Raw genomic sequence first — 1,153,433 nt, 5'->3', positions numbered from 1 at the left:
CCATTCAATAAGATCATGGCTGATCTGTCGCTGCTCAGTTCCACTTTCCCGCCCTCTCCCCATAACCCTTAATCCCCTCTCCTATCAAAAACCCATCAACCCGCGTCTTAAAAATATTTAGCGAGGCAGCCTCCACCACTTCAACGGGCAGAGAATTCCAGAGATTCACCACCCTTTGAGTGAAGAAGTTCCTCCTCAACTCCGTTCTAAACCGCCCCCCTTTTATCTTGAGGCTGTGCCCCCTAGTCCTACTGTCTTTTTTGAGCGGGAAGAGTCTTTCCACCTCTATCCTATCCATCCCATTCATCATCTTATACATCTCAATGAGATCTCCCCTCATTCTTCTAAACTCTAACGAGTACAAGCCCAGTTTATTCAGCCTCTCCTCATAGCTCAACCCCCTCAACTCCGGTATCAGCCTAGTAACTCCTTAAGAGTGGGTGAATTCAATAGCAGATCACAGAATGACAGAAACTGTATGATGCTGAAGAGGCTATTCAGCCCATCAAGGCTGCACTTTTATCTGGCCCCACTCCCCTGCCTTATCTCCATAACCTTGCATATGTTCTCTTTTCAGGTAGCAATCCAATTTTCCTTTGAATAATTCCTCAAATGCTTCTATCACCCTTTCAGGAAATTCATTCCAGACTCCAGACTGGGAGGAATGACATTTTTTGCACATTTCCTCTCGATGGCAATACCTCTCTTCCTGTGACTTGCACGTAATCTATATTTGCCTTATACATGAAAACAAAATCTTCTGATTTTGGGGTGGAGGCTTTCCCTTTTTAATATCCCTGACTTAAGGATGGGACCTTGTGTAACTGCTGGAGTCAGAATAGGAGTGTGGCAGGAGGGCTGCAGATTTTCAGCTGAGGTTTCTTCATTTTGTCTCATAGAGAATCATAAAATCCCTACAGTGCAGAAAGAGGCTATTCAGCCCATTGAGCCTGCACCAACAACAATCCTACCCAGGCCCTATCTCACAATCTGACTATTCACAATAACATCTTCCCTTTTATAGATTCACTATGTTTTCTCATAAATTTGCATCACTGGGCCTCAATTCTCCTCACAGCTACTCTTTACTGTTAGAACTGCCTCCATTTTAAACCAAATATTCATTTTCATTTAACCAACTTGTAACATCCAATAATAGGAGTGCTGTTCTAACACCTCACATTACCTTCAGGAGTCATAAGTAAGCCTGTTGTGATTCCTTTCTCACTTCTAATCTCCAACTTCTTTCACCGCAACTTTTCTCATTCCTCTTTATGCCATCAACATCACTGTGGTCAGCACTTTGTTTGACATTTCATTCCTGTTCCTCTGTAGCTGCAAACGTAGCATCTTACGTACCTTTACTCTTCCCTGCATCTCGTTGGGTTGAAATCAAGAATCATTGCTTCAGTCTCCAATTCCCACAGCCATGAGTCTTTGAAAACCCAACTGGCCTTATCTGATTCATTATTTTCAAATCAGCCTCACCCTTTCTTATTCTGTTGGTGATACTCAGCACTGTTGGTCTCAGACATTCATCCTGGTCACTCAATAAAACAAATCTTGCACTTTTCAGCATAACTATTATAATGGGACATTTATGAACCAATTGTTGCTAGCATTTTCCTACATTACTTAATAATTTCCTGCATGCATTATGATATTAAGGGTGGCACGGTTAAACAGTAGTTATTACTGCTGCCTCATAGCGCCATGGACATGGGTTCAGTTCCTGGCTTGGGTCATTGTCTGTGTGGAGTTTGCATGTTCATTCTGTGCTTGCATGGGTTTCCTCCGGGTATTCCAGCTTCCTCTCAAAGATGTGCGAGTTAGGTGGATTGGTAATGATAAATTGTCCATTTGTGTCATGGAGATTAACAGGGTTAATATATGGGTTTACAGGTATAGGGCCTAGGTGGGATTGTTGTTGGTGCAGGCTTGTTGGACCAAAAGGCCTCCTTCTGCATTGAAGGGATTCAATGATTCTATGACTGAATATCATAAATACATTATTGACAAGTATGTTTATGATGTTGGCACACCCTACACACAAGAATAGTCTTGCTATTTAGTGAATCATTTGATAAGCATGTAGAATTTTATTCCTGACACATGGTCAACTAGTGACTTTAAGTTTGTAACGACACTGATGTCAAACTCAGTGGTTTATTTCTTAGTTTTCTTTAGCTCAGTTGGCTGGACAACTGGTTAGCAGCAGCAAGTGTTCAATTCCCATATCTGATGAGGTTATTCATGAGGGCCTCACTTTGCCTGATGTGCAGTGTTCAGGTTAAGTTGCCACGGTCAAAGGGTTCTGCAGCCTACGGCCATCTGGGACTATGGCGACTCTACCCTTACCTAGTTTTCTTGCTCAATCATTAAGTCTGTGTGAATTTAACTATAATGCAAGTGTCATTATACGATTTGTTTATAGGATATGTCCATTTCCATGTGAAAATGGCATCTAGCTTACCAAAAGTTTGAAAATAGTGTCAGAAATGACTAAGAGAACATTTGGACTATAGCTGAAAATCTGAAGGAGAAAATGTAGTTCTGGTAACCTTTTTTTAAGTGATGGCAACACACTGCTGTTACCTCAATATTAAGAATAAAAGAACTGAAACTTCAACCCTGAGAATTGCAGGCCAACTTTTATGGAAAGAAAATGCATTAATATGAGGTGCTATCAATGGTCTCTTAAAAGACGACAAAGGCCATCGTCACAATCTCTGTAGGGAAACCATAGAATAGAATCATAGAATCCCTATAGTGCTGAAGGAGGCCATCAGCCCATCGAGTCTAAACCAACCACAATCCCACTCAGCCCCTATTCCCACAACCCCACATATTTACCTTGCTAATCTCTCTGAGACTAGCGTCAATTTAGCATAGCCAACCAACCTAACCCTCATATCTTTGGACTGTGGGAGGAAACCAGAGCACCTGGAAGAAACCCATACAGACATGGAGAATGTATAAGCTCCACACAGATAGTGACCCGAGGCTGGAATTGAATCCGGGTTCCTGATGCTGTGAGGTAGCAGTGCTAACTATTGTGTCACCGTGCTGCCTGTAGACGTAAACTGTAAACCAAAGTAACCAAATTTACTGTATGACCCGCAAATTAAGGAATTATTAACAAGAATTCACTTTCTCCTACTTTTACTTTCAACATGAATCAGAAATTACTTATGAATTAACAAGAAAACGAGACTCAACTAAAAAGGTAAATTTCACATTAAATACAACAAAGATATATCTTACATAGCCGCATGCGTTCCCATTGCTTCCCACACAGATGTGGCACTACGTTGACACTTAGTTCCCCAAAAGCTTTTCTTTATTTATGTAGAATAAGCCAAGAGTCCTAGCTAATAAAAGCTTTCACCTTCAAATTTTGCATTTATGATTATCACCTGTAGGACACACTTCTACAAACCTTTGGGTGGCAACACTATGATGATGGAACATCCCAGAGTTCCTTGTCAACCAACCAATAACTCCCAGGTTCACAATTTGGAACTTCTGGGTAAACACCCAGCTCTTCAATTATTCTAAACAAGTCACGCAGCTTTCCACATTTTAGCAGCTTTTGCATTGCCTCCAAAAGCACCTGTTTGACTTTCTGCCGAACAGAACAAGTGATCTCTTCCGAAGACTGATTTGTTTCATCGTCTCATTAGAATTCTGTGTTCCTCTTTTTGTCTCTGTCTGCTTTCTCTTTGTGTCTATATCTGTGCTTTCATCCTTGCACTAGTCTCCTTGTTGCTCTCCTTTACATCTGCACTATCCTTCATGTCTGCACCTTTTGTTTACTGTACCTCTACTTTATGTCTGCACCTCCCCTTTTTGTCTGCACCTCTCCTTTATGTCTGCCAGCCATACAGCTTCTTTCTTATCTTGCTTCCTGTTGGCACTGCTTCCAAGTCAAGGGTTGTCAGATCACATTGGCCAGTGTTGTAGGTAAAAAGATACCTCTAAGACTAGTGGTGAGTGAAAATACAGCAGGTTTATTTCAAAAGCTTTTGGGAGAGACCTAGTACCTAACAGCGGTTCTCCAGGCTTCTCCCCAAATACAAGTTGAGAGCAGATATTTATAGCCCCCCAGCCATGTCCACAATTTCCTCTGCAGGCTCCCAGGCTGTGGCTTGTCCTCCATTGTGGGAACATTGCTGCCTTGGTGGTTTCTTCACGGTCTCAAGGCCGCGATTGTCTCAGCTGCGTTCCTCTTTCCAATCAGCCAATATCACATCACAGCTGTGGTGTGATTGGCTAACATACAAGCCAGCACGAACAAGTTAACTGGCATACAAGGTGACAGGGGCCTGTATAACAATTTTATGTCCATAGGTACCTGTATAGCACATAGTATATCGGTAAGCTCCATTATATTAAACAGAAGTCCATAATATTAAAAGACACAACATAGATACTAGCTGGGTTAGCCATATTCCTGGACACAGTTAGCTGGGAAAATCCAAAGCTTGTGTACAACACAGGGACAGCTGCTTTTCTTATCTGTTTTTGGAAACACAAAAACAAGTCTTACAATACTTTTCACAAATCTCTAAGGATGAGAGGCGACCTGATAGAGGTTCATAAGATATTGAGAGGTATAGATAGGGTGGATTCTCAGAGGCTATTTCCCAGGGCTGAAATGGTCGCTATGAGAGGACACAGGTTTAAGGTGCTGGGGAGTAGGTACAGAGGAGATGTCAGGGGTAAGTTTTTCACTCAGAGGGTGATGAGTGAGTGGAATCAGCTGCCATCGATAGTGGTGGACGTGAACTTGTTGGGGTCTTTTAAGAGACTTCTGGATGAGTACATGGGATTTAATGGGATTGACGGTTATAAATAGGCCTGGTAGCTAGGGATATGGTCGGCACAACTTGTGGGCTGAAGGGCCTGTTTGTGCTGTAGTGTTCTATGTTCTATTACAAAGTTCATTAACCCATTCTCTTCTTCAGCCAGTATTCCTTAATATCCAAGAAAATTGCAATTGATCCCTTTACAATTGATGCAATGCTTAAAAGTCATGTCCTAATATTCTTAAAAACAGCTACAGATTCCACAGACCTTTGAAAGAAATTTAAAATTCTCCTTACTGTACAGCTTCCTTGTCAAAGGTCATCTTGAGATTAAGAATATCAGCATAGATTAGAATTTTGTTTTCTTTATTCATTTTACAGGACATGAGTGTCACTGACTAGGCCTAGCATTTAGTGCCCATCCCTAACTGCCCTCCATTTCAGAGGGCATTTGAGAGTCAACCACATTGCTGTGGGTCTGGAGTCACATGTAGGCCAAACCAGATGAGGACAGCAGATTTCCTTTCCTAAAGGACATTAGTGAACCAGATTGTTTTTTACAACAGTCATTTCATGGTCATCATTCGACTTCTCATTCCAGATTTGTTTTTTATTGAACTCAAATTTCACCATCTGTTGTGGAGGGGATTTGAACCCAGATCCTTGGAACTTGTCTGGGATTATGAGGCCAGTGACAAATACCACTAACCCACTGCCTCTCTAACAGATCATCTACCAGAATAATTTCACAGGAAACTGAATTATCTGAGGCAGGTTACATGTATTATATGATTTATTTGAATTTTCAGAGGGCACTTGATAAAGTTCCAAATGAGAGATTTGTTAAATAAGATTGAGGTCCATGAAATTAATGACAAATTAATTAGGCAAATTAAAAATTGGGTTGGATAGAATACAATTTAATAGAAGTAAAAGGGTGGTGTCAAAAGGAAAAAGTAATTACTGCAATAGTTGCACAGGAGTCCATTTTGGTGCCCTTGCCATATATGTTATTTATAAATTAATCAGAGGAGTGTATTTCTTGTAATATTATAAAATGATTATGGCAAGCCACATATTCAGATAAGCTGTGCATTCAAAATATTCAGTGGACAACTTTTGCTCAAAGTTTTTACATTAGTCACATCTGTAAACTTAAAGAAAACTACTTGAAGAAAACTATCAGCAACATTACTCAAATTCCACTTACTTTAAATTAGTACTTTAAATTAGACACTATGAATGAATGAATAGGTTACTGGAAACAGCTCGGTGACATGTGAATAGAGTAATTATAATAATACACTTAAAATATATCAATAACTCACATAAGGAGCAATTGTAACAATCTGATGGCAGATAAGTGGAGCACTTGCTCATTATTAGATGCTGTTTTCCATTTCCAAGATAATAACCTCAGTGCACATTACACATGGTACTGGAAGGTGCAAAGCTTCAGAATCTAATGCTGAATTGTGACCACAGAGACAATCTGAAATATTTCTCAATCAGCCTTTACTGTGCATTAATAAAGCAGGTCGCACGATGATATAAATATTTATGAACTGGTTCTAGTTCTGTACTTGCCGGGTTACTGAAATATTACTTATTCATCAGTCTAGTTTTCCAGCAGCTGTTTTAATATTAAACACATGTTAATTATTTACAATATTGTTATGACCATGTTATGAAACAACTGTTCTCTTGCTTTAGTTGGAATGTTACAGCTTTGTACGATGGCAAATATCGGTTTGCAGCATGTCTCGGATATAGCATTTCACGGTACATTCACATTTATAATGTGTAATTTAGTTTGCACATACAATTATTTGAAATCCTCCTTCCATCGAAAACTCCCATTTGGGTGCACTATTTTTTGCATAGACTGTTTTCACATCGTACGCTGAGGTGAGGTGACAAAATATACTCTTGTTCACCTCTGGGACTCTGATCTAATTCCAGGCTAGACAGATGGGATTAAAGTCTCCTCGCTCTGTGTGATGAGTGCCAAAGGCCCTTGGTGAAATAGGCTGTTACTTTCAAAGTGAATCTTCCTGCACAGCCAAGATTGGCCCTTGAATGTGGCATCGAGAAGCTCGGTCAGTGCAAACTGATAAACAGCCTCTCTCCATTGCTTAACATACCTACTGGCACTGTATACCAACAATTCTACATTCACTATTTTACATAGCATCTTAAAATGTCCCAGGCTGCTTCAAACATAATTTGATACTGAACCATGTAAGCACCTATGTAGACAGGTGGCCAAAAGCCTGATCAATGAGGCAATTATTAAAGAGTATTCTAAAGGAGGTGAGAGGGAGCAACGTGCAGAGAGGTTTGGAGAGGTTGGAGGACTTCCCAGAGCCAAGGATCTAGGCAGCTTTACAAAGCATTCACTCTGCACTGTTCCTCTATTTTAACTATCTCTTCCATTACATGTAAAAGTGCTACAATGTATTTGAAATACTGGGTAATGTTAACATGCTGTTTATTGGTTTATTTGTGTTTATTGTGCCACTGTTGAACATTTTGCTGTTCTCTGCACTCCCCGCAACTCTGAAGTAGATGTTGAACGACAGAAGGTTATTAAAATCAATGTGCTATCTGCTCCTATGGTCCTGATATGTTTGTAGAACTCTAAATAAAAATGCATAATCACAGGTCCCTACTAAAATCATTGCATTGCATGCAATTTGCTACTAATGGGCAGTGAACTGAGAACCACACTCAGAAGGAGCAAATGGATGTTGGTCTGACAAAGTTGAAATATCACAGGGGCACCATTGTAGTAGGAACATTCTCTGAATGTTAAACCATGTGTATGGTGACTGTCCCTTTAAGGCCAACACAACAGAGTGAGGGTCACATGGCCTGTGTGACAAATTGGGACTTAGAATGTGGAATTACCCCAAGGTTAGAGAAGTTACAAGGCAAAAAGACAGTTTGGGAGCTAGTTACAGCCATGAGACCACTGTACTATACTTATTAATGAATAACTTTTGTGTTAATTAGTAAAGACTGTGAAAGTGCATCTTTACATCTGGTGATATGCATAAATTATCCTGACACTGCCTCTGGCCCCATACCTGTGAGTATCCTGTTTTAGTTGAAGTCGGAAGTCACCACAGTGCCTCTCCTTGGGCAAATAGACACATTTGAATCCTCCATGGAGGACTGGACACAATGCGGGAAATTCTCCGGACCTGCTGCACTGAGCAGGAGATATCAGTGGTGGACTGTGCAGCACTCGTAACTGGCAATCAGCCAATTGCAAGTCTCCCAGGCTATATTTTTTGATGTAATCAGCCTCATACCAGAAATAAGCGCCAGGCTGATTGTAAATGGAAATGCACATTTCCATGTAATTAGCGAGCCTCATATGGTATTCTCCAGGCTTGCTAACGTCTCTCTGCAACTGCCGGAAGAGAGTCAACTGCTGAGGATTAAAGTTGATCTCCCTCAATGGAGACCAGGCATGATCACTTCGCTGGTGGGGACAGAGCCCAATGAGAACACTCAGGAGATCAAGGCAGGGGGGTGCTCCTTGTCAGTGGCCAGCCTGGCACTACCAGCCTGGCACCATGGCACTGCCCACTGGACACACTGGCACTGCACAGTGGGCACTGGTCAATGCCAAGGGGGTGGGGCCAGATGGGGCTGGGCCAACTGGATGAGGAGTCAATCAGTGGTAGGGGGGACAAGCTGAGCACTCTACATTAGGGATCTGTGGAGAGGGAAGGAAGGGGCAATTTCGGAGGGGGTGAATCAGGCCTCAACTTAGGAGCCTGCCGATTGGGGCTGGTCTGGTGGGGGGGGTCAGGTAGACCAGCGATCAATTGGGGGGGGGACGTGGTTTGGGGAGGCCAGTGATCAGGGGGTGCCTAGGAAGCAGTTGGGAAGCTGATGAAGTGGGGGCGGGGGGGGGGCAGTGCGCATGCACCAACCTCCCCACTGACAGATCAGCATATGCAAAGTGGCCCACTGAGCACTATGCTGCTGGCCTCTGCATCGGTTTCAGTCCCTGCCCTCACCCCCCACCCCACCTTACTGGCATGAACCCCCCCCCCACAGTACTCTATGATGCAGAGTGCTGGAGATTCAACAGATTAAATATACCCAAAAAGCAGGCGGGAAATCAAGCTTTTTTGGGAGAATTGCTCTCATCACATCAAATGCCATGGGTATGATTTCAAACAAAACAAAATAGGGGAGGAGGCAAAGAGGGTGCCAGGGTGGCAGTGGTTACCACAACTGCCTCACAGCACCAGGGACCCAGGTTCAATTCCATCTTTGGGTGACTGTCTGTGTGGAGCCTGCATGTTCTCCCAATATCAGTGTGACTTTCCTCTGGTGCTCCAGTTTCCTTCCATACTCCAGAGATGTATAGGCTAGATAGATTGATCATGCTAAGTTGCCACTTAGTGTCAGGGGTTCAGCAGGGTGAATGCGTGGCGTTATGAGGATAGACCCTGGGTGGGTTTGTTGTTAATGCAGCCTCAATGGGACGAATGGCCTCCTTCTGCACTGTAGGGATTTTATGATTCTATGAAAATGCAAAGCAATTCTCCAAAGTTCTTGTGAAACCAAGATATATAATCTCATTCACAAGCATGCCTGACTCCAAATAATTTAGTGAGCTCATGGAGTTAGTAAGGCTCAATTGCAACTGCAATCAACAGCCGTATTACAGAGATTCATATTTAATTCGAGGATGAGAACTCCAGGCTAATCTATTACAACTTACGTTAATAAGTTGAAGCAATGTAGCATCGCATCCAAGGATGACCTTGTCATTAGGGCATATTCCTATAATCATTGTGACATCATGATCTCTCATGATATTTTCTCATTGAGGTTGAAGGTGATGGGATGTAGCTGTAGCTAACTCTAAAGAAACTTTTGAAAAGTATTGGAGAAAATTAAGATTAAAAACAAAATGAAACAATGAATGAAAAAAAACTAGCCAGTTGATTAGAGGCAGACACCTGGAGAAATGATGAGATGCCAATGTGGATTTCAGTGGAAAACAGATGTTTACATGTATAACTGGAGAAAACAATGGGGATTTAGATAGGCTAACTTCAAAATGGAGAGATAAGGAAATTGACACGTATCTGATAATAGCCGATTCCAGTGGGTGGATAACATCAAAGAGAAATAAATGATACAACAGTAGAATCCTAACCAAGGGAAGGAGAGACAGAGCTAATATCAGAACTATAGCAGCTACAGTTCCAGAAGAAGTAGCCATTTTTTTACCTTTGTTGAACCTGTTCTATTTTCCAGACATAGCCAGCTTAACCTGTGTAAAGGAATTATTTGCTGTATTTAGCTCATGAAATTGCCTAATATTGGATGTTGGGAATAATATTGGGAAAAAGAGTGCCTCAGAGTTCAGGTAAAGCAGGTAGGTGGGGACCAAGGGATAGTTTCACATAAAATTAGATGTGTATAATCATCACGGAACTCAAGTGATGTAGGGTATTATAGTCCTTCTTGTCGTGTATATTTTTCTTTCTTTACAAGTTAATAAATATTCTTTATTATTTGGCACACAATGACTGAACTGTTTTCTCACTGGGTTGTACATTGTTCCTCATATAATACCAAAAAAAAATACACTTTTACAAACCAGTATTCCAAGTTACCTTTATGAGTTTTGGGATACTTTTGTATGCAACATCAGCAGGGTTTATAACACTTGATTGTGAGAATTTGTCAGCACATTACTTTTCTTGGAATCTTGTAGCTTGTAAGGTGGTCATAGGCATATCTATCGTACCATACCTATGCAATGGCTTCCTCAAAATATTCCCACCGTCTTCAGATCCATCCACTTCAGGGTCCTCCTCATCCAAAGAAATGTCTCACTCACCAATTTCTCCCTCACATAACAAATTCCCCTTTTGCAGCATAATGTAATGCAGGACACAGAAAACAGTGATGATGTGGGACACTGTGACGTGTGTCGGAAAGCCCCAGCTGACCCATCCAAACATCAGAAACGTATCTTCAAGAAGCTGACTATTTGATCTATCAAGGACGTTGTGGCAGAATATACGGTATTGTGTTTCTATTCAGCAGCACTATGTGGACAGTGAACAGGCATCATCAACCAGGTCTTCTAGGGATAACTCTTGTCCCTGTGGAGCCAGCCCTCTAAGCAGCGAGATCCCTCGAAGAACTGTGGTAGTGAAAACATATAAGAGTCGTGTGAGCTCCTTGGGTATCCAGCACAAACATTTCGTGATCACAAATTAGCTGAACATTCAGAGAGTGAAATCTTTTTAAATTTGTTAATTAGAACGGCTGCTGCCAGAAAAATCTCAAGGCCACATATGCGCAGTCGATGGTGACCAGTATTTGTGGGAAATTTGAGATTGTTGCAAATCCTGCAGCCTGACTTACATCATCTATGTGGAGCTAAACATAAAGGTGAACTTTAGTAAAAAGGGTATCTGGCACCTCCCTTATGCATTTGTGTGTTACCAATTGGGTGATGCCACTAAGGTCATAGAATCATAGAGGTTTACAGCATGGAAGCAGGCCCTTCGGCCCAACTTGTCCATGCCATCTTTTTTTTTAAACCTCTAAGCTAATCCCAATTGTCCACATTTGGCCCATATTCCTCTATATTCATCATACCCATGTAACTATCCAAATGCTTTTTAAAAGACAAAGTTGTACCCGCCTCTAATACTACCTCTGGCAGCTTGTTCCAGACACTCACTACCCTCTGTATGAAAAAATTGCCCCTTTGGACACTTTCGTATATCTCCTTTCTCACCTTAAACCTATGCCCTCTAGTTTTAGACTCCCCTACCGTTGGGAAAAGTTATTGACTATCTAGCTGATCTTTGCCCCTCATTATTTTATAGACTTCTATAAAAGTCTATATAGAACTCCTACGCTGCAGAAAAAAAAGTCCCAGTCTATCCAATCTCTTCTTAAAACTCAATCAATCAAGACCCTGTGGCATCCTAGTAAACCTTTTCTGCACTCTTTCTAGTTTAATAACATCCTTTCTATAATAGGGTGACCAGAATTGCACACAGTATTCCAACTGTGGCCTTATCGATTGTCTTGTGCAACTTCAACAAGACATCCCAACTCCCGTATTCAATTGTTCAGGGCTCTGCAGTGGAACCCTGAACAACACCCTGGCAAAAAAGGTTCAGTGTGGTGGGCTCGTTCAAAGCTACTGGCAATGGAAGCTGTCCAAGCCCTTGCAGCTTTAACTCTTCATGGAGAAGATGGCAAATGTGAGGTATTGTATACCTAGACAAAAAAAGGTGCCTGCAGCATTGTATTTCGCTTATCTCCACATATAAGCAGTATCTTTTATATACCCCTTTCTCACAACACAGATTTTTGTTTATTTTGCTCTTGTTTAGGAGCATCTGGGAATTCCTAGAGCCCCGCTGCCTCTTGTTGGTCAGGCCACTGCTCCACCCAGACCTGCGCCACTAAGCGTCAGGGGTCCCTCTTCTCCTCATTCAAATTACAGTTAGCAACAAGGCTGGGTTGCCTGTAGCCCACATCCTCCACTCTACATTGTATACGTGAATGAATAGATTTGAGACATCATTGAAACTTCCCCTTCATCTCCAAGTTAGAAAGCCTGTGTCAATCCCTTGCCCTTGCCCTCAATCCAGGCACGGCTTCCCCAGGCGACCCTTTGCAGTTGAAGCAATCCTATAGATTTCTACAGGCTGATCCTCCCCGTCAGACATGACTGTACTTTCCCAAAGCGTGTCTGGATCAGGGTGAATGCAGCCATGTTCTAGAACCCTCTGTCAGATCATTCTCAGCTTGCCTCCATCAGCCAGAAGTCACTATCAAAGACCCTAGCCTTTTACTAGTGTCCTGAATTGTGTCTTGTAAGCCACCTTCATTAGAATGAGAACCTTGAGGCCCCTGGTGAACACATAGTCTGTCCAGCACCCATAGCTCTTCAATGTTTTATCCTCCTTTCCTTTCTACGTGTCTCTGTCAGAAACAAATGGCCAATCAAACCATCAAACTTGCTGGATTCTCACATGAATGGGCACCATTAGTAAAGGAGTAACTCTCCTTCAATGTGCATTTGACCCTCAAAACCAGTATTCAGATGGAACCTTGTTCTCTATGGTTTGAGCAGATAATTAATAGATTGTCCCTTCAATCAGCTCAAAATAGTCTGAGCTCCTCCCACAGACCCTGAGATTCCCCCACCCCCTTTGTTTCTTTCAAGCTTGTTTTTCTAATTGTGCCATTACTCAGTAAAGGTGCCCAAGGTGATGCTAAATTTCTTAAGTGCAATCAACAATCTCCCCCGTCACCTGCAAATTTCCTCCCATCCTCCTCCACAGTCATCCCTCCTGTTGCTATCAAGGCTCACGCTATTACATTGACCCCATCACTGGTTACATAGATATTCTTGTTCTGCTGTCTCTTCCCTTGGAAGATGATCGCCCCGTACCTTTTTTTTAAATCTGACTTCTCCCCTTCTCAAGGCCACTTGCACCATTACTTTCTGAGACACCCCTCCCCAAAAAACCATCCAATATCTTGCCCCCACAACTCACCGAATCCAGATGTCCCCCTCAGTGTGACTGTGTTCTCTGCTTCCCATTATCATGCCTCAAACCCCCAGGACCAAATTCCTTAATTGGCTGACCATGTCCTAATTCTGTGCATAGCCATCACTGCCTAGACAGGCTTGTCTCCACTCCAGTCCAGGACAAAAACAAGTGTGCCATGTGGAGGTCTCTATAATGATCCAGAGAGCATGGACTCATTCCCTGGACATTCTCTTAAACATAACCGCTGGACAATATTTCATCCCTCCGTGTACAGTCTGTTAATATTGCCGCCCAAGACAATCTTTCACATTTCCTCTCTGGCCCCACCTCCCCACTCCACTCACCCCAGTATTACGTCTGACTCATGCCTCCTGGCTGGTCATGCCTCTCGAGCCCAGCTTTGTTACAGTTTGTGCCTCAGGCACCTGATATATCTCAGTGACAGTGTGAGAGGAAAGTGAAAGCAATGTTTTCTGACCTCCGAATCACAGGTGAAGTGAACTGCGTCAAGTGCACACACTATTACAAAATGGTAAAACAGAATGTTCCAATTAGCCACTAGTGGAGAACTTAATTTGGAATGGGAAGATGGTCCTGATGAGTTGGCCTTTTAGTGACGATATATGAGATGCTAAGGAATGAAAATGGACTTCCCAACATTTCTCAATGGGAACCTGTCCATTGACTGTCCTTGAAAGTCTGGGAAACAAAATTCCAAACTAGTTTTGGAGCAGCAAGAAATCAGGTTGGAATTTTCTGGTCATTCGCACTGGTGGAATTCTCCAGACTTGCCGGCGGCTCATCCCACTTGCTGATTTCCCGCTAACCTGGGGTGACGTCAGTGGGAATTCCCATTGACAGCGGCAGGACCAGTGAATCCTACCACTGGCAAACAATGTGCCATCTCCCGCCGGGAGGTCGGAGAATCTCGCCCCTGATTTTTCATTCATGGCCAAATTAAGTGCTCTCACCTGTCACAACTCCCATTGCTTGTGGGAGCAGAGAATCACACCCAAAAAGTGTAAGGGAGTGGACAGAGGAGACAGAAGATCACCAATGATTGAAGAAGAGGGAACTTTCTGTGTAACTGGGACATTCAGGATGAGTTTCACCAATAGGGGAAGCTGCTGGCATCTATACAAGTGACAGGTGCAGCAAGACATTTCGAGGCTGTATAATGGCAAATGCAATCTTCACTCGTTTAATCCAGGACTAGCCATAGGGGGTTACTACAGTAACTCTATGTCATTACATTATGTTCTCTTTGGAGAGAGCCACTGCGCTGTTTTCACCATGTCTGAACAAATGGTTCTGCAAGCACAAGCCATTATAGTCCACAAGGCGACAAGAGCTTTCAGCGAGACACAGGAAATGATGTTTCCCAATTACCATCCACAGCTGCTGTGGATCCTGTGTGTGGTACACAGGTGCAGGCTTTGTAACAATGAGCAGCGTATATTAGAGGTGCCGTCAGCACAGCCGACACAATAAAAGGAACACAACGTCTTTTTTTTAATATAATGGGCTTTCTCAGAGAAGCAGCAAATAAAACAAACTCTTTTAATGTTCAGTCCGCAATGAGTTACTATTATTTTCCTTGTGTTAGCATTTCTGTCATAAGATCTATAATTAGAGAAAATATTCTACCAAACAAGAAAAGGGGGGGTGAATGAGTCACTGACTGTATTCTGCTCAAGTGGCAGTGTTAATAAAATGTGCGCATGTTGGCGTATGTGCATGTGTGTGTGAAATGTCATGAATTAATCTGGAGTCCCAGTTGTGCCTTGCCTGTTTTCTGATAAGCACACACAGAAGCTCTGTGAAGTAACCGCTGGTAAAATTATAACCAATCTGAAGAAAACCAAAAAGGAAAGGCAAGTTCAAACTCAAAAGAATCACCCAGCGCTTTGGCTATTCAGTTCTGATTCTTAATAGGCTGTAAATAGTATCCCATTCTGAAGATGTTGTTAGGCTGCAACAGTGTACACAGAGTTTATGGGAATGTGCTCTCAGTCTAATTTCTAACTTGCTAGGTGTCAATTCCTTCTTTAAGAGGCATCAGGGAATTTAAGCCAAAGGCAAAGCATGTCATTTGACACTTAATGCCCTTGCCCCTCAGTGCCAGCTCCAGCTGCATTGGGAAGTCCACAAGGGAGGCAGAGGATGTCACCCCCAGGGTTGCCAGCTCAAGTTTGAGATATTCTGGGCAGCTTTATCATGTAACATCTTGGTTGCATGGCATTTGAGCACTTGACATCAGCAACTGTATTTTTTCAAGGTTGGATGCCCTGTAGTCAATTTGTCTTTACTCGTGGCTTCATGCAGCAGCTGTTGTTTGAGAAGCACCTGGTGAGCACCTCTGAATGGGCGAAGATGGAAAATGGGCAGGAGGGGGACAGATTCGCAGGAAGGAACCCAAAGGTGGGAGAAACTTAGATTCCATCAGTAACTGATGATAACTCACTGAAATTGCACTGATAACTAATACTAAAACTTGTAACATTAAGCCTTCTGTTGCCAAAAAGACACTTAATTCTGTAAAAGTATATTGCAAACAATCTCAAATTCGTTGTTACAGAGTGCGATAAAATTTGATGTTCTTCATACAGCCATCCTCTGAGGTGCCTCAATACAATTTCAATATTGTTGATATTCACGATATACATTCAGGTACACAGCTGAAAGATTCTGCACAGTTTCTAGTCTCGCAGTGTGCAATGACTGAAAGGCATCAGGTCCACACCTTGTTGCAGTCCTGGTACAAATATGACAATACTGCAGCACTTGAACAAATGTGGCATCAAAAAACGATGGTAAAGCTGAAGACAATGAAGACACAGTGTGTTTTGGGGCAAAGTCTCCTGTGGCTGGAGCCATATTTGGCACAAAAGAAAATGGTTGTAGTTGTTGGATGCCAATCATTTCAGCCCAAGGACATGGTGCAGGAGTTCCTCAGGACTACATCCTTGGTTTAAGCATCTTTAACTCTTCATCAATGACCTTCCTTCCAACAGAATCGCAAATCAGAAATGAGGGTGTTTGCATAGTCTTTATCTTCATTTCAGGGCAGCTGGTGGCATAGTGGTAAAGTCACTAGACCAGCAATCCAGAGGGCCAGGCTAATGCTCTGTGGGCACAGGTTCAAATCCCACCATGGTAGCTAGTGGAATTTGAGTTCAATTAATAAAAAAGGTAAAATTGAAAGCTAGACTCAGTCATGGTGAGAATGAAACTATCATTGATTGTTATAAAAACCCATTAGATTCACTAATGCCCCTTTGGAAAAGGAAATCTGCATTCTCATCTGGACAACATGTAACTCCAGACCCACAACAATATGAGTTGACTCTTGAATGCCCCAGAAATGATGTAGCAAGCCAGTCAGTTCAAGGGAAATGAAGGGGTGGGCAAAAAACTGCTGGCCTTGCTAGCGATGCACACATCCCATGAGTTGTTTAAAGCTCTTCAAGTAAGAAGTCTCACAACACCAGGTTAAAGTCCAACAGGTTTATTTGGTAGCACAAGCTTTCAGAGCACTGCCCCTTCATCAGGTGAGTATTTCATGATCCTTCATCACTCATCTGATAAAGGGACAGCACTCTGAAAGCTCATGCTACCAAATAGGCACTCACTTGATGAAGCGGCAGTGCTCCGAAAGCTCGCGCTACCAAATAGGCACTCATTTAATGACAGGGCAGCGCTCCGAAAGCTTGTGCTACCAAATAAACCTGTTGGACATTAACCTGGTGTTGTGAGACTACTTACAGTTCCCATCCCAGTCCAACGCCGGCATCTCCACATCATACTTCAAGTGAGAAGCAGATCATCCTCAACCATGTTTGGACCAATAAGTGGCAGGTAATATACTTGCATATAAGGCGGATTCTCCCAAAGAGATTCTAAGTGTCGAATTTGCTTAAAAGCGAGAGTAAATCACACTGTTTTTCTCAGCAGGAGTTTAAAAAGGAATATCCCACACACTGTGCACTGCAGAATGCCTCAGTGGGGCCTATTCCCAGTGGAGAGGCCAGCATCTCAGCGCTGAATGGGCCACTGCGCATCTGCTGATCTGTCAGCGCATGCACAATGGCTCCTGTCTGCCGGCTTCCCAATTGGTGGCCAGCTGGATCATTGGCCAGCCCTGCAACCTCTACATCGCTGGCCCTCCCAACCCTCCACAACCTATCGCTGGCCCCCCAAACATGCCTGTGCCCAGCCCCGACCTCCACGCGTCCCGGCCCGCCTCAATTTGTCCCCATCAGGCCCAGCCCCATTACGCCTCACCCATTTGGCACTGTCCTATGCTCGGTGGACAATGCCAATTTGCCCCCAGGCATTGGTACTTCACTTGTTGGGCAGTGCCAGGATGCCCAGGCTGGTGCTGCCAAGATGGCGATGCCCATGGGGCAACTGCCCCACTGCCCAACCCTCAGGAGGGCCTTGAATGCCCCGCACCATTTACTCCAGCTGGGCCAGGCCTCTAGCTCCCCTCAAGTGGTGTGATATAGTAAACCCTGTTGGAGTGAAACACTCCTCGTTGGGGGTAGAGGCTAGTGGGCCCAAAGATTTCAGTCCTGGGACCGCTAATGCCATTTAAATTATTTTCTGCAACTCGCTAACAGCGCTGGAAATTCGCCACTCGGAGACAAGCAGAGGCCTGGACGCCCTGTGCGAATGGGCCCCTGCTGGAGTCTCCCAGCCTGCTGAGCTAAAATGTGCACAATCTCTTGACAATGAATGGCATTACCATGACCAAATCTCCCACCCATCCTTGTGTTGTGGGATTACTATTGACCAGAAACCCAAATGGTTTACATAAATACTGTGGCTGTTAGAGCAGGTCAGAGGCTGTGCTTAAATGGCAGGTCACTCAAGTTCAGACCAATGACCCCCCCCCCAACCTAAATTTTCTTTAAATGAATGCCCTGTTAATTTCAATGCAGAGTACCTTTAAATTGCTTTACACAGCTGCACAAGCACGGTATCTTCAAGTGGACAGCATGACACCTTCATGACTAAGTGTGACTGTGCCCTCACAAAGCTTAAAGAGATCATTGCTTTTGACGCCCACAGCCTGTCTATCATCTACAACAGAGGTCTCCAAACTACGGCCTACGGGCCACATCCAGCCCACAGCGGGCCACATCCGGATCGGAGTTTGAAGACCGCTGATCTACAAGGTAGAATTCAGGAGTGTGGTGAATACCAGCAACTCCAAAGTCTTCTACAGAAATATTGAAAGAGTGGTTAAAGTGGGGAGTAGGGACAATTAAGGTCCATAAAGGGGATTTACACACAGAGGCAGGTGGCACGGTGGGGGTGTAAATGAATACTTTGTATTTGTCCTTACCAAGGAAACAGGTGCTACCCCAAGTCATGGTACCAGAGGGTCACTTGCAAAATTCAAAATTGATAAGGAGGAGGATAAACTGGCAACACTTAAAGTTGACAAGGCACTGGGGCCAGGTGAGATGCATCCAAGGATATTGAAGCAATTGAAAGAATGGAAGTTTCAGGGGCACTGGTTATAATCTTTCAGTCTTCCCTAGCTCAGGGAGGTGCCAGAAGCATGGGGAATTGCAAATCTTGTTCAAAAAAATTATAAAGCTCAGACCAGCAATTACGATCAGTCAATTTAACCAGTCAGTCAGTGATGGGGAAGCTTTGAGATACAATTAACAGAGTGGAATTGATAATTGCATGGAAAAATATGGGTTTATTAGGAAGATCAAGCATGGATTTCTTAAGGAAAAATCCTGTTGAACTAACATGTTGGAGTTTTTTGAAGAGATAACAGAGAGTGTTGATGACAGTAATGCCATTGACATGGATTTCCATAAGACATTTGATACAACAAACACATGAGAAAAGTTATAGCTCATGGAATAAACGGGATAGTAGGGTGCTGAACTAACTGAGTAATAGAAAACAACAAGTAGTGATAAATGGATATTTTTCAGGCTGGAGGAAGATTTGTAGTAGTGCTCCCCAGGGGTTAGTGTTGGGAATCTTGCTTTACTTGATATATTAATAGCCTAAATTTTGGTGTGTAGGGGGCAATTTCAAAACTCAGAAGCATTGTAAACTATGAAGAAGACAATGTAGACCTTCAAAAGGATATAGACAAGTTGGTGGAATGGGCAGATTGATGGCAGATGAAGACAGAAAGACGGTACAAAATAAGGTCCAAACTCTAAAGAGTGTGCAGGAGCAAAAGGAGTTGGGTATATCTGTGCATGAGTCATTAAAGGTGATAGGATAGGTAGAGAGAGAAATTAATAAAGCATGGAGTATCCCATGCATAGAGTGACACAGAGTACAAGAGCAAGGAGGTTTTGCTGGACTTGTAAAAGATGTGAGTTAGACTTCAACTCGAGTATAGTATACAGTTCTGGGTGCCACACTATAGGAAGCAGTGAACGCATTGGAGACAGTGCAGAAGAAGTTTATAAAAATGGTTCCAGACTTGTGAAACTTCAGTTATGAAGATGGATTAGAGTAGTTGGGGCTGTTCTCCTTGGAGAGGAGAAAGATCAGAGGAGATTTGACAGAGGTGTTCACAATCATGAGGAGATTGGACAGATGAAAAATGGAGAAACTATTCCCAGTCATTAAATGATCAAGAACAAAAGGGCATAGATTTAGAATGATTTGCCAAAGAAGGAAGAAGGTCTTGTGGCACAGTAGTAATGCCTCTACCTCTGGACTAGAAGTCCCATGCTAAGGCTTGCTAGAAATGGAAGTGATAATCAGCTCGGGAATCCTTCCCAAATGATCCCCCAAAGGGAAAAAAAAACTGTGGAGTGAAGAAACACTTAAAAAACAAACATTATCACACTGCCTGGGAGTGTGGGGGGAGGTAGGTTCAATCATGGTATTCAAGAGGGCATTAGGTGATTATCTGAATAGAAACAATGTGCAGGGGTATGGGGAAAGGGCAGGAGAATGGCCCTGAGTCCCAATGTGCACTTGGAAAGCAGACTTGATAAGCCAAGTGGCTTCCTTCTACACCAAACAATTCTGGGACTCTGTGACCAGCCTGGATGAGTTCAACTCTAACAACAGTCAAGAAGCTCAGTACTGCAAATCAGTTCACTTGATCAGCACCCGAACCAGAACAACTGTGCCACTGTATCTCACAGGTTCAATTCCAGCCTGGGGTCACTGTCTGTATGGAGTTTGCACGTTCTCTCCATGTCTGCGTGGGTTTCCTCTGGGTGCTCCGGTTTCCTCCCAAAGTCCAAAGATGTGCAGGTTAGGTTGATATCCCATGCTAAATTGTCCTAGTGTCATTTGCAGGGTAGACATGTAGGGTTGGGCGAATGGGGCCTGGGTGGGATTGTGGTCAGTGCAGACTCGATGGGCCGAATGTCCTCCTTCTGCACTGTAGGGATTCTATGACCCAAAACATCCAACAGAATTCTGTACTTAACATCTTTGTGGTAGATCCTTCACCACATGGACTGCAGCAGTTCAAGAAGAAGGCTCGTCACTGCCCTCTCAACAGTTTGATTGGCATCCAATCCACCACCTCAAAGATTCATTCTCTCCTGTCACCACCAGAACAAATGGCAGCACTGTGTACCATTTATAAGATGCACTGTAACAACTCACCAAGGATTCTTTGACAGCACTCTACCAATTCAAAAGGCAAGCATAGCAGGTGCATGGAAACATGACCATCTCCACAATCCTGCCCAGTCGCATACTATCCTGAGCTGGAAAAGTATTCACTAGTCAAAATTGTGGAATTCCATCCTTAACAGCATCGCAGGTGTACCATACTACACAGACTGCAGCATATCAAGAAGGCGGCTCACCACCACCTTCTCAAGGGCAATTAGGGACAGCCTTCTGATGCCACTAGCTCAAAAGCTAATTTAAAAAAAACACTGGTCTCATGCCTATTAACCAATCTGTAACTAGCAGCAATCCTCTAAATCCGTTGATATTCAACCTGTAACTACAGCCAAAATTTCCTTGCGCTACTCAAGATGAATTAGGATTTAAGGTGATGACACTTAACATATATTATGCCTTTTTACTCTACTATCTTAGAGATTGACTTGCATTCAGGTCCTACGTAAAGGTATCAACTCTGAACAGAGTTCATCCACTCGCACTTGGAAGATCAGTCAGTGGGGTTTTTTTCTGAGCAGTTTCACACATGCATTGGTACAGTGTAGCTCATTGGTTCTATACATAGTACATACTGGGTGAATGGACATGGAGTAACCATGAATTAACATGTGTTAGCACAGAGCATTTGAGGAACTACAGGGAGTTGGATGGGTGGCCTGAGTTGCATGGAGGTGGCATGAAAGAGGATGGAGGTTCAGGTGTGTGGTGAGGGCTACAGAGCCTAATGGATTTCAATAGAACAGGGACAGCCTCCCTATGACACTTGGCAGCCTCCATGTCTCCTTACGCTGTGCTTCTAGGTCGGCAAATCTGATTCTATCTATCCCTACAGAGTGAAAATCTTAACATTCGAGGCCTTTCTACCAAGGCAAGTCAGGAAATTTCCTGTCTCGATGTGCTTAGCAGAAATCCAGGCCTCTGTCCTTCATCCAGGAAATCCATATCTCATTCCGGGAGACTTCTCAGTTTGTGTTTGCTCACTACACCCAGGTGGTGCATTACAACTCAAACACTAATGAGGAAAATCTCATCCAAGTCACTTCAGGAATATTTTACCCTTGCAATACTTGCCCCTTTAACCATGTTTTTTGGATCATATGCCTCTACCACTGATACAGAGTGCAATTTTGAGAACAGAATGATATTATAAGCCTTCCTCCTATCTAATTATTCTGCCGGCATCTGTTCGGGGTTCTGGGCATGTGTGGGTTTTGGAGGGCTATTTGGTCTGCAAGACAGTGTTCTGCAAACAAGGCCTATTTTACTAATGCTCCTATTTGATAGTTATCACTGTTGTGCTGTTAGTTATTGTTAAACTTTGTTATTTATTTATAAAGAAGTTCATTCTTTAAACAACACATTTGACTACCTCATCTGTGTTCTCAAGTTACCATATTTTTATGGCAATGAGGAGAACATGGCATGTGAATAGAAAATAACGTTTTCCAATGTCCAACATAGCAACACAAGGTTACATTCAGTGAGTAACTGTTTACATCGGGAATATATTTGACAGGATTTCATGCTAGCAGCACCATGGCTGTTCAGGGCAGTGGGAGAATCTGATGAGAGAGTGAGGTCTGAATATACGGTGAGAATGCAGCATTTCTTTTTAGCAAATGGAACAGAAAATGAGGCGAAGCAGCACTCGATTCTCCTGAGTGTGTGTGCGGCGAAGACTTGTAAATTGATGAGGAATCTGGCCATGCCATGAAAATCAGGGAAGATTGCATTAGGAAATTTAATTGCTGTAGTCTAGAATCACCATAATCCACGCCCTTAGTGATTGTTCAAAGATTCAAATTTCATAGCCATGTCAGAATAGCAGGTCAATCAGTAGTTAACTTTGTGGCAGAATTATGCCAGCTTTCAGAAAACTATGATTTTGGGGCAGTTTTAGGAGATATGCTCAGAGATAGGTTGGTCTGTGGCATTAACAAGGGTAACTTGCAGCATCGGTTGTTAAGTAAAATCACACTTTTTTATTATTCATTCATAGGACATGGCCATCGCTGCCTGGCCAGTATTTATTACCTATCCTGAGTTGCCCTGTGAAGGTGGTGGTGATCTGCCTTCTTAATTTATTTCAGTCGCACAAAAGGTTGTTATAGAAGGTTAGGGGGCATGGAGTTGGGAGTAAGGTGTTAGCATGGATAGGGGATTGGCTGTCAAATAGGAGGCAGAGAGTGGGTGTCAATGGGTGCTATTCGGATTGGCGGTTGGTGACTAGTGGAGTGCCCCAGGGATCGGTGCTGGGGCCTCAGATATTTACCATTTATATAGATGATCTGGAGGAGGGAGCCGAGTGTAAGGTGTCGAAATTTGCTGATGACACAAAGGTAAGTGGAACAGCAAATTGTGCGGAGGGTGTGGAGAGTCTGCAGAGGGATCTAGATAGGCTGAGCAAGTGGGCGAGGACCTGGCAGATGGAATACAATATTGGCAAGTGTGAGGTTACCCACTTTGGTAGGAATAATAGTAGGAAGGACTACTACTTACAGGGCGAAAAGCTGCAGCATGCTACGGTGCAGAAGGACCTGGGGGTCCTTGTGCATGAGTCGCAAAAACCCAGCCTGCAGGTGCAGCAGGTGGTCAGGAAGGCAAATGGGATGCTGGCCTTCATAGCGAGGGGGATTGAATATAAAAGTAGGGAGGTCTTGCTGCAACTGTACAGGGCACTGGTGAGGCCGCAGCTGGAGTACTGTGTGCAGTTTTGGTCGCCGCACTTGCGCAAGGATATTTTGGCCTTGGAGGGAGTGCAGAGGAGGTTCACTAGGCTGATACCGGCATTGAGGGGGTTGAGCTATGAGGAGAGGCTGAATAGACTGGGCTTGTACTGGTTAGAGTTTAGAAGGATGAGGGGGGATCTCATTGAGACGTATAAGATGATGAAAGGGATGGATAGGGTAGAGGTGGAGAGGTTCTTCCCGCTCAGAAAGGACAGCAGGACTAGAGGGCACAGCCTCAAGATAAGGGGGGGGGCAGTTTAGAACAGAGTTGAGGAGGAACTTCTTCACTCAAAGGGTGGTGAATCTCTAGAATTCTCTGCCCGTTGAAGTGATGGCGGGTACCTCGCTAAATATATTTAAGACGCGGGTAGATAGGTTTTTGGTAGGCAAGGGGATTAAGCGTTATCGGGAGAAAGCGGGAAAGTGGAACTGAGCCACTTCAGATCAGCCATGATCTTATTGAATGGTGGGGCAGGCTCGAAGGGCTAGATGGCCTACTCCTGCTCCTATTTCTTATGTTCTTATGTTCAGTCCACCTGCTGTGGGTTACCTTTAAAAAAGCTCTGGAATATTTTCAGGGCAAGAAAATGGCTGCCAGCAATACTCGACATATTCTGCAGGCTAATGGTGGTGCCCGTGCTGGGGCACTGCACCAAGTACAGAAAGAAGCTGTAAACAGAACGGTGGAAGCTGTGGAGTGTTGTAGATGTGGAGGGTCACAATATACCGATTATTGCAAGTAATGAATGCTGTTTGTCAACGATGCACAAAAAAGGGCATTTCGTGAAGAATTGCAGGAGTGCGGAGAGCAAGGCAAGGGCTGAGCCCAAACATACTAATTTAAGAAAGCCTCAATCAGTTACACACCACGTGGAAAGCTTGGAGCAAACCAATGCATAACATCATGTTCAATATCAATGAAGAATGAGCAGAGCCTACTTTTGCTACTCTTGTAGCCGATGGTAAACAGATCAAGATAGAGGTGGTCAAAGGAACCTCTGCATCTGTAATTAGCGAGGAGACCTACAAATCAATGTGGAACTCTAACCAAGCTCCAGGCTTCACTCCAGCAGAAATCAAACTTCAGATGTACTTGCTTAGGCATTGGAAGTCCATATTGTGTATAATAGTCAAGAAGCAAGGACATGCCTCCTTGTGGTCAAAGGGAAGGGGCTGAGTTTGCTAGGGCGTGACTGGCTCGGCAAAATTCCATTGAACCAGGCAGAGTTCAAGCACATGAAGATGACCAAGGATGCTGCTAAGATGTATTTGGACACGTTCAACGATGAACTGGATACATTGCATGATACTACTGTAAAGTTTTAAAAGATTCTCAGGCAATCCCTTGCTTATTCAAGCTCAGGACAGTGCGGTATTGCCATGAGAAGGAAAGGGGAGGAGGAGTTGGAACGGCTGCAAAAGCTTGGAATCAATGAGCCTATTCAGTTTAGTCGTTGGACTGCTCCAATCATTCCTGTCATTAAAAATGCTGGTACGGTGCTCATATGTGGTGACTACAAACCCACCATTAATCAGATTTCCAATTTACATATCCATGACTGAGGGTGGAAAATGTGTTTTCAACTCTTGCAGGAGGCATTTTCAATACTGGACATAAGCCAGACCCATCAATAACACTTGCTAGAGGAAGATTCAAAGCAGTGCGTGGCTATCAACACACATAAAGGGTTGTTTAAGTAGAAATATTTGGCTTTTAGTATATCTTCCAGTTTAGCGATCTTTCAAAGGATGATGGACAACCTATCGCAAGGCACTCCTCTAGTTGGATGACATCTTAATTATGGGGAAGATTGAGGAGGAGCACCCAAGTAATCAGGATCAAGTTTTTTAAATGTTTTCAGAGGTGAGACTGTATCTAAAGAGGAACAAATGCATTTTCCAGGTACCAAGTATAGACAAGGCCACAGAATCACTGCACAAAGCTTATCTCCTGCAGAAGGGATAATATGAGACATTAAGGAAGCTCAGGACTCCAGGTATGTGACCAAGTTCAAGTCATTTTTGGATTTAGCAAACTATTATGGGAAGTTCTTGTCAGATCTGTATATAATGTTGGCTCCACCATATCCATGTCTGCACAAAGAAATCAAGTGGAAGTGGGAGTCTGTAGAGAAGAAAGCTTTCAAAGATGTGTAAGTACTGCTACTATTAACTAATCTGCCAATCCCTTTTGAACCAGACAGAAAATTTACCCTGCCATGCAATATCTGGATGGCCAACCATTACTGACAATGATGAGTTGTAACCAAACGTGAAGCATAAGAACGAGTTAAGTGCGCAAGTTGCATGCATCCTATGAGAGCCATTCTCTCCTCCTTGTTGTTCGCAAGTCATGGATGAAATTCATGAGCCTCATCCAGGTGCTTTTATAATGAAAAGTTTAGCCAGATCATTTGTTTGATGGCCTAATATGGATCTGGACTTGGAGAATATGGTAAAATCCTGCTCGGCACGTCGGATCAACCAGAAGATGGCACCACTACCACCACTTCATCCTTAGTATTGGCCTGATAGGCCATGGACCAAACTGCATGTGGACTTTGCAGGACCTTCAATGAACTACATGTTTTTAATTGCCGTAGATGAGCACTCAAAATGGTTGGAAACCCATATCATGAGTAATATTACAGAACCTGTGACAACTGAGAAGCTATGTCAAATTTTTGCAGCTCATGAGCTACCAGATTCGCTTGTTTTGGATTATGGTATCACATTTATAACTGAGTTATTTCAAAACTTCATGCATTAGAATGGTGTATACTGCAGCGTTTCACCCGGTCTTGAATGGTTTGACAGAGAGAGTTGTTCAAACTCTAAGGAAGGGAATGAAGAGGATGGCAGGTGATACTTTGAGTACAAAGCTCTCCAGATTTTTATTCCAGTATCTCACCACAATTCACAACCAGGCTGTCTCCAGTGGAATTGTTGTTAGGTAGAATGCCAAAGTCTCATCCAGATCTACTTCATCCAGATCTCACAGCAAAGGTGGGCAGAAGACAAGACAAGCAAAAGGAGGGACACAACTACCATGCCAAAGAGAGGCAGTTCAAACCAGATGCTCGGTTTTACATGAGGTACCTTGGTAGTAATCAGAGGAATGATTTTAAATTAAAGTGGTCTTGTATCTGGGGTTATGAGACTGAGACACAGCATAGTCGTTCACACATACCAATACCATGTTGATTTATAGCAGGATCTAGTGTCAGGAAAGGTTTTGAGTCAGCAAGAGTTACTGATAACATGTCAGAAAGTAATGCTGCTGTGGATGTTCACCAGGAAGTTATTCCTGAGGTTCAAGGTTTGCCAGTGGATTCTGATGTGGCAGTAGAAGAGAAACGTTCACTTACAGATTCTCAGTCTATTTCTACACCTACAAATTCAGATCCACCAATACAAGTTTCACTAGTGGCATTACATAGAGCATAATGCAACCACAAAGCTCCTGACGGACTTTCATAGAGTTAAGACATCATTTTTGTTTTGGGGTGATAGGGGATTACATTTAAGGGGAGAGAAATGCTACAAAATGTCATTTTGAGTACAAAGTGTTCTTCTAAGCCTTTTTGCATATGTAATTGTTCTACTAGCATCTGTTGAGGGTTCTGAGCATGTATGGGATTTGATGGGCTTTCAGCCTGCAAGAAGGTGTTCTGAAAACAAGACCTGTTTTACTAGTGCTCCTGTTTTCATAGTTATTACTATCATTACTGTTCTGCCAAGTTACTGTTATTGTTAAACTTCGCTACTTATTTATATAAAGATCATTCTTTAAACAACACATCTGACTACCTTATCTATGGTCCTGAGTTACCACAACCACTTGTGAATGAAAGCTCAAGATAAAACACTCAAAGAGGTGAAAATCGTTTCTCTCCCTCTCCCCATCCTTCCCCTCATCTGGCAAGTAGTAGCAATGGAGTACCTTTTAACGTATTTGTGTCTGTTGTGCCTATAACAGATTTTAATGCAGGGACAGAGGTAAACATGTTGGGAAAAATCCATCAGTTCACAAAACATTGAAAGACCAGGAGTTCTCAAAGGTTTGAAAATAAATAAAACTGCCTGTCTCCAAAGAGAAGCATAATAGATTAATTGGATTAATTTGCAATTGCTGCTGAAGAGGGCAATAAAAAAATTGACATCGCAGATGTGTTAATTATGGGATAATTTGGGCATAGTATCTGGAAACACAGGGCCAGGGTTATAAATCTTTCATAAAAAAAATATGACTACAACATATTGCTGCTGCGTGTATGGCAGTTGCTCTTGCTGTAAATTGCCTGGCTCAGTTAAACAATAAAAGGCTGGGCTTGTTTCACCATCTGCTGGTTGTGTAGGTTCAGTTTGTGCACCAGCTGGTTCTATAGGAAGAGGGAAATTATGGCTAATTAATCAGCAGACAGTTTTTATAAGACTGTGTATGGAGAATTATTTGAGCTGCGTTGCAAACGGATCCATGGAATTAATTGCCCAGTTAAATAACCCCTGTGTAAACTATGTTATTAAATAGGCTATCAGCGAGATGGTTCAACTGCACTCACAGTATAGATAGGAGGCAACAGTGCATTCTAGTGGCTGCTATTTTATTAAATACGACAGGGATTACGGACCCCAATTCATAATATGGCGCATGTACTAAAGACCCTGTATACCACTCTCATGGTAAACGGCATAATGGTTAACCAATGAAGTATCAGAGGAAAGTCTGGAACAAGACATTTGTCCCATCCAACTCATTGTCATGTTTATATTGTTGGAACAAATAACAGGTCTGGTGTTTAAGCTCCACATGGGCTTCTTCCCATTCTCCAAATAATTCCATCAACCGATCTTTCCATTGCTTTCTCTCTCATGTATCAGCTAGCTTCCCCTTAAATGCATCAATGCTAGTAACCTCAATTACTTGTGCTAGCAGTTCCACATTCTAACCTCTCTGAGTGAAGAGGTTTCTCATGAATTCCCTATTGAATTTATTTGTGATTTACAATTATGGCCCCCAGTTCTGGTTTTGCCTGCAATTGGAAACATCTTCTCTACATCAAATCTATTAAACTCTTTCATAATCTTGATGAGGTCATCCCTCAGTTTTCTCTTTCCTAGAGCAAAGTGCCCTGGCTGTTCACTCTTTGCTGATAAGTATAACCGTATGATTCAGGTACCATTAGAGTAAATCCTTTTTGAACATTTCTCAGAGCCTTAATTTTTTTTTTACAATATGGAGACCAGAACCATTCACAATACTCCCAGTTAGGTCTAATTAAGGTTATATAGAAGTTTAGCAAAGCTCCTAGGCTTTTCAATTCTATCCCTCTGGAAATGAACTTCAGTCCTATGCTTTTTTAACAGCCTTATTAACCAGTGTCAATGCATTTAGTGATTGGTGTCTCTATAGCCCAGATGCCCTCTATTTTCCATTCCATTTAGACACTTAGACCAGAATTTTCAGGACATTTATAAAAAACTGGGGTCAAGACCATTTCTGGGTTCTGATCGGCTAGTGTCTGATGCCTATATGGTAGCATGATTTCATGGGAGACAACAAATTAACAAGTCACTTCCACATTTGTTGCCTAATTAAGTGGGCAGAACAGCTTCACTGGAAACCTAGTGAGAGAGCCTGCAGCACTGGATGGCCAACAGCCCCCTGAAGATGTTGAGGCTGGTAGTTAAGCATGACGGGTGCCTCAAAAAGGAGGCACTTTTAGACAGTTGCTGAATATCTTTCAAAGAAAGGCCCAGTGCTGTTACAGCCACAGATGTAGAGGGGGGAACCATGGTTGTGGCTGTTTATAGCTCAGTCACTAGAAGATTGAAAGGAAGCTCCACTGACCTGCTGCCCTAGGGCAGAGAGGCTGCTTCCAAGTAGCTGCTGGGCTCCAGACTCAGCAGGGGGTTAACCAATGCTGGGAAGGTTCCATTGGTGTGAGATAATTGTCCCTGACTGGGGCCTTAACTGGATTGATTGGCTGCCCCATCTCCCTGAGTGGGCTGTTGATTCATTGGGAATCCTCGTAGACCATCGCTTCCTACATTTTGCCAGTCAGAGTAAATGCATTGCTATCTTTTTTTCTTCTAGCCAGCTTGCTACCCATTTTGCCACTTGTTCCCTGACAACACAGGGTCTCAGCTTAGTCGTGAGTTTACTGCAATATGCATTATCGAAGGCTGTTTGAAAATCCAAATATATTATAAGACCATAAGATATAGGAGCAGAATTAAGCCATTAGGGCCCATCGAGTCTGCTCTACCATTCAATCATGGCTGATATGAATCTCATACACATTCTCGTGCCTTTTCCCGGTAACCCTTGATCCCCTTATTAATCAAGAACTTATATATCTCTCTCTTAGAGACACTCAATGACCTGGCCTTTACTGTCCCCCATGACAATGAGTTCGGCAGATTCACCACCCTCTGGCTGAAAAAATTTCTCCTCATCTCAGTTTTATAGGATCGTCCCTTCACTCTGAGGTTGTGCCCTCGAGTTTTAGTCTCTCCCACTAGTGGAAACATCCTCTCCATGTCCATTCTATCTAGGCCTCTCAGTATTCTGTAAATTTCAATTAGATCTCCCCCTCATCCTTCTAAACTCCACCAAGTACAGACCCAGGCTCCTCAACCACTCCTTAAATGACATTCCTGGGATCATTCTTGTGAACCTCCTCTGGACCCTCTCCAAGACCAGCACATCCTTCCTTAGGTATTATATCCACTACATAATCCTTGTCCACTCTTCCTGTTTCTTCCCCAAGGATTTTAATAATGTTGATTAAGTATGACCTGCCCTTTTACAATCCAGGCTGACTACACCTTATTACATTTTCTAGTTTTTTTTATTTGATCTTTTTGAGTAAAGATTCCATTATTTATCCAACCAAGAACATCAAGCTAATTGGTTTACAGGTCCCTGGATGTGTTCGATCTCTCTTTTAAATAGAGAAAAAAAGGATATATGGGGCCCGATTTTATCATCAAGTTGCACCATTTTTGGGCATGAAAACTTGGTAAAGTTGGTCGTGAGGCAGATGGTGCGATCTGCGCCCACTTCTGCACGGGTTCCCCCTTTACGAAGGCCCAAAAATTGCCATGATCGCATTTAAGTGGACTTAATGGGCTGCACGCCCAACTTAACTGGTACTTCCCTCTTTACCACTGCATTCGCCCATCCAGAAATGGTGCAAAACAGATATGTTCCATATAAGTCTGATTTGGGCACTCCAGTTAGTGAGGAGATAGATGCCTAGTGTCCAACGGCTCTCTGCTTGAGATTGGTAGGGGAGGGAAGGGAAGGGTCCACTGCCACTCTGTCTATGATCAGTGGGGGTGAAAGGAAGTCTGCTGCCATGCTGCCTGAGATGGGGGGGTGGGGGCGTGGGATGGATTCCACCTCCACTCTGCCTTTGGTCAGTGGGAGTGAAGGGGAGTCTGCTGTCACTCTGCCTGCGACCATTGGAGGGGAAGGAGGGTCCACTGCCACTCTGCCTGTGACCAGTAGAGGAAAAGGGAGCAGGGAGATCCCTCTGTCTGAGATTGTCAGGGGAGGTGAAGGAGGGGGAGGTCTGGATGGCAGGGTTTGAGGGGATAAGGTGGTCAGTAATGTTGGGGAAGTGGAGCAATATCTGTGGAGACCGGGGGGGGAGGTATTATCTGGCCCAAGAGGGATGTGGCAAGGGAGCCAATTTCTATCTTTTTTCTCTATGCATGCACAGTTGGAGGGGTCGATCGGAGCTGCAGGATTTTGGGCATGTTAAGCCCCGCCCACAGGCTTGTGCAGCACATTTTGGAATCGCTGATATTTTTGCAGGCAGAATGGGAATGGGTCTAAAAGTCAAATCTGAAACACTCCCAGTTTCAAGTCTGCCCGGCACTTTGAATCAAAATGATAAAATAGGGCCCATGATGTTCAGGAGAAACTTATTTACAGACAAATTTTTTAAAAATTGTTAATCTTCGTAAAGTACTGGAAGGAGCTTTTCCAAAGCATCTTAAGGATATTGGCAATCTGCCATTTATTGCCCATTTCTATTTGGCTTGGAATAGACTGGCTTTGCTAACTTGTGCAGGAAAAACTAGAGGATGAATTCTCCCATCTGGGACTAAATCCCATAACAGAGCAGAAACATGGAGGGCTTCTACCTGCACGGGTCGGCAGGAAATTACACCATATCTTCTTTTTGAAGCCTTCTTTATTCAACTGGGGGCGTTTTGCGCCTTACTCCATGGCTGAACAGGCCTCCTGACGTATAGTCCGCCATCATGTTCAGGTGCCATATTGAAAAGGCGTCCAATGTTATAGACCCACCATTGAAGAAAAAAGATGACCCTCCTGAAAAAGGAGGTGGATCTCCAGAAACACTGTAAGGCCGGAAAGTGGTTCTCCTCGATGATGCTGAATCTTGAGGGTTCATCTGTAGATGTTCCCCCCATTCACTGCTGTGGTATTCTGGGGTCCATGGTCACGGGCAGCCTCCATTCCAAATTCTGGAGGTAGCTCAGGCATTGTCCATGCAAGGCCCGATATCTGCGCACACAAGTAATCCAAATGTCTTTTGTTTTTCCACTGATGTCACAAAGAATTGGGCATGGGTGGAAAGTTTCAGTCAGGCTTTCATCAGTTTTCTGCCAGCGTCCAGTGGGTATCTCAATCTGGCGCAAGGGAAAGATACCACGAGAAATTCACACCAGTATGAAATCAACTTTTGCACTCCGGCTTAATTCTCCCATCCCCCCAAACCACCATTGAACCTGTCAGTGGTGGTCTCTGCCCTCAGAGTTGACCACGTTGTTTGGATAAGGTCAGTGGAGGTTAAGTGGATAAGAATGAAGGTTACCTTTTCTGAAGGACACATTGATGTGTTACAACATAGAACATTACAGTGCAGTTCAGGCCCTTCAGTGTTCGATGTTGCGCTGACCTGTGAAACCAATCTAAAGCCCATATAACCTACACTATTCCAATATTATCCATATGTTTATCCAATGACCATTTAATTGTCCCTGACATTGTTTGTGTTGAAGGACATCTGGATATTAAAGTTTAAAGTTTATTTACTAGTGTTACAAGTAGGCTTACATTAACACAGTGAAGTTACTGTGACAATCCCCTAGTCGACACACTCTAGTGCCTGTTCAGGTACACTGAGGGAGAATTTAGCATGGCTAATGCACCCAACCATCTTTCAGATTGTGGAAGAAAACTGAAGCACCCGGAGGAAACCCACACGGACACAGGGAGAATGTGCAGACTCCGCCCAAACAATAATCCAAACTGGGAATCGAACCCAGGTCTTTGGTGCTGTGAGGCAGCAGTACTAACCACTGTGCCACAATGCTGGCCTCATCCTCAGTCCAAAGATGTGCAGGTTAGGTGCATTAACCATGCTAAATTGTCACTTAGTGTCCAAGGATTTGAAGGTTAGAGGTATTAGTGGGGTAAATATGTGGGGTTACAGGAATAAGGCCTGAGTGGAATTGTTGTCGATGTAGACTGAATGGCCTCCTTCTGCACTGTAGGGATTCTATGATTCTCGTAGATCAATAAGCTGGGATCATTGGCTCATTACTTAGCAGTTTGTTGGACTCTGCTTTGAGCAGTTCTTCAGTATATTCAGGGTTTTCTCACTGGAACCCCTCTCACTTGGCTTCAATAATAGGTTTCATCACAGTCATGTTAGCCTTGAACCAGTAACACTTTTCCACTCTTGCTTCCAATGTGTGTGCTATTGTAGATGGTGTCTCTATTTAGATTCCATTTCACTTCTGCACTCTGTGTGGGAATGCCAGAGAGCAGCTGTTCAATCAAGTCAAAGAATAGACTCAGAGACCCCATTGAAAGGCTGCCTGTCATGACAGAGCTGCATATGGAACAAAGCTATTGACTCACTTGCCATGGGCAAAGCTCCAGCTGGGATGCTACACTGCCTGAACACATCATGCATAGGAAACCAGCACTCCTGCAGCATCTGCACGATCTTCTCTGTCTCTGCCGGAGGGAAGGAGAGTTGCCCCAGGGAATGCATGATTCAAAGTAGCTCCAACAACGCTGAAGAAAATCGACACCATCTAGGACAAAGCAGCCCACTTGATTGGCTCCCTGTCCACCGACTTAAATACTTATTCCCTCCACCAGTGACGACAATGGCAGCAGTATGTACTATATACAAGATACAATCCAGCAACTCACCAAGCTCCTTTGAGAGTATCTTCCAATACTGCACCCCTACCACCTAAAAGAACAAGGGCACCAGACAATGGGAGGTGACGGCCTAGTGGTATTATCACTAGACTATTAATCCAGAAGCTCAGCTAATGTTCTGGGAACCCAGGTTTGAATCCTACCAAAGCAGTCGATGGAATTTGAATTTGATAAAAAACATCTGGAATTAAAAATCTACTGATGACCATGATACCATTGTCGATTGTCGGAAAAACCCCTCTGGTTCACTAATGTCCTTTAGGGAAGCAAATCTGCTATCCTTACCTGGTCTGGCCTGCATATGACTCTGGAACCACAGCAATGTGGTTGACTCTCAACTGCCTTCTGAACAAGGGTAACTAGGGTGGGTCCACTTACCTGACAAAGGGGCAGTCCGAAAGCTCGTGGCTTTTGCTACCAAATAAACTTGTTGAACTTTAATCTGGCGTTGAGAGACTTCTTACTGTGTTTACCCCAGTCCAATGCTGGCATCACCACATAAATAAATGCTGGCCAGCCAGCAACGCTGGATAAAAAAAAATGAGAATACCACCAGCTGCAAATTCCCTTCCAACCACACACCATCCTTGGAACTATATTGCTGTTCCTTCACTACTGCACACTCCCTTCCCAGCATACTGAAGGTGGACATATGCGGGATAGACTTCAGTGTTCAAGGAGGCATCTCAACCATCTTCTCAAGGGAAATAAGGGATGGGTAGCAAAGACTGGCCATGCTAGTGACAGCCAAACCCCATTAAAGCGAAAAATGCAATGAATAAAAGGGGACCATCACCTTCATCAATCCCACTCAAGCATGTGAGCAAGAGTGGTTTATTTAAGCTACTGGAGAAAGTTGGTTGCCCAGCAAAGCTGTTCAGTGTGGTCACTTCTTACCATGAAATGTGGTTGTCAACTATGAGGGGACAACATCAGAACTCTTTGAGATCTGCCGTGGAGTCAAACATTGTTGTGTTCTGGCACCAACACGCTTTTGGCATATTCTTCTCTTTGCTGCACTCATATCCCTTCAGGGTGAGAGCGTCTACTTATGTCTCAAAACTGATAGAAAGCTGTTCAGCCTTGCTCACCTGTGATCCAAGACAAAGTTGCAGCAAGTCCTCATCAGAGGGACAAAAGCATTCCATCCAAGGAACATATCAGTATGTGCAAAATGGACAGACTCGCTCACATCAATAAAATGTTTGGCTTGATCATCAGCTTTAGGAACACAAATGTCATGGGCCAGGATGTTGCCATACTGCCATTATCAGCATTGACAATGTGACGCTGGAACATGTTGATGTCTTCACATATCTACGCACCACAATCACCAGCCATCTGCCATTTGATGCTGAAATCAACACATTCAGCTATTATGTCCAAGATGAGTAATATAATGTGGAACATCACCAAAACACTAAACTGCAAATCTATCAAGCTTCTGTCCTCATGGTTACGGTGGTGAGACCTGAGCAACATATGCTAGGCAGGAGGAAAGTTTCCACCTTCACTGTCTCAGACATGTACTCAGCATCTCTTGGCAGAGCAAGATCACCAACTCAGAGGTGTGGAGCTAACTAATACATATACTCATCGTTAAGCCAACTTCTGCACTGGCTCAGCCACATTCATCAGATTAATTATTTTAATTAATACCTCACAGCAAACTTCAGAGAGGATGAACTCAAAGGGTTAGTTTATTTGCACAGACCATAAACTTGCCTCCTTCACATTCATACAGCAAAAGAGGGATAGAGAAATAAAGATTTACAGAGCGGAGACCACAGAGAATAGAAACATGGCCGCAATTTTCCCTTAAGTGCTGAATTGATGGGAAAACTGTTGTAAATCCTGACTGTTTTATCAGTTCAGCTTCTCACCTCAATCTCTGTGCACTGCAGAGGTTCCAATCAGGAACCTCATTAAAAATCCAGGGGGGTGGGGCCTATTCGTATCACATCTGACAGTTCTGGAACTCTGCACGTGCACAGTGGTCTGTCAGACACCCTGTTTGCTGGCCAGCTCAATTGCTGGCCAGCCCTGGACCACAGTGCTGCCCCTCCAGCACACCCCATGGCCCAATTGCAATCCCTACTGCAATTCCCAGGCCAGCCCCTCCCCGCTTCTGCCCTCGCATCCTGGAGTACCCTGACATACAGCCCGATCCCTCAGCAGTGATAATCCCCCACCCCCCTGACCCTAGCAGACCCCCCTCCGCTGAGCCTCTCCCCGCTGAACCCCTGGGGTCAGACTCCCCTGCAGAGGGAGCCCCCCCCCCCACCCAGCAGACCACCTCCCCAGCCCAACCCAATTGCTGTCCTCCCTTCATCCCAGGCTGATCCTATCTGCAGAGTGGCAGTGGGACCCCCCAGCCTCACTGAACACCCCTAGGTCCCTCTCACAATAGGCCCCACCCCCCTTGGCAGTGCCAAGGTGCCCTCTTGGCAATGGACACTTTGCCCCTTGGGCAGTGCCAGAAGCACACAGGCTGGAACTGCCAAGGTGCCCGTGCTCATGGGGCACCCCCCCACCATCCAACTCCCTGTGGGCCCCAAATGCCTCCTTCATTCCGGCAGAGTCTCCCGCTAGTTCCGTGAATGTGGGGAGCTAGTCTGAACGCCGCCAGAATGAAGTACTCCATGCAGGCTGGGAGATTCATTCGGGACTTGAAAGGTCCTGATAATGAGCTAATAAACATATTTCAAATACATGCAGAAAAGATTTAAATCACTTGCATGCCGTCCCACCAGTTTCCAGCGAGGTCTGACCAGCGACTGTTCGCTGGCTCTGGGAGATGCGCACATGCAAATCCCTGTTCAAGGCCAGAGAGGCATATCTCCCACCATGACCCACCAAAAAAGTTGCAGGTCGCAATGGGAGAATCGCGCTCATTGTTTCATGTGCTCTCCAGAGCCCAGAATCAAAATCCAATGTGATATTCCTTCACAGTAGTTCCCGGGCTGCTTGTTGTATAATTCACTTTTTTAGCCGTGTTGTCGTTACTTGATGAGGTGGACGTGCAGGGATGAATCAATCTTGTGGGTGATTTCCAGCAAAAGCAGTGTTGGTAAGGGCAAGGTGTTCAACTTGTATCAGAACTCCTTCTCTGTGAGGCTGCTAGTCAGATGATAAAAAAAAGACTGGTTACCTTGCAATCAATTATGGGTTCTACAAGTCAGAGGCCCATGTCTCATGACTCCCACCTCTCCACAGAATATTTGACAAATTAAGTATATCCCTCATCTGGGTCCCTGCAATTGTTGAATGTCTCAACCATTAAAAATTGAAAAGAAGGTTGTGGGGTCCTTTGTCTTGGTAGATGAGAAGATTCCCATTGGCCAGCCTAGGTTAAGAAATGCAGACGGCCTTTGTATAGCTCTCTTTCAATTTGGTCTATGCAGCCTCAGAGGCTTATCAGTGGCTCTTCAGGGATATCGAGGTACGAGTTTCCCAGTACTCCCAGTTAATCTCTTTTGGTTAGGGTCACAATGAGACATTCTAGGTCTTTATCCAATTTGAATTTTTTATGTTAACAATGAGCATATCTCTATATACTTTATAAGAAAAATGTGTAGGATGAGGTCTTAGTCCCTCACACTACAATGGCAAGTTGTGAATTTGAATTCAATGGTGTAGACTCTCCAGTACTTGCAACAGCAGAACTATCAATGGTCACCGCCATTATTCCACTGAAACTGACACTTGTGGCTGGGGAGACTAAAACTAGAAAACACCAACGTACAATGGTCATTCATCAATCCAACAAGAAACTGAAGAGAAACATTCCTACCCATAGAGTTGTGAGAATATGGAACTTGTTCCTACAAGGGTTAGTTGAGGCAAATAGCACAGATGAATTTAAGGGGAAGCAATATGAACGGACGAGGGAGAAAGAGATAGAAGAAAAGTTGATGAAGAGGGGTGGAAGGAGGCATGTGTGGAGCATATTGTGCGGAGGGTGTGAAGAGTCTGCAGAAGGATCTAGATAGACTGGGCAAATGGGCCAGGAACTGGCAAATGGAATTTAATGTTGGCAAGTGCGAGGTGGTCCACTTTGGTAGGAATAATGGTAGGAAGGACTATTACTTACGTGGCGAAAAACTGCAGCAGGCGACGGTGCAGAGGGACCTCGGGGTCCTTGTGCATGAGTCGCAAAAACCCAGCCTGCAGGTGCAGCAGGTGGTCAGGAAGGCGAATGGGATGCTGGCCTTCATAGCGAGGGGGATTGAATATAAAAGTAGGGAGGTCTTGCTGCGGCTGTATAGGGCACTGATGAGGCCGCAGCTGGAGTACTGTGTGCAGTTTTGGTCGCCATACTTACACAAGGATATTTTGGCCTTGGAGGGAGTGCAGAGGAGGTTTACTAGGCTAATACCGGAGTTGAGGGGGTTGAGCTATGAGGAGAGGCTGAATAAACTAGGCTTGTACTCGTTAGAGTTTAGAAGAATGAGGGGAGATCTCATTGAGACATATAAGATGATGAATGGGATGGACAGGATAGAGGTAGAGAGACTCTTCCCGCTCAGAAAGGACAGTAGGACTAGGGGGCACAGCTTCAAGATAAAGGGGGGGGCGGTTTAGAACAGAGTTGAGGAGGAACTTCTTCACTCAAAGGGTGGTGAATCTCTGGAATTCTCTGCCTGTTGAGGTGGTGGAGGCTGCCTCGCTAAGTATTTTTAAGACGCAGGTTGATGGGTTTTTGATAAGCGAGGGGATTAAGGGTTATGGGGAGAGGGCAGGAATGTGGAACTGAGCCACTTCAGATCAGCCATGATCTTGTTGAATGGCGGGGCAGGCTCAAAGGGCTAGATGGCCTAATCCTGCTCCTATTTCTTATGTATGCTCTTATAAACAGCAGTAAAGATAAGCCAGTTAGGCCAACTAACCTGTTCCTATGCTATCAATAATACATACTATGTAATAAATGACAGGAGTTTCTAGAGATTGCACATGTGCAGAATGTGGCTTTGTTAAGGGGAGGTCTTACCTTACGAATCTGGTAGAATTTTTTGAGGTGACAAAAACGGTTGACGAAGGACAAGCCGTTGATGTCGTCTATATGGATTTCAGTAAGGCGTTTGACAAAGTCCCTCACTTTAGGTTGGTAGAAAAGGTTAAGGCTCATGGGATACAGGGACAGGTATCTAGATGGATTGAAAACTGGCTAGGCAACAGGAGACAGAGAGTAGTAGTGGAAGGGTCCTTTTCTAGCTGGAGGTCTGTCACCAGTGGTGTGCCACAGGGCTAAGTACTGGGACCTCTTCTATTTATAATATATAAATGACTTGGAAGAGGGCGTACGTGGTGCGATCAGCAAGTTTGCAGATGACACAAAGATGGCAGGATTGGCAGATAGTGAGGAGGAGTGTCAGGTGACACAGCAGGATATAGATAGGCTAGTATATTGGGCAGATAATTGGCAGATGGAATTTAATCCTGATTAATGCGAGGTGATGCATTTTGGAAGGAATAATGTAGAGGGGAGCTACATGATAAAGGGTAGACCTATTAAGAGTACAGAAATGCAGAGGGACCTGGGAGTGCAAGTGCACAAGTCTCTGAAGGTGGCAACACAGGTGGAGAAGGTTGTGAAGAAAGCTTATAGTATGCTAGCCTTTATAGGAAGGGGTACAGAATACAAGAGCTGGCGTCTAACGCTACAGTTGTACAGAATGTTGGTTAGACCGCATTTGGAGTACTGCGTCCAGTTCTGGTCACCTTACTATCGGAAGGACGTGGAGACCCTGGAGAGAGTGCAGAGGAGGTTTACCAGGATGCTGCCTGGTATGGAAGGACTGGGTTATGAGGAAAGATTGGGTAAACTGGCGCTCTTTTCCTTAGAAAGACGGAGATTAAGGGGGGATCTGATAGATGTGTATAAAATAATGAAGGGTATAGATGGAGTAAACAGTGGCAGGCTTTTTCCTAGATTGGAGACAAATATCACGAGGGGCCATGGGCTTAGGGTGAGGGGGGAGAGGTATAATTTGGATGCTAGAGGAAGGTTTTTCACACAGAGGGTCGTGGGGGTATGGAATGCACTGCCAAGTAAGGTGGTGGAGGCAGGCATGCTGGACTTGTTTAAGGTTTACTTAGATAGATACATGAGCGAAACAGGGATGGAGGGTTATAGGAGACCGTTTTAAATAAGAATCAGGACCTCAGGACATTCCTGGAAATCTAATGTTACATGTGATGTTTTTTCTCTTTTATTCCGCAGGTGCATCGGTCCACCTTGTTGTCTACCGAGTGGCATACACACGGTGGGTCATGCGTGGGCTGCTTTTGGATGTTTCGAGAGTAGCCTAGTACTTTGCGTCGTTTGTGTATGCTTAAAACTGGACCAGCAGATAGGCACCACAACAGCTCAGTGACTATTACTGTTAGCTGTGCAGATACATGGATTTGGGCCAGTGTCTGTGGGAGTTTGCACATTCTCCCTGTGGTTGCGTGGGTTTCCTCCGGGTGCTCTGGTTTCCTCCCACACCCCAAAGATGTGCTCTTAGGCTGACTGGTGTAACAAATTGTCCCTAAATTATTCTCCCCTGAATCTGATTTCCAATGGGGTTACCATAAGCATAGGCGCGGGTCAAGGGTGGAGGAGGAAAAGCACATTGTTAAGATGGCGGCACGGGCTCGTTGGGCCGAAGGGCCTGTTTCCCGTGCTGCGTCGTTCTTTGTTCTTTGTAATTTGGAAATCGAGAATTTGTTGTCACTGATTCTATGCTTCTCAATAATGTGTTGAGGCCCGCTCCCCTCAGCATAGCGCAATAATGGAAATTAATGGGTGAGAACTTCCAATCATAAACTGTTGGTCTTGATCTAAAAATGCTTGACAAAGTTCCACCTCTTTGAATGAAGTGTAATTGTGTTTTTAACAGTGTGCTGATTTTATAGTTAATGCTGAACACCCTTCCTGGCCCTACAAAGTTAATTTTATATTTGTGAAATGTTAAATATTTCCACGTTACTGAAGAAAAATCACAAAATAATAAGATCCTTCGTTCGATGTTTGCTTGTCTTTATTTTAGCTTCTATCTTAATAGAATAAAATCACTTTTATCTCTATCTGGAAATTTCAAATTGGTGGCTGCCTTGCATCTCTTATGACAATTGTTTGCAGCATGGTGATTATATTTAAATTGAATTGAATTAATTTATTAATTCTGCATGCATTGGGATACAGTGAAAAGTATTGTTTCTTGCGAGCTATCCAGACAAAACATACTGTTCATAGAGTACATACAGGAGAAGGGAAGGAGAGAGTGCAGAATGTAGTTTTCAATTAACAATAGGGTAAAGAGAAGGATCGGCTTCATATCTGATAGGACCATTCAAAAGTCTGATAGCAGCAGGGAAGAAGCTGTTCTTGAGTCAGTTGGTATGTGACCTCAGACTTCTGTACCTTTTTCCAATGGAAGAAGATGGGAGAGGGTATGTCCGGGATGCAAAGGGTCCTTGATTATGCTGGCTGCTTTTCTAAGGCAGAAGTATAGACAGAGTCAATGGATGGGAGGTTGGTTTGTGTGATGGACTAGGCCACGTTCACAACTCTTTGTAGTTTCTTGCTGTCTTGGGCAGAGCAGAAGCCATACTAAGCTGTGATACAACCAGAAAGGATGCTTTCTATGGGGCATCTGTAAAAATCAGGGAGAGTCTTGGCGGACATGCAAAATATCCTTAGCATTCTTAGTAAGTAGAGGTATTGGTGGGCTTTCTCAACCATAGCATCAGTGTGTGTGGACCACACAACCCTGCCACAGCAACCTCTGCAAGACATGCCGGATCATCGACATGGATACCATCATCACACGTGAGAATACCATCCACCAGGTACATGGTAAATACTCTTGCAACTCGGCCAACATTGTCTACCTGATACGTTGCAAGAAAGGATGTCCCGAAGCATGGTACACTGGGGAGATCATGCAGACGCTACGACAACGGATGAATGAACATCGCTCGACAATCACCAGGCAAGACTGTTCCCTTCCTGTTGGCGAACACTTCAGTGGTCACGGGCATTCAGCCTCTGACCTTCGGGTAAGCATTCTCCAAGGCGGCCTTCACGACACACGACAGCGCAGAGTCGCTGAACAGAGACTGATAGCCAAGTTCCACACACATGAGGACGGTCTCAACAGGGATCTTGGGTTCATGTCGCACTATCTGTAACCCCCGTGACTTGCCTGGGTTTGCAAAACCTCACTTACTGTACTGTCTGGAGACAATACACATCTCTTTAACCTGTGATCAGTGCTCCTTCCACACACATTGTCAGCCACTTCAGGTCTTGAACAGCAGGTTAGATGTAAGGATTCGCATTCTAATCAGTAATCTCTAAACTGTCTGTGCTTTATATGCTCTGTCTGAGGCCAGAACTCTCCATTCACCTGACGAAGGGACGAACCCCGAAAGCTTGTGAGTCTATTATCAAATAAATCGGTTGGACTAAAATCTGGTGTTGTCAGACTTTTTACTGTGTTTATGCCAGTCCAACGCCGGCATACCCACATCATAATGTAGACAGGGGCATATCCTCCAATACATTTCCGGAAGTCGATGACTATCTCCTTCATTTACTGACATCGAGGGAGAGATATTTGTCAGTGCACCAGTTCACCAGATTCTTTAGCAAAGCCTCACTTTGGCTGATGTAGAGGAAGATGGAGGGCTGATTAGGCATTGGGTCCACTGGCCTCAGTTTTCTCTGGGTCCTTTCCACATTCTGATCTTCACATTCCTGAATCTGCCTGCCTGCAGCAAGTTTCAATATTTAGGCAGGCTGCTTTCTCTCCTTTCCAATTTTGTTGCAGCTTAGGATCCCTTTTAACCCGACTGAACTGTTGAATGTTAAGGGAAATCAGAGGCTGAAACTTTCCAGCTGTTCATGCCCATGGAATCTTCTGGTCCCGCCAACTGTGCAACACCACCGCGGATTTCATGGCGGCGAGGGGCACATTCAACCCCATTGACAATGGTGGGGCCAGAAGATCCCGCAGATGTACAATGTTGGCCACCTCTCAGCATCGTGAAACACGTGGTGCGTTGGGTAGTAAATTCCAGATAGAGTCTCTCTTGTTGGTGCAGTACCATAATATCATCACTAATCCATTGTAAAGAAAAAGGGGCACATTCCTCAGGTTCACTTTTTTTTCACTTTTCCACTACTCTGCATTTCCTCAAAGCATTGTTTATCACACTGGCAGTGAAATAAAATGTCGTGAACAAAAAGGGTTAATTCATAATCTTCCTGTCCTCCAGATTGGCACTAAACCTCCAAGCTTGTTCATGAAAAACTCATTGAAGGTGCAGTGATTTTATTTTGTCAAGATGAATGGTAACAAGCACCAGACAGCCATCTAATATCAACATTGACCCTTGATTGAAACAGCTGCCACATGTCCTCACTGTCTTGTCAGTAGACTGCCACAGTGTGTGGTGCTATAGCACCATCTAGCCCAATTGATAATCTGCAGCTCACCTATCTGCTTCTCACATTGCCTGATCATTGAGCTCCATCTGCTGTAATTCATCCAGATTGCACCCAGACATTCCCAGCAACGGCACAAACGGGAGAACATAGAAAACAGAGATAGGACTTGGCTGTCCGGTCCCGTTGAACCTCAACCATTTTCTTCCCCTGACTCCCACATTGTTTTCTAGAAAACCTCAGTGGCTTCGTCTCCATTATCAGCTAGGGGAGAAAGAGGTCATCCCCAACACTTGCAATAAATTTACTTTTCACTCATTTACATTTATGTTCTCTGAACCTGATTATGTGTTTGAAGTTTGGGCTTACAATTGCTGAATTAAAAATAAGAATAAGTAAGGGAAAGGACAACATTATTATACTATAAGTGATAATTTGAATGATTTCAGTCATTTTAAACCTATTAACATTTCCATACCTCGTTTTCATTAACAAGTTTCATGCGCATTATAGTGTTTCTTTCTTCTTGAACTTGTTTGTTTTACCCATTCCTGACAGAAGATGGATGTGAACTGGTGTCAGACAATTCCTTATCCACACAGACAAGGAAATATCCTTACCCTTATCAGTACAGAGTGACTCAGCAGCTGATGAGTTTCATTCCACCCTGCTTCCTTCAACCTGTTCAGCTTATCCCTCAATACCTTTCGCCCTCTTGTGCTTATGTAACTTTCCAATCAATGCCATCGGCCTCAATTACTCAATATGGTAATGAATCTGGAGGCAAAGAGAATCCTTATCAGATTTATTAACAACCACCTTGCATTTATGGTCCTTAGTTTTGGACTCCCCAGCAAGCTCATATCAGTCATAAAATTCTTACAGTGTAGAAGGAGGCCATTCGACCCATCAGCCAAAATTTTACCGTCTGGCCCGCCATGGAAATCAGAGTGGGCGAGGGGCAGACCACGAAAAGGTCCGTTGACCTCGGGCAGGAGTTTACAGTTTTGGGACAAGCAAGGCTGTAAAATCCTGTCCATAGTGTCTGAACCGACTCTCCGAAGAGCATTTTACCCACACCTACCCATTCATTTACCATGGCTAATCCTGCCTAACATCATTGGATCTCAAACAATGAGGAGGCAGAGTACAGGAATGAGATAGAGAATCTGGTGAACTAGTGAGATGACAATAATCTCTCCCTCAATGGCAACAAAATGAGGGAAATTGTCATCGATTTCAGAGAGCGTTGGGAATGGATATGTCCCTGTCTACATCAACGGGGATGAAGTGAAAATGGTCGCAAGCTTCAAGTTTTTAGGCATCCAGATCACCAACAACCAGTCCTGGTCCCTCCATGTCGACGCTACAGTTAAGAAAACCCACCAACACCTCTACTTTCTCAGAAGACTAAGGAAATCTGGCATGTCCGCAACGACTCTCACTAACTTTTACAGATGCACCATAGAAAGCATACTTTCTGGTCATATCACAGTTTGGTATGGCTCCTGCTCTGCCCAAGACCGCAAGAAACTACAGAGTCGTGAATGATGCCCAGTCCATCACACAAAACAGCCTCTCATCCACTGACTGTGTCTACATTCATCGCTGCCTCGGAAAACCAGCCAGCATAATCAAGGATGCCACGTACCCTGGACATACTGTCTTCCACCTTTCTCTGTTGGGAAAAAGATACAAAAGTCTGAGGTTACGTACCAACTGACTCAAGAACAGCTTCTTCCCTGCTGCCATCAGACTTTTGAATGGACCTACATCACATTAGATTGATCTTTCTCTACATCTTAGCTATGACTGCAACACAAAATTCTGCACTCTCTCCTTTCCTTCTCAATGAACGGTAAGCTTTGTCCGTACAGCACACAAGAAACAATATTTTTCATTGTATGTTAATACATGTGACAATAATAAATCAAATCAAATCAGTTCAAAACACTATGGGGCAATTTAACATGGCCAATGCACCTAACCTGCACATGTTTGAAGTGTGAAAGGAAACTGGAGCACCTGGAGGAAACCCACACAGACATGTGGTGAATTTGCAGACTCCACAGAGACAGTCACCCAAGCCAGAATCAAACTCGGGTCCCTGGTACTGTGAGGCAGCAGTGCTAACCACTCTGCCACCGTGCCGCCCTTATGGAGCATAAACATCGACATAAACTAAATTTGCTAAATGCCTTGCTTCTGTGCTGCAAGTAAGTACTTCTATGTTTGTAGGTCATTTAATATGTATTGCCTGTCCAACCAGGCTATGGCTTGGACAGGGTGCAAACTGTGGATTTCTAGAATGGAATTTGCAGAATGATTTTGTGCCCAGGGAATCTCTTCCTAACTGTTCCCACAAGTTACTTTATAAATGCATTTCCCTCGCTTGTGAATGGTCCTGGGTATTGCTGAGACTAAAGAGATGTGAATGCTTTCTACCATTGCTTTTCTCCCTCTCCTTCATTTCCTTTTAAAGCCTTTTTTGTACGAATCATTGTAAAACACGGAACACTCATTTGCACTACTGCACCAACAAATAATTAATTTTATATCCATTTAATTCCACTCTCAATATTTACATAATTTTCATATTGAAAGAAAATTCTATGTTTCTTCCCAAGATAAAGACAATGGGAGTGACATTTCAGAAAGTAGGGATTAGGTACGTATTAACTCTCTGACTGTGCACAGTCCATGTTTAGGCTTTCTCCCCTACCTTCCTAGAACTCCTCTTGGTTAAATTCTGCAGAATTCTGGCTTTCTTTATAACCCATCTTTCATTCTGTAGCTCTGGCAGGGATGATGGACAGAATGGCCACTTTGGCTTTAAAATTCTACCATTTTAACTTCAGTGAGCAAAGACTTTGAATAACAAACATGCAACTCATTGCAAACACATTTAAAGGTATGAATATATGCTCCCCAGACTTTGCAAGTTCCTCAGTACGGCACAGTGCCTCAGTAATACACGGTCCCTCAGTGCCACACAAGGGCTTGTCGGACATCAGGGCAAAGTTGTACATCAGGACAGTGTGGAGTTCAGACATCGGAAGAGGAGTTGGACATCAGCGGAGAGTTGGACATCAGGGGCAAAAGTTGGATATCAGCAGGGGGAGTCAGATGTCGGGGGTTGTGGTTAGCTGGGAGTGGGCTAGGTTGGGTCATTTGGGAGAAGTGGTCATTTAGGTCGGGGAATTCAAACCAGTTGGGAGTCAGGTTGGTGGGGGGATGGCTCAGGTTGAATGGGGTGGAATCCATTGTGGGTTGGGAGTGGGTAATACCATGAGGGGGGCGGGTGTTTAGTTGGTAGGTAAAGGGGTCAAAGATGTGGGGGTGGCGCATCCCATGCAGAGGTTGGTCTAGGTCTTTTAAATAGTTAAGTTAGAAGTGCTTTTATTATTTTTATCTCTTTCAGAGTAATGAAGAATGTAAAACTGGCACACCCATCCATAGTTAGTGATTTAAATCGCTTTGTCAGATGGTTCCCAGACAAGCGCAATTGTCCAGGGGAAGTTAGCCCTTCTGGACAATTCCCAGGTAAACCCAGAAATATCCAAGAGGAGTGTCCCAGTGCATCTTGGAGTACCTCCCAAATCCAATGCTGGGAGCCAGGAAGTTATAGACCCGATAAGTTCCTTACATTACAGTTGAATCAGATTGTAATTTAAAATTCTTTGTATCAAAGCCATTTTTTTTCTTCACATCTGAAAGAGATTGGTTGTTGCCATTCCTGCTCTCTCTGTTTCTCTCTCTGCAAAATTATCATTTATCTGTTTTAAAGCGGGTGCTTAGCTCCAAAATATATACTTGAAGTTAAAAAGGTTTTGTGCCACAGTGCAGCTCAGCTCAATTCTGAATATGGTCAACCAAATCATAGAATCCCTACAGTACAGAAGGAGGCATTCGGCCCATCAAACCTGCACTGACCACAATCCCACCCCTATTCCAGTAACCCCACATATTTACCTTGCTAATCTGAATGGAGGGTTATGACAAGCGGCGTTCCTCAGAGATCAGTGCTGGGACCTTTGCTGTTTGTATTATATATAAATGATTTGGAGGAAAATGTAACTGGTTTGATTAGTAAGTTTGCAGACGACACAAATGTTGGCGGATTTCCAGATAGCAGTAAGGACCATCAGAGGATACAGCAGGATATAGATCAATTGGAGACTTGGGCAGAGAAATGGCAGATGGAGTTTAATCCGGACAAATATGAGCATTTTGGAAACTCTATCACAGATTGGAAATATACATTAAATGACAGAACTCTTAAGAGTATTGATAGCTAAAGGGATATGGGTGTACAGATACACAGGTCACTGAAAGTGGCAATGCAGGTGGAGAAAACGTGCTTGCCTTCATTGGTGGGGCACTGAGTTTAAAAATTGGCACATTGCAGCTTTATACAACCTTAGTTAGGCCGCACTTGGAATATAGTGTTCAATTCTGGTCACCACACTACCAGAAAGATGTAGAGGCTTTGGAGAGGGTACAGAAAAGATTTACCAGGATGTTGACTGGTATGGAGGGCATTAGCTATGAGGAGAGGTTGGAGAAAATTGGTTTGTTCTCACTGGAATGAGGGAGGTTGAGGGGTGACCTGATAGAAGTCTACAAGATCATGAGAGGCTTGGACAGAGTGGATAGTCAGAAGCCTTTTTTCCAAGATGGAAGAGTCAATTATTAGTGGGCACAGGTTTAAGATGTGAGGGGCAAGGTTTACAGGAGATGTAGCAGGCAGATTTTTCACACAGAGCGTAGTGGAATTCGTTGCAAGGGAGGTAGTGGAAGAGGATACAGTACTGACTTTTAAGGGGCATCCTGACAAATAATATGAATAGGATGGGAATAGAGGGATATGGTCCCTGGAAGGGTATGGGGTTTTAGATAAGGTCGGGCAGCATGGTCAGTGCAGGCTTGGAGGGCTGAAGGGCCTGTTCCTGTGCTGTAATTTTCTTTGTTCTTTGTTCTTTGCAATCCCCCAATACTAGGATCAATTTAGCATGATCAATCCACCTAACCCGCACATCTTTCAGACCATGGGATGAAACCAGAGCACCCGGAGGAAACCCACGCAGACATGGAGAGAACGTGCAAACTGCACACAGAGAGTGACGAAGGCCAAAATCAAACCTGGCACCCTGGTACAGTGAGGCAGCAGCGCTAACCACTGTGCCACTCCAGTGGATCTGCATCAATTGTTGAGAAACACGGCTTCATTTTGTTATGTAACGTGAGGGGTAAAATGCAAGAATGTCTTTGCTCATCTTAGATGTAAATACAGAACTGGAGTGGTTGTTGGCAGCTACTGATTCAGCAACAGTCCCTGCATCTATGTGATTTCGGAAGGGCCAGTTGTGTAGCATTGGAGTTAGGGTTTAGAGTTATTCAATGCCATTGTCATCAATTATGTTGAAAGATAAAGTGCATGTGTTGCGTTGCAAAATAATAGAATAACCTTGGTTACGGCATTTACACATATTCAATTGCACCACAGATTAGGGAATGTGATTATTCTTCTGCGTGTTGTTAATTCAGTGGTGCATTCTTTCCAATTTCTGGGCCAGCTCTTAATGACAAATGCACAATGTCGATCACTAAGTGATAATTATTGCTGATTGCCATTTTATGTTAACTGCCTTGTTGCTAGGCCATGCCATTACTATAGACACCAATGGTAAAAGTAGTCATTGCAAGAATGTTTGCCTTGACTTCAAAAATGAAAATGAAAATCATACAGGAGTCAGAAGAAAGAAATACAAAAAGCAGAAAGCAAATAACCTAAAACATTAAAAAAAAGCAGTGTCTCTTGCTTATGCAATGTGGCTGTGCAAGATGGTCGCCAACACCAGTCTGCACGAAGGCTGGTATGTGCATACGTAGAAAGCCAATAACGTACACACATCAGTTGACCCAGCACATCACCAACTCGTTTCACTTTCTAATTCAGTTATTGCAATACGCTCTTAGTTTGTAGAACCCACAGATTCCACAAATCCATTGTCTGCTCAGTGTATAAATTTATGACACTGCAGAACTAAGTATGATTTTACGAAGTACTGACAGCTACTTTATTTTGATACATGGTACATAATTCTTTAGAGTGAATGAGCTTTGTTCACATTGCACTTGCCGCCCCCACCCCAGAAAGAAGACAGCTGCAAGTCCGACTGCGGATGCATGACATTGGCAGTAAATGCAGCCTTCAAAAAAAGATTGAAACTGAACTGCCAGTGGGTTTGGTGCAAAATAAATGATAGCCCAGTACTTTGTTTCAAGTGGTGGCACAGTGGTTAGCTGTTGGGCTTTAACCTGGTGTTGTAAGACTTCTTACTGTGCTTACTCCAGTCCAACGCCAGCATTTCCACATCATGGCCTCACAGTTCAAGAGACCCAGGTTCAATTCTGGCTTCGGGTCACCGTCTGTGTGAAGTTTGCACATTGTCCCAACTTTAGTAAATATGTGGGGTTAGGGGAATAGGCCCTGGGTGGGATTGTGGTCAGTACAGATTTGATGGACCGAATGGCCTCCTTCTGCACTGTAGGTGTTCTATGATCAGTCTGAAAATCTATCTCAGTGCGTTTCTCTGAATTGCATTAGGTATTACAGAAATCCAGGGGAGGTTGGACAGAAACTGAAGCATGTGAAATAATACAATATTTTATTGAACATGAAGTACTCAAGAAAATGTAATAACCTCATTCTTAATTGTAAGGTTTTTTTTAAAATTATATATAACTTATGAGATATTGGACCAACTATTGTTGGAGCAGGATATCTTGCAACTTTTGATTTCTTTCCTGCATCTTGCAACGGTGTCTGTGTGGGTTTCCTTTGGATGCTCCAGTTTCCTCCCACAGTCTGAAATACGTACTGGTTAGGTGTATTGGCCATGCTAAATTCTCACTCAGTGTACCCAACCATGCAACAGGGTGTGGCAATGGATTTTCACAGTAATTTCATTGCAGTGTTAATATAAGCCTACTTGTGACACTCATAAATAAACTGCAACTTTAGGTAGTCAAGAAGATATACAGCATGCTTGCTTTCATCGGCTAGGGCAAGTCATATTGCAGCTTTATAGAACCTTGGTTAGGTAACCAAGAATATAGTGTTCAATTCTGGTCATCGCACAACCAGAAGGATGTGAAGGCTTTGGAGAGGGTATAGAAAAGATTTACCAGGATGTTGCCTGGTATGGAGAGCATTAGCTACGAGGAGGAGTTGGAGAAATTTTGTTTGTTTTCACAGAGGTTGAAGGGCGACCTGATAGAATAATGACAGGCTAAAGTGGATAGAGTGGATAGTCAGAAGCTTTTTCCCAGGGTGGAAGAGTCAATTACAACAGGGCATAGGTAATAAGGTGCAAGGGGCAAGGTTTAAAGGAAATGTACAATGCAAGTTTTTTTTACGCAGAGGATGGTGAGTGCCTGGAACTCACTGCCAGGGGAGGTAGTGGAAGCAGACACGGTAGTGACTTTTAAAGGGTGTCTTGACAAATATATGAAGAGGATGGGAATAGAGGGATATGGCCCCTGGAAGGGGAGGGGGTTTTAGTTCAGACAGGCAGCATGATCGGTGCAAGCTTGGTGGGTCAAAGGACTTGTTCCTGGGCTGTAATTTTCTTTGCTCTTTGTTGTTCTTCTTCTTTAATCTATAATTTGCATCATAACTTGCTGGAAGTGTGATCTGATAATAGCAAGTACAATGGGGTATAAAGGAATTGAGTGAACCATGGGATCAACATTAAAGAGGTCCAAGAATTGAGAAAGTAACAGTGGAACAACAAATTAAAGTCAAATCAGGTGGAGAAAAAGAAATAACAAGAAGTAGTGAAAAACAATTAAACTTAAAATGTGACATTTTTTGTATCTGCAAGAAGAATTCACAATGTATAGAAATGAAACTTGACAGTTTAAATTATTCTCCTTCTTGCTGGAGAGGTCGATTGGTGTTGGATTAACAACTGTAACATTACTAAAAGGGTACTTACGTTGTTAAGTATAAACTTTCTGCAGTAGGTTTAATGGACAATTAGTGTGCAAAGCCAGCAACTAAATATAAATAGTGGGGAAATTGAAGACAATGCAGCAGTTTGCATGAAGCAAGCATTAGAATGTTGCAAATCAACGATCAAGTTATGGAAATTCACAACTCAAAGCACCTCGTTTCTTCCATGAACTCACTGGCTGATTTATTCATCAATAATAATATGCCTTGAAGCTGTTTTTCTGGGAAGATTTGGCCCGTTGTAGAATTATAATATGCTTTACTCTTAGTGGAGACCATTCAGCTCATTATGCTTGTGCCAGCTCTTTAAAAGAGCAGGTGTGCAGAGTGCAAGGGGGCCCCGTGAAATTCCATGGACAGCCTTCCCATCAGTTTGCTGCCTGCTCCAACCTCGCCACAATTACACAGTGGGACAGATTTTTATGTGGCCACTTATTTACTGCTTAAGGGTCTTTTCCAGCCCAGCCTCAAGTGGGAGTTCGGGGATAGGGAGAAAGCCCGGAAAGTGACCCTGGTCAGGCATCAGCTAGGAAAGTGTAGACGTTTTCAGCACCAGCTTGCTTTCAATAGCGGGTGCCCCTTCCCCCAAAAATGTCTGGACCTTGTATCCCCCCTCCTCCCCCAGTGGCTTCTTTACCAATGCCCCCACAACTTACCGCTGCCCCCCCAACCAACATTCACCCAAGCCTCTAGGCCTCACTTCCCCTCCTCTGAGAATACACACACACTCAGACACACACAGAGTCCTGGTCTTGTGGCAGTAAGACTCCAGGGGCCATTTGCAGTCCCAGTCCTGTCCACTGCATCTTCCTACACTGCTGGGATTTGGGAGCTTGGCACATGTAGTTCTCTGAGTTGGAACATCCTCCCAGGTGAGAGGCAGAATTCCCATCTCCAATAAGTGAGTGCTCTCTGGAGCATTAAGTGGCTGTGGGGCAGCCAGCTTAAGCAGGGATGCATTCGTGGCTCACTCTTTGAATGGCCAGAAAGGGAATCTCACCATCCTAAAAATCTTGGCCCTGAAGGAAAAGATCCCCCACGCAGGATTTTATAGCATCGCTCCTTCCGAAACCTTAAAATCCTGTCCAAGGTCAACAGACCTTCCCAATATCCGTTCCTCATCCGCTCCAATTCCTGTGGCGAGTGGGATGGAAGAATTCCAGCAGATATGCCTTTTTTAAAAAAAACAGACTTCTCAATTTGCCACCTTCAGAGATGCAATTCAGGTCTAGTTTATATTTTGTAAATGTTATATTGAATGAAACATTATACATTTAGAGAAGTCATTTTTTTGAGTACAGCATGTTGAATTTCATCAAATTCTGGTCATGAGGTCTCTTTACTGCTGCACCTCCTATAAACTGTATCTTCTAGCTCGTACCACCTCTCCTCTTTTCCCAATGACTCCCCTGCTGAAACATGCTCCATTTGTCCCTAGAACCTGCACTGATTCCTGAGTTGTTGGAGTCTTACATATATTTCTCACCCTTTTTGTCCTTCACATTGTATTGTCAAAGTCTATATTTGGATAATTTAAGTCTCCCATTGTCACACTTTACATTTCTTGCACCTTTCTGAAATTGGTCTGCAAATTAGTTCCTCTATCTGTTAAGTGGTGCTCTTAATTGTCAAGGCAGTTTCTTAACAGCAAGGTCAACTGTTGAAGTTGGTTCCAACACTTCTCAGGCTGGCCATTAGATGGGGTAACTTTTCACTTAAATACAGTTAAACTGTATTCCCAATGTACTACGGAATGTCAAAAGTGGCTCAGATTGTGACATCAATGCTACTTATTTCTACATAAACTCCATTTACATTGAAGAAAAAGCACAGTGCTGAGACCACTTAAGTATTCAAGTCTTGAAAAGTACAGACAAAATAAATATCAATATGTTTAAAAAAGAATAAACTGCGTTTACATTGCACCTTCATGATGTCACGATTTTTCAAAGTGTTTCATAGCCAATTAACTACCTATTCCACAAGTCAATTGCTTTCCATTAGCAGTAGCACTTGTTATGTGTCCACTGTGAAGAGGGTAAATTGTTACATGGCATTGGTCAGTGGGAAAATAATGTGAAAGAATTTCTATCTGTTAGGCCCAGTAATCATCTAACTTACAAAACCACTACAAACTGTTCCCTAATTTTTTGTAATCGACGGCAACCTCAAGAGCGCTCAGAGGCAGGAAAAGAGTCAGAGGCAGGAAAAGAGAAAATAAAATTTCAGACAGCGCGTTGACAGTAGTACTAGCTGGTCAAAACAAACGGTAGGCTGAAATACCCTAGAAAATGAGCGATAAGGCAGTAGCTGTATAAAAACAACTTTACCTACTGATGCTAGGGAGTCTTTTCCAGCTGCGTGCCTTCACATGTGGTGGGCTGCAATGCTGAGTCCTCAAACTCGGTGGCGGCACAGTGGTGTGATGGTTAGCACAGCACAAAGGACTGTGTTCAAGGACCAGGTTCAGTTCCTGGCTTGGGTCACTGTGTGCGCGGAGTTTGTACATTCTCCCCGCGTTTGTGTAGATTTCCTCCAGGCGCTCCGATTCCTCCCACAGTCCGAAAGACGTGCTGGTTAGGTACATCGGCCATGCTAAATTCTCATTCAGTGTACCCGAACAAGTGCCAGAGTGTGGCGACGAGGGGACTTTCACAGTAACTTCATTGCAGTGTTAATGTAGTCCTACTTGTGACACTAATAAATAAACTTTAAACTTGAGAGAAAAAAACCTGCTTTTGGACAGCCACTACTCAAAAAGGAAAACAAATAACATGATTGTAACCAAGAATAATCAGAATCAAAACTGAAATCTCCTGGTTTTAACTAAGGTTCGTGTTTGCAGGAAGAGAAAATTTTAAACTTACAGTTCCAACCAAGAAAAAAAAGATATTTTTTTTAGAGAAACAACAATAGAAGTAATACACATTAAATTGGAAGAGAAAAGAAATTGGAAGGGAGGAAAAGCTTTAAAAAAAACTGCAACTTAAGAACTGGAAACTGTGATGGCAGGAAAGGGTGGCACGGTGGAACCATTCAATGAGAATGCAGGGTACCAATGAAAAGAGATTTCAATATTACCATGCTGCAAACAGGATACTGGATGAAACTTTCCTGAGTGTAATAGCACACAAAATCTTTACTGTATTACAAAGTCTTGTCCATCTTGCCAAACCTGGCTAAGAACCTTGAAGAACACTACTCACCCAAACCTGTAATTACTGCAGAGAGATTCAGACTTTATTAACAGAGTCTAAAAGAGGGTGCAAATATTCCACAATTTGTAGCCATACCAGTGAAACTAGCAAAGTGCAAGGAGTTTGGTCCTACCCTCAAAGACATTCTGTGAGACAGACTTGCTTGTGGACTTGGAAATGAAACAACTGAAAGTTCTCTAACACTAAAACTTGCTGTTGAGATTGCAATGTCTATGAAATTGGCTACTAAAGATCCTTCTTGAAGTAGAGCTGGCACTAAAATACACAAGATGAATACTGAGAAAAGAAAACCTCTCAATATGTAAGAATGCCATGGGTGTGGCACAGGTGGGGCATTCTCCTCAGGAACATTGGTGTCAAGAAAACAAATGTCACAATTATGGCAAGAAAGCTCACATAACTAAGACATGTGGACCAAACAGAGTTCTCAAACCACGAAGAAGATTAAACACTAGAAAGTACCCAAAAATCCTACAGAATAACCAAAGACAACGTAGATTCCCAGGAAGACACTTTGTCTAGGGAAATCAGATAACTCAAACTCAGTGTATTATCAATGTAAGGTGACACAAAGAGATTTTGGGTCCTTTGAAACTGAATGAGAACAAAATTAAATTGGAAATAGATCCAAGTGCTGCTGTATCTCTGAGCTCTGAAAATGTATATCAACAAAAGCTCAAACAAATACCATTTAAGCCATCTAATACAATACTTACATAGAAGAGATCATTCCAGTGAAGTGTTATATCACTGGTACAAATTGAGACAAATGGTCCATCTGAAAAATTGGCATTACATGTAGCGAAAGGAAATTTTCCTGCACTTTTCAGAAGTGTGGTTAAACAAAAGCAAACTAAGTTGGCAAGCAGTGGACCAATTGGTTGAAGGAAAGAACACAGTACAGAAAAATATAAGGTATTTTAAAATACTTTGGGGGAAATGATAGGAGTCAAAGCACAACTTAAGATAAAACCTGATTGCAGTCCAAAATACTTAAAGGCAAGGACTGTGCCAAATGCTATCAAGCCGAAAGTTGAAATGGTACCTGAAAAGTTAATCAAATATAGAGTGATTGAGTTTGTGATAACGAGCAATTGGGCAACTCCAATTGTCCCTGTCATTATAATAGGTAGTACTATAAGAATTTGCAATGACTTCAAAACACAATAAATCCAGTTCTGCCTGTCAACGAGTACTCCTTACCACTAGTTTAAAGTTTATTTATTAGTGTCACAAGTTGGCTTACATTAACACTGCAATGAAGTTACTATGAAAATTGCCTAGTTGCCACACACTCCAGCCTGTTGAGGTACACTGAAGAAGAATTTAGCTAGGCCAACACACCTAAGCACATCTTTCAGACTGTGAAAGGAAACCGGAGCACCCGATGGAAACCCATGCACACGAGTAGAACATGCAGACTCTGCACAGGAAGTGACTCAAGCTGGGAACTGAACCCGGGTCCCTGGCACTGTGAGGCAGTAGTGCTAACCACTGTGCCACCGTGCCACCCATTAATTGAGAATCTATTTGCTGGATTATCTAGGACTCAACAGTTCAGTGAAATTTCCAAACATACCTCAATTAGAGGCAGCAACTCAGTCTCAACCACAGTTAACAACCATTACGCACAAAGGGTTTTTCTGGTGTAAACAATCAGAATAACATTGACACCTTTTTCCAAAAATCGGTGGATCAAATCCAAAGTGGGCTAAATAGTGTCCAGTGTTGTCTGGACATTCTAATCATGGGCAAAAATGAACAGGAACATTTTAAAAAACTTAGAAGAACACTGGAATACGTAGAGAAGCAGAATCTTTGTGTGAAAAGAAAATGTGAATTTTTCAAGTCATGAATAAACTATTTAGGCCATGTAATTGATAAGGATGGACTCTACAAGGAACCTAAGAAAATGACTGTGATTTTAGATATGCCTGGAGCATGGAATATATCGCAGCTGAGATTGATTTTAGGACTCATCAATTACTGTGGAAAATTTATTCCAAATCTTGTGACCATATTAAAACCACTCCATACATCATTATGTGCAAAGCAACAATGGACTTGGACAAAAGACTGCAAAGAAGCATATAATAAATCCAAAAATATGTCCATGAAATCAGAATCATTTCATTTCAACCCTAATTTAAAAATACAACTTTCATGTGACGCATCACCCTATGGGGTAGATGCCGTTATCTCTCCTATTTTGCCAAATGGAGTTGAAAGGCCAACAGCTTTCATTTCAAGAACACTGACAAACGCTGAACAAAATTAAGCTCAAACTGGATAAGGAAGTCTTGAGTATAACTTTTTGGAATCAAGAAATTTCATCATTACCTGTATGGAAGACGTTTTACCTTGTTCAGAGACCACAGGCTTTTAATCACGATCTGTGGTCCATTCAAAGGAATACTGCCTCTAACTGCAAGTCCTTTGCAGAAATGGTCCCTCATCTTATCAGTGCATGATTACAAGATTAAATACAGAAGATATGAGCAACATGCGAACGCTGCTGCTCTATCATGTCTACCAACTTGGGATAAAGCCCATTCACATGAGAACTATGTGACCATCTTGTACTTTTCCCAGGTTGATAGAGTTCCCATGACAGTCTCTCAAGTGCAAAGATGTATGAGTTCATATCCGGAGATGGGGAAGTTTATGGACATGATCTGGATAAAGAGGAGGAGGAATCCGGAATTCAAGCCATACTGTACAAGGGAAATTGAATTAAATGCAGTACTGTTATGGGGGATCAGAGTGATCATTCCTCCACATACTGGATCAATGTCATGAAGTAAGTCCAGGAGTCATATGTATAAAAGAACTCACAAGGAGCTATTTCTGGTGGCCAGAATTAGACTTACAGGGTAGGACAGTGCCAGTCTTGTGCTAGGTTATGAAATACTCTACCTCTTCAACAATCTCACCCACAGGATTAGCTGAGACAACCTTGGCAAAGAGTACATATTAATTTTGTGGAGTGAATCGAAGAGTATCTGTTCCTTGACCTATGGACGGACATTCCAAATGGCCCAAAATCATGATGATGAAAAGACAATCAAACAACTAGATAAACATTTGCAATACTGAGGTCTCTAGGTCAGCTAGCCTCCACCACACCACACCCATCATCCCCCCCCACCGCCGCCACCCCTGCCAGAAGCAGTTCACTCCAGAGGGATCTACGACAGCTCTCTACTAACATAGAGCTGGCAGCCTGACCCTGCTGGAGTGAAGGGAGGCCATGGAGGCACCCTAGGAGGTCACGGGTAGGGGGTGCCCGGCACCAGCCTGGCAGTGCCAGCCTGTTCCCCTGGCACTGTCCAAGGGGCAAAGTGGTACTGCCGAGGGGGCACCTTGGCACTTCCCACCAGGTATCAGGCAGTACCAAGGGGATTGGAATAGGGTCTATTGTGGGGGGGGAAGAGATCGGTAGCGGTAGGGAGTCCTGCTCCCACTCTGCACGGGATCAGTGGCAGATGGAAGGAGGACAACAATTGGAGCTGGCCATCGGGGTTGGGAGGAGCGGGGTCAGAATAGATTGAAACGGGCTGGGGACGGGGAGAGGCCAGGTTGGCCCAGAAACATCCAGAATCCGGGCAATTGTGTGGTGGGGGAATCCCATAGCCAGTGTTGTGAGTTCACGGGGATAGCCAGCAATCAAGCTGGCCAGCGATCAGGAGGCTGGCAGCACGGAGCTAGTGTGCATCCACCAATCTCCGCTCTGACAGGTCAGCACATGCACAGTGGCCTGCTAAGCGCTATGCTGCCAGTCTCTCCAGTGGTGGGAATTAAGCCCTGCCTATAGATCTTTATCGTGGTTCATGCTAGGGCACTCTTCAGTGCTCAGACTGTGGGAGATACATTTTGAAAATCCCACTAAAAAAAAAACCAGTGTGATTCACTCCAGTTTTTATGTGAATTCGGCACTTAGAAATTTTTGGGGAAAATCCCAGTCGATTTGTTTGACTTTGCAGTGGATCCAATCCAAATTCACCAGACTACCAGGGCTCAAAGAGTTCAGTGATAAATTGAATGTTCAATGTCACAATGATGTTATATTGGTTTGTATACCAGTTGAGATTTGAGGGTGATTTAATGAAAGTGGTAACTTGAGTTGAAATGCATATCAGCGATAGTCTAATTGAGTGGAAGAATAGATTTGAGGGCCTAAATGGTCTACACTTTTTCCTCAGTAACAAAATCATCATTTCTATGCCTGGCCTCAGGTATGTTGCAGTGATGGCACTTTCTTTGTTTCCCCTTATACACTCCAGTGAGTAGTGAACCACATAAACAGTAAAGTCCCAAGTCTTTCCTTTGAGACAGATTATTTTCCACTGGAGGTTGGAAGGATCCTAAAATTAACCTTAGCACATCTGCACTAAGGTCGGGACGCACCTATTTGTTATCACTATATAGTAACCCTATTGGAAGCACACACAATTATGAAGTAAGGACATGATGAAACCCTGTCCATAGTGGTAAACAAGCTGCTAACATTCACCATCATAACCCATATTTGGATCATGGTCACTTGCGCAAAGTGATTCAGGCAATAGACATAGTTTACACCTTCAGATAAGGAGTGTTGGGTGGGGTGGCTGAGGGGGAAGTGCGACATCGCAACTTCTAGTTAAGTAGTGCTTTTAATACAGAAATGTGAGGGATCGCCAAAGACTTGGATTTTAAAAAAGGATCTTAAAGTGAGTGGGAGATGGATGAACAGTGACGTTTGCAAATGAAAATCCAGAGCACGGGGATTAGATAAAGAAACACCTAATGGGTGATGCAAGGATAAAGGCCCAAGTGTCCAAATTCAGAGGAATGGAATGCTGTCTGAGATTGTAAATTTGGAAGAGGAGGGGGAGGGCAAGGCCAATGAAGGGAATGTTGCCATTGTCGATCATCAAGGACAAGGATAACAGGTAAGTAAGATATGGGAGTTTTGCCATCTTGTTTGTCACAAGAATCATAGCAGGCGGGTGTCGGGGGGAACTATGCAAAGGTCCATTGACCTTGGGTGGGATTTTCCGGTTTTGGGGCAAGCGCAGCCAGAAAATCCTGCCCATCATGTGGGATAATATTGGATCAGCTGAAGTGTAAAGAACATGGAGACCGCCCAGAAGAACGTTAAATAAAAGTTTAACCAAAGTAAGGCTTACATTAACACTGTAATGGAGTTACTGTAAAATTCATAAGCGGTGATGAATATTATCTTTATTTGAGATTTGGGCTGTCCTGTTAGAGGAAAGCAATGTTTTTCTATTGTACTCATCCATTAGGTACAAGCACTTGCAGTTGTTTAACATGTTGTAGGTTGAAGGCTATGATGTAAATTATATAGCAATGCAAACTTCAGAAATGATAGCCTAGCTCATTTGGTTGAGATAACTGGTACACTTTCCACAAAAAGACAGTTGCTGAGGATTTCAGCAAGAGTTTGGTTGCAGTAAAGAATAACATATAGAATATTAACGATGAAAAGGCACTAAATGCTTTAGACCTAAATGTCATGTAGTTTAGAGATATGCAGGTAACAGTTTCATGTTTTCTGGGGCTTTGGGTTATCAGCTGTTTTCTCTGAGAAAAGGAACATAAAGTTGCAGAGCAGATCAGAGGTGTCCTCAGCATTCATTTCCTGATATAATTGGCAACTGGCATTATTTTTGTTTTATTCTTTCATGGGACAGGCACGTCACTGAAAAGGCCAAAATTTATTGCCCATCCCTAATTGCCCTGGAGAAGGTGGCAGTGAGTCCCCTTCTTGAAATGCTCCAGTCCATGTGGTGTAGGTACAGCCATAGGGAGATCCAGGATTTTGACCCAGGGACAGTGAAGGCGACAATGTCATTCCAAGTCAAGATAATGCATGGCTTGGTGGGGAACTTTCAACTGGTAGTGTCTCCATGCCTCTGCTATCTTGTTAGGTAGTAAATGTCACAGGTTTGGAAGGCGAGTGCTGAAGGAGTTTTGGCTGCAGTGCATTTTGTACATTGTGCTCTGACTAACTGGTGAATTCCTTTGAAAATGTGTAGGTAAAAGTAGATCTGACTTAAGTAAGCTCAAGTGTTGCAACCTTCATTTTTTCTGTCTGATCCTTGAGACACTCATTTTTACACACTTCAAATTCAAGAGATTTCATTTTCATATAATATTCTCTCTATAATACATTACAATCTCTCGAGTGTGTTGTGAGAATGGTTTAGTATTCCAGAACAAAGACATTGGTGTGATCTTACCGGCCATTCACACCACGCTCCTGTTGCAGCGAGATCGGAGAATTTTCTGCTGGCACAAATAGTGGGAACATTCTGTCCACAGTTTTCATTGGTTCTTAACACATGGAAAAAAAAAATTCTCAATGGGTAACCAATTTGGCTGGTTACTAATTTTAATTTGCACTGTATGTAAGATTTATACAAATACCGCCCAAAGCCAGAACTCCCATTAGAGGAAACTCTTTGCTACACGGAGTTAAATTTTTCCATAGGGCTGCCAGCTGGAGTTTAATTTGTTCCAGGTCCATCCAAAAGTCTCTGTAGTGAGTTTATTCCTTGTACCTCTTCATCACATTCAAGCATCCTTCTGTACACATCATTCGTGCGTAAATGTATGATGGTTGTGACACAAAGTGATAGCATTAAAAAAAAGCCATGAGTTTCCATTTTAAAACATGATTTTATCAATTAGTTTAAAAACAAATGTCACTGTTTAAAAAATACAGCATTTTAAAACTTGTACTCTTTACAAATTGCTTTTCCATTTGAATCTTCCTGCACTTTTTTTTAAATTGCACCACAGGTTATTCCATCTACAGCTCAGTTGTACTCAATAACTTAACATTCTTTAACATCCTCTGGTGAGAGGAACGACAATTCAAACTCATCCATTTTACAAATTAAGTATTAAAAGAATGCCTGTCATTTGGTTGCTGATTTGACTGTATACATTACCAACATTTTCTAGTGTTAATTGTTTGATAAATGAACTTTCCACTGTTAACTGTATATTATTTTATATAATATTTTATGTATGGAAGGGATGGTAGGTTCAAATGCTACTATTGTTGATGTCTTAAACACTATTTCATTGATTGTCAAAATCCTAGACCCTTGAACACTACTTCCAACAATGAAAGAGCGAGGACACATGAATATTTAGCTTTGTAACTCAACAGTGAAACATACTTTTCAAACTATCTGTTCTTGGATGGAAAGGGACTGCATTCTCAAACCTCAGGTCTATAGGGAATGTTGCAATGATGTAAAATGTACTGATGTAATTTTGGTACAGGTTTATCATCTGCATGCGTGATCAATACAAGGTATGTCACTGCCAATACATTTCCCAAGGGTGATCACAGTCAATTCATTCATCTGCTTTCCTTATTGGTGGAAATATTGATCATATCATCAGTGTCTGTAACATATTCTTTGTACATCACAGACCTGGAACAAAAACTAACATTTCTAGTATGTAAATACAAAAGTTTTCTCAGTTTCCAAGGCTCTCACCAATTTTTAAATGGAAGGCATCCTTTCTGAATGTATCACAGCTTGTATGGCTCCCCCTCTGACTAATACCGCAAATAACTACAAAGGGTTGTGAACATAGCCCAGTCCATCACACAAACCAACCTCCCATCCACTGACTCTGTCTACACTTCCTGCTACCTTGGAAAAGCAGCCAGCATAATCAAGGACCCCACACATAAGAACATAACATAAGAACATAAGAAATAGGAGCAGGAGTAGGCCATCTAGCCCTTCGAGCCTGCCCCGCCATTCAATAAGATCATGGCTGATCTGTCGTGGCTCAGTTCCACAGTCCCGCCCTCTCCCCATAACCCTTAATCCCCTCGCTTATCAAAAACCCATCAACCCGCGTCTTAAAAATATTTAGCGAGGCAGCCTCCACCACTTCAACGGGCAGAGAATTCCAGAGATTTACCACCCTTTGAATGAAGAAGTTCCTCCTCAACTCCGTTCTAAACCGCCCCCCCGCCGCCCTTTATCTTGAGGCTGTGCCCCCTAGTCCTACTGTCCTTTCTGAGCGGGAAGAGTCTCTCCACCTCTATCCTATCCATCCCATTCATCATCTTATATGTCTCAATGAGATCTCCCCTCATTCTTCTAAACTCTAATGAGTACAAGCCTAGTTTATTCAGCCTCTCCTCATAGCTCAACCCCCTCAACTCCGGTATCAGCCTAGTAAACCTCCTCTGCACTCCCTCCAAGGCCAAAATATCCTTGCGTATGTGCGGCGACCAAATCTGCACACAGTACTCCAGCTGCGGCCTCACCAGTGCCCTATACAGCTGCAGCAAGACCTCCCTACTTTTATATTCAATCCCCCTCGCTATGAAGGCCAGCATCCCATTAGCCTTCCTGACCACCTGCTGGCTGGGTTTTTGCGACTCATGCACAAGGACCCCGAGGTCCCTCTGCACCGTCGCCTGCTGCAGTTTTTCACCACGCCCTGGATGTACTCTCCTCCACCTTCTTCCATCGGGAAAAAGATACAGAAGTCTAAGAACACATACCAAATGACTCAAGAGCATCTTCTTCCCTGCTGCCAACAGAGTTTTTAATGAACCTATTTTATATTAAGCTGATCTTTTTCTTCACCCTATCTCTAACTGGGACACCATTGCACCCTCTCTATTCCTTCTCCCCTTTGTACTCTATGAACACTATACTTTTGTCTGTCTGGTGCGCAAGAAACAATACTTTTCACTGTATCCCACAACGTGTGACAATAATAAATCAAATTAAATCAAAACACTTGTGGCATATATTTTGTATCATGATAGTTAAGAACGAAACAAGGGCCCTACATTTTGAATGAATAACTTTCCAAAGAATCTCAGAATATCAAAGAGGAATGAGTTTCGTCCCAATAGTCGATACTGGATCTGAAATATATTGTGACAGCCCAATTGAAAGAAGGATTTAAATAAACTTGATATTCTTTGATGCAAAACATAACAACAATGGAGATTTGTTCGAAATTGATAAATCTCCAGACCTTCTCAAGACATTGTCATTCATGAGGTCATCATCCTCACAGATAAAAATCAAAAATATATAGTTCTTCCTCAAAAGATTTTGCTCAACAGATTACACAAGCCACAAAGTGCAAGCACAAAACTGTTAAAAAAAAATTCTCCAAATGTAAACCACAACTATTCTGCGTTGCATGTGTTCAGCAAGAGGTGTTAATAGAAGTTCCAAACTTCTGACAAACTCATGTCAAATTCTGAAACTCTTTATGAATTGATCCGGTAACATTTCAGGAAACAAATGAAAGGCACCACAATCCGCAATGCAAATACTTTTAATTATTAAAGATTCCAAGAACAGTGAGAAATGTCTTCAACACACTGAAGTTTAGGACTTGCATTTTGAAACAACAAAATTATAATATTGACCAATTTAATATGTTAAAATATATATACTTTTAATTTAATAATTAAAAATATATATATTTTAACATATTAAATTGGTCAATATTATAATTTTGTTGTTTCAAAATGGAAGTCCTAAATTTCAGTGTGTTGAAGACATTTCTCACTGTTCTTGGAATCTTACAGCAGCTAATGTTTTCTGTGAAAACTATATTCAAGGGCAGGGGCCCAGGAATAACACCATTCAAGTGTATTAATTTGAAACTCCTTTACTATTTTTGCAGTGCGGGTACTGAAACAAGTATTTGAAACAGGTTAACTGACGCACTAAAATGGCGAGACAGTTTCTGCTAAGACTCTTTAAGCATGAGGACTGGATCTCAACTTTCAGAAATGGGTGGATTAGTGTTAGATTGAAGGTTAACATTTTTTTAAAAATCTGAAGCAGGAACCCAATCTGCTTCAAATCACTAACCTTTTGTTTTAATAATGGCAGGATAAGCGGCAGGTGACAAATTTGCTCAGGTGAAGTGGTTGATCATTCAGGTAACAGGCTGCCTGCCTTCATTTTAACAGTTGTCCTAATTTTAACTCTTATCAGTCAGGTTTTACCAGGAGGCCTGAGAATCATAGAATCCCTACAGTGCAGGAAGAGACTATTCGGCCCATTGAACATTGACAACAATCCCTCCCAGGCTCTATCCCCATAACTCCATATAGTTATCCTGATAATCCTCTGGCACTAAGAGGCAATTTAGAATGGCTAATCCACCTAACCTGCATATCTTTGGAACATGGCGGGAGACTACAGCACTAAGAAGGAACCCATGCAGACACGGGGAGAATGTGCAGACCCCACACAGACAGTCACCCGAGACTGGAATTGAACCCGGGTCCCTGATGCTGTGAGGTAGCAGTGCTAACCATTGTGCCACCAAGGGCTCAATCCATTAGATTAAATGCTTTTACACAACTGCATGTGGGTCAGGAGTATTTATTCCAGATTCACCAAGCCACTCAGCAAATCCTCCATTACTCTGTCTCCCTGCGATTCATCTGCTCCAGCCCAACTCCATCAGAATTCCCACTGACCACTGCTGCATACTACACTCTGTGCCAATCTCTATCACCTTTATACTAGAATTATCTGATCTCTTGCTTACTGCATTGTGCTGCAGGCTTCATCACTCAAAAGGCCTGTCAATCACACTCCCGCAAATGGAATTCACCTCTGGGCTAAAATTAAAGCTTAAGATGCTGGCATTCCGTGATGCAACTTCATGTCTGAGAAAAGTAGTAACAATCAATGTTATACTGCAGAATTTAAACAGTAGCATGGAGTGACACAATACAAGAAATGCTGCAGAATATCCAAGATGGGATCTAAACATTCGAAAATGAACAAGAGTTTTCTCCTTGCCAGATGTGGAAACAATGAGACAATGTTCTAATTATTTGTTAAAATGGAAAACATATTTTAGTTCTGTAGTTACAACAAATCATGTTTCCTGTAGATATCCTTTGGTGGAATGTGTGCTCAAAGTAAGAGATTTGTTCAGGGAGGAGGAAGGATAATTATTATTCTCATTTTTCACACTGATGCTCTCATGATCACTACAATGTATGTCCGATGCCGTTAAAGCCTGTTGTGAACTCCACACATCTCACAGTATCTTTTACTTTGGGTTGCATGATGATTGCTGCAACTACCTCATGTCAAACAAAGAATCAAAAGGAAAGCATCCTAAGCATTGACACTTAAATCTCCTAAGCACTGAAGAAAAATTGGAAAATGAATGCACCATACTGTCAAATTCAACTGTTTCAAACTTAGCATTCACCTAGTGTTTAACAATGGTACAGAAACAGTGTAGGTTATGAAAATCTGGGATAGAATTTTTGTATCACAGCTTTTGCCATTTATCAAAGCTGTCTTGTACAGAACGTATCTGCTATCTCTAAATTGTTTTAACATTGTCCTGGGGCCAAAATCAGCTGTAACATTTGGAATCTACAAGTACATTGCAATTCATTGAATTGAAGATCCAACACAGGCCTCAGAGGTACACTTCAATCACACTTGTCTGGATTCAAACCAAAGTTTCAGCAGTTCCCATTCTAGGCACCATACTTTAAAAAGGATGTCAAGGGCTTCGGGAGGTTGCAGAGGAGATTTACGAGTTTGATACCATGGACGTCGATTATGTGCAGAGACTGGAGAAGCCATGCAGAGAAGATCAAGGGCAACATTAATAAAAGTGTTCGAAAAATGAAGATTGTTATAGTCTTTTCTTATGTACTCTGTTTCCACTCGGAGGCAGGTTAGTAACCAGGGGGTCACAGATTAAAAAATTTTTTTGTTTAATTGTGATGATCTGGGTAATACGGTTAAGAAGGGAGGTAGAAGCAGATTCAATAATAACTAGGGGTATTAGATGTTCACTTGAAAAGGAAATAAACTGCAGACTGTAAGGGTAAGGGAACGGGACTAATTGGATAGCTTCTTCAAAGGGTTTTCATCCATTCATTGTACATCTGTGATTGTAGTCCATACCCGCTGGGCGGAATGTTCCCATCCTGCCTGCCACAGGAATTGCAGCAGGTGGGGGCGGACCATGCAAAGATCTGTTAACCTCAGGCAGGAATTTCCGGCCTTGGAGTGAGCGCGGCCTGAAAATCCTACCCTCTAAGTCTTTTGCCCACGTATATTGCCATTCCTTCATCGTCACTTGGTTAAAATCAGGGAATTCCTTATCCAACAGCATCGTGGGAGTGCCTTGGCAGAAGAATTGCAACAATCTCACCACCACATTCTCATTAGCAACTTGGATATACAAGTCTTGTATGAGTCATGTTCCTGTTTGTGATGACCTTGCAGTCAAGCTAAGCCAAAGGCCGCGAAAGATGGGATTGCGTGACTTCTTTTGTGATTGAAATCACTCCCCTGTCTCAAGGGGGAACAAAAGAAACCTTCCAGACCGACGTTGCATCAGTGCCTTTACTGAAATGAATACAAAAGGGCAGGTTCAAACCAAAAGGGTCATTCAAACACAAAGATATTGGCTAAGTCAAACTCTCAAGTGTCAAATAACAACACAGGATGGCTGACCCTTTTACGGAAAAAGGACTTTGAATGTACATAACTCGCATGATGAGAAGCCATTTTATTTTCACCTCTAAAAATTCAGCAAGAAGCTGCTTGAAGAGAGAGTTCCAATGAAAGACATGGATGTTGCTGTAAGCCAGCCAAGAAGCCAAGGCAACAAACAGCAATCCTTGAAAGTGGGAGACGACTCCCTCCTTCCAATCCGTTTCAACTTTGAGTTCACCTCAGAACCAATCTCCTGGAAATTCAGTTACAAGAAGCTTCGCGGCTTACTAATAATCCTCTGGTTTACAAGATCTTTATGTATTCAATTTCATCTAAGAAAACTACATGCCTGCCACAAAAGAGGGGAGATAATTATAAGTTCTAACTGTACTGTTTTACCTACATCTGTATCTAACCTTTTTTACATTTTTATAGAAGATTTTTCTGCATTTTTACAAATAATGCAACAAATCCTCAAGGATTGGCATAATATGGTGTAATCAATTTCCCACAAATACATACAGAAGAAGACAAGGCAGCCCCAATTCAATTTGTTCAGATTATTCATTGAAAACAGTGCCTCCAAAGATATAAACAATGAAAGGATGTTTCAGAGATTGGGGGAAAACAGGATAAAGCCATGAATGCATGACATAATGGTGCGTGCCTTCGCCTACCATGCACTTCGATTACAGGTTACTGTAACTTATGGAAAGCATTATAAGAGTAATTCAGACACGCAGGGCCTAAGTTTTTGTAGAATCCAGAGCAAAATACTTGCTTAGCTCCGCAGACAACATGACTTTTTTCCACTAAGGAAACCTTAGCACCAAAAAGGACCATTTTATTAAAGATAAAGTTAACATATCTTGGAAAAACTGCCAATGCAACTGATGAAAAGACAACAGGGAGGTACATCAAACATGGCCCCTTTCAGTTTGATCTGTCCCCTTACCTTCCAAGAATGGTTTCTTGGAATAAAGCTATGTCAACCTTCTCCCACTTAAGAAAATATACACTCCTCCCTCCTTTGCTAAGGCAAGTGTCATGCAACCAACAAAACTAAGGAGATCCACCACCAATCGTAAGTGAAAGATATTTTTCTGCACTGCCAATATCAGGATAACTTCTCAAACTCTTGAATGATACTAAACCACCAGGATTTAATTTGGAACAATGCCCAAAGGCAAAGGCAAATAGGAATTGTATTCCTATTTGGCACAATAGGAATACAATAGGATAAAATGTGTGTCGTAAACTTAAAGTAATAGAGATGGTGTGACATTCTTGGCTAAGTCTCCCCTATTCCATCAAAAGAACATGCTGAGGGATGCATTCCATTTAAACAATTGTATTCCCCACACAGTCCAGGATTTTCAAAGTAGCTTCTGCCATTGTGTATTCAGCCAAGGAGAATATAGAATACTGACACAGTTATAGAAAAGGCTGGTCAGCCAAAAATTCTCACGCCATGCATAGATGCATGACAAAGCATATTTCCTCCATTTCCAGCTATACCAGAGGCTCCACTGATACAAAACAATGACTTTGCCCAGGATGTGCGCTCTGTCCGTAGCTTTACAGGAGTCCATCAGAGATTCTATGACCTCTAAGTAACAAAAATACATTTAAAAAAATTACACAACACCAATAGTTCTAAAAGGGTTTTCCTCACCAGCTGTGAAAAACTCGTTGGGCCATACACACAACCTGTTCTCCAAACCATCCACCCACCTCCCCCCTGCAGTGCTGCTTATATCAGTCATAATAAAAATAAAGGATACCATAGAGTCATGGAGTCACAGAGATTTGCAGCAAGGAAACAGGCCCTTCGGCCCAACTTGTCCATGCTACTCTTTTTTTCAAACCCCGAAGCTAATCCCAATTGCCCACATTTGGCCCATATCCCTCTATGCCCATCTTATCCATGTAATTGTCTAAATGCTTTTTAAAAGATAAAATTGTACCTGCCTCTACTACTACCTCTGGCAGCTTGTTCCAGACACTCACCACCCTCTGTGGGAAAGAATGGCCCCTCTGGACACTTCTGTATCTCTTCCCTCTCACCTTAAACCTATGCCCTCTTGTTTTAGACTCCCCTACTTTTGGGAAAAAGTATTGACTATCTAGCTGATCTGTGCCATCTATTATTTTATAGACCTCTATAAGATCATCCCTTGGCCTCCTACACTCCATAGAAAAAAGCCCCAGTCTATCAAGCCTCTCCTTATAACTCAAACTATCAAGTCCTAGTAAATCTTTTCTGCACTCTCTCTAGTTTAATACTATCCTTTCTATAAAAGGGTGACCAGAACTGTACACAGTATTCCAAGTGTGGCCTTACCAATACCTTGTACAATTTCAACTAGACATCCCAACTCCTGTATTCAACATTCTGACCAGTGAAACCAAGCACGCTGAATGCCTTCTTCACCACTCTTCTACCTGTGACTCCACTTTCAAGGAGCTATGAACATTTACCCCTGGATCTCCCCAACGCCCTTCCATACAGTACATATCACCATTATAAATGCAAGGATTATAAGAAGGATAAATACCACACAGCCTGAGTACCATATAACCTACCCAACACACTCCTCAACACTCTTTAAAGGATGTTAAGCTCCTAGGATTCAATTATGACACAGGGCCAGAAGCAATGCAGATAGTTCCCCTATGCCACTTTGCACCCTTAGCATAATGAGGATCTAGCAGGATCAAAGGTTTCTTAAATTTGGAGCAATTAAGGGAACACACTGAGGGATGCATTTCATTACAAACAAATGGAGGTCCCTGGTTTTCAAAGGTTAACGGGTGAAATTGACCTCAATGTTCATATGCTGGATTACCTGTCAACATGATAAATAACATTACAAAATCAAAAAAAGGAGTGTAACAAGGGGTAAAGTCCAGGATTCATGATAACCTCCAGATTATAATTCCAAATTATTGCCATCCATGTGGTTCAGAGACTTAATAAGATTATTGAACAGCCTTAAGGATCCATCAGCTATCACCTCAAAATAACAGGATAAAGCAGGGCAAATGCAGTCAGATAGTTTTCAGACACTTTCCAGCCTCATCAAAGCATCCACGACTGAAAATCTGAAAACACATGATTATTGGCCTCTTTAACAGGATATGACGTTCCCCTTCAGGATTAATACAACCCAACTCAAGTCAAGATTAAGAAAACTTGGGAGCCAGTTCTCAAAACATTTAGCTGGGAGCTTACCCTCAGCTTCTTTTGGAAAGCCAGTCACATAGACACTCCTCTTCTGGCCTGACTCTCCAGATTGAACACGGTATCTAAGAAATACCATTTAGGTGACTTTCTAATGATTGAAAGGGCCTCAACTGAGGAAGCTGCATTCTTGACAATAAGGAATCTTTTCATTGCTTCATCAAGCTTCTTATCGGTACTCTGCAGTTCAGCAATATGTACACTGAAATTCTGTGTCAAAAAGCTGAGTCTGCCGTATGTAACGTTAACTATATTGGCCGTCATCATTCCCAACACCATTGACATCACTAGATCGACAGCCCACTCATTGACCAAATCGCCGTATTGAGGGCTCAGCTCCATCCCGGCTTCAACTGCTTTTTTCCATCGTGGAATTTCGTGACCACTCGACATTTTGTCTTAACCAGAAACCTCCCAGAGACATAATCCTGGAGTGAAAACTCCATACTAAGTGCTTACGGGTCCTGCATCAGGATAAATTAAAGGATTAAATGACGAATAGTGCCAGAGCTCACGGAAACACAGCCATTCCTGTTCTCATATCACATTACCCATTCCTGTGTCTAATCTTCGAGTGAGATGTTGGGCCCAATTTTACCGTCAAGTTGCGCCTGTTTTCGGGCGCAAAAACTTGGTAAAGTGGGGCATGAGGCGAGTAGCACAATCCATGCCTGCCCCCCGCCAGTTCCCCCTTTACCAAGGGTTGAAAATGGCCACCGTCGGGACAATGCCCGAAATGGATGCATTTGTATGCATTTAAATAGACTTAATGGGCGGCACGCCCAAACTTACCGGCACTTCCCTCTGAACTACTGCATTTGCCCGTACAGATTCGGCATGAAACAGACATGCTCGGCAAAGCTCCAATTCAGGTGCTCCAGCTTTTGAGGAGGTAAGTTTGGAGCTTCTGGTGGTGCTTCTGACTCAGATCGGTATGGTGGTGGAGTAGTTGTGGGGGGGGGGGGTTCTGATGGCTCTCTGGTGGCAGGCGGAGGGAGAGGCGGGTCAAATGGCTCTTTGGTGGAGGGGTGGGGGGGGGGGGGGGTCTGCTGCCAGTCTGCATGTGATCGGTGGGGGGGGGGGTGGAAAACAGGGGCCCACTGCCACTGCGTGTGATTGGTGACAGATAAGGGCAGCAGGGGGCTGCGAGGGGTCTGAGTAGTTGGGGGGGGGTGTAAGGGGATAAGGGGGGGGGTCAGTTATGTTGTGGGAGTGGGGAAATGTCTGAGAGAACCAGGGGGAGGCATTATCTGGCCTGGGAGTGATGTGGCAGGGGAGTGTTTTAAAATTTTTTTTTACTACGCACATGCACGATCAGAGCTGCAGTGTTTCAGGCACGTTAAGCACTGTCCACATACTTCTGCAGCATGATTCAGAATCGCTGCTATTTTTCCAGGCAGAGTTTATCTGGGAGCACCTGAGAACAGGTCGAAAAGTCAGATATGGAACACTCCCAGTTTCAAGTCCACCCAGCACTTGGAATTAAAATGGTAAAACAGGGTCCATTGTGTTTGAACATCTGGGGTAAATATGGAATAATGAACAATTGTTATTTTAAAACTCACAAGAAAGCTTGGTGTTGGAATCATTTAAGTGAGACAATCCGTCTCTGGGTAAGAAAACAAAACTCTTACATACTAATATATTGATCACACGCTGTAAAAAGCAACCCATAAATATTGTTCATCCCACTAGTAACACCCATCCCAAGAACTCATTTTTAAAAATGGTCCTTTAACTGACCACAAGGTGATTTTCTCCTGCACTCCCATCAGACTTTCTCTCTTCCTATAAGGATCTAACCAGCCAAGATCAAGAATTTGAGCAGATATTTGCAGCTGTGACCTATGTTCCGTTACTGTGTGTCTCAATGAAGCAGAAAGGTGCTGGGCAGTGGATTAGGAAGACCAGAGTTCCTGCTGAATTTAAAACAATAACTTATTTTTTCTTCCATTTTCCATTGAATAATTGGCCAAATGGACAGGCTAGTTGACTGCTAGGCAGGGAAGCCAGAGATTAATTTTGACAACTAGCATTATATGAAGGAGTTGGGGAATCTACACAGCAAAAATTGACAAGCGAATCCTTGATTTTGAAAATTTCCGGCTCGTCTTTCACTCCATGTAAGATCCAGTTCCCTTTGCCATCTATAATTCTCGACTATCTACATCAGGGTTCATCGGTTATGCTCTCAGTACACTTTCCCTGGATAGTCATGGTTTCAAAGTGGATTTGCTTCCGCTTCAAAGCCAGAGGAATCACCAACTGGTAAATGGGTTGTGTGGATGCTGTGGAGGTGGCCTCTAAAGAAAAATAATCTCATGGTCCTGCACTCAGGCATGGGAAAGCTGCTTTTAATGTTCAGATCAATGTGCGCCTGCCGTAGATACCAGGAGGTGGGACTGAGGTGCTCAGTCTGCTAAGTTTCTGCCCAATTTCAGCACATTGGTGAAAGTAAAAAATTGTTAAGTGTTCCAGCGAACATTTACAACTATGAATACAGTATCTATTACACCATGTTTATTTTGTTAGTACAGGATACTGCTGGTGGTCTTTGCTGGAAAAAATAGTGGCGGTCACGTGACATCAGGTTACAGTCCAACAGGTTTATTTGAAATCACAAGCTTTTGGAGTACTGCTCCTTCATCAGGTGAAGACTTTTTTTTAAACAATTTCTGTGAAATCTGCAATTGTTTTTAAGACTGCTTGCAAAGAACTTAAAAGTTTGCATCAATTGTAAAGGGAACTTTTCCTGTGACCTGACGACCCTTGATGTAGAAGCCATATCAACAGGAAGGAGGTTAAGATATGGAAAAATGTGGCCAGGAACAAAGGAGAGCTAAAAGCAGAGGAGCTGGAGGATGAAGGCACTGATATAGACACAAAGCAACAGAAAGCAAAACATACCAAATCCTTGCGAGCAGGAGGACCAAAACATTCTTAGGAATAGGTCAGATATTCTGTTTGGCAGAAAAGAATTCAAGAGCTCTTGGAGGCAATGTGTGAGGTGGCTAACAAAGGTCTGAAGCCTGGAAAGCTGTGTGAAATGCTTGGAAATGCAGAAGAGCTGGGTGTTTTCCAAACAGTGGCCAAACTGTGAACACAGGTGTTACTGGATAAAAAGGAAGTCTTGAAAATTACACCAACACCAGGGCTGCTTTGACTTGAGGGAGGAAAAAGTTCTGCTTTGCTGATGATAATCGTACCTGTGAAACTTGGAGGTGAAAGCTATTGACAGATAGGACTCCTGACCTACCCAGCATGAAGGAAGAACAAACTCGGTAGCTATGCAATGACATGCATTCTAAAGAGGAATTTTTTGTAGTTGTGTACAACAGATCTTTGAAAGTGAAATTTACCTTTGTATATTAAGTATCATTTGCTTGAATTCATATTAATTTGCATTGGTTTTGATTCATATTAAATGATACAAAGAGTGAAATCTTGTTGGTAATTCTTCATTTGAGGGTAATTTGGTAAATTTGGTTTATGGTTTTCCCATGGAGATCGTAAAATGAGTCATTGAGACTGAAAACAATCTCAAATAACCTGCAATTCACTGTGGCCTACCCTGGTTTAACCACAAAGATCCATGAAGTTTGCAGGTGTGATTGAGTACATTATCTCTACTTATGATATGACTTCCAGGCCACATAGTCAGAGTAGTGCCTTATTCAAAGACACACCAAAGTGCTTTGTGGATGATGTTGGAGGTTGAGAGAAAAAGAGGGAAATAGAAATAAACTGATATGACTGTAATGATAAGCAGAAATTCAATAATCCCAACATCCAGGGAATTGAGCTTGCAAGAAAATAAATTCAAATTGAGCTGTGAACCCCCTTCTGTCTCCATCATTCAAAATTGAAACTCTAGCATGAAGCTGCTGTACAGCTACATCAGACTCCTAATAATTAATCTATTTTAAAATCCCAGATTACAGGTACTGAAGATGAAAATGAAATTGTGGGTATACATTGCCTTTTATGCTTTAAGACATCCTGAAGCACTTTATAACCAATGAAGAATTTTCCAAATATAATCACTGTAGCCAATTTGCTAGAAATGTCCAGCAAACAGCATTAAGATAATTGATCAGTTTTTTTTTAGAAATTGGCTGAGGGATTAATATGGCCAGTACATATGGAGAGTTCACCTGCTCTTCAACATAATGGAATAGGTTCTTTTACATCTGCCCAAAAGGGCAAATAGGGCTACAGTTTAATGTTTAGTCTGAAAACCAGTACACCTCACTCAATGTAGGACACCACTAGCACTGCAAGAAAGAAAAGAAATGTGACAACTGGCGCAATGCTAAGAGGCAAGTTGCAATGTTGAAGCCTATTACAAACTACATCAGGGCTGCCTCCTGAGACTTCTCAAATTGAGATACCAAAATATTAATTTAAGTATTTTCCTATAATATCTTATTGTTGCAAATTGCTACATCTTCTTGTAAAAGGTGACTCTTCTTTGTATTCTTCACAGTGAGTGATGTTGATGATGAGGATAGAGAACATTCTATTGCAAGTATTCACTCTTCTCGGTCAAACATGGAGGAGGAATTCTCAGGTGTAAAATATCACAGGTACAATAGAGAACACGCTGGCAAAATAAGTTTCCAGCAAAGCCAGGAAATAGTAAAAACCCACAAAACAGTTGGATACAGAGTGAAAACACTTTCTACTCAATAGCCCCTGCTTCTCACCATCATCCACAAAAAAAAGGCCATGCATCTTCAGGTGCAATTTGCACAGGAACAACAAATGCAAAGTCCCAAGTTCAGAAGAGGGGATTAAGATTTTGGTACTTAGCATGAATGCTAGCAGTTTTAGTCAGTGATGCTTCATTACTTCAATGGTCACAGGGCATCTCTGGAGGGTTTCAAGTCCTTCTATAATATGAATAAGACATTATTGTTGGAATATATTGCTGTTTATTAATCCAACAAGCCATATTCCTAAAGTGTATCAAATATTAAACTGATGGAACAAAACTAAGTGAGATTGCTACGGTTAATGCTTCAGCGATGTTTTAAGGCTTTGGTCAAGTTTATTCCATTATGTAGGGAAGAGGAGGAAAACAAATTCTGCAATGTTTCCTCATCTTATTTGTTTCTCTTCCGTACCTAGTGATGCACAGTGCAAACTTGCATCTGTTCCTATAGTGAGCTTTTTCTGGAACAGGTTGCTAGCTTGTGGCCAGAGACTTTCAGCTTGAGGGGCGCCACTCTGCATCAAGCATGATCTATCAGGAGTCTTTCCCACCCTTCCATTAGAGTGTTGGATGGATTTTGCAGGTTGAAACTCAATCTGTTGGCTACGTCATGATGGCCAAGGAAGGGTACATTCAAGTCCTGGAATAGGACTCAAACCCAGAACTTCTGGCTCAGAGGCAAGGAAGCAACCCATGCCGCCACAAAACCTCCTTCGCCCCATCTTGTACATGGAAATTAATTTGCCTTCATAAACCCTTATCATTCCTGTAAAAGACCTAGATAAACAAAGAAACACATTTTCAGCTGCAACGAACAAGGCTTTGGGCATTAAATAACATAAATAAATAATTTTAATATATAAAAATTATTGGCAACATCAAGTTTTCTATAATTATAAAATCTATTAGCAAAACCATGCATAACGCTTGTACTTACAAACGGTTTTGATTTTAACAAAGATTTTACAAACAAAACAAAACACTGAATTATTGCAAGTTTGGCAACTTCATATTCAGCACAATCTGTGGAACCATTAGATCTCAATCACTGTATTTGTTTAGTTCCTATCCTTCAATGAAACAATCCGTCACTGCGGATTGTACTGAATGATCATTTTCCCAGTGCAGGCCCCTTTTTATCTTGTATGTGTTCTTCATTTGGCTAAGGTACAATGCTACTTTAAAGGGCTCCAGTTAGCATACCTGCCTTTTTCAGAACAGTCAACCTTTTGTCCCCAAGTTGTGACTTCTCAAGAATGACCACTCCACTTAGAATCCAACCCGAAGGCTCAAAAGTTATCAGATTACAAATCTATAGATTGACATTTGTGACCATGGGTTTAGCTGTTTGCTAAGGAACAGAAAACCAATGGCACAAATGCTTTATGGGTAGAGGGAAAGAATGTCACCTGGTGAGAGAAAAGGTAGTGAGAAAATATGGTAGATTAATTTCAAATAACAATGGGAAACTATAGGTTTTAAAGCAACAGCATTAGTATTTTAACAATCTAGCCCAAAAAAACTTGAACTATTACTCAACTTCAAGACTTCATCAGCAATTCTATGGTAGCTGATGAGAGACCATTTATATATACACATACCAATGTCCAAAAATTCGTGGGACAATTTTATTGCTTTGAGAATAAAATTCTCAATAAGTTGGCAAATGACAGCAATGCCTGCATTCTACAGGCACCCACATGACCCAGTGCAGCAAGAGTACAGTCAATGATAGGTGGCTGTCCAATGCAGGAGCCTTTGTATAGTAAACAAACATATACTTCATTAAACCTTTTCATTCATTAAATCTTCAGTTGGACACTCTTGAGATTAAGACCGCCCAGATACAAACTGGTGGTTCTTTTCTGCATCAATAGTTTTGCTTTTGCACGTCTCACTTCCAAAATACTTCACTTCTGCCGGGTCTCTACTGCTCCTTCTTGGGCTGCTGGCGATTGGGGGCTGGGTTATAGGAGTTGGGCTTCGAGGATGCTGGGCCAAATTGTGTAATACGCTTCTGCCTCTTGACTGCCAGAATCGGCAGCACAAGGACACACAGAATGTGGAAGTGAAAATACATTGACCTTCAAAACAAAGCGAGAGACAGAATTTATTCAGTGTGCATCTTCGACAAAAGAGCCAATTGGCCCCACACAATAACACCATTCAGATTTCACACGGTACAACAATCCTGCAGTTTTACTTACGTACAGCAGATTCCACGTAAGGGGTGTTCTTTGAAAAACTGAAAGGTCAATGCTCCAGCTGAAGTTTCCAGGGTAGCAAAGAAAGAACAGAGGGCTGTAGGGGTTGGGTGGTTAAGTATGTTCAAGGCTGAGATAGACCAATTTTTAATCAGCGAGGGAATTGAGGATAATGGGGGTTAAGTAGAAAAGTGAAATTGAGGATCCATCACAATCTCATTGAATGGCAGAGCAGACTCGCTGGACTCAATGGTCTATTTCTGCTCCCAAACCTTATAGTTAAATTCTTCATTACAACACGATCACACTTGTGGCCAAGATCCTGCAAATGCACCATGCTAGGAGCTACTGAGCTCAAATGATCTTAGCCTCAAGTCAGAAAATCTTAGCCACAAGTAGTAGGTGCTTGCTACAACTGATGCCAAGTTGAAAGAGAGTAAAACAATCCAGTCATGATCTTTGTTGGTAATCATTACCCACTGAACTCTCTTCATTCCCACTGGAAAATGGTAAGCAAGGACAGAATTGGGTTGGTGCTCTATGATTCAATTATCTATTGTCTGAATTTACATTTACCACTTGGCTGAGGAACCAGAGAGTATTAATATCCCATCAATACCTAGATGATAAGAATGTTTCTGTAGACTTCAAATGAACGCTACAAAACAAGAAAAGAGATGCTGGAAAAACTCAGCAGGTTTGCAGCATCTGTAGGGACAGAATGCAGAGTTAATGTTTCAAGTCCATTTGGCTCTTCATCAGAACCAGAAAGGGAGAGAGTGTTAGATATTAAAGAGAGATGGCAGCAAGGTGTAGCAACTTTAGGAACAAATGACAGGTGGCCTGGTGTAGGAAGGGGAAAGAGGGATTGCACTGAGATAATACATGTGTGAGATATTTTAAAAAAGAGTTGAGGAAAGGTCAGAATTGAAAGTTGCTGATCTCAATGTTCAGATCCGAGGACTATAACCTGCCTTATCGGAAGATGAGATGCTGCTCCTCCAGCTTGCATTGAGCTTCACTGTAGCATTGCAGTAAGCCAAGGATGGACATGTGAACAATGAGAGCAAGGTGCTGAAGTAAAATGGCAAGCAACTGGAAGGTTGGGCTCATACCTGTGACTGGGCGAAGGTGCTTCACAAAGAGGTCACCTAGTCTGCATTTAGTTTTCCCAATGTATAGGAGACTGCATTGGGAGCAGCAAATGCGATAAACCAAACTGAAGGAAGTGGCAGTGAAATGTTTGGGATCTTGAACAGTGAGGAGGGAGGAGGTAAAGGGGCAGACATTGCACCTTCTGCAATTGCAAGGAAATGATGAGGAGTTGCGTGAGGGAGGAGAGGCCGAGGGTGTCACAGAGGAAGCAGTCCCTATGAAATGCTGACAAAGAGGGTGAGAAGATGTGGTTCATGGTAGCATCATGCTGGAGTTAGCGTAAATGGCAGAGGATGATCCTTTGAATGCGGAGACTGGTGGGATAGAATGGTTCTGGGAGGAAGGAGAAAGGGTGAAGGCAGAGGTTTGGGAAATAAGAACATAAGAAATAGGAGCAGGAGTAGGCCATCTAGCCCTTTGAGCTTGTCCTGCCATTCAATAAGATCATGGCTGATCTGAAGTGGATCAGTTCCACTTTCCCACTTTCTCCCCTTAACCCTTAATTCCCCTGTCTATCAGAAACCTATCTACCAGTGATTAAATATATTTAGCAAGGTAGCCTCCACCACTTCAACAGGCAGAGAATTCCAGAGATTCACCACCCTTTGAGTGAAGAAGTTCCTCCTCAACTCTGATCTAAACTGCCCTCCCCTTATCTTGAGGCTGTGCCCTCTAGTCCTGCTATCCTTTCTAAGCGGGAAGAATCTCTCTACCTCTACCCTATCCATCCTCTTCATTATCTTATATGTCTCTATAGGATCCCCCCTCATCCTTCTAAACTCCAACGAGTACAGACCCAGTCTATTTAGTCTCTCTTCATAAGCCAACCCCCTCATCTCCGGTATCAGCCTAGTGAACCTCCTCTGCGTTCCCTCCAAGGCCAATATATCCTTGCGCAAGTGTGCTGACCAAAACTGCACACAGTACTCCAGCTGCGGCCTCACCAGTACCCTGTACAGTTGCAGCAAGACCTCCCTACTTTTATATTCTATCCCCCTCGCTATAAAGGCCAACATTCCATTCGCCTTCTTGATCACCTGCTGCACTTGCAGACTGGGCTTTTGCAACTCGTGCACAAGGACCCCCAAGTCCCTCTGCACCGTAGCATGCTGCAGCTTTTCGCCTTTTAAATAATAATCCCGCCTACTATTATTTCTGCCAAAGTGGATAACCCCACACTTGCCAACATTATACTCCATCTGCCAGGTCGTCACCCACTCGCTCAGCCTATCCAGATCTCTCTGCAGACTTTCCACACGCTCCATGCAATTTACTTTTCCACTCATCTTCGTGTCATCAGTAAATTTCATCACCCTACACTCAGCCCCCTCCTCCAGATCACCTATATGAATGGTAAACAGTTGAGGCCCCAGCACCGATCCCTGCGGCACTCCACTAGTCACCAACCGCCAACCAGAATAGCACCCATTGATACCAACTCTTTGCTTCCTATTAGACAGCCAATCCTCGATCCATGCTAACACCTTACCCCCAACTCCGTGCACCCTAACCTTCTGTAGCAACCTTTTGTGAGGCACCTTATCAAACGCCTTTTGGAAATCTAAAAACACCACATCCACCAGTTTTCCTCTGTCTACCGCACTAGTCACATCCTCATAGAAATTCAATAAATTCGTCAAACACGACTTCCCCTTAACAAATCCATGCTGCTTCTGCTCGATCAAACCATTTTTTTCTAGGTGCCTCAGTATTTCTTCTTTGATGACGGATTCTAACATTTTTCCAACTACAGACGTTAAACTAACCGGCCTATAATTCCCTGCCTTTTGTCTGCTACCTTTTTTAAACAGTGGCGTAATATTAGCCATTTTCCAATCTTCCGGCACTTCCCCGGAGTCCAGCGAATTTTGATAAATAATTACTAAGGCATCCGCAATCACCTCTGCCATTTCTTTCAGTACCCTGGGATGTATTCCATCTGGTCCTGGGGGCTTGTCCAACTTCAGTCCCATTAATCTATCAAGCACTACCTCTCTAGTGATAGTAATCACATTTAGGCCCTCATCTTCTACCCTCTTTCTATCTTTAACATCCGGCAAACTATTTGTGTCCTCCTCTGTGAAGACCGAGGCAAAAAACTTATTTAAAGCCTCAGCCATTTCGTTATTACCCACTGCTAAATCCCCCCTCTCATCCTCCAAGGGAAATGGGCCCAAGTCAGATGACTGTCCTGTCAACCGCAGGTGGGGGGAAAATGTTGATTAAGAAAAAACACAGGCATATCAGAAGCACAATTTTTGCAGGTGACATCACCAGAACAAACGTGACAAACTGGGAGGATGTGATGGAGTCCTTATAGAAAGCAGGGTGTGAGGAACTGTTGTTGAGGGAACTGTGGGAGTCAGTGGATTTTTTATGAATATTGGTGGTCAGTCAATCACCAGAAATGAAGGCAAAGTAAATGGTGACACTAGCCCAATATCCTGAGAGAGTCAGGAAATGAGATCCTCATTTCCCAATTTCCCTGCCCCCTCACCAGTGATGTAATGAGGTTCCTGCCCAGAAAGGGTGGGAATTTCATTTCAATAAATTTAAATATTATTAGAGGGCTTCCCAGCCACGTGATTCCTCCCCCCGCCCCCCCGCCCAAATATTCATATTCCAGAGATATGATATCATGCTTGGGCAGTGCCCCCAATACTGCCGTAATGGTGGGGGTGAGGGGGTAGAAGTGTGCTCCTATTGCTATTGCTGCCATGGTGTGGGCAGGACCACCCCAATGATTGTGGGAGGTTGCCTCCATTTCTGTTCGGGGGTGGGGGGAACGATGATCGGGAGTCCTCTAAAGACAGTGGTCCAATCTCTATGGAGTGGATCCTGCTGGCTCTATCACGCCACGTCCTGCCAAAGTGATGACACAAACCACGTCCTCAGGTTTTCTGTGCACTAAGTGCCAGAAAATCTGATCTGAAAACTCAGCTGCACATCTGGAGAGATATACACCGCTTTTCAGTCAGAGCCTGAAATTCTGAAAATTTTGATAACATTCTGCCCAGAGAAGTCAAGGAACGGCAGCAAAATGTCAGAGATGGGTCACGGTGAGGGTGAGAAGGGGACAGAACTTGGAAGCAATATTGATAACAAGTTTCCAGGTCCAGGTGAGAGCATGAAACAGCACTAATAGGGCCCGATTTTACCATCAAGTTGCACCCATTTTTGGGCGCGAAAACTTGGGAAAGCCTGGCGTGAGGTGAGTAGCGTGATCCGCGCCCACCTCCATGCCAGTTCCCCCTTTACCAAGGGTTGAAAATGGATGCCGTCGGGACCGTGCCCAAAACAGGCATGTCATCAATTTAAATGCATGGGCTGCATGCCCAAACTTACCGGCACTTCCCTCTTTACCACTACGCTCACCCATCCAGATTCAGCGCAAAACAGACATGGTCCGCAAAGGTCCAATTCAGGCATTCCAGCTTTTGAGGAGATAAGTTCTGAGCGTCCGGCGGCTCTCTGCGTCATATCAATTGGGGGGAGGTGGGTCAGATCAGTTGGGGTTGGGGAAGGGGATGCAGGAGACCATTAATGTTGTAGGGGTGGGGCAATGTCTGTGGGGACCAAGGGGAGGCATTAACCGGCCCAGGAGCAATGTGGCAGGGGAGCCATTTTTCTACCTTTTTTCACTGCGCATGCACAGTTGGAGGCACCTGTACGTCGGAGCTGTAGTGTTTCAAGCATGTTAAGCCCCACTCACAGACTTCTGCAGCGCAATCCAGAAACACTGCTATTTTTTCAGACAGTGTGTGTATGGGAGCACCTGAGAATGGGTCTAAAAGTTGGATCTGAAAGACCCCCAGTTTTAAGTCTGCCCAAGCACTTAGAACGAAAATGGTAAAATCAGGCCCATAATAGTCATCAATGTGATGGAAAAAGAGCTGTGGGAATGGATCTGCGAGGGGCTAGAACAATGACCGTTCCACACAACCTACAAAAAGACAGGCATAACTGGAGCCCATGCAGGGACCCACAGCTACACCTTTTATTCACAGGAACCACAGAAAATCTACAGTGCGGGAGGTGGCCATCTGGTCCATCGCGTCTGCATTAATTCTCCTCTAGTGCATCCCACCTAGGCCTTCTGCCCTATAGTCATAACCCTACATATTTACCGTGGCTAATCTACCTAACCTACACATCTTCGGACTGAGATACTATAAAACAAAACTGGAGCAAAATACAGATGCAGAAGTTAACCAGAAAATACAAATCTAATTGGAGTTTGGTCCTAAATAATGTTCCAACTCTCAGAGAGTTAAGTTGGGCATCTGCTATGAGGGAACCATATCTGGCCAAAAGTGATCTAAGCTGGAACTGGCTACATACGATTCAGCTGAAACTGATCTGTGGTCAACTTGGGGTCAGTTTTGCTCGCAAAAATTAAAAACTGGCTGCTCTTCAGGTTTTCTGGCTAAAAGATTTGGCATGCAAAAAGCAAGTTATGTACAGAAAGCGATTTTATTTTGTCTGTTGGATTCTTAATTAAGTTAGAAAATAAGTTGGAACACTGCATTCCCTGGGATGTCTGACAATTACATCAAGTCACATCAAAATTAAATATCTCCATGTTCTCCAAGAACTGTTCTCACAAGGAATCTGGCAGGACAGCAGAGCTACCTTGTTTACAAGGTAGAAATGACGATCCACTCAGACTTAGCACTTTTATTTATTTAAGTCAGGGTGCTGTAAGTGGGCAAAGTCACACAGTTGCCTTTGCTGCATGGTTCACAGTTGAAAACGCAAGCAAAAAATCTATTGCTTGTTTCTGAAGCAGATAAATTGCTTACAGCTGTCATGCAGTTTACATTTTCTTGTACAGACTGTAAACAGCTTCCACAGGAGCAACAGTGCTAGTCTACATGCTGCATATAAGGATGTATTACTGCAGTATCATGAATTTCACAATGCCCATCCAAGTCAAACTCCATCTTAAGGTGGATAAGATTTCCCCCTGATAACTATGAGGGCTACTAAGGGAAGGCACTACAGTTTGATGAGGTTTTGTGAACCATCAAGAATGAAACTGTACTGCAGCACAAAGAACGGACCACAGTACAGCACAGAAGCAGGCCCTCTGGCCCATCAAGTCTGTGCTGACGTAGATGCCTCTTTAATCTAATATCTTATTGCCTCTAAATGTTCCATATGCCTCTATTCCACGCTTATTTGTGTCTATCCAGATGCATTCTGAACAGAGGCTTAGTGGTTAGCACCACTGCCTTACAGCGCCAGGGACTCGGGTTTGATTTCCGCCTTGGATCACTGCGTCGCTGTCTATGTGGAGTTTGCACATTCTCCCCATGTCTATGTGGGTTTCTTCCAGGTGCTCCAGTTTCCCCACACAGTCCAAAAGATGTGCAGGTTAGGTGGATAGGCCATTCTAAGTTACCCTTAAATGTCAGAGGGACTAGCCATGTTAAGTACCTGGGATTATGGAGATAGGGCCTGCATGGGATTGTGGTCAGTGCAGAATCAATGCGCTGAATGGCCTCCTTCTGCACCGTTGGATTCTATGATCCCACACTGTTATAGAATCTGCTTCCACCACTTCCTGCGGCAGAGCGTTCCAGTCATTCACCAACATGTGTGAAATACTTGCCCCTTACATCTCTTTTAAGCTTTCTGCCTCTCACTTTCAACCTATGCCCCAGGTAATTTACCCTTCAACCCTGGGAAAGAGATTCTGAATATCCACTCTATCCAAGCTGTCATAATCTTGTAAATCTCTATCAGATTCCCTTCATCCTCCGATGTTCCAATGAAAACAATCCAAGTTTGTTCAACATTGGTGAGGCCGCAGCTGGAGTACTGTGTGCAGTTTTGGGCGCCGCACCTGTGCAAGGATATTTTGGCCCTGGAGGGAGTGCAGAGGAGGTTTACTAGGCTGATACCGGAGTTGAGGGGGTTGAGCTATGAGGAGAGGCTGAATAAACTAGGCTTGTACTCGCTAGAGTTTAGAAGAATGAGGGGAGATCTCATTGAGACGTATAAGATGATGAATGGGATGGATAGGATAGAGGTGGAGAGACTCTTCCCGCTCAAAAAAGACAGTAGGACTAGGGGGCACAGCCTCAAGATAAAGGGGAGGCGGTTTAGAACGGAGTTGAGGAGGAACTTCTTCACTCAAAGGGTGGTGAATCTCTGGAATTCTCTGCCCGTTGAAGTGGTGGAGGCTGCCTCGCTAAATATTTTTAAGAAGCGGGTTGATGGGTTTTTGATAAGAGAGGGGATTAAGGGTTATGGGGAGAGGGCGGGAAAGTGGAACTGAGCCACAACAGATCAGCCATGATCTTATTGAATGGCGGGGCAGGCTCGAAGGGCTAGATGGCCTACTCCTGCTCCTATTTCTTATGTTCTTATGTTCTTATGTTCTTCACTTGTCATATCCTCCATACCAGGCAATATCCTGGTAAATCTTCTCTACACCCTTTCCAGTGGCATTATTTATCGATTCCTACTTGCTCTGGAAAATCGATTTTGCTGTCTCTGGACTAGGGAAAGAAATTGTTGAGTTTGCCTAATTCCCTGGTCGCTATCAAGCTCATATATGGTTATCTGGTGACAGCCTAGGAAAAATAACTGATCAACACTAAATCTTCCGGGGGCAGAGTTGGAGCAATACAATTGGCTACTACACTTTTGAGATTTAAAAAATGGCTGATATTAGATTTGATTTATTATGAACCATCATTCAAAGGGCAATAAATAAGGGTGCTGGCTATTTTTGCAGACAAAAAAGAAAATGCACACCATTTTGATGTGACTTGATGTAAGTGAGGGAATAAAGAAAGAGGGGAAAAAAAAATCACCCGTATAAAACTGTTTGCAGGTACAATTTTTGATCAATTTCAATGCTTTTATTTGCCATCTATCAACAAACACAAAATCAGCAAGTAGGTCCACTTACTTGTAGAACTTGATTGTGGGTTCTATAGCCAGTAGGAGGAAAGGTGTGACTGTATAGCCGAGGGCGAGTTGGGTAGAAACCCAAGTGACAAAATCATAGCCAAGTTTCATCAGCTTGGAAGAAAGGAAGTAATGTCTGAAGTTGCTCCTCATCTAAGCAAACAAGAATAGACTGAGTACAAGATTCAGCAAAACTTAAATTACTTCAAAGTTTATTTGTTAAGAGTACATACTTTCAGAATAGCGACTTAGATTAGTAACTCTTCATGACAGACAAATGGTTGCACAACATAGACAACTCTGGTTCAACATACACCAGAGATTTCATCCCAAGACCTGCTCCAACTGCCCTAGCCTGTCAATCAGCCTTAATTCTCCATTTTCAATGTTTTCATAATATGCGTTCAAAGAAAATGAATTTGGTTTTTTTAAATTTGCGTATGATTTTTCTCCTAGTTCATAGAAATGTCCAGGTGCTCAACCTTTTATTCTCAAAGGCCCCAAGGAAAATCCTTGAGGGATAGTAACTTTAAAATATAGTTATGTTGAACTTTGGAGTACAAGACCATGGAATAAGATCAAACACACACTCATCCGGGGGTGGGGGAGTAATCATTGTAGGTAACAGCTACTTTCTATGTAGCAAAGGAAAACAAACAAAATGAACGTATGTGTCCAACCATTGTAATATCTGTGTGTAATACCACCTGCATAACTAAACCCTGCAGTGCAGAATCCATTTGTGGTTTGCAAGGCGACCAAGCCATCAAACTCATATTTCCCAAGACAGCTTTGTAAACCAATCCTGCTGCAACGAGTCTATTAGTGCCCTTGAAGACAACAAAGCCATCAAACTAAAATTCCCAAGAGTACTTGTATAAACAAACATTACAGTACAGAATGCATTCGTGCCTTTGAAGACAGACAAATGCTTAGGCATCTTTCAAAGCCTGCAAACAGCCAAATAGATGGCTGAAGCTAAACAGATGGATGAGATGTTTCTTAAAGGAGGAATGGAAGCCATGCAAAAAGTTTAAACAATTATCCATTGATCTCATCACTTACAAAGGAATGTGATAAGTATTTGAAAAGAGGCAAAATGAAAAGGACTGACAGTTGGAAAGTGAGTTAAAGAAGACAGAGCCACCAATGGAAGTCAATGATCTCCTTGGCGTTGTTATTTCTATCATTCAATTATAACTCACCACTATGGAGTGATTTAGAAATGTTGGTTCCGAGTTAGATTTAAGGCAACATGCCCAGATAAGTATCCTAAATACTGAGCATGCTGACCTACATTTGATCTCTTGGTTTGGTTCAGTTCGGCCTGTGTCATCAGTTTTGATACATGAGATCCAAGTACAGATCAGTTGTGGCTGAATCTCCCAATTCAGAGTTGTTATTTTCTCACAGAATCTGATCCCAAATCAAAGTCCAGGGAATTAGACAGAGATGGAGATCGTTAAAAGTGTCAAATATTGGGAAGCCTGAAAGCACCCAAAAATAGACATTATACCAATTCCTACAATTTACATTTGATGATCTGTGAATTATTATAAGCAATTATTATTATATGGGTCTTGAATTTTAACAATGTTGCTTTGTTAGTGTGAAGCCATGACTTGCCATTAATGCTGTTCCAGGTGATTTTTCAAAGCTTTATGACAGGTGTCAATAATTCCAAACCACTATGTAGCTTAAGCAAGAGAAGTCATCTTGTGTAAATTTAGTGGAGTTCAATGAGAATCTAACAGGATTGGTGAATCAGCTCCTGAGAGAATTATTTTTTCTAAGTTCCTCCCATCTTTGATTTTTTCTCTTCCCCGCTCTCAATTTCCCCTTCTGTTTGCAGGTAGCTTCTTGGTTCTCAGAACGACTTGCACAAAACCACATACATGCAACAAAATTTGCAGACAACACACGATCAATTGTCATGCAAACAACCCTCCAGGAAAAATATGGAGCCAAAGTTGAAAAGCTGGATTTTTGTGCCAACTCATACTTTAAAACTATGCACGATAACACAATTTCCCAGATATGATTGTAGACATATTCCTGAATGTGCAACTTTAAAATGAAACAATGTGAACCAAATACAATTTTTGTAAAAACTATTCTCTCTCTGCTTGTGCTGTTTTATGGTATCTCGCTGCTCTCTCTTCTCATGCTGTTTTATGGCGTCTTGCTGCTCTCTCTCCTCGTGCTATTTTATAGTGTCTCGCTGTTCTCTCTCTCCATGCTGTTTTATAGTGTCTCACTGCTCTCTCTCTCCTCATGCTGTTTTATGCTGTGTCTCTCTGCTCTCTCTGTCTCCTCATGCTATTTTATGGTGTCTCACCACTCTCTCTCCTTGTCCTGTTTTATGGTGTCTCACCGCTCTCTCTCCTTGTTCTGTTCTATGGTGTGCCATTGCTCTCTCTTTCCTCGTCATAAGGATCAGCAATTCCATCCACCAACCATACAACAATTTGGGGGTTTTTACAAAATGTTTGTAAATTACTTGACTGACTAGTGTCAGGAGGGTTCAATTTGTACACTCAACGAGCAGAGTTAAACACCGACCATGAGCAGCTAGGCCAAATCTATGCAGCTTATGATTTTTTTTGAAGTTGGAATGTCTTTCTAAACTCCAGAGTCTTTACAAAAAGCTACAAGTACTTTTTATTCTTGGTAGGTTTCTACCTCTCTCCCACAACCATGAGAATCTCACATAATATATGAGGGGGCAGGGTTATTCCCTATCTAAAAGCTGCAGATGCCCCTGTGACCATCATCACACCCTCTGCAGCCCAGGTCAGAACTCGCCAGTGCCCATGGACATCATCTATAGGACAGCTCTGCTGAGTTGTGCATTTCATCTCTGAAGCACACAACCCTTGCCCCTTCTTGCAGCTGGGGGACAACAAGCTTCCAATGACAGCTCCTGCTGCATATCCACTGCTCTTCTGAACTGTCTGCTAACTCTGACTTCAGACTGTGAGATCCACATAGCCCTGGACTGCCTGTCATTGTGACTCCTTTCCATTTTGCAGTTGGAATGTCTGTACTCTCTGACTCCTATCTACAAGTCCCTGAACCTAAAAAGGAACTTTGACATTGTTCCCATTTCCAAAAAGGATTATGGACAACAGTGACCTTCAAACACTACTGCAGCCCCAACCTATTTAGTGTTTGTGCAAACCATCGCCAATGTGCCACACTATCAGGCAACCAACCCACAATCTGCAGTCTGCAGGCATCGCCTTTCAGTAATACTATCCCTTAAGCTATCCCTTAGACCCTGTTGTTTGTGAGTTTTACATGCAGCCTTGCCTGAATCCAGCTTCCCTCCCCTTAGTCTTCCTTCTGCCTTCCATTGTTCATCTTCGCCATCCACCTCCTTGAAGTAGGAACCAGCAAACAATGAGTTCATGAAAGTGGCTAACTTAACTATTTCTGTAAGATGTCAGCCAATTACTTTTCAAATTAAAAAATCAGTGAAATGCCTTCTTCAATTTAATGGATACTGAAACTAAGAAATGATGCTTTTACAACCTCCATGCAGATGGATAATATTTACTCACTGCTCTTGCAGCCAGCGTAATAAGGATTGCAGTCGTGAAAGTGAAGTAATACCCAGGGTACACTCCATGCCACAAAGCTGAAAGGATAAATGTTAGAGCTGTAGGGAAGAAGGGGGCCCGATCATAGCAGATACTGAAAAAAAAGGGACAAGATTAAGGGTGAAAAATTTCAACTCTTGCAATATTTCTAATCAGAGCTCATCATTAATAAGATCATCTTTCATCTACCAATTGTCCATAGACAGGAAGTTATCGGAACAGTTTTGAATAAGTTGATTCAAAATAGTATCTATGAACAGATAAATACGTGCAGTACGAATTGGAAGCTATATAATTAATGTTGAATAAGTTTGAATAAGTTGATTCAAAATAGTATCTATAAACAGATAAATATGTGCAGTACGAATTGGAAGCTATATAATTCATGTTCACGACAATCACAATTAATAAATAGGCACTTAAAAATAATGCCTTTCACTCTTCTCAAGGCAACACAAGTGGGCCACAATTAAAATGCAGTCACTAGACAGAATTCTCCCCCAAAAATTCTAAGTGTCAAATTCAGGTGAAGTTGGAGTAATTCACACTTTTTTTCAGTGGGAGTTCAGAAAGAAAATCTCCCTCACTGTGCACTGCAAAAGCCACCAGCGTGAATATCATCAAAAACTTGGGGGCTGATATGTCAGTGCTGAGACCAGCGAATGCACAGTAGCCCTGGGGTGATGGGCTCCCAATTGCTGGCCAGCCCCACGGCCCTCGCAATGCCGGCTCTCTACTCTCCCAAGCCCAATTGCTGGCTTCCCCCAAACCATTCCTGTGCCCACCCTAAACCCTCCTCTCCTGATCTCCAGCTCCCCCCAAGCCACCCTGCTGATTTCTCACCCCCACAATCCTGACCCCCACCCGCAGTCCCGACCTCCTTTTCCCCAATCACTGCCCTCTATCCTTCCCCCACTGATCCCTTTGCAGAGTGGCAGCAGGGCCCCGATCTCCAATGCCCACCAATCACCTCCTAGGCCCCACTCCCATCAGGCCCCACCCCCAAATGCACAGCCCCTTGGCACTGCCTCATTAACAATTGGACATTGGCACTTTGCAGGTCCAGGGGGCACAGGCTGGCACTGCGACAGTACCAATGCCCAACAGGCAACCCCCCCCTCCATCTGACCCTCCTGGGGGGCCCCCATTGCTCCCCTTCACTCCAGGGGGGGTGTCAGGCCATTCGTTCTCCATTATTGGGGAGCTACTCTAAACCCTACTGGAGTGAACCACTCTAGTGGCTTTCAAATCGCATTTAAATGATATGTAAATTATTATTTAAATAGTCTTTGTGACTCCCTGCCGATTTCGGACTTGGATCTGATGCCACCAGAAATCCGGCAATAGGAGATGCTAGTGGGGCACGAACGTGCACGTGAACCCCATGAATCGGCCAATGTGAGAATCTCCTGGCACAGCGGGATGGGAAAATCACGGCCACTGTGTTTATGTAGGCAAACTTGGCAACCAAATTCCATGTAGTCAAGTCTTGCCACAAGCAAATTAAACTAATGACCAAATAACTTGCTTTGGTTGAATGCATTAGAATGCTATGCCTTATTAAAGAATGAGTTTGATATTCAGGGTTCCATTTTCTAATTAAATGCGTTTGCTGAATCCATTGAAACAGGTGACATCTGTGCAATATCAATTCATCAACTCAAACTGTACTAACTGCCAGTACACAAGAAAACCCTATCTCGTTCTAACCTTCTAATAAATATCTGCAAGTGTGCGCATCCTCTCCATTTTACGAAAATGGAGAGGATGCACAGAAATCAACCATCTTTTGCAGGCAGACTTGCAACCTCAGATCTGGGCAAAGACAGTGCTGCCAATGACTGTGAAGGTAATTGTAGTCTTTAAGTTATCCATCAAAATTCTTCCTGTCTGTAGCTGGCGACATCTTTAACATTCCCAGATCACTGTCCTGACCACTGCTGCTTAAGGAAGGTGACTAAGGCTCTTAAGCCTCGGACAACAGAGTACGCTGAGTCCTATCTGACAAGAGAGCAGCAGGTAGGTCATATAAATGGCTTTGATAGGATAGCACATTTCAGCAAGGAGCTGGGCATCACTGACTGCATGTGACTGTGACGAATTGGCCACGCTAAGTTGCCCCTTAGTATCCAAGGTGTGGTGAGGTGCATTGGCCATGATCAATGTTACAGGGTTAGGGTGGGGGATTTAGCCAAGGTAGGGCTCTTTTGGAGGGTTGATGCAGACTCAATGGGCTGAATAGCCTCTTTGGCACTGGAAGGGGTTCTGGTGCCATGTTCAAATGCACAGGTATACCAGAGCAAATTTCACTTTCTGAATGTGCACTTCACAACTCTAAGCTCAGCGTATTGTACAGATGAAGGTCTATGTATCCAGGAGCAGTCACAACGTCTTTGTCCTGCACCAATCCACTGTTCTCACTATTGGAGTCAGCATGTGGTTGTTGAGCGACAAATGCTATTCACTGACTTTCTGGCTCATGTCTCTGGTGAGCACCCCAGCCACACATGGACAATAAACATAGGATGAGAGTCTTTAATGTACATCATCACAAAATTGAACAAAGAATCAATTATGTTAGAGGACACATAATTTACATAGAATTTCAGTCATCACAAATCCTTTTTATTTGCATTGAATCTTGCGCAAGACTATTAATAATAAGCCTGCAATTGACAGCAATTTTGCTTACTTCTTTAGCCAAGCTCCAGTTTGAATGTTCCAACTATCAAGGCACATTTTAAAACTTGTAGCTGTCTGGTAACGAAAAAATATAAGAAGCAGTTAGTAAGTTGAATGCAGGTTTCTTTCAGCACGAAAGGAGACAAAGATTATCTGACAAGATGTTTAGGGTATTAAAGGTATTTCATATTAAGGGTATTTTTCATCTTGTAGATAATACCATGGGTCCACAGTTTAGCTTTCTTTAAAGACAGAGCTTTGACCACCTATAGCTGAGAAAGCCAAAAAGTGTCAGCTTCGGAAAAGCAGCCAGCATATTTAAGGACCCCACGCACCCCAGATATTCTGTCTTCCACTTTCTTCCATCAGGAGAAAGATACAGAAGTCTGAGGTCACGTACCAACTGACTGAACAACAGCTTCTTCCCTGCTGCTATCAGACTCTTGAATGGACCCACCTTGCATTAAGTTGATCTTTTTCTACACCTTACCTATAACTATAACACTACATTCAGCATTCTCTCGTTTCCTTCTCAATGAACAGTATGCTTTGTATAGTACGCAAGAAACAATACTTTTCACTGTATACTAATACATGTGACAATAATAAATCAAATTAAGTTAATTGTTAAAGATTAAGCTGAAACCTCAGCATTTATACAGTTTTTGTTAAATTCCAGAATAGCTAATTAGACCAGGTTGCATTCAGAAGCTTGACAGGGTAGATGCTGAAAGAGTGTTTCCCTTTGTAGTGGAATCTAGAACTGGATGGGGCCATTTTAAAAATAAGGGATCTCCCATTCAAGACTGAGAGAAGGAGAAATTCCTTCTCTCAGAGGGTTATTAGGCTTTAGGATTCTTTTCCCTGAAACCAATGGAGGATGAGTCAATACTCATATGCAAGGCTCAGATAGACAGATTTTGGATCAAAGGATGAGTCAAGGATTATGGGACAGGAGGGTGGTAGGGACAAACAGGAAAGTGGAATTAAGGTCACAGTCAGATTAGCCACAATCTTATTGAATGGCAGAGCATGCTTCTGAAGGGGTCGAATGACCTCCTCCTGCTTCTATATCTTATGACCTTTTCATGAGCATTATTTTTAAAAACACACCTCTGTTGAGATGAGAACAAAGTGAGTAAAGTGAAGTCCACAGATTGACATGAACTCCATAAGGAAAACAATAATCTGGGGTTGCCTAGGTTACAGGGAACAACCAATTCCATTAGTTGCAAGCATATGGTCTAAAGTATTCATTATCGGTCACATTTCACTTTCATTCGCTCCTCCCCTTGCATCTTCAGCAAAGAGGATTTCAACTAATTCTATACTTTTAGTTTAAAATTCTCTTGCAACAAAATCTCAAAGTGAACCCATGTAATGCAAAAAGCTGCCCTTCCCTTTTTATTACTTGAAGTGCCAAGACTCCACCTCCCTCTCTCTAAGCAGTAGTTATTTTCCACGCTGCATTTTTTTCCATTTACCCAATCAATACAAATATCCTAACCACATCTCCTTAAAGAATACTTTGAGAGAATATAAATCTGCACATTTTTAATTTTTTCTCCTCTCCAACAAAAATCTAGTACAGACTGTGGCGTGCACAGAAGATCTAGGGGATAGCTTGACGGCAGTAAGAGACAGTGCTTGTGGGTAACCATGTAATTACTGGAAACGGGCAGAAAATCACAGGCTGTGAGATGTAGTTCATGAGATACTCGACTTGCAAGCACCATTGCCTTTTGATGGCGCCAAAATGTGGAATTACTCCTTTGATTTTGGGCAATAAAAATTGCAATAAAAGGACTTGAGCTCTTTCTACTTTATTTGGAATAGAATTAGCATAATTGAGTCATGTGCTGGCAATGACCAATGCACCATGAAAGCTCGCTTTCTTACAGGTCAATTAAGTAAAAATAGCCACAATGCAGAATTCTTAACTGTTATACATTTCCCTGTTTGAAAGGCATTTAATCTATAGGTAAATGCCCAAATAAAATCCTACAAACTCGACTCCAGCAGTGCATCAACAAGAAGCAGTGACTATTAAACTACAGCGCTAGAAACAGTTTTTTTGTTCAAAAGTGTAAACTCATTTGCATTATTATTCATCAGTCATTTAATGATAGAACATAGAACAGTACAGCACAGTACAGGCCCTTCGGCCCTCGGTGCTGTGCCGAGCTTTGTCTGAAACCAAGATCAAGCGATCCCACTCCCTACCATTCTGGTGTGCTCCACGTATCTATCCAATAACTGCTTGAAAGTTCCTAAAGTGTCCGACTCCACTATCACAGCAGGCAGTTCATTCCACAACCCAACAACTCTCTGACTAAAGAGCACACCTCGGACATCCCTCCTATATCTCCCACCACAAACCTTATAATTATGCCCCCTAGTAACAGCTACATCCATCTGAGGAAATAGTCTCTGCACTTCCACTCTACCTATCCCCCTCATCATCTTATAAACCTATAAGTTACCTCTCATTCTCCTCCGCTCTAAAGAGAAATGCCCCAGCTCCCTCAACCTTTCCTCATAAGGCCTACCCTTCAAACCAGGAAGCATCCTGGTAAATCTCGTCTGCACTCTCTCCAATGCTTCCACATCCTTCTTATAGTAAGGTGACCAGAATTGAACACCATATTCCAAATGTGGTCTCACCAAGGTCCAGTACAGTTGTAGCGTAACCCCACGGCTCTTAAACTCAAACCCTCTGTTAATTTACGCTAACACACTATAGGTCTTCTTCATGGCTCTATCCACTTGAGTGGCAACCTTCAGAAATCTGTGGATATCAACCGCAAGATCTCTCTATTCCTCCACATTCCTCAGAACCCTGCCGTTGACCGTGTAATCCGCATTCAAATTTGTCCTACCAAAATGAATCACTTCGCACATATCAGGGTTAAATTCCGTCTGCTACTTTTCGGCCCAGCTCTGCAGCCTATCAATGTCTCTTTGCAGCCTACTACAGCTCTCCATCTCATCCACCAATCCACCAATCTTGGTGTCATCAGCAAAATTACTGACCCATCCTTCAGTCCCCTCCTCCAATTCATTGATAAAAATCACAAATAGCAGAGGATCCAGCACTAATCCCTGTGGTACGCCGCTGGTAACTGGTCTCCAGTCTGAAAATTTTCCATCCACACCACCCTCTGTCTTCTATGAGATAGCCAGTTACTTATCCAATCGGCCAAATTTCCCTCTATCCCACACCTCCTCACTTTCTTCATGAGCCGACCACGGGGAACCTTATCAAACACCTTACTAAAATCCATGTATATGATATCAACTGCTCTACCTTTATCTAAACTTCGTTACCTCCTCAAAGACTTCAATCGAATTTGTGAGGCAACACTTACTCTTCACGAATCCGTGCTGACTATCCCGAATTAAGTTGCATCTTTACAAATGGCCATAAATCCTGTCCCTCAGCACCTTTTCCATTAACTTACCAACCACTGAAGTAAGATTAACCAGCCTATAATTATTAGGGTCATTCCTATTTCCTTTCTTGAACAGAGGAAGGACATTCACCGCTCTCCGGTCCTCTGGCACTATTCCAGTGGACAGAGAGGAGCCAAAGATCAAAGCCAAAGGCTCTGCAATTTCATCCCTTGCCTCCCAAAGAATCCTAGGATGTATCCCATCTGGCCCAGGGGACTTACTGACCCTCAGGTTTTTCAAAACCTGCTTCAAACCTGATTTAGCAGCCATTATGGGATTTATGTCCACACAGCTAGCGCAGCCACTAAATTGTGGCTCTTGCATGTGAATGATGTGATATGAGAAATTTGATGAACTTCTTCAGTTTGGATAGTAATGAATGCTTGTGAACTATTTGCTGGATGATTAAACATGTTCATGTGCAATTGTCTTTGGAAATTAAGGAAGATTCCATGGACATCCATCAACAATTCATAATCAGTTTATCATAGTAAAGTATACAATAATGCTCTAACAATGAGCCTCCATGCCAATCTCAAAATGATCTAATTTCTAAATGTGATAGTGTAGTTTAGCATTGTGCTGAGCAATGCTATCTCCAGTGCTGTAGTTTAATAGTCACTGCTTCTTATTGATGTACTGCTGGAGTTGAGTTTATAGGATTTTATTTGGGCATTTATCTATAGATTAAATGCCTTTCAAGCAGGGAAATGTATAACAGTTAAGAATTCTGCATTGTGGCTATTTTTAGTTATCCTTAATTGACCTGTAAGAAAGCGAGCTTTCATGGTGCATTGGTCATTGCCAGCATATGACTCATCTCCCTCTACTTGACCAGTACTGCTCGATTGGCAAAGCTCAAGAGCACAGGAGAGTATTAGCATAAAAGTCTTAATGTTAGAATGCCAAATAAAGGCCAAGAAAGTGCTAAGAGTGAGTTGAATCTCGGCTGAACAGAAACAGGAATGTTGCCAATTTGTCTATGAGACTGTAGGGTGAGGGCAGTCATTCACAAAAGTGACACATTACCATGAAGTGCATTTAGGGCTGCAGGTAATTCCCACATTCAAACAACCACCAACACTCACTATCCAAGTCACACAATAATATGGGTCACTCAGACAAAGTACTATAAAGATGTAGATAGAATTGTAACCGATGCATAACCTCACATTCAGAGCAGATAATTAGAGAAAATTAAACTTCTTTTTAAAATAGAGAACATATTATGACCATGTTGAACAGTTACTTTTAATGAAGTATGTATTTGTGTTGTAAAACAGATTACATCAGGCTTGTCCAAACTTTTCACTCGCGGGGCCATATTTGCATATATTACTCACTGAAGGACCGATTAACAGATTTTAGGAAGATTTAGTACAAAATTAAACTGAATTTAAAAAAAAAAATTGAGGTGCTCAGGAAAGAAACAATTACTGAACAGAAGTACAGCAACTTCATCAATAAATTGTTCCATTAAAGAACAGTAAGAAAAATGACCAGATGTGAAAGTCATTGTATATGGGTGCTTGTATGCAAGTGGGTGCATGTGTATGGGCTGGTTTGTGGTGGTGAGAGTGAGTTAGAAACCTGAGGCTACGCGTAAGGCAGATTCACACTCAGCCCCAACTCACTCAGTGTCTCATTCATGCACGCTCATGCACACGATCATATACATGCACACTGTCATACACACGCACATTCAGTCTTACAAACACTCCCACATACAGTCAGACTCTCGCATGCACACACAAACTCAGACACTCACACACACAAGAAACTCAGTCTGTCCTGCATGCACACACTGTCACTCACTCATCCGCGCACACATTTGTCACTCACACCAAAACAGTCACTCGTACACATACACTCCCATACACATATTCAGTCACACACACATACATGCATATGCAGTCACTTGCACACACACAAATACACATACAGTCACATGCACATACACACACCCAGTCACTTGCATACAAATGAAATCATTTGCACACACACATCCATGCAGTCACTTGTGTGCATGCACACATACGCATGTATTCGGTCACTTGCACACACAATCACACGTACACGCTTCCAGTCACACACACACATAATCACTCACCTCCCATATTCACACTCACCACACACACAAACACACACAGTCACTCTCACAGCCACACACACACACACACACACACACACACACACACACACACAGTCACTCTCACTCAGCCCACTCCAACACCCTCAGTCTCTTGCAATCATACACACTTACTCTCACAAACACAATCAAACAGAGACACTCCCTCCCTTCCTCCCGCGCACACGCTCCCTCCCTTCCTCCTGCACACACGCTCCCTCATTCCCATACTCAAACTCACTCAGTCTTGTACACACAGCCACACATAGACAAAATCCTCCCCAGGCCTGCCAAATCTTTGCCCTCCCCCAGCCCACCAATATTTTGCCCTCCACTGGCCACCCTAAATTTCACCCCAAAACTTTGCCTGGGCTATGCACATGCCCAAATTTAGCTCAGCTTCCAGGCTAGGCCTTGAACAAGCCTGGTTGAGATACACCATAATTTTAACTGAACATCTACCGTAAAATAATCAAATTATGTGATGTTAATGATTGGAAAGCATTTCTGTGATCTTTAGCAGCTTAGTATTTACACGCCAAATAACTAATAATGGAATTTTAAAGTAAAGTTGTTAACTGGTCTCTTCTAAAAGTTTCTTAAAATCCAAAATATTGGTATGGCTGTGAAAAAATTATTTTTTTTAAATCGTCTGTTTCAGATTTTACAAATTTGTGTTTTTTGGCTTTTAAGTCTGTTGTAAATTCAAGAAACTTGATGTGTAAGATTTTCTAAATATTTAAGTCAATGGGTGGAAGAACAGTCCAGCGCATGTCCAGATTTCTGATCCACATTACAACTGGATGGAGTGGACCTGTGGTAGCACCAAGTCAATAACCTCTTATTGTCAGTCAATTATTTCTCAAGTAGTGATCTAGCCAACCAAATAAAATGCAAGAAAAGAGACTGACGATGACACAATTACAATAAAGAAGCAAAACTTGGGTTTCATTAGCTCTTGCGCAAGTGAAAGCAGTCGAGGCAATTCTGGGAACAGATGTTGAAAAGAAGTAGAAGTATTGCTCATGCAAGAGCAGATAATGTGATCAGAGTCATTACTACAGCAGAGTTTTGCAATTTTTAGAATCCAATTTTCACAGCAATCTTCCGTTCTGTCATTAAATTATTAACTTTAGCACTGTGAATCCTGCACAAAACAAAGTATTAACCAGACTTAGACTGATGAGAGAAAAGATTCACACACACACACACGCACGCACACACACCTTAGTGACTCAAAATAAATCTTCAACTTTGTTTCTGGTTGGAGCATATAGGTGATTGTGCGGAAAATAATTATGAATAATAGTTTTAGCCCAATTAAAATCTCAGCCATGACAATACAGCAATAAAACCTTCGTTTTCAGAGTCTAGTTTACATATGTGCACTTGAGAATCTCACCTCGATATTCCAGATGTTTAGGTTTGAGATCAAGTCCCATCTTGAGTTCCCATTTTCATCAAGGCCATTGAACCCAAAACCACCTGCATTATTAATTGCATCAGCTAAGAGAGAAAAAGGAAGTGAATAACTAGTTATTGCTTAATTCTATTTCTGAAAGAACCGGTAAAGTGTTTTAGCAATTGTTAGTGCAATCTCTCAGTTCCTAACTTTTGAAGTCACAAGCTAATAATAACGGGAGACAATCCATGAGATTAATTTCGACAGTTGACCACTCAACCACAAAACGTTCAATTCACAGAGAAGCACAATCCACGTAGAATACTGATTGGAACAGTTCCCCAAAAAGGAAAACTGGATGGACTAACCATCACAGATTTTTACATGTTGCATGAATTTTGAAACAATGAAGTTGGTTAAGGTTGATCTTAGGTAACTCTTCACATCATGATAGAACCTATTTATTCATTGCACAGCAGCATTCTTGAGCCAAAGACATACAAGTGCCACAATGTTTCATACCTCAGGAAGTAAGTTTTTATGAAAGGTTGTAACTTTTGAGTGTCCAGTGTAGTTTGATGAAGAGTTGACAAAGATGTCATCACATAGATTTTGACCCTACCTCCTTTAGGTGAGGATAGTTTTTAAGCTGCTGAGAGAAGAGATTTTTCTTTGGAAAATGAACACAAGTCAGTCAGGAAAGCACAAGCCAGTGTTGGAAACAGTACAATGAAGCCATTTAGCTTGTACTCTCAACACTGTGCTGATCAGCTGGCAGACAGCTGGCCTAGAAAGTGAATTTCTGTCCAAAAAGGTAGCAAAGATACATGATTTAGGAATGAAACTGGATGGATTACCCAGCATCGAATTGGACATCAGAACCGACAACGGCACACTCAGCCATTTTGACCCTGCAAAGTCCTCATTATTAACTTATGGGGGCTTGTACCAAAATTGGGAAACAGTCTCACAGACTAGTCAAGCAACTTAGTCATTGGCATCAAATCATACCTTACAGACAATGTCCCAGGCACCACTGTCACCATCCTTCCATATGTCCTGTCCTATCAGCAGGACAGACACACCAGAAGTGGTGGCACAGTGGTATGAGTCAGGATGGATATTACCTCTGGAGCCTATGAAGTCGCATGCCATCAGGTCAAAAATGGGCAAGGATAACTCCTGCTGATTACTACATACCACCCTCCCTCAGCAGATGAATCAGTACTCCTCCATGTTGAATGCCACTTGTGGGATCACTGAAGGTGACTAAAGCACAGAATGAACTCTGGGTGAGGATCTTCAATGTATAACACCAGGAGCGGCTTGGTAGTATCACTACTGACTGAGATAGCTGAATTCTAAGGGACATGGCTGCCAGCCTGGGTCTGCTTCAGGTGGTGAGGGAATGAACAAAAGGAAAAGACATACTTGACCCCATCCTCACCAATCTACCTGTCACAGATGTATCCATCCATGGCAGTATTTGTAGAAGTGATCATCACCTTGTGGAGACAGAGTCCTCTCTTTACATTGAGGGTATCCTCCATTGTGTTGTGTGGCACTACCTTTATGGAATACATCTAGCAATTCAAAATTGGGCATCCCTGATGTGCTCTGGCCACTAGCAGCAAACTTTTATACAAACACAATCTACAACCTCATGGCTTGGCACACCTCACTCTATCATTCCTAGTTCAATGAAGCTACACTTAGGACTACTTGCATGCCAAACTGCATAAGCCATTGAGGTGAACGATCCCAAAACCAAATATTCCCATCCTCAACAATAGAGAAGCCCAGAACATCAGTACAAAAGACAAGGTTGAAGCATCTCCAGCCATTTTCAGCCAGAAGTGGCTGATCTAGCTCAGCTTCCTCCTGAGGTCCCCAACATCAATGATGCCAACTGCAAACAATTCACTTCACTCCATTTCACTGACACCAAAGCTGTATATGACCAACTGTTGTATCAAGGAGCCCTAGCAAAACTGAAAGTCAATGGAAATTGGGGGGAAACTCTCCACTGGTTGGAGTCATTCTTAGTACAAAGGAAGATAGTGCGGTTGTTAGAGGTCAATCATCCCCATCCCAGGACATCACTGCAGGAGTTCCTCAGGGCCAATTGTTGGCTCTAGGTTCGTAGTGCCAACCATCTTCAGCAGCTTTATCAATGATCTTCATCAATCATAAGATCAGAAGTAGCGATGCTTACTGATGCTTGCACAACGTTCAGCATCATTCTCACGTCTTCAGATTGTGAAGTAGTCCATGCCCACATGCAGCATGACCTAGACAACATTCAAGCTTGAGCCGATAAGCGACAGGTAGCATTCATGTCACACAAGTGACAGGCAACGACCATCTCCAACAAGAAAGAATCACTGGAGATTCAAGGTGCTAGCACAGAAATAGATCTGGTGTATTCATTACATCATTAGACTTTGGAATAATGTATTCTTGATTTTTGGTGCTGTCATCCAAACAAGGAACAATGTCCAACATAGTGCCTTGTTTTTCTTCAAACAGTTCCACAGAATGCTTTACATGAATCATCAGAACAAGCAGACAGAGGATGCAACTTTCACCAATGCCTTTACACCTTTCATAAACTTAACTGAATTCTCAAAGCTTCCGTTTTCAATCCCTAGTTCCAAAACTACTGCAGGGGAACTCTCGGATATTAGTCCTTTGCAAATTCATCAATCTTCAATGAAAAATACAAAAGATAAACATTACAAAATACACGAAGAGTTAACAGGATTATGAAACATATGCCTCATGCCATATGCCATATGAAACATTGCCAGGGACCCAGGTTCAATTCTGGCCTAAGGGCATTGGCTGCGTGGAGTTTGCACATCCTCCCCGTGTCGGCAAGGGTTTCTTCCAGGTGTATTGGTTTCCTCCCACAGTCCAAAGATGTCTGGGTTAGGTGGATTGGCCATGCTACATTGACCCCAGTGTCAGGGGGATTAGCAGGATAAATGCATGGGGTTGCAGTAATTGTGACTGTGGGCAGTACAGGCTTGATGGGCCAAATGGCCTCCTTCTGTACTGTAGGGATTCTACGATTCTATGAATATTTTCATGTCTACACTGACTCTGCAAATCATCCTCAATAAATGATATCAGATCTTACTAAGCAAACAGCAATACAGTGGATTTCATATACTTGGATTTTCAAAACAGCCTTTGATAATGTACCACACAATAGGCTTGTGACAAAAATTACAGCATGTATAATTAGTGACCAAATAGCTGAATGGGTAGCAAAATGGCTCAAATAAAACAGATAAAAGAGGTACAGAGTAATTATTGAGATCAGGAACAAAATGGCGGGGCAGGCTCGAAGGGCTGGATGGCCTACTCCTGCTCCTATTTCTTATGTTCTTATGTTCTTATGTAAAAAGGAGAAAACAAGGAATAATGCTAGGACCACTGCTTTTCGTGTAACAATTTGGATTAAGGAACAAGGAACACTGTGAACCAAACTAGGGGCATAGTTAAGGGAAGAAGACATTAGAAAACTTGCAGACTGGTTAATTGATTGGCAAATGCATTTTAACACAGGTAAAGGAGGTGATGATCTCTGGCCAACAAAATAAAAACATTAATATCATGGAAAATAAACACATGTACATACATCATTCACACCAACATCACAGGTCAGCAAAACAATTAAAGATGCGAACAAAGCATTGAGATTTATTCCTAGGTTTACAGAATGCTAAAGTAACAAAGTTATGTTAAACTTGCATAGATCCCTGCTCAGGCTAGACTTGCTTGCTCTCCATGGTCCTTTATAGCCCTTATACCAACTTCACCCCAACCCAAGGCTCATCACTCACCAGATGCAAGGACAATACATGGGTTGTCCTTAAATCTCCTACCATGCCAACTCACCCAGTACCCACCATGGGCAGACCTCAGGACTCACATTGAGAAGTAATACACTTAATTGCCTATTGATAAATTCATTTTTTCAAAAAACTCTTATTGATAAAAACTCATTCAGTACATTTAACTTTTCTAATCCCTTAAAAAACAAGCATTTGTATTCATAGTCCCGCTTCAAAGAGTTTATAACATCTTAGAGCTGTCAATCAAACTGTGACCTGACAGGCAGGCTACTGCGATAACAGGAGGTTGTGAAATCAGTCACAATCACAGGCTTAATTATATAAAATGTAAAATATGGCATTCATATACAGTTAAGAAGGCACAGCAAATAACTTTACCTAAAGTCCAAGCAAAGTAATACTTGGGTCTGGATGCATGAACTGAGATGAAGAGGTAGCAGAGTTTTCTGAAGAAGGAGGCTTCATTTATAAATTTGCCATCCACATTGTAGGAGACAGGGAAGTTCTTCGTAATTACCGTAAACCAAACTACACATACAAAGGTGATGAGCATTTTGTTTGCTACAGCCCTCTAGAAAAATAAAGCAAATCCCACTAAATATATCATGTTTAGATATGTAGATAGACCATAGGATAACAGATAAATTCAAATTATAATGTAATAAGTTAAGAACATAAGAAATAGGAGCAGGGGTAGGCCATCTAGCCCTTCGAGCCTGCCCCGCCATTCAATAAGGTCATGGCTGATCTGTCGTGGCTCAGTTCCACATTCCCGCCCTCTCCCCATAACCTTTAATCCCCTCTCTTATCAAAAACCCATCAACCCGCGTCTTAAGAATATTTAGCGAGGTAGCCTCCACCACTTCAACAGGCAGAGAATTCCAGAGATAATTGAGCAGTTTTATGTCAATACAAGTGTACTCATTTATGATAACTGTCAGGAACTAAGTTTAAAAATGTGCCAAGCATTTATTATTTCATAGCACAGAGCAAAGTTTACTTTTAAATCTATTAAAATGTCAAGAATAAAATCAGTTCAGATGAACGACCATTCATGTGAAACACTGGGCTGGATTTTCACTCTCAAGGGACGTAGCATGTGTGAGTCAGGAAATCACCTCAGGAGAACGTCCCCCAAATGGTGCAACTTGTGCTCTGGAGTTGGGGGTGAAGAATGGATTTGGGTCAGCCACATCCCCTGGATGCAGATCAGTGAGGGGCAAGTCCTGAGGTGGGCTGTTCAAAAGGACCTCGTCGGTTCTCCAGGACTTCATTTGAATTGCTCTGCTGAACGTTAAGTTCTCTAGCCCTCATTCCTCACATCCCATAATTCCTCACCAACTAAACATATATTTATTTTTTACATTTCCCCGCTGACAACATTCTAGCATTTTGTGACGTGTCTGGTGTGTGTCTCGTTTCCGGTGTCAGTGTGTCTGGTGTGTGTCTCGTTTCCGGTGTCAGTGTGTCTGGTGTGTGTCTCGTTTCCGGTGTCAGTGTGTCTGGTGTGTGTCTCGTTTCCGGTGTCAGTGTGTCTGGTGTGTGTCTCGTTTCCGGTGTCAGTGTGTCTGGTGTGTGTCTCGTTTCCGGTGTCAGTGTGTCTGGTGTGTGTCTCGTTTCCGGTGTCAGTGTGTCTGGTGTGTGTCTCGTTTCCGGTGTCAGTATGTCTGGTGTGTGCCTCGTTTCCGGTGTCAGTGTGTCTGGCGTGTGTCTCGTTTCCAGTGTCTGGTGTGTGTATGTGCATGTGTGATGTCTGGTGGCCACTCGTCCGCCCGCCCGTCTGGTGGCCGCTCGTCCGCCCGGTGGCCGCTCGTCCGCCCGCCCGTCTGGTGGCCGCTCGTCCGCCCGCCCGTCTGGTGGCCGCTCGTCCGCCCGCCCGTCTGGTGGCCGCTCGTCCGCCCGCCCGTCTGGTGGCCGCTCGTCCGCCCGCCCGTCTGGTGTCTGTATGTCTCTGTTCATGTCTGTTCACCAGGGCATTAGTTTGTGGAATGCAATATTTTTCACTTAAGCCCAACATCATGTTCAAACACTCGACTCAGGTGAACATCTCTAACTACACCAGCAGTTTTTCCGTTTCTCTCAATCAGTGGAAATACAAGTTAATACCGAGACAGTGTTAAACTGTAAGCCCATATGCACTAAAGACTGAATTGAGACTACCCAAAGTTATTTTGCTTAGGATCCTCACAGCCTACAGATGGAACAATCTTCCACCATGTTAATCTAGGTTGGGTCTGCACCAGAACACCAGATACCTGAAGTAAATGCGGAGTATCTAACCCATTGCACCACCCAGTTCATTTCTCAATTTGGTAATGGTTTTCATCTTTATAAGAACATAAGAAATAGGAGCAGGAGTAGGCCATCTAGCCCTTCGAGCCTGCCCCGCCATTCAATAAGATCATGGCTGATCTGTCGTGGCTCAGTTCCACATTCCCGCCCTCTCCCCATAACCCTTAATCCCCTCTCTTATCAAAAACCCATCAACCCACGTCTTAAAAATATTTAGCGAGGTAGCCTCCACCACTTCAACGGGCAGAGAATTCCAGAGATTCACCACCCTTTGAGAAATTCTTCCTCAACTCCGTTCTAAACTGCCCCCCCCTTTATCTTGAGGCTGTGCCCCCTAGTCCTACTGTCCTTTGAGCGGGAAGAGTCTCTCCACCTCTATCCTATCGATACTCCTTATAGATACTCTCAACAATACATCATGAATACAATTATTGTTATTCAATACATACCAATGGGGATGGATCAGGAAATTTGTTAATGCCTTTGTGCTTCCAATGTTCTTCTCTTAGTTTCATGTCTATATGGTTTCCTTCAATAAAAGCAATATAATCCTTGTAACTGCTGGTAGGCCCAGCCAAAATACCTAGAAAATTCAGGTGATAGCTGCAATACTCTAGTAAAGTAGGTCTTGCACTGTAAATAGGAAAAATGAAAAAGCATTACAATAAGCACAATGACTATTTGTATACACAGTTGTTCAGTCTTCAAGCTAAAAAGGGATGCCAGTCAAGTGTAGTTTCCAAAATTAGCCCATCTGAGATAACAGCCTGACAGCCATGGTTGATATGCGGAGGAGAGCAAAAGACAAAACAAGCAGCATGGGTGGGTGGGTGGGGGAAGAGAGAGAGAGGGAGAGGGGCACACTTACTTGGGCAATTATCCTCATTGCTGGGTAAATGCCAGTGTTGTAACGGTATTGGAACAATTTAGCTGGGGTCATAGCTAGTTTCGGACCATAAATCTTAAGCGTGTAAGCAGGATGTTAGTATGTGGAAAATGGTTACTTAGGCAGGAAGAATAGTAATGCAATATACTATTTAAAGGGAGAGAGGCTGCAAAACTTTGTGGTCCAGAGGGAATTGCACATGAATCACAAAAAGTTGGGATGCAGGTAAGCGAGTGATTAGGAAAGCAAATGGAATATTGATGTTTATTGCAAGGGGAATGGGGAATAAAAATAGGGAATAAAAACAGAAATTCTGGAAAAACTCAACAGGTCTGGCAGTATCTGTGGGGAGAGAAACGAAGCTAATGTTTGGGTATAAGTTTCTCTCTGCCAGATCTGCTGAGCTTTTTAGCGTTTTCTGTTTTATTTCAGATTTCCAGTATTTGCATTATCTTGCTCTTATAAAAGTAGGGAAGTTTTGTTAAAGTTGTACAGGATATTGGTAAGACCACATCTGGAATACTGTACACAATTTTGGTCTCCTTATTTAAGGAAATATAGTAGGAATAATCTTAGGTCCCCAAACAGTAGTTTTATAGTGGCACACAGTATAAACCAAGGAATATTGAAGGCTTGAAAGAAGGGTGCAATAATAATCATGGGTGATTTTAACATTAACATTAACTGGAATAATCAAATTGGCAAGGGTAGTTGAAGAAAAGTTCATTGAATGTATTAGAGATTGTTTTTTGGAGCAATATGTTGTGGAAACAAGCAGGAAGCAGGCTATTGTGGGATTGGTGTTGTATAATGATGAGACATTAATTAATAATCTCAGAGTTCAGGATCCTGTAGAGAAAAGTGACCATAGCATGCTAGAATATCAAATTCAGTTCGAGGGTGAGAAATTGGAGTCGCAAACTAGCTTTCTGAATGTAAACAAAAGAAATTACGTAGGCATGAGGACAGATTTGGCCCTAGTGGATTGGGCAAGGCGGCTAAAATGTAGGACAGTTGATGAACAGGGGCAGTTGTTTAAAAAGATACTCAAGTTCCCCCAACTAAGAGGAGGAAATGTGGTAAGAGGGGGAAAGACTTCCATGACTAAACAAGGAAATTAAGGATAACATGAAGACAAAAACAAAGGAATATCATATTGCAAAGGCCAGTGGCACAATGGAAGATTGGGAACCTTTTAAAGATCAACAAAGGGTCCGTAAAAAAGTAACAATCGAAGCAAAAGTAAACTATGAAAGAAAACTGGGATAAAATATAAAAATGAACAGCAAAAGCTTCTATAAGTATATAAAGAAGAACAGAGTAGCTAAAGTGAATGTTGCTCCCTTGGAACACGTGGCTGGAGAGTTAATAATGGGGAATGCAGAAATAGCTGAGACACCATATCAATATTTTGCCCCAATTTTCAGGGTGGAGGATATGAGTATTATCCCAATAGTAACAGAAAATGCAACTGTTATTGAAAGGGAGAAACTTCGGCCTATCACCAGGGAAAATGTACTGAGCCAACTATTGGAATTGAAGACAGGCCAGTCCCCAGGGTTTGATGACCAACATCCTAGGGTCTTAAAGGAAATGGTGTTGGAGATAGTGGATTCATTGGTGATTCCAAAATTTCCTGGATGCGAGAATGGTTCTGGTGGATTGGAAAAATTCTAATATTTCTCCCTTATTCAAAAAAGGAGGGAGGCAAACTCTTGGAAACTATAGGCCAAATAGTTTATCACCTAATGTTGGGAAATTGTTATAATCCATTACACAGGAAGTAATAACAGAAATTTGGAAAGTCAAAATGCAATTCATCAGGGTCAGCATTATTTTATGAAGGGTAAATCATGTTTGACTAATTTGCTTGAGTTCTTCGCAGATGGTAACAAGCAAGGTGAATAATGGCAATCCTGCAGATGTAGTACAGCTGGACTTCCAAAAGGCATTTAATAAGGAGTCACACAAAAACTTAATAAACAAGGGTGAGTTCACATGGGATTAGGGATAATTTATTGCGTTGGATACAGGATTGGCTATTCAACAGAAAACAAAAGGTCAGGATAAATGGCTCTCTCTCAAGTTGGCAAAATGTGACTAATACGGTGCCACAGGGTTCAGTCCTCCAACCCTATTTATAACCTCTATTAATAACTTGGACACAGGGATAGTAGGTATCATACTCAAACTTACAGATGGCACTAAAAAAGGTGAGATAATGAAATAAGAAATTTACAAATGGATATGAATAGATTGTGAATGAGGCAAAATGTGGCAGATGGAGTTAAACATTGATATGTGTGAGGCTAACCATTTTGATGGAAAAATGGAAAGGCAAATTAACATCTAAAAAGAGAGAAATTTCATCGTGCTTTAGTGCAGGAGAATCTGGATGTTCTCACGCATGAATCACAGGAAACTAGCGTGCAAGTACAGCAGGTAATAAGGAAGGCAAATGGAATTTTGGCATTTATTGTTGAAAGAATAGAATATAAATGTAGTGAAGTGTTGCTGCTATTTACAAGGCACTAATGAGACAACATTTGGAATACTGTGTACAGTTTTGGTCCCCTTGAGGAGGGAAGTGGTTGAATTGGAGGTGGTTCTGAAGAGATTCACTGGACCAATTCCAGAGATGAGGGGCTTGATTTACAAAGAGAAATTGAGCAGTTTAGGCCTATAGTGCCCAGAGTTTAGAAGAATGAGAGGAGGTCTAGTTGAGGTGTACGTGATAAGAGAGATAGACAAAGTAGACGTGGAGAGGATATTTCCTCTTGTCAGACAATCTAGAACAAGAGGTTATAGTTTTAGGATAAGGGGTAGCAGATTTAAAACAGAGATGAGGAGAAATTATTTCTCTCAAAGGGTAAGAGAGTCTGTGGAATTCACTACTCCAGAATGTGGTGGATTTTGGGACTTTGAAAAAATTTAAGGAAGATGTGGATAGCTTTTTAATTAGTAAGGATTTGATGGGCTACAGTGACTGGGCAGGTAAGTGGGGCTGAGGCAGAAATGAGATCAGCCATGATAATATTAAATGGTGGAGCAGGCTTGAGAGGCTAAACTGCCAACTCCTGCTCCTACTTCTTAAGAACTGATTCAAGACTAGTACCGTTCTTAGGTGGCTATCTAATCCATGTTCCTCCCCTCTTCCTTGCCCCCACCCCACTCCATCACACTTTCTACCTCCACATCTGAACTTGCTTAAAAACCATTCTCTACTTCGAACTTCTCTCAGTCCCATGAAAGGTCATTGATCTAAGCTCTACTTCTCTCTCCACAGGGGCTGGTTGGTCTGCTGAGTATTTCCTGCATTTTCTATTTATTTTCCTCATGGTTTTTTTCTCAACCCAGTACTTCAGAGTGGCTTCAGAGGACAAGCAGATACAGGTGATACTCCACCAAGCAACAGGGGATGGTAAAAGAAGGGAAAGTGAAAGGAGAAAGAAGACATGTCAAGCTGGGAGTCAAATCAGCATTTTGCATACTTCCCAACAGGCATAATTATATTATTGGCATAAGCCACAGAGCAGACAGTGGCATGTGTCCCTGCCACACAGGCACAGGAAAAACAAAACTAAAAGTCAGACATTAACGAACTGAGCAAGGAAAGAGTGAAGAATGTAACGACAGAAAACATGATGCAACTTCGCAATGTTTTATTCCAGCCTTTCCCCATGCAAGAAGTCCCCAAGCTCAGCCTGTCCCTTCAAGGAGGGAGGATATTAGTGCTCAAAAACACGAGTCGGGAAGGGAACCAAGAATAAACACATACAGTCAAAAACAGGCTAAAGCTCTCACAACTTTGGTGGCTGTACTGGTGGAGGTCCGTGGATCAATACTTCATCTCTGCCCATCAAAAATAAATGTAGCAAGGTACAGGGGAACCCTTTTTTTTAAAAAAGGGTAAGAGAGAAAATATGAACTGACATTTGCTAAAGTTCCCACTTTCCCTTCTCTCCCTTGATCTCATATCATTTCCCAATTACAAGTGGATGAAACCATCTTGCTCCCAGGCCCAGACATCAATGCCACTTTTTAATAACAGTCATTAAAGTTTGAGATGTGTATTTAGGGTAACGCATTCCTCAATATTCTTCCCAGTGTTCGAAGAAGGGAACTGGAAGTGAGGAAGAAAAAGAAAGCAAGTCATCTCCACTAAACTCACCTAATACTGTAACCTGCTGTGTGGCGAATATTAGGACAAAGTACAATCCACTGCCTATTATTTCCTTCGTAAAATACATGTTTGTGCCTGAATGACTTTTATTTGCATTTTCAAAGTGTATGTGGAACTCTATAACCTCTCCCAACTCAAAATATTTAGGTAAATCACTAATAATAGTGACACATTTGGTTAGAAATGTCCTCTTAAGTCTGCTACTAAATAGGTAAGAAGGAAAGTCAACTGCAGGTCTCCTTATCTTACCTAACAGCAAGACGGCGCTGTTCAGCAGTAAGTTCTTCATCTTTGCGTCCCAGCCCTTTTAAAAATAGAAAAAAAAATCAGTGGACAACATGGGACAAAAAACACATCAGTATCATTAAAAGTGAACTGCTAGCACAGCCATTTATATTCTCCAATATGTTTCGTTTGTACCCCATTAAGAATGATAGAGTCATAGGGGTTTACAGCATGGAAACAGATCCTTGGCCCAACTTGCCCATGGCACCTTTTTTTTAAAACCCCTAAGCTAATCCCAATTGCCTGCATTTGGCCCATATCCTTCTGACACTAAAATATTTATAGATCAAGAGAAACCAGATATCCTTCTGTACCCATCGTACCCACGTAACTATTTAAATGCTTTTTCAAAGACATATTGCGCCTGCCTCTACTACCATCTCTGGCAGCTTGTTCCAGACACTTACCACCCTCTGAAAAAATTGCCCTCTGGCTTCTATCAAGAAGCCAATTTTATATCCATTTAGATAGTTCATCTTGGAGCCCATGAGATTTAACCTTATGCAACAATCTACCCCCATGCGGTATCTTGTCAAAGGTGTGGTACCTTGTCAAACGATGCAGAACTTATACAAATTTCAGAAATGCTAGTCGTCAATATTTAAAACCAATAAAAGTGATCGATACACAGACTATTCCCTACCCTAACTAGAAGCCCTCCTCCCACTACCATGTCCTCGATCTCCTCTCTCCCACATACAAGCCTTCCCCTAGCATTGAAGTATATTCACAGGTTCACTCTGCCAATGAAGTGTAAAAGGAATTGATGAGTGCCTAGTAGACCAAGGTGTGTTGAGCCCTCCAACATACCAAGGTGTCCCTGTCACCTTGGACTTAAAAAGAAAATTGAATGAGAATTATGCCAAAACAGCTCTTTTGCACACAAATAATCATCCATTGGTACACGAGTTTCTGAATCTACCTATTTTGCTTCCAAGATGCATCACTGCATCAAGCTAAACTGTTAAAAATAAAATGTTCCATCAAAGGTTACAGCATGACGCTTCCTTCAAATCCTAAAGATAATCTTTTACTGTAATTTTGGCTATCTGTTCTTGTATCACAATGTTCATCATAATGTTAGCCACAATTACTTATAAACACTGAATAAAAAAGAACTCAAGACAGAAAGTCAAAAAGTGCGCAAGGAAAGAATGAAGAATATAACTATAAGGAACATGAAGACTGAGCTACGGCGTGACAGAACAAGGTTTATTCCCAACAATTTTCCATACAAGGAATCTCAGCTAGTCTCTCTAAAGTGGGGAAGAAGCAATGTCAGAAAATGTGGGTGAAAGGGAATTGATAACCAGAAAAAAAAGACAGGAGGGGAGTGGAAGTAGCAAAAATACACGCAGCCTAAAGAGATTGAGGCCTGAATTTTCACTTCCAAATCGGGAGCACAGTGGTAGGGAAATTACGACTCAGCAGGTGGTGGTTCAGGGTAGTCAGATTTTCATTCTGGATTGGGGTTGGGGTGCTAACAGGAGATTGTCCTACTGCCCCTGGAAACAGTGCAGAGGCATCAACAGATGCTGTAGAGATGGAAATAAGCTGTCTGAAAAGTCAGCCTTGGTGCATCAATACTTTGTCCCAGCTTAAAAAAAGCAAGAAAACAAAATTAAGCTGTATAGTCCTCACCAACCTCCTCCTATGTCTCATCCATGCCACTTCATGCTTCTCTACCCACTCTCATGGCCACTCATAGCCTCCATGCCAACATGACTATCCACCCCATGGCCCTTCAAAACCCCATGCCAACTTAGTGTAAAATCATTCCAACCAATGTTCCCCCATGCACTATCCTTTGCCCTTACATCCTCCATGCCAACTCAGCCAGTATCCATCATGGACAGACTTCAGGAGCCATGCTGAGGTGAAACAAAATAAAGCTCTAAATGTCTGGTGATGACTTTTTAAAACCATTCAATGCATTTTAAATCTCTTCAACTACCTAATCCCTTATGAAAACAAACGTCTGTATTCATAGCCAACAAACGCTTTATAACCACTTGGAGCCTGCAACGAAAATGTGAACTGACAGGCATCCCACTGTGGTAATCATAGGTTGTGAAATCAGTAATCAAGCACAAATTCTGTAACAATACTCCTCTGCCTCATGTCAATAGGCAGATTCAAATATCAAGCACTGTTTTTTTAAAATTACAGACTGTTTTCTTTATAATTAAAGTCAGGAGATTTAAATTATTTGACAGTCCAATGTGCTCACCCACCTTTAGACACATTCTTGTCTATTGTAACATCCCAAAGGGGCTCATCACCGCTCCCAAAAGGCACTTTGGCCTCTCCCAAAGATGTCCTTTGTCACGGATCTGCCTACCAACAGCAGTAGCCAGCATTCAAAGGGGATGATGAGATGCAATCTTTCCCAGTAACAAGATTAGCAGACAGAATCAGTTGTAAGTAACTATCATCAGGAATAAGCTTACCTAGACGACTAGGAAATCATTTATGGTAGGTATACAGGCACGGTTTTTGAGAGTAGAAAATGTGAGAGATGTAGAGGTACCAGGTTATAATTGCCAGCGCCTGTAGAAGCTGACGGGTTAGTTTTAACATCTTAACACTCCGAAGATGTACAAGTTAGGTTGATTGGCCTTGCTAAATTTCCTTTAGTGTCAGGAGGATTAGCAGGGTAAATATGTGAGATTAAGGGGATAGGACCTGGGTGGGGTGGTTGTCAATGCAGGCTTGATGGGCTGAATGGCCTCCTTCTACATTGTAGGGATTCTATGATTCTATTTGCTGTGATGCAGACAGCACCCAATTGTCGTGTTATCTGTTAACTAAATGATTGGAACGTGCATGCTGCTGAGTGGCTACATCTCTCAACAGCAGTGGCCGCAGGTTCTGGTTGAAGGATAACAGAAAGTTTAATAACCTCACATGGTGATCAAGATCAGTGAATGCATCTTCAGTTTCCATATGCTTACAACGAACCACCAGCATTACACACTATTCAATTCATTACACATCATCTTTCACTCACCCACCACAATTTTTTTTAAACACATTTCAAGTTTTACCTCATCCTAACACTTAATTCTGTTGGAAATCTCACACAGTTTGCAAATACTGTCAGCTATTCAACTCCGGTCCAAACATATTGCGAGACACTCACTAACACAACTTCCTGTCTCTTGCAGAAAAAAGGTGGCAAACAACTAGAAGCAGCAATGAAAATGAACTAACCAATAAGGGAGAGTTGTGCCTGCATGTTCTAACCCGCATGGTGCAGGTGGTGCTGGCCATCATTAGAACAGCCATTACTGAGGCAGTGGCCAGCAGTGTGACTGAAATCATTGAAGATGATTCTGATGTTTCTAAAAGCTGTGCAGAATAAAAATTACTTCATTAGTAACCTTTAGCATCGTAAAACTGAAAACTGATACCTGTTCACTGCTAAACATTATCTTTTAAAACCTTGGTGGACATATGAACATATGAATTAGGAGCAGGAGTAGGCCACTCGAGCCTGCTCTGCTATTCAATAAGATCACAGCTGATCCAGCCACAGATGAGAATTTAACCCATGACTTCTGGTATACAAGACCAATGGTTCCCACTTGGCCACCATACCTGATGGCATTAGTAATTCAGATTGTCACCTTTTAACTTGGTCCCTCATTGAAAATAAAAATTACATAGAATTTACAGCCCATCAAAAGGTCATTCAGCCAAAAAGTCATGATGCTGTTTATGCTCCATGCGAGCTTTATGCCCCCTTACTTCATTTCACCCGATTGGCATTGCTTTCTACTTTTTTTTTCATGTGTTTATCAAGATTTCCCTTAAATGCATCTTTGTTTCAAACACTGCTTGTAGTGGTAATTTCCACGTTTGTACCACAATCTGGGTAAAGCAGTTTCTCGTGAATTTTCTATTGCATTTATTTGTGACTATCCTATAGTTCTCGACTCCTAACAAGTGGAAACTTATTGCCATCTATGTTTAATGGCACTGAAACAAAGGGGGAGCAGGAAGATAGAATAATGCAGAAACACCACAGAACGAAGAATGGACTGTTTCATCCTCAGCCATTCCTTTTGTTTCTGAGTTAAAATTCAAATTTGGTCAAGTTCATCAAGCCACACTCGTACTCTGATTCAACCCTCTAAATGAATCAGTATTTCAGGTTGTACCAGTTTTACAACATTTTCTAAAGAGGAACAAAGTCCTCATTTAAAATAAAACTTGTGATTCATAATATATCCACGCAGAGAGCAATATTTCAACTGGTAAATCGTTAAACTGTCTACACTGCAAAAAAAATCCACAAGTCACAAATCAAGGATAAACAATTCCTAGTTCTGCTGTACAACTGTACGTATTGTAATCCAGGAGACTAAATACATAATTTTCTCCCCACATTTTTTTCTGAGAATTCCTTTTACAACAGAAAAAGAAAACATAGATTTGCCACTTCAATAGCAGGAATGAAAAACCATAGTTGGCCAACAATGAAATAAGATCCGACTTTGGGGATCTGTTGCTAGGATCCAAATAGCAAAAAACATAAGTCACAATAATAAAAACATGAGCCAATGAACAAAGTTAGTAAGATCACTTGGCAATTCCAATCAAAAAATAAATTTTAAAACAGGTCTTTCACACTTGTCTCTCAATTTCCTGTATTATGATTTCAAAACCAAAACAAATTTAAAATTCTCATCCTGGTGTTCAGATTTGTCCAGGGCCTCACCCTCCCTCTCTCTGTTACCTCCTCCAGCTCTACAACCCTAGATCATCACTGCACTTCATCAATTAGCCCCTCTTAAGTATCTCCGCTTTTCAGCACTCTACCATTGGCAGCCTTGTCTTCAGCTGCCTATAGGCCTTAAGCTCCAGAATTTCCATGTTCAACCACATTACACCTCGCTCTCTTCCTTAAAACTTACCTCTGACAAAATTTCAGGTCACCTGTTTGAAAAATCAATTAGGCAAATTTTGTTTGGTAACATTTTTTTTACTATGTTGAAGGTGCTATACAAATACAAATTGTTGCTGTATGTCCAGCCACAGAATTGGATAGCCCTGTGCCTACTTTGATCCGAAATGGCCAACTATTCAGTATTGGAAGTAAAAGTTTATTATCGCTGCATTCCTCATAGCTCTTCTTGAATGTTGAACAAAAAACTGAATTGTTGGAAATGCTCAGCAGGTCAGGCAGCATCTGTGAAGAGAAACAGAGTTAACGGTCAGGAGTCTCCTATTGCGAGCTGCGACTTTTCTGGCAAGTCAAGGTGGGAGATGCGCGTCACCGGCCTTGTACCAGGATCTGTGCATGCATCGGGAACGCATGCGCATCTCTCAGAGCTGGCAAATAGTCGCTGGTCAGACCATGCTGGAAACTGGCGGGAAGGCATGCAAGTCATTTGAATCTATTTTTGAAAATACATTTACAACATATTAATCTAATTATTGAAAGTTTTCAGGTCCCGATTGAATCTCCCACCCCGCCAGGAGTACTTCATTCTGGCGAGTTTACACTAGCTCCCCATGTGGGAGACCCTCCCGGAATGAAGGGGGCGGCAATTGGGGCCCCCCCACCGGGGTCAGGCAGTGGAGCCAGAGCCCCTGGGCATGGGCACCCTGGCAGTGCCAGCCTGTGCCCCCGGCACTGCCCAAGGGGGCAAAGTGCCCATGCCCAGAGAGTACCTTGCACTGCCCATCTGGCATCAGGCAGTGCCAAGTAGGCAGGGCCTATTGTGGGCAGGCCTAGGGGTTGATTGGTGGGGGTAGGGAGTCCTGCTGCCACTCTGCAGACAGCATCGGTCTGGGATAGAGGGAGAGCAGCAATTGGGGCAGCTGGGGGTGTGTGGAGATACGGGTGAGAATTTGAATTGGTGAGAGTGTGGAGATTCTGGTGAGAAGCTGAACTGAGAAAACAGTCGGGATTTAGAACAGTTTTACCACCAGTTCAGCACTTTTGGGAAAATCGCGGCCAACATTTCAAATTGAAATGACCATTCATCAGAACCAACTGGTTAACATTACCTCTGTTTCCCTTTCCACAGATGTTGCCTGACCTGCTGAGTATTTTCAGCATTTGTTGTTTTAATTTGATTTTTCCTGCATCCGCAGTATTTGCTTCTATCCTCTTGGACTTCCCTTGATGCAAAGGTTAAAGAAGTGCAAGGTGCTGCTGTAATAGATAATTTAGAAGTTTGCAGGCAGATCAGAACTGACATTATTTAAGGCAGTGGAGGAACAGGAAAGGAAGGTGCAAATGAAAAAAATAGTAGTAAACACGGCTTTGTCAAAGGCAGATCGTGCCTTACGAGCCTGGTTGAGTTCTTTGAAAATGTAACTAAATACACTGACGAAGGAAGAGCAGTAGATGTGATTTATATGGACTTCAGCAAGGCGTTCGATAACGTCCCCCATGCAAGACTTCTTGCGAAAGTGAGAGGGCATGGGATCCAAGGAGCTGTTGCCTTGGGGATCCAGAACTGGCTTGCCCGCAGAAAGCGGAGAGTGGTTGTAGATGGGTCTTTTTCTGCATGGAGATCAATCACCAGTAGAGTGCCCCAGGGATCTGTTCTGGGACCCTTGCTGTTTATAATTTTCATAAATGATCTGGATGAGGAAGTGGAGGGGGTGGGCTGGTAAGTTTGTTGACGACACAAAGGTTGGTGGTGTTGTGGATAGTTTGGAGGGATGTCAGAAGTTGCAGCATAATATTGATAGGATGCAAGGCTGAGCAGAGAAGTGGCAGATGGACTTCAACCCGGATAAACGTGTAGTGGTCCATTTTGGCAGGTCAAATGGGATGAAGGAATATAATATCAAGGGTAAGACTCTTAGCAGTGTAGGGGATCAGAAGGACCTTGGGGTCCGGGTCCATAGGATTCTTAAATTGGCCTCGCAGGTAGAGGACGTGGTTAAGAAACGTATGGTGTACTGGCCTTCATCAATCAAGGGATTGAGTTTAGGAGTCAGGAGATAATGTTGCAGCTTTATAAGACCCTAGTCAGACCTCTCTTGGAAGTCTGTGCTCGGTTCTGGTCGCCTCATTACAGGAAGGGCATGGAAGCTATTGAAAGGGTGCAGAGGAGATTTAAAAGGATGTTGCCTGGCTTGGGCGGCATGCCTTATGAGGATAGGTTGAGGGAGCTCGGTCTTTTCTCCTTAGAGAGACGAAGGATGAGAGGTGACCTGATAGAAGTGTATAAGATGTTGAGAGGTATAGATCGGATGGATTCTCAGAGGCTTTTTCCCAGGGCTGGAATGGTTGCTACGAGAGGACACAGGTTTAAGGTGCTGGGGAGTAGGTACAGAGGAGATGTCTGGGGTAAGTTTTTCACTCAGAGGGTAATGGGTAAGTGGAATCAGCTGCCGTCGGTGGTGGTGGAGGCAAATTCGATAGGGTCTTTTAAGAGACTTCTGGCTGAGTACATGGGACTTAGTAGAATTGGGGGTTATAGGTAAGCCCAGTAGGTAGGGATATCATCGGTGCAACTTGTGGGCCAAAGGGCATGTTTGTGCTGTAGTTTTTCTATGTTCTAAAAAAAATTCCCTGAAAAACTAGAAATGCTCATGCTCCAGAAGTGGAAAAAAAATGAGCCACTGACTGTGACCATCTGGAGTTATGACATGGAATGCACTGCCTGAAAGATTGGTTGGAAGCAGATTCAACATCAACTTCCAAAAGGAGTTGGATATATACTTGAAAAGGATGAATATACAGGCTTAAGTGGGAATGGGACTAACGAGATAGCTACTTCAAACAGCCAGCATAGGTACAATGAACTTAATGGCCTTCTGTGACATACAATTTTATGTGAAGTTGAAAATCATTGGAAGAAAACCATAATCTAACCAACATCTAACCCACCAGTGAACAATGAAGTACAATATTACACATTAGTAGCATCCTACAGAGACCTGGGCAGAAGGTTAGTCAGGGGGAAAGTGGAAACAATTACCAACTATGGCTCAAAATGAAACCCAAAACTAGATGCGCTGAAGGAATACTTATTGTTTCTACATTCTTAAGTTGCCAGTCTATATAAACATTTATGTACAGAGCAGCATCAATACTGAACTGTGAAGCAGCAGTCATTGCCCTCTCCAATAAGAATGGCAAGTAAAAATAGCAAAGTGCTAGAGGTGGGGAGAGGAAGAAGGCAAAACTGCATGTTTATTCTTTCAAAGTATGACATTTTCCCCCTACTAACATCATCTGAGGAAAGTAACAAAAATTTTAACAAAAAGCAGAGCAAAAGCAGGGTGGATTTTCAATGAGCATACAAATTTGTCAGCAGCATCCTAAAGGTGAACCTTGATGTTTGATCTCTTTTCATGAAAACAAGATTGCCCATTACAATAAGCTTATCCTGATGAAACCTTTAAACTAAGAAACACCATGGGCGCAATCTAGTAGCCCCATTAGCCATGGGTGCAAAACCCGTGATGGCCGCTAAATCTTGTGAGCAACTAAAAGCAGGATTTGTGCCAGCAAGATCTCAAATTGAGATCTTCCCCGCTGGTGACATAATCAGGTTCACGAGCAGCAAGACAGCAAACCTCATTTCCATTGATTTAAATAAATTTTAATACAATTAATGGATTTGACACCGTAGCATCCACCCACAACATATTCTTCCACCTGGAGAGTGAAAACCAGTTGTGATGACCACACTGGGGGCACAGAGGTGCTTGTTGGCCCCAAGGGGTGAGGGACAAGGTTGGCATTGCCCCGATACTTGGGGGTGGTCCCAATCTATATGGAGGTTTGGGGTTGAAATGTAACTTGGAGATCGGGACACCCTTTAAAAATTGGCATCTTGATCTCAGAATCATGGCTTTACCGGCATGTTTAGGTCCCTCTCCCCGATCCTACTGCTGGATGTGCAATCCTCAACACTTTGAAATTGTACAGTATTGTTTTATCAGGCAAGAAAAGGCTTCTATGAAGCCTACAAGTTTCACATGGCATTTCTCACCTGATCCAACATGCTGTGCAATTTTGGGAAAATTGTTAAAATTGGGCTCTGATAAAACACAGGGAATTAAATTGGATAGCCCACGAAAACAGCTACAAACATTGTAATGAACTATTATCCCTGCCTCACAAAATAATGAAGGCAGGACACCATCTTGGTAAGGGCTTCTCGTCATCATGATTGCTTGATGCTGCCAGAGCAAATCTTGCTGTTCAGTGGCATCATGCATGGAGCCAAATATCATTACTTGCTAACATACTTAAATCTCACTTGCAACCCTTAAAGGGAAACTGCACCATGCCTGTGGAAGATGTCAACATTAATTGGAATGATACAGAATAAAAAGAACAATGGCTGAGCACAAGACAGACTGTGCACTGCTGTGTGTTGCACTAAGATTAACACACGCTCAGCTGCAGGTAGTCTTTGTTGAACACGCCTCCCCAACAGAACGCAATATAAAAATGCTTAAATCTTGAAATATGGCGAAGGCACTAAGGTTTTGAGACACTGTTCTGGAAGACTTCTTGAAGAAAGTAGATTAAAGGAGAAGAAATATCTTGTATTTGGAGCAGAGACACATAATGAGAAGGTAGTTTCGATTACATAGACTCAAATGTAGCTATATATCAATGATTTAGACTCCAATGTAGGAAAATATGATTAAGTTTGCAAATGATACAAAAATTGATTGTGATTGATAGTGATGAAGAAAGCTGTGGACTGGTGGTCAGGAAAGTGGCCCATTTGGAATGAAATTCAATCCAGAGAAGAATGAGGGAATGCGTTTGCAGAGGGCGAACAATGTAAAGGAATATGTTAGGATATAGAAATTGTAAAAGAAGTGGGGCCTTAAAGGGTATAGAACATAGAACATTACAGCGCAGAACAGGCCCTTCGGCCCACGATGTTGTGCCGACCAATTAAGAAAAAGCAATGACCCTCTAACCTAAACCAATCCCTTTCCATCCATAAACCTATCCACGGACCTCTTAAACGCCCCCAAACTAGGCGCATCTACAACTGCAGCAGGCAGGGCATTCCATTCCCTCACAAACCTCTGGGTAAAGAACCTACCTCTGACATCCGTCCTATAACTACCACCCCTTAATTTAAAGCTATGTCCCCTCCTGCTGGCTTTCTCCATCCGAGGAAAAAGGCTATCACTGTCCACCCTATCTAAACCTCTAATCATCTTGTATGTTTCAATAAGATCTCCTCTTAGCTGCCTTCTTTCCAACGAAAACAATCCCAAATCCCTCAGTCTCTCCTCATAGGACCTTCCCTCCATACCAGGCAACATCCTGGTAAACCTCCTCTGCACCCTCTCCAATGCCTCCACATCCTTCCTATAATGTGGGGACCAGAACTGCACACAATACTCCAAGTGCGGACGCACTAGAGTTTTGTACAGTTGCAACATGACGTTGTGGCTCCTAAATTCAATCCCCCTACCAATAAACGCCAAGACACCGTATGCCTTCCTAACAACCTTATCGACTTGATTTCCAACTTTCAGGGATCTATGCACATATACACCTAGATCCCTCTGTTCGTCAACGCTATTCAGAGTCCTACCGTTAGGCCTATACTCTACACATCTGTTATTCCTGCCAAAGTGAACTACCTCACACTTTTCCGCATTAAACTCCACCCGCCTCCTCTCGGCCCAGCTCTGCAACTTGTCCAAGTCTCTCTGTAAACTATGATACCCCTCTTCACTAACTACCACTCCTCCGACTTTGGTGTCATCAGCAAATTTACTAATCCATCCTTCTATACCCTCATCCAGATCATTTATAAAAATTACAAACAGCAGTGGCCCCAAAACAGATCCCTGAGGCACACCACTTGTAACCGAACTCCATGACAAATACTTTCCATCAACCACCACCCTCTGTCTTCTATCAGCTAGCCAATTCCTGATCCAATTAACTAAATCACCCTCGATCCCATACATCTGCATTTTCTGCAGAAGCCTTCCATGGTGAACCTTATCAAACGCCTTACTAAAGTCCATATATACCACGTCAACTGCCTTACCCCCATCCACCTCTTTGGTCACTTTTTCAAAAAACTCAATAAGGTTAGTAAGGCACGACCTACCCTTCACAAAACCGTGCTATCTCCAATCAATTCATTACTCTCTAAATAACTATAAATCCTATCCCTAATAATTTTTTCTAATACTTTGCCCACAACAGAAGTAAGACTCACCAGTCTATAATTCCCGGGGAAGTCTCTATTCCCCTTCTTAAACAATGGGACAACATTCGCTATCCTCCAGTCTTCTGGCACTATACCTGTGACCAACGACGACCTGAAGATCAGAGCCACAGGCTCTGCAGTCGCCTCTCTTGCCTCCCAGAGAATCCTAGGGTAAATCCCGTCCGGCCCAGGGGACTTATCTATTTTCAAACCCTCAAGAATATCTAGCACATCCTCCTTATCTACTGCAATACTATCCAGTTTACAACCCTGTAACCCAGTGTTCTCCACAACTACATTTATGTCTCCCTGCGTGAATACCGAAGAGAAATATTTGTTCAGTGCCTCTCCAATCTCTTCCGGTTCCACACATAACTTCCCACTGCTGTCTCTGACTGGCCCTAATCTTGCCCTAACCAATCTTCTATTCTTAACATATCTAAAGAAAGCCTTAGGATTCTCCTTAATCCTATCAGCCAAAGTCTTCTCGCGTCTTCTTTTAGCTCTTCTTAACTCCCTCTTTAACTCCCTCCCGGCTAATCTACAGCTTTCCAGTGCACTACTTGAGCCCTCAAGCCTCATCCTGACATAAGCCTCCTTTTTCCTTTTAACCAGCAAATCAACTTTTTTAGTGCACCACGGTTCCCTTGCTCGACCATTTCCTCCTTGCCTGACAGGGACATACTTATCAAGGACTCGCAGTAGCTGCTCCTTGAATAAACTCCATATTTCGGATGTTCCAAGCCCCTGTAGTTTCCTAGTCCAACCTATGCTTCCTAATTCTCTCCTAATAGCCTCATAATTACCCTTACCCCAGCTATAACTACTGCCCCAAGGTTCATGCCTATCCCTTTCCGTCACTAAGGTGAATGTAACCGAATTGTGGTCACTATCACCAAAATGTTCACCAACTTCCAAGTCTAACACCTGGTCTGGCTCATTTCCCAGCACCAAATCCAATATAGCCTCACCTCTAGTTGGCCTATCTACATACTGAGTCAAAAAACCTTCCTGCACGCTTTGTGTAAAAACTGACCCCTCTAACGAGCTAGAGCTATAGCTATTCCAATCAATATTAGTAAAGTTAAAGTCTCCCATAACAATTACCCTATTACTTTCACTCCTGTCCAGGATCGTCTCTGCAATCCTTTCCTCTGCCTCTCTAGAACGTTTAGGAGGCCTATAAAAGACTCCCAACAGGGTGACCTCTCCTCTCCTATTTCTAATCTCAGCCCATACTACCTCAACAGACAAGTCCTCATCAAACTTCTTTTCTGTCACTGTGATACAGTCCTTGACTAATAATGCTACTCCTCCTCCCCTTCTACCTCCTTCTCTACTCCGACTGAAGCATTTGAACCCCGGAACCTGCAACAACCATTCCTGTCCCTGCTCTATCCATGTCTCTGAAATGGCCACAACATCAAAGTTCCAGGTACTGATCCATGCCGCAAGTTCATCCACCTTATTGCGAATACTCCTCGCAATAATATATATGTATGTCCACAGGTTCCTAAAGGCTACAAGGACAAGTGGATAAAGTGGTTAAGGAGGCAGAATAGATACTTTCCTTTGTTAACTGAGACATATAAGAGGTGGGAAGTTATGCTAAGACTGCATTGAAAATTAGTTAGGCCATAGCTAGTGTACTGTGTGCAGCTCTGGTCACTGCATTGAAGGAAGGGTGTAATCACATTAGAGAAAATATGAGAAAGGATATTGCCAAAAATGGATAAATTTGGCTATGAGGAAAGATTGGATTGGCAGAGATTGTTTTCTGGGGGGAGATTTAATTGAGATGTTACAATTATAAGGCACCTAGGGAGAGATCTATTCATGTTAATAGAGAGGTCAACAGGAGATATAGATTTAAAGTAAATGGCTTAGTAACCAGAAAACAGTTGAGGCGCACACCAAAATGAAGTCAGTAAAGAGCCCACTCCCCTCAGGCCCTGGCCCTTGGCAGTGCTCTCTGGTGACATAGCACTGATCCTGGCAGTGACAGTGTCACAATGACACCCTGACAGTGTAGAGTCACAGCCAGCGTGTCACTGTGGCATTGTCATTGCTGGGATGTCACTGCTGCAGTGTCACTGTGTGATAGCAGTGCTTACCACTGTGCCTTTGCTGGGACCTGTACTGATGTCACCTACTGGATTTCCTGCTGCACGGCAGAAGCATAATGGCAGGCCAGAGCATTTAACCTCAAACATGGTGATTAGATTTAAATGAATATTAATAAATATTCACTGTGACACTGTCACTGCCAGGGTGGCAAATAGTATTGCCAGCCTCTTCTATGGCTGAAAGATACGTCAGTGCAGGCTTGCTATTCCAACATGAAGTTGAAGATGACCCACTATGAAAACAAATCGTCAGCCAAAGTCTTTAAAACAAAGAACAACTTGCTTAAAATAAATGATAGGTCGAACCAGCAGCTGCTGACATCAGTAGGCAATTGAGGTCAAAGAGAAAAAAACTGAAGTTAGAAAAGAGGAAGCACTTCATATTTAATTAACCATGAAGGCAACCAAAAGTAAACAGTACTACGATCTGCTATGAAAGAGGCTGGACTTGTCAATCAGGAGGCTAGTTAAAGGTACAGAAGAGTGAAATCGAATGTAAACAAAGCATTTAGGTTTCTCAGCATGGCCAGAGGCTTTAAAGGAAACTGCAGTGTTAAGGAAATGGGCCCAGACTGAACAGATGTGGTGAAAAGAAGAAGCACTTGAGGCTTACTGGAGCGTGAACTGATTGTATTAACAGTAAACTGTTTGATCTGCCCTAGAGCTGTCAATCAAAGCAGTTCAAAGTGGTCAGGCAGCACCAGCAGCTCATTTAGACTACAAAAGGGAACCGTCCTCATGAAACGGACATTTCCTAATAATCAGAGTACTTCAAAGGGGTCTGGTTACACTTGGGCTTCTAAAATCCTTTCTGTAGAATATAGTGCTACTATGTTTTTGAAGACTTCGAGATCTTCAAGGACACGGGTATTATTTGTGACCAGGCCACTTCAAAGGTTTTACAGGACTCACTCAAAAATAAAGGTTTTCAATAGACTGTTATATGAAATCACCATGCTGAGAGTGATCTCCCCATTTCCCAGGGTGAGAAGGGGAAGTCCAGCCACATCCCTGGAAAGATTGCTAAGGTTAACTCCTTCTCCCCAGCCTGAGCCCACTCAACCTCCCAGGTCCTTGAGGGAAAAATCCCTCTGCAGCCGTGGCAATGACAGAGGAGCACAGTATGTGCGGCCTTGCCCTTCCTCAGAATCCAAACCACCTGGTCCACCATGGCAGGACCTGTACTGTTTGTTGCCTGCTGGACTACCCGCTGGGGAGCAGTGGGAACATACTGGGAGTGCAGAGCATCTAGCCTCAAATATGGCAATTAGATTTAAATTAATATTAATGTATATTTATTGGGTTCTCACCAGCTGTGGGCAAGAACCTGATCAGGGCCAGTGAAGTGGGTTGGGAGACTCGCAATGGTTTTTACGCCTGGCGAGAATCCCATATTGGACCTCATGCCCAATCTAATGGGCCATCGCGAATCCTGCCTGCAGCTAATGGATCCAGAATCCAAAGAGCTATAAATGTTTTAAATAATCAGTTAGCAGGGCAATACTGACAAAATATTAACAGACGTTTTCACCTTTGGATGTTGGGATGGAACAATTCAGATTCTAAAAGGTGTAATCCTCAACCGCCTGAATGATTTATTCCTCATTCTTCACTTCCCTTATTTGGTGTCATGGCTGTGTATCTTGAGGGGATGTGAGCAGAGCAGAGCTGATGAGTCAGAAATAATTCATGAATTGCATTTCTGCTAAAGCTAAAGCAGGTGGATTGGATACACAAATGTACAGAAGCAACTGTTCTGGAGTTTAGAAATTCAGGATAGCCAGACATTCTAATGTAAGAGGTTCTGCTGTGCACAGCTTGCAAGAAGTCATCATGCTCTGGTGCCATCGTGAATCAAGTCGAATCAGATACCTGTAATTTGTTTTCAATGTTGGTTGAGAAATACATACCGGTCAGGAGACCAAGGAGAACTCCCGTGCTCTTCTTTTCCACAGACTTGAGGAGGGGGGGGGGAATGATGATGATGATGATGATGATGATGATGATGATGATAGAGAGAGAGAGAGACAGAGAGAGAGACAGGATCTCTGTTTAACATCCCATCCCTGCAGCACTCTGGCTGTACTGCACTTTACTCACGCCTTTGGAATGGGACTTGAACCCACAGCCCAATGAGGCAGTTGACACCATTGTCAAATTCTGCAACAATGGAGTACACAGACAGGATTTAGGCATTCTCTTGTCATTGACATCACATTCAGAATATTTTCAGTTTTGGATGCAGACCTCCCTTGGTCTCAGGACAACCTCATCCCAGGCTAGCAATATCATTATTGCTGTTTTGCACAAGCTCACATCCAAAAAGGGCAGATCCTCATGCAAGTATGGCTGTTGGATGCCACTTGCTTTCATTTCTAGAGGTATACAACATGGGAGAAGGAGGATTCAATTGCCTACAACAGCAGTGGCATCAGACTCAGCTGTAGGTCAGAAAGCCCCATGAGCCTGTCCTACCATTCATCAGATCATGCAAATCTGTACCTCAATTCCGTTTATCTACCTTACCTAACAAACATATCTTGCTCTCGGTTTTGGAATATTGAATTGATCCTTGACCTCAACAGCCCATTGTGTATGACAGCTCCAGGTTTCCACTACGCATTTGTGATTCAATGTTTTCTGAAATCATCTCTGATTAACCCAGTTCTAATTTTAAGGTTACGTCCCCTTGTTCTGGATTCCGTCACCAAATAAAATTGTTTCTCTATATCAAGTCCTTTGATCATTTGAAATTATTTTTTCTTTGTTCATTGGATATGGATATCAGTGGCTAGTCTAGAATTTATTTCCCATCTCAATTATCCTTGAGAAGGTGGCGGTGAGCCACCTTTTTGAACCGTGCAGTCTACGTGGTGCAGATACACCCACTGTGCAGTTAGGAATGTATATCCAGATTTTGACCCAGCAGAGTGAAACAACAGTGATATAATTCCAAGTCAGGATAGTATTTGGTTTGGAGGGGAACTTGCAGGTGGTGGCGTTCCATGCATCTGCTGCCCTGGTCATTCTAGATGGTAGAGGTCATGGGTTTGGAAAGTGCTGTCAAAGAAGCCTTGGTGATTTACTGCAGTGCATCTTGTAGGCAATACACACTGCTGCCACTGTCTGTCAGTGACGGAGGGAGTGAATGTTGAACATGGTTGATCGAGTGCCAATCAAATGGGCTGCGCTTCCCTGGATGGTGTCGAGCTTCTTGACAATTGGAACTGCAAGTGGAGAGTATTCTATGTCTAACTTTTGTTTTATTCTGCACATTCTGCACCCTCTCCATTCCTTCTCGATGTGTGGTATGCTTTGTCTGTACAGTGTGCAAGAAACGGTACTTTTCACTGTTTATTAATACATGCGACAATGATAAATCAAATTAAAACAAAACAGAAAATTGTTACACTGTATCATAATGGTTCAAACAAAATACAATGCCTCATTAGAATTGAATTCATTACAAAATTGAAGCAAACTTAATATCATACTGTTAATTCTCACAATAACTCTGAATTAATTTTCTTAACTAAGGTGGTCCCATAGAATTATAGAATCCCTACAGTGCAAAAGGAAACCATTTGGCCCATCAAACCTGCACCAACAAAATTCCAGCCAGGCCCTATCCCCGTAATACCACGTATTTACCTTGCTAATCCCCCTGACACAAAGAGGCAATTTAGCATGTCCAGTCAACCTAACCCGCACAAATTTGGAGTGTGGGAGCACCCAGAGAAAACCCACGCAGTCAGTCACCTGAGTTCAGAATTGAACACGGGTCATTGGTGCTGTGAGACAGCAGTGCTAACCATTGCTGCCACAAAACCATAAGCACATGGAACATCCTGGTAGCTGCAATTATTGCTGAGTTGCTTTCTCAACCTCAGCTGTAAAATTGACACACAAAAGCTTTTCCAAAGATTTGGATTTTGTCAGTTGGCATCACATCCAAAATCCAGTGGGGAAGAGGCCAAGATTTGCATGCCTTTTCGGTGAGTCATTCAACTGTGAATAAAATTTATCCATAGGTTGAGCCACACTGAACATGACTCCAGGAGTTTTAGGTCAGAACAGATGTTGCTGTGATTAACACAATAAATACTTCAGCATATAACTGTGCCTTAGGTTATTTATAATTAGTGCTTCAAGTGTGTGAAACAAATATTACAAAGGCTCAGCTCTAGAAAAAGCAAAACGTCATAAAATACAAATCAGGGCCAAGGTCATTGAGTCCTTACCATCATGCATCTGAAAGGCAAGGCTGGTGATTTTCTGAGTGACTATCATCAATGGACTAGAAAGAAAAGGAAAATCATTTTAAATGTAAAGAAAGCTGAAATGAACAGTACAAACAGACATTAATTAAACCAGAATATCTGAAACTGCTAGTGCATAGACTATAGCATCCAGAAATCTGGAATTTCAGATATTACTGATAATCACAACCATTTTATTTACAGTCCACAACCTCTGAGCTCCTACAAGGTAAAATTGTAGTGAACTGTATTCCTCATCTACATCAAAACAACTTCCAACACTCACTTCATTAATGTTCCTCAAATGCACATATTGTGGGATTAGAGACCCCAAAATTTCAAGACACTGATGATACCACACAATTACCTTGTGGTAATTGGTAACTGGTGCTTCACTTTTGATATTTCATTCCAGACGAACTGAACAGTTTAATGAAGGCTTTGTCCATTTGCTTTTGCCCAAATATCTGTGTAGTTGCTTGCATCATACCATCTCCATAATTCAAGTTACAGAAGTCTGAGATACAGCGACTGAAAGTTACAGTTTCCACAGCAAAAACACTTTTTGTTGCCAAATTACCTATATGACTCCTTCCCTTCTCTCCAAAGCACCCAACCCACTCCACCACAACCTCCAAAACCCCCAAGACATCTGTTTGTTTTGATAATGTATTTTCTACTTGCAGAGGAATCATCCAAGATTTACACTAAACACCATCTCAGACAAAGTTGGTTCAATTTCTAGATTGATTTATATCATTAAGCCAATGGCCCAATCACTGAACCAAATGGTGTACAAACACTTAGCTACAATCACAAAATTTACAAGAAAGAACTTGTAAAACGAGGAATGTAATATTTGCGCACAAATTCAGGATGCAAGCATTTTTGAACAATTGGCTGTATTAGAAGTGTACAACAGGCTGGTACAACAGGTTTCATTATATAATTGGTCATTCAGGTCTACTTGCTTTAATCCTGCCCACTAGAATGTGCTTTCTTTTACTTTCCACACATGATTAATGACCTCTTACAGGATGATCTGAGGCATTAGAGGCTTGAATTTCGGTAACCTATAATAGGAGGAGGGATGCTGTTGAACTGTAAAGGAAAAGGTCCAAAACCCATTTCCAATCCTTTCACATTTTCTTTTGCATAATTGTACTTTTTGCTTATAAAAGACTGAGCCAAGCTCACTTCTGCAGTGTAGGAAAACAAAATACCACATTATTTTTGTTGGCTTTGATAGTATTACTTCATAAGACTTTCCATCTTACTCACTTTTTATTTAATTGGCCAATCTCTGTATTAGCAGTTGTATCTCTTTTAGTTCTTCATTCATGGGATGTGGGCGTCATTGGCTAGGCCAGCATTTATTGGGCACCTCTAATTGCCCTTGAGAAGTGGAATTCAGAGCATTTTTTTCTCATTTAAAATTAAACAAAGTCTCCAATTAAAATGAAGTAGTTAGTCCTTCCTCTCTTTTTTTCCATCAAGTACAGATATACAGAGGATATTGTTTCCATTTTTAATTGAACTGGCAAGTAAAGTTACAGTAGGGGAGGACAGGTAAGACTGACCCATAAAAAATAAGAATTTGGTTATTTGTCCTTTATCCATTCCTAAAATTTCTTACATTCCAGAAGGCTTCAGATGCATTCAACCCTTTATTTACTGGATGTTCTTCACGTGTATGCTAGGTGCCTGTGAATGAAAAATGAACCCTTCTCTATCTCACTGATTCAAAAACAGAATCCATAAAGGAAACCTGGGTCAGTGGCTGTGATCTGACTTTGAGATAATCTGTTCCAAGCCACGACATGTCAAAGACAATGTTATATTATCTCAACTGATTACCTAACTAAAAACTGAAACCCGATTAATTCTATAAAATGAAATAGTGATATGAAAAAAAGGAGCTTGATTTTCAAAAGTAAGCTTCCAAAAATTCAGAACTATCAGAAAAGAAGTTGATTCAACATTGAGTGTGCAACAACTACATTGCACCAGTTAAATGACATGCTGTGACTGCCCAAGAAAGCTACTGTCTTAATAATTTAATAACATGCATCATGATTTAGCCCTTTTGAGGACTGCAGCCACACTTCAGTATGAAATGATTTCTACTTCATTCAGAAAAAAAGTTACGTATTTATCAAAACACTTGTTCTGTTTTGGGAAACCATAATAAACATTTTACTTTTTTAAAGTACTCAAATGGTATTTAAATTTTTTACAAAACATCTGCTCCACAGATTATAAAAAGTAATATTTTCAATGCTTCACCACAAAAAGAGCGATTGAAACAGAACTGAACAAAATCAACAATCCTTCCTTTTAGTATTGACTGATATGAAATAAAAATATCATACTGTATTTACTGGTTCTGATTGCAATCCACAAAGGGACATGGTAAGCCAAATGGCTTTGTAACTGGATTATATACAGAGAGGTTATAAGTTCAAATTGCACCATAACAAACTGTGAAACTGAATTTAGTAATTCTGATTATTTAAGAGCTTGCAGTGGAAACATCGGCAAGATCTGACCTCGCTCCAAGTCAGACTCAATGATATAAAAGATCATTAAAAAACCAATTGGTTCACGAGTGTCCTTCAGAGATGACATGCCACCACTCCTTAGTCTAACTTGTATATGACTTCAGTCTCACATGATACTTATTTTTGTCGACCTGCAAGGATTGCCCAGCTGTCACCAACAAGAAAATAAATCTATAAATGCACCCCTCCCCCTCAGAGGAACAACTAATGGAAACTCAAACTCTCATAAAGAGATAAAGAGAAAGAGAGAGTTGTATGAAATGTACCGGCAGCAAGGAACAGATCAGATGCTTGAGGAGTATAAAAAGTGCAAGAAGCTACTTAAGAGGGAAATCAGGAGGGCTAAAAGAAGACATGAGGTTGCTTTAGCAGACAGAGTGAAGGAAAATCCAAAGAGCATCTATAGGTATGTAAGGAGCAAAAAGATACTGAGGAATAAAATTGGTCCTCTTGGAGACCAGAGTGGTAGACTGTGTATGGAACCAAAAGAGATGGGGGAAATACTAAATAGGTTTTTTGCACCTGTATATACTGAGGAAACAGGCATGGAGTCCACAGAAATAGGGCAAACAGTTAGGGAGGTCATGGAACCTTTACAGATTAAAAGGGGAGGAGGTGCTGGCTGTCTTGAGGCAAATCAGAGTGGATAAATCCCCAGGACCGGACAGGGTATTCTCACAGACCTCGAGGGAGGCTAGTGTTGAACTTGCAGGGGTCCTGGCAGACATATTTAAAATGACAGTATTCACGGGGGAGATGCTGGATGATTGGAGGGTGGCTCATGTTGTTTCGTTGTTTAAAAGAAGGTTCCAAAAGAAATCGAGAAAATTATAGGCCAGTAAGTTTGACATCAGTGGTGGGCAAGTTATTGGAAGATGTGATAAGGGACAGGATCTACAAATATTTGGATAGACAGGGACTTATTAGGGAGAGTCAATATGGCTTTGTGCGTTTGACCAATCTATTAGAGTTTTTCGAGGAGGTTACCAGGGAAGTGGATGAAGGAAAGGCGGTGGATATTGTCTACCTGGACTTCAGCAAGGCCTTTGACAAGGTCCCTCATGGGAGATTAGTTAGGAAGGTTCAGTCGCTAGGTATACATGGGGATGTAGTAAATTGGATTAGACACTGGCTCAATGGAAGAAGCCAGAGTGTGGTTGTGGAGGATTGCTTCTCTGAGTGGAGGCCTGTGACTAGTGGAGTGCTGCAGGGATTGGTGTTGGGTCCATTGCTGTTTGTCATCTATATCAATGATCTGGATGATAATGTGGTAAATTGGATCAGCAAATTTGCTGATGACACAAAGATTGGAGGTGTAGTGGACAGTGAGGAAAGCTTTCAAAGCTTGCAGAGGGATTTGGACCAACTACAAAAATGGGCTGAAAAATGGCAAATGGAATTTAACGCAGGCAAGTGTGAGGTATTGCACTTTGGAAGGACAAACCAAAGTAGAACGTACAGGGTAAATGGTAGGACTCTGAAGAGTGCAGTTGAACAGAGGAATCTGGGAATACAGGTACAGAATTCCCTAAAAGTGACATCACAGGTGGATAGGGTCGTAAAGAACGCTTTTGATTCATTGGCCTTTATAAATCGGAGTATCGAGTATAAAAGTTGAAGTGTTATGGTAAGGTTATATAAGGCATTGGTGAGGCCGAATTTAGAGTATTGTGCACAGTTTTGGTCACCTAGTTACATGAAGGATGTAAATAAGGTTGAAAGAGTGCAGAAAAGGTTCACAAGGATGTTGCCGGGATTTAAGAAGCTGAGTTACAGTGAGATTGAATAGGTTATGACTTTATTCCCTGGAGGGTAGAAGAATGAGGGGAGATTTGATAGAGGTGTTTAGGATTTTTAAAGTGAATGCAGGCAGGCTTTTTCCACTGAGGCTAGGGCAGAAAGAAAACCAGAGGGCATGAGTTAAGGGTGAAAGGAGAAAAGTTTATTGTGGGGGGGCTTCTTCACGCAGAGAGTGGTGGGAGTGTGGAATGAGCTACTGGATAAAGTGATAAATGCAGGGTCACTTTTAACATTTAAGAAAAACTTGGACGGGTTCGTGGATGAGAGGGGTGTGGAAGGATATGGTCCAAGTGCAGCTCAGTGGGACTAGGCAAAAAGTGGTTCGGCACAGACAAGAAGGGCCAAAAAGCCTGTTTCTGAGCTGTAATTTTCTTCTATGGTTCTATAAATTTGTAAATGTGAGGTGTATTATTAGTATTTGTGTCCACTGGGCACTCAACCTCCTGTGGTCTCTAACAGTCACAGACAGCTCCAATCATACCAGTGAACACAAACTCCCTCTCCAAGGCCACTGAAGCATTCATAACAGCAAGGAATAGAGGAAGGCATCCAAAGCCATCTGTATTCATCAATTTCTGCCTGCAACACTACCCCCACCCTACATTCATCCTGGACCTGTGAACAGATATGTGGTTGATACACAACACCTTCAAGGAAACCAGGGATGGGTAATAAATGTTGCCTTATCAGTGTCATCCAAATCCCAATTTAAAAACATTCAAACTGCCAGTGCTTTGCTCAAGTTTAATTTCACAATTAAAGGGCTTTCTTGTGCAGTGCAGTATGCCATTGAGCAAAGATAAATAAATAATCTGCTCTCACATTCACTCATATGAATCCTGCTGAAGTTACCTCTATCTTCAGCATATTAGCACAAATATATTCCAAAAGTAAAGATTAATGTTGGGTTAGAACGAAATTCGGTAAATGCTCAGTTATCTCACCACCAGTATGGTACAATACACAGCACACCAAGAGTTACTGCAAATGGTATAGCAACAATGAGAAGGATAAATAACTCACCATAATAATCCATTGAGCAGAAAGGAAAAGAAACAGATCACAAGGTCATGTGAAAAATACAACAAGATAGACAATACAGAACAGAAAGCCCAATGATTGAAATGGTGTAAAAATAACGATGGACTCCTCTTTAAAATGATTTTTAAAAAAGTTGCACATTAGCATACACTGAAACAATTATTACTAAATTTTGAAGTACTTCAGATTTCATTTTTTAAAATTACTCAATTGGACAATCAAATTCTTAAGCAAGGCAGATGCAGACACTGTTTGGCAGCTTCAGCAGATACAGCCAGGACTCTCAAATTGTACTTTGAATCCCAGTTTTGGCATTGGCTTCAGCATAGGACGACCCCAAAAAAGAAACAATTTTAGATTTATGGAACATAACAGAACAACATGAAGATATTCCTTTCAACTTTATTCAAACTGGCCTTCTTGCAGGATAGATGCTCTTTAGTCAGAGGTTGACAGTGCTCAGTAGCCTGCCTATTGCTTGGACATATGGTAGATTGAACAGCGATATGACAAAGTGTCACTCCTTTGCACACTACTTGTTGAAAGTAACCTTCAAAAAATCCAATTTTCTAAGACATTTTGTTCATTTAAATATCAATGCAGAGAAGGAAAGGATTTTTCAAAGACCAATGCTTGTTTTTGCTTTGTTACCATTAATTCATGTATGAGCTCTTACAGCTTCGAAAATGAACATTACTGCTAACCCAATTTAAGGTGGAAATAATAAATGAGCACTTTTGATTAAAGCAACACCAAAACAAAACAAATTTAATACCTTCTGAAGAATGTTAAATATCCAATTGCAAGCTATCACTTTAAGAACAATGAATTTAGGATTGATTACATTGAACAACTAAATCCAGCTCCAGAACAAAAAGCCCCATACTTTTAGTACAGGTAGTGTAGAGAATATTGTTGCACCTGGGCCAAGCATGCACCATTTCCTATGTCACCTCAGTTGGTACATCCAACTTCAAGTGTGGAATAGAGAGTAATGTGTTTTGTTCAATCTCAAGGTGTGGGCATCGCTGGAAAAGCTGGCATTTATTGGTCATTGCTTGTTGCCATGTCAAAGAGGTGGTGGTGATCGGTCTTCCCCTTGAAGTATATGATTATAAAACACAAAGTGGATTTTTAAAGCAACTTCAAAGGACAATTAAAAGTCAAATATCATGGTGTGATATGGAATAACATGCGTTGACCAAGCAAGGATGACAGATTTCTTTACCCAAAAGAGGCTTATGAATTAGTTGGATTTTTAATCACAATCTAATAGCTTTGTGCTCACTTCCACCAGTTTATTTCTGTAAGTTTCAAACTGAATTCAAATTCTCAAGCGGGATTCAGATTACAAAGATTCCCAAAATCATAACACACAAATATTATCCCAGGCTTCTCCATCACTATCCCTCAGCGACCTGTCCCACCACTAAAACAGACCTATCAGATGTGCTGCGAGTAATACACAATCCAAAGGGACTGGCCATGGGAGTACTCAACATTAACTCTGGACTCATGGTATCAAGTCAAACCTGATCAGGCAAACCTCCTGCTGATTACCATCTACAACAAAGTGACTACTTCAGTTCTTGAGGAAATGCAGTCCATTTCCTCCCTCCACCATCGGCACCCAGTAGAAACAGCATATACCATCTACAAGATGCACGACAACAACTCTCCAAGGTTCCTTGACAGCATCTTCAAAACACCCAACCTCTTGGAGAACAAGGTAACAGATGCAGGGGAACACATGCAAGACCCTCTAAAGTCACATACCATCCTGACATGGAAAAATACCACAGTTCACTGTTGCAAGGTCAAAATCCTGGAACTCCCTTGCCTATACTTTGCGGGTACACCTGCACCACATGTACTGCAGCAATTCAATAAAGTGGCCACACACCACCTCCTCAAGAACATTTAGGAATGTGAAGTAAATGCTGGCTTTGCCTGTGACACCTGCATCCCATGAAAGAAGAAAAAGGTTCCTGATTTGGTCCTTGATCTCATGCAGGCAGGCAGACAGTAGGGCAAAGACAAGTGGTCACTAGTGTGGATGGGGGAGACGGAAGATGGTTGTAGTTGTTGGAGGCCAATCATCCCAACCGTAGGACATTATTGCAGGGGTTCCTCGGGGTAGTGTCCTTGGTCAAACCATCTGCGATTGCTTCATCAATGACCTTCCCTCCATCATAAAGTCAGAGATTACCAACTTGGATCATATATGAAGTACAGCCATTGGCCTTAAGCAATTGTGAATGGCTGGCGCTGACACTAATCAGTAGTACTTACTAAAAAAAAAATCAGTAATACAGGAAAAGATGGGAAAGATTTGACTGGGAGAGAAAGAAGCCTAGTTCAGCAGAGGTAATGTCACCTCAATCCAACTGAAGTAGCCAAAGGAGTTAGCATTAATTACTTAAATCTGCTTTTCATTTTTGTCCTTATAGCAGCTCAAATATCTCATTAAACATTGTTAAACCAACAGAGAAGGCTCACTGGTAGCACAGCAAACTAAAAAGTAATGCATCGTACATACATGCATGATAACAGCACTAAAGGCATACATCATGACTAAACAAACTTGTTTTTCAAACTAGTCCCTCTCCCTAAATGTTATCTAAAGCCAGAATAGGCTGCAACTTACTCAACGCAGGTTTTTAAATCCTCTCAAGGACTGGCTCTTCAGGGGTATTCATAGAGTTCAATATCAATTTAGCACCCCTTAGAAATTGAATATCCGTGGGCTTTTCTGGTTATATAATATTTCTGATCTAAAAACTGTTCACACTCGCCTATATTGAGTTGAATAAGAAAGAAAACGTTAAACTATAATTTATCATAGATATCTATGAATTTGTCAAACGCAGCAACCCAGGCAGAGTTCAGGTTGCATGAGCGACCTAAACCTTGAACATTATTGACAGAACTGCTGTTTCAGAGGCTATGAGTTAAATTTAAAGTTTTCATCCTTCAAAAATATGGGTTATGCTTAATTCAATGATTTTCACAAATAACTTAGTGTTCATCTAACAAAACATGTTAGGCCAACCTTAAACAGTTCTGTTTTCATGATTCAGCATCCAGTCACTAATAGTTTTTCCCCTTTCTCACACTCTCTTTCAGCCCCTCCACCCCCATTAAAAGCTCGTTCTTTGTTAAAGGCAATAGTTGAAGGTGATCGCTTTTTAATACAAAAAATGTCTTGTTAAACCAAACCAGAAAGAATTCATAAAGTAACCATTTGTAAGAGGATTATTCTCATTCTCATTTCTTCATGAAACAGAAACCTACTGCCAGGTGTTACAGCCTTACTGACTGTCACAGATTTTAAAAATGGTCAATTTGTAGGATTACAGAGGTAGGTGCAGGAACCAGTGTGTGGATGTGTTGCAGCACAAAACAATTTCTCATTCTTGTTTGAAGTGAGATGCATCGTAAAGGCTAAGTGGCTCCAATAAAGGAGATATTGACTGATTGGTCAATCCGCACCATTTGTATAGCCTGTAATCAGACCAAAGCAGGAGCAGTAGAGGCACAGTAACAATTTGCCTCCATTTGACAGAAATAAGGTCTGAGCTACATAGAAAGGCAGATTCCTCCTGATATAGTTGGTCCAATTAACTTTCACTATTCTCAGAAGAGCCTATGACCTGTAAATGATTTTGTTTGATTTTTCAGCAGGAAAATGGGGGTGGGGTTGGATTAAAAAACAGAGGTGACAGATATTTTGCTCTTTCAAAATTTTTTACTGGTTCATGAAAATAAACATTGTACTTAGAAGACATGCTGACATATGAAAGGACAAGAATGTTTTGCTCAACATTAGGACGACAGAGCACAAGAATTGCTCTGCAGCCATGTTTCCTCTCTTTTCTGTTTGCATTAGGCAGCCAACTTGCTGAATTGCATGGTCCCTTTAAGACTGACATGTTTCTGCGCATCTTAAAAGGAACATAACTTGTGTATGGCTTATTTGATTTGTGTGGCATATGCTTTGTGGCCACGCACTTGCGCATCTTGGAAAGAACATTGGGCCTGACTACTGTGGAAAGTGACGGCCCGCAGGAGTTAGACACTTACCTGGTCTTGAAAACTGTGCTGGAACTTCAATCATTGGAGCTGCTTGGGAGTATTGATCTCAAGGGTGTTGAGTATGAGGAAAGGTTGAATAAACTAGGATTGTTTTCACTGGAAAGGCAGAGACTGAGGGGAGACCTGATAGAGGTCTGCAAAATTGTGAGAGGTATAGACAGGATGGATAGTCAGAGGCTTTTTCCCAGGGTGGAAGTATCAATTGCAAGGGAGCACAGGTTCAAGGTGAGAGGAGGAAAGTTTAAGGGAGAAGTATGGGGGAAGATTTTCATGCAGAGTAGTGGATGCCTAGAGGAGGTGGTGGAAGCAGGCACATTAGCAACATTTAAGAGGCATCTGGATGGGTACATGAACAGCAGGGGAATAGATGGGTATTGAGTGAGTCAGGGCAGAAGGTTTTTTAAAAATTTAGTTAGGGCATCATGATCGGCACAGGCTTGAGGATCGAAGGGCCTGTTCCTGTCTTGTACTTTACTTTGTTCTAAGTTAGAAGGAATTTTAATTATTCTAACTTTTCACAGTAACTATTAATGTAACTCTGATGTAACCGTCAGAAGTTAGTTTTTGTATGGTTCCCAATGCAGTGCAATTGCCCAGAGAAAGTTCACACTTTTGGGCAATGCAATGCAAATCCTTAAATATCAAGTTCCAAGAGGGATCTTTAGGGTACCTCCAAATCTGATGCTGGAGAGCTCAGAAGTTACGCCCATTTTCTGCAGGATATATAGAACCATAGTAATCGAGCAAGGAATCTCGCTGCGAGGTATCCACATCCATATAAATAGTGCATTGAGGTTGATGGCACAGATATTAACTGGGCATTTCAATGTGTTAATTATCTCTTTACATTGCATATTGGCTTCTCATGCAAAGTGCGAAACATTCTGATGCTGTGAAATCCACCCAACCTTTACAACGAGGTGCACAATCCACCTCACCAGCAACATTGGAAACAATTGTAAGTGTGAGATTCTTTGAAAATAACAAGTTTTTTTTTATTTCTTGCAAGGAAACTTCCCCACACAACAGCCTGTGATTCATAGAAGGAAATGGCACCCACCACTAAATGTTAAGGTTTTGACACCTGCCACAACTTCTAGAGGAATCCAGTAGAACACACCACAATCACTGTCACTCCACTGTGGCCTTTCAGATGACAACACAGACACTAATACTGCATCAAGCAGTATTGTAATACAATTGGAACAAACTATTTTTCTCCTCAGACTTTGATAACCAGTCACAGGAAAGTACTCTGGAAAGTCAACAGGGAAAACAGAACTTCACAACACCAATTTAGATGACAGAACCTCTGTCCCACAAAAGAAAACATTGGAGTTTGCTGATTTTCAACTTGTTAAAAGTGCCTTGAAATTGTCTCTAAAATACAGAGGTAAAAAGATAATTCCTCATACTTATCCAAGTAAATAATTGCATTCCTTGCCCTCTCAATATCCTCCTTAAGAAAGTTACTTTCAAATTCGAATACTAAATTACAATTAAGAAATGTCTGAAACTGAACTCACCCAGAGAAATCTGTGGTCAACAGTCCATAATTAAAGATATATACTCTGCTAATTTGGCACAGGGTGAGATAGCCCATTGCTGCGACAAATGAATATCTAAAAAACAAGGAAGATAAATGTACACGAATTATCATATTACATACAGAAAAAATATTAAAACATCCTGCATTTTTCTGAACTTTCTCACCTCTCCTGCAAGTACAAATGCTGGTTCTGGTGCACGGAATCCACTAGCAGGGTCACCCTCTGGTAATTCATTCAAATCAGAAAAAAAATTGTCACCGAGCCAATGGAGGAGGCTGAAGGAAAGATCACTTTTAAGGAGGGTATTACAGATGGACAAAAAAGTTAGACCATGAGATCAACCCATGGTCTTTATGACAGAAGGCACAGCTAAGGGTAGAGTAAAGAAAGCAGGAATGCGCAAGAGGTCAGAACAGGAGGCGGATTATACACACCCATTCAAAACAGATGTCACCAGCAGCTGAAATCTTGATTTGATTTTTTCTCTTTCTTAACTCAGGGATGCTGGGATTAATTGAAGGAGCATAAACCATGGGTAGAATGCTGGACCTTCCTGATCTGTATAGCTTAGGGAAGGACTGGGTTGGTGCACAACCCACTGAACCACCAGGTATTAATGTTTTTTGTAAATGTCAGAACATGTAATAATTTTCCTCAGTTTTTATAGTTTCAGTATCACTATTTAACTAACCATTGATTTCAGGCAACCGGTGGCATGGCACAGTAGGGTCAAAGATCATAGAATCTTACAGTGCAGAAGGAGGCCATTCGGCCCATCACGTCTGCACTGACCACCCAGGCCTCATCCTCATAACCTCATCCATTTACCCTAGCTGGTTCTCGTGACACTAAGGAGCAATTGAGAATGGCCAATCCACCAAATCTTTTGAAGACGTCAAGACTAATTTGAATTATTCGGATCAAGTAAGGTTTGGCATTCAGAATAATTAAAGTAATATAGGGAAGGGGGAAGAGGGTAAGTAGCTGCATGAAGGGAGAAAAAATCTAGCGAGAGAGAAAAGAAGGAGGGAGATCAGCGACAAGGGGAGAAAGAAGGTAAAGGAATAGGGAGATACCAAGGAAGAGAGGGAACAAGAGCAATGATAGGGGAGGAGAATAAGAATGGGGCACTGGAGCTGGGTTGGGGAATTGAAGGGGTCAAAGATCAGAAGATTATATTAGGCAGATTACTGTTGATGGAAAATCAATTCAGCTGGTTGGGGGGGGGCGGGGGGTGGGGGGGGGGGGGTGCGCGTGCGTGCGTGGGGAGGAGGAGGAGGACTGGAGATACTACCCAAAGATTGCTGAAGGAGCTGTGATACTTTGCTCCCCTCCCCAAAGCAATGGATGTTGATCTTTAAAATTCATTCCAGGGATATGGCTGGACCAACATTTATTACCCTCCCCTAATTGCCCTTAAAAATGTGGTGAGTCTGCTTTCTTGAACTGCTGCAGTCCATGTAGTGTATGTACACCCACTGTGCTGTTAGGGAGGTACTTCCAGGATATTGACCCAGCAACAGTGAAGGAACGGTGATATATTTCCAAGTCTGGATGCAGAGTGGAATTTGCAAGTTGTGGTCTTCCTGTGTGTCTGCTGCCCTTGTTCTTCTGGATGATGGTGATGGTAGATATGAAAGGTGCTGCCTAAGGAGCCTGGATGAGGTTTTGCAGTGCATCTCGTATAAACGATTCACATTGCTGTCACTGTGTGTTGGTGATGGAGGGAATGTTTGTGGATGGGATGCCAATCAAGCAAGCTGCTTTGGCCTGGATGGTATCAAGCTTCTTGAATGTTGTTGGAGTTGTGCTCATCCAGGCAAGAGTTTATTTCTTCATATTCCTAACTTGTGCCTTGTAGACTGTGGATGGGCTTTGGTGAGCCAGAAGAGCAGCTACTCACAGCAGGATTCCTAGCTTTTGACCTGCTCATGTAGTCACAGCATTTATATAACTAGTTCAGTTTAGGTTTTAGTCAATAGTAACCTCAGAATGTTGATAATGGGGGATTTAACAATGGCATTGCCATTGAATGTCAAGGGGCAATTGTCAGATTTTCTCTTACTGGAGTTGATCATTGTCTGGCACACGTGTGGCTCAAATGTGACTTGCCAGTTGTCAGCCCAAAACTGGAGATTGTCCACGACTTGCTGCATTTGAACATGGATTGCTTCACTATCTGAGGAGTCGTGAATGGTGCTGAACATTAGTGAACATGCTCACTTCTAACCATATGATCTTGTTGCAACATTACCTGAGTGAAGAGGAACGGACGGACGGACAGATGGGGGGGAGGGGGTGGTAGTGGTGGTCATGGGTGGGTGTCAGTGAAGAGGGAAGGAAGTAAAAGGAGATAGTCATATTTTAAATATAATCCATTCCAGCCTCTGACGCAGAGCAAAAACCTCTGGCGGAATTCTCCCAAAGAAATTCTGTGGCAAGTTCGTGTTGTGCCAAGTAGACCACTTAAGATGGCGATTTACAAAGCATGCTGGGATAATTGGTTAAGTGCAGACGACAAGTGTAAAAACTGGAGCAAATTCCACTGGATTTTTCAGCAAAAATCATATAAAAAAAGCAGGAGACGTGGCCTATTCCTGCTGGAGAGGCTGGCAGCACAGCACTGAGCAAGCCACCGCGCGTGCACCGGTCCATCAGCACCAAGATCGGCCCATGCACAGTTGCCCCGCATTGTCGGCCTCCCGATTGCTAGGCAGCCCCACAACATCTGCATCATTGCCCCTCCAAACCCTGCCCCCCATGGTTTGATCACTGGCCTCCCACCCACCCCTGGCACACTTCAATCTTTCCACACTACCCCCCACCCCCCTCTTGCACCCCCCGGCAGTGACGATCAATCCCCCTCCTCGCTGGCAGCTCCGATCTCAATATCTTCTAAACTCATATTAATCAACAACAAAATGTAAATATTGGTTTTCAAACATCAAATTAACAGCCCATTGATAAACATAATGTGAAGGTCCATTGTATAACAGCAATGCCACCATGGAATCTCGTGGCTAGCCAGCATTCACAGCAAGCCTTGAACTTCAGACTGCTTATATAGTCTCACAACTTAGCTTTATGTTAATACAGCACACCAGCTAACACAGTAATCAGTTATCTGGATATTCCTGAAACATCCTTGGAAAAACAATCTCACATCTCACTTAGCTTATCAGTGATGGGATAGATGTGGTCTGAACAGGAGCTTCACATTAATGGGCAATGCAGTCCATTCCTCTTAATGTGAAGTTGCTTAAATGATCATTTAGTCATTTTGATTTGAAACTGTGCAGCAATGTTGAAAATTTCTTGCTTAATTCAAATCATCGATTAGCTTGAACTCCTACCTAGAATGGGTTCCCATTATTGAAATCTACTGCTTATTTCAAATTCATCTTGGTTCAAGCAAGCTAGAGCAACTGACTCATGAGCTATAAAAATACTTGTATTTATATAGTGCTACTCATGACCTCAGGATGTCCCCAAGATACTGTATAGTTAATTAAAAACTTCTTGAGGTGGGATTACTGTTGTAATGTAGGAAACCCACCTTGCTGGAAAAGGTTCATGATTTTGAAGAATTTGCAAGCAATTCTTGTTTCAACATCATGGCCCACCAATTCAGACAGCATCATGATGAAGGCCAATTGACATGTGTGGAACCAAGCAACATTCCCAAAGGGTCAACAACTGGTCAATGAGAAAGGAGCTGACATTTTAACTTTGTGCAAGCCTAACAGATTGGTACTTCTCAAAAAAAAACTTTTCTCAAGTAGAATGCTAATTTTCTTCAATGAAAAATATTCAATTGGGAGATCTACCTATCATAACATGGAAGGAAGAAATCTGGTTTTTCACATTTCATGTGTTAATCCTCTGCCTATGCCCTATAAGAGTTACAACCCTCCACACCCCATTCCCTGCACACAAGATACGTTGGGATCCTGCGCAAGCAGCACTGTGAAAGCGATTGCTGCTCCTCAGAAGGTTCGAGCCTAATCAGTAAATTCTTTCATACACAAACTTGAACACAATGCCTAGCTGCATTCAGGCGCACAACCCTTCGCACTCCTATCAAAAATGATCGATTGTTTATATTTGTAAAGCTGATCGGTTGAACTCATTACTTCATTACCAACTTGTAATGTGGTTATAATATCCTTATCTTTCCCCATTTATCAGTTTTTAATTATTTCTCATCTCTCTATCTTTCCTCTTCCAGATTTACTAATTCTCACCCAATCTTCAAATGAGTCTATCTCCGTCTTGCATTCAACCTACCATCATGTAACCTTACACCCATGTTTTCCAAAATTCTGGGAACTGATGTGGGTACCAACGTAATTATCTAAGTATGATTGTATCAGGCAATTATGAAACAAACTTCTGGAATTCTGTTCTTGAACATGCTAGTGAATTATCTATCACAGCCTTGGTCACTGTCCAGTTTTACACAGGTTGCCATTATATGGCCTCTCACCAATATCCATAGTCTCTCCCCTATTGCTGTAGTATAACTGAGGATGAAGCCCTTACTTTCCCCATTTTTTCAGGCATCCCTGAGGTCTTTCCAAATCTGTTCCTTCTTCAAAAGGCTGACCTCTTCCACTCACCATCTAAACTCATCAACAACTTTGCTGATCATTCCAGGCGAACTTTATTGCCCATTAACATTGCCCAGCCCCAGTTCTCCTGCCGTGTGATAGTGTGATATCAAAATCATTTCTTCTTGATCTTCTTCATGGCCTTCAGACTTATCCCATCTTCTCTGCTATTCTTTCCAATGCTGTTGGTACCAGCACTATAAGGGATATTCATTCAGCTTGCTTTCTTAATTTCAAAAAAAGTCACTAATGTAAAAAAAAATTCCCACCCAACATGAGCAACCATGTATACTACAAAACAGTTGCAGCAATTCCACTAAAGTCAGGCAAAGAAACAGCAGAATTTACACAAATTTGTAGATATGTAGGGCAAATGAAGATGGACCAAAACAGTTGTTATTAAAAGGAGACAAGCAAGACCACTAGAATGAAGCAATCTGGTGAATGTGATAACAGAAGTACAAATGCTGCAGAACAGCCAAAGGAAAAGAGATGAGAATGAAAAGATAAATCAGTGGGTTGTCTTTTGCAGGATCGGTGAGCACAAATATCAAAAATTAAAGTAGAGTTTCACATCAGACACATTGTGCATAGCTTAAGGATTTTAAACTGAGCAACTGATAACCAAAACATTATGGTTATCATACAAGGAGCATGAAACATAATATGTATCGCATCAAAATAATTTAGCATTTTAACTTACCATAACCAAATCAAGTTAAGACAATTTGCAAAGCACATTTGACTGTGTTAACTGCCTTCAACTAAATACTGTGGCAAATTGAAACATGAGCACTCCACATATTATTCAAGTTGTCGTTCAAATTCTACCATTCAAGCCCCAATACATTAACGAAATAGTGCCGAAGATTTATTGCAGTGACAACCATTTTATACTGGAGCAGCAAGTTGTGCCACTCTAAGGCAGTAAATTTCACTAAGTTCTCAATCTCAGCCTCAGTGCAGAATGGAGTTGCTGAGGAGAGAGCTCTGCATTGTGCCACAGGGAGGAGGAATAATATATATATATTTAAAATGTATCCATCTGTCCTGCATAGTGTTCAGTAAGAAAGACACTGACAGAGGCCTAAAGGCAAGTCACAGCACCAATGCCTTCCTTAACAACAGGAGGTTTACGGGGTGGGGTGCAATCTTTCAAACAAATAATCCAACTACAGTCTTTTGCCAAAAATATTACCAGACTTATTTAAAATGGAGGCATTTCCAAAGTGATACCTTTTCTGCAGAAAACATTACACATACTGGGTTCTGTACCTGTGAATGTTTGAGACGTTCGCTGTTATCATAATGCAGTAACACAAAGAAACTTCTATAAAAATGTGCAATGAGTACCTAGAGAAGGAATAGTAAAACAAGGTGGTCAGAAACATGATTTCTAAGCCTAAATAAAAATAGCAGGTCTTCACATTTTAACAACTACTGGCTTTATCTTATAATTTGCATTTAAGAACACATGAACAGGCGCAGGCTTATCAAGACCATTCTGCTGTTCAGTTAGATCATGGTTAATCATTTCTTAAATCATTTACCTACTTAGGCGCCATATTCCTTAAAACCATTACCCACCAAAAATTTATCAGACTTAGTCTTGAATTTTTCAATTGCCATTGGCTCAACAGCGTTTTAGGATTTGTTCTGTACACATGAAAAAAAGCACACACGTAGTCAATTTAGCCCTGTTTCCACGTATCTTCCATGCAAGTAGAGTTCTAACTCTATGTACTAATGTTGTAGCCCTTTATTCCCCTTTCCTTCAAGTACCAATCTGATTTGCTGTTAAAGCGGAGATAACCCATGCTTCAATCATGTAGAGATACAGTATTATACAGCCTTGCATTCCTCTTGTTTTTTTAAATCCCCCATCTCTGTATTAAATCACTTGAATATTGCTGAAAGAAAAGAGACATGCCATCGAAGCTTGTTAACTTGTACTCATCAGAACAGACGCAAGATTGCCACATTTTAAAATGAATATCAATTTGTACTGCATGGAAGAAAAGGAACTGATTGGTAAGACAGCTCTGAATGGTCGAGATGTTTCCACAGCAAATGTATCAGAGGCTTTTGTTTATTCAAAAAAGGTGCAACATCTGAACATATTCTTTTTGCCTGAAGAAAACAGATCCCTGCATTAGAATATATATATATAACTTCCAGCAAGAATAGATTTGTTATATTGCAAACCTGACTGATAATCTAAAATTGCATTAGTGTATTTCATAGCATACTCGGGATTGTTCAGTAAATGCTGCCCAATCATGGAATCATATCTAAGGTTAGACATTATGTTCCAAGTTCTGCAAACACGGATTGGTGGAGTATGCCTATTGTGAACAGCAGGAGGAGTGTCTGATATGATCTGCCAGTCATTGGAACATACAGCCCAAGTACTGGCATCACACCAGCATGGAAATTCATAGACCACATTACTCAGTTGTGTGGTAAGCAGAACATCATTTTTATTTGACAGTAGCATCCAATCAGTTGAATGTATTACTCGCGTTACCACTGCGTAATGACAACGTGAAATGGCTCGCTTCACCTCTGTTCAAATCTCTAAGATGCCTTAACCTTACAGCTTAACTCAAGATAGATTGTGCATTGTTCAGGTCCAAAAATGGTGGCCTTAGGCCCATTCATGATACACGATGAACAATGATCTGGCCAAGGTAGCCATAATCCCACAGGATAGCTTTGATGCATCCTATTTTGGCATCAATGACTCGTGCCCCATTTACAAGATTACTGATAAGGCCAATCTTGTGGGATGCAGCTGAAGGAATCCTAACACATATATACGGACTAGTGAACGTAGGCTTGTGTTAGATTGTAGTACAGAACCCATCAGCAAATTCGTTCAGGAAAGGAATCATGTTATCTGCCCAATTTCAAAGGTGAATATGGGTGCAGAATGGAGTGCCCTAAGGCGTGGAAGGAAATTCTTAAATGCAGCTACAGATTTAAATGTAGCAAACATGTCATCAATATTTTGAAAATATGTAAAGGGTGGGAGGTTTGGAGTTACTCTATAGAAGATGCATTATCAAGGGCTGGCAACATCATTAATTTGGGCATCCATAGTGTCATTAAAGCTGATGCCAGGTATATGGGCCATAAGTACCTGCACTGCCCTTTTTTCCCTGTCCTTGTTGCAAGCCATTCAATCCCAATCCTCACCATGTTCAAATCCTATCCCTAAATTATCTAAGCTGGTTGCTGCTAGATTGAGCTTTGAGAACTTCATCATGACTGTTTGGCCAGATGACAGTTCTTGAGTATCTGAATGGACAAAAACACAAAACTAAGGTTGTGGTGAAGGAGTAGGGAGAGAAAGCAAAGGTGCCTGTTTACACCATCCACAACTTGCAAACCAGAAATGAGGCTGGGATGAGGGCAAAGTGCAACGTGAAAGGAGCATTAGGTATGTGGATTTTTATCATCTTTGATAGTTACAGCCCCACTGCATGTCGAAGCCTCATTTATGAGCAAGTTAATAGCAGCCAATACCATCTCCTTTGAGGTCTTCGACATGCAACCATGGCCATCCCACGACGGTTAACTCTTGCTGCCTCCGCATGTCTACTTATCTGTCCTCCAAGAAAAAGTGGTGCGTGAATGAGTGTGGTGCAATCTGTTAGGGTGGCATGGCTGCCATGTTTCAACAGGTGGCAGTCTGCGCAAGCTGTGAGATGTGGGTGAGAGACTTACAACAGTGCTAAGCATGTCAATGTTAGGTGAAACAAGAATGTTTGCTATGAGTTGTGATTGACAGAAATGATTGGTAGGTGAGTGATGAGAATATAGTGCATTGCTGAAGCTAGCAGTGCAGTTAGCAGGAAATAGCATTTGAAGATGCATTCAATCAACTGTGACCGCTCATTAAGTTCATCAAACTACAGTGGCATCTGATACATGACTCCTGGTACTAAGTGCTCTGGTTACCTTATCCCACTGCTTCTGTAAATTCAAGGGTTTATTGGCCCTCTTATGGACAGATGATATCGAGCCTCCTCTGCGTCGCTGCATCAAGCCCTCCAGTGCAGTTTCAGAGAATCTTTAGAGCAGACTTTCTTCTCATGTTGCACCATAATTTTAAAAATAAACTATCTGCACTCCTCCAGTTGGAACACCCTTAATGGCTGAAATATTTGGCTTCCCCATTTGGTTCACTGATGTCCTTTAGGAAAGGAAATCTGCTGGCCTTCGCTGGTCTGGCCTACATGCAACTTCAGACCCATAGCAACGTGATTGACTCTTAGCTGCTCTCTGAAATGGCTGAGCAAGCCACTCAGTTGAAGAACAATTATGAATAGACAATAAATGCTGGCCCATCCCAAGAAAGAATAATATTTTAAAACTTCATATATTTGCATATTTAGCTGCATCTGCCATCTGTCTGCTTATTCCATCAAAATGTTTCGAACTGTCATGAAGTCCCTTACACTCCTCTTAACTCTATTCTTCTACTTACAAAGACTATTCGCCCCACATGACAACCAAAGACATATGACTAAAGCAATTTGAAACTCAATAATCCTTCTAGAATACAAAACATTGGTGCACTGATTATGTGAGTAGCAATCCTCACCAAACTGAAACTCACCAAGGTTTTATGCAGGAAGTGTTTCACACTGCTTTCAGAGTTTAGTCTGCTGGAAAAAGAAATAGGACAGTCTTGCTTTCTGCCCTCACAATTGTTTGTCTTGGCTTCTTAACTACAAACTTCCTTTATTTTCAAGTCTCGTCTGCCTGAAAGGATAGTAGAGGCAGATTCAATCCTGGCTTTCAAAAACAGCTAGGTTAAGCACCCGAAGGATAATAAATTACAGAGCTATGGGAAAAGAACAGGAGAATGGGACGAGCTAAGTTGCTCTTGGAGAAAGCTGGAACAGGCTCCAAAGACTGAAACATTCTATCAATGAATACAAGGAACAAAAGGTGGAAATGTGCCCCACAGAGAAAAGTTCTAAAATCTGAAGTAATTGGCTCAAGTACAGGCTATCATGGAAAATGTTGTTTAAATGCCTAGGGCTAAAAATTCAACTGCCTCCGAAAATGGGCATGAGACTTGCAAGGGAAGATGATCCCTGCCCATTGAAAGTAAAACAAGCAACATTGTGCAAACTGCTAATTATGATCAAAGTGGCATATAGCCTGGTACTGAACACACTGTTCAATGGTCGCATGTCTCAGCAGAGAGCCCAAGTTCACATGAGGCTAGCACCCTTAAAGGTAAGGTGCACCCAGCTGCAGCAAGGAATGGAAATGGTGAAAGAAGGATTGACGAGCAAGAAGCTTGAAAAAACGTGAAGGAGCATGTCCCAAGGCTCTGAGTCAGCACTGTAGCACTTACTACAGGGATCCAGAGGAAAAGGAAGGTCCTCATCCCTCAGGAGCCAAAGGGCTCCCAGGCAGATGCTAAGAAGGCAGTGAGGAACAGTTAGCCATTCCAATCAATGGAGCCTGATGGGCCAGGATGTTGCGCCACATGTAACATACTTTCCTCTCACAAGACAAAAAGCAGAATTGGAGAGCACACCTTTTAAAAATTGCAGTTCCTAGCTGAGATGGAGGCAAGTGTTCAGACAAAATCTGAGCTGGAGAAGGTTTTCTGATGATGAAGCCCTTCTCTCCCTCTTCCTCCCTCTGAGACTGCTTGTCTTACTTGTTGCCTCTGCACCATCTCCCTCTCAAGCTGTCATACGAATGATCTGCTACTATTGCATCCATCAAAGGAGCAAATGTTTGCCCAGAGTCCTTGCAATCACAAACAACAGTTTGAATATGCACCACTCACTGCAGACTTCCCCAACTGTAACCAATTCTTCAAAGCGCCCACCACTTGCACAAACTGGGAGAAAGTAATCAGCATCTACCTGAAAGTTGATGATAATCCCATTAAATAATGCTGGTGAGAGGGTTCTTTTTGCTGCTGGATGCATGTTTTAGAGAGTAGAATGGTGAGATCCAAATTGGCACTGCAGACATCAAATCAGCAGTAAATGCTTGCTGACATTAAGATCGGTCTAGCCTGCATACTTCCAGGGCATGCTCCATGCTCCTATGCTATCGCCTACACTGAATGAGAGTAGCATAAGTGCAATTTTGATATTAAAACACAACTCATAGACCCAAAGCCACCAATACTACGCAGCCAAAGTAAGGCTCTGGTATTGGTGCTAGCTGCAGGCTACACCTAAACAGATATGCTTTTTGCTCTGGATATGCGCTGGGAGGGTTAAGCTGGGTCGGGTGGAGTTTTATTCCTCTGTTGGGGTGGCTCGGTGGCACAGTGCATAGCACGGCTGCCTCACAGCATCAGGGACCTGGGTTTAATTCCCAGCTTGGGTCACTGTCTGTGCAGAGTTTGCACATTCTCCTAGTGTCGGCATGGGTTTTTCTTCAGGTGCTCCAGTTTCCTCCCACAGTCCAAAGATATGCAGGTTAGGTGGATTGGCCATGCCAAATTGCCCCTTAGTATCAGGGGGACTAGCTAGGGTAAATGCATGGGGTTGTTGGGATGAGGCCTGGGTGGGATTGTGGTCGGTGCAGGCTCAATGGGCCCAGTGGCCTCCTTCTGTACTATAGGGTTCTATGAGTGGCAAGATTTGACTTCCAACGTGTTGTATATCTGCTTACCTCTGTAAAATGTTTCTTTTTTTAAATAGAATCGCTTGTGGGCCAGAAGGAGCAGGAATCCTCCCTGCAGACTCTCAAGCAAAACTTTGACTGTGATTAGTTATCTCCCCACTCTCCCCACTAACACCGTCCCCCCAACCCCACATCACTCTGCCACTAAACCCACAATCCAGAGCTTTCCCTCTTGTTAACCACTCCAACCTACCAACACTCACTTCCCCCTTCTGCTCTGCAATCTCTCCCTCCCCCAAATCTTTTCCAGTCACTGGAGTTGTTCTTGAGTATGGTTGAGCTGTGAGCTTCTGCTCCTGGTTTCCTTAAGACAGTCAATCTGAGTAGTTGCCAAGTGGGAAACAGAATAAAAATAAATCAAAATGTGGTCCTGCTGTTAATCATAACCTCAGATTCACATAATTCCCTATCCGTGTATGAACTCTGCCACCATGACTACTATCCACCTCCCTCCCCCAACCTCAAGTACACTCCCGTGGCATAATGTTTGCAATGTATGGTGAAATTGGTTCATCAGTGTGAAAGCAAAGAAAATAACTTCAAACATTCACTGCTAGTATTAGTATTATTTTGCTATTGTTACCTTCAGGGTCGCTGTTTAAACTGAAGATAATTGATTACCGGTATATCATCTTGATGTTCAAAAACCCCCATCTTCAGCTGGGTTTCCAGAGTTAAATAAAACAACCAATCATAATCATAAAATCAAAGTGGAGCTGGACTAGTTCTGGAAAGGATAAGATTTCTCCCCTTTTTCAAAAAAGCATGCATTACTCGGTTCTTGTTGGTCTCTTTTCTCTATTTAATCTTGCTTTTCCTCCACCTTTGAAAAGGATGCCATTCCTATTGTTCCCAATCAGGAACAGACAAAAGCCTTGTGGAATGTTTGTAAATCTTTTGCTAGCTTTGGATACAAATACTTCAGATTTAACTTTGCATTACATCAAGACATCAGTATATAAAGCATCGTATGGAATAAAATTCTGGAAATCATTGCTTCCAAATTGAAACAGTCACAGATTGTTCCCCATCCAATGCCACTGAGCCCCACAGATTGATCCAGGTTCAATCTGTGGCCCTGGCTTGACTTTGCTCATGTCAACCAGGGTCACAATAGAAACACCATCTTGATGACTGGGCTTCAGAACATAAAACTGAGTGAAGAGTTGCTGCATATGAACATGACCTAATGCCAGATTTGAGAAACACATGCAAGATATCAGGTGAAAGGACAAGTTCATGTTCATCTGCAGTTCCAACCCACGCTCAAAATATCTGCTGACAAGCACTCTTCTGTAAGTGGTGCCTGCTGTCACTTGAATCCATTTGTTTAAATTTTCTTTTGTTTTTGAGTTGTAGATACAAATGATCATAACTTTTACACCTCTTTTGGACATGTCTTTTGTTTCTTTATTTGTCCCATTCCCTTTAGCCTTGCACCATATACCCCTTTGTCGTTTAATCTTCCATGTTTTCCACCTTCTCTGAGACCTTTTTGTTCCCTTTTGTTCCCTTTTGGTACAGAAATATCTAAGGAGATATTAAGACAGGTAACCAAAAACTTGGTCAAAGTAAGTTCAAAAGAATGCCTTGAAGAAGTTTAGGTAGGAAATTTTAGAGCCTGGGGCTTAGTCAGCTGAAGATGTCAACCAGTAGTAGAATGAAATAAATCAGGAATGCAAAGAAGCCTGAATGGATGGAGGGAAGAAATTTGAGGGTTGTAGGCCTGTAGGAGGTTACAGTATAGGGGATGACAATACTCCATGACGGCTCTAAAAAGCATACAAAGACAAAGTTGCTCTGATAAAAGAGAATATTTGGATCTATTCAGGTCATTTATATCGTGAAGGTGGAAAACATGGAAGATTAAACGACAAAGGGGTATATGGTGCAAGGCTAAAGGGAATGGGACAAATAAAGAAACAAAAGACATGTCCAAAAGAGGTGTAAAAGTTATGATCATTTATATCTACAACTCAAAAACAAAAGAAAATTTAAACAAGGAACAAAGCAGGAAACAAAATGTAGGCAGGGTTACAATCCAAAATTCTTAAATTCAACATTGAGTTCAGTACGAGTGAAGTCATTGTAAAGTGCCGAATTCAAACTGTTCCTCAAGGTGCCTGAGTTTCGCTGGAACATTGCAGAGCCCATGGATACTGAGGTACAGAAGGGGAATAGAAAACAACGCCATCATGAAGCTCAAAGCTATGCTTGCAAACAAATTCTGCCATTTAAATCTCCTCTAGACACATTTTTTATTACTTGTTACACCACCACACCCTTTTGTCTTGCACCATTTAGGCTGGAATTCACCCCAAAAAATTCTAAGTGTTGAATGTGTGAGAAAACTGGAGTAATTTGTGCTGCTTTTGGCATATATATCATTACATTTCAGGGGGCAGGACCTATTTCCTCTGAACAGGCTGAAATCGGCATGCTGAGTGGACCACCGTGAATGAGCCAATCTGTCAGTGCCGAGATTGACATGTGCGCAATAACCCCACATTGCCGGCCTCCTGATTGCTGATCAGTTCAATCGCTGGCCAGCCCTGCGACTCCCGCAAAGCTAGCTCTCCATCCCACTCCCAGCGCCCTCCATCCAATGGCCTGATCGTGGACCCCTTACCATTCCTGGTCCCCGCACGCCCCCCCTTGCAGCCCGCTCTGATCTCCACCACTGCCCTCCCCACCCCACCCCACCTTACCCTCCAGCCCCTCCAAAATGTTACTCCCCACCCCAGTGCTGACCTCTAGAGCAGGCCACCCCTAACCAGCTTAACTGCCCCCCTCCCCTTCACAACCTGACCCGATCGTTGGCCTCCCTCCTTCCCCCACTGATCCTGACTGCAGAGTAAAATGGGACACACCCCCACCCCACTGATTGCCCACTAGGCCCTGTCCCCCAGGTTCTGCCTCATTAAGCCCTGTCCCCTTGGCATTGCGCCACGCCCTGTGGTTAGTGTCAAGTGTTTGCAGACATCTTCAGCCTCTCTTTACAACAATCTGAGGTCCCTATCTGCTTCAAGAAGATGATCATCATCCCAGTATCTGAGGAAAACCAAGCAGCATGCCTTAATGACTATCAGCCGGTTGCTTTAACACTCATCATTACGAAGTGCTTCAAAAGGCTGGTCGTGAAACAAATCAATTCTAGTCTCCCAGGCTACCTAGATCCACTACAGTTTGCTGGTTGCCACAGCAGGTCCATAGCAGACGCCAGCTTCCTGGCCCTACCATCAACCCTGGAACACCTAGTCTGACATAGGATACCTATGTCAGACTCCTATTTATTGACTACAACTCAGCTCTCAACACCATTATTCCCACGAAACTCATCTCCAAACTCCGTGGCCTGGGCCTTGGCACCTCCCTCTGTGACTGGATCCTGAACTTCCTAACTCGCAGGCCATAATCAGTATGAATAGGCAACAACACCTCCTCCACGATCATCCTCAACACCCCACAAGGCTTTAAATCATCTCTCTACTGTACTCCTTATACACCTATGCTAAATTCCCCTCCAATTCGATTTTCAACTTTGCTGGCGACACCACCATAGTGGATCGGATCTCAAACAATGATGAGACAACAATGACCAGACGAGTATAGGACTGACATAGAGAATCTGGTGAACTGGTGAGGCAACAATAAATCCCTCCATGTCAACAAAACGAAGGAGATTGTCATCGACTTCAGGAAGCATAGAGGACAACATGCCCCTGTCTACATCAATGAGTATGAAGTAGAAAAGGTCGGGAGCTTCGAGTTTTTAGGTCTCCAAATCACCAATCTGTCCTTATCCTCCTACATCGACACCATAGTTAAGAAAACCCACCAATGCCTATACTTTCTCAGAAGACGAAGGAAATTTGACATGTCAGCTACGATTCCCACCAACTTTTACAGATGCACCATAGAAAGCATTATTTCTGGTTGTATCACAGCTTAGTATGGCTCCTGCTTTGCCCAAGACCGCAAGGAACTACAAAAGGTTGTAAATGTAGCCCAATCCATCACACAAACCAGCCTCCCATCTATTGACTTTGTTTACATTTCCCTGTCTCGGCAAAGCAGCCAACATAATTAAGGATTCCACGCACCCCGGACATTCTCTCTTCCATTGGGAAAAAGATATAAAAGTCTGATGTCACTAACCAACTGACTCAAGAACAGCTTCTTCCCTGCTGCCATCAGACTTTTGAATGGACCTACCTTGCATTAAGTTGATCTTTCTCTCCACCCTAGCTATGACTGTAACACTACATTCTGCACTCTCTCCTTTTCTTCTTTCTGACAATATGTTTGTCTGTACAGCATGCAAGAAACAATACTTTTCACCCTCTTCACTCCAGCAGGGTAGGGCTGCTACTATAAACCTTGTTGGAGTGAAATTCTCTGAGCGGGGTGGCAGAGGCTAATGGGCCCAGAAATTTGTGATTAGTGGGCCCAGGTCTTAATTAATACAGTAATAATATTTAAATAAACCCCTGACAGCGCCAGAAATCTGGCACTGGAAGAGGTGCTTGGAGCCAGATGCCCAGCACGGATTGCATTAATCTGGCCGTGCTGAAATCCTCCGGTCTGCTGCGCTAATAAATTAGTGCAGCGGGATGGGAGGATCGTTCCCTTAATCTCTCCTACCTTCCAGCCTATAACAGACCTTCCCTGATGTTCTTTCACACCACCGCTGCCTCTTACCTCCCCCACTACCATCCCCGATTCTCCTGCCTCCGTACTTGCTCGAAACTGGTCACATTTTTGAATTTTTTGCCACTTTTTACAATCAACAATCTGAAACATTAACGGTTGCCCTCTTCACAGATGCTGCCAAACTCACTGAGTATTTCCAGGGTTTACTGTTTTCACTTCAGATTTCCAGCATCTGCTCCTCCAGTGTTCTGCTCCTCTATTAATCCTGTCGGTTTTTGTTGGAAAGGCCTAACCTCTACTTGGCAATGACCAACAGTAACATAATTAAAATCAGAAATTTGTATGTGCAGAAATCGCTCATTCAGATCCACACCCTATTATACAGAACTGCCAAGAATGGTTCTTCATAAAAAGCTAACGTCAACATTACAGGGAAGCAGCCAATAAATGGCATCATTAGAATCCTGAGACCAGGCCCTTAAAATGACACTAAGATAATACAGATTATATCCATTTCGACAAGTCATTGATAATCTTTGGTTGTTGATCTGGCAACTCCAACATTCTCCCAAGCCTGATAAACCTATGTGCTGGTAAATACAAGCTAAACAGCCTTATTGTTGAGATCACTATTGATACTTTTATTTATTAAAGGATTGAACATATTGCATTCTATATATATGGTTGTTCCCCTTTAAAAGCTAACCATTCTATTCATTTTGCTTGCCTTGAATACATTTTCTTCAGTTGTGTTATCACATTCTCTTTTAAATGTTATGATTAACTCAATTTGAATCATTATCTGTGGCAATCAAACCATGCTCCAACCGCCTGAGAAAAAAGTCCTTCCCCGCCCCTTTATGCTTCCCTACTGCTAATTTCAAATTAATCCTTCTTTAATGATGACTTAATAATCAATAGTATAGTTGCGTGGGGCTGGGTATTCTACCTTGCCTCCTGATCTTGTCAAAATCTCTCTACCAGCTACCAGATGGTCAGATAAAATGATGGAATACTCACTACTCACCTGAATTGATGAAGTAACAATAACTGCATTGACGCAGCACCTTAATGTAGAAAAAAATTCCCAGGATGATACACAGATGCATAATTAGACAAATATCATTACCAAACCAAAGCCATAGGTGACTAAACACGGTCAAAAAAACGGTTTGAAAGCAATTGGGATATGGTAAAATGGAGAGTTATAGTGCGGGAATCCCAGAGCTTGGAGCCCAGAGAGCTGAATGTAAAGGCACCAATGATAACGAGAAAGAATGGAGACGATGAGGCCAGAATTGGAGTATCGCAGAGTTCTCAGGTGGTTGTAGTGTTGAAGAAAATTAGAGTTACGAGATGTAAGGCCACAAAGGATGAGAATTTTAAACTGAAGGTATTGTGGGCACAGAATCAGAAAACACAAGTGATTGGTGAGCGGTATAGAACGTAGACAGCAGAATTTTAATTGAGACAAAGTTCATGAGAAACCGGAGGATGGAATAGTCCAATTCAGAGATGGCAAAGGTATGGAGGGAGAACTTCACCAGATGAAGCAAGAACAAGATGGCTAATGTTAGAGAGGCAGAAGTCAGCTGTCTTTGTGATGGCAAGAGTGTGAAACTGGAAGATCAACTGAGATTCCAAACAGTCTGATTCACTTTTCTGTACCTCTGAAAATTTACAATGTCTGTTAGCATGGGGACTAGGGAGGAAAGTTGTATGGTCACCAGTTTAGCAAGAATGGGGTCAACAGAGCAGGATTTGGGTCCCACAGACAAGATGAGCTTGGAAAAGGCATCAGGGGAACAACAAGATAATACAGAGAAAATGAGCTCAATGTTTGGGGATGGTTTAGCTGAGTGACAAGAGGTGCGTAATACAGACTACTTAAAGAAGAGCTTCAATCTTGGTGACAGAAAGTCAATAGGTTTGCCTATGTTGTTGGAAAAAAGGGTGAAGGTGCAGGAGAGAGGAGTTTAAGTAGAATCAAGAAGCTGGGATTTATCTTTACTCTCCAGAGTGATCCAGCAGTAGTGACTAGCTTTGATAGAGAAGGAGAAGGCCTAATAATTCTTGACATGGCTTAGTTAAATCTGATGGCTAAACTCAAGCGCAACCGCCATGCTCAAGTTTACAGTCCTTGGATTTAAGGAAGCAAAAGGTAGATGTCATACCAGATGATCAGAGTGAGAGAACTAAAGGCTTTATAATGGCATCGATGGCATAACAATGAGGGAATAGTTGAGCAAGGTGACAGCTGAGAAACGTTGTGGCAAATGAAGGTAACATGTTGACAGTTGGGAATTTGGAAGAGCAATTTTAAGTAACTGAGGACAAGAGTTTCTTTCCAAGGATGGATGCCAAGGTAAGTGAGGTTGAAAGCAGTGGGGAGGATGGGTGGTAAGCTATACAAAGGGAGTGTTCAAAGATGGCCTTATATTGAAGCCATTTGAGTACAGGCTGTGTGAAATGGCATTGTTAGAGATGACCACGAGTACGAGTAGGAGAGGTTAAGAGAGGACAGAAGAACAGTAAAATCAAAGTTGGAGAAGGCAAGATGAGTTGAAATAGAAATTAAAATCAGAGGATGAGGCAACGCTCAATGCAAAGGTTGAGGAATGAAAGTTAGGAGGATATCTGAATGTGAACCTCGGGCTGGGGTTTGAGGGGTTGCAGGGAATGAAGAATTTAAAGCAGATGTGAGAGGAGTTCAACAAAGTGAGATGATTGAAGGACAACAATATGCCAGAGGACCATGACGAAGAGAATAAGGCATAACTTGTGGAAAGGACCACAATTCAACCACAAAGATTTGGGCATGGCAGGTGGTAGGAAGTACAGCCAGGCAGGGGAAGCTTCATTAATGGGCAATGTTTAAACACCCATGAATCACATTTCTGTCAAAGCCTCAATGTCGATGCAATCATTCAGATAGGATTGTGAGTGGCATGGGCTCTATTCCCTAGTGGACAGACGTTCCACACACACCTGCAGTGATGGACAGAGAATGGGAGGGGAATTCCATAGCTAACATCACAGCCTGAGGAAAAAAAAATTGACTCTCAATCCTTTCAAAAATTTTAACACTTGCATCAGATCCTTTCAACATTTGTGCATCTGATTCTTTTTAAGTCTAGCTTGTCTGTATTCTCTCATCTCTCATTTAATCTGAAGTAAATTTATGATACATTCTTCCATGACACCAATTTTTTTCCACAATTGGATGCTTGAACTGCACATATGAATCCAAACGTGGCTTAACACATATTTTTCACAAATGTATCACCTCTTTGATTTTGCATTTAATGGATCAAAATATAAAGTCCAGAAAACCACTTGCAATTTTGAATACTTTTCCCACAAATTGTTGAAATTACATAGAATATCAAAGCAGGCATGGGAGAAAGAACAGACAGCATCACAGGATCATAGCAAAGACTCTTATGAAGGGTAAATATCCAAATAACGTTTCCATTCAAAAGACTAGCTTTGAGCCTTCACATCGTAAGGGTGGAATTTATTGACTGTGATTGTCCACTGCTTGGAGAACTGGTACAGACTCCACATCACTTCCCTCCAGGATGTGCGATGCATTTACAAGGTAATCGGCACTTACCTAGACAATGGCAAATGCCAGATTAATTCCGCTTTAAGGTAGAAATCCCAATCCTGAGAGCAACTGGCCAATCAGATGCTGGCAGTACTTCAGTACTAGCTGACTTAATAGGCAGAGGAATCTGTGATGGCTTCCCAGGCAAAGGTGAGTGTGGGCTGGGTGGATGAGAGGGTACATGTGAGGAGGAGGTCGAGGTGGTGTCAGAGGACAGAATCATGGTGACTTTCAGCAGTCCTCCTCCATTCCGATGCTGGATCCCTCGATTATCATCAGGGTGCCTGTGAATGAGGGACCCTTAGTCCTCTTGAAAACCCAATGAGGTTTGGGGCACTTCCCAGGATGGCGAGTTTTCACTTACTGCTGGTTGAATACCAGCAGCGGTGTTTTGAGACCCTTAATTAGTTACTTAAGGACATCAAGGACAAATTACACACCGCCACAAATCTTGAGACTTTGTTCATTGTGGCCGGGGACTTCAATCAGCCCAAGCTCAAGAGCATCCTATCAAGAAATCACCAACATGTCTACTGTTCCACCTGAAGCCCAAACATCCTAGACCACTACTACACAAATATCAAACATGCCTACCGCTCTATCGCTGGCCCACACTTTGGCAAATCAGACCGCAAGGCTGTGCTCCTGCTCCCAGCTTACAAGCAAAGACTGAAACAGGAGAATCCAGTAAAGAAAGTCATGCAGTGTTATCTGAGGAATCAGATGATCTCCTATGGGACTGCTTAGAGTCAGTAGACTGGTCAGTATTTAAAAACACTCCGACCAGCCTGAATGAGTGCACCACTACAGTAATTGACTTCATTAGTAAGCGTAGAAGACCATGTGTCAAAGAAGCAAATCGTGTTTCCCAACTGGAAACCACGGAGGAACAGGGATATCCACTGCTTGTTGAAGCCCAGGTCTGAAGTGTTCAAGTCAGGCGACCTTTATCTATACAAAAAAGCCAGATAGGATATTCAGAGATCTGTCAAAGATGCCAAAAGACAGTACTGGACCAAGCTAAAGAGCCAAGCTAACCACATGGACTCCTGCAAACCATGACAAGGTCTGCAAGTCATATTAGGCTACAAGATGAAGGCATGTAAAATTGCTGGCAACAATGCACCCACCCCTCCCTGATGAGCTCAATGCATTTTATGCCAGTTTTGAGCAAAAGGTCAATGAGAGCACATCCTCCACGCTGGAAGCCTCAGTCACCATTGCAGATGTCAGAGCAGCCTCCTCAAAGGTCAACCTGTGGAAAGTGACTAGCCTGGTTGGGGTACCCAGACGGCGCTCAGAGCTGGGGGTATTCGCAGACATCTTCAACCTCTCTTTACACCAATCTAATGTCCCCATCTGCTTCAAGATGACAACCATCATCCCAGTACCAAAGAAAAGCCCAGCAGCATGCCTTAACGACTATTGTCTGGTGGCTCTGACATCTATCCTCATGAAATGCTTCGAGAGGTTAATCATGGCATGAATCAATTCTGGCCTCCCGGATTGCCTGGATGTACTACAGTTCGCCTATTGCCGCAACAAATCCACAACCATGGATCCATGCCGTCTCCCTGGCCCTGCACTTAACCCTGGAACACTTAGATAACTAAGGCGCCTATGTCAGATCCCTACAGCTCAACCTTCAACACCATTATTCCTAAGAAATGCATCTCCAAATTCTGCGGCCAGGGGCTCAATTCCTCCCTCTGCGACCAGAACTCGAACTTCCTAACCCACAGACCGCAATCAGTAAGGATAGGCAACAACGCCTCTTCCAGGGTTATCCTCAACACCAGTGCCCCACAACGCTGTGGCCTCAGTCCCTCACTGTACTCTTTATACGCCAATGACTTTGTGGCCAAATTCCCCTCCAACTCAATTTTTCAAGTTTGCTGATTGTTTGAGATCTGACTCACTACTATGACGAGATGGAGTACAAGAAAGAGATAGAGAATCTGGTGAATCTGTGTGACAATAATCTCTCCCTCAATGTGAACAAAACGAAGGAGATAATCATTGCCTTCAGGAAGCACAGTGGAGAACACGTCCCTGTCTACATCAATGTAGACGAAGTAGAAATGGTTGAGAGCTTAAAGTTTTTAGGTGTCCAGATCATCAACAACTGTCCTGGTCCTTCTATGCTGACACTATAGTTAAGAAAGCCCAACAATGCCTCTATTTTCTCAGAAGACTAAGGAAATTTGGCATAACCGCTACAACTCTCACCAACTTTTATAGATGCACCATAGAAAGGACAGCTTGATATGACTCCTGCTCTGTACAAAACCACAAGAAACTACAAAGGGTCATGAACAAAGCCCAGTCCATCACGCAAACCAGCCTCCCATCCATTGACACTGCCTTGGAAAAGCCAGCAAAATTAAGGACCCCCGCACCCAAGACATACTTTTTTTCACTTATTCTACCAGGAAAAAGATACAAAAGTCTGAGGACATGCATCAACCAACTCAAGGACAGCTTTCTCCCTGCCACTATCAGACTTTTGAATGGACCGACTTCGTACTAAATTGATCTTTGTTTACACCCTAGCTATGACTATAACATTACAATCTGCACTGTCTCCTTTCCTTTCCTTCTTTATGTACAGTATGCTTTGTCTGTATAGCGTGCAAGAAACAATACTTTTCACTGCATACTAATACAGGTGACAACGATAAATCAAAGCAATTGGTCACCAGGCAGGAAAGATAAACCATATCCTTCTCGCCCGGAGCCTGGTCGGGCAGGGAGTGGGGAAGGCAGCAGGGACCCCACCTTACACCTCCTGCCAAATCAAATGGCTTTTGCCCCCAGTGATACCTTAAAAGAAAGAAACTGCATTTCTATAATGCCTGTCATAACCTCAATACATTATAATATGCTTTAGAGCCAGTGAAGAACTTCTTAAGTGTCCCAATCAGAGGCCGGACAGGATCTCAGCTTAATGCCTCATCAGAATGATGGCATTTCCAGAAATGCAGCACTCCTTCACTACTGTACTGCACGTATCAGCCTGGATTAGAAGCTCAAGTCTTTCGGAGTGGAATTTGAACATATGACATTCTGACTCAGATGCGAGTGTTGCCACTGAGCTACAAATGACATGTATCACAGTATTTTCTACATAGCAGCACTCTTCAAAAAGGACAAAAAGTCACGTTATCACATTAATTATCCTTGAACTTTATCCTTGAACTAAAATCTCAGTTTATTGAGCACCTACCCAAGTACCTGGTACTTAACTGGCTCTGTTTTTGCATCAAAGCATCTTAACTGAATCGAAACGTTACCAGAGGGCAAGAACAAACACACAATGAAACCACATAAACATAAGAACCATGACCAAGAGTAGATAATTCAACCCCACAAGCCTGCTCCGCCACTCAACAGGATCATGACTGATCTCATCTCAGTCTCATCGTCACCTTCCTGCCTGTTCCCCATTATCCTCCATCCTTCTATTAATTAAAAACCTATCTTTCCACTCCTTAAATCTGTTTAGTGTTCCTGTGTCCACTGCATTCTGGGGTAGAGAATTCCACAGATTCATGACCGTTTGAGTGAAGTAATTTTTCCTCATTTCAGTTTTAAATCTGCCACCCCTTAGCCTAAAAGTAGGGCCTCTCCTAGAATGTCCAATAAGGGGAAACATCTGGTCTACATCTACTCTGTCAAACACCTTTAGCAACTTACATATCTCAATTAGATCTTCTCTCATTTTTTAAATTCCAGTGAATATAGACCTAACCTACTGTAGTAAACCTTCTCTGGATCACCTTGAATGTGTTTATGTCCTTCCTCAAGTAAGGGGACAAAAACAGTACTCCAGTTGCAGTCTCACCAATGCCCTATACACTTCCAACAGCACTTACCTACTTTTATATACTAAGATTTAATGTGCCTTCCTTATTACAGGCTGCACTCGTAAGCTATTTTTTTGCAATTTGTGCACAAAGACATCCAAATCCCTCTGCACCACAGCATTTTGAAGTGTCTTTCCATTTAGATAATAAGTTACCTTATTAGACAACTTCTCACTCATACACGTTAAATTCCATCTGACAAATATGATCCACTCACCTATCCATTTTTAAATACCTTATTTCCTCATTGCAACATGCTTTCCCATGTATTTTAGCATTGTCTGCAAATTTGGCTATAGTATATTCTATCCCTGCATCCAAGCCATTAATGTAGATTGTAAATAGTTGGGGCCTGAGGACCTAACCCTGTGGCACATCACTAGCTACAGCTTGCCAACCAGAAAAAGACACATTTATTTCCACACTCTGCTTTCTGTTGGTTACCCAATCCTCTATCCAAGTTAATACATTACCCCCATCATGTAGGATCTTACGTTGCATGCTAACCTTTCATGCAGCACCTTCTCATACGCCTTCTGGAATTCCCAATACAATAATACATCTAAACAACCCAAATCATGTGATTTGCTTGTTCCAAAGAACGCCAGCAAATTTGAAAACACAATTCACACTTCATAAAACCATGTTGACTCTAATGGACTGCATTTTGACTTTTCAAATGTCCCGTTATTGCTTCCTTAAGAATGGGTTCCAAAACTTTCCCAACAACAGATATTAAACTAACTGGCCTAAAGTTCCCTACTTTCTGCCTTTCTCCCTTTTTGAACAGGAGCCTTTACATTAGTCTTTTTCCAATCCACTGGAACCTTTCTAGAATCCATGAAATTTTGAAAACTATAACCGATGCCTCCACCGTCTGTTTCTTTTAAGATCCTAGAATATAGGCCATCAGGCTCTGGGAACCTGTCTGCCTATAATCCTACCTTTACTCTAGTGATAGCGATTGTTTTACATTCCTCCTTTTAAACAATGTCTGCATTACCCTGTTACTGTTGAGATCATTCTAGTGTCCTCCACCATGAAAACTAAGGCAAAATATTGGTTTAGTATATCTGCAATTTCTATGTTCCCCACTTCTATCTCCCAGTCTTGTCCTCTGTTCCTTTTTAAATACTTATGGAATCTTTTGCTATCTATTTTTATAGTTTGAGCTAGATTTCTTTCATAACTTACCTATGCTCTTTTTATTACTTCTTCAATAAACATCTGATCGTCTTAAAAGTTTTCCAATCCTCCAACTTATCAGTGATGTCTGCAATATGGTATGCCTTAGTTTTTGCCTGTATGTTATCTTTCACCTCCTTGCTTAGCCATGGATACATTTTCTCCCTCTTACAATCCTTCTACCTTTCTGGAATATATTTCAGTTGGGAGCAACTGAATATCTTCTTAAATACTACCACTGTTCATCAACTGTTCTACCTTTTGGTCTCTCTATGTAGTCCACTCAGGCCAATTCTGTCCTCATGCTTTAGTTTAACATCAGAACACTAACATGGGACTCATGTTTACTACCCTCAAATTGAATTTTAAATTCAAGCATGCCGTGATCATTCTTCCCAAGAAGATCTTTTCCTACAAGATTAATTAATTCCATTTCATTACACCATACTAAATCCTAAATGGCTAGCCCGCTTGCTGATTGTTTCCTGGACCAATCTCGAATACTCTATGAACTCTCCCTCAAGGCTACCCTTAAGAGTTTGGTATTTTCAGTCTATGAGCATATTAAAATCATGCATAATTATTGTCATACCTTGCTTATAAGCCTTCAGTATTTCCTGGTTTATATTGTGTCCTATTGTAGAATTACTATTAGGAGACCATCAGGGACTTCTTTCCCATTGCTGTTTCTCATTTCTACCCAACTGATTCTACATCTTGATCTCCAGTGCCGAGACCCTTTCTCAATACAGCACTGATCCCTTCCTTTACTAACAAAGCTACACCACCAACTTTTCCTTTCTGTCTATCCTTCTGAAACACAGAAACATAGGAGAAGAAAGCCATTCAGCCCTTCAAGATTGCTCAATCATTCATCATAGCTAATCATCCAAGTCAATTGTTTGTTCCACTTTCCCAGCATAACCTTTGATTATTTTAACCTCAAGAGCTATATGTAACTCCTTCTTGAAAATACACAATATTTTGTCCCAACTGCTTTCTGTTGTAAAGGATTTCACAAACTCACTACTCTCTGGGTGAAGACATTTCTCCTCATCTTAGTCCTATACTGTTTACTCCGTGTCCTTAGACTGTGACTCCTGGTTCTAGACTTCCTGACATTGGGAACATCCTTCTTGACATTTACGCTGTCTAGTCCTGTTAGAATTTTATAGGATCCTATGAGATTCCCCCTTCATTCTTCTGAACTCTAGTGAATATAACCCTAACCAATTCAACCTCTCCTCATACATCGGTCTTGTCATCCCACAAGTCAGTCTGGATAAGGAGGCCAAAACTGCTCACAGTATTCAAGATGTGGTCTCACCAAGGCTCTGCATAAATGCAGCAAGACATCCCTGTTCCTGTACTTGAATCCTCTTGCCACGAAGTCCAACATATCATCTGCTGTGCCTACGTGCTTACCTTCAGCGGCTAGTGTAGAAGGACACCCAGTTTTCACTGTACATTCCCTCTCTTAATTTATAGCCATTCTGAAAATAATCTCCCTTCCTGTATTTACTACCAAAGTGGATAACCTTTTATTTATCCGCATTATACTGCATCTGCCATACATGTGCCCATTCATTCAGTTTGTCCAAATCACGCTAAGCATCTTTGCATCCTCCTCATAGTTCACATTCCTGCCCAGCTATGCGTCATAAAACACTGAGTATCCTTGGATATTCAACTTCCAGACCTGGTCTCGTTATAACCATGTTTCAGCAATTGCCACCGAATCAAACCCTGTTGGCTCTATTTACACTTTTAACTCATTAATTTTATTCCAAATGCTATGTACATTCAGATACAAAGCGTTTAAGTTTGTCCCATTATTAATTTTTGCTATTCTTGTACGATTCCTTGGTGTAATATGACATTCACACACTCTGTAATTCCTTTCATTATCTGGTAACAATTAGCCTCATCATTAACCTGCACTCCTTCCTTCTCTTTATACTTTGATTTTCTAAATCTCCATGCAACTGAACTCCACTTTAGTTTAAAGCCCTAGTTATTCTATTTGCCAGAACGCGAGTCCAGCATGATTCAAGTGGGGCCCGCCCCAACCAAACAGTTCCCTCTTTCTCCAGTATCCCATGACCTCCAACCTATCTCTCCTACACCAATGTTTGAGCCACACAATTACCTCCTTAATCTATTGATCCTATGCCAATTAGCATGCGACTTGGGTAGTAATCAGGAAATTATTTGTGGTTATCCTTTTTAATTCAGCACCTGGTTGCTCATGTTTCCTCTGAAGAATCCCTTTCCTCATTCTGTCTACATTGTTGGTACCTACATGGGTCACAGCAACTGGATCTTTCCCATCACACCCCAAATCCCGCTGCAGCCCAGATGAGATATCCTTAACCTTTAAGGATATGCCCTTAATTAGATGAGTACATTAATGAATTGATACAAGTATGGGAGGTGGGATTGATAGTAATAATAAATTCTAAACATCATTTTTAAACTTACCATCCAAAGCAGAAAATAGCAAGATATATTCCAATCATTGTAATGACCAGATGACGTACAATAGCACCAGCTCTATTGGGAGTAAGGTAGAGGCGAAACCAGAAGGCAGCAAATAGGGCAAACAACTGACACACTGCAAAATTCACCTGCAAAACAAAACAAAAAGCAGCCTGAACCAATGGTGGCCAGATTTTAATTCAAGACACATCTACAGTTGCAACACTGTCTGCTCAGTAACTCAGCTCATAAGCAGAGACTGCTGGAAATCTACGTTTGAAATCAATGATGCAAGCTCAGCAGAGGTCAACAGCTAACAGTTTCATATTTCCTGATCAAACAATCCCAGATAATAATTCACCACATAGCGCTGGCTTTTCACACCTAGGTATGATTCATGGGTTAAGTGGGATACAAGAGTCATCTCCCAGCTAGTTAACAGCTCAGATCAGCCTGACACCAGAAAAAGACATGAAGCAGTGCTGCAGGATGAAATAGAAGCTACAACGTTCTCTTGCATATAAACACATGTGCAGTGTGTGATTGTACATCATATCCACAGGTTCAAACAGAGATCAAGATTCAAACATTTTAATATCTTTAAACAATTTCTGCGATTATAAACCAGTAATTTATCTTTTGTTTCAAATGTGATTTATATTAGATTATTTACAGAATCATTCTGATTATGTCTCAGGGAAGAAGTTGTGGCCTTTAGACTTTATTATTTATCAGTTTTAGATCAAAGGAGAAAAATGTTTCACTGCACTTTTAATTAAATCATCTTACCAAGATCTGTGTTCAAACATTCATCATCAGTACTCTTCAATACTTCTTTTCCAAATTGTGTGTTCTGGCATCTACAGTACTGATGACACTTAGAATAAGCCAAAGTCATGAATCCCACTTTGGTTAAGGAAAAGGACTTTTGCAGAACAGTCATCTCCCATTATCGCAAGAATAAAGCTCATCTTGTATGAACTGACCTTCATGGATGTTGCTCACAAACAAATATTTTTAGAAATCTCTCCCATTCTTAATTTTGTTTTCTTCTCCCCCTCCTCTCTGACTGCATTCTCTGTGTCTCCTTCTAATTATCCCTCTCTGATCAAGTCTTTTTCTCTGGCTGCTGTTAGAACATAGAACATAGAACATTACAGCGCAGAACAGGCCCTTCGGCCCACGATGTTGCGCCGACCAGTTACAAAAACAATGACCCACTAGCCTATACCAATCCCTTTTCGTCCATAAACCTATCCAGAGATCTCTTAAACGCCCCCAAACTAGACGCATTTACAACTGCAGCAGGCAGGGCATTCCAATCCCTCACCACCCGCTGGGTAAAGAACCTACCCCTGACATCCGTCCTGTAGCTACCCCCCCTTAATTTAAAGCCATGCCCCCTCGTGCTAGCTTTCTCCATCCGAGGAAAAAGGCTATCACTATCCACCCTATCTAAACCTCTAATCATCTTATATGTTTCAATAAGATCCCCTCTTAGCCGCCTTCTTTCCAACGAAAACAACCCTAGATCCCTCAGTCTCTCCTCATAGGACCTCCCCACCATACCAGGCAACATCCTAGTAAACCTCCTCTGCACCCTCTCCAACGCCTCCACATCCTTCTTGTAATGCGGGGACCAGAACTGCACACAGTACTCCAAGTGCGGCCGCACTAGAGTAGTGTACAGTTGCAACATTACACTGCGACTCCTAAATTCAATCCCCCTACCAATAAACGCCAAGACACCGTACGCCTTCTTGACAACCTTATCTACTTGATTCCCAACTTTCAGGGATCTACGTACACACACACCTAGATCCCTCTGTTCATCCACACTATTCAAAGTCCTCCCGTTAGCCCTACACTCGACACATCTGTTGCTCCTACCAAAGTGAATTACCTCACACTTCTCCGCATTAAATTCCATCCGCCACCTCTCGGCCCAGCTCTGCAACCTATCTAAGTCTCCCTGCAGACTATGACACCCTTCCTCACAATCTACCACACCTCCAACTTTGGTGTCATCAGCAAATTTACTAATCCACCCAACTATACCCTCATCCAGATCATTAATAAAAATTACAAACAACAGTGGCCCCAAAACAGATCCCTGAGGCACACCACTCGTAACTGCACTCCATGATGAATGTTTACCATCCACCACCACCCTCTGTCTCCTATCTGATAGCCAATTCCTGATCCAACTTCCTAGATTACCCACAATCCCATACATCTGCATTTTCTGCAGAAGCCTACCATGGTGAACCTTATCGAACGCCTTACTAAAATCCATGTATACCACGTCAACTGCCTTACCCCCATCCACCTCTTTGGTCACCTTCTCAAAAAACTCAATAAGGTTAGTAAGGCACGACCTACCCGCTACAAAACCATGCTGACTATTTCTAATCAATTCATTACACTCCAAATAACTATAAATCCTATCCCTAATAATTTTTTCTAAAACCTTGCCCACAACAGAAGTAAGACTCACCGGTCTATAATTCCCGGCAAAGTCTCTGTTCCCCTTCTTAAACAATGGGACAACATTCGCTATCCTCCAATCCTCCGGGACTACACCAGAGACCAATGACGACCTGAAGATCTGAGCCAGAGGCTCTGCAATCACCTCTCTAGCCTCCCAGAGAATCCTAGGGTAGATCCCATCCCATGTTTTCTGCAGGACAATCACTGGGCTGGGCAGACATTTTTTAAATTCACTCTTGAGATGTGGATTTTTCTAACAAGCCGTCCCTAATTGCCTTTAAGAAGTTGGTGTTGAGCCTACTTCTTGAACTGCTGCAGTCTGTGTGGTGAAGATGTTCTTAAAGTGCTTCTGAGTAGGGAGTTCCAGGAGCTTGATCTAGTGACAACGGAGGAAAGGAAAACATGTCCATATCCAAATCCAAAAAAGAGGGTATGGATTTGGGAGGTGCTATTGAAGAAACCTTGGAATTGATGTTGTGAATCCTACAGTATAGAGTATGCGCAGCATCTCATTTTGAAAGGTATATTCAAAGATAGTAGATGGCAGTGTATGAGGAAACATCTGATATATATGAAAAGATTAGAAAGTTCGTGATTTTTTAAAATGTAATTCACTGGTTATAAATTTGATTTTTAAGAGAACATTGTCAGGTCGTTGTAAAGTATGAAATTTGTTTGTTAAATTGTTTTTGAAATCATACTACAAAAGAGAGCTCAAGGATTTGTTTGGATTAGAGTTTGGCAATTTTGCGGAGTATTACTCGAGAATCAAAGTATCTCAACCGATTAGCAAACAGCATTATCACCTGGAAGCAGCTGCCCACAATCCTTTGATTCCCTGTAATCTTGCGTAGTCAGCTCATAATCTGTTTAAGAAGTTTCTGTGATTACAATGTTAAAAGCTGAGTGTTTTTTAAGTTTTTTTTAATAAATAAGCTGTGCCTGAATCACCTGACTTGAGAGTCACTGTGCGAAGCAGGTGAATTGGTGCTTCTTAGAAACACCAGTTAGAACTCTTTAGGGATTGCAACTGACTGGACTAATGGGACTAGACCAAACTCAGAAACCTCTGTATGCTAAATACCAGAGGGCGTGGCAAACCGATAGCACAAACTGTTCAAAGTTAAGTGTGTTATACATATTGGTCTTGGCAATTGAAATGTGAATGCTATATCACACGATCACTGCAATCAGCAATTGTTCCATTCGCAGACAAACAATTAGTTAAATAAATTGATCCTTTAGGTCATATAATAGGAGAAAGTAGCTACAACTGGGCATGACATTATCTAGCATATCATTAGTGGCTTTATCCCTTTCTCATTTCTGTGTTTACAGAATGTTTTATTATTTTTACATTCTTTTAAGACTTCCTTTCTTAATTCACAATTGTTTTCCGACTTCTTTGCTATACTCTTCATACACCCTTTTGTTCCCCTTGCAAGTAAACAGCAACTATTTACACTACTAGTACCAATTAAAAGGTAAGAATAACTAATGCATTAATTTTAGTGTATTGTGCTAATAAAATGACAATGGCAAACTCCAACTATATTAATTATAGAAAAACAGTATCATGTTTGTACGAAGCATAATGCAACAACCATTCAAAACTTCAGCAGAAATATCTACTGCATTCTGAAACAGTAATATATCTCTATTAGAAGAGGCATGTACTTTCTCTAAGTTGTTATTGGCTAGCTGAAACAGAAAAGAAAAAAGGAAAATGCCCAAACTTTGAAATAAAAATGCAGAAGTAAAAGAGTAAGGCAACCCGTTTCAAATAAAACCTAACTTTTAAAATACAGAATCAAAGAGTGAAATTCACACTTCTGGGGAAGAAGTTCCATGGCGGGGAGGGGGAGTGTTGCCCACTGAGGAGGCAGGCATGGAGACACTCCAAATTTTCTGACCCTGATCTCATTAATTACTCAACCGGGTGTTTGCATCATATTCCATGGTGGGACAGGCCTGATGATTCAAAGATCGCAGTCATATCTGGGCACAATGCTGAACTGACTCACTATTGAAGAAGGTGGACCCCCTGTAAATTAAAATGGATCTCTGGATTGGAAAGTGGACCCCCTACAGGACACTGAAATTGGAAGGTCAACCTGTGGTTCCCCCACCCCACCTACTGCTATGCTGTTCTAGGATCCAGGATTGCTGCTGTCAGCCTCCATCCTGAACTCCAGAGGCAGCTCCAGGCATTGGTCAGGTGACTCTCAACATTTGCACAGTTGTTCCAGACGTATGGCATGTTTTCCCACTGGCACCATGGAGAAGGTCAGGCTTTCTTCTATATTCTAATAGCGGGATGCAAATGACTTTCATGCCTACCTCCAATAGGTTTCCCAATCTGCCATGGCGGGCACAAGCTGAAGATTCACACTTCAGCCCTTCGAGCCTGCTCAGCCATTCATTAAGATCATGGATGATCATCAAATATAATATCCTGAACCCCTCTCCCACATCCCCCCCCTATATCTCTTTAGCCGCAAGAGCTATATCTAATTTTGTTTTGAAATCAGACAACATTTTGGGCTCAAGTACTTTCTGTGGAAGTAAATTCCACACATGCACCACTCTCTGAGTGAAGAAATTTCTCCTCATCTCAGTTCTAAAAGGTTTATTCCCTATCCTCAAACTATGATCCCTAGTTCTGGAATCTCCCACGACTGGGAACGTTCTTTCTGACTCTACCCTGTCTATCCCTGTTAGAATTATATAAGTTTCAATAAGATTCCCTCTGACTCTTCTAAACTCCAGTGAACATAATCCTAACTGACTTAGTCTCTCCTCATATGACAGACCTGCCATCCCAGAAACCCGCCTTCATTGTCGTCAGCTCAGGGCACCAAATCTGCACCCAAAGGGTTATGGGGAGAGGGCGGGAAAATGGAACTGAGCCATGACAGATCAGCCATGATCTTACTGAATGGCGGGGCAGGCTCGAAGGGCTAGATGGCCTACTCCTGCTCCTATTTCTTATGTTCTTATGTTAAATCGTTCCTCAGATCAGGGCACCAAATCTGTAGCCAATACTCCAGCTATGGCCTTACCAATGCCCTATACAATTGCATTAAAACATCCCTATTCATGTACTCAAATTCTCTCGCTATGAAAGCCAAAATACCATTAGCCTTTTTTACTGCCTGCTGTACTTTGCGCTTACTTTCAGAGACTGATGCACGAGGACACCAAAGTCTAACTGAGTATTGACCTCTCTTAGTTTACATTGATTCAAGTAAAATCTGTCTTCCTATTATTACTGAAGTGGATAACTTAATTTATCCACATTATGCTGCATCTGCCATGCATACACCCACACACACTGTCCAAATCACACTGAAGCATCTCTGCATCCACCTCACAGTTCACCCTGTTACCCACCAGGTAAGGCAAGGGCCCATAATTACAGGATATCACTGCCGCTGAACTCTTATCCCTTTCATCGCTCATTTACAGACAGTCTCAGGACTCACTTCTGAATCAACAGAAAGTAGCAGTTTTCATAGAACAGGAGGAAGTCTCAAATAACATAGACCTTATGTCCACTCCAGTTACTACATGACTGGCTAATTCACTAATTTTGGTTTCCTCCCCATTTTCTTTGACCATTTGAAAGGCAAACAGCAACATGAAAATACAAATGCTGTGCTTAATCTCATCTCCTTCCCCCATCAGTTTATATAATGAATAACCAGCTCTACTCGAAGGACTAAAATGAGCATCTTTATCTTGGTTTGTAATATCTGAGGAAATGTCTGAATTTTAAAGCAAAATATCCTACAGACCTCATTCTAAATGGATTTATTGATTTAACTGTCAAAATGGAGGAGGGTGGAGAAAAATAGCTATTTGTTATTCACAGCCTCACTTCAACTAGTTATGAGGTTAAATGTAGAAACCGCATCATTTTGCTGAAAGATGATCAAATGAAAACATGAAAAACATTGTTCACAATATCACACTCTGCAACTGCAATCAACTCAACATGACATAGATGCAGCAGAGATCTAGGACAAAAGTTTCATTCCTTCAATGCGTGTGACAGGAAATTCTCCTCTCCTAGGGATTTCCTATCCAGAGTGTCCCAGGACTTTTACCCATCAATGCATAAACCAGCTTCTCAACGCAACATGCTGCACAATTCTTTATGCATCACTATGGAAAATACAAGGAAATATATCCTTGATCAAAGATTTGGAATAAGAATCACAACAGCTCAGGAAGGAGAAAAATACACTGACCATATTCTATGAAATATAGAACGGACTAGTGGAAATTGAAAGAAACAAGTACCAGCTGTCCTCTGGGAATGGTAAAACATGAGTTGCCATCCACACAAACTACAAAGGTTGTAGTGTGCCAATAATCTTTCTTCCCACGGACAATCCCACAATGGAACAAGCTGGCAAAGGAAATAGTCACAACCCCATCACTTGAAATCTTCAAGACTCATCTTTAGATAATTTTCATTTCAGCAGATTATGCCTGGTTTAGTTTGAGCCAGCCATATACACATTGATGGAACACAGATATCAATCTATAGTGCAGACACAACTAAAGCAGAAGCAGATTCATAACTGCTGCTCTGTGAACGTAATTCATCAACTGAACTACATTCATTTTAGTTTTGTTCAACAAAAGAGAAAACATGTTGAATTCAAAATAATGTTTCAAAAACTTTTAAAAAGCAGCCAAGCCTATCTTATATCTGCAAATTCATGCACCAGCAATTGCAAAAAGCTATGCAATTGAGAGAGGTGAAAAAAATAAAGCTTTTGAAAACAAAACACAAATTCTAGTATTGTTGCTTGGAAAGTAGCATACTAGAACATTTGTCAGTATGAAGGATTCTGAATGTGAGTAAGACAGGAACTTGAGTCTAGGGTATATTAGAAAATATTACCATTTAAGAGTTTCCTTTCTTTTATTTTCATAGTTAAGTTCCTTATTTGTTGTGTCCTTCTTTTAAAAAAAGGACACATTTGTTGTTTTTAAATGGTTGACTATACTGTGGGAACACAACATCTCCTCAGCAAGTATTTTAGGGAAAAGGCATTCTTGTTTCTTCCACTCTCCTTGTATTTCCTTTCAGTTTTGGTTTCTGTCCTGTCCATACCACAGGCAGCTATGGCAAACGTCACTGAAGTCTTTCCACAAGTCTTAATGACTTTTTCTCATAGATGACCCATTTACCCTTTGCCATACTCCATCTCATGCATGACTCTCACTTGGTTCCACTCCTACCTGTTCCAATGTAGGCAACACATCTGCTATGACATCCCTCCCACTGATTGATCTTTGAATGCCCTCCATCTTTGGCTTGCTATTTTTCTTTATTGTGATAAAAATCCTGAAGAATCGTCTTTGTGTAGTGTTAAAAATCAAGGCAGACTCTCCAGAGCAGGATGAGAGTGCTGCTTAGCTGGAAATGCCATTTTTCAGGTGAAACCAAGGCCCCATCTGCCTTCTCTCATGAATGTAAAAGATCCCATGACACTATTTCAAGAGCAGGGGAGTTTTACCAGTGTCCCAGTCAATATTCATTCCTTAATAGACATAAGTTCATATTCTGTGGCAGTCTTCTGTCTCATAAGACAATGGTGTGTTTTGGTAGTCAACTCTGCGTTAAGCATCACATGCTATGGCACAGAGCTGCGCTCTGACATGGCAGACTCTGCTGCTTTTTCTGAAAAGGTGGTGTACAATTCTCCCGTCTCTCTGGACCGTATTCCTGGCCATCAGGGATGATCTCCCAGATCTCAGTGTCAGCGACCACTATTTTTTAATCTTGCTTGCAGATATTCTCGTAGCAGAGGTAAGGACACCCAGGAGGTTATGGTCCAGTGGCCAGTTAACCATACAGGTCTTGGGCTAAATAATTGTCCTTCGGCCAATGCTCACACTCCAGGGCTCCTGAGAAGGTGATCTAGGCCTGCCAAAGAGAAACAGTAGTCTACTTTGTATACAGGATTTTTCTTGCAGCTGCTGAACAAAGATGATCATGTCAATTGTAGATCTTCCAGCTCTGAAAACACACTGGCATTTGGGAAAAATACATTCAGTCAGGATTTGCAGTCTGAGAAGGGCAACATTTGGAAATACTTTTCCCATGCTCAGCAGGGAGATGCTTCCACAGTTCTTGCAGCTCTTGGCAGTTTCCCTTGTTCTTGTACAGGGTCACAATTTTGCATCATGCTTATCCTGGGGCACTGGCCCTCCTCCCAGCAGAGACAGAGAAGTTTATACAAATAATAAAGGATAGCTCATTTCCCTTGTTTGATAAGTTCAGGTGGCAAAGTTTCAGCATCTGGAGCCCTGCCCACAGCTAGAAAATCAATAGCATTGCTAAGATCCTCCACTGTGAGTGTGCTATCCAGTTCTTTCATAAGGTAGGTTTTTTACAGTATCTAGTGCCTCCTCAGTGACAGTGCTCTGCCCAATGTACAACTCAAGGTGACGTTCAATCCATTTTTCTAACTGTTTAGTACAGTGATGAATTCCCCTGCCTTTATCTTCAACAGAAATATTTTCCTTGCTGATGAACCTATAAACTTTTTAATCCCTTCATACAGATTCCTAGTTTTCCTTTATTGAAGAACATCTGGATAGTCTGGAAAAGTTGCAGAATAGCCACTGGCGCAGTTCCTAGGGGTCTACTAGCCTTCACTTCAAGCAACTCTTAACACATTCACAATCTTCTTGTAATTCCGATTTCTTTTGTAATTAATGAGAATGGACCACTTCGATCATAGATTCCATCACAGTGATGCGCATGTCAAACCAATCAGAATGTTTCATACATTGACAGTACCGTAGATGGCAATATGTGCTTTATTTTGTGTTTGAACTCTGTGTGAGAATGTTGGAGAATACCTGTTCAATTGTGTAATCCTACCTGGGTAGGTAGCATTGCTGAGGTTGATACAAGGACAGCATTTCTGCTTTGAATGAAACAACCTTCAGGTGTTACATCCTAATCCTGGTGCACACCAGGGAGTGATCTATCATAGTCAGCGCTGTGGTACTGAGTATTGAAAATTCCATTCAGAGAGCCATTCTGGTGATGAGTAGATCCAACTGGTGTCAATGGGCTGTTTTTTGATGCCTCCAGGGCTCTTTGGGAAATAGCATGTTCTGAAAGAAGGTATTAATTACACAAGCTAATTACACAAAGCTCGGGATAGCAGCAAAGCTTAGGTATTCTCTCTCCATTCTCATTTATCTCTTCTAGATCATAGGGCCCGATTCTTGCAAAAAAAATTAAGTATGGATTGGCGAGAAAAAAGGTGTAATGACGATTGTTTTTTCAGTGGGAGTTCAGGCTCGAATCTCCCACACACTGTGCAACGCAGAGGTCATAATCCTGAATCTTATTAAAAGCTCAGGAGTGGGACCTATTCGTGCCGGAGGCTGACAGCTCTAGAACTCTGCACATGCACAGTGGTCCCGATCTGTCAGATGCAGTTTGCTGGCCAGCTCAATTGCAGGCCAGCCCAGGACCTCTGCACTACTGCCCGATCGCAGCCCGCAAAAGCATTCCCATGCCAGTCCTGACACCTCCACCCCCTGTTCCGTCCCGGAGCACTGCAATGACGATCCTCCCCGCCCCCGGGATGCAGACTGGCCCCAGCAGACCACTTTCCCCAGCCCACCCCGATCACTGGTCTCCATCCAGCCTTGACTAATCAAATCTGCAGAGTGGCAGCAAGATCCCAACCAATCACCCCAACAGGCCCCACCATTTGGCACTGCCTGATGTTTGGTGGGCAGAGCAAAGGTACCCTCTGGGATGGGCACTTTGCCCCTTGGGCAGTGCCAGGGGCACAGGCTGGCACTGCCAGGGTGCCCTGCCAAGCAGACACCACTCCCCACATCCCAACCACCTGGAGGGCCCCAATAGCCCCTCCCTTCACTTTGGCAGGGTCTCCCACTGGTGTCCTGAACGAGGGGAGCTACTCTAAACTCTGTCGGAGCGAAATACTGCTGGCGGGGTGGGAGATGCTACTGGGCCCAGAGAATTCTGTGCCAGGTCTCATAATGACATCTGAATAAGACTAAAACTAGATTAAAATCACTTACCTGTCTTCCTGCCGGTTTACAGCGCGGTCCCGGCTGCGCCTGCTCTCCGGCTGCAGGAGACGCGCATGCGTTGGGAACGTACGCCGAATCCTACGAAATGGCCTACATGCGATTTTCCCAACCTCACGTGCCAAAAAGCATGCGCATTGGGATGGGAGAATCAGATCCATAATTTCTGAGGCAGGAGGGCCATATCATAAGAGCCATACCCACTCTTGCATTGAAATCCCCCAGTAGATAACAATGTTCTGACATGCAGATTCTACTGATAGCACCGTCAAATTCATCATAGTACTGGTCTTTTGCCATTGGAGTACAGTGTTAGAGCATGAGCATATATGCTCATGAATGTAATTGGTCCTGTTTGAGTTGAGGGGTGGATGGAGAGAACAGGTGCATTTGTGGGCCTTAGTCTGGCTGGGTGTCCTTTCCGATCATCATCTGGGAAGAGAATCTTGTCATTATCAAATTGGTGTTTGTAGGAGTTTGTTTTGTGTTAATTGACTACCACATTTCCTGTGTTACAACTATGACTACATTAGTCAGTAGGCAAAGCCAGCTTCCAGCACAAGATTTTTAAAAACAACATCAAAGATTACAGAAATTTGATTTGTGTTGAATGCAATTTGCGCTTCAAATTCCTTGATCTTCTATGCTGATTTGGATAATTTTACGAAAGCCAGTTGTGATGATACCATGCCTTTAAGAAATGTATTTATATCATATTTTTTGTGAGGGGCATGTTTAAAACTCAGCTCTGGTTTACCTGGTGTCAATCTGTCTGTAATCCAGCCAGCTCCATGCTGAGAATGTAGGAGATTAATTGATCCTGAATAATGGGATGTTTGTTTTAATCTGAGCTAATACATTTTTGTTTTTTTCCAAGAGGTTTCAGAGTAGGGTTTGATTGGGTCGATTGACTAGAGACAGAGTCATGTGAGGGAGGGGGCAGGGGAGTTAAGCTTACATGGAAAAGCAGGCATTTTCTGCTTGGATTTGAAAGGAGCAAGAGATGTCTTTCTGTCTCTTTCTAGAGGCTGCAGTTTTGGAGCTGTCAGAAAACAGCTGTCTCTCTCCAGGGGTGTTCAAAGGCTCTAGGACTGTTAACAAGTAAAAAACACATAATCCTGTGTTGTTTGCTAACTGATTTTGAAGAGGAATATTTGGGCCTCATTGGAGTTATGTTTCAAATTATAATCATAACCATGACAAATCTTCTGGCAAAAATCAGAATGTGTACTTACGTACAAGTAATATTTTTGAGGGGTTGAAATTCTTATGCACCAGGACCAATGCAGCATGTGGCCCCCAATTAGGAGCACCTATGAATCCTAATCACTACAAGGCATTCTTGTGTTATGCTTTCAAGGTACATCCGTATTTGTCTTCGATTTCTTTGAATACTGTAGTTTAGTCAAATATTGTTTTGATAGTATTGATGACCATCAAGATCAGTGAAACTAACTACAGTGACAGAATTTTAAAAATTGATTCTCATGTAAGTAGAGGAGGATCACTGGGGCCATGTGTAAAAGGTGCAATTTGGTATTTGGACCTAATGGGGCAGAATTTCTGCAGCTTGTACTATGTCAGGAAACAAATCAGAAGCCCCAAGGTATATTATGAAGTTACACTAGACACCAACTACTTTTTTTATGTTAGTATTAATGTGAGGATAAGGTATTTCACTACAGGTGTGATTCTATTGACACATTAGGAAGCTTTTCAAACAAACTTTATTTAACAAAAGTTTAACTATAACGAAATTAATTAGCTTACATTTTACCAATTGAAATACTTAAACGTGACAAGATACAATTCTTCGCTGCTAATCTATATCTATTGGTTCCAATTTAAGCAATATTCCTATCCTTGCCGTTTCCCTGACCAACTCTCCCCCTCACCACTTCTGCTTCCCTGGCCGACTCTACCCCCACCCCACATACTTACTGCTTCCCCACCCGACACTCCCCTCTCGACCACTCTGCAGCCTTTGACACAGAACTACACCATTTACCTCCAACACTTCTCTAAGCTGTCATCCAATTTGGTGGGATTGTTAGCCAGAGAACTGTCATCACTGACTGCTCTTCCTAGTTCCACAGTTAATTCTGGCATCTTCCAAAGAGCTATCCATGTTTTCCTCCTATTTTTCATCCACATGCTATTTCTTGGTGACATCCCTCAACCAAAAGCACAACATTAGTTTTCACAAGTACGTTGGTGGAACCCAGCTCTACCTCATCAGCACCATTCTCAACCCTCCATGGTCTTTGAATTATCAGATTACATATCCAATATCCAGTTCTGAACAAGCAGAAATTTCCTTCAATTAAATATTGGGAAGAGTGAAGCCATCATTTCAGTCACTGTCACAAAGTTCTCTTCCGAGCTACCTACTCCATCTTTCTTTCTTAACAACTGTCAGAGGCTGAACCAAATTTCACAACCTCTGTGTCATCTTTAACCCCGAGGTAAGTTTCAACCACATTTCAATGCCGTCACTGGGAAGCCTATTTTCAGTTCTGTAAAACATCACCATCTCAGCCCCATCCTCAGTTCTTCTGTGACTGAAACTCTCACACAAGCCTTTGTTACCTCTAGACTTGACTATTTCTATTTTTATTCTTTCATGGGATGTAAACAAAGCCAGCATTTGTTGCCCATCCCTAATTGTAATTGGGATAGGTGGTGGTGAGATGCCTTCTTAAACCACTGCAGTTCATCTACTGTCCTTCAGCCAAAGTACTGTTAGGAAGGAAGTTCCAGTTTTTGACCCATAAGGAATGACAATGTAGTTCCAAGTCAGTCAGTCCTAACTAGCACAAAATGCTGTTCCCCCAACAACCCAGCTCGTACTTTAAATCCCTCCATATCCTGGTCCCTCCCTATCTCTGTAATTTCACCCAGTCCTAAAATCTTCCAAAACAACAGCGCTCCTTTAATACTAACTTCATGATCATCCTCAATTTTACCACGCCACTGTGTCTTTAACCTTTGAGGTCCTCAGTAAATTTCTCTGCTTCTCTATCTTGCTTTCCACTTTTAAAACACTCCATTACCAAATGTCACTGACGAAGCTTTTGGTCACTTACATAGACTCTCCTTTTGGGGCTGTGTCATATTTTATTTGACAATGCCTTTATAAAATGTCTTCAGATATTTTATTATGTTGAAAGCATTTTCATTGTTCTTTAATCTCCCACAGTCAACATTCTGAGGAACACCTCTTACCAGAAATTTAACTGCATCAGCCACATCAACACTGTGGCTGGAAGAAGAGATCAGAGGCTGGACATTCTGCAGTGTGTGACTCACCTCCGAAATCCCCATAGCCTTGCCACCATCTACAAGGTGCAAGTCAGGAGTGTGATGGGAATCCTTTCCATTTGTCTGGTCGAGAGCAGCTCCAATGAAACACAAAAGGCTCAGTGCCAATGAGGACAAAGCAGCCTGCTTGATTGGCATCCCATTAACCACCTTAAACATTCATTCCCTCCACCACTGACACACAAGCGACATTAACATGTACATCGCCAACCAGAACCTGGACCACCTCCAGCATGGGTTTTCAATATGGTGCTTGAAAGAACTGCCCTCTTGTGTTATAGAAGTTCCATTGACTCCTCTAACACAACTCCTCTAACATAACAATTAGCTATCAAATTAAACATATGCATTCATTATTTTTGTTTTAGTTAACGTGAAACTTGCTTCTGATGCTGAGCAAAAATTCTGACATGAGGTGACATGGTGGCCCAGTGGTTAGCACTGCTGCCTCACAGCACCAGGGACCCAGGTTCGATTCCAGGGCTAAAATTGTCCCTTGGTGTATAGATTAAGGGGATTAGTGGGGAAAAAATGTGGGATTATGGAGATAGGCCCTAAGTAAAATGTGCTATTGGAGATTTGGTGCAGATTGGCCTCCTTCTGCACTGTAGGAATTCTATAATATTTTCAAAAAGCACAAATGCATATCATGCTCGATGTTCACCCAGATACAGTAATGCTGAAATTAGACTGTCATCTTCCTTGATAGAGTTATATTAAATTAAGCAGATTGTGACTTTACCAACTTCAATGGCAGTGAGATTGAAAACAACAGAATGAGTGAGACCCAACGACGCTAATACCTGCTCCAGTTCTCACTTTTTGCCTATTAGTAACAAATCAAGCAGAATACGCCCACTCAAACTGGGTGCAGTTTCCTTATCAACATGACAGACTGTTCAAGTGATGGTTTCTAGTCCCTTGTGTGGGTATAGTGACTGAAGTGATATTGCACTGAAAGATAAAACTCTCTGGACAGAATTTTCCATCCATTCTCACTATTGGGATCTTCCAGTCCCACCAAAGACGAATCACCACTATGGGTTTCCCAGCAGTGGGGAAGGCATAGAATGGGAAACCCCATTGACAGTGACGGGATCTGAAGATCCCACTGTATGCCGTGGGGCACACAGAAAATCCTGCTCCTAGCCTTGGATACTGTAACAGTTGGGGATCAGGTTTAATTTGTTCATGCAATGGAGATATGAAGCCACTGGCACAACTTGTTCAGGATCCCTAAGGGATTGCAGGCCCCAGTTGAAATGAGTTAATCTGTAAGATTGACAAGAAGCATCATCGACAACAATTCTCAAACCTGCAGTTTTTACAACGACAAGGCAGCACAGATATGGTGACACCATCATGTCCTAAGTTCCCCTTCAGGTTACATACCATTTGTCTTGGAATTATATCACCTTTCCATAATCATTTTTGGGTTGAAATCGTGAAATTTTCAATCTAACAACTTCATGGAACATCTTCACCACATAGACCACTGCAATTCCAGCAATCCCAACGCCACTTACTCCAGAGCAAGTGATAGTGGGGCAAAAAAATACTGTCCTTGCCAGCGACGCCCACATCCCATGAATGAATTAAAACGACATGTCAATCTTCAATGTGGGACAACCTTACTGGAGCCATGCGTACTCTCTCAAGATTACATCAATAAAAAAAAAACTAAAGTGCTGAAGCTAAAATCAAAATATTGCAGGTGCTGGAACCTGAAACAAAAATAGAAAATGCTGGAAAATGTCAGCAGGTCTGATAGCATCTGTGACATTGCTGGAGGGTCAGCAGCGACAAGCCGGAGGGCTGGAGGGTCAGCAGCGACAAGCCGGAGGGCTGGAGGGTCAGCAGCGACAAGCGGGAGGGCTGGAGGGTCGGAGGGTCAGCAGCGACAAGCCGGAGGATCAGCAATGACAAGCTGGAGGATCAGGAATGACAAGCTGGAGGGCTGGAGGATCAGGAATGACAAGCTGGAGGGCTGGAGGATCAGGAATGACAAGCTGGAGGGCTGGAGGGTCAGCAATGACAAGCTGGAGAGCCAGCAACGACAAGCTGGCGGGTTACCGACAAGCTGGAGGGTCAGCAACAACAAGCTGGAGGGTCAGCAATGACAAGTTGGAGGATCAGGGTTGGTGGTGGACGAAGGGTTTTCCTTACCTGGTCCAGCGGCACATTGAAGTGCACACTGAGTGGGTGCAACAACCTGGAGCCAGTAGTTCTGAATGGGATGCTTGGCGATTCTGCCATCCTTCATGATTGTGGCGGTGCCGCCGTGCTGGTGAAGGATCGGGGCAACCGCGGCACCAACTGGACCTGCCGACCGCGCTCGAGCCGCCCACCCCGCGCGCTCACTGACAACCGCTCCCCCTGCCGTCTGCGCGTGCGCCTCACACCCGCGCCCCCGCAGCCCCGCCCAGATAGGGCCGCTCCGACCTCCCATTGGCTGTACCGCCGCCAGGTGGGCGGATTCCCGGGGGCGGTCCGCCCCCCCGCGATTGGCCGGCGGAGCTGTCACTCAGCGAGGTTGGCGCGAGGGGTGGGCCCGGTCTGGGGCGGCTCTCGGTGTCAGTTGGAAGAAACAAAGTTGTTCGGAGCCGGTGGTGGAGAGATGGGCTTGAGCCGCGGCTTAATTCCCAAATAACACACTCTCTAGCATGAAGGTCCGTAACCCAGATGTTAAGTGGCGAAGCGTGTTCGAACAGATGGTTACGGTGGAGGGAGGAGAGGCTCAAGGATCAGTGCTTGGTAACGTCTCCCAGGTTACGGTTCTGGAAAGAGGGATTGGTGCACATAAAACTTTTTCACAAACATTGTCTGTGGCATTACCTGTTGTTGTGTAACCTGCGGTAAACGTGCCTATCCCCAGTTAACTAACTAATTGCATTTTTGGTAACCTTCCAAGAGACAGCTTCAAGTTCACACCCTTCGTGATCTAATCCCGGAGTCACTCCATGTTAATCATTACGCAGATCAAATATATAACTTGCGCAGTTACCACGCTGAATCTTTTTGGTTTACAAATATTTCACACAATGGATTAAATCGCAGGATGTGAATGCTTTAAAAAAAGGCTAAACACTTCTTATCCCGTAGATGCTGTTGCTTTAAAACTTCACACTGAAAAGAGACGGGGTTGAAACTGGTTTTCTCCAAAGACTGGCTGCAGTGGCATGATTGTCATTTATTCAGCGCAAGTCATGCCTTCCTGTGGTTTACACTCACTTGTCACATGGATCACAGAAAATGGTCAGTGACATTGGAGCACAGAACACGGACAGGATTCTCCCCCCAAAATAAATCAATGTTCCCAACGTGCAGGAAAATGGGTGTAAATCCCGTCCTTTTTTTTAAAGCTTACTTATTAGAGCAAATCTCCAACATTGCATCACAAGAGTGCCCCAGCGTGATTCATTCTGGTAAGGGGTGGGAGGAGGCTACTCCCATCTGAGAGGCTGGCAGCGAGGCGCTGAGCGGGCCACTATGCATCTGCTGATCTGTCAGCATAGAGATCAGTGCATGTGCAGTAGCCCCTTCCCCCCGCTGCCAGTCTCCAGATCACTGGCCAGCCCCAATCGCCCTCACTCCCTCCTCCCCTTACCGATCCTTTTGCAGAGTGGCAGTGGGTTCCCGCTTTCCCACCAATTGCCCCACCCCCCCCCTTACCTGGTGCCTAGTGGGCAGTGCCAAGAAACCTGGTGTTGTCAGACTTTTTACTGTGCCAAGATGCCCAGTGGGTGTACCTGAGTGCCAGGCTGACACTGCCCAAGGGGCATCCCCCTTACCTTTGACCTCCTGGGGGTGGGGGGCTTAATGGCTGCAGTTCCCTCCAGCGGCATAGGTTGCCTGTTCCCCGTTTGTGGAGAACGATTGTAAACACTGCTGGAGGAAACCACTCCCAGTGGCGAGGGGAGATGCTAGTGGGCCTGGAGAATTCTGTCCTGGGCCCACGAATCAGGGAAATATCAATTTGAATGATATTTCTATATGGTAATCAGCTCAATGCTAATTTCTGGCACAGAGTTGATTATTATCAGAAAACCTAACTTCAAAAGCGAGTGGAGGCCATGACGCCCAACGGGAATCCTGCAAAATGGTCACTGCTGATGTTTCCCGGCCTGCTGCGTTGCTCAAGCAGGCTGGGAGAATTGCCCCCCAGAAGTTTAAAACCACAGGTTCAGCAAAAAATTCAGTTCAACCAAATAAATAAAACGTCCTTTCTCTGGCTGATTATTTTCATTTCACACAGTGGTTAGCACTGCTACATCACAGCACCGGGGATCTGGGTTTGTTTCTGGCTTTGGGTTACTGTCTGTTGAATTTGCACACTCTGGGTCTGCATGGGTTCCTCTGGTTTCCTTCCACAGTCAAAAGATATGCAGATTGGATAGATTGGCATTGCTAAATTGCCTTTTAGTTGAGTAGGTTAGGTAGATTAGCCATGGTTAATGTGCGGGGAAAGGGCAGAGTGGAGGGTCTGAGTGGGGTGCTCTTTCGTAGAGCCAGTGCAGACTCAATGGGCCAAATGGTGTTTTTCTGCACTGTAAGTGATTTCTAACTATGCTGTTTATCTATCAGTGTTTTCCAACCCATCCTGTGTTACAAAATTTCTGAAGATCCCCTGAACACAAGTATTTTTTCAAAAATTAGTTATTCAATTAAGCATCAATTTATGGTTGTTTTATTTTATTAATGTGAAATTTGTAACAGCTAAGATGGGAGGTATCTTTTGTCAAATACACTTTTAATGTCATAGCCAACGTTCACTCTAGCTTGGTATAATTTTCATTGCAGTAATTGATAAAAATTCAGCTTGGCACACATGTGCTAAATGGGACCAACACTTGTCCACTAAAGAAGTATTGCTGAATTATTTGGAGCCATCACTCCAAAATGTCCCCATTGGTACCTCAGTGAACTTCATTTCAAGGAAGCTGCTTCGTGAAATGTTGGTAGTCTTTTCTGATAGCTTTTATGGGACAGAGGAATGTAGTTTATCTTCAATATTCTTACTAAAGGGCATTTGAAGGCCACTACTATGCAGAAGATAGTTCTGTCATATGTTCTGGAAAATATGTATTGATTGTTTTTTATTCATTCACAGGATGTGGCCATCGCTAGCAAGGCCAGCAGTTATTGCCATCCATATTTGCCCTTAAGAAAGTGATGGCGAATTGCCTTCTTAAACCACTGGAGTCCGTGTGGTGTAGGTACACCCACGGTGGTGTTAGCGAGATTCAGGACTTTCGGTGACAATGAAGTAATGGTGATATAGTTCCAAGTCAAGATGGTGTGTGGCTTGAAGGGGAACTTGCAGGTGGTGTGCCCCTGTGCATCTACTGCTCCTGTCCTGGGTGGTAAAGGTTGCGGGTTTGAATGGTACTGTCAAAGGAACCTTGCTGAGCTGCTGCATGGAGCTTATGGAGCAAGTGAGCATTTGGGTTGGTGGGTGAAATGCCAATTTAGTAGGCTGTTTCATGCTGAATGGTGTCGAGCTTTTTGAGAGTATGTAGAGCTGTGCTGATCCAGGCAACTGGAGAGTATTCTGTCATGCTCCTGACATGTGCCTTGAAGATGGAGGAAAGGCTTTGGGGCATGAATTGCTCACTATTAACTCCCAGCCTTTATCTGGTCTTGTCACCACAATATTTATATCACTTTTCCTGATCAATGGTAATCCCAGGATATTGTTAGTAGGAGAATTCTTCAACGGTAATGCAATTAAATGTCAAATGGAGATGGTTAGATTCTGTCTTGTTGGTGGTATTCATCGCCTGACACTTGTGTGGTACGAATATCACTTGCCACATATAAGTCCAAGCTTTAGTATTGTCCAGGTCCTGCTGCATATGAACAAGGACTGCTTCAGTAACTGAGGCTTCATGAATTGCACTGAACCTTGTGTACTCATCACTGAATATCCCCCTTTCTGATCTTATGATGGAGGGGCGATCATTGGTGAAGCAGTTGAAGATGGACAGGCTTAAGACAGTACCCTGGGGAGCTCCTGCAGCAATGCTCTGGGATTAAAGTGATTGACCTACAACAACCACAGCCATCAACCAAACTACAAAGGTTTGCAAATGTAGCCCACCTCTCATGACAATCAATCTCCCGACCATTGACTCACTCTACATTTTCTGCTGCCTCGGAAAGGCAGCCAGCATAACCAAGGACCCCATGCACCCCAGACGTACTCTTTCACCTGTTGGGAAAAAGATACAAAAGCCTGAGAACACGTACCAACCGACTCAAGAACAGCTTCTTTCCTGCTGCCGTCAGACTTTTGAATGGATCCATTATATATTAAACTGATCTTTCTCTTTTCCCTATCTGTAACCGCAACACTATATTCTGCACCCTCCTTTCCTTCTCCCCTGTGTCTTCTATGAATAGTATACTTTTGTCTATGTAGCGTGCACAAAACAATGCTTTTCACTGCATACTAATATATGTGACAGTAATAAATCAAATTTTCCTTTGTGCTAGGTATGACTCCAACCAGTGGGGAGTTTTTCCCCTTAATCCCACTGATTTCACTTTTGCTAGTGCTACTTGATGCCACATTCATTTGATCAAGTGCTGTGTTGATATCAAGACAGCCACCCTCATGACACCTGTGTTCAGCTCTTTATTCATGTGAAACAAGGCTGTTATGAGGTCATGAGCTGAATGATTCTGGCAAAATACAATTGAGTGTCAGTGAGCTATTGCTATGTAAGTGCCACTTAATAGCACTATTGATGACCCTGTTGGAGCACTGGACCAGAATCCCTAATTACATTAGGAAGCCAGATCAAACCCCAACAATATTTCAATTTTAGCTTAAAGGTGAGGAAAGGATGTTTTACCCAGGAGTAATTCCACTGATAAATTAGGGATCTTTTTTAGGAAAAACAAACTATTACACAGTTTAAGTAGTACTTTAACAAAATGAACAATATTTAGACATAAAAAGAAACAACTCTAATGTCTAACTTATCACTGTTTCAGTTCCAACTTAGCAACATTCTTCTTACAGACTTAAAAATAAATACTAAGTACAGTTAGTAACTATAAATTTTCTTGCCATAATGAGTGTAAACAGTCTTCAAGGTTTCAGAGAGATTTTGATTTTCAGAGCTGCTTGCAGATCTCTGTCTTTACGAGTTTGGTGAAGTCTGAATCATTGAATGGTTTCAAGAAGAAAATAGATATATTTGTTATTTTAAGAAAGGATAAGGGGATATGGGGAACAGGTGGGGAGGTGGATTTGAGATCAAGGAGAGGTCAGCCATGATCTGATTGAATGGCAGAGCAGACTAAAGGGCTGAATTTGTCTACTTCTCCTGATTCCAATGTTCTTTCAATAAATTTCAGCTAGAGCTGAAAGCTGTTTTTCTCAGCTACGTACTTAGTTCCTCCCATTAACTACATTATCACACCACCTGGTCCATCAACCTAATCAAAACCCCAGGGAAATCTTCATCTATAAACCATAATCCATTAGCTCTCCTAACTAAACACAACATAGCTAAAATGAGTAATTATCCCGCTCTCCCAGCATCTGAGCTGCATTCCCTCCAAACATACCAACTTTCTATTTGAAAAAAAAACTGAATTTTAAAACAGTCTTCTTAAACACAAATATGTATAATTGGCCGGGTTGGATTTGTCCTGGTTTTTGTGGAACAGCTTGACTAGGGATGAAGTTAGTTCTGCAGCACAAATTTTCAATACTTGCTAGAATATTGTCAGCGCACATTGCCTTTAAGATTCACAGCCTTCAACTGTTTCCTTTTATTAGGTAGGGGGAATCCAGTTGGCATAAACCTGGCGTCTGTGATGCTGAAGACATCTGAAGGAAGTTGAGGTGGATCATTCACTTGACACTTCTGGCTGAAGATGATTGCAAATCATAGAATCATACGGTGCAGAAGAGGCACTTTGGCCCATCGGGACTATGCCAACATGTGGGAAACACCTGATCTCTCATCTAATTCCATTTATCAGTACTTGGTCCATAGCCTTGAATATTATGATGTGCCAAGAACTCATCCAGGTTCTTCTTAAAGGATGTGAGACAACCCACCTGCACCACATTCCAGACTGTCACCATCCTCTGGTTAAAAGTATTTTTCCTCACATTCGCCCCCTAAACCTCCTGCACCTCACTTTGAACTTGTCCCCTCGTGACAGACCCATCTGCTTCAGCTTTTGTTGTATAAACCAGAAGGATGTGCTACCAGCTGTGGCTTGAAAGGTTATGGCAAAGTCAACAATTTTCCTTGAATGGAAGTCCCCAAACACACCCATATTCACCCCACAAGAACTTGCAGTTCGCTTTTGAATGTATTTTTTCATGTTAGAGAGAATTTCATTCAGCTGATTTATTTCAATGAAAATGTTTAGATGGTAATCCAGTTTAGCCAGTCATCATCTAGCAGCTTGGTAAGTTCAGGTTTTTTATTAGTTAAGAAAATACATATTTCTTCCTTGTGATGAAATGTATGAACAAGCATTCTGCCTCGAGATAGCAATCTCATCTTTGTACGAATGCGCCCACTTCCTCAAAGTGTAGTGATGTACTTGGATGATACAAAAGTGGGGGAGAAGGCACGTTGTAAGGAGGATATATATTCTTTATCAAGAGGTATTGACAGGTTAACTGATTGAGCAGAAAACTGACAAATTTAATGTAGGAAAATATGAAATTGTTCATTTTAGATGAACAATGAGAAGGCTGATTATTATTTAAATAGAGAGAGACTGCAGAAAGCTGTAATACAAGGTGACTTGGGAGTTCGTGAAACCCAGAAAGCTAGCATACAGGTGCAGAAGGTAATAAGGAATGCAAATGGAACACTGGCTTTTATTTCAAGGGGGCTGGAGTATAAAAATAAAGAGGTTCTTTTGCAATTGTTCAAGTTACTGCTGAAGCTGCATTGAGAATACCGAGTACGGTTTTGGTCCCCTTATTTAAGGGAACATGTATTATTATTGGGGGCAGTGCAGAAGAGATTTACGAGGATGATCCCAGGTATGGAAGGACTGGCAATGAGGAAAGATTAAACAAATTGGGTTTATACTCCTTGGAGTTCAAGAGAATGAGAGGTGATATCATTGGAACATATAAGATTCTTAGGGAGTTAAACAAGGTAAATGTTGGAGAATGTTTCTCCTCATGGAAGAGTGTAGGACCAGAGGGCTGAGTTGCAGAATAAAGGGTGCTCATTTAAGATGGATTTGAGGAAGAATTTCTTCTCTCAAAGAGTGGTGAATCTTTGGAATTATTTCCCCCAGTAAACTGTGAAGATCAAGTCTGTGAACATTTTCAAGGCTCAAATCAATAGGTTTTAATCAGTAGAAGATTTTTTTTTCAATTCAGTAGGGAAGTTAAGGTTTACACAGAGAAGGCAGGAAAGTGGACTTAGTGAGTATTAGATTAATCATTATCTTATTAAATGTGGAACAGTCATAAATTGTCTAAACCTGTTCCTATTTTGCTTCTCAGTCTTTTGGCTAAGATCACACCCAGGATGGGGTGCAATGCCTTGCCTTATTAGCTTGGATCTTGTTTGTCTCTCTTGTGGGGACCTTCAATTGAATTTTGAATGTGGTTCTTGGAGCAAGCAAGGAATGGATTTGGGTCTGCCTGGTCCACTCCAAGCATTTGCTAAAAATAAAATTAAATAAAATGTCTTTATTGAGACCACAGTAAAAACATTGTCCAATAACTTTTGCATCAAAGGCTTCTCATGTTTAAATGGTACAAAGTACAGCTGCTTTTAATTTGTGTGCAACATCAGATGCTTTCCAATCATTGCTATAGCCCTATCAGTGCAAATCACAATTGTTCCACTGATTTCTACTGAAGTAATTAAATCACCCAACACTTTAAAAGTATCATCTGACTTTGTTGTTATTTTATTTCCTTATTTCACATTTAACAAACATAGTCAAGTAAATGAGACATTTAGAAATATATGTGGATACATTAAGTTAAATCGCAAAGCCGTTGCCATACAATCATTCAATGTACTGCAGCCCTGTGAGGGTACATCCACAGTCCTGTTAAGAGAAGAGGAACAGGTTTTTGACTTGGTGGCGAGGAATAGTGATACATTTACAAGTCATGATGGTAATTGGTTTCAAGGAGAATTGATGGTGTTCCCATGCATCAGCACCTTTCTCCTTCTATGTGGTGAAGATCACAGGCTTGGAACATGCTGGCAAAAGAAACTTGGCAAGTCGCTGTAATTGTGCTGTCAGTGTGGGCTGGTGGTGGACTGCTTTGTCCACCACCATGGTGTTTAGCTTCTTGAATGATGTTGGGGCTTCGCTGATTCAGACAATGGAAGATATCCATCACACTGCTGACTTGTGCCTTATAGGTAGTGGATAGGCTTTGAACAGTCAAGTGGTGAGTTACTCTGCAGTATTTCCAGCCTTGGACCTACAATGTTTATATAGCTTTTTGGTCAATTTGAATCACACTGGATCCTAATTATTCTAAACTTGCTGCAGGCCCAGAGACCAGCAGGTCTATCTCCACCATAACATCTCCCATCTGCCCCTCCAAAACCACATTACATTTACATTCTATTCATTGATCAAGTTGGTAGATATGTTTTCTAATATAATTCTGAACATACAGAACAGAAAGATACCTGGGTTTGATACTTCACCTACATTAAATTACCACATTTGAACAAAGACATCAGTAGCAATGCTACAAATGGTCTTGAAGTCCCCCTTACCTGGCCTATACTTGCTCCAACTTCTTGTTTTATCTCAATTCAAAGCCCAGGCCAGGTTAAGGCCTTGCTGCAGACCCAGAGACTGGCAAGTTTCTTTCTTCCTCCCCTGACTTCCATCCCCTCCTCCACCCCAAACCCCCAAGTTGGTGAAAGCCAACTTGTGCTCAGTAAAGCTTCCACAAACAGCAGTGTGATAGATATTCTATTTTTTAAAGTGGTGTTAGTTGAGAGATAAATATTCACCATGTTTGAATAGAACTCAGTATTGTACGTTTCTGAAAGTAAATGGCATTGATTTATCACACCTATCTGGGAAGTGGCAAGCATATTGGACAACACTAATCTGTAGAATACAACCAGTAGTGTGAAACTTTCTCTATTCCTTAATTGCAATCAAATAGATTATATGGGGAAATCACCCATCATAAGACTAGGGGCAGTGGCAGGTGTTCCTGTGGCACCTGACCTGTGAACCAGAATAGCGGGATCCTGTAAGAGATTCAGCACTTAGTAGCTTGTTAATTATGGATAAGTGAGTTTCTTTCCAAATCTCCCGGCGTGCCAGCAGCTGATTCATCTACCCGCCCTGAGCTGATGGGTTTGAAGGACCTGGTACCATATTCAAATACCGATCCAACACTTAGCAGCCCAGCTGTCTTCATCAGACCCGCCAACATGTCTAGAACCTGGAGGCAAAAAGATAGCAGCCTGAAGAAGGCAACATCAGCTTTCAGCACCCTTATTCTGGCAGGCCCAACGCATGACATCTACCCCAGGGATTTCTCAAAGAAACATAGAAAATAGGATCACGCCCTTCGAGCCTGCCATTTAGTATTATCATGGCTGATCATCCAGCTTAGTAGCCTGTTCCCACTCTTTCCCCTTGCCCCAAGTACCCGTTGATTGTTCCAAAAGCTATCTAACTCTTGAAAACAGTGCTTTGACCTCAACTGCTTTCTGTGGTAGAGAATTCCACAGGCTCACCACTCTGAATGAAGAAATGTCTCCTCATCTCAATCTTAAATGGTTTAACCTGTAACTCTGAATGACCTGTATTTCTGTACCACCTCACTCCTCCTTCCCCCACTCCACCAAACCATCAAGATCATTCTTCCTGCATTTACCTAGTTGTAGGTAACATGATATCTCTGAAAATGCTAGTGAGTCTGAGTCAAAATACAGTGGTTTTTATTTCAAAACTCTGGCATTTATTCCAGAGTTTTGGGAGAACTGGTTCTTAAAATGGACTACCAGACTTCTCATAGAACACAAACATAAGTGGGCATTTATACATCATGAGCCTGAGTATCAATCACAACACAAATTTCCCATTCCAGCCAGAACTCTGGGTCTTCCTTCCTTGTTTGTGATGCAGCCCCAGATTTAATCACGATTCACAGTCCAGCTGGCAGCTGTAGTCATGACACAGGTTTCAATCTGGTCACAATTCAGAACCCTTCTGCAGCAGTACCGGCATCCTTGTCTTTGAAGTTACTTGTGCGATCGCAGCTGTCCCAGCAGGACCCTTCCTGTTAAAAGCCAGTATCACGATCTGCCATCAGCAGCTGTCAAAAGCTGGTATCTGTGTAACAATATCCAACTATCACAAATAGGTAAGATTACAAAATAACAGCCACGTTAAACTATCTGTCTTTATAAAATGAGAGTTAAAGCATGTAAGACATGAACAAATAACTTGTATTAATGCCAGGAGAAGTATAAGCTGAAGGAGGTCAGCCATTAGGAAGGGTTATGTTTATGACGTACTCTAGGTGCAAAATCCATTAACTCTTTCCGTACTTCACCTGTCTAGTCTTTTTTAGTTTCTGTGACATCTCCCCTTATTTTTCTAAATTCCAGTGAGTATAATTCTAACCGATTCAATCTCTCCTCATACGCCTCGTAATCTTTGCTGCACTCCCTCCACAGCAAGAACATCTTTCCTTAGATAAGGAGACCCAAACTGCACACACTATTCTACGTATAGTTCACCAAGGTCCTGTGTAACTGCAGCAAGAAATCCGTGTCTTTGTACTTGAATCTTCTCACTCGGAAGGCCAGCATACCATTTGCCCCCTTCAATACCTGCTGAACCTGCTTGCTTATTTTCAACGACTGGTCTACCAGGGCACCCAGATTTTGTTGCACATTCCCCTCTCTCATTCAGATAATCTGCTTTCCTGTTTCTGCTAGCAAAGTGGATAACCTCACATTTATACATGTTATGCTGCATCTGCCATGCATTTGCCCACTCAACTTGTCCAAATCACACTGAAGTACCTCTGCATCTTCCCGCACAGTTTTGTGTCATCTGTAAATTTGGAGATAGTACATTCTGTTCCCTCATCTAAACCATCAATATACATTGTGAATAGCAAAGGTCTTAACACTGATCTCTGCAGTATCCAACTAGTCACTGCCTGCCATTTGAAAATGACCCGTTTATTCCTATGCTAAACTTTTGCCTATCCACCGGCATCCCTTTAAGTTAGATCCCCAATCCAACTCGCACCTTTGTTTAAATTTGTTTAGTTTCCTTTGTTTAAATTCAGGACCCTAATCTCAGAATAACTTGCATCACTCTACGTATTGATGAATATTCTCTCATATTATGCTCGCTCATCCCAAGGGGCCTTGCTCAACTAGATTGCCAATTATTCCTTTCTTATTGCACAATACCCAGTCAAGAGTGGTCTGTTCTCCAGTTGGTTCCTCTATGTATTGGTCCAGTAAACCATCCCATACACACTTAAGGAATTCCTCCTCTACGGTATTGTTACTAATATGATTTGCACAATCTACATTCAGGTTAAAGTTACCCATAATTACATTCCTTTATCACGTGCAGCTCTAATTTCTCATCTAATGCCATCCCTAATATCACCACTACAGTTTGCGGATCTATATACAACCACTATGAAAGATTTTTGCCCTTTCGTGTTTCTCAGCTGTACCCATACAGATTTCACATCATCAGAGCTAATATCCTCCTTCACTATTGCATCAATTTTCTCTTTGATCAGCAATACAAACCCACCACCTTTTTCTTTTTGTCTGCCCTTTCCAAATACTGAATATCCCTGAATGTTCAGTTCCCACAATTAGTCGCCCTACAGCCATGTTTCTGGAAAACCTACTATATCATACCTGTTTACGTCTTTTTGCGTGATTAATTAATCCACTTTATGATGAATACTCCACCCATTAAGGAACAAACCTTAAGGCTTGTCTTCCTGTTAACATTCCTTGTCCTGTTCCTGTTATTTTTTCATTGTGGCCCTGTTTGATTCTGGCCCTTGATTTCTCTGCCTATCACTTCCCTTGTTCCTCTTTCTGTCTTTTATTCATGTCCTTATTTTCCCCTCCTCTGTCTCGTTGCATAGGTTCCCATCCCACTGCCATTTTAGTTTAAACCTTCCTCAACCACTCTAGCGAATATTCCCTTTAGGACATCACTCCCTGTCCTGCCCAGCTGCAACCTGTCCTGTTTGTATTGGGTCCCACGTCCCCGAGAACCAGTCCCAAAGATTTGAAATCCTCCCCTTTGCATCATCTGGTATATCCTGCTATTTCTGCTCTGACTAGCAGGTGGCACTGGTAGTAACCCTGAGATCATTATTTCTGAGGTCTTACTTTTGAACTTACTGCTTAACTCCCTATATTCTGCTTTTAGGACCTCATCCCTTTTTTAATCCATGTTATTTGTACCAAGATGTACTACGAGCATAGGATGTTCACCTGCTCTCTCCTGTATCCACTCCGAGACATCCTTAACACTAGCACCAGACACTGGTTTATGGAACCGGGTGGGTGGGGGGGTGGTGACGGTGGGGTGTGGGGTGGAAAGAAGACCCCTGTACTCCCCAACCCCAAGTACAGTACTGATCTAAGTTGGTGACACAGGGAGCTCCATGGGTCCAGCGGCACAATACTGTCCCTGAAGACCAGCTCGGTGTGGAAATTGAGGGCAGGAACGAGTCCACCCTGCAGGCTGGTGTACAACATATAAGGAGTAGTGCAGCAGTATGGCAGGTCGGCTTTGCATGTTGCACTCACCTCAAAGTGTCTGGTAATCTGAAGGCCATCCTGATTTCCCATTGGCATGATGTAAGATTGAAAGGCCTGACGAGATTCTGGTGGGCAGTTGTTTTAATGAGCATTCATGAGATGCCAATGGAATTTGTGCCAACTGCCAGTGGGAAGAGCGGTCTGCCATCAACCCGCCATTGGGAGAACTGTATTTTATGCCAGTAGGTTTCCAACTTTTTGGTTCTCAACAGATTCACCGTGCCTACCCCCCAGCCACCAAACCCGGCGTTGGCCAAGGACAGAAATATGAGAGCAAGGTAGTCATGTGGCAAACACCCCATCATAGTTCTATCTTCTTTCAGTTCTGTGGGAGAGTTACATGCTAGAAATGTTAAAGCTGTTTTTCTCTCCATAGCTGCTGCCAGATCAGTTGAGTATTTCCTGAAATTTCTGTTCTGATTTCAGATTTCCAGCACCTGCAATATTTTGATTTATTTTCTTTCCTTTGTTTGTTGAATAAATTGTAACCAAGGGTATTAAGGGCCCATTCCTCCCCTTGCTTGAGCCAGATCTCCAATATTGCTACACTACCATTGTTCTATGTGGTTACTCATGCCCATAATTCATCAACTTTATTTACTGCACTTGAACTCTAAGTCCACCTTCATCTGTTCAGCATCACCCTGCAACCCACACCTTACCCACTGTGACTATTAATAGGGAATAAGAATATTCTCTTTCATTCTGTACATGCCTGCATTTGCCTTGCTGGTGTATAAGAGCATAAAGATATGCAAAATAGGAGCAGGAGTAGGACATCTGACTGACCCCAGACTGATTCACTATTCAATAAAATCATGGCTGATGATGGCGTTTACTGGTGCTCCCCGCCCCACCATAATCTTTGATCACTGTAAATTAGAAGTCTGTCTAACTTAGCCTTCAATATATTCAATGGTGCAGCCTCCACTGCTCTGTGGGATAGTTTCCAAAGATTAACAACCCTCTGAGAGGAGAACTTGCTCCTCATTTCCATCTTAAATGAGAGATCCCACATTCTGAAATTTAGACTTCCACACAACAGGAAAAATTGTCTCATCGACTAATTCGTCAAGCTGCCCTACAATCTTATATGTTTCAATAAAATGAACGAATTCTTCTAAATTCCAATAAGTAAAAGCTTGACATGCTCAATATTTTGCCATTAGTCAATCCCATTCATGCCAAGAATTTCTTATGTTCTTATGTTCTTATGTTCTAATCAACTTTTTTGAACTGGTTCCAATGCAAGTATATCCCTTCTTAAGTAAAAAAAACAAAACAATCGGTCTCACCAGTGCCCTATACAGTTGTAGCAATACTTTACTTTTACACTCTCTTCCCTTGAAATAAAAGCCAACATTTCATCTTCCTTTTTAATTATTTATTATAATATCTTTGATTCATCTATGAGGACTCCAAGGTCACACTGTACTGTAGCATTCTTTGTCTCTCCCCATTTAAATAATATTTTGCTGCTGCATTCTTACCAAAATGGACAAACTCTCAATTTCCCACATTATACCCATCTGCCAAATTTTTGCTAACTCATTAACCAAGCTATATTCCTCTGGAGATTCTTTGTGGCCTCCTCACAACTTGCTTTCCAACCTATCTTTGAATCATTAACAAATTTGGTTACAATATATTCTGTCCTTTCATTCAAGTAATTAATATAGATTATAAATAATTGAGGCTCCAGCACTAATCTCAGTAGCACCCCACTATTTACATTTAGCATAGTAATTATGTACATAAGAGAAAGTCCTTTGCTTATTTCTCCATGCCTTGTGGTTGCATTTTCCTTCTTGGTTGTTTGTAAGAGTCTGCCATTTTCAATTTCAATGAGCAATATGACTACGAAAAAAAATATTTCTGGTGGTTTCATGTTCAATTTCTCTTGTGTGCATAAAGGAAATGCAAGTTTTTTTCCCACAGGATCCTTCATCTATATGCACCTCTTGTCCCTCAAATTTATAGTTTTCCACCATCACCACCAAAGATTTGCGAGGTTCACTGTTGGCCATGGCTTACAACACTGAGCATGAGACACACTCCTAGGCCTAGGGTGACTTTGAAAGCAGCAAGTGACTTACCCCTGAGGTTTCAAATGACTTTGCTACCCTAAGTTAGTCACCTGAAAATGCTCGATTTATCTTGACTCTTCGCGGTTCGTTTACCAGTTCTCTATCATTGCTAATATTATTACCTCTGAACTTACTTTACATAGTGAGCTTTTATGTGGCACATTATTGAATGCCTTATGGAAATGCAAATACTCTACATCTACTGGTTCCCATTATCATGGTCATTGTTACTTTCTCAAAAAACTTCACTAAATTGGTCAAACATGATTTCCCTTTTATGAAAACATATTAGCTCCGCTGGATTGTATTATGATTTTCTAAATATCCTGCTATTACTTCCAATATAATGGTATCTTTTTTTTGCAATGACAAAAGTTAGACAAACTGGCCTAAACCTTTGTGTTTTCTGTCTCCCTATTTTCTTGAATAGGGTGTTATATTTATGGTTTGCCAATCTGCCAGGAACTTAAGAATCTTGAATATAGGAAGATTACAACAAATATGGCCGCTCTAACTGCAGTTTTTCCTTTTAAGATTTTAGGATACAGGCAATCAGGTTCGGGGGATTTTTCAGACTTTCATTTAATTTGTTTTCCGAGCACTTTTCCATATTGACAATGACTGGTTTAAGTTTCCTTTATTTTTTCTTGGGATGTGACAAAGGTCACATTCCTAATGGCCCATGAACTGAATTGCTTGCTTGGCTATTTCAGAGAGCAGTTAACAGTCAGCCACATTGCTGGAGGTCTGGAGTCATACGTAGGCCAGACTGGATAATGATAGCAGACTTCCATCCCTAAACCAAATAGGTTTTTACAACAACTGACAATGGTTTCATAGTCACCATTTCTGAGACTAGTGTTACTGAATTTAAATCCCATCAGTTGCTGTAGTAGAATTTGAACCTCTGTCCCCAGAGTAATAGACTTGACCCCTGGATTATTGGTTCAGTGACATTACAGCACTATCTCCTAGGTTTCTCCCTCCCTTCTGATCCTTCATTTTGTTATATAATTGGGTTGCCTTGGTGACTTCTACTGTGAAATACTTATTCAGAGTCTCTACCATTTCCTTATTTCTCATTATTAATTCCCAACATTATTCTCTAAGAGATCATTATTCACTTTATATATTCTCTTCACTTTTATCTATTTGTAGAAACTTAGGGTGGAATTTTCTAATTAATCAAGCAATCCCACCACTGTCAACAGGATTTCTTGTTCAATGCCTCTCCCACCACCAGGAAACCCATGCCAGGAGTTGGGCGTAAGCAGGACTAGTAGATCCAGCTGGTGCTAATGGTTGGAAAATTCCGGCATTAATGTCTGATTAGGTAGCTATTGCTAGTTCACCCTCATATTCAAATTTATCCCTCTGCTTTTTTTTGTCATTCTTAAATTTTTCCCACTTTTCTGACCTATCAATTATCTTTGTAGCATTGTATGTCTTTTCTTTTCAATTTGAGTACCATCTTGATCTTTCTTATTTAGTCATGGATGGTTCATTTTTCTTGTAGAGTCTTCCTTTCTCAATGTAATAGATCTTTGCAGATAATTATGAAATATCTCCTTAAATATTTGGCATTGCTTAAATGTCTGCATGCAAAGTTACCTTTTACCTATTTCCCCAGTCTACAGTGTCATCATAAACTTAAATAAAGGCAATTATAAAGTTAAGACACTAGTTTCAGACCAAGGTTTCTGATCTTCAACTGAATGTGAAATTCTATCATATTATGATAGCTCTATCCTAGAGGATCTTTTACCATGAAAACATTGATTAAACTTAGATAAAGGCAAATTACTGCAGATGCTGGAATCTGAAATCAAAAGAGAAAATGCTGGAAAATCTCAGCAGGTCTGGCAGCATGCGTGAGGAGAGAAAAGAACTGATGTTTCAAGTCCACATGACCCTTTGTCAAAGCTATAAGGCATAGAGAGTGGGAGATATTTATACTACAGGATGAAGGAATGAAAGATGAGTCATGGCCACAGAAATGAGGGGAAAAGGCTGCTAATGGCTGTCCATAGAGAGAATAAAGGCGTGAATGGTTGAACAGCAGCGAAGTTGAAATCGGAGGATAAGCTATGATAGATAAAGATTTGGGGGAGGGGGGAATGGGTGGGAGAGAGCTAAAAATTAAGAAAAAAGAGAGGGGAAGCATAGAGAGAGAAAAGATAAGGAAAGGGGGGATAAATTAGGGGGAAAGAGTTGGGGGGAAGAAAAATAAAGAAAGACAATAAAGAAATAAAAGGTAGAGAACAGTTAAAAATTAAATAAATGAAAACAAAGGGATGAGAGGCGGTAGAGCTAATCATCTGAAATTGTTGAATTTGATGCCGAGATTGGAAGGCTGTAAAGTGCCTAGCCAGGAGATGAGATGCTGTTCCTCCAGTTTGTGTTGAGCTTCACTAGAGCATTGCAACAGGCCAAGGACAGAAATGTGGGCATGGGAGCAGGATCGTATGTTAAAATGGTAAGCAACAGGAAGGTCAGGGTCCTGATTGCACACAGACCGAAGGTGCTCATCAAAACAATCACCCAGTCCACGTTTGGTCTCTCCGATATAGAGGAGACCACATTGGGAGCAGTGAATGCAATAGATGAAATTTGAAGAGCTGCAGATGAAATGCTGCTTAACCTGGAATGAGCGTTTTGGACCTTGGATGGTAAGCATGGAAGAGGTAAAGTGGCAAGAGTTACACCTCCTCTGATTGCATGAGAAAGTGCCATGAGTGATGTGAGAGGTGTTGGGTATAGTGGAGGAATGGACTAGGTTATCCCGGAGGGAATGGTCTCTGCGGAATGCTGTCAAAGTGAATGAAGGGAAGATGGTGGTGGCATCACGCTGGAGTTGGCGAAAATGGCAGAGGATTATGCTTTGCATGTCGAGGCTGGTGAGATGAAATGTGAGAACAAGGGGGACTCTATCCTTGTTCTGGGAGGGGATGAGGGTCATGGCACTGGAATGGACCGCACACTGTTAACTGTAAGTGGGAATCCACGGTTGAGGAAATAGAAGCACATATTAGAAGCACCACTTTGGAAAGTGGCATCATTGGAATAAATGCGACAGGGGCAAGGGAGCTGAGAGAAAGGGATGGAGTCCTTACAGGATGTAGGGTGTGAAGAGCTGTAGTCCAGATAGCTGTGGGAGTCAATGGGCTTGTAATGGATATTGGTAGATAATCCATTGCCGGAAGTGGAGACAGAAAGGTCAAGGAACGTATTGTTCGAAGAAACTGCCCCAAATAAACTAAAAGAACTCATCCTCAAAGCTACCTTTGTCAATCTGTATGAAGATTAAAATCACTCACAATTATTAAAGTATCTTTCTCACAAGCCCCATTATTTCCTGATATGTACTCTGTCCTATGTTGCAGCTAGCTAATGTTAGGGAGCCTATATGCAAATGTCCAGAAGTGCTTCACAGCCAGTGTAGTACCTTTGATACCGAAGCAAACAAATTAGTCAATTTTCACATAACTGTGCTGCAAGCACATTATCCGATCACTTGTTCTGTTTCATCTGGTGATCAAGAGGTAATTGTTGATCAAGACACGAGGAGCAATCCCCTGATCCTCTTTGATTTGTGCCATGCGTTGTCTATTGTCCATCCAAGAGGACAGTTCAACATCTTATCTGAAAGATTCAACCTCCATAAATGTGGTACCTTCTGACTAGACAGGAGTTTGAACCTATGACTTCCTGACACAGAGGCAACCTGGCACCTAAGTGCATCTAGCATTCACGTAGCATTATACGTAATAGAGAAAGGTAATCTTTTTGAAGTGCTGTGTGAAATTCTCGTCATCAAATGATGTAAGATAGTAAGTACTCTTAACAGAGTACAAAGACAAACAAAGTGATTGTGAGTATTTGAGAATTTAAGTTATGAACTAAAATTAAGAAACATGGTCTTTTTTCCTTAGTATTTTTGGTAATTTAGCTGAAGTTTTCAAGATTTGAAGAGAAGTGATAAAATTGATCTCAGGAAATTATCCAATTTATTTAAATGCTAAAGAGCAAGGTAAGTATTATGGAAGTTAGGACAGTCATATGAAACTTCTGCAACCAAAAGTAAAACAGTTGCAGCATAAGTTCTAGAGTAGGCTATTAAAACAGGCTGTATCAATGGGCTCATGATATACATGAAACATTAACCTGTTTCTTTGCTTTACAGATTCTGCTCACTATGATACGTATTTAATGCTTTCTGTATTTATTAATGAATTATAAAGTTCCAGAGTCAAATCAAAGGCATTTTACTCCAGGTAAGTTAGAATACAACAAAATATTGTATCATAGCAATGTGAATAGTGCGTGTGAGTTTGAATAATATTGATATCATGATTGTAGCAGCAGCAAAAGCTCGGTAGAAAACGACTAGGATGCTGCATTGTCATGATTGGATAAATTGTGAAATTATTGTTTGACAAGTTTGCAGGCTTAATTTCATTAGAAAGATTTGGACAACAATATTTTGTAAGTCTTTTTTATTGTTTTCATTCCTATTCAATCAAATCAAGTCCAATTCAGAGTCTCAACAAGTTGAGACATTCCCAATCCAAGCTGACAAGACAGAGCTCTCACCTCCTGCCTTGGGCTTGATCTAAATCTGATCCAAGCTGATTGGAGTAGGCATTGCTCCTCCTCCATGGCTTGATCTCATTTGCATCTTAGCCAAAAGGCTGAGATGCCGCTTTTAAAAATTCCTTCAAATGAAGCTAAAATATAACCGAATGACTTCAACCAAGCACAGCATGTCAATACTAAACTTGATCTTAGCCAAAAGGCTGAGAAGTGGTAAGTCTTAAGTTTACAGATCTTGTAGCTTTGTAAAATATTGAGCCCTGATACTTTTTAAAAAAAGGTTACATACCAGAACAGTACAGATTGGTTAAAAAAACCTTTTGAATACGTTTGTTTGAGCCAGTTGTATTTGACAAGTTTTGCATACTTCTTTCCAGGGAGATTCACGGCCTCAATCCTGCTCCTGAGAGCATCATGTTTTAAACAAATGCCTTTTCTTTGGGCAACTTATAGAATCATAGAACCCTACAGCGCAGAAAGAGGCCCTTCAGCCCATCGAGTCTGCACCGACCACAATCCCACCCAGGCCCTATCCCCATATCCCTACATACTTTACCTGCTAATCCTTCTAACCTAAGCATCCTCGTATACTAAGGGGCAATTTTTTAGCATGGCCAATCAACCTAACCCGCACATCTTTGGACTGTGAGAGGAAACCGGAGCACCCAGAGGAAACCCACACAGACACGGGGAGAATGTGCAAACTCCACACAGACAGTGACCCGAGCCGGGAATTGAACCCAGGTTCCTGGAGCTGTGAAGCAACAGTGCTAACCACTGTGCTACCGTGCTGCCCATTATCATTTTGTTTTTGAAATTGAAACTTTATCCCCACCTGAAAACTGGCAATATAAAATACTACATACAGAAAATCCAGTACAGATTTAAACTTTATTTAATAAGAAAAAATGGATCAATCATACAAACATGAATCCATCTAATGGTATTAAAAATTAACATCACAGCAGTGGAATTTAAGCCATTCTGGAGCATAGAAATGAGGACTCCTCTTTTGACCGAACTTCAGGATATTCTCAATTCGTTGAGCTGTTTAATACAAATGTTGGAATAATAAAGTTTTCTATAGTTATGTTACTTTGGTGGTTTTCTAGCTGTGACTCAGAGACTCGAGCACAAAATCCAGCCTGACACTTCAGTGCTGTGCTGAAGGAGTGCTGCACTTTTGGAGGTGCTGTGTATTTAATGAAGCATTAAACCAAGGTCTGACCTTACAGGTAAAAGTCCTCAAGGCATTATTTCAAAGAGGAGTAGGGGAATTCTCCCCAGTGTATCGGCCAATATCTTCCTTCTACCATCAGCACTAAAAATGAATTATCTGGTCATTATCTCATTGCTGCATGCAAATTAGTAGCATATTTCTAACATTACAAGAATGTTTCATCTTTACTTAAATAGTTGTAAAGCACTTTGGGATCCTGAACTTGCTTTATAAATGCAAGATCTTTCTTTCATGAAGACCCTTTTCCACTTCAAAAACTTCTGAAATTTTCACTTTCTTTGAGAGTGATGGCAGTAGCAGATTTCCAAAGCCAGATGAAAAGGAACATAGAACTTAGTGCAGGAGTAGCTTGAGCCTGCTCCATCATTCAATAGGATCATAGCTGATCTGGTTGTGTCTCGATTCCATTTTTTGTTTGTCCTTGCAAAATTCTGTTATCTGTCAAAAAAAATTGCCAAACTCTGACTTAAATAAGCTCAATGACCCAGCCTCCAACTGATCTCTGGGAAGAAGGTTCCACGTACAAATAACCCCTCTGACAGACAATGGGTGTGATCTTATCAGCATGGTGAGGCTGTAAAATGGGGTGAGAGGCAAAAAATTGGGTTCACGCTTGATTTCTTACCTCTCACAACCTTTCTGGCCCCATTTTGTCTCATGACCTTCCCTTAATGAAGCAAGAAGCAGATGATACAGTACGAAAACCCGCCATTATAGCTGGCATGGAAAAGGTTGATTTTCATACCCATACCTGTATTCTGCAATTTAGGAAAAATTCAACCCTGTCTGGTGGTGCAGACTTGTGTTTGTGCTCTCTGTCCCTTTCTGCCAACTCTGGAAGAAGGCGAGGATGAAGTGACAACACAGAACAGAGTCCATTTGGAAGCACCACCCACGAAAAAAAATTGGGAAAAATATTGTCAAGCCTACAAGCCCAAGTTGGAATTATCTGCTGCATTAGTGACAGGCATGCTTGGGGTTGAGTGAACAATATGGTGAAAAAGCCAAAAGTCAATTTAAAGCTGTTGTGAAACCAGTTAGCGACCATCCACTATTCCTGTCAGTAGTGGGCCACCTTTTTTGCCGTCTAATGTGGCAATGTAATTTTAATGCATTGCCATCTCATCACCTTGCCTGTCAACCAGAATCATCATCCCACATCTGATTTACCATCACTTGGCAGGAAAATGCACCGGCACAGAACATGCTGCGACACGGTAGCACAACGGTTAGTACCGCTGCTTCACAGCTCCAGGACCCTGGGTTTGATTCCTGGCTTGATCATTGTCTGTGTGGAGATTGCACGTTCTCCTTGTGTCTGTGTGGGTTTCCTCCCACAGTCTAAAGATGTGCGGGTTGGGTTGATTGGTCATGCTAAAATTGCCCCTTAGTGTCCTGAGATGCATAGGTTAGAAAGATTAGCGGGTAAAATATATAGGGCTATGGGGGTAGGGCCTGGGTAGGATTCTGGTCAGTGCAGACTCAGTGGACCGAATGGCCTCTTTCTGTACTCTAGGGTTTCTATGATTCTATGCCTAGATAAGCGTGTTGTGCAAAAGTTGGGATTTACCTTTAGGGCCTTGCTCAACTCACAGACATCTCAGGAGAGGAAGCCCTACTGTTGCTGGACACTGGAGAAACACATGTGTTTCTCTGTCAAGCAGCTTTTGGAAAGTGGGAGGTCTCCACACATCTACAGTGATTTGGCTGCAGCTTTGGACCTGCTGCAGAAATTAAGAGACTTTGCAATGGAGAGGGTGAACCAAGGTGACGAGTTTGGAAGGGGGAAGGGCAAAGGTCCTAGGGAGGAAGTTGAAGCTGGAAGGGAGGGGTGGGAGGGCTCCAAGGGTCAGGAGATGAGAATGGGAGTCAGGAGGGAATTTGATGGAGGTATGTGTAGCGGAGAGAAGGGTGAAAGAGAGGTTTTGATGTGGGGATGTAGGACTGGCTAAGGGAGGAAATATGTGTGGATGAAGGTGGGTGGGGTGATTTAAGAGTGAAGTGGGGAGGAGATGGGGAAGAAAGAGTGAGGAGAGAGGAATGTCCAGGTGAACGTACAGGGGAGGGGACTGTAAATTCTATGACTGGCCCCTGGGAAGCAACTGAGAGTGGGCATGGAAGAAGGAAACGATGAGAATCAAAGGGAGCCAGTAGTGTGAGCGTACAGTAATTGTGGTCGAAGGGGCAACAAGGGTGGTTGGTGGACTTGAGGGGTGTGTGTAGGAAGGGGTAAGTCATGGAGGTCAATGTGAATAGGATGGTTAGGAAAGTGGGGAACATGCATGTTCACCTGGACATTGGTGAAGAGAAGAGTTCGGGCTGAAGGGTAATAGAGGGGAGACTGAAGGTTATCCCAAGGGGATAACTGAACCACAGTTGAATTTGTCTTCACCACACACTCAGACAAGACATTCCATATCCAGAGCACTTGTTGCATAAAGAGCTTTCCCTTATTTTGCCTCTGGTTCTTTTGTTAATCACCATAGGGTTCTCAATCTTCTGCCACTGGGAATGGATTTTCCCATTTATGCTCTCTAAACCCCTCATGATTTTGAACAAACCTAACAAATCTTCTCTTTTTCTTTTCCAAGGAGAATAGACCCAGCTTTGCCAATCTATCCACATAACTGAAGTCTCTCATCTTCAGAATGATTCTTGTAAATCTTTCTAAAGTCTTCACATCCTTTCCGTTGAGGCTGAACCAGCGTTTTATGAAGATCCTTAACTTATTTGCTTTTGAACTCTGTATGTGCTGTATGTATAAAACACAGGATTCATTATAATTTATTAACTGCTTTCTCAACTTGCTTTTTCACGATTTATGCACGTAAACACCCAGGTCCCTCTCCTCCTGAATTTCCTTCAGAATTGTATCCTTTAGCTTTTGTCACCTCTCTTCATTCTTCAGACCACAATATGTCACTTCACACTTCTCTGCAGTAAATTTCATTTGCCACGTGTCTGCCCATTGAACCAGCCTATCTTAATCTTCTTGAAGTCTATCACTACCCTCCTCATGATTCTTACAAGTTTTGTGTTATCTTCAAATTTTGAAATTGTGCTCTGGGCACCCAGGTTATAATTAAAGTTATAAATATAAACCAAGAAAATGAGTTACCCCTCCACGTAGCAACCCCCAGTCAGAAGAAAATAAAGTTTCCTGTCACTGATGTTTTTAATAGGATTGAATGAAATTCTACTATGCTAAAAACTGTTTCAAAATACCAATTTTGAAATAAATGCCTACTGGCAATAACATTTTTTACTTATAAAGCACAGTTTTACTAACATCTGGGGACTAAAAATATTAATACCTAGGAAAACAATGTAATAGTAAATTTAGAAATTATATAGCCAACAAGTTTTCTTGCATCTCCTGAATCTCAAAATTTCCCACTACAGCACAGTGTGGGGTGAACAAAAATCTAATCATTCTCTGTTGAAAATTAATAATTTATTTTGATTTGATTTATTATTGTCATATGTATTGGTATACAGTGAAAAGCATTGTTTCTTGTGCGCGCTACAGACAAAGCATACCGTTCATAGAGAAGAAAATAAAAGAGTGGAGAATGTAATGTTACAGTCATAGCTAGGGTATAGAGAAAGATCAACTTGATGCAAGGTAAGTTCATTTATAAGTCTGACAGCAGCACAGAAGAAGCTGTTCTTGAGTCGGTTGGTATGTGACCTCGGACTTCTGTATCTTTTTCCTGACGGAAGGAAGTGGAGATTGAGCAGTAATTGACATTTGTAGAAGAGAGTTCCAAATGTCTTTCACCCATTGTATGTAGAAGTGTTTCCTAACTTCATTCCTGAAAGATCTGGCTCTAACTTTTAGATTATGCCACATAATCCTAGACTCCCCAACCAGCGGAAAACCCCATCTGTTTCCCTCAATATTATTGAACACTTCAATTAACCTTTTTTATTCCAGGGAATACAACTCTTGTTTGCATAATCTTGCTTTGTAATTTCACTTTTGAAGTACGGGTATAATTCTGGTAAATCTACACTGCTCTATCTCCAAGATTAATACATCATCCTTTGGCATGGTGTCCAAAACTGTTCACAGTACTCCAGGTGTGATCTAGCCAGGACTTTGTATAGTTGAAGCATGACTTTGTATTTTAGCCCTCTAGATTTAAAGACCAACATACTACCAGCCTTTTTTATTATTTTCTGATTATGACATTGTAATGATCTATGTACCTGGACCCTGAAGCTCCATTTCCACTGTCAGTTGCCTTCCATTCTATGAAATTCAACTTTGGGGACATGGATTAATATTCAATATAATTCCCCGTTTTCTTTTTCAAGTAATAAAGGATGAATATCCACATTGGTATTAAGCACCATTTTCTTTCTGAAAGTGTTTTGTTAATCTTTCTTTCTTTACAAGTCCAGGAACAGGAGTAGGCAATTTGCCACTTTGAACATCTGCCACCGAACAATGGCTGATCTCTATCCTAACTCCATCCACCTGTCATGGCTTCATATTCCTTAATCCTGTTGGCTTGCAAAATCTTTTGCTCTCAGATTTAAAAGTGAGTTGGGCAAGAATCTATTGCCTTTTGCAGGAGGAAGGTTTACAGTTCTACCACCCTTTGTGTTACCCATGGCTCAGTTAGTGGTACTTTTGCCTCTCAGTGAAAGGTTGTGAATTCCCAAGTAGAACTTGAGCAGACTGACAAATTCCAGTGCTGTAATGAGGAAGTGATGGACTAAAGATATTGTTATTTGAATATTTAACTGAGGCCCCATCTGATCTGAAAAGAGGACATAAAATATCCTATGGGACTATTTTGAAGAAAAACAGGTGTTGTCACTGGTGTATCTCTCAATCAACATCACAAAAAACAAATTTTCTGATCAGGAGCATAATGTTTGTGGAAGCTTGCTGTACTCAAATTGGCTACAACAAACAATGATAATTTGGTACAAAATTAACAGTAATTTGAACAAATGTTAACTAGTTAAGGAATGCTAGCAGTGATTTGTTATGCAAAAATCTTATTTAATCTATTTACTTGCGTTTATTGATGAGGTAACAGTCGATGAGGGTAATGTGGTTGATACTGTGTATATAGAATCTTAAAAAGAATTGATAATATGTCACACAAAGGCTTGTCAGCAAAATTGGAACTCATGGAATAAAATCAACATTCGCAGCATGGATATGCAGTTAGTGTTGAGAAATGGGAGTGTAGCAGTCATCATTGTTTTTCATTCTGAAGGAAGGCACATGGAGGAGTGGGATTCCTGAGGGGTTAGTGTTAGACCATTGCTATTCTTGATATATATTCATGACAGAATTTGGTGCATCAGTCATAGTTAGGGTGTAGAGAAAGATCAAGTTTAATGCAAGGTAAGTCCATTCAAAAGTCTGATAGCAGCAGGGAAGAAGAAGAAGCTGTTCTTGAGTTGGTTGGTACCTGACCTCAAACCTTGGTATCTTTTTCCCAATGGAAGAAAATGGGAGAGAGAATGTCCGGGGTGCATGGGGTCCTTAATTATGCTGGCTGCTTTGCTGAGGCAGCGGGAAGTGTAAACAAAGCCAATGGATGGGAAGCTGGTTTGTGTGATGGATTAGGTTACATTCACAACCTTTCATAGTTCCTTGCATTCTTGGGCAGAGCAGGAGCCATACCAAGTTATGATACAACCAGAAAGAATGCTTTCTATGGTGCATCTGTAAATGTTGGTGAGAGTTGTGGCTGATATGCCAAATTTCCTTAGTCTTTTGAGAAAGTAGAGGTGTTGATGGGCTTTCTTAACTACGATGTCAGCATGTGGGGACCAGGACAGGTTGTTGGTGATCTGGACACTTAAAAACTTGAAGCTCTCTACCCTTTCTACTTCATCCCCATTGATGTAGACAGGGTCATGTTCTCCTTTACGCTTCCTGAAGTCGATGACAATCTCCTTTGTTTTGTTGGCATTGAGGAAGAGATTGTTGTTGCTGCCCTTTCACCAGATTCTCATCTCATTCCTGTGCTCTGTCTTGTCATTGTTTGAGATCTGACCCACTGCGGTGGTGTTATCAGCAAACTTGAAAATCGAATTGAAGGGGAATTTGGCCATACAGTCATAGTGTACAAGGAGTATACTAGGGGGCTGAAAACACAGCCTTCTGGGGCACCGGTGTTAAGGATGATTGTGGAGGAGATGTTGTTAATATTAAACTTCAAAAGGGCATAGGCTGTGGAATAGATGGATGAAATTTTAATGCAGAGATGTGCAGAATGATTAATTTTGGTCAGAAGGAGGAGGAGACATTAAAAATAAAGGGCATGATTCTAAAAGGAGTGCAATTGCAGAGGGGTCTGAGTATATATGCGCACAAATCATGACAAGTTGAAAAAGTGGTTAATAAAGCAAATGGGATCTGGGCATAGAGTACAAAAACAAGGCAGTTATATAACTCTGTAACTGGTTTGGCCTCAACTGATGTGTCCAGTTCTAGGTACCACATGTGAAGGCATTAGGGTGCAGAAAAGATTATGAGAATCATTCCACAGATTAGGAAGTTCAGTTACATGGATAGATTGACAAGCTGGGGATGTCTCCTTGGAGGAGAATGTTGAGAGGAGATCTGATAGGAACATTCAAAATCTGGACAGAGTAGATGGGAGAGAAGATTGAGGATCAGAGGACATTGATTTAAGGCAATTGGCAAAAAAAAAGTAACAGCAAGTTGAGAAAAAAAACATTTTTACACACCAAGTAGTTAGGATTTATAATGCATTGTCTGGGAGTATGGTGGAGGTAGATTCAATTGAGGCCTTCAAAATCGAATTAGATGTACAGGGAATAGGTGGGAAATGGGAATTGCTGAGATGGTCCTGCTGAGAGCTGGTATGGACATGACAGAATGGCCTCCTCCTGTTGTGCAAGCATTTTATTTTTCTACTCTTTTTGTGAAGAAGTGATTCCTAATATCTCTCCTGAATGGCCTAGCTTTGATTTTAATGTTATTTCATTTGTCTTTAGACTCCTTCAATAGCACAGGTTTTTTTTGCTATATTGGGTCCTTTCAAAATTCTAAAAATCTCAATGAAATCATCTGCAAATCTTCCAAATTCCAGGGAACACAGGCTAAGTTTATATCACCTCTCCTCCTAAACCACCCCTTGAAGAGACAATCTGGTGAATCTGCACTGCACTCCTTCCACAGCCAATATATTTTTCCTAAAGTGCACTGCCCAGAAATGTGCATCATACTCCAAATGTGGTTTAAATGCAAGGCGACCTACAGGACCTAGAGACCACCCATACTAGTAGTGAGGAGATTTGTCTGATACGTCAGGAACTCAGCAACTTATACAGGGAGATCTGATGATTTGCATAACGTTTTCACATTGCAGTTTATTCATATGATACAAAGAACCTTTCTTCCTTCCCCAAAAAAATTCTGGCAATCACTTTTTCATGGAGATTAACTGTTTTGCATGGAAAGAATTATCAAAAAATTGACCAAGTATTCCAAATTTTATCTTGTTGAAACAATGGTTAAAAATTATATGATGTTTAGATAGGAATTATTAAAAATTAAATAAAATAGGAACCTAGAAAATAGTGGAATGTGCCATTTGGCCTTGTGAGCCTGCTCCACTGCTCAATGAGATAATTGCATCTCAGTGCCATTTTCCCATACTATCTCCATAGTGACTTTGCCTCCACAGCCCTCTGGAATAGAGAATTCCAAAGATTCAACACCCTCTGAGTAAAAAAACATTTCTCATTTTAGTTGTAAATAGCCTGCCTCTTATTCTGTGTCCCCTGGTTCCCGACGTACCATCTAGGGAAAACATCCTTCCTGCATCTACTCTGTCCAATTTTGTATGCTTCAACGTGATGACCTTTCATTCTGAACTCAAGGAAATATGGAAACAGTCTCCTCAATCTCTCCTCATAGGACAATCCTACCACCATTATAAAAATTTTAAAGACATATGAATTGTAGCTAGATATTAGAAAATCATGAAATTTAGGTTGAAATTGTTAATTATATTAATTACAGAAATGAGAATGTCTTAATTAAGTTAAAATCAGGTAAATATAAAAACAGACGTCACTTAAAATGTAAATTATTTAAATTGTGAATCTTAGCTGCAAATTACTAGAATTTTGAATTTTAAATAGATTTAGTAAACTTATTTTTTCAGATAAAAAGTATTAAAACATGAATTTTAAGTACAGTTTTTTAAAGTCATTCATTGATGTGTACTCTACCAGAAGGCAGAGCTGCTGAAACTTTACCCTGAGCAGTTTCCTTAGCGGTGGATTTATGTGTTTAAGTCCTTAATGGTTGAAGTTAAGGATTCTGAAAATTGTGAAATATGTGGACTCTGGAGGTGATGTTGCTGTATTTATTTTCTGCAATGTGCTTCGCCATCTAGTGGCTTGGTCAAACTGTTGTCAATAAGGAGCAGTGACGGAAAGCAGACGTTTCTTTCAGTTATTCTGTACATCCAGAGCGATAATTAAACGAAACAAAAAAGTAATTACGGCCAGAACAGGAGGTGGGTCCGGGCATTGCTGCTGTGGGCTGGCGAGGTGAGCACGTGTCGCAAGATCCAGGGGAAACCCGTCGGGGGGAGGGGAACCTCCTGGAAGGTTGAAGCGTTCCGTAGCGCCATGGTAACCGAGAATTTAGCAACCAATGGGGTCGCTCGCTCGGGAAACCCTCGCGCACTGCTGGCCTGCCAGCCAATGGGAGGCCGAGGGGCCCGGGCGACGCCGGGCGCGTTCCACCAATGGGGAAAGGAGGGACATGCAAATGAGGTTTGAAAAAGCCGCGGGAAATCCGAGTTTCGCGGGAGGCATTACGCGCGTAAAGTGTCTCCCTTCATTCATCGTCAGCTTCCTGGAGCCATTTTCAGAGCTTGGGCTGCTTTAAGGACTTTTAAATCCTTCGCATCTGCCCCTCCCCGCGTTCACTATCTTGTGGTGACTAAACCGAACGGCGACCGGGGTCTGTCTCCTCCCCGGTTCGGGGGATATTTTCTTCTTTTCCTGAGAGAACGAATAAGATTTAAAAAAATAATTCACCGGCACCACAGAGAGAGAGGGGAGAAGTGTGAACGGCGAGAGCGTTCCAAAGTTGCGAGATATGCGGAAAGGAATCCAAGCAGCTCCGGGGAGAGCCTCGGCCGGAGTTGGGGGTTCCCCGGCAGCGAGCGGCCTCTTCGCCGTTTTGTCCGGGCACGGCGGTCGACAGGAGCGGCCAGCGGGGAAGAGCGTCGGTGCCAGCGGCCTCGGTGTCCGGATCTTGTCGCAAGCGGCAGCCGAGGGCTATAGCACTCCCCGCGGCGCGGCCAGCAGGACGGGACTGCCGCCATCTACTCCGGGAAGGACTCCGGTAAATGAGGCGCAATCCAGCCCGACCCCGGGGACGTTTCCCTGCCCCCTCCCCCACCCGGATGGGGGGGGGGGGGGAATGGGTAAAGGGCTGGAGTGGGGGTCGGCACATCATTGCCCCTTTTCATTGTCACCCGTCGGAAGTGTAGCTGCGGACTGGATACTTTTTGAATGTATCAATTCAGGGAGCGTGTGGGGTCAGGGCAGTGACTTTAACCTCGGTGTTTAGAGTCACACTGGTGGCGGATTGCATTTTAATCTTTTCCGGGAGGTGGGGGGGGGGGGGGTAGGGTGTTTACACCCGGGCTTTGGTGTGGGATGTCTCCGAGGAGTTCTCTATTCTCACACGTGTCTCTCTTTCCCCCCCCCCCTCCCCTCACCCAGTTTAGGGGTTTAAATAAACACGCCGCTGGCCCAGTGCTGTGGGGAAAGCAGCCAGCCGCGTGTCTCCAAAGGGCCTAGTGCCTGTGAACCAGGTCCCCGTGTCACTTCGAACACAGGCCTGGCTTTTTCTTTTCTCTCCTTGCCTGGCTTTGCACCGGGCTCGAGTTTGCCATTTTTTTTGCTGCAGCAGCTCCAGTGCTCCTGCCGGTTCAGCCCGGAGGTTGGTTTTCAACCCTTTCCAGCTTTACACACGATATTGTGGGTCTTTCATTTTTGTTGTTGCATTTGAGGAGTTTATAAGAGCAAACAGGACGCAAAATTCAGGTCGTGTAGGGTTAAAAGTCTTCACCAGTTTTTTGTAAAGTTTAAAAAACGCCACGTTAATTTTTCCCCCAGTTTCAGTAAAACCAGGGATCTTCCAACGATGCACACGTCAAAATTTCACACTAGTAAATTTACCAAATTATAATTGAGATAAATATTATGTGCTCCTGTTGCTGCATAACTGTTTTTTTCTACATTAATTGTTGTGAAATACAAGTTTATGCAACAATTGAATAGTCCTTTTCTATAAAACTTGGTACCTCGTTGTGGGGAAAATGTAATTCTTGCATTTCCTGTCTCAATGTTGTAATGAATCCACTTCATACCTTGTACAACCTTCCAAGAAATTAAATAAATTGACTTGAGGCCTAGATAATCTGCAAAGCCTTGGTGGGGGTGGGGTAGGTGGGGATGATTTGAGTAAACTTTAAATAAATTAGAAATGTTTGTCAATTGTAGCCCCTCTCAAACTGAAGCGTCTAAAAATGTGTACTCATTACCCCTTCATAACTTTGTGTTAAAGCATAGGAAACAAAATGGAGTTTTAATTAAGGCATAATTTGGATGCTTATTCATCTGTTATAGTTGGCTAGGTTAGGGTTAAGTTTGGGTAATGCCTAGGTTTAAGCTTGGGTAACTGATTACATTAAATCCTCAGTACCAGTTTGGATAACTGATTACATTAAGTCCTAGGTAACTGATTATATTTTGTACCGCAGCTGGTTCTTTTAAGGATTGTGTTTTTTCTAATAACTTGCTCAACTGTCAAGGTTTGTTAATTGGAAGTAACTCAAATTTGTGTGTTAGCTTGTACAATCCCTTTGCATATCTACCCAACAGTTTTAATTGCAGCCTTTCAAAGAGTTGTATTTTGACTGCCTAGTAATGTAGGATTTTATCTGCAGATTTGGTCACTTTCTTCTGGGCCTAGTATGTCATAAGTCCACAAGTGAACAAAGAACAGTAGAGTACAGGAACAGGGCCTCAGCCCACCAAGCTAATTGTGTTGTTCCACTTGCACCAACCGTCTGTATCTCTCTATGCCCCACCTGTCCATGTGTCTATCCAGATATGTCTTAAATGTCACTAACATATCTGCCTCAACCATTTCACTTGGCAATGCATTCCAGGCTCCTACCACCCTGTGTAAAAAGACCCCCCCCCCCCTTGCACATCTCTACTGAACATTTTCACCCTTGCATTGAACTTGTGCCCCCTTGTAATTGTCATTTCTGCCCTAGGAAAAAGCTTCCAACTGTTCGCCTTGTCTGTGCCCCTCATAATTTTATAAATTTCTATCAGGTTGCTCTTCGGTTGCCATCTTTCCAGGAAGAACGATCCCAGTTTATTCGATTCTCCTCATAGCAAATACTTTCCATACTAAGCAACATCCTGGTAAACTTTTCTGTACTTCCTTCAATGCCACATAGACTTTTGGTGTTATGATGACCAGATTTGGACACAATATTCCAAATATGGCCTAGCCAACATATATAACTAACATAATTTGCCAACTTTTATATTCAGTGACCTGCCGATGAAGGCAAGCCGGCCATACGCTTTCTTCACCATCTTTTCTACCAATGTTGCCACTTTTAAGGATCTGTGGACCTGTACTCCCAGATATGTCTGTCTGTGCTCCTGATGGTTCTGCCATTTATTTTACAGCTCCCACCTGAATTGGATCTACCAAAATGCATCACCTCATACTTGTCCAGACTAAATTCCATCTGCTATCTTTCTGCCCAATTTTCTAGCCTGTCTATATCCTGCTTATCTTCATCCGCAACTCGATATATCCATCTCACACAAGCAACAGAGGTCCCAGTACTGATCCCTGCAGAATACCACTAGTTACAGATCTACATTTAGAGAAACATCCTTCCACTGATACTCTTTGTCTTCAGTGGTCAAGTCAATTGTGAATCCATCTAGCTAGTTCACTCTTGATTCCGTGTGATTTAACCTTTTGCATCAGCTTGCCATAAGGGATCTTATTAAATGCTTTACTAAAGTTCATGTAGATAACATCCACAGCCCTTCCCTCATAATCATTTTTGTCGTTTCCTCAAAAAAAACTCAATCAAATTCGTGAGACATGACCCTCTTCATGCAAAACAATACTGTCTGTCACTAATGAGACCATTCATGTGTGGCACAGTGGTTAGTGCTGCTGCCTCATGGCACCAGGGACCTGGGTTCAATACTGGCCTCAGGCCACTGTCTGTGTGGAGTTTGCACATTCTCCCCATGTCTGTGGGTTTCCTCTGGGTTCTCTGGTTTCCTTCCACAATCCAAAAATGTGTGGGTTAGGTGGATTGACCATGCTAAATTGCACCTTAGTGTCAAGGGGACCAGCTCGGGTAAATACATGGGGATAGAGCCTGGGGGCATTGTGATCGGTGCAAACTCGATGGGTCGAATGGCCTCCTTCTGCACTGTAGGGATTCTATGATTCAGTTCCAAATATGTATCGATCCTATTCCTAAGAATCTTCAACAATTTCACTATCACTGACATTAAGCTCACTGGCCTATAATTACCTGGCTTATCCTTGCTACCTTTCTTAAGTAATGGGACAACATCGGCTATCCTCCAGTCCTCTGGGACCTCACTGGTGGCCAACGAGGCTAGAGGGCCTAGCGATTTCCTTGCTTGTCTCCCTAAGTAATCTGGGATAGATACCATCTGGTGCTGGGAATTTGTCTACCTTAATGCTTGTTAACACATCTAACATTTCCTCTCTTGTAATGGTGGCTCTAGAATGTTTACATATCCCTACAAGACATCATCAGTCAACATGTCTCTCTCCTTTGAGAATACCAATGCAAAGTACCCATTATTGAGTACTTCCTTTGGTTCTAAGCATAATTTCTCTCTGTCTTTGAGTGGACCAACTCTTTCTCTAGCTACCCCTTTGTTCCTAACATATGTATAAAATACCTTGGGATGCTCCTTAATCTTGCCTGCCAAGGACATTTCATGACGCCTTTTTGCCCTCCCAACTCCCTATTTGAGTTATTTTCTACTTTCCCTGTATTCTTTAAGTGCTTCATCTGTTTTTGGTTGCTTAGGCCTTATGTATGCATCCTTTCTCTTTTTGACTAGACATGCAATTTCCATGGTTTCTGGATCCTACCTTTCCTATCCTTTCTTTTCAGACACATGCCTGTCCTGCACTCCAATCAACTGCTCCTTAAGAGTCCCACATGTTTTGCAGCTGTAGCACGTTTGAGCTGGTGAACAGCCAACGTGATGTACTGATGGAGGAAATGTCTGCTGCTTGCGGAACCTAGGCTCAGAGTTGATGAGCTTGAGTTTGAGCTTCAGGTGTCGTGATGATTAGGAGGGGAGAAATTTAACTGACGCATGTTCTAGGTGTTAGTTACAAACCTGGTTAGTTAAAACTAATTTGGTCTCTGGTCAGGAGTAGGAGGTTATGATTGTGAGTGAGGCAGCTTTGAAGATCACTGAGGTCGCATTGGAAGAGATGCTGCTCTTGTACATGTCCAGCAGGTTTGAAGTTGTTTCAGTCTGAGAGAGGGAAAGCGAAGATTGCAGGAAATGAGAGAACACTGACTACAGCTGTGTGGTACAGGGGACCATATGACTTGGGGTAATAAAAGGGAATATTTTAGTAGGAGGCAGTGTAGCCAGGGATAGAAACTGTTCTTTACAGTTGATAACACGAGTCCTGAAGGTGTTGTGTGCCTGGCTAGGATATCTCTGTGCTGGAGAGGATAGATCCAGATGTTACAGTCCATTTTAGGAAGTAGTAACATGGGCAGAATGAAGAAAGAAATTCTACTCTGGGAATATAAACAGCAAGGGACTAAATTTAAAGCTATAAAGATAATAATCACTACATTACTTGAGCCATAAGTAAATTGGAACAGTAAATAAGATCTGAATGTGTAGCTCACAGATTGGTGTGGAAAAAATGGCTTTTGATTCATATGGTATTGGCGCCAGTACTGGAGAAATAGGGTGTTGTACCACTGGGGTGGCCTTCACATGAAGGGTTCTGAAGAATCATATAACTAGGGCAGTAGAGAGGGCTTCAAATTAATTAGTGGGGGGAGGGGGTATATGTGAGGAGAGGTTTCAAAATTTAGTGAAAAGACAAGTCAATAGTTTTTTCTCATTCAGTCAGAAGATGTAAGCATTGCTGGCTTGGTCAGCATTTATTGCTCATCCCTGATAGCCCTTGAGAAGGTGGTGGTGAGCTGCGTTCTTGAACCACTGCACTCCATGTGGTGTAGGTACACCCAAAGTGCTGAGAGACGGAGTTCCAGGACTTTAGTGACATGGTGATATAGTTCCAAGTCAGAATGCTACGTGGCTTGGAGGGGAACGTCAAGTGTTTTCATAACACCATAGAATACCTACAGTGCAGTTGGAGGCCATTTAACCCATTGAATGTACCAACTCTGAAAAAGAATCTTTACCAGAACCCCCCCCCCCCCCCCCCGCCCCGCCCCCAACACATATATTTACTGTGGCTAATCCAACTAACCCACGCATCTTTGGACTGTGGGAGGAAACTGGAGCACCTGGAGGAAACCCATGCAGGTACTGGGAGATTGTGCAAACCCCACCCAGAAAGTCATCCAATGCCAGAATTGTACCTAGGTCTTGATGCTGTGATGCAGCAGTGCTAACCATGTGCCATTCAATGCATCTGCTGCCCTTGTCTTTGTAGGTGGTTGTGGGTTTGGAAGTTGCTGTCTAAGGAACTTCTGGTGAGTTCCTGTAGTGTGTTTTGTGTTCAGGCTTGTTGAACCATTTTGCTGGTGGGGAGGTGGATGTTCACATTTCCATTTCTCCTCACTTGAGGTTGGTGGACAAATTTCAGAAAGATGACGTGTGGCACAAATTTGGACTGAGTTTTAAAGAAAGTGTCTGTGCCAAGCTTACTAAGTCTCTGGGTGCTCGCTCACTCTCCCTCACTCACTGGGTCTATGGTGATGAGAGTGAGAGAGAAATTAAAGACCAGGAGGAAGGCAGACATGTACTCGCATATGTGCATATGTATGTACTCACTTCCATTCACATATACACTCCAACAATAGGAATCCTGTGCTGAGTAGCTTAGCTCCTGACTCCCAAACCTGTCCACCATCAAGTCAGGAGTGTGATAGGATATTATCCACTTGTCTGGATGGGTGCAGCTTCAACAAAACTCGAAGCTTGATGCCATCCAGGGGACAGCTCATTTAATTGGCACCCCATCCACAAACATTTGCACCCTCCATCACGAATGAACAGTCACAGCCATGTGAATCACCTGCAAGGTGCACTGCTGGAATTCTCCAAGATTCTTTGCACAGCACCTTCTGAACCCACTACATCTAGAAGGACAAGGGCAGCAGATGCATGGGAACGTCACCTTGAAGTTTCCATCCGAGCCCCTCCCTATCCTAACTTGGAAATATATCGCCATTCCTTCATTGTTGTCCGGTCAAAATTCTGGAACTCCTTTCCCTACAGCACTGTGGGTGTACCCACACCATATGGACTGTAGTGGTTCAAGTAGATAGCTCATCACCAACATTTCAAGGGCAATTAGGGATGAGCAATAAATGTTGGCCCGGCCTGCAATTCCCGCATTTCATGAATGAATTTGGAAAAACACGTCTGCTCTATCCCCCCTCACTGCCCTCCACACGCACATTGGCATCAAGAGGCCACTTGGCCCCTCAAGCTTGCTTTGCCCTTCAATAAGATCATGGCTAATCTTGTAACTTCAACCCCATGTTTCTGCTTACCCCATAACCTTTTACCGCCTTGCTTATCAAGAATCTAATTAGCTTTGTTTTATTGTTGTCACATGTATTGGTATACAGTGAAGTGTTATTTCTTGTGCACTATACAGACAAAGCCTACCGTACATAGAGAAGGAAAGGAGAGTATGCAGAATGTAGTGTTACAAGTGTAGCTAGGGTATAGAGAAAAATCAACAATTTGAGAAAGATCTATTCACAAGTCTGATGGCAGCAGGGAAGAATCTGCTCTTGACTTGGTTGGCATGTAACCTCAGACTTTTGTATCTTTTTCCCAGTGGAAGAGAGAATGTTCAGGGTGCATGAGGTCCTTGATTATGCTGGTTGCTTTTCCAAGGTAGTGGGAAGTGTTGGCAGAGTCAGTGGATGTGAGGTTGGTTTGCGTGGTGGACGAGGTCCCGTTCACAACCCTTTGTAGTTTTTTGAGGTCTTGGACAGAGCAGGAGCCATACCAACTAGTGATGCAACCAGAAACAATGCTTTCTGTGTTGCATCTGTAAAAGTTGGTGAGAGTTGTGGCAGACATGCCAAATTTCCTTAGCCTCTTGAGAAAGTAGAGGCATTGGTGGGCTTTCTTAACTATAGTGTTGACATTGAGGGACCAAGATATGTTGTTAGTGATCTGTACACCAAAAACTTCAAGCTCTTGACCATTTCCACTTCATACCTGTTGATATAGACAGGGGCATGTCCTCCACTACTCTTCTTAAAGTCGATGACTATCTCCTTCATTTTGTTGACATTGGGAGAGAGATTATTGTTGTCACACCAGTTCACCAGATTCTCTGTCTCTTTCTCCATTTCATCATTGTTTGACATCTGATCCACTGTGGTGGTGTCATCTGCAAACTTGAAAATTGAATTGGAGGGGAATTTGGACACAGTGATTGGTGTGTAAGGAGCCTTATACTACATTAAAAATATAAACACATTCAAAGACTCTGCTTTGAATGAATGAATTTGAAAAAACACATCTGCTCTATCCCCCCTCACTGTCCTCCACACACACATGGCAGGAGGAGGCCACTTGGCCCCTCAAGCTTGCTTTGCCCTTCAATAAGATCATGGCTAACCTTGTAACTTCAACCCTATGTTCCTTTTGAGAAATAGTGTTGCAAAGGCTCATGGTCCTCCAAGAAACCATCTCCTTTTTAAGTGAGTGACCTCTTATTTTTAAACACAGTACTAGTTATAAATTCTCTGATAAGAGAAAGCATCCTAACCACATTCATTCTGGAATACCACTTGATTTTAAAGGTTTTGACCATGTTAGCTCTTAGTCTTCTAAACTCTGGTTGACACAACCTAGATCTCTAATCCTTCCTTGTAAGGCAACCTGCCCTTTCTTGGTATTCGTCTTGTAAAACTTCTCTGAACCGATTCTAATGTATTTACATCTTTCCTTATATAAAGCAGCCGATATTGTACACAATACTCCAGATATGATCTCACTAATGTCCTGCACAAGTGAAGCATAACCACCTACTTTTGTAATGAATTCCCCCCTCAAACAATACCATTTCATGAACTTTCCTAATTGCTTGTAGTCTTTTGTGATTTATGCTCCAGGACACCCAGATCCCTCTGCACCCCAGTGCTTTGCAGTCTCAGCCATTTAGATAAGTAAGCTTCTGTTCTACCTTCAAAAATAAAGTTTCAAATTTGTCCACATTATATTTGCCATATTTTAATTAATCCATCTCTTTGAGCCTCTTTGCATCCTCTTTGCAATTTATTTTCCTACCTATCTTTGTGTCATCAGCAAATCTAACAACCATATCTTCAGTGTCTACATCAAAGTCATTTATATAAATTACAAAAAGTTCTGGCCCCAGCACTGTCCCCTGTAGAACACAACTCATCACGTCCTGCCAATCAGAAAAAAGATTCATTTCCTGTTAACCAATCTTCATTCGTGCTAATATTTCTACACCATGAGCATTTATTTTATGCAATAACTTTTGATGTGGCTCTTTATCAAATGCTGCCTGGAAACAAACAACAGTACATTCACTAGTTCTCCTTTTACTGACATGTGACTCCTTCAAAGAACTTCACTAAATCGGTTACATATGGTTTCCCTTTCACAAAACCACTTTGACTCTGCCTAATTGCCTTGAATTTTTCTAAGTGCCCTGCTCTAACATTAATAATGGCTTCTAACGTTTTCCCATGGTGGGCTAACTGATCTATTGATTCCTGCTTTCTGTCTCCCTGCCTTTTTGAATAATGGAGTTATATTTGCTGTCTTTCAATCTGATGGGACCTTCCCCCGAATCTGGGGACTTTTTTTTTTTGAAAAATAATGCCAATGCCTCAACTATCTCATTAGGCACTTCTTTCAAATCCTTGGGGTGAAGTCCATCTGGACCAGAGAATTTGTTAGCCTGCGCATCCAACAATGTGGTCAATACCACTTCCCTCATGATTGCAAATTTCCTGTGCGTCTCCTTCCCTTCCATTTTCTGATTTACAGATATTTCTTAGATGTTACTTGTGTCCTGTATTGTGAAGACATGCACATAACTGTTTAGTTAATGCTCCACAGCCCTACTTTCCATTATCGATTCCCCGGGCACACTTTTTGGACCTGTGCTCAGTTTATTAACTTTCCTTATTTAAATACCTATAGAAACTTTTGCCATCTGTTTTTATATTACCAGCTACCTTTCACTTGTGTTCTAGCTTTTTCCTCATCAATCTTTTTGTCTTTCTTTGATTTTCTTTCTGTTCTTTTCAATCTCTGACCTGCTGCTTGACTTTGTGGAAAAGAATGCTTTTTCTTTAAGTTTAATTTTGCCTTTAACTTTTTTAGTTACCACAGATGATGGGTCCTCCCCCAGAATGTGTCTATTCTGTGTATTCTGAAATTTCCATTTTAAATGTCTGCCACTGACCATTTGATGCACCTAGTAAGCATATTAGCCTGTTCTCTTTAGCTAGCTCCACTTTCTTGCCTCCACAGTTGCCCTTACTTAATTTTAAAATGTGAGCCTTGGATGCACTCTTCTCTCCCTCAAACTGAATCTAAAGTTCAATTATTATGATCGCCAGTACTTAGAGTTCCTTCACTGAGATTATCAATTAATGCTATTTCCAGGTCTAGCAGGTTGGCTCCAGAATGGCTGTTCTAAGAAATAGTTCGAAAAATGATTCATGAACTCATGTATGCCACCTTTATCTGATTTTTCCAATCTGTACGTAGGTTAAAATCGCCCACGATTATTGCAATACCTTTCTGACAAGCTCCCACTATAATCTTTTATATTCTGTCCAGCTGTGTTAAGGGGCCTGTGCACCATCCCCACAAGTGACTTCTTACCTCATATTTTTCATCTCGATTCAAGCAGCTTCTTACATCCTGGTTTCCTGAACTTGGGTCATCCCTCTCTAATATGCTAATACCTTCATTAGTCAACAGAGCCACCCTTCCACCTGTAAGCATCCTGTCCTTCCTGAGTTTCCTTTGCCCAGTCGACATCATCCTGCAGCCATGTCTCTGTAATGGCTGTCAGGTCACACTATCAGTTAATCTGTTTTGTTTAGAATGCTACATGCATTCAGATAAAGCCTTAAGTTTTGGCCTTTTATTGTTTTTGTAACATCTTCCCTTGTCTGCTGAGTAACTGCCCCTCTTTGTCATGGTGTGTTTATCACTTCCCATTTAGTAGCTATCTCTCTTGCCTTGTCTCTTCGCTTTTTGGGATACCACATTTTCTGAAATTTAATCCCTTGTCCCCACTATTTAGTGTAAAACACTTTCCCTAGTTGTGACGTTTGCTAGAACATCAGCCCCAGCATGGTTCAGATGTAGACTATCCTGACAGTACAGATCCCACTCTTCCCCAGTACTGGTGCCAGATCCCCACACATGGGGACCCACTACTCCCACACTAACTTTTGAGCCACGCTTTTATTTCTCTAATCTTTTTCCTGTGCAAATTTGCATGTTGCGTGCTGCTTAATTTGGTGCCTAGCACTTCATATTGACTGAGGGAGAGAGTTCCCTGACGCTTTGTTTTAGGAAGGGGAAGTCACACTTCTTGGGACGATGGAATGTGACAGCAGCTGAAGCAAGTAAGGGAACCCAGAGGGTGCGAAGATCAGCGTCTGTCATTGTCCAACAAGTTTAAGATTCTTTCAGCTTGTTTGGATGAGAGTGGGGTGCAGGTTGGATGAGCTGACTGACCCTGGCTCTGTGGTGCAGAGTGCCATTCAAGTGGTGGTGGTGGGAGAAAGCACGTAAGAATGCAGTGGTAATAGGGGAACCTTCTTCCTATGTTATTGGTTCCTACATAGGTCGTGACCACTACAAGTTCCCTAGAGCCTTGAGCAGATGCACTGGATAGGGAACAATTATTTGGACTCTTACTCCTCGCAGTGTCAACCCCCCTCAGTATGTTGTCCCCTACTCCCTCTGCATTTTTATATTCTTTCTTCCACCATCGCCACTTGAATGGCATCCTGTACCACAGTGCCATGGTCTGTCAGCTCATCCACCCTGCACCCCACTCTGATCCAAAATGAACCTCAAACCTGTTGGACAATTGCAGATGACCTCAGGATCCTCTTACCTACCTCAGCTGCCATCACATCCTATTGTCCTATGGAGAGTGTGCCACCTCCCCTCCCCAAAACAAAGCATCAGAGAACTCCCTCCCTGATGTGTCACAGTATCCGCAGCTTAATGATCGAGTCAAAGCTCTTCAAGCCGCAGACAGTTATTGCAGATATGCTTCCCCTGGGTAACATTGGTATCCATGAGCTCCACATGCTGAAGCCTTGTCACTGTCCTGCTATACTGAGTTTTAATTATTTTATTCAATTATTCATTTTCTCTTGGATATTTATTAATCTTATCGCAAATTCGAGTACTATTTTAAACCTTTGGAAAATAGACCTTGGCCACTTACTAGATATTCTCCAGATAATCACCCACAACTGGCTTCCTCTCCTGTACTAGCAGAATATAATGCCTGCATAGTGAAGTAGTCAAAACAAAAAGCAAAGAAATGCAACCTGTCGCTTCCTTCCACCACCCCTGCCCCACAAACTTCCTCTTCTCGTCAAACTTCCACACTATTTGAATTTACACAGTGCTTATGTGTGCTTGCTCACACATGTGGAGTTGTGCACATGCACAGATGAGTTAGGGGTTTGCCTAGTAGGGAAAGTGAAGGGCCTACCTTTTGGATGAGCTACATCAGAACTGTGCTAGGATCAGTGTTTTTGTGAGCCAGGTAACTGGGGAAGTAGCCTGGACTTTAAACAGGGTGGGGGTGGGGGAGATCAAGTTTGGGTAGCTGTAGCAAACCAAGAGGTACAGTCAGGGCAGGAGAGCCAAACAGTAATCTGGGAAAACAGAGAGAAAAGGCCTAAGAATACACCAACAGTCAGTTAGAAAGATAACAAAAAGACAAAACTAAAGACGCTGTATCTAAATGCACATAACATTCTTAACAAAGTAAATTAATTGATAGCACAAGTAAATAAATGTGATCTGATAGCCATTACAGAGATGTTACTGCAGATCGACAAGGATTGGTCCCTGAATGTTGAGTGGCATGTGACATTTGAGAAGAATTGGAAGCTAGGTAAAAGTGGGATGTAACATTATTGACCATCAGTGGCACAATGCAGAACAAAATAGACAGGAAGAAATATTGGGTGAAAATTCATATCCACAATAGTCATCTGTGGGATAGCGGACTGTCTTTCTGGCTTGATGGCAGTATCCTGTTGTGGCGAATACCAACTCACGTTGTTATTGTGCAGCAGCAGCAGCATGAAACAGCTGGTTTCACCTATTGCTCAAATTTTTAAGGTGCTTTGTCTTGTATGAATTTCAGTGCCAGTTTGATGCTAATTATGTAGTCCGTATGTACTAAAGACTGGAAAATCATCCTAAATGGCAGGTCCCAGTTGGTACTTGGAAAAACTTGAGGTAAACCGGAGGAGTCAGCATCCTTTTGTGAAAGGGAAATCATGTTTAACCAATTTATTGTCATCCTTTGCAGGAGTAACATGTGCTGTGAATAAATGGGAGTCTGTAGATGTACTGTACTTGCATTTTCAGGCATTATTTGATAAGGTGCCAGCTCAAAGATTAGTGCAGAAAAGAAAATCTCATGGTGTAGGAGTAGTTCATTCAAGTTGATAGAAGATTGGCTGTCTGGTTAAAAAGCAGAAAGTACACAGAAATAGATCTTTTGATGAATAGAGTCCAGCAAGGGTCTATGCTGGGTTCTCAACATTTTGGAATTAATACTGCAATGAAGTTACTGTGAAAATCAGGTACAGATGTCACCTTGAAAGATAGGAAAATATGTTGTAAAGAGGATTTAAGGAGTTTGCAACTGGCAATGTGTGGACTGTATTCAACCCGCCTGTGCCTACAAAGCTCCAAACATTAGATGTTTGGGACGACCTTTGCTAAATAATCCCCAATGTGCTAAAAGTTGTGCTGACAACCAATTTGATTGTCAGCCAGGCTTGCAGTGTGGTGTATTTACCTATACAGGAAGCTCTATGTATTATTAGAGAGGGTCCTGATCTTTGTAGACTGCGTTTACATGTTCTTTCAATGTACCTATTTCAGCTAAACAAAATAATGGCCACCCACTGATTCATTCCCTAGGGCAATGCCTTGATCAATCTCCGTCAAGCTGCCTGGGTGAAATTTGAAATAATGCTTGGCAGTTATTTGTCAGTCATCAACTGGTGCATTCTCCGTGGCAAATATCTTACTGAATGGTAGAGCAGCCTCTCAGGAGCGAATGATCTACTCCTTGTTTGTATATGCATGCACGCATAATGTATCTATCAGTCGGATTGATACGTTCTACAGTAAAATTTGTTGTTTTCCGCTTTATACTGGTGTTCTTGCAATGTGCCCTGATGAGTACAGGACAAAAAGCTTTGATTTTTTTTTCAACCTGTTCTGTACAACCAAGGACAGGAAAGTAGCCCCTCAATTCCAGAAGGGATGGAGACAGGAAATTATTAGCCAGTTGACTTGACTTCTGACATGGTGAAGGTGTAGAATCTGATATTAAGGAGATTATCTCTGGGCTCTTGGAAAAACTTGAGGTAAACCGGAGGAGTCAGCATCCTTTTGTGAAAGGCAAATAATATTTAATCAATTTATTGTCATTTTTTTGCAGGAGTAACATGTGCTATGAATAAACGGGAGCCTGTAGAAGTACTGTACTTGAATTTTCAGGCATTATTTGGTGCCACCTCAAAGATTAGTGCAGAAAAGAAAAACTCATGGTGAAGGAGTAGTACATTCAAATTGATAGAAGATTGGCTGCCTGGTAGAAAGTAGAAGCTATGCAGAAAATGATCTTTTGTCGGAGTCCTGGAAGGGTCTGTGCTGGGTTCTCAACATTTTAGAATTAACGCTGCAATGAAGTTACTGTGAAAATCAGGTACAGATACCACATAGAAAGATAAGAAAGAATGTTGTGAAGAGATATAAGGAGTTTGCAGATAAATGTGAATAGATTGAGTGGCAGATGGAGCATATTGTGGGAAAATATGAAATTGTTCACTTTGGCAGGAAGAATGAAAAAACAGAGTATTACTTAAACAGAATAACTGCAGTACTCCGGGAGGTGTTGGAAGTGGGGTAATGTGAATATTTATAATGTGGAGGGAGAATGATTTTCATTGGGCAGTGGAATCAAAAGTTGTTGTGTGTAGATTGGACATGCAGAATTCAAAATGTAGATCAAGCATTATCTTATTTAATGGCAGAGCAGGCCTGAGGGGCTGAATGGCCTATTTCGTAAGAATGTATGTTCTTATCTACCAAGCAGAAGTCAGGAGTGTGATGCAATATTCACTTGTCTGGATGAGTGCAGCTCCAACGACACTTAAGAAGTTGGTCACCATCCAGAACAATTATCATTAAGCATAACAATGAGTTAACGAGGAAAAGAAAATCAAGCCCACACGATAGCACCAAAGGCATGTAGCTTTTTAAAAATTCTTGTGAAATAATATTGAAAAACCAAAGAAAATTACAAAGATAAGTACCCCAAAATTGCTCATTTGATTGGCAACCCATCCACTATCTTCCACTCCCTCCAACACTGCTGAATGGCTGCAGTATGTACCATCTACGAGATGCATTGCAGCATCTTACAAACTTGTAACTTCTGCCACCCAGAAGGACAATGGGAGCAGTTGCATGGGAACATCCCCACCTGCAAATTCCCCATCACACATCATCTTGACTTGGAACTATATCACCGTTCCTTCATTGTTGCTGTATGTTCTTACACCACATAGACTGCAGCAGTCAAGGCAGCGCAGCACCATTTTCTTGCAGGCATTGATGGTCTGGCCTTGACAGTGAAGCCCACGTCCCATAAAAGAGAAAAAACTAATTCCACTTGCAATACTTGCTGACCCCTTTCAGGTTCTTGGCAGAATGGATTTAATGTATGTGTGCAAGTCTGTTATCTAAATTATGCGTGTACTGTGCAGGTAAATGGGGTAGCCACATTTGCAGACAGCAATAGTTAACAGTTGGTGAGGTTATTTTGTAAGAAGGCTATTATTGACCTCATCATCTTCGAAGTGACATAACACTTAAAATTCACCTGAATCAGCAGACAGGCTTGGGTGACTTCTAACAGTGCCATGGCTGTCGATTATAACCCTAAACTTTGGCTGCACTTGGAAGCAATTGCTAAACACCAATCCTGCACACACTCCCCAGAAAGACCAGTCACATTGACAATTTACCTGGAATCTGGGTCTGAATGCAAGTGAAAATACTTGAACTTAGTTTGCTCCATGGCACAGTGCATCAGTCCTTTCTATACCTGTTCTTATGACTGAGGTAGTTTTATCTTGTTGATAGATTTTAAAGCAGGCTTTTATAGGAACTGTTGTATGCCCCACACATCCATTGGTAACACATCTGTGTAGCATACAAGAATAGGTAAATATTTAATTATCAATTTAGCCATTACGAGATGAAAGCTGCTTCTGAGGTTGGATACTATGCTTTAGGAATTGGCCCAATTGTTTTCAGGTTCTTGCTATGCTCTCAACACCAGTTTTGGGGTACTTATCTTTGTAATATTCTTTGATTTTTCAATATTATTTCACAAGAATTTTTAAAAAGCTACATGCCTTTGGTGCTATTGTGTGAGCTTGATTTTTTTTCTGGTTAGCTCATTTTTAATGCTTAATGGTAAAAACTCCACAAGCTCATGAGTTTTCTTGTATCCATTGTGGCAGCCTTTGATGTGTTTGTTTTATCCTCGATCCATTTGTCTTGGTTTCAAGAATTAAGATGTTTCCGGCTGAACTTCTCTCTCCAAACTCCTGAAATGTTATGGTCCCACGACTGAAATCTTGTATTAAATCTAGTAACTTTGGGGCCAGTCTTTTGGCTTTTTGATTCTCAGAACCTGTGCACTTCAGTATGTAAATTTCAAGTTTTATATTATAATGTTGAATACCAAAGCAGCTGAAAGTATTTTTATTCTGTGGCAGAGGTTCATTCTTTTGATATTTTATGGTTTGTTTTTTTGGAGAAGAATCAATTCCAGGTGGCCATGTGATGCCCTCTAATGCTTGGGGATTGAGTTGACCTTTTATAGAAAGGTTTCAGTATTGAGGTTAAAAAAACCTTTTGGCTACTGTGTTCTTTTACTTCCATTGACCCACATCTCAATTGCTGTTGTGAAATCAAATCATGACCCTAAGAGGGCTACCTTTGTGACAAACCAATTATTTAACAAAAATGTGATTTTTTTTTTCCCTTTATTAGTATGACATCATGTCAGTAGCTCTAAAGTTTTCTCTAATAGATGTGTTTCTGACGTACCCCATGTGTGTGGTGGGAAGTAAAATGTTGGCTCAGCTGACCAGGTGGTGATGATCACTGAGGAATTGGTTGCTCATGTTAGCTCGATGCGTGAAGATCTCCTCCATCTTGTAGATGTCAGGTGGTTGAGTATTAGCAGGCCTTTTCACTGAGGATAAGATTTACACACTTGTATAGTTACTGCTTCTGTTTGGTGGTTAACTTTGGTAATTTGACAGTCCTGTCAATAAGTCCTGGCAAATATCACATTCTGAGTTCAATGTTCGCTTCACTAATCTGTGTGGTTTTTTAAACATATAATCTAGTCCACGTTAATCTTTATGCTCCATGTAGACCTCCCCCAACTCTAATGACCATTCCCATTCCTCTGCTGTATCCCTCTTCTCTGAAAGTCATCAATGTCAGCTGCTTCAACTACTCCCATGTGCGTTGTTACTTTTAGTGGTATGAATTTTTCTACTCCATTTAACTTCTTAACTTGCAATAAATAAGTGGTGTCCTTATTTATCCTGCCAATATGAACTGCCTTCATTTGCTTTAGCTGTCCCTTTACACCATTCTGTATTTGGTGCAATACTCTGCTTCATTAGTTATGCACTTCAATTGGTATCATCTACAAATTTAAACTCCTCAACCTAGCCAATTTGTGTATGTGGTAAACAACAAATCCCAGCACTGAGTGCATGGGATACCATTTTTCACTTTCTGTCAGTGAAATGTTACTTGACTTGTACCCTCTTGTTTTCTGTTTTGTGACAATCTTTTTCATTTTGTTACTTCTGAGTTTCTTTATGTGACGCCTTATCACAGATCTCCTTAAAGTCCAAGGATATTATATCTACTGAATTACGTTTGCCTACCTTCTGTTGCTATTTCGCAAAATTCACACTTAGACTGAAAAAGGTTCATTAGCGTGACATAGCTATCTAAACTGACAATTTTTTATTGCAATTTGTGTTTCCTGGCTCTGTTGTTCTTAATTGAAATATTAATGTTATTCATTTATTGTTGAAATAATTTGATCCATTACAAATTTAGTAAAGACGTACTAACCTGAATTATGTATCTAGACTTGTCTCCCTGCTGGTGGAGGGTCCGGAGTTGAGGGGGTTGAACTATGAGGAGAGGCTGAAGAAACTAGGCTTGTACTCGTTAGAGTTTAGAAGAATGAGGGGAGATCTCATTGAGACACATAAGATGATGAATGGGATGGATAGGATAGAGGTGGAGAGACTCTTCCCGCTTAGAAAGGACAGTAGGAGTAGAGGGCACAGCCTCAAGATAAAGGGGGGCGGTTTAGAATGGAGTTGAGGAGGAACTTCTTCACTCAAAGGGTGGTGAATCTCTGGAATTCTCTGCCCGTTGAAGTGGTGGAGGCTGCCTCGCTAAATATTTTTAAGACGCGGGTTGATAGGTTTTTGATAGGCAAGGGGATTAAGGGTTATGGGGAGAGGGCGGGAAAGTGGAACTGAGACACGACAGATCAGCCATGATCTTATTGAATGGCGGGGCAGGCTCGAGGGGCTAGATGGCCTACTGCTCCTATTTCTTATGTTCTTATGTGAGTCCCTTTAATGGGGAAGTACAATAGGCTGAGTAAGTCTTTTCCAAATCCCCAGTGCTGTTATTGTAACCATCCAGGGAAGGTATGAAGCTCAGTTATTTCATAGCACAGATTGGAATTGCGCTGAAGCATTGAAAGGCAGTGTATGCAGTCTTAAATATTGGTAGCGATGTGGTTTGGATGAGGGAGCAGTTTAACTATTAGCTTCTCTTCTCTTTAGTTGCTCTTCAAGTTGGGACATGCTCTGAAATGGCCATGTTCTAAGTTAATACTAGTTTTTTTTTGCCGTAGTACTTTCCAGATTTGTGCTCATTCACCAAATTGCTCCAACATGTTTCCATCCTTATCACAGCACTAAACTATTCTTTCATGGGACATGAGGTCACCTGCTAGGCCAGCATTTGTTGCCCATCCCTAATTCCCTTGAGAAGGTGGTGTGAACTTTCTCGTTGAACTGCTGCAGTCCACATGGTGTAGATTTACCCACAGTGCTATCACGAATGGAGTTCCAGATTTTGACCCAGAGTCAATGGTGTGTGTGGGTCATAGGGGAACCTGCAAGTGGTGGTGGTCCCATGTGTCTGCTACCCTTGTCCTTCTCGGAGGTAGCGGTCATGGGTTTGGAAGATTCTGTTGGATGAACATTTGGTGAGTTGCTGCAGCGTATCTTTTATATGGTTCACATTGCTCTCACACTGCTAGTAGTGGAGGGAATCAATGTTTAAAGATGGTGGATGGAGTGGTGATCAAGTGGGCTGCTTTGTCATGGACAGTGAGCTTCTTGAGTGCTGCTGCAGCCACACTCTTCCTGACTTGACCCTTGTAGATGGCAGTCAGACTTTAGGGAATCAGGAAGTGAGGCAGTCTTTGCAAAATTTTCAGCCTTTGACCTGCCCTTGTAAACATTATAAAGCTGGTATGGTTCACTTTATGGTCAATGGTAACCTTCAGGATGCTGATGGTGGGGGACTCAGCAGTGGCAGTGCTGTTGAATATCATAGGGAGATGGTTAGATTCACTCCTGTTGAAGATTGATCATGGCCTGGCACTTGTATGATGTGAATCATACTTGCCACTTATCAGCACAAACCTTAAAAGTTGCCAGGTTTTGCTGCGTATGGGAATGGGCTGCTTCAGTATCTGAGGAATCCCGATTATTACCGAACACTACAGTCTTCAGCCAACATCCTGCTTCTGACCTTGCGATGGAGGCAAGCTCGTTGATGAAGCAGCTAAAGATAGGTTGAGCTGAAGAAGTTCTGCAGCAAAATCCTGGGCTGAGATGAAGGGTCTGTAACACCCAAACTCATTGTTCTGTGCTTGCCATTACTCCAACCAGTTGCAGGGTTTGTCCTGTGAATCCTTTTGACTTCAATTTTGCTAGGCTCCTTGATGCCACATTCTGTCAAATGCAGCTTTGATTTCAAGGGCAGTCAGTCATTTTTATCATGCCTCTGGAATTCCATTGTTTTATGCATCACTTAGCTGTCTGAGAATAACTGATGGCGGGAGTAGAGTTAAGTAGTTGAATTGGATCTCTTTGTGTGGACAGTTTCCCACTGGTTGGTTAGGTGCCAGAGTTGTAGCTGTACTGGAAAAGCTTGGGCTAGTGACACAGCTAGTTCTGGAGTACAAGTCTTTAGGGCTATTACGAGAATGTTGTTGGGGGCCCTTAACCTTTACAGTATCCAGTGCTTTCAGCCATTTTTTTGATATCATGTGGATTGAATTGGCTGAAGACTGACATCTATGATGCTCTCCAGCAATGCTTCAGATTTGCCTTTTGCTGGGCTCCCACATCATTTTAATAAGAACATAAGAACATAAGAAATAGGAGCAGGAGTAGGCCATCCAGCCCTTCGAGCCTGCCCTGCCATTCAATAAGATCATGACTGATCTGTCGCTGCTCGTTCCACTTTCCCGCCCTCTCCCCATAACCCTTAATCCCCTCTCCTATCAAAAACCCATCAACCCGCGTCTTAAAAATATTTAGCGAAATATTTTGGAGCTGCCTTCTCTGTTTAGTTGTTTAATTCTCCACCACTAATCAAAACTGAATGTACCAGGGCTGCAGAGCTTCGACCTGATCTGGTTGTGGGATTGCTTTGCTCCGCATTTTGTGTGCTGTTTCTGTTGTTTGACATTATTGTAATCCTGTGTTGTAGCTTCACCAACTTGACCAGGCATATTTAAAAATAGGATATCCTGCTCCTGGTATTCACTGATGCTCTAGGTGATCCAGAGTGGATCCCCAGCTTAGCTGTATTATGAAAGCCAAACTTGCCTTGGTGTTGTGAGCAGAGATTGGGGACTTTACCTCCTGACAGACCTTGGAGCTTTAGTGTGTGTCAGACCAGGAGAAGGTTGCACAGCGCAGTTTTACATTTTCTTATTCTCTGGCCCACTGTGCCTGAGGAAGAAGGAAACCTGGGTCACGTGACTGGGAGTGGAGCAGCATGTGAGAAGAGTCCTAAGCATGGGATAGCGAGAGATCCCAAGAGGGAACAGTAACTGAAAAAGATCCCAGTTCAGTTAGAGAGGAGCAGAGAACTTGACTCCAAACAGGAAAAAGGCTGCAGTTAGCCAAAGGTAGGTGAATCCCTGCTGCGGGTTGTTTGGGTAAAGGTACCCTTCTGGGTTAATAACATTCTGCTCACAGTGGACCAAGATCTGATTGTGCACTCATTGTGCAGAGTGATGTGTTTGACCGCAACTTGATTGTCATTTTCACGTACCTCTTGTTAACCCTGCATAAAGAAAGGCATTATAAATTGTTGTCTTTTGACTGTGTATCATGAAGAATGTTTTAGTTCAAAACCTGGAGAATTCTGCGACCCTATTCTATTAGCAAGTGTCTTGAATTTCAAACTTTGTATGCTTTAAATTTAAAAATTAATGGTCTGTAACCAGCTCTTAACAAAACTTTGGGGGTCTAGTCTAGGATTGTAACGATGCTAATGGCAAATCGAGGCAAATGTTGGTCACACGATGCATTTGAATACAATTCTGCTACTGATGGTCTACAATGCCTCATGGATGCCTAGTATTGAGCCGCTTAATCCAGCTAGTCTATCCAATTTAGTATAGTGCTAATGCCATACAACATAATAAATGGTGTAAAGACTGGACTGCATCTCCACGAGGTCTATCTATGGTCATTCCTCCAGTATTGTTGTGGATAGATGCATGTGTAACAAGTGGACTGGTGACAGCAAGGTCAAGTAGGTTATTTTCTCTTGTAGATTTTTTCACCATCTGCTGTGAACCCAGTCTGGCAAACATGTCCTTCAGGATTCTGTTGGCAGTGGGGCTGCTGAGCCACTCTTGGTGATGGACATTGAAGTCACCCATCCAGATTACATTCTATATTCTTGCTAGCCAAGTGGTGCTCAACAAGGAGCAACATTAATTCTTCATCTGGAGAGGGGTGAGCTGATAATCAGCAGAAGGTTTCCTTGCCAGTGTTTGACCTGATGCCATGAGATTTCATGGTTTGAGTCAATTTTGAGGACCTTTGGGACAACACTGAAGTGTTATACAATCATCTCTGATATATTTGTCCTGTCACTGATGGAGATGTCAAGGATTTTGGTAGTGTACACATGTTATGATTTATCAGTTATGACTCAGGCTCTAAATGGCCTTAACTAAAGTGGTGAATTAATCTCTCTTCTTGCTCCTTGATATCTGCAGTCTCTGACGCAGCCATACTGTGTCTCTTTTCCCTTATCGGCTTGATAAAACTGACTACTAAGTTCTACTCTTAACTGCCTGGTTGTAACCGGAACATCTTCAGTAATAGCTTAAATAAAAACTCTATGTTGGGAATATGCCATATTCTGTATTCAAAATACTTAACAGATGACACCTTTGGAAAGAGAAAGGGAATTACCTTTTCAGGTCGATAACTTTTCCAACATCTTCTGTTTAATTTTGCTTTCTAGCATGAGCAATATTTTGTTCAAGCTTCTCTTCCTATCCTTGCGTCATTATCTCAAATTCCTATTTCACCTGCTTTGTCTTCCTAAAGTACATTGTTGTCGCTTAGTGTGATTACCTGCAGGCATGAAGCCAGTCAGTTTCCATACATGCACTAATGACATAAGGTTCTTCATTGCTATCTTCAAACCCCGCTTGACCATTGTCCTTATTTAACTCCAAGTTTTAGATGAGCTGAATAACGGGACACTAATCCTGTTCTCCTTGGCTCCCATCACAGATATCAAACACTCTTTAGCCGCCACCACAAGTTGAACCAGCTTGCTTGCGTCTTTGGTGTTCTTTACAAATGCAGGCAGAACTTGTAACCTTATTCTCTTCACCACAAGAATCGCTCACTTTCACCTCTGCTTTGCTTGTTTGAACTGCCAAATTTAAGATTTAGGATGCTGTCAGAATTGGATTGCTGCCTTGTAATTGATTCTGGCTTTTCATTTCACTTGCAATGTTTTTCAGCAAATAAAATGTCAAACACTTCTGTCCACCTTCCTAATATCCACTTATTGGGCTTCTCACTTATTTGGTTCTCACTTATTTGTTTCTCTGTCGGCAGTAGTGAAGCGCAGGCACATGATCATAATAACGCAAGGTGATATTTCTTCTGTTCCCCAGAATGTAGTGTCAGATCAGTGGATTCTAATTGTCAAAGGGCTATTCAATTTCCTGGTGGTGCTTTCAAAAGGACAGTAAAATTGTAAGACTATTGATTCTATGGAAGCGAGTTCCAACCGCTACCTGTTTCCTTAGCATTTCAGTTTGCAGCAGTTACTGGATGTATTAAAATTGCTTGCTAGCAGTCATTGGAAAATGAAATTAGTGCAACACGCAATCAGTTTTAGGGTATTCTTTCCCTATTTGTTAGTGTACACAAACTGAGGAATGCATAATAAAAATAGAAAACACTGGAACAACTCAGGCTAGGCAGCATCTGTGTCGTGATAGTGTTAATGTTTTGAGTTTAAACATCTCTTCAGAGCTAGAGAGAGAAATGTGATTGGTTTTATATTGTTGAAGAGGACTGCAAAATACATGTTGTCTGTCTTGACAATGGATGCAATTTTTGAGCCCAGCCGTTTTATAATTAATCAGATCGTGTAGGAGGTATCAACACCAAGGAGTGATTACGTGCAACAATTGTGTTGAGAGATTTTAATGGTACCCTAAATCTTGAACTCAAAACAGGCTGAATTTGTTAACTAATCTTGATTCAAATGGTTGTCTTAGATTCGCTTGAGTGCCTCTAACAACTTGTGTTGTCTATTTTATGGAATGACTTTGTTTTCTTTGTTGGCAATAGCTGCAGACTCTATTTGCAATTTCGTCGTGTTGTAAAATTAATGATTGCGTGCTGTCAGTGCTGTGCAGGAATTTTGAAATTTTATGGCCTATGTGCATATTGTAAAACTGCACTGAATTATGGTGTAACCTTTTATTTTCTCATGGGATATGTGTAACTGGATGGACCAGCTTTGACCATCCTTAAACCATCAGAAGGTGGTTGTAACCTCTCTTCTTGAACCACTGCAGTCCATGTAGTATAGACATACCCACAGTGCTGATGGGGAGGGAGTTCCAGGAATTTGACCCAGCAACATTGAAGGATGACACCTTGATCTAGTTTCAAGTCAGAATGCTTGACTGGTGATAGACCGGTGTGTGTGCATCTATGCCTGTGATTTTTCTTTCTTTCTCTCTTTCTTTCTTTCTCTCTTTCTTTCTTTCTCTCTTTCTTTCTTTCTCTCTTTTTCTTTCTCTCTCTCTTTCTTTCTTTCTCTCTCTCTTTCTTTCTTTCTCTCTCTCTTTCTTTCTTTCTCTCTCTCTTTCTTTCTTTCTCTCTCTCTTTCTTTCTTTCTCTCTCTCTTTCTTTCTTTCTCTCTCTCTCTCTTTCTTTCTCTCTCTCTCTCTTTCTTTCTTTCTCTCTCTCTCTTTCTTTCTTTCTCTCTCTCTTTCTTTCTTTCTCCCTCCCATTCCCCTTTGTCGGATGTGCAGTTGCAGAAAGTGGGTGTCATTGGAGTGCAGCGAAGTGTCTCTTTCATGTGGTAGCAATGTGCAAGTATTGACCATGTCTCAATTGGGATCTCCTCAGCTCTGAACCAAAAAGCTTTGGGTTCTGAAACAGCTCCAGAGTTCAACAAAAAGTACTTGCATTGGAGTGTTGCTTTTCAGATGAGATGTCAGACCAAGCCCCATTTGCTGCCTTAGGTGGGCATGAAAATTGCATGACTTTATTTTTAAAGAGGAACAAGTGAGTTCTGTGTCCTGGCCCACATTTATCCTTTAGTCCACTTTGGGACATGAATTTGTATGTCACCAATGCCAGTTGTGGCCCATGTAGCAATAATGTATTGACTGGATTTAACCAGTCTCCAAGTTTAATAATGTATTTTTAGTTGTTTTCATTTTGTCACATGGACCCTGTGAAACCTGCATATTGGAGTTGGCCAGGACTGGAAGCGAGCTCACTTCTTACACAAGATCACACAGTGAATTTAGAACGTGGTGTAGGGGCTGCATTGATCTTGGGTTTCGGTTACATTGGAATCTGCAAATGCAAACCAATGTGAGATCACTTTGTATCTGAAGTGTGGGTTGCAGACTCCTGAGTCATGCTCGTAGTTAACTTGCATTCAAGTGGCAGTTGCAATGTAACCATACTCTTAACTAGTGATTGTGATTTGCTCTATTCTGATTAGGTGAGGAATTTGTGGGACATTTTTGAAGCGCACTGGCTGTTATACAGACGAATGTGATGGCCAGCTTGTGCAGATCAGGGCCTCCTTGGTGGAGAAATTAAAAAACAGATCCTCCCCACCTTCCCTTGGCCTTATTGGCTCTTAGCACTGCCTCCAGCACCTGGTCATGTGTTGAGCTGATAGAATTGGAATAGTCCAAGCAGGAAAGTCAACTTCGTAACCTACCCTGATTTCTCCAATATTTTGAGAATTTGGTTGTGGATTATATTGTTGCTATTCACTGGATCAACTGCTGTGTGTTGAGTCCATTCAATCTTTAATTTTATTTCTTCTTAATTTCATTACCATTCATATGCCACAAAATTTTTTTTTCCTTCCAGTATGCAATGCTTTATATTTGTCTAGTAGTTTAATTTTTGTTGTTCGCACCATACTCTTTAACTTGACTCCAGTTCACCATGTTTGTACATTTTAATCTGAAGCAAGTTTTTTAAGTTTTTAAATAAATATTTTCTTATCAATTCCCTCTTGTGGCATCCATATACTCTCTCTTTCAAAGCAGATGGCTTTAGGCCAATCTCAAATCTTTGGAACAGTCAGGGGAGATCACTGTTTTTGAAATTTCCTTTTCCCATGGGACATCATCTTGAGTGACGTGTTTGGGAACTGGTTATGTGGGGAAAAGCACGGCAGAAATTTAGATCTTGTTGTCCTGACCAGATAATATATGTTAGCAGCCATTGTCTCTGATATTGAAGTTTGTTCTTCACTTGGACTTGGTGCTATACACTGATCAATTTAATGTCTGCTGTATTGGCAAATAACAGTACAGTTGACAATAATAGCGCATGGATGTCTCATAATTTCCTTCTAAAGAAATGCATGTGACATCTTTGGTTTGTCCCTTTTTCATCAGCAGCAATATAACAGTGATTTGTTGGGAAATGATTTAAACTTTTGTAATGGCTGGTAGTGCGATGCATTGCCTGGGACTTAGTTATTTTTTAGAGTTGCTTTATTTTGTAACTGTGATACAATTAAACAGTTTTTCCTGCTAGGTGGGTAACTTTCAGTCACTTTTGGTTTCTGGATTTATTGCTATCGCTGAACTTTCTATTTTTGTTTTGAAATGTTCTAAAATATTGAGATTTGAGAGAATTTTGGATCTGAGTATTTGAGTGTGTAGGTTTTGTAAAGCTGCATAAACTAGGATTTGAACAGGAATAGACTATTCAGCCCCTTGAGCTTGTTTTATCTATCAGTGAGATCATTGTTGATCTGTGACCTAACTCCACACAACCTACCTTCTGTCAATATCTTTGGATAACAAATTAATGAACAATTGATCAAGCATTGGTTTGCATTTACAGCAGCAAGTTCCAAACTTCAAGTATTCTTTGTGTATGTGAGTAGTTCCAAATTTCACTCCAGACCAGTCTGGCTCTAATTTTTTGGCTGGCTTACTGGACCTAGACTCCCAAGACAGCAGAAAAAATTTCCCCACCTGCCATATTGGTTCCTCATACATTCCAAATTCCAGATGATATGCTGTTAGTTAGTGTAATCTCTCCAGCCAGTTATTCTTCTAAATCTATATTGCACTCCCTCCAAGGTCAGTAAATCTTTCCTAAGCTATCATTGCCCAGAGCTGAACACTGTTCAGACATGAGAATGTTGGGTTGCTGAAAACAAATGGACTATATGAGAGAATGTTCAGACTTGGTAAGCAAATATTTAAGTTACGCTTTACAGCCAAATTTGCTGGGGCTGCTCACGCACACTTATTTTTAAGTGGTACCAGGTACATTACCTGAAATCTGGCAACCTTGGCACTGAGGCCCTGCCAGATTTTGAGTTGGATGGTTCAGGCTGTGGGCAGTTTTGGTCAAGCTGGGCTGGGTTGGATGGGGTCAAGGATTACTTTGTGCGCTGTTCTATTCCATGCTCCAAGTGGCAAAGCCTATAACTAACCTGGAGTCTCACTGCCTTAATGCAGTGCCATGCAAATTGTTTGGGTAACTTGTGATTAAGAATTTTACTTAATTACAATCAGTACATGGAATATTATGAAGTGACCAGTTTTAGGACACTTTGTTGCACTGCTTGTGCTCTCATTTTCTTTCTTTCTCACCAAATCATACAAATATTTTTCTTCCTGGTTACCACTTGCACCCCATCTGTCAGTGGTGAAAATTCTTTGCAAACTTTATTGCTAATGACAGGGGAAAAAAGCATAGAGGGGCCCATTTAAAGGTCAGATTTTCATTACTTGTATCTAAAGGACCCCTGAATTCTATATCCATGGGCTTCCCTTAAGTGCTGTTACTCCAATTGCGGGAACCAAGCGGAAAAGCAAATTAAGACTTGCGTTTAAGTTGCAATTTTAACATGAATTCTGGATGCCTCAAAATGCTTCATGGACTGTTAAATGCTTTTACTGTGTGGGTGCTGTTCTAGGAAAATGTAGAAAATCAATTTGTGCTGCAAAATCTGTATATTTGCAGGACAATACATAGTGGTGTCTAGTTTCAATCCTCTTGATGGGTGTGGTTGAGGTTTTGCAAAGGGTACAATGGATCAAAACAAGACACAGAACTGTGGAAAAGTTACAGTCCAAGTACTTTTTTAAATGAGTTGTGTGTTTGAGCCTCAACTGTTAACTTCGCCAGTGAATTCTAGATGCTCACCACCCTCTGGGTGAAAATGATTTTCCTTGTGTCCCCTCTAATCATTTTACCAATCACCTTAAGTCTATACTCCCTGGTAATTGACCCCTCAGTTAAATAAATCTTTCCTGTCTATCTTGCCCAGGCGCCCTCACAATTTTGTACACCTCAATTAGGTGATCCCCTTAGACTCTGTTCTAACCCTAGTCTAGTCAGTCTCTCCTCATGACCACAATTTTCAAGCCCTGGCCATATTCTTGTAAATCTCTTTGGCATTCTCTCCAGAGTAATTGTGTGCTTGTAATGTGACCAGAGGTGTAAATGAAATTCTGGCCTAACCATTGTTTTATGCAGTTCCATCATTATATCCCTGCTTTTATATTCAATATCTTATCCAATAAAGGCGAGCATTCCATGTTTTGTTGATTACATCGTCCACCTGTCCTACCACTTCATGGACCTGTAGACAGGCATACCAAGATGTTTCACATCCTCAACCCCTCTCAGTATGTTCTTGTTTATTGCTTTGTTTGTCCTCCCCTCACTTTTCCAGATTGAATTCCATTTGCCACTTCTCTGTCCACTCAACTAACGCATCAATCTCATTCTGGGATCAACAGCTCTTCACTATCAACTACATGGCCAATTTTTGTGTTATCTGCAATTTTCCAATCATGCCTCCCACTTTTAAGTCTAAATCATTAATATACAGAGTTAAGGCCTCAACAGTGAGCCCTGTGGAACATCACTAGAAACTGTTTTTCCATTTGCAAAAAAATCCAACAACGACTATCCTTTGTTTCCTATCACTGAGCCAAGTTTGGATGCTATCTTTCCCTGTAGCCCCTGAGGTCTCACTTTTCTGACCAGTCTGCCACATGGAATCTTGTTAGCTGCTGTATTAAAATTCATGTTGACAATTGCCACTGTACTGCCCTCATCAATCCTCTTTGTTACATCCTCAAACAAAACCATGCTGATTATCCTGATCAATCCACATTTTTCTAAATGACAGTTTATTCAGTCTTTCAGAATGTTTTCCAATAAAGACATCTAGTAAGGATTGGAAGATGATCCTTTGGGCATTGGCTATTTTCTCCCTGGCTTCCTTCAACAGCCTGTGATATAATCCATCTGGCCCTGGTGATTTATCCATCTTCAAGGATAGCACTTCCTCTTTCACCAGGCTTATTATTGTTTCTAATATTTCACACTGGAATGTTTTGTATCATCCTTCCCCTTAATGAAAACCAAAACAAAGTGCTCATTGAAAACCCTGCCCCCATCTTCTGCATCAACCCTGAAGTTCCATGTACTTCTCTGGCCCTACCTTTCCTTAGTTATTTTCTTGCTCTTGATGTATTGGTTAATCATTTTAAGGTTTTCTTTGATTTTACTTGAAGGTATTGTCTATGTTAGAATGTTTTTCTTTCCAAGATAGTCTTAAAGAGCTTGTTTCCACAGTTTAGAAAGTATATAGTTTGGAGCAATTTACAAGAGGATGAAAGAACGAGGTTGTGCTTGTGGAAACCGTTTGTTTCATTTTAAATAGATTAGGTCAGAGTCTTGAGCCGTGTAAAGGCAGCCTGATGTTAGATGTTGGGATGTGGTTCTTTTTCTAGAGGACAGTAGAAGAGGTAAGCAATTGAATATGGACCAAAGAGGTCTATTCCTGCCCATAATGATGTTATTCTTTTCACACTTGTGGTAAATTATGATATTTAAGGGATAAATCTTTGCTCAACTTTGCAAGAGAACTCTTTAATTTTAATGTAATAATGCCATGAAATCTTTTTATACTTGCCTGATTTTAACATCAGTGAATGAAGGCTGATGTCCTATAAGGAGTGGGTCACTTAGTTGGAAGCTGAAATGATATGTTAAGGACCTATGGCTGCAATATTGATCAACCTTCCCTTGTAATCTTGAAATGGAATATCTATAAGTGAGCTAATAGGTCACTGTATTCCAAACTTAAATCAATATGGCTGCGGATTTGTACCAAAACGCAAACATAGGAAAATATGAATAACATAAGGGACAGCAAATGCAACTTGTAAAAGAAATTCTGATCTTGGTGTGGTGGAGGAAAGATAAAGCATAATTTTATTTGGAGACAGCCATGTGTTTTGGGAGAAATGGCCAATGTGGCATTTTTCAGGCAGGAGCAACAGGTAAAAACCACTTTCTACAAACTGTCTGGAAAATGTTTTAAAGTATTCTGTGGTGTGTTTTCTCAAACTATCACAGCAAATTTGTTTCGATTAACTCGAGGTTAGTTTATTTCCCATTGAAAACCCTGGGGAGGAGTATTCACAATTTCCTACTCCAGTACACATGCAGTAAGTGGGGGCATGGAAAAGAGTATACAACACTGGATAGTAGCAATACAAGATCCACAAAAATTAATATTAGTTTGCGATTTCCAGAGTCCAATGAGGAACTCTTTCTTGTAGGATGTCGAGTTCAGCTGACTGAAGACCCGAGTTGTAGACTTCTCTTTACAATTGGTGCAGATATCTAAGATGAAGTTGGTACATTGAGACTGGGTCAGTTTTGCAAGTGTTGGTACAAATTCTCCCAGCACGGACAGGATTCATGGAACAGGATGTTGTTTAGACTGGAGCTTTGCTTTTTAGTGTTTGCTAGTTAGGCCAAAGACATTATGTTAAAATTGTCGAAAAGGCTAAAGGCTAGGATCATACGTGAACCACTAATGGGTTAATTGTAGTTTAGTGATCAGTTTGTGTTTCTGGCTAGAATCCATTGCTCCACTTTAGGAGGTAGCAATTAGCATCTCTTCCAGTTCAAAGTTTCGATCTCTCCCTTTTTTGTGATAGTTCAAGTTGAGGAGCCAGTTCATCTGCACTTCTCTACTTTTGTTGATTACAAGGGAGTCTGTACGATGAGGTATGAAATTTCTGCAAGAGGAATGATTTTGTTCTTGTAACTCCTGGTGGTGCCGCCTGGAACAAAGGGGCTGTCCTGTGGTCATATGACTTACAGCAACCGTCTTTTTTGGTTCAGCAGAAAGTCCATTTAAAAATGGCAAAGAATAAAGTTTTTTGGCTTTCTTTTCATGTCATATTTATTTAACAGTTGTCACAACACTGCCAATAAATAAATGCTTCTGCAATTCTTTTTTTCAAAATGTTAACACACAGGCTTAAAATTGCTAAGTTATCTGTTAGCGAGGAGATAATCAATTGATAAAAGCAGTTGAACTTATCTGAAGGATAAAATCTTCATCTATCTGAGCAGTCAAATTAAAATTCATTGTTTACAAACTGGGAAGAGCTGCTTTCATCTGATGTACTTCTGTGTTTGGTATAGGAGAAATACTGTTGGTATCCCTGACCTTGACTTCTTGCCCTGCTTCAACATTTTAATGCAATGATGATGAAGCACTTTTACTACTTCCATCTAGGTCTCCAAGTTTTGGAAATATTGGCATGTTTTAATTTTCAAAGCATTTGAAATATTCTTTGCAGATAACTGGCATTGCTAAGGATGAGTCAGAGGATGCTAAAGTGTGGTGGGTTGTTAAGAATAGTGCACACAGGAAGTGTCAGATCCATGCAGAAACTTTAATATATTCTAGCTGCAGCTTGTGAACTTGCTGCTGATTATTTGCTCTACTACTTTTTGATTCTGTAGTTTAACCGTATGATTTTCACCTTTCAAAACAGATGTATATGATGTGTAACTTTGGGTGTGAAATATTGCAATTAAAAGCTCCAAGTGTGGTTGAAAGTTAGTGCCTGATCACAACACTCATGGAAATATGCACACTGCACAATTCTGTGAAGATGAAGTAACTAGATCCTGATAATTGTAACATCTGCTGTTGGGATTAAAGCTTACCTTTTTGATCAAATGCAAATAGCTTGAACAAATGAAGAGAGGTGAGAAGTGCAGGAGCAGAGAGACTTGGACAGGGAATTCCAGAGCTTAGGACTAGGACAACTGAGGACACTGTCATCATTGGTGGAGTGGTGATAAATTGGGGATGTACAAGAGGCTGAAAATGACATTGTAAAATTTTTGGAGGATTGTAAGGCTCGAGGGGAACATAAATGAGAGGGGTGAAGCTCTGGAGAGGTGAATGATTACTCAGATACGTGCATGTTGCTGCTAGTTTTCTGCCCATCATGCATTGTATATTTGGCAAGTATTGACCTCTCAGTCAAGATGTTCAACATTTGTGATTTATTATCAATGAGGTGCATATGATCTTGACAACACCTGCTCAAGCTTAAAATTATTCCTAGCTTCAGGTTATCCAGGCCTAGAGAAAAAAGCGTTTTGCTTAAAAATAAGATTGATAACTCGCTTCGAATGAGAAGTTAATGTTCTCTCTTGCTTTGTCTGTTCACTTGTTTACCACCCTCCCTCTGCCAAACTGGTATTTGAAGCTTTCTGGGAAATTCTAGTTACTCTTAATTTTAGTATTGAGTGTGTATGTTTTGTAATCTTATAAATGTTGGTGAAATCTGCTTATTCAACATTGGCCATAGTGGCTGATCCCAGAGCCTTCTGCTAGAAGGTCAAGTTTCTTGTGCTTTAATCAACGATTATTCTTAATCCAAAATTGAACTCGTAAGATATTTATTGTTATTGGAGTCGAACCCAGTTGTAATAAATCTGGACTTGGCTGAATTTTTGTTGTCTGCGAAGGAATGCAACATTTTGCTTTACTCATTTCCCATGAGATTGCAATACAGCAACCAGGTTGGACTGAGAGTTTGTAACATGTGCACAAATAGTAAGAACATAAGAACATAAGAACATAAGAAATAGGAGCAGGAGTAGGCCATCTGGCCCTTCGAGCCTGCCCCGCCATTCAATAAGATCATGGCTGATCTGTCGTGGCTCAGTTCCACTTTCCCGCCCTCTCCCCATAACCCTTAATCCCCTCTCTTATCAAAAACCCATCAACCCGCTTCTTAAAAATATTTAGCGAGGCAGCCTCCACCACTTCAACGGGCAGAGAATTCCAGAGATTCACCACCCTTTGAGTGAAGAAGTTCCTCCTCAACTCCGTTCTGAACTGCCCCCCCTTTATCTTGAGGCTGTGCCCCCTAGTCCTACTGTCTTTTTTGAGCGGGAAGAGTCTTTCCACCTCTATCCTTGTACTTCTCAATGCGTTCCTAGAACCTGCAGTTGTAACTCTACTTTGGTTCATGCTCACTTTCTTACTTTTTGGACCCCCAAGCTCTAATAAATGGTACTGTTTAGTAGCCCAGTTCTTAACAATTGACACCATTGAATTTTAATGTGGCTGGAAGTTCTGCAGCTACGTGATAGCTTTGGAATTATTTGAATTTAAGAATGTCGCCATTCAGTTTAAGCATTATCTTACTTTTGGAAACCTAACTCTTTGAAAATGTATGATGGAAAATTATTTTAACCTCCACTTTGAAGTCACTTTCCATTTTGTGTTTACCTTGTGTTTCATTTTTATTCTATATCTGATGTAGTAGGAAACCTTCGGGATGTTTCTGATTTGGGTGCTGGGCACAAATGATGGGTTGATTCATTCTGCTTACTTTTTCAAATCTCCTTTACATGTTGGTACTTTTTTACTACCTGCTTTCCAATTGTACTGATGCATGGAGCTAATAAACCTGTATCTAGCTGCGTTATGACATGTGTTGCCTTTAAAGATAATTGATTTGAGATTAGTTAATTGGAAGTATCATGGTTTATTTTTCATCGCACAGGCAAAAAGGAGACTGGAGTTGGAAGAAAGTGACCATCAGTATCTGGCTGCTGATGTTTGTACTCCAAAAGGGAAAGGAAGTGGTACAATGAGAAGCCCAAATAGTCCAAAAAGTAAGTGTGATCTGATGTACCTTGAGTATTTACACTGAGGCTAGTAGAATAGAGCACAAAAACTTAGTCCCATTAAAGTTAGAGCTTGCTTCTGGTATGGTTGTGGAGTTTCCGGAGACTGCAGGAATTTGCTTTGATTATTTTTAAAAGTTTGAGGTACAATAATAATTTAACTAGTTTGTCCTGCAATTGCCTTAAACTTGGTTTTACCTGTGAACGGAGCACTAATAGACTTGCTGTTCTACTTGTTTCTTGCGATTTGGTTCCAATGTTTTTCCATCAAACAAATTTCAGACATCATCTCATGGTTATTTTGTTTCAGATAACAATAAGAAATAAAAAGTGATTACACTATTATAAACTTGAATCAGTTTAATTCAGAGTTTAGCCAGTTCAAATATAAACCTCTGTTATGAGGTTACTCGTTGTCATGTGGTTTCTCATCTTTCTTTTAAGCTACAGAAAACCATATTACACTGGCACAGAATCCCTACAGTGCAAAAGGAGGCCATTTGGCTCATCAAGTCTGCAGTGACTGTTCAAAACAACATCTTATTCAGGCCCTTAACCCTGTGCATTTATGCTGAACTCTGGCTAATCCACCTTACCTGCACCTCTTAAGATTGTGGGAGGAAGCCCATGCAGACACATGGAGAATGTGCAAACTCCCCGTATACAATGTCCCAAGACCAGAATTGAACCAGGTTCCCTAGTGTTGAGGCAGCAGTGCAAACCATTGCGCAACCATGCTGCCCCAGCATCTTAGACAGTGATTATTTATTGCATCCAAATTCTATTTATTTTTGGAAGCTGAAGATTTGAACTGTTTGGTTAAATACAGCTGCATTTTTCTTTAAGAAGAACTTTTTTAATCTTGGTAAAAATTGTACTTGAGTAGACTAATGTAAGTTGGAACTGTGTGCATCTTATCATTTGGTGTACAATTGGAATACCATCATTACATTTCTGGAAACTTGATGACAGCCCAAACTTGAGTGGTTCTTGAGTGATAAAAATGTTCAGTCTCAACCTAGTTCCAAAATCAAATCCACAGTAGTGTGTGCTGGGAGCACTGCTATTCACAATTTCATGCGAGATAAATACATGAGAAACTATGTAATGCTCTTAGCTGAAGTAAGGTGGAGGAGTCTCGTATGGAACATAAACACTTGACAGAGTAGCTGTACCAAATGGTCTGATTTTCGTGATCTAAATTCTACGTAGGGATTAATAAGGCTGAGTGGTAGTGTAAGAAAGTTTGCATTACACAGTTCTGCAAACAGCAAATTGGATGAATGAACCTATTAACCTAGTCATGTGATTATTGGCTAGGACAAAGTTAACATTTCTCTCCTCAAATCATGTTGTAGGATTTTTTTATGCCCATCTGAAGAAGCAAATGGCTCCATTGTTTAACAGCCCCGTGTGTGTGTGTGTGTGTGTGTGTGTGTGTGTGTGTGTGTGGGGGGGGGGGGTGCGGTGGCTGCGTGGAGGAGGAGGAGGAGGGAATGCAGTTAAGCAGGATGGCACTTTTATGGTTAATGGCTGTGGATTTTTGCAGACTGCTGTTATCTGGAGGAGGGAACCGAGTGTAGGGTGTCGAAATTTGCTGATGACACCAAGATTGGGGGAAAGGCAAATTGTGCGGAGGGTGTGGAGAGTCTGCAGAAGGATCTAGATAGGCTGGGTGAATGGGCCAGGAAATGGCAAATGGAATTTAATGTTGGCAAGTGTGAGGTGGTCCACTTTGGTAGGAAGAATGGTAGGAAGGACTATTACTTACGTGGCAAAAAACTGCAGCAGGCGACGGTGCAGAGGGACCTCGGGGTCCTTGTGCATGAGTCGCAAAAACCCAGCCTGCAGGTGCAGCAGGTGGTCAGGAAGGCGAATGGGATGCTGGCCTTCATAGCGAGGGGGATTGAATATAAAAGTAGGGAGGTCTTGCTGCAGCTGTATAGGGCATTGGTGAGGCCGCAGCTGGAGTACTGTGTGCAGTTTTGGGCGCCGCACCTGCGCAAGGATATTTTGGCCTTGGAGGGAGTGCAGAGGAGGTTTACTAGGCTGATACCGGAGTTGAGGGGGTTGAGCTATGAGGAGAGGCTGAATAAACTAGGCTTGTACTCGTTGGAGTTTAGAAGAATGAGGGGAGATCTCATTGAGACGTATAAGATGATGAATGGGATGGATAGGATAGAGGTGGAAAGACTCTTCCCGCTCAAAAAAGACAGTAGGACTAGGGGGCACAGCCTCAAGATAAAGGGGGGGCAGTTCAGAACGGAGTTGAGGAGGAACTTCTTCACTCAAAGGGTGGTGAATCTCTGGAATTCTCTGCCCGTTGAAGTGGTGGAGGCTGCCTCGCTAAATATTTTTAAGAAGCGGGTTGATGGGTTTTTGATAAGAGAGGGGATTAAGGGTTATGGGGAGAGGGCGGGAAAGTGGAACTGAGCCACGACAGATCAGCCATGATCTTATTGAATGGCGGGGCAGGCTTGAAGGGCCAGATGGCCTACTCCTGCTCCTATTTCTTATGTTCTTATGTTATGACTTGGGAAGTATCGCTGCCCTTAGTATATTGCATTTAACTTCCAGAATGAACATGCTTCATCCAAAAGTGTTTTGAGAAATAAGAAAAATTATCTGAATTTGTTAAATATTTTTGTACCTGGAATGAGCAAAAATGTAACTCAAAATTGTGTAGATAAAAGGGATGGTGTGAACTAATTGTTATAATTGCAAGTTTATTCTAACACCAATCATCTGCTGAATCAAATGTATGGCCTAGTGCCTATTAGTTGATCTCATTTCACAGGTGACATGCAGTGCGTGAATAGTTGTGGTAGGTGCACTGTCATGCCTTGCTCAGGATGAGATGCCTTGCTTAGGGCGAGATGCATTGAAAATTCTCAATGAACCCTTGTGTATTAACCTTTTGTATGTCACATTATTGAATGCCTTCTGAAAATCCAAGTATAGTGCATCTACTGATTTCGCTTTACCCTACTAGTTACGTCCCCAAAATAAGTTGAGTAAATTTTTCAAGTGCTGTTTCCCATGTTGACTTTGCATGATCATACTATGATTTTTGAAGTAATTTGCTAAGACCCCATTAATAATAGATTCTGAAACTTTCCCAATAACTGATGTCAGGTAACAGGCCCGTATTTGATTTCTCTCTCTCCCTCCTTTTTGAACAGTGGATATTAACAAATGTAATACCAATCTGCTGGGATTGTTTTAGAATTTACATGCTCTTTTTGCAACTCATGACCAGTTCATTCTCTCTACAACTACCATCCCTAGAATCCCAGGGTGTAGGTGATCAGGTCCTGAAGATTTGCTAGATTTTAGTGTCAAGTTTCTCCAATACTGCTACTTTGTTGTTAGTAATAAGATTTTCACTTTATATTAGTTGCCAAGTTACACTGTATTTCTGGTATGCAGCTTGTGTCTTCTGTTTAAGTTTATTAAGGAGGCTTACATTAACACTGCAATGAAGTTACTGTGGAAATCCCACAGTCGCCACACTCCAGCGCCTGTTCAGGTACACTGAGGAAGAATTTAGCATGGCCAATGTACCTGATTAGCGCGTCTCTTGGACTGTGGGAGGAAACCAGAGAATGTGGAGGAAACCCATGCAGACATGGGGAGAATATGCAAACTCCACGCAGTGATCCAAGCTGGGAATCAAACCCAGGTCCCTGGCGCTGAGGCAACAGTGCTTGCCACCATGTCACCCACAGTTATAGGTCAGGGTTGTGATTGTTTTCAAAAAATGTCAGATGGTAGAAGTATAAGCTTCCTGTACCCATCATTTGATTGCTGATTTTGAATGGGCAGACATTACAGAAGATCATGTGTGAATGGATTTGTTACTGGTGGGCAACAGTTCTGGTATACCTGAACCTGGTTAAGATGTATACTAGCAGTCTGGATAGTTTTTCATCCGATATGCTTGGCAGCAGGGCACTGTTTGAACAGTTGCTAACATTCTGTAAAATTGAATATGAATAATAAAGAGCATAGCATGTGTCAAAATGCAACTGAGGTTTCAAACCATCCATGGCTTTCTAAGGAAGTTAAGAATAGTTTTCAATTAAAAGAAGAGGCATATAAGAGGTTAAGGTGTTCATTTTTTGATCTATCTTTTGGTTGCTCCTTTGCTGGTTGATAAGATACCCAAACCTCTGACATGCTACTGTTCTTTGCAACATTATAAACTGCCTCTTTTAATTGAAAACTCTTTTTTTAATTTCTTCAGAAAGCCATGGATGGTTTGAAACCTCAGTTGCATTTTGACGCATGTTATACTTTTTTTATTATTCATATTCAATTTTATGGAATGTTAGCAAGTGTTCAAATAATGCCCTGCCCCCATGCATATTGGGTGAGAAACTGTCCAGGTTACTGGTATACATTAAATTGATGTCTGCATCAAACTATCCTGATTTAATAATTGGAAATGTACTGGCATTGTCAGGTCTGTTTTGCTGAAGTTTGAGTTCACGTTCAGTACATCCTGAGAAGAAAATCTGAGCCATTTTCTCAGAAATAACTTCCAACAACCCATCTTCAAAGCTGCTGGCCAGCAGAGAATGTTTTTGATTGATTTGGGAAATTACTTTGGAGAAACCTGACCCCCTCTTGTAACAACGCTAGAAGGTAAGATTATGCATGAATCAATGTTCTGCTGGTCTTCAAACAGATTTGAACCTGGGAATAAGCTTTAAGAACGTCAGTGTGCCACATGAGGTTCTCCAGTTATATGTCAATATTGTGATTTTTTTTTTCCAAGCAATATCAGATGGTAGAAGTATAAACTGTAACTACCATTTGGCTACTCATTTTGAGTGGGCCATCATTATAGAAGATCATGTGAAAATGATGGATTCGATATTGGTGGACAACAGACTTGGTACACCTGAACGTGAAGATGTTAACTCTCCTTGGAACAGGATTTGATTTGAAACGACCTGGTCTTATGGTTACCTTGGCTCTTTGAAAGAATTATCCAATAAGTCCTGCATGTCTGCTCTTTTCCCTCAGCCCTGAATATTTCAAGCATTTATGCAATTCACATTTCAACTTACTGCTGAATCTGCTTCCATCACCCTTTTAGACAGTACATTCCAAATCAAAGAAACCCTACTGTACGAAAGGAGGCCATTCAGCCCATTGGACCTGCACTGACATAAATCTGACCCAGGCCCTATCCCTGTAACCCCATTTATTTATTTGGGTGGGGGGGGTGCATATCAACCCAACCCGTACATCTTTGGAGTGTGGGAGGAAAGCGGAGCACCTGAAGGAAACACATGCAGACATAGGGAAAATATGCATACTCCACACAGTCAGCTGAGGCTGGAATTAAACGCTGACACTGAGGCAGCAGCACTAACCACTGCTATTGTGGTATTCATCGTCACCATATCTTGCTATGTAAAAATGTTTTCCTCGCTACGTCTCTGTTTTGCTAATTACCTTGAACCTATGTCCTTTGATTGCTGGCCTTTCAATCAGTGGAAACCGTTTATCGTTATTTACTACATCAAATTCAAACTCATCAATTTTGAACAACTGTTAAACCTACCCCGAGCTCTCTTTGTGCTGAGAAGAATCCCAGCTTCTCTCATCTCTGCACCTAATCCAAGTGTACCATTCTAGTAAATCTCTGCAACCTCTGCAAGTTCATTCTATCCTTCCTAAGTTGTGATGTCAGAGATGACACACTGCTGCAGTTGAGACCTAACCAGTAATTTAAAAATGTTTAGTATAATTACTTATTCCCCCAGTCTGCCTTTTGAAGGCAATGATTCCATGTGTGCCTTTTTTTGCGCATCCTTATCATCTTGTCCTGCAATTGTTATATATATATTATCGCGCATATATATTATCTCATTTCCCATGTCTCATTTCCTGCATCTCTTTTGAAATTCTATCATTTAATTTATATTGCTTTCCCTCATTCTTCCTTCCAAAATGCATTACTTTATGACAAATTTTATATGCCATGTCTGCCCATTTCACCAGCCTGTAAGGTTTACTACTATTCTCCTCGCTACTTACATTTGCAAGCTTCATGTCACCTCTAAACTTTGAAATTATTTTCTCTCCAAGTCGATAATGCATGTTGAAAAGGACAGTGGTACTAGCAGAAACCTGTGAAGAGCCTCATTTCACATTGCAATAGTGTGAGGTATCAATGAAGCAACAGCTTAAATCATCAAAGGTGATTTATTTAGCACACACAAAGTAGAACTGTATATAGGCACAACAACAAATAGGTTTTTGACAGACAAGGGAATTAAGGGTTATGGGGAGAAAGCAGGAAAGTGAACTGATCCACTTCAGATCAGCCATGATCTTATTGAATGGCGGGGCAGGCTCGAAGGGCTAGATGGCCTACCCCTGCTCCTATTTCTTATGTAACTACAACACGGGTCTTCACTCTTGACTCTTGGGCTCTCGCTGAGGGTCCCTTGCTCCATGGACCTGTGTGCTTTTTCCCCAAAGGCTGAGTTTCATGTGCTTCCATACAATGGGCACCAAGAAGGCCACATGACCTGCAAACTATCGCCTTTCAAAGGAGTCATGCTACCACTTCCCCCTCCCACAAGTTGCTCAGTGCTATACACCTAATAAGATAATAACGGGTTGCTATTTACAACAAGGGCTAAGCTACAAGGGGGTGGGGGGGATGGGGGGGTGGTGGTGGCATGGTACAGCCTTTTACAAAGTCAATCTATCAGGTGACTTCTGAGGTCTGGTGGAACAACTTAGTTCTCTGATAGGTTCTTCCACTAATGGGGTAATGGTGGCGTTTCCAACAGGTCATTGTTTAGAAATTTCGGAAGGTGCACTAGTGCAGATGGTGTCTCCAGTTTTCTTCTAAAACTGGAGAAGAACTTCTCCAGTTTTAGAAGAGGGTTTGCAGCTGCTCTGATCTATCATCATGCCAGCCAGTTGAAACCATCCACTTAACTTTGGACTGGACGGTGTCCCTCTGGGTCCAGTTCTTGATAGGATTCGATGATGCATGCAAGATATCTTTTTTTAAAAAAATTTAAAACTTGGACAATCTGTTGTGGCATTGGGGTAGAGCCACATTCCGAGGGAGTGGGAGACAACTTGGTGTTAGCCAAATCTGAGTTCCCTCCGATGTTAGAGAAACAATTATAGGCGGCCTAAAGCACCCTAACTGAAGCAATAGGTGGAATCGGTTTATTTTGACTTGAATAATTCCAATAATAGTTTGTAATCAATAATGATGGTAAAATGGTGACCATAACCATATTGGTGAATCTTTTTTACTCCGTACGCTACTGTCTGGCCCTTTTTTAAAATAGCGATCATCATCTTTTTGTGTTGGTTAGTGTCTGAAAGCAACAGGATGGTTGGTGCCATCTTCCAGTTTGTGTGAGAGAGGATGGTGCCAGTCCCATAGGACTAAGTATCACAATTTTTAAAATTATCTCTGGGTCAAAGTACTAGTAAATTGGACGATTGTAGAATCAACTTAACCTTTTCACAGGTCTGTTTTTGCAGGTCTTCCCAGTGCCAGCATTGATTTATTTTTAGCAGATTGTGCAGAGGCACTAATACTGTTGTGAAGTTTGGCATGAATCGTTCATAATGGTTGACCATACCCAGAAATGATTTTCATTCTGCGACATCTCAATGTAGGAACGTCTAATTGCTTGCATCCTATCTTCCAAAGAGGGTAAACCTTTGGCACCAACTTTAAATCGCCACAATGTGTCTTCACTGGTCTGAAAGGTGCATTGTTCCTTTTACAGTCTTATACCACCATCTCTAAACTTCTTAAGTACTTCATCCAGCTTGGCCAGATGTTGTCCTTGTGAAATCCCCCACAGCAGGATGTCATCCAAATACACCATGACTTTTTGGGATTTCTTGCAGTTAATTCTCCATTGTTCATTGTTTTTATATATTGAAGTAGTCAGCTCACTTTAACAGCAAAGATAAAAGAATGAAAAGCTTGCTACACAGTGGGTTACTTAACCAGTTCATGGAGTTTTATTAGATTGTGGTTGCTTGCTTGTGGTCCAAAATGGAAGGGAGGAAGTCTCCCAAATGCCTCCGATGTCACCATATAAACATTACGCTACAACACAGATGCATTCATTTACAATACATAACAGTTGGAAAATTCTGCATGTAGATGATATGCCAACAGATAGTTTTATCTACTGAAGTCCCTTGTTTATGTTAATTGTTGCGCATTTCCTGGAATCTTTGTTGTTGGTAGCATGGCTTAAATTGAGCTTTGTATATGTGAGGCCCCCAACTAGCTTTGCAAAAAGATCTATCTTTGGTATTGGGTACCTATCAAGTTGGGTGCTTGGTTTATGAAGTTTGTAATTACCACAGATCTTGACAATGCAATCTGCTTTTAACATGGGAACAATGGGAATCGCCTATTTAGAGAACTGTACTAGCCTTATAACTCCTGATCCCTCCAGTGTTTCAATTCAACTTTGATTTTCTGGTATGGTATATATGGAATTGTCTGAGCTGTGAAATATTTACATGTGGACTTGGGTTTCAGAGAGATTTTGGCCTCAACTCCTTGCATCCAAGCTCACTTTGGAAAAACGTTTTACTTGGACAGAATTTCTTGAAAGGCAGCATTGGTAATTTTTAAGTATTTCCAGCCAACATAGCTTTACCTGCCCCATGAAGTTTGGCTTCTGACGTTTCATGACAGTCGTGGATAATTGGGCAGATTGGTGTTGATACAAAATCAGTGCAGTTATGGTGTCTATCTTTAGTGTTTCCCCTGTATAAGTGGCTAACTTGGCAACTCTACTGCTTACCCTTAAGGGTTGGGGGGCTCCTCATAAGTACTTGTTGGTCTGTTTCCCCACCACTGTGGCAGAAGCCACTGCGTCAACCTCAATGCTTAACGGTCACCTGTTCACCATAAGGACCGTTACAATGTGAGCTGTCTTCCTAAACTTAACCATGTTAACTTATAAATCTCTGATTCTTTTTTAAGTCTTTCGCTACTTTATTCACTGGAGTTGGGTGTTTCTTTTAAACTGGGTGCACTCTGACTCAGCACCGCACTTGAATGTGGCCCTTGTTACAATCGAAGCAACCAAAATCTTTGCAATTGTCCTTGTCCTGGGGTGATCACCCCATATCTGGAATACTCATCAAAATTCCTGGGCTGAGAGCCCATTTTCTTTCTTTCTGTCCATGATCTGTTCAACCTCTTTAGTGCCTGTCACTTGAGGTCATCGTTTGGCAATCATTTGGCAACTGCCAATCAAAGTTGATTCACTTTGTCTTCTTTCACATACGATAGCCTGAAAGCACCCTTTCTGCGCTTTCGGTGGCTTGAGCTAATTCTATTGCTTTGTCCAGAGAGATTTTTGTTTCTGCTGGTAGTTTCCTTTGGATATTCAAGTTGATAATGCCATAAACCATACGATTGCATAACAAGTCACTCAATGAAGAGTCAAATTCATAGTGCTCAGCCATTTGACAAAGTCTCTCAAATGCAAAATTGTCTTCTCTTGGTCCTTGATGGCTGAATTCAATTTGTCACTTTACAATATAATGAAGGCTCTGGGGTTGTAGTGCTCTAACACCATTAACTGGCCAATGACTTTGTATTAGAGACTATGCCGAGGTCAAACTTCTAATGAGTTGAGAATCTGAGGATCACACGCTGTAAGCAAGGTGACTTTTAGTTAGTTTTCCCCAGTGATCTCATTGGCAGTGGGAAAAAATACCAAAGTCTCTCAATGTATTGGTCCCAGTCTTCAATCCCTTGATCAAGTTTTCCTACAGTGGCGTTCTTTATTACTCACTGTTATTGCAGAGACCTCGTCTCTTTCCTTTGCTGGAGATCTCGGATGGCATGCCCTTCTCCCTCTTTAATTATAAAGCTTGTAACTTTAGTCCAATTTGCTCGTTGCCAGTGTAGTAGTGTGAGGTATCAACGAAGAGCCTGCTTAAATCATGGTGATTGATTTTAACACACAAAGTAAAACTTAAATAGGCACAGCAAGTACAACTCGTTCTTTGGATCCTCACATTTTGACTCCTGGGCTCACACTGAATGTCCCTCACTTCCCAGAACACACTCCTCAATGCTTCCCATTGCTCATTTAGTTTCTCTTGCCAAGTGTTTGATTTCGATCCATCAGAAGAGATCTCTTGTTAATGGACTGAAATGAGCTGCCTTCCAGCTGAATATATTTTTACACTTGATTGTGCCTTGTTGATCTGGTAGTGAAATATGCCTCTCCTGTCATGTTGCACAGATGGTGAGAAGGCATTTGGCTGAGTGGAATGGAGTATTTATTTGAGAAATGTCTGCAATTTTTGTTTGGAGTCTGCGTGTTAAATGGATTGTTGCCCTTCACCGTGCACCCACCTGCTGCAGTTGTAGTCAGCCTCGATGACTTCTCAATTTAAACATCCACGGGGAATTTAAGGAGCTCTTTCCGCTTTCCATTTAATTTTAGGTATGAATAGTTAAGAAATTCTTTGTGCTTTAGAGGGTAATTGAAAAGTTAGTCTTATTTGCACATTTGAAAAAGTTGTAATGGCTGTTTTGTTTCCCAAATTAAATATGTCAAACAGCATACCTGGGATTTATTTTCTGCGTGATCATGTGCCAGCATTTGTGTCTATTTTGGTCTGGGATTGTGCTAACATATTTTGAGCCCAATCCTCTACTAAAATCCTCATGATGATTGCATTAAGTTTTACTTTGTTCGGTGTTTAGTGGGCTGAAGCCAGTGACAGATAGTAAACTGTACAAAGGTGGGCGATTCTGCAGTAGGCTGGAGTTTTTTTTGGTTGTGGAGTAGTGGCCCAGAGAGCATGTCTGAAATGCTTTCAGTATTTTTCAATATTAACGTGATATTTTTTAGGCTTGATCCCTTTAGCATCTCCATCATGTCTGTGTTCCTGGTTACTGTTCATTCTGCATCCCTTTTATTAAAAAAATTGAGCTGTGAATTTCAAGATAAATCACGTCAGTGAATATTTTATTCCTTCCATAATATAGCTCCCAGGTCTCCATCAGAGAAGACTCGCTACAACACTTCACTGGTTCCCCTCACAAAGAATGTTGTTCAACTTTTGAGCCAGTCTCCAGATGGAGTGTTGGACTTAAACCGAGCTGCAGAGGTCTTAAACGTGCCAAAGCGCAGGATCTATGACATCACAAATGTGTTGGAGGGTATTCATCTCATTGAGAAGAAATCCAAAAATAATGTTCAATGGATGTAAGTTTGTTTTTTGCAATTTCCATTCCTTAATTTTTCATTCAACTTGGATGTCTGTTCTTCCTTTTAAGTGGAGCATTGCATTAATTTACTGTAATGTGAATACATCAATTATGGGCTATAAACAATCTATCTTATTTTAATTTTCTGTTTCATTCTTTGACAAGTTTACAGTTTGAAATATCCATTCGGTATATAAATTCAATGCAACTTTTAATAAAGTAGTGTGCTTTGTTTCTTGTGATGATTTAAAACCACTGGAACTTATATTATTGTGCTTAGTCAATTTATATTCATTTACTAGCACACTAAAGAGGAAATTTATTTTTTTTTTAGTTAAAGGATAATCCCATTTCCTGTGGGATGACATGTTGCCCTCTGAAATTCCCAAAGCTTTCTGTATGTAAAGCATGTACCTTCATGTCAGTATTTGTCTCTGGCCATTCATGGATAGATACCAGTGATTTTGACTAAAGTCTCCACATCCAAATGGAACATGAAAAATGTGTTTTCTTCATAAACCACAAAGCTATGTCATACCTTTTGCCTTGCCAGATAATCATCTTTTGCTCAGATTCTATATACAAATAGAAATTAAGGTAATCTCTTGGAGGCCAGCTATTCTGTGGCAAATACCTCATCATCTGATGTTCTGAATTCTCTTCACCACCCACAAGACTTGAATCAGGAGCATGGACCACTACAACTCACCTGGATGGGTGTTGCATCAACAACATGCAAGGATTGATGCCACCCAGAAAGTTCAACTTGTTTGTTTGGTGGTGTTATCATAGGACCCTGGCAACCCCAACTGCTGGCATACCTGATTACAGTATGTACAATCTAGAAGATGCATTGCAGCAACTTGCCAGACTTACTTCAGCAACCCTTCTTAACTCTGACGTATCACTAAGAAAGTGAAGAGCAATAATGTTGTGGGAACTGCAACTTGCCCTTCAAATCACAAACCAATTTCACATTTTACTTATTAATTCCTGGTATGTGCGCATCACTAGAAAACTAGCATTCATTGCCTATCCCTAACTGCCTTGAAGGTGGTGGTTTGCTGCTACAATAAATGTGGTTTAGGTACATGTTTAATTACACTGCAGTGAAAGAAGTGTGATACATTTGCAGATCTGGCTGGTCTGTGACTTAGGTGTGACCTTGCAGGTTCTGGCATTCCCATACACCTACTACCCTTGTTCTTTCTGGTAGTAGTGAGACGCGTCAGTGCATCTTACACATGTATTCCTGTTTCTTCATCATTGAGTCTTTTTGGCAGTACCATCCCATACGTGGGAGGGCCTTTCACCACGTTTTCATGGGACGTCAACCCTGTAGCTTTGCCGTGTTATTTGGAGTAAAGTTGTAAGAATCTCAACCATGTTATTTCTCAAGTGCATATTTTGTATAACTGAAACCCTGGCTTGAATACAACATGGAATCTACTCTAGACTAGATAAAGTATGCATCCTATACAGCAATGGTGCCACTTAGTCATTTAGGCAAAGCCAGTGATTGTTGTGCTGTGTACCTGCTTATTCACCATATTGCTGTAAGTGAACTGAATGACGCCTGATTCATGCCCAAGAAATGAGCCTTGATCTTTATGAATATAATACCTTCCACTGCTATGTCCAGACTTCGGCTCGCTGCAACTCTCACTTTTATCCTTTCTGGGTATTCCTGTCTCTGTGGGATTCTACCTTCAAACTCTAGCATGTAAATAGGTTTGGACTTTTGAATGTTTGTTTGATCTTGAACCATCGCCCAATACAGTGATGCGAACAAAAAGACAGTCACAATAATTGTTGAGCAGCAACACAGCTTTGAACCTGTGACCTTCCAGTGTAACACCATTGGCCCAAATGAGTTGAATTCTATAGTTCCTTGCACTAAAAGATTTGTGATTGTGCTGAGCCAGTCCGCTGAAGGGCTATCTGCTTTGAGGCAAACCATGCCATTGTATCAAATGGACTTTATCCAGAGATTTTTTTTCCCTGAAGGATGATGCGTTTGAGTCTTCAAAATGGCTGAGATTGTCTGAATGGGGGTATTCCTCGACTTGTGCTAGAGTCAGATGAAAGAATCGGAAGAGAAAAGGTGTCGCTTTGTAAAAGTGCCCCTTGTTCTGAAACATAAAGTATGCATTTTCCAGTAGTGTTAAAATGATTACATGAGAAAGCTGCTGTCCCTCAGTTGGGTAAAAATGAAGTGTGATCTTTCAACAGCTAACTTTTGTGGTGCCTGTTTCACTTCAACTTTCAACAAAGGGAGCTGGAGAGAGTCTTTTTAATTATTGAACTTTTTGAAGTTTTGTCTTGAGTTGCTGAGCACCATTAATGATGCTGTCTTCCTGCAGGGGTTGCAGCCTGACAGACAATGATGGTATGCTAAAACGATGCCAGGGTTTGAACCGAGAGGTGGCTGAACTTAGCCTGAAAGAGAAGAGGTTGGATGACTTGATCCAGAGCTGCACCTTGGACCTCAAAAAACTAACAGAAGACTCTGAAAACCAAAGATATCCTTTCTGGTGTGCTGTTTGAAGTTTTTAAGGATTTTGATAGAACTGACTCAGGCGTGGTAGGTTTGAATATGTTTGATTTGTGAAGACCAGCAATCTGGTTGTAACAAACTTCTAGACAGATTCGAAGGCCATGTTTCTGAAAGCTTCAAGCCAAGTGAGGACTTAGCATGATTAAGTTTACTCAAGAAGTCCAATTTCAGAACAATTTGTATTTAATTTGCAGAACTTTTCTTCAAAGTCTAACTTGTTGAATTAAAACTGCTAATTTTATTTTTACTGATCTTGTTGTCAGAAAGCTATTTCAATGGTTTTTGTTAGTGTTGCTGCTGGAACTGATAGCAACTACTTGAGTACACACGTGGAGTTAAATGTGGAAATCCAGAATTTCTGTGATTCCATGGTTTCCCCATAGGAGGCAGTCTGTTCCTCGGACTGCAATCAAATAGAAATCACTGAAAGGATGAGAAGTTGCTTGTTTACTTTATTAATCTTGCTGTACAAACTCTTAAAAAAATGTTACACCTTGTTAAATGAGATGTAACTGAGTTTTTAATGATGTACTAAGTCTCTTGTTGCTGTTGAAAAACCCTCTGGCCCTCAAAAGTTGAATTTGCATTTGTGGAATGTCAAATTTCTCAATTATGCTTTCACGTTTTTGTTTCTTGAAAGCTGCTGCTGCCACAATCCTACGTGTAAGGCCCAATCACTTATTTTGTTTGGTGAGGTTTGCCAGTATAGTTGTCTGATTTGCTGTCTAGTAACATTACAATGCAATTGGATGCTTACCTACTAAATGACATCACTGCTCTGAATGGCTAGAGATTCCCTTAACTCGGGACTAGATTTGAACTGACCTTGAACTGCATTATACAAAGACTTTTAGCTAACTTTGCTCGCTGCTGCCTAAATCCTGGGCCATTTGTTTTGTTTTCTACTGAGAATTTGGGTCAGTAACTGTTGTTCCAATGCCTAGTTTATTCTCCTTAACATTCAAAACATTAAATTATGTGACTTATCAGGACATCCGAAAGATCCAGAGTTTCAAAGGCCAGGTGGTAATAGCTGTGAAAGCTCCTCCTGAAACCAGGCTGGAAGTATCTGATCCTTATGATGTAAGTTGAGGCTCGTTGGAGAGAGACAAGGTAGCATGTAATCAGTTATGTTTAACATTGAGTTTTTTTTTAGCTTGTTTGCATATCTGATTGGTCTTGGTAAGAACTCTCTCAACACCAGGTTAAAGTGCAACAGGTTTATTTAGTAGCGCAAGCCACTAGCTTTCAGAGCGCTGCTCCTTCATCAGGTGAGTGGGATTTCAGTTCAAACTCAAATTACAAAATAATGGTTGGAATGCGGGTCTTTACAGGTAATCAAGTCTTAACAGTACAGACAATGTGTGTGGAGAGAGGGTTAAGCACAGGTTAGAGATGTGTATTGTCTCCAGACAGGACAGTTAGTGAGATTTTGCAAGCCCAGGCAAGTCGTGGGGGCTACAGATAGTGTGTCATGAACCCAAGATCCCGATTGAGGCCATCCTCGTGTGTGCGAAACTTGGCTGTCAGTCTCTGCTCAGCGAATCTGCGTTGTCGTGTGTCACGAAGGCTGCCTTGGAGAACGCATACCTGAAAATCAGAAGCCGAATGCCCATGGCCGCTGAAGTATTACCCAACAGGTAGAGAACAGTCTTGCCTGGTGATTGTCAAGCGGTGTTCATTCATCCGTTGTCGTAGTGTCTGCATGGTGTCCCCAGTGTACCATGCCTTGGGACATCCTTTTCTGCAGCGTATTACGTAGACAACTTACCTGATGAAGAAGGAGCGCTCTGAAAGCTAGTGGCTTGTGCTACCAAATAAACCTGCTGGACTTTAACCAGGAGACTTCTTACTGTGTTTACCCCAGTCCAACACCAGCATCTCCACATCATGGTCTTGCTTGCCCAGATCCAAGGGAAACTGATCCTTGTATGTTTCAGACGGGCATTCATAGAATTGTACAAACTCCTACGGTGCAGGAGGAAGCCATTCGGTCCATCAAGTCTGCACCAGCGCCAACAATCCCACCCAGGCCCTATCCCCATTAGCCTGCTAATATATCTAACCTATGCATCCTGGGGCAATTTAGCATGGCCAATCAACCTAACCCCGTACATCTTTGGAGTGTGGGAGGAAAACAGAGCATCCGGAGGAAGCCCACGCAGACACGGGCAGAATGTCTGTGCAGACTTTGCACTGTGACCCAAACTAGGAATCAAATCCAGATTTCCTGGAGCTGTGAGGCAGTAGTGCTAACCACTGCAACCATGCCACCCATTCACTGAAACAAATTTTAAGAGGGCAGTTATAGCTCTGAAAACTGAGTATTTAACTTGTTTTTGTATTTGAGTAAAATAGCTTGTGTTCTCCAAACAACAGCTCCCTATTTTTGTTTGACGTGCCTTGCTATTTTGATTTCCTTTAGAATTTCCAGATACACTTGTTAAGCTCTAGGGGGCCTGTTGAGGTTTACTTGTGTCCAGATGACACTGGAACATCCAGTAGTCCGTTGAAGGCTGCCAGTCAGGAACATTCTTCTAGAAATATTTCCCAGTCACGAATCAAAGGTAAGCCCTAGGCAATTACTAGTTCTGATCTGTGTAAAGCACATATTTCTGTGTCTTGCAATATTTAGTTACATTTAACAGTTTAATAAGGCTGTTGGGAAGATAAAGGCAAGCATAGACCTAGAAGTTATTTCTCACAATAGAACTGAAAAGTAGACAACTTGTGCTAAGTTTATATCAAACCTTGCTTCGACCATTCTTGGCAGTGTTGTCTAAAGTTCTGGTTGCCATATTATGGAAAGGAAATAGAGGCACGCGTCAGGGGTTCAGAAAGATTTTAAACCATGATACCAGAAGTGGAAGGTTATGCCTATCAAGGAAGGATGTACAGGCTGGGGTGTAGGCTAGTCAATGTTTCTTCAGAAGGAACTCTTCAAAATGCAGCTAATGAAAATACAACCAAACTTCAACTTATAAATCAGAGAGAGAGTTTAATAAAGAAACATCATTACTCCAAACTTGGGGCTTCACCCTGGGCCACTCCAAGCTCCTCGCAATTCTACATAGTTCCTTATTTATGGTGAATCAGCTGACTATTACATCACCCTGTAACTGGTTCCATGGCTTACTGGGTCAGCTGACCCACTTGTTCCCATTACATCCAATACAGAGTTGTCACTGGTTACAATCTACCAGTCAGTGCCTTACAATTATGAAATATTTAAATAGAATATGAAGTAGACACTGTTTTCACTTGAAGGAAAAGCAGAACTGGTGACTGTCGCATAAGGTGGTCACCACAAAAAGAAATGTCTTTACCCAGAGAGCAGCGTGTGTTTGAGGTCAATGCATGAGTGCATTGTAGGGGAGGGTAGGTAAGCAGAGGAGGGAGCAGAACATGAGTAGTTCTTTTGATAGCTAGATGAGGAAGGGTGGGAGGAGACTCAAGTGGGACATAAATGCTGCCATGACTCATTGGGCCGAATGGCCTGTCTGCTGTATGTTCTATTAAATAGGTCGTTGTTGCCTTTGAGATAGTTGCTGAACCACTTGGGTCTACGAAAATCTTGGAGTACTTTATCATTTTTCAGTATGATTGTGTCCTCTGGTGCTCAAACCACCAATCAATCCCATTTCCTTTTTCAAAAAAAAAGCAAGGTCAAACTGCTGTGGTGATTCAATATAAACTGCTTTGGCATTTGAAGGCCTTTTGTTTTAAAAAGAGCGATGACATTTGTGAATGTTTGTGTAATGAACTGTGACTCTACTTTTGTATCAGACTCCAGAGTACCAAGCTGTTTGACCAGTGAATTCTCCAGCATAAAAGCTGCGTTGTGCTTTTAACCACTGGAGAGAGCTGCAGTATAGTGTACAGTACTGATCCCCCTCTGGTGGCAGATGTAATTTCTACAGAAGTGAATTCTCATGTTTAAATTTTATTTCATTGATGTTTCAAAACACTTCAGGCCCATGCCCAACAGGTACGTGAAAGTGTTAATGTGCAGTGGCCCCTGTTATTTGTATACTTGCTCATCTGATGAGAACAGGATCAGAATGTTCTGCTGAGGCTCGTTAATGAGGCATTGTGATATTAACAATGCTTGAAGGCGACTTACTGTTGTCCAAGGAACCCGTATCCCAACCATGTTGGTGTGTTCAGGAGAGGAGGGCAAAGGTCAGGTAGTTCACCTTTCCATTCGATTTTCTTTCCCTGTGTCTCCCTTTCCTGAAGAAAGAAACTCAGTTGTTGGGAGAATGTCAGTCAACACATCTCAAATATTAAGGTGTATTTGACCATCTCGTCAGGCCGTTCAAATACTTTGGGGTCCATGTTAAGTCCAATCCTGAGTTATCCCACCTGTGGGTAATTTTAGAGTTGATGGCTGGCAACATTGACTGAATTTCTCCCTCTTTCTCCCCCCCATGCTCCCACCTTTGCATAGCCCCAGATGCCTCAACCACTGTCCTGGCTGTAAAGCAAAGCAATTAATACAGATTGAAAGTGGAATCTGGAACTTCGCTGGTCTATATAGTTTGGAACCTGAGGCAATACCTTCAGCTTGTGAAAGGAGAGTACAGATATGGCCTTTCGATTAAAAAAAAAGGATCCATTTGGCGATTGATAATTATGTTTATGTGGGGCTTGTTTTGTTTGGTGGATTTTGACAGAAGTCATAACTGTTCTTTTCCAAAAGAAGCAAAGATTGGAAGGCAAAACTGTAACTGAATAGTGAACTGCCTTTCAAAGAAAAAGGATTGTTTAGGTTCAATCAGTCAAGGTTTATCCCAATGAAGCTGAAAGGTGGAGGAAAAAAAATCAGAGCTCCTTAGATGATGAATTAAGTTAAGAGTAAGATTAAACAAAAAGGGTATATATGACAGATATCAGGTGGATAATACAGTTGAGAATCAGGCTCGTGAGGACCTATAAAAGCAAATAAGAGAATCAAAGCATACAAGAAAAAAAAACAAAGTCAGAAAAGTCCAATGTGTTTGGCATCATCCGGACAGAGGGAAAACAAAGTTAATGTTTCCAGTCCGCGCGACTCTTCAGAATTTGTGACGGAAAGATGCGTTAGATTATATACTGTACAACAGGGTATGAAATAGTCATTAGTGGGAACTGGGACAGATTGCAAAAAAGATGTCACAAAATCCTAGAATAAGTGACAGATGGCCCAGTGGGGGAAGGGGAGGGAGGGATATTTTTTAGGAACAAAAATTGTTTGGGATTTTTTTTAAAAAAAGGTTAAGATGGAGGAGAGAGGTCAGAATCTAAGGTTGTTAAACTCAATACTTGAGAGCTGTAACATACTTAATTGGAATATAAGTGCTGCTCCTGCAGTTTGAGAAGAGCCTGGGCGTAAACGCAGAAGTGAATCCAGTAATCTTTTAAAAGCACATGGGTAGTAAAAGGAGTGGAGCTAGTTAGGGACTAAAAAGAGATGGTTGTTCAGACATTTGATTTGTTAAACGTTGATGAGGAGATATTGAATAGGCTATGCAGTTTTGGGACTGGATGTGATGCATCGAAGGATACTGCGGGCAGTGAAGCTGGAAATTGCAGAGCCACTGGCCACAATTTTCTGATTATTCTTGGAATCTGTGGGCATAGTGCCAGAGGACTGGAGAATTACAAATATTCATCCTTTTTCAATAAAGGGTATAAGCCCAGCACCTACAGGCCAGTCAGTTTAATTTTGTGGTGGGATACCTTTTTAGATACTGACTTTGGACAAAGTTAATAGTTACTTGGGCAAATATGGATTAATTGAGAAAAACCAACATGGATTTGTTAAGGAAAAATTGAATTCAACTAACTTGGAGTTTTTTTGATGAGGTGACAGAGAAGATTGGGAGCAGTATGGTTGATGCGATGTACACGGATTTCCAAAATGCATTTGATGAGGTTCCCAACATGACATAAGAACATAAGAAATAGGAGCAGGAGTAGGCCATCTAGCCCTTCGAGCCTGCCCCGCCATTCAATAAGATCATGGCTGATCTGTCGCTGCTCAGTTCCACTTTCCCGCCCTCTCCCCATAACCCTTAATCCCCTCTCCTATCAAAAACCCATCAACCCGCGTCTTAAAAATATTTAGCGAGGCAGCCTCCACCACTTCAACGGGCAGAGAATTCCAGAGATTCACCACCCTTTGAGTGAAGAAGTTCCTCCTCAACTCCGTTCTAAACCGCCCCCCTTTTATCTTGAGGCTGTGCCCCCTAGTCCTACTGTCTTTTTTGAGCGGGAAGAGTCTTTCCACCTCTATCCTATCCATCCCATTCATCATCTTATACGTCTCAATGAGATCTCCCCTCATTCTTCTAAACTCTAACGAGTACAAGCCTAGTTTATTCAGCCTCTCCTCATAGCTCAACCCCCTCAACTCCGGTATCAGCCTAGTAAACCTCCTCTGCACTCCCTCCAAGGCCAAAATATCTTTGCGCAGGTGCGGCGCCCAAAAATGCACACAGTACTCCAGTTGCGGCCTCACCAATGCCCTATACAGCTGCAGCAAGACCTCCCTACTTTTATATTCAATCCCCCTCGCTATGAAGGCCAGCATCCCATTCGCCTTCCTGACCACCTGCTGCACCTGCAAGCTGGGTTTTTGCGACTCATGCACAAGGACCCCGAGGTCCCTCTGCACCGTCGCCTGCTGCAGTTTTTCGCCCCGTAAGTAATAGTCCTTCCTACCATTCTTCCTACCAAAGTGGACCACCTCACACTTGCCAACATTAAATTCCATTTGCCATTTCCTGGCCCATTCGCCCAGCCTATCTAGATCCTTCTGCAGACTCTCCACACCCTCCGCACAATTTGCCGTTCTCCCAATCTTGGTGTCATCAGCAAATTTCGACACTCTACACTCGGTTCCCTCCTCCAGATCATCTATATAAATGGTAAAAAGCTGAGGCCCCAGCACTGACCCCTGGGGCACTCCACTAGTCACCATCCGCCAATCCGAATAGCACCCGTTGACCCCCACTCTCTGCCTCCTATTTGACAACCAATCCTCTATCCACGCTAACACCCTACCCCCAACCCCATGTCCCTCGACCTTCTGCAATACCCTCTTGTGAGGCACTTTGTCAAACGCCTTCTGAAAATCTAGAAAGACCACATCCACCGGCTCTCCTCTATCCACCGCCCTAGGCACATCCTCATAGAACTCCAGTAAATTTGTCAGACACGACTTCCCTTTAATGAAACCGTGCTGCGTCTGCTCTATCAAGCAATTCCCTTCAAGATGCCTCGCAATTTCCTCCTTAATGACAGATTCTAACATTTTACCTACCACAGACGTTAAACTAACCGGCCTATAATTCCCCGCCTTTTGCCTGGCACCCTTCTTAAACAACGGCGTAACATTAGCCGTTTTCCAATCATCCGGCACTTCCCCGGAATCCAGCGACGTTTGGAAAATAACCACCAAGGCATCCACTATCACCTCCGCCATTTCTTTCAGAACCCTCGGATGCATTCCATCCGGTCCTGGGGACTTGTCCACATTCAGCCCCTCCAGTCTGTCGAGCACCGCCTTTCTAGTAACAGTAATGTCATTAAGACCCTCCAGTCCTACCACCTTTCCTTCGCTAACACCTGGCAAATTATTCACGTCCTCCTCCGTGAAGACAGAAACAAAAAAGTTATTCAATACCTTAGCCATATCCCCATCCCCTACCACTAGGTCCCCTTTCTCATCCTCTAAAGGACCAACATTCACCCTAGCCAGCCTCTTCCTTTTTATATATTTATAAAAACTCTTGCTATCCTTTTTTATATTAAGCGCTAGCCCAGCTTCATAGTTTCTCCTACTCTTCCTTATCAACTTCTTTGTCAATCTTTGTTGACATTTAAACCTCTCCCAATCCTTTTCTCGCCCACTACTCTTAGCTACTCTAAATTCCTCCGCTTTTAGTTTAACACTTTCCTTCACCTCCTTCGTTATCCACAGCTTATTACCTCTCCTCCTACTATCCTTTTTGACCATCGGAATAAATTTCCGTTGAGCACCAAGAAAGATCTCCTTAAAGATCCTCCACTGCTCCTCAACAGACCCTCCCTCCAACGCGCTCTCCCAGTCCACATTTGCCAATTCTTCTCTCATCCTACCGTACTCCCCTCTATTCAAACAAAGGACGCGTGTCCGGGAACCCACTTTCTCCTCCTCCATCTGCACCAGAAACTCCACCATACAATGATCACTCTCCCCAAGAGGATCCTTCACCACAAGGTCCCTAATTCTACCCGTTTCATTACATAGCACCAGATCCAAGATAGCTCGCTCCCTCGTCGGCTCCAACACACACTGTTCGAGGAAACTATCCCGGCAGCATTCCAAGAACTCTTCCTCGAGCCCCACGTCCAACATGAGTCGATCAATCAGTATGCAGATTGAAATCCCCCATAAGTATGGCCGTCCCATTCCTGCACGCCGCACTTATTTGCACGTTAACAGCCCGCCTATGACTTGAAAGCTTAGTAGAGTTCATAGGTTAGCAGGGACTGCAGCAACATGTGAGTGATCGGAAATAAAGTGGGGATGAATGGTTGTTTCTTGGACTGAGGGTAGGTTTGAAGTAGCATTCTCAGGGAACCCCTGCTCTTCCTGATCAGTTAATGAAGCATACAAGATCCTGGGATAACATTTCCAGGACTCCAGAGAAACAACAGGGAGTAATACTTGAATCACTTTTGGAGGGAGACAATACGGATGGGCCAAGTGGCTACCTATGTGATAATTCTTCCTGTGAAATGGGGTCCCTTACTTTGAAAGATTTTCAGTCCCCTCATGGTAAGATTGCTTGGAGATGAGACATGTGACTTATTAACTCATTTGTTTTCTCTTAACAGATTTTGACTTTTCTAATAGTATTCAACATGGTGACAGCTCAGGTTCACATTTTTCACCTTTAACTTCACTGAACAATCTCCTGCAGCAAACTGAAGATCAGATTTCATTGCCCATGGAAGAGGAAGGACTGTTTGTGAATCTGTCTCCATCGGTTGCTCAGGAAGAGTACATATTGAGCATTGGTGACAAAGCAGGAATCAGTGATCTGTTTGATTGCAATGTTGATGGGCTTTTCCCACTGGACGATTTTTACATGACCAATTAAGTGTTCCTTTTTGAAGTATTGAATATCTGCTGCCAGTGAAGGATCTAGAAACAGAATGTAAGTTTGGAAGCTGGTGGGTGTCGAGGGAAGTCTATCAGTTACAGGAATAGTAATGGAACATTTTGCCAGTTGCGTTGACCCTAATAATCTATGTTGGCTACCAGTGCCTGAGGTGTGTTGTGCTGGTATTTTATATAAATTATGTATTAGCATGAAATGAAACTTCACTATCGATTACCATACCCATCTAAGAATGCAGTTTTTTAGTTGGCATTTGGCATGCACAATGTAAGTATTCACTCTGCAAATTATTTCAAGGCCTGGAAATCTTTCTGACCATAGACATTCAAAGTGAATCGATCAGCAGTGGGAATTCTCTCGAGAGCCTGAGATGTGTAACAGTGTTGCATTTGATCTTGCCTGAGAATAGGTGTGGCTATTCTGACAAACATTGTTTTGCTCAGTGGTCACATTGAATGTGGTGGGATCAGTACGTGTTGATTGGTTTAGTTTTATGTGTTGAAAGTGGAGGGAAAAAGAATCTTGTGAAGAGTGCAAAACAGTTCAAAAATAATTGCAAATATGGTTTCTTTGCAATAAACACATTAAAAAACAAATTCAAATGTCTTTGCAACAACAATCAAGTTAATAACCGCAGCTGGATTTTTCATGCATTTCCATTTCCACCCCTTTTTCCCACTATTGTAAAATAATTTGGGTTAATTCCAGCTGCTGCTTCATACTGTGGGACAGTGATCCTCCACTGCTAATTGCCAGCACTTAGTTTGGGGGGGACATTATTTAACAGTTTACTGTTATTCTATCTCATTGTGAAGTGAGGGGCAACTGGCCTAATGTACGGTCTGGCAACACCCTATTGTGGAAGATGCTGAAGCACAGCGAGTAACACTTCACATATTGAGTTGTTCATTGCTTTTGCATCCTTGGACTAATCTTGACCAGAGATATTTGATTTGTGTTAACCTCTGTCACAACGTTGTACGTTAAATACAGTTGTGTAATTAGCACCACCACCTGTTGAACAGGGGTTCATAGCACAATAATCTTTAATGTCTTAAATGTCTTTAGAGAGATGTTGTGGAGTTGGTCCAAGTGGTAGTGGCTGGAAATGCTACACATGTTAGTGCTATGTTTCTTAAAGATTGATGCAGTTATATGCAGTTAAATTTGTGATCAATAGGGCATGCAAGAATGGCCTGATATAGAACTGAGCCATCAAACCTAATTAGGTGCCTTAGCTTTTGTCCATAGGGCAGCAGTAAAGCTGGCTGAAACATCTTTGGCTAAAGAAGAAAGGAATGTACTTGGGGGTTTCTCCTCCCAATCACCAGCCGATACCAGTTGATGTAAAACGTGTACAAATCCAGGATTGGGAAATCCATTTTAATGTCCCTTTTTGTGATCCAGTAGATGCATTAGCTTGAACCTGAATATGACAGATGCATCAATTAACCTTAATGTGAGTCAGTGCCTTCAGGAAAGAAAACCTTTTGCCATGTTTTGGAATATGCTTCATGTTGTGGATCCTTTATTTAAGTCAATTTTCAAAAAAAAGACATGGTGACTGATGCAATGAGTATGTACTGCTTTTATCTTCGAAATCATCTTGGTCACATCAACTCAGCAAATGCTGCAGGTGTCCTATGCCACTGGTCTGGTGAGTAGGAGAATCGACCAGGGTTCCCGCATCTGATCACTGTCCAATGCTGGAAAGTGTATTAATGTGCACTTTAATGATGAGACTAAATCAAAATTACTTGAGCCCTTAATCTTGATACTTGCCCTTCTTGCGGCAGCTGATTTCCCCCCCTTACTCCCTCTTTCTCTCTCTCTCTCTCTTCTTTCCCCCCCCCCCCGGGATTTGTTTCGCTTTCATTTTGGTGGCGATTAATTTAGAATTATAGCAAGCTTGAGGATTGGTTGCAAAGACTTTTCGAATTGATAGTCTGGTATGAGCATGACATTTGTCCAGGGAATCAGCCTCCACAGGTCTGTTCCATGTGACAATTCTCAATCTCTGTCAAATAGCTCATGAATTCCTTACTTAGCTAGATGTTCAAAACATTCTGAAGGCTTGCAACTTCAGAATAGATTATCCAAAAAAGTGATAAAATGATAGAAACATAACCAATAGTAACATTAATTTTTAAGGAGCATTGAAGAAGCATTGGCAATGAGAGAGGCTTTGAGTTTATAGGTTAATGGAGTGATCGAAGACAGATGGTGTGTCATGACTACCCCTGGATGCAGACCAGAAGTGTTCCCTCAGCCTTCTGGCATTTGTCAGTTTCAATCATATATGGATTCCTACAGATGAAAGCAGAAACATAATTGTACTTCAATAACTGAATTCAGTGTTAGACAGTGAATACATGGACCACTTTCTCATGACGACTGGACTTTACACAACTTGTACAAATGTCACATCCTTCTCCCTGTGCTTTCTTCCACCCCACCCCACATACTTTGTGTTTACCTCACACCATGTTAGTCCAGGCACACACAAGCACGCACCACCAAGCAGCCAGTTGAAGGACGCAAAGGCTTTGTTTTTATTGTGTAGCACGAGTGCAATCTTAATCTACCAATTATTTAAATTCCTCCTTGTGACCATCCAGACTCCCCAACAAGGATGCATCATTGGTCACTTGGCTGAGACTTCACTCCACACTTTCTGAATAGTTGAGTGCTTCAGCACTAAAGCTATTTTCAGATTCTAATTATTTCAGTCCACTGGTGTCTGTGCTTCAGAAGGGGGAAGCCTTTGGTTGCTTGTAGTCTCAGTATGGCAGCTGTGAGCATTTCTGTCTGGCACCTTTTGAATCTGCACATTACAAATTCTGCTGTCGCAATGACCAGTGGTACTCCGGTCCAGCACATTTTCTACATCAATTTTGTTGTGGTTGTGAGACGATGTACTTAGGTGCAGGATACCAATGTTGATTTGTTTCCCCTTTTTTTTTCTGTGAATTGCAAACCACAGAAGGCCCATTTACACATCGACTTCAATAAAATTTAAACTTCACATTTCTGTATAAGCCCATTTTTGATTCCAACACAGTTTTGGAGTTATGAAATGTGTGTAGGACGAGGACTGTGTGTAAAGGAATTGAACAATGCATGTGGTATTGTTTAGTACTGTGCTGGCTCTTGTTAATAAATTATGAAAAAAATGATGTATAATCTATTTAAATAGACTTTGCAATCTTTGGCTGTGTTCATTGTCTTGCCTTTTTGTATAACATGTTTAGGCACCAATGCATTTTCTTGGCTTTTCCAAACTTAAATGGACACTGCCATCAAACTTTGTAAAGACTTGTAAAGGTTTTGTCACCTGCATTTGTAACTAGTTTTTTTTTAAAAAAAAATACTATTTAACCCTAGAGCTGGATGCCTGGTGAAAAGTGTACATAGTGTATATGAGAGAAGTGTGCAAAACACGTTAAACTTGCAAAGTGCCAGCGCAGTTCTAAATTGTGATGGTACCTTTAAAAATGTTAAATTTTTGGGCTGTGTGGGAAAAGCTTCCTTTGAATTTCTAGTGTTTAAACTTGAGTGTAAATAAAATATTTGAATTTAAATGATGTATCAGTTTGTATTGAATCTTGGATTAAATATTTTTCTTTCATCACACTGGGCAAAATGAGCCCAGTGATTCTACGTTGACTTAGAGACAATAATTGCAGGCATATTAACAAGGCCTGAACACCATAAGGCTAAGCAATTCAGTCACCTGAAGCTCAGGCAACGCAGTCCTAAATGCTTCTCTTTCTCAGCTGCACAGTTTATCTTTTGGACTGTTGACTGGCAAATTCCCTTACTAGCCCTGGCCCCTCAATGAATAAAACTTGTGGAAGAAGAGCCATGGGTTATGCCTGATCCATTTTTTTTTTAAGTAGCTCCTCCTGAGAAAGTACATAATGCAGTTTGCAGACCGAAGTTACACTTGTTGCACATTCCATGAAATTCAACATACTTGTTTATCTTCTTTGGGTTATATTTTGGGATGGCTTGGCAGCCATGATGTTTTAAAAGACTTTCGTTTCAGGATGTCACAAAATGCTTTGCAGTTGTTATGGCCACAGGGATGGTCAATAGATCTACCTGTGGGCCTCGTAGAGTATGTGCTCTCCTATTAAGCAAGTGGAAGCTTGCCCAATAGGGTAGAAGCAGCAAGGGGTTTAAAACCAGCTGGCTCCATTATGGCCAGTGGTTGAAGGACTTGAGTCTTGACCTGTACTCTGTACTTTATGCACGTTGTAAATACAGGGTTATGATGATGGAAGACTGGCTTCAGTGAGATTTAAATTGGCGACAAGGAATATAACAAGTTTTCCTTCCTTCTGGATAACTTTTACTGTCAAGACAACTAACTCCAGTAAGGAAAATGCCTCTTTTTTGGTAAATTTGAAGCCTGCGTTGCAAGTGTAGAGGACTAGGCCCAATATGCAGAGGTTTTTCTCAGGCTAACTATTGAAGGGGATGAGAAGCAGAAAGAAGTCTTGTTGATGGTATATGGGATCCCACCCTCCAGTGTAATAAAAAGTCTGACCCATCTGTGTGCTCCTGCCTCCAAAACCTTTTACAAATTGTGTAGGGCTAGGTTAAATGTTATAACCCTGGACGTTCCATAAAACTCTAATGACATTGCTTTAACATAGCAGGGTGAATCCCTGAGGAAATCTGTCACTGTTTTTCTGATGTGAAAATGCTGGCGTTGGACTGGGGTAAGCACAGTAAGAAGTCTCATAACACCAGGTGAAAGTCCAACAGGTTTATTTGACAGCACAAGCTTATGGAGCACTGCGCCTTCATCAGGTGAGTGGGAGTTGTGTTCACAAACAGGGCATATAAAGACACACTCAGTTTACAAAATAATGGTTGGAATGCAAGTCTTTACAGGTAATCCTGTCTTAAAGGTACAGACAATGAGTGGAGAGAGGGCCAAACATAGGTTAAAGTAGTGTGTATTGTCTCCAACCAGGACAGTTGGTGAGATATTGCAAGCCCAGGCACGTCATGGGGGTTACAGATAGTGTGACGTGAACCCAAGATCCCTGTTGAGGCCGTCCTCGTGCAGAACTTGGCTATCAGTCTCTGCTCAGCGATTCTGTGGTGTTGTGTGTCATGAAGGCTGCTTTGGAGAATTCTTACTCAAAGATCAGAGGCTGAATGCCCATGACTGTTGAAGTGCCCCCTGACTGCAAGGGAACACTCCTGCCTGGTGATTGTTGAGCAGTGTTCATTTATCCGTTGTCATAGCTTCTGCATGGTTTCCCCAATGAACCTTGCCTTGGGACATTCTTCCCTGCAGTGTATCAAATAGACAACGTTGGCCGAATTGCAAGAGTACGTACTGTGTTCCTGGTGAATGGTGTTCTCATGCGATATGATTGCATCCATGTCAATGATCCAGCATGTCTTGCAGAAGTTGCTGTGGCAGGGTTGTGTGGTGTTGTGGTCACTTGTTCTCCTGAAGGCTGGGTAATAGTTTGCTGTGGACAATGGTCTGTTAGAGGTTGTGCAGTTGTTTGAAGGCAAGAAGTGGGGGTATGGGGATGGCCTTGGCGAGACGTTAATCTTCTTCAATGACATCTTGAAGGCTCCAAAGAAGATGTCGTCGTTTCTCTGCTCCAGGGAAGTACTGGATGACGAAGGATACTCTGTCCACTGTGTCCTGTGTTTATCTTCTGAGGAGGTTTCTCGCTATGGCATGTTGGAACTGTCGATTGATGAGCCGAGCGCCATATCCTGTTCTTATTGTCTGCACCTTTTAAAACTTGATTATCTGTAAAGACTCGCATTCCAACCGTTATCTTGTAAGCTGAGTTTGTGTCTATATAATCCCTGTTTGTGAACACAACTCCCACTCACCTGATGAAGGGGCAGTGCTTCAAAAGCTTATACTGACAAATAAACGTGTTGGCCTTTAACCTGGTGTTGTGAGACTTCTTACTGTTTTTCTGGCCAGATCACACAAATTAACATTTAGGTAAAAAGGTTTTCCTCATATCACCCCCAAAACCTCCAGCCCCACACCTTTGAACATATGTTCCCATGTGACTGACCCTTCAACTATGGGGAACAGCTGTCTCCTATCCACTCTTCCTATGCTGTTCATGCCCCTCATAATCCTCATACCTTTCTAGTGATAGAAGTTGAAGTTAACACTGCAATGACGTTATTGTGAAAATTCCCTAATGGCCACATTACAGAATCCTACAGTGCAGGAGGAGGTTATTCAGACCATTAAGTCTGCACCAACCAGAATTCCACCCAGGTCCTATCCCCCATAATCCCTTGCATTTACCCTAGCTAGTTCCTTTGACACAGGAGCAATGTAGCATAGCCAATCTACTTAACCCGCACATCTTTGGACTGTGGGAGGAAACCAGAGCACGTGGAGGAAATTCGTGCAGACACTGGGAGAATGTGCAGACTGCTGCACAGACAGTGACCCAAGTCCAGAATCAGATCTGGGTCCCTGTTGCTGAGAGGCAGCAATGCTAACCACTATGCCACCCCAAAATGTTTGTAGTAACTTCATTGCAGTGTTAAAGTCCCCTAATTGTCACACTCTGGTGCCTGTTTGGATACGTTGGCCATGCTAGATTCTCCTTCAACGTACCTAACCAGCACATCTTTTGGACTATGGAAGGAAACTGGAGCAGCCGGAGGAACCCAACACACATGAGGAGAACGTGCAGACTCTACACAGGGAATTGAACCTGGGTCTCTGGCGCAGTGAAGCAGCAGTGCTAACCACTGAACCAGGCCACCAAGCTTGTGAACAATCTTGTTCAGCCTTAGCCAATGCCTGGGAGAAGAGGTGAAGTCAGTGGTTAAGGAAGAAATTTTCTGGCAAGGACTGAAGGAAATAGCTTTGGTCTTGTCAATGTAATTGGGGGAAATATATTCTTTAATACTGGATGTCAAAAAAGCAAGGTGACATTATAGAGAGTGGAGATTTTGAGAGAGAGGGTCTGAGGCAGAGCTGTATATAATCAGTGTACATGTGGAACCTGATGTTTTTTCACATAATGTCACTGAACGATTGGAAATGAGAGAAGGACAGATTCTTAGTGGACACCAGCGAGAACTGGGGATTGGAGGAGACTGAGTCATTGCAGTTCATTCTCTGGCTATAATTAGATGGATGAGAATGGAAGTGAATGAGGCAGTCCCACCCAACTGGACAAGGAGGAGAGATTTTTGAGCAGGATTGTGTAGTCAACTGTGGTAAAACCCAGACTGGTAAGAAGGATGAAGGGGAATGCTATACCATAGTCACAATGACATAAGATGTCATTTGTGAATTTGATATCTGTGACAGAAGTGGAAACTACATGGAGTTGAGCAGGAAGGTGGGTACAAATTTGGGATGTGGCTATATATTCAAGAAGTTTGGAAAGGAAAAGGGCACGTGATGATTTGCAATGATAGAGGGGTCAAGGATAGGACTTTCTGAGGAGGATGATGATAATGCTGATAAGAGGCAAAGGCAATTGAACAGACGGTTTCAAACTTAGTGATAAATCCATGTGCTCCTTGTTCTTATTAGAAGTGAGGGTGGAAGATACCCGAGGAAAGAGGTTGAGGTGGAGAAGAGTAACCAGGGATTATTTTTGCATTTCATAATCTCAGATAATGAATAGGTAAATTTATATGGAGGAAAGGATAGAAAACAATTAGGAGGATAAGGGTCGTTAGAAGTTGAAGTCACTAAGGATGCAAAGTTGTTTGGTGCAAAGTCTCAGGAATGAAAACCGTGAAGCAATATTAATGAGTAATTTGGTGTGCCATTTTATGAGTGATAAGAGGTAAAGGGTAGAACAAAATAGATTCTCAGAAGAGGGGAAGGTGTCAGGAATAGGATAGCGCTTGAACGGTAACTTTAAAGGTAGCTGATCACAACTGTACTCTAGTACACATGTACAGTGCTCCATGAACTCGGCTCATGCATGTCAGATCTCAAAGCATTACATCTGACACCAACTTTTCTGAAATATTTCCACAAAATACCAATCAATTCTAAGAATATACCAATAAATAGGAATGAAAACTTGTCACATGCATATAGGCAGACAGGAAACCAATAGAAAGGATCACTGCATAAAATATATTGTGAAAAATGTTTGTCCCCTTGCTTGATCATTAACCTGAAGAACATAGATTTGAATCAGAGTACTGTACATTAAAAATGAATAGATTGCAACATTCTTTTTACAAATGTTCAAAATTACTTTAAATGAAAATATTGTTGACTTGTGCCTAGTCCAATCTCTGTTACATCAATAGATGCTGTAGATCACCAATTTCTATTACAAATTGTCTAAATTTTGTGTGCATATACATTCCTTGTATTTATGCCATTATATTGCCTCTCTATGTTCTTCCCACCAAAATGCCAGCTATCTGCCCATTCCATCAATTTGTCGACGTCCTTTTGAAGTTCTACAATGAAATTTCTGAGTGTAGTCAAGGCTATGAATATCAGTGTTTTATTAAAGTACCATGGAGAAGCAAGAGTCTGCAGCCCAACCTAGATGCAAGAGAGAGAGAGAACTCTGTACGTGATAAAAATGATGTTCAGAAGAAAGTCCTGTGCTACAACTGCTGTGTTGCCATAACTTGATACGATCCCTGCCACACCAGCTTCAGCATCGTAGAAACATTGAAGTCATATTTCGCAAAAAACACGTACACTTTGAAACGATTAGCTTTGGGGACCAGTAATTGGGGCTAACACTGATTGAACAAATCATGACAGAATTTAAATATACAGAGTGTCCTTTATCTGTTAATGTGTAACATTTTAAGGTATACTTTTGAAAGGAAACTATTGTCATTTCCTGTGAATGACAGTAACTTTATTACAATACCTATGTAGAACAGTGGAGAGCTTTAACTTTTCACTTGATATCGAATCAAAAGTGACCTCACTTGGAAGAACGACAGTGGAAGAAGTGAGATTAGTTTTATTGTTGGTTTAGTTGGCTTTGACTCACTTAATCCCCAAATGGAAATGGAGATCTAACCAGAAGATGTACATTGAAGCTCATAGAGAAGGCATTGCAAACAACTGTTGCACCTCGAGTAACAGGTATGAGAAAAGGGGAAAAAAAACTTTGGAAACTACAAGCAAATGAACAGGACCGAGAAAGGTGAAACAACTTGAATGAACAATGCATGAAGATTGCAGCATTATATATAAAATAAACAGTTAAAAGTGAAAAGATTCAAAGAATAAATGTTTTCCCCCTCGTACCTTAGAACATGTGAATATGGGGAGAACAATATACATAAAGTTTCAAAGTGAAATTTGAGGGTACTGAACAAATGAGTAAGATTTATTTTGGATTTCCAGCAGCTGTAGTTTTTTTTAATATAAATATGCTTGTGTTTTGTTTTATTGCATGATATTTAAGTAGATGTATGGTTAAAAACACAATTTGTTTGCAAATTATATCTTCACTTTCACTTTATTCAAATTTAGGGTTTACAAATTATATTTTATTTATAAGTGAAATTAACTTTTAAAAAATGAAAAACTGGAAAGCTGGAACAAAACAAAAAAGCTGGAAATATACAATAGAGCTGGAACTAATTGTAGTTTAAAAAATGGGAAATGTTTGGGGCAGGATAATTCAATAATTTGGTGTAGGCTTGTGGATTGCAGACGTTTGCCCAGGAATAACTGTTGGAAACAAAATGAAGAAGGAGTTACTATGGTAATTTTAAATTGAGTAATGCTGATTAGCACAGGACAAAGCGAGCCACCAGTCTCTCTCACTCTGCCGGGGGTACTCGGGGTACAGCTCGTGCTCCCGGGCGGTTGGATGCTGTGACGCGGTACACTGTGTCCCGCGCGGGCTGCCGTCCGCGAGCTGGGGGTGAGAGTTCAGCGCGAGGTGAGAAGTCAGCGTGCGCCGAGCTCGAGCACAGCTCCGGCTTCAGTGGAGATTCCGGGCCGCCTGGAGCTGTGGCGCTAACGACAGCGGTATTCGGCATGTTTGAATGTTTATCATAGCCGGGGGAAGGTAGGGCGGGAAGGTGGGACGAGGTGGGGCGGGCGAGGTGGGGGGCAGGGGGCAGGGGGAAGGGGGCAGGGGGAAGGGGAGGGATGGAAGGGGGCGGGGGAGGGATGGAAGGGGGCGGGGGAGGGGAGGGGGGGAGGGGAGGGATGGAAGGGGGCGGGGGAGGGGAGGGGGGGAGGGGAGGGATGGAAGGGGGCGGGGGAGGGGAGGGGGGGAGGGGAGGGATGGAAGGGGGCGGGGGAGGGGAGGGGGCGGGGGAGGGGAGGGGGGGAGGGGAGGGATGGAAGGGGGCGGGGGAGGGGAGGGATGGAAGGGGGCGGGGGCGGGGGGGAGGGGCGGGGGCGGGGGGGGAGGGGAGGGATGGGCGGGGGCGGGGGAGGGGGGGAGGGGAGGGATGGAAGGGGGCGGGGGCGGGGGAGGGGGGGAGGGGAGGGATGGAAGGGGGCGGGGGCGGGGGCGGGGGAGGGATGGAAGGGGGTGGGGGAGGGGGGGAGGGGAGGGATGAAGGGGGCGGGGGCGGGGGAGGGGAGGGATGAAGGGGGCGGGGGCGGGGGAGGGGAGGGATGAAGGGGGCGGGGGAGGGGGGGAGGGGAGGGATGGAAGGGGGCGGGGGCGGGGGAGGGGGGCGGGGGAGGGGGAGGGGGGGAGGGGAGGGATGGAAGGGGGCGGGGGCGGGGGAGGGGGGGAGGGGAGGGATGGAAGGGGGCGGGGGAGGGGAGGGATGGAAGGGGGCGGGGGAGGGGAGGGATGGAAGGGGGCGGGGGGGGGGAGGGGGGGAGGGGAGGGATGGAAGGGGGAGGGGAGGGATGGAGGTGGGGAGGTGGGGGCGGGGGAGGGGGGAGGAGGAGGGGGGAGGAGGTGGAAGGGGGGAGGTGGGGGGTGGGGGTAGGGGGGAGTGGAAGGGGGGAGGTGGGGGTAGGGGGGAGTGGGGGGGAGGTGGGGGGTGGGAGTGGGGGGGAGGTGGGGGGTGGGAGTGGGGGGGAGGTGGGAGGTGGGAGTGGGGGGGTAGGGGGGAGTGGGGGGTGGGGGGGTAGGGGGGAGTGGGGGTAGGGGGGAGTGGGGGTAGGGGGGAGTGGGGGTAGGGGGGAGTGGGGGTGGTGGGGGTGGGGGGGAGGTGGGGGGTGGGGGGGAGGTGGGGGGTGGGGGGAGTGGGGGGTGGGGTTGGGGGAGTGGGGGGTGGGGTTGGGGGGGAGTGGGGGTGGGGGGGGTGGGGGTGGGGGGGTGGGGGTGGGGGGGGTGGGGGTGGGGGGGTGGGGGTGGGGGTGGGGGGGAGGTGGGGGGGGTGGGGGTGGGGTTGGGGGGGAGGTGGGGTTGGGGGGAGGTGGGGGAGGTGGGGTTGGGGGGGAGGTGGGGGAGGTGGGGTTGGGGGGGAGGTGGGGGGGGTGGGGGTGGGGGGAGGAGGGGGGTGGGGGGAGTGGGGTGGAGGAAGGAGGGAGCTGGGGGGAGGAGGGGGGTGGAGGAAGGAGGGAGCTGGGGGGAGGAGGGGGTGGAGGAAGGAGGGAGCTGGGGGGAGGAGGGGGTGGAGGAAGGAGGGAGCTGGGGGGAGGAGGGGGGTGGAGGAAGGAGGGAGCTGGGGGGAGGAGGGGGGTGGAGGAAGGAGGGAGCTGGGGGGAGGAGGGGGGTGGAGGAAGGAGGGAGCTGGGGGGAGGAGGGGGGTGGAGGAAGGAGGGAGCTGGGGGGAGGAGGGGGGTGGAGGAAGGAGGGAGCTGGGGGGTGGAGGAAGGAGGAAGGAGGGAGCTGGGGGGAGGAGGGGGGTGGAGGAAGGAGGGAGCTGGGGGGAGGAGGGAGCTGGGGGGAGGAGGGAGCTGGGGGGAGGAGGGGGGTGGAGGAAGGAGGGAGCTGGGGGGAGGAGGGGGGTGGAGGAAGGAGGGAGCTGGGGGGAGGAGGGGGGTGGAGGAAGGAGGGAGCTGGGGGGTGGAGGAAGGAGGGAGCTGGGGGGTGGAGGGGGGTGGAGGAAGGAGGGAGCTGGGGGGAGGAGGGGGGTGGAGGAAGGAGGGAGCTGGGGGGAGGAGGGGGGTGGAGGAAGGAGGGAGCTGGGGGGAGGAAGGAGGGAGGGAGCGGGGGGGAGGAGGGGGTGGAGGAAGGAGGGAGCGGGGGAGGAGGGGGTGGAGGAAGGAGGGAGCGGGGGGAGGAGGGGGTGGAGGAAGGAGGGAGCTGGGGGGAGGAGGGGGGTGGAGGAAGGAGGGAGCGGGGGGGAGGAGGGGGGTGGAGGAAGGAGGGAGCGGGGGGGAGGAGGGGGGTGGAGGAAGGAGGGAGCGGGGGGGAGGAGGGGGGTGGAGGAAGGAGGGAGCGGGGGGAGGAGGGGGTGGAGGAAGGAGGGGGGGGAGTGGGGGGGAGGAGGGTGGTGGGGGTGAGGAGGGGGGTGAGGGGGGGAGGAGGGAGGGGGAGGAGGAGGAAAGGAGGGAGGGGAGGGGACGAGGGGAGAGGGGAGGAGGAGGAAAGGAGGGAGCGGAGGGGACGAGGGGAGAGGGGAGGAGGGAGGGGGGAGGAGGAGGAAGGGAGGGGGAGGAGGGGGGGAGGGGAGGAGGGAGGGGGGAGGAGGAGGAAGGGAGTGGGGGGAGGAGAGGAGGGAGGAGGAGGAAGGGAGGGGGGAGGAGGAAGGGAGGGGGGGGAGGGGATGAGGGGAGAGGGAGGGGGGAGGGAAGGGGAGGAGGGAGGGGAGGGGAGGAGGGAGGGAGGGGGAGGAGGAAGGGAGGGGGGAGGAGGAAGGGAGGGGGGGAGGGGATGAGGGGAGAGGGAGGGGGGAGGGAAGGGGAGCAGGGAGGGGAGGGGACAAGGGGAGAGGGAGGGGGAGGAGGAAGGGAGGGAGGGGAGGGGAGAGGGAGGGGAGGGGACGAGGGGAGGGGACGAGGGGAGAGGGAGGGGAGGGGACGAGGGGAGAGGGAGGGGAGGGGGAGGAGGAAGGGAGGGAGGGGAGGGGACGAGGGGAGGGGGAGGAGGAAGGGAGGGAGGGGAGGGGACGAGGGGAGAGGGAGGGGAGGGGAGAGGGAGGGGAGGGGACAAGGGGAGAGGGAGGGGGAAGGGAGGGAGGGGAGGGGAGGGGACGAGGGGAGAGGAAGGGGGGGAGGGGTGCCGGGGAGAGGGGTACGCTGTGGTGGGGGAGGAAGGGTGCTGGGAAGGAGAGGGGGAGGGGTGCGGGGGAGGAGGAAGGGGGTGTGTGGGCCGCTGGCGGGCACATGGAATATTGGGGGGGCGTTGTAGTGGAGTGTGGCGGAGGGGGTAACTGGTGAGGCATTTAGGGTGGTACTGTGGAGAGGTATGTACAGGGGTACTACGGAGGCGTGTCAGGGGGCTGCTGGTGAAGGGAGTGTCGAGGGTGCTAGGGAGAGGGTGTTTAGGGGGTTGTTTGGGAGGGTGACACAGATGAAGTGAGGAGGATGGTGCACTGATGAGAGGGGCAATGCTGGCGAGGGTGGGTTGAGGACCAGGCAGATAGGGGGGGTCTGAGTCAAAATAATCTGCAGCCTCAGCCCAGCATCCATTGTGACGCCAGGTTTTATTTCATTTTCCCTATTTGGGATTTAGGGAAAGTGGAGGGGGCTTAACGGTGGGATTTGCAGGGTGGATGGAATGAAGAAGATGGTCTTTGGGGGTGAGTGGAAAAATGGAAGGGGTTTGGAAGGTTTAGAAGGATGGGGAGGGAAAGTTGGGTTTGGAGTTGAGGTGGAAGGAATGAAAGGGAATGGAAGGAGGGAGGTGAAGGTTTCTTCCTAAGGTGCAATTGGAGTGTCAGTAGTGTAATTTAAGTTGTAAACACCACCATCATCCAGGTATATAACCATGTTGACTTGGTTGTCATTTGCAGCTGATGCGGTTACTTAACCCTTTGATTGCCAAGATCTTCATTTGCAGTGACTAAAGTTGCATGATAGGTATCAGTGGGGGGAGTCTTGGGGCGAAGCTGAAATAGCTTGCAGCCTCAGCGTTGCATCCATTGTGACTCCAGATTTTATTTCATTTTCCCTACACGGAAATGTGGATCAGTCTTTAGCTGTTTTGAACCTGTATTCCTTCCATCTTTTTTTGTAGAGAGAAAATACAGCTGACGCAAGCATATACAGTGTGAAGTGCCCTCGATCATCTGGAGTTTCAGCTTTCTTACCCAAAAGATATTAGCAAATGATTTGAAGTTAATTTTGATAATCAGCATTTATTTTAAAAAGTTATATCTATTTTGTGTATTAACTACTGCTTACTCAGATTTGTGCATAGAAGTAACCTGCCAGAAATTAGCGTTTAATATTTATAGTGGAATTACATGGGATTCTTTCTCTTGTAGGTAGATCATGCCGGCTGCTTGTGATTCATTAGTCGAAGACATTGAAGATATTATTTCAGCTCAGGATCCAAAACCTCATGATCAATTGTTTGCAAAAGGAGCATTGTCCCACATGTTAGAAAGAGAAAGAAGCACAAGCAGGATGAGGAGACAGAAGATTTACATGCTGACAGGTGAGTTCCATTTCCATCATTTGTCAAAAGTTGTCGTTCTTGACTGCAGTTCCGTGTTGGAATCCTGGTCAAGTTCCCATCCCTGAGACAGCCCTTATCAAAGTCACAATTACAATTGCCTGTTGTAAACTAACTCTCTCCTTCTCATTATTAGTGACCAGTGTGTAGCTTTTGACATGGCCCTCTTCAAACATCTCGCCTCCCCAGTCCAACTGGGTGGCATTGCCTCACCCAGTACTATTCCTACGTCCGGGTATTGCCAGGGAATCATCCCTTGTATTTTCTCTTCCTGCTCCTGTGTTTCTCTGGATGCTGACAAGGATCTATCCTTGTCCTCCCACTTATTGCCCCTAGGGGACATCATCCAAAAACATAATGCCTACTGACAACCTGTAGCTCTACCTCAACAGTGGCTCTTTGGACTCCTCCACTGTCGCTGATTTGTCACTCCGTTTGTCCAACATTCAGTATTGGATGTGCAGAAATTTCCTCCAATTTAATATTGGGAGGACCGAATGAAGCCACTGCCACAAATCTTGTTTTCTCTTCTTGAGGACAGTCTCAGACTGAACCAAACTGCTTGCAAGTTGGACATCCTATCTGTCCTGACCGGAGATTCCAGCTCCCATAGTCTCAGCATCAGCTAGAATACTGTCTCCCATCCCTATCATCGCTATGTCTGTCAGAGCCTCAGGTGCTGGAACCCCTTTATCTCTGGACTCAATTACTCAAACACTCTTTCACCATCTATAAACTTGAGCTCAACCAAAATCATATTGCCTGTTCCCTAACTCACACCAAGTCCGTCCTTCCTACCTATCATCCCTATGCTGGCTCCTAGTCTAGTAACACCTTTGTATTAACATTCTCATTCTTTGTTTTCAATTCGTTTTATCACTTCATAGAATGATACAGTCTGAAAATATGTTATTTGCCCAGCCAGTCTATGCTTGCATTTATAGTTCACTTGAGTTTTCTCCCACCCTTTCACAATTAACTCTATCAGTTATTCCTTTCTCGGACATAAGGACATGAGAACATAAGAAATAGGAGCAGGAGTAGGCCATCTAGCCCTTTGAGCCTGCCCCGCCATTCAATAAGATCATGGCTGATCTGAAGTGGATCAGTTCCACTTTCCCGCTTTCTCCCCATAACCCTTAATTCCCTTGTCTATCAAAAACCTATCTACCCATGACTTAAATATATTTAGCGAGGTAGCCTCCACCACTTCAACGGGCAGAGAACTCCAGAGATTCACCACCCTTTGAGTGAAGAACTTCCTCCTCAACTGTGATCTAAACTGCCCTCCCCTTATCTTGAGGCTGTGCCCTCTAGTCCTGCTATCCTTTCTAAGCGGGATGAATCTCTCTACCTCTACCCTATCCCTCCCCTTCATTATCTTATACATCCAGATAAGATCCCCCCTCACCCTTCTAAATTCCAACGAGTGCAGACCTAGTCTATTTAGTCTCTCTTCATAGTCCAACCCCCTCATCTCTGGTATCAGCCTAGTGAACCTCCTCTGCACTCCCTCCAAAGCCAATATATCCTTGCGCAAGTGCGCCGACCAAAACTGCACACAGTACTCCAGCTGCGGCCTCACCAGTACCCTGTACAGTTGCAGCAAGACCTCCCTACTTTTATATTCTATCCCCCTTGCTATAAAGGCCAACATTCCATTCGCCTTCTTGATCACCTGCTGCAGACTGGGTTTTTGCGACTCGTGCACAAGGACCCCCAGGTCCCTCTGCACCGTAGCATGCTGCAGCTTTTCGCCTTTTAAATAATAATCCCTCCTACTATTATTTCTGCCAAAGTGGATAACCTCACACTTGCTAACATTATACTCCAGCTGCTAGGTCCTCACTCACTCGCTTAGCTTATCGAGATCCCTCTGCAGACTTTCCACACCCTCCACGCAGTTTGCTTTTCCACTCATCTTCATGTCATCAGCAAATTTCGTCACCCTACACTCAGCCCCCTCCTCCAGATCATCTATATAAATGGTAAATAGCTGAGGCCCCAGCACCGATCCCTGCGGCACTCCACTGGTCACCAACCGCCAACCAGAATAGCACCCCATATAGACATATGCTTACTTACCTTCCCCTCAAATATCTTTACATCACCAACTCCCTGTGCCTTCCTACCTCTGTAATCTCCCTTCTCCATCTCTGCGTTCCTCCGTTTCGGACCCTTTGTATTTGCGCTATTTTCATTGTTCCAGAATCGGCAGCCATGTCTTTAGGTGCAAAGTCATGGAATTTCCCCTCTAAAGTTGCTCCTCTTGAAATGTTAATTGATTGCTGTGGTTGAGAATATATTGGTGGAGGGTATTGATTGATTAAGTATTTTGAGCATGGCCCCTTTTTTAGCGAACTTAATTTGATTATTAGTTAATTAGTTTGTTGGTACATTCAAGAGTTTAAAAGAAATCTTCTGGAACTCTGGTTGTGGGTTAGAGTGTATCTTGCATTCCATAAATAAATCTAGCATTTAATAAAGATTGGCATCTGGTTTCCTACTTCACCATCTGAATTCTGAATGAATTAACATGGTAGGGGATGGTTGTTGCCTAGAGGTGAAGGTTAGAAATGAAGAAAAAGAATTTCGGATAGAAGATTGTAATCTGAGTTACTTTTGTGATGAATAGCCGAAAACAACTGTAACTTGTCAGGGTATGATTACCTATTAGTGTTCTCTGAATCCAAACATTATGACCAGTGAGAAAATGAAGTGGATATGTGGACATAGGTTAAGAATTAGAAAGGAATGTGTGGTCTTGCAATGGTCACATCTTAACAAAAACAAAATCAGAAGCAAAGTGTTATGTGAGCATCATGCTAATCAGTTGGATACTGAGGAGGAAAACTTGGATTGTTTAAGTTTATTGGATGAAATTTCGAGGAAATATGTTCGATTAGATGCCTATGAGACATAGTCCAGTAGATTTTGAAAGGAAATTATTGGGTGGAGGAATCTATCATGGAATTTGACAGACTTTATCAAATATTGCAGAAATTCAATTTGAATATTCTTTATTCAATACTCACATTTAAATTACCGGATTGTGCTAAAGTGTTGCGTATGGAAAGGTTTTTGGCATTCAGTTCTCAGAAAAAAATATCATTTGGATCAAACGTTTGCTGTTTTAAAAATCTACTAGAAAAACAGTCATTTCTAGCAACTTTAATGGTACAAATAGGTCATTCTGTAGTATCACAAAATATTGAAAACTCGATGATTGCAATCATAGAATGCCTACAATGCAGAAAGAGGAGCTTTGGCTCATCGAGTCTGCACCGACCACAATCCCAGCCAAACCACATCCCCTTAACCCCATTTATTTACCCTGCTAATCCCCCTGACACTGGGGCAATTTACCATGGCCAATCAACGTAACCCGCACATCTTTGGACCAGTGAAGGGAACCAGAACACCCGGAGGAAATCCATGCAGGCATGGGGAGAATGTGCAGATAGTGACCCGAGGCAGGAATTGAACCCGGGTCCATGGTGCTATAAGGCAGCATTACTAACTACTGAATCACCGTGCTGACCCGAGGATTGCAATTTTTTGTGATCATTCGGATATGAGGAGGCACAGACATTAGTACAACAGATCAGTTACAGGTAAAAGGAATGAAGATTAAATCATTTTTAGCAGATTTGGCAGACAGAATTGAAGTAGTAATTCCTGAATTGCTGAAGCCCAGAAATGCTCAAGATGTGACTCAGACCATTGTGATGAAGTGCCCGAAGTGGAACAGTGAAGTTTTTGAAGTGATGGATGTTATGATCTTTGGCCAAGATGTCAGTAGGATCTGGTTAGTGACCAATAATGTATTGTTTAAAGTAGACAAAGTTGAAGATTCAAGACACTTACTAAAATAAAACCACCAATTTTGAACAAAAATAAACCTTGTCATGTGAGGTCTTACTATAAACCTTACTACATGACAAGCAGCAGGAATCTCTGTCACACTTGAGTCATGTGTTATACCAATTAAACAATTCTGTCTGCTATCTCTATTTTTTGAAACATCACAGTATGAATCCTTTTCTCTGCATTTGCTGACAAAGTGGCCTGTGGATTTTGTGGGTTGTTTTTGGAATGACGTGAACTCTAGTCAATGAATATGGGAGTTTAGCTTGATACGGCACCAATGTGCTTTCCGTGTAGTCTATATCTTTTGGGATCCTTTAGTTGTTCTGTTAACCCTGATGCGGTCAGTTGTTCTGTTAACCCTGATGCGGTCAGTTGTTCTGTTAACCCTGATGCGGTCAGTTGTTCTGTTAACCCTGATGCGGTCAGTTGTTCTGTTAACCCTGATGCGGTCAGTTGTTCTGTTAACCCTGATGCGGTCAGTTGTGTGTAGAACTTTATTTCCATTAGGTAGGTGAACTTCTGTGACTTGCTTGTCTGGTTTAGACAAATCTGAACCTGAAGGGAAGAGGCTAAGGGACAGATGTTGCAGTTCCTACGCTTGTATGGGGAAGTGCCTTCTGAAGCAAAGTGGATATTGGGAATCATTGAGGTGTGGATTAGTGTGTTGTGAAGGGAATGGATGTTTGGAATGCTGAAAAGGGAAGGGACAGTGTGTTTAATATTGGCATTGTGCTGGAGGTGGCAGAAATAGGAAAGGATGAACTGTCATCTAGAGATTGGTGAAGTAGAGATTGATGGTACAGGGAACCCTTTTGTGGTTTTGAGAGAGAGGAGAAGGGATTGGAGTAGGAATGATGAAAATGGGACAGTTGACAGTCTTGCCAACCAGTTGATTATAAACATTGAGACAAAGTTTTGTCTTTGATCTTATGTTAGTTGATTTCAAAATATTTAGACTATTTGCCATATAATGATAAAAACACTGCACAGATAAGTTTACTTTTCAATCGTTTTTATACTTAGATGCGTCAAAGACTGGTGAATAACATGTTTTCCGTTAAGTCTTATTTGATTGGCTGAAAAATGAAATTTTGATCTGTTTTTAGCGTATCAAAGTGCTTATAAAGTTACTCCCAATTCTTGCAAGTATTGGGAACAAGATTGGGATAGGATTTAGTATCTATCAGTAAGAAGTGAAAAATTAAAGTAACAGTGTAGGAGAAAGGAAAACATGAGATGAACACAGATTATAATGTTAAGCATAGTTAAGTATGTTCATCTCTGATTGTTGTTCGCAGTTTGACACTGAGCTGGAAACAAACAGTGTGGTCCATTGAGAGAGTGGCTCTGAAACCATTGACACTTAGGTTATTTTCAAATCTCCATCCCCTGCATAATTATTATAAATAGTTTGACCTGTCAAGATCAGCAGTATAAATTGCATTTGGAAGTTCCATCTGTTGATTGTGAAAGTCCTGGTCTCAGTGTTAACATCTATATGTCACTACAAATAGAATGTTTCTGATCTGTTTTAGTGTCACTACTGTTTTTTGCGTCAGGTGCTAATGTGATGAAAAGTTGAAACTGTACCAAGTTCTTGAAGTTGGTCATGTGGTAAAATGGTTCAAAATGTTGATCTTAATTGGTTTTTACTGATTTTTTTTTTGTTTGTTCACTCTTTGCAGCGTTATCCCTGGTACACAGAAGATCTGGGTAAAGACTTGGGGCTGTTCACACAACAATTCAGATGGAGAATACATGGCAGGCCAACTGGCTGTTTATGGGTATAAGATTACAGGTAATGTGCATTTCAAATGTATTACGCAATGGTCATTGTACACCTACGTTTTTACTAATGCAACTTACATTTATTAAAATAAGTTATTTTTGTACTGTTATTTTCTTTAAAATTGCTTCAATATGGACCTCAGAACAACATCTCTTCTTGATTCTGTTGTGGAAATTGCTATCTTTTGCAACATTTGTTTTGTAGTTCAACTATTTGTTCCCTGACTTAGTTGATAATAATTTCAACTTCATGAAAATTTGGAATAGCTGTTGAAGTAGCACGCCAGTATAGGAATAAGTTAACTTTTTATTTACCTTTTCTTGACGTAGCTGTTGATTCAGAAGTGCTACAAGCAAACATTAATATTTAAGTTGTCCGCATTCATAATTTTATGATGGAAATTTAATTTTTACTAACTTGCACTTGCTGGAGCGTGTTTGCCAACACTGTATGATTTCAGTATGAGATTAGACTGGCCCAGGGTTGCTTACTTTGGCAGATATAGCATTCCATTTGGAAACTGATCATATTTGAAATTTCGTAAATTCTTGAATGTGTAATAATTGTTTTATTTTCTTAGTACAAAGAGAGATTTTGCACAAAAAATAATACGTTGGAAGAAAGGGAATTATCTATCCTTATACCCATTGGCCGGAATTTTACCACCTCACCAGCCCTGGAATTCTCTGTTGGCCCTGGCTGGGATTTTATGAGCCTCGCCCAAGTGAGGTCATAAAATCCCACCCATTGTGTCCAATCTAACTTGATGTAACTATGCAGTGTATTATAGGCTTTGTGGATTTGTTGTAGATACAATCTTTACATGCTATTTGCAATGGTTTTAAAACGGCAAAGTTATCCTTCAGAAAGGGAACTTCAGCTGTTGTTAAACTGTTAAAAGGCGCTTATTGCTTGCTTCCACTGTCAGGATTGAAGGTGGACCAATTGTATCACTCTAAAAGCAGAAGTGATGTGAATCATACCAATGCGGCATAATTGTCATGTCCACTATAAATGTGTCATGTAATTAATAATTGGTGCAATTTTAAAAGGTAATGTACTAAACATTGGCATTGAAATGCAGTATTGAGAGCTCTTTGCTACCTTCAGCAGCTACCTGAAACCAGTTGAACAAATTTGAGCGATTTGATCAGTGTTTATATTGCTTTCCCTATTCATAAACAAAGGTTAAATACTTGTGTGGAAATTTAATGACAGCTATGGCAGCTCAAATATTTGAGTGCTTGATTTTCAGGAAATCCATGAATTTAGTTTCAAGGTTGACATACTTGCCTTAATTGAGTGGGTTTTATTAGTTATGAGCCAAGCCAGTAGATTGTGCATATGTTTTTTTAAAAAAAAGTAGGCACTGGAATTTATCACTGAATGTTGTTAGTTTACATTCCCAAAAAAGTGCAACAACATTAGGCAACTCATATTTTCCTGTTCGAACAAATGTAAGATCTGCAGTTAGGATCATTTGGAAGGTTTGGGGAGGGGAAAGAGTTTGAGGAGTGGGTTAGGTTCTGTCAGATATTTCTCAGAATAAGACATTATACTCTAAGTTGAAATAGGACCTTCCCTCACTCCAAGCCCTGTTGTTCCCTTCTCCTTAGCCCTCACTGTGAGAGAGGACTTGGGGGAGAGAGACAGGAGAGGGGGTGTTGAATAAGCTGTAGCATAGACAAGTGCAAGCCACGTGGTGAATACTGATTACATATTCTTCACGTAAAACTGTATTGCAGAGTTTTAAGAAAAAGTTGTTGTTAAAGTGCGAAGAGAGGCAACTTAAAATGGGAACTGAAGTGAATTATCCAACTATCTTAGTTATGACGTTTTGTGAGAAGAGTTTATCTTATTATTTTCTTTACATATTTACAGTTAGTACAGCAATGTTCCACAAGGGGGCAGGTAGGGACTCTTAGAGAATTTTGTTTTCAATGAGGTGAACTGGATTGATTCACTCTTATTTTTTCATTTCTCTTCATCATTCCTGGGGAAGTGCCTGACCCAGCTGAGAGAGGTGCAGCATGTCCTCTCTGAACATTGTGAGACTTTGTGTCTTGGTGTCATAGTCAATTTTTAATGCTTGAGCTCTGCCATATACCAGACAATGGTGTGTTGTTGATAGTAGTTGTAAGTTCAACAGCTTAATTAGTATGGCCTTTATGACTTGTAATAGATGTTACATGTAACAACATTGGTGACCAGTTGAAATATTTTCTGATTTACATGTGCTTAATATTCACATTGTGCAACTGTTAAGCATATTTGGACTCTGTTGCCATAAATGAAAATTTATTTCTTTTACCAAATGGACTCCTGTAATATAGCCATTAAATTCAGCTGATATTAATTTTAAAAATGAAATGTAAGTAGTTTCTGATTGGTCTTAAAATTTGGATACCCACTTTTAAACACTGAAAAAGCTCAACACCATTCAAGGCAAAGCAGCTTACATGATTAGCACCCTCTGCCACCTTAAACATTTACACCCTTCAGCAGCAGTACATAGTGGCAGCAGCATGCCCCATCTACAAGTTGCACTGCAGCAACTTGCCATAGCTCCTTTGACAGAACTTTCCAAACTTGTGACTCTACCACCGAGAAGGACATTCCCAGCAGACAAATGAGGACACCATCATTTCTAAATGTGCTCCATGTCACCTCATCCTGATGTAGAACTACATTGCTGTTTCCTTTGTGTTAGGAACATAAGAAGTAAGAGTAGGCTATTTGGCCTCTTGAGCCTGCTCTGCCATTCAGTAAGATCATGACTGATCTTTTTGTGGATTCCGGTTCACTTACCTGTCTGCTCACCATAACTCTTAATTCCTTTACTGTTCAAAAATCTCCCTATCTTTGACTTAAAAACATTTAACGAGGTAGCTTCAACTGCTTCACTAGGCAAGGAATCCCACAGATTCACAACTCTAGATGAAAATGTTCCTCCTCAACTCAGTCCTAAATCTGCTCTCCCTTAATTTTGAGACTATGCCCCCCAGCTTTGGTTTCATCCACCAGTGGAAACAATCTCCCTGCTTCTCTCTTATCTATTCCTTTCATAATTTTATGTTTCTCCATGTTCCACTGGTCGGTGCAACATCGAGGCCAAAGGGCCTGTACTGCGCTGTATGTTCTATATTCTAATACATTACCCATAACACTGTGCACCTTTATTTTATGCAGCAGCCTTTTGTGTAGCACCTTGTCGAATGTCTTCTGGAAATCCAGATAGACTATAATCACTGATTCCCCGTAGTCCACTGCTGTTGTAATGTCCTCAAAGAATTCCACTAAATTAGTTAAACGTGACCTACCTTTCATGAACCCATGCTGTGTCTTCCAATAGGACAATTTCTATCCAGATGTCTTGCTATTCCTTCCTTGATGATGGATGCAAGCATTTTCCCCACGATAGAAGTTAAGCTTACTAGCCTATAGTTACCTGCCTTTTGTCTACCTCCTTTTTTTTAAACAGTGTTGTCACATTTTCTGTTTTCCAATTTGCTGGAACCCCCTCCAGAGTCCAGCGAATTTTGGTAAATTACCAAGAGTACATTTGCTATTTCCCTCGCTGTATTCCATCAGGGCCAGGAGACTCGTCTACCTTTAGCCTCATTAGCTTACCTAAGAATGCTTCTTTAGTGATGATCATCATTTCTAGGTCCTCACCTGTTATAACCACCTTGCCATCAATTTTTGGCATGTTATTTGTGTCTTCCACTGTGAAGATTGACACAAAATACCTGTTCAATGCATCAGCCATTTCCTGTTATTAAATCTCCCAAATCTCCCTTCACATCCACTAAAAGATCACTGTTTACCTTAGTCACTTCTTGTTATATATTTGTAGAAACTTTTGCTATCTTGTATTCTGAGCTTGTTTACTCTCATGATCTATCTTTCTTTTCTTAATAGCATTTTTTTGTGGCTTTCTAGTGATCTTTAAAAATTTCCCAATTATCTAGTTTCCCACTAATCTTTGCCACTTTGTATGCATTTTCTTTCAATTTGATACCCTCCTTTATTTCCTTAGTTATTTCCTCAGATCCATGGCTGATTATCCCTTTTTCTGCAGTCCTTCCTTATCACTGGTATATACCTTTGCTGAGCACTGTGAAAATTTGTTTTGAAAGTCCTCAATTGTCCCACTATAAAGTTTTTGCTCCCAGTCTACTTAACCAACTTCTCCTTCATCCAGTTGTTTTCTTTATTTAAACACAAGACACTAGTATTGAATTTTACCTTCTGAGCTCCATCTGTATTTTAAATTCAACCATATTGTCATCGCTCCTTCCAAGAGGATCCCTAACTCTGAGATCCTTAATTATTCCTGCCACATTACACAGGACCAAATTTAGGATAGCTTGCTCCCTTGTAGGTTCCATTACATAATGTTCGAGGAAACTATCATGGATACGTTATATGTACTCCTCCTCAAGGCTGCCTTGACCAACCTGGTTTGACCAATTGACATGTAGATTGAAGTCATCAGGATAATTGCCATACCATTTTTACATGCACTAGTTATTCCCTTGTTTATTGCCCACCCACTGTGATATTATTGGAATCATAGAAACCCTACAGTGCAGAGAAGGCCATTTGGCTCATCAGATCTGCACCACCCGGGCCCTAACCCCGTAAACCCCATATTTACCTTGCTAGTCCCTCTCATCTGTGCATTCCGGGACACTAAGGGGCAATTTAGAATGGCCAATCAACCACATCTTTGGAATGTGGGAGGAAACCGGAGCACCTGGAAGAAACCCATACAGACATGGGGAGAATGTGCAAACTCCACACAGAGAGTGACCCAAGCCAGGAATCAAACTGTGGTCCCTGGAGCTGTGAGACAGCAGTGCTAATCACTGTGCTGTATTTGGCGGCCTATAGACTACGTCCATCAGAGAGGTTTTCTCTTCACGATTTCTGTTGCTGGGTCAAAATCCTGGAAATCCCTCCTTAACAGTATTGCTGGTATGTTGTATTGACTGCAGCAGTTCAAGAAGACAGCTTGTCACCTGCTTAAGGGAACTTATGATGGGCAATAAATGCTGATCTTCTCTGCAATACTCACATCCCAAGAACAGATGGAAAAAAAAGCTGAGGGTAATTCTCTGATTCGTATGGGTTTAGCAAGACATCCTTGTTTTTGTATTTGGTGTCCCTACAGGTATTTGCAAAACAAAGCGTCACAATAGTTTTTTTAATCTGAGTTGTCAACTTTCTCTCCCACTTCCAAGGATTTGCACCACATGCCTTCACTCTTGAGTTCCCCCTCAAAATAGTTCAATTTTATTTAAATGGTCAGCTCATTTATACAGTATAGATAAATGAATGAATAAATGTCAAAGGCCTTGCTAAAGTCCATGTAGACAACATCAACTGCACTGCCTCATCTTCCTTCTTGGTAAATCCTTTAAAAAACTCAATCAAATTTGTGAGACATGATTTTCCACTCACAAAGCCATGCAGACTGTCCCTAATCAGTCCTTGTGTCTCTAAAAGCCTGTAGATCTTATCTTTCAAAGTACCTTCTCACAATTTACTCACTACAGATGTGAGGCTCAATGGCCTATAGTTCTCAGGTTTTTTCCCCTGCAGCCTTTCTTAAAACAAAGGCACCACGTTTGCCACCCTCCGATCTATAGGCGCCTCACCTGTGACTATCGGTAATTCAAATATCTCTGCTAAGAGACCTGCAATTTCCTCCCTAGCCTCCCACAGTGTCCTGGGGTGCACTTCATCAGGTCCTGCGGATTTATCTACCTTGATGTGTTTTAAGACTTCCGGCACCACTACCTCTGTTATAAGTTCACTCCTTAAGACATCATTATTTATTTCCTCAAATTCCCTAACATCCAGGCTTTTCTCAACAGTGAATACTGATGAGAAATATTCATTCAAGATCTCACCCATGTCTTCTGCACATAGATAACCTTGTTGATCCTTAAGAGATCTTACTCTCTCCCTAGTTACTCTTTTGCCCTTTATGTATTTGTAGAAGCTCTTTGGATTCTCCTTTGCCTTACCTGCCAAAACAATCTCATGATCCATTTTTGCCCTCCTGATTTCTCTTAACTGTACTCCTACACCCTCTATACTCTTCAAGGGATGCACTTGATCCCTGCTGCCTATGCATGCCATGTGCCTCTTTCTTCTTCTTGACCAGGTCCTCAATATTCTGAGTCATCCAGGGTTCCCTACTTCTACTAGCCTTACCCTTCGCTAAGAGGAATGTGCTTAGCCTGAACCCTGGTTAACACACTTTTGAAAGCCTCCCACTTACCAAACGGTCCTTTGCCTTCCCACAGACTCCCTCAATTAACTGTTGAAAGTTCCTGCCTGATACCACCAAAATTGGCCTTGCTCCAATTTAGAATTTTAACTTTCTAGGCCAAACTTAGCATTCTCCAAAGCTATCTTAAAACTAAAGGAATTATGGTCACTGGTTCTAAAGTGATCCTCACGACCACTTCTGTCAGCTGCCCTTCCATATTTCCCAAGAGAAGGTCAAGTTTTGCCCCATCTGTAGTCAGCCACCCACATAATGAATGAAAAATTCCTTCTGGATACACTCAACAAATTTCCCTCCGTCCAAGCCTCTAATATTATGGCTGTCTCAGTCAATGTTGGGAAAGTTAAAATCAATTTTTCTTGGAGCTATTTGTAATCTCCTTACATATTTGCTCCTCAATTTCCCGTTGACTATTTGGGGGCTTATAGAAAACCCTATCAAAGTGATTTCCCCCTTATTTCTCAGTTCAACCCATATAGTCTCAGTGGGCAAACCCTTGGATATATATGATGTTTTCCCTAATCAAAAGTGCAACTCCCCCTCCTCTCTTATCTCCTGTTCTATCTTTCTTGTAGCATCTGTATCCTGGGACATTGAGCTGCCAATCCTGTCCTTCTCTTAGCCACGTTTCAGTAATTGCCAAAATATCCCAGTCCCAGGTACCCATTCCTGCTTTGAGTTCATTTGCCTTGCCCGTCAGGCCTTTTGCATTGAAATAAATGGCGTTTAATCTGGACTTCCCTTACTCTCTGTCGTGCTTTTGCCTGATCTGTCCAGTACTAGGATTACTGACACTGCCTTTACTATTTAATTGGCTCTGTTTAACTTCTGTGCTGTCCTCAACCTTCTCTTCTGCCTCCCTACTGCTTTGGGTCCCCTTTGCCAAACTAGTTTAAACCCTCCCGAGTGGCTCTAGTAAATCTCCCCATCAAGATACTAGTCCCCCTCCAGCTCAGGTGTCCCTCTTGAACAGATCAGCTCTTCCCCAGAAGAGATTCCAATGATCCAAAAATTGAAATCCCTGTCCCCTGCACCAGCTCTCAAGCCACGCGTTCATCTGCCTAATCTTCCTACTCTTACTCTCACTACCACTTGGCTATGGTAGTAGTCCAAAAATTACTGCCTTCGAGGTCCTGTCTAACTCTCTATATTTACACTTTACGATCTCATCCCTTTTCCTACCTTTGTCATTGGTACCAATATGTACAACAATTTCTGGCTGCTCACCCTCTCCTTTAAGAATGTCCTGCAACTGCTCAGAGATGTCCTTGACCCTGGCATCAGAGAGGCAACACATCATCCTGGAATCTTGAATGCAGCCACAGAAACACCTGTCAGTGCCTCTAACTAGTGAGTCCCCTATTACTACTGTTTGTTTGCCCGATCCTGCTCTACAGCAGAACCAGGTGTGGTGCCACAAGCCTATCTGTTGCTGGTATCTTCCCGTGACAGGCTATCCTCCTCAGCAGTATCCAAAATGGTATAACTGAAAGGGGAATAGTCACAGGAGACCCCTGCACTACCTGCCTGCCTCTCCTGGCTGACTGAATCTGTGGTGTGACAACCTCCCTGCGACTAGTATCTATCACACTCTCTACCCCATGGTATGTCCATCTGCTGCTCCAACCGAACAATGTGGTCCATGAGGAGCTGCAGCTGGATACATGTCCTGCAGACAAAGTTGTCAGGGAGACTAGATTGCTCCCTAATTTCCCTAATCTGTCATAAGGAGCATACCACTGCCATACTGCCCTTGTAACCCCCATGACTTGCCATACTGCCCTTGTAACCCCCACGACTTGCCTGGGCTTGCAAAATCTCACTAACCGTCCTGCTGGAGAGAATACACATCTCTTTAACCTGTGCTTAACCCTCTCTGCACTCACATTGTCTGTATCTTTAAGACTCGATTACCTGTGAAGACTTGCACTCCGACCAATATTTTGTAATTTGAGTTTGTCTTTATATGCCCTGCTTGTGAACAGAACCCCTCCTTACCTGATAAAGGAGCAGTGCTCCGAAAGCTAGTGACTTTTGCTACCAAATAAACCTGTTGGACTTTAACCTGGTGTTTTGAGACTTCTTACCGTGCATACTTCCCTTATACAAGCTATAGGATAAAAGAATCTTAACTCACCTTTTTTTTGTTGGAAGCCGTCTTCCGGAGGTTCACCTTCTGATAGCAATGAACTGCACCTATGCAAATTTTACCTGAAACAGCCAATCAGCGTTGTCGCTCTGCTGCCATCACCTGGACTTTTCAGTCAGAAGAACATAGTTCACCACTACTATCTGTCTCCTCTTCCTTTGGCCAGCTACATCCCACTAACCTTCTTCCCACTAGTAAATCCATTGCTTATGGTTTCAATTTCTAACCATTTTCTAATTCTGCTATATTATTACAAATGACAAAATTCTGAGCAAAGTATTTCAGTTAACAATTTGTATGTACTGTATTCTGTACTTCCACTTGCAGCTTTTTTAATTCCTCCGTCTCTTGGTAAGAAGATGGACATGTATTTCAGACATGAGTTATTCTAATTATGAATGCCAGTTTGAGAAATTTATTTTGGTTGGAGTTGCAAATTCACTCGAAATTTTAGCTGATTGCTGCAGGCTTGCTGTTGCCAACAGTAGCTGATTATAAGTAAGCTGAGTGGATTTTTATTACATTGTCATACGTGAGGTTTTAATGATTCATGATGGTGAAAGTTAGTAATTTGAAGTAGATAAAGGAAAGTTTCTTTTTAATCGCGAGTAAGCTTACATTAACATTGCAATGAAGTTACTGTGAAATTCCCCTAGCTGACACAGCCTGGTGCCTGTTCAGATCAATGCACGTCTTTCAGAATGTGGGAGGAAGCCGGTGCACCCGGAGGAAACCCATGAAGACACGGGGAGAACATGCAAACACCACACAGACAGTGATCCAAGCCGGGAATTGAATCTGGTTCCCTGGTGCTGTGAAGCAGCAGTGCTAACCACTATGCTACTGTGCCACTACTGTTAAGTGAACAATACTATTTTGTTGATTCTGGTATTGGTGAATTGGTTACACTGAGAACAGCAGGAAGAACCTGTAATGCTACATTACTAGGCTTATTTTATGATAGCTGTATATGTATATTTTTGAAATGATGTGCTTTTCTGTAACAGCCCTTTTCCACATTTGGAATTCACCAGGACAGTGTTTCTACTTTCTTTAGTTCCAGGAGTCATGGATTTTGCTGTTTACATGTGTGGAATTATCAAAATGCTTTAATCTTGCTTGCGTGTGTTAGATGCACATGCTTCACCCATGATGTATAATGTTGGTTTGCATTGGAAAGTAAAATACGACTATTGGTTATAATGTACTTCACTCTCAGGAAAACCAAATTCTTGGAGCTTCAGAAAAGGGATTTATTACAAACTATTATGATGGGCTGGCCCCTGTGCTCCAACTAGTGGCATACCAGAGAGCACTGACTCAAGAATTGCACAATTATAGTTAGATCCAGTTACAAGAAATTAACATATACCAATCCAAAATGTACATTTGCACAGAGGTAACTTGTGTCCACGCTCAACTATTGATTGGGTTTACATCATGTATAACATGAAGGTGTAACTGTCCAATTGTAACATGCAGATCTACCTAATTGTAATATCACCAAGCGTGTATTCCTTTCTACTTATCTATTAACTTCCAGACACAATTATGGTAGCTATGTTTCTAACCAGTTGTATATCAACATCTGTGTCCCATTATTTCTTGTTAGAACAGATACTGATGAGCTGCAGCTGTGCTTAATTCACTGGAGATCTTGTGTGTATGCTGTGTGACAGAGGCCTCCTTTGTAAGTGGGTTTCATGGTCCTTGACTATCTTCCCCCACCACTAGCCCACGGCTCTTATCCCCTCCCACCACCAGCCTGCCGCTCCTGCTTTTCCTCCCCAACCATCCAGCACTCCTGTCACCCCACTCCCTGCTTCCCTTTCCTCAGGTTTCCCTTACCCACCTCCCAATTCAAGCTTTTCGTTGTGTGCACTGGAGTGCTTGGACTGCAGTTAAGTGTGACAGTGGAGTTTGGTGAATGTGAGAGTTTTAAGGATTAAATTAACTTTCATTCAGGTCGGAAGTTTAGTCTTTCTTTATTTTAGCCATTAACTAAAACCTGATCTTCGAGCTAGAATAAGGTGAGTTTTAGTTGTGGCTTTTAAACAAGGCAGATTGAATTGCACAATTCACAGGCAGAGTTGTGTCTGGAAGTTAATAGATAAGTAGAAAGAAATACATGCTGTGCTGCAGTTGCAACTAGTTAATTACATAATGAGGTTAAATAGGATACTGGAGGCTAGGCTCACTTGACTATAAAAATGGACAACTTAAGGGGCAGCTTGGTCTGCACTGGAATGCTGCTTGCACTCCTGACAGTTGGTAGTTTGGTGGATAAAAGAGTTTGAGGACGGAGCTGGCTTTCTTTTCTAACTTTCCTCAGAAAGAAGAGTGGCAGCCTTGGTCAGTAGGACCTGGTGAGTATTTCTGCTGACCGTAGCATACCCTAAACTAATGGAAGTAAAGGGAATAATTTAAGGGTAAGTCATGACAGGGCAGCTTGACCATGTGGAATGCTTCTCTTGTGCATTATTAAAGTCAGGGGCACTTGCAGTTTTCAGGGTGACCATGTGTGCAGGAAGTGGTCTTTAGCTGCTGTTAGTTGAGATCTGTGTTTCAGAGCTGGAGTTTTGACTGGAATCACTGTAGAGCATCCACAAGGATGAGGTCTTCATTGGTAGCATGTACAGTGAGGTGGTCACACTGCAGGTAAAAAGAGTGCACAGACATTTAGGGAATGGGTGACTGCTAGACACTGGAATGGATTCTGGGGAAGGTGGGACCTGTACAAGCTGAATAGAATACACCCCAGGAGGAATGGGACCAATATCCTTGCAGGGATATTTGCTGGTTCTGTTAGGGAGGGTTTAAATTGGAGTGACAGGGATGTGGGAATCCGATTAGGGAGACACAAAAGAGGGAAACAAAGATTGAAATGAAAGACACAAAAGTGGAAGGCAGAGGAAACCAAGGCAAACAGCAATTAGGGGCCACAGGATAGTAAAACCATGTGTTAAAATGCTAAAAAGACTAGTCTAAAGGCATTGTATTTGAATGTATAAAGCATTTGTTGTACTGTAGATGAATTGATAGTGCAAATTGACATACATGGGCTTGATATCATTGCGACTACAGAGATATGGCTGCAGGGTGACAAGGGATGGGACTTCAACATCCAAGGGTATTCAGTATTTCTGAAGGGCAGACAAAAAAGATAAGGAGGTGGGGTGGCATTGTTAGTTAAGGATGAAATCAGTGTAATAATGTGAAAGGATATTGATTCATAAAATTTAGTTGTAGAATCAACAATAAGAGATGGAAACAGAAAAATATGTTGCTTATGTCTCTCCAAATTCCTTCCAAAATGAATTACCTCAGTTCTCTTCAGTTGAACTTCATCTGCCAGTTGTCTGCCCGATCCACCACCGTCTCTGTCTTTTTGAAATTCAAGAGTAGTATTCCCACAGTTGACAACGTTTTCAGTCTTTGTATCTGCGCATTTTGAAATCATGTTCTGAACACCACAGGTCAGAATCACTGTTGTAATTTAACTTAGGCTTTCAGTTGTAAAGATTGTGTGCATTATGGAAAAGTTGAAAAGAATCTGGATGCCCTTCAAGAGATTATACTTGAGAGCCAAAATGATTAAGTTGAAAAATTGGAATATTTATGGCTGATTACATTTTAGAAAAGGGGTGTTTGGAGCTGATGTATGTTGCTGGACGTGCAAGATTATGACCATGATGCTTAAATTCTTAATGACTGTTTAGAGTTTTCCTTTGAGGCAATTTGCTTTTATGATAGGTTTATTTGAATGAAGCATTTGTTTTTGCACTTCTTTGCTTAACTTTTAGTGTTGAGCAGCTTCATAAATGAGGCTGAATTAAGTTGGAATTATCTCTCAATTGGAGGGAGGCAGGTAAATTTCCTTGCATAACTATTACTTCACACAAGTGATGATGGTGGAGAATAAAGTACAAATTAACATACCGCTATGCAGTGTGTGTGCTCCCTATTGATTAAATATTTTTGTCCTGTGCACAAGGGAGATTGATGGTTTCCTTATCTATCTCTATTGAGCTCTGTTCATGCAGGGGCATGACGTGTTTCAGCTGTTGACAGTCGTTTTGGTCATTAAATGTTGAATATAAGCTTACCTCATCCATTTAGTAAGATTGATCGCGTTTAGTGGCTAAGAAGTCAGATAATACGTCAGCTATTTATGACGTTAAAAACAGAAATGCTTGAGTTACTCAGCCAGACTGACAGCATCCATGGAGAGAGAAACAAGAGTTGACGTTTCATCTCAATGACCTTTCATCAGAACTGGAAAATATTAAAAATGTGACAGGTTTAAAACAAATATAAATTCAGGCAAATGGGTGGGGAGGAGCAGAAAACAAAAGGACTGCATTGGGGTGGAAGACGGGAGAGATTAAATGACAAACTGGAGTGATAATTGGATAAATAAAGGGCAACAGATGCCTCTAGTAGAGGTGTAATTGGGAAAACAATCATTTATCTAAATTTTTGTTATAAATTCTGCTTCATTTTCTCTTTGACGAAAGTGATGGATTTTATGTAGAGGGTTTTCTCTTCTTTAGGAAGCTGTGCCACTATCCAGTGGTTTTCAGTTTTATGTATGGACCCCTGAAAACGTCTTGGGATCTCCTTCAAATATTGACATACTTTCAGAAATCCTGTCCTAACTTCTGAAAAACAATCTCAGCTGCCCAAAGGAAAATGTGTGTACTGTAGAAAACTTTTATGTGCAACAGAAAAAAAACTGATGCCTATTAATTCAACAGAAAATGATACAGAAATATTATCCATTTGGGAGACCCTCGGGCCCCATGTAGATTCCTCCTTGTCATGAAATTTGAGTTTGGAAACCATTTTTCCAATTAACGCAAATGCTTGTAAATGTTTGCTGCCTTTTATAAGTGAATTCTGTGTCCAGCCTAATAAACCAAACCTCTTATGGAAATTAAACATAACACATCAAAAATGATGAGCGCAAGCATAGTGAAATTCAGTGAAATCTTTTTTCAAGTCCGTAAAGATTTTTCGTACTTGAGTTTTAGCTATTAAGCAGTTTATTAAATGTGTTGATTTTGGATTACCTAACAGCTAAAGACTCTTAACTGTTGGGCGCATTAAACTGTGCTGGTTGAATCCAGACCTTAAAAAAACATGCCACAATAGCACTTTTGTACTCCACAAAATGTAGCTGAAAATGGACTCTCTATATGTCAGAATTTTATGTATGTGAACCAGACTGGTAATGTACTCTTTTCTGGTGAATCTCTTGCATGGTTCATGTGAATGGTATATTTTTGTTATTGCATCAGTATTATAGAAAAAATGTAAGCACTGAAACAGGGATGATTCTCACTTGCTTTCATTTGGTTTCTTATGCTTTTGATGCATCATTCCTTATTGTTCTTTGGTAGATTTAACATTTTTAATCAATAACTTTGATTTAATTTACAGTGGAACTGCTGTCTTAAAGTAAGCTAATATACAACGTTTATTTCTTTTAACATCCTTGTAAACTACATAGCTCCCAAAATTGCTTTTTGATATTGTTAGTATTTGAATTCATTTTAAATTAGCATTTTAACTATGGTTGAGAATTTATTTGTAAATGTATATACATTTCCATATTCTTTGGTTCAGTTAAATGTCCATGCACCAGGTCTGATTGCAGGATGACAAACGACTTGTCCTCTCCAAGTGTAGAAGACCAGTTTATGTAATTGAGAATTGTGTATTGCTGGGAAAGAGTTCTAGTAGATTGAATAAAAGGAACCTGCCTTTTTTTAAGGCAGCTTCTAGGTTTCTGGTTGGGGTAACTTCTGAATTTGTGTGATGCCTTTCCTGCATAAATAGTTTGTTCTTGAACAATATCCCAAAGGTCTTTGTTCAGTTTGCCTGCTTCCTATACCTTGGTGCATGATGAGAATATGCCCCAGGGAATGTGCAATAACAAGAATAGATTTAATTAAGAGAATATAACATTATTGTTTCCATATTTAATTGGATGAAATTTCTACTCATCTAGTACTGGATGTTAAATAAGTAGTTAGATAATTTTGCAACATTGAGGAGTTGAGAGAGGTGATGATGAGGTAGAACTGGCTGTCATCAGTTTGCAAGTAAAAACTAATGCTGTGCCTTCGCTTGATGGCAGCATGTAGAAGTGAAATAAGAGGCTAAAAATAGACATGGAGAGGGAAACAAAATCGGCAAGTTACTGATGTGGATCTTGAGTGATGAACCTTGCTGGAAGTCTGCTTCTGTTCTGGCCCTCTAACTTAAGGTAGAAACCCCATTGCACACAAATGAGGTTTCTGCTATACTCCTGGGTGTGAATCAGGTACAGTTGAGAGGGTCTGTGTGATCTTGGATGTCAACAGGTTAAGACTCAGCTGTGGTGGTTTGCATGGTTGAACGGCCTACTGATCATTACAAGGAATTGCATGGAAGGATGAGTGCAACCACATCAGCTCTTCTGCTTTTCAAGCAAATTCAGACAAGATTAAAGTCAAAAAAGAGCTTCCTAAAAAAAAACTGGTGCATTTCAAAGGGAATTTGTTTTTCTTCTCTACTTTCTTTTCTTCCCTATAGAATAGTTTTGTCGAAGTATGTATAAGTTTGGTTTGAAACTTGGAGCTGGATAATTTTTATGTTTTATATGTTATCCAATTTTATTCAGATTGATTTGCTAATGAGAATTTTTAGTTGAAGAACTCAGACAAACACATGATTTAATGTTTTCCCAACTACAGGACTGGGCTGCTGCTTAAATGCTACTGAAATATGGGGTTTGGACCACTGACTTACCGAGCATTTCAACATGAAGACTAGCTGTAACTCCTCCACTCCTAGCTGGCGCTGTTGGCATTTCAGAGCTTTTGGCCATCTGTTAGATTGGCAACTATTTCTTTCTGTCTCTAGGTTCATCTAAAATGCTACGGTTCCTTCCAAGATAAGGGTGAAAATCTCACCTTAAAGAAATTAACACCATTATCATTGCTAAGTTACTGCGTGACAACTGTCAGGAATGGTTAGCCTCACCAGCACCACGTCTCCCTAGCTGGTGACGTTGGTCACTGTGGTTCTGATAAATCCAGCCCATTGTTTTCACTTCAACTTTGTATAATATTTTTCATAAAAGTTGTTTCCTGGATTGTCTAAAACCAATTCTGGACGTTGCTTCTTTTCGGTTTTGGAGAATGATGTGTACTTTTTTTGCAGTGTGTAGTTGGTCACAGAAATCTAGTTTTCACATTTTAGGTAACAAAGATATTTCTATCTCTGAATCACATATTCTGATTAAGGCAGTATTTAGCTTGGGGAACTTGGGTTGTCTGCAAGTGAGGTGAAATTTAGGCCATACGTGAATGAAATTGAACAGCCAAAGCACACTCATCCTGCCACATTAAAAATGGATGTAGGCCACAGGTGCATGATTCTGCTTAGTTTCTGTGCTTTTTGGTGATTAACTTGACAAAATGATGGTATTAGAATCATTGATTTTGTGATCCTGCCCTAAGCACTGCCAATTAAGGCACACCACTCTCTTTGAGGGGAGTTACTTTTGTACTCACAATGTAAGTAAGAATCTACTGACTTTTCAGTTTTTACTTCATATTTTCATCATCCATCTTTCAGGTTACCTACTTTCTTGAACTCTGTTTATGAAAAAAAAAAGCATATGTATTCTACTTCATCTCCAACATCAATAGTTTTGGCACAATTGAGCCAGATTTTAATAGAATACTTTGCTTTTTATAACTCTAAGACATTCCAAAGCACTTCAGTACTCAATTTAAGTACTTTGGAAATGATGTCAATTTGCTAATCTAGTTTGGTCAAATTGATCCAACAAAGTGTGGCATAGATTGGCATGTACACATTATTGCAGAAAGCTTAATTCAAGCTCTGAAAAGGGTGTACAATTCAAATTAATTCTGCTCTTGTACTCTAATTTTTGCCTCCTTGTTAATCTTAGTCATCCTTTGCTGTTCCTTTCATTCAGTCCAATCTTGTGACTTTCCATCTGTTTGAATTTATTTATTAGCGTCACAAGCAGGCTTACATTGACACTGTAATGAAGTCTTTGAAAATGTATATGCGTTTTCTTTAAGTTTGATGCTATTTTAACCTTTCTAGTTAACCACAGATGGAATTTTTCTCTCTCGTTGAAATGTATTTGTCCTGTGTATGCTGAAGTATCCCCTTAAATGTTTGCCATTGCATTTCTATTGACCTAACCTTTTTAACCTAATTTGCTAATTCATTTTAACTAGCTCTGCCCTCATAATTGCCCTTATTAAGTTTAAAAACATAGTCTCGGACTCATTCCTCCCTTAAACTGAATGTAAAATTCAATCATAGATTATTGCTGCTATTTAGGAGTGTCTTTACTAAGAGATAATTAAATAATCCTGTCTAATTGCACAATGATGTGGAGATGCTGGTGTTAGACTGGGGTAAACACAGTAAGAAGTCTCACAATACCAGGTTAAAATACAACAGGTTTATTTGGTAGCAAACACCACTATCTTTCGGGGCTTTGCCCCTTTGTCTGTTGGACTTTAACCTGGTGTTGTGAGACTTCTTACTGTCATTGCACAATGCCAGATCTAGATTAGCCTGCTCTCTGGTTGGCTCCAAAACATGCTGTTCTAACAAACAATCTTGAAAACATTCTATGAACTCTTCCATCCAGTGTGACTTTCTTCAGAGATTGGAAGAGACTGGACATGTTCAGAATTAATTTTCTTCAAGATCACTAGGTGGCATTGTTTAACAGTGAATGGTATTGGCCTTCCTCATTGTCCATTTTATGTAGAATTTCTTACTTTGCGATGATTATTGCTTATTCTATTTAAAAAGCACCAGCGCCACACACAATATCCAGTCTGATTTTGTTTAAAAAGTCAGGCCTTTTTGTTAACAATAATTAAAACAATCTTTAGGCTCAAGCAATTTAGGCAGTAGATGGCAGTGTTTGACTAAGAATTATCATATTGTCTGCCTCCAGTTTGCAGCTGTCCCATGTTTACCGTTTAACACAAAGTGGGTATTATCTTGCTACTGTGATGCATTCATCCCTTGTAACTTTGTATATTTCCTAGCATATTCCAAGGCTGCTCCAGAAATACTGCACTAGCAAATAAGGTTGAATTTTTAAATAGTTTTGAACTTTTGTTTCTTTTTACCAAAATGTACCTGTATTTTACACGTTAAAATGCGCATTTGTGATACTGCCAAAAAGAATGAACATAGTAAATATTGGTGGGATGCAGGGTGATTTGAAGTTTTAATTGTTGCATGGATTATGATAACTGGGAAAGATGGCTGTGATTAATGAGGTGGTAAAATATTTGAGACAAACAGTTTGAGGCAGTCCTCATGTCTTACATGTACGAAGTAGTTGTTTGCTGATGGAAATGATCATATTCAAATAGAGCTAAATGGTGCCTTGATAGCTGTGCGATGCTGCCTGGCCTTGACCAATCAGAAGAACTCATGATTCCTCATTGCGCACTAGCTAGTCCTACTCAGTGCTGTAAACTGGGAAGCGAGCTGGTTACAATTTGTCATTTTTAATTTGAATATATTTTTTAAAAAATGAGTCTTCATGGAAGGGAGGAGGAAGGAATGAAGGCAGGGATAATTAAATACAGTTATGCTGATAAGGTATGGTCTAATATTGCAGCACCACTTCTGAATACAAAACCTATTAAAAATAATGCAGCGTGTCCAGCAGTGCTTTGCATCTGGATGTAACACTTCTAAATTTGGGTAGATGCAGAAAGAGACAGAATTTCAGGTTTGTATCATATGTTAAAGTGGTTTGTTCATGATGAGACATTTGTTTCCATGGTAGCTTTTTTTGAAGGTTACTTGGGCTCTGGGTAAAATATTTCATGCAATTTCATTAAATCTGTATGGACTATATTAATTATGCTACCAACCATTTGGTTGTATGGGTAGATCTTATAAGCATCAGATCGAGGTTTTTTTGTAACATCCTCAACTGCTTGTTCTTGATGTTTTGCTTCCAACGCTATTCGTTAAGATAGCTTAAAAACAAGCAAATAGTTCTGGTCAGTTTTACATGACAAGAAATTAAAATTTACAGGATAAAAGATGAGGGTTTTATATGACACAAATATATTCTATCATGCTGCTCGCAGTTTATGGAAGGATGCAATATTTTGTTATAAAAACAGCGTGATTCATGATATCATGGGCACTGCTTTATGGTGACTAAACTGACACATTTTAGTTTTATTACATGATATTAGGGAATTGTTACTTGCTTTGCTAATTAAATACTAGGAGTGTCCAGTATTGTATGAAAATTATAAATGTGGCCATAATTGTTTTAATGTTCTAAATGTATTTAATTTTTAATCAGTTTGCATTTTTACAGTTGAGTACTCAGTGTATGGTAATCGGTTAGATATACATATCTGAAATTTTGCTGAATGAAAGGACAGCTGCACTGGACATGGTCTTGCTTTTTGGCAGCATGAGGGAATGTTTGGTTTATCACTGCTCGTTTGGCTGATTATTTCGGCAACTGAACATTTTTGAAAAACATGTAATTTGGTTCACTTTTTGGAGTTTTATATTTTAGTGGCAGTCCTCTTTGGTGCAGTCAATGGATTAATAATCCCTAAGTAGTTTCTTGGCAATTTTCATGCTTTTGAATTCTCTATTTCTTCTTTTTGGTTTGGTATTTCATTTTAAGCTAATCAGGGAAAGTATGATGCTGTAAAAATGACAAGTGAGCAATTTGATGGAAGACTTGAAATCGATTCTACATTTTACACTTTTTAGCTTTTTTATTTGACTGCATTGTTTTGGAAAATTGAAAGGAGTAAATGTATTGCCGCTCAAAATGTGCTGGCACTGCATGAATTTCCAGTCAATAGAACACAGTTGCTCAGTGAAATATAAGAACATAAGAACATAAGAACATAAGAAATAGGAGCAGGAGTAGGCCATCTAGCCCTTCGAGCCTGCCCCGCCATTCAATAAGATCATGGCTGATCTGTTGTGGCTCAGTTCCACTTTCCCGCCCTCTCCCCATAACCCTTAATCCCCTCTCTTATCAAGAACCCATCAACCCGCTTCTTAAAAATATTTAGCGAGGCAGCCTCCACCACTTCAACGGGCAGAGAATTCCAGAGATTCACCACCCTTTGAGTGAAGAAGTTCCTCCTCAACTCCGTTCTAAACCGCCTCCCCTTTATCTTGAGGCTGTGCCCCCTAGTCCTACTGTCTTTTTTGAGCGGGAAGAGTCTCTCCACCTCTATCCTATCCATCCCATTCATCATCTTATACGTCTCAATGAGATCTCCCCTCATTCTTCTAAACTCTAACGAGTACAAGCCTAGTTTATTCAGCCTCTCCTCATAGCTCAATCCCCTCAACTCCGGTATCAGCCTAGTAAACCTCCTCTGCACTCCCTCCAGGGCCAAAATATCCTTGCGCAGGTGCGGCGCCCAAAACTGTACACAGTACTCCAGCTGCGGCCTCACCAATGCCCTATACAGCTGCAGCAAGACCTCCCTACTTTTATATTCAATCCCCCTCGCTATGAAGGCCATATGAATATGAAATATGAAATCCATATGAATCTTAGAGGTTTACAGCATGGAAGCAGGTCCTTTGGCCTGACTTGTCCACGCTGCCCTTTTTATTAAAACCCCTAAGCTAGTCCCAATTGCTCGCATTTGGCCCATATCCCTCCATACTCATCTTGCCCATGTAACTGTCTAAATGCTTTTTAAAAGACAAAATTGTACCAGCCTTCACCACTACTTCTGGCAGCTTGTTCCAGACACACACCACCCTCTGTGAACAAATTGCCCCTCTGAACACTTTTGTATCTCTCCCCTCTCATCTTAAACATATGCCCTCTAATTTTAGACTCCCCTACCTTTGGGAAAAGATATTCACTTTCCAGTTGATCTATTAATGAGAATAAAAACTAAATCCTTGTTGTCTGAGTTAACATTCAGCGATCCAAAAGTCCAGCTTCATCTACTAGTCAATAAATGAGAGTTTTAAAAAATTGTTTTGGCATTTTATTTAATTTGATTTTTGTGTAACAAAATATACATGTGAAAAATATGATTAACCCATTACAATGTAGGTGCGCCCTGATGGATAATGAAAATTGAAGAGTGATTGAAAAATGCTAATGATCCCTGCTTTGAATTTTAGAAGCTCATATGCTTCTTTGTTCTTCAGTTTTTTTTTTAAAACTATAGTTTTCTCCATTAGCACTTAATTTTATTGCTGCGTCCCTATTGGCAAGCTTGGCTGTCTCCACACCAATGGGTTGTCAGCTTCCATCCACCAGCTCAGAGTACCAAGATGATATTCTAGCAATTGGACTTGACACAACATTGAGAGAGCCACAATTGCCTCAAACCCCATGTAAACCATAGGCCACCTAGATACAGAAGTTGGCAACTGAGGGCATCAAGCACTTTGCTGAGTAATCCTGCTAGTTTTTTCTGACATCATATTTGCTTACTTTGTAAATCACTTTAAATCTGTGCCCTCTTGTTATAGATACTTTTACAAGTGGGCAAGTTTTGCCCATCCTCCTCATGATTTTGAACATCTATAGCAAGCCTCCTCTTAGTCTTCATCTCTCCCAGGAGAACAACCTTCCCAATCTATACTCCCCAATGCATTCACAATTTTCCTATCGTGTGGCCCCCAGAAGTCCACACAATGCCTGATATAAGTTCAGCATAACCTTCTTGATGTTGTACTCTATGCTCCTGGCATAGTTGGCAAGAGATGAACTGAAGAGAGAACTGTGACTAGCTTGGCAGGCATGACTGGTGGGCATTCATTCGTAATGTATTCTAAATATAAACAAACATTAGCCGCACTTCTGTTTTTGTTTATCTGAGAGCACCAACTTGTGAAGCAAGCTAATTCATATAAACAGTGGCAAGTTCTGTAAAAGCTGTCCCATTATTGAAGTTTGAAAGGGAATTTTGCGTGGACTGGTATTGTTGAGTGCTGTTGCAAAGAAAAATCAGAATTTTCTCGGACTTTGAATTAAAAATCTATTCTTGAATTGATGGAAAGGAAAGAGAAACTGTTGTCTATTTCACCTGCAGGAGCTCATTTATGAAAAATGCAACTTTTATCATTATCTATTGACCTGCAATGAGTGGATGAGTAAGGAAAATCTTAGTCATTTTTCATGAACTAATCAAAGGCACCTCCCCTCTGAGGAAACGTGCAAAATTTGGATTCTGTCCTACTTATACATTTCTTAATCATCATCCCTCTCCATCCTATCCCCATCCCCCATTTTGTAGTAGCATCCTACGTGAAATGCATTTGAGGGAATCTGAATTGCTCTTAGTCAGACGTTGTTTTATAAGAACAGGAGCACTGCTGATATGACAGTGCATTTTTTTAAATTCATTCTGCTGCTTAAGTTGAAGCTGTGTCCACTTAAGTACATTTCATGATTGTTAAATCGTCTTAAGTGAGTCAAAATTAATTGTTCACCTGGCTGAATTAGATTCTTTGCAACTGCAGCATCCTATTTAACCCTGACCTTAGTTTCTGATCCTATATCGTCTCTGCTACCAAGAGTATCTATTTCCACCGTGATAATATTGTTTATCTTTGGCCCTGCTTTGATGCATCAGCTGTTGAAATAATTATCCTTGCTTCTGTTCTCTTCAGACTTGACTATTCCAATGTTTTCCTGGCTAGCCTCCCCTAAGCAACTCCACAAACTTGAGTTTATCCAAATTGTCCATATCTTAACTCCCACTCACATTCTTTGTTCAGTGTGCTCACTCCTTCATTGTGCCTTCAGCTGTCAAGTTCTGCAATTCTTTCCAGAAAACCTTTTGCTCTCCTGGTTTAAGATGCTCCTCAAGACCTGCTTCTTTGGTAAGGCTCTTTATCACCTATCCTAATGCTTTATCATCTGAGTCAGTGTCAGTGTTGTTGTGCTGTGATTGTGAATTGCCTTGGGATAATTTACTACACAAAAGGAACAATAAATGTGTAAATGAAGATTGCAATTCAGATTTTAGAATTAAATGCCATTTTATTAGGTCTGATTACTCAGATTATTACTGAAATTGTAAGCCTCCATCTCCATATTCAGTTGGAAAGGTTTTGTGATGCTGCTTCTTTGGGATGATAGGGTTTACTTGGTATCCTGGCCAGCTTTCGTTTCTGCATGCAAACCAAAACAGATGAATTGGTCGATTATTTTACCTGTTGCTTATGGGACTTCTCTTGCATATGCAGAGAGAATTGAGCATGTCCCAGAAAAATCTGTATTGCATCTATCTGCTCCCACGATGATGTGTAAGGTTGGTTGCATTTCCTAAAACTTGCTCTTGATACTAGACTATAAAAAATATTGATCTTTTCCCTTCTCTGTTTTGCTGCTGCCTAGTGCAAAGATGCAAATACTGCTAAATTGCTGAATTTCATCAGTAATGAAATTCAGTAATTTCATCAGCAAACATATCGTGTCTGAGGCTGAAGGGGTTTAACTGTGGTAACATGGCTTCACTTCAGAAATAATTCAATGAGTGTGCTAGTGCAAAAGTTGGCTGCTGTATTTCTTCAGAAAATGATTTACTACATTGATAAGTGAGTGGTAAGTGTACATTCGAAAAGAGTGACAAACCAGACATGGATAACTATAGATTTGTCAGCATTATTTGAATCCCATGCAAAATTATGCAATTGACTGATCAGTGTAAACTTTAAGATTGCCTTCAGAATAATTACTTAGCAGTCATCAACATTAATTCAGAAAGATGCTGCTTGACCAAAAACCTCCTTTGACCTGAAATGGTATCTCATACTTGGTAAACTGAATGACACATTTTTGGCTAGACCCTCTGATATTTGACAAAGCTCCACAGGCAAGCTTAGAAGCTAGTGATTTAAGGAAAATCTTGGGTGTGGATAAGAAAATGGCTGAAAGATGCATAACAATGCATACTTGTTGGAGTTGGGGAAGATGCTGAGTGGTGTGAAGTTGATCGGGAGAGGCATGTTTGAGACATCTGGCATGTGGGAGTCATTTAAGGAGCAGTTGATGGGGCTGGAGGAAAGGCATGTGCCTGTAAAAAAAACAAAAAGGAAAGATAGGAATGGTAGGATTCGAGAGCCGTGGAAATTGAGGGTCTGATCAAAAAGAAAAGAGAGGCGTGCATTAGGTCCAGGCAACTAAAAGCAAACAGAGCACTAGAGGAATACAGAGAAAGTAGGAAAGAACTCAAAAAGGGAGTTAGAAGGGCAAAAAGGGGTCATGAAATGTTCTTGGTAGACAAGATTAAGGAGAATCCTAAGGCATTTTATTCATATATTAGGAACAAAAGAGTTGTTGGAAAAAATCGGACCTTTCAGGGACGAAGGAGGGGAATTATGCTTAGAGCCCAAGGAGGTAGGGGAGATCCTGAATGAATACTTTGCATCAGTGCTCACGAAGGAGAGGGACGTATTGACTGGGAGTGTCTCAGAGGGAAATGTTGACCCATTAGAGAAAACCTCCATTACAAGGGAGGAAGTGTTAGGTTTTGTAGTGAACATAAAACTGACAAATCCCCAGGGCCTGATGGTGTCTATCCTGGACTGCTCAGGGAGATAAGACGAAATTGCTGGGCCTCTGACAGAGATCTTTGTCTCTTCGTTGGACACAGGTGAGGTCCCTGAGGATTGGAGAATAGCGGATGTGATACCGTTACTTAAGAAGGGTAGCAAGGATAGCCCGGTTAACTATAGGCTGGTGAGCTTGACATCGGTGGTGGGGAAATTGTTGGAGAGGATTTTTAGAGATAGGATGTATACGTATTTAGAACAGAATAAGCTCATTAGTGATAGACAGCATGGTTTTGTAAGACGGAGGTCATGCCTCACAAATTTGGTGGAGTTTTTTGAGGAGGTGACAAAAACAGTTGACGAGGGTAGAGCCGTGGATGTCATCTATATGGATTTTAGTAAAGTGTTTGACAAAGTCCCTCATGGCAGGCTGGTGCAAAAGGTTAAATCTCATGGGGTAAAAGGAGAGATGGCTAGATGGGTAGAGAACTGGCTAGGCTACAGAAGACAGAGGGTAGTAGTGGAAGGGTCTTTTTCCGGCTGGAAGTCTGTGACCAGTGGTGTTCCGCAGGGCTCTGTACTGGGACCTCTGCTATTTGTGATATGTATAAATGATTTGGAAGAAGGTGTAACCGGTCTGATCGGTAAGTTTGTGGATGACACGAAGATGGCTGGACTTGCGGATAACGATGAACATTGTTGGAGAATACAGCAGGATATAGGCTGGAAAAATGGCAGATGGATTTTAATCCGGATAAATGCGAAGTGATGCATTTTGGTAGGACTAATGTAGCGGGGGGCTATACAATAAATGGCAGAACCATCAAAAGTATAGATGCACAGAGGGACCTGGGTGTGTAAGTCCACAGATCCTTGAAGGTGCAGCACAGGTGGAGAAGGTGGTGAAGAAGGCACATGGCATGCTTGCCTTTATAGGACAGGGTATAGAGTATAAAAATTGGCGTCTGATGTTACAGCTGTATGGAACGTTGGTTAGGCCACACTTGGGGTACTGCATCCAGTTCTGGTCGCCGTACCACCAGAAGGACGTGGAGGCTTTGGAGAGAGTGCAGAGAAGGTTTACCAGGATGTTGCCTGGTATGGTGGGTCTTAGCAATGAGGAGAGATTGGGTAAACTGGGGTTGTTCTCCCTGGAAAGATGGAGAATGAGGGGAGACCTAATAGAGGTGTATAAAATTGAGGAGTTTGGATAGGGTGAACAGTGGGAAGCTTTTTCCCAGGTCGAAGGTGACAAACACAAGGGGTCACAGGTTCAAGGTGAGGGGGGGGGTGTGAGGTTTAACCCAGATATCAGAGGGACGTATTTTACACAGAGGGTGGTGGGGGCCTGGAATGCACTGCCAAGCAAGCTGGGATCGTTTAAGACTTATCAGATAGTCATATGAGCAGACTGGGAATGGAGGGGTAAAGAAGAATGGTCTAGTTAGACCAATGAGTGGCGTAAGCTTGGAGGGCTGAAGGGCCTGTTTCCTGTGCTGTATTCTTGTTCTTTTATTCTTTGTGCGCCCCAGGGAAAGAGTTGGAATTTTGTAATTGGAGTTTCTTTTTGAGGTTTTCATAAGATTCAAAAGTAAACTGTAGAGTGAATTTCAAAGTTGTTTTAATACTTAATACTGAATACAGCCAGATATAATTTCTGAGTGGAATGTGGAATAATTTTAACTAGTGTTGAAACAAAAACCAAAATTGCATTTTGGAAGATTCCTCAGTAATCAGACTTTGATTGTCATGTGTTTTGCTTACAAGGGAACATGAAGCCCATGATTTGGAATTATATAGAACATGCAGTGCAGAAATGGGCCATTCAGCCCAGCTGGTCCATTCTGTTATGTTTTGAGTTACCTTCCCACGCTTTGTATTCATTATTAATTTGAAAAACAGTCGCTTTGTGCACAGCAAAGTCACATAAACAGATGACCTTGTGCATGAGTCGCAAAAACCCAGCCTGCAGGTGCAGCAGGTGGTCAGGAAGACTAATGGGATGCTGGCCTTCATAGCGAGGGGGATTGAATATAAAAGTAGGGAGGTCTTGCTGCAGTTGTATAGGGCATTGGTGAGGCTGCAGCTGGAGTACTGTGTGCAGTTTTGGTCGCCGTCCTTGCGCAAGGATATTTTGGCCTTGGAGGGAGTGCAGAGGAGGTTTACTAGGCTGATACCGGAGTTGAGGGGGTTGAGCTATGAGGAGAGGCTGAATAAACTAGGCTTGTACTCGTTAGAGTTTAGAAGAATGAAGGGAGATCTCATTGAGACATATAAGATGATGAATGGGATGGATAGGATAGAGATGGAGAGACTCTTCCCGCTCAGAAAGGACAGTAGGACTAGGGGGCACAGCCTCAAGATAAAGGGGGGGGCGGTTTAGAACGGAGTTGAGGAGGAACTTCTTCACTCAAAGGGTGGTGAATCTCTGGAATTCTCTGCCTGTTGAGGTGGTGGAGGCTGCCTCGCTAAATATTTTTAAGACGCGGGTTGATGGGTTTTTGATAAGCGAGGGGATTAAGGTTTATGGGGAGAGGGTGGGAATGTGGAACTGAGCCACGACAGATCAGCCATGATCTTATTGAATGGCGGGGCAGGCTCGAAGGGCGCGATGGCCTACTCCTGCTCCTATTTGTTATGTTCTTATGATTGACCAGTTAATTGGGAGGGTGTGTTTGAGGGATACTTGTCGGCATGTAAACCAGGCGAACTTGCCAGCTCCTCTTTGAATACCACCTTAGAAACTTTTATGTTCATCTGAGAAGACGGATATGATCTTTGTTTAATGAGTCATTTGAAATTCAGTTCCAACAGTGCAGCGACCTTCAGCATTATATTCACATTTCATCCTAGATTATGTTCATATTTCATTCTAAGTTATGTGTTCAAGTCTTTGGAATGAGGCTTTAATTACCACTTTTTTGACTGGAGGAACAAATGCTACCAAATCAAAATTGGGTTTATATTGCTAATTATGCTTGATCATTTGTTAATCTGTGTTTAATTAACACATTTTGGTATTTAAGAAATATATGGCAACAAATGGATGGGCAAACAGTGAGGGAAGCAACACTCAAGTCAATGATTCAGGGAGAAGAGAATTTTTTGGAGCAGACCACACAGAACTGGAACTTAGTTTTGTGTTACACAATCACATTGTTTAACTGCAGACACTTTAAATTTATAGCTAAGGTTAACAGAAATGAGCATTTCTATTTTAAATTTATTTTAACACTATTTCAAGAAACTAAACATTACAAACCAGTTCCACTTTGAAATGGGAGAATTGATAAGCAACTAATGATGTATACATAAACATTTGCTGTTCATACTGATATGTTCAAAACCCAGCATTTGCATTGTGCATGCATTATCAGAATTTTTACTTATTTGTGATTCTTAAATGAAGCATTTATTAATGTCATTTTCCAGATTTGTGGGAATGTTGAGACTTTAAGATTAAACATGTTTGTCTCAGAGTTATCCTTCAAGTGTGCATGAGATTTCCCATTTTTTAAGACATTTTTATAAACTCATTAATCTTAGTAGTTTTTTAAATCTTGTTTAATCACGTTAGAGAAAAACATTGGGATTGATGATGCCAGTTTTGAGTAAGAAGTCAGTGAGAGGATGCCTCCTACCCTGGAAACCTCACCTGAACCAGGATCCGAGGTCACCATTGCAGATGTCAGATCAGCCTTCTTGAAAGTCAGCCCTTGGAAAGCGACTGGCCTGGATGGATTACCTGGATGAGCACTGAGATCCTGCATGGACTCCAAGGTGGGGTGGGGGGAGGGGGAGGTGGTGGAGTTCGCAGACATCCTTAACCTTTCCTTCCACCCATCTGAGGCCGTTACCAGTTTCAAGAAAAGCCAGGCAGCGTGCCTTAATGATACTGCCCAGTGAATCTGATATCCACTGTGATGAAGTGCTTCGAAAGGTTAGCCATGGCAATGATCAATTCTGGCCTCTCAGATTGCCAGGATCCATTACAGTTCACCTATCACTGCAACAGGTCCACAGCAGATGCCATCTTCCTGACCTTATACTCAACGCTGGAACACTTGGATTACAAAGTCGCTTATGTCAGACTCCTATTTATTGACTAAGTTCAGCCTTTAGTACTACTAAAACCCATCTCCGAACACTGTGGCCTAGGGATCAGCTCCTCCCTATGTGACTGGACCCTAGATTTCCTAATCTACAGACCGCAATCAATAAGACTAGGCAAGAAATCCTCCTCCATGATTATCCTCAACACCTAAGCCTTCAGCCTCCATGTACACTTAAGAGTGCATGTGACCAAATTCCTCTCCACTTGATTTTCAGATTTGCTGATGACATCCCTTTAGTGGGCTGACTCTCAAGCAATGATGAGACAGAGTGCTGGAAAGAGGTAGAGAATCTGGTAGCTGGTGTGACAACAATAATCTCTCGCTCAATGTCAGTAAAAGAAAGGAGATAGTCATTGACTTCAGGAAATATAGTGGAGGACATGCCCCTGTCTAAATCAACAAGGATGAAGAAGAAGTGGTCAAGAGCTTCAAATTGCTAGGTATGTAGCTCACCAGCAACCTGTCCTGGTCCCATCAATGCCTCTACTTTCTCAGGTGGCTAAGGAAATTTGGCATATCCGCTATGCCTTTTGCCAATTTTTCAGATGCACCATAGAAAACATCCTTTCTGGATGTACCACAGCATAGTATGGACCCTGATCTGACCAACGCCACAAGAAACTACAAAAGGTCATGAATGTAGCCAATCCGTCATGCAAACCAGCCTTCCATCTATTGACTCCACCTACACTTCCCACTGCCTCGGAAGAGCAACCCCATGTACCTTGGACACACTCTCTTCCACCTTCTTCCATTGGGAAAATATGCAAAAAAGTCTGAAGTCATGTACTGAAAGAATGAAGAACAGCTTCTTCCCTGCTGTCGTCTGACATTTGAATGGACCTACTTTATATTAAGTTGATTCTTATCCAGGCCCTAGCTATGACTGTAATGCTACATTCTGCACCCTCTGCTTCTCCCGTAATGTGCAAGGAACAATAATTTTCACTGTATCCCAATACATGTGACAATAATGAATCAAGCCAAAATTGATTGCTAAAAATGATTTAAAATAACTGCCTGTAATTTTCTTCAGTCACAACCTATTCAATCTTCTTGTATTTTTCTTCAGGAATTTGTTTTATTTACGGTCAGATTAGTGAAAAATTGAAAGGATACTCTAGATATTCTTTTCGGTACCTTTGCTCCTGATTCAAAACTTTTTCTACGGTGGCTATCAAATAGTGCATTTGTACTATTTGTTGTAGCTTCTAATGATGATGGACAGAAAAAGGCTGATTAATGTGTCGCTGCCAAATTGTTGTGATTTTAAAATAACTGTTAAAGCAATTAATTTTGCTTAGCTGTTGTGCTCTCTATAGGACAGAAATGTTAATAAATGTAGCCACTTACTGAAAATGCTGACTTTGAGTTAGACAGTAATTGAATACCATTTTGTTTTGCTGCATTTTATTAATTATTGAAAGTGCTTTAAAAGATTTTGTGAGCCATGTATAGTGTAAAAGGTTAATGTAAATGTAATGTAAATAGTCCACATTCTCAGTGATGTAAGATCCCATGATGACAGTATGGTGAGAGATAATTCTGTATGAAGCCTTATACTGAGCCTTATCCTGTACAAAGAAGTATATTTAATAAAAGTTAGTTTACCTACAACCTTGCCTCCAGTAGTCTCTATCCATCCTAGGATCCAGGAAACCTCAGCTAAGTTTTAAAGTTTATTTATTAGTGTCACAAGTAGACTTACAGTAACACTGCAATGAAGTTACTGTGAAAATCCCCTAAAACCTGCAATGTGATAACAAATGAAGACAGCAGTAAAAGCAATGGAAAAAGCACCAAGTAAATAACCCGGCAACTGAAAAGCAGCAAGCAAGATGGCTGCAAGGAAAGATCAGTGCAGGAACAAATGCCGAAGGGACATAAAAGGGTTAATATAAATAGACACGCAAGGGGACAAGAATGTAGCTGAGGAGGACACTGGGGTGCAGGGGTGTAAAATAGATAGTATTGCAGTTGATACGGGGGATGTGCTGGATATTTTAGAGGGTTTGAAAATAGATAAGTCCCCTGGTCCAGATGGGATTTACCCTAGGATTCTCTGGGAGGCAAGAGAGGTGATTGCGGAGCCTCTGGCTCTGATCTTCAGGTCGTCGTTGGTCTCTGGTATAGTACCGGAAGATTGGAGGACAGCAAATGTTGTCCCATTGTTTAAGAAAGGGAGAAGAGACTTCCCTGGGAATTATAGACCAGTGAGTCTTACTTCTGTGGTGGGTAAGGTTTTGGAAAGGATTATTAGAGACAGGATTTATAGTTATTTGGAGAGTAATGAATTAATTAGAGACAGTCAGCATGGTTTTGTAGAGGGTAGGTCGTGCCTTACTAACCTTATTGAGTTCTTTGAGAAAGTGACCAAAGAGGTGGATAGGGGTAAGGCAGTTGACGTGGTGTATATGAATTTTAGTAAGGCGTTTGATAAGGTTCACCATGGTAGGCTTCTGCAGAAAATGCAGATGTATGGGATTGGGGGTGATCTAGGTAATTGGATCAGGAATTGGCTAGCAGATAGGAGACAGAGGGTGGTGGTTGATGGTAAATATTCGTCATGGAGTTCGGTTACGAGTGGTGTGCCTCAGGGATCTGTTTTGGGGCCACTGCTGTTTGTAATTTTTATTAATGATCTGGATGAGGGTATAGTTGGGTGGATTAGTAAGTTTGCTGATGACACCAAAGTCGGAGGTGTGGTAGATTGTGAGGAAGGGTGTCATAGTTTGCAGGGTGACTTAGAAAGGTTGCAGAGCTGGGCCGCGAGGTGGCGGATGGAGTTTAATGCGGAGAAGTGTGAGGTAATTCATTTCGGTAGGAATAACAGATGTGTTGAGTATAGGGCTAACGGGAGGACTTTGAATAGTGTGGAGGAGCAGAGGGATCTAGGTGTATGTGTACATAGATCCCTGAAAGTTGGGAATCAAGTAGATAAGGTTGTTAAGAAGGCATACGGTGTCTTGGCGTTTATTGGTAGGGGGATTGAATTTAGGAGTCGCAGCGTCATGATGCAACTGTACACAACTCTGGTGCGGCCGCACTTGGAGTATTGTGTGCAGTTCTGGTCCCCACATTACAGGAAGGATGTAGAGGCTTTGGAGAGGGTGCAGAGGAGGTTTACCAGGATGTTGCCTGGTATGGTGGGGAGATCCTATGAGGAGAGACTGAGAGATTTGGGGTTGTTTTCGCTGGAAAGAAGGCGGCTAAGAGGGGACCTTATTGAAACATATAAGATGATTAGAGGTTTAGACAGGGTAGATAGTGATAGCCTTTTTCCTAGGATGGAGAAAGCTAGCACGAGGGGGCACGACTTTAAATTAAGGGGGGGTAGGTTCTTTACCCAGAGGGTGGTGAGGGACTGGAATGCCCTGCCAGCTGCAGTTGTAAATGCGCCTAGTTTGGGGGCGTTTAAGAGATCTGTGGATAGGTTTATGGACGAAATGGGATTGGTTTAGATTAGTGGGTTTGTGTTTTTTTTAAAAGCTGGTTGGCGCAACATCGTGGGCCGAAGGGCCTGTTCTGCGCTGTAATGTTCTATGTTCTATGACAGTCTTGTCATTTGTGATATAAGAGCACATGATAGAGTATGCTCAGAGAGAGAGTTCAGTGTGAAGCAATGTGCCAAGCCTTATCCTACATATAGTCAGAAGAATGTTGAATAAAAATTAAAGTTTGAGGAGCCTTGCTTCTAGCAGTTTCCATTAAACCTAATCAAGGACAACCTCAGCTAAGGGTTATGAAATCCATGTATTCTGTGTCTCTGTGTGCTATGTAACTTGTAATCTGTGGGTATTGTAACATGTAACATAAAGGGTGTTCTTCTGCTTGTTTCATTTGTTCCTCCTTCTTGGAGTGTAGTGATAGGTCACCAGATCGGTTCAGAAGTCAGTGAACAGTACTTCTTCGCGAGTCCATTTTTAATAAGCTAGGAAATGTCCCAGAGGTAAGGAACAAGAGATGGGGACAGGACCCAGTCCTAGTTGATTGAAGAAAAGTGGAAACAGCCTCCAATTAAAGAAGGGGCTGTATGGAGAAGACTTTAAATGAAGACTGAAAAGAAGCCCTGAAGATCCATGAAAACTACTGAAGGTGATGACTCCATTCTGTGGACTGTTGGGGCAGAAATTTCCTTAATGGGACAGTAGTGTTCCGCTTGGCATGACAAAAGATCTGAAATTGTGCTTGTAATATGATGCTGTAGAATCCAGGGGAATAAAATCTCGGGTGGTGAAATTGTGGGGTGGGCCTTCATTAAAACCATCCATTTTGGAACAACTGGTGGAGAGAATTCGAAGACAACAACGTGAAAATTAGAAACCCTTTTGATAGTGATGGAGATTGAATGAGATTGGTTGCTTCACAGTGTGACTGATTTCTGGAAGCATTATTGAGAAATCTATGTAATCTGTTTTGATTGCATCTTTATAATGTAGTGTGGTGTGTCCAACCTGTTAATTCATTTGTACGTTGTACTTGCACTGAAGGTTAGTGCACAAGATAATATTGTAAACCGTTTATCTTTCTGAACTTGTTTGTTCAAAATCCATGGATTCTTGTGGCCATTCATTTAGTAAGCGTCTTGAATCTCCACCCTTTGTCTATTTTAAACAAAATGTTTTGGTCTGAAATTTGGTCCCACCAACAACCGGTCTGACCAAGAAATGTAACAGGACCCTCATTGATGATAACAGACCATGTTCAACATATTACAAACAAGCGGACCTTGATTCATTTTTGGAGCACTGATTCATAATTCAGTATAATTACTCATTTCTTTACATTAAGGCTGCAGAATGGTGTCTTCATAGCATATGTTGCCCTTTTATTCTGAAAATTAATTGTGGGTTCTTAATAAAATCCCAACATAGTGCAAACATAGCCACATTCAATCATTTATGGACTGTACTGATCAATGATCTTTTATAGGCTGTGTATCACAGTTGGCAACAAAATGAAACCCATAGCACAAAGCAAAGGTGGCACAGTGGTTAGCAGTGCTGCATCACAGCGCCAGGGACCTGGGTTCGATTCCTGGCTTGGGTTGCTGTCTGTGTGGAGTTTGCACGTTTTCCCCGTGTCTGTGTGGGTTTCCTCTGGATGCTCCGGTTTCCTCCCACAGTCCAAAGATGTACTGGTTAGGTGCATTGACCATGTAGGGTTCTTCCTCAGTGTACCTGAACAGGCGCCAGCATGTGGCGACTGGAGAATTCTCAAGATGGCTTCGTTGCTGTGTTAATGTAAGCCTACTTGTGACCAATAAATAAACTTTAACTTTAAAGCCACCATTTTACTACTGAGGATAGTGATCTCTAAATGTATAAGGATGCCCAGATTTAGCACAGAAAACTTTTTAATGTTGAACTCATATTTTGGGCTTCAAGATAGCGGCTCAAGCTTCACTGTCAAAAGTTTGCTATCTAAATACCTTGATGTACTTGCAGCTATTCATTTTTTACAAATGTGTTATTTCTGGTAATATGCTGTTGATTGAGACTTGGTAATGTTGTCATAATCATCACAACCATTAGTCCGACACTGATGATTTGATCAGGAATTCATTTCTTATTTGTGTCCTTAATGGTATTTATAATGTAACAGAAATCTATTCAAAGTAAAAGGAACAACTGACAGAGAAGTGAGGTCAATGCTCAGAAGTTGCTGAAGGCAGCGTTCAGACAAAGAAGCTTTTGCAGTGTGCCCTGATGGAAGATAATACTCTTCCTGAAATATTTATGTTGAGCTTGTTTGGAGTATTTTGTAAAGATCAGAATGAGAATGGGAGAGGAAGTTCAAGTGGGGTTCAGGATCATACAGGCAAAGCAGCCATCCGTTGTAGCTGATACTACTGAACAGAAAATGCATTATGTTGAATTGGAGAAATTGCCTGTCTTCTGGAATGTTTGGGGTCTGGATAATTGTGTGGGAAAGGAAGCAGTGAATAGGAAGATGTTCCATCCAGGTTCCCGTGGTGATGCCATTGGTACTGCTTTGTATTTCAACCTTTTCCTGATTTTAGTTCAAGTTGACAGCATTTGCACTTTTGTTTTTATCTCCAAAGTGGAATTGTTTGTATAGCTGCTCTGTTTTCTGCTTTATGCAGGGGCAAACTGTGACAGTGCCCTTATTATCTTCTGTTTGCACATGAACCCCATTAGAATGATGTTGACAAAAGCCATCTGCTATATAGCCACATGTTTGCAGTGTGATAAGGGCTACTGCAGAAAAAAACAGATTTCAGAAAAAACATGAAACAGGCCTTGGACTAATGATGAAGTGCAATGATTGAATAAAGAATTGCTTTTAATCATTAAAAGCAAGTGCGAAACATGAACAGCTGCTCTAAATTTAGCCTTTTGTGCATTCTTGGGAAACCTTTTCAATCAAAATCCATTTGCTTCAATTTTGTATGAGATCTGAAGAGTTGAATGATCAAACTTGATTTTGTCTAATTTTTTGTTTGATTTCTTCCAAATATTTTAATGAAGTCTGGTTGAAGTCACAGATTTAATGCGTTTGAATTTTATTTCCTGCCCTACCCCATTCTAAAGGCAAGGAGAGTTATTTCATCAGGGAAATGGGCCTGTAAATGAGAATGGAGTTTTAAAAATATGATTCACACTTACTTTAAAATTCCTGTGCATTTCTGATTGAAAGAAAATTTAGTTTTTTTCTATAGATTGGAGGGTGGCAAATAAAACCCCTATTTAAAAGAGAAGGAAGGGAGAAAACAGAGAACTACAGACCAGTTAGCTTAATGTCAAGCTGCTACAGTCTGTTATAAAGGATGCGATAATAAGACACTTAAAAAAATATTAACAGGCTTAGACAAAGTCAACATGGATTTATGAATGGAATTCATTTTTGACAAACCTATTGGAATTTTTTTTTTTGAGGACATAACCAGAGCAATAGATGAGAATGAACCACCGGGTGTGGTATATTTAGATTTTCAGAAAGCTTTTACTGAAAAGCCTTCTGAAAATCTAAATATGAATTAGTGTGCAAAATTAAAGCATCTAGGATTGGGGGTAATATACTGGCATGGATTGAGAATTGCTGAACAGATAGGAAATAGAGTAGGAATAAATGGTTCTTTTTTGAAGTGGCAGGCCTAGTAGGATCCTACAGTGATCAGTGTTTGGGCTCCAGCTATTCACAATATACATTGATGATTTGGATGAGGAAATTAAAAGTAATATTTCCAAGCTTGATGTTGACACAAAACTTGGGCGTGAGAGTGATGAGGAAGATGTAAAGGTGCATCAGGATGATTTAGACAAGTGAGTGGGCAATGCAGAATACTGTGGATAGGTATGACATTCACTTTGGTTGGAGAAACAGATTGGCAGGGTATTATTAAAATGGTGATACATTGAAAAATGTTGACATACAGAGAGACCTGAGTGTCCCGGTACACCAATCTCGAAAAGCAAACATGCAGGAAGCATGCAAGCAGTTTGGAAGGCAAGTGTTATGTTGGCCTTCATTGCAAGAGGATTTGAGTACAGGAGCCAAGAATGTCGTCTTCAGCTATTACAGGACTTTGGTGAGACCGTACCTGGAGTGTGCAGCTTTGGCCCCCTTATCTAAGAAAAGATGGATATGCCATAGAGAGAGTACAGTGAAGGTTCACCAGATTGATTTCTGGGTTGCAGGATTGTCATATATGGAGAGATTAGGTTGACCAGGCTGATATTCATTGGAATTTAGAAGAATGAGAGGGGATCTAATTGAAATATACGAAATCCTGACAGGGCTGGACTAAATGGTTGCAGGAATGTTGTTTTCTCTAACTGGGTGATCTGAAACTGGGATCACAGTTTCTGGATATGGGGTGGCCTATTTCGTACCAAGATGAGGAGCAACCTCATTCAGCGGTTGGTGAACCTGTGGAATTCTCTATCACAGAAGGCTGTGGAGGTCAAGCCACTGAATATATCTAAGAAGGAAATAGACTCTGAAAGTTGCCAAAGTATATGGGGAAGAGGAGTATGATGTTGAGATAAAGAATTAGTCAGTATCATGTTGATTGGTGGAGCAGGGCTGAATGGCCTACTGCTATTTTTTATGTTCCTATGTTTTCAAAAATATCAGTAAGAAAGATAAAAGAACTGGCTTGAAGAAGGATTTTTGTGTTTAATCATATTGGAACATAACTTTTATTTGTAGTTTTTCAAGTGTTACTGCATTTTCTACTTGCCACAAATCTCATTAAAGTCACAGATACCCGAGTGCCACCTAAATTGCTCTCTATCAAGGAATGTAATTTTTATCAACCAGTCAATATTTCAAGATGATGCTGGTCAAGGATGTATGTTTTGAGTTGGCATATTTATTTTGTTATCTTCATGGGGAATGTGGCATTACAGTTTTATTTAATGGTCAGCTCTTTTTGCTTACACTTCCATGCTACTAATGATATTTGTTGCATGTTTAACTTCCATCTAAACTTTTCTTGTGCAGAATAAGTTTGGCATTAATTGATAATTTAGCTTGAACAGTTGCCTATTGTATTCACTTGTCATTAGTGCAAATATACCTTCAGTTTTCAATAATTTTCAATAATCGGAAACCATGCAGACGTGGGGAGAATATGCAAACTCCACACAGACAGTGACCCAAGCCGGAATTGAACCCCTGTTCCTGGCACTGTGAAGCAGCAGTATTAACCATTGTTCCACCGTGCCCCATTTACTGATTCATTTTTTAGTTTTCTACATACTGAATTCAAACTCTAAACCTATAGTAACCTGGTGGGATTTGAGGTTGTGCTCTCAGGATTAGAGTCATAGAGCAATACTGCATGGAAACGGGCATTTCGGCTCAACCTGTCTGTGTTGATTATGGTGCCTTCTCAGCTAGTCCCAATGCCTGCATTTGGCTTGTATCCTTCTAATCCTTTCCCATCCATGTGCATAGCCAAATGTTTTTTAAATGTTGCTATTGTATCTGCCTCAACCGCTTTCTTTGACATCTCATTTCATATATGCAACACCCCCTGCGTGAAGAAATTGCCCCTCAGGTCTCACTTAAATCTTTCCCCTCTCATCTTAAACCTATGCCATCTAGTTTTCAATTCCCCTTCCCTGGGAAAAAGACTGTGTGTGTTCATTACTGTGTGGAGTATAATGTTAGCAAGTGTGAGGTTATCCACTTTGGCAGAAATAATAGTAGGAGGGATTATTATTTAAAAGGCGAAAAGCTGCAGCCATATAGCATGCTATGGTGCAGAGGGACCGGGGAGTCTTTGTGCATGAGTCGCAAAAACCCAGGCTGCAGATGCAGCAGGTGATCAAGAAGGCGAATGGAATGTTGGCCTTTATAGCGAGGGGGATAGAATATAAAAGTAGGGAGGTTTTGCTGCAACTGTACAAGGTACTGGTGAGGCCGCAGCTGGAGTACTGTGTGCAGTTTTGGTTGCCGCACTTGCGGAAGGATATATTGGCCTTGGAGGGAGTGCAGAGGAGGTTCACTAGGCTGATACAAAGAACAACCCAGCACGGGAAACAGGCCCTTCGGCCCAACAAGCCTGTGCCGCCGCATCACCCTACACCTATTCTACCCTGCGTATCTACAAATAGAACCCCTGACTTAGCCAGATTCAGGGGAGAATAGTGTCAATTTGGTAAAACCAATCAGCCTAAGAGCACATCTTTGGGGTGTGGGAGGAAACCGGAGCGCCCGGAGGAAACCCACGCAACCACAGGGAGAATGCACAAACTCCCACAGACACAGGCCCAAATCCATGTATCTGCACAGCTAGCAGTGCTAGTCACCGAGCTGTCGTGGCGCCCGTCTACCGGTCCAGGATCAAGCACACACACCGACACGAAGTACTAGGCCACTCCCGGAACCTCCAGGAGCAGCCCACGCACGACCCACCGTGTGCATGCCCCTCGTTTGACAACGAGGTGGACCTCCACCTGCGGAGTGAAAAGACAAAAATGTTAATCACAAGCCTGCCGGAGATGAGAGGGTTGAACTACGAAGAGAGACTAAATAGACTAGGTCTGTACTCGTTGGAGTTTAGAAGGATGAGGGGCGATCTCATAGAGACGTATAAGATAATGAAGGGGATGGATAGGATAGACGTAGGGAGATTCTTCCTGCTTAGAAAGGATAGTAGGACTAGAGGACGCAGCCTCAAGATAAGGCGGGGGGGGGGTGCAGTTTAGGTCAGAGTTGAGGAGGAACTTCTTCACTCAAAGGGTGGTGAATCTCTGGAATTCTCTGCCTGTTGAAGTGTTGGAGGCTACCTCGCTAAATATATTTAAGTCACGGGTAGATAGGTTTCTGATAGGGGAATTAAGGGTTATGGGGAGAAAACGGGAAAGTGGAACTGATCCACTTCACATCAGCCATGATCTTATTGAATGGCGGGGCAGGCTCGAAGGGCTGGATGGCCTACTCCTGCTCCTATTTCTTATGTTCTTATTACATCCCTTCATGATTTTATATACTTCAATAAGGTCACCACTCATTTCTCCTAGGTTCCAAGGAATAAAGTCCTAACCTGGCCAACCTCTCCCTGTAACTCAGCCCACTAGTTCTGGCAACATCCAGTGTATGAACCTGTATCTGGAGTCACTACTGCAAATGTCAGAGCAGCTTTCTTGAAGGTCAACCCACGCAAAGCAACTGGCCCGGATGGGATACCCAGATGTGCACTCAGATCCTGCGTGGATCAGCTGGCAGACAGCTTCACCCTGTCTTTACAACAATCTGAGGCCCCTATCTGCTTCAAAAAGACGACCATCATCCTGGTACCTAAGAAAAACCAAGCAGCGTGCCTTAATGACTATCAGCTGGTGGCTGTGACATGCATTGTTCAAAAGGTTAGTCATGGCATGAATCAATTCCAGCCTCCCGGTCTACCTGGATTCACTGCAGTTTGCCTACTGCCACAACAGGTCCACAGCAGACGCCATTTCCCTGGCCCTACACTCAACCCTGGAACACCTAGGTAACAAGGACACCTGTGTCAGATTCTTATTTATTGACTACAGCTCAGCCTTCAACATTATTATTCCCATGAAACCCATCTCCAAACTCTGTGGCCTAGGCCTCGGCACTTCTGCGACTGGATCCTGAACTTGCTTATTCACAGACCACAATCAGTAAAGATGGGCAACAACACCACCTCCATGATGATCCTCAACACCAGTGCCCCACAAGGCTGTGTTCTCAGCCCCCTATTATAATCCTTATACACCTATGACTGTGTGGCCAAATTCCCCTCCAATTTGAATTTTAAATTTGCTGATGGGTTGGGTCTTAAACAGTAACGAGACAGAGTACAGGAATGAGCTAGAGCATCTGGTGAACTGGTGTGGCAACAATAATCTCTTCCTCAATGTCAACAAAACGAAGGAGATTGTCATTGACATCAGGAAGCAAAAAGAAACATGTGCCCCAGTCTACATCTATGGGGATGATGTAGAAAGAATCGAGAGTTTCAAGTTTTTAGGTGTCCAGATCACCAACAACCTGTCCTGGTGCCCCCATGCCAACATTATAGTTAAGAAAGCCCACCAATACCTCTACTTTCTCAGAAGACTGAGGAAATTTGGCAGATCAGCTACAATTCTCACCAACTTTTACAGATGCACCATAGAAAGCATTCTTTCTCGTTGTATCACAGCTTGGTATGGCTCCTGCTGTGCCCAAGACTGCAAGGGACTACAAAAGGTCCATAAAATACAAAAGAATGTAGTCCAATCCATCATGCAAACCAGTCTCCCATTTGTCTACACTTCTGGCTGCTTAGGCAAAGCAGTCAGCATAATTAAGGACCCCACACACCCCGGACATTCTTTCTTCCACCTCCTTTAATCGGGAAGAAGATACAAAGTTCTGAGGTCACGTACCAACTGACTCAACAACTTCTTCGTGGCTGCTGTCAGACTTTTGAATGGGCTTACTATACATTAAGTTGATCTTTCTTGACACCGTAGCTATGATTGTAACACTGTTCTGCATTCTCTCGTTTCCTCCTTGGATAGCACGCAAGAAACAATACTTTTCATTCTTAATACATGTGACAATAATAAATCAAATCAAATCTAATCACCCTTGTACATCTTCTTTGCATTCTTTCCAGTTTATCAATGCCTTTCCTATAACAGGAAGACCCAAACTATACACACTATTCCAGTTGCGACCTCACCAACGTTTTAAACAAATGTATAATTAGTTGATTTTTAGCCTAGTCTTTCTGGTTATGATCTCAATAATTTAACCTCTACATTATCATTTTCCAATACTGCATTGTGACTTGTTGGTTGCATGTACGGTGAGAAATAGTTAGCCAAATATTTGCCTCCTTTACTTCCTATGTTACGGTTGACAGTGCCTTATTTTGTAAGCAGCATTGGAGATTCCAGTGCTTTTGATATGTCTGGTGAGACTTTAATGGTTAAATTGATGTATTTAGCTCAATGTCACTACATTTTAAAAGTATTTAATAGACTTTGAAATGATTTGCGATCTCTTGAAGTCCGGAAAGATTAGATTATATAAATTAAAGTATCTTCTTCCCTCCTTTTTTTTCCCCCTTTTTTCCATCTCTCCCTCACATACCTGCCCCCCCTGCCCCTTGTCTGTACACTTTTTGATGTGTCAACCCTCTTTCTTGTCCTGTCAAATATTGTATCTAGTGTACTTTCGATATTTTGTCCGTTATAAGTTGATTGGTTCAAATGCTTTTTTAGAGATAGCAACAAATTAGAAGTGACAGATAACAAGAGGAAACAGCAGACTTTAGTACCCCTTAGATTGTCACAATTAATTTACTTTGCAGAAGTATTTACCGTTGTATATCAGACACCTCAAAGTTTAATGGTTTTGAATTGGGTCGGAGACTCCTAATGAATATGTGTAATTGAATTGTAATGAAGAAAATCATGACACTAAAGTATGTTGGAATAAGATAGGATAGTAGAAAGGATAGTAGGACTAGGGGGCACAGCCTCCTAGTCCTACTATCCTTTCTACTATCCTTACTACTATAAAGGGGGTGGGCGGTTTAGAACGGAGTTGAGGAGGAACTTCTTCACTCAAAGGGTGGTGAATCTCTGGAATTCTCTGCCCGTTGAAGTGGTGGAGGCTACCTTGCTAAATATTTTTAAGACGCGGATTGATGGGTTTTTGATAAGAGTGGGGATTAAGGGTTATGGGGAGAGGGCGGGAATGTGGAACTGAGCCACGACAGATCAGCCATGATCTTATTGAATGGCGGGGCAGGCTCGAAGGGCTAGATGGCCTACCCCTGCTCCTATTTCTTATTTTCTTAAGATAGGGAAACGTACAAAAATGAGAAAAATACTAAACTTATCAATCAACTTTCTTGTGTTTGCACTGCCCATGATGCTATCACTAGTAATTTTCTGACAACAGATGTTAGGTCGACTGATCTATTTTTCCCTGGTTTCCCCCCTCATCTTTCTTAATTAGTGTAATGTTATGCAATTTTCCAATTTAAAGGTACAGTTCCGGAGTTGATATAACTTTGTAGATGCTTAGCCCTAATCTGCCAGTATTCTCATTTACTTCCTTTAAAATCTTGGGATGGAAAATATTTGGTTCTGGGGTCTTGTCACATAGTGCTGCTATTTTCTTCATTTGTTTATGATAATTATATGATGTGAAACACCATTGGGTGAGATTTAACTGTTTTTTGGCATGATATAAATGCCAAAAAAGTTATTGTTGAAGTTGTGTAATTTTACAGTGTGGAAGAAAGTTAGTTTGGTAACAACAGCAGAACTCCCCCCATTGGTTATTTGTGACTGTAAAGTTTCACTGGATGTGCAATATAATCCCTTACCTTCATTAGAGTTTATTTTTTGCTTCATTTGTTTTTACAACTTTGAAACCTTTTCATTATAATTTAAATTTTATTGAATGTCCCAAAGATTTTCCTCCATTGTTTTTAGAACTTATCCCTCTTGTTCTCCAAGATCTCCGTTAGTCATTTCTCTTTCTCAGCGCGAAGCTGTTGGGTGATCTGAATAACCCGATTCCGCAGGAACACGAACAGACATATAAAATAGCAAAACGAGTGTATGTATGGAGGTAGAAGGTATGGGTGATGTACTAAATTAGTAACTTGAATCTGTCTTTATCAGTTGTTGCAAATATCTTAAGTCATGTGTTTAAAGGTGTAGCTTTACGTTTTATAAATTAAATGTAAGGTAAATGGAAAAACCTGGATTTGAGAAACTGTTAAGGTAATTACCATTCAGAGGATAGTCCATGTTTACACTAAAAGGTCCAAGGTAGAAGTGTGAAAACACTAAACAATGGACCATTTTTCCTGAGATTCTAGGAGGAGATGGGATGTCTACTGGTTTCTACATAAGCCATTTAAATTCATCATGTCGTTCCTAGATCACAGAAGCTGAAAGTACTTTTGTAAATAAGGGGCTTGAACCCCAAAAGTCTAGAGGGAGGATCTATTAATAATCTAGGTCCCAGAATCAATAGGTTTGAGTTCCAAACTGAAGTTAATTAATATAAACATACATTGGACATCTCCGTTAACCTTTGTTAATTCAATGCCAAACCAAATGGTGAAGTGAAACTAGATGCCACTCCTTTTCCATGACAATAGGTTTGTGTATAAAATGCAGTATCACACATGTCTGCCCTCTATCCACTAACAACAGTGGCCCAACTGTCTCTATGTGCTTTATTCAACAATATTCTTCACCTGTGTACCATTAGCCTTGATAATATAATTAACATCTGTTGTTATGGAGATGATTGATTCAGGGTGGAGTCTTGATTGGAATTCAGGGAAGTTGTCTGTGGTATTTTTCCAGAAGGTTTTTTTGGTTTAGAGCTGAAAATCTTCAATTTGATGGGTTTAAGCACTGACTTCTGAAGGCAGAGGAAAAGAATTTGCCCAGAGCTGTTAAACAGTAGTGAACTAAGAGAATGGAGATATTAGAAGCCAATGATATTGCTGATTTTCTGTCAAAGTAACTTTGCAGAAATTGTCAGTCTAGTTCAGGCTTGAACAGAATGACTCAGACCTTACAAGTTTGGACTTGTATTTATTTGTTTGGACTTGAGCATTTATTTAGTAACTTTTTTTATTGGATTCTTGAAAAGTAAAATCAAGTTGTTTCTAAATGGTGGAATTGTAGCTTAATTCTTTCAGTAAATCACTGGGTGTTCAAATTTTTCTTGAAACTTCAATGTCTTTGCTGGGATTGTTACGCAGGGAAGAGTATGCTGCCAAATTGTGAAGGAGGAGGCATTAGAGAAGATGGAATGACTAAAAATTGGTGAAGAGGCAGTAATAGAAAAGTTGGTATACATAAAAGCTGATTAGTCATCAGGACTATTTAATTGAGTTTTTTGAAGGGTTAACCAAGAAGGTAGATGAGGGCAGTGCTGTTGATGTTGTCTACATGGACTTTAGCAAAGCCTTTGACAAGGTACCACATGGTAGGTTGTTGCATAAGGTTAAAATCTCACAGGATCCAGAGTGAGGTATCCAGATTGGTAGAGTAGTGGACAGTGAAGAAAGTTATCTCCAATTGCAATGGGATCTTGATCAATTGGGCAAGTGGGCTGATGATTGGAGTTTAATTTAGATAAATACGAGGTAATGCATTTTGGTAGATTGAACCAGGCCAGTTAATGGTACGGCATTGGGGAGAGTTACAGAACAATGTACAGGGGTACGTGTTCATAGCTCCTTGAAAGTGGAATCACAGTTGGACAGAGTGGTGAAGGCAGCATTCGGCATGCTTGGTTTCGTTGGTCAGAACATTGAATACAGGAGTTGGGACGTCTTGTTGAAGTTCTACAAGACATTGGTAAGGCCACACTTGGAATACTGTGTGCAATTCTGCTCACCCTATTATAGAAAGGATAATATTAAACTAGAAAAGAGTGCAGAAAAGATTTACTAGGATGCTACTGGGACTTGATGGATCGAGTTATAAGGAGAGACTGAATAGATTGGGACTTTTTTCTCGAGCGTAGGAAGCTGAGGGGTGTTCTTATAGAGGTCTATAAAATAATGAGGGGCGTAGACAAGGTAGATAGTCAATATCTTTTCCCAAAGGTAGGGGAGACTAAAATTAGAGGGCATAGGTTTAAGGTGAGAGGGGAGAGATACAGCAGTGTCCAGAGGGGCACTTTTTTCACATAGGGTGGAGAGCCTCTGGAACAAAGCTGCCAGAGGTAGTAGAGGCAGGTACAATTTTATCTTCTGAAAAACATTTAAATTGTTACATGGTTACGATGGGTAGAGAGGTATGGGCCAAATGCGAGCAATTGGGATTAGTTTAGGAGTTTTAAAAAGGGTGGCATGGACAAGTTGGGCTGAAGGGCCTATTTCCATGCTGTAAACCTTTATGACTCTATGACCACATAGCGTGCGTCCAAGGTTCCTGAGGGAAGGGTTGAAATTGTGGAGGAACAAGTCATAATCTTCTGATCTTCCTTGAGTATGGGGGTGGTGCCAGTGGACTGGAGGATTACAAATCATACTCTTGTTCAAAAAAAGCATCAGGTTAAACCAATCAACTAAAGGCCAGTCGGTTTAATTTCTTGTGGTTGGGATTTCTTTTGGAAGTGATGGTTTGAGATAAAATGAACAACTATTTAGACAAGGGTGGGTTAATAAAGGAATTTGTTCAAGGCAAATCATGTTTAATTAGGTTTTGATGAAGCAACCAAGAGAATTGATGAGGGTAATGCATTGGAAGTAGTGTATTCGGATTCCTAAAGGCTGTCGAATAAATGTGTTGCATGGACTTGTCAGTAAATTTCAGTTCCATGGAACCAAAGGCGGCATGCATTTGGAGCTGGCTGACAGTAAGCAGAGAATGATGGTACTACTTCTTTTGGACTGATGGGAGTTATGCAGTGATGTTCCTCAGGGATCAATATTGTGAATACTGCTTTTTCTGATGTATTTTTTAATGACTTAGATTTAGGTGCATAGAGCACACTTCCAACATTTGGAAGTATAGTGAACAGTGAGGAGAATGTCCAACTTCATTTGACATAGGCTGGTGAAATGGGTTGCATGTGACAGAAGACATTTTGTTACAATCTCTGGAGAGACCAATAACTTTAAAAAAGGAATTTGAATTCACATGAACTAAAAAGGCCATGCAACATGATTTAAAGTTTTAAGTGGGGAACTTTTACAGACAAAAAAAAGCATCATGAATTTAACACTTTCTCTAAGCACTAATGTTCTAAAACATAACTCTTTTCCCTTTCTGTTTTTAATTTCAACCGAGAGCATTAAAAAGATTTTCTGTGTCCATTCATTTCTTCTGGAACCAAACCACTGTGCCTTAGCCCCCAGGCATTCACACTGATTGTCCTCAATTTCCCAGTTTTGCACATGAACTTCAGAACACTCTGAAAATTCCACTGGTGATCTATTCTTCTGGCTTAGAAACATAGAAGATAGGAGCAAGCAAAGGCCATTTGGCCCTTTGTGGCCTGCTCCACTAGTCATCATGCTCATGGCTGATCATCCAACTCAAAAGTCTAATCCTGCTTTCTCCCCATACCCTTTGACCTCATTCACTCCAAGTGCTACATCTAGCAACCTCTTGAATACGTTTAATGTTTTGGCATCAGCTGCTTCCTGTGGTAATGAATATCACAGGCTCATCACTCCTCACTATCAGTCCTAAGAGTCCTCCCCGAATCCTCAGACTGAGAGTCCTGGTTCTTGACTCCTCCACCTTCAGGAACATCCTCCTTGCATCTACCCTGTCTAGTCCTGTGAGAATTTTGTAAGTCTCTGAGATTTCCCCCTCATCCATCTGAACTCCAGCAAAAACCATCCTAACCCTAGTCAATCTCTCCTCGTACATCAGCCCTGCTATCCCTGGAGTCAGCCTGATAAACCTTTGCTACACTCCCTTGAGAGCAATATCATTGTTCCTCAGAAAAAGAGACAAAATTTACTCTGCATTTCCAGCAGTCTTTAATTTCTCATAAATTTGGACATTTTCTTCTGAGCTTGGACAACATCTTTGTTTGGCGCATCACAAAATCACCCCTGGTTTCTGCTGCTCTTGCCCTCTCAACAAAGAACAAGAACAAAGAACAACCCAGCACAGGAAACAGGCCCTTCGGCCCAACGAGCCCACGCCGCGGCGTCTTCCTACACCTACCCTGCCCTGTGTGTATGTGAGTGGAACCCCTAATGTAGCCAGATTCAGGGGAGAATAGTGTCAATGTGGTACACCAATCAGCTTAAGAGCACATCTTTGGGGTGTGGGAGGAAACTGGAGCGCCCGGAGGAAACCCACGCAACCACAGGGAGAATGCGCAAACTCCCACAGACACAGGCCCAAATCCATGTATCTGCACAGCTGGCAGTGATAGTCACTGAGCTGTTGCGGTGCCCGTCTGCTGGTCCAGGATTAAGCACACACAACGACACGAAGTACTAGGCCACTCCCGAAACCTCCAAGAGCAGCCCACGCACGACCTACTGTGTGCATGCCCCTCGTTTGACAACAAGGTGGACCGACACCTGTGGAATAAAAAGGCAAAACGTTAACGTGTAATACTACATTTCCGGTGTCATCCCGAGGCTCTGTCCCTATTTAATACCCTCTACTATAACCCTCCATCCTTGTTTCGCTCGTGTCTATCTAAGTAAACCTTAAACAAGTCCAACGTGCCTGCCTCCACCACCCTACTCAGTAGCGCGTTCCATACCCCCACGACCCTCTGCGTGAAAAACCTTTCTCTCATATCCAAATTATACTTCTCCCCCCTCACCCTTAGATCGTGACCTCTCGTAATTGTCCCCAATCTAGGGAAAAGCCTACCACTGTTGACTCTATCTATTCCCTTCAGTATTTTATACACCTCTATCATATCCCCCCTTAATCTCTGTCTTTCTAAGGAGAAGAGCCCCAGTTTCTCCAACCTTTCCTCATAACTCAGTCCTTCCATGCCAGGCAACGTCCTGGTAAACCTCCTCTGCACCCTCTCCAGGGTCTCCACGTCCTTCTGGTAGTAAGGTGACCAGAACTGGACGCAGTATTCCAAATGCAGTCTAACCAACATTCTGTACAACTGAAGCATTAGACGGCAGCTCTTATACTCTATACCCCTTCCTATAAAGGTTAGCATTCCATAAGCTTTCTTTACAACCTTCTCTACTTGTGTCGACACCTTCAGAGACTTGTGCACCTGCACTCCCAGGTCCCTCTGTATCTCTATACTCTTAATCGGTCTACCTTTTATCACGTAACTCCTCCCTGCATTATTCCTTCCAAAATGCATCACCTCGCATTTGTCAGGATTAAATTTCATCTGCCATCTACCTGCCCAATATACCAACCTATCTATATCCTGCTGTGTCACCTGACAGTCCTCCTCGGTATCTGCCAATCCTGCCATCTTGGTGTCATCCGCAAACTTGCTGATCACACCACGTACGCCCTCTTCCAAGTCGTTTATGTATACTACAAAGAGGAGAGGTCCCAGTACTGAGCCCTGCGGCACACCACTGGTGACTGGCCTCTATGATGTGGATGTGCTGGCGTTGGACTGGGGTAAACACAGTAAAAAGTCTGACAACACCAGGTTTTAGTCCAACCGATTTATTTGGTAGTAAACTCACAAGCTTTCAAGGTTTCCCTCTTCGTCAGGTGAATGGAGGCCAAAGGAAGAAAATGTCATCGATGTATCGAGTGTATAGCATCGGTTGAAAATTCTGTGCAGTGCAGAAGTCTTGTTCGAACCTGTGCATGAAGATGTTGGCATATTGAGGTGCAAATTTGGTCCCCATGGCTGTTCCATGTGTCTGGATGAAAAACTGGTTGTTGAAGGTGAAGACATTGTGGTCCAGGATAAAGCGGATGAGTTGTAAAATTGCATCTGGAAACGGGCAGTTGTCAGCATTGAGTACTGAGGCAGTTGCAGCAATGCCTTCGTTGTGGGGGATGTTGGCGTAGAGCGCCGAGACATCCATTGTGACGAGGAGTGTCCCTGATTCAACTGCTCCATGTGTGCTGAGTTCCTGTAGGAAGTCCGTAGTGTCGCGACCAAAGCTAGGGGTTCTTTGTACAATGGGTTTCAGGATGCCCTCGACATAGCTGGAGAGGTTCTCACACAGAGTTCCGTTGCCCGATACAATGGGACGGCCAGGTGTGTTTGCCTTGTGTATCTTTGGGAGGCAGTAGAGATCTCCAATGCAGGGAGTACATGGAATGAGAGCACGGAGGGTGCTCTGAAGGTCCGGATCAAAGGTCTTGATCAGATTGTTAAATTGACGAGTGTGTTCTTTGGTTGGATCTGTGGGTAACTGTCTGTAGTGTTCCTCATTGTTTAGTTGTCGGTATGGCGCTCGACTCATAGATCGACAGTTCCGATGCGCCACAGCGCAAAACCGCACCAATCTCCTCAGAAGACAAACACGGGACACAGTGGACAGAGTACCCTTCGTCATCCAGTACTTCCCTGGAGCGGAGAAGCTACGACATCTTCTCCGGAGTCTTCAACGTATCATTGATGAAGACGAACATCTTGCCAGGGCCATCCCCACACCCCCACTTCTTGCCTTCAGACAACCACACAACCTCAAACAGACCATTGTTCGCAGCAAACTACCCAGTCTTCAGGAGAACAGTGACCACAACACCACACAATCTTGCCACAGCAACCTCTGCAAGACATGCTGGATCATCGACATGGATACCATCATCACACGTGAGAATACCATCCACCAGGTACATGGTAAATACTCTTGCAACTCGGCCAACATTGTCTACCTGATACGTTGCAAGAAAGGATGTCCCGAAGGATGACCATGCAGACGCTACGACAACGGATGAATGAACATCGCTCGACAATCACCAGGCAAGACTGTTCCCTTCCTGTTGGCGAACACTTCAGTGGTCACGGGCATTCAGTCTCTGACCTTCGGGTAAGCGTTCTCCAAGGCGGCCTTCACGACACACAACAGAGTCGCTGAGCAGAGACTGATAGCCAAGTTCCACACACGTGAGGATGGTCTCAACAGGGATCTTGGGTTCATGTCGCACTATCTGTAACCCCCGTGACTTGCCTGGGTTTGCAAAACCTCACTCACTACTGTCTGGAGACAATACACATCTCTTTAACCTGTGATCAGTGCTCCTTCCACACACATTGTCAGCCACTTTAGGACTTGAACAGCAAGTTAGGTGTAAAGATTCGCATTCTAATCAGTAATCTCTAAACTGTCTGTGCTTTATATGCTCTGTCTGAGGCCAGAACTCTCCATTCACCTGACGAAGAGGGAAACCTTGAAAGCTTGTGAGTTTACTATCAAATAAATCGGTTGGACTAAAACCTGGTGTTGTCAGACTTTTTACTGACTGGCCTCCAGCCAGAAAAGGTCCCCTCGACAACTACTCTCTGTCTCCTATTGCCCAGCCAGTTTTCGATCCACCTAGCTACCTGTCCTTGTATCCCATGTGCCTTAACCTTTTCTACCAGCCTACCGTGAGGGACTTTGTCAAACGCCTTACTGAAATCCATATAGATGACATCAACGGCTCGCCCATTGTCAACCGTTTTTGTCACCTCCTCGAAGAATTCCACCAGATTCGTAAGGCAAGACCTCCCCTGAACAAAGCCATGTTGCGTATCCCTAATCAGATCGCAACGCTCCAAATGCTCATACATCCTATCCCTAAGAATTTTTTCCAATAATTTTCCTACCACCGATGTCAAACTCACTGGTCTATAATTACCAGGGTTATCCCAACTACCCTTTTTAAACAGCGGTACCACATTAGCTACCCTCCAGTCTTCTGGGACCTCACCTGTGTCCAAAGAAGAGACAAAGATTTGCTTCAGAGGCCCAGCAATTTCATCTTTCACCTCCCTAAGCCTGGGATAAATACCATCAGGCCCCGGAGCTTTATCCGTTTTTATGCTACCTAAAAACCTTAGCACTTCCTCCCTCGTAATGGATATTTCCTTCCACTGATCTACAGCTCCCTCCAAGACAGTACACGACACCGAACCCCTCTCTTTCGTGAATACCGACGCAAAGTATTCATTCAGGATCTCCCCCATTCCCTCAGTCTCGATACATAGCTCCCCTCCTTTGTCCCTAGGAGGACCAATTTTCCCTCTAACCACTCTCTTGCTCCTAATATAAGAGTAAAATGCTTTTGGATTTTCCTTAATCCTATCAGCCAAAGCCATTTCATGCCCTCTTTTCGCCCTTCTAACTCCCCTTTTTAGCTCCCTCCTACTCTCTATATTCCTCCAGCGCACTCTCCGTTCCCAGTTGTTTTGACCTAACATATGCCTCCCTGTTCTTCCTGACTAAGTCTTCGATAACCCCTGTAATCCACGGCTCTCTAATCCTGCCTTTCCCATCCTTCCTCTTTACCGGCACATGCCTTTCCTGCAACATTTTCAGTTTGCCCTTAAAAGCCTCCCACTTACCAACCGTGGACTTGCCAGCTAACAACCCCTCCCAATCAGTGTCCTTCAGATGCCTCCTAATCCGGCTATAGCTCGCCTTCCCCTTCGGACGGCACTCGTCCCTTTCCATTTTTATCCTAAAGTAGACGGACTTGTGGTCACTGTTAGCCACATGTTCGCCTACCTCAACCACCTGCCCCGGCTCATTTCCCAACAGTAAATCCATTATAGCCCCCTCCCTAGTCGGGCTAGTTACGTACTGCTCTAGGGACCCTTCCAACACACATTTTACAAACTCCTCCCCATCCGTACCCCCAGCTCTAGGCACCTTCCAATCCACTCCAGGAAGATTAGTCACCCACTACAACCACCTTATTCTTTCTGCACCTATCTAAAATGCCTCTGCAAATACCTTCCTCCACTGACCTTGGGCTGTTGGGTGGCCTATAGTATACCCCTAGCATCGTAATCTCTCCCTTTTTATTCCTCAACTCCACCCACAGCGACTCAATCCCTAACTCCTCCATATTGTCCTCCCTCTGCACTGCTGTGATGTGCTCCTTTACTAACAACGCCACCACACCACCTCTCTTCAACCCTCCTCTGTCACACCTAAAACACTTATACCCAGGAACATTCAGCTGCCAATCCTGCCCTTCACGTAACCACGTCTCCGTTACTGCCACCACATCTAACTTACTCACAAACATCAAGGCCCTAAGCTCATCCGTCTTACCCGTCACGCTCCTCGCATTGAAACAGCCGCAGTCCAACCCACCGGTGCCACTCAGAACCTCCTTCTCCCTGATAATTTTCCTTTCATCCAAACCTACCCTATCACCCAACTCACTCCCGACCCCAGTGTCTAATGAGCTGTCAGTCACATCCCCACGCCCCCTCCCTATTAGTTTAAACCCTGCCTAAACACTCCAGCTAACCTCCCTGCTAAGACATTTGTTCCTCTCCCATTCAAATTTTCCCCATCCCTCCTATACAGTTGCCCTTCTGTCACAAATACCTCCCAGTGGTCTACAAAAATAAAGCCCTCTACCTTGCACCAATCCCTCAACCATGCATTCAGCTGCATGATCTCGTTATTCCTAGCCCTGCTGGTACTAGGCAGCAGCCCAGCGAATGCCACCCTGGAGGTCCTGCTCTTCAGTTTGGACCCCAACTCCCTAAATTGCCTATGTACATCTGCCCTATTCTGCCTTCCTACGTCCCTCTCCCCTGCGTGTATTATTACCTCTGCCTGGGTCCCCTCCCGTCTCAAAATTCCCTCTTATCCTTTCCGTTATGTCCTGTACCCCTGCTCTAGGGAGGCAGACCACCATCCTGGAGTCACGCCCCTGCCCACAGAACCTCCTGTCAATTCCTTTGACCTTCCCATCCCCTACCACTATCACATTGCCAGCCCCCTTCTGTCCCTCTAAGTCATTCTGGCCCTCCTGTCTATCCTTTTGTGCCCCCGTCGATGAATCTTGGGGGGCCACTTGGGAGGTCTGAGGACCAGGACTATTCTTCTTCTTCCTCTTCTTCCTCTTAACAGTTGTCCACCCAGCCTGCTCCTCAGCCCCTGGGACTTCCTCTTGCTCATGGGTCCTAGCCATTAACTCCTCATTTTCCCTGACCAGAAACGCATCCTCTAACCGCACCTCTAGTTGCCTGAGCCGGGCCCTCAAGCGCTGCAACTCTAAACACTTAACACAGATGTGGACCTTCGGGAGATGTGATGCCTCCCACATGTGGCACCTAACACAGCTTAGGTTCCTCCCCATAGCCCCTGCCATGTCCCAACCTCCCTTGGGTTTGTATGTGCCGAAAATGCAACCCGGGAAAGACAGAAACTGCAACTCACCTTCTCTAAGCCTGCTGTCGCCTAAGCCCAGTGAGCCAAAACCCTTATAACTCTCACTCAGCTCCCCACTCACTCTGCTGCCTGCTTCCGATGCTGCCCGCTGTCTATCAATACCTTCTTTTTATACCCCCCCCACTCTCCCTTCCCGACAATCCCCTCGCCTAACTTCCGGTACGGAAGTAAAATACACTCACAGAAACCCCATGAACCGGAAGTGCAGTCAGAAAGTGATTCCAAGTAAATCCAACACTCACCAAAGCCACCAGGTACACTGCTCCGGAGAACAATGAGGTGGATCCACGGGTGAGTATCAGATTTATACCCCCCGCTCTCCCTTCCCGACTATCCTCTCTCTCTCTCTCTGCCTGTTTCAAATACTTTAGTCACAGACTGCTCCAGACTGACTGTCCCGAGACTGTCAAAACAGTGGAGCTATATTAAAACAAAGGAGCCTTCCCTTCTCCCCTGAATTCTCTGGCAACATGATGCATACAACCTACCTTCAGATGGAAATTACTTTAACTGTAAATACGCTACTGAGATCTGAAAGTTATATGAATACTTTGGAATTTTCCAGTCTCCTTCAAATCTTTGATCAGGTAAAATTATACAAATAATACAAATCCTCCCCTCTCCTGAGCCCTCACTGGCCATCTCCTCAAGAACCTCCCATTGTTTAACCTTTAACATATCATATGGCTTCACTAACATAGTACGGACCTTCCTTTGATCTGTAATATCAGTTTGATCTATCTATCAGTACCTCAGATCAGATGTTCTTTCATTTATCCTACATTTAAAAATTACAATTTCCAAACTAAAGGTATGCATTCGTAATAACTTAATGCAGAGAAGTATGAAGTTATATGTTTTGGCAGGAAGAATGAAGATTTACCGTATAAACGAAAGGCTACAATTCTAAAGGGTTGCACAGCAGGTAATGGGTCTATGTGTACAAACTGTTGAAGGTAAGAGGGCAGGATAACTAAGTGATTAATAAGACATTGGGATCCTGGGCTTTATAAATAGAGGTGTAGAATACTTTTCCGGTTAAAAACCCAAGCATGATTGTTTCAGGGTGGAGGAAACAGAACTAGCAAAGATCTTAGAATAAGAAATAAAAAAAACACATGGGTATACATGAACAAGATTATATAATGTGCTGCAAAAGAAATATTACCAAAATGGCAAGGTGAGGACAAGAAATGGATGACAGATGAGATTCCAGCATTATTGATAGAAGAAAAGAAACACAATTGTGTAAGATGAAACTGAAAAGAAAATAATGAATGCATGTAGACCGGATAGAGAGAAATGGTATGGGATATGTAATGAAGTATTGTAAATAAGTCACAAAATGATAGTTATGCACCAAAAGTGAAATCTTTGGACAGAAAGAAATGGATCAGAACAGATAGTGGTCTATAAAAGACAAAAATGATAAAATGTTGTTTGAAAGGGTTGTAGTTACAGAAAGGTGGACAGAATATTTGTGAATTGTAAGGTGATCCAATTTGAGGAAGTCCTCGAGACATAGAGGCAAATGAAGTACCAAACATTATGATGGCAGAGATAAAAAGAATGCATTGAAATTGATGAGTACAGGAAAAGCTTCATAGATTAAGTAAACAAAACATCTAAAAGCCCTTGGAGAAACAGAAGTAGAAATAACAGAAATTTGTGACCAAATATACCAGTTCTAGGAAGAGTGCCATTCAACTCAAAACATTAACTCTGTTTCTCCCTTCACAGACACTGCCAGACCTGCAGAGTATTTCCAGCACTTTTTTTGCAGAAATTAAAAAAAAGCTTTAAATCTGTGTTGGTTTGTGTCAAGCACAATAAATATATTTTTAGTTTTTAGAATTGCAGGCCAATAAGTATTCCTATGAAATTACCTCTGTGACAGTGTTGTCTGGAATTCGGCCCCTTTTTTTATGTGGTAACTCAATCACATAGTTAGATGGTTCGGAGCGTTGGGCAAAACATCTCCAGGCATGCTCATTAAAACTCTATTCCATAGGCTAAAGGCTTTTTGCTATTCTCAGAAACTGTAAGAAGAAAGCTTCAACAAATTCAAAATTTATTTGCTTTACCATATGCTATATGGAGCAGTTCCTCCTTTGTTTTATAAAGTAAGGCTTTTTGAAAAATACTGGTCTTGCTAATTGGGTTATGCTAATTGAACATTAGACCTGATTCCATTATTTTATGTCGTTTTTTTTCTCTACTGAAGAAGTAAAACCTTAATCTAGACAAGTGCTTTCTGTTCACACTCTTCTAGTTACCTAGAGTAACAGGTAGAATTAATAGTTATGTTGGAATATTGTGAAGAAAATGAGTCTTTTTTGCAGTGTCATTGTCATATTGTGTCATATGCTAGGAAACAAGGTTGTATGGGTATGACTGGTTTAATTGAATTGGGACAGTAGACTGCAAATGTCAAAACATCTATAAAGTTGATGTGAAGTTTATTTCACAGATAACTATAGTAGCCATAAAATAATTAAGTTTGGCAATTCTGGGAAAAAGAACTTCCAAAGGACTGTAGAAACAATAGAGTGGAAAATCAATGGGTAAGAACATAATTGAAGTGAGCTGAAAGCAGTTGTGGATGAGAGACCTTGAACATGACATTATGCATTGAAGCCAAATCTGTGAACACCAGGATTCTGTGAACTATCCTCAGAGAGGGTAGTTTGTGTAAGGTTCCCCCTAAGAGCAACAGGGCATTGTATGATAAGGTTACTGAAATTTGTTATAGACTTAAAAATCAGAGAACTGTTGCCATCAAAAAGGGGTTTAGCTCTTGAGTTTACTTAAGCCAAAATCTTTTACGAAATGTTATTAGAAATACTTTAAACTCTGTAAAGGTGATCTTGTGTTTTACGTTTTTAACTTGTTAACTTTAAACTTTATTTAATAAAGTTAAACTTTATTTAACTCTGTTAACAAATAAAGTTTGTTAACTTTATTTTAAATTTTTAAACTTTTAACATGTAAAATCATTGCAATCGGGCTAAAAGTTACTTACGTTGACTTGAAATAACTCATAATACACAAATTAAAAATTGTTGTGGTAGCAGATTCAAATTTCCCTTTGGAATTTAGACAGCTTGGTACTTACCATCTGCCATGCTGTTATAAAATTAAGAAGAGTTTACTGTTTTCTGGTTAAACAAAATGGAAGTCATTAGAACACGTCTTATACCACAAGTACTCATTTTAACATTAGAAAAATGAGATCTGAATTTTTTTTTTGTGTTTTCTTGACTGTCTGGAGACACTTGAAGTTGGATCCTTAATCCTGCTCCTTGGCTTGTTACAACACAGTATTCTGAATTGTGGAAGGGTTTTTTTGTAAAGAATTCGGTGAGGCACAGCTTCAGTAGGTCTCAGGGTTGCTACAGAGTTCCCTGAATCTGGGGAGTGAATCTTTGGGGCCCCTTGAAGGAGGGAATGGAGGTGCAGGTTTTGAAAATACTGGTGCTGGGTGGCATGTCAATTTCAACGTGCTGATGCCAGTTGCAGGCAGTAGCCACCAGCGCTAAAGAGAGCAGGACAGAAATCTCAATACTGTCCTGTTGCAACCCATTAAATCAGTTGAAAAGCTAATTAAGAGATTGTCAAGCGGTTAAAGGGACAGGCTAGTTATCCTCACCTTCAGGAACTGGCTAGCTGAAGGCAGTTAAGTAATAATTGGGGAGTCAGTCACGGCCACCCTGGCCTTATAAACCAGCCAGCAGGCATAGGAAGGAACTGGACACTTAATAATAGGATGCCCTTGCCATTGTATAGGTGCCTGAGAGAGTGGAAATTCAGTATGCAGGCCTTGAAGAGGGTCAGTATCTTGTAATATGACAACAGAGGTTGTTAAAGACAGTTGAGTGGCCACCTGCCTTGAAGGAAGACATCAGCTGACAGGACTGACAATGGGGATAACAGTTTCTGCAGAAAGGGCACAATCCAAAGCATTAGGAAGACAAGGGAGAGGAAAGAAGGGCAGCAAGGAAATGGAGGCCAGATTCTCAACACAATCTGTTGCCAAAGATGGAGCTGCTTGGAGATTTTAGAGAACCCCCTATAGGAGATTGCGACTGTTCAGGCAGATGATCTCAAATGTCTGCCGTCATCACTGAAGATTTCTCAACTTGCAGCACTGATTGGCATGCCCTGCTATTGGGTGCCCAAAGTCACATGGCCTTGAACTTCTTTGTTTATGGCTCCTTGCAAAAATCTGCTGTGGAATTGAGTGGCATTTTTGTTGCATTTTGGTGGTCACTTTGCCAGTAGCTGGGCAGAACATTCATAGGCACTGCCTCAAAGGGAGAGATGGCATTACACTTTACCACCATCACCTGGATTCCCCTCGATATCAAGGTGCCCAGTTATTGGCCAGTCACATTCATGAACAGAAAGTGTTTCCACTCCCTCAACATCCTGATGTGCGTCTGCTTTCCTGCCAACTGCCATGTCTCCATCTTCTGCTAGTCCAGGCTGCCTCAAATTTTCATTCTAACCCTCTCCAAGTAAATGGATGGATCCTAAGGGACAAAGGAAATCCCTTGAAAGGTTAGCTGCTCACCTCTGAGCTCCAGGCAGAGGCACGAAGACTGTACAAATAATTCTACTGGCTTAGCAGAATAACTACTGAGCAGGGCATCAGGATTGATTAAGTGTGATTCTGGTGCCTGGACCAGTAGGGTAATGTCTTTAATTCACTCCTCCAGGGTTTTGGCCATTGCAGTTGTCAGTTGAGCTCTCCATAATATGGTAATCTGGAGATGAGATCTTATGGACATTGAGATCCTGACAAGAGATGAAAGCAGAGCAACAGAAAGATGCCCCTACTGCATGATTAAGTGGCCTTCGCCATTAATTTAACAGGAAGAGGACCTCCCTCTATCCCTCATGACCTTCAGCCAGGTTGGCATCAGTGAAGGTCTGTCCTACCCAAGCTGACAGGCCACCAGTTCCCTGCTACCCTCTGGTGAAGCAGAAGGCTTTGGCACAACTAACAGATCCGTCCACCCAGGACAACCAGCAGCCTCAATGATAACTGCCGTGGGGCATATAGAATTCCACACTCCATCTGATTTAGCCCTGTTACCATCCCCTCACCTGGCAGTGTCTCCCCCCCTCATCTGCTGGTGCCCCCCACCCACCAGTGGATAAGAAACCATTTCTATCAATTAAGGTTCATGCTCCTGAAAATCTGAACTTTAGTTAGTTTCTCTTTGGACACAGGTTTCTGACCCAAGAGCAAAACATATTGGCCTCCATGGTAAAAGTTCAGCCCTAGGAAACCATGCTACCAATTGTGAATGCCAGTGGTTTGAGCGCTGGCTTGCAACAGCATGGTCTTCAGAGTGCTTTGAAGTTTGGCCTTCTATTGTGATAAATTTGGTCCACGGATGTTCTGGGACATTCACAGCAGCTGAAATGGCTGGAGTGGTTGAGGGCGAAACCACGTGTTTAGAAAAGCTTAAAGTTTGAACTGCATATGAACAATGTTTTTATCTGATCCATGAAATTAGTAAATCAGCTGATTGATGGGATCAAATCCATGTTCTGCTACAGAATATTTTAAGTATTGTGCTTGTAGCATTAAACACAATTTTTTCTCATAAGCTCCCCTCCCTTCCAGACCTGCCTAATAATAATTGACTATTATGGATGACCCTACTATTGTACTTTGCTGTTTTCATAAAATACTGCATTATAGTTGCTCTTTTGTACTCATTGGATTGCTTCTCTGCCTGTTGAAGTGGTGGAGGCTGCCTCGCTAAATATTTTTAAGACGCGGGTTGTTGGGTTTTTGATAAACGAGGGGATTAAGGGTTATGGGGAGAGGGCGGGAATGTGGAACTGAGCCACGATAGATCAGCCATGATCTTATTGAATGGCGGGGCAGGCTCGAAGGGCTAGATGGCCTACTCCTGCTCCTATTTCTTATGTTCTATATACTCTAAATGGTAGAAATGGAGTCCATTTGTGTGAAATAAATATTGATTTCCCACTGCTCACATAAAAACTGTTCATTTATTATTGATTCAAGGTAAAAATGATATACGTTCAATTTTTTGTATTTTGGGAATCATATTTAAGATTTTAAAAGAATATTTTCACTTCCTCAATTTTGTTTTTGAAGTAAGTGATTTGTCTTTATCATGCACTGGACACCTACTTCTCCTGGCGAGAGATTAAATCGGCTGCTTTCTGACTGTTGTGAAGTGTTTCCTTCTGCTGGCTGCCCTTTGGTATGGATTACAACCCAACAGGACTACCCTCAGGTGTTGTTCGACATCTCTATGCTAGATGGTGCTACAGTCTCTGCTCCATTTGTAATTCAGATTGAGTAATCAACATTTTTGCTCCAGCATGCAACACTGATTGTGCTTGACATTTTGGAAATGTTCAATGTCTTCCAGCTCTTAAACCAATACTGCATATGAATGATTGATTGAGACCAGTTGCAGCCTTCAGATGAAGTGAGAACCACAGTGTTTGTCCCAGTTTTTAAAATTATGCATTTTATGTATTTCCATTCTAATTTATAATTGAATTATTTGTAAGCATGTCAGACTGTAATTATAGCCTCCTGCCAGATGGAAGCTGTCCAGCAGCAGGGCCCAAAAATACATGTGGCAGTGGACAAATATGTTCTTGAAAGCCCCCCAAAAATCTTAGGAAAGTTTGATCACAGGGTGACCAATAAGAGAAAAGTCACCCTCCCTATATGTAAGTGATAGAATTTATGAAGAGCTCCAATCACAGGCTATTTGCAATTGTATTTGCCTAATGAGCATGGGAGAGAAATAGCCCATGATTGACACAGTGGCACAGAGCCAGGTTAACATTGCTGCCTCACAGTGCCAGGGTTCAATTCTGACCTCAGATAACTGTCTGTGCGGAGTCTGCACATTCTCCGTGTCTCCCCATTCTCCGTGTCTCCCACAGTCCAAAGATATGCGGGTTAGGCATATTGGTCATGTGAAATTGCTTTTAGCGTCCGGGACTAGCAGGGTAAATACATGGGGTTGAGGGCCTTGTTAGTGCAGGCTCAGTGGGCTAAATAGCCTCCTCCTGCACCGTGAGGATTGTAAGTGGTGGCACATGAGCCTGAGAGGTGGTGGCACCTGACTCCTTTGACCACCCTATTGGGCTGCATGAAGTCTCCCTTGCTGTACTAGGTGAACCACTAAATATTACCAGATGTAGAGCCACAAATGCTCCACTGCAACATTAATCAGATCCAGATTATCCAATTGTGAAGGTTAGAGTTAGAGGATGTGCAGTTAGTTGTGAGTTAGATTATATTTTTGTCTTTCATCAGCAGTTTGTCCACTCCCTGCGCTTGCAGGTTTGTGAAACTCCCTGAGGATGGGAATAGTTGCAGTTGCGTGTCTGATGGTGGTTCCTTCACATCTTTCCTGGGCTGCTGCTGCTGCTGCTTCTCATGTTGGGTGTATCCCCGGGTGCACCCTCTACTCTGGCCTCTCTGTTAACACTTCCATCTCTCTGTCCCAATCTCTCTGCACCTTTTTCTCTGCCCTGTCATGAGATCACCTGCAGTTATTTGGTTTGGAAATTAGAGGCTTCGAATCTGGGAATTGTATGTTGCCCCAGGCCTGGCTATCTGCAATACTGATGCTGCTGGCTAATTAGATTAACTTGCAACTCAGCAGAATGTTCTCCTGTGCGAGGGGCGGAAGTCCAATCTCCAACCAGATAATGCTCTAAGGAGTGTTAACGGATATGCATTTGCCACTGACCTTTTGGGTGGTGGGATGGGGAACCCTGCTATTTGAAAAATTAGAAATGTTCAATTTTATTTTGTGGGCCTCTAGCAAATTATAGCTATTTCATGATGAACGTAGGTTGAACAATAATAGGAACTAAGCAGATCCAAAAAAAAAGCGAACCTCTGAAGTACAACTAACCCAAACTTGCATTCATGAAAACATAAATCAGTGGTCTTGGTTATATTCCTGCACTCTTCATTTGACGTCTATGTTCATTAGTATCATACAAATTTAAAAGCTTGTTACTTAAATTAAAAATGCTAATTCTTGTAATATTCAGTTTCATGATTTTGGTAAGGCTTTTGAGAAGTTAAGGCAATAATTTAAATTCTGTTTCATCCATCCAAAACTCAGTCATCTGGTTCATTTAGGTTGTTCTGAGCTGTTTAGTTATGTCTGCATTGAAGTTATTTTTCTTGAAATTTATGCTCCACCTTGCTGGTCTTTGCAAAGATGTTTGCAAGATGGCATGGATGAGTTGATTTATGGGACGAGGCAGGATTTTTGGTACATATTGTGGGTTTGTAGGACTGGAAATACGATAGTAAGGGATGTATATTTTGGACAATTCAGAAAACACTTACTGTGTTTATATAATGCTCTGTTTCAAATTGAAACAAGCCTATTGCTTTTTTTAATAATGTTTCCCTTTTATATGAGCCTGAGAATAATCAGTATACTTATTTCGAAATTATATAGCAAATCTTAATCAAAACAAAGCTTTCCTTCCTAAAGCTTTCGAAGGTCATGTCATTTTTTTTAAGCTTCAATTGTATTTACAAAAAAAATGATCATTTATGCATACAGAGATAAAATGGATAATGCACAAGGTTAAGTGAATATTTTCACATGTAAAACGAGGGACCAGAACTTTCCGAGCTCGCCTGTGGCTGGGATTCTCCAGTCCCGCTACAATGAGCGGAGATTTGGCTGAGCGCCAAATTTTCCATTCTCACTGGCAGTGGGGCATGAATGGCAGGAGAGTTCTGGCCAAGAAGTCCCTCTCTAACACTGAAATTTGAAAATAAGCTGTTCATAACATCTCAGTTTGCAGATCCTTTTCCCTTCAAGTTTGTTTGTCTAACAAGGCTCCATGAAACGTAGCTCTAAGTAAAAACCTTAGGGATCAGTTCCAGTTAATACCCTGTTTAAATTGAACTCAAGATAGGAACTTTCTCTTTAAAAAAAAGTGTCATGCAACACAGCTGCTCAAAACAAATTCTTGTGTCAAGGAACTAGATTTAAGACCAATTTAAATACATTCAAATTAAGTTAATCTACTCACCGACCATCATGTGTAACCATTTTTTGTAGGCATTAGCAAATCTGGCTTGCTATAAATTAGTGCAGCTGGCTAGAATTGCATCAGTGAATTGGTGTTCTTCCAATAAGCTGTGCAAATCTAGCAAAGGGCCACGTTTGAGATGTTGTAGCCTTGCTTGACCCTGTCGGCCACACCATCGGTGTCCATGCCTCGTGAGGAGTAACTGCCTGCAGTGGCCATCTGCACATTATCCTTCATTCCCTTGCTCCTGTTGCTGGGGTCCGACAGGACCTGGAGACGTTGTCTGTTCTAGCAATGTCAGAGGTAGAATATGGATCTCCTGTGGGACCACAGGGCCGCATGGCTTGGGTATGACTCAATGAGGTCAGTGCAATGTTCCATCTCCTCTTCAATCGTGAATGGCATGTTGATGGCATGCATCTCCACGGATGCATCTTCTGGCTTCATGAGCGCAGGAAGACTGGCAGAATGCTCTTTACTTGAAGACTTCCTCATTATTAGCACATTGGAAATATAATTTTTTGAAAGGTGGACTATAGAGTATTTAATACCTTTTGCATGTAATTTTTCAGGCTATTACTGTAATGCAAAGGCTCAAAATCTAATATTGTTCCCATATGTATGTGATGGATTGGATTATGAAATTGTACAATTTTCTGTATAAAGTGCAGAACTTTATACATTGTGTCAATGATCAGGAGAATCATGTCTCAAATTTCTCAACTAATGTCAACTATAGTCAGCATTAAGGAAAAGATGAGGGAACCTTAGAACATAAGACAGAAGAATGTGTGATTTAGTGTTGCTGTCAGAATGATAGCTAACTTACTTAATTATAAGAGGCTGATTTAAGTGATCAAACAGCTTTATTAGCATCTGAAAGCTTTCCAGACTTTTGTGCTGTGAGATTTTATAGCAGAGTTCAAAGTGCATGGTGGTGCACAAATTTGCCTTGGAAAGCCCTGGAAAATTCAGTCATGGGGACAACAAATGGAAAAAAGAGTGACCGCCATACGTGAAAGAGAGAGACCCTGTGAGGAGCTGCTCAATCACGTATTCTATCTTTTGCTGCTCCTTCAGAGACTGAATATGTGGTTGGAGGAGCAGTAAAGGTAGGAGACCCAGGGACATTTTGTTTCCCCCAAGTGGTTGCTCAGTGGGTCAGCTTGTAAGCTTTGCCATTTGGGTGGCGGGGGGTTGGAATTTGCCATTACATGCTGATAAAACATTCTAAGCATTCTCTTTGCAGTAGACTCCTGCCATGTAAGTGAAAAACAGGGGAGACTTTTTTTTATCTAGAATCTAGATAACATAAATGAATGTTATATACTAGGCATTGGAAGATATTGTGAGTACTGAATATAAATTGAGGGAAGTCTGCATTTGTCTATTAAAACTGCATCATCTTAAGCATGCATAGCTTTTTAAAAAATTTATCAATGTGTAGTGTAGAAGACCTACGTTGATAATAGTGAACCTTAAAAAAAAATCACATAGACATTTCTGATGTAAGTTTGACCTGAAACAGTAACTTTCTTTCTCATGTAGGTGCCTGGCCTGCTGAGTGTTTCCAGCATTTTCTTATTTCAAACCATTATCAAATTTTCTGATGTGGATTATTTTTGATAGTTTCTGTCATAAATTTGTGTAGGGAGCATGGCTTGAGAGAGACGGAGTAAGTCATGTCTTTCTTAGAATAATGAAAAGCCGTTGAAAAATGTTGGGATAGGTGCAAAAGGGGTTGTGTACTTGGCATCACTTGCTTTACAAGATCAAAACCTTTGCCAATTGATGTAGCTAAAAGTAGCCTGACACACCGGAGAGATGATGTAGAGATGCTGGCGTTGGACTGGGGTAAACACAGTACGAAGTCTCACAACACCAGGTTAAAGTCCAACCAGTTTATTTGATAGTAATCCCACAAGCTTTCGGAAATGGTGTTCCTTCGTCAGGTGTGTGGAAGGTTCTGATATACCTGATGAAGGAACACCGTTTCCGAAAGCTTGAGGGATTACTATCAAATAAACTGGTTGGACTTTAACCTGGTGTTGTGAAACTTCGTACTGTGTTTACACCAGAGAGAAGCAGAGTTCAATCAAGATTGATCAGAAAGGGGTCAGTCCACTACTAGAACAACCCCATCACTGACTCTTTCTAATGGAAAACAGCCCTTCCACAGATCCTGTGTTGGTTCTGGCAATAAAATAGGAGGCTTTCCTTCTTTTGGGACCTGAACTGAAAACGTTGCTTTCAGTCCAGCTTCCAACCTATCTTTTCTCCAGGGCGGGATTGCCCGAGCTCTGCAGTGATTCCGATCTCTATTTAAACTCCCCTCTTAGCCCAGACTCCTGAGTCCTATGTGAAGGAATGGACAGTGGAAGTGATTGCAACATCTTTACAAAGGGATCCAGGCACTACAAGCCCAGTAATATCATGTGTCTTTGGCAACTTTACACCAAAGCAGATGCCATCCTGCCAATGTCAGCTTGCACCAACAGTCTCATGGTTAGAGTTAAAATAAGCCAATTTTAAAAAAACCTCAATTTTTTACTACAAATTGCACAAAAAAAAATGCACCATGTAGGAAACTGATAATTTCATTCTTCTTTATTCAAATTCTGTAACAGGCCACTGCTCTTGTGATACTTCAGATTAAGTTTTGTAATGGTAGATCTTGCTAACCTAAATAAGAGGTAAAGTGGCAGAAGGCAAAAAGGGCTACCTCACAATATGGAGATAGAAAAGTTATTGGAAGAATTTCTCCACAAATTTATGCCAGAAGCTTCTGATCCACATGCAGTCTAGGTCTAAGTTTAGTTCTGATGAATTAAGTTTGAAGATTGGGAAGAAGAAGAAAGAGTCAGAAGGCCTCAAAGCCTCACATGGGCAGCAGCATAGCATTTAGATCTGAACAAATGAAATCCAATGCAGCAACTTAAATTCATAGAATTCCTTTAACATAATGAGATGTTCCAGGGCACTTCATAGGAGCATTAGAATATGACATTGATAGTACGTCAACTGACCAGAAGCTTAGTGAAAGAAATAGGTTTCAATGAGTGTCTTAAAGGAAGAAAGTAAAGTAGAGAAATGGAGAAGTATAGGGTAAATATTACAGAATTTGTGCACTATCAGTCAACTGAAGGCATGGCCACTAATTATGGAGCAACTAAAATTGAAGATGCATAGAAGGTCAGCATTATATGTCTTGGAGGATTAAAGAGCTGGAGGAGATTGTGGAGATGGGGCGTTTGTGAAGAGCTGTTCCCAAAAATATTTTAATGTTTAATGTTTTAATTTGTCTTCTGTAACTTTTTTGTAGTTTTATAAATATCTATATTTGTTACTCTTGTTTTCATCTTACTGTTTACCAGTTTTAAAAAATATTCTTTTAATCAACGGCAAATACCATGCCTGTGTATTAAAGTGATTTTCTAATGTGCTGTTATTTCTTTTCATTTGTAGAGAATTCACTCGATGCAGATTTGTGGCTGTTAAATAGCTGTACTGTGAAAAATCCAGCTGAAGACCACTTTAGAAACTCAATTAAGTAAGTCTGACTAAACTGACTCTGAAATTTGTTGATATTTTGAGCTTTATAGGCATCTCATTGACATTAGTGTAATTTTTACTGTAAATTAAAACTGGACAGAATAAGTGAGTCCTTTAGATTTATGATTTTCAAATAGTTAAGTAATATTTATGACAATGTGAAAAAACGAGAGCTAAATCGTAAAACAAAAGTTTTAATATTTAACAGGTTTAAATCTATTAAATATTTGGTTCCTCATCTGTAACAATTGCAGGAGTACAAGAAAAATAACCAGACGTTATGCAAAAATGTGTACAAAAATGTTGCAACATCTAATTCATTTTGTATTAGGAAACCCAGATTTATGATTTTAATATTCTAACATCTGGCTATCTTCCTTTTCATACTCCTGTTTTTTGGGGCAGCACAGTGGCTAGCACTGCTACCTCACAGCACCAGGGACCTGGGTTCAATTCCTTTGGTGCTGTTCTGCCTGTGTCTTTGTGGGTTTCCCCCGGGTGCTTTGGTTTCCTCCCGCGGTCCAAAGATGTGCAGGCTTGGTGGCTTGGCCACGCTAATTTGCCCCTTATCATCCCACAATATGTAGGTTAGATGGATTAGCCAAGGAAAATTTGTGGGGTTATAGGGCGGAATAGAGATTTTGGATCAATTACTCTGGCAGAGTACTGTGATGCAGACTCGATGGGCTGAATGGTCTCTTCACTGTAAGGATTCTATGTTTTTTTCTAAGAATATATAGAAAAATAAATCTTTCCCTCTGAAGAACGTTCTAAGAAATAGAATACTTACATAGCTTTAAAACCTTCAACCTTTTTGCAGTGGTAGAAATATTCTGCAGTCACTTCGTTCTTGAGGTTGAAGTATTAGACTTGTTAACCGTTTTTAGTATTTTGCTGCTTGAAAACCTAATTTGAATATCACAGGACAAATGTATTACAAACTATCTAAAGCCTTAATCTTGTTCAACCTTGAGTGGCTTAACTGTTATTCACTGCAGAGATGTGTCTCCTGGTTTCAAAACTGGTTTTTCTGTTTGTTACTGAGGTGTGACCTAGCTGGTTCAAATGCATTACTCAGTGTCAGTTAGATGGCGTCATTCAGAGTACCAGATAATAGTGTTCAAAATGTGAATCCTTTTAAGATCAGGAGGATACCAGTGAGGTCATATCATGCACTGTAAATGGCATTATGCTTTGCTTTAATTGCAGGCATTGGTGTGAGAGATTGCGTTTTCAATTAACTAGTTTTATCATAGAATCATAGAAACCCTATCGTACAGAAAGAGGCCATTCGGCCCATTGAGTCTGCACCAACCACAATCCCACCCAGGCTCTACGCCCATATCCCTACATATTTACCCACTAATCCCTCTAACCAACACATCTCAGGACACTATGGGGAATTTTTAGCTTGGCCAATCAACCTTAATCTGCACAGCTTTGGACTGTGGGAGGAAACTGGAGCACCCAGAGGAAACCCACACAAACACGAGGAGAATGTGCAAACTCCACACAGGCAGTGAACCAAGCCAGGAATCGAACCCAGGTCCCTGGAGCTGTGAAGCAGCAGTGCTAACCACTGTGTTACCGTGCTGACCGCTTGCAAGGTTAGGGTTTTGCAATTTTCTGGTGTGGTGTGCTGCTAAAACTGGCAATGATGCATCTGGCTTGATAGATCAGGTGAATAAGCTAAGATACGGGTCAGTAGTTGAGCAGTGGCAGGTATTGGAACAGCTGGTCTAAAGTGCTCAGCACAAGTTTATCCCAATCAAAAAGAGGAATTCCACGAGTAAGAGGCAAAATCCATGGTTAACAAACAAGATCACGGATAATGTTAAATTGGAAAACGTGATGTATCGAGTGGCAAGGGATAGTGGTAGACCAGAGGACTGGGAAGATTTTAGGATCCAGCAGCAAAAGTCCAAAAAGCTCAGAAGGGAGAAAATGAGTTTTCAGTGAAAACTTACATGCAACATAAAAACAGACAATAAGAGTTGTTTTACTAAGTGGGTGGCTAAGGTAAATGTGGGACCTCTACTGAAAGAGGCTGGTAAATTGTTAATAGCAAACAAAGAAATGATGGATAATTTTTTGCGTAAGTGGAAGGCATTGTAAATATCCCCAAGATATCTGATGAGCTGATTTCAAATAATATGGTATACCTTAGAAAAATCCCAATCACAAGGAGCTAAAAGCGGACAAATCACCAGAACCTGTTGAACTGCCTGCTAGGGTTTTAATGGAAGTAACTGCAGAGCTAGTGGAACCACTGGTTGAAACTTCGTAACTCTCTAAATTCTGGGAGGGTGCCAGAAGATTGGCTGTTTTCCAATGTGACTCCCTTATTCAAAAAAGGGGGAAAAGGCAGAAGGCAGGGAACTATAGGCCAGTTAGTTTAACATGTATTAATGCAGGATGCTGGAATCAGCAATCAAAGAGGAAATAGCCGGTCATTTAGGAAAGCTGAAAGTAATCAAACCTAGTCAACATGGTTTTATGAAAGGTAAATCACGTTGAACAAATTTTCTTGCATTCTTTTGAGGATGTAACATGGAGAGTAGATAGAGGGGAACATATAGGCGTAATGTATTTAGCTTTCCAAAAGGCATGTGATAAGGTGTCACATAAGAGATTGGAGTAGAAGCCCATGGAATTGGAGGAGGTATGTTGGCATGGATTGAAAACTGGCTGCCACGTACAAAAGAGTTGGAATAAATGGATCCTTTTCAGAGTGGAAAAATGTAACTCGTGGACTACTGCAGGGGTCAGTTCTTGGCCCGCAATTGTTTACTATTTACATTAATGATGTGGAGGAAGGAACAGAATGCAAGGTTTCCAAATTTGTCACTGATATGAAGATAGATGGAAGGGCATGTTGTAATGATTCTGCAACAAGATGTAGATAGATTGGATGACTGGGTGAAAACCTAGCAAGTGGAATTTAATGTGGGGAGGTGTGAGGTCATGCACTTTGGTAGGAGAAATCAAAAGGCAGATTATTTTCTAAATAGAGACTGCAGGTGAGTGAAGCACAGAGAGATCTAGGTGTTCGAGTGAATCTCAAAAAACTAGCAGTTGAGTCCAGCAAGTAGTTAAGACAGACAGCATTTGGCCTTTATTGCAAAGGTGTTGGAGTTTAAAAATGGGGAGGTTTTGTTGCAATTGTATAGTGTGTTCGTGAGGCCTCACCTGGAATACTGCATACAGTTTTGATCCCCTTACCTAAAAATAACATTGGAGGCATCAATCCTGGGATGAGAGGATTGTCCTATCAAGAAAGATTAAATAGTCTGGATCTGCATTCCTTGGAGTTTAGAAGAGTGAAGAGTGACCTTAGTCAAACACTTAAGATTCTCAGGGGGCTTGATATGGCAGATGGTGAATGTTTTCACAAGTGGGAGTCTCGAACAAAGGGACGTAGCTACAAGATAAAGGGCCAGTCATTTAAAATTGAAGTGCGTAGAAATTTCTTCTCAGAGGATGGTGAATCTCTGGAATTCTTTATCCCAAAGGGTGGTGGTGGCTGGATCATTAGAAAGTGGATAAATTTTTGATAGATCAAGGAATAGAAGGCTATGGGGCAATGGCACAGAAAAGGATTTGAGGCCAGCATACATCAGCCATAATCGTACTGAAGGTGGCCTGGTGGCCGATTCCCACTTCTATTTTTTGTACTTATGTGATTGTAATATTTGGTGCATCTTGCCAACGGTGATGCTGACTTTTAAATTCTTAATATAGTAGCATAGTGGTTAGCACTGCTGCATCACAGCGCCAGGGACTCGGGTTTGATTTCTTGCTTGGGTTGCTGTCTGTGCGGAATCTGCACGTTTGCCCCATGCCTGCATGCGTTTCCTCTGAGTGCTCTGATTTCCTCCCACAATCCAAAAGACGTATTGGTCAGGTGCATTGGCCATGCTAAATTCTCCCTCAGTGTACCTCTGAAGTATTTTTTTGGATTGATTGTCACATTGTCAACAATTCTGTGCTGTAGCTATGATTCTAACTGATCGCTTTCTTGGTTGAGGAAGGAGGTAGGTGGGGTCAAGGAGATCTGCATTTTTTATCAATGCCAGAAGCTCAGAAGAAAATCCTGTCTTGGAGCATTAAAAACACAATTTGGCACTTAGGGTTAGGTAGCCAATGCAAGGTTACTATGATTGAGCCATGTACAAGATTAGAGGAACACACACACCTCAGAGACTTGGTGGAACGAGGTTACAGAGATAGAGGTTGGATGAGACCTTGAAGAGATTTTTATACTTGGTCTTGGTAATAGAGAGGTGCTAAAGTCCGAAGCTTAATTCAAGATCCGGTTGGATGCCCAGGTTACGAGCAGTCAGATGTTCCCTCAGACAGTGACGAGGGGGAGGGGTGGAGCCCTTGACAAACGGAATTGTGGTGGGTGCTGAAAATTATCGTTTTTAGGCTTCGTAGTATATAAGCAGTGTAAATTTCTGCTCATCTAACACTGAATATTGGACAAGCAGTGTAAGGTTTGCAAGATGATGAAGTAGCTTTGGATGCTGTTTGTATACTTGTGTTTGGAAGATGTTAGCAAGGGGAAGCATGTAGATGGGAAATAGGTGGCAAAGGATAGATCCATGAGGGACCCAAGAGCTAACTGTGTGGGGGTGGAAAGAAAATTCGTTAGAGCTGATTGCTCTGATAATTAAAAATGGTACAAGTCAAGGGTAAACCTACTCACCTCACCAAAAGAGGAGGACACATCAACTGTATCACAGACTATAAATGCGATGAGAAGTATCAGGAGAGATAGAACAGAAGCCTGAGATAATTTGTGATTTTGATTAGACTGTGGTAGGGGATCAAACATGTAGCTCTGGGAAAAATTGGTATAGATTTGAAAAGCAATAGCACATTCAAGAACTTTTAGGAGGAAAGGAAGGTTGGAGCTGGACCAGTAGTTTGCAAGGTCAGAGGTTTCAGGATGAATTTAAAAATATATTAATAGGTTACTTGCTGTTCAAAAGACCTTACTGTGAAATTGGTTACAATGTTTGCTAACACGTTATTTCAGCAAAAATTCTTTGAGCTCCTAAAAATTCTGTTAATATTCAAAATTCCTTTTCTATTCAAATTTCTAATTTCGAGCATCAATGATAAACTTTAGTTGTTCCTGCAGTCTTCCTGATTTCCCCCAATCAAGTGCTCAGGAAAGACTGGCGGGGGGGTAGTCTTTACCCTGGAGGCCAGCTGAGCCTTCAAATAATGACTTTAAGACTGCCCAACAAGCCCTGTTGAATTTGCCCTCTGCCAGATTGAGAGAGCTGATATTGGGAATGCCCCAATGCCTCCTGCCCTTTCTCTCTAACCCTCCTCTAATGGTAACACCCCCACCCCTACCTGCTACCTCCCCTTCTGAGTAGATGGACAAGAGCAACAGATACCTGAGAACTCCACCCCCTGGAGATGCCCGTCCAAGTCAATCAACATCCTGACTTGGAAATGTATCGCCGTTCCTTCACTGTTGCTGGGCCAAATTCCCTCCATAACAGTATTGTGGGTGTACCTACACCTCAGGGACTGTAGTGGTTCAAGAGGCAGCTTGCTACCATCTTCTGAAAGGTAACTAAGAATAGGCAGTAAATGGTGGCCTAACCAGCAATGCCTGCACCGTCTAAATGATTTTTTTTAAAAAGTTCCTACAAAGAATAAGGATGGGTCAACCAAATCTAGAGACCTTTGTGTGCAAAGGTGCTTAGGCAGAAAACGAAAGCTTATGTTAGACACTAAACTTTATACTTCAGGAAAGCTGAGAGGGGTATGGAAATTAGAAAGATGAAGTCAAAAAGAAAATTGGGAAAGCAAAGCAAGGGTGTGAAAGAATATAGGCAAGCAAAATAGAGGTAAACCCAAATATATTTTCTTGATGTATTAAGAGGACAGCTAAGAAAAGAGTAGGACCTGTAGAAGATCAAAAAGATAACTAATGTGTGGAGACAGAGGATGTGAGTATGGCTCTTAATCATTCGAGTCTGTCTTCACATATGACCCGGTGACTTTGCAAACAGCAGTGTCCTGGAGATTGATCTTTAATTCCTGGAGAATCCAGGCCAATCCTGGAAGGCTGGCAACCTTGTTTAAAATGGTGCTAGTCTTCCTGTTATTTCTGAGTATTTTGCAGTGGCAAGCGAAAGTAGGTGAGATAGGATAGATTGGTGGTCCCTGGAGTTCCTTTGCCCCACCTAAGTGGTTGTAGAAGATAAAGTTTCAGAATCACTGAACAATGTTAATGTTAATTAATTAGCCTGTAGCAAATTCTGAAATTAGAATGAACCTTCTGCTGGGGATAGTTGACCACTAATAATATATTGTTTCAGTATATCTTACATTGAGTGAATTTGATCTAATAAGCAGATGTACACTATTACAATGGGGTAAGTCTTAATTTTCATTTTTAGATATTTTTCAGTCACGCATGGCTTGTGAAAACAGCTTTCAGGCCTGCACAGCCCTTCTTGCTTTCACTTTACAATGAGGTGATTTGATTATGGTTTCTGCTGTCAAATAGTTTTTCATGCAAATTATTAAAATGCTCTGATTGGGATGCTTTTTTCAGAGTTCATGGAACACTCATATTTGCATAAAAACTGTCAGCTTGAAACATTTGCATTTTTATTGTTTAGCTTTCAGCTGGGCTCAGTATTAAGTTGATATATGCCTTTGGTGTAAACAGTCACTTAGACTGACTTTGAGTCAGGTTCTCTGACCTCTGAGTTTTCAGTTTATAAAGAACTAAGAATATGTATTTTTCTGACATATCAAGCTATGATTTTACTTTTGTCCAAAATTATAAAGGGATGAAATGATAGCAACAGAATGATAGAAAAGCAACACAACTTGCGCGTTTCAACAATCAAATCTATCTCTTGCAATTCATCAACAAAGCCTCGGCAGTATTAAAAATGCAATTTCTACCTAGTTTTTGCCTGTTCCTGGAATGTCCCCTTGGTACCATCTTCATTCCGTTGATGATTTTCTGAACAGTTAATGAAAATCTTAAACTGTGCTTGACACAATTTGTTTTTAATTACTTCAACTTGTTCAGATTAGATCCTGTACACATTACACTAATTTGCATGTTTGGCATGTCCATTTTATGTAAGGTCAGCTGTTCCATTACTTAGTTGTAAAGACTGGCTGAATCATATTGTCAGGTTGGAAGTGATTGAAATGTCTGTGGGAAGAGGTTGATGTTGCCTTTTTTTTTCATTCTTCCTATCCACCAACAGTAAATCATTTTAGAGAGCAGTTCAGTTTCAAATGTTGCTGTCTACTCAAATTTTACAGTTAATATTTGTTGTGTGTTTATTCAATAATCTTGTAAATTCTGATTTTGCTTAATCAGACCATTACTTCTAACTTGGTCCACACTAAAACTGTGACACTCCATCAAGCTGGCTACTACTCTGGTATAGCCCATGTCTCTGTTTCCTTTAGTCTGAGGAACACAGACTTGAATGTATATGTTGGACAACTGGTTTAGCCATTGACTGTCAGATATGGCTAGACTACTTGAAGCATTATTGGGTCCTGCTGTCATCTGCCAGAACTGCTCACTATTCTAGGATCATCCTGGAATACAATGGGAATCCCTGGCTGCTTTTTTCCTCCTACATACAGTTATCTTAAACCATTCTCCCCATCTCTTCCACCCGCACCTGAACTCCTCCAACAAGTGCAAGGAACTCGTTCCTTCATGGGATGTGAGAGTCACTGGCTAGACCAGCATTTATAGCCCATCTCCAATTTCCCTCGTGAAACTGGAGGTAAGCCACCTTCTTGAACCACTGCAGGCCATGTGTATAGGTACATCCATTGTGCTGTAGGAAGGGAGTTCCAACATTTTAACTGAGTAACATTCAAGGAACAGTGATACAAGTTCTAAGCCAGGAAGGTGTGTGGATTGGAGGGGAGGTGGTGGTGTTCCATGCATCTGCTGTGTCCTTGTCCTTCTAGGTGGTAGAAGTCACGAGTTTGGAAAGTGCTGTAAAGAAGTCTTGGTGAGTTGCTGCAGTGCACCTTGTAGATGGTGCACATTGCTGCCATTGCACGTTGGCGGTTCAAGTGCCAATCAAGTGGGCTGCTTTGTCTTGGATGGTATTGAGTTTCTTGAATGTCGTTGGAGCTGCACTCACCCAGGAAAATGGAGGATATTCATTACTCATGGATGGATAACTTTGTCACTTAAATTGATACTGTCTGATCAGTTGCCTTTCCCACTTCCCTCCCTACCCTAGAACTTCAGCTTCTTTTTGTTGACCCACATAACAGTTATCTCTGGAAACATTCTAACAAATCTCTTCTGCACTACTTTAATGTGATGCTGAGACTTTGACAAAATGCTCCAGCTGTGGCTAGCATATATTATAGGTCTAGCATAATTATTGGTTTTTGAATTTGACTTCTATCAAGTTCAGGTTCTCTTATGCTTTGTCAACTACTTTGAAGATGGCAGATCAGGTAAACAAATGTAACAGGTTGTACAAATGCACTATCTCTCATTCTTTACACCTTCTTTAAAATTGTACCATTCTTCCTGTATTAGCTCCCTTTTCTGTGTTGAATTTAATCTGTGCCTGTCCACTTCACCAGCCTACGTCCACATTCTCTTGGTCTATTATAACCTTCCTCACTTTGCTACACTTGCAGGTTTTGTGTGATCTGCAAACCTCAAAATTGTGCTCTGTATCTTGTAGTCTAAGATATTAACAATTTATCACAAGCAGCTATAGTCCTAGTATTGAACTTGGGGAAACAGCCACCAAATACTCTGTTTCTATGATTATATGATGTCTTCCTCCACTCCAAACAAAAAGGATCCACATCAACTTTGTTTTCTATCCCTTGGCTAATTTTGTTCCCATGCTGCTACCATCCAGGTACCCAATGAATGCCAATTTTGTTGACAAGCCTAATGTGAGATACTTCATCAAATACCTTTTAGAAGTTAAAAAACACAATATCTACTGTATTGCCGTTTTCCACACTCTGTTACCCATCAAACATTTTAATCAAATTTAAGGAAATTATTCAAGCATAATTTAAGTGGGCAAAGTTTGGCAGATGAGTATAATTTTTAAATAAAAAGGGTTTGCAGAGGGATCTGGGTGTCCTTGTACTTGAATTTCAAAAATGTTAGCATGCAGGTCCAGCAAGTAATTAGGAAGCCAAATAGAATGTTACCCTTTATTATAATTTATTGAAATGTAACAGTATGCAAGTCTTCATGCAACTGTACAGGGTATTGAGACTGCACTCACTTATGCTCTTTTATTTGGAGGGATATACTTGGAGGCAGTTCTGTTAAGATTAATGAGGTTGATTTGTTGGATGAAAGTGTTGACTTATAAGGAATGGTTCAGCAGGTTAGACCTGTACTCATTGGTGTCCAGAAGAATGAGAGATGATGTCAAATAGGAGGCAGAGAGTGGGGGTCAATGGGTGCTATTCGGATTGGCGGTTGGTGACTAGTGGGGTGCCCCAGGGGTCGGTGCTGGGGCCTCAGCTATTTACCATTTATATAGATGATCTGGAGGAGGGAACCGAGTGCAGGGTGTCGAAATTTGCTGATGACACCAAGATTGGGGGAAAGGCAAATTGTGCGGAGGGTGTGGAGAGTCTGCAGAAGGATCTAGATAGGCTGGGCGAATGGGCCAGGAAATGGCAAATGGAATTTAATGTTGGCAAGTGTGAGGTGGTCCACTTTGGTAGGAAGAATGGTAGGAAGGACTATTACTTATGGGGCGAAAAACTGCAGCAGGCGACGGTGCAGAGGGACCTCGGGGTCCTTGTGCATGAGTCGCAAAAACCCAGCTTGCAGGTGCAGCAGGTGGTCAGGAAGGCGAATGGGATGCTGGCCTTCATAGCGAGGGGGATTGAATATAAAAGTAGGGAGGTCTTGCTGCAGCTGTATAGGGCATTGGTGAGGCCGCAGCTGGAGTACTGTGTGCAGTTTTGGGCGCCGCACCTGCGCAAGGATATTTTGGCCCTGGAGGGAGTGCAGAGGAGGTTTACTAGGCTGATACCGGAGTTGAGGGGATTGAGCTATGAGGAGAGGCTGAATAAACTAGGCTTGTACTCGTTAGAGTTTAGAAGAATGAGGGGAGATCTCATTGAGACGTATAAGATGATGAATGGGATGGATAGGATAGAGGTGGAGAGACTCTTCCCGCTCAAAAAAGACAGTAGGACTAGGGGGCACAGCCTCAAGATAAAGGGGAGGCGGTTTAGAACGGAGTTGAGGAGGAACTTCTTCACTCAAAGGGTGGTGAATCTCTGGAATTCTCTGCCCGTTGAAGTGGTGGAGGCTGCCTCGCTAAATATTTTTAAGAAGCGGGTTGATGGGTTCTTGATAAGAGAGGGGATTAAGGGTTATGGGGAGAGGGCGGGAAAGTGGAACTGAGCCACAACAGATCAGCCATGATCTTATTGAATGGCGGGGCAGGCTCGAAGGGCTAGATGGCCTACTCCTGCTCCTATTTCTTATGTTCTTCATCTTATAAAATGCCTAGCTTAGGGCAGATGTTGAGGGAATGTTTATTCTCATAGGGAATCTAGAACTCAGGATAGTTTCAAAAGGAGTCTCCCATTGAAGCCACCTTCTTGAACCACTGCAGGCCGTGGTCGCAATCTTGGGATTCTTTAGCCCAGAAGGCAGTGGAGGCAGGCTCAATGAATATGTTGAAGGCTGTTATTCAAGAGGTGGGGGATGGTGGCAGGCAGGAAAATGGAACTAAGACTACAGTCAAATCAGCCATGAATTTATTGAATGGTAAAGCAAGTTTGTGGGACCAAGTGATCGCTACTTCTATTCTTAGGCTCTGCATTCTGTGCTGGCTATTCTTTATAAGAGCATGCTTCTCTGAGTAGCAGTTAATTTGCTCTCGTGTTTTTTTTTACAAATTTTCCCATCACAAATGTTAAAATGATTAGCCTATAATTTCCAAGTTTATCCTCTTTTAACATGGGCATAATGTTTGTGATCCTCCTGTCTTTTCGCACCATACCTGAGTTTAATGAGGATAGGAAGATTGTAGCTAACCTCTGCAATTTCTGTCCTCACATACCTCTGCAACCCGAGGTGGACTCCATCTGGACTGGGTGACTTATCTACATTTAGTGTCACTAGCTTTTCTTATACTACTCGCAGTTCTTACAGTTTTGGTTCATTGCTGTCCCGGCAACCTGCTTGTTTGTTGTAGCATTGACAAAGTCCTCATTTAGTACCCCAACCCTGTGGGAGCAGAACACCAATGGACTTTAATTCTGATCCCTAATTGGCTGAGCCACTGATTTGACACTTCTTTTATTATTAATCTTGCAGTTGAAGACCTTTGATTCCCTTTTATGTTTGCTTAATATCTATTCTTTCCCCTCTTATTTTCCTTTTCTGTTCTCTTTTGTACTCTGTATATTCACCCAATTTTCCTTGTATTATAAAGCTGACCCCTGTCATGTGCTTCATCCTACTCTAATCACTTTGCTATCCAGAGGGCTCTGAGTTTAGTTGCCCTTCCTTTCCCTTTCCTTTTTGTAGGAATGCACATTCCCTTTCCTCCATGTGGGAATGTACCTAGGCTGTTCCTGAACCATCTCCCTTCAAACACCAGCAACAATTTAGATTTATATAATTGAACATCCCAAAGTGTGTCACAGAGGCATCAAAGCAAAATATGATTCTGAGCCGCATGAGATGTTGGGACCAATGATCAAAAGATTGCTCAAAATAGATTTCCCAAGGAAGTAAGGGAGATCGAGATACAGGGAAGTTGGTTAGAGAATCCTGAGTGTCGGGCCTTGGCAGTCTAAGCCTGGGTGATTAAAATGCTTACGATTGTACTTACAAATATTTCATAACAAAAGGCTAACCAACAATAACTTGATTTTGTTGAGTTCATTTAACATAAAAACATATTGAGATGCTTCACAGGAGTGTTACCAAATAAAATTTGGCATTAAGCCACATAAGGAAGTATAAAGACAGGTGACCAAACGTTTGACTGAGCAGGTAGGTTTCAAGGAGCCTCACAAAGGAACTCAGAGTGTGCTTAGAGACTGGAAGCTTCAGAGAATTGCAGACATGTCAAGCCTTAGCAGAACTATTGATATTGGAGTGATATACCCAAATGCAATACCCTCATCAACCCTCCCTGTTACTTCATCAAAGAACTAAATCAGTTTAGTCAAAAGATAATTCTCACTTAACCTTGAATTAATCCAATATTTAAAAATTGCTAACTAATTTATTCCCAAATTAGAAAATTTGAGAAATTTCCTCACCACCTATTTTAGGCTGATTTGCCTGTACTTATCCCCCTCCTCTTTTTTTATAAGTAGGAATATAACATTTGCAATCATCTGGCACAACCCCGATACCTAATGAGAATTGGAAAATTATGGTCAGTCTTCATGATTTTCACCCTTATTTTTCCTCAGAACCTTTCTGGGTCAGGTGAGTTTTCTACTTTGAGAGCTGTCAAGTTTTAAAGTACCTCTTCTTCATTTTTCTTCTGCTCGTAATTATTACTACTTCCACCGTATTGTTTATTGGAATCAAAGTCAACTTCTCCAGTATCAAGTTGATCAAAAGTGGAACACCTCAGTGGAACTATTCAACTGTTCAAACTTCAGCATGATATATTGCACATGATTACAAAATGTAACACCTCATAACACACATTCCGTTGGAGCCAGTTTTAAAGGGGTACACCTCAAATTGTCTACACATCTCAGAAAAAGATCAGTTGACAAAATAACCAAGGGTTACCTGTTAATCTGAAGTCATCAGTATTTTGATATTTTTATTACAATAATTCTGAAAGCTGTCCTTATTTAACTCTTTAAATCATGCCTTTAATGAGGCATGCAGTTATTTTGAAAAATGTTTTTCATTTGTTGACTATAACAAGTTGTATTTCTCATCTAACCTTGAAATAAATGGAGTACAATTAGAGTAAATTGTGTGGTATTCCTGTTAGTTGGAAGCCTCTATTGTAGACCTTGAGGCCCTGACTAACTGTCTCATACACACTTCATGAATTGCATTTCCAAGCAACAAACTTTCAGATCCAGTTTGCCTCCCTGCTCATATCTGGAGATAGTTGTCTGATGTTATGAAGGCAGTGGGTTAAAGTGGCGTTGTGCTGTCTCCAGACCATATTCAGGTCTGCCAACATGAACTCCTGCCTTGAGTTTGCCAAATGTAGTCCCACCACTTTTTGTCTGTGCTGCTTCCCAGTTAGACAGATTGAATAGCTTTTCTCTAATCTGGTGATTTCCAACACTAATTGAATGACCTGATTGTGTTACAGACTTGTAATATGTTCATGAGCGGCTGTTCTGTATTTGATACAACCCCAGTAACATCTGGGAGATGGCAAGGACGTTATAGATGTCTTGAATATTGTAGCCTATTAAATAGACAATACGTTGACCTCATTTTTGTTTTGTTATACAATTTAGTCATTGCTGGCTTGGACTGCTGTAATTTTACTCATTTTTTTTGAGCCAACTGTGAAAATAACTAATACACATGTACGACTTGTATTTGAAAGCCCCAAATTGTTAAGTTTCCATCCAAAAAGGAAGATGCACAATAGAGTGTGAATGCTTAGATCAGGTCAGATCAACCTTACCACATAATAGAACATATTAAAATGCAGCTTTTAATTAAAAAATCAAAAACCATTTGCAATATGTATTTCTAGTCATGAAATTTCACAGAACTCCCCATGACTAATGAATGACTACTATACTTTATGTATTTTTCCTCATTCAATGATGTCCACATAAACATAGAAACATAGAAGATAGGAGCAAGAGGAGGCCATTTGGCCCTTCAAGCCTGCTCTGCCATTTATTACGATCATGGCTGAGTACTTAACTCCATAGCCTAATCCTGCTTTCTCCCTATAATTTTTAATCACATTTGCCCCAAGTGCTATATCCAGCCACCTCTTGAATACATTGAATGTTTTGGCATCAACTATTTCCTGTGGTAATGAATTCCACAGGATCACCACTCTTTGGGTGAAGAAATGTCTCCTCACCTCTGTCCTAACTGGTCTAACCTGAATCCTCAGATTGTGACCCCTGGTTCTGGACTCCCTCAACATCAGGAATATTCTCCCTTCATCCACCCTGTCTAGTCCTGTTAGAATTTTATAAGTGTGAGATACCCCCCCCCTTCACTCCGCTGAACGCCAGCAAAAACAATCCTAACCTAGTCAATCTCTCCTCGTACATCACTCCTGCTATCCCTGGAATCAGCCTTGTAAACTTTTGTTGCACTCCCTTGAGAGCAAGAACATTCTCAGAAAAGGAGTCCAAAACTGCACACAGCACTCTAGGTGTGACCTCACCAAGGCCCTATATAATTGCAATAACACATCCTTGCTCCTGTACTCAACCTCTCACAATGAAGGCCAACATGCCATTTGCCACCTTTACTGCCTGCTGCATCTGCATGCTTACCTTCAGTGACTGGTGCACAAGGACATCCAGGTCCCATTGCACACACTATTACTTACGTGGCGAAAAACTGCAGCAGGCGACGGTGCAGAGGGACCTCGGGGTCCTTGTGCATGAATCGCAAAAACCCAGCTTGCAGGTGCAGCAGGTGGTCAGGAAGGCGAATGGGATGCTGGCCTTCATAGCGAGGGGGATTGAATATAAAAGTAGGGAGGTCTTGCTGCAGCTGTATAGGGCATTGGTGAGGCCGCAGCTGGAGTACTGTGTGCAGTTTTGGGCGCCGCACCTGCGCAAGGATATTTTGGCCCTGGAGGGAGTGCAGAGGAGGTTTACTAGGCTGATACTGGAGTTGAGGGGATTGAGCTATGAGGAGAGGCTGAATAAACTAGGCTTGTACTCGTTAGAGTTTAGAAGAATGAGGGGAGATCTCATTGAGACGTATAAGATGATGAATGGGATGGATAGGATAGAGGTGGAGAGACTCTTCCCGCTCAAAAAAGACAGTAGGACTAGGGGGCACAGCCTCAAGATAAAGGGGAGGCGGTTTAGAACGGAGTTGAGGAGGAACTTCTTCACTCAAAGGGTGGTGAATCTCTGGAATTCTCTGCCCGTTGAAGTGGTGGAGGCTGCCTCGCTAAATATTTTTAAGAAGCGGGTTGATGGGTTTTTGATAAGAGAAGGGATTAAGGGTTATGGGGAGAGGGCGGGAAAGTGGAACTGAGCCACGACAGATCAGCCATGATCTTATTGAATGGCGGGGCAGGCTCGAAGGGCTAGATGGCCTACTCCTGCTCCTATTTCTTATGTTCTTATGTTCTTATGTTCTCCTGATTTTTAATTCAGGTAGTAATCTGCCTTCTTATTTTTGCTTCCAAAATGAATAATTTCACACTTATCCAAATTATACTGCATCTGCCATTGATTTCCCACTCACCCAACCTGCCCAGATCATTCTGAAGGATCTCTGCATCCGTGTCACAGTTCACTCTCCCACCCAACTTGGTATCATTTGCAAACTTTGAGTTGTTACATTTTGTTCCCTGGTTCAAATCACGTAATTGTTTCTTTTGGAGTTGAAACCTTAATGGTGACTAAATTAGTGCAATAATTCAGAAATCAAATTGTTCAATTCAGTATTTCAGTAAAAAGTGCATGTTTTGGAACTCTTTCATACCAGGTGAACAGTTCATGAAGAGGGTAGCAGTTTTAAACATGTGTGCCTGCAGTTATTTGAAAAGCAGTATGGTGACACAGTGGTTCAACTTTCTGCCTCAGTGCCAGGGATTTGGGTCCGATTTTGGCCTTGGGTCACTGTCTGTTTGGAGTTTGCACATTCCCTGTGTCTGCATCAGTTTCCTCTGGGTGCTCAGGTTTCCTCCCATAGGCCAAGGATGTGCAGATTGGGTTCATTGGCCATGCTGGATTGCCTCTTGATGTTAGGGGAATTGGCAAGGTGAATGCGTGGAGTTGCGGAGATGGGACCTTGGTGGGATTGTTTTCAATGCAGGCTTGATGGGCCAGATGACCACCTTCTGCACTTTAGGGATTCTCTGATTCAATGCACCTGATCATCATGATTTGTAATGAATATCCTTTATGATCTTAAAACCAAGGAGAAATTGACTGAAACATTACCAGGGCGAAAGGTAAAATTTTGCTGGACAAGGCCAAGGAGTGTAAAGTTTTTCTGCAGCATCGCTGGCCAAAGGCTTGCCAACCTTCTCTGATTTCCTGGAATTTTTCAGGAATTAAAGATTGATCTTTTGGACACTGCTGCAATCAACCAAGGAGAAAAAATGAAAGTGCTGTGTTTTCATTTCTTTTAAGCACAGCTGTTTGTTGGTTACAAAAGATTTAACATGTGACAGGGCTTTTGACTGGGTGCAGCATTTGATGGTAGAAGGTTGTATGATAAAACTCCAGGGACACAGGTACAGTTCGATATTCTGATCAATTTCACTAAAGTGATGTACGTACTCTTGATACAGTACAGCCAATATCAAATGCAGAGATTGAGGCTATCTTTCTCTCCCATAAACTTCACAAATTAACCATGCTTCAGTTATTTGTCTGTGGGCTTATCTGGCAATTTTTCTTGTTAAAGTTAATATTTAACCTGACAAGAGAAATGCCCTGCCTTATTTTAGCAGAACAGTTGCATTCAACTACTTCGCTGAGCCCGATCTCTCTCAGGGACACTCCAAGCCATTTCATTCAACTCCAGATATCTAATTTGAGTGTGCAAGTGTATTTAACTGGTAGTGGGTTTAACAAATATTTACATTTTCCTCGTCCTGTTTTTTCATTCATGCTTATACAAATTTTAGCGTTTTGCCTGAAATCTCAGGAGTCAGGCCAGAGATCTTGCATGATTGGTGAAAGAGGGAAATTAGTGAGGATTTGAAGTGAGATGGGAAGAGAGTTTGCTCAAGAGGGTGAATCACTGGGTAGAATCCTCACTTGAAAGGGAATTCTGGGATAAATGTTGCAGGCTGAGGAAGGCAATGAAAGTAAGTAAACCTTTGGAACTGTGAACCACATTGTACTGAGTCCGAGAAAATAGAATTACTACTTAAGGAACAATGTAAAGGATACTTGTGAAGTGGGTAAAAGGGAAATTTCTGTTTTGTAGTTAAAAGCACAAGTCTGCAAAAAGTGTTTGGTCAGTGGTGCTTCTAATCTGTTTGAAACAAAAACAAATCTTAAAATGTGAAATGTAAGTTCCATTTAAAAAAAAAGTTATTGGTCTCTGTCGTAACAATATACTCGTGCAATAAAGCCTAGTCCTCAGTCTGTTCTCCTACCAGCCAGCCAATTTCCTAACCGGATCAATAATTTGCCCTCAATTCTATGAGCTTTGGCGAGCAACCTCTGATGGGAACTTTATCAAATGTATTCTGGATGTCCATATACATATAAACAATACCAGTAGATATTCCTCTGTTCACTACTTTTGTCAACTTTTTAAAAGAAAAAGAATCAGGGTATTATGGTTTGGAACATAGGAGTATGCCATTTAGCCACTTGAGCCTGCTTCATGGTTTAATTATACATAGTTGATGTTCTACCTCAACCTCATTTTCCCTGCGCTGTCTCCTTATGCCATAATGTTACTGGCATCATGAAATCTATTGAACTCTGCTTTGAACATACTCAGTGAGTTACCAGAGCCCTCTAGGATAGAGAATCTGCTTTGAACATACTCAATGAGTCACCAGAGCCCTCTAGGGTAGAGAATCGAAAGACTTGTTACCCTCTGACTGAAGAAACTCCTCATCTTGTTCCAACTCTTTCTTTAAAACTGTCCCCTGGTTCTAGACTGTCAATCAAAGGAACCATCCTTTCTGCATCTATCTTGTTGAGTCTTGTAAGAAATATGTACACTTACATCACCTCTCATTCTTCGAAACACTGAGAATACTTGCTCAGTCTACTCGATCTCTACTCTTGGACAATCCTGTCATCCCTGGGATCAGTCATGAACATTTGTTGCACTCCCTCTATGGCCAGTTTATCTTTCATTGGATAACCAGATCAAAAATGCTCCAGGTGTGATCTCACTAAGGCCCTATAGTGCTTCAGCACAATTTGATTATTCCTATACTCAAACGCCATTGCAAATAAAGCTAGCATTCCATTTGTCTTCTAATTGCTTGTTGCACCTGATTTTTTTTAATGATTTATGAACAAGGGCAGCCAGGTCTCTTTGGATATCATGCCAAATTTCTACTTTGTACTAGATTGTTTTTAGCCAAATGGAATAGATTTCAAATGGATCTAGCAACTCAACTGGGCATCCATAATTTGCTGTGTGCCAATTGCAGAATTGTACGCAACTATAGTCTGTAACCTCATGTTTAGCATATCCCCCACTCTATCGTAGCCAACCTTGGAACCAACCCTGGTTCAATGAAGAGCGCAAGAGTGCATGCCAGGAGCAGCATCAGGCATACTGAAAAATAAGGTGTCAATTTGGTGAAGCTACAATATAGACTACTTGCATGTCAAGCAGTAGAAGCAGCATGTGATAGACAAAGTTAAGGGATAACCCAATGAATGGATCATAGCGAGGCTGTGTAGTTCTGCAGAAACAAAAACAAATCTTAAAATGTGAAATGTAAGTTCCATTTAAAAAAAAAAGTTGTTGGTCTCTGCCGTAACAATATACTCGTGCAATAAAGCCTAGTCCTCAGCCTGTTCTCTTACCAGCCAGCTAATTTCCTAACCAGATCAATAATTTGCCCTCAATTCTATGAGCTTTAGCGAACAACCCCTGATGGGAACTTTATCAAATGTATTCTGGAAGTCCATATACATATAAACAATACCAGTGTTGTGAATGGTGGTCAATAATTAAGCAGCTAACTGACGAGGGAGGCTCCATAAATATCCCCCTCCTCCATGATGGGGGAAGCCTAGCACATCAGTGCAAAAGACAAGGCTGAAGCATTTGCAGCCATCTTCAAGCAGAAGTGCTGAATGGATGATCAATATCGACCTCCTATCATCTCCAGCATCAGAGATATCAGTCTTCAGCAAATTCAGTTAATTCCATGTAATATCAAGAAAGGCTGAAGGAACTGAATATTGCAAAGATTGTGGACCCTGAAATATTCCGATAATAGCACTGAAGACTTGTGCTCCACAACTAGCCACACCCCTAGCCAAGCTGTTCCAGGGCAACTACAACAATATTATCTACCTGGTAATCTGGAAATTCCTCAGGTATGTGCTACCCCCAAAAAGCAGTCCAATTGCATTCTGGCCAATTACTATCCTATCATCACACCAGCTTGAATTTGATACAGATCTCTGTTCCTTCACTGTCACTGGGTCAAAATCTAGAACACCTTTTCTAACAACTCTGGGTGTTACTACACCATATGGACTACAGTGGTTCATGAAGACAGCACACCAGCACCATCTGGAGTGCAATTTGGAATGGAGAGTACATACCGTCATGAAGACAAAACCGTGCAACATCTAAAATTCCTGCATTTAGGTAAACAAGGTTAAGAAAAAGTTGTCACTGTTTGTTGCAGCCTACTGAAATCTGAAATAGATCATAATGATAATGCTTTATTCTTCTGACATCTTAGTAACACACTGAAAGTCACCTGAACTGTTTGTAGACTGTTGCAATTAAATTTTGGATCTGCTGATCATTTGAGCTGAGACTAAAATATTGATGGAGTTCACTGATGACAGCCCCCACCTTGACATAGTTGAAGATACTTTTAATCTAGATGTATATTTTGTCTTCAGAGTGATTGTCATGGGAAATATTGTTAAAATATTCCATGAAGTACTGAAGAATTTATTGAGAAGTTCTGTTTGGCTGTCAAAAAAAAAAGAATTGTAGCAAGGAGCAAGAGTCCAGAAGGCTGTACTGCCTGCCTGGTGCCTAGGTTTGGAACATTTGCTCAGGACTGGAAGGAAACTTAGAGTCGGCGGGGGAAATGATCCAGTCATTGTGATGTGCAAATACCAATGTCATAGGCAGTCCAAAGAAAGAGATTTTGCATAGTTGGTATGAGGAGCTAGGTACCAAATTAAAAAGTGGAACCTCAAAGGTGGTAATTTCTGGATTATTACCTGAACTTTGTGCAAATTGGCAAAGGGCAAATAAGATTTGAGAAATGAATACATGGCACAAACACTGGTGTGGGAAAGTGGGTTCTGGTTTGTTGGTACTGGCACCAGTACTGGGGAGAGTGAGGGTGTATCATTGGGATGGTGAACATTTGAACTATGCTGGGAAGAGTGTTCTTGTAAATCACATGAGTAGTGAAGTAGAGAGAATTTTAATTAAGCAAGGGATCAAGCTTTGGTTGATACAGAAAATCAAGGTGTACATTTAAGGCAGGAGAGCATAATAATGATATGGGAAATAACGGTCAGGGAATAGTAGTAAGGGACAGAGGGAAAAAAAACCCTAAGAATATATCAGCAGTCAGGGCAAGATAACAAAGAGGCAAAAGTGAATTGAGAGTGCACATTGACAAATAAATATGATCTGATAGCCATTACAGAGATGTGACAGCAGGATAATTTTCTATGGTTTTATGGTGCGGTCGTTGTACATGTTTGGTCAAGATGCTTGGGAAGTTGGAGTGAGTTAGTCACTACAGAATCCCCAGTGTCTGACCTGCTCCTGTTTCAGTATTTATATGGCTGTCTAGTTTAGTTTCTGGTCAAGAGTAACCCCCATGATGTTGAGAATGGGGAAATTCAACAATAGTAATGCCATTGAATGTCAAAGGTTAGATTCTGTCTTGTTGGAGATGGTCATTGCCTGACACTTGTATGTATGTTACTTGCCTCTTAGCAATCCAAACCTGAATGTTGTCCAGGTCATCATGCTGCTTGTAGGCATGGACTGCATCAGAGTCATGAATGGTGCTGAATGATCTCCTTTGTGTTAAGTATGACTTCAGTCAATGGAGAGTTTTCCCCCCCCCGATTCCATTGATTCTAGTTTTGCTAGGGTCCTTGATGCCAAAGTTGACAAAAGTTCAAGGGTAGTCCTTGTCACCTCATCACTTGAGTTCATGTTTAGACTAAGGCTGGAATATAGGACTAAGGAGCTGGAGTTGGCCATTCTGTCGAACGCTGCCTTGAATGAGTTCAATTACCCAGCCTCAGCTGCATTCTGGAACAGGGAATACCACATTCTTAATGACCCTTTGAGAGAGAGAATTCCCCTTCATCTGTAAACCTCTTATTCTTTAGATTGTGTCCTCCCACAGTTTGAAACATCCTTCTATTATCTGCCCTATCAAATCCCCTCAGGATCTTGTATGTTTCAATAAGATCATCTCTCATTCTAAACTCCAATGAGTGTAGGCCTAACCTGTTCCATATTTCTTTACAAGATAAGTTTCTCGTTCCAGGAATGAGTTGAATTAATCACCTCTGAACTAATTCTAATGCATGAGACTAAAACTGTACTCACTTGTCCAGATGTGGTCTCACCAATGCCCTGTGCTACTCGAATACATTTTTCCGCTTTTATATTCCAAACCCCTTCTGAGAAACAATACTTTTCACTGTATGCTAATACAAGTGAAATAATAAGTCAAATCAAAAGGACTCCTGGGCAATTCTGTCTGACTGTATACCACTCTGCTGCCTGCCAGCTGTTGTTGGTCTGTCCTGCCAGTGGGATTGGAAATAACCAGGAATGGCACCAGGCATTGAGGAAAAATTTGAAAATACTGGTGAGGGTATGGCATGTCATGGCTGGAAAAGGGATTGACTCTTACACCGAAGATATGCAACAAAGGCATTATTTTTGGGTCTGGATAAATGGGGTTGTCTTATTCGTTGGATTCACCTATACATCATGATTTATGGCATCTGTTTGACATGCTCTGTGGAGCCTGTGTTTACTCTCACGTGGTGAGTGCTCACCAGATGCTAGTTTATTGACATACTATCTTATGGGTTTTGTTTTAAATCTGCCACAGTGGATTTAGTTTTAGATACGATAAAATCTCACTGAATTGAATCTGAAGAGCAATTTAGCTGGCTGATTGGAACAATCAGAGACTTTTATTCAGATCACACAGCAATGAAAAATCTGAAAGCCTCATTTAAACATATTTTAAAGCTTTGACGTCCATTTTGGACATAGAATTATAGAATCCCTACAATGCAGAAGACCATTTGGCCCATCAAGTTTGCATTGACTCTCCAAAGTGCATCCTACCCAGGCCCACCACCCTGCACCATCCCTGCCTTATCCACAAAACCCTGCACATTTACCATGGCTAATCACCCTTACCTGCATATTTTTGGGCACTAAGGGACAATTTAGCATGGCTAATCCATCTCAGCTGCACATCTTTGGACTGTGGGAGGAAAACCACACAGACACTGGGAGAATGTGCAAACTCCACACATACAGTGACCCAAGGCCAGAATTGAATCTGGTAATTTTTCTTTTTCAACAGAGAAGGATGTTTGATGGAAATAATTGCTGTTAACATTTACTCTCTTCTATGTTGTTGCCAATCATCAAGGCTAGTTTTGTTCAAAAGTTTGAATTCACTAGCTTGAGTACGTACATTTGAGTATTTGTGAAATTCATGTCTGCAGTGTTAAATTCAGCCTGGGGAGGCTCTTTTTTGCACACGGGAAGAAGAGGCAGCTGTAAGTCTCTAGCTTTAAACTGACCTGTCCATTCTGTCTCATTGGCTTCAAGGAGAACATTGGTGAACTAAATACGTTTATTTTTTAACAACCTTGATCAATGTTGCTCAGCAAAGCGAGGGATGGCTGCATTGGAAAGAATGCATTTTCACAGAAGGAACCTGGTGTCAATTTCAGAGTAAGAAGTCTCACAACAAGTGGCTTGTGCTACCAAATAAACCTGTTGGGCTTTAACCTGGTATCATGAGACTTCTTACTATGCTTACGTCAGTCCCAATGCCGGCATCTCCATATCATGTTAATTTCAGACATATGCGTATCTAGCAACAAGGCTCAGCCTCTTGCAGAAGAAAAGCTTCCTTTGCACTGCTGAGCAACATGTTTTAGCTGCAACCTTAGGAAAGCATGCCTGAAGTGAGAATGGTAGCTCAATGGAACATAAATAAGATTCCTTGTCAAGGACCCTGCAGTATAACCTGAAGAATCAAGCATCCCTTACAAGCAGTGGACAACCAGTGACCACCTCAGAAGTCGTGGATGCCTCCATATCCATAGATGGGAGAGTAAGGAATTCCCCTCAAGATTTCAGAGGTCCCAGTCAAACTCTGGAGAATTTGCCTGGAGAGCGCGTTCAGGAAATTTACTGGCAACCCAAATGATATACTGTTGCCCTGGGAGCTTTGACCTGAATATCTGACTTGGGTTCTGATATTTGAATGTTTTTTTTGCTGTTATCATGTAAAAGAAGAGTGACATTAGCAATATTTTTGTGCTGTGTTCATATCCACTATCCCCAGGCAATCCTGCTGGCTTTCTCCCGTCTTATCCACCATCTGGACTGCTCCCAATCTTTCTGGAGTGCTGTTCTCCAGCCTGTCTTGGCTACCTCTGTCTTTGAATGTAGTTCACTCTCTTTGTCTTTCCCTTTCTCTTTTTTCTTATTTCCTTTATCTTTCATCTCGCTCCCTGTTCCTTTCCTCAAATTCCAGTTCCACTTTCCTCCACTCCAATCTTAATTTCTCGACTGTTAATTCATGTTTCAGTGTCCTTAATTTCTAACTTTTGATGTTTTGCCACTTGTTTTAAAATTTCTGTTTTTTGGCTTTCAGGCAAAATTCCAATTCTAAATACCCGACTACTACCCCTTTTAACTCTTGGAGGAATGGGCCTTCTGAATTATCATAAATAATTTCATCTGTTCTAGAAAAGTATTAATGTCAAACATGGACATTTTAGCACTTTACTATTATAGACCCAAGGCAATTGTAAATTGTTTTTGAAGGAACAATTTATTTTCCCCATTCTAACACTTTTGTCAGCCTGTGGGAACAAATTCCAGGCATGAGCCCTGAATTGTGTTACAACCAGATGGGAGTTTTGAACTGACTCTCCTCTATTCAGCCTCTTCGGTCATAACAAATGTTTACGTTTCTTGTTTATGAGGATATGCCTTTTTCGAATCCAAACATCTTTGCTATTCAAACAGTAAGCAATAAAGAACCAATCAAATAAAGTTATCTTGAGTTAAAGAAAGAGCAAATTTATTAGCCACTAAATCTGAGAAACAAATGATTGAGTGAAAAGTTTACATGCTGGCTTGTTGGCAGCCCCCATGGTCTTAATAAGATTACAGTTTATTAAAATGCAAAACTTTACATTGATAAGTAAATTGCCTGAAATGTTACTGTCTTCATACTCCCTTGGGGGATGTCTTGTTTGCTTCCTTACCTTTGGCTTCGAAGATGGCCTGGCATTTTTAAGTAGTTTTGTATCATTTCATATTGCAAAATGATCTTGAAGAATTATATTTCCAAAAGTAAAGGGATATAGCTTTATGACAGTGGTCAGTTCTGTGTTAAACATCACCTGGTGCGGCTAAGAACCCCACCCTGACATGCTGCACTTGCTGCAGATAAAGGCAGTGGTTGAGAAAGTGTAGGATTTGTTGGCCTCTGTTTTCACTGAGCCGCCTTCTTAAGCAGCTGCACTTTCCATTTCTCATTTTATCAGATGCCCCTGTGAACAGTCAGCCTCCAGAGATCCTGGATCTCAGTGCCTATATCTCAGTTGTCAGTGTTGTTTTTGCTATCCTCGTAACTGACTTGCAGGTGTCCTTGTAACTGACTTGCAGGTATCCTTGTAGTGAAGTTATTGTTGTCCAGCAGGTTGTGACCTAGTGGCCAGTTCACCATTGAGGACATCTGGGATGGTCATCCATCTGATGCATGTGGCTGAACCATCTTAGACACTGTTGGCTTAATAGTGCATATGTACTGACAGAATTAGCAAGTTCCAGGATCTGAGTTGGTGATCTTGTCCTCCCAAGATATGCCGAGGATGTGTCTGAGACAACAAAGATGGAACATGTTCAACCAGTTGTAGAAAAGCTCACTGAGTACATGGACTTGGTGAACTTACAGCTGTTGTTTCACTCACTCCTATTCACCTGGACATAACAGCTGCAATTTTAGCAGTGCATTTGCTGATTCCAGCATCGTGTCAGATTGCTGGTGATTGTGGAGGCTAGATATATGTGAAGCTATGTATAACCCCCAGTTTCTCATTATCAGTGCTCATTGGTGAAATGGCAATATCCTGGACTACAACATTCATCATCCTGATGCTGATGGTCAAATTTAATACTTTACAGGTATGAGGGAATCTGTCCATTTGTTGCTGATGGTGTTCCTTGGTGCGGAATGCCTGAAAGGTATCATCAGCACAGGACAACTGTGTGATATGTCTTGGGTCTCAGTGGGCAAGGCTGAATGGCTTTTTTGTGGCTCTGGTAGGTAAGTAGGTAAGCTCTCTAGGTGAACTGAAGACATGTGACAGCTGCAGTGAGAAGAATATACCAGAGCGCCATGCCAGAATGCAACCCTGTTTGATCTGACTGCGGGTCTGGAAGGGTTCAGATGTTGTCCTTTTATAGCTGGGGGCATTGACTACAATCAGTTCAACCATGATCTTAATAAATGGTTGGAAAGGCACGAAGATCCTGTTATTAAGTCCTGTGTTTCTGTGTTCCTGGCTGACCTTACCCTCTGTGTTATCATGAATGGAGGAGATTGCACTGAGCAGCTTCGGCTGCCTTTCAGTTTTTTTCAAGTTAAATAGACTGCCTCAGCTCGTGATTGAATTCCCTGTTGACATCAGTGAAGGCAATATAGAGTAGCCTCCTTTTTGCAGGACATTCCTCTTGCTGCTGCTGGTCTGAAAAGATCATATTGGATCTTCTTGTTCTGGAAAAACCCAGAGGTTTGGGATAAATAGGTTTGGCTAAAATCTGCCAAATTATAATGGTAATATGGGCAAATATCTTACACAGTACTGAGTAGGGAGGGCCTCAACAGTTACTGCAATTTCAGCACTTGCCCTTGTTCTTGTACACAGCACACAATCTTTGCAGCATGCATATCCTGGAGCACTGCCCTCCTTTTAGTAAAGACAAATTTGTGCAGATGCCGTAGGAGTGACGGTTTCCTGTGCTTGATAGGTTCAGTTGGTATAGCATCATTATCTGGAGCTTTGCCAATGGCAAGCATGTCAGTAACTTTGCTAGCTCCTCCACGACAGGAAAGCTCTTCATAGTGACTAGAGCTTCCACAGTGAATGTTTTCTCTGAAGTTTTCCATTCTGGGTGTGGAGATTAATTCACTTCAGTGATAGAAGAGCTCGTATGCATGAGTTCCACCTATCTTTCCCAAATGTTAATTGCAGCTGGTGACAATCTCCCAAACCTTTGTTTTCAGTGGAGCTTTTTTGACCTGTTGCCATTTTGATTCCACCATCCATGCACCTACTGGTCCCTGTTTGAGAACACATCTGGATGTTCTGGCAAAGTTGTAACCCTCATGTTTGGCATCATGCCCAGCAATCTGATGGGCTTTATTCTGAGTAGTCCTTTGTGCACTCTGTGCCCTCTTGCATCTATCTTATGCAATTATTGAATGGGTCGCTTGACTTCAGTCACAGGATTCATTACAGCAACATTATCCTTGAATCAATAGAAACAGTTGCATGCACTGTGCTTATGCCCATATAATTGTTAACAAGGCACAACTTCTGACTTGTTTTTCCTGTAGATTTCCATTCTGGGTGGGGAGATTAATTCAGTTCAGTGATAGAAGAACTCATATGCATGGTCTGCAAAAGCAAGCTGAATGTTTACAGTTTTATTCATTAGTGTCACAACTAGGCTTAATTTAACAATGCAATGAAGTTATCGTGAAAATCCCCTCGTCGCCACAGTCCGGCGCCTGTTGGGTACACCGAGGGAGAATTTAGCATGGCCGTTGCACCTAGCCAGCTCGTCTTTCGGACTGAGAGGAAACCAGAATACCCGGAGGAAACCCATGCAGACATGGGGAGAACGTGCAAACTCCACATGGTCAATGACCCAAGCTGGGAATCGAACCTGGGTCTCTGGCATTGTGAGGCAGCAGTGCGAACCACTGTGCCACCATGCTATCCGTTTAAAGCTGATGTTTTTGGCTTTGCACAAATTCTAGATAAAGTTAATTATGTTGCCCTTGAACGGCGCGGGCTCGTTGGGCCAAAGGGCCTGTTTCCCGTGCTGTGGTGTTCTTTGTTCTTTGCGACTCTGATAATGACTACTTTTTGCAAGAGAACTGCAGGTTATTGCAAGAATGCTTCTCTCAATATTCACAACTTCATCAGTTAGGAATTTTTTTTTAGCATGTGCAGTAATCACCAAGCTAGGCAACAGCTTCCGCAATAGCTAAATGGAGCTCTCTAAACCCTCAGCTCAATTTTGTAAGGAGGCAGTCTTTAATGATGTGGGTCATTGATTGGGGTGGACCACAGCTGCAGTCTGGGTTCCGTGCAAAACCCCACTTGTGCCAGTTTGCTGCAGAAAGACCTTGGCGATTGTGAAAATGGTTGAGGAGTGTTCGGTGTTGATATGAGGGGTTAAAGCCAAGTGGGTGGGTTATGGGATCTGTGATGAATTAATCCATTGACAGACTACCACTGATAGAATTGCAGGTTTTTACCGAAGCCTCCTGCCTCTATACCAGACGGCTTATTTGAGTACATATGTGATTTGATTGGTAGGTTGTAAGCCACTGTTAATGCTTTGGGTTAATATTTAAAAATACAGTAGTTTCACACTATGACAGGGGTATCCATTTCAGGAAACAGTATCAAATTGCTTTACATTGAGGTAGTCTCCGCTTTTTGTTAAGTACAGCATTGTTTCATTTACATTATAGAAACAGCATATTTGGCATGTGAAGTGAGCACGATAGTGTATTTTTGTACGAAACATTTTAGTCTGATAGTTGAATTGAAAATGTTTCTCTTCTGGTATTCATCATATTGCAAAACCTGTCAATTTCAGCTTGTCGTATCCACAGTTGTCATCAACAGCACCAACAATTTGGTTTTATTCAGTACCTTTAACTTATCAAAATGTCTCGCGGAGCTTCCATTCGCCCACTCTCACATGTCATCTATTTGCGGCTTGTTCTTTAACCTTTCTAACCTCCTCTCCGCTCTTGCTTGTTCCATTTTGGAATTCCATAACAGAGTAATCGCCTCTTTACCTGTTACAATGTTTTTCTCCCACCATGCAAAACTTTATCCATTGACATTCTGGCACTGACAGAGTGTTTAGCTTTTCTCCAAGCTAAAGTCTCTCTATGCCTGTATGCTTGGCTGTACACACACTTTGATTTGATTTATTATTGTCATGTATTAACATACAGTGAAAAGTATTGTTTCTTGCGCGCTATACAGACAAAACATATCATTCATAGAGAAGAAACCAAGATAGTGCAGAATGTAGTGTTACAGTCATAACTAGGGGGTGGAGAAAGATCAACTTAATACAAGGTAAGTCCATTCAAAAGTCTGGCAGCAGCAGGGAAGAAGCTGTTGTTGAGTCAGTTGGTAAGTGACCTCAGACTTCTGTATCTTTTTCCTGAAGAAGGAGGTGGAAGAGAGAATGCCCATTGTGCGTGGAGTCCTTAATAATGCTGGCTGCTTTGCTGAGACAGCGGGAAGTGTAGACAGAGTCAGTGGATGGGAGGCTGGTTTGCGTGATGGATTGGGCAACATTCACGACTTTTTATAGTTCTTTGCAGTCTTGGGCAGAGCAGGAGCCATACCAAGCTGTAGTATAGCCAGAAAGAATGCTTTTTATGGTGCATCTGTGAATGCTGGTGATAATCGTAGCTGACCTGCCAAATTTCCTTAGTCTTGTGAGAAAGTGGAAGCATTGGTGGGCTTTCTTAACTATGGTGTAAGCATGGGGGACCAGGATAGGTTGTTGGTGATCTGGACACCTAAAAACTTCAAGATCTTGACCCTTTCTACTTTGTCCCCATTGATGTAGACACGGGCATGTTCTCCTTTCGACTTCCTGAAGTCGATGACAATCCCCTTTTTGTTGACTTTGAGGCGGAGATTATTGTTGCTGCACCAGTTCACCAGATTCCCTGTCTCATTCCTGTACTCTGTCACGTCATTGTTTGAGATCTGACCCACTACGGTGGTGTTATCAGCAAACTTGAAAATTGAATTGTAGGGGAATTTGGCCACACAGTCACAGGTGTATAAGGAGTATAGTAGGGGGCTGAGAACAGAGCCTTATGTTGAGGATGATCATGGAGGAGGCGTCGTTGTCTATCCTTACTGATTGTGGTCTGTGAGTTATGAAGTTCAGGAAAGAGGTGCTGAGGCCCAGGCCACAGAGTTTGGAGATGAGTTTCGTGGGAATAATAGTGTTGAAGGCTGAGCTGTAGTCAACAAATAGTCGTCTGACATAGGTGCCCTTGTTATCTAGGTGTTCCAGGATTGAGTGCAGGGCCAAGGAAATGGCGTCTGCTGGGGACGTGTTGTGGCTGTAGGCAAACTGTCATGGATCCAGATAATCCGGGAGACTGGAATTGATACATGCCATGACTAACCATTTGCCTCATCAGACTGCATGGTGTTTTCCTGGCTTTGACTAACCCCATTTAGGGATATTTCCAAGGATACCGATGTGCTTCTTAAAAGTATAATTTGCAGACACAGACGTATGCTAATGACATCTATTCTACCATTTACCTTAACTTACAAGAACTGCTGGGCTGTCAAACACTGAAGAAAGATGCAAAATTTCCTTCGTCTAAAGATCATTGCTCAAGGCCATCTTGTATCCATAACCCATAACCATGTGTCCCCTTTGCCATTTATTCAGACTAATTCAGAACTGGGAAAACCTGGGTGTCCCGTTGGTCTGGAACAGAACATAAAAAGCCACCTCTTTCCATGACAAAGAGTACTTGCCTCAGTCTGTCATCGCTCACCTCAAGCCCTCCCTTAATTCCTTCCTTCCTTCCTAACATTAGTAACCATACCTTTGTTGCCTCTGGACTCGATAGCTTCAATATCCTCCAATGCTGGACTGCCATTCACTTTAGATTTAATATTTCCACCTGTATTCTATTCTGTTCCTGCCATTATACTGATTCCTGACCCAAATCCGTGAAATTTAAATTCCTCATCTATCCTCAGTTGCCTCCATGAACTTACACTTCCCTACTTGTGCAATGTTATTTTCGACCTTTGGGCCCAGACTTTTCATCAGTTCACCTGTGTCCCTATCGTTTAGTTTTCACCATTAACAATGAGACATCTTAAGTCTCATTGTATTTGTTTGCCTCCATAAAATGTCTTTGCAATACCTGTCACTTAAATTGTTAAGAAATGTAAATTATCTCTGAAGTTATGAGTGACATAGATAATTGCATTAGTGATTTGCACAGGCTCAAAATATTGGTTTGAAATAGTTCCTGAATGAGTACTGAAATGGTAATTAATTTTTTCTTTGCCGCAAACAACAGAAACATATAATGGGGCTCTGTATAACAGCAGATTATCAAGCGCATTCAGCACATATGCATAATAACGCTCCTGATTTTTTTCTCAATCTGTAATTATTTACAACTTCTGCACCTGTCACTTACAGGATTTGGTTTGTTCTTTAAACAATCCAATGTTTTCATTTCAATGATAGTAATATGACAAAAAATGTGTGAGAAGGAGTTTATATTGATTTGAATGTAAACAGGGTGCATCTGGAACTCTTGCATATTGTACTTCACTCTCTGGCTTCATGTATGTGACCTTGGGAAGGTTTATTGTAAAGGATTTATTTTAAACGTTTTCTCTTGATTAGATGCTGACATCTATTTGGAGAATTTTACAGCCTGATTAATTCCATGGCAAAACCTGGAACAGCCTGTTGTGAACATACTGCTACAACTCAACTATTTTAGCTACCACTGAGTCAAGCTGGCACTGCAGCAGATGTTGTCTCTGTTGCCCTATGAGTTTTCACTGAGTTTTCCACACTGTTAGTTTAAAGTGCTTTTCAAATGTAAAACAGTAGATGGTTGGCTGCTGGCATTATTTTGTCATGATTGAGTATATAGTGTTCTTTTCGTTGTTAGTAGGAAACAATCTTTTTAATATTGTTGAACTAGAAATGGAAATCCTATCTTTTGATAGCCAGAACAGGTGCTCAGAATCAGTTTGAACTCTCGTTCAACTTTTCTAGATTTGAGTTGTCTCCACATTGAATATTTAAGGGAAGAGTAAGGCCATATGTTGCTTCAAACATTTTATTATGGATCCTCTTATATTCAGCCTTGTGCTTTATTACATGGTTGCTCTGATCTCATGTAAACATTTATTTGGAATGCTGAATAGAGCATGATCTTTCAAGGGAGTGTTTTAATTCATAAAATGTTAAATGTGTAAAATTAAGTTAATATGTGCTGGTTTAAAATTTTGTCAGTATTTAATGTTTCTTTTTGTTTTATTTGAATTTAAAAAGCATTTAGCTTACAAGCTTGGTGCCCTGATTCAGCCACTTGTGCGACACCACCCACTGCCTGCTTCATTAGCTGAAATAACTGGTATGCAAAATTGCTTAATACGATCACAAAATCAAAGTCATACCACAAACTAAGTGTAAGAATTTTAACACCTTTCAGGTAATTTGTTAAATGCGATGGTTGTGCAGTATGCCAACATGTTGTTTGTTGAGTAGCAAATTTCAGTCATAAGTAAAGCAGGTCAACGTAAATTAAACATTCTTCAGAAGAGTTGCAAATTATGGGATGTCTCTCAGCCTGCGGCGCTCACATGCCATAGTTTTCGACTGATGAACATTAGGAAACTTGGGAGGTAGTTATCTATCCCGTTTCTCAGCTTAAGATAGTATCTGGTAGAGAGTGATATTATATATTTATCCCATGTACCCATTTTGACATCGAGGTAACACATCGTTCTAGAATAAAAGTGACACAATTTGAACTTCACCCTGCCTGCTGCAGGCACTTCTGTCCATGACAATATTTGTAGGAGTTACCACTGTGCAGTGCTTATGGAGACAAACACCCGACTTCACCCCTTTAGGAGTTTTAGTTCAGACAGGCAACATGGTTGGTGCAGGCTTGGAGGGCCGAAGAGACATTCCTGTATTGTAATTTTCTTTGTTCACATTGAGGGTATCCTCCATTTTGTGTGGCACAACTTGTGTGGTAAATGGATTAGATTTTGAACAGATTTAGCAACTCAAGATTGGGCTACCATGAGGTGCGGCAGGCTATCAGCAACAGCAAGCTTGTACTCAGCCCTGCAAACACTTCACTTTACCATTACTATCAATCCAGGGGATCAAACCTGGTTCGTTGATGAGTGCAGGAGGGCATGCCAGGAGCAGCACCAGGCTGTCAGTCTGGTGGAGCTACAACACAGGATAACTTGTGTGCGAAACAGCATAAGCAGCAAGTAATAGACAGAGCTAAGCAATTCCACAACCAATAGATTTGGCCTAAGCTCTGCAGTCTTGCCACATCCAGTTCTGAATTGTGGTGGAAAATTAAACAACTCTCAGGAGGAGCAGGTGCCACAAATATTCCAACCTCAATGATATTGGAGCCTGGCACTAGGATCAACTATCTTCAGCTACTTCCTGAATGACTTCAGTCCATCATAAAGTTAGAGATGGGGCTGTTCACTAATTATTGATTTGATTTACTATTGTCACATATATTAACGTACAGTGAAAAGTATTGTTTCTTGCGTGTTACACAGACAAAGCATACCATTCTTAGAGAGGGTAATGAGAGAGTGCAAAATGTTGTGTTACGGTCATAGCTAGGGTGTAGCGAAAAATCAACTCAGTGCAAGGTAAGCTCACTGAAAAGTCTGACAGCCGCTGGGAAGAAGCTGTTCTTGAGTCGGAATCTTTTGTATCTTTTCCCGGTGGAAGAGAGAATGTCCGGGGTGCATGGAGTCCACAAACATGCTGGCCACTTTGCCGAGGCAGCGGGAAGTGTAAACAGAGTCAATGAATGGGAGGCTGGTTTGTGTTATGGATTGGGCTAATTCACAAACTTTTGCAGTTCCTTGCAGTCTTGGGCAGAGCAGGAGCCATACCAAGCTGTGATACAACCAGAAAGAATGCTTTCTATGGTGCATCTGTAAAAGTTTGTGAGAGTCGTTGTACAGTGTTCAGTTCCATTTATAATTCCGCAGGTACAATGAATCAGTGCATGTAGACAACATTGAGGCTTGTCCTGATAAGTGGCTTGTAATGTTTGCACCATATAAGTATTGATTGTTTTATTGGAAGCTAAGTACATACACTTTGAAGGCATTGTTTGGATGCAGTTGAGCACATATGAAGAGATGCTTGCTGACACACATGGAATGGAGTGGAGTCAAGGGTTGATATATATGTAATGCTTCACTCTGAAAATAAATATCCCAAATAAAGAATGGTTTTGGGTTCTTCCTTCATCAACTGGCCATCAGGGGTAAAGCAACAAAGATACTGAGCTGCTGCCTGAGAATGCCACCACCAGTAAGTGCCCCTTCAAGTTTTGCACCTTCTAATATAGACCAATATCACCAATCTTTTATTGCTGAGAAAGAATGGCCTATGATTCTAGCATGGTTTTTGAAATGCCTTAAGTACAAAAATTGCAGTTGTTTGAGAAGACCACTCACCACTTGAAGCGAACTTGGGAGATTCGGTAAATGCTGGGCTCACTAGCCATGCCAATAACTCATTAAGTTTTTAACCTGCATCTGAAGTCAGAGTGATAAAGTACTAAACTGTAGGCAAAGACCCGTGGTTTCGCATTTTATGACAATTGACCCTGCTAGCTTCATTTACTTCGTTGTCCTGACTCCCCTCCCCACTCTCATCTATTCCTTACTTTCACGTCTCCCTCTAATATTCTTCCTGCAATTGATAACTCTTGAAGCTATTACAATTGTACAACTATGTTCTGCAGTCATTTGATCTTGCTCCACGGGTTGTTTTGTGAAGCACAATAGTTGTAGAAATCTGGAATATAAAGGAAATATTGCTTTGTTTATTATCTGGATCACTGCCAGTTGGAGTTATGAAATGTATATTTTGTCAATATTATCAAGAATTTATAAGATTTTGTAAACTCTTGTTTACATGTTTCGTCTCTGGTAATGATAGATGGTGTTATGCTCATGCCAGAGAACTTGGATCTACTGTAGCTATGACATGTACAGCTGTAAGTACTTAACGTTCAACTTGACTTGAAATGAAAAAGCTTGTGCTAATAAAACGTGCACTCATGTATTTGTATTGCAGCATGGTCTGAACAGTTGAGAAAGGTGTTTGTTCCAGAAATATCAGTTAGTTTGGGAAATTGGGCAAAAAAACAATGTGTTTTATGAAATGATCTAAATTGATTCTTTTTGCTGGGAGATTAATATATTATGCTGTATCGTATCACATTCACAATTCTCCAGTGTGGAGAATTTCAAAAATTCACAATCCTTTGAGTAAGTCATTTTCTTCATCTCAATCCTAAATGATCAGTATCTTATGCTGCAAATGTGCCTCAGTGTTTTAGAATCCTTGACTGGCAGAAACAATCTCTCAGCATCTATCCTATGTTCGATAGCCCTCAGATTGCCTCTCGTTCTTCTAAACGCCAGAGAATACAGATCAAATTTACCAAGCCACTCATCGTGGGACAAACCCTTCATCCCAAAGATCAATTTATCAGTGACTTGTGTATGTACATGTCTCCCAATAATCTTGGCAAATAAAAAAGCTACCAGTTTGGAATTTATTTGAATAAATTTCTACACCACCCAAAAAATATTTATCAATGCAGGAGTCAGAATGGGCCAAAATTACAGAAAAACTTATGGGGAGTGTGAAGTGGTGGTGGATTCAAAAATTGACCTAAAACTTCCAGTTCACATAGATTTTTCCCAACCAGATATAACCCTTTCTTACTTCAGGAATCCTCTCGTCTTGGCTACCACAGAAATGAGCAGAGCAGTGGCTCACCAGTGAGTAGAGCCATGAGGGAAGTAGCTGACATGTCCCATATTTTACAACAGTAGCTGGTTAGTATTTTAAGGTCAAATCTTTTAATGAATGAGTGTGGGTAGTTGGGCAAGTGGATGAATGGATCAGTGAATGACTGAGGAGGTTGGTAGGTGGGTGATTGGGTTGGTGGAGTAGTTCAGGTTGTGGTGGGGGGTGGGGATGGACAGATTGAGTCAGAAGTGTAGTCAGATTGCAGGGGCTGTGGCTGGGTGGCCTGTGTGTAGACAGGGGTGGCGTGGGGCAGTTGGGTGGCATGATAGTATGGGGTAGTGCTGTCAGTTTTGGAGCTATCCAGCTTTTAGACAAGTTTTTAAACTAGCTATCGTTTCCTGGGTAACTATCACAGTAAGTCGTGGTCAATAAAGTATCTCAAGAATTGGGGACTTTAGTAGCAGGTCCTGGGCAGCAGGAAATTGCCCATCAGAAGTCTAAACTACTTGCGTGATTCCCATGTTATGTCCCTCCACCAGGACTCTGAAGGGTCTGACATGCATCTTCTATCATGTGTTTACAAACAATTTAAAAATGCTACGTCCACCTGAGCTATATGCTAAGATGAGCGTGTTTCAGTCTCCAACTTCAGGGACAAAATAACCATTAAATACTAAATGATTTAAAAACAAGGCAATTTTGCAAATTCAAGAAGTGACGATATGAGCTGATCTCCACATCTCAGGCAAGACTAGGGGAGGTGGGGTCTGCCTTCTAATCAACACCTCGTGGTGCCTAGACGTAGGTACGTTGGCGAGTTTTTGCTCCCTGGATTGAGAATACCTGAGGCTAAACTAACATTCCTAATACCTTCTGTGGGAGTTCACCTACGTTATCCTGATAGCAGTTTACATCCTACCCCATGTGGGATGTGAAAACTGCGCTGGATGAAATTTATACCTTGAGACGAAACATCGCAAGGCCTTGTTCATCTTGGCCGGGGACATCAATCAGGTCAAGCTCAAGAGTGTACTACCAAGATATCACCAACTCATCTCCTGTTCCACCAGAGGCCCAAACATCTTAGACTATTGCTACACAGATGTCAAAAATGCTTGTCGCTCTGTCACGCCGCCACCGCCGCCACCGCCACCACCACCACCACCACCACCACTACTACTACTACTACTCTTTGGTAAATCAGCCACAAGGCTGTGCTCCTGCTTCCAGCTTATAAGCAAAAACTGAAACAGGAGAATCCACCAAAGAAAGTTATGCAGTGTTGGTCTGAGAAATCAAATGGTCTCCTCTGGGACTGTTTAGAGTCAGTAGCCTGGTCAGTATTTAAAAGCTCTGTGACCAGCCTGACCGAGTACGCCACTATTGTAACTAACTTCATTAGTAAGTGTGTAGAAGACTGTGTGCCAAAGAAGCAAATCTGTATGTTTCCCAGCCGGAAACCATGGGTGAACAGGGATATCCACTGCTTGCTGTTGTACCCTGCAACGAGGAATTGGATAAATGCTTGAAGGGAGAAGAATTGTAGGACATTGCAGAATGCAGCTACTTGAATCTGGCTTAGGCATATTGATGCAAATAACCTCCTGTACAATTCTAATTGTACTATTCTCAATGTAATACGTTGTTTCTTGGGTAACACCTAATTTTAAAATTTGCATCCTTGTTTTCACATTGCTTAAGGATCGTGCCCCATCCACATTTCTGTAACTTGTTAAGCCCTGTCAACTTCTGAGATCTCTGTGGTCTTTTGATTTCAGCCTCTTGCACGTAACTGATTTTTAATTGCTCCATCATTAGCAGTGCTGTTAGTTGTTGCTGGATTCCTGATCATCATAGCTCATTGCTTAAAGCTTAACTCCTCATGCTCTCTGTTCTTTTCCCAGTACCTTCTATCTCTATCCTCCGGCTACCAACCTACCTAACAATAGTTTCTTGCTATTAACCCATTAAAATGACAAAAGTATTGTTCGAGATTTGTTGGATTCATTTTTGTAACATTCTATTATTTGTGATAGGGAATGCGGTGGTATTAAGTAACTGTTTTTTGAAACTTTTACTTCTAATAGCTTTATTGAGAGCACTTGGCTGGTGCCGTGAAATACACATTAGAAGAAATTTCATTTAATTGAATTTCAGTTCTCAACAATACAAAATTCATGTCTTGACAAAATCAAGAACTTGTTTGTGCTTATCAGTATTCACCTGGATTCAGTTTTAAATTTTGTCCACCTACCATTATACTTCACTAAAAACTTTGTGACAGCACTGCAAACATGGAATATTTCAGCTGTACAATGTTATCTTTGTTGATGTGGCATCAACAATCAGAGCAAACACGATTTACTCAATATTAAAGCATTAGCCAATCTAACCATACTATGATGGAAATTGTGCAGGTATGTGAATAGTTGGCCATATATAATACATACATGAAAGAATTGCAACTAAACCAAGTTAAGATCTCATCCTAAAATTTGTTAGAACAGATTTTTAAATAACCAAGTTCAGAAAAAATGAGGCAAAATTCTGTTGGTTTGATGGGAATAGGTTTGTTGTTTTGATTTCCAGTACACCATTAGAAATCAAGTGAGGTGATGGTAGCTGAGAAATGTGATTAAATTCTCCCATTCAAATTTATGTAGCTAGCTATACTTTAATGCTCTGTGACGGAGCTCCAAGAAATGGGTGGTTTTGCTTGATCTGCTTTTGGCATTGCCAGCGTGGATTGTAATACTGGGTATGCCAGCATTCATGGTTTGAAAAGCAGACAAGTTTTGCTTTTGACAGCCTGTGTACGATGCTATATGCACAAGTGGAAATGTGAATCAGGATTTCTTCAACTATGAGGACTGCTTATATTCCTGTAATTGATCAACATGTTAAATTTACAAACACTTTACTTGTGGACGTGTTACCATCCTTTTAAATTTTTCTTACAATCCTTGATGATCTACGATTCTAATTGTTTATGGTGTATAATCATTATACAGATTGTGAGTTGAAATCTCACTTCAGAGTCCTGTCTGTCTCTTCAGCTGGATATAAAAGTTTCACATGGTGCTATTTAAGAGCAGGGGTTACCTTCCTAGCGTTCTGGCTATGTCCCTTGATCAACATCACTAAAAATCACATTTCTGTATATGTAAACTGGTCTGCGCATTTTGGATGCTGGGCTTCCCATTTGGGTATGAACATAAGAATATAAGAAATAGGAGCAGAAGTAGGCCATCTAGCCCTTCGAGCCTGCCCCGTCATTCAATAAGATCATGGCTGATCTGAAGTGGATCAGTTCCATTTTCCCGCTTTCTCCCCATAACCCTTAATTCCCTTGTCTATCAGAAATCTATCTACCTGTGACTTAAATATATTCAACGAGGTAGCCTTCACCACTTCAATGGGCAGAGAATTCCAGAGATTCACCACCCTTTGAGTGAAGAAGTTCCTCCTCAACTCTGATCTAAACTGCCCCCTCCCCTTATTTTGTGGCTGTGCCCTCTAGTTCTGGTTTCCTTTCTAAGCAGAAAGAATCTGTCTACCTCTACCATATCTAGCCCCTTCATTATCTTGTAAGCCTCTATAAGATCCCCCCCTCAGCCTTCTAAACTCTAACGAGTACAGGCCCAGTCTATTCAATCTCTCCTCAAGCTAACCCCCTCATCTCCGGTATCAGCCTGGTGAACCTTCTCTGTACTCCCTCCCTCCAAGGCCAATATATCCTTTCGCAAATAAGGGGACCAAAACTGCACACAGTACTCCAGTTGCGGCCTCACCAGTGCCCTGTACAGTTGCAGCAAGACCTCCCTGCTTTTATATTCTATCCCCCTCGCTATAAAGGCCAACATTCCATTCGCCTTCTTGATCACCTGCTGCACCTGCAGACTGAGTTTTTGCGATTCGTGCACAAAGACCCCCCGGTCCCTCTGCACAATAGCATACTGCAGCTTTTCATCCTTTAAATAATATTCCCTCCTACTATTATTTCTACCAAAGTGGATAACCTCACATTTGCCAGGTCCTCACCCACTTGCTCAGCCTCCCCAGATCTCTCTGCAGACTTTCCACGCCCTCCATGCAATTCGCTTTTCCACTCATCTTCGTGTCATCAGCAAATCTTGTTACCCTACACTCAGCCCATCCTCCAGATCGTCTATGTAAATGGTAAACGGTTGAGGTCCCAGCACCGATCCCTGCAACACTTCACTAGTCACCAAATGCCAAGCAGAAAAGCATCCATTGATTCCAATAGAATGGAGGGAATGATTCCAATGTATGGAGGGTATTATATAAATGCAAACTTTTCTTCTATAAAAGAGAGTTTTGTAAGTGCATGTTACATAATGATTAATTTAAATTCAAAGCATTTGAATGTGCCTTATTTAACAGTGGTTTTATTAGCAGCTTTTTTCAAAACAATCAGACTATCTGCTGTGTTGCCAGAGTGGATGGTGTTGCCAGAATTAGGATGTTTGTCTCTGATGCAGATTCACAGGGTTTTACTGCCTTTTGAAAGGTTGACCGGAAGAACTTAGTCAGTTAACAATTGTCTCGGGGTGAATTTTAATTAGGAAACATAAATCTTTCTTCACTTTACCATATCACGTAAGGAGACCAGGGAGATGACTGTTTTAATCTAATAAAATGAAGTAATAATCATGTAATGTTCAGTGTTTGACTATTTCAATATTGTCAGTATGATTGAAAGATTGCAGGAGGTCCTTCTCATTGTTTGTCGTGAAACTGAAATCTTAAGTAGTAGAAACCAAACTAATGCCAGACAACTGATTAGAAGTATGATCAAATAAAAACTTTTAATAACATAGTTCCTTTAATGAAATGTCCCAAGACTGGTGACTAGTGGAGTGCCCCAGGGATCGGTGCTGGGGCCTCAGATATTTTCCATTTATATAGATGATCTGGAGGAGGGAGCCAAGTGTAAGGTGTCGAAATTCGCTGATGACACAAAGATAAGTGGAACAGCAAATTGTGCGGAGGGTGTAGAAAGTCTGCAGAGGGATCTAGATTGGCTGAGCGAGTGGGCGAGGACCTGGCAGATGGAATACGGTGTTGGCAAGTGTAAGGTTATCCACTTTGGTAGGAATAATAGTGGGAAGGACTACTACTTCCAGGGCGAAAAGCTGTAGCATGCTACAGTGCAGAGGGACCTGGGGGTCCTTGTGCATGAGCCGCAAAAACCCAGCCTACAGGTGCAGCAGGTGGTCAGGAAGGCAAATGGGATGCTGGCCTTCATAGCAAGGGGGATAGAATATAAAAGTAGGGAGGTCTTGCTGCAACTGTACAGGGCACTGGTGAGGCCGCAGCTGGAGTACTGTGTGCAGTTTTGGTCGCCGCACTTGCGCAAGGATATTTTGGCCTTGGAGGGAGTGCAGAGGAGGTTCACTAGGCTGATACCGGAGTTGAGGGGGTTGAGCTATGAAGAGAGGCTGAATAGACTGGGCTTGTACTGGTTAGAGTTCAGAAGGATGAGGGGGCTCTCATTGAGACGTATAAGATGATGAAAGGGATGGATAGGGTAGAGGTGGAGAGGTTCTTCCCACTCAGAAAGGACTGCAGGACTAGAGGGCACAGCCTTAAGGTGGGGGGGTGTTTAGAACAGATTTGAGGAGGAACTTCTTCACTCAAAGGGTGGTGAATCTCTGGAATTCTCTGCCCGTTGAAGTGGTGGAGGCGACCTCGCTAAATATATTTAAGACGCGGGTAGATAGGTTTTTGGTGGGCAAGGGGATTAAGGGTTATGGGGAGAAAGTGGGAAAGTGGAACTGAGCCACTTCAGATCAGCCATGATCTTATTGAATGGCGGGGTAGGCTCGAAGGGCTAGATGGCCTACTCCTGCCCCTATTTCTTATGTTCTTATGCTGCTCAAGAGCATTATGAAGCAAAATTAGGCACTTAGTTGTATAAGGATAGGTGGGCAAAAGCTTTGTCAAAGAGGTAAAGTTTGATGAGTTTCTTCAAGGAAGAGTAGAGAGGCAGAGAGATTTAAAGAGGAAATTCTAAAGTTTGGGGCTTAGGCAGCTGAAGGTATACCACCATTTTTAAAAAAGTTTATTCGTGTCACAAGTAGACTTACATTGAAGCTGCAATGAAGGTACTGTGAAAATCCCTGAGTCGCTACGCTCCGGTGCCTGTTTGGGTATACTGTGGGAGAATTTAGCACGGTCAATATACCCAACCAACGTGTCTTTTGGACTGAGAGGGGAAACTGGAGCACCCGGAGGAAACTCACACAGGAATGGGAAGAATGTACAGGCTCTGCACAGACAGTGACCCAAGCCGGGAATCAAACCTAGGTCCTTGGCATTGTGAGGGAATAGTGGTAACCACTGTGCCGTTGTGTTATAGCCCAATGGTGGAGCAATTAAAATTGGAGAATTCGAGGGACAGAATTAGAGGAACACAAATACCTTGGGGGTGAAGCCAGTGCAGATTTGAACACAGGAATGATTGGTGAATGGGACATCCTTGCATTGATATGTTGAAGCTCCATCTGCCCCTCCAGATGTATATAAAAGATGCAATGGCACAATTTTAATAAGCAGTGTAAATCTTTGCGTGTCCTGGCTAACATTTAACCCTTGATTAACATAATTGTAGTGGATTATCTGGTTGTTCCTCTTATCCCGGTTTGAGACCTTGCAGTGTTCATTTTGCTGTGGACATAAAATAATAACATCACTTCAAAAATGCTTCATTGACCATTGGATTGCCCAAAGGTCATAAAAGTCACTATATAGATACAATTTCTTCCTTGGATCAGGAAGTCCTTTTGGCCTATATTTCTTGCTCACACATCACCATCTGAAACAGATGAAAGTAATTAATTTCAGTGCTGTTTGCAAGATATTTGTTTTCCAAGACTTGTGACAGCACTTCAGAATAGTTCTTGATGTGAGGGACTTCTGTATAATTCTGAGATGTGTTCAGATGCTATGTGACTGCTGTTGCAATCCCCACATGGGCCATTAACATTCAAAGTGATATTCAAAATGTCTGTTATTGGATGAAGCCACAAGATTTAAAGTAAAGTTTATTTATTAGTCACAAATAGGCTTACATTAACACCACAATGAACTTATTGTGCAAATCCCCTAGTCGCCACACTCCGGCACCTGTTCGGGTACACTGACGGAGAATGCAGCTTAGTCAATGCACCCTACTTAGCACATCTTTTGGACTGTGGGAGGAAGCAGGAGCACCCAGAGGAAACCGATGCACATGGGAAGAATGTGCAAACTCTGCACGGACAGTGACCCAAGCTGGGAATCCAACCCAGGTCCCTGGCGCTGTGATGCAGCAGTGCTAACTGCTGTGCCGCCGTGCCACCTCCATCATTTATACAAATGATTTGCTATATTGGAGTCAAACAAAGTGCACGCTAACTAAACATTACCTTAGGTTACTAGTTATATTTTACAATTTAAAAAATAAACATAGTCACTTGTACTTTAAAATGGAGACCCCCAACTGAACCCTTCCCTTTTTATTTTGACTCCCCACTACTCCTTTCTTCCCTAAGTATTTGGCATTGATGAGGTTCTTGAAGGTTTCTTTGCTCCCTGGAACCAAGACAAAATACAGCAGCTCCCAGGAATTCACTTTGATTCTCCTCAGTGTGTCTAACATCTGTTTAAAGTTTATTTATTGTTGTCACAAGTAGGCTTATATTAACACTGCAATGAAGTTACTGTGAAAATCCCCCAGTTGCCATACTTCAGCGTCCGTTTGGATACATTGAGGGAGAATTTAGCATGGCCAGTGCACCGAACCAGCATATCCTTCGGACCGTGGGAGGAAACCGGAGAAAACCTATGCAGGCACAGGAAGAACATGCAGACTCCACACAGAGAGTGATCCAACCCAGGATTTGAACTTGGGTCCCTGATACTGTGAGGCAGCAGTACTAACCACTGCGCCACTGTGCTGCCCAGAAGTATGAGCTTTCTTCTCGTCCTTCTACTAGCCTCCATCTAAGCAACCTTCCAACTCTCCTTAACCTCATGATTGTGGACATTCTGGCTGAAGTGTGGACTTCACTACACTCTTGCTTAGTGACTGCACCTCAAAAATAACCTGAATTCTGATGGCCCTTTTGCTTCTTGCCAACAGCTGCATTCCAGCTCTTGACAAACGTCCTTTCTCTGTCTGTTCCCAAGCTGAACTGCTTATCTCAGTGAGCAAAACATAGCTAAACCCCACAAAAGGGGCACTTTTCCTGCAAATTGTCTCCATTGGCAATATGGTATACCTGGAATGTTTGAAACAGAGATTTAAATTAACTATCTGTTTTTAAAACAACTCCATTGATTATCTGTGACCCATATGGATAATTTATCTCTCTAATGGAGTTAACTGTCTTTGTTCCAGACTTGCTAGTTGCACCCTTGTGTACAAACCAAAAGAGAAAACACTGGAAAATTTCAGCAGGTGTGGCAACAAAGACTCGAAACGTCAGCTCTTTTCTCTCCTTACAGATGCTGCCAGACCTGCTGAGATTTTCCAGTGTTTTCTCTTTTGGCTTCAGATTCCAGCATCTACAGTAATTTGGCTTTAGTCCATGTTTGCAAACTGCTTTTAGCTTCTTTTCGTCTGGTGACCGAGGATTGATGAGAATAATGCAATTCTTTTGATGTACATAGACCACCACACAGTGTCTATTGACAAAGTTGAAACTGATGGAATAAGAGGAACATTGGCAATGTTGGTATGGAGTTAGCTGAGTGACAGCAAATAGAGAGTAGTAGTGAATATTTTTCAGGCAGGCGGAAGATATACAGTGGGGTTCCCCAGGCAGGGAAGGTCGTCAACAACTGTAATAAATAGTTGGAGACATTGCCTTGAGTTGTCCTCTAGGAAGAACTGTCAACTGGAAAGCTTTACACATTGTAGAAGCCTGCCCATCATGGCAGAGGTGGACATTGAATTCACAGTGGATGAACTTTACTATGGCCAAAGATTGAGGTGCTGTAGCTATACTGTCTGAACTCAAGCACAGGAAACCAACACACTTACAGCATCTGCGCACACTTCTTCCTCTACTGAAGGGAGGGGGCAGTGCCCCAGGATATGCATAATGCAAAGATTGTGATCCCTTACATGAACAAGTGATTGTAGTAACTATTGAGGCATCTCCCCACTGAGAATTGTGGTGAAAGTATTTGACAGTGTTGGCTTTCTCAGACTGCAGAACCTGGCTGAAGTCATCATCCCCAAGTCCACATATGTTTTTAGATCTGGAAGATCTACAGCTGATGTGTTCTTCTCAGTCCGGTAGCTGCAAGAGAGATGCCATGAATAAGGGACACTGTTATAAATTGCCCTTATTGATTTAGCCAAGGCATTCAACCATGTCAGCAAAGGAGGGTCTGTTTAAGCTGCTGAAGAAAGTTGGTTGCCTGCCAGAGTTGCTCAGTGTGATCTCCTCTTTCCATGACAACATGATGGGTAAAATTAGTTATGAACGGGTAACATCAGAACCTTTTGAGACCTGCAGTGGGGTGATACAGGTTTGTTTTAGGTTTTTGGTAGGCAAGGGGATTAAGAGTTACGGGGAGAAAGCGGGAAAGTGGAACTGAGCCACTTCAGATCAGTCATAATCTTGTTGAATGGCGGGGCAGGCTCGAAGGGCTAGATGGCCTACTCCTGCTCCTATTTCTTATGTTTTCTGACACCAACATTCTTTGGCATATTCTTCTCTTTGTTGCTGTCATAAGGTTTCAGATCATCTACCGAGGGAGCCTACTTGCATATCAGAAGTGATGGCTTTTCTCTCCTCAGATCCAAGAGAAAGGTATGCAAAGTTCAGATCAAAATGTTGCTGTGCTTGATGGTGGCACACTTGTGTTCCATATTGAGGAACACCTTTAGAGGCCAGTGGACATACTCGTTCTTTCCAGTAGAGTTTTGTCTGACCATTCACATCATGAGGACAAATGCCATGATGCAGGATGTTGATATACTACCTATTAGCTTTGACATTGTGATTCTGGAGGTTGTAGGTAGCTTCACAGTCACCAGCAATTTGTTATTTGATGCTGAAATCAACACACGCATTGCAAAAGCTGCAGCTGTTAGGCCCAAGCTGAGTAAAAGAATATGGAACATCAACCTGACTGAGAACATCAAAGACTGAGTCTACGAAGCCTGCTTCTTCAACCAGTTCCTACACAGTGGTGAGACATGAACAACATATGCTTAACAAGAGAAAAGGATGAACAGTTTCCATCTTTTCTGTCTTAGATGTGTCCTTGGCATCTTTTGGCAGGACAAGATCTCCAACTCCATCTCCAAACCAGTGACATTTGCACCGAGTTGGCTATGTTTATCAGATGGATGGCAGCCATCTATCTAAATTTCTTCTGTATGGTGAACTGACCACTGTGTCACAACCACCTGGATGCCCATACCTGCATTTCAAGGAACTACAAGTGGGATAACAAAATGGCAAACGTTGTTACTGATAACTGGGATAGTTGCTGTCAGCTACGACCTCTGGAGGCTGACTGTTTTGAAGGGCATTGGTGAAAGTGAACAGAAATGGAAAACTCAACTGCCTGATAAAATGGCCTGGAGAATCATTCACCATCTCAGACCACCGTCATGCCATGCCAGGATGAAACTCCTCAGTGACATGTGGTGATGCTCAAAAAGAATTGACCACCATAGAAGCCTGTCACCCCAGCCATTCGATCTAAAACCAAGGTTTCTTTTAATATATATTGATGACCCAGACTTGAACGTGAGGGACACAATTCTAAGTTTGTAGATATCACAAAACTTACTGTGAAGGAGATAGTGATCCTCTTCAGGAGGCGATACAGATTGGTGGAATGAAAGTGAAAGTTTATTTATTAGTCATAAATGAGGCTTACATTAACATTGCAATGAAGTTAGGGTGAAATTCCTCTAGTTGCCATACTCTGGCGCCAGTTCGGGTCAGTGCACCTAACCATTTCAAAATGGAATGGGCCAACAAGTGGCAGGTGAAATGTGATGCAGAGAAGTGTGGATTGAAAAATTTTGGAAGGAAGAATGAGCAGAAGCAATATAAAATAAAAGGTGCAATGTTGCATTAGCAGAGAGACCATAGGGTTGGTTATATGTGCACAAATCTTTGAAGGTGGCAGGATAGATTGCAAAAGTGGTTAGGAGGGCATATAGGATCATAGCTTTTATAAATGGCTACATTCAGTACAAACGCAAGCAGGTTTTGATGAACCTTTGTAAAACACTGGTTTGGCCTCAGTTGAATATTGTGTCCAGCTCTGGGCACCATACCTTAGGAAGGAAGTGAAGGCATTAATTAGGGTACAGAAAACATTCACGAAAATGGTTCCAGGGATGAGGGATATGGATAGATTGGAGAAGCTGAGCTTGGTCTCCTTTGATAAGTGAAATCTGAGAGGAGATTTGTGCTCAAATTTTCATGAGGGATCTTTACAGAGGAAATAGGAAGGAACTATTCCTATTGGCAGTAGGCTCAAAAACCTGGGGACACCAAAATAAGGTGAAAAAGAGACCAACCAGCAGCGACACAAGAGAAGTAATTTCTGCACAAAAGTAGTAAAGATCCGGGACACACAACCTGAGTGTAGTGAAGGCTGATTCAATTGTGGCTTTCACAGGGCAATTGGATAAGCAGCCGAGGAGAATAAATTTGCAGGGATATGGGGAAAGGGTGGCAAAATGGAACTAGCTGACTTGTTCCCACAGAGATGCAGCACAGATGTGAAAGGCCGAATGTGACTTCCTGTACTGTAACCATTCTGTGATTCAATGATTACAAGTGTGATCCCATGTTGCTTGTAGTTTGCCACTTTACCTCTTTTTCCATTCCTACTCCAGCTCCTCTATTTTTGGATCCTATACTGTTCAGGTCAAGTTCAATACAAGGCCTAAGAATTATTATCAATTTCCTGGACATCCTTTGAGCCATTCACTACATCCAATTTTCTCTAAATGGATAGAGGTGTAATTGGAGTTCTTTTCGTGTCTAAGGTGGAGGAAGATTAAGTTTCTAAGAATACAGTTCTACAGGGTGCTTTGCTACTACAACCTGTTTGATAAAAGCAGAGTGAATAAGGATGACGATTAAAGATTTGTATCTGAATACACGTAGCATTCAAAACAAACCGATGAACTGATGGTGCAAATTGAACTATTATATAGACATGGCTGCAGGATGGCATAGCTTGGGACCTAAATGCTGAAGGGCATATGACTTCTAGGAAGGATAGGAAGTTCAGAAAGGTGGAGAGGTGGTAATATTAATTAAAGATAATAGCACAATGGAGGGGGCGGGAGGTGACCTAAGTTCAGGAAACCATGATATAGAAACAATTTACGTAGAGATGAGGAATGTTAAAGGCAAGAAATTGCTTGTGGGAGTGGTGTTATTGGTCTCCTAACAGTAATCACATGGTTAGACAGGGTATCAAACAAAAACCAGTTGAGTTTGTCAGAAAGGTATGGGGATTTAGAGCAACCAAATGGTAAAAGGTAGTGTAGATGATGAATTCATAGAATCTTTTTGGGATCATTTCATAGATTGCATTTTGAAGCCAACTGAGGAATAGGCTATACTAGATGTGGCATTGCTTAACAGTATAAAGATTTATTAATTACGTCATAGTTAATGTGCCCCCAGGTAGGAGTGATCATAATATAGTTGAAGTTTACATTCAGTTTGAGGAGAGAAGAGTGGGTCTAAGACTAGTTGTTTAAACTTAAATCAGACCATGAACTGGTAGTTTAGGTTAAGCATAGTTCAATAGCGATGCACTGGCAGATGTTTAAGGAGACATTCCAGAATATGCAGAATAGATACATTTCAGTGTGGAAGTAAAATTCCCCTCTTCAGTCTCTTCAACTTATTAAACATTCCTTTTTTAACTTTGCTTTTTGTCTTTTGTTCTGTTTCAAAGCTAAAAATTACCCTCCGGTTTTGTGTTTCTACAAAAGGGCTCATTTCCAAAACATTTTTTTTTCAGTACCAACAGATTTGCTGTGTATTTCCAGCATTTTCTATTGTATTTTAGATTTTCACTTTGTTTTTGTTAGTATTGTCCAGACAGCTTATCTTTTTGATTTAGAGTAAACAGAACATTTGGCTGTTTATTGATTCCCTATGAAATATTTGATGCTGTTCTCAAAGTGTTGACATTTGCAATATTTTGTGTTTAACTTCTATAACTGAAATGTGTTCCGTGCCAGTTGACTCAAAAAAAGAACTTTTTTAAAACTTATCAGATCACTCTCAGCTAAAAGTAGCCAGAAATTAATATTGCTCTCTGTCTCTTGAAAGACACCGCATACCTGCGTTTGGGATGGGGGCGTGGGATTGCTGTGAAAGAAAGCTGTGCATTTCTCAAGAGTGTTTTATGACTTCAGGATGTCTAAAAGCACTTGAGGGTAGCCACTGTTATTGGAAATCTGGCAGCCAATTTGCACACAGTTAAGTTCCCACAAACACAGTAAAGTAAATGATCTGATTGGTTTTAAGTGGTAGATGAGGCATAAATTTTGGCTGGACGCTGGGAGAACTCCTATGCTAGTCTTTCAGTAGTGCCTTTCCAATCATCTGAGAGAGCAGAAGGGGCTTCAGTTTAATGTGCCATTGAAAGATGGCACCTTCAACAGAGTGATGTTCAACTAACTTAGTGTTGCCAGCAAACTTGAGTGCAATTGCTTTGGGCACCTCAACTAAATAATTGATATATATTATAAATAGCTGTGTTCCATGCTGTACCTGGCTAGTTTGACTGCCAATCCTTTTTATTATGTTTTTTCCTACTTTTTTTCTGTCCTCAGCCTATGCTCCCTAATGCCATGAACAATAAGAATAGAGAACAGACCCTGCTGAAAGTTCAGAAAATCAGAAGTTAGGCTCTAAATTAAAAAGTAGCACTTTAAGTTTTGATTTCGGGATTATTGGCAGAGCCGCAAGCAAATTGAGATGGGAGCAGGCATAGTGGGAGCATAGACACGTGGCTGAAGGGCTGTTGTGGGGGAAAATGATTCCTTTTCATGAGACACTCGTACCAGACCTGGGACTGGAGCTGTACCATTGTGATGGTGCTACCTGACCCGAGATGTCATGTGTCCTGGCGGAAAGGGGAAACAGATATGGCAAATCGCTTTAAACTACTAAGGTCAGGAGAACCTGTGAAAGAATGAAGGGAGGACGTTGAAGGCGTTGGAATAAATACGAGTTAATAGAACAGGGGTTGAAAATATAGTTTAACTTAAAGTGAGAGGAAATCCTGTTTAAAAAATAGTTAAAATGCCTGTAGAGCAATGCAAATGAAATGGAAGGGTTTGGCAGAGGGTTAGTCAATATTCAGGAGGAATAGCAATAAATTACAGAAGAACTTGTCGAATGGATAAACAATTGACAAATGAAATTCAGCACATAAGTATGAGGTATAAATGTGATGGGAACAATAGGGAAGTCACTTCGATACTCAGAAGTGCAAGTTGAAGTGGGGTAGAGGAGCAAAAGGATCTTGGAAAATGAATACATCCATCGCTAAAAGTTGCACTACAGGTTAGCAAGACCATAGCAAAAAAACTAGACTTCAAGAGGAATAGATTTGAAAATCAAGCAAGCTAAATCTGTATTGAATCTTGGTGAGACTGCATTTAAAATATGTAATTCTGGTTGCTATATTATAGAAAGTATATTGAGACAGCAGAGAGGATGCTGAGAAGATCTAAAAGGATAATACCAGAATTGTATGGGTATACATATCAGGAAAGGATTGACAATGAGGGCCTCTCTTGCTTGAAAAAAGGCTGAGGTGATTAAAGTGTTTAAAGACATGGAAATTTTGATAGAGCAGATACAGTGAGAATGTTTCCTCTTGTGGAGAAGAGCATAACTGGAGGCCATCAATTTTTGGTAACCACCAAAAAATCAAATAGGAAATTCAGGAGAAATAATTTTTCCGGAAGAGTGGTCAGAATGTGGAACTTGCTGCCACAGAATGGTTGAGGCAAAGAGTACTGATGCATTTATGGACAAGCATTTGAAGGCGAAGGGAATAGATGCTTACAATGGTAGAAAAAAGGGAAGGATATTCAAGTGGAGGGTAAACACAGGCATGGACAGTTTGGGCCAAATGAGTAGCCAGCATTTATTGCAAACCCCTAAAAGCCCTTGAGAAGGCAAACCACCTTCTTGAACTGCTGCAGTCTCTTGGTATAGGTACACTCAGTTAGGGAGGACGTTCCACAATTTTGAACCAGTGTTGTAATTCCAAGTTTTGTTGAAATGGCGGCGCGGGCTCGTTGGGCCAAAGGGCCTGTTTCCCGTGCTGGGTTGTTCTTTGTTCTTCTTTTTCTTTGATAGTGTGTGACTTGGAGGAGAAATCGTACATAGTGGTGTTCCTGTAGTTTGCAGCTTGATTTTCTATGAATAGAGATTTTGGATTTCGAAGGCATTTTTGAAGGAGACTTGATGACGTTCTGCAATTGATCATGCAGTCGATGCACAATGCAGCCACTGTGCACCGGATTAGGAGAATGTGAATGTTTAAGGTGGTGGCTGGGTACAGATCAAATGTCTGCTTTGTCTTCAATAGTTTTGCTTGCGCAGTGTTTTTGGGCTGTATTCGTCCAGGCAATCTGTCACACTCCTGACTGTGTTTTGTAAATGGTGGACAGGCTTTTGGGGAGTCAGGAGGTAAGTTACTGACTGCAAAATTCTAGGCCTCTGACCTGCTCTTGAAGCCACTGTATTTATATGGGTGGCCTAGTCCACTTCTTGGTCAATAGTAACTCTTCCTGATGTTGATGGTGGGGAATTCAGGACAGGTAATGCTGTTGAACATCAAGGGGAGATGGTTAGATTTTCTCTTGTTGGAGGCTGTCAATACCTGGTACCAGGTACAATGTTATTTGCTACTTATCAACCCAAACCTGATTTGCCCAAGAAGTGCATATGGACATTGGACTGCTTCCCTCTTTAAGAAGTTGCGAATGGTATCAAATGTTGCAATCAACAGTAACAACCACACTTCAGACCTTATGTGGAAGTAGAAATCATTGTTGAGTCAGTTGAAGATAGTCGGACTTGGGACATGAAATTGAGAGATTTCACAAAGCTGAGATGATTGCCTTCAACAACCATAACCACCTTCCTTTTGTGCTAGACATAGCAGTAACCAGTGCAGAATTTTTATCCTAATTTACATTCAGTTTTCCTATGGTTCTTTAATGTTACACTTGGTCAAATGCTGCCTTGATTTCAAGAACAAATATTAACACCTCTGGACACATGTTATATTTTGACAACAGCTAAAATGGAGTTCTGCCAGAACTTGAACTGAGTATCGGTGAATAGGTTATGGTTGAGTAAGTGTTGCTTGATGGGAGTATTGATAACACCTTCCAATACTTTGCATTTAGGATTGACAATAGCGTAATGGAGCAGTAATAGGATGGTTAAGATTTGTCCTGTTGTTTTTGAATGGGACATAGCTGAGCAATTTTCCACATCATCTGGCAGATGCCATTGATGTAGTTGCATTGGAATGGCTGGGCTAGGGGCAGGCTATTTCTGGAGCACAAGTCTTCAGTGCTACAATGAGTATGTTAGGACCATAGAATTCCAACAATGCAGAAGGATGCTGTAAGGCAGCAGTGCTAGCCACTGTACCACCCAGCTGCCCAATGTTGTTGTTGGTCTTGGCTAACTGCACTGAGTACGCAATTTCTTGCTATCAGTTTGATGAATAAATTTGACTGAAGACTGTGATGGTGGGAACCTCAGGAGGAGACTGAGATGCATCATACACTCAGGACTTCTGACTGAAAATAGTAATAGGTGTTTTAGCTTTGCCTTCTGCATTTAGTTGCTGGGCTGCACCATCACTGGTTAGAAAGTTTGTGGAACCATCTCGTCTGATTAGTTGTTTAATTGTCTACTACCATTCGTGATTGGATGTGGCAGCATTGCAGAATTTTGATCTGACTCATTAGTTGCGGAATCACTTAGCTCTTCTGCTGCTTTCACACATTCACAGAATTTGCATGTGTTGCGTTCTGTCTTGTAATTTTACTAGGTTGGCATTCCATTTTTAGGTATTCCTAATGCTGCTGTTTGCATGCAGTTTCTTATTCCTCACGGACAAATGCATCTGTGCCAGGTAGATTCGTGAAGACAAGATTAAATAGGTTTTTCTCACTTTTTGGCTTTCACACCCAATCTAGCAGATACACCCTTCAGGACTCGGGCAGCCTGGTCAGTAGTGACATTACTGTTGATGATGAACATTGAAGTCCCCACCGAGAGTACATTCTGTGACCTTGCTCCACTCAGTGCTGCTTCCGATTTGTATTCAACACGGAAGCTCTTGATTTCTCAGATAAGGAAGGGCAGTGTGTTGTAATCAACAGGTTGTTTTGTTTCTGATGTTTGGTTTGATACCATGAGACTTCATGAGATTCAGTGTCAATATTAAGGACTCCCAGGACTGTTGCCTTCTGATTACATATCACTCTACCAACATCTCTGGTACGCCTGTCCTGCTGGTGGAACAGTACAACTCAAGTATAGAGATAGAGGAGTCTGGGGTATTAGTGTAAGATAAGATCTCATGCTTGTGACTATGTCAGACTGTTAGTAGGCAAGTCTGTGGAACAACTTTCCTAATTCTGTCACAAGTCCTGAGATGTTAGTGAGGCAGTCTTTGTCAGTTCGCCTTGACAGGGTGGACTTTTTTGGTACCTAGGCCAGTGCTTTTTTGATTTTATTAACATTTGTCTTTTCTGTAGCGGTTTGATATATCTGAGTGGCGTGCTAAGTCACTTCACGGGGCAGTTAAAAACTCACCACGTTGCTGTAGTTCTGGAGTCACTTGTTGGATGAGGGCAGTAGATTTCCTCCCCAATGTGACTGTAAACCAGATGTTTGTTATGACCATCTGATAACTTCATGGCCACCATTACAAGGACTAACTTTTTATTTTAGATTGAGAAACAGAATGAGTGTGTTATTTTGCTGCTTTCGTTTTTTCATAGAAGTATTATTTGGTGTTTATTGTGTAAGTTGGCTATTTTCTTAGATAACCATAATATTATAAAAACATTTCACTAGATGCATCACACTTGATGTGTGAGTGAGTTGGATACTGTTTTCTGCTGTTATGACCTAGAGCTCTGAAGAACTTTTTGATTGTCTAGTACCAGGCTTAACGACATTTTCTCATGGCAAGACAAGAACTTAGAATGGGAGAAGCAGTATCCAGGTTTTCTGGTCTAGCTAGGAAGCAGTGACGTGGCTGGAACTAGGAATGAGCTTCTCTTGAGGAAGTTTTGAGGAGCTAGGGTTGCAATCAATAAACAGAACTGAACCTGGGTCCTTGAGGTTGTGAGGCATCAATGTGAGCCACTGTGCTGCCACCTGAGGTTCATGTTTTTACTCCTGTTTAAATGCTTCAATGACTATCCTCTCTCTATCTCCATATTCCACCCCCCCCCCCGCCACTCTTGTTTTCTTAATGCCTTAATCCAGGTATAGAAAGAAATAGATTTGCGTAGTGCTGTAACTGAAGGAACTGGGAGAATGACAGAGTGCCAGCTTGAATTAAGGGAGAGAAGTGTTAATGCAGTTATGAGCATGGAAGAAAAAAACTTTTATCATTTATGTCTTAAACATTGTAAAGTACTTAGCATGCAGTGATTCACCATTGTTTTGTTTGCATATAGTGCAATTTCCACAAACTACAGTGAAAATAATGATCCATTTAGCTTTTTTAAAATTTACCAGGGATGTTATTTCCCAGTATTTTGAGGGAATTTCCTGCTTCTTTTTAAATAGCCCATCTTAAATTTTGGCCTGAACCAGGGTCTTGGTTTGATGTAGGTAAAGGATGGAACGTCTGATGATATAGCACATCTTGAAACATTGCCCTGGAATTTCGACCTATTTTGTGAGTTTGAATACCGGTAGAAGTGTAAAAGCCACACCCTTTTGATGCAGAGATGAATTCAACCATTTGAATTATGCTGACACCTGAGACACAGAATGGCAGCATAAACTGGGACGAAGGGAGATGCCATAAATGCCTCTATAACTGTTAGTCAATATTTGCAACTTTTCTACATTGCAACATCATTGGTATTAGCTTTGCTAATCTGGTGCATTCCAGCAAAGTAATTTGGCAGTATTTTATTGTATCATTTGCCAGGTTATGCAGCTCATAACAGAACTAAGTTTGAACTTTTGGGAAAAAAATGTATTTTGTTTGAATTTTGTGAAGCAAATTTTGGTGATAAATTCAGCCTGTGAATATTTGTATTCATAAAATAATAGGATGTAATAATTATGAAGAATTTGGTAAAGGGTGTGCTTTAATTTGGTTTGTAGGCATTTTGGACATAAACGTTAAGATTGTCCACTTGCTTTCTAAATTTCACAGATTTAATAAAATTAAATATACTGTCAGATTTTTAAAGAAATGCTAAATTAGTATTGGAGCTGTCATTTTCTTGACGCAGTTAGTTACATTGTATGTGAAATATTCTAATTCCATATCCTATTATTTACACTTCAGGAGAGCTCAAGAACAAAACAAAAAGGTAGTAGTTGCTGGATGTGTTCCTCAAGCCCAACCACGGATGGACTATATTAAAGGGTTGAGCATTATTGGGGTAAGAAAATGTTTCCAATACATCACCTGAAAAATTCAGCTCTTCAAGAAGTTTATATTGGTTCCTGCATATCTGAGTTAGATTCTTTGTGCTTTGTCCAAGGTATCTCAGTGTTGTAAAATGCTAGAAAATTGGCAAATTAAGTCTGATTGAAAGGACAAATATTTTTGCAGTGTTAGATGCGGTCCATGATTTCTCTAATATTGTCACCTAACATGGAAAAAAAAAACAATGCTGTGATTTGCGTTTGTTCCTTTTTCGCATTTTTAATCTTCATGGAGGAATTTTAACTTCCTAAGAATTGGTGGTTGTGAGTTATGAAGGAACGAAAATTTGTCAAAATTTCAAGCACGATTGCAACTGCCTCCTGTGCAACCCTCTTCTAGGTTTAATACAGATGTGTTTGGCTGTTTGCAAGAAACCTGATCACTAGAGACAACAAAATCACTAGGACAAGCATATCAGTAATAACCACAAACGCAAAATACTTTGAATGCTGGAAATCTGAAATAAGACAAAAAAATGCTGGAAAAACTCAGTAGGTCAGGCAACATTTGTGAGAGAAAATAGTTAACGTCTCAGCTTGATGACTTTTCGTCAGAATAGACCTGAATCGTTAACTTTCTATTTCTGCACTGATACATGATGTGCGGGTTTGGTGAATTGGTGATGCTAAATTGTCCCTTATTGTTCAAAGATCTATAGGTTATGGGAATTATTATGGGGCGGTGGGCCTGATTAAGACGCTGTGTTGGAGAGTCAGTGCAGGCTTAATGGGCTGAATGGCCGCCTCCTGCACTGTAGTAATTCTATGGAAGTCCCTTTCATCCTTGGAATTATCTTGTTCCAAACACCAGGATGATGTTTGTTGTGATGTGATTTGCTAAGTGTAATTTTAAAATACTTCTGTGCAAAAGGTTTTGCAACAAGACCCTAATTGGCTAAAGGAATAATACAATGATATTTAATGATAGGACCTTGGGGAGTGGAACAGAGGGACCTTGGAGTTCAGGTGCATGGCTCTGTAAAGGTGGAGTCACAGGTAAATAGGGCAGTGAAGAAGGCTTTTTGCATGCTGGCCTTCAGTCAGGGAATTGAATATAGAAGTTGGGAAGTTATGTTGCAGTTGTACAGGACTTTGGTGATGCCAAAGTCACCAAAGTAGAGTATTGTGTTCAGTTTTGGCCACCTTGCTATACGAAAGATGTTATTGAACTGGACTGAGTGCAGAAGAGATTTACAAGGATGATGCCAGGACTCAAGGGACCGAGTTATAGGGAGAGATTGGGAGAGACAGGCTAGGACTTTTCTCTTTTGGAGCGTAGGAGACTGAGAGGTGATCTTATAGAGGTGTATGAGATCGTGAGAAGCATGGATAGGATGAATGCACTCTATCTTTGTTCCAGGGTTGGGGAATTGAGAACTAGAGGGCACAGGTTTAAGTTAAGAGGGGAGAGAATTAATGGGAACCTGAGGAGCAACTTTTTTACACAGAGGTGGTACGTATGTGGATTGAGCTGCTGGAGGAAGTAGTTGAGGCAGAGACATTGACAATATTTAAAAGGCATTTGGAGAGATACGTGGATAGGAAAGATTTAGAGGAAGATGGGCCAAATGCAGGCAAATGGGGTTAGCTTAGATGGGCATTTTGGTCAGCATGGACCAGTTTGGGCTGAAGGAACTGTCCCTGTGCTGTAGATTCTATGACTAATTAAGCGGGACATTAATGTATGTATTTGTAGTTGGTTTAATACAGCTATTATTCTCATAACAGCACCCTGCCATTTATATCCTACCTACGTGTTTATTGTTCAGGAAGCCTGTCTTTATTGAGACTGAGGTTTTCCAATTGGAACCTTGTTGCAATCTATCTAACATGAGTGGTTTGCTATTGATACAATTGGAAAACTTGGTTTTTAAGTTCTAAATGTAATAGAGACGCCAGAGAGGACATGAGATCATGCCTGATGTGAAATTGCTCCTGGCAAGTGGTTCAGTAACTTCTAGATGCTCTAATGGGATGTAATGTCACTGCATATCTTTGGACAGGAGCTAAGCTACGTGTTCATGTTAAAGTTAGCATTACTTACATTTCTTTCACTGTCAGTGTCTGAAAAGAGAGGAGCATCTCCTTCATGAGAACCTGTAATGTGTCTCACTTTCATCTTTTCTCCAACGAATATTAATTTTTGAACTTTTATTTGTAAATTAGATGCGATCTTCTCGAAATATATAAGATTCGAGGGGGTTTAACAGGATTAGTTACTGAGAGGATGTTTCCCTTTGTGGGGGAATCTCGAACAAAGGGGAGCACAGTTTCAGAATAAAGGGTCGCCCATTTAAGACCAAGCTGAGAAGGAGTGGTTAATCTTTGGAACTCTTTTCCACAGAGTATTGGAGACTGGGTCATTGAATAAATTCAAAACTGTGTCAGACTGACTTTCGATCCACAAGGAAAGTGGAGTTAAAGACACATCAGATCAGCTATAATCTTGTTGAAAGTGGAAAATGCCAACTCCTTTTCCCTCCAAACCTGTTCTTTGAGGTAGAATTTATTAGTTTTTGTGGAGATGGGATTTCATTCAAGAGTGAAAAAGCGATAGAACCAATTAATCAAGCTTTGCATACAAAATAGTGGATAGTAATATCTTTTTCTCCTCCAGGCAAAGCTGCTAACAATAGAGAGTGTTGAGGATGATCTGCTTAAAATTATAAAGGGGTTTGATGGGAGTAAAGCTATTGTCTGTGTGGGGCACATAATGTTAAAACTGGACCTGCATCTTTCAGAAACTAAATCCATGAGCAATATTTTTCTCACAGGATAGCGAACACCTGTAAGTCTTTCCAAAAAGACTGTGGATGTCTGGGGTCACGGCTTTCAACTCTGAAATTGCTGGATGTTTGTTGGGTAAGGGTATCAGGGGGTATGGAGTTAAGTTGAATAAACAGTTTCACCATGATTTGACAAATGGTGGACCAGGTTTGAACAGCATAAGGCTTAAACCTGGCCTTTGCTCTTAGTGTGCAGTTCTCTTGAGAAATATATCTATTTGGTTGCACTGCACTTCCTACGTAGAGCCTTGACATTCTTCAGGTGTGCTGCCTGGAACTGAATATTAATACTCCCGATGGTCAACGTACCCGAACAGGATAGATATTTGGGAGCTTTGTGTAGGCTCAATCGGTTGCACTCTTGCCCTGACTCTCAAGGTTGTGGGCTAACGTTCTCCTCCACAGACATGAGCAAAAAATCCAACCCAACACTTCATTACAGTTCTATATAGAGTGCTACACTGACAGACTTTTCATTGACAGCTTGCCCTTTCAGATAACCATAAGAAGGTTGCACAGGGCGCATTGGTTAGCATTGCTGCCTCACAGCCTTGGGTGACTGTCAATGGAGTTTGCACATTCTCTCCATGTCTGCGTGGGTTTCCTCTGGCACTCCAGTTTCCTCCCACATTCCAACGATGTGCAGATTAGGTGAATTGATTGTGCTAAATTATCCCTTCATGTCAAAAAATGTGTAGGATAGTGGGGTGGGCCTGGATAAGACGCTCTGTCAGAGTCGGTGCAGACTCGATGGACAAAATGGCTTCCTTCTGTATTGTAGGGGCTCTATGATAGGATACTTTTCAGTAATTAGCACAATCGTTTGTCTATTTTTCATGTACTAATTATGTAATATAAATTGCTTTAAACAGGCATTTTAAAATTATTGCCTCCTGCACAAGTTTCCCAGAGCTCTGGGAAACTTGCCAGTGAAAAGGGGGCAAGATTGAGCGTTGTTTAAATTTCAGGTTGTCTGATATCAATAAAACCTCAATCCTTCAATGCTTTGTCAGTTCCCTCTGGCAAACATTTTGTAGGTAATTCTTATGAACTTAGGCTTTCAAACAGATGTTCAGGAGGTGGAGAAAACCCTGAAATTATGCAAGAAAATACTGGACTTTAAAAATAGACCCGCATTGTATATTTTAAAAAATGGACACAAACATTGAAGATGGCTGAGAATGTACAATTAGCCACTGACAGGAATGGCTGAAGGGGATTTGTCTAAGGAACAATGGAACCCTGCCTGTGCTTCCAGACAAGGAACCATTCAAAGACTGATTATCTTCTCCAAGAAAGACAAAGGGACATAATAGTCCTTTCATTTCCAATACCCTTAATATAATGGCTTACAAAGAACAAAGAACAACCCAGCACGGGAAACAGGCCCTTCGGCCCAACGAGCCCGCGCCGCCGCATCACCCTACACCTATTCTACCCTGCATGTCTACGAATGGAACCCTACTCAGTCAGATTCAGGGAGGAAATAGTGTCAATTTGGTAAAAACCGATTAGCCTAAGAGCACATCTTTGGGGTGTGGGAGGAAACCGGAGCGCCCGGAGGAAACCCACGCAACCACAGGGAGAATGCGCAAACTCCCACAGACACAGGCCCAAATCCACGTGTCTGCACAGCCAGCAGTGCTAGTCACTGAGCTGTTGCGGCGCCCGTCTACCAGTCCAGGATCAAGCACACACACCGACATGAAGTACTAGGCCACTCCTGGACTTCCAAGAGCAGCCCACGCACGACCCGTCGTGTGCATGCCCCTCGCTTGACACGAGGTGGACCTCCACCTGTGGAATAAAGGCAAAAAATATTAATCTTACAGCCTGCCCTTCCGGTGTCTCCTGAGGTTTAACCCTATTTAATAGCCTCTACCATATCCCTCCATTCTCGTTTCACTCATGTGCCTATCTAACTGCATCTTAAACGAGTCCAAGGTTCCTGCCTCCACCACCCTACTCGGTAGCGCGTTCCAGACCCCCACAACTCTCTGCGTAAAGAGCCTTCTTCTCACCTCCAAATTATACCTCTCCCCCCTCACCCTTAAATGATGACCTCTCGTGTTCGTACCCAGTCTAGGGAGCAGTCTCTCACTATTAACTCTATCTATTCCCTTCAGTATCTTGTATACTTCTATCATGTCCCCTCTCAATCTCCGTCTTTCCAAGGAGAATAGTCCCAGTTTCTTCAATCTCTCCTCGTAACCCAGTCCCCCCATGCCAGGCAACATCCTGGTAAACCTCCCCTGCACCCTTTCCAGAGACTCCACGTCCTTCCGGTAGTAAGGTGACCAGAACTGGACGCAGTACTCCAAATGCGGTCTAACCAACGTTCTGTACAACTGAAGCATTAGACGGCAGCTTTTATACTCTATGCCCCTTCCTATAAGGGGTGGGATCCTGGGTAGAGGGGGTGAAAGTGAGGGGGGCATAGAAGGGGACGGCATTGCACGGCATTGTGGGGGTGGGGCGGAGCGAGGTTTGAAATGTATATACTTTAACGCGAGGAGTATTCGCAATAAAGTGGATGAACTTGCAGCGTGGACCGGTACCTGGGACTTTGATGTTGTGGCCATTTCAGAGACGTGGATAGAGCAGGGTCAGGAATGGATGTTGCAGGTGCCGGGGTACAAGTGCTTTAGTCGGAGTAGAGAAAGAGGTAGAAGGGGGGGTGGAGTAGCATTATTGGTCAAGGACTATATCACAGTGTCAGAGAGGAAGTTTAATGAGGACTTGTCTGTTGAGGTAGTATGGGCAGAAATTAGAAATAGGAGAGGAGAGGTCACCCTGTTGGGAGTCTTTTATAGACCTCCAAAAAGTTCTAGAGAGGTTGAGGAAAGGATTGCAGAGACGATCCTGGTTAGGAGTGAAAGTAATAGGGTAATTGTTATGGGGGATTTTAACTTTACTAACATTGATTGGAATTGCTATAGCTCTAGCTCGTTAGAGGGGTCAGTTTTTGTTCAAAGTGTGCAGGAAGGTTTTTTGACTCAATATGTAGATAGGCCAACTAGAGGTGAGGCTATATTGGACTTGGTGCTGGGAAATGAGCCAGACCAGGTGCTAGACTTGGAAGTTGGTGTGCTTTTTGGTGATAGTGACCACAATTCGGTTACGTTCACCTTAGTGATGGAAAGGGATAGGCATGAACCTCGGGTCAGTAGTTTTAGCTGGGGGAAGGGTAATTATGAGGCCATTAGGAGAGAATTAGGAAGCATTGGTTGGACTAGGAGATTACAGGGACTAGGAACGTCTGAAATGTGGAGTTTTTTCAAGGAGCAGCTACTGTGGGTCTGTGATAGGTATGTCCCTGTCAGGCAAGGAGGAATTGGTAGGGCTAGGGAACCGTGGTGCACAAAAAAAAGTTGATTTGTTGGTTAGGAAGAAGAAGGAGGCTTATGTTCGGATGAGGCTTGAGGGCTCGGGTAGTGCAGTAGAAAGCTTTAGATTGGCTAGGAGGGAGTTGAAGAGGGAGTTAAGAAGGGCTAGAAGAGGGCATGAGATGACTTTGGCTGATAGGATTAAGGAGAATCCTAAGGCGTTCTATAGGTATGTCAAGAACAGAAGGTTGGTTAGGGCAAGATTAGGGCCAGTTACAGACAGTAGGGGGAAGTTGTGTGTGGAACCGGAAGAGATTGGAGAGGCATTGAACCATTATTTCTCTTCGGTGTTCACGCAGGACGATGTGAATGTAGCTGAGGAGGTCACTGGGGTGAAGGGGTGTAAAATAGAAAGTGTTGTAGTTGATACAGAGGATGTGTTGGATATTCTAGATGGGTTGAAAATAGATAAGTCCCCTGGTCCAGACGGGATTTACCCTAGGATTCTATGGGAGGCAAGAGAGGTGATTGCAGAGCCACTGGCTCTGATCTTCAGGTCGTCGTTGGTCTCTGGTATAGTACCGGAAGATTGGAGGACAGCGAATGTTGTCCCATTGTTTAAGAAGGGGAGCAGAGACTTCCCTGGGAATTATAGACCAGTGAGTCTTACTTCTGTAGTGGGCAAGGTTTTAGAAAGAATTATTAGGGATAGGATTTATAGTTATTTGGAGAGTAATGAATTGATTAGAGATAGTCAGCATGGTTTTGTAGCGGGAAGGTCGTGCCTTACTAACCTTATTGAGTTCTTTGAGAAGGTGACCAAAGAGGTGGATAGGGGTAAGGCAGTAGATGTGGTATATATGGATTTTAGTAAGGCGTTTGATAAGGTTCACCATGGTATGCTTCTGCAGAAAATGCAGATGTATGGGATTGGTGGTAATTTAGGTACTTGGATCAGGAATTGGTTAGCAGATAGGAGACAGAGGGTGGTGGTTGATGGTAATTATTCATCATGGAGTTCGGTTACGAGTGGTGTGCCTCAGGGATCTGTTTTGGGGCCACTGCTGTTTGTAATTTTTATTAATGATCTGGATGAGGGTATAGTTGGGTGGATTAGTAAGTTTGCTGATGACACCAAAGTCGGAGGTGTGGTAGATTGTGAGGAAGGGTGTCGAAGTTTGCAGGGTGACTTGGACAGGTTGCAGAGCTGGGCCGCGAGGTGGCGGATGGAGTTTAATGCGGAGAAGTGTGAGGTAATCCATTTCGGTAGGAATAACAGATGTGTTGAGTATAGGGCTAACGGGAGGACTTTGAATAGAGTGGAGGAGCAGAGGGATCTAGGTGTATGTGTACATAGATCCCTGAAAGTTGGGAATCAAGTAGATAAGGTTGTTAAGAAGGCGTACGGTGTCTTGGCGTTTATTGGTAGGGGGATTGAATTTAGGAGTCGCAGCGTCATGTTGCAACTGTACACAACTCTGGTGCGGCCGCACTTGGAGTACTGTGTGCAGTTCTGGTCCCCACATTACAGGAAGGATGTGGAGGCTTTGGAGAGGGTGCAGAGGAGGTTTACCAGGATGTTGCCTGGTATGCAGGGGAGGTCCTATGAGGAGAGACTGAGGGATTTGGGGTTGTTTTCACTGGAAAGAAGGCGGCTAAGAGGGGATCTTATAGAAACATATAAGATGATTAGAGGTTTAGATAGGGTGGATGGTGATAGCCTGTTTCCTCGGATGGAGAAATCTAGCACGAGGGGGCATGGCTTTAAATTAAGGGGGGGTAGTTATAGGACGGATGTCAGGGGCAGGTTCTTTACCCAGAGGGTGGTGAGGGACTGGAATGCCCTGCCTGCTGCAGTTGTAAATGCGCCTAGTTTGGGGGCGTTTAAGAGATTGGTGGATAGGTTTATGGACGAAAAGGGATTGGTTTAGATTAGTGGGTCAATGTTTTTTTTTAAAAATAAGACTGGTCGGCGCAACATTGTGGGCCGAAGGGCCTGTTCCGCGCTGTAATGTTCTATGTTCTATGTTCTATAAAGGCTAACATCCCATAAGCCTTCCTAACAACCTTCTCCACTTGTGACGCAACCTTCATGGATTTGTGAACCTGCACTCCCAGGTCCCTCTGTATGTCTATACTCCTAATCGGCCTACCTTTTATCACATAGCTCCTCTCTGCATTATTCCGTCCAAAATGCATCACCTCGCATTTGTCAGGATTAAATGCCATCTGCCACCTATCTGCCCACTGCACCAACCTATCTATATTCTGTTGTATCACCTGACAATCCAGTTCCGTACCCGCCAACCCTGCCATCTTGGTGTCATCAGCAAACTTGCTGATCACACCACCTACGCCCTCTTCCAAGTCATTTATGTAGACTACAAAGAGGAGAGGTCCCAGTACTGAGCCCTGCGGTACACCACTGGTCACTGGCCTCCAGCCCGACAAGGTCCCCTCCACAACTACCCTCTGTCTCCTATTTCCCAGCCAGTTCTCAATCCACCTAGCTACCTGGCCTCGTATCCCATGCGCCTTAACCTTTTCTACCAGCCTACCGTGAGGGACTTTGTCAAACGCCTTACTGAAATCCATATAGATGACATCAACGCCTCTCCCATCGTCAACCGTTTTTGTCACCTCCTCAAAGAATTCCACCAGATTCGTAAGGCAAGACCTCCCTCTAACAAAGCCATGTTGCGTATCCCTAATCAGATCGCAACGCTCCAAATGCTCATACATCCTACCCCTAAGTATTTTTTCCATTAACTTCCCTACCACCGACGTCAAACTCACCGGTCTATAATTCCCAGGGTTATCCCTACTACCTTTTTTGAACAACGGGACCACATTTGCTACCCTCCAGTCTTCTGGGACCTCACCTGTGTCCAAAGAAGAGACAAAGATGTGCGCCAGAGGCCCAGCAATTTCATCTTTTGCCTCCCTAAGCAGCCTGGGATAAATACCATCAGGCCCCGGAGCTTTATCCGTCCTTACGCTACCTAAAAGCCCTAGCACTTCCTCTCTCATAATAACTATATCCTGCAACTGAACCTCCGCTCCCTCCAAGAGACCACACGATTCCGAACCCCTCTCCTTCGTGAATACCGACGCAAAGTATTCATTCAAGAGCTCCCCCATTCCCTCCGACTCAATACACAACTCTCCACTCTTGTCCCTAAGAGGACCAATTTTCCCTCTAACTACTCTCTTGCCTCTAATATAGGAATAAAATGCCTTTGGATTTTCCTTAATCCTACCAGCCAAAGCCATCTAATGCCCTCTCTTCGCCCTTCTAATTCCCCTTTTTAGCTCCCTCCTACTCTCTCTATATTCTTCCAGCGCACTCTCCGTAGCCATTTGTTTTGACCTAACATACGCCTCCCTCTTCTTCCTGACCAAGTCTTCAATATCCCCCGTAATCCACGGCTCTCTAATCCTACCTTTCCCATCCTTTCGCTTAACCGGAACATACCTCCCCTGCAACCATTTCATTTTGTCCCTAAAAGCCTCCCACTTGCCAACCGTGGACTTGCCAGCTAACAGCCCCTCCCAATCAGTTTGCTGCAGCTCCCTCCTAATCCTGCCATAGCTCGCCTTTCCCCAGTTCAGCACACTCCCGTTCGGACGGCACTCGTCCCTTTCCATTTTTATCCTAAAGGTGGGCTTAGGTGGGCTACTATAGAATAGAATCCCAAAAGTGCAGAGGGAAGCATTTAGCCCATCGAGTCCGCACCAACCACAGTCCCACTCAAGGTCTATCCCCGTAAGCCCCTGTAAATACCCTTGCTAATTCCCCTGACGCTAAGGGGCAAATGAACGTGGCCAATCCACCTAACCCGCACATCTTTCGACTCTGTAAGAAGCCCTGCAACGCCAGATTAAAGTCCAACAGGTTTATTTGGTAGTAGTAGCTTTCGGAGCCCTGCTCCTCCTCTAGGTGAGTGAAGTTGAGTAACTCACCTGATGAAGGAGCGGTGCTCTGAAAGTTTGTGCTACCAAATAAATCTGTTGAACTTTAACCTGGTGTTGTGAGTCTTCTTACTGTGCCCACCCCAGTCCAACGCCAGCCTCTCCACATCATTTTTGGACTGTGTGAGGAAGCTGGAGCATCCAGCGGAAACCCACGCAGACACAGGGAGAACGTGCAAACACCGTACAGACAGTGACCTGAGACCAGAATTTAATCCAGGTCCTGGCGCTGTGAGGCTGCAGTGCTAACCACTGTGACACTGTGTTGCCGAGAGTACATTCTGGTCCTCTTGGAATGCACATATCTGGAGGTTAAAAGTCTGCTTGCTATCAGCCTAGGCTGGTCAATTGGTCTGTGTGTATCTAGAAGTTTTCTGCGCACTGGAGGTGATGCAGTAGTCAAGGAAGTGCTCCTGCAAAGATAGCCAGCTTTTGCAGGAACATCTAAAACACTCTCATTCTTTAAAAGTTGATGTGTGACTTTTTTATATTACTTATTTACTATTGGACTTGCTTCTTACCTCTAATCTATATGATTGCAGATGCATGTGTTTTACCATTTCTCCTTGTCTTTTAGTAGTTAATAAATTTGCTCTGTCTTAATTCAAGGAAGCCTGGTTGAATTGGCTCCTTTTTAAACATAATCATTAGGTCTGGTACAGTTATCCAAGGGAAAGGGAACCATCTTATATTAAACTTTTGTTGCTACCAGCAGAGGATAGGTTGAATAAAGACAAAGAGCCAGTCATCCCTCCTCACCTGGGTTTATGACACTTGGGGTATCCCAGCCTGATGGTGACAAATTGAGGGGTCTCACCCAGACTGATAACTTTAGGGAAACCCCATTTGATCATAACATCAAACATCAAGATAGAGTCCATCATGGAGGTTTTCAAGAGAGCACTGGATGAAGATGTCAATCATCATGCATGCCAAGAATGTCATGCTATGTTGGGATTTGCAGGTGCACAGAAGAAATTTGGTGAACAGCAAAGGGACCTAGGTTTCACAAGGCACTACCCATATGAGAATGCCTGCAGTTAGGAGCTCACTTTGCTTGAACTAATTGAAGAATCTGGTTCAAGGCATGCTTCCATGTGGACTATGACATTGCCCATTGCTGTCACAGTCAACATTACCCTCAATTTATTTACCTCTGGCTCTTCCCACTGCACCTACTAAGCCATCCTGAGGGTCGGTCACTCAATTGCACAGAAGTGTTGGCAGGTGAAGGATGGGTTGCTTTTCATTGTGTCAACCTCCCATTGAATAAGTTTATTTTGATTTGACTAGCACCTGAGAGTGGACAGCATTGTCTATCCATGAACATCATTACAAATTGACTGACGTCCAGAAGACGTTAGCTGTGGGCCTGGATCTAAACTGATAACTTTGTGGTGACCTTCTGTGCTGAACAACAGCTGCTGCAATTCTGTGCAATTTTAAAGACTGAGATTTTGGTTTTCCAAATCCCTTGACCCTGAAACTTTAGAGATCATAACTAATGATAAGTCATCTAAGAGAAAAGTTGCAGGAAGTACTAGGGCTCCTCAATATCTTGTCAGCTGTGTTTTGCCTGACTCTTGGTCTTAAAGCAGATTTTTTGCATGTTTCTCGATGAAGCGGCCAACCCTTTCTGAAGCTATATTCCTCTCCATCTCTCTGACCTTCTATCCTACAATGTCTGTCATGTAAGTATCCAGCAATGAGTCCAATTTACTGCAACTCCCATTATCTTTAACAGCTGACTCAATTAGCTGCTCACAGCAAACTCCTTCTCCCCCACTATCTGCCTTTTTTTTTTGTTCTGGTGTCCCATTATTCGCTGACCTGAGTTTCCCTTACGTTGTATCTCTCCTAATGCTTTCTGGAATTCACACTGTCTTGATGTCCCCTCTCACCACTTGCCTGAATTCCCCTTGTCTGAACACTTGCCTTTCTATCATCCCTTTCTATGCCTGTGCCTCAAATCCTGAATGCCTAAATTCTTGGGACAATACCCACCCATTGGCCAAATCTTGCATCTCAGAGGATCTCCAAGGTATAGAAATAGTATACTGAACAGCAGTTTTTGAGAGAGTTCTCATTCCTCTGTTCTTCAGTGTCCTGATCCATCCAACTCCTCCATCTCCTCTCCTACCCACTCTCTCCTCTCCTGCCTGTTTCCCCTTGGTCCACCCTCTAATCTTATTCACTACGTAAATACTCCACATAGGTTTCACCATCTCATTAGTGGCACAAAGGAGAAATGAAGAATACATACTGAGTGGTCAAAAGAACAAAGAGAAAAGTAATGCAGTTAGCATAACCAGATGATTTCAGCAAAGTCATTGGAAATTCTTCACCCTCCAATTGAAGGTGTTTCCATCTCGTAACATTCCCACTTGCCCAGTAAGCAAGATTTCCCAAGGTAGACTGCTTTATTCCATTCCCTTTGTATAGTATCCCCTTGACAGTATTTACAATCTGTTGTAGGCCACAACTTAACTGGCTGTACTTCTCCTGTTGTGCCTGCTGTTCAGTCTGTTTTAACCCTTATATGATGGACTAAGAACTGCAAATTGATGTCTTGTTAGTACAACCAATATTTATTTAAAACACACAATAATCACCCACCCAACCAACAACAAGTTATCTTACAAAAAATACTAAAGTTCAAGTCCAGTACAAGATCTTGACTTAACTGTGTGTGACTGGCAAGTACCCAAGCAGATATTGGCCTTTGTGCGGTGGTCTCGATTGTCCACTGTGTCGTCTGGCACTCTGTCTCTGGTGTTCCTTCCTTCTTGGGTACGTAGCTCTCATTGTGCTGGTCGTCACTGGCAATGGTCACCGCTGTAGCTCATTCGTGGGGTCAGAGAGAAAGCAATTCTTAGTCGCGCAGCACCCTTTATACCCTGTTGGGTTTCGCCCCTCTGCCTGCATGTGTGTGTGTGCCCCTTTTGACCATTGCCAATTAATCGATCAGGACTTGATCAACCCGGTCATAAAGTCCAATTGGGTGCTGCCACACCAAACTCTGGGTGTGTTCCCAACGGCCATGTCTGTAGGTGCTGGAAGTACATAGAATACACACCTCTCTCCCAAATAAGTTGTTACGGCGCCCCTATGTCTGGTAAACAAACCCGTTTGGCCAGAAAGTCTCTCTTGTCTTGGAGATGACCCATGTCCAGTGTATTCAGATCAGATTTTTTTTTGTTTTTATTCCAATTCAATTCAATCCAATCAAATCAAATCCAATTTAGAGCCTCAACAAGTTGAGACATTCATAAGAACATAAGAAATAGGAGCAGGAGTAGGCCATCTAGCCCTTTCGAGCCTGCCCCGCCATTCAATAAGATCATGGCTGATCTGTTGTGGCTCAGTTCCACTTTCCCGCCCTCTCCCCATAACCCTTAATCCCCTCTCTTATCAAGAACCCATCAACCCGCTTCTTAAAAATATTTAGCGAGGCAGCCTCCACCACTTCAACGGGCAGAGAATTCCAGAGATTCACCACCCTTTGAGTGAAGAAGTTCCTCCTCAACTCCGTTCTAAACCGCCTCCCCTTTATCTTGAGGCTGTGCCCCCTAGTCCTACTGTCTTTTTTGAGCGGGAAGAGTCTCTCCACCTCTATCCTATCCATCCCATTCATCATCTTATACGTCTCAATGAGATCTCCCCTCATTCATCTAAACTCTAACGAGTACAAGCCTAGTTTATTCAGCCTCTCCTCATAGCTCAATCCCCTCAACTCCGGTATCAGCCTAGTAAACCTCCTCTGCACTCCCTCCAGGGCCAAAATATCCTTGCGCAGGTGCGGCGCCCAAAACTGCACACAGTACTCCAGCTGCGGCCTCACCAATGCCCTATACAGCTGCAGCAAGACCTCCCTACTTTTATCTTCAATCCCCCTCGCTATGAAGGCCAGCATCCCATTCGCCTTCCTGACCACCTGCTGCACCTGCAAGCTGGGTTTTTGCGACTCATGCACAAGGACCCCAAGGTCCCTCTGCACCGTCGCCTGCTGCAGTTTTTCGCCACGTAAGTAATAGTCCTTCCTACCATTCTTCCTACCAAAGTGGACCACCTCACACTTGCCAACATTAAATTCCATTTGCCATTTCCTGGCCCATTCGCCCAGCCTATCTAGATCCTTCTGCAGACTCTCCACACCCTCCGCACAATTTGCCTTTCCCCCAATCTTGGTGTCATCAGCAAATTTCGACACCCTGCACTCGGTTCCCTCCTCCAGATCATCTATATAAATGGTAAATAGCTGAGGCCCCAGCACCGACCCCTGGGGCACCCCACTAGTCACCAACCGCCAATCCGAATAGCACCCATTGACCCCCACTCTCTGCCTCCTATTTGACAACCAATCCTCTATCCACGCTAACACCCTACCCCCAACTCCATGTCCCCTGACCTTCTGCAATAACCTCTTGTGAGGTACCTTGTCAAACGCCTTCTGAAAATCCAGAAAGACCACATCCACCGGCTCTCCTCTATCCACTGCCCTAGACACATCCTCATAGAACTCCAGTAAATTTGTCAGACACGACTTCCCTTTAATGAAACCGTGTTGCGTCCGCCCTATCAAGCAATTCCCTTCAAGATGCCTCGCAATTTCCTCCTTAATGACGGATTCTAACATTTTACCTACCACAGACGTTAAACTAACCGGCCTATAATTCCCCACCTTTTGCCTGGCACCCTTCTTAAACAACGGCGTAACATTAGCCGTTTTCCAATCTTCCGGCACTTCCCCGGAATCCAGCGACGTCTGGAAAATAACCACCAAGGCATCCACTATAACCTCCGCCATTTCTTTCAGAACCCTCGGATGCATTCCATCCGGTCCTGGGGACTTGTCCACAATCAGCCCCTCCAGTCTGTCGCGCACCACCTCTCTAGTAACAGTAATGTCATTAAGACCCTCCAGTCCTACCACCTTTCCATCGCTAACATCCGGCAAATTATTCACGTCCTCCTCCGTGAAGACAGAAACAAAAAAGTTATTCAAGACCTTAGCCATATCCCCATCCCCTACCACTAGGTCCCCTTTCTCATCCTCTAAAGGACCAACGTTCACCCTAGCCAGCCTCTTCCTTTTTATATATTTATAAAAACTCTTGCTATCCTTTTTTATATTAAGTGCTAGCCCAGCCTCATAGCTTCTCCTACCCTCCTTTATCAACTTCTTTGTCAATCTTTGTTGACATTTAAACCTTTCCCAATCCTCTTCTCGCCCACTGCTCTTAGCTACTCTAAATTCCTCCGCTTTTAATTTAACACTTTCCTTCACCTCCTTCGTTATCCACGGCTTATTACCTCTCTTCCTACTGTCCTTTTTAACCATCGGAATAAATTTCTGCTGAGCACCAAGAAAGATCTCCTTAAAGATCCTCCACTGCTCCTCAGCAGACCTACCTTCCAACGCACTCCCCCAGTCCACATTTGCCAATTCTTCTCTCATCCTACCATACTCCCCTCTATTCAAACAAAGGACGCGTGTCCGGGAACCCACTTTCTCCTCCTCCATCTGCACCAGAAACTCCACCATACAATGATCACTCTCTCCAAGAGGATCCTTCACCGCAAGGTCCCTAATTCTACCCGCCTCATTACATAGCACCAGATCCAAGATAGCTCGCTCCCTCGTCGGCTCCAACACACACTGTTCAAGGAAATTATCCCGGCAGCATTCCAAGAACTCCTCCTCAAGCCCACCTCGTCCAACATGGGTCGACCAATCAATATGCAGATTGAAATCTCCCATAACTACTGCCGTCCCATTCCTGCACGCCGCACTTATTTGCGTGTTAACAGCCCGCCCCACCTCCAGATCATTATTCGGGGGCCTATAGACGACACCCACCAGCGTCTTCCTCCCTTTGCGGTTCCTAATCTCCACCCACAACGATTCCACGTTCTGCTCTTTGGCTCCGATATCATCCCTTGCTACCACCTTGATACTATCCTTAATCAGCAGAGCTACGCCACCCCCTCTTTCCTCCTGCCTATCCTTCCTAAACACTTGATAGCCCTGTACATTCATCTCCCAGTCCCTGTCACCTTGCAGCCACGTCTCTGTAATGGCCACCAGATCGTATCCATTTGTGTCGGATCTAAGCTGACAAGACAGAGCTCTCGCTTCGTGTCTTGGGCTTGATCTACATGATCCAAGCTGATTGACGTAGGCATAGCTCCTCCTCCAACGCTTGGTCTCATTTGCATCTTAGCCAAAAGGCCAAGATGCTTCTTTAACGAATTCCTTCAAATGAACCTAGACTCTAAATTAGATTTTATTTGATTGGATTGAATTGGAATTAAAGCAAAAAAATCTGTATATTCATTCGGCTGGGTTGCAGCTTGTCGTTTTAGTCCTTGCCCAATTGTCCCGGAGTGCTTTACAAATTGCCATTTTAGAGGGCCTGTTTGGCCACACTCCCAACTAAATGGCTGCAGTTCTGTGTCTCATTCTCTATCCCCATTGACATCTCTGTCCTCATTGCTTATCACTTCTTCCCCTTGCCCATCACCGCCACCCCCTCACACACATACCCATGCGCGCGCACGCAGTCCCCCCACATGCACACACAGCCAAACTTAAACACTTACCTGCATTTTATTCTGCTATCATTCTGCTGTCTCCCCAGTGTGCCCCCCATGGTCCCCTCACCCCACTTCCCTTCTCCTCCTCCTCCACCTCATCACTCCCTTCTCTCCCACGTCTCCCCCCCCCAAACTATATCCATGCACTATTGCATGAAGCCCAAGCAGTTAACACCATATGTATAAATAAGTAGATTTACTGTGATATGCTCAGAACTAAGACCAATCAAAGCTGAGGTATCAAAAATGGTGACTTAAGGTGTTGGAAATTCAATTCCAAAAGCTGACGACAGGAAAGGAATCCAGATGGTGGAGGGAGATTCTATTAACAAAATCCAAAGATGTGCGGGTTAGATTGATTGGCCATATAAATTACCCTTTAGTGAGAGAGGGACTAGGAGGGTAAGCGTGTGGGAATAGAACCTGGGTGGAATTGTTGTTGGTGCAGGCTTAATGGGCCAAATGCCTCCTCCTGCATTGTAGATTCTGTGAAATGCACTCCCTAATATGAATTATAGTTCATTAAATAGAGAATTATCTTTATCATTTGTGTGAACAATTCACCAGTCCATGAACTTCCATTCCAATTCAGCAAACGTGTATAAAGCAGTCTGATCAAATTACATCAAACCCATTTGGGAAATATAAAATAGGTGTCTGTCTGTCCCAACCCCTATGTCAGAGTAATGGTCTGTTGTATGGACTTCGCATGTTAGTTATAGTTTATTTGCATTGCTAAATTGAGTGGTGATTTTTGTCCAGGAGACTGTTTGCAGCTGAATTTAAATTCTGTTGTTTGCAAAATAGATATTTTAGTGGGAACATTGTTGACAATATTTTGTAAAACTATGGACTTGATGTCAAACACAAAAAACGAAAACAACGAAGTGTACAGCAGATCCAGTCGACATTAGTGAAAAGCCGAGCAGCCTGAGTAGGTTAATTCTGACCTGGTCATAACCTTTTGTTTCTCTCTGTCATTTTCAGTTTTTAGTTCAGATTTCCAGATGTTGCTCATTTGATACCAAATATAAGTTGCTTGCTTATTCTGCATTAAACATTAAGAGCAATATTTTTCTTTATTTGCTAATAGTGAAGAAATCGATGTGAGTACGCAATGTTCATGTCTGTATTTTTGTCAGAATTAGCTGGTTATGACAAAGATGAAAGATTCTGTTTACAAAGATAAGTTTAAAAAATATGGACTTTTTCACTTAAGTGGATCAAGTCGTTATCTAATACATGTTACAAAATTGTAAAATGATCAATAATGAAAGACTGTTTCCATTAGTGAATCAGTAACAATGAGGCTTACGTACCACATTACTAGAAAAATGAAAGCTGTGTAAAGCTTTCAAATGAAAGGTTATTAGAATATGAAATGCATTGCTGCAAGTAGACATTGAAGCAGAAACTATTAACATTTGTTTAAAAGGAAGCTGGAAAATTATCTGACAATGTAAACAAACTTATGAGAAAATAAAACGGGGGTTAAGTAATTATCCGCAACTGAGGAGCAAGAACCCAACAAAGATTTGGAAGGCTCAATGAAAAATTAGCATTCTGTAATTTTAATTAATTCATAATTATTGTGTTAACCATGGCTCAATGGTAACACTCTTGCCTTTGAGCCAGAAGGTCTGTGTTTTTCAGCAGGTTGTTAAACCAAGCATCTGTCTGACCTCTTAGGTGGATGTAAAAGGTTCAGCCGCACTACTCGAAGTATAGGGGTGTGCTGCTGGTGTCCTGTCTCCATAGCCAGCAGCACCAGAAACAAATGATCTGGTCATTCATCTCTCAACTACTTGAGATTTGTAGAAGCTGTCTACTGTGTTTTCCTACATTACATAAGTTTTAATACTGTAAAGCGTTTTGGACATTGAATTTGTAAAAGATGCAATGCAAATGCATGTGTTTTTCCTTTCATAACATAACCCACAAGAATTAGGAGCAAGAGTAAGCCATTCAGTCCATTGCCACTTGATAAAATCATGGCTGACCTGGTTGTGGCCTCAACTCCATTTTTTGTCTGCGACCTGTATCTTTGACTCACTTGTCAATCAAAAATCTTTTCTAACATGGCCTTGAATATTTCGATGACCCAACCTCCACAGTTCTCTGGAGAAGAGTATGTCAGAGAGAAAAGATTTCTCCTTAACTCAGTCTTACGTGGAAGACCCTAGTTCTAGACTCCTGGAAAAGCAAAACATCCTCTGACCTACTCTGTCAAGTGTCCTCAGGATCTTATATTTTTAAATAAAATTGCCTGTCATTCTTCTAAACTTCAGTTAAGAAAATATTATGATTTGCAATATATTCATAATTGCCCACTCTCACAAGGACATAAGGGTGTCATTGGACAGTGGAGCACATGTAACTATTTGCTATCTGCAAACTAGATTGGCCACTTGACTGCACAACCTTTGTGTTCAGATGAAGCGTGAATGGCTATTTAGCAACAGTCAAAATGCAAATTAAGGGATAAAAGAAACAGGCCAGTGAAAAAAGTCACATAGAACAAAGTGGAGGCAGAGGTTATGATCTAAAGTTGTCAAAATGAGTTCAGAAGGCTATAGAGTGCTGAGCCAAAAAATGAGGTGCTGTTTCTTGAACTTGGTTCATTAGAACGTTGTAGGTCATGGGCAAAAAGGTCATAGTGATGGGAATAAGGTGGAGAGTTAAAATGACAAATGACAGGAAGCACGGTGTTGTGCCTGTGGTCTGAATGTAAGTGTTCTGCAAAGTGGCTGCTCAGAAAACAATTGACATCCCCAATGTAGAGGAGACCATGATGTGAATAGCAAATACAGTATACTAAATTGAGAGAAGAACATGTAACTTGCTGTTTCATTTATTGGCTTAGATGGTAAGAAGATAAAAGCACAATTGTTGTATCTCCTGAGCATACATGAAAAGGTGCTGTAAGAAAGGAAAGTTGGGGTTACTGATAAGTGAGTTAGGGTGTTGGAAGAAAAGAATCCTTTGCAATGCTGAAAGGGGAAGGCAGAGGAAAATGTGTTTGGTGGTATCATGCTGGAGCTGATAAAAATCGTGGAGGATGGTCCATCTTGAATGGAGGTCCAGCTATCTACTCTCTTCTGCTTGGCTGAGTTTGTTCTCAGTTGGCACAACTTCTCTTGAACTTTGTTCACTTTCTCCACATAAAAGGTGTTGTGATAGGTACATACGTGGGTTGTAGTTATTTCAGCCTTTTTGTGATGTATGTAGAATATCCATTATTAGACTCCTATTTGGGGCTCTGTCCCTCATCTCTCTTTCTGATACATTGATGATTATCAGTGCCGCCTCCTGCTCTCACCATGAACTGGAAAATTTGATTGACTTTGTTCCATTTTTTGTTTCCCACCTTCACCTGGCCTATCTCTGACACTCCTTTCTCTTTCTCGACTTCTGTCTCCATTTCAGGACATAAGCTATCATCTAATATTCACTACAAAGTCATGGACTCCACCAGCTACCTTGACTGCCCTCCCTCACAACCTGTTTCCTGTAAGAGCTCCATCTCATTCTCCCAATTTCACCACCTTCATTATTTCTGTTCTGGTGAAGCAACCTTCCACACCAGTTCTTCTGATGTGTCTTCCTTTTTGTCAACAAAGGATTCCCACCCAACATGATTGACACGGTCCACCACCATGCCTGATCCATTGCATGAACTCCTGTTTCACCTCCAAGAATAATGATAGGATTCCCTTCATTCTCATCTTTGCCTCAACAGCCAGTGTATTCAGTGAGTCATCCTCTGCTATTTTCACCAGCTCAAGTGTGGTGCCATCACTAAACACACCTTGTGCCCTTTCCTTTCAGCATTCTGAAGGGACTGTCCTTCTACAAGAGCCTGGTCCACCCCTTAGTCACCCCTAATAACCTGACCCTTCCCCATGGCTGCTTTCTGTGCAGTAATGCAACATTTGTCTTTTCACCTTCTCTTGTCTCACCGTCCAAGACTGCAAACACTCCAAGTCCTTCCAAAGTCTGAGGTCACGTACAAACTGACTCAAGAACAGCTTCTTCCCTGCTGCCATTAGACTTTTGAATGCATTAAGTTGGTCTTTCTCTACATCCTAGTTATGACTGTAACACTACATTCTGCACTGTCTCGTTTCATAAGAACATAAGAACATAAGAAATAGGAGCAGGAGTAGGCCATCTGGCCCTTCGAGCCTGCCCCGCCATTCAATAAGATCATGGCTGATCTGTCGTGGCTCAGTTCCACTTTCCCGCCCTCTCCCCATAACCCTTAATCCCCTCTCTTATCAAAAACCCATCAACCCGCTTCTTAAAAATATTTAGCGAGGCAGCCTCCACCACTTCAACGGGCAGAGAATTCCAGAGATTCACCACCCTTTGAGTGAAGAAGTTCCTCCTCAACTCCGTTCTGAACCGCCCCCCCTTTATCTTGAGGCTGTGCCCCCTAGTCCTACTGTCTTTTTTGAGCGGGAAGAGTCTTTCCACCTCTATCCTATCCATCCCATTCATCATCTTATACGTCTCAATGAGATCTCCCCTCATTCTTCTAAACTCTAACGAGTACAAGCCTAGTTTATTCAGCCTCTCCTCATAGCTCAACCCCCTCAACTCCGGTATCAGCCTAGTAAACCTCCTCTGCACTCCCTCCAGGGCCAAAATATCCTTGCGCAGGTGCGGCGCCCAAAACTGCACACAGTACTCCAGCTGCGGCCTCACCAATGCCCTATACAGCTGCAGCAAGACCTCCCTACTTTTATATTCAATCCCCCTCGCTATGAAGGCCAGCATCCCATTCGCCTTCCTGACCACCTGCTGCACTTGCAGGCTGGGTTTTTGCGACTCATGCACAAGGACCCCGAGGTCCCTCTGCACCGTCGCCTGCTGCAGTTTTTCGCCACGTAAGTAATAGTCCTTCCTACCATTCTTCCTACCAAAGTGGACCACCTCACACTTGCCAACATTAAATTCCATTTGCCATTTCCTGGCCCATTCGCCCAGCCTATCTAGATCCTTCTGCAGACTCTCCACACCCTCCGCACAATTTGCCTTTCCCCCAATCTTGGTGTCATCAGCAAATTTCGACACCCTACACTCGGTTCCCTCCTCCAGATCATCTATATAAATGGTAAATAGCTGAGGCCCCAGCACCGACCCCTGGGGCACCCCACTAGTCACCAACCGCCAATCCGAATAGCACCCATTGACCCCCACTCTCTGCCTCCTATTTGACAACCAATCCTCTATCTCTATGAACTGTATGCTTTGTTTGTATCGTATGCAAGAAAAATATTTTTCACCGTATATATGTGACAGTAATCAAATTAAGTGAAATGGTGATTTACTTGTGCTTCTTTCTACTTGGTATATTACATTCACTATTCATGATGTGGTCCCCTCTAAATTAGGGAGATCAGACATAGGCTGGGTGACTGCTTTGTGGAACAGGCCATGTTCAGGACATAAGCATAACACTGAGCTTCTGTGGTTTGTTAGTTTAATTCTCAGCCTTACTCTCTCATTGACTTTTCTGTCTACGGCCTACCACAGTTTCCCACTGAAGCTCAAGGCAAACTTGAGGAACAACCTCTCATCTTTTGTCTTTGTACTCTACAGCCTTCTTGACTCAATATTGAGTTCAATAACTTCAGAAATAACCTCTGTCTCTGTCTTGTTTTATATGATTTTTTTTGTTGGCTTGTTTCCTTTCTCCCTTAATGTTGCATTCAGATGGTTGCTGTACAGCCATTCATGCCTCATTTGGGCAAAACCTTTGTTTTTTAACTATACCCATTAATGCTCTTTGTCTTCTGTTAATGAAACTCTCCTGTGTTCCTATCATAGACCTTTATTTTTGTTCTTCCTGCCCCTTTTCATGGCTTAAGAACTTTTATATTTCCCTCTTTCTTTCAGTCTGACAAAATAACATGTATTCAAGCCCTTAAAGAGGAAAGGGAGGTTGGAGATGGAGTAGTAATCAGCAACAAAATGTAAGGCTGACGGAAGAAGAAGTGATCACTTTGTATTATCACATGTTGCTTTGAACTCAGGAAATCTTTATAGCAGTTCAAACTTTGAATTATTGGTGGCACATTTTTTCCCTGGTTAGCAGAAGTTGAGTTGACAACTCGTCAACTTGGGAGATTATAAAGTAATATTTGGCTTGATAGCACAATATATTGATGTGATGTCCCACAGACTCTAATGAAGCAGTCAGGCCAAGTTAACCAAAAGGAGAAAAGAAAAAAAAATTGAGAGCAAGTCAGTTCCAACTGCTTGTTTAAAAATAGCATTGGCAAAGATGTGAATATACAGACGTTAATTAATGCTTGTGAAGAGCCATCCTATTTGTTAAATTCACTAGTTGGGTGACAGGGTGGTACAGTGGTTAGCACTGCTGCCTCTCAACGCCAGGCACCCAGGGTTAATTCCTGACTTGGGTCAATGTCTGTGCGAAGTCTGCATGTTCTCTCTGTGTCTGCATGAGTTTCCTCCAGGTGCTCCGGTTTCTTCCCACAGTCCAAAAGCCGTGCTGCTTAGGTGGGTTGGCCATGCTAAATTCTCCCTCAGTGTACCCAAACAGGCGCTGGAGTGCGACGACTCGGGGATTTTCACAGTACCTTCATTGCAGTGTTAATGTAAGCCTACTTGTGACACTAAACTTTAGTTCCTGTGAGAACATTTCAATCAGCTGAGGCCTGAACAGCTGAGAGAAGTAAATTCAGTTTGGCAGCTACAGGAGGAATAAAGTGAGAACTTTTTCACTTTATAAAGACCAGTGATGTTTCGGTTACAAGTTACAATGCCTAGTACATGACTGAATATATGGAGAGTTTGCTTACTTACCTAGCAGTTACTGAAACGTGATAAAAAGATTGTTGTCAAATTCTCATCAATAATGGTGCTAAAATGTTTTTCCCGTTAGGTTCAGCAAATAGATCGTGTAGTTGAAGTTGTTGAAGAAACAATTAAAGGTGAGTAGATTCTTGAAACACTGTAAACAAGTTTTATACATAAATGTAAATTTGTGATCACAGTGTGACAGTACGTTTGATTTTAGTCTCATACAAAATATTTTTATGCTCCAAGGTAAACCTTTCTGATGGTTTACTCCCTTTTTTTAATCACAGACGTCTGGTTGCAGTATGTATCTTTTTAGGTTTTAAATATGTGGCCAAGTGCTTTACATTACTAGATAATTTAATCTGATTGAACTGAAAGTAATACTATATACTCAACATAAAGGAATTGTTGGAAATTCTATAATTATGCTTTTCAAATGCTGCTTCCAATTAAATCGTTCTGGGCAGTATTTAACAAGTGGACATTTGGAGGCAGGACTGATGAGATTGTATTTTAGTTTAATTTATGATTGTCAAATGTATTGGTATACAATGTAAACTATTGTTTCTTGCGCATTATACAAACAAAGCATGCCATACATGTAGAAGGAAAGGAGATGGTGCAAAATGTACTGTTACGGTCATAGTGAGGATGTGGAGAAAGATCAATCTAATATGAGGTAGATCCATTCAAAATCTGATGGCAGCAGGGAAGGAGTGTTCTTGAGTCAGTTGGTAAATGGCCTCTGACTTTCACCTTTTCCCAAGAAGGTGAAGAGAGGTGTGTGAGGTTCTTGATTATGCTGGCTGCTTTTCCAAGGCAGCGGGAAGTATAGACAGTTAATGGGTGGGAGGCTGGTTGCGTGATACTGTGTTTCATTCACAATCCTTTGTAGTTATTTTGCAGTCTTGGACAGAGCAGGAACAATACCAAGCTGAGATACAGCCAGAAAGAATGTTCACTATGATGCATCTATAAAGGTTGGTGAGAGTCGTAGCAGACATGCCAAATGTCCTTAGCCTCCTGAGAATGCTTTCTTAGTTATGGCGTGGCATGGAGACACCAGGGCAGGTTGTTGGTGATCTGGACATCTAGAAACTTGAAACATTTGACCATTTTCACTTCATCCCCTTTGATGTAGACAGGGGCTATCCTCTACTACACTCCCTGAAGCCGATGACTATCTCCTTCACTTTACTGACATTGAGGGAGAGATTTTTGTCGTTGCACTTGTTCACCAGATTCTCTAACTCTTGCCTGTACTCCATCTCATTATTGTTTGAGATCTGACCCATTATGATGGTGTCATCAGCAGACTTGAAAATTGAGTTGGAGGGGGATTTGGCCACACAGCCATAGATGTATAAGGAATATAGTAAGGGGCTGACGATACAGTCTTGTGGGGCACAGATGTTGAGGATGAATGTGGAGGAGGTTTGGTTGCCTGTCCTTGTTGCGGTATATGGATTAGGAAGTCCAGGATCCAGTTGTGGAGAGAGGAGCCAAGCCTTAGGCCATGGAGATGAGTTTTGTAAGAATAATGTTATTGTAGGCTGAGCTGTCGCCAATAAATAGGAGTCTGACATAAGTGTCTTTGTTATCCAGGTCTTCCAGGGTTGAGTGTAGGGCCAGGGAGATGGCATCTGCTATGGACCTGTTGCGACGAACTGTAGTGAAGGCAGGCAATCTGGGAGGCCAAAAATGATTTGTGCTATGACTAACTTCTGTAATTATGTGAAATGATGTTCACTTAATATGTCAAGAATCTCCTTTTTGTTACCTGTTGATAATTATACCTCAAGGTGTCAGTTAAAAGATTTATAACTCTAATGCTGGAAAGTTTATTTGATAATTTGCATCAAGATTAGAGGATTAGGTGTATGAAGGTCATCCATTGCATAATACAGTTGCTTGAATTTTCGTACCTATCTGGTCTTGGGGCGGGGCAGGTTGAGGTGCCAACTGTTATTTTGGAAATATTTAATGAACTGGATTGATACTGAGCTTCAGTGGAGTTTATTTCTTCGGGTTTCTGTTTACTTTTAGTGGAGGGGTCCCATTCATGTTGCTAAATGTTATTGGGGCATGCCAGAAGGCAGACATCATCAACAATGTGTATGTTTTTGCACCATTAAAGGAATAAGGTGCTTTATAGGACATTATAGCACCTTATAGAACAAAAGAAAGTCACACAACTCAGGGATGCTCAAGAGGCTAGAATTAGAAGAGTGCAGATATCTTGGAAAGGTTGTAAGGCTGGAGGAGAGTACAGAAATAGAGAGATCATGGAGCAATTTGAAAACAAAAATGAGATTTAAAAATTTTTCTTATGGGATATAGGCATCACTGGCTAGACCAGCATTCATTGCCCATCACTAATTGGACTGGAGAAGATGGTGATGAGCTACCTGCAGTCCACCTGACCAGAAGCTAATATCAATCGGTGGGCAGAGGGGTGATAATTGAATGGGACTTGGTGCGAGGTAAGGCACGGGAAGCAGAGTTTGTGACAATTTCAAGTTTACGGAGAGTAGTTTGTACGAGATTAACCAGGAATGCATTGGAACAGTCAAGCATAGAGACAATAAAGGCATAGTTAAGGGTTTTAGTAGCAGATGAGCTGAAATTGGGTGATGAAAATAGGTGATCTCATTGATGATATGAGGTTGGTATTTCACCTTGGAATCAAATGTAACAACCAAAGTTGCAAACAGACTGACTTAAATTCAGAGTGTGCTAGGGAGACGGATGGAGTCAATAGCTAGGGAACAGAATTTGGAAATTGAGCCAAAAGCAATTACTTCAATCTTTCCAATATTTAACAGGAGGAAGTTTCTGCTCACCCAGTGCTGCCTGTATGACAAGAAGTTAATTTATACAGTGAAAGTGACACAGACCTGTGTCACAGGCCCTCTCTCCTTCAAAAGCATCTCTGTCACCATTCAGGCCATTTAGTGAAAGAATTCTGAAGAAAACAGATACAGAGATGAGTAAAAGACAAAACAGATTGATAAAAACAATGTGAAAGAATGGAAAAGAGAGTTTTGCACTTGAATAGGCTATATTCGCAGTCTATTTTGTTCTAACAGAAACTTGCCTGAGATGTTTTTGTTCTTGGAAAAAAGGAAGATGTCATGATATTAGAAAGATTGTTGTATTGGTCTTCAGTATTAGAGACAATATGGTGCACTCCACTTCATCAGGTCACTTGACCTGAGACTTAGACGTCAGATTGTACTTGTAAATGTAAGTTGTTATCAGACTGTAGACTTAGGCTACAGGCCTGAAATTGTATATATGTCCTGTTCTTAATAAAGTTAGTTTACAATAATTATATTGGCCATCCTGCAACATATAAAAAAAAGACAGAAACCATTATGCAACAGTCTTGGATATGCATATGGACTTGCAAACCATCACTTTGGACTTGCGTGGGATGCATCAGTGCCTCTATAAGAGGGGCACAGGGCTCCTGAAGGGATCTCCCTCCAATGCCCCTTTAAGGAGTCAGGGAGAACATAAGAAATAGAAGCAGGAGTAGGCCATCTAGTGCCTCGAGCCTGCCCCGCCATTCAATAAGATCATGGCTGATCTGTCGTGGCTCAGTTCCACATTCCCGCCCTCTCCCCATAACCCTTAATCCCCTTGCCTATCAAAAACCCATCAACCCGCGTCTTAAAAATATTTAGCGAGGTAGCCTCCACCACTTCAACGGGCAGAGAATTCCAGAGATTCACCACCCTTTGAGTGAAGAAGTACTTCCTCAACTCCATTCTAAACCGCCCCCCCTTTATCTTGAGGCTGTGCCCCCTAGTCCTACTGTCCTTTCTGAGCGGGAAGAGTCTCTCCACCTTTATCCTATCCATCCCATTCATCATCTTATATGTCTCAATGAGATCTCCCCTCATTCTTCTTAACTCTAACAAGTACAAGCCTAGTTTATTCAGCCTCTCCTCATAGCTCAACCCCCTCAACTCTGGCATCAGCCTAGTAAACCTCCTCTGCACTCCCTCCAAGGCCAAAATATCCTTGCGTAAGTACGGCGCCCAAAACTGCACACAGTACTCCAGCTGCGGCCTCACCAATGCCCTATACAGCTGCAGCAAGACCTCCCTACTTTTATCTTCAATCCCCCTCGCTATGAAGGCCAGCATCCCATTCGCCTTCCTGACCACCTGCTGCACCTGCAAGCTGGGTTTTTGCGACTCATGCACAAGGACCCTGAGGTCCTTCTGCACCGTCGCCTGCTGCAGTTTTTCTCCACGTAAGTAATAATCCTTCCTACCATTATTCCTACCAAAGTGGACCACCTCACACTTGCCAACATTAAATTCCATTTGCCAGTTCCTGGCCCATTCGCCCAGCCTATCTAGATCCTTCTGCGGACTCTCCACACCTTCCGCACAATTTGCCGTTCCACCAATCTTGGTGCCGTCAGCAAATTTCGACACCATACACTCGGTTCCCTCCTCCAGATCATCTATATAAATGGTAAATAGCTGAGGCCCCAGCACCGACCCCTGGGGCACCCCACTAGTCACCAACCGCCAATCCGAATAGCACCCATTGACCCCCACTCTCTGCCTCCTATTTGACAACCAATCCTCTATCCACGCTAACACCCTACCCCCAACTCCACGTCCCCTGACCTTCTGCAATAACCTCTTGTGAGGTACCTTGTCAAACGCCTTCTGAAAATCAAGAAAGACCACATCCACCAGCTCTCCTTAGGCAGCCATAATGAGCAGGAGGGTCAGCTGGACAACCCGAGGTGATCCACCCAGGACTATCCTGGACTGTTCAGCTGTTCCAAATCCCCTCTGCTTGTTACCCAGCAATTTCAGCTGCTCAGGCTGAGAAGTGTGCACCTGATGCACAGTGGGAGATCCAAAAAAAAGCCTGGGTCTTCCACATCTCAGCTCCCCAGAAAATACCAGTTGAAATCATCTCAGACAACAGGGCACAGCAGGCTGCCTCTGCTATGGATGTCAGCGATGCCTCTAGGTGTGGTGATATGTGATATGTGATATTGTACGAATGAAGTAGTGGCATGATGGGAAAATTGCTCATGTATTTGGTACAAAGGAAAACTGACTCTGCATAGTCTAAGACATGACTAAAACCAGAGAAGGCCAAATGCCTGACCTCAGTCTGTCTTGATAAGGTTGACTCCACATACCCTGGGACTACATATGCAAAATAAGGTAAGGTCAGAGTCACAGAACCTTCTATTCCATCAGAAAACAAGGTATGGTCAGAGATCACGAAACCTTTCTGTTCCTTCAAAGGACAAGATAACGATATTATTGATGAGACAGAGGGGTCTCGGAGGTCACCAGATCATAATACAATTAATGATGTATTACTGCTTCTATGACTGATTGAATTCCTGAAGTCATGTAAGCTGATAAGAAAAAGGTATAACTATTGAATTGATACTTGTAGTTGGGGCAGTCTTGGGATAGAATCAGCAGTTTGTACGGCCTGCTCTCTGTTTCCAAGATTCTGCCATATACTGCATGCAGTCTTTTGGAAATAAAGGTAAGTTGTTTTGTTGGAACGAATTTTGTTGAATCTCTCTACCACAGTCAAGAAGCAGGAAAAATTTCCACTTCAACGGATAGGGTGAGAAAATTAAGAAAAGTTGAGAGCGCAAAGGGTGAGTATTCACTCACTGTATGCTCTTCACATCTATAAAAATATGTTGCTTAGCTAAAATTTTCATCTTGTGAATGGCTCTTCTACCTGTTGCAATGCTCTGATGTCATTCAAGGATAACAGTTGCCCCCTCTCCTCTCTTATTTCCCATCATGTGCCTCTGGTCTTAAGGTATCTGCTGCAATCTCAGTAAGGGAATCACCTTTCTGACATGAGCAAGACCTCTTGCTCTAACAACACGCTGGTTAATACAGCACAGCACAGAAACATGCTGGTTAATACAGCACAGAAACAGGTCCTTCTACCTACGATAATATGACACCAAATTAAACTAATCCCTTCTGCCTGCCCTTGATCCATAGAACATAGAACATAGAACATAGAACATTACAGCGCAGAACAGGCCCTTCGGCCCACGATGTTGCGCCGACCAGTTACAAAAACAATGACCCACTAGCCTATACCAATCCCTTTTCGTCCATAAACCTATCCAGAGATCTCTTAAACGCCCCCAAACTAGACGCATCTACAACTGCAGCAGGCAGGGCATTCCAATCCCTCACCACCCGCTGGGTAAAGAACCTACCCCTGACATCCGTCCTGTAGCTACCCCCCCTTAATTTAAAGTCATGCCCCCTCGTGCTAGCTTTCTCCATCCGAGGAAAAAGGCTATCACTATCCACCCTATCTAAACCTCTAATCATCTTATATGTTTCAATAAGATCCCCTCTTAGCCGCCTTCTTCCCAACGAAAACAACCCTAGATCCCTCAGTCTCTCCTCATAGGACCTCCCCACCATACCAGGCAACATCCTAGTAAACCTCCTCTGCACCCTCTCCAACGCCTCCACATCCTTCTTGTAATGCGGGGACCAGAACTGCACACAGTACTCCAAGTGCGGCCGCACTAGAGTAGTGTACAGTTGCAACATTACACTGCGACTCCTAAATTCAATCCCCCTACCAATAAACGCCAAGACACCGTACGCCTTCTTGACAACCTTATCTACTTGATTCCCAACTTTCAGGGATCTATGTACACACACACCTAGATCCCTCTGTTCATCCACACTATTCAAAGTCCTCCCGTTAGCCCTATACTCGACACATCTGTTGCTCCTACCAAAGTGAATTACCTCACACTTCTCCGCATTAAATTCCATCCGCCACCTCTCGGCCCAGCTCTGCAACCTATCTAAGTCTCCCTGCAGACTATGACACCCTTCCTCACAATCTACCACACCTCCAACTTTGGTGTCATCAGCAAATTTACTAATCCACCCAACTATACCCTCATCCAGATCATTAATAAAAATTACAAACAACAGTGGCCCCAAAACAGATCCCTGAGGCACACCACTCATAACTGCACTCCATGATGAATATTTACCATCCACCACCACCCTCTGTCTCCTATCTGATAGCCAATTCCTGATCCAACTTCCTAGATTACCCACAATCCCATACATCTGCATTTTCTGCAGAAGCCTACCATGGTGAACCTTATCGAACGCCTTACTAAAATCCATGTATACCACGTCAACTGCCTTACCCCCATCCACCTCTTTGGTCACCTTCTCAAAAAACTCAATAAGGTTAGTAAGGCACGACCTACCTGCTACAAAACCATGCTGACTATTTCTAATCAATTCATTACACTCCAAATAACTATAAATCCTATCCCTAATAATTTTTTCTAAAACCTTGCCCACAACAGAAGTAAGACTCACCGGTCTATAATTCCCGGCAAAGTCTCTGTTCCAAATCCCTATCCCATATCCCTCTATTCCATATCCCATATCCCCCTATTCCATATCCCTCTATTCCTTGCATATTCATGTGCTTACCTAAAAGCCCCTTCATCTCATATCTGCCTACACCACCACCCTTGGCAGCATGTTCCAGATACCTACCAGTCTGTGTAAAAATACTTGCCTCTTACATCTCCTTTGAACTTCCCTCCCCTCACCTAAAATTCATGCCCCCTAGTATTAGACATTTCAACTCTGGAAAAAAGATTCTGACTGTCAACCCTATCTACGCCTCTCATAATTTTATCGACTCTCAGGTCTCCCCTCAGCCTCCTTGCTGCAGAGAAAACAACCCTAGTTTGTCCAGCCTCTCCTTTATAGCTCATAGCCTCTGATCTAGGCAGTATCATTTTAACTATTTCTGCTCCCTCTCCAAAGCCCCCACATCCTTCCTGTAATGTGGCAACCAGAATTGAACTCTTAAGTACTCTTAATGCAACCTAACTAAAGTTTTATAAAGCTGCAACATGGCATCCTGACTCTTGTACTTAATGCCGTGACCCATAAAAGCAAGCATGCCATTCACCTGCTTTACCACTTTTCTTGTGTAGCCACTATGAGGGAATTATGGACTTGAACCCCAAGATCCCACTGTACATCAATGCTGTTCAGGATCTTGCTATTAACTGTATATTTACCCTTAACATTTGACCTCCCAAAGTGCAGTACCTGCACTTGGGAAATGCATATCTTAGACTTGTGTCACAAGATCATATCATGTGGCCCCATGAGTCTAGATTTTTCAGTTTGGTTTATTCTCCTGATACATGTGGATTTGTAGGTTTTAGTAGCGACCCCACTGGAGTCAATCTAACTCGTTGCATTTTTCGCTGACCACTTTTTAATGTGTGTCAAGCTTGAGCGTAGGTTACATTTCAAGTAATAGTCAGGGGTCTTTGGCACTCATGGCAGCCTATGTTGTGACATTGGGATAGCTATACATCACCCCTCTAGTAGTTCCCATTCTCCACCTGCATGGCGCAGAGCTGTGGACCTAACTAGCACTGATGACTCCTGAAATGTCTGCTAGATTGCCGCAACTTTGCGAGATCAGAGGTGTTTACTGGCCCAGATGCCAGACTATTAAATGTAAGGATGATGCTTTGGACCTGAAGTCTGGCTAGTGTAGCTTGACACAATCCCTGAGCTAGCTCTCAGATGGGCATTGACACCGTCATTGTTATCTGATTGTGACAATGCCATCAGTGCCCCAGAATTCCTTGTGTATATCTGAAACTGCTGGAATGAAAATGTAGATGCCTCAAGTGGGATCAGAGCAAAGCTTCACTACATCTAAAGTGTTATCTTTGTTATCAACAGAGTTACTAAGTAATGCCTAAATGCACTATTGTCATTTCTGGGCCACGTTGCACTTGGGTCCCAAGGCAATGGCAAATATGAACTTGGGAAGCTCCATTTGAAGGCTGGATCATATACATGTCAGTGATCAAATGCAAGTGCTACTGAAGCAACTCTGTACATGCAAAGGTGACTTGAATCTCAAGTTTGCATCCTTGATCAAGGGAGTGAGAGAACACTGTGTTCGAATGAATAATCTTGTGCTAGAGATACGTAAATGAGGATCAGGCCGGAATGCTACTCTAGCATGGGAGATTTGCTCATGCTAGAATAGATTCGGTTCAGTTTTCTGGCATTCACACCAGAACCAGTAATTAATGATTGTTCTCCTTGTGATGCCTTGCAATACTCCAGACATGCTGTCCTGAGTACACTGAGGTTTACAGTGCAGATCCTGTCTCTTAAATCTGCTACAGGCATGATACTTGTAAAGGCAGCACCGTGTCTAATTTCTTCAGAGTGCATTGGTGGAGTTCTTGCCCCACTACAGAATGGCCACATGCTCCAGTCTGCCTTTGGCTTCCAAGAATGAGACCATCTTCATACAAGAGTGAGACTATTAATTCTTAGACTAACTGAGATTCTGACGATAGCAAAGAAGGGTTAATGTTGTGCTTGCATGGAGGAACAGGCGAAAGAGAGTCATGTGACCTATTCATCATTTCTATCATGGAACCTTGTGGTTATAAAGATCTCATGGGCATGTCTGTTGTGTCTCGACAATGGTTTGGTCACTTCCTCTGGGGTTTCAACATCCTTGCCCTCATCAGGCTCATAGTTCTCGACATCCTCCTCATCGGAGGAGCCGTACAATTCCACCATTTTTCCATCTGGCAGCTCACCCTCCCCCCTTTGGAGTACCAGGTTGCACAGAGTGCAACACATTGCAATAATGTTGGAGATCCCATGGATAGAGTTCAGGAGAGTGCCACCTGACTAATCCAGATATCTGAAACGTATCTTCAGCGTGCCAATGATCCGTGGCATGAGTGGTGTCATGCCAAATGCCTCCATGGAATTGGTCTCTCCTCTTCAGCTTCTGGGTCTTTATGGGGCTCTGTTGGTCCATGTTCCTTGGGACCAGGTACTTCCCTTTGCCCTGCCTGACAGTGACAGGCCCTCCTCCTCAGTTGCATGAAAGCCATGAAAACGTGTTGCCTGCTGCCAGTATTCTGCATGCCTCTTTATCTCTATGGAAAAATTGATCAGATTGGAAAAAAAACCCTGCAACTATCACCTTCTATTACCAAGCTAGTGAGTCATTGTGAACTCTTTGGGCTGCCTTCACTCCAGGCATTCCATCCCCAGATCCTGCCTTGCACCTGTAGCACAGCTTTCAGGATCGCTGAAGATAACCCTACCATCCTCCCCCCAAATGACCACAGCATGAAGCACATTCTCAAAGGGGCTTGTATCTGGGTGAGTACAGCCAGGAACTATGCATCTCATTCAGGGTATTGTCAGGCTGATCCCTTTGGAGTAGACTGCAGCTCAGCCTGGCAATAATGCAATGGCTATAGTCGTTGACACACCTGAACTTTTCAACTGCATTGTGTAGAGGTCTTTGGAGTATTTTGCAGATGCACTTTATCTGTTGCCCCTTATAGTCGGTTCCTTCTAATCTTTGTACATTCCTGTGAGAAGATCAAATGGTCATTCAAGCCTCATCAGCATTTTCCTCCAAATGGGAATGGATTCTTGCAAGAATGCAGACCATGAGTTAAGGTGCTCAAATGCTTCATTTGACCCTCCCTAGCATGACTCAGCTGAGCTTTGCTCACCATGTCCTGAATCAGAAATTATTAAAGTGTCCCTCCAATCAGCCCAACTGCATGAGTTGACTTCTTCCACAAACCCTCAAATGCCTCTCTTGGCCATTTTCTTTATAGCTTACTTTTTAATTGCATTATTAGATCAGCAGTTGAAATGGTGCTGCTGTGTGTTATGGCCAGTCCCCAGGTGAGGTTCAAATTTGTTAACCTGGGAGAGATCCCTAAATGATGTACCATCCAGCTGGCATACCCCAAAACTTCATACCCTACATGAGAAGATATATACTGGCTCCCTTTCTTTATTCAACCCTCTTTGCTGATCTTCACAAGCTTAACCTAAAAAGGATCACTTCCTTTCAGGATCCCTTTTCCCAGTGCTAATATTTATTTTTAAAAGGAACCAATTTAACCAGGCTTTCTTGAGTTAAAGATAGAGTGAGTTTATTCACCACCAAAGACAAGAAAATGATAAAACACAAACATACACTTGCAAACAGGTTAGAAGTGAGAATCGAGTCTGGAGTAAGCTTAAAAAATGTATATGAAACAATCCTTGACTCATGAGCGGTGGATGATTAAGTGTAATGATTCAAGATTCCAGTAGTACTGATTTCAGACAAATCGGTGGTTTTGAGTAGAGTTGATTTCATCAGGTGAATATTCTGTTTTGAGATTCTGGTTTTCTGCAGTTTGACAGAGAACAGGGTTTCTCTTGAGAGGATTCTCATTGCCCATTTTGTCCTGTTGTCTCCATCAGAAGTGGCAATTAGTTTCTGGGCGCTTTAGAAATACTTCATCTGGAAATAGGATTTTTCCATTGCCTCTTTCATTCTTGGGCATCTTTGGCTTCTATGTCCATTTTTTAAAAAACTCAGATCTTATAAAGCTCTTATTTAAAGTTCAGAATTTTTAGTCACAATTCGATGCTTTTCTCTTATTATTATGGCAGCTTCTACTATGAAATACATTTTGGAAAATATATAAAACTCGTTTGCATTTGCCTTTATGGTAAAGTATATGACTTGTGACACGTTCGTAACATAGAATTACCCAGCATAGAAATCTGTCAATCAGCCAACTGATCCATGCCAGTGCTTATGAAGTTTGATCCACTTTTAACTGAAAACCCATGTTTGCTGCAATTCGAAGGTAAGAGCACTGATGCATTAAATCTTCTGCATTATGAAGTATAGAATGCAAGTATTCCGCAGACGGATCTAAGATGAGCTGTAGAATGAGACTGAGCAAGTGGGACCCAACATGTTGCCCCTGGGATGTCTTCTAACAAGAGTTTCTTTGATCATTAATTCATGTGCTCTTTCAAATGGGACAGTAGAGAGAGAGAGAAGGAAAACGTAAGGAGGAAATAATATTTTGAATTGTAGGGAGATTACACTTCGTTCGATTTTGACCGTGGGTGACTGTGTAGAGTTTGCACGTTCTCCTCGTAACTGCGTGGGTTTCCTCTGGGTGTTCTGGTTTAGAAGTGCAGCTTAGGTGGATTCTCAATGCTAAATTGCCCCTTAGTGTTCAAAGATGTCTATGTTAGGTGGATTAGCTATGGTAAATGCATGACGTTATGGGGATAGAAGGTGCCGGGGGCTTCAATGTGCTGAATGGTGTCCTTCGGCACCATAAGGAGTCTATAATTCTATTTTAAATAAAGTAAAATATATATTAAACATGTACTGGCTGTAAGCCACACTTCTGACTACAATGACTAAGTGCAAAAACTGAAATTGGTGTTACAACAGTAAAATGCTTAGATTATTTGACAAGCAGGCTGATCTTGATTTTAGGAAGCAACTCTGTATACCTGTGGAATGTTATAAAACCCTGTGGCCTAAAAATGATGATTCTGCTAACTTAATTAAATTTAAACTTCTTCCCCAATACAGAAGCCATTTTTAATATGGGTTGGGTAGCAAACTCTTTTTTTTCTTTCCATTGTTGCTGATCTCACTGAAACTACTAGGAAGTGCCTAGTGATATTTGTTAATCACTTTGACCTGACAGTGGAAGCAATGCCTATTCTTAGTTCTAAAGCTAATTAAGTTCTATCACAGAAACTGTTTTTCTTTGATATTTTGCAAGTATGACTCATTACCAATGGCAAGGGGTGTAAAGTTGGGGTTAGATGATGAAAGGGTGTAATTCAAGAGCTTTAAATCATTTGTTTCATTAGCGATTAATCATAACTTGTTTAATGGGTGGGATATTGTGGAGATAGCAAAATTTTATATGATTTTTGTTGGTGTGAACTATGCTCTGAATCAGATTCCTGAAAGAGTAATTATTATTAAGTACTGCACTATAACACTTTGACAAGTTACTTTGCGTCACATGAATTGATTTGCCATTGTTCAACTTGCACTTTATGATCCCAATAGTTGATTAAAAATGGTGATTCATAAGCTGTTGCAATGGCAGTATTCTTTCTGCAGCATAGTGCAATTTTTATAATGCCAGAGCAAATGATTAACACAAACCATTTGACTCTCTCAAAATGCCAATCAGTCAGCTTATTCAGTCCATTAATAAAATAAGTTTGTGAATAAGAAGAACCACATCATAACGTGTTGAGTATTTAGGTGTACTTTTGATCTGGTGATTCAATCATTGAGAAAATGTCCCCCCCCCCCCATTCTTAAATTTGCATTGTAAGCTTAATATTGTAAGACAACGCTATGTTTGATGGTTTTATCTGAAAAATGCTGATGTTTTAAATCTATTCTTGGTAATAGATGAACTGGGACAGATTGACTAGCACATTTTGAGAAGTATTAAATGTACTGGTATAGGTACCACACTGTCTCATAAAAGATATTCTTCCATAGTTGGAGTTGAGGTACAGTGAACAACAGTTTACAGTGCAGCTGTTTTGTTCCATCTAACTTTTGGATGCCAGTATAAATTATGGGTGACTAAAAGTTAAGTTGATTTCCTTTCCCAGCAGGTATGTCCATGAACTGAAATTAAGTTCAAAAGAATGACCAGATCCATTCCTTTGATTTTCTTTCACTTGAAAATTGACTATTGCAAACCCCTGAAAATGTTTCCTACGACAAGATTTGATTTGTGTCTTTTCACCTACATGTTGAGAAGGATTTAATGTAGTTTGCACTGTTCCATCTTTTTCCTCAATACATTGGGAAAGCGAACTAACCCAAGTATTTGTTACTTGCATCAGTATGTTTGTTGAAGAATTATGTTTAATGCTCAACAAGAAATCAGAAAAATCATTATGTAAAAGTGCTCAAGGGTTTTGCAACTCAAACAAGATGTAATGTTAGTTTCATGATTATTATATATTATGTATATATATGTAACTGAAAATCTTGAGATTGTTGGTGAAAACCTCAAAAACCATCACAGATTAACTCTAGCAACTCTCCAAAGAATAGTACTCTGCTCTTCTGGCCATACGGTCCAACATTGTTAACTTAATATTTGCTTCATCATTCTACCCAGTTGTTGAATGTACTCACTAACTTCATAGCCCCTTCAGATCAATTCACTGACCACTTCCATGGCCAATATACGACACTTCATTTACTATTTATTTGACCAAATGCTGCACTGAGTTTTGATATCCAGGTCATTAATATCTACTTGGACTAGAGGTCCAGATATAGATCCTTGCTAGACTACTTGAGACATTCATCTATCACAAATCAAATCTTGTGATAGGAAACATTTTCAAGGGTTTGCAATTGTCATTAACATTAAAACAAGAAAAGGCAGTTTAACTCAAGGTAGTTTAGTCTCTTGTTACCTAAGTTCTCCATTAGAGTATTTAGGTTCTTTCCCTAACGTTTCTTTCTCTAATATCTTATGTTGAAGACAGTTCAAAACATTTATCACTTTTTCAGCGAAGACGCTAACTACTGTTTTGAAACTATGTTTCACCAGTTTGTATGTGTCTCATAACTTCTTGACTTAAGTCAAAATAATGTTTAGAAATGTGGTAAACATACAAGTTTTAGATTTCATAATGAGGTTGTCCACTAGAATTCTTTCAAGGCTATACAATTCTTTGTCTTTTTTACTCATTATACTTCTCCAGATCATTTTTCTTTGCCTGATGAAGAGTCATCCTCACTCGAAACATTGACTCTATATTCTCTCTCCACAGATGGTGTCAGAACTGCTGAGATTTTCCAACATCATCTGTTTTAGTTTCAGATTCAAGCATCCACGATATTTTGGGGTTTTTTGTGTTTCTGGAGAAAGCAAGTGGAAAAGCAAATTGCGTGGAGTGTGCGGAAAGTCTGCAGAGAGATCTGGATAGGCTGAGTGAGTGGGCGAGGACCTGCCAGATAGAGTATAACATTAGCAAATGTGAGGCTATCTACTTTGGTAGAAATAATAGTAGGAGGGATTATTTAAAGGGTGAAAAGCTGCAGGCTGCTACAGTGCAGAGGGACCTGGGGGTCCTTGTGCACAAATCACAAAAACCCAGTCTGCAGGTGCAGCAGGTGATCAAGAAGGCGAATGGAATGTTGGCCTTTCTAGTGAGGGGGATAGAATATAAAAGCAGGGAGGTCTTGCTGCAACTGTAAAAAGGAACTGGTGAGGCTGCAACTGGAGTACTGTGTGCAGTTTTGGTCACCGCACTTGCGGAAGGATATATTGGCCTTGGAGGGAGTACAGAGAAGGTTCACCAGGCTGATACTGGAGATGAGGGGGTTAGCTTATGAAGAGAGATTGAATAGACTGGGCCTGTACTCGCTGGAGTTTAGAAGGCTAAGGGGGGATCTTATAGTAGGCGGTAGGGAGGACTTGGTAGGGAGGTCTTGCTGCAGCTGTATAGGGCACTGGTGAGGCTGCAGCTGGAGTACTGTGTGCAGTTTTGGTTGCCGCACTTACACAAGGATATTTTGGCCTTGGAGGGAGTGCAGAGGAGGTTTACTAGGCTGATTCCGGAGTTGAGGGGGTTGAACTATGAGGAGAGGCTGAATAAACTAGGCTTGTACTCATTAGAGTTTAGAAGAATGAGGGGAGATCTCATTGAGACGTATAAGATGTTGAATGGGATGGATAGGATAGAGGTGGAGAGGCTCTTCCTGCTCAGAAAGGACAGTAGGACTACAGGGCACAGCCTCAAGATAAAGGGGGGTGCGGTTTAGAACGGAGTTGAGGAGGAACTTCTTCACGCAAAGGGTGGTGAATCTCTGGAATTCTCTGCCCGTTGAAGTGGTGGAGGCTGCCTCGCTCAATATTTTTAAGCCGCGGGTTGATAGGTTTTTGATAGGCAAGGGGATTAAGGGTTATGGGGAGAGGGCGGGAATGTGGAACTGAGCCACGACAGATCAGCCATGATCTTATTGAATGGCAGGGCAGGCTCGAGGGGCTAGATGGCCTACTCCTGCTCCTATTTCTTATGTTCTTATAGAGACTTACAAGATAATGAAGGGGCTAGATAGGGTAGAGGTAGAGAGATTCTTTCCACTTAGAAAGGAAAACAGAACTAGAGGGCACAGCCACAAAATAAGGGGGGGCGGGCAGTTTAGAACGGAGTTGAGGAGGAACTTCTTCACTCAAAGGGTGGTGAATCTCTGGAATTCTCTGCCCATTGAAGTGGTGGAGGCTACCTTGTTGAATATATTCAAGTCACAGGTAGATAGATTTCTGATAGGCAAGGGAATTAAGGATTATGGGGAGAAAGCGGGAAAGTGGAACTGATCCACTTCAGATCAGCCATGATCTTATTGAATGACGGGGCAGGCTCGAAGGGCTAGTTGGCCTACTCCTGCTCCTATTTCTTATGTTCTTGTAGAACTATCATAGTTCTGTTAGTTAACATCTTGAGGCTGCCCCAGTTGTAGTCAGAGATTGTTGTGAGGAATTGATGGATAGAACCCAAATCACCCAAACATCTGATCAAATCTCACACTGATCAAAGTGAGAGATAACTGGGTGGAATGGTGAGTTAGACTCTAGCATTTCATGTTTAGGATCTGGATTCAAATCTCATCTACACCGATGGAATAAAAGTACCAACTGTCTGCATGCAGACTGCTATAGCTCTGTATGAAACGAGTGAAACAGTAAAAAGTCTGACAACATCATGAAATGAGTTTGAGCAGTCCTTATCTAGTGCATGAAGGGCATGGACCAACAACACAAAACTTTCCCAGATTCAGCATTTGTTAACAATGTCATTTAGCAAGACCATGGTTGCTATGTGTAACAAGTGCCGACAACTCAATGTGGTTCCAACAATAAAAGGGTTTATTTAATTATGATAACTATTTACATTATAGGGTACAGTAGAAACAATGCGCAGGTCTGCTCTCTTCTATCTGGCTCCAACTGAATTCCTCCCAGTAACCAGGACACGCTCCCTTGCTGCTGATGAGCCCAGCTTCCTGCGCTTAGGGTCCATAGGATTCGGCCCAATCAATTGGCTTGTGCAGGATTGACCCTTAAAGGGGTCATATTGGAAATAATGCCAGAAAATTGTTCTGAGAATTGTTGTGATAAACTGGAAGACACTCTGCTCTACATCTGATTGTCCTATACCTGACATGGGGGGTCTAATGCTGTTTGAAATGGAAAATATCCCAATCGTCAGGAGAACATACGTATATTGATGAGTTTCAAATAAAAGGATAAGAACAAAAGGGGCAAATTGATGAACAATTAAAAGGGCATTTGTTTGGGTGAGTAGTATATGTCTAAATACTGCATTGTTTCTTCATGTTTGTTATTTTCTTGATTTGATGCTTAATTCTATTTACGGTGCTTGAAATGCTGCAGTGTCTTCAGAGCGATAGGGGCGGCATGGTGGCACAGTGGTTAGCATTGCTGCCTCTCGGACCCGGGTTCGATTCCTGGCTTGGGTCATGGTCTGTGTGGAGTTTACACATTCCCCCTATGTCTGTATGGGTTTCCTCCGGGTGCTCTGGTTTCCTCCCATGTGCGGGTTTGGTTGATAGGCCATGCCAAATTGACCCTAGTGTCAGGTGGTTAGTAGGGTAAATAAGTAGGGATATGGAGATTGTGGTCGCTGCAGACTCAATGGGCCAAATGGCCCCCTGCAGTATAGAGATTCTATGATTCACTTGTCAGGGAAAATATAGAAATTCTTTTTGAAAGACTTATACAATCCATTGGGACAAAGAGTCAATTTAATAGTGATAGGAATCTGAGAATGTTATTGGGACGGATTTCATAGTTTCACAGCTGCTGACACTGAATAAATCTACATGAACCCACTGCAATCCCAATGGCAAGAATTTCAGTTGCCTTGAATTGCATCCCTCTGTTGCCTGCAGCAAAGCCCAGCAGCACTGTTTAACATAGGAAATAGTGGCACATGATCTGGGGAATCACTGTGGTCAGAGTAGGCTTCTGTACGCTCGAATCTTCTTGGGAGCTGATTGCATACACAATGCTGTAAACCTCTGTATAATTATGGGTGTGTGGCTTACAGCCATTATACCACAAACACTGTATGAAGCAGGTTGCTGTATTGGAAAGTCAGATTTAGTATACATGATTAATTTTATGAAATTAAAAATTCAAATATTTTTATTAAGTGCAATCATTTTGGGATAAATCATTTTAAAAAGTGATATTTGCTGATGATTCAGGCTAAAAAGTCACAGATTTTACTTTTTAAACAAGATTTATCAGACATTTAGAAGGTTCCATGTTCAAAAATCGATCCATTTTAACTTTTAAAAGATCTTTTCTACTGTGGGCCTCCTCATTAACTATTTGCGAATTATAAGGCGGCTCCAGTGATGATTGCCCCTTTGAGGATCAATCTGCACAGTAAAGATTACTTAACCTGGGGAGTAGGGTGGGGAATCACCCTGGTCAGAGTGGACTTCTGTGCTCTCAAATCTTCTTGAGAGCTGATTGCAGACACAAGGCTATAAGCCTTTGTGTAATTTTAACTTGTAAATAAATGAGTTTTATTTTCCCTGAACTGGTGAAAGAGCATCTTTACAGCCCCTTAAGCAATACAGGTATCTTGAAGTGTAATTAGTTGGTCAACAGAGGGCAGTTAGCTCAAAATCTCAATGATTTCTCCACCAAGAAGTCCAGTGTAACGTTACAGGACCTTGAAGCACCCTGTTTATTTACCCTGTTGTGCCATGACTGATATTTCCTGCTCTTGCACACCCATAATCAGTTCCAGCATCTTCCAGCTGGGATGCATCTCCCGTTTAAGAAGTTCAGCCTGGTTTTAAGTCATGCAGACTAGCTTTAGATGGTGAGAGCCTTGTACGAGCTTGGGCCCACAGCTGAAAGATGCCTGTATTCTGGGGGCTATCCAATTTTACCCCCGGTACAAATCTATGTTACAATTTAATTTTGTGTTCAAATAAATTATTGTGTTTAGCATTTTTAGTGTTATATCTGGCTTATTAAAGAAATGGCTGAATTTATGTGGTTTGCAACCCTTTTCTCTCCCCTGTTTTTTGATGTACTGTGTAACGTTCAGATCTTTTGATCTACTCTTAATACATGACTGGGGAGCAATTTGGATGAGAGGACCAAGCAGATTATTTTATTGGGCATTCGTACAACACCGTAGTAATTTATTTATATAAAGGTGACCATACTTGTAAAGTCTTCACTTTAAAGCACACGTTAAAGAACAATTTGCAATACTTTGGTCAGTAATACTTGCTAATATTCAATACTTAATTGTTTAATCTTTCTACATTAGTATCGATGCATCTGTTTGCAATTATAACAGATGTTTATAGACAACAGTGAGGATCATAGTTTTTGTTATCTTTTAACAAATAGCAATTTGCAAGTGGTTTGTAGCCAGTGTTGCTTCAAATACTTTATTGTTTTATTGTTGGAAGTGCAAGTTGGAAGTCTTGCACAGTAGCACATGTGCAGTGTTTAACCTAGAACAAAGGTCTGCGCCTTATCCTCCATCCGGCCATGCAATCGTGTACGCTAAGGATAGCGAGAACATTGATTGCAGCATTATTGAATGTCCGAAGTGCTATAAGACTGTTTCTATTTTGTTACATTTCCCTTTCAAGTAGTGTGTCTCTTGTCATATAATCTTGTAGGAAGGAATTTTTAGTGCTTGTATGAAGTTTTGAAAATATTTAGGAGCCACAAGATTTTACAAAATCAAGTACCTTCTGGAGCATTTAGATCAAAAAGGTAAACCATCTTTGAGATTGTAGTGAATGCATGAATAAGCTGACTGTAACCACATTTTTGAGAGAGGAAAAACAGAGATGTTTTAACTTGTAGGAGAATTCAACAGATATTATAAAAAGATATAAATTTTTGTATATCTAAATAGGGATGGGAGGATGAAATATAGGCGTGGATCACAAGTGCTTCTGTGCTGCGAGTGAAGACTGAAGTGTTGTACAGCATCTTCAGCCGTAAATGCCAAGTTGGTCATCCTGTTTGACCACCACCTGAAGTCGCTGCCGTCATAGATATTGGCATCCTGCCAATTTGACTTACTCCATGTAACAATAAATAGTGGGTGAGTGCATGGAGTACAACAAAGTTTATGGAATCTAACAAGCTCTCAAATATAGTCCTGAACACAACTGACATTTATCTGACATAATGGAAGATTACCCAACAACAAAAAAAGTCTAACCCAGCTAAGCACAGCAGTGGCGTGTCATGGATGACATTATTTGTGTTTATTACTTTGAGGTTTCCATTAGGTTTGAAATATTTGTATGCTTTATGTTAATTTAAAGTCACAAATACTTTTTTAATTCCGAGGCTGAGTTGGCTGCATGCTTTGAGCATTGGCCAGATGCTGCACAGACTTTCTCGGTTGGGCTTGAAAGGAAAATTTTACTGCAATTGGGAAATTGCCATTGCATTGAGCTGGCCCACCGCGACTTGGATGCCTAGCTGAAGGTTGGCTGGATCAAAGCATCTCTAATATCTCCACCCCCTGAATGTTCCTATCATGCACCTCATTCCTCACCCTGTGCATTCCCAGGATCATCTTCTGACCCATCAGTGGGGTGGTCCTCCCAGTACTGTGACCCTAACTCTGATGGATATTGCAATGAAGCTCTGGATTGGTCAAAGCATTGGAAGCACATCTTGAACATCTCAGTGGTGCTTTCCACCACTATTGAGTGTGCGTGGCTGTTGTGTCTCTCCTTTGTCTCAGTTATTGGTTGACAGAGTGACAGATTTTCATTTGTGAACTACATGGGTTTTTACAGGTTTCATGGTCATTGTTCGACTTTTAGTTCCAGCTTTTTATTGAATTCAATTTCCATCAGCTGCTGGTGGGATTCAAATGTGGGTGCCCAGATCATCCTGAATTGCTCATCCAGTGAAATTACATGATAAATTTAAACTCACAGACAGTCACATTCGCTGAAGGAATAGTTAGCAAGGTTGCTATAATCCAAGTTATGAATGCCTCCCCACAACATTGCAGCAATTTAATAGCACTTCCCCTTGGTCTGCAACTCCAGGCCTATCATTTAGTAAGCTATCCAAACCAAGCTTTCTTTTATCTATTCACACATTTAAAAATCACAGTCTCCTGAGCCAGAATAATATCTTATAAACCAAAGACATATTAATGTTGAAATTGTGCACTTCTAACAGGGAAGAATGCTTCCCTGCACATTTTTAATGCACAGTTTTCTTCTCGAGTTAAACCCATTACTACCTAAGATTTGAACAAGTATGCATTCATAGCCTTTATAGAATGGAAGAATGTGTGCTTGAACCACTTCTTCTATCATAGCTGTGTGGTTGATTTGTGTGTGATACAGTTGAAGCTTGGATCAACACCCATTTGATTTGATCCCAAACCAGGCACTTAAAGCTCCAATGTTAGTGTTTTCTGAAAATATTTAAAAACATTTTATTCAGTTTTGCTGTTAAGGTAAAAAAGTCAAAAGTAATAGGAGATGCCGCAAAGTGGAAATGATTTTTGATGGTAATTAGATTTTAACATGTGAATTCCACTTTGCTTGAAAATGTTAATTTTCAGCCTTGCACTCAACTTCTGTGTTTCTTGGATAAACTACTGAATTGGAAAATGACCATATGTAATCCAGCTAAAGTTGTCATAGTGGTATTTGCATGTAGATAGACAAAATCAATTATTCATCTTTCAGCTTGATATTGCAAAAATGCAAAACTAAAAACATGATTAAATTTCCTGTCTCTAATGGAATGAAAATGAGACGAAATTGTTTACATAATTTAATAATTTTTGATATTCCCTGGAAAGCTTTTATGGAAAGACATCCAGTCTCATTAAATTAAAGCTTTGCAGATAAAAATTTCTCATTTGAAATGATTATCTGGGAGGATTGCTGTGGCTTTTTGAATCTTGAGTTTTGTTGGATTTACACAGTAGCAATCCTTACTCCTGAAGTTTGGGATAACAATGTGATATTAAACTGTCAATTTCATAGCGATCTACGAATTATGGGACATTATTCCCAGTAGATTTCTAAACCCCTTAGTCTGTCCAGCCAATTATTTTGTTTCTTAAGAGGACAGCAGCACTTCGACCATGCATTTATCCTAATCTTTAAATTGCTTTTTTTAAGTCTCCGTGCAGTGCCACGAGATTCTTTTACTGCGTTAAAAATGCTATATAAATGCAAGTTATTGTTAGCGTGAATCTTGAGGTCTTTTTCTCCCAATATTTCCCTGGTTTTTAACTGTAGTTTTTGCTGACCTTTGAGAAATTTACTTAATAAATTGCTTGAATGTTCCCTTGCCTTCTTTCCTATTATTTCATTCTCTTTATTTTCTGGGACCAATCTTGTTGCTCCCCTCTTATGCTCTTTACAATATATTCACTTTGTGGCGTAACTGAATATAATTAAAAATGCATGGATATCGCTGTATCATAGTTCACCATTGGGTAGCTCAATCTGAAAGACGTGCTGGTCAGGTGCATTAACCATGCTAAATTCTCCCTCAGTGTATCCGAATAGGTGCCGGACTGTGCCAAGTTGGGGATTTTCACATTATTGCTGTGTTAATGTAAGCTTACTTGTGACACTAATAAATAAACTTCGAAAGAAAGAAATAATTTGTTTACATTACGTGGTGTTTTTGCTGGGGTAGTGTAGGAAAATTTTGCACTCAACAACGACGTGCACATCTGTACCATTCCACAGCTCCAGCTGAGGGTTGAAACTTTCAAGTGTTTTACTTCATGAGCTTTGCACAAGTGAATTACATTCATATTAGTTTGGTCACCACAAACACATATATATTTGTAAGTATATTTTCCCTGTCCTCTTTGTAACTTTTAACAAAATGCTGCTTAACTAGGAACCAAGGAAGGTCAGAATGCACTGGGTCCATACCCATCCACTCCTCACCCTCCCATGCCAATGTCTTCCATTCCATCCTGCCCCCCCCCCCTTGCCTCTTTTCCCACTCCTCTTTCCCCTCTTCCTCTACCCTTCTTCCTACTCTCCATCTTTCTCTCCTACTCTTTTTGCCTCCTGTCCTTGCCTTTTCCTCTTTTTGCCTCCTGTCCTTGCCTTTTCCTCTCTTTGTCTCCTGTCCTTGCCTTTTCCTCTCTTTGTCTCCTGTCCTTGCCTTTTCCTCTCTTTGTCTCCTGTCCTTGCCTTTTCCTCTCTTTGTCTCTTCCCCCACCTTTCACCGTTAATCTCTTTCACCTTAATCATTCTCTTCCTCTCTCTCTTTGCTTTGAGAGGCTTAGTGACCTTCCTTATGCAGCAGCATACCTGAAACTGACTTGTTATGTTTTGCACGGTGCATAAAAGTTCATAGTCGTGCTTAGCTTCACAGCCATTGGCAATATAGTCCTCCTTCTGTTCTGTGGTTGGAGTTGAGACTAACTGCTGACAGATTTCAGTGATTATCTCCTTTATCAAGTGCAAACATCTCGAGTATTGGTCATTGCTGAATTTGATTGATCTCCAAAGCTTTGATTTAATGAGGCTGGTTGTCCTAGTTTGTATTTGTATATTGACATGTGGGTATCAATGGAAATACCAACACTTATTGCCCATTCCTAATCACCTTTGGGAAGACTGTGGTGAGTTATCTTTATGAACTGCTGTAGTTCATGTGGCAGAGGTTACTTCCACATTTGGGAAGGGAGTTTCAGGATGATGAAGGACTAGCGATGTATTTCAAATTGTGATGGATTGTGACTTGGAGTGAAACTTGATAATAGCAATATTCTGATGTGACTGCTCCACATGTAGTTTTATGCATTAGAGGTTGCAGTTTTGCGAGCTGCTGTCAAAGAAGTCCCTCCAAGTTGCTGGATCTTAGTACATTTTATGGCCATGGTCACAGAATCATTTATGGCACAGGAGGAGGCCAAATGGCCCATCAGATCCATTCCTGTTCTCCTTGGAGCAAACCAGTCTGCCACATTGCCCACTCTATCTGTTTGGTGCTGCAAGTTTTTTTCTTCCATGTGCCTATCCGGTTTCCTTTTGAAATCATTGGTCATCTCTGCTTCCTCTATCTTCATAGGCAGCAGTCTTCAATTCAATTCTCACCCACTGCTTGTGATATTTTAAAAGACATTACTACTCCCTGCATAAAAAGTTGTTTCTCATATGTTCCCTGCATCTTTTGCCCAAAACCTTAGATCTGTGTCCCTTAGTGTTTGCACCAGCAGCTAAGAGGAACATTTTTCCTTAACTGTACAAATAGATATGATGTGGAGATGCTGGTGTTGGACTGGGGTAAACACAATAAGGAGTCTCACAACACCGAGTTAAAGTCGCACAGGTTTATTTGGTAGTAAATACCACAAATTTTCGGAGCGCTGCTCCTTTGTCAGGTGAGTGGGGAGTTCTGATCACAGACAGGGTGAGTGGTGTTTCCTACCAAAATAAACCTGTTGGACTTTTTACTAAATAGATTTGGACATGGATACAAGGGTAACCAAGGCTGGGAACTGTATATCCAAGTGTATTCGATAGTTAGGCAGAAAGGAAAAGGGGGTGGGTTGGCATTGTTGGTAAAGGATGAAATCAGTGCAGTAATGAGAAAAGGATATTGGCAAAGAAAATAAAAATGTAGAATCAATCTGGGTGGAGCTAAGCATCAAGGAGTGGAAACAGTAGAGTGGTGTTGAACAGGATGCAAACAACAAGAGTGCTACAGTTTAGGGAACTGATTTGTTTATTCTGCTGTTAACGAAACAGTAGTGTGTGGTTTTTGGGTTTCAGAGAGATGCGAGTTGGATAAGAAGCATCAAGTGAATGCAATAGAACAAAACTGTGCCAACCCAATGCAAGAAGCCTTTGTACTATGGGTGACTTCAATCTGCATATAGATTGGGCAAATCAAATTAGCATTAATGCTGTGGCGGATGAAGTCCTGGAGTGTGCATGAGATGTTTAGACCAGTACATCAAGGAACCAAGTAGGGAACAGTTATCCTAGACTTGGTATTATGCAATGAAAAGGGATTAATTAATAATCTTCTTTGCATGGCCCTTTTGGGAAGGGCGGCCACAGCATTGGGATGGAAAGTGCTGTTTTCAAGCAGCACCTGCTCAGCAATAACTTGCTGAGTGATGTCCAATTTGGGTTTCATCAGGATCACTCAGCTCCTGATCTCATTGCAGCCTTGGTTCAAACGTGGACAAAAGAGCTGAATTCCAGAGCTGAGGTGAGAGTAACAGCCCAGAGTGATAGCCCTTGACATCAAGGCCGCATTTGACCAAGTGTGGCATCGAGGAGCCCCAGCAAAACTGGAATCAGTGGTTATCAGGGGGCAAACACTCCACTGGTTGGAGTATAAAGGAAGATGACTGTGGAGGATCAGTCATCTCAGCTCCAGGACAGTCCCTCAGAGTAGTGCCCTAGGCCTAACAATTTTCAGCTGCCTCATCAATAGCCTTCTGTTCATCATAAGGTCGGAAATGGGGATGTTTGCCAATGTTCAGCACCATTCATGACTCTTCAGATGCTGAATTGATGCATGTTCAGATGCAACAAAATCTGGACATTATCCAGGCTTGGGCTGGCAAGTAGCAAGTAACATTCGCACCACACATGCCAAGCAATGACGATCACCAATAGGAGACACTGTAATCACTGCCCCTTGACATTCAGTGCTGTTACCACTGTCAACATCTTTGGGATTACCATTGACCAGAAACTCAACTGGACTCACCACATAAACACGCAAACACAGTGGCTACAAGAGCAGGTCACAGACCTGCAGTGAGTAACTCACTTCCTGACTCATAGAGTCCTACAGTGCAGAAGTAGACTATTCAGCTCATTGAGTCCCAGTCAGGCCCAGCCCCATATCCCATGCATTTACACTTGATGGGCCCCCTGACACTATTTAGCACATCCAGTTCACCAAACATGCACATCTTTGGGCTGTGGAAGGAAACTGGAGCACCCGAGGAAACTCACACAGACAGTGACCCAAGTAAGGAATTGAATGCAGGCTAACCACTGTGCCACCCACAGAACATGGACTGCAGCAATTCAAGAAGGCAGCTTACCACCTTCTCAAGGGCAACTAGGGATGGGCAATAAATGCTGGCCAGCCAGCAAAGCCCATGTCCCAGTGAATAAAAAGAGGTCCAATCTTAAAATCAGGTCCTAAATATAAAAAAAAGGAAACTGTGAAAGTGAGGTATGCGGTCAGTGACGATGAATTTGGGAACTTCATTTAAAGGCGTAAAGATAGATAGACGATGACTTTTTAAACAAATGGTTACATTGTAACAGTTGCATGTGCCTTTCTGGACCAAAAACATGACAGAAAAGGTAGCCCAACCAGGGCTAACAAAGTGGACTTATGTACAGTTAGAAAAAGTTTAACAAACCTGAGGATCAGAAGTTTAGAATCCAGCAAAGGAGCCAAAGAGATTGATAAATAGGGAAGCAGTAGATTACGAGAGTAAACTGAAACAGACTGTAAAAGCTTTTATAAGTAGCAACAAATAAGATTTATAAAGACGAATCTAGGTTCTTAAAAGTTAGAAATGGGAGAATGTATAATAGGGAGCAGAGAAACGGCAGGGCGATTAAACAACTATTTTAGCTATGTCTTCACCGAGAAAAACACAAATAACTTTCCAGAAATGCTTGTGAACCAAGGGTCTAGTGAGAAGGAGGAATTGAAGGATATTAAGATTAATAAATAGATAGTGCTGGAGAAATTAGAGGGAATGAAAGCTGATAAAGCTCCAAGGCCTGGTTATCTACATCCCAAAGTACTAAAGGAGGTGGCCATGGAAATAGTGGATGGGTTGGTTGCCATCTTCTAAAATTCTGTAGACTCTGCAACAGTTCCATTAGATTGGAGGGTGGCAAATGTAACCTTATTCCTTAAAAATGTAAGGAGGGAGAAAATAGGAAATTACAGACTGGTTAGACTCACATCAGTAGCAGAGGAAGTGCTGGAGTCTTATGATGTGTGATAACAGGCACTTAGAAAATATGAAAGGGATTAGACAAAGTTACCATGATTTATGAAAGGGAAATCATGTTTGACAAACTTAATGGAGATTTTTGAGGACGTAACCAGTAGAATAGATAACGGTGAACCAGTGGATGTGGCGTATTTGGATTTTCAGAAAGCTTTTGATAAAGTCCCAAAGAGGTTGGTGTGCAAAATTAAAGCACATGGGATTGGGGGTAATATATTGGCATGAATTGAGACAGGAATCAGGGTAGTAATAAATGGGTCATTTTCAGAGTGGCAGGTGGTGACTAGTAGGGTACTGCAGGGATCAATGTTTAGGATGAGGGAACCGAATGTACTATTTCTAAATTTGCTGACAATACAAAACTAGATGGGAATGTGAGTTCCCATATGATCCACAGGAATGTGGCTGATTCTTAAATGGCCTGTGAAGCCACTCAATTGGTAGTTAGGGATGGGCTATAAATGTTGGCCCAGCCACCAACGCCCGCATCCCATGAATGATTTTTTTAAGAAGTGAACTATGTTACACAAGACAAAAAGATTGGAGTACCCCAAACGCAGGAAGATGATTCAAATTCCCACTATTCCTTTACTCCAGCAGACACACAAACCAGTAGCACAAAGGCTTCTTGTATCGAATTGGCACAGTTGCAAATGGTTTTCTTCTGTTGCATTCACTTGATGCTTCTCATCCAACTTGTATCTCTTTTGAAATACCCAAAAACCACACACTACTGTTTGTTCAACTGCACAGCAAACAATCTAGTTCCCTAAACTCCGTCTTCCAGTAGCACCGCCACTAAACTGATGGCTTTTACAGAATCCAAACTGATTATTCAGTTAACTAATGTCACTTCTCAGAGTTTAAAATCTCTGCCACACATACTGAACTCCTCCTCTCTCAGTTCCTGTCGGTGTCACTGGATCACAATCACTCGGCAACAGTAAAACTTTTTTACTTTTTTTCCTGAATCATTGAATTTTCAACCTCTTTTAACCAATTTCTTTAACTTCAGGTGTTGTAATTCCTGATTAAAAATCTATATCTGCAAACAAATTGATCTGAAACCTTTTAGTCACAAATCTAACCACACTCTCATTCAAAGTTCAAAAGCAAAACCTATATGGAACTGAAACTAATTTTACTTAATGTGCAAATAGATGTATAGTATTTCAGCTTAAAATTATACATTACATATGATACTTTAGCAATTTGTTCTGGTCTGCTTAAAGTTTACAAGTTTATTTCTTAGTGTAGGCTTGCAGTAACACTGCAGTGAAGTTACTGTGAAAATCCCCTAGTCGCCACACTCCACGCCTGAACTAATTTTACTTTTCTTAATGTGCAAATAGATATATAGTATTTCAACATAAAATTATACATTACACATGATACTTTAGCAATTTGTTCTGGTCTGCTTAAAGTTTACGAGTTTATTTCTTAGTGTAGGCTTGCAGTAACACTGCAATGAAGTTACTGTGAAAATCCCCTAGTCGCCACACTCCACGCCTGTTTGGGTATAGTAAGGGAGAATTTAGCATGGCCAATCCACTCAACCAGCATTCCTTTCAGATTGTGGAAGGAAACCAGACCACCCCAAGGTAACCCATGCAGGCACAGGAAGAACGAGCAGACTTTGCATGGACAGTGACCCAAGCTGGGAATTGAACTCTGTTCCATGGTGCTGTGAGGCAGCAGTACTAACCATCATGCTACCCCACCTTTGGCCTGTTCTGTTCATTTTCCCAGTCATGCTCAATTCCACGGCCTACTCGTATACTCACATCTGGAAGCAAGTCTCAGAAGGTTTGTAGTCAGAAAAATCATACTTCACCTGCCACACCACTCCTTGTATACCGGACAAGAAGGATGTGGAAGCTTTGGGGAGAGTGCAGAGGAGGTTCACTAGAGTGTTGCCTGGCCTCGAGACTGTAGGCTACAAGAAGAGGTTGAATAAACTAGGATTTTTTTTCACTGGACAGACGAGACTGAGGGGGAACTGATTGAGGTCTACACAATTGAGAGGCATAGACAGGGTGGATAATCAGAGACTTTTTCTAAGGTAGTAGTGTCAATTACAAGGAGGCACAGGTTCAAAGTGAGAGGGGGATAGTTTTAAAGGAGCTGTGTGGGGGATGTTTTGGGTGCCTGGAATGTGCTGCCAGAGGAGGTGGTGGAAGCAGGCACCTTAGCAACATTTAAGAGGCACCTGGATGGCTACATGAATAGGGAGGGAATAGAGCGATATGGTCTGAGTACGGGCAATTTTTGTTTTTGTAATTTAGGGCATCATAATCGGCATAGGCTTGGGACAGGGGGAGGTGGAGGGGGCGGCAAAGGGCCTGTTCCTGTGCTGTACTTCTCTTTGTTCATAGAATCATGTCTTTGTTTTATTTTAGTCACAAATAGGCTTACATTAACACAGCAATGACATTACTGTAAAAATCCCCTAGTTGCCATACTCCGGAGCCCATTTGGGTACACTGAGGAAGAATTTAGCATGGCCAATGCACCTAACCAGCACATCTTCCAGACTGTGGAAGGAAACCTGAGCAGCCGGAGGAAACCCAAGCAGACACAGGGAGAACATGCAGACGCCGCACAGACTGTGACCCAAGTCGGGAATTGAACCCAGGTTCCTAGCGCTGTGAGGGAGCACTACGCCACCATGCCTGTCTTTGTGTGGGGGTGAGGTGGGTACACTCATTGGGAAACTAACTATATAGGTTGCTGCTGCTGCTAACTCTGCAGCCTGGGCATTCATTTTGCTTGCTAGCTTCAAAGTTAGCTCCACTAGGCGTCTACCTTGTTGTTGTTCTTCCACATAAATCCTGCACCATGTCTTTCTATCTCTCTCTTCCACCATAGAGGATCCATCTATAAAAGTTTTTACTGTGCGTTCTTTGGGTCTTCCCCCCCTTTTGTTTTGGCACAAATAGCCCCTTGGGATCATTTGGCACTATTTGGTAGTCATGGGACTCTCCACATAATTCAGGTTGTCTGCAGAGAAGGTGAGCAATTTGGTTTGTTTTACTTTAATATTATGGCCCTGAAGCATCAGGGTCCACCGTGCTGTGCTAACTGTGCCGGGTTAATTTGTCTGTCCAGTAGCAATTATATTGGGGTGTGTTATGTTAATACGTTGAGGGGATTGAGTCCAGCGATGTAGGCAAAATGCTGTACTGCCGAGAAAACTGCCAGGAGGTGTCTCTTGCTCACCAAGAAACCCTGTTCCATCGGAGATAAGAGCTGTGAGGTGTAGGCCACTGATCCAAGTCTCCTATGGCATTCTTCGAGAAGGACGGCCACAAGCCGTGGTGGCAACTTCTAATGCATAGGAGAGTTGTGGGTCTGGCGTTTGTAATGATGGAGTCTTCGCCAGGGCTTGTTTTAATTTGGAGTGCTTGTGCGTGCTGCTCTGTCCAATTCCATGGAGCATTTATTTTTAGGAGTTCAGATACTGGGGAGGCTTTGGTCGCAAAATCGTCAATGAGGTTCCTACAATATCCCACCAATCCCAAAAAGAGTTGTAGTGAGCTCACATCTTCAGGCAGGGGTTATTGGGTTATTGCTTATATTCACTTCTTTTCAATCTTGTGTTTGCCGTGGGTCATTACAGTTCCTAGGTAAGTAACTTGGGGCTTCATGATGTGGGCTTTTTTGTGATTGACTTTTTTAATCCAAGTGTTTTAAGGAGGGTCAATAATTCATCTCTCAATTTTAAATGTTCCCCTTGGGTGTCTGTCTGTAGGAGGAGGTTGTCTACATATTGAATCAGGCATTTTGCTCATGAAAAGCCTTCTAGCCCTTTGGCTAATCTTCTATGGAGAATGGTCGAGTTGTGAAATCCTTGGGCCGGGCAGGTCCATGTACACTGTTGCCCTTGGAATGTACAAGCAAATTTGTTTTAGCACTGCTGGTTTAAAGACATGGACCAATATTCGTTACTGATATCTAGAACAGTGCAATATTTTGTCTGTGGGCCTTGCTTTATTTTAGTCGCAGGACTGGTTGCTACTATTGGTGCTATTAGTGGTGTTGGTTTATTTAGTTCCCCATGGTCAATTGTTAGTCTTCAAGAGCCATCCAGTTTTCTAACAGACCAAACTGTTGTTTTGTTTGTTGAAGCTACCGGACGTAAGACTCCCTGTTATTGGAGGCTGGTGATCATTTTCTCAATCTCACTCTTGGCTTGTGTTGGAAAGCTGTACTGTTTCTAAGGTTTTGGATCAGGGCTGCCTATGAATATCTCCCCTGTCATGCGGCCACAGTCATGTTTGTGCCCTGCAAATGTGAGTGTGTGCTTCGCAATACTCTCCTGTGCTCCCAAGACCTCAGTCATTTCTGCAGGGTTTATCCATAATTCCCCAACTATACATATACTGTCCGCATATTTCCCTGTAGCCACCTCAGTTGGTGCTTCATCTGTTTGGGGCATCAGCCAAACACAATGGTTTGTCGGGTGAAATGACAGATTACATTGACGCTTGAAATCAGCCGAGGACATGCTCTGCTTCTGGAGACACGTTCAATAGTATGGCTGGGTGATAAAATACAATGTGCCATTTCCTAAATTCTCATGGTCTCCAATCCCTTCTGTAAATGTCCAGTGAATCCAATTCATATGATGGCTCTCCTGGTGTGCCATGATGCACGGATATCTGTGGCTCTATTTAGAGTAGTGCAGGAGGCCCCTGTGTCCCACAGGAATTCAATGGGGTCCCCCCCTCCCCCACACTATCCCACCTTGCATTGCATATCCAGATTGGTGCTATCTGGTATTGTCATGCCCTTTTTTGTTCTGTGGTCAGCTGAAGGTACAGGGAGAAGATGCTCTCGGTTTCCTCCACTGTGGCTTGTTGCACCAGCCCTTCTAGTGGCATGGCCCAGTATCCCTGCTCTGTTCGTGAGTGGCTGTTGGCAGGGTACCCTGCTTTCTCAGGCATAGTGGCCAGCTAGGCCACAATTGTAGCACTGCCCTTGCTGTTGCATGGGGTCCCCCTGGGGCAGATCTCCTCTTCTCCCTGCACAAGGAGCAAATGGGGATGGGTGACCTCCACCTTTTCCTCTGTCTTCCCTCCCGATCCTCTATACTGGACCAGGGTTTGGGCCTTACTAGGAACATCGTTCCACCCTTATTTGCCTCAGGCTTATCTATTCCCTGACCTCTTTCTTCCAAGTATGAACCATTCTCCTTAACACCCATGCTTCTGTGTGGGTATTATCTGAGGAATTAAATTTTTTGCCTGCCTTTCTACTCTGTTGGATGGTATGTGTTACTAAAATCCTGGTCCAGTTTGAGAGATTTTCCTCCTGTTACCTTGCTCTTCAGATCCCCAAAGACTCCAGTGAAGTAAGTCCACAGGCTACTAGCAAATGCTGTTGGGTGTTCCCCTTTGTTTGTTTGCATTTGTTTAAATCTTCCATAGCATCTCCCCTATTGTAGGTGACTGCTGATAAAATTACTGCTTTCATATGCTGGAACTCCGCTTCCCCTGTGTTCTGGGAGTCAGGTAAGGCAAAATGGACTGCAGGGTTCAGGCACACTGACATTTATTTCTTCGTTCTTTGAGATATTAACCAACTATAAAAGCCCTAAACATGTAGAATTACAGCAATAATCAGAAGAAATAGTTGAGGATCCCATTAATATATGCAGGTGGGGTTGGTCCTACTTGCTGTTTAATATGCTCAGCTTCGCAATATTCAGTGGTCAGAGATTGGAACATGGGAGGGACAAAAGGGCAGCACTGGTGGCAAATCAGCATTGCCATTGATTTGTTGTCACAATCTGCCTGCTCTGCATGCATCCCACAGATGTTAGGTGCATGTACTGACACCTTGACCAGTGTGGCATCCAAAATACTTTACACGTACATATTTCTAATGCATTGGGGACATTTTGAATCCTTAAGATGAATCATAATGTTTAGAAAATAGGTGCTACTTGAACCCATTTTGGCCCTGCATAGCCCTTAAGATTGGGTCAAAGAGAATTAGAATCAGTTAAAACTGGACTCATTCACACTCTGTACATCACACACACCAAGTTGAGGTATGAAGTATAATAGAGTTGTTTACCATTAACTTTATCACGTATACAATTAAAAAGTTGATTAATAAAGGAATGTTTGATTTCTGTTATATTCTAGGGGAAAAAACATTATGTTAACAGATCTAGAAAAGTCTGCACAGACATTACATTTACAATCCCTGCTTGTTACTGATTTCAAAATACTTTCATGTTATTGCTGTTCAGGGCAATTTTTTTTATTTCCAAACTGAAAATCTGCAGACTTGAGTGTTAACAAGCCTGGGTTGTTTGGGTTATTTTGTATAATATCAAGAAGTTACTTATTCTTGGCATGTACATTTGGCTACAAAAGCAGGCCGGAGTTGGGAAATCTAGAGTGAGTAACTCACTTCCTAGTACTTCAGAACTTGTCCACAAGGTCAGGAATGTGGTGGTAAACTCCCCACGTCCCTGGATATTACAACTTCAGCAACACTCAAACATCGACACAAAACCTGCTTGCTTCACCCACCATCCACCATAAACTACTGCTTTCAAGACCTCCAATAAAGTCCTAACTTTTACTAAATTACCAAGTATAAAACTGATAGAATGAGCAAGAATTTGCCAGTTAAATCATCAATTAAATGCAGCTCATCTAAATAAAAGTGTTAAAAATATAAGGGGTTACAAGAGGGTGATTTAATGAAAGCAAAGATTTCTCAAGTTGTTTTTCCACCAGCAGACAATATTTTATATTATTGAAATTGCTGAAGGAAAAGGAGTGTGATGTAAACCATTTTTTCCTGTTTTGTTTGCAGGTCACTCTGTGAGACTATTAGGTCAGAAGAAGGACAAGGGTAAACGGCTGGGGGGAGCTCGACTAGATTTGCCAAAGATTAGGAAAAACCCGCTGATAGAAATAATTTCCATCAACACTGGGTAAGCTTCTTTAAAATATACTTAGATAATATTGAGTAGTCTTTAAAGATGCAGTTTTGTTTTTCAGTGCTTGTAATGTGAAATACCTCACTAATTGTAACATGGGGTTCATACCATTTGAGAGTTTTCTTTTGTATACTTTTGTTGGACAAAGGCATTCTACCCAATTTTCAGCCAAGCACAAATATGTTTCAAGGTGATTGAAACTCTGTTCTAAAACTGCAGAAAAATTGCAACAATACACCTCCAGACTGAAAGCATTTATTGTAAATCTGCCACAATTGTTGTAAAAATATTAGCTTTTTTATTAAATTAGTCTCCTGTGAGGCAAAACTTGTGTGATAATATTAATGGAGACTGTATGGAATCTGAATATCTTGCAAGTCGGAGTCTCAGAGTTATAGGCAAGTAAATCAACTTCTGATTCTCCAAAGCCAGTCCATCATCTATAAGGCACAAGTTAGGAGTGTGGCGTAATACTCAGCATTTGCCTGAACAAATGTGGCTCCAACAACACTCAAGAAGTTCAACATTGTTCAGGACAAAGCAGCTTGCTTCAGCACTTGTGCACATTCTTAAAAAATTCACTCCTTTGCTATTGACGCTCAGTGATAGCATTATGTACTATTTACGAGATTTAATGCAGCAACTTGGTGAGTCTCCAAATCCAAGGCTTCAACACAAAGGAGAACAAGAGGGGCAGAAGACACGTGGGAACACTAATACCCGAAAGTTCCGCTCCAAGTCGCACTCCATCCTGACTTGGAACTGTATCACCATTCCTTCACTGTTCAGGAAAGGGCAATTCAGGATGGGCAACAAATGCTGGCCTTGCCAGTGACATCAACATGTCACGAAAGAATCAAGAAGAACAAAATCTTCGTAAGGACGAAGGCTGTATCCTGAGCATGCCAGATGAAATGAAGGATGAAATCTGTGATTTGTCATCATAAAGAAATCAGAGAAGGTCAGTGAGGTCCCCCAAGTTTGGAAATGAGCCTATATTGTACTCATGTTTCATTACCTTTCTTGAAAATATCTTAAATCAATTCAGGAAAAATAATGCAATTGATTATTAGAAACAACATTGATGAGTGGATATTTGATAGTAACTTACTAATGGCAGTTTCAAAAAATATTAATCTTCACCAGTGTTTGATTTTTCTGAGATAAATAGCTAAGTGCGCAATGAAAAATACTATACCATAATATACCTCAACTTTCAGTCCACATGATGTCAAGAAATGGCTGAATATGCTGGACATGCTAATGGCCATAAGTTCTAGCAATATCTTAATTGTAAGTGCAACAACAAAATGGCATCTACCTGACAAAATAGAAAATTGTACAGGAATGCAGGACAAATATAATCAGATCAATTACTAACTCATTAGCCTGTTCTCAATCAGCAAAGTGATGGAAGATGGTGGTAACAGATCTATTAAGCGATACTTATAATTTGTTCAGCAGTGTTTGTTTTCAGTTCTGCTAGGACCACCAGCAATTTGCAAGTCAATGGAACTAGGAGAAACTGCGATGGCTGAAGCCACATGTCATAGCATAAATAGTTACCTCAGCCCGAGGACATCACTGCAAGTGCAGCTCAGGCTAGTTAGTGTTCTAGGCTTTATTAATCACCTGTCCTTCAACACTAGGTCAGAAGGTGGGATATTTGCTGATCTTGCACTGTTTTTGACTCTATTCACAACTCCTCAGATAAAGATGCAGTAAATGCTGTTCCTAACAAGGTGAGAAGAGATTGACTATCTGCCTTTTTTTTCCACTCCATATTTGATTGCAATAGTGTTTTTAAATTTAAAAAGATATACTTTATAAATGTTGAACTGTTTAGCTGCTGTGATTATAAAAGAACCAAATCTGACATGTTTTCTTGAGTTTAACAAATAACCTATTGTACTTATTCCGATCTGGGAAAGATAATAGAACATGGACAAACTTTTTCACAAGCGTGCATGTGCACATGGCACCTGCCCACACAAACATACCTCTCTCTCTTTTGCGCTCACTTGTGATCCCGCCCCCCTCCTGTCCCCTCACCCCTCACCATTCTCTCTCTGTCATGCACATATGCTCTCTCTCTCTCTCACTCCACACGCGCACACACACACTCCACTTGCCCCACACTCACACTCATTCCTTACACATGGTGTGTATGCGCACTTGTGTGTGGGGAGTGTGTGTGCACGCATGCACGTGTAGGGAATGAGTGTGGGGCAAGTGGAGTGTGTGTGTGTGCGCGTGTGGAGTGAGAGAGAGCATATGTGCATGACAGAGAGAGAATGGTGAGGGGTGAGGGGACAGGAGGGGGGCGGGATCACAAGTGAGCGCAAAAGAGAGAGAGGTATGTTTGTGTGGGCAGGTGCCGTGTGCACATGCACGCTTGTGAAAAAGTTTGTCCATGTTCGTGCATCTTCATGAAATGCCAGGAAACCAGATGAACCATTTAGTCGTCAGGGCTGGTAGATAGCATGCGTCATTTATACTAAACAAATCCCAGGCAAGGGATCAACTCCATCAAGGCATTGCTGCAACTTACCAAGGTTTTTATATGTATTTTGATTTTTACCAAAAGAACATTGCAATCAGTCTTCCACAGTCTGAGTTGGTGAATCTCAGTTTTTAAAATTTCCTGATATAACCTAATTAGTCACAGAATTGTCAGAAACATGTTTTACATAGGGAATAGTCAATAAATGATCGATAAATTCAACACAATTTGCAATTTCGCTAAGACTGCACAGTAATGTTATTCTTTGTCAAGCCAACTTGTTTTAATGCAGCAGCTGACGCTGTGCATGTGCAGGAAATCGTCCCCTCTTGTTGTGTCACAACTAAAGTGAGCCTTATAAAAACGTAGCTGCGGACCATCGACAACGTGTCAAGTTTTTTTTCTCTTTTTGGAATGCAGATATTGCTGATGAGGCATTTATTGCCCATTCCTAGTTGCTTTTGAGGAGCCTGTAATGTGCCACTGCCTTAAACTGTTGACTTTGTGGCAAAGGTGCTTCTACAATACAGCCTGATAGGCAGTTTTGGCATTTTAACTCGACAACGATGAAGGTGTGACAATTTCAATTCAAGATTCTGTGACTTGAATGGGAACTTGGGAACTCGAGTAGCAGCTGAAGTCACTGCGGCACATCTGCAAGGCTGACAGCTATGTGGATAGCATGTTCAAGGAAGTGATCACACTGTAGTTTAGGAGCCTGGAGGCAGAGAGGAAATGGATGACTGCCAAACAATCCAGGAAAACTAGACAGAAAGCGCAGGATTCCTGTAGGCTCCCACTTACCAGTCGATTTTGGATACTGGTGTGGGTATTCGTTGGCGAGAACCTGAGGGCAAATTCAGCAGGGAATGAGAGATGGAGAGTTGGTGAGTGACTCTGAAAGACAGAAGTAATACAGGTTAAAAAGTGTACAGCACAGCAACTTGGCAGTGTTAAAAGGTACATCTGTAAATACATGACACATTGAGTAAAGCCAATGAGCTGAGGGCACAGACACACATAGGGTGGCATGATATCATCGCTACAATGGAAACTTGGCTTAACGAGGGGCAAAAATGGCAGCTCAACATCCCAGGATATAGTGTTCTCAGGCTGGGCAGGGAAGGTAACATAATTGGTTGAAGAATCAATTACTATATTACTAAATGAAGCATCAAATGAGATTGAAATTTACTGATTAGGTAGTAGGTGCTAGTCTTGCCGGCAATGCTCACATTCTATGAATTGATAGAGTAAAACAGTACTAATTTTACTTACCCCAGTACCTCCTTTTCTTATGGCATCTCATTTCCTGCTGTGAATTTGGGTTGGAAATTGCAGCTGTGGGGCTGTTATTGATGGGTGCTAAGTGTCGCAAAGATGATTATAGAATTCCTACAGTGAAGAAGGAGGCCAGTTGGTGCATTGAGTCTGCACTGACTTTCCAAAAGAGCATCTCACCCAGGCCCTCTCCTCTGCCTTATTCATGTAATCCTGCCCATCTACAATGGATAATCGCCTAACCTGCACATTTTGGACACAAAGGGGCAATTTAGATGATCATCTAACCTATACATTTTAGAACTGTGGGAGGAGACTGGAGTACATGAAGAAAAACCATGCAGCCGCAGGGAGAACATGTGAACTCCACACAAACAGCCAGAATTAAACCTGAGTCCCTGGTGCTACGAGGCAGCAGTGCTAACTACTGTGCCATCATGCTATCCGATCATGTGGCCATAAAGTATCGAACAGAATGTTAAAGTTTTGAAGTTCACTTATTTATTTGTGTCACAAGTAGGCTTACATTAACACTGCAATGACGTTACCATGAAAATCCCCTAATGGCCACACTCCGGCACCTGTTCAGGTACACTGAGGGAGAATTTAGCATGGCCAATCCATCTAATCAGTATGTCTTTCGAACTGTGGGAGGAAACTAGACCCACTGGAGGAAACCCGTGCAGACTCCACACAGAAAGTGACTCAAGATGAGAATCGATCCCAGGAGCTTGGCGCTGAGAAGCAGCAGTGCTGACCACTGTGCCACCATGCTGCCCAAACTTGGCCCTAAGAAGGGTATAGTTTAATTGGGTTAATGGTTCTGGGTGTCTGGAAATTATTTATCAGTAGTTTAAAGTTTTATGTCCTGCTTATGTTCTAATTTCTAACTTGGGGCAGATTGGGCATTACTGCTCAAAGGAATTCAATTTATCAGGATCATGCATTGAGAGAGTGCATTTTTATTTAACTCAAATTTCACACACATTACCTTATTGAGAGTCCAGCGTTGTTGCTCCATAGATATATCCAATTTATTTTAATGACATGGATAAACTTGAAATTATTTGGATATTGCAGATCCTAAATGTGAAGTCACAATTTTAATTTGTTCATTGCAATCATTGAATATCCTATATTGCAATAGAACCTACACTTTAAGAAATCACACTTCAAGAAGTACTTCACTAACTGTGTAGCAGTTTGGAATGTTCTGAGCTTGTGGAATTCACTCTAAATGCAAGTTTTTCTTGTCATTGGCTATCATAAGGAGTTTCCTGCTGCAGTTTAGAACTATAACTACTCCAGTGGATAGTCTGGAATTGTGATTGAGGCAGGTTCAATTAAAGCATTCAAGAGGGCAGTAGATTATTTGATTCGGAACAACGTGCAAGGATATGGGGGAAAAGGCAGGAGAATGGCACTAAGTCATAATGCTCATTTGGAGAACTGGTGCAGGTGCGATGAGCCAAATGACTTCCTGTGTGATAACAATTCTGTAATCTGGGTTGAACTCAGAAATAAATGAGGAGCAACCACTAGTGCTAGGACTGTACTATACACCCCCAAATAGGGCAGGAGAGTTAGAAGAGCAAACAGACAGATTTCATTGTGCAAAAACAATAGGGCAGTAATTGTTGAGGACATCAACTACCCTAGTATCAATTGGGATATGAACAGTGTAAAGGGTGCAAAATTAGGCCTCTGGAATTGACTGCCTAAATTGGTGACAGCCTCACTTAGGCAGTCAATTCCAGACACCTACTATGCTCTGGGTGAAATAGATTCTTTTCATGTCCTCTCTAACTCTTCTACCAATCACCTTAAATCTATGTCCCCTGGTAATATACCTCTCAGGTAGGGGAAACAATTCTTTTCTGTCCATCCTATCCCAGCCCCTCTCAATTTTGTTCAGCTCAACAAGGTCACCCCTCTGTTCTAAGGAAAGCAACCCTATCCTATCCAATCTCTCCTTACAGCTATAAATTGCCTAAGTTGATGGTTGAGGCTGAAATGCTCAGCTTGTTTTGAAGATACATGGATCAGCATTTGAAGTGCTGTAACCTGCAAGGCAACAGACCAACTGCTGGAAAGTGGGATTACAATGTGCAGCTCGTTTCTTCTTTCTCTTTTTTTTTGGCTGGTGCAGGCACAATCAGCTGAATAACTTCTTTCTGCACCCTAAATTTTCTGTGGTTCCAATGTGACAATGCATCTGCTATCCTTGTCTTTCTGAGTGATAAATGTTGTGGAGATGCTGCTGAAGAAGCCTTTGTGAACTACTGCAGTGCATTCTGTCTCTAATTCACAAAGACAAAAAGTGATGCATTTACCTACCCAATCCTCTCACACACTCCTCCTTTAAGGTGCTTCTTAAAACCTATCTCTTTGATCAAACCTTTTAAGCCACTTGTAATATTTCCTTCTCGATTTCTGTCAATTTTTATCTGATTACAAGATCATCGTTAAGTAGAGCAGTGCTATCTGTTAGTGAAAAATGAATCATCCAAGACTTCTAAATCTCTGCTCTGCACTGTTTTTGTGTAGTTTTTTTACTTCATGTTAATAGGATATAAATGTTTGATACAAACAACAAAAAATTGAGATTAGAAATTATTTGATCCTGGTACGTGGTTGCTTGAAAATACTTGTTACAATGTTATAAATCACCACCTCATTTCCAGAAGGCTGTCAACTCCGTGCATGTGCAGTACTTGTGTTTCTCCACCAAATTTACTGTTAGACACTCCCTCTAGGTCTATGAAAAAGGACATTAACACAAACTTTGACCACACTCAGCCATATCCCTTGGTTTCAAAGAAACGGGGACATTCCCTTTGTTATCTTGCAGGGTAGGAGAAAAATCATGTGTAGTGCAGGTCAGGATTCGTAGCGAAAAAAAATCAATCTAAAATCTGCTGAGATTATAACACTCAAGGGAGGGTTATTTGTGTCTTCACAATGGAAGATACAAATAGCATGTCAAAAATTAATAGGTAGGCTATGGCAGGTGAGGACCTAGAAACCATTACTATCACGAAAGAGGCAGTGTTGGGCAAGCTAATGGGGCTCAAGGCAGACAAGTCTCCTGGCCCTGATGGAATGCACCCCAGGGTACTAAAAGAGATGGCAAGAAAATAGCAAATGTACTAGTGGTAATTTACCAAAATTTGCTGTACTCTGGGGTGGTTCCTGCAGATTGGAAAATAGCAAATGTGACACCGCTGTTTAAAGAAGGAGGTAGACAAAAGGAGGGTAACTATATGCCGGTTAGCTTAACTCCTGCAGTCGAGAAAATGCTTGAATCTATCATCAAGGAAGAAATAGCGAGACATCTGGATATAAGTTGTCCCATTGGTAAGATGCAGAATGGGTTCATGAAGGGCAGGTCATATTTGACTAATCTGGTGGAGTTCTTTGAGAACATTACATGTACAGTAGACAATGGGGAACCTGTAGATGTGGTGTATCTGGATTTCCGGAAGGCTTTTGACAAGGTGCTGCACCAAAGACTGCTGCATAAGGTGTTATGGGTTTATGGGTAATGTTTTAGCATGAATAGGGGATTGGTTGACTAACAGAAAGCAAAGAGTGGGGCTAAATGGGTGTTTTTCTGGTTGGTGATCAGTGACTAGTGGTATGCCTCGGGATCAATGTTGGGACCGCAATTGTTTACAATTTACATTGATGATTTGAAGTTGGGGACCAAGTGTAGTATGGCAAAATTTGCAGATGACTAAGATGAGTGGCAGACTGAAGTGTGCAGAGGATGCTGAAAGTCTGCAAAGAGATATAGTCTACGTGGGCGAGGGTCTGGCAGATGAAGTACAATGTTGGTAAATGTGAGGTCATCCATTTTGGTAGGAATAACAGCAAAATGTACTATTATTTAAATGGTAAAATATTGCAGCATGCTGCAGTGCAAAGGGACTTGGGTATCATTGTACAAGAATCACAAGGAACAGTTTGCAAGTGCAACAAGTAATGAAGAAAGCAAATGGAATTTTGTCTTTCATTGCTAGAGGGATGGGGTTTAAAAACAGTGAGGTTACTTTGCAGCCGTATTAAGGTGCTGGTGAGGCCACACTTGGAGTACTGTGTACAGTTTTGGTCTCCTTACCTGAGAGAGGATATATTGGTACTGGAGGGGGAGCAGAGGAGATTCACTAGGTTGATTCTGGAGTTGAGAGAGCATGAGGAGAGACTGAGTAGACTGGAGCTGTACTCATTGGAACTCAAAAGAATAAGGGGAGCCCTTACAGAAACATATAAGATTATGAGGGGATATATAAGATAGAAGCAGGGAAGTTGTTTCCACTGGTGGCTGAAACCAGAACTATGGGGCATGGCCTCAAAATAAGGGGAAGCAGATTTAGGACTGAGTTGAGGAGGAACTTCTTGACATAAAGGGTTGTGAATCTGTGGAATTCCCTGCCCAGTGAAGCAGTTGAGGCTTCCTCATTGAATGTTGTTAAGGCAAGGATAGATAAATTTTTGAACAGTAAAGGAATTAGGAGTTATAGTGAGCGGGCGGGTAAGAAGCTGAGTCCATGAAAAGATCAGCTATGATCTTATTGAATGGCGGAGCAGGCTCAAGGGGCCAGATGGCCTACTCCTGTTTCTAGTTCTTCTGTTATGTTCTTAAATGTGCGACTTTTTGTCACTCAATGGTACTGCCCCAAGTATGGGATTAGTACTGTATTTGTCTCTGATACAATATCAGCAAGAACTGAGACTGCATTTTCTGTCTCTCCAATAGAAGGTTTTTAGACTAAAAAAAAGACTTCACAAGGTTTTGTGGAACTGAAACTTTTATCTGACCATCTCTGTATCTCAGCCCTAACTCTTTCTGACTGTCTCTCACTCTGCCCCCTCTTTTTTTTTTCTCCCTTTCATTGGGGAACAAAGTGGGATGATACTTCTGAAGGACTAACATATTTTCCTTTAAGACATTCTGTCACAGCAGAATTGTACAGAGTACAGTTGTGTGAGAGCTGTTTTTGAAGTTTGAGAATGTCCCCAGAAAAAAGGTGGTGCACCATTCCCGGAGATACTGCAATACCAGGCTGATAGGTAGAGTGGACAGACAAGCTGCAGCTCCATCTCCCTGCTCTGGCAGGCTGGGTGCAGCAAAGTGAAGGCTGCATGAACAGGTGGACATATGCAAATTGCTGTATTGTACTGACAGGACTTTGCAGAGTATCAGTTGGAGAGAGGGCAAAGTTGTCGTGTGTAAAGGATTCAGATGTACGCACAATATAATACTTTTTAAGAGGCTGCAGAATAATTGGTATTCTATATCTTGCAATATAATTGTTGCTGCTCCTCTTTTGAGGCCTGTAATTCATGGTGAGTGGCTTCATGGGCATAAGTGGTTCTCTGGTCTTCAGTTAAATTAAAGTATGAACCAAAATATTTTTATTTCATTTCTCTTTATTGCCCCACGGTGCAATACATATGGGCACAGTATCAAAGACAGGAACACCATTGTGAAGACACAAATATATTTTTGTGTTCGTATCATCTTAATTCTGTAATCCTCCTGTGACCAATTGTATAGTTTTTTAATTGTCCATTTGGAAATTCTCGATGAGAGATGCACAAATTTACATGATAAATGCGCAGTTCTGTTCTATCTCAGCGCAGAAATGTAAGAGATGTATTGTAAAGTTCTTCACTAATTCAGACAGCATTACTGATGTGATGCTTTAATTGACAGATTTGTTAAAATGTTTATTTCCAATTTCTCCACACCTATTTTAAAGATACTTGGGTATGATCCCACTGGCATCACAAGTATTAGGTTTCTCACCTCTGGCCATTTTAATTTGAGTATGAATAGATTATCTGCATGACGCTACAACCATGACCAGATTTATTGATACTTTGTATCTTACCTATTTATTGTCATAAGTAATAAATAGCAGTGAGGGACTGTTTCTCCTTTACACCCTCCCTACTTACTGTAAGACCAGGAGCAGTGAGATAAATTGCTATTTTCTAGTTTTCTTCCTTAGTGTTACATTGAACAGTGATTTTACCAATAGAATAACGGACCAGGCTCGGAAATATTTTTGGTTTTGGAAATAGGGCCTGGGTGGGATTGTTGTTGGTGCAGACTAGATGGGCCAAATGGCCTCATCCTGCACAGTAGGGGGTTCTATGGTTCTTCATATAAATGCCAAAAAATGCAGAAGATGAAAAGAATATTGTTTTTTGTTAATTTCCTACTTCTCTCAAACACTCCTCACTGGCATTTACACAGAAGTCTTATCTTTTCTAGTCTTCACTTGCACTTAGGCAGTTGTAATAATGCACATGATTCATGCTTCAATAACCCACTCCGCTGTGAAACCTAACAGAATCACTTGGGAGTTGGCCGAATGAAGAACTGAGAAAAATTGGTGCTTGTTGGTACACAAGCTGACTAAATTTACATGAGACATGTTGCCACAGCTTCCATGACAAGGTTACTCTCTTCTAATTGAATCTTGCATGGTCTGCTATGGTATTAATTATCAGTGTAATTAATTACCAATAGTGTTATTTTAGATGTGGCTGCATAAGTAAATATTGAATAAGATTAGTTAGCATAAAATATGGTTTCACAATTGATGAGAGTCATTCTTTGCACTTTTATTACCAATGTTTGCAAAACCTTTAACTGTTTTAATGTTTAATAGTAGGCAGGCTGAGCATACAACTCATCATTGCACATGCTGCATAAAAGTGTACCACTTCTGAAGGTTGTATCACTGGTAGCTCTTGTACCCATTTGTCAATTAAATGAGTGTAGGTGTTGAACCCATTCTGTCTTCATGCAATATCATAGCTGTGCATTTTCCAATTTGGACACTATTAACAAGTAATTACTATACTTTTGGCCCATTTGGGAATTCTGAATTTCATGATTTAAATTGACTGAAATCAGCTAGTTGATTGCTGTTGTTTTATTGTGCATTCTGGTTTATGTATTTGTAAGTTTACTCTTTAATATTTCTGAAATTAACTGTAGCCTCCTCTCCCCGTGACACAATTGATCGTTGTGTATTTGAATACACATGTGAAAGACACCAGAGACTGATCTTCAGTTGTTACTCAGTGGTTACCTGCCTTTGGGTCAAGGATTTCTATTGTCAGCTGCCAGCATAATGAACAGAACAAGATCCAATTAAATGTGATAATGATTTGTAATTGCTGAAGGTACATTGAACTTAATTACATTCCATAACTGCTTTTTCTTATTGTTGACATTGCAGGTAAGAAAGATTTAGTTGTTAGCGGATTACAAATGGAGCTCTTGGTTACTATTGTATGTATTTCAGTCCCAGTGATATATTGCTCTTTTAAAAAAACTAAGGCCATGATTTTACAGCCAGATGAAATCAGTCTCTTAAAGACAATTAGTCTTTCGACTGATATGTTTATCTCTTACAGCCACAGGATGAATTTGATATTTGAGGATTTAATTTTGTTTTTTGATCCTTTGGAAGTGAATGAAGTTCTGATTAGTTAAATCTTAGACTGGGTTTTCATTGCAACTGTATGTTGAAATTTGAACTGCATCTTTGATGTGCACAACTTATAGCTATAAATTATATTTGTACTTATCTATATAAATTATATACTGTAAAGCTAGATTTAGGTAGCATGCACATATATAAACATTTATAAAAAATATAATCTAAATTGGAGAGGATTGAATACAGGAAGTAAATGTTCTGAAGACATTTTCAAAGATACACTGTGCCAGCTCCCTGTTTAGAACAATTTCCCAAATACCACTTCCTCACCTTCTCCCTGCAGCCCTCTGCTTTCTTCTGATTTCAGATAACAATCCAATTCAATTCCCGCTTGAATGCTTCAAGTGAACCTGTCTCCACTACATTCGGGCAATGCATTGCAGACCCTAACCATGCATAAGAAAGGTATTCCCTCATGCTGCTGTTGTTTCTTTTGCCAATTGCCTTAAGTCTATGCCTTTTTGTTTAAGATCCTGCCACCAATGGGAAAAATATTTCCCTATTTACTATATCCAGACTTCTCATGACTTTGAATATCTCATCAAATCTCTTTTCAACCTTCTCATCTCTGTGAAAAACAGGTCCCAACTTATTTAATTTATTAATGTAACTGAAGTTCTTTATTCCTGGAACCATTCTCATGACTTTTTTTGCACTGTCTCTGATGCAAGTATGGTGCCCATAAATGGGATTTATATCCAAAGCGGTATAGTTGGCTGAAATAAACAATTTCCTAAATTGCCACATTTAACAGCAAAACTGATTATTGATAAGATGGCACTATTTGTAATGTCCACCCTTCTACTTTTCTGAGCAAAAGTTAAATAAATGTTGTTAAAGCTGTTATGTGTTCATTATTCTAGCAATTCAGTACCTCTGGTATTTATTTATGTAAAGAAAATTTTCCAACACCAATCAAAAGCAGGGGGTTTCTTATAAGCAACTGCTGCCAGACTTCAGGATCCTATCTTTAGTGCTACCATTATTTAATGTTCCTGACCTTCTAAGAGAATAGATCAACTGATTTACTATATGTAACATGACAACAGATTATGCTCTTAAATTCATGTATGTGTGTATGATCTATGACAAAAATATTAATTCTATACAATGATAAGTACAGGAAAGAGGTAGAGAATCTGGTGAACTGGTACAACAACAATAATCTCTCCCTTAATGTCAACAAAATGAAGGAGATAGTCATTGGCTTCAGGAAGCGTAGTGGAGGACATGCCCTTGTCTACATCAATGGCGATGAAGTGGAAATGGTTGAGAACTTCAAGTTTCTAGGTGTCCAGATCACCAACAATCTGTCCTGGTCCCTCCACACCTGACGCTAGTTAAGAAAGCCTCAATTTCCACATGAGACGAAGGAAATTTGGTATGCCTTCTGTGACTTACACCAATCTTTAGAGATGCACCATAAAAAGCATACTTTCTGGTTGTATCACAGCTTGGAATGACTCCTGTCCTGTCCAAGACTGCAAGAAACTAGGAAGGGTTGTGAACGTAGTCCAGTCCATCATGCAAACCAGCCTCCCATCCATGAACTCTGCCTACACTTCCCAATGCCTCGGAAAAGCAGTCAGCATAATCAAGGACCTCAAGCATCTCGCACATACTCTCTTCCACCTTTTGCCGTCAGGAAAATGACACAAAATTCTGAGGTCACGTACCGAACAACTCGAGCAGATTCTTCCCTGCTGCAAATAGATTTTTGAATAGACATACCTCATTAAGTTGATCTTTCTCTACGCCCTAGCTATGAGTCTAGCATTACATTCTGCACTGTCTCTTTTCCTTCTCTATGAACGGTATGCTTTGTCAGTATAGCATGCAAGAAACAATACTTTTCACTGTACACTAATACATGTGACAATAATGAATCAAATCAAATATATCTTAGTACCGTGCCAAACCTGGAGGGTATTCAACATAATCGCCAAATAATTATGCTTTTTAGAGTTTTAGTGGATTTGTTTTATAGAATCCCTCCAGTACAGAAGGAGCCATTCAGCCCAATGAGTCTGCACCAACCACAGTCCAATCCATGCCCTATCCCCATAATTCCCATTTAACCTAGCTAGTCCCCATGAAACTAAGAGGCAATTTAGCGTGGCCAACCTGTCTAACCCGCACAATTTTGGGCTGTGGGAAAAAACTGGAGTATCTGGAGGAAACCCACCCAGACATAGAGAATGTGCAAACTCCACACAGATGGTGACCCAAACCAGGAATCGAACCCCAATCCCTGATGCTGTGAGGCAGCAGTGCTAACCACCATGCTGCCCGTTTTAAACAAATCATTTATTTTGCTGCATGATGTTCTGACCAGAAAAAAAGGTGATCATATATTTCCTTTATTCTTAAAGAGTAGTGATTTGCATTTATGGAAGTTTCAGAATAACACTTGAATTCACATATACTTGATAGCATTTGCTAGAAATTAGGCAGAAGCAAGAAAGAAAGTGTTAAAATTCCATTCTGAAAAACATATCTCTGAATCGTAGTAACTTAATTTGGATCTCCACTTTTTGGGATGAATTACGCTTGAAGTTGCCTTACTGTTCCACTTCGAAGGGGCATTCCTGAATATTAAAATATTCTACACATGTTACGTAATAACTTTGGAAGGAATAATTTGACAAGAAAGTATTCTATGAATGGTAAGATATTCGGAAGTTCTGTGGAACAAAGGGACCTTAGTCTATTTGTCCACAGGCCTGTGAAGGTGGAAGGGCATATTAGTTGGATGGTAAAAAAGATATATGGGACTCTTGCCTTTATCAATTGAGGCATAGATTACAAGCAGGGAAGTCATATTACAGTTGTATCGAACTTTGGTGAGGCCACAGCTGGAGTACTGTGTGCAGTTCTTGTTGCCACATTATTGGAAAGATGTGATTGCATTGGAGGGGGTGCAGAAAAAATTCACCAGGATGCTGCAGAGATGGATCATTAAAGTTATGAAGAGAAGTTGCGTAAGCTTGGGTTTTTTTCGTTGGAGCAGAGAAGACTGAGTGGTGACCTGATTGAGGTGTACAAGATTGAGAGATGTGGACAGAGTGGATAAGGAGTGACTGTTCCTCTTAGTTGAAGGGTCAGTCACAAGGGGACATAGGCTCAAGGTGAGGGGCAGGAGGCTTAGAGGTGATGTGAGGAAAATCTTTTTTATGGTGGCACAGTGGCTGAGCGACGGAGGTTGAGGGGAGACCTGATAGAAGTCTACAAGATTGAGGAGGATGGACAGAGTGGATGGTCAGAAGCTTTTTCCCAGGGTGGAACAGTCAATTACTAGGGAGCATAGGATTAAGGTGCGAGGGGCAAGTTTTAAAAGAGATGTAAGAGGCAGATTTTTTACACAGTGGTGGGTGCCTGGAATTTGTTGCCGGGGGAGGTAGTGGAAGCAGATATGGTAGTGACTTATAAGGGGCATCTTGACAAGTACATGAATGAGATGGGAACAGAGGGATATGGTCCTTGGAAACGTAAAAGGTTTTAGTTAAGTCAGGCAGCATGGTCGGTGCAGGCTTGAAGGGCCGAGGGGCCTGTTCCTATGCTGTAATTTTCTTTGTTCTTTGTTCACTGCTGCCTCACAGTGCCAAGGGCCCGGGTGCATTTCCGACTTTGGGTCACTGCCTGTGTGGAGTTTGCACATTCTCCCTGTGTTTGCGTGGGTTTCCTCCATGTGCTCTAGTTTCCTCCCACAGTCCAAAGATGTACAGATTAGGTTATTGGTCATGCTAAATTGACCCTAATGTTAGGGAGATTAGCAGGGTAAATATATGAGGTTACAGGAATTGGCCTGGGTGGGATTGTGGTCGGTGTAGATTCGATGGGCTGAATGGCTGCCTCCTGCACTATAGGGGCTCTATGATTCAGAGAGTGGTGATGGTCTGAAATGTGCTGGAGGGTGGTAGAGGCAGGTTGCCTCACACCCTTTAAAAAGGTATCTGGATGAGCATTTGGCACATCATAGCATTCAAGGCTATGATGTTGGCAGATGAGATTAGTTGAGAGTTCAGGTGTTTCTAATGTTTCAGTGTTGACTTGATGGGCTGAAGGGCCTCTTCTGCACTGTACTGTTATAGGATTCTATGACTGTATAGGTCTAAAATGGGTAGGCCGCAGACTTAATTTTGCAGTTCTCAATCAGATCTGTTATTAACTTGAATATAATTTGATATATAATTGAAGACTGCCTTTGTAACGCCCTTGCTTGTCAATCATAACAATGCATTAAATACATTAAACGCAATGTGAAAGAAAACGTGCAAAATGAAAATATTGACTGCCATTCTCCCATCTCGCTGGCTAATTTCTCAGTGCAGCAGAGTGGGAGATTCTCACGTTGGCTGATTTGGAGGGTTTGTGTGCGCGTTCATGCCCCACTTATGTGCCTCAGCGCTGGATTTCTGGTGGCATCTGTTCCATGCCGGAAATCAGCAGGGAGGCGCCAAGACCATTTAAATATAATTAAAATACTATTAGCAGGCCTGGTTTGAAGTCTCTGGGCCTGCTAGCAGCTCCCACCCCTCCAGAATATTTCACCCCAATGGGGATTACAGTAGCTCCCCACTTTTGGGGAGCTAGCAGCCTGGCCCTGCTGGAGTGAAAGGGGGAGCCTCCCAGAGGGTTGGGTGATGGAGAGAGGGTTATGCCCTTGGCATTGGTACCCTGGCACTGCCCAAGGGGCAACGTGCCAATGTCCAGAAGGCACCTTAGCACTGCCCATCAGATATGGGGCAGTGCCAAAGGGGGCACATGGGGGAAGGGCCTAGAGGATGGGTCTGCATGGGAGTGAATCTAGGGGGTGATTGGTGGAGTTGGGGGGTCCCATTGTGCATCGGGATCAGTGGGGGAAGCAGTGAGACCACTGAGGGCGGGGGTGGTGTGGTCAACCTATTGGGGGCAAATTGGTGGGGGGAGGACGTGCTACTGAAGATCTTGGTGGGTCAGTGAGGGGAGAGGGTGTTAGGGCTGACCTGAGACTGGGAATGGTCGTGGGGCCAGCAATTGGGACACTGGGGGTCAGAGGGATGGTAATGCAGGGGTGGAAGTGCTGGTAAGCAATCAGGAAGCCATCAGTGCGGGGTCACTGCGCATACACTGATCTAAGCACTGACAGATCGGCACAGGTGCATTGGCCTGCTCAGAGCACTGATTTCCCCTTTCCAGCAGGAATAGATCCTACCTTGAAATTTAATAGTATCCATGCTGGTGGACTCTTTTGTGCACAGTGTATGGGAAATTCTTCTCTAGATACCCACTGAAAAAACCAGCATGAATTACTCCAGTTTTCACATGAATTTGACACTCAATCTTTTTGGGAGAATTCTGCCCATTATTTTTAAGTTCACTGTTCTAACCACAATAAAATATCATGACACTGAATTTCAAGTTTCTAGTTTTATGAAAATGGAGATACTACCTCAATTTGACTGAGTTTTTTGAAGGGGCATCGAAGAAGGTAGATGATAGCAGTGCAGTTGATATTGTCTATGTGGACTTTAGCAAGGCCTCTGACAAGATACTAGGTAGGTTGTTGCATAAGATTAAATCTCATGGGATCCAGGGTGAGATCGCTAAATGACAGAGGATTGTTGCAGAGGATTGTTTTTCAAACTGGAGGCCTGTGACCAGTGTGTGCCTCAGGGGTCAGTGCTGGGTCCATTGTTATTGTCATTTATATGAATAATTTGGGTGAGAATATAGGATGCTTGGTTAGAAAGTTTGCAGATGACACCAAGATTGGTGGCATGCTGGACAGTGAAGAAGGTTATCTTAGTTTGCAACGGGATCTTGATCAATTGAGCCAGTGGGCTGATGAATGCAGATGGATTTATATAAATGCGAAGTGATACATTTTGGTAGATTGAACCAGGCAGGACTTGCTCAGTTAATGGTAGGACTTTGGGGAGAGTTATAGAACAAAGAGATCTAGGGGTACGTGTTCATAGCTCCTTGAAAGTGGAGTCACAAGAGGACAGAATGGTGAAAAAGGCATTCTGCATGCTTGGTTTCATTGGTCAGAACATTGAATACAGGAGTTGGGATGTCTTGTTGAAGTTGTACAGGACATTGGTAAGGCCACATTTGGGATACTATGTACAGTTCTGGTCACGCTATTATGGAAAGGATACCATTAAACTAGAAAGAATGCAGAAGAGGTTTACTCGGATGCTACCGGGACTTGATGGTTTGAGTTGTAAGGCGAGGCTTGATAGACTGGGACTTTTTTCTGTGGAGTGTAGAAGGCTTAGGGGTGATCTCATAGAGATCTCAGAACTCCCAGCCACCTGACGAAGGGATAGCTTGTTCCGAAAGCTTGCGGCATTTACTACAAATAAACTTGTTGGACTTTAAGCTGGTGTTGTGGGATTTCTTCCTGTTGGTGATAACCAAAGATCGCACGGTAGGAGAATTTCACTTAAAAAAAAAATTATTGTAACAGAAATTGGCGCAGTGGGCCAGGATTTGAAACTGTCAAAGCTCAACTTCTTTGACATGATATAAGGTTAACTCTAAAGTTGTATTGCTGTTTTGGTAAAGCTTCTGCAAGTTGTGGAAAAAGTAGAGCTTCTTTCGGTAGCGGATTCATACTGCACTGCTTTAGTTTACTCAACAAGTCCTGTGTAGCATCACACTAATATGTTTCCCTGTCAATTCCAGTTCCCAGACTGGTGGATTTTCCCACTGCCTTGAAAAATACCATGCTACCTAGAGTGTATAAATATTTTGATCATTACAAACCGAGTATATGGAGTCTTTTTCTTGAACCCATTTTTGAACATTTCCATTTCTTTTGCTTCCAGCCCCCCAGAACAACATTTTCTGATGACTGATGTCAGGCTTACTGGCCTGTAATTTGTTTTCTTTCTCCCTCCTCTCTTAAATAATGTTACATTTGCTAAGTTCCAGCACACTTGAGCCATTCCAGAATTTTAGGTTTGACTCTACTTTGGAGATCCTCTTACTGTTTGGTAAATCCAGGGTTTCTTCCAACAAGTATGTGCATGTTGACAGTGGATGGCAATAACACACAGTCTTATGCTGCATAAAAGCAATTTGAGTTACTTCAACCTGATTTTCCATGGTTGAGAGTCTGCAACACCACACTGACAATTCATCAGGAATGGGGAGCTTTGTTCAACTGTTGCATAGGATTCAGTTTACGAATTGCAATGTTTTTGAGTGGAATTGAGTCCAAGTTGGGGGGAAGAGAAGGGTAAAACTGGGAAGTATAATGGTTAATGGGAAGCAAAGCACCAGGTTAGCAACTGGGGAGAAGGTTTCAATTACATGGAAAATTACAAAAAAAGTTAAAATACAGATGAATTCAGGAGATGTTATTAATGGAGGTGTTAGGTGACTAGTGGAGTGCCCCAGGGGTCGGTGCTGGGGCCTCAGCTTTTTACCATTTATATAGATGATCTGGAGGAGGGAACCGAGTGTAGGGTGTCGAAATTTGCTGATGACCCCAAGATTGGGGGAACGGCAAATTGTGCGGAGGGTGTGGAGAGTCTGCAGAAGGATCTAGATAGGCTGGGCGAATGGGCCACGAAATGGCAAATGGAATTTAATGTTGGCAAGTGTGAGATGGTCCACTTTGGTAGGAAGAATGGTAGGAAGGACTATTACTTACGTGGCGAAAAACTGCAGCAGGCGACGGTGCAGAGGGACCTCGGGGTCCTTGTGCATGAGTCGCAAAAACCCAGCTTGCAGGTGCAGCAGGTGGTCAGGAAGGCGAATGGGATGCTGGCCTTCATAGCGAGGGGAATATAAAAGTAGGGAGGTCTTGCTGCAGCTGTATAGGGCATTGGCGAGGCCGCAACTGGAGTACTGTGTGCAGTTTTGGGCGCCGCACCTGCGCAAAGATATTTTGGCCTTGGAGGGAGTGCAGAGGAGGTTTACTAGGCTGATACCGGAGTTGAGGGGGTTGAGCTATGAGGAGAGGCTGAATAAACTAGGCTTGTACTCGTTAGAGTTTAGAAGAATGAGGGGAGATCTCATTGAGACGTATAAGATGATGAATGGGATGGATAGGATAGAGGTGGAGAGACTCTTCCCGCTCAAAAAAGACAGTAAGACTAGGGGCCACAGCCTCAAGATAAAGGGGGGGGGTGGTTTAGAACGGAGTTGAGGAGGAACTTCTTCACACAAAGGGTGGTTAATTCCTGGAATTCTCTGCCCGTTGAAATGGTGGAGGCTGCCTCGCTAAATATTTTTAAGACGCGGGTTGATGGGTTTTTGATAAGAGAGGGGATTAGGGTTGTGGGGAGAGGGCGGGAATGTGGAACTGAGCCATGACAGATCAGCCATGATCTTATTGAATGGCGGGGCAGGCTCGAAGGGCCAGATGGCCTACTCCTGCTCCTATTTCTTATGTTCTTATGTTCAAAAAGAAGGTATAAAAACTAGCATAAGGGCACTTTACCTAAATACTTACAGCATTTGAAACAAGGTAAATGAGTTGATGGCACAAAGCATCGCGGATGAATATGATTTAGTGGCCGTTACAGAGACTTGGTTGCAGGGTAGTCACGATTGGGCATTAAATATCCAGGGATATTAGAGTATTCAGAAGGACAGACAGGAAGGTAAGGGAGGTGGTGCGGCTCTGATACTTAAGGATGACATCAGGATGGTAGTGAGAGATGGTATAGGTTCTATGGAGAAAAACGCTGAATCCATTTGTTGGGAAATTTAGAAATAGTAAGGAGAAAATGTCACTGATTGGTGTGGGCTATGGGCCGCTAAATAAAAACATCACATGGGGCAAGCAATAAACAAGGAAATAACTGATGCATGTATGACTGGCACAGCAGTTGTCGTGGGGGACTTTAATCCACATGTCAGTTGGTCAAACCGGGTCGGTCAAGGCAGCCTTGAGGAGGAGTTCATAGATCGCATCCTCGATAGTTTCGTCAAACAATATATAATGGAACCTATGAAGGAGCAAGCTATCCTAGATCTGGTCCTGTGTAATGAGACAGGAAGAACTAATGATCTCACAGTTAGGGATCCTCTTGGAAAGAGCAATCTCAATATGGTCAAATTTAAAATACAGATGGAATGTGAGAACATAGAACATAGAACATTACAGCGCAGAACAGGCCCTTCGGCCCACGATGTTGCGCCGACCAGTTACAAAAACAATGACCCACTAGCCTATACCAATCCCTTTTCGTCCATAAACCTATCCAGAGATCTCTTAAACGCCCCCAAACTAGACGCATTTACAACTGCAGCAGGCAGGGCATTCCAATCCCTCACCACCCGCTGGGTAAAGAACCTACCCCTGACATCCGTCCTGTAGCTACCCCCCCTTAATTTAAAGCCATGCCCCCTCGTGCTAGCTTTCTCCATCCGAGGAAAAAGGCTATCACTATCCACCCTATCTAAACCTCTAATCATCTTATATGTTTCAATAAGATCCCCTCTTAGCCGCCTTCTTTCCAACGAAAACAACCCTAAATCCCTCAGTCTCTCCTCATAGGACCTCCCCACCATACCAGGCAACATCCTAGTAAACCTCCTCTGCACCCTCTCCAACGCCTCCACATCCTTCTTGTAATGCGGGGACCAGAACTGCACACAGTACTCCAAGTGCGGCCGCACTAGAGTAGTGTACAGTTGCAACATTACACTGCGACTCCTAAATTCAATCCCCCTACCAATAAACGCCAAGACACCGTACGCCTTCTTAACAACCTTATCTACTTGATTCCCAACTTTCAGGGATCTATGTACACACACACCTAGATCCCTCTGTTCATCCACACTATTCAAAGTCCTCCCGTTAGCCCTATACTCGACACATCTGTTGCTCCTACCAAAGTGAATTACCTCACACTTCTCCGCATTAAATTCCATCCGCCACCTCTCGGCCCAGCTCTGCAACCTATCTAAGTCTCCCTGCAGACTATGACACCCTTCCTCACAATCTACCACACCTCCAATTTTGGTGTCATCATGCACACCAACTTCCAAGTCTAGCACCTGGTCTGGCTCATTTCCCAGCACCAAATCCAATATAGCCTCACCTCTAGTTGGCCAATGCCAATCCAATGCCAGTTTCTTGTGCTTAAACAAAGAAGACTACAAAGGGATGAGTGAGGAGTTGGCTAAGGTAGACTGGGAGCAAAAACATTATGGCGGGACAATTGAGAAAACAGGAGAACTTGCAAAATGATTTTTCACAATGCTCAGCAAAAGTATATATCAGTGATAAGGAAGGGTTACGGAAAAAGGAATAATCAGACATGGATATCTAAGGAAGTATGAGAGGATATCACATTGAAAGAAAATGCATACAAAGTGGCAAAAATTAGTGGGAAACTAGAGGATTGGGAAATCTTTAAAGGCCAACAGAAAGCCAAGGAAAAAGCTATAAAGAAAACTAAGATAGGTTATGAGAGTAAACTAGCTCAGAACCTAAAAACAGACAGCAAATATTTAAAACAAAAAAGAGCAGCGAAGGTAAACATTGGTCCGTTGGAGGATGAGAAGGGGAATTTAATAACGGGAAATGAGGAAATGGCCGAGGCATTGAACAGGTGTTTTGTGTTGTCTTCACAGTGGAAGATACAAATAACATGCCAAAAATTGATGACAAAAAGGCTGTGGCAGGTGAGGACCCAGAAACGATCATTATCATGAAAAAAGCAGTGTTAGGTAAGCTAATGGGGCTAAAGATAGACAAGTCTCCTGACCCTGATGGAATGCATCCCAGGGTACTAAAAAATACGGTGGGGGAAATAGCAAATGCACTCGTTTACCAAAATTCACTGGACTCTGGAGTAGGTCCAGCAGATTGGAAAACAGCAAAGGTGATGCCACTGTTTAAAAAAGGTGGACAAAAGGCAGGTTACTATAGGCCGGTTAGCTTAACTTCTGTAGTGGGGAAAATGCTTGAATCTATGATCATGGAAGAAATGGTGAGACATCTGGATAGAAATTGCCCCATTGGGAAGACGCAGCATGAGTTCATGAAAGTTAGGTAATATTTAACTAATTTAGTGGAATTCTTTGAGGACATTATGAAGCTTTGGACAATGGGGAACTGGTGGATGTAGTGTATCTGGATTTCCAGAAGGCATTCGACAAGGTGCCGCACAAAAGGCTGTTGCATAAGATAAAGGTACACAGCGTTACGGGCAGTGCTTTAGTGTGGCTACAGGCTTGGTTAACTAACAGAAAGCAAAGAATGGGGATAAAATAGGTGTTTTTCTGGTTGGTGATCAGTGACTAGAGGTATGCCTCAGGGACCAGAGTTGGAACTCAACTGTTTTCGATTTACGTAGATGATTTGGAGTTGGGGACCAAGTGTTGTGTGTCAAAGTTCACAAATGACACTAAGATGAGTGGTAGAGCAAAGTATGCAGAGGACACTGAACATCTGCAAAGGAATATAGATAGTTTGAGTAGGCAAGATCTGACAGAAGGAGTCCAATGTTGGTAAATGTGAAGTCATCTGTTTTGGTAGGAATAACAGCAAAATTGACTATCATTTAAATGGTTAAAAAAAATTGCAGCATGCTGCTGTACAGAGAGATTTGGATGTCCTTGTGCCTGAATCATAAAAAGTTGGTTTGCACGCTCGGCAGGTAATTAAGAAGGCAAATGGAATTTTGTCCTTCATTGCTAGAGGGATGGAGTTTAAAAACAAGGAGGTTATGTTGCAGCTGTATAAGGTGCTGATTGAGGCCACACCTGAAATACTGTGGACAGTTTTGGTCTCCTTACTTGAGAAATGATATACTGGCACTGGAGGAGGTGCAGAGTAGATTCACTGGGTTGATTCCAGAGTTGAGAGGCTTGGCTTATGAAGAGAGACTGAGTGGACTGGAACTATAGACGTGGTAATTTAGGAAAGTAAGAGGGGATCTTATAGAAACATATAAGATTATGAAGGGAATTGATAAAATAGAAACCAGGAGACTGTTTCCACTGGTGGGTAAAACCTGAACTAGGGGGCATAGCCACAAAATAAGGGGAGCAGATTTAGGACTGAGTTGAGGAGGAACTTCTTCATCCAAAGGATTGTGAATCTATGAAAACCCCTGCCCAGTGAAGCAGTTGAGGCCATCTCATTGAATGCTGTTAAGGCAAATATAGATTTTTGAACACTAAAGGAATTAGGGTTATGGTGAGCGGGTGCATAAGTAGAGCTGAGTCCATGAAAAGATCAACCACGATCTTATTGAATGGTGGAGCAGGCTCGAGGGGCCAAATGGCCTACTCCTGCTCCTAGTTCTTATGTTCTAATTCCATGGCCAGATGTTTTGTTCCAACTTCTGCTGAAGAATATGTGGCAACACAGTGCAGGCGTGAGAACAGTTTAGTATTCTGCATATGCTGGTCAAAGAATCAATATTGACTGGACTACACAACAACTCGACTGAACAATGGAACAGTGCATTCAGCCAACTGTGCTACTCATTTAACAGGTTAGCCACTCTGGTAGAGGATTTAGAGCAAGACATTCAGCTCTCGTTGCAGCAAATATTTTTTCAAGATCATTTTTTAAAAATGTCTTACAGATTCCAGGAATATGTTGTTTCATAACAGCTCTCATTGAAATTGCTTAGATCTTGGTGCATTTAAATGCAAATTTACTTCAGTAATAATTAAACATATTTTAAGAACTTGTCCTAAATTTCTATGACAGTCTTCAGTGACTGAACCAGATGAATATCAAATAAGTATCCTAACAATGGGCAGTTCTCTACTTAAAGTTCCCCTTTGTAATAAGACAAATTTCTTACTATTTACCTGTGGAGTCAATGTGTATCAAAGGTTGAATGAATCATCACAATACAAGTTTGTCCTGATTACAATAGCAGTAGCGGCTTCTATTCTTCTTACAAGATACATTTTACATGAAATGTCATTCATCATTGGTTAGCTTCCATATCGTTGAATTTTGTAAGAACATTAGATGGATAATTTAGCTTAACTTGGACCTGATAAATTCCCTGAGGCTAAAGTCACAGTTGAGACAGTGACAGGAAGTATTTATATATTCATCAACTGGAGTACTTTATAAAGTCAATTTTTCCCCTATGTTTTTTAAAAAGGAGAATTGCTGATCTGACAAAATATGTCCCTCTGGTCACCTGATACCTTGCAGCAGTTTCAAAGTAACAGTGGTCACGTGGATAGTGAGTCTGCTCCACTCCACTTTGAATAAAGGCCGGCCTTCGCAGGTCTTAATACCCCACAGTGGTGCTAATGGCCAAAGCATTAGCAGTCCCAGCACAATGGTTTTGATAAGAGAACTTCAGTTTACCAACCTGAAACCAGTGTCTCCTAGAGCAAAAGAATCCTGACTCCAGTTAAATACCTAGGTTTCCGCCTAGATTCCTGACTTCACCTGATGAAGGAGCACTGCTCTGAAAGCTTGTGATTTCAAAACCAGTTGGAGTATATACCAGTTGTGTGACCTCTCAACATTGAGGAAACATATTACATGACTTCCCCAAACTGCATTGTCATGTTGTTTGCTGGAACTCAATTCCACAGTTCCAGCCTGATGTCCAACATGAACAGAACTCCAGGCAACAGCTTCTGTTTACCATCTTGCCAGTGGCAGCAGAACGAACCTTGGCCCTCCTCAAACCTGCTAACTGCTGCAACCTTGGATCTTACGCCTCCAGAGTAACTCTCGTGCCTTCTCCCGTCATGGAAGTCTTGCTGTGGGAAGATGGAAAATTCTACAATCAGTCAACGTCCCATTGGAAGGAACATTCCACTTGACTTCTGATTCTGGACTCTGGACGTGCGTAAAATCCAACTTGTGGTCGTTCTCTGAACCCTCTTTGTTTTTCTTTTATTGCATGAGGGTAAAAGGATTGGATGTTGCAAAACCTCTCTTGTGTCTGTGTGTAAAAACAAGCCGACCCTTTCATTTCTGCTTACCTCGGGCTTGCTGTGTAAGTTCTTCATTGAGGATTGGAAAGTTCCAAATTTAAGGATTGGGGAAAATACATCATTTATAAAGGAAGAAATCAGAATTAAAAAAAAACTTCCTATTTACAGATGGGTCATAGAGGTTTACAGCACGGAAACAGGCCCTTTTGGCTCAACTTGTCCATGCCACCCCTTTTTTAACCCCTAAGTTAGTCCCAATTGCTTGCATTTGGCCTATGCACATCTTATCCATGTAATTGTCTAAACGCTTTTTGGCAGTTTGTTCCAGATACTTATCATCCTCTGTGAAAATATTACCCCTCTGGACCTTTTTGTATCTCCCCCTTCTCACGTTTTAACCTATGCCCTCTAGTTTTGGACTCCCCTACCTTTGGGAAAAGATATTGACCATCTAGCTGATTTATGCCCCTCATTATTTATAGACCTCTATAAGATCACCCCTAAGTTTCCTACGCTCCAGAGGAGAAATGTCCCAGTCTAACCAGCTGCTCCTTATAATTCAAGGTATCATGTCCCGGTTGCATCCTTGTAATTTTTTTCTGCACTCTTTGTAGTTTAATAATATCCTTTCTATATGAGGGTGACCAGAACTGTATGCAGTACATGTCGAGAGTGGGAAAATCAAGCCAGTTTAAATTGATCCACACCCCCTGTCAGTGACACTAACATCAATTACTGGCTTCAAGACCAAAGAAACTGCGGAGTGTGTGAGTTTTGGATTAAATTAGGTTGGTGAAGAGATGAGGAATGGAGGCATGACTGACCGGTACTGGAGATGTGATGATGACATTTATTAGGGTCTCACTGGCAAAATAAGTGGGCAGTAGTCTTGAGGTTGAATGAACAGTCTCACATGATATGAGATATAAAGGTGAGGTTGGGATCAAACTGGATGTGGTCTGAGTAACCAGCAGAGGAAGTCAATCAAAAAAGGGATATAGGAGCTGACAAGGAGCAGATGATATTTTTGTTTCCGGTAATGTTGAGAAAAGGATTTAGGTAAGCCTGATAAAATGTTGATATTAATGCATGAAATTTGGACTCAAGTTCCAGTCTTCCATTAAAGAAAAACTTACGACTTACTTGGGCCTTGATGTTTGAAAGACAGTTAGAAAGAATTATGAAGTCTTGAAATCAGTGGTGCATGTAGATAGGGAGAGTTGAATAGCATTTTTTAAAAACTTACCCAACATTTAAGAGAGCAGCACAGTGGTTAGCAAGGGCCAATTTAGTATGTCCAGTCCACCTAACTTCCACATCTTTGGATGGAAACTGACGTAACCAGCCTCTGTCTCTTGATCAGGGATGCCTGTGGTAACCCCAGATCTCCTCAAAGCAGAAGAAGATGTGAAGGCAACCACTGTTGGTAATCAAAAAAAAATACTCAAACTCACTGTCCGACATGATGTAAGCCTTCGTGCCTTATCAGGTCCAAGTTAAGCTAAACTATCCATCCAACATTCTTACAAAACTCAACAATATGGTAACTTAGCAATGATGGATGACATTTCATGTAAAATGTATCCCTAAGAAGAACAGACACAGCTACAGCTGTTATAATTAGGACACACTTGTAATGCATTGATTCGTTCAACCTTTGACACACACTGACTGCATAGGTAAATAGTAAGAGATTTGCCTTATTATAAAGGGGAAGTATAAATAGAGAACTACTTCACAGCTGCAAGATCCAGGATTCAATTCCAGCCTTGGGTTATGTCTCTGTGGAGTATGCATATTCTCCCCGTGTCTGCATGGATTTCCTCCGGGGGCTCGAGTTCCTGTCCGAGGATGTGCAAGTTAGGTGGATTAGACACACTGTATTGCCCCTTGGTCTTGCAAGATGTGTAAATTAGATGGCATTAGCCATGGTAAATGTGTGGGATTACAGGAATAGTGTGGGAGTTGCAGCCTGGATAAAACACTTTGACAGAGAGTCGATGCAGACTCGATGGGCTAAACAGCTTTCCTTTGCTTCTCGTCACCATGCAGGCTGATGGTTTTATGGTGGTTGCAAAATTGGTCGACTGTACTGTCTTCAGAGCCAGAGGTTGATGCTCATCAAACTGCTGATCATTTTCTCTCTTTTACATCCTCCACTGGAATCATAGCTACTTCCTGGGCTGTTGACTGGTCTGACCATTGATAGGTTTTCTGGCAGCTGTACTGATAATGGACAAACCTGCTCACAAAAAGAGAAGATAGCTCAGAGCTGATGCCAGTAAATTTTTTTTTGTTTGAATATTTGGGGAACTTGCAGTGCTTTTTAATTTAGTGACAGTGGTTGCCTTCACATCTTGATTTGATTTATAATTGTCACATGTATTAACACAGTGAAAAATATTGTTTCTTGCGCGCTATACAGACAAAGCATACTGTCCTTAGAGAAGGAAACGAGAGAGTGCAGAATGTAATGTTGCAGTCATAGCTAGAATGTAGAGAAAGCTCAACTTAATGCAAGATAGGTCCATTCAAAAGTTTGACGGCAGCAGGGAAGAGGCTGTTCTTGAGTTAATTGGTATGTGACCTCAGACTTTTGTATCTTTTTCCTGACGGAAGAAGGTGGACAGGAGAATGTCCAAGGTGCTTGGGGTCTTTAATTATGCTGGCTGCTTTGCTGAGGTGGTGGGAAGTGTAGACAGAGTCAATGGATGAGAGGTTGGGAGGTGCAAACGCTGGTTTGAGTGATGGATTGGGCTACACTCACGACCTTTTGTAGTTCTTTATGGCCTTGGGCAGAGCAGGAGCTACACCAAGCTGTGATACAACCAGAAAGAATGCTTTCTATGGTGCATCTATAATAGTTGGTGAGAGTTGTAGCTGACATGCCAAGTTTCCTTAGTCTTTCGAGAAAGTAGGGGTGTTGGTGGACTTTCTTAACTATAGTGTTGGCGGGGGTATCCAGGACAGGCTCTTGGTGATGTGGACACCTAAAAAACTTGAAGCTCTCAACCCTTTCTACTTCGTCCCCGTTAATGTAGAGAGGGGCATGATCCCCTTTAAACTTCCTGAAGTCAATGACAATCGCCATTTTGTTGACATTGAGGGAGAGGTTATTGTTGTCGCACCAGTTCATCAGATTCTCTATCTCATTCTCTATTTCTTCTGCTGCTTTGAGGAGATCCAGGGTTACATCAAGCATCTCTGTTCAAGGGAGAGAGAATGTTAATGGGTGACATACATAAACTCAAAGATTTGTTTATAATTATACTTGAGTGGTTCCAAAATCATACCTCAGATTGGAAGTCAGACTCCTCCATTCCTATAGAATGGCAAGTCTGTTGTTCAAAGCCAGAGGTCTTCTAGCCATAGTTTATTGTCAGACTGGACTGTTACGCTAACTTCTGTGTCTAATTTAAAATTTGTTAAATGGCCATTGGCAGAAATGTACACATTCCAAAATGAGAAAGCAAGATCTTTGGCCTTATCTAATAAGCATGGCTGCGTACCTTCTGGGTTTGCAGTCTCAATCTTGTGAATGATCTTTGGGCTTCCCATGCATTTCAGAGCTTTTGATCTAAATTTCAAGCTTCCTAGTGGCAGGTTTTTAGACAAAGGGGACGGGAGCATGAAATTGTGATTCCCTCTGGGTTCCTGCCTGCCCTGACCTTACAGTAATTTCACACTGAGGCGGGCAAGGCTTCAGGTGGGATGCCTATCTTTGCCCCAATTGAGGCTCTTTAGTGGCCTATTATTGGCTAGTTGAAGACTGTTTACTGCTTAGACTGACAGGAGGATTCACCTGACTTGCAGGAAGCCTGAAAATGAATGAGGTCAGATCTTGGATGGGGTGGGCGCCATTTCAGAAGTCCTTTTTTTGGCTTTGGACTAACTCCCAGCCTCTGCCCCAACGTCATAATCCCTCTCTTTGCTTTTCCTCTCCACTCAGGCCTTCCCTACCCTCCATCCCTTGGACCCCTTAAAATTACTTTCTCCTTCAGAATTGGGACATAGGTTCAAGAATCTTCCTGATGTTCCTCTTTATTCCATCGCAGTGACTCGAGAGCTGCTGGCCAGTCAAATCGACCAGCAGCTCTCCGAGACAAGACTTGAATGAGAGACAGAAGTCCTTCCTGCAGCAGACTGACATTTATTCAAGCATGAAATGGCTATAGGGCACTCAGAGTAGAAAAGGGAGACTCTACCATCGGTAAAACTCACAAAATGGTCCTGTGCTGCTCATGGAGTTCTGACTGCTCAGGCATCTGAATTACCTTGTCTGGGGTTATATCTTCCTTTAGTTGCTTGAGGTCAGGGAGTCGTCCATTATTCTTACCGTTATTTTGACTCAAATTTTAAGTCTCTATATTTGCAACTTTCTGCCAGTACAGATTATTGATGAATGAATCAGTGCAGCACAGTGGTGTAACCGTTAGCACAACTGTCTCATAGTACAAGGTCTGGGGTTCAATTCTGACCTTGGGTGACTGTCTGTGTGGAATATGTGTATTCTCCCCATTGTCACCTCTGGGTGCTCAAGTTTCCGTGCACAATCCAAAGATATGCAGGTTAGGTGGATTAGACACATTAAATTGACCCTTGGTTTTCCAAGATGTGTAAATTAAATGGGATTGGGCATGGTAAATGTGTGGGATTACAGGAATAGAGTCGGGGTGGGGCCCGGATAAAACACTTTGTCAAAGCGTCAGTGCAGACTTGGTGGGACAAATAATCTTTTCTGCACTAGGGATTCTATGAATCAACAGGTTCTCCTTGCTGCTGGACATACTTGTTAAACTTAGCTCTTTTGAGTATCTTATCATTCTTAGATTAAAATAAATGTTGAAAGATTTTAGCACTTCAAATTTAGCAGATGGTTCAGTGATTCACTGTCTTGCAATATTGTCAGCTACAATCGGGCCTATTGAGTCAAGCAGTGCGTAAACCAGAAGCAATGCTATATCTTAGAAATCCTTTCTCCAAAGCTTGTGATTAAATTTTGTTCTTCAATCATTTTACAGATTGTGAGCATTGCTGGGTACAATTATCCCAAGTTGCCCTTGAGAAGGTGGTGGTGAGCTACCTTCTTAAACTGTTGCAGTTCCTGTAGTGTAGGTACACATGCAATGCTGTTAGGGGGAGGGAGTTCCAGGATTTTGACCCAGCAACAGTGAATAAATGGCGACATATAAAATTAGGATGATGAATTGCTTGGAGGGAAACCTCCAGGTGGTGGTGGTGTTCCCAAGTATCTGCTGCTTTTGTCCTTCAAGATGAAAGTGGGTTTGGAAGTTGCGGCCTGAGGAATCTTGGTGAGTTCCTGGTATTCACAGCTGCCACTGTTTGTCAGTAGCGGAGGAATTGAATGTTTACAGAAGGGATAGCAATCAAGCGAGCTGCTTTGTCCTGGATGGTGTCGAGCTTCTTGAGTGTTGCTGGAGCTGCACTCATCCAGGCAAGAAGAGGGTATTCCATTACACTCCTGAGTTGTGCCTTGTGGATGCTGAACAGGCTTTGGAGAGTCAGAAGGTGAATTACTGCAAGATTCCTTGCTTTGACTAGTTCTGGTAGTCGCAGTATTTATTTATATGGCCAGTCCAGTTCAGTTTCTGGTCAGTGGTAACCTCCCACGATGTTGATAATGGGGAATTCAGCGATGATAATGGCACTGGGACAGTGGTTAGATCCTCACTTATTGGAGGTGGTCATTGTCTGGCACCTGTGTGGCAAGAATGCCACTTATTACTTGTCAGCCCAAGCCTGGATATTGTCCAAGTCTCGCTGCATATGGACAAAGGCTGTTTCAGTATCTGAGAAGTTGTGAACTGTACTGAACGTGGTGCGGTCTTCAGCAAACATTCCCACTTCTGATGTTATGATGGAAGGAAGGTCATTGATGAAGCAGCTGAAGATGGTTGAGCCTAGGACACTACCCTGCGGAACTCAGGTAGTCTCGATTATGTGATTGATTTGGGCCTTGGATTAGGCCAAATTGATTTGGAAGTGCAGCATTCAGATCTATGGTTCCATTTTTAAAAATGTCAGTTCTGCTTTAAGAGCCTTCTGAATTTCAAGCAGGTGTTGCTGCTGACTTGGATACAAATGGAGTTTCCATGCTCGCTAGTTTTAGCGGGCTCTGCAACAGTGGCAATCGTATTCAGCTTTGAAATAAAACTTCAACAATGGCTGCTTGAATTGACTGCAATGAAGAGTTCTCTTGCTCAGTATTTTACTTTAAAGTCGTGAATTGGTCGAATACTGGATTTTGCTTCTCTCAGATGAGCTTTGAAGTTACAATTTTTGCAGGTTTTTAATTTTTTTGATTTAGTTTCAGAGTGAGCTTGAATGCTGTATTCAGATGCCAACTCAACAATTGGGTTTGATCAATGGATTTATTTCAAACTGCATGTCTATCCCTGAATATTTAAAGATTTCTCAGGACTTGCTGCAACCTGGAATTTTAAAAGATTTAGCTCACCTAGTTTGGACTGTTGACTCTGCACTCTGGAATTTGAAACTGGACTTCCCAAAGGAGATATAATAAGGAATTTTAAATTTCTGCTTCCAGCTACAAGTAATTCTTTGGAGCTTTTTCCTGGTGAACTTCCCTCCGCATCCCTGCTTCTGGGGCTTACTTTTGCGCCAGATAGCTTTGCTATATTTTTTCTTAGTCTTCTAGTATTTTAGTTTTTCTCTGCATTTTCTGCAAGATCTTGGGTTTTTTCACAAGCTGCCTCCCCATTGCCAGGTGCTGGTAGTTCTGAAGAAGTCTTAATAGACATAAGTGGGTTAAGTCTCAGTCTTTATTGATTCTTGGAACAATTTACAAATATACAGTGAAGGGTTTACACTGAAGCTGTCTCCATGCTTGCTGGTAGCTGGCTCTGTCCAACATTAGGCTGATCCTGAATACGAATCATGTGGCTCTTAGCTCACTGTGTGGGTGGTACTGTACTCAGACCCTCACTTCCCTATATGTGCCAGGCCCTTGTACTTTACAAGCTGTGATATTGTTTGAAAAGGGCTGGAGTTTGATTTTGGATTTAATAATAAATGACCTACATTATCTTTGTGTTATGTAAACTGATGTCGAAATGAATATGTTTACTTTGCCTGGTGAAAACCACTATGAAAACCTCACTACTGCCTGCTTTTCTATATTTTATTGTCAGAGTAAAGATAGTAAGAATGCTGGTAAAGCTGTGTTAGTTGCGTAGAAGGCCACTACCATGCAAAGAAAACTGGACACATTCTCATCATCATGTCATGAATGCTGCTGCCACCTTTCTAAACTGCTTTCTTTTGCTGCACACCTTTGGGATAATTCTGCTCTAGTCCACCAATGCAGAGCCACTTAGAAGGATATAGTTCAATCCTAGCCAGCTGTGGGTGTCACTGTGTTTACAGAATGAACCTAAGCAAATGGCTGCTACACACAACCCTCTGGCGCTTACATGTTGATACGTGCACAAGCAAGCTGCTCTGACTTATAGGCAGAAGGGAGTGCAAGCCCATACTCAAATCCTTGATTAGCTCTAGCCCAGATGTATGACAGATCAGCTGGAAGCACAGAGAACTCGTTAACAACGTGAACACAAGTGAACCAGTAAGGATTAAGTCGTATCGAAATTGGATGACTTTTGGTATCTCGCGTAAATGGCAGCTGAATGTGGAACTGAAATTGGAAAATCTGATTTGCCTGTTTCAAAAGTGCATGGTTGGCAACTTCGTGCAATAAAGCCATTGACTGTGCTAATTGTATAAAGGGGCACAGCATTTATGAGGCAGTGCAGTTACACACTAGGTCTTGCAATGCGATCCTAAAACCTGAAAGGAAAATATCAAAATCAACTTAATAAACACGACTCATTTTAAAGTCTTTTTTTCTTTATCTACAATTTCCTCCATTGCCTCCTCACTTTTTACCTTTGCAACCTCCGCCTGCCTTAATATAAACTTATATCTAGCACTTACCTGAATCTGACCTCCTTTCAGTTTCCCCTTTCCTCTTTTCCATTTCTGGTTGTATAGGGCTTTCAGCCATCTTTAATGCATGCGATGGAATCCTCTTTAGAATCCTCCCACATTTCTGGATTCCACAAAATCTACGAATTATTTTACGTCATCTAACTTTTTTGCTGATAAACTAATTAGTGTTCTGTTGCTACTTCTGTGAGGTACGTTGTGATCTTTTATTGTTTCAAAGGCAGAACAATTCAATTTTTCGTTCCATTCAGTACTGTACTTTTCCCTCTCGTCAGCAAGACATAGGATTTTGGACTCCCGATGCCTCCACCTGCTTCAGTGTTGCTCTGTTGCAAGCTGCACAGAGCTCCATTCAGTTGACAACCGTAGGAACTGGAGCAGCAGTGTTAGAATCCATGTCTACAGTCTTATTTGAACTTATTAACTTTTGTGACCCATTATTTAGCAGGAGCTTACTCCAGAGTTGATTTTCATTTGTCAATTAAGTTATGATTCATTATCTTCTCTTGTATATGTGTTCATATCTAACAATATAAATCATTTTGTAATTTTCTTTGTGAAATAGATAGTGGTCCCTCTAGTGATTCAGGTGATTTGTTTTTGTCTGCTAGCGGGCCACTTTGATTCAGTTGGCTGGCAAATCAAACAGATTCCTCATTTTATTACCAGTGACTAATGCATCACATAATTACATGAATCACAACTGTCTGACTCCTGTATTGAGATGAAATGATGCCAAAGATCATTCTCTTAACAGATTATAAATGTTAACATCTTGTGAACATCCCTACTTTCTCAGACTGTGTATTAAATTGAAAATGCAGGAAAAGACCAGATCCTACAATGGATGATGCCACCAAGCTTGAAAAGAGTAAAAGAGAACAAAAAGTAAAGCAAGAAGTAATTATTTAATTGTCTCAAGCTCTATGCTTAACAATGAGGAAAGAATCTAAATTGGAGTATTTATAAAATGGTGAGAAACTAGAAACGGTAGAGGAGAAAATATACTTAAGAGCCCTCAGTACACACATCATTAAGAGCTGTTGTTGGGACGTTGCCCTTTATTTCATGAGGACTACAATACAAGGGGGTGAATTCTATAGTTAGTTTTGGGCACTGCATTGCAAGAAGGATTGGTTGACCTTGGAGGTGTGCAGAAATGGTTCTCCAGAATGATATAAGGAGTTAAGTTATGAGGATTGGTTGCATGTATTAACTTCAGTAGAAACCACAAGAAACAGGAACAAGGTCCATTGAGCCTGCTGTGCCATTCAGTATGATCATGACTGATCTTGGGCTTCAATTCCATTTTCCAGTCTGCAGCTCACATCCATTTTTTCCCAGAGAGGCCAAAAATCTGTCTGTCTAGGCCTTAGATGTATTTCTCTTTATTTCAGTACTAAGTTATTGGCCCTTATCCTAAGATTGCGGCCCAATGTTTTAGGCTCCCCAACTAGTGGAAACAATTTCTCAGCATCTGTGTCTGCCCTGTCAAACTCCATCAGAATGGTGTAGGTTACCACAAAATTGCCCTTTATTCTTCTAAACTCCAGAGAATGTATGTCTCAGGAACCAAGTCGTAGCTTCCTTTAGTACACTATACTGCGCAGATACTACTTCTGACAGCAATGTACACATCTCATGAGCTCAACTGCAATAACCTCTTGTGAGGTACCTTGTCAAACGCCTTCTGAAAATCAAGAAAGACCACATCCACCGGCTCTCCTCTATCCACCGCCCTAGACACATCCTCATAGAACTCCAGTAAATTTGTCAGACACGACTTCCCCTTAACGAAACCGTGCTGCGTCTGCTCTATCAAGCAATTCCCCTCAAGATGCCTCACTATTTCCTCCTTGATGACGGATTCTAACATTTTACCTACAACAGACGTTAAACTAACCGGCCTATAATTCCCCACATTTTGCCTGGCACCCTTCTTAAAACAACGGCGTAACATTAGCCGCTTTCCAATCTTCCGGCACTTCCCCGGAATCCAGCAACGTCTGGAAAATAACCACCAAGGCATCCACTATCACCTCCGCCATTTCTTTCAGAACCCTCGGATGCATTCCATCCGGTCCTGGGGACTTGTCCACAATCAGCCCCTCCAGTCTGTCGAGCACCGCCTCTCTAGTAACAGTAATGTCATTGAGACCCTCCAGTTCTACCACCTTTCCATCGCTAACACCCGGCAAATTATTCATGTCCTCCTCCGTGAAGACTGAAACAAAAAAGTTATTCAAGACCTCAGCCATTTCCCCATCCCCTACCACTAAGTCCCCCTTCTCATCCTCTAAGGGACCAAGGTTCACCCTAGCCAGCCTCTTCCTTTTTATATACTTATAAAAACTCTTGCTATCCTTTTTAATATTAAGCGCTAGCCCAGCTTCATAGTTTATCCTACCCTTCTTCATCAATTTCTTTGTCAATCTTTGTTGACATTTAAACCTCTCCCAATCCTCTTCTCGCCCACTACTCTTAGCTACTCTAAACGCCTCCGCTTTTAATTTAACACTTTCCTTCACCTCCTTCGTTATCCACGGCTTATTACCTCTCCTCCTACGGTCCTTTTTGACCATCGGAATAAATTTCTGCTGAGCACCAAGAAAGATCTCCTTAAAAATCCTCCACTGCTCCTCAGCAGACCTACCTTCCAACGCGCTCCCCCAGTCCACATTCGCAAATTCCTCTCTCATCCTACCGTACTCCCCTCTATTCAAATAAAGGACACGCGTTCGGGAACCCACTTTGTCCTCCTCCATCTGCACCAGAAACTCCACCATACAATGATCACTCTCCCCAAGAGGATCCTTCACCGCAAGGTCCCTGATTCTACCTGCCTCATTACATAACACCAGATCCAAGATAGCTCGCTCCCTCGTCAGCTCCAACACACACTGTTCAAGGAAACTATCCCGGCAGCATTCCAAGAACAACTCCTTGAGCCCACCGCGTCCAACATGGGTCGACCAATCAATATGCAGATTGAAATCCCCCATAACTACGGCCGTCCCATTCCTGCACGCCGCACTTATTTGCGCGTTAACAGCCCGCCCCACCTCCAGATCATTATTCGGGGGGCCTATAGACGACACCCACCAGCGTCTTCCTCCCTTTGCTGTTCCGAACCTCTACCCACAACGATTCCACTTTCTGCTCCTTGGCTCCAATATCATCCCTTGCTACCAGTCGAAATTTGCTGATGACACCAAGATTGGTGGAATGGCAAATTGCGCGGAGGGTGTGGAGAGTCTGCAGAAGGATCTAGATAGGCTGGGCGAATGGGTCAGGAACTGGCAAATGGAATTTAATGTTGGCAAGTGCGAGGTGGTCCACTTCGGTAGGAATAATGGTAGGAAGGATTATTACTTACGTGGAGAAAAACTGCAGCAGGCGACGGTGCAGAGGTACCTCGGGGTCCTTGTGCATGAGTCGCAAAAACCCAGCTTGCAGGTGCAGCAGGTGGTCAGGAAGGCTAATGGGATGCTGGCCTTCATAGCGAGGGGGATTGAATATAAAAGTAGGGAGGTCTTGCTGCGGCTGTATAGGGCATTGGTGAGGCCGCAGCTGGAGTACTGTGTGCAGTTTTGGGCGCCGTCCTTACGCAAGGATATTTTGGCCTTGGAGGGAGTGCAGAGGAGGTTTACTAGGCTGATGCCGGAATTGAGGGGGTTGAGCTATGAGGAGAGGCTGAATAAACTAGGCTTGTACTCGTTAGAGTTTAGAAGAATGAGGGGAGATCTCATTGAGACGTACAAGATGATGAATGGGATGGATAGGATAGAGGTGGAGAGACTCTTCCCGCTCAGAAAGGACAGTAGGACTAGGGGGCACAGCCTCAAGATAAAGGGGGCGCGGTTTAGAACGGAGTTGAGGAGGAACTTCTTCACTCAAAGGGTGGTGAATCTCTGGAATTCTCTGCCCGTTGAAGTGGTGGAGGCTACCTCGCTAAATATTTTTAAGACGCGGGTTGATGGGTTTTTGATAAGAGAGGGGATTAAGGGTTATGGGGAGAGGGCGGGAATGTGGAACTGAGCCATGACAGATCAGCCATGATCTTATTGAATGGCGGGGCAGGCTCGAAGGGCTAGATGGCCTACTCCTGCTCCTATTTCTTATGTTCTACTCTGTAATGGTAGTGTCAAAATTTATCTTGGCCATTTCAATTGTTTAGCTATCTTAAATTAAATAAAGAATGTTTTCATATCCCTTTCCTCAAACTTCAGAAGAGCTTGTACGCATTTGAACAGCTCCCACTGACCCATTGGGTTCTGATCTGGAAATACTTCCTTCCTCTCCTTCTAGTCTCTCTTTAATTGTCAGCCTTTAAAGTTGGAATTCTCACTCCTTTTCTTTTTCCTCCTAACCTCACCATTTCCAATTCCATTTCCTGCCTTCCTTTCTTCTCATTCTCTTACCTTCTCTCTCTCCTGCCTTGTTCCCTTTGAAATGTTCTTTTTTTTACTTCCAATTTTATTGTTTTGATTTACAACTGAATCTATCCAATTTAAATGACTCATTCCTTGAAGAACTTGGTGTCTCAGATATCCCTTCCAGTTTAAATGTTGTGATGTTCTTTCAAGTATTACTGATTTTCTTGCCTCTGCAGGTAATCCTAACAGTAACTTAACAGCACTTTAGTTATTTTTTATAAATCGGTGCTGTTTAGATCTTCCATCTTTAGAAAAGTCTTAGCAATTTTCAATGACATTTCAGATCCAATCTAACATAGGTCACAACAACTCTGATTCCTCTGTCCAGTACCTCCACATCATCATTTTGTTAAGGATCCCACTTAATAACAACAAATCCCAGACCAATTATTACTCTTTGGCATCCAGTAACCTGCTTTGAACATTTCAAAATATCGTGACAAATTATTAAGCACCCTGTAATCTGCTTTCCATATTCCAAAAATATCCCAGATGAGCCCCCACATTTGTTATGATCCCAACTAATGTTGCTACTGGACAAATGAGTTCCCAGAGAGAAAACCAGCTTGATGGATCCTAACGTCCTATTTTTTGTTTAGATACATGGATGAACTGCTGATGAACTTGTAACAAAAGTGTAACATATATATTAAACAAGAAATATTTTACACCTTCACCCGAGCAATATCTTTACAGTTATATACAGATTTATAAGGATAACACAGGTTACAAAATTTACCTTGTACTCTAACATTCTCAATAATTACACAATCCATGTAAACTAATGGGTGAAGTGTGGTCTGAAACTCCACACTCTGAAAATAAGTGACAGATGCTGCCCAGCATAATCGATGTGGATTTTTCATGAATGTCCTAGGTGCTTGTCACACTGTGAGCTGACTTGGTCTCACTGAAACTCTGGCCTTTACATGTGGGTTTCCAAACTCTGCCCTTGATGAAGATACCTTGAAATCTTCTCCCAAACAACACTTTCTCTTGAGTGCCTTCACCAAGGATCCACTCCCAGGATTTCAGCTTTTCTTTTTGGAATTTTTCTGGCCTGGATTGGTATATGCATTCAAGCTACCATTCAATCTTTTGGTACTGAGCCATGCCTCCAGAACATCACTGCCTAAGAGGCTGTATTAATGTATCACTAGTCTTTTCATTACCATGGATATCTGACTTCACATGGCCAACTTTAAATCTGATTCCTGTAGTAGTCTCTTTAATTCAGAGCATTTTCCCTGCTTTTTACTTGGAATTCCCCAAAACAGCTCCTTGTTCAAATTTCTGCTTTTTTCACTTTTTGATTTAATGCTCTTCTAGGAGCCGTCTTTGTCCCATTTCCTAGTTTCTGAGATCTTGACCCCCTCTTGAGGCTCTGTCCCTGCCTCTAGTCTCAAAGACCTTCACATCCCCCCCTCACTCTTGCGTAATTTTCCCCCTTCCCTCTTGTCTTGGGAGTGTACATCACCACTATGATAATCAGACTACTCTTTCCACTCATCCTCCCACCAATTACTCCCCACCTCCAACTCTCGTCATCCATTCCTCCACTCCGCTTATTCAGTTTTACGGTATTTGAAACAAGAGGAATTCAAAAGTGTGTGGAATAAACTCTGCTTTTGGTATCAGAATGCTTAAAGTAAGTGATTTTACGAATCACAAAGGTTTGAGCAGTGTAGTTTGGGTCGATTGATGTCAGTTATACCACTTGCAATGTTAAATGATTGCTCTTTGAGCACAAATGAGATCAAATAATAGTTAAATAATTGCTTTAGAGTACAAGGGTGCAATATCGGGCAGATGAGCCAGGCTGCTAGTTGCCATAATTTTCCATACTTGTCTTGCATTTTGCTTTTTTTCTTTATGTTTATCATGGTTAAAAGATAGGAAAACCAACTGGCTATCCTTTTCAACAAATGGATAAATTTTCAACTTGCCACCCAGATATAAAACCAGTATTGTGGATCTACTTCCATTGTTGAAGCTGCCTAATTTTAATTTCAATTGATTTCAATTAAAAAAAATTAACTTCTCAAAGGGCATCACGGTGGCACAGTGGTTAGCAGTGCTGCCTCACAATGCCAGGGACCTGGATTTGATACCCAACTTGGGTTACTGTCTGTGTGGAGTTTGCATGTTCTCCCCATGTCTGCGTGGGTTTCTTCTGGGTGCTCCGCTTTCCTCCTACAGTCCAAAGGTGTGCAGCTTAGGTGAATTGGCCATGCTAAATTCTCCCTCTTTAACTGAACAGCTACCAGAGTATGGCGACTAGGGGATTTTCATTGTAAATTCATTGCAGTGTAAATGTAAGTCTACTTGTGACAACAATAAATAAACTTTAAACTTTTAATAATAGTTGGCTGATCTACAACACCAATTTTATGTCTGGTTGGCAGATTGAATACCTCCCCATTGTCTCAGCTCTGAGTCCTGCCACTCAGCAAAGTGGAAACTGAATTCAGAGTCATATTCTTCCTACCCTCATTCAGTAGTTTGCTCTAAAGGAGCACAGTTAGTTCATTATTGTGACATTTTCAGTTCATTCGCTAGCCATTTTGTGATTTCCCTGAAGGCAATTGTTAATATGTGATTAATTGACAGTTCTACACTTGTGGATCTGTGCTAGACTTGGTGCGGTTTGGACAAACTTGCTTCAATTTGGGTCATTATACCCAATAAAGAGGGTAAACTTGGAATTATTATAACTGACTGAGAGGTGTGATTTCTATATTTTCCAGGTTTGAATCCTGATTACAAAGCTAAATGGGTAACGTGATAGGTATCTCATTAAATTCATTGTATCCATTACAGTAGCAAAGAGACTTTTTTGTTGGCCTGTACCTATAGATAATGAATAGATAACTTTTGGCAATGTTTGTGGGCATGTAGTCTGTGCATGTATAGTCTTCTACATTGGATACCATTGAAATGGGTATTTTTGCATAACAGTTATGTTTAGAAAAAAATGCATTTGTGGTTTTTGTTCTTGAAGCATTTTCTTATGTGCAGTTCTACTTACGATAGAGCTTTATCGCTCCCTTTATTATCAGTATTTACAATTATCTGCTAATTATACCAGTGGGAATTTGGGTCAGATCGCAGCTTTAAATTGCTAAGTTATGACCTGATGTGAAATCTCATATTATGATAATTGTGATACATTTTGGAATTGGGTTGCACAGAGTTCTTCAGGCGTGTTGATTTGTACCTTCTGCTGAGCTTCTTTATGCTATAGCGCTGTTTAGTTTGATCTTTAATTGGCCATAAACCTTAGCTTTGTCATGCTGTCTGCAAAAGGACGTCAATTTGTCCCACTCCCTTACCCTTTCCTCATAGCCCTGTTTTCTTTTCTCTTCAGATGATAATCCAGTTCCCTTTTGAAAACTACAATTGAATCTGCTTCCACCAAACACTCAGTGCATTCCAGATCATCACCAGTTAATGCATTAAAAAAATTATTTCCACAGATTGATTCTTTTGCAGCCACATTAAATAAACAACCTCTAGTTCTTGATTCTTTCACCGACTCAAGACGGCTTCTTCCCTGCTGCCACCAGACTTTTGAATGGACCTGCCTCATAATAAGTTGATCTTTCTCTACACTCTAGCTATGACTAAATTCTGCGCCCCCTCTTTTCCTTCGCTATGAACAGTATGCTTGTGCAGTGCACAAGAAACAATACTTTTCACTGTATACTAATATGTGACAATAAATCAAATCGATAGGAGCCAGAGCCAGTGCAAAAGTATTAGGCACTGTAAACAAATCTTCAGCCTTGTATGATATCTCCCCTCCCCCGTTCCCACTTTTTGAAAATGAATTGTTCATTCGTATGAATAAAAATTCTGTATTTGTAATTAGAGATTTATTTTACATGGCAAAGTTGATGCTGATTGTACATTTTTTTCTGTGCAATTCACAGGATATGCACTAGAATAAATTTACGGCATCATGTGTAATATGTCTTACATGATGTAATACAGTGTTCCTGCAGCAGCCAGTAGATGATTTTATGCACAAATTACACAATCAGTTATCATTATAATACTGTGGGCTAGATTTTTTTTAAATCAAATTATTTTCTTTGATATTTACCAGTTTGCAGTTATGGGATAGTCATGTAGTTGTACATGTTTGTAAAACCGCAGCATAAACAGGATAAGGATTATAGTAGAATCATAGAATCCCTACAGTGCAGAAGAATACCATTCGGCAAATTAAGTCTGCATTGACTCTGCAACAGAGCACTTTATGCATTCTCTATCCCTGTAACCCCACAAATTACCCTGCTAATTCACCTAACACATACATCTTTGGACACTAAGGGGCAATTTAGCTTGGCCAATCCATCAAATCTGCACATCTTTGGACTGTGGGAGGGAACCAGAGTAACTGGAGGAAACCCATGCAAACATGGGAAGAATGTGCAAACTCCACACACTCACTCAAGACTGGAATTGAATCCAGGTCTCTGATGCTGAGGCTGTCCTTATACTGTGAAATTTTGGGAAAGACTGCAGTGTAAAGTACATGGAATTCTATATGCATGTCAGTATAATATGGGTGTTTTTCAGTAAATTTAGGCATTTCATTCCTACTGTTGAAGCCCATTTATTTACTTGTGTAGGCCAGGATTTTCCAGCATAGTTGTGGTGAAATCCACCATGGGAGATTAGGCAGCCCAGCCAAAAGTCCATTGACTTTCACTATGACCAGATGATCCCAACGGCGGATGGGGCTAGAAAATCCTGCCTGCAGTTTTAGGAATAGTGCATTCAGTTTTTTTGTTATGCCCAAATGTTGCCACTTGTCAAAGAACAAAGAACAGTACAGCACAGAAACAGGCCCTTCGGCTCTCCAAGCCTGCACCGATCATGTGTTCCTAACTAGACCATCTGTTTGTTTCCCTCTATTCCCTGTCTGTTCATGTAGCTATTTAAATAAGTCTTAAATGATCCTAGTGTGTCTGCCTCAACCACCTTACTTGGTTGTGCATTCCAGGTCCCCGCCACCCTCTGTAAAATACGTCCCCCCCATTTCCGTATTGAACCTTGCCCCCTTTACCCTGAAGTTGTGACCCCTTGTGTTTGTCATTTCTGACCTGGGAAAAAGCTGTTCAGCCTTTCTATGCCCTTCATAATTTTATAAACTTCTATTAGGTTGCCCCTCAACCCCTGTTTTTCCAGGAAAAACAACCCTAGTTTACTCAATCTCACCTCATAGCTAATACCCTCCATACCAGGCAACATCCTGGTAAACCTTTTCTGCACTCTCTCCAAAGCCTTCACGTCCTTCCGGAGTGTGGTGACCAGAACTGGACGCAGTATTCCAGATGTGGCCTAACCAATGTTCTATATAACTGCAACATCACATGCCAACTTTTATACTCTATGGGTCTGATTTTACCATTTGGAGTCTAAGGGCCAGATCCGAATGAAGTCAGACCCAAGCCCAGAATCCTCTTTGCAGCGCGCCCATACGCTTTTTGCCAGCTCTGGTCTGATTCACGCTGTGAGTGGGGCTTAATGCTGCTGGAACGACCGGAGCTCTGAACTGTGCATGCGCAGTTAGAAAAAAATTTGAAAAAACGCGCCTGGATCGGGAAAGGGGAAAAAAAGCAGAGAGAGCAGCTCTCCGGTACAGATCATCCTCTGGGAAGGGGGATGGTGGTCAGAGCATCCTCGGGGGGTGGTGTGGGTGGGAGGAAGAGGCGGGTCAGATGTATCTCTTGGGGGGGTGCGCGAAGACTGATTATTGTCTGGTGGAGGGGGCGGATGGATCTCTGGTGGGGGGCAGGGGGGGTCCGCTGCCACTCTGGGGGCGATCAGTTGGGGGAGGGGGGGGGTAGTGGTGTCCGCTGCCACTCTGGGCGATCCCTCCTCCCCACTGGAGGAACGAATCCCTCCTCCTGGAGTGGACATGCGGGCATCCCTGCCCCCCCCCCCCCCCCCCCCTCCACCAATTGCCTGCAGACTGGCAGCAGATCCACTGCCACCAGAGATCATCATCATTCTTCTTCTGTGTATCTATTGGTTCTGCCATTTATTGTATAGCTCCCCCCTGTATTAGATCTATCAAAGTGTGTCACTTCGCATTTATCTGGATTAAGTTCCATCATGCCATTTCTCCGCCCAATTTTCTAGCCTATCTATATCCTGCTGAATTCTCTGACAATGTTCATCATTATCTGCAACTCCAGCAATCTTTGTGTCGTCCTCAAACTTACTAATCAGACCAGCTGCATCTTCTTCCAAATCATTTATATATGTCACAAACAGCAGAGGTCCCAGTACAGAGCCCTGCGGAACACCACTGATCACAGACCTCCAACCAGAAAAAGACCCCTCCACTGCTACCCTCAGTCTTCTATGGCCAAGCCAGTTCTGTAGCCATCTAGCTAGTTCACCTTTGATCCCGTGAGATTTAACCTTTTGCACCAGTCTGCCATGAGGGACCTTGTCAAATGTTTTACTAAAATCCATGTAGACGACATCCACAGCCCTTCCCTCATCAAGCATTTTTGTCATCTCCTCAAAAAACTCAACCAGATTTGTGAGGCATGACCTCCCTCGTACAAAACCATGCCGTCTATCGCTAACGAGACTGTTCAGTTCTAAATGTGTATAGATCCTATCTCTAAGAATCTTCTCCAACAGTTTCCCTACCATGGACATCAAGCTCGCTGGCCTATAATTACCCAGGTTATCTTTGCTACCCTTATTAAATAATGGGACCACATTTGCTATCTTCCAATCCTCTGGGATCTCATCTGTGTCCAAAGAAGAAACAAAGATTTCTATTAGAGGCCCAGCAATTTCATCTGTTGTCTCTCTCAGTAATCTAGGACTGATGCCATCTGGCCCTGGGGATTTGTCTATGTTAATGCTTCCTAAAACACCTAACACTTCCTCCCTTGTAATTGTGATTTGTAATTGCATTGTCTAGTAGTAGCGCCGATGGGAATAGTCGCTCACTAGCTATTCTGTGTAGACCTCTCATGATTTTGAATATTGCGAAAAATGTAATTTCATCGCTCTTATGTTTTGTGAATTGATTTTTAAATGTAACATAAATGGCGAAATACCTGGCTTTGAGAATCCCCACTAGATAATTACCATTCAAAGATTCTTTATTTTATATTACCTCTCTTCAATGTATCCCTTTATACTTTTCTGCATTGGATTTCATCTTCCGTGTGTTTGCCCATTCCACCATTCGTTTGTGCTCTCTCAAAACCTGTCATTATCCTCCTCATAGTTCACAATACTTCCTAATTTTGTGCTGTCTACAAATTTTGAATTTGGACCCTATACACCCAGGTTTAGGTGATTAATGGATGTCAAAAAAGCAAAACTCCACTCTGTGTGACCCTCCAGTCAGTAAAACAACCGAACGGTAAAATTTTCATATTACTCAAGTTGGGGTAGGTCATCCTGGGTAATGGAGATTCCTCGGTGTTCCAATTGCTTATCTCGGTGAAAGGTTTAGTCCATGAATCTTCTACCAATCGTCATTTGGAAAGCTAGTATTTAAATTTGATGTTCAATTGTACTTGGTGCTCTTCTGGCCCAGTTTTAGGATGTTATTAAATGCAAATACTACTTTGACCCTGTAGCTTTTGCAATATATGCTTCCAGTGCTTTCATAGCAGGATTCCCTTCTTCCATAAATATGATCTCATTCAATATTCTACTGTCTGAATCCTAACTTTCAGCAAATCCCATTGGCATGTATCCCTACATACAGTGACCTATATGAACTCCCAACGTTTTTTTAAAAGTTTATTTATTAGTGTCACAAGTAGACTTATATTAACACTGCAATGAAGCTACTGTGAAAATTCCCTATTTACCACACTCTGGTGCCTGTTTAGATACACTGAGAGAGAATTTAACATGGCCGATGCACCTAACCAGCACTTCTTTCAGACGGTGGGAGGAAACCAGAGCACCCGGAGGAAACCCACACAGAGATGGGGAGAACGTGCAGACTCCACACAGGCACCTGGGTCCCTGTCACTGAGGGGCAGCAGTGCAGCAACACCTGGAGATTTTATCATTCTCATTTTCAAATCTATCCATGAACTTGCCTCCTCCTCCACTTTGTATAATCCACAGTCCTCTGAGAACTTTCGATTTCACCCACTTCCTTCACCTTACTGGCAGCTATGCCTTCTGCTGTCTTGGTCCTAAGCTTGATAATGCTCTCCCTAACTGACAGATAACATTGGGGTCTTGTCGGGTCCAAGTTGGCAAGCCCATTTTAGGGGATGAGAGGACTTGCAAGATGTTGGGAACGCGGAGGGCATTTGAGAGGCTGGTGAAAGGTTTAAAGCAGGAGGAGCGCCTCAGGAGCTCATCCCTATTGCCTGACACCAGCCCAGCTAAAGATACCAGGCTCCTGACTGGTGTAGGCTCTCCCTGTCACAGATACAACATGTGGAATGTGGCCTTGCTTCTATTAATTGCTCACTTAATGGCCTCAATATTTGCAAGATGGGCAGATTGCTTAATGGCTCCTCTGTCTCCCTGTGTAATTGTCATTGGACTAGGGATGGACGGGTAGAGTGTTTACCAGGATGTTGCCTGTTTTGGAGGATATGGACTATGAAGAAAGGTTGAACAAACTTGGATTGTTTTCACTGGAGCATCGGAGGATGAAGAGGGACCTGGTATTGGTTTACAAGATTATAGCAGACTTGGATAGAGTGGATAGTCAGAGTCTTTTTCCCATCGTTGAAAGGTCAATTACTTGGAGGCATAGGTTGAAAGTGAGAGAGGGAAAGTCAGGGGCAAGTTTTTCTTACAGAGGGTGGTGAAGGCCTGGAACATGCTGCCGCTGGAGGCGGTGGAAGTAGATTTTACAGCCACATTCAAGAGACATCTGCATAGATACATGAATAGGCAGGGAATAGAGGGATATTGGCCATGTAGAGACAAGAAAATATTAAATTAGAGAGGTATCGTACTGGCACAGACTTGGTGGGCTGAAGGGCCTGTTCCTGTGCTGTACAGTTCTTTGTTCTTTGCATGATGCCTGCTGGATTTTGTGTCTCCCCACCTTCAAACCTGCCACTGGGTAACATATATTTCTGTTCTGTCATTCAGTTGAAACTATATATTTTTTTGCTTTAAATCTGACAAATTTTTGTTTAAAATTTAGAAAGAAAGGAGAGTACTGTTGTACTCTCCTTGCAAAATATGTGAATATTTGAAAGTTCACTATTTATCAAGTTCTTGTGCAAAATGCAATGCTGTGGGTTATATTTTGTTCTGTTTGAAAAGGATGTGGACATTTATAAGAATCAGGAAAAACAATAGAGAAAAGGGATTAGACAGTTCCAGTTGAAGAGAACATAATGAGGCAAAGTGTTGTATTTCTGTGAGTCAGTCAAAAAAGTTTGAACCTTTTTAAGTTGCTTAACCCTTAAACTTAAGATGCTCAACACAGATTTAGAAATTTGAATGTTTTATTGCCCTCTTTCTAGCAGCGCTGTTATCAAACTGCATCACAAGTTCATAAAAAGGAGTCCAAACTTTTGAACTAGTATCGAACAATTATTTTTAATGACCCATGTATCACAATGCCATTGGTATGAACTTTTTATATGGTCGATTTTGTACAAATGGAAGTGATCAGAGAAATACCCACAGAGAGAGCCAATCACAATACATGTCAAAGTTGTCCCTTATGGGGAAAAAGTTATTTGTTCATGGAATGTGGGCATCACTGAGTAGGCCAGTATTTATTGCCCATCCTTGATTGCCTTTGGTGAGCTGCCTTCTTGGAATCACCACACTCCATGTGTTGTAACCATGACCACTGTGCTGTTAGAAAGGGAGTTCCAGGATTTTGACCCAGCGACAGTGAAGAAACAGCGATACAGCTTCAGGTCAGGATGATGAGTGACTTGGAAGGAACTTGCAAATGGTGCCCTTGTCATTTTAGGTGGTAGAGGTCACAGGTTTGAAAGATACTGTTGAAACCTTGAGTCTTGGACATGTGCACTTTGCGGATACTCAACCACAGTGATGGCGGGAGTGAATGTTTAAGGTGGTGGATGTGGTGCCAAATAAGTGGGGGCTGGTTTGTCATGGATAGTACCGAGCTTCATGAGTTTTGTTCGAGCTGCACTCATTCAGGCGTGGGGAGAGTATTCCATCACACTCCTGACAGGCTTTGTGGAGGCTTAGGAGGTGAGTTACTTTCAGCAGAGTTCCAAGCCTCTGACCTGCTCTTGTAGCCACAGTATTTAGATGGCAAATCCAGTTCAGTTTCGAGTCAAAGGTATTGATAGTGGGTGATTCAGTGATGGTACTGCCATTGAATGTCAAAGGACGATGGATGGATCCTCTCTTATTGAAGATGGGCATTGCCTGATGCTTGTGTGACATCAATGTTACTTGCCACTTATCAGTCCAAGCCATGACTATTGTAGATATGCAAGTATGACTTGGACTCGAAACCAGCTGCATGTTTAATGTATATAAATGATGATTCAAAACAAACAATTTGCTACGTGCTTTTTGGTAATTTAGCCATCATATATTCAATATAAAATATGTTTACTTTTTATGTACATAAAGTAAAATGTCTGCTTTGTTTAAGGATTAACAAGCTTGATCTCCTTCCCACAGAATTGAAGAATAAAACTTGTTTCGCTGGTAAAATTTATTAAAAGGTCATTGAGACAAAGCTATCTAGTTTTATAAACTATAGTATATTCAATACATTTAAAGTGATAATTAATTTAATTAATGATTTTAACTTGTACTCAGAGTTTTAAATATATTTGATCTTTAAAACATATTTTCCTCCACCTCCTAACTTCCTGCTGGTGTGCAGTGATATTTAGTAAGCCCACTGAATGAACTTTATATTGTTCTTGTTGCTACAGCTGCCTGAATGCTTGCACATACTGCAAAACCAAGCACGCAAGAGGAGACCTGGCTAGTTACTCAGTTGCAGAGCTAGTAGACAGAGCCATCCAGTCTTTTCAAGGTAAAATTTAAATGGGGTTGGATTTGTGCAGTTTTCCTTGAATTCAGAAAAAAGTCACACTTCCAATCTTGGTGGAATGTTTGTAATTTTTAAAGCCAGAAATTTAGTAATTTGCTACTGTTATTATTCCCTTGCTGGGTGTATTGGATAGCTGAGGGGTGGGGGAGTAGATAAAAGATTTTGTACACTACATGCTAATGTATGTTGCACACTGCTGTGGATGTTGAATAGCCCTGTTTGTTACACAAAAGAATTTTCAATCTTTGCAGTCATTCAGTCTGTTCCATTCATTAGTTCTGACACTAGATCTGCAGCAGTGTAGTTGACTCTTAACTGTCCTTAGAAATGGCCTAGCAAGCCCGTCAGTTTTATTAAACCACTATAGAAAATTAAGTCACAATAAAACAAGATGGCCTTTCCAGCTTTGACCTAGGAACCGGAAATGTAAAAGTAAACTCTGCCCTATCCTTGCAATGTCCTCCTAACATCTGGGAACTTGTACCAAAATTGGCAGAGCTATCCCACAGACTAGTACAGCTGCAGTCTGAATTAGCCAAGCTCACCAGATCATAGTTTACAGCCAATGTCCCAGACTTTGTCATGTCCCACTGAAAAGGCAGACCTACCAGGAGAATTGGCCTGGAGGGAGTGGTCCTTAGAGTCCTCAACATTGAATTCAAACACCATGAATTCTCACGGCATCTGGTCAGACATGAACAAGGAAACTTCCTGTAGATTATCACCTACCAGCTTCCTTCAGCTGATGAATCAGTGCTCCATCATGTTGAACACTACTGGAAGAAGAATGCAGACTAATAAGGTCACAGAATCCACTTTGGGTGGGGGTTTTCAATGTCCACAACTGTCCAAGCCAGCTGAGCCCAAACTGGGCCTGTTACGAAAGAACGAACAGGAGGGAAAAGCCTACTTGACCTCATCCTCACCAATTTACCTGTCGCAGGTGCATCTGTTCATGACAGTATTGGTAGGAATGACTGCCGCAAAAGCCCTCATTGAGATAAAGTCCAGTCTTCACATTTTGAACATCCTCCTTCATGTTGTGTGGCACAAACATGATACCAAGTGAGAGATAGTCTCAACAGATTTAGCAGTTCAAAACTGAACATCCATGATGCAATGGGTCATTATCAGCAGTAGAATTGAATTCAACCACAATTTGTAAGCTCATGCCCTGTCACATCCCTCACTTTGCTATTACAATAAAAATAGGGGACCAATTCTGAAGAACCTTGGTGAACAAACATAGGCAAACAAACCGGGAGTGGTACCAGACATATCTAAACATGAGATGCCAATCTGATGAAGTTAGAGCACTTGACGGCATACCTGCTTAACAGCAGAAGGCGAGACCAATCTGATTGAAGCTCTACAGTCCTGCTGCATTCAGTCATGAATGGTAGTGGATAATTAAGCAACTAACTGAAGAAGAAGGCTTCAAAGCCATTCCTGCCTTTAATATTAGTGGAAAATATTAGAAAAGACTGAAATATTTGTAACTAGCTTCAGTCAGAAGTATTGAATGAATGATCCATTTCAGTCTCCTCCTGAGGCCCCTATCATTAAGCTGTCTTCTGGCACCTTGATTCACTCAACGTGATATCATTAAAAGACTGAAGGCATAAAGACCATGACCTTTCACGATGTTCTGATTGTCGTACTGCACACTTGTGCTGCAGAACTGACCTTGCCCTAAGCCAAGTTGTTCTAATATAACTGCAACAGGATATCTTCCTGTCAAATGCAATAAAATGGCAAGAATGTCTTGTGCACAAAAGAACAGGACAAATCCAATCCGTGATCCATCAACCTACTCTCATTGATCAACAAAGTGATGGAATGTATCATTAACAGCGCTGGTAAGTGGCACTAATTTGCAACAGACTCAGAACATACTGAAAAATGAGGTTCCAAATTAGTGAAGTCAAAGCACAGGACGATATGCATGTTGAACATTGGAAATAGCACACATAGACAGAGCTAAGCAATCCCACAACAAATAAATTGAATCAAAGCTCTATGGCCAAATCACATCCAGTAATGAATGGTGGCTAACTATTAAACAACTGCGGAGGAGGAGGTGCCACAAAGTTCCCTATCCCCAAGGGTGGGAAAACCTAGAATATCAGTGCAAAAGGCAAGGCTGGAACATTTACAACCATCTTCAGTCGAAAGTGCCCAATGAATGATTAATTTTGGATGTCTCGTGAGTAACCACCATTATAGATTCCAGTCTTCAGACTCAGATTCATTCAGTATAATATCAGGATACAGCTGAGTTCACTGGATAGACTAAAAGCTTTGGGCCTTGGCAACATTCTGGCTATAGTACTGAAAACTTGTGCTCTTAAGCTAGTTGTGCCATTAGCTAAGCTGTTTCACCTGACCATGTGAAAGATTGCTCAGCTATGCCCTTTCCATGAAAGGTAAGACAATCCAATCCAGCCATGTTCTGCCCCATCAGTTCACTCTCAGTTATCAGCAAAATAATGAAAGGCCTTGTTGACATTGCTTTCAAGTGTCGCTTACTCAGCAGCAAACTGCTCACTGTTGCTTATTCCCGGAACCACCAGTGCTAAACAACTCCGGACCTCCTTACAACCTGGTCCAAACATGGACGAAGTAATTGAATTGCAGAAATGAGGTGAGAGTGGTTGCCCTTGCCGTGAAGGCAACAGTTGACTGACACCAAGGAACCCTAGCAAAAGTAAAGGCTGTGAGGTCCTTAGGGAAGACTTACCACTGAATGGGTTCAAACCTATTAAAAAGGAAGATTGTTGTGATTGTTGGAGGTTGATTATCTCAACTCAAGGACATTGCTGCTGGAGTTGCTCAGGATAGTGTTCTCAGCCCAACCATCATCATTGACACTCTCTCCACCATCATGTCAGAACTGGACGCACAGTGTTCAATACCATTCACAGATCCCCGGATGCTGAAGCAATCTATGCCTGTGTGCAGCATTATCTGAACAATATTCAGGCTTGGTCTGATAAGTGGCAAATAACACTTCCACCAGACAAGTGCCAGGCAATGATTATCTCCAACAAGAGAGAATCTAATCATTTTCCCTCATCCTGAGGGTTGCCAATCCACTAGGCTTGGTGCCTCCAGAAATTGTCAATCCATTGCCAGGATACTGCTCAGTGCAATCCTGGAGAAAAATCATCAAGGCATTAAAAAAATGTTTTTTTGTTGTCATTTTCTTTGAACTTTTCTCTTTACTGGATATAAAATTGACAGTGGGAGAAAAGGGCTTTTTGGCTGATGGTCTAGCATCATCCAATTGATAATGAGGCTTATACTTTCCAGTTGGTATAAGAAGGCAGTGTGTCACAAGAATGGATGTGTAGGTCAATTAACGACTGAAGCTCAGAGGCAAGTCTTGTGAAGAAACCTTCAGGAATGCATATAACCACAGTTTGCAACCCTAATTACCATTTAACAGAACAGGTCAAAGACTGGAAATTGTGCGGCAAGTAACTCACTACTTACTAAAGTCTGTCCGTCAATTACAAGACTCAAGTCAGGAAAGTAATGGAATGCCCTCCATCTGAACTCAGTACCGACAATACTCAGGAACAGTCAGGATAAAGCATCTTGCTTGATCAGCACCCCATCTGCCACCTTATTCACTCTCACCACCACTGGTGCACTGTGTCAATCGTGTGCACCATCTTCAAGTAGCAACTCAGCAAGGATACTTCGGCAGCACCTTTGGAACCAATGCCACTTAGAAGGACAAGGGCAGCAGACGTGGGAACTCCACCTTCAAGTTCCCTTGCAAGTCCATCACAATCCTCACCATTCCTTCATCATTGCTGGCTGACAGTCTTGAAACTCTGTAACAGCAATGAAGTAGTACCTTCACTACAAGGACTGCTGTAGTTCATGAAGGTGGAAGGGAAATTAAGCAGAGGCAGTAATTGATGGTCTTGCCAGTGGTGCTCTCATTCCATGATAAAGTAAAAGCAGCAATAATTTTACCCATCTCCAGTACCTTTTTCTCTTTCTATTTCTTACTGCATCTTAGTTCTTTCTGTGAACTTGGGTTGTAAATTGCAGCTATGGGGCTGTCATTGGCTGGTGCTGAGTAGGCACGTGTCCTAGTATTAAGTGTCACAGAGATCATGTAGGCATAAAGTATCAAACAGAATTTGGCTTTAAGAAGGGGATGGTTTATTTGGGGGTTAAAGCTTCTGGGAGACTAGGTGAATTTATGGAAATTATTTATCAGTAGTTTTAAAGTTTTATGTCTTACTTATGTGTTAAATTCTAACTTTTGGGCAGAATGGATATTACTGCTGAAAGGAATTCAATTTTTAAGGATACAATTTTTTTTATTTATTCATGTCACAAGTAGGCTTCCATTAACATTGCAATGAAGTTATTGTGAAAACTCCCTTGCCCTGCTGAGATTGTGTGAAATTTGAGTCAAATAAAAATGCACAATGTCCTATAGAGTTGTTGCTCTGCTGATGTATTTGAACATTTTAATTGTATAGATTAACCTGAAATGATTTGGGTATTGCAGTTTGTAAATGTGAAGTGACAATTTTAATTTGTTCACTGCAATTATTGAATATCATCATTTTAAGAATTTACTTGTCTGTATTGCCACCTGGGGTTTTTGATATTGATCATGGGATAATTTTGATTTCTGAATAGTATCTTTGGTCACTGTAGATACCACAGTGATACCCCAGCTGATGTTTTCTCGCAAAAATGTACTTTATTTATAAATATTAAAGGTACGTTATGTACTGTTCAGATTTTACACAACATTGCAAATTTACACGAAGAGTAATACAGATCAGTTTATTTCAGTCCAGAATGTAGTACTGTGAGGCTCCTCACCACACCTAGAATTACAGGTTATATTTGCAATACATTATTTCTTATTAGTCATACAGCTGAGGGGTTTTACGCTGTTTATATCCCCTTGGTGTATGATGGGAGAAGTGGCTTAAATAGTAGCCTTTCAGCATTGAGACTGCATTGGCAGCTCCAAATTTTATTGCATCCCTCAGCACGTACTCGAAGACTATGAAATATGCCAAGCTGCAACACTCTATCATCAGAATTCTTTGCACTGCTCTGGAACACCAGCGAAAATACTGATGCCTCAGTTGATAATGAGTAGCTCTGCACTGACCAGGGAATCAGCTCGCGAGGTTGGTGCCTGCCTTGCTTTTGGCTATAGCATATTGCTGTTTATCTATTATTCATGGTGTTAGCTGTAGTGGTTATCGTTCTACTCCAGACATTTGAACAAAGAACCTGGTCAACACTCCACTGTAGTGCTGAGGGAACACTACTGTCAGATGCACTGTCTTTCAAATAAGTCAAACTAAGGCCCTATGTGCCCCTTCGGTAGACATAAAGGATCCCAGCACTAAATTTGAAGAAGAGAAAAGGAGTTCCCAGTATTCTAGGAAATATTTATCCCTCAATCAGCATAATTAAAAACAGCTTATCTGGTAATTTAACACTGCTATTTGTGAGAACCTCCAGTGCACAATTGCCTGTTACATTTCCAACTTTGCAATAGAAACTATACTTCAAGAAGTATAATCCCATTGTGTAGCAGTTTGACGTGTTCTGAGCTTGCGGAAGGTACTCTCTGCATGACTTTCTTTCTTGTCATTGGGCTCTACAAAGGAGTATAGCAGTTTAAAGCTATAACTACTATAATAAGTAGTCTGGAATGCACTGTCTGGAAGTGTGGGAGATTCATTTGAGGCATACAATTATTTGAATAGAAACAATGTGCAAGGAAATGGGGACAAGGTAGGAGAATGGCACTAAGTGATAATGCTCATTTGGAGAACTGGTGCAAACACGATAGACTGGTTTCCTTCTGCATCATAATAATTCTGTGAAGTTAAAGGACATTCAATTCAATTAAAGTATTAAAATGTGACTTGTGTCTTCTTCCTAATGACAGTATAATCTCTGCATGAAAGACAGAGGAAGAGAGGTTGACTCTCAAAGAGTTGTGACAAGCAGTGATCCACAAGGATCAGTGCTGGAGCCTCTGTTGTTTGTAGTATATATAAAAGATTTGGAGAAAAATGTAGGTGGTTTGATTAGTAACTTTGCAGATGATACAAAAATTGGGGGAGTAGCAGATAGTGAGGAAGATTGTCGGAGGACACAGCAGGATATAAATTGGCTGGAGATATGGGCTTAAAGACGGCAGATGGAATTTAACCTGGACAAATGTGAGGTGATGCAATTTGGAAGGTCTACCGCAGAAGGAAAGTATACAGTAAATGGTAGAGTTCTTAGAAATATTAGCATACAGAGGGATCTAAGCATGCAGATCCACAGTTCCCTGAAGGTGGCAACTCACGTGGACAAGAAGGCATATTGCATGCTGTCATTCATCGGTCAGCACATTGAGTATAGTAATTAGAAAATCATCTTGCATCTGTGGAAGGCTTTGGTTAGGTAGCATTTGGAGTACTATGCACAATTCAGGACTGGAAGGATGTTGATGCGTTGGAAAGGTCGCAGAAGAAATTTACCAGGATGTTGCCAGATTTGAAGAATAAGGACTAAGAAGAAAGGTTGAACAAACTTGGATTGTTTTCATTGGAGCGTTGGAAGGTGAGGGGGAACCTGATAGACGTTTACAAGATTATGATAGGTTTGGATAGTGTGGATAGTCAGAATCTTTTTCTCCAGGTTGAAGGGTTAATTACTCGGGGGGAAAAGATTGAAAGTGAGAGGGGGTAAGTTTAAAAGAGATGCAAGGAGCAAGCTTTCCTATAACAATATTCAAGAGGCATCTGGATAGATACATGACTAGGCAGGAACTAGAGGGATATGGACCATGTAGAGGCAAAAAAAATTAGGTTAGAGAGGCATCTGTGTCGGCACAGACTTGGTGGACTGAAGTGTCTGACCCTGTGCTGTACTGTTCTTTGTTCACTTCTCAGTTAGAGGAGTGTGAATTTCAGATGGCTATTGCCAAACCTCCTCTCCTCTGTTCACTAGAGTTGGGGGAGGGGGGGGGGGGGGCGGCGCGGCGCGGCGCGGTGGTTAGCAGCTGTGATTTTCACAGGGATTGTGCCACTTAGCAGCTTAGGTGGATGTGACAGCGAATTTTATTGGAGTTGGATTGCACATCCAGAAATTGTTCAGAGACAAAGCCTCTGGAGAAATTCACCTGATAAATGTTTGATGAGTTGTATATTGGTCAATTTGTTTCAAGGAACAGTTTTTTTCCAGTTTTAAATTAAGCTTGAAAACATTTTATTTCAACAGCAAGGACATTTGTGAATTTAGAAAGCACATAGTATTGTTTTTCAGTTGTAGAATGAAGATTCAATGAAGCTGCCCTTTCCCTGTTGCTACTCCTGTCTTATGGGAATAGAACAACGGACAAGGTTATTTTTGTGTAGTTAAATAAATGCATATAGCAATAGTTGTGAGCAGTAATTGCACTTCAATGATGTCCTAAGCCTGCTTGAGTCCAGGATCTCTGGAAACCTCTACACAAGGACCCAGTAACAGTATCAATCAGTGCAATGTTTTGACCACACATAATCTGACTTCACAGTGTGAGGATCTATGTCTATCAGATAATCTAGGAAGTGCCTGAGTTCTGTTGTTCTAAGTTTTCCTAACCTTATTGCACATTTAGTTTTAGTCAGAAAAATGTGTGGTGTAGCCTGCTTGGGCTGGACAAGGTTAAATGCTAGTATATGGATTTTGTAACTGCAGCATTTTGGCTGGTATACAGAAAAATACATGCCAAATATTTGATTATTTAGGTTATGCACACAGAAGGGATGAAAGAGCTTTTAACTGTTATTAAAACTGATTTGGCAATTATCATCTGTAATTTCTTTTTGGGAGGGAATTATGGAATTTTTTAGCCATAAGTTCTGAAAAAGTTCAGAATAGGCGATGAATGGGGAATAATTTGTTCTCATCAAATGGCTAGGAAATTTCTGTGTTCCACGTGCACGATTTAATTCCTTTAATAGCTTTTAACGCTATTGTGGCACTGATGTATTTACCTGAATCTCAAAAGAAAACTGGTTTAAAATGATCTTCCACGCATTTGTTTGGTACTTTGTATTCTTCAATTTTAAATGTCCAGCTTTGTTGTCCAAAGATCGATATTTGTCATTACTTGTTAGAACAGCTGCTTTGAAAATTGTTCAAAGTTGTCAATCTAGCTAAACACAGTAAATGGTACAACTTAATTTTTGCAGTAGACCTTATTATTAAAGTTTTATACAGTGTGGATTTCAACAGGTACTGGATGAGAAAGGAACAGTAGAAAGTCTTGTGAGGAAGTTATAGAGTAGCAATTTTCTTCTCTGATCTGCACTTTTAAGTTCTGGTAACTATAAATTTGGTCCTCCAAATCTTTCCTTTTCCCTCTGTTAAACATGGTTGGTTTCACTCAGCATCTTTTTAAACATTTCCTGCCCTGATTAGGATCATAATGTGTAAGAAACATACTTGAAATATTATTGCTTGTATGTCAGTTACATACATTAATAAGTCTCATAACACCAGGTTAAAATCCAACAGGTTTAATTGGCAGCACTAGCTTTTGGAACCTCAAGCTCCTTCAGGTGAGTGAGGACTTGTGTTCACAAACAGGGCACAAACTCAATTTACAAAGTAAATGGTTGGAATGCAAGTGGTTTAGAACGGAGTTGAGGAGGAACTTCTTCACTCAAAGGGTGGTGAATCTCTGGAATTCTCTGCCCGTTGAAGTGGTGGAGGCTACCTCGCTAAATATTTTTAAGACGCTGGTTGATGGGTTTTTGATAAGAGAGGGGATTAAGGGTTATGGGGAGAGGGCGGGAATGTGGAACTGAGCCACGACAGATCAGCCATGATCTTATTGAATGGCGGGGCAGGCTCGAAGGGCTAGATGGCCTATTCCTGCTCCTATTTCTTATGTTCTTTACAGGTAATCAAGTCTTAAAGGTACACACAATGTGAGTGGAAAGGGGATTAAGCACAGGTTAAAGAGATGTGATTTGTCTCCAGCCAGGACAGTTAGTGAGATTTTGCAAACCTAGGCAAGTTGTGGGGGTTACAGACAGTGTGACGTGAACCCAAGATCTGGTTGAGGCCGTCCTCGTGTGCGGAACTTGGCTATCAGTTTCTGCTCAGAGCTTCTGCGTTGTCATGTCCCTTGGAGAATGCTTACCCGTAGATCAGAGGCTGAATGCCCGTGATTGCTGCAGGGAAGAGTGTCCCAGGGCATGGTACATTGGGGAGATCATGCAGACATTACAACAACGAATGAATGAGCACTGCTCAACAATCACCAGGCAGGAGTGTTCCCTTCCAGTTGGGGATCACTTCAGCAGTCACGGGCATTCAGGCTCTGAATTTTGGGTAAGCGTTCTCGAAGGCAGCCTTCACATCACATGACAACGCAGAATTGCTGAGCGGAAACTGATAGCCAAGTCCTGCACACATGGGGACGGCCTCATCTGGGATCTTGTGTTCATGTCACGTCACACTATCTGTAACCCGCACGACTTGCCTGGGTTTGCAAAATCTCACTAACTATCCTGGCTGGAGACAATACACATCTCTTTAACCTGTGCTTCACCCTGTCTCCACTCACATTGTCTGTAAGACCTGATTACCTGTAAAGACTCACATTCCAACCATTATCTTGTAAATTGAGTTTGTGTCTTTATATACCATGTTTGTGAACACAAGTCCTCACTCACCTGAAGAAGGGGCTTGAGAGTCTGAAAGCTAGTGCTGCCAAATAATCCTGCTGGACTTAAACCTGGTGTTATGAGACTTCTTACTGTGCTTACCCCAGTCCAACGCCAGTATCTTCACATCATGTTACATTCATCACATGGTAACAATTTACTGGGGGAGGGGGAGGGGGGAGTGTTGGGGGATGGGTAATAACTGCTATGTTCAAGATGCTATGCTTATGCAAGTTATTGTTGGTTGCACTTTTATCAGAAAAAGAAGATGAAGCAGAATTGAATCTGACTAACATCAGCAAATTAACAGCAGAGACAGGGAATGGGCGCAACTAGACCATGGGGACAGTGATTGGAGTATATACATACAAGAAGTATCAAAGAATAGAGTGTACATTGGGAAAACATCACTAGAATGAAGGTCAGCTCTGAAAATGACAGCATGTTGGAACATGCTTGAAATCAAAAGAGAAAAGAATTAGCTGACAGAAAGATATTGGATTAAATTTTTTTTATTCTCTGACACAGTTGAATGCACCATCCTCCAACACTTCTCCTTGGACACTGAGATTCATCTTTGTCCTAATCCTTCACTACATACTGCTCCTTGACAACATTCCCAGATAATTCATAGGTACTCTCATGATAATCATTTCCATCTAGAATCGTAGAATAGTTAAAGCACAAAAGGAAGCCATTCGACCTGTCACACCCATGTCACGCCTTTGCAAGAGCAGTTTAGGTCGCTGAGTCATCGTCCTGGAATTCCTTCTCTAACAGCATTGTGAGTCAACATACAGAACATGCAATTCAAGAAGGCAGCTCTCCATCATCTTCTCAAGGGCAACTAGGGATGGGCAATAAATGGTGGCCAGCCAGCGATGCCCATGCCCCATGAATTTTTTTTTAAAATTAGAATTAAAAAGGTAGGTCTCACTCCCAAACCCTTTCTCCATAGCCCTCCAATTTTTTCTGCTTCAAGTGCATATCCAAATAAATTTCAACGCCAAAATTGAATCCGCCTTCACCACTGGTTCAGGTGATGCATTTCAGATCGTAACCACTTGCTGCATACAAAGGTTTTCCCTCATATTGCCTTTGGTTCTTTTACCAGTCATGCCTGTCTCTTCTGCTTCTAAATCCCTCCACCAAGGAAAACAGTTTCTTTTAATCCACTCGAGATCCCTACTTCTCTACTACTTTGCTGGATTGTTTCTTTCATAACCAAAATGGCTGTGCTTTTTTCCAGCTAAGCATTGGGAAAACTGAAACCCCATCACTGTTGCCTTTTTCCAGAAACACTTACTGACTCCATCATTCTCCCCAGCCACTGCCTCAGGCTGACCTTGACTATTTGCAACCATGGAATCCGATACTTGCATAAGCTGAAATAATAGCATCATTTCCACGCCAAGACAAAGACTGCCTGCTTCCACTTCAATAACATTGCGTGTCTCTACCCCACACTTTCCAATTCTTTTGTTGGGCTCAGACTTGAATTTGGCTTATCCAGAACTCTGATGTCTTTTATTGAAACCCAGTCTTGCTCACCCATCTATACAACCATACAGACTGATTTTGGGTCATGGGGCCTGAGCATTTCAATTTTTAAATTCTCATCATTGTGTTTAAATTGATCCAAATCCTCAACCTTGCCAATTTCTGTCAATCTTTTCTGGTGATATCTTTCTCTACCCAACTTCTTTATTTTCTTGTGATTTTATCCATTCCATAATTTTATCTTTCGTGCTCACAAACTCCCTGTATTTCTGAAAACCCATCTAAACATGTTCACTAAACATTTGCTCACCCTCCCAGTATCTCCTCGGTTTTCTTCTTCCATTTCTGTCAAAGATGTTTTTGTCAAACTTTTTGTTGAAATAGAAGAACAATAACAAAGAGTCAAAGCAGAGAAAAATGACTGGCAAATAAGCAAGAACAATTAAATAGATGAGATAGCTGCTTTGGTACGCTATTGACATTGTAGTTTGATTATTAAACCATGACTTTCCCTTACTATACCACAAATGCTGTCTTTGGAAGGCTCCCATACCTTGGTAGCCACCACTCTCAAAGGGCCGTCATTAACGAGGTGATTCAGTATTGGATCAGCTGCTATAGGTCAGCCTTCTACAAACTACACAGTAAGTGTTTGACAACATTGACCCCTGCAAACCGACAAAAGTTGTAGTGTACAAAGCAGTTGGCATCACCATACATCTGGGCTGTGCATCAGTGACACAATTAAAGCATTAGAGAAGTGCCTCCGCCACATCCTTGGGGTTCAATGGCAGGACCATTGAACAAATGCTACTGTTCTTTAAGTTAGCACCACAAGCATTCAGGCAAAATTCTTATAAAACCAACTTTCATGCGCACTGCCTGGATGGCCAAAGAGTGTCTCCCTGCCAATTCCTGCTCTCTCAACTTTTAAATGGTCTATGTTCCACGCCAGGGGAGGACAAAACAAATGCGTCCAATACACTCTGAAGTTCTCCTTCTTTCATAAACTTGAAACATTAACTCTGTTTCTCTCTCCATAGATGCTGTTGAACTGATGAACGTTTCCAGCATTTACTGTTTTTATTTGAATTCCAGCATTTGCAGTTTTTTATTTTTCTCTTTCTATTCGATCTCCCCACAAGAACACAGCCAGTATTTTTTGTTTGTTTATTCTAAATACCTGATAACAAATCGAGAACATGTGTTATTGTAACATTTCTCCTTGCTCTACCTTTCACCTGCATTTTTTTTGTTCAAAATTGAATTGCCAGGTATAATTGTGATGGGGCAGGTTCAGTGACTTCATTGGATCTGAATTAAGTATGATTCACATTGTCCCTTTATGTGGATTATTAGGCTGCTGCTGACTAAATTTTCATGATTTGATTTTGAAACTGGTAGAGAAGAGGCCGCCTCTTAAAATAAATGTGGAATCTATATGGTTGGCTGAAGTCTGAGGGACACTTTTATTTGACTAAATAAGTGAGTGTATAACACAATTGTTTTAGATATCGATGAGTAGATGTTTCCCAATTCTGTGTTTCTAGTGTAGAGCCTCCCCATGTGTTCATACCATAAAAATACATAATTCCAGCCCTCAAGTGCAGAAAAATCAAAAGTAACAATTCTCCGACAGGAAACTGTTGGGATATAATGGTGCACGTCTTGTAGTGTTCAAGAGTTCACCTTTAGTTTGCGAACCATTAAGTAACGTGAAAATATCTGAACAAGAGCATGCATGAGGCGGGAGGGGGCAAGGCCATTTTGGCTCAATAAAAAAGTATATTCAGGTTTGAAATACAGAAGAGTAACACAACTCAGAAAATTAGAACAGTTTCTGTTAACTTTTGAATTCAGGTGTTATTTTCTTACCAATTTTTGCCAGTGACTATCCTTTAATGGTAATTTATTGGGTCTAAAATACCTTGAGCTGCCTTGAGGAAGCTGCAATATCCAAAACAACTAGACACTAGCCCACTTTTACTGCCTGATTAGAATGTCAATTCTTACCAATGCTTTAGAGGCTATTGGTTAAATGAGAGAACTTGAATAGGAACACCTAGGCTATCTGAGCAATTTTTTAATTCAAGATAGATGTGACACTATTTATTCCCCAATGACTTCAACTAAAATAGTATCAGACTTCCTTCTCCAGAGCCATATTGTCAAGATGATTTTTTTTATAAACTTGGCATTATTTTACAGTAAAGGTTATTGGATAATAATCAAAACAACAATTTTACAAAAAGTGAACAAGGAATGGTTGAAGCCCCGATAAAATGCTTCTGTTCATGCATTTCACAAATTTGTTCATCTAGTTGATATTTTGCCACAGAAAATATGATCAAAGAATAAAGTTTCCCAATGGTGATTCACCTGATAGGTGCATACCTCTATAGATGCGCAAAATCAATGTTATTTAGTAAGGTACGGTATTGGTGAAGGTGATTTTTTATATCAAACAAAAATTAAGAGTAATTATTTGTACAATATTTAATAGCATGAGTTAATTGAAATAACATCTACTGGGGCCTTAATGCTGTATTAAACTATTGGATTTGATTTCCAGAATTTTGACAATGTGTTGCTGTTGAGTAATTCTTAGGTAACTAAATTTCTAATGAAAATGCATTATTAATCAGTAAGATTAATAGATTGTTGCAGCAGTTAATATTGAATATATTTCATTGTCATTCTAAAGCTGCAGTTATTTTGCAAATAGTCTTTTTGAGAAGTTATAAATTGGTGAGAAAAAGTCCTTCATATTCTATATTTTGTGTTAATCATTCTTTGTATCTTCACATATAATTATGTAAAGTAAGTGAATTACTTGTAGTTGTTGAACTGACCTTTGGGGGGAAAAAAGGACATAATATATGTCCCAATAATTACATCTCTAAATTTTAGCCTGAGAGAAAGAACTATAGTCAAATTGGTCTTATTTGAATACTGCGCTAAATAATAGAATTGAATATCAAGACCTAAGGCTACCTAAATAGCAAAGCCAAAGTGATTCAGAAAGAGAAGAACATGCCGACCTGACCAACCTCCCTGATTTATTTGGAAATTGATACATTAAGAGGACTTGGGGGAAAACCCTACAATGAGGCATACCTTAGGCTTTGAAAATCATTGAACAAAGTTCCAGGTGGAAAAATGAATAGCTAATCTCAACATGATGGAAATGGATAAAAAATTGAATGTGATAGAAAACAGTGGCTATTACAGGATCATGTAAGGTTACAGGGGATGGGAGGAGACAGTTGGTAGTACACCAAGGAGATGTCTCAATATAGTCACACTACTGCTGGTAATTTACATCAACTTGGATTCAGAAATTCTGAAAACTGATTAGGAAATACACAATGAATCAGTGGGGAAATTTAAAGATGGGGAAATTTAATGCAATTATAAAGTAAGAATAAACATGAATGCTGTTGAAATACCTAAGTGCAAAGTTCAAAAAATCTAGGTGGTCTTAGATGGTCAGTGGTTCCAACTGCTGTACAACAACAGTTTAAAAAATGCTGAACCATATAGCTAAAAGCATATTAGTTTATAGAGACAGGAAATTATGACAAAAGTGCACAGTTCTCTGGTCAGAACACTTCTTTTGTACTGTGTCCATTTCTGAACAGAGAAGCACCAGGGAGACATTCAAACATTGATTTTAAAGAAACATAAGGACCATCTCATCATGAGAAGACAGTAAAAGGATAAACTGGAGAGACATATACTTTTTAATCCCTGGGAGCGGGTAACTGAAAAGTGATAGGCATATAAGGCAGTCATAAAAAGTATATTCAGAAAAGTGCTCCAAAGTGAGGGTATAGAAAGTGGATACAGGGAGGTAAAGAAACATGATATGCAGTGCTGTTCATATGTTGTTACTTTATATTAAGGAGGATACACTATCATGGAACTGGGAGGAGGTGGTTATAAAGTCTTGATTGGAGAGAAGACTTTTGAAAGGAGAGGATGGTCAGGTGGGGAAGTCAAGGGTATGGTAAAAGCAGGAAGCAAGAGAACCTAGTACTGGGGGAAAGACCGGCAAGGAGGCGTTGATAGCTGTTAAATAAAATAAAACACAGGACAAAAAAACTAAGGTTGTTTTATTACTTCAAATTTGTGCTGTCATTCTGCCTCTGAATTAATTGTCTGCCTGTTCAGGTAAATGTGTACTGGCTGAAGTTGCTCCCAATACTGCAGCCAGATAACCATTTACACCCTTGGGTTGTTGAGTATTTTTTGGCTCTTGGATCATGGGGCAGCTCACTTTGACCTCATTTGGTGATGTCACAGAGAGCATCGATTATTGGGCACCCATCAGGAGAGAAGTTCTTGCCGGTTTTCCTCTCACTTACTTAAAAATCAATTGATGCAAGTTCCCATGCCCCCAGTTGAAACCAGTTTAGTGTAGACTAGTTTAGTTTAGACTGAAGCCCATCAACTCTGAATAATTCATCTGTTCACTAAAGAAACTTACCGAGGTATTAGAGAAGCTATTTACCTCAAATATTTTAGAAATTGACCTGAGGGTAGTGATGAAATATCCATTTGAGCTCCACTATTGATAATCATCTGCAGGCAAGCTGTTATATGGAATCATTTCAAAAACCAAGGCATACACATATATTAAAAAGTGGATGTTCAAATCCAGTGTGTTCAGGTAATGCACTTTACAGCATGGGTAATTGTATATCAATCAGAAGACGAGATCATGGCTAATTCATTTAGTTTGACTCTCATTCCCTGGAACTGGGGTATTAAAACCTATTTGTTCACCTATTGCAATCTCAACTGAGGTCAAGTAACTCAGCACACACCAGAGAATTAATCTATGATCTTACCAATAAACATGGCATTATATCACCCCAGGCAGTACATTTCTTCACTGAGCCACAGGAGGGACCTTAAATATGAATATGATTAATATGCATCTTGTTCTTTTTTCTCACAGACTGGATCTGGAATCCTATGTTGTGCAATTTTCTTGTTTACTTATTCATTGTTTGATTTTAAATGTATTTGATGGCGGTGTCCATTTATTATGCTTTCAGCCTCAACTTCAGACCTGGCCTAAAATATAGATATGTTTATATGATATTTTACAGACAGTTTCTTGTCTTTCATAGTTTACATTAACAAGATAAATGTGCCTATATTTAACTCAGTTCCCATTTAATTCCATTTAATTTTAGGCATTTCTAGGAACAAATGAGCCCACCACTTAATCCTTAAGGTTTGTTTAATATTAGTATTTGTGATTTAGGTCAAAACTTTCAATATATTTACATTCATGGCATCGCTCAACCCACGAGATATGATTTTCACAGAGATATTTTCCATTTATGGATGTAACAGAATAGACTGCACAACTGTTCCGTTCCCTTGTATATGTGTTGGAGGAAATTATGCACCAACTGAGACAAATTCTCCAAGAACAACACTGCTGGTAATAAACAAGGTCTGGAGTAACATATCAAAATTGTTCCTACAGTTGCAGCCATGAAAATATGAAGTTTTATTGTTGGTTGGGGAATTGTGGCATAATTTCTGATTTCAGCGCTGCATTGGCACAATTTTAATTTAGCTAGCAGCTTTAATGTGGTAAAGTGTCCGAAGGAACTTCACAGGAATGTTAGCAAACAAAATACCAAGCCGTATCATGAGGTAATAGGATAGGTGACTAAAAGCTTGATCAACAAAGGAATTTCTTTGGAGGGAATTCCAGAGCTTAGGACCTAGGGAACTAAAAGAATTGCAGCCAATAGTGGAGCATTGAGAATGAGAATGCCAGAATTGGAGGAGTGCAGAAATCTTGGTGGCTTGTAGAACTGGAAAAGCTTGTTGAGATAGTAGGAGATTTTAAAATGAGGATAGTTTTATTATTAAGGCACTGCTGAACTGTGAGCCAAAAAGATCAGTGAGCAGAGGGGTGATAGGTGATCAGGACTTGATGTGAATTAAGATATGGGCAGCAGAGCTTTAGATAAGATCAAGTTTAAGGAAAGAATAAGGTGGAAAGCCAGTGTGCATTGGAATAATTGAATCTTGTAGTGAAGGCATGGGTAACAATTTCAGCAACAAATGGACTGAAGAAGTGGCAGATATGGACAATGTTATGAGGATGGAAGTTGGCAGCCTTGGTAAAGCAGAGGATGTGTCTTTGGAAGTCAGTAAGTCAGATAAAGTGCAAAGGTCACAAGCGATATGCTACAGCCTCAGTGAGTAGGGAATGAAGTTTATGATGGGTACCAAAGACTTTGACTTTGGTCTTACCCAGTATTTAATTGGAGGAATTTTCTGCCTATCATATGTTAGACAAAGCAGTGAAGCAAATCAAAGGCACTGGAGGGCTCAATCGCAAGAGATGATGAATTGGAGCTGACTTGTCATACAGATGTGAAAGCTGTCATGTTTTCCGAGGTTCTGTTTTGATTTTTGAGTCATAACTCATAGCATCTGATATTAGAAATTAGGTGTCACATCTGTCGGTTAGCGAGCCAGTGAGAGACTCCCCTGACTCTTTACGGGAAGGCCCACCAAGCCACAAGGCCATCAGGCAGTGACGAAGCCAAAGATGGACTTTCTCCTGGATTAAAGACCTTGGGGGTGGAAGTCTAGTCACTTTGAATTGCTAGCCAAAAAGAGATTGCTAATTCTTCTGCTCAGCAATGCCACAGGGGAAGTGGTGGCTGCAGCAGGAAAAATACCTAGTGAAGTCCCAGCATTGCACAATGACTGAGGCCACAATGGGAGGAAAGGGAAGATGATTTGTTCACTGATCATCATTGGGAGAGGGGTATCAGGGGGTCAACAGCATAAGTAGTGGACCCCTCTGCCCCCTTCCAATCTCAAGTCCTTTGAACAAGCACCAGGTTTGTTTCATTGAGGGTTCCCTCGATTTCCCCAGCTGCACAGTCATACATATTGTGTATGTCAACAGGCCTATGCATCAATGGGTTGATACCTGTGATGGGGTTGAGGCTGTTAATTGGTCATTAATTGGCTCAATAGGCAATGTGGAAGGAAGGTTGACCAATGGCCTTCCTGCTCAGAACATGATTCTGGCAGAGGTGACAAGAGTTCCCGATACATTACCGTCCCACCTAATTATATGCCTTCTCACCTCAAAGTTCACCATCAGCAAGAGCACAAAATTCTGCCCATGGTATCAGAAGAGAAATTTACAGGGGTACAATATTATCAAGTACCAATAGCAACCACCATGGTTCAGGAGTATTGTTTCCCAAAGATCCTTGCTGTATTACCATGAATGCATACCTGCCCTATCTTACAGAAAAGGATGAACTTGACCCTCTGAAGTTATTATCTTTGAAGATTAGTTTGAAGAAAAAATATTTTAAATCCATGTCATGTTTCATCAAACAAATTGGTTCTCCTGCTTGTCCAGATGTATTGAACCAGTCTGTAAATAACTACAATTCTTTTTTAAAGTCTCTTGTTTGATAATTTTATGAAATTCTTTAGCTGATTAAATTTTAATATACTTCATAAACTGGATGAAACCTATAGCTACACCTTTGACTCAGTATTTTGAATCCTCACAATCAAAACTCTTGGAGTGTTTAGTCACCACTGTTTCTTGGTGTACTGTAGCTATTGGAGTATATTTAAGGATTTCTTGCTATGTGAAAAAGCCTGTACACATGTTACCTCAATGTATCAGATCTGATGTATACAAGCACAATATTATCTTTACTAAATGACCAAACACACAACTTTTTCGAGACTTCTCCAATTGCAAGATCACTGTTGACTTTTCTTGCGATCTTCTGAATTACCATGTTTAAGCAATTTCTATTTTCCTGGTTTTGCTTCTTCCTTTCCCTCATTTTCTTCCTTTTTCTCTTTGAGGCAGTTACTTGTTTAAGTAACAATTATACAGCATAGATTGTACGTGTCAACAGCATCAGCTCTGAGCTCAATTTTGGTATCTGTTTGCGTTCACCATTCCTTCCTGTCTCCAATCCAGTGAAGTATCTGGTGGCCACATGAGGAATTGCCATCTTATTTCACAACCCTCAAGATAGGTTGAATTGTAGTATCCTTTCTTACCATCTCAATTTGTCTCTAGAATGGAGAATTTCACTTGCTCTGTGAATGCTTCACTCTGTTTCTTCTTACTAAGCCTTTATGTACTTAAAACTATCTAACTGGCATTGTTCATTTTCAATTCACTAAGTTTTTCCTAGTGTTTATGCTTCCTGTCCCAATGCAGCCAAGGGAGAGTGTGTGGAATGGGCAGATCAAAACTGTGCTCCTCCGCTCATAGTAAGTTGCTTTGGCATTCCAAAATACTGTATTGATATTCTGCTGAAGAGACTTCTAAATTGAGAAACACTTTGATATTTTTCTGCTGACCAGATCTTGTACTCATTTTCTTTAGGACATGTCTGATTTTGTCAGCAGTGCAATGTAATGTGAATGGTAGAGGAATGGAAGACAGCAACTGCTAGATGTCGTATTCTTGGAGGCATTAGTGTTGGCTTCCATTTGTGACATGGCTGACTTTGCAACCAGCCCTTTGTGAAGGAAAAATGCAGCTTATGATTCGCAAGTACTGTTTATGGATATTTCCAAGTGACTGCTGATGTGTGGAATTAACACTGGGCACTCTAGTATGACACTGCACCATTTTTAGAATGTGAATTGAACTGAGTACCCACCATTCTATTATGCAAATAAAAAATATTTTTGTAGCTACTAACCAGGCATGATGACATCTTCAATCTGTGATCCAGGCCAAATCAGCAGTTGTGTTCTCCATTTATGTGGTAACAGATCTGTTCCACCTGGAATGATTTTGTACTTCAGATACAAAGCATTTTGTAATTTTTGGGGAAGATCCCATTAGACTGAAAGATAACAAATGTAATTCCATTATTCAAGAAGGGAGGGAGACAAAATGGAAAACTATAGGCCAGTTAGCTTAATGTATGTCATAAGGAAAACGTTAGAAGCTATTATTAAAGAAGATATAGCATGAAATCAATCAACATAATTTTATGCAAGGGAAATAATGTTTAATCAACTTACTGGAGTTCTTTGAGGAAGTAATATGTGCTTGGATAAAGGGGAGCCAGTGTACTGTACGGCGTAACGTATTGGCATGGATAGAAGATTGGTGGGCAAACAGAGAGGCGTCTTTGATCTTTTTCAAATTGGTTAGATGTAATGAGTGGTGTGCCACAGGGATCAGTGCTGGGACCTTAACTGTTTACAAATTATATAAATGACCACGATGGATGAAGGGGTGGGATGGTTGCCAAATTTGCTGATGACACAAAGGTAGGTAGGAATGTAAGTTGCGAAGAGGACATAAGGAGAATACAAGAAGATATAGCTAGGTTACATGAGTGGGTAAAAATCTGGCCAATGGATTATAATGTGATAAAATGAGAAATGGTCCAATTTGGCAGAAGAATAAAAGAGAAGCATATTATCTAAATGGTAAAAGATTGCAGACCTCCGAGATGCAGAAGGGCCTGTGTGTCTTAGAGCATGAATCACAGAAGACTGATCTGCAGAAAGCAAGCAACTAGGAAAGCTAATTTAATGTTATCATTTATTAAGGGTAATTGAATACAACAGTAGCAAGATTATCCTTCATTTATACAGAGCACTATTGAGACCATACCTGGAGTAACGTGTACACTATTGGTCACCTTATTTAAAGAAGGATATAAATGCATTGGAATCAGTTCAGAGAAGGTTTACCAGACTAATATCTGGAATGAGTTGGTTGTCTTAGGAGCAAAGGTTGGACAGGCTACTTGATTCAAACATTTACAGGATAGAATTAGAAAGGATGTTTCCTCTAGCTGGAGAATCTAGAATTAGGGATTGCTGATTAAAAGTAAGGGATCACCCATTTAAAACATGCTGAGGCAATTTTTTTTCCCTGAGAATCGTGAGCCTTTGGAACCCCCTGAAAATGTGGTGGAAGCAGAGCTTAAGTATATTGAAGGTAAAGATGAATGGGTTATTGGTAAGCAAGGAGGTGATAGGTTATTGGGGGTAGGCAGGATGCAGATTCAAGGCTGTTATCTAATCAGCCAAAAGCTTATTAAATCATGAAGTTGGCTCAAGGGAGCAAATGGCCTACTCCTGCTCCTTGTTCGTATGTTTGTCTGTTTGGAGCAGCCAGTATACTGTGTTGGGCAACGAGGTTAGCATTCCTTCTAAGTTCAGTTAAGCCAAGACATCTTTGATATTTGAAGACCTTTTATTATAATTAATCTTTTAGTTATAAAGAGCTACAACTTTCTCTTGGCAAGATTTTTCTTGTTTTGTGAGACAGGGGAGGGAAGTGGTGCTGTGATTTGCTGCAGGTTAAATGTATCTGAACTTTACAACTGCTTATTTTCAATTAAAACTCTCACTAAATCCAAGTTAAATATTATGGTACCAATCTGTTATTTCTGATTGCTACATTGCGGTATGCCAAATGAGGTTTTACATTAAAATTGAATACCACTACTGTGAGGAAAGAGGGAATATTTGTGTTCTTAATTGACTGCAGGGAAACTCCAAATAATGGCATGAAGTTAAGAATCGACACATTGAACATAACAGAATATTTTATATCACAATGTTAGTGTGTTTTGTTGGCTAATATGAATATGGCTTTATGTACTGAACACAGATAAAATGATAACTTGATGTGAATAGATTTATTGAAAATGCAGTATTAAATTCTGAATAATGCTCTGCACATGCAGATTATATTTTATTGCATCTGGACTATGCTATACATTTGAATATTTTAAATTGCTAGAATCCTGTTTTCATTGCTATACTCAGGGATAATCCTTTAATCTCGCCTTCTTTTGCTATCATCTGGGATCTTTGCGCTACTACATTACAGTTATGAATACATTTCAAAAGTATTTAATTGGCAATAAAGCATTTTGAAATCTTTGGTCGTGAAACGTGCTGTATAAATGCATTTTGTTCTTTCACCTCGTAACTTAACAAATTTTAACCTCTGACTAGCTTTGTCGTGCAAGTTTGAATTAAATTGAGTGTTTTCAACTAAATTCAGTCCAATGCCAGCTAATTTGCAAAATGATTTATTTATATTTTGTTTATTCTTCTATATCGTATGAGTGTTTCGTGCATTACTGTTGAATATTTAAGTTTTAGTTCTTCATTTCTCTTTTATTTACAAAAAGGCCTGTCATTTCATTCTATTATTTTCATTCACAGTACTAAATGTTACCATAGTGGTCTGTTTCAAAAGATGCAGCAAGGTTGTCATTAATATACCAATGAAGAGATGCATTTGAGCATGTGGAAGTTCCAATATAATTTGTTCTAGATTCTTGGCAGTTCCATCAAGGAGGCAATCACTAAATTAACATGTTATTGTTCATTGGTCTGAGAGGGACAAGACTATTTCAGATTTCCTCATCGTTGTTGAGTAACTTGATTTGACTAGGAGGGCAGTTAATAATAGTTGCTATGTCTTCTATGGGTGAACAGGTTGCTTACGTGTAAGGGACTGGAGTTGGTGCCTCCATAAGTGAAGTGGGGAAAATTGCAAGTAGTGCATGCATTGGGGTGGGCATGATGTCCTGTTAAGAGTGTGGTAATGAGTGATTGCATCCTCTTGTTGTTCCTCATCTGTTCTTTTTGGAGTATTTTTTAAAATACACAAGATTGCTTCTGGTGTATGGAAAGCCTTGTAGGCTGGCGGTCTACAGTAAGTACATGTTGTCATTTCAGATAAATGTTATGTCTGAGAAAAGTTCTGTCAGATAGAGTTTACTGCCATTAATTCTTAATAGCAGAAGAACATCACTTTTCCCTTTAACCAAACACGCATGTATAATTCAGCATAAGGTGTCGTAGTGTCTTAGCTGAGGTCGAAGGTGGTGTTTTTTGGAGGCAATGGCTTGAAAGAATCCTTGGAGTTCTGCTCATTTGATAGTGAGGCCTGCAGTGAAGCAGGCAAGAAGACTGGAGTGGTTTACATTTTCATAGTTTGTTAATCTGAAATATTTTGTAGTGAAATGACATTTTCATGAAAGAGACTGATGATTTCATATGTGTAATTTCATAAATGCAGAGATTTACAAAAATAAAAAAAATGGTGTGCACCTTGTCAGTTTTAAAAATTCCTAGAAACATTTAATTTTAGTGAAACAATTTTTCTCAAAGATGCACAAATGTTTACAATCCGACTGAAGTCCTGATAAATGAATGGTTTGTCAAGAAATAAAATACTAGCATCTAGATTTCTATAAGCTGCTTTTATTTTGAAAAGGAACAAGTTTTATATTTGCACTGCAGTGAATTGCTCATACTTAGCCGAAGCTATTTTTATTGCTAATGGGGCTCGGATTTTGCGGTTTTCCATTAATAATCTGCAATTTTGGGGTCTGCACATCCAGAGTTAAATGTGGGATTTCAGAATTTGGTGACAGTGACTCCCCATGGGGTGAGCTGTTGAATTTCCTGGATGGAAATCAATTAGAAGTCACTGAACTAACATGCACTTCTACTTCTTACGCTATTACTCTTGCTATACAATGCCTTGTTGACTGAGGTTTAACTGGGATTTTAATGGCATGCTAAGTCATAATTGCTGCTGAACAACCTCCATGGCCATGATAATTTGATATTTGTGGAATGTCATATTTCTCATTCTGTTAGAAAAATTCCATTGAATTTTATGTAAAAAAAGTAATAATTGTTTGCTATTTCAGCTTCTACTTTAATCTCGTGTATGACCTTATCTTTATTTTGCTTTCTGCAAAATTTCAAGAAGTGAATAATAAAACCTGCTTGGCACTCCCTGGTTTGATGCCTGTGGGCATTCTTTAATGTGTTGCCTGGTTAGCATGTTAGATAACATCACTTTTGCTGAATGTATGATATTCCCTATAGCTGGTACCAATGTTGAAATTAATGTTGGAAAAGGTGAAATCTACTCTCATGAGCTTGGTAGGCTGCATACTTCAAGGTCAATGGAAAAACATCAGCACTTCATTACTGGCCACAAATTTCTGATCTTTCTTGGAGGATCATGTATTTCTTTACTTTTGTCCATTTTCATGTGTGGACAGACAATGAAAACTTAAATGAGTGGTGTTCATTTTCAGCTTGAATCAGGTGCTTATTGTAACAAAAGTGCGTAAGAAATTTGTTATAATTAAAGTAGATGGCTCACATTTCTACATGGTTCCTACCCTGATATCTCTTTCATCTTGGCAAAATGAAATTAAGTTGTGCAAAAAAGCAATTAATTTTAAACACAATATGACTTGTGCCCATATGCAAACTACACCGGTGTATCCATGATCTTTTACACCGTTTCAAGAATTACTTTTTCTGAAGCAGTACCTGCCCACAAACCAGGCCACACACCCAGATCACAATGGAAAGTGTACCGCATAGCTGAACTTGAAGCAAAATATTATGTTGGATGTAATCACTCTGTATTCTCAGCACTTAACTGGCCATTTGGTCCAGTAACCCCACCTTGTTATTTATGCTGCCCACAAGCCTGTTCCCACTCTTCTAACCCCATCAATAGATCCTTCTATTCCTTGGATTACAGAGGATGAACTGTTCAGAAGCTGGTCATTTTGTTCAACCAGTTCTTGTTCGTGCTCATGCTCTACTCAAGCCTCCTCCCACCATTTCTCAACTAAATCTACCATTGTAGCCATCTATTTCCATCTCCCTCAGATGTTTGTCAAGCTTCCCCTTTGAATGCACCCAAACTGTTCCCTTCAACATCCCATGAAGACATTTCTTCTGAATTCCCCATTGCATTTCTTGGTTACTGTGTTTTTTCCTAGCCTTTGGTTATGTTCTTCCCCATAAGAACATTTTGTTCTCTCTGAATTCAGTGTTGAAACATTGTTTTAGTTATTGAAGCCTGTCAGTCAATTCCTGATATGAATATCCACTCATTCTTGGTATTATTCTTAGAGTTATAGAGGTGTACACATGGAAACAGGCCCTTCTGCCCAACTTGTCCACACCGCCCCCTTTTTTTTAATACCCCTAAGCTAATCCCAATTTCGCGCATTTGGCCCCTATCCCTCTATACCTATCTTACCCATGTAACGGTCTCAATGCTTTTTAAAAGACAAAATGTACCTGCCCCTATTACTATCTCTGGCAGCTTGTTCCAGACACTCAACACCCTCTGTGAAAAAATTGCTCCTCTGGGCACTTTTGTATTTCTCTCCTCTCACCTTAAACGAATGCCGTCTAGTTTTAGACTCCCCTATCTTTGGGAAAAGATATTGATTATCTAGCTGATCTGTGCAGTTCATTATTTTATAGACCGCTATAAGATCACCCCTCAGCCTTCTGCACTCTTTCTAGTTTAATAATATCCTTTCTATAATAGGGTAACCAGAACTGTACACACTATTTCAAGTGTGGCCGTACTAATGTCTTGTACAACTTCAACATGACGTCCCGACTCTTGTATTCAATGTTCTGACTGATGAAGCCAAGCATGCTGAATGCCGCCTTCATCCTATCCACCTGTGACTCTACTTTTTAGGAGCTATGAACATGTATCCCTAGATCTCTTTGTTCTGTAACTGTTCCCAATGCGCTACCATTAACTGAGTAAGTCCTGCCCTGGTTCAATCTACCAAATGCATTACCTTGCATTTATCTAAATTAAACTCCATCTGCCATTCGTCAGCCCACTGGCCCAATTGATCAAGATCCCGTTGCAATTGGAGATAACTTTCTTCACTATGCCACCAATCTTGGTGTCATCTGCCGACTAACTTACCATGCCTCCTATATTCTCATCCAAATCATTAATAAAAATAACAAATAACAGTGGACCCGGCACTGATCCCTGAGGCACACTGCTGGTCACGGGCCTCCAGTTTGAAAAACAGCCCTCACCCTCAGAAGCCAACTTTGTATGCATTTAGATACGTCACCTGGATCCCATGAGATTTAACCTTCTACAACAACCTACCATGCGGTACCTTGTCAAAGGCCTTACTAAAGTCCTTGTAGACAACATCAGTTGCACTGCCCTCCTCTACCTTCTTGGTTACCCCTTCAAAAAAATCAATCAAATTTTTGAGACATGATTTTTCACTCGCAAAGCCATGCTGACTGTTCCTAATCAGTCCTCGTGTCTCTCAATGCCTGTAGACCCTGCCTCTCAAAATACCTTCCAACAACATACCCAACACAGATCAGAGGCTCACTGGACTGTAGTTCCTTGTCAACCTTCTCTGCATACTCTCTAGTGCATTTGTATGCTTTTTGTGATATGGAGACCTTCTGGTGTGGTCTAATCAAGGTTTAACAAAACTTCCCTACTTTTCAGTTCTCTCTATTCCTTTCCCCCTTGTGTGAAACTAGCTTCCCCTTAAATGGATCTACCTTCTTGTGATAGCAAGTTTACATTCTCATCACTCTTCAAGTAAAAATGAATTCTCCAATGCTTTTATTAGTGATTATGTTTTGTGCTGTTCCCTAATTCAGGGAGAACATCTCCACATCTGTTCTATTAAGAAATTATATCATCTTCAAGACTTCTATCATTTAATTTGTCAGTCTTTTTTCTAGAGAAAAGAGCCTTGTCAATTCAATCTTTCCTGATAGGTATAACCTTTCAGTTATACTAGCATCCTAGTAAGCCCTTATTTGTCTAGCTTCCCATTAAAAGCATCTATAACTTAAATTTTAAAACCTAAAAATATAGAAATACTCAACTAGCTAGGCTGCGCTTATGGAAAGATAAACTTGGGTCAGTAAGCTGAAATGTTAACTATCACCAGGCATTTCTCTAGCTTACTGTTAAATGCACCTATGACTTGAATTTTATTTGATAAATATGAAATTGCCAGTTTTTCTTCTTTAGTTTGTAATTAATTTAAATGCCTTTTAAATTCAAAAATGCAAGCATTCTGTAAAATGTTTTTTGTTAGATAAAACTCTTGTGAATATACATTTTTGACAGAAAAGTGTGATTAGTCAACAAGTTTGTGACTGTCTTGACAGAAAATATTTGCTGATTCTACTGATGCAGTAATCCTTAATTTACATAGCCCACTTTTTGTTGAGATACAGTGATGTATTATAGTCTTGGCATTTACTTTTTTGACTGGAGCTGTAATATTTATACAGTTGGGGAATTTCTAGAAGTTGTTACATTATTCATCAATTGATATGTATATGATACTTTGAGTACTACTAACAGTCTTGTTTCTACATAATGGAAGTGTATAGAAGCACTGGAGAAAGTGCAAAAAATACTTAATTTATAAGTAGTATAAATACTTATTTATACTTATAAATAAAAATACTTACGTAAGTAATAATACTTAAGTATTAAGTAAATACTTAATATTACTTAATATTAAAAAATACTAACATTAATATTAATTAATATTATTAGCAGAACTGAGAGGTACAATAAGCTGGAAAGATTGAACAGAATTGAGCTCTTTTTTACATAAAAGAGCGAAGGTTGAAGGGTGATCTAATGGAGATCATTAGAATTATGAAAAGGTTTGATGTTTCCACTCGTGGGTAAAACCAAAATTAGGAGCCATACATATATAACAGTCACTAATTAATAAATCTTACAAGAAATTTAGAATGTGGAACTTGCTATCACAGGAAGAAGTTGAGACAATGGCATAAATGCATTCAGCGAGAAGCTAGATAAGCAAATAATAGAGAAAAGAAATATGCTTTAGATTAGATAAAATGAAACGGGAGGAGGCTTGTGCAAAGCATAAACAAGGGCACGGACTTTGTCAGCCAGATGACCTATTTCTGTGCGATAAGTACTTCATAGTATAATGTACTTCAGAATATAATGTATATGGAATTTGTGCATTTCAGGGATATTTAGATGATATTTGGCAGCCATTGGAGTCAGCAGAGAAAAATGGGACAATGAGAAAGCAATTAATGTGAAAAGGAGCGATTCAACAATATAGGGATGTTGAGTCCACTTCTGGATTGTAATAAATCTGCATTCGTTTGCATTAGCATCAAAATAAAATACATTGTTATTTAAAATGATGCTGAGTTGGGACATCAAGTGATCTGTTCCAAAACATGTACGGTAGCCATTGGGATAATATTATTGGCTTCAGTTGCCCAGGTTGGTGTCACCAACCTCCCAGCCCAAACCCTTATGGAAAATGTGCTTTGGGGGTGTCTGGCATCATGATGAGAGGATCAGGGTTTCCCTGGATAATTAATTTATCAGTCCTTGAATGCAAACTTTCACACACTGACTGACCGCTAAAGTGAGGCAGCATGGGCCCATTGACATCCATAGGCCCATGAGTCATGAAAAGTCAAAAAAGATAATTTCTGTTCTCAAATATCGGACTCAATTTTTAGGCTGCAAGGCTCAGGTAGGTAGGAGCCAAATGTAGCTCCACAATTTGGGTGGGGGGACGTTATATGACAGGGCTACTCACTTGCACCGTGCAGATAGCCAACACTGTTTGTTTAGGACCACTTGAGGTAAGTTGAAGGAAACTGGGATTTTTCAGTCAGCCCACAGGTGCCCGCAGGCAGCTGAAATTAATTTAGGTATCTGGAGGCAACCTTACAGTGACCTGGAGGCAGCCTCGTAATGGCCTCGAGGCCATTGCTCCCTATACTACTTGGTGCTGTAGAATTCACCCCCCCATAATGGTGGCTTAGTTGCAAAATACATTTTTAAATTGTATCTGAAAGGATGGAGTGAGGGTGACTCCATTTTGCTTCTCTGTCTTTGCTGCTTGCCATCCTTAATTGGAAGGTGAACTCACCCCCCAAATTCACCCATTGGATGTCCCTGAGGCAATTACAATGAGTGATTGTTTCCCACAGCCGCTGACCCAGGTTTCAGCCTGACTGCCAGGTTCAGAAACCTGCAGGGACAATCCTGCCTAAAGAATTTTACAGCACAGGAAGAGGTCATTTGGCCCATTGTGCCAACTTGACGGGAAAAAGCCACCCTGCTCCCCTGTACCTTCCCCCTGCACAATTGCACGGTCAGCAGGTGAGGTTGCCTTCTCAGAGAATCCAAAAACTGCTCTTTTATATCCCAGTACTTGGCGGTTTACAAATACAAGACTCAGTTTGGAATGCTTGGCTTTCTCTGTTCAGATTCCAGATAAAAGGACCAATTAAAAGCATTATGTACTGTTGTTTGTAAAGGAGGTTAACGTGGCTTGTGATCTTGCATTCTTGCTTGCTTTATAGAGTGAATACAGTTAATTAGTTCTTCAGTATTTTTATTCTGTGGTTCAACAACAGACATTGAAATAACTAATAATTGCAGCTTGAGTAAGCTTTGGAGTTCTAATTCAAGGTACTGTAGTTAGATTTTAATGCCTCCAGATGCTTCTCCTGTCAAATTGTGGAGAGGCTATTGTGCCAAACTGGCAATTATTCAGATCTGCCCTTGAAAACTAAAATAGAGGGAGGCAGCTGGCTAAGCAGCAGTCCCTTACTCATTCCACCTCATGCATAGTGACATTAAAATGTTGGTGACAAAGAAGTAAAGCTTGTGCCTGTAAACTTTGTATCTGCTTCATCCAAAAGAAGCGCAATAATGGAAACAGAGATGCAGCTGCCACAGCCAGTATTGTTTGTGTCGCAATTTGTTGTGATCATCCAGTCTCATTGCAGGCCATTGTTATTGGTGCTGTAAAGATGACGACATCTCTATCCAATCCAATTGCCATCTTTTGAGCTAACAAATGATTTGCTTGCTACTGTGATCTTGCAGTGGGACAGTGTTAAAGAAAGGGAGAAGATGGTGAGATATCACTGTTTTGACTGAAGGAAGTCTATGTGCACAGTTTTTTTTCAAAAAGCTGTTGTTACATTAGTCAAAAGGCATCAAAATTTATGAAGTGGAATCAAACAAAAGTAGGTGTTTGTGTAATTATACCTCCAGCAGGTGGTGCCCTGGGGCTTATTTAATGTAGAATTTCTTGAGGTGGTGGCTGTGCAGAGCAGACCATTGCAGCACCATCTGCTGTTTCCTATTTACTCATTAATTCCTCTGTCCTCTTTAGGTTGGTTTGACTTTGAACAGCAGTTAGTGCACAAACATCCCTTGTAATTCAGTGTCCAGAAGACTTTCCTCTGGGTATTAGAAGTTTCCAGTTCTCTAAACTGTGATTAAAATTGTTAAAAACACATTTTTCTTTGCCCAGACTCAGAATTTATGATGGGTTCATCCTTCCATTATGCTAATTACATCACATGCAATCATGTGTACCTCCCTGGACACTCTGAATTGACATTTTGTTGTGTTGTTGCACATGTATTTTTTTACATCAGTTGCATCAATTGTGCATATAAATATATAGAGGTGCAATGATTATGCATCCTACCATTAGCCAGAGCTTTGGGCTGAAAATCTATTGTTTTTTTCATCAACTTTGGATGCCAGATCTACTGAAGATAAAGCAATAGGGGACATGTTGGTTGAGTGGTGCAATACACAAAATGTTATGTCTCAACATGACTAGTCCATTCTGCTCTTATTTTAATTTTTGTTTACTAGGTATTAACAACTGCATTTTGCTATGAAAGTCAAACTTATCTTGTTATTGGTGGAAAAAAGACACTTTCATTGAAGCTTTCCAGGACACTTTGCAAGAATTCAATGCAAGGGAAATCAACAAATTTATACCATATGAGCAGAAAGTGCTGATTGGTTGGCAAGTATATTCTGGTTAAAGATTGCCTTGGAGAATGCAATAATTTTATGGTGACAGTTTACCTGCCAAGCATTGTTTGAAATTTAAAGCAGGCAACTTGACTTTTGTGAAGGCACTGCCCTGATTTGCAAAGGCATTGCACTGAGGAATGAACCAGTGAATGGTTGTCACCAATTTTGTTCAGTTGAAATAAGCGCAACATGTGTACCTGTTTTTTTTTGTGTGCAAACAACAGATCTGTACACACGTGTGTGCCACATTACCAGTGAACTGACGATCATAAATTAGTTGTCAATGTAATTCCTAACTCTGAGGATTATTCAGCAAATGTTGTCCAATTGTGAAATCTAGTATTTAAATGCTAGTGTGATGCTAGATATGTCAGCCACACATCTCAAGAGCCTAGCAGATCATACCAAATAGCATGTCCCTTCTGCCATTTGCAATGGGAAGGTACAGATCACACCCAACTGGACAGTGCTTGCTAAACTCAAAACACAATGTCCAACATTAGATGTGATTCCTTGATGAAAATTTTTGCTAAGTAATCCTCAGGATGCTCAGAATTAAGCTGGCAACCAATTTAAGATTGTCAGTCAGGATCACAGTACTTAACCACATATAGGGCCCTGTTGCAAATGTCCTGATAAGTGCAAGACAAAAAGCTTTGAAAAGATGTATCATTTCTCAACAATACTAAAGTTCTGTACTACCAAACAACTACTTACCTCTGTTGAAAGTGGAGGCTGGGAACTTCAACACATGCCAGATCTCAGAGAATTTATTCCTGCTTCTGGTCTGTACATACACAGATTGGCATTTTTTACATTCTTTGGGCCCAGCACGTGCCAGAAGAAGAATGGCATTAAATCTTGGCTCAGGTGACCGGGAGCAAAGCACCATTGAAAGGAAGAGTGCCGGGCAGGGATAGGAAAAGATCCCAATTCAGTTTTTAAAAACAGGAACAGAAAAAAAGGCTCCAAATAGAAAAATGGTTTTGGGTAGCAGACATTAAATGAAGAGGGTTCAAGGGAAGCCCTGATAATCGAAGAGGGCCCAGCAGAAGCCTTGAAGATCCAATTTGGCGGCTGAAGGTTGATAACTCACAGCTGCGGGTCTTTGGGACGAAGGGAGGTAGAGTTCTGCTCAGTATGGCTGAAGAACTGAAGGTGTATTTATGAGTTGGTGTTTGAGTTGATTAGAAATCCAGGGGAACAGAATCTTGAGACAAGAATGAACCGCTGCAAGTTGGGCCATTGTTGATTTCGTTTAAGTTGAAATCACTTTTGAAGAAACATTCCCAGTTTAGATTTCAAATGTGAAGACCAGAATCACTCGTGAAATTGGTTGACTTAGTGTTACTGATGCCTGGGTGGGTTAATAAGAAATCCGTGGACTCTGTTTTGGTTGTATCTTCCATTTATTGTGTGATGTGTTCAATCACACTCGCCTGTTAATTCACATGTTCCTCATACTCCTGAATGTTAGAGTTTAAGGTAGATATTGTAATTTTTATTACATCTTTCTGAGCTTGTATAGTAAAGCTTATTTTTGTTTGTTCAAAACCTGTGGAAACTTGTGGCTTTCTTCACTGAGTAAATGGCTTCAATCTCAAACTCTATCTTTAAGCAAAATATTGGTCCCTAACAAGACCCTACCAATAACTTGAGGGTCTGGCCAAGAATCATAACAACGTGCACATCTGTATGCCTGTTTATTTTTTAATTCCATATTTGCCTCATTTTCATGATATTGCTATGTTTTATGTTTTAAATATAATGTAATCATTTACAGTTACATTCAAACTGCTTATCTCACAATATCCTTTCTCTTCCTGGCCCCTATTGTAAATATTCCCCCTCCCTTTTAAAGCCATTCTCTCAAAAACTCAGTTCCAAACTTCTGTCCTAACAAATTGCAGTCCCATCTCCAAACCACCAATGTCTCTGGCAAATATTTGAATGCATTGCCATCTCCCAGCTAAATGCTCAGCTCTTCCACAATTTCCTGTTTGAATCTCTACAATCAGTTCTACGTCCATCCCTCTCAACTGAAATAGCCCTACCTGCATTAACAAGCAAAATTCTGCCTGAGAGTGATTTTGTGCTGCTTTCTCTGTTCCTCTCCATAGCCTTTGAGGCCAACCATACTATCCACCACAATTCCCCTCCTCCGTTGCAAGCTCTGAGGATCACCTTTACATGATTCTAGACTAATCCAATTGTCACCACAGCTTCTTTACCAGTCACTTCTCTTCCAATAGCTTCCCAAAGACCCATCTTTGGCCCCTGTTTCATTTTCATCTTATGTCATCACCCTCCTGGCAGCATCATCTATAGATGGGCATGGGGCAGCTTTCAAATGTACATTGATTACACCTAGCTATAACTCTCCACAACCTTTCAACTCCTTCACTGCCTTTCTGCTCACTGGCATCCAGTCTTAGAGGGAGCCATGATTTCTTCTCTCTCAATACTGGGAAAATCATCTGACCCTAATGCCAGTTTTAGAATTATTGAATAATAGAATCCCTACAGTGCAGTAGAGGTGCTTTGGCCCATTGAGCCTGTCTGTACTGACTCTGACAGAGTATCTTACCATGGCCCCATCTCCAAAACCCCACACATTTCCCATGGCTAATCCACCTATCCTACACAGCGTGGGACAATAAGGGGCATTTTAACATGGCCAGTCCACATCTTTGGACTATGGGAGGAAACGTGAGCAGCTGGAGGAAACCCACATAAATGCTGAGAATGTGCAGGCTCATGTAGTCAGGTCATCTAAGGCTGGAATTGAACCCAGTTCCCTGGAGCTGAGTGGCACTATAGTACTGTGCTGCTCCTTTTATACCCTTGCCACTGACTTCATTCCCTTCTGTAGCTGCTGTCTCAGGCTAACCCAGATTGTTTAGCTTCTCCAAGCTAAATTTCCCACCCCCTCACATGGAGAAGCATCACCAATTCCATCACTGGGTAAATATTGGCCAGCTTACTGTATGAGATAAAAGCTACGTCGTTCTGATTTGTATGGTGGTGTACTTGGCTTCTCTGAATGAAGCAACGTTATTCAATTTGCTTTGAAAAATAGAGGAAAAAAATACAGTGCTTTGAGAATAAAAGTCTTGCCCACCTTATTACCTATCTTGAACAATGTCATGAATAATGAATTGCATTATGGTTATATTGGCAAATGTAAGAGCAATTTTCTACACCAATCCCAGAAAAGCAGCAATGACGTGAATGGCCGGTTAATTTGTTTTTGAGGAAGAATTTTGACCATGCAGTGGTAAAATTGTTTTTAAATATTGCCTCAGGAAATAGAACAAACAGATAGCAAACAAGAAAACTAACAGTAAATTGTTATTTCATGTAAATGCATACATGGTAAAAAGTTTGCAATCCAGTTTGCTTCCCTTATTTTTCTTGGAGTATTTGCATAGAAAAGTGTATGTAAACTACCTGGATCATTATAACAGTCCAGCGTGTAAGTAACTTTGTCTTTAAGTGCCAGTAACTGAGTCTTGAATAAACAATACTGTTTCAACTTGTCATCCAGGGGTTGACTGAAAGTGGGTAAAAGGTCAGGGTCAGACTCTTCCTGTCAGCATAAAGCAAGCATGTCTTGTCAAATGTGGGTAGAACAATGCTGCGTGAAAATATCAAGAAAGCTATGCATTGTACCTGAGATATATGAACCACGTAAACATGTTATTGCCTTGAAAAAGGCTTACTGAGACTTGCAGCATTTGATGGAGGAGGGGACGGATATATTTTTAGAACAATACCACTTTTGCAATTTTTTTTGCGCCCTTCTGAAAAGTAAATCTGCTTGTTGGACAGCAACATACAAATACTGTAAAGGCTTTATTAATGTTACCACTCCCATGCAGAAAACTGGAATCAGGTTTCTTCAGGTTAAATTCTTTGAACTTTGTTATTGAAGAGTTTAATTCGTGACTTGATGGAAGCAAATTGTTTGAGATTTCACAATAGAGTAGCAAATTAAACATATGACAGTAAACAGAGCTTGAAGTCTGCTCTCATGTAAAACTCATTGCAAACTGTGTATTAACTTTGGTACTTGTCAAAATAAATAACTTCAACACTGAAGTTGCCTTTATTTATATTGTCTGATGGCTATGCCCCTTTTGTTTTTGCAAGTATGATTTTTTTAACTTTCAACTGACTGGACATTTTGCAATTTGAAATGAGACAGAACAAGCTACTTAAAATACAAGGCCACCTTTCTAGAGAAAGATGAAAAACAACACATCACCCTCCAGCGTGCAAAAAGAGAGACTTATTATTCAGAGGCCCGTCGAAACTCTTCACTGTCTAAAGAAGGGATATTTTTTAAAAATGCTGGATATTGAAACAATGGCACCACAGACCCACCCAAAACCTTTTGGAAATACACAATGGGTGACATATTTTAGGCCAGTCTACAAGAACTGCTGAGAGATTGCAAGAAGGTTTTCATGTAGAGGAAACAAGCTGAAAAGTAGTAAATTGTGCTACTCTCGCTTGTTCTTTCTTTCGGACAGTGTGTTACCTGGTTCGGAAGCCATATTTACCAGAGACCTACCAATGAATGGAGATATCTTAATAGTTGCAATATTTTCTCCAACTGACCGCATCTATGAAATCAGCTCACCTGAAACAACTGCAATGTTTAAAAATCTAAGTCTGCAGAATGATCAAATTTTGTTCAGATCAAAAATTAACCTTTATTGGACTCTAACTTCCTTATTTTTGTAACCTGTCTGTGTATGACATCTTGTTCTTTATTTTTTCCCTCGGGTTTAATAGTTAATAGATTTTCTTGCTCTTTGAGTTAAGAAAACCTTGTTAATTAGTCCCTTATTGCTCACAAGTTATTGCTCGGAGCTTACGTAGTTTGAATTCAGAAAAGATATAACCTGGTAAAAAAAACAAATTTAAACCTTTGTTGTGATCAACCGAGTGAAAGAGAGCCGGTTCACTCCTCCTCACATGATCATAACTGTATGATTGAGGAACTGGTTCAAGAACTCATGAACCGAAGGAACCAACATAATTAAGTGCCATTTTATATGAAGCAACTAAAAAAGGTTAAAACGAGGTGATTGATGCACAAGTTCTTCGATAATGTGACTGAACACATTGACGAAGGAAGTGCCGTGGACGTAGTGTACATGGACTTCAGCAAGGCGTTTGATAAGGTCCCCCATGCAAGACTTCTTGAGAAGGTGAGAGGGCATGGGATCCAAGGGCCTTTGGCCTTGTGGATCCAGAACTGGCTTGCCTGCAGAAGGCAGAGAGTGGTTGTGGATGGGGCTTTTTCTGAATGGAGGTCAGTCACCAGCGGAGTGCCTCAAGGATCTGTTCTGGGACCCTTGTTGTTTGTCATTTTCATAAATGACCTGGATGAGGAAGTGGAGGGATGGGTAAGTAAGTTCGCTGATGACACGAAGGTCGGTGGTGTTGTGGATGATCTGGAAGGATGGCAAAAGTTGCAGCAGGACATAGATAGGATGCAGGACTGGGCGGAGAAGTGGCAGATGGACTTCAACGCGGATAAATGTGTTGTCGTCCATTTTGGCAGAACCAACGGGATGAACGAGTACACTATTAAGGGCAGAAGTCTGAGTAGTGTTGAGGAGCAGAAGGATCTTGGGGTCCGGGTCCACAGGACTCTTAAATCGGCCTCGCAGGTGGAGGAAGTGGTCAAGAAGGCGTATGGTGTACTGGCCTTCATTAATCGAGGGATTGAGTTTAGGAGTCGGGAGGTAATGCTGGAACTTTATAAGACCCTTGTCAGGCCTCATTTGGAGTATTGTGCGCAGTTCTGGTCGCCTCACTATAGGAAAGATGTAGAAGCTATTGAAAGGGTGCAGAGGAGATTTACAAGGATGTTGCCTGGACTGGGAGGCATGCCTTATGAAGTTAGGTTGAGGGAGCTGGGACTCTTTTCCCTGGAGAGACGAAGGTTGAGAGGCGACCTGATAGAAGTTTACAAAATGTTGAGAGGAATAGATAGGGTGGACTCTCAGAGGCTATTTCCCCGGTTTGAAATGGTCGCTACGAGAGGACACAGATTTAAGGTGCGGGGAGGGAGGTTCAGAAGTGATGTTAGGGGTAAGTTTTTCACTCAGAGGGTGGTGAGTGAATGGAATCGGCTGCCGTCAGTGGTGGTGGAGGCGAACTCGCTGGGGTCTTTTAAAAGACTTCTGGATGAGTATATGGGGTTTAATGAGATTGAGGGTTATAGATAGGTCTGTAGGTTGGTAGGTGATGTGGTCGGCGCAACTTGTGGGCCGAAGGGCCTGTTTGTGCTGTAGTGTTCTATGTTCTATGTTCTATAAGTATCTTAAAATATGTAGCTGATTTTGCAGTGGTGTGAGGTGGAGAGGCTATGCATATTGCAAAGGTAGATATGTACAAGTATTTAATTCTGTATCTGTGTATTCTGCACTCGTTAGGAGTGATCGGCAATGTTTTTTGAGAATATGTACAATACACAGTGCAGAAACAGGCCATTTTATCCACCTGGTCCATGCAGGTGTTTATGCTCCACATGAACCAGCTTCCACCCTTTTCACTTCAACCTATTATCTTCTCTTCCTTTCAACATCATGTGTTTTCTAGCTTTCATTAGAACAGCTTTGCTTTTCACCTCAACTACTCCACGCAATAGTGAGTTCCACATTTTACCTATTCTCTGGGTAACTGGATTTTCTCCCTGAATTCCCTATTGGATTTATTAGTGACTACTATATTTGCAACCTCCGGTTATAGTCTTCTCCATGTGTGGAAACATTTTCTCTGCACCGCCAATGCTTTTCACTAGAAATAACTAGTAACTGGAAAGTGTGCGTGTGTGTGTATATAGAAGGCACGTGTATCCGGGGTGGGGGGGAGGGTCAATACCTCAAAAAAGGAGAATCGTTTACAGAATTGGCTTGCATGAGAATCAGGAAAGCAAGTTGGATGGTCAGCAGTTTAGTGAGAATCAATAGAGAGAGAGAGAGAGAGAGAGAAGCACCTTCCAAACCCATGACCACCTTCACCTAGAAGGACAAGGGCAGCAGATGCATGGTAAGACCTCACCTGCAGATTTCCCTTCAAGCCACTAATTGTCCTGACTTGGAAATATATTGCCATTCCTCACAGTTGCTGGGTCAAAATCCTGGAATTCCCTCCATAGTGACATTGAGGTCAACTGGGTGCTCCTGTTTCTTCCCACAGTCCAAAGATGTGTAGGTTTAAGTTGATTGGCCATGGTAAATTGACTCTAGTGTCAGGGGGGATTAACAGGGTAAATATACAATGTTACGGGAATAGGGCCTGTGTGGGATTGTGGTCCGTGCAGACTCGATGGGCTGAATGGCCTCCTCCTGCACTGTAGGGATACTATGTGTTCTATTCTAGCCCACAGTAAAGGACTGCAGCGTTTCAAAAAGGCAGCTTACCACCATCTTCTCAAGGCAACTAGGGATGAGCAATAAATGCTGGTCAGCCGGCAATGCCCATGAATGAATAAAAAATGGTGGCTCACATGGACAAGATGAGTTGAGAGACTATTGGGAAGAGTTAAGAGTTTCAGGTTTAAGGCAAAAGGCAACCTTGTTGCAGTGACAAGTGCCTCAATTTGTCCTACGGTTGAATGCCAAGAGAGGCATGGGGAAACAGTGGTATTTACTTCTGGAGAGTGTGTAAAGTCTGAGACGGCAGTATCCCGGAGTACTGAAGGGACAATGTACCTGAAACAGCAGAAATCACAAGTGGCATGACTGGGTGACAGGAGAGTATGCCTCTAGAGGATAAAGAGAACAAGAGAAAAGAGGCAATGAAGTAATGGCTTCAGATTTGAAGTGGCAGTGCAAATGCATGTTTTGTTTATATTGACATAGCAAAGATTATGGTCAGAGATACCCTGATAATACATGGAGACAATGGAGGATGCAACAAATGTGTCTTTATGTTTGTGTCAGGAGCCCCGTGGTGGCATGAAGTTGACTTGGAGCATATATTGTGGGACTAAAAAACTTGAATTTGTTGAACTGTATTTTTGTTGCCAGTAGGTGGTACTAATGGCATGTGAGCCATCAAATTGATTCAACTTTAATGATCCAGGACTTTAATGTGCTTATTCTTGATTTTTGTAAAATATTTCACCATCATGTTTGTTTCATAGATATTTGTGTTTATCAAGTATGTTTTTGGAATTTAGAAGATCACACAAAATGAATGTATTCGAGGATCAAAGACATCCTACAATTGTACAGTTTACCATTTATTTCCCTGAATTTATTGAGACAGTTACTTAGTTCATTGCTTCAGTTTCTATCTGTTTGATTATCAAAAATGTGGATTTATCTAGGCTGGAGAAACACATTGAAAGTGTGTAATCTAAGAACTCTCAGCAATTTGAAGGTGTTAATCAGGATTTATATTGAGGATCAGTGCAATGCTTAATTATATTTAATCAGAACAATCTTACAACTTGATTTGTATTTTTCTGTGACAGGCAAGTTGTAGCAAGCTTATCAGTTAGTAACTAAATGCAACACTGTTATTTCATTATTTAAAGGTTTAACCAAGTGAGCTTGTCATACTCCCATCTCACATTGATTTATCTTTTCAAAATATTTATCTGAATATAATTACCAGGCTTTCTGTACTTGTGTTTAGCAGGAGCACCACCCATCTTGTGTTTTTGTAACATCAGCCTCTTACAAGAACGTAATATTTGGCATTTCAGCAAAAGCATTGTCCTTTTTTTTCAAGGCCCACATTTGGCTGACAGTTCAGTGTCTTGAAGAGAAGACATTCATGGTGTTGTCACATCAGCATGGCTAAAAAGAACAAGGCTGCACTGAAGTCCATTGCCAGCATTGGAAATTGACAATTCAAATCGCAGTATACTTCATTGTCCAGAGCTGTATTAAATTGATGCTACACTCCATGCCAAAGCATGACATAAAATGCTGATCCGAAGTATTCATCTAGGTTTACCCTTTTCTGCTATTCCACCTCCTCAATTATTTAAAATCCAGAGTCCCCTAATCAGAATAATATTGTTGATTTTCCCTTTTGAGATTTCTGTTGTAACTTTGTTGCTTTGCATGATGTGCATATTGCTGTGACCTATCCATGACACTGTAGAGAAATAAACGGACATGAAACTTCATATTTCCTAGTTGGCAGCTCTTGGGAACATCTCGCTTTGATTAAAACGTTATTTTTTGTGTTATGACAACTTACTTGTCTAGATATACGTTTATTAAATCTAAGCATTTTTTTTGCTACTTGCTCGCTAAGCTACTTTGTCAGTAACAGCTTGTTTTTTTAAAGTTTATTTTTTCTCTCAGAAAAGGTCATGGAGTTCAAAAGCCTGACTCTGCGCTATATTAACATTTCAGTTGAAGATCACTTCAAGTTGCGTCTCATTCTACTGAGGTGGAATGCTTTTGCTGGGTTGTAATCATCTTCATGGATCAACACGAAGCATTGGGAAAATGTGCGGAGCAGTGACACTCTGATGAGGCTAACCTGTCCAAAATCAGGCAGTCTGTTTCTCTAAACATAGGATGGTTTTGAAGTTTTAAGTTTTCTCTTCTGCATTGTTGATTATGTATCCAGAGGATAAAAGATACAGTACAATTATTTCGTTAATGCCTTTTGGATAGACCTTAGATTGTCTGAAAAGGAAAGAAAAGGCAGTTTGATGCTAGAGTAAAAACCTTGCATCTAAAGCAAGGATGATTATTTTTCATCATCAAGAAGTGCATTCTATGGATTTGGTGCAATAATAAATATCTAACCAGCGGATCCTTCTGATAATGTAGCTATATAATTTGTCAATCACGTTCACTCAAATCAATTTGCCATCTATTCATGTTGATGACAGAGGTTGAGTCAGTAAAGTAGGAGTGGCCAAGTTGGCCTTCCATTGAACATCTGCCACTGCTGACAGGCAAACAAAGATCAAGTTTTACAGATTTACCTGAGCAGTGGTTGCAGCGGCAGGTGTGGAATTGCTTTGCTGTTTTGTATAGCACCTGCTGTATTTCAAATAAGTGTAAACAGCTGCTATCTGTAGGACAAAATAATCTCAAAAATGGAGCTGGAATGGGCTGAAGCAAGCTGAAAGTTCTATTTTAATAATGGTTTCAGGGAATTTGGTACAGGTAGAACCAGATTAGAGTTTTTTGCAAGATGAATTAATCTCCTGCAATGTGTTGGTTGAGTACATTTGAGTACAAATAGATTTCCATTTGATATAGCAACCTTTAAACCCAGTGAAGTTATTTGAAAACTGTTTTTTCGTACTCTAAAATATAACTGAAAAGTAAATTTTCCTGAATAGCTATCAATTAGCCTCTTGAGTCAAAATTTTAAAAAAATGTATATATCAGATATTTTCAGGTGGGGTGTAAGATTTAGTTTTTAAATGATCAATAAAGATGATGTGAAATTCTTTTGACTATTTCAAGGTCTTCATACAAGTCTCTTTGAGCAAGCACTTCCATTATTGGCCTTAAGGGCTGATGTAAGAACAAGGATTGAGTGGGCCTGCACATTTCAAATCTTCTAAATGCAGGACTTCTGCACCTTCAGGATTGTTGCTTGTCCGGTCAAAATATTTATTCTAAAGGCTGTGGCTGTATTGTTTTAATTAGATATAAACCACATTTAATTTGTGTATTTGAATACAATAAAAGGTAGAGAACGAAAATAAATAAGACCAGTATCTCCTCCTATCATATCTCCCCACCCAAAGTTGGTCCTCATTATTCACATTTATTGAGCAATAGAATAGTCATAACTCAGTGACACATAAGGTGTGGTTAAGCAGGGGAAGCAGAAATGTCCTTGTACACTTCCACCAGCCCCCAAAATTTGCATAAGTTCTAAAAGATTTTTGCAAGGTCCTTCTGCATATTTCAAACAAGGTAAAAACAAAAAAGTTGCTGTTTTCTTAAAGAAAATGGATATTTGCATGTGTACCCATGACACACAAAACGTGGAACATCATCTTCAGGTACAGCAGGGTTAGAGGTCGGTAGTGGTTTAGACTGTTGTACAGATGTAATAATTTTTCATTATCAGGTCTTCAGTTCTATCCCATTCCTTTTTAAATTCTTATGACCACTTTTATGATTGACACCGCCTAGGCAAACTTGTCACATTGTAAGAACACCCTCTGGCTAGTAGTTGGACAATCTCAACATCTGGAATGGAGCTAATATTTCAAGTCTGGATGACCCTTCGTCAGCTCAAAACATTAGCTGCACTCTCTGTCCACAGATGCTGTCAAACCTGCAGAGATTTTCCAACATATTTGTTTTTGTTTCTGTTTCAGATTCCAGCATCTGCAGTAATTTGCTTTTACCTCTGTGATAGTACAGAGCCCTCATTGACAGAAGGATACAATTACAGCCTTCCCAGTTAATGTTAGGTTTCATTCTAAGTATGAGCATCGGAATTTTTAATGGAGGGAGAAACTGATGGGAAGTGTTTGGAGTCTTGGTTAGAGTTTTGACATATAACTAGTTTTCTTCTTATGGCATTGCACAGAGGCTGACTTCTGCAGCAAGCAGCTCGCCTCCTGAGTTCTTGAAGCTTGTTTGCCATTTATGGCACACAAATCAGGAGGAGTCTCAACTTGTCTTGGAGTGCGGCTCCAGCAACACTCAGGAAATTCCTCATTATCCAGGAAGAAGTAGCCTGCTTGATCGCTACCTGAACATTAAACTGCCTTAAACATTCACTCCTTCCACCACTGATGCACAGTTGCAGCACTGTGTACCATCTACAATATGTATCATAACTAGCCTCCCTGGACAGCCTTTTAAACTGCAACCTTTACCACCTAGAAGGACAAAGCCAGTGGATGCATGTGAAAACCACCACTTGCAAATTCTCCTCCAGATCACACACTAACCTCACTAGGATTATATTATGGTGCACCCACTGTCACTAGGTCAAAAATCTGGAACTTTACTCTAACAGTACCATGAGTATGATGACACTTGATGGACTGCAATCATTCAAGTAAAAGCATTTATATAGATACATGGGTATGATGGGTATAGAAGGATATGGGCCAAATGCTGGCAATAGGATTAGCTAAGGGGTTTGAAAAAAAAGGGTGGCATGGACAAGTTGGGCCAAAGGGCCTGTTTCTATGCTATAAACGTAGGTGGTCACCACCATCTCCTCGTGCGCTAATGGAAATAGGAACCAAATATTCCCCTTGACAGTGCTCTTCACATCCTGTGAAAGAATTGAAAAAGGTAAGTAGTGCAAGTCTCCTGAGTGCATCTCGCTCACTGGTAGTAATTTCTGAATATACGTGAGGATGATGTACCTCCAGGAAGTAGAGCCAGATCCTCAGTATAAACTCAGATGGGAGAGAAAAGCTGGAAGTGAAAAATTGGTGAATGAGTGTGGGAGGAAATGGAAACAATGGTTACGATATAGACAAAACATAGTTTGGCTGGAATTAATGGTATATATTGCAATGTAAAGCACACATAGAAATTTGCAAGTATGATATAGTTATTATGAAATGTGATGTAAAGAAGGGTGGGAACGGCATTTCTGGCTAATAGGATTTTCAGATAGATAACAATGCCGGGGTTAGAATTTTTTTAAGCAATTACAGCTGTATTATGTTGTAAGGCCATATTGGTTGAACTGACAATTGAAAAGGTGGAATCACACTGCTGGGAGTGTACTTAGGACCTGGAAAACAGTCACAGGGTGAGAGAAGAGTAGATATGTCAGAAAATATACAAGAAATGCAAAAACCAGTGCATTAATAGTAGATAGGTTCAACCATTCTTATATTAATCGGGATAGTATCAGTATAAAAGGGACAGGTAGTGGTCAATTCATATAATTTATTCAGGAGAACTCTTTTTAACTTAAGTGTAGCAAGCCCACAAGAGAAGGGGCAGCTCTGGACTTCGTTTTAGGGAATGAAGCTGGGCAGATGGCAGGGATGTCAGCGGGGGAGCAATTTGCTGATATCTGTTATCATTCAAAGAGACTTCGCTTAGTTATGGAAAACAGCAAAACTCTACCAGGAGTACAATTCTCATTGGACGAAAGGCCAATTTTTACTGAATTGAGATGTGATTTAGCAAAGTGGATTGGAAGCAGTGCCTGAAGCAAAATCCGTGTCATACTGGGAGATATTCGAGAAATATATATGCAAGAACTTGTTCAATGATGTTTCTACACTGTACACTCAGCGCTAGACCTCATTATAACCATGGTCCAAACATGAACAAAATAATTAAATTCCCAAGTTGAAGTGAGAATGACTACCCCTTGACAGCAAGGCATCATTTAACCAAGTGTGCCATCAAGGTGTTCAAACAAAATTGAAGTCATTGGGAATTGAGGGAAAACTCTTTGCAGGTTGGAGTCAGACCTAGCACAAATGAAGACGTTTGTTGTTGTTGGAGGCTAAACATTTCAATCCATGGCACTGCTGCAGAAGTTCCTCACAGTAGTGTCCTAGGCCTAACTATGCTAAGCTGCTTCACCAGTGACCTGATTATAAGATCAGAAATGGGAATTTTGGCTGATGATTGCACAGCATTTATGACTCCTCAGAAACTGAAGTAATCCATATAAACATGTAACAAGACCTGAACAATGTTCAGCCTTGAGCTGAAGTGGCAAATAACATTCACGCCATACAAGTGCTAGGCAGTGACCATCAGCAATAAGAGAGAATTTAGCCTTTTCACCTTGACTTTCATTGCTGAACATTCCCACAGTCAACATCTTGGGGTAATCATTAACCTGAAACTTAACTGTATTGGCCATGTAAGGACTATCACAATAACAGCAGGTAAGGGGCTGTGAATTTTGCAGTAAGTAGCTCACCACCTGACTCCCCAGTGCCTGTCCACCATCTTCAAGGCCCAAGTTAGGCATGTGATGGAATACTCTCCACTTGTCTTGATGAGTGCAATTCCAATAGCACTCAAGTTCTGGGGGCTTTCAAGCTGATGGTCCCACTCGGACCTCTCAGTAAACTTGGATTAATTGCTCCATACTAACCTCGTTATTTGCATAAATTTATTTAAGGTAACTTCCAGCAGGTATGTTGCAAGCTCCGGAGTGAGCCCTCAAATCAGCAGACATGTCAAATGCTTGTAGACCCTTGGCTTCTGGATCTTCCTCAAACCCTGTCCCCCTCGCCTGGTTCTGCCCACTGCCTGACTCCAGTGATCTCTGGCTCTGCTTATCCCATCTGGCTCAGCTCTTCTCATCTCTGGAAGCCCTTGCTCTGACCAACACTCCCCTGTTCCTTTGCAACCAGCACCCATGGCTTGGCTCACCACCACCCCCGTCCCCCATCCCCCAACCCACCCTGCCCCCAACCTTCATGCCCCAGCTACTGTCTGCTGCACTTCTGACTCCAGTACCCACTGTTCCTCCCCCCACCCCTCCTCCAGCAGCATGAAAAACTCAGTAAGTCTGTCAACATCTGTGAAGAGAGAAACAGCTAATGTTTCAAATCTGTATGACTTCTTTAGAGTGGGTGAAATTTTTACTGTGTGCAGTATGCTTTTTACTTCATTACATACTGTAACATAAACTACTTTTACTTGATTTACTTTGTCCTTGTGAAAAGTCTCTAATTATCTTAGAAACTCAAACCTTGAATGGTTGCATCCTACTTGGAAGTATTATCTTTTTATGCTTATTTTTGATGCATCCAAATGTAGCAAGAGGATTGAATATTTCTTTCACTCCCACATTCTGTCTCATAATCAAGTGCTCACAAATTACTTGTAATGCAAGACAGATGCAAATTAAAACTTCCTTACAATATCCCAGCATGAATGTGCTTGGCTATAGCCTAAGAAGAGCACACAGCCAGTCAGTTCGCATCAGTCAGCCTTATTGTCTAGATGCTACTGGATTCACAAATACCTTAGCTGCATTTTAATGTGGCAGGTAAAAAGTGCACAGAGTTTTTAATCAAAAAGAAGCCTGAATTTCCTCCTGTTAATAATTGATGTGTGCCATGTTGTGGTTTCTTAGAACATGATTGCCTTCAGTTACCAGATTGAGTGGTCATTCTTCTTGTGTATATTCAGTCAGAGAGAATTGGCTAAGCACATTGACCTTTGAGGTAGAGAGACATTCCAGTTGAGCTTACACTCATAACCATTCCAGCAGGGGCCATTGGTCAGTATCCAGAAGTGTCAAATCCTTGGTTGATTTTTCTTTTACTACCCCTTGTCTTAAGGTATTGAGTGCAACTAATGTGTCCTAAGCACTACACCAGAGCTCGCTGAAAAGATAAGTGGAATCAATTAGTTGGTTTAAATCCACTTCAGTTGAGGGCTAGAAAAGCTTTGAAGCGTTGGGTCAGCAATGGTTTTGATTTTGGTTGCTGCTATTTAAATTTTTCCTCAATTGTTGAGTTTAATGCAACAACTCGTGTGCTAAATCTGTCTTTTTGCTGCAATTTGCTACATCACCAACATAAGAATGAGGTTGGCAATTCATTCAGTACCTGCTCAGAACAGGATTAGGGTTATCCAAATTCATTTCAGAGAAGAAATGGGCACAAATACGCTGAGAATTCCAGGACTTGACATCAAAAAAATAGAAAGTTATTGCTCAACATCTAATTGAAAAACAATGCTGTGGATATTGGACATCTGCAATAAAAACAGAAAATGCTGGAAATACTTGGCAGCTTATGGAAAGAAACAAAGTTTTTTTTAACATTTTGGGTCTGTGCCTTTTCATCAGAACTGGAAAACTTTATACATGTAATAGGCTTTGAACATGTGGTGAGTGGGACAAGGACAAAAGGTAGCAATAGGGGGGAACTCATGAGAGATTACAGGTCCAAAAAGAATGGTGGTGGAGCAAGAAGCAAAAGATGTGCTTAGAGAGCAGGGAAGCTGCAGATTGAAAGCGAAAATTGAAAAAACCATAAGCAAAAAAAGGAACCAAATTTGGCAGCAAAATTATGGTCTCAAAACTGTTGAACTCGCTGTCGAGTCTGGAAGGCTGTAGAGTGCCTAATTGAAAGATGATGTGCTGCCCCTCAAGCTTATGTTGAGTTTCACTGCAATAGTGCAGTAGGCTGAGAACAGAGATAACAGCCTTGAGAGCATAGTGGAATATTAAAATGACAGAAGCTTGTCGTCATGCTTGCAGACTGAATGGCAGCATTCTGCAAAATGGTCACCCAAATTTGTTTTTAGTCTTCCCAATGTCCTCAAAGTCTAGCTGATTATGTGGCAGAAAAGTTTAACAATAAGCCTTTATACTTAACATTGTAAATCTGAATAATAAGTTCCTTCGTCCCGTCTGCTCCTGATCAGAAATTCCCTACAGGCACATTAATTACTAATGTACACACAAACTAGCAATTCAGTAATTTAAGTCTCAAAGGGGGTTAAAATACAAAGTCAATTAATTTATGAGTGCACACAACCTTTAGGGTGGAAAATATTTGCCTAGGTTACCATTGCAAAATTAATCAAAAATAACAGACTTTTAGCTTTGTAGTAAGGAAAACTTTGTGCTGTGTCTTGATTTATAATTGAAAAATATATTGTATTGAAAATTTTGTTTGGTAAAAAATGACATGTTTGTTTAGCAGAAACGATTAAGTTTGATTTGATTTATTATTGTCACACATATTCGTATATAATGAAAAGTGTTGATTCTTGCGGTCTACAGAGAAAGCATACTGTTCTTAGAGAAGGAAAGGAGAGAGTGCACAATGTAGTGTTACAGTCATAGCTTGGGTGCAGAGAAAGATCAACTTAGTGTGATGTCGATCCGTTCAAAAGTCTGACTGGCAGGAGGAAAGAAGCTGTTCTTGAGTCGGTTGGTACATGAGCTCAGACTTTTGTATCTTTTTCCCCAATGGAAGAAGGTGGAAGAGAGACTGTGCGGTGTGCATGGGGTTCTTAGTTATACTGGCTGTTTCTCTGAGGCAATAGGTTATGTAGACAGTGTCAGTGGATGGGAGGCTGGTTTGTGTGATGGATTGGGCTACATTCATGATCTTTTGTAGTTTCTTGTGGCCTTGGGCAGAGCAGGATTAAGTTTACTTTGTAATGGTAGTATGCATTTTTGGCCAGCAGTTTCACCTTCAGGTGTGGGAAGTTGCAGTGAATAAGGATTAAATCCAAGGGTCATTTGACCTTCTAGAAGCTGGTTATGAAACATTGTTGGAGCAGAGCAAGCAGCTCTCAAATCTATCTTGTATTCTTGGGCAAATATGTTTGAAATGGGAAGAGAATTTATGCAAGAAAGTAGAATAATTTTCAAATTAGTATTTGAATATGACCTTATTTCAAACTTTCAATTAATAAAGGTATCTACATCAATTAAGAATTGCACTGGGTACACTTCCTGTTTGCAGAACATTATCTCCTGTTATCACATTAGTTCCTTTGTCCATATTTATAATGGAAATTAGTTATATAAACTTGCCGTCCATAATTAATATAAGCTTGCTGAGAATAATCATGCATGCCTTAATGCTGGTGCAGTAGCATCTCAGTCTTGTATTTGCCACCCCACAATCTATGCTGCAAAAATACTCCTGTGTCCGATGAATTCTGCTTCCCTGTTTTTGCAAATTGTCCCAAGTTTGGTTGGTCAGAGGAAAGAAGAGAAAAGTTAAAGTTTTATTTATTAGCCACAAGTAAGGCTTACATTAACACTGCAATGAAGTTACTGTGAAATTTGCCTAGTCGCCACACCGTGGTGCCCATTCGGTTCAAAGCACCTAACCAGCATGTCTTTCAGACTGTGGGAGGAAACCCACGCAGACACAGGGAGAATGTGCAAACTCCACACAGACAGCGACCCAAGCCGGGAATCAAATGCAGATCCCTGGCGCTGTGAGGCAGCAGTGCTAATTACTGTGCCACCGTGAATTGGGAACAGGAAGAGATGAGGTGATTTAGAGGACCAGCAGAATCAAGTTGCTAAAGGGATCTATATCATTTGGTTCAGACCATTTCTTCAGATTGAGATGGGAAAAGTATGTAAGTAGAATGGTAGAGGCAGAATGATGTAGGGGACAAGGGAAGAGCAGAGGGGTCAACAGCGGGTGGGGATGGATTAGCTCTGAACTAAGACAAATTTTCCTCTTTAGTTAAGACATGATGTGCTGAAAAAATTCAGCAGATCTGGCAGAATCAGAGGAGAGAAAAACGGTGTTTACGTTTCAAGTTGAACATGACTCTTTTTTGGGGTTTTCCTTTGAAGGGGAGCAGTGGGCTGCATCAGGCCAAAGCCCAATTTCATCTCTTTGGTTGAAGTAAATTTCAATTCCATTAAGAGATGGTGCTAAGTTGTTGCCATATGAGATGATGGTGGCAGGGTAGGGGAAGCCCACTCTTTGGGTAGGGGAGATGGGTGAATGCTCATTGGTATTTTAATAGTCTTAAATTTATTTCAAGGTCTGATTTTGTGAGAATGGGTATGGGTGGTGGAAAATATGGCCTTTGTTTTGAGAGGACGTAAGAACATAAGAAATAGGAACAGGAGTAGGCCATCTAGCCCTTGGAGCCTGCTCCGCCATTCAGTAAGATCATGGCTGATCTGAAGTGGATCAGTTCCACTTTCCCGCTTTCTCCGCATAACCCTTAATTCCCTTGTCTGTCAAAAACCTATCTACCCGTGACTTAAATATATTTAATGAAGTAGCCTCCACCACTTCAACTGGCAGAGAATTCCAGAGATTCACCACCCTTTGAGTGAAGAATTTCCTCCTTAACTCCGTTCTAAACTGCCCCCCCTTGAGGCTGTGCCCTCTAGTCCTGCTGTCCTTTCTGAGTGGGAAGAATCTCTCCACCTCTACCCTATCCATCCCCTTCATTATCTCATACGTCTCTATAAGATCCCCCCTCATCCTTCTAAACTCCAACAAGTACAGACCCAGTCCATTTAGTTTCTCTTCATAGTCTAACCCCCTCACCTCTGGTATCAGCCTAGTGAACCTCCTCTGCACTCCCTCCAAGGCCAAAATATCCTTGCGCGTGTGGCGACCAAAACTGCACACAGTACCCCAGCTGTGGCCTCACCAGTGCCCTGTACAGTTGCAGCAAGACCTCCCTGCTTTTATATTCTATCCCCCTTGCTATAAAGGCCAACATTCCATTCGCCTTCTAGATCACCTGCTGCACCTGCAGACTGGGTTTTTGTGACTCATGCACAAGGACTCCCAGGTCCCTCTGCACCGTAGCACGCTGCAGCTTTTCGCCCTTTAAATAGTAATCCCTCCTGCTATTATTTCTGCCAAAGTGGATAACCTCACACTTGCTAACATTGTACTCCATCTGCCAGTTCCTCGTCCACTCGCTCAGCCTATCCAGATCCTTCTGCAGACTTTCCACACCCTCCGCACAATTTGCTTTTCCACTCATCTTCGTGTCATCAGCAAATTTCGTTACCCTCCACTCAGCCCCTTCCTCCAGATCATCTATTTAAATGGTAAATAGCTGAGACCCCAGCACCGATCTCTGCGGCACTCCACTAGTCACCAACCGCCAATCAGAATAGCACGCATTGATACCAACTCTCTGCCTCCTATTAAATAACCAATCCTCTATCCATGCTAACACCTTACCCCCAACTCCATGCCCCCTAACCTTCTGAAGCAACCTTTTGTGCGGCACCTTATCAAATGCCTTTTGAAAATCGAGAAACACCACATCCACCGGTTCCTCTCTGTCTACCGCACTAGTCACATCTTCATAGAAATCCAATAAATTCGTCAAACACGACTTCCCCCTAACGAATCCGTGCTGCGTCTGCTCTATCAAACCATTTTTTTCTAGGTGCCTCACTATTTCTTCTTTGATGGATTCAAACATTTTTCCAACTACAGACGTTAAACTAACCGGCCTATAATTCCCTGCCTTTTGCCTACTTCCTTTTTTAAAAAGCGGCGTAACATTAGCCATTTTCCAATCTTCCGGCACTTCTCCGGAATCCAGCGAAGTTTGGTAAATAATCACTAAGGCATCTGCTATCACCTCTGCCATTTCCTTCAGGACCCTGGGATGCATTCCATCCAGTCCTAGGGACTTGACCACCATCAGTCCCGTTAGTCTATCAAGCACTACCTCTCTAGTGACAGTAATCGCATTCAGGCCAACTCCTACCATCCTTCTATCTTTAATATCCGGCAAACTATTCGCGTCCTCCTCCGTGAAGACCAAGGCAAAAAACTTATTTAAGGCCTCTGCCATTTCCTCATCTCCCACCACTAAATCCCCCCTCTCATCCTCTAAGGGTCCAACATTCACTCTAGCCAGCCTCCTCTTTTTTATATATTTGTAAAAACTCTTACTGTCCTTTTTTATATTTAGTGCTAGTTTAGCTTCATAGCCTATCCTTCCTTTCTTTATCAACTTCTTAGTCATTCTTTGTTGATTTTTAAACCTCTCCCAATCTTCTACTCGCCCACTACTTTTAGCCACTCTAAATGCATCAGCTTTTAATTTAATACTCTCCTTTATTTCCTTCGATAACCACAGCTGGTTATCCCTTCTCCTACATTCCTTCTTTACCATTGGAATATATTTCTGCTGAGTGCTGAAAAAGATCTCCTTAAAGATCCTCCACTGTTCCTCAGCAGTCCAACCAACCAATCTGCTCCCCCAATCTACATTTGCCAATTCCTCTCTCATCCTATCGTACTCCCCTCTGTTCAAACAGAGGATACAGGTTTGGGACCCTATTTTCTCATCCTCCATCTGCATCAAAAACTCAACCATACAATGATCGCTCGTCCCAAGAGGATCCCTCACAACAAGATCCCTAATTCTTCCTGCCTCGTTACACAACACCAGATCTAAGATAGCTCGCTCTCTCGTTGGTTCCGTCACACACTGTTCAAGGAAACTATCCCGACAGCATTTCAAGAACTCTTCCTCAAGCCCACCGCGTCTGACTTGGGTCAACCAATCAATATGCAGATTGAAATCCGTATGGAAGGTTAGATTTGTTCTCACTCCGAATTGTAGCACTGCAGCCTTCAGTAAGTTAGTTCTGTCCTAAGTATTGTCTAGTCTCCCTTCAATGGAGATGGTGGTTGCATTGATGGTGACTGAGGGGATGAATGGAGTTAATAGCCAAATTCCTGTTCAGTGGGGTTTCTGTTCCTTAAAGGAGAGATTTGAACTTTTTCAAGGGTGGTTTAGACCCCAATTTTGACTCGCCCTCATTGTGAGTGGTGGGGTAATACTAATTTTCTTGCTGTTCCATGAGTAGAAGTTGTTCGCAGTATTAATTCAATTAGCTCAATTAGAAGGAGATTGCTGAGTGGACTACTGCATGGTGGGAACTGGGAGAAATATCTGCTTGTGCATGGAAGGTAGGGGAAGGTGCCCTGACTTCAGCTTAGTGAGACAGTATAATGTTACTTTCAACTCATTCATGGTATATTTTTGTCATGTTTGAGAATTAATAGCATTTTTTAAACTGAAAGTTTTGGAAACTTCAGATGTTTCCATCTTATAAGTATAGGATCTTATAAGTATAAGTTTAGTCACGTTTTTCTGTATTTGTCATATTTGCAATTTATGATCTAAATGTAAAGTCCCAACGAGCTTCTACTCGTAAGTATGCAGATCTCACCTCTATATGAAGGTGGCAAATTTAAAATTGATTAGAGATTATCTTCCATTTTTTTTGTTGCTGTTGTTGAGCACAGCAGGTTTAAAGAATCAGATGAGGTCATACAATTACATTTTTCTAATTACTTGAATTACAAAATCCTGAGGAGGACACCATTCAGCCATTCAAGTCTGCACTGACTCTTTGACAGATCATCCCCCCTCAGCCCTATCCCCATAACCCCCTTAACCTACACATCTTGGGACGCTAAGGGGCAATTTAGCATGGCCAATCCACCAAACCTGCATATCTTTGGACTGTGGGAGAAAACCTGAGCACCAGGAGGAAATCCTGCAGACACGGGGGGAATATGCAAACTTCACACAGTCACCCAAGGCTGGAATTGAACCCGGGTCCCTGGCAATGTGAGGCAGCAGTTCTACCTACCGTGCCATCCCAAGCTCCAGATCATGACTATGACTCTCTTAACAGGCATTGAATATTTTCAAGAGCCAACAGATTGGTACATCCTTCTACTTCATGCAGTACAACATTAGTGGCTTGATTTGATTTATTGTCACATGTATTAATGTAATGAAAAGTATTGTTTCTTTCATGCTATACAAAGCATACCATTAGTTGTTGTTCGTCCATCGTCGTCGATGAGGACCTCGACACTATTAGTTATTATGAAGCTGGATGCGGTGTGTCCGAATATGACTGATCAGGCCAATTCGGGCATGGAATGTCCTGCACACATTGGACAGATTTGTGTAGGCGCTGTAGTTGTTGCACTGGTAGTTCTGGACTTGATGCGAAGATGCCGGCGTTGGATTGTGGTAAACACAGTAAGAAGTCTCACAACACCAGGTTAAAGTCCAACAGGTTTACTTGGTAGCAAATGCCACTAGCTTTTGGGGCTCTGCCCCTTCGTCAGATGAGTGGGGACTTCTGATCACAAACAGAGCATATTAAGGCACACACTCGGTTTACAGAATACTGATTAGAATGTGAGTCTTTATAGCTATTCAAATCTTAAAGGTGCAGACAATGTGAGTGGAGACAATATTAAGTATAGGTTAAAGAGATGTGTGTTGTCTCCAGACAGGACAATAAGTGAGATGTTGCATGCCCAGGCAAGTCATGGGGGTTACAAACAGTGTGACATGAACCCAAGATCCCAGTTGAGGCCATCCTCAGCAGTGTCTCAACCATCATCAGCGGTCATGAGCATTCGGCCTCTGATCTTCAGGTAAACATTCTCCAAGGTGGCCTTCACGACATACGACAGCGCAGAGTTGCTGAGCAGAAACTGATAGCCAAGTTCCGCACACATGAGGATGGCCTCAACTAGGATCATGGGTTCATGTCACACTATTTATAACTCCCATGACTTGCTTGGGCTTGCAACGTTTCACTTACTGTCTTGTCTGGAGACAATACACATCTCTTTATCCTATGCTTAATGCTATCTCCACTCACATTGTCTGCATCTTTAAGACTTGAATAGCTGTAAAGACTCACATTCTAATCAGTATTCTGTAAACTGAGTGTGTGGCCTTATTATGCTCTGTTTGTGATCAGAACTCCCCACTCACCTGACGAACGGGCAGAGCCCCGAAAGCTAGTAGTGTTTGCTACCAAATAAACCTGCTGGACTTTAACCTGGTTTTGTGCGACTTCTTACTGGATTCTGTACTTGCACAGCTCCTGCTTAAGTTGTGCTTCAGCAATGCACCTTGCTTCGTAAGCTTGACAGCTCTTGTGGATGAGGCAGAGCCAGGTAGGGCGGTTTTGTGCCAGCTTTTCCCAGGTGGTCATGTCTATGTCAAGCGACTTCAGGGAGACCTTGAGCGTGTCTTTGTAATGTTTTTTCTGCCCTCCATGCAAGTGTCTTTCAGCAGAAAGTTCCCCAAAAAGGAGCTGCTTGGGTAAGTGCTCACTGGCATATGGATGACGTGACCTGCCCACTGGGTTTGCGTGCTCATCAGCAATGTGTGGACTGATGGTAGCCTTGCTCTAAAGAGAACTTCAGTGTCTGGTACTAGGTTGCAGGGAAGAATCTTAAAAGTTAATGATTGTATTTCAATCTGTACACTGAAGTGATGAATGGAATGCTTGTTGACATCACCTACTGCCAAAATCAAGACCTCCCAATGAGGATCGGAAGCAACATATTTTTTCTTTGAATCAACAATATGGCATCTCAAAAGAACACCAACAACTGTATTATTTTCTTATACCGGCTATGCTTCATATGTACAAGAATGAAAATGTCGGTTGTGACATTTTTGTGTTGTTGATTTAGAGTAAATAGTTATTGGAAATGACTGTTACAAATAAAACATTTAGCAGACAAACTTCATCCCATCACTTTGCATTGGGTTAAAATTCAGGCCATAGATCTGATAGAAGAGTGTCGTAAGACACTGCAACACTCTTCCCACAGTCCTTTCCTATTTTTGTAACTTAATGTTGGCTTCTGGGTCCTTTTGTTTTATAATAGTAAATGAGTTACATAAGGGATAATCTTGGAACACTGAATCTTGAGGGATTCAGACAGATATACATCTAGATTCATACATAACATCTGCTTCAAGCAACTTATAACAGCTGATCTGTGTTAACTAAAATATAAAATTGAGTATGTAAGTCATATTATCCCTTGCCGGCGCTGCCGTTCCTTCCATAGCAGAGCTCACCGCACCCACTCACCTCCCTCACCCTCAGCAAGCACAGGCAGGCAATATGCTCGCGGCCAAGAAGGTGAAAAAGCCATTGGGGGTCCATCAACTCCAGGCTCCAGCTGATTATGAAAAGTGACAAATATGCGCTGGACTACAAGCAGACTTTGAAAATGATTTGTCAAGGCAAAACCAAGTTGGTTATTCTTGCCAACAACTGCCCAGCCTTGAGGAAATCTGAGATTGTGTACTATGCTGTGTTAGCAAAAACTGATATGCGTCACTACAGTGGCAACAGCATTGAACTAGGTATAGTTTGTGGTAAATACTACAGAGTGTGCACACTGGCTATCATTGATCCTGGCGATTCTGACGTCATCAGAAGCATGCCACAGCAAATCAGTGAGAAGTAAACTCGGCAAGGACACTGAAATATTTTCCAAATAAAATTATTCTATAAAAAGAAAAAAAAAGTTTTTTTTTGTTTTTATTCTAATGCAATCAAGTCAAGTCCAATTCAGAGTCAAGTTGAGACATTCACGACCCAAGCTGTCAAGACAGAGGTCTCACCTCCTGTCTTGGGCGTGATCTACATGATCCAAGCTGATTGGAGTAGGCATAGCTCCTCCTTCAAGGCTTGATCTCATTTGCATCTTAGCCAAAAGGCCGAGATGCCATTTTAAAAAAATTGCTTCAAATGAAGCTAAAATGTAACCCAGTGACTTCAACCAAGTACAGCATGTCAATACTATACTTGATCTGAGCCAAAAGGCCGAGAAGCGATCATACAAGTTATTCTGTGTGTCTAGACATAAAATTTTGTCAATGATGTGTCCAAAGACTTTTTTGTTTTTGAAGCAGCACTTAATATGCTGTTCCCTGGTATTTGAAACATTGATAATTTAGTGGCAACATTTTCTGTAGAATCCAGATGTTGTCATTTTTTTAACTAGAAAATAACAGTTCATATGAACAACTAATCTTAAGCAAAAATCAGGAAGTAATAACCTCATTAGAATTTTACTTTTCTGGAGTCCCTATATCAGTGATTCACCACATGTGACGATTGCAAGTTAGTTTCTAAATTTAATCTATTACAACAAAATACTTCAAAAGTAAGTACTTCATTTGCTGCAGAGCGCTTTGGACATCCTGAGCGGTGAAAGCTACTGTTTAAATACATGTATATTTGTTTGTATCTGTTTATTTCTTCGTGGTTTTAGTGATTTTCGTTGCATTTTGCTTGTTTATTTGAAGTGAAAATTGTACCTTGTACGAAAAAGATGTCTGCTGTGCTCTTCTGTCATTTAAAGATGCAGATCTGCACATTCATTGATATTCCTCCCATATTTCTTATGGGAGAGAGAGGAAACTGCAGGAAGCGAGTTGATAGCATTGAACAATCATAACGTGCTATCAAAACAGTTAAATCTTTCATTGTTGTGCTCTACTTTCCAACATATTCCTTGTACAGCTTCAGATAAATAGAAGTTTTTTTTTCTGCAAGGGCAGCCCTAGTTCAAATAAATTTGCTTTTAATTATGTCAGCTGGGTGCACAAATCATCATTGGTGGAGTAAAGCAGCCTCTATTAATAACATTGAATTATTTTTATTGCGTGCATATTGGGTAATCAGAAGCTAAGTTTGCAGCACACAGGTCCAGGTCCATATTTGTGGACAGGATTTCAATTCAGCGAAGGTAACAGTGTTGAGGCACAAACTTTGTAGTACAGAAGGGAATAAGAACATAAGAACATAAGAAATAGGAGCAGGAGTAGGCCATCTGGCCCTTCGAGCCTGATACAGTATTTTGACTGATTTATACATATGGTTATCAATTTCACTTGATTTAGTGTAGACTAAAACCTGTTTGAATTATCTACTTGAACAGCCTAAATTGCATGAAACTAAAAAGTGACTAGTTAATAGTTTTTGAAATATTTCCGTAGCAATTAATTCAAGTTTGGAATGAATTAGCATTGCTAGTTCTGTAAGCTCTTTAGTGATATGTTGCAGATAAATCTGGTTTCCTTGACTTGAGATACTAGTATAAGGTGGAGTGATGTACACCCCAGGTACTTCCGGTAAGGGTTGGTCCTCCAGTTACAGGCACCTCAGCAGCCACTGTTCCCACCTGTTACACTGGGAAAGAAGCCTGTTCCAGAGGCAACTGAGAGAATAAGTGCTTTGAACAGCAGTCTCTCAGTAGCCACGGCTGGAAAATTTCAGTTTCACTGAAGAAGCTCATCCCTTAGTGCATTTAGCTCAGTGACAAGTTGCCAATAGGGTGGGAAAAAGATGCCCAGGCTGGGCAATGAAGAATTCGGATAAAAATGCTCTTAATTGGCTTCTTAACTGATACAATTACTTACCTGACAGATTCAAGGACGTTTTCTGCTCAATTTCAATCTGCCTGCAAAAACCTGAGATATTTGTATCTCATGGTGTTGTGATCCCCGCTCAGTGTCAAGTCCCAGGGTTTTAACCTCCCATATGCATGAAATGTTGCTCCCCTCTCCCTCCCACCATGAATGGTCATCGATCTGAAATTTTAGGTTTGTTTCCCTCCATAGATGCTGCTAACCTGCTGAGATTTTTGTGCATTTTCTTATTTTTCTTACTTTTTATTCCCATAGCCTGCTTGCTGCACTTGTCCAGTGTGTTGGAAAAATACTTGGATATAGTGAGTAATGATAACTGTAGAAATCAAGTCCAGCCGCTTGGTTCTCAAACTTGCAAAGCTGATTTCATTGGGTGTTTTCTCCCCGCTTGATTTTAGTCTTGGAACACTAATGCTGTCCTTTGGAACATGAAGTTTTAGGACTCAATTCTCTGACCTCTTTAGATGGCTGGCGGGAATCCTGATGCCCCAGTGAACGGGGTGTCAGCCAGATGTGGTGGCAACCTGATAATTAAGCAAACCCACTAATTTGGCTGTCATTAGCAGGTTTGATAGTAGCCAATTCACCAACTTCTCACCATTCGTGCTGGATCCCAGGGGTCCAGCATGCCCTGTCTCTGAAGAGCACAACCACCCCTCAAAAAGAGGGACATTCTCCTCCTACTGCCACTCAAATCACACACCACCCTGCCCCGCCCTCCTCGACTTGCCTCCCTTTCTCTTCTGACCCAACCACAGCCTCCCTCCCACCTTGGACTGCACAAACCGCCTCTCACCCCTCAGACTCCAAACTCAGCCTTTCTTTAGGCCAGATGCCTTGGCAGTACCAACAGTGAACTACCCCTGGTACAGGCACCTTGGGCCCTGAGATGCCTTGAGGAAGTAGATTCAGTGGCCTTTTGTCCCTCTGCTGCTGCTAGGCTGCAGAGGAAGGGCCCCTCAGATCCTGGGGGTTGGGTGAGCTCAGGGGTTGATGTCGCCACTCTCTACTAGAATGCAGGTATTGTGGCTGGACTGCTCCCTCTCACCCTGGCAGACTTGAAAATTGTAGTCATGATGTAGCGATGCCGGTGTTGGACTGGGGTAAACACAGTAAGAAGCCTCACAACACCAGGTTAGAGCCCAACCAGTTTATTTGATAGTAATCTCACAAGCTTCGGAAATGGTGTTCCTTCGTCAGGTGTGTGGAAGGAGAACCTTCCATGCACCTGACAAAGGAATGCCGTTTCCGAAAGTTTGTGAGATTACGATCAAATAAACTGGTTGGACTGTAACCTGGTGTTGTGAGACTTCTTATCAGACTTGAAGATCACCACTAGTGTGGTGATTTGAGGCGGCCTTTGAGTGCTGCAAGGATTTAGAAGCAAACCAGCTAACTGGTTGGGATGACAGGTGGGAATGCAGATATTGATCACATTTTTGAACAAAGATTTTCCTTTTTTCCTGTCAGAAGCTGCAGGTGAGAGCAGACCTTTTTGAAGTCCTCTGACAGAAAGGAGATGTCAGTTTTACCTGGAAGGGTGGGGGTTCCATTCTGCACAAATGTGCACGCAGCTTCAATGTATGACAGTATCTTTGATTTGAAGTTTCTCAGGCTTCCTAGGCAGTTGAATTCTTAGAAGCTCTCTCCATTCTAATGGAACACTTTGATCTCTAACAAATTCAATGTGCAGTGCTTTGAAAAAGATTCCATTGACAGCTGAATGGATTTCTGTTATCCTCAAGCCATCTGTATTTTTTTCCATTTCCCTTGACGCTTGATTGAATTTCAGTTACCCCGTTGGCCCTGATGTAATATTGACAGTGTCTAAGTTTGTGACAGCCTCTGATTTCTTCAGAACGATAGTGGTTGCAATGTGGGTGAGGGGTTGGTGGTATCCCCTGGTCAGTGGTTGAGCACCATTTCATTTTTTGGGTGGAAGGGCACCTGTCTCTGAGTGCGGAAATTAGGCTGTCCATTAAAAATGGTGGCCTGATCTCTGAACAGCAGGACTGACAGGCAGTTTTGTTGAAATGAGCTCATCTGCATCTTTCAGGTAGGTGAACCCCACCTGAAAGATGCTGCCAACACCAGTGGGAAACACTCTGTTTCCCACCGGCATGGGCATTTAGCCTCAAAATGGGATAATCGTGCCTGTGGCCTTTCTCTTTGTCTATTCTCTTGGCATGTTCACCCAAAAGGAGTTCCTCCATTCAGTCAACATATCTGGTTGATCTGAAATCAGGTGCTTTCATGGAGGTTCAGATTTGTATAGTTGGTATAAGAAGGGCATTTTCAGAAACCAGGTTACCTAAGTAGCCATTTAAGCTGGAGAAATGTTACTACCTTGTGGCACATGCCAGAAAAGGAGGGAGCAAGCATATGAAGTGAAAGAAGGGATAAAATTTGGCAAAATGAAATAAATACAGCATTAAGCAAAGGCATCACTTTCCATCTGAGCAAGGTTTTGTTCCCAAGAGCCATCTGCTCTCCGTATTCCTGACCCTGATTAGAATGAGGTAAGGACAGCTGTATCACAGACTGATACCAACAATTGAAATTTCTAGAATAGTGGGGGTTACCATGGCAGTGGTATAGACGATAAGTGAAGGGGTCAGCTGAGATCAATTGGGTTAAGATAGCAAAGATTGCAACAGAATCTAGAGTGTAAATGTCACTTCTCTATGCAGAATCTGCTCTGTGTTTTTCGATTTTTCCTCAACAACTTTTTTCTTTGTATTCCAGTCAACATTCAATGAATATTAATGAGCTTTTCTGGTATTGAAATGTAAGTAAGGATGCATGTTTCAGCTCCCTTCTGTAGAATGCCAGATACAAATCTATTCTTCGGATATAGAATGTACACTGAAAGCCATGAAAGCTGCATCAGTATTGGAAAACTTTTTTTTAAATCAGTTGTACAGGGCATTGGTGACACCACATCTTGAATATTGTGTGTAGTTTTGGTCTCCTTATTTAAACAAGGGTGCAAATGTGTTGAAGGCGGTTCAGAGGAGGTTTACCAGATTAATACTCGGAGTGAGCAGGTTGTTTAATGAGTTTTAAAGTTTATTAGTTTATTATTAAACTTTAATCTGTAAAAATGAGAGATTGCCCTTTTAGGATACAGATGAAAAGAATTGTTTAAAATTTATTTATTTATTAGTCACAAGTAAGGCTTACTTTAACACTGCAGTGAAGTTACTGTGAAATTTCCCTGGTTGCCACACTCTGGTATCTATTTGGGTCAATGCACCTAACCAGCACGTCTTTCAGAATGTGGGAGGAAACTGGAGCACCCGGAGGAAACCCACACAGACACGGGGAAAACATGCAAACTCCGTACAGACAGTGACCCGAGCTGGGAATTGGACCCGGACCCTGGTGCTGTGAGGCAGCAGTGCTAACCACTGTGCTACTGTGCTGTCCTTCTCACAGAGATGTGCAACTTTAGAACTCTAAAGCAGGAGATGATGGTGGTGGTGGGGAGGGGAGTATTATTGAATAGGAGTTCTTTAAAACAGTTTCTGTTCTGTTTATATTAAAATTGAACATTATTTAAGATTTTGGAAATCCCTCCTTCAATTATTCAATGTATTTTATTCAGATGTTTATTTAACTGATAATGTTGGAACGGGAGCCCAGATAAAATCTCTTTCTGACATTCAAGTGAAAGCATATTATAGTTTTCATTTTGTCATAATCTGGTATACTATTGATATCTATTTTGATTTAAAATGTTTGTTTACAAAGGGAACAATCAGAAATGGGGGATGAATACCTTAATCCTGACATGATGCTGGTAATGCAAATCCATCTCAAGTTTTATTATGACCAAAATACAGAGTGAATGTCAGTATTGAGAAGAATTTGTGCAGCCAGCTCTAACCCTGGAATGGTAACAAGAGTACTTTTAATGTACACTAGATTTTATGTGTAATCAAACTGAATACTGCAGAGATGAGATATCTGTGAATAGAATAACTTGAATGATGGCTGAGAAACTGTTGGTTTGATAGGCTGGCACATGATTGGTGTGTTTTACAAAGGGTTATCCAAATTTTGTGAAATGCTGTGTTGGTGGGGGGGAGGGGTCATATGAATCCTTACTTTTGGCACCATGTGCGTAAATTGGAGTTATAAACCAATACAAATGCTGCTGGGCATGGCTATTAGAAATACTGCTAAAGTCTTAGTGCTAAGGATTTCCTTTGGTTTATTTTTTGAAGAGATGCTGAAACTCTTCTGTTTCACCTGACTATTTGCTTCATAATTTTTTTTATTGGAGTTATTTACACATGAATTCAAGGAGTAATTAATTGTAGTCCATAATCTAACTATCCTGCAGATCAGCTGGAAGTGTGTGTCTTTATATGCCCTGTTTGTGATCAGAACTCCCCACTCACCTGACAAAGGGGCAGAGCCCCGAAAGCTAGTGGCTTTTGCTACCAAATAAACCTGTTGGACTTTAATCTGGTGAGACTTCTTATTGTGATCAGTTGGAAGGACATGAGATACTGAGTCAATTGAGAACTGTACCACACAGTGTTTGGGGGAACTGGGTCAGACTGCAGCTGGTCAGGACTATGCAGCTGCAGTTTCAGCTGAACTGATTTAAAATGGGTGGCCCTGGCATGATGGTGGAAAGGCTGATCAACAAAATATTGTTGTGAATTAAAAAAAAGATTGTAGAGTTTATTGTTAGCGAGAAATATATCTGAATTGCACCTGAATATTCAGGAGATTAAATTCTTTTAAGTTAATCTGTGTTCTGAACACTGGAGTTCTGTGAGGATGTGTCTAGGGCGGTGGATAGAGGAGAGCTGGTGGATGTGGTCTTTCTTGATTTTCAGAAGGCGTTTGACAAGGTACCTCACAAGAGGTTATTGCAGAAGGTCAGGGGACATGGAGTTGGGGGTAGGGTGTTAGCGTGGATAGAGGATTGGTTGTCAAATAGGAGGCAGAGAGTGGGGGTCAATGGGTGCTACTCGGATTGGCGGATGGTGACTAGTGGAGTGCCCCAGGGGTCAGTGCTGGGGCCTCAGCTATTTACCATTTATATAGATGATCTGGAGGAGGGAACCGAGTGTAGGGTGTCGAAATTTGCTGATGACACCAAGATTGGTGGAAAGGCAAATTGTGCGGAGGGTGTGGAGAGTCTGCAGAAGGATCTAGATAGGCTGGGCGAATGGGCCAGGAACTGGCAAATGGAATTTAAAGTTGGCAAGTGCGAGGTGGTCCACTTTGGTAGGAAGGATTATTACTTACGTGGCGAAAAACTGCAGCAGGCGACGGTGCAGAGGGACCTCGGGGTCCTTGTGCATGAGTCGCAAAAACCCAGCTTGCAGGTGCAGCAGGTGGTCAGGAAGGCAAATGGGATGCTGGCCTTCATAGTGAGGGGGATTGAATATAAAAGTAGGGAGGTCTTGCTGCAGCTGTATAGGGCATTGGTGAGGCCGCAGCTGGAGTACTGTGTGCAGTTTTGGGCGTCGCACTTATGCAAGGATATTTTGGCCTTGGAGGGAGTGCAGAGGAGGTTTACTAGGCTGATGCCAGAGTTGAGGGGGTTGAGCTATGAGGAGAGGCTGAATAAACTAGGCTTGTACTCGTTAGAGTTTAGAAGAATGAGGGGAGATCTCATTGAGACGTATAAGATGATGAATGGGATGGATAGGATAGAGGTGGAGAGACTCTTCCCGCTCAGAAAGGATAGTAGGACTAGGGGGCACAGCTTCAAGATAAAGGGGGGGCTGTTTAGAATGGAGTTGAGGAGGAACTTCTTCACTCAAAGGGTGGTGAATCTCTGGAATTCTCTGTCCGTTGAAGTGGTGGAGGCTACCTCGCTAAATATTTTTAAGACGCGGGTTGATGGGTTTTTGATAAGAGAGGGGATTAAGGGTTATGGGGAGAGGGCGGGAATGTGGAACTGAGCCACGACAGATCAGCCATGATCTTATTGAATGGCGGGGCAGGCTCGAAGGGCTAGATGGCCTACTCCTGCTCCTATTTCTTATGTTCTTATGTCTCAAAGATCCCAGGACCTAGTAATTCACCAACCTATATGTAGCACTTTTAATGTAAGTGTTCTGTGGTGCTTCATGGGAACATTACAAGGCAACATTAGACATTACCACAAAACACAATAGGACGTTTGGCTGAAAACTTTGTCAAATATACTATTTTTAGGAGAATGGATGGTGAAAACTGCATCAATGAAATCCAAATTCCTTGAATGTCAACCTTGTGACAATCATTTGAACCCAGAAATATATTGTAATTTTAATCACATTTTGCATATTTTGTAATATTTCTGTATTTTACTATTGAGTCCATTGGGCATTGTTGTGCTGTATTGTAGTGCAGGTTTAACAAAGCTAATGCTCGTTCTAAATTACAATGATAGCCAACTAATTAGTAACTAAAGCTCTGGTGAAAAATAACTGTCAGAGACAAAATTCATGGTTTATTAAAAAAAACTCTGGTGGAAACCTGACCGAATGTGTAATTTGGTCAAGCGTGCTGGTGATGTCCAAAAGAAGTAATCTATCTCAATACGCGTTTGGATTATTACCATAACTTTCTTACATCATTTCTGATGTATTTGATGAATCAAATTGAAAGTTGAACCAGTCAATGAAGTATATTTGGCAATCTGAATCACAAAAGGGCTGACTGATCTCAGTCTTTTTGCAGTACACTTTACCCAACATAGCATGGCTATTTCAACAGTACATGGAACAACCTACCAATATTATTTATGGCTAATTGGATTTAGCCTGGATTGCCTTAGCTAGATGTTAATATTTCTGCAATGCTAAATTCAGCGTGGATTCACAATAAAAAGCCAGTAGTCTGGGACTAACCTCTAAGGGACTGAATTGAAGTGTCAGCTAACCCTTCGAAGGAATGATCGTCATGTACAATTTCAAACATTTCAGTTGTTGTGAGAAGATTGCACCTTGTAACACCTGATGATCCAGGTATTATTCTATTCAGTTCAATTTTGCACACTAAGGAATTTAGCTAAGCAAACACTGGGGAGCCTCACACTCGCACATCAAAAAGCATTCACTTCAGCATAGAAACTGATTGACTCCTCAGTGGACTAAGCTCTCTTTTTTTCATCAATTTAAGAAGTATGTATTTTCAGATGGAAGTTTATGTATGAAATAGAGCCTAAGTGTTTCAATTCATTTGTCATTCCTTTACTCTCTCGTAAGAATGAAAATACTGTGGCTTAGGCTGCAATATTGGACTCTAGTGGTGTGAGGTGTAGGCATGTTCTATTTATATTACAGAATCTTATCGTGCAGGAAGAGGCCATTTGGTCCATCAAGTCTTCACCAATCACAATCCCACCCAGACCCTATCCCTCTAACCCCATATATTTACCCTAGCTAGTCCCGCTGACACTAAGGGGCAATTTAGCATGGCAGTCCACCTAACCTGCACACCTTTGGACTGTGGGAGGAAACCAGAGCACCCGGAGGAAATCTATGCAGACACAGGGAGATTGTGCAGACTCCACACAGGCAGTGACTCATACTGGGAATCGAACCCAGGTCCCTGGCGCTGTGATGTGACAATGCTAACCACTTGTTAATGGCTATTCTATGCAGTATAATTAGAAGTACCCGATATCTCTTTTGTTAATTTTCTTGTAAGTACCAAAATACAAATAAGAGAAATTGGAGTAAAGATTATTCCACCTGTTTTTGCATACACTGCATTCCCACAGCGAGCTTGTTTTAAAAAAAATTGATTCGAAGATCACAGAATCGCTACAGTGAAGACTATTTGGCCCATTGTGTCTGTACCAGCTCCCCAAATGAGCATCATGACTTAGTGCCATTTCCCAGCCTTTTCCCCATAATCCTGTTCAAATAACCATCGGATGTCCTCTTGAATGCTTCGATAGAACCTGCCTCCACCATACTTCCAGGCAACGCATTCCAGACCTGAGCCACTCGCTGTGTGAAAAAGTTTTTCCTTGCATCACATTTTGAAAACCGCTTTAAGTCTATGCCCTCTTGTTCTTGATCCTTTTATAAGCAGGAATGGTTTCTCCCTATCCACGGTGGTTAGCACTGCTGACTCTCAGCGCCACGAACCCTGGTTCAATTCCTGGCTCGGGTCATTGTCTGTGCAGAGACTGCACATTCTTCCTGTGTCTGCATGGGTTTCCTCCGGTTGCTCTGGTTTCCATGCTGGTTAGGTGCATTGGTCACACAGTGTACCCAAACAGGTGCCAGAGTATGGCAACTAAGAGATTTTCACAGTAACCTCATTGCAATGTTAATGTAAGACTACATGTGACAACAATACTTGAACCAAACATCTATTGTGTCCAGACCCTTAATGATTTAAAACATATCTATCAAACTGCCTCTTAACAACCTTCTCTCCAAGGAGAATAGTCCCAACCTCTCCAATCTATCCTCATCAGGAGTTTCTCATCCCTGGAGCAATTCTTGTTTTCTTTCTTTTCTGCACTTTCTCCAATATATTCGCATCATTCTGAGAGTGTGGCGCTAAAAACAGTACACAATATTCCAGCTGAGGTCCAACTAGTTTCTTCTACAAATTCAGCCCAACCTCCTTGCTGTTATGCTCTTTGTCCCTATTAATAAAGTCCAGAATACTATATACTTTATTAACTGCACACCAAGATCTAGATCATTAATATCTATCAGGAAAAGAAAGGGTCCCAATTCTGATCCTGGGGAACTCCACTGCTAACCTTACTCCTTCAAGAAAAGTATCCATTGAGGCAGCACAATGTTGGCACTACTGCCTCACAGTGCCAGGAACCCAGATTTAATTCAGGCCTGTCTGTGTGGAGTTTGCACTATCTACCCGTGTCTGTGTGGATTTCGCAGTATCTACCCGTGTCTGTGTGGATTTCTTCCGGATGTTTCAGTTTCCCCCCACTGTCTAAAGATGTGCCAGTTAGGTTGTTTCGCCGTGATAAATTGCCACTTAGTGACAGGAGGATTTGGAGGGCAAATACTTGGGGTTACAGGGATAGGGCCTCGGTAGGATTGTTGTCGGTGCAGGCTTGATGGGCTGAGGGGCATTCTGCACTCTAGATTCTATGATTCCATGACTTTCTACTTCTCATTATTCAACCAATTATCCATCCACATTGCTACTGTCCTTATTATTCCATGAGCTATAACTTTTCTCACTAGTCTGTTGGTTGGCACTATATCGAATGCCTTTTGAAAGTCCATGTACACCACATCAACATTATTACCCTCATTAACATAATTACCCTCATTAACCCTTTTTGCTACCTCCTCAAAAAATTCCAGCAAGTTAGACAAACTTGATTTCCCTTTTAGAAATCCATGTTGGCTGTTCCTAATCAACCCATATTCTTCCTGGTGACTACTAATTCTAACCCAAGTTTTTTTCTAGAAGCTTGCCCACCACTGGTATTAAACTGACTAGTATGTAATAGCTGGGATATTCTTACAACTGTTTTTGAACAAGGGCATAACATTTGTAATTCGCCAATCTTATGGTACCTCACCTGAGTCAAGAGGAAACTGGAAGGTTATTAAAGTTTATTTATTATCACAAGTAGGCTTACATCAACACTGCAATGAAATTACTGTGAAAATCCCCGCATTGCCACACCCCGGCATCTGTTCAGCTACACTGAGGGAGAATTTACCATGGCCAATGCACCTAACCAGCACATCTTTGGACTATGGGAGGAAACTGGAGCACCTGAAGGAAACCCATGCAGACATGGGGAGAATGTGCAAACTCCACACTGACAATGATTGAAGCCAGGAATCGAACTTGGGTCCTTGGAGCTGTGAGGCTACAATGCTAACCACTGTGCCACCGTGCTGCCGTACGGCCAGCATCCTTGCAATTTTCATTCTTATTTCCTTCAATATCCTTGAATGATCTCCTCTGACCCCAGTTCCTTGGTACTTAAAAGTTGTCAACAATCTATTCAACACTTCCTCCTTATCAATTTTGAACCCTTCTAGGAACATAGTTTCATCATTTCTTGCCATGATAGGGGTAGCAACTACATCCTCCATAAGAATGGATGCGAAGCATTCATTTAATACCTCAGCCATGCCCCCAACCTCCATGTATAATTTCCCTTTTAGGCACCTCCTTTATAACTGAGCCTCTCATGGTACCCCAAATCTGACTGACTGCACTCCTCTGAGGAACCATTTTCCAAAACTGAAAAATGCTTTTGGAATGGAACCCCAGAGCACTCCTGCACTACTTGCCTAGTTCTCTTGGACTGCCTGGTTTGATTTGATTTGATTTATTATTGTCACACATATTGACATACAGTGAAAAGATGGTCACCCATTCTCTCTCTGCCTCTAGATCTTTAAGCTGCATTGTGACCACCTTTCTGGAGGTGCTATATATACAACCCTCAGCCTCACTGGTTTGCCACAGTGACTCCAGCTGCTGCTTGTGCTCTAAAACCCGGAGCTCAGGTTTTTACAGCTGGCAGCACTTGTGGTCATCATGGATATCTAAGTGGCAACCATGACTTTGCCCATGTTACAAGACATGTATTCCTGCCATGTCCTTACTTCTCTTACATTAACTTTATTTATTTAACTTGTATTTATTTTACTATATTGACCTTAACTTTCTCTTATTTCAGGCACTGGTTTTTCTCACACTGTCCCTACATAATCACTTACCAGTCAATCAACTTAGTAGTTTCCTGTGATGTCATGGTAGCCTTTCCTCTTTATTTTCCCCACTGCTGCATTACAGCAGCTGAAATCCTCATCAAATAACTAGCCTCTTTTCCTACAGCAGGATAAAACTACCCCCTGAAGACCCAGAAACCAGAAAGTAAAAAGTATGAGCGCCTCCCACCCTTTGCACCGAGTTCCCAAATATACTTACTCGGACTCTATATCACTCAGGCCAAAATCTCCCTCTGTGATTGTGCACTTCTGATGTCTGAATTCAACTGTAAATCGTTACAAAGCACCCACAGATTATTTGGTCAATCTAACATTGCTGTAAGGGACCTTTTCTTGCCATGTTTCCTTCAATGGTGACTATACTCCAGAAGTAATTAATTGGATGTCAAACATTGTGAGACATTCTGAGACTGTGAAAAGTATGATATAAATGCAGGCCTTTTTGTTTACTTATTTATTCCAAATATGTGTCCACTTTATTTTTCACATCAGCATAACTTTCAAAAATAAATTGTTTGTTGTCAAGTATTGTACCATGTTCACACACAGATGCATACACTTGGAATATGGAATCAAAAACACCATCAGTACTATTGCAGTAATTACTTCTGGTAACCACATACCATGAGCACCATCTTCTTATCCTGTATCTTACTGAGAATTGTGAAGACCAATTTTGATTCATGCATATATGTAGGTTCTGAAACACTTGATTGATTTCCATGTGTTTTGTATGTTAGTTGGTACAATATGCTAATAATAACGCCAACTTCAATTTCAGGCCGAATTGATTTTGTTCAAATAGCAGCTTTGTTGTATTAAATATTTAAAGTCACCAGCATCCAGAATGGCCAGATAGGAGTTAGTCAGGAAATCCTTTAATCAAAGTGAGCATGTTAAAAACCAACTTTATGGGATGTTTGTGACGTTTGGTGAGGACTGAGAGAGGCACAGGCTGCTTTTAATTCTGAGGTTACTGATTCTGTTTAGAAGTGGTGGGCTGGCATTTTATGGTTCAATGGTTTCTAATCAGAACAAGATGCAATCTCCAATAGAGTTGACTGAACAAAATTATTTGTACTGGTGTATCCTGTCAATAGTTTTCTGGATCTGTGGATTTAAATTTTTAAAAATCTGCCTTTTTTTATTCAATCTTTGTGAACAGCTAAAATACTTGTCTTCAAATGATTATTTACATCCGTTGCAGAAGGTTGCAGAATGTCTCTTTCTGAAATAAATGGCGATTAGCATTCTTTTCGTGATGAGAGTGATGATACCAAATATGTTGACATACATTAGTATTCAAATGAGCTCAAATGTAATCAGTCATCATTCAGCATCAAAAGGTTTAATTTGGAATTAGTTATTTGTCAGTCATCAGCATTCATTGCCATCTTTTCACATTCAATGTGACCAGGAGTGATCAAAAACAATCAGCAGGCATCAAAAGCATTCGATCGTCTCCTTCCCCACACATTATCCCATGCCCTCCTTCCCATTCCCACTCAGTTCCCACTCACTCCCCACTCACTCATTCTCCGTCACCTGGATTTCACTACTTGCCTGAATGTGAAAAACCTCCCATCTTCTACTACTACTACTGCGCCTTCCCCCCCACCCCTCCGAAACTTCCTGCTGCTGGACTGAGACCCTGGCTGTCCTTCTCTCCCTCTGCTGATGACATCTTTTTATTTGTTTATGGGGTGTGAGCATCATTGGCTAGACCAGCAATAGAGACATCCACAGTGCTGTTAGGAAGTAACTTTCAGGACTTTTGACCCATTGAAGCTGAAGGAACTGCAATATAGTTCCATGCCACATTGGTGTGTGTCTTTGGGGGAGAACATCACTCAAGTGCTGATGTTCTCATTCCCATCAGGCTGCTGCCCTTAACCTTCTAGATGGTGGAGGTTGTGGGACTTGGGTCTCCCAATAGCTGCCTGTGCCAGGATCCTGGCTGGACCTCCCTCAGAGTTGACTCAGGCCTGCAGTATGGATCAGATACTTGTCCCACATGCTTACACCAACTCCACAAACCTACCTGCTATATTTCTCTGTCCCGGCTGCTCCTCCTGGTGGGACCTGCATCAACTGTATCCGTGGAACCCATCCTTCCTGTGAGAGTTGAATTGTGTGGATACCATATTTCAGTGAGAGTCAGTGTATCTCAACAAATCAACTAATGCTTACTTTTTACTCCTAAGAAATCAAATAACTTAAACTAGACAATTTATTTATTCTAAATCAGAATCCAAGTCCAGTTAAGCAGAAATGATGCAACTTTTTAAGCTTACTTATGTAATAAAATAAAAAATACTTATAATTTAGCATGGCCAGTTCACTTAACCTGCACATCTTTGGACTGTGGGAGGAAACTGGAGCACCCGGAGATAAAGTTTATTTATTAGTCACAAGTATTCACACTGCGTTGAAGTTATTGTGAAAATCCCCTGGTTGCCACATTCTGGTGCCTGTTCGGGTACACTGAGGGAGAATTATATAAATAAATATAAGTCAGTCATAACATAGAGAACAAGCCATAAGCCAGTTATTATTAATAAATATATTGGTTAGCTTATATCAATGTACTGTTTAGTAATTGCTAGGGAATCACCTAGAGGCACTAGTTACTGAATTTATGCATCTCTGAACAGAAAAATACAATCAATCATTTCAACAAATAAACACAAATTAACAAACTGATTAATCATATTAAATATCATTCCAAAGTACTGAAAGATGAAAAGAGAAGTGTTTCAAATTGTTTGAGAGAAACTACTGAACTGTGGAGTGGTCAGTTGCACATTAATCCGGTTTCACCATTTGTTGGAGACTACTTTCTGTGCTTCAGTATAGGTATTTTGTTTGTGATCCATCAGAGAAGTTCCAATTTTTTAAAACTCTTGTAAAGGAAAAAGAGCGTATCACACATTTGTTGAGATAACTAGTTGATTTCTCATGGCACTAATAATGGTGTGTTGGATGAAAGTCTACTTCAGATGCGCAGGGGGGATTATACTGCATACGAGACAAAATATTCTACCAATGCTGAAGTGTAAACTAAGTTTACTTTTAAGCTGAAAGTGCAATTGGTTACATTTGTTTGCTCAACTCGAGGCTAATTGCTCTTGAACAAATTTTCTGGAATAAGTTGAAGTTTCTTATGATCATCTTAGAGACAAAAGCTTTTAAAAAGAGATATGAATTTCTCAGTGGCCAACTCAAAGGTTCACATGACAAGTAAGATTTTTTACTGTAACAAACAATACTGGTACGTTAGACTATAGGATAAGTCTTCATAGTTATCATAGTACAACCTATTGAGAGCCCCGCTGATGTTACCTGCAAGTATGTCTCAAAAGCTGGAAGGATAACTTGTTCTTAGTGGTGTATATTTGTTTAGAATAATGAGATATAATGTCCAACCCAATGAAGTTCAGCGTACAACATCATAGCTACAGTCTAGGGTCACCACCTCTGTCCATTTCTTTCTTCATTGATGTACGGTGTCCTCCTCTTGGTGACAGGGTGTGACAATGATCATTTAGTGCCTCCATTAAAACCTACCTAAGAAATAGGGTGAATGGTGTTCTGGAGACTAGATCTGGACATTCCCATCACACCTGGCATGGGATTCAGGCATTGGTGCCATTTTGCACACTGGAGTAGCACTTTGTTTTGGTAACTCAGCATTGCAAACAAGCACCCTGATGCCTTAAACCTAGATTATCAGTCTGCAGGGAGCTGCATTTAAATTTGCTGCCTGCACCATTCCTGTTCCAGGTGCTGGCCCTCTTCCGTACCCTGGTGGATCAGCTAAACCTGTCTCGGTGCACATTTTACACCGTTAATTGACCAGCCAGCATGAAATTGCCTTTGGCTGTCAATTGTAGGCAGGAGTGGATTCTATATCCACTTCAGGGGACGCTGACCACACTCATGCTAAAAATTCAGGCCATAGAGAAATATAAGCTGCAGAATTGTAATATAATGCTATAGGTGAAGCTATACCTATTTTGCTTCCTCTTTGGTCAGCTATTCGACTCTGATTAACAAATCAGCACCCTTTTCTCCTGTAGTATAAATTGTTGCGATCGTTTGAAATTTGGCATTCTTGCATTTGTCCTGATGTGTAAAATGAACATTTCAGCAACGTGCCTCTATTTTCAGCAATATCCTGAATTTATGTAATTTTTCTGCTACAAAAAGAAAGACGTGTATCATTGTTAGCTAAGCACAATTGTACCCTGTCCAATTAGGATCCTCTGACCACTATCATCCCATCCTCTGGATCGCCTTTTCCCCTTACTTATCTCATTGATCCAGCAGACAATCATCTAAAACCTGTTTGATATTGGATGGAGGATAGTGCACTGCAAAGAAATACAAAAGCACACTGCTGGATCCTTGAGAGAGGTGGTCAGAATTATGCCATGGGAGTAAAAAAAAAGCATTACACTGGGCCAGTGTAGAATGTTGTTCTTGAATACACATAAGGCAATTTAAAATATAAATGTAAAAAGTGCTTTAAATCAACAAATCAGCATCTGAAAATAAAAATCACTAAACTAAATAATCTGACTGTTAAGTCATTGCTATTTGTGGGACCTTGTGCGTAATTTAATTGCCGCATTTCCTAACTTGCACGAGTGATTACACTTCAGTAAGAATAATTAATTAGCTCTAAAATGCTTTACGACATCTTGATGCCTTCAAGGTGCTGTAAAAATGCAAGGCTTCTTCCCTTTTTTGGGTGGAACTTCTGTGTTTTATCTTCTACTGAGAATTCCCCTCTGTTAAAAATGAAACACCATGGATGTGACCTGCTCCCAACTGTATGCTGGTGCCACCCTTCAAATTGGCCAATAGATATGAAATGCTGCCCAGGTTATTTGAATGTCGATTATTTGCTGTATCTGAAATTAGCACCTCTCTGTGGAATGATGGGCATAAACGCTCATCCAGCCAATTTGTAGCACTTTAGAGATCTTGTGACTTAGCTTTTGATGTATTAATTATCCTCAACTTTGTACAGGCACGATTGTCCAAATTAGGTCAACTTTGAGTGTTCAAAAACAATAACCTAGTTGGAGTACTTCAGATTTTTTAATTCAGTTCAGAATGTATTCACATTCTTTGCAAGAACTTTGAATTTTAATTCAATGAGTTCATCTTTAACAAATTGAATGCACACAGCAACATACGCATAAGGATAATGATTATAGCCCTGGAAGATTGTGTTCTCTTTTGATAATCATTAAAAAGATTATCAGCATTGTAGCTGTTTGATCTGTGTAAGAGCAAGCTTTTTAGTTTTTCTCTGATGTATTTTGTTTCCTTTTTGATCTATGCAGCATCCTGTATGTAACATTTGTCTAAGTCAGACTGTGGTTGGCTCTATTATTTGAGCTATTTTATCCCTTTGCTTTATTGCATTTCATTCCTTTCATTCTTTTATAGATTGATTTACTTAGATGAACAACCTCATCGAGTTTGCCATTTCAGTGCATGATTTCGGAAGAGTTGCTTAAATGCATACAAATCTTTGCCTGCATCTTAGTCAATGCTGTGAGTCTGTAAATAGATTAAATGGGGATTAATTTATGCTTCCCAGTTTATACCCTTTTTTTTTGGACCAAAGTGCAGACTGCTATTGTATAACTGTAAAGGGTTATAAGTAACTGAATATGCTTCTAGAGGCTGCAAGGGAGAAGGCAGTGCAAGTCACTGAAGTACTGAAATGGAAATGAACTGCTCAGTTGGGCTTCTTGTACTTGGAGAGCATATTTTTCATCAGTGATTTACTAGTCCATTTATCTTTTTTATTGGTAATGCCTTAAAAACATAACCTCAAGTCAAGCTGCATTACAAAAGCAATACTTCAAGGGCGGCACAGTGGCACAGTCGTTAGCACTGCTGCCTAATAGCGTCAGGGATCTGGATTAATTCTGGCCTCAGGACTGTCTGCGTGGAGTTTGCATGTTCTCCCTGTGTCTGCATGGGTTTCATTCGGGTGCTCTGGTTTCCTCCCACACTCCAAAGATATGCGGGTTATGCTGAATGGCCATGCTAAAATTATCCCTTAGTGTCAGGGGGATAGCAGGGTAAATGTGTGGGGTTACAGGGATAGGACATGGATGGTATTGCAGGCTCGATGGGCTGAATGGCCTCCTACACTATAGGGATTCTATGAATACTTGCAATCTTATCTCATTGCCATTAGCGGTTTTAGGGCTTGTTTCTTCCATTTGACCCTTCATTCACTATCCATGTATAAATTTTTGATTTTCTATTCTCATTCCTTTCTATTGTTTAAACATTTTTGGGAAACCAAGTATGTATTGAACAAAATTTATCTGTAATTTTGTAATGCTAATTGCATTAAACATTGAAGCTGCACATTCTGTGATATGTCTTAATTTGCAAGGCCCCAAAAAGTGACAGTCAGCATATTCACTTCTGTAAAGTGACATTGTTTGGATAGATGTTTGACTTGAGCTTATTTTGTAATTAAATCATTCTGAGATAATGTTGTCAGCTTTTGTCAATGAATGGAGTTTTTGATTCGTATAATCCTATGTAAGTAAAATATTATAAATGGCAATTAAAGTGGAACCTTGAATCTCTTTTTTCTTTTAAATAACTAGTGGCCATCTTTTGTAATGGAATAATTTTATTTTGTTCTCACACTCACCACCTTTCTATTTTGTTTCTCTCCCTGGCTTATCTCAATTCTTTCGTATTAAAGCTAATCTTTAATTCTTTCCCTGAAAATGTCAGTACTGGCAAATTTCTGTTTATGAGCCTAGAATAGTGAGTATCTGTATTTTTTCAACTGTGGGAGCTGCCACAAATGAACCTGTTACTGTTCGTCATTATCCACTTTCGTTTTCATTATTCATCATGCTTATTATTTATTAAATCAAAAAACAAATTCATGTTGTGAAGTACATAAGAACATAAGAAATAGGAGCAGAAGTAGGCCATCTAGCCCCTCGAGCCTGCCCCGCCATTCAATAAGATCATGGCTGATCTGTCGTGGCTCAGTTCCACATTCCCGACCTCTCCCCATAACCCTTAATCCCCTTGCCTATCAAAAACCTATCAACCCGCGTCTTAAAAATATTTAGCGAGGCAGCCTCCACCACTTCAACGGGCAGAGAATTCCAGAGATTCACCGCCCTTTGAGTGAAGAAGTTCCTCCTCAACTCCGTTCTAACCCCCCCCCCCCCCCCCCTTTATCTTGAGGCTGTGCCCTCTAGTCCTACTGTCCTTTCTGAGCGGGAAGAGCCTCTCCACCTCTATCCTATCCATCCCATTCATCATCTTATATGTCTCAATGAGATCTCCCCTCATTCTTCTAAACTCTAACGAGTACAAGCCTAGTTTATTCAGCCCCTCCTCATAGTTCAACCCCCTCAACTCCGGTATCAGCCTAGTAAACCTCCTCTGCACTCCCTCCAAGGCCAAAATATCCTTGTGTTTGTGCGGCGACCAAATCTGCACACAGTACTCCAGCTGCGGCCTCACCAGTGCCCTATACAGCTGCAGCAAGACCTCCCTACTTTTATATTCAATCCCCCTCGCTATGAAGGCCAGCATCCCATTCGCCTTCCTGACCACCTGCTGCACCTGCAAGCTGGGTTTTTGCGACTCATGCACAAGGACCCCGAGGTCCCTCTGCACCGTCGCATGCTGCAGTTTTTTGCCACGTAAGTAATAGTCCTTCCTACCATTATTCCTACCAAGGTGGACAACCTCACATTTGCCAACATTAAATTCCATTTGCCAGTTCCTGGCCCATTTGCCCAGCCTATCTAGATCCTTCTGCAGACTCTCCACACCCTCCGCACAATTTGCCGTTCCACCAATCTTGGTGTCATCAGCAAATTTCGACACCATACACTCAGTTCCCTCCTCCAGATCATCTATATAAATGGTAAATAGCTGAGGCCCCAGCACCGACCCCTGGGGCACTCCACTAGTCACCATCCGCCAATCCGAATAGCACCCATTGACCCCCACTCTCTGCCTCCTATTTGACAGCCAATCCTCTATCCACGCTAACACCCTATCCCCAACTCCATGCCCCCGACCTTCTGTAATAACCTCTTGTGAGGCACCTTGTCAAACCTTGAAGTGTGAATTCTGTTTGCTTAAAATTGATAGGGATGTTGGAATCCATCTCATAGAATCCCTACAGTGCAGAAGGAGGCCATTCCACCCATTGAGTGCACCGATTCTCCGACAGAGCATTCTACCCAAGTCCTTTCCTGTAACCCCATGTATTTACCCCACTAAATCCCCTAACCTACTGATCTTGGGACAGCAAAGGGCAATTAGCATGGCCAGTCCACCTGACCTGCACATCTTTGGACTATGGGAGGAAACTGGAGCACCTGGAGGAAATCCACGCAGATATGGGAAGAACATGCAAACTATGCACAGACAGTCACCCAAACTGGAAATTGAACCCAGGTCCCTGGTGTGATGAGACAGCAGTGCCAAACACTGTGCCACCATGCTACCCCATCTCATTCTGCTGGGATTGCTGTTGTGATTAAATGTATTCCTGGAGGTTTCATCACATGACTTGTCCCCATGCTGTAACCATTTGTCACCTAACACATCCATCGTTGTGATGCACTTCTGACGCCAATTGGAAAGCAAAAAGACTCATTACCCAAGGAGATAATGCTTGACTACCAGCCAAACAGCCGCCTTCTCCCATTTTCAATACTCTTATATATGTAAATGACCTAAAAGACCAATGTTCTGCTGAGTTTTCTCCAGAATTTCAAGCAAGTGCTCTGGTGATTGGCCTTCAATTCATGGAAACTCCTGGTCAAGCTAGAGGATTGGAAACCCTATCTTTTGCAAAATGTTTCCAGCTGGTTTTAAGATGTGAAACTTTTGCTGAGGAGCCCTTAGATGGTCAGCATTACCATATCTTTTTCAAGCAATACAGATGGTCAGTTCTGGAGGTTTCTGTTAAATCGTATCTTAAGAGAACTAGGAGCATGAGTAGGCATTTGGCCCATTGAGCCTGCTCTGCCATTTAATAAGATCATGCTTGATCTGATTATGGCCTTAACTTCAATTTACTGCCTGTTCCTTGTAACTGTTGGCTCGTTTGTCAATCAAAAAACTATCCAACAGTCTTGAATAACCAATAATCAGCCTCCACTGTTCTCTGTGGAAGAGAATTTAAAGACCAATGATATTTTAAGAGAAGAAATTCCTCCTTATCATTTCTTAAATGGGAAATCCTTTAATTTGAAACTGTGCCCCCTAGTTCTAGATCCCCCCATAAGGAGAAACATCCTCTCTGCATTTACCCTATCAAAATCCTTCGGAATCTTAAGTTTCAGTAAGATCACTTTCCATTCTTCTAAACTCTAGTGAGTATAGACCCAACCTGATATGCCATTGCCATATGCATTATTATGGAAACGCATTATAGTGCTGTGCTGTGATGTGGTCTTAATGTGCTGCGTTGAAGCAAAATTATGAACAAAAGAACTAAAATTCACTGTGTTCATTCACCTGTATTGATTTTCAGAGTAAAAAGTCTGACAACACCAGGTTTTAGTCCAACCTATTTATTTGATAATATACTCACAAGCTTTAGGGGTTAGTCCCTTCGTCAGGTGAATGGAGAGTTCTGGCCTCAGACAGAGCATATAAAGCACAGACAGTTTAGAGATTACTGATTAGAATGCGAATCCTTACACCTAACCTGCTGTTCAAGACCTGAAGTGGCTGATAATGTGAGTGGAAGGAGCACTGATCACAGTTTAAAGAGATGTGTATTGTCTCCAGACAGTACAGTAAGTGAGGTTTTGCAAACCCAGGCAAGCCACGGGGGTTACAGATAGTGCGACATGAACCCAAGATCCCTGTTGAGACCGTCCTCATGTGTGCGGAACTTGGCTATCAGAACTTGGCTATTCCGCACACATGAGGACGGTCTCAACAGGGATCTTGGGTTCATGTCGCACTATCTGTAATCCCCGTGACTTGCCTGGGTTTGCAAAACCTCACTTACTGTACTGTCTGGAGACAATACACATCTCTTTAAACTGTGATCAGTGCTCCTTCCACTCACATTATCAGCCACTTCAGGTCTTGAACAGCAGGTTAGGTGTAAGGATTCGCATTCTAATCAGTAATCTCTAAACTGTCTGTGCTTTATATGCTCTGTCTGAGGCCAGAACTCTCCATTCACCTGACGAAGGGACTAACCCCGAAAGCTTGTGAGTATATTATCAAATAAATAGGTTGGACTAAAACCTGGTGTTGTCAGACTTTTTACTGTGTTTACGCCAGTCCAACGCCGGCATACCCACATCTTGATTTTCAGACCCCTAGACAACTTCAAAAAAGCATTTTTTTAAAATGTGTTGATGATTTTGACACTGATGCTGATTCACCTTTTATTATCTCTTAATGACGTGCTTTTGTGCTTCTCTAAGTTGCAGTACTCTGGCCAGCTATCATTCTTTCCTACAAGTCTGCTGTAAGATTTTCTTAATCAGCTACAATGCGCCATTAACACAGATATAGAGGTGCATATACCAACCCTTGCCACATGGCTGCAGCTTCTTTCAAACGTGCCCCAAGGAAAAATAATTATTAGAAAGTTGACCGTCCGAATTAAATTGCTTCGTAGTTGTTGTTTTTGATCGTCATGACTGAATCATTATAATTAAAAAAAACTTGTGATTTTGACATAAAAATAATACTCCTGAGAAGCTCTGTTCTTGCATTTTGCTCATGGAATGTGTGAATCAGGATTATAACGCTATAACCCTATCTTCTATCTACACTTTCACATAGAGAGACTCCAGGTTTTGACAGCAGTCTCACAAAATAACACCACCAGCTTTTAAAAAAAACTTATTGGATTTTCATAATTAATGTTCAAATCATTGGTCAAAGTTAGGTAAACTTGCATTAGCCTTTCCTGTCTACAGAGAATGTTGACGTACTTCATACGTTGCCACCGTCTGTGCAGAGGTATTCTGAGACAGCTTCAGGAAGATCTGTGCAAATTTCAGAGCAGATAGATATAAATAAAGCAGTTGAACAACTTTCAAATTGGATTGCTAGTGCTTCCTAATGCCCCTATTTAGTTTTGTATTAAAGTTTCCTTTTAGCCTCGCGTGGAATTGTTTGGTCTCTGCTTGTTGCCTCCTCCTAATGGTTGAGAAATGGGAATTATGAGCACAAATCCACATCTAATTCCTCTGTCTCCCCAACATGTATCAAGTTAACATTCTTGAAGTGACCTGGTTCAAACCCTTTCTGTTACTCAACACTAGAAAATATATTACATTCTGTATCACATGCAGACTGGCTCACAATTTTTTAAAATAGTGTAATGGATCCTTTATGTAAATATACTTCCTCCAGCTTGTTGTTTTCAATCACAAGCTTATCTTTAAGAAGTAATCATTAATAATTTAGTAGACTGTTCAATATGTCTAACCAGTGCACATCAGCAAGTATTAAAACCGATGGCATATTGAACTACATAGCCAAAAGAACTGGTCACATGTTGAAGAATGTTTTTGATCAAACTATGCAGAGCTGTGATTTGACTGCATATTAACTACCGCATCCAATTCTGGTAGAAGTATTGGGCTGTGTAGCAAAAAGCTATGAGGTGAATCTTTAGTATCAGAGGTCAAAACATGATGAACTTGGGCTTTTCAGTCTAGAAGTGGTGAGAGCTGATTTTATAAAGGGATGTAATTTGCCTAAGGGAATAAAAATAAGAAGACTAGAATGTTATTCAAGTAGAACAAGAGGACACTAATTCAAACTAGTTAAAAAGTAAATTTAGAACTTATATCGTGAAAAATGTATGAGCTACCCTTAGATTCATAGACTCATAATGGCATAGGAGTCTGGTTAGCCCATCAAGATAATAGCAGCTCTCTACAGAGCAATCCAGTCAGTCCCAGCAATTACTTCCAGTACAGTAAAGTTTATTTATTAGTCACAAGTAGTTTACATTAACACCACAATGAAGTTACTGTGAGAATCCCCTAGTCGCCACACTCCAGTGTCTGTTCAGGTACACTGAGGGAGAATTTACCATGGCCAATGCACCTAACAAGCATGACTTTCAGACTTTGGGAGGAAGCTGGAGCACCTAGAGGAAACCCACACAGACATTGGGAGCATGCAAACTCCACACAGATAGTGACCCAAGCCAGGAATCGAACCCAGGTCCCTGTGCCGCCCACAGTACTGACATTCTGTGTATATTTAAGACATTAATGGCAGCTGAAATTGAAGGGAGAAAGAAAAATTTTGAACTTTTATTGGATAGTTGAATTCAGAATGGCTAAAGAGTGACCCACTGCGTAATTGTCTTGTGATCATCTGACAATATGGTGATACTCTATTATAGAATCATTGTATGTCTTGTACAAATTTATTTTCTCTTAGCTTATTGGATTCAAACAAAGCTAAATTTTGAAGCTAAGATTTTTCTTCCTTTAGCCTCTTTTTTTAATTTGTGCTAACAAGCTCTCTTGATTATAAAAAAAAATCTTGTTTAACTAAAATAACAAAGAAATGTTCTGACACAGGTTACGCGACATGAGACATTAAGTTTTGTTCCTTTGACAGATGCTGCCTGGCCTGCTAAGCATTTCCCAAATGTTCTTGTTAAATAAGGTTGTCTTTGTATGCTTTTTTAAAAGCAGATTAATAATTAAAGGGGACAAATTACCAAAAGATCAAATCCTCAAATTAAAACATTACCTTTTTTTTAAACAGTTTGTCGTTATCAGCACTTTATCACATTTTTACCACTAAGTGATTACTTTCGAAATGCAGTCATTTAATAGTCAATATTCAGTTGTGCCATCAAGATTTCAACTTTCAGTTGCATAAACCCTCAGCTCTGATCCCTCCTTAAATTACTTTGCCTCTCAATCTCTTTCTACCCGAAATCCCTCCTAAAACCACATTCCTTTAATCAGGTTCTTGGTGATGAAGTTCTAATATCACTGTATGTGGCTAAGTGTAATTTTGTTTAATAATACTTCTGTGAAACATTTGGGACATTTTACTATTTCAAAGGTGTCAAAAGTTGTACTTGAAAGAAGTGTTGCTACCAGAAGGAAAGGATGGTCAAAAGTTGAGGCTTTGTTGGGCCACACCATCTCCTGGTGCCCAGAAAAATGTGCTGACAGATGTCTGAGATCAGGGCACTAGCCTCTTTTATGCCCCTTCAGTGCCCTCCACTTCCCAATTTTCAATATTAACAATTGGCGCTGGGAAAATTGAAATGCAGGGAGGAAGCCACCAGCAGAATGACATTGCCTTTATTGATGTCCTGTTCAATTGTATGGAAAGTAATTTACAAGATTTATGAAGCACTTTTCCACTGATGATGAAATTAATTTTGAATTTCCTTTGCATCATTGAAGGAACTTTAGGGGGAAAATAAGAACTTCGGGTTATTGCTTATTCATCTAAAGTTTCACATCAGAAAAATTCAGAAACCGCTACTTGTGTGTCATTGTCAAAATAAAATTCCATCAAATGCATAGGATCTTTATCTCCAATGCATCAGTTAATATGATGCAAAGACTAACTTAAGATGAAAAAGGCTAATTTTTATTCTTTTTTCCTGCAAAGACTAGAAATTATTCAGCTATCAAAGGCTGTGATACCCATCTCACTCACCAGCTTGTCCCTGATTGTGTTTCTTTAGCTGCTTATTAACTTCCTGCACGTTTCAGTTTTTGTCTGCCAATCTCCTTCCCTTGGCCCAAACCATAGACTGGACATTTCCTATACTTTTATTCCAGATGCGTTTCTCTCTCTGGGTTCCTGTTACATATCTGAATATGGAAGAAAGTGTCAAGGAAAAATCATTTGCAATGTTTTAATAGATATTGGAACTGGACCCAATTTTACAGTTCAAGTGTCAGTCCCCGTTAATTTTGAACTGGTTCCAATTGGCCAGTTGGATTGTTTGCCGTTCAGCTGTTGAGTTAGTTCCAGTTGTGACTTGTTATCTTGGTTAGATTTACTGATCTAACTGCTTCCATTCGCAGCATGACCACAATGCTCATAAAATAGCAAAAGGAACGCTTTGACTTCGAATCTGTGTGCCCACATCCATGCATGTCAGTGCTTGTGTTGTTGACCATAGGAGTTAAGTAAGCATGAAAGGGTTGAGGGGGAAGGGTTTTGAGTTGAAGTTGATGAGTCATCTCTGCAGGCCTACTTGCTCGCTTGCAGTCCCACTCGAATCACTCAAACTCACCTTGGAGGCTCCCAAGATCAGTCTTCCACAGGCTGTCCTACAAAATCTGGGTCAAAAGGTGTCCCTTATGTGTCAAGTACTCCAAGGATAATTCCTTAAAATATAGAGATCACCCTGCAGCCAAATATTCAAAACTTGTGGAAGGGGAAATTTAGAAAATTAATTAATCCATTCCATTCACATAGATACCACTAATAAATGATAAAAAGTATGATGTGTCCATGCTTGCTATGAGCCAGTGAAATATAATGTGACTGGACTGTACTATATTGTAAGTTTTAAATTTTGTGATGTATAAAAACACAAAATGCATGAAACAAAAGCCAAATAGTGCATGAATCAAAAATAAACACAACTGAACTGCAGAAATGTTCAATTGCAGCAGTTAGTCAAAATACTGAACATAAGCATTATTTGCACTTGACATCAAATGGTTCATCAGATTTTTACCTTGTATTGAGGTCCTGAATCTTGAATATTATTCAATTTTTCAAGCTCTTTCTTGAAAGCCGCCTCCTGTGGATCAGGAGGTGGTAGGTGAAACCTGTAGTAAAGTTAGAGAAAAAAAATTAAGCTTGAAATTAGTCAGGGACTCCCAAAACAGGTGACAGAGGCCTCCAAGCCAATCCCCTGCTGCAAGCAATTGTATCCATATGCTGCCTGCCATAAGAAAAGCCTGCCAGTTCATCTGACCCACAGATGCCAAGAACTGAAGGCCTGACAAATAATGAGCCTGTCCTTTGGCTGTTTGCCTTAATGCACATTACCTCTGCCACCTCAGTACTTCCTAGCAGTTTTACCTGTAGGTAAAATCAGGGACATACTCAGTATCCTGCATACAAATTTGGAAGATAATATAGGTTTAGATTAACTATTGACCCTGTGTGAGGTTATTTAACAGTTCCGTCTCAATGACAAACAATTAGTGATGGAAGCACATTTAAAATTGCACGTAGCAATCCATCATGTTTTTACTAAAACAAACATAGACTTTACTTTCAAAACACTTGATAATCAAAGATTCATCAGTTGCATTTATAACTGCTCCATGTAGGGGATCTGCTGGGGACACAGGCATCTCCAACTCTCTCTCCTTGCATAGTGCTGGTAGTGCATCACCTCACATAACATAATGAAAAATAATTTGCATTTCTCATATATCCGGATTGGGAGGCCATTGCACAAATCCAATTCACTCGATCATCTGTTTCCAATTGCACAGAGCTGCATTAGCCACAGTAAAAGGTGTACTATGTAATATTAAAATAACAGTTGTATCTCTATCCTTTTTGACAGTTCCACAATTTCCTCCTGTAGCTTATGGTTTGTATTTTCCTATTGTTGCTTCTGAGAACAGGAGGCTGTATTGTGTCAAATCTTCCATGCAGCCATTTTCCCAGGCCTTTGTTATAAGCAGACTTATCCTTAATTTTGCCAGAGAGAACATTTTTTTGAAACCATCTAGCTTTGACATGAGATCCCATAAACCATTCACAATGGAAATCAGTGAAAAGATATTCACACAGGCTGTATGTAAGAGTGCTTGCTTCATCCTTGCCAGTGCAAAGGGCATCATCACCACTACTGCCCACACTCCTGGGTACCCTGAGCCTTGGGTGCTCTGTATCACAGAATCCCTACAGTGCAGAAAGAAACCATTTAGCACATTGTGTCTGCACTGACAACGATCCTCCCCAGGCCCTACCCATGTAACCTCACATATCCCTCTAACTACGCACCCTGGGATAGTGAGAGGCAATTTAGTATGGCCAATGCACCAAACCCGCACACCTTTGGACTGTGGGAGGAAGCTGGAGCAGCTGCGGGAACGCATGCAGACACGGGGAAAATGTGCAAACAGGCCCAAGCCAGGAATTGAACCTGGATCTCTGTGAGACAGCAGTGCTGACCACTGTGCCACCTCCGTCTGGTCTTTTCATGGGTGTATATGTATCAAGGGTTACATAACACATTTTAGATTTACCTGTTCAGACCTCAGTAAGACGGAACTAAATGCAATATCTCCAAATTTGCAGATGACACAAAGTTGGGTGGGAGGGTGAGCTGTGAGCAGGATGCAGAGATTCTTCAGTGTGATTTGGACAAGTTGAGTGAGTGGGCAAATTAATGGCAGGTGCAGTATAATTTGGATAAATGTGAGGTTATCTACTTTGATAGCAAAAATGGAAAAGCAGATTACTGTCTGAATGGCCATAAATTAAGAGAGGGGAAAGTGCAACCTGCAATGTGTCCTTGTACATCCTTGGATGACCAGCTTTGATGATAATGAATGACAAAGCATGTGTGAAGGGCCAAATGGCTGCCTCCTACTCCTATTTTCTATATCAGGCAAATGGTGTCTAAGATTCACAAATCTTCTCGCACCTTTGAACAGAAGGTTTCCTCACATCTTTGAAATCTACCTGTAATTCACTGAAGGTAAGCATGCAGGTGCAGCTGGTAATAAAAAAGACATGGTATGTTCATAGTGAGAGAGTTCAAGTGCAGGAGCAGAGATATTTGCTGCAATTAGATAGGGCCTTGGTGAGGCCACACCTACAATATTGTGTACAGTTTTGTTCTCCTTATCTGAGGAAGGATGCTCTTACTCTAGAGGAAGTATAGAGAAAGACAGGACTGATGAATGAGGAAAGATGGAGTCAGTTAGAATCGTGTTCGCTAGAATCCACAAGAATGAAGGGAGACCTCAGAGGAACCTATAAAATTTGAAGAGGACTAGACAGGGTATTTGAAAGAAGGATGTTCCTGATGGTGGGGTTGTCCAGAACCAGGGGTCACAATCTGAGAATACAGATTGGGAGGAGAAATTGGATAAATGTGAGATTATCCACTTTGACAGCAGAAACGGGAAAGCAGATTACTATCTGAATGACCTAAATTAGGAGAGGAGAATGCGCAACGTACAATGTGCAATGCGTCATTGTGCACCAGCCACTGAAGGTAAGTGGCATGGTGGCACAGTGGTTAGCACTGCCACCTCACAGCACCAGCGACCCAGGTTTAATTCCAGCCTCAGGTGACTGGGTGGAGTTTGCACATTCTCTCCATGTCTGCGTGTGTTTCCTCCAAGTGACCTGGATTCCTCCCATATTCCAAAGATGTGTTGGTTAGGTTGATTGGCCGTGCTAAATTGCCCCTTAATGTCAGGGGGTTTAGCAGGGTAAATAAGTGGGGTTATGGGGATAGGCATGAGTGGGATTGTGGTCGGTGCAGACTTGATGGGCCAAATGGCCTCCTTCTCCACTGTAAAGATCCTATGATTCTTCACCCAGAAAGTGGTCAGCCTGTGGAATTTGCTACCACAAAGTAGTTGAGGTCAAAATATTGAATGTTTTCAAGAAGCAGTTTGATGTAGCAGTTGAAGTGAAGGGGATCAAAGGATACTGGCGGTGGGGGGAGGGGGGGAAATCGGGCTATTGAGTTGGATGATCAGCTTTGATAATGAATGACGAAGCATGTGTGAAGGGCCAAATGGCTGCCTCCTGCTCCTATTTTCTATATTTCTATATCAGGCAAATGGTGCCTAAGATTCACAAATCTTCTCACACCTTTGAACAGAAAGTTTCCTCACACATCTTTGAAATCTACCTGTGAGCATGGGATGAGCTTAGAACTAACTCAAAGTCCACTTTCTACTCCACCACTCGTAGCCCACCAGATGGGATCCGTCGCACCATACAGATCAGGACCTATGAAAAGTTGGCGATGTGGTGTCATACAATTCAACAGATGTACTGTTGATTCAGGATTTATTTAAGGCAAACTCAGGCCTTGAAGAATTAACAGATACAGAGGTCTACTAGTGAAAAAAGAGAAAAGATGTTATAAAAAGTGATAGTAAAACTCCACAACCATAGATGTCTCTCCAGTAAAACTGTCAAATAAAATTCTTTTCCTTTCCCCTTCCTTGAACAGAAAAGTCAAAAACCGTTTTCTCCCCTTTCATTCAGATTACAAAGCATTCTTCAAGTGCTGACTATGTATGGAAGATGGGATGTAACATTTCTGATCAACAGACATTGTGGCCAGTTAGCAAGCAATCATTGCTAAAGCCAGCCAATCGGGGTGATGGCTAGGATCTCCTCCAGCTGTGTTCCCTCTCTGGCTATGTGGGACACTCTGCCACTTCTGATCTGCCTTCATTGCCTCCCTCCCACTCACCAGTGTTGGCCGCTTCCCTCCTACTGTTCAGTAATGGCCACTTTCTTCCCACTCGACAGTAATGGCCACTTGCCCCATCCTCGCCAATACTCTACGCCACCCTCTTGCTGTTTCCCAACCTCTCCTGAATACTGAATCTCTTGTTGGGCTGCTTGCCATCTTTCTGCCACCACCTCTCATGAGTCACTCATTTTCCTCAAGAGCTTGGAAGTCCAAACTGGAGTCACTTGGAATCGGGGGAGACTCTCCACTGATTGGAGACATACCCAGCACAGAGGAAGATGATTGTCTTTATTGGAAGTCAGTTATCTCAGTTCCAGGACATCACTGCAGGTGTTCCTCACGTTAGCGTACCAGGCCCAATCATCTTCAGCTGCTTCATCAATGGGCTTTGTTCCATTGCAATTCAGAAGTGAGGATCTTTGGTGATTGTGCAATGTTCAGCACCATTTGTGACTGCTCAGATGTTGAAGCAGTTCATGTCCAAATGCATCAAGTCCTGGTAATATCATGCTTGGGCTGACTGTAGCAAGTCACATTGGTGCCACACAAGTGGCAGGCACTGACCATCTACTCCAAGAGACAATCTAACCATCGCCCCATGACATTCAATGGCATTACCATTGCAGAATCCCCCAATACCAACATCCTGGCAGTTACCATTGACCATAAACTTAACTGGGCCAGCTATATAAATATTGTGGCTACAAAAACAGGTCAGAGGCTAGAAATCCTGCAAGTGAGGGACTCAACTTTTGCCTTCCACAAGTCTGTCCAGCATCTACAAGGCACAAGTCAAGAGTCTAATGGAACACTTGCTTAATGAGTGCAGTTCCAACAACACAAAGCTTGACACCATCCAAGACAAAGCAGCTTGCTTAGTTGGCACCCCATTTATTTCCTCCCCCACCAATTAACTACTAGATACACTGCAAGAGCTCACTGAGACTTCCTAGATAGCATCGTCCAAACCAATGACCACTCCCATCCAGGAGGACAAGGGGGCAAAATTCCCTTCAAATTCAAGACAAAAAAGGAAGGAAAATATTATGAAGTGGTGTAAACGTAAATAGAACACAAGTAATCAAAGGAAAATTACACAATTTGATGAAAACAGTGATGTAAACTGAAAAGCCAAACACAATAATGAAGGATATAAAATAAGATTCCAGGCAGTTTCAGTTTCTGTCTTTGAAGATAGTTCACATTGATTTGGGATAAGTAATATTTCTGCTTTCTGTCCCAAAGACAAATATGCAATTCTAAATTACTTCCATGCATTGGGAGTATTAAATATTCAGCCTGTGGACTCATTTGCTACATTATAGTTCTATACATTCAGATTCTTTACATGAGATGCTAACAGATATGTCTGTATTTTTGTGAAACTCCATCTATGATGAACTTGATTAACAGACCATACAGGTGGAATGAAATTATCCTCTCTTGGGCGTGCAGTTAAACAGTTTGGACAGTTTCAATCCCATTTTCCCCAGTTGTGAATTAGTCGACACAGCCCCCATGAGTAAAATTAGCCCCAAAACAGCATTCCAGAAACCACAGATATGTTTCATTTTAGTTTTTTTTTAAACTTCCTCAGGATAATTGATGAAATCAGAACTTATGGCATCTACTGAGCTTTGAAATTATTTGGCCCTTTAGTGTAATTCAAGAAGTCTGTGACCTTTTCCCCATTCTGCATTTTAATAATTACATTATAATAATGCAGTTGTGTGTGCTAAATATTGCACAAGGCAGATCATCTGAGGGTGGTTGCATTACAGTTGTGTTGGTGCTGTACTGTAAATCATTACATTGCTTTCAAATGTGAAACACGGAGTGAAAAGATAGTGCTCAGAATGTCAAAACATTTCATGCTGTTTCTAGGACTTAAAGGTTTATACCTTGTATAAGGAGAGTGCATGAGAATTTGTTTGGAGAGATTAATCAGGGCAGAAAGGTACTACTATGTCTTGTGGATCCCAAAAGTCTGGAATAATCGCACTTCTGGGCACCAATACTGGAGCTGACTTCAAACATATTTTTCAGATTTCGCTAGGGGCTGCCGAATGATATATTCTTTGTGATATAGCCTTGAATGATGTACTATCCTGGGAACTTATTCATGAATGCATGTAACAATACAGTTCCTAATTATTTTTGAATAACATAACAGAATAACAGATGCATTCAGTGATAATTTGGGCACTTTTCACATTATGGCCCAATATACTTTAACATTAAACCTTCAACTGTGTTCAGGCATACACATGAGGGCATAGTAATGAACTTTTGCAGCCTCACATACTGATCCAAAAAAAGTCTTGACTTGTTATAACCTGCAATTCATGTTTATTTCATCCATTGTGTTTGAGAGGGATACCACAATGACCTTTTTGAGTTCACAGCTTTATAGGTCACAGAGATCAGCCATTTAAGGAACAAATGGCTGGTTTTATTTAACTTGATGGTTCTTTGAAAAACATTGCGGTTTTCTTTTATTCACTTTTTAATTCATTACAATCCTACAGGAGTTTGGATTGTTAATAAATGAAAATATTTACAATGATTCTAACACCAATGACCATATTGCTGACAATCATTACTGCACTTATGTTATCTGTGTATTACTCTTTTCAAAAATTTAGGACACTTCAAATGGCCATCTGCTTCTCGAGTGACTTCTAAATGGCATTTTTAGCGTATGGTTTGTGACATAGAATGAGCAAATTGATCTGTCATGTGACTTTTTGGGTGATCTTTATAGATCTAACCATGTCGCTTGTTGGCAGTATGGATTTGTGAAATTTATTAAGATGACCCTACCTTTTTGACACCAAAATCTATGTCAACCTCCCCCATTTCTTAGTTAATAATACATGTTTAGGCTGTACTCATTTTAGATGTCCACATCAATTTTTCAGCTCGGAAATGTTTTCTTTCCATTCTGTACGACACAGTCGGAACCAGACAATGAATTTACTATAGCGTCATCAAAATATTTTAATATTCTTTCAAATTTTTAGCCTCAACAAGGTGAAACTAGAGTTATCAAATTCTTCCACCTTATTGGGTGCTTGGGTGAGGTGTTGGAAAACTGGTGCCTGTAGAATAATTCCCTACTCTGCAACATTGCCTCCAGGAAAGCAAGATCGAAGGAAAATTGAGGAAGAGATAAACAAATATCTATCTGTGCAGTGTTTTGGGGTAATTACTTTCAATTGTTCAATGTTACATCTGCACTAGGGTTCACTTTAGAGAAATGTGGAACTCCTTGAAATTGTCTGCCTGCGGCAAGTAGCCAGTTCAGTTTCAAGACTACTTAAGATCAATTGCAAGAGCTGGCTGAAATTTTCCAGTCGTTGTACAGATTCTCAGAAATGACTAGGGACATTTCAACTGCTTTGAAGTGGTCTCCTGGCCGCTTATCAGAGGACCAGTGCTCTTGGCACATTTAGAATCCCTCTCTGCTACTGAGGTGCAGGTGCAGCTGCAGCTATAGACCACCTGTAGAAGGGAACCCTCCTATTGTGGTGGCCTGGCTGCAAAGGCCATTTTTGATTTAAACCTTGAAAAAAATGGAAAGTGTGCCTCCACTTTGAAGTAACGCCACTTTCACTCACCAGCCACAGCATCCTGCTCCTTTCAAGCAGGAAGGCCTCTAATTGGTCTTCCAGATTCAAGATCCAGTTGGTCCCCTTTAATCAGACACCATTTCTGCCCTCTGACCAATAGTTGGCTGCTCAGGAAAAAAATCAGAGTGACTGTTTCCCACGCAGTGAAGACTTCTGACCTGAATTTATGCCTGATGATGGGGTACAGAAGCCCACAAGGAAAGTCCGGGTCAAGAAATCTCCCAATATTCAGACCAATATTTATCCCTCAACCACTATCAACAGGTTAAACAGTCATTCATCTCATTATTGTTTGTTGTCTGGATCTTGGTCTCTTAAAATTGGGTGTCACATTTGTTTACTGTACTTCAAAAGTAACATTGGCTGTAAAATTCACTTTTGAACTTACAAGAATATGACAAGCATTATAAGTTATTTTGCTTGGTGAAAACAGATTCACACAAAAGTAGGTTTTAGCACTCCTCTCACAAAGAGATATACATTTTCTGAGCAAATTCTGATGGTGTGTCCCCTCCAAAAGGAATTTGGATTCAACTAATATGTTGAAATCCATGACCACATTTTTCTTGCAAAAAGCAAAATATCCAGGAATGCTGGAGATCTGAAATCATAGAATCATACAGCGCAGAAGAGGCCTTTTGGCCCATCGAGTCCACACAGATACATCAGAACCACCTGAATTCCCACTTAATTCCATCTGCCAACACTGAATAGTGTGATGTGCAAGTGGTCATCCGGTTACCTTTTAAAGGATGTGAGGCAACCTGCCTCTACCACCCACCCAGGCAGCGCATTCCAGACCATCACCACCCTCTGGGTAAAACGGTTTCTCCTCACATCCCACTAAACCCTCTGCCACTCATCTTGAACCTATGTCCTCTTGTGACTGATACTTTAAGTAAGGGAAACATCTGCTTCTTATCCACTCTGCTCATGTCTCTCATAAGGGTGGTGAATCTCTGGAATTCTCTGCCCGTTGAAGTGGTGGAGGCTGCCTCGCTAAATATTTTTAAGACGCGGGTTGATGGGTTTTTGATGAGAGAGGGGATTAAGGGTTATGGGGTGAGGGCGGGAAAGTGGAACTGAGCCACGACAGATCAGCCATGATCTCATTGAATGGCGGGGCAGGCTTGAAGGGCTAGATGGCCTGCTCCTGCTCCTATTTCTTATGTTCTTATGTAAACTTGCACACCTTGATCAGGTCGTCCCTCAGTCTCCTCTGCCCCAACAAAAACAGCACAAGCTTACACAACCTCTCTTCATAAGTTAAATATTCCATCCCAGGCAGCATCCTGGTGAATCTCCTCTATAACCCCTCCAGTGCAATCACATCCTTCTGACAATGTGGCGACCAAAACTGCACACAGTACTCTAGCTGTGGCCTCACCAAAGTTCTATACAACTCCAACATAACTTCCCTGCCTTTGTAATTCATGCCTCGATTGAGACAGGCAAGTGTCCCATATCATATACCTTTTTCACCACCCTACGAACATGCCCTTCTGCTTTCAGTGATCTGTGGACAAACACGCCAAGGTCCCTTTGTTCCACAGAACTTCCTAGTGCCCGACCATTCGTTGTACTTTCTTGTGAAATTACTCCTTCCAAAGTGCATCACCTCACACTTCTCAGGGTTAAGTTCCACCTGACACTTACCTGCCCATTTGACCATTCCATCTCTATCATCTTGAAGCCCAAGACACTCAGCCTCACTGTTAACCACCTGTCCAATCTTCGTGTCATGCACAAACTGACTAATCCTACCCACCACATAGTCAGCAATGTCCTTTATATAAATGATGAATAATATGGGGCCCAGCACAGATCCCTGTGATATGCCACTGGACGTTGGCTTCCAGTCATGAAACAGTTTTCTGCCATCACCCTCTATCTGTTATGACTAAGCCAATTTTGAATCCACTTGTGAATTTACCTTTACAAATCTCCCATGTGGGACCTTGTCAAAGGCTTTGCTGAAATCCATATGTATCGACTGCACTACCTTCGTCTACACACCTGGTTACCTCCTCAAAAAGTTCATTCAAATTTATTAGGCTTGCCTTCCTCTGATGCAGCCAAGCTGACTATCCCTGATCAGGCTTTGCCTCTCTAAGTGGAGAAGATGCTATCCTTCAGAAGTTTCTCTAATAATTTCTGTACTGACTAACGTAAGACTCACTAATCTGTAGTTCCCTGGTTTATCTCTACAACCCTTCTTAAATAGCAGAACCAAATTAGCTGCATCTCCTCCGTGACCAGAGAGGAATTGAAAATTTGTGTCAGAGCTGCTGTGATTTCCTCCCTTGTCTCCCAAACAGCTTAGGGCACAATTCATCTGGACCTGGAGATTTGTCCACTTTTAAGACTGCCAATACTTCCCCGTGTCAATTTGTTAAAGAACCTCACAGTCCCTCTCATTGAATTCATATCATCACCCTTATTCTTTGGATAAAGACAGATGTGAAGTATTCATTCAACACTTTACCAATGCCCTCTGGCTCCATCTAGAGATTGTCCCCTTGCCCCTAAAGGGTCTCACTCTTTCCCTGGTTACTCTCTTCCCATTGATATACTTATGAAATATCTTGAGATTTTCCCTACTTTTACCAGCCAGATCTTTCTCATGTCCCTTCTTTGCACTCCTAATTGCTTTCTTAAACTCTACCCTGCACTTTCTACAGCCTCACTAATGCCTCCACTGATTTCCTCCATTTGTATTTTTTAAAAAGCCTTTCTTTTCCTCCTTGTTGTATCCTGAATAAAAATAGAACATTCTCGAAAAACTCAGGCCTGTTAGCATCTGTAGAGAAACAGAGTTAAAGTAGATGACCTTTCATTATCAGTTTTATTGCTTTAGTTGGGTAATTTTGTGAAACATCTCCAAGAACATATTCAGTAACTACTGCTATTTAAAAAAAACTAACTTGCAAATTTATGCCTGTGACTACAGAACAATCCGACTTTTAATTTTATAATCCTTCCTGTAGTGCTTAGCCTTCGCTTAATGGTGCCTCCCTCACATCCTGAGTAAGGAGGTTTTGGGCACAAATCTCATGGCTCTTGAGTGCAAATACTGAGGAAATGTATTACAGGTGCAGGAGCCATGTTTTAGACAAGATGTTAAAACCTGCTATTTCAGATGGGGGTCATCCAGACTCAATGTTGGCTCTGTTCTCCCTCCACAGATGTTGTCAGACCTGCTAAGACTTTCCAGAATTTTCTGATTTATGTTCATGTTTGCTCATTGTACATCCGGATACCACTGCCTGTCACTGAGCAAAAATGTGATTGCTTATTCCAAATAACTTTTAAAATAATTTGTAAGTAACCATTGAATCTTAACGGTTGCCTCAATCAAAAAAGAATAAGATTAACAGAGCGAACAAAATCTGATCCACATGGTATTGTCAATTCTGCAATAAAAATCTTACCATTTTTACGCTGCAGCTGAATCAGACATTTATTTCTGTGTGCAGTGGTTTCTCTACAGCAACTCCTGACGTGCCTATTTCCATCCTAGTGGTTTTAATTGGTGTGGGATGTGGGCTTTTTGACAAATGTACAACTGCATTAAAATAGAAATGAAAATGTGAGCTGCAAGAGCTGAGGAATACAGAAGCAAGGCACATAGTTAAGATCCAGGGAGATTTGAATTATTTTTGAAGGCATGTTGGGATTGGACACAATTTAATTAAACAGACAAACAACTAACACTGCTGTTTATCCACTGGAGTCAAACTTTTTCTTCCCCTCCACTGCTTTGTCCACAAACTGGTAATGGAATCCATGCTGCCTTCAATTCATCAGAATGATATATGATCCCATTAATTCTTGGTGCGCACCAGCTGCAGAATTGCCACTGTGGAGGCCAGTATGGTTGAATGCTGTTGTGTTCTTCACCCTACTCTTTGGAGTCTCTTCGACTTTGAACAAAGTGTCCTGAGCGATGTAAGTGAGAGATATCAAGCTCGGGTGTCTGTCAGCTTTTATGTTGAGATGTTTAAATATTTTTTGCAGGGTTAATGGTCTTCCTTCCTCTAATTTCCAAAGCAAGTGTAGCTTTGCATAGGTTTATTAAGCTTAAAAGAAATTTGTCTCATTAAGAGAAGCTATATTTTCTCCATTTTTGGTGACGGATGGTTTTGAAAAATTCTGGAAGTAGTGGGAAGAAGCTTGAAATGAGCAAATTGAAAATATATTGGAGGCCACTCCAACATATAGATATAATGAAGAGAGGAGGAGCAGCAAATAATTAATGGATGATCCCAAATGTTAGTACAACCAAAACTTTCCTTCATCGTTCGCAGCTGGGATTTTCCAGTCCTGCTGAGAATGAATGGATTTTTGGCTGGAATGCCAAATTTTCCATTCTTGCTCCTAGCTAGAACTGTACGCTGCTAATATTCTGAGCATGACCTCGTGAAAACCATGTGAAAAACTGTTCAGGGCCATTACAATAATCCCTGGAAATTCATTTATATTTCCACTTTAAATAATATGTGACCTATTTCTATTCTAACATGAAAGAAACAAATGGGAGCTGATGAGGTTTATCCCATGAAGGCTTTTCTTTATTCATTGGTGGGACATGGACGTCACTGGCTGGCCAGCATTTATTGCCCATCCCTAGTTGTCCGAGGGCAGTTGAGAGTCAATGACATTGCTGTGGCTCTGGAGTCACATGCAGACCAGACTGGATAAGGATGACAGATTTCCTTCCCTCAAGGACATTAGTGAACCAGATAGGTTTTTTCGACAATCAGCAACAATTTCATGGTCACCAGTAGATTCTTAATTCCAGATATTTTTTCATTGAATTCAGATTCCATTATTTGCTGTGACAGGATTCGAATCTGGGTCCCTCGAACTTTAGTTGATTTCTGGATTTATAGCCTAGCGAAAATGCCACTTGGCCATCACCTCCACAATTCACAAACAATGCAACTGCTAATTTATCATACAAAGCTATCTGCCTTCTGAAAGAAATAGGTCATCAATTAGGACTAAAAATTATTTGTGTCTTTTTGAGCATTTTTGGTAGAGAAAGATATATTCCTTCCGTCACATCTATTTGTCTTGAGTTTTATTGCTGAAAATATGTTGATCTTACAGTGTTCCACATTCTTCACCAAAGTATTTGCTAAAACTGCTTTACTTATTACTAAATAGGCATAGATTCCATGTTTCCTGTAGTTTCATTTTCAACTATAGAACTACTGAAAAGTTGCAAGCTACTTTTATTGCTCTCTCATTGAGAAGAATTCTTAATAGCCATGGTATCTGGTTAAGTGGGCCAACTCATGAAGGGCCAGGTTTGACCCCTATTTTCTGTTGAATTAGTTGATCTCTGCCTGGAGACTACAAGTAAGCAGTCTCACAACATCAGGTTAAAGTCTAACAGATTTATTTGTTAGCACAAATTTTCGGAATGTCACTCCTTCATCAGGTCAGTGCAGGATTTGTTTCACAAACAGGGCATATATAGAGACAAACTCAATTACAAGATAATGGATGGAATGCAAGTCTTAACAGGTAATCAACTGTTTACAGATGCAGACAATGTGAATGGAGAGAGGGTTAAGCACAGGTTAAAGGGGTGTGAATTGACTCAAGCCAGGACAGTTAGTCAGATTTTGAGTTTGTGTCTACCTGTTTGTGAAATAAATCCTGTACTCAGCTGAGTTGGTTGGATGGGTACAATGGCGCCAGTCAGTCAGACAGATCCGACGGTGTGGATCGGTCGGACCGGTATGACTGCGCTGGCTGCTAGGACGGGTCCGATGGCGCAGGTCGGTTTATTGACGCTCTGAAAGCTCGTGCTGCTAAATAAACTTGTTGGTCTTTAACCTGGTGTTGTAAGACTACTTACTGTGCCTACCCCAGTCCAAAAGCGTCAACTCCACATCATGGATGACAACAGCATGCGATAGTTGGTTCCATCAGCTTTGCGCTGAGTGTGGGTTACAAATTGGCATGAATGGCTGATTCTGATGGATATTCAGTGAAATGATACTGCAGTGCTTATGCTAATGTGTGGCATCATGTTCAGCAATGATGAGTCTGTGGTTGTATAGTTTTTTTTGATGGTCATAGTTCAATTCTTACACACTACCCTTAAACGCATCCAGGAACCTTAATTACATAATTAATAGATCAGATTTTACAGTAGCAATAATGCTGAGGCCACCAGTGCTTAGCCTTGTTAACATGTAAATTGGATAACATGTCTGAGCCAGCCCTGATTCAGTTGGTAGCACACTCACTTTTGAGTCACAAAGTTCCAGATTCAATTGTCATACTAGGACATGGACATGGAAGGCAAGGCTGAAACTGCAGTGCAATATTGATGGAATGTTGCACTGTCAGAGGGACCATCCTTTAGATGAGATGTGGGTGGATGTGAAACATCCCATGGCACTATTTCAAAGAAGAGTAGCAGAGTTATCCCTGATTTATTGGCCAATATTTATTCCTCAATCAACATCACAAAAAGATTATCTGATCATTGATGTTTATGGGAGCTTGTGTGCACGTTTTGGCTGTCATAATTTCCACATTACAACAGTATCCACATTTCATAAGTACTTTATTGGCTGTAAAGAACTTTAAGAGTGGTTGTGAAAAACACTATAAGTACAAGTCTTCCTTTTAATTTTTGTGGACAGTACTTATGCAGCATAACATGGGAACCAAGAAGTTGCTGTTCTAGTTGCCTTCCTGCACTAGACATTGCACCACACCGGTGTTTTGTCATTAAAACATATGGAAGAGCATGATTTTGCAGTACTTAGGTGATTGATGCGTACTAAAGGCACCAGAAAATGTTTTCCATTTGTCCATTCCAGTAAAGTTGTTTTGAAACCATTTGAAATTATAACTCTTAATTACTACCACACAACATCTTTGACATTCAAAATTAACTGTACAAGTTACAGTCTCTCAGATTTTAATGATATAAAGAATGTATTTTTAAAAACATTTTACTTCTGCTTCTTTCTGTCGCTCTCTCTTTCTTAATCCCTCTCTTTGTTTCATTTTTTGATTTTACATAGGATTCTAACTATTTAAACTTAAGAATGACTCAGTTTGTTTCAATAAGAATTTAAGAATTCTTCATTTTGATTGTTCTGATTAGTTAAGGAGATGCATAGTTTTCTGCTCTGTTCACAACTGCCCTGCCCTGGTCAATTTTGCTTGTCATTTCCTCAAAGAACACAATCAAGTTATTGAGATATGACCTTCCCTTTACAAAGCCATGCTGCCTATCGCAAATCAGCCTATTGTCTTCCAGATATGAGCACATTCAGTTCCTAAGAATCTTCTCCAATAATTTCCCCATCATTTATGTAAGGCTCATAGGTCTGTAATTTCTTGGATTGTCTCTTCTGCCCTTCTTAGACAGAGGAACGATGTTAGCTATTCATCCTCTCCTATCTTGTCTGTGGTGAAAGAGGATACAAAGATTTTGGCCCAGGCCTCAGTAATTTCTTCCCTCGCTTCTCTCAGTATTGTGGGATAGATCCTACTTGTCCACCTTAATACTTTTCAATGCCTTTAAATGCCTTCCCTTTTTATCTCTGCCAGTCCTAGAATGTCAACATCCTTTCTACACTCACCATCCACCGCATCCTTCTCTTTTGTGAATACTGATGCAAAGTACTCATTAAGGATCTCCCCCACCTCATCTGGCTCCATACACAATTCCCTCCACTGTCCTTGAGAGGACCTATTCTTAACTATCCTTATACGTGCATAAAAAGCCTTTGGATTCTCCTTAATCCTGCCTGCCAAGGACATTTCGTGGCCCTTTTTTGCCCTCCTCAGACCATTTTTTAGTTCCTTCCTGCTATTCCTGTATTCCTCAAGAGCCTTTTCTGTTTTCAATTTCCTGAAATTTTATGTATGCCTCCTCCTTTTTCACTAAGATGATCATTGATGTCACCGGTCTGAGGGAGTTGTACTAAAATCCCACTGATAATGTGATGGATTACTGAAACACCTTGGTGAATGACTTGTGTTGCTTTTGGTGTGCAGCTTCCTTGCATTGTTGGTTCAGCCTCCAGCCGCCTGATTTCATTGTTTAAAAACATATACATCCTTCTAAATAATAGAAACAGGAAACAAAGGAGTGAAGTCAGTGGTTATTTTCAAATGCAAGGACAATATTCCTTTTAATGCTGCAATCTATATTTGCCTGTTTGGGTTCCTTTACATTAGACAACATAAGATATAGGAGCAGAATTAGACCAGTTGGCTATCGAAGCTACTCCACTGTTCAATCATGGCTGATAAGTTTCTCAATTTCATTCTCCCACCTTTTCCCCTGTAACCTTTGATTTCCCTCACCAATCATGAATCTTGCTATCTCTGTCTTAAATATACTTTGTGACCTGTGGCATTGAATTCCATACATTCACCACCCTGTGGCTGAAGAAATTCCTCCTCAGCACGGTTCTAAAGGGTCGTCCGTTTATTCTGAGGTTGGGCCCTTGGATCCTAATTTTTCCTACTAATGAAAACATCTTCTCCATGTCCACTCTGTCCAGGTCTTTCAGTATTCTATAAGTTTCAATGACCCTCATTCTTCTAAACTCCTTGGAGTACAGATCCAGAGTCTCAAATTACAATATCCACATGCGATATTTTGTAAAAGAGTTATGAAAACATTTTTATGTTTGACAGTTTCATTCCAGTCATTTGTTAGGTTATTGTTCAACATCAGATGATATAATTCTTACTTTTCATTTGTGGTAGAGTACATCCTTAATCGTTCTGACCTGTTTAATGAAGCTTAATGCTATTTTTTTCTAACACCACGTAAGCTATTAATTCCTCTGCTGATATTCTCATGGAAGTTGAGGAGCTCTTGCCTGTTGATGATTTACTGTAACAGCTGTTTCCTCTTCACTTGAATTAATTTGAAGCCAGAGCTCAACAGGGTGCTTCCAATCCCCACCTAGTCCGCTTTAAGAATTCTGTGTTGTTTTCCACAGTAGTGCAGTTTCCATTCTATTCACAGTACTCCCTTACAGAACACCTAACAACGTGAGGGTAATTTTCCATCATGATTCCCACCCAAATAAAGGTGAAAATGGTTCACTGTTCAGATGGAAAAATAATGATGTTTGTCAAAAAGATATTGCTGCGTGTTTGCACCAATTGTGAAATTTCGGAATAATAAACTGTTGTTGAATTTTTCAACAATTTAGTTGGGTTTATTGATTAATGCTAATGGGAAAACAATGTAACAATTTGTGTAGAAATTCACCAAATTAAATGTAAATCTATTTATGATCATTTGTGAACTAGTTTTTTTTTAATTGCAGGAGGTCAATTTCAACAAGTATGAATGACCAGAGCTGCTATTCTGTAAACAAGATAATGAGAGAGAATGGGTTCTTTGGAAGGTTTTTCAACATGTTTTGTTGGAAAAAGCCTGCCACTTAGGTTATACGTTACAGTTCCTCCTAAAGCTTTAAAATTATTTATTATTATTGACAGTAATATTTATATTTTAAATAAATCATATGAAGTTGACTATCTGAAAAACAGTTGAATACTTTAATGTTTTAATCCAGTGCTCTGAATCACTTCGAACCTTCAGTTAAACTGCCCAAGGCTACACTGTAAATTGGTGATGCATCTCGGTGTGTTCTGTACTCCAGTGATAGATATCAAAAATGAACACTTAAAAGGTTGCAACATAATAACTGGTATGCACTGAGCTCTGCACTTTATAAATGAACATAGACAGTATGAATGCCAAAGATTTTTTATTTTCCCTTTTTTTCTCTCAAACAGAAGGTGTCTGTGAAATATGGTTGACTAGTGAAGACACAGGAGCTTATGGAAGAGACATTGGGACAGACCTTCCAACACTGCTTTGGAACTTGGTGGAAGTGATTCCTGAGGGAGCAATGCTGAGGCTTGGGATGACTAACCCTCCATATATTTTAGAACACCTAGAGGTAAGGAAAGATGTTGCTAGTATCTGTAGTGTGCCATTTAACTTGGTCTACAATAAATCAAATGCATTATTTTATTTGTGTGATAAATAAAGCTGTCTACTCGGCCTGATTTGAATCTCAAATTGAGTGCTGTTATTTTTCCGTGGTGGAACATATTGTCATGTACAGCATTTGTGTAGAATGCGTCCATAAGCTATAAAAAGTAGCAGAAGGCTGATAAACCCATAGCCTGGAGCCAGCAGTCTGACAGATTAAATTGTTTTCATTTTTGTACAAGTGACAACCTCCATTGTTTTATTTGTGGAAGGTGTCTGACAGAAGGTTTCCTGATTACATTTTGTAACCTTTGAAACCTTTTTCTCCCCCAGAGGTTGCACCCGATTCTTAGTTGAGTTTCTTCCTGATGGTTTCTTCTCGCATGTCCTCCGTTTGAATGTACCACTTCAGGGTTGGCCTTTCCTGAGTTCAATAACTGAGCCCTTTTGTTTTCACAGACTTGTCATCTTTCTTTCACGCTGTTGATTTACAGGAAGCAGTTTTGAACCTGTGCTAACATTCCTATTAGCAGAGGCCACAAACACTGTGTTTTCAGTTTGGTTAAATTTAATCCACCCAGCAAGGGCTACAACTTTCCTTTTAAAGGAATATTTAAAGAAAAATTGAGGCTAATTATTTTCCATTACTACATGTAATGAGGTCAGAGCTGTTGTTTGTGCATTGATTTTCTGTTCGTCATGGAAAGCAACAATACTAACATATTCTCCTCCAGTTACCAATCTAAGAAAATATTTGTATTTATGTGGTTTTTCAGCAAAATATTGGTATAAGCTTAAATTGCAATTCTCCATTGTTGTTATCACATCATAAACCAAAAGAAAATATATATAAAATCTGAGTTTCTTGTCGACATTTTGAAAATAGCTGAAAATGCATTTTACTCTGAGAATTAGAAAATGTTTCAGCGCAAAAATGGCTGACCCATGATGAATATACTGCACTAAACACCCATCTAATCTTAATTTCACTCTTCTGCCAGTTCACAGGTCATTTATTACATCATTCAAAGCAACAAATTTCCTTTTAAAATAATTCATGCACAGTAAGTGAACAATGGTTTGTAGTGAGCAATTTCACATTCTACCTATCCTGTTCGTGAGAAAATGTTTTTGAAAACTTTCAGTTAATTTGATAATTGTTCAAGGGAATATTGTTGAAAATAACAATATTAGATTCCAAGGTGATAGAATCAGTAATGGTGTTCTTTTGAGAAATGCGGCATTCAATCTGAAATCTAAGTCCAGCTGTGAGTCTGTTACTCCAGCTTACATCCCTTAAATGTGGGCTTGCTAATTTCTGTTCAGATATTAACATTTTACAGTTCTAATTTGAGGTGTTTTACTGAGAGGGTAATTTTTAAATAGTTGTTCTGCTTCCTCCATTCCATGAAAGCTTGTTTGTCACATTAATGTGGCGCACCATTTTCTTATGAAAAGGTGGCACAGTAGTTAGCACTGCTGCCTCACAGTGCAGGGACCTGGGTTAATTTCTGACTTTGGATGACTATGTGGAGTTTGCATCATTTCCCTATGTCTGTATGGGTTTCCTCCCACAATCCAAAGATGTGTAATTTGGGTGGATTGGTCATGGTAAATGCATGGGGTTGCAAGGCTGGGCAGACAGGAGGATCTGGATGGGCTGCTTTATTATCAGTGCAGACTGGATGGGTTGGTTGGCCTCTTAATGTACTATAGGAATTGTATGTTTCTGTGGTAAATGTGAATCTAACTTGAACAGCTATCCAAGAATCAACCATCTTGGATGATTCCTTGGTGTGTTGACTGGATAGGAAAAACACCAGTTGCGAAATGATACATCCTTGGAGTGGACATGGGAGCCAATGGAGCCCAAACTGTGATCTTTGGAGGCGCATGTGATCCTCGGAAATAGACAATCCACTTCTCAAAGCTTATACATTTCTCTACGAGCCAATATTTCTTTCTTGAGTTTTGTTGGCTTGGAGGTTTAGAAAGTGCTGTTCTGGGCACTGTTAGCAGATTAACCTTAAACAGATCATGACAAGAAAGTGAGCAGAGATATATGAAAATTATTGCAAACATTAAATTAAGCTTTATATGTGGCTCTCACAAAAACCTAGGCATATTTGTTCTTAAAGTACAAGTGCAAGATAAAGTGCATTTACTTTTGGCAAGTCTCCATGTAAAATATTTTCTGAAATGCAGAAAATGCTCGACGCAAACAGAAAATTCTCATCAGTTTATATAGCTCCAGTTTCCGCAAAGCAGCAACTAAACAGAGGAGTACTTCATCAAAATAGCTTTTGAAAAAACTTATTTCTTTCCACTACCATCATCCATCACATCATGCCTCCCATAAAAGCACCAAATAGAAAGTTGCAACCTGCTCTTTGTTAATCATTTCGAGTTGCAGATACCTGACGCTTAAATCTTGAAATTTCTGCTCTGAAGACTTCTGTTAATATTTAGCAGAGACAGTAAATTCCTTTTCATTTTAGCGTCCTATACATTGGTGTGAAATAGACATTGAAGCCATAACAAAAGCGAAGTTGTGATTGTGATTGTAGGGTGTCCCACTGTTGCTAGGCAGTGGCGTTTCATTGTTCACTTCTAGAACAACCCCTGCCTAACATACAAAGATTAGAATGGGACTTTGCTGCGCTGACTGCCATGATCCTCATCTTGCTTCTTGAGATGGTGTAACTATTCAATAAATAGCTATTCAAGATAGATTCACAGCAGGATCCCTGTGGTCAATGAGGAGCAACTTCTAGGGAAGAAACGTGTCAGTGCTGCACCAAAATAGGAGCAAAATTATTTAAAGAGTGCAGAGGAGTCCAATTGTATTTTTATCCTACTGACATGATTGAAGCCTAAAACCTTATATAGCCCGCAGACTTGAGAAGAGTTAGATACTCCTGTTCCTGAGCCTTCTGTCTTCAATAAAAGGCACTCATGATACCTCTGTCACTACTTGAGAAAGTAGTGCCACACCTTTCATAGCTATCCCTCAGTGTTGGCACTGTCAATGGTGGCATGGAGAGAAATCACATGTTTTTCTAGGCTAGATCTGTCCATCATCACTTGCATGCGTTGAAGTAGGAAAGGGGGCAACTGACATCATTCCTTGTTGACAATGGGGCTGGAAAATTTGGATTTGGGCATGGAGGCTGCAGTAAACTTCTCTGCCAGATTTCCTTGGTTTTGGGTGATGAAGTAGCTGTAAATGTACCTTGAATTTATCTTGTCATGACATTGCCTTCCTTTTAAGGTGAAGAAGGAGGGGTCAACTTGAATTGTAATAAGTGGAAAGCAGGCATTAATTCATCATTCTGGAGCACTCTGAACTGTTGTCTGGAAGAGAATGCATGTGGTCAGCCACAGTATCATAGCAAAATATGATCAGCATATGAAGAAAGGTTAATTCGTTGAGAAGTGTGAATATTGACATCCTGCCGAAAGTATGGCACCCCAGAAGTAGACAAACTACTCTAGTTCAGGTTGGACCAATATTTTCATAGAATCATAGAATGCAGAAGGAGGCCATTCAGACCACTGAGTCTGCACCACCCTTAACCAGGCTCTTTGATGGTGATGGAGGGCTTATTCATGGAATGTGGCTGGCTAGGTAATATTTACCATCATCATTGCCGTGAAGGTATTAAGATTCAAACTCATGGTGTGAGAATTGAGTCACGTGAAGCAAATCAGAGTGACATGTTCTCTTCTTCAAGAGATATTAGTGAATCACTTGGGAATGCTGAGCTTTGAGATTGCATATTTTGGGACTGTAGAGTCCTGCTGATGATGGTGGCCTGCAGTTCTTCAATTTTCAGTTTAGGCATCTGTAACACCATAGGACTCTTCCACTTAGCACATTGGTGAAATAACAGTACATTGCGGAGCATGATCTTTTTGTGCAGATTAAAATTTGTCTTCACTAAAACAATTTGGCAGTTATTTTTACCAGTGTCATCCTGGATAGATATCTATAATTGATAATTGGCAAGGCCTAGGTAAAGTAGTTTTTTTTTCTTGTGTTGCTTCTCTCACTGCTTGATACAAACCTGGCCTGACAATTATGTTATTCTAGCTCAGCAATGATTCAGTGATGGTACAGAGCCACTCCTGTGGTTTACATTAAAGTCCCTAACCCAGAGCATATTCTCTAATCATGTTTCCCTTCAAACTTACTCAAACTGATATTAATATGGGAACATACTTGCAGAAGTTATGGAGTAATGAGTGGTTTCCTTGATCTCTTTATATTTAACACCATGAAACTTTGAGTCTGGTGTCAATATATGATGCACTTGTGGCACAAAGTATACAAAAAGTGGTAATGTTTGAGGAGTCTGATATGTTGGATGATTTTGTATAAAATATAATTTTGTCAGGTTATGTCAGACTGTTGCATAACTATTCTGTGGCGCAGTTCCCCTAACTTGGGCATCAGTTCTCTAGTGTTGGTGCAGGGAAAGCTGGGTGGTGCAGATTGCACTAGTCTTGTTCCGATATAATGTCTGGGTTATTGTTGATACGACCACCATCACCTTCTTAAGGACAATTAGGGCTAGATAGCAAATGTTGATCTTGCTAAAGACAGTACATCCCATGGAAAAAAATTATCTTATTTTTGAACTGAATCATTTTCATACATTAAGAATGAATCATATAATGTAGAACTAAATCACATGATGGCCAATTGTGATTGAGCAGGCATTTGTGATAGTATTCATTTTTCTATTATGGTTTTCTAGTAAATAAAGGCCTGATTCACACTGTTCATCACAATTAATTAAGAAATATGTTTGTATAAATTGGTTTGGGATGGATCAATTACTCCAGTGTTCTGAGGACACATGGTGTAAGGTCTAGTATAAAAGGAAGCCAAACTTTTTTGGATGAAATGTAGCGACTAGAAATGTTTCTGCTGTGTTACCTATTCATAGCATATTCAATAACCTGAAAAGAAATAGGTATAAATGATGCCCTAGAACATCTGCAATAACAAACAATTGAGTAATGGGACCACTGCATGAGAGATCACCAATCTGATGACAGTTCTGGCCCATGCAAGCCATCTTGTTTCCAAAGGATTCTTGTGTCACAGAAAAGTAAAATTGTATACAAGTAGTTGTCAGTTTGTCAATGTCATTCTGCACTTTTAAAGGAACTGGAAACTTGTGTGCTTTTTTTAAACCTTTTCTTTGCAGCCTTCTCATGATGTAGTTTTTGTGAATCCTTGCCTTCAAAAGTGCACAGTGCCTGCTATGCTATCGTTTCTGATGTTCTTAAAATTTAGAGTTGCTTCGAATCTAAATGTCAATGTAAGTAATACAGACCTGTCTTCATCGGTGGTGCATGCTTGATAGATTAGGTGAATGAATATAAGTGTGAAAACTGCAAATCTATAAGCAGATGCTAATGGCAGCAGGCTGACTCCTAGATTTGGGAACAGCATTCAAACAGCAATTTTTTCGCCTCATATCGCTGAGTAATTTGCTTCATACACATGCTTGTATTGACCAAACATCCCAATTTATTATTACACCTTAATACAGTTGTTATTACTTTGGAGGGCTGGGATTAAAATGAATTATCAGTGCAGAAATATAAATTCTGAATTGAGATTGCAGACCAATGCAAGTTCTGATCTACGTAGAATTTGCAGCACAGAAACAGATCTATGCCAGATTTTATGCTCCACACAAGTCTCCTCCCATCCTATTTTATCGAACCATATCGGCCTGTCTTTCTATTCCTTTCTCCCTCATTTTCATATCTGACCTCCTGTAAACATACCTCTGCTAATTACCTCAAGTACTCCATGATGTAACCATTTCCACATTCTAACGACTCTTTGGAAATTTCTTACGGGATTTATTGGTGATTTTTTTTTATATTGGTAAGCTCTCGTTTTGTATTCCACCACAAACAGTATCATCTACAATTCTCTAATGTTGTCGATATTGGCGACTGATAGATTCTGAAGACTTCTTAGAAATACTTCTAGTTTGGGCAATGTTGAAATTTAAGTCAAAATTATTTTTCCACTGCTTTCTTTATTTTGTAACATGTTTATTGCATGTAATCATCAGTATAATATTTTGGTCACTTTGCTGATGAAATAGAGGGTGAAATTTACCAAAAAATTGGCAAAGTGTCAGCTCCTGACTGAAAACCATTTTTTTTCCCCAGAAACACAGCCAGGTTTTCGTTCCAGATCTTCTGACACTCCAGTAAACCAACATTGGGATTTGCTATTTGTGGAGGAATAGAGTCAGCCCATCTCCATAATTAGGGCTTTTTGTGAAAGTCCAGCCTATGTCAGCTAATGTTGTTTCAGTTTGGTATGCTCAGTTCACATTACCTTAATATTTTTATTTTAACTTATTTTGCGTGGCAAAATAGATCAGTTGAAAAAATGGTGAATTGTGTCATTTCTGCCTACCCAGCATGAAGTACTGTCAGCATGTATGTACAGTAAAGTGGATGCCAACAGCCAGAAACTTTTATCTACATCGTACAAATTATTTTGTATACTACTAATCCTATTTTACTGCTTGCAGTCATGACAGTTTTTTTTCAATTCGGTGATTTATTTTCTCCCTTTTCCCTTTTTAAATTTGTGTGAAAAGAACATTATTGGCTAATGGAGGTGGTAACATACTGATATTGTCACTGGACTAGTATTTCAAAGACCCAATGTAATGCTGTGGAAACTCAGGTTCAAATTCCACCACGGCAAATGGTGAAATTTGAATTCCACAAAGAAACCTGATAGCAAAATCCATCAGGTTCACTTATGTCCTTCAGGGAAGGAAATCTGCCATCTTTAACTAGTCTGGCCTATATGTGACTCCAGAGCCACAGCAATGTGGTTAATTCTTAAATGCCCTCAGGGCAATTGGGGTAATAAATGCTGATCCAATCAGCAATGCCCGTGTCCAATGAATAAAAAAATTATACTGACAGATAGTTTAGCTGAGAATAAAAAATAGGAGCAGGAACAGACTGCATGACCTATTGAACATGCTCCACCATTCAATACGATCATGGATGATTTTGGAGTTTTGTTGCCCTTTCTCCATATTCCTTAATTCCTTGAACTGGTCCACTGCGTGAGGAGCATGAGGACCAGGCTGGTGCATGACTTCTGTCTTTTTAATGTTGATGGTGAGTCCAAAGTTGTCACAAGCTGTGGAAAATTTGTCCATACTGACTTGCATCTCTGGCTCTGAGCCAGCATACAGGGTGCAGTCATCGGCAAAGAGGAAACCTCTCAAGAAACCTTGTTAATAGCTTGAAGTCTCATCAGGTTAAAGAGCATCCCATCCACTCTGTACTTGAGGCTGATTCCAGCAACACTGTCCTGGAAGGCATCATTCAGCAAAGCAGGAAACATCGTGCTGAACAGTGGGTGCGAGCACACAGCCCTGTTTGACGCCATTGGTGACTGGGAATGCCTCAGAGGATTCTCCACCATCCAGTACTCTGGCCATCATGCCATCGTGGAACTGGCGTACCATCTGAATGAATTTGGGGGGGTGGGGGGCAGCGGAACTTTGACTATTGATACAGAAGTTAACTGCAGAATAGCAAAAGCAAGTTCTGCTTTCGGTAGACTGCACTCCACAGTATGGGAATGTCGAGGAATCAGCCCAGCAACAAAACTGAAGGTCTACAGCGCCACGGTACTCACTACCCTCCTCTATGCCTGTGAAACGTGAACCGCGTATCAAAGGCATGCAAGACAGCTCAGTCGTTTCTACATGACTTGTCTTTGCAGAATATCACGCATCTGATGGCAAGACAAAGTACCAGACACTGAAGTTCTCTCTAGAGCAAGTCTACCATCAGTCCATACACTGCTGATGAGAGCGCAGACCCAGTGGGCAGGTTATGTCATTCGTATATCAGACGAGCGCATACCCAAGCATCTCCTTTTTGGGGATCTCTCTGCTGGAAGACGCTCGCATGGAGGGCAGAAGAAATGTTTCAAAGACGCACTCAAGGCCTCCCTGAAGTCACTTGACTTTGACACGACCATCGAGAAAACACTGGCACAAAACCGCCCTACCTGGTGCTGCCTCATCCACAAAGGCTGTCAAGCTCACGAAGCAAGGTGTATTGCTGAAGCACAACTTAAGTGCGAGCTGCGCAAGTCCAGAGCCACCAGTGCAACAACTACGGTGTCTACATAAGTCTGTCCAGTATGTGCCAGGATATTCCGTGCCTGAATTGGCTTGATCAGTAATCTTTGGACACACCGAAACCAGTCTCAAAATGACTAATGGTATCGAGGTCCTCATCGATGACGTTGGACGAACAACATAATTCCTCGAGAGATCAAAAATCTATCGCAGCTTAAATATGTTTAACAATGGACTATCTACAATCTTTGGGGTAGAAAATTCAAAAAATTCACAATCCTTTGAGTGAAGGTATTCCTCCTTGTCTCTGTCCTAAAAGATCACCTGCTTATCCTGCGACTGTGCTATCTGTTTTAGTATACCCAATCAACAGAAACAATCTTTCAGCATCTACCCTTTCCAGCCTCTTCATAATTTTGTAAGTTTCAATGAGATCGCCCCTCGTTCTTCTAAACTCCAGAGAGTCTCAGCCGAATTTTCTGAGCATTCAGCTGAGATTTAGTCAGTGGATTATGCTGACTAGGATGTCCCAGGTTAATTCTTTAGCCAATGGCAACCAGCCTCCTTGCTTCATTCTCTTTATATAAAATGCTGCAGCTGTATTCATACTTGCGTTAAGTCCTGCAAACTTGTCATTTATTGGTTATGACCTCCAAGGTATTCACCAAGCTCAGTGGTAACACTGTCATCTCTGAAGCAGAAGGCTATGGGCCCAAGTCCCATTCCAGACATGGGCACAATTTCTAGGCTGATGTTCCTATGAAATATTCACACATCTTCCTTTTTGCTAGGTCTAATTCCAATCAGTGGAGAGTTTTTCTTTTGATTTCATTGACTTCAGTTTTGCTAGGACTTGATACCACACTTGGTCAAATGCTGCCTTGATGTCAAACACAGTCCCTCTCATCTCTTGAGAGTTCAGCTCTTTTGTTAATATTTAGACCAAGTCTGTAATGAAGTCAGAAGTTGAATGGTCTTGGCAGAACCCAAGCTGAGCATCACTGAGCAGCTACTGCTGTGTAGGTGCCATTTGATAGTGCTGTTGACAAGCCCTTCCATCGATTTGCTGATGATTGAGAGTAGACTGACAGGGCAGTAGTTGGCCAGGTTGGATTTGTCCTGCTCTTTGTGGACTGCCGCATTGGTCAAATATTTCAGATGAGACTTTAAACCTCTCCATTTCACTATTTGAACAAGAGCAGGGGAATTACCCACTGTTACTTGGTTAATATTTATCTCTCAACTAAAATAACTAAAACAGATAACTAAACTGGTTGCTATTACATTGCTGTTTATGGGACCTATTTGTGCATGTTCTGGCTATTGTCTTTCCAAGAATGCACTGTCTACACTTCAAAATTAATCCATTAACAATAAAATGCTTTGTAACGTACAAGTATGATATAAATCTAAGATTGTTCCATTTTACTAGCTTCTAATGCCACAAAGTGTTGAGTTCTGAATTATAATCTCTCAAATTGCTCATGGTCTCACTCCATTCAACATTGATTGTTTCTTATCTTAGTCCTGGTATTCTCCACTACTCCTAAACTGGCATTCTGATCCCTCTGTTCTATCATTAATGATACTTGTTCAACCATCTTGTTTCTGCACAAAGATTTTTGACCTTGTCAAGGTCAAAAGAGAAGAGATTCTTGTCTTTTCAGCCTTATCTCCTCCCTTGTTTTCAAAAACATCCTTAAAACTTTCTATTCACTTATGTCTTTGGTTCCCATCCTAAGTTTTTCCATTTCCATGTTGAAGGTCCAAGTATACCTTTCCTCATCATTGTGAAGTTTCTTGAGAAATCTTCCTGTAAGAAAAGAACTCTTATCAAAAATGATGGAAATAGTCAGCAGACTGGCAGTGTCAATGGAGAAAGAAACAGATGAAACATTTCAGGCCTATGACTTGTATGATTCTATTGGAATAAAAATTGCATAAACCAAAACTGCCTTTTCTTAATAGAGTTTTGGATGACTTAAGGTTTATGAAGAGTGGAATGACACTGACTGGAGTTACAGTCAGGTATCGGGAGTAACAATACATGGATGAGAAATCTGTCATTCCTTCTTGAATAAATTCAATAATCCAGTCCCCACTGCTTTCAGAAAGAGAATTCCATATACTGATGACCCTCAGAAAGGAAGGAAATTCCCCTCATCTCTGTCTTAAAAGGGAGACCCTTACTTTTTAACTGTCCCCCTAGTTCTAGTCTCCCCTGTGAGTGAAGCATCCTCCCAGTCAATTTACACAAGTCTTGTAAAATAATACAAATTATGCTGTATTTAAAGCTACAAACTGAATTTTTAGGGAATATTAGTCCTCAGGTGCTCCCTTTAGTCACTCCTCCTTCTGCCTAACAAACAAAAGTGCAGTCTCATCTCCTCTCATTTATACCAGCGACCATTATGTATCTCAATTGGTTAGCAACTGGGAAGAACAGATTAAATTGTGCTTGCACTGTTTTAATGAGAGGTTGTCATTTTGTCCTGTTAAAGAAGTACAAATTAAATACCTTTTATAGTTTCTGCTCTGTTGAATACCAATTAAAAATGCCCAGTCGGATGACAGCTTTTTCCTGGCTGTGATGATGTTATGTTCATAGTTGGACGTTAAGACCCTGAATATAGCCTTTTCTTGTCCAGTATCTCTGGAAAAAAGGAGTTGTAACAGATGAGCTGAATAAAATTGATGCACAAATAGGTTATAAAGTTGATTGTGATTGTATCTTTACGCTCAAAGGACAGAGCTAAGTGATCCCACTCTCCTGGATCAGATGAAAACTCTACATTCCGACCATATCCATTGGTGAAGGATACCGGGCAGTTAAACAACAAACTGGAAGAGGAGGCTTCACAAGCTTCCTATCCTCAAATAATCAGGGTGTGCAGCAGTGCAAATGACAAGGCTGAAGAATTTGAAAGCACCTTGAGTCAGAGTGCCGATTATATAGACCATCTATGCCTCTTCCTGAGGTCCCCAGTTGCCAGTCTTCAGCCACTATAATTCATTCCACGTGACATCAGGAAATGGCTAAGTGTACCGAATATAGCAAAAATATAGGTTCTGACAATTTTCCTGGCTGTAGCACTGACACCTTGTTCTCCAGGATTAGCTAGGCCCTTAGCCAAATTGTTCCAGTACAGCTGGAACAATGGCATCTACTCTGTAACATAGAAAATTGCTGTGGTATGTTCTGTCCACAGAAAGGAAAATCTTATCTGGCTAATTACCATTCATCAATCTATCTTTGATCATCAGCAAATGAATGGAAGTTGTCATTAACAGTGCTGTCATGTGGCACTTATTCAGCAATAATCTGCTCACAGATGCTTAGTTTGAGTTTTGTCAGGGTCACTCACCTCCATACCTCATTACAACATTGGTCTACACTGAGAGCTGGTGACTAAGAGCATTTTAAGGGTTAATTTATTTCTAAAGTCATTTTTTCTTTAATTTAGTAATTAACTAAAAATTACTCCTTCAGCAAAGAGAAGTTAAGTTTTATGTCACCCTTAAAACAGGGGTACACAAGCTCTCTGAGAGCAGCTGCAGGTGCTTAATTTGATAGCTCACTTAAACTGGTTTTTAGGAGCTGAGTTATTTCTTATTCAAGGAGCATAAAAACAGGGCTTCCTCAGAGCTGCCCGTCTGCACTGGCTGCTTTACAGAATGTAAAGTCAGAATTTGGTGAGGGAAGTGCTTTTTTTTAACCTTTTTTCAGCCTCCAGTCACTGGGTCTTCCATCAATACAGGGGGAGAAGTTGAATGTTGAGTAACTGCTAAGTTATTTCTCCTTATTCTAATTGTAATAAATGGTTTTTAAAATTAGGATATTGCACGTCAGCTTGGCCAAGTGGGATGCATATCCTGTGTTATGTGGGAAATTGTGTACGCAGCATGTATTCAAGACAAACACATCTGCAGAGTGTATCACCAGTTGCCAAAACTTCGAGTTACAGATTTCGGAATTCGTGTGGTGGCTGGAGTCACTTGTGCATCAATGAGGCAGAGAACTCTGTGGATAGCACGTTTAAAGAAGTGGTAACATTGCAGATTAGGAGCATACCGCAGAGAGGGAATGGATAACTCCCAGGCAGTCTAAGCGAATAAGACTTAAGGGGTTTGGTACTCAGGGAATCACGCAGGCATTTCTGTGGCAGTGACCATATCCCCAGGTGTGATGCCTCCCTACTGCCAGGGTCAACAACTCACGAACCAGCTGCAGGGCTTCCTTCTGGAGGAGGGTGAACAGCCAGAAGTCATGATCCACATTGGTATTTGCAGTGTAGGTAGGAAGAAGAATGAGATCCTGATAGCAGATTTTAGGGAGTTAAGGGAATTAAAAAACAGAATCTGAAGAGCACTGGACTTGAGATTATTCCCAGTGCCACCTATTAGTGAGGATAAGAATTGATTATGTGGCTGGAGAATTAGTGTGGCTAGGAGGGTATCAGATTGCTGAGGTCTTGGAGCCAGTTCTGGGGCAGGTGGGATCTATACAAGATGGACAAGTTAAACTTTGGCAGGGCTGGGACTAATATTCTCGCAGGGAGATTTGCTGGTGCTGCTGGGGAGCATAGAACATTACAGCGCAGTACAGGCCCTTCGGCCCTTGATGTTGCGCCGACCTATGAAACCAATCTAAATCTCATCTAACCTACAGTATTCCAATATCATCCATATGTTTATCCAATGACCACTTAAATACCATTAATGTTGGTAAGTCCACTACTGTTGCTGGCAGCGCATTCCACGCCCTTACTACTCTGAGTAAAGAACCTACCACTGACATCTGTCCTATATCTATCACCTCTCAATTTAAAGCTATGTCCCCCCGTGCTAGCCATCTCCATCCGAGGTGATAGGAACTTAATGGAAGCTTAAATTGGAAGGGAATAAAGTTGCTAATGGGAAGTAGAAAATTTCCAAGTGAAATTCAAAGACAGTCAAAACAAAGGCGAGCATCAACTGAGCTTAAAATGTGGAATAATGTAAAAAAATACAAAGTTAGTGGTATCTGAATGAAACAGCATTTGTAACAAGATAATTTAAAGGCACAAATAGAGCTAAATGGGCGTGATTTAGTTTCCATTCTGGAAACATGACTACATGGTGACTGGGAACTGAATATTCAAATATTCTCAATATTTAGGGAGGACCAGCAAAAAGGAAACAGAGGTGGTGTTGCCCTGATGAGGGATGGGATCAGTACATTAGTAAGGATGGATCTTGGATTGGTAAAACCAAATGTGGAATTTGTTTGGGTGGAACTAAGAAACATCAAGGGGCACAAACATTGGTAGGAGCAAAAAGGAGTTGTAGTGTGGGCACAGTATTCATCAGGAGATTAGAAGGATGTCGTATGGGTTATCATGGGTGACTTCAGTCTGCTTATAGACTGGGTAAACCTAATGAGCACAATAGCGGGTCCACCCTGGCTAACAATAGAAGTTTGTATAAGATTAAAAGGAAAGGCCAATAAAGTTGCTAGAAATAGTGGTAAACCTGAGGGGTAGGAGGATTTTAGAATACAGCAAAGGAGCAGCAAGAAACTGATAAAGGTAGAATAGAATATGATGTAAACTAGCAAAAACATGAAAACGGAACTGTGAAAGCTTTTATAGATGCATAAAAGGAAATGTTTGGCTAAGACCAATGTGGATCCATCACAGACAGTTAGGAAAATAAATAATGAGAAACAGAGATATGGCAGAGAAGCTAAAATATTACATTGTGTCTGTCTTCATGGTGGAATATACAAGAATTCTCCCAGAATTAGAGATCCAAGGGACTAGGGAGAACAAGGCATTGAAGGTAATTATTATTGATCAGAAAGTTGTATTGGAAAAATTAATGGGACTGAAGGTTGATAAGTGTCAGAGATACTCTGCAACCCAAGATGTTTGGAGAGGTGGCTATGGACGTAGTGGGTGAATTGGTGATCATCCTCCAAAATTCAATTGATTCTCGAATGGTTGCTGCCGATGGGAAAATGGCAAATATCATCCCACTATTTAAGAAGGCTGAGAGAGAGAAAACGGGGAATTACAGACCTGTTCACCCAACATCTGCAGCAGGGAAAACGCTAGGATCTATAAAGAATGCAATAAATGGACACTTGGATAAAAATGATCTGATTGGGCTTGGTCAGCCTGGATTTATGAATTGGGAATTATGGTTGTACTGCACTAAATTGTCCACACTCCTTTGACAGAACCTTCCAGATCTCCCACAAGTTGGAAGGATTGGGTAAAAGTATAAGGACACCACAACCTGCAAATTCCCCCCCAAGTCACACATCATTCTGACTTGGAATTACTTTGTTGTTCCTTCCCTGTTGCTGGTCCTGGAATTCCCTCCTCAGCAGCATTGTGGGCATAATAAATGACAGTTGTTGTTCCTTTGAGAAGTCCCAGATTCTTTCTCAATAAGCAGATAAACAGATTTTTAATTAATTGTATCATATGCAGAGTGAGCACAAACTGCAGCCCTTTTACCTCCCTGTCATAATTATCATAACCTTGTAAGCTCCATTTGCAGCACTCTTGTCTCTGAATCACAAGCTTCTGGGTTCAAGACCCATTCAAGGGTTTGAATACAAAACTCAAGGCAGACTCACCAGTGTAGTATTTCAGAGAGCACTGCACTGCTGGAGTTGCCGTTTTTAGAATGTTGAGATAATAAACCGAGGTCTTCATCTGCCTGCTTGGTGGGCATTAAAGATTCCATGCCACTATTTTGAAGAGCTGGGGGATTATCTCCCAGTGTGCTGGCCAATATTTATCTTTCAATCAACATCACAAAACTGGCACAGTGGTTAGCACTGCTATCTCACAGTAAGAGTTTGGGAAGGCAGCCTTCACAACACATGACAATGCAGAATCGCTGAACAAAAACCGGTAGCCAAATTCCGCACACATGAGGGCGGCCTCAACCAGGATCTTGGGTTCATGTCACAGTATCTGTAATCCCCACGACTTGCCTGGGCTTGCAAAATCTCACTAACTGTCCTAACTGGAGACAACACACATCTTTTTAACCTTTGCTTAACCCTCTCTCCACTCACATTGTCTGTACCTTTAAGACTTGATTACCTGTAAAGACTCACATTCCAACCATTATCTTGTAAATTGAGTTTGTATCTATATATGCCCTGTTTGTGAACAGAACTCACACTCACCCAATGAAGCTTGTGGCTTGTGCTACCAAATAAACCTGTTGGCCTTTAACCTGGTGTTGTGAGATTTCTTACCTCACAGTGCCAGGGACCTGAGTTTGATTCCTGGCTTGGGCCACTGTCTATACTATATTGTCTACACATTCTCCCTATGTCTGCATGGGTTTCCTCCAGGTGCTCCAGTTTCTTCCCAGAGTCCAAAAGACATGCTGGTTAGGTGCATTGGCCATGCTAAATTCTCCTTTGGTGTACTCGCACAGGCGCTGGAGTGTGGAGACGAGGGATTTTTTCACAGTAACTTAATTGCACTGTCAATGTAAGCCTAATTGTGACACTAATAAATAAATTTAAATAGATTATCTGGTCGTTGCTTTAAGTGAGACTTTGTTTTGCATGTATTAGCTGTCATGTTATTTACATTGGAACAGTGACCACATTTCATTGCCTGTAAATTGCTTTGAGATGTCCAGTAGCTGTGAACGGTACTATGATTCTGGCATCCTGTTCTATAGACACCCTGATTGACATGCTTGGTTATTTGTAGCTAGTGAGCACCAATGAGAGAGTTCAAGCTTTGCATATACTGAGCTTTTCAGAAACCTTGCTGTAAATGCAAATACAACTTTTTTGTTCATATAGGTGACTAAATGCCTGGCATCCACCTCTTAGCAGTGAGCTTACTCTATTCTTGAGATATTCACTCCCAACGTAGAATATCAAAGAGAATGATTTGGAAAAGGGTGGCTATATCACCAGTGGCTCTTGCAATTTTTTTCATGTTTATTGTGTCATGTTTGCTTTCTAGTTGACTTCTTTAATGCAAGCTGTCATAGAATAACAGTAAAATTAAAATGTTCTTTAATGGTACGTTAGTTCTGTGTCAAAACATGTTAAGTATATTTTCTTTCACCTTCTTTCTGAAGGTGATCACTCATTCTGGAATGTAGATTCCACTGGTATTGATAGCCCTTTAATGTCACATCCACATGGCCATTCATCATGTGCCAAGAGGATGTTTGGCAATGTGTATAATCACACACGATCCTGACGTTACTGACATTCACACCTATACTCTCCAGCAAAGATTGTTAAATTGTGATCAAGAGTCGGATCATTGGTTGGGGATTCTGAATTACTGTCTCACATTTACGTTGCCATTTTGGATAAGTTTAATAAGTGCATAAGGAATTTCTACCAGTGATGTATTTTAAATGATGATTTGCATTTTATGACCATATAAAGTAAGGGCAGGATTAATCCATTCGGCCCTTCAAGACTGTTCTGACTGTAACTTCCTGCCTATTCCAGATGATCTTTCAACCCCTTGTTTATCAGAATCTATCTATGCCTACCTTGAAAACATTCAAAGACTCTGCTTCAACGGCCTTTTGAAGAAGGGAGTTCCAAAGACACACTACCCTCTGAGAGGAAAGAATTATTCCCATCTATCTTAATTGGGTGATCCCTTAATTTTAAACAGTGACCCCCAGATTCTCCCATAAGAGGAAACATCCTCTCCATGTCCATTCTGTCAAACCCCTTCGGAAATTGTATGGTTCAGTCAAGTTGCTTCTTACTCTTCTAAACCCCAGCAGATACAAGCCTAGCCTGTCCAATCTTTCCTCAAAAAATAACACACCTATTCCTGGTATTTTTCTAATAAACCTTCTCTGAACCAATACACTATTCCAAAAAAAAGATACCACATGAGGCCAGAACTAAGGAGTGTACGTATGTTGGAGAGTTGTGGGGCAGGAAGAAATTACAGAAATAGGGACTGGTTCAGATATGTAAGGATTTGAAAACAAGGATGAGAACTTTAAAGTCAAGACTGCTTGATTGGGTCTCAGTATAGGTCAGTGAGCACAGGGGTGATAGAGGAACAGGACTTAGTACACAGGCAGCAGAGTTTTTGATGATCTCAAATTTGCGGAATCCAGATTGAGAGATCAGCGAGAAGTGTAGTGGAATAGTCGAATGTTATAGCCAGGAGGGGAGGAATGCACAGTTTATCTCACACCACTACTCCACAGATTGATCATTAGTTTAAAAGCATAATTTACTCACTAAAAAAGCGAATTATTTTACTTTGCCTCAGTTAGACGCAGAATAAAACTTTAACCAGACTTCTTTCAATAAACTCAGAAGGATTGTTAAAAATCAAACTTCTTTTTTAAAACAGAAAATTGTACTCTGGAAATATAATTTTTAAAAATACTAAGTACACACACCAGAGGGTTTTGGCAGAGATGGGCTGTGGAGGTTAGGCTTTATGAAATAAAGGATAAAGTTCAATGGTTTTCACTGTTGTTCTGGAGCTCCCTCGTGAAGGTGGGCTGCTGTTTCCAGTAGATGTCTAGAGGTTCTCATCCACGGAGCCTTGAGCGTGGGGGAAAATTGTGCCAGATCACTCCCTCTTACATCAGCCTCTTGGGTTTCCAAAAACTGACATATTCCACTGAGCTGAAAATTTGGAGCTGGATACTGCCAACTGCCTTATTTAAGACAAGGCCAGATGAAAGTGAACTGGGCAGTGTTTTAATTTTTCAGTTCAGCCTCAACTGAATTCAAAAACACAAGTCCAAAACTTAAAATTCATCTCTGTTATGTGATTTCCAGGAAATCACTAGCCTTTGCCTTTAAACCAGCTTTCCCCATCAATTAAAATAACTGCAATGCAAACAACTAAACAGCTCTTCTCCTTTTACTAACATACTAGTTACGTGACTTATTGGAAAAGGATTTGATGCTCCTCTTCCAAAGGTGAACTTGTGACCCTTTTGTAAAAAAAAATACAAATGCCCAAATAGTGCAATGCCCTTCCAAATTTTAAAAAGAAAAATACAGTTTGTGAAGATATGATTTCCTGAACACAAGTCCAGAGATAATGAAGGCAGGAAACTTGGTGATGTTACCAAGGTGGAAATGGGCAGTTTTTAATAATGGCACATTAATGAGGTTAGAAACTCACCTTATAAACTGTCATGGTTACATCTGAGATAACAAAAGTGAAAAATGTTCAACTTTTTCTCCTGCGTAGCATATGCCCAGTCTTGCTACAGTAAAGGAGTGCAGTGAGGGTACAGACTTCATAGACTTGCAGCTTGTTCTTGGTCAGGTTGTTGTTTTGCTCTTTTATTCAGCTTGAATGTAACAGTTGTAACGTTTGCGATGCATGTATTGATTTCAACATCAAGTGACAAGATTGCTGGTGATTGTGGAGCACGGATATGTGAAGCTACTTATAACCCCCAGCATCACGTTGTCATTGGTGATTGATGGCAGGATGGCAGCATCCTGGACCATGAATTTGTCTTCCTGCTGCTGATGGACAAGCCACTCTATGGACCTGAGAGAGCCTAGAAGTTATACTAGATGGACTACAGTGCACCTTCTCAAGGGCAATTAGGGAAGAACAATAAATGCTGGCCTAACCAGCGACACCCACCTCCTGTGAAGGAATGAAACAAAATGTCTTTTTGCTTTTGAAGGAGTTCCTCAGTATGGAATGTTAGTGTGTCATCATCAGCATAGAGCAATTCTCTAATATAGACTTGGTACACTTTCATCTTGGATCTCAGATGGGCAAGTTTGAATAGCTATTGTTTGGACCTAATATCTGATAAATTGAAATCATATGACTGCAGCAAAGGGAATATGCCAAAGAGTGGTGGCATCAGAATACAGCCTTATTTGATCCTACTGTGGATCTAAAAGGGTTCCAATATTGCCCCATCGTAGCTGACCTTATGTCATTATGGAAAGAGGAATTTTGGTGGGCAGCCAGTTTTCTTCAGCTTAAATAGACTCCCTCTGTTCACGTGTTTGAATGCCTTGGTGAGGTTGGTGGAAGTGTTATGCAGTGGTGTCCTTTGTTCATAAAATTTCTCTTGAAGCTGCTAGACTAAGAAGATCATGTCAGTTATGGATCTTTCAGTCCTAAAACACACTGGGATTCGAGATAAACACATTCTGCCAAGATATTCAATTTGACAAGGGCAACGTTGTCAAATACTTTACCCATGGTGCTTAGCAGAGTGATGCCTCAATAGTTGTTGCCATCACTGAGGTCATCCTAGTTCTTGTTCAATATGACACCATGCATATCCTGGGGTACTGTCCCCTCCCTACAGCACAGGCAGAAAAGTTCGTATAAGATTCTGCAGGATTGCTTGTTTCCCATGTTTGATGACTTCCAGCCAAAGAAAACTTTGTCAATGGGAAGTAAAGCATTGGATTGTTGAGCATCTCTACTGTAACTTCTCTATCTGACCTTTGTGTGACAGGCAGGCTCTCAATGACATCTAGAGCTTCCTTGGTAAATGTGTTTTCCTTAGACAGTGTTTCCTAAACTCTGGTTCCATGGGACTCATCCAGGGCCAGCCTCTGATTAGACGAGCTAGAAATAGAGGCAAACTCAGTGAGTGACAAATACAGGCTGAGAACAAAGGCGACCCGACAATGGAATAGGTGGCAGAGTGAGATAACCAAAGGCTGGAGGGGAGTCCAAGACTGGGGCAGTGGGTATCTGAGGCCAGAGAATAAAAGCAGGAGGCCAAAGAGCATGGGAAAAAGGAACAGAAGGCTGGCAGAACTGGAGTCCACAGCTGAGGAACAAGGAGCAGAATGCTGAGGAATGGATAAACAAGGAGTGGGAGTCCTTGGCTAGGGTCCGCAGATCAGGAGGCTGGGAGCTGTGGAATGGTCCGAGGAGCATGAGACGAGAGAGAGGTGGAAGTATAGATGGGAGAGAGTGGGCGTGTGGGTGAGATGAGCGAGGAAGAGCTGGGAGTGTGGGTCGGAGAAGTGGGAGTCTGATAGGGAAGAGAGGTGATAGCATGGGTATGAGTGAGTGGTGTATTGTGAATTGTGTTTGAGTGGGAGAGATGGGAGCATGGACGGGAGAGATGGATGTGTCGGCAAGAGATTGTGTTCTGTGAGGAGGGTGGTGTGGCTGGAAAAGTTTGGAAAACTCTGTTCTCGAGTGTAACGCAAACCCATCTCTCCATCTGTTTATCGCAGCAGGTGTTGATCTTGGTTTTGATTTCAATGGAACTATTTTCTTTGCTGATAAAATAATCCAGGTAAGTAATCAAAAATTAGTTCCATCATGAGTCTGGTGTTCCTTGTGTCAGAAGACTCGTCGATAATCTTGATAATCAATGGTTGCAGAAGTTTTGTTGAGCTTTATTTCAAAAGCTGCTCTTAGTGCTTTTGGGGTGTTGATGGTGCTGCTGAGAGAATCACATTTGATCATGTCCTCACCTTGGAAGCCTCCAAGAGCTTATGAGCAGTTTTGGGCCCCATATCTAAGGAAGGATGTGTTGGCCTTAGAAAGGGTGCAGAGGAGGTTCACAAGAATGATCCCTGGACTGAAGAGCTTGTCGGTTGAGGACTCTGGGTCTGTATTCGTTGGAGTTTAGAAGGATGAGGGGGGATCTTATTGAAACTTACAGGATACTGCGAGGCCTGCATAGAGTGGACATGGAGAGCATGTTTTCATTAGTAGGGAAGACTAGGACCAGAGGGCACAACCTCAGGCTAAAGGGATGATCCTTTAAAACAGAGATGAGGAGGAACTTCTTCAGCCAGAGAATGGTGAACCTGTGGAACTCTTTGCAGCAGAAGGCTGTGGAGGCTAGGTCATTGAGTGCCTTTAAGACAGAGATGGATAGGTTCTTGATTAATAAGGGGATCAGAGGTTATGGGGAAAAGCAGGAGAATAGGGATGAGAAAAATATCAGCCATGATTGAATGAAAGAACAGACTTGATGGGCAGAGTGGCCTAATTCTGCTCCTATGTCTTATGGCCTTAGGCACCTTAGTTTGTTCTGAAAAAATAGTGTTTGTTCACAAAGCTTGTGATAGCAGCAAAGACCAAGTGACCGCTACCAATTTTTACTTATCTTATGCCATGATGCCCAAGGTAAGTAAACCATGCCTCATTATATGTGATCACTGTTCTGTTGAAATCCTCCAAAAGGTAAAGTTGTTCTGTCTTAGGAATTCTGCATGGACAGTGTTGAGTTCTTAATAGAACTGTTCTTTCGTTTCTGTAGTGGAACACACTGGGAGCGTATCTAAATTGAGAAACCGATAGCGAGACCACGTTGCAAATAATCTGTCAGGGGTTCTCTCACAAGAGCAGTGAGTTCTTTATAGTGAAACCCATGTCAATCAGAGCTGTCCCACGGGCACTGTGGATTAGTTGCAAGTCATCTGTCGAGCTAATGCACATAGACCTCATGTTCCAACTTGCCAGTTGAAGAGCTGATATCCTTTTGTTTGTTTCATCTGGTGCCGAGAATTTGGCTCCCTTGTCTAGCGTGCTGTAAGCTCCGAGCATCCATTGAAGCAGATGATTGTGGCATCTTTCTTTTCAAGGGCAGCTTAAGGTGGCCAGTAGCTGGCCAGTGAGACAAGGTGATCCCTTCCACCATTGGAGAAAGCCAACGACCCCTGTTCTCTATCCCAATCAAGTTGGGCTTATCGCTTGCAACTACAAGTGTGTTGTGTTAAAGCTCTGCAGCAAAACTGGAGTGTTCACTTGAGGATGCAAAACAGCATAAAATTTATGCAGGGCCTGGGCTTTCCCTTGGTGAACTCCCTAGTTGAATCCAAAGGAAGGCAAAATACAGTGTTTGGCACTAGCTTGGTTGCAGAGATTGCTGGAAAGATGACATATTTTAGCACCAGTTCACCTTGGGGCTCCACATTTTTGTCAGGGCTTACTTCCTTAGCCTTTGTTTTGCCAAAGCTATCCAAAAGGCAGTGGGGCTATTTATCCCTATTTGGGAGCTTGGTTCATGACTATAGGATATGTCCACACACCAAGTATAACATGCTTGCGGGCCAAACCCCTCGAGTTCTTCAATTTTTAGCCTAGGGCTAAAAGGACCCATTTTCCATTTATCGCTACTTGGAGGAATAGCAGAGGACTTGCTGATGAAGAAGCTATGTATTGACAGGAAAAGGTTTAATGCATTTGGCTCTTTGTTCCGCATAGCATGTTCATACCAGTATTGTAGGCTGAAAATCAGAAGCGCAAACAAAGCAGGAAGCACACTAACTCTCTCCAGCCACACAGTAGGTGCATCCTATCATGCTAATGGATGCACATCACGAACAGCTCTTCAATCTACTGAAATAATTTGAAACTTGTTCCTTAAAATGAACCTTTGATCAATGTGCATTTTATGTTGAAAATTGTCATTGTGTCACTTGCCCTTTGCATTTGTGCTTCAAATTTAGAGTGGGTTTTACTTTAAGCATATCAAAAGGTTTGTATTCAAAGGCATTGTGGGGTTAAATACGACAGCAATTGTTCAGCTCATTGTGGGAAACAATGCCAAAACTCTGTTTCCTATTTGTAGGTGTAATAGTTTGACATAGTGTAAAATTCAAAAAGTATTAACATTTCTAAAATGGATGTAAGCAATATAGACAGTTGTATTTTGCAGATGGTTCACATTAGTCCTTGGCAGAGAATGAATGAATAATCACATTAAGTGAGCAATCAGAGCTCTGTGACATAATTGGAGCACCACTGACAAATTATCTTTATTACCTCATCATGTAGGAAAGTCAGTGGAACTGGAAGTATAAAGAAGAGTCAAATCTCATCCCCTTAGTATAAAAAGAAATCAAATTACCATTGTACCATGTACTTCACCAGATGATGGTGTGGCATGCAACTATTGGAGTAATTTACCAGTCTGTAAGGTCAGCTGAACATGCAGTAATCCAGTTTACATTTTTGGCATTGTTACACTACTGTCAAAATCTAACAATGATTCAGAACTTCACCATAAAGATTTGAAATCATTTTTCTTAACGAAGCATTTTTGAGCTATTTGTGACAGAATGCACTGTCATTATTGGGAAGTTGTCAGTAGCATTGTGGGTGTACCACGTGGTTGCCACCATTTTCTCAAGCTTAATTAGGATAATAAAAATGCTGGTCCAGCCAGTGGCATTCACACCCTGTGATTTTTTTTTTAAAGTAACAAGGGCACAAATTAGGCAAGAGCAATGTTTGTTCCTTGCTAGATGTGAAAACTGGTTAGCTCATGTATTACATTGCAAAATAATAAAGTTTAATTTTGGATTCCCTGCTTCAACCAAAATCTGTCAGGGCACTGCTTGAATGACAAGCAAAGAATAGGTTGCATTTATCCAAGAGAATAAAATATTATGAAAAATGATTTGGGATAGTAAATGGTGGTGTAACCTCTTTTCCACCATATCTACAATATATAAATGCAAAGTATTAAAAATAGTATTCTATCTATCTATATCTGGTGATATAAAATATAAATAGATCAATTATAATAGATATAAATCTATATATATGGAGTTATGGAAGTTGGTAGAAATGCTAACGTGTTGCCTATTCCTTGTTTCGCAAGAGAAGGTAAAGGTGGACCACCACCTTGTGGTGAACGTGCTCCTACAGCGATGTCCGGGAGCTCAAGAGTTTTGACCCTGTGAGTGGAATACACTGCAAAATATGCCCAAGTCAGGATTGTGTACAACTTTTGAGTTGATAACATTCCTATGCACTTGCTGCCCTTGCCCTTCTATATAATATTGGGAGTACAAAGCTGCCCTCTGAGCTTAGAATCCTTGGAACAGCTAAGCAATCCCTGATAAAATAAAGGTTTAAATACTTGATATCACAGCTGTTTTATAAACTGAATATTTGTTTTGCATGTGGTTTTTATTTCTTTTCCTACTGGTAAAGATGGGCACATCTAATTCAGCACTTAATTGCTTTGAGTTATTTGTGCAACATTCACATGAGGAATTAATGCAATATTTAATAGCTTTTGCCTACACAACATCAATCAAAAGCAATTAATTTATTTCCAGGCAGCATATTAATTCAACTTTCTTTCAACCAGTATGCACACTAACAGAACAGTGAGCCGATTAATTTTATTTTTTCATACATTTCTTAAGGAAGTATTTTCCTGATTGTTTTTAGAGAGCAGGAATGCTGTGTTGGGTGAAGGAATGCTGCTCCAGCATCTCACGGGAACAAGAGATTATTTTGACTTATTGCTAGTGGCAAATTTAGTGATTTATTGCTAATGGTGCCAATTTTGGTACAGTGTTATTTTATACTTTACAAATTAGTTTTAATTGTGTCAAATTATTAAAATAGTTTTGTGTTGAAATTACACAACACACTGTTGTGATCATGCATATTATAACTTCTGAGTGGTTGAATGTAGGTGTTCTCCCTCCAGCATCTCTTTTTTAGTTGGGCTGTCAGTGGAATATGATTAAGAGAAATATGACTGCAAGTTGTCATGATTAATTTTTTGACAACTTTGTAACACTCGATGGAAAAAGCAAAATTTACTTCTCAGCAAAACAGTGTTTTCCGAAATCATTAATGCACATACAAAACATAAGCATTTGAATGATTTGCTTTCTGGTTTGAAAAAGGCTATTTACTTGGAACAGCCATACACGTATGCTGTAGAAACAAGTAGGTAATGTGAAAACTGTTATGCTTGGTTTATATTCTGATTGAAAGATTAATGCAGTTTTAACCAATATAAATTAATTACGTTGTCCCAGTTATCAACCAAATAAAATTAAATGCCCATATAGTAATTGCAATCCAGTCAACATCCTTCAGGCTAAAATGGGAAAATTGTATTCTTTCAACTTGCCCTTCATAGAGGTGGATCACTCTGCACCTCATTGCTGTCACCACCTTTTTCGTTTTGTAAAAGCTGTTTCACTAAAGTATGACAGAGGCACTTATAGGTTATTCAATCACAGTCACACCCTCCAGGAGATGTCATGTATATTTTGTGTGCTGACTAATTGTTCATAAAGTACATAAGAAACATAAGAACATAAGAAATAGGAGCAGGAGTAGGCCATCTAGCCCTTCGAGCCTGCCCCGCCATTCAATAAGATCATGGCTGATCTGTCGTGGCTCAGTTCCACATTCCCGCCCTCTCCCCATAACCCTTAATCCCCTCGCTTATCAAAAACCCATCAACCCTCGTCTTAAAAATATTTAGCGAGGCAGCCTCCACCACTTCAATGGGCAGAGAATTCCAGAGATTCACCACCCTTTTAGTGAAGAAGTTCCTCCTCAACTCTGTTCTAAACCGCCCCCCCTTTATCTTGAGGCTGTGCCCCCTAGTCCTACTGTCCTTTCTGAGTGGGTAGAGTCTCTCCACCTCTATCCTATCCATCCCATTCATCATCTTATATGTCTCAATGAGATCTCCCCTCATTCTTCTAAACTCTAACGAGTACAAGCCTAGTTTATTTAGCCTCTCCTCATAGCTCAACCCCCTCAACTCCGGTATCAGCCTAGTAAACCTCCTCTGCACTCCCTCCAAGGCCAAAATATCCTTGCGTAAGTACAGCGACCAAAACTGCACACAGTACTCCAGCTGCGGCCTCACCAATGCCCTATACAGCTGCAGCAAGACCTCCCTACTTTTATATTCAATCCCCCTCGCTATGAAGGCCAGCATCCCATTCGCCTTCCTGACCACCTGCTGCACCTGCAGGCTGGGTTTTTGCAACTCATGCACAAGGACCCCGAGGTCCCTCTGCACCGTCGCCTGCTGCAGTTTTTCGCCCCGTAAGTAATAGTCCTTCCTACCATTATTCCTACCAAAGTGGACCACCTCGCACTTGCCAACATTAAATTCCATTTGCCATTTCCTGGCCCATTCGCCCAGCCTATCTAGACCCTTCTGCAGACTCTCCACACCCTCCGCGCAATTTGCCGTTCCACCAATCTTGGTGTCATCAGCAAATTTCGACACCATACACTCGGTTAAGTGACTTTCATTGTAATAGATCCCCAGTGACCACTTATTATTAGCTTAATGTACCATTCTGAGAGGACTGGCTAAATTTTACTGAAGAATTACATGGTGAACTGTCCATGACACATTCTCTTGACTTAGAAAAATCACCTCCTAGTGATGAGATCAGATCTTCAATAGTTTGCCAAGGTTTGGCTTTCATTGGAAAAAAAATGCAAAAAAAAATTACCCAAAGAACAGTAGAAATAAGCAGATGCTAATATCAGGAAGGATTGAACAGATTGGATCTCTTTCCTTCAGACAAAGGAAGTCTGAGAGGTTGTTGATAGAGGTCTTTAAAATTAGAAAGGGTTTGTAAGGGTGGATAAAGAATGGATGTTTCCACTTGTGGGATAGTTTGAAATTGTGGGCCATAAATACAAGATAATTACTGATAAATCTCATCAGAAATTTTGAAGAAGCTTCTTTGGGCAGAGTGGTGAGAACTTTTCATATGGAGTTGCTAAGACAAATAGAATCAAACATTTGAAGGGAATCTAGATAAGTGCAAGAGGATAAAAGGAATAGAAAAAATAGATGGATAGGATGAAATCAGGTAGAGGGAAGCCTCGTGTGGAGCATAAACACAGACATAGACTTGTTGAACTGAATGACCTGTTCCTGTGTTATTAACTCTATAAAATAGCTGCTGTGCTGGCGTTTAGAAGAATAAGAGGCAACTTGATTGAAACATATACAATTCTGAGCAATCTTAACAGGGTGGATTTGGAGAGGATGTTTCCATCTGTGGAAGAACTTAGAACTTGGGGGTCACTGTTTAAAAAGAAGGGGTCACCCATTTGAAAAGGGGTGAAATGTTTTTACTCAGCGTTGTGAGTTTTTGCAACACTTCCTGAAAAGGCAGTGGAAGTAGAGTCTTTGAATATTTTTAAGATAGAGGTGGATAGTTTCTTGGTATGCAAAAGGGTGAAAAGTTATTGGGAGCAGGGCGAGTGTAGATTTGAGGCTATTATTTGATCAGCTGTGATCTTATGGGTGCAGGCTTGAGGGGTTGAATGGCCTAATCCTGCTCCTCGTTCATATGTTCCTGTGAATTTAAGCACACCTTCAATCTTCTCTAAGTAATGCCAGGCAACCTGCATAGTGCATAATTGCTTTTAATCACAGTTTTCCCTTTTAATATTTGCTGTTAGGGAAATAATCAAAGAGTGCAACAAACTATCAGTGGTTTGTGGTGACTCGTCATATAAAGACTAATAAGAATGACTCAGTTACTTGATTTAATGAGTAATTGATTAGTATCTCCACATTTGGAAAACATAGATCTGATAAAATAGGCAAGGGTATTTGGGGCACATGTCATGTATTTTTTCTTTAGTGTTAAAAGCATGCCACTCCTAGATGTAAAAGAAAACTGTTTTACTTTGTGCAAAAAACGCACTGGCACAGTCTTCAAAGTGTTAGAGTGAACAGCTGTTTTACAAACAATAATCAGCAGTGGTGATGTCACTGTTTTAATCAGGCTTAATGGCTTTACACTTCCCTCCAGACTTGACACTGTATGGAGCAGCATTAATTGTTTTCTGTGATAAAATGACTGTTTCTCACCATCATGGAGTGAACAATGTTCGCCTCTGCCCTAATCAACATGGCAGAGGTGTCTGACCAATTAATTGAACACCCTCAGAACTATTAAATTGTGGATTAATTTTCTTAAAAAAATAAAAGAAAATGAAAAGATATAAAATTCAAGATGGTGCCAGTGTGTTGAAAATTGCTTGTGTTGAATTTTTTGTTTGTGTCTGAGTTGTAAGAGGATGCCTACTTCACGTTTTCCTGCTAATTACCAAACACTAAATTAAATACTATGACTGGCCAAATGAATACCTTCATGAAACAATTAATCATTATTTTAATGAAATCTGTAACTGCAATGTATCATTAAAAAAATGTTTGCATACATGAATAGTATGAATACCAGAGTGCAGCTTACCTATCGGAGGCCATTTTAATGTTCAGAATGCCTATTCTCCTTGTATTAAAAACATTTGAAAATTTAGTTTATAAAACTCCTGGGAAGCTCAGTGGACTGCCAGCGCACTTATAAAATATGATGATGCAAAGGGCATCGTTTATACTGACTGCACTTGGTGCCAAGTTAAAGAGTAGATATTTACTCAGAGTGTTTTCATGTCTCCTGCCTCGTTGTGCTCAGGAGTCAGACAGTCAGCCTAACTCCTGAGTTGTACTGCCCCTTTTCTATTGGTGGTTATCTTGAATGGAATTTTCTACTTTGGACACAATGTGTTGGCGGACCGGGAAGTCAGCACAGCTACTGCTGGCCAGTGGGACACGTTGCAGGACCGGATCATCAGCTTGTTAACTCATTCTGCGTGCAACTCAATGTATCATGTGGCAGGGCAGACTGGGATTCATCCGGCATAATTCTGGCAAAGTAGCTAGCATTTAGAGTATTGTGCGCAGTTCTGGTCGCCTCACTATAGGAAAGATGAAGCTATTGAGAGGGTACAGAGGAGATTTACAAGGATGTTGCCTGGACTGGGAGGCATGCCTTATGAAGTTAGGTTGAGGGAGCTGGGACTCTTCCCTGGAGAGACGAAGGTTGAGAGGTGACCTGATAGAAGTTTACAAAATGTTGAGAAGAATAGATAGGGTGGACTCTCAGAGGCTATTTCCCCGGGTTGAAATGGTTGCTACGAGAGGACACAGATTTAAGGTGCAAGGAGGGAAGTTCGGAAGTGATGTTAGGGGTAAGTTTTTCACTCAGAGGGTGGTGAGTGAATGGAATCGGCTGCCGTCAGTGGTGGTGGAGGAGGCGAACTCGCTGGGGTCTTTTAAAAGACTTCTGGATGAGTATATGGGGTTTAATGAGATTGAGGGTTATAGATAGGTCTGTAGGTTGGTAGGTGTTGATGTGATCGGCACAACTCGTGGGCCGAAGGGCCTGTTTGTGCTGTAGTGTTCTATGTTCTATGTTCTATAATTAAGGGCCCCATGCACCCTGGACATAGTATGTTCCACCCTCTTCCATCGGGGGAAAAAAAAGCAAACGTCTGAGGTCACATATCAACCAACCTGAGAACAGCTTCTTCCCTGCTGCCATCAGACCTTTGAATGGACCTACCACGCATTAAGTTGATCTTTCTGTACACCCTGACTATGACTATAACACTACATTCTGCACTCTCTCCTTGCCTTCTTCATGAACAGTTTGGCATGCAAGATACAATACTTTTCACTGTGTACTAATACATGTGACAATAATAAATCAAATTGAAATCAAGTCTTGCCACATCCTTCTCAAGAGCAATTAGGAATGGGTAATAAATGCGAACCTTACCAGCAAAGTTGGCATTGTGCAACGAATAAAACAAAATCTGCAATGGGAAAATCATACATTTAAAAAAAGGAAAATAACTCTAAATGAATAAAACCCATTGGTCTAGAAATTCTTTGGGGCTTCTGCTGGCCCTCCCACTTTGTTCCTGCAACTCTGAGGAAACAGTGAAGACACAGTTACTTTGCTGCTGCCCGTTCTGTGCACTGCAATTCTGCGAATATCTGATGGCTTGCTTAGAGTGAGAAGAAAGTTGACTTCTCCTGGCTGATCAGATGAGATTATTCATCGTCTTCATGCACTGAAGAGGTGGGGGAGAGAGGGGAGTGGGGGTTACCATCCGCCAGTCCTTAAATGTTTGGCACTTGTTTCTTAACTTCAGAACTCAGCGTTGTCACTTCTCTGGGCCATCACTCCCACAACAGGCCCTGGGCTGTAGATAGTGAATGCGTGCCGCCGGAGCTGTGCCAGTGGGTTGGATGAATCCCAGTCTGCCCTCAACGTGATGCAGTGAGCTGCTTGTTTATGCATAAAGAATGAGTTGACAAGCAGCTGACTGGGGCACGTTGCCAGACCAATGGATAGGAGGCTACTTTGCTTGATGGATTAGGCTACTTTTACAACCTTTTGTAGTTTCTTGTGGTCTTGGGCAGAGCTGGAACCATACCAAACTGTGATATAATCAGAAAAGAATGCTTTCTATGATACATCTGTAAATGTTGATGAGAACCATAGCTGACATACCAAATTTCCTTAGTCTTCTGAGAAAGTAGAGGCTTTGGTGGGCTTTCTTAACTATAATGTCAGCATGGGGGGGGGATCAGGACAGGTTGTTGGTGATCTGAACACCTAAAAACTTGAAGCTCTGGACCATTTCCGTTTCATCCCCATTGATGTAGACAGGGGGATAATCTCCACTACGCTTCCTGAAGTCAATGACAATCCCTTTCATTTTGTTGACATTTTGGGAGAGATTATTACCGCTGCAGCAGTTCACCAGATTCTCTATCTCATTCCTGAACTCTGTCTTGTCGTTGTTTGAGTTCCAATCCACTATGGTGGTGTCGTCATCAAACTTGAAAATCAAGTTGGAGGAGAATTTGGCTGCACAGTTATTGGTGTTTGAGGAGTGTAATAGGGAGCTGAAAACACAGCCTTGTGATGCACTGATTTTGAGGATGCTCATGCCTATCCTTACTGAACTTAGGAAGTTCAGGATCCAGTCACAGAGGGAGGAGCCAAAGTCTAAGCCATGGAGTTTGGAGATGAATTTCATAGGAAAAATGGTGTTGAGCTGAAGTCAATAAATAGGAGTCTGACATAGATGTCTTTTGTTACGTAGGTGTTCCCAGGGTTGAGTGTAGGGCCCGGGGAGATGGCGTCTGTTGTGGACCTGTTGCGGCAGTGGGCGAACTGTCATGGATCCAGGCAGTCCAGGAGGCGGGAATTGATTCGTACCACGACCAAGCTTCCATTCATAATGATGGCTGTCAGACCACTGGACGATAGTCATTAAGGCATGCTGCTTGGCTTTTCTTTGCTAATTGGATGAAGGTCATCTTCTTGAAGCAGATAGGGACTTCAGATTGTTGTAAAGAGAGATTGAAGATGTCTGCAAATACCCCGGCCAGCTGATCAGCGCAAGATCTAAGTGCTCATCTAGGCACCCCATCTGGGCCACTCGCTTTCCGTGGGTTGACCTTCAAGAAAGCTGCTCTGAGATCTGCAATGGTGACGTCACATACAGGTTCATCTGAGGCTTCCAGGGTGGAGGGTGTGCTCTCACTGATCTGTTGCTCAAAATGGGTGTAGAATGCATTGAACTCACTTCTTGAACCTCTGGAGTTGTATGGTGTAAGTACACCAACAATCCTGCTAGGAGCGGGGTTAGGTTTTTTGATCCAGCCGCAGGGAAGAATGGGTGTTATGTTTTCAAGATGGTGTGTGGCTTTGAGCAGTTGGTGGTGTTCTGATGGGTGTGCTTGTCCCCAAATTAATAACAACGCCATTTTTGTTTGAGAATAGCCCAAGATTTTTTTTTCTCCCATAGTTCCTTTGTATTTAAAGGTGAGGTTGAGGTTGGGATATTGGCGTGTGAGGTATAGTGTGAACAAACTCTGATACCATTTCATGACACAAGTTTGGAGAGCCATTGTATTGCCCATTTTTACCATTTCTGTTGGAGATCTCTTCAAGTCAAGAATATTATCTCTAATCATCTCTAATAATATTGCCCTGTGTGACAGTAAGTAGATCGCAAAAATGTTCTTACAGCATGTACACATACAAAATATATCGCAGGAATTGTGGAATTATTGGCAAAGAAATGGGAGAAATTTTGAACCTGGATTTCAATGGTGAATTTAAGTTATAGTCTTATGAATAGTTAAGGGATTTTTTGCCTTTGGACATTTCCTGCCATGTATCCAAATCACACGGTATGTACTCTGCACACAGGGAAGGTTCAGTTAAACCTTTGTTCTGATGTTCCCTTGCTACTGTGGTAGAGGCTTTTCATGTGTCAATCTTTTTTTTCCAGTATGTGTGCCGCAGTGATGTGTGTGAGCAGCAGCATGCCAATTCATTGCAATGTTATCAAATTGAGAAGAGGGAAAAATAGATTATTGTTTGCCTACCAAGCTTCATTTTCTTATCTACTGCTGGGATTTCCAGAAAATGTCAAAGCAAGCATTTAGGTTGTACATCTTGCACAACATCTTAGATATTGTAAATGACTTGTGAGTGGCATAAGTTCTGATTCATGTTACAGTACTGCTGCAGGGAACTTTTTTAAAATATAGATTCCGGCCATGTGGTTTAGGGAGATTTGTAATGAAAGTGTCTCAACAATCCCTTTTGATGCTAAGTTCCATGAAGCCTCAAAGCATTAATATGCTTGTATCTTGCATTGTGTCAACATAAAAATAGGCATGCTGATACTTCAATAACTCTGAAAATGTATTTGCTGTGTAATGGGAGTATTAACATTTCTGTTTTTTAATCACATATGACCCACAAACTATATGATATGTTCATGAAGTTAAAGTTTAACATGTGTAAAGTACTTGTTCACTGTGCATAGAGGTGCACAGATTTTATAAAATTGGTTTTACAGTACCTGATGCCAAGATATTTCTTCAATTTCTCACATGTTTGGCATCTCAGTTACCTCACAAGGCTTAAAGAGCCTTACTTGTGCTTACTATTGTGCTTACTTTAAAGGTGAAAAAAGAATAAGTGGCCTTTCAGTACCTCAAAGTCCCAAAGTATTTTCCGCCAATTAAGTACTTAAAGTAAGTGTAGTCACCGTTTTAACATAAGAAAAGTGGCAGCTACATTACGTACAGCAAGCTTCCATAAATAGCAATGGGCTAACAACCAGATCATCTGTAATCTGGTTGAGACGTAAATATTGACCAATACACTGGAAAATGTCCCATTTCTTCTTTGAAAGAGTGCCATGAGATCTTTTAAATCCACCTGAGAGGCAGAAGGGGCTGAGGTTTAACAGTTCATCTGAAAGGCTTGTCTATTGATTGTGGTTTTGCTGTACATCTTTAAAGAGAGCTTGATCAATCCCTGGCTGTGTTGGAACTTGCAGCTTATAATATTGTATCCCACTGAACTAGGTTTATTGCCCTTCAGGGTTGGAGGGAATTTTTTCCTTAGCTTGAAATTAGCTTTAGGTTTTTAAAATTGAATTTTGTCCTTTTTTGTCTCTGGAGATTATCTGATGGGTAAGAAGTTTTGGGAATCATGATGCTGACAGCGTTGTGACTTGTAGATAGGCTGATTTTTTCCTACCCGTTATTTCTGGATGATTGTTTGTGGATTTGACTGTCTGAAATTTTCCATTATGAAGGCAGAATTAATAATGAACAAGTTGACATGATAACTTTTGAATCACCATGCGTGGGCAGCACAGTGGCACAATGGTTAGAATTGCTACCTCACAGTGCCAGGGACCTGGGTTTGATTCCCTGCTTGGGTCACTGTCTGTGTGGAGTTTGCACATTCTCCCCATGCCTGCATGGACTTCCTGCGGTTGCTTCGGCTTCCTTCCACACTCAGAAGACATGCTGGTTAAGTGCATTGGCCATGCTAAATGCTCCCTCAGTGTATCCAAATAGTGTAGTGACTAGGGAATTTTCACAGTAACTTCATTGCAGTGTAAATGTAAGCCTACTTGTGACTAATAAATAAACTTTTACTTTGCCAATGTCAATGCTGGGGTTAACCTACTTCATCACCTTGTAGATGTGGACGGCGCAATTGTCTTTCCTCAACTTAAAATAATTCTCATTTCTTAACTTAGTGTAGTTTTTTTTAAAAACAGTTCATCAAACAGTTCAAACTTGATACCACATTAAGTGCAGTACCATTTCATTAGATAGAAAATACACTTGCCATACACTCACTACACTTGCCATATTTACAAGATACAGTTACATTTATGTCTAGCATCCTCTGGTATACAGCCTGTGAGTTTTACATGGCTTCAAGCCCCTCAAAGCACTATGGTGGATAGGCCTAGGACCATGGATGCTCTCCATCGAGTCCTTTATGGTGGCTACCCCAAGCTTTAGCAAGTCTCTCAGCATGTAGCCCTGGACCTTAAAATGTGTCATGCTGCATCACTCGATCATTGGTAGCTCTGGCACTGGAAGACCAGCAAGTTTCAGACAGTGAAAGAACGTTGTTCATCTTGTTCATGTTTCTCTAACAGCAATTGATGTTTGTCGCAGTGTGCATCATTGGGTACAGAGTATGGTGTCCTTCATTAAGTAGCTGCTCAGGCTGAACTGTGACAAAATCCACTACATCTTTTTCCAGACCTTTTTTGCATGGAAGTCTCTTTTCCCTTTCCAGCCTCTTTGAGGCTAGTTTGTGGTAGTGCTCAGGCTTACAGTATGCAAGCTTGGTGCTTTCTTGAAGATTCTGGTGATTAAAAAGAAACTTGCGTTTGCAATGACAAGACATAACTTTCTGTGCTGAGTTTACTTTGTATCTAAAATACAAATACAGCAAATTCACACCATTCAATGTATTACAATGGTGAAGCATACACCAAGACACCATCCTGCACGAACGATATAGTACTCCATTATGATAATCTCCACTGCTGAATTGCCAGTTGATTCCCACTGAAAAAGCTTTTGCATGACAGGTAACTATATTGGCCAGGTAGTGAGACTGTTGAAACTTGCACCCTATCAGAATTTGGCATTTTAATGAGTGGGTGGAGGAAGCAAAAATGTTGCAATTCTCTGCAGTGGAGAAATGAATATGAATTAATTTTCTTTCTAAATTGGGTTGATCTGTAATAATATATACAATTTAGCATTGGAGCTGTTACATGATAGCAAAAGATTTGAATGTCACAGGCTGTTTCCAAAGAGAAAGTAGTTTTATGAACATTCCTTCAGCCTTTGAGCTTCCCTCAACTGATTAAAAGACTAGTACTTTCAAACGTGCATTGCATTCTTTTGAACTGTTTAGAAGACCTTTAAAATTATTTAATTACAGCATAATACCTCAGTTTTATTAACACCATAAAGGCCAAAGAGCTGAAGATAACTTCATAAATTTTGAAATTAAGTTATTGAGTACATTTGTAAACTATGTTATCATTGTAACATCATCTAATAATGTGATTAGCGGATCAGCCTTTAGGTATCCAAAACTAATCACAGGCCCTTAAGTTGTTGTTAACAAGGTAACCTCTGAAGCATTCTTCTAACCAGACCAGAGCTAAAATTTTCATAGTAGCCAGGCTGGGAAAGTTTTAACTATACACTTGCAATCAGATCCTTTTTGCTAGTACATGGCAGAGGACGTGATTGACTCTGAGCATGCATGTCATGCTATTTGCCGTTGTAACCTTTACAGAGATAATGCTGCAGGAGGATATTATAATATGAATATTGAAGGGTACAGGATGTTTAGGAATGATGGGAAATGAGGAAATAGTGGAGGGTGGCTCTGTTAGTTAATGATGATATTAATACAATAGAGAAGGATGACCTAAATTCGGGAAAGCAGGATGTGGAAAAGATTTGCATAGAGATGGGAAATGGTAAATAACCCCTCATAGTAATGACATCGTAGGGTGGAGGATAGAGGAAGAAATAATGTGAGCTTGTCAGAAAGGCATGGTGATAATCGTAGGAGATTTTAATTTACATATATGGGCGGCACGGTAGCACAGTGGCTAGCACTGTTGCTTCATAGCTCCAGGGACCTGGGTTCAATTCCTTGCTTGGGTCACTGTCTGTTTAGAGTTTGCGTATTCTCCTTGTATCTGCGTGGGTTTCCTCTGGGTGCTACAGTTACCTCCCACTGTCCAAAGATGTGTGGGATAGGTTGATTGGCCATGCTAAACTTGTCCCTTAGTGTCCTGAGATGTGTAAATTAGAGGGATTAGCGGGTAAATGTGTAGGGGTATGGGAGTAGGGCCTGGGTGCGATGGTGGTTGGTGCAGACTTGATGGGCCAGATGGCCTCTTTCTGCACTCTAGTGTTTCTATGATTCTGTAGACCACACTGGGCAGATGAGCAAAGATAACCTATGTGAGGAGTATCTGCGATTATTTCTTAAAACAGCAAATTCTGGAGCCAACCAGAGAGCAGACTGTATTAAACCTGATATTGTGCAATGAAGTAATTAATGATCTCAAGAACTAAGAGCAGGAGTAGGCAATTCAGTCCCTTGAGCCTGCTGCGTATTCAATGCGATTGTGGCTGATATCATCTCGGCCTCATCTCCACCTTCCTGCCGGGTCCCTATAACCTCTTTCCTGTTACTAATTAAAAATCTATGTATCTTCCCCTCAAGTTTGTTTAGTATTCTGGCGTCCACTGCACTCTGGGTTAGAGAATTCTACACATTTGCAAACCTTTGAAGTAATTCTTCTTCATTTCTGTTTTAAATTCGCCACCCTTTAGCCTAATACTAAGGTTTTTCATCCTAGAATATCCAACAAGGGGAAACATCTACTCTACATCTACCCTGTCAATCCACTTAGGCATCTTACATACCTCAATCCCCTCATTCTTCTAAACTCTGGACAGTAAAGGCCTAAACTGCTCAATCTCTCTTCATAAGACAAGTCCTTCATCCCTGAAATTGATCTAATGAACTTTTCTTGAACCATCCCTAATGCATTTACATCTTTCCTCGGGTAAGGGGACCCAAAACTGTGCATAGCACTCCAGCTGTAGTCCCACCAATGCTGTGTATAGTTGTAACAGCACTTCTCTACACTTATACTCTATTTCACTAACAATGAATACCAAAATTCCATTTGTCTTCCTTATTACCTGCTGCACCTAGAACCATAGAAAATTACAGCTCAGAAACAGGCCTTTTGGCCCTTGTCTGTGCCGAACCATTTTTTGCCTAGTCCCACTGACCTGCACTTGGACGATATCCCTCCACACCCCTCTCATCCATGAACCCGCCCAAGCTTTTCTTAAATGTTAAAAGTGACCCCACGTTTACCACTTTATCGGGCAGCTCATTCCCCACTCCCACCACTCTCTGCGTGAAGAAGCCCCCCCTAACATTCCCTTTAAACTTTTCTCCTTTCACCCTTAACCCATGCCCTCTGTTCGTTTTCTCCCCTAGCCTCAGTGGAAAAAGCCTGCTTTCATTCACTCTATCTGTACCCATCAAAATCTATACACCTCGATCAAATCTCCCCTCGTTCTTCTACGCTCCAGGGAATAAAGTCCTAACCTGTTCAATCTCTGTCTGTAACTCAGCTTCTCAAGTCCCAGCAACATCCTTGTGAACCTTTTCTGCATTCTTTCAACCTTATTTACATCCTTCATGTAACTAGGTGACCAAAACTGTACACAATACTCTAAATTCGGCCTCACCAATGCCTTATATAATCTTACCATAACACTCCAACTGTTATACTCGATACTCCGATTTATAAAGGCCAGTGTACCAAAAGCACTCTTTACGACCCTATCCACCTGTGACGTCACTTATAGGGAATTCTGTACCTGTGTTCCCAGATCCCTCTGTTCAACTGCACTCTTCAGAGTCCTACCATTTAGCCTGTATGTTCTACTTTGGTTTGTCCTTCCAAAGTGCAATACCTCACAGTTGTCTGCGTTAAATTCCATTTGCCGTTTTTCAGCCCATTTTTCTTGTTGGTCCAAGTCCCTCTGCAAACTTTGAAAGCCTTCCTCATTGTCAACTACACCTCCAATCTTTGTATCATCAGCAAATTTGCTGATCCAATTTTCCACATTATCATCCAGATCATTGATATAGATGAAAACAACAATGGACCCAACACCAATCCCTGCGGCACTCCACTAGTCACAGGCCTCCACTCAGAGAAGCAATCCTCCACAACCACTCTCTGGTTTCTTCCATTGAGCCAGTGTCTAATCCAATTTACAACCTTCCCGTCTATACCTAGTGACTGAACCTTCCTAAATAACCTCCCATGAGGGACCTTGTCAAAGGCCTTGCTGAAATCCAGGTAGACAACATACACCGCCTTTCCTTCATCCACTTCCCTGGTGACCTCCTCGAAAAAACCCTATTAGATTGGTCAAACATGACCTACCACGCACAAAGCCATGTTGACTCTCCCTAATAAGTCCCTGCCTATCCAAGTATTTGTAGATCCTATCCCTTATCACACCTTCCAATAACTTGCCAACCACCGACGTCAAACTTACTGGCTTGTAATTTCCCAGATTTCTTTTGGAACCTTTTTTAAACAACGGAACAACGTGACTCACCCTCCAATCATCCGGCACCTCCCCTGTGAATATTGACATTTTAAATATGTGTGTCAGGGCTCCTGCAAGTTCAACACTAGCCTCCCTCAAGGTCCGTGGGACTACCCTGTCCGGTCCCGGGGATTTATCCACTCTGATTTGCCTCAAGACAGCCAGCACCACCTCTTTAATCTGTAAAGGTTCCGTGACCTCCCTACCTGTTTGCCCAAACCTGCACCTGCAGACTAACTTTCTGCGTTTTGTGCATGAGGATACCCAGATCCCTCTGCACCGAAGCATTTTGATAATAAGGTGCTTTTTTATTCTTCCAACCAAAATAAATAACCTTACACACGTCCATGTTAAATTCCATCTGCCAAATTTTAGCTGACTCACCAAACCTATCCATGTCCAATTGTAAGTTTCTTATTTCCTCATTGCAACTTCCTTCCCACCTATTTTAGTATCATCTATAAAAATCTGGCTAAAGTACAGTCTGTCCCTACATCCAAGCCATCAATGTAGATTGTAAAGATTAGGGGACTGAACTTTATAGCACACTATTAGTTACAGCTTGCCAACCAGAAAAAGACCCATTTAAATTCCATCACTGCTTTCTGATGGTTAGCCAATCCCCTGTCCAAGCTATTATATTATTTCCAACCCCATGGGATTTTATCTTGTGTATTAACCTTCTGTGGGACACTTATCAAATGTCTTCTGGAATTTGACATACTCTACATCGACAGGATCCCCATAATCCACTTTGCTTGTTACAGCTTTGCAGGACTGGGCAGATTAGTGAAGGTGCCCTCAGGTAGCATCAACCATAATATGATTGAATTTTACATTTAATCCGAGGCTATGTTTTAAATTTAAGTAAGAGCAATTATGAGGACGTGAAAATAGAGCTAGCTAAAGTGAATCAGCAAATTAGGCTAAGGGATAGGTAAATAGAGATGCAACGGTAAACATTTAAGGGAATATATCAGAATACACAGACTATATGCATTCCAATGAGTAAGAAAACGTCCACAGAACGGACACATCATCCATGGTTAGCTGAAAAGGTTAAAGCTAATAGCAAGCTTAAAGAAAAAGTGTATACTTGTGTAAAGACAGGTGGAAGATCAGTAGATTGGACATAATATAAGGAACAGCAAAGATTACAAAGATTAATAAGGATGTAAATATTAGAGTATGAGAGAAAGGTAGCCAGAAATATTAGAACATACTGCAAGAGCTCCTATAAATATTTTAAAAAGAAGCGAGTTAAGGAAGTGGTTTGATTTAATTTGATTTATTGTCACATGTATTAGTATATAGTGAATAGTATTGTTTTTTGCCCAGACATTGCATACCATTCAGAGAGAAAGAAAAGAGCAAGTGCAGATTGTGGTGTTACAGTTTTAGCTACAGTGTAGAGAAAGACCAACATAGTGTGAGGTCCATTCAAAAGTCTGACAGCAGCAGGGAAGAATCTGTTCTTCAGTTGGTTGGGACGTGACTTCAGACTTTTGTATTTTTTTCCCAGTGGTGGGCGTTGGTCCTATAGAAAGTGAGTCTGAAAAATCGATAATGGAAAACAAAGAAACGACAGATGAATTGAACAGGTATTTTGCATTAGTCTGTGTTGTAGATGATACGAGTAATATCTCTGAAGCAACTATCTATCAGGAAATAGGAGGGAACTCAGGGAAAATTACAATCACCAGAGAAGTGATACTGAGTAAATTGTGGGAGCTGCAGGCTAACAAGTGCCCAGGTCCTGATATACTTCTTCCTAGGATTTAAAATGTGTCCAGTGAGATAGTTAATGGTTTTATTTTTCCAAAATTCTCTAGATTTGGCTACGGTCTCATTAGATTGGAAGATAGCAAATGTAATTCCATTATTCAAAATGGGAGGGAGACAGAAAGCAGGAAACTACAGGTCAGTTAGCTTAAGAAAAATTTGTCACAGGGAAAAGTTGGAATTTGTTATTAAAAAAGCAGGGCACTTGGCTAAGTTCAAGGTAATCAGGGAGAGTCAACATGATTTTGTGCAAGGGACAGCTTATTTAACCAACCTATTGAAGGATTTTGAAGGACCCTTATATGCTGTGGATAAAGGGGACCAGGGGCTATACGGTACTTAGATTTCTGGAAGCCATTTGATAAAGTTCTGTATCAAAGGCTAATCTTGTTGAATGGTAGAACAAGTTTGAGGTTGAATGACCTACTACTGCCCTTTGTCCATATGTAATTAGTAAATAAAATGTTAAATAAATGAAATAACATGGAAAGAACACTCTATTGGAAACAAAATACTATTTATGTCTGAATTTGCTTTGAGTTGTTTGTAATTTGAAGGTGTGTATCATACTTGGCTCTGCAAAGCTTTTGTTGGACCACACCTGGTGAGCAGTTCTGGGTACGACCCTTTAAGGGAGGATATATTGGCATTAAAGGTAGTTAGATTTACCTGAATAATGCCTGGACTCTGAAGGCTAATGGAAGAGGCAAAATTAAACATACCAGATGTGTTACTCTCTGAATTGTAGAAGGTGAAAGGGCAATTTGATCAAAGTTTTCAAAAAATTAAGGATGACAGATAGGACGGATAAAAAGAAACTATTTCCGCTGATTGAGAATCCAGTACTGTGGGAAAAATTAGAAGCAGATCTTTTAGAAGTTAAATTAGAGAATGCTTTGAGATGCCATGGGTGACAAAAGTTTGATATTCTCTTCCACAAATAGTAATTGACGCTGAATCAAATATTAATTTTAAATCTGAGATTGATGGATCGTTATTAATGGTTGAGATTAAGGAATATGGGGAAAGACAAATAAATGAAGCATGGCTGCAGATCAGCCATGATATCTTTGAATAGTGCTGCAGACATGAGGGGCTAATTGGTCTACTCATGTTTCAATTTTCCAATGAATATAAACATATCCAAGATACAGTTAAGGATAGTGTACCAGCAAAGTTCTCATGTGTAAGATGCATTCCAGGGATGGGGGACTCTTAGTTTTGTGTATAGATTAGTGAAAATGGGTTGCTCTCCTTGCAAGAGAAGAGATTCCACTGAAGATCTCAAATTCAAGAGGAGTGTAGATAGAATAGCTAGAGAGAGAAATAGTTTCCTTTGGAGGAAATATTGAAACCAGAGGACATGGATTTGAGATAACATAACATAAGAACATAAGGAATGGGAGCAGGAGTAGGCCATCTAGCCCTTCGAGCCTGCCCCGCCATTCAATAAGATCATGACTGATCTGTCGTGGCTCAGTTCCACATTCCCGCCCTCTCCCAATAACCCTTAATCCCCTTGTCTATCAAAAACCTATCAACCCGCGTCTTAAATATACTTAGCGAGGCGGCCTCCAACACTTCAACAGGCAGAGAATTCCAGAGATTCACCACCCTTTGAGCGAAGAAGTTCCTTCTCAACTCTGTTCTAAACCGCCCCCCCCTTTATCTTGAGGCTGTGCCCAGTAGTCCTACTATCCTTTCTGAGCGGGAAGAGCCTCTCCGCCTCTATCCTATCCATCCCATTCATCATCTTATATGTCTCAATGAGATCTCCCCTCGTTCTTCTAAACTCTAACGAGTACAAGCCTAGTTTATTCAGCCTCTCCTCATAGTTCAACCCCCTCAGCTCTGGTATCAGCCTAGTAAACCTCCTCTGCACTCCCTCCAAGGCCAAAATATCCTTGCGTAAGTGCGGCGCCCAAAACTGCACACAGTACTCCAGCTGCGGCCTCATCAGTGCCCTGTACAATTGCAGCAAGACCTCCCTACTTTTATATTCAATCCCCCTCACTATGAAGGCCAGCATCCCATTTGCCTTCCTGACCACCTGCTGCACCTGCAGGCTGGGTTTTTGTGACTCATGCACAAGGACCCCGAGGTCCCTCTGCACCGTCGCATGCTGCAGTTTTTCGTCACGTAAGTAATAGTCCTTCCTACCATTATTCCTACCAAAGTGGACAACTTCACACTTGCCAACATTAAATTCCATTTGCCATTTCCTGGCCCATTTGCCCAGCCTATCTAGATCCTTCTGCAGACTTTCCACACCCTCTGCACAATTTGCCGTTCCACCAATCTTGGTGTCGTCAGCAAATTTCGACACCATACACTCGGTTCCCTCCTCCAGATCATCTATATAAATGGTAAATAGCTGAGGCCCCAGCACTGACCCCTGGGGCACTCCACTAGTCACCAACCGCCAATCCAAATAGCACCCATTGACCCCACTCTCTGCCTCCTATTTGACAGCCAATCCTCTATCCACGCTAACACCCTACCCCCAACTCCATGCCCTTTGACCTTCTGTAATAACCTCTTGTGCCGCACCTTATCAAACGCCTTCTGAAAATCCAGAAAGACCACATCCACCGGCTCTCCTCTATCCACCGCCCTAGACACATCCTCATAGAACTCCAATAAATTCGTCAGACACGACTTCCCCTTAACGAAACCGTGCTGCGTCTGCTCTATCAAACAATTCTCCTCAAGATGCCTCGCTATTTTCTCCTTGATGACGGATTCTAACATTTTACCTACAACAGACGTTAAACTAACTGGCCTATAATTCCCTGCCTTTTGCCTGCCACCCTTCTTAAGCAACGGCGTAACATTAGCCTTTTTCCAATCTTCCGGCACTTCCCCGGAATCCAGCGACGTTTGGAAAATAATCACCAAGGCATCCACTATCACCTCCGCCATTTCTTTCAGAACCCTTGGATGCATTCCAAGGGGACTTGTCCACAATCAGTCCCTCCAGTCTTTCGAGCACTGCCTCTCTAGTAACAATAATGTCATTCAGGCCCTCCACTCCTACCATCTTTCCATCGCTAACACCCGGCAAATTATTCACGTCCTCCTCCGTGAAGACCGAAACAAAAAAGTTATTCAAGGCCTCACTTTCACGATTCCACTTTCTGCTCTTTGGCTCCTATATCATCCCTTACTACCACCCTGATGCTATCCTTAATCAGCAGAGCTATGCACCCCCCCCCCCCCCCCCCCCCCCCCCACCTTTTCCTCCCGCCTATCCTTCCTAAACACTTGATACCCCTGTCCATTCAGCTCCCAGTCCCGGTCACCTTGCAGCCATGTCTCTGTAATGGCCACCAGATCATATCCATTTGTGCTGATCTGCGCCACCAGCTCATTCACTTTATTCCGAATGCTTCGTGCATTCAGATAAAGTGCCTTCATCCCCGCCTTCACCTGTACCCTATTTGCCGGAACGCCGCCAACCTTACTCACGCACCCTACTCCCTTTATTATTGGGATGATCAGCAAAAGAACCAAAGACGACATGAGGAAAACCTTTTACATGCAATAGAGTGTTCTTTTATATGCAGTGAATCTGAAATGCACTGTCTGAGAGGTAACTTCAGTTGTAGCTTTCTGAAGAAAATTAGTTAAGCACCTCAACAGAAAAAAATATGCTGGGCTATGTGCAAAGGTCAGGCAGAGTGAATTCAGCTAAATTGCTCTGCAAAGAGCAACTCTAGGATTGAATTCCCTCCTGTATCTGTTCTGTAAGTCTTTACAATGAACAACACCATGAATGTAAACTTGGACAGTGAATCAGCAGCGAAAATTGATCTTCAAATGTAAGACAATAGGAAGGTGTGACGACTGTGGTGTCCCCCAAAGCAATCTGTTAGTATCCATAAAAGAGGGTCCCAGAGTAAGAACTCGATGGCAACCTGTTACTTCCAGTATCTTAACAATGATTTATTTTAATGGTTAGAATAATGCTGACTTTGCTAAAAGAAATGTAGAGTTGCAATGCTGCACCAATCACACAGAGCGTATTAGACAGTCTCTTTTGTTTTATGTTGGGTCTCCTGTTGGTGACTTGTAATACTGTCTGCTGTGCACAGTACGTCCCAGAGCATTATTCAAATTTCAGTATTGGGTTCTTGTATTTTGGAAGGCTGATATTAATTGTGTTCCCTCTCCTTTATGAGTTCTGTGCAAAACAATACCAATAGAGGATTTTATCTAGCCTTCACAACTAATTGGGGTATTTATTCAAATTGTTGCCATTGGCTACAGGAGACAAGAGTTATCAGATGCGTCTTAACTATGCTTCATGAATATTACTGCTTAATTAAACTGTCAGTTATTTTCCATCTTATGGCTGTAATTACTCTTGTGGCTATTGTAACCTAATCAGAAATCATTTTTCACATGCCTGGGTTCTTTTTGAAAGTTTAATTTAACTGATGATCAGACCTTGCTTGCATTTATTCTGTGATCTTGGAATGATGCCAAAGCCATTTACATTACTTTCCACCACAGTAACATAGTAGGAGGTGTGCTGAACCCCCAACAAAAATGCAGGGAAAATACTTACCTTATATCAGGAGTTCGGAGGCTGAAGACCCCAGTACCCAGCAAGTCTTTGGGGTTTTTGTGCATGTGCCAACTATAGAATGTGCAGTTCACCTTTCTTATTTCTTTATATCAAAAACCAGCCCATCAAGCCTGCAAAGAAGGAAAAGTGAAATAGTGGAAAAATTAGAGGTCAGCTGACCTGAAGAGATGTGCCAATCCAGGGAAGGTGTCCCAAGGAGCAGGAAATGGGAGGGGGGCGGGTGTTAAGGGGAAAGGTCCAATCTAAGAGAAAAGCCCTAAAGCAGGGAGAGAGGCAGAAAGAAGTCCTGGAATACAGTCCAAGTTAAGGGAAAAGCACAAATCTGAAAGATGCCCTGTCAAGTACCGTTAAAAATAAGGAACTGAGCGATTGACTCCAAGTTGAAGAGAAATCTGCAGATAGCGGACTTGAAGTAAAGCAGTCTTGAGAGAATCCAAAAGATCCAAGGAAGTAGCAGAGGATTGGTGATTCCTTACTGCTGCTGGCTTTTTGAGCTGGAAGCTTGGAGGGTGAGGTATGGGAGATCCTGGGGAATCAAATACCGGAAGGAGAGATTTGAAATTCTGAAGGTAAATCCTTGGTGAAGTTATTCGAGTGGAAGTGATGTTTGGGAGAGAATTCCAAGTTGGGCTCTTTGAGCATGGAGATTGGAAGCCCTTGTAACAATGACAAATTTTCAATGGGACTGGTCATTTTTACAAATTTGTCTGTATCTGTAAAGGTACAGTTGGGGTGAAGGAATAGTGTGATTAGACTAATTTACTGGTGTTTGTATTAAAATCTTTCCTGCTTTGTTGTGTAGTGTTTTATAGTTCAGTTTTTTGTTTAATAACTATTTTATTCTTAAACCTATGCTAGCAGACTCGTGAATGTGTGTTCAGTAACTGTTCTCTAAGGTTTAACAAAAAACATAAATGTTGGGATCTATCAAGCTGGGCTTCACTCTGGGATCTAACTTTTCTTGTTTTCTTCAAAAGAAATAACCTTGCATTGTATTTGATTATTGGGGCTGAATATAATCTTAATTTAAAATATGATATGCTAGCTTTATCATTTTTATGTTCTGCTCAAATCAGTTGTCAGGCATGTGTTTTTATACTAAGTTATTCAGTGTATGTTATTCTGAAAGTGTTGCAATACTTTTGCCCTATTTCAGTTAGGAGATGGTCAGTGACAAATGACAACTATATGATGGATATCAGATTAGTCAAGTTCTTGTCTTGCCTTTAGGAATTCAAGTCAGAGAAATGATTCATGACTCAAACTGATGAAAACCACAAATATTTACCTGTATACCCTTTGGGGGATATTTCTAGGAATGTTCTGCACATGTATATTACAAAATGTTTACATGGGGAATTTTCCATATGAATGTGACCGCAGGAAGTTATTAAAGAAAATAAGAAGTGCACAGGGCTCTAAGATTTTTATTATAGAGCTATTAGATCTCCCCATGGGAGTCAAAACCAAGTGCAATCCTTTCATCAAAATGGGATTAATGGCTGGCGGAAAATTGGGTCAGGGCCTGCAAACACAATTTCATCTTAAGTAATATATACTGATCTTTTTAAATTTCCATCATAAAAATATAGTATCTACCTTTATAATGAAGGGTGCTGATGTAACTTTGTCAAGCTGTAATTACCTGCCAGAGGATCCTCCTTATTCAGAGAATCCTACAGTAATATGGATTGATGAGGGACAAGTTATATGTTTGATAAATTTCCTTGCAAATCTTTGAGGATATAATCTTTTGTGAATTGTTTTTTTTAAATGTAATGTAACCACAGTTGTACATTTTGACTTACAAAATTTATCAGATTATATGCCTCGAATTAGAAGTATGAATAAAGTGAAAGCTCTAGGGATGTAGGGGAATATAAATAATGCAAGAGGACAGGAAGAAATATATATCACCATAAGCCGACTATTTATTTTTTTCTATTTTTCAAAATGGTTGATTGCTGGGCTGATAAAATGGCTCCAGCTGATCACATGCTGACTTCTGTAGGTTTCTGAGCATTCTGCTAACACCCCACACACCCTGAAATATACAATTCTGCATTGTAAACATTCCAGCCAAGCTAACACAATGGATTAGCAGAGGAGATGTTTGCCCCAGCCAACTAGAGAAAAAAGGCAGCTGTCTGTGAATCTCAATCTCCAAGGTAGGGCCACAATTACCTGCTCCAAAACACAATGGGTTTCAACCAGAGACCTCATTGGCTAAGTAGCTCAAGCTGAAACCACTCTGTCCATGATCTGTCTGAACTTCTTTATTTATACAACTTTTGGATCTTATCTTTTTTGACCTTAAAATAGAAGCAGGACTCCAGGCAAGCAGCCTATCATTTTCTACCATCTTACAATTGACCAGCTAGCAGCTAAAAAAGCTCTGTTCAGAAAAATTGGCTTGGCCCTCATTGTAAACTGCTGGAACATTGGAACTTCCATATTTATGTCCACAAGACCAATTCTGCTGTATGTGCCTTCTTCCATTGTGGAAGCCCTCTCTTCTGGAAAGACAATAACCCAGTAAACTCTACTACCTTTGAAGGAATACACCTTTGGAATTTTGATTCTGGACTCGCATGAAACCATAGCTCTCATTTTTTTAATCATGGTCTTAGAACATAAGAACATAAGAAATAGGAGCAGGAGTAGGCCATCTGGCCCCTCGAGCCTGCCCCGCCATTCAATAAGATCATGGCTGATCTGTCGTGGCTCAGTTCCACTTTCCCGCCCTCTCCCCATAACCCTTAATCCCCTCTCTTATCAAAAACCCATCAACCCGCGTCTTAAAAATATTTAGCGAGGCAGCCTCCACCACTTCAACGGGCAGAGAATTCCAGAGATTCACCACCCTTTGAGTGAAGAAGTTCCTCCTCAACTCCGTTCTGAACCGCCCTCCCTTTATCTTGAGGCTGTGCCCCCTAGTCCTACTGTCTTTTTTGAGCGGGAAGAGTCTTTCCACCTCTATCCTATCCATCCCATTCATCATCTTATACGTCTCAATGAGATCTCCCCTCATTCTTCTAAACTCTAACGAGTACAAGCCTAGTTTATTCAGCCTCTCCTCATAGCTCAACCCCCTCAACTCCGGTATCAGCCTAGTAAACCTCCTCTGCACTCCCTCCAAGGCCAAAATATCCTTGCGCAGGTGCGGCGCCCAAAACTGCACACAGTACTCCAGCTGCGGCCTCACCAATGCCCTATACAGCTGCAGCAAGACCTCCCTACTTTTATATTCAATCCCCCTCGCTATGAAGGCCAGCATCCCATTCGCCTTCCTAACCACCTGCTGCACCTGCAGGCTGGGTTTTTGCGACTCATGCACAAGGACCCCGAGGTCCCTCTGCACCGTCGCCTGCTGCAGTTTTTCGCCACGTAAGTAATAGTCCTTCCTACCATTCTTCCTACCAAAGTGGACCACCTCACACTTGCCAACATTAAATTCCATTTGCCATTTCCTGGCCCATTCGCCCAGCCTATCTAGATCCTTCTGCAGACTCTCCACACCCTCCTCACAATTTGCCTTTCCCCCAATCTTGGTGTCATCAGCAAATTTCGACACCCTACACTCGGTTCCCTCCTCCAGATCATCTATATAAATGGTAAATAGCTGAGGCCCCAGCACCGACCCCTGGGGCACCCCACTAGTCACCAACCGCCAATCCGAATAGCACCCATTGACCCCCACTCTCTGCTTCCTCTGTACTCCTTACTTTCACTTACTCTCCATTTTTGTATAAATGCAAATAGAACAGATATTATGAAACACCCTTCCCACATTTTGTGTATGTGTAAAATAAACTATTTCTCTTATTTCAGCTTTTCATGAGTTTGCTGTGGAATTATTAATATAAATTTGGAACACACTAAATTGAAGAGTTGGGGAAAATATGCCACCACTTATACAGAGGAGAATCAAATATCAGTAACACATTTCTATCCTTGGATGGTAGTGAGAGGAGAAATTTAAGGTTGTTTAAATTAATTTCTCTCTTGCGCATAACGGGGGTAAATTGTCAATATAATAAGTAGCACAGGATAGAGCAACCAGAGTTCTGCTTGGATCATTGCAACAACAGTGTTCCTCAGGATTCAAGCTGGGAACTTTTGTTGATTTTAGTGTTCCGAAATGATCTCTATGAATTTATAACTTGAGTGCGGAGATGATGCCATGCTTTGTGAGGGAAAAAGGGATGCTCACAAGAAATGGACAACATTCAGAGAGGTGAAGAGGAGCCTATATATTACATAGGTAAAAATATAAGAAATACAGTGGTACAAGAATATACACCAGTTAACTCCAGAACATCTACGTTACAATGCATTTCTGGTGAGATACATTTAAGGCATTTTATATGTAATTGCTGCAAATAGAAATTACAATTTCCCTCTGGTAGGCAAAGCAAAGTACAGTGTATCTTCAGTTAAGTGTTTCACGTACAGGCATGATGTGGATTTGCCGGCATTGGGCTAGGGTAAACACAGTAAGAACTCTCACAACACCAGGTTAAAGCCCAACAGGTTTATTTGGTAGCACAAGCTTTCAGAATAGCTTCATCGGGTGAGTGGGAGTTCTTTTCACAAACAGGGCATATAAAGACACAAACTCAATTTACAAAATAATGGTTAGAATGCAAATCTTGACAGGTAATCAAGTCTTAAAGGTACAGACAATGTGAGTGGACCGAGGGTTAAGCACAGGTTAAAGGGATGTGTATTGTCTCCAGCCTGGAAAGTTCCTGAGATTTTGCAAGCTCAGACAAGTCGTGGCGGTTACAGATTGTGTGACATAAACCCAAGATCCCGATTGAGGCCGTTCTCATGTGTGCGGAATTTGGCTGTCAGCCTCTGCTCAGTGACTCTGCATTGTCGAGTGTCGTGAAGGCTGTCTTGGAGAATGCTTACCCGAAGATCAGAGGCCGAATGCCCATGACCACTGAACTGTTCTCCAACAGGAAGAGAACATTCTTGCCTGGTGATTGTCGAGCAGTCTTCATTCGTTGTCGTAGCAACTGCACGGACTCCCTAATGTACCGTGCCTCGGGACATCCTTTCTTGCGCATATCAGGTAGACAACGTTGGCCAAGTTGCAAATGTATTTACCAAGTACCTGGTGGGATGGTGTTCTGACGTGAGATGATGGCATCCCCGTCAATGATCCGGCACATCTTGCACGAGGTTGCTGTTGTGTGGTGTCGTGGTCACTATTCTCCTGAAGACTAGGTAGGTTGCTGCAGACAATAGTCTGTTTGAGGTTGTGTGGTTGTTTGAAGGCAAAAAGTGGGGGTGTCGGGATGGCCTTGCCAAGGTGTTCATCTTTGGCAATGACATGCTGAAGGTTCCAGGGAAGATGTCATAGCTTCTCCGCTCCAGGGAAGAACAAGACGATGAAGGGTACTCTGTCTGCCACGCCCCACGTGTGTCTTCTGAGGAGGTTGGTGCGGTTTTTTGCTGTGGTGCATCGGAACTGTTGATCGATGAGTCGAGCGCCATATCCTGTTCTTATGAGGGCATCTTTCAGCATTTGGAGGTGTCTGTTGCGATCCTCCTGTTCTGAGCAGATCCTGTGTATACTGAGGGCTTGTCAGCAGGGGATGGCTTCTTTTAATGTGGTTAGGGTGGAAGCTGGAGAAGTGGAGCATCATGAGGTTATCTGTGGGCTTGTGATACAGTACAGTGCTAAGGTGACCATCCTTGATGGAGATGTGTATGTTCAGGAATGCAACCAATTCTGGAGAGTAGTTCATGGTGAGTCTGATGGTGGGATGGAACTTGTTGATGTCATCATATAGTTGTTTGTATTGTATCGGGCAATAGGACCCTGTGCGAAACCTCTCTGGCTACGTTGAGGGCATCCTGAAACCCATTGTACAAAGAATCCCCAGCTTCTGTCGCGACACTACGGACTTCCCACAGAAATTCAGCACACATGGAGCAGTTGAACCAGGAGCACTCCTTGTCACAGTGGATGTCTTGGCACTCTACACCAGCATCCCCCATGATGATGGCATTGCTGCAACTGCCTCAGTACTCAATGTCGACAACTGCAAATACAATTTTACAACTCATCCGCTTCATCCTGGACCACAATGTCTTCATCTTCGACAACCAGTTCTTCATGCAGACACATGGAACAGCCATGGGGACCAAATTTGCACCTCAATATGCCAACATCTTCATGCACAGATTTGAACAAGACCTCTCCACTGCACAGGACCTTCAACCAATGTCAGACACTAAATACATCGATGATATTTTCTTCCTTTAGATTCATGGTGAACCATCACTAAAACCATCACTATGATGACATCAACAAGTTCCATCCCACCATCAGACTCACCATGGACTACTCTCCGGAATCGGTTGCGTTCTTGAATGTACGCATTTCCGTCAATGATGGACACCTCAGCACTTCACTGTACCGCAAGCCTGTGGATAACCTCATGATGCTCCACTTCTCCAGCTTCCATCCTAAACCAGTCAAAGAAGCCATCCCCTATGGACATGCCCTCCGTATTCACAGGATCTGCTCGGATGAGGAGGATCACAACGGACACCTCCAGACACTGAAAGATGCCCTCATAAGAACAGGATGTGGCGCTCAACTCATTGATCGACAGTTCCGACGCACCACAGCGAAAAACCTCCTCAGAAGGCAAACACGGGACACGGTGGACTGAGTACCTTCGTCATCCAGTACTTCCCCAGAGCGGGAAAGCTACGACATCTTCTCCAGAGCCTTCAATGTATCATTGATAAAGACAAACACCTTGTCAAGGCCATCCCTACACCCCCACTTCCTGCTATCAAACAACTGCACAACCTCAAACGGACCATTACCCGCAGCAAAGTGACCACGACACTACACAACTCTGCCACAGCAACCTCTGCAAGAAGTGCTAGATCATAGACATGGATGTCGCCACGTCACGTGAGAACACCATCCACCATTACACGGTACATACACTTGCAACTTGACTAACGTTGTCTACCTGATCTGCTGCAGGATGTCCCGAGGCATGGTACATTGGGGAGACCATATAGATGCTACGACAACGGATGAATGAACACCGCTTGACAATCACCAGGCAAGAGTGTTTTCTGTTGGCGAACACTTCAGCGATCATGGGCATTTGGCCTCTGATCTTGGCGTAAGTGTTCTCCAACGCGGCCTTCACGACACACGACAACGCAGAGTCACTGAACAGAGATTGATAGCCAAGTTCCGCATACGTGAAGATTCCTCAACCGGGATCTTGGGTTCATGTCACACCATCTGTAACCCCCACGACTTGCATGGCCTTGCAAAATCTCACTAACTGCCCTGGCTGGAAACAATACACATCTCTTTAACCTGTGCTTAACCGTCTCTCCACTCACAATGTCTGTTCCTTTAAGACCCGATTAGCTGTAAAGATTCGCATTCCGACCATTATTTCGTAAATTGAGTTTGTGTCTTTATATGTCCTATTTGTGAACAGAACTCCCACTCACCTGATGAAGGAGCAGTGTTCCGAAAGCTAGTGGCTTGTGCTACCAAATAAACCTGTTGGATTTTAACCTGGTGTTGTGAGAGTTCTTACTGCACATACAGGCAACAGAGCTGTACAATGTTCCATGGGAAAGGAGGAGACAGCAAAAGATGTTCATTAACAGGTTTTAGAATTATGGTCCAAATTTCCCTTTACCAATGAGATTAAAGGATTAAGAAATAAACAAAGGCAAAATTGAAAAGGGGGGTGAATTAGAGTAGATGAATTCAGTGTAAAGTTAGGCAAGGAAAGACAAGGTGGAAAGAAAATTATATTGAGAGAAAATAGAGAGGAAAAGTAAAATTAAAATTAAGACTTTTAAAAAAAACTCCAACAACAATTCACAGCCTGAAGGAAGGAGAATCAGATAATGAAATAGTCCATGCCTGTATGCACCAAGACCTGGACAACATTCAGGCTTGGGTTGCTAAGTCAACAAGTAACATTCACACTACGTAAGTGCCAGGCAATGACCATCTTGAACAAGAAAGAATTTAACCACTTATCCTTAGCATCAAGTGGCATTACCATCATGTTAAACATGCAGTCCAACCTCCATTGGTGCATATTGACTGTGGTGTGTACCATCCACCAGATGCACTGCAGCAATTGCCAAGGCTGCTTCAACTGGAGCTCCCAAACTAACAGCACCTTTGGTTTACCCACACTACATGCACTACAGTCCTTCAGGAAAGCAGCTCACCACTACTTTGTAAGGGGTAGCAATACATGATTTAGTATCCAATGAATAAACTAAAAAAAAACTCCAAGACTTTTAATTGTTCTCTTTCTAGACAACAGTGGTTGATTTGAACTTATTAACGATTATCATGCCATTAAACATGTACTACATTTTTATTTGTTAGACTAATTTCTTGTGACACATTTAATGGAAAATTTATGTTCAAATCCAAGTTTCGTTAAAATCACAGTGAAGAGTGAAAATTATTTTTGTGAAGTTAACAACAATCTTATTCTTGACTTGAGCTTAATAGGTATTAAAGGGGCTTTGCGGGATCAAGAAGAGAGCTACACAAAGCAGAGCGTACAGCCACAGCAGTTCTGTAACTACAGTGTTGATCTGATTGACAAGAAGCATAATTTGGTCAATGGTGAACCCCAGCTGTTGAAGTCAGTTAGGAGGTTATTTGAGATTTTCATTACTCCACAACAGACACAAAGTTATCTGCCATTTATCAACCCAAACCTGACTGTTATCTAGATCCTAGTTTTGCATTTGATTTTGGCATGGGTGAGTTTAAGATGTTTCTGTCCAGGCTTGATTCAAGTGACCCACTAGAGAGCTTGTATCAAACCAACTTTATTTAAGACCACAGTTAAAATAGAATAAAAAGAATTAAAATTTTACAGGATTCAAATATGATACGGTACAAACCTTCAAAGCTAGCTATCTACATTGTCCGAAGTCAAACACCCTTCCCTCGACTTGGCACAGAAACAAGTACGTGATGCTGAGTTTTTTTACATTTGCTGTGATTTGTTCCTTTGAATGTTGGATTAAATCTCTGAGGCTTTCCAGTCCTGGAACTTACAGCACACCTCTGGAGAGAGACAGACAGTGCCTTCTTCCACCAGCCTCTAACAGCAACTGAGAACTGAAACCAAGGGAAAAAGCTATCCCCAGGCATATCATCTGACCTGTCAATCATCGCCAAATCAAACTAGACTCAGCAGTCCCCAAAGGACCATAAAATCCCAGAACACTGCATTAGTTCAATTTAAGATCAGTATGACATCCATTATATTGCTTTACTAACAAATAGAGAACATCAGTTACAGACATCTTGGTGCCAACAACTTCCAAGGGCTGCTGGAAACATCCTGAGGAGGAACATGATTAAAATACATTTCATAAAGGCACAATGACATCAGATATAGGCTATTTCATTGTCAGAGGCATTGCCAATGTTGAACACTGGAGTTGACAGTCTGATTTTGATGGACTGGTTGAACTAAGGGTGATTTCCTAAGGAACTACTGCAGTGATGCCATGGGACACTCCCAGCAACAAACTTTCTTTGTGTCATATGTGACTCCAGCAACTGAAGAGTTCTTCCTCTAACCTTTGTTCTCTTTCATACTTGGTCAAAAGCTGCTTTCTCATGGATGGTTGTTCTCACCTCTCCTCTGGCGTTCACATCATGTATAGATTAACAGCATTCTTGACTGACCCTTAATTCAAGGATGATGCCTACTGGGGTCATAGGATTCTGCTTTGAGTGACTAAATAGACTGATTTTAGTCCCACAGATCTTTGAGCACATCGGCAGGGTGTCCCGTGAGGTAGTTCAAGTTGGAATGCAGGATTTGCTCCCTTTTATTTCCTTTTTTGACTCCACTCTGCCTCATCGGCCTCGCAGGTGGAGGATGTGGTCAAGAAGGCGTATGGTGTACTGGCCTTCATTAATCGAGGGATTGAGTTTAGGAATCGGGAGGTAATGCTGCAACTTTATAAGACCCTTGTCAGGCCTCATTTGGGGTACTGTGCGCAGTTCTGGTCACCTCGCTGTAGGAGGGACGTGGAGGCTGTTGAGGGGGTGCAGAGGAGATTTGCAGGGATGTTGCCTGGACTGGGAGGCATGCCTTGTGAGGTTGGGTTGGGGGAGCTGGGACTCTTTTCCCTGGAGAGACGAAGGTTGGGAGGCGACCTGATAGAAGTTTATAAAATGTTGAGTGGAATAGATAGGGTGGATTCTCAGAGGCTGTTTCCCCAGGTTGAAATGGTCGCTACGAGAGGACACAGATTGAAGGTGCGGGGAGGCAAGTACAGAAGTGATGTTGGGGGTAGGTTTTTCGCTCGGAGGGTGGTGAGTGAATGGAATCGGCTGCTGTCAGTGGTGGTGGAGGCGAATTCGCTGGGGTCTTTTAAAAGACTTCTGGATGAGTATAAAGAATTTAATGGGATTAGGGGTTATAGATAGGTCTATAGATTGGTAGGTGTTGATGTGATCGGCGTAACTCGTGGGCCGAAGGGCCTGTTTGTGCTGTAGTGTTCTATGTTCTATCATCAAGACTTTGTGACTCAGAGTATGATGCAGCTAGTTGGACAGGTGGTTGCCATCTTGAACAATGAGTTGCAAGCTCATCTTAGTCATTAATGTGAATTCTGCTGCACTTCTAGGAGAACTACTGAGTATCTACGAAATGTTTTCTTTGTCCTCCCTGGAATACTAGTCATTTGAGAGGAGGAAGAAGGATTTGTCAGGAGAGGTGCTTTTTGGCCAACTGAACCAAGTGTCTGATCCATCAAAGTTGATTTTTCAGAAGTTGTGCTTGAATACTTACTTGTGGGGCTGGCTTTGAGAAGGACACTAGTATTTATTAAGGGTCCCCCCATTAAATCCAGATGATGTGGCAGAGCCATTTCTGATGGAATTTCTTCAGCGTTCACATCTCACTGCTAAACAGTCCGGGTCTCACTGTATTACAGGAGTGTGGTGACAATTGTTCTATAAACTAGGACATTTGTTGATTTGCACAAGCCTTTGTTTCTTATTTCCATACATTTCCACTTTAAACTATACCATTTTGGAGTTTGTCTTTTAAAAATGAAGAATGGATTTTAGTTTTTAATAAATTAATTACTGTTTGAGAATTTTGATAACGTTTATCAATAAGTTAGGGGTGACTGTTGATTCTCCCTCAGGAATCTTGATGCAGGCTGTTCTCATACCTAACGTTCGGCTCTTGTGAAAGGTGAACATAGATTCTTACAGTTGCGATAAACTTTGCTTAATTCAAGCAGAAATTTCTTGCGACACAACAGCATTGTTTCACAGTTGAAACAGACCCGATTTATCACATCGGCAGAGCTGGGAGTTTTGCTTTCCTTGGACTACCAAGCCAAACTTTAATTAGTAGGATCATCAAAATTCCCCTTCTTGTGATTTTAAGGCCTGATCAGAACAATTGCCTACTGAAAAAGGATCAGGTTAATGCCAACACAAAAGTAAAATGCTGTAGATGCTTGCAATCTGAAGTAAAAATATAAAATGTTGCAGAGGAAACATAGTTAACATTTCAGGTCAGTGAGCTTCATGTTTCTCTCCACAGATGATACCTGACCTGCTGAGTATTTCCATCACTTTCTGTTTTTTATTTCCATTTACGGTCAGTTGCAATGAGCTCCAAGTAAGGTCTGACAATTTATCTAAGTAAGAAATCCCATAACACCAGTTTAAAGTCCAAACAGATTTATTTGTAGCAAAAGCCACAAGCTTTCAGGACAGCCTGTCCCTTCGTCATAGAACATTACAGCGCAGTACAGGCCCTTCGGCCCTCGATGTTGTGCCAACCAATCTAATGACCTCTAACCTAAACTATTCCAATGTTATCCATATGCCTATCCACTGACCATTTGAATGCCCTTAAAGTTGGCGAGTCCACAACTGCTGCAGGCAGGCGTTCCATGACCTTACTACCCTCTGAGTAAAGAACCTACCTCTGACATCCATCCTATAATTACCACCCCTTAATTTAAAGCTATGTCCCCTTGTGTTAGCCATCACCATCCGAGGTAAAAGGCTCTCACTGTCCACCCTATCCAATCCTTTGATCATCTTGTATGCCTCAATCAGGTCACCTTGTAACCTTCTTCTCTCCAATGAAAATAACCTCAAGCCCCTCAGCCTTTCCTCATAAGACCCTCATCAGGTGGCTGGGAGTTCTGATCATAAAAAGGACATAAACTCAGTTTACATGCATAATGATTGGAATGTGAGTCTTTACAGCTAATCATTTCTTAACGGTACAGACAATGTGAGTGGAAAGAGCTTTAAGCACAGGTTAAAGAGATATGTACTGTTTCCAGACAGGAAAGTTAGTGAGATTGTGCAAGTCCAGGCAAGTTGTGGGGGTTACAGATAGTGTGACATGAGCCCAAGATTCTGGTTGAGGCCGTTCTCATGTGTGCGGAACTTGGCTATCAGTTTCTGCTCAGCGACTCTGCGCTGTTGCGTATCGAGAAGGCAGCCTTGGATCACCCGAAGATCAGAGGCCGAATGCCCATGACCGCTGAAGTGTTCCCCAACAGGAAGAGAACAGTCTTGCCTGGTGATTGTCGAGCGGTGTTCATTCATCCGCTGTCATAATGTCTGCATGGTCTCCCCAATGTACCAAGCCTCGGGACATCCTTTCCTGCAGCGTATCAGGTAGACAACGTTGGCTGGGTTGCAAGAGTACTTGGTGGATGATGTTCTCACGTGAGATGATGGCATCCGTATTGATGATCCGGCATGTCTTACAGAGGTTGCTGTGGCAGGGTTGTGTGGTGTCATGGTCATTGTTCTCCTGAAGGCTGGGTAGTTTGCTGCGAACAATGGTCTATTTAAGGTTGTGCGGTTGTTTGATGGCAAGAAGTGGGGGTTTGGGGATGGCCTTGGCAAGATGTTCGTCTTCATGAATGAGATGTTGAAGACTCCGGAGAAGATGTCATAGCTTCTCCGCTCCGGGGAAGTACTGGATGACGAAGGGTACTCTGTCCACCATGTTGCGTGTTTGTCTTCTGATGAGGTTGGTGCAGTTTTTGGCTGTGACGCGTCGGAACTGTCAATGGATGAGTCGAGCACCATATCCTTTTCTTATGAGGGCATCTTTCAGCGTCTGGAGGTGTCTGTTGCGATTCTCCTCATCTGAGCAGATCCTGTGTATATGGAGGGCTTGTCCATAGGGGATGGCTTCTTTAACGTGTTTAGGATGGAAGCTGGAGAAGTGGAGCATTGTGAGGTTATCCGTGGGCTTGCAGTACAGTGAAGTGCTGAGGTGACCGTTCTCAACGGAGATGCATGTGTCCAAGAATGTAACTGATTCCGGAGAGTAGTCTATGGTGAGTCTGATGGTGGGATGGAGCTTGTTGATGTCCACATATAGTTGTTTCGGTGACTGTTTGCCATGAGTCCCCACACAGCAGTCTCACAGCTGCTTAAAGCTCTGGCAGCTCTGTGACCGTTGCAGTGTGAGTGGCAGCAGTGCCCAGGGTGGGGATCACAAGCAGTCCACAGATTCTAAATCTCAGAATTCAGGACCAGGTAAGTGCCAGGAAGGGGGGTTGGGAAGTCTCACAGCAGGAGGTGAGGCCTGAGGTAGCCATCATGATGGAGAGGGAGCACTTGGAGGATGGAGTGAGGGGAAGACACATCTGATTGGGAAGTAGGACCCTTGAGGGGAGGTGCCCCCGCACCGGTGACATGTTGGGCTTTCCCCCATTGTCTCTGAACTCCTTCTGCCAGCCTCAAATTGAGACCAGAATGGCAAGTAATTGGCCCTAGGCACCATGTAAAAATGTAGACAGATCAGGGGCAGGCAGAAGTGTAAAGTGATGGCCATTTGTGGGACTTCACAAGTGTCCACACTACCTGCAAACATGTTGGTGGGGGACTTTTAAAATTCTCCCCTATGTTTTGTAAAGTTTTTTTTAGTTTTCATGAGAAAATACTCGCTAATTGTTTAAATCAATTTCAGTGGATAATGTTTTTATGTTCTGAAATTACGCAATTACCCATCCACCTACATAACTTGAAGTTGTGTGTCTAGCATGTCTTGCAAGCACCGTTAATTTTTTAGCATGCAAAAACCCCACTTGCAAAACATTCATTACACTTAGCTGATTAACTTGAATGATAATGGTTATCTGAGTTAAACATGCTGATTTGTACAAATATAAATGGAAAAAACCTCACCAATCACAAGTTAACAAACGATATATATACAGCCAACCAAATCATCACAAGCATTTTTCAATATTAACAGGAACTAGCAATCACCAAATTGATCAAACAATTTTTTCTAAAACAGTTTCAGCTGTTTTACTTTCTCAGGTCACAAGTATGTGTAAACATGAATTAATATTAACTAAATAACATAAAAATTGAATCATCCTGGAAAAGTTACAGGCCTTAGCAATAAAGTTAGTTATCTAACTTTAGAAATGCCTTCAAGACGTTTTCCTTGCAGAGGTCTGCCCTTTTCTCTGAAGCTTGGAAAGTTGAATTTTTCTTCAGTCCCAGCGTATGAGCTTCACTTAAGTTTTGGGTTCTGGGGATTTTTTTGCACCTGCTGACATTCTGTATAGGAAGGAGATTCATAGTTAGGAACTAATCTTTTTACCTCACCACTGTGAAGCTAACATATCCAGAATGCATTGTCACAACCAGTGTCTCAGCAACAAACTTAGAAAGTATACATGCGCAGATTGCATCATGACAAAATATTTGAGTTAATTTGTTTCAGTTTGGGTGGCATTTTGGTGCAGAAAGGTATTGATGACTGCACCAGAACAGGATGGCAGGTCTATAATTTAGTTTAACACCGAGCTTAAAAATTGGTGACTGAATCACTGTTTCAGATCTGGACCAAATGATAAGTAGTCACTGTGCTGACCACTGGAGTATTTACAATGGGAGAGGAGAACCTCAGTAGTGAAGTATTATTCTGGGGAAAAAAATGTTTTCTTCTTTAAAAATGTGTTCTTCCAAGAGATGTGGGCATCACTAGCAAGGCCGGCATGTGTTGCCTATTTCTAATTGCTCTTGAACAAAGTGACTTAGCACACCATTTCAGAGCGCTGTTAAGAGTGAACCATGTTGCCATCGATCTGGAGTCACACGTAGGCCAAACCAGGTAAGGATAACAGATTTCCTTCCCTAAAGGACATAATAAGCCAGATTTTATTTTACAGCCATCAACAATGGTTTCATGGTCACCATTACTGAGATTATTAATTGAATTTAAATTCCACCATATATAATGGAACATAACTTAAGAACTAGGAGCAAGAGTAGATATCCAATTAAAATGGATAACTTCACAATTATCTACGTTAAATGCCATCTGCCAAATTTTGGCCTGCTCACCTAACTACTCCATTTCCATTTGTAAATTGTTTTTTAATCACAATTTACTATTCCACCTATTTTAGTGTGAAGTGCAAATTTGGCTATAATATCTTCTATCCTTGCATCTAAGTCATTCATATAGATTGTAAATAGTTGGTGGGGCCTGAGGACCAAACCCTGTGGCACCCCACTAAGTTACATCTTGCCAACCAAAAAAAGACCCATTTACCCAACTCTCTGCTTTCTGCTGGTTACCCAGCTCTCTATCCAAGCTCACAAATTATCCCTAACTCCATGTGATCTTACCTTATGTATTAACCTTTCCAATGGAACTTGAGTAAATTTGCTGTATTGGCAATGGAGTAAACTGTTGCAGTTTTCAGGCTTTAAAGAGGCAATACTTGTAATAAGAAATGGTGCAGGAATACCTGAACTAGTTGTTAATAATCTTACAGAGCTTCTCCTAATGTTACGTCAGTGTTTTCAGCTTTATGTTGCCTGAAGAAGTCACTTACAAATCAGTGTATGTTATCTACACCTGCTGATGTCGCAATTGACAAAAGATGAGATGAATCTTTACATTTAAAACAAAATCTTGTGGTTGTGTGAAGGTGGTGCCACAAAATCCCGTCCACCATTCTGATGGCAGAAACAGTCAGCATTTGTGTTCAATTGCATTTCAGAATTTCAGCCATGGCTAATCAGTTGGTCCAGAATATCAGAAGATCTGTTTTTAGAAATAATTCAAGCCATTACTGAAGCTCAAGCATGCCTGGGAATGGTGCCACTGGAATAATCCACAATGTTGGCAATGTTGAGGCTGGGCCTGGTCAGATGTTCTTTTGGAGAATTGGTGCATACATGATGAGCCGAATGGCCTCTTCTGCACTGTAGGTATTCTATGAGCCTGTTCCACTGTTCATAGATCTGATAAGGCCTAAGACAAGCATGCAGCGAGGTGGGTGCAAATGAGACCGGAGAATGCTATCCTTAGTAATGGTGTAGATGTGTTGCTAGTAGCTCATCTCAGGGTCAAGTATGACACCAGGGTTGTAAACAGTCTGATTCTGCCTCAGATAATTGCCCAGGGGAGAGGAAATTGCGAGGCACCTTGAAGGGAATTGCTTGAAAGAGCAGACGCAGCACGGTTTCATTAAAGGGAAGTCGTGTCTGACAAATTTACTGGAGTTCTATGAGGATGTGTCTAGGGCGGTGGATAGAGGAGAGCCGGTGGATGTGGTCTTTCTAGATTTTCAGAAGGCGTTTGACAAAGTACCTCACAAGAGGTTATTGCAGAAGGTCAAGGGACATGGAGTTGGGGGTAGGGTGTTAGCGTGGATAGAGGATTAGTTGTCAAATAGGAGGCAGAGAGTGGGGGTCAACGGGTGCTATTCGGATTGGCGGATGGTGACTAGTGGAGTGCCCCGGGGTCGGTGCTGGGGCCTCAGCTTTTTACCATTTATATAGATGATCTGGAGGAGGGAACCGAGTGTAGGGTGTCGAAATTTGCTGATGACACCAAGATTGGGGGAACGGCAAATTGTGCGGAGGGTGTGGAGAGTCTGCAGAAGGATCTAGATAGGCTGGGCGAATGGGCCAGGAAATGGCAAATGGAATTTAATGTTGGCAAGTGTGAGGTGGTCCACTTTGGTAGGAAGAATGGTAGGAAGGACTATTACTTACGTGGCGAAAAACTGCAGCAGGCGACGGTGCAGAGGGACCTCGGGGTCCTTGTGCATGAGTCGCAAAAACCCAGCTTGCAGGTGCAGCAGGTGGTCAGGAAGGCGAATGGGATGCTGGCCTTCATAGCAAGGGGGATTGAATATAAAAGTAGGGAGGTCTTGCTGCAGCTGTATAGGGCATTGGTGAGGCCGCAGCTGGAGTACTGTGTGCAGTTTTGGGCGCCGCACCTGCGCAAAGATATTTTGGCCTTGGAGGGAGTGCAGAGGAGGTTTACTAGGCTGATACCGGAGTTGAGGGGGTTGAGCTATGAGGAGAGGCTGAATAAACTGGGCTTGTACTCGTTAGAGTTTAGAAGAATGAGGGGAGATCTCATTGAGACATATAAGATGATGAATGGGATGGATAGGATAGAGGTGGAGAGACTCTTCCCGCTCAAAAAAGACAGTAGGACTAGGGGGCACAGCCTCAAGATAAAAGGGGGGTGGTTTAGAACGGAGTTGAGGAGGAACTTCTTCACTCAAAGGGTGGTGAATCTCTGGAATTCTCTGCCCGTTGAAGTGGTGGAGGCTGCCTCGCTAAATAATTTTAAGACGCGGGTTGATGGGTTTTTGATAAGAGAGGGGATTAAGGGTTATGGGGAGAAAGCGGGAAGGTGGAACTGAGCAGTGACAGATCAGCCATGATCTTATTGAATGGCGGGGCAGGCTCGAAGGGCTAGATGGCCTACTTCTGCTCCTATTTCTTACATAAGTTCTTATGTAAGAATGGAATCATGTAAAAAGGCTGCAGATAGGTCAAGAGGTCATCAGAGTCACAGAAAAAGTAATTTGTGACTTTGAGTTGGGATATTTCAGTTCTTTGACACATGTGAATTTGATCAGGGAGGTTTAAGCATAGATTTGTGGTGGGCGCAGATTTGGGAGCTAACAGCATCGTCAGGGATAAGCTGGCCTCAGCTCGAAAGGAAGCTTTCTTTCCTTCCATTGGGGTGCTATCCTGGGTGATATGCTCTCAATTGAAAGGGAACAAAATAAAGTTTTAGACTTATTTAGCATCTTTCAAGACCTGAGGACATTCCAAAGCCTTTTTCAGCCAATTCTTGAAGGATAGTTGCTGTTGCATTCCACTATGACAACCCAGGTGGTCAAAAGATGCCTTGGTTTAATATCAACCTAAAAGATGGGACTTTGGACAGTGCAGCAAATTCTTAGTACTGCATTGGAGGGTCAGTCTAGATTGTATTCCTAATCTCCAGAATAGGACTTGAACCCACAACCTTCTGACTTGGGTGTGTCGGTAATAAATGACTCACATGTAGAGAATACCAGATAAAAGCTAAGTTTTTGATTAATTGGAACAGGCTATTCCTGATTCTTAAAATGTGTATTCCTTTGTTATGAAACAATCCTCTCATCCCACTTTCCCACAATGGTCACAATAATAATTTGAAACACAAATAATATTCATAGTAGCTTTATGTACCTTGGCATAATTTGACACAATAGTGTGCAACTTATGGGCTTTGATTTGGCGTGCAGTAGATTTATTTGTTTATAGTGTTACTCATATTCTTTCAGACTTGTCTTTTGAAACGTGTTCTAAAAATTTCAAAAGAAAATGGTTGGTGACTTCAAAAGATTCACATTGCGCGATACAAGCACTGTGCTTTCAGCATCAAACCACTTAAGGAGGAAAACAGTCACTGTGACAAGGAGCACTTAAATTATGTGGTCCTTTATGATGTAAAATGCAGCTTAGGAAGTTAAAGAAGGCTAATCAAATTACCTAAAAGGAAAACATTGAAAGATTTAAATGTGATTCCTGTGTGAGGTGATGGAGCTTTGGCACCCTATCCACTGAAGAGGGCAGAAGAGATACTGAAGCTATACAGGAGGAAAGTAAAGTAGAAAGAAAGTATTTCTTTTGGCAGTATTTGAAACTATAGGTTTATTTCAAGGGGCACTAATTTATATTAGTTAATGAGTACCTCGCATTCAAAAAGAGCCACAGTGACCTTCAAAATAATGTTGGCGAGGAAATTGCAGTATTTAGATATATGTTGTTTATTAAACGGTATTTCATAGTCATAGAATCCCTATAGTGCAGAAGGTGGCCATTCAGCCCATCAAGTCTGCACTGACCACAATCCCACCCAGACTCTATACCCGTAATGCCATGCATTTACCCTAGCTAGCTCCCTGACACTAAGGGGCAATTTAGCATGGTCAATCCAACTAACCCACACATCTTTGGACTATGGAGCACACGGAGGAAACCCATGTAGACACGGGGAGAATGTGCAAACTCCACACAGACAGTGACCCAAGCCGGGATTCGAACCCGGGACTGGGTGCTGTGAATCAGCAGTGCTAACCACTGTGTTATCATGCCTCCCTTCCCCTGTGATAACATGACAATTAACCATGCCTTCAGTTATGACAGCTCCACATCACCTGTAATTTTAAGGTGATAGTGAACATCATTTTGGGTCCCCTTTCTATCGGTGGTGTTAACGATAATTTTTTTTTTACAGACCCATGATTTGTTTGGTATCTTGTGCATTTAAGAAAAAAATTTGCTTGATGTATCATCCATGTAGTTCACTGATGGTTTTTTTTTCTTCTGCAGGAAATGGCAAAAATCCTCCTTCACCCTAGAGTCTATTCCTTCCTTCATGTGCCAGTTCAGACTGGATCAGACAGTGTTCTTATGGACATGAAAAGAGAATACTGCATAGCAGACTTTAAACGGGTAGCAGATTTCTTAAAAGAACAGTAAGTAATTTTAATTTAGCCAAGTGTCACCAGTCTTCAAAGTCAAACAAATGTCCTAAGTAACACCTTCACATTGGGATTTTATAAAGATTAAGGACCTGAATAAAATAATTGATGTGGTTTCTGACCACTCCTTGTTGTTAAATACTTGCTGCGTCTTTGCACCATTACCATTGCATTTCAAATCTTGTTTAAATACTAAAGTGCACAGTATTTTTAATGTCTGAGCAGTATCGTATATTTGAAGTTCACTGTTCAGTTGTTGTTTCTTTTCATGTGGTTTTATTCCATCTGGTCTTTCTTAATTAGTATCTGAAAGGCTTCCAGGTTTTGATAACAGTGAATCAACAACTTTTGTGTAGTAATTATAGGTCTCTGGATTATACTCTACTTATGTGACTACTACCTTAACTTGTTTCTTGTATGACGATTGTGGCAGATCGAGAATAATTGCTCTTCAGTTTTTTCTTTCAACAGATCTGTATGCATTTTACCTTCTGTTGATAGAGGAAAAAATAATTTAAATCTGTTATAAAATGGTTTATTATTTGAAAAGAAGCGATGAGTTACGCTCCAGATTTGTACTTCCTCTTGAGGCAGTGGGAGGGGATAGGAGCAAAGAGAACTAGGGCTACGTTGAAGCTGTCAGAAATAAAATCAGCAGATTTTCTGTTTCAACATGTGAAGGGGTACAAGCAGGAAAGAATCTTTATAATTAGTAAAGATGGATTCTACTCTGCAACTCAGGGTAACAACACGCCTTTGGATTTTCCATCCTCTTCACTTTTCTCTCACCCCACCCTTCTCCTAATCTTCACCCTTTAACACCCTCAGATCTTCCCTTCTTTAACCTTAATAATCTGCTCTTAGCAAAGATCTCGTCTCCTTATGCTCTGACCTCAATGGATTTCAAGCTTGCCATAATGCTGAGCCTTTTTCTCTTTGCCTCTGTGCCACCTTTTTGGCCAGGGGCTTCCACCTGCGCAGTGGATCCTTTTACCCAATTCTTGTATACTCACTGGGCCTCCCACTGGCCGTATCCCCTTCCTTGATCATTTCCCATGAAAATTACTGGCATGACACGGCCATCTTAATTTCTTTGCTCTCCTTACGCATTCTACCCTGTCCCCTCTGAATTTGTGTCATTTTGTCCTCTCAAATCCAATCCCGTTGTCATCAAATTTAATAACAGGGTGATGCTCTTGTTATCTAGCAAACCAGTCTTTAAATTGCAGAAGCCAAAAGCCCACTCTCTGACACTTACTCCTACCCGGCCCTCAGATCATAATCCCACCAGTACACATCAAGCCATCACCTCCAAGTCTCTTACTTGTTTTAGTGATGTATAAATATCTGCTGTAAGTTAGGTCATCTGGGTAGATATCATTTTGTGAATTTACAAGTATGTGCTGTTAGAGATTCTTGCCTGCTGGAATTTTTACATCTAGAATTTACGAGGACCTCAACCCATTCACCAAATTTTAAAGAGCATGCACAATTTCTCAAAAGTCAGATATGCATAGCCTCACTGTTTAGCTCGACCTTCCCCAACTTCAGGGGAAAGTTGATGTTGGAAAGGTGGTTGTTGGCCTGTATGGATGAGTTGGACAATTGAGTGAGAACAGCTAAGGCCAGGACAATGTGACAGCTCTGGTAAATAGTACAACTTTGATAATTTGCCTTTTTTTTCATGGAGGCAGGAAACTAAATCAAATTGCAAATTTGTGCTGCCTTCTTCCAGAGGCTTGCAAGCTACATGATTTATATAATAACACTGTAATAAAAATGAATAAATTTGAAAAAAGTGCCTTGGTATGATTTACTACAGTGCAGGCGTTGGATTGTTTCGAAGCTCAACAGCACCCAAGACAAAGCAATATGCTTGACTGACTCCCCATCCACTACCTTCGACATCTACTGCCTCCGACACACAGCAGCAGCAGTGTTATACCATGTACACATTGCACTGCAGCAAATCACCGAGCCTCCTTCAACAGCACCTTCCAAACCCATGACTTCTGCCAATTCAAAAGCAGCAGGTGCGTGGGATCACCACTACCTGTAATTTCATTTCCAAACCACATATCATCTTGACTTGGAATTATATCACTGAGGTATAGGTCAAAATCTTGGATGAAACTCTTACACTATCAGCACTGTGGGTGCATCTATACAGCATGGATTGCAATGGGTCAAGAAGACAGCTCACTACCACCTTAGGGATAGGGAATACAGATGCTGCCTTAGCTACACGCTCATGTCCCGTGAAAGAGTTTTGTAAAAAGTTGGTCTGGTGGCAGACCTGTAGTTTCTTACATGAAGGTGATACTTTAAAGTTGAAATGAGAGTCTTATAAAGCAAAGGATTCTCAGCTGGTGCTGAGGTTCCTTGTCATTGAATTTCTAGGAGCTTGGTACTCAGGAAAACTCGAAGTTGGAACAAAATGGGGGAGTCCTTCTCTCTTTGGATTCTCCCGCTTGCATGTTTTCGCATCAAGTATTTTGCCTGCTTGATAGCTCCTGGTGGAACACTGTCTGCCAACACAATGTTGCTGATTTTTGAAAAAACAGGCAGAAAACATTGCAATCTCATCATATGACTTCCTACATGTCTAAGTCCTTTTCTTATGTTGTTGTTTAACACCTTGAGGATTTGAGACAGTGTCATTGGTTTTGAATGACCCCTTCAATTTGATACTATCCTTTTGAGTGGTTTCACGAAATGGCTTAATTCACATTAGTCTGGAGTGCTCCTTTTGTTCCCTCTTGAGACAGAAGTGGTTTCCATCTGCAAAAGAAATCAGGTGATGCTCGGATAGCCACTTTTTAGCCTTTTGTGCCCAGTTTTAAAATATAAAAATAAGTTTTAAATGCTGAAAAGGACCTGCCTGTCCTGGACACACACCATGAAAATCACCTCACTATTCAAAAGTGTTCATCCTGAGTATGAATAGCCGTTCACTTGACTGTTGATATTCGGAAGAGGAAAAATCAACGCGTGTGAATCCAAAGAATGTTCTTAAGAGACATGTGGACTGCAGGAAAATCTTGAATACTAATAATATGACCTAATATTCAAAAATAAACAGGATCAGCTAATTTGTGCAGTTTAGATTAGTGTTGATTGCCTTTAATGCCTTGGTAAATAAAACTGTGATTTCTAAACTAGACAACAGGAGTCTCTATTGCAAATTAGAAACTTTTTCTATTGTTACTTTACTACAAAGCATCTTTGTAATATTTCTCTGAAGAATATTGCAGCTATTTGTGATAGAGCTCCCTTGAATACTAGAGTTATGCTAGTTGTGGTGGGGTGGCTTCTCAATTTTTTTTATCTTGCATGTGGTGAAGTAGGTGTATAGGGCAGCAAGTGCAGAACTGTCCTATTGCTATATACCATGGGATATAGTAATAGGAACAGGCTTTTCAGCCTCTTGAGCTGATCCTGCCATTCAGTTCCAACAAAGTTTCCCAAACGTTTCCAGCCACACTTTTGACCTTCCACTGAAACCACTGAGAAACATTCTTATTATTTTGAAGAGTTAAACCACAAAAACGTGATTGTTTTTGCAGAACAGATACAAACGTTAAAAACACATTTTATTTCTTTTATGAATTTATTATAATGTTAAATTTGTCTTAGTCAAAAAGCACTTAAATATTTTGTCATTTTTAATGAGAGGAGTGATACTGCTTTTTTTGCTCAAGTTCACTTAATATTAGGAATGATGTTGGAGAGCTGGATTCTTATAGCAGACACAGTCTTTCCCTCTCTCTTTTACAGACACTCTGAGTTCTCTCTCTGTCGCACAAATTCATTCTCATCTCTCTCACTCTCAGGCACATGCATTCATTCCTACCTCTTTCTCTCACAGACACATACCCCCACCTCTTTCTCTCTCTCTCTCTCGCTCACCATTATAATCTCACCAGTCCCTCTCTTTCCCTCATCTCTCTCTCTCTGTCTTTCACATACGTGCATCTCTCTCTCTTCAAAACACACATTCTCACATCCCTCTCTTACATATGCATTCACACTCCCACCTCTTTCTCATACACACAGATACTCACACATACTCAGTATCTTCTTCCCTCCATGGCTGCATCTCTTCTTATTCCCTGGCTGCTTCCCCTCCTGTTCCACTGCCTCTGCCTACCTTGCTCCATTGTCCTCTCTCTTCATCGCTTGTGTCCTGCCTGGACTTCTGTGAACATGCAATCCCACTGGAGAAACCAGCTTCTGATTGGACAAGCAACTTCATAGTATTTTTTAAACTTTAGTAACTTGACTTATCGCAGGACTCCTGGATTTATCCAATGGAACCCAGTTTGGAAACCCTGAAATGGCTGATCTATATCTTAACCACATCTACCAGCCTTCGTAAACCTGAATGCCCCTTTGCCATAAAAAACTATCGAACCCAGTTTTGAAATTTTGCTATAACCTCAACAGCTATTTGAGAAAGTAAGCTCCAGATTTTCCCTACCCTATTTGTGAGAAAAAATGCTTCCTGACATAAATCTTGAACTTCCTATTTTTAATTTTAAAATTACACCCTGCATCCCAGATTTTGTGTTTTATTCATTCATGTAGGTATTGCTAGTTAGGCCAGGCCCATCCCTAATTGCCCTTGAGAAGGTGGTGCTGAGCAGTCTTTTTGAAATGCTGTAGTCCATGTGCTGGAGGTATACGTACCCCCAGTTCTGTTAAGGAGGGAGTTCCAGGATTTTGACCCAGCATCAGTAAAGGAACAGCAAAACAGTTCCAAGTCAGGATGGTGAATGACTTGGAGAGGAACCTCTAGTGTTCCCATGTTTCTCTTGCCTTTGTCCTTCTAGCTGGTAGCAATCATGGGTTTGGAAGGTGCTGTCTAGGTGCATTTGTGAGTTCCTGTAGTGCATCTCGTAAGTGGTTCACACTTCTTCTGAAACGGAGGGAGTGAATGTTTGTGGATGGGTTGCCATTAGGCAGTGCACTTTGTCCTGGTTGGTGTCAAGATTCTAGAGCGATGTTTGAGCTGCACTTATCCTGGCAAGCAGAGTTATTCCATCACACTTCCGATGTGTGCCCCATTAGGTAATGGATAGATTTTGGAGAGTTGGGAGGTGAATTACTTGCTACAGGATTCTTAGTTCTAACTAGCTCTTGTAGCCACAGTATTTATATGGCTAGCCTATGTCAGTTCCTGGTCAATGGGAGCCCCTGGGATATTGATAGTGACGGATTCAGCAGTGGTAATGCTATTGAATGTCAAAGGGTGCTGGTTAGATCCTCTCTTGTTGGAGATGGTCATTGTCAGGCATGACTGTTACTTGCCATGTGTCAACCCAAGTCTGAATATAGTTCAGGCTTTTCTGAATATGGACATCGATTGTTTTAGTACATGAATGGTGCTGAACATTCAAGAATGCAATTATCAGTGAACATCCCCGCTCTTACCTTATGGAAAGAAGTTTATTGATAAAGCAAATGAAAATGGTTGGGCCAAGGACACTCCTGCAGTGATTTTCTGGACCTTAGGTGATTGACCTCCAAGAAGGATTATCCAGACTCAAAACATTGACTCTATTCTCTCTCCACAGATGGAGAGACCTGCTGAGATTTTCCACCATTTTCTGTTTTTGTTTCAGATTCCAACATTCACAGTAATTTGCTTTTTAAGCACAACCAGCAGACTCCAACCAGCAGAGAGTTTTCCTATTGATTCCCATTGACTCCAGTTTTGTTAGGGCTCCTTAGTGCCAAATTCAGTCAAATGCTGCCTTTGATGTCAAGGGCAAGCACGCTCACCTTACCTTGGGCATTCATCATTTTTTTTATGTTTTTGAGCCAAGGCTGTAATAAAGTCAGCAGGTGAGTGGCCTGGCAGAATACAGTCTGAATGTCAGTGAGCAAGTTATTATCTGGTCAAGATAACAGTGTTGATGACTCTCTCCATCACTTTACTGATGATCAAAAGTAGACAGCTACTTGTGTACATGACACACCTGAGCAATTTCCACGTTGCCCGGTAGATGACAGTGTGATAGCTTTATGGGAACAACTTGTCGAGGAGTGTGATATGTTCTGGTGTGCGAGTCTTCAGTAATATAGCAGAATATTGTCAGGGTCATATCCTTTGAGTATCCAGTGCTTTCGGCCCTTTCTTAATATCATATGGATTGAATCGAATTGGCTGAAGACTGGCATCTTTGATGCTGGGGACCTCTGGAGGAGGCTGAGATGTATCATCCACTCAGCACTTCTGGCTGAAGAGTGTTGCACTGATATGCTTAGCTCCTTCATCATTGAGGATAGAGATATTTGTGGAGCCGCCTCCTCTATTGAGTTGTTCAATTGTCCACCAGCATTTACAAGTGGGTGTGGCAGGACGACAAAGCTCAGATAGTTGTGGATTTATTTAGCCCTGTCACTTGCTGCTCGTGCTGTTTCACAAACAAGCATTCCTGTGTTGCACCTTCACTGGGTTGACACTTGATTTTCAGATATGCCTGCTGTTGGTCCCAGAATGTCTTCCTGCACTCTTTGTTGCAGCAGGGTTGACTCCCTGGCTTGGAAGACTGGGGGATATGCTGGGCCATAAGATTGCAGATTGTGGTTGAGTACAATTTTGCTCCTGTTGATGGCCCACAGTGCCTCAAGGTTCCCCAGTCTTGAGTTGCTAGATCTGTTTGAAGTTTACCCCATTTGGCCTGGTGGTAATGCAACACACACAGTGGCAGATATCCTCAATGTGAAGACAGGATTTCATTGAAATGCTAATTTCAGAGGGCACTTAAGAGTCAAGCACATTACTGTGGATCCAGAATCACACGTAGGCCAGACTAGGAAAGGACAGCAGTTTCCCTCACTAAAGGATTCAAGTTTGGGGGTTCTGTAGTTTTGCTTTGAACAGCACCCCACCCACAGCCAGTGTGTGCCATTTGTTATTACTCAAAACTCAGTCAAGCAGCAAAGAGACGTCAAACAGCAAAGAGAAGTTTACGGAGACTTGCAATTAAAACCCAAGGTGGACTGAAGAATTTCTCGTAATTTTTTTTTACAAAGCAACAAGAAAGAACTTCCTAGGTCTGCAGCAAAGAAGAAAAATCACAAATCTTTTTTGTTTTAATTAATAGCTAGCCTATAAAGTTGGGCTGACCATTACACACTTCCTGAAATAAAGGACCATCAATTCCCTAGAGTGGTGCCTTGTGTTTCTCATGGAGTGCATTTTGATATGTATGATGCATGTCTGGACAAAGACTTCCTGTTCGGACTCTGTCATGCAGAGCTCTGCTGTGTGGACCTTGTGGTCAATTGAGTCTGAGCAGGAAGTTTCTGTCAGCGAACGCATCCTGTTTCCCACAATGCATTGCATGACTACAACCAACCTGGTTCCTCTCTGGGGAATTTGCAAGAATGAATTCTGTTAATATGTTTTACGATAACAATCCCAAATTAATACTCAGAACCTGAAAACAAGACTGCAGGAAATGTATGGACTAATCAATTTCTTTTTAATCATTCCTCATTCCTATATACAACACTGAAAGCAAGGAGTCCTCATTTTAGCATCAAGTTACTTGATCAACAGAAGACAACTGCAATTGCTCAAATCCTGCATTCAATTTTCAGTTTATATGGAATAATGGATGCCTGGGAGGCAGTGATGAGCAATATTTGTAGACTGAACTGATGCAGTGTCATAGTTCATTTATTCATAGAACATTACAGCGCAGTACAAGCCCTTCGACCCTCAATGTTGCGCCGACCAGTGGAACCAATCTAATGACCCTCTAACCTAAACTATTCCAATGTTATCCATATGCCTATCCACTGACCATTTGAACGCCCTTAAAGTTGGCAAGTCCACAACTGCTGCAGGCAGGGCATTCCACGACCTTACTACCCTCTGAGTAAAGAACCTACCTCTGACATCCATCCTATAATTACCGTCCCTTAATTTAAAGCTATGTCCCCTTGTGTTAGCCATCACCATCCGAAGTAAAAGGCTCTCACTGTCCACCCTATCCAATCCTTTGATCATCTTGTATGCCTCAATCAGGTCACCTTGTAACCTTCTTCTCTCCAATGAAAATAACCTCAAGTCCCTCAGCCTTTCCTCATAAGACCTTCCCACCATACCAGGCAACATCCTGGTAAACCTCCTCTGCACCCTTTCCAATGCCTCCACATCTTTCTTATAATGCGGCGACCAGAAGTGTACGCAATACTCCAAGTGTGGCCGCACCAGAGTTTTGTACAGTTGTAACATGACCTCACGGCTCTGAAATTCAATCCCTCTACCAATAAAAGCTAACACACCGTACGCCTTCTTGACAACCTTATCAACCTGGGTGCCAACTTTCAGGGAGCTATGCACATGTACCCTGAGATCTCTCTGCTCGTCAACACTACTAAGAGTCCTTCCATTAGCCCTATATTCTGTACTCCTGGTATTCTTACCAAAGTGAATCACGTCACACTTTTCCGTATTAAACTCCATTTGCCACCTCTCGGCCCAGCTCTGCAGCTTATCTATGTCCCTCTGCAAACTGTAACATCCATCCTCACTGTCTACAACTCCTCCAACTTTGGTGTCGTCAGCAAATTCACTAATCCATCCTTCTACACCCTCATCTAGGTCATTTATAAAAATGACAAACAGCAGTGGCCCCAAAACAGATCCTTGAGGTACACCACTTGTAACTGAACTCCAGGTTGAATACTTCCCATCAGCCACCACCCCCTGTCTTCTATCAGCTAGCCAATTCCTGATTCAAACTGCTAAATCACCCTCAATCCCATGCATCTGCATTTTCTGCAATAATCTACCATGGGGAACCTTGTCAAACACTTTGCTAAAATCCATATACACCACGTCAACTGCCTTGCCCTTATCCACTCTTTGGTCACCTTTTCAAAAAACTCAATAAGGTTTGTGAGGCACGACCTAGCCTTCACAAAACCGTGTTGACTATCCCTAATCAATTTATTTCCCTCTAGATGATTATAAATCCTATCCCTTATAATTCTTTCCAAAATTTTGCCCACAGCAGAAGTAAGGCTCGCTGGTCTATAATTCCCAGGATGGTCTCTACTCACCTTCTTGAATAAGGGGACAACGTATGCTATCCCCCAGTCTTCCGGCACTATACCTGTAGCCAATGACGACATGAAGATCAAAGCCAAAGGCTCTGCAATCTCTTCCCTAGCCTCACAGAGAATCCTAGGGTAAATCCCATCTGCCCCAGGGGACTTATCTATTTTCACACTCTTAAGAATTGCCAACACCTCCTCCTTATGTACCTCAATCCCGTCTAGTCTACTACCTGGTATCACAGTATTCTCCTCGACTACACTGACTTTTTCCTGTGTGAATACTGACGAAAGATACTCATTCAGTGCCTCTCCTATCTCTTCAGGCTCCATGCACAACTTCCCACTGCTGTCTCTGACTGGCCCTAATCTTGCCCTAATGAATCTTTTATTCTTGACATACCTGTAGAAAGCTTTAGGATTTTCCTTGATCCTATCCGCCAAAGTCTTCTCATGTCCTCTTCTAGCTCTTCTTAACTCTCTCTTTAGCTCCTTCCTGGCTAATTTATAACTCTCCAGTGCCCTAACTGAGCCTTCACGTCTCATCTTTACATAAGCCTCCTTCTTCCTCTTCACCAGAGATTCAACTTCCTTCGTACACCACGGTTCCCTCACTCGACCACTTCCTCCCTGCCTGACAGGTACATATTTATCAAGGACTCACAGTAGCTGCTCCTTGAATAAGCTCCACATTTCAGATGTTCCCAGCCCCTGCAATTTCCTACTCCACCCTATGTATCGTAAATCTTGCCTAATAGCCTCATAATTACCTTTCCTCCAGCTATAACTTCTGCCCTTTGGTATATGCCTATCCCTTTTTATCACTAAACTTTCCATCACTATTCTTTTAATGTGAGAGCAAAACAATTTATTAAAGCAAGATCACAAATAAAATGCTGGTTCACTTACTGTTCTCTTTTTATGCTATAAGGTTCTACATATCTATAAACAAGCAAATCAGCCAAATGTTCTACTCTGCAAGCAGATATGGTGGCTCCAACTATTGAGACAAAGATTGGGTGAGAAGCAGCCAATCTGGTTACTCAAATTCTTTAGGGAAGGAAATCAACCATCCTTGCCCTGTTCAGTCTCCAGACCACAACAGTTTGGTTGACTGATGGTTGTGCTAGGAGTCAGTGCAATGGGACTTCCAAGGTGAACTCCTTTGCACTGGTGCAGCTTCTAAAAATGTCGGCGAATCCTCGATTATCTAAGTTGCTGGCCCAGTGGGCAAATCAGTTGCCACCCCACCAACAATATGTCATGGGACCCGTGCCTTTAAGTTTTTTCTTCTAAGTTCAGGACTGTACAGTGGAAAAAGCTGCCGTTACTGTTGGTGGTGGAAGAAAGTGGAATGGAGGCAGAGATGAGCTCAGTCATGATCATATTGAATGGCAGAGCAGGCTCAAGGGCCAAATTGCCAACTCCTGCGCCTAATTCTTCTGACAGCTGCTTGACTACCTCTTCTTTGTGGTAAAACTTAATACTTTAGTTAAGGAGCAGACAATAGTTAAAATATAAACATCAAACAAAGAAATGAATAGGAAATTTGACCTGCTTTATTTTTTGGAAGCAAGCAAATAAACCTAAAATCCTGATGTTGGGCAAGCACTCTTTTGCTTGTGGAAATTCCTACCAATTCATGGTGGAAAACTGCAAACTTTATAACCTAACATTGTGATAACTCAAAGTTATAGTGATAGTTCAAAATATAGATTGAGGGGGTCTAAAGAAAGTCAAAGAAATAATGCTGTAACTAGTAACAGGATGTGACAGGAAATCTTGCAATATTTTCAGGGATCTTACCAGTATGGAAGTAGGAAATCATAAAACAACAAGAAAAGGGAAGGCAGCAGCAAATTAGTCTGTGCAAATAGCTCAATATGCACAAGTCCCAGGCAGAAAGAAGTGTGGGCGGTAGGGCCACCTCTTGAAAGATGCCACTGAGGAGCTGGGAATATTCAAAATAAGAGTGAGCAATGGCAGGTAAGTGTAACAAACTGAAGAAAAATAGTAAATTGAAGCATAAAATTGTTGTGAGGAAGTGTTTCCGGAAATGTATTTTATTTGGAATTTCATTATTAGGATGTTGTGGAATAATGGGTTGATGGATATGTTAGTGGGACCAGGGTAATATTAATGATGTGAGAGTGATATCAGTAGTCAGATAACTGAGAGGTTCCGAGACAGCTCAGTGCAGAATAGTCTGTGTCCTGAATGTCATGTGCTTACACTGAGGTCTTTGGAAATAGCTTAAAATAAATTGTTTAAAGTCAAACTATACTGACTTAAGTCAGACATAGGGAAGCAAAGCTCATCAAAGTTCAGTAAGACTTGATGAGCATGGTATCAATAAAGCCTCACTAATGCTCGGCAACAATATTGAAACAGATGTTCCCACTGTGAGTGTGCAAATGGCAAAGTAATTGGTAAATCTGGTACTATAGTGTGACAAATGTGCGCTCAGGTTTTTCCAAATATGAGGTACTTGTGCACATAAGATTTTTAATAAATGTATATTACAAAAATAAGACAATAGTCTCTGAATAACCGTAGCTTCTTTCAGATTTCAGAAAAGGATCCAATTGTACCATGTGTTAGCATTACATATCAAGTTAGTATGTTGAAACATGTCTTAATGTTACAATTAGCATTCTTTCTGTTCACCTCTTAATCCAAAAGTAAAATTGTTGGGGTCTGTTTTGCAAAATATTTGTTTCCCTGTGCTTGATAGACCAGCTTACGTGAAAGTAGAGATGAATTGACCCTGAGAGAAATTGATTACCCAGGGTAAAAATGTGTAAACATAATGAATCCGACGTTCAAAGCACTTCGATAGAATATTGAGCCTGAAGTTATGTTTTGAAAGAAGTAACTAAAGTAATTTGTTGATCGTTCTGGTGAAATAGACGTAATGCCACTGCAGATTTTCCAGCAGAGGGAGAAGTTTCTTCTTCTTGCAGTGCTTTACGGTTACGGTTACGATAACTCCTGTAGAATCTTTTGCATATTGTAGTTACTTTCTGTTATTGTTCTCTCAGGGTCACTTCAGTTAATTTGCCACACCTTCTCAGGATCTACCACACTATTTACTGAAGGAATGATCGTAGTTGATTCCTTTATTAATGCTGCTGCTCTGATGTGCCAAAAGAATACTAAATGTCTTTTTTTTCTTCCTTTTCTTTTATCCTACTACTCCCCCAGTCCCCTTGCTGACATGAAGAGCTCATAGTGCAACAAATCATAGATGATAATCTGTTAGGCCATGGTATGAAAAGCAAAAAACAGAAAATGATGGAAATACTGAGCAAGTCAGGCAGCATCTGTGAAGACAAGAATGTAGAGTTCTGTTTTTGGTTCAGTAAACGTTTCTAACAATTTTGATTTATATTTCAGATTTCCCACAGCTGCAATATTTTAAATTTTTAATAGAAAACATGGAAAAATAGAACCATTTTGGTTTTTTGAACATGTTAGCCATTCATTCTGATGATGGCTGATCATCCAGCTCAATAGCCTGATTCTGCCTTCCCCTCATATCCTTTGATCCACTTTGCGTCAAATGCTATATATAACTGTTTAGTGAAAACATAACAATGTTTTGGCCTCAACTACTTTCTGTGGTAGTGAATTCCACAGGCTGATCACTGTCTGGGTGAAGAAATTCCTTCTCAACTCTGTCCTAAACAATCTACCCTGTATCCTCAGAATGTAATCCCAGGTTCTGGATACCCACACCAAAGGAAACATCCTTTGCATCATATCATGTCTAGTCTTTTTAGAACTTTATAAGTTTCTTTGAGATTTCCCCTCATTCTTCTGAGCTCCAGCAAATACAATCCTAACTGACTCAATCTGTCCTCATACATCAGTCTTGCTATCCCAGGAATCAATCTGGTAAATCTAGCGCAAAAACACCCTCCTTCAGGTAAGGAGACCAGAACTGCACACACAATTCCAGGTGTGGCCTTACCAAGGCCCTGTATAATTGCAGCAAGACATCCCTGTCCTGCACTTCCCGTTTTTCCAAAGAAAGTGGATAACCTCTCATTTATCCAAATTATACTGCATCTGCCATTCATTTGCCCATTCATTTTACTTATCCAAATCACACTGAAGGATCGCTGCATCCTCCTCACAGCTCACATTCCCACCCATTTTTGTTTCATCTGCATCTTTGGAGATATTACATTTAATTCCCTCGTTTAAATCATTATACAAATAGTGAATAGTTGGGCTCCCAGCATTGGTCCCTGCAGTACCTCACTTTGCCTGCCATTTGGGAACAGACCCGTTTATTCCTACTTTTTGTTTCCCTGTCTGTCAACCAGCATTCTGTCCATGTCAATACACCATTCCAGTCCCATGTACTTTAATTTTACATGCTGATCTGTTACGTGGGACTTTGTCTAAAGCCTTCTGAAAGTGTAAAAAAACTACATCCACTGATTCCCCCCTCATCAACTCTACTAGTTGTATCCTCAAAATTCCAGTAGATTTGTCAAGCGTAATTTCCCACACTGACTCTGTCCAATTCTATCACAGTTTTCCAAGTGTTTTGCTATAAAATCTTTGACAATGGATTCTAGAATTTTCCCCACTACTGATGTCAGTCTAACTGGTCTATAATTCTCTGTTTCACTCTACCTTTCTAAAATAGTTGAGTTACATTAGCTACCCCCGATCTGTAGGAACTGTTCCAGAGTCTGTAGAATCTTGGAAGGTGACCACCAGTGCATCCAGTATTTCTCAGGCCACTTTATTTGGTACTCTGGGATATAATTTATCAGGCCTTGGGGCTTTATTGGCCTTCAATCCCATTAGTTTCTCAAACACCATTTCTCTACTCATACTGATCTCCTTCGGTTCCTCACTCTCACTAAACCCTGTGTTCACTAGCATTTCCGGCACCTTATTTGTGCCAATGTTTGTGAAGGTAGAACCAAAGTACATGTTCAGTTGGTCAGCCATTTTTTTGTTCCCTATTGTACATTCCCTGTTTCTGATTGTAAGACACCTACATTTGACTTCACCAATCTTTTTCTCTTCACATACCTTACAGAAACTTGTCAGTTTTCATGTTCCCTGCAAGTTTACTTTCATACTCTATTTTCCCCTTCTTAATCAGTCCTTTGATCTTCCTTTGCGGAATCCTAAATGCTCCCAATCCTCCTCTATTTTTTCTCCTGATCAACTTGTATGCTTCTTCCCTGGTTTTAATACTATCTCTAATTTCCCTTGTAAGCCATAGTCTCGAGTTTTACTTTTACGCCAGACAGGAATAAACAATTATTGCAGTTCACCCATACACTTCTTGAATGTTTGCCATTGCCTATCTACCCTTTAAGTGACGTTTCCCCAAAACTCACACCTCATATTGTCATAGCTTCCTTTATTAAGATTCGGACCTTAGTCTCAGAATAAATTACATCACTCTCTATCTTGAAAAATTCTATCAATGTTACAGGCAATATGCCCAAGGGGTCTCTGTCAATGAGGGGCAGCACAGTGTCACATACGCTAGCACTCATGCTTCACAGCGCCAAGGCTCGATTTCAATCTTGGGTGACTGTCTGTTTGGAGTTTGTATGTCCTCTCTGTATCTACGTGGGTTTTCTCTGTATGTTCCAGTTTCCTCCAACATTCCAAAGATGTACCAGTTAGGTAAATTGACCATGTTAAATTGCCTCTTCATGTCCCAAGATGTGTAGGTCAGGGAGGTTAGCAGGGTAAATGTGGGGGTGGTGTTACGTGGTTGGGGCGGGGGGAGTGGTGAATCTTGGTACGATGCACTGTCGGAGAATTGGTGCAGACTTGATGGGTTGAATGGCCTCTTTCTCCACCACAGGGATTCTAGGAATTAGATTGCCAATTATTCCTTTCTCATTACACAATACCAGTCAAGAGTGGCCTGTTCCCTAGTTGGTCTAGAAAATCATCCTGAAACTCCAGAAATTCTTCCTCTACGGTATTGTGACTGATTTGATTTGCCCAATCTATATGCCAATTAAAATCGTCCATATTAACACATGTTCTTTTATCACATTTATCTCTAATTTCCATTTTAATGTGATTCCCAACATTACCATTAGAGTTTGGGGGTCTATATATGACTCATACTACTGTTTTTTGCTGCTTGATATTTCTTAACTCCACCCATATAGATTCCACATTGTCAGAGCTAATATCCTTCCTCTGTATGGTGTTAATTTTCTCTTTAACCAGCAAAGCAACTCCACCATCTTGGCCTTTTTGTCTGTCCTTCCTAAATACTGAATGCCCCTAGATGTTCAGTTCTTACTTCTGGTCACCCTACAGCCATGTCTCCTTAATCCTGACGATATCATACTTGTTTACAGCTATTTGTGTGATTAATTCATCCACCTTAATGCGAATGCTCCACGCATTAAGGCGCAAAATCTTTTGGTTCATCTTTTTAACATTACTGTTCCCATTCCAGATGTCAGCTGTGGCTGAATTAATAGTACTTTTGCCCCTGAATAGGAAAGTTTTGGGTTCAACTGCTACTCTGCCCATAATTTTGGCTGATAATTCTGTGCAGTATTGCGAGCATGCTGCACTATCAGAGGCACTGTTTGTTGGATAGGATGGTCACCTGAGACATGCCCTCTCCCTGGCACCCCAAAGGCAGTAAAAAGTCTCTGGTGCTACTTCAAAGAACAGCAGTGAAGTTCTTGATCTTTATCCTAATTTAGCCAAAAATATCTGCTCATTTAAACATTGTGGGGTCCTGCTGTGTGGAAAATTATCTGGTGAATTACAAGCGAGTGCATTTCAAAAGTACTTCATTGGCTGTAATGCATCTTGAGGTTGTGAAAGATATAAATGAAAAATGTTTTCCTTCAAGGTCAGGCATTCTTGGACAAGAGCAGGAACCCAAGGCATCCCAAACCCAGGGGCACTGGGTCCCTGGGATCTGCTCACTGAGCATAGGCCAAGGATTGTATTTCGTAATTACTCAGCCTGCAGAATTCTTCACCTTTATTGTGGGTCAGGGTTTTAATTTCTAAGATCAGAACATCCCTGAACAAAGGTACTAATAGTCTCTAATGGTCAAGTTGAAGAAGCTGAGCTGCCTAATTTGGATTTTTGTTATTTTCAAAGGAACATGTAAAGGTATGAGCTATACCTACAGGAAGTTGATTTTTAAAAGTGAAAAATGTGCTGGGGAGCACAATTCAAATAGCTCGTGTCATCAGCGTCTGCTTATCTGGGGTCAGACAAGAATCTTTACAACATATTTGCAGCCATGTGTGGCATAATAGAAGGGAAACGGGTCAGGTGGGGTATCCTGTTGGCTATATTCCCAAATGGTAACCTATGGTGACATGGAGGGCTGTTTATTTTTGTGTACAGTTATGCTCGTCTGTGCCTCACCGCTAATGTTCAATTCCATCATGTCAGGGCATGTTTTTTAACTCTTGATGCACCAGATTTTTATTCATTTGACCTTTACTGCAGTATTTTGCCATTTCTGCAGGCAGACACGAACAGGAGAACTTTTATTTCTTATGGCAACAATAAAAGTGCGTACTGCAAAAATTATTCACTCCCCTAGACTGCCTGGTAAAACTTTATCAAAGTCTTTTAGACATTCTGTTTTGTTTGTTGCTAAGCCACTAAAACTGTCATTTCTGTTTAATAATAATAGTATACCATTTCTTGGCAGGTTGTGTGTGTTGACAGACAGAGGTTAAGCTGGTTCATTTTGTTAGCGCGGGAAGGCAGGTAGTTTTGGTGCACTATCCTGTTGTGATTGTTTCAAAGGTTTGTGTGGATTTGCAGCAAGAGCCAGTAATATTTAAAAAAGGTTGATTCCATTACTTCAAAGTACCTCAACAGCCTTTTATGTGCTTAACTTCGAAGGTCTGATCTTTTTTGTAATGTCCTATGGTTTCTTCCCTGTATTTCCCTTGTGTTTTTAACTGCTCAGTTCATCACTGCACCCGTACGCTCAGTGCTCCCTGATTTCCCAAGTTTTATGGGGTTCTTACTTCAAACATTTTCTCATAGATTTTCTTTGCTTTTTACAATTGAGTACTCTCTATGGAGCATTGTAGCTTTGTTGTTTAGCACTGGATAGGGCTGCACTTTTACCACCTTTTGCCGTGCCAATAAACATAAAATATTTTCAAGTATCTTGGATTTCATTGAAAATGAACCAGCAAATATATCATGATTATCGTTTTATTAATTATGTTTCTTACTGGAAAGATATTTTGACTGCGAAATGCAACTCCTTGGCAATTGGCTTTTCTGTGTTACGAATGCCTTTGTGTTTCCAAAATGGTGTCTCTAACACACCACGCGATCTGTGCCAGGCGTTATTTTGGTAAGGATGTTAGCATGTACAGGCAGCATCCACCAGAAGTATGCAGAGCGGGCAGATCATGATATCAACCTGCATATAATACTGATTTGATGCCAATACATATCATTCTGATGTTCAAAGCCCCAGCTAATGCTCTCTTTTAACTTCACACAGTTGAACACACTTTCAGCAGCAGGAACGAGCTCTGCTATTTAAAATGTATGTGAATTGCTGGTTGACTTTTTACTAGCCATTGCTGCAATTCCGTAAGCATTTGGCGATTTCTACAGTTCTAAAAGTTGCTGATGTCTAGAAGTGCTGTGGCTTGTGCTGAATGACATTGTCCTCACTTCAAGGATTCTGCACAAACCACTTGTTCCTAAACATGGATTAATTATATTCATTCTCCTTGAACTATAGTATGAGCAGTAGGACGTGCAGAGGCAGCACAGAGCAGGAGGAGCTAATGGAAGAGGAAGAAGCAGAGAAGGCACTCTCAGCAGGAAACTATATCTGCCTAGGGTATTCAAGGAGCAATTGTCCGAATGAAATCTCAGCGAGGAATAGTATTCCACTAAGGCCATTCTCATTAAAATCTGCAATCTCAGTGCAAGGCCTACATGGCGTTGAACCTTTCTGTTGGGCCTCTTGCAGACAGGAGCCAGAGATTTTGCAGTGTCTCACGTAGTGCAATCCACTTGTTGCAAAAGGGAGACCATCGAGGCTGTGCATTCTCAAAAGGGATGAATACATTTCATTCTCTTTTTCCAGAGCTAGCATGTGATTTTATGAGGGTGGTACGCATCCCTCTGATGGCAGGGTTCCACTGACTGCACACAGATCACTTTATGGAAGTTGCATGTCTACTTGTAACTTAAAGGGATTTCACTTCCCCATTGTCCAATTGGTGTTCAACCATTTGCAGAAAAACAGGCAAATCAGTGTATGCTGGCAATAGATATGATACCTTTATTTTGTGGTAGTCTGTTGTATCAGCTATATTTTAGCCACCACATCAAACCAAAGGGTGGCTACCAGGCAACAGGGGCTATCTACTGACACAGTGTGCAATTTGTACATACATGGACAAACTGTTTACCACAAAAGCCATACTGCCACATGAAATTTGATTGAGAAGACCATTGGAGTGCTTAAACAATAATTTACCTGTCCGCTTTAGAGAATGGGTAGAGATTAGGAATAGAAAGGGTCATAGGACAACGATTGGAGTAGTTTATAAGCCCTGTAAGAGTATCTGTATTTTTGGACAGAGAATGAAACAATAAATTATTGGAGCTTTTAACAAAGGCAATGTAATAATTGTGGGGGGCTTTAACCTTCATGTAGAATGGACTAATCCAATGGGCAGCAATAGTCCAGAAGATGACTTTGTAGAATGCTTCAATGACATTCTTCTGGATCTGACTAGGATAAAGCAATTTTATGTCTGATAGTATGTGCTGAGGCACAGTTAATTAATAATGTCATAGTAAAAGATCTACTGAGAAATAGCGATCATAATATAATTGAATTCCACATTAGGTTTGAAAATGGCATGCTTGTTGCAAAAAAAACTTTAAACTTAAGCAAATCCAGTTACGTAGGCGTAAGGTGACACCTGGCAACAGTTGATTTGGTATATAGACCAAGTAGTAGGGTGGCAAATAAATAGTGGGAAACATTTAAAGACAGGATTCAAAATGTTCAACAGAAATACGTTACAATGAAAAACAAAACCTCAGCTTACCAAGGAGGTTAAGGATAGTCTTAGATTAAAATAAGTGGCGTACAGTGTTGCAAAGAATAATGGTAAGTCTGAGGATTGGGAGTGTTTTAGAAACTAGCAATGCCGCAAAAAAGAGATAAAGAGGGAAAAAGTAGAATATGAGAGTAAAATGGCCAGGACTATAAAAAGAGATTTTTAAAAAATTTATTAGTGCCACAAGTAGGCTTACATTAACACTGCAATGAAGTTACTGTGGAAATCCCCTAGTCACCACACTTCGGCACCTGTTCGGGTATACTGAGAGAGAATTTTTTAGCATGGCCGAAGCACCTAATCAGCATGTCTTTTGCAATATGGGAGGAAACCGGAACACCTGGAGGAAACCACACAGATGCATGGAGAATATGCAAACTCCGCACAGGCAGTGGCCCAAGCCTGGAATCGAACAGGGTCCCTGGTGTTGTGAGTTGGCAGTGCTAATCACTGTGCCACTATGATTGTGAGAGTAGCTAAAGTAAATGTTAGTCCATCAGAAGAGAACCAGGCAATATTATCATGGGCAATGAGCAAATGGATGAGTGGAAGACACAAATTACATACCAGAGATAAAGGGTAACCTACAAGCTGTGAGTAAGAAAATTCATTATAACATCAAAAAAAGTAATGGAGAAACTCAAAGGACTAAAATCCAACAGATTACAGAGCTTGACTGCAGCTACCCAACTCAGGAGCAAATATTTTGGCTGGTTATGATTTTCCAAAGTTCCCTAGATTTTGGAACAGTGCCAACAAATTGAAAGTTAGTAAATGTAACACAGCTATTCAAGAAAGGAGGGAGAGAAAATATGGACCTGTAGACCAGTTAGTCTGATGTCAGCAATTTTGGTAATGCTGGGATCTATTATTAAGGAAGTCCTAATGATACACTTAGAAAAACATAGTTTACTAAGATCAAGTCAACAAGTTTTTACAAAAGAGAAGTATAAGGGGGCATTCTCTGGGTCCTCTAGCTCTGATTGTGAATCACGATGGCCTGGAGAATCGAGTGTTGGCGCAAAATTGGGTTTTGTGCCAGGCACCAAAATGGTTTTGCTGTTGGGTGCCAAACCCACTACAATCCTTCCAGGCCATGCTGCTGGCCCCGGTCGGGTTGTTGTTCAGTACAGCATGTAAGGATCAGGGCTGGGAGCCTCAGCTAATTACAATCCGTATTAATGATTTAAATAAAGAGGCAGAGTGTAATGTGTCCAAGTTTGCTGACAATACACGGCTATGTGGGAATGCAACCTGTGGGGATGAAGCAAAGAGGCTGCAGAGGGATATAGGTGAATAGGCAACCAGGTGTCAGGTAGTCTATAATGTGGACAAGTGTGAGATGGTCACTTTGTTCTTAAGAGTAGAAAAGCAGAAACTTATAAATATTGAGGTTCAAATCTTGGGTGTGCTTGTACAAGGAATGTAAAAAGTTAGCATGCAGATATAGCAAGCATTTGGGAAAGCAAATTACATGTTGGGCTTTACTGCAAGTGGATTAGAGTACATGAATAAATAAGTCCTGTTACAATTGTATGAGGCTGTGGTGAGACCATGTCTGGAATACTATGTGTAATTTTGGTCTCTGTTTAGAGAAACCTATACTTGCATTGGAAGCAGTATTGATTGGTTCCTGGGAAGAGAAAGTTGTCCTTTAATGAGAGGCAGAGTAAATTGGGTCACTATTCTCAAGTTTATGCGAATGAGAGGTGATCTCAGTGAAACATTCAAAATTATGAAAGGACTTATCAGAAAAAACAGGGAAATCCTGGTCTGAATTTTTGCTCCTGAGTTGGGTAGTGCAAGGTGGGAAATATCTTGACACAGCGCCCCAGCATCAAGAAGAAGTGTCCTCAAGAGCTGCCGGTTTTGCTCTGTGTGGGACTGGGCAAGTGGTTCAGGATGGAGCCGAGTCATAACATAAGAAATAGGAGCAGGAGTAGGCCATCTAGCCCTTCGAGCCTGCCCCGCCATTCAATAAGATCATGGCTGATCTGTCGTGGCTCAGTTCCACTTTCCCACCCTCTCCCCATAACCCTTAATCCCCTTGCCTATCAAAAACCTATCAACCCGCGTATTAAATATATTTAGCGAGGCAGCCTCCACCACTTCGACGAGCAGAGAATTCCTGAGATTCACCACCCTTTGAGTGAAGAAGTTCCTCCTCAACTCCGTTCTAAACTGCCCCCCCCCCCCTTATCTTGAGGCTGTGCCCTCTAGTCCTACTGTCCTTTCTGAGTGCACTGTTTCCGAAAGCAGATTAGAGATAGCCATTGGGTTGCTGGGTGCAGAGGAGACTGTTTCGAAGGCCTGCTTCAGTTCCATGGGACTTTGTCCCAATTGTTTTGCTAAATATTGAACCCTTTAGCCCTGACCCACAGTTCTTCATCACCCACCCAGTCCCGTTGGGCCCCCATACCGTCTATGCCAATTTAGTGCCAACAATGCTCTCATGCCCACATACAATCTGTGCCAACTTAATGCCCCATGCTAAGCTTATGCCAACATGCTACCGCACTTTGTCCTTACACCCTCCATGCCAACTCACCCAGTTTCCAAATAGGTAGACCTCTGAAGCTACATTAAGATGAAATAAGCTACAGATTTAAATACCCCTTGATGCTTTCATAATAAAAAAATTCCAATGCATGACAGCCCATTTAAAAACTTTAAAGACCCCTGAAGTATTTAATCCCTTAACAAAGCAAAATGACTTGTATTCATAACTTCACATCAAAGACAGCTAATCCTTTAACAACAATCTGAGTTATCAATCAAACAGTGAATTGGGATAACTGTATGTTGTTGAAAGCAGCCAATCATTAATAACAATAAAATTAATTGCCTCTTTTCGCTTACTAACACGGGCAGGTTTTTAAAATTTTTAATGGATTGGGGATTTAAATAACTTGACAGTTTTACAAACCCTATCTGCCCTTCCAGAGCTTTAATGAGTATTTTAAAATTTTGTAACGCCCACACTTCAAGTTAAGGCTGCTGCTATGACAGAAATGGGGTCAGTTTGCAGTCAGCACTGAGTTCAAATGGCTCTGCTGAGTTTGGATTTCCTGCATGTATGAATCAAGCTTCACTCCCTTTTCCCTCCTGCTGGAACAGTATTTTTCAGAAATGGGGATGGGGGTTTATGAATTCAGTGTCCATATGAAAATCTGCAATGTTGTTTCCTATGGCGGGGGAATCCAGAACAAGGGAACACTGTTTCTGAATAAGGGAAATATCATTTAAAACTGAGTTGAGAATTTCTTCACTCAAACATCGTGAATCTTTGGAATTTTCTATCCTGGAGGGTTGTGAATGTACCATTATTGAAAATGCATTTAAGACTGAGATAGATAAATATTTCATTTATCAGGGAATCAAGTGGGAGTGGGCACGAAAGTTGAGATGTAACCCAAAATGAGCAACGATCAGATTCAATGACAGAGCAGGCTCAGTCAGCCATACAGTCTTCTACTGCTCCTTTTACTTAAGTTGTATCAAGATTTTTGGTTGCAATATGCTACACAGCCTCACCTGCCGGACACTGACAAGCTGAAGCACAAGAGTGGAAAGAGCGTAAAGAGAGAGGACAATGATAACCAACACAGTCCCTTATGGCCCAGGATGCCAGTGATTGACTTAAACGACTACATCATCAGTGAACACAACCCCAGTTCCCTATTTACTTGGTATAACTAACCATCACACAGTCAGCTTAACCACATGGCTAAAATAAAAGCCACCATAAAAAACTTGAGCCCAGATGTATAAATGAAAGCAGTTGTTTGACTTTGAAAGCTCAAGTGATTTGAAGTGCAATGCTGCCTTGAATTATAGCCTATTTATATCACAAGCTTTGCTTTAATGCAACATGGTCGAATAGAACTGCAGCTCAGTGCAAAATCAAGTTTCAAAGACCGTTCATCCTCAAGATTTAACCTTGTTCAAAAGGTAGTGAAGTACATTGAAGCTGATATGTCCTTGATCAGTGTACTATCAACACTACACCTTGATTTAATAACTTGACAAAGAATACATTTAGTAGTCTAAGATTAGTTTGTCTTATTATTGCCTCCTTTTCAAATTTTGAAAAGATAGGACTGAGTTTCTGGAAATAAAGTGTTGTGAACAAGTACTTTTTCGGCTTGTCTAACCAGTTTGCTAAACTGTTGTTTCTTTCGTTTTTTTTTTGTTTGGTCATGCGTTTGTTGTGTGGCTGGCATCCAGCTTTTCTGCTCAGTCACAAAGTTCATTTTTAGCAGCTGTTGGGGCCTAGCTAGCTATACAGCTGAACAGTGGTTGGTCACTTGCCAGAAGCCCTGTGAGGTGCAATTGTTCTCTCTTATGTAAAACTTTGAGCGGTAATTCTGCTTGTACTGGCGGGACTGATTTACTTTGTCACAAGAATTTGACTCATGTACCTGATCAACGAAAAAAAAGTAGCGGCAGTTAGGTCAGGCGGATCAGCTGTGAACTTTGGTCAATTGAACATATGTCCACAAATGCAGAGAAGTGCATAATTTTTCCTTGTTGATTTGCACTCTAGATGCAGTTAAAATAAAAGAATGAATAAGTTCCTTGTCAGGCAGTTTGGGTTATCAGTCCCCTCGCAATTCGACCCAGTCATGCACAGTTTTTAGTATTTAGCTATATGTCTGAAGTAACTGTTAATAACTGAAGGAATGTGTTAAATTTTACCCAGATAACTGCCCAGTCAGTCTCTTACTTCATCAGACATGAAAAGCCCAAACCTTCCAGAACCTGGATTAAGTAGATAGCTGCCTATTTAAAAATGTCAAACAGCTTTAGAGTTATTTCTCATCTTTCACTTTTTCTCATTTTGCTTTAAAAAATTTAATGCTTGCAGATAACCTTGGATAATTTACATGCTCCTCAATTAGACTTTTTTTTCTTGTGTCTGGTTCCACAAGTTCACTCAGAGCTGCAGCAATTCCTTTGACAAAGTCTTATGTCTAATGAAAGTGCCTCCTTTAAAAAAAAGCACTATGTACTCTATCATGTGTTAAACTTCTGTCATTATTATTGCTCTTATGTTCTAGAAGTTGTAAGATGATGTGCTACATTGATTGAATGGCATGTTTTCAAAAGCAATAGAGATGCCCAATTTCAGAGTATCGTTATTAATTTTAATACAGTTCGCTTAAGGATACAATGGATGTCAAATATATAAAGTTACCATTCCTTTACTTAACTGCTGCACAACCTAATAGCTTATTATATTGCCTCTTAATTTGATTAAGAGATGAAGGTTAGAGAATGTCATAATCACGTGATGAATTTCATCGCACATTTAAATTATTGTGGCTTCTCTTAATGACTTCAGAGGGTCATGGACTGAAGGTCAAGGTGGCAGGAGAAATTTTCAACATCACTTTTGTTTGGATTCTACACAAGTACAAGACATTGGTACCTTAGCACTTAACTGTTTGAGGTGGATTTTAACAAACATGGTCTGGGGTGATCACAAAGTGGATTAAGTTTTAAAGGGTCAGTGGTCAAAAGTTAAGGTCACAGATGTTCTTTGTGCTTCAAATCTAGCTCAATGCACTACTTCAAAAACATTCGATACCTTGGAGATCGAAGCTTAAGAATGGTTTTGAAGGAAAGGAGCAGATGGAAAGAATGTTCGCACAAGATGTCATTTTCTTTGCCAAATCAATTCTTGCTGCATAATCGTCTACTGGTTGCTAAACCGAATTAATGCAAGTTGATTTGTGAGTCTTGTTTTTATTGTGACTTTCAGCTACGTGCAGGTATTTTGTTACTTCTGTCCAAAAAATCAAAATTAGATTCTGTTTAGGTTTTTATTGTTGCACAATATTACCCAATTACAAGATCCAGCAACATACTGAGTTTTTATCTGGATTGCATGGTAAACTTGTCATTCCAGTCTCCTGCACCTTAAACAGGGGAAATGTACTTTCAGCAGTAGTTTTTCACATCCCTCGAGTTCCTATTTTTTGGTGTGCTTTTGCATGCTTGCCTATTAAAATGAAGAGGACTCTGAGCTAAAGCAGTGCATCATGCCATGATCATTTACAGAGTAACATTAGTAAAGATCATACTTACCTAGCAAACTTCTTGACAGGGAATAAGACAGATGTCTCATTTATAACAAAAACCTGCAGTTTTTGTACAGCTACAGGCATGATCTTACTGGCTTACTGCGCTGGTTGATCAGCGTGGTGTGCCGGGAAGATAGCACGGAAGGATGAAAATCTGATTCGTGCCAGGCACAAATCGTATGGCTATCCTCCCGGCTCCTCTTTCCCAGCGAGAAGGACTTTGCGCCCTTTTGCACGCCTATTAACATATAAATGATGAGATTTAAAAGCACTTACCTGGACTGTTACTAGAGAGGTGGTGCTCGACAGACTGGAGGGGCTGATTGTGGACAAGTCCCCAGGACCGGATGGAATGCATCCGAGGGTTCTGAAAGAAATGGCGGAGGTTATAGTGGATGCCTTGGTGGTTATTCTCCAGACGTCGCTGGATTCCGGGGAAGTGCCGGAAGATTGGAAAACGGCTAATGTTACGCCGTTGTTTAAGAAGGGTGCCAGGCAAAAGGCGGGGAATTATAGGCCGGTTAGTTTAACGTCTGTGGTAGGTAAAATGTTAGAATCCGTCATTAAGGAGGAAATTGCGAGGCATCTTGAAGGGAATTGCTTGATAGGGCGGACGCAACACGGTTTCATTAAAGGGAAGTCGTGTCTGACAAATTTACTGGAGTTCTATGAGGATGTGTCTAGGGCAGTGGATAGAGGAGAGCCGGTGGATGTGGTCTTTCTGGATTTTCAGAAGGCGTTTGACAAGGTACCTCACAAGAGGTTATTGCAGAAGGTCAGGGGACACGGAGTTGGGGTTGGGTGTTAGCGTGGATAGAGGATTGGTTGTCAAATAGGAGGCAGAGAGTGGGGGTCAATGGGTGCTATTCGGATTGGCGGTTGGTGACTAGTGGGGTGCCCCAGGGGTCGGTGCTGGGGCCTCAGCTATTTACCATTTATATAGATGATCTGGAGGAGGGAACCGAGTGTGTGGTGTCGAAATTTGCTGATGACACCAAGATTGGGGGAAAGGCAAATTGTGCGGAGGGTGTGGAGAGTCTGCAGAAGGATCTAGATAGGCTGGGCGAATGGGCCAGGAAATGGCAAATGGAATTTAATGTTGGCAAGTGTGAGGTGGTCCACTTTGGTAGGAAGAATGGTAGGAAGGACTATTACTTACGTGGCGAAAAACTGCAGCAGGCGACGGTGCAGAGGGACCTCGGGGTCCTTGTGCATGAGTCGCAAAAACCCAGCTTGCAGGTGCAGCAGGTGGTCAGGAAGGTGAATGGGATGCTGGCCTTCATAGCGAGGGGGATTGAATATAAAAGTAGGGAGGTCTTGCTGCAGCTGTATAGGGCATTGGTGAGGCTGCAGCTGGAGTACTGTGTGCAGTTTTGGGCGCCGCACCTGCGCAAGGATATTTTAGCCCTGGAGGGAGTGCAGAGGAGGTTTACTAGGCTGATACCGGAGTTGAGGGGATTGAGCTATGAGGAGAGGCTGAATAAACTGGGCTTGTACTCGTTAGAGTTTAGAAGAATGAGGGGAGATCTCATTGAGACGTATAAGATGATGAATGGGATGGATAGGATAGAGGTGGAGAGACTCTTCCCGCTCAAAAAAGACAGTAGGACTAGGGGGCACAGCCTCAAGATAAAGGGGAGGCAGTTTAGAACGGAGTTGAGGAGGAACTTCTTCACTCAAAGGGTGGTGAATCTCTGGAATTCTCTGCCCGTTGAAGTGGTGGAGGCTGCCTTGCTAAATATTTTTAAGAAGCGGGTTGATGGGTTCTTGATAAGAGACGGGATTAAGGGTTAAGGGGAGAGGGCGGGAAAGTGGAACTGAGCCACGACAGATCAGCTATGATCTTATTGAATGGCGGGGCAGGCTCGAAGGGCTAGATGGCCTACTCCTGCTCCTATTTCTTATGTTCTTATGTTTGGCATGTCTACTTCTGCCCTCACTAGCCTCACATCACACCAGTGGAAATTACTACTGCCCCACAGTAGTGTGGACCAGCGCCATGGCCATGATGGGGGGAATGGAGGCTCTTGAAGCTCCTGTGCAAGAGACATGGCCAGGCAGTGCCCACTCAGCAGTGGCTGGTTAGGCACCTTAAGTCTACCATGGGCAGTGCCAAGAGGATTGCACTTGTGGCGCGACGCTTTGATGGGGGTATGCACAATGATGGGGAGCTTACGCAGGGGGAGCTCAGCAAGGGGAGTGGTCGACAGAGGGAGCTCTGCAAAGGGGGTGAGCGTGCAGGGTGACTGCAGAGATGGTCGTGACAGTGAGGAGAGGGTCATGTTGGGAACCTACTAGGGGACTCATTAGCATGGTCCTGACACCCCAATGAACATAAGAACATAAGAAATAGGAGCAGGAGTAGGCCATCTAGCCCTTCGAGCCTGCCCCGCCATTCAATAAGATCATGGCTGATCTGTTGTGGCTCAGTTCCACATTCCCGCCCTCTCCCCATAACCCTTAATCCCCTCTCTTATCAAGAACCCATCAACCCGCTTCTTAAAAATATTTAGCGAGGCAGCCTCCACCACTTCAACGGGCAGAGAATTCCAGAGATTCGCCACCCTTTGAGTGAAGAAGTTCCTCCTCAACTCCGTTCTAAACCGCCTCCCCTTTATCTTGAGGCTGTGCCCCCTAGCCCTACTGTCTTTTTTGAGCGGGAAGAGTCTCTCCACCTCTATCCTATCCATCCCATTCATCATCTTATACGTCTCAATGAGATCTCCCCTCATTCTTCTAAACTCTAACGAGTACAAGCCTAGTTTATTCAGCCTGTCCTCATAGCTCAATCCCCTCAACTCCGGTATCAGCCTAGTAAACCTCCTCTGCACTCCCTCCAGGGCCAAAATATCCTTGCGCAGGTGCGGCGCCCAAAACTGCACACAGTACTCCAGCTGCTGCAATGCTGTCGGCTCATTTTGGTGTGGTGGATAGCAATGTGGCTGATGATGGGAGAGTGGGGGGGGTTGTTACAGGAGATCTCCTGGTTCACTGGAAGATCGGGGTGCCCTGCACAATGACACCCGCACACACACAGGCATCACCCACTCTGTCTGTTTTTTTTTGTTTCTTTGGCTATTGCACTGCACTTTATAAAATGAGAATAGATTATCCCAACAGGCTGTCAAGGGAAACATCAGCAACTGATTGTTTCTGATGAATAACCATCTGATTCCCAAGTTTTAATGCAGCAATTGATATCACCTTCCTCGATATGAATACAAATCTCCTTCACCATTTGGAACAGATTAATTAAGACTTAATTACATATAACGACACAGGATTAATTAATTCATGGGGTAATTTAATTGAATTCAAACCCTGAACCCCAGAGCTCTGCTCTAGGTCAGTGGAATAATAGTTCAGTGACCATACCAGTAAGCCACAGTGGGCATCATTTATCTCTAATTGCTGTTGAACTGAGTGACTTGCTAGACCATTTCAGAATACATTTTAAGTATCAATCATATTCCATGTAAGTCAGATCAGGTAAGGAATGCAGATTTCCTTCCCTAAAGGACATTAGTGAACCAGATTGGTTTTTACGACAATTGTTTCATGGTCATCAGTAGATTTTTAATCGCAGATTTTTTTTATTGAATGACCCTAGCCTTTGGATTACTAGTCCAGCAACAATACCATCATACCACCACCTTCGTGCTCCTACCGACTATGATTGGCTGTAGACCCTGTATCAGCTGAAGTGAAGATGAATTTGTGACTAACTTAGTTCCCATTTTCACCTCCTCTAGACACATAGTTCTATGGTGTTCTAATTGCCAGGCTTGAAATCAATGGAATGAGCCATAGTACGTTTGTTTGACAAATAAATGTTCACACTTCCGATATCAGCATCCAAATCAATGAATTATAGAATTACGTCAACTGACACGGTAATGCAAATTTATTACCAAATTAATATTTCAGCAAGTGATTCACCAATGTAAAAGCATTTGCCAGTGGACCACTGCAATTGAAGAGTAAATAAAATGCCCAGTGCAACTGAGCGTGTAATATACAGAAAAACAAAGACTCAATAATTCTTAGGTAAAAATAAAGCTAGACCATGCTGTAAAGTGAGGGGGGCATAGATGGGGACTGCAATGCACGGCATCGCAGGGGTGGGGTGGAGCAGGGTTTGAAATGCGTATACTTTAATGCGAGGAGTATTCGCAATAAAGTGGATGAACTTGCAGCGTGGATCAGTACCTGGGACTTCGATGTTGTGGCCATTTCAGAGACATGGATAGAGCAGGGGCAGGAATGGTTGCTGCAGGTCCCGGGGTTCAAATGTTTTAGTCGGAGTAGAGAAGGAGGTAGAAGGGGGGGAGGGGTAGCATTATTGGTCAGGGACTGTATCACAGTGTCAGAGAGGAAGTTTGATGAGGACTTGTCTGTTGAGGTAGTATGGGCGGAGATTAGAAATAGGAGAGGGGAGGTCACCCTGTTGGGAGTCTTTTATAGACCTCCAAAAAGTTCTAGAGAGGTTGAGGAAAGGATTGCGGAGACGATCCTGGTTAGGAGTGAAAGTAATAGGGTAATTGTTATGGGGGATTTTAACTTTACTAATATTGATTGGAATTGTTATAGCTGTAGCTCATTAGAGGGGTCAGTTTTTGTACAAAGCGTGCAGGAAGGTTTTTTGACTCAGTATGTAGATAGGCCAACTAGAGGTGAGGCTATATTGGATTTGGTGCTGGGAAATGAGCCAGACCAGGTGCTAGACTTGGAAGTTGGTGTGCATTTTGGTGATAGTGACGACAATTCGGTTACGTTCACCTTAGTGATGGAAAGGGATAGGCATGAACCTCGGGCCAGTGGTTTTAGCTGGGGGAAGGGTAATTATGAGGCTATTAGGAGAGAATTAGGAAGCATAGGTTGGACTAGGAGATTACAGGGACTGGGAACGTCCGAAATGTGGAGTTTTTTCAAGGAGCAGCTACTGCGAGTCCGTGATGGGTATGTCCCTGTCAGGCAAGGAGGAATTGGTAGGGCTAGGGAACCATGGTGTACCAAAAAAGTTGATTCGTTGGTTAAAAAGAAAAAGGAGGCTTATGTTCGGATGAGACGCGAGGGCTCGGGTAGTGCACTAGAAAGCTTTAGTTTGGCTAGGAGGGAGTTGAAGAGTGAGCTAAGAAGGGCTAAAAGAGGACATGAGAAGACTTTGGCTGATAGGGTTAAGGAGAATCCTAAGGCGTTCTTTAGGTATGTCAAGAACAGAAGGTTGGTTAGGGCAAGATTAGGGCCAGTTATAGACAGCGGAGGGAAGTTATGTGTGGAACCGGAGGAGATTGGAGAGGCATTGAACCAATATTTCTCTTCGGTGTTCACGCAGGGGGACATGGATATAGCTGAGGAGGACACTGGGTTGCAGGGGAGTAGAATTGACAGTATTACAGTTGATAAGGAGGATGTGCTGGATATTCTGGAGGGTTTGAAAATAGATAGGTCCCCTGGTCCGGATGGGATTTACCCCAGGATTCTCTGGGAGGCAAGAGAAGTGATTGCAGAGCCTCTGGCTCTGATCTTCAGGTCGTCGTTGGCCTCTGGTATAGTACCGGAAGATTGGAGGTTAGCGAATGTTGTCCCATTGTTTAAGAAGGGGAACAGAGACTTCCCCGGGAATTGTAGACCGGTGAGTCTCACTTCTGTTGTGGGCAAGGTTTTAGAAAAAATTATTAGGGATAGGATTTATAGTTATTTGGAGAGTAATAAATTGATTGGAGATAGTCAGCATGGTTTTGTGGCGGGTAGGTCGTGCCTTACTAACCTTATTGAGTTTTTTGAGAAAGTGACCAAAGAGGTGGATGGGGGTAAGGCAGTGGACGTGGTGTATATGGATTTTAGTAAGGCGTTTGATAAGGTTCACCATGGTAGGCTTCTGCAGAAAATGCAGATGTATGGGATTGGGGGTGATCGAGGGAATTGGATCAGGAATTGGCTAGCGGATAGGAGACAGAGGGTGGTAGTTGATGGTAAATATTCATCATGGAGTTCGGTTACGAGTGGTGTGCCTCAGGGATCTGTTTTGGGGCCACTGCTGTTTGTAATTTTTATTAATGATCTGGATGAGGGTATAGTTGGGTGGATTAGTAAATTTGCTGATGACACCAAAGTCGGAGGTGTGGTAGATAGTGAGGAAGGGTGTCATAGTTTGCAGGAAGACTTAGACAGGTTGCAGAGCTGGGCCGAGAGGTGGCGGATGGAGTTTAATGCGGAGAAGTGTGAGGTAATTCACTTTGGTAGGAATAACAGATGTGTTGAGTATAGGGCTAACGGGAGGACTTTGAATAGTGTGGATGAGCAGAGGGATCTAGGTGTATGTGTACATAGATCCCTGAAACTTGGGAATCAAGTAGATAAGGTTGTTAAGAAGGCATACGGTGTCTTGGCGTTTATTGGTAGGGGGATTGAATTTAGGAGTCGCAGCGTTATGTTGCAACTGTACACAACTCTGGTGCGGCCGCACTTGGAGTACTGTGTGCAGTTCTGGTCCCCACATTACAGGAAGGATGTGGAGGCTTTGGAGAGGGTGCAGAGGAGGTTTACCAGGATGTTGCCTGGTGTGGAGGGGAGGTCCTATGAGGAGAGGCTGAGGGATTTGGGGTTGTTTTCGCTGGAAAGAAGGCGGCTAAGAGGGGATCTTATTGAAACATATAAGATGATTAGAGGTTTAGATAGGGTGGATAGTGATAGCCTTTTTCCTCTGATGGAGAAATCTAGCATGAGGGGGCATGGCTTTAAATTAAGGGGGGGTAGTTATAGGACGGATGTCAGGGGTAGGTTCTTTACCCAGAGGATGGTGAGGGATTGGAATGCCCTGCCTGCTGCAGTTGTAAATGCGCCTAGTTTGGGGGCGTTTAAGAGATCCGTGGATAGGTTTATGGACGAAAAGGGATTGGTTTAGGTTAGTGGGTCATTGTTTTTTAACTGGTCAGCGCAACATCGTGGGCCGAAGGGCCTGTTCTGCGCTGTAATGTTCTATGTTCTATGTATTTATTTATCTAAGTTTGAAAATGGCTGTATAGCAAGATCACTAATAGTTAGGCTGAGCTATGGTCATATAAAAGTTACAGTCAGCTTCCCATTAACTTCGAAAGCGTTGTTGCAGGTTAAAAAGTAATTGAAGCTGAACCTCCTCCTGGTACACTGTGCTCTGTACACATAGGAGCAAGGAGCTGCTTGTGACCTTTAATGGTATGTGTGACCCAGTGTCATGGTATTAATCATGCAAATTACGCAAGCCTCTTGCTTCACTCTGAAGGGTTATATGTGTAGGTACCATCTGGGAACTCAATAGTGGTAAGGTGAAGTACCGATTCTCCAAATAACTGTAACTTCTATTTATGTAGCTCCATGTAATAAAGTATCCCAAGATGCTTCACAAGGATAGTTTCAGGCAAAATTTGACATTGTCACAAATAAAATAATTGGCCAAAAAGTTGGACTTTAAAGAGTGACCTAAAGATGGAAAAAGTGGTAGAGAGGGGGAGAGGTTTCGAGAGGAAATTTAAGAGCTTTAGATAACTGAAGACTATGCCACCACTGATTTAGCAAATGAAATCAGTACTGTGCAAGAGGACAGAATTGAATGAACGTATAGACCTCATAAGATTGTAGGATTGAAGATGGTTACAGGAATAGGGAGAGGTGAGGTCATGCAATAAGTCTCACTTCCTGTGTGTTTAATCTTCTCGCCTCCTCTTAGATTGATAGTGACCTTCAATCCCACAGATTTATGCATTTTTCTAATACTTCATTAATGCGTCTTATCGGGAAGGAAAATTGCAGTTCTTAATGCTACCAAGCAATCTCTCTGGCACTGAAGTTTGGAACTTTATTCCTTCAGAATCTCTTATTTCTCTCTTAGCCCCATCGTTACCCATTCTGTTTTACTTTCTGTACATGATTTAAATTGAATTAAACATTCTTGTTATATTTCCTGGTTTAGACTCTGCACATCTCAGATAATTATTCAAACTGCTCGAGTGAAGAGATGCACTGTTTTGCCTGACCTATGTGAAAAATAAACCATTCATGCAAACTGACATTTGCCATAATTTTAAAAGTTAGGAAAGCTAAATACACCACCACATATTCACATATACTTTGAGGTATGAATGAGTGAAGACTAATTACATGTTACAAATTAACTATTTCTTCAGCAGGATGCAGTTACCAAACCCTCCACAACAAGCAGTCTATAGGCTGCACCTGCCTTACTAGTAACGGATTACCTTTACAAGATGGACAATATGTTGAATCTTGCCCTGCTCACACATGCCACAGGTTTCTTGTGGAGAGCGCTGTACTGAAAAGGATCTCTTATTACATTGAGTTACCCCTCAAAAGTCCAAGAATCATCTCTGGGCAGCTGCAGGTGTAGTGAATGGTAGGTGTCATCTCTTCAATCCAGCCTGCAAAATCCAGGCCATTATTAAGTTAATTTTTGAGGCTATCCAGAGCTTCAACATACAATATTTCAAGGCAATGCACTCTGTTACTGGTAAAGCAGATGTAACAGCTATGGACAGCTATGTTGGGGAGAGGTCTGTCAAAAAAGTAGTTGAAAGCACATGTAAATAATGTGGTGGTATATTTAGCTTTTCTGACAGCTAAAATTATGGCCAAAATGCAGTTTGTAAAGATGTAACATGTATGGTTTCTTTTTCATGTAGCAATGTAATTAATGAGTGGTTATTCATCTGCCATTGATGAAATGGAACAGCACAAAGAATACTGAATAGGAATCTATCACATTATTGTTAACACACATGAACTGACATTAGCATCTCCTCTGGAGGTTTGTGGATTAACATATAACTTTTCACAGAGTCTTGTCATTATCTGGAATTGTAGGAATAGGTGACAACCCTGTGTTTGGCTCTTTTTGAAACCTTTGATAGTACAGCTTTCTTGGCAAGTTCTGAATTTAGCAGTATCTAAATTAACTGTTTGCGTTTTCCATTAACTGGCTTCAGAAATATTCTGAGTTACACCTGTTGAGAGGTGGAGTTCCTGCAGATCAAATTTTGGTACCTGAATTCATCCACGTGGATCAGGTAAAGTATTGGGCTGAAATGTACAATATTTAAGCATGGTCTTGTCTACAGTACGAGATAAACAATTAGGAGTTGGGAGTACAAATGAGCAGCTGCAGTGCTAAACTCAATACTGCCATATCATTGATAAAGTTAGCAAAGCCCTTTGTGCAGACATTTGTCTTGTAATGGAGCCAGAAAACAACTTGTTTAGAAATACATCATTCTAGCATGCTTTACTAAGTATATTTGCAAAATGACCACAAGTTTTACTGCTAATAATGCCAATCTTTTGAATATGCATTCAAATTATAATCTTTGTTATCTCTACATTCAAAAATGTCTTGAAAATTTTATGTAAATATCAAAACTGCCTTAAAATACATTTCCATTAATTTGTCATTCAGAAAATGAACAAAAGAAGTCTATTTTTCCTTCGATTTTCTTTCTCAGCCCCTCATCTACCGTCCTGAAGAGTGAGAAGTGATTCTCATTAAAATGTATAAAATTCTTCAAGGCCTTGACAGATTAGATATTAAGACTGTTTCCCCTGGCTGGAGAATATAGAGCTAAAGGTCATTGTCTCAGAATAAAGGGAAATTCATTTTCTTGGATTGCAAATCTTTGCGGTTCTCTTCTCCAGGAGGCTTGTGAATGTTTAGTCATCAAGTATGTTCTAGGCGGAGCTCAGATAGACAGACTAAGGGAATTTTGGGATATGGCAATTGGCCAGGAAAATGGAATTGGGACAGAAGATGAACCATGATCTTAATGAATAATGGAGCAAGCTTGAGGGTCAAATGGACTCTGACTTCTATGTTCTTATCAAGGGGCTATACATTCCACGTACGCCTTTTGCCTTCTAGAATGTCACTTAAAAATAATTTATTTGTAGATTTTGACATTGGCTGGTGGCAAACTATTTGAATGTTGTGCACATTACAACTGAACCTCATGCTGTCCACATCCTGGTATTCAAATGCAATGGTTTCCCATCATGTTCACTGGCCTTAAATTATGGACATAAATTTAGCCCTAATGAAGATCATGTAATAACTTTAGATTTCAAGTAGCATAGGTTTCAGGAGAAATAATGACAGCTGAAGGAACTTAACATTATTGTAACTTTTTCCAAAGGTCTGACATGATAGGGTGCGGAATGGTATGACTTCCCCTTTAATCTTGTCCCTTACGTTAGTCAGACATTTAGGGAAAAAATGAGATAACTTTTAGTGTCTATTGACATTCTCTGTTGCACCTTGTATTTAAGCTAAAGTTACTTGTCAAAGAATTAGAAGTAGTTACTGAACATAACTGTGTGAGTAGCATTAACATCACTGGAGTGCAAGGTTGCAAGGATACATGCAACAACTACAAGCCAGTTAGTATCCTTGCTGGTGGGAAAGCTTTTAGAAGCAGTAATCTAGGACAATTTGGGATGGAGTGGATTAGTTAAAGAAAGTCAGCATGGATTTGTTAAAGGCAAATCATGTTTAACCATTACAAATCTATGTCATTAATGTACATCAGAAAAGCAGTGCTTTTAGTACTGACCCCTGGGGAACCCCACTGCATACCTTGTTTCCTGTTGCTCAACCATATTGGTATTCATCTGCCACTAATCCTTTTATTTCATGGGTTTCAAATTTCATGCCAGCCCATTTTACAGCAGTTTATCAAATATCTTTGGGAAAATCCATAAATAAATATACATATGCTGCACTGCCCTCATCAGCCCTGTTACCTCATGAGGAGGATAGTGTTCTCTCTAGGATCAAGTTGTTACCAGATTCAGAAGCTACAAGAAATACTAGAAGAAATCTACCAGCAAGCTGAGATTTCTTAATAATTGCAACATCTTCTACATCTGACTGCATTCACAAAGCCAACACCTCTAAATTGGCTTTAACATTTAAAAATCTACACCTCAAGGACAATCAAAGGACACCGACCCATATAATCTTTTAAATATTTTTATTGGACTTTAATGCATGCTTGCGTGTGTATGTGTTACACCAGCAGTTACTCCAAAAGAATTAAAATTAAAACATCTTCTAACTTCTGCACAATCATTGTAAACACACAGACTTCCCCATGTTCCAACCTCCCCCCAGCGGCCCACATGGCTGACTACCAGCCCCCACCACCACATGGTTTCTTCCGAACTCATCCCCCATTCTATTACTCATGATCCAAACCCCCTCCCCCACCGGTCCGTATGGCAACATAAATCCCAACCTTCATCCCCCTCACCCTCTCAATCACCCAATCCTTCCCATTAACTTGGACACTCAGCTTCTCTTTGGCTGTCAATGTCAATGTGCCCTGTAAGTGTCCCTGCATTATGGCAGTGAGTGCTGTAAAAACAGGGACATGACTCCTTAAGTCCACAAAAGCTGGAATGTGCTGGGGCCTCCGAGGGCCTTTTCAACGCAGGCCCCAACATTGTAAGAAGTCTCACAACACCAAGTTAAAGATCAACAGGTTTATTTGGTAGCAAATGCCACTAGCTTTCGGGGCTCTGCTCCTTCATCAGGTGAGTGGGGAGTTCTGATCACAAACAGGGTAGATAAAGACACACACTCAGTTTGCAAAATACTGATTAGAATGTGAGTCTTCACAGGTAATCAAGTCTTAAAGGTGCAGACAATATGTTTTCAAGTGCAGTCTGAGAGTAAGAGTTTGCATGCTATAAGACACCAAAATTTGGAGTGGAGCATATTCTTTTGGATAAATGAGTTTGGTTAATCTGAAGAACTCCTAAGGGGTGAAGGGAGAAAGGGGGCGGGGTGAAATCGCATGTCCTCCACTGCACCCACTAACTTGTAACAAGACATCCATCGCACGTGCTGATCGGCTCAATTGAGAGTCTCCACCAAGCTAGAAAAAGGAGGCATACATAAATTACAAGAAATTGAAAACAGATAAGGCTTTTGAGGAATACAAAGATAGCAGAAAAGAGCTTAAACGGGGTCTTAGGAGGATCAACAGGGGCCATGAAATGCCCTAGGCAGGCAGGATTAAGGAGAATTCTAAGGCTTTTTATGACTATATAAGGAGGAAGAGGGTAGCTGAGGAAAGGGTAGGTCCACTCAAGGACAATGGAGGGAATTTGTGTGTGGAGGCAGATGAAGTGGGTGAAGTGCTTAACGAGTACTTTGCATCACTGTTCACAAAGGAGAAGGATTTGGTGGAAGGTGAGTGTAGAAAGCATGATGTTGACATTCTCGGACATGCTGAAATAAAAAGAGAGGAAGCATTGGAGGTTTTGAAAAGCATTAAAGTGGACAAGTCCTCAGGGCCAGATAGGGTTCATCTCAGAATACAGAGAGGTGAGGGAAGAAATTGCTGAGGCCTTGACCAAAATCTTTGTATCCTCTTCAGCCACTGAGAAGATTGGAGAGTAGCTAACATTCCTCCTTTGTTTAAGAAGGACAGAATAGATAATGTGTGAAATTCCAGGCCTGTGAGCCTGACATCAGTGGTGGGAAAATTATAGGAGAAGATTCTTAGGGACAGGATGTACTCACATCTGGAAGACAATAGGCTTATTAGTGATAGGCAGCATAGTTTTGTGAAGGGGAGGTCGTGCCTCACAAACTTGATTAAGTTATTTGAGGAAGTGACAAAAAAAATTGACCAGGGCAGGGCAAGGCTGTGGATATTGTATATGTTGAAGGAAAATTACCACTTTGCAGTCAGACTGGACGTATAACAATACAGTTTTATTTAATGAAGCTTTGTGGAGAAAAGGCACTAGCAGTCCGCAGTACTGGGCAGCTACCTTCTCCCAACGATACAATAGGAGCGGTCCATCTTTACGCCCTTTACACAATAGGTATACTGGACACTATTAACACATCGTTGTAATCAAATGGGTGAACATCGTTTTGAAGCTTCGTTGTGGACAGGTACAGACATGATCATTTCAATATCACATTGTTCCATAAATGGATACATTTCCTCTTTATCAATTACTTAGTTTCGGTCTATTCGTACAGTAATTGGTTTTCCTGCATTTATGCATTCCTGTTCCTACTTGTGGTTAATCTCTCTATCAGACCCCATTGTCCCAGGACTATTTTTATCTTTTAAGGTGCCTGGCTTCCTGAAGTATTTGTGCCCTGCATGTTTAAGTCAAGTAACTGTCTGTCCTGTGGTTTAAATTTCAAGGAGTTGTCTGTGTTGAAAGTCAGTGTCTGCTTAATGCCTTTTAACCCTTCATGTTGGAAAGTGATCTGGGAGATTGTACTACAGGTTTGTGGCAGACTGAAAAGATTGAGTATGTGGATATTAAGAAAGAGGATGTGTTGGAACATTTAAATTCTATCAAGATAGATAAATCGCCGGGACTCGATGGGATGTACCCCAGGTTACTGCGGGAGGTGAGGAAAGTGATTGCGGAGCCCTGGCGATGATCTTTGCATCATCGATGGAGACGGGGGAGGTTTTGGAGGATTGCGGATGTGGTTCCTATTTTCAAGAAAGGGAACAGGGAAAGCCTGGGAAATTACCAACCGGTGAGTGTGACCTCAGTGGTTGGTAAGTTGATGGAGAGGATTCTGAGGGACAAGATTTATGAGCATTTAGAGAAGTTTAGAATGATCAGGAATAGTCAGCACGGCTTTGTCAAGGGCAGGTCGTGCCTTACGAGCCTAGTTGAGTCCTTTGAAAATGTGACTGAACACATTGACGAAGGAAGAGCGGTGGACGTGGTTTACATGGACTTCAGCAAGGCGTTTGATAAGGTCCCCCTTGCAAGACTTCTTGAGAAGGTGAGAGGGCATGGGATCCAAGGGGCTTTGGCCTTGTGGATCTAGAACTGGCTTGCCTGCAGAAGGCAGAGAGTGGTTGTGGATGGGTCTTCTTCTGCATGGAGTTGGGTCACCAGTGGAGTGCCCCAGGGATCTGTTCTAGGACCCTTGCTGTTTGTCATTTTCATAAATGACCTGGATGAGGAAGTGGAGGGATGGATTAGTAAGTTCACCGACGATACAAAGGTTGGTGGTATTGTGGATAGTCTGGAGGGATGTCAGAAGTTGCAGCGTGACATAGATAGGATGCAAGACTGGGCGGAGAAGTGGCAGATGGACTTCACCGTGGATAAATGTTTGATGGTCCATTTTGGCAACAGGATGCAGGAGTACAATATCAAGGGTAGGCGTCTTAGCTGGGTTGAAGAGCAGAAGGATCTTGGGGTCCGGGTCCATAGGACTCTTAAATCGGCCTCGCAGGTGGAGGATGTGGTCAAGAAGGCTTATGGTGTACTGGCCTTCATTAATCGAGGGGATTGAGTTTAGGAGTCAGGAGGGAATGCTGCAACTTTATAAGACCCTTGTCAGACCCCACTTGGAGTACTGTGTGCAGTTCTGGTTGCCTCACTACAGGAAGGATGTGGAAGCTATTGAGAGGGTACAGAGGAGATTTACAAGGGTGTTGCCTGGATTGGGAGGCATGCCTTGTGAAGATAGGTTGAGGGAGCTAGGTCTCTTTTCCCTGGAGAGACGAAGATTGAGAGGCAACCTGATAGAGGTTTACAAAATGTTGAGAGGAATAGATAGAGTGGATTCTCGGAGGCTATTTCCGAGGGCTGAAATGGTCACTACGAGAGGACACAGGTTTAAGGTGCTGGGAAGCAAGTACAGAGGAGATGTTAGGGGAAAGTTTTTCACTCAGAGGGTGATGAGTGAGTGGAATCGGCTGCCATTGGTGGTGGTAGAGGCGAACTCGCTGGGGTCTTTTAAAAGACTTCTGGATGAGTATATGGGATCTAATGGCATTGGGAGTTACAGACAGTTCTATGGCTTGGTAGGTATAGATGTGATCGGCGCAACTTGTGGGCAGAAGGGCCTGTTTGTGCTGTAGTGTTCTATGTGCCATGCAGCTATTTTTATGCCAAGTATCCATCTTTATGGCTTTTCTCCCATTACACGTACATGGACTGTAATAAAGTCCTCGATAAGGTTCCTCATGGCAGGCTGAAACAGAAGGTGAAGTCATATGGGGTCCGAGGTGAGCTAGTAAGATGGACACAAAACTGGCTTGGGCATAGCAGGCAAAGAGTAGAAGGGCACTTTTAGAACTGGAGGCTTGCGAAAAGTGGTGTCCCACAAGATCAATGCTGGGGCCTCTGTTGTTTGTAATATATATTACAAACTACAAAATGTTTGTAATATATATTACAAACTACAACCTACAAAATGTAGGTGGTCTGATCAGTATTTTGGAAATGATACAAAAGTTTGGGGAGTAACGGATAGTGAGGAGGATTGTCACAGGGTACAGCAGAATACAAATTGACTGGAGACCTGGGCTGAAAGATGGCCAATGGAATTTAACCCAGACAGATGTGAGATGATGTGATTTGGAAGGTCTACTGCAGAAGGAAAGTATATAGTCAATGGTAGAGCCCTTAGAAATATTAACATAAAAGGGGATCTAGATGTGCAGATCACAGTTCCCTAAGGTGGCAACTCAGGTGGACAAGGTGGTCAAGAAGGCCTTTCACATACTGATCTTCATCGGTTGGAACATTGAGTATAGGAATTGGAAAATCATGATGCAGCTGTATACAATTGGTTAGGCTGCATTTGGAGTACTGTATACAATTTTAGTCGTCACACTACGAAGGATATTGATGTATTGGAAAAGGTGCAGAAGAGATTTACCAGGTTGCCTGGTTTGGAGGATATGGACTATGAAGAAAGGTTGAACAAACTTGGATTGTTTTCATTGGGGCATTGGAGAATGGGAAAGTTTGAAAGAGATGTCAGGGGCAAGTTTTACACAAAGGGTGGTGAATGCCTGGAACATGCTGCCAGAGGAGGTGATAGAAGCAGATTCTATGACAATATTTAAGAGGCATCTGGATAGATTCATGAATAGGCAGAGAAAAGAGAGGTATGGACCACGCAGAGGCAAGAAAATATTAGATTAAAGAGGCATCTATGTTGGCACAGACTTGGAGGGCTGAAGGGCCTGTACCTGTGCTGTACTGTTCTTTGTGAATCTTGGTGAAACTCTCAACATCTATGCCATTGCTGCAGCCAGTTTACAGAAATAAATGATTTCCTCAGTGTCTTCCAACTCTTCGAAAACAGGTACGCATACTTTTATAACCTGAATCATAGAAAGGTTTCATCACAGAAGGAGGCCATTCATGCCCCATGCCAGTTCTTTGCAATAGTTTTTCACTGAGTGTATGAGGTGCAAATAATTACCAAGCTTACATATGCTTTTTCAATGAAGGCGAGTGAATTGTGAGGTTACACAGTAGATTTCCAGTATTGAAATTAAATCTCTGGTTTTTGTAAATGGTTGCTTGTAACAGTCTAAACAGCTGAGATTGTCACATATAGTTTCACTTATGCTCAACATGAAATAAAATATCAAAAGTCATTTCCACACCAGATGTATTCACTTAACATTAAAATAGTTAATTCTCTTCATTTCTCGCACGTTTCCAATATATATACTTTTTAATAAATTAATTTTAAAATTAAATTAAATCGATCCCAGAACAGTGCAATATGTTGAGTTCAGCTAGGAGCACAATATGAATTCCGAACTTGCTTTTAAAACTCAAGGCAAAGTATAGTATACTAGATTTATGATTGTCATTAAAGTTCTTATTTTGTTCAATGCAAGTTTCTCAGTACAGATGGAATTTCACAGTGTTGAGCAAAAACTCTTCGGTAATAAAATAATCTTTAGCAGGCAAACGTTATCCGTGGAATTATAGAAAGGTTGCAGCACAGCAAAAGCCCATTGTGTCTGTGATAGCTCTCTGAAGGAACAGTTCACCTCATGCCAATCTACTACCCTCTCCCAATAGCCTTTCACATCCTCATTTTACAGGTTATAAACCAACTCTCTCTCAAGTGCTTCAATTGAATCTGTCTCTGCCACACTCTCAGGCAGTACATTCTGGATCCTAACTACTTGCTGTGTGGAAAATCTTTCATTGTGTCACCATTGCTTCTTTTGTCAGTTAACTTAAATCTGTGCCCTCTGGCACAGATCCTTCCACCAATGGGAACAGTTTTTTCCTTAGCTACTCTATCCAAACGGTTTTGAATACCTTGATCAAATCTCCTCTCAACCCTCTCTCCTCCAAGGAAAATGAACCCAACTTCTCCAATTTATCTTTGTAACTGAAGTTCCTCATCTTTGGAACTATTCTCATACATTTTCTCAGGACCTCTTCAAATGCTTCCTAAAGTGTGCTGGCCAGAATGAGACAAAATATCCCAGCTGAGGCTGAACTAGTGTTTTATACAAGTGTAACATAGTTTCCTTGCTTTTGTACTCTTGCCTCTATTGACAAAGCCTAGGATACTATATGTTCTATTAATTGGGCTCTCAATTTGTCCTGACACCTTGAATGATTTATGCACCAATACATGTAGGTCCCTTTGCTCCTGCAACCCCTTTGGAATTGTGCCCATTATTTTATATTGTCTCTCTGCATTCTCGCTCCCAAAAGGAATCACTTTGCACTTTTCTGCATTAAATTTCATCTGCCACTGTCTTCCCAGTCCACCATCCTGTCAGTGTCTTTTCGATATTCTGCACAGTCCTCTTCAGAGAGAAACAATATTTCCAAGTTCTGTACCGTCCACCAATTTTTGAATTGTGCATGGTACACTAAGGTCTAGTCATTATTATATATCAGGAGTGATAGGGATCTTGACACAGACCCCCTGGAGGAACTCCACTATAAACCTTTCTCTAATATAAAAGACAACAATTGACCAATGCTGTTTCCTGTCACTTAGCCAATTTCATATCCATATTGTGATTGTGTCTTTTATTCCAAGAGCTTTAACCTTGCACACAAGAATGTGGTGTGACACATATGCTTTTTGGAAGTCCATCTACGCCAGGGCATCAGCATACCCTCATCGACTCTCTCTGGTATCTCATTAAAACCTCAAGCAAGTTAGTCAACTATAATTTGCTCTGAATAATTCCATGTTGACTTTCCTAAATATGAAGTCAGTCTACCTGAAACTTCTTCTATTAATTTTTAAACTGATTCAGCTGATAGCTATATCCTCTTTAATGATGACTTGGGCAACATCTTGTTCCTTGAAAAAAATAAAAGTGAAATATTCATTTCCTATCTTAGCCATGCCCCCCACCTGTGTTAATTAGCCAAATCATTTTTCCACCAACCTTTTGCCATTAATATGCCTATAGAAGACATTTTGATTCTCTTTTATGTTCACTGCCAGGCCCTTCTGATCACTCTTTTTTGCTCTTTCATTTGTTTTTTTATTTCCCCTACGCACACTCTATATTTGGCCCGGTGCTCAATTGTATTATCCAACTGACCTCTGCCATGTGCAGCTTTTTCCTATTTGTATCTTGCTGTCTATCTCTTAACCTCATAGAAAAATACTGTCTAACACATGTAAAACATTATTGGAATTTGGTTGAACAATGCACTCAGTTCAGTGCCCGTTCAAAGTCTGTAGTAAACGAGATCAGACCCCATGGTTTTCAAACTTAAAATTATTGTTTTACATTGATCTTCATATGTTTAAATGTAAAAGTTGAACAGTTTATCCATTGAACTCAATTCAGTGTGTTGACTTGAACTATGCAGTGACATATTTAGACATGACAGTTAAGGGTGTTGTGGTAGTTCAGCTTTTTGGTGCACCAATGTGCTCCAATCTAAAATAGTAATCATTGGCACTATGGTTTCTCACAGAATGGATTCCTAATCCTTTCTGTTTTGCCAGGTGTTTCCCCAAAAGGAGGGAGAAAATATCAGCCAAAATCAGTTTCATACAGCTAGCCATTGAAATGCGTGATACAAGAAACCATAACAATAATAATTTGCATTTATATAGTGCCTTAATATAGTAAAATGCCTAGGAGTATTATCAATCAAAATCTGACACCAAGCCACAGAAAGGGACATTAGGATACATGAACAAATGCTTGGCCAAGGAGCCTTTTAAAGAGCAATAGAGAGACAGAGAGGCTTTAAGAAGGGTATTCTGTAATTTAGAGTGAATGCAGCTATAGACTGTTAATTGTGAAGAGCTGAAAGTTGGAATTGTGCAAGAGGCCAGAATTGGAGGAATGCAGATGTCAAAGGCTTGTGTGACTAGAGCGGGTTGCACAGATGGAGACAGGCGAGTCCATGGGGTGATTTGAAAATAATCAGACTTTTAAAATGGGGTAATTGACTCATACTCCAGCAGTGTGAAACAGTGAGCACAGGGTTAATGTACTTCCTCTTTAATGAGGGAATGATGTGAAGATCCCTGTAGGTGCACATTAAGCCTGGCAACACTAACAATAGTGAATTACAGCCACCAGCACAGAACACAAGAAAATCCTCTCACTAAATTTAAATAAAACAAATCCATGATTTCAACATCGAGCCATAACAGGACAGGAGCCCATTTAATTCACTATGTCATTGCTGACTATTTCTTAGAATGATTCAAAACTAATCCCATTGTCTCTGCTCTCTGTCTCATAGCACCATATCTTTCTCTGCTCAAATAATTATTTATTTTTCTTAAAATGCAACGATTCTCTGCTTTAAACATTCACTGTGGCAAATCATTCCACACTTTTAATATTTCTCTTAACCTCTTCTTCTTCTCACTAACTACTTTTAATTGATGAGCCCTTTCGTTTCCTGCCTAGCATCCTTATTTCTGATTCTAATTTATACTTTTTCTATTAGCTTATTTAACATATATTGTGGCCACTATTTTGAAAATGTTCTGGAACTCAAGCATCAGTTCTTTGTCCCACTCTATAACTTCCTCATACTCGACCATACTATTGTCTTAAAATAAAAGTCTTATATCATCATAGCAACTCAGTTTCCATACCGAATGGACCTACAACCTGGCTTAGGCATGTGTTCTCTTCACAAACAGTAGCAGCCCAGGAGGAGAATTGCAGCAGCTATCGAAACAGAGAAATTGGGCAGTATGGCATTCCTGTTGAGAGGCCTCAAACTCTTCTGACTGCAGTCTTAATTATTTACCTGCAGGATGTACAATGAATGAAGTAAGGGATATGACACCCAAGTTGATACTGGCTGCATATATTTTACTTATTACTGGTCCAGATGACATTCTGCACCTTTGTTCTGCCATTTACACATTCTGATCTCTTAATGGACACTCTCACCCATGATTCTCAGTCTTTACCATCACTATTTCCCTTTGCCTTTTTGTCTATGCCATTCCTATCAGTTATAGCCTCCCAGCCCCACACTCTTACCTTCATAGTATAAATCATGTACAATTTTCCTTTTCTTCAGCTCTGATGAATGGTCATCCTGACTCGAAGCATCGGGTCTATTCTCTGTCCACAGATGCTGTCAGACTTGCTGAGATTTTCAGGCATTTTATGTTTTTGTTTCAGATTCCAGCATTTGCAGTATTTTGCCATTATCTTAGAGCTAATGGAGGTATTGGTATTGATGATTGAAGGATTAAAAGCTGAAATCTAAAACAGAGATGGAGTTCTATTGAATTCAAGGCTTTTTTTTTAACTCTGAACTCACAAAATAGAAAATGCTGATGCAGAAAATTTAAAGAGAGAACAAAACCAATTTAAATGTTGTGGTAGAAGCCAGAATTTTCAGTCTACAGAGATTCTTTTATTCCAACCATTCTTACAGAGGATCAGCTTCTGACTTGTAGATTTACATGCATCTCGATTTATCTTATGCCCGTTGTACTTGATGAATATTTGATTTTATTTTATTTAATAATTGTGAAGAAATATATTAGTTCCTTTAACATGTAAATACTCTAGTTTGAGTATTAAACAATTGAAAGAAGTTTCATAACAGTAGAAACTAATAATAGATTAACTCATGGGGTTGATTAATAATTGCTATCGGAACCAACAGGGAAAAGTATGTGATACGTTAATGCAGAATTTCAATGTTTTGAATGTATTTTGAAAGAGTCAACACTTTTTATGGTAGTGGACAGACAGGAGTATAATTTAAACATCTGCATTTACAGACCTCCTTTATATGAGCTTTTCTAAATGCCATGGAATTTTTGACAGCAATTATATCCCTAAAGTATACACCAGATGGTAGCTATTTCTCATTGAATGAAAATGAAACTTCAAGAATTGTTACAACATTTTTCGCTTGAATTGTTCAGTTCCAAATTATAAAAATCCCATCATAAGCTCCCACAAAGCCCCAGTGAGAGTGAATGAGGAGCTTTTGATAACATTTTAAAGTCCACTAGTCTGCTGGATGACTCGGGAACCATGGCAGGTTATGAAATATATTCACTTTACCTGAAAAACTAATGCTGTTTTTAATAAGCTAGAACTTGTAAAAAAAAATATACTTTTAATCAGTTCAGTTGTGGTGTCAGTATTTCATTCTATGTAACTGATTATCCAGTTCTGGATTCCATACCAATATAAATGAGTGTACAACACACAATTTGAAAACCATATGCACAGGCTCCTGGGAACCTATTAAGGCTGCTATGAATCGAGTATTTCATTCCAGACTATGGAAGAAACACAGTTGCAACTGTCACTGACTCTATCAAAATAACCCATTTAATTTGCTAATGATTAATGTGGCAATTTTAGTCTAATGGACCGATCACTCGACATTTTCTATAAGATCACAGAAAAACCTACCCATGCAATAGGTACAGAAATGGGATTAACCACAGATCTTCTGCCTGAAACCATAATGATTTCACTGGAGCTCCCCTTAATACCCACACCATTGACCCCTCCTGGAACAGTGACAATCAGACAAGATCTCTGTGAAGCACTTTGGCATTTTTCTTTCAATGTTAATGACGCTACATAAATGTTAATGTTTACTGGTGGTAAAAATGAACCAACAGACTGTGAACATGGATTGAAAACTTAGTCTACTCCCTGCTACAGCTTCTATTTATAGAGCACCATTACTATAACAAAACATCCCAGAGTGCTTCATGGGAGTGTTATTAAACAAAATTTGACACCAAGCCACAAGATATTTGGATAGATGACTAGGTCTTAAAAGACAGGAGAAAGTGGGAGAGAGAAAGAAATTTTAGCAGGGAACTGGGAGAGAGAAAGAAAATTTTAGGCAGGGAACTCCAGAGGTTAGAGCATATGCAACTGAAGGCACAGCCACCATTGGTACGGCACAGCCACCATTGGTACAGTGATGGAAAATCTGGGATGGGCAAGAGGCCAGAGTTAGAGGATCACAGCAATCTCTGAGGGTTGTTGGGCTGAAGGATGCGAGGCAATGGAAGAATTTGAAAACACGGGTAAGAATTTTAAATTCGATGTGTTGCCAGATCAAGAGTCCATGTAGGTCAGCAAACATATGGGTGATGCACTTTGTCGGAGATAGGATACTGATTTGATTTGATTAATTATTGTTACATGTATTGGTATACAGTGAGAAGTATTATTTCTTGCACACTATACAGACAAAGCATAAGAACATTAGAAATAGGAGCAGGAGTAGGTCATCTAGCCCTTCGAGCCTGCCCCGCCATTCAATAAGATCATGGCTGATCTGAAGTGGATCAGTTCCACTTTCTCCCCATAACCCTTAATTGCCCTGTCTATCAGAAACCTATCTACCCATGACTTAAATATGTTCAACAAGGTAGCCTCCATCACTTCAACGGGCAGAGAATTCCAGATATTCACCACCCTTGAGTGAAGAAGTTCCTCCTCAACTCTGATCTAAACTGCTCCCCCCCCCTTATCTTGAGGCTGTGCCCTCTAGTCCTGCTATCTTTTCTAAGCGGGAAGAATCTCTCTACCTCTATGCTATCCATCCACTTCATTATCTTATACGTCTCTATAAGATCCCCCCTCAGCCTTCTAAACTCCAACGAGTACAGACCCAGTCTGTAAAAGCATACCATTCATAGAGCACATAGGGAGAAGGAAAGGAGAGGGTGCAGAATATAGTATTACTGGCATAGCTAGAGTGTAGAGAAAGATTAGCTTAATGTATGGTAGGTCAGTATAACAGAGTAACATTAATAAGATTAAAAATCAACTGTTCCGAAGGAAGGTTTTCAAAATGTCCTGAATGGCATCAACTACTTACAATTATTTAGCACATTTACCACAGTGAAATATCCAAGGTGTTTCATGAGTGCATATTGTATTTGGTGAAAGTTCATACTTCAGCCGGATTATCTAGGGCAGAGCTGAGATATTAACCACAAGAAAGGAGAGAGAGATCCTAAAATCCAGTTGTTTAGGGGCTTGTTCCCTATACTTTCCAGCAATCCTTCACAAAGTGGCATCACTGTAGTTCATATGCTTCAATCTGATTTAATAAAGCTGTTTGGATAATGTTACCATAAGATTAACATTTTGTTCAAAATATGGACAAATTTATTGCCAGCCATCTGGACTTTTCACTTGAATCCCAGCTCGTGTGTATGAAACAGATGGAATGAGGTTCCTTACTTTTTCTATTGTGCAATGTTCATTTTTCAGCTGATTGCTGTATGAAAAATACATGGGAGTTTGCTGGTGAAAATGACTAATGGATAAAGTGAATCATATTAGCTCTACATATTTCAGTGATAAAACTATGACCAAACTGAAAATGGAAAGGTGAAGACCAGATGTCCCTTTGAGCTATTCCTATATGGACAAAGTGTAGCTTCTCCTTCTTCATTGGTCAAATTTAATGGAAATAAAATTGGGAATTTCCTCTTTGCTGCGTAAAGATGAGCAAATAAGCTCCAGGATACCACAGATGACTCATCTCCAAATGGCGAAGGGTCATCTGGACTTGAAATGTTGGCTCTATTCTCTCTCCACAGATGCTGTCAGACCTGTTGAGCATTTTTTGGTTTTGTTTTGACTCCAGCATCTGCAATATTTTGCCTTTACCTACCTTTGTACACAGCTACATATGGGATAGACAGCCAAAATACAGGTCCCAAATCAACATGCCATGAGATTATACGTCTTTTCCCCAGTTATTAAAAAGTCTAACAGTACAATTGACCCTCAAGGGCAGCAGCAAAATTTGTAAGAATTTTGAGAACAAATGTGAGCTAATAAGTTAGTTGAAAAAGGCAAACCTAATGGGAATGGGGTAAAGCAAAATAGCCTCCTCCTGTGCTATAAAATTTGATGAGGAAAGATTTTGGACATTTCACAGTTCTTGTATTGCTAGCTGCTGTATGGCTCACTGTGGACTAGGTACAGCTTGGAAGCAAACATTTATGACAGTGCAGAGTTCTGCTCTTGTGTTCATCTGAATGAGATGGATAGTGAATAGTACCCGTTGTTCAGATGTTATTGAATGGAACTTCATGATGTCATGTACCATTAAGATACAAAGCTGGTTCTTGACAACAAATTGTTCCCTTACTTTCTCAAAATGATTAAAAGTTCCACAGTTGTATTTTTCTTTGAGTAGGTATATTTAACAACACATTCTGAACCATGAGTTACCTCAGATGTATTACTTTAGTTAATCTAAAACAAACATGCATTAAGGTGTCCAACATCAGCAATTTCTGGCTAGAGTTTTGGAGTCCAGTTTTTGAGTGTCATAGAGAGTTAGTGAAGCCTCTCGCGCTCATACAATAAAAATATCATACCAGTGCAGTCAGAATTCTCTTAACTGACCATCAGGTTATCCAGGGGAATGATTTAATTTTGGGCCAGAGATGTTTTCTCATTCACCAATGTTGAAATTACAGCTCAGAAGGAAGTCATTTGGCCATTGCATAACTAGTTAAAGGGAGTTAACTACTGTAATCCTATTCACTATCCTTTACTTGCCTTTTTAAATGGTGTTTGTCTTGACTTCAGCTTGTGGGGTATTCCATGTTATCCTCCAAATGTTGCCCTTCCTCTAGGCATAATGCCGAGTTAATACCTTTTACTAATTCTAGAAACAACAGTTCTGTGTTCCACTCTCAAACCATCTGCAGTTCTATCAGATATTCCCTTAACTTCCTTAGTTATTGCATAAAAAGCTCCAAATTCTTTGAGTTTGACCTCACAACTGTAATACTTAATCCTGATGTTCTATTGAATCTTTGCTGTAACCTTTCCAGGGTTCTAATATCCCAATAATGGAGAAGCCAGCAGTATACACATTACACAAACCAATACACCCTGGTTATAAAGCCCAGAGATCCACATGACTTTGTTATTTCAATGAGCAGGCGCTGTACAATAACATTTACTCAGTTCCTGTAAGGCAGTGAAACGTTACTTTAACTTGGTAGTGGTGAAGTGGGGTTGGATAGACTTAAACGTGTTATTAAAGCTAAACTTAGTGACTGACAACTCGGTACAATGATGAAAAAAACATGGAGCTATGTAGTAAGTGGGATTTGGAAGATAATTCAAGACTGCTGGGTGCAGTGTTGAAGAGTATGCCATGAATGGTGAAGCAGAGAGAAAGAATAGTGCTCAGTACACTAGTGTCTCACTAGAGTAGAGGGTTATAAACTGTGACTTGGGCTAGAGGAGGTAACAGTATTAAGTGGAATTTTTGCACTGCGATCTTTGAAATCAATGTACTGGGGGTTATTAAGCAAGTGAACAAAGAACAGTACAGCACAGGAACGGGCTCTTTGGCCCACCAAGTCTGTGCCAACACAGATGCCACCACTCTAATTTCATATTTTCTTGCCTCTACATGGTCCATATCCCTCTATTCCCCGCCTATTCATGTATCGATCCAGATGCCTCTTGAACATTGTTATAGAATCTGCTTCCTCTGGCAGCGCATTCCAGGCATTCATCACCCTCTGTGTGAGAAACTTGCCCCTGACATCGCTCTCAAACTTCCCCCTCTCACTTTCAACCTCTGTCCCCAAGTAATTGACCCTTCAACTCTTGGAAAAAGACTCTGACTATCCACTCTATCCAAGCATGTCATAATCTTGTAAACCTTTATCAGGTCCCCCCTCCTTCTCTGACGCTTCACTGAAAGCAATCCAAGTTTGTTCAATCATTTTTCATAGTCCATATCCTCCAAACAAGGCAACATCCTGATAAATCTCCTCTGCACCCTTTCCAATGTATCAACATCCTTCCGATAGTGTGGCAACCAGAATTGTACACAGTACTCCAAATGCGGCCTAACCAAAGTCTTATACAGCTGCAACATGATTTTCCAATTCCTTTCCTCAACATCCTAACCAATGAAAACCAGCATGCCATGTGCCTTTCTGACCACGTTGTCCACCGGAGTTGTCACCTTCAGGGAATTGTGGATCTGCATGCCTCTGTATGCCAATATTACTAAGGACTCTACCATTTACTGTATACTTTCCTTCTGCAGTAGACCTTCCAAGTCACACCACTTCATATTTGTCCAGGTTAAATTTCATCTGCCATCTTTCGCCAAGGTCTCCAGCCAATTTATATCCTGCTGCATCCTCTGACAATCCTCCTCACTATCCACCACTCCCTCAATTTTTGTGTCATCTGCACATTTACTAATCAGACTACCTACATTTTCCTCCAAATCTTTTATAATACAAATAACAGATATCCTAGCACTGATCCTTGTGGAACACCACTTGTCACATACCTCCAGTTAGAAAAGTACCATTCTACTGCTACTCTCTGCTTTCTATGCCCAAGCCAGTTTTATATCCATCTTACCAGCTCACCTCTGATCCCATATGGCTTCACCTTCTGCCTGCCAGGAGGAACCTTATCGAAGGTTAGTAAAGTCCATATATACACCATCCACTGTCCTTCCCTGTTCAATTTATCTTGTCACTTCCTCAACAAACTCAATCAAGTTTGTGAGACATGACCTCTCCTCACAAAACCATGCTGCCTGTCATTAATAAGCCTATTGTCTTCCAGATATGAGTACATTCTGCCCCTAAGAATCTTCCCCAATAGTTTCTCCACCACTGATGTAAGGCCTGTAATTTCCTGGATTGTCTCTTCTGCCCTTAGACAGAGGAATAATGTTAGCTACCCTCCAATCCTCTGGTACCTTGCCTGTGGCCAAAGAGGATACAAAGATTTTGGCCAAGGACACAGCAATATTTTCCCTCACCCCTCTCAGTAGTCTGGGATAGACCCTATCTGGCCCTGAGGACTTGACTACTTTAATTATTTCAAAATCTCCAATCCCATCTCCCTTTTTATTTCAACATGTGCCAGAATGTCAACATCCTCCTTTGTACACTCACCATCCGCCACATCCTTCTCTTTTGTGAATACTGATGCGAAGTACTCATTAAGGACCTCACCCAACTCATCTGGCTCCACACTGAAATTCCTCCACTGTCCTTGAGTGACCCACCCTTTCGTTAGCCACTCTCTTCCTCCTTATATATGCATAAAAAGCCTTGAGATTCTCCTTAACCTGCCTGTCAAGGACATTTCATGGTCCCTTTTAGTCTTCCTAAGTCCCTTTTAAGCTCTTTCCTGCTATCTTCCTGATCCTCGAGCCTTATCCGCTTTCAATTTCCTGAAATTTATGTGTGCCTCCTTCTTCTTTTTCACTAAGCTGTCAATCTTTTTTGTCATCTATTTTCCCAAATCCTGCCATCTTTTGGATGGCAAGGACTTGGTCATGGGTGAGTAGATTTACTTAGGGATAAGATGCAGAAATAGTTATGGAGCAAATTTGGTATTTGTGTACAGTGGACCTTGGGCAGCTGAGAAGGACAGCACTGGAGAACATGAGGCTGGTTGTGAAGGAGACATGGATGAGAATTGCAGTGGGAGTGAAGTAGAAATGGTGTTGGATGAAATATAAAAAATGATAGTAAAAGTTTTTACAAATATATAAAGAGGAGACTGGCTAGAGTGAACGTTGGACCCTTGGAGGACGAGAGGGGGGATTTAGTGGTGGGTAACGAGGAAATGGCTGAGGCTTTAAATAAGTTTTTTGTGTTGGTCTTCACGGAGGAGGACACAAATAGCTTGCCGAATATTAAAGATAGAAGGATGGTAGGAGATGAGGTCTTTAATGCAATTACTGTCACTAGAGAGGTAGTGCTTGACAGACTAACAGGACTGAAGGTAGACATGTCTCCGGGACCGGATGGAATGCCCCCCAGGGTTCTGAAAGAAATGGCAGAGGTGATAGCAGATGCCTTAGTAATTATTTATCAAAATTCGCTGGACTCTGGGGAAGTGCCGGAAGATTGGAAAAACAGCTAATGTTACACCGTTGTTTAAAAAAGGTAGCAGACAAAAGGCAGGGAATTACAGGCCGGTTAACTTAACGTCCTTAGTTGGAAAAATGCTAGAATCCGTCATCAAAGAAGAAATAGCAAGACACCTAGCAGAGAACGATTTGTTCAAGCAGACACAGCATGGATTCGTGAAGGGGAAGTCGTGTTTAACGACTTTATTGGATTTCTATGAGGATGTGACTAGTGCGGTAGACAGAGGGGAACCGGTGGATGTAGTGTTTTTAGATTTCCAGAAGGCGTTCGATAAGGTGCCTCACAAAAGGTTGCTGCAGAAGGTTAGGGTGCACGGAGCTGGGGGTAAGGTGTTAGCGTGGATTGAGGATTGGTTATCTAACAGGAAGCGGAGAGTTGGAATCAATGGGTGCTTTTCTGGTTGGCAGTTGGTGACTAGTGGAGTGCCGCAGGGATCGGTGCTAGGGCTTCAACTGTTTACCATTTACATAAGACGATCTGGAGGAGGGGGCTGAGTGTAGGGTAACAAAATTTGCTGATGACATGAAGATGAGTGGAAAAGCGAATTGCGTGGAAGGTGCGGAAAGTCTGCAGAGAGATCTGGATAGGCTGAGTGAGTGGGCGAGGACCTGGCAGATGGAGTATAACGTCAGCAAATGTGAGGTTGTCCACTTTGGTAGAAATAATAGTAGGAGGGATTATTATTTAAAGGGTGAAAAGCTGCAGCATGGTACAGTGCAGAGGGACCTGGGGGTCCTTGTGCACGAATCACAAAAACCCAGTCTGCAGGTACAGCAGGTGATCAAGAAGGCGAATGGAATGTTGGCCTTTATAGCGAGGGGGATAGAATATAAAAGCAGGGAGGTCTTGCTGCAACTGTACAGGGCACTGGTGAGGCCGCAACTGGAGTACTGTGTGCAGCTTTGGTCCCCTTATTTGCGAAAGGATATATTGGCCTTGGAGGGAGTACAGAGAAGGTTCACTAGGCTGATACTGGAGATGAGGGCGTTAGCTTATGAAGAGAGATTGAATAGACTGGGTCTGTACTCGTTTTAGTTTAGAAGGCTGAGGGGGGATCTTATAGAGACTTACAAGATAATGAAGGGGCTACATAGGGTAGAGGTAGAGAGATTCTTCCCACTGAGAAAGGACAGCAGAACTAGAGGGCACGACCTCAAAATAAGTGGGGGGGGGGAGCAGTTTAGAATGGAGTTGAGGAGGAACTTCTTCACTCAAAGGGTGGTGAATCTCTGGAATTCTCTGTCCATTGAAGTGGTGAAGGCTACCTCGTTGAATATATTTAAGTCATGGTTAGATAGATTTTTGATAGACAAGGGAATTAAGGGTTATGGGGAGAAAGTGGGAAAGTGGAACTGATTCACTTCAGATCAGCCATGGTCTTATTGAATGGCGGGGCAGGCTCGAAGGGCTAGATGGCCTACTCCTGCTCCTATTTCTTATGTTCTTATATTCTTATATTTATAAAGATAGGCATGGCAGCCTTGGTAATTGTTGTGAACGTGAAGCACCACATCAAACAAGACGCTGAGATTAAACTTTGTCGTGTTAATTCTAAGTAGGACACCCAGAGAGTGATTGGAATCAGGAGTTAGGTGAATTCTAAAAGGATAGTTTTGTTGTTAAGTAGGAAGAAGTTCCATCCCTCATCCATGCCACTTTTACCTAATGATCTCCAGCACTGGTTCACTCTCTCTAACTTCTGCTGACTCCTTAAAACTGTATATCCAAAAATTGAAGGTTTTGGTGTCTGAATGCAATTAACTGGGATAATAAACTACAATTTGGTTTATTTGAACCAACATATTGCATTTAGGTAGCACTGTTACAGTAGTATAATGTCCCAAGAGCACTATCAGACAAACGTTGCCACTGAGCTACATGAGCTGTCAGGACAGCTTGTTCACAGATGTAGATTTTGAGGAGACAGCGCTGAGGAGGAGGGGGTTAGGGATGAAATTCAGAGTTTAGGGCAGTTGAAGGCTGGGCAGCCAGTGATGGAGTAATACAAATTATGGAATATGTCAGATGGCAGAATGAAATAAGTTGTAGAGATCTTGGAAGGCTGTAAGGCTAAACATTGCAGAGATGGGGAGAGTGAGCCAACTCAAAATTATGATTTACATATGACATTGGAAAATTACAAAGGATCCACACCCAAAATATCAACTCCTTTGTTGTCTCTGCCTGATCTGCTGATAACTTCTTGTATTTTCTGTTTCTGCTCTGATAGAATGTGATCCAGTTTATGTATGCGGTCCTCGATTCCTTCTTTGTTGACGTTTTTATTTAATTATTTCTTCAGGTACCTTTATAATTATTCATAGTTATCCTACTTCTTCCATCTAGGACTTCAGCAAATGTTCATTTGGGATCGAGTGAATGAAGCAAAATGGGTCACAATCTATCTGTTCCCATGGTGACTACATATAATTTAACAAGTGAATAATTTTGCACCATTGAAATTAAAGTGGGGGAAGATAGTACCTTAGTTTGTATAAGCTCACACTTCAAGTAAGGAAGATTGAAAACTTTTGGTTCTCCCAGAGCAGAGTTCCTGGCATTAGAGCCAAGGGACTGATTCGCAATGATCCGTGACTATAAGCAATCGTAATATTGTCAATAATGTATAAACCAAGAATAGAATTGTGATATAGAGTCACTTGTCCTGTAGGTGAATGTCTCTTCTGTTATATTCTCTCTGTTCTGCTCTTGTCCTTCCAAACGGCATCAATTTCTCACTGGGATAAGTTTCCTCAGCTGTCTATCGCCCTGGAGTATCCTGCCACAGTAATTACTATTCATGTCAGGCCTTGACACCACCTTTAAACAGAAAATCTAGCTTTTGTCAAATTTGGATCCTAACCTTACCTGATGTCCATACACTTACACTTCCAGCTGATAATCGCAGCAGACTCTTTATATCCTTCCACTGCATGCAGGGATCCTGAAGCTAATTATATGTCTCTGCTTCTGCCAAACTAGTAGTAATTAACTTAAAACAGATTGGAGATTAAATTTGGGATCTTCTTGGTCAGCATGGCTGTTTGCCGTTGCAAAAACTTGCACAGCTAATGGTTTGGATTGATAGTCAGTGCCAAATGTGGAAATTTATGGCAACTCGAATGTTGAGTGTTTATAGTCAACCTTGTAAGCCTAGATATTATTGTTGTGTTGGCGTAAGCTGGTCTAGGGGCTGTTAGACCTAAAGCATTAAAAACGGTTATTCTATATATACAACAATTTTACTGTTTTCCCTTAAGGCAGAATAACAAATTGTGTTGTATAAAACAAACTGAGGTCACATACTGAGACTGATGTTCACTTGCACATACAGTTGCTTATTCTTTAACCTTCAGCAGGACTTTATACACATTTCAATTTGTTTAAGTTGGTTCGGGCCAATTTTGTTTAACTTCACCACTTACACATTATTGTGAGCATCAGCGGAACAAAATATTGCCAACATTGATGAATTCAAATTCAGGTCTAATGTTAATGAAGTACACTTAATCTATAGATGGAGCACTAAATTGTTCATGCTCACCTGGAAATTATTTCTGTAATGGCACAGATTTTGAGGTTCCAACAACAAATTCAGTAACACTGAAGAATTTAGTAATTTGCTTCAGAAAGACTAAATATTGAGTGTATAGGACATTAAGTCCAATGTTTTAACAAAGTTAGAAGTTAAAACACACAGGAGAATCAAATGTATCCTCTGTATTTCAATGTACCATACACTTCTGATCACACAGGCTCATTTTGAGTTTCTCTTCTCCGCACGCTGAGGTAGTGTGAAGCCACAACCAACTACTATTTTGCAGGAACAGCACTGCTGGAGGTTTGGACATAGCTCACCTGCCAGTCCTCTTGCCAATTTTGCAACTACTGTAAAATTGGATTATGTACATCACAGCAGGTGAGAAGGAGAGGTCAGAATAATTCATTATTTTTCAGACTTCTTTTTTGAGTTTTTAGCTCATTATTGAGATGTGAGTGCATTTTTCACACATAGGATATTAGAAATCAGGATCTCTCATCCAAAAGGTTATGGTGCTTTATCAATGGAAATTTTCAAGATTTTAGATTTTACCCTATTGTGCAATAGAAAATAAGCAGGGGCAGGTGAATAGAGCTGAGGTACAGCTCAGCTGCAATCCAGCACAATGACAAAAAGGGCTACATTAGAATGGCCGATTCCTTCTGTTCTTTGATTCCTATGTGTGATAACAACCTGAGGTGACTTATATGCATTGTTTTCCTTTCAGTAAGCACTGGCTTGTACTCAACACCTTTCTATAATGATACAGCAGATATTACAGGCCAGAATTAATGCAACTGATTTGCCAGCAGTGGTTTTAACATTGCTGTATACACCCCAAACCACTGAAATATGCACTCGACATATTATTTTAATTTTAAAAAATTTGAACAATTTTATTCTACTTGTTCTTCCCTTGGTGTCCAAGGTTCTGATATTTTTGGAGGTCAGTTCAGCTCAGTTGGCTGTACAGCTGCTTAGTGATGCAGAGTGATGCCAATAGTGCGGGTTCAATTCCCATACTGGCTGAGGTTATTCATGAAGGTCCTGCCTTCTCAACCTTGCCCCTCCCCTGAGGTGTGGTATTCCTCAGGTTAAATTGCCACGAGTCAGCTCTCCCCCTCAAAGGGCAGAGCAGCTTTGGTCATTTGGGACTATGGCCACTGTACCTTTAGTTTTGGAATATTACGCATTGTGTAAGTCAACTCAGAGTAGAAGATGACCCCATTTTTCTCAACATAAAGTCATGCTTTTGCATACACTTGACAAATAAGTTGCACCCTCAATCTCCCATTCAGCTATGAGATGCTATACTCGTATTAGTACGCAGTCTCAATTTTTCAATCTAAAAATGCAGACTTTAGTTAGCTTATACTGTAAGCCAGCACACGGGATCAAGCAGGTGATACAGACTGTGTTACAAAGAAGATGCATGGGAGCTTAAGACATCCCCAGACAAAGCCAGCCACACATTGCATGGCGAGTGGTGGACAGAAATGGGTTCTTCGGTAAAACAAATTAAGTACAAAAGTTGCTTTCAAGCTTAAAGTTATAACATTTGCTAACTCGTCAAATAGCTGAACTGCAGCATGGGAAATGAGTACTATTGGGAAACTGGTGTGAGAATGGAAGAAGGAGGAATCCATCTTGAAGAAGATGCCTGAAACCAAATTTGGCATGAAAACAGGGACTCATCACTGGCCTGATCTTGAGAAGGGTAGCATGGTTGTATAGTAGTTAGCACTGCTGCCTCACAGTGCCAGGGACCTGGGTTCAATTCTGGCCTTTGATCACTGTCTGTATGGAGTTTGCATGTTCTCTCGGTGTCTGCATGGGTTTCCTCCAGGTGCTCCAGTTTCCTCCCACAGTCTGAAAGCTGTGCAGGTTAGGTGGATTGGCCGTGCTAAACTGCCCTTAATGTCCAAGATTATGTAGGGTAGGTGGATTAGCTATGGGAAATGTGTGGGGTTATGGGGATAGGATGAAAGAAAAGGGTTTAAGTAAGCTCCTCCATCAGACAGTCAGTGCAAAGTTGATGGGTCAAATACCCTCTTCTGCACTGTAGGGATTCTATGATTCTAACCACACATTGACATGAGTGATAAAGACATTGATCCAAACATCTAGAAATCCTGTGAGCAGACACAGTAGCAAAACAGAAGACCATTTAGCAAAGGAACTTGTACATCTTTAAAGCTTTAAAAGCACATTTCAAAATGTGCCCATAAAAACTTTTAACTGGAAGGTAAAAGTCATAAATCTTCTTAGTCATAAGTCATTAAAATCATAAATCATTAAAATGGTGCCACAGTGGTTAGCACTGCTGCCTCACAGTGCCAGAGATCTGGGTTCAATTCTGGCCTCAGGTCATTGGCTATGTGGAGTCTGCACTTTTTCCCCGTGTCTGCATGGGTTTCTTCTGGGAGGTCCGGCTGCCTCTCACAGACCAAAGATGGGTGGGTTAGGTTGATTGGCCATGCTGAATTGACCCTACACTCAGGGGGATTAGCAGGGTTAAATGAGGGTTATGGGCATAGGGCTTGGGTGTGATTGTGGTTGGTACAGACTTGATGGGCCAAATGGCCTCATCCTGTACTTTAGGGATTCTATTTGTGCTTGGTAAAAATTTAAAAGTCAACATTCTCTCCCACATATGATCTAGTAATGCAGCCATTCCAGTTTCTAATTTGCTCATTTCTTTTTCACCCTTCTTTATACATGTTTCATTTTTAAGCAACAAAGACTATTCTAGAAAGGACTGGGATGCATTTGGAATAATCTCTCAACTGGTTTTAAAAGCCATTAAAATCATTTGTTAATTATAAAAATAAACTGATGTGGTGCATACATAACAAAACTGGGATAATCATTCAAGAACCTTGAATTTTTCAGTTCAAAATGTTTTGGCATAAAATGTACTTTTTTTAGACAAGCTGCTGTATTGTTTATCAGTGCGGATATTGGTAATTTTAAACAAATAGTTCTGTATTGAATGTGAACCTGTCAAACAACATAATATCAAGAGAATGATGGAAAACTCTCAAAGTGCTGCTGAGACATGTTCCGCTTTCTAATGTGCAGCCAGTCCTTTCTGCCTGTATATTGTATGCAGCTCTCATAATACCAAACATTTATTTTCCAACTTAAATTTTAAAGATTTGAGTTTCTTAGGCTTTGGTATTTTTCATTATTTACAGTAATGTCACAACTGCCGTTAACAAATAATTTGCTTTTTAATGATTTATCAAACACAGAAGAAAACAAGGAAGGAATTATGCACATTTAAATCTTCGAAAAAAGTACAAAGACATCATTTCTCAGTGGTTTGAACATTGGTTTTGATTTATCTAAATTCATTTCTATTCTTTTGCATAATTTAATCCTGTAAAAAGCCGTAAGATCAGCGGGAGTGGAATGCAATGTTGTGGTTCAATCTCTTGTCAATGTTCTTTTTTTTAAAACATCCAAATAATTAGCTGGCTGTTGAATTCTGTTTATTGCTTGTCATACAATAGACAATATTGACTGTGCCTGAGGGGCAGATAAAATGTTTGGATGGTTGAACGTACACCCCATTCTTGAAAAATGCATTGCACTTAAATACAACTAGATGTCTCTTATGTTCACTTTGTAAGTAGTGCAGTAGTAACATATTGTAGCTTCAGCTTGCTGCTGAAAACCTTTCTGAAATTAAGAACATAAATTGTGGAGAGGGTCATTCGGTCCATTATATTTCATCTACATCTAAAGGATTGAATTCAATTTTTTATTGATATAAAATCTTCCTGACATGCTTGATCTCCTGAGGGCATTTCCACCTCCTCTTCACCTCCAGCTTCCACTGTTGATGGCATTCTGCTTATGCACTTGGCCCTTCATCTAGTCTTCTTCAAAAAAGCAATCTTGAGGCAACCAGAATCAGCAAGATGTTTTGCAAAGGCGCTCAAGAAGAGAGACCGAATATAAATCTCATGTGAAATCTTAACCAGCTATATTTTACAGTTTTGAAAAGATAAGAGCTGCAGCATTCCCTAAGATATTTGATTGCATTGCTGCTCTTGTGACCTAGTTCTGAGAACATTGCCAGGTGCATTCATGGAAGTTAAAAACCAGCTTCATTTACAGAAATTTCGGCCCAACTTAAGGCCCTTGGACTCGATCTTATCAGTAACCATGCCGGTCAATCAGTGTGGTGAGCCAAGAAGATAGTGGGTAAGGCTAAGAACCCATTCACTCTTGGTGTGAATTGATTTAATATCCTCCCAGCCCTGTTTTGCTGGCAAGAATGACTTCACTCCCAGAAAGAGCGTGAAGCCTATTAATATAAAACTGATCGATCTTAAAAGCATTTGTCTGCTCCCACGTGGCTTCGAATGGGATGCTGGCCTTCATCGCGAGGGGGATTGAATATAAAAGTAGGGAGGTCTTGCTGCGGCTGTATAGGGCATTGGTGAGGCCGCAGCTGGAGTACTGTGTGCAGTTTTGGGCGCCGCACTTACGCAAGGATATTTTGGCCTTGGAGGGAGTGCAGAGGAGGTTTACTAGGCTGATGCCGGAGTTGAGGGGGTTGAGCTATGAGGAGAGGCTGAATAAATTAGGCTTGTACTTGTTAGAGTTTAGAAGAATGAGGGGAGATCTCATTGAGACATATAAGATGATGAATGGGATGGATAGGATAGAGGTGGAGAGACTCTTCCCGCTCAGAAAGGATAGTAGGACTAGGGGGCACAGCCTCAAGATAAAGGGGGGGCGGTTTAGAACAGAGTTGAGGAGGAACTTCTTCACTCAAAGGGTGGTGAATCTCTGGAATTCTCTGTCCGTTGAAGTGGTGGAGGCTACCTCGCTAAATATTTTTAAGATGCGGGTTGGTGGGTTTTTGATAAGAGAGGGGATTAAGGGTTATGGGGAGAGGGCGGGAATGTGGAACTGAGCCACGACAGATCAGCCATGATCTTATTGAATGGCGGGGCAGGCTCGAAGGGCTAGTTGGCCTACTCCTGCTCCTATTTCTTATGTTCTTCTGGCATCTAGGAATCTTCTCCCTCACCAGTGAGAATCATTTCTGCTTTGCAGTAAAGGGGACCGGGGGATTGGAAGGCATTGAAGCCATCAGGTGATCAGGGGCATGACCAGGGAGTACCTAATGGGCAGTGGCCACCTAGCACCCTGGCAGCGCCCATTTGGGTACCATAAGTGTGCCAGGGACAGGTGGGCCATGATGGGAAGTTATGCACAATAACAAGGTTTGAGCAGGGGGAGATCGGCGGGGGGGGGTATACAAGGAGAGGCTATGCAAGCGGGGGGCTATGAAAGAGGGAAGGGGGCAGTTGGGGGTCTGCCAGGGACTCATCAGGAAGGTCCTGAAGCTCCGATGCTAGCGGCATGTGTTAGTGTGGGGGGAGTAATTCAGCCAGTGATTGGGGGGTGAGGGGTGATGCAATCTGCCAGTTCAGTTGGAGATTGGGGCGTCTTGCATAATGGCACCTGAGCATGCTGCAGCCCGCTGCCCCAGAGTACTTAGATCCCCCTCCACTGCTCCTGCTGGCACAAAGCTCCCAGCTGTCAGAAAAACTGGCATGAGTGTGGGAAGTTTGCAGTGCCGAACTCACCCAATAGACTGAGGTGGAGCACTCCTGTTTTCAGACTTTAATGATTCATAGAGGTTTGGAGCATGGAAATAGGCCCTTCGGCTCAACTTGTCCATGCCACTCTTTTTTTTTAAACCCCTAAACTAATCCCAATTGCCCACATTTGGCCCATATCCCTCTATACCCATCATATCCATGTAACTATCTAAATGCTTTTTAAAAGATAAAATTGTACCCGCCTCTACTATTACATCTGGCAGCTTGTTCCAGATACTCACCACCATCTGTGTGAAAAAATTGCCCCCCTGGACACTTCTGTATCTCTCCCCTCTCACTTTAAACCCTATGCCCTCTAGTTTTAGACTCCCCTACCTTTGGGAAAAGATATTGACTGTCTACCTTGTCTGTGCCCCTCAGTATTTTGTAGACTTCTATAAGGTCACCCCTCAGCCTCCAGAGGAAAATGCCCCAGTCTATTCAGCCTCTCCTTATAACTCAATCCATCAAGTCCTGGTAGCATCCTAGTAAATCTTTTCTGCACTCTTTCTAGTTTAATAATATCCTTCCTATAATAGGGTGACCAGAATTGCACACAGTATTCCAAGTGTGGCCTTAACAATGTCTTGTACAACTTTAACAAGATATCCCAACTCCTGTATTCAGTGTTCTGACCAATGAAACCAAGTGTGCTGAATGCCTTCTTCACCACTTTGTCCACCTGTGACTCCACTTTCAAGGAGCTATGAACATGTACCCCTAGATCTTTGTTCTGTAACTCTCTCCAATGCCCTACCATTAACTGAGTAAGTCCTGCCTTGGTTCAATCTACCAAAATACAGTACCTCACAATTGTCTAAATTAAACTGCATCTGCCATTCATTAGCACACTGGCCCAATTGATCAAGATCCAACTGCAATTGGAGATAACCATCCTCACTGTTCACCATGCCACCAATCGTGGTGTCATCTGCAAACTTACTAACCATGCTCCTTATATTCTCATCCAAGTCATTAATATAAATAACAAATAACAGTGGGTTCAGTACTGATCCTTGAGGCACACCGCTGGTCACAGGCCTCCAGTTTGAAAAACAAAATGATACTTAGAATTTTTTGGGAAGAATCTGCTGCTTGTTTTAGATCTTTTTGTTTGTTTGTGTCAAATGTACATGGGAGGAACTAGTCCATTCAGTTTAAATATAAATATATTGTAGGATTTATTCAGTAGTTTATATATTGGAAGCATTTTTTCAATTTTAATAGACAGTTATGTAAATCTTCCTGGGTCCTATGGTGCTCTGCCTGAATTTATTTGCCAACCTGTGACTTGGGAAATCTGTCTTAAGTTTTTGAAGAGAGATGTTCAGGCTTAGCAATTAATATAAAATATAAGTTGTGTTATAGCTGCTAATTGCTGCTTCATTTAACTTTTAATAAATAAGTTTAAAAAGCAAAGTAAGTGTGTTAAACTTAATTCTTCCAATGATTTATAGTGCCCATGTAAGAGCATGTGATAAAACTAGTAGCCGAAATGAACGGATGGGGTTCTCTCATCCCTGGGAATGTTACAAGTTGGGAATGTTAGAAACTCTACATGGTGACTGAGGGGGCTAAAGCTCACCTGTAAGAATAGGCTGAAATACAGCAATAAAAAAAATTAGATTCAGAAAAATTAAAGAAGCTACAAAGATGAAAGCTGCCGCAGTAACAACAAAAACACATGCATTGAGCAATCATCTTTGGGACCAATCAAGTGTGGTGCTTTTCTGCAATTCACCAAGTCATTTGAGCGAGCAAAGTTTTTCCTAACAGAAAATTAGAATTTTCCACTTTTGCTGATGTTCAATCAGAACCTGTGTACTTTGGAACAATTCCAAATGAATCAAATTTTTCAGAATTAGACATGCATTCCATATTAAAATATAGAACCAGGGAATCCTAGGTAATTGTGACCATACCATGATTGTATCATGGCATTAACTCTTTGACCTTGGTATACATTGATCCAAGATGTCAACTTGAAGATTCCATATAAGGTCAAGATTTCTTGTACATTAAACACATTACTTGATTGTAGACTGTACCACCAACCAATCATTTAACAGATAGGGGATGGGGAAATCCATTAAAAATGAGGCATTCATTAAAAAATGAGTCACAATTATGTCCGTAAGAAAGAAAAATTGCAAAGAGCTTGAGCAGTTTCGGTTACTATAATATGGCCTTTTATTGAGATCGGAATTTAGATTGAAGTTTGCCTGAACCAGATTATCAATAAACTGAGGTGTTTAATAGGCGCAGTCAGCAGAACAGTAATAGGACTGGTACTTTTGAAAATGTTAGAATGAAGGCTACTAACCTTCTAGCTATTGGATTGAAATCTCCAAATTGATGAGTTTTCAAGCATTATACATTTCACACAAAAGTGTCCATAACAGCTGTGCAAAATTTATGTCTTAAAAAGCAGTCTCTATGAGCAGTTATTTTAATGGGTACAAGATGTTTTTGCTTGGATGAAGGCTTCCATTTAAAAATGGTTCATCTCTGAATCTTTGTCCCCAAATCATTTAATTATTTCATAATTCAGTCTAAAGAGAAATGGTAGAACAGATCACCAATAACTTTGAATGAAAGCAAATGCTTTCAGCCTCTTTACCTCCCCTTCTTTCTCTCTCTGTTAAATGTGGGAATTCCCATGGTTGAATTAGGAACCTTCAATGTAGTGACAGCCATTGGAAAATAGTCTACAGATGGATTGAATGTAATGTCGGCCATGCTGCCAGGGGCAATTGCATGCAAGGTTAGCCTAATCCAAAGCAAAGCACTTGGAGTAATCATCAAATTAAATATATACATTAGAAACAGTTGCATCATGAGGGGCAATGGATCCCAAATTTTGTCGACTACAAAATGATTATTCAGAACTCACTTGTAAATAATTAAGCCCTCATTTGTTAATGAAAATGAGGATAAGCACCAAAAATGGATTGGACAGGCCTGTTAGGGTTGTAAGTTTTATGTAATGTCCAGTTTATGCAACAAATGAGGTATTAATGTTTGTAGAGGTGAAACCAGCAAGTGGGAAACCTGGTAGCTAATTTGCATGAAATTGCACAAAGACCTTAGTGAGCAGTGAATCTGTTCTTGATGGTTTTGGTTGAGAGAAGAATTTTAAGCTGGAGAGTCACCAGGAGATCTCCCATGCTCTTGAATAATGCCTTGAAATTTTTTCTATCCACCTGAGTAGTCAAACAGATCCGAAATATAAGCTCTCAAAGCGCTAGCGGTGCCCCAGGGGTCGGTGCTGGGGCCTCAGCTTTTTACCATTTATATAGATGATCTGGAGGAGGGAACCGAGTGCAGGGTGTCGAAATTTGCTGATGACACCAAGATTGGGGGAAAGGCAAATTGTGCGGAGGGTGTGGAGAGTCTGCAGAAGGATCTAGATAGGCTGGGCGAATGGGCCAGGAAATGGCAAATGGAATTTAATGTTGGCAAGTGTGAGGTGGTCCACTTTGGTAGGAAGGACTATTACTTACGTGGCGAAAAACTGCAGCAGGCGACGGTGCAGAGGGACCTCGGGGTCCTTGTGCATGAGTCGCAAAAACCCAGCTTGCAGGTGCAGCAGGTGGTCAGGAAGGCGAATGGGATGCTGGCCTTCATAGCGAGGGGGATTGAATATAAAAGTAGGGAGGTCTTGCTGCAGCTGTATAGGGCATTGGTGAGGCCGCAGCTGGAGTACTGTGTGCAGTTTTGGGCGCCGCACCTGCGCAAGGATATTTTGGCCCTGGAGGGAGTGCAGAGGAGGTTTACTAGGCTGATACCGGAGTTGAGGGGGTTGAGCTATGAGGAGAGGCTGAATAAACTAGGCTTGTACTCGCTAGAGTTTAGAAGAATGAGGGGAGATCTCATTGAGACGTATAAGATGATGAATGGGATGGATAGGATAGAGGTGGAGAGACTCTTCCCGCTCAAAAAAGACAGTAGGACTAGGGGGCACAGCCTCAAGATAAAGGGGAGGCGGTTTAGAACGGAGTTGAGGAGGATCTTCTTCACTCAAAGGGTGGTGAATCTCTGGAATTCTCTGCCCGTTGAAGTGGTGGAGGCTGCCTCGCTAAATATTTTTAAGAAGCGGGTTGATGGGTTTTTGATAAGAGAGCGGATTAAGGGTTATGGGGAGAGGGCGGGAAAGTGGAACTGAGCCACAACAGATCAGCCATGATCTTATTGAATGGCGGGGCAGGCTCGAAGGGCTAGATGGCCTACTCCTGCTCCTATTTCTTATGTTCTTATGTTCTTATGATTCCACATTTTGACTCAGGTGCTAAGGTAGTTGAGCAAAAAAAATCCGAGTTTATCAAGGAGGCAGTTTTATTTTATCCATTCGTGGGATATGGGCATCGCTGGCTGGCTAGCATTTATTGCCTATCCTTAGTTGCCCTTGAGTAGGTGATGGGTGACTTGCCTTCTTGAATTGCTGCATCCATGCTGTGGGCAATGCTGTTAGGGAGGGAATTCCAGGATTTTGACCTGGTGACTGCAATGGAATGACGATATATTTCCAAGTCAGGGTGATGAGTGGTTTGGAGGGGAACTTGCAGGTGCTGCTGTTCCTATGTATCTGTTGCCCTTGCCCTTCTAGATGGAAGTGGTCATGGGTTTTGAAGGTGCTGTCTAAAGATCTTTGGTGAAGTGCTGCAGTGCATCTTGTAGATAGTACACACTGCTGCTACTGAGCGTCGGTGGTGGAGGGATTGAATGTTTGTAGATGTGGTTCCAATCAAGCTGGCTCCTTTGTCCTGAATGGTGTCAAGCTTCTTGAGTGTTGTTGGAGCTGCAATTGTCCAGGCAAGTGAGGAGTATTCCATCACAGTCCTGACTTGTGCCTTGTAGATGGTGGACAGGCTTTGGGGAACCAGGAGGTGAGTTTATCGCTGCAATATTCCTAGCCTGTGACCTGCCCTTGTAGCCACTATGTTTGTGAAGTGAGTCTAGTTGAGCTTCTGGTCAATGGTAACCCCAAGGATGTTGGGGATTCCGGGATGGTAGCACCACTGAATGTCAAAGGCGATGGTTGGAGTGTCTTTTATTGGTGATGGTCATTGCCTGACATTTGTGTAGCACAAATGTTTTTTGCCACTTGTCAGGCTAAGCTTGGATATTGTCCAGATCTTGTTGCATTTGACTCCAGCATTTGAGGAATCACTGAACACTATGCAATCATCAGCAAACATCCCCACTTCTGACCTTATGATGGAGGAAAGAATATTGATGAAGCAGTTGAAGATTGTTGGGCCCAGGACACTAATCTGAGGGACTCCTGCAGAGATGTGCTGGAGCTGAGATTACTGACCATCCGCAGCCATCTTTCTATATACCGGATATGACCCACGGAGTGTTTGCCCCTATACCCATTGATTCCAGTTTTGCTAGGGCTCCTTGATATCGCACTTGGTCAATTGTGGCCTTGATGTCAAGGGCTGTCACTCTCACCTCACCTCTGGCATTCAGCTCTTTCGTCCATGTTTGAACCAAGGCTTAAATGAGGTCAGGAACTGAGTGACCCTGGTGAAATCCAAACTGGGCATCACTGAGCAGGTTATTGCTGAGCAGTGCTGCTTGATAGCACTGTTGATGCCCGTTCCATCACTTCACTGATGATCAAGAGTAGACTGGGCAGTAATTGGCTGGATTGGATTTATCCGGCTTTTTGTGTACAGAGCATACCTGGGCAATTTTTCACATTATTGGATCGATGCCAGTGTTGTAAACTGCCAACTGTACTGGAAGAGCTTGGGGAGCAGAAGTCTGTAGTACTATTGCCGGAATGTTATCAGGGTCCGTTACCTTTGCACTATCCAGTGCCTCCACCCGTTTCTTGACATCATGTGGAGTGAATCGAATTGGCTGGGGACTAGCATCAGAGATGCTGGGGGCCACTAGAGGAGGCTGAGATGGATCATCCACTCAGCACTTCTGGCTGAAGATTGCTGTGAATGCTTCAGCCTTATCTTTTACACTGAAGTGTTGGGCCCCACCATCATTGAGGGTAGGGGTATTTGTGAAGCCTCCTCCTCCAGTGAATTGTTTAATTGTCCATCACCATTCATGACTGAATGTGGCAGGACATAGTTCTGATCTGTTGGTTGCGTGAACACTTAGCTCAATCACTTGCTGTTTTTTCTGTTTGGCATGCAAACAATCCTGTTTGGTAACTCCACCCAGTTGACATTTTTAGGTAAGCCTGGTGCTGCTCCTGGCATACCTTTCTGCATTCTCCATTGAACCCGAGTTGATCCCCTGGCTTGATGGTAATGGTTAAGTGGAGGATATGGTGGGCCATGAAGTTGCAGATTATGCTGGAGTATAGTTACGTTGCTGTTGATGGCCCACAATTCCTCATGGATGCCCAGCCTTGAGTAATAGATCAGTTTGAAGTCTGTCCTATTTAGCATGGTGATAGTGCCACACAACATGATGCAAGTTATTTTCAATGTGAAAGCAGGACTTTGTCTCCACAAGGACTGTGCGGTGATCACTCTTACCAATATTGTCATGGACAGATGCATTAGCATGTGGCAGATTGGTAAGAATGAGGTCAGGTATGTTATTTCCTGTTGGTTCTTGCACCACCTGCTGTAGACACAGTCTAGCAGTTATATCCTTTAGGACCCAACCAACTCAATCGGTAGCGCTGCCGAGCCACTCTTGGTGATGGACATCCAGAGTACATTTCTATCCTTGCCACCTTCAGTGCTTCCTTCAAGTGTTGCTCAACATGAGGGAGTACTGATTCATCAGCCGAAGGAGGTAGTACGTGGTAACCAGTAAGAGATTTCCTTGCCCATATTTAACCTGAAGACATGAGACTTCATCGGATCCCAAGTTAAGGACTCTCAGGGTAACTCTGTCCCGACTATATACTGCTATGTCGCCACCTCCACTGAGTCTGTTCTACCGGTGGGACAGGACATATCCAGGGATGGTAATGGTGGTGTCTGGGGTGCTATCTGTAAGGTATGATTCTGTGAGAATGAGTAGGTAAGGCTGTTGCTTGACTAGTCTGTGAGACAACTCTTCTAATTTTGGCACTAGCCTCCAGATGTTAGTAAGGATGACTTTGCAGGTCGACAGGGCTGTTTATCCTGCTGTTGCCTTTTCTGTGACTAGGTCGATGCCAGGTGGTCCATCTGGTTTCATTTCTTTGTTGAGACTTTGCAGCAAGTGATACAACTGGGTGACTTGCAAGGCCATTTTGGAGGGCAGTTGAGAGTCAACCACATTGCTGTGGCTCTGAAGTCACGTATAGGCCAGACTAGGTAAGGATGGCAGATTTCCTTCCCTAAAGGACATTAGTGAAGTTAGCTGCTATGATGGGGGAATCATGGTTTTCTATAGGGAACCATGGAAAAGGTGGGGTCCAGAAAGAGGCCATTCAGCCCAACGTTTCTGCACTGGCCAAAAAGAGAAAAAAGTAACTAGCCACTCATTTTAATCCCATTTTCCAGCAGCTGGTTAGTAGCCTTGCAGGCTACAATACTTCAGATGTAGATCCAGATACCTTTATAAATGAGATGGGCAGGAATTATTTTTCTCAACTGTTCTTGTTTTGACTTGGGTCATTTTACTACATTAAAGATAACTATAAATGCGAGTTGTTAATGATGGTGTATATTGACTGATATTTTTGTATTCCAGATCATAAAACTTTGAATTTTTCTTCATTATTAACCTTTTTCTGACTGGGTGTGCCCATCTCCTGTCTGTTGAGTTTCATGTCAGTTGTATGTGGTGGATAAACCAAGAAAAAAATTAATTAAAGTGGATATGCCTAAATCATAAAATGATTACAACACAGAAGGAGGCCATTCACTCATTTTACCAGCTCTCTGCAAGAGCAATTCTTAGTTTACCCATCCCACTTTTTCCTGTAGCTCTGAAAATTGTTTCTTTTCACAATTATCCAATTCCTTTTTGAAGACCAAAATGGAATCTGCCTCCACCCCATTCTCAGGCAGTGCATTTCAGATCCTAACTACTTGCTGCATTTAAAAAAAAATTCCTCCTGTTGCCTCTGGTTATTTTGCCAATCACTTTTAATTGTTGCTTTCTGGTTTCAGACCATTGTGGCAATGGGAACAGTTTCTCCCTATTTATTGTGTCCAGACCCCTCATAATTTGGGTCACTGTTTGTGTGGAGTCTGCAAGGTCTCCCTGCGTCTGCATGAGTTTCCTCCGGGCACTCCGGTTTCCTCCCACAGTCCAAAGATGCAGGGTTTAGGTGGATTGGCCATGCTAAATTGCCCCTTTAGTGTCTGGGAGACTAGCTAGGGTAAATGCATGGGGTAATGGGTAATGGGCATAGGGCCTGGGTGGGGTTGTGGTCAGTGCAGACCCGATGGGCCAAATGGCCTCCTTCTGCACTGTAGGATTCTATAAGCTGTGATCTGAATATTGATTCCTGTGAGAATCCCATCTATATGATTATATATTGAAAAACAATCATTCACCACAATCCTGTTTCCTGTTACTAAGCCAACTTTATATCCACTGTTCCTTTTATTCCTTGGGCTTCAACTTTGCTGACAAACCTATGTGTGATATTTCATCAAATTCCTTTTGGAAGTTCATGTGCACCACATCAACTGTATTGCCCTCATTTGCTGTGATCAGATAACTGACCTGGAGATGATGCAGCTCACTTATATTCATACAGTACTGCTCTGAATTCATATTGGAAAATTTACAGTTTTGGTGATTATGATCAAGTAGAGTTTGTTTTCTAACACTGATCAGACAGGGACACTTCAGCTCATCACAAGGAATCTACTCAGCTTTATATAACTAACCCAATTTCACATGTAAACAAACCAGAATCTTTTCACATAATGTAACGTGAATCAGCAGCACGTTGACTGCGGCATGAGTTTGCATGTGCAGTCCTATGTGTTGTAATTTCAGTGCTTGTTCAGATTTGTTCTGTAGCATTCTCAGAGCCATATAAACTCTGAAAGCACAGAAAGAGGCCGTTCAGCCCATCATGCCTGCACTGGCTCTTTCAAAGAGTTCTTTCCCATAGTCCTGCAACTTTCTCCCCTTGTATAACTTACACTTCATCTTATTCCTTTTTTACACAACCATGCTAAATATTCTTTTCAAATCTGCTTTTGTATTTTGTTCCATAATTCATTTACTGTTCAAGTTTATTTATTACTTTATCAATAGCTGCTCAATCGAGTTCGACATTCGAAGTTCTATGTTCTCAAGTCATCCATGTCTATATGGTCCAAAGTATTACATTTGAGAACCCTAAAATAGAAACAACTAACATCTGTGGGACAGATGTCTCACATTCCTTATCGTTTCTGAGTATGTTACATTGAAAGTTCTTGGCACTGATCAGATAACATTTTCTGAAAGCCTTCTTGCACTCTGTGGGACATGGGCTGTTCAAATATCAATAAAAGAAGGCAGCCCTCTGTCCCACAATAGAATCTTTCCAATAATCATTCATTAGGCCATAAAATATTAAAATTAGGAGTACTGTCCCATGGACGAATCAAGCAACAACCTGCCATTGTTACAGTCACCAAATCATGTCCTATAGCCAATGCCTCACTCTCCCACCAGCAGCCCTGGATATCTCCTGTTCCACCAACAAGACAGACCTACCAGAAGTAGCAAATGAGGATAATACAATAAGGACAGGGTGGCCCTTGGGTGTCCTCAACATTGATTCAGGACCTAATCAAGCATTATCTAAAACATGGGCAAGGAAACCTCCTGCTGACTATCACCTACTGCCCTCCTCAGCTGAGCAGCATGACTTGGAAGAATAACTGAGGTCTGCAAGGGCACAAAGTAGACTCTGGCAGGAGGTTTCAGTGTTCAACACTGAGTGTTGAACATTGAACAGTAAGTGTGGTTATTGACTGAGCTCTAAACAATATATCTGCCAGACTGGGCCTGCAGCAGGTGGAGTGAAAAACTAAGTTGATCTTTCCCTCACCAATCTACCCAGTATTGGTAGAATGACCACTGCACCAGCCTTGCAGAGACAAAGTCCCATCTTCACACTGGGGATACTCTAAACGTGTTGTGTGACACTTATACTGAGCCCTGGATATGATAGCTAAACACTTGAAAAAGGATGTCATAACTGGATACTTACAAAATAGTGATATGATTGGGCTGAGTCAATGTGGCTTTAAGAAAGGGAAATCATGTTTCCAAACCTGTTGGAATTTTCTGAGGCTGTTACCTGTGGCATTGATAAAGGAGAACCAGAGGATTTGATGTATTTGGACTTTTAGCAGGCTTTTGATAAGGTCACTCACAGGAGTTAGTAAACAAAATTAAAGTACATGGGATTTAGTGTAATAAGATCATAAGAACTAGGAGCAGGAATAGGCCATCTGGCCCCTCGAGCCTGCTGCACCATCCAGTAAGATCATGGCTGATCTTTTTGTGGACTCAGTTCCACTTACCCGCCCGCTCACCATAGTCCTTAATTCCTTTACTGTTCAAAAATGTATCTATCCTTGCCTTAAAAACATTCAATGAGGTAATCTCAACTGCTTCACTGGACAGGGAATTCCACAGATTCACAACCCTTTGTGTGAAGAAGTTCCGCCTCAACTCAATCCTAAATCTGCTTCCTCTTATTTTGAGACCATGCTATGGCTAGTTTCACCTCCAGTGGAAACAACTTGCCTGCTTCTATTTTATCTATTCCCTTCACAATCTTATATACTTCTAATAAGATCTTCCTTCATTCTTCTGAATTCCAGTGAGTATAGCCCCAGTCTACTCAGTCTCTCCTCTCAACTCCAGAATCAACCTTGTGAACTTCCTCTGCACCCCCTCCAATGCCAGTATATCCTTTCTCAAGTAAGGAAACCAAAACTATGTATTGTACTCTGGGTGTGGCCTCAGCAGCACCTTATACAGCTGCAACATAACCTCACTGTTTTTAAACTCCATCCCTCTAGCAATGAAGGACAAAATTCCATTTGCCTTCTTAATTACCTGCTGCATCTGCAAACCAACTCCTTGTGATTCTTGCACAAGGACATCCAGATCCCTCTGAACAGCAGCATGCTGCAATTTTTATAATAGTCCATTTTGCTATTATTCCTACCAAAATGGATGACCTCACATTGACCAACATTGTACTCCATCTGCCAGATTCTTGCCCACTCACTTTGACTATCTATATCCCTTTGCAGACTTTCAGCATCCTCTGCACATTTTGCCCTGTACCTTAGTGTCATCTGAGAACTTTGACACACTATACTTTGCCTCCCTGGTGCCGGGATCCGGGATGTTTCTGGTCGCATCCAAGAAATCCTGAAGTGGGAGGGAGAGGAGCCAGAGGTTGTGGTACATATTGGTACCGCTGACATAGGTAGGAAAAGGGAAGGAGTCATGAAAAGAGAATATAGGGAGTTAGGTAGAGAGTTGAGAAGGAGGAATGCAAAGGTAGTAACCTCGGGATTGTTGCCTGTGCCACGAGGAAGTGAGAGCAGGAATGGAATAAGGTGGAGGATAAATGCGTGGCTGAGAGATTGGAGCAGGGGACAGGGATTCGGGTTCCTGGATCATTGGGACCTCTTTAGGGGCAGGTGTTACCTGTACAAAAAGGACGGGTGGCACTTGAATCCCAGGGGGACCAATATCCTGGCATGAAAGTTTGCTAAGGCTACTGGGGAGACTTTAAACAAGAATGGTTGGGGGGAGGGAATTGAAATGAAGTGACTTGGAGAGAGGAAGTTAGCTTGCAAATAGATTGTCGACAGTGTAAGAGGGCGGACAGGCAGGTGATGGAGAAGGGGAGTGCTCAGGCCAGAGGTTTGAGATGCATCTATTTTAATGCTAAGAGTGTTGTGAACAAAGTGGATGAGCTTAAAGCGTGGATCGCTGCTTGGAAATGTGATGTGATGGCCATTACAGAGACTTGGATGACTCAGGGACAGGACTGGATACTTCAAGTGCCCGGTTTCGGATGTTTCAGGAGGGACAGGGAGGGAGGCAAAAGAGGTGGGGGAGTGGCAGTGTTGATCAGAGATAGTGTCATGGCTGTAGAGAAGGTGGACGCCCTGGAGCAATTGACAATGGAGTCTCTGTGGGTGCAAGTTCGGAAGAGGAAGGGATCAATAACTTTACTGGGTGTTGTCTATAAGCCGCCCAATAGTAACAGGGATGTTGAGGAGCAGATAGTGAAACAGATCCTGGAGAGATGTAATAATAACAGAGTGATGGGAGACTTTAATTTCCCAAACATCAATTGGAATCTCCCTAGGGTAAGAGGTTTAGATGGGGAGGAATTTGTTAGGTGTGTTCAGGAGGGTTTCCCGACACAGCATGTGGATAAGCCTACAAGAAGAGAGGCTGTACTTGATTTGGTATTGGGTAATGAACTTGGACAGGTGTCAGATCTCTCAGTGGGAGAGCATTTTGGGGATAGTGATCATAACTCTATCTCCTTTACACTAGCATTGGAGAGAGACAGGATCAGGCTAGCCAGGAAAGTGTTTATCTGGAGTAAGGGGAATTATGAAGCCATCAGGCAGGAAATTAGAGGCATAAGTTGGAAGGAGGTTTTCTCGTGGAAAATGTACAGGAGTAATGTGGCAGATTTTCAAGGAATGCTTGTCTGGAGTTCTGCATGACAATGTTCCGATGAGACAGGGAAGTTTTGGTAGGTTACAGGGACCATGGTGCACAAAGGTTGTAATGAATCTAGTCAAAAAGAAAAGAAAAGCGTACAAAAGGTTCAGAGAGCTCGGTAATGTTAGGGATCTAGAGGACTATACGACTTGTAGGAAGGAACTTAAGAAGAAAATTAGGAGAGCCAGAAGGATCATGAGAAGGCCTTGGCCGGTAAGATTAAGGAAAACTCCAAGGTGTTCTTCAAGTATGTGAAGGGCAAAAGGATGAGATGTGAAGGGCAAAAGGATGAGATGTGAAGGAATAGGACCTATCAAATATGACAGTGGGAAAGTTTGTATAGAACCTGTAGAAATAGCAGAGGTGCCAGTGAATACTTCACTTTAGTATTCACGGTGGAGAAGGATCTTGGTGGTTGTAATGCAGGCTTGCGGCGGACTGAAAAGCTTGAGTATGTTGACATTAAAAAAGAGGATGTGTTGGAGCTTTTGAAAAGCATCAAGTTAGATAAGTCGCCGGGACCGGATGGGATGTACCCCAGGTTACTGCGGGAGGCAAGGAAAGAGATTGCAGAGCCTCTGGCGATGATCTTTGCGTCATCGTTGGAGACAGGAGAGGCTCTGGAGGATTGGAGAATTGCAGGTGTCGTTCCTCTATTCAAGAAAGGGAGTAGAGATAGCCCAGGAAGTTATCAACCGGTGAGTCTAACCTTAGTGGTTGGTAAGTTGATGGAGAAGATCCTGAGAGACAGGATTTATGAACATTTGGAGAAGTATAGTATGATCAAAAATAGTCAGCGTGGCTTTGTCAAAGGCAGATCACGCCTTATGAGCCTGGTTAAGTTTTTTGAAGGTGTGACTAAACACATTGACGAAGGAAGAATGGTAGATGTGGTTTATATGGACTTCAGCAAGGCGTTCCATAAGGTCCCCCGTGCAAGGCTTATTGAGAAAGTGAGGGGGCATGGGATCCATAGGAACATTGCATTGTGGATCCAGAACTGGCTTGCCCACAGAGGCAAAGAGTGGTTGTAGATGGGTCTTTTTCTGCATGGAGATCGGTCACCAGTGGAGTGCCTCAGGGATCTGTTCTGGAACCCTTGCTGTTTGTGATTTTTATAAATGGCCTGGATGAGGAAGTGGAGGTAAGTTTGCTGATAGCACAAAGATTGGAGGTGTTGTGGATAGTTTGGAGGGATGTCAGAAGTTGCAGCGAGACACAGATAGGATGCAAGACTGGGCGGAGAAGTGGCAGATGGACTTCAACCCGGATAAGTGTGTGGTGGTTCATTTTCGTAGGTCAGATGGGATGAAGGAATATAATATTAAGGGTAAGACTCTTAGCAGTGTGGAAAATCAGAAGGATCTTGGGGTCCGGGTTCATAGGACTCTCAAATCGACTTTGCAGGTAGAGGATGTGGTTAAGAAGGCATATGGTGTACTGGCCTTCATCAATCGAGGAATTGAGTTTAGGAGTCAGGAGATAATGTTGCAGCTGTATAAGACCATGGTCAGACCCCACTTGGAGTACTGTACTCAGTTCTGGTCGCCTCATTACAGGAAGGATGTGGAAGCCATTGAAAGGATGCAGAGGAGATTTACAAGGATGTTGCCTGGCTTGGGGAACGTGCCTTATGAGGATAGGTTGAGAGCACTTGATCTGTTCTCCTTAGAGAGACGAAGGATGGGAGGTGACCTGATAGAGGTGTATAAGATGTTGAGAGGTATTGATCAGGTGGATTCTCAGAGGCTTTTTCCCAGGGCTGAAATGGCTGCTACAAGAGGAATCAGGTTTAGGGTGCTGGGGAGTAGGTACAGAGGAGATGTCAGGGTTAAGTTTTTCACTCAAAGGGTGGTGGGTGCTTGGAATTGGCCGCCGGTGGTGGTGGTGGAGGTGGACTCGATTAAGAGACTTCTGGATGAGTACATGGGACTTAGTAAGATTGAGGGTTATAGGTAAGCCTAGTAGATAGGGATATGTTTGGTGCAACTTGTGAGCCGAAGGGCCTGTTTGTGCTGTAGTTTTTCTATGTTCTATACTTGGTCCCCAAATCAACTATATAAATCGTAAACAATTACAGTCCCAACACTGGTCCCTGAGGTATGCCACTAGCCACTGATCGCCAACCAGAAAAACATTCATTTACCCCCACTCTTTGCTTTCTGTTAGTTAACCAATCCTCTATCCATGATAATACATTACTTGTTACACTGTGCACCCTTAGCTTGTGTAGCAGTGTTTGGTGCGGCACCTTGTCAAATGCCTTCTGGAAATCCAGATACACCATATCCACATTGTCGACTGTGCATGTAATCTTCCCAAATTAGTCAAACATGACCTGCCATTCATGAACCTATGCTGCGTCTTACCAATGGGACAATTCATATCCCGATGTCTCACTATTTCTTCCTTGATGATAGATTCAAGCATTTTCCCTACTACAGAAGTTAAGCTGACCGGCTTATAGATACCTGCCTTTTGTCTACCTCCTTTCTTTAAACAGTGGCGTCACAATTGCTGTTTTCCAGTCTGCTAGAAGCATCCCAGAGTCTAGCAAATACAATAATATACTGGTATGGATTGAGAATTGATTTACAGACAGAAAACAGAAATTAAAAATAAACTGGTCATTCTCAGTTTGGCAGGCTAGTCGTAGTAAGGTACCGTGGGATCAGTGTTGGGGTCATAGCCGTTCACAATCTGTACAAATGTTATGGATGTGGGGACCATATATTTCCATATATTTGCTGATGACATGAAGCAAGGTGGGAATGTAAGTTGTGAGGAGGATGCAGGGAGGCTTCAAGGAGTCTTGGACAGGTTAAATGAATCAACAAGAACATGGCAGATGGGATATATTCTAAATAAGTGTGAAGTTATCCATTTTGGTATTTTTGGCAAATGTAGCGTAATGTTCAAAGATGTGAAATTATCCATTTCAGTATTAAGAGTAAAACTGAAGCATATTATTTAAATGGTGAGAGGTTGCAGATTTCTTGAGATGCAGAGGGATCTGGGTGTCTTGATGCATAATATGCAGGGACAGTGAGTAATTAGGAAAGCTAATAGAATGTTATCATTTATTGCAAGAAAAATTGAACACAAAAGTAGAAAGGTTGTGTTTCAGTTATACAGAGCACTAGTGAGACCACAGTGGGGTACTGTGAACAATATTGGTCACCTTATTTAAGGAAGGTTAAAGTAAAGTTTATTTATTAGTCACAAGTAGGCTTACATTCACACAGTAATGAAGGTATGTGAAAATCCCCTAGTCATCACAGTCCAGCATCTGTTTGTACACTCAGGGAGAATTTAACATGGCCAGTGCGCCTAACTAGCATGTCTTTGGACTGTGGGAGGAAACTGGAGCACCTGGAGGAAACCCACGCTGACACAGGGAGAATGTGCAAATTCCACACAGACTGTGACCCAAACAGGGAATCAAACCCCGGACCCTGATGCTGTGAGGCAGCAATGCTAACCATTGTGCTATCATGCCACCTCCAAGGATGGGTGTAAATGCATTGGAAGTAGTTCAGAGAAGGTTTACCTGACTAATATCTGGAATGGGCAGATTGTCTAATGAGGTAAGGTTGGACCAGGCTAGGTTTGTATCCGCTGGAGTGTAGAAGAGTAAGAGGTGACTTGATGGAAACATAAGATTCTGAGGGATCCTGACAGGGTGGATGTAGCGAGGATGTTTCCTCTTGTGGGAGAATCTAGAACTAGGAGGTAATAGAGGGTTGCCTGTTTAAAACAGAGATCAGGCAAGAACATTTCTGAGGATCATGAATCTTTGGATTCCTGAAAAGGCAGTGGAAGCAGGGTCTTTGAATATTTTTCAGGCAGAGATGGATAGATTATTGGTAAGCAAGGGGGTGATAGGATATTGGGTGTAGGTGGGATACAGATTTGAGATTACTGTCAGATTAGCTAAGATATCATTAAATGGCAGAGCAGGCTCAAGGGGCCAAATAGCCTACTGCTGCTCCTTGTTCATATGTTCTTATATCACCATTCCTTCACTCTAGTTGGTCCAGAATCCTGAAACTTGCTTCCTAACACCATCCAACATAGAATGTGGTGTTTCAAGGATGCAGCTCACCTGCAACTTCTCAAAGTCAGTTAGGGATAGGTGACAAAAATTGTCTTTGCCAGCAACACATCTATGCCACAAACGAACGAATAAAGGAGAAAAAAGCAAGCTGTTTTGGCACATGGTTTTCAGAAATGTCAGTTACTTTGTTTGAATAGGATTGGACATTTTAGAACATTTGTGAGGAAAAGGTGGAATGGGAAAATGGTAATCTTGTAAATACCATAGATTTGCTTCCATTGCTATGTGAAAGACAATTGTACTCAGAATGATGACAACCCTACAATATAGGTAATCCAAATTTTGCTGTTTCCTGCATTTGTACAAATGATTTAATGATGTGTAATTGCCCTGGTCAGACTGGATCATGCAAATATGTAGGTTTGATTAACTGTTTTGACCTTTGCTCTGCTAAATTGGGATTCTATGCTTTTAAAACAAATGACAGGAATTCTTATTAAAAAAAACAAACATTTTAAATCTGAATTTTCATCTTTTCACTCAGGGTGCCAGGGATTACAATTGCTACAGACATCATCTGTGGTTTTCCCGGTGAGACAGAACTGGACTTCCAAGAAACTCTGAAACTAATTCAGGAGTACAAATTTCCAAGCCTGTTCATCAATCAGTTTTACCCACGTCCAGGAACTCCAGCTGCCAAAATGGAACAAGTTCCGGCCCAAGTGGTGAGCTTTCTCTTCATGTGAACTTTCATCGTGTTTTAACCAAATATAACCAGGTAAACCATCAATTCAGTAGATTTTTAACAAACCCCAGTTGATTTTAAGTTACATGCAGCAGCCAACTGAGGGAATGCAGATACAAAATGCAAATTGCCAACAAAGGAATTGCTTTGAGGATGAGAGCTTTGCTCTTGAATATAGCTTTTCATACCCAAATACCAACTGTGCAGAAAGTTCTACAGTTCTGGATTCCTTTAGAGAAATATTTAGCTGACATTCTTGAATGCTTACATCTTGATTGACTTGATGTATTGTCTGCAACTGGCCTCTCTGCTGTTTTAATACCAAGACTTGCTTTTTATATCAGTGTGTACAATCACCAGTGCTAATAAGGTAAATGATTGAGAATCAAAATGATGACAGAATAGCAGTATTTCATTCTGTGAAGACTTCTGTTTGTAACCTCTTGATTTAAATGCTGTCACAATGAACAGGAACTGCAAGCACTTTTACACAGCACAGCAAAGTATTCTAAGGGTTCACAAGCTCAATTCTGTATTCTGCACACAGTAACCACTCTGTTTAAAGCTTCCTTCGGGAGCCATGCAAAAAAAGTGCAATCCTGAGGGTGTTCTGCATTCTTTTCCCCCCATTAATCAGTGAGCTATAAATAGTGCAGCTTCTATGCACAGCAACAATGTATCAGTGTACAGCAAAAGGTTACTCTACTTTTTGTCCAGCCACAAAGGTTTTAACAGCACAAGTCGGTGCCAGTTGTTATCTTACAGTAAGATGGAATAAAGGTTTTGTATTAACACTTATTGTTTGGCACATAACACACAACATTGTGACTTTAGAGCTTTCAGTATGACCTTAACAAATGCTGCATCAGGCTACCACATGTATGAGTGTATATCAGATTGCTGTGAAGCAGGAAGTCTTCAAACACTGATAAATAAGAACAAGCAAGCCCCTGAAGAAACCCATGCCTGTTTATACCTGCCAAGCCATTGGAGTCAACTTCTCTTTTTACGTTTGCGTGGAAATAATCTTCAGTATCTGTGCTTAAATCATTCTATGTATTTTTGTAATAATTAGGGATCAGAAAAAATCAAGATTCCTTCATGAATAGTGTCCATAATAAGAAAATGTATTGCAGATGTAAAAGAGGGTGTGTGAAGGAACGAAATGTGGGAAAATGTGTTCCATAAGTTTCAGTGCGGATGAAGGAGATGACCTATCTTCCAAAGACTTCTTCCTGGATATTTATATTCCAGATGTTCTCTCTAGTAACTTAATCTGGTCACCCTACAGGATCTGCAACAGATTTATTTTCAGATAAAATGACATTTTAATAATGTGAAATAAATGTCCTGATCTGAAGGAGATTTTGGTGCAGTAAAGAAATGTATTGCATGTCAAGCATTGCCAATGTAAATGTTTATACTGGCAATGATGCAAATTATGTGGATTTTTTAAAAATGATGTTTGGTATTGTATCATCCTTCCTTCAGAAGGTCAAAGAAAATTTGAGTTTAGTGTTGCTTTGAATAAAAGTTCTTGCAGGATGGAAACTCCCATTCTGTTTCACTGCTGATCTAACCTGTAATTTTGGAAGTATTTGCTGAGCTATATAACACGCGTAATGTCCTGTGTTCTGCTATGCCTGTGTCTTTAAAATCTACCTTTTGTATATTGTGTCACATAAATCTGCAAGGCAGTAATCTCGCCAAGTAGATTGTTTATCACCTGAACTCAGAGACTGATTAATAATTTTCTGGTAAATATCTAGATATTTTCATTTGAATTTTCAAAACTTTACTCTTTTGTAAATATTTGGCAAATCCATTCCATGTTTTGATTTGATATGTGGGTAATATCTCAGACTTTTGGCTAAGATCAAATGTCAGATCAAGCTCAAGGTCAGGTGCAATGCTTTTTCTTGTCAGCTTGGATCTTGTATGTCTCCCTCTTGTGAGGACTGTGCATTGGATTCAATTTGAATTTGGTTTTTGGAACCAGCAAGGAGATAGATTTGGGCTTGCCTGGTCCACGCTGCACATTGGGTTTGTAACTTTTAAGAATAGAGTTTTTTTTAATGTGCTCTTGTCTTCCATTTGGGCTGACAGGAGGAATGGTACAACTAGATGATGGGGTCTTGTTCCTAATTGGTTTGATAGTCAGTGAATAGTGTTGCACGCACCTTTTCTTTGACCTGCTTTCATTCCTGGGTGTGGTTTGAGTTGTGAAGGGAGCTGGTTTGTGTTACTGAGTATCTAGGAAAGATAGTATTTAGTTTAAAAGTAAACATTTTGATGGGAGCTGTTTACTTTACGACCGTGGGTTGGTGTAGATTTCTGTGTGATCTTAAAGGGTAGAGCTGTACCATGTTGGATACTGATTGATTTTGTATTATGTAAATATAGGGACTTGCCCTCTTCCATATCATCTAACAAACCTCAGTAAACTGAAAGCAATAACTCTGTCAAAGAGCTTGCATCTTGTGACTGATAGATGAATGGAAACCGGTTCTTATTTGAAAATACCAACCAAGTCAAGAACAGCTTCTTCCCTGATGCCATCAGACTTTCGAATATACCTACCTTATATTAAGTTAATCTTTCTCTTCACCCTAACTATGACTGTAACACTACATTGTACACCCTCTCCTCTCTTTTTCTTCTCCCCTATGTACTCTATGAATGTCATGCTTTGTATAGCGCGCAAGAAACAGTAAGTTTCACATGTGACAATAATGAATCAAATCAAAGAATATAACTGCAGAAGAAAAAAAATCCCAAAGCAACATTAAATAAACCTGTAATATGTTAACATTCAAACAGCAGTGTAGTGAAAATCTATGAGCTGCCTTTTTTAAAACATAAAATGTCAATAAACAGAATATGTGCTGAAGTTCAACTTTAAAATCCTTCTGAGGGATTGCATTCTCATAGTAATTAAAAGGCAAGGGGGATCATACCTAAAAGCACTAATTTAAATGACCACTTTGTTTTCACATTACAAATAAGAATGTTTTGTCTTTGGGATGACTACCAAATGAAAATTTTTGAAGCTATTTGTATTGCATCAACTGCAATTTTTCCTCAATGTGTAATGCTCATAATGGAAAGAATATTGTACAGACCTTATATTATACATTGACATTGCATTCCTACCAAAAGTTTGATGTTGGTGCAAAGCAACTTTAGCTTTGCATGTTGGCTGGGAAGGAGCAAACTGACTTTGAAGCCAACTGGAGCAAGAACCCTGCTTCAGGAACTCTTGCTTTGTTCCCATGCCTTGTCAGACCTTGGCATCAGATTCTGGCCACACGTACACTATGACTGAACATCAATGTGAAGTGCTTTGTATCCTTGCTACAGTCATAGTGTAAAAGCACCCCAAATCTTATGTCTCCAGCCCTCCAGTTCGCTACCAACCTCATTTAAAATTATATTCTTACCTTTTTCATAGACTGCAATGGGAACTTGCTCTCCCGGCTGCAGTAAATCCATCTGTGCAATAAGAAGGGAGGCCTTTGCGCATGCAGTTACAGCAAAGGCACGCCTCTTTTGATGTCATGAGCTGAAGACGTGTCCCTTGAGGTTTGCCTTCAGCTCAATGCAGCTAAATGTTGTGAGGATATGTGCATGCATGTAATATAATGTAAGGTGCTCCACAGAGTTAAGACTGGAGAGTGGCACTGCCACTGCTGAGCACCATGAAAAAGAAACTAGAAAGTGAGAACATGTGCACTGAAGAATTGAATCAGGAGAATAAGACCTTGAAGAAGAAATTTACAGAAGAAGCTAAGAACCGCAGTGTTTTTTGAATGGCACTACAACCATTCCTTCACACATGATAGACCAAGATGTGAAAGAATTACCAAGACATGAGAACATTGTGATAGGAAGAAAACATTGTATTATATTCTTTGTTAGCGGGGAAGAAACCTTTGAAAAACAAAAGGGGATATGACGATCTGTGCCAGGATGCAATATAATGTAAGGTGCACGGCAGAGCAGGAGTTAACATGGGACTGGAGAGTGGCATCACCAACGGTGTGATGTATGCAGTCATGTGGTCAGAGAACAGTTTAGAAAGAACTCTATAAGCAGCTTGCCTGGATTGTGGAAGCTACATCATGCAAGGCCCTGCTTGGAATTGTAATTAATTAAAGCCAACCAATAAAGGGGCTGGGGATGGGGAGGGGTAGATGTTGAGTAATATCAAAGCTGGGAGTATGAACAGAGCTGGGGTGCCAGGGGAAGAAAGTGCTGGAGGGGTGGGGAGGGAAATTGCCAAGGGTGCTGGGGTCTTTTGATACTCCTCCTGATTTCAAGGGCTGTGCACCTGAGCAGGCTCTATGTCGAATAGAAACAGCCTGAAATAAATCACTAAACATTTAGATCATTCCTGGGCCACCAGCCCAAGTTTACAAACTGACAAGCCCTGGTGGAACCTATGTGTTTTAAGAGGCAAATTATTTAAATAGCTGCTTGGAAGTTGAAAATCTTCAACTACGTGTCTCTTTTTCCAAAGGTACTCAGGTACGGTATTGCACAAGAAACCCAGATGAGTAATGAAATTGGATTCAGTAAACCTGGTGAATTCTCACCAGAAAAGAATGAAGGTGATAGCTGTTCAATTGTTATCAAAACTCAACAGGAAAGGGAGCCTTCCATCTCAATGTGGCCTGCCCTGTGCAATTCAAGGAATGCTGCCTTGCCAGTGTTCTCACGTTGTGAGAATAAGCATAAAAATTGCCTATAATTGAGCAGCCAGATGGGTTCTCACCATTGTCAGAAGATCTGAGGTAGTAGCTGTTGCCAAAGGAGAGATAATTAATTTGATTGGAAACTGAGGAAAGAATTCCACCATCAGGAAACATAACTTGAATAAATGCTAGCGAAATGAATGTATACAATAAAAGTGTTGAATTAGTGACAGATTTCCAGGGAGAGACACTCCATTTTACATCAACTGTGCATCAAAGATCAGAAATGATGTTGATTTGCTTAATAAATTGAATAAGTGGATCACTTAATGAGTAAATTACAAAGATTCACTAACCCCTTAAAGACTTTGAAACCGGTTTTAATTTTGTGCAAGTGATGTTAAATGGCATATTGGAGAAATCAAAACCTTGAAATAAAGTTGTTAAGAAAAAAATTAAAAGTAATCTTGTTTTATGCTTCTAGATGCAGAAATTCTAACTCCTGTTACCTCCACAGCATCTTTCATTGTTCTGAAGAAATGTTTAACAGCAGCTTTAAATTAATATCTGCCTGTTTATCATTTTCAGTTGTCATGCACGCAAGTAATAGAGCAACTGATCAACTGGCAAACATTTTTATTTCCCACTTGCCATGAATTATTAAAGCACCTGCTGTTAGACTATAACCAGAGCTGCTGTTAAACTCTGGCCAGAACTGCTGTTGAGTCTGAGGTGACTTTTTAAAATTAGGAAATTAATCTCCCTCATCAAGAGCATCCACTGTCAGCTTGCTGCCTCTGCTGACAACAGAACCAGTGATGGGAATTTAATGTGCAGGGAACCCATATCCTATCACGTTGTGTGCACTATACTGGAGCATTGATCTACTGTGCCACCTGAAATATTTTATATATTTAAATTTGTCTGTCCTTTACTGACAGGTTTTACATTTAAGATTCTGTCACGTAGAATATTTAAGAGTCCATGGAAGCATGTTTGGATTTACTTTAATGACTTTGAACTTTCCCAGCAAGATAAATTATTTTTCAAAGGTGCTGCAGTTGACATCTCAAAGACTTCTCTGACAGGTAAATTAAATACAACATAATGATTGTAAGAACTGTTATGACATGTAAGTGAATATCATTACCTGCCCTATGCTCCTTTTGTACAGACATGTTGCATCTCAGCACTTTGGTGTTGATTACATTAAAGGCAGGGCTGATTGGTGGAAGAACAAAAAAATGTTCTCAACTTCATGGCGTTTATCTTTGCACGTACTGACTTTCTTTCTGTCTGTATGAAGTAAACATTGATGCTTCGGATAATACTCATAATCACACATTTTGTGATACTTCCCACAATAACAATAATAAAATGACAATAAAGAATTTCACGCACATTTTTCAGAATAGGTATGTTTAGGAATTACATTGAATTTTTGATTTGCCTTGATTTAAAAATGTATCCTAAACTGCTTCTCCATCCTAACTTATATTTGTTTAACTGGCTTGTATTGTACATCGGAAAGTATACGCAATACTGGCAATTTGATTGTGTCCCTTAATTTTAACCCCTCCTATCCCCCTTTTCACCTTTTAGAAGTCATTTTGATGTGATGATATTTAAATGTTGGAAGGAATAGGTTCTAATGGATTGATTATTTGATAACTAGGAAGCATCAGTATAAACAATGGAAACAGGCTAGTATTTTCCAGTCCCACCTGCAACAGAACTGGAAATTCCTGCCTGAAGTCAACCAATCTTTGGTTCATCAACTTTTCTATCCTGCTCATACAATTCCTGTCATGGATGGGACTGGAAAATTCTGGCTACAGTGTTTAGGTAGATACCAGGATGTTTTTATTTTCATTTAGTCATTGATCTCTAGAATAGATAACCAAAACATTATTTTTGGGTTCATTACCGTTCTTCAAAAGAAAGCTGGGCAAGTCCCTGAAAGTCAAAGATATCTCCAGTCATAGAACGTAGGTTGAGAAGTTACTGTTAATCAGTTATCACAGGCTGTAGGAGCTCCCTTAGTTTCCTTCAGGACTGGAGAGGAATTTTCCATAATTTTTTCCAAAACTGAACTAAGTTTTTTTTGCTTCTACCGTTAGGTTGCGGATCCAGGACATTCCCAGTCTGCGTGGTGTTACCTGTTCATTGTAAGGGAAAAAAAATATAAAAGGCTATGCAGAAAAATCAGGGACTGGGGATTAAATGGATGTTTTTTTGTGTGAGCCAGCACAGTTCAATGGGCTGAATTACTTTTCCTGTGCTGTAAAATGTTGTGGTTTCTATCCAATGTCAGTTAGGCCTGTGTTATACTGTGCACAGTGACAAAAAATACACACAGCTTATTTACCAAAGAGAAAAAGGGTTTGTCAAAAGATTTTTCATCAGGAATGTACCTCTTTGAAATATAAGGTTATAACAAAAAAATGTATTCAATCACTTAGTCATTGACGGTTTGAGATTAAAGAAAATGATGGTTCGAGGAAAAAAAATTCACGTTTATTCATAATAGACTTATTTTGTGGAGTTTTTAAAGTCAGCTTTCAATTAATTCTTTGTAGCAGACCCTAACACAAATTTAGTGGCTCCTGTCTACATTAGATTAGTTCAATCTATAAAGTAAGATACTTTTACTCCAAATGTTTGATATTACCTCAATACAGAGACAAACTTAAATTACAGTATTTAAATAATAATGAAGTAACAATGGTATATATTTGTGCTCATGGTGTGTGCAAGAATAGGCTTAGCTGTGGACTGCAGTAGAAAGTTTATAGTCATAGATGGAACTTTCCCAAATTGCACTGAGTGCAGTAGCGGGGTGAATATCAGCCTTTTCCCTGCTCGCCACAATGGCGGGTTTTTGTGCTGTATCAACTACTTCCAGCCTCATTAATTATGCAGGCATGGGAAATATGCCATATCATGGGAGGACAACCTCAGATTCACCTGCAATGTCATTACCTCACCACTTCCTCAGTCCGGGTGCCATTTTTAACTGGCCGTTTTGAAGCCCAGGATTGCTTCACTGAAAACATAGCCTGGACAGAACAGATGGTGCAGAATTCCCCCCCTTCCCCCCTGCATGATATCCTGCACCCCAAACTGGACCTGTCTACTGAGGTAGTATGGGCTGAGATTAGAAACAGGAAAGGAGAGCTCACACTGTTGCGAGTTTTTTTTACAGGCCTCCAAAAAGTTCCAGAGATGTAGAGGAAAGGATTGCAAAGATGATCCTGGATAAGTGCGAAAGTAACAGGGTAGTTGTTATGGGGGACTTTAACTTTACAAATATCGATTGGAAAAGCTATAGGTCAAGCACGTTAGAGGGGTGAGTTTTTGTCCAATGTGTGCAGGAAGGTTTCATGACACAGTATGTAGATAGGCCAACAAGAGGTGAGGCTACATTGGATTTGGTACTGGGTAATGAACCAGACCAGAGGTGGGTGAGCACTTTGGTGATAGTGACCGCAATTCGGTTACATTTACCTTAGTGATGGAAAGGGATAGGCATACACCAAAGGGCAGAAGTTATAACTGGGGGAAAGGTAATTATGAGGCTATTAGGAGAGATTTAGGATACATAGGGTGGAGTAGGAAATTGCAGGGGCTGGGAACATCTGAAATATGGAGCTTATTCAAGGAGCAGCTACTGCGAGTCCTTGATAAATATGTACCTGTCAGGCAGGGAGGAAGTGGTCGAGCGAGGGAACCGTGGTGTACTAAGGAAGTTGAATCTCTGGTGAAGAGGAAGAAGGAGGCTTATGTAAAGATGAGACGTGAAGGCCCAGTTAGGGCACTGGAGAGTTATAAATTAGCCAGGAAGGAGCTAAAGAGAGAGTTAAGAAGAGCTAGAAGAGGACATGAGAAGACTTTGGCGGATAGGATCAAGGAAAATCCTAAAGCTTTCTACAGGTATGTCAAGAATAAAAGATTCGTTAGGGCAAGATTAGGGCCAGTCAGAGACAGCAGTGGGAAGTTGTGCGTGGAGCCTGAAGAGATAGGAGAGGCACTGAATGAGTATTTTTCGTCAGTATTCACACAGGAAAAAGTCAGTGTAGTCGAGGAGAATACTGTGATACCAGGTAGTAGACTAGACGGGATTGAGGTACATAAGGAGGAGGTGTTAGCAATTCTTGAGAGTATGAAAATAGATAAGTCCCCTGGGCCGGCTGGGATTTACCCTAGGATTCTCTGTGAGGCTAGGGAGGAGATTGCAGAGCCTTTGGCTTTGAGCTTCATGTCGTCATTGGCTACAAGTATAGTGCCGGAAGACTGGAGGATAGCAAACGTTGCCCCCTTATTCAAGAAGGTGAGTAGAGACCATCCTGGGAATTATAGACCAGTGAGCCTTACTTCTGTTGTGGGCAAAATTTTGGAAAGAATTATAAGGGATAGGATTTATAATCATCTAGAGGGAAATAAATTGATTAGGGATAGTCAACACGGTTTTGTGAAGGCTAGGTCGTGCCTCACAAACCTTATTGAGTTTTTTGAAAAGGTGACCAAAGAGTGGATAAGGGTAAGGCAGTTGACGTGGTGTATATGGATTTTAGTAAAGCGTTTGACAAGGATCCCCATGGTAGGCTATTGCAGAAAATGCAGATGCATGGGATTGAGGGTGATTTAGCAGTTTGGATCAGGAATTGGCTAGCTGATAGAAGACAGAGGGTGGTGGTTGATGGGAAATATTCAACCTGGAATTCAGTTACAAGTGGTGTACCTCAAGGATCTGTTTAGGGGCCACTGCTGTTTGTCATTTTTATAAATGACCTAGATGAGGGTGTAGAAGGATGGATTAGTAAATTTGCTGATGACACCAAAGTTGGAGGAGTTGTAGACAGTGAGGATGGATGTTACAGTTTGCAGAGGGACATAGATAAGCTGCAGAGCTGGGCCGAGAGGTGGCAAATGGAGTATAATACGGAAAAGTGTGAGGTGATTCACTTTGGTAAGAGTAACAGGAGTACAGAATATAGGGCTAACGGAAGGACTCTTAGTAGTGTTGACGAGCAGAGAGATCTCGGGGTACATGTGCATAGCTCCCTGAAAGTTGGCACCCAGGTTGATAAAGTTGTCAAGAAGGCGTACGGTGTGTTAGCTTTTATTGGTAGAGGGATTGAATTTCAGAGCCGTGAGGTCATGTTACAACTGTACAAAACTCTGGTGCGGCCGTACTTGGAGTATTGTGTACAGTTCTGGTCGCCGCATTATAAGAAAGATGTGCAGGCATTGGAAAGGGTGCAGAGGAGGTTTACCAGGATGTTGCCTGGTATGGTGGGAAGGTCTTATGAGGAAAGGCTGAGGGACTTGAGGTTACTTTCATTGGAGAGAAGAAGGTTACGAGGTGACCTAATTGAGGCATACGAGGTGACCTAATTGAGGCATACAAGGTGATCAAAGGATTGGATAGGGTGGACAGTGAGAGCCTTTTTCCTCGGATGGTGATGGCTAACAGGAGGGGACATAGCTTTAAATTAAGGGGTGGTAATTATAGGATGGATGTCAGAGGTAGGTTCTTTACTCAGAGGGTAGTAAGGGCATGGAATACCCTGCCTGCAGCAGTTGTGGACTCACCAACTTTAAGGGCGTTCAAATGGTTAGTGGATAGGCATATGGATAACATTGGAATAGTTTATGTTAGAGGGTCATTTGATTGGTTCCACTGGTCAGCGCAACATTGAGGGCCGAAGGTCCTGTACTGCGCTGTAATGTTCTATGTTCTAAACTGGCCACAGGAGAGGCAGCAACATCACCAATCCAGTGTGGGAGGTGGTGGCAGAGTGGTCAGTGCTAATGCTGCCCCAAGAGTTCATCCATCCAGTGCAGAAAGAGGATGAATGAAGCTATCCGTGCAGCCACGGTAATGCAACTATCTCATCACTCTCAACTGACACACTCACAAGCCCATCACTGGCTTGTCACTCATTGCCAGTTCAAGGGATATCACTACTCACCTTCTCACATACACCCTTACATCTCCATCACCCTTACATCTCCTCTAGAAATTGCCTCCTCACCCCATCCATGGTTCCATTCAGCGCATGCACCTGACTTTCTTATCATTTAGTCTGGCATGCACCTTGCTCAGACTCACTCCATCTGCCTTTATGAAGGACAGGATCATGCACAATAAAAGGAAGGGGTCCCAAACCTGGGGTGGAGGGTCAGACATCAGGGAAGACCATACTTTACAGCTGGCCCGAGAGGATGCGGACCGTATGCATTACCATCAGTCCGAGCTGCCTTGCCTTGCCTCGCCCCGCCCCAGCCATGGTGTAGTCGTTGCCCCAGCACTACACCATCAGCCGGGAAAAAGCCTGAATGTCCAGCGCCTATTCCTTGAAGTCAGTGATGACCTCCACGAATACTGCACAGGGTTGTATGCACTCACATCCAAATACCCCTCAAATTTATTTTTGCTGGGTGCATGCCTTTGAAAGGCAGCTATGTATCACATTGTTCTGAGGTGAAGACATGTGGAAGGTAAATTCTATGTGGGGGAGATGATTCTGGCAGGCAGGCAAGGTAATAAGATGTTAATGCATTCAAATTGCATTACCAACAACAGTAAGAAAGGTGACAGCCCACCATTGATAGATACAGGGGATGATCGCTGACTGGTTTCACAACAGCGTGAAACCGATTGTTGGCCTTCCCACCATATTGTTCACTCAAGTTACCAAGCATGCCTGCCACCAACAGGGGCAGAAAATTCCACCCATAGTTTAAAGATCTTAAAGTTAATACATATATATATAAAGTGTACTCTCAATTGTGACTGAAGTACTAATTTCATGTTCAGCTTACATCCATGAAGTGCTGTATTAACTTATTCCAAACTTCTCAGTCACATTGAAAGCAACTGATCAGAGTTCAGTGTTTGCAAATAGTATTTTGAAATTGTAATTATCAACGATGCAGTTGAATTGGTGGAAGGTGTCACTGAGAAGCTATGGGACAAAAATGCGTGGTAGTGCATTCATTATCATCTCCTTCACCCGTGTTCATCAATGAAACACTAAGTACAGTGAGTTCTAAAGAAGAATGCTGACTGAAATGTTAACCTGCCTTTGGTGGACACGATATGTGCCCTGAGCGATTTCTGTTTTTATTTTAAATATCCAGCAATTTTTTCTTTTTTTCCAAGCACATTGGGGATTGGAAAAGGAAGAATACAGTTTAAATCTATTTAAGATCAGTCAAGCTCTTATAGTTTACTTTGTATATTTATTTTTAATGAATATTTGATTAAGAAAGCATGCATCAGTTCAAAATGTATTTTGAGGATATTTGTTCTAGATTTAAAACCTCCATTTAAATAAATAGCTCAGGCCTTTAGTTTGAGATGCAGAAATAAAAATCAAGAATTTTGTTATCTTTTCACATTTGGTATTTTCTAGTTTAATTTATACAGACTTTGTGGGTGTTGCATGTCTCTGCTGATCAGACTAGTGCTGTTTGGAAAGGAGGGGTAAGTGGTGCAAGCATGTGGTTTTTCTGAGTTGTTAAGCTCAAGAGGAAAGAAATAGAACCTGACCCTTCAGTTCAGGGACACTGAAATTAGTTCTTTTGAATTGTTCGTTAAAAAAATTACATTTCACATTTCCAGCTGAACTAAAATGTAGATATAATAGCCGCAAAGATAGATTTATTCTGTGAACAACCATTGTTTCTGATTTCTCAAAAAAGGGTTTTAAAAATAAAGATTTGAGTCTCTTTGGCCCTTTCTCCTGTCTCTCTTCTAACGTTGCCCTCCTTCTACCACTGCTCCTCTCCCTTCCCCTTATTATTTTCTACTGTTTTGATCTGTCTTTTCTACAACCTCACATCTTTTTCTAACTCAGAAGGAACACTTGTACATAGTTTTTTTTATTAAAAATCACTTAAAATAAGTTTCCAGATTCTGTTCTTGACTTGTTGTTTTGAAATCTCTGAGAAACCATAATAAGATGTGGCCTTTTCTTTATCTTGTGGCCAAGAAACACATTTCTCAGAATCAATTTACTTTTTCTCATCTGAGCACCTGAACATCCCCACCATCTTTAAGAGTCTTTGAGTGAAGTTGCCAGTGACCGGGGCGCGGTGGGGGAGGTTGGAGAGACACAAAAATGTCAGAGAATTCCGTTTGCCTGATCTTGAATACACACTATCATTCTGTAAAGACACACCTCAGTGTCCAGATTCATAATGTTTGAGGTCGTACACAATAATCATGCACTTTCTAGTTTAGTAGCATTTTAAGACAAATTATTGAAATAGATTTCAGGCTGCTGGCATATCACAGAGAAAACATGCTAAGCAAAACTATATTAGAGGTTAAAAAATCCAGTCTGTGCAACTCTGGTGAAATTTAAATCATTTACACTTAACATTAAAAATTTTGGCATTGATTATTCTACAGTAATTGAAAAATAAACTTAAATTTGCAGCCAACACATGCATACTATGAGACCCTCGTCGCTGAAATAAATTATCCCCACTGTCATTATATATCAAAGTAAAATGGCAGGATCTGCTAAATGCCATTAATGTAGGCTTCCTAAAAGGTCCAGCTGTTGCTGAAGTCCTGCAGCAAAAATGACAGGAAAATTAGCACATTCTCTCCCTTTTAAACATCTACATTTAGTTCATTAACTGCAAATTTCCAAATCCTCCTCGTTATTTTAAAAGAAGCTGCTTCAATTGTGAATTATTGCCTTATTGTCTAGTTTCTCACAATTAAAAAGCAGATTAGCTGTCAATTAACAGATTCCTCCTCTACCTATCATTTAGAAAAAGAATCACATTCACTTACCACTTAAAAGGCATCTAGTTGTGTGAGCAACTTAATTGTGAAAAGAAATGATTTTTTTTAAAAAACATGGAACACAATATATTGCACAAATAATATAAAACCATTAATAACATAAAAGCATAAATAACAATGAATATACTGCATTCCTGTTCTTAGAAGTCACATTTTTATATATGCAGAGTTTGTGTCGTGCTTCATCTGGTTAGCTAAAATTTTGCAGATATGAAATTCAGCTCCTGGAGACTGTTTGGCCAACCAATTATCTCATAGCCAATCTGTATTTTAATTCCATTTATTAACTTGGTTCCAAAACCCTTTAGTACCTTGTCTGAGAAAAAGCTATCAATCTCAATTTTGAAATATTCAGTGAATCTAGCTGTAATATGTTTATGGAAGAGCAAGTTTCAGATTTCCACTGCCCTTTACACGAAGAAGTGATTTCTAACATTATCCCTGAATGGCTCAGCTCCAATTTTAAGGTTTTTTGGGTCTTGTCCAGTAAAAGAAATAATTTCCCCCTCTCTGCCGTATCAAATTTTCTAAGCATCCTAAGCTCAATTTGGTCATCCTTAATCAAGGCAATGTAACAACAACTAACATTCATGTAAAAGCTTTAACTTAGTGAAACATCCCAAGGCACTTCAGTAGAATGATAGCAAATAAGTTTTAACAATGTGATATATGAGGGGATAATAAGACAAATCTTGCACAACCAGGTAGATTTTAAGAGTCTTAAAGGTGGTGAGAGAGATAGCTTGATGGTGAAATTTAGGAAGGGAATTCAAGACATTGAGGTCATGAAAGCACATACCAGGAGAATTATTAAAAATGGGTTGTTCAAGAGGTACAATATGAAGAAGTGCAGAGATCTCGTTATCTTACGGTAATGGAGGAGGGTACGTAAAAGGAGAGGTGCAACATTATGTGGGATTTGGAAACGAGAATGAAAATTTTAAAATCAAATTTTACCAAATGGAGCCAAGGTAGCTTAGTGAGAACAGGAGTGATGAGTGAATGTGATTTGATTTGAGACCTTCATTCTGGACTTAGGGACGGCACAGTGGCTAGCCATCTCACAGCGCCAGGGATCCAGGTTCGATTCCCAGTTTGGGTGCTCTGGTTTTCCTTCACAGTTTGAAAGACGTGCTGGTTAGATGGATTGACCCAAACAGGCGCCGGAGTGTGGAGATTTGGGGAATTTCTCAGTAACTTCATTGCAGTGTTAATGAAAGTCTTACTTGTGACTAACAAATAAACTTTACTATAGTTAGTTGGTTTCAGCCAATTGCTCTAAGATTGATCACAGTGCCCTATATTAAGGAAGAGAAAACATTAGTCAGGCAATCCTTTTAATTATTTTCATCCAATGCTCCCTCTAACTTTCCTTTACCATTGGTGCTACATGTTCCCTTCAAAATTGTTCATGATGTATTTATTGTACTGTGAGGTATATTCAGGATTGCTTTGAAGCTGTACACTCTCACGATTCAAATAACTGCCAGACATTGTTTGAAATTTAACAAGGCAGCTTGAACCTAATTTAGCAAGGCATTGCCCTGGGACTTGAATCAATGAGTAGCTTTTGTTTATTTTGTTTAGCTAAAATAGGCACAATGTGTATACATGTTCTTTCTGTTTGCAAGAGCAGGGCCTTGTGTATTAATGTATGTAGGTTCCAATACATGCAAATACATGCACTGCGAGCACAATCATTAATTGATTATCAATGTAATTTTTAGTGCATGTAAGATTATTTAGCAAGTGTTGTTCGATCATGTTTATCTGATGTTGGACACCGTGTTTTGAGTTTTGGGCCAGGAGCAACCAAACCCAACCAGCCTATGCTTGCAAAATGTCCTGACAAAAAGCTTCAACCCTTCTCTTTTATCCTTCTATTTTATTCAGCAGTAAATGTATTGCAAATTCTCTCTCATATGTTTCCCTTGCTCTTTTAAAGATGCTGATTTACTGACTTACTCTCTTCTGAGACCTAGTTCTATACAATCTGACCTCTTCCATGTCGCCATTCATCATGTTTGAACTCAGTTAGAGTTTGGCAGGCTGGTCAAAGTAGGTTGGCATCATAGCTGAACCAGATTTGATCCTCATTTAAATAAATTCAGATAAGACACTGCAAGCCATGTTGATTTTTCACGCTTGCTAATCCAGAATCATCAAAGTCAGTTGTGTTGCCTTACTGCTGCTCCAGATTTCAGATTATTTTAAGGAACCTATAGTGTTTTATTACGTTAGAAGCAATGCATATGGAAATGTAGCACATTACAGCCCAGTACTTCGTGCAGTTTGAATGTAGGAATGTGTACAATCCTCATAATGCCATTTCCTGATTTCACCCTCTTAGCTGTGAAAGAACATGAAGCAGAGCTACATATTTTCTAGTCTACATGTCTCACTTTGTGGCCTCATCTGAAAATGCAATGTCAGATTCCACATATATACTGATGGCACCCAAATATACCTCACCATCACCTCCCTTAACTCCTCTGTAGTCTCTAAATTGTCAGACTAGTTGCCTGGCATCTGGTACTGAGTGAGCAGAAGTCATCTTTAACTCAACACTGAGAAAATCTCAGCCAATCTTTGCAGTCCTTGCCTCAAACACCATTGTAGAGCCATTAACTCGTTATACAGCCATCAACTCCATCCCTCTCTTCGTAACTGTCAAAGGCTGAACCAGACTGTTCACAACTTTGGTATCGTATTTGACCCTGAGATGAGCCTCTGGTCACACATCTGAACTATTACTGAAATCGACTTTTTCCAGACTGCCCAACTCTGCCCTGTCAACACAGCACATCAGCTGCTGAAACTTCCATCCATAGCTTTGTTACCTCTAAATCTGACCTTCCCAGTGCACTCCTGGTCAACCTCCTGTTTTCCAGCCTTCAAAAATTTAAGCTCATGAATCTGCCCCGAATCCCTTTCACAGGTCATCCCTATCCTTGCTGTCTTACACCTGGTTTTTGGAGAAGCAGCACCTCAATTTTAAAATTCTCATTTTCAAATTTCTCCATGGCCTCACTCAGCCTTCCTCTGTAATTTCCTACCACCCTCCAACGTCTCTGTACTCTTCCAATTCTGACCTTTTGTGGATCCCAATTTCTATTCTTCGACCACTTGGAACAGTGTCTTCAGCTGTTACCTGTCTTAAACACTGAATTTTCTCCCTCAACCTCTCTGCGTCGCTACCTCTCTTTCCTACTTTAAAATGTTCCTTCAAACCTACCTCTTTGACCAAGCTTTTGCTCACTAGCCTTATTATCTCCTGAGGCTGTATGTCAAAGTTTGAGACAGTTCCGGTGAAGCACATAGGGATGCTTTACTAGATGAAAGGCGCTACATCGGTTCAAGTTGTTGTTGTTCACACACAGGAAAAAAGCATGCACAACTTCACATATCTGGTTTTGGTCTTGAAAAATTAGGGGTGAAATGTTTCCAGCCTCCTGGACAGAAATGGAATGCTCTACAAGGATACCCAATTGAAGAATGGAAAAAAAATAAGAGCATTCACACACCCATTGAAACAAAAAAAACTGGAAAAGTCTGCAATACTGTTTGAAAATAGAAAATCTAAAAATCTACGAACTAAAAATCGGAATGAACTCTGTGTTCCTCTAATAGAGGTGTGGGTGCAGGAGGTTATCATGATTGATGGCTGCAATCTTCCTTTCTTCATTCCAGATCTCCTGAAATTAAAATTACTGAGCTAGCAGGATTTATGCATGGCTTAATAAACTAGATTTTACTTTTGACTGTTTGCAGCTGTTAGTGAAGGACTATGACCTTTGTGAATATTTTTGTCTTACTTGTTTTTTCTGCTTTGAAGTGGTCATTTATTTTGTTGGTTTTTCCAATACAGCCTTTCATTTTAATGTCTTGTTTTGCAAAGCAATCCTTGAGACAGGTTTTCCGGCTAGAACAAAGAACAAAAAATTAGCATTGAAACAACAGAAAAATGAAGGTGCAATGATATTCAGACTTTGGTTAAGGAGGAGTTAGCAGATCATATAGTCGGAAGTTGGTTTCCTGACAACTTCCCACTCACTGCTCCCCGATCAGAATGTGGTATTTGATTCGCTGGTTAATAAATACAATCAGCAGCTATGTAAAGGGGAACCATGTTTTCCTGATGCCATAGGAAAGCAGAAAAAGGAAGTTGGAGACTCCGAGAATTTAGACCACTCTTTTCACTCATATTGTTTAAATATTGCTGCATTGCTCCAGGGCATATGCTTCACAAGTTCTGAGCTAAATTTATGCTACGCCACCAGTGAGTGTGAAGGTGGAAGGTTTGGTTTGTTAAATTCAGGAGGCAGCCTGCCCCCCCCTCCCAGTCAACCACCCACTACTGCTCCATCGCAATGATACTACCAGTGGAGGATGACATTGGTCTACCTCGGGGCCAGGTAAGGCCATTGAGTGGCCAGTTAACTCCCACTTACCTCATCCCTGTTGCTGAGCGTTAGCTGGTGGGGGGAGAAGCCAATGCCTGGCGAAAGCCGGTGGGAGGGGAGATTCTTCGTTAATGGGACCCTGTGTCTATCAGAGGGCTTTCTCTCAAAATGTTTCCAAAAATGCTGCAGGGCAGCTGGTTTTCCCCTTGGTGGGTTCCCTCCCCCCTTGAATTTTTAGTGTGGGAGCCAGGGAACCCAGCACCTTGTTTTATTCAGCCCTGTTATACGGTGTTCTACAAACTGTGCATTGTCGTTCATGAAACCACAGAATAATAGCTCAATTTTAAAATTAATTGTTGTTCTGAAATGTTGTGGCAAAACTAATCAGATATATGTTTTAAATTGTTGGCCAAGTGCTTATTTAGTCATGAATAAACTGTACCAATGAGAACGTTCAAACTTAAGGGTCTAATGATTGCCCATAAACTGAAAACTAAACATAATCAAACTAGATGCAATTGGTATATTATGATTTTTGTTTCATTCATGGGACATGGACATCGCTGGCTGGTCAGCATTTACTGCCCATCCTTAGTTGCCCTTGCTCAGAGGGCAGCTGAGAGTCAACCACATTGCTGTGGCTCTGGAGTCGCATATAGGCCAGCCTGGGTAAGGACGGCAGATTTTCTTCCCTGAAGGATATTTGTGAACTCGATGGGTTTTTCTGACAATCGACAATGTCTTCATGGTAATCAATAGATTCCTAATTCCAGATTTTTAAAAATGAAAGTCAAATTCCACCATCTATCTCACCAAGATGAGATTCAAACCTGGGTCCCTAGAACATTAGCTGAGTTTCTGGATTAACTGTCTGGCAATAATACCACTAGGCCGTTGCCTCCCCTGTTGAGGTTGGTTGTGTTACAAGAATATGAGAGTCTAGATCAGTTTCAAGTTCACTTACATGACATGAGTGTTTTAGATTGTGTGACAGAAGAAAGAGCAAGAGTAGGCCATTTAGCACCTCACGTCTAAAACATCATTCAATAAAATTATGGCTGATCTGATTTTGGCAGTGACTCCACTTTCCCGCCTGCCTTCCTATCACCTTTTCAGATCAAAAATCTACCTAATTTAGCTTTGAAATATTCAATGACTCAGCCTCCAATGTTCTCTGGAATAGAGAATTCCAAAGACTAATAACACTTTGAGGAAGACATTTCTCCTGTCCTTTGTTTTGAATGGGAGACTCCTTATTCTGAAACATGCCCCCATTTCTAGATTCCATTTCTAGATTCCCTCTCAGCATCTACCCTGTCAAACATTCTCAGAACCTATAAGATCACCTCTCATTGTTCAAAATTCCAATGAGTGTAGGCCCATTCTGCTCAATCTTTCATCGTAAGACAACCCCTTCATTCCAGTGACAACCTGATGATCCTTCTCTGAACTATTTCTAATGCAAGTATATTGATCCTTAAATAAGGAAACTAAAACTGTACACAGTGAAAGAACATGCTATCAAAGAAACAATGTTATGTAATTCTATAAAATTTGACATTCACAGATGATCTTTCATGTATGAAAGATGGATAGACAAAAGATTCCTTAGGGTCATGTACATGTGCTTGTTGTACCTGATGCTATGTTCGGGTAACATTAAAACTGTGTGTGTACGTTTCTATGTTACTTTTATTGTAAATATAAATATTTCATAATGGTCGTGTTCTCTAGTTCAAAAAAACCCCAAACCTTTCTGAATTGAGTGACAGACTTCTGAGGCTAGTATAAAATAATAAAAGCGTGTTTCAGATGAGCTCATGTTTGTTGCAACATTTTGATTGATTGCCAAAAGTTAGTTAAGACTAGTTGGGTTTAATAGTTCATAATTTTTCCCATCTACTGTAGTTGTTTTCTCATCAAGTGCTCAGGTTGATGACAACATCACGTGATTATTATATATGGAAATGAAAAGCGCATGTTTGAATTCTTTACTGGCTGTACGAATGTGTGACTGTTCACCTGTAATGAAGCAAATAATAATTTATAAATCAAATGAAATAGAAGTATTTCTAAGAAGGTTCAAGGTTATCCACTAAATCTGATGCTTGAATAATGATGTAATGGGTTTACTGAGATTTGGGTCACTGTCTGTGTGGAGTTTGCACATTCTCCTCGTGTCTGCGTGACTTTCCTCCGGGTGCTCCGGTTTCCTCCCACAGTCTAAAGATGTGCAGGTTTTGATTGTCCATGCTAAAAAAAAAATTGCCCTTAGTGTCCTGTGATGTGTAGGTTAGAGGGATTGGTGGGTATATATTTGGGGATATGGGGGTAGGGCCTGGGATTGTGTTCGGTGCGGACTCGATGGGCCAAATGACCTCTTTCTGTACTGTAGGATTTCTATGATTCTATGATTCTGTGCTCACACTAATTGTCCCAAGTTCCTATGTTCAGTTGTGTTAAGCAAGATGAACAACTTTACTATTTACGATTTCACACAAGACACATACATTTCTTTTTAACTTGAAAGTAGCGTTGATAACATCATTTGACCTTAAGATTTTCCTGCTGGTTAGTGTATTTTTAAGTAAAAAGTGCAAGTTTCACGAGTTCATGGTGACTGAATAAGACAAATTATGTTTATTTTTAATATTCGTCTAATTTTAAAATAATTTTTCTCATCCCATATAGATGTTAAGTTAAAGAATTAGCATAAAAGTTTACAAGAATTTAGGGGCAGTTTACCAAAGAAATGTTTAGACCTTCCATGAAGATCCAATTTGGCCTTGTGCTTGAAGGAAACAAGTTGAAGGACAAACATTTTCGCAATCACTCATATTGTGAATTCCAGTAAAGCGAAGAACTTTTCACAAACCAGAAAATCAGATCCAAGATGCAGCTGCCTTAAGCTTTTCCCCATTCATGGATATGCCTTCAGCTGCCTATGTCCAAGCTCCAAAATTCCATTTCACATCCCTCTATCTCACAACTTTGCTTTCCACCTCAACACACTTCTTGAAACTTATCTCTGACCATTCTTTTGGTCATTGATCTAATACTTCTTTGTGTGGCTTGGCGTTATGCTTCATCTTATAATGCTTCGGTGGAGTACCATGGGGCATTTCATTATATTAAATATGCTGTATAAATATAAATAATACATGTCGCTGCTGTTGAAAGCTGAAGAGTAACTTCATTTTACACAAACAAGTCTCCCACAGATCATTGAACCTCTAAAGGTAGCAGATAGTGCTTGAATATGAGGGCTACTCGAAGGATGTGGTAGCTGAAGATCCTCTGCACAGGAAAGCTACAACAGAAACCACATGAGCACGAATAGTAATTGGACAAGCCATTGGGCTGCAGAAGATGTGATTCAGCTGTCTGGGCTGATCTGGGGAAACACAGTAAGAAGTCATACAACAACAGGTTAAAGTCCAAGAGGTTTATTTGGTAATAATTAGCTTTTGGAGCGCTACTTCTTGAGGGCACCAGAGAAGATACCTTGAATCATAGTGAGATACGCTGTGCCATGCACACCATAGCACAGCAAAGAAGACTTGAGCTCTAGGAGGAGGAAGGTGATGACTATGCTGCATCTTTAGAGAAGGGGAAGGAGCCTGATGTAACCAGGGTCTCTGCAGCCCCCCTGATAACTGCCAGAGTGCCTGACGTGAATACGTGGAAGCACAATTCAGCTAATCAAAACCTGTGCTGCTATTTGTTCATCAATGATGAACTTACTACATGCTGCCCCGACAACAACAACAACAGAACTTCCACAGTTAAAGATCTTTCCATTTCTCTGACACCCACAGCTCTTCTCCCACAGTCTTTTACTTTGAGGCTGATATTAAGTTGGCAGACAAGAGACAACAATGGAAAGGAATGGACAGCGGACACTTGGAATAAAATCTATGGCTGATATTTGCTAGTTGTTCCTGCCAGGAAGATCTTTGGTCCAGCCAATGGCACCCCCGCTGCAGGGTCTCTGGCAGCAGAGAATGTGAATAGGAAAAACCATCGATAGTGGTGGGACTGGAAGATCCTGCCACTGCCAAATGGCTTGCTGCCTCTCCTGCCATAAAGTAAACTATGGGGAGGATGGAAAAGCCTGCTCTATGGTTCTAAATGGCCAGAGTTGAAGACACCTAAGTGATTCCCCTAAAGAAACATCAACTTTTTTCTTTTTCATGTTCCTTTAACTTTTGCATGGTTCTACCTCTTTCGCTACAGAGCTCCTGATAGACAGTTTGTTTGCCAACTTTGCCTACAGAAATATTTGTGTATGCAATCCCTGCCTTTTGGAGCCAAAGCCTGCCCCACCTACAACTGGACATAGATTGGCTTGGCATCATGACTACAGCTTTGAGTGAAGTGGTGGGAAAGCAAGAGGAATGGAATAGGAGTACCTTGAACATGCTTTGATATGTACTTTGATATGTCCTTTTTTTTCATCTTCCCTTTCATGGTGCACCTGTTGTTCCCTATAAACTAACAGCTGGAGGACACTTCGCTGCCTTAATTGAGGCACTCAACAGCAAAGTAAACATTACCTCCATCCTATTTATTCTGGCAGACTGTATGTGCAGGCAATTGGTGAGAGCCAGCATGCACTCGGTTATGCCATATCTGATGTACCATATAGTTGGCCATCCTTTCCATGAATGTAGACATCTGGGCAGAAGTTTGGAACACAATGACACTCATGCTAGAGAGGGACTTTTTACATCTTTCTCAAGTAGTATGCAGTGTCACTGGTAATGCTGATAGATCTCTTACATTTTCAGCTGCTGCATCAGAATAGTATTTTTGGTCTATTAATCCTGAGATGCAGCATCTGTGTCCGACTAATCAAAGCATGGAGTGTATTACATCCTCTGACAGGACTCTGTATTTCTGTACTTGTCTCTAATCACTGTTCTTGTTGATTTGTAACATGTGGCTCATCATCTTAAAACCTAACTTGGAGAACCTTATAAGATGTGTGTCACTCAGCTGGTGGAGGGTGCATGAGTTGTGTAACCGTGCTTCCTTCAACCTCTTTCAAGAAGCCCATATCTTCCTCCTTCACCATCTTCTGCATCATACTTGAAGGATCTATAGGATATGAAAGATGTGAATTAGATAAGAGTACATATTGGTGATGAGTCTTGAGATGGGGATGTGAAGAGGTGCCTCTGGGAATGAGAGAGGAATGGATGAAGCTGCAAGGTGTGTTGGTCCAAGCACTGCTTCTCAAGATGAGGCCGGGACTGCCTAACGAGAGGGTTGACACTTGAATGTGATGTGCCACACACCATTTTGACCCCAATGAAGTCATTGAATTTCAAGTGGGAACTTGAGCAAGGGACCTCATTTCTGCTGCTAAACTCTGCAGTTGTGCCAGCTTGGTTTCAGCTGGCCTCTTTCTCCTGTTCGCACGAACTCCAGGGATACGTCAGAGGACTGGGGTAGAGCTGTAGACTGACAGCATATCCATGTTGATACTCCATCAGTATACACAATTCTAGAATGGAACAATTCTGTCACTTTCCAGGGTCCCTTTAAATAGAGTCTTGAACATTCAGTCCAAGTTGTGATCACGCTGATGCACAGTGGTCGGGAAACGTGGAAACAGGATGGAAATGCTGTTTCACAAATTTTTAGATTCTTGATCTACTGCTGGCCTTCATGTGAGCTGGTACAAAAGTTAAAATTCTGTCCGTAGTTTTGTATTTGATTGTGGATCTCATGTGAGTCGTAATTTCTGTTAATGGAGCAAAATAGTCCTTCATAGACTACAGGAACCAACAGATGGGTGCAGCTAAAACACTCGGATGAGATACTCAGACACTCAACACCATCCACGATGGAAACAGTTTGCTTGATGAATGTGCCTGCTACTAGACTCATTATGCACTCCTACCACCAACACAGTATGTACAATCTACAGTTTGCACAGCAGCAACTCACCAAACTAACTTTGACAGCAGTGCCTTTCTCTGAGACCTTGAGCATGAGTTGTAATGTGTGCAGCATCAGTTGGCACTAATTTAAAGTCTATTGTATGGTTTTAGGCATAATTTCAACTTGCGGAGTCAAAAGTCGTCAATTAATGCATTTGACATCTTGTGCAGTTTATTATCCTGATGTAATATCAAGTCAGAAATCTCAGTTCCAATGATTGTTAAAAAACCATTTCATCTTTGCTCCTATGATTAGCAATACCCTCTGAATCTCGCTATCAAATTATCTTTGTACCTTGATATATTATCCCTTGTACCTGGCCTGTATCTGTTGTTTGTAATTTTTAAAAGGTATAATAACCATTCAAAGCTGTCATTTTTTTCAATTTTCTTCAGACTCCAGAGCCTGAATTTTCAAGATGACAGGATCTTATCCCACACCACCCAAAGAATTGGCAGGAAATACATTCCTGCATACTCCAAAAGCCCCAATGCCATCTTAGACTTGCATAAGGCCTGACTTCCGCCCCTCACCTGGGTGGAAGTCCAGCCTTGGAAAGCTGCTGGCCATCAGATAGGCCAACAGCTCTCCAGACCGTCCAGGCATGGCGCTCTAGTGCCGAGAAGAGACACTGCAGGAAGAGGCAGTCTAGGAAGCTGATTGGCACTAAGTCCCAGGAACTTGAGGACAGATAAGCAGCAGGCATCCCAAGATGGGGAGGGTATGGAATGCCTGGAGTATACGAGGGTGGCAGAGAACACCTGGGTGGTTCTGAGAGAGGTGACTGAGGTCTCAGGGATAGATGGGTGGGGGTGGCAGGGTCTGGAGGGTCGCATCGTCAAAAGGAGGCTCCTGTTGGAGGTGCCTCACCACCCCTTCCAACTCAAGATCCATCAATGTTAATTTATGTGTTTCCCTTCTCTGAACTGTTTTCTGCCCGCCAGCCTAAACATTGAGGGTAGGCATCAAAAAGCACATAAGTTGCTATGGGCAAGGGCAGGCTTCCATTTCAAGTCCTGCCTACCCCAACATAAAATCTCTACCAGGGTGGGGTGGCCAGACACACACACTCACCCACCCCAGCTCAGAACCTGCACCAAGGGGCTGTAAAACTCTGTCCCAGATTTTTTGTTAAAGTGAAATATGTTGTTATTCTTTTTTCTATGTTTCATCTTGCCATTTATCTTGAACAACATGATTCCCAATTGCTTTGAAACCTCCACAAAGAATGCATTCTTGGAGTTAGTTCTGAGCTTTCTACTACAACATAACTACTTGTATTTGTATATGCCATCAGCATGATAAACATACCCAGACACTTCAGAGAGGCATTATAAATCCAACTTTGACACTGAATCACGTAAAGGAGATATTAGAGGATCAAAGAAATAAGTTTAAAGGAGGAAAGAGAGTTCCTTACAGTCTTGGAAGATGAAGGCATGACCAACAATGGTGGAGCACTTGAAATTGAGAAAATGCTCTAATTAGGCCAGAATTAGAGGAGAACAGGTGCCTCAGGGTTGAACAGGTTGAAATTACAAAGGTAGGGAGGCACAAGGTAGTGGAGGAATTTGAAAACAAGGATGAATATTTTACAATCGACATATGGCTTAATGAAGAGCCAGTGTAGGTCAGCGAGTACAGGGGTGATGGATGAACCTGGTGGGAGGTAGCACGTGGACAGCAGAATTGTGGATGACCTCAAGCTTGTGGAGGGTAACATATGGAAGGACAGCCATGAGAATGTTGAAATACTCATGTGAAGGTAACAAAGGAAGAATTAAGTGTTTCAGGAACAGATTAATTGAGGCAAGGTTGGTGATGGGAGGTGTTATGGAGATGGGTATAGTAATGGTGTGCATATATGGTTGAAAGCACATCTTGTGTGACGCAAAGGTTGCAAACTGTCTGGTTCAATTACAGACAATGGCCAGGAAGAATAGAATTGGTAACTAGGAAGCTGAGTTGATTGCAGGACTTGAAAACAATGACTTTGGTTTTCCCAAAATTTAATTGGAGATTTCTGTATATCCAATATTTAATGTCACACAAGCAGTTTGGCAACTTAGACATCACAGTGGGATGGAGATCATGGTAATAGCGGTGGAGCTTCGTGTCACCCGCATATGTGTAGAAACTGGTGCTGTTTTTTGAACAATGTTGCCAAGGGGTAGTCTGTAGTAGGTGGTCAAGAATAGATCTTGGGGGACACCAGAGACTATCCTACAAGATGTTGAGATGGAATAGATCAGGTGGATTCTCAGGCTATTTCCCAGGGCTGAAATGGTCGCTGTGAGAGGACACAGGTTTAAGGTGCTGGGGAGTAGGTACAGAGGAGATGTCAGAGGTAAGTTTTTCACTGAGGGTGGTGGGTGAGTGGAATCGGCTGCTGTCGGTGATGGTGGAGGCGAACTCGTTGGAGTCTTTTAAGAGACTTCTGGATGAGTACATGGGATTTAATGGGATTGAGGGTTATAGGTAGTCCAAGTAGGTAGGGATATGATCAGCGCAACTTGTGTGCTGAGGGGCCTGTTTCTGCTGTAATTTTCTATGTTCTATGTTCTAAGAATTGGAAGAGAAACCTAGAAGTTGATTCTTTGTTTACGTTTAGATAAATAAAAATATAACCAAGTGAAAGCAGTCCCACCAGCTGGACATATTTGGAAAAGTATTGGCAGAGGATGATATGGGCAACCAAGTCAAAGGCAAGCCAAGACATGATAGGTTTTCTTTCTCATAGTTACATACTATGTAACTTTGGTAAGAACTATTTTGGTTGTGGCAGGGATGGAAACCCAATTGGAGGGATTCAATCATTTGTACCATTAGTGGAGAATTTGAGAAGTACTTTGTTGCTTGTCACTAAGTGAGTGAATCATCAAAAATAAAAAATTGAGTTTTTTTATCACTTGTCTTGTGCAGTTTTTTAGTTGGATAATTTCTAAATATTGATCATTTTATTTCTTTCAGAAAAAGCAGAGAACCAGGGTGCTGTCCCAGCTGTTTCAGTCCTATAAACCATATGATCATAAGGTAAGATGGCTATGATATGCGTTGTGGGATAATATTAATATTTTGTGAAAAATTAGACATTGTGCATCATTTATAACAAGTGCAGAATGCATGAAAATAAGGACTAGATACAAAATGCCATGTTCCTTTTTGCCAAATCTTTAACAGGATGGCCACCTACTGTAGCACAGCAGAATTTGGCAGATTAGGTGTGAGAATAGGGTTTTCACAAATGGCCACCAATTGGTGTAAACCAGAGCTCCTAATAATGGTTTTTTCCATCAGTAATGAAGATTACACCAACTTGCAAGTTTTGACGTCAGAATGTTGTTGTCTTAAAATATTGAGGCTGATTTATGGAACTCGTACATCAGTTAATTTTGGTGTGAAATCAATATTTGAATCTGTTTTTGTTGTCTTTGGACAGTTAGAATATTGTTGCATTTTCTAGGCTTTTTTCTTTGGTTTATTCTCTGCGGCTCCTGGCTCTCATTTTCCTAGAGAGGTTTATTGGTTGGGGAGAAACTGTTGGACCAGACTTCTTGATAAATCCTAAAATACTGATTTCAGAAACGGAAAGTAAAAGTTAGCAAAGCAGAAAGACAAAGACGTACTGTATCTTCAGCAGGAAGAACATGTGAATGAATAATACAAAGAAGCAGAGTCTTTAGCTGCTTGAGCTTAATAAAAAAAGTTCAAGAAAGTGAATCTTGCAAACACAGATGCACAGTTTTCTATTCCTTCATCCAAGCCATTTAGATCTATCATAAAAAGCAGAAGTATCAATATAAACCCATGGAGAACATCATCCTTCACGGATATGTCACCTTTATTCCCTTTGTCCATCTTTGTCCAAGGCCATGTCACAAGACTACCTTCAATTCCATGCTAATGAAAACAGATATTGCTGGAAATACTCAGCAGGTCTGGTAGCATCTATGGAGAGAGAAACAAAGTAATGTTTCGAGTCCTCACAGACCTGCTGAGTCTTTCCAGCATTTCTGTTTTTATTTCAGATTTCCATGACCTACCTTTCATAAATTCGTGTTGATTCACTTTGATCAGGTCATACTTGTCGAGGTGTTCAGTCACTGTTCCTGAAAGATTTTAATAACTTCCCATAACCTGTGTGAATCTGGCAAATCTGCAAATTCTTAGTCATTCCTTTTTTTCCTTAATAGGGGAGTGACAAAGGCAATTTTCAAACCCAAAGGTGCGGTTCCCAAATCTGAAGAATTTTGGGAGGTAAAATCAGTTGTTTCCTGTAATGTCCAAACCATGTTAGGCGTTGTGGACGTTAAACAAAAAGAAAAGGATGTGGTTTGCATGCACATATTCAAAATAACAGTAGATTTATAGTAGAAACTGCTGCCTGTACGGAGTAGAAATTTAAACTAAAACAGTAGTCTGTGAAGACCCCAGTGACAGCACCATCAAATCATATGACTGGGTCTTAAAGCAAGCATGCAGCCATTTAAAAATATAAAATATCCAAACCTATTTCTTTGATACCCTGGAATGGAAATGATTGAGCTCTGTAAATTTGACTATCCTAAATCCCATTACTTTCCGTGTTATTATTTTTATAACGATAGGTTAAAATTTGTTAATGCAGTGTCGTTTCAAAGCCACATTAATACAAACTGTAGATTGCACCTGGTCAGGCATAACTTCAGGCTGCAAGCTGCACAGTCTGCATGGGTTTCCTCTTGACATTAATAGAAAAACTCATGCAGATAGCAACCAGCAGTGCTCTATGTTCCCAAGGAATCAATGTAGTCTGCATTGCACTGTTTTAAAACAGCACAACACAAACAAATGTTTAGTCCAATGAATTCCTTTCCTTTACATGTTCGTTCCCTTCCACTGCTGGTACTTTGTCATCTTCCTCTGTTGTGAAATTAGAAACAAGGGGCCAGATTTCCCACGCAACCCGCTGCGTGTTTCGAGCCATTGGCCTGTGGTGGGATCTTGTGATCCCGCTGTTATGAACAGGGTTTCCCATTGAATGCACCCCTTGTCAGAGTGGGCCATCAGTGGGACCAGAAGATCCTGCTGGCGTAAGCGGCCGGCAAATTCCAGCCAGAGTCTTAACAGGTTTGTCATTTCCTTATTATCCATTCCTGTGTAAGTCTTTGATGGGTCCATACTCTTTACTACTACTTTCTCTTAATGTATTGATAAAACTTTTTGCTGTTAGCATTAGTATTCCTTCCTTTTTTTGGATCCCTTGTCCACTGTCTTTCCATTTTTCTTGCCTTTACATAAACCTCTTTTTGATGTTGTCTCTTTATTTCATTTTGCCCATGGTTGCTTAACTGCAAAAGTGAGGCTATGCTTTAGTAGGGTGCATACTATTTTTGCATCATATCAAATACTTCTTTGAATATTTCTACTGTTTCTGTGAATTTAGCTCTTTTATCTCTTATGCCGTCAAAGTGTGTGTTGCTTAAATGTAAGACCATGGTTTGCTGTTCCCCTTCTCCCTCTCAAGTTTAATATCAAATTCAATCATATGGTCTCTATTCACAAGATGTCCCCTTGCCATCAGATTGTTAGCTAATTCTGGTTTCTAATTCATCACCAAATCTAGTATGGCCTACTCTTTATCAGCCCCTACTATTACAACTTGCATTTACACAGTGTATTTAATGTTGTTTAATAATGTAAGACACTTTGCAGAAGCATTATTAATCAAAATTTGACACTATACCATACAGGATATTAGAACAAGTGACCAAAAGTTTAGTCAAAGCTATACCGACAAGACGTACTGGGGTCTGGCGGAATCTTGGTATTTATTTTTCTTTGTCACTCCCATTTCTCCTGTCTCTCACTTCTAATTTTAGCACCCCCACAACTGCCCAATTTAGATCACCAAACTCAGCATAGGAAAGGAATGCCAATTCCTTAAGCTATGTTGTACCCATTATTTATAGTTCAGTTTAGCTATGATACAAATCTGTGGCCTCATCTTCTCCTACAATGTGTGGAATTTTCTCAAAAAAGAGGAGTGTCAGGATGTGACTGAAACCCGCGGTATTTCTCTCCAAAAACAAAGCCAAGTTTTCGGACCAGATTTTCTGGCACTTAGTGGGATTGACATTGTCACTGTGGCAGGGCGGGACCTAGAGTGCCATCTTCAAAGGATGCCCCCATCTGCGTACAAAAGATATTTTACCCACCTCCCTTCCCCAAAGGTCGTGGACAATCATGGAAATATCGCGGGGGGTGGGGGGGGGGGGGGGGCGCATTTTTTCCACCCCCCTCCCATCCACATGTTATCATCAGGGCTCTCTTCTCTCCCAGTCTCCCAGGGCGGCATGGTAGCACAGTGGTTAGCACTGCTGCTTCACAGCTCCAGGGTCCTGGTTCGATTCCCAGCTTGGGTCACTGTCTGTATGGAGTTTGCACATTCTCCTCGTGTCTGCGTGGCTTTCCTCCGGGTACTCCGGTTTCCTCCCACAGTCCAAAGATGTGCGGGTTAGGTTGATTGGCCATGCTAAGAAATTGCCCTTAGTGTCTAGGGATGCGTAGGTTCGAGGGATTAGTGGGTATAATATGTAGGGATTTGGGGGTAGGGCCTGGGTGGGATTGTGTTTGATGCAGACTCGATGGGCCGAAGGGCCTCTTTCTGCACTGTAGGGTTCTACGATTCAATGATGATTCTATCTCAGGGCTTGCCACCCCTGCCCCACCTCCTACTCTGTCATTGAAGCTCTCCCCACTTCCCCTGCCTGTCCCCCGCCTGTGTCTGGCCCCCCCACCGCAATTGAATGAACAAAAACTTCTTAATAGTACTGTTAACCTGTAGGCCGAATGTGTTGCAGTGTGGCCCAGCTGCATTCAAACATCTGATGGACAGAAAAAGCCACACAGAACTACTAATCCCACCAAATAAGCTAATACCAGGATTGGTAGCCACAGATTACCACTGCTACCATTCCTTCAACATTGATGACAAAAAGATATGGAAGAACCTGTGAACTCAGAGGTGCAAGTGGGGGGGGAAATGGGGTAGTAGTATAATCATGTAGATACGAGGGTTAAACTGGGATAACTTGTAAATATATTGGATAGAAATGCAAGGGTTGCGTAATGTAAGGGTCTGTGTTACGACCATGATTGAGGAATGCACAGCTTAACGAGTCCCACTACTCTGCAGGTCACACTGTTAAATTAAAAGTTTAGTTCACTCACCAAAATGGCCAATTATTTACCTTCACAAATGGTATGCGCAGAATAAAAGAGATTTTATCCAGGCTACTTTCAATAAACCAGAATGATTGATTTATTATAAAACAAAAACTTTTTAACAGGTTGCAAGACCTGGTTCACACACAATTGTGATCTGAAAGTATAAACATCTATCTTTCAAAATTTCCCCAACATACATGCGCACGCACACACACACGTTAGAAGAATTCTTTATAAAGAAAAGGATAAAGTTTGCCGAGATTCTGTGCTGTTGATCTGGAGATCCCTTGTGTGAAGACCGACCCAAGTAGCTATCTGGAGCTTCGCATGGAGGAGAATATAGAGCTGAATCAATTCTTCTCATCTCAATTTTTCAGGTTTCCAAATGCAGACAAGTCATACCCAGAGGAAAATTCTCTGGCTACAGTTTGATAAACATCCATACAATTTCAGGCAATGCAGCTTTTTACTTCATTCAATGCCAACTCAACTCAAAAAACACACCAAGTTCTAAAGAACAGGTTCAGAAGTTAAAGGTTGTGTCTGTTTGATTTCCAGTAAGTTGTTAGCCTTTGCTTTCTTTATCTTTTTCCTTCCCCATCAATCAATGTGATTGTAGTTCCAAACAAATATCCCAAGTACCATGCTGGTCAGGTGATTTCTTGGAAAACGCATTGTTGGGCATTGTTTTGTAGGCATTATTAAGGCATTTGTAGTCTTAGGTAGTTCAACATTAAGTATTTATTAACTACTAGAAACTAATGTATAGGTGCAGCAAAAGTCCAAGCTACGTGGCTCAGTCCAATACCATACTGACCCCAAGATTGGATCATCTCTAATCTTACATCACTGTGTTGATATTACTGTACTCAGGCCCACATTAGCCCTTAATGTGTCAGATTTTGGGAAAACTGTTGCTTCACAAATGGGATTTTCCTTTTAAAATTTGGAAGGAAGCTGCATTTTTTGGAAACTTGTTTTTTTTTACACAAGGTCATAAGTTCACCTCTGGATTGGGAGCAGCAATGTCTTGGCGGGTCGTGCAGTAAATCCCACTCTTTGTGTCAAATGCTAACAGCTCATTTCTTTTTAACATGTACATTGCATTTTGCACATTCAAACTTTCTCAAGCTCATGTTCTTTTGCAACTACGTTTCTTTTACCATTTGTAACCTTGGTGTGCAAGTATTCTGTTCTCTTCTTTCCAGTCGCTGTAAGTAATATTCCGTGAAAATATAGGTGTACCTCCTACGTGTTTTATCTGAATAGGCATTTGTTAACAGTTTACATAAATGGCAAAACAAAACACAACTGATGCCAAATCCCAGACTAGATAAACATGAGTAGGTTTTAAACGATTATTATCAAATTGCACTGCCTTAACTGATGGTCAACTGTTATCTGTTAACTGTAAAATAACTTTCCATCACTTAAACTGAAACAAAACCTCTTCTTCCTAAAGCTTGATTGTTTCCTGAACTCTACTGTAAGAAAATAATGGAAAGGTAGTAGGACTGGAGCCCGGGTGTTAGCGATGGAAAGGTAGTAGGACTGGAGGGTCTCAATGACATTATTGTTACTAGAGAGGCGGTGCTCGACAGACTGGAGGGACTAATTGTGGACAAGTCCCCAGGACCGGATGGAATGCATCCGAGGGTTCTGAAAGAAATGGCGGAGGTGATAGTGGATGCCTTGGTGGTTATTTTCCAAACGTCGCTGGATTCCGGGGAAGTGCCGGAAGATTGGAAAACGGCTAATGTTACACCGTTGTTTAAGAAGGGCGGCAGGCAAAAGGCAGGGAATTACAGGCCGGTTAGTTTAACGTCTGTTGTAGGTAAAATGTTAGAATCTGTCATCAAGGAGGAAATAGCAAGGCATCTTGAGGGGAATTGCTTGATAGAGCAGACGCAGCACGGTTTTGTTAAGGGGAAGTCGTGTCTGACGAATTTATTGGAGTTCTATGAGGATGTGTCTAGGGCGGTGGATAGAGGAGAGCCAGCGGATGTGGTCTTTCTTGATTTTCAGAAGGCGTTTGACAAGGTACCTCACAAGAGGTTATTGCAGAAGGTAAGGGGGCACGGAGTTGGGGGTAGGGCGTTAGCGTGGATAGAGGATTGGTTGTCAAATAGGAGGCAGAGAGTGGGGGTCAACGGGTGCTATTCGGATTGGCGGTTGGTGACTAGTGGAGTGCCCCAGGGGTCGGTGCTGGGGCCTCAGCTATTTACCATTTATATAGATGATCTGGAGGAAGGAACCGAGTGTATGGTGTCGAAGTTTGCTGATGACACCAAGATTGGTGGAACGGCAAATTGCGCAGAGGGTGTGGAGAGTCTGCAGAAGGATCCAGATAGGCTGGACGAATGGGCCAGGAACTGGCAAATGGAATTTAATGTTGGCAAGTGCGAGGTGGTCCACTTTAGCAGGAATAATGGTAGGAAGGACTATTACTTACGTGACGAAAAACTGCAGCAGGCGACTGTGCAGAGGGACCTCGGGGTCCTTGTGCATTAGTCACAAAAACCCAGCCTGCAGGTGCAGCAGGTGGTCAGGAAGGCTAATGGGATGCTGGCCTTCATAGCGAGGGGGATTGAATATAAAAGTAGGGAGGTCTTGCTGCAACTGTATAGGGCATTGGTGAGGCCGCAGCTGGAGTACTGTGTGCAGTTTTGGTCACCGCACTTACACAAGGATATTTTGGCCTTGGAGGGAGTGCAGAGGAGGTTTACTAGGCTGATACCGGAGTTGAGGGGGTTGAGCTATGAGGAGAGGCTGAATAAACTAGGCTTGTACTCGTTAGAGTTTAGAAGAATGAGGGGAGATCTCGTTGAGACATATAAGATGATGAATGGGATGGATAGGATAGAGGTGGAGAGACTCTTCCCGCTCAGAAAGGACAGTAGGACTAGGGGGCACAGCCTCAAGATAAAGGGGGGGGCGGTTTAGAACGGCGTTGAGGAGGAACTTCTTCACTCAAAGGGTGGTGAATCTCTGGAATTCTCTGCCCGTTGAAGTGGTGGAGGCTACCTCGCTAAATATTTTTAAGACGCGGGTTGATGGGTTTTTGATAAGCGAGGGGATTAAGGGTTACGGGGAGAGGGTGGGAATGTGGAACTGAGCCACGACAGATCAGCCATGATCTCACTGAATGGCGGGGCAGGCTTGAGGGGCTAGATGGCCTACTCCTGCCCCTATTTCTTATGTTCTTATAAATATATGGTGAATCTCTGGAATTCTCTGCCCGTTGAAGTGGTGGAGGCTGCCTCGCTAAATATTTTTAAGATGCGGGTTGATGGGTTTTTGATAAGCAAGGGGATTAAGGGTTATGGGGAGAGGGCGGGAAAGTGGAACTGAGCCACGACAGATCAGCCATGATCTTATTGAATGGCAGGGCAGGCTCGAAGGGCTAGATGGCCTACTCCTGCTCCTATTTCTTATATTCTTATGTTCTTATGTAAAATATGCCACTACATTAAAATCACATGTATTGCAGTATCATGAGAAATAGAGATGTTTCTGTGTAATAGTGAACAAAGCGGGTTGTATTTCCTGGTTTACTTTTGACTGACAACCTTAGAGAATTATAATGATCGAAAATCCACAGAAAAGAATCCAGAGATAGGATTGAAAAAGATTTCTGCTTCAATAAATGATTAACTACAGTGAAGATTCCCTCAATGCCAGGTCTCAAGATGAAGAATAAATCTCTGTTAGAGAATAGAAATCATGAGCATTCCTAGGTTCAGATTATGTTGTTAAATGTGAAAACAAATCTTAATAGATTTGTTTCCTGGACTGACACTGATATCATCTCTGGAGATTTTCTGTCTCCAGCCGCCAACCTAATAGTCCCCTAAACCCACACAGCCTGCCTCTGCCTCCTTCCTAAATCCACAAACAGAACTGCCTTGGTAGACCCATTGTATCAGCCTGTTCATGCCCTACTGAACTCATTTTTTCCTATCTTAATTCCATTCTCTCTCCCCTTGTTCAATCCCTTTCCACCAACATTGGCGATTCCTCTGATGCCCTATGTCACATCAATAATTTCCAGTTTCCCAGCCTTAACCATTTCTTCTCACTATGGTTGTCCAATCCATCTACACTTCTATCCTTCACCAAGAGGGCCTTGGGGTTCTTCGCTTCCTCCTTTAGGAGATGCTCAAGTAATCCCCATCTACGACTTTGATTTGACTTGATTTATTATTGTCACATGTATTAACATATAGTGAAAAGTATTGTTTCTTGTGCGCTATGCAGACAAAGCATACTATTCATACAGAAGAGACGACAGAGTGCAGAATGTAGTGTTACAGTCATAGCTAGGGTGTAGAGAAAGATCAACTTAATGCAAGGTGTCCATTCAAAAGTCTGACACCAGCAGGGAAGAAGCTGTTCTAGTGTCGGTTGGTACATGATCTCAGACTTTTGTATCTTTTTCCTGAAGAAGGTGAAAGAGAGAATGAGCGGAGTGCGTGGGGTCCTTAATTATGCCGACCGCTTTGCTGAGGCAGTGGGAAGTGTAGACAGAGCCAATGGATGTGAGGCTGGTTTGCATGATGGATTGGGCTGTATTCATGGCCTTTTGTCGTTCCTTGCGGTCGTGCGTAGAGCAGGAGCCGTTCCAATGCTTTCTGTCGTCCATCGGTAAAAATTGGTGACAGTTGTAGCTGACGTGCCAAATTTCCTTAGTCTTCTGAGAAAGTAGAGGTGTTAGTGGGCTTTCTTTATTATAATATTGGTGACCAGGACAGGTTATTGGTAATCTGGATACCTAAAAATTTGAAGCTCTCAACCCTTTCTACTTCGTCCCCATTGATGTAGATAGGGCGTGTTCTCCTTTATGCTTCCTGAAGTCAATGACAATCTCCTTTGTTTTGTTGACATTGAAGGAGAGATTACTGTTGTGGCACCAGTTCACCAGATTCTCTCTGTCATTCCTGTACTCTGTCTCGTCATTGTTTGAAATCTGACCCACTATGGTGGTGTCATCAGCAAATTTGAAAATCGAATTGGAGGGGAACTTGGCCACACAGTCATAGATGTATAAGGAGTATAGTAGTGGGCTGAGAACACAACCTTGTGGAGCACTACTATTCTCTTTCATCCAGCTGCACTTATTCTTTCACTCAACATTTCCTCTTTTAACTTGTCTCGCTCCTGCAAATAAAAGGTGTGGCCATGGATACCCACATGGTCCCCAGTTATATCTTTCATGTGTATTATGTGAAGCGATCCTTGTTTCAGTCATATTCAGGCCCCTTCTACAGCTCTATTTTTGTTATAGCAGTGGACTTATCAGTGCCACTTCATGCTCTTATCCAGACCTGTGAAAATTTATTGATTTTGTTTCCAATTTCCACTCCTCTTTCATCTTTGAATGATCAGTGCCCTTCACTTCCCTTCCTTGACCTCCCTGTCTCAATTTCTGGCAATAGACTGACCACCAACATTCATTGCAAACCCACCATTCCCACAACTACCTTGACTATAGCTCCTCACATCCATTCCCTGTAAGGACTCCATCACATTTTTCAGTTTCTCCATCGCCACTGCTTCAGTTCCAGTGATGCTATCTTGGAAAATACTACCTCTGACATGTCTTTATCTTCAACTGAGGTTCTTCTCTCTTCCCAATTGTGGTTGACAGGGCATTCAGTTGTGTCCAACCCATCTCCTGCAGCTCTGGCATCACCCCACCCATGATGAGGCCCCTCTCCTCATTTTTCATCCCACCAACTTTCACCCAACCTAATTCCTCCCCCACTTGTCTCAAACAACGCCCCACAACCTGACACTACCCCCCTCAGCGACTCAACCTGACCTGAACAAGATACCCCCCAACTGACCAGTCAAACCCAAACAACACCTCCCTTAACCCAAATGGCACACTGGCCACCCCAATCTCCCCCGACCCAGAATGATAGAACCCACCCCCAACTCAACCTGACCACCTCAAGTCAACCCAAACGACTCCCCCCGCCCCCACCCCCCACCCAAACGACCCACCCTGTCACTACCTCCAACTCAAACGACTGTCCCCCAACCTGAATGAAACGCACCTGACATGACCACCACACATGTCCCATCCCCCCTCCAACTTGAATGATACTCAACCCCCTCCTCCAATGTTTACCTTCTCCCCACATTTCGTTCACTTGGTGATTTGCTGTCTCCCTTTTAACAGGGCCTTTAAGCTCAGCTGTTTTATGGCAGCTGGTGCTATAAATGCTGTAAAAGGAAGCATATCCTCCTGAGCGCCACTCCTTTTGCACTTTGCAGCTTGAGCCACAGACATGCTTTGCTTCTTCAGTCTCACCCGGCCTGAGTCAGGGAGGTCAAGCAAGGCAGGTGCTTTACACTTAGCACAGGTAAGTCATAGAATCCCTACAGTGCAGAAGAAGGCCTTTCGACCCATTGAGCCTGCACTGACAACAGTCGCACCCAGGCGTGAACCCCGTAACCTCACATATTTACCTTGCTAGTCCGCTTGACACTAAGGGAAATTTAACACGGTCATTCCACCTAACCTGCACATCCTTGGACTGTGGGAAGAAACTGGAGTACCCAGAGGAAACCCACGCAAACATGGGGAGAACGTGCAGACTCCGCACATTCACACCAGGCTGGAATTGAACTTGGGTCCCTGGTGCTGAGAGACAGCAGCACTAACCACTGCGCTACCTTGCTGCCCTACAGAGTGGTAATTTGCCACCAATTACTGCTCCAAGGAAGTTACGGACATTTGTCAAAATTTGTTTTTCTAGGTTGCACATCATCCCTCAGAGCAAGATTTGCTTATTGGTGGTGGCAAAGTGTTAAACAACTTTGTGATTTGCTTACTTCAAATGTGAAAATGTATGAATTAGGTTACATGTTGCTTTTCTAATAAATTCACAGATATAGATATTGTTCTTTCAATTAAAGATATTTCTAGCTAGCAACTTCATAACCGACTCCATAAGCCTGTCTGCTGCATCAGTCTCTGCAGACTTCCAAGAGTTCAAATAATTGTTTGTATTACTGTTAATTACAGAGTGTTACTGATTTTTGCAGCCACTTGTCTGTGATCGCCTAAAAAGTTGCTGCTACTTTAGAACAAAGTACTCAGACCATAATATTGCAACACAATTGATGTCATTGCATTTGAGCCTGTCATTCTCAAGGTTCTTGTATGGTTATTGGTTTTTAGAAAAATAAACAAAATGCTTTTATGGAGCTTGTGTTTTTGTATTTTACTCAAACTGCTAGTGAACGCATCTAGATTGCACATCTAGATTACACTCCTGATACCAATTACTAGTTTGGCTATTACTGGTGTTGCTTAATGTAAATTACTAAATTACATAATGCTGCACTAAATTTATTTGAGCTGATAGTGTAATGGAGCAACACAGAGGAGTAGAGTGGGGAATAAATGAGATTGGTGACTGAAAATGAAATCTTGTTTCCCTCAAGCCACCTCCGGAGGCTTGCACAGCTCCTTGATTGTATTTGGGATTTTGTGATCTGGCCTTTCTCACTTTACTAGCTCTTGGATGGAGTTATAAGGTTTTCAATCATTACAGTACAGAAGGAGGTCTTTCAGCCTATTGAGTCCATGCTGGCCTTCTGTAGAGCCATCCAGTCAATCCCATTCCACTGCCCTATCCACATATTCTTCTAAGTTTAATCCCTGCCAGTGCCCAATCAATTTCCTTTTGAACCATTGTCTCTGTTTACATCAAACTCATAGTTGTTCCAATTTTTCTCCAAATTGTGGCCTGGAAATGTGATCCTTTCCTTGGGTGCTAAATGGCTAGTGAAGCTGCCAGCATGACAGGCAAGGAGCATGCATGTGTATTTTTATGTGTATTTTTACTCCCCGAATTGCACTGCCTACTGTAAGATAAATGTGCTGTCAGTAAGGACAGACTTCAGAATGGTTTAAAGTGCAGAATAATCAATTTAATTTGGGGTGCAGCATGTCTTCATGGACCTGTTTCTGATTTTCAAATATTCCAGCACTCCGCTCGCTGTGAAAATTCTGCATTCGGCATAACATGACAATGTCAAGGAGATCCCATGTGTAATGAAGAAGCCAGAAGAGTGGAAATGCTCCTCTGCCCACTGTCACCCCTCGTCAGCTGCCGAATGTCCCTGGTCCATGCTCAGTCACTCACTTTATTTCGCTTACCTTAAGGCTGCTCTAACACCAGAGGTGGCCCGATCTTCAATTATGATTCACCAGCTCTGTGGATGTGTTTGATAAGGCCCAATAATGCTGTCACCTCACCATTTTGTCCCATGATTTTTTTCACTACACCCAGGAATGAGTTTCCCTGAATATCTGACTGTATACTTACTCAGCTGCAAGGCACATTTAATACATTCAACTTATAAGTGCTGTATAAACTCCTGTTTCCTTCTTGCAACAGTAACAAGAACCTAATGGGAATCAAAATGATGAGAAACCCAGTCTGTTAAAAAGCATTTCATAAATGAATAGCTATTTCCACTCAAAATGTTTGGTACCAGCAGCTAAAATCATTCAAGGCTGTAATCATAGCTAGAATTTGGCAGCTGATTGAACTTAGTGAGGTATAGCTTGTTCCCAAGTACAGTGCATGCTGGAACTCATTATTACTGGATATGGTCAAGGTGAATACCTTTGAACAACTTCAGGAAAAATTTCCAGGATTGCATAAGCGCTGATCACATGATATAATTCCATCTTCCTTTGGAGTGGCTTCTCCAAGGTGCTTATATCAGTTTTGAAGATATGTTAACCCTGTCAAAGATTTCTTTTTTCTCAGGATTCATTATTCAAGTTTTTTTTAGATTCAGACAGGTTGAACTTGAGCACATTTTTTGGACTTACTCCAGTAAGCCATGCATCCAGTTCAGTTTCACCAGGTGAATGAATGTTGTGACTTCACTTGCCCACAAAACTTCTATTGCCTTTTTAAGTTTTCTGTGTCGTAGCTGATCTGTGTATAGACAATGCCATCTATAACCGGATGCTAACCACAACTGCTGGAATTCTGTGGTCTCGCACACTACTGGCTACTGCTGCAAGCGAGAACAGAGAATTTGGTACTCAGCTAAAACTCAGTCAGTTCACAGCTGCGGGACTGGAGAATCCCAGCCGTGGGCAAGGTCAGAGAATTCCAGCCAACATGAGGATGTTCCCTTTACCTCCTCACCCAATCACTTCTTCCAATGGGGAAGCGTGCATCCATACTCACTCCCTCCTCATCATTGATTCAGAAGCTGTGAGCTGAAATTGCGAAGTGACCTATGCATATAATATTTCACCTTCCACGCTTCTATTAATTAACAATTGGAGCAAGAAAGAACAAGAATATGAATCTTCCCTCAGCCAGGATGAAATTTGCACATAGACTAGTGCACATTAAGATAACATTAAGAGTTTTAGCATTCCGTTGATTGACATGGAATTTTACACCTCCAACAAATTGCAAAAGGACCTGTTTGTGATCGGATAACAGTTACAAGGCTGCCTTTTGTTAATAACCCATTCCTACAGTTTAAAGCTAATGAAGAACTGCAATATAACTTCTTGGGGTTCTTAGTTTTCATTTCCACTTTTTAAATGAAGAAAAAAACTTGAAGTTACAGGGAACCCTTCATCAATATCTCGTCTTATCTCTCCTAATTGTTAAACTATTTTGTACCTAAATAACTTTTCTAGATTTTCTGCAACATATTTGAGGAATGTCAGAAAGACAGCTCAAAAAGTAATAATTTTCTATTTGCTAGTTCAATAGTGATAATTTTCCAAATAGCAGTGACTTGATATCCTGCATTTGAATGTACATTGCCACTGTTGGCTTTAAACTGGATTACTGTGTCCACTCCTGGTCACCAGGGTACAAGCTGAAATATGCAGGGCTCCTCTGAAATTGAGTGGTAATGAAAACTTAAAGAAGGTTATTCATCCATGAAAGAGGCAATATAAAAGATCTATAGATATTAAGTGACATACATACTTACAACTGGCATGGTGGTGAGCACAGTTGCCTCATAGCGCCAGGGACCCGGGTTTAATTCCTGGCTTGGATCATTGTCTGTGTGGAGTTTGCATGTTCTCCTCGTGTCTGCATGGGTTTCTTCTGGGTGTCCAGTTTCTTCCCATAGTCCAAAAGACATGCAGGTTAGGTGCATTGGCCATGCTAAATTCTCTCTCAGTGTATCTGAAAAGGTGCTGGAGTGCGACGACTAGGGGATTTTCACAGCAACGTCACTGCAGTGTTGTAAGCTAACATGTCACACTAATAAATAAACTTTAAACTTTATCACCTTTAAGACGAGATAAACCAAGGACTGTAGTCTGTAGAACTAAAACTGATGAAAGCCTATTTAGAACAGAGGCCATGAAAAATGCTGCCTGGAAATAGTGAGGAATATGGACCAAGTGGCTTTCATCTTGTATTACACTTTCACCTATTCCGTGTTGTCTTCACTTAGTTCGGAATGGTAAGGAAAGCAGAAGATAAATTATTTGGCAAGAATATAACATAAAAGGTGGATGTCAGAAAGGTTGTAATTTTAAATATGATTCATTGATTGACCTATTGAAGTGTTCATGCTTTATTCTTATTGCATCATCAAATCTACTAAACCGAAATACGGTCTTACAGTACAGTATCTATTAGCCTGCGTAGCTTTATTGCAGAGATAGATCATGAAATACCTACAATATATTTTTATTAACTGATTTTATGGGCAATTTCACCGTGTGATATTTTGCAGACATAGTTTACATTGAAGTAGCTTAGATTAGTGCTGGAATTTAACAATGTCCTGTCGTCTAGATTAGTGACATTTTGAATTGATGGAGTGAACAGAACCACAAAGCTGCATTGCAGCTCACAATATACTGTGATTTTAGATTCATGTTTGTGGTATTTGTATTTTGTGTTCCTACTACTATTGTCATAATTTTGTTACATTGCATCTTTTCATCTCGTGACCACAGGATGTGCAAAACTACGGCTTTTTACATGAGAGGAAGAGATTGTTTTATAGGGAAAGAAATACATCTTTTTCCAGATATTTAGTATCCTGGATTTATTTCACTGCTAGGATCAATGTACTTTTTAAAAAAAATCAAAGCAGATCTTGTGGTGTTTCTACTTCTAAGTCAGAATTTGCACCAAGTTATTATGTGTTGTAATTGTTAAAAGTATGATGACAAAAAAGTGCATATTCTACACAGGACTCTTAAAAGAGTTTCTCCCTTTAGAGCCAGATACTGTGGTAATGCAATGTGCAAAATGAAGGAGGAGGAATTTGGCCATGTGACCTTGTAGGAATAGAATTGAAAATAAAATAGAATTGAAATGAACTATTGCAGTTGTCATTATGGCAGGTAAGGTTTGAAAAGGGTACTGGTGTTGGGCTTCCCAATTTATTCTTGAACTCTCTTTAGTCTGAGAATATATAATTTTTCCTCTTCTATTTGCTTTAAACATTCTCTGGAACAAGAATGCTTGTGTTCAAATTTACATTTCGCACCAGACGATACAGATTCACCAAAGGACAATGTAAAACAAATGATAATTAGGCAACCCATATGTGGGTCAAAGGACATCCACAATAGAAGAATCAGAATGCCGTCAAGTATGCTAAGGTCTGCAACGAACCTGTGATTGTCTTAACCTAACCTGCACATTTTTTATAAAGTGTGAGGTAACAGGAGACATGGGGTGCTTAGTTTAGTTTATTCATTAGTGTTACAAGTAGGCTCGCATTAACACTGCAGTGAAGTTACCGTGAAAATCTCCTAGACACCACAATCTGGCACCTATTCGGGTTCACTGAGGGAGAATTTAGCCTGGCCATGCACCTAACTAGCATGCCTTTTGTATTGTGGGAGGAAGCCCATGCAGACACAGGGAGAACATGCTGATGCCACGTAGACGGTGACCCAAGCCAGGAATCAAACCCAGGTCCCTGGCACTGTAAAGCAGCAGTGCTAACCACTGTGCCATCGTGCTGCACTTGAACGTGCAAACTCCACGCAGACAATGACCCAAACCAGGAATTGAACCCGGATCCCCAGCGCTGAGAGGCATCAGTGTTCACCATTTCAGGAGGTAACAGATCTCGTGGCTCAGTTGCTCCTTGCCCAAGTGCTGTTCCTCCCTTCATAAAAGTGACATCAGAAAGTCAATATAGAAAACAAGAATGAGAAAGGTTGAAGCACTTGGGCATGGGAGCCTGACAGAAGAGACAGCAAGACAGGGAGATTTCTAGTGTTTGGGGAGGATGGGATGGTGTTGGAGGGGTGGCTGGTTTGCATATGCGTAAACCTTGAAGGTGCCAGCAGGATAGGTTGAGGAGGGTGATGTTTTTTAAAAAAATGCCTGTAGGTCACTTGGAATTGTAAATAAAAAAGAAAAAACTAATGTTAAGTCTTTAATTGTTTGGCCCTCAGATGGAATATTAGGTGCATCTTGAGGAACGATTTCAAGGATTTGATAGAATCTGCAGAGGAGGGATGATTGACTGCAAGAATGTGAAGTGTTTGGAGAAGTTGGGATTGTTCTCCTCAGAGCAGAGAGGGCAAAGAGACAATTTATTAGAGGCATTTACAATTTGTTTTGATACAGAAATTAGGGAAAAACTGTTGCCATAGGTAGAAAGGTTCATTGAGGTTATAGATTTAATGTAATTGGCAAAAAGCGCTCGAAGGTTGTCACTCAGTTGGGGGTGTTAATATATGGATTATGCTGGGTGCATCATCGGAAATTTCAAAAGGTCATAAATAAAAGGTAGTGTAATTATACTAGCATTGGCAGCAGTTCAGAGAAAGTTCATTTAAATTGATTCCTGGAATAAAAGATTTTCATATGAGGACAGGCCTCTACTCAGTAGATCTGGGAAGAATGAAAGATAATCTTATTAAATTTAAGATTCTGAAGTGGTTGACAAAGTAGATGCTAAGATGATGTTTCACATTCTGGGGAGCCTTGAAGGAAGGGACACAGTTTGAGGATAATGTGTCTCCCATTTAAAATGGGGATGAGCAGGATTTGGTGTTCGTTTAGAATTCTCTTCCACAGGAAACAGCGAGGCCGGGTCAAAGAACAAAGAACAAAATCAGCCCGGGAAACAGGCCCTTCGGCCCAACGAGCCTGCGCCGCCATCTCAACACCACCAGTCCACCTCTCTACCCACGACCCCTGTCTAATGTTTTATGGCCATCCAGATTGAGGGAAACTGATTTAGGGACAATTTATTCCTGCCAATCAGCCTAACAGCACATCTTTGGGGTGTGGGAGGAAACCGGAGCACCCGGAGAAAACCCACGCAAGCACGGGAAGAATGCGCAAACTCCCACAGACACCGGCCCAAATCCATGTGTCTGCACAGCAATCAGCGATAGTCACTGAGCTGTCGTCTTGCCCAGTATCTTGTCCAGTTTAGGCACACACTAACGACATGAAGCACTAGGCCAATCTCAAACAACCAGGAGCACTGAATGCATTCAGCGCTGAGCTAGACTTTTGATTGAAAAGGGAAATATAGGTTATGGTGGGAAAGTTGAGTTACGCCACAATCAGATCAACCAATATCTCATTGAGTGGCGAAGCAGGTTTGAGGATTTCTGATAATCTTGCATCTCCCAAGATATTCCAAAATACTGTTCACCCAACGAATTGTTTTTGAGGTCCGGTCACTTGTCTTATAGGAAACTGCATTAACTCTGCAAGGTCTCCCAAGTAGCTAAGAGACAAATAATCAGTTAATCTGTTGATGGGGATGTTAATTGTGATATAAATGTTAGCCAGAACATTGGGAATGGTCCCCTACTGATCCTTGAATTATGGCCCGTAACACGCTGGCTTCCCAGGGTCGAATTTGGCGCCAAAGATGCACTGTGGAACTCCTCTTGGAAATTCCAGGTAAGAGTTATATGGCAATTGCCGAGAAGCACCAACTACTCCTGGACAATAGTGCTGCGTTGGAAACCATCTGGCAAAGCAGATTAAATCGCTAACTTCAGATGATTCTGCCAATGTTACACAAATAGTTACTTTGAAAAGACTAAGGAAAATAAATAAAACCACTTATAACAGTTAAAATAGTAACTGTTTTAAATGCCCAAACTGGTTCCTGCACAGGACTCTTCCCAGATTCCCAACACCAGAGGGGACTCTTCCACGACCACTCTTAAGTACACCCGCACCACCAAACTCCCACACGTATGGGATGATTCTCCTCCCTGACCAGATTATCATTATCATTCCCATCCCCCCACTAACACCCAACCTGACAAGCTGACCCAACTGGACCATTTACCTCTGACCCAACCCAGCCTGACCTCCTTCCTCCCCCACCATCCTGATCCAACCTGGCTGAGCCCCAACCTGGCTGGACCTCCACCCACAAATCCCATCCATCTACATTAGACACTTACCTTTTCCCTGGCCTGTAATTTTCAATGGGAACTTTAAACTTGTCTGCTTTATGAAATCTAGTGCTGTTTAAAAGGGACATACCCTCTTTTGCTGTGATTCTTATGCTGGACCTAGGGACCCGCTGTACTTCCTGGATCTCACCCAGCCTATCAGGAAGTATGGGCGAGGCAGGCATTGAACAGTACAGCATAAAAACAGGCCCTTCGGTACACCAAGCCTCCGCTGACACATGACATCTTTTTAAACAAAATACTTTTTGCCTCTACGCGGTCAATATCCCTCTGTTCCCTGCCTATTCATGTATCTGTCAAGATGCCTCTTAAACATTGCTATTGTATCTGCTTCTACCACCACCTCTGGCAGCACCTTCCAAGCACTTACCACCCTCTGTGTAAAAAACTTGCTGCTTTCATCTCCTTTTATTTGCTCCCTTTTACCTTAAACCTACGTCCCTAGGAATTTCATTTCTACCCTGGGAAAAATACGGTAACCAATTGTTCTATCCATGCCTCTCATAATTTTGCAAACTTCTATCAGGTCGCCCCATATCCGCTGATGTTCAAGTGAAAACAACCATGTTTGTCCAATCTCTCCTCATAGCTAATACCTTCCAAACCAGGCAACATCCTGGTAAACTTTTTCTTTACCCTCTCCAAAGCCTCTGCATCATTCTAGTAGTGTGGCGACCACTATATGTAATATTTTGAATGTGGTAACTAAAATTCTATACAGCTGATTTTGACCTGCCAATTTTTCATACTTTACACCCCAACTGATGAAGGCAAGCAAGCCATATGTTTCCTTGACCACATAGGTAAGTAAATATAGAGGACTAGTCTGAAGCTGATTGCCACTCCAAGGAAGTTATGACCACATGTGTTGGGATCTTTTATTTCACCCATACACGCAAACAATGCTTCAGTTTAACATCATCTAAAAGTTGGCACTTTCAGCAATATGTTGATGTTGTATGGGGAGGTGATGGCCTAGTGGCATTATCGCTAGACTTTTAATCCAGAAACTCAGCAAATGTTCTGGGAACCTGGGTTTGAATCCCGCCACAGCAGATGGTGGAATTTGAATTCAGTACAAAATATCTGGAATTGAGAGTCTACTGATGACCATGAAATCATTGTTGACTGTTGGAAAAAACCATCTGATTCACTAACGTCCTTTGGGAAGGATATCTGCCATCCTCACCTGGTCTGGTCTACATATGATTCTAGATCCACAGTATTGTGGTTGACTCTCAACTGCCCTTGAGCAACTAGAGATGGGCAATAAATGCTGGCCAGCCATTGATGCCCATGTCCCATGAATGAATTTTTTAAAAAAACCTTGTCATTTGCGAACATCCCTGAAAGTGGGCTTAAATCCATGACCTCCAACTCTGATGCAATAATACAACACTGGGCCAAGGTGACAATTAAAGGGGGAAAAGGGAGTGTGTCCATAAGGAAGAAGTATTTCTTTTCAATAACAACAGCTGATCTAAAAACATATCCCCAGTGACAATCACTGAACTTATTTTTTCTTCTGGATATAGTGTACCACGGGCTGTAATGTAGCCGAAAGCGCTTGTAAATGTGTTACTTGCAGCAGATGGTAATCCCATTTACCGCAGATAGTTGCTTATAATGAAGTCTTTGGAGAATCGGACTTCAGTCTTTAACAAATGGTATAAAACTTTCCTTCTGAAATTGCAAACTCTGAAAACAAAATATTCATAATTTTTCTAGCTGTTAAGAAATCTGATTCTGCATGTTGCTGAAGGACACAAGAATAGTCTCTAAAAATCAGACATAGTGTTATTTTGTTAAGCATTTTCCAAGCAGTCTGCATATAAATAGACTTTAGTAGCAAAAATTAGTTTATTTTAAAAATGTAATACTTGCTTTGAGATTTCATCTTCAGACTTAAGTGAACTGAGAAAAAAGTTCAGTTTTGATTCTAATTTTTGGAAGCATTATAATAAAACAGAACTGATTTAGTAGGGATAGAATGCTGCAGAGTATCATGAGTGTTACCATGAGTTCGTTTTGAACCCGTTCAAAAATGTATTTTATTTCTCAAACTCTCCACCTGTTTCCTCTCTGTAAAGACGTAATGAATCAACTTCCTGTTCTAAGATCACCAGCTTGGGCAGAATTTATAGACAAGTTCATGTTGATGGGTGAGAATGGTTCAGTGCCACGTTAATCATAACCTGAACCAAAGCTCAGTCTAGCTTCTTGTTATGCATCTTTGTCATGATGTGGGTATGCCGGCGTTGGACTGGCGTAAACACAGTAAAAAGTCTGACAACACCAGGTTTTAGTCCAACCTATTTATTTGATAATATACTCACAAGCTTTCGGGTTAGCCCCTTCGTCAGGTGAATGGAGAGTTCTGGTCTCAGACAGAGCATATAAAGCACAGACAGTTTAGAGATTACTGATTACAATACACATCTCTTTAAACTGTGATCAGTGCTCCTTCCACTCACATTATCAGCCACTTCAGGTCTTGAACAGCAGGTTAGGTGTAAGGATTCGCATTCTAATCAGTAATCTCTAAACTGTCTGTGCTTTATATGCTCTGTCTGAGGCCAGAACTCTCCATTCACCTGACGAAGGGGCTAACCCGAAAGCTTGTGAGTATATTATCAAATAAATAGGTTGGACTAAAACCTGGTGTTGTCAGACTTTTTAATGCATCTTTGTGCCATATTGAAGTTATTTTAGGGTGAAATTCTGAGAATTGGACAAGTTTTTCTTCCGTGTCTGTATATAATATTGACCAGCACCATTTTTGCCTTGACCCAGATTGATAATTTGAAAATAGAATTCCGTTTGTGCTCAATATAAAGATGGCTTGAGCCACTCTTGCTAATAAAATAACATCAAAATAAACAAGTTAATATTGTGTCCCTATCTAATTAGGTTAATTGCTGCTGTGTCATTTGTCTTGTTTGAACAAAGTTAATGATGTAGGTCTTGTAGTCAACTGGATTAAACATTGCTAAATGGGGAAAGTCATTAGCTTGTTTATACGTACTGTTGTGTTGTGGACTAATTTCCTGTTGCCAGTGGATTTGTTAGCCAATGTTGTCCACCTCTCAAATTTTCCAATAGGTGAATCGATAAAACCATGTCCATTAATCTCTACCATAAACAAAAGCTATAAATGTTTTTAGTAAACCATTTCCATGAATGTTTGGTAATATACATTTGGTTGTCACATTTTTAGGCCCCAGATAGTTTTAGAATTAGATTAGAATCGTTTGATTTGGAATCATGTAACCCACTGAATTGACTAATCATTTGAAGTTGCATCATACAACCCACTGAATTGGTTGGTAAAACAGCAAAACTGGATAGTTGAAAATGCTTCATTTTTGTCCAGGATTGATTACATTATAGGTGCCTGTGAAACCTCATGAGAGGTTTCACTATGTTAAAGGTTCTCGACAAAATGAAAGTTATTGTTCTACCTGTTTTACTGATCACCACAGATAGGGTTCTGTTAAAGCTCAGTCAGTACCCACCAATAAACAATTGTCTGATATAAATATAAGGTCAATGTGAATATAAATTGTGATTCTGCATTTGCTTGCCTAGTTTGCTATGTTCAAAAAAAGAGCTTGTTAATTAGTGATAATTCGGCTGCCACACAGCGCCAGGGACCCAGATTCAATCCCTGGTTTGGATCACTGTGTGTAGAGTCTGCATGTTTTTCCCATGTCAGCATGGGTTTCCTCCGGGTGATCCAGTTTCCTCCTACAATCCAAAAGAAGTGCTTGTTAATGGATTGGTCATGCTAAATTCTACTTCAGTGTATCCGAATGGGCTTCGGTGTGTGGCCACTACGGGATTTTCACAGTAACTTCATTACGGTGTTAATGTAACTACTTGTGACACTAATAAATAAACTTTATACTTTAAATTGGTCAATTTCAGCAGGAGCAGATTAAATTGCTTCCAGACTGGGCACAAAGCCAATCAATTGAAAAATGAACATCTTTTGAGTTTTTTAAATGTAAATATTTGATATGCAGCTGGATTTGCATTTTGGAGATTTATTGCTTTCCTTTGGCATGGAATAGCTTCAAAGAATTTTGAAGATAAACCTGCTGGTGGTTTCTTCTAAGACAGCGGTCATTCAAAGTCATTAGAGATTGGGACTGGCCAGATACTCAGGAGTAAATTGGCAGTAAAAACTGACACGCCAGAAAACATCTAATGAGAGAAGCAGAAGGCTGCAGCAGTGTGGGAAACGCTTGAATTCTCAGCACCTGTCTTGAGAGCATGTTTTTGCTGATGTACAGACCAGGAATAGCTTTTTGGAAGTCATTTGACTTAGCTTGGATTTTACTTACCTTGCAATAAACTTCTCAGCTCTCAGTCTTCACTGCAGAATGGTGACAGCTTATGCAGCTGTTATATCTGAATAATAGCAGGAGGACCAGCAACACCAACACCAGCAAGAAGAAGAGCAGCAGTTGCATTCTCCACAGCCACATGCCACTCTAAAGCAGAGCAGAAGGATACAGACCTGCAGCTTGTAGGAGGTGATACCCTCCAAACGCTGTATACAGATAGAAGATCAATTTCTGAAGCATGGCTGAGCGCGGTGGGGGGGGGCGGGGGGGGGGGGTGTGTGTGTGTGCAATTTTCCCACTTTGCCACACCTGGCATGGATTGTACCAATCCAAGAAAATAGCTTGCAGGCCTTAAAAAGTATGAAACAGTTTGCTATCATCCCAGACCCTCTCTACTGCCATGAATCGGACAGTGCCCAGAAAGGCCAATTAGCATGAGACTGACTGGATTGCAATCTCATTAATGCGTTCAGCATCTCATCGTTCCCCCCTCTCAAAATGTTCCCACCTCTCTGGCAGGAGGGCATGCCAACGCGAATCACTACTGGTGTCCATTAGCGGAACCTGGCATAATGGTCACACTGGTAGGGCTCGGAGGTTATTGAAGTTCTGGATGATCAAGTGGCTGGGAAGTGCCACATGATGGTGCCTATCGGACATCCTGTCAGTGGCTACTGGACGCTCGGTGGTGTCAGTTGGACACCACCAGTGGGGATTGCCACTGTGCCAGGGGCAGTGCAATGATGAGGCCTGGTGGGGGGGGGGACTATGTAGAGAACGGTCTGATGGTGGGGGGGGTGGATGGCAGCGACAGCAATGTGGGAGGGGGTCATGCAGGGGTGGATTCTGAAGGGAGTCATGATGGGGGGTGCGATGCGAGGGCTCCATTGTCAGCAACCCATGTGGAGGTGGGGGAACATGCCACCGGTGAGGGGGAGTCCTGATGTCCATGAGGCCCCAATTTCTCCTGGTGCACTAAGAAATTGGGGTGCTCTCGCGAAACAGCATCCGAGCACTCTGAAATAGGGCCCACCAGCTTATTTAGGATAGCAGCAAAAGCTTGAGCTTTGGGGGCCTTTTATCTCTTTAATAACAAATTGATAAAAACATAATGCCTTCCTGCAATTTTTGCGCATGTGATGAGCCGCAAAATTGCATTGACACTGTAAAATCTATGTTAATAGGGTTTTTAATGGCTTTAATTGGCCTTTTAATTGTTAGTGGTTTGGCTGTGACTTCCATGCCCTCAGAACTCAATATTGCATGTTTGCACTATGACATCGTGATACATATTTGATATCATTTTACGTGAGTTTGGGTTGGATGCATGCCTTACCTTGGAACGTAAAATTCAGACCAATGTCTCTGAAATCATGATCATTCCTGTGGTTAATGGGTTAATAAAATAGTTATGGTATTGAATGATGTAGATTATAATACATCTGCGACATCAGCAGTCATGTACTAAGGACTTTATACAACAGACAAGCAGCATTCAGGGACATGTGCCAACTTAGTAACCCATTTTGTATGTATTGTGTATTGTATCAATAAGTCTGTCTAGGTAACTACCTGAGTCAAGCTTGCAATCCCTTTTCATGAGATACATACCCAAGCACATTCATGAAACATGACAGCAGTGCTGGTGACACCAATCTAAGCAAAAGTTGGTGCTGTTGACAGAACACCCACAGCCCACAATGTCAACTAATCCTGGTCAAACCAGTATTCCTAAGTGTGCCTAAGCAGAAGGCTAATTGGTGGTACTCGAGAAACAGTCACTGCCCCACCTGCATGTTTAAGAGTTTTGCTAGCCTGCTTAGAGCCAATGTTGGAAGGTATGACGTGGTAACTTCTTGAGGTACCAAGAAGCATCGAGCTCCTTGCTAAAGAGCAACAATTCCAGGTCAGTTTCTACCTTTACACTGTAGGCCTGTCATTGACCACATTCTTCTCAGCCAGGGGCTTGGTGAGACCTCTGCTGGCTTCATTTCTTCTAAAAGCGTTTGCCTTTTTTTTAGTTCAACTCAGGATAATGCTGCTAGGCGAGTGAGCTTCAATTACAGCTCCCACAAACCAAGGGAATCAGTCGAATTGCTGCTTACCACTCTATTCATGATAGCTAGTTCTCATGAATAGGAGTCCGCAAAGGATGATCACAATCTCCCTCCATCATTTCATGGCATTACTGAAGCCAGCCCAAGCATGTGATTTTGGCCTATCGCGCTCAAATAAACTGAAGCATTGGCAAGTTACAATCATTGTTTAGGCCCAAATGCAATAGCCCACCCGCTCAGAAGCCCATCAAACTGGCCAAAAGGGTGGGAAACCATTCCGCTGCTTCTTTGAAGTGTTTATGCTGTAGTACAAAGCCACAATACAGATGGTAAGTCTGCCCAGCAGGGGGCACAGAGAGCTTCGATGTGGGAGAACGGAGTACTTCCAGTGGTTTTGTTCATTTAAAACTAGAGTATTTCCTTAATGGTAAGATATTAGAAAGTGTAGATGTACAAAGGGGCCTTGTGTCGTTGGCCATAAGTCATTGAAAACTAACATGTAAGTACAGCAGGCTATCAGGAAGGCTAATAGAATGTCGCAAGAGGATTTGAATACAAGAGTGAGATCTTGCTTCAATTATTTAGGAGCTTGGTTAGACTGCACCTGGTTCCCTTACCTCAAAGGATATTATTGCCACAGAGTGAAACTGGTCACCAGATTTGTTCTGGGGATGGTGGGACTATCTTATGGAGAGATTGTGCAAACTGGGCCTGTATTCTCTAGAGTTTCAAAGAATGAGAAGTGATCTCATGGAATCCTACAAAATACTAAAGTGTATAGAAATGGTAGATGCAAGTAAGATGTTCCTCTTGGTTAAAGAGTCTAGAACCGGGGAACACATTTTTAAAATCGGGGGAAGCCACTTAGGACCGAGATGAGGAGGAATTTCTTTAAGCAGAGGGTTGTGAATCTTGAGAGTTCTCTCCTCTAGAGGGTTGTGGAAGCTCAGTCATTATGTTAAATGCAGAAAATGATTGATTTTTGATTCACGATGACATAAAGGATTATGGGGATAATATGGGCAAAGGGCTTTGAAGTGTCCCATCAGCCATGATCATATTGAATGGCAGAGCAGGTTCAACATACATAGTGGCCTACTGCTGTTCCTATGTTTCTAATCAGTGGAGAAAGAAACAGAATAACTGCAGCTAACAGTTCACCTAGAATATAGACTACAAGTTCCATCTTTGACTTCCTGGGAGAAGTACAAGACTTCTTGTCTGTCACTTTAGAAGTCAAAGGATTTTAAACCTACTTTAAACTAGATACAGGTGCTAGGGTATTCATACCAGTTGGTCATTTAGCATGACTCAGCACAATTCCTGTCAGTCATCAAATATTAAACTCCAGGGTCCAGGGGAAACTAATTATAGATCAATCAGATCGCAGCCACTCTATTCCACAAGGGGGCAACAGATCACAGAGACCCTCTACATTCTGTGTAATCAAAGCACCTCTTTACTCAGCAGGAATGTATGTATACAACTAGGTTTCCTACCAAACATAGAGAAAGTCCTTCCACTAAAAACAGGACTGAATTCCGTCAAGAATTCCTGGAACTCTGCCAGGGTTGGGTATGCTTAAGAAACAAATATCACATCTCACTACTCCCTGATGGCATGCCGGTGTGCCTGTTTACCCCCTCAGAGGGTATCACATCATCTACTACCAAAGGACAAAGGAGAACTTGACCTCATGCTGCACAGAGGTGACCTTTCATCAGCCACACAACCAACCCAGTGGTGATCCAGGCTGGTGACCGTTGCCAAACCAAACAATCAGCTCAGCCTGTACATGGAGCTCAAATAATCCAGGGGGAAGTCTCCCTAATAGCACTTGTGGATGACAGCCAGGTGAAGCTTGCCAACAGCATGATCTTCACCAATCTCGACACTAACAGTGGATTTTGGCAAATACTTTTCGACCAGGAGTCCAGGCTGCTGACACCGTTTATCATGCTATCCAGCTAGTTTTGTTTTAACTGCTTTCATGTTGACATCTCATCAGCCCTTGAGATGTTCCAGTACATCATGTCCACAATCCAATAAGGCGAACAAAGAGTTAGTTATCTGCCATGTGGATGATGTTTTTATCCACAGCTCCAGAAGAGAAAAGCTTGAGGATTTGAGAAATTTTAATGCCCCCCCCCCCTCCCCCCCCCAGGAAGCAGGTCCCACGTTGAACGACAGGTGTAAATTCGCCAAGACCACTATCAAATTTCTAGGCTGTACCGTCCAAAGACAAGGGATAATGGTGCACCATTGCAAAACAAAGGCCACTATCAACTTTCCCCAACAAGTGTATCATGGAAGCCCAGCAATCACTGGGGATGGTAAACCAGGTGGGCAAGCTTATCCCAAATTAGCCATCAATACAGAACCTTGGAAAGGCCAGCAATGCCTCTGGGCCATTGAACAACACAACGTCTTTCAATATATTAAAGACAGGCTCATCTCTTCAGATGTTCCAACATATTGTGATTCAATATTGTCCGTGGTCATGGCTGCTGACATTTCCTACCCTGGCCTTGGTGCTGTTCTTATCCAACTCTAGAAGAATAGTGACAGGAAACCAGTATACTTGCTACCTTGTTTAATAAAAACAGTTACCACACTCAGCTGATGAAGGGACAGTGCTCCAAAAGCTCTTGCTACCAAATAAACCTGTTGGATTTTAACCTGGTGTTGTGAGACTACTCACTGTTACAAAAACAGGACAATGTTATGCCACCATCAAGAAGGAAGCACTGGCTTTCTATCACATGGGCTGTTCAGAGTTCTTGGATTACCTGATGGGCTTGCCCTTCCATGTATAGACAGACCACAAACCCCTCATTACTCTCTCAAATTTCATGGAGAGTATTAAAATGCCCCTATGAAGGCAGTCTCACCTTTGCATGATTATTCATACATTATCAACATATGGCTGCCTACGTTCCAGGAAAGTTGCAATCCACGTCTGATGCTCTCCCCAGAGCTACTATGGACCAAACTATTGCCTTGGATTTTGCACTTGTCTCTGAAGTGGAAGAATTCTCTTCGCTCCAAACCTCGAAAGCAGAATCCATGATCAAGGCACAGCAGACCATCTTCTATACCAGTTATGGGGAACCTAGGCTACTAAGTGGTCCCTTTAAAGATTGTATGTTAGGCCTCTTGTAGACTTGGTTTACCTGGGTACAGGTACCACCAACTAGCTGTGGCAAATTGATTTATGGTGGGGGGGCATAAAGAAGTTTTAGATCCCTTATTTGCTTTTCCAAAGGGCCTAATGCCTGGTTAACTGTGGGAACTGTAACAATTCTTTTGGTCTTTACCAATATCAGGATAAATTTGGGATGATGGTACACATGCATTCTAATCTGCTGTATTTGAGACTTGAGAGGCCACCGAGTCCTATGGCTAAAAAGACTAGGGTGGTCTTCTCCAACCTTAACTGCAGCTGGGATTCGCTGGTCCTGCTATAGCAAGTAAAGCTTCGGCTGAGCGCCAACTTCTTCATTCTTGCTGGCAGCGGTGGCAAGGTGAATGAGATTGGAGAATCCCAGCCAAGGTATTCTATTTTATGAAAGGTTTGAATCATATGTAACTGGTGAATGCATCCATATTGCTATTCTATCATGAGAGACTATAATTTATAATAATTGCAAATGTTGTTAAGCGTGAACCTTGGTTACAGTGTGGTATTTTAATAGCGGTATTTTTTACTCAAGCTCTGGTGTATGTGCAAATGTGCACCATTATAATGTAGTGTTTACATGCCTTATGTGTGCCATGTTATAATACAGTTTGATGTCCCATGATGTTACAGGCAAAAATTAAAATTGTGGGGCTTTCCTATGTTTATCACACATTCCTGTATATTTTGATACTATGAGCAGGTCGAAAAGATCTTTCATGTAAAAAGTAAAATGTATTTTTCTCTTTAAATTCATACAATCTGCATTTGCAGCAATAATCTGAATCTGTCCAGTGACCTCTAACTTGGTTCTGAAAAAAATTGAACGATTGATGAGGTTGCTTTATGCTGTGATAAATCTGGAGCAGAAAATGTTTTGAATTCGCACTGCTAGTCACATTAGGCGCATTAAGTCTGCTGTGACTTCCAGCTGACAGTGTAAAGGTATTAATTATGAATAACAGCTCAACATGAAATGCATTAAAAAGCCTGCAGCAAAGTTGTGGGTTTCAAGCACACTCTTAGCATGAGTGTGTAACCCAAGTAATTTCTAAAGTCACTTGAACCGCAAGAGTTGTTATGGCTTTATAATTCATGAACCATTCTGAATTCAGTCGCTATGTCTATGATCCACCATGTTCTTTCAATTTGAAGCACTGCTGTGAGAATAGAGATTTTGTAACAATTCTAGAAGATCTGCATTGCATTAGTGATCTGTGGTAGGAAGAGAGTTTAAATATCGGAGTGACTTACTGGGCATCACTTTCATCAAAGATTTTTATGGGTGCCAGAAATTCTATACAAATGTTTCTGAACCTTAAGGTAATTGCTGTTTTTAAACTCTGGTATTTTCATATTTTGTATAATATATGCTGTATTTTTTGTTCTTGATCAAACAAGCATTTTTGCTTTATAGTGTAAACCATCAGTATTTTATTGATCCCTACTTCTTAGCAGAGTTGCTTCCTGCTGCTTCCTGTGAAGGTCATTCTAAGTGTTGTCTGTGGAGGCAATTTAATGACTATGTTTTAGCTGTTTGAAATGGAAGATCCAGTTTTTACCACAGATGTTTGGAATGAGGTATGAAATGACTTGGAGATGAACCATTGAACTTGAAAGTTAACAGCATAGCTTTGATAGTTTGTAGTCACTAGTCGTCATGGTGAATCAACATGAAGATTGAGGTTGTATAGAAGTAATGTAGGCATAATTGTCAATGTTCAGAACATTTCTTTGTGCTTGGGCAATATATACTTAGGATTTTGTTGAAGTTTTGTTTAGTCTGAAAGAATTTAGAAATCTTTTTATTTTCCTTTTTTTTGGATTGGAAGTATTTGGACTTTTCAGTATGAGCATTGATGGCAAGCCATGAATGGGTGTTAGGGGGCCATAACCATGGGTGTTGGTTCAACCAAAATAATAGCACATGGAAAAGGTTTTATACTTAGCATGTTTATCATCTCAAGTTCCACAGTGGAACTTTTAATGAATTATCGTAATGGAATCTTTCACTTCCCTGGTGAATAATGCAAATTGGCAGATAATTGGGAAAAGTCCCTACACTCTGAAATAAATTTTCTCATCCAATAACAAAAAAAATTAAGACTCAATGAATAATAAATTCTACAAGGTACTGTGCATTCAGATGACTTCTACATTTCCTGCTAAATTAGTCATAACATTTTACCTTTAACATTGATAACGCACCAATGAAGTGCTTTTACAATCAAAATTTGACAACAGGCTAATTAGGCGATATTGGGGCAGGTGACCAAAGCTTGGTCAAGGATATAGGTTTTAAAAGAAAGACGTTGAACAATATTGTACTACTGACCCTGCCATTGAGCATCTTACTTGCAGCTGTAAGTAATTCCCACCTCTGTAACATTTCTTTTCTCCACCCTTGTCACTGTGATAGTGTGCAAGACTTCCTCTTATACTGGAAAACAAGACAATGGTCACGTTTTATTGTGCTTCAAGTGCTGAGGTAGAAACATAAACTGAAAACTCTGTTGAGTGGCTGTCTTAATTTGAAAAATATTTTTCCCAAACAGTGATTATCACTATTTGCCAATTGGAATCAAATAGTTTCTCAAGTTTCCAACAAAATCAGCATATGTAAAGGATCTGCATTTAGATTGTGATATATAGGACAATAAGTGTTGCAAGTGGATAGTAAGTAGTAAGAACACTTTGGTTCAGATTAATACAAGAGATCAGTGAAATTTGCAATTTCAAAGTCTTGCGTGGAACAGAGAGTAAACATTACTTTCCATGGCCCATCAAATTAGCAGAATAGAAACATTCCGCAAATGGCAGTATAAAACATTATACTTATTACTAAACACAGAACAATAAATTAAATTTTATAACACATTGAGCCCTAAATTGGATAGGCCCTGCAAAGTTCAATTAACCCATGCCTATTGATTGCAATCCAAACAGCAAACTAACTTGATTTCAGAAAAACAGCATTAGTCCTGCCTATCAACCAGCAGCTTTAAATTGTTGCCCTCCATGACAAGATGGGGCAGTCCACTCTTGCCTTGTCTTCTAGACTTGGAGCTGCTCAAAATTCATCAGTCTTCCACCAGCTATGTTGCAGAAACTGGGGTAACATCACATAGGATTTCCAGGGCAAGCAAAGGCATTCAGAAAATGAGGCTCTCAGGAAATGCCCAAGGGTGCTAAGATGTCTACTGTATGCAATAGGGCACAATTTCATTTATAAATTTGGTTTAGAATGTTTATCCCATTGGCTTGTATTTTTGTAATGGAGCCAAGCGGGTACTGTGATGATCAGTGGCAGAGGAAAGTAGTATACAGTACTACAAATGAATGGGAAATTGAGGTCACAGTTACTGGTATTGCACTTGGATGAGTTCTTGATGGACAGCCCTGACAAAAGGAGGACTGTCTAGGTTGCCTCTCCCTTCCACCTCCTCATCAAGTTCTCCTTAGCTGCGCGTGGTGGTAAGGGACTTTCTTTATGATGTCAAGATTATACAACATGCAACATACCACACGAATCTTGACAGCATCTCTGCTGAGTACTGTAGGATGTGGTGTGGGCTGTGGTGTTGGCAGTGCACTACTTTTTTTGCGTAACAGCAAGGCTTTCATTGCATGCATGGTTTGCACATCAGAGTCATCAGCCATATTGTTAGTAGATATCCCTTGTCAGCAAATAACCACCATCTGTTTACCATGGTGGCTCAAATGCAGCTGGCACAGTGTGTGTCACATCTGGACTGCTGTTAGGAGACTGGATATTGACCTGTGTGATTGTTGCCAGCTGGACACTGAAGGAGTGAAATCAGTGCGTGAGTAGGTAATAGTGCCCTGCACAAAGGCTAAGCATCCAACCTTAGTAAAGAATGTGATTGTTTTACCTGCTTGTCTCTGGCAAAAGAAAATGAAATATAGCTAATTTTCTTTAAAGAATGACTTCCCTACACAACAGTGGATGACAAATTGTGAGATGTTGCAAATACCTCCAACCTCAGCCTGGAAGAAGCCAGATACCTGAAAGATTATTGCCAGAGTCACTTCATAGCCACTGGCGTTATAAGCCTTATCCTACTGTGAGCTTGCATCTTTGACTGAAGCAGGTGACATATTTCGCTGAAACATTTTTTATAAACCACAGGAGTTTTATACATTGTACCTCACAGAGATTCCAGTAAGAGTTGCTCCCTGACTGTAAATGGCTTCTCTCCTCCTCTCTTTTCCAGTAACTTGTCTTGCTTTGTGTGTGTTCTATTCATACAGTATCCCAAGGAAGATGCCAACTAGTGCACCAATATTTGGGAAAATGGATCTGTGCAAAAGCATTGAGGTTAACAGAAATTCTTCAGCACCTGCCTCATCCACTCTCTGTAGGAAACCCTGAACACATACAGAATTAAAGCAATAGCCAGAAGAAATCAACTGACAATTAAATTTGTAGGTAGTTGATGATCTTTTCAAATAGCACCGGTGGCAGGAGGGGATCTTTTCTCCTACTGAATATCTGTTGTTCAGCTGTATGATGATGTGGAGATGCCACCGTTGGACTAGGGTAGGCCTGGTAAGAAGACTCACAACACCAGGTTAAAGTCCAACAGGTTTATTTGGTAGCATGAGCTTTCGGAGCACTGCCCCTTTACCAGGTGAAGGGACAGCGCTCTGAAAGCTTGTGCTATCAAATAAACCTGTTGGACTTTAACCTGGTGTTGTGAGACTTTTTATTGTCAGCTTTGTGAGGTTAAGAGAGAGCATTGGTTGAAGAACGAGCTCCAAAATGACACTGCTATTGACAAATCAGCACTGCATGTTGGCACCATGATCTGCCCACTGGCCATTCACTGTATGCATGCTAACACTTAGACCAATACGATATCTAATCTGATGCATTCCAAGAGTGTGCATGCATGTACCCTGGATGTCATTTTGGAGCTGTAGGGGCACTCATATGAGCCAATAAGTCGGTCCAGTTTCTCAGCCATCGGCTTTTAGCATTAGATTTGAGATCCTCATCATTTAAAATACAAACAAATGAGCTGGAAATGGTTTGGAATCTGTGAAAGAGAAGACAGGATTATGAACATATGTAAACCAAACTGTAAGCAAAATACTCAGAGCCAGCAATGCTTGCCTCTCATATCTTTTTGATTTCTTTATTGAGAAATTCATTGATGTACCTGAATATGCATTGAACAGGATAGGTAGCAGCCAAGGATCTGTTAATTAATTTCTAATATTATTTAAGTTAACTACAAGCAGCCAAAAATTGATTCTTTAAGTATTATCAATATATTTTTCTGCTGCCTCTTAGGGTCAGCGTCCAAAAATGCAATATTCATCTTCATATGTAGTTTGTCTACTTGTTTGCAGTTTATGGGTCCCAGATGTACGTCATCTCTCTTGACTTCTCCACTTTTACTAAATTATCAGACATCCGTATCTGCTTATCTGATATTCAGTACTGGATGAGCTGAAATTTCCTCTAATTAAATGTAGGGATGATCAAAACCACTATCTTTTTTCCTTGCTACAAATTCCATTCTTGATAAATGTCTGAGGCTCAACCTAACTAATTTTGACCCCCAGCGCGTCTCTGAATTTAATTGAGCGGTGGTAGTGTGTTCAGCTGCAGGCTCTGGAATTCCCTTCCTGAATGTCTTCACCTTTTTAACTTATTTTCTTTCTTTATGGTGCTATTACTTTGTAAAGTTTATTGTTGTCACAAGTAGGCTTATGTTAACACTGCAATGAAATTATTGTGAAAATCCCCTAGCGGTGCCTGTTTGGGTACATTGAGGTAGAATTTAGCATGGCCAGTGCACCTAACCAGCATGTCCTTCAGGTTGTGGGAGGAAACTGGAGCACCCAGAGGAAACCCACACAAACACGGGGAGAATGTGCAGACTCTATGCAGACATTGACCCAAGGCAGGAATTAAACCCAGGTCCTTGGCGCTGTGAGGCAATAGTGCTAATCACATTGTCACCATACTGGTTTTGACCAAGCTTTTGCTCATCTGTCCAATTATCTTACATGTCTTGGTGATGAATTTTGCTTCAAGACACTCCTTTGAAGTGACTTACTGTGTTAAAGGTGCTGTATATATACAAGTTGTTGCCATTATGAAGATGTGTTATATAAAAAAAATTATAATGTCATTGGCAAGACATGCAATGTATTGAACTTTTTTGAAAATAACCCTTTTCCTAAGCAAGGGGTGCAGGCTTACGGCAGCTACAGTGTTGCATTTGTGAATGACACAGGGTGCTTACTGGAGATACCTTGAGAAAGATCGTGCGATCAAACTTTTGGACAGAAAATACTGGATTTTGAATAGTCAGGGAGATTGCATTGTATGGCTATTGTTTTGCATTGGTGGATAGTTGGACATATTTGTTCATTTTAAACATTTGATAACATTTTAAATGTTGTTAATGGGATAGACGGTGATGTAGTGATTTAGAGGTCTCACAGAGCATATAAAGCACAGACAGTTTAGAGATTACTGATTAGAATGCGAATCCTTACACCTAACCTGCTGTTCAAGACCTGAAGTGGCTGACAATGTGAGTGGAAGGAGCACTGATCACAGGTTACAGAGATGTGTATTGTCTCCAGCCAGTACAGTAAGTGAGGTTTTGCAAACCCAGGCAAGTCACGGGGGTTACAGATAGTGCGACATGAACCCAAGATCCCTGTTGAGACCGTCCTCACGTGTGCGGAACTTGGCTATCAGTCTCTGCTCAGCGACTCTGCGCTGTCGTGTGTCGTGAAGGCCGCCTTGGAGAACGCTTACCCGAAGGTCAGAGGCTGAATGCCCGTGACCACTGAAGTGTTCGCCAACAGGAAGGGAACAGTCTTGCCTGGTGATTGTCGAGCGATGTTCATTCATCCGTTGTCGTAGCGTCTGCATGGTCTCCCCAATGTACCATGCTTCGGGACATCCTTTCTTGCAACGTATCAGGTAGACAATGTTGGCCGAGTTGCAAGAGTATTTACCATGTACCTGGTGGATGGTAATCTCACGTGTGATGATGGTATCCATGTCGATGATCCGGCACGTCTTGCAGAGGTTGCTGTGGCAGGGTTGTGTGGTAGTGTGGTCGCTGTTTTCCTGAAGGCTGGGTAGTTTTTGCTGCGAACAATGGTCTGTTTGAGGTTTTGTGGTTGTCTGAAGGCAAGAAGTGGGGGTGTGGGGATAGCCCTGGCGAGATGTTCGTCTTCGTGCCTTCAGACAACCACAAAACCTCAAACAGACCATTGTTCGCAGCAAAAACTACCCAGCCTTCAGGAAAACAGCGACCACAATACCACACAACCCTGCCACAGCAACCTCTGCAAGACGTGCCGGATCATCGACATGGATACCATCATCACACGTGAGATTACCATCCACCAGGTACATGGTAAATACTCTTGCAACTCGGCCAACATTGTCTACCTGATACGTTGCAAGAAAGGATGTCCCGAAGCATGGTACATTGGGGAGACCATGCAGACGCTACGACAACGGATGAATGAACATCGCTCGACAATCACCAGGCAAGACTGTTCCCTTCCTGTTGGCGAACACTTCAGTGGTCACGGGCATTCAGCCTCTGACCTTCGGGTAAGCGTTCTCCAAGGCGGCCTTCACGACACACGACAGCGCAGAGTCGCTGAGCAGAGACTGATAGCCAAGTTCCGCACACGTGAGGACGGTCTCAACAGGGATCTTGGGTTCATGTCGCACTATCTGTAACCCCCGTGACTTGCCTGGGTTTGCAAAACCTCACTTACTGTACTGGCTGGAGACAATACACATCTCTGTAACCTGTGATCAGTGCTCCTTCCACTCACATTGTCAGCCACTTCAGGTCTTGAACAGCAGGTTAGGTGTAAGGATTCGCATTCTAATCAGTAATCTCTAAACTGTCTGTGCTTTATATGCTCTGTCTGAGGCCAGAACTCTCCATTCACCTGACGAAGGGACGAACCCGAAAGCTTGTGAGTCTATTATCAAATAAATCGGTTGGACTAAAACCTGGTGTTGTCAGATTTTTTACTGTGTTTACGCCAGTCCAACGCCGGCATACCCACATCGTGATTTAGAGGTCCAGGCTTTATATTCAAGATGATGGTAACCATGAAATTACGAGCAATTGTTGTAAAAACCCATCTCCTTCAGCAACGTGCTTTAGGGAAGGAAATCTGCCATCCTTACCAGATCTGGCCTACAGATGACTCTAATCTCATGATATGTGGTTGGCTCTTAACTGCTCACTCAACTGGTTGTGCAAGCCACTCAGTTCAAGGCCAATTAGGGATGGGCAACAAGCACTGGCCTTACCAGTGGCACCCGCATACTATGAAAGAATAAAGAAAAATACATTTAACAATAAAGCTAATTCTTTACTTGTTAACTAGATGCTTTATTTCTTGCACCAAGCATACACAGTTAAATATACATTGGCAATATCACCTCCCTTTTAAATTCACTCTCTGTTATAACTAACTCAGGAGTGGAACAAAGAGAGGAATCAGTTCACCCCTGTTAATCTCGTAATATTTAGTATGTTTAAAAATTAGTTGGAATCCGCACCTTCCTCTCTGTCCCAATTACAGAGTGGATAAATATGTTTTGGAACTCAGTCCTGTGGTTTATAGACCAACAAGATCCTAGGTTTGATTCTTGTCTGAACTGAATAGCTGATGTCAGTTGGGGGTCTCTAAAATTAATCTTGATATACCCAGCCTAGAGGGAAGAAAAGAAAGTCAGTGCATTCCGAATGGCTGTCCGTTGATCCATGCTGGAGAATACATCTTTGGTGATAGGATAATACTTCACCATGATGGCCCTCTTCTTCCCACAGCTCGATTGCCTGCCAACACACGGCCTTTGCGTTCATAGATGAAGAATAAGCAAGATGCTGAAGAGCTGTCAAAACTGTTGGTTGCCACTGTAGCCTGATCCACTGCTAAAAGTAATATGGGGAAGAACTAGGTGAATTAGTCTGAATTCATACTGAGACCTATCACATTGGATTCCATTTTCTTAATTAGTTGCTTTCTCGCCTTATATGTATTCAGTCTAATGGGTGAGCTTAAAGAAAAGGAAAACTTAGTAAAATCAGACCTCTGACCACAGACTCCAGAACAGGATTGTGATAATCATAGTTGTTAATAGTTCATGATTTGAGTTCAGATATTTTAATTTCTTTGACCTCCTAGCTGTTGAAGTGGCTATTTTTATATCCCCAAAATGTTTGCCTTGGCACACACCTTGAATTTGCACTCCCATTTAAGCATCTGTTGGTAGCTGTGGCTTTTTAAATAAAGGTTTAATGGATAGAAAACACTTGTTTGTTGGAAGAGGACTGTGAATTGGATAAAACCATCCTCTTGTTAGTGGGCTTCTCCCCAGTAGTGTATTTTGCAGTGTGTTCTAATTTGTGTGTCTACAAGAACAATAATAGGCAATTGAGCTTCAGTAATATCCCTAGGTATGGCTTGGCCCTATTAAGTATGAGAATTCAGCCACCTCTCTCTTGTAATTCTAATCAATAGCCATGTTTGGATTAACTCAGTCTTTGATTCTTTCATAACTGCCATATATTACGTAGATTTAAAGGCTTACTCATGTTTTCAGTATGTTAAGAATGATTGGAGATCTCAGTGATCTCTATTTATTCCACATCAAGGTAAACAGTTAACTCAAGTTATTTGAAGCGGTTTCATACGGTCATGCACAGATAGCAATAGTTTTGTAGTATCCTTGCATTTTTTATTAGCAGGATAAGCAACGAAATATTTGATAGCATTCTTAAGCCAAAAAAAGACAGAAGCTTTTACATAGAAGTCAAAAGTATTTATTTTTAGTAATTTTCAACTGCTTATTGTATCCATTTTAACATGCTCCAATGCTGAAATTTAGTTTCCTGTTTTGTCAGCTTTGTGCTGTAGGTGGTCATGTCTCCCTCAAGTCTCTGTCTTGCATTGAGTAAAAATTTACAGCTGTTACTGGTATATGTGTGCAGCTGGGTGCCATGGTGCTAATTGAATGACATGATTCGCGACTATATTTCCCTTATTTCACATTTTCATATTGGTCTGACATAACATTCTGACCCCAGCCCCTCTCCCCATGCTTTAATTTGAATGGGAATGGGCAGTCTCACCTGCCATATAAATACTGTTTTGCTATTTTTAATACCCACAAATAGTAATTTGAAGTTTTCAGAATTGGTAAGCCAAAAACAGAGAGTCGGAGATGAGTCTTTTAAGATTTTAATGCCAAACATTGTAACTTCGTTTCAACTTAATATTGCCAAAGAACTTGGAGTTAACTAGAAATACACTCAAGTTAAATAAATGATTGTGAGTTTTAATTACTTTTGGGAGATTATGCATAATGCTGATATATGGATATGTAGTTTGCCAAGAAATGTCATGCTTGGATCATAATTTCTGTGAAACTCCAGATAAAGGAGCCAATTTGCTAGCCATTGGACTTCAAATCATTTAATCAGTTACTCAACAGTTCATTCTAAATAAAGTGGTAAACACGGGAAAAAAAGCAATAAATTTGTACCAAAGTGAATCCAGCTGGGTGGGTGGGGATGAATGTTGTGTTGGGACTTGGTGAAGGACTGACTGTACAGTATGTTAGATGATCAGTGTGTCACCTGATGAAGGAGCAGCGCTCCGAAAGCATGTGGCTTGTGCTGTCAAGTAAACCTGTTGGACTTTAACCTGGTGTTGTGAGACTTCTAACAGTGTGTTAGAAACAGGGATACACCATTCATCCCCTTGAACCTTTTCCATCATTCAGTTAGTTGTTCATAGCTGGTCTGTAACTTAACTCCATTGATTCCATATCCCTTGATACTTTCCCAAACAAAAATCAGTCTCATTTTTGAAATCTTCAGTTGACCACCCTGCTTTTTGTTGGAAGAGCCTTCCATTTACCTCCATGACAGTCGAGTAAATCAATGAAAAAAAGAATATTCTCTGGTTGTGCAAACAAATTTTTTGACAACATACCTGTGAAATAGCTTCAGATATTTTACTGTATAAGGGGAGCAATATAAATGTGGACTTTTGTCATAGCATTTTTACTTCCTTTTCTTATTTCCCAAATGGGATCTTTCACAGCCACATATCTGTTATTTTTCTCATGTCTTTGTCAGCAGAGTCTGACGTTTTCCTCATGTCTCTTTTGGCATTTGGTGTTACTTTGACTTCAAAAGCGGTATGGGGGAAGGCACTGTATAAGGCTCTTTCAAGGATGTTGGGTCAGAAAGTTGTCTGCTGATGAGCATAATGTTGTCATAAGTTTCTGCTGTCTAGACTGACATTCATGGCTGCAAATATATTTTGGGTATTACCACTAGAGCACATTCCACTTTCCCAGCAAACGGTTACCTTCATTTGTTCACTGCATAGCCCAGGCATGATTTTCGGAGATGCAGACTTGCCTAGTATCTGTACTGCCCTTTCAGCCTCATAGCTAGTATTGCTGGGGGAGGGGGGGGTTTCAATGAGGAACCTTCTTTCGGATATAATTAAGCAAAATTCATCAGCTTTGAAAAGTACTCAAGTGTGTTGGATTCAGTGCGGGAGTGTGGCAGTGAAGAGACCAGGGGGATAAAGGCTGAGGATTTTCAGGTGAAAGGTGTTTCCTTTGTTTTGGCAGAATTGGTGGAAGTAGTGTGTTTAGTGCGGAACACTCTGAATACCTCAGATCAGATCATACAATCCCTACAGTGCAGAAGAGACCTTTCAGTCTGCTCCAACTCTCTGACAGCCCCACTCAAATAGGGGTTTTATTGCAGTCCTTATTAAGTAGCAGTGTGACAGGGAGGTGGAGCACAGGTGACAAAGAAGAGAAGCTCCTAATTGAAAGCATACTAATTTAAGGTCTCCAGAGAACATTTTTTCTAGAATCATAGAAACCCTACAGTATAGAAGGAGACCATTAAACCCATCGAACCTGCACCAATAACAGTCCCACCCATGCCTGTATAACTTCACATTTTCGCCACTCTGTTTACACTTCTCATTGTCTCAGCAAAGTAGCCAGCATAATTAAGGACCCCATGCACCCCTTCCACCTTCTTCCGTAAGGAAAAAGATACAAAGTCTGAGCTCATGTACCAACCGACTCAAGAACAGCTTCTTTCCTGCTGCCTTCAGACTTTTGAATGGACCCACATTGTATTAATTTGGTCTTTCTCTACACCCTAGTTATGACTGTAACATTACATTCTACACTCTCTCGTTTCCTTCTCTATGAAAGGCATGCTTTGTCTGTTTGGCGTGCAGGAAACAATACTTTTCATTGTATATCAATACATGTGACAATAATAAATCAAATCAAAATCATCCTGTTAATCCTCCTGACACTAAGGGGCAATTTATCATGGTCAATCCACCTAACCTGCATATCTTTGGGCTGTGGAAGGAAACCGGATTACCTGGATGAAACCCATGCAGACATGGGGAGAACGTGCAAACTCCACGTAGACAGTCACTCAAGACCAGAATTGAACCCGGGTTCTGTGAGGCAGCAGTGCTAATCACTGTGCCACTGTGCTGTCCTGCTATCTCAGCCAGGAGCTGTCTGAAGTGGCTAAGATTCACCAAGCAACTGGTCAGTGAATTCTACCAGCTCGAATGTTTACTGCATCCCAGTTGTAAACATTTGACAACCCAAGTACAAACCTCCGCAGCACAGTACTCAATGCATCTCATCTAATTACCCACAGCTTGCATGATCATTCTCTGATTTTTTTGAACTTTTAAAACTAGATCTTTATCCAGGACGACATTCTACTATGGATTTCCATGTTTATATATATTGCCCTGGAGATCTTATCAATTTAATTTGCAAAATACTTTATTAACTCAGCACCAATTTAAAACTGAATTCTACTTCAAAATTAGCTCTGCAGATGTTGCCAAAGGCTGTGCATACTGAACAACTGAATGATGGCAGTTATGTTGGCTACATAGGCTTCTTTGTGATGCATTGATCACAAAATAATTAAAATATTTGACTAAGCTCACATTCTAATCATCTCTGTCCTTGAGACTAGCGCAGACATTTTCATTTCTGTCTGGCAAGCAATGAGTTAACCAAAAATTGTATTACGTGAAGCAAGAATAATGAAACCTAAAGGTAGTGCAGAATTTGGAAAGGAAGATCGCAGAAAATGCAGAATTTGGCAGGAGAATTTTATACTCCCCCCAGGGGGAGGGTTGGGAGTTGTGCAGGCCAGCAGAATCTTTTCCTGTGCCTGCCCATCCACTTGCTGCAATTTTACACATAGCCAGAGAAGCATCAGGCAGCACCCTCACCTGTAGGCCAACTGAGGCCCTTAACATAAGTGTCCCTTCCCATCCCTGCTGCAGTTTTCCCATGTTAGGCAGATGCCAGTGCTGAGTGGGACGTCCAGCAACTTTCATTGCTTTGTCTGCTAACTGACGTGTGGGGGCATGGAGCCCTGGGCCCATTAGAGGACCCACCTCAAAGCCTTCTACCCCCTCCCTCCCCACCCATCCCACCCCAGGTTTCTCCTCCCCCTCCTTGCACCAGCCTCCCATCCTACATCCTCCTTGCCAGAACTTGTTGGCCTGATCCCATCAAGCTATCCCCCAACCCCTACTTAATTCCTAACCAGTTCTAGCAATGATCACTGTTGCGGGGTGGATGTTGTCCCAGTGGTGGCAGCCCCAGCAATTGCTCCCCAGATCAAAGGTTCTGCACACACTGGCATCCCCAGGTTTCCCACTAACCTGATAGGTTGCTTCTTACTCAACTTTACATTTTGCTCTGATCCATTGAGTATCAATTGTATGTTGCAAACCTCTCAAATAAGAACTTATCCATAGAAAATGTATGTAAATGTGACGTTTAGGAGCAATTAATTCAGCTGGAAAAAGAGGGTATGCCATGGAAGTGTTTGTCTCATTGAAGAAAAGATTGGGAACCACTGGTCTGGATTATGCAGAATGGGATTTTGCAAGGAGATCAGGTATTGAGAACTTCCAAAGGCAAACTTGACTTCAAAAATAGCACAAGCTGTAATCCCGCTAAATGGTCATCAAGACTTCCCTGGCCAACCTACATCAATGTTTGAAAGTAAATCATTAAAATGGAGGGATGAAATGCAAATGCTTATAGGGAGAGTATATCTTCAGAGCAAAAAAAATTTGGTGTTAAAAATGTAGTTTTTTGCATATTTGTTTTGCTCCAATCAGCTTAGTCACTGATCTGGCATCATTATTATATACTTAACAGTGGCATTTCAGTCACAGCAGCCCATGTACGGCACTAAGGGAAATGCTATTTCTGGACTATTGAGAATAAAGCCAAATTTGTGACTATTAATATAAATTGCAACTAACGTACTCATTTTCCCAGTCCCAGAAGATGTGGTTATCTGCAGTATTACTACTCTAATTTGATATCATTGTGAAGTACATTGAGATGCCTGACTGCATTAAAGGTGCTATATCAATGCAAGTTGTTGTAGTTTTTAATATCGACTTTTATCTCTTTGCACGTGGTTTGGAAAACATTCCAGCCGCACTTTTTCAGTTTGCTTGCTCATAAGATATGGGTATGGCTGACCTAAGGTAAAGCCAAATTATTGTCTATTGCATGGGAACATAATGAATGGGAGCAGTAAGCCATATAGCCCCCAAAGCCTGCTCCCCTATATATATAATGCTATAAATGCCACAGTGGTAGCAGAAATTAGTTTCATTTGAGGTCATGTTGGGGATATGATTCCAGCAATGAAGCAATTCAAGCTGCCAAGAGGGCAGGTGTGCTACTTGTTTAAGGTACAAGTTAACAGCATGTTTCAAACACCAGGTCAGGGCACTTTGCAAATCCTTCCGCTTATCTGCCCCCGCCAGTAGCACTTTTGTTGGAAATATTACAAGAGACAGACCTAACAGACACTTTATGAAATGAAAAGATGAGGTATTATTACACCCTCAGGATACATCTGTCACTTCAGAAAAGGGCAGGAATGCCATCTGTTAGGCTTGCTGCAATATTACAGCCTCAAGTATGTTAATGTTATTAGATATTAGAATAAGCTTTTACATTTTTAATAGTTTGAGCTATAAGAGTATTTCCATGCTGTGGGCACGTGTCCATTGGAAGTTGGATTGCCCTAACTCACTTGGGTCCTTATTAATCAATGGAGATAATTTTTCAGCTAGGTTTTTTTTAAAGGTTCCAGAAGCATGATTCTCTGAACTCTGAAGGTTTGAAGTGAGGTAACTCCGTAGTTTTGATTCAGACACTTAAAAGTTATGTTTTTTCGGATCCTCAGTTGCTTTTTTAATCACTAATTATGTACGTTATGAGAAACTCTAATCATCCTATTTTCTTTTTATGAAAAATAATATTAATTTATCCTCCATTTATTTATCCTTACTTTTTTTAATCCTACCACGATGAAAATTATTTTTCACTCTTATTGTAAAAGAACCCGCATATTTGGTATTTTTAGTACCTGGTATTCAAAACAAATTGAAGTTTCCACCTGCAATACCCACATATGATGTTCCTGATATGAACTGAATTATTGTGAGTGTCTTGGCATATTTGCTAAATCATTCCCCAAAATTATTTCTGTTTGATTTCTCTTGTTTTAGTCCTAATATCATGCAGCATTCTTCTAAGTAAAGGGATTAATGGGAGACCAGATCTATTGCTATTATCAAGGGTATACCATAAGAATTGCCAGAAGGTGCTCAAAACCAGTCTGCAATGACTGTCCTCCTATTCGGGCCCCCACCTCCATGTGGACTCTGCTCAGTGTTATCTCCTGCTGGTTTAACTGAGATCAGGAGTTCACACATTGGAGAATCCATGTCCCAGTACAACATGTTGTTATAGTGATGCATTGTACCAAGTGGGAAAATGGTAGCAAAATTCCCAGGTACTGTTATGATGTAATTGTATCTGAATTTAAAGGACTATATTGAACTTTTGTTAATTAACATAAAGGAATTGTTCATGTACAAGTGAGTAACACAACAAACACAGTAGCCTGGCTCAGTCTTGGACTTGAAAGCATTTAATAAATAGCCTTGCAAATCTATAAAGAATACAACAGAAAATCTTGGTAGATAATTGTTTTATTGAAAAATCATCATGGTGATAGGTGCTGAATTGTGAAGGCTGAACTGTGATGGCCATGCAAATAAGTAATTGTAATTCATAACATAACTCTGGGCAATCCTTACATTAAAAACAAAATATAAAATAATAGGATTGCACCAATCAGATCTCATTAATTTACAAAATATAAAGGGGACCGGAATATTGTGCATAAAGCACAACTCCATTACATTGTACTTCTGGAGATTGTTTCATGTGATTCTCTGTTACTCATTCACTTACTTAACCCTTGCAAGTGAGTTGTGTGGTCGTGATGATGACACTCCAAGCGGGTCAGGTCATCTATGTACTTATACTGATGAATAGGCTTGATGATATCAATGCAGGCATTGTTAATGATGGCTAAACATATCACAGGATCTTATTTAATTCCTTGTGGAACCATGGTCTGTAACATTGTCCAACTGGAAGTATTTGATTCGTATCAAACACATTGATGTCAACTGTTGAAAAAAATCTGAGATCTAGTGCGCATCTAATGGGTTCATTCCTAAATAAAGGAGATTGCTGACTGTAGTATTATGATCTGCACAGTCATATGCTTCAGTAAAATCAATTAGCACCGTTGATATTTTCTGTTTATCAGCATTCAAGTACATTTAGTTAAGGAGATCCATGGGATAATAGATTGTGGATCATCCCTTTGTATATTGGGGGTGGGGGTGTTAGCGTGGATAGAGGATTGGTTGTCAAATAGGAGGCAGAGAGTGGGGGTTAATGGGTGCTATTCAGATTGGTGGTTGGTGACTAGTGGAGTGCCCCAGGGGTCGGTGCTGGGGCCTCAGCTATTTACCATTTATATAGATGATCTGGAGGAAGGAACCGAGTGTATGGTGTCGAAATTTGCTGATGACACCAAGATTGGTGGAACGGCAAATTGCGCGGAGGGTGTGGAGAGTCTGCAGAAGGATCTAGATAGGCTGGGCGAATGGGCCAGGAACTGGCAAATGGAATTTAATGTTGGCAAGTGCGAGGTGGTCCACTTTGGTAGGAATAATGGTAGGAAGGACTATTACTTACGTGGCAAAAAACTGCAGCAGGCAACGGTGCAGAGGGATCTCGGGGTCCTTGTGCATGAGTCGCAAAAACCCAGCCTGCAGGTGCAGCAGGTGGTCAGGAAGGCGAATGGGATGCTGGCCTTCATAGTGAGGGGGATTGAATATAAAAGTAGGGAGGTCTTGCTGCAGCTGTATAGGGCATTGGTGAGGCCGCAGCTGGAGTACTATGTGCAGTTTTGGTCGCCGCACATACGCAAGGATATTTTGGCCTTGGAGGGAGTGCAGAGGAGGTTTACTAGGCTGATGCCGGAGTTGAGGGGGTTGAGCTATGAGGAGAGGCTGAATAAACTAGGCTTGTACTCGTTAGAGTTTAGAAGAATGAGGGGAGATCTCATTGAGACGTATAAGATGATGAATGGGATGGATAGGATAGAGGTGGAGAGACTCTTCCCGCTCAGAAAGGACAGTAGGACTAGGGGGCACAGCCTCAAGATAAAGGGGGGGCGGTTTAGAACGGAGTTGAGGAGGAACTTCTTCACTCAAAGGGTGGTGAATCTCTGGAATTCTCTGCCCGTTGAAGTGGTGGAGGCTGCCTCGCTAAATATTTTTAAGACGCGGGTTGATGGGTTCTTGATAAGCGAGGGGATTAAGGGTTATGGGGAGAAAGCGGGAAAGTGGAACTGAGCCACGACAGATCAGCCATGATCTTATTGAATGGCGGGGCAGGCTCGAAGGGTTAGATGGCCTACTCCTGCTCCTATTTCTTATGTTCTTATGGTCTTATAATCAAACTGCTGATGCTCTAAATTTTCGTTATTTTGCTCATCTTACACCAGGTGATAAAACATTTGGCTAATTTGGCAAAATGATGGGTGAGAGAGATCCTCAACAGCAGCTGGGGTTGACTTTGACACATGGGTGATGATCACTCATTTTCATTGACAGGAGACTTTACCAACATGATGTGAATTATTGAGAATACCTGTCAGTGGTACATTGAGTTCAATTAGGAATTCTCTCACCAAGCATACAGGGATGCTATCACGTCCTGCATGTGTGCTTAAAACTTTTGGTTCATGGTAAACTTGCCATAGTTTCACTTTTGCAGTTAAAACATGCAAGGTTTTGGTGATGGCACATAAGTTTATAAGGTATCCATACAGCAAGATGGAACATCTTGAGGAATAGATGGAGACATGGGGACAGAGTAATTGGGGGCAGTAGTAGGATAACGTCAATGGTGACTGTTATATTGGGAGCAGTGGTGATTATGAAGGAAGGGGTTGGTGGGAATGGCTGTTGATATGATTTGCAGTACTCGTGTGATTATTGCTATTCACGTTCGGAATGCATAAGAACATAAGAAATAGGAGCAGGAGTAGGCCATCTAGCCCTTCGAGCTTGCCCCGCCATTCAATGAGATCATGGCTGATCTGTCGCTGCTCAGTTCCACTTTCCCGCCCTCTCCCCATAACCCTTAATCCCCTCTCCTATCAAAAACCCATCAACCCGCATCTTAAACCCCTCATTCTTCTAAACTCTAACGAGTACAAGCCCAGTTTATTCAGCCTCTCCTCATAGCTCAACCCCCTCAACTCCAGTATCAGCCTAGTAAACCTCCTCTGCACTCCCTCCAAGGCCAAAATATCTTTGCGCAGGTGCGGCGCCCAAAAATGCACACAGTACTCCAGCTGCGGCCTCACCAATGCCCTATACAGCTGCAGCAAGACCTCCCTACTTTTATATTCAATCCCCCTCGCTATGAAGGCCAGCATCCCATTCGCCTTCCTGACCACCTGCTGCACCTGCAAGCTGGGTTTTTGCGACTCATGCACAAGGACCCCGAGGTCCCTCTGCACCAACACCTGCTGCAGTTTTTCACCCCGTAAGTAATAGTCCTTCCTACCATTTTCCTACCAAAGTGGACCACCTCGCACTTGCCAACATTAAATTCCATTTGCCAGTTCCTGGCCCATTCGCCCAGCCTATCTAGATCCTTCTGCAGACTCTCCACACCCTCCGCACAATTTGCCGTTCCCCCAATCTTGGTGTCATCAGCAAATTTCGACACTCTACACTCGGTTCCCTCCTCCAGATCATCTATATAAATGGTAAAAAGCTGAGGCCCCAGCACCGACCCCTGGGGCACTCCACTAGTCACCATCCGCCAATCCGAATAGCACCCGTTGACCCCCACTCTCTGCCTCCTATTTGACAACCAATCCTCTATCCACGCTAACACCCTACCCCCAACTCCATGTCCCTCGACCTTCTGCAATAACCTCTTGTGAGGCACTTTGTCAAACGCCTTCTGAAAATCTAGAAAGACCACATCCACCGGCTCTCCTCTATCCACCGCCCTAGACACATCCTCATAGAACTCCAGTAAATTTGTCAGACACGACTTCCCTTTAATGAAACCGTGCTGCGTCTGCTCTATCAAACAATTCCCTTCAAGATGCCTCGCAATTTCCTCCTTAATGCTAAACCAAAGTCAATGAGGTAAGACAGATGTCATTAAAAGTAACTCTCTTCGCCACCCTGGGTAATTCTGCTTCAAGCAGTGGGATCATTCAGAGTAAGATTTGCACTTTGCATTTATGATCACGTGGTTCACTTTGTTCCTCCAGTGTTTATGTAAACTGGTGTTATATGATAGGCAGGCTAGTGTTTGTGAACCATTGGATTGATACTAGCTATCATCCAAGGCTTATAGACACATGATCCTTGTTATTTGTATCAGGAAATATTTCTTGATAGCACTGTAAGAATGTTGTAGAATAGCTGACACTGTTAATTGATGTTTTCAATATTGGCCATTTCAAACTAATCATGAGTCATCATCCACCTGCCAAATGGATGCTATTAGATTTGTGGATGTTGCACAGAAGGAGGCCATTTGGCCCATCATGTCAACGCTGGTCAACAAAGATCTGACTACACTAATCCCATTTTCCAGTGCTTGGCCCATAGCCCTGGAGATTATTGCAGCGCTAGTGAATATCTAAATAATTTTTAAATGTTCAGAGATTTTCTGACCACCATCTTTTCAGGCAATGAGTTCCAGACTCCCAACACCCTCTAAGTGAAAAGGTTTCTTAACTTTCCTCTGGACTTAAATTTATGCCCCCTGTTTATTGGCACCTCTGCTAATAGAAAAAGTCATTTCCTATGCACCTTATCTATGCCCCTTATAATCTTATAAACCTCTGTCAGGTCCATTCTCAACCATTGTCTTTTAGCAGGTGTGTTATATGCATGTGGTTTCCAAATAAATATTGCCAGGATTTCAACCTCCTTGTACAGTGATGACTTAACTTTTTTTTGTGTGATAATCTTACCCAAAAGCACAGGTGGTGGCCATTTGGCCCATCATGTTTACATTATCTCGTAAGAAGAATTAGTCCTATTCACGTGTCCCCATAGCCCTGAAAATTATTCTTTTTCAATGATTTATATAATTCCCGCTTGCAAATGATCATTACATCTGCTTCTCCCACCATCTCAGTCAATACATTTCAAATCACAACTAATTTAAATGTACTGATGTATTAAATTGACAAGTAAATGATTTATTGGTGTAATGTAATTCCTACCACACTCCACATAGCACACATACTAACCAGATAACTTGATTTTAATATACTGAATCACTGCTGTTGAGTGAATATGTTAATTTTGAGATAACTCTAATACATGCAGAACTGTTCAAACAGTAGCCTTGAAATTCAGGCTTGCCCTTTTTTGGGTGGAGGTGGGGCTACGTACATGGTTCCTATAATTTGGCAAGTGAGACCCAAGGCATGGCCACTATTTGTCCCCAGACCTCATTCACACTAAGGAAGGGAGCTGGCAAGAGCAACAGGCAGCTTGTAGGTAAAGCACAATTTAAGAACAGGTTGCCTTTTTAGCAGAGGTGATCAGGGTGGAAAATAAAGGTATCAATTGTGAAGCAATGATAAACAATTTGGTTGGGGCAGTGCATGCATTTAATGGATGGGTAGGGAGAGTGGACTGGGTAGGGCAGAGTCAGTCAGTTGGGTGGGAGTGCCCATAGGAGAAACGCTGAATGACAAGGAGATTTCCAATTATTGGAGGATTGGGTCACTGATGAACATGGGATGAGAAGGAATAGGGGCAGTTGCAATCATGGAGAGAAATGGAGCCAGAGCGATTCGGGGTAGGGACAGTGTCGATCAGTAGCAGAGTAGCATCAGTGGTGATTGTGGTATAGGGACCAGTGCTGATTATGAAGGAAGGAGTCAGGGACAATGGTGATGGTTTGGTCACAGGTCATGGTGATTGCTGATGAGGGCTGGGGCAGTTGTGATAGGTGGGGACATAGCTAAGATCAGCAGGAAGGTAGCGAGGGGGAGTTTTGTAGTAGTTAGCAGCTCCCATTTTTGAATACAGGGATCAGAATCAGGCTTTAAATTGGGGAAGGTATTTTTGAAAAATTTGCCTTGTTGATTGCAAATTGCAGCCAGTCCTTTGAGAACTACCTATTAGGCCAAGGTTTTGTGGAGCACTGCCAGTGTTGGCTGCTTCAGGACAAGCTAACCTTGTAGAGGGAACGTCAAGCTGCCATTAAGCCCCTTACTTTTATATGCAAAGGGATTAAGATCTGGTTCAAAACCTGTTTCAAGCATGTACCCTGCATGCTGTTTTTGTTTAGGTTTTACTGACATGGTGAGCTTATAATTGCATGCTTCTTGTCCATGATATTGGAGGCCTAGCCCCTGAGTTTCTGCCCTGACTGAAAATGTTCATCCATTCATGATCAGTAGAAGCAAAATGTTGGAATGATTTAAGAAACAATTGGGGCAGGATTTTGGTGACCAGATAGGGACAGAACTGAGGCAGGTGGCACATCATTTCCTAAAGCCAGCCATCTGGCTGTAGCATACCATTCACCTTGCCAGAATGAACAAGGTCATTAAACCTGTATCTGGATTCTCCAGCGGCAGCTCACATGCTCTGCCACCTTAAGTCAGGTCTGCTTAGGTGGTCATCCTCCAGAACAAAGCATTTCTCTCTCAGTCTCCAACATGATCCCAAGGGCAGCATCACTTGACCTTGCTGCAGCCCTGCTTCAGGTGCCTGGTCTTTGCCTTTCCTGCTACTCATTTCTGCCCGAATGCATTACAAGACTTGTCCTGGTCCCCCATGCCGACACTATAGTTAAGAAAGCTCACCAACGCCTCTACTTTCTCAGAAAACTAAAGAAATTTGACATGTCAGTGATGACTCTCACCAACTTTTACAGATGCACAATAGAAAGCATTCTTTCTGGTTGTATCACAGTTTGGTATGGCTCCTGCTCTGCCCAAGACTGCAAGAAACTACAAAAGGTCATGTCTGTAGCCCAATCCATCACACAAACCAATCTCCCATTCATTGACTATGTCTACTCTTGAGAGGAAAAAAACTGTCCACCTGACCTGTCAAGTATTCTTCCCCCTCAAAATTCCCAAAAGGTTGTAAACTTCAAGAGAGTACATTAGGCTGAGACTAAAAGTAAACAAAAGCCCATTAAATCATTGAAACAAAAATGAAAGGACATCTAGTCAGACAGGTTGGCAACAAGCACAAAGAGCCTCTGAAAAGAATTGTCAGAGAAACATGATTAAAATATAATCTGTCCCACTGCCTCGGCAAAGCAGCCAGCATAATTAAGGATCCATTCTCCCTTCCACCTTCTTCCATGGAGAAAAAGATCCAAAAGTCTGAAGTCACATACCAGCCGACTCGAGAACAGCTTCTTCCCTGCGTCCATAAGACATTTAAATGGTTACCTCGCAATTAATTGATCTTTCTCTATACCCTAGCTATGATTGTAATACTACATTCTGCACTCTCTCCTTTCCTTCTCTATGAATGGTATGCTTTGCATAGTGTGCAAGAAACAATACTTTTCACTGTATGCTAAAACATGTGACAGTAATAAATCAAATCAATAATGGATGCTATCAAGCCTTTAAATCAGCCCCACACTTTCCAACTTCTTTCTGCATCCGCTAGTAGTAATTGGCTGCCAAATGCACCCTCTAGCCAATTGGGGTTAGCCTTTGGGAAAACCATGATGAGTGACTATTTTTCCTTTGAAGTGCGATCAGGATCTTTTCACTGACATTCATGAGGAATAACATTGCACAGCGAATAAAATCAGGTTCATTAACCTGATCTTGGGGGGGTTCCTGCCTACCAAATCAAGTTAAAATTATCCCTCTATCTTGATATATGCAAATGGACTGTCATGTTTGCCTATATATAAACTACAGATCCAAAATAATTAATTGGTTACAAACTTCCTGGGATTTCTTAAAAGTTAATTATCAAGATGTGAGTGTCACAAGTTCAGCATTTTTTTCCAATCACTAGTGTTACAATCCAGGTCAGAAACTCGTGTGTTTTAAGGAATAGCCTAGCTCATGAGCTTTGCACTTTGAATTTTGGCATGGGTGAGCCAAATGTTTGCCCCAGGTATGATTCAAGTGACCTACTAGGGAGCTTTAACAAACAAAATTGATTTAAGAATACAGTTAATATATAATAATAATACAATTAGCAATAACTTCTAATTACAAACAAGAAAAATAAATCCTGATAGTGTATATACCATAAAAGCTCAGTGTACCGTTACAAACAAGCATTCTTACAAACATACATCCGTCCCAGGTTTATGACAAAGTAAGAATGCTCATGTGATGCTGGAACTTCCAGCTCTGCAACACCTGCTGTGAATTAGTCCTTTGGATGGTGAATTGAACCTCTGACCTCCCAGCACACCTCGAGGTAGATCCACTCCTTGCCTGTAGATAGCAAACCACTAACTGCAAAATTTTCACTCCAGAGAGGCAAGAAAACTGCTTCCAATTAGCCAGCAGAATTTCTAATACCAGGGAGAGAGACACACTGCCTCCAGCCTGGAACCCAAACACCTTCCTACTAACCAAAACTGAAAGTAAGATCTCTTGTGAGGGAAAAAAAAACTGTCCACCTGACCTGTCAAGTATTCTTCACCCTTAAAAATTCCAAAAAGGTTGTAAACTCTTAAGAGAGTACATTAGGCTGAGACTAAAAATAAACAAAAGCCCGTTAAATCATTTAAACGAAGATGAAAGGACATCTAGCCAGACAGGTTGGCAACAAGCACAAAGGGCCTCTGAAAAGAATTGCAGAGAAACATGATTAAAATGTATTTCTTAAAGGCACAGTAGCATTGTACTAGTTGCATTGAGAAGGTGGTGGTGGACTGCTTTCCTGAAACATTGCTATCTGGAGGATCTGAAAGATGCAGGAATTTATTTGACATCAGAAAGCCTGAAGAGATCAACTGCTCGCGTGGAATATAAAAATAGCAGGGTGGCAGACAGAAAAATGGGAAGAAACATGCCCAAGTGACTACAGTAATGTTGACTGGCAAGGACTGAGCTAATTAGCAAACTGTACCTAGTTGGACAGGAAGTGGAAAACAACTTTGGACCAGTTGAAGTTCACAGTGAAGAATTCATTGCAGAAATAGAGACCAGAATTGACAAAAGCATGGAAAAGGGCTTCAGCAGCAGTGGAATTGTGCTGGGAATGTTGACAATGTTGTGAAGGTGGAAAGAAGTGATTTTGGGTTTGAAGTTTGGCTCTGGATTGATGAGAACCCCAAGAGTTTCACATTGTCATCATTGATTTCCATTTCCTTGTGTCTGTTGGTAGTGATATACTGCATTATAGTTCCATGAGTTTCACAGCCATCCAGTTAGTCACTTTGTTCATGAGCACAAACAAGGAACGCTTTCAGGTACCACAGTTGAGCCCAATCTGGCCTTCATTTGATTTCCACGTATACAGTTTCCAACAGGAGCCACTATATTGTGGGCAAAAGCAGTAAACTTGGCTGTGTTTCTCCCCATCTCACCAGCAGGATTACTGAAAGTGCATTGAGGTTTGAGTAACAACTTTTCTGGAACAATAATGTCTTTGTGAAGTACATTCAGATTTATTTCAAATTGTGTGGCCAAGAATACCCTAGATAAGAATCTATATACAGATTGATTTGCACTGAGATACTTTGGGTCTTTAATACAGTCTATATCCATTAACTTAAATTAGCATATTATGTCTTCTGTTAATGATAGGCAAGGAGGTAGTGAAAAAAATTGGGAATTTCTGGGACTTTAAGATGCAAGTATAGATTTTTAACAAAAGCGTTAGTCTTGATATTTTCCTATCCTAAACTTGTATGTACATTGCAGGGATTCCATTTAAAAAAAAAATGAGATTACAAGCTGTACATATGCAGTGAAAAATATGGAATTTTGGAGAAGTTAACTACACAAAACATGCAGTTAGTTCTGATCTTGATATTAGCAAAGACCAGGCATCTGAAGCAGGGCCGTTCCATGGTCTAGCGATGCTGCCCTTGGGATCATGTTGGAGGCTGTCAGAGAAATGCTTTATTCCGGAGGGTAACCATCTAAGCAGACCTGATTAAAGTGGCAGAGCATGTGTGCTGCCAGAGGAGAATCTGGGTGCAGGTTTAATGACCTGATTTTGATATCTGAGGGAGATGGAATGCATGCCGCCTAAGACCTGCATCTTATAAATTGAGGTGGCCAACTAGTTTCATTTATAAGTATCATGAAATCTGATACACCAGAAAGCAGTATTAGTATTAATCATGCAATAATTTATTATAATGCAATGACTTATTATAGGTTTAAAAACATGAATACATCCTGCCCTAATGTCACTGCAGTTGAAAACTAATTGTTGTCATTAACAATGACCAATTCTTGGCCTTTCTGGAACAGGAATATTTGGTGCTACAACAACGATTATTTGATCCTATAATTACTGAAAGCAGACAATAAGCAGTCATTTTCTATGCAGCTGCTAAGTTGTTCAATAGGTTCTTGCTCGTTGTTTTGGCTTTATTGTACAATAATGGGCTGCTTTTGTATCTGCTTTACTTTTGCAAATATCAACCAAAGCATTAAAAAAAATCAATTTGATTCCCATTTATAATTTAAAAATCATTTTAAAAGGTTGTCCATTTAGGATAACACCTTCTTCCAAATGGACTAAATCTGTGATCCAGCAGTGAAAGTGGGCTGTATTTAAAAATAATGGTCACCTTCAACTGTTAAAGCTTATTATATTTATTTGATTTGGCCTTCTTCTAAGCAGCAAGTTGCGAGATGCGCAAATTTCTTTCTTTATCTTTTAAATTGGTATTGTCATGACAATGGATGATAGCCCCAAATTACTTATGGATATATTGAACTTATAAATAAAATGTTTTTTTTAAAAACCTATAAGCAAAATATGGCTGAGAATGTAATTCCGTGACTTTCTGGAAAGTTGTGCGGATTATACTCAGTCCCAAGAGAAACCGTAGAATGTTGCACCTGAAGGATGTTAAGGAACTTCAGACAGAGATACTACCAAGGAAGAAATTCAATGCAAAAACTGAACTGTAGTCTCCTATGGTTAACCACAGAGATAATGGAGGCTGATTCCTATCTCGGCAGAAACCATCTCCTGTGCGTTATATCCCAAATTGTGGATGCAATGTGAGTTGAAAGAAAGCAGTTCTGGGCGAAACACATGTTTGTGTTTTCCCCTTCCAGGAATGTACAAGAAAAGGGGTTAAAAACCAACTGCAGCCCTAGTCTCTGTGTGGTAATCTAGTGTTCTAGTTCATCTGTGCTAATGTGTGCTGTGAGGATCACAGCTGAAGAACATCCACTGGGTATCCCTGTGCTTGCAGGTAATAGTAGTTTCTCTCTGAGTGCTGGAATCAAGTCACAAGGCAGCAAAGCCACAGTTGACAAGGGAACAAGACAACCACTTTCAGCTAATCCACAGATCCAAGAATTTTCAAACCAACTGCTCAACTGCAAAGTCAGTACAACTGGAATCACCCAACTTAATGGCCTCAACATTTCACCAACTATTCCTCAGACAAGCCAAAGACTGATACATGTATCATTTTAATTTTTTATTTTATGTCTCCTGATTTCTTATTATTATTTTCTTGCATTTTAGTGACAAATAAACTCATTCTTTCTTTAACTCAAAAAATCCTGGTTAAAATGGTTCCTTTTAAAAATAATTTTTTTTTCTACTGGGAAAGGACATCCAAGCATTACAATATGGCGTATCTCATCCGGAATCATAACAAATTGAAGGACCTCACCCAGGGACCAGTTGTAACAGTTTTTTCATACATTTACATGTCAGCTGCATATTGTTATGATTTCAGTAGAAACCAGTAATGCATTCAGTTTCTTTTTAAATCTAAATTCTAAAAGAATGAGACCACAAAGTTCACAGTTTAAAATAAAAAAAGTAACATCTAAGAACATGAATCTTAATAATTACGCTCTATTTTAAATAGAAGATATAAAAAGATATAGAAATATAATTATCTGTTTTTTTTTAATTCGTTCATGGGACATGGGCATTACTGGCTGAGCCAGCATTTATTGCGCATCCCTGAGGGCAACCACATTTATGGATCTGGAGCCACGTGTAGCCAGACCAGGTAAGGACAACAGATTTCCTTCCCTAAAGAACATTAGTTAATCCAAATTGAATGCCTTAACTCCATTTTTCTTCTACATTCATTTGACTTCAACTTCCAAAAACTCAAGTCAGACACTTAACAAAAATTGGTAAATTAACCATTTGATTTGACTACTGTTTCGAAGATTTGTACAAGAGTTAAGATTTCTTGAACCTTCTGTTTGCTTCCAGCAAGTTGACCCTTCCATGTACTTTAAACTATCATACAGTTGTAAACATTCTGTTCAAAACAAGCGTCCCAAGCATTGCTACCTTGAGTCAGGACTCTCCTCTTTCTAACATTCCTCAATTTTAGAGCTTTGAACCAGAAACTCTCTCTCTCTCTCTCGTCTCAGCTTGACTATGCCAGAAATTCAACTCACTTCTAGGAGTCCTTCAATTAAGAAGATTTTTAATCCTTTTAGCTAATAAGCAAAATTGAGGCTGAACTCTGAATGAGATGTTATGTCTTCTGCAATCCACTTATTCTCAAACTCAAAGCTGAACTGCTTGAACACAGAGCCACACCTATAATTAATTGTCGTTGACCCCATTTTTCCACTGTTGCTTATCCTCTAGGCAATCTGGTCACATGATCATTTACTGGCAGTCAGGTGCTTTACCAGGAAATCAGATCCTAGAGAAACTTAATTCTTAAAGGGATCATCACCCCATGTAAAATGTGGGATCATGATCCTTTAAGAACTTCCCATCAAAAAAGCACAAGGGCCATCACATTATTTACTGCTGGAATATCCCAGATATAATTTTGATTGATACTTTGGAGAACCATATCTGGTTGTTTTAATCAGACTTATGATAGATTTATTTTTCACAGCTAGGCAGTGAAACATGAAATAATCAGGAAAAACAAAAGTCTTTCAAAAATGTAACCAGAATGCCATTATTGATCAAGTTACAGGGTACGTATGAATACCATTTTGTATATCATTGTAGACGATAGAGATAGGTCTATCACTTATTAATCCAGTTGTGAAATTCATTGTCCTGGCGTCTAATCTTGATTTCACTTCCATTCATAGAACCCAGCTAGTGACCAAAAGCACAGATCACAAAATCCTCCACATACTATATCAAAGCAGTCACACATTATTCCATTTGCACTACATGCTGTAGGATATTACAATAATAACTGGACATTAAATTCTAACCATAAGTCCACTGAAGTTTTACATTCACTATGAACACAAAGGGTTTTGCCTGAATCGACATATATAAATTCAGACTTAGATACAATATCTTGACATAATTCCTCTTTTCTAATCCAGACTATGCTACTAATTCAATGAAAAATGTCTGGAAATAAGAATCTACCAATGACCATAAAAACCATTGTTGATTGTCAGAAAAACCTATCTGGTTCACTAATGTCCTTTAGGGAAAGAAATCTGCCATCGTTACCTGATGTGGCCTACATGTTTGATTTGATTGATTTTAATTTATTATTGTCACATATTAACATACAGTGAAAAGTATTGTTTCTTGCATGCAATACAGAGAGAGTGCAGAATGTAGTGTTACAGTAATAGCTAGGATGTAGAGAAAGATCAACTTAATGCAAGGTAAGTCCATTCAAAAGCAGCAGGGAAGAAGCTGTTCCTGAGTCGCTGGGTATGTGGCCTCAGACTTTTGTATCTTTTCCCAAAGGATGCCTGGGATGCATGGTGTCCTTAATTATGCTGGCTGCTTTGCTGAGGCAACAGGAAGTATAGACAGAGTCAATGAATGGGAGGCTGGTTTGCATGATGGATTGGGCTACATTCAAGGAACTTTTTTTTTTGTGCCTTGCAGTCTTGGGCAGAGCAGGAGCCATACCAAGCTGTGATAAAACCAGAAAGAATCAGTCGTAACTGACCTGCCAAATTTCCTTAGTCTTCTGAGAAAGTAGAGGCGTTGGTAGGCTTTCTTAACTATAGTGTTGGCATCGGGGGATCAGGTTGACCACGAACTTCTGTATTTTTTTCCTGGCGGAAGAAGATGGAACAGAGAATGTCCAGGGTGCACAGGGTGCTTAATTATGCTGGCTGCTTTTCCGAGGCAGCGGGATGTGGAAACAGTCAAGGATGGGAGGCTGGTTAACATGATGGATTGGGCTACATTTACAACCTTTTGCTGCATCAGTTCACCAGATTCTGTATCTCATCCCTGTACTCTGTCTCGTCATTTTTCAGGCTGGTCACAGAGTTTTTAAATACTGACCAGTGCACTGACTCCAAGCAGCCCTGTGGGAGATCATCCAATTCCTCAGACCAACATTGCACAACTCTCTTTGATGGATTCTCCCGCTTCAGTTTTTGGGTGTAAGCTGGGAGCAGGAGCACAGTCTTGTGGTCTGATTTTCCAAAGTATGGGTGGGCGATAGAGTGGTAAGCATGTTTGATATTTGTGTAGCAGTGGACTAGGATGTTAGGGCCTCTGATGGAGCAGGAGACGTATCGGTGGTGACTTGGTAGTACGCTCTTGAGCTTGGCCTGATTGAAGTCCCTGGCCATGATAACAAGGCCTTGGGATGTTTCATCTCAAGGCTATTCGTTGTGGTGTATATTTCGTCCTGGCGATCTTAACATCTGCATGGGGTGGGATTAAACTGCCATCAGGATAATGGCTGTGAACTCCTGCGGAAGGTAGTAGGGGCACTTGTGACTCCAGAGCCACAGCAATGTGGTTGACTCTCAACTGTCCTCCAAGGGCAACGAGGGATGGGCAATAAATGCTGGCCAGCCAGTGACGCTCATGTCCCATGAATGAATTTTTTTTAAATCATGGGCATTGTCTGTACTAAAGAAAGCTCAATTACATTGTAGACAGGCAAATAGAATTGATTGGTAGCATGTAAGGCAAATATATATTTGGGTTGAGAAAGCATGTTAACATTTTTCTAACTATTTTAGTGGCATTCTTTATCTTGGAGGCACAGTCCTGACTTGTACCTTGTAGGTTGCGGAGTCAGGCGATAAGTTATTTGCCACAGGTTTCCTAGCCTCTGTCTTGCTCTTGTAGCCACAGCAATTATAACGTAAGGCCAGTGAGTTTCTGGTCAGTGGCGACTTCAGGACATGAATGGGAGGGTTTCAACAATGGTAATGCCATTGACTGTCATGGGGCAATGGTTAGATTCTCTCTTGTCAGAGATGGCCATTGCCTGACATGTATGGCACAAATGTCACTTGCTGCTTGTTAGCCCAAACCTGGATATTGTCTAGGTCTTGCTACATTTAGACATGTACTGCTTCAGTATCTGAGGGGCTGCAAATGGTGCTGATCATTGTGCAAATATTGGCAAACAGCTCACTTCTGGCCTTATGATGAAAGGAAGGTCATTGATGAACCAGCTAAAGATGTTTGGGCCACAGACCCTATCCTAAGGAACCCCTGCAGTGATGTCATAGAGCCTTAGATAACTGACGTCCAACAACCACAATCATCTTTTGTTGTGCCAAGTATGACACCAACCAGCAGAGTTTTCCCCCGGTTCCCATTTACTTTGTCTCTTCTTTGGACACAGGTGAGGTCCCAGAGGACTGGAGGCTGGCAAACGTGGTACCGTTGTTTAGAAAGGGTAGTAGGGATAACCCAGGTAATTATAGGCCGGTGAGTTTGACATCAGTGGTAGGGAAGTTATTGGAAAGGATTCTTAGGGATAGGATGTATAAGCATTTAGAGTGTGGCAATTTGATTAGTGACAGATAGCATGGATTTGTACAGGGGAGGTCGTGCCTTACGAATCTGGTAGAATTTTTTGAGGAGGTGACAAAAACAGTCGACGATGGACAAGCCGTGGATGTCGTCTAGTTGGATTTCAGTAAGGCGTTTGACAAAGTCCCTCATGGTAGGTTGGTGGAAAAGGTTAAGGCTCATGGAATACAAGGACAGGTGTCTAGATGGATTGAGAACTGGCTTGGAAATAGGAGACAGAGAGTAGTAGTGGAAGGGTCCTTTTCTAGCTAGAGGTCTGTAACTAGTGGTGTGCCGCAGGGCTCAGTACTGGGACCTTTGTTATATGTGATATACATAAATGACTTGGAAGAGGGAGTAAGTGGTGTGATTAGCAAGTTTGCAGATGATATGAAGATGGCTGGACTTGCTGATAGTGAGGAGCAGTGTCAGGCAATACAGTGGGATATAGATAGGCTGGTATATTGGGCAGAGAAATGGCAGATGGAATTTAATCCAGATAAATGCGAGGTGATGCGTTTTGGAAGAAATAATGTAGGGGCAGTTACACGATAAATGGTAGGCCCATTAAGAGTATAGAAACGCAGAGGGACCTGGGGGTGCAAGTACACAAGCCCTTGAAGGTGGCAGTACAGGTGGAGAAGGTGACGAAGAAGCTGATGGTATGGTTGCCTTTATAGGGAGGGATATAGAGTATAAAAGCTGGTGTCTAATGTTGCAGTTGTATAGAACGTTGGTTCGACTGCATTTGGAGTACTGCGTCCAGTTCTGGTCGCCTTACTACCGGAAGGACATGGAGACCCTGGAGAGAGTGCAGAGGAGGTTTACAAGGATGTTGCCTGGTGTGGAAGGACTGAGCTACGAGGAAAGATTGGGTAAATTGGGGCTGTTCTCCTTAGAAAGGCGGAGATTGAGGGGAGATCTAATAGAGGTGTATAAGATTATGAAGGGTATAGATAATGTGAATAGTGGTAAGCTTTTTCCTGGGTTGGATACAATAATTATGAGGGGCCACGGGCTTAGGGCGAGGTGTAACTCGGATGTTAGAGGGAGATTTTTCACACAGAGGGTGGTGGGGGCCTGGAATGCACTGCCAAGTAGGGTGGTGGAGGCAGGCATGCTGGAGTTGTTTAAGGCTTACTTAGACAGGCACATGAGCGGACTACAGATGGTGGGATACAGGAGATTTTTTAAAATAAAGATCAAGAGCTTTGGGACGTCTTTGGGAATCAATTGATTCCTATGGACCTTCCAGCATATTTCATGGCTCACTTGCTTTATTTCTACGCTTCTGGGGATTCTGTAAATGTCTGTCTAAGTTTTGCATGTTTATAGATGTCTTTTCTGTTACTTCACAGGACATTCGGTCCGCCTTGTTAACCAACAAGGGGCGTACACGTGGTGGGTCGTACAAGGCCTGCTCTTGGATGTTACTTCAAGAGTTGCCGAGTGCTTCACGTCATTAGTGTATGCTTAAACTGGACCATCTGACGGGCAACATGACAGCTCAGTGACTATCACTGTTTGTTGTGCAGATACATGGATTTGGGCCGGTGTCTGAGGGAGTTTGCACATTCTCCCTGTGATTGCGTGAGTTTTCTCCGGGTGCTCCGGTTTCCTCCCACATCCCAAAAACGTGCTCTTAGGCTGATTGGTATAACAAATTGTCCCTAAGTTAGTCTTCCCTCAACCTTCCCCAATAGGTGAAGACAAAGGTCATGGGTAGAGGAGAGCATTCGTAATTTTAAAATGGCGGTGCGGGCTCGTTGTGCCAAAGGGCCTGTTTCCCATACTGTGTTGTTCTTTGTACTCCAATTTTGCTAGTGCTCCTTGATGCCACACTCAGTCACAAGTGGCCTTACATCAAAGGCAGTCATTTTTACCTCACCTTTGATGTTCAGCTCTTTTGTCCATTTTTTAACCAAGGCTGTAATGAGGTCAGGATTGAATGACTGAGCAAAACCCAAAGAGATCGTCAGTGAGCAGGTTATTGCTGAGCAAATGCTGCTTGATAGCATTGTTAATGACTCCTTCCATTACTTTACTGATGATCAAGATTATTCTGCTAGGCAGTAATTGTCCAGGTTGGATTTGTCCTGCATTTTGTGTGCAGGATATACCTGCGCCATTTTCCCTATTGATGCCAGTTTTGTGGCTGTACTGGAATAGCTTGTCTAAGGGCACGACAAGTTCTGGAGCACAAGTCTTCAGTATGATTGTTGGAATGTGGTCAGGATCCATAAACTTTGCCTTGTCCAGCGCTTTCAGTCATTTCTTGATATTACATGGAGTGAATCGAATTGGCTGAAGACTGGCATCTTAGATTCTGGGGAACCCCTATAGTCTGTACAACCATCCCTTCTCTCCCCACCCTCCTATCATCAAGAGAACACCTTAATGTTGTCCTACATCCTGGTCTTATGGCTCTCCCATGACAAATGTCCCTTATCTTTTTCCCTATCACGGATAGAATGTTTTTGCTTTCTTACGGCCCTTGATCTGTATGTTTCTTTCTGGAGGGAGGTATGTCATTTCTCACCTTTGTGTGTATCACAATTAAAATAATTATCAGCAAACTTTTGAGAGTTTAAAATTAAGGAATGTTATTTATTCTCCCCCACTTAACCCAAAATAAATGCACTGTCAGAGTTGCTCGTTCTCTCTCTCTCTCACTCTCTCTCTCACACACACACACACACACACACACACACACACACACACACACACACACACACACACACGTTGTGAGGTTTCTAACAGTCAAATTTCTAGGAAGATGGTTCTCAGGTAAACTTTACCTGTAACGGGTTGCATGCTTTGGCTGCTTTATGCTTGTTTCAAGTCTGTTTCATAGTTTTGATGGCTTTCATCCTGTAACCAGCTTAGCTGACTTTTAAGAACGGACAACAACATGGCTCCCTCACATGTTACTTTCTACAAGTTCAAGCCCTATTCCTAATAAGGGGGTAGTGTTCATATTGACTCCGGATCCTGAACTAACACCTCTTAAGGATTTGAGAAAGTCAGTGTTTTTGTTTTAGAATTACCTATTCGGATCATATATTGATTGTTTTTCAGGAAGAGCATTGGCTCACATCAGTCTGGAATGTTCTTACGTTCACTCCTGAGACTAATTTAGAGAAGAAGTCAGGTGACCCTCGCACAGCCATCTTTTCCAGCCATTTTGTCCAACTTTTAAAAAAATATAAAATGAGTTTGAAGTTTCTAGTATAACTGGGCATGACATGTAATCTAAAACCACACATGTTGCCACATAGGACAATGCTAGGCTTCCCATTGCATGTCCAAATAAGACTGCTCTACTGTTTGGGATTAGGCTTACAGAATTATCTGGAATCAAGCACAATTGTGTGTTGGTTCCAGCCACCTCCCATCAATGAGCAAAGCTGGCTGACCACTTTTCACAGTGCCCTGCCATAAGATATTTCATTATTCTGACCAATCGCCTAGAATGGAGACAGTGAGCAGAATTTTCCTGCCTCGCCCGCCACAGGCAGGACAAGGACCATGTAAAGATCCGTTGACCTCGGTCAGAATTTTCTGGCCTTGGGGCAAACACAGCTGGAAAATCCCACCCACAGTCACCTTCGGACCAGATGTACCTCTTCAAAAAAAAATTCCTAAACAAGGAGCATGATTAAAATGTTTGGAGGTGAATTTTAAAAGTGGAATATAAATGCTGAATAAAATCCAAGTTCTTTATTGTTTCAAGCTGCTTAATGAAGACCACTGTTACAAAGTTAAACGCCAAGTGAAAATTAATATAAGATAGCTTCCCTACAACTTTATGTCCATCACAAGTTTAGCATATATATTTTGGGTACATAAATTTTGTTCGCTCAGGTTGCTTATGAGAATGTGATTGAACTTTCTCCCGACAAACTGATTCACATAGGCATTCTCCCTTTTCCATCTTCCACACAGCTTCGATGCCCACAGCGCCCCATTAGATGAATTCCCACTGCACCCCAGGGGATGATTAGCTACAGGCTTTAGCTTCAATTTGCTTATGACTGGCCACAGATGGAAGACAATTACGGGCCATGCCATCTGCTATCTGCCCTATCGGCAATCGCGCATCATCCTGGAGACTGAGCACCTTGGCACAAGTCACTCATAAAACACAGGCCATCAGCCAGTACGATTTGGCATCCCTCCCTTGTCAAGTGGCCAGCTTCTATTCCAAAACAGCTGAGCTGTCATGTTGACAAAAGAGAAACCCACCCGTGGTCCAAAGTTTTCCAGTAAACAGCGTAACTGAAATACAAAGGGCATGCTAAGCTATGCGCAATGTGATTGATTGAAGAAGAAAGTAAACAAAGGCCCAGACTTTGTAATGGTAATAATGGTGAAGTTGTCAACATTTGCAATCATTACACCACTGAAACTGGCAGCAACTTAGGGCATCCCCAATGTGCGGAATATTGAGGAAGTCCAAAAGTTACTAACAGCGACTCTACACTTCTGCAGACGGTGCACTGTTGAGGCCCCCCAGGAGGGCAATCCTAAGCAATGTGAACTAGTGAAATCTTCTAATTTTATGCTGTTAGTCCCACTATTAAATCCTTTAGTGAATGTGGAGTAACTGGAATTTTATTGTTGTACCAAGTTCATACTTATTGCTAAACAGCCTCACTGGACCTGAAAAACTAATTTCATAGTTGTGGAAATTCTCATTTTTTCATGATGTTAAAAATTTGATATTTTTGATCTTGAGTATGCTTTCTGATGATGGAGACCAGCGCTGGGATCTTCTGGTCTGGTCAATGCTATGGTGTTTTGTGTGGCTCGCCCATCCTGCCACTTCAGTGCCTTTAACTTCCTGATTTGATGCCTGTGAGAATATTAGGATGTGATTGGCTATTTAACTTGCTGTTGCCATCATTACTGCTAAATACATGCTGATTCCCTTGACCTCCTGCCAGATTTAGGAAAGGAGAACAGCACAGCCACATTTATCTTTGGTTCCTGTTTCATTACAGGTTGCAGTGATAGAAAGGCATTAGTAGAGAATTGTGCTTGTGTTTCAGCTCACCGAAAAGATAGAAAATGCAAAAAACACTTAGCAAGTTTGGCAACAGCAGTGGAAAGAGAGGCCACGTTAACATTTCACATCCATGACTCATCATCAGAACTGGAAAAGTATTTTGTCTCCCCCAATGTAAAGGAGATTGTCAGTAACAAATTCAGTGCACTAAACTGAAAGTACAAATACAACATAAAACATAGAACAGTACAGGCCCTTCAGCCCTCAGTGTTGTGCCAAGCTATGAGCGAACCCAAGATCAAACTATCCCACTCCCTATCATATTGGTGTGCTCCATGTGCCTATCCAATAACCACTTGAAAGTTCTTAAAGTGTCTGACTCCAGTATCACAGCAAGCAGTGCTTTCCACACCCCATCCACTCTCCGAGTAAAGAATCTACCTTGGACATCCCTCCTATATTTCCCACCATGAACCTTATAGTTACCTTAGTAACAGCTACATCCACCCGAGGAAACAGTCTTTGCACGTCCACTCTATCTATCCCCCTCATCATCTTATAAACTTCTATTAAGTCGTCTCTCATCCTCCTCCACTTAAAGAGAAAAGTCCCAGCTCCCTCAACCTTTCCTCATAAGACCTACCCTCCAAACCAGGCAGCATCCTGGTAAATCTTCTCTGCACTCTCTCCAATGCTTCCACATCCTTCTTATAGCGAGGTGACCAGAACTGTACACAATATTCCAAGTGTAACCTTTTATATAATATTGGGGGAGACCAAATACAGACTGGGTGACTACTTTGTGGAAAGCTTCCATTCAGTTTACTAGTGTGACCCCAATCTTCAGGCACCCGCTGTTCTAATTCTCTATCTTTCTCTCATACTGACCTTTCTGTCTTCGACTTCCGGCAGTGTTCCAATGAAGTTCAATGCAAGGAAAGAACAGCACTTCATCTTTATATAATTAAATAACTCACCTTTTCACCTGGAAGGAGTGCTTTGGGTCTGAGGGGGTGAGAAGGGAGGAGATAAAAGGGTAGACAGCACATTTCCCAGTCTTCTGGACCCAATATTGAGTACAACTTTCAAATCATAACCTTTGCTCCCACATTGTTTTCGTTTCCTTTGCTTGTTTGTTTCCTATTCTGTCTAGTTTCTTATTTCTTTTTCTTTCAGATGGCAGCTTTTTTGGATCTGGCCATTCACATCACTCTAGATATACACCATTTGTTTGTTTGCTTGCCCATTAACTTTTCTTTCGGTCTGACATTACCAATTCTTTTATCGTTTAACCTCTTCTGTCTTCTATCCTATCATGGACCTTCTTTTTCCCACCCTCTCCTGTTTCACTTGCTCAAAATCTATTACATTTCTAACTTTTCCCACTTCTGATGGAAGGTCACAGACCTAAATTCAAATTGTATGTTTCCGCAGATGTCGAGACATCTTGAGTATTTGCAGCAATTTTTGCTTTCATTATTGTTTTCCCACATCTGCATTGTTTTGCTTTTGTGTCACCAAATAGATAGCTTTCCATAAGGTTTGGTGCAAAATTGCATAGTACACTGACAAATCAGAGCTGATGGGTGCATTCATCCATCCACTGTTTCCTGTCACATGCATTGTATAAATAGTTGCCTTTCATTTTATATTATGATGTCGTCCCACTATTTTCTCATGTGGCTTGATGTCAGATTGTATTCTTCCCTTGGGACATTTTACTATGTTAAAGGTGCTATATAAATGTAAGTTATTGTTGCTCCTTGTCCCAAAGGAAGTATCATTGGACACTTATATGTTTGTGATTAGTATTTTCAGACTGAAGCCACTAGATCAGAGCTTTTGTATATTGTTGATGGATCAGCACTATTTATCATGCAACCTCTTTCAACTGGCTCTGGGGGCCAACGTAAATCACAATGAAAGGAAGGTCATGTTCTTTTGTAACTTGCTTGACTGCTTCTTTATTCCATTGCGATCTAGTTGGATTACTGGAAAGTCTTAAATGTCTGGTTCAAAGGACTTGGGCATGCACCAAGGACCAAGAAAAATGAACAAGCATTGTGAACAACAAACTTGTGAGCAAATAGTGTTTGTGAAGACACACACTAAGATAAAAATCAGTTGCTGGTGGGGAAAAGGTTTGGCTGAAAGTTGCTAGGTTTGCAGAATCCCTGCATATTCAAACTACCTGTTGCAACCTTGAACATTTCATTGTTCAGGATTATTTAGGGATGCGTGTTTCACACAGCATTGTCCTGGAGATTGATCTTCAATTCCAAGAGACTGCAGGCCAATCCAGGAAGGTTGGCAACGCTGTCTGAATGGATAGATAATTCTAACAAAAAGGCTGTGTATTAATCTCTGTCCCCAAAAAATACACCAGTGTTCCAAAAGCTAATCTGAATGGATAATCATGTGAATTATTTATTTTTAAAGTAACGTCAATTTTTGAATTAAAGAAGAATATGATTACGAACAGATCCTTCAATTGTCAATAGCAAATGTAAATATCGACAATACAAATCCTTCCCCCAGGTTATGGACAATCAAGAGCACTCTAAAATTCCTGTACAAAATATACGTTTGAGGGAAGGGGTGGGAAGCACACTTTAGTATTACTGGTGTTTGAAGGATCTAATCCCTTGCGCTCAACCATTGTGCTTATGCTAATAGAAGTCAGAGAGTACCATCTTTCACAGTTAAAATGAAAAACTTTGATGTGCTGAAAGCTTTAGTCTTCTCATTCTTATGGAAAGGGACATATGCTGTCTTGAGCATATCTGTGTGCTAATAGAAGAACAGATGAGAATGAAACATAAAGTATGTATGTGCATGTTTAAAAAAAAATCTATGAAATTGTTTGAAGATTTCTGCTGGGATTGTTTTGGAGTGTTATTTTAAAAATAGCAAAACTTTTCTTCATCTCATAATTGTTCAATTGGAATAAACATTGCCCAGGACATTTTGAACAGTAGCATGCTATCATTTTGCCTGCAATGTAGCAAGGTTATCGTGTGAAATTTCAATTGGTTTCCCGCTACCTGAGAATTAACTGCAATATTTAATGTCCTTCACAATACTGTGGTTCTGTCTTGTACTGTAGCCATCTTGTGCTTAATAGGATTTTAAAAAGTTATGTCCAAATGACCAGCTGAAAGTCTGCTCATTTCTGCCAATACCACTTTCCTTTTGATTTGACTGGATACGGTGTCACTTTATAGAATCAGAATCATAAAATCCCTAAAGCACAGAAGGAGGCCATTCAGCCCATCAAATCTGCACTGACCACAATCCCATCCAGGCCCCATCCCCATAACCCCTACTTATTTGCCCTGCTAACTCCTTGACACTAAGGGGCAATTTAGCATGGCCAATCAACCTAACTGGATTGGAGTGTGGGAAGAAACCAGAGCACCTGGAGGAAACCCACGCTGACGCAGGGAGAAGTGCAAACTCCACATAGACAGTGACCCAAGCCAGGAATCAAACCTAGCTCCCTGGCGCTGTGAGGCAACAGTGCTAACCACTGTGTCCCGTGGCTCTCTGGCATTTTTTGATACATTTGGAAATACTGCCACATCTTTATGAAAGGCCATGCTTAATACAAGCTTCAAAAATTAGTGAGCGTATTGGTGTTCCAGTGCACCATATCATAGAGAAATAGGATATTGCCCTGTCCCGATAATGCCTTTTGTGTAGAACAAAGGCACAAAATGGAGGCCAAACAGATATCTAGAGAAAGTGTAAATCTTAATCTTATTGGGTGCTCTCACATTATGATTGAGAAGAGCACTGGAAAAATAGGCAAGTTATTTGTTTACCCTCGAACAGAAAATATTATGTGACCACTAAAAAAGGAGTAATACGTTGGCAATAATACATGAAGGTAGAAGGAGCACTGAATCTGTTTTATACAAATGGGACACTTGTATTATTCTTCTGCTAATTATCAAAGCTACTATTACTTCCAATGAAAAATTGATCAAATTGTGAAATGTAATCCTGAGTGCACAATGTCCATGTAATAAAAGTTCATTCTGACTTATTCAGTCTCTTTAAGCCAACACCCAGCTTCTTGTGTACACTATAGTATCTTTAACCTTTTATGGAGTAAAATATGATTTTAATGATGAAAATGCTCTGTGTCAATGGACGGCACAGTGGGTCGTACTGCTGTGTCACAACACTTGGACCTGGAGTTTGCATTTTTTACCCTTGTCTGTGTAGGTTTTCTCTGGGTGCTCCAGTTTCATCCCAAAGTCCAAAGATGTGCAGGTTAAGGGGATTATCTATGGTATATGTATGGGGTTACAGGAATAGATTTGGGGGGATTTGGGAGCTGGATAAGATATTCTTTCGGAAAGTTGGTGCAGACTTGATGGACCTAATGGCGGCCCCCTGTCCTGTAGGGATTCTATGGTTCTATAGCAATTGGGGAATAATAAATGGACACATACTAAACAGAAAAGGATAATTACAAAAACAAGATACTGCAGGTGCTGGATATCTGAAATAAAAATAGAAAAGGCTGGAAATGCTCAGCAGGGCACGCAACATCTGTGGAAAGGGAAACAGAGTGAAAGGTCACTGAACTGAAACATTAGCTGTTACTTCTTTCTCCTGAAAATGATAAATGCTGCCTAATAAATAGTAGCATTAAAATGGTGTTAATAACTCCCCTTCTGTCTGATCCGTGAATGTACTGTGGCATGGAAATAAAAAGTTTGCACATTTGATCTTCTGCCTGATCTTAGCTGAAGCAACTGTCAGAGAGCAAGGCCTTGGTGATGTCAGTTAATGAAAAGTGGGGCAGGGTGAGGGGGAGGAATCAGCTGCAGTGATTCCAGTCCAGTGGATGGCAGGAATTTGTCAGGTGAGAATCGGAATGGAATGTTAATTTATCAATTGGCACAAAGAATATGAATGGCCGGATGGGTCAAGTACAAAATGGCTCATGGCACAGACGGATCCCTTTTGGAGACATTGGCTTGGAAAAGAATATTAATAGAAACAGTATTGTTTTGCCCATGATAGTGCTCTTGTGTGATGTAGCGTTCATGGCAATATGTTTTGCCTTTGAATGGGTGTACTTAATTGTGCATCCTGTTTTGAATTCTTAATTATTATTCCTGAAGCATGTATTGCAGAAAATTATACACTACGGAACCATTGTGACAAATCAAATTGTTTACATCAAGTCATTATTGCATACTGCATGGCATTAATTTACTGGCAAATCTCTTACGGATTTTTTTTCCTAAAATTTTAGAACAATTATAGTGTTTGAATATATAATGATATGAGCAGAAAAAGTAATGATGTTTCTCTATTAGACACTGCACGTTGTGCTATTGCTTCTCTATCATTATTTAAAAATCAACATAAGATTTTAATAAATAAATCAGTATTTCAATTGCCACCTGAAACAAATGTTCGGTATTAATAGAGTCTATAGATGGCTGCTTAAATTCTTGGTAGTTGTTGCATTCCTTGCTTTTCACACAATCGCACCAATCACACACTTGGGATTGGTAAACAATAACATAAATTACTTTATTTGTAGATTGGTAATAACATATACAAGTTACAGAAGAGCTCAGCAAGCACGTTAATCTCAACACACGGAGTTTAACATCCTGGTTCCACGATGACATGTACACTCTTTGCATATTCTCAGAAAGCAATATCACAAGAGTAATGGCAATCATTTTACCCAGCAGGTATCTAACTGAAGTTTTCTGTGCACAAAATGTCAGACTTTTCAAAATTAGCCTGAAACGACAAGCTTTTGAGTGAGCCCAAAGATTGCAGACAACAGTCAATTGAGCTATGGTTAAATCTGAGGGAAAAAATGCAATATAACACAGGAAGACATTAATAAGCCTGTAGGAAAGGGGTGGTGGATGGGACAGGGGGGTGGTGGGCAGGTGTGAAATTGCCAAATAAATTTCAGTGTTGATAAAAATGAGTTGGTGAATTTTGGTAGGAAGAGACCACATATTCCTTGGAAAATAAGAGCCTAAGTGCGGTAGAGGAGCAAAGGGATCTAACACCACGCAGATTTAAGCCATCAAAAAAGCAAACAATTGAGGGATAGAGTTAAGAAGCAGAGAAGTTATGTTAAAATTATGCAGAGCCTTGGATAGAACATACTTGGAGAACTGTGCACATTCCTGGTCTCTGTTATTAAAAGGATATAAAGGCACTGATGGAAGTGCAAAAAAGATTTATGATGATGTTTCCAGATCAGAGGGTTTATTTCTATCCAGAAAAATTGAACAGGTTGGGATGCTTTTCTCTAGAGAAGAGAAAACTCAGATGTGACCTGATGGAGGTCTTTAAGATTATAAAGGAATTTGATAAGGCGGGTATAGAGAAGCTGTTTCCCTAGGCAAGATCAAAACCAGGGGACATAAATATAAGATAGTGAAAATTAATGTTAATTGAGTGATTATAGTATAGATCTTGTTGACAATTAATGATTGGAGTAAGTAACTATGGAGTTAGGGGAAGTTAGGTAAGAGTATGAGAGGGTGAGCTTAAATGAAGAGTGGTGGCAGGAGCTTCATGTGGAACATAAACTTGGGTATGAACCAGTTGGGATGAATTGTCTGCTTGTGTGCTAATAGTCTACATAATTTTTTTGTAAAATAACACTTCCTGTACTCCAGGCAGATTCCGATTTTATTTTGGATTCATCAGTCCCCAGATGCTTATTCAAAGTAGCTATCTGTTGACCTATATCCTGTACATCACCTTCACGCGTATGAGGGCATCGGAATCTTTGGATGTCACTTGAGTTTCACATTTGCAATGAGTCTTAACTGTTCCACTTTGACATTCTGTCTATTAGATGACATTCTAAAGCTTCAACAGTTTGGTTAAACAAAACTTGAGTTATTTCATTAATTGGAATAAAGGAAGATTATTTTTAAAGATTTTTCAAGAGGCCACATGTAATGATTAAGAGGTGGTAGATTTAAAACTGAGTTAAGGAGGAACTACTCGCAGAGGGTGGTGAATTTGTGAATCTCGCTGTCACATAGTATGGTGTAGTCTCAGTTGTTGAATGGTTTCAAGAAGGAGATAGATATATTTCTAATTTAAAAAGTGACAAGTCCCCAGGACCGGATGGAATGCATCCAAGTGTTCTGAAAGAAATGGTGGAGGTGATAGTGGATGCCTTGGCGATTATTTTCCAAACCTCGCTGGATTCCGGGGAAGTGCCGGAAGATTGGAAAATGGTTTATGTTACGCCGTTGTTTAAGAAGGGTAGCAGGCAAAAGGCAGGGAATTATAGGCCGGTTAGTTTAACATCTGTTGTAGGTAAAATGCTTGAATCCGTGATCAAGGAGAAAATAGCGAGGCATCTTGAAAAGAATTGTTTGATAGAGCAGATGCAGCACGGTTTCGTGAAGGGGAAGTCGTGTCTGACGAATTTATTGGAATTCTTTGAGGATGTGTCTAGGGCGGTGGATAGAGGAGAGCCGGTAGATGTGGTGTTTCTTGATTTTCAGAAGGCGTTTGATAAGGTGCCGCATAAGAGGTTGTTACAGAAGGTTAGGGGGCATGGAGTTGGGGGGTAGGGTGTTAGTGTGGACAGGGGATTGGCTGTCAAATAGGAGGCAGAGAGTGGGAGTCAATGGGTGCTATTCGGATTGGCGGTTGGTGACTAGTGGAGTGCCCCAGGGATCGGTGCTGGAGCCTCAGCTATTTACCATTTATATAGATGATCTGGAGGAGGGAACCGAGTGTATGGTGTTGAAATTTGCTGATGACACCAAGATTGGTGGAAGGGCAAATTGTGCGGAGGGTGTGGAAAGTCTGCAGAGGGATCTAGATAGGCTGGGCAAATGGGCCAGGAACTGGCAAATGGAATTTAATGTTGGCAAGTGTGAAGTTGCCCACTTTGGTAGGAATAATGGTAGGAAGGACTATTACTTACATGGTGAAAAACTGCAGCATGCTATGGTGCAGAGGGACCTTAGGGTCCTTGTGCATGTGTCGCAAAAACCCAGCCTGCAGGTGCAGCAGGTGGTCAGGAAGGCGAATGGGATGCTGGCCTTCATAGCGAGGGGGATTGAATATAAAAGTAGGGAGGTCTTGCTGCAACTGTATAGGGCATTGGTGAGGCCGCAGCTGGCGTACTGTGTGCAGTTTTGGTCGCCGCACTTACACAAGGATATTTTGGCCTTGGAGGGAGTGCAGAGGAGGTTTACTAGGCTGATACCGGAGTTGAGGGGGTTGAACTATGAGGAGAGGCTGAATAAACTAGGCTTGTACTCAGAGTTTAGAAGAATGAGGGGAGATCTCATTGAGACATATAAGATGATGAATGGGATGGATAGGATAGAGGTGGAGAGGCTCTTCCCGCTCAGAAAGGACAGTAGGACTACAGGGCACAGCCCCAAGATAAGGGGGGGGCAGTTTAGAATGGAGCTGAGGAGGAACTTCTTCACTCAAAGGGTGGTGAATCTCTGGAATTCTCTGCCTGTTGAAGTGGTGGAGGCTGCCTCGCTAAATATATTTAAGTCGCGGGTAGATAGGTTTTTGATAGGCAAGGGGATTAAGGGTTATGGGGAGAAGGCGGGAAAGTGGAACTGAGCCACGACAGATCAGCCATGATCTTACTGAATGGCGGGGCAGGCTCGAAGGGCTAGATGGCCTACTCCTGCTCCTATTTCTTATGTTCTTATATGGGGGATTGGTGGGGAGGTAGATTTGAGATCAGGGAGAGATCAGTCATGATCTGACTGAATGGTGGAGCAGGCTTGAAGGGCTGAATTTGCCTACTTCCGCTGCTAATTCCTACGTTCCTATGTTTACTCAAGTAACAAATCAAAAATACTGTAAATTGCCAAAACATTCTGAATGCATAATTCTCATTTGTCAAAGCCTATTTTTAACAAAAGGCAAACAGTTTAAACAAAATAGTTCAAAACATAAACTCATGAACTAGTTTTTGTTTGTGTCCATTAATAACTGTATTTTTACTTAAGTGTAGAGTATTAAGCTTCCAGTTTGCCAGCAGCCTTTATTTAGTATAAAAATTCCTTGTCGGCCTCAATCCAAGAGATTAGATTGAAATGGGTGCGCTTCAGGAGCTTTGTGGATTATTTTCACATTTACATTGTAAGGTTTATTTTCCAGCTCTGCTCAGCGATATTCTATTCTCTGAAGTAAACAGTCCTGCCTTATCTTACCACCACAAGCTGGGTCCAGCATCTGGTGAAGCTTAAGCACTCAGTGCATCAAATTACCCTGTTCAAACTGTTGTTTATTACAGGCCATTTTGTCCTGTCATCTCCTGTGACAGAATGTCAAAGCTTTTCTTTCCATTGCCTTCAGCTTGCATCGTCTTCAGGGATCTGATATGCTGCCGCTGTATTACACAGGGGAGAGACGCCAGGCTTTTGTGTTTAAGGCAGCAAGCCAGGCAACTGCGGGCACCAGTGACTTTCCTACTCAACAAGAGAATTTCTTCATGAGCAATATTCATTGTACTTTGCCCTTAGTCTTTCTTGCTACCAAAGCACCTCTGTTTACTGACTATGAATAGCTATTTTTCTTTCTCATTGCACTTGTTTTCCAGTTAGCAAGTACTTATGAATGTAGAAGAAAAGATCCACAATTTCAAACTACTTGTTGAGCACTTTGAGTCACTGAGAATTTGATATCAAATGTTTGTGTGGAGGTTTTCTTCTATTAAAAGATCAAAATTGCGGGAGCTTTTTTTGTTTAATTATTTATATTTTAATGAATATACCCTATATTTATCATCCATAATTTTTTTATAATTGGATTATTTGCATTTTATGCAGATACTTTATGAATTTTCTCATACTGCACATTATATAAAATACTTATTCTGTAGAAATAATTAGCAAAGTAGTTGATTTCTTGTTGAAAGAGAGTTTCCCAGAAATATAGTGGTTAATTGTTTCATTAAGACTACTGATATTGTGAAAATAAAATTTTGTGATGCGCACTTGTTTCATTAACTAATCTCCACATAATAAAGCTGTCTCTCCCACCTCCTCTTCCTCCAGCTGCTTTTTAAAACAAAATCCTTGCCTCAAGTTGGCTAGTCTCCCAATCCTATTTCTTTCTAAAATCAGGCTCTGAAACATGGCATACTTTTTCTAGTCTTGCTCTACCAGTGTCATCGCAATGTATCTACTTACAGGAATCGGAGAGATCTTCTCAAAACTAAGGCTAGCTGAAGACATGAAAGTTTTATTTGACCAGGAACAGAAATTATTTAAAGATGTGTTTGTGTTTGTCCAGCCTACCACTCCAGTTCCTTCTGCATATCTTCTTTCTCTCCTATTTTCTCAGCAACTTTCCTTTATTCTTCTAAAGATGCAGCTCTGTATTCTGTTACAAGATGGTTTCAAGGGTTGAACCCAGATCAAGGGATGGTTCGTCATGTCTTGACTTTACGAGGCAACATGACAGGCTGGCCGTCTTCTCAGGAAGCATCCAAATTTGCATTATGAGCATGTGTCATTAGATCACCTTCCAGAGTCTGCATTGTAGCTAGTTTTCTTCCTCTCCAGCTCAGAGAGACTGGTGGTAGCTGCATGGAGCTCGGGCCCAATGTTACACTGAATAGTGCATTAAGTCACTATGGCACTGAGATAATTGTTGTAATTTATATAGTATTGTGATCTAGTTTTTCACAAGTATTTAGATACAGTGTCATTGCATGGTCTTATCATGGAGTATTATATTTAAATTGCTATGTAATAAATTGATTGATCGACTCAATAAGAATGATTGTCAGTAAGTTGGGATATATGTACAAATTATCAGGACTTTAAACTTCTCCTTGCTGTTCTTCCTATAACTTTGTCCATCACGATCTCTTTTGCCTTCTGTATCTTTCCTCTAATCTCTTCTCATGGCTTTCACACATGTTGCTTTACTAATGTCAATTTCTGCCAGAGGTGTGCAGTAAGATGCCAGCCATCAGACTTGGAAAGTAGGATTGGGTGCAGACAGGCTATTGATTAGCTGTTAGAACATACAGAGGAAACCTTGTGAAGAGGTTAAGAATAGTATTGTGGAGAGAGGAGTGGAATGGCAGTTAGGACCTGAAGAAAGTGTTCTGTAGCAGCCTTCTGTCTCTCAACTTGATGGCTTGCTCTGTGTTTGTCAACACTGTGTTCGGCAATGCCTGGTGTGGCTCAGTACCCCACTCTGGTATAGCAATCTCTGCCACTTTTGCTGCAGAGGAAGACAATGGGCTGAGAAGATGTATGATTTGTTCGCCTCTGTTTACCCATGGCCCTCTTATCAGCCCATTTCCAATGCTGTTCCAAACAGTTAGCTTCAAGAGCTCATGGCTGTCAGCAACTGTCTTGCAGTTGTCAGTGTCTGCTATTTTTGTATCTTGCTTGTAGTTTTCATTGTAACAGAGGTATACGCAGGAGATCATGACCCACTGACCATTTCATCATACAGAAAATCTTTGGGTATATGGCCATTATCCATCTGATGAACGTGGCTGAGCAGACGCTGTTGGCTATGCAGTGTAGGTATGCTCTGTGACCTCTGAGTTGGTGACCTTATCCTGCCAAAAGCTGCCAGGGATACAGCTGGAGTTAGTAGAGAAGAAAAAGAAGCACTGTGATTCTGGGATAGTCACAGTAGTTGGGATAAGACCTGAAAGTATTTACAAAGTCAGAGGGAAGACTAAATGGAGGAAAAGCCTGGAATTATTCAGTATTGAGTTGGGGACATTGGAACTTTTGGCGGGGGGGGGGGTGATTTTCTGGCTCTTCCTGCTGTTAGGATCTCCGATCCCTCCGATGGCGACGCCCCGCCCCGTGAGCTTATTACTTTGAACATTTTAGGAAATTGTTGAGCTGAGCCCAGATTGTCCCCAAAGCAGATCCGATAAGAGTGAAAAAAAAACAACTTTGGATTAATTCCCAAAGTGTTCTGTTATTTTTTGGGAAAAAGTCATCTGTCTTTTCTCTTAGCTGGAGATAAATGTGGTAAAGGATGAAGTAAAAGTAGAAGGAAGGTATTGTAAAGGAAACAGGTGCCCTGTGAAGGGACCAAAACTTTGTTTATTTTTGGGGAAAAAACTCAGATCAGTAAAGCTATGATTTCCTTTATTCATGATTGGAAAATGATAAATCTGAGGTATGTAACACAAATTGTTCAAATTAATTCATTCAATTCAAAGTCACCTGCACAAAATATTCTAATCCACCACATGAACCAGTAGGATTTCTTGTCATTAAATTATGAACCACCTTTGGCTATTATTTTGGATAAATTTCATATTTGGCAAAGGAAGTGAGGTTATCATATTAGTGATCAAGCAAAGTTTGAAGTTAACTACATTAGACCTTAGAAGTCCAGAAGACTTAAAATGCCCTCAAGACTTGGAGCGTTTGTTGCAATCTTTAGTTTAAACACACATATGTCCTTGGAGATGACCATTATGTCTGCAGAAATTCTTTTGTAATTTCACATTCACAAGGATTTATCTGGGATTTGAAATTAGGCTTCTGTCCTATATTACATTGCCACAAGAAGATTTTCACATTATATGGGAAGTATATGGCATATATCTTGTGGACTAATTCTATAAAATTACAATGAAACAATTCTGCAAGATAGAAAATACTTAAGATGTGTCAGATTTCTCTTCAATATGAAATCATTATTGATTCCTCCTCAAAATGTCTCTTGTTGAAGTATGTTCTATAAAAGTTGAACTGTTAAGTGTTAAGGGCATTTTAAACATTTATCGTTGCATATCATTGCAAAAATACAGTGCATGCAGCATAGATCAAAAAGAAGTCCAGTAATAATAAATGAAACTCAATGTTTTATAGTGAAAGCACATAGGCAAGATTCATTTTGGCACCCTCAGATTGATTAATGGCTTTATGCGCTGTCTCTGAAAGCTCATCACTTCATGAACTCAGAACGCAGAGTTCCAGCAGTTCATTTAAGGGGCATCTGAGACTAATTTAAGGGATTGTTGTGTCTCATTAAATAACAGTTCAATGCTGCAAGTGGCACAGTCTTATTGAATGTGTACCACGTCGTTTGTGATTGTTCTGTGGGGAGATAGTCTTACATTTCACAGTAGGTATGAGAAGTTCTGTATATTGTTAAAATTGGGACATACCGAACTTATTTGCTGACCTAGTTGAGGAACTGAACAACAAACTCAATTCAGTGACAGGCACACTGTGAATGATGAGTTTGGTAGACCTCTAAAGTAGACTTTTAGCTCATGCACCAACTACAGTAAGCCTTCCCTGATAGTTGTAGTTGCATTCCTGTAAAGTACAACTTTAAATGAAACAGCTTTAAGCAGATCAGATTTTCCCAGGTCAACAGACCAAAAAGCTGTAGGTTGATAATGTATGAACTTTCCCATCTGGAAGAAAACAGTAAAACATGAAGTATTGTATGTACCTAAATTGCTATATTCTTAAATGAAATAACTTTTAAAATACAAATAGATGCAAAAATGTAAAAGAAATATGGTCATTCTTTCTACATACTTCCCCCACTGCTTCTCCTGCATGCCTGTTCTTTCCCACTCACTGACTTCTGCTGGCTGACCGTATCCCTCTCGCCAACTCTCTATCCCTTCCCCACTGACATTCCCCCCACCCCTGCCAACTCTCCCCCTCACCGACTCGTTTGCTCCCCTCCCGCCCAACTCTCCCCCTCCCCTAGCAACTCTGTTCTGTCTGTCTCCCCCCCGCCTCCCTGCTCTCTGCTCCCATTATCCATTCATCCCTTCAAACTTACTTTGCCAATCAATTTTATGATGACTGACCTACTTGTAGTCTCGTCTCCATTTTGCTCTCTACCCACCTAACTTGCACATCTTTGGACTGTTGGAGGAAACCTGAGCACCTGGCAGGAAACCCATGCAGACATGGGAAGAATGTGCAAACTCCACACAGACAGTCACCCAAGGCTGAAATTGAATTTGGTCCCTGGCACTGTGAGGTAACAGCGCTAACCACTGTGCCACCATGCCATCCCCTGGACCAATTACTATCTGGAAATTATAATGGATCCCTTTACAATTGATACAAATTCATAAAATTCCCTTTCAAACATTTTTTTAAAAATTACAGATTTTCCCAAGTTTTGTGGGTAATCACAAATTTTCCTTGCCTGCTTCTAGGTCACAGGACATGTTGGATGTCAGAGGTTGCAGGACTGTAGGGTGTTCTGGCAACTGATTTTGTTGCAAGTTTACAGCGACAATATGTTTGCAGTGGTGAGCATCAGGGCTTGCAGGGGCTTCTCTCTGGTTGGAACCTACCTGATGGGCCTCACCATCACCCTGGCATCTCCTAATGGAGCCACAACAGGCCTGCACACATGGTTATCCAAATCATCCCCTTCCTCATCATCATGAGGAGGAGTGTGACTCGTGTTGCTCCAGCTGACGATTTTTAACAATCCTATAGTCTGCTCAATTATTGCCTTTGTGGCGTCTTGGGAAATATTGTATCTCTCCTCTGCTGGGTTTTGCAGGTGTCATGACCCATGTTTTGAGTGGAAAGCCCCTCACCCAAGATCCTGCATTTGTGCAGGGGCTTCAAAAAAACCGTGGCACCTGTGAAGGATTAAGAATGTAAAAAAATTCACAAGAGCTCTCTGGAAACCAAGCACATACCTTTAGTTTGTGGTGGCCACAGAAAAGTTGCACATTGATTGAGTGGAACCACAGGCCAGTGACTGCCTCGATAGACAGCTTCAGCTGTCTTTGGCATTGCCTCTCAGATATCAGCAAGTAGTTGGTTCATCTGTAGAGCACTCAACATTGCATTAACCCTTGGTTGCCTCAACCTGAGCAGCTAGTGCCACCCCTCTCCCAGTGTTTCCACCTGTGCCTCTAAAAATGCTGGTGAACTATACCCGTGTAACCTCTAGGAAGCAAACTGGACAGAAGGGAGGCAAAGACATATGGACAATTGTCATGTGGTCCTCGTCCCTCAACTTGTGCATCTACAGTAATGGTCTTCTGCTCCTCAGCCTTTTTGTTGCAGGAAGTCCATTGACACTCTCACAATCAACTAGGACCTGCCATTCATTACCCTTAGCTCTGTGCCCATCACCCTCCACCTTCCCTCAGATATCCTGAGCCACCCACCATCATCCTTGAAATACTTTTAATCATCATCAAACTTTCATCTGTCAAGCTTGACTCACTCATCCCCCACCATCTTTGATCTGCTTGCCTTCAGTCTTTACCCTGTCCCCATGACCTTTAACTCACTATTACCCTTAATCCTTGTGTTGCCCACATCCAGTCTTGACTTTCCCTTTGTTGTCTAGCTCCCCCCCTTTTGTCAGCCACAACCCTCCATTGTTAGTCATCATTCTCCCTCACACAGCCATGACCTACACTACACTGGGTATCTCAAGCTGCTTTCCAGTTCTGGATCACTTCCCTTGACAAGAAAAGCAGCTCCTATTCACTCCAAGTCTACTTCAGATATGCCATAGACTGCTCCACACCAGCTTTAACCAGTCAAGAAAATGAAGACACATGTTTTCTGTTTGACTCAGACTTGAGTATAAAAGTACCTTTTAATTGGAAAATCTGGTGTTTTAATGAGCATTCATGAAATGCTCCTGCATTACTTGGGAACCTGACATTTTTACTCCTTCCCAGTTAAATTCCCTTGCCCACCTCTTTCCCCACACCCTCTGGAATCATTAAGTTCCACTCAGTGAGTACCACTGGACTGTTGAATCAGATGTGCATTACCGTCGAGCATGATTCTAATCTTGCGTAATGTCCACACAAGTGCTCTTTCCACTAGGGGTCACTGAGCAGCTGTCAGGAATGGGAATCTGGCTACTTCACCCACTCTGTTCCTGGGACAATGAAGCCGACAGCGATGTCATCAGGCTCAGCACAAACTAAAAATAATTTTTTGATACCCATGTAGCTAATGACACCAAGTGAAACTTTTACCTACTAGACCAACTGTAGGTGGGCATTTTTCTAAATTTTACTTTTTAATTTGCAGATATTTGAGTGCATACATTTTATTTACGTTACATTCCTATTTACAGAAACAAATCTAGTGTTGACTGAGAGTAAGATTATTAACTTATTCGAAGGTTCCTCAATTTTACTCTGGATGAGTTGACATATCACATTTTGAAATAGCCAACCCAGGAAGTACAGAACTTGCTGGAACTGTCATTAGGTTAAAGACTTTAAGCTCCAGTATATTGGAGTCATGTCTAAGTTTCCTTATTTAATCTTTTTTGCATCAGCAAATAAGAATGTAATATTGTAAGTAAACAGTTGTTCAGTGCCTGCCTCCTCACTCTGCCCTGCTTTAACTCTTTCAGCAGCTAATTTCCCTTGTGATTTTCAAAATACTCATATCAGTGAGAAACTTAATCCTCTGCAAACTTTGGATGCTGAAAATCAAACTATAATTAAGGAACACGACAAAAGCATTGGTGTCTCAAGTGCCTTCAGTTATCACCGTGAAAATGCTAGAAGACACAATTCAAATGGGAAAAAAAATGGTGAAGGAATGGTATAGCTAGCTCCTCCCATGTGGAAATGGTTCCATTTCTCTTAACACACTTAAGTAAGAGTGAATTGTTGATGCAAAACCCAACTGGAAATAAATTCAAATGGTCACTTCAATATTTAGTTGTTGGTAAGAATCAGCCATGTGAAAAATTAAACAGCTTAACTAGTTATGAAGAAACATATAGGAATTTAATTTCCTTTGGTGCTCTACAGCTTAGTGTTAATAACTGCACGTAAGAATTTTATATTAACACTAACCAGTGTGCTACCAGAGGTAATTAAACCTCAGAATGTATTCTTATGAAGCCCGCTGTCTATCAATTATCTTTAGAAATACTGTGAAAGTGCAAGCGAATGAATGTCTGTAACATAGTACTGCAGATTTCTTTTAACTATTTAACATGATCATGGGGACACATCAGCCAATTGCATCCCATAAATTAGCTCAATGAATGTCATTTATCAACCAATCACCACCATGCAACAAGGACCAATCGGGTTCTACAGTCTGTGTTGTAGGATATTTGCTGATTCAATCAACTCTAAAAATTAATCACATTCATATGAAAGTGCATCACACTACATACTATGTTGCTTTAAAAAAAGTCTAGAAAAATTTAGGTTACCAGTCTGTCCTTCATTAGTTTCTAAAATACTCCCTCCCCCCATAATGCAGCTCCTGTTGACACACTGTCAAGACCCCAGTGACCTCAATCCTTCCTTACAGCACCTGGCTTGCTGACACCCCGATGCTCTACAACCTAGCCCAGCTTAATCTGACATGAGGAATGCATATGCAACAGACCAGAAGGAATACCCTAGGATGACTCAAATGGTTTGGCTGCTCATTTGGCCCCTCACTGTGGTATAAATACTCCTGTTCCTCATTCAGCCGCCAGTGCTCAACAGCCTGTCTTCAGCCCCCACCTGTACCAAACTCCCTCCCATATGGGGAGATCTGAAAATGATCCCTCCACTCCCATCCCCCAAAAGGCAGACAGGGAAACAGAGTAGACTGCCAAAAGTAGCTGCATCCTGCTTCATCCAGCTGGCTGCTCAGAACTACTTCACTAAAGTTTGGGGGTTGTTTGGTTGGTTCCCTTCTCTTTTTATTGGTAATTTTTCTGACTGCCTATACTTCATTTCTTGCCCTTTTTTTTCTTAATAGTTCCTTTACTCCACAGTTGAGCAGATGGGAAATCAGTGCAGGCTCCTCATTGTTGCTAGTTATACTATCAAAGAATCCTACAGTGCAGAAGGTGGGCATTCAGTCCATTGAGTCTGCACCAATCACAATCCCAGTCAGGCCCTATTCCCATAACCCCATGCATTCACCTTCCCTAGTTCCCCTGACACTAAAGGGCAACTTAACATGGCCAATCAACCTAACCAGCACGTCTTTGGACTGTGGGAGGAAACCGGAGCAGCCGGAGGAAACCCACACAGATGCAGGGTGAATGTGCAAACTCCACACAGATAGTGACCCAAGCCAGAAATTGAATCCTGGTGGTGTGAGGCAGCAGTGATAACCACTGTGCCACCGTGCTGCCCTAATCATGGGGAAACCTTTGGAATAACTAACCATTCAGATTGTTAACCAAAAAAAATACATGCTAATTTGTCAGGGTTCACATTGACAAAGTCCAGTCAACAGTCAGCATTTCCTGACAAATCAGCATTGACACAACCCTTCCACCTGAATTATTCTCTCCCCATTGACTAGCTGCTATTCTTTGGACTGGGCCCTTTTCGCTTTTCAATATTAATGTGAAAACTGCAGTAATATTTTCAAGCACCCAGAAGATAAAAATAGTTCGGACCTGCATTCTTATTTCCCGTTTTTCTTCTTTCTGGGATAGGAATGCTCTCTTACACTGCTGACAGAATGCTGTGAAGAAGGATGGGCCATGCTGGTGCAATAGTACCAGAATTCAAGATTGGAACGGGACTGAGTAGGTGTCAGGGAGGAATGATGGCAATGGAAGGGGAAAATAAATAGCAAATGGCAATGAAAAATTAGATGGGGAGAAGAGGAGGATGCCAACATTAACCAAGAAGGAGTGGGGAAGAGAAGAACTAGTTAAATTGGTTCAGCAATGGAATGGAAGAAGAATATTTAGCTTAATTGGTTGTGAGGGAATAGTGTGAAAAGTTGAATCAGGGGGTGTTAGGCAGGAGGGGGAAGAAATATCAGAATGAGCTGGGAGAGTTGGCTCAGAGCAGTATCTCATATGAACTGGATCCTGTGGTTGGGGGTGGAATGGTGCTGTCAAAAGACCCTTGGCAAACTGCTGTTATGCATTTTGTAGATGGTACACATTGCAAGCTACCATGTTCTCATGGTGGAATGTTTAAAAGGGTGGATCAGGCATCACTCTGGTGGGCTGTTTTTACCTGGATTGTGTTGAACTTCTCAAATATACTCATCTAGTCAAGTGAAGAGTATTCCATTACACTCCTCATTTGTGTTTTGGGGATGGTGAAAGACTTTGGAAAATCAGGAGGTGAGATACTTGCCAGAGGATTCATAACATCAGTCCTGCTCTTGTAGTCGTAGTATTTTCGGCTGGTCCAAAAATGTTCTGATCATTCATAACCTCCAGGATGTTGATGATAGGGGTTTCAACGAAGATAATTCTATTGAATGTCAAGGGGAGTTGGTTAGATTTAGTTTTGTTGAAGTGGGAACTGCTTTGTACTTGTGTAGTGTGAATGCTGCTTGAAACTTACTAGTATTGTACAGGTTTTGCTGCCTACAGAACTGCTTAGGCAGTGGGTTTGTTGAAAATTCAGATGTCATTTTGCTTTATTTAAGATTAAAAACAACTATTGACCATGAAACATAAAATGTTGCATTCTGATTCATCGTAAGTGTAAAAAGTTTGAATTTTCCTATGCACGAGCTCTTGAGAACTCCTATAAATGCACAATAAATTTTCTGCTTTGAAAATTTTTATTTTCCCTTCAAGTTTTCTTCTGTACTACTATTAATCTTCCAACAGAAATGAAGGTATACTGAACATACCTACAAAGCCTGTGTAACCACTAGCTACATGTCGGCTCTGTCCTTGAATGGTCAACTTTCTGGGAACATGAAAGAACCAACAAATAGTGCCTTCCATGATTTCAGGATATTGCAGAGTGCTTTACGTCTACTTGAGTATTTCTGAACCATTTTTGATTTGATTTATTATCGTCACATACATTAGTATATGGTGAAAAGTATTGTTTCTTACATGCTATATAGATAAAGCATACTGTTCATAGGGAAGGAAAGGAGAGAGTGCAGAATGTAGTGTTACAGCCATAGCTAGGGTGTAGATAAAGATCAACTTGATGAAGAGATTGAAGTAAAGCATTGTTCGAGAGTTTAAAAGAGTTAGAATAAAGTTTTGGAAACATGGAACAAGAGTAAAAGATAAAGTTAGAAGGTCTGCCAGGCACATTTTGCAAGAAGGCACCTCGCTCTGGCGCCATCTTGGAAAATCATTTCATTGTTGAAGTTTACAGGTGAAGGGGTGGACAGAAGCAGCACAATAATTAAACCAAAGGCAGCAAAGGCTCGGATGAGAATTTCGGTTGAAGATGAGCTGCGGCAGGCAATGTTACAGAGAGCAAATTAGACCGTATCCACTTGTAATGTAGGAAACATGACAATCAATTTGTGCAGATTTTAATGAGATAACTAGATGATCAGTTAGTTTGGTTGAAGGATAAGTATTGGCCAGGACTTCCCTGTTTTCCTTGTACAGTTTTATTTGAAACAATTGATCAGTTTTTGTTAGTTTTCTAGCATGGCACATATGAAAAATTAGCTTGTTTTACCAAGCATCATTTTATATGAGTATCATTACCACGGTGATTGCAGAGATTGAAGAGAATTCAACGTTGCTTGCTCAGAGTAACAAATGTAATGTTGATAGTTTTGCCCACTTTTCAAGACCAATTCCTTTCTTAAAAGAGGGGTGGGGAAAGAGATTGTTGCAATTCCACCTCCTCCCAATCTGTTCTGCTGCATGGTAAGACGTAAAACCCATGGTTGGGATAAATGACAGTACTTACGTAATACAAGACAAATTTAATGTAATCTAAGAGGATTGATAACTCATGTGCCAATTCTTCCATCTCTATAAAATGTCGACCTGTTCTGACCATCTGTTTAAGTACTAACGTGTGAACATGAATTTGTCCATAAGATACAGATTTGCACCTGATGGTTTTAGTAATTAGTCCTCGTTACAGGAGGTTCACCAAGAATGCCAGCTCCACAATACTGACAGCACAGTTTCAATCAGATGTTCTAGCTTTACCGCCCGTCTGCCAGCTCTTACCTCCACAGGCTGATCGACATATGTCACTGAAAGTGCTCCAATATTTCATTAAAAAGTTTTGTCAGACAAAAAGTATCAGGGCCAACATGCGGAAATTAAAGCATAACTGCCACTGGATGAGGCTTTAGCAACAAAATGTTATGCCAAAACTAATAACTAATTTGCTGGGAGGTTAAAGTAATTTTTGTGAGTTCCCACCACAAATTTCCAGGCTTTGCTGGAACTTAAAAAAAGGAGCTGGTTTTGAAAAGTGGGCAAGTTTTCAGAATGCTAAAGTTCCCATGGTTTTCCTTCAGATTAATTCTTGAGACATGGGTGTCACACGCATGATTGGCATTTATTGTCTACCCCTACTTACCTTGAGCTATTCACCTCGAGTCCCCTGTTAAGCTACTTTAGAGGGCAATTGAGGGTCCATGTAAGTGTTGGGAGACTGGGGTCATGGGCCTAACTGGGTAAGAACAGCAGGTTTATTTCCCAGAAGGATACTCATGAACCTGTTGGATTTTTTTGATAATCTGGCAGCTTCATGGTTACGTACCTATGCACAGGTCAAAGAGCACAAAGCTGGTCTCCAGAAGAAGACTGCTAGCTGGCAAAGTAATAATCTGACTTTGATGGAAGTTGATATAATTGCTGTTGGGATGCTTCTGCCATTGAACCTGTGATGTACATCATGACTTCGGTAGGTCTCAGTGTCTTTTTCAAGTAGTGCCATCAGAGAGGTATGGTTAGATTGAAACGTAACTCCATTAGATTAAGATCTAGTAAGTAGAATTTTATGCTGTCGGTTGTAATTAAACTGTGGCTAGTTAACGTAATATTTTTAACAGGAAGGAGGAAAGCAATGTAGAAAGGTTTAGATGTGTAAGAAGGAAATTCCAGAATTTGGGGCCTAGTCACTTGAAGGCGTGGCCACCCCGATGATGTCGTGCTTAAAGTTGGGAAAGGACAAGAGGCCAGAATTAGAATAGCAGAGATACCTTGGATGGTTACCAGGTTGGAGGAGATTACAGAGATAGCGAGGGGATAAGGCAATGGAGGGCTTTGAAAACAAAGATGAGAATTTTAAAATCAAGACATTAATTGAGTGGGAGCCATTATAGGTTAACCGGCATAATAGTCATAGGTGAATAGCACTTATTATGAGCTAAGACAGGCAGCAGAGTTTAGGATGACCTCCAATTTACATGTTAGGATAGTATGTGGCAGACTAGCAGAAATGTATTGGAATGGTCAAGTCTAGAGATAATAAAGGCACGATTTAGGGTTTCAGCAGATGATGAATTGGAACAGACAGCCTTAGTGATGGCATGAATGTGAATGTGAACTTATCTGCAGTTTATTTGTCCCAATAACACAAGTGGCAAACATTATTATTTGTTAATGGTGAACAGAGATATAAAGAAAGCTGAGCTAATATTTGAGGTTGTGAAAAAAAACACAACTTTCACTAATTTTTGATTTACAGAGTACCTTCAATATAACCAATCAATTACTGAATAAAACTATAATAAGCCTTCATTAAGGTTCATGACATTGAAATAAAAAGCAAAAAAAAGACGTCTTCTTAAGGCACCTCAGGACGTCCCAAATCATTTTGCAGCCAATTAAGTACTTACGAAGCATAGACACTGTTGTAATGTAGGAACCACAGTGGCCAATTTGCACAAACAGTAATGTGATAATATTGCCAGGATGTGAGGGATAACTCGCCTGCTCTACAAAATATTGTCATGGGATCCTTTACATCAACCTAAGAAAGCAGACTAAACCTTAGCTTAACGTCTCATCGAAAAGTATGAATGACAGCCCAGATTTCTGAGGGCTGGGACTTCACTGCGGTCTCTGAGGAGTGGGACTTCAACCTACAAATCTCTGACTCCATGGTGAAAAATAATATCAACAGAGCCATGGCTGACAGAATGTAAATTAATGCCAAAAAAACAAACTTATATTCACAGTATACTTGAAAATGCAAAGTAAAATCTACTGTCAATTGTAACTTTCCATTGTTATGTGAGCAGAGTAAAAATGATTCCAACAGCTAAATGACCAATTGGAAGGGCAAAACCATCAATGCATCAGGGGCATTCCACAATGACTGAAACAAAGACAACAGGACTATTTCAGTAGGTAATTTAAAAACTGCTGAAAGAGATCAATTTGGCAAATAAATGATAAAACCCATCCGATACTAGGTACATCAGTGCATCATAAAATGTCATCATCATATTATTGACATCACACTGGCACTCAGCCAGTATTACTCAATATTATTTTTTGCTGCGTTAGTACATCTGTAAAATATTCTGTCAAGAACATGTTATGAGAGTGATGCTGTGTGTTGGCAACATATAACTCTGACATACAGCATATTTAAATACTACCTAACCTTTAACCTTAATTATCAAATCCTTGTCCTTGTTTTCAAATTACTCATGGTCTCATTCCTTCACAACTTCAACCTCTCCTTCCCTTCAACCCTCGAAGAATTTTGCATTCTTACAATTGTGATCTCTTGCACATCGCCAATTTCCTTGGTGGCTCTGTCTTCTGCTGCATTGGCTCAAAACTCTGAACTTCCTCACTAAACTGTCCACAGGTTCTCTCTTCTTAAGACTTCCTAAATTTACCTGTTTGACAAGGTTTTTCATCACTTGGCCTAATATCTCATGGTTACACAACTTTGAAGTGTCTTACTGTGGCAAAGGCACAGTAAGTAGTTGTTAAAATCAAGTTGTTTCAGTGCAAGGGAAAATTTTGATTTCCACTCTTACTTATTTTAATACTTAATCTCTCACTCTGCCAGTCCACAACATAGCTGGGAAGATCTTGAAAATGTCCGCAGTGACAAAAAGCAAATTATCTGGTCTTTGTGAAGTCATCCTGTAAGTTGCCACTACTTAAGAGAGCAGGGGCCAAAAGGTATGGCCTTGCCATACTTTTGTAATGTTCATTCCTATCTGGCACAGAAAGTTCAATAATTTATTTTGGGTGAAAGTGGGTTTGGCTTGACTTATATACAGATGTCATTCTGGGAGCAATATACATAAAGTGGCATCTTTGAAAACACACAATATGTTTCTTAATCCGTTGCTGCTATATACCAAGCTGCAAACTCAGGTGTAAAAGACAGACGGATGACTAGATATTTCCATGTCCTTTTCTGTTCAATGGCCAGCTGGTATTCATGTATAACCCAAAATGGAATGCCGGCTGCTACACATTGGCAAGGCATGTCAATATGGTGCCGTGCCTATCAACCCAGCCAATATCAACAACTCACCATCTGGGATAAACCCAAGTGTGAAAGTCAGTTGAGGCTGTGCTTTGAACCTGAATATCTCAGTCTCTGTTGCAGTGCATCAGTGTACTGTACCAGGCAACAGTGGATCCTTGAAAAAGATGACAAGTTACCAAAAAATATTGTAGTCACCAGAGAACACAACAATATCCAAATTATGCAAAGTTGTTTTGTTTAATATACAAAATTGCCATCTCGAAGCCACAATGAACACCACACAAGCTCTCAATGTTTGTGGCCAGTTGGCTACATTTAGAGCCTTCTGTAGTCCCAGCGATGCACAGAATCTTAGGAGATTTGTAGAAACTGACAAGTGATGGCAGATCCTGCTCAAATTGAGGAAATGAAGCCAGCCCCATATTACTGCAAGGCTGTCTCTTTATGTGAGAGCCAAAACTCTCCGAAGAAACAAATGCATTTTCATCCATCCAGTTATTTCAACTACAGTGCATCAACAGACTTCCAACAACCTAATATTAAAATGTCTCGGCAACAGTAGAGTATCCCCATGATTATTTTCCAGCTGAGGAATACTCAGCTTGGCAGAATCCCTGTTGTGTCACAGGGGCAATCGAGCAGGGAAATTCCTCCAGCATAAAAGCCGTTTTGGGTCTCCCACTCGATTCTCCGCCCCCAACACCATTCTCACTCGCTGAAAACGGGGACGAAAATCCCCCTTAGGTCTGGAAATAGAAGAAGTATAGATAAGAGGACTGAATTAAGTAATTTATTTTCCAGCTCAAAAATTACAAGTGTTTTTTGATAGAGTAGATAGGGAGAAACTGTTTTCACTGGCAGGAGAGGAGGGTTGGTAACCAGAGGATACAGCTTTTAAGATAATTGGCAAAAGTCCAGAGGGGAAATGAGAAAAACAATTATGCAGCAAGTTGTTACAATTCCAAATGCATTGCCTGAAAGGGTGATGGAAACATATTCAGTAATAGCTTTCAAAAGAGAATTAGATAATTACACAGATGGGAAAAATTTGTAGGGTAATGGGGGAAAAAACAGGGAGTGGGTCTAATTGGATTGCTTTTTCAAAGTGTCGTTTGATTCTATATAAAGCATTTAGTCTAGTGTATGCCACATTTGTGTATGCACTCTTAAATGTTAAGAGAAAAATTAATTACGTTCAAAAATACAAAGTAATCGCATGATCTGAAATTTCCACAGCTCATGTTAAATCACACTTAAATGTCTGAATGAAACATAATCATCCTACTAAATCAAGGTAGTGTATTTACAGAGACAAGCTGGTCGAGGACCAAGAAGACTATCAGTCAATTTGACAAATATAAACTTGAAGTATTTCATGTAAATAGCATGTTTTCTAAAACTGGAAATCTTAGTTTAATTTCTGTGAGCATTGAAAAATACTAAATTTCTACTGCACAAAACTCAGGATAGATTATTTTCTTGAATTTGGCTGTTTTTTGCCTTCCAGGGCATGCATCAGCCATAGCTGCAAGAATAGGGCTGTTTTAATTGTGCTCCAGAACTGCACTGAACTGGTTGCCAGCTGTCAGAAGGAAGCTTGTGGATGTATTCCCCAAATCCCCACGTGGTTCTCACCACCAACATGACTGTTAGCTTTAATTTCATTAAAGACATTGTGGTTGTGCAGTGGAATCAGCCGAGTGACTAAAGGGCAGAGCATCTCCAGATTCAGTTCAATCATCAACCAAAATTAAAGCTTTGTGCTTAAGAGACTCAAGCCAGAAGTCTACCATGGTGTCCACCACGGAATCGGAACGGGCAAGGGTCCGATAACATAAACCTCCATTGACTTTGGGCGGTAATTTCCGGTCTCGCTCAAGTTGCAGCTAATTGGTAGCACACAAGTAATAATGCATGTTTGCTAACTTTGATGTGGAGATGCCAGTGTTGGACTGGGTTAAACTCAGTAAGAAGTCTCACAACACCACTCACTGAGCCACTCACCTGATGAAGGGACAGTGCTCTGAAAGCTAGTGGCCTGTGCTGTCACATAAACTGTTGGACTTTAACCTGGTGTTGTAAGACTTCTTACTGTGTTTGCTAATTACCATACAGTACTCCAATTTTGTCCCACTGATAATTTCAAGAAAAAATGTACCCTGAATTGTATTCTCAAATCCTTAAGCCAGCAAAGAATCATAGAAATGTTACAAAGCAGCAAGAGGCCAATCTGCCCATTGTGTCTGCACTGGCTTTCCACATTTTCAATTCACTTAAAGCCATTCTCCTGCCATCTCCCTATAACCCTACATATTCTCCCTTTCTGGATATTTGTCTAATTCCTATTTGAATGCTTCAGTTGAATATGCCTCTGCCACATTCTCAAGGAGCACATTCCAGATCTTAACAGCATGCTCTGTGAAAGAAGATTTTCCTCATGTCACTTTTGCTTTTTTATCATGCCCTCTTGGTCTTGAGCCTTTCACAAATGGGGACAGTTTCTCACTATCTGTCCAGACCCCTCGTCATTTTAAATAATTTTATCAAATCTCTGTTCAGCTTTTTTTCCAGGGAAAACGGTTTTCTAAATTATCCTATCAATCTACATAATTGAAGTTCCTCATCCCTGCAACAATTCTCATAAACCTCTTTTGCACTCTCTCCAATGCCTTCACATCCTTCCAAAAGTGCACCGCCCAAAACTGGCACAAAATTCCAGCTGAGACTGAACTAATGTCCTATACAAGTTCATTATAACTTCCTTGCTCTTGTACTCGATGCCTCTATTACTAAAGTCTAGGACGCTGTCTGATTTATTAATAATGCTCTCAACCTGCACTGCCACCTTCAAGGACTTATGCTCACATACGCCCAGATGCCTTTCAGGTGAATACTCCAGCATTCCTTTTAGAATTGTGCCCTTCATTTAGTATCATCCCTCCATGATCTTCCTATCAAAATAAATCACTTCACATTTCTCTGTATTAGACTTCATCTGCCACTTGTCAGCCCATTTCACCAAATCCTGCATGAAATCTTCCAGTGGGTTGAAAACTGAATATCACATAACATTAAATCTTTGCTGCTTAGGGTACAGAACCATATGTCATTTCATAAGATTTGTAATCCAGAGATCTGGGTCATAATCTGGAGGACAAGAGGTTTGAATCCCAATGCAATTTCCCATGTAATTGGAAATTTAAATTTAATTAATTAAACTAGGTTAAAATTCTGGAACCAATGACTACCAGATTGCTGTCAAAACCCAACGATTTTACTCATGTCCTTTAGGGGAGGAAATCTGCCATTTTTAGCTGGTCTGGCCTATTTCAGTTCAGATCTACAGGAATGTCATTGAGTCTTAACTGCCTTTTGAAATGGCCTTATAAGCCAATGATATTGAAGATGGCAGCTCATCTCCACTACCTCAAAGGCAATAAAAATTGTGCATCAACATCTTTATAATTCTTCAAATTGGCTGTTTAGGTGGAAAAGGAAGTATAAGGAAGTATAAAGTCTATTGTACAACAGATTTTAACATCCTTTTGGGGTACGGTGGGAAGACTGCACTGGTAAATCATGTCAGAATGACTGTCGGAAAAATAGATCTTGTTACTAAAATATGGGCACCATTGTTTGCACCGTCTGCAAATTTTGAAATTGTGCCACATACATCAAGGTCTTGGTCATTAAGATATATCAGGAAAAGTAAGGTTCTGACACTAATCCCTGCAGAACTCCAATACAAACCTAACGCTGCAATGAAGTTACTGTGAAAATTCCCTAGTTGCCTAGTCTCTGCCAGACCCTCCCATTTGTCAATTTCCTGCTGAACTCTTCCATTTGCCATTTCTCTGCCTCGCATGCTATCTTGGAACCTCTGCTTTACTATCTGCAACTGCCTGGCTGCCCTGCTTCTTGATCAGTTCCATTGCCCCCTTGTCCGTAGGGACTACGATGTAAAGGTTGGCTTGTCCACTTGAGCGTCAGAGCTGGTCTGACAAGAAGTCATCTGAACTCGAAACATTGGCTCCATTCTATCCACAAATGCTGTTGGACCTGCTGAGATTTTCCAGCATTTTCTGTTTTTGTTTCAGATTCCAATATCTGCAGTAATTTGCAGTAATAACTTATGATTGCATCTGGCTCACCTCTCCCCTCACTCAGAGACATTGCTTGATGCCCTCATGAGAACCACACACTGTGACCACATTGTTGTGGTGCAGAGTGGGTCAGTAATTCTTTTCCTACATTGGAGCCAGGTGCACCTGTGAGCCCCATTGCTGCTAACCTCTGCAGCAATCTCTGTCCAGGCTTCCATAGTCAGACAGGACGGTTTCCTGATGCTGTGAGTGGGGAGGAATACTTGCCAATATTCCCAGACAGCTTGCAGGAGAACCTGGAGGAAGGAATCTCTGGATTGTGGGTCCATGTGTTGTCTACACTGAGCCATGTTCAGCTTCATACTGGAAGCTAACTGCGTTGAATGTAACCCAGGCCACAGATAAAGACAGTTTCTGAGGATTGTATAGAGGATCCTGTGGCTCAGAAACAGACTTTGCAGGGCAAATGTTACTGGCTTGAAGATAATGCGTAAATATCCAGATGCTGTTTAAATGTGGTGCTCGGGCCACCAACCCAGCTGTCCGATGGAGAGTTTGCCAACTCCCTGCCCATTCCCACCACACAATTGGCCAGGCTCCACACCTCTACATATCTAATTGGTTAGTCATTGTATAGTTGCATGTGGTCAGCCTTTCCTGACGCAAGCAGAAGTTCTGCCCACTTCTAGGCTTGCTGGTAAGCCCCAAATCTCATGCATTAAATTCCACTAACTGTTTCCACTTACTTAAATGCTGCCACGGTGTCAAGATACTCGAGTCTGCATCTATGGAACTTTGCCCTCATAAGAATCATGCCTTCAAGTGAAAATTAATGGTAAATTCATCATTTATGCTCAGACCATCATACCACTTCCTGATTCTCCTCTGTTGTGGATTCTCTATACTAACTTTAATATTGCACTTTTAATCTATTTTTTTCCTTAAAATGTTTTGCTTTTGTTCTCTAGCTTCACATTTTCAATTATATTTTAGCTACCTTTCATGTCATGACCTGGCTTCACCCATCAGGTGAAAGCTGTTCTTTTGCACAGGTTTTGGGTTATGTGCCATTTCTATCTAATCATTTGTTCATTGCTGAACACTCCCGTCTCTATTTTCCTAATTATAATACTATATTCCATTATTATTATCAGTTTTTCTTTGTGTGTTAGGTTATTCGCCCCAATTTTCTGCACAGACTCTCTACTGGTAGTGTTCAGTGTTGACAGGCCTGCTCTGAGAAGCTTGAGTACATATAGGCCAATGAAGTAAATCAGTGTTAACTGAAAAGGGCAGATACCTGTAATGGTCATTTATCATCAGAAAAAGCCAAAGAAAAAAATTACTCATACATGTTGAGAAAATATATGAATACTGATCAACATGTTTAAAACATTTGAAATATCTATTTTTTAAAAAAGATTTGCATTTCTGTGGCGTCTTTCACAACTTGCAGACGTCCCAAAGCACTTGACAGCCTATAATAATGTGTGAGGTATAGTTAGTGATATATTCTAAGAAGCACAGCACCAATTTGTGAACAACCAATTCTCAAAAATAATGAAGGGGAATGGTAGTGACATAGTGCTAATGTCATTGGACTAGTAATCTAGAGGCAGCTGGTGGAATTTAACTTCCATGAATAAATCTGTAATTGGAAAGTTAGTCCCAGTAATGATGATCATGAAGCATTGTCAATTGTGCAACAATCCATCTGATTTACCAATGTCCTTTTGGGAGAGGAAGCAGTCATACTTACTTGGTCTGGACTACATGTGACTCAAAACCCACAGCAATGTGGTTAACTCTAAACTGCCCTCTGAAATGGCCTAGCAAGTGACTGAGTTGTATCAAATAACCACAAAGTCTGAAAACAACAAAACATGACAAACCACCTGGTATCAACCAAGGCTTATGAAATTACAACAGCAAACCCTGTTGATCCTACAAAGTCTTTCTTGCTAATATCTGGGGGCTTGCGCCAAAATTTGGAAAGCTGTCTTAGAGACTCGTCAAGCAACAGCTTGAAATAGTCATACTCATGGAATCATGATGGAATCATGCCTTACAGACAATGGGCCTGATGTTACCATTGTGGGTGCAAAAACTTGATAAAATCGGACATGAGGTGATTAGCGCGATTTGTGCCCACGCAGATGCCCACTTTACCAAGACCCGAAAATGGCCACGATCCGAACCGCGCCCGAAACAGGAGCAGCAGTGATTTAAATGCATTTGTATGCACTTAAATTGAATTAATAGGCTGCCCGCCCAACTTAACCAGCATTTCCCCCTTTACCATTGCATTTACCCATCTAGATTCGGCGCGAAACAGACATGCTCGCAAAGGTCTGTTTTGGGCGCTGCAGCTTTTGAAGAGGTAAGTTCAGAGCTTCCAACAGCTCTCTGATTCAGACCAGTCGTGGGGGGAGGAGAGAGGGAAGCCTGATCATTCTCTGGTGGTGTTGGGGAAGGAGGAGGCCAGATGGTTCCCCGGTGGGGGCAAGCAGGATGGAGGCGGAGGAGGAGGGCTAGAGCCCAATGTCTCAGATGTCACTATTGAAGGATAGACTCACTAGAAATGCCAATACAGTGGTATACAGTGGGGAGGAAGTTGCTCTGGGAGTCAACAACATAGACTCCGGATCCCATGAAATTTCGTGGCATTGGATAAAACATGGAAAAGGAAACCTTCTGCTAATTGCAACTCACCCATTACATCTCAGCTGATCATAGAATTTACAGTGCAAAAGGCAGCCATTTCGCCCATCAAGTCTGCACTGACCACAATCCCAATCAAGCCCTATCCCCATAACCCCCATGCAGTTAACTTAGTTAATCCCCCTGACACTAAGGAGCAATTTAGCATTGCCAATCCACCTAACCCGCACATCTTTGGACTGTAGGAGGAAACTGGAGCACCCAGAGGAAACCCACACAGACACGGGGAGAACATGCAAACTCCACATAGACAGTGACCCAAGGCTGGAATTGAACCTGAGTCCTGGTGCTAATCACTGTGCCACCCATATTTTGTGGACTGGAATACCTGTGTAATTTTCCATATTGCTGAGTAGACAGTGTTGTTGCTAAGCTGAAACAGCTTGGCTAGAGGCATGACTAGTTCTGGAGCACAAGTCTTTAGTGTTATTGCTGGAATGCTACCAGGGTCCATAGCCTTTTCAGTATACAATCAGCCATTTCTTGATATCATGTGGAGTGAATTGATTTGGTTGAATACTGGCATCTGTGATGCTGGGATCTCAGAAGGAGGCTGCAATGGATCATCCACCAAGCATTTCTAGTTGAAGATTGTTGTAAATGACTTGGCCAGGACTTCCAGTTTCCATTCATGTTGGGGGGTTCAACAATGGGAGCAGAACGTATCATGAGAACTGCAAAGCTATGTTTTACATCATCCTAAATGTGTGATATGATTGTCCCCTTCACCGCCCCATCAGCGATGGGACACATTTCCCAGTCTATCAACAGTCTAGAAACTCAACACCATCCACGACAAAGCAGCATGCTTGTTTGAAGAACAAGGGTAGCAGATGCATGAGAACACCCTCACTTGGAAGTTTACCTCCAAGCCACACACTATCCTTACTTGGAAATATATCACCATTCCTTCACTGTCTTTAGATAAAAAATCCTAGAACTCCTTTACGAACAGCATTGTGGGTGTGCCTACATCAGGTGGACTGCAGCGGTTCACGAAGTTGGCTGACCCTTGCCTTCTCAAAGGCAATTAAGGGTGGGTGATAAATTCTGGCCTAGCCAATAAAGCTCACACCCCACGAAGAAAACAAAACAGCTAATGCATGTTTTGTGAAGTTGTTTGAGAGCTTAATATTGGCCACAACTTCTAGAGAACTCCCTGCCCTTTAACTCGTGTAATGGGATTTTTCATGTCCCTCTGAGAGGGCAGACAAGGCCTCATTTTAATGTCTCATCTGACAGACTGCGTGTCTGACAATTTGGCGGTCCCTTAGAATTGAACTGAAATAGCAGTCCATATTTTTGTTCAAGTTTCTGTTGTGAAACTTGTTCTGACTCATGAAGCAAGACTGCAACCACTGATCTACAGCTGACTTTTTAATGTCTTGTTTATAACGCATATATATAAAACCCACAGTAGAATACTAATTCAAACTAGCAGTTTCACAACATCAGAAACCATGAGAGCAAGCTTTCAGTAAATGATTGTCAATCAAACCCTCTTCGTTAAAAAGGGCCCAATAGCAACATGGACTCGTCCTTTGCGTAATGAAATCTAATTGCTTTTGCATGTTGAAATGTTAACAAATGCACTGAGCACAGTGGAAACAATGTCTAAAATGGAGCTGGGTAATTATCTTGTAGGAACTGGGTTCATTTTGTTTGGTGTGTTTGGTAGAAAATGAACCAAGTAAAATGGTTTCGACCAGTGTGTTACTTCATAGAGTCATACAATGCAGAAATGGCCCTTTAGCCCATCGAGTCTACACTGACGATATCTACCACGAAAGTCACACTAATTCCATTTTCCTGCATTTGTTCCAAATCCTTGAATGTTAGGATATTTCAAGTGCTCATCCAAATATTTTTTAAGAGGTTGTAAGGTTTCCAACGTTGACTACCTTCCCAGGTAGTACATTCCAGGTTCCAGCTCTGAGTGAGAAAGTATTTTCTCAAATCTTCTCTGAATCACTAGCCCCTTACCCTAAAACTATGCCCCCTTGTGACTGACCCCTCGACCAAGCTGCTCCCTATTCACCCTGTTCATTCCCCTCATAACGTTACACACCTCAATCATGTCCCCCTAGCCTTCTCTGCTCTAAAGAAAACAATCCAAGCCTATCTTGCCTCAAATGCTTATAGCCCAAATGCTCCATCTCGGGCAATAACCTAGTGAACTTCCTTTGTACTTCCTCTAGTGCTATCACATCCTTCCTGTAGTGAGGTGACCGGAACCGCATATAGTATTCCAGCCGTGGCCCAATCAACATCCTGTACAACTCCAACATTATCTCCTTGCTCCTGTACTCTATACCACAGCTGATGAAAGTCACATGCCTTCTTAACTATCCTATTCACATGCTGTGCTGTGAATACTTACCCCAAGATTCATCTGTTACTCTGAGTTTCTCAGTGTCCTGCCATTCATTAAGTAGTCTTTCATCTCATCTCTTCTTACGAAGTGCATCACCTCGCACTTATCAGGGTTAAATATCATCTGCCATTGCTCTGCCTATCTGACCAAACCATCTGTATCTTTCTGTTACCTACAACCATCTTCGTGATTAACTACTGTACCAATCTTGGTGACATCTGCACACTTGCTTGTCATTCCCCTCACATTTTCATCTATATCAATTATGTATATATCAAACAATAAGGGTCCCAGTACTAGACCTTATGGTACAATGCTGAACAGCCTTCTACCACAACCCTTTCATTCTATTACTAAAACAGTTTCTGATCCATCTCATCAAATTTCCTTGAATTCCATGTTCTTTAACCCTCTCAATCATTCTTCCACGTCAGAAGTGTTGCTAAAATCCATATAAACTACACCGACTGAACTTCTCTCATCCACACACTTGGTCACTTTTCAAAAAATTCCAACAAATTTATTAGGCATGACATTACTGTGTTTATACTATTATTCATGTGTGAGTTTCCCAAAAACTCAGTACATTTAGGCAATCTCTGGTATCATCCTGACCTATGAAGTCATAGAAGGTCCCTGGATGGATTCCTTGTCTGTACTGTTAACTTACTTTGGCCAAAACTGCAGATGAGGGTTTCTTCAATTGCCCTCAGATAACCAGGAGAAGAAGCCATGGTTCCTGCTCCTTGCCACCATCCATTAATCCTGTCAGAAGGTTTACAGATATTGATAGAATTGGAGATGGCTGTGATGACCTCTGTCCATGGTTAAAATGTCTGTAGTTGGACTCGGTGTGCCTCGCTTTGCACAAGAATCATCATCACCAGGGCAAAATACTGTCATACTCTCCTACAGCATGATTCCTTTCCTTCATGATAGAAGGTTGAGCAATAGAAAAAAAAACATAATTTTTTGTTTACAAAGTCCAGTAATTTAATGCACAGGTGTATTCCTTAATGCCTTATCCCAAATGAGCACGAATGACTTCATCATGTAGTGCGATATTTTGTTTCTTATGGGCGAATGGTTCTGGAATGTTGTGCATACCATGGTCCCACTGGCTGATGATTTACACCAGGTTAAGCAATTTGACTACTATTAACATCTAACGATCAGCGCCTTCGATGATACGAAGAGTGCCCAGGGAATAACGCTTCTGTGCACAGGAGCAGAACGTTCCTTCTAAGCTTAACATTTTTCCATTCTATCAGTAAATGTTGGCATTCAATCTCTGCCCAAATTAAGTCAGGCACACTGCGGCCCTTTTTAACTTTTGTGTTATTCATAGACACATTAAAAGTCTGTTTGTTTGTTGGATTCTTTAAAAAAAATTATGCATCTTAAAGTGGAAATTCAGGCTAAAAGTTACATCTACCACAACTAATAACACAGTCTTGAAAAGCTTTTTGCCTGCATAAGCTTAAATGTATTGCATCAATTTAAGGTTAAAACCAGATATGGCGTGTACGTAATTAAATGGAGTTGTCTTGATACAGACTTCAGTGACACCTGCTCGTTATAACATTCACTTTATGTTGAATACAGAACACAATCCCATTGGGTACCTTTATCAAAGTTATTCTCGCAGTGGAAAGCAAAAATCTCTGCATATTAGCTTACCAAACAGAGCATCTTACAGTAATATCCAGATGTTGAATGCTGTTATGGGTATCATTGCAAAAATATTGCCAGAGGGTTGCAGCAAATCCCAAGTCAAAGGTGATATTATATATTATGATTTGGTCAGTTTCAAAAACCCCAGAATAAGCAATTGCTGGCAGAAAATTGCAGTAATTGCAACTTTTATGAACCCTTGCCCATTAGTTTGGTGCGTTTATCCATTGAGTAGCTGGCACATATGAGGCCAAGAAAGTCCTAGATTTGGTTCTTGGTCTGCTTTGAGATAAACTGTTGTCTGCTGGTGTAGCATGTGATTGTCTTCCCTGAGGGTTGGGAATTGGAACGGAATTCCACCCTTGGTCACTATCCAGAAGATCTCTGCATAAAGTGCAGGTGTGTATACATGGTTAGTTTTGTGCCGTGAACATGCAGTTAGGAAACCTACTAATTGGATGAGGTGCCCAAAATGAATGTTCATAAGAAGTCAATATGTTACTTTGAAAAATTATAAATAGGTGTCAATATCTACATCCACTATCAGCATGCAACATTGGAACTGTGCACTTTGAATTTAAAAGTGTAACACCCTTTTCTAATTCTGTCAAACTTAGTATACTTGTGAATGAAGCGAATGTGGTGGTCATTACTAAAGATTTGACATCATACAGCATAATCTGTATGGTAACAGTTTGCAAATTGTTAATGAATCCTTTCACCTTTCTGTTCTTAACAATTTTGACTCAGCCTGTCTTCATGCCTGCACTGCAGTTCACATTCATGGCAGTATTTGCCTTTAAGCCCCTAGTAATGCCCGTATTAATCAGTTACTACTTGTCTGCCGAGCTTCTTGATAACATGTGCCTTTATGCTCTTAAATTGAATATTTGTACCTGACTGTACAATATCACAGCACTGCCATTTCCTTATTGTGAATGTTAGCATATATCATTTATATTGAACATACTGGCAGCCTGCACCACCATCAAGGTCCCAAAATTGACTCCTATAATAAAATTAAAGATAGGTAATATAAGTAATACCCTGGATTGATTATAAGCTTGTAGTGTAGTCTGGAGATTCAGATAATTCTTTAAAACAGTGTACCCTTTGCTTATATCATTATGATACCCTCTGAAGTTACTGCCTTATAATCACTAACAGGTGTCTGCCATTCTCTACATAATTTACTCATAAAGGTACAGACTGGGTTAGTGGTAAATCTCAAGTGCTTGAGTTATTTATATTGTGCATTTGACCTATAATTTTAAGAAAGCTGTTTTTGGGGCAAGTAAAATTTTAAAAGGTACTTTTCAGTACATGACGCATGCAGATTAGGACCCTGAAATGTGGCTCCTGGGTGTCACTGGACATCTTAAACTTCCAAAATGTTTTTGATCATAGCTATGTTTACAATCTAAAGCGTAATTAGGTAATGAAAGGAACCAGAAATAGCTGATACCTTCCTAGTACTTCTGAGATCAATGAGAAAAAATCTGTGTTTTTAAATTTGTAACCTGGCGCCACTGAACTATACTGCATTCCTCAAAGACTTACGCGCAGATATTAAAGCACTTTTTGCTGCCTTCATGATTGTATATTAAATGTAAATCCCGTTTACAAAACCACTGTTTTGTTTTCTTAACACACTTTTCCTGAAGTCAAAAATACTAAGAAAGGGAAATTCTGCCACAGTCAATCTCAAATGGTTTGAATTAACTAGCTGCAACTAAGTGCCTTCTCATTATTCACTAAAGAGGCAGGAAAGGTGCTTTGGAGAATAAATACGGTTGCTTTGTTTCATGTTGCTTTTTGTTTCATGATTGTGAACGTCAGAACAGGCGTGAGCCATTCAGCTCCTCAGCCGAGCCCTGCCATTTAGTTAGACCATAGCTGATCTGTTTCTTAATTCCGTCCATCCATCGCCCAGAGGCTAAAATGGTTGAGGGTCTGCCTCCCAACCATAAAGATGCAACTTTCAATCCACGACCAGCTGCCTCTTAAAAATCTCAGACGGGCGAAGAGAAATATTTGGTAAAGATATTTTTGTCATCTTTTGGTCTATCTCTAGAAGCAAGAGAGATGATTCATCTGAGGTTGGGCAAAACAGTAAATCGCTACTGTCCAACTTGGTCTGCTGTAAATCACACTTCCTCCTGACTAGTCAGCGTGCTTGAATGATTGGAGTAGAAGTATGCAGCATAGATGGTTTCTGCAGCTTATTGACAAGAAGAGTTTTATTACTGGTCTGCAAAGGTCTGCCCATGTGAAAATAGTAATGAGAAAGTAAAGTACTGAAACAAAAGGTTCTCCTAATTGTTGCCCATAATAACTTTTCACACTGTCACATAAAGCCACTTCACACTCTCTCTCTATCTCTCTACTCCCGCTCTCCCCTCTCTCTCCCCCAGGCCCTTGTTGCTAATACACTGATGAGTACCACAGTTTGAAGATTTTGAGGGCTGTGAGACTTATTCCCCTGCTGCCCTCCTCCCCCAGCATTACTCCAGCCCAGAAGCTTCTTCATATGGAATGTGCAGCAAGATAGCAAAATGTAAATTTCAAACTCCACCAATTACGAAGAGTATTATCGAATTAAATTAATGACTTTCGACATCCATCTTGTTGTTGTCTCTGTAATCTTCTTATGCCAGTCACAGCCGCTGATTCTGGCATGAACAAAAAGATGGTAATTCCATGCTCAGAATGGAATCATGCTTTTCTTTAAGATCAGAAGGTCCCTTGACTGCTGAGAATATCTGCCAGTTCATAACGAGCCTGAGGATTGGCTGGAGGTCGCAGTGCAGCCTTGACAGGAGTCTATGTGTTTTTTTATTTTCACAAAAGGACTGTGAACCACTAAATCCTGTTATCATGTCTGTTTGCACAGTGCTCCTTCGCCTAAGTGTCTTCGCATTGCTTCTTGGCTTGTTTAGCAAGCAGGCTGATGACAGCCTAAGCAGTAGATTTACAATGACAGGGTCAACTAATATCTGGGACAGAGCTGTCACCATTTTTAGCAATTACTTGAAGATGAGCCCTGGCTGTCTACCAATTTTAGTCAGAAGAACACTGTCTTGTTAAGAACAAGAAACCAAATGCAAAAGAGTTCAGGATGTGCATTGTACTATGACACAGGACAACATTTTGAAAATTGTTTTCCCTAATATTTGTTTTATCTTTCATTTTCCCAACAACTTCATTTTAAATAAAGTGATTTGTCACACACAGTTCCGATGAAGGTAATTAGTTGAAGATTAAGTTAGTTTTTAAGTGAGTTTCCTTTGTACTGTTTCAAATGCGAGACAATGGCTTCAAATGTAATCCATACAATTGTGATGTGTCCCATTCAGACAGAGAACAGCTATTTGCACTTCAAAGTTAGTCATGTGATGTACATACAAATATACCAAATAGAGGTAGAGGTAGGTCATTGGCCCCTTGAGCCTGCTCCATCATTCAATAAGCTAATGGCTGATCTGTTTGTGTTTGAAATTCTAGATTCCCATCTACCCCTGATAACCTTGGGCTCCCTTGTCATAGAATTCCTACAAGAGGCTATTCGCACATCAATTCTGTACTGACTCTTTGACAGAGTATCCTACCCAAACCCACTCCCCTGCCTATTCCTGTAACCCCACACATTTACCATGGCAAATCCATCTAACCTAAACATCTTGGGATACTAAGGGGTAATTTAGCATGACCAATCCATCTAACTTGCACATCTTTGGACTGTGGGATGAAACCAGAGCACCCGGAGGAAATCCACGCTGACACGGAGAGAACGTGCGAACTTCCCGCAGTCACCCGTGGCCGGAATTGAACCTGGGTCCCTGGAGCTGAGAGGCACCAGTACTAACTACTATGCCACTGTGCCATCTAGTGTCTAGTGAGAATCTATCTACCTCTGCCTTTAAAATATTCAATGACCCTGCTTACTTCGCCTTCCGAGGCTGAGTGTTCCAAAGTTGCACTATCTTCTGGGAGAAAAGATTTCTCTTCATTTCTGTCCTATAAGAGTGACCCTTAATTTTAAAACAGTGTCCTCAAGTTCTGAACTCACCCACACGAGGAAACGTTCTTTCCACATCCACCTTGTCAAGACTATTCAAGATTTTATATATTTCAATCTAGTCACTCCTCACTTCTAAACTCCAGTGGATCAACCTATCGCCATAAAACAACCTGCTTATTCTACGTATCAGTCAAGTAAACTTCCTTTGAACCACCTCTAAAGTATTTGTATCCTCCTTTGAATAACAAGACCAAAACAGTAAATACCATTCAAGTTGTAATCTCACCAATGACCCATACAACTGAAATATAACATCCTTACTTTTATATTCAATTACTCTCATAATAAAGGATAGCATTCTATTCATCATTTTAATTACTTGCTGTACCTGCATGCTAACTTTTTGTGACTCATGCGAGGGGGATTGAATATAAAAGTAGGGAGGTCTTGCTGCAGCTGTATAGGGCATTGGTGAGGCCGCAGCTGGAGTACTGTGTGCAGTTTTGGGCACCGCACCTGCGCAAAGATATTTTGGCCTTGGAGGGAGTGCAGAGGAGGTTTACTAGGCTGATACCGGAGTTGAGGGGGTTGAGCTATGAGGAGAGGCTGAATAAACTAGGCTTGTACTTGTTAGAGTTTAGAAGAATGAGGGGAGATCTCATTGAGACGTATAAGATGATGAATGGGATGGATAGGATAGAGGTGGAGAGACTCTTCCCGCTCAAAAAAGACAGTAGGACTAGGGGGCACAGCCTCAAGATAAAGGGGGGGCGGTTTAGAACGGAGTTGAGGAGGAACTTCTTCACTCAAAGGGTGGTGAATCTCTGGAATTCTCTGCCCATTGAAGTGGTGGAGGCTGCCTCGCTAAATATTTTTAAGACGCGGGTTGATGGGTTTTTGATAAGAGAGGGGATTAAGGGTTATGGGGAGAGGGCGGGAATGTGGAACTGAGCCACTACAGATCAGCCATGATCTTATTGAATGGCAGGGCAGGCTCGAAGGGCTAGATGGCCTACTCCTGCTCCTATTTCTTATGTTCTTATGCAGCAGACCATCTAAATCCTCTACCTCAGAATTCTGTAGTTGCTCTCCGTTCAAGTCATACCCTGCTATTTTTATTTGTCCTGCAAAGTGAACTTCACATTTTCCCACATTATACGCCGTCTGCCAGATTTTTGCCCACTCATTCAACCTGTCTGCTTCACAACATAATTTCCTACCTGTCTTTGTCACCTGAAAATTTCACTGTCATGCTTTCACACCACGCATCTGAGTCATTGAAATAATTTGTAGAAAGGTGAGGCCTCAGCACAGACTGCTGTGGGAGTAATCTTGCCAATCAGACAAAGACACATCTATGATGCTTTCTGTTTTCTGCCAGCCAGCCAATATTCTAGCCAAGCCGATATGTTACCCCCTACACTTAAAGCTTTCATTTTCTGCAATAGCCTTTGATGCGGTACCTTTATCAAATGCCTTCTGGAAATCCAGGTATAGTACATTGAAAGGCTACCCTATATCCACAGCGCATCCTACTCCTTCAGGGAACACTAATAAATTGGTTAAATGTGATTTTTCCTGATTACCTCAAGATTTTCTAATTGCCCAGCTTGAACCTGTTTTGATGATTGATCCTAACATCATCTCCATGGCAGATGTCAAACTCACTGGCCTCAATTTTCCTGTGTTCTGCCTCCCTCCCTTCTTGAATATTTCTAGTCTGACTGAATCCTTCCAGAATCTAAGGAAATTTGGAATATTAGCACCAACACACCCACTGTCTCATTAGCCACCTTTTTTAAGATGAAGTCCATTTGGACCTGGAAACTTGTCAGCTCATAGCCCCATCAGCTTCCTCAGTATCACTTCCGCTGTAATTGCAATTTTATGAAGTTCCTCTCTCCCTCTCGCCTCCTGATTTACAGCTGTTACAGAAATGTTTTTTGTATCCTCTATAGTGAAGACAATGGCAAATATTTGTTAATTTCATCCTTGTTATCTGTTATTAACTCCCCATTCTCCCTGTCTAGAGGACTGTCACTCATTTTGCTTTGTTCCTTTTAAATACCTATAGAAACTCTTGCTATTCATTTTTTTTACATTTCTAGCTAGCTTCCATTCATTTTGTTTTTCCTCATTAACCTTTCAGTCAATCCCTGCCTTTTATAATCTGACCTCCCACTCGTCTTTGCACAGTTATATGCTTTCCTTAAGTTTGATGCTTTCTTTAACTTCCTGAGTTAATCATAGATATTGGACCCTCCCCTTAGGATTATAATAGAAATATAATTATTCTTTGAATTCTGAAATATCCCCTTAAATATCTACCATTGCTTCTCTATTTATCTATTCTCTAGCCTTGTATCCCTGTTCATTTCACCTAGGTCAGCTTTCATGCCTTTATTCAAGTTCACAATTCTAGCCTTAGATCCATTCTTCTCCCTTTCAAACTGAATGTAAAATTCAATCATGTGTGATTGCTGCTACCCAGGGGTGCTTAACTCTGGGGTCATTATTAATCATCTCACATCACGCAATATCAAATCTAATATAACCTGCTCTTTGGTTGGTTCCAGAACGAGCTGTTCTAAGAAACTATTTTGAAAGCATTCTATGAACTTCTCATCCAAGCTACTACTGCCAGTTCGATTTTTTCGGTTTGTGTAAATTAAATTCACGCATGATTATTGATATCCCTTTGTAACAAGCACCTAATATTCCTTGTAGATTTTGTCCTACATTGCAGTTACTGTTAGAGAGTCTATAGACCACTTCCACTGGTGACTTCTTTCCCCTACAATTCCTCATCTTCACCCAAATTGACTCCATCCTAATCTCCAATGCCTACAACGCAAAACCCATTTCTCCTCCACCTGTCTTTGTGTCATATATTCATCTCTCTAATTTTATATACCCAATGTTAATTTGCTCAGGTATTAACCAGACATTATAATTATTGAGGTTCTGCTTTTTAATTTAGTGCTTAGCTCCTCATATCCCCTATGCCTCTTTCCTAGTTCTACCCAGGTCATTGATTACCAGGACAACTGGATCCCACTGCAAGTTCTTCCCCAGGCCTGGTTCGCCCATGCCATCACTATAGTTAAGAAAGCTCACCAATGCCTTTACTTCCTCAGAAGACTAAGGAAATTTGGCATGTCAGCTACGACTCTCGCCAACCTTAACAGATGCACCATACAAAACATTCTTTCTGGTTGTATCACAGCTTGGTATGGCTCCTGCTCTGACCAAGACCACAAGGATCTACAAAAGGTTGTGAATGTAGCCCAATCCATCATGCGAACCAGCCTCCCACCCATTGAGTCTGTCTACACTTCCTGCTGCCCCAGCAAAGCCCCAGCATAATTAAGGACCCTACTCACCCTGGGCATTCTCTCTTCCAACTTCTTCCTTCGCGAAAAAGATACAAAAGTCTGAGGTCACATACCAACTGACTCAAGAACAGCTTCTTTCCTGCTGCTGTCAGACTTTTGAATGGACTTAACTTGGATTAAGTTGATCTTTCTCTACATCGTAGCTATGACTGTAACATTACATTCTGCTCGTTTCCTTCTCTATGAATGGTATGTTTTGGCTGTAAAGTGTGCAAGAAATAATTCTTTTCACTGTATGTTAATGCATGTGACAATAATAAATCAAATCAAATCAAAAATGTCCCAAATCATAGCATTGGGCAGGCAACACGCCCGTCAGGTCTCTTGCTCTTTGTTGCAGAGAAAAGTGTCAATTCCCTTCATTGCACTGTCTCCTACCATCACTACATTCCTTTTTGCTCCCTCATCCCCCGCTTGAATGACTTTCTGTACCATGGTCAGTTTGGTCATCTGCCCTGCAGACCCCACTCACATCCAAACAAGCTGAGAGAACTTCAGACCTGTAAGAGGCTGACCCTCTCAGTCACACCCTCCTGTCCCTGACTACTGACAGACTCAGAAGGCGCCATCCTAAGTGGTGTCACTGTCTCCTGGTGCAAAGTATCCACAGAATTTTTCCCCTCCCTGCAATACCTGCAGCTCAGCCTCCAGCTCAGTGACTCGGAATTGAAGTTCCTTAAGTCACAAACGCTTGCTGGAGGCATTTTTGCCCTAGATCACAATGGTATCCAGGATTTCCCACATGCTGCATCCTTGACACATCATCTGTCATGCCATTCTTAATATGTTTTAATTAGTTAATTATATTATGCACCACTTTATGTTGCTTTTTATATATTCCATTTGCTTTGCCATCAGTCTGTGTACTATTTTAAACTGTTAAGAATAGAATAGACCTTTACCACTTATCAGATACTCTCAAACAGCTGGCTCCTTTCTGTGTATTAGAGTAATAACCAATTCCTAGAGTGAAAAAGACAGAAAAACAAATAGAAACAAACACCTCTTCCCCCAACACCCCCCACTCACCAAATTCCAAATATGCTCTGTACTCATTTGCCAAAGAATTCTGTATTTATAACCAAATTAACTGAGGTCAGACAAAGCAGATTCAATCAGTTAGCTCTTTAACTATGCAGCTCTCACATCAGAGTGTGTTTATCTTGTCTAAGCTGCAAGGAAGAAAAAACCTTAGTCTGTTTATATAGTACTTTTCAGTTACTGCTAATTACAGACTAGATTAGATTTTAACAGCAAACTTTAAGAAGAGAATTAACACTTTAATTTTCCACACTCCCAAACTGTTAAGTATGCAGTCAGTTCCTCAGCTCCACTTGTTTGTAAACTCGGTTTGAATGTGTGGTACCCATCAATTCATCTTGAGCCATTTGGGATGTGTACAGTTGAGATTGTGTCAGCCTGAATCCAGTTATTAGTGGCTACATTTTTTCTGTTTCTCTAAGAGAAGCTTTTTTCTGTGTAACATTAATCAAAACAGTAGCTGCACAAAATTATTTTACATGTGAGCTTGGTCCAACCCAAATCCATTAGTAGAAATAATCAAAACTCATTGATTGTGATGTAGCTGTAATTATTTTCAAAATTTTTGCAGCAGCTAACATGTACAACTGATTTATTTTTCTATTCTGCAGTGCAGAGAATATCACTAGTATTCCATGGAGAAAATGTTCATTTGCCCACATGGTTCAGAGCAAAGCATGTCATAAGTCTAAAAGAGATCGCATTCTACCAGTTTAAGGAATTACTGTTCCAGGGGCAGCAGGATGCAATGCATTTTTCACTTTCATCCCTTGTCACTTCTATCCCTTGTCACTTTCATGCACCAGCAGTCACATCCATAATCATCTTCTGCAAGCCCATGTGTTATCTTATTGTTTGTTCATATCTTCCCCTCCCTTGTCTCTTTACAAAAGTTTCTCATGTATAGCCTTAAAAATAATGTTTTTGGCTCATTTTCATTAAAACATTTTAACGTGGGAGCAAGTCACAGAGTTGCAGTAAAAAACAAAAAAAAACTCCTCCTTCCACTTTTCAGTCCATATCGACTATTTTTGGTAAAAGCACCAGGGAAAAACTTGGCTCCTCTGGGACCTTTGAAATTCTTTATTTGCTAACTTAAAAAAACCACTGTATTAGAAATATCAGCAAATATTTAGAGCTGTCTCTCATGACAGAAACATGTTGAGAATTGGTTGCAGATGACATTGGTAAATGCCAAGTTACTCATTTGTATAATGATTTAGAGAGTTCTTGAGAAAGTGACATCAGAACTGTAAAGAAAAATGATATTTTCTGAACTAAAATGGATTTAGCTTTTTTTAAAACCAAGCATCTAATGATGTCAGTCTTCATTAATAGATAAATGAGATAATCAAGGGATGCTAGTCATCTAAAGCCTACTTTAAGTTTTTACTTTCATTTAGGAAATCAAACTGAAGTCAGGTAGCAGATCGTCAGGAACCATCAGTTGGCAATACCAATGGTTTTTAACAAAAAAATTATATCATAGTAAACCAGTAACTCAGTGTGGTGTATAGTACTTAAAGGATATTTGCGAAAGAGCTAAAATTGAGAAAGGTAATGAATTATTTCATCATTTGAACTTTGTTCTTTCCTTCCAAAATCTATTGATAGCAACATACAAAAACAATGTTAAGTTATTATCAAAGATCATCTTCAAGGGGCTTCACCATTCTAGGAATCATTGATCGTATCTTTGTCCATGAAAAAGACAGAAGTAATGGGAATATATGGCTGGAAAATATGCCACTCTTCTGAAGCCTTTAAGATGTGCTTGAATTTTTAATGGGAGTTGGGGTGTGTGGGGTGCGGGAGTGGGCAGGGGTTGTGGGGCAGCCTGGTTAACAGACTGGAGAGGAACCAAATCAAATTTTTGAAGGCAGGAACAGGAAAAGCAATTGGTCTGGGATTTTGGTGCACTGCTGTACGGAACACTGTGGGGAGCCATTATTTACTGGGTCTTCTGATTTAAAATCTTGTGGGGAAAGAGGATAGTCAAACTGAGGTGCTCATGCATTGACAAAGTTGACGTAATTTGAGCAGCGATTAAGTGCCTGATGAATGAACATTTGGGCACTTATTTGGACAGAGTGGCTGCTGACCTTCTGAAAACCTGCCAGTTCCATTCCTCCAAGTCATAGCTGCCTGCCATCTGCCTGTGAAAATCACTGTCCAGGCTTCACCTGGCATTTCTAATAGTCACTGAACTTTCCATCAATCCGAGGAGCACCTGCATTTAAGAATCACATTGCGTCACTGACACAGTGCAAAATGAAACCCAAAATGATTTGGGTATTGGATGCTTAGTCCCCAGATTGAAAATCCAGCCCTTGGAGTCAAAACGTAATGTAATGCCCTTTGACAAAACCTGTGAAGCATCCTCAGAATCATAGAATCCCTACTGTGCAGAAGGAGACAATTCAGCCCACCGAGTCTGCACCGACTTTCTGACAGATCATCCCACCCAGTCCCTATTCCCAGAGCCCCACTTCGTTTGATCCTGCATTTAGTTTTAAGTTTATTTATTAAAGAGCAAAGAACAGTACAGCACAGGAACAGGCCCTTCGGCCCACCAATTCTGTGAAGATACAGATACCTCTCCAATCTAATATTTTCTTGCCTCTGCTAAGGTCCATATCCCTCTATTCTCTGCCTATCCGTATATCTATCCAGATGCCTCTTGAATGTTGTTTTAGAATCTGCTTCCATCACCTCCTCCAGCAGTGTGTTCCAAGCATTCACCTTGTCCCTTGCGTCTTTTTTGAACTTCCTCCTCTCACTTTCAACCTGTGCCTCTGAGTAATTGACCTTTCAACCATGGGAAAAAGAGTCTGACTATCCACTCTATCCAAGCCTGTCATAATCTTGTAAACCTATACCAGGTCCTTCCTCATCCTCTGATGCTCCAGTGAAAACAATCCAAGTTTGTTCAACCTTTCTTCATAGTCCATATCCTCCAAACCAGGCAACATTTTGGTAAATCTCTTCTGAATTCTTTCCAATGCATCAACATCCTTCCATAGTGTGGTGACCAAAATTGTACACAATATTCCAAATGTCTTATACAGCTGCAGCATGATTTTCCAATTCCTATACTCAACACCCCAACCGATGAAGGCCAGCATGCCATATGCTTTCTTGACCACCTTGTTGCCACCTTCAGGGACTGTGGATCTGCACACCTAGATCCCTCTGTATGCTAATATTTCTAAGGGTTCAACCATTTACTGTATATCTTCCTCTGCTTTGACCTTCCAAATCGCATCACCTCACATTTGTCCAGATTAAGTTCTATCTGCCATTTTTCGGCCCAGGTCTCCAGCTGATTTATATTCTGCTGTATCCTCTGACAATCCTCCTGAGTATCTGCTATTCTCCTAATTTTTGTGTCATCTGCAAATTTACTAATCAGACCACCTACATTTTCCTCCAAATCATTTATACCACAAACAACAGAGACCCCAACACTGATCCTTGCATTAGTGTTACATTAACACTACAATGAAGTTACTGGGGAGATCCCCTAGTTGCCATACTCCGGTGTCTGTTCAGGCACACAGAGGGCGAATTTAGCATGGCCAATGCACGTAACTAGCACGTCTTTTGGACTGAAAGAGGGAACTGGAGCACTCAGAGGCAACCCATGTACAGCCAGACGGACAATGTGAAGTCTCTGCACAGACAGTGACCCAAGCCAGGAATCAAACCCGGACCTCTGGCACTGTGAGGCACTTGTTCTAACCACAGTGCCACCACGCCACCCACAATTTAATTTGAGTCAAATATATAATTTCCATTATATAACATCCTTCAAAGTCCATATGAGATTGAATGCCAAATGTTTGACAATAGTTTCATGGCTGTTCAGAACAGCCTCTTTGATGACTAGAATAAGGATTTTCAAACGTTTTGTGTGGGATCCATACTGTCATGTCTTTCAGGACCTTCTGTCTTAAAATCTGTATGACACAGCCAGTTTTCCAAAAGAAAACCATGTGTCTCCAAGGAAAGAAATGCAGACAGCTGGTTACATGAACAGAAATCTGATAATCTCAGAATTGTCAAGCACTTTTGCAAGTTTTGGGGTCTCAGGATATCCTCCATTGCATCCTCAGAAATTACTATTCACTAATTATTCAGCTTTCCAGTCTAAAATGTTAGTGCTAAGTATGTCTTTGGCTCTTTTACTCTTTTTCACCTAAAATGTTATTAAATACACTGATGTAAATTAAAGTCCAGATCAGCAGATGACAGATGTTGTAGTTTAGTGATATCTTTCTGCCAGATGGCATTTCATTACAAGGTTATCATTTTCTTTTAATCCATAATCTCATATGCCTGCACATGGAAAGCATTCCTATTGTTTATATACTTACGTCCATATCGAGGCTATAATTTGCAGCTGAGTACACTGTAGGAACAAGCACTAACTGAAGCACCAGGAACCTGCTCCAGGCCCCTCAGTGCAAAGTAAAGCCTGTTTGCTCTGCATCAGAGTCAGCTATTCATATCAAGCCTGTTTTAAAGTCAGTTTTTGGTATTTATAAAATCTGCCAAAGCAAATAGAATTCTTCCCTGTAATAAGTGTGATGAAATCCATGTCCACATTGGAAATTGTGGAATTAAAAGCTCGCAAAACTATATTAAAAGGATTAAATTCCTAAAGCATTTCCTGAAATTATACACATTAAAGCCCAATTTTGCATCTTGGTACTACCAGTGGAGCCACACCACTGAGAACTTGTCCTGAATTTTCACAAAGACGAGAGGACATTAGCCAAAATGTCTGCAGAATCCTGATTCCAGAAGTGCCACCCCTGTTCCCAGAATGCACTACTTTTCTCAGGAGAGGGGATGGGTAGCAGACGGAAATGGGGAAAAGCTGTCTTCAAACTGATGCAATTTTTACTGGGTTATCCAAAACACAACTCTGAGGTTTTAGACATTTAAGGAAAAGGTCTAAAACTGCCAGAGTTATTTGGAGAGGGAAGATAACCCTTTGGGAAAGGTAAGGTGCCCTTTTAATTATTAAGTATATGCACGACCACTGTTGTGACACTATCACAGTGTCAAGTCTTTTCAATCCCCAAGCCCTTTAAATTTTTTTTTAAAAATTGCTCACTGTGATTTGGCTTGCAATTTCACTATCTGTTGACATAAGCCTTAGGCTTGTCATTATTGGATTAGTTCTGCTTGACACCTTCCATAACCTATTATCGTCATCACAGTTTTGGGGCTTGTAAGTTTGCAAGTTGAATGATGGCTCCAAGTGCTTGTGAAGAGATTAACTATCTTTAATGTGGGGCCATGAATACAAAATAAAACCAAAATACTTTAGATGCTGGAGATCTGGAAATAAAAACAGAAAATGCTGGAGAGGCTCAACAGAGCTGGTAGCATCTATGGAGAGAGAAACATAGTTAACGTTTTGCATCCAATATAACTCTTCAGAACTAGGAAGGAAATGTTTATTTTTATAAAGGATTAAATACTTGAATTTATGAATGAACATTTTTTAATAATAAAGCCTACGAAGTGTGCTTAGAAGTTTGTTTTATTTCATTGCACCATGGCTCGTGAGGTGTGCTTACGGTGGACACTGGGTGAGTTGTCATGGAGAGTGTAAGGGCACAGGGTGGGGGGGGTCATGGATTTACATGATTTGACATTAGGTAGGCATAGGGACTTTAAATGGCCATGGAGATGAGATGATATGGAGGGTATGCAGGCTAGGGGGAGGATGGATAGAGGGGCTTAGGTCAACATGGAGGGTATGAATGGCCATGGGGGCATAGCTTGGCATAGAGGGTATGAGGGACCATGAAGTGGGATGAGTTGAAGTGGTTAGAGCATGATAGCTGTTTTTGGTTTTGTTAACTTTTTTTTCAGCTGGGAAACCAAGGCTGGCCTTTTAACTAGCCTGTCTCAGCACATGGCTGGCACAGTCCTCCCCACTGCTGCCGCCTCCCCCTCTCCCCCATCTCCCCAAACACCTCAACCCCAGAACAAAAACCAGACTATTCAGGGCACTTTCTCCCAAGTCGAGTTCACGAAGTTGGAAAGATTCAGTCCCTTATATCAGATGTTCCACTGCCCCACACATCATTTTCTGACTATTTTTAATACACGATTGGAATCAAGTATGAAGTTTCCAGCTGGCAAAGCTCATCACTGGAGCTTTTGGTTCCCACTTCTGCAACAAAAACCCAAAGTTGTCACTTGTGATATTTAGCTTTTCAGGGTCTCCTGCGTTCCAGTGCCTGTAACTGACCTCTTTTCCTTCCACATCCTTTACTTTCAAACATTGCACTTTGTTGCGTTACAGTTAGCATCAATACCTAACAGCATTGTTGGCCACTCTGGCAATGGAATACAGCTTTGGCTGATTCACAAGAAGGATGGCAACAGGGCAGTCTCCTGTTGTACAACCTGCTCAAATTTCCTTTCCAATGACTTCAATGTCAGGCAAAGTGTGCAATGGGCAGCTGATCTTTAACACCAATTTTGTGCTGCTGTCAATGTTGAATTTCATTTCTTAAAGGCAAGAACATGAGCTGCTGAGACAGGTGAGTGCTTCTGGTCTGTTTCACCCAGGACAACTGCGGTACATTTTCAATTGAGCTCAGACCTTGGGGCCAAATCCAGAATCACTTCAAGTGACCACTCTTTTCATGGCTTTATGAAAAGATTGACAATTGATCTTCCACATGAATGACTTAACAACATAGAAAACGAGCATTTGGAGAGGTTTGCCATGATCAGAAATAGTCAGCATGGTTTTGTCAAGGGCAGGTCGTGCCTTACGAGCCTAGTTGAGTTCTTTGAAAATGTGACTGAAAACATTGACGAAGGAAGTGCAGTGGACGTGGTGTACGTGGACTTCAGCAAGGCGTTTGATAAGGTTCCCCATGCAAGACTTGTTGAGAAGGTGAGAGGGCATGGGATCCAAGGGCCTTTGGCCTTGTGGATCCAGAACTGGCTTGCCTGCAGAAGGCAAAGAGTGGTTGTGGATGGGTCTTTTTCGGCATGGAGGTCAGTCACCAGTGGAGTGCCCCACGGATCTGTTCTAGGACCCTTGCTGTTTGTCATTTTCATAAATGACCTAGATGAGGAAGTGGAGGGATGGGTAAGTAAGTTCGCTGATGACACGAAGGTCGGTGGTGTTATGGATGGTCTGGAAGGATGTCAAAAGTTGCAGCAGGACATAAATAGGATGCAGGACTGGGTGGAGAAGTGGCAGATGGACTTCAACGCGGATAAATGTGTAGTCGTCCATTTTGGCAGAACCAGTGGGATGAACGAGTACACTATCAAGGGCAGGAGTCTTAGTAGTGTTGAAGAGCAGAAGGATCTTGGGGTCCGAGTCCACAGGACTCTTAAATCGGCCTCGCAGGTGGAGGATGTGGTCAAGAAGGCGTATGGTGTACTGGCCTTCATTAATCGAGGGATTGAGTTTAGGAATCGGGAGGTAATGCTGCAACTTTATAAGATCCTTGTCAGGCCTCATTTGGAGTACTGTGCGCAGTTCTGGTCGCCTCACTATAGGAAGGACGTAGAAGCTATTGAAAGGGTACAGAGGAGATTTACAAGGATGTTGCCTGGACTGGGAGGCATGCCTTATGAAGTTAGGTTGAGGGAGTGGGACTCTTTTCCCTGGAGAGACGAAGGTTGAGAGGCGACCTGATAGAAGTTTATAAAATGTTGAAAGGAATAGATAGGGTGGATTCTCAGAGGCTATTTCCCCGGGTTGAAATGGTCGCTACAAGAGGACACAGATTGAAGGTGCGGGCAGGCAAGTACAGAAGTGATGTTAGGGGTAAGTTTTTCACTCAGAGGGTGGTGAGTGAATGGAATCGGCTGCCATCAGTGGTGGTGGAGGCGAACTCGCTGGGATCTTTTAAAAGACTTCTGGATGAGTATATGGGATTTAATGGGATTGGGGGTTATAGATAGGTCTATAGATTGGTAGGTGTTGATGTGATCGGCGCAACTCGTGGGCCGAAGGGCCTGTTTGTGCTGTAGTGTTCTATGTTCTATGTTAAAACAATTGGAATGCAGCAGACTGAACCATTGTCACTTGCTGGCATTGCTTATAAAACATGGCTGTTGAGCTGCCCCAAAGATCAAGCAGACTTTAAATGCTGTCAGCGTTATGCTCCATATCTTCTTTCACAGTGTTAAATTATTGCCTTTCAATTGCAATTATGCTGCTATATAATAACATGCCACTATGGTGCCTTAGCAGTACTACAATAAGTTTTAAATCAGTTCACGATTTCTCATGACATTCGTTTAAACTTCTTAGTCTGGGACCGCATTTAAATTCTTGATTATATACTATTATGTTTTCATAATTTTGCAGAAGTTCACACTCCAATTCACATTGAAACTTTATTTTTGTTTGAAATAAATATTCAGATATAGAATGTGCTGAAATTAAGTATTTCATTAAATATTTTCCTGTTGTGTGATGTCACACCTGGAAATGGCTTCTTATGTTTGCACAGTTTTGTCCATATTATTGGGCCCTTGTCAAAGCTACCATCTGGAACAATCTACTACAAATCTAACAGGCGTTATTTGCATCAGCTTAAGTATTATAACTGCCAAGCCAATTTGGCAAGCAAAAATTCTAGTAGAAATGTGTCAGCACAGGAAAGATGTAAAACCAAAGCTGTCGAAGGAGCCTATAGTATCTCAAAGAAAGAGATTAAGTTTGGGAGCCAGAGCAAAATGCGAAGGACAACCAAATTAAGGCAACCTTTATATATTACAAAAATTGTTCTGTATCATTGCTAATTTCCAGTTTTTTTCCCCTTATTGCCAGCTGTGACTGGAATGGTGTAACTCTCAATTACTCTCACCTTGGAGTCAGGTGGTCATGGATTAAGTCCCAACCCGAGACTTCTGCACAAGATCCAGGCTGACACTCCCTGTTCACTACTGATGGAGCGTTGCACTGTCTCTCAGTAGATGTAAAGTACCCTTAAGTAAATATATTACCATTGCTCTGCAATCACTGGGTCAAAATCCTGGAATTCCCTCTTTAACAACATTGTGGGTCAGCCCCCAGAATGTGGGCTGCAGTGGTTCAAGAAGGCAGCTCACCACCACCTTTTCGAGAGCAACTAGGGATGGGCAATAAATGCTGGCCAGCCAGTAATGCCCATGTCCCACAATTGAATTGAAAAAAACCCTCTTACACTAGTCTGAAGAAGAGCATTGGAGTTTTCCTTGATGTTCTGATAATATTTATCCCTAACAATCATCACTTCAAACACATTATTATCTGTTCATTGCCACATTGGTGACTGTGCTACTATGCTGTATGCAAGTTGGCCGTCTCAGTTCCTACAAGAGTGCTTGCTCTTCAGAAAGAACTCAGCAGCTGTAAAATGCTTTGAGGCTGTGGGCAACGCTATAGAAATCCTAGGTATTTTCTTGCACTCTAGTCTGCTCTTGAAGCTGTTTAGTGTGTTTTGAATGTGTTAAAATAACAGAGGTGCTTATTTGTAGGAAACATGTTATTAGCAAATAGTTATGAAATATTGATAGGTATAAACCTACAGCTTCTAGCTCATTTCTGCTTGATATGCTTTTAAGAAACAACATTAAGAATTTTATCACATTTATCACTTTTAATTAATCCCTCACTTTATTCTCATGCAAGCCTTTGATGATGCTGCTGTCATGCAACCATATGCCATTGGAAATAATCGTCTTTGCTGGGCCAGCGCTGCCTCTTATTACAAGAGCAATGTACAGCAGCACAAAGCTTCAGGAGTCTTCTGCACTGAACCCTGATACATTTGACTGGGGAAAGATTATACTTGAGCATCAGAGTAACAGCGCACTGTATCATAATTAAGCCGTTATATGCAGGTGCATGTGTTTAAGTATGTGTGCCATTTACCCTGAAGCATGTACATTAGGCTAAAAAAGTGCATTAAACTGACCCTATTTCAAACCCCTTTTAAACCACGCTGAGCTTATTCATGGGCGGACAGAGTAATTGTTATTCAGCTGTCCATAATGAGATGCATTGCCCAAAGACTGAAGCTTCCTCTTTTGTTATGCTAATAAAGTCCTATTAGAAGCCTGGCTGCCTTCAACTTCTCGCTAATCCGTCTTGCTTTTCTCCTCCCCACAGCAGGGCTAGCTGACAGCGGGAGGCAGAGATTTTTTTTGGACAGGGCGATTACTATACTGCTTTTCCAAAATCTGAAGACTGCTGTTAACTTTTATGACTTGCATGTTTTAGGATGAATTGGAAATTTTTTTTAAAGAGCCTTTTAATATTTAACTTTGGCAGAAATTGAAATCTTATCCTACAGACAATACTGGTTATTGTCAACATTGGCATTTTTTAAATAGGTTTTAATTGTGATGTTGCTTTTTCTAAGAGACACTTTCCTTTAAACTTGAGATGCACAGAAAGTTTCTAATTTAATATGGTGTTAGGCCCAACCTCTATAAAAAAATCTCTGTACTGTTCTATATCTGGCTTTTTGTACATCCTCTAATTTCATCACTCTACTATTGCCAGCCATGTCTTCAGCTGCTGCCTGAAGCCATGGAACTGTCCTCTCTGAACCTTTCCATGTCTCTACTTCTCTCTTCCTGCTTTAAGGTGCTTCCTATAACCTATCTCTTTGGCCAAGTCTTTGGTCGTCGATTCTAATATCCCTCTTTGTGATTCATTTTGCAATTTAATAATGGCCCTGTGTTGTGCCCTGGGAAGTTTGACTATGCTATATGTACTGTATGAATGCAAGTTTGGCTAATGTCAGGGATCTTTGATTTTGCTATTGGTGATGCAAATGGGTTTCAACTGAAACCTCAAGAATTAAAGAAAGCAGAATGGTGCATTTTGCACAAGTATCGCCAATTGCTCCCAAAGCAAAAGCTCTGTCCCTGCACATGGCAGGGCACAAATTTAATCTTTTTCAATCTGTCCCTACTGTTCTTGTGAAGTGTTGAGTAATGACCAGAAGAAGAGATTTCTGCAGTTGTCTCCAACATTCATCTCATTTAGCTTTGAACGTGATGATATAATGAAGCTCTATTAGCCTTCTCCGGTAGATGATAAAAGATCCGGTGATGCAATTTTGAAGAGGGGCAAAGAAGTTCTCCACTGTCTTCTGGCCCATATTTATCCTTCGACCAATGGAGGAAATCAGACTCTCTGGTCATTTACTCATTGCTGTTTGTAAGACATTTCTGTACACATGTTAGCTGCCGCTTATATTACAACAAAGAATACACTTCAAAAAAGAAAGTACTTCCTTGACTCTGATGTGCTTGGGGGTATCGTGAGGTTGTGAAAGGTGCCTTTCATTTTTGCATTAAACTATTATTTTCAGCTTGTTACGAGCTGTTTAAGTTTTTGTGTGACACCCTTGGAATGAATTATATATTTTATAGATATAGCTTAAAATATCATCTTCGGAGTTTTGAAACTCCAGAGGCATCAAACACAGAGCCTTGCCCTTTCACAGAATAGATTTTGTTTTGATGTGAATTTGATACGAATTAAACTCGGGAGTAGATCTTAATAAGCAGACTGCCATGGTGTGTAGTATTCATTCATTCATTCATGTGTGCCCTGCCTGAAGGCAGGACCTTGACTTACTGTCTGCTAATGCCTCATCCTTAGTTATTTTCTTGGCTGTTTTTTAATGATGTTTGCCATCGCCTTCCACTTTCAAAGACAGGACAAGGAGGCAGGCCCCAACTCTACCTCAGCTGAACCAGGAATTGAACCTGTGCTGTTGGCATCATTCTTAATCACACATGAAGCAACCACCCCCTCACCTCCCCTCCCCCCCAAAAAAATTTGCAGTAAAATATTTTTTAAAAATTGCTTCTGCAGTGAAAGATTTTTATTTCAGTTTGCTTCTGAAGTTGAATGTACAGAGACCATTGTTTACTTGTGGGTTCAGGAAATGTTAAATTTGAATTGTCTCAGTCTGAAATTGTAATATTAAGCTGTATGAGTGGGAGAATCTTCATTGATTCAGCACATGAGATTTCAATATCAAATAGCTCTCCTTCCCCACAACACCATGAAAAGGATCAAATTTACAACCATTGGAGCACTACAAAGGGCTGAAGAGGGGTAGAATTGCTTTTGGGATGTTGACAAATCAGCAACATATTTTACCCCTTGCCTAAATTTCCTCTCCTGTGTTTTTGCACTGTCATCAAGAAGAGTTTCACCAATCAGTAATTCAGACTGAATGTGCGTAATTTTATGGTTCCCTTAACTGTGTTTGCAGGCGGAGGGGCACCTGTAAAATTCAGTGAGGGACTTTCCCACCACCTATGACCTAGAGCGGCTTGCCTGCCCTCACCTAAATTGAAGCTCTTAACTGGTCAATTAATGGGAGATGGTGTTGTAATGGCAGTGTCACTGGACCAGTAATCCAGAGGGCCAGGCCAACGCTGTGGGTCATGGGATTGAATCCCACCACAGCATCTGGTATCAAACTATCATTGGTTGTCATTAAAAACTCATCTCATTCACTAATGTCCTTTAGGGAAGGAAAGCTGCCATCTTTATCTGGTCTGGCCTACATGCGATTGGAGATCCACAGCGATGTGATTGACTCTCAATTGCTTAGAGAGAAAGGAGGAAAACCAATTTAGCCACTGAAAGTCAATGCCTTTATTAATGCTGTGAAAAGAGTTACTCAGAAACCACTAACTGAACATCGCAATTGCTTCAACATAAGTTCAGACCTTTGGTTGTCTACCGCAGAATTTCATAGACTCCCTACAGTGTAGAAGGAGGCCATTTAGTCCATCAAGTCTGCACCAACAACACTCTCATCCCCGGCCCTATTTACCCCACTAATCCCTCAAACCTACACATCCCAGGACACTAAGGGGCAACTTAGCATGGCCAATCCGCCTAACCCACACATCTTTGGATTGTGGGAGGAAACCGGAGCACCTGGAGGAAACCCACATGGGCACGGAGAGAACATGCAAACTCCGCACAGACAGTGACCCAAGCCGGGAATTGAACCCGGGTCCCTGGAACTGTGAGGCAGCAGTGCTAACCACTTGCAACCATGCTGCCTATCTTGTAGGACTTGACCAGCTGCCTATGCCACACAGAATACAGTTTCAGTTGATGGGCATATGCATTATAAGGCTGTATGTGGTTCTCTGATTATTAGGATGTGGTGATCTGACAGAGCTGTGACCATACTAGGTTTGTTGGATAAATAGATCTCCCTTTCCCCACAGGAGCAATCTCTGTCTTGCCTATCAGTTTGATAGTAACCTCGTACTAAGTGAGGACTGTTTATCAGCCGCATTTCCCCCAGTCTTTCCCTTCTGTCGTAGAATGATAGAATCCCTGCAGTGTAGAAGGAGGCCATTTGGCCGATTGAGTCTGCGCCAACAACAATCCGACCCAGGACCTATCCCTGTAGTTGCAGGTATCTACCCTGCTAATTCCCCTGACATTAAGGAACAATTTACCATGGTCAATCTGCCTAACCCACACATCTTTTGGACTGTGGGAGGAAACTGGAGCACTTGGAGGAAACCCATGCAGACATGGGGAGAACATGCAAACTCCACGCAGACAGTGACTCAAGGCTGGAATTGAACCTGGGTTCCTGGCACTGTGAGGCAGTGCTAACCATGCCAGTCCTTGTGTGCCAGCTCCTGGAAGAAGATGAAAGAAAGGCATGTGATGACAAAGGGTGGAGCAGAGGTAGGGAAAGATATGATGAATAGGGTGCTGATGAAAAAGTTTTCATGAGATAAGGAGTGGTGATATGCGTACCTCACTACTGGTTGTGTAAGATTCCTGAGAGAGTAGCCATTTGGGTAGATGATGCCATGATGAGAGCTTGAAATTGGAAGGAGTTGAAGAATGACCTACCCTGGAGGAGGGGATGAGATCATTCACCCTCTTCCTGCACTGGATGGCGTTTGGGAGTGATGCCAGCCACGCTGACTTCCTGTGCAACTGCCTTCCAGGCCGGAGAGGTAAAGCTTGTGTGCTCCCTGGACCCATCCCTCAGATACAGAACATGCCTGTGCACCCATCAGGCCTGGTGGATGAAGCAGAGTGCTGCTTTCATCTGTAACGTTCTCCTGGAGACAGGTAGCTGGAGACAGTGGGATGCATGTGTTCGACTGGCATTTAGATATGGCACCCAGACCTTTGACGCCGCCAGCTGATGGCAGGTGGATGTAACAGTTCCCAAGTTGCCTGGTAATTCAAAGAGATACTTGCATGGGCATAATTAATGACCTTCCAAGTACAGAACCGGATGCGAGTTCCTGCCATTTTGAACAGTAAAGCGGGTGCCACTGAAACAGCCCACCTCTGTGCTTTTCGTAAATGGAAATTTCCACCTCCACAGTGTTGAATTTAGTTTGCTGATGCTCTTGTGAAATGCTTTGTGTCTTTTTATTGCAATAGTTGCTACATAAATCAAATTGTTGTAATGAAAGTAGGATAAGTCAAAAATACATGCTTTTCAAAGAAAAATGTTATGTTAACTTTTCCAATTGAGAATTCTTTTCTGAGCTGGAAAGCAAGCTATTGGGCTGGACTGAACAAATAAGGGCAGGCAGTGGGACGTGAGAGAGAAGAATAGGTAAAGGTCAACAGTCTGCATTTCACATGAGTGAAGAAGAAATACTGATGAACCTGCAAACGATATGCTGCGGTTTTTCAATGCAATTATGGTAATTCAGTACTGATATGGACATTTAACTATGTTGCGTTTAGGTTTCCATCACTCCATAATTTGAAGATGAGGCAAGAGAAAATGGTTTTGGCTTTTATAAATTTTAATGACAGTGGAAGTAACTGCAAAACAGTAATCTAATCAAAGGCTTTAGATGGTTTGAATAGAGAATAGCATCCTTTGCAGTTGTCTAATTTTGATGGTCAGATTGCTTAGTGGTTACCTCAAAGGGAGTGCAGGGCAGTAACCCAATTTAGGGGCTCACAGTGCATCAAATGACACTACGATGATTTATACCAGTCATCTACAATTAGATTAGAGCTTTGAAATCACTCCAGGATGCTTGTTATTCTGAACAGTGTACTGTTTAATTGGCTATGCGATCTTGTTCAATTCTTGTTCCATTTTTCCATCTGACAGTCATTGTCACTGCCCACACAAAATGTTCAGGTGCCTTGTGTCTCCAGTGTGTGATGATATCCCCACTAAAGGATTAATAATTACCACATCATTGCTGAGATTTATAAAGAGATAATTTCCAGTTGATAAAATTTTATTTATCATGTTGTTTCCACCGCGCCCCCCCCCCATGGCATTTGCAGTGCGAGGAATGTGACCAGACTTGCCCAACATGCATAATTTAGGATGTGGAAAGTCAAGGAATACATAGGTGTTACACACCAAATGCATTAGGGATCCATTTGAAAATAAAAAAGATCTTGATTTTCAACACTTTAACAATTGAGTGTACATCAGACTAAACTGTACCAGAAGAATGTTTGACAAAACTAAAAGATCATTAAGCTTAGCAAGCCAGAGATCACCACATCTCCAGGGATTACCCTGATCTACTCAAACTCTCATTATATACTCGATACCATATGGATGTGGAGGCTAGATTACTGAACTAGTAATTCAGAGACCTGGATAATGATCCAGAGACATGTGTTCCACACCAAAAATGCCAGCTGGGTAATTTAAATTCAGTTAATTAAATCTGGAATAAAAATGCTAGTATCAGTAATGGTGACTATGAAGCTACCAGACTTCTGAAGCAGTCTGTGCTCATATGCAGCAAGATCTGGACAACGTTCAGGTTTGGAATGATAAGTGGCAAGTAACAATGACAATAATCTCTCCCTCAATGTCAGTCAAACGAAGGGGATAGTCATCAACTTCAAGAAGTATAGTGGAGGACATGTCCTTGTCTGCATCAGTGGTGATGAAGTGGAAATAGTCAAGAGCTTCAAGTTTCTAGGTGTCCAAATCACCACCAACCTGTATTGGTCCCTCCATGCTGATGCTATAGTTAAGAAAGCCCATCAATGCCTCTACGTTCTCAGGAGGCTAAGGAAATTTGGCATGTCTGCTACAACTCTCACCAGTTTTTACAGATGCACCATAGAAATCATCCTTTCTGGATTTATCACAGTTTGGTCCTGCTCTGACCAAGACCACAAGAAACTGCAAAGGGTTGTGAATGTAGCCCAGTTCATCTCACAAACCCACCTGCCATCCGTTGACACAGTCTAACTTTCCACTGCCTCGGGAAAACAACTAGCGTAACCAAAGACCCCGCGCATCCTGGGCATACTCCCTTCCATCTTTTTCCATCAGGGAAAAGATACAAAAGTCTGAGATCGCATACCAACTGACTCGAGAACAGCTTCTTTTCAGCTGCCATCAGACTTTGGAATGGATTTACAATATATTAAGCTGATCTTTCTCTACAGCCTACCTATGACTGTAACATTATATTCTGCACCCTCTCCTTTCCTTCTCCCCTATGTGCTCAATAAGCGGTATGCTTTGTCTGTATAGCATGTAAGAAACAATACTTTACACTGTATTCCAATACATGTGACAATAATAAATCAAATCAAACATTTATGACCCACAAGTGCCAGGCAATGACCATCTCCAACAATAGAGCATCCAACATTTCCCCTTCATATTTAATGGCATTACATTGCTGAATCCCAATGAGTAGGTCAAAGACAAAGATTCTATGGAACATAACTCACCTCCTGATTCCCCAAAGCCTGTCTACTGTCTACAGGGCACAAGCTGGGAGTGTGATGAAATATCCTGTACTTATTGCCTGGATCAGAGCAGCTCAACAACACTCGATACTCAACACCATCTAGGACAAAGCAGCTCATTCGATTGACACTCCAGCCACCAACTTCAACATCCACTTCCTCCATCAACAATTCACAGTGGCATCTACAAGATGTACTGCAGCAACTCACCAAAGCTTCTTCAACAACACCTTCCAAATCCTCAATCTCCATCACCTTGAAAAAAAGGCAGCAGATGCATGGGAACACTACCACCTGCAAATTCCCCTCCAAATCACCTGACTTGGAAGTATATTGCTGTTCCTTCATTGCAGTTGGGTCAAAATCCTGGAGCCCACTCTATCAGCATGGTGGATGTACCTACATCACAGGGATTGCATCGGTTCAAGAAGGCAGCTCACAACCACCTCCTTGAAGGCAATTAGTGACGGGTAATAAATGCTGGCCTAACCAGCAACACCCACATCCTATGAAAGAATAAAAGAGAACTTATCACAAAAACCCCTCTGGTTCAGTAACGTCAGAAGGAAATCTGCCGTTCTTACCCAGTCTGGCTTTTGAGTGGCTGGGGACCCACAGTAATGTGGTTGACTCATTAAAGCCTGCTGAAATGGCCTAGAAAACCACAGCCACAAAAAGGAATAAAAACTGAGAGATCACTCAACTATGTTCCAGGCATTGGATTTGGATACGACAGACAAAGGCACATCCAGCCCAGTTGAAGTATTGCCGGCTAACATCTAACATCTGCCATTATTATCAAACCAGGTAACCCACCCTGGTTTAATGAAGAATGTAGAAAAGCATGTCAGGAGCAGCAACACGTGTACCCAAAAATGATGTGCCAACCTGGCGAAGCAACAACATTGAATGACATTCCTGCTAAACTGCCAAGCACAGTAAGAAGTCTCATAATACTAGGTTAAAGTCTAACGAGTTTATTTGGTAGCAAATGCTGCTAGCATTTGTGAGACTTCTTACTGTGTTTACCCCAGTCCAACACCGGCATCTCCACATCATAATTGCCAAGCAACATACTATAGATAGAGCTAAGCAATCCTACAATCAACAAATTGAACCAAGTTCTGGAATTGTACCACATTCAGTTGTGAATGGTTGTGGGCAGATATGTTGGGGAAAGAAGAGGAGTCTTCATGAACACCCGCATCCTCAATGATAGCAAAGTGCAGCAGATAAGTGCAAAAGAAAAGCATTTGCAATTATCTTCAGCCAGAAGTGCCAAGAGAATGATCTATCTCAGCTGCCTCCTGATGTTTTCATCAACACAGCATCCAGTCTTCAGCCGTTTTGTTCACTCCACATGATGTCAGGGAATGGCAGAGTACACTAGGTATAGCTAAGGATATAAATTCTGACAACCGACTATTTGTAGTGCTGAAGCCTTATTTTCCTGGATTAGCTGTACCTCATCAAGTGGTTCCAGTAAAGGCCACAACATTGACTTGACAAAACAGAAAATTGCACAGATGTGTCCTGACCACAACAAGCCAGAAAACTCCAGTGTGACCTTTTATCAATCCACATCAACCTTTGATTATCAACAAACTGATTGAAAATTTGTTGACAATGCTATCAGCCAACACTCACCAATGTTCAGTTTGAATTTCACAAGGACCATTCTACTCTAAACCTCATTACAACCTTGGTCCAAACATGTACAAAAAAGCTGAATTCCAGAAGTGAGGTGAGAGTGACTGCCCTTGACATCATACTCTACCATTGGCAGCTCTCCCTCCAGTCACCTCTGGAGTTTGGAGCAGCATGGTGGCACTGTGATTAGCACTGCTGCCTCACAGCGCCAAGGACACAGATTCAATTCCCGGCTTGGGTCACTGTGCACGCGGAGTTTCCCCATGTTTGCATGGATTTTTTCTGGCTGCCTTGATTTCCTCCCACAGTCCAAAAGACGTGATGATTAGGTGCATTGGCCATGCCAAATTCTCCCTCAGTGTACTTGAACACCAGAGTGTGGCAACGGGGGGATTTTCACATTAACTTCATTGCAGTGTTAATGTAAGCTTACTTGTGACACTAATAAATAAACTTTAAACTTGAATTCCCTCCCATAAAATCTTTGCCTCCCCTTCTTAAAGATGCTCCTTTAAAACCCATTTCTTTGACCAACATGTTGTTTATCTCGTTTGATTTAGCATCTGTTATTTTCCATATTCTTTGATGGAAATTTCTTAGGAGAATTTTTAACATTGATAGTGCTATAGACATGCAAGCTATTATCAACCTACCCAAGTTCATTGTAGATTTTGATATTACCATCCAAGTATCATGCTTGAAGATAACTCAGAAATGAAAAAGAATTGAATTCACTCCACTAAAGTCAGTTCCTGTAATGAGTGATTTAGGTTTTAAAATGTAAAGAACTGCTCTTTCAATTCTTGTTTTTCCATTTTCTAACTTGCTAAAATTAATTTTTCAGATTGGTGAGAGGCAGCATGTTCTGATAACTGAAGAATCATTTGATGGCCAGTACTACGTCGCTCACAACAAATCTTATGAGCAAGTAAGTTGACAAAGGTTCTATTTCATTGTATTCCAGTAAATTGAAAGAATTTGTATTAAACTGGTATCACAAGATACTGCATTTCTCTATAGGCAATGGCATGAGATCTAATAACTTAATAAAAATAAAACAGTCACCAAATAAAACAATCAAATAAATCAACAGTAATGTAAGATGTGTATAATTTAATAGCTCTCATGAAGAGCTACTAAATCTTGCACAGTTTAACAGTACAGATCCTGCGCAGATCAGCTGGTGCGGGTATTCACGGACGTCCTCAACCTCTCTTTACAACAATCTGAGGTCCCTATCTGTTTCATCCTGGTACCTAAGAAAAACCAAGCTGTGTGCCTTAATGATTATCGGCTGGTGGCTCTGTCATCCATCATTATGAAATGCTTCAAAAGATTAGTCATGGCACGAATCAGTTCCAGCCTCCTGGACTACCTGGATCCACTACAGTTTGCCTACTGCTGCAAATGTCTACAGCAGACACCATATTCCTGGCCCTGCACACAACCCTAGAACACCTAGGTAGCAAGGACACCTATGTCAGACTACTATTTGTTGACTACAGCTCAGCCTTCAGTACTATTATTCCCACAAAACTTATCTCCAAATTCTGTGGCCTGGGCCTCAGCACTTCCCTCTGCGACTGGGTCCTGAACTTCCTAACTCAAAGACAATCAGTAAGCATAGGCAGCAACACCTCCTCCACGATCATTCTCAACACCAGTGTCCCACAAGACTGTGTTCTCAGCCCAATAATTCTTATACACCTATGACTGTGTGGCCAAATTCCACTTTAATTCAATTTTCAAGTTTGCTGATGACACCACCATATTGGAGAATCGGATCTCAAACATTGACGAGCAGAGTGCAGGAATGAGTTAGAGAATCTGGTGAACTGGTGCAGCAACAATAATCTCTCCCTCAATGTCAACAAAACGAAGAAGATTGTCATTGACTTCAGGAAGCTGAAAGGAAAACATTCCCCTGTCTACATCAATGGGGACAAAGTAGAAAGGATCAAGAACTTCAAGTTTTTAGGTGTCCAGATCACCAGCAACCTGTCCTGGTCCCCCCATGCCGACACTATAGTTAAGAAAGTACACCAGTGCCTCTACTTTCTCAAAAGACTAAGGAAATTTGGCGTGTCAGCTACGACTATCACTAACGTTTGCAGACGCACCATAGAAAGCATTCTTTCTGGTTGTATCACGACTTGGTATTGCTCCTGCTGTGCCCAATCCATCACGCATACCAGCCTCCCATCCATTGACTCTGTCTACACTTACCACTGCCTCAGCAAAGCAACCAGCATAATCAAGGACCCCACATATTCTCTCTTCCACCACCTTCCTTTGAAAAAAGATACAAAAGTCTGAGGTCACATACCAACCAACTCAAGAACAACTTTTTCCCTGCTGCTGTCAGACTTTTGAATGGACTTATCCTGCATTAAATTGATCTTCCCCTATGACTAGCTATGACTGTAACACTACACTCTGCACTCTCTCATTTCCTTCTCTCTGAATGGTATGTTTTGTCTGTATAGCACGCAAGAAACAATACTTTTCACTGTATGTTAATACATGTGGCAATAATAAATCAAATCAAAATCAAATCAGTACATGTTTATTAACTACTTGTAACTGTATACATGTGTACAGTTTGAAATTTAATCTAAGAACTATCTCGATGCTTGGCTCTATTCTGCCCTTGAGTCATGTGTTCCTTTGCATCTATACCCAGTCCTGCATCTATGGCAGAATCCTTGCACTTCAAATAGAGCCCACACCTTGTACAAATGATTTGCTGTACAATTTAATAGGGTTTGTTTCAATGTTCTTTAAATGTATGTGGTGTGACTTGTAAATGAAAAGAATGTATTGTTTATTTTTACTGCAAAGTTGACTGTTAAGTACTTGTTTGCATTTAACAAATGGGTCAATCAGCTGAGAAAGTAATGACTGTAAATCCCCATGGAGTGGCAATTGAGTTGGATTGACACTCTGCTCGTAGGTCCTTACCTGGAAATACAGCCACTCCTATCCCACCTGATCTTCCTACTCCAGGCCAGGTGAGGTCTGTGTAGCCCAAGTAAATTTAAAAGTCCAACCACCGAGAAGCAGGTGAGAAGTAAGTTTTTTCTGGGGGGAGGGATGTCACTAAGGGGTGAAGGCTATTGTTTGGTGGTGTGGAGGGAGTGGTGAGGTGTAGTCAGGAGTGAGGAGCACATGGAGAGGTAGAGGTATAATAAGGGATTGGGGAGCATAGTTTGCTGGGTTGGGGGGGGCACAACCTTGAGGGCAGGGAACAGAGTCTGGGGGTCCAGTGGGAAGTGGAGGTTGGAGGTGTAGTTGGGGGTTTCCATGGGGGGGGTTGAAGAGTGTATGTGGGCAGATTGAGGAGGGCAGTCAGGGGTAGAGTTTGGGTATTATTACATGTCTCATCAGGGAGCCTTACGACAGTCAGGAAGGGGAACAGAGAGACCAGCATGTGGATGGGGGGAAGGTTTCATTGGTGGGGGGGTTGGTGTGCCCGTTCCAGTTACCCAGATGCTAGAAGAGGTTTTATTTCTCTTGACCTTTTCTGGGTAACTATTGATGTAACACAGCTGAAAGTTTGCAGTTTAAATCACATTATCAGATGGTTCCCAATACAAGGCAATTACCCATCAGAAGTTTGAATTTCCATGCAATCCTTACTGGAAACTTCTAGGGGGATTCTCCACTGCAGCCTTGCAATAAACTCCAATTATACTGCCCAGAGCTCAGAAGTTACAGGTAATAGAGTTGTAAAAGATATGCCTGAGCATTAGGGTCCCTCAGTGAACAGCAGGATATTGGGGTCTTCGAACCTTAGCGCTTTTGAAAGTTCTTTTGACATGAAGTGCTTTTTGTTTTCTCAAGGCATGCAGCCTTCACTGCAAGTAAACTGATATCCCCTTTTGAGGGACTAGGTTGGATTCTGGACATCAACACCTTATGGATGTCACATTTGTGAGCGAAACAAGCCCCAAACAAAATAAATGTCTGCATTTAACAAGTTCACAGGCATGTGTGAATCTCCATCTGCTATTCACCCGCCAATTTAACTACAAGACCGCAGATGGCACTATGCATAGGTGGCAAGGAAAGCTGCACAAACCCATTGTTTTCTTGGTGTTATAATTTGTAGTTCACATCAAGGATTCAGTCACTTTCATGGGAGATACCTCCATTAATGCATAATAAATAGGAGGATATTGAGAGAAGTATAGGAAGTAAGGCACTTTGAAGTGAATGTCTATAGATCATTGATTGTAGCACAACAGGTCATCAAGGTGGTTAAAAAGTTATCTGGAAACCATTAACTTATTAGCTGAGGCGTGGAATATAAGAGCAGGGAGGTTATGTTGGAACTATTTAAAATGTAAGTTAGGTCACAACTTGAGTACTGTGTTCAGTTCTGGTCACCTCATTACAGAAAGGATGTAATTGCAGCAGAGAGGGTACAGGCGAGATTTACGAGGATGTTGCCAGGACTGGAAAATTGCAACGGTGAGGAAAGATTGGATAGACTGAAGTTGTGAGGGACCTGGAAAGAGTGGATGAGAAAGGTCTATTTAGCAGTGAGACAATGGCAGCTAAGTTTGAAATGATTGGTAAAAAAATTTGAGGAGTAATAAGGGAAAAAAAATCACCCAGACGGTTGTAGATGTCTGGACATCACACCTGTAAATGCAGAAACCTTTAACTCATGGAAAAGATGGCTTTGATATATATGGCAAGTGCTATAACCTGCAGGAGCACGGACCAAATACTGGAAAATGGAGTTAGGCTGGATTGGCTGTTTTTTGGATGTGTCGGCGTTGGACTGGGGTAAACACAGTAAAAAGTCTGACAACACCAGGTTTTAGTCCAACCGATTTATTTGATAGTATACTCACAAGCTTTCGAGGGGACTCCCTCTTCATATCCGGCAGTTTGCGGTGTCGATAGCAGTCATGATGTGGATGTGTCGGCGTTGGACTGGGGTAAACACAGTAGAAAGTCTGACAACACCAGGTTTTACTCCAACCGATTTATTTGATAGTAAACTCACAAGCTTTCGAGGGGACTCCCTCTTCGTATCCGGCAGTTTGTCCCCTCGAAAACTTGTGAGTTTACTATCAAATAAATCGGTTGGACTAAAACCTGGTGTTGTCAGACTTTTGGCTGTTTGTTGGCCAGCTCAGACATCATAGACCAAGTGATCTCTCTCTGTGTCATAAACACTCTATGATTCTTGGTATAGAAACCTAAAAAGAAAAATTGATCTTTGCTTTTTCAATTTGACACTTCCATTAAGCTCCCCTTTTTAATTTGTTTAATTGTGTTGTGTAGAATTAGATATGAGGAGAATTTCCTTAATATGTGAACCTACACAATCCCTGTAACCTGTCAAAAATCCTTTCTGCAGTGATGAAGTAAGAGCACAAGTTATGGCGATCTTTAATTGGCAGCGTGTGGTGAAAGCAGTTTAAAGAGGCTTTGCCCTTATGAAAGTGTGTTTGATTTGGGATAAGGGATAATATTCATGTTCACTATACCACACCCATGTGGTTCAGTGATGTTACGCATATGTATAACGTATATGCAATAACACAGTCAAATTTGCATGATGCTAGCAGCCCTTTAACATTATGTTGCCTGCAGCTGGTTTCCACTTTGGTAGAAAAATAGCCACATACGTGTATTGTCTGCTGATTACATATTTCCTCAAACTTACTTTAATCTCTCAGTGAATCAGATTATGATTTCATGATAGCATCTCCACTGGCCATGTACAGCTGTATTTCTCTTCAAGTGATATTTAAAAGTCTTGCTAAAAGCCACATGTCATCAAGAATCCTGTGCTTCCAAGAATAAATAATTTGCAATTTTGCAAGCAGGTAGCTAATTTTCATTATCAGCACCGAACAGCAAAAATATTAATTTGTCATGTGGTGGGGAATGAGTGTACGGTTATTTCAGGATTCGTTTCTAAGAATCCAACTAGATTTTATTAGCTTCACCATAATTTGCAAACAGCAAATCTGCCATTGGCCTCAGTGAGCTACTGTGTGATGAGTAGGCTGCTCTAACCAGTTTGGACTTCAGCCTTGCTGCCATGCAGTTATTCTAAATGTGAATGCATTTGTTGCAGGCCTCTTTCAGAAGCGAACCTTCTATCCTGGGAATTCCAGAATTTGCAAACTCTTGAATTGGTTTTGATCGTCTGAGAGGATCAGAGAGAAACTTCCAGATTATTCCCCCTCCCTTTATTTGCCTGAGCTTTTCCTTGTCCTTCAGGAGATGAAATGGCTTGATGGAGTGTTTGATGGAGTTAGGAGCAGAACGGGTCGATCTGATTGTGGTTGGGTTGGTACTTAGCGATCATGCTCTGACCTTTATGGTGTAGAACAAGTTTGTCTTTTCCTGCCCATCGGTTTTGTATGCTCGTATGCTTTTGTTTGGTTAATTTAGTTAATGCTGAGACAGCGCTATTGCTTATGGCTCTTCAACCTCTCCAAAATTAAAGGGCAAGTAGCTGGACGGGAGGGGAAATAATGAAATGAAAGTGGATGAAATAATGAACAATATGAAAGAGGAAAATTAAATTCAAAGAAAAGGTAAAGGAAAGAAATTAGCGAAAGAAAATAGTCTCAACTACGTTGCAGTCAATTAACCCCCCCTTGCTCAATTTACCAACATGTTTTTTCCATTTAGTCTTGAAGCTCTAAATTTTGGTTGTTTATTTTTGCTGTGTAAAAATTAGTCTTTTTTCTCTGTCCCCACCCCCTCCCCATTCTTTCCCTTCTCACAAAGGTCCTGGTGCCCAAGCAACCAGAACTTCTGGGGAAAATGATTGAGGTGGATATTTATGAAGCAGGGAAACATTTTATGAAGGGAAAGCCAGCACAAAATGGGAAAATCCACATGCCTTCAATCGTCAAACCATTACTAAGGGGTGAAGTATCAGGGGTGACCGAGGTAGGTGACATGAGTTTTCTTCGTTTAACCCTTCCATAGTCTCTTAGAATTCTCTCCATGTGTGACTTGATGCAGGTGGGTCAGCAAGGTAAGCCTTTTCATTGATCAAAGCCAAAGCTACAAAACTTGATGGAGTGTGAAATTAAAATGTGTATCTGATTTCTGCGCATCGTTTGATCTCCCTGAAAGTACAAATGTTTTTGAGTTACTACCCTACAAAAATAACATGCAGCAACGGATTAATGCATGAGAAAGTATTTTCTTGTGTAATTCAGTTCAACTAGATTTCTCTAGAAAATTTGCACCTCTAATTAAAAAGCACTTGTAGATGACTGTTAATATGATAAAGTTTTGTTATATTTTGTATTTCTTTACTAATTGTGACTTTGGTCATTTATAACCTGATAGTTAGCAGAGTTTTTGCTGTGAACTGGGTTGATAACAAGACGATATTTGCAACTAGCAGTTCCCATTTTGCATAACTGAAAACTGCCATCTTCAAAAATGCAGGCATGTTTTGCCAGAGGATGAGATCTCCAGAGGTGAAAGTGTATTGAATGAATAAAAATATTAAATATTGAAAAATTTCATAGCCATAGAAACTGATAGTAGAACATTTACTAAGCAGAGTAGAGGGAATGCCATTTTATGTTTGGAAAGAAAATGAAGAACAAGCTAGCCAAAAGAAAGGTTTGGTCTTGAACAGATATTTCGGCTAATTTGGCCTGACGGCCAAAGTCAAGAAATATACCTTCAGTAAACCCATTACCATTTGGAAGGTATTTTTCACTGATTTTCATTATGAAAAGTAGCAGTGTGTCATGAGAATCTGCATCTCACTTATTGGTGTGAATAAACCCTTTTGCCACCAACTAAATGTGTGCTTACCAGTAAAGTAGATTGTTATATTGACAGGGAATGGGATCTTAGTTATATTAGTATGCTGTTGAATGGTACAAAGCACAGTAGAAATCTGAAATTCAAAAGGCAGTTGAGACTAGAGCCAGGATGTGTTTCTCAGCAGTGGATGCGGCTCACCATTGGCTGCTAGCAGAATCTCCTGTCCCACCGAAGTCTACTTTGTTTAGTCTGGCATGCCTTCCCTACCGACAGGGAACCCACCAGGGTAGGTCACCTATGGCAGGACAGGAAGATCCTGCTAGTGGGAATGGCTAGAAAATCCCACCCGAGGTCAATGGAATATTTCAAAACAGCGATTGTTAATTTTTTTGTTAGGCAGGCTCTTAAAGATTGCAGTCCAAGACAAGTAGATGGAGTGAAAATGCACGTCAACTAAATGAATGTTGGAACTGACTGGGGAGGGAGAAGTGGAATGGCCTACCCCATTCCTGTGTTCTGAACATCGAATGTAGATGAATGACAACAACGTGGGATGTGTTCCTATGTGATGCAATTAATTTCTAAGTTGCAAAAGGATTAGGAGAGAGAAATTCATTCAGTACTAAAGAATGTTGTACAGACTAGTAGGCAGGAGACCATGGTGCTGCCTTCCTCCGGGAATGAAGCTAAACCTCCGTTACCATTGCTACAGTGTGAATGGATTTCTCTCACTAGGTCTTTGGATATCAAATGAAAAGGTGCAATGTGCTGAGAAGTTAACTATATGTTTCCTGTATGTTTGAATACCCATCACAGAGAAAGAGGAGTCAATGACACTACTTCTCAGCAGATTTTCTTTCTTTACCTGTTTTCGGGCCCTCCATTTTCTACTGTATTTTTTTTACCCAAGTGAGGATCGTTACTTTTGGGAAATTGTATGAATTGCTGCAAGGATATTAGGATCAACACTGGGACCGGAATTCTGCCGTTCACCTGGCAGGATTCTCTGGACCCACAGGCAGCAAACACAACGCCCTTGGATTTTCTGCCAGCATGGGGTGACATTAATGGGAATTTCCATTGACAGCGGTAGGACCAGAGAATCCCGCTGCTAGCAAACAATGTGCCACTTCTCGCTGGTGGGAAACGCGCAGTTAGGAGGCTTGGAAATCTCATCCCAGATCTACATTTGCAAAAGATGTTAAGGGTAGAAAATAAACCAAAAACAAAAATGAGAATTAGTTTTTGTAGGTTTCATTTGCTTTTACAAACAGGTAATTGATTTGTGTGCATTCTTCAAAGAGATTTTGCATAGCATGCTCAATGTCGTCAGGTGATGTGTTACTACGACATTTGTCAATAAAAGCAAGCTCCTTTCAACTGTAGACTAGTTATTACAATGATTTGCTGCAACATTAAACACAAAGCGTGTTTCAGATGTCTGACCAATGCCAATTCTCTTTATCGCTTACTGCTATTGCCAAGTGAGCAGATTAAACTATTTCTCAATAAATACTGTATCCTACTAAAGGGAGTAAAATGGGCAGATGAAGTTTGGCATACTTGCCCGTATTTTTGCTCTCAGAGGTGAAGGAACTGCCTTTGTAGTTCACATTCTGCACAATTTTCCAGAGATGTCAGTGGAAGTTTCTGCGAATCTGTTATTAGCTTCGCAGCAACATCCTTTACAGAGAATCTTTGGCGTCTGTAAACAGGTCAAGCAACAGTGAAGCTCTTCAACCAATTCGGGGAAATATCCTCTCTGAGACATGCAGGGTGCAAACCAAGAATGTCTTAAAAATATGTATATTTAAATCTTCCACATGAAACTAAATAAAAATTTGCAAATGGGATGAAGATAGGAAGCGATGAAGGGAAAAAGTTTATTAACTGTAAGGCAGTATCCTTGGCTAGAGGAGGCAGAGATTCAAGGTCACAAATTAGGAAGGCAGAAGATCAGGGCAGTTATCAAGAGAGGGGGAAGCAGAAGATGGGGTCATGAGTTAGGTAAGCAGATGACCAGGGTCGAGGTTGAGGTTGACAGCTTTCTCAAGAAGCATGGGGGTAGCAATCCTATTTCTCTAAGCCCACGAGGAGTGCTAGAAGGAACTAGTCTTAAGCATTATAAAATCACAGAATACCTACAATGCAAAAGGAGGCCATTTGGCCCATCAATCCTGGACTGACAACAATCCCACCCAGGCCCTATCCCTGAAATTCCACATATTTATCCTGCTAGCCCCCCTGACACCGAGGGCCAATTTTGCATGGCCAATCAACCTTACCTGCACATCTTTGGACTGTGGGAGGAAACTGGAGCACCTGGAGGAAGTCTATGCAGACATAGGGAGGACATGCAAGCTCCACACTGACAGTGACCCAAGGCTGGAATTAAACGCAGGTCACTGTTGCTGTGAGGCAGAAGTGTTAACCACTGTGCCACCATATTGCTCTGCTTGGACAATTGGCACATTCTTCCTCAATTCTGCTGCCAGGCAGAAGGCAGTGTGAACTTCCAGTTACAGTTAAGTTTAAGTCACTGATGTAATCAGGCTGTGACTTGTAAATGCTAATTAGGCTGCTGATTGCAGAAGCCATGTCAGTGGTTTCATCTGAGTTTGTAAAGATTTAAATGTTCCAGAATGGGGTTAGCTTGCACGATAATGATGATTTAGTCCCCTCTGTGGCACACTCTGCCAGTTAAAGGGTTTAAAATTGAAGTTCATGTCCTTAAATGATGTAGCCAAGGGTCAGTATATAGATGATGAATAGGAGAGAGGCAAGACTAATTCCTTGTGGAGCTCCTGAGGTAGCAATGCTAGGTAGGAAGTGAAGTCATTTCCAGAAATCTACAATTTGACAAGTAAGAGTATAAACAGACAGTTCCTCTGAGGTAGATAATGCAGGATAAGCACTGGAGGAGAGTGGTGTGGCTCACACAGTCAAAGGCTGCACAGTGTAAAGTAGGAATAATGCACATTAGTAACAATTAGAAAGAAGGTCATTTGTAACTTTGGTTAGGTCATTTCAGTACAGAGGGAAATCCTAATTGAAGTGATATAAGCATGCAGGTGGTGAAGAGATTTGGGAAGTAATGACATGTTCAAGGACTTTAAAGAGGAATGTGAGGTTTGAAATGGGGCAATAGTTGACAATTGTAAAGGGCTCGATATTGTGGAGGGAAATGAAGTGGCTTTGAAAGTGAAGGGGATACAACTATGAAGAAAAAAGCATTTACAGTCTCTGTTAAGTTGGGGTTTGGAAAACAAATTGACAGTGGTAATGTGATCAAAGAGAGTTAGAGATGGGTGTCATTGGACAAGGTGAGCTTGAACAGGGAACAGGTTAGAGCAGAGACAGAAAGAGGCCAGTGGTTCAGGGTTTGGACACAGAGGAGTCTCAGCAGAGGTTTGGTTTAGTGGGAAAGGGATGTGGGGAAGCAGCAGAAGGGGGCAATACAGTGGCACAGTGGTTAGCCCAGCTGCCTGACACCTCCAGGGACCATGGTTCAATTACAGACTTGGGTGACCGTGTGGAATTTTCACGTTCTCCCCATGTCTGCATGGGTTTCCTCTGGGTATTCTGGCTTCCTCCCATAGTCCAAAGTTTTACAGGTTATGTGGATTGGCCATGCTAAATTGCCCTTTAGTGTCCCAAGATCTGTACCCATGGGATTAGCCATGGGAAATGTGTGGGAGGGAACAGGACCTGAGTAAAAGAGTTGGTGCAGACTCAATGGACCAAATGGCCTCTTCTGCACTGTACTATGAATCTAAGTAGTTGAACAGACAGTCTCGCCCTTGGTGACAAAGAAGTCCATGAGCTCCTCACATTTGTTGCACCTAAGGGTGAAGGGGCTGTGGAGAAGGGTTAAAGAGATAATCACTGTGACAGTAATGTGCCTTTAAGAAATGTATTTTATGTCATGTTTCTGGTGAAGGGGTTGTTTTGTACTTCAACTTTTATTATGATGTCGAATTGTGTATACCCAGCAACTTCCATCACAGGAAAAACCCTTGTAAGAGTCCTGCTAAATCGCCTGGTCACTCATCTGGAGCTGGGCCTGCTTCCAGTGTCACAGTGTGGCTTCCGCAAAGGTTCTGGGACTACTGACATGATTTTTGCTGCGTGCCAACTTCAGGAGAAGCGTCAGGAGCAGGATTGCGAGCTCTACACAACCTTTGTTGACCTCGCGAAAGCCTTCGACACTGTAAGGCGACAAGGCTTGTGGAGCATCATGTCAAAGTTCGGCTGCCCCCCCCCCCGCCAAATTCATTCAGATGATACGCCAGTTCCATGATGGCCAGAATACTGGATGGCAGAGAATCCTCTGAGGCATTCCCAGTCACCATTGGCGTGAAACAGGGCTGTGTGCTCACACCCATACTATTTAGCATGATGTTTACTGCCATGCTGAATGACGCCTTCCAGGACAGTGTTGCTGGAATCAGCCTCAAGTACAGAGTGGATGGGAAGCTCTTCAACCTGAGGAGACTTCAAGCTATTACCAAAGTGAAAGAGACTGTTCCGAGAGATTTCCTGTTTGCCGATGACTGCGCCCTGTATGCTGGCTCAGAGCCAGAGATGCAAGTCAGTATGGACAAATTTTCCACGGCTTGTGACAACTTTGGACTCACTATCAACATTAAAAAGACAAAAGTCATGCACCAGCCTGCTCCTCATGCACCATACACAGAACCCATAATCACAATCAAAGGGCAGAAACTACAGGCAGTGGACCAGTTCACTTATCTTGGCAGCACCCTCTCCCAAGCAGTGACTATTGATACAGAAGTTAACTGCAGAATAGCAAAGGCAAGTTCTGCTTTCAGTAGACTGCGCTCCACTGTATGGGAATATTGAGGAATCAGCCAGCAACAAAACTGAAGGTCTACGGCGCTGTGGTACTCACTACCCCCCTGTACGCCTGTGAAACATGGACTGTGTATTGAAGGCATGCAAGACTGCTCAATCATTTCCATAAGAACATAAGAAATTGGAGCAGGAGTAGGCCATCTAGCCCTTCGAGCCTGCCCCACCATTCAATAAGATCATGGCTGATCTGAAGTGGATCAGTTCCACTTTCCTGCTCCCTCCCCATTTCCCTTAATTCCCTTGTCTATCAAAAACCTATCTACCCGTGACTTAAATATATTTAGCGAGGTAGCCTCTACCACTTCAACAGGCAGAGAATTCCAGAGATTCACCACCCTTTGAGCGAAGAAGTTCCTCCTCAACTCCGTCCTAAACTGCCCCCCCCTTATCTTGAGGCTGTGCCCTCGAGTCCTGCTATCCTTTCTAAGCAGGAAGAATCTCCCTACCTCTAGCCTATCCATCCCCTTCATTATCTTATACGTCTCCATAAGATCCCCCCTCATCCTTCTAAACTCCAATGAGTACAGACCCAGTCTATTTAGTCTCTCTTCATAGTCCAACCCCCTCATCTCCGGTATCAGCCTAGTCAATCTCCGGTATCAGCCTAGTCAACCTCCTCTGCACTCCCTCCAAGGCCAATATATCCTTCTGCAAGTGCGGCGACCAAAACTGCACACACTACTCCAGCTGCGGCCTCACCAGTACCCTATACTGTTGCAGCAAGACTTCCCTACTTTTATATTCTAACCCCCTCACTATAAAGGCCAACATCCCATTCGCCTTCTTGATCACGTGCAGACTGGCTTTTTGCAACTCATTCATGAGGACCCCCAGGTCCCTCTGCACCGTAGCATGCTGCAGCTTTTCGCCTTTTAAATAATAATCCCTCCTACTATTATTTCTGCCAAAGTGGATAACCTCACACTTGCTAACATTATACTCCATCTGCCAGGTCCTCGCCCACTTGCTTAGCCACATGACTTATCTTTACAGAATATAACGCATCCGATGGCAAGACAAAGTACCAGACACTGACGTTCTCTCTAGAGCAAGTCTACCATCAGTCCACACACTGCTGATGAGAGCGCAGACCCGGTGGGCAGGTCATATCATCCGTATGTCAGATGAGCACATACCCAAGCAGATCCTTTTTGGGGAACTCTCTGCTGGAAGACGTTCACATGGAGGGCAGAAGAAACGTTTCAAAGACACACTCAAGGCCTCCCTGAAGTTGCTTGACATTGACACGACTACCTGGGAAAAGCTGGCACAAAACCGCCCTACCTGGCGCTGCCTCATCCATAAAGGCTGTCAAGCTCACAAAGCAAATTGTATTGCTGAAGCACAACTTAAGCACGAGCTGCGCAAGTCTAGAGCCATCAGTGCAACAACTACAGTGTCTACACAAATCTGTCCAATATGTGTCAGAACATTCCATGCCCAAATCGGCCTGATTAGTCATCTTCGGACGCACAGCAACCAGCCTCAAAATGACTAATGGTGTTGAGGTCCTCATCAATGACGATGGACAAACAACAGCAACCCAGCAACTTACATGCAATAGCAGAAGGTTATTTGCTCCTAATTATTGGAGTGTTAACTTTAATCTGGGCTAATGCAGATATGTTATGTTAAGGGTGTTCCCTGAGTTTTCAGAGTAGGGTTTGATTAGGTTGATTGACAAGAAGAAAATTAGGCATCGGGGGAGCTAGGCTTGCAGAGTGGGAAGAAAAAGCAGGCAGTTCCAGTTTGACTCTGGAAAAGTGTAGTAGCTCTTTTTTTGTCTTTCTCTTTCTGAAAATTGAATTCTGGGGACCTGCTAGAAAATAGGTATTTCTCTCCAGAAGCCTGCTAAAGGCAAGAGGTGATTCCTCCCCCTCTGTCAATGGAGTTCTGCTGTGTGAAGATAGATCTTCCTCTGGATTTTTTTAATTTGATTTATTATTGTCACAGGTATTAAGTTACAGTGAAAAGTATTGTTCCTTGCATGCTATACAGACAAAGCATACTGTTCATCGGGAAGGAAATGAGAGAGTGCAGAATGTAGTGTTACATTCATAGCTAGGGTGTAGAGAAAGATCCACTTAATGCAAGACAAGTCCATTCAAAAGTCTTGACAGCAGCAGAGAAGAAGCTGTTCTTGAATCAGTTGGTACGTGATCTCAGACTTTTGTATCTTTTTCCCGAAGAAAGAAGGTGGAAGAGAGAACGTCCAAGGTGCATGGGGTCCTTAATTATGCTGGTTGCATTGCTGAAGCAGCAGGAAGTGTGGACAGAGTCAATGAATGGGAGACTGGTTTGTGTGATGGATTGGGTGACATTCACAATCTTTTTTAGTTCCTTGCGGTCTTGGTCAGAGCAGAAGCCATACCAGGCTGTGATACAACCAGAAAGGGTGCTTTCTATGGTGTATCTGTAAAAGTTGGTGAGAGTCGTAGCTGACATGCCAAATTTCCTTAGTCTTCTGAGAAAGTAGGTGTCAGTGGGCTTTCTTAACTATAGTGTTGACATGGGGGACCAGGACAGGTTGTTGGTGATCTGGACATCTAAAAACCTGTAGCTCTCGACCCTTTCTACTGTTTCCCATTGATGTAGAGCAGCTGCTGTCTGAGATTCAGAAGATGGATATCTCTCTGTATCTCTGTCCAGCGGGGTTGAAGGGCTGGAGGATTGGAAATTCACTTAAGCCTGTGTCTTGCTAACTGATTCCGAGGAATTGACGTTTTTGGAGATATTGCTTAAATTGGAACTAATAGAAATAGCTAGCAGTTCAAAATTATACCTTGCCATACTTAAGTTTCAATTGGTAAATGTTATGCTAATCATTTTTGTTAAATTTTAACTATGTTGTTAAATAAAGTTTGTTTTAATAAAAGCTTTCTAGTGAGTCAATAGGATCATACCTGAAGTGAAACACTTTATGCTTAGACTAATGCCAAAATCAAAAATAGTCAGGGGTCTAAACTAACTTCATAATATACCTTGGAGTTTCTGAACTGGTCCCTAATATCACAATGAAAAGAAGCCAGGGGTTATTGTTACTCTCTAAGATGACCCTGAATGGTTTTGGCAGTGGAGAGTGAATCCAAAAAACAATTGATGTGGTTCAGCCAGATCTGTTGTTGAATAGCTAAACTAGTTGTCTGCCAGACTCTCAGGCTTTGACTGATTAATTACGATATTGTATCCGCAAATTCTTCTATGCATATGCAATCGGTCACACAATCACATGCTTGTGTACACAAATATACACCTTGACATTTATTCATCAACTACTTCGACTTGCAGCATCACAAATTAATGATCTTTGTTATCTATAATTGGAAATCAGCAAACTCAACTCTCCAGTCTATCACAACACAGACCTTCTGATAGGTATGTTCAGATCCAGGAAAGGCCTATCACGGTTTTAAATGGCATGTTAATTCCATGTGCTTATACTCCTTACATATAGTTAACAAGCAAACATTGTCATTCAGTAAAGTTTTATCTAGTCATAGATTTTGTTTTGGTTTGTTAACTGCATTTGATCATCATGTCAGCCAGAAGTGAAAACTGGAATTCAAAAGAATCAAGACTTGATCATGTCCCTACATTTCACTACAACTTTCTAGTTGCTCAAGTGCAGTGTAATAGCTGCCACTAATTCTCTATGTACCTCATCAAAATATCCACACCTCACAGAATGTTCCTGAGATATTGAACTTTGAAGGACATCTCAGCCAATCCAACACTGTTCTCATCTGAAGTTTATGTGTTGGCACTTCCATTTGGCCCAACTTTGTGATCAGGAACCGGCATTTTGGCTGGTCTCCCCCTTCCTAAACCCAGAGGCATTGAGATTGATTAAATGAAGTACTCCAACTGCTGTCCAATAAGAACATTCAGCTCTGTACTGACATGCTACACAGTATATCTACCCACTGAGTCAATCCGTCTCAGAGAAAACTGCTGGTTTGTTCAGTATTGCGTTGGTGGAATATTTGGTTTACTGGATGCAGTTGGTGAATTGCAGAATTCTTGTAATGGCAGAAGTTAAGTATTACAATACCATATTGTAATAGAATGTATCTTTCCACTGGTCCACAGACTCTGAATTAATTTATTTTGCTGTATTCTTGCCCCACAGTTATGTGGGATTTTCAACATAAGAAAACTACTGTATTTGAAAAGGAAACATCTGGAGATGACTGTTTTGAAAATGAATCCAGAAACTTTGCTTAGAGAAACTGCATATGTCCCATTTGTACTCCTACTTTACAAGTACAGACTGGTGAGGCAGAGAATGTTTTCATTATGCTTTCCCCAGTCTGCTAATCAGAATGACAAGATAAGCAGATGTCCTGCTTTCATTATCCTAGTGTCCTGACCAGCTGTATCAGGATTACCAAATGGCTCAGTGTATTATTTTCCCATCATCTCGTCCCTTTTTCCCAGTTTTATCAATTTTTTTGTGCATTTTCTAAGTACGCAATTACGTAATGTTATGTTTAAGTAAGCTTTAAGTAATCCATAAGGCGAACATGGAATTTACCTAGAATTGCATAGATTTTACAACACAGAAACTGGTTATTCAGCACAATAGGCCTATATTGATGTTCACGCTCCACTTACACCTCCTTCCACAATATCACCTTCTATTCCTTTCTCCCTCATATATTTTTCTTCAGTGTATTTATGCTACTCACCTCTCCGAACCACTCTGAGCCTTGATTTTACTCAGTCTTTTATTAATATTCAGTCTTTTTATTAATAAAAATGATGAGCCTTGGCTGTGCAAATGGGGGCGGTTGAGGTGAGGTGGGGGGGAGGTGTTGCACAAAAAGGTAGAGAGGCAAAGTTGGGCCTATATATGCACCTCATGGCTATGCAGGGATGCTCCCATGAATTCCAACCAGGAATACATTGAAAATTCAAGCCTAAAGATAAAGAATGTTAAGGATTTGCCTAGCAGCAACAGTAACAAGAGCTTAAAAAGACCTGGAAGGCAGGAATCCCCCTAACAACAGTAGCAGCCAGCATTTCCAGGGACAGGCACACCTCAGACCAAGGTAAGGCTTAGTAATAACCGCCACACTGCCATCGTAGCTGTCTTAACAGAAAGAAATCCCACAACACCAGTTTAAAGTTCAAACAGGTTTATTTGTAGCAAAAGCTGCAAGCTTTCAGGACAGGTTGTCCCTTCATCAGGTGGCTGGTGTTATGGGATTCCTTTCTGTTTTACCCCAGTCCAATGCTGGCATCTCCACATCATCGTAGCTGTCTTGTCAGGGCAACTAATGGAAGATGTAGCTAGGTTGAGAGGCTTTATTTGGGAGCAGATGTCGGCATCCCTCAACCAGATTTCCATCAAGGCTTTGATGTTGATGCAATCATCCATAATATGGATGACAAGGACATTCTTCACAAGTGAACCGCTGGCCACTCTGAGATTATTAACATCACAGATCTAAGACCGTACCTGGAATTTTGCTGGTTTGGTTAGGTGTATTGATAAACTCACATAGTTGTTGGTAAAATGATCATGTGCTCCCCTCCCCTCCGATCACTGGACACAGAAGACGAACACACATACTCCTACAGCTCCTGTGAAATTTAAACAGTAAGCAGAGATAATACAACACTCATAAATGTTAACTAGAAATTGCCCATTAATGAGCTTCTTAATTACTTCACTACTTAAAATGATGAACCATATGTACAGTTTGAATGACTCATTTAAGTATGTTCTGCTTAGGATCTATTAGTCCATACACAAAGACAAGGCAAGGGCAATATAAAATAAAAGTGATGCTTTATTTTAAGATCTGTTAATAATTCACTTTGCCTTGGACATGTTTCAGATAGGGCAATCAAAACTGAGACTTGAAAACTGCAAGTTTGATCTTCAGTTTTCTTTAGAAATGTGTTTTTTTTTAATGGGAGGCATGGTATTTCCGCAGTCTGGAATTTTTGAAGTAGGTTGGTTTCCTGCAATGGTGATTGAACATCCTTGGGTGTCATGGCAGTTTTGTGCCGCTGTAAGTTCTGCATTGCCAACCTTTCCAATGCTTTAAATGTCCAGTTCTTATTGAGGCAGCAGTTAAAGTTTTGTAGTAGTAGACATGACCATTCCAATGGCACTGTATCATCCTTTTCTCTCAGCTAATAATAAGTCAGAATGATCCATAAGATTTACAATATCTTCTGCAAAGAGCTTCCAGTTAAGACAAATTTCAAGTTGTGTTTTGTGTGCCATTTTCTTCTCTTCCCAGCTTTCTCCCGTCCCCTTTTTGTCCTCACTTTTCAGGTATTGGGCACAAGATCACAATGCATTACAAAACCTTTCTCCAGTGACCATTATTAATATCAGCTATAACTATAAATGGCAGCAAGCTCCCTGATTGTGAGAAGATCACAACTTGATTCAGTTCAAGGCTGACATTTTTGGGACATGTCCAGCAGAAATCCCATGGAACTGTTGTCCACGCAACAGCAAGTGCTCTCAGAGAATTCCTGAGAAAAACCTTATAATTTAAAGATTTATAAGATATATTTTGCTTCTCTCTAAGAGGGATGGGGAGAAGGGAAGAACATTGATAAGTATCTCATAGTAAAGTTGCCTTGATCTGTTAAATGTAAGTTCACTCTACCATTCTATGACATTAAAAAACCCTTTCTGACATGATTTGACTGGGATAATTTGCCCCAATGACAATGGAAAGCTACCCTAAAACAGTAAACCTTGACCCAACTGTAGATCTAGCAAATGGAAGGAAGACTTCTGTATCCTTCCTGCTTTCTCCTGCAGGAACCAGTTCCCTCCTTAGGCGAATTCTTCAAAACTTAAGATTTTTAATCTACTTGTTAGTTTGGTTAACAGACAATAATATGTTTTCGAATCAGCTCATTATTGTGTCTTTTCAATTAACTTGGTGCATTAGGGAAAGGAAAAGTTGAAATTTGAGACAATTTCCTCAAGAAAACAAATTAAGCCCAAAAGGTTTTGCACATCCTTAATGAAGCATGTTGTTGTGGCCTGGCAACAAGACATCTGTCAGTCATATTCAATGGAAAATCATGTTCCTCAGGGGAATCTAACTGGGGGAATTTTAATAGGGTTGCACAGCATCTTGGAGCACTGATATGGTGTGTATCCAGAATTTACCTATGCACACACAATGTTCCCAATCTCAGTGTGCAATCGCAGAAATGCAACAAGGTCATTCACCATTACTCATGGAGTGATATAGATTTAAACATGGAGCAAATTGCATTCTTACTCAGGAATAGTATATTTGTCAGAAAGGCCATGGAGTAGAAATAAATGCAAAATTAATGTCACAGTATGAATTGGAGTTGAGAAATTCGGTGTCAATAAGTGCAGCTTTCTCAATTGCCTAAAGGATAAAGGCATTCCTCAGGTTACACTGAACCAAACATAACAGAAGGTTCTACGTTCAGTTCTTGATTTCTAAGTCAGCTGGGATGCTATAGTTGGTCTCCCTGAGCAGACTACTGTAGCAATTAATGTGAGTTTTAATTTCTCAATAATTTTTTAAAATACTGAAGCATCATCTCCTCATTAAGTGTAGGAATTGAAGTGAATATTGCTGTATTCTGTGTCAGTGCAGAGTATATGAGAACTGAAAGTTATTAATTAAACATTCTATGGGCAAAATCTTACCAGCAAATGGCAGAGTGTATTTCTGGAGAGAAACCCTCAGGTGCAACAATTTGAGCCAGCGTCTCCTGTTCCTCTGTCCACTCCTGACCACCACCACCACATTTAAGTAAAGCCTCTCCCCAACACCTCCAAGAGACTCCCACTGGAGCCAGCCCCTTTGCACAGGTTGGCACTGCCATGCCAACCTCACAGTGTCGACCTGTGCCAAGGAGCAGTGCTGCGCCACTGCCTGGCCATATGCCTATCTCCCAGGAGCTATACTTACCTGGGGAGACCCCATGACGGGAGTCTAGGTGAAGGTGTCGTAAATTGCACCAGTGTAATGTCATGCCGGCGCCCACTTAATATTGGTAAGTGCTCACTAATGACATGCTAATATATTAAAATTAACTTTCTGCGGTCCCACAGCATGATCCATGCTACTCCACTGGCGAGGAGCCAGTAAGATTGGAACTCAGAAACGCGCCTGCACAAATTGCACTCCCATATTTTGAGCAAGCTGAAGAGTTTGGGCTCAAAATCATCCTGTATATTTTTACAATATCAGACTAATTCTACTGTTTGGTTCACTTTATGCTCTGAATCAATGAGGCCACTGCACTGACGTGAAATTAAAAAATGCTTTCATATTGCAGTCATAAATGAGTGTTTGCTATTCCCTTTCTGACTTCTTTTATTAAAGATCTGTAATAATGTTTGTAAATGTGATCTCCAGTGCACATTAGGAACATTGCTCATTCATTTAATTTCCACTCAGTTCAAATTCAGTTTTCATTTGATGTGTGAGTGTGCATACATTAGCATCTGGTCATAGTCTTCGTATCATATTTGTGTTCAAGTTGGGTGCCTATTTGGCCTTCAGTGATTTATGGACATAATTAATTATTGCACAGAGGCAGCAGTACTTTTTTGTATGTTAAGAAAATAGTGACAAATTGAGACTTGTGCTTTATGCTTGTCTGAAGATTTAACTGGCTGTTATGTGGGTGCTGAGCTTCATTCATTTATGAAACCTTCAAATATGAGCTATTCTGTTGTAAGTAATTCAGCCAAACTCCCATCAATGTAGGAATTCTCTTCAATTATTGTTATGATGCTACTGCAGCATATGATTTAAGGGAATACCTTGCATCCTTCCATTTTGTAATAAATAACCCAGAGTGAAAGAGGAGAATTCTTCACTTGTGCTGATAGTTTGCTTATGAATGAGTTGCAAATGAGCTGAGGTGGAAATTTTTCTCAATGAAATTTGTTTATTGTGTGATTACTTATATTGTTACAAATCTCTACAGCATCCAACATTTTCCTAGATGGGAGGCAACCAATTTTTCTCTTATCATTGTCATCATCCTCCTTTTTCTCCATTTCATATATAATCAGTTTGGCTCATTGCATAGTAGTTCTGTCACTTAATTCAAATGTTATGAATTCAAACCCCATTTCAAGAGTTTGCACTTGAAATCTATGCTGACACTTCAGTGTAGTGTGATATTAAGAAAAGTAACACTGGTAAAGCATGTCATCCTTTGGACAAGATGCTAAAGCAAGACATCTTGGGCGACGCAGTGATTAGCAATACTGCTTCATAGTGCCAGGGACTCGGGTTCAATTCCAACCTCGGATCACTGTCTATGTGGAGATTGCACATTCTGTCCATGTCTGCATGGGTTTCCTCCATGTATTTCAGTTTCCTACCACAGTCCAAAGACGTGCAGGTTAGGTTGATTGGCTATGCTAGGGAATTAACAGGGTAAATTAGGGTTACAGGAATAGGGCCTGGGTGAGATTGTTGTCGGTACAGACCCGATGGGCCAAATGGCCTCCCTCTGTACTCTAGGAATTCTATGGTTCTATTCTATGACTCTCTTTTGCTTTTTCCAGTGGTTTAAGTCAGATGCCTTAATTGTTTGCAAGACCTGTGTTCTCATCAAGTGCAGTACTCCCAGGAAAGCCCATTCTTAGCAAGTCCTTGTGGGTTAAAGTTAGTTTGAGGTTACTCATGGCATTAACAGAACATAAAAGCGCTTGAAGGTCCCACTGCATTAATCAAAGAAGAGCAGGGGGCCTCGTAATGATTTAGTTATCATTCTTTCTTAACCTATACAATCAAAAGCAGATGAAATATTACTGATCTTATTGCTTTGTGCAATTACTGTGCAAAATAGCTGGTGCATTTATCTACATAACAGTAGGAACTAGTCTCTGAAAGCAATTAATTGCCTGTCTTTCTTTGTGGCCGTTTCTCCTTTGAATTTCTTCTTCTGTTTCTCCTGTTCTGTAACCAGGCTTTTCCTCTTTGCCACTTTACTTTGCTAAATTATGACATAGCCTTTTTTGCTAACACATTCTTTCTAAAGACTCCAACTGTAGAGCATTTCTTTCTCAGTCTTTCTTTCTGATACAATCTTTTGACTTTCCATCCTGAGATCAACTACACTAAATCATTAATTCCCAGTTGATTGCATCTTCTATCTTCCAACCTCATTAATGCTGTAAAAAAATTGGCTGTGGTGCTTTGCTTGAGTTAAAGTAGTCAACTGTTTTGTGGAGGAGTTGGGCTTTGCATTTTGTTCAACAGCACACTCCTGGGCTTGAGCATAATGTGGGAAGAACCTGCATGAGAGTTACCCCAGGCCACTTTTATACACCGACAAGTGAATTCTTATGTTCTTATATATCTCAGGAACATATTTTAAGAGTAATGAAAATAGATAACTTAGCCAATTGCTTATCTGAAGAATGGACCATGAACTGAGGAATCCTGATGATAGGAGACTATTTAATTTCTTAAACTTCTGGAGGAAGGAGGGGCGAAGCTAGTTTTAAGCACAGCGTACTGTGATATGTAGAATTCCAGTTTAAAAACAAGGGATCCAAGCAGGGTGTCAAATCAATTTTGCATGCGATCCTCAAGGCTTTCCCGACAAGTGTTTCCTTAGCACAGCAAGTAGGTCAGTAACACTATGATTCAGTAATGGAATTGAAAGGAACTTATGGTCTATCAGATTAAGATTCTTTGAAGAGTGACTTGGATTTTAAAAATGGCTTTGGGTAAGTAGTTCCTCTTTTTAATGAGCATTACTTATGTTCCCTCTAAGCCACCTGGAAACACAAAATTCTCACCCAGGCCGAACACCATCCACCAGTTTTAAACCACCCCCTGTGCGTGATCATGCAAAATAAGACTGTGCAATTAAGCAAATCAACTGCATACTCCAAACCAAAAATTAGAGGTTACATTGGGCAACACTTTCTTGAATGAATGCTTGGTAACTTTTACTTTCCATGATTGCCAAATATGGCATACAGTGTAAATCTTATCCAAATGTGTCATTACAAAAACATTGTGACAGTTATTAAATTGGCACTTCTTCTTTATGCCCTTGTTTCCTTCCATTTTGAGCTATCTCTACCTTACAAACTACCCCTGGCCAAGGTAGTGAGTGGGCAACTTGTTCCTTTCGTAATATTATTCTGAAACTGACCACTGGGCCCTTTGGAGGAAGGATTGTGGTAATTCTCCTGAATTGGCTTTATTGGTGGGGAAATAAGAGCTTCTATTCAATGCCACACCATGATAATATGGTATGCAAACTGTGGGAAGTTGGCATGTGAAAAAATATTATGGCACAAACCCATACTGCAGAATATTGAGCTGAAATGCATTTAAGTCAAAACTTTTATTTTGAGCAAAATTCAAAGTTTTCCACAACCAGTTTCCACCAAAAAGCCTGTCACTTTTTTATTTCTTAAGCAATGGAGTTTTAGGCAGGATAATACATTAACAAGTCACCTTTTGTAGGTTAGCTATTGGCAGATTAGAAGTATCTTCATCCAATGTCACTTCATTTTATCTTAAAATGGGCTCCAGTCAGTTGTGTAATTGGTGACATTTCGATTTGTAAATTGCTGAATTTCTATTAAATTCTACCTTCATATCATATTCTGCAGCATAGGACTTCCTTTTATCTGTAGAATCTGCTAATTAGCAGAAATTGCCTGTCTCGGGGGCAGCTTTAATTAGACATTTAAACCAAAATTTTCAAGATGCAGCAAATATATAAATGAATGCAAGAGCTTCTTCTTCAAATGGAAAGGGACATTTTGATTTACGTTTTATGTCCCAGTCTCCAGCAGCATACCAGAATTACAAATTGGCCTTCAAGTAATGGCACATTTTCCCATTAAAACTTGTTATACAAGAGTGATGGTATTTTCACAGTGGCCGTAAGTTCACACAGAGATTTGACCCTTTGGGACGTCAGTGGAAAACTGGTGAAAAGAAAATAAGTAAGGTTTTGATATCAGTCTTGTTTACACGTTGAATAAATGTGTATAACAATAAAAATGTCTTTGGGTTTCAATTAATAAAAATCTTGATTTTCAATCTGTCTGTAACAGAGTAGAGAAAATCATGCTCCTTCGTGGGAACCAATGAAAAAAGGAAATAGCAGAAACATGGGGCGCAATATTCCCTAAATTGCACAAAGCTTTGGATCAGGCAAAAAAAGCTATGTGAAACTTGCTGGCTTCACAACTGTATTTTCTCATCTGAATTAACAGCACTCTGTGCAATTTCAGGGCGTTGGTGAGGATCACACAGCGAGCTGGAGGGGCGGGGCCTGAAGGAGCTGGCAGCACAGGAAATCTGAGATCAGGGTGCCAAGTGTAAAGAATACCCCGACCTCAAACATTCATTAAAGGACTTCCTGCCATGGACATTGGGACCCCTCACCCCAGTGAAAACCCCACACCATCCGCTTGCACCCCTTCCTCCATGAATAGGGGGAATCTCCCCAACCACAGAACGGGATCCCCTCCATCCCCCCAATGGAGGAGATCCTCTGCCGGGAGCAGTGCCATGAGCAATAATCAGGTATGTCTCTCAAGCCCCAGGGGCTACAAGCACCTCTGCGCCCTGATATGGTCATCATGACTGGTTTTTGAAAAATAGTAGTGATTTGCACCTGTGTGACATCATGCCACTGCCGCTGGGAGGATGCATCGTGGGTGGACATTATGGCTTCAACCCCGATAACCAGATGGTAATGTATGATAATTTGTGAGAATTAGGTTCATGTCCTTTCTGGGTATGAACCTGGCCACATCAGCAGCAGCCCATTTTTGGCTGCTGGTGAGATTTAGCCACCATTCCAGGATATGTGGCAGCGATTAATGGGACCAGACAATTCCACCCACAATATTCTTTTTGTAAAGCATCAGGAATTATTCAGTTTTGGCTCGTCCATTGTAGAATTTGTGAAATCTACTCTTGACAGTTCTGTCTTCTGGCTGTTAGAACAATGCAACCAGAAAATCTGCGGTGTACCTGAGGGTAACTATAATTGTAGGACTGTAGATTTCTCGATTTTAGTTCTTTTCAATTCCATTACTGAATCATAGTGTGACTGACCTGTCTGCTGTGCTAAGGAAACACTTGTCGGGAAAGCTTTGAGGATTGCATGCAAAATTGATGTCATAAATGATAAGGGCGCAGTTACCTAAAACTCTACAACAATCAACTAGACTTTGAGAGGTTAGAGAGCTCGGGTGAATGGAGAAATTCAAACAAATTAAAACAAAGGACAACCCTTTGGATGGCACGGTGGTTAACACTGCTGCCTCACAGCCCCAGGGACCCAGGTTCACTTTCCAGCTTGAGTCACTCTCTGTATGGCATATGTCTGTTTTTATGAGTACGTTTAAAAGCCAATCAGAATGAAAGCCATAGTGAAAAGGTTGGGCTGGGCCCTGTCTGTTGAATTGCGTTTCAGGCAGATGCTCATGTTGTTTGGAATCATTATCTTATCCACACAGTGTGCTTATTTAGACATTGCTTGTGTTTGTTTTGTTCAAGGTTGTATAGTAAAGATTAGTTTGGTTATTTCTTACCCTTGGTTCTTCCAAGCATTACATTCCTCAAATGATTATGGTGTTTCAAGCCAGAACCTAACAAGAATAGGGTTGGCTAGTACTCACATAGCAAAGGACCATAATAACCTGAAGTTGCTATTTCACTACTGTTCCTCTTCCAGTTCTTTATGTATCATGACTGTTAAAGTAAAAGTTAAAGTTTAAAATTTATTTATTAGTCACAACTAGGCATACATTAACAGTGCAAGAAGTGACTGTGAAAATCCCCTAGTCGCCACACTCCTGTTTGGGTACACTGAGGGAGAATTTTAGCATAGCCTATATACCTAACCAGCGCGTCTCTTGGACTGGGGAGGAAACTGGACCACCCGGAGGAAACCCACACAGACTCCGCACGGACTGTGACCCAAGCTGGGAATCAAACCTAGGTCTCTGGTACTGAGAGGCAGCGGTACCAACCACTGTGCCACCATGCCACCCCAGTAGGAGACAGTTCAGTAAGAAATAAGAATGCCCAGGAAAGGTACAAGGAAAGGAGAGTCATAAGAGTGGGTGATAAGCTAAAGAGGAGCAAATTCCAAAGTTATCATCTAAAATAGACAAAAGAAAGAATGGAGGACAGAGGTCAAATAAAAAGCAGTTAACTTTATTAATTGAAATGAGTAAACTCTCTTTCAGGGTAAAATAAATACATGTTGAGTGTCTGTTAGGCGTGAAGAGTAGAGGTCAGAGGTTTTTGTGACAGATTTCTCCCCTTTTGCTCTCTAATGTGTGTCACAGACCATATTCTGTGATTGTTTTAACCAATGTTTATTCGTGCCCAGAAATGTTGCACCTGGAGGGAGCGACTTGATTGACAACAGCTACTTGTATTCAAACTTGAGTCAAGTCCCATTCACCCTTCACCCCTTTGCTCACTGACTGACATTAGCTTCCAGTTAAAGAATGCCTTCACTTTAAAATTCTCATCCTTGTTTTCAAAACCCTTCAGCCCTTCACCCTTTCTTACCTTTATCTTATTTTCCAGCCACACAACCCTTTGAGAATGCCCCCTAATTTTGGCCTCCTGAATATCCTGTTCTGAATTGGTGGCTGTCCCTGCAGCTGCTTTGGCTCTATTTCTGTTCCTTTAAGGCACTCCTTAAAACCAATGCTTTGACAAGCTTTTGGTCAGCTGCCTTAATATGTCCCAGTAAGACGTTTCACAACACCAGGTTAAAGCCCAACAGGATTATTTGGTAGCAAACGACTCTACCTTTCGGGGCTGTGCCCCTTCATCAGGTGAGTGGGGAGTTCTGATCACAAACTGGCCAGAAGCATTATATTTGTTTTATAATGTTTCTGTGAAGTACCAGAGAATGTTAAGGTTGCTATTTAAGGACACGTTGTTTTTCAATTTTCATGCTTAACTGAGCTTATTTTGCTCAGGTTGATCAATCTTGTCATGATGGAGCTAGCTGCTTCTGTTTTAGGTGAAGGCTCAAATGTGGCAAGCTATGTAAAGCATGCAAAAAGGATTTAACAGATGACCTATAATTGAATAAAATATATGTATCGTCTTACCAAGCTAGATGGGAAGATCGATAAATTCAGCTTTCTAATCTTCTGAAGTTATACAGCCTAACAGCATTTGTAATGCGATTTAGGTCTGAAAAGCCTGCTCAGCCTCAGGGTTGGATCTTTTGTGTTTTCTCATATTCACTTGTGAAACTCATCAATGGTGACACCAAATAAACAGTGGAATAATCTCTCTCTCCCTCTCTCTCTCTCATATCTAGGAAATCAGGATCCTGAGTAAGAATGGGACTGCCCTTCCTGCACGTTGTGCTAGTGAGAAGTCCTTTAGTGCAAGCCTAATGCCTTGGAACCTGAAAGACCCAAGAGTAAAGATAGTGTCTGTAAGCCTGGCTGTGTTGGCAGTGATAACGGCTGTAACTATGGCGATATTCAGATAGATCCTTTGATGTCAACTGAGCAATCTTCAACCTAAAAAGAAATCTGAGAAATATAGGCTCGGTATTTGCACACAATACTGAGGACACTTTAATGCGTGGTTGAACATTAAAGACTAATTTTACATTTTATTTAATGTTACCTTGTTTAAGGAAAATTGGCAACATTTTTTTACTTTTTTACATGTTTATTGCAGTACAAGATCATGCAGTCATGTGTAACTTGTTAGCCAATGAGAAGAGTATTTTTATTCACACTGTAAAATCATGTGTGTTCATGTTTAAGACTTTAACTGTAAAAGAGCCAATAAAATATAAATGATTTGCAGTTCGCTGGCCAGCCAGCTGTTAATCTGTTAACTTCTCCTTTCTTGATGTGTGTGTGTGCGCAACTCTAGTCTCTTTAGATGTTTACGTTCTCAAAACATCACGCCAGTACTTACTGTTAGAGTACGTGAAACTTTGCTAATGGGTGCAGACACAAGGAACACATCACTTTGCATGACCTTCATCACGGGTAAAGTGAAGACTTCAATAGAAATAGTGGCAAGTCTATCAGCTTTTGCTTACAGTGTTAAAAGTCTAGGAACGAGATGAACTGCTGAATGTGTGCCACCTCGAGCAGCTTTTTTTCTACTGTTAAATCGAAAGGCGGCTTTCACCAACCGTCCTATTTTATATAGAATACTGCAATCACGTTACTTGGCACATTCCTCTGAGCCTGCTGGGTTTGGAAGCCAAAGAACACAGTTAATGATCATAATTAAAAATATATTATTTTTTTCCATTGTTTTAATTACACCGCTTCTAATTGGGTTTTCATTAACCAGATGAACAGAGTCAGGCTGAATTTTGCAGTTTCAATGCTGCTCAGTTGTATTTGGTGTGTATTTACTTGTCCCAGATGTGTGGTAATCATCCTGCTTTACCATACGAGTATGCTTTCATTGCCTGTGTTTATGTACTTTGTATTAAAGAGAATCTTCATCGAATGGATCAATAGTGAGCAAACTTCAGTAAGCAGGTACAGTTCCGTATGGGATCTTGATGCTGTGGATATGATACTTAATTAAAATTCATAGATCATCTGTGAAAATTGAGAGGAAACTATTGTCACATGAAGTATATCTTTGTCATTACAGTCTCCTGAACTTGGTCAGATGGTTGATTTAAAATTTACTGATTTTATAATTTAATCACTGAAAAAATTTACCAGGAAACTAGCCAGGCAGCTAATAATGCTGATTTAATCAAAATATTTTTCCCTCTGGTTGTACAATATGAAGGTACCTTCACCAAAAGCACACTTGTCTCCAATACTGTAACATAGTTGAAAGTTAAATTATCTTTGAACATTATGTTTTATTTCTTATTGTCCTGAAATGATGCGGCACGGTGGCACAGTAGTTAGCATGCTATGGACCTGAGTTTAATTCCAGTCTTGCGTGACTGTGTGGGGTTTTCACATTTGCCCTATGTCAATGTGGGTTTCCTCTGGATGCCCTGATTTCCTCCCACAGTTCAGTGCAAATTGGGTAGGTGGATTAGCCATGGTTAATGTGCAGTGTTACAAGATTAAGGTGGAGTGTGAGGTCCTAAGTAGGTGGGATGCTCTTTTGGAGGCTCTATGCAGACTCGATGAGCCAGATGTTGGCTTTCTGCACGGTAGGGATTTTGTGGTTCTATGATGCAAAGCAGAAGGAGGCTTTTTGAGCCATCATGCCTGTGTGCTAGCTATTTGGGGGAGTTATTCAGTCAATCCCAATCCTTGTCCTTTTCCCATTGTCCTCTAATTATAACATTTAACCAAAAGTCATTGCATTAGAGTCGCTCAGTAATGCACGTTGTGCTAAATAGTAGAGCTTGAGGGAAACAGTAGAGGGAAGGGGGAAGAAAACAAGAAGACAGAGACAGAAACAGAGAATTTAAAATTTAAATCACCTTTTACAATATTAAGTATAAAGGTGGCTGGCAGCTTCATGAGATTACTATACTCCTGTCTGAAAGCATAAGCAGCCCTGCTGCCTCTGTGAGTGGTCAACAACAACATGCATTTATAAAGTACCTTTAATGTAGTATAACATTTCAAATGCTTCACAAGAGCATAATTAGAAAAAAAATTTACACTGAGACACTGCAGGGGATATTAGGGCGGGATCAAAAACTTGGTGAAAGAGGAGGTTTTAAGGAACATCATAAAGATATGAAGAGAGACAGGGTGCTTCAGAGAGGGAATTCCAATGCTTAAAGCCAATACAACTGAAGGCAGGGTCACCAAGGGAGAGCCAAAGAAAATTGGGAATGCACAAGAGGCCAGGAGTGCCAAGTTCTTGGATGGTTGAAGCAAGGTTACAGAACTAGAGAGGGGCGACGCGAAAGAGGTATTTCAGCACAAGGGTGAGAATTCTCAGTTTGAGCTTCAGAGGTAATGTATAATTCTTAAATAGCATTCCCATTAATTTGCATACATCCTAAACTGGTTGACTACTTTAAATCTGTGTTCGGATTTAGTGTTCATTTGTAAAGTAGCAATGTTCAGAGCAGACCCATCCCAGATATATATTCAAACCTGTGAAAATCAAACTGATAAACCAGCCACTAGAATAAACAAGTAAACAGATCCCTATTCTTTTAGTTCTATGAAAACACATCAAGAACAAGACCTTTAGCAATCACTAATTTTTTGGTCTCTTAATGATGCATGACTTTTGGATTCTGTAAAGCTATCGAGTGTATTGGTTGGACTTTGAGTATAAATGAGTTAGTAATTGTGTGGCTAAGTCGTCGATACAGTAATTGTCACCATTCTTGCAAGAAGCCAATTTTCTATCTAAATGTTCTGTGAATTGTGAAAAATTAACATGACCCAGTGTCGCACTGTAGACTTTACCCACAACCCCATACTATGGCGCCATAAACTACATTCAAGAGAAGCAATTATAATTTCACAGTTTAAAATTAAAGTCTCTTCCCAAGTGCTTGATTGTAATAAGATCTGTCACATTGAGGCAACATAGCAATTCCATACTATGTGAAGCTCACTGACTTCAAGACTGAAATGTATTTTGCAAAGACCCAGACAAAGAAATTCTTGGTTGTAAACTATATGTGCAGCATTGGTTACAAGTTTCAGAATTTTTCAAATATATCCCCCAAATGAATCCTCATAATAAATGATCTGATCTGTGAGTGTATCATTCATTTTATTTAAAACAGCCAGTTGACCTCCAATTTAATTTTTTTCCAGTATGTCAGTTGATAGATAAGTGTGCTTCCTGTTCGTAACAAGGCATAAAGCAGCATCTGAGTGACTGCTCACTCTTCACATTGCTTCAGATGTGGCCAAAAAAAGTGCACCAGCGCAAACTTGCAACCACCTTTTCCGTCATTGCTGACTAGCTTCTGAAATTGTTTTCAAAACAAGCACAGCATTGACAACCCTGGATTCTCTTCAGGTCGTATCAATTTTTCATCTTTTACGAAAATAAATTCACTAAGAAATGAAATAGCTCTTCCTTCAGCAGAAATGCAAAATAGATGACAGGCTTATCTGTTTCTTTGTGTTTGAGATTTGAGCTGTTAAGATGCATTCATCTGCAAAGGCCTGTTTGAATATGTTTTTGAGGAATGTCTATACAGTTACCGGAGTAAAGATTGATCGGGGCTCACTTCTGAGTCCAGATGAATGCTACGTAAGCAGCATCCACTCCCGAAATGGAGGCCCACCTAACTCGAAATTGAGCTTTAGGCCTTGTTAGGAAAATTCCACAGGACATCACTCATTTAAAGATGGAAGTGTTTGGACCAACAACCCCAACAGAGAAGTTCTCCACTCAGCACCGTAGTTTATCTTTGTAGGACATGGTTATGCTGGATCACACTACATGGGACTGAGGGATTTCTCTGATGAGATGGCTATATTGCACAGCAGATGCAGTCTGATTATTACTTTGTAGGAATACTTCTTAAACTGTAGTCTTGATCTACCCAGTACCTTTTATGCATTTTTATTTATGCTGAGAACCGGACTACCAATTTAATTAATTTGCCTATGAACGTCACAGCACTTAATGCACATTCCTGTATGTGCCTACTGATTAGCTGCAAGGCTGCTTTCAGGTGAACAGCATATTAAAGATAAGGGATGCAGATACAATGTAAGAGGGGAGCAATGGAGGTCACATCAGGTGAGAGAGCAGATCTTTAATACAGAAGCAAAGGTAATGAGCAGGATGGGAGCGAAGCAACATCAAATATGGAAACATGAAGAAAGACTTAGCATTTTGCAATGATTCAGCGAAACATTTGGGAAAACGTACAATTGATTGCACTTGTGCATGAATCAAGGAGTTCTATATCTTAAGTTATAATAGTAGCAGATCATCTGTTGTGCTACTCATGGTGATTTAGACGGCATGTTCACAACAAGATGTGATTGCAAAATTACGTGATGCAACATGTCCAAAACTTTAAATTATCTGACAGTCGATTTCCTATGCCTGAGTCATTAGAATTGGTACCTTGGTTGATTTTTCTCACACTGTTCCAAGACACTAAAGTGAATTTTGAACCCTAATTGCAACCTTGGCTGAGATCAACTAACTGGATAGTGCCTGGGACATGAATCTAGCACTTCTCAGTAGGTATCATTCTGCTCTTTACAGGCTAAACATTTTGAACAATTAAATCATCCATGAATGTTGCTGTTTAATCAAAATAAGAGTCTCATATTTTGGTCTGAAAGGAAGACTTACATTTATATAATATCTTTCTTGTCCTCAGAACATCCCAAAGTGCTTTACGGTCAATGAAGTATTTTTGAAATGTAGTTATTGTTGTAATTTAGGAGATGCAGCAGCCAGTTCCTGCATGTAGCAATGTGGTAATGACCATGCAATCTGTTCAGTGATGATGACGGATAAATGTTGGACAGAAATCGTTTTACTTCCCCTTTTAATGGTGCCGTAGGATCTCTAAGAGCTACCAAGGAGAGTGCAGACAGGTAACAGAAGCACACAATGCAGGAAGTGGCCACTCGACACAATGTACCTGCTTTTTGAAAGAACTATCCAATTTAATCCACTCCCTTTCTCTTTCACCTTGCTTTTTGAGTATATATACAACTCCCTTTTGAAGTTATTGCTGTATTTGCACAAGCAAAGTGCCATCTCAGAATCACAGAACTGTTACAGCGCAGATGGAGAATATTTGGCCCCCCCCATATCTGCGCTGGCTCTTTAATTAAGCAAATAACTTGTCACATCTTGTAATCCTGCATGTACTTAAGCTGCCTATATAAAATATATTGCAAAAACAGAAAATGTTGGAAAATCTCAGCAAGTCTGTCAGCACCTGTGGAGAGAACAGATCTACTGTTTTGAGTCTGGATGACCCTTCAAACCTATAAAAATCTTGTGATGAAGGATTATCCAAGCTCTGTTCTCTCCACAGGTGCTGACAGACCTATTGAGATTTTTCAGCATTTTCTGTCTTTGTTTCAGATTCCAACATCCACAGTAATTTCCTTTTCATAAAATATATTGGGATATTTGACAGCAGGATACATCCTTTCAATGGTTAGATTTTATAATGGCTCACATTCTCAACATGATGCACTTTATGATTGACAGATCAAGTTATCTTTGCTGGTACAGTATATTGGACAAGGAGATAAACACTTGAAACCAGAACCGGGCCATTGAGAAAAATACTTAGGAAATATTTCTTCACATCTCATCCAAACGAAACCCACAACAAAGAACTCCTTCAGTATTTCATTAGAGTGTCAGTGTAGATTATGTGGCTCAAGCTCCTGGCACAGACTTGAACCCATAACCTTCTGACTCACAAGAACACAACAGAAGAAGCAGGACTATGCCACCAAGCCTTACAAGCCTGCCCTGCCATTCAATGCAATCACAGCTGAACTATGTCGGCCTTAACTCCTTTCCTGTGCCATTTTTCTTTAGACCTCTCTTCCTCGATCTGAGAAATATTTATTCATCTCCACTTTAAATACTTCCAATAACCCAGCCTCCACCAATCTTTGGTGCAGAGAATTCCAGAGATTCCCCACCCCTGTGAAAAGAAATTTCTACACACCTCTGTTTTAAATGACTGACTCTTCATCTCATTGCTGTGTTCAAGACTCTAGTTCTGAAAACATCCTACCATCTGCCCTGCCAAGCCCCCTCAGGATCTTATATATTTGAATAAGGCCACTCCTCTTTGAAAATCCAACGAATACAGTCCAGACTATTTAGTTTCTTGATAGGACCACCCTCTCATCCCAGGAATTAGCCTGGTGAATCTCCCTTGGACTGCCTCCAATGTTACTATATCATTTTTAAGGTAAAGGAACCAAAATTGTACCCAGTTTTTCCAGATGATGTTTCACCAACACCCTGTACACTTGCAACAAAACCTCCCTAATTTTAAACTCCATCCCCTTTGAAATAAAGGCCAAAATGTCATTTGTCGTCTTAACTAATTATTGGACCTGCTTCCTAGCTTTTTGTGATTCATGCACTATAACGCCTACACCCCTTTGTACTTCATTCACCTGCAGTCTCTCTCCACTTAGATAATTAGCTGTCTTTTGATTCCTCCTATCAAAGTACGTGACTTTACACTTCTCCACATTAAACCCCATTTGCAAAGTCTTTGTCCAGTCACCAGATCTACCCGTATCTCATTACAGGATCACAATATTCTCATTACAACCTGCCCTTTCACCTTCCTTTGTGTCATTGACAAACTTGGAAACCTTACATTCTGTTCCTCCAGGTCATTAATATAAATAGTGAACAATTACAGGCCAAAAACTGATCCCTGTGGTAGTCCCAAGTTACATCTTTCCACTCTGAAAAGGACTCATTTATACCAACTGTCTGTTTTCCATCTGACAGCCATTTTTCAGTCAATGCTAACTTGCTTCCTCCAGTTCCATGGGCTTTTATATTATGCACCAGCCTCTTACATGGCTCCTTGTCAAATGTCATTTGAAAATCTAAATGCACTACATCTACAGATTCCCCTCTATCTATTCTCCCTGTTGTATCCTCAAAGAATTTGAGCAAATTTGTCAAATATGATTTACCTTTCATAAAACTATGTTGACTAGATTTGATTTTATTCAGCTTTCCTAAGTAATTAGCTCTTTCCATTTGATTATTGACTCCAGCATCTTTCCAATAATAAATGTTAAACTAACTGGCCTATAGTTATTTGCCTTCTGCCTTTCTCCCTTTTTGAACAAAACCGTCACAATGGCTGTTTTCCAATCTTTTGGTACCTTATCAGAATTTAGCAAGTTACAAAAAATTTCAACCAATTAAGTCTGCACCCACTTCACTTAAAACATTAGTGTGCAGTTCATTGGGTCCTGGTGACTTGTCCATCTTTAGTCCCTTGAGTCTCTATAAAACTCTGTCCATTGTAATTATGATTTTTCTAAGTTCTACCATGTAACTTGAAATCAGTCCATTTGATAACTTAGGGATATTTGCCATATCTTCCACAGTGAAGGTTGATGCAAAAAATTTATTTAGCTATCCACCATTTCTTTCTTCGCTGTTATCAATTTACCAGCTTTGTCCAGACTCTGGTGAGAATCTGATCACAGAACCATAGCTGACATCTTAATATTGTTATTTTCAGATTCTTATTTTGTGACAATTCAAAATGTTTATTTTTCTACAAAATTGTGGCATGTTTTCCAGTGGAGGTAGAAATGAGCTACTGTGTGAGTATACATAATTTCTCACGCATGCAGTGCCACAAACAATTCAGATTGCCTCCAAACTACATGGTGATAGTACCCATCACTTCAATTTGTTTATTTCCCTGTGGACCTTTGTAGGTTTTAGGTGAGTTGGAGAACTTGAGTGCCATTCCATGTCCAGGATAGGAAGAAGTAAGAACTTCATAGTTGAATTTTTTTTTATTCGTTCGTGGGATATGGGCATTGCTGGCTGGCCAGCATTTATTGCCCATCCCTAGTTGCCCTTGGGGACAGCAGAGAGTCAACCACATTGCAGCTGCTTTCCTCTGGATTCTCATACTCTTAAATTTCTGTGCAGATTGCAACAGGTTGGAGTGGACAGTGGAATGAGAACATCGCTGGGCTGAACTGGAACATTTATAAGTTGTGGTGAGCAGGACTTTTGCATGCAAGCTAAACCATCTGGGGGCTACAAGCCTTAAGTTTAAAATTGGATGAGATGCAGCATTTATAGAGAAGCTGACATGAGCTGTTTGTTAATGTGCATGGGATGCACAATAATATTTAGATTCTCCTTGTACAAGACTGTTGAAAATAACCATGCCAAAAGGCTCTAATGTTGAAATGCTGTGACTATTACTTGGAGACTGTAATTAATGAATATCACTTTGTATCACTTGTAATACTGACATTTGATAGCGCTTCATCTTATGAATAATCTTTGACGAGAGAACTTGATTCTCATGTTGAAATAACTATAGGATATGATAAAGGAGGTTAAAAATGTAACAATTAATTTAAATGTCTATTATCACTTACTAAAACAAAATTAATGCAGGAAAATGAACAAAAGCTAAGCACAAGAAATGAAAATTTGATCCTAGATAAAACAAAGGAGTGAGAAGCAGTGTGTAATTAAAAGTGGCTGAATGAATATGAATACAGTCTGTATCTCCATGCAGATCCTAGTTATCCTGCTGGGTCCCTGTCTGATTAGCTACAATACATCTGCTCTGGTTCTCAATACCCATCTGTAGTGCTGAAGGGAATTACATTCTGATTGCATCAATCAGTATAATAACATTCAGAGATGTCAGCCCTGACTGACTCCAGATCATTGTATGGTGGCAGAGTGATTGTGAAAGCTTCCCTCTCAGACATTATGATGGCTGTGATTTTTTTTCTCTTCTCTTTAGTATTGTGCTGTGAATCTCATTCGACATGTTAGGGTGGTAACTGTCTCATCTCTTCCTCTACAGCGACAAGCCTAACCTAATTATGTTTTTTTTTCTCCCAGACGGATTACATCAAGGTTGTGAATACATCCGAAATAAATGTTAACTTGAAGATAAATGAATGTAATGAAAGTAAGATAAAAACTGCAATATTCTGTATATGCAATATATTCTTCCTATGCATGGGAGGGCGGAGGTGGGGGGGGGTTAGAATTCATTGATGTCAGAATCTGCTCCCTCATTCCCACCCTGATCCAACCCCACAGCTCCTTTCACAGTCAAACACATTAATGTGATTTTCAATGGCTTCACATCACCCTATCAGCATCCATACATGTTCTACCTCCTTTGAGACTCATCGTAAGCCCCTAAGCTCAGCTTACCCTGTTTATATTCACAAGTGGCACTGTCCTCTGATGATACCATCAGCATGGTAAGAAGTGGTAAGACTTCTTACTGTGCTTACCCCAGTCCAACGTCGACATCTCATCGTCATCAGCACAGAGTCACAAACTGGTGCACGGAGTTTTGTTCGGGTACCTGGTTACGTCAGCATAGTGAAGGATCCTCTGTGCCAGATTGAAATGACATCACGGTCACGGTAGCACAGTGGTTAGTACTGCTGCCTCTCAGCACTAGAAACCCAGGTTTGATTCCTGGTTTGGGTCGCTGTCCTGTGTGGAGTTTTCACATTCTTCCCATGTCTGCATGGGTTTCCCTGCAGGTGTTCTGGTTTCCTCCCACAGTCCGAAAGACATGCCAGTTAGGTGCATTGGCTGGCTAAATTCTCCCTCAGTGTACTCAAACTAGCCAAACAGGTGCTGGGGAATGGCGGCTAGGGCATTTTCACAGTAACTTCATTACAGTGTAAATGCAAGTGTAATGTGGCCCTAATAAATAAGCAAAACTTTTAAAAAATGATGTTTGTAGCCATTACAACCCTGGCAGTCAATTCATACCTCTTAGAAACAGTGCTGCATTACTTGGTGAGGTGCAACCTCTTGTTTATACAGTGTTAATCATTTAAAACATTCCAAGATCCTTTGTAAGAACATTGTCAAATTCAGCCAAAAACACGGTTGCTCAGGGTGAACTGAGGAAAATTAGGGAGGCACAGGAAGATGATAGAATTGGAGGAGCATGGACGGTTGTAGAGAGAACAAAGTTAAGGAGGAACGTGGCCATGTAGGAATTTGAAAATAAGGACAAGGCCTACTCCTGCTCCTATATTCTATATTCTTATGTTCTTAGAAAGATTAAACTGAGGCATTGCCAGAACAGGAATCAATGTAGGTGAGTGAGGGGGCGAGTTAGGGTCTGAGCAGCAGTGTTTTGGATAAGTTCAAGTTTATGGAGGTTGAATGGTATCGGGGGACTTTTACATACAGCCAACTATTCCTTATCATGATATCCAAAGTTTGCGATTGATGGAATAGATTATTGAGATAATTTCATAAGAACATAAGAAATAGGAGCAGGAGTAGGCCATCCAGCCCTTCGAGCCTGCCCCGCCATTCAATAAGATCATGGCTGATCTGTGGTGGCTCAGTTCCACATTCCCACCCTCTCCCCATAACCCTTAATCCCCTCGCTTATCAAAAACCCATCAACCCGCGTCTTAAAAATATTTAGCGAGGCAGCCTCCACCACCTCAACAGGCAGAGAATTCCAGAGATTCACCACCCTTTGAGTGAAGAAGTTCCTCCTCAACTCCGTTCTAAACCGCCCCCCCTTTATCTTGAGGCTGTGCCCCCTAGTCCTACTGTCCTTTCTGAGCGGGAAGAGCCTCTCCACCTCTATCCTATCCATCCCATTCATCATCTTATATGTCTCAATGAGATCTCCCCTCATTCTTCTAAACTCTAACGAGTACAAGCCTAGTTTATTCAGCCTCTCCTCATAGCTCAACCCCCTCAACTCCGGCATCAGCCTAGTAAACCTCCTCTGCACTCCCTCCAAGGCCAAAATATCCTTGCGTAAGTACAGCAACCAAAACTGCACACAGTACTCCAACTGCGGCCTCACCAATGCCCTATGCGTCCATTTCCAAATCAATATACTAACCCCTTGGTATCCTGTGTACAGGTTTGCAATTTGCCATTTATTTCATCTTGGCATGCATTGTCCAGAATAACTTGAATTTAATCCATCATGCTTTGGTCTTTCTCATGTTCGTTTTCTCTGGTAGTTTGTGTGAGAAGTGTGACAGAAAGAGAGGGCTGTGCCACAAGGTGGTGATTTCTGTGGAAATATCTGAGGCACCTTGCAACCTAATGCACTCGTTAAATATGTCAAAGCGTGCAGGTAGGCAATCATTGTGCATGTTTTAGTTGCAACTGTAAGGATAAGTCTGCTAAAGTGTTGTTTAACCCAGGTGTCTGAACGTCCAAATTTGATAATGCAGTTTTCCAGACCAGATAATTGTGAAAATCTGAGGTTTGGATTTTGAATGAACAGATGCCAAAGAGCACTGAGCACATCTCACTTACAGAAGAATAAAAGTTTGACTAAGTAATTAACAAAATACTGCAGAATCAGACCTTGTGTTAGGGTGAGTTTACAGAGATGTGAAGGAGAGTGATCATGGAGGAATTTGAAAGCCAGGATCAGATTTTTGAAATCACAGTGTTCCTGGACCAGGAATTAATATAAATGAGCAAGAACAGGCGATGGGTGAGTTAGGATATTAGCAGCAGAATTTTTGATGAGCTCAGGTTAGATGCAAAACTAGAAACCAGGACAGTGTTGGAATGTTGAGTCTACAGGCAACAAGGATAATTATGAACAAGGCTGTTTATGAACAGATAGTCAGAAATGCAGATGTTACAGAGATGGAAGGAGGTTCAGGTGGATAGGATATGAGGTTCGAACCTCAACTCACCTAATGTTGATCAATAAGAACCTCCTTCCTCTGCCACATTTGTTGCAGTAAATCTATCACATCAAACATTCACTCCCTGCACCACCATTGTACCACTTGTATCATCCAGAAGATGTACTGCACCAACTCCCCTCCCTGGCTGCTTCTGCTGTATCTTCCAGTCCATGGCCTATGCCTAGAGGAACAAGGGCAGCACATGAATGGGAAAGTCTGCAACTTCTCCTCCAAATCCTGACTTGAAAATGAGCGTGCCTTCATCATCGTTCGGACAAAATTCTTGAACTCCCACCCAATACCACATGAACTGTGATGTTTCTAGAAGGTGGTTCATCATCATCTTCTCAAGACAGGCCGCATGGTGGCGCAGTTGTTAGCATTGCTGCCTCACAGCACCAGGGACCTGGGTTCAATTATAGCCTTGGGTGACTGTCAGTGTAGAGTTGCAGAGTCTGCATGCTCTCCCTGTTTCTGTATGGGTTTCCTTCGGGTTCTCTTCTTGTCCAAAAGACATGCTGCTTAGGTGCATTGGCCATGCAAAATTCTCCTTCACTGCACCTGAACAGGTGTCAGAGTGTGACAACTAGAGAATTTTCACAGTAACTTCATTGCAGTGTTAATGTAAGCCTACTTGTGACATTAACAAATAAAATTTAAGAACTTTAAGGGCAATTAGGGGTGAGTAATAAACACAACCCTTGCCAGTGATGCTCACATCTAATGAATGAATTCTGTTCTAAATGTTATTCTCTCATCCTAAATTTGCTTGTGTTTTTTTTGTTGGATTATTTTAGTACCCAGGTGCAGCTATTAGTCAAACTGGTGCTCATTTATTCTGTGCTAATGTGCTAAACCCAAAGATAAAGGCAGGTTCAATACAAGATGTATCAGACTTGTACAGATATTGCTAGGATGCTGGCCAAAAGCAAAGTCAACCGTGTTGTGAATGGACAAGTTCCTCTTCTCCTGACCCTCGATTAGTTTTATAAATAATATTGAATGCATTGAACAATCTGATTTATTTTGGTGGTTTAAAATGGAGAGGAATGCGATTAGCCTGTCCAAGGGTAGGAAGGGGCAATCCGTCTGTCTGGGGGGACTGGATTGTCCACGGAGGGCAACAAAAGGGAGGAGGGCGATCGGTCTGTGCAGACGTGGATTGGCTGTGGAGGGCAGCTATAGCTACGGAAGAGTGAGGTGGGTGGGTTAGGGGGACAGTGCCAGATCACTCTGTTGTGTGCTATTGCACAGAGAGATCTGCGCATGCGCAATGGCGTCCTCTACTGCAAGCTGCCGGCTTTCGCTGCGATTAAGCCCCGCCCCCTCCTGTTGGCAGGAAACAGAACTTGCTTCAATTTTTTTCCTGTGTGTGGAGTAAGAGTCGATTCTTAACTGGCCCAAAAAGGACACGATTCTCTCCCGTTTTTCTGCTTGTTCGCCATTTAGAATTTTTTTCGCTAAGGTCGTGCAGCCCCCATCCCTGCCCCCAACTGTCAGTAGCTCTGTGGCCCTTGCATTTCTGTATTCAGAGAATGGAACTTGTGCTTTCAGAATAGCAATTATACGTCACCATACAAGGGGGAAAAGACACTTTCACAAAAAACAGCTTGTGCCGAGCTGGCAGAAGATTTTGATCGATTTTACGAATGTGGTGTGCTTTGCATTTCAAACAGTCATTCTGAGCTCTGGAACGGTTCTTGTTTAGCTGCTATTGATTATTCCATCACAGAATTGTAGACTTTAATGTTCCACATTATCTTTAGCCCCAGGCAGTCAGAGACTGACCAAAAACAAGTAATTTTTCTGGCTGGGAAGATTGTTTTTTTTGTTGGCTTGACAATCAATAGCTGTGATGACAATTGATAAGACAGATTCAGGATTAGGCTGGCACGTGGAATGACATAGAATTTACCGCTCAGCAAAGGGCCATTTGCCCCACTTGGTTATCCCAACATTTATACCTCACTCAAGTCACAGTGCTTAGCACCGATGTCTCACAGTGCCAGGGACCCAGGTTTGATTCCTGGCTTGGGACATTGTCTATGCAAAGTCTGCACGTTCTCCTCGTGTCTGCATGGGTTTCCTCCGGATGCTCCAGTTTCCTCCCACAGTCCAAAAGATGTGCTGGTTAGGTGCATTGGCCAGGTTAAGTTCTCCCTCAGTTTACCCGAACAGGCGCCCAAGAGTGATGACCAGGGGATTTTCACAGTAGCTTCATTGCTGTGTTAATATAAGCCTACTTGTGACACTAATAAATAATCTTTAAGCTTAAAATCTCCTATCACTCATAATCTTTTATTCCTTCACCTTTAGGTTAATCAACTTCTCTTAATCTGTGCAAATTCCACATTCTTACCACACTTACTGCAAAGAGATTTCTCCTAAATTGATTATTACCTTTATTACTGTCCATTTTTATAGCTGAGGCTTTTGGTCTGTGCTGAGAGCTGTACAATTTTACAACCATTCTATCAAATGTCTTTGAAAGATTCCCATCAGATCACCCTTCGACCCTTTTTTTTAGAGAAAAAAGCCTACCTTTTGAGTCTTTTCTGATAAATACAGCCCCTGGTTCTGGTATCATCCTCAGTGCCTCATTAAGTATTTACAGTGATTTCATGCCAACTTCTTTTTATATATCAGCTTGAATGTGATAAATATCCAAGGGTGCTTTACAAAAGCTTTAAATATGGCACCAAGTAAATAGCCAAAAACTTGGTCATTTCTGAAATTAAGGAATGTGTTAATGAGGGAAAGCAAGGAAGAAAGCCGGAAAGGTGTTGGGAGGGAACACCTTGAGCTTAGGGCCAAGGTAACTGATGGCAAAAAACACCAATGGCAGAGTGATTAAAATTGCAGTTTCATGAGGCCAAAATTAGAGGAGTGCAGACCTCCTGGAGAGTTGTGAAGCTGGAGAAGGTTACAGAAATTGAGTTGAGTGAATACAAGGAGGGAATTTTAAAACAAAGGCCGGAAGCTGACTTAGGTTAGTGAGCAGAGGATAAACATGACTTGATGCAATTTAATACAGCAGGATTTGGATGACCTCAAACTGTGGAGCGTAAGAGGAGAAAGCCAGCCAGAGGTACATTGGGATAGCCAAGTCGAGCAGTAACAAAAACATGTATAAGATTTCGGCAGCATATGAGCTAAAGTAGGGATGAAGAGAGGCACGGAGAACATGCCCTCTTAGTGATGGCTCAGATATGTTGTTGTAAGCTCATCTCAACCTCAAATAAGGTTGTGAATAGTTTGGTTTAGTCTTAGTTGGTTGCCATGGAGAGATATGAACTGGGATTTTCTGGCCTCACTCGACCTGAAAATAGAAAATTCCACCCAAGGTCAACGGACCTTTCCATGGTCCGTGCCTCACCCTCTCCGATTCCTGTGACGGGCGGGTTGGTAAAATTTGCCTAATGGAGTTGGTAGTTAGGGAATAGAGTTTGGAATGGTGACTAAAGACTTTAGCTGGAATTCTCCAGCCGTTCATGCCAGCTGAGCGACAAACTCTCTGTCCTCGCTTGCAGTGGTGGTGGGGCATGAATGGTTGGAGAATTCCAGCCAATGGCTTCAATCTTCCCAATATTTAATTGGGGGAAGTTTATGTTCATCCAGTACTGGATGTCAGGTAAACAGTCCAAAAAGTTAGTAACATTGGAGGGTCAAGAGAGTGGATAGTAAGGCCAAGCTGGGTGCTATCAGCATATCTGTGAAAGCTGAGGCTGTTTCCAGATGTTGTTACTGAGGGGCATTATAAAGCTGAGATTCAGTGAGGGGCTTGGACAGATTCTTGGGAAACACTGGGGAGTAATGGTGCTGGAATGGAAAGAGACGCCATTGCAAGTGAAGTCTCTGGCTATGCTTAAATAGATAAGAATGGAACCAGGTGAGAGCAGCTCTACCCAGCTGGACAACGATGCAGAGGCATTGGAGGAAGATGGTGTGATCATCATTGTCTAGATTGCAGACTAACAGAGAAGGATAAGGGAAGAACTTCTTATCACATATGATGTCATTTGCGACTTCAATAACGACTGTTCTGCTACTGTTGAAGAGGCTGGAAGCTGATTGGAGAGATTCAAGCATGAATATCTAGGAAGAATGATGGGCACAGTTTTGAAAGGTGACAACATGTCCATGAACTTTGGAGATGGGGCAATAGTTTGCAAGGTCAGAGGGGTTGCTATTTTGAAGAGGGGTAATTATTTAAAAATTCATTTTACAGGATGTGTGCATCACTGGCTAGACCAATATTCATTGCTCATCCCTAGTTACCCTCGAGAAGGTGGTGGTGAGCTGCCTTCTTGAACTGCTGCAGTCTCTGAGGTGTAGGTACATTCACAGCCCTGCTCTAGAGTGAGTTTCAGGATTTTGACCTAGTGACAGTGAAGAAACAGCAATATATTTCCAAGTCAGGATGGTGCGTAACTTGAAGGGGAACCTCCAGCAGTTGGTGTTCCCAGGCATCTGTTATTCTTCTCCTTCTAGATGACAGTGATCATGGGTTTTGGAAGGTCCTGTAGTGCATCTTGTAGATGATATACACTGGTTCACCAGTGGTGAAGGGAGTGAACATTTGTGGATGGGGTTCCAATCAAGTGGATTGCTTTGTCCTGGATGGTGCCAAGCTTCTTGAGCATTGTTAGAGCTGCACCCATCCAGACGAGTGGAGATTATTCTATTATACTCCTGACTTGTGCTTTGTAGATGGTGGATAGGTTTTGGCGAGTCAGGAGTTGTGTTGTTTGCCACAGGATTTCCAGCCTTTGAGCTGCTTTGTTATCACAGTATTGTCCAGTGCAGTGGTAACTCCCAGGATTACTATGGGTTAGTCCAGTTCAATTTCTGATCAATGGTAACCCCCAGGATGTTGATAATAGGGGATTTAGCAATAGTAATGCCATTGAATGATAAGGGGCGATGGTTAGATCCTGTCTTGTCAGAGATGGTCATTGCCTGGCACTTGTATGTTGTGAATATTACTTGCCAGTTGTCAGCCCAAGCCTGGATATTGTTCAAGTTTTGCTGTATTTGGACATGGACTGCTTCAGTATCTGAGGAATTGTGAATGGTACTGAACATTGTGCAGACATCTGCAAACATCCCCACTTCTGACCTTATGATGGAAAGAATGTCATTGATGAAGCAGCTGAAGATGGTTGGGTCTGGGGCACTGCCCTGAGGACTCCTGCAGAGACGTCCTTGAGCTATATCCATAAAACATTAGATAGGGGTCATGGGTAGAGAGGTGGACTGGTGGTGTTGAGATGGCGGCGTGGGCTCGTTGGGCCGAAGGGCCTGTTTCCCGGGCTGATTTTGTTTTTTGTTCTTTGTTGCTTGATAGCATTGTTGACGACCCCTTCCACCATTTTACTAATGATCTAGAGTAGACTGATGGGGCAATAATTGGCCAGATTGGATGATGACAGATTAATAGTAGACATTCTATTCTTTCATAATTTTATCTTTAAAGGAAGACTTAAAAAAAAATTGAATCTAAAGAAGATGAAGTGTAAAGAATCAATAGTAAAACTTGAAGGTTGAAGGAAACAAAGGTTTTGTTGACCTGAAGTTCATGGTGGATGAAGGAAGGGAAGCCATCCAGGAGAGCATTGGAAAAACGGAACCTGGAAATGATAACGGCTTGGGTAATGATTTCAGAGAGTGTGAGATGCGACAAGGTGATGATTAATGTTATGGAGCAGAAAATGAGGTCAGAAACTCAGCTCAGGGCTGAATACACTGCCAAGATTGCAAGGTCTTGTTCAATCTGAAACACCCTCTGGGGAATGCTATAAATGTATAATGGTATCAAATCAGTGGCTAAGGAGGCTGCAACAATGGCTTTAATGTTTCTGCTGCTGAACCTCATGTAGGGCATTGTAGACTGGATATCACAAAGTCTGTAAGAAGTCTCACAACACCAGGTTAAAGTCCAACAGGTTTATTTGATAGTAAATGCCACAAGCTTTCGGAATGCTGTTCCTCCATCAGGTGAGTGGAAAGTTCTGATCAGAGAAGGGCATATAAAGGCGCACATGGTTTACAGAGTACTGATTAGAATGCGAGTCTTTACAGCTGACCTGCTGTTTAAGTCTTAAAGGTGCAGACAATGTGAGTGGGGATAGCATTAGACAATTGCAACAGACACCTCCAGACTCTGAAAGATGCCCTCATAAGAACAGGATTAGGCGCTCGATTCAAACTCGACTTGCTCATCACAAAGCTTGTAGCATTTACTATCAAATAAACCTGTTGGACTTTAACCTGGTGTTGTGAGACTTCTTACTGTGTTTACCCCAGTCCAACGCTGGCATCTCCACATTATTACAAAATCTCACAATGGAGGAGCTCATTCACGAGCACTTGTGGCGAGGTCAGACTTGTGAGAGAAATTCTGAAAGTTTATTACAGACAATATTACAACCCACACTCTTTGGCTCAATGCTTGCAGATACAGAGGGTTACTGTGCAGCAGTTTGAAGTGAACAGGCTATCTTACTTCTCCCTCCCCTTGCCTGGAACATTGCACCTAATCTTTAAACACCTTTTTACCTCCTCACCTTACCTCGTCATTCATTTTACCTCATCACTCACTTTCTCTGACTATATCTGCCAGAAACCATCACAAACATATTTACCGTTGTGACAAGTGTCCCAGTTATCATTTAAATATTACTAAAATGTGGATCAAGTACTTGACTCTACAATAGTTGAAACATTGTGCCCGTCAAAAACTGGGTCCATGGCGTAATCACGTTGCGGTGTTTATCCTAATTGAAAAGATTCATGAATTTAAAATTATGTCCCTTCTTTGCATGAAAAGATTGGCGAATCTGTAAACATTCTCACTATTTTGTGCTAGACACTTGGGGGAGCGAGTGGTTAATTGCTAAGCGTCTGACTTCAGACTCCAAACACAGCTCTGTCAAAGGATTTGGTGTGAAGATTTAATCTCTCATGGTTTTGAAATACATGCTGTGTTTGTCAACATGAGGCTTAAAGTAACTTTTAATGAATTCTATTCATTTAAGGAGGTTTTTTAATTCAAATATTTACAATCTACTGAAAGCATTATTGTCTTTAAATAAACCACCTTTCGAGATAAAATACGTTTGATGTCCTTAAGGATTCTTCACAGAGTCCTTAAGAACACTAAAAGATGTTTTATTAAGACCAGAACTGCTAGAGAGTCTGAAATTTTAAAAAAATGTATTTATGCCTCTAATATAAAAATCATGTATAATTTCTTTGTTGAATGTCTGCGCCGTTGCAACTTTATCCATGTCAAACATCATACATCGGAGGCAATCAAAGATGAGTAGGGCATTTATTGATGTACCTACATTATAAAAAATATGCTTGCTGTTATTTAACCTTGTAATGAATTCTGACACAATAACCGATGAGCTTAATAATCCATTAATTTATTCAACCACTCTGTAGATTTTCTAATTAGCTCGATATCATAGCAGATGTATTCCTGCCTTGAACATGGGAGTTTGTAATAAATCTGTTTCAATATTCAGCCCTACTCAAAGATAGATTCTCTTCATGGCGTGACATTTGAAGTCTACACATCGGCAGGTGACTTTATTTGCAGGTTTTTTTTCTTCCTTGTGGGGACAGTGATGCTGACCTGATATCCAATTCCTTCTTCCTTGTTCCTTCACATTGTAACATCAGATTTCAGTCTTCTGATCCTGAGCAAATCCGTGATGAAAATGTATGAATTAGTTCTCCTTTGAAATGTGAATACGCAAAGCCTCTTCAAAGGTGTAATCCCCTATCTTCTTTCAATACACTTGCCAAGCGCTGTGAGCCTCTGAGGCACTAACAGAAGGCTGATCTATGCTTCATGTCCCTGGTACTGATGTCAACTTCTAACTGTCATTCTACCCACTTCCACTGTATGGAAACTAGATGCTCAGTAATGGCTGCAGCATCTGGCCAGCTCCGGCTAGAAAAATAGACCTGCCATCTAGGGGAATGGCCAATTGAAAACAAATGCGTACTTTAAATGGAAGTGTTCTTTCTCGACAATGTATCAGGAAGAGGCACACGCTTGGACTTGCATGCCCAGGTCACTGTGCTTGATTCAGATTTGGCTACAGTTCCACAATTACCCTTAAGGCTCTGCTACTTCGTGCAGTGACTATTATAAATGTGTGGAAGAAAGAGAGGCTTGTATTCATTATGGTGCCTTTCACAGTCACCGGGAATTGTAAAGTGCTTTACAGCCAATGAAGTACTTTGGGAGGGTGGTCATTGCTGTCATGTATTCAATGCAGCAGCCAAATTGTGCACAGCAAGTTTCCATAAACAGCAGTAAAACAGTTGACCAGGTGTCCAAAGATGTGGTGTTAGGTGGATTGACCATGCAAAATTGCCTCTTGGTGTCCCAAGATGTGTGAGTTTAAGGTATTAGCAGGGTTACGGTTACGGGGATAGGGCCTGGGTAAGATGCTCTGTCAGAGAGTTGGTGCAGGTTCGATGGGCGAATGGCTTCCTTCTCAATTGTAGGGATTCCATCATCTGGTTTATTGATTCTTTCATTCATTTATGGGCTATGGGCATCACTGGCTAGGCCAGCATTTGTGCCCATTCCTAGAGACCCTTGAGAAGATGGTGATGAGCTGTCTTCTTAAACTGCTGCAGTTCCTGAGAAGTATGTACATCTCAGTGCTGTTAGGGAGGGAATTCCAGGATTTTGACACAGCAACAGTGAAGAACAGCGATGTATTTCTAAGTCAGAATGGTGAGTGACTTGGAGGGGAACCTCCAGTTGTTGGTTGAAGGTTAAATGTTGGCCAGGACATTGAAGAGTACTCTACTGCTCTTCTTCAGAATAGTGTCATGAGATCGTTTACTTCTACTTGAGAGAACAAATGGGACCTTATTTTAACATCTTATCTGAAGAATAGCAGCCCTGAGAGTCCCTCAGTACCCTGCTGAAGTGTAGCCTAGATTATGTACTCAGCCATGGAGTGGTCCTTGAAGATGCAACCTTATGGCTCAGACTGAAGAGTACTAATAATGTAAATAATGTGTGCCTGCATGTTATCTAATTGTGGAGAGCAGCCAGACCAGTCCATTCTCTGCAAATAAGCATTTTTAGCTAGGGGTTGTAAGCCCAGTCTAAGAGTTTGGGTTGTAAATTACTGTACTATTACAGGTCACCTCTTCTCCAGTGGCTCAGATGGTAAAGCTAGTGCGCAGCTTGCTCTGTAAGACCTGGAAAGCTGAGACGATTGGCGCTTTCAGGAGTAAGACTACATTTTTTCACTCAGAGGGTGATGGGAATAGGAATTGGGAATGCACTGCCTGGGAATGTAATGGAGGCTAGAAACCTTACAATCTTTAAGAAATATTTGGGTGAGCACTTGACATATCATAACATTCAGGAATGTGGGACAAGTGCAGGAAGATGGGATTAGATCACCTTTAATAGTTGTTATTATCGGTACAGACTTGATGGGCCAAAGGGTCTTTTCTGCGCTCTATGACTCTATAAGACCTTTAGATTTTTGTCAGGTAAGAGTATCAAGAGATATTGAATTCATGTACAGATCAGCCTTCATTCTAATTGAGCATGTTTGAAGGGCTGAATGGCCTACTCACATTCCTATATTCACCGCAGTTAATACCTTGAGTCAGGTACTCAAGAGGACAACCATTCCCTGTGGAACAGTATTCCAACATGATAAGTGCCTTCATTAAAGGAAAAAGAAAGAAGCTTGTCGAGAAACATCATTATAAGGTGTTGGGAGCTTTCAATCTTTTAAACTAAATGGAAATAAATTGTCCCCTCACCCAAATCTATCAAGCAATTGCCATAACAGATGTTGCAGTGCTTCAATTAGTTTATAGTTAGCTCATTAGCATAAAGCACACTGAAATGTTTGTTACAATAGCAATAAAAGTCTAATTTGAAAAGTGGAGAAGTGTCCATCACATTTTTTATCCCTCTTTGAACTTCTTTTCTCTGATTCTCCTGGCACAGATGCTCTAGCCGGCTCATGCTGGGCTATGATTCCATATCTAACAGTGGCCTCTGATATATGTTAGCCAGCAAGCTGTTCTTTATATGTGAGACTGGATGTTGAGTGGTAGTGACCTGTTGGACTATGAAGAGCATGAGAGCCAAGCTCAGTGCTATCTGCTGACGTGTAATTTCAATTGATGTCAACAGGAATAAAGGGTGGAATATTTTCATTCTTATGACTAAGTGTATTGATGGGTCGGTTCCACAACACGGTTCCTGTTGGGAGGCACGGTGGAAAATTGTGCCTGATTTCACACTTGGAAGTTCCATCAATTATGCATAGGCGAGTTTCTCTGTGGATCGTGTGGCTGGTTGGGAACTGATTCACCTGCCCTGCCATTGCCTCATAGGCTCAAGTGTCCGGGTGCCATATTTGAATGCCATCTTCACTCTCTCCAGCCCAACTTTGAGAAGAAAATATTTCAAAATGGCTGTCTCGAAGAAGAGAGCTGCTCTGAGGATCAACACTAACTCCCTGGAGATGCCCATCAAGGGTGTGCAGCAAGTCCGGGATATCCCCTACCCCAGGGATGGCTCAAGAAAGCCCACAAATCTCACCCCGCCATCTGGGAGGCCATTGCTTGGGCAGTCTGCATGGCAGGCAACTGCCTTCAAAATACTGTCCAATAGAGGAAGAGGATGAATGATCTCATCCACTCTGCTGGAGTAAATCAACTTTCAGCTCAATTCAATCTCATGCTTTCAACATAGAATAGGATACCTACAGTGCAGAGGGAGGCCATTTGGCCCATTGAACCTGCACTGACAACAATCCCACCCAGGCCCCATCTCCGTAACTCCACAATTACCCTACTAATCCCCCTGACATTCCCCTAACATTAAGGAGCAATTTAGTATGGCCAATCAACCTAACCCACGCATCTTTGGATTGTGGGAGGAAACCGCAGCACCCGAAGGAAACCCACCAGACACAAGGGAGAACATGCAAATTCTGCACAGACAGTGATCCTAACTGCCAATCGAACCCGGGTGCCTGGCACTGGGAGGCAGCAGTGCTAATCACTGTGCCACCATGCCATCCCGTGCATCAAGCACTCAGCGGGATACACTTTTCGGGGATCTCACACAACATTAGCAAAGGACATATCACCACTGATTGTCTCACGAATATTTCAGTATCACCAGCATCTCATCTATCATGCTGCACATCCCCATCATCAACTCTTACTGAGGAGGGCTGAACATACACAGTGGGCATGCACGCATCTCAGCCTCTCCTCCATCTCTTATCATATTGCATCCATTTGTCATCATCCAGGCCAGGTTTGTGCACAACACAAGGGAGCGATCAGAAGCTGGAGGAAGAAGGAGGGCCACCCTTCCCTGTCAGTGAACATCAAGGGCTGCTGCCATGGAGCTCTCAGTGTCAACATGTGTAATTGACTGCACTCTGCACTCAAGAGGAGCCTGAAATACCTGCAAACTTCCAAAATTGAGCAGTCTAGCTAGATTCATCAAGTGTGAACTTCACATAATTTTGAGTGTTGCAGTAGAAGGCATCTGTCACCTCCTTGATATAGTTATGGGTTGAGGACTATGAGATGCTGTAAGGTCCCCCGTGGATCTCTGGAATGATCTGTGGGCAAAAGAATTGCATGCGGTGGTGACCTTCAGGGGAACTGGCAAGGGATGCCCTCCCAGTCCATGCATATATCCTCCCCCAGAACATCACAGATGTGATCCATCACATCTATTGACAAGTGCAGACTGATGCAGCATTGTCCAGCACTCATTTTCAGTCTTCCTCAGTAGACCCTTGGTCGTGTGAGTTGTCTCCATGGGATGAACCTAACTTCTTTATCCTCTGTTTGTTGCAGGGGCTTCCCGGGTTCAGGAGTCTCAGGAAGGCCTCCTCTTGAGCTAGGCAGTGTCACATTCCTCTCCTCCCCTTAGTCAGATCAGTGCCATCAATAAGACAACACTGACCAGCTTGATAGATGCGAGAGATTAATGAACACCGAGCAGTTTTGGTAGACCCCTCACTCTCAAACAGAAAGACAGACAGCCTTGAAGTTGAGGCCCACACTCTCATATCCAGTTTTTGTAGGATGACTTTACAGCAGTTCCTACAGACTGGAGGGTGACAAATGTAACCCTACTATTTAAAAGAAGAGGGAAAGATAAAAGAGAGAATTGCTGACCAGTTTGTCTGATGTCAAGAGAGGGGAAGGTGATAGAGTCTATTATAAAAGACTTGATATCAGAACTTTTGGAAAGCAGTCATGGGATTGGACAAAGCCAGCATAGATTTATGCAAGGCAAACCATGCTTAATAAATCATCTGGGATTTTTTGAAAATGTAACTAGTAAAGTAGATCAGGGAGAATCAGAGAGTACGTGTACTTGGAAAAAGACTTTGGCCAAGGTCCCTCATAAGAGGCTAGTGGGCAAAATTAAAGAACGTGGGATAGGAGGTAATGTATTGGCACTATTGGAGAATTGGTTGACAGACAGCAAACAGAGTGCGAGTAAATGGGCTTTCTCCGAGTGGCAAAAGTGATTCATGGAGTACCACAGGAATCAGCTCTTGGGCCCCACCTGTTCCTGATTCTATAAATCACCTAGATGAGGGAATCAAATGTAACATTTCCAAGTTTGCTGACGACACCAAACAGAGCAGAGTCTCCAGCCCCACCACCCCTACCAATCCTCCACCAACAGTTACGCCCCGCCACCCACAGTCCTGACCCCCCCAGCCAAGCAGGCTGACACGCCCACACCCCCAGTTTAACCATCCCCCGCCTACCCCGATCGCTGGCCTTCCTACTTCCCCCACTGATCCCGACTGCAGAATGGCAGTAAGACCCCCCCCCCCCACCCACACCAGTCGCCCCCCCAAGCCTCGCACCCCATTAGGCCCTGCTTCCCCATATGCCCCGTCCCTTGGCACTGCCAAATAGGCCCTGCCAAGGTGCTCCCTGGGCATTGTCACTTTGCCCCTTTGGCACTGCCAGGGTACCAATGCTCAGGGGGCATCACTCCCCCGCCATCTGACCCTCTGGGGGTCTGGGGGTCCCCAGTTGCCCCCCCTCCCCTTTACTCCAGCGGGGTTGGGCCACTAGTTCCCTGAAAGTGGGAGGGCTACTGTAAACCCAGCTGGAGTGAACCACTCTGGCAGTGTGGGAGATACTAGTGGGCTTGGAGACTTCAGTCCCGGGCCCCTAATAGCATTTAAATTACATTAAAATGCGGATTTGAATACTTACTTTGCCTCCCCGTCGATTTCTGGCACAGAGCAGACGCTGCTGGAAATCCAGCACTGGGAGACACTATCGCAGCACGGTGGGAGAATCGCCCCCAAACTGTTTGGGAGTATCTACAATCGGAGCACTGCCTGGTCTTAGAATATTTCTTCGGTCCATTCTCTTGGCAAAGGGACTGTCGCCACAACTTCCTAAATATAAGCTCTATCTTGTATTGGTTTTGAACTGTTTTCATTCAGTTGATGATTAAGCCGGGCACGTTTTTACAATGATTAAAATACCCCAACAAAGATCACAACCATCTCCAGAACTATTTATTCTTCCTTCAGGAAATGAGCTCTCACATTAATCATTTCTCCCTTTAATCCCTTAATAGGCTGCCTGCTCCAGCTCTGCATTATCTAGCACTCAAGATATAGGAGAGGGATATTGTCTTCTCACTGACCGGGGGAAAGCAGCAGAGAGCATGTGGCTTTGCCAGACTGATGGGATTTCCTGTATTGCGAGACCTGCCTTGTGCAAACTGTTCCTCTGAGCTCAGCTCTTCTGTCCTGTGGAGGGGCAGGTGGGTGAGGAGAAAGCTGCTACAGCCCATCTTGATCATCATCTGTGGCCCAGAATATTGCTGCATAAACAGCTCCCATGTTTAAATGATATTTGGAAGAAGCCAAGTGTGGATCAGCCACACTAAACTCCAAAGTAGTAGAAATGACCCTCAAAGCAGTGAAGCCACACTCACGCAATGAGTCCTGAGAGCAAAAGCCTTAGACCAGGAAGGAGGTGTGAAGTCTCGGAACTGGACTTATGGAATGATTGCTGCACAGAAAGAGGCCTTTCAGCCCATTGTGTCCATGGTGGCTCTTCACAAAAGAAAGTCGACCAATCCCTATCGACTATCCCAAGTCGACTGAGGCCTATTCCTTCATGTTCGTAGCTCTTGCATGTGAGGATTGTAAACGAGCACATTTTCTATATGGCTGACCTAGTATGATCGCCAGATCTAACACATTAAACTCTGCTGTGTGTCACTCTCCTCAGCTTAGTTTCATTACTCCAGGAAGCAATGTTAATCCATAGTTCCTGTTCTCTGCAATGAGCTGTGTTCTCAAGATCCTTCACCTACAAACAGCTCTTGATTTGGTTCCATGTCTTTTTAGCACTAAGGGGAATGTGCAGATGGTAGTGTTCTCATGTATCTGCTGTCTTTGTCCTTGGAGGTTGCGAGTTTGGATGGTGCTATTGAAGGAGGCTTGGTGAGTTACTGTAGTGTAGTTTGTAGATGCTACACACAGCTGCCACTGTGCACCACTGGCACAGGGGTTAATGGATGGAATAGGATGGTTGCCCTGGATGGTATCTTGAATATTATTGCCTCTGGGCAAGCATAGCAATTCCATTATACTCCTGAGTCAAAGGATGAATGACTTAGAATCATCATGAATCCATACAGTGCAGAAGGAATGTATGAGACCGTCCACATTGGTGCTGCTTCTGCCCTTTGACAGTGCCATCTCTCATTCGTCTGACAGCTCAGGAAGAGAGTTTTGCCTGTCATTTGTTCAGTTTCATTAAGTCCTATAATCTTCTCACCCTGATTTCACTGCTGGGTGGGTTCCATGAAGCCTGGGACACCGATACATTACACAGTTAAGTCGAAATCCACAGTTAAAACAACTGCGAATGATCTCCTATGTGTTACACTGGCAACCTATCCCTCCCAAGGGGGTTCCCCAGATGCAGTGGATCATCCTGAAGTTAAAGCTGGAAGTCGATGAAGTCAGTTTCCAGTTTTAGTCCTTAGCTGCCCATTTACTTCAGATTACAGTTTTGACCCCATTACCCAGCAAAGTGCCCTTTGATATGTGTGCAGAGACTGGCTATCTGGTATATAAAAACCATGGATATCAGTGCCACTAATCAGTTAATCACCTTATAAATTTAAATTTATTTATTAGTGTCACAAATAGGCTTACATTAACACTGCAATGAAAATCTCTTAGTTGCCATACTCCAGTGTCTGTTCGGGTACACTGAAGTGAGAATTTAGCATGGTCAATGCACTTAACCAGCACGTCTTTCAGATTGTGCGAGGAAACCCACGCAGACACAGGGAGAATGTGCAGACTCTGCATAGACAATGGACCCAAATTGGAAATCAAACCTGGATCCCTGACACTGTGAGGCTGCAGTGCTAATAACCACTGTGCCACCCGGCAATCTATATTGTGAAATAAATAATTATTTGTGATATTGCTGTTCGTGGTTAACACTTTAGTGATGATGCTGAATGTGAACTGGGAATGATGACCTTTTAAGTGCAATCATTGTGATCAGAATGGAATGCGGGCCTTTAGAATAATATTAAACGGTTACATCGTCACCTCAGAGATTGATAACTATCCACTTATCCAGCAGGAATATCTTTGGAATTCAAGAATGAGTTACTGATCACAAATGATGTGACACAATACAGTCTTGCTCTTTGAAACCTTGCAAAATGTGAAAATTGCTGAATATGGTCTGTGATTTTTATATTAAACTGTGATGCACTGTTAACTATTGAAACTGAACAATATGCGATCTTGCACAGCAAACTTTGTTAATGCAATGTATTTAGTATGAATGTCAAGGAAGGGACTTGGTGACTTTTGATGCTACATCACTTATTGACCTTTTAAATATCAGAGACAGTGGGGATATTGCATTGGGAATTGCAAATCGGAATTATTTTTCCCTGACATTTTAAACTAACCTTCAGTTTAACATCCTAGTCTAGCGAGAAGAGATAAATGCCGGACATTTATTTACAAATGGGAATTTCCAATTAAGAGTGACTACATGCTCTGAAAACATGACCCCCTGCACACTGGAAAGGCTTAGAAAACTTCGCCTGTGAAATTTATTGAATGCAGATGTGAACTGCAGCAATCATGTGCAAAAAATAAATGATTTTTAACCTACACACATTTAGCATGTCCAGCTATATTTTTGCATATTGAACTACGATCAAAATATTAGCTTGCTCCAGCTTAGATAGAATTTGTGGATGGGACTCTGGACCCCACCTTGAGTTTTAGTGGTATCCAGGTGACATTCATAAGCTTGATGAAATAAATTACAGCAGCGATATTTCAATGTGACAAGACAGAAGGTATGTTCTGTGTGATTGGTTATCCTGGAATTAGAGTTTCTGTCCCAGTTCAGAATGAATATTAACCATTGGTAAAAATAATGGCCTAGAAATGTAACCACAATGTACCAGCTTTATGCCAGGAAAGTGGGAGCTGAAGGGCACAATATGGCAGCTGACTTCTTGTGTTCTTTCTACTCCGGAAGAGTGCCAGCCCTGCCATTTGGGATCAGATACCTCTGATACAATTTGATTTGTTATTGTCACACGTATATCACGAAAGGTATTATTTCTTGTGTGCTGTACAGTCAAAGCATACCGTACATTGAGAAGGAAAGGAGAGGGTGCAGAATGTAGTGTTGCAGTCATAGCTAGGGTATTGAGAAAGATCAACTTAATGCAAGGTGGGCCCATTCAAGAGTCTGATGGCAGCAGGGAAGAAACTGTTCTTGTGTTGACTGTGAACGTTGGTGAGAGTCGCAGCAGACATGCCAGATTTCCTTAGCCTCTTGAGAAAATAGTATTTAAATAAAGTTTGCATGCTTGATGTAGAAACATGTTTCACAATAATTTCATTGCAGTACTTGTGACTAATAAATAAATAAACTAGAATTTTATGAATTTTTTCTGCCCAGTGCCTGATTCCATTCCGATTCTCTTCCCATTTATAGTGATGCTTGAAGGCACATTTTTGTCTGTTTCCATAGCCTGTTTCCATGAACAAATCGTTCTTCTGTCAACGGAGGCTTATAGCTTGAGGGGCGCCACTCTACATCAAGCATGGCTGACCAGGACTCTTTGCCACTCTTGCTGACAGCCATTGAGTGCCTGACTTACCATTAGATATACATACTCTTCAACTTGTGACGCTAACAGGCAGCAAGGATGGTAGAGTTATTTAAAGGGTTCATTGACAACATTCAGGTTAGTTGATGATTTATCCTTTTAGGTTGCTGGTAAATTTCTGTGGGTTTTTTTTTGCCTATTCTCTGCCTTATACAATTGATTTGGAACTTTTGTTTAGCTTTTGATGGTGCTTGACTGTTTTTGTCTGCCTTGCTATTATTGTGGATGGTTCAGTGGTTCTGTTTTTCAGTTTGGAAGATGAAGGGGAGCAGCCAACTAGACAGGAGAGGATGGGAATTGTCAGGAGAAGAAAGGAGAGAGGAGAGAAATGAGTAGAAGGAACACCACAGTGGATCCTCATCCTAGTTTAACTTTACTGAGGAACAAAAACACCATTAGGCTGTGCCACATGCTGCAGACACAAACCTTGAACCAAGGCTTGAACAGCGCTGCCAGTGGCTGATGAAGTTGCCATTACCCTTAATATTTATGCCATTGGGTTCTTTCACACTGCGGCAGGTGACATCGCCTTCTCATTTTCTGTGTACCATTGTATCAGGCTATCAAAGTTAAAGTAACACCTATATCTCTTTCTGCATGACAAATGTACAAAGTCATTTGTGGGAATGGTGTTCAAGCCCCCTAACATACGATAGGACAGAGTACAAAGGAAGAGATAATGGGAGCTTATCAGAAGCTATGGTGATGATCATGGGGAATTTTAACCTACATATAGACTGGAAAAATCAAATTGGCAAAGGGAGCCTGAATGAGGAGCTGAAATATTTGGGATAGTTTGTTAGAACTGCATCTTCTGGAGCCAACCAGAGAGTAAGCTATAGGATTGGCACAGTCAATGACAATAATGGAAGTGGAAATGGTCGAGAGCTTCAGGTTTCTAGATGTTCAGATCAACAGCCTGTCCTGGTCCCTCCACACCAATGCTTCTACTTTCTCAGGAGGCTAAGGAAATTTGGCATGTCTACTATGACTCTCTCCAATTTTTACAGATGCACCATAGAAAGCATCCTTTCTGGATGTACCACAGTTTGGTACGGCTCCTGCTCTGACCAAGACTGCAAGAAACTATAAAGGGTTGTGAAACAAAGAACAACAAAGAACAAAGAACAACACAGCACGGGAAACAGGCCCTTCGGCCCAACGAGCCCGCGCCGCCGTCCCACTGTCTCAGTGTCCTATTCGTGATTTTAGTCTACGCCTAATGTGCCAGGATCAGGGAGGTCCAATTTAGGGACAATTTAGTACCCAATCAATCAGCCTAAAAGCACATCTTTGGGGATGTGGGAGGAAACCGGAGTACCCGGAGGAAACCCACGCAACCACGGGGAGAACGTGCAAACTCCCACAGACACAGGCCCAAATCCATGTGTCTGCACAGCAACAGAGATAGTCTCTGAGCTGTCATGTTGCCCTCGAGATGGTCCAGTTTAAGCACACTAACGACATGCAGCAATAGGCAACTCCCGAAGCAACGTCCAAGAGCAGCCCACTACAACCTGCCGCATGCATGCCCCTTGCTGGACTTAAATGCCTGTGGAGACAAAAAATTCATTATTAAACAGACTGTAACATCCCTGAGGCCAAACGTATTCCCAAGCCTACAATGTTTAGTAAGGCCTACTATATCCCCCTATATGTAGCCCGCTCATGTGGCTGTCTAAGTTACTCTTAAACAACCCTAGCGTGCCTGCTTCCACCACCTTACTCGGCAGTGCATTCCACACCCCCACTACCCTTTGCGTGAAAAACTGCCCTCTAATATTTGTCTTATACCTAGCCCCCCTCACCCTAAGCTCGTGACCCCTCGTTCTATCCTTTTCTAATAACGGAAAAAGCTTACCACCATTTACTCTATCTATCCCCTTCATAATCTTATAAACCTCTATTAGATCCCCCCTCAGCCGACGTCTCTCAAGGGAAAACAGCCCAAGTTCATTCAATCTTTCCTCGTAAGACAGCCCTTCCATACCAGGCAGCATCCTGGTAAATCTCCTCTGCACTCTCTCCAGGATCTCTACATCCTTCCGGTAGTACGGCGACCAGAACTGGACGCAGTACTCCAAGTGAGGCCTAACCAACGTTCTATACAACTGCAACATCAGACTCCTACTCTTATATTCTATACCTCTTCCTATGAAGGCTAACATACCATACGCTTTCCTCATCACATTCTGCACCTGCACCGACACCTTCAGGGACTTGTGCACTTGCACCCCCAGGTCTCTCTGCGTATCTATACTCCGGATAGTTCTACCTTTTATCGTATAACTCCCCTCCACGTTATTCCGGCCAAAGTGCATCACCTCGCATTTCTCCGGATTAAATTCCATTTGCCATCTATCTGCCCAATCTACCAGCCTGTCTATGTCCTGTTGCATTGCCAGGCACTGCTCCTCAGTACCTGCCAATCCAACCATCTTAGTGTCATCAGCAAATTTGCTGATCACACCACCTACCCCCTCTTCCAAGTCATTAATATATACCACAAACAGAAGAGGTCCTAGTACCGAGCCCTGCGGCACACCACTGGTGACAGACCTCCAATTGGAAAAGGAGCCATCCACTACTACTCGCTGTCTCCTCCTCCCAAGCCAGTTCTCCACCCATCTACATACCTGGCCTTGTATCCCATGAGCCTTCACCTTTTCTATCAGCCTACCATGAGGGACCTTGTCAAACGCCTTACTGAAATCCATATAGACGACATCAACGGCTTGTCCTTCGTCAACCGTTTTTGTCACCTCTTCAAAAAATTCCACTAGATTCGTAAGGCACGACCTCCCTGTAACGAAGCCATGCTGCGTATCCCTGATCAGATTGCAGTGCTCCAGATGTTCATACATCCTATCCTTGAGGATCCTCTCCATTAGCTTGCCTATAACTGAAGTCAAGCTCACCGGCCTATAATTCCCTGGGTTATCCCTCTGACCCTTCTTAAACAACGGTACTACATTTGCAATGCGCCAATCCTCTGGGACCTCACCTGTGTCCAAAGAAGAGACAAAGATTTGCGTCAGAGGCCCAGCAATTTCATCCCTCACCTCCCTTAGCAGCCTGGGATAGATGCCATCAGGCCCCGGAGATTTATCCGTCTTTATACTGTCTAAAAGTCCCAACACCTCTTCCCTCGTGATGACTATTTCCCTCAACGGATCCTCAAACTCCTCAAGCACAGCACCAGACACCAGGCCCCTCTCCTGCGTGAATACCGACGCAAAGTATTCATTCAGGATCTCCTCCATTCCCCCAGGCTCCAAGCATAGTTCCCCTCCTCTGTCCCTGAGAGGACCAATCTTCCCTCTAACCATCCTTTTATTTCTAACATAGGAGTAAAATGCCTTAGGATTTTCTTTAATCCTACCCGCCAAAGCCATTTCGTGGCCCCTTTTTGCCTTTCTGATGCCCCTTTTAAGTTCTCTCCTACATTCTCTGTATTCTTCTAACGCTATCTCTGTCCTCAAGTGCCTAGATCTAATGTACGCCTCCCTCTTCCACCTGACCAGGTCCTCAATATCCCTAGTTACCCACGGCTCTCTAATCCTACCCTTCCCATCCTTCCTCTTGACCGGCACATGTCTTTCCTGCAAAGATTTTAGTTTTCCCTTGAGAGACTCCCACATACCCAGCGTCGACCTGCCATCAAACAGCTTACCCCAGTCCGTATCTTTAAGATCCTGCCTAATCTGATTGTATCTAGCCCTCCCTCTTGTGAACGAAGCCCAGTCCACCACTCAAACCAGCATCCTATCCATTGACTCCATTTATACTTCCCGCTGCCTCAGAAAAGCACCCAGCGTAATCAAGGACCTCACGCAGCCCGGGCATTCTCTCTTCTGCTGTTAGCAGATATTAAAAAAATACAAAAGTCTGAGTTCACATTTCAACTGACTCAAGAACACCTTCTCCCCTGCTGCCATCAGATTTTTGAATGACCTACCTTATAGTAAGCTGACTTTTCTCTACACCCTAGCTATGACTGTAACACTACGTTCTGCACCTTCTCCTTTCCTTCTCTATGAACGTTCTGCTTTGTCCGTCTAGCACGCAAGAAATAATACTTTTCACTGTGTGCTAATACATGCTGTAGAGATGCTGGCGTTGGACTGGGGTAAACACAGTAAGAAGTCTCACAACACCAGGTTAAAGTCCAACAGGTTTATTTAATAGTTATCCCACAAGCTTTCGGAAACGGTGTTCCTTTGTCAGGCACACCCGATGAAGGAACACCGTTTCCGAAAGCTTGTGGAATTACTATCAAATAAACTGGTTGGACTTAAACCCGGTGTTGTGAGACTTCTTACTGCTAATACATGTGACAATAATAAATCAAATCAAATTTGCTGCTAATTCCTTCCAGGCATTTTGTTATGTTGACTTACATCCATTCCACTAGTCGTCAATGAGATCAGGCTGCTTAATCACTTGCCTGCAGCTTCACTTTGGTTTACTTTTCACTTTATTTTTGCCTGTCATTTCTTACTCCGTTACGATCCATACCCTGCCTGCCTCTTTCAGTAATGTCCATCTTATTTATGTTGATGGTCTGGGGTGACACCCCCTGAATGTGACAGAAAATCTCACACCTAGGACTTGCTGAATATTCTGAGGTGGGCCTGATTCCTCCATTAATGAGGAACCCATAAAAATAGATAACATTCTCACTGTCAGAACATAGTATCTCATAGATATTATGGTGAAAAAAATAACATGCTTGCATTTGAACCAAAAAATCGCTGGGTGGTTAGAGAAGGCCTTATTCTAAGATGGTTTCCTTATTTTTGGTCCCTCGATATTGATATATTTCTAAATCATTAAACAGCAGAGGGAAGTCACCTCAGATTTTAATTTGATGCAGTTGTGACAAGATTTATCACAGGATAGCTACAGGCATTTGCCTGCCCATTTACCATTCTCTCTGGGGAGTAACCAGCTTCTGGTCAACATATCTCATTGACACAATCAAAATTAAGTGTTTTTCACATGGATTGATCCACTCTTATGTCAGATATGGAAAAAAAAACAGGAGTTAAGTTAGTTCATTTAAAAAAAGATCTTGCATTTAGCACTTCAGCTAAACTTTAGCAACCTCAGAATGCCCCAAGGAGCTTTGACAGCAACTTTATGGTTCCAGGAATGAGAAACTTCAGTTTTGAGGATAGATTGGAGAGGTTGAGATTGTTGTCCTTGAAGAGAAGAAAGCTAAAAGGAGATTTGAGAGACATCAAAATCATGAGGGGGCTGGCCAGATTAGATGGGGATTAGATGTCCCTGCTCGTAAAAGGATTGAGAACGAGAGGGCACAGATTTAAATTGACTTGCAAAAGAAACAAATGCAATGTGAATTTTTTTTTTCACACAATGAATGGTTTGCATCAGGAATGCACTGTCTGGATGTATGATGGAAGCAGGTTCAATCAAGGCATTCAAGAGGGCATTAGATGATTACTTGAATAGAAACAATGTGCAGGAGTATGGGGAAAGGGCAGGGGAATGACATTGAGCTACGATGCTCATGCAGAGAGCTGGTGCAGACATAATTCTCTGTTTCTGTCATACAGTGCTGTTAACATAATAAGACATTCCAAGGTATTTCACAGGATAGTTACTCAGTAGAACTTGACACTGAGTCACACGAAGTGACTTCAGGGCAGGCGACCAAAAGTTGCTGATTGGTTGGCAGGTTGATTCTGTTTGGCAGAGGCATTGCCATGGGGAATGCAGCAGAGGATAGTTAACTTCTTAGTCTTTGTTCAGATTCAAATCAGGCTAGTTGATTCAGATTGGTCAAGGCATTGCTGTGATGAATGAATGAGGGAATGGCTGTCTCCCGAGTTTTTCCTTCTTTGGAAAAGAAACAATGGGTGGGATTTTCTGGCTGCGCTCGTCCCAAGGTCAGAAAATCCCGTCCGAGATCAACGGACCTTTGCATGCTACAATTTACCTGCTACAATTCCTGTGGCAGGCAGAATAGGAAAATTCATCCAATGTGTGTAAATGCTCCTTCTGTCTGCCAAAAAGAGGGCCTTGCGTGTGAATATGAATAGCTGTTAGCATGCTTAAGCCAGCCACATTGTGAACCTGACAAATAACCTTAAATTGCTTCTCAGTGTAATTCTTAGCACAATCAAGATTGCGTAGTAAGTGTTACCAATCAAAGAATCATGTCTAATGTTGGAAACTATGCTTTGGGTTTTGCAATAACAGGGCGGTTGGGTATGCTTAGTGTTTTACCTTTTGCAAAAAGCTGAAGGGACATCTTGTTTAATCTCATCACCAGTAAATGGGACATATGCCCCCCCCCACTTCCATCAAACCAGCACAGAAATTCATATTGACAGGGAAGGTAGGCCTTCAGTAGAAAGTAGAAGAGAACCCATTGGCAGATTTCTCAACTAGCACATTAAGCAAAGGAAAGTCATCTGACCGCTCCATTATATGCAAGTAGTAGGAGGTTAAGGGACTTCCATCAAAGATGCACGTCAGTTGGAAACCGATAAAGATGTTTGCAAGAGCTGGACTTAGAGGGGATCCTGTGGTAATGCCATTATTCACATTGGAGTTTCTATGCTTCAGTGTGCTATATGATTGGTCTTATTGGCAACCTTGTAAGTAAGACCCTCGCCATTTTCTCATCATGCAAGTTTGATGCTGAAATAGGGCATGTCAAAGATATTCTGGGGATATTGTCTATCCTGATCAGACCATTGCTCACTGTATATCATGCAAACCAATGAATGGGCCTAAGGCCATCACATCAGACCCTGTAAAGTGCCTGTATACCTCAAATTACTCTGGAAAGGTAAGGTGTCTCAAACATTTGAGCAACCAGTAACACCAAAGTCTTGCTTAATATTTAAAATCACAACTTATTTGATGCATGATCATGGAATGGTAAATTTAAAACCATCTGTTTTTCAATGCAGAAGACCATAAAGAAAGAATTTGCATTGATACAATGCTTTTATGGTCTCAGCTCAGTCCCATAGCAACCAAAAAGTAATCCCTGGAGTGTAGTCACTGTGAAGTGCAGCACCCCCTCTGCACTGTAGTTCAGTGTCAGCATGGATTTTATGTTGAAGTCTTTCACATTAAAAGACCATAAAAGGATAGTTAGAAATAAATCGGGATGCGCAACCTGAAAATAATATTGAATAAATGTAATTTGTGCGCAAAGTTCTGAAGTGGGGGAATGAAAGGGTTTTTGCTTCCTAATGTCTTATTTTCCTTTCATGGTTCCTCTGAATTGCTTCATTTTCTCTCAACTGATGGAATTTTTTTTTTAAAACGTATCTTCACATCCATAGGGGGCAATCTCAGCATTGCGCCCCGCTGGCCGATGGGCACAGGGGTGGAGGGCAATCATTCCAGATACGGAGGATTTGCGAATGACTGCAGGACCCACAGTAGCAGGGGACGGGGTACCATGTTTAGGCCACGGAGGCTGACCTGCTGTTGTAGCAGAGATAGTGACAGGTCTCTGCTGCTCTTAGAGCAGAGACCTGCACATGCGCAATTGCGCCCTCTGCTGCTGCTATCAGCTGATTTTGGGTAAGTTATGCCCCGTCCACCTCCCCTGACAAGTAGCAAGCAGATTGAGGGGTTTTTTTTGCACCAAGTGCATAAGATTCAACTTGTGGCCTCGCTGAAAAAATGGATCTGAACTCTCCCGTTTTCCAACCTGTTCTGGACTTAGAATTCTTTTGGTTAGATCGCCCCCGTAATGGTTTTTACCCTTTGGGGAATAATGGAAGGATCTGTGAGCTGATTATCAGCCCACTGTACATTCCTTCCATGGCCAACAAATTCTGGTGTTGGACCCAAATCTGAAGCTCCTGACCCAGTGGTAGGAATGCTACCAATTCACCACAAAGCCTCGTGTTAGATGGAGACTGACACTGGAGGATGGAGGTAATTTTACTCGTATACAGTTTTGCACAGTTTCTTGATGCAGTTACCACTAGTGAAATATGTTGCATTTATTAAAGGGGTCAAGAGCATCAATTTTATTGTTGAGTTATTTTCTGAATTGCATTTTGCAGCCTGACTTGCCTGATCACTACTGTTGGTGATTCCACTCCTCTCGTATATTTTTCTGATGAACAGTTTCAGAATAAAAGCTGGACTTTTGGCAAATACGCCGACACAGAATGAATATGCGAAATAGCTAAAACGAAACAAGGTCAATCAATAAGGATATTTACAACTATAATGCCATGCTCGTTATATACTTTATGTGGAAGTAACAAGATCCAGAATAATTACAGTGTTTTAATAAAAAGAGTAAGAATAAGGAACAATTCGTGAGCTAGGTGATCCATTAATGTCAGACTCCTTTTCGGGGTCGTGTCAGCCCAGTTGAAGCTTAAGTTTATTTATTAATGTCACAAGTAGGCTTACATTAACACTGAAATGAAGTTACTGTGAAAATCCTCTTGTTTCTACACTCCAGCGCCTGTTTGGGTACACTGAGGGGGAATTTATCATGGCCAATGCACCTAACCAGCACGTCTTTTGAACTGTGGGAGGAAACCGGAGCAGCCGGAGGAAAGTTAATATCTTCAGATATGAATTTGATTACAATATAGATTGAATCTTCTCTTGACAGTAGATCCACAGATTTCCTTTGGTAAGAAGCAATGGGATGATTAAGCAATGAATGCTGGCCTAGCCAGCAGTGTCCACATTGCGTAAAATGAATTTAATAAGATTTTCCCTCTTCAAAGCCTTTATCTGTAATTGTTAAATTCTTTAGTACTGGGGTGCATCCTCAAGAACTCACTCCCACAGACAGGCACCAGGGAACACACATATTTGTTGCGCTCTTACTCGCTCCACACTCCAAATGACAACTGCGCTCTCAGGACGGTTCCTGGGCAGATCACCCCACACCCTGGATCACCTGACCCGTTCCTGTAAAGGGTTATGCCTCAACATACAGACCAGTAGTGCATCCCCTGATCACATTCCAGAATCTGACAGGGATCCCAGTTAACTCTTATGTATCTTTATTTTTCTTTTGCAGGATTTAGAATGCCTATTAATAATCAGACAGACTGTAAGAATGCATTCATTTCTCCCCATTGCCTGGTCCATATAGAGTGAAGTCATCAAGCTTCTGGTCAGTCATGAAGAAAGGCTAGTGCTTGTAGAATTACTCCTGAGAGACTGAAATAACTACTGTGGGCATGGATGGGCAACCAAGGCTAGTGAGTGGCTCACAAGAGTGGCCCTTCATCTCAGTGGGCCACAAGATTGAAATTGGACATGTTCACTAACTATTCCATTGAATAAGAATAAATATACTTTGTACATGCTGCATGTTTTATAACAAGTGATAGAAAATGCTTAATCATCCATATATTTATAGATCTGTTATCAACTTTAAGTGGTAGAAACAAAATAAATATTGATGCTTCATTGGACACAGAGGGAGGGAACACGTGGCTTTCTCAGTCAATGTTGTGTGCAATCAGCACACACCTCACTTCACTCGCCCCTGCTTCAAGTGTGTATCGTTTCAGTCACACCGGCTACACGGAGGAAACCAGCGGAATGTGGCAGCCCTATGTGTGGTAACAAAATCAATGAAATATCTCACTGGCTGCACTCCAAACAGTGATGAGTTGCATGTGGCCCCCGGGCTCCACCACTGATTTTGGAGGTCAATTTCAACTGTTTGCAAGTAAGCAAATCATTGGGTTTCTCAAGATGCAGCCGAGTGTTTCAACAGATCTGGAGGAGCCCTTCAGTTAGCCCCATCAAGTGTCTCCGGAATTGCTGTGGTTTGCAGTACCTTTCATAACATTGTGGGCTGTCACTTCCAATGGAATGGCAATTGACCTTCCAACTCAGACTGGGCGAGACCTGTGGTGCAGTTCACTCCCAGGGCCAACTGTTGAGGGCAGCTTAGTTGTCGCTAAGTAAGCCAAGCCCCCTCTTTTATAGCATTAGCTGCTGTAAACCGAGCCAGGTTAAGGTCTTTGACAGGCCAGGGAGAAGATAATTGTACAAGGTAAGTGGAGAGGATTTGAGGGGTGTAAGGAAGGGAAGTTGGGCTTGGCCTCAGGAGGGGGAGAAGTTAGGCCTGACTGGGAGAAGAAGCGAAGGGAAGGGGAGTTGGTCTGGCCAGGGAGGGGCTAGGGATGTAGGGTCCAGCTTTGGACAGGGTTGGACTTTGGCAGTTGGGTCTTGTGAAAGGGAGGTCGGCAGTCAAAGCTTGGGGAAGTGAGGGGAGGTTGGGAGTTGGAACTTGTTGTGGAGGGAGGGACCTGTGGGGGTGGGGTTATGAGAGGAGTGGGGATGGTAGTAAGGGGAGGGGACAGTCTTCTTGATGGAGAGCTCCTATGGGGGAGTCTGTTGTGGAGTCCAGTAGGGGGGAGTTGGGGAGAGTACTGTGGATGTAGGGAGGGTAGCGTGGAGGGGGTGGAAGGCTCCAGTGAGAGAGTAGACAAGGGGGCATCAGGAGCATTACACTGAGGGTTTGGAAGGGTGGGATGTAGTCCCCTGGGAGGTTGGTCTTCATAATAGTTATCCAGAAGCTAGCAGTGGTTTTAATTCTTCTAATTTTTTTCTGGGTATCTACTGGGTTAGTAGCGCAGCGCACCTGTGGTACAGTGGTTAGCACTGCTGCCTCTCAGCGTCAGGGACCCAGGTTCAATTCTTGGCTTGGGTTACTGATGTGTGGAGTTTGCACATTCTCCCCGTGCCTGCGTGTGTTTCCTCCGGGTGCTCCGGTTTCCTTCCATAGTCCAAAAGATGTGCTGGTCAGGTGCATTGGCCATGCTAAATTCTCCCTCAATGTACCCAAACAGCGATTAGGGATTTTCACAGTAACTTCATTACAGTGTTAATGTAAGTCTACTTGAGACACTAATAAATAAACTTTAAACTTAAACAGAAAATGCTGGAAAATCTCAGTAGGCCTGACAGCCTCTGTGGGGAGAGAACAGAGCTGACGTGTCGAATCTAGTTGACCTTTCGTCAGAGCTCTTGTTGAAGTGGAAATTTTTCCTGCTTCTTGACTGTGGTAGAGAGATTCAACAAAATTCGTTCCAACAAAACAACTTACCTTTATTTCTGAAAGACTGCATGCAGTATTAACAAAAACTTGATTTCAGAGAGCCATCGTTACGACTTGCTAATTCTGCTCTCAAGTCTGCGCTTACGTAAAGAATCAATTCAATAGATATACCTTCATCTTAACAGTTTACATGACTTCAGGAATTTGATTAGTAGTACAAACAGTAGCAACATCATTAATTGCGTTATAACCCGGTGACCTCCGAGACCTCTTTGTCTCATCATTCATACTTTCATCCAGTCCTTTTGATAGAAGAGAAGAAGGCCGATGACTTTGTCATTTCTGACTTTATCTCGCCTCACTCATCCAGCCCTAAGTTATGTGGAGTCAGCCTTATCAATCTTGACCTTTTCGGTCTTATTCATGTCTTAGGTTATGCAGAGTCAGTGTTCCTTATTTTGTACCAAATACTTGACCAATTTTCCCATCGTGCCACTATTTCATTCGTACAACTTCACAGTGTCGAATGGTCATCTGGGCTAAAGACGTTGGCTCTATTCTCTCCCTGCAGATGCCGTCAGTTTGTGTTTCAGATTCCTGCATCCACAGTATTTTGCCTTAAACTTTAAACTTAAACTTCCTGATGTAACACAGTCAGAAGCAGCCGGAGTTTACAAGTTTAAATTACGTTTTCAAATGGTGCAGGGCCTGGGTAAGTTAAACTTCCCTAGCAATTACTATGCAATCCTTACCTGGAAACTTCCTGGGGGTTTCCCTAGTGCACCTTTGGGGTATCCCCAGTTACACTGTCCAGTTACGGCCTATTGAGGTGCTGAGGGGAGCAGAGTTGTGGCAGTTGAAGTTGCAGAGCGCCAGGCATGTTCCTCTGAGGAATGGAGCAGTTGAGGAGCTGCCAGTGGGACCATGGTGCTTGCAAGCATTCACCTGCCTGTCAGGGAAATCTATAATGGCATGCTTCACTTCAGTTCAAAACTTGCTGAAAGTATTGTGAACCATGAGAGACTTCAAGAGGAGAGAGACAGGCTGGTGGTATAGACACACATGGTCCACTCAGTGCAATGCTGCAGGCCTCTCCAGTGGGAATAGGCCCTACCCCTGATTTTCAGCATGATTCACGCTGAGGCACTCTGCATGTTGAAACTCTTGCTGAATAAACCAACGCAATTTACTCCAGTTTTTACATGAATTCAACACTTAGAATTTTTTGGGAGTATGCCCCCCCTCCCCACCCCCACCCCCCACCCTCCAACTAGTTTTGCCAGTGAATAATTTTAAATGAAACACCTTGTGAATCCTTCTATTATATTTATGTAGCACACTGCAAAGTATAAGCTCTGTGGTTTGTAAAGCCATGTGGAAAATTTGTAATCAGAATTTACATGTAATTTAGACTTTGGTCTTACTACCATCTCACTGTCTCCATTTCTTCTTGTTTTTACCCCTGTTTATTTGAGGGTAAATCCCCAGTGCAATTGTTTTTTGTCTACTTTCCTTTGGGTTGTTTGAGGACTCACATGAGCAGCAGTTAAGAAACCAGACAGACTGGCAGTCTTGGAGCTCTGCCAACCTCTTCTCTGAAGCAGGCACTGAACGTTGTGCCAGATTGACCCCAGGGATGTCTGAGTCATTGGGTTCTCCATCTCATGTAGCAAAGCGGAGGAGGAGCCTGGACATTGTTCAGGGCCACCCTGCAGCAATGCAGCTGGGAAACCAATTATGTTGGGACTATCAAACTTACACACTACATCTCAGTAATGACACTCTGTACCGCCACAGTGCTTGTTGCTTTACTAATGATGCATTTATGTTTCATTGTGTTACAGAAAAGCAGCTGTCTCATGAAGTTTTCCTCAGGATACACGGAGACAGAAAGGTATAATCTTTGCACCAGCACGATGTACACGTCAGAGATTTCACTGTTCCAACAAAGCATTAAATTGAGTCCCAGTCTTCTCTCTCAGGTGGATGCAGAACTTCCCATACAGGGCCATGGGTATAAGGAGTGGAGGGAGTATAGGTTGAGGGACAGGAGGTTTAGGAGGGATGTAAGGAAAAGCTTTTTTAACCCAGAGGGTGGTGACGGTCTAGAATGCGCTGCCTGGGAGGGTGGTGGAAGCGGGTTGCCTCACATCCTTTGAAGAGCACCTGGATGAGCAATTGGAACGTCATTATATTCAAGGCAATGGGCCAAGTGCTGGTAAATGGAATTAGGTGGGAGGTCATGTGTTTCTCATGTTGGTGCAGACTCGATGGGCTGAAGGGCTTCTTTAGCACTGTATGATTTAATGATTCTATGACCCTGGACAGGCATTCATCCCTAGCCTTCATTGGAATTTAGCATGAGGTTCGCGCAGGTAAGGCTAACCATACTGGATGACCCACTGGCTGTGCTGTAATATGGTTGGGACTGAGCCAGGATATAGCCAAACCCCTGGAGACTTGGCCAAGAACTTTGTAAAGGGGGTAACTGGTTTTCTTTCAGTGGATGGGGGAACCCATCCTTGTCATCTCTCCGTTCCCCCGCCAAGATCCTTCACTGGGGATTAGGAACGTCTCAAGCACACGCAGAAAATGTTTAAATTGTTCAGTCTCTGCTTGACCCCGTGTACTTTGGCAGGGTCACCAGTGGAGAATGTGGTGTTCACACTTGGCACTTTAGCAGTCACCTTGCAAATTGTTGCAGCCAGATATTTTTGGAACTTTGGAAGGTTCTCTTTCCAATGATAATAATGCTCTGGTATCACAGTTAAGTCCTAATAAACACAGGGCCAGCTTGCCAAGTTCTGCTTTGACATGGGTTTTTGTGAATCACAGATTAAAAATAGTCAGTTTACCGACTTTTATGTGTTCCACGGCCCTTTAGCCATTTAGACCACAGTTCCATCTAGGCAAAAATGACAGAACAAAACTGACAGAGCTTTCCTGTCATCAATAGGATTACTGAAACTCTAGTTATTTAAAGCTATGATTTTCTAACAGTTAGCGCTAGAATGTTGTACAGTTCTTCAAAAAAAACATGCTTCTCTAACATTAACAGATTAGTCAGATTGGAGTCAGTTTTGAGAGCAGCTGGTCTGTCTCTCCCACACCTAAGTTTCAGTGAAAATGATCATAATTTTCCAAGTTGCTGAAGAAATAGAATTGTGCTGATAAGAATGCATCTGAGTCAAAAAAAATGTTCAAAGTTTATTTATTAGTGTCACAAGTAGGCTGGCTTATATTAACACCGCAATGAAGTTACTGTGACAGTCCTCTCGTCGCCACACTCTGGCCGGCGCCTGTTCGGGTACACTGAGGGAGAATTTAGCATGGCCGATGCACCTAACCAACAAGTCTTTCAGACTGTAGGAGGAACCCAGAGGAAACCCACTCAGATATGGGGAGAATGTGCAAGCCGGGAATTGAACCCGGCTCCCTGGTACTGTGAGGCAGCAATGCTAGCCACTGTGCTGCCCCAAGTCCCACTCCAGAGCCTTGAATTAGGCTGATATCTCAGTGCCATCTTTCAAATGAGATGTTAAGCTGTGGCTCTGCCTGCTCACTCGGGTAAATGTAAAAGAAGAGCAGGGAATTCTCCCTGGTCAATATTTGCCCCTCCATCAAAATTACATTTCAGGAAACAGACGATCAATGTTACAGTGCTGGGAGATTGCTCTGCACTCATTTATGTCTCTTTTTGTTTCTTTCTTTCCCTAAAATGCATTATTTAGGGCCAAACTGAAGCAAAATTAAATTAAAGCAGCTCTCTTCAAGAAAGTTAGAAGATCGCATATAGGTTTGTTAATAATCGGGGGTTGACTTTTGTAAATGCTGATGAAGCATGTCGATGAGCACATGAAACGGCATAGCATACAAGGCTATAGACCAAGCGCAGGAAAATGGGATTAGAGTGGATAGATGCTGAAGGCCAGCACAGACATGATGGGCTGAAGGGCCACTTTCCACACTATAAAACTCTATTGGCAGGATTTTATAGCCTCGCTTGGCTCAAGACTGGAAGATTCTGCCCAAGGTCAATGAAACTTCCCACTGTCCGCCACTCCCCTGCTCCGAATCCCATAGCGGGAGGGGCAGCAGAATTCTGGCGTATGACTAGAATGTTATCACCATTCATGCTGGCAGGGTTTTCCCATCCAGTTGCAATGAACAGAGATTTGTCTGGCTGCCAGATTCTCCAACCTTGTTGCAGGGGGAGCGTGGCATCAATGGCCAGTAAGATCATGTCCAATGACTCTAATGCATGATCCTGTGCTTCTGGGGAGTGTTGTTATTCACAGGAAATGTTTGATAGGAGGGTTCCTTTGCTAATGCATGGATGAAGAAGAGGTAGATCCTAGTTGTGGCAGACAGGGAGATCTCCCAGATCCCTGGAACGCATTTCCTATGCATTGTATGAGGGTGTGAGGGACGGGATAAGAATTTTTTTCCCACCGTCTGTTATGAAGAACAACAATCAGTAACCATGAAATACTTGAAGATTGCTCCTGCAAACCTTTTATAAAGCTGAACCATTTTTCCCATTTTACAATATTATTTTCTCTCTCTCTCTCCAACACTGACTATCAGCATCAACTTCATCTGAAAGCTGGCCAGCTATGATGTAAGGCTCAAAAACCTATAAAGTGTTAGATTTGCAGAGGCTTACTGGAGAAAGGGAAATAAGATCAAGTCATCCCAAGCTATATTCAAATTTAAAAAGGAACAAGTCATCCTGGCTATGGGTGGAGATAAAGATGAGCAAATCAACTAGCCTTGGGCCTCACTATGAGTACCATTGACATATGCCACCAATCACTATGTTGCCTTAAACCAGCTGAATTTCATATGCTTGCAAACTATACAATCAGGTTGTAGCAGGAATTCTTATTCACAAGTGTCAGACATGCTATGTAAGCTGTTTCACTTCACACTGTGTTAATGGGAGAATTTCCTTTTTGATGGAACAGAGTTCCAGAAATAAATACAATAAATCACAATCACCTACTCTGGACTCCAGTTAAATGCTCATGTTCATTCTTGAAAAGTGGATAGAAGTGGAATTTACAGCCTAAAATGGAAAAATGTAATAAGTAACAAACTCCAACAGCAAAAAAAACACCAGGTACCCCATGTGATGCTTGCCCCCGACTCCAATAGCCCGCAATCTCCCCCCACCCCTCTTACACTCTCCAACCCACCTATCACCCCTTAACAGCCCCAACCTCCTCCAGCACAAACCTGAGCTACCCCTGCACCCCCCCCCATCCATCCAAGAGCCCCCAATCTATACCACCTCCCTGCCCACCCCCAGCATCCACTTAGCTCTAAAATAAAGATTTTGCTTTTCATGGGTAGAGTTTTCTGATTTATTTTGAAGGTGTCAGCTCGAGTGGGAAAAGCAGTGGGTAGACCGTGAGCTGCGCTGTTGGTTTTTCTTGCCGAATTTTTAAGCACATTGAATCAACCCTAAAAGTTAGTCCCACAACATCATGTTGACCCCACTCACCTACCACGCCAACAAATTAGACTCCTGAGAGATCCAGGTGCCATTTTTAAAGGCAGTTCCAGGGATAGTGCCAGGGTACTGACTGAGCCTGATCTTTTCATGGGGGCTGCACTAATTAATCTGTGCACCCCCAGCAGGTTTGTTTTGCTAATTCTCTGTTCTTCAAAGCCTGTTATGAACCTTGCTAATGTGACATCACACTGCTGGGTTGGGGTGGGAAGGATTTACTAATTGTATTTAAATACTTTATAATGGGGCAGAAAATACCCCCCTCCCATCCTTTTTCATCGAAGGATACTCTCAGTTGCTGCAACTGCTGCTGTTAACCTTAGGGCAACTCCATGGTTTTTTGGTAAGCTTTTCAAAAAAATGTGAGAGGCACAAACATCAGAAGCAGCAGTGCAGCAACTCCCTAAAATTGACATTGACAGACTGGGTGTAGTAAAAATTTTAACTCAGTTTGAACACTTCGATTTTTTAATGGTTAGTCTTTCAGGTTGGCAGCTCTGCTTCTGACTGCTCAGGTTGGGGGTCAACAAGAAACTCCATTTAGAGCAAGGAGCCCAAGCTGCACCCGCACCCACCGCAGCCGATTTTTGACACCATATGTACCATCCCCCCTCCCCTCTCCTGGGCCCTGAGGACAAACAAATCCTTTGAATAATTGGGATCCTCATCTTTAGCTGGTATACTATGTGTGGCAACAATGAGGGCAAGTTTGCTAAGAAAGATCTATTTGTTTATTCAGATAGGTTACAGGAAAGCTAATGGCTGGAATTCTCCGATTTTGCATGTGGTTGGGATTTTTCGATTCCAGTGGAGATTTGGTTGAGAACAAATTCTCCATTCTTGGCAGCAGTGGAGGGATGTGCGATATTGGAGAATTCCAGCTAATGCATAGAATGGAAACTCATTCTGGTGCGGGTGGGGATGTGTTGTAAAAGCTCTGTAACAGATTACAACAAGTCAGTAAGAATTTTACCTGCAGGATGTTCAAAGTGACAAAATATTCCGTTTGCTTACACTAACAACTCTCATCTTAATGCATCCAAATTTTCACAAGAACTTAGCTTGAATCAGCTTTATAATACTCCAGCAGAATAAATATACGATGAAGAGATTCATACAATTCAGATCTGATCACCAATTGCCAGCCTGAACTAATTACAAAATAGATTGGAAAAACATCACAAAGGGATATTATTGTAACGGGTCATCAATTTTATAGTGGATCTGTTATCCTGAATTAGTCTAGGGGTCACAAATGTTTTCAACATTATGATAAGACTGGAGTACATTTTTATCTTCAGCGACATAAGTTGAACATATGAAAATGGTGTTCAGGGAAATACCATCAAGCCTGATTCCCTGCGCTTCACAATGTGTTACACACTCACTCACAGCCATGTTATATCCTAGGAAAGGTGAAATATCACAGCAAAACAAGAAAATTTCTCTCTAACCTGGTTAGGAAATAGAAACTAATCCAGGATATTTCTGGTTATGAGTTGTGTTATAGGATACACACCTTGAATTCGAGGTGATTGCTAAGGTTTGTTTTTTACTTACCATGAAGTGCTTTTCTCACCAGCGCATAGCATTAAAATATTGAAAATGAAATATTAAACTTTTACTGACCATGAGGGAATCAAGGCAGTTCAGTTGTTATCTACACTGAGTGGTGTAGTACTAGGACAGGAATTCAGCCCTAATGTCTGCTGGCTTATGAACCCAAGGAACACAGAAAAGAGTTGCGATGGTTCCACTCAAGATTCTGATGATAATGGGAAGGAAGACAATCTAAGATTCACTATCCATTGGATCCTTCTAGAAATGTTTAGTGCGTTCCAAAAGCTAATGGCTTCTGTTACCAAATGGACTTTGACCTGGTGTTGTGAGGCTTCTTACTGTGTTTACCCCAGTCCAACGCCGACATCTCCACATCATGACTGTGAGCTGAGGCACAGCTGCCTCCCCCAGTTGAATATCCTGTGCATGCTTACCACCAAAAAGGATTGCCAATCATCTGAGAGCTGTCAATGCCCATGGTCTCATACCCGAATGAGTCACCATCTTTGAGGGCAAATGGAGAGAGGAACAGCCCCTCTTTTCTTACCATTGATACACCACCCTGGCCACAGGATCTAATACCCAGTGACAGTCAAATTGTTCAATTATATGTGCAATGAGTTTGAGAAACATGTGGCCCCAAAACTTGTCACTTAGGGAGCTGATACTTCAACTTACGTAAACCCCTTAGTTCACTAGAGAAATTCCACACGTAGTACCTAATATTAACTCCCTCTTGTTGTGACAGGGGGTTGCATGTCAAGGTTGTAGAGGAAATGTTTGCTGTAAAATATCTCTGTCCACAATTAGCACCCTTTAGGCAAGAGTGTGGTTGTTTAGATTTCCCAACAAACATGTAAGTGACATGGAGGGTTGCAATTATATCATGACCTCTAATAAAAAGGTTCACATGGCCTTATTTTAGCCTCCAAAAGATAAATTGGTTAGTGGGTAGTTTCCACAAACTAGTGAGACATGGACAAAAATATATGGTGACGCCCATTTGCTTTTTAATGCTTAATGGCCCCAGGGATCAAGTTTAACTCAACTTTCCATCAACTATTAGCAGAGGCGAGACTTGTAATCCAGTGAGTGTATTCATTGAAAGGATGATCTAACTGAGATGGATAAGATAATTGAAGGGTTTAATGAGAGAGGAACTATTTCCTGTGGAAAGGAGTCTGGAATAAGGGGGCACAACTCAAAATTAGAGATAGACCCTTCAGGGGTGATGTCAGGAATCATTTCTTTACACAAAGGGAAATGGAAACCGAGGCTGTTCTCTCACTGAAGAATGGTTAAGACTCAGTCAATTGAAAATTTCCAAACTGACAATCTAAATTTTTGTTAGGCAAAAAAATAAGAAATAAGGAACCAAACTGGTTGGATGGAGTTAAGGTATAGGACAGCCATGATCTAATTGAATCACAGATCATGCTGAGGGGCTAACTGGCCTACTCCTGTTTGTATGTTCCACTTGCCCTTCAGTCACTTCTCAGCTACACTTGAATCATAGAATCCCTCCAGTGCAGAAGGAGGCCATTCAGCCCATCAAAACTGCACTGACCACAATCCCAACCAGGCCTATTTCCATAACCCCACATATTTACCCTGCCAATCCCCCTGACACTAGAATCAATTTAGCATGACCAATCAACATAAACCGCATATTTTTAAACTGTGGAAGGACACTGGAACACTTGGAGGAAACCCACACAGACACAGGGACACATTCTGCACGAACAGTGATCCTAGCTGGGACTTGAACCCGGGTCGCTGGCACTGTGAGGCAGCAGTGCTAACCGCTGTGCCACCGTGCTGCTACTGGATAAAAGGTTCCTTCAGACATAAATTGTGAGATTTTCAGTACCGTAGACTTTGGATTAGTTTCCCTTTTTAATAAAATAGTCAAGTGGACTCTCGGTTGCAAACCTGATGAGGGTTGCTCACCAATTCATCGATAGCACTTCCTGGAGTGACATGCGGCGGTAGATGGTGAGACCTGGACTCCTGGCTCAATCCACAGGATCTGTACTGGGCAGGATATCGGTGGGGAGGAGATTAGCCAGATCCGACCCCAGTTGGCATGCTGGGTGAGAAAGTCGGTGAGAGTGTGGGATGGACCGTTCAGGGTTGCTGCACTTGAAGAGGTCATGACAAGTAAACCCTTCAAAGGATGCCAAGAAAGGCACAGACGGAAGCTGCAGATTTATAGGGTCAAGCTTGGGAAGGCAGCAAGACAGCAGGAAGGTCGAGGAGTATTGAAAGGTTGGGATAGGAATTTGGGAAGACAGATTACTGAAAAGGGGAGAAATGGAAGGAACTGAGATGAGAGAGAATGGTTTGGAGAGGTAAAGAGCAAAGGGGGAGAAAAGAGGAAGCGAAATATTAAACAAATGGAAGTGGTGGACTCAGGCCTACAGCAGTAGGCAAACTAGGCACACAAAAGACAGGGAATATACAGGCTCCAAAGGCCTGGTTATGTTGTATAATTAGAATACAAATATCCTCGCAGTGAATGGGGAATAGAGAAAAGGTGATCGGAGAGAGTCCAGAGACTCCTGTAGTGAGTTAAAGCTAATGCAATGGATCATTTGTATTCTGTCTGCTGTATCTTCTCCCAATTTCCTCAGGATCCTTGGAGCTATCCCACAACATTCCAGGACTTAGTCCTCTATCAGTCTTAACCAATTTCTCTAATTCTTTGATTGTATTTGCTGGAAGAGCATAATCCTCCCCATCTCTCAATTCAAGATTTGCTGCCTTCTCAGTATCCTTCTGTTTTGTAAATAGTACTGCACTTGTGAAATATTCCTGCTGATTGCCACTTGTCCTGTGCAAACTCACTAGATCCTCTCAGGAGTCCCAGCTCACATTGGACAATCCAGTTATTTCTGGAGTTCTTTACAATGCTCCTCAAACTCCTTCCTTACCCCCTTCTTAGCCTCTTCCTGGTCCTTTTTCAAGTTCTGTCCTTATTTTCTTACTTTTTTTTATTTTAACTTTTCTCCAGGCCTTGTAAGCTGTAGTGTTTGGCCCCTTTAAGGGGTAATCTGCTGAGAGGGTCATTTGATTTAGGTAACCAATCAGGGACGAGTGTGGGGGGGGGATCCACCTTAGCAAGTGCAGACTTCTGTATTTTTTGATCCTGAATGCTGACTGGCAGCCATGAGGCTGCAAGCCTCTGTATTAAAGTTAAATGTAAATAAACTTTGCAGTTGTTACTTACCTAACGAGTGAACAGAAGTTGTTACATAAGCCCACGTCAACTTTATTTTTAACTGTATTATTTATCCAAGTCCTTCTGGAATTTGAGCAGTTTATTTTTAATGATAGATGTTTATTTTGCAACACTGCAACCACCTTTTAAAAAATATCCTGCTGCTAATCAACAGATCTGTTTAATAACTGCTTCCACTTCACACCAACTAGCTCACACTTTATCGTCTTACGATTTGCGCTGTTCCAATAAGGTGCCCATAATTTTGTAGTTAATCTTTTCAATTTAGATCTTTAACTATATTTTGATCATCATTCCTGAGGCGCTCCCCACATTTAATAGAAGACGTGATCTATTTTGTTACTCAGAGCCAATTTCTAATAATTCTTTCCCCTGCAGGTATGCATAGAAATTTCTTGAGGAAGAAATTCTGCAATCATTATAGGAATTCCATTTTTCTCCCCCTCCACCCCCTTTACCATTTCCCTGACCCAATGCAAAAGGAAGAACTTGCATTTATAAATAATCTTTCATATCCTCAAGACACTCAAAGAGGAGGATTTTCCAGTCTCGCCCACACTGAGACTGAAAATTCCTGCCTGTGGTGAATGGACCTTTAATGGTCCATCAAATTTTCCATACTGCCTGGAAAATTTACCCCAGGTTGCTTCACAGGCAATGAAATATTTTTGAGGTGTGGTCCTTGCTATAAAGAGGAAATGAGTGATAATTCAATAATTGAGTAATTATAATCTACTAGAACAATTATTTTATTACTCTCACTGGTCTATGGATTTTTATCTTCAATTTTCCATCCATTTGAGCTGTTGTGCTACCTTATTTCTTAACAATCCCTTACATAGCTTCCGTTCCTAACTATATTTGTTCCGTCTTTACCTCTCTACTGCAGGTATTCCCGCTTTCATCAATACTGCCACTCTTCTCCCTTTCTTACCTATTCTGTTCTTCCCCAAAAATATTATGACCAAATATGGTTATTTTCCATACCTGCCCAGTTTGCACATAGTTTGGTTTGTGCTACTAAATCCATGTCTATGATATAATTGCTTCTCATTCACCTAGTTTGTTTACTACATTTGAATAATGCAACATATGTAACATAAATGTTGCTATTTGGATATGCTTAAACTTTTTGTCCAAATAACCAGTTCAGGTTCACTTTAGTCAGACCGGTGATAGCCTCTGATGACAGACCCGAAGGCCAGGGGCAATCCCACCTTAGCTGTTTACAGGATCCCCGGCCACATTCTGAATCCATCTATTAACCAATTAGTTCATAGAATCACTATAGTGCAGAAGGAGGGCATTTAGCCCATCAAGCCTGCACCCAAAACAACCCCAACCAGGCCTTCAGCCTGTAATCCCACATATTTACCTTGCTAACCCCCCAGATACTAAGGAACAATTGAGCATGGCCAATCAACCTAACTCACACATCTTTGGACTGTGGGAGGAAACTGGAACACTCGGAGGAAACCCACACAGACACAGGGAGAATGTGCAAATGCCACACAGTCACCCAAGGCTGGGATTGAATCTGGGTTCTTGGTGCTGTGAGACAGCAGCACTAACCACTGTGCCACCATGAGACCCCTGGGCAGTGGTTGCCACAGGAGCTCCCATCCATTTAAAAGACCTGCCTTCAAGTGCTGCTGGCCAGTTGACCTTGGTCTGCATGGCAATAAATAATATCCACCTCGAAAGCTATTTAGTCTTGTCTTGCTATTGCAGTCCTAACTGGATTGCTAATCTCCCTATCCTTCGCCACTTTGAGTCATCTCAGGTTTTTTTCCATAGTATTAAATTCATTTGAAAGTCATGCCTGAAGTCTTCAAACTTTGCACAGAAAGCCAATGCTCCTAACCTCACTATGTCCCTACTCCCATTCAGACCCTACCCAGTCCACAAGCTGACTAACCTTACATTTGCCTCATTGTTGGCCAGGTCATAAGCACAATGTTCCATACACAGATTTGGTTTGTTTGATTTTGTAAGTAGAACAACATGACATAAATAGACTTGCAATATTTGGTTATATGTGTACTATCCTCGTAACTTTTTTTTAAACAAGGAAAGTTAGGACAGTTTTTGAGATATGGGTGGCGGGGTGGTCAGGAATCGAGTAGGGTGGATGGACCACCCTCTGGGGAGAGAGTGCAATTTGCGGTGCGCCCAAAAAAGCTCAACTTCTGCCTCATATTCCGTTGGTTGTGTTTTGGTGGGGATGGGGTAATAATATGAGACAGTGAGGGAGGTTTCCACCTTCCTCCCGAATACTTAAAGACTGTTTTATGAATATAACTGAGGCAGTTTTCTGTCTGCTCTGGAAATTCTCCCCACAAAGCCCATCCTAGCCCCACAAACACTGGCCAGCTGAGAACTTGGAAGAGCTCTCAGACTATTCAAAGAACAAAAAAAATTACAGCACAGGAACAGGCCCTTCGGTCCTCCAAACCTGCACCGACCATGCTGCCCAACTGAACCACAACTCCCTGCCCTTCTGGGGACCACATCCCTCCATTCCCATGCTATTCATGTATTTGTCCAAACGCCCCTTAAGAGTCTCTATTGTATCCACTTCCACTCCCTCCCCCAGCAGTGAGTTCCAGGCACCCACCACCCTCTGTGAAAAACTTGCCTCATATATCTCCTTTAAGCCTTGCCCCTCACACCTTAAATCTATGCTCCCTAGTAACTGACTCTTCTACCCTGGGAAAAAGCTTCTGACCATCCACTCTGTCTATACCCCTCATAATCCTGGAGACTTCTATCAGGTCGCCCCTCAACCTCTGTCATTCCAGTGAGAACATACCAAGTTTCTCTGCATAGCTAATGCCCTCCATACCAGGCAACATCCTAGTAAAACTTTTCTGTACCCTCTCCAATGCCTGCACATCTTTCTGGTAATGTGGCGACTAGAATTGAACACCGTATTTGAAGTGCGGCCTAACTAATGTTCTATAAAACTGCAACATGACTTGCCAATTTTTAAACTCAGTGCCCCGACTGATGAAGGCAAGCATGCAGTATGCCTTCTTGATTATCTTCTCCACCTGCATTACCCAGATCCCTCTGCCTATCAGTATTCTTAAGGGTTCTGCCACTTACTGTATATTTCCTATCTGTATTAGACCTTCCAAAATGCATTATCTGACATTTGTCCAGATTAAATGCCGTCTGCCATCTCATCGCCTAAGTCTCCAACCGATCTATGTACCTTCTGACAGTCCTCATCACTATCCACAAATCCACCAACCTTTGTATTGTCTGCAAACTTACTAATCAAACCAGTTACATTTCCTCCAAATCATTTATATATATTACAAACAGCAAAGTCCCAGCACTAAGCCCTGGGGAACTCCATTCAGAAATGCACCTTTCCACAGCTACCCCCTGTTTTCAATGACCAAGCCTGTTCTGTACCCATCTTGCCAGCTCACCTCTGATCCTGTGCGACCTCACCTTCTGTACCAGTCTGCCATGAGGGACCTTGTCAAAGGCCTTACTGAAGTCCATATAGACAACATCCATTGCCCTACCCTCATCAATCATCTTCGTCACTTCCTTGAAAAACTCGATCAAGTTAGTGAGACATGACCTCGCCTTCACAAAACCATATTGCCTCTCATTAATACCTCCAATTATTTCCAAGTAGGAGTAAATCCTGTCTCAAAGAATTCTCTCCAATAATTTCCCTACCACTGACATAAGACTCACTGGCCTATAATTACCTGGATGAACCTTACTACCCTCCTTAAACAAAGGAACAATGTTGGCTATTCTCCAATCCTCTGGGAAACATTGGCTATTCTCAATCCTCTGGAAGAGGAAGGGAATTGACTTCAGAGCGATGGGTGTTATAGAATCCCTATGGTGCAGAAAGAGGCCATTCGGGTGATTGAGCCTGCACCAACAACAAATCCTACCCATGCCCTATCCCCATTACCCCATCCTTTTACGCTGCTAATGCGCAGTTGTTAAGGGGTAATTTTTTTAGCATGGCCATCAACCTAATCTGCATATTTTTGAACTGTGGGAGGAAACTAGAGCACCCAGAGGAAATCCATACAGACACGGGGAGATTGTACAAACTCCACACACAGACAGACACCCTAGGCCGGAATTGAACTCAGGTCCCTGGAGCTGTGAAGCAGCAGTGCTAACCACTCTGCCACCATGCCGGCTGTGTCACAGAACTTTCTGTAGCAGTTGACAGTTGGTTAAGTATGGGCAATCTGGTCTTGAGAAGTTTCTCCTGGTGGAATTTGACTATAACACATTGGGCAAGCTCATTGAATTACAATGCAGAGAGTGTTCGGAAATTTCTCTCTGTTGGGATTTAAAAGGGATAGTGGAGTGAACAGCTCGTTCCTAGTTTATGTTCTCTTAAGCATCTCTGTGCCAGACAGGTTAGAGTTTGCTCAGAAAAGGTTGCGTTGTCTTTACCAACAGAGCTATATGTTGAAGAGATGTCCAGTTTTTGTAACACTTGTCCTGTTATCTGCTACCAACATGATTTACAGTTGTTCGCAAGTGGAGGCTTCTCTTAATCTAAGAGCTGCAAAGCCTCATTTGAATTGCTTGACACTGTTCCTGCTGGATCCATTCCCTTGTGTTGTCAGGGGTTTTAAGGCAAAAGAAAATGATGCTTCTCCAACTGCTGTTTCCTTTCTAGGTCATTGCTGCAGCTCGCCTGACCTGCTGGATAAGCTTAGAGAGGAAGTGATTCTTATCCAGACAGCTAGTGGGGGTGGAGCTGAACAGTTCACACTCTGGGATCAGAAGGATTTCTCAAACCAACAGCAATAAATCATACATACACAGACCGAGCGAGCTACACTTTGGTTTTAAAGACACCGCTGCCTATCTGTAGCTGAAACACAGGCTTAGGAAATGTCACATCAGTCTGTTTTCCTTTCACAGAATTACATTTTGTTGTCGTTACTCCAGAATTGTGCTGACAGTAATCCTTCCACGAGCCACTGTTTTTATCTGTGCCAATTACAGCAGATCCCCTGTGAAAGTTCAGGTGGGTTTTCTGGGGGAATTGGATTCATTTTGCTGCAGATATGCATTCAGATCCTCAGAAAGTAACATCCTGCAGACATACGGAGCATGCAGATAGCACACTGACATTTGGAGTCTTTCCCATACTGTGCAGGATTTTGTCTCTGAATAGCAACCGTCTGTTTCATAAAACATGAAGTGTGATCATTCAATTGAAGACAGGTCATGTACCATCATAAAAAAATGAGGAGTCAGAGACAGAAAGGCTAGTGCAATTTAATAAGAGATGTTGGAGTTAACTCTATCCTGACTGAGGAATGGGAAAAATAAAAACAAAGGCTGTGATTCTTTCAAAACAAAACTAAGTGCCCAATGGGTGGGAAAACGGGAGTACTTCCTGCCTATTTTTTGGGCATACTCACCTGAATGGTAATCTCAGACACTCTGTTCAATGCACAGTGTCTCAGCAAGGTCTCATCCCGCCTGAAAGGCCAGCAGCATAGTGCTGAGTGGGCCACTGCACTTGTGCCGATCTGTCAGTGTGGAGATCAGTGCATGTACACTGGCCTCCCCATCACCGGCCCTCCAATCGCTGGCTTTCCAATGTCCCTGGAACCTCTGATCATTGGCTTCCTGACACCCCTCCATTGCTGGCCTTCCTGACTCCCAACCCCCGATCACTGGCCTACCGGAACCCCAGGCCAGCCCTGATCTCCACCCCCAGCCCTCCAGTCAGCCCTGATCGCCCCCTCCCCACTCCCTCGTCCACCAATCCCACTTACAGAGTAGTAGCAGTGGTCTACCCTGTCCCACAATAGGCCCCACTTCCAGTATGCTCTTCCCCCTCTGGCCCCATCATCCAGTGCCAAGGCGCCCAGTTGGCAGTGCCAGTTTCCCTTGGGCACTGCCTAAGGAGCACCCCCGCCCCTGGACTTGCCCACCACACTGTAAAACCCTGTCCTGGTCAGGGCTGGGATCCTGGCAGGAATACTGGCAGGAATACTGTTCATGCCATTTTTACACTCTTGCTCGCCTCAAAACCAGCCCATGAGGTGGTGGAGATGTGTGAAAGTCGGCACATAAAATGGGCTGCAATGCATCAGTATCTCTGAGCGGGGAGATTCAATTATAAAAATAAATTCTTACTCCTGAACAGAATTTGATAGACTTACACATTGTTGAGTGCATGTATGCTGATTTGGAGACAGAAAGCATTGGACCCACGTTCTGATTGAATAACTTCTTGACACTGATTCATTTCCAGTGGAAAACCCTGTCTTGTGTGTGAAACATCAGCCAGCTGGCAGTATCTGTGTTATTGTGTCTCGGTTAGGAATTCTTTTTCTTGGGCAGGGGTGGGAGGTGGTTGGGGGGATAGGGGGTGTGGTGGGGTGGGGGGAATAGTTACTTTTGTGAGAAGAAATCGTAAAGCAGGAAAACTGGCTTCCATGTAATCGGAATGATTTGCCATGGACCTAGTTCCTGTTTGAGTAGCACCTTAAAGTAGCTTTAAGGAAATTTTTCTCAATGTTTCACTCCTCTGTTTTCTTCCTAGCCATGAGTTTGAAAACAATTGTCTTCTCTATTCAAGCTGCAGCCCAGGCTGGCAGTGAATGTCATGAATTAACCATTTGTTTTGATGCTGTGTTTACGTGCTCTAACTTTTCCAGGGTGTCTATCTAAGAGAGAGAAGGGATAGTTTGTCAACCATTTTCAGTCACTCACTGTCAAAGAGCACAGGTATACAGCAATGACTTTCAATGAGAATGCTCTTTTTGGAGAAAGTGGGCTACCAAGCACTGTATTGTGAAGTCAATGCATTTTTGTTCTCTGATCACTCCAGCAGTGGTTAGGTGTGGGAGGTGTGGAGATTGCTGGGCCGGTAAATTGTTTAGTGGGCAGGTAGTCACGACGTAGTGCTGCTAAACCTCAAAACAAGAGGAAGTGTCAAATGAGCAAAGACGCCTCACGCCATTTCTTGCACAGGCTATGCAAAATGTATCCCATCATGAACATGGAGAGCATTGTGGCACAGCAGTAAGCACTGCTGCCTCACAGTGCCAGCGACACAGGTTCGATTACTGGCTTGAGTCACTATCTGTGTGGAGTTTGCACGTTCTCCCTATGTCTGAATGGGTTTCCTTTGGGTGCTCCAGTTTCCTCCCACAGTCCAAAAATGTGCGGGTTAGGTGGATTGGCCATATTAAGTTGCTCCTTAGTGTCAGGGCGACTAGCTAAGGCAAATACATGGGGTTATGGGGATAGGGCCTGGATGGGATTGTAGTCAGTGCAGACTCGATGGGCTGAATGGCTTCCTTCTGCATTGTAGGATTCTGTGATTCTAACTCTCCATACCTCAGCAAACACCAATACTAATTGATCCTTAAAAACAGTGAAGTCAAACTTCTTGAATATGTAAATATATCCACCTTTCAACACTGAACAGTCATCCTTTACTTAACAACAACCGACCACCCCTCCCTTCCTCTCGTGTACCAGACCCCAATGGCTATGGTACACACCATAATGTACCTGGGCTAAAAAAGTTAATTTCTGAGGACATGTTGCATAGACTAGTCTTGTATCCTTTTGAATGTGGACAATTGAAGAGGAATCCAGTTGAAGTGCTTAAGATAATTAAGGATTAGAATGGTTCGATAGAGAGAAACCATGCAGGGAAGTCCAGCGAAAGGAAGCATTAAAATTGGAGCCAGGCTATTCAGAGAGCTCTTCACACAAGCAGTTGTGGAAACTTGGAACCTCCTCAACATGCTGTTGAGATGAGATCAATTGAAAATTTTAAAACTGAGATAGAGGTATCATAGGGTTATTGACCAAGATGGGGTAAATAGAGTTAAGATCAGTCAGAATCAAGAGCGAAGTAGGCTTGAGTTGCTGAATTGCCTCACGCTGTTCCATTATCCCTTTGATTGTTTCAAATAATACCTATCCCGCAGAACTGTTAAATCCTGTTCCCAATTTTCCCATGGATTTTCCTATTGCTGCTGATGTCCTGATTTTCTGCGTCCACAGCCTCAATATCCCAATTTTCCTGCTTTCAGTGGACCTATTATTGTACTGCTCCCTAAGGACTATTTTTGGTCTTCCTGCATGCCTCCAAGAATCGGAAATTCACTGAAAATCTCCGAATGATCTCGTGCCATTTGCCCAATTACATTAGTGGTGTCTTGGTTGCCCAGGGCAACCTTTCTTTTGCCCCAGCAAGGTCGCTGCTAGGTGCGTAACTTATAAACACCGATCAAAGCACGGCAAACATAGTGGAGAACGAAAACTGCAGAGGATAAACAGGGAATGTTGACAGCTGGGAAATAGAAGGCAGTTACAGATGATAAAAAGCCTCAAAACAATGGGAGCTAAGAAAGAGGAATGTTTGGGAAAAATCAGAAGCCTGATTAAAATGATGTTTTTGTTTATTTTTCTTTCGTATTCCTGTCAGATTCTTTTTAACACGTTAAAATTCGATTCTACAAATGAGACAGAAGACCCAATCCAGCAGAATCTTTATTTTTTTACTTGCCTCTCCAATCTTTGTGTATCTCCTATATTGCGGATGAGACAGATGGTCGTATTCCCATGGTCTGTGGGCAAAGAGCCCACACATCTTTCACTCAGCGAGCTACTGGCTCAGGAAGAAACTGACCAGCACCAGGAACGCGACTGGTGGCAAAGTATGCCTTTTAATCCACCCTTGTGCCTGCAATGCTTATTGGAAGATTTCCAATGCGCATAATTCTATTTTTTTGTGTGGAAGGGATTTTAAAGCCAGGCTCCGTCTGCCCTGTAAGACACATGCTAACGATCCCAGGACAGGGGGTGGCACAGTGGTTAGCCAGGGTCTGAGGTTCAATTCCAGGCTTGGGCCACTGACTGAGTGGATTTTGTATGTTCTCCCCGTGTCTACATGGGTTTCCTCTGGGTGCTGCGGTTTCCTCCCACTTGGTTGAGGGGGGTGGGGGTGGGGGGGGGGGGGGGGGAGGTGGTTTACCTTGGGGGTGGGAGGGTGCCCCTTTTTCCTTCCCGTCTTTTTACAAAGTTATTTTTAAACGACTTATTCAACACCTGCTTTCCCAGGCCACCTAAATTATGCTCAGCGCAAGATTCATGTTAATTGTCCGTCATTGGCAATTTATGCAAATGCTGTTTGTCTACTGGATTATGGGGACTGGGTTAGGGATGGGTAGGAACAGGGTGGGACAGTTCCCCCCACCCATCCCCCCAACCCCACCGGCACCCCGCTTCCCTCAACCCCCCCTACCCCTCAGCCCCCATCCCTCAATCTCCACGCCTCACCCCTGCAACTCCTCACCCCCCCAGAGCCCCCATGCCGCACCTCCTGTCTCCTCAGCCCACCCCTCACCCCCCCAACCACTCACCCCCTCACCCCCGCCACCCCTCACCCCCCCAACCACTCACCCCCTCCACCCCTCACCCCCCCAACCACTCACCCCCTCCACCCCTCACCCCCCCCAACCACTCACCCCCGCCACCCCTCACCCCTGCCACCCCTCACCCCCCCCAACCAGTCACCCCCTCTCCCCCGCCACCCCTCACCCCCCCAACCACTCACCCCTGCCACTTCTCACACCCCCACCACCTCTCATATCCCCCCGCCACCCCTCCCCACCCCCCCGCCACCCCTCACCACCCCCCCGCCACCCCTCACCACCCCCCCGCCACCCCTCACCACCCCCCCGCCACCCCTCACCACCCCCCCGCCACCCCTCACCACCCCCCCGCCACCCCTCACCACCCCCCCGCCACCCCTCACCACCCCCCCGCCACCCCTCACCACCCCCCCGCCACCCCTCCCCACCCCCCCGCCACCCCTCCCCACCCCCCCACCACCCCTCACCACCCACCCCACCCTTCACCAAACCCCCACCCTCACCCACCCCGCACCCCTCATCCACCCCCCCACCCCTCATCCACCCCCCCACCCCTCATCCACCCCTTATCCACCCCCACCCCTTACCCCCCGCAATCCCCACACCCCCCTCACCCCTCACCCCCTCTCACCCCACACCCCCTCTCACCCCCTACTCATCCCCTCACACCACCTCCTCACTCCCCTCCTCACCCCTCTCATCCCTCCCACTCCCCCTCACCCCTCCCACTCCCCCTCACCCCTCCTCACCCCCATCACCCCTCCTCACCCCCATCACCCCTCCTCACCCGCTCCCCTCACCCCCGAGCCCCCCTCACCCCTCCCTGTCACCCCCCCCACCCCCTTACACCCCCATTACCCTCCCCTTACTCCTTCCCCTCACTCCCTCTCCTCACCCGCTCCCCTCGCCCCCCACCCCCTCTCACCCCCCTCACACTACTCTCATCCCCACCCCACCCTCACCCCTCCACCCCACTCCGCCCTCCTCCTCCCTCACCCCCATAAACCCCCCACACCACCCCTCATCCCACTCACTCCCCCATCAACCCCCTCTCTCCCCCCCACCCCTCAAACCCCTTACCCCCCACCCACCAACCCCCAACCTCCTATCGCCCCCACCCACTAACCCCCAACCCTCAACGCCCCCACCCACGAACACCTTAACCCCCAACCCCCTTACCCCCCACCCCCTTACCCTCCTCACCCCCTTACCCTCCTCACCCCCTTACCCCCCACCCCCTTACCCTCCTCACCCCCTTACCCCCCACCCCCTTACCCTCCTCACCCCCTTACCCCCCACCCCCTTACCCCCCTCACCCCCTCTTACCTCCCTCACCCCCCTTACCCCCCTCACCCCCCCTTACCCCCCTCACCCCCTCTTACCCCCCTCACCCCCCCTTACCCCCCTCACCCCCTCTTACCTCCCTCACCCCCTCTTACCCTCCTCACCCCCTCTTACCCTCCTCACCCCCTCTTACCCTCCTCACCCCCCCTACCCCCATCCCCCCCTTACCCCCATCCCCCCCTTACCCCCATCCCCCCCTTACCCCCATCCCCCCCTTACCCCCATCCCCCCCTTACCCCCCTCCCCCTTACCCCCTCACCTCCCACCTCCCCTTTACCACCCCCACCCCCCCTTTCCACCCCTCCCCCTTCAGTTGGGGTTTTTTTATCCTCTTTGAAAATGCTTTGATTTGATTTATTATTGTTATATGTATTAGTAGACAGTGAAAAGTATTATTTCTTGCATGCTGTACAGACAAAGCATACCGTTCATAGACAAGGAAATGAAAGAGTGTAGAATGTAGTGTTACAGTCATAGTTAGCGTGTAGAGAAAGATCAACTTAATGCAAGGTAAGTCCATTCAAAAGTCTGATGGCAGCAGGGAAGAAGTTGTTCTTGAGTCAGTTCATATTGACCTCAGACTTTTATACCGTTTTCCCAAAGGAAGAAGGTGGAAGAGAGAATGTCCAGGGTGCGTGGGGTGCTTGATTATGCTGCCTGCTTTTCCAAGGCAGCAGGAAGTGTAGACTGAACCAATGGATAGAAGGCTGGTTTGCTTGATGGACCGGGCTTCATTCATGACATTTTGTAGTTTCTTGTGATCTTGGGCAGTGCAGAAGCCGTGGATAAGTTTATTTAATACATCCCCAATTCTATCTCCTTATTAAATTCCCAAAGCAAAATACTTTTTCTGTCATCACTCCATCTGTGCCTTACTCTTATCCTTGTCTTTCTTTATTTGTTAGTGTGCATATAAAACATTTTTCTGTTCTGTTTGATGTTCCTTGATAATTAATTTTCATGATTCCCTTTGCCTTTCTAATCTATTTTTCAGTGCACTTCTCATATAAGCCATGGCATGGTGACACAGTGGGGGTGGCATGGTGGCACAGTGGTTAGCACTGCTGCCTCACACACCCAGGGACCAGGGTTCAATTCTGTCCTCGGGTCACCGTCGCTGCACATTTTCCCTGTGTCTGCGTGGGTTTTCACATTCTCGCTGAGTTTGCACATTCTCCCTATGTCTGCGTGGGTTTTCTCCGGGTACTCCGGTTTCTTCCCACAGTCAAAAGGTGTGCGGGTTAGGTTGATTGGTCATGCTAAATTGACCGTAGTGTCAGGGGGATTAGCAGGGTAAATATGTGGGGTTACGGGAATAGGGCCTGGGTGGGATTGTGTTTGGTACAGGCTTGATGGGCCGAATGGCCTCTTTCTGCACTGTAGGGATTCTATGGTGCTAAGTCAGTACTCTGTTACAGCCAAGCTGATCAGTTCATTTGTCTTTATGGGATTTTTATTACCCAAAACCCCTCTTGTCACGTGGTTGTTTCCTTTACGAGTGAGACACAGATTTTCTGATGATTAGGCTTTGTCCAGTTCTTTTCCCACATCCTGGCAGTGTTAGCACACTCTGTCCAATTCATCCCCATCCCTGAAGAACATTTTAAAAACGTATAAACACTTAGCTCCAATAGTGAGGTCAGAGACTTGTCAACCCTCAAAGATTGCCCTGAATCTTTCGGTGTTGATGATTAATAGCCAGTTGACTGCTGCAAATAAGCTAACAAAATAATTCCAAGATCGTTTTCTTGAATGTAGATTTGTTCTCTTTTTTTTTACTAAAATATAGGAGTTGAGGAAAAACACTTTGACAATTAAGAAACATTCTGTTGAGTTGTGAAGAGATCATCACCGTGAGAGGCAGCGCTCTATGAGGCTGTGTGTGTTGGTAAATGTGGTGAGTGTCCCTTTAAGGGCAACACAGCAGAAGAGACTCTCCTGGTTTAGGGGGCCAACTAGGATTGAGAGTGGGTAATCACCCCAGGAGGTGGAGTCCTCTCTTGGGCAGAAGATATGTAGGGAGGGGCCTGGGGCAGCCATGTGGGCTCTGTCCGGTTTTTCTAATTAATAAATACCTTTTGTGTTTCTGATGAAGTCTGTGAATGTGCATCATTACAATAAGTAAGTCTCAGGGGAATGGGAATAGGGTTGTGTGAGGTGGAACAGTGTGTAATGAAGCCTCTCAGAATATAGAGATTGAACCATGTGGCACAGCAAAAGGCCACTGTGTCTCTATCAAGAAGGTTGCTCATCATCAAGGGCAATTAGGGATGGGCAATAAATTAATGAATTTTTAAAAAGTTATTTATAAGAGTCATGCAATTAGATCTACAACATTTTTGGAAATGCATTCATGGCTGGGCCATCGTTTATTGCCTATCCCTAATTACCCTTCAAATGCTAGGCTGTTTCAGAGAGCATTTACGAGTCAACCACATTGCTGTGGCTTTGGAGTCACATGTAGGCCAGACTAGGTGAAGATGGCGGATTTCCTTCCTTCAGGGACATTACATAAGAACATAAGAAATAGGAGCAGGAGTAGGCCATCTAGCCCTTCAAGCCTGCCCCGCCATTCAATAAGATCATGGCTGATCTGTCATGGCTCAGTTCCACATTCCCGCCCTCTCCCCATAACCCTTAATCCCCTCTCTTATCAAAAACCCATCAACCCACGTCTTAAAAATATTTAGCGAGGTAGCCTCCACCACTTCAACGGACAGAGAATTCCAGAGATTCACCACCCTTTGAGTGAAGAAGTTCCTCCTCAACTCCGTTCTAAACCGCCCCCCCCCCCTTTATCTTGAGGCTGTGCCCCCTAGTCCTACTGTCCTTTCTGAGCGGGAAGAGTCTCTCCACCTCTATCCTATCCATCCCATTCATCATCTTATATGTCTCAATGAGATCTCCCCTCATTCTCCTAAACTCTAACGAGTACAAGCCTAGTTTATTCAGCCTCTCCTCATAGCTCAACCCCCTCAACTCCGGTATCAGCCTAGTAAACCTCCTCTGCACTCCCTCCAAGGCCAAAATATCCTTGCGTAAGTACGGCGACCAAAACTGCACACAGTACTCCAGTTGCGGCCTCACCAATGCCCTATATAGCTGCAGCAAGACCTCCCTACTTTTATATTCAATCCCCCTCACAATGAAGGCCAGCATCCCATTAGCCTTCCTGACCACCTGCTGCACCTGCAGGCTGGGTTTTTGCGACTCATGCACAAGGACGCTGAGGTCCCTCTGCAGCGTCGCCTACTGCAGTTTTTCGCCACGTAAGTAATAGTCCTTCCTACCATTATTCCTACCAAAGTGGACCACCTCACACTTGCCAACATTAAATTCCATTTGCCAGTTCCTGGCCCATTCGCCCAGCCTATCTAGATCCTTCTGCAGACTCTCCACACCCTCCGCGCAATTTGCCGTTCCACCAATCTTGGTGTCATCAGCAAATTTCGACACCATACACTCGGTTCCTTCCTCTAGATCATCTATATAAATGGTAAAAAGCTGAGGCCCCAGCACCGACCCCTGGGGCACTCCACTAGTCACCAACCGCCAATCTGAAGAGCACCCATTAACCCCCACTCTCTGCCTCCTATTTGACAACCAGTCCTCTATCCATGCTAACACCCTACCCCCAACTCCATGCCCCCTTACCTTCTGCAATAACCTCTTGTGAGGTACCTTGTCAAACGCCTTCTGAAAATCAAGAAAGACCACATCCACCGGCTCTCCTCTATCCACCGCCCTAGACACATCCTCATAGAACTCCAATAAATTTGTCAGACACGACTTCCCCTTAACAAAACCGTGCTGCGTCTGCTCTATCAAGCAATTCCCCTCAAGATGCCTCGCTATTTCCTCCTTGATGACGGATTCTAACATTTTACCTACAACAGACGTTAAACTAACCGGCCTATAATTCTCTGCCTTTTGCCTGCCACCCTTCTTAAACAACGGCGTAACATTAGCCGTTTTCCAATCTTCTGGCACTTCTCCGGAATCCAGCGAGGTTTGGAAAATAACCACCAAGGCATCCACTATCACCTCCGCCATTTCTTTCAGAACACTTGGATACATTCCATCCGGTCCTGGGGACTTGTCCACAATCAGTCCCTCCAGTCTGTCGAGCACTGCCTCTCTAGTAACAATAATGTCATTCAGGCCCTCCAGTCCTACCACCTTTCCATCGCTAACATCCGGCAAATTATTCACGTCCTCCTCCGTGAAGACCGAAACAAAAAAGTTATTCAAGACCTTAGCCATTTCCCCATCCCCTACCACTAAGTCCCCCCTCTCATCCTGTAAGGGTCCAACGTTCACCCTAGCCAGCCTCTTCCTTTTTATATATTTATAAAAACTCTTGCTATCCTTTTTTATATTAAGCGCTAGCCCAGCTTCATAGTTTCTCCTACCCTTCTTTATCAACTTCTTTGTCAATCTTTGTTGACATTTAAACATCTCCCAATCCTCTTCTCGCCCACTACTCTTAGCTACTCTAAACGCCTCCGCTTTTAATTTAACACTTTCCTTCACCTCTTCGTTATCCACGGCTTATTACCTCTCCTCCTACGGTCCTTTTTAACCATCGGAATAAATTTCTGCTGAGCACCAAGAAAGATCTCCTTGAAGATCCTCCACTGCTCCTCAGCAGACCTACCTTCCAACGCACTCCCCCAGTCAACATTCGCCAATTCTTCTCTCATCCTACCGTACTCCCCTCTGTTCAAACAAAGGACGCGTGTCCGGGAACCCACTTTCTCCTCCTCCATCTGCACCAGAAACTCCACCATACAATGATCACTCTCCCCAAGAGGATCCTTCACCGCAAGGTCCCTAATTCTACCCGCCTCATTACATAGCACCAGATCCAAGATAGCTCGCTCCCTCGTCGGCTTTGAACACACACTGTTCCAGGAAACTATCCCGGCAGCATTCCAAGAACTCCTCCTCGAGCCCACCGCGTCCAACATGGGTCGACCAATCAATATGTAGATTGAAATCCCCCATAATTATCGCCGTTCCATTCCTGCACGCCACACTTATTTGCGCGTTAACAGCCCGCCCCCCTCCAGATCATTATTTGGGGGCCTATAGACGACACCCACCAGCGTCTTCCTCCCTTTGCTGTTCCTAATCTCCACCCACAACGATTCCACGTTCTGCTCTTTGGTTCCTATATCATCCCTTGCTACCACCCTGATGCTATCCTTAATCAGCAGAGCTACGCCTCCCACTTTTCCCTCCTGCCTATCCTTCCTAAACACTTGATACCCTTGGACATTCAGCTCCCAGTCCCTGTCACCTTGCAGCCACGTCTCTGTAATGGCCACCAGATCATATCCATTTGTGCTGATCTGCACCACCAGCTCATCCACTTTATTCCGAATGCTTCGTGCATTCAGATAAAGTGCTTTCATCCCAGCCTTCACCTGGACCCTATTTGCCAGAACGCCACCAACCATACTCACGCCCCCTACTCCCTTTATTATTGGGACATCCTCGGCCTCTTCCCTTACCTGTACCCTCTCCTTAACGTTAGACCCCGTAATGTCACCTACCCTCGCACCCTCCCCCCTCCTAATTAGTTAAAGCCCTGTCTACAGTCCTATTTACACGATTCGCCAGGACTCTGGTCCCAGCACGGTTCAGACCAACCCCATCCCACCTACCCCAATACTGATGCCAATGCCCCATAAATTCAAACCCATTCCTCCCAGACCAATCCCTGAGCCACCCATTCACTTCCTTAATCTAGTGAACCAGGTGGGTTTTTATTCAAAATTGGCAATGGTTTCATGGTCATTGTTAGACTTTTAATTCCAGACTTCTGTTGAATTATTTCACCATCTGCTGTGTGGGATTCGAACCTGGGCCCCCAGAGCGTTTCCCTGAGTCTCTGGGTTACTCGTCCAGTGATTATACCATAACGTCAGCACCACCACACACACGCCCACCCACCACCACCACCACCACCCCCACCCCCCCAACTTTACCCCACTGTCAATCAAAAGTCTGCTTTTAAAGTATGGACCTATTGAAGTGTGCTATTGAATCTTCTTCCAGCACCTGTTACAGCTTAAAACAACTCATTTCCCTTCTGATTCCTTTAACAGTTATGTGGCACAGTGGTTAGCTCTGCTGCCTCACAGCGCCAGAGACCCAGATTCAATTCCCGGCTTGGGTCATTGTCTGTGCAATGTCTGCACGTTCTTCCCGTGTCTGCATGGGTTTCCCCCAGATGCTCCAGTTTCCTCCCACAGTCTGAAAGACGTGCTGGTTAGGTGGATTGGCCATGTTAAATTCTCTCTCAGTGTACCCAAACAGACGCTGGAGTGTGGCGACTAGGGGATTTTCACAGTAATTTCATTGCAGCGTTGATGTAAACCTACTTGTGATACTAATAAATAAACTTTAAACTTAAAATTATCTTAGATGCGAACCCTCCACTTACCAACTCTGCCCCCCCCCCATCCCCCAGCACAACTGGCCATGAAAACAATTTCTGGCTATTTCCGCTATCCCATGATAGTTTTGAATACCTCTGTTAAAATCTTCTCAAGGAGAAGAAACCCAGATTCTCTGGCCTCCCCATATAACTGATTGCTGATATATTTGCATTAACAGAGTGGATGAAGAGTTTATTGCAGCTGTAAATCTCCGAGGACTTTGATCCCACATCTTGGTCTGTGCCCTTGCCCTCAGAAAATGTTTAGCAGGAGTTGGAATGTTTGCACCAGAGTTATTTTCTTTTCCGTTGTATACCCTTTGTACCAAAGTGGCTTTCACTCATTATCCTAGTGCTTTGTTCTTTTACTATCCTTGTGCCATTTGATGCTTTATGTTCCTACAATACTTTATTTTCAGCTATGTAGTGCTAAAAATCTGTGTCGACCATAAAATAGGGATTATTGAATCATGTGATATCATGACTTGGTGTAAATCCATAGCTCAGTGTGCTTATGGATAATAAAAGCGGAGCTCTGTTCTGACAGATATTGTTCTGTTATTGTGTTGATAATGTTTCAGGCAGCAAACTCCGTCTGTCAAAGCCATTTTCTTCATGTTATACACAACGGACTCAGTGCTGTTTCTAATTTCTATTTACACAAGCCTGACTGTCAAACATGTCAACTTAACAACAACTAGCCTTTCAAAATATCAAAAGGCTCTTGGTAATTCAGGCAAGGGTGTGGAGACGTTGGGGGGGGGGGGTAGTGGGGGAGGGGGTGGGTGGTAGGTCAGAAGAGCAGGAAGGCAATTTGGACAGGCGACAGAAGATATTCACGCAGAAATTGAGCATTGCAGTGTCCACCTTTTTGGTCATCTGATGCTTGCAAATGGGCTTTGATTTGTATGGCTTCACTTCCGACATACCTAGTGATCGCCTAGGTTTTCATATTAATCAGTGTTCAATGCAGATTTAACACCAGGCTACCATTTTAAAATACACATTCCAGTCTATTATTGGTCTTAACCTTACATAATTGGACATGCACTTAACAAAGTAAAGGAAGACCAACCATTGATCATGAACTAATTACAAGTTAGTGGTTAGATTATATTTTCCTGGCTATGTATATAATCGCACACACTTTTTGAGTTTTCCTATACTTGTCTGAAATTTGAATAGTCAACAGAGGATGGTCTGACCGGTGCTCATACATTTTTTTGATTTAAGAACTTGTGCTGAATAAAGTTGCTTTCTGACATGGTGACCTCCTTGGGCTTCCTCTTTGGCATGTAGAGCAGGACAGACTGCTGGAAGAAAGGAGAGGAGGATAAAGAAGGACCATCAACTAGCAGCCATGTTGAGAAGGGTTCCCAGCTGGTAGCCATATTGAGAAGGACTCTTAGCTGGTAGCCATATTGAGAAGGACTCTTAGCTGGTAGCCATTTTGAGAAGGGCTCTCAACGAGTAGCCATTTCAAGAATGGTTCTCAGCAGATAGCCATATTGGGAAGGGCTCTTGGCAGTCAGCCACATCCATCAAGGGTCTTTATAAGCAATTTTATTATCTTGAATCTCAGCAAAGACCAATACCTGATATACCTTTGCTTCACAAAAGAAGCTATGACTGAAATCTATCAACCGTCACAGCCACAAATGCAAACTTTAGGTTGGTCAAAAACTACATTGTCTGTGACTGTCTAGGTGACCATGGTTCTTAAATTTTTATGTCTGTTTCGTTCCAGACAGTGGTTTGAGATATAAATATTATGCTGCAATTTGCAGTACGCTGCTGATAAGGGAGACCTCTGAGGTTCTGTCTACAAAGAGTGACAGCTTCACCTCATTCCTTCTTGTCAGACACAAACAGGTGGAGGGAGCAGGAAGGTCATCATGGATTGCAAGTTTTCCCATAGTGTAGGATGCTATTGACTGCATGCATTGCTTTGCTTGCACCTTATATGAACACAACCATTTTCATGAGCTGCAAAGGATTCCATTCCCTCAATGATAAGCTGGCGAGTGAGCACAGTCAGTTTAGCATGCAGATGCATCCCTGGGTTCTTGGCAGTGCTATCAATTCCTTCATTCCAAGACACCTGTTTCTGATCCACCATGGCAAGTCAAAGGCTGACTATTGGGTGATAAGGGTCATGGCATGGTTCATGGTTCACACTTGCACAATAGCTCTACAATGAGAACCATGCCTGACAAATAATTTGGCAAATGAAGTTCAACACAGGTGTATGAGCAGTAGTGCAAATACACCAGTCACTAAGAGTAACAGGTTAGCTATGCCACTAAAAAAGCAAACCAAGCATTATGTTCAATTTCCAGAAGGATTGAAGTGAAAGTATGGAAGTTTTGTTTAACCTGTATTGAGCGTTGATCAGACCACAGTATTGAGTGCATGTCTTATTTCCATATTATAGCAAGGACTGAGAGGATGCAGAGACAATTTAAAAGGATAATATCAGGAATGTTTGGCTATGAATTGTAGTATTGGGTACTGATTGATGGAAATTGTTGGTAGGTGAGTGATGGGATGTGTGGCAAGTGGAGCAGTGGATAATGGTGGATGGAAAAACTGTGTCATTTGAAGAACTTACTCACCTTGACAACTAGAGTTAGATCGTTAAACTTCTTCCTGCACTGCATCCATGTTTTTGGAGCAAAACTCTTGGCTGTGCCATTTTCTCCTGAAAATTTCTCTGGAGCGCCCCCTGCTCCTCAAAGGATGCCGGTTGTCTCCTTCTTGCCACTTGTTCTACCAAGACAGCAATGCATTGTCAGGACACCTTGGGTTGTGTCCGCCTTACAACTTTCAGTGACTGCCCAAAGTCTCACAGCTGAGAGTGACTTGTGAAAAACCATTTTGCAGGCACATTGCACCTCCATTTTAAGAGGTGCAGTTTCCTTTAAGTATTGCTAGCCACAATCAGCCCCCTGTTGATACATGCAGTCAATGAAAAATGATATGTGGCTTCACATTGACATCCTTTAAGAGAGTAGGTAGCAACAATTTAATGTGCTACTTGCAATGCAATTAAAGAGAAAGGGTTCATCATGTGTCACGATCTCCCAATCCCATTTTTGAGGTTCGACAATTTATCCCTGAGTGGACTATATTTACTTGGAGGAATGAATCTAATGACATGTGCCAATAATGTAACTTAGTCATACCTTTACAATGTCACTGCTATTTTACACTGCAGGTTATTGAAGGTGCAAGCTAATGTTGTCACAGTGAGGAAACCCAGCTAACTGGAACCTGCATGAAAAGGTCAAGCGGTTCGGTATCTCCTTAACCATTCAGAGTGAAAGGTTGTACAATAAGTAATGCAAATGAAAAGCAAGTGTCAAATCAGAACGAGAAATGAGAGTAGGAGAAAAATTGAAAAAACAAATAGGAAAAGTAAAACGCTCTTGCATTTTAAATTCAACATTTTTAACATATCCACGTTCATTAAAACCAGTAAAGGACTGGGATTCCATGGCAGTAATTTTCAATGCCAGAGAGGTTCAAGAGCAGTGATTGACAATATGAGAGATGGTTTTGTGTTTGCATTCACTGCAAACGCTAATGGCAACGTGGGCTCACAATATTGGGAGATTTGGAAAGTCTGCTAGCTATGCGCAGCAAAGTATAGCCCTAGGGGGGGTGGGGAAGGAGGGCCGTGCCTGGGCAGTGCTCTGGCATTGCCCCCAGTACTAACCTGGCATTATCTCTGGTTCCCTGTCATTGCTCCCTGGTACAGGGGATAGTAGGCTGTTCCATTGGATGAAACTGATGCATTGTGTTAATTACTGTGTGGAAGAGAGGAGGTTCATTACTGTGGGGGGGGGGGGGCACGGGTGGAGAGGGTTAATTACGGTGTGTGTGGGGGAGAGGGAATGAATTACTGTGTATGGGGGAGAGGGGGTTAATTACTGTGTGTGTGTGGGGGAGAGGGAATGGATTACTGAGTGTGGGAGAGAGGGGGGTTTATTACTGTGTGTGGGGGAGAGGGGGTTAATTACTGTGTGTGGAGGAGAGGGGGTTAATTACTGTGTGTGGAAGAGAGGGGGTTAATTACTGTGTGTGTGGGAGAGAGGGGGTTAATTACTGTGTGTGGAAGAGAGGGGGGTAAATTACTGTGTGTGTGGGAGAGAGGGGGTTAATTACTGTGTGTGAGGGGGAGAGGGGGTTAATTACTGTGTGTGGGAGAGAGGGGGTTAATTACTGTGTGTGGGGGAGAGAGGGGGTTAATTACTGTGTGTGTGGGAGAGAGGGGGTTAATTACTGTGTGTGGAAGAGAGGGGGTTAATTACTGTGTGTGGGGGAGAGAGGGGGTTAATTACTGTGTGTGGGGGAGAGAGGGGGTTAATTACTGTGTGTGGAAGAGAGGGGGTTAATTACTGTGTGTGGGGGAGAGAGGGGGTTAATTACTGTGTGTGTGGGAGAGAGGGGGTTAATTACTGTGTGTGTGGGAGAGAGGGGGTTAATTACTGTGTGTGGAAGAGAGGGGGGTAAATTACTGTGTGTGTGGGAGGGAGGGGGTTAATTGCTGTGTGGGGGAGGGAGGGGGTTAATTACTGTGTGTGGAGGAGAGAGGGGGTTAATTACTGTGTGTGGAGGAGAGAGGGGGTTAATTACTGTGTGTGGGAGAGAGGGGGTTAATTACTGTGTGGGGGAGGGAGGGGGTTAATTACTGTGTGTGGGAGGGAGGGGGTTAATTACTGTGTGTGGGAGGGAGGGGGTTAATTACTGTGTGTGGGGGAGAGAGGGGGTTAATTACTGTGTGTGGGGGAGAGAGGGGGTTAATTACTGTGTGTGTGGGGGAGAGAGGGGGTAAATTACTGTGTGTGGGGGAGAGAGGGGGTTAATTACTGTGTGTGGGGGAGAGAGGGGGTTAATTACTGTGTGTGGGGGAGAGAGGGGGTTAATTACTGTGTGTGTGGGAGAGAGGGGGTTAATTACTGTGTGTGGAGGAGAGAGGGGGTTAATTACTGTGTGTGGGGGAGAGAGGGGGTTAATTACTGTGTGTGGAGGAGAGAGGGGGTTAATTACTGTGTGTGGGGGAGAGAGGGGGTTAATTACTGTGTGTGGAGGAGAGAGGGGGTTAATTACTGTGTGTGGGGGAGAGGGGGTTAATTACTGTGTGTGGGGGAGAGGGGGGTTAATTACTGTGTGTGGGGGAGAGAGGGGGTTAATTACTGTGTGTGGGGGAGAGAGGGGGTTAATTACTGTGTGTGGGGGAGAGAGGGGGTTAATTACTGTGTGTGAGGGAGAGAGGGGGTTAATTACTGTGTGTGAGGGAGAGAGGGGGTTAATTACTGTGTGTGGGGGAGAGAGGGGGTTAATTACTGTGTGTGGGGGAGAGGGGGTTAATTACTGTGTGTGGGAGAGAGAGGGGGTTAATTACTGTGTGTGGGGGAGAGGGGGTTAATTACTGTGTGTGGGGGAGAGAGGGGGTTAATTACTGTGTGTGAGGGAGAGAGGGGGTTAATTACTGTGTGTGGGGGAGAGGGGGTTAATTACTGTGTGTGGGGGAGAGAGGGGGTTAATTACTGTGTGTGGGGGAGAGAGGGGGTTAATTACTGTGTGTGGGGGAGAGAGGGGGTTAATTACTGTGTGTGGGGGAGAGAGGGGGTTAATTACTGTGTGTGGGGGAGAGAGGGGGTTAATTACTGTGTGTGGGGGAGAGGGGGTTAATTACTGTTGGGGGAGAGGGGGTTAATTACTGTGTGTGGGGAGAGGGGGTTAATTACTGTGTGTGGGGGAGAGAGGGGGTTAATTACTGTGTGTGGGGGAGAGGGGGTTAATTACTGTGTGTGGAGGAGAGAGGGGGTTAATTACTGTTTGTGGGGGAGAGAGGGGGGTTAATTACTGTGTGTGGGGGAGAGAGGGGGTTATTACTGTTTGTGGGGGAGAGAGGGGGTTAATTACTGTGTGTGGGGGAGAGAGGGGGTTAATTACTGTGTGTGGAGGAGAGAGGGGGTTAATTACTGTGTGTGGGGGAGAGAGGGGGATAATTACTGTGTGTGGGGGAGAGAGGGGGTTAATTACTGTGTGTGGGGGAGAGGGGGTTAATTACTGTGTGTGGGGGAGAGGGGGTTAATTACTGTGTGTGGGGGAGAGGGGTAATTACTGTGTGTGGAGAGGAGGGGGTTAATTACTGTTGGGGGGAGAGGGAGCTAATTACTGCGTGTGGAAGATAAGGGGTTAATTACTGTCCCGGGATGGGGTGGGGGGGCGTTTGACAATTGATTATGCTTTCTGTATGAATTTACTTCTCCGTTTCAAGCTGGTGTATTGGTCTCCTGCTACTGGAGTGATACTGTCAGACTGATCTCTATTTTTTCATCTTGCCCCTTTGAGCGTTAACCTCATTTGGGTGCTCAGTTTCCTTGGAGAACTGCACAGCCTTGGTCTTGGGCAGGACCCTGTCCTGATCAAAGTGGTGCATGTGCAATTTCTTCCTCTGATTGAGGTGGGACGACTACTTCCTCCACTGGCTCTAAACCTCTGCCTCCTTCTAAAACAACTCCCCCTCATCTCTCACTGAGGGGGATCTTGAGCCCATGCTTGCTGCCTGTGAATTCTGGCGGACCCTCAAGATCTGGAAGTTTCAGTTGGCAAAATGATTTTGAACCTTCACCGCCCCTTGCTGGCGATGACAGTGAATTCATTCATTTGAATACATTTAAATGTTATTAACCTGCCTCTCACCAGATAGTGATTCCCCCGCGCGCCCTACTTTGTTACAGCCCCCATGTGACATGACGTCAGCGTGGTTCACAACAGGTTCACCTCGATGTGAACCTGGCCTGGCAATGCTCCCTGGCACTCCCCTTTGGCACAGGTTGGCATCGCACCTGTACCAACCTGGCAGTGCAACCTGCGCGAAAGGGCAGGCGCCAAGGGACAGACCCCAGTTGGAGTGTTGTGGGGGAGGAGGAGGATTCACTTGGATGTGACAGGTGGGAGCAGATGGAGGAGCTGGCGATGGCTATGGGGGGTGTGGGGTTGGGCGGGGGGGGGGGGGGGGGGGGTGATGTGTGCCAGCTCAGACTGTGGTGAAGGAGACGGGGCAGAGAGTATCGGCAATCGCGATTTCCCTTCCCCTCACTGGTGATGTGGCAAGATTCACACCCAGAATCGATTTTAATCAATTGAAATTTAATTATCTGCCACACCTCCCCCCCCCCCCCCCCCCCAACCGTATTTTCAGACCTTGGCTTTCAACAGATTCACCCAGAAGTGCAAAGATTGGTATAGGGAGAGAGGAATGTGCCAGGGCACCACCCTCTGACACACATTGGCACTGCCACTTTGACACAGTGCCAACTGAGCTGTGCCAACCTGTGCCAAGGGGCAATGCTGGGGGGTGGTCTTTAGTGTGAGCCGCTTGGGGTGGGGGGCGGGTTAGGCAGGGAATGCTTGTGTCCTGGAGGTGCTTGGAGGGGGGAGAGGGAGATGCTGGTGATGACTGTTTGGAATGGGGTTATGGGGTGGCAGTAGGGGAGCAAGGAGGGGTTGGGGGGTTGCCCCCGATTACCTCTGTGTGGGATTGTGGGGGAGGAGGCTATTTTTGGCTCTGATTGGAGCACCCTTTAAAAAGAGCGCCCTGATCTCATTGGGGCCAGCTTTGCTGGCTCGTTAGACCCCACCCCTCAAACTGATGGTTTGGAACTGCCCCCTGTTTTATTTCTCTGGGGAGAAACACATCGGTTTTCAGTCAGACCCTCACACTTTGCCACATTTTGGAGAGATTCTGTACGTGGTATAGATGCAAATCTCTCCTGCATAAAAATGCAATTGCTCTCATAAGTGGGTGCAGTAAATCCATGATTGTGGTGGTAGCTTTTGCAGAGATAGCTGGATTAACTTTCCCTGAAGTGTGGGCTGTGAGTTGTCCTTGAAAATCAAACTCAAGTTGAGATTGCCCACCAGATTTGTGCACTCAAAGGGTTAACCCGGGGCTGTGTCTGACGATCAAAGCCATGATAATCGGGGAGGATGGAAGATCATTTGTAAATAATCTCTCTCACATCCTGAAGGAATCCTTGGGTGAATTTGACATGAATTAATGTAACAGGATATTTACTTTCTGCTATTATTTTGAACTCCTGTCAGACACGCAGCGACTTAAAGACAGAATTGCTATTATTTATTTAAACGTCCATCCAATCAGTGTCTTGATAATACAGAAGCTGTGATTGGCTGCGTGTCCAGGTCGAGTGAGGACAGGGTTGAGGACGCCCTGGTGAGACTCTCTCATGTGATGACTGATCACTTCCCCCAGTGGCTGTTACGAGCCAGTCAGGCAATCCTCGGCTGAGTTCGGTTCACTAGCTGGGAATGCAGGCTTGTAGAGGTTTCATAAGCGAGGTGGAACAGGGATTAAAAATACTAACCTGTAATATGAAGAATCAGTTTGGACGACAGTGCGGGATGGAATTTGGGTTAGCAGGCTGTTTCAAGCACGTTGTGTGTGCTGAGTTAGTTGCTGAATCCTAATTATCCTCATTTCCCCCGTTTGCAGCAGGCAATCAATTAAAGGGAACATTTCTTAAAGGAAAAGTCCAAGGAAGCAATCATTTTTCAAAACAAATTCTTGATCCTGTTCTGACCTCAATTTAAAATATTTTAAAGGTAAAATTGATGGTCTTCTAATTCCATAAATAGACTTTTTCTCCACGTTAGTAAAGGATTTATCTGTTTTATTCATTTTTAAAGGATGTGGGTGTCATTGGCTAAGTCCATAACCTAATTGCCCTTCAGAAGGTGGTGGTAAGCTGCATCTTGAGTTCCTGAGGTGTAGGTACATCCACAATTCTGTTTGGGAGGAAATTTCCATGTTTTTATATCTAAGAATGTATAAGGGATAAAGTTCATTCAGACAGCACCTGTCTTATTTGACTGCAAAGGTCTAAGCTGATGATTGATAGTCGAGGTGGCTTTCCCGGCTGATTCCTGCCTGGCCTGTCTGTGCTGCAGAGGAACGTGAGACAATGACCAACTGACACATAGGGTGGAATTCTCCCAAGCCTCTGCTGGCATCTTCAATAGTGGGCATGATGGGAGAATATGGCGCGAGTGCCAGTGGGTAAACACACTAGTGTGAAACATATTTGGATCAACATGGGCGTACAGATGTCGGAACTCACCTGAATAATGAACCAGACATTGTTCAGGTGAGCCCTGGCATCTACATTCCGGCAAGCACCTCCAGAGTTCAGGATGGAGGCTGCCAGCCACCCTGGACCTTTGAACACCATAGCAGTGGGCGAGAGGCACATCTACACGTGAGTCTTCCAGATTCAGTGTCCTGGAAGGGTCCACCTTCCAGCTTCAGAATGTTCCTGGAGATCCATCTTCCAGACTCAGGAGGTCTATCTTCCGGCCTCTCTGTATCCTGGAGATCTATCTTCTTTCTCAGAAAGGTTCATCTTTTTTCAATAGTGGGTCAGCGATATTGGGCAACCTTTTCAATATGCCACCTGAACACAATGGCAGACAACACACCATCCAGGCCTGTCCCACCACTGAAAATGGCGTGAAACACCCGGGTGCAATAATTAATGGTGTCTGTTCAGGATGTTTTCCCACTGGTCTCCACACAGGGAAATATCTCACATTCCAGCCCCCGCCACAGCACTTAGTCTCAAAATGAGGGAATTCTACCCAAAGTCTTCATCCGATGCCTACACCCAAATTTCCCATCAGTATTTAGTGGTGAGAAATATAGAGGATGGTTCCTTTGGCACTTCTTATCCTGACTGGAGTCAGTTGTAATGCTCCATTGCTTCCCCAGTTTAAGTTAGCTAGCTCAGCACTGACACTGGGACTCTCTACGTTTCCAGATGAAGGTGTCTTGGTCTCATTTCGGTGTTTGCTAAGGTACTGTGATGATTGCATAAATTCCAGCACTTCTGCCTGGACTTTGTATTTTGCTCCGTAGACCCACCAGTCAATGTGTCCACATCAAGACATGAGCAAAAAAGAGAGAAGTTCAGGTTATACCTGAAATAACCTTTTCCTCCCCTCCCCGCAGACCATACCTAACTTGCCGAGTGTTTTGAGCATTTTCTGGTTTTGTATCAAAATGTTTCATCCCATGTTCAACAAATAATTCAGTGTTTCAAATCCCCGGAAAATGAAAGGTGTTCATTATGCCGCAGCATGTATTTTCGTGTGGTTACTGTTTTATGAGTAACATCATAAAGAGATGACAGTTCATGTGCCCAGTGTACGCCACCAAGCCCTATTTAACATGCAGTGCTCAAAAGTAGGGTTCACAGTTAGAATTCTTATCAAGATTGGGAAAAAAAGCCCTGGCAATCACAGCCCAGTCATTCATTTCTTGTTAAAAAGTGGAACACGCATAGCACACTGTTTCTTCTTTAATGTATCCCTCCAGGCTGATAGACTGCATGTTTTCTTTGACATTAGTGCAAGAACTTGGAACTATGTGCTGTACTTTGGTGCAGGGCTCCAGACATGTCGTAAGCTAATTAAATGCCGATATGGCTTTCGGTATAAATAGTATTCAAAGACATCATTATTAGCATTCGGGACAACTGACGTGGACAGAGTTGATCACATGATATGTGTGGAGAGCAGTTTAACCATTTTAACTCATCGTACAAATCATCTCCCCCAGCCCTCCACCTTCCCTCCTCTAAGGGCGGCACAGTGGTTAGTGTTGCTGCCTCACTGCATCAGGGACTCAGGTTCAATTCTGGCCTTGGGTGGCTGTCTGTGTGGAGTTTGCATATTCTTCCTGAGTCTGCATGGGTTTCCTCCAGGTTGTCCAGTTTCCTCCAAAGATGTGCAGGTTAGGTGGATTGGCCACGCTAAATTACCCCTTAGTGTCTCAAGATGTGTAGGTCAGATGGATTAGCCACAGTAAATGTATGGGATTATGGGGATGGGGTAGAGAGACGGCCTAGATAAGATATCCTGCCCAAGAGTCGGTGCAGACTTGATGGGCCGAATGGCCTCCTTCTGCACTGTAGGGATTCCATGAATCTATGAAGAGCATTCAAGTACAACTGAAATAGTCTTTATTTTTGAAATGAGGTCTAGGGCCAGACAAATCAACTCCCAGAGAATACCTATGTCTCTCCCCTCAAAAAGGTGACACTACTACATGTTGTCTGGAGGGCTTGTCCAGTGTAAGGTGACTTCAAAACAAAATAACTAAAATACGAATTTGCTGATAAAAATGGGCTTTTCATCTCCAAAGCTCTACACTGACTTCCATTCCACCTGCTGGTCATCTTGGTGACAGCCCATCTCTCACTGGTAACATCACGTGATTCCCACCCACCTGATTTCAATACATTATCACGGAATGAAAGGGATTTCCTGACAGATGTTCCTTCGATATTAAGAGATTCCCCCCCTTGCTAATGTGACGTCACATTGGCGAGGTCTACAATTGCTTTTACAAAGTGCGAAGCAGTCGAGGGGAACTCAAAGGAGGTGCAAAGGTAAGTATAGCCTCCAGGGAGAGAAGGACATGTGAGGGAGTGGTGGTGTTGGGGGCAAAGGAGGGTTCCCCATATCAGTTGGGGGTGGGGGTGAGGGGGGGGAGACCCCTTTGGAGAGCTCCATTAGGGGAGGGTTCCCCTTATTGTTGTGGGAATTGCCCTGGTGCTTTTGTGGAGGAGGGGTCCCCTTATCTGTGGCAGTGGGTGGAAAGATTTGGGTTTGTTTTCAAATCCCTCCATAGTTTTAGCCTCACCCTCCTTCATTTCATTTGATAATCTCCTCTCTTCCTTCAATTCTGGCCTTCTGTCCACCCCAATGGATATACCACTTCCTCTCCCCTCCCCCTACCCCCTTTCATCCTCCAGTTGTTTTGTGCCAACCATTGGTGCTTTTTTTGCTTTGTAATGATAGGATATGTTTGTCGGACCTACTAAAGTCTCAACATCATTTTCAGCTTTGATTTTAACTATTCTGCCATCATGTGAGGGCTGCCTATGATGTTTACTTTGTGTTAATAAAACACTCTTTAGGTGGTTTTAGACAAATCATGTCAAAAAAATTCATTTAAAAAAACGCCATGTTTTCTCTATTTTTTTTCAAGAAACAGGAGTGTGTGGGTGGGGATAAAGAGACAACATCTCCTCCGTGTTCTATTTTCATTAAAAAGTCTAAACCATGCATTAATCTCTAAAATTCAGAGTTATAAATATATTGACCTCAGCTTTCACTCTTCACAAACCCATCAAAGCATCGCAGATGAATTATTAACTTCAGTCCATTGCTGTGTGTTTATTATACTATTTTAGTTCAGGAGGGATCATTTGGCTTATTTCATGCACTTTATTTGCTACCTATTCCCCGCCTTAATCTTCTCCATTCTCCTTCTCCAAGACAGAGTTGTTTCACCCATTGGGTAACCTTCATGGTGACCATTAAGCCTTTTTTTTTATATAAGGTTGCCTCGTGCCTTTGACTGGACGGAAACAGTATTGCTTTCTTTCTCAATGTTTCCTGAAAGCCAATAGCTCCCAAAGCCCACAGGAATCATTTTTCAAAGGCACATCTTTATAATAGTGTGTGGCATGGTTTATACCTTACCTCATCACTGTAATATTAAAACATACCATGACCTTGCCTGCATTCATCCTTCAACTAACATCAGAAGAATAAATCAATTAGCCAGGCACCTCATTAATGAGACTTTTCAACTTGTAAATAGGTTGCTGCTTTTGCCTTCATCACAATTGCGACAACGTTGAATGGAGAAAACACTCTCGGATGTGACAGGCGCTATATTAATGCAAGTTTTCTTTTTAATTGTACTGAAACACTTTGATAAAGTCAGATGGTAGAACACGCAAGTCATCTGTATACCTGGATGTTTGCTTGACATCCTGGCCAAAGTCTTCTGAGTCACAATCCTGGTTGTAAATAAAATACATTTGATTACCACCTTCATGACACACTCATCAACTGTAATGCAATCTTTCCTGCTCTGTTTGTTCTGTAAAGATTACCGTATCATTTCTTCCTACTTATTTTCTGAAGGATGTGTACGATTCATTTTATGGACTTGATAATATTTCAACTTAGATACTCTTAACTCTAGAAATTCCTAGCATCTTATTTACTCAGTTTCCAATATCTTGCCACGTTTGCATTCACAAGTGTGAGCATTGTCAGTGAATCATTGGGAATGTGAGTCCTGCCCTTACCTGCTGGCACACACACACACACACACACACACACACATGTCCTTTCTCGCATGGTCACAGCCTAGTGATGCAGACAGGGAATCCTGGTTATGTATACTCATCTAAATCCTAAGATGCTGAGGCCAATTGTAATTCCCCTGTGGCGATCGTGGGTAACTCAACTTGTAAGTGAGTTTGCTACATGGACCCAGGAGTTCCACCTGTCTACTGGGTGCTGTTATCTGCCCAGGATGGGTTTGTCACGAAGCCTGCTTGGAACTGGCAGTTGTGGATAAGTTCTGAATTTCATTCCTCTTTGCAATAAATAGATTAAATTGGTGTGTAATGATTGTTCTAATAGTTGTGAATATTGGTGGGGGGGTGGGGAGGGGTGGATTTTCTGCTCTTGTTTTTGTCTGGTGAAATTGGCAAGGAGAATGGGAAATCCTGTGAGAGGCCAAAATCACACTCCATGCTTAGGACTGAGTCGAGGAGGAACTTCTTCACTCAAGGGGTTGTGAATCTGTGGAATTCCCTGCCCAGTGAAGCAGTTGAGATTACCTCATTGAATGTTTTTAAGGCAAGGATAGATAAATTTTTGAACAGTAAAGGAATTAAGGGTTGTGGTGAGACGGTGGGTAAGTGGAGCTGAGGCCACAAAAAGATCAGCCATGATCTTATTGAATGACGGAGCAGGCTCGAGGGGCCAGATGGCCTACTCCTGCTCCTAGTTCTTATGCTGATGTAAAGAAAGGCCTGACGTGGTTGTGTATTGCTCAGGGGAGAGAGTCATGCCTGGGGACACTAGTCCTGGGCACTGTGCCTGGCACTATCTCTGGAACTTCCCCACAGGGGAGAACCAGGGCCTACAAAGAACAAAGATCAACACAGTATGGGAAACAGGCCCTTCGGCCCAACGAGCCTGTGCTGCCATTTTAACATTATGAGTGCCCTCCTCTACCTATGACCTTTGTCTACGCCTATTGGCCTAGTGTGCCTGCCTCCACCACCCTACTTGGCAGTGCATTCCAGGCCCCCACCACTCTCTGTGTGAAAAACCTCCCTCTAACATCCGAGTTATACCTCGCCCCCCCCCTCGTAATTTTTGTATCCAACCTAGGAAAAAGCTTACTTCTGTTCACTCTATCTATACCCTTCATAATCTTATACACCTCTGTTAGATCTCCCCTCATTCTCTGCCTTTCTAAGGAGAACAGTCCCAATTTGCCCAATCTCTCCTCATAGCTCAGTCCTTCCATACCAGGCAGCATCCTGGTAAACCTCCTCTGCACTCTCTCCAGGGTCTCCAAGTCCTTCCGGCAGTAAGGCAACCAGAACTGGACGCAGTACTCCAAATGCAGGCAAACCAATGTTCTATACAACTGCAACATTAGACGCCTGCTCTTATACTCTATACCCCTCCCTGTCCCTTTCCTCTGGGGGCCATGCTTATGTGCACTCCCCTGGCGAGGTCACCTCATGTTTTTAAATACCTATTGCAAACCTCACCGATGTGGCGTCCTGTCAGTGAGCGGAGGAGAGGAGGGGGGAGTTCTAAACGTGGGGGAACATATGGTGGGGAAGCCTGCTAATTACGTTAAAATTTATTCAAACGTACTTCTGGGCATCTCTGGGTAGCAACCTTGTTCCATCAGCAGCAAGAGGTGGGGAAAATCGGAAAGTGAGATTCTCCGGCCTCCCAGTCCTGTGTTTCCTGCCAGTGGGAAGTGGCATGTTGTTTGCTAGCAGCAGGATACCTTGGTCCCACCACTGTCAATGGGAAACCCCATTGATGTCACCCCCCTCACTGGCAGGAAACCCATAGGTGGGGGTGCGCTGCCAGTGGGACCAGAGAATCCCGTCGGCATGAGCGGATGGAGAATTGTTTTCCGCTGCTCACGAGATTTTGTGCCTATGTCGCCCATGGCTAACGTTGGTGCTAAATCACCCCCTCAGGTAAATGCTATCATTCATTTTGTTTTGCTATTAAAGAATTTCAGTGGACTGACATGATGGGACAACCCTTCTAATTCTTCAAAGCCACACTTAGAATCATAGAAAAACTACAGCACAAACATGCCCTTTAGCCCACAAGTTGTGCTGATCATATTTTTACCTACTAGGCTTACCTATAACCCTCAATCCTATTAAGTCCCATGTACTCATCCAGAAGTCTCTTAAAAGACCCTAACGAATTTGCCTCCACCATCACCGATGGCAGCCGATTCCACTCACCCACCACCCTCTGAGTGAAAATCTTATCCCTGACATCTCCTCTGTACCTACTCCCCAGCACCTTAAACCTGTGTCCTTTTGTGGCAGCCATTTCAGGCCTGGGAAAAAGCCTCTGAGAGCCCACCCGATCAATACCTCTCATCGTTTTACACACCTCTGTCAGGTCTCCTCTCATCCTTCGTCTCTAAGGAGAAAAACCCGAGCTCTCTCAACCTACCCCCATAAAGCACGTCACCCAATCCAGGCAACATCCTTGTAAATTTTTTCTGCACCCTTTCAATGGCTTCCACATCCTTCCTGTAATGAGGCGACCAGAACTGAGCACAGTAGTCCAAGTGGGGTCTGACCAGGGTCTTATACAGCTGCAGCTTTTATAACAAAAATGAAGCACACTAATGTATCATTGTGTTTAAAAAAAATCATCAAAGTCAGGCCTTGTATTCAAGAGTGGAGGATATTTGTGTGCGGTGTGCTGTATTTTTTCTTTTGTCATGGTTGCGTGTAGGATTAAAGAAACAGTTTTATTCACAGGGAATGGCCCAGCCTATTTGACATACAACAGCACCGAATACAGACTGGTTGTCTGGTTCAGTTATAAGGAGGCACATACGATACCTCGGTTGCTAACTCTTTTCACCTGTTGCTCACGTAGTTTGCTTTCAAACTATCATTATTAACAAATGCTAACTGGATGGTTCTTTTCAGCCAGATGCTTCTCTTAGCTGAGAAAACCTGTCTAGGCCACATTAGTGTTTGTATTAGATTAATTTGTTTACAAAAATAAGTTAAGCCGTTCAATTTGAATACTATCATCTTTTGTAGCAGATTGGGGAGGGGTGCACCTGTCGAAGGGGGTCCCTAATTATTTTCATATGTATTTAAATATATTTACAATGTAAATTGTAGACCTTGAGCTTGATGCCAGGTTTGAGGTTTTACCGTCAAATACTCTTTTCAAGGTCCCCGGTAAACTATTGGACCACACTGATGATTTTTCATATCTTGGGAACCTTCCTTCAATGCAGGAAGACACTGACAAGGAAACTCAACCTTGTCGAATGTGCAGCCTCTGTTCCTCTGAGGAAAATGACAAAAATTTACATTGTAGGTATATTGAAATATGTTTAAATATAATTAATGACCACTTTGGCTGAATGATTCCCCCTTTTGCAGTAATTTCAAACCCAAACATGAACCTATCAGGGTGGGGGTTTGGCGGGGGTCGGAATCCAATGGGAGGCACAAAGTTGAGTACAGCCCCTGGGGGAGAGGGACATGGCCAGGCAGGTCCCTGGCACTGCCCCCTGGTATCGATTAGCACCGCCAGGTTGGTATCATGCACCGGGAGTGGGGGGAGGTGGCAGTGCTGGGGTGGGTGCTTTATTTCTGTGTCTGATCAGGACTCCCCTTGAAGATGGTGCCCCAACCTCAGTGCAGCCAGGCTTTACCAGTGTGTTTAGGCCCCGTGTCTCAACATGACAGCATGAAACACACCCCTCGCTCCCTGTTTTTTTAAAGAAGTGTCATAAGATCTGCTGAGAAATCCTGCCTTTTTCTCTGGAAAGAAATGCCCCGGTTTTCAGTCAGATCCCAACAGTTTGCCACAGTTTGATAAGATTTTGCCCTGAATGTTAGGCCGGCAGCAAGCAAAACGTTTTGGGCAACGTTTCGACTCCTGTTTTACAGTGAATGTTTTCCACAACTGGTGCAGCAAGAGTTCAGCCTGTAATTATTGTAAGGGTTCTGCTTGTTCTTGCTACAGTTCATTTCACTGTTTATTGTTTAATAAATCTTTCTCTGAGTTTGTCATCCGAGCCACAGTTTAAGGAATGTTTATTTGGCCACTTCCCAAAGTCAAAGAAGCCATGTTGGAGCACCTCAGTGACAACTATTTTCTGTTTATCTCTTTGGACTTTACGACATCAATCTAGATATTGGGTAAGTAATGGAGCGTTTGGGTTTGGAAGTGAAAATGCTTGTTTATTGATGGGGTTGATCTGTGATTGTTCTAACAATAGAGAAAAGATCTGGTGCAATAACTGAAGAAATAACAATTCTTTAAAATCTACAAATCCAGTGAAAATGAGGGTGGGGGCGTCCGGAACCAAGGGTCAGAGTCTGAGGATACAGGCTAGACCATTTAGGAGAGAGATGAAAAGACATTTCTTCATCCAAAGAGTGGTGAGCCTGTAGAATTCATTAATGCAGGAAGTAGTTGATGCCAAAACATTGAATGTATTCGATAGGCAGCTAGATAGAACACTTGGGAGTGAATGGGATCAAAGGTTATAGGGGAAAAAAAAGGATTAGACTATCGAGTTGGAAAATCAGCCATGATTGTAATGAATGGTGGAGCAGGCTCGAAGTGCCGAATGGCCTCCTCCTGGTCCTATCTTCTATGTTTCTATATTTCTATTTCTCACTTTTGATGTTTTGCATCTCGTGGAATTTTTGGTTTTGCTATCTCCCGTGGTCTCAGTTGAATTTTAACTCTCCTCTACTGGCAACAGGTACTTGCAAAAAGCTCGGCACTTAATTTCCTGCCGAATGCATCTTTCTCAAGATGTGCCAAAGTAGTGGGGACTAAAGTTTTCACCAAAGGGATGGGTTTCTAGAAGGAAATTAAAGGGGATGAAGAAAGTGGAAGGAGCCAGGAGGCTGATGGCACGCTCACAAAAGATAGGGAAAAGGCAGGAGTAATGTGCAAGACGTTGTAGTCAGAGGAACAGAAAGTACCTGAAGGGATGGATGTGTGTGGGGAGTATTGGGGTGGCGTTGCAGTCATTGTCACACAGCAGCCAACAACAGATTGGATGATGTAAAACATGGAAGTTTTTGAACATATGTATGAGAACTTGGATGACCAAGATCAAATGTAAGTCATCAGGGGCAGATGTGGCAGGCGATCAGGAATTGATGTGGGAGAGGATATGAGAAGCAGCAGTGTTTGATGATGAGAGAGGTTCAAAGAGAATGGAAGATGGACTAGGAGATTGTTGGAATCTATCGTGGAAGAGGGTTTCAACAGCAAATGTGTTCTGAGGCCAAAACCCAACAACATTACAGAAATGGAAATGGGTGGCCTTTGTGACAGAAAGGATAAAAGGTCAGAAACTCAGCTTTGACTTGAATAGTATGTTAAGGTTGTGGACAACCTGCTTCAGCCTGAGACAGTGATAGAGACAGGAGCGGGGGTGAGGGGGGTGAGGTTATGGAGTTTGTAGCATGACCTAAAGACAGTGGCTTCAATCTTCCCTGTTGCTAGCTGAGAAAAATTACAATTCCTTTTAGATTCCATGTTGGACAAGCAGTCTGATAGCACAGAGCAGGGGGACTGGTGAAGATAACTGTCATCAATGTATGTAAAAGTTGACAACATGATTTCAAATGATGTCACAAATACAGAGGGAGAAGGACACTAAGGACGGAGGCTAAATGCTGCAAGAATTGGAACCATTCCTGGAGCTGCTCAGGCTGTGATTGGATAGGGAAGAATGCAATCAAGGGAGTGCAGTCCCACAGGATTGTACAACAGGAGAGGCAGCAGGAGAAGATCATGTGATTAGTGGCCGAGGGAAATGTATACCAGCCGCAAAAAACGTCATTTGAGAATTTAGCTGGGTTGGCTTGGTGAGGTGGAAATCTGATTGGAGTCATTAAAGCAGGTTGTTGTAGGGGTCATTGTCATGGTTATTAGAGTCACACACATACTTAAGAAGCTTGGAAACAAAAGAGAGATTGGGCGGCACGGTGGCATTGTGGTTAGCACTGCTACCTCACAGCACCAGAGACCCGAGTTCAATTCCAGCCTCGGTTCACTGCCTGTGTGGAATTTGCGTATTCTCCCCGTGGTTTCCTCTGGGTGCTCCAGTTTCCCCCCACACTCCAAGGATGTGTGGGTTAGGTTGATTTACCATGCTAAATTGCCCCTTAGTGTCAAGGAGACTAAGAGGGTAAATATGTGGGGCTATGGGGATAAGAGTTGGTGGGATTGTTGTTGGTGCAGGCTCAAAGGGACAAATGACCTCCTTCTGCACTATAGATTCTATGATTCTAGGTTGGATATGGGATGGTAGCTAATGAAGACAGAAGTAGTGTGACACTAATGTGTCTTTAAGAAATGTATTTTTAATCATGCAGTTATAAGCAGGATCCAAGCTGCCTGCTTAGAAGCCCTTTTATTGCTGCTTAAATGGTTTAAATGGGGTTTTGTTTACTTTTACTCTTATGCAGTTTCCAGGATTTTCATAACCCTGAATTGTTGGAGAAAGAATGATTGACAGGTCAGATAAAGAACAAAGAACAAAATCAGCCTGGGAAACAGGCCCTTCAGCCCAACGAGCCTGCGCTGCCATCTCAACACCACCAGTCCACCTCTCCACCCACAACCCCTGTCTAATGTTTTATGGCCATCCAGATTGAGGGAAACTGATTTAGGGACAATTTATTCCTGCCAATCAGCCTAACAGCACGTCTTTGGGGTGTGGGAGAAAACCGGAGCACCCGGAGAAAACCCACGCAAGCACGGGGAGAATGTGCAAACTCCCACAGACACCGGCCCAAATGACAGGAGTTTTTTCACTTTCAGTTTTGGGCTGTTGGTTGCTGTTTTAGTTAGAAGGTATTTTACTTCAGTCTGGATGCAGTGTTCTCTCTCTCTGTGTGTATAGTTTCTGTTGGCTAGCTGGAAGCAGGGCTTCTTGCCTTCCTGGAATGAGAATTCTGTCTCTTTTTGCAGTGGTTCACTGGCTAAAAGCTAAAGGCCAGCGATGGCATTATCTCTATACCTTGATGTCTGTTGGAAGTTACAAGGCTGAGAAGTCAACCAAAGGACAAAGTTCCAACATCACGTGAGCATCCTTATTTTCTGTGTTAAACCTGCGGCAGCTGTTTGTCTATAGGGAAGTTTGTTTAATTGGAGAATTGCGTTTAATTGTTAAGGTTTATACAATATCACAGTTGTTTGTTTTTGTCTTTGTAATTGGTAAAAGTTATTGCTAATTTTGTCTCTATGTTAACTTTATTCATAAGTACATTTTGTTTGATAAAAGCTCAGGGGACAGTTAAGAGTCAGCCACATTGCTGTGGCTCTGGGGTCACATGTAGGCCAGACCAGGTAAGGACAGCAGATTTCAATCCCTAAAGGACATTAATGAACCAGATGGGTTTTTACAACAATTGGTGATAGAAGACCATTTGAATCGTATCTGGAGTAAAACATCTCATGCTCACCCTAGTCAAATTCAAACTGCAAAACTTATGATGCAGACAGAATTCATAAAATACCTTAGAGTTTCTGACTTGGATTATAACAGCAGTGAATAGGGTATTTTTAGACAAAGTAATAATGATGTTAATTTTCAAAGGAGGATAGTGAATGAGGGAGAGGGACTATTTACAATATTGTCATGCCCAACAAAAATATCATATGTCTAACTTCCAAGACATGACTTTATTCAATGTGATCTTTTGGAAATTTACTTTAAAAAGTGGACAATGTGCAACAAACATGACTACCGAGGGCCTTTTGTAATGACATAGAAGGTGAATCTCCTAGCACCGTAGCGGGCTGGGAAACATAAGCGGGCTCCCCGTTGGGCGCCATGGCCTTCATTTGCATCCAGAGTTGGAATTCCAGTGTCACCAGCTCTGTGCCAGAAATCAGCATGGAGCTGATTTAAATATTTAAATTTGTATTTTCTATTTGAATGCTATTAGCAGGCCTGGGATTAAAGTCTCTGGGCCTGCTGGTCTTCCCCACTGCCAGGAGTGGTTCACTCCAGTGGGGTTTACAACAACTCCCCACTAATGAGTCTGACCCTGCTGAAGTAAAGGGAAGCCATGGACGCCCCTCAGGAGTACGAGGGTAAGTGGTTGTCCCTTGGACATTGCCAGCTTGGCAGTGCCAGTCAGGCCCCCGGTACTTCCCAAGGGGCAAAGTGACAATGCCTAGGGTACCTCTTGGCACTGCCCATCTAGTGGGGCCAGAAGGGGCGGGGTCAGATAGGGTAGCACCTGATGGTGGCAATGCCTCTGGGGGAGATCAGTAGGGGTGGGGGGATGCTGCCACTCTGCAGTGAGGACCAGCAACAGAGGGCAGGATGGGATACTAGGGTGGGGGGGGAGACTAGGCCTGCTGGGGGGTCAGGACTGCGGTGGGTGGAGGGGGAAAAATCGGGAGGTCGGGGCTGTCAGAATGGGCAGTGGGCCGGGGCTGACCTGGAGCTGTCCAGGAGGCCAGCGATCGGGGTGTGCCTGAGATCGGAAGGGCAGTGTTGTAGGGTTGCCAATCTGGACAGAGATCAGGAGGCTGGCAGTGTGGGGCTACTGCACATGGGCTGATCTCGGTGCTGATAGGTTGGCCCATGCCCAGTGGGCCCTCACTCAGCGCTTTTCTGCTGGCCTCTCCAGCAGGAATTGGCCTCGCCCACTGATTTTTATCATGCCAGGGCACTCTGCAGTGCTCAGAATGTGGGAGATTCATTTTGAAAATCTCGCTTAAAAAAAACAGCAGGAGTTACTCCAGCTTTTATGTGAATTTGGCACTTAGAATTTTTTTTGGTAGAATCCCGTCTCTCTAAAGCACTGTCCATAGTCAGCTTTAGGATGTAGATTAAGTTGAGATGTAAGGCCGGATTTTGAATCAGGAGTTAGGAGATTTCCTGATGTTGAATACTACCTGTTACCTGATACTGTATGCTGATGCTACATTCATCTGGAGGAGGCAGAGGTAGCCTGGAGTTGGGTCTGGCATCTCCAGAAGCAGGCCTGGTTTGGAGGTGCAATGTTGAGGTGGCCTGAGTGAAGGGCCCACCACTGTTCACTGAGACAAAGGCCCAGTTCAGGAGATGAGGGTGAGGCATCACTAATCCTCACCCATCTACTTCCCTTAACCCTACTCACTTCCCATTAATACCTCACCCACAATCTCACACTTAACTCTCCCTTGTCTCCCTCATTCTTATACCTCCTCTCACTGTCTATAGCCCCCTTGTCCCCATACCTCCTAACTCTCTCACCTAATAACCACTATAAAGAGAACTCAATAATAACAGGTGGAATATTTGGCATTTTTATCAATATAAGAGGCTGAATAGATGGCCAGATATTTGTTGTCTTTTAATGCACTCAGCCAGCTGGAATTGTTTACACAATTGTAAAATAGACTGCTAGATTTGTAATAAATTAATCTTTCTTTGAAATAGTTTTTCAATGCCTGTGTGTTTATTTGGACAAAAATTAAAAGGTGTGAATTGGATTTAAGTTTTTTCAATGAGACTTGCACTGCCCATGTTTGATTGACAGATTCATGAAAACGTTTGAGGGCAATGTTTTTCAAAGGGAATGTTAAATGCCTTTTAGTTCCCGACCACAGACTAGGGTCCCATCATGGTTCATGATTCCTCTGAGGAGTGGGGAACCACATCTCCCGCAAAATTCGGTCTGACTCCATCAAAATTGTGAGAGGCCTGAAATTCCCAACAGTGGAATGGAGCTGGCAGAGTTGGGAGCCCTGCATGTGGGCTTGCTGCAGCGAAGCTTGCCAGAAACAGGTACTCTGTGTTATTTTTAAAGCCCTTTGACTTGCGTTCTGGCATGGACGGAGGTGTGGAAATCTGGCTCTGTGCCTGTACGTTGACAAGAAGATTCATTCTTAATGAAGGCCACGTTGTTAATTTATCGCTTTGTTCTGCAAAATTATTTCTCGGTAATTGGATAAATCTATCACCTTCTTTATGAGGTATTGTATGTTATCTCCACTTGCTTTGTGGCTGATTGGATAGTGCTAACAATCTCCCTTGGTGTTTCTTAGGGCACTCTGGGACTGAAGCACAGTTGTAATTTTTGGTTGATAACTTGAGCAGTCCCTAAAGGCCATTGCTATAAGTATTAGGCTCCAGCTTACAAGATCTTGGGAAGAAATTCAGGGCTTTCTTTCGATTTTCGTGATTGTTTTATATCTGGAGCAACTTGTGATGTGTGGGATGTGTCACACATGTTAGATGTAAGGTTTTTAACACACATGTTTGGGATTTACTTGCTCCTGAGCTTTCTGTTTCATATGGGGCTGTGTACATTTTGTCTTCAGTTATCAGGTACCCTGGATCCTGGTCCAGGCCGTAACTCACTTATGGTTCCATAGCTTCTGAGTCACATAGTTAAAAAAAAATTCTTAAAATAAAATTCTTATTGCATAGTTTCCAACCACCATCACAGCCCCCCACACCCCCCACCCATCTACATGACCTGTACCAGAGGCCAAGGGGCTCATAGATAACAGTGTACAGTGCACAAAGGGTTTGATTTCCTTCCAAGGCAGGGTCTTCATGGAAAAATGTTTGGCTGTTGTGTTTTTAAGTGTGGTAAAGAAAACTAAAATGAAAAAAAAGCCCATACATTATCACAAGGTCAAACACTTCAATCTGGTTTAGGTTTTTGGCTAAATTTAACTCTTAGCCCCCCCACCCTCCCGAGCTGGCCCCAATTTCAGCAGGTTGCCCTGCAGCGACTGGGGGTGAGGGGGATGGGGGTGTGTGTTAATTTGATTAAGGTAGGTCTGCTGTCCCCATCCGGGCAATAAATCTTACCTCAATTGCCAATCAATAAAATGGCTGCAGTTCCCTCATTCCAGCATCGCTACTGGGAGCAGCGGTAACTGCTGGGACTACAACCGTCCCAGATGTGGACAGGGATCTCGGGTCAATATGCCATGGGAAGGAGGAGAGGGCAACTATGATATGGAGGTAATGATCTATGCGGGGGTGGAGGGGTACCCTTCCCTTTGCCCACCCTCAGTCTGCACAGTAAAAGGACTTATGGCCTGGACCCCTCCTGGAATTTAGTAATCAATTGGCCTCTTAAGGGTCTCAATTGGCCCATTGATAGGTGGTCTGTCCAACGCCACCCCTGCCATTGGTAAAATAGCACCAGGCAGGTAGATGCAAGTTGTGGCACCCATGGTATTTTATAAACTGCTACCTGTCACCATATACCTACCTGGTGTGTGTAAAATCCAGCCCCTTGTTCCTGTAAACAATACACAGGTTAAATGTTGAGTCTTTTTAAATATGTTATGGGATAATACATGGCATACGTTCTAACATGGCATATTTTCTGACAATCTTCTTTCACATTCTATAGGCAATATGCAACTCATGAAACACATGCACGTTTAGAATCACTGGACAGCAATTGGGAGTGAAAACCTTGGTTGAGTTTTCTCCTCTTTTGCTCAACAGGCAATTGTAGCACTTTGGCCGAGGTATCTAACACAATACAGAATGAGAATTAAACATAGAACCTCTAGAAATATAAATAGAAAGTGCTTGAAACACTTAGCAGCTCAGGTAGCATCTGTGGAGAGAAACAGAGTTAATGTCTCATGTCAGTGATGTTCCTTCATCAGAACTCCTTCTTCCTTCCTAGGCAGTCTCTCGGAGTCAAAGATGATTTGCTTCCACGTTAAGAACAAGTTCTCAGGTGACTGAGGTGCCAATGTGTGACCTGCAGTCTCCGTCACAGGCGCAGCAGACAGTGGTTGGAGGAGTGGAGGGGCTGTTCAGGTTGCCATGTGCTCCATGGCTTCAGCTTGCTGTTGGCGGTGAAACCTAAGGTGTTCAGCTCCTTCCGGATGCTTTTCCTCCACTTTGGGCAGTATTGGGCTAGGCATTCTCAAGTGTTGGTGGGAATGTTGCATTTTTTCATGGAGAGTTTGAGGGTGTTCTTGAAGAGTTTCCTCTGCTCTCCTGGGAGTCACCTATCGGAGTCCCCCATAAACATCTTGTTTCGGGAGTCTCAGGTCAGGCAGGCAGATAATGTGGCCCACCTAGCAAAACTGATGGAGTATAGTCAATGCTTCAATGCTAGGGATATTTGCCTGAGTAAGGACACTGATTTTGGTGCGTCTAACCTGCCAATGTATTTGCAGGATCTGGTGGAGGCAGCACTGATGGTACACCTTCAGGGTTTTGAGGTACCTGCTACACATTGCCCACATCTCTGAGTCACTTAGGAGGATGGATATCACTACTGCTCTGTAGACCATGAGCTTGATGCCAGGTCTGAGGTCCTGATTTCAAACACTCTCTGCCCCAGGCGACGAAAGGCTGAGCTGGCACTCTGGAGATGGTGTTGAACTTTGTCACCAACATCTGTCCTTGTTGATGGTAGGCTTCCAAGGTGCAGAAAGTGATCCACATTGTCCAAGACCTCATTGTGGATTTTGAAAACAGGGGGCTGGTTGGTTAGACGTCATTTGTCTTACAGATGTTTAGTGTAAGGTTCATGCTCTCATAGGTCTCGATGAAGGTTTTGGCGATGGCTTGGAGCTCAGCCTCCAAATGTGGGCAGAAGCAGCATCATCTGCATACTGTGGTTCAATAACAGAGGATGGAATGACTTTGGACCTGGCCTGAAGGTGGCTGAGATTGAAAAATTTCTTTAGTAGTTCAGCTCCACTCCAGCAGAGAGCTGGCTGAGGGTGAGATGGAGCCACAGAAACAGAACCACATGTAATTTAGAGAATAGCAAAGAGGTGGGATCTGCATGTGGTGAGACACTGAGCAAGGATGCGGTAAATCAAGGGCATGTTAACACAGATTCCCGCTTGTCGGAGGCTGAGATCACAGAGAGCTCAGATTAGCAGCCTACTGAAGAATGCTGATAGGTATGAACAATAAATGCTTGGTACATTAGGAAACCTACCAGAGAATTTGCAGTAAATGACAAGGAATAGATTTGGTGCAGTGGGTAGAGCACCTGCTCTGAACCAGAACTCCAGGTTCAAGTCCCACTCCAGTACTTGATGGCCAAGGAAGGTGTAATGTGGCCAAATCGGTTCAGTACAAAATTGTAAATCCTTCCAACATTCACCAATGGCAGGCAACAAGAACAAGAAAGATTCCTGGTCAGCCATGTGATGGAAGTAAATTGGAGCCTCCACCATCACTCTCCATAGCTCCAGGCTACAACATATATGTAAACGTGCATGTTGCCACAGCAACTCATGCTTTGATTTGGGGCAGTTGGCTCCGTTGGATGAGTGGTCTGTGTGGATCAGATTGGCGTCAACAGCTGGGGTGGATTCAAGACCTGAATCCTTGCCCTACTTGTGTAGAGGTCATGGTGCTGTCTGTCGGACCTGCTTACAGGCAGAGAACTCAAGATGAAGAAATGCTAAGGAGCATGCAGCACTAACTTGGCAAGAGGTTTTGTGCAGAGTTTGGAGCCCACTTTTCCAGAATAGAAATGGACAGCAGCATTCGCACACGTGTTGACTCAAATGATGTCTGATGGTGGATGTCACAACATCCATTGCAGCACAAGCACTAGCCACCTAACATCTGGGTGCAGTGATCAAAGCTCAGACTACTGCCATTCAAACTCAAGCATGAGATGTGGGCATTTCCAGCAAACCCAACATTTATTCCTGATACGAATTGAGTTTGAGTAGGTTATAGTGAGCCATCTTCCTGAACCCCTTGGTCTGGGATACCTACAGTGTCTTGCAGGAGGGAATTCCAAGATTTCCACAGTATTTTATGGCTGGTCCAATGGTAACCGTAGAATATTGATGTTGGGGATTCAGTGATAGTAGTGTTGTTGAATGACAAGGGGGTGATGATTAGACTCTTGTCAGGGATTTTCTGTCTAAACGGTTCATTATAGCTAATCTATATCATGGCCAATATTAAAACAAAGCTTCAGAGTGACTTTGGTAGGAAGATAAGCAGAAATAAATCCAGGGTCAGAGAGGAGAGAACCTTGACTTAATGACTTCTTCCTCTTCAATGTCCTCAGCTGTAAGAAAGGTTCATAAGAATGTTTAAATCTGGGCTGGAATTCTCTGGCTGTTCACGCTGGCGGACTTCTCCAAATCCCACTGGCAACGCACCAAGCACACGGTTTTCGATTGGCATGGGGTGACATCAATGGAAATTCCCATTGACAGCGACGGGACCAGAGAATGCTATCACTAAGAAACAACATGCCACCTCCTGACGGTGGGAAACATGTGGCTGGGAGGCCAGAGAATCTCACCCTTACACTTTTAAACACCCTGAAGAGGCTTTCACCCTTTTCTATGGCAACTGTACCCTTTTGAGGTGTAGGACATCCAGATTTTCTCTTTAGCAGTGATAGGCTCCCTCTGCAATGCTGAGATAGTGATGTAATGGTATCATATGTGTAATTGAACCTGACCCAGGGAAATGGATTGGGATCATCACAGCAGAGTTGGCCAATGTTGGAATGACCTGTTTCAGGTCAGATGAGAAAAACCCAGGTCCATTTTTTTTTGCCTTTGGAAACTTGAGCAGTATTGTATTTACATAGAACTATCTCTTGATGTCTTGCCAGTACTTGCACAGAAACACCTGTTGCCATTTTACCAGCACTTCCATTCAAATGTTTCACTGCACAACCATCAAAGCGCGTTTGATTAGTTTAAGCTGTAATTGAAATTTTGTTTGGCCTGGTTATAGTTGGCCAAACAGTGTGAAAAGTGTCAAGTTTTAGGGCCTTTCCCATCTGAGGTTAGTGACAGCGATGCCTTCAGGCTGTACCTTTTGCAGGGGTGAACCCAATTCAAATAGTAAATTTACCACAATGATGTCTGGGACAGCTGTAATGTCAGTAGTGAGGTGATAAAGTAAATAAAGCAGTGCACGCAATGTTTTCCTGAGTCACAGACAGTGCTAACCCGAAATAAGGAAGTCTTACGTTTAATTAACATCAGGTTGTACCCAATTTATTTATTTATTAGTCGCAAGTAGGTTTACATTAACACTGCAATGAAATTACTGTGAAAATCCCCTAGTCACCACACCCCAGTGCCCGTTTGAGTACACTGAGGGAGAATTGAGCATGGCCACCTAACCAGCTCGTCTTTTGGGCTGTGGGAGGAAACCGGAGCATCTGGAGGAAACCCATGTAGACTCGCTTGCACCGAAACCGGAAGATCCCACTTGAGGTCAATGGACCTTTCCAAGGTCCACCCCTCGCCCGCTCCGATTCCCATGGAGGGCGGAGCAGTAAAATTCACCCCCGTGATTCTATGACTGTATAAACTGAACACACACTGGTCAGCAGCATGCAGGGGGATGCCCTGTATGAACTCTTTGGGGAGCCAGCTTCCCTGCTCCCAGTGCTGTGGTGCAACTACCTCTCAGGAAAGTCAGTGATTCGAGTAGTGGACCTTTTTAAAGAAAATCAAAGGCAGAAGCAATGCTGGTGGGAGGCTGTGAATTCCACCATAGGAAGAAAGCACCACCAGCCAATTTAAACAAAACCTCAGAATACCCTCTGCTCAGGATGACTGCGGCTTAAAAGTGAATGTTTCATTATTGTTGAAGGTTAACTCCCTTAATAATTAGAATCTAGTTGGCCAAAGAAAATACTCCCAAGTCTGTATCCGAAGCATGTAAGAAAACATGAGCAATGGACATCCCGTATAGCAGAGAAGCTTGAAATGAGCGTTGATGCAAGGGTTGTAAGATCAGATCACCAACATGTGTGAGTCAAATGGTGTGGATGAGGTAATTGAGCATCTCTTATCCCTCAGTGATTGTCACTCTGCCAGTCTCACAATAATTCACACTCTGAGCTGCTGCTTACAAATTAAATAACACACATAAACTTTTTCTTAAATCCCTGAACAGACTATTAAATATTAAGAAAGTTACCTGTAATTTGCATTTTCACAGACATTTCAGGCAGCACTGTGGTTCGCATTACTGCCTCACAGCGCCAGTGTTCCGGGTTCAACTGTTGCCTTGCATGACTGTGTGGAGTTTGTATGTTCTCCCCATGTCTCCCCGGTGCTCTGGTTTCTGCCCACACTCCAAAGATGTGCACATTAGTTGGATTGGTCATGCTAAATTGCCCCTTAGAGCCCTGAAATGTGTAGGTTAGATGAAAATAGCCATGGTGAATGTGTGTGGGATTACAGGGATAAGGTAGGGGAGAGGGCCCGGGAAAAATATTCAGTCAGAGAGTAGGTGCAGACTCGATGGGCTTAATCATTGTAGGGTTTCTATGATTTTCATTCTCATATAAAAGAGAGAGGGTGGGAAAAGTTACTTTTATTTCTGTGTCTTATTTATATCTCTGAAAGTCTAGGTCATATTTAATACCCAGTACATTTGTAATACTAATGCTTCTCTTAATTGTTTCTGCAGCTTGTCATCACAGATCTCATCCACAAGAACTTCCTATTCTATATCTTCCCTTTTATCTTCTTTCTGTTTTGCCTGTGTGCAATTTTCTGTTTTTTCCCTCCCACACTGCAAATAGCTAGAGTTACTTTGATCATTATCTTTTTTATTTCAAATAGTTCAAAAAGCTTACCTCCTAAAATTTCTAAAGCCATGAGGCCGATGTTTTTAAGCACTGTCCAAACTTGTCTTTAAAAATAAGTTTGACGTGGTTTACAAACCCTTAACCATATGTGATTGCTTTTTGATGTTGAACATTCTAACAAAGACTTTCGTCTCCTCACTCCAACCCGCCTTGATTGGGATTCAGAGCAGGAGGATGGGACTGGGTTTTTGCCTGTCTCTGAACTCCCCATCTCCTGATCTCAGTTGTATATTCAGTCCTGGACTCAATTACTAGTGTACCGCAGCCTCCTCTTCCAGGATTGCCCTGGGATCTACAGGCATCTACAGACAGTGCGGCAAGGTGGCACAGTGGTTAGAACTGCTGTCTCACAGCGCCAGGGGCCTGGGTCCAAATCTGGCTTGAATTACCGTGCAGAATCTGCATGCTCTGCCCCTGTCTACATGGGTTTCTTCCGGGTCCTTCAGTTTCCTCCCACAGTCTGAAAGATGTGCTGGTTAGGTGCATTGGCCATGCTAAATTCTCCCTCAGTGTACCCAAATAGGCGCTGGACTGTGGCAACTAGGGGAATTTTCACAGTAACTTCATTGCAGTGTTAATGTAAGCCTACTTGTGACACTAATAAATAAACTTAAAACTGAAACATTGTTTTACACTCCCCCTGTGGGTTGCAATAAATTGCAGGGATCAGATTCCCCCCAGGTGTCTGACCTTGCAGCGATTTTAACCTGGGGCAGATAAGGCCTCAGAGAGGTTAATCCACCTGGCCCTAATTGAGGCCTTTGAGTGATCAATTCAGAGCCACTTTAAGGGTCATTTCCCCCCGGCCTCAATTTTTAGGCTCGCATGTGGATTAGGGATGAGTGGGAGGAGGCCAGAAATATTCCAAGTTAGCTTTGAGGCAGGAAGGGTGGGGTCTGTCTCTATCAGAAGGGGGTGCCCCCTTCTGACTGGGGGCACCCCCAAAGATCTAGTGACCTCTGGATCTCCCTCCCAGCTGCACCCACTTCTCACCCAGCCTCCTCTCCCCTTTCAGCCTCTCCCTGCCCTCCCAGCTTCCCACCCCTCCCCACCTCTCCCTGCCCTCCCAGCCTCCACTCCCCTCCCAGCGTTCCAGTGCCCTGCCAGTCTCCCCCTGCCCTGCCAGCCTCCCCCTGCCTTCCCAGCCTCCCTCGGCTCCCCAGCTCTCCCATCCTCCCCCAGACTTCCCAGCCTCCCCCAAACCCCCCAGCCTCCTGCTATCCTCCCAGCCTCCCAATGCCCTCCCAGCCTCCACTCCCCTCTCAGCCTCTCCCCTACCCTCTCAGCACTCCCAGCCTCCACTCCCCTCTCAGCCTCTCCCCTACCCTCCCAGTCTCTCCCCTGCCCACGCAGCTCTCCCAGCCTCCCAGAACTGGGTGAAGCCCACCCAGCTTTCCCACCCTCCCAGCCTCCCCCTGCCCTCCCAACCTCCCCACAGCCTCCCTCTGTCCCCACAGATGCCGTCTCTCCCGGTCTTCCCTTCCCCTCACCATTCCCTCCTCTCAGCCTCCCCCACCAATTTCCTCCTCCTGCACACCCCACCACCCCCCACCAGCCTCCCACTACCCCCCTCTCACCAGATTCCCCCTGCCCCAGCCTCCCCCTTCTGGGATTGCGGTTGGTGCAGACTTGATGGGCTGAATGGCCTCCTCCTGCACTGTAGGGATTCTACGAACTCTAATTGGACATATTCCTGACAGTTTCGTCATATTACTTCTTGCTTCTGAGCCCTGCTCAGTCAAATAGCCTTGCCCACCCCCAGCCCGATCGCCAAAACTTTTATACCTAATAAATGAGACTGTTCAGAGAAAAAGCAGTTTTTTTAATGTCGCAGTGGCTTTTCCCCTGGATTGCTTGCAGTGGTGTGCAGACGGTTACCTTTCTATCGCTGAAGACTCCAATCACAGAGGGATTGTCTGGGCACTGTTTGCTCCGATCTTCCTGATTCAGTGACACTATCGGGAGATGGCAATGCGATGGAGCACATCCCCATTTAACTCTACTTGGCTTGCTCCGGATGTGGTGACGAATCAATAGGAGAAGTGGGAACCCTAGGCAGATATGTGTGGATAAAAAATTGTACCCATCTCTGCGTAACTTGCATTCGAAAGGGATGGATTTATGATTTTTCTGCACCAAACAATCAAAGCAGTTTGATCGTCACCCCTCTCCTGAGTTCATTGCTATGATGTGTGCACCTGTGAAACACACGGCTTAGAGTTTGGGATGAAGCTTGATCTACAAGTTGATTAAATTCCATAGTTGTTGTCAATCTGGCTGCAGCAACAAGATTGTTAAGCAAAACACTAACAAGATTAAGGAATAGATTCATCTCCCTATTCATCAAAGTGTTTCCTCATGTACAAATTAACCTTTATAACCCTCACAAAGTTCTTGGCAATACTAATTACTGAAAAACTAATTGGTGCATTAGATTCTCGAAAGGTTTTGTTGTGAAAGCACGCCCTCTTGGATGGTAATAAAAATGTGGGGAGGAAAATGTGTTTCCAAGTCTAGGAGATGAGACAGTGAGAGGAATCCCTGGATGAAGGAACTAATGGAAACAGTGGCGGGCCTATAGGCTTTGAATTCCTTAAATGTTTTGATTGTAAAACAGGTAAAATAATGGCTCAGAACTTCTGCTCCCTGGAGATTTGTGTCCCTGAGGTACCCCTGAAGATGCCCTGTGGACCCCTCGCAATTCCTGGGTAATCACTGCATAGGAATTACCTGTGAGGTTGCAACTTCCACTGGGCAATCATCCTATAACTGGGATCATTTGAAACTCCAATTTAAATTCAGAGATTTTGATGGCTCTGACTCACTTACCAGAATAGTTACCCAAGAAAAGTTAGAAGAATTAAAATTAGTTCTAACTCAGAGACCCTACAGTGCAGAAAGAAGCCCTTCAGCCCATCGAGTCTGCATTGAACACAATCTCACCCAGGCCCTACCCCCATATCCCTCCAACCTATGCATCCCTGGACACTAAGGGGCAATTTCTTAGCATGGCCAATCAACGTAACCTGGACATCTTTGGACTGTGGGAGGAAACCGGAGTTCCTGGGGGAAACCCATGCAGACACGAGGAGAATGTGCAAACTTCGCACAGACAGTGACCTGAGCCAGGAATCGACCCCAGGACCCTGGAGCTGTGAAGCAGCAGTGCTAACCGCTGCGCTACCGTGCCGCCTCCTCAGTTACTTTTTAAAAAATTCATTCTTGGGAAATGGGTGTCACTGGATAGGCCAGCGTTTATTGCCCATTCCCTAGTTGCCCTTGAGAAGGTGGTGGTGAGCTGCTGTCTTGAGTTGCTGCAGTCCATGTGCTGTGGACAATGCCGTTAGGGAGGGAATTCACGAACTTTGACCCAGAGATTGCGAAGGAATGGTGATATCTTTCCAAGTCAGAGTGGTGAATGGCTTGGAGGGGAACTTGCAGATGTGGTGTTCCCATGTATCTCCTGTCCTTGCCTTTCTAGATGGAAGTGTCATGGGTTTGGAAGGTGCTGTTTAAGGATCTTTGGTAAATTGCTGCAGTGTATCTTGGTGATAGTTCACACTGCTGCTACTGATGGTGGAGGGGGTGGATGTTTGTAGATCTGGCTGCAGCAACAAGATTGTTAAGCAAACAGTAACAAGATTAAGGAATCTTGTTACCCAATCAAGCTGACTGCTTTGTCCTGGATGGTATCAAGCTTCTCGAGTGTTATTGGAGCTGCATTCATCCAGGCAAATGGGGAATATTCCATCAAACTCCTGTCTTGTGCCTTGTAAATGGTGGATAGGCTTTGGGAAGTCAGGAAATGAGCCACAGTATTTCTAGCCTCTGACCTGCTCTTGTAGTCACTGTGTTTATGTGGTGTGTCCAATTGAGTTTCTGATCAATGGTAACCCCAAGGATATTGACAGTGAGGGATTGTAACACCATTGAATGTCAATGGTGGTGGTTAGAGTGTCATTTATTGGTGATGGTCATTGCCTCGCATTTGTGTGGCACGAATGTTACTTGCCACTTGTCAGCAAGGACTGCTTCAATATCTGAAGAGTCGTGAATGCTGAATATTGTGCAATCATCGGCAAAAGTTCCCACTTTTGACTTTATGTTGGAAGGAAGGTCATTGATGAAGCAGCTGAAGATGGTTGGGCCTAGGACATTATCTTGAAGGACTCCTGCAGATATGTCCTGGAGCTGAGATGACTGACCCTCCACAACCACAGCCATTTTCCTATGTACCCGTGGAGAATTTACTCCTTATATCCATTGCTCAGGCTCCTTGATGCCACACTTGGTTGAACGTGGCCTTGGTGTCAGGAGTTATCACTCTCACCTTACCTCTGGAATTCAGCTTTCGTCCATGTTTGAACCAAGACTGTAATGAGGTTAGGAGCTGAGTGACCCTGGCAAAACCCAAACTGGATGTCACTGAGCAGGTTATTGCTGAGTGCATGCTGTTTGATAGTCTTAGTTTTTGTGTACAGGACATACCTAGGCAATGTTCCACATTTTTGGGTAGGTGCTGGTGTGGTAACTGTGCTGGAAGAGCTTGGTTAACTGAGGCAGATTATTTCAACAACACAACCATGATAGAAATAGCATAACCATCTCACTGAAGCATGCGGTTAAAATTGGGTGGTATAATGGCACAGTGGTTAGCATTGCTGCCTCACAGCGCCAGGGACCTGGGTTCAATTCCCGGCTTGTGTTATTGAGTGTGCAGAATCTGCCTCAAACCCAAACTATCCCATCCGTGACGAGCCCCCCCCCCCCCCCCCCCCCCCGGCCACCACCGCCCCCCCCCCCGCAACCAATCCCTCCACTTCTGACTACCACTCTGACCCACTCCAACCCTTTGATAACAGCACACACCCCTGGTACACTCAGCTAATGCCCCCAGACACCAACTACTTCCCATGACCACGCGACTAAACCGTGCACCTCCTGAACACCCGGCTAAGCCTCTGAGCTCCCTGCTATCCCCTTAACCACCCGACTGCACCCCTGACCACCTGGCTATCGGAACGGAGTTGAGGAGGAACTTCTTCACTCAAAGGGTGGTGAATCTCTGGAATTCTCTGCCCATTGAAGTGGTGGAGGCTGCCTCGCTAAATATTTTTAAGACGCGGGTTGATAGGTTTTTGATAGGCAAGGGGATTAAGGGTTATGGGGAGAGGGCGGGAAAGTGGAACTGAGACACGACAGATCAGCCATGATCTTGTTGAATGGCGGGGCAGGCTCGAAGGGCTGGATGGCCTACTCCTGCTCCTATTTCTTATGTTCTTATGTTATGTTCTTATCCTCCCCCCTCCCTGACCCAATTACCTTCCACACTTACCTTCTCTCCTGGCAAAGTGCCTGAGACCTTTAAACTTACTGGCTTTCGACAACTAGGTCACAAGAAGGGGATGTGGTTTCATTTTCCCTGATGATCCTGCACTGCACCGAAGGCCTCCAGGAGCAGTGTCACTAGGCCAGGTTCGGAAGCTCAGGTGGGAAATGTGCAGTCTGAAGTAAGCGAAAAGGACAGTGATTGATGCTCCATGGAAGATTTGGCCCAATATTTGTTTGATGTGCTTAGTTACTGTCCCCCTCCCATGGAATCTCCGCTCTGAAGGTTGGTGATCTTGCTGGGGTCCAGCAACTCTCAAATACTTTATCCTCATTTGCTGTTCAACTACTAATGCTGCCCAATTCAAGTCCAATTCTTTTTGCTTGTTTTTTCCTCCCCTCTCCAGCGGGAGTGGATAAATAGTGATCAGAAGCAGGAACCATGGCTGATGCCATCTTTCTGCATTTCAACTGGGGCCATCAATAGAACTGTTGTACACTGAACACCACCTCAGGTGAGATCAGTCTCATCATCGGCTCAGTACCACTCCAATCGGTGAATTTAGAGAAATCTCCATATAAAATACAAACTTCAAATGAACAGACTCATACCTAACTAAGGCAGGTTATTTCAGACAACACAACCATAATAGAAATAGCATAATCATCTCACTGAAGCATGTGGTTAAAATTGAGACAGCATGGTGGCACAGTAGTTAGCATTGCTGCCTCACAGCACTAGGGAGCCGGGTTCGATTCTCGGCTTGCATCACTGTCTGTGCAGAATCTGCACATTCTCCCAGTGACTGCATGAGTTTCCTCCGGGTGCTCTGGTTTGCTCTGAAAGACAGGCTGGTTAGATGCAGTGGCTAAATTCTCCCTCAGTGCACCTGAACAGAGGTGGCGACTAGGGGATTTTCACAGTAACTTCATTTCAGTGTTAATGTAAGCCTACTTGTCTTGCTAATAAATAAAACTCTTTTTTAAAAATCAAACAATGAATTGTAATCGAAGGTAAAAGCAGAATCAGAACCTTTAATGTGCAAGTTGATTCTAAAAGGAGTTATTGATCAAGTAAATGAATGACAGAAACTTTTATAAAGAACAAAGAACAGTGCAGCACAGGAACAGGCCCTGCGTCCATCCAAGCCTGTGCCGATCATGATGCCTACCTAAACTAAAACCATATGTAGTTATGGAGTCCATATCCTTCTTTTCCAATCCTGTTCATGTATTTGTCTATTTGTTCCTTAAGTGCTGCTATCATACCTGTTCCCATCACCTCCCCGGGCAGCTTGTTCCAGACGTACACCACCCTCTGTGTATATGATGAAGATCACATACATCATGACTACCATTGACACTGCAAGCTGCTGGCTCCAAGTAGAGAGGGTCTCCAAGAAGATCGTGCATGTCAGCACAGACGTCAAATTTCTACACAAAGATTTGCATTCCAACCATTATTTTGTAAATTGAGTTTGTGTTTTTTTATATGCCCTGTTTGTAAACAGAACTCCCACTTACCTGCCGAAGGAGCAGCACTCTGAAAGCTAGTGGATTTTGCTACCAAATAAACCTGTTGGACTTTAACCTGGTGTTGTGAGACTTTTTACTGTGTATGATGAAGGCCAGAGTAAAATGAGAACATTGAAAACAATTTATTTGTTTTTTAAAGAAAAGTGTAATAACTGCAACCAGAAACCAGAGAAACAGAAGCGGAAGACTTTATCTGACAAGAGTAAATGCATGACCTCTTAAAATTATAATCTTTGGCCTTAGTAGCGAACCAAGTAACAGTCCTGTGACGTTGATGATGATCCAATAGGACTTTTGTGAATTAAGAAATGAAACAATCTTTGCCACTGAAAACAGCTTGCTTTTACACAACTACTTATCAGGGTGCCTTCAGATGCTTCACAACCACTGGGTCACTTTTCAAAATACAATCACTGGTATCATGGTAACCAACACCCACAAAAATTCCACAGAGGAATGGTGAATTAATTTTTGCTGGCAGAGGAGGAATGTTGGTTTGAACACCAAAACAGCTCCCTGCTGTACTTCAAGTAATTCCGTGGAGAATTTTTTTTATACATCTGAACTGGCAAATAGTTTAACGTCTCTTCTGGAAAATGGCAGTCAGGGACCAGCCTGAATTATATACCGAAGTCCAGAGTAGGGTTTGAAGCCACAGTTTCCGAGTCAAAAGTGAAAGTTCTACAACTGAACCAAGCTGTAGCACATACGTGGAGCAAAATGAAATAGTAAATGAAAAAATGGCAAAGGCTTCCTGTGCCTTATCACTTTAATTCCCCCTCCCGGTTCCCTCCCACTTCTTCACCATTGGCCTGTATACTGTTCCTATAAAGCAAAACAAGCTTTCAGAACAATAGCTCTTTTCTCTGAAGCACCTTGGGTCCCACTTACTGACTTCAGTAATTCCTCGGTCCTCAGTTTCAAACTGGTTTGAATTTGCACCTCATTCTAAGTTTGCCTATTCCCTGAGACCACCCAATTCCTTGGCTGTTTGTATACATTATCCTGCTGCTGTGTTATGATTTCTATACATTATTTGACTGAAGTTGCATCATTTCAGCCTAAATCATTTTTGCTTTTCTATGTTTCTTCTTTACATGTGTATCTTCCTGTTTTCTGAAGGTACTCTTATACCTGCCACTTTTTTCAGTTTTCTAGAGAGTTTACATCTGAAATGCTGATCTGACCTACTATATGTTTCTGTTTTTGTTTTAGGATTTCCAACAGTTGCAATAGTTCACATTTTATGACTAGAAAAGCCATTCGCCCGCCCTGTTGAGTGCAAGCCTGACATTGGTAGATGAAAATTCTAGAATCCATAATGAAAGATTTTATAGCAAAACATCTGGAAAACAGTGGCAGGATTGGAGAGAGTCAGCATGGAGCTATGAAAGAGAAATCATGCGTCACAATTTTACTGGAATTCTTTGAGGATGTAAGAGTTGATGAGGGGAAGCTAATGAATGTGGTTTATTTGACTTTTAGAAGGCTTTCGATGAAGTCCACATAAAAGATTAGCATGTAAAATCCAAGCACATGGGATTAGAGGTAGTGTATTGAGATGGATAGAAAACTGGTTGGCAGACAGGAAACAAAGAGTAGGAATAAACCACTCATTTTCCAAATGGCAGGCAGTGACATGTGGTGTACTACAGGAATCAGTGCTGGGACTCCAGCTGTTCGTTATATTCATGATTTAGATGAGACAACGAAATGTAACAGCTCCAAATTTGCAGTTGATACTAATCTGGATGGAGGGTGAGCTTTAAGGAGGATGCAGAGATCCTTCACTGTGATTTGAACAAGTTGAGTGGGTGGGAAATGTATGGCAGATGCAGTATAATTTGGATAAATGAAAGGTTATCCACTTTGGTGGCAAAAACAGGAAGGCAGATTATTATCTGAATGGCCATAAATTAGGAGCAGGGAATGTGCTATGAGAACTGGGTGTTCTCTTACACCAGTCACTGAAGGTAAACATAAGAACATAAGAACATAAGAAATAGGAGCAGGAGTAGGCCATCTAGCCCTTCGAGCCTGCCCCGCCATTCAATAAGATCATGGCTGATCTGTCGTGGCTCAGTTCCACTTTCCCGCCCTCTCCCCATAACCCTTAATCCCTTCTCTTATCAAAAACCCATCAACCCGCTTCTTAAAAATATTTAGCGAGGCAGCCTCCACCACTTCAACGGGCAGAGAATTCCAGAGATTCACCACCCTTTGAGTGAAGAAGTTCCTCCTCAACTCCGTTCTAAACCGCCTCCCCTTTATCTTGAGGCTGTGCCCCCTAGTCCTACTGTCTTTTTTGAGCGGGAAGAGTCTCTCCACCTCTATCCTATCCATCCCATTCATCATCTTATACGTCTCAATGAGATCTCCCCTCATTCTTCTAAACTCTAACGAGTACAAGCCTAGTTTATTCAGCCTCTCCTCATAGCTCAATCCCCTCAACTCCGGTATCAGCCTAGTAAACCTCCTCTGCACTCCCTCCAACATACAGGTCCAGCAGCGTGAAACATCCTTTGGGAAAGGCTGAAGAGGGCGGGTGTCAAGAAAAGGGAAGGTGCGGATTGGTGTTTCTGCCTGAAGGACAGCCGCACGGGAACCGTCTCAGGGAGATACAGACTTGTAAAAAATACCTTGCATTGGAAATGCAACGAGCATCTCGGCAGCACATTTAAACACACACATCAGTCCTCATACACCTTTTAAAATTTCATTTCAGCCCTGACATCGCGCCCTGGATTGAGGCTGTAGCTAAAATGTAAAGGCTGCCTGACCAATCAGCCAGATTGCCAATTGTAAAAGCAGATGTGAAATTGCATTCAGTTGGCCCCTTGATAGGCTAAATTGCCTGCCTTGTTTGTCTGTCGGTGCACTTCTGACTTGGCTTGCGCCTGCCAACCAAAATATTGCGTGGGTGCATGATGAAGTCAGGACATGTGCTCAATTTTGCACATTAATAGGTGGCGTGCATGCCCGCCTGAGCAATATAAAATGCCAACCATAGACTTGCCCAGTATGACTGAACCTCCAAAATCAGCCAAGATCAATGGTTGCTTACAACTTACAAGCAGGAAGTCTGTTGTCAAGGCAACATCAGATCAGACATCTGATGAAGGATTACGCTCAAAGGGCTGGATGGTCTACTTCTGCTCCTGTTTCTTATGTAAAGTGGTATGGACATGACAGGTTGAATATGTGCTGTAGGCATTTTATGATTCTATGTTGGAACAATGGATAAAAACAATTATCCATAACTGGGGAAGTAATCAAATGCTGATCGGAAAACACTCCCAACAAATACAATTAATTTTTGGTATTTATTAAAATAAACCATTTCTAGACTTTGGATAAATTTGCACAAAGAACTATTGCCCAGAATTGGTGGGGAGACTTATTGCCAACCATGTGCAGAAAGGAATCATGGATACATTCCTTATGTTGATCTATCCATAATGAACAGAAAAGAATTGTAGATGGCACATCCACAATTTCCTGGTTATTCTGTCAACATGAAGTTTGGAAAATCTGTCCTACAGGGTCTGGGTGGGATTGTGGTTGGTGCAGACTCAATGGGCCGAATGGCTTCTTTCTGTACTGTAGGATTTCTATGAATATCTTTCTTTGTAGGAGCAAATCAACTGATTCCAACTTCCCAGTGTTTTCCCTGTTCCCATCCGGTAAATTATTCAACTCAGTTTTGAAAGGCAGGGTTGAATCTACCTCCACCACACACTTGGGCAGTGCATTGTACATGAGAAAGGTCTTCCGCCACTTTACCCTTGGCTTTTTTTTCCCCCTTCATCTTAAATTTTTGTTCTCAACCCTTTTGTTAATGGGGTCAGTTTCTCCCTGTTGCTCTGTCCAGGCCCCTCATGATTTTGAATTTCACCATCACAGTGAGTGGTTAAAAAGCCCATGCTGCTACAGGGTTTTATTTCTTTGTGATTTTGGAATTGTCCATTTATTCGTAGTGTAATGGATGAACACAGTAACAACTTGAAATTATGACTGTTATTTTACCGCCCTGCCCGTCTGAAGCTCGTAAGATCCTGCCTGAGGTCAACGGAAAATGCCGTTCTGCGAGCCTTGCCCGGCTCGATTCTGGGGTGGGCGAGGTGGTGAAATGCCAGCATATGTACCCATTTTCAATGTAGCGGAAGTACTTCAGAGGGGCAAAAACACAATTTCTAAATTGGTGGATGACGCCAAGTTGGGTGAGGGAATAATCAATACTGAGGCGGGCTGCACCAAGCCACATTAAACCCTCTTGCTGTTTAGGATCTATTCCAGGTGAGAAAATGACACTGTGCCTTACAAGCATTTTAGGTCAAACAGTCTTTGCCACGTGTTTCTGATTTTCTGCTCTTAAAGAGCAGCGGTGTTAAGGGCAACTCAAAACTGCTGATAATGTTGCTCTAGCAATGTCACTTTTATTTGTTTGGTAGTTTATTTTGCATATCTCATTAAAGGCTAGAATCCCTTCTTGAGCACCAGCTGTGCTAAATAAAGGCAACTATGTGGCCTCTTCACACATGTTTCAAGAATTTTCTTGAGCTAATGCTTTTATCACTAGACAATTTGTTAACTGATGCAAGGGGAAATTTAAGCAAAGGGCTTACTGACCCATTGAAAGATAGTTGGGTGCGGCCTGAAGTTTGCTTTTATGAGCAATAAGGTTTATCTACTGAACCACCTTCATATGGGAGTAAATATTTGAAATGTTAAGTAGTGAGTGGGATAACTTTTAAAACTGTGATTGCTAACTTTCAACTGTAAACTTTCCTGTTAACTGTTGACACTATATTTTTTTCCCATTGATTAGCCTCTTAGCAACAAGTTTGATTTTTCTCTCCGCACTTCAAATTTTCTTCCAGATTTGAAACAAATGACAAAACATGAAGGAATGACCCAGCTCCTTTTCTGTCCTGGCTCACTGCCATTGCTAAATGATCATATCATGTATAATACCAACAACAAAAAGAAATGTTGGACTGATCTGTAAATTCAGAACTTTGTTCTCAAAATCATTTCAACTCAAGCTCTAAAATGGCCCAAATGCAAACTAACCTTTGGCCTAATATCCAGAATAATTACCAGATGTGTGGCTTAAATAGGCAGTTTGGACTCCACAGTTACACCCTGGGCACTTCAAAGCATTACAGCTACTTCCACAACCCTCCTGCACTCAGTGTAATCGTTTTCTGCCAAATTGCCTTGCTTTTTTTTGATGAAAGACATTTCAAGTTTCAGCCACAAATTAATCTGCACATGAACGTAATACATGTTTGTGTAATTTTCTTTTATCTCTTTCCTTGTTTTCCTTCCACCCCCAAAGTATTGACTGCGTCCTGGGGTAACATTCTATTTATTTCTTTAATTGTTCTTGGAATGTTAAGGCTGACGTTTATTGCCCATCATGAGGCGCCCTGAGTAAGGTGTTGGTGAGCTTCTGTCTTCAATTGCTATGATTCAACTGAATGACTCATAGGGTCACTTCAGAGGACAGTTAGTAAACTGTCTTGGGGTGAGCCTGGGCACACATTGTGACCAGGCTGGGTAAAGTCAGGAGTGTTTTCCTCCCTAACAGAGAACACTGAATCAGTTTAAATTTTGGAACTGAGCGACAGCTTCATGGTACAAGGTTTTTAATATTCAAATTTAACTTAATTGAATTAAATAATTAATTCAGATTCTCAAACTGGCATTTAAGTTCATGACCATATGCATCTTTCAATTCAGTAACACAACCATTATACTACCATGCCCGGTATCATATGTATATGAAATATAGTCTACCTGCTAATTGCTTTCTTGAACCTTGTTCACGCAGAAATTAAGCATAGATTAAATGTCACATTGTGCATGAGTTTGTCCTGATTCAGTTTTTTTTCCTGGATTCCAAACATTTCTGCTGGGATGAATGGATGGCCGTGAAGGAGTGGGAATCTTGGCTAATTTTTCCTTCTACTACCCAGTGGAACTAAGAACAATTGTGTTACTCAAACCATTGTTATGACTAACTAGAAACTCAGCAAGGAGCCAGACATCAAATCTAGGACTTGCTTGTGGTCTATGTGGCTCATGGGAGGAATGTTTTGAAGCATTAGTGGAGTTTCTTGGATTATTACTTACAATGTACCCAAATCATGGGAACTGAAAAAATGCAGATAACAAATTGCATAGAGCGTTAGAATAATGGTAGAACTTGTCAAAGACTAATAACTGGATGGTTTTGTAACCTAAAGGAAATAGAATTAGATCCATACGTAAAGTGACTGTGAAGCCTTGCAATTTGTTTTAATCTTTCTTTAACGATATGTAGAAAGTGCCAAAGGGGATACATTTATCACAACTAGAATTATCTCAGTGCAATTAAATACTAACTTGATTTGAGAGTGTGCAATCCTAAATAGTTAACACAAAACAAAATTTGAAACAAAATGCGAAGGGTAATATATTAATCAATGGCGTTAGGAGTTTCCCGTTTTACACCATAGGAATTGCTTGTCACTCGGTGACAAGCACATATGTGAAATAACCAAGAGCCTTGTTTTCTTCTCTCCTCTCCTTAAAATATTGGATCAGAAATTGGTTCTGGCTCGTTATTGGATACATAACCAATGGCACACAGTCCAGATGCAATACCCCCAATGCGCACCTCAAATTGGTCCTCACATCTCATTTCAATCATTAGGTTGAGCTGTTTGGTGCATCTCAAGGCAATGTGCCATTTCCAACACATCAATTTTGGGCTTCTTGACTTGCCAGCAGAAATCCACAGGTGAATCCTGGAGCTATGAATTGGGGGAGGGGGGAGGACAAGCAGAGAAAGGTCAGCATAAGGCTAGCAGGCATCTTGCACTTTCTGACGCTACAGAGAACCACAGAATCATAGCATCCCTACTGTGCAGAAGAAGGCCATTTGGTTCACCAACCCTGCACCAACAACAATCCCACTCAGGCCCTTACCCCATAGCTCCACATATTTTCCCTGCCATTCCCCCCAACATTAGCATGGCCAATTTAGCATGGCCAATCCACCTAACTCACACACCTTTGGACCATGTCAAGAAACCGGAGCAACCAGAGGAAACCCATGCAAACTCGGGGAGAATGTGCAAACTCCACATAGAGACCCAAGGCCAAAATTGCACCAGGTCCCTGGCGCTTTGAGACAGCAGTGCTAACCACTATGCCACCACACCACACCTATGAAAGCCTGTCAGGAAAAAGACAACTCTTTTGGTGGTAGCTGTCTGTTCAGGCACTTCCAAACTGAACTGGGTCTGGTCCAGTGTCTAATCTGTTCCTAATCGATCTAGTTTCTCGACGTAATCCTGAAATAGGCCATAGGCTTCTCGTTGGCATACGCTGGGGGCCAAAAACTATTCTAGGCAGTTGTTCTAGACACATGGGCGATGACCTAACCCAATATCAGATTGGCATCTTTGGGTCGCAGGCCACTGGCCCTCATATTGGTTCCCCCTCACACCTATTTTAAAGCTGTAAAGTGGGCACCATATAGTACAATTTCTGTCCCATTTTTGTCTTTTTCAGATGCATTTCCACATGTACTAGTCATAAGACCATACGATATAGGAGAGGAATTCAGCCATTCGGCCCATCGAGTCTGAGCCACGATTCAATTATGGCTGCTGGCTCCAACGCTAAACAAGTGGTCATTATTCACATTTGAATATATGTATACAGAGCCATCACGATCATGCCTGGTCTTGTTTCAGTGTTACATCCGCATAAGCACACATCCAGCATGGACTGTTGGATAGGGATCAGGAACATGAACAGAAGTCCTGGCAGATCAAGCCCTTTTTCTAACACAGGGGATACTGATTATCCCACTGGCCAAGTCCACCACCCCATCTGCAGTCAAATGGCTCAGTGCAGACTGTGGGTCAAAACCGGGACTTTTTGCATTGTTGGTAAGCTTCTAATTAATTGTTCCCTAAAGCTACTGAACTGGCATGGTGGCACAATGGTTAGTATGGCTACCTCATAGCGCCAGGGACCCGGGCTCAATTCTGGCCTCGAGTCACTGTCTGTGTAGAGTTTGTACATTCTCCCCATGTCTGCGTGGGTTTCCTCCGCATGCTCCGGTTTCCTCCCACAGTCTGAAAGATGTACTGGTTAGGTGCATTGACCCAAACAGACGCCATAGTGTGGCAACTAGGGGAATTTCACAGTAACTTTATTGCAGTGTTAACGTAAGCCTTACTTGTGACTAATAAATAAGCTTTACCTTAAAATGCAATCTTGGGTTTGAAAAGATTTTCTTGAGGCTACTGGGATGTTAAACCTCTGTTCGAAGCATCTGACTTGTTGACCTGAGGTATTGCTGTCATGTTTTGAGGTTATTGTTGAGTCCCATATGGATTGAAAGTATGAGCTCGCGCTTCTGTTTGCTGCAAATAGTCTGGTGTAATCTGAGCTTCCTTCTGAAGGAGTCAGAGGTCACACATAATATGCAGGCCCATGGCAATTAAGCAATAAAAGTGATGAAGTTGCAGTTTCTTCCCTTACCCTGAGCCTTTTACAGCTGGTTACCTACAAGTTCCAAAAAACAGCTGAGGGACTTGAAAAATTCATGTCACCTCTTGTCTATTGAAATAAAAAACAGTTGGAAATCTCCAGTTTTCATTCCAGTGTTGGTTCAAGAAAAATCAGTCTTGCAAAGGAGAATCACAAATGTGGAAACTAAATGGTGTTGAAATTGAACCCACGTTGTTGGCATCACTCTGCATCACAAACCAGCCTTCCAGCCAACTGAACTAAACTGCCATGCGTACCAACTGGAACAAGAACAACAAAAACTTGCATTTATATGGCATCTTTAACATATTAAAATGTTTGCTTTACAAGGGCAATTGCCAAGCAAAATTTAACATTGAGCCACACAACGGAACAGGATAGGTGGGCAAAAGCTTGGAAGGGTCACACAGAAAGGTTTTAAGGAGAGTCTTAAATGAGGAAAGTGAGGCAGAGAGGGAATTCATGGATTTGGGACCTATAAACGGTCAAAGGCATGGCAGCCAATGGTGGAGCAATCAGAATTGGGGCTGCCTAAGAGATCGGAACTGGAGGAATGCACTGTTCCCGGTTTGCTGTGTTACTGGAAGAGGCTATGGAGCAATGGAGGGGTTGGAAAACACTCATCAAAATACTTATTTTCCAGTCACTTGCTGCAGTGATCTCCTCTCATGCTGGAGACCCATTCAAACAATCCTCTGCTGCAATCTGGAAAGAGAAAAAAGTAAATCAGAGTTTGTCATACTTACAACATAAAGCTTGCTTTGTAATACTTCGAATGAAATAGGTGACTGTTCTGATGGGCTGAAAATCTGTTTCTTCCTTACCTAATATTGGCAACTGTGATCAAGAGCAACTTTACTTCACTTGGAAGTGAAACAGGAGAACTTGCATTTATATAACACCTTTCCTTTCCCCAAAAGCACTGTTCAGCCAATAACGTACCTTTGAATTGTAGTCATTTATGTAATATACTATAAGCAACAGTCAATATATGCAGAGCGAGGACCTAGAAACAGGAATGGTCTAATAGTCAGGTCATCTGTTTTTGCTGTACTGGTGTTGGGTGAGGCATTGTTATTCAAGGAAACTCCTCTACCCTTCTTCCAATAGTGCCATGTGCACTGTTTAACATCCACCTGAGAGGACCTCTTATTACCATCTCATCTGAAGGACAGCAACCCCGTGCAGCCCTCCCTCTGTAATGCATTGGAATGTCAGCCTAGACCTTGTACCCATGTGCCCACGTTGAAATTTGAACTCGACTTCTAACTCAAAGATGAGGACGCTGCCACTAAGCCATACCTAACAATTGAGTGTAAGTGGTCCCCTCAAAATCAAAATTCAGGTTGCTTGGTCATGGTAAATTGCCCCTTAGTGTAGCAAGGTGGGTAGGTTAGGGGAATAGTGGGTATTTATGGGAATTGGGCTTGGGTAAGATACTCTTTCAGAGAGTCGGTGCAGACCCAATGGGCCAAATGGCCTCCTCCTGTACTGTTGGATTCTATGATTCTATGAACTGTCTTGCTACTAATATTGTTAGCATGTATGTAGAATCACTGGACTGAGTTGAGTGTGAATCAAACCACTTTGGTTATTTCCTTATCCTTACAGTAAATCCTGGTACACGGCCCTGGCTGGAAATACCTGGCTCTGACCTCCGGGAGGATTTTCTGGTCCAATCAAAGTTAAGGAACTTTTGGCTGTCTTTCCACATCTGTCATGGTGGGCCCACTGCACTGGGGCCAGAAAGAGTTGGTGTGTTTCAGATTCATCTTAAGAGTTGGCACCTATTTAATGATATCATTGGTTCTCAATTAGCTCTGTGGTAGAGTGAGAGAGAGAGAGAGAGAGATCAGTGATTGGTTGTCTAGTTTTGAATATTGCATGTGCAATTAAATAACTATTGATCGAAAGATAGTTGGAAACGGATACCACAGAATAACTTTTTTGCCTTCAAATAGTTCACAGGAAAACAGCGCATTTATTCTGAAACTTTGCCAGCAGAATTCACTTGGCAAAATCGAACAAACTTACTAAAGCGGTAAGCAGAGAAACCTGAACAAAATTTAACATTCCAACCTTGGCAAAATTCTTAGCGGGGGGCGTGGGGGAGAAGAAAAGAATATTGCAAGTAATCCTTTCATGGGTTAGATTACCATATTCCCACCATCTGTTAGTCTCACATGTTAGTCATTCGCCAGCCACACGCTTTCAAGCTGTCTCTGTACACAACTCCCCTCCAGGTATTTTGTGTAGATCCACAAGAGAAACATTCTGTATTGTCATAAGATACACATTTTAAATAAGAGTGTCTTTGAGTATGGTGCTGGGACTTGACAGATTGTACAAGGACATCTGCTGTAATTATGGGGCAAAAAAAAAGAACTTTTCATCACCTTATAAGGAAAGCGAAGTTAGACTGATGAACTGAAGAAGGCAGGTAAAGTGTCAACCCCTAGTTGCAGCACTTTGCTGTGATGACTTTGTTGATTTTCATCACCTTTGTTGTAGGCAAGTTCAGACAAAGTTGGCAGAAAGGATTTCTACAGCCTGGGCGAGGTATAAATAAGTACAAATCCTTCATAACAGTCTGCTCTCAGGCCCAGTGCAAGAGCAATGAGTTCCTTTTAACAAAATTTAGATCTGAATTCATTGGTGATGTCAGGAAGAGCTATATAATCTTGCTTGGCAATGTGTTTCCTAGTCTACGTTCAATCAGTCAAATCCACCCTATAAAGAAGACATTGCCAGCACCAGAAACAAACAATAAGATGTGGTATTCTTTCAACAGAACTGGGTGAAGGTTTTTAAAGCTTATTTATTAGTGTCACAAGTAGTTTACATTAACACCGCAATGAAATTACTGTGAAAATCCTCTATTTGCTACACTCTAGCACCCTTTCAGGTACACTGAGGGAGAACTTAGCGTGACCAAAGCATATCTTTCAGACTGTGGGAGGAAACCCACACAGATACGGGGAGAATGTACAGACTTCGTACTAACAGTGGCCCAAGTCAGGAATCGAACCTGAGTCTCTGGTGCTGTGAGGCACCCAGTGCTAACCAAACCTTGAGGAGGAGGGATTGAAAATTAATAGCAAAACTGTCAGCCACAGAGCCTGTCCAACAAACAGATGGCAGGGCAACCATGGCAAGATTAATGGTGTTCTCATATGCAACTCCTCAGGGTCGTTCAGCAGCCAGGGGAATGTGTGCAACACGAGCCCCAAACCAGCACCAATTGCCAACCTGAGGACCCCCCAGACTGGCATGAACACCCCGAATCCCTGCACCCCACCCCATCCTGCACCATGGCAGCAGCTGTCAGCCCCCCACACTGCACCTTGGAGGTTGGTGCTCAGTCGATATGACCCCATTTTTGCTCTGTTGAATTTCTATTCAAATAAAAGCAAAGTACTACAGGTGCTGACGCTGGAAATCTGGAATTTAAACAGCAAATGCCGGAAAAACTCAGCGTTAAATAATTCCTTATAAATTTTCTGCCTACTGGCATGGTGGTTAGTGACTTTAACTACACCCTTAACGATGTATTTTTCAGCTGTAGCATGTATCTTTATATTGGTTTATTGTTTATACCTTACACTCTTTCTAACTGTGTCATGTTTATGTCCTTTCATTCCCTTTCCTGACATTACCAATTCCCGTTGGGATATAATTCCATAAACAGGCCTGTCATTATCCAAGTAACAATCCTTCGCTTATGAGACCAGATAATGTTTTTAAGCATATCTATACACACACACACACACACACACACACACACACACACACACACACAGTTTTTTTTGGTGAATAGTGGGGGAAGTGGTGGAAGGATTCCTGAGCTGAGTATCATCCCATTGAAAAGCGTTATGAACACTGGGTGGTATTTTCCCAAAAAGAGGGTGTGATTTTATCACCTCGCAGGGCCCGGTGACCAGTGTGACAAGCTGGGTAACTGGCATGCGAGGCTAAAAATCCAACTTGCGCACGGCGCAAAACGGTTTCTGATCTTCCCCAGCCTTTTCCAAGTGGCACAAACTGTTTCTGGGCACAAAGCTTATTAGCATGAGATTGACTGGATTTCAATATCATTAGCGAGTTTGGCAATGGATGCTCCCCACCCACCCCCCAGCTTCCCGGGTGCTTCCCACTTCTCAGGCAAGTCACCATGTCGGCACTGCTCTTTATGAGAGTGGTTTAGGCGCTGCAGTTGTGAAGGAGAGCGAGGAGATGAGTACTACTGAGCACCAATGTCTGAGGTGTGGGGGTGGGGGGGCTGACAGCCACTGCCATAATGCGGGACAGGGTGGGGGGCTTTCCTGGTGCAGGAGTTTGGGGTGTCCGTGCCAATCTGGGGGTCCTCAGGTTGTGGGTTGGTGCTGATTTGGGGCTTGTATTGCACACATTCCCTCGGCTGTTGAACCACCCTGAGGGGTTGCATATGAAGTCGATTCCGAGTACCACTATGTCGCCACAGCTACCCTGCCATCTGTTTGCTGGACTGGCTCTGTGGCTGACAGCAGACATTGCATCCCAGGCCCCACGAACAGTAACAAAAATCAGGCCTGGCCCCAATAAAGGGAGCTCTGCAGATGTTAATATGGCTCCTTACACTGCATGACCTCTGCAGTGCTCCCTACAATGGCAACCAGTCAAATGAAAGGCACCAGGATGGGGCTTTTCCACCATTTGTCTGAACTGCATGCCATTCTTGGAAGCTACTGCACCACAAGTCCAGGTGGGTGCACACACGTCTATGCTTTAAGGGTTCCTAATGGAAACCTCCTCATTTCCACCTATCTATTCTCCATGTCCACCATAGCAAGGATGTTGTAGTGATCGGCAACCCAGTGAGGTAGCACATGGCACTGGGGATGGTGTTGGGTTGCCAGCATCCCATGGGTAGCTCAGAGGGAATGATGGGGAGGGGTGGATAACCTTGTGGACTGTCTCTCTCTCTCTCTTCTCCCCCACCTCTGTCCCCAAAGCAACAATGGATTCCACATTGGATTCAAGGCATACAACAACGCAGAGTCGCTGAGCAAAGACTGATAGCCAAGTTCTGAATACATGAGGATGGCCTCAACCGGAATCTTGGGTTCATGTCGCACTATCTGTAACCCCCACAATTTGCCTGGACTTGCAAAATCTCACTAACTGTCCTGGCTGGAGACAATACACATCTCTTTAACCTGTGATTAACCTTCTGTCCACTCACATTGTCTGTAACTTTAACACTTGATTACCTGTAAAGACTCGCATTCCAACCATTATTTTGTAAATTGAATTTGTGTCTTTATATGCCCTGTTTGTGAACAGAACTCCCGCTTACCTGATGAAAGGGCAGCGCTCCAAAAGCTAGTGGCTTTTGCTACCAAATAAACCTGTTGGACTTTAACCTGGTGTTGTGAGACTTCTTACTGTGTTGTGCACTGGAGCCAACTGATCTGCCAGTTATACTTGTAGCTGCTGTGATGGGTGAGGGAAACCGCCGCCCACACCAAGGCCAACCCAGGCTAGAGGCTGCATTAGGAGGATAAGAGGTCATCGGTCAGGGCCTGGACGCAGCCGCCCATCGGCCTGAGGGGAGGTACCAGAGGATGGTGGAAATGGCAACCTCCCCCTCTATAGGACCTGCATGCCCTTTAATGAGCTGCTAGCTGTTATGTGCCACTGCAGACCACATCTCAACAAGGAGACAGTGAGGCCTCATGGAGCTGGCACCGTGTGGGGTAGGGGGACACCTGATCCCAGTGGCTGTAAAGGTTTCAGTGTTGCTTAATTTCTATGCCACTGAATCCTTCCAGGCCTCCAGTAGAGACCTCTGTGGCATCTCCCAGTTCACTGCACATAAGCGTGTCTGTGATGTGGCAGATGTCCTGTACACCTGGACAGGCTGCTACATTTGCTTTGATGTGGGCCGGACTCAACAGGAAGCCTAGGCTACAGGCTTTGCCGCCATGTGCAGGGGTCTATCGACGGCACACACATCACCCTGCAGGTCCCATGAGATCAATTAATTGGAAAGGTTTCCACTCCCTTAATACCTAGATTTTGTGTGACCACCGGATGAATATTGTGCAGGTGTGTGCACAGCACTTGGGAAACATGCACAACAGCTCCAGCCTCCAGAACTCAGACATCCCCAGAGGCTTCTGGGATGGTTCATCAGGGACACGGGATACCTGCTGAGGTCATGGCTCGTGACACCAGTGCGAACGCTGGAGACTGAGGTGGAGATCCACTACAGTCAGGCTTACACTGCTACCCAATCCACCATGGAGCGGTGCGTCGGGCTCCTGAAGGTGTGGTTCAGCTGTCTGGACTGCTCTGGTGGTGCCCTCCAGTACAGCCCGTGAGGGACTCCCCCATCATGGTGGTCTACTGTGCACTCCACAACTTGGCTCAGCAGCGAGAAGACATCCTAGAGGAGGAGGAGGAGAACCAGGTGGACACAGCTGAAGAGGAGAAGGAGACTCAGGTGGATGTGGAGGTCGAGGAGGAGCGGGGGGATTGAGGACAGGTGGCGCAAGGGTCTAGCAGGGCAGGGCTTCATTGCCATAAGGTGCTCCCACTGGAAGCTGTGAGGTCCCACAGCTCTAATGTTCACCACTCCTCTCCCCTCTCCCGCACCCAATTTACACATTCCACTCCTAACCACTGTCCACACTCTGCCATCGGTGCCATTAGCATCACGAGGGTAATGGGCCTGTGTTGGCCATGTTGGCGAGTTACTGATCTAGGCAGGCGGTGATGCTGATTCACTATGCGACATGTGACGCAGCCCTGGTGTAACAGAAGCCTGACTCCTACCTGTTCTCTGACTGCACACCAGCGTTCGGACCCATGAGTGAGCAGGTTCTCACTAGCTAAACGTACTAGTCTCATCCTCCACAATTCTTCAACACTGTGTGTTCCCAGCAAGATCTGCACCCAACACATTGCGGCTGGAAAATCATCCCCATTTCTTCCATGGCCAACAAGTTCTGGCATTGGCATTGGACCTGAACCAGAGCTCCTGACCCAGATATAGAGGTGTTACTACTGTGGCACAAGACCCACAGAGCAACTATCGACTTGAAGCAGATTACTGTTTATGGAGGGCATCAGAAACAAACTGGATCTTGTCCTTATTTGGCATCCAGACACAACTTTTCAACACAAGTGAGACCATGAGCTGCTTTATTACACCCCATAGCCCAACCACACAGAGGTTAATTGCAGCCATTTATATACTATGCTGTCTGAGTTTGGCTAACAGCACAGGAAAGCAAACCTCATGCCTATGGCTGTGCATAGTTTAGTAGGACAGCCTGATGCCTTTACCTCTCAGACCATTGAGGGAAGACAAAATGTATGTTGTTGATGCAATATATATGTAGCATAGTGTATTTTGTGATGGCTTCAGGTATACATAGGTTATTGGCTGACATGGTGGCACAGTGGTTAGCACTGCTGCCTTACAGTGTCAGGGACCCAGGTTCAATTCCTGCCTTGGATGACTATCTGTGTTCCTCACGTTCTCCCTGTGACTGCGTGGGTTTCCTCCGGCTGCTCCGGTTTTCTCCCATAGTCCAAAGATGGTTAGGTTGATTGGCCATGTTAAGTTGTCTCTTAGCATTCCAAGATATATAGGTTAAGGGGTTTGTGGGGTAAATATGCAGAGTTATGGAGTAAGCTTGGGTAAGAATGGGTGTAGACTTGATGAGCCAAATGGCCTCCTCCTGCACTAGACTGATGTGAAACTTCATTTTTCCTGGCAGTTGAAATGGAGTTGTGTACAAATACTTCTGAAGAGAAGGTTCCTGTGTGGGTTACTTAGCTCCTTTGGTTATATCCTTGCCCCTTGCATTCAACTGGATGGCTTACTAAGAGGCCTGATGCTTTATATGGTGTTTGCTGTTGGTGCCGTTTGGTGTTCCATTGTTGACATTAAGCCATGAATTAACCAAATATGGTTTCAACATCAATGAGTTTCATAGGGATTGGAATGGTTGCCAGAGTATTGGTGGGTGGAGGGGAAAGGGTGCAGTCTGCCTTTCACTGTAGGAAGCGTACATTGCTTGATTTCAGTACAGAAAAATTCATTCTGGGCCTGAAATCCCCCACACTCACTCCAGGCCCTGAGGCACCTCACGGATCCCCCGTCTCCCCCTCCCCCCTCCAACCCCATTGTCGTCCCAGGCTCTCCATTTCACCTCGAACCCTCCCAACCAGCTCCTGCTCCTGCTTCAGGCCCTCTGACCTTGTTCTCAATCTTCATAGAATAGATGCATTGGATCTTCATATAATCCCTACAGTGCAGAAGGTGCCATTTGGCCTGCACTGACCCCCCAATCCCACCCAGCTGCTATTCCCAGGCTATTTACCCTGTTAGCCCCCCTGACACCAAGTGCCAATTTAGCAGGGCCAATCAACCTGACCAGCACATCTTTGGACTGTGTGGGGTTGGGGCGGGGGAGGGGGGGGGAATCAGAAACCCATGCAGACACGGGTAGAATGTGCAAACTCCACACAAACAAACTGGGAATTGAACCTGAGTCCATGGCACTGTGAGGCAGAAGTGCTAACCACTGTGCCACCATGTCACTCTGGGCCCCTAGGACCTGCTCTCAATCTCAGTCCAGGCTATTCAGCCCCTCTCTGAATCTCACTCCAGTCCTTCAGACCCTCAATCTCACACCGGGCCTCCAGCCCCTCTCTCAATTTCACTCTGGGCCCTCCAGCCCCTCTCTCAATCTTACTCTAGGCTCCTGGACCTTGCTGTTGATCCTGCTCCAGGCATGGGACTTGGAACTTGGAACTTGTATTTGAAACCTACTTTAGCTAGTGACCTACTGGCTGCAAATGCAGAGAGGAACCAGCCTGTGATCAGACAAGCAATGCTGCAGCACTTTTTACAGTGTAAGTCAGTTGTATGTCCAACAAGTTTGATGGGCCAAATACAGAGGGATCCGGGGCCCACAACCTGACCCACAGGTTGTGAGATGGACAAGCTTGGTCTAGGATTAGTGTTTAACCAAACTAAAGGTGAAAGTTTATGAGTGGTACACAGCATAGATACATAATTAGAAGGTATAAGCAACTTTCAGGTTCCTAACCTTATCTTAGCCTGAACTTTTAGGAATCGTGTTACATATTAAATTTAATTTCAAGTAGCTATTAGATGTCAGTGTTCATGCAACTGAGCTAAGTAAATCACAAAGTTCCAATTCTTGATCTAGGCTGAATTTGCTGATTTCATTTTGAGGAAGAGCAGGGAGGGGAGTTTCATCCCCTGCTGGAAATTCTGCATGTGTTGGGTAATTGATGTGCCCTGAGGTAGAATAGCTACACCATCTGTGAGATTGCACCCCAGGGAAGCCCAATACCATCAGCAAAGCAACAGGTATTCATAGAATCACCATAGGCCATCCAGCCCATTGAATCAGCACCAACTCTCTGACAGAGTATCTTACCCAGGCCCTCACTCCTTTTTTCCTAACCCCACGCATTTACCGTGGTTAATTATTCTAGTCTACACATCTCAGGACACTAAAGGGGCAATTTAGCATGACCAATCCACCTAATCTGCACATCTTTGGACTGTGGGAGGAAACTGGAGCACCTGGAGGAAACCCACACAGACATGAGGAGAATGTGCGAACTCCACACAGGCAGTGGCCCGAGACCGGAATTAAACCTAGGTTCCTGGCACTGTGAGGCAGCAGTGCTAACCGCTATGCCATCGTGCTGCCCAAAATGGGAGAAAATGAGTACAAAGCTCAACAGCATGGACATTGCGCCTCTGCATCAATGAGCTGACTGGTCAATAACTTGTCATTAATATGTGGGGGCATTGCCACCATCCTGCAATCAACACTCATCATACTCCATTAAATGATGGTTCGCTGCTTAGATGTGTGAAGTTTCATCAGCAATTGTTTGTGTCAGAGTGGAGTTTGTCCATCAAAATAACATAGGTTGATGGTCAGTATTATTTCGTGAAAAAAATGTGATGATTTTGGCAATCCCTTATATTTTAAAGGGGTGTGGGTGGGCTGGGGGGAGGAGGGGGGGGGCAGGGGAGTGGGGGTGTGGGTGGTGATGGAGGTTTACCCCCAGTCTCCTGTCAGTTATGTTTGGAACAAAAATGGCACAGTGTGCATGTACATCACCAACGGAATTTTCTGGCTGTTCGCGCCGGCGGGATTCTCCAGACCTGTCAGCAGCACACCCCCACTTGTGGGTTTCCTGCCAGCACTGGATGACATCAGTGGGAATTCCCAATGATAGCGACGGGACCAGAGAATCCTGCTGCTAGCAAACAACGCGCCACCTCCTGTTGGTGGGCAACACGTGGCTGTGAGGCTGGAGAATCTTGGCCCATGTTACATAGGTTCATAGGAACAGGAATGGGCCATTCAGGCTCTCCAGCCAGTTTTGCTATTCAGTTAGATCATGGCTGATTTGTACCTCAACTCCATCTACCTGCCTTATGTTTGGAGCACTTGACATCTCTGACCTACAACAAAACTCTACCAACCTCACTTTTGACATTTTCAATTGACTCACATGCACCAGTTTTTTTAGGAAAGAGAGTTTCTCCCTGCAGATGCTGCCAGACATGCTGAGTATTTCCAATATTTTCTGTTTTTTCATTTCTGATTTCTAACGTCCAAAGGATTTTACTCTTGTATCACCCCTGGGTGGGATTTGCGATGTCCCCGTTTGGTTCTGACGGCAAATATCGGAGATGCCAGCTTTGAAAAAGACAAACAAGGCATGGCCTTCAGCCATCTCTGAGATAGGCATGAATGCATTGACATGTGTAAGTAAGGGGCCTAATAGCTACTTTAGATTCCTGTTGCAATTTTGGTTTCTCCTGAGGCAGGCATAATTGCCTTTGTGAAGACCAATTTTACTCACCATGTCAATAAAAAAATCTACTAATCCTGGTTCCGAACACCTGGTTCTGCTGACCTCCTTATTGGACCTGACCTCCAGGAGCCAACCCAAATCTGCTAGGACCCCCGACAATACTCCCAACCTTCTCAATGCAGTCCTGATGCCTGTAATCTTCCGACCTGGGCTCGTACAGCGCTCCAGATTCTCCAACTGTATCCAAGAGCTTTACAATCTCGACAGCACTTTTGACTCCCAATGTATCAGAGAATCATAGAATCCTTACAGTGCAGAAGGAGGCCACTCAGCCCACTGAGTCTGACTGACCACAATCCCACCCAGACTCCATCCCCATAATCCCACGTATTTACCCTGATAATCCCCCTGATACAAAGGGGAAATTTAGCATGGCCAATTCACCTAACTCGCACATCTTTGGAGTGTGGGAGGAAACCAAAGCACACAGAGGAAAGCCACACAGACACATGGAGAACATACAAATTCTGCACAGACAGTGAACCGAGGCCGGAATCGAACCTGGGTCTTTGGTACTGTGAGGCAGCAGTGCTAACCACTGTGCCACCATGCTGCCCCAAGGCCCATGAGCTTCCTACCCTAATCCTCCACTCCCAACCTGTGGCCCAACTGTTCCTCCTCCTGACCCCCCACAGTCACTAAACTGGAACTTGGAGCACATACCAGTGCGGGCTCCTACCCAATCCCCATTGACCTTACAGTGAGGTCCATGGCCTCAAATGAGGATTCCTTAGGTCTCACTTGAGGATGAGCTGTTAACTCTACACAGATAAGTGTTCAGGAAACAGCTCTCCTGAACTTACCACTGTGCTCAAAATTTCATCTTTCACATGTTGAGACTTTTTCCCCACAGATGCTTTCTGCAGTAAATAACTCTGTATGGAAAACCGCCTGAGGGAACCACTACTAACTGCAGCTGAGCCATTTCTTGTAAGGATTAAGAATTTCTTTGCTCTATCCTAAAACTTTTCAAACAAGCTGTAGATTGGATTCTCAAAGCTTTACTCCCATTTAAAATATTCACAATTATTCCATTTTTATTGTCAACTGCTTTGTAGACAGATAACACCTGCAACTGTGGGTAGTCATGGTTGCTTTGACAGTTAGATAACAAAAGATTGCTTAATTTAGAACATAGTTCGCTCAGTCAAAAGCTTGACAATTCAATTTAAAAGTTTTCTGGGGGCTTAAGAGTCTTGTTTTTAAACTTAAAATCGAGCAAAGGGGTTGAAGATTGAGAACTGCAGGATATATGTATACTTTTGAGTGTTTGGTGAAATTATTTTTGCTGGTTCCTGGAAATTGGTATTACAAATTGACAAACACTGAAGATGAGAGACAATGGACTGGGTTCAAATCCTGCCATGGCAAATTGTGGAATTTGAATTTAAAAAAATCTGAAATTAAGAATCGACCGATGAAACTATTGTTGATTGTCAGGAAAACTCATCTGGTTCCCTAATGTCCTTGAGGGAAGGAAATCCGCTGTCCTTATTTGGTCTGGCATACATGTAACTCCAGAGCCACAGCAATGTGGTTGACTCTCAACTGCCTTCAGGCAACTTGGGTGGGCAATAAATGCTGGCCAGCCAGCGATGCCCATGTCTCACGAATGAATAAAAAAATGTTCTAGATAGAAGGTGCAGCGCCTGAGCAATGGTTTTACCTACTGGTTCAAAGGTCCTAGGGGAGAAGGCTGATAGCTCCTGCTGCTTGATAGATCTCCTGGATCTTGCCCACCTACCCTCCCTCCTACCCACAAGGCTGCTAAACTATATTGTCCGATTCGATGAAGCCCCAGGACATACATTTCAAGATTCTGCCCATACACCCAGATAACAGGACTATCTCCTATCTTCAAAGAACTCAAGATTGAATCCCCATTGCTCCCTGATTCCACTAGCATCCTCAATAAGCCAAGACTGGGTTGAAGTCAGGAGGCAGGTTCAATTCTAGGTTTAGAACCTGCCTGTGTGGCTGGGGGTTGAAGTCTTCATTGATGTAGAGACAGGTCTGCCATCCAATTGGGCAGACCCAAGTCAGGAACAGAGGTTGACTGATTCCAGAAAGACCAGTCTTGGCCACCATCTTTGTTGGAAAAGTCAAAGTTGTGTTGGAAGACATAGAGGTTGCCAACAATTGTTGATGCAGTTCAGAGTGTGAATGCTGACCTTCATCATTTTTTTCTCCTCATTGTCCGATATGTGAATTTCCCTATGAAAGATGGCCCAGCATGGGAGTCCTTAGGAAATAGTCAAATCATTGTAGAATTCTTGGAGCCTTTACTCTACTGCCTCACAAGAATACAGATGACCCTATCTGTCTCTGCGCAACACCACCCCCGATCCGCATGGGTCTGTGGTTACTTGTGTGCAGCTCCAGCTTGTTTAAGCAGAGTGCTGGAATGAGTGCAGCAGCCCTCCACATATCTCTTTGACATGAAGTGCCTCTCCCAGTAGCCCTATGTGACCATGTTTTAGACATGACGGCACTGACTGTGCAATGCCCTGGGCACTTGTAACTTCACTGTATCCTAATGGAATTGAACATCTCAAGGTGGTCTGTCACCCAATAACTTTCCCACACAGCAGGAAGGGACCCATGGCATGATGACCTGTACGCATGAACAGTGAAGTAACGAAGCCATCACATGAGCCATTCATCACTTTTAAGGAACCCAGAGATCACAACCCTGGAAATGCCAAGACAGTACTATAGTCACCATGAAGCAACCAGGCACACTGACTTCTGTATTTCCTACACTCCAATGGCAGAATGTCACAGACAGGGTGGCATGGTGGCACAATGGTTAGCACTTCTGCCTCACACGGCCATGGACCCAGGTTCAATTCCGGTCTTGGGTGACTGTGTGTGTGGAGTTTGCCCGTTCTCCTCATGTCTGTGTGGGTTTTCTCCCAAAGTCCAAAGATGTGCGGTTGGACGGAATGAACATTTTAATTTGTCCCTTAGTGCTCCAAGATGTGGAGGTTAGATGGATTAGCCATGATAAATATCTGGGGTTACAGGGATATAAAGGAGAAAGGGCTAGAGTAAGGTACCCTGTCAGAGAGTGTTGGTACAGACTCAATGGGCCGAATGACCTCCTTTTGCACTGTAGGGATTTGAAGGTTCAGCAGCCATGGGAGCAAGTCACAGTGTTCATGGATGAAAATTGACAAGGTCAGGCTCAGAAGAAACATCAAATTCCCAGGGACCTGAAAAGCTTCACCCAAGTATGTGGGTGAACATTGCTGTCAGTCAGTGCACCAGGGGAGCATTGCCACACACGGCTCCAGTGACACAGGTAGTTCAATTACTTTTTGCCTGTCTGATCTCCAGGAAGTTGCCTATGTCTTTTACCACTGAGGCTGCAATGTGCTCAGCAGCTGATTTGTGGGTTGCTAGTCATCACAACCACCCATGCTTGCCCATCCCCTCAATCCAGCCAGATTAAACTGGCCCAGACAGGGAGAAAAGCCAGAAAATCAGCATACTGGCCAGCAGCAGAAACTTGTAGGCCCTCCTGCCTCCATTCTCATCTATGCAGTCCTTCAAAAGTCCAGCACCTGATGCCTGCATATGTGCCATAGAATGCAGAAATTGGGAAGTGGGTGTCAATGATATTCTGCTCCTTCACAGGAGAGGAAATCTTCACAGATGTAATCCGTGCAGCACCTGTGAATTCACATGAATTTCAGATTTTTACACACTATTCCTCCCTGTAAAATCCAGTGAAAACACCTCCTTGAATAAGGTGCAGCTGAGTATTTAATAGCACTACATCATACTGGGCGGCACAGCAGCTAGCACTGCTACCTCACCAGTGCCAGGGACCCAGGTTTGATTCCTGCCTTGGGTGACTGTGTGGCGTTTGCACATTCTCCCCGTATCTGCGTGGGTTTCCTCTGGGTGCTCCGGTTTCCTGCCACAGTCCAAAGATGTGCAGGTTAGGTTGATTGGTCATAATAAATTGCCCCTTAGTGTCAGGGGAATTGAAAGGTAAATATGTGGTGTTTTGGGGATAGGGCCTGGATATGATTGTTGTCAGTGCAGGCTCAGTGGGCTGAATGGCCTCCTTCTACACTGTTGGATTCTATGATAATAATTGTTGCGAAACATCTGGCCCTGAAATACTCACTTTGTAAATTTAGAATTTCACACTCTCAGAAGAACATTAAAAAATTCCACCTTTCTTACTTGTTGTAAAGTTTGTTTATATTTCAGTTTCCACCTTAATCCTGTACATTTGTATTAATCTTTAGTTTCTTTTCTGTGAAATGAATATTAAAACCTACTTCTGTATTGCTGCTGATGAGAATGCTTTAATTTGATTGGCTGATGAGACTGATTTCGGCCTGATAGATGCCACAACTGGCGCTCGATTCAAAGCTGGAACGGAGAAAAATCGAAGCTCCAGAGTTTGTTAATCTCTGGAGGCAGCTCTTTTGAGGCCAGAGGCAAACATCACTCCTTCACTTCTGACTCTAGGATCCCGGCCAATGCGTTTTAAAAAATGATTGTAAAGGGGCAGTCCTTAGTCTTGGCTACAGATTCCAGTAGTTCAGGAAACACGCAGCTCCTGCAGGTGACCAGTGTTAGTAACTATCTCAGTATGCAAACTGAGTATCATTTAAATCATCTGAAGCCAGCCAAAATTATGATTATTTTTTTCCGAATGAGTGAGAATTGGCACAATTTAGCTGCCCTGGGAATATTATTCATGGTTCATTCACAGCTACGTCAGATATCATGCTTCATGTGAACACTTGGAGCTGCAAGTTGGAAATAAAGCCCTTTGCTCTCTCTGGGGATTTATGGATTTGATTAACGAGGATGTTATAAACATGAAAGACCACGTGTACTGTAGTGATAAAACAGGGTGGGGTTTAATGGCCCTTTGCCAGGGTGGCTCAGAGAATGCAGCCTGCTGCTTGTCCGCCACCTTCCTGCCCAACTGCTCCCAACCTGTCTCCTATTTCACGGGCGGCAGTGGAAAGATCAGGCAGCCCTTAGGCTTATTGACACCCTGAAGTAGCCATTTATTGGCCATGTAAGTGCATCATCATGTCCCTGCCATTTCTTTTTGCTGGGCAAACTGATGTCAGGCAGGACCTTTTTGAGGGGCTTCCTGTGTCCATCAGAGGCATCTCCCCCAAGGTCAACACCCAACTCCCTCTCCCCCCCAACCCCCTCACCTTTGGGGCAGCCTGGTGGCACAGTGGTAAGAAGTAATGCTCAACAGTGCCAGGGACCCAGGTTTGATTCCTGACTTGGGTCACTGTCCTTGTGGAGTCTACACATTCTCCTGTGTCTGCGTGGATTTCCTCTGGGTGCTCCGGTTTCCCCCCACAGTCCGAAAGACGTGCTGGTTAGCTGCATTGGCCATGCTAAATTCTCCCTCAATGTACTTGAATAGGTGACGGAGTATGGCGATCAGGGGATTTTCACAGTAATTTCATTGCAGTGTTAATGTAAGCCTACTTGTGACACTAATAAATAAAACCTTACACTTTAACTCCCTCCCCAGCTCTCCACCTCCCGAACACTCTGGCCAACGAGCTCCCATTGACACCACAGATACACCTTCAGTCTGGCTTCAATAACCTCCTCTGCTTCCAGCCTATAATTAAATTCAGGATCACTGCAGGACATGATTCAATTATCCAGACTCGCAGTGTTTGTGAATGGAAGTCATATTGGTGGTCAACTTCAGCATCTATTGAAGCTAATAAGCCCCAACTACTATGCGGAATATTTTAACTAATGGGTATGGTGGGCTAGCTGGTTGAATCCTAGTGCAGCCTCAACATAGGCTGAGTTTCTTCAGCATTAGGTCGACATCCTGCAAATAGTAAATGGGCCTCCCCTGGGCAGCCCCACTGCTTCTGGGCTGCCTCAGTATCCAACAACTTGGAGAACAGTAAACTGAGGTGGTGGTGTGGGGATAGGGTGGGGAGAGGTTGGAGGTAGGGGGCAGTAGGGTTTTGCGGAAGAACTGACTGGGGATGGGGAAGGGGAATGCCTGAAGTGGTAAGAGTTCAGGCTTGCTTTGAGAAGTGGGAGGACACAAAATCAACCCTTATGTATTTATAAGACCACAACTGTCTGTCAAGAATGTAGCCAGGGCATAGTTGTTGCTATTTAAAGACTCTTAACCTCTTAAGCAGATGTGTAAATGTGCAGTTTGCTTTTAAATTTAAAGCACCTTCTCCACACCTGTCCCTTGTCCACCACATCCTCCATTAAAACCCAAGGAAAAGCACCACAAACTGTCAGTGCTAGCTGAACTTCTGCCTGCTTCGCAAGTGCTACAACTTGGCCTGAAATTATGCTGTAAAATATCAGTGGACAAAGACCAAATGCATTTCTTTAGTTGAATAAAAACAGAGTGAGGAATTTCAGACAAACTTAGTAAGAACTTGGCTGCTGTGACCTAACAGGACCCAAAGATGTTTGATTTGATTTGAATTATTACTGTCATGTGTACTTGGAAAAGTATTGTTTTTTGCGAGCTATACAGCCAAAGCACCCCGTTCAGAGTATTACATCGATTCCCTACGGTGCAGGAAGCCACTCAACCCAACAAGTCTGCACTAACTCTCTGAAAAATTATCTTAGTAAGAAGTCTCACGATACCAGGTTAAAGTCCAACAGGTTTATTTGGTAGCAAAAGCCACTAGCTTTCAGAGCGCTGCCCCTTCGTCAGGTGAGTGGAAGTTCTATTCACAAACAGGGCATATATAGACACAAACTCAATTCACAAAATAATGATTGGAATGCGAGTCTTTACAGGTAATCAAATCTTAAAGGTACAGACAATGTGAATGGAGAGAGTGTTAAGTACAGGTTAGAGACATGTGTCTTGTCTCCATTCAGGACAGTTAGTGAGATTTTATAAGCCCAGGCCAGTCATGGGGATTATAGATAGTGTGACATGAACCCAAGATCCCGGTTGCGGCCATCCTCATGTATGTGGAACTTGGCAGAACTCGATGTCTTCTCCGGAGCCTTCAAAATGTCATTGATGAAGACGAACATCTCGCCAAGGCCATCTCCACACCCCCACTTCTTGCCTTCAAACAACCGCACAACCTCAAACAGACCATTGTCCGCAGCAAACTATCCAGCCTTCAGAAGAAGTGACCATGACACCACACAACCTTGCCACAGCAACCTCTGCAAGATGTGCTGGATCAGCAACACGGATGCCATCATTTCATGTGAGAACACCATCCATCAAGTACACAGTGCATACTCTTGCAACTTGGCCAATGTTGTCTACCTGATACACTGCAGGAAAGGATGTCCTGAGGCATGGTACATTGGAGAGACCATGCAGATGCTATGACAACAGATGAATGAACACCGCTCGACAATCACCAGGCAAGACTGTTCTCTTCCTGTTGGGGAACACTTCAGCAGTGACGGGCATTTGGCCTCTGATCTTCGAGTAAGCTTCTCCAAGGCGGCCTTCACAACACATGTCAATGCAAAGTCGCTGAGCAGACTGATAGCCAAGTTCTGCACACATGACGACAGCCTCAACCAGGATCTTGGGTTCATGTCACACTATCTGTAATCCCCATGGGCTTACAAAATCTTACTGTCCTGTCTGGAGACAATACACATCTCTTTAACTTGTGCTTAACACTCTCTCCACTCAAATTGTCTGTATCTTTGAGACTTGATTATCTGTAAAGACTTGCATTCCAACCATTATTTTGTAAATTGAGTCTTTATATACCCTGTTTGTGAATAGAACTCCCACTCTATTGACGAGGGGGCAGCACTCCGAATGCTAGTAGCTTTTGCTACCAAATAAACCTGTTGGACTTTAACCTGGGCTGTTGTGAGACTTCTTTACTGTGTTTACCTTAGTCCAACACCAACATCTCCACATCACAGATTATCTTACCCAAGTCCTCTCCCCACCCCTAACCTGCACATTTACCATGGCTAATCCATCTCACCTACAGATTTTTGGACTCTAAGGGGTATGTGAATATAAAAATAATGAAGGGCAAAAGGCCTCCTTCTGCACTGTAGGGATTCTATGGATCAAGTCTTTTATTTTTACATGTAAATAAGGATCTGAATTTGCAGTTATTTCACCATTAATCTGCTATGAGATTTTAGGCAGTACAATTAGGGGGCAATCACTTGTCCCAGTATGCAACTGATAAAGTTGATGCTTTGCTATACATAACTGATGTATTCTGACTAACAGCCATTCAGTTTGGATTAATTTTTCACCCTGGGGTGAGTTGGTGCACAATACTTCGGCTTTCTGCTTTCTTTCTGTACCAGGGATGGTAATTTGAGCTGGTAATCTGTGTTGATCATAAATAACCTGACATTCAGTTCCTGGGGCATTGGTATCCAGCTCATCATCAACTGCCAGCATCTGAATAGAAACCACTTACCAAGGTCCAGCAGTTTAAATAGTACAGGCAGTTGTTATGACTCAGGAAGGAGTTATGGTCTTCCTGGGTTTGGGCCAACATCGGCTTTCCCTCAACAAAGCAACTTACAATGTTCATTCTCTTTTGCCTTCAGCAAATCAAAATATTTTCAATCATATATTTAATGAAAAGGTAGTAATTCATATTCTCCTCAGAACTACACATACTAGAGAGAGACAGAGAGAAAGAAAGAGTTTGGCTTGAGTATCTTTTCACTATCCCTATCAATAAGTTTGTATATCAGGCCTTGGTACTGAATTGTAATATTGTGCAGAAGAGCTGATGGGTTAATAATATGATGATACTTGAGATGGCATAGTGGTTAGCACTGCTGCCTCACATCACTGGGGACCCAGGTTCAATTCTAGCCTTGGGTGATTGTCTGTGTGGAGTTTATACGTTCTTCCTCTTTCTGCTTGGCTTTCCTCCGGGCGCTCCAGTTTCCTCCCACAGTCTGAAAGATGTGCAGATTAGGTGAATTGGCCATGCTAAATTGCCCCTAGTGTCCCAAGGTGTGTAGGAGATAGGGTGGGGTTGGGATGGGCCTAGGTAAGATGCTCTGTTGGAGAATTGGTCCAGACTTGTTAGGCTGAATGGCCTCCTTCTGCACTATAGGATTCATTGATGCTATTTCATTAAGTTATTCACTTAGAGAATTCTATAAAAATCATTTTAAGCAGCTGACATAGTTTCACAAATCCATGAGCTTAAAGCTCCAGGAAGATGTTGATTTTTAAGCCATGTAGCAAATGTTAAATCTATTCAATTGTAATGTTTCTCTTTCAAACACAGCATAATGGTTCAAACTACTATATAGTTTCAGTTATGATTCGGACCTCTGTAGCTGATGGTTTGTTACTTTTCCTGCCATACTGTTGATAGACAAATTAACACAAGACTAACTGAAATAGCTTGACAGGCATTAACGAATCCTACAAATCACTTCCCCTCTTAAAACGCACAAATCCAGTAAAACATCTCTAACCTCCCCAAATTACTCTAAATATCTTTGAAGTTAACTTTAGAAATAACAATGACAGGCACGTTGTATGAACATTTCAGTTGCATTGCACAATGGTTAGTACTGCTGTCTCACAGTGCCAGAGACCTGGTTCAATTCCAACCTCAGGTGACTGTGTGGAGTTTGTTCATTCTCCCTGTGTCCGTCTGGGCTTTCTCTGGGTGCGCCTTCTGCACTATAGGGGTTCTATGAACCAGATTACATCGCCAGCCAAGAGCAGGAAAAATCTCAAACTCAGATCTCCCTGTTGCAAATCTTGTTGTGGCCCTTTTGTGAGAGTTTCCAGCCATAACTGGATTGGTACTTGCATTGGAGAGAGCCAGGGAATCACCCCATTAGAAAAAGCAGGTCTTAACTTTGTTTACCCATTTGGATAGCCAAGGCACCCCTTTGGAGAGGTTTCCTCCCATAGTCTAAAGATGTACAGGTTAGGTTGATTGGCCATGTTAAATTGTTCGTTAGTGTCACGGAAATTAGCGGGATAAGATAAGGCCTGAATTTGATTGTTGTCAGTGCAGGCTCAATGGTCTGAATGGCTTCCTTCTGCACTGTAGAGATTCTATGATAATAACCGCTGATCCCCATGCCTGTGCGGGTTTCCACTAGGTGTATCTGTTTCTACTCACAATCCCGAAGATGTGCAGGTTAGGTGGATTGGCCATGCTAAATTGCCCCTTAGTGTCCCAAAATGTGTAGGTTAGGTGGGCTGGCCATGGTAAATGCATGGGGTTATGGGGATAGGGCAAGGGGTGGGCCTAGATAAAATGCTCCGTCAGAGAGTTAGTGCAGACTCAATTGGTGGAATGGCCTCCTTCTGAGCTGTAGGAATTTGATGGCTTTATGATTGGATACGAATTGATGAGGATTAACAATCTCTTCTGGTCTCCGATTTCCCCTGGCATTATATCACGCCAGCAGGTGGGAACATCTGATGTTCCTGAAAATACAACATTAAGCCAAATTGAACACGTAATTGCATGACAATCTGGTTCACACCCTCACTGGACACTGGGCATGCACGGTGGGGCTGCATGGTGGCTCAGTGGTTAGCACTGCTGCCTCACAGTGCCAGGGACCTGCATTCATTTCTGGCCTTGGGTAACTGTCTGTGTGGAATTTGCAAGTTCTCACCATGTCCGGATTCTCTGGTTTCTTACCATAGTCCAAAGGTGTGCAGGTTGGGTGGATTGGCCATGCTAAATTGCTCCTTGATGTCCCAAGGTGTGTAGGTTAGAAGGATTAGTCATGGTAAACGTGTAAGGTCACAGAGATAGGGTAGAGGGTGGTCTTGTGTAAGATACCCTGTCAGAAATTCAGTGCAGACTTGATGGGCTGAATGGCCTCCTTCTCCACTATAGAGGTTTTATGAATCAGATTACATCGCCAGCCAAGGGGAAGGAAGATCTCAAACTCAGATCTCCCGTTGCAAATCTCCTTATGGTTGTTATGTGAGAGTTTCTGGCCATAAACAGGATTGGTACATGCATTGGAGAAAGCTAGGAAATCACCCCAATAGTTAAAGCCAGTCTTAACTTTGTTGACCCATTTGGATAGCCAATGCACCCCTTTGGGGAAGTAAGGCACCTCTTTGGATATGGTCCAGGACACACTCGGGAGGCGTAAGATGCCATTTGGTGGAAGCAGGGTGCCCTTTAGAATTGTTAAAGTGAGGCATAGACATGCATAAAATATTCATGAACCCATTATTATCAAGCTCATTAAAACTGTCAATAGACAAGCCAAAATCACCAGTCAAAATTTTCAGAAGCATCTACCAAAGGAGCTATCAAAACTGTCAGAAGCACCTGTCAAATTCAACTGTCAAAACTGTCAGGACCACCGTTCAAAGAGAAGAGGATAAGTTTCAAAAGCATCTGTCAAAGGGAACAGACAAGCCATTTAAAAGCTCTGCTCTTTAAATATTTGAAAAAGCAATGCCTAGGATGTTAAAAAATGAATTGCCTGCTATTTCATTCTATCTATTGACATAAGCTGGAGAGATCCCATTACTGGATTAGTGCTGTGTGACTAATTTCACAACCAACCATTATCACAGCTGGATGCTTTCCATTCCACAGTTTGATCGATAGCTATAATTGGTTATTGATTATTTGATGTGGGATGAATTGCAATGCTTGTTAAAAGGGATTGTGCACTTGAATGAAACAATTGTTGTTGTATGGCTTTATTTAGTTAAAGAAATGTAAATGTAGTATATGTGTTTTCATGAATGAGTGTTTTGTTCAATGCAGAGAAGTCTGCAATAGACACTTAAGGCCTAGATTCTGATCTTGGATCGAATGTGTTTAGGTGGAACAATTCTTGGCTCCGTAAAGCTCACCATTAAAAATGGATTTCTTTTTCAAAGGGCAGACTAGATTGGAGGTCAGGTTCACCATCCCCAAAAAGAGTACTGGGATGTCGTCGGGTGTGGGGACATGCTGGGCAGAACGTCTACTTGTGTGCTTTGACACAAGTTTTTTTTTCAAGACACAAGACTCCGATCTTCACCCCCCTCACCTCCCACACTCTCACCATGTCTCATCCGTTATGTCAGCTTATATCATGTCCCTCTTTCCCCAAAAGGATGCTGGGTGGGGAGGCTTGGGTTGGCATGACTTGGCACTATGGTCTTGTGGAAGCTATAAAGAGCCATAGAGATGGGTGGAGAGGCATAGGTTGGCATGGAGGGTATGGAGACCATGAGAATTTGATGGAGGGCCATCACATATAGAGAATCATGGGGGATTGGTTGAGGAGCATAGATTGGCGAAGGGACTATAAAGAACCAAAGTAGATGGGTAGACACATGGATTGGCATGAGGACATGAAGAGTCATAAGGGTTGTTTTGGGGCATCGTTCGACATAAGAGGCCATAGGAAATTGATGGGGGCAAAACTTGATGTGAGGCAGGCATGTTGTCAGGCAGAATTCAGAGTGGGTCACACGATTCCCTTCAGTCTTTTTCTGGTTGGCAAGACGTAATGAGTGATGTGCCATAGGGATCAATGTTGGGACTTCAACTGTTTACAAATATATAAATGGCTTTGATGAAGGATTGCACGGGATGGTTACCAAATTTGCTGATGACACAAATAGAGATAGGAAAGTAAGTTGTGAAAAACACATAAGAAGGCTACAAAAAGATTTGGTTAGGTTAAGTGAGTGAACAAAGATCTGGTAAATGGTGTATAGGGTAAAATGGTCCATTTTTTAGTGGGAAGAATAAATGATGAGCAAATGATTGGAGATCCCAGAGCTCTGAGATGCAAAGGGACCTGAGTGGCTTAGTGCATGAATCACAAAAGGCTGATGTGCAGATACAGCAAATAATTAGGAAAGCTGATAGAATGTTGCCATTATTTGTGAGGGGAATCAAATACAAAAGGTTATGCTTCAGTTGTACTGGGCATTAGTGAGACCACATTGGAGTATTGGGTACAATATTGGTCATCTTAATTAAGAAAGGATGTAAATTCATTGGAAGCAGTCCAGGCAAGGTTTACCAGACTGGAATGGGCTGGTTGTCTTATGACGTTGGACAGGCTAGGTTTGTGTCTGCTGTCATTTAGATGTCTAGGTTTGTCAGTCTTTGAAATTTTCTTCCTGGAAAGAGAATGGCCAGGATTCTCCCCAAAAAATTTGTAAGTGCCAAATTTGTGTAAAAGCTGGGAGTAAATCCTGTTGCTTTTTTTTGCAGGATTTTCAAAATGAATCTCCCACACTCTGTTCGTCATACAGGGCCTAACGAGACACAGAAAAATGTGTGGGCAGGGCCTGTTCCTGCTGGAGAGGTTGACAGCACAGCACTGGATGAGCCACAGTGCATGCGCCAATCTGTCATAGAGCAGATTGGTGCATGCAAAGTAACCTTATACTGCGAGTTTCCCAATCGCTGGCAATGTTGCCTCTCTGATCCCCAAATCCCCCCCAGTTGCTGACCACCCGGACGTCTCTGGGCTAGACCCGAACCCTACCCTGGCCCTGCCACTCTGATGGCCAGCCCCGATTGGCCCTTCCCTCCCTCTGCCCGCAATCCCAACTGCAGAATGGCAGCAGGACCGCCCACTCACACTAATCTCCCCCCACAGGCTCCGTCGCCAATAGGCCCTGCTTCCTTTGGTCCTGCCCCCTTAGCACTGCTCAATGCCCACTGGGCCCCTGGGCAGTGCCAGGGAGCAAGCTGGTACTGCCAAGCTGACAACGCCCAGAGGGCTCCCCTTACTCGCGACATTCTGGGTCCTCCATGGTCCCCCTTTGCTCCAGCAGGTTCAGGTCGCCTGCTTTTCGTTCGTGAAGATGTGTTCTAAACCCCACTGGAATGAAACACTCCTGGTTGGTGTGGGGTGGGAGGGACGGTGGTTGGTGGGTGAGGGCTAGGCTAGTGGGCCCAGAGATTTTAGTCCCAGGCTGGTCATGTGTGATGTTAGTATGCCTTTAAGAATTTTTTTTTAAGTCATGTTCTGTATAGTTGTAGGCAGGCTTTTTGGTTTCATTGTTGCCGGGCTGTCTGGTTAGAAGTTCTTTTATTGCTGCTTCAATGGTTTAACTGGGGTTTTGCTTATCTTTACTCTGGGCCTCAGATAATTTCTGGGATCTCTTATGACCCTACGTTGTGAAGATTGACTAGTCAAAATCAGGTGGTTCCTCCCCAGAAGGATTCAAGGACTTAATTTCAGTTTTGGTTTAAAAGACAAAAACACTGTTTTTGTTGTCAAGCAATAGATAGTTTTTCTCCCTCTCTGTCCCTGATATTATAGATTCTGCTAGCTAGCTGGAAGAACATCTTCTGCTATTCCTGGAGTGGAAAATCCGGTTGGCTTGCCTGGAGTCTCTCTTTCTCCCTGGTGTTTTGGGAAGCTATTCTGATTTCAAGCTGGTCTGTGCGTATATCAAGAGGACTGCTGAAGTTACAAAGCTGGGAAGTCAGACTTTCAATTATCCAATCAAAAGACTAAGTTCCAGCATCACATAAGCATTCTGTGCTGAACCTGTGACAAGGGTTTTGTATTGAGTGGGACATTTCATATGTTTATTAAGGGTTATACAATATCATTTTTTTTGTTTGTAATTGGTAAAATCTATAGCTAATTTTCTTTCTATGCACGTTAGCTGTACACTTAAATAAACTTTGTTTGATGAAAACACCCTAGTGGAATCATACCTGAAGTGGAGCATTTCATGCTCACTCTAGTCAAATTCAAATTGCAAAACTTATGATCCAGGCGGACTTCATAAAACACTTTGGAGTTTCTGACCTGAATTAGAACAGATGTAAATTTGAATTTGAATTTAAATATTTTAATCAATTCCACGTTGATTTCTGATGTGAAGCTGATGATGCCGAAATTCTGGTGGCTACAAATGTGCCGAGGCTGTGGCGCCCAGTGAGAAGCCCACTAAACAGTCTCTGCTTATGTCTCCTGGCCCGCTGCACTGCTGGAGCAACATAACAGACTAGGAGAAACACCCCCAATATTTTTAAGGCAGAGGTGGAAAAGTTCTTGGCAAGCAAGGGGGGATAGGTTTTTGAAGGGAAGTGAGATGCAGATTTGAGGTTATTATCAGATCAAACATGGTCTTATTAAATGACAGCACAGGTTTGAGGGACTGAATGGCCTACTGCTGCTCCTTGTTTGTATGTTCATTCCTCCTTAAATTTAAGAAAACAGTCCCAAACATAACAGTCTTACCAACTTCATATTTGTAACAAAGGACATCTGAAGGTATGGCATAGTGACACACTGGTTAGCACTGCTACCTCTCGGCGCCAGGGACCTGAGTTCAATTCCCGGCTTGGGTCACTATCTGTGTGGAATTTGCACACATTCTCCCTGTGTCTGCGTGGGGTTCCTCCAGGTGCTTTGGGTTTCCTCTCACAATCCAAAGATGTGCAGGTTAGATTGATTGGTCATGCTAAGTTGTCACTTAGCAGGATAAATACGTGGGTTACAGGGATGGGGTCTGGGTGGGTTTGTGATTGATACAGACTCGATGGGCCGAATGGTCTCTTTCTGTACTGTAGGGATTCTGGGATTCTATGATTCTATGAATCCATGTGCTTCAAAATGATTGACAATTACCCAAGAACATTTTTAAATAACATTTGTCTCATGTGCTCATTAAAGAGGAACAATCTTCTTGAAAAAATATTGAGTAAAAGTTATTCATTTGCTTTAAAATATATGCTATACTGTAAATCACACTGAAATACCTCAGTTGCAGATTGCATAACCAATTTATATGGCACTTCTGGCTTTTTACCAAAACAAAAACCATTCTCCTTGTGAAGTTGGCGCATTTTCTGGTGAACCTTAGAAGTTTCAGGTCACTTTCTTTACTCAATGTCAACATGAACATTATGGCTTGAACCTGCCCTCAGAAGCCCACATCACACTATATTTTTCCAGTTCCAAGAATAAATTTCTTCACGGCTTTTCTGAATTATATTGCTAATCGAGTGCCAATTTGTGGCAAATGATTGGCAGTTGTGTTCCTTGACCTTTACCTGCTTGACTGATGCTGCCCAAAATCATTTCATTTAGAATCCTTACAGCTGGTGGCAAACAGAGACATATTCTTCACTTTTGGGTCAACTCAAAACCACATCCATGGCTGATCCAACTCTAAAATAATCCACCATCGGCTAATATTAATAGGTCATAGGTTCAGCACAGAAAATACGAATGCTTATGTGATGCTGGAACTTAGTCTTTTGATTGGATAATTGAAACTTTGACTTCCCAGCCTTGTAACTTCAGCAGTCCTGTTGATATACACACAGACCAGCTTGAAATCAGGACAGCTTCCCAAAACACCAGGAAGAAAGAGGGACTTTAGGCGAACCAACCACCAACAGCATATTTTCCAATAGTGCTATTGTTGCTGGATTCTTAATCCAGAAACTCAGCTAAAGTTCTGGGGATGTGGGTTTGAATCCTGCCATGGCAGATGGTGAATTTGAACTCAATAAAAAAAAAATCTGGAATTAAGAACCTATTGATGACCATGAAACCATTGCCGATTGTTAGAAAAACCCATCTGGTTCACTAACGTCTTTTAGGGAAAGAAATCTTCTGTCTTTACCTGGTCTGGCCTACGTGTGACTCCAGAGCCATAGCAATGTGGTTGACGATTAACTGCCCTGGGTCAACTAGGGATGGGCAATAAATGCTGGTGACACCGATGTCCCTTGGATGAATATAAAAATAAATAATACTGATAGTACTGAGGGGGTTAATTATCAAGGTTAAGTAGTTTGCCCAGTTAATTTGTCGAACTCTATGGTTTAGAAGCTGAGCATTTATTGAGTCACAGGTGTGGAATAGAGACATGACAGCACACAATGGCGCATAACTTCCAACAAGCGGCGGAATGCCATGGGCTGCCAAAAGTTGTTGAATTTTTTGTGCACTTACCTGAGTTGTAAAATTGAGATCCAACACCCAAGGGGAGCAGCAGCCTTCGGTCTCTAGTGGGACAATCTCCACAGGCCCCAGCATGATGTGGGAGGACCCTAGCCATGCCCCTTTATGGTGGGATAGCTATTGAGGTCTAATTTTGAAACAGTAGTTTGAAAGTGAAGACAGAGAGATCAAAAAGCAATGATCATTGGCAGTAGCTTTTGACATTGGATCATTTAAAGTGTATTTTTAAATTTTATTCTTAAGATTGAAGGCAAGTATTATGTAATATGTATAAATGTACAAAGATTTTGTTAATTGTTTTAAACCTCTGAAACTACTATTTAAATCTGCTTTATATTATTATATAACTTTACCTGTGGTATGCTTAAATGTGTTTGTATGTTTTAATTTAGAATATGGAAACTGAAAATGTAGTTGGGAACAAGAGAGAGGTCAGAACTTCGTGGAACATGATTTGGATATCTTATTGCATGAGATTGAACAAAGGAGAGTTCACATTTTGGGCCGTGGAAAATCTAAACCACCATGGATTTATCATTAGTATTCTTCTGCCTTGTTTACTTCATTTATAATTAATCATATTTAACTGTTGTGTTTTGATGTTTCAGTAAATCATTTGTATAATTTTGTAAAGTTTAATGGAAAACATTTATTAACAAAAATAATGATATAAATACAAAACTTTGATACCATGTTAACATTTAACTAAACATTTTACTTTGGTAGCTGCACTATGTCATTGCTTGCCTCAGCTTTAAGTTTCTTACCTTTTTTTTTCTCTTTAACACAATGATCAATAATTTTGTTTCAACTTTAACACAACAGTTCTGTTGTCTCTAAACAAGAAGATAGGGAGGGAAGGATGAATGTGAGGACAGGGGAGAGAAAGAGGGAGGGAGGGGTTGGGGAGGGTTTGGACATATTAATTGTATTAATTTTACATGTAGCCTGACTCTTCTCTCATGACCTCTGCGCCTATGTCGAAGCTTCAAAAGGATGTTAAGGAGCCAAACTGAAAGTATGGTGTACCAGTGGTGGTGGAACATGATCCCAGGTTTTCAATCTATACTGGGTTCTGCAATACCTATCAGAGATACTTCACATCAGCTTACAGGAGACTTGCATATGCCATCTTAAGGAATACACTAAAGCATTTGAAATAGCCAAGTTGCATGCTTCCCATTGTAAATGTAAAACTCATTTCTCCCTATATCTCAAGAGGCTTCTAAGGATCAATCAGGGGTTGCATCAGTGAGACTCTTAAAATTGCTAGAAACACTGCTTACAATACATAGCAAGATCCAAATGGACTTTAGAAGAAACTTCACAAATCCACTTTGACATATATGAATGGACTTCTAACTGGAATTAGCTTGTCATGACAAAGTTGTAAACAATTTTTAAAAATCTTTCTTTCCCTTTTTATGCATTACATATATTTTAAACATCTGCTGCCTCTACTTACTGCAGATAGAGCAGAATAAGGGTGCGTAGATAAGTAAGTGTTAATACTCACCTAATATCAGGGCAAGTAAGAGAAGTTAGGGAGAGATAAAAGCAAAATACTGCCGATGCAGGCATGTGAAACAAAAACTGAAAATGCTGGAAAATCTCAGAAGGCCTGACAGCATCTGTGGGCCATGATGTAGAGATGCTGGCGTTGGACTAGGGTAAGCACAGTAAGAAATCTCACAACACCAGGTTAAAGTCCAACAGGTTTATTTGGTAGCACAAACCACAAAGGCTTTTCGAGCGCTGCTCCTTCATCTGATGAAAGATGACCTGTTTGACTTTAACCTGGTGTTGTGAGACTTCATACTCTGAGTAACGCATGGGTCCTCTAAGGCCTCTGCCAATGAATGGCCCCAGCACATTCAATAAGTAAAATTACACTCAAACTACCTTGATCATAAACATGTGCATTTATACATAACATATTATCTGTAATGTATCAGGACAACTGCCTTATAACAAAAAGAACCAACTGCATGATGATGGTAAGAACACCAAAAACCTTCCCTCTTGCATGCTCTGTTCAAGTGATTATGTTTAAGCAAATCTGATAATTCATTTGACCAAACTATTTGACCTGACGTTTCTTAAGTTTGTTCTTCATGGTCCGCACCAAAATCATTTTGGTCTCTTCCACTCCTGCTACTAAAAGATGCTGATAGTGCTTTGCCTGTCGAATAAAAGCCTCTGTCCTAATCTCTTTCCTTTCTATTTTCTCTCTTGCATTACCTTTAACTTTATGTTTCTCATCCTCTCTGTTTTTTTCCCCTCAACCTTTTCTATCTTTCCTGTTCTGGTATCTGTTTAATTTCTTCATTAGCTTTTCTTTTACTTTGTTTCTTTTTTTTAAGGCAAGGATAGGTAATTTTTAAAACAGTAATGGAATTAAGAGTTATGGTGAGCGAGCAGGTAAGTGGAGCCGAGTCCACAGAAAGATCAGACATGATCTTACTGAATGGCAGAGCAGGCTCTACGGGTCAGATGGCCTACTCCTGCTCCTAGTTCTTATGCTCTTATGTTCTCATAGAATTGCAGTTCTTGTGTGCATTAAAACATGAGGCAGATGGAGCTGGGTGAGCGGGGGTCTGAATCTGTCAGAGAATATGGAATTAAAAAGCAAAGCAGAGATATAAACAAGTGGAGATGAGCAATTGGTGAACTGATTCCTGCTACATGTTAGTCAGGACCATCTCAGTTGTCTTGGCTGCTGGTTACATCCAAACTTAAGCAAGCATGCAAGTTCTTTGCAGCTTAATAGAAGACAGAAAATATGCTCAGTTAAGAGCATATTTGAGACAGAATCATTGAGCAGATGCTTTTCAGTCATAGAATCATAGAATCGCTACAGTGCGGAAGGAGGCCAATTCGGCCCATTGAGCCTGCAAGGACAATGATCCCCCCTAGGCCTATCCCCATAACCTCACCTATTTATCCTGCTGATCCCCCTGACACTAAGGGGCAATTTAGCATGGCCATTCCACCTAACCTGCACATCTTTGGACTGTGGCAGGAAACCGGAGAACTTGGAGGAAACCCACACAGACACGGGGAGCACATGTAAACTCCACATGGGCGTTCACTCAAGGCTGGAATTGAACCTGGATCCTTGGTGCTGTGAGGCAGCAGTGCTAATCACTATGTGAAATGTGAAAGAAATTCACTCCCTGAAGATATTCTTTAGATATCCTGCCACAATTTTCTGATGTGCAGAGTAACTGTGACATATAACACTGCTGCTAACATTGAAAAAACTCCAGATTAATCAAATACCTGAGACCTCGCCTTGAAAAAGAGACTTAAACATGGTTAAAAGCAGGGACTTGTGTCTGCCATGTGGAAATCATCTAGAAACAGTTCATTCTCCCCCCACAACCCTGATATTTACTTAAGCATGTGAAGCAAGGGGTTAAAATTTCTTGATGGAAAAACTGAAAGCATAGGTTCCCATACATGCTACAGAGTTTAATTGCGGTTCTTAAAAGAAACACTCAGTGGGTGTCCAATGGACAGCCAGCTGGATTGATTCTGTTGAATGGGAAAGCAGCCAATTAAGTATGGGGAATCAGAGATTGCAGGGGGGTGGGAGTTGGATGTTGGGTTTGGAGTGGTTGGAGATTATAGAGAATGAGGGTTAAAGATTGAGCAAGGTGGTAATGTCAGATATTTGGACCTGGGGTGGGGAGTGGAGGGTGGCTCAGAGATCATGTGACACTGAGGGTCAGAGAATGTGGGGGACAGAGATCGCTAAGGGGTAGGGGTGGTAGTTCAGTGGAGGGGAAAGGTATAGAGAGATAATCTTGTTGGGCCTGAAGGGAACACAACTGCTCTTCCTGATCCACAAGCAGCGCTACAAATGCAGTTATCTTATGGAGTCAGCTTTTCTCATCTCCCTTTGTCTGCTGGATTGTCCATGTTCCAGAAAACCCAGTCAACCTTAGTTAAAAATAAAAAACTTGTGAAACTGGAGGCACACAAAATCTTAAAATAGTTCAGTGGCCAACCTGCTTTGAGAGAGTGGACTGGTCACCTGCCCTGCCCATTTCTGTTAAACTAGATTTGATTGGGTTGGGTTTGAGATTTACGTTGATTATAATTGCATTCAACCCAAACTTAACCACTCTTGGGTCAAAACCAGCCTCCTGGTCTCACTGTAAGAAGGAGAGACACAGGCTGTGGTCAAAACGTGGCTGGAGCAAAACCCTGCCAAAATCTCACAGTTAGAATTAAACAGTAGCTTTCTAAATAGTTACTCACATTTAATGATAGAAAAGTGCTGATAATCTTGTCAGCCATATATGGTCATTTTAAAAGACCCACACAGACTCGTAGCCAGTGAGGAGCACAGTGTTTAAAATCCTTTCCTAAATTTGCAGTCACATAATGTAATCAAAAAGCATAGAAGGAGGCCATTCAGCCTATTGTGCCTGTGCTGGCTCTTTGATAGAACTATCCAATTAGCCCTACTCTTTTTCCACAGCCCCGCACTTTAATCCACTTAAAGCAATTTATCCAACTCAGCTCTGAAAGTTATCAATAAGTCTGCTTCCACTACACTTCTAGCAATGAAATTCAGATTGTTAACAGCTCACTGGGTAATTGTTTCTTCCTCAGAACTGCCCCGTTCCTCATGCCAATTACCATGAATCTGCGTCCTCGGTTACTGAGCCTTCTGCCACTGGAAACAATAGTTATCCACCATAACCCTTTCTGATTTTGAACACTTAATTAAATCACCCCTTAATTTTCATTGCCCTAAGCACAATAACATTGATTTTTCTGCTCTCTCCAAGACTTTCATCCCTGGTACTATCCTAATAAATCTCCTCTCTAAGGCTTTAACATCCTTCTTAAAGTGCCCTGCTAGAAATCAAAACAATGGATGGTTTGTTTACTAACCAGCCCTGAAGCAGGTTGGGATTTCCCATACACTGGGAGCGGCATTCCCATTACATGCCACTGATGTTACTGAACAGTTCTCTTCCCAGAAGCCAGCACAGTGTTGACTGGGAGAAAGAATTGGGTGGTGATTTGAAGAGAGTGGTCACTCACACTGGGGAGGGGGAAGTGAAGAAGGTTGACTGTTTGGTTGAGGGCTGTCAACTCCAAGACGGAGCGTATAGGGGTCCTGAGGGGGATAGGGCAGAAGATTTTTAACTAGGGGTAGGACCAAAGACCTGCAGTGGGAGGGGTGGGTGGTTGGTTGGTTGGTTGGGGTCAGGAGGGGGGGATTTGGGTCGAATCAGAGGACTCAGGGAAATCTTGGCGATTTCTTGGACAACACCTGGATCTAGGAGATAGGCATAAAGTCATGTACTTAACTCCTGAATCCCCCTCAGTGAAGTTTCAGGGTTTCCCAGTGCTTGGGAAAGTCAGCTGACAGCAGTTAGAGGTGAAAACCTGCATGGCAAAGTGGCTTGTAGCCTTAGTATCACATTTAAAGTGTGGACCTGCCTTCTTGGATTGGGTTGGCTACCTGCCCAATTTCCAGCCTTAGTTAAAGTGGTGGATCTGGGCCAGGAAACAGAATATTAATATTTTAAACTGTCACTCAACCTAAACTCACCTTTAAATTAAAATTCAGTCTAATATTCCAGCGGTGCCTCAATCCAAAGATACTCTATACCTTTTAAACAGCATTCTCAACTTGTTCTCCTCTTCCTCCTTTCGGCATCATGCCCTAAGATGGTATTCGTGATGATGGATTTCACTGGACTGATCCATAATTATACTTTGCGAAGTACTGAGGTGGTTTGTCATTGCCTTTGCACTATGGCTGACCAGGTAATTCTCTTATATAAAGGCAAAATACTGCGGATGCTGGATTCTGAAATAAAAGCAGAAAATACTGGAGAAACTCAGCAGGTCTGGCAGCATCTGCAGGGAGAGAATAGAGGAAATTCTCTTGCTATTTAATTAGACATATTGGACAGTATTTTACCACTTTTTGTCTAAATGCCGGGCTGGCATGCAACTTGGAATTTTAGATATGTTTTGTGGATGTATTTTCAGGCCCCCTCCATACGCACTCTGGCTGCAAAATTTTGAGCGAGTTTGTTGCTTGCTGCAGAAGCCTGTGAGAGAGGCTTAATGCACCCAAAAGTATGTAGAGGGAGGTAGAATGCACGTGCAGACCTCTGATGCTACACATGTATACTAGCAGTAGCACAGGTCTGACAGATCTGCTGCCTGAAGCAGCTCCCTCCTTGCAATTGCGGGAGCCTACAACCTGAGATGCAGTCCCTGCCAACCCTGCTGCCATCCAGACAGATCACAGAAACCCTTTCCAATTGTAGACCGACCATCTTCCCCCACCAATTGTGGACCTGCTGCCCTCCCTCACCGATTGTGGACCTGCAGACCTACCCCCACCAATCGCTGCAGTGTGGCAGCGGCCCCCGTGTCCCATTAGCCCTGTCCCAGCGGCCCGACCATTAGCCCCACCTCCATGACCCCTCCCCACAGATTCTGCCCTCCCCCATTGGCATTGCCCTTGTGCCAGGGTGACACTGCCACTCTGCCTCTGCCCAAGGGCATCCCACCATGCCCTCGGCTTCTGCGGGGAGCCTCAATAGCGTCCGGTTCCATCGGTGAGGTCAACACGACTGCTTCCTGTTCATGAGGAGCATGTCTATTCCTTGCCGGTGAGAATCTCTCCAGGTGAGCCCGAATGAAAGAGCACCGGGCTCATAATCACATTTGACATCAAACTTAAATAAATTTCAATTCCATTAACCAGCCTCTCGTGCATTTCCGGCAAGAAGCTGACTGCACTGGAAATCCTATTGTTGTAAAATAGTGGTCGTAAAAACCGTCGCCAATTACGCTAATCACTTTATCCCCACTTCGTGACCACATCATGCCTGAAAATGGGTGCCACTCGCTCATAAAATACTGCCCAGTGAAAATAACAACCCTGTTTGACCATGTTATCTTTATACCTTCAATGGCCATCAAGTTCTGAAGTGGGACTAGTAAATTGTTCTACCACCTTTGAAGAATTGTGTATATATAACCCAAGGTTTGTGGACCCCTTTAAATTTGTAGGCTGGAATTTTCTGGCCCACCTCGGCCCCCTTTGTTTTCATTCTATTTCTTTTTTTTCCCCACTGTTCTCTACCTTTTATTTCCTTATTGCCTTTCTTCACTTTTCTTCCCCACCCTCCATTCTTTCCCCCTACTTCATCCCCTCACTTTCCCTTTTCTACATTCCACCTCTGTCCTATTCCCACCCCACCTCGCACAACATCTCCACCTGTCACAGGTTACAGCTTCTCTGCTGCTTGGCTATTCACAACTTGTATTGTCTCTGTGGACAGCTATCCACAGTCTTTTCCCCTGGTTTCTCTGGCTATGACTCATCTTTCATTCACTCCACCTGCAGTGTAAATATCTCCCACTTTCTATGCCTTTTAGCGTTGACAAAGGGCCATCTGGACTCGAAATGTCAGCTCTTTTCTCTCCTTACAGATGCTGTCAGACCTGCTGAGATTTTCCAGTGTTTTCTCTTTTAGTTTCAGATTCCAGCATCCATAATAATTTGCTTTATCCATTATGAATTTGCTTTATCCTATTACATAAGAACATAAGAACATAAGAAATAGGAGCAGGAGTAGGCCATCTAGCCCTTCAAGCCTGCCCCGCCATTCAATAAGATCATGGCTGATCTGTCGTGGCTCAGTTCCACATTCCCGCCCTCTCCCTATAACCCTTAATCCCCTCGCTTATCAAAAACCCATCAACCCGCGTCTTAAAAATATTTAGCGAGGCAGCTTCCACCACTTCAACGGGCAGAGAATTCCAGAGATTCACCACCCTTTGAGTGAAGAAGTTCCTCCTCAACTCCATTCTAAACCGCCCCCCCTTTATCTTGAGGCTGTGCCCCCTAGTCCTACAGCAATTTGTATTGCTGTAAGAATAGAGCAAACATTTTATCTTTCATCGCTGAGGCAGCATGGTGGCACAGTGGTTAGCACTGCTGTCTCACAGCATCAGGGACCCGGGTTCAATTTCAGCCTCAGGTTACTGTCTGTGTGGAGTCTGCACATTCTCCCCGTGTCTGCGTGGGTTTCCTCCAGGTCCTCCAGTTTCCTCTCACAGTCCAAAGATGTGTAAGTTAAGTTGATTGGCCATGGTAAAATTGACCCTACTATGAGGGGAATTAGCAGGGTAAATATGTGAGGTTATGGGAATTGGGCCTGGGTGGGATTATGGTCAGTGCAGACTCGATGGGCCAAATGCCTCCTTCTGCACTATAGGGATTCTATGATTCAGTTCAATGGAAATATATCATATAGCTTTAATGGAAAATCTTTCATTCTGCAGTGTGTGAACTTCAACACTATGTTTTCTCTTCTTTTCAGCAATGCCGAAGCATCAACAAGCTCTGGGATCATGATTCCGGCAGGAGAATCAGATCATAATCTTACATGCCAGACATGGTGTGATGGCTGACAATGATAGACGATCAAATATTAAAAGCATTTTCATTGTCTTGTAGTTGTTAATAAGGCAAATAGAAGGCATGGCACATAAGTCGATCCATACAGACATATTGCCTTAGGGTTACACTACAAGGCACCAATGAGACCACACTTAGATATTTTGTTCAGCTTAAAACCTACCAGCTTCTGCCTTCCCACACAAAACATACTGAAGAAATGAGTATCGCAGTAAAATCCTATGAGTACCTGACTTGCTCATATGTAGCTTCTTCATCAGTGATGTGAGTGAAGTTTGTAAACCTTAGGCTTTTCTAATGCATTTATTGTAAAGTGTCATATCCAGATCACAAAGGTAATGGAAAGGATTCAAAAATAGTCCTTAAATTAATTAACTATAAACAGGATACAATATAATCATCAAAGGTAGCAGACGGTCAGTCTGGTTTTAAAAACCAATATAATAGTTTCAGTTGGAACTAACTAGAATATTTATATACTCTATGGAAACTGACTCATTGCACTATTTCCTACTTTAATTTTTTCTTTCCATTTAAAATAAATAATGAAATTATTTTCCACCTTCAGTGCTTCCTTTCCTTTAACAATCTGAAAAACCTGGTGTCAACAGGTTTTGACACAATTTCTTCAGTTACTCCATCTTGTCTTCTGTTCTTTCTGACTGATTTCTCCCTCTGTGACATTACTTATCTCCACTCTTCTCAGTGTGTTGGCTATTCTAGTACTCTCTTGGCTGGCCTCCCAAATGCCACCTTTGTGAATTGTAACTTATCCAAAGTTTTGCTGTCCTACTCTACACAAAGTTCCACTTACCCATCATTCCATTCTCTCTTGGCTTCTGGTTTCCCAATATCTCAAATTTAGAACCCACATCCCTCCTTCCCATGCCTTTATTTCTGTAAACTCCTCCAAAATGATAACACCCCAGCCCCGAAATCTCCATATCCCTGATTTCGGCCTCTTGCTCATGCCCAATTTTAAATATCCACGACAGCTTTATTTTGACTTGCCCAAGTCTTACACATTGGAATTCTCTCACTAAAGTTCTTCACCTCTATTTCTTCCTTCAAGACCCATCTTAAAACTCAACTCTTTGTCCAAGATTTTTGATCAGCTTCCCTAATATTTTTCTTTGGCTCATCATCCATTGATCATTGTGGGCAGGATTTTCTAGCCTCGCTCATCCTGGAGCTGAAAATTCCCACCTGAGGTCAATGGACTGCAATGGTCTGCCCCTCGCTGTGATTCCTGTGGCAGACAGGACTGTAAAATTCGTTCCTATTTCTCTGAAGCCCCTTTGGGAGTGTTTCTACATTGAAACGCCATGTAAGTACCATGAAATAGTTTAAGACCATGTTGGGAGAGATAGGGGGCAGGATTCTCTGACCTTGTCCATGGCCACCCTGCTGCAAGTGAGAATGGAGAATTAGGCGTACCAGCCAAAACTCCATTCACTTTCAGCAGCACTGGAGAATCTCAGCTGTGAATGAAGATGAAGATTTTTGGTAAGTTTCATATCATATTCAAATGATAACACCTCTGATGTGGCATCATTCCCTTGGTACTGGAGGTGAAGGGGAATATCAAATATTATAAAACTGCTAGTAAATACATTTTTATATCAGTTTTCACTCTAGAAGGTAATTTCAGTGTCACAATTGAAGAAATGGAAGATGTGTCAAATTTTCTGAAGGTTAGGTCTTGCAACAAAGCACTTGCTTAAGTATGAGTGTACCTGAATGTTAATGTAGCAAATGTAATAAAGGGCAACAACATAACTGAGAGCAGAGGTAGTGGATACAATGGTTGAAATTATATCACCCTCATTGAAATTATATGTTATTAAAAAAGGACAGCAGTTTATTCATTTAGGAAAATAGATCAAGCAAAACTGTAAATCTGTTGCCCAAAGTGGCACCAATAAAAATACTGAAGTTTACAAACAGTGCAAAAATATCTGCTCCAATTCTCTGGTTTTATACCACCAGCTGCCTTGTCTAGAGATTCATTCTTATCCATAAGCAACCTATTTGACTAAGGAATCACAAGCCTGATCCCAAGCACAGAATTGTTACAGTGCAGAAGGAGGCCTTTTGGTCCATTGTGTCTACACTGGCTCTCCAACATCATGACTTAATGCCTTTCCTTGCCCTTTCCCCACACCTCTGCGTATTGTTTCCATTCAAGTTAATCCTTTCAACATTTATCTATTCATGGGGCTGGATTTTACACCCCTCTCCAGCTGTACGCTCCAATCACTGTAAGGTCCAAGCCACGGTCACCCTCTAACACAAGCCACTGAATGACAGGCAGGAATATGGAATCCAGCAATTCTCTCTGCTCCCATCTAGGCTGAAGGGCACGAAAACAAATTGTTATCTGACTAACTCATCATAACCCATCTTATAAGTTTGACTCGAGGCATAGCACATTATGCATTTGGCCAATGGTTTACCAAGGGAGATAATAATCAGCAGTACGCAAGTGCAAACATTGATTTCCTGAAAGACAAGCGTACCAAATAAATTTATGAGAATTGTTTTTGATTGTAGCAGAGTTTTTTGAGGGTGAAGTGCTGGATATAATATAAAGATGCAAAGCTTGGAGATGAGATTAACCCAAATGGCACCAATAATGTGAAGACCTGAGAAGCTCCGACTGTTCTCTTCAGGGAGTTTTAATTGAGGTATTCAAAGTTATGAGGTATTTTGATAGAGAAGATAGGGATAAATTGTTTATACTGGCAGAAGCACTGGTAATCAGAAGATGCAGATTTAAGATAATTGGCACAATAGCCAGGGGAAAGATGGGAATTTATTTTGATGCTGCAAGATGTTAATGATCTGAAATGCATTGCCTGAAACAACGGTGGACGCAGATTCAACAGTAAAGCTCAGAATAGAAGAGAAGGGAATAGGGGCAGCACAGTGGCACAGTAGTTAGCACTGCTGCCTCACAGCACTAAGGACCTGGGTTCGATTCCCAGTTTGGGTCAATATCTGTGTGAAGTCTGCACATTCTCCCCATGTCTGCGTTGATTTCCTCTGGGTTCTCACAGTCTGACAGATATGCTGGTTAGGTGCATTGGCCATGCTAAATTCTCCCTCAGTGTACCCGAACAGGCACCACTATATGGCGATTAGGGATTTTCACAGTAACTTCATTACAGTGTTAATGTAAGCTTACTTGTGACACTAATCTTTGGAAAATGTAGGTATGTGGTAAAGGACAGGGGAGGGACACTAATCAGATAGCTCTTGAAAGAACCAGCACTAACATAATGGGCCAATTGGCCTTCTGTGATCCTCTAATCTTGATTTTGTTGGGGTAATTGCCATCATAGGAGATGTGACTTAATGAAAACTAAAACCAATTGACATTGTCTAATCCATTAATGCTAATATATAACAACAAAGAAAGTGTGGTACTCGAGTCTTTTTCTTCAGTTCTCTGTCCAGTGGGAGGTCTAAGCCAAAGTGCCATGACCTCTGTCACAGGGTGGGGAAGGAAGGAAATCCACCTTAACCAGAATGGGGACACAACCCTCATGCTGTTGGCATCAATCTGATCCACACTGGCCATCCAGCCAACTAACCAACCATTCTCCCAAAGAGTCCAAGGTGCTGTTTTTCCTTCATGCTGTAGTCCCAGAGCTCTGGATGGTGATGGTAGAGGCTCCAATTTTCTCTCCTGCTGTTACTACTTGCCATTGGAATGATTTACAGGTTGATACTCAACCTATTTGGCCATGTTATGAACACACCTTCCTTGGCCACAAAGGCCTGGAGTAAGTCTTGAACCTAGAGTTTCAGGCTCAGAGGCAGGAACACTACCCACTGTGTTACAAGACCTCCTCCAAAGTCACATTTTGCATACAAAATAAAAACTAATAAACCAGTATTCAAATGAAACAACTGATGGAAGAAATGGTGGCACAGTGGGTAGCACTGCTGCCTTGCAGCACCAGGGACCCCGGTTCCAGCCTTCGGTGACTGTCTGTCTGGAATTTGCACATTATTTTCTGTCTGTGCATGGGATTCCTCTGGATGCTCTGGTTTTCTCCTACAGTCCAAAGATATGCAGGTTAGGTGGATTGGCCACACCAAATTGCCCCTTAGTGTCCCAAGGTGTTTAGGTCAAGTGGATTAGCCATGGTAAATGCGTGGGTTTACAAGGATAGGGCAGAGGGGAGGGCCTGGGTGGGATGGCATCTTTTTGCACTGTAGGGATTCTATTATTCTATGGAAATATAACAGCTTTATAAGTACAATTCAAATGATCTAATAATTAGAACTAAATGATGTTGTATTATCAGATGTTGAATATTCCCTCTATATTTTATTCTAGGAATCATGTTTATAGTATTTATTAATGGTCTTGCCAGAAGTGAGTTTGCAAATTACACTAATTTATTCTTGGAACAGGATATTAGCTCAAGAGATCCGCAGAGGTTTAACTGCGAGACCGATGCATGACAAATATCGCTGCCGAAAAATGAAAACTGATTAACTCATGAAGATGATGTCCTAAATGAAGTGGGTCAAAAGATGACGTACATGATGGTGATGGATGGTCAAATGGCAAGACTCTATCAATATACTTTTACTTTATGGCAGTAGTTAATAAGTCATCAGACACACAAATAGATCGCGATAGACATAGTGAAGCTCCATGAAATTTCAATGAACTACTTTTCTTCTTTTTTTAGATGCCCCCAAAGTATCAGTTTGGAAATGACTCAAAAATAATAGTCTACAAAGGCTTGAAATGCTCAAGACCAAGTCCTTCATTGGCTATTATAATGAAGTTGGTAATCCACTTGTTTTTATTATTGTATGGGCCAATTTCTAAACCATTGAGAATAAGATGGGCTTAAGAGTCAGTCATGGTTCAATGATAACATGGAAAGTTCTGGCTTCAAGTCCCATTCCAGACACTTAAGCACATCATTTAAGCAGTAGTGATGGGAGTGCTGCATTGTCAGAGGAGACGTCTTTCAGTCGAGGTCGAGGCCTCCTGCTGCCAGGGTTGGTGCTTTACAAGTGGCAGGGTGCCCACAACAACTCCCCCCCTCAAACACATTCCTGCCATCTCACTGGGCCTGCTAGACTGGCCCTGGCGAAACTGCTCCATTGACCTTGCAGTTCAGCCATTGTGTTATGAAATATAATCAGTCTGATGTCACATTTGACTAGCTGTAGTGATATGACTCTGCCATGAGGCAGGCTCACTGTGGGCTGCCGTTTCTAATCAGTCCAGTGAGGCTTCTCACTGAGAAAAACTGATGATGTACTGTCGTCCTCAAACATGAAGCATGGTGCCTGAAAGTGGGCAGAAAACAGATTTCTGAATCCGGCAAATGCTGCAGAGAAGACATTAAAAACCCAGGCACACACAAAGGTATAAATCTTCAAACAAAAGCTGCTGCACTGAGGGCAAAGAAAAAACAAACAATGGCTGCAAGTAAAATACTGGCGACAGAAAAGTAACAGCCAAGAAAGGCAGGCAGAAAAGTTCAAATCTTCAGAAAATTACAGCAAAAAGACGACGGAAAACCAAACCACAAGCCCCTTCAAAGTGTATTTTGCAAACCACTATTATGTTCCAAAACATCTGCAAAGAATGTTACTTTGTTTACAAAGATCTCATCTGCACATGACACACAAGCAAGGAAAGCAGATGTGCATTTCAGCCATGCTATTGAGAACAGTACTCCTCTTGTGAAGAATTTCGAGGGTGCTACAATAGACTGCTGAATCTTCCGGATTTAACGTGAAGCAATACCAGATCTAATTTGGAAGTCAGCAATCCCACAGAGACATTGGGTGGGTTTTTCTGGCCATCGGCTGATGGCAGGATTTTCCAGTCCTGCTAACATGACCACCTGCCTTGAGGTGGATTGAATGGGAAATCCCACTGACAGCAGTGGGACCAGAAAATCCCACCACTGGCTAATGCCGAGGCCCCTCCTGCTGCCAAGAAGCACACCACGGGCAGCACTGAAAATCTCACAGCTTGAATCAAACAGACAAGCACCTAACTCAAATCAGGCAAATTATCCAGCAAGATGCAACTCTCCAAGTGATGCATGAAGTAGAGATGAAAGAATGGCCTGAGAGCATCATGGATACGTCTGTGGTCACCACAGCCTACAGAGCAAACCGAGATGAATTAGCAGCCCAAGATGTGCAAAGGAAATGGACTCATCATCCCAAAGGAATTGTGAGGAGTGATGCTGAAGCACATCCATGCAAGCCATCAAGGAATTGAATGACTCTGAGAAAGGTAGGACTCTACTGGACAAACATGAACAATGAAATGGAAGACCACATTGACCAGTGGAGTGCATACAATGAGTAACAAGCTAATCAAGCTAGAGAGCTGTTGATGATACATGACATCACAAACAGACAATGGATAAAGCTGGGAGTAGACCACTTTGGCAGGAACTGATTATCTTGTCACTGCAGTCGACTATTCCGACACTGAGAGTTAGACCCCTGACTTCAACTATGATAGGAGGAATAGTAGAAGGCTTGAAAATACACTTCAGCTGGTATGGCATTCCAGACAGTGTGATGTGTAACAATGGCCCGCAGTTCACAAGTGAAGAATTCAACTGATTCACAAAGGATTGGGAAATTCATCACCATACATTGGGCGGAATTTTATGACAATAATTCTAAGTGTCCCGTTAATGTGAAAATGGGAGGGTTCCTCATCCGTTTATAGGGAAGGCTTTCACGCTCAATCTTGTGTATTTAGCGCATGGAAAAATGGTCTAGGCCATTTTCAGCTGCTGCAGGCAGTGGGCTGGGCTTAATTCACCAGCCAACCTGCAGAGGAAGTTGTTGTGCATGCACAGACCATTGATTCTACACATCTGCAACAGCAACTGCAGGGTTCTGACAGACAGAAAGAGAGCCGTCAGGCCCCTGCTGTTGCAAGTAGTCTCAACAAACTCCCCTCCCACAATTGCAGGGACCCATGGACGATCATAAGCCCCACACCACCCGAAATGACCCCACTGCCCCTACTGCTGCCCAGACCAATGCACCCCCCTCCCCCCACCAATTGCATCTACAGAGCAGCAGCAGGCCCTCCTCCCCTGATCTGTCCACAGGCAGAGTGTCAGAGGGACTCCCTCTTCCTTGATCAGGTCCCAACCACCCCCAGAGGTCTCACCGCATAGGCCTCCACTCCGCCCCCCACATGCCTGCCCCCATAGGCCCTGTCCACATAAGTTCTGCCCCCTACAGGGCCTGTCTCCTGTCAGGTGCCCAGTGGGCATTACCAAGGTGCCAGACTAGCAGTGAGAAATTGTTAACTCAATCATGCACAGGAGAAGTGAATAGCAAAATATACTGATGCAATCGTAGGCACATTGAGTCAAATAGTGAAGCTGTTCCTTCACAGCAATTGACCAGTCAGTGAGAAAGAATTACACCAGTTGCACTGAATATAGATCACAATCAATCAATCCCACAGGTCCACCGGTCCCCAACAACTGCAATGGAACAACATCAGTCAAAAAAGCAACAAGGGCCACAGCAATGTGGGTAACTTGGGTAACTCACAGGATTGTGTATGTAAACGTGCCTTTTGTTCACTAGAAAAGGGGCATGTTAATATCTTTTGTTTGCTACAGAAGAGGGTACGTTTGGGTTGTGAAATGTAATCAGTTTGACGTCATATTTGACGCTGTCATCATGTGACTCTGCCATGAGGCAAGCTCGCTGTAGGTTGCCGTGTCTGATCAGTTCAATAAAGCCTGTCACTGAGAAGCAGTTATGATGAATTGCTGTCCTTTAACATGAAACAGAATCCATGCTGACCTTTGTGAAGGGCTGGCTGCAGTCCCAGTGGGCCACTGCTCTGAGGCAGGATATCTTTCCAAACAGGGGCCGAAGCCACAACATAAACCAAAATAGGCTGATGCTGTAAAGTCATACCTTCCAGGACTGATGAAGGCCCTGATTTTTCAGCTGGGGTAGTGTAGGGTGAGGAGGGGGTTGTGGGGCTGGGGGAGGGGGCAGTGTGGCAGGGTAGGGTTGGGTGGAAGGGTCAAGACCACTGCCTCCACAAGGAAATCTGATCACAACTGATTTCATGTAAAAGACAGAGAAACTTTTCCACTTGTTGGGGAAGAGCAAATCTCGTAGTCATAAACATAAGGCTAATAAATAATAACAAGTAGTAAATCCAAAAGGAAACTCAGGAGAAACACCTTCACCTAAAGAGTGATTAGAGTATGGAACCTGCCATCAGAATGGTGGCTGAGATGAACTTTAATGAGAAACTGGAAAGGCACAGAAAAACAAAGGAACACAAGGTTATGTTGACAGGGTTAGCTGAAGGTATAAGTTACGTATAGCATAAACATCACATAGAGAAGACAGGCTGAATGGCCTGCTTCTGCGTTGTACATATCACGTATTTCAGGTTAGTCAGCATGGATTTGCTAAGTGAAATTCACGTTTGTCAAATTTTTGAGGAGGTAGCCAGAGGTGTTGATGAGGATAATGCGGTCTAATTAGGCTTTTACAAGGCTTTTGATATGGTCCCTCATGGCAGATTGGTTAAGAAAGTAACAGCCCATGAAATACAAGGCAAAGTGGCGCATTGGATCCAAAATTGGCTGAGAGACAGGAAGCAGAGGGATGTTTCAGTGACTGGACGTCTATTTCCAATGGGATTCCACAGGGTCCGATGCTGAGGCACTTGCTATGTGTGGTGTACATTAATTATTTGGACTTAAATGTAGGGGATAGGAACAAGAAGTTCATGAATGACACCAAAATTGGTAGGGTGGTAAATAATGAGGACAATAGCCATAGACTACAGGAGGATATCAATGTACTGGTCAGATAGACAGAGCAGTGGCAAATGGAATTCAACCTGGGAAAGTGTGAGGTAATGCATTGAGGAGCCTAATAAGGCAAGGGATTACACTATGAATGGTAGGATGCTGGAAAATACTGAAGATCAGAGGGACATTAGAATCTATATCTACAGATCCCTGAAGGTAGCAGGGAGGGAGATAAAGTGGTTAAGATGACATATAAGATATTTGCCTTTTGTTAGCCGAGGCTAAGAATACAGAAAAAGTGAGGTCATGAAGGAGCTGTGTGAAATGCTAGTTAGGATACAATTGGAGTGCTGAGTACATTTCTGGTCACCACATAATAGGAAGGATGTGATTTCACTGGAGAGGGTGCAGAAGAGATTCACCATGATGATGCCTTGGATGGAGGGTCTGAGCTACGAGGAAAGCTTATATAAGCTGGAACTGTTTTCCTTGGAGCAGGAAAGGTTGAGAGGGGACCAGATAGATGTGCATAAGATCATGAGGCGCATAGATAGGATGGATAGGAAGGCCCTTCTTCCATTAGCAGAGGGGTCAGTAATCAAAGGATCATAATTTAAGATTAGAGGCAGAAGTATAAGAGGGAAATTGAGGAGAAACCTTCTCACTCAGAGGATGATGGGAGTCTGGAACTCACTGCATGAGAGGGTGGATGAGTCAGAAACTCTCATAACATTTAAGAAATATTTAGGCATTCATTTGTGCTGCCATAACCTCCAGGTCTATAGGTTAACCACTGGAAAATGAGAATGTGTAGTCAGATCTTTGTTGACCAGCATGGGCACAATGGGCCAAATGGCCTCTTTCTGCGCTGTAAATGGCGATGAATCTATGTACTGTAATGGAGGGATTTAACTTTGTGTCAATGTAGCAAGAGTGAAATTGTGTTGTGGAACAGAAAATGTACTGATATGAAGAGGGGAGCTTTGTTACTTCTGTCTTCTTGTGTCCAAACCAAGGATGCAGAAGTGACAGTAAGTCTAAATACTGTACTTAATTAGAGATGAAGGAAGGGAAATCTGGAGACAAGAGATTTTTTTTCTGCTGAGGGCATAGTTCATAGAAAGCAGATACTTTGAATACTGTGGAAACAAAAACATTCTAGAATAATGTGTAGAAACAGCTTTCATTTTCCATTATGTCCAAATAGCCTAAACAGTGACAAAATTAACCATTTTGGTGTTTTAAAATTTATTCCCTTTTTGAATATCTAAAAGCTATTTCTATAGCTATTTCAAAAACTTCTCAATCATAAATTGGATCCTGAAAGGCTGAATTGTAAAACCCTTCTGTTGTGCTTTTACAAATTCATATTAGATTACAGTAAAAATGTTCTCATGACACATTAATGTAGGTTTAAAAAAATCTTAAAGGATCATTATTTGGTAATAAGATACAGTTGGCATGAAGAAAATTCTGTTTCAGCACTACATTATGATAACATTTACTGTTTATATTATCGTTCCTTATGCAGTCCATATTTTTCTTCATCAATAAATTAGGCCAATCTTTTACTCTAGCTTATATATACAAAAAGAAGTTGAATTTATATAGTGTTGTTATTATAAAGGAATGTACTAAGGAGCTCTGCTGGGGGATTTAACAGAAGCAATTGAAAACGCTTTCAGAAGTTGAGTTGTATTAAGGATTTTTGAAAGATTAAACGAAAGATTTGCATTAATGTAGCACCTTTCATATTTATATCGCACAGTTCTCTACCTCTGATGAATTTGAGGTGTGGTCTTTCTTGTAACATAGGAACTGCCACAGTGCAATTGCATACTTCCACAAGCTTCAATGAAATAATGACCAGGTCATCTGCTTCAGTGTGTTTAATGATATGGCCCTGGGAGAACTTTACTGTTTTTCTTCAACTGGTGCCATAGGATCTTTCCTGTCCACCTGAAATGGCCTCTGTTCAGCATCTCATCTTTAAGGCAGCACCTTCAACTGTGCAAAAATTCCTCAGTACTGCAATGGACCTTCAGACCAGAGTTTGTGCTTAGTGTTTTGGGGTGAGACTTGAACCCACAACTTTCTAACTCTGTGGGAAAGGAGGTAGAGAGTCTTCAGAGGGATTTCTGGAACGTAAAACTGGCATGGCTGCAAGTGCTACTGCCAGTGTGATAATGTGGAAATGGTACTTCATGCAGCGCAGGATTCAAATAGTATGACTTTGAATGATTTAGAGTTTACCAAGGCAGGCTTGCCTGAACTTGGAAAAATAGACACGAATCTTTTTTTGTTGTTTCTGTGGATGGCATCCCTGGTGGAGTCGGGCTTTACTCCACCACAGAAATTGTCAATCCTAGCTGATCTTTTGGGCTCATGAAGCCTTGAGAGGTGACTTGAGCATGGATAACGGGCTCGGCAGCAATGAGGGTGAGGTGGATGTGGAATTTGGCAATGATCTGAAGGTTGAAAGTAAATAATCTTGGTAAATCCAGTAGTTTAAATATCAACATTAAGCAAAGCCTGAGGATGTAGACAAAGATGGAGTGTGTGTATTTGTGTCTATATGGCCGGGGGGGCTGCGTGAGTAATATCACTGCGGAAGGGGCAGATTTATACTAAATCTTGTGGCTGTATGTTTTATGTCGGCCTCACTGTCAGTTCCTGTGGACTTTTACTAGAATGTAGATTAGTTACGTGCTTAACAGTAAATAACTGTGGAAAGGATTGGATAAGCTGATGATTGCAGAGCTCAAATTCATTTGGTTAAGTACAGCTGCAAGCACTAAACGGCTAAAACCTCCATTCAAATACTGTACACTTGTGGCAAGAAGCACCTTCCCTCAATAAGGCTAAAAGCAATGTCGGTATTGTGCAGTACGTCCTGAGAATGTATATCAGACATGGACAGATTAAGGATAACTATTTGGATTGTTAACCTTGTTGATACTGATGCTCCATTTCCCTTCTCTTTTAGGTATAGTTATGTGAAAACTGGAAAATTTCAATTGACCTAAATTTCTATATGATCAGCCTACAGGGTAAAAAGTAGTCAATGAAACAGCAAGAGAAGAGATTGCCCCGATTTCTTCTTTAATTCTCTGTCCAAAGGCAAAGCGCCATGATTTTCTTTTACAATTAGCTTGAAGAGGCAGAAACTGAGTTTACCTCAGCCAGAACAGCCCTGTGCTGTTGGCATTAATCTGATCCATATGCTCGCCACCTAGCCAAGTGTTTAAAGAGCAACAAAATGTCCCAAATTTTATACGACTAAAATTTAAGATGAAGTTATGTTGAAAGTTCTAGCGGTTTATCACCTTTAAAGTACTGATACATTGGATGGAACAAGATTTTTTTGAAGTGTACAGGTAGCATGAAAATGGGAAAGTTGCAGATTTATTTCTTGTGCAAATTTTCAAGCCCAATCTTATGCATTCTGTTCCTGAAAAGATGGGCTAGTCAGTTTCTAGCCAGAGAGGCTGTGGGCTGGGTTTAATTTGCCAGCCAGCCTGTAGAGGGATGTATTGCGCATGTGCAGACTGCTGTGCATGTGCATTAGCAGTAACAGGGCTCTAATAGACAGAGAGAGAGCTGTCAGGCCCCTGCTACTGCAGGCAGCCTCAACTAGATAGCCCTCCCCTGCAATCGCAGAAGCTCGTGACCCAAGATGCAGTCCCTGCTGCACCCGCCCCCCCCACCCCCCCCACTGCCCAGACTGATCGCAGCCTCCATTTCCTCCCCCAGGCAGAGTGGCAGTAGGCCTCCCCACCCCCCCATTGGCCCAATACCATTGCCCTGCCTCCATATCCCCAATCCCCATTGGCCCCACCCTGACACACCCAACATTGGCTCAGCCCCTGGCACTGTCCAGTAGATGGTGCCAAGGTGCCCAGTGGTCATTTCCCAGGTGCCAAGCTGACATTGCCATGGTGCCAGTCTGGCAGTACCCAAGGGCCACCACCACCTTACACTCGGCCTCCCCAGGGGGTCTCAATAGCCTCCTGTTCCATCAGCAAGGCCAACATGACTGTTCCCCCTTCATGGGGAGCAGGTGCTTTGCTTGCCAGAGAGAACCTCTCCCTGCAAGGCCATAAAGGCAAACAAGCCCAGATGTTTGAGTGCAGGCTCGCTAAACAGAAAAATCAAAACAGTATGATTGAAACAGCTGATTAAATAAATTAATCAGCCTCTTGCATTTCCAGTGAGAGGGTGACTGCGTTGAAACTTGCGCGAGAAGCTCGAAAACAGGTGCCATTCCCACTCGCCAATTTAACCTGATTTTACATCATTTTCCTGTGCAAAACGGGTGTAAAGACGTTGCAAAACTCTGCCCATTAGTAATTCCTGAAAATCTTCAAATTGGGCAGAAGGGATGCATAAATCTACCTTTTCACTCTTGTGGATATGTGTTAAAGTTTTAAAGTTATTTACTTATTAGCATCACAGGTAGGCATACGTCAACATTGCAGTGAAGTTACTGTGAAAATCTGTGAATGTATCATTCTGGTATCTATTTGGATACACTGAGGGAGAATTTAGCATGGCCAATGCACCTAACCAGCATATCCTTTGGGAGGAAACCATGCAGGCACAGGGAGAACATGCAGACTCCGGACAGTCAGTGACGCAAGCCAGGAATCGAACTCAGGTCCCTGGTGCTGTGAGGCAGTGGTAACCATTGTGCCACCTGTACAAACATGGAACTAGGAACGTCAGACTCCAGAGCAGGAGTAGGCCAGTCAGCCCACCATTCAATAAGGTCATGACTGAACTGTTTGTGACATCAACTCCACTTTCCCGTCTGCCCCCAATAACTATTGATTTCCTTGTCCGTCAAAAATCAATTTAATTCTGCCTTAATTAGATTCAATGATCCAACGTCCACTGCTTTCTGAAGGAACAGAATTCCATGGACAAATGAGAGAAAGAATTTCTCTTCATCTCATTTTTAAATTGTGCCCCCTAAGTTCGAGTCCCTCCCCCAAGAAGAAGCACTCGATCAAGTGCCCGCAGGAACATATACGTTTCAACAAAATCATCTCCTACTCTTCTAAACTCATTGGTTCTCCTAAATTTGATACAGATCATTTGTAATTAGGATTCTAGATTGAAAATCTGAACCAAACATAAGATTTTCATTATATCCAATTCCACTGAAGTACTCAGAATTCAGACAGCGCAGAAGGAGGCCATTCGGTCCATTGAGCCTGCACTGACAACAATCCCACCCAGGCCCTATCCCCGTACCCCATCTATTTATCCTCCTAGACTTCTTGACACTAAGGGAAAATTTAGCGTGGCCAATCAACGTAACCTGCACATCTTCGGACTGTGGAGGAAACCAGAGCACCCAAAGGAAACACACCCCGACACAAGGAGAATGCACAAACCCCACACAGACAGTCACCCAAGGTCAGAATCGAACCCAGCTTCCTAATGCTGTGAGGCAGCAATGCTAACCACTATGTCCCTGTGCTGCCCCTTGCCACCGTACCGCCTGTAATTGCTGATAACTGATTGGTGCTGACCACTGAATTGATTAAGTGAAGAGTTTAGCTTTATTTAATCAGTGAAAGTGTAATAAGAAACTGTAAATCTCTCAAACAAAGAACTAAAATCACATTTAGATCACATAATTTTGTTTCCTTTTAGTCCAGTGTGTCAGCCACATCTAAATTGGCTCCACTGAGACAAGCAATTAAAAATTAGCTTTGTTAAAATCAAAAGACTTTGATATTTCAGCACCTGTAGTAACCCTGATTGCTAAATGTTTTTTTTACCAGTGTTTGTTTTACTAAGATCAGCTTTTAAAGCATTGCACTGTGCAGAAGCAGATTGATATTTATGTCACTATAATAAAGTACTTGGCCCTTCTGCTGTGGGAAGACAAGGCATTCAAATGTAAAACATAATTCTGTATTATTGTGGTTTGGAGCCATACTGGATTTGCTTTGTTTAACCATGGATAGCAAGATGTATAAGATTCTACAAACAGAACAACATTTCTTTGACATATATTGTAGCCTTAAAAGATAGCTGTTCAGTTCTGCATTAGGCACAATGCAGTACTTTAAAAGTTGATTTTAGTGAATTAATTAAAAACACTAAATTCTTCCTTCGCTATCTCTGACCAAAGTCAAGCCTTTTTGAACTCAGTAACTTGGTCACCTTGTATTAAATATCAGTGCAAGAAGCAGTAGAATTAAAAACAACTTTATATTAGGGATATTTACTTACTGTTTACGGATAAAAGAAATTATCCTACTGTCTTGTTATTAAGTTTTACATTTTCAATGCTTTTAGGGCTTTTATGCCGATAAACCTCACACCAGAAGCTTTTCAGGTAGATGTTAATATTCCTTGTATGTAATTTTACAATCGCATTTTTAAGTAACGATTCACTCGGTGAAAATGTGGTTCTGAAAGATTCTAGAAGGTTGGAAAATGGGAAAATATTGTGCAGATGATGAGTTGCTGCTGCTGCCTTGATATTATTCATCCTCTATGCATATAGGTGGGATTTCAGGAGAACAATGGAAATCAGCAGTGCCAGCCCGCACTGAGTGTTTAAGTGACTGCTGTGCGGCACTATGGTGCCTTGGTCATTAAAGGATCTTTTTTTCTTGGCTCTGTATCATTTGTCGGGCTAACGTGGTCCTGTTAAATTGCGTGACTCCGTGCATCTGAAGGTACTGACATGGCATATCAGGAAAAAGACTTACGTAATCTAGAAGATAAAAGAGCAAATCCTTCTGCGACAACACATTTAAAAGACAAAAACAGTTTCTAAATTCTGTAGCATCCCAACTCAGCACAGCAAAACAAACAGAGATGCCACCAGAATTATGCATTGGCTTTTATCACTGGTAATGTAATGCTGCCTCGAGATAGTAATAAATTCCTTGCAGCTTTATTGTCATGGGATCGGAAAATATCTTTTCATATGAAGCATCCAGCTTTTGACAGATCGTCAGATTCAAATTGATATTTTACGTGCAAGAATTTTTATGTATGTATTATATATATATATATATTCAAAATTCCAATCATACCATCCTATCCGAAAGGTGAGTCCGGGATGATTTAATCCATGAATTATTCAGTTTTGAGCAGCTGGTGGAATTGCTATCTGCGAAGGGTTTCTGTGGCATTCTGCACTGCAGACTCTCTCCATTACTCCTGTCATTTTTTTTATTCCTTCAACTGCGATTCGCTTTCCCCCGTTTTGGAGCCTGTCCCTTAGGGCCCTGGCTCACGTACTACATGCATCAAATTGGCAAAAGCCTACACCGTGCTAGTGCCTCCTCTCGCAGTTTCCACCGGCTGTCATTTTATTTGTTGGCTCATTAGATACCCACATCCTAGCAATGCCTGCAGCTCCTGAACTTGATGTAGAAAAATGTAAAAACACATCAAGGTTGGGAGAGTGATGCAAATATTGCAATCCAGGTGGTGACACAGTGCTTCCTTTGTTTTCGCAAATACTTTTGATATCTGGATGCTATTTCTTTGCCACCCCCCCCATCCCTCCCCACCCAGCTGCGTTGCACTTATTAAGTGTAATCCGTTAGATAGAACAAGCAGGTTGATGCACTAATTCCAGAGGTTGAAGCTGAGATAAAGGCTGGCATTAAAAGACAATTTTAATCCACTCACGACGACAAAAGGATGGTGGAGCAGTTTGACGGTCGGATTTTATAGCTGCTTAAAAACTGCAACTGGAAACATGAATGTGTACAACTCCATTTTTCCTCAGTCTCCAGCGTGACATACACTGCAATCCCCGGGATTCTCCACACGATGGCTAGGGATGTTGGTACTAGACAGCTGCTGCCCTGCATCCAAGAATGATTTGAAGTGAAGTAGGTCAGCAAGTCTGGCTTCTAATTTGAGTTCTGTGCTAAAGCCAGGGACAGATACTGTTGTCAATCCGTGTTATTACTGTCATCCCTGATCTGTGCTAAGACTGGAACGTCAAGCTGCATGGTTGCAAAAAAAAAGAAAGGCCTTGATCAAATGGTTGATGAAAAGTACCGTATCCTTTGTCTCGACCTTGCAGGTATGTCAGCGTGGCACACGAAACTATTAATAAAAAGGCAGGGGAATGCAAGACGTCCTTCATCAAAGGTTCTCATCTCAGCATTGTGGGCACAGACCTGTTTTACGGTCCTGTTACTTAACTGAAAGCACTGTAACACCAAGAAAATTAACCTGTAAAACTAGTCGGCAGTTTCTGTTGCTATTTCGTTCCTGATAATCTTTCTCTCCCACAAGGCTGACAGCGCAGGTGAAAGAATCCTATTGCTGCCCTGAGCCTGCTGCAGCGTCTGCTTTGCCGCACTGCGACTGGAAAACTGCAGCAGTAAGAGCTAGCTTTCTGGCAGTTGCGATCGTGAAGAAACCAGCAGCACTGTGACACTGCAGTCAGCTGACGCTGCAGTGTTATCATTTTAGTGGTGCTCCGCAGACTTAGACTGGTTCGCGGGGCGGTGCAAGAGAAGTGACCTCTTGGTGAAGAAGCGGACTCCGCTGAGTGCGCACGCAAAACAACTGGCTCGCTTCTGCTGCTTCTTGCCTCAAAACCATCAGTTTAAATAACTTTTGGCAGGGGAGCAAAGGAAGTGAGTTCTACTTCCTGTTGATACAATACGTGGATGAAAACCGCAGTACAGTTTCCCCTCTCCATCAGTGAAATGTCTACATTAATTGCAGCATTAATTGCGTCTGTGAAGAAAATATTTATCCGCCTATTTGCTATAGTGCAGTCCCTGTCTGCATCTTTCCTTAGATGCAGTAACCCTTTAACAGGCATTGAGCACAAGATTTCCATTGCAGCAGGCTGCATGTAATTAGTTCAGTTTAAAATAGCTGATCCCCAATGAGGGTTAATTCTCAAAGGTTTACAGTAAGATGTTTAACTATGCAGAAAATAAACAATGATTCAATTGCTCAGGACTGTATATTTATGTAGGAAACATTCTGTATATCGGGCTCCTCATTTTAAACTTGTGTGGAATAGATTCCATGAAGGTACCTTTTCCTGCCTGCAAATTTCTACTCTCATACATACCAATACAAAGCTAAGAAAGAGCCCAGTGAAATACTTTTGTGACAAATGGCTCTATTAAACAGGACGAGGTGAGATTAAAGTACCAATTTCAAAATCAATCACAAAATAATGACTGGGTAAGCATAAAGTTTACATCTGAGCCATTTCAAGAGATGTGTTTTTTGAAATGTCTTTCCAGAATGTTGGAGCTTCAATTAAGATAGGCTATGCAGACATTGCAAGGGTGTTGACATAATGCCATCAGGGAAACTGAGCTGCGGAAGAATTTATTGAAATCACAACTCACCAATATTTAAAATGCAAAGTGTTGACTTCTTCGGTTGCTTTTGAGGGTTCGAGTCTCATTCTCCCTTCCACGTTGTTTCTGTCATCAACAATATAGCAGTGACTGACTTCCAGACCTCCCAAAAATGCAGTTGTGGGTCAGCTACCAAGAAACGTGCAAGAATGACTCAGGGGTGAAAAGCACCTCAATTTTCCTCTCTCCATAAAATTTGGCCTCCATTTGGAACAAATTGGATAGCTTTTTCACAGGACACAATTGGCCTCATGTCTTACTTCTGCTTGGTGAGATGTATTTGGATGTAACCAATGATAACATTGGATCTGTTATAATGTAACCAATGGTAACATGCTGTGAGGGTCAGCTGACTAGCTCACCCGGTAGACTATGTAACCAATGACAAAAATGATGTGGTGGTCAGCTGACCATCTGACTCAGTATAAACAAGAAGCAGTTGAGAATTGTGGAGAGCTTGAGTGGTTTAGTGTGTGGTCTTAAGTGTTGCAGTAATGAAATTCTTTGATTTACTTAGAATTCCTACAGTGCAGAAGAAGGCCATTTGGCCCATCAAGCCTGCACTGGCAACAATCCCAACCCAATTCAAACCTATCCCTGCCTTAAAAGAGGCCCCACATATTTACCCTGCTAATCCCCCTGACATTAAGGGTCAATTTAGCATAGCCTATTAACATAACCCACACATCTTTGGACTATGGAAGAAAACCAGAGCACCTGGAAGAAACTCACATAAATGTGGGGAGAATATGCAAACTCCACACAGTCAGTCACCCAAGGCCGGAATTGAATCCAGTTTCCTAGCACTGTGAGGCAACTGTGTTCCCTTTTACTTTGTCTATTTGGTTTGACCTTAAAAGAGGACCACTGTGCCACAGCGCCATCCTTGTTGGCGTACGTTTTTGTTTTATTTTATTGCTTGCAATTGAAGGGTTCCTTCTGCTGGATGAACATGATGCTTTGGCTCCAAATAGCCTTCTGCCAAGTAGGAGACCAAGGATTCCTAGTAAAACTGGACAGTTGGATTGGTAGTCAAAGGGAAAGCATGAGTAATTGATGCAAAAGAAGATGGTTTTTGATTGTCAGTGGCCAATCTTTACAGCCACAAAACGTTACTAATTACCCTCAGTTGCTTCATCAACAAACATCTTTCAATTGTAAGATCAAATTCACTGACTATTTCCATCTTCAGCTCCATTTACAACTCATCCAATAATAAGGGGGCCCATGCCGATTGTATAGCAGTTGAGAAGTGGTGCCAAGTAATAAATTGAAACTCAGACCAGCAAAAGCCCCACATTTCCCCTTAAGTTTTAAAGACACCACCATCACTGATATCCTGGGGTCATCACTAGCCAGAACAATTTCTAAATGAGCTGCACTATCACTAAAATTAGGGCAAAGACTGGATAATTTGTGATAATTGCCTTCTAACCTTCTAAAATTTCTCTCTGTGTCATCTGCATGCCTCAGGTTCAAATTAATAGCAGAATACTCAGAACTTGCCTGAATATGCACAACTGCAACAACAATCAAGAAGCCCAAAACCATCCAGGAAAGAATATTTCACGTAATCGCTGCCCTTGCCGCTTCCTTCGATATGGACCCTTCAACTATCAACACACAGGATGCGGCGCATGCTAACTACATGATGAAGAACCGTGAGCAAAATGCTGCAAGAACTGTGGGTGTGCTACGGTCAAGGAAGCAGTTGCCAAAAATGCAACTAAAAAAATACAGCAGTTCTATGAAGGGACTTGGTCTGAGCAGACATGGGAGAGTATAAATAGCACCAGTCACAGAATGTTTGTCTAAGCTTCAGTTCTGCAGAATCTCCTCCTGATGGAATTGGTACTTTGCCCACATAAACAAAGCTGGAGGAGAGAGATGACATGAAATGCTTACCATCCGTAACTGGACTGTGCTCCATGCTTGGAAAGGCATCTAGCAATTCATTTTCTGAGGTGGAAGATGCAAGCAGAATAGCTTGGAAGGAAAAGTTTCTGATTTTATGCTCTTCTGGTATTAATGAAAGACATTTTAATTAAACATGAATCTCAAAGTAATCTTTTCTTTTAGAGGCTGCACTACAGATACGTGTAAATCAGATATAAATGTGGCATTTGCTGCCCTGAATAGTTTTCCGATGGCCATGGTGTCTGTCAATTCAGCCTTTTTTTCACAGTTGCTTCTGGCTGCAAGGTACCCCAACCGTGGGTCCAGTTTGGGAGGGTAATGCAGTAAATTAGCTTTTTTTCTAAGCATTAAAAAAGTGTAAATTTGTTACTGTAAAATTGTGAGATTTGTAAATTTGAAAATGATGCTGGGAAGCTAAAGTCTTGTGGCAATAGAGGACTGCAGTTTAAGTCCTTTGCTTCAGGTGCTTAATTTTATGGAGGTGATTCTTGAGACAAGCAATCATTCTGTCGCTGCTCTGTCCCATTCCATACTCTATTCTGCAGCTATTTCCTTTCTTGCTAGCCACTCATCTACTATTGTGCATATCCTCTTCCTCCAGATCTTAATTTTCCCACAGTTCAGTCTCTGCTGCAGACTGTTCCTCAGTTGTTTTCTTTTTTCAGCGTTGTTCCAGTCACTGTTTTTCGCTGTTGTTCCTGCACCCTGCATTTCCCAGCCTGGAAAAACCAATGCAGGGCGCAAGAACAATTCCTGTTCCGGTTTTCCAAGATGTGGACCATTTTTGTTTTGATTTACCAAGCAATTCCTGCTGTTCTTTTTGTAAACACTCCTGATTTCTCTCCTTTGCTCGATGTCAATGATCCATTAGGAACTTTGGATTGTTGAGAGATTGTCAAGCCTTTATCAATAATTTTAAAGCAGAGTGAAACCTCTTGTTATATCAATCCTGGAATCAAATATGTTAAGTATTAATTATTTAAGTATTAATAAAATGCTCAAAAGTAATAAACATTTAAAACAAAGAATGAAGAAGAAAAATCACACTGTAATAACAGAAGACGTATTGATTGTGTTGGTATAGTCAATTAGCAAGCCTTTGGTCATATTTATTGTCAAGGACGATGTGTTGCATGAGTGAACTGCAAGTTTTAATAGTTATTCTTGGCGTGTGGGCATTACTGGGAAGGCCATCGTACGTTGCCCATCCCTAATTACCTTTGAGAAGGTGGTGAGGGTGATCTGTCGAAGCAAACCAGTTTGCAGTTCGTGTGGTGTAGGTGCACCCACGGTGCTGTCAGAGAGGGACTTCCAGGATTTTGACCCAGCAACAGTGAACGAATGATGATATAGTTCCAAGTCAAGATGGTGAGTGGCTTGGAAGGGAAGTTCCAGATCATGGTGGTCCCATTGAATCTGTTGCCCTTATCCTTCCTTGCAGGTTTGTAAGGTGCTGTCGAAGGAGATTTGACAAGCTGCATCTTGTAACTGGCACACACTGTGCTGCTGGTGGAGATTGGGAATGCTTTTGTGCATTGCAGGGAAGATTTCATGTCTGGAAATGAAAGACGTGACTTTCAATCTGCTGCTCTTTAATTGTCATCGTTCTTTTTGATTTCCAAAACACCAGCAATTCCAGCTGATTACAAAAATATATCTACTTGAAAAGTAAAAGTAAGGCAAATTGGAAGTATTCTAAGTGGTCGGAATAAGGTTAATCTGCTATTTTCTACATTTCAATTGTTTGTGACAGGAGGCTTTAAAGCTCAAGACTTTTACCACCTCTTCATAGATTCCCCAGAATAGAAATACACTATAAACTCAACTGCAACTTCTGAAATTCCTTGGAAACAAGCAAAAGGTCATAAGTTTAAGAGCTAGAGTGTGTGAACTGAAAAAAAATGTTTTCCTTATTTTGCCCTGGTTGTATCAAGATCCCTTAGAGTCTTTCGGTCCAAATAGTAGGAATTAGACAGCAAATTAAAAAAAATAACTATTGAGGGGACAATTGTGGGAAAGTTAAAAGTTGCAGCTGTTGGCACAGAGTCATAATACTTTTTAAAAAGTGCCCTTGATTCCATGCAATAAGTGTTATCACAAGAAACAGAACTCTAAATAAACCAGTAGACTAATGTACTAATTATATGGGCCTCAAGAGAATCTAAAGGCTTATCAACTCTCTTGCCTGCAGTATCCCAGCCAATCAGGATTTAGTTTTCATTTGTCTTCTCTTACCCTCCAAAGAATGTTCACCAAAGAGGGCCAACAACAAAAAGAAAGCGCCCTATTAAACCAGCAGAGGCTAGATGAATTAAATACTTGATGCATGAGGAGTGTTTGAGAACTCTGGGTCTGTACTTGATAGAATTTAAAATGATGGGGGTGGTGGGAGAGGGGGAATACTCATTGAAATTTACAGTATATGGAAAGGCCTGGATAGAGTGAATGTGGGGAAGATGTTTCCACTGGTAGGAGAGACTAGGATCCAAGGGCACAGCTTCAAAGTAAAGGGATGACCCTTTAGAACTAAGCTGAGAAAGAATTTCTTCAGCCAGAGGGTGGTGAATCTATGGAACTCATTGCCATAGAAGGTGTGGAGGCCAGGTCATTGTGAATATTTAAGACAGAGATAGATAGGTTCTTGATTGGTGAGGGGATCAAAGATTACAGGGAAGAGAATAGAGTTGAGAAACATCAGCTATGATTGAATGTGAAACAATTCAATGGGCTGAATGGCCTAATTCTGCTCCTCTATCTTATGGCTTATGATTTAACAAGATGCCTTAATTTTATTGTAAATTGAGCACTGTTTTTATTCATTCACAGGATGTAGGTGTCGCTGATAAGGCTTATTGTCTATGCTTACTTGCTCTTGAGGATGAAATGGTGAATCAACTTCTTGAATGCAGCTGAGTAGTTTGCTACATCTTTTCAGAAGGCAGTTCACAGTCAAGCAAGTTGCTCTAGGCCTGGAGTCACATATCAGTCAGATCTAAAGAATGTAGTGAACTAGATGGGTTTCTACACCAATTTGGTGGTTACATGGCAACCATTACTGATACTAGCTTCTTTTTTTACAAAAAAAATCCAGGTTTTTATGCAATTAACTGAATTAAAATTCATCAGTTGGCATGATGGGATTTGAACTGATGAGTCTGGATCATTATGAATCCAGTAACATAAGTACCATTCTACCATACCATACTGTTATCTTTCTTTTTCTCAGTTCCCAACCTGAGGAAACAGATTAAACAATATAGTAACTCAGACTTGAAGTCAGTTAAGCTGTGAAGAAAATAAAAGAAATAATCAGAAATATAAAAGCTTAAGAGGAACAAAGAGAGAGAGGGAGAGCAAGAAAGAGAAAGGAAAAGAAGAGACAAATATATAGTTGAATATATCCTGCACTGGAGGATGCACAATTACACTTTCACAGTGAGGTACATGGCAGCCATGTTTTCATTCAGCTCCTGCTACCAGTTTCCTGTAGGTCCAGTGGCCTCTTCTTATTCTTGACCTTTCTTGTGTTCTGACCCAAACAAGTTGCAGTTTTAAGTGTTCTTAGAAATCATTCAGTTGGCAAAAGTATGACTATCCCCGATTTAGATCCCTAGTTTGTGAGGTTAGCTGACCTCAACCAGAGAAACACAAAAGTTGCTGTAATGCAATAGTCCCCTAGGCCTAAGGGATGGAAATTTCAGCCATAGTGTTTTATTGTCATCCATTCACTGCCGGAAAATGCACATATATGGATGTGAGCACAAGTATTATTGCCATTTTTCACTCCCTCAAGGTTGGCTAGGCTCCTGACAGATATTATCCAGACAAGTGCATGTAGAATAGTCACTTGGGTGAGGAATTGGAGGGTGACTTATGACCCCTGGACCCATAGTACAGAATGAATCAACATCTTCAAATAGAGAGGGAGGTTATTGGAGGAGGGAGAAAAAGATATTCTGATGGATATAGAAACATAGAACCCTGAGGGTGCAGTGTGACACCATTCGGCCCATCAGGGTGGCACGGTAGCACAGTGGTTTACACTGTGCTGCTTTACAGCTCCAGGTTCGATTCCTGGCTCGGGTCACTGTCTGTGTGGAGTTTGCACATTCTCCTTGTGTCTGCATGGGTTTCCTCTGGGTGCTCCGGTTTCCTCCCACAGTCCAAAGATGTGCTGGTTAGGTTGATTAGCCATACTAAGAAATTGTCCCTTAGTACTTAGGGATGTGTAGGTTAGAGGGATTAGTGGGTGTAACATGTAGGGATATGGGGTTACGGCTTGGGTGGGATTGTGTTTGGTGCAGACTCAATGGGCCGAAGGGCCTCTTTCTGCACTGTAGGGTTCTATATTCTATCAAGCCTGCACTGACTCTCCAACAGCGCATCTCACCCAGAACCTATCCCAGTAACCCACTGTATTTATCTTGCTAATCCCCCTAACCTACACCTTGGGACACTAAGAAGCAATTTAGCATGGCCAATCCACCTAACCTGCACATCTTTGGACTGTGGGAGCAAAGCGGAGCAGCCGGAGGAAACCCACGCAGACAAGGGAAGAACGTGCAAACTCCAGACAGACAAAGCTGTAATTGAACCCTGATCTCTGGATTGTGAGACATCAGTGTTCATCACTGTGCCACCCCATATAGTTGGAGAGGAACCAGCAACTTGAAAAGAACAGATTAATGTAATCATTTCTCTCACGCTGTCTTGCACTCATGACTCAACTTGCTCAGCACTTTATTCCCTTTCTGTCCTCACTCCTACAGCACACACATTCACACACACACTGATCCATTCTCTTTCTCCACACATCCAGTTGCTCATCCCCGTCATGATATTAAGCAGCAGAGTTGTGGGTGAGCTAAAGATTATGGAGGGATGGTGAATAGGAGGGTGGCCAGGAAAGCATTGTCGAGTCTGGAAATAACAAAAGCAAACATAAGGGCTTCAGCAGCAGATGGGCTGGTGCAGACATGCAGAGGTACGCTGGGGAGTGCAAGTGTATTTTTACCTTCTAAAACTGCAGCTGACGGCATACATTTAGATCCTTTTATGCTGGCGGCATTCAGAAACATGACCTGTCTTAGTTACTTTCTTGTGGCCACAGCGGCAATCTACTTTATTGTGAGCTGCCCAGGTGGAACTTTAAATAGTACCAGAAGGCCAGTATAGCACCTGCTCCCCAGAAATGGTGCTGCAATATATATAATATATATATATAAAATATAACTTGAAAGTGTTGCAGGCGGTCACACACAAGTCTCTGTAGAAGAAGCACTGCACTTGGCAGGAGGCGCTGACCTTAATGCACAGGGGGAGCTAGTGAGATGGGCCCCAGCGGAATAGCTTCATATCATAGGGAACTTCAAGCTGTGATTCATTTGATTTGTGTGATTTATGTATAGATGCATGAGAACAGTGGGAACTAGGAATGTCTGTAATGGGATGTAATTAAGTCTGCCTGGAATCACTGCTGTGTTCCCTCTCTCTCCCTAACCAATCTTGGCAAAGCAGCCAAAAAGGGGTGACTCATGTCCCAAGGAAACAGGGTGCTGTTCTTGGGGTGGGGTAGGGTGGGGTGGGGCGGGGGGGGGGAAGGGGTGCGAGGAGGAGTCATCCTCAAAAATATCTTAACGGTCAAATTTGAACAAAATTGGCACATATCAGTTGCTTTCTTGTGTTTTTCAGATGTGGTGTGAGGCCACGTGGGGGAGGGGCAGAGAAGACGGAAGGGTGTCTGGTCAGTTTTCAGCTGACCAATTCTGTGAAACATCTGTCCTTGCTACTGTTGCTTCCAGCTGCACGCTGCCACCAGGATAAATAGACAGGAAGAGAAAATAACATTTAGAATGCCGTGTAATTAAATGCAAACGGCGTGGTTGTGTAATACAGCCCGTTTTAGATATTTAAAAACAATAAGTGGAAGTGGTGTAACCTATCCTTTTTTTAAACATGTGGAGCCCAATAACTCCTCCTGTGCATGTTAGCAAAAAGTTAAAACTCAGCTCTAATTATAGAGGAAACAACATCTGCTGTTATAACTTCTCTGTGTCACACCAAGACAGACATCAGTAATGAGCTGAAAACCAAGGTGGGTGAATCATTACTGCAATACATTAGGTTCCCACCTCTTCAAAAAGATATATAAAGAACCATGAGAATATTTAATTCTCTTTAGCTCCACTCATTTTTAGTGGCATTTATTTGGAAAAGGTCGCTTGGATGAGACTGTTCTTGGAATAATGGAATAATCTACCTCCCTCATACCAGTGAGGTCCTTCTCACTACTCAGCAAGGCCAAATTTCTTTGGGGGAGTCCCATGTCCATTGCAAGGGGGATCCTTTTTTTAAAATTTCGATCATTTTTAGATCGGGCCACACTCTAAAAATGTCACCCCAATTTCCTGAAAGCCAATAGGTGGAATTTTCCACTCCTACACACCACGAGAATCATAGTAGGCGGGACATGGACCACGAAAAGATCCCTCGACCTTGGATGGGATTTTCTGGCTTTGGGCAAGCGTGGCTGGAAAATCCTGCTCAAGGTTACTGGAGGGGTGGGGTCATTCTGATCCTGAACTGCACCGACGTGGTATCATGGGATCCACCGCCAGGATCAAAAAGTATGGTGGGAAAAGTCACCAGTGGAGCCGATGGGTTACACACCCCTCTTCTTGCCTGAGTTGACAATTGATCAAAAATGATAAAATTCCACCCCAAGACTCACTTGTTTAAAAAGGGATGCTGAACCGGACATAGAAAACACCTACAGAAGATTCACCACTCCTTGTGACTTCTAGTTCAGCTCTCATAAAGGTGCAGTCTGGAGATCAGTTCGGGATGTTTAGCATTGTTTCATTTTAAGCAAGGGATAGCATATTGAGAATGGCTGGGACAAGGGCACGGAGTCAGAAAGCTGCTGGAGAGAAGACAGAAGGTTTGGAGGGGATGAGAGGTTGATGAAAAGAGAGAACGGAAGCCTCTTAGCTGATATTGCTGAGAGGTTCATAGGCGGTACTGTAGCACAGTGTCAGGGATCATAGGAATGTGGATCGTAGAATCCCTACAGTGCAGAAAGAGGCCATTTGGTCCGTTGAGTCTGCACTGACCACAATCCCACCCAGGCTCTACTCCCATATCCCTATATATTTTACCCATTAATCCCTCCAACTTACGCATCTCAGGACACGAAGGGGCAATTTTAGCATGGCCAATTAACCTAACCTGCACATCTTTGGGAGGAAACTGGAGCACCCAGAGGAAACCTGCACAGACATGAGGAGAATGTGCAAACTCCACACAGATAGTGACCCAAGCTGGAAATTGAACACAGGTCCCTGGAGCTGTGAAGCAGCAGAGCTAACCACGGTGCTACTGTGCCATCTGGGGTCTGGGTTCGATTCCAGCCTTGGGTCACTGTCAGTGTGGAACTTGCACGTTCTGCCCATGTGTGTGTGTGTTTCCTCCCACAGTCCAAAGGTATGCAGGTTACGGAGGTTAGTGGGATTACAGGGATGGGGTGGTCCTGGGTAAGATGGTCTGTCAGACAGTTGGTGCGGACTTGATAAGCTGAATGAGCTCCTTCAGCATTGCAGGATTCTATGATTCTATGAAAATTGGGAATAGAATAGATAGGTGTTACTTCTTGTTCTTTTGTGGGATGTGGGCGTCACTGACAAGGCCAACGTTTGTTGTCCATCCCTAATTGCCCCTGAACTGAATGTCTCATTTTCAGAGGGCATTTAAGAGTCAATCACATTGCTGTAGGTCTAGAGTCGCATGTACCACAATAGAGAAGGAGGCCATTCGGCCCATCAAATCTGCATTGACTCTCCAAAAGAGCATCCCACCCAGGCCTACCCCACCCTATTCCCGTAACCCCATGCATTTACCAGAGTTAACCTACACATCTGGACACTAAGGGGAAATTTAGCATGGCCAAGCCACCAAAGAAGCACATCTGTAGACTGTGGGAGGAAACTGGAGCACCTGGAGGAAATCCATGCAGACATGGAGAGAATGTGCAAACTCCACATAGTAAATTACCCAAGGCCTGAATCGAACCAGGGCACCTTGTACTATGAAGCAGCAGTGCTAACCACTGTGCCACCATGCTGCCCTTGGCTTTAAGGTTTCCTTCTCTAAAGGACATTAGTGAACTAGATAGATTTTACAACAATCGATAATAGTTTCATGATCATCATCAGACTTTTCTTTCCAGATTTTTGTTGAATTCAAATTCCACCATCTGCACTGGTGGGATTTGAACCTGGATCCCCAAAGTATTACCCTGGGCCTAGCTCAGTGACAATACCACGCTGGCACCAGTTCTGATGGATGGCACAGACAAGATGGGCCGAAGTGCCTCCTGCTGTGCTGTAAAACTCTATGACTATGACTCTGGTCAGAGACAAACTGCAAAGAACAGAAAGAGAAAGAGAATCTGAAGAGAGTGGAGGAAAACCAGCAACACGGATATGACTGGCATGAGGTAATTTAGTACATTTTATATCTTGCTGTGAGTTATTACACTGAAGATCCACTAGCATACTAAAACTCTTGTGAATGACTTATGCTATCCCACACTTTCTGCAAATGTGTCACTATTATTTAGTTGACCCACATTTGATTGGATCATTTTCCCCACATGATTCAGTGCTAATCTTGGCTCTAGACCTGAAACAGACTACAGACATTTAGAAATTGTAACCATAATTTATGTATCACCTTTAATGGAGAAAAATGCTGGAACATGGGTTCTATATGTGACTGAAAGCATGGTCACCAAAGGCAGAACAAAAGCACAAAAAGCTGGAGTCAGAGGAAGACAGACTGGTTAGTGTTGGAGTAGAGTCAGGGGCTCGGTGGATATAAACATAGGGGTGATAATTAAATATAACTAGGGAATGTTTAACATTGAAGTTTAATAGTTTAAAATTTATTTATCAGTGTCACAAGTAATTTACATTCACACTGCAATTAAGTTACTGTGAAAATCCCCTAGTTGCTACATTCCGGCACCTGTTCGGGTACATTGAGGAACAATTTAGCATGGCCAATGCCTCTAACCATCATGTCTTTAGACAATGATTTACACTTTTAGTTCTTTCTCATTGTGCTGATTGGTTCGGTTCCAGCTCTCCAAGAATGTACAGGTTTCACAAAAATAAATAAAGTCTAATCTGTAACTGACCCAATGATTATTTCTAGAATTGACAAAGTAAAAAATATCATCGAGCTTTGATGGGACACACATTCTAGTTGACATGGTAAAATGTTCTGTCTGACAAAATGGTAGTCGCTGGCTTATGTTAGTAGAGTGTCTTATACACTATATTCTAATAATAATCTAAAAAGATTGGAAGGCTTAGATTTACATTGACAATTGTGATATTAAATAAAATGAAATAGGTTCAATCCTGTCAGAAAGTAGCCTAAAATAGATTGTACACCATAGAAATAAGTTCAAAAAACTATTTTAATAACATCGACTGATGAATTTGTCTAAAAAAAGACTGATATTTCCCTTGGACTCTTTCCTGTGCTTAAGCTGAATGGAAGACGTACTTTGGTAGCAGGTTTTTTTTAAAGCTGTGTTTGATTTATTTTCAATTTTGAAAACAGCCAAGTTTAATCCCATGAGTTAATCTCTAGTTAAGTGACGGGACAGGAGCAAGTCAACATCTCAATTTATTACACATGTTATACCAAAGGGCATCTGGATTGCAATCTGTTCTACAGAAATGAAAAATGACACTATTGGTCTGAAATGGACTGACAGGCCCCCTCTTCTGAGACTGTTTAGCGTTTCTGGTGCATGTCTTGCTTGGAAAGCAAAGCAAAATTGGGTTCTTTGTACAGATTTTGCTCAATTTAGAATTTTCCGGAGTCGAGCAAGCTAAGGGAGATGAATGCTGGATATCATTTTCAAATATATTTCTAATTTGATTTGAAAGTTACTATTAAATCTGTTTCCATCACCTTTGCAGGCAATGCATTCTCATTGCTGTAATGATCACCTGTAGGTGCTGACTCATGCTGGTAACAGTTCCAAAAATGCTGGGGGCCTCTAGTACCTCGTACAAGAGGGTCATTCTTTGTTTGCAAGCCTGTGCTGCTAGTGTTGACAAACTGTTTCATGAGGTGGGGGAGCGGTTGTTGGGAGTGGAGGTGGGGGGGGGGGGCAGTAGGCAGTGATTAGAGATGCTTTAGAGCTCAACCTTATTTTGTTTTCATTTTCCAGCAAGTCACTGGATAGGGAAATATTAATCCTTGCTGATTTGCCCACCCCAGTCCTCACACCCGACTTCCTGGCCTGATTTGAATCAAAACACCCTACTGATGTTCCAAATGAAGGCAGCTAAGACACCCCTACTTTAAAAGGGTCAGTGTGTATATTGAAGATATATTTGCTTTGTATGAATAATAGCTCACTACAAAAGTACAACTTCTCCTTCATACACTTGCAAATATAAAATAATGGGGCCGGCAAGGAATATTGAAAAGGTGCGTGCAAGACACCTAACCTGTTATGAACAAGTAAACTTGTGAGTCAACCCTGTTCACTTAACTCTGAATATCATCGCAATACAGCAAAACTCAATGTGAAAGGGTAGGTAACTCTCATACAGGAAAGAGAAAACATAGTAATAAGAGAGTGTCTGAAATGGTATATCTATGCACTGAAATGTTGGGAAACACTTTGGGCGCGATCTTACTGTTCGTTCTTACCACACTCCCACTGCAGCAAAAATGGAAAATTTGGCAACAAGCCAAATCTCTGTTCACTGCAGCAGGATGAGAAAATCCTGTTGGTGTGAACTGTCAGAAAATTCTGGCCTTTGTGTTTTTGTGTACAAAATAAATATGGATTCAAGTGAGTTCTCTGAGAGGGAGTGAAATAGTTAATTTCTTCATTATTATCATTCTGCACATTCAAAAAAGCCTTTATAAAACAATTTATTAAAAGTTTTGGCAAAGCTGTTACATTCAGCACTCTTATGCAAAATTTATTAGAGCATAGTATGGCTGGTACTGTCAGAGGTCCTGAGTTGCATCTGTGATGTTAAATCCAGGACCTGTCTGCTCCTTGCAGCGCATGTAGAAGTTCCCAGGGCACTATGTGAAAATCAACTGAGTTCTCACTGGTGCTTAGACCAATACTCATTTTTCACCAACGTGACTAACTTGTCATTGTCACCTTGTGGTTTGCTGAATCTAGCTGTGCAGAAGGTGGGGGGAAGCGACTGGAATGGGAGGGAGGGAACTCTGCCGAAGGCGGTCGATTCTCCTGTACTGCGTGAGACTATGGGCATGATCTTACCAGCTCAGCGTGCCAATTGTGCTGAGCCACTAAGGTAGGGCGAGAGGTGAAAAATTGTTTGCATCCAGTTTCTTGCCCCTCACAATCATACCAGCTCTGCTTTCCTGGCGAAATCAACCTTGCACCCTTCAATATTGATGACATGACTTACATGTCATTAGTGAGTCCCAGACTCTATCGTCCAGGCTTACTTACCTTAATCCCCTCAACAGTCGATGTCTTCACCAGTGAGAATCACAGATGGCCGCCACTAATGGGGACCAGACGTGAAAGCCTCTTGGTGGGACTGGAGGACATTGAAGCCCCCTGGTGGCTTGGGGCAGGGCCAGCCAGTGACCATGGACAGTGCAAGACTGACAGTGCCTGCCTGGCACCCTGGCACTGTCTTCCTGGCACCCTGGCAGTGCCTTAGGGGGTGGAGACTGAGGGGCAGAGCATGAGGGGATGGAATCTGACAGGGATGGCAGGTGGGAGCTCCATAGGGGGCAAGGGAAAGAGGGATTTGGTGATAGAGCTGTGATCAGGGGTCTAATTGGTGGGGGTGGCAATTGGTAGGGGGGTTGATCAGTGGGGGTCACGATCGGGGGTGTTGCTGATCTGTGGGGTTGACGATCAGTGGGGGTGGAGGGGATAGTGTTTGGGATGATGACTGGGGGACATGGCGGGGGAAACGATGTCTGTCAGGGGGCTGGGGAGGAGTGACAGGAGGGTGGCTTCTACTCAGGGTAACAATGTTTGCCCTGGCTCTTCTGGACAGACTGATTTACCTGATCTTTGGGCACATGGAGCAGTATATCCGACCAAGCAGTGGGATCTGGAGTGCAGGATTGGCTTCCTTTTCTTTCCTTCTTTGCCACCACTCTGCGTCATCATCAAGGTATTTTGTACTCAAAACATGATGCAGCTTGATGGGCAAGTTGTTGCCCAAAGATCAGGTAAATCAATCTGTCCAGTCACGTGAAGAGCCAGGGCAGAGTAGAAGCCATCCTTGAATTGCGGGACCAGTGATGACAAAATGGTCACAAAGCACTTGGCAACATCTTGAGGTTGGGCTGCATAATGGCACAGTGGGTTATTGGGATGGGATGGGTCTGGATAAGATGCTCTTTCAGAGACTTGTTACAGACTAGATAGGCTGAGTAGCCTGTATCTTCAGGGATTCTATGACTTTATTATATAATTCTAGGTTGTGCAAAGTACTATTTTAATGCAAGTCTTCTGTTCCTTAATGTTATTCATAAATACAATTCTCCCTAAATTAGATAGTCACATTCTCCCTTACAATGCCACTTTGCACTTAAATAATTTAAAGGTGTGTGAAGCTTGGCAGTCCGACCTGATTGTACTCCGGCCGAATAAGACTGACAATTGGCCATCCATTGATAAGCTGTTGTGCATGCCAGCAAAGGGTAGGGATTTGTCAAACCTCCCAGTGCTGACTTTCTCTTTTTGGGTTTTTGCATAAATAAAAATCTTGCCATGCTTGTTTACATTTATTCATTTGAATTTCTGTACTACAACTACTTAGTGCCTTAATGACATTTTGTCTTTAATAACTGTCCCACTCTGCATTATTATCCAGTTAACAAAATCTTGCCCAGGCCACATATGATTGTTTGAAAAGAGACCACTCCATTATTCAGTGGACTATGAACAAAATATTTGAATAAGTATCTTGTAATACTGGTAAATTATTAATTGAAACAGATGTCCACAGCTGTCATGTATTATATTACAGATAAGATAAGCACAGTACACCTGCTATGTGTAAATAAATCAGGCTATCTACTCCACAACACTTGAAGTCATACTTTTGAGTAAAGGTGTTACATTTTTAACGAACTAAGATTAATCTCGAAAAACTTTAATGTGGGCATTCTATGTAAAGTATTTGTTATACTCGCATCTGGTTCAAAGTCAGCAGCAGCTGAACACACAAAGTGCATGTCTGTATGTGATTAGCCTTGCTTTTTATAGCATAATAAAGAGCTAGTTTTTAAAACACTTTTCCTGTAGGCATTGTTTATTGGATACTAACTTTTGTACTTGCCCATTTTGAGGGCTGCATTGTGATTAAGATTAGAATTTAGATGGTGTGTTATGAATTAGGTTGAAACTATGGCCGGAATTTTACCGCGCCGCCCACCACGGGAATCGGAGCAGGCGAGGGCCAGACCATGGAAAGGTCTGTTGATCTCAGGTGGGATTTTACGGTTTTGGATAAGTGTGGCTGGAAAATTCAGCCCAATGAGTGGTTGGACTGGTTTTACAATCTGGCTTTCCTTATTTCTTCACAGGACTTCAAAAAATTGTAGATGACAATGTGTACGTATGTGCACACAAATATAGAAATGTGTTGTTGGGTAGTTGATTCAGTTTAGTTCCTCATTTGCTTAGACATTATGGAAAGCAATAAATAGATAATAGGCTTTGAATACACAGCTGATGTCTCCAAACCATACTGTCCCTCCTCCCAATTGTTAATGATTGCTTACCCCACAAAACTTGTGATTGGTTGTTTGTGTGATTAGACAGCCAAAAACACATTTTAAACCCTCGTTTATATATTGCTGGCATTTCTCACCAATAGTTCTTCCTTCCATTTAGAGGCTGGATCAGCCAGTGCATTGATGTCCATGCAATCAATTCAACTCTGCTTTGTACTAGCAGATATAAAGTTCTATGAAATAAATCCTTAATTTATAAAGAGCCTTAGTGAGACACTGCAATGCATCTTGTAGATGGTACACACTGCTGGTGAGGTTGTGACCTTTAGCTTTGGGAATTCTTGGGTTAGGCAATCAATTTATCACTCATTTTGAGTAAGTACAAAAAAAAGCCCAGGGAAATATAGATAAAAGGGCTGTAGAAAAGATAGATGCCATGGTCCATGTAATGGATATCAATGATATATATGTTCTTTCAAATATTGTATGTCAGGTGGAGAAATCCTCCTGCTGAAATGGCCTAGTTCAGTTCAAGGACAATTAGGGATGGGCAATAAATGCTGACCAAACCACTGATACCCACATGCCAAGTATTAATTTAAAAAAAGAAAAAATCACTCCATACATAATGAATCATAGAATAGAATTATAGATTCGCTTCAATGCAGAAAGAGGCTATTTGGCCTGCACCAACAACAATCCCACCGTGACCTTATCCCTATAACCCCATGTATTTACCCTGCTAATCTCCCTGACACTAAGGGACAATTTTGCATGCCCAACCCACCTAACCTGCACATCATTGGACTGTGGGAGGAAACTGGAACATCCGGAGGAAACACATGCAGATATGGGGAGAATGTGCAAACTCCACACAGACAGTGACCTGAGGCCAGAATTGAACTTGGGTCCCTGGCTTTGTGAGCAGCAGCGCTGACCACTGTGTCACCGTGTCACCGTGCTGCCCCTGATAGCAGTGTTGATCTTAGATTTGAGTAAAGCAGAAAATATTGAAGTTATTGCGGCTACAATATGAGAATCAGATACAGAACAATCCAGCAGTGATTTGTAATACTGAAACTGGTTCAGAGGGTGACATAATATCTCATAGCAGTTTACAAGCATTTTTTAAACCCTAAGATTCGGTCATAGACTTGAATTCATCACTGATCTTTCCTCGTTAAGGTACGAAGTGGAGATATTCACCGATGATTAGACAATATAAGCACCATTCACAACTTCTCAGCTGTGTAGGACCACGTGCAGTAAGACCTGGACAACATGCACATTTGGGCTGATAAGCGGCAAATAACATTCACACTACATAAGTGCCAAGCGATGACCATCTATGCAAGAGGGAATCCAACAATCTCCCCTTGACACTCAATGGCATTTCCATCACTAAACTGCCCCAGTTAACATCCTGGGGGCATTCACTGATCAGAAACTGAACTGGACCAGCCATACAAACAGTGTGGTTACAATTAAGAGCAGATCAGAAGCTGGGAATTTTGCAGTGAGTAACTCACTTCCTGACTACCCAAAGCCTGTCCACCATTGCAAGACACAAATCAAGAGGGTGATGAGGCACTCTTTATTTACTTGGATGAGTCAGCTCCAACAACTCTCAAGAAGTTCGGTACACTCCATGACAAAGCAGCCTGCTTGATTGATACCCATCTGCAATCTTAAACATTTACTCCCTCCGTCACCAACGCACAGTGGTGGCACTGTATATCATTAAGAAGATGCACTGCAGCAACTCGCTAAGGTTCTTTCCACAGCAGATGCATAAGAATTCTACCTGCAAATTCCCCACCATACAGATGAGGAACTCTATCACCGTTCCTTCACTGTCACTGAGTCAAAGTCCTGGAACTTCCTTCCTAACAGCACTATGAACTGCAGTGTTTCAAGAAAGCAGCTCACCACCATTTTCTTAAAGACAATTAGGGATGGGCAATCAATGCTGACCTAGCCAGGAATGCACATAGACCATGAAAAAATTTTTAAAATACTTCCCTCTCTGGTCTTGTAACTCCTGTCCCCTGCTCTATCAATCCTCACCCTATACAAGTCTTCTCCCTGCAATTTCACAACTCATGCCCCCTCACAACTTCCCATCTCACCAACTGCTCCCAAAAATTCCCAATATCACAATTGCTATTGTTTTGGTGAATACCACTGATAGAAAAAAATGATACTTAATCAATTTCCACACAAATTAAACTTTGAGAGTTGAATGTTATGCTCCCCCTTCAGGTTTTCAGGTGTGGAGGGCTTATAAAATTCCCCAGATGTCTTCCTACACACCCCAACCTGTCTGTAATCTTATGGTGAGATGGGTGAGATCTAGGTCAGCCTGTTTGCTCTTTTCCCAGTTGATGCTTTTAACTAGGCAAGTTATGATGATGTAAAGGCTGACTTCCAACTGGCCTCAATTTTCAAGCTTGCAGGAGCAGTTCAGCAGCAGGGTATAGCCCCTGCAGGAAGGCCAAGGTAACTCCTTTGCACACCAGGAACTTTCTCCCTGCCACCCACGTGTGCACCTTACCCCACCATGGCTTCTCCAAAAAGACTCCCATCACCTTCACTATGCTGTCCCTTAGTCTCAGCTCCACTCCACCCGCGCTTAACTGATCCTAGAGTCAGCACTTAGAATCTGGGATTGCTTATGGTGCCAGTCCTGGCCGCTACGTATCTGGCACTGTTGGGGCTACTGAACATTTTTCTTATCCATTTTGCCACTGAAGTGGACAGAGCCATGAAGAAGGCCTATAGTGTGTTAGTGTTTACTAACTGGGGATTAGAGTTGAAGAGTCGTGGGGTTATGCTACAACTGTACAGGACCTTGGTGAGACCGCGTTTGGAATATTGTGTGCAGTTCTGGTCACCTCACTCTGAGAAGGATGTGGAAGCATTGGAGAGAGTGCAGAGGAGGTTTACCAGGAAGCTGCCTGGATTGGAGGGTGGGTCTTATGAGGAAAGGTTGAGGGACTAGGCTCTTCTCTTTAGAGTGGATGAGGATGAGAGGTGGCTTAATAGAGGTTTATAAGATGATAAGGAGGATAGATAGTGTGGACTTTCAGAGCCTATTTCCTCAGGTGGATGTAGCTGTTACGAGGGGTCATAACCATAAGATTCATGGTGGGAGATATAGGAGGGATGTCCGAGGTAGATTTTTTACTCAGAGAGTGGTTGGGGTGTGGAATGGACTGCCCGCTGTGATAGTGGAGTCAGATACTTTAGGAACTGATAGGCAGTTAGTTATTGATAGGCACATGGAGCATACCAGAATGATAAGGAGTGGGATAGCTTGATCTTGGTTTCGGACAAAGCTCGGCACAACATCGAGGGCCGAAGGGCCTGTACTGGGCTGTACTGTTCTATGTTCATTTATGACATGAATACTAGCTAGGCCAATATTTATTGCCATCCTTAATTGCCCTTGAGTGGTGCACTCACAGTGCTGTTGGGGAGGGAGTTCCAGGATTTTGACCCAATGACTTTAAAGGAATAGTGATATAGTTCTAAATGAGGATGATGAGCAGTTTGGAGGGTAACATCCAGGTGGTGGTGTTCATATGCATCTGCTGCCCTTCCCTTCTAGATGTTAATGCTTGTGGATATCATAGAATCCCTACTGTGCAGGAGGAGGCTATTTGACTCTTCGAGTCTGCACTGACTCTCTGATAGAATATTTTACCCAAACGTTCTCCCTAAACCTATCCCTGTAACCCTGCACAGTTACCATGGCTAATCCAGCTAACCTACATATCTTGGGACACTAAGGGCCAATTTTACTATGGCCAATCCAACTAGCCGACACATCTCTGAAGCTGGAGAGGAATCCAAAGCACCCAAAGTAAACCCACGAAGACATGGGGAGAATGTGCAAACTCCACACAATCGCCAAAGGCCAGAATTGAACCCACGTCCCTGGCGCTGTGAGGCAGCGATGCTATTGAGCGTGGAAAGTGCTGACTAATGTGAGTTCTTTTAGTGCATCTTGTAGATGGTATATTCTGCTTCCTTTGTGCATAGGTGGTGGAGGGAGTGAATGTTTGTAGATGGGGTGCCAATTAAGCAAATTGTTTCATCCTGGAAGGTGTCGAGCTTCTTGAGTGTTGTTGACACTTTACTCAGCCAGGCAAGTGGAGATATTCCATTACACCCCTGACATGTACCTTGTGGATGGTGGACAGGATTCAGCAAGTCATCAGGTTATTCACCATAGGATTTCAAGCTTCTGATTGGCAGGCAGCTCTTGGATGGGACTTCCTCAAGAGTGAGGGTTGGAAGCTCCATCTCCAGTCAATTAATGTTCCTTGGGATGTTAAATGTATCCATGTGTCCCCTGTGGAAGGGCAAGAAACCTTGCCCTCTGAAAATCTCTGCCCTGAATTAACTGGTTAGTAGTTATGTCTCACTGCCTTTCAATAAACAACTCACTCAGCCAATACCGATCATTGTAAAGTATGAAAGTGAACCTTTTTTTTCACAAACCTATAGATGAATCAAAAAATATCCTTAAATAGGCTGCCAAAAGCTCAATGATCTTTATGTAAATGAGTATGAATAGGTAAATAAAGAAATGGTGTAACATTCATTCATGTAGCGTTCGCAGAATCCTTTCATCGCAGCAAATTCTTTCAGAATAGTTGTTTTGGCTTTTTTTTAATGTCCCGTTTGTCCTACTGCAGGAATCCACCATGTTCTGGCTAGCAAAGTTGATTTGTGCAGCAACAAATAGTCCATCAGTTCATGCAGCACTCACCTGAAAAATCCAGTGCTATACTTTGGCTGCTTTTATAGTTTCTTTTCCTTGGGGTAATGTTGATTAAGGATCACAAAGGTAGTGATCCTCTAGACACTGGTAACCTTCACAAAAAGGACATGCTTTCACTTCAAGAACTCGTCTCGGCTGTGGAGACTTGTCATAATTTGGGAAAGATAAGAGATTAGTAAATTTGATTTGATTTATTGTTGTCACATCTATTGGGATACAGTAAAAAGTATAAATATTGGTATTCAGAGGAATTTGGCTGTCCTGTACATGAATTACAGTATTTGGCATGTAGGTGCAATGGCCAACTCTGAAAACAAGTGGCACGATAGCTTTTATTGCAAGTGGGTTGAAGTGTAAGAGAAGGGAAATCTTACTTACCAACATCAAACTGACTGGTCATTCATTCAGTTGCTGCTTTGAGATGTTGTTGTACATAAATTGACTGCAGTGTTTGCTGACATAACAGTCATTTCAGATTAAGTAATCCATTATGTACCAAGTATCTAAGGTGTTTCTGAGAGAACTGATAAGTTGCCATATAAATGCAAATTTTTTCTTTTTTTCTGTTAACAGACTTATTTTCATATTCCTGACACATTTCAATTGAATAAGGCTTCATTGTACAGCAGATGTAATTATGGCTAGAATGGTTTTATTATTTTTATGAAAGTTCTACAACCCTTGACTTTAAAGGTTAGCCACAAGTGAAGCTCTGCATAACATTCAGCAAAACTTTATAAAAAAAAACTTGCAATCATTCACAGTGAAATTTTACACAACATTTTGTTTTAGAATTATGTTTATATAGTGCCTTTCAACTCCTCAGGACATTTCAAAGCACCTCAAAACCAACTAATTATTTTTGAAGTAAATTAACTTGTTAGGAAAAGTTTGAAATAATATCCCACATACAGCAATTGGGATGAATAATCAGATAGCCTCTTTTGATACTCATGGTTGAGAGATGAATGCTGGAAAAGACATTTGGAGAACTTGCTGCTCTTATTTGACAAGTGCTGCACAATTTTTTACATTCATCTGAACAGGAAAGACCAGCCTGATATGAAAAACTGCATGCTTGGCAATGCAGCACACCCTCACTTCCTGCACTGAAGTGCCAAACTGGAGTGTGGCCTGAATGCACAACTTTCTAACTCAGAGGTAATAAAGTCTCCAATGAGGCAAGTGTAACACAGATTAATGTCTCTGCATTGTTATTCCAATATAGTGCTTAGATGAGTGATACAGTTAGTTGACCTCTCACCTTGCATTCTCTGTTGCCTCGAAAACTCTGCCACTTCTTTTCCAGCTCTCCAATGTGTTCACCGACTTATGTTGGCTTCAGGTCGGCCAATGACTTGATTTTAATATTTTCACCCTTGTTTTCAAACCTCTCCATGGTCTTGTGGCTCCCTGTCTTTGCAATCTCCAACAGGACAGCTGTACAACCCTCCTAAATATCTACGGTCCTCCGCTTCAGTCACCTTATGTATCCTTGATTTTCTTCACTCCACAGTTGTGTCTGCAGCCTTCTTGGCCCTAAGATCTGGAATTCCTTTATAAACCTCTTCTCAGATGCTCTGTAAAATCCACTTCGGTGACCAAGCTTTCACTCATGTGTAATTTTTCCTTTTGTGTCCCATCAGGTCATGTTTGATAGCTCTCTTGTGAAGTGACTTAATTATGAGGTTAAAGGTGCTGTATAAATGGAAGCTGTTGTGATTATGCCTGCGACAATGCAAGCTATTTTATTGGTTAACTTATTAAATATTTTTAGAGCAGATGATTTTTTGCTGTTCCTGGAGTTGACAATAATGCCTCTTTAACAAATTAGTCTCAATAAATATGTGTACTTATTCAAGAATATGAATACAGCATACCAATTATTGTCCCTGCCATTATTCCTGATGATAAATATATGGGTTGATTTAGAAGGGTGTTATTTAGTACAGCCATGGCGGTGAAGCCCAGGCAGCTTTAAAAGCATCGTCTGAATTCCAAGATTATGTTACAGCCCTTAACTCAGTTCATTTTTATAACACATTTAATTTGTTTGTTCGCTATTACTCTATTTCTAAGTTTTATAGTGGGCACTGACAATTGATGCATGCATTATACCCTTCATGTGTGGCCATGCGCATCTGAATATTAATGCTATTTCACCTCAAAGGGTATTAACAAATTTTTAATCCATGGTTGATTATCTGGAGTTACCATTAGTCTATGATAATCCTTTTCCAAGCAATATTTCAGTATTCCACTTCATCAAGACATTAGAGATCAAACTACGTATATATTGTACTACATTTTCCTTTCATTGTGGCAGTGATTTTTTTGTTGCATTTGAAGTGAACACTGCTTAAAAATATGTTGATGTGATCCCCCAGTTAGATCTATAATATGTCTCATTGCTGAATCAAGCATCATGGAACCTTAATCTTGCCTGTGAAAAGTAAAACTGTGTAATCACCCCAAGATGATTACACAGAAAAATTGGCCAAAGTTCTCCTGTCATGCCCATCGCAACAATTGTGGTGGGTGAGACAGAAAATTTAGCAGACCATTCAAATATCCACTGAGCTTGGGTGGGAATTTCTGGTCTTGCGGCCGGAGAATCTCTTCCTGATTAGGGTACTTCCACAAACATCACTGACTTGACAAATAATTAATGTTAGGTTGGATTTTACCTGCCCCACTGGGCATGTTTTTAGCAGGGGGGCATGTAAAATGGGGTGGTTGCCAACTTCACCACCTTCCCACCACCTCTGAGCTCACCCCCTTGATATGGGTGGGGTTGGTGGGTGTCAAAATCACCAACACATCCTTCATGTTCAAATAAGTAATTAAGGCCAACTAAAAAACCATTTGACCCTGATAATGGACAACCGGATGGAGTGGACAGGCTACTTTTTAAAAAATTTGTTAAAAGAGCAGGAAGGAAGGGGTGGTACTATTTTCGGGAGTGGGGGTGGGGGGGTGGGGGGGGTGTGCCCCTTGCAGTGACAATCTATGCATACATTATACTCCCTATGGCAGACACCCTTCCTAAGATAATACCCCCATCCCCAATTTTACCTACCTGCCTGCTTTGTAAAATACATCACTCCCAATCCCTCACTCCCCTCTCTAAACTGCCCAAATCCTCCCTGTCCAAGACCCCAGACTTACCTTGCTCCAAGATTCATTGGTCTTCTTCTTGAGCGTGACTGCAGCCCCTGGCATCTTCCCACTAATGCACTCTGGCACTGTGGGGAGCTCCAGCAGGTGGGACTCCCCCCCAAATGAAGAGTGGAGGTCCCACATTGCACAAACTTAGAGAACTTTCAGCCTGTTGTGGCTGCAGGGCTGGCGTGGAGTGAGTTGGCCCATCTATGACTGTATTTCCAGGGGAGAGTGAGTTGTCCGCTTCCCCACAATATGCTGCCCATTGTATTAACATTAATATTAATATTAGGTTGGGTTCAAAATACAAAGAGCTGGCTTCTGAATTTGCCCTCAGGAGACCCCAGAATTCAATGAGGTAGTGGCCAATGGATGAAATGTCATTCCCATACATGAAAGAGATGGCATTTGTGGAGAACTGCTTCTTCAATCATAGATCCTCTCTCTCCCAGGATGCCACTCCCAGTTCCTCCATCACAGGTTCCCTCTCTTCCAGGGCCCCTATGCAGCCGATCACCATTCAGGGGCCTCAGTACAAACCTCCTTACGTGCTAGTGGAAAAACACAAACAATGCTGCACGTGACTGAGGAATGTCCACTCTACAGGCCAAGAGACGGATTATCACCTTAAACTCAATGAATGAGGAGGCTATCATCTGGCTTCGCTAAATAAATTCCCTATGAACTCTAATAAAGACTATGAACAATTGAAAGCGATTAGGCAGTTTATAAGTGGTATTTGAGGGAATGACTGGGATTTCACCAGCCAACTGGAGAATTAGTGAGAGCTAATGTCGCCACTTTTCGTGAAAGTCTGCCACATTAAATGCCACTCAGACTCTTAACTGAACAGCAGTGAGCTTTCTCATGGGTGAAGGACCATGGAGGTGGATGTCCTGCCCGCCAAGAGCTGACAGCCAATCAGAAGCTAGCAGCTCCATTGATCAGCAGTGCTCTAGGGAGGCAGTGGCTTATGCCAGTACTGCAGACACCCAACATCTAGGATTGTTGCTGGATCGTCGGCCACAGATGAGAGATGGTGAGAGGAGGGGTGTAGGATGGATGGCACTGAGGCGAGGGGGAAAGGATTAGACAGCAAACGCAGGAGAGTGGCTTCAGTTCCTCCAGCACTGCATCCCCTGATGCCAGGTCCCTTGATCAGGCATGGAGTGCTTTTCAAAGAAAGCCACCTGGAGCCCACAAGTGACCTTACATGGATTTGCTTGTCATGTTCCCCACATAGTGGGGAATCAAGTAGATAAGGTTGTTAAGAAGGCGTACGGTGTCTTGGCGTTTATTGGTAGGGGGATTGAATTTAGGAGTCGCAGTGTAATGTTGCAACTGTACACTACTCTAGTGCGGCCGCACTTGGAGTACTGTGTGCAGTTCTGGTCCCCGCATTACAAGAAGGATGTGGAGACGTTGGAGAGGGTGCAGAGGAGGTTTACTAGGATGTTGCCTGGTATGGTGGGGAGGTCCTATGAGGAGAGACTGAGGGATTTAGGGTTGTTTTCGTTGGAAAGAAGGCGGCTAAGAGGGGATCTTATTGAAACATATAAGATGATTAGAGGTTTAGATAGGGTGGATAGTGATAGCCTTTTTCCTCGGATGGAGAAAGCTAGCACGAGGGGGCATGGCTTTAAATTAAGGGGGGGTAGCTACAGGACGGATGTCAGGGGTAGGTTCTTTACCCAGCGGGTGGTGAGGGATTGGAATGCCCTGCCTGCTGCAGTTGTAAATGCGTCTAGTTTGGGGGCGTTTAAGAGATCTCTGGATAGGTTTATGGACGAAAAGGGATTGGTATAGGCTAGTGGGTCATTGTTTTTGTAACTGGTCGGCGCAACATCGTGGGCCGAAGGGCCTGTTCTGCGCTGTAATGTTCTATGTTCTATGTTCTATGTTATAGTGAGCCCTCCGCTCATCACTGGTCTACCAGTAGCAGTGGGATGTGGCCCTTAAGTGGGCATTAACTGTCATCTATATGCCTTCCCAGCATGGATTTAATCAGGGTTGGTAGAGGGCAGGTGGTGGAGTTCCCCTCTGTTTAACTGACATCCGACCACCAAATTTGCCACAGGGGAAGGGCAGTAAGCTCTACCCTATGTATTTGGACGGTGTCATTTTTAACAATGTATGATTGACTCGAAGTTTCCTGTTGTGCAACTGCTAGCAATTAATATTATAACTAAAATATATTATAATATTATAACACTCCTTTGCAAATTGTCATTATGTTCTTTCATTTCTTTCATGCTGGCTGTTGTACAGCATGAAAGAGAGGAAGGAAAGGCTCATCTGAAAGCATAACTTTGCAGCGATACTTTTTAAAAAATCAATTCAAGTGAGTTTTCAATCCAAATCAATGTGAGGACAATCATCATGGAATATTTGATACAGCTGAGTTACAATAAAAGCAGTTAAATCTGTGACTCATTTAATTATATTTGTTCAGGTGATAAATAATTATATAGAACAAGCAATGTACAATAATCACTATCTATATTCTCTCAGGGTTATTATACACAAAGTCTTAGCCTACATAGTTTTGCTTCTCTAACTGCTTATTGGGGTTGATTTACACATAACATCAAATGGCTCTCGAAGTATGACACATTTTCAGTGTAATGGCTGTACTGTAATTGGATGTCTGTCAGATGAAACCTTATTTTTATCTTATTTTACATTGAAATTTGGAACTATAATTTGGATATATGGTCCTGGAGTCAATTCCAGTAGGTGAAGTGTATCCGCATAACTCATACTGGACAGTTTGTATCTGTCATTGTGTTTTCTTACATGCTGCACTCCAGAGTGTTGTATGTGTACTTGTGAGGCTTGCTTTGAGTGTGGTAATGTCCACATGTGGTGGTTAAAACACAACGCAAAGAGAACAGCAAGATGTTAGTGAGGGAAATGGGGCAAATGCAGACAAGAAACCTGATGAAGATTTTCATATAATTCTTGAATTGTATCTGACATGAAAATAACTCCAAGAACTCATATTTGTAACGCTGGAATAACTTTTGATTGTCGTTTAAGTGACATTCTGGCCGTGCTTGCCCCAAGACTGGAAAATTCCTGCCCAAAGTCAATGGAACTTTGCATGGTTTGTGCCCTACCCACTACAATTCCCATGGTGGGCGGGGCAGTAAAATTCTGCATGACAAATTTGATCTCGATTTGTCAGAACAAACCAGAGTAGCGATTAAATTCAAAATATCCAATTAAAAATTAGTTTTATGATGACACTTTAAGTAAACATGGAAATCTAAAGCACTTAATCGAATTGCGGGTATTCATTCACAAAGCTGATGCCAGAAAATGTCCTTCTGAGACAGAAGTACGATTAGATTCAAGCCGCTTCTAGTTTGCTTCTTGGGGGATTTTGCTGCTGTGAACTGTTTAACTTCGTTTCTATTCTAATAAATATATCAATTGAACTTACAGGTCACCAAAATGAGCAGATGACAATGGGTAGAATTGAAACTCACATGTATGAATTTACACCTACATACATATGTATGTAGGTGTAAATTCAGTATTTACCGATGCTGTAAATTCATATGCTTTGTGATTTGTACAATTAGTCACCATTGTCTTGACAAGCTCAGCAAAGGAGACAACTCTGGATAATTATTATATTCAAGAGTCTATATTCACGGTGCTTTTTGATTAAGCATTGTTTGCAGGAGCAAATTGTTGTGTTTTCTCCAGCATTGAACCAATTTGTTTTTCTTTGGCTTCTGGGTATTAACTGGGCAAGAAGGTGCAGGGAATGGGGTTTGGAGCTCCATATCTGCTACTTCTGGTTGTGCACACAAGGCTAAGGTTATCTTTTTCCTTTGTAAAGACAGATACAAAGTATTCATTTAACATCTTTGCCATTTGTCACCGTGTATATATCCCCTTTTTAGTCCCTAATCAGCCCCACCCTTCGTTGTACTACCTTTTTACTATTTACATGCCTATAGAAAAGCTTTGGATTCCCTTTTATGTTGGATGCCAATTTCTTATACTCATTCTTTGCCTCTCTTATTTCCTTTTTTCACTTCCCCTCTGAACTTCCTATAATCAGGCTGGTTCTCACTTGAATTATCACACTGACATTTATTCATTCACATCCTTTTTCTGCTCCATCTTGTCTCTTCATCCAGAGAACTCTGGGTTTGGTGACCTACCTTTCACCCTCATGGGAATGAACCTCAGCCGTTCCTGAACAATGTCCCCATCAAATGCAGCAAATTGTTTCTTTACAGTTTTGCCTGTTAAACCTTGATTTCAGTTTACCTGCAAGAGATCTGTACTCATCCTACCTCCTCCAATTAATTATTTTTACTTCAGGTTGCCTTTATATTTTTTGCATTGCATTGGCCTCAGCAACATGTGTGTGCAAATAATCCAACTGATTAAAGGAAAAATACATTTGCCTTGTCATGTCATTGAAAAGTCTCAAAGTGGTTCACTTGCACACCATTTGGACCTCAGCAATCCAAGAAAGCAACTCACTACCCACCTCCTAAAGGACAGTTAGGGATGGGCTGGCTTTGACAGTCATGCTCACATCCTCTAAACAAAAAAAAACTCAATGAGTAATTTTTGAATACAGACATTGGGCTGAATTTTATGTGCCCCAATGGGTGTGTTTTCCATGGTGGAAAAGGGTGGAGTATATAAAATGAGATGGGTGCCCATCCCTCCACCATCCCACCCAGCCCTTAGCTCACCCCTATAATATGGAGAAATGAGCAGGCACCGAAATCAGCAGCCCACCTGCCACATTAAAATGACCAATTGTTATTCAGCCTCTTGACTCTAATCATATGGTTTCATCGGTCAGAACATTGAATACAGGAGTTGGGACGTCTTGTTAAAGTTGTACAAGACATTGGTAAAGCCACACTTGGAATACTGTATGCAATTCTGCTCACCCTATTATAGAAAGGATATTATTAAACTAGAAAGAGTGCAGAAAAGATTTACTAGGATGCTACTGGGACTTGATGGATTGAGTTATAAGGAGAGGCTGAATAGTCTGGGACTTTTTTCCTTGGAGCGTAGGAGGCTGAGGGGTGACCTTATAGAGGTCCATAAAATAATGAGGGGCATAGGCAAGGTAGATAGTCAATATCTTTTCTCAAAGGTAGGGGAGTCTAAAACTAGAGGGCATAGGTTTAAGGTGAGAGGGGAGAGATACAAAAGTGTCAGAGGGGCAATTTTTTCACATAGAGGGTGGTGAGTGTCTGGAACAAGCTGCCAGAGGTAGTAGTAAAAGCATGGACAATTTTATCTTTTAAAAAAGCATTTAGATAATTATATGGGTATGTATGATGGGTATAGAGGGATATTGGCCAAATGCAGGCAATTGGGATTAGTTTAGGAGCTAAAAAAAAGGGTGGCATGGACAAGTTGGGCCAAAAGGCCTGTTTCCATGCTGTAAAGCTCTATGATTCTGACTCTATATGTTGCCCATGCCATAATTTGTTTGGCATGGGTATCAGGGTGTGAGTATGAAGCCCAATTTTTAACATCAAATGGTTACAGGACAGAAAGGGGGGGGTCACTTTTGGGGCTGATCGAACCGTGGCCTCTCTTGGACTGAACCTCCTCCTTCCTTCCTATCCCTTTCTTCCCTTCAACTCATGCTCTCCCCTCCATTGTCCCTCTCTCCAAAGCTCTCCAAACCCTACTGGCTCATGATCCTGGACTAAGTTGCTCCAGGGATCCAGGGCCTTGGCCTGCTCAGTTTCCCCCTGGTCCAGCACCCCATTATCCATGCACCCTGTATTATTATGCCCAGTGTCATTGTACAGTGGTTGGGAAGATGTTGGTTAGAAGAGGAGGGCTAGCTGAAGTTTCTTTCATGGAGGGCAATGGATTTTGAAGTAACCTATATACCCAGGCATCTAAAGACAATCCCTGACCGTAAAAGGAATTTGAACCTTGTATCTGCATTGGAATATCCTGAGTTGATAAAATACTATGATGTACCTTATTTCATTTAATACTCAAAAGTATCAGGCTCTGTCATTAGCTGAGTAAGTTGTGGCTGTGGCAAAACAACAAGTGGTCATGACAGCTGCTCCCCCCACCCCGCCCTGCCAAAATTTTGAGATCAGTCAGCAGGGCTTTGGAGGATCATTTCTATTCCACGCTCAGGAACCTCTATTACATCTCCAACACCTCCACTTCAACCCCTCCCCCACCATTCCCCATTTCTGCCCCCAGGCTCCAACCACAAATCAACACAGTTCCTGGCTCAGTATTTAGGCCAGGCAAGTTTCACTCCCTGTTCAGCTCCCTTTCTGCCATATTAGTCCTATCATTGGTCTTCGTTGTATCATTTATCAGTATGTGTTCTCTGTTATCACTTTGTAGTTGTCAATTTTTGCAATTTTAACAATATTCTCACTGAGTGCAGTACTGAAAGAATGCTGCATTTCAGAACTTCAGCCATTTGAATGAAACATCAAAACTTGAGGCCCTATCCACTTGTTCAGATCGATATTAAAGACCTGACAGGTATTAAAGACCCTGTGGCATTATTTGAAGGAGAAGGGGAATTTTCCTGTACCTTGGTTAATACCATCCTAACAGATTAAATAATTGTTTATCTTAGTGCTGGTTGTCTGACCTTACTGCATGCAGACTGGCTACCCACTCAATTTACATCTGTGACTGCAATAAAAAAGTACATTTTAAGCACCTAGGAATATCTCCATAATATGAAAGGTATATGACGGGTGGCATGGTGGCACAGTGATGAGTATTGCTGCCTCACAGCACCATGGACCTGGATTCAATTCCAACCAGGGATCACTGTCTGTTTGGAGTTTGCCCATTCTTCCCATGTCTGCACCCTTTGGGTACTCTGGTTTTCTCCTACAACCCAGAGATGTGGATTGGTCATGCTAAATTGCCCCTTAGTGTCAGGGGGACTAGCAGTGTAAATAAGTGAGGTTACGTGATAGGGCTTGGGTGGGAATGTGGTTGGTGCAGATTCAATGGGCTGAATGGCCTCCTTCTGCACTGTAGGGTTTCTACGTATTACATGAACTCAAGTTCAATTGTTATAATCAGAGCCAATGAACCAAAATTTAACAATATTTCACATTTTAATTTTAAATTTTGATAATGCATTGCAATCAAATACTTTATTAAAAGACCTTAAATATAAACAAAAATGATTCAAATGCAGAGGAGCTCAATCAACAACTAAAACAAAAGTTTGAATGCTAAGCTGCAACATAAAGTTTTGATGGATTTTTTAAAAATTTGATGTTTGATTTTTATTTCAGATCTTTTAGCATTTGATATTTTCATTCACCTCTCCACAATTGTAAAAAAATTAATTCTACATTTCATAGCATTTGACTCTCCAGTACTTAGAGATTTGATTGGTTTTGATTATAATGATTCTGGTAACAATTAATGAGAATTAAGTGCAGAGGACTAGCTTTCAATGGTATTAAATAGGCAGCCAATTCTTCAGACACCTGCATGCCTAAATTACTCGTTTTTCATGCTGTTGATTTCAAAATATGCTTTTATGTAATTAAAAGCCAAGATAAAATCACAGGAAGACAATTTACACTGATAGTTACAACAATGTGTCATTGTCGTTGTGCCGTAGATGCAGCTAGTGATGGTTCACAATTATATTTTGAAACAGCAGTTTCTGTTTTATAAAAGAAAAGACACAATTGTGCCAAGATACGAAGGCAAGCTGCAGTGTGCATATAAAGAGTTCAAGATCAAACTCCTTGTGCAATTATGATCAGCTCAAAGCTTAGGAGTAATGAACTTGAACATTAACGGACACCCTCTTGCATCTGCCAGTCCTGGCAACAGAAGAAAACACAAATTACAAGTTAAAATCAGATTGCCAGTCTATTAGACCTGAGGCTGAGACACACACGCATGCAGCCTATTCATCTGATTGCAGATGGAGTACTTTTCGTGACAAGGAGTTCTTTTCAGTGTGATTCCAGCCTGACTTCCCTAACACAATAAGACGTTTTGTTCCTATTCAGTAACATCAAGCCCGCCTTCACCCTCTGCAAAACAGAAATTTAAACATAAACACCCTTTCTGTCTCCCAGATGAAAAATAATTAACATATTAGCTCATTGTAATTATGCTTACTGTCAAATGTTTTTATTCCAATGTTAAGGGACTGCTACAGTGAAACTGACAGAACATCAATGCACTTTTAGATCTGGCTTGTCAACTTATTTTGAATGCCTGAGTCAGTGATCCATGAAAAAGCTGAATAACTGCAGAAGTTCTTAACATTTAATTGTCCCAATAGGGATTGATAGCTCAGTTTTAAGAAAAGACAATTGTGATAAACCGATAAGAAATTGTACTCCCCATCTCTAGATCCTGAGCAGAACTGCCCAGTGATTGGCTTCAGGTAAGAAGAACTCTGTAAAGCCTGGAAATCTAAAATAAGGAGAGAAGTACAGCCAGTAAGTCAATTTGCACCTGAAAATTCTGGATGTAACCTTTCATTGGAAATCTGATTAAATCTTCTTGAGGCTTGTTCATTTACCACATATACAATAACCCTCTATCATTACTGAACAAAACTTAGTGCCCTTGCCGGCAGCAAGTTTGGAGGCTGTGGAGGGTATTTGATTGGGGGGAAGGTGAAGAGTGGGGACCCTGCCACCTCCCCACCTCTGCCCAATCAAATTCAGGGCAGGACGGGTGGAAGGAAGTCTTCCAGTGCAGAAACCAATTGAGGTTTCTAAGTAGCCAGTTAAGGGCCATTCAACAGCCTCATCCCATCATCACATTCAACCAGCAGTGAGTGGGAAACTCACATATGGGGAGACCACCCAGCAAACCCTTTTACTCATGACCTTGTTGGGTGGCAGGGTCCCTCCTTCATAGAAGCGTAGAGAATCAGTGCAGGAGTAGGCCATTCAGCCTTTCAAGCCTGCATCACCATTCAATATGATCATGGCTGATCATGCATTTTCAATATCCCACTCACAGTTTCTCCCCATACCCCTTGATCCCTTTTGCTGCAAGGGCCACGTCCAGCTTCCTCTTGAATATATCTAATGAACTGACCCCAACAGCTTTCTGTGGAAGAGAATTCCACAGGTTCACAACTCTCTGGGCCCTATTTTACCATTTTCATTCAAAGTGCTGGGCGGACTTGAAACTGTGAGTGTTTCAGATCCAAATTTTAGGCCCGTTCTCAGGTGCCCCCATATGTACTCTACCTGCAAAAATACCACTGATTCTGAATTATGCTGCAGAAGCCTGTGGGTGGGTCTTAACACACCCAAAATCCTGTAGCTCCGATTGGTGCCTCCAACTGCGCATGTGCAGAAAAAAGATAGAAAAATGCTCACCTGCCATATCAGTCCTGGGCCAGATAATGCCTCCCCACAGACATTATCCCCCCCCCCACCCACAACATTATTGACTATCTTATCCCCTCACTCTACCGCCACCCAGAGCGATTGCAGGCCTCTCCTTCCCTTCCTCCCGATCTCAGGCAGAGTGGCAGCGAACGCCCCCTCCCCTCCCCACCCGATTACATGCACAGTGGCAGCGGAACCCCTTTTCCCCCACCACGCCCGACCAAACACAGAATGGCAGCAGACCCCTCCTCTTCCCCACCGATCACAAGCAGAATGGCAGTGGACCCATCCTGCCCCCCTGTCCCTGACCCACCTGGCACCGCCCCCCCCCCCGCCCCGCCCCAGTCTGAGTCAGAGAATCCTTGGACCCAACTCCCCCTCCTGACCTGAGTTAGAGAATCAGCTGAGCGCCCCCTCCCCCAACAGATCGAAGTCAGAGAGCCGTCTGACCCACCTCCCTCCACCCTCCCCCCACCATCGAACTGAAGCAGAGAGCCGCTGGATGCTCAGAACTTATCTCCTGAGAAGCTGTAGCACCTGAATTGGACCTTTGTGGACCATGTCTGTTTCATGCCGAATCTCGATGGGCGAACATGGTGGTAAAGGGGGAAGTGCCGGTAAGTTTGGGTGAGCAGCCCATTAAGTCAATTTAAATGCATGCAAGTTCATTTAAATTGACCTTTATCAGGCATGGTCCTGATGGTGGCCATTTTCGGCCCTTGGTAAACGGGGAACCGGCGCAGAGGTGCGTGCGAATCATGCTACTTGCCTCATGCCGAATTTATCAAGTTTTCGCGCCCAAAAGCAGGTGCAACATGATGGTAAGATCGGGCCATCTGAGTGAAAAGGTTCTTCCTTTGCTCAGTCCTGAATGGCTTACCCCTTATTCTTAGAATGTGACCCCTAGTTCTGCACTGCCCCAACATCGGGAACACTCTTCCTGCATCTAGGCTGTCTAGTCCCCTCAGGATTTTATATGTTTCTATGAAAGCCCCTCTCATTCTTCTAAATTCCAGTGGGTACAAGCGCAGTCAATCCAATCTTTCTTCATTTGTCAGTCCTGCCGTTCTGGCAACCAATCTCGTGAACCTTTGCTGAATTGCCTCAATGGCAAGAATGTCCTTCCTCAGATTAGGAGACCAAAACTGCACACAATACTCAAGGTGTGGCCTCACCAAGGCCCTTCATAACTGCAGCAAGACATCCTTACTCCTATACTCAGATCTTTTTGCTATGAAGGCCAGCATGCCATTAGCTTTCTTTATGGCCTGCAGTACATGTATGCCAACTTTCAGCTCTGTTCCACCATGACACCCAGGTCACGTTTTACTTCCCCTTTTCCTAAACTGGATCCATTCAGATAATAATCTTCCTTCCTGTTTTTGCCACCAAAGTGGATAACCTCACATTTACCTACATTATATTGCATTTGCCAAATATTTTCGCACTGGATTAGCCTGTCCCAGTCACCCTACAGCTTCATAACATCCTCCTCACAGCACACACTGCCACCCAGCTCAGTGTTGTCTGCAAATTTGGAGATTTTGCATTCAATTCCTTTGTTCAAATCATTAATATATATTGTGAAAAGTTGGGATCCCAGCACTGAACCCTACAGTACCCTACCAGTCACTGCTTGCCACTCTGAAAAGAACCCGTTTATTCCCACTCTCCTTTTTCCTGTCTGCCAACCATCTCTATCCATGTCAATACATTATCCCCAATACCATGAGCTATAATTTTGCTAATCTCTTGTGTAGGGCTTTGTCAAAAATCTTTTGAAAAATCAGATACACAACATCCATTGGTTCATCCTTGTTGATTCTACTGGTCACATTCTTAAAAAATTCCAGATTGTCAAGCATGATTTCCCTCTAGTGAATCATGCTGAGGGGACTGATCCTGTCAAAATTTTCCAAATGCTCAGTTATTACATCCTTAATAATTAACTCCAGCATTTTCCCCACCACCGATGTCAGGCTAACCAGTCTATAATTCCCTGTTTTCTTTCTCCCTCCTTTTTTTAAAAAATGGGGTTACATTTAGTTACCACCAATCAATGGGAATTCTTCCAGAGTCTATAGAATGTGCGAAAATGATCACCAATGCGACCATTATTTCTAGGGCCACTTCTTAAAGTGCTCTGGGATACAGAGCATTAGGCCCTGGAGACTTATCAGGTTTTAATCCCAGCTATTTTCCCAATCCTTGTTCGTGCTAGACCCTCTGACCCCTCGTATTTTTGGAAGGTTATTTGTGTCCTCCTTAGTGAAGACAGTTCCAAAGTATTTGTTCAACTAGTCTGCCATCTCTTTGTTGCTCATTATGAATTCACCTGATTCTAACTGTAAGGGACCTACATTTTCTCTTTACATATCATAGAAACTTTTGCAGTCAGTTTTTATGTTTTCTGCCGCTTACTCTTGTATTCTATCTTTCCCTTCTGAATTAAACACTTTGTCCTCCTCTACTGGATTTTAAATTTCTCCCAGTCCTCCTTTTTCTGGCCAATTTATATGCATCCTCTTTGGCTTTAACATTATCCCTGATTTCCCTTGTTAGCCATAGTTGAGCCACCTTCCCTGTTTTACTCTTATGCCAGACAGGAATGTACAGTTATTGAAGTTCATCCATGTGTTCTTTAAGTGTCTGCCATTGGCTATCTACTGTCAACCCCTTAAGTATCCTTTGCCAGCTTATCCTACCCAATGCACATCTCATACCATCAAAGTTAGCTTTCCTTAAGTTCAGGACCCTAGTCTCCTCTTAGCAGTATCACTCTCTGTCTTAGTGAAGAATTCTACCATATTATAGTCACTCTTCCCAAGGATATCGCACCATAAAGTTGCTAATTAATCCTCTTTTGTTACACAATTACTGGGCCCAATTGAGGCACCAAGGAAAGTGTCCCATGCCCTTGCTTCTGACTCCTTCCCCCCATTTGCTGGTGACACCACACCTGCAAAGCCCTTCCATCCATGCACTTCTCTCCAGGAATCCAGTGATGATCCCTGGTGAAAACCTGAGTACAATACTGGCTGTGGCCATTGCTCCCAGTAGTGTTACTGGTACTGAAAAGCTGCCAGTCTTCCTCACCCCTTAACTGTCTCCAGCCTCCCGGAGAGAAGTGACATAGTATTCCCACTGGTTCTCCAACCCAGTCCCCAACACTAACTTCCACCCTATATCTGTACTCATATAGTCATCACTGACACTAAAATAAACTCAGCACTTATTTATTTTCAATAATGATATAACCAGCACTCCATTAGTGCTATCAGTTCTATTAATTTAAATAATGGAAAGAAAACTACTGCTTAAAGTGTTGTCATATGTCACTGTTCATCATATATTGAGAATTATTGAGGATTTCATTTACCCGGCTAAAGAAGTACAATAATCAAACCTTTAGATTTAATTGACTTCCGGTGTGTTGCCAGCATTAACAGTTTCTGTTTTAATTTTAGGTTTCCTACATTCATATTTTCCTGGGGTGGGACTGACCGAGACTGCTGTCACTTTGATGCTGTTTAACTGACAAATACCTTCAGGCTTTGCTAATCTATCTTTTGATATACAGCAGAACTTTCCAGCAAAGCAAACATCAACACAATTAATAGCAATGACTAAATCCAGAACAAATTGAGACTTGATTGGGGTTTGTTTATATTGATATAGCTGCATATAGGTGGATTTGACTGTACCCATAATTATGTACTTAGTTCAAAAAAATTCTTGCAGAGCTAAATCAAAAATAGTCAATATAACTGGTCAAAATGCATCGTTGTACACAGGATAAATGCATTAAGCTTTTTTAGATTGTGCTTTAGTCGTACAAATGCACAATCGACAGTTCTACAGTTCAAGTTGAATTACAAAACTTTATATTTCCTGGAGGCTAAAATTAAGAAGGATACCTGAAATAATTTGGGACTAGAGTGGAGAGAGGGGAACCAGTGGATGTGTTGAATTTGGGCTTTCAGAAAACATTTGACAAGATATCTCAAAAAAGTTTATGTCATAAGATAAAAGCCCATGGTGTTAGAGGTAGAATATTGACATGGATAGACAATTGGCTAATGGCAGAAAACAAGGTTTTCAGGTTGGCAAACTATAACCAGTAGAGGTTCCCAGTAGGGTTCCACAGGCATCAGGGCTGGGACCTCAGCTATTTACAATATAAATTAATGACCTGGAGGAAGGAAGTGAATTCACTGTAGCCAAATTTTTAGATGACACAAAAATAGGTGGAAAGGCAAACTGCGAGAGGGATACAAACAGTTTACAAAGAGATATTGATAGGTTATGTAAGTGGGAAAAAAGTTGGCAAATGGAGTATAATGTAGGAAAATGTGAAATTGTTCATTTTGGAAGGGAGAACAAAAGAACAGAGTATTATTTAAATTCTCTGCTGCAATAAAAATGGACTTGGGGATACTTTGCAGGAAACACAGAAACAGGTACACACAGGTGCATCAGGTAATCAGGAAGGCTAATGGAATGTTGGCCTTTATTTCAAGGGGGCTGGAATGTAAGAGTAGGAAATGTCTTACTGCAACTGTACAAGGTACTGGTGAGAACACATCTAGAGTATTATGAACAGTTTTGATCCCTTTACTGAAGGAAATATATTATTTATTTGGAGGCAGTTCAGAGAAGGTTTACTAGGATGATCCTTGATTTGGTGGGATTATCTTATAAGGAAAGGTTAACCAGGTTGGACTCCATTCATTGGAATTTAGAAGAATGAGTGGTGATCTCATTGAAACATATAGGATTGACAAGGTAAATGCTGGGAGGATGGGAAAGACTAGGACCAGAGGGAATAGTCTCAGAATAAAGGGGCACCAATTTAGGACTGAGATAAGGAGGAATTTTTTTCCCTCAAAGAGTTGAGTCTTTGAAACTCCTTGCCACAGAGAGTTATGGGGGCAGAATCCTTCAGGATATTGAAGCTTGAAATAGTTTTTTTTATCAGTAAGGGAATCAAGAGATATAGGGAAAGAGCTGGAAAGTGGACGAGGAATATTGAAACTGCCATGATCCTATTGAATGGTGGAGCAGGCTTGAGGGGCCTAATGCCTACTCATGTTTCTATTTTTTATGGTCTTATTAATGACACTAGATTATATAACTCTGGAATGCATGAAATAACCTGCAGGCACTTCCTTTAACTGTATCTCTTGTGCTTTCTTATCATTCATCAGATAGAAAATGGGATGCCAACAGTAGCAGAATGTAATCACCTGACACTGGACTTGTCTACTTACGGCAACCCATAAGCAAAATAGTTAACTTTCTAATGTTGTAAGAGCAACTGTACAAAAGGAGTAATCTTGCCCTGTTATCAAATACAGCCACATTTGACTTCCAACTATAATAATATTGGCCATGACCTGAACTGACTCAATGTGGTGTAAGTCATGCAAATCTTCCACATTGACTATCCATTTCAGAACTGCCTATTCATCTAAAATTTTTGTAATCATGAATAATGTAGAAAAGGAAGGTTAAAAAGGCATTTTGAAGGTTTGTTTGACTTTGGTTTGGAGGTAGCAAGAAACTTTGCTCAGAAGCTTAAATATTGTAAGTGGCATTCCCAGTAGTGGGGGACTTTACATTGTCTGTGGAAGAAGTACATTTAATGGGAATGAGGCAGTTTCTTGTTCTATGCCCTATATTGTCACTACTTATCAATTAAATTACCACAAACTATCAGGAAAACTGCTTTGTGATCAAGATGACTTTTTATGAGTGCAGGTAACAGAAACAGGAACAAAATTTGAGGTTTTAAAAATATGATCTGAAAAATAAAGCATAGTCTACAGACAAATTTGGCACCAAGCCATATTGAGAGATTATAGAACACCTGTCCAGTATATTTCTTCCACAGACAATGTACAATGATCCACTATTGGGGATTACACTTATGTTATTTAAGCTTCTGAGCAAAGTTTCTTGCCACCTCCAAACCAAAAACAGCTAAAAGTTCAGACTACCTTTCTAACGCTACCAAATGTTTGGTCAAAAAGTTTTTTTTAAAGGGGTGACTTAAAGGAAGTGAGTAAGTTAAAGGTTTAATTCCAGAGCATGGAGTTCGGACAAATGATGGTGCCAACAGTGAGGGCAATGAAAACTGGAGATATACTAAAGACTAGAATTGTAGGAATGCAGAGATTTTGGAGGGTTGATCCCATGTATGGAGAGCTTTTCCTAGAATGAGAGGTTGTGCAGGTTGGGCCTATACTCATTGGCGTTTAGAAGAATAAGAGGTGACCTTATTGAGACATATCGGATTCTCAGGGGGCTTGACAAGGTAGATGCTGAGAGATTGTTTCCCCTGTAGCAGAGTCTAGGACCAGATGACATATTCTCTCAGAATAAGGAGTCATCTATTTAAGACAGCAATGAAGAGGAATTTCTTTTCCCAGAGGATGATGAATCTGTGGAATTCTTTCCCACAAAGGGATGTTGAAGTTGGATTGTTAAGTATGCCCAAGTCTGAGATAGACAGATTTTTAATCAGTAAAGGAATCAGGGGTTATAGGGATAAGGCAGGAAAGTGGAGTTTAGGATTATCATATCAGATCAGTTATGAGTTCGCTGAATGGCGGGGCAGACTTGACGGGCTGAATGATCTACTTTTGCTTACACATCTTATGGTCTTAGGGTTTAGCACTTAGGGTTTTGAGTTTTTGGAAGTTAAAGAGTTAAAAAACAGTGAAACTAGGGGTATCTGAAGACAGAGCCAGCTGAAGGGGCTGAATGGCCACCTCCTGGTCCTATTTCTTAAGCTCTAACAGAAGGATAAAAATTCTAAATTTGAGTCGTTGCCAGACTGGGAGTACAGAGGTGAAGAGCAAATGGGCTACAGAGTGAAGATTACACTGAGGTTTATGGAGGTTGATGGGGAGGGAGTTAAGAGAGTTTTATTTTAGTCAAACTCAAAGATAACAGAAGCTTGGGTCTCAGCAGCAGATAGACTGAGGCAGGGATAAAGACAAAAGTGGGCGAAGAAATTCATAATCCACAACTTTCTATTTTCAAAAAATACACAATGGACTATCAATAAATGACAAAGTAAAAAAGCAAAATTTAAAATAGACATATTATTAGAATTTGAGTCTGGTGAGCTGGGGTGATCGCCTTTCACCAACTTAATTAAAGGATCAAAATACTAAAGTGGCACAGTAGTTAGCAGTGCCACTTCACAGTGCCAGGGACCCAAGTTCAATTCCTGGTTTGGATCACTGTCTGTGTGGAGTCTGCATGTTTTCCCTGTGTCTGCGTGGGTTTCCTTCGGGTGCTCTGGTTTTCTCCTACAGTCTGAAAGACACACTGGTTAGGTGCATTGGCCATGTTAAATTCTCCCTCAGTAAACTCGAACAGGCGCTGGAATGTGGCAACTAGGGAATTTTCACTGTAACTTCATTGCAGTATTAATGTAAGCCTACTTGTGACACTAATAAATAAATTTAAAAACCTTTGTAAAGTTGTAAATCAGAAGTTCAGGGAGATTGAGACCTTTCTGAATTACGATCCTTGGGTAGCATGAGGACAAGTACTCTCACTTAAACTGACCTATGGCCCAGGAATGCAAAGCAATTGGGTGACAGACTGGAATTGCGTTATTTTTTTAATGCTGTTTTTAGCCTGGCAGTGTCTTAAAGTGGAAAATGCTCCTATGGAGACAGGTTTGGTGTTTGTCTGTGAGGGGAGGGAAATGAAAAGAAACACGAGTCAATTAAAAGAAAGAGAGAGAATACGCCGCCAAGAGCAGATGGGCTTTGCTCACCTGAGCTGGCAGCCCGCCGCCGACTGCCTTCCCCCAGGTGAACTGGCACGTGCCGCGCCTTACCTGCTCGCCCCGCCCCGCCCCGCGCGCTCCGCACCTGTCACCCTCTCTCGCACTGCACGCGCCCCTTTGATGGACAGGCCCTCGCGTCAGCTGCTGCTGGGCGGCTTGTGCCTCTCTCACTCACTCACTCACACACACACAGCAAGCAACAGCTCAACACCAGAGCAGCCAGAAACACCCATCAAAGGCTGGCATTGTCTGTCAACCTTCCCCATTTCACCGGGCTCTTTTCACAGTAACTCCATTACCGTGTTAATGTAAACCTACTGGTGACACCAATAAATAAACTTTAAACTTAATTTGAGCAAATGATCATTAATTTGTTTAGGAGTTGAATTAGAACAACAACCCAGGAGACACTTGTTTCCTGAATAGGGAAATAGGCTCGGGTTTATGAAACTGCTGCTTAGATTCCACCCCCGTGGTTACTATGTTTTTTTTGCCTGGCTACACCTTATTTCGAAATGATAACAACTTTTTGTCAAGAGGTTATCTATGATAGCCAGAGGTCACTCCAAACAAAATGTCTGCAGCGAATTACTGAACGACAGCATCTGACCGTGCTCTCTGGTCTGCATTTACCTGCTTGCCAGAATTAATCTACAAACCGCCCCGAGTTGGCCCCGTCTTCACACCCTGAACTGCTTCAGTGCAACCCGATTTACTGGAATTTCTGGCAGCTTGACATTTCTTTTAAATTATGCTATTTTATAATGGTGGTGGGATGGGGGAGGGGTGCAAACAGGTGTGGTGAATGTTTTCTTTTAAAGTTAGCCCCCGAGCTGTAGTTCAATTTCATCCCTCCCCTTGACATTTTGTTTTTTTTGTTTTAAATTCAATATTCCAGAATTTACATTTCAACATGTAACGTGAGTGCATTTTGCAATCACATTATCCCAGTTTGCCGAAGCCAGCATTAGGTTTCTTGGCATGGAAGAGATCTGAGTTTCAGGGTTGAATCAATTTGTTCCTGGGTCCCTGGGGCTCGGTGGGGTCGGGAGGTGGTGAGGAAGTGGGGGGAGGGGCGGGGGGAGGTTGGTGCGCAGGGAGAGGCTGTTCCTTGCTTGCTAATTGCTAGATTGGTTGGAGGTCATTGCCCTGTCTGTCTGTGGATATGTCACTGTTAACTGATCAGCAGAGGAGGGCGGTGCTGATGGAGTTTTCGGGAAAATGGGCAATTTTTAAAGGTCCTTCGTTATTCTGGCGCTCGCAATTGCCCTCCTTTAACGCATTTGCCAGCGGAATCCGTTCCTCCTTTGTGGATGCCAACCCCTGCCTGGGGCAAATTCTACTGATCTTTCAGACGTTTTAACGACAGCTACAGTACTGCACGCAGGCACTTTCATGAACCATTGAGCAGGTTTCATCCCTGCAACGCAGATCTCCCTGATGTAAAAATATATACTTAAAAGAAAAATTGGTAGGGTTCAGTAATCGAATATAGATGTTTACTTGCTTCTAGAAACCCCCTAAACAGAGTTTCCGGTTTGTTTTAATCCACTGGGTATGCAGTTACACGTGTGTGTGTGGTCCAAAATAGCGTTGTTGCTCTAGACTTTAGAAAGAGATCACCTGCTTCAATTTGGCCAGCTACAGCTGGGGTAGCTTGTTGGAAGTGGGGGAGGATTGGGTGGGAACAAGTTGGCATGCAGCAACTTGGCGAACTGCGAGATTCTGAAATGTGCTACATCTGCAATAAGAATCGTCCTCTGATTAAATGAGAGGTTTTAACGTCTTCACACGAATGCGATTTTTTGTCACTATTTTTTATTGAAGAGGGGGTGCTTTTTGAAAGTGATTCGATTTGCTTTGATTTATTATTGTCACATGAATCAGTATGCAGTGAAAAATATTGTTTCTTGCATGCTATACAGACAAAGCTTAAGTCCCCAGGACCGGATGGAATGCATCCGAGGGTTCTGAAAGAAATGGCGGAGGTGATAGTGGATGCCTTGGTGGTTATTTTCCAGACGTCGCTGGATTCCGGGGAAGTGCCAGAAGATTGGAAAACGGCTAATGTTATGCCGTTGTTTAAGAAGGGTGCCAGGCAAAAGGCGGGGAATTATAGGCCGGTTAGTTTAACGTCTGTTGTAGGTAAAATGTTAGAATCCGTCATCAAGGAGGAAATAGCGAGGCATCTTGAGGGGAATTGCTTGATAGAGCAGACACAGCACGGTTTCGTTAAGGGGAAGTCATGTCTGACAAATTTACTGGAGTTCTATGAGGATGTGTCTAGGGCGGTGGATAGAGGAGAGCTGGTGGATGTGGTGTTTCTTGATTTTCAGAAGGCGTTTGACAAGGTACCTCACAAGAGGTTATTGCAGAAGGAAAGGGGACATGGAGTTGGGGGTAGGGTGTTAGCGTGGATAGAGGACTGGTTGTCAAATAGGAGGCAGAGAGAGGGGGTCAATGGGTGCTATTCGGATTGGCGGTTGGTGACTAGTGGAGTGCCCCAGGGGCCGGTGCTGGGGCCTCAGCTATTTACCATTTATATAGATGATCTGGAGGAGGGAACCGAGTGTATGGTGTCGAAATTTGCTGATGACACCAAGATTGGTGGAACGGCAAATTGCGCGGAGGGTGTGGAGAGTCTGCAGAAGGATCTAGATAGGCTGGGCGAATGGGCCAGGAACTGGCAAATGGAATTTAATGTTGGCAAGTGCGAGGTGGTCCACTTTGGTAGGAATAATGGTAGGAAGGATTATCACTTACGTGGAGAAAAACTGCAGCAGGCAACAGTGCAGAGGGACCTCAGGGTCCTTGTGCATGAGTCGCAAAAACCCAGCTTGCAGGTACAGCAGGTGGTCAGGAAGGCGAATGGGATGCTGGCCTTCATAGCGAGGGGGATTGAATATAAAAGTAGGGAGGTCTTGCTGCGGCTGTATAGAGCATTGGTGAGACCGCAGCTGGAGTACTGTGTGCAGTTTTGGGCGCCGTACTTATGCAAGGATATTTTGGCCTTGGAGGGAGTGCAGAGGAGGTTTACTAGGCTGATGCCGGAGTTGAGGGGGTTGAGCTATGAGGAGAGGCTGAATAAATTAGGCTTGTACTCGTTAGAGTTTAGAAGAATGAGGGGAGATCTCATTGAGACGTATAAGATGATGAATGGGATGGATAGGATAGAGGTGGAGAGACTCTTCCCACTCAGAAAGGACAGTAGGACTAGGGGGCACAGCCTCAAGATAAAGGGGGGGCGGTTTAGAACGGAGTTGAGGAGGAACTTCTTCACTCAAAGGGTGGTGAATCTCTGGAATTCTCTGCCCGTTGAGGTGGTGGAGGCTGTCTTGCTAAATATTTTTAAGACGCGGGTTGATGGGTTTTTGATAAGAGAGGGGATTAAGGGTTATGGGGAGAAGGCGGGAATGTGGAACTGAGCCACGACAGATCAGCCATGATCTTATTGAATGGCTGGGCAGGCTCGAAGGGCCAGATGGCCTACTCCTGCTCCTATTTTCTTATGTTCTTAAGGAAAGGAGAGAGTGCAGAATACAAAAGCATAGAACGAGAGTAAACGATAGACTTAGAGAATATGCTGGGTACAGTTTGCAAGAAATTGCCATGCTCTGGTGCCATCTTGAACAGTTATCTGCGGAATATTATTAAGAGAAATAGAGTGTAAGCAGGAAATTGGATTGGGCTCGATTATCAGTTGGTGAAAAGGAACAGATTCAGAGAATCTTACAGCATTGAATAGGTCATTCAGTCCATCTTCCTTGTTCTTGCTTTTTGAAAGAGCTGTCCAATTTAATCTCACACCACAGTTCCCGTGTCTCCCCCCACCCCCTGCAACAACCCTACAAATTAATTATTTTCAGACCTAAATCTTGACATTTGATAGCTCCTGCTTCCAACACTCTTACAGGTAATGGATTCTAGGGCTTTTTTGTGCACTAATGGGATGTGGCTTCATTGGTAAGGCCAAAATTTATTGCCCATCCCTAATTGCCTTTGGGAAGACGGTGGTGTTTTGATACAACTGAGTAGCTTGCTAGGCCATTTCAGAGGGCATTTAGGTGTCAGCCACATTGTTGTTGATTTGGAGTCACGTGTAGGCCAGACCAGCGAAGGACAGCAGATTTGCTTCCCTGAAGGGCATTAGTGAACCTATCTCGGCATGTAAAAAATCTCTTAAATTTCTCTTCTATCGCCAATTATGTTATGCAAATTGCCAATTTGTGACCTTTGGCTACAACGCTTTTGACAGAAGAAACTGTTGCTACTCGTTCTAACAAAACCACTCATGATTTTGATTACTTCTTTTAGGGGGTTTCCTTTTTTTTCTGAAAAAGACAATTCCAGCTTCTCCACACTCTTTGCGTAACTAATATCTATGTTACTATTCTGATAGAACTTGTCTGTATCCTCTCCAAGGCCTTGACATCCATCCTAAAGTGTGGTACCCAGAATTGTACACAATATGTCAACTTAGGCCCAGCCAGTGATTTGTAAAATTTTAGCATAAGATACTTGTTTTTGTATTCAATGCTCCCTCCCACTTTGACAAAGTCAAGGACCCTGAACACTTACCAACGTTGCCTTACCAACATGCCCTGCAACCTTCCAAATGTTGTGATTCAGCACCTTGAGGTCACTGTTCTTTCACCCTCCTTCAAAATAGTATCACTTAGATTAGAATACCTCTACATGGTATTCCTTCTAGGCATTTTGATCGGCACAGGTTTGGAAGGCTGAAGGGCCTG

General features: G+C 42.0%; 3 protein-coding genes, 1 long non-coding RNA gene, 1 other non-coding gene and 1 pseudogene across 6 annotated transcripts; 3 read left to right on the top strand and 3 right to left on the bottom strand.

Moving 5' to 3' along the window:
* Nucleotides 1-75,935: 75,935 nt before the first annotated feature.
* On the bottom strand, nucleotides 75,936-182,091 carry mboat1 (membrane bound O-acyltransferase domain containing 1). Its single transcript, XM_080203988.1, has 13 exons — nucleotides 181,916-182,091; nucleotides 165,842-165,987; nucleotides 144,650-144,727; nucleotides 138,741-138,836; nucleotides 127,700-127,755; nucleotides 110,120-110,174; nucleotides 105,251-105,434; nucleotides 102,888-103,080; nucleotides 98,647-98,750; nucleotides 91,674-91,738; nucleotides 88,943-89,075; nucleotides 85,381-85,532; nucleotides 75,936-77,183 (listed from the first exon to the last, which is right to left on the bottom strand). The coding sequence occupies exons 1-13, from the start codon at nucleotides 182,003-182,005 to the stop codon at nucleotides 77,027-77,029; spliced, it is 1,509 nt and encodes a 502-aa protein (XP_080060114.1). The 5' UTR covers nucleotides 182,006-182,091; the 3' UTR covers nucleotides 75,936-77,026.
* Nucleotides 182,092-211,365: 29,274 nt separating this feature from the next.
* LOC145360472 (transcription factor E2F3-like) lies at nucleotides 211,366-269,714 on the top strand. The gene is made up of 7 exons (XM_080215696.1): nucleotides 211,366-211,846; nucleotides 244,829-244,940; nucleotides 255,985-256,204; nucleotides 258,570-258,728; nucleotides 259,732-259,846; nucleotides 261,189-261,330; nucleotides 267,629-269,714. Exons 1-7 carry the CDS (start codon nucleotides 211,598-211,600, stop codon nucleotides 267,892-267,894), a joined length of 1,263 nt encoding a protein of 420 aa, XP_080071822.1. The 5' UTR covers nucleotides 211,366-211,597; the 3' UTR covers nucleotides 267,895-269,714.
* A 12,522-nt stretch (nucleotides 269,715-282,236) lies between these two features.
* cdkal1 (CDK5 regulatory subunit associated protein 1-like 1) lies at nucleotides 282,237-940,898 on the top strand. Its single transcript, XM_080203976.1, is given in 15 exon segments — nucleotides 282,237-282,320; nucleotides 282,323-282,404; nucleotides 287,978-288,090; nucleotides 353,076-353,160; nucleotides 407,746-407,842; nucleotides 431,483-431,531; nucleotides 465,231-465,351; nucleotides 513,869-513,972; nucleotides 614,216-614,382; nucleotides 678,760-678,905; nucleotides 758,773-758,953; nucleotides 785,817-785,879; nucleotides 913,249-913,332; nucleotides 919,167-919,331; nucleotides 940,365-940,898. Coding segments are annotated over 15 exon segments (1,716 nt in total). The 5' UTR covers nucleotides 282,237-282,238; the 3' UTR covers nucleotides 940,542-940,898.
* Nucleotides 569,281-569,683, top strand: LOC145360464 (large ribosomal subunit protein eL30 pseudogene; annotated as a pseudogene).
* LOC145362337 (U2 spliceosomal RNA) lies at nucleotides 569,801-570,000 on the bottom strand. Its single transcript, XR_013889978.1, has one exon. It is a non-coding gene; the product is annotated as a U2 spliceosomal RNA (small nuclear RNA).
* A 110,433-nt stretch (nucleotides 940,899-1,051,331) lies between the features above and the next one.
* Nucleotides 1,051,332-1,106,885, bottom strand: LOC145353314 (uncharacterized). Of its 2 annotated transcripts, XR_013888679.1 has the most exons (4): nucleotides 1,105,542-1,106,885; nucleotides 1,055,011-1,055,186; nucleotides 1,053,077-1,054,071; nucleotides 1,051,332-1,051,613 (listed from the first exon to the last, which is right to left on the bottom strand). It is a non-coding gene; the product is annotated as an uncharacterized LOC145353314 (long non-coding RNA). The 2 variants fall into 2 exon arrangements; XR_013888680.1 differs by lacking the exon at nucleotides 1,055,011-1,055,186.
* Between the last annotated feature and the right edge of the window lie 46,548 nt (nucleotides 1,106,886-1,153,433).

Source organism: Carcharhinus amblyrhynchos, chromosome 2, assembly GCF_965287045.1.
Source record: "Carcharhinus amblyrhynchos chromosome 2, sCarAmb.v2.hapA, whole genome shotgun sequence".
Lineage (NCBI taxonomy): Eukaryota > Metazoa > Chordata > Chondrichthyes > Carcharhiniformes > Carcharhinidae > Carcharhinus > Carcharhinus amblyrhynchos.
The sequence above is the reverse complement of the archived record's forward strand: the minus strand, read 5'-3'. Positions and strand labels throughout refer to the sequence as shown.

Bases quoted from the DNA above. Each gene is read 5' to 3' on its own strand.
- LOC145360472 (XM_080215696.1), top strand. From the start codon at position 211,598: ATGCGGAAAGGAATCCAAGCAGCTCCGGGGAGAGCCTCGGCCGGAGTT. The intron at 244,941-255,984 runs GTAAGTGTGATC...TCCATAATATAG, and splicing joins AAGCCCAAATAGTCCAAAAA to CTCCCAGGTCTCCATCAGAG. The intron at 259,847-261,188 runs GTAAGTTGAGGC...GATTTCCTTTAG, and splicing joins AAGTATCTGATCCTTATGAT to AATTTCCAGATACACTTGTT.
- mboat1 (XM_080203988.1), bottom strand. From the start codon at position 182,005: ATGGCAGAATCGCCAAGCATCCCATTCAGAACTACTGGCTCCAGGTTG. The intron at 98,751-102,887 runs GTAAAGTTATTT...TTTCTCTCTTAG, and splicing joins TTACTTTGCTTGGACTTTAG to CTGATGCAATTAATAATGCA. The intron at 77,184-85,380 runs GTAAGTGGACCT...TTTGTTTTGAAG, and splicing joins CCCACAATCAAGTTCTACAA to GTCAATGTATTTTCACTTCC.